This window comes from Ambystoma mexicanum, chromosome 7p (genome assembly GCF_040938575.1).
Source record: "Ambystoma mexicanum isolate Mex_15411 chromosome 7p, UKY_AmexF1_1, whole genome shotgun sequence".
NCBI lineage: Eukaryota > Metazoa > Chordata > Amphibia > Caudata > Ambystomatidae > Ambystoma > Ambystoma mexicanum.
The window spans coordinates 257,443,974-258,597,406 of record NC_090939.1 but is presented as its reverse complement, the minus strand read 5'-3'; the positions used below and the strand labels follow the sequence as shown (position 1 = coordinate 258,597,406).

General features: G+C 46.2%; 5 protein-coding genes across 6 annotated transcripts; 3 read left to right on the top strand and 2 right to left on the bottom strand.

The window, feature by feature from the left end:
- Positions 1-16,335: 16,335 nt before the first annotated feature.
- TMEM50B (transmembrane protein 50B) lies at positions 16,336-213,533 on the bottom strand. Its single transcript, XM_069636278.1, has 7 exons — positions 213,355-213,533; positions 180,799-180,957; positions 174,409-174,521; positions 152,491-152,558; positions 95,653-95,745; positions 24,735-24,792; positions 16,336-21,029 (listed from the first exon to the last, which is right to left on the bottom strand). Exons 2-7 carry the CDS (start codon positions 180,895-180,897, stop codon positions 20,984-20,986), a joined length of 477 nt encoding a protein of 158 aa, XP_069492379.1. The 5' UTR covers positions 180,898-180,957; positions 213,355-213,533; the 3' UTR covers positions 16,336-20,983.
- Positions 213,534-213,583: 50 nt separating this feature from the next.
- On the top strand, positions 213,584-392,552 carry DNAJC28 (DnaJ heat shock protein family (Hsp40) member C28). Its single transcript, XM_069636277.1, has 2 exons — positions 213,584-213,774; positions 391,305-392,552. The coding sequence occupies exon 2, from the start codon at positions 391,337-391,339 to the stop codon at positions 392,474-392,476; it is 1,140 nt and encodes a 379-aa protein (XP_069492378.1). The 5' UTR covers positions 213,584-213,774; positions 391,305-391,336; the 3' UTR covers positions 392,477-392,552.
- Positions 392,553-475,649: 83,097 nt separating this feature from the next.
- LOC138525980 (trifunctional purine biosynthetic protein adenosine-3-like) lies at positions 475,650-1,091,107 on the top strand. 2 transcript variants are annotated; one of them, XM_069636273.1, is made up of 25 exons: positions 475,650-475,794; positions 499,136-499,231; positions 534,373-534,547; positions 583,378-583,489; positions 592,895-592,963; positions 653,067-653,192; positions 693,258-693,345; positions 706,854-706,939; positions 735,338-735,506; positions 756,521-756,756; positions 805,115-805,164; positions 805,907-805,927; positions 808,365-808,375; positions 808,708-808,738; positions 814,711-814,798; positions 822,170-822,368; positions 851,652-851,903; positions 854,619-854,771; positions 877,533-877,720; positions 881,307-881,322; positions 925,779-925,919; positions 931,000-931,130; positions 978,401-978,542; positions 981,666-981,781; positions 1,090,714-1,091,107. In XM_069636273.1, exons 1-25 carry the CDS (start codon positions 475,650-475,652, stop codon positions 1,090,903-1,090,905), a joined length of 3,033 nt encoding a protein of 1,010 aa, XP_069492374.1. In that variant the 3' UTR covers positions 1,090,906-1,091,107. The 2 variants fall into 2 exon arrangements, with proteins under 2 accessions (XP_069492374.1, XP_069492373.1); XM_069636272.1 differs by lacking the exons at positions 805,115-805,164; positions 805,907-805,927; positions 808,365-808,375; positions 881,307-881,322 and adding an exon at positions 780,951-781,045 and having other exon boundaries at positions 756,521-756,752; positions 808,717-808,738; positions 877,533-877,736.
- On the bottom strand, positions 605,474-610,738 carry LOC138525967 (uncharacterized). The gene is made up of 3 exons (XM_069636269.1): positions 606,369-610,738; positions 606,165-606,275; positions 605,474-605,684 (listed from the first exon to the last, which is right to left on the bottom strand). The coding sequence occupies exon 1, from the start codon at positions 609,190-609,192 to the stop codon at positions 607,105-607,107; it is 2,088 nt and encodes a 695-aa protein (XP_069492370.1). The 5' UTR covers positions 609,193-610,738; the 3' UTR covers positions 605,474-605,684; positions 606,165-606,275; positions 606,369-607,104.
- Positions 613,204-619,902, top strand: LOC138525965 (uncharacterized). Its single transcript, XM_069636268.1, has 5 exons — positions 613,204-613,944; positions 614,038-614,148; positions 614,629-619,007; positions 619,101-619,211; positions 619,692-619,902. The coding sequence occupies exon 3, from the start codon at positions 616,184-616,186 to the stop codon at positions 618,269-618,271; it is 2,088 nt and encodes a 695-aa protein (XP_069492369.1). The 5' UTR covers positions 613,204-613,944; positions 614,038-614,148; positions 614,629-616,183; the 3' UTR covers positions 618,272-619,007; positions 619,101-619,211; positions 619,692-619,902.
- Positions 1,091,108-1,153,433: the final 62,326 nt, after the last annotated feature.

Below are 1,153,433 nucleotides of genomic sequence, written 5' to 3'. Positions count from 1 at the left end.
GATTTCCCCCGCCCATCAGATTGCCTTCCACGGCCCACCACAGAGGTCCTGGGCGACCGAGGGCGGCACCTAAACAGGGTCCGACATCCTGTCGGAGGACTGAGACCACTGGAGCTTGAGAGCCCACTGCAGAGATCTCATCCGCAACCTGGCCTCTGGCACCAGAAGAATGCAGGATGCCATGAGGCCGAGCAACCTCAATAACTCGAACGCTGGGAGACTCTGGGCATGTTGAAACTTGTGCACCATCTGCTGAATGTGGTGAGCCCTCACTTGGGGAGGAAAACACTGCCCAAGGGACGTGTCGAGCACTGCTCCGATGTACTGGAGCCGCTGAGTTGCTGTCAAGTGGGACTTCTTTAAGTTGAGGGAGAAGCCCAGCTTGTGAAAGGAGTGACAGGTGACGGACAGATGATCCAGGACTTGCTCGGGAGAGCGCGCTCTGATCAACGAATCGTCCAGGTAGGGGTAGACGTGAATCCCCCCTTTCCTGAGATACGCTGCCACCACCACCATGAGCTTGGTAAAGACCCTTGGGGCGGAGGTTAATCCGAACGGCAGGACCCGAAACTGAAAGTGTGAGTCGCCAACCGCAAACCTCAGGTAGTTCTTGTGCTTGGAATGGATTGGCACATGAAAATAAGCGTCCTTGAGGTTGAGAGACACCAACCAGTCCTGAAGTTGAAGGGCCTGGAGGATTTGAGAAAGAGTAACCATCTTGAACTTGTCCTTCCTGAGGAGCTTGTTCAAACTGTGCAAGTCCATGATGGGTCTCAATCCCCAGTCTTTCTTCGAAATCAAAAAATAAGGGGAATACCATCCCTTGTTCCTCTCTGCTACAGACACCAGTTCTATGGAGCCTTTCTCCAGCAGGGATTGAATTTCCTGCACAAGGAGCGGATCCAGACTCTTCAAAGAGAGATTCCCTGGTGGATTGTCGTGAGGCCTCTGCTGGAAAGGAAGACAGTAGCCGTGGGCTATGATCTCCAGAACCCACACATCTGAAGTAATGGCACGCCATTCTACAAGATGCTGCGCCAGCCTTCCCCCAACTGGAGAAGCATGGGCCTCATGACTGAGCTGAAGCGGCTGCAGCAGTGCCTGAGGGAAAAGAGGCAACTGCTCGAGCGGCCTTGGCACCTTGAGTACCTTGTTTTCCACCTCTGGCACTCCTACGGTTGCCCCTTTGACTTGCAGCTCCTCTCGATTTACTAAAGGACGAGTACTATCGAAAGGAACCTCCCCTCCATTGCTGTCCCCTAGGACGAAAAGGCAGAGGTTGGCGAACTGCAGCGCCCAACGACTTTGCTGCAGCTTTGGAGGTCTGCAACCTCTCAAGACTCTCGTCAGCCTTGCTGCCAAAAAGATGTTCACCATCAAATGGCATGTTGAGGAGCCGGGCTTGCACATCCGGAGCAAACCTCGACTTCCGCAACCACGCAAACCTGCGTATTACGGTGCTTGCCGCCATGGACCGGCTGATGCAATCAACCATGTCCAGACCCGACTGAACGGATTCACACATGGCATCCTTGCCATCCTGCACGATAGCAAGGAAACCAGCCCGTTCCTCCCCTTCGGGAATATGATCAGCCGCTAAGGCAATACAGTTCCACAGAGTGTGCGCGAAACGATACAAGGCACAAACGGAGTTGGCAGCCTGAAGCGCCATACCCCCAGAAGAAAACACCTTCTTCACCCAACCGTCAAAACGTTTGTTGTCTCTATCAGGAGGGATGGTAGAGTACGAGGCCTGCTTTGCGGGGGCCCTAGCCACCTGCACCACCAAACTTTCCGGAGTGGGGTGTGCAGTCAAGTAGCAGGGGTCGCCACTGGCTGGGTGATATTTCTTCGGCAAGGACTTGCTCACTGCCGGGAGACTCTGCGGAGAAGTCCAAGCCGTAGCCACCTTGTCTGCAAGTCCATATGGAATGGCAGCACCGGGTCAGTTTGTGGTCCATGGTCCAGGATATCAGTCAGGTCATCCAGCTGAAAATCCCCAGGAGGGGCAGACCACCCCAGATAATCTGTGACCCTCGACATGAGACGCCGGTATGAGGAGTCTGCATGTGTGCCAGGCTCTGGCCTACCAAACTCCACCTCCGGAGAGGTGTCTAGACCACTGGCGTCGTGCAGCGACTGACGCAGGTCCTCAAGTAGACTATGACCAGAAAGAATGTCATCTGGAACCTCTGCAGGAACCTCACCTTCCTCAGACCCCTCATCCACCTCAGAAATATAATCCAGAGGCTGGAAGGAGGGTACAGAAAAAGGAACAAAGACATGTTTAGCCTTGGCCAGAGCCTTTCTGGGGGGTTCCACCGTGCCACGGGGTACCCCCGACAACGCCACCTTGACAGCATCGACGGCTTCGACACAGGCCTCGAGGGCAGAGCTCCAAGGGTGTCTCTCAACAGCCGATGGCGTCGACTACTTCCTCGGAGGTGGAGCCTCGAGAGAGTCCATCGACGACCTCGGCGCCACAGGCGTCGATGTCTTCTTCGAAGACTTCACATGTTCTTGCGGTCTCGAGGGCGTCGAGGACCGGGACCTGGAACGGGCATGTCTAGAGCGACCATCCTTGTCTGACCGGGACCTCGAAGGCGCCCGGTGGTCGCGACGACCCCTCGAGCCCAAAGGCGTACGAGCAGCGTCTCTAGAAGGGTCATGGCCAGCGTCTTTCGACGGCATGGATGGACCAGAGCCCTGCGATTGGAAAATCGCCAACATCTCCTTTCGGAAGGAATCCCATTCCACAGGAGTGGAATGCTTGTTGGGACAAGCAACCCGCCGACGGACGGAGTCCTCGGATGAAGACGGGGAAGGCGACCTGTGACAGCGCTTCCTGGAGTGCCTCGAAAAGGCAGAAGAATGGCGGGACCGAGTCCCAGACCGAGAACCCCCGGACTCATGACGACAACGATGCGGAGAGTCGCCCCTTGAATCATCCGTCGAAAGACCAGTGGAACGCGACTTACGGGGCTTGGCCACCTTACCCACCGACAGCTTCTTCTTACGCTACCGCAAGGCCTTCGATGTGAGCGATTGGCAGTCGACACAGTCATCCGTATCGTGGTCCTCCCCGAGGCACCAGAGGCAAGCGTTGTGCGTGTCCGTCAGCGACATCTTGGAACCGCACACCCGACACTTCTTAAACCCGGACCGCGGGGTGGAAGAAGCCAAAGACATCATACAATTAGCAAGGAAGAAAACAGGTTCAAAGAACCGAAAGAACAGGATTCAGTAGAATCGAGGCACGCCGAGATCTCCGAAGCGAACCCGTTCGCAGAAAAAATGGAACTGAGGCTACGGGCGTCGTGCGTCCTACTTATAGCATCCGGTGACGTCGGTTCGACAGAGGCCCTCGAGGACAGCATATCTACGTCATCGACGCAGGAAGATTTTCCGAAGCAGCACAGCTGTGGTGATTACTGTCATAGATATGGACTACGTATGAGGACCCAATCCCCTCAAAATGTGCTGCTGTATCTAAGTAGTTGCAAAGAACTTTGTGATCCACTCGGTCGAATGCTGCAGATAGGTCTAATAGAAGGAGTAGTGCCGGTTTTCCAATGTCTCGTAGTTGATCTATTTGGGCTTTAAGATCAATAAGTGCGGTTTCGGTGCCATGTAAGGGACGGAAACCGGATTAACGAGAGCCTAGTAGCTGTTTCAGTTCTAGGAAGTTCTGGATTTGGATATATGCCACCTTATCCAAAATCTTCAGCTGGAACGGCACAGTTGTAATCGGTCTATAATTGGTAGGTATAGCCGGGTCTAAGGTTTGCTTTGTGAGGAGTGGGAGCACCCATGATTCCTTTAAGTTGCTAGGGAAAGTGCTGGTGGTAAAGGAGGCATTAATCAGCTTAGTGATAAATGGTGCTAGGTCTTGCGCAGCATCTTTGATCAATTGTGCTGGGTAAACATCTCCTTTGCAGTTAGAGGGTTTCAGTCCAAGTATTACTTTCTCCACCTCTATTATAGAGACTTTAGAGAAGTAGAATTGGGTGGAAGGTTTAGTTTTGGGAGGTGTTGTTGTATTGGGAACTGAGAGGTGACTAGTGACTCTTTAATTATATTTTCTTTTGGAGGTTGATGACTTTGTTGGATAATGCATGCTGGATTTCAGAGCACCATTTTTTTATCTTTAAGACAGTTGTCTTGAGGAGTTATGGGATTTGCCAGTTCTCCAAGTATAGAGAACAACTCTTTCATGCTTGAGTTTGCTTGTGTAATTCTGACATTGTAAGTCTCTTGCTTTGCTGAGAGGATCTCCTTCTTATACTGTGATGAAATGTTGATTAGTTTCAATTTATTTTCCGGAGTAGGGTGAAGTTTCCAAGTGTTTTCACATTTTCTTTTTTCTAGTCTAAGGTTTTTTAGGAGGGGGCAGGGGGTGAACCAATTGTACAGACGACTATGTGCTTTGCTGTTTCTGAGCTTTAAAAGGGCAATATTATCAAGGGATTTGTTCATGATTTTGTTGAATTCTTCCACTAGGAAGTTAGGATCCGAGTTGTCTAGTAGAGCATTTAGAGTAGGCAAGATACCAGGGAGTAATTTGTCTATCGTCATGTTTTTTTGTATTTCTGGTAAGTGCAGGTGGTGCACAGAGTTGTTGTAGTTTAGGAATTTTTGTATCTAATGTGAATGATATCAGGTGATGGTCTGTCCAGATTTGGGGTGCGATAGGGTAGAAATGTTGCAATTGTGGTCGGCAACCCAATCTAAGATTCTCCCTTTGATGTGAGTAGGCTCATTCACTCTTTGGGAAAAGCCCAGTTCTGTCAGAATGTTAGATGCTGCCATAGCTTGCGGATCATTGATGTCATTAAAGCCTATATTAAGGTCACCAAGTAGTAATGTTTGTGTAGTGTCTTTTAGGTTTTCTGAGAGAATAGTGGATAAGTCTTGTATGAAGGTCTTGATGGGACCAGGAGGTCTGTATATCAAGTGAATGTTCAGAGTTTGAGAATTGGCTATGGGCATTTTAGTAGACATTATTTTGCAGGATTCGATGACAGGTGAGGGAGAAAGTCTCATGCCAAGCTTATTTTTGGCAATGATGGCTAGTCCGCCGCCTCAAGCTTCACATGTATCCATTCTAAGGATAGTGTAGTTGTTTTGGAACGGTTAGGGACAGTAATGGGCATGATGCCTCATGGAGCCATGTTTCAGTAATGGCTAGGAAGTGGTAGTCTTCAGTGGAGATATCTTCAGATATTTCTATAGAGATCTGGCATTTATTAAGGCGCCTTTGAGTTTAGGTATAACTGTGCACTGCAGCCCCCCCCTCCCTCTTTATCCCTCTGCCTCTTGTTTCCTTCCTCTTGCTCTGAGATGGCACTCTCCAATCTACTCCAACTTCTACATCATCACCTATCCACCCTCTCACAAAATCTGGATGGAAAAGGCATTAAAAAGACATCCTTGCTGCAAACCCTGGCCTCCCAATTGCAGACACTTATGTCAGTGCATCCTCCAGAGAAATCTTCACTGACATCCTTTTCTCTGTCCCATCTCCAGACCTATGGACATCTCATTTCATCTCTACTCTACTCTCTCCCTTTACTCTTCCACTCCCAGTAAGGGTGGCACCAAGTGGGAAGTCCTCTTGGTGTGCTTCTTATCTCGCTGCTGCATTAATGTCTACTTCACGGGCACAATCCTAGTTGAAGGCCCTCAGGCCAACTTCCTTCTCTTTGACCAGATCCTCCCGTCTCTCAGCAACCTCCTTCCTTCTCCTGGCTATCCCTCTACTTCCCCACATGTTCCATCTCCTCCGACTGTAGTACCACACCCCTGTACTCCACCTAAGAAAACATTCAAAAACATCCATCATCTCCACCTGGCGACCCTCAACGCACACTCAGCCAACAAACACTCTGCTGACATCTGCCTTCTCCTTGAAGAGACAGACCTTGACATACTCACACTCACTGAGACTTGGTTCAATACCAGCTCAGTCACTTCCTTTGACTCACTCTTACCTGATGGCTTTAAGATCACCTCCAAGCCTCGACCTCACTGGGCTGGCAGTGGGGTGGCCTTAATCTTCCCTGAGTGGATTCCTTCTTCTATCCTACCCACTCCGCTCTATTCATGCTTTGATAGGCTAGTATGCAAACTGGTCATCTCTCCCTCCTCCACCCTGACCATTGCTACCATTTACCAGCCTCCAGATGCTTCCTCTCGGAGTGGCCACATTTCTGTACCTCCTCTCTATCACCTCCAACATGCTACTCCTGGGTGACTTCAACATCCATTTAGACTTTTGATGCACAGCATCCACCCTCTTCATTGACCCCTGCACCTCCCTATCCCTCTACATTCTTCAATCTGGTCTAACACACCCTGCAGGACGTCATCATCCATTCCGACCTTCCTCTCTCATCTCCTCTGGTCATCCCTCTCTCTTGGTCTGACCACTCTCTTCTCACATCGCACCTGGGTCCCTATGGCCCTGTGACAACTCCTCCAAATACTCTGCTAACCTCGTTCACGAACATCCGTCCAATGAAACAAGTGTTAGCTGCTGACTTCTCCTCCACCTTCATTCCCCTTGCCCACCCAACTCAAAATCTACCTCAGATTCCGCTCTCAGCAACCTCTATCTTTCCATTACCAACACCCCTGAAATCCTTTCCCCAGTCATGAGGATCTGAATGAAACCTGCCTCCAAGCAGAACACCTGGTACGACTCTGAACTTGCAGACTATAAACATAGGTGCGGGGCTGCAGAACAGACGTGGCAAACTTCAGGTTCACCCTCTGACAAACTGGTCTGCTGCCTGCTCCAAAGGCATTACCGACACTATCCGTGCAAAAAAAAAAAAAGGCCCACTTTCAGGCACCAGTATCTGGCGCACCCAACAACGCTGTTGAACGCTTCAAAATCTGCAGTGAACTTGCCAACCTGTCTGCCTCTACTCCTTCCCAGGCCCTTTGCAATGCACTCGCCACTCACTTAACATCCAAAACTCAGGACATACGTAACAGCCTTGTCACACACTTTTCCAACCCATCCCTCTGCCCCTTGCCTCCCCTAAGCACTCGTCCACCTCCTTCCTCCTTTGCTTCTATCTCTCCAGAAGTCGTCACCAGAGTTGTCAACACCATGAAGGTCTCTTCCAAACAGGTTGCTCCTTTCTCATCCAGAACCATTAAGGACAACATTTCCTCTTGCCACCTCTTTGTAACCACTTCTTTGTTGCTGGTTCTTTTCCATCCTCGCTCAGGCACTCCCTTGTGTGCCCCCTCCTTAAAAAACCATCAGCAGACCCTTCCTGCCCGGCCAACTATCGCCCCATCTCCATCACCCAGTTCCTGGGGAAACTGCATGAGAAGTTGGCCCTTCCCCAACTTAACTCCCACACTGAAATTGTTGGCTGTCTTCATGACCATCAGTCTAGATTCTGAGCAGCCAGAGGCACGGAAACTGCTCTTCTGAACACCTGTGAAGAACTGCTTGCATCCCTTGATTCTAACTCCCCTGCTCTCCTCATCCTTCTTGATCTCTCTTCTGCATTTGACACAGTTAATCACTCCATTCTCATAAAAAGGCTCCATGACACCCTTGGTATCGCAGAGCGTGCACTGGGCTGGCTTACCTCTTCCTCACTGACTGCTCTTCCAAAATCATACTGGGCATCATCTCCTCCAATACTTCCTCCTCCACCTGTGGCGCCCCCCAGGGATCCATTCTTTCGCATTGGCTCTTTAACATCTACCTTACTCTGCTGGCATGCCTCATTTCCTCCTTCTCCCCCAACCTCCAGTGCTATGCTGATGACACATAGCTCTTCTTCAAAATAACCACAGACGCCCTTGCACCCTCCCTCATCCCCGACTGCCTCTCAGCCACCCCCGCCTGGTGTACTTCTAATGATCTTTGCCTCAACACCAGCAAAACACAGATCCTCCCTATTGGGACCCCGACTCCTGACGTCTTCCCTTTACTCTGGCCTTCTTCCATGGTACCTACCCCTCCTCCATCCTCGGACGCCAGAAACCTCAGAGGCATCTTCGACTCCTCTCTCCTTCCTCCCTCATACTCAGGAGATTGCCAAGAAATTCCACTTTCAGCTTTTCCTTCTGAAAGGAATTCTACCTTTCCTCACCGTCCCCCAGAGACACAATGTTACCCAGTTCTCTCTAGGTTTGACTTTTGCAATAGCTGCCTCCTTAACCTACCTTCGTCCACTCTGCAAACCCTCCAGCTAATCCAGAATAGGGCAGCAAGACTTATTCTTGGCCTGAAGCCCAGGGACCGCATCTCTCCTGCCCTACAAAGTCTAAACTGGCTCCAAATCACAGCAAAAATTAAATTCAAATCCCTCTGCATCATCCACAAGGCTGTCGTGGGCCGGGGACCACAAGCTGCAACTCTTTCTGACCAAATACCCCCCTCTAGACACCTGCTTTCCTCTGGCACCAATTGCTTGTATGTGAAGCAGGTTGCTAAATAGAGAGCAGGTGGTCGATCATTTTCCTCAGTGGGTTTCCTTCTCTGGAACAGCCTCCCCCTTCCTCTTGAGCAGGACCTCCTTAAGCTCCGGAAAAGCCTCAAGACAGTCCTCTTTACCTCTTCCTTCCCTCCCCCGCTAATCACACAGTAGCTTGACTGGTGTACAGGGCCCTTATGCATCCCCGGGGGCCTTGACCCCTCATCTCATCATCCCAGCTGCTGTCTATCCTCTACACTTGCCTTGGCTCAACCTCTGGAGGTTGCACTTGCCTTTCTTCATAGCACCTCAACTGCTGCTCTCCAATTTTCAAGTCACAATATCATTCAGTGTTCGAAAAACAGCCATCCAGATTTATGAATGGAGATTGTTGTGTTCATAGCCGACACGTGTTTCGACCAAAGGATGAAACTTCTTGAATAATACCTATTAGGTATATTCAAGGTATTGATACCTCATATTGATCCACCTTCTGACTCATTTGATGGAATTCAATTAAGATATTGTTTCATCACCTCCAAGGGGCTTTCTTAGAATGCCTAATAGGTATTATTCAAGAAGTTTCACACTTGCATTGTTGCAAGTGTTCTAATTCATGCTGTTAAGGGATTTATCCCTATCATTTCTTGCCTTGAGGACAACCCTTTGGTTGAAACACGTGTCGGCTGTGAACACAATAAAAATCTCCATTCATAAATCTGGATTGCTGTTTTTCGAACACTGAATGATACTGTGACTTGAAAATTAGAACTTGTTGTTGTAATCACATTGTCTATCATCCCGTCCCCTCCCTGTTGCCTTGTGGGCACTTTGAAACAGTATTTGCTTCCTGTATAAGCGCCTAACAAGTGACCAATAAATAAATAAAACAAAAAAAGATTAGAGAATGCAAAAATGAGAGAGACTGGGGAAAAATGGAACATGCAACAGCTTATTTAAAAGGTTCATCAGTGACACTGCAAATCATACAAACCTTGTGAAAATAAATCACTACAGTCAGGTCCAATCTAAAACAAGCAATCTTGAATTAGCTCACAAAGAACAAAAATGGAAACCGAGCTGTGCTTATTTGGAACGAGCAGAATAAAGGATTTGCATTAGAAGTAGATCCTTCTGAAATTCCGAAAGAAGCTCAACCATGATATTTTTTGAAATGCATCCATTCTGTGATAAATTGTGAATCCTATGATTTAACGAAAAACCATTATGTCACACTAAAGAGGCAACCTCTAGTACAATCTAGTCAGAGGTGACCAATTATGGAAAGGTCAAATTCACACTCACTGCTACAGATACTTCTTGTCAAGTAAAAGTATTAAGAATTGATCTTGTGCTGTTTGTCAAAGTTCACAGATGCACTCGCCCTTTTTTATACTGCTCCCTTTATTAACATCAGTGTCTCCCACAGTTAGGAATCAAAGGGCACAAAGCAACAAAAGGTAAAAAAACATGTTTTGCTTAGATTAAATTCAAAGCACATTGCAGAGCAAGTACCCAAGTGTTGTTCTACTCTTGCCCTTGGGGGGGGGGACATGGTACAGCAGTGGCATGCCTCAGTTTAATTTTAAAATATTTATAAAACTTAAAAGTGAGAAGAGTAAATTAAGAACGCTAGAGATATCTTAGTCCTTTCCAGCTACATATATCAGATAGGGCTATTTGTTTTTCCTACTCCAATCCTAGAATTTGGTGAAAGTTTGGGAGCATTAAGGTAGGTTGCTATGAAGTCTCCTAAGGAAGCTTTTGAGAGAAGACTAAGGTACAGTGCACGTGGTATTCTTCCTCCATCTAAGAAGTTCCTTTGCTCCCAACCTTGCAAAATGAAATCCAATAGTCAGCAATTTAATTTGTTCATCTACAGTAGCTTACATTATAATAACACTCAACATTGGCCATCTGCTTCATTCTCGATTTGCTTTTGTTGCACGCAAGTCATGAAGACTGGGCATTACTACAAGTGTCTCAGTCAGTCTACTATTGTAAGTACAGAGTTTACTTGGACACAAAGTCCTGGCAACTTGGACTTTCGTGTAGTTTCGGGAGGATAGCTCAGGGGCAACATGTTCGCCTTGGAAGCAAAACCACATGGGGGTTCTGCCCCCTCGACCCTGCTAGCACATCTGAGCACAGCAGGTCGAATTTATGAAGCGCATGATTTGAATGGCACCGAAATTGCAGGAAAGCCCACTGGGGCTTCTATGGCGTTAATACTGCCACTTCTGCTACATGAAGAAGAAACGACCGCCAACCCAACTCTGCATGATTTTTTATTTGTAAGGCCTCCTAAGGGGCGTGAGAGCCTGCATACACATTCCTCTAGGAAAACGAGCTGCTGTATCCTGAAACGCTGATGGAAATCCACAGTTACCATTGCAGCACATTTGAAGCGGCTCATCCTGTAATGGCTGCCATGCCCTGCCGTCGTGGAAGCTATGCCTGTCTTCCTGTTTCTGCCGAGCAACACCCGTGATTGGAATTTCAAGGTTCAAAAGGAACCAATTGGAAGCCAGCAGGCGGATGCCGGCACCAACCCAAAGGCCGACACTCAAGGCCCTGTTTGCCTCTGTTCGCCAAGGTGAGCCGTGAGGCCTCTGGAAAACGCTACCCTGTCTGGCTGCATTAATATCGACACATGCAGTAAGGCAAGGATCACCAGTTGCTCTAAATCTACAGTCAGTAACCGGTATAACTCTATTAGTAGTATGCACACTCCGCACATTGTATCATGTCTCCTCATATGGCGCTGGCTGCTTGCATTATCATGCTCCTAGTGCCACACCTGCGTCTGAACTAATGTCACATCTGAGCAACCGCCACCGCTCTTTGGCGCAACACCATCTTTCCCCATTACATGTATTGAGAAACATTAACTGCCACAACGTACCATCACCACTGCAAAACTCGTTGTTGCTCCCACAATTTATAGCGACCTATTGTACTTTACGCTATACCTTGATTCTTTGTGACCTTTGAGCTACAGCTCACTGTGATGGCACGCCAGACTTTGCTCCGTTACTGCCTACTATACCGAATAAACTGACACTGCCGACTCGCCCACTTTGCCATAGTCCCATTTACTGGCATTTTATACCAGATCATAACGCTTCACCTATTGTTCTCGTAAGTAATATTGTACTTTCTGTGCTTGCTGTATGCTTCTCACGACTGAAATGCCCACCATTGCTTCATTACAGTCCGCTGTTCTGAACTGTTTGTTGAGTTTACTGCAGCTACTAGTGCTTAGATCCTTAATTTACTAGTGCCACACTACGCCTGATCACATTGTATTATTTGTATCCCTAACCCCTACTGTATTGTACCCCACTTTCTTTACGCACCGTGATGCCTGCACCCTATCCACGTCATTTCATTGTAATTAGGATTTGCCTCGGCCATTGATACAATTTGATCTTCGTAATTGCTCCGAGCAACCCACTTGCACTGTGCTACCTCTGCGTGGCTCCAGACTACTGACTACGAATAGCCAGCGCAGCCATAAAAGAACTTCTAATTAGCCTATTTAGCTCTCTGGCTTTCTGGATCCTACCATCTATAGCAATCATCCCAACCTGCCATCACACGAGACATGAATCTCTCTACTGACCACAGGACACCTACCGTTCGTCTGACATTGTCACCTAACCTACCACTATCAGCTTTGATACCACCATCTAGCTTTTTACCACCTTGTCGTGCCTTTGCAACTACTCGGCCCCAAAAGACAATTCCACCAGATTATGCCACTATACCCAAAGCACCACACCCACCTAAACCCCTTCCTCCTAATAAAATAACAACTCTTCACTCCATTACCCATCCTAAATCCATAAATGATACTCCACCCAATCAAGTGTATTAATTACTTCATCTACCCAGCCCTGCTCCACAACCCACAGAAATCATAGACTTAACTCTAGATTCACACGCCATCACCCTAGACTAAACGCACAAGATACTACCTTAGAATTCACTACAATCACTCCAGCTGCCTCACATTCCTTGGAAACCAGCCTAAAACCACCTAACGTTTTACACAACACCTTATCACCATTAAAATCTGCCCTCATAAATGTTAGATCTCTTCAAGCACATGCCCTAGATATCGCAGAGATCATAACCTCACACGACCTTGACTTCATTGCGATCACTGAGACATGGCTGCACACAGCCTCAGGCCCCGCACTTGCCCTTGCCATCCTAGATAATTACTCTATTATCCCTGAAGACAGAGATGCCAGCATCTCGAAAGGAGGTGGCATTGCATTCATACACAAGACTTCAGTAGGCTTAGGAACGATTACTAATCCTCCTGTGCCTTCAGCTGAACTCTTATCCGCCAAACTATCACCCACCTCTACCATTACTTTGCATCTCGTTATTATCATCCACCAGGTCCATCTACCATTTTTGAAAATGACATCTCAAACCTGCTTTCCGCCAATACCAAGAATAAGTCACAAATCATCATCCTTGGTGATCTCAACCTAGGTCTACATGCCTCAGTGACCAGAAAGCCCACACCCTGAAGGACACCCTGTCCGAATTAGGCTTCTCCCACCAGATTTTGACTCCTACCCACAGTTAAAGCAGAACCCTCGATTGGATAGCTGACCTTAATTGTAATATCGATACCCTCTCTAATACTCCCTGCGCCTGGACTGACCATTTTATCCGGTTTAGCATCAATGAAACGGACAGTCTACCTCACAAACTACTCATGTACCAGCCATGATGACTAGGAACAAACAAAATCTAACCCTTGATAAACTCATCCCACTTCTGAAGCCAATCACCAACCCCACCACGACCTCATCAGATCCCACAGTACTAGTCGACTTATACAATCACACCATTCTCAAAGCGATAATACACTAGCACCTATGAAACTACGCAAATCCAAACCTCGCACCCATCTCAATACCTGGTACACCCTCCACCTTAAGTCCCTTAGGAAAATCAAAAGAACGTCACTATGGAAAAACAATCCCACAGCTGCAAACAAAGCCAACTTTGCTGCAGCCTCATTCAACTATAAAATAGCTATAATTCAAGCCAAGAACCTTTTCATATCTTGAAGGAGCTAGAATCACCACCTTTACCTCCAGACACCTGCATTAAAGTCACCCAAAGGTGTACTAATATACAGAACGCCCTCCAAGACAAAATCACTATGTTCCAAAACAAAATAGTAAGAAGAAATCCCTCATTTCGAACAATGACCATATTTCGAACTCTCAATCTGCGACCAAGGGCTCACAACCCCAATTTAATTTCCCTCCACTTTCCATCAAAGAGGTCAAAACTATTATTCAGAAACTTAAACCCTCTGTCAAGGTTATGTTTGTCCTGCCCACCTCGTTAAGGAAGCTGCCAAGGAACTAGTCCCCTTTATTACATTTGTCATCAAGACCTCATGCAAATCCAGCTCAGTACCCAACAATCTGAAAGATGCATGGGTACTTCCGCTACTAAAAAAAAACATCTCTCGACCCAAACAACCCAGCTAATTACAGACCTATTACAACGGTACGATTTCTTCTAAAAATTCTTGACCGTGCTTCTTACCTGCAGATACAGCAATACCTTGAAAACAACAACCTTCTAGGTCTGAGGCAATCTGGATTCAGACCTAGACATGGAACTGAAACTGCCTTCATCGACCTTAAGATCCAAATCCAGACGCTGAAAGACAAAGGCAAACTAGCTCTGCTCCTCTTACTTGACCTATCAGCAGCTTTTGACGGAGTAGACCATAACCTGTCATCAGCTGCAAACTTCTCAGACCAAGCCAATGCTTGGATCAAGACGTTCCTGAACAACAGATAAATGAGGGTCTTTGCACCATCTGCTTCTGCCTCACCTACCCATCACTTGTGGGGTGCCCCAAGGCTCATGTGTGTCCCCCCTCTTTACAATGTTTTCACCGAGCCTCTTTTTGATGAGCTTGATTATCTGGGTGTCATCTACACTAATTACGCGGATGACACACAGATACTCATCCCCATTACTGGTGACTACACCGTGGACAGTGAGACTCAACAACATTTATACCACCTTTAAACCTGGATGGCAAAGCATGGACTCTGTCTCAATGACAAAACAGAGTTGCTCCTCCTCGGCTCGCCGACCAAACTGGGTGCATCATTCTCCTCCTATATTATAGATGGCAACTTGATAAACGTCGCTAAGGTGGTGAAAACACTAGGGATTTATATAGATTCTGCTTGAACATTAACCAGACAAACGAATGCTTTAGCTTCCTCATCCGCATACACTTGCAAGCTTATTACAGCCTGCCGACCGTACCTCTCTCCAGCCAATTGCATCACACTATCTAGAGCCCTAGTCCTTTCAAAGTTAGATTATTGCAATGCACTCTACCTCGGCACATCTCAACAAAACCTCAATAAAATGCAGGTACTGCAAAATAATGCCATTCGAGCAGCCTTACATATTGCAAAGACTCAACATATTTCTGAAGCTAGTCTTTCGCCAAAATGGCTCAACATCAACCAAATAATAGCTTACAAAACCTTGTCTCTCACTCATAAGTGCCTGTCTAACCAAGCACCCATTTATCTGTCCAATACTATTTCTCGACACACATCTTCATGACCTATTAGAGGCACTGTGTCAACATACCTCGATTCAGGCAACAACGTGTAGGCGGAGCTAGCTTCCCTGTCCTAGCGACCAGAAAACTGAATGACCTCCCCCAATCCATAAAGGAAGAACAGTTTTACCACGCATTTAGGAACAAGACCAAAGCTTGGCTCTATGAGCAGGATAGGAGACCAATTGCTTGAAATTATCTCCTACTATGCAATTCTGATGTATATACTTTAATGTGTTCCTTTCACTGACCGTACGCTGTTCATTGTACATTCCTGTATATTGTGTATCATTATAATTGTCTGTATTTTGCAACATGTAAGTTAAGCGCCCAGTTGCCTAAAGGCTCGGTACGCTCTATAAATAAACTAAACGGAGCACCACAGGTTCAATCCCTGGATCCACGCTTAGAAACCTCTGGGTATTAAGCGCGCTATAAATAACCCATCATATCATATATCATACACTGCCTCCACCTCACCTTAAATGCCTTCTGAAGTACTATACAAACCAGCCCTAAATAAAAGTTCAATCTCTTTTCAAAATGACAATGCCGTGGCCGTCTTAAAATTCTCTTCTTGGTTTTCAGGTATAGAGATGTATTGGCTCCTTCCTACTTGGCTGAGAAACAAACTGCATAAAGAGACGGGTCTTGCAGTCTCATACCTAAATCCATTATTAGTCCCTCAATCAAAATTCAAGATATGAGGTGCAGGCCTGACAAATCTTTCAAAATACTGCTAGACCTGCAGGTCGAATAAATTAGGTTACATACTCTACCCAAGAGAAATGCATTCAACCCATGGAGATGGTTGACATGTTTACCAGTGCTTTCAGTAAAATGGTGCATGTCACCATAAGCTCATTTCAGGTCTGGTGCAGAGCTGCCAGCCGGAGGCCAACCATGCACAGTGAAACATATTTGATATTTACTTTGTTTGCAGTTAATGTCAAATAAAGGTTTCAAACATCCCAGAATGTCATTGTATTCGCGAGCAATGTGATAGATTTGTTTGTATGCCTTTGGAATGATCCTCCTTGGGAAATGTGCAGCATATCCAATTTCCTATCATTCGTGAAAGCTGGCAAAACTATGCTTTTTTACTAATAAACCCTTTAAAAAATGTTTTTGTACATTTGTGCTAGTTTCTGTTGTCCTTCGACCACTGTGCCTCGTCCTCTGGCCAAGATCATATTTCATTTGTAGTGCTGCGTGTAATCAATAGAATTAGTCAAAGGACACTTTACAAATTCATAATTCATTTTTAAATATATATTTATAAAGTTCGTCCAAAAGCTGAGTCATTCCAATCAATACATTTTAAGGTCACAACCGGTAATCGTGTTTTTATTGCAGTTTCCACAAGTTAACAGTTCATCAGGCTGACAGTGGAATACAATATGCTGGTGAAACTACTCATGAATAGGGTAATACACCAGACAAATGGCTAGCATCTGATGCCTGCCTAATATCACAGGGTTCCGCGTAGGTCATCATCTTCTGTGAGCAGGATAGATTTTAACATCACCCACCTCTCTGTAAGAATGGATGGACTTCTTCTAAACCCATCCAGCAAACTGAAGTCACAATTCTCTGAGGATTCATTCATAAACAGTTACCAATACAGACTGTCTGAACAGACCAGGCAGTTTTAAATGTTAGTTTAGAGAGGTTTCTTAATAGGACATTACATTTCTAACTGTTCTTCTGTACATATTTCTATAAAAAACCGTGCACAACTATATAACGTGCATTTTCTTTTATAAACGGGCCCCACAAAACACTTCAGGTTTTCCAGCACTCAGCAAATGTTTTTTCCAAAACAATTACCCAAGGAGACCAATACAAGGAAGGGATTAGACAATTCGATGCAAGAACATATTGTCTATATGAATATCGCCATAACTTTAGAATTTAATGGTTGAGAAAAGCATAATACGTCTTATTTGATAGAATAGAAAAAATAAGTCTTTGACAGTCTTAATGCTCTTCATTTAGCTTCATTTGCTTAAAATGTATAACTGTACACAATAAAATAATGAGAGAACACATTTGAATAAGCTCCAAAGACAGTGACGTCCAGTTATTGACAGGTTTTCCCTGAGCTAGGTGGTTGTGGTTATATAGTAGTCAATTTAGGATATCATTCATAGCCAAGCAGAGCATACGGATTGTGTCCTCAACATGTCCACTTGAACATGCAGACTTCGAAGAAGCATTCCAAATGCAGACTCAATTCAAGACGAAAGTGAAATTAATGGGGCAGCGGAACGGGAGAGGTCTGTGGGACAAGAAAGACCACTCTTCAGAAAAAGGACAGAATGCAGGGAATTGCACAACTCTCTATGTAAACATCTAAAAGTAGGCAAAATGCTTTCTAATATATGTATAGGCCTACTTTTTAAAACTTTAAATCCTTTGGCTAGTTGATAAAACAGTGCATCTACCATCTTCATTCAGTTTCCAGTGTTTCATGCCAAGAGCACTTTAATGCATTCATTTTATGCCATGTACAAACATCTGATTTGTCATCACAATGTAATCAACAAGATCAAGATGCAAAACATGAAAATCAATCAACTGTAAGGAATATTACTTATAGAACACACAGCATCAAAAGATATTTTAAGGCCTACAAGTCACAGGACGCCACAGGATTATTTGATATGTTTAGCACAAAGACAAAGGTTTTATACCTTTCGTATTTGTCCCAAAACTAAACATTCTTCAAAATGCATTTGGCTTTCAATGCTTGTGATCTGTCCATCTCCCAAGGGCTAAAACAGGTACTCACTCAGCAGACAGTAGTAGGGATGACCCTTACTTACCCTTTCCCGTGGTGGAATATCCTTTCCAGTAATGTCAAGCTAGCACTGAGAAAGCCGTTATGTAACTGACCAATGAATAATTCGTACATGATCAAAAATAAGCATTTTCTAACCATTTTTTATGACAATCCAAATGATGATAAGATCAGTTTCAGTTCCATTTTTAGTTGCTCAAAACTTACTGAAAAAAAAAATGTTTGGGTTTGCGGTCTGAGATTTCCTTGATTAGATAAAGTTCCACCAAAACATTTTCATCGAAGAATATAATTGCAGTTGATGTCGAAGTGCTTTGCCAAAATCTGACACTGATTTAGCGATTAAACAATGGCCACTAAGTGAATAGCTTTAAGTAGGTACTAGAACAAAGTGAAAGTTGAACCAATAAAAACCTACAGACAATAGGTGTTTACTGACAGTCTGTTGAGCAAGATCAGGATAGCTTGTTAATTGTAAAAGCGAGATCTAGTTATCAACAGTTCAGTTTTCAGTTATTAAGCAGCAACCAGTTTAAACTAGTAATACTAGCAGCACTGACGTCTAGTGTCAGCTGGTGAAAATTACAATGTTCACAGAATGCTCAGACACCAATGGACTTTGGTAAGCAACTTCAAAATGGAGTAGATGTTCTCAAGAAAGAAGATGTAGCATTCACTTTCAGCCATGTGCACATGTGGAACTTCCACCAACATGTTACCTAAACATGTGACCCTTTGAATAAGTTAAACTTGAAATACATTGTTGACTCTTTATAATTATATCTCATTCTGAGCCATAAAACATCTGATTGATGTTTGATCACTAGAGCTCACTTTGATTGTCTTGGGTTGAGTGTCAGTACTGCCAAGTGGCACATCCCCTCAGGGAGCTTTTAGTTGCCCCCTGTGCAATGCAGATTTAGAAGAGCTTTTACATTTTACTATTCGCACACTAGGAAAAGGACCATTTTACCGATACTAAGACAAAACACCTTTGTGCAATGTCGCCCAGCTTTGTAGTATGTTCTGATGGCCGACTCTGGTTATGTTGCTTGAGCTCTATTGTTGTTTCTTAGGGGAGCGACTAGAGTGAGGACAATGTTTTTAAATAACTTGTAGTGATGCTTTTTTACTGGCGTTTACTGTTTCATTGCTGTGGTGGTGTTGTTCCTGTGCTGTATTTCTATTTATGAAATGTTCTTGTCTTTTTATTTTGTTATGTTTGTTAATGGATTTTATTATCTGAATAAACAATTTTTGATTGAAATACATTATCTGTAATTAATATATCAGGTACTACATTATGCTATCCGATAACAGTGTAGCACTCTACTGAGAGCAGACCAGGCACCCATCAGGATTTTGGATCAACATTTTAGGTTTGCACAGTTACTAATCATACAAGAAAACCTGCAGAACAGAGGGTTTAAAAAGGTGGAATCTACTGACTGCAAACACATAATTCTGGGTTCATATGTGGTTCCAACGTTCCTTTTCGCTGTAGAAGTGTGGTCCATATATCCAGGAATACAAATTGGATAAGCATCCGTCACATCATGGACCCTGGTCTCTGTAATGTAGGGCTTGGGCTCCATTACAAAATTACATTTTTAAAACCAATCAAATGTACCATTCAAGTTGTCCTATATAATTTAGAGAGACATACGTTTCAGACACCTGAGATCGATTTACAACGTACTTTCTCGCTGTATCTTCAACACAAGCATGCATGGGATTCATAGAGGTATAAAACGCGCCTTGAAACACTTGTGTATGGGCGCGTTATAAATGCATATCATATATCAATAAGGTCACGCAACCTAGGTAAACTGCTTAACCCAATCAAGACTTGTTTGGGTCATGAAAAACCTTAACAGTGCTTGAACAGTATATATACTTTCTTTTAGGAATCTGTTTCGGAAATATGACATCTGCTCATGAAGGTAAGATTCACGAAACGCTTATGTAAAATCAATTCTCGTAGACAATGCACAAGGCAACACAAGTAATATTAATATGCAACACAAAAAAACAAAATAGGTGGTGGCTGGAAGGTTTAGAATTCATCTTAACCTCTGACATTGGCATGGGCAACCTTCCACACCATCGTTCTTCGCCTGCCAAGCCAGAGGAAAGACCATATCAAATCAAGCCTAGAGACCCAAGCTACTCCTCACTGATGAGGCTCAACAAGGCTGAAACATGTCTGGGGATGCTTGTTGTCTGGTGCAGAAGGGATGTGACCAAGAAGTTTGGGCTTAACTGCCCCTTTGGGGTGGGACCGAGCCGATTTGCATTTGGTCTTTCCCCTTTTGGAATGGCTTGACAGACGAAGAATGATGTTCTAGAGGGTTGCCCAAAGCAATGGCAGATGTTAAGATTCATTCTAACCCTTCCAGGCATCACCTCTGGTGGTTTTCTATATTAATATGCAATGTTGTTTCACATTTTACAAGGAAATCAGGCTATTTGCACACGTTTTGTAGTTATGCAACCAATTTCTTATTTCATCAGCTAGTTCATATTAAGTCACGCACTGTTCAATGTCATGGATCATTTACAATAAATGACAAGTATATCGAACACTGTTCATAAATATCTGCTTTCAAAATACCTTTTGAGAAATATACATAGCAATACAAATGTACCAATCTACACTGTGTCCCTATTAATATAGCAGCAGTACTTCCTTACACTATTGTCTTGCTGAAACTTTAAGGCGAAATATGCATGGTGCTTGCGAATACAAATGCATACTAAGAAAGAACATTCAAACTGAAGACATTCCTGGAGCACTATTTATGGTACGTTCATATGCTCAGACATACAGTATCCACAGTTATATAGCAATTAAAAGGCATTATCGACTTAGTGAACTACGTGGTTATAAACTAAACCATTCCAATAAATATAGTTATCAGTGGAGCGTACTATACAGAATGCCAAAGTAAAATCCCCTGGAAAATGAGCACTGTTTCATGAGATCTTGATTGACCGGCCATAAAAATAATTTAAAAAAATAAAATCCAAATGCAAGAAAGAATTTGACTTCAGAAAACCAATGCACATTTTAGAGGAATAATCTTCTAGTCATTGTTCTTCTTAGCCCCATAACTCTTCTGTCCGTCCAAATTTGTAGATGAGTGTACTGTAAGAAATCAAACGGATATAAAATCAAGACAAACTTGTCAAGAGAAAGACAATATAACAGAAGATATGATGTGCAGCCAGTTTAAGTTAAATTCACTTTAGGTCAATATTGCCTTTCATCATTGTAACAAAATTACTGAAACATTACGCTTTTCAGTAATGGGCTCAAGTAAATTGGAAGTGACGGGTGCTTATCTACAAGGGTTCTCTTTCCACTGAGCCATCGAAGGAGAAATTGTTCACCGAGGTGGGCATGCTGGTTCTCAAATGTAGAAGTTGGAATGTTTTTGCTATCATCTATGATGTCAGAATATTAATATTGTATAAGTTACTCGCTGAAGATATTCTCTTACTTGTTATTGTGCTTCTCCATAGTAATGGGAGGCATTACCCAAACAGGAAGGCAACGGAGCACTTGCACAGAATTGGAAAAGTAAAGCTGGGGGGACATGGACAGCCATGCACATAGGCCCCACAGCTTCACCAATCTAGTCCATTTCATTTACAGCTAAGAGTGGAGGGTATTACTGAGGGTATGGGAAGGATGGCGGGCATAAGTAGAAAGGGGGGGATATAAACTAGGAGTACCAAAGTGCACTGTGGTGCATATAATTAAAATAAAAGAACTCCAGCATCAACATCTTTTACAGCAATGTGTGCTTTTCTTGAAATATTTCCTGATGCCAAGATCGTAAAATCATGTTACACTAGTATTACAAAAGGGATGGTTCCTAAGGGTGATCCTATTAGCTTTCTCCTTGTGACCTCCCCTGCTGATTTATAGTAAGTAGGTCCTCTAATGGCAATCCATTTGGGTCACATGTGATGATATAAAAGCCTACTTATTTCATTTTTGGCAATCGCTAGGCACTACTACCCGAGGGTTTCCAGTGCTTTGGGCCAGCGATAAAACATTCAACAAATGCTGTTCAAACAGAATGTCTTAACTATCTGAATTGCAGAAGATGAGGGATTTCCCTGATGCTCAGAGGAAGACTATTCCAAGGTTTTGACCTGAGGCCCGCACTTAACTTGCCAAAAGCATTATTATTTTAATCTTGAAACAAGAGCTTCCCACAATGATGATCTCAGAGTTCTGGCTGCGCTATGACAGACAAATCATTGTGTCAAGATAAAGAGGGGTGAGAGACTTATGCATTACTACCTGAAGTATACATTTAACTCTAGCAGAAATAGGTTATCCAGTGTACTCTACCAAGGCTAGGGTTGATATGATCCATCTAGCTTGCTTTGTAAATATTGCAAAAATCATCAGCCTGCATTGTTACAGATGATCATCTTGCTTTGTAGCACCTACATAGAGGCTATTACTATAATCAAGTTTAGAGCATATCACACAATATATAGACAGGGGGCACCAGTGAGATTCTGAGAGCTAAGGCCTTATTTGCCAGAAAACCGAGATGGTAATTTGTGGAACTTATGATGCTGCTGATTGGAGCGCCATGGAGGAATCCAAACACATGCCCAGTAACTGAACAGAGCAGTGGACAGTTAATTTCCTCTGGCGTGACGGCCAAAAGACTGAGTTGAAAAGACCTACCCAACCAAAAGTTCTAACAAAGGTACTACCAAATGTGCGACCTTCTAAAAGGTCGACACTTGGTTGGGTAGGTTTTTTCAATTTGGTCTAGGGCTGTGGTCTAATGGTGTTAGCTCGCTGTTGCCACCCATCTTTTTATCCATGGTGCAGCATAAGTTACTGACACAGTCTGAAGGAACCTGCTTATTGTCTTTAAAGGGCATTACATACATCCATCATATATTCGCCTCTACAAGGGTGCACGAAATTTGTATTTATTGTGTTTTATATAGCACCTTTGTCCAAAGCGCTTTTCATAGGACAGTCAACAATATAATGAATCAGAATGCAAATCAGCGTTCATAAACAGTAACGTTCAAACTGTGTTCATAAATAGTAACCATCAATTAGCATTCCTGGGAGTAATCAGTCAATCAGTGTTATTAAATAGTAACAATCAATTAGCGTTCATAAGAGTAAATGAATCGGTGTTCAAGGCAGAATAAATCAATTAAAAGACTGTAGCAGGTGGGGATTTAGAGAGTAACGGAACAGAGGATAGGAAGTAACGGAGCGAAGAGACAGGGGAAGCATGTTCCAGTGAAGAGGGGCTTGGAGCTGGAACGAGTGAAAACGGGATTGGGCATAAGGGGGACGTGGGACATAGAGTCTAAAAAGATTAGTAGAGCGGAGGGAGCAAGATGGAGAGTAAAGAGAAAGGAGAGATGCAAGCTAGTCAGGAGCAAGGCCATCGTGACATTTGAACACAAGACAGAGAAAGTTGTATTTAAGTTGAGAATAGAAGGGCAAACAGCCAAGAGACGCCAGCAAAGGAGAAATTGGGTCATGGTAGGGGAGAAGACAGAGTGAGCGAATTGAAGAATGATATATAGATTTAAGAGGAGCAAGGCGTGAGTGGGGAAGACCAAAGGACAGAACAGAACAATAGAATAGTCGGGAGAAGACTAGTGAGGAGAGGAGGAATTTTGTAGTGTGGAAAGTGAGAAAAGGGCAGGCTTTATGAATGTTGTAGAGATGAAATCGGCAGGTGCGGTATGTAAGGGAGATGTGGTAGTCAAAGGAGAGATTAGAGTCAAAGTAAATGCCAAGATTGCGGGAGGAGGGAGAGATTGAGAGACAGGACGGAGGAAAAGAGATGGAAGAGGGAGGAGATTGCGAGATGAGAGTGTTTTCAGGAAAGAATAGGACCTCAGTTATTTCCACATTGAGAGTGAGGAAGTGAGTGGCCATCCAGGACTTGATGGCGGAGAGGCAGGATGAGAGAGTCTGATGAATGTCTGAGGAGAAGGACGAGAAGGATAGAAAGAGCTGGGTGTCGTCAGTGTAGAAGTGGTGTGACACACCAAAGGATGAGATAATGGGGCAAGAAACGAAGTATGTAAGGAAAATAGAAAGGGTCCAAGGACTGAACCTTAAGGAAAGCCATGGACTAGAGGAACACGAGAAGTGTTGCCACCACAAGAGACAGCCAAGGTACGGTTGGATAGGTAGGATGAAAACCATGATAGAACAGATCTGCGCAGACCAAGGGAGAGTCCAGGAGCAAAGAATGATCCACAGTGTTAAAGGCAGCTGACAGATCAAGTAAAATAAGAATAGATGAGTGTTTGGAGTTGTGAGCAGTGAGAAGAGAATGGAGTACGTAGGTAAGGGCTATTTCAGTTGAATAGTGAGGGCAGAAACCAGACTGAGTCGGAGGAAGGAGAGATAGGCTAGACACGAATTATGAGATTCGTGAATAAACAAGGCGTTCAAGGAGTTTGTATAGAAAAGGTAAGAAATAGGATGAAAATTAGAAGCAAGAAAGGGGTTAGCTGTAGGTTTCTTTAGGATAGTTATGATAATGCATTGCTTTAATAAATCCATGATATTTAGTGAGTATAATAGCATATACACGTAACATAAGTATATTCGGGTCCAACGTTAAGGTTTTGAATTTTCAAAAAGAATATCCAAATGCATGCCTTTTTACTGAGTAAGAATAGCGCTCCACGTGCCTACATATTCAGTGTACATTTCCCTCTATGAAGTTTGGTTCTATAGCTTCAATATCAGACCACAGCAAATTTATTTGCCAAAATACATTATTTTGATCCACAAAAACACTTCCAGTAATAGATGAACTCAATTTCAACTTACCTAAAAAATATTAGTGCATTCTGAAAGAAGATTGCAAGTCCAGGGTAAACTGGGACACCTGAAACATAATAGAAGTGATTTATGAAATGCCCTTTCGCAATTTCACTGTAAAATATTATACTATGTTCAAGTTTTCCTGAGATAACCAAAAAGGATAAATACAAGAACGGCTTATTAACAAAACGAATCAGACTAGAAGTCACATTCCCCCTACTATAAACAATTGTAAAACTTAAACACACAAACAGCATCTGAGAAGACTAATTAAATAAATAACTTCACATGGTGAAGAGTGTTACATCATTAATGAAAAAAGTTAGGAGACTAAAGATAAAACATCTATCCATGTAAAAATAAAAACAGGAAATTCATGCACTGTAAGGACATGGCATAGGTGTATATAAATGCCCCAAAACCTCAATGCATGTTTTAACTAATGGTAACTTGCGCAAAAACACATTCGAATTTGTGAGAAGATAGGAAACTCCTAAAGTACTATTTTCAAAATCTAAATGTAAACCGCCATGTTTGATATATATGTTTTTAACTGAACATCAGGGGAAGATTTTCCAAACGTTTTTGGCACAAATGATGTGCTGAGCTAGCGCATTGCATTTGCATACAAAAACCCTGTGTCCTGCTCGAAAATCTGAGAGCCAGCAATACATCCCACACGAATCCATGAAAGGGCGCTGCTGTCCGGACCCAAGGAAGTGCAAAATCATCTTTCAGAATAAGGCGAGCTTTGTAATTCTAAAATGAGAGCAAATAAAAAAAAAAGCCCATCGTCCGCATTTCTTAAAGGTATGAGTATTTGCCTTTTATTCTCCTTAGTCTCGATACGAAGAGGCACAAACCAATCGAAAACAAAATCTTGTTCAGTAAGACAATGTAGTCCACCTTCTGAAATCCAAACCCGAGAAAAATTCCCAAACCAGAAATGTGGCCATTTTTCTTTTTTTTTTCTTATATCGTTATACAATAACCTTTTAACAAAAACAGGAAAAAGCAAAACAAATTTCTCTGAACAGTAAACAATCATAATTAATTCAAAAGTCATTTTTAAAATGGATCACATACATCAAGACTCAATATTTAAAATTCAACACCAATTACACTAAAATCGGATAAACAGTTGATCATTTCATATAAACATTTTAATAAAAAAATCGTTATGTTTAAAATATTACAATTTCTCATGAATTAATGCTGTAGTCCTCCCTGTTTCACTCCAATTCCAAGGAAATTAAAAAAAATACTGACTGCCAAAACAAGGGAGGTGTTCCGGCCTGCAAGATGAACATGCCACAAAGAATCACGTACGCCCAGTGCGGATAGATCTAAAAAGCGCCTATTATATAGTTCCAGTCTCCCTTGAAGGGAGAGACAGGAGACTACTAAATGCTCAAGGGTCTCAACCAGGTTCTCTTCTTACAAAAGCAGCAAATCGCAGAGGTATTGGGCACCTTGCCATATCGAACCAGCGCTTCCCTAGTTAAAACTAGATTCCACCTGAATCTTGCAAAGTTTCGACGGACAGTCCGGTCAGGATAAATCGAAAAATATGCAGCGAGTACACCAGCTGCTTTGAAATCAAATTTCGAGTGTTCAGGGACTTGTAGGAATGAAGTTGATCCTAGATGCCCTGTCGTGATCAAAAAGGGCCCGTTTAACAGTAACCAGTTTGATAAGCAAGTTATTAACTGACAACCGTATACCAGAGAAAAGCAGATTACAAAAATTGGAATATGCACATACAAACGTATGACCACTGCCCCTAAGTATTGTGTTTAAGTTAGCAAACAGGGAGGACTCAGTCGCTGGGCATATCATCATATCATCTTAAAATAAAAAGGTACACATTTCCAGTGGGCATGACATTTGAGCGAATATAAAACAAACTCGTACCTAACCGCTGCCAAAGGAGTACCATTAGGCACCCGCAAGATCTTTCTCCACATCATCTCCTCAATGGCAGTTAAAACACTCAAAGCCCAGGGTGGAAAAATCTCGAAGGCATACAAAGTTTTAGGCACAATCTTCCCTTCATAAAATCGCACACAAGGAAGAAGAGAAACTACTCGAATCAATTGGTTGCAAAGTGCCACTCCACGGGACATCACACATTTATGTAAAATGTACACTTTGTAGAAAAGATTGGAAAATACAAGTAGATAAAACTTTCGACCTTCTCAAGGGAATCAAGTCCGGCTCGCCAATTGAAGGTTGTTTGTTTCTTCTTGGCTGTGCAATGCACCATTTTAGTTTTTTTTTTCGAATTTCTATGCATTTACCTTGAGATTGTGTACCAAGGCAACGTTTAAGGAAGCATCAACAAGTCCTGCAGACTAATCGGAGTACAGTCAAAGATACATCAGCGTAGGCGATCCAGACAGGTTTCAAATTATGAATTTTGGAAGTGGCGAATGCTGCAGGGCTTAAATATTCTCCAATATCACCCATGTACAGATTAAACAGGCAGGGCGCGGTAACGCAACCCTGCCTCACTCCTCTGAAGGTCAAAATCTTGCAGAACGGAATACCTTGCTGATTAAGTAATAACTGTATGATCAAATTGGAATAAAGTCCAACAGTTGATCGTAATAAACCATGTGGGATTCCCCACCTCTGCAATTTTGTCCACAAAAGACCTTGGTTAATTGCATCAAAAGCAGCCAAGGTCGATTGTGGCCAGGTAAACAATCTTATTTCTTATGCCACACCCGACTTAAAATGGCTTTGAGTAAAAATCTATTCAGGGCAGTGCCAAGATGCTTGCAGAAGCCAGTGTACCATTTTGGAATCCTTCATGATTCTTTTTGCCAATTTTCCAGATGCTTCCCAGAATACCTTGCTTACAGCGTCGAGGAGCGCTACAGGGCAATCATTTGTCTGATCCTAACGAGAACCTTTTTTGTGTAGCGGGAGGATAGGAGCGGTCGAGCACGACTTTGGAAAAGTATATCTAGTCGCAACATTCTGAAATAATGTTGACAAAATGGATGCCCGAGCACTAGGCTCCCCCTTGAATAGTTGATTGACACGTTATTTTCAAGCAGATTTTCAATATTATTTCTTCTATTTGATCCTGATGAACCAACAATTTCTAGTTACTGGCCGGATAAGAGCTTAACAGAGCACGATTGTCAACCCAGCCGCAGGTTTAGCAAGTACAGTTTCATAAAGAAAGACCCACTGTTGCTCAGAAACTGATGGAATATGCTGTTCTGGCTGTCTAGGTTCCAGGTCGTTCATCAGGCTCCAAAAGAACCTTGTGCCTTTATTCTTCAATATACAAAGCGTGCACTCTCTGCGTCACGTTGATTTCTTAGAGCTCCTCAGCCACACAGACAGTTTTTATAGCCAGTTTTAGATTATTAATATACACTGGCAGAATGACGAGGGAAGTGTTCGCATTAGTTTGTAATGCTTTAATCTGTGCAGGCATAGGTTTTTTCCTGTTGGCTACCTTCGTATCAAAAGAATGCTTCTTAAACGGTTTTCTAATGCGAAATTGCGATGGCAAGCTATAAGCAACAAGGTCTTACAAAAATGTCTCATACTTCTCAACTCAAAACGTGTTATACTGCCAATCACTAGAGGTGAAAATTAGACAGTAATTTCAATGACCATCTGAACCAAGTCAGAATTCCAAGAGACTCGGTTTCTGGCAGGATTAACCCTTAGAACAGAAGTAACATGTTCAGGATCACCATAGTTGACAATTAGAAAACCATGCAAATAATGCTTACGGTGGAAATATTATTGAGTTGTTAACGAGTAGGCCATACACCAGCCGTAGTAAGCCCCCCCCCCTTTCCTGCCTCCCTCCCAAACCTCTCCCATTCTACCCTTCTACAAAATCAGGTTCAATAAATCCAGTTCACAATCATAATTGCACGTTCACGCTGTTTCCGACATCTCGGTGTGGCGGAGATTGCTGGTCCTGAGCCGGGGTCGAAGACTACGGATGTAATAGGTCAGTGGTGGATAACAAATACGCTATGTATGGGCCACAGATGTCTGGTGGGCGGCCATGCAGAGGTAGTGTCTTTATGAAGCTGGCTTCCACATCTTGGTAGTATGTGACGTCATTTAGCCAGCGTTGCAGACTTGGTGGGGGTCCTCGGCCCCAGTTGCATGCAACCCTTCTGCGTGCCAAGATGAGTAGTAGGTTTGTCAGTTTTCGAACTGTGTCTGGCAGGTGTTTGGTCAGGCCTAGCAGTGCTAATAAAGGATTGGGATCCAGTTGCGTTCCTATGATTGCTGAGATTTTCTCCAGTACAGAGTTCCAAAATGTCGCAACCTCGGGACATGACCATGCCAGGTGCATAAAGTCTGCTTCAGGGGATCCGCAGCGATTGCATGATGCAGATATTGTCGGTTGTTGAGCATGAAGTTTTGCTGGCGTATGATACACTTGGTGGAGGTAATTGAAGTGGATTTGTTTGCATCTAGTGTTGATTACTACCTTCTGAGTGAGTCGAAGTATATATTTCCTGTCTCCTCCTGCAATTGTGGTGTTGAGCGTTTTCTCCCAACTCCTTCTGGGGTTTGGTTGTGGAAGTGCCGTTTCGGTCAGGAGTGACTTATAAATGTTTGTTACCAGCCGACCCTCTCCTTGGGCTTGTATCACCCCATGAAGCAGTTGCCAGGTGGGTGGTTGTTGTGGGAAGGTAGGGACGTTGGCTTGAAGAGCTAGGCATAGTCTGAAATAGATAAATATATGTAAGGCATTGTTACAGCCCATGTCTCGAGCCTGTTACAGCAACAGGAATGTGCCCTCCAGGAAGAGATCGATCAAGGTTCTTATGTGTAGCTTATCAGTCCATTGATGGAAGATCCTTTCTGAGGTTATGGATATTCCCGGTATGCATCTTACTGGGATGAGAGGGGAGAATCTAACTTTGACATCATTCTTCAGAGTTATCTTTTTCCAGATTGTGTACGTGGTGAAAAAAATGTTCATCGGTGCACGAGGTGCCTGCAATCAGCCAAAAATGATGGCGCGTAGGAGGTAGGGGGATGCCACAGCTCTCTCAATTTGGACATGAGGTCTGATAAAGTGTAGGGTATACCAATGGCTAAGGAATTGAGCCTGAGCGGCCTAGTGATAGCGCTCTAGGTCTGGGAGAGCAAGTCCTCCTTGTGCCACTGGAAGAGTTAGTGTGGTATAGGCTACTCGTGCAACCTTGCCTGCCCATAGTAGGTCGAGGATCATGCTTTTGATGAGTTGGAGAAACTGCTGTGTCAATACCAGTGGGATGTTCGAGAATAGGTACAGCATTTTAGGTAGGATGACCGTCTTGACTAGGGAGACTCTTCCCCAGAGCGTGAGAAGTTTCCACTTGTTTATTTAAAAATTCTTTCTACTGCATTCTCGTAGTGGTCCTGCATGATGTTGCGGCTAGATCTGGACAGAAGAATGCCCAAATATCTAACTTTTGACTGTTGCCACAAAGCCAAAATCGACCAAGAATACTCGAGTAAAGGCAGTCAGGGGAAAGATTATAGATTTCAAGTTGTTGATCTTTAACCCTGAGAAGTTGCCAAATGTAATCACAGCGCGCATCACTGGGTTCCAAGTTTTCACTGGGATCATGGAGGAAGAGTGCAACGTCATCAGCATAAAGAGATATAATCAGCCTATGTGGCCCGAGGGAGAGGCCTCTGTTCAGATGGTGGAGTCGAAGGTCTGAAGCGAGGGGTCTGTGCATCTTCGTAGGTAGATGTCGGCTGAGCGTGTGTTGCCCAGTATGATGTTGGACGTTGGGTGTTCATACAGGAGGGCGACTAGTTGTATGAAGCATTTGCCAAGGCCCATGCGTTCTAGGACCGTGAAGAGGAAGGGCCATTCGACTGAGTCGAAGGCCTTTTCTGCCTCTAGTAGCACCATTCCAAACATTCTCCTTATGCCGAACAATTTGTTTCTGCCCGGGATGAAGCCTGCCTGATCAGCTAGCACCATGGCGGGCATCAGGGGGAGCAGCCTTTTTGTCAGGACCTTCGCCAATATTTTATTGTCCAGGTTTATTAGGGAGATGGGTCTATATGAGGCGCAGTCTTCTTTTGGTTTACCGGGCTTGTGGAGGAGAATAATGTTGGCCATATGGAGAGTTGGAGGTAAGTTTCCATTGTTCAAAGCTTCACCATAGACTTGTAACAGGAGCGGGACCAGGAGATCTGTGAAGGTTTTATAAAATTCGCCTATTAGGCCGTCTGGGCCAGGCGCCTTTGCACTCAGAAGCTCTTTGATTGCCTCGAGGATTTCGTCTGTCTTGATAGGTTTGTTGAGTGGTCCTCGAAGATCGGTGCTCCTCCAATGCAGCCCAATGTTGTTTAGGTATTGGGTTAGGTCCGTGGAGTCAGCGGTGTAGTGAGAGTTATACAGTTTTTGTTAGAACTTGCGGAAGGTTTCGACAATGTCCTCTTTGGAGTATATGAGCTTGCCTGTTTGGTCGAGGACCGTTTCTACCATCGTAGGTTTTCTTTCAGCTGCCACTAGTCTTACCAGTAGGGCTTCCGGTTTTTGCCCCTGTCCATAGTGACAAATTTTGTGGTTCCTAGTCAGGAATTTTATTTCTCTCTGCTGTGTTCCTAAAAGTTTCTAGTTCTGCTTTGAGTGCTGCCAGCGTCCGGGAGGCATTTGCTGACGATTGTGAACGTTCAAGCTCTTATCAACCTGAGGATCCCATTCTATTTCGCCAAGCAAATCCCTTGGACATAGCATTTTAGGGTTTCCCAGATTGTACCTGCTGATGTCACGGAGCCTTGGTTGACTTCAATGAAGGATGCTATTTCGGCTCTTGGTTCGTCTGCAAAGACTTGGTCTTGGAGGGCCCCATGTGTGAATCTCCACTGTGGTTTCATGTTGCTACTTCGTGATGTGATACATTCGAGGGTTACTGCTGAGTGGTCCGATAAGGATCACGCCAGTATTTGGCACTCCCCCCAGTGGAGACGACTGTGTGAGGACACAAGGCGGTAGTCTAGTCTTGAGTTAGTTTTGTGAACCCAAGAATACCAAGTATACTCACGGGTCTCCCAGTGTTTATGTCTCCAGGTATCGCTAAGGTTGTAGGCTTTACATATTTCTGTGATTTGCAGACTGGCCACTATGTTGTGAGATTTATCTTTGCTCGGAGCTAGTGGCGTGTTTAGATCGTCCCCCCCCCTAAATAATCGTGACTTTTCAGGCCGATTCAAGGTGCGTCATCACCCAATCGTAGTCGTTTGCTCCGTCCGTGTTCGGGCCGTAGGAGTTCACAAGGATGATTTCTTCTCAGTCTATAGTTCCTCGTACCAGTAGCAACCTGCCATCCGGATCTTTTCGGGTCTGTATTAGCTTAAATTTGGTTGTTTCGTTGATTAGAATGGCGACCCCCCCGGCATAGGCGGCAAAGTATCTGTGACACCCCCAGTCTTGGGCCCAGTTATTCTCAGAGGTAGATCGTAACTGTGTCTATTGGATCAGGGCTACGTCAATTTTGTGCCGGCGCAGATACAGAGTTATTTTTCTTGTTTTGGTCGGCTGGTTGCCTCCCCTAATATTCCATGTAGCTAAGTTGAATGCGCTGGTCCAACTCTATCTCTTTGACCGAGTGTCTGGAGTCTTCTGTGTTCTCGGATGTCGTAGAATAGTTCTTGAGTGATTGTCGGGAGGTGAATGGCTGTCGAGGTGGTCGGGCATAGTACAGAGAGTTCAAGTGTGGCTGGGTGCTGAGCGACCAGGCCATGATCTGTGCATGTTGAAAACGGTGAACCTCACTTAACTTGGCAACCCCCAACTTGCCTTTTGTCTCCCACCTTTTTTCACGGGCAACCCCCAACATGCCCGTCTTCTTAGCCTTCCCTGTAAACAACTAAGTGGAATGTGGCAACAGTGCTGTGCTAGGGGCGCTAGCGGCCTAGCAAGTTGTGGGGCTCTAACATTTTCAAGGTTACGTGCCTCCGGTGGTAGCGCGGCTTTAATTGTAGTCGGTCCCATCTTCTTATGCATGGTTACGGCGGATTTCTTTGCGCCCTGTCGCCTTGTGGCAGCCCTGGATTATTATTGAGGGGTCTGCAGCTGACCTAGTCAAGATATGTGCTGGCTTTTTTAGACGACTGGAAGAATTTGGTTTTCCAGTCATGTTGAACTCAAAGCCTGGCGGGAAAGAGCATCGAATAAAGTATCTGGTTGTCTCGTAGCCGATGTTTGATTCTTGTGAAGGATCTCCTCTGCGCTTGGATGGCCGGAGACAAGTCTGGGTAGAAGTGGATGGTATCGCCGTCGTATTGAAGCTCGCCTTTCTCTCTCGCGAGCCTTAGGATTGTGTCTCGGTCTTTGTAGTTAAGCAGTTTCTCGCGATAATTGGACGAGGAGGGGCACCCGGAATTAGTTTGGTTGTCGGAATTCTATGGGGTCTTTCTACGATGAATAGTTGCGATAGTGCTTCCGTTCCGAAAAGTTCTGTACATATCTTTTCAATATGTTCTTCCATTCTCAACTGTAGTTGTTGTTCCCTGACCCCGACTAGCCTCACGTTGTTACTTCGGGTGCATCCTTCTAGGTCTTCGTTCCTCCCATTTGCTGTTCTCATTTGAGCTTCCATGGTTGATACTCTGGCCGTCAATGCTGTCGTGCCATCATCCATGTTGGATACTCTCTGCTCCACTGTGTCTAGCCGTTCAGCATGTTTGTCTTTGGAAGAGAGACAGTCCATTTTGCTATCAAGGTTCCCATTCAGTTCCAGGAGGATTTCCCTGATGTCGAGGGATTGGGGGAGATCGTCTTCTTGGAGTGCGTAATGTGTGGGAGATTCAGGCCTGCTATTGGGTCGGGGCGTTCTGGTCGTCATTCCGGCTTCAAAGTTTAGCTTGTGTTGTGACTTGTCGGTTTTCCCCATGATGAATTTGGGCGGACAAGGAGCTGAGTTCTGGGTAGCCGCTGGGACGAGGTGGTGTTTAATGCCGCTTGAGCGGGTCGGGCGACGGGATGCCTCCTTAGATTGGTTTCTTTGGGTATAAAGGAGATGCTAGTTTGACGGAGTGGGCTTGTGCTGGAGTGCCCTGGGGGTAGTGACCCACTGGCTCTGCTAATAGGTTATGGTTGAGGACCGTTTGGATAAGCGGCTTCTCGGTAAGGAACTGGGATGTTATAACGCAAGGTGACCAATGCCTCTTTGGTTGTAAACTGGTATGACAGTCACTAACTTTCGTTCCTGCTTTTCGGTGACTGGGGTAGCGGCAGCCAGTTGGCGTTCTGCGAGATAGCGTAGTTATGGTCCCCTTTGGTTAATCACCTCTGTGTGCATGGTAGATGGGGCAGTGTGGTCTGCTGTTTTTCGATCCCTCAGTGTGTGTGATGCGCTTATGTGGGAGGAGGCAGGCGGCCTATGACTTGAAGGTTAACAAAGCGCACGTTTTGTTGGGCGCTGCCGTTTTATGCTTCTTATCAAGGTGAATGGTGCTGGGAGACGGAGATCTCGGTACCCAAATCCACGCTCAATTACAATGTTTAGGTTCGTATGGGGCACAGTACCTTTTATTCGGACAGCAGTCGCCTCGCCAGTAGCCGTGTGTCTCGTTGTCTGCTGCGAATTAATTGTGTGTGAATTTACTGCAGGATTACAGGCCGTTAGCGAGTGTTCCAGTCAGGTTTGGTGCCCCAAGGTCTCAGGGGCCGTGCTGCGCGGGGAGCTGTGGTATCTCCTTGCCTGTTTCGGAACTTGCTGGTATGGGGCGGTCTGCGCTGCTGGCGGACGCCGCCCGTGGCTTCCACTTGTCCCGTCCCCGTGGGTTGGGGGCACCGGGAAGGGGGACTCCCCTCCTTTTGAACAATGTGCACCGGTCGTTGACGCTGGGGCATCGGCGGTGTAACTCCGCTGTCTCCCTTTTTGACTGGGACTAGGTGCGAGATGCGGGGGAGGAGCAGGTCACGGCACCCCTGCTTGCGACTCCCGCCGGCCGGCTGACTCTCTGGCTTGGCGGTTGCCGATTCTCTTTGCGTGGTAGTAATGGTAGCGTCTGCACTGCAGGCCGACATGCGCAGGGGCCGCGACTCCGGGGCTGGGCTGATATTTTCTTTCATTTGTGCCGGATACCCTGCTTGGTCCTCTTGTTTCGTGCCTTCCAGGTGTCGCTGGGGCGGGCCTGCTTCCGCTGCACGCAGCCCCTGGCTGCCGGCCGGGGGAGCAGGCCAGAGCGCCCCGCCACAAGAGCACGGCTGGCGGGCCCCCCGGGGGAGCAGGTATGGTCTCCCTGCGGCCTCCCCCGAGCCGCACGCCAGCAGCACATTCAGCTCCCGCCTGGGGATCTGTTTGTCACTCAAGGGGGCCTCGCGGGTAGCAACGCTGTGGATGCGGCCCAGTAGCTTCTCTCCCGCACGGCTCCTCAGCGGGCTGGACTCCTGGGCACAGGTGGCACAGATCTATGCGATTTTGGTCACGTTGCATACGCCGGCTCTTGGTGATGCATATGAACGTTGGAGTGGGTTATTTTCCCACCGGAGAAGCTGCAATTGTTCAGGATTGATGTAGAGCCACACGGGAGCTCACAGAGGAGCTGCCATCTTGGTCGGCTCTCTAGCACCCTCTTGGATGACGAGAATAGAGAAACAAGATGGGGAATGTAGCGTACTTATACTGAGAACCACACAGCATGCCTTAATTCACCATTACTGGGGGCAAGCGAGTGAGAATATTTGGTTTATTTTGGTGGCGACGGTAGCGCAACCAAAGACTGCAGCCAAGGACATGTACCTTTCTGACTATCATTCACATACAAGCTTCTGTTGGTTGCCTGGTCTTGGAGCTGCTTAGTTTACATCATGCACCTCCACCCATTTAGGCAAACTCTTTCTGTTTCCTTCATGTCAAGTACACCACCTTATACAGACGTTTGGTGCACCTATGTAGCTGGGTAATTTACATCTACTGACTCCGAGCACTCCCAGATATGGAAATGTCTAATTTATTTATATATGTGCCCGATTCTTTGGAATCTTGGACCTGGAGGCAACAAGTCCAGGTACGAGTATGTATTACATCCGTCCTGATCAAAACAGTTGAGGGAACATGGAAATGTTACCTCTAGCTTCATCAGTGGAAACAATTGAAATTATCCAATATACCAATTAAAATTAAATGGTGGAATTTAACCAATGCACAATTAACTGAAATAATTGTAATAATTGAAATTAAGTGTTTTGTTTATGTCCTAGTTGATGAGAATCTGGCAATAATTACTTCTCTCTATGCCTTGTGAAAACTTTATTACGTTTCTGCTTTTTCTGAAATTGTAAAAAGAAAATTGATTTCAAACGAGAAGTGCATCATTATCAACATTTTTGTGTGATATAAATAAATAAACGAGATGCATTATTCATTTATAGATTTCAGCATTTCTTGGTATCAAGATTGATGGTTATTTTTTTTGTTTTTGTTTTTTTTTTTAAGCGCTCACACAGCCCGCGGGCATAGAGGCGCTGTTACAGGAATCGTTCTTCGTTTATTTAGTTGCGTAATAGATTTTTTAAAAATACCCAGAGGTTTCTAAGCGCGGACCCGGGTATCGAACCTGTGTTGCTTCGTGTCATCTTGCTTCCAAGGCGCGCACGTTGCCGCTGAGCTATCCTCCCGGGACTTGGAGTCCATGAAGAAAGATTTGGAGGTCAAAATCCCCAATGTTTTTGTTTTTAAAAAAAAGCTCACTCCAAATTTATAAGGAGGTATTTCTTCAACCTCTCAGGCTGGCCTTATAGTTGGTCACCATAATCCACAATCAGGGGTTAATGCACTGAAGTATATGATATACTGGCCTAGGGCAGTTTGTTTTCCAGTGTTTTACAGAAATAGGTCTTTCACTCACCTCTAACCGAGCCATTTCCAGCTAGGTTTAGAATCCTTCATGTGCACAGGCAAAAAAGAGACTGGTGAGGGATGGCCATTGTATTCAAAGAACATCTGCTAATGTCCTCTATGCCATCACCGAACCCTGCGATACCTGGGGCAAGAGGTTAGTCTCCCTTTCCCACCCCTCTTCCTTTAAACACCAGTTGGCACCTCTGCTATAAACCTCCCGGGCGGAACGTTACCGGCTTACAAACTTCATTAGACATTTTTGCTTCTTTGCTCCTTCAGTTCCCATCTTCAGAGACTTGAAACTTTGGGATGATTCTGCCTTAGACACTAGCTTTGGAATGCCATTGGTCTAGGTCTTCCTTTGGCCTTCCTCAGAAGGTCACCGGACCAACTCACTCCAAATGCCAGACATTAGATGAGATTTACTTCACTGATTCCAACTATGCCCCTTTGTACTGCTCGGACCATCTCATTCTACTTCCTATGCCTTTCCCAAGGAAATCCTTGGAAACAGGCATCACGTCTACAATAAACTGGTCAGTGCTGCGTTGCCCCTTGCACCAGCTCTAGTGGACGTGAAGGTGCCACCCAAACACCATCTCAAGTATTTCGAAGCAGGTCAGTGAACGTTAAAGATAGACACAAACAAGTTCCCAAAACTGTTAATAAAAAATGTATTTAGCACCAACACAAACAACTAAAACCACACACACATTAGGCATAAACCAGATCTAAAACAAATTAAATAAGCTAATAGGAGGGCAGAGACTATAAGCCTTAAACACAATTATACTGGAGACAAAGTAGTCAAGTCTGTCTTGGTACAATCAGATAAAAAAAAGTCATTTGAGAGACAAAAGAAATGTTTTTTTGGGTCGGTACAATTGATACTGCAGCCCCCTGCAGACCTGGTTCTTCCACGGCCAACCATAAATCCTATTTACCAGCGGCAACCCCTCTTGCTATCTGGTGTGACTAGCTCAACACTTTAATATCAAAACCTCTTGTAAGACTGGCTCTGGCAGTGACTAAAAAGCGCCCAGACTTGCACATGTTACCTATTAGACCCCGGCGCCACCCTTACCTCGATTCTCAGACTGAAACCCACTAACAACATACCCCACCCAACTTGATTCAAATCTCTTCTCCCCCACCCACTCACCCCAAGTAGTTGCTTCAAAACTGATAAATCTTTGTTTCTCGACTGGTCACTCCCTACCCCTTTCTTAAGGACAATGTTGCGCCCCCCCCAATACTTAAGCTGTCCTTGGACCCAGCTTTGCAATCCTAGTTCCGGCCTATCGCCAATCTCCATATCCTTTGCCAAATCATGGAAAATGGTTGGTTTATTAACTTTAGTCTTGTTTGAAACGGTGAAACACTGGTGGTTATCCAGTCATACTTTCGTCCTAGACATGGGACGGAGGCAGTGCAAATAGGTCCTTGACATGAAATTCTTTCAGGAGTGGTATAAGGGTGAGGGGAGATGTTCTTCATACTGTACCTGTCTGCAGTTTTTGAAAACGTGCTCTATAAACATCTTAGCCCATATTCTGCCATCGGCAGCAAAGAGGACAACCTCCAGTGGTTAAAATTCTTCCTAATGGGCCACATTTGGGCACATTTTCCTCCTCCACCACCACCACAACTTCAGTTCCTTGGTGGTCACAAGGATCCCCCAGTCTTCTCTGCTCTCTAATATACACCTGATCCCTTTTAACCTCCTAAAGACATTTCCTGTGGGCATTGAATCGCAAGCATGTGAAACCCAGGTATATCCAAGTCTCAGGGAAAAGCGGCAGGCTGTCCCCAATCTAAATTTGTCCAGGCACATTTCTGCCATAAATTAAGGGCAACAAACTTCAATTAAATGGAGCTAGTCATGTTTGGGCCAAAAGCCTAACAAATCAACTATTGCTAGGACAAAGCTTCATCCTCTCAAAGTTGAAAACATTGGATTTTTCTTTGATGCTGAAATGTCACCCTAGATAAAATTGTTGCTAGAGGTGATTTCTTTCATCTGAAAGGCCTATAAATAAAAAAACATTTCCCCAGTTTCCCATAGAGAGACCTCACAGAGCAGTTGTAAACTGGCCCATGTAAATAACATCCATGGCTTGTCTCCCTCTATCACTAAGGGAAACTTCAGAGGATCTAAAACGCATCAGTACACCTAATTTGTACCATGCAGAAGAGAAACCAGGTGTCAGTCCCCGGCGCTTGCTTCATTGGCTGTACATGACCCCACGTAAGGTACATGACTGCCCTTCATTGCGTTTAAATATTGTCATCATAAGGCCCCATAGTATATAGTTGCTAAGATTTCTAGATATTGTCCTTCTGTTGGCCCAGGACAAACTGAACAGTACGGGAAGTTGCATCTTTGCAGTTCAGGCTCCAATTATCTAAAATCATCTTCAAATATGCAACTCTTTTTCCATAGCTAGCTTCAGATTCAATATGAAGGGCTTGGCACAAGCATGCTATAAAAGGTGCAAACGGAGCAAAGTTGTTTTCCAAGCGTCTCCTTGTCGACCACGTATCAATGCCAATTGTGAGGAGTCAGGAATGAAACCCGGACACAGGTTAGACGCGGTTTTGGCTAAAGACTGTTATTGATAAATAATAGGGGGTTGGGAAAATGGCTCACTTTCCCTGCAATAGAGGTGCTTCCCTACCTGAACACAAAACTAAGGATGCGTCTGTGTCGAAAAGTCCAAAACAAAACCGTCCTGTGTTCAAAGTACTATTCTGAACCTCACAATCTAAGGAAAGTGAATTAGTTCCCAGCAAATTAGTGCCGGCTTGTAACAAGCAAGCTCATTGGCCCTCGCTGGGACGTTAACAGCCAGACAAAGCCTGTCAGAACGGTTAAGTCCTGGCTGCCATAGAAAGGGAAAAAGGGCTCTCCCTTGAAAGGTTAAAGGGACTATGTGTAGTCCTTGCTACCCCTTTCATGGCAAGCATCTTATTTGTTCATTCTATAATTCATTTTTAAATGGCCCCCATGGAAAGGGAGAAGGGACTACATGTAGTCCATTCTCCCCGATCCCTGGCGGACAATTTTTGTCTTTTTTCTTTTCTCTTGAGTTGAGAAACTGTTTCAACAGCATTTCTCAACTCGAGAAAAAATGCTATTTGTACCCCGGTACGACGTGCTGAGGTATGGGTTACTAATAGCAATAGAACTATAGGGTGCGTGGGGCATTACCAGTTGGGTAATGCCTTCTGCATTAAAGCCCTCGCTTTGCTCGGGCTTCTAACTATCGCCCAAGTGGTATTACCCTACTGGTAATGCGTCCCCTCCTCTGGTTCTTTTGCTCAATAGGATAATGTCTTTGGCCTGCAGTGTTATAGAAATGTTCAAATGGTCAAAGCAATAAGTAACTCCAACAAAACGTCTCTCAAGGATATTGCTCCTTACTCCAGAGGGTGTCTTCCGTCCCCTGGATCCTTCTTCACGTTTTCTTACAAACAGTTCTGGTCTTTTCTCTTGCTCAATACCAAAATCATGCCCAACTATCTTTGGCCTTTGTCAGGGTACCTGGGGTACTCTCCTGCCAGGGTTTCTCTGTTCTCCTGTTTACCACAGTCCTTTTTCCTAGTCCTGATATTTCTCCTCAGGCCACTTTATTCTTGGTCAACACTTCTAACCTTGGTATTTCCTTTGAGGGTTTCTTTAACATTTAATATATTTCTTGTGACTGCCTGGCATACTTTCCTGCCAGGGCTTTTCACTTGTTTGCCTTTGCCTGTACTTCCATTCTTGAAAATTCACCATATTAGCCCTTTTGGCTAATTAATTCGGTCCATGGCATATTTCCTAGTTACTGTTTTTCTCACACCTCCACTCTTGGTAATTCACCACCTTAGCCTCATTGGCTAGTTCACTTTGTCCGTTGTATACCGACTAGTTAATGTTTCTTAAATTTATATCTGGCACATATTGGCAAACTTCAAAGATTTCTTTCTTTAGCAGATATATTTTCACTTTCTTCCTTTTGGGTTTAATAAACGTTTCTCTGTTCTGTTTTTTTCAATTACCCACATGCGGCGTGCTCGTCAATATGTCCTTCTTGCAGTCTGCCGATGCCGATAACAGTCTTTGGGTGTTTTCTTCCTTGCGACCATTGGCTTTCCACGCCCCTGCTTCCCTCTGGTTCCAGCTGGGCTTCTAGGCTTTGCAAGGGTCTCTGGTAAGTATCTTGCTGCTTCCTTTCACCGGCGAACACCCAGGAGCCCTGTGCTGGCTTCTGGTGTTCCCGCCACGTGTAGTCTTTCTCGTGCAACTTCCTTCTTCTCAGCACCTGAGCCAGTTGGCTCCACCATCTGCCTTTCAGCCCGTCTATCGCACAGAAAGGAGCAGCCCTATCCCACCAGCAGTATACCATGGTTTCCGGCAGTGCTGTTTTAAATGTCCCGGACACAGGTGTGTGCTCCCATCAACTACAGCGCTGCCTGTGCTCTGGGCCTCTTTTACATTCCTCCACTCCTCTTCCTCATCGCAGTGTTAATGTGTTTCTGGGAACAGGAGTACATTTTGAATAACTTGCATGAAAACATTGGAGGAATGTTCTTAATAGGTTTTGATGGCACGTCAATGTTTGAGAGTTGGTTTGCAGATTGGAATGAGAGAGATTCAACACTCTCCATTAAGGGATCAGATGAAAAATCACCATCGGTCATTAAAGTGTTACAAATGGGAGGTTTGTCCTGCAAGGGGAAAGGGGGCTACCATGTCTCGCCCGATGCAGCCATTGTCTCCTCCCATGTGATCCTGCTTCATATAGTCACCCCCAGGGTCATGATCAGGTAGTGGCGGCTGTTCCCTAGCCACATGGGAGGAGATAACCCCTGGGAGAAGAGTGAGGACTCCACCGGATTCATCACACAATCCCGGATGAAACGGTCCAGGCCAAGTGGAACATAATACAACCAAATCCAATCAATCAGTCTATAATAAACACCTATAATGAACAACCACACCCACTTATCACCAATTCCAAACACAGATGAACTGTGACGAAAGGCCCAGTCACCTACATAGACCTGCTAATTCAAGTTAGAAGAGCAAACACTACAAAGAAAAGACTACTTTGGGCTATGTCCACTTTCTCCTTTGCCACTTTCAGTGCTAATCCTCTAAGACGGGACATCCATCCGCTGAAATCCATGAGTTTCAAGATCCTCTTAACTGCCAGAGGGAAAGGTAAGCCTCTGCCCTGGTTATGCCGAACCACCAACCATCAATACATGAGCCCCTTTCATGATTAACAACTGAATTGGCTCAAATTGCAAAGAATGGCCATGAAGTGCCAAACATGTGTCAACACAAAACATTTCCATCACACCCAATCAACACCCTTGAGGCCTTCTCTCATGAATTACCTATTAGGTGGCAGGCAAAAACCAGCACATGAAAAGCATTAAAGGATGATACAATATCATCCTCTTGTTCCCTCCTGTTAGAGTCCTGGTTGGTGGAGAGTAAACGTGCCGGAATCATTTTCATGAGTGGATCTTGAACTGGAGCAGTGCTTCTGGTGCTGTAATATCAGACCCTGTTCCAGATGCAGTAGTGACTGGACCCGGAGGGAGGATGTCCTTACTGAAATGCTTAAAATAAGACTTCATGGCAGAAGCCACAAGCCTCAGGAACACCGACAAAAGCAGTCCTTTATACTGTGCAGAGTGGGAGACATTTGAGAGAAGCTACAAACCACGGAGGAGAACCTGCATATGCCTGATGGCAGGATGGGGCATAGGAGCTCAGAAAGTAGTACTCCCATGGCTGAGTAGGTAGGGGGCAGGAACATTGAAGGATACGCAGACAAATCATTCAGTCTATTTAAGAGTGAAGAACAAGGTCTGAGATGGACTGCCTGCTAGAAATCAAAAACCCTGAGTTTGAACTGTAGAAGGTGAAACTTGCTGCCATGTTGCGTAGGCAAAACTTCCTATTAATTGTGACCTAAAACCAGATTCAACAACTCAGAGGAAGTCCATGTACTCTGGGCATGGAAGTAGCTCAACAACAAGGGATAGCACCAAGCAAAACATTCCACAACAAGCCACACTGTCCGAGGCACTAGCATGTAATGCTATTCTACAAACTATTTGGAATCTATGTTATCACTGCACCACGGAAAATGCCGCCTTTAAAATTGCTGACGACATTCACGGCGACAGTGATTTCGTAGGTGTTAGAGGCGGATATTAAAAAAAAAAAAAAACTCGATGTCAGTAGAAACATTAAATTGAAATGAAAACAATGTTATAACATTAAAGTCGAAATAAGTACGAAAGGTAGTCTGCAGCAGGACAGCAAATGCACATTTGGATTATGTGCGCACGCCGAAGACTGTGGAATTTGTAATCGAGTATCTGCGTAAAACGTGCGGAAGGGAAATACTTTAAATTTATGTTTGCCATTGCCCGACTGCATGGTACATAAAAATAACAGCTGTCTCACTGAATACTTTGTTATGACCGACTGCATTGTACCTAAAATCAACAAGAGATGTATTTTGCTCGACCGCATTATACATAAGCATGAAATCCAGAACACCGAAAACTTAACTGCCCGCATTGTACAAAAACATGACAGCCGGATGTCGAAGAAGACGCAGTAACATGTATTTATGTAGAAACCACGTAAGCCTTGATGTCTAGTCACTCAAGTTGGATTGCGGGTGGTGCTGATACGGAGCCATCAGCAGCGCAACGTATGGCAGGCAGGTGTTAGCAGTAAGTGCGAGCCACTTCAGGGGCAAGGAGTCTGTTCTGGGGGGGGGGGGAGGGGCGGGTATATGTTAATAAGTCGCTGTTGCGAGCAGTAAGTGGGAGCCTCCACGGGGGTAAGCAAGGGTCGTAGTTGCAAGAAGTCGGGATTTTGAAATGTCTCAACAGTGCAGTGAAGGTAATGTCGAGTTTGTGGGCGACATTTGGGTACATTTCCAACTATTTGCGCTTGCAGTAAGTAGTCCAACTGAGAAGTTCGGTTCGCCAAAGATCTGTAGGGATCTCAGGAGTATTGCTGTTCTCAATCAAGGGAATGTAAGGGTAAGCCCCAGTTTGAGGTTGAGGAAACACTGTTGGCTCATGAATGAGCCATGCAATGGCGCAACACTTCAGAGTGAGCACCAGTGAAAGATCTGCTAGGATCCTTCTGCTTGTGCTGTGCCAATTTTAGCCCCAGCGTGGGGCAATGCGCTGTTACCCCTGGTGGAATGCTGCCATGTCTTTTCCCCACAGCTTAGCCACTGTTCAGCATAAGCCTCTGCATTAAAGCATCTGTGCAAGGGCATTTTTATTTCAGGATATTACTGTTTATTACATATTCCTGGCTTAGTACCTTAACAAAAGTGTAAAACCGATGCAATTTCACTGATGCAAATGCATTGAAGGGAAGCAATTGTCCCTCCCAGAACTGGAGACACGTAGGAACATGTCCCGCCTACCCTCCCTTCGCCCAGTGGTGATGTAGAGCAGTGCTGTGCCTGTCCACGCCCTCTTTCGATCAATGGAACAAGGCCAGATGAGGCAGATTAAAGTGTTACGCCCAGCACTACAGCAGAGCAGTGAGACCAGAGGGGAAGGAGGGTCTCAAGAGTACATCTATCCCACAATGTTAGTTTTATGGTTGGTTTGACTTTATGTTACATTGAGTGTTCATGGTGATTTTCTTTTATGCAATGTTTAGTGTTTAATAATGGGATGTCACAGATAGCATAAGAACAACACCACACAGACAGTTAAGGTTTTTATTTTTAAATGGACCATATGGCTGCCCCTCCATGTATAGTCTAGTATTGCACCTCTTCCCTAACTCAAACATCCCTGACCCCAAGTTAGTAGATACAGATTGGTGTCTTGTAGTGTCTTCCTTCTCCCTTATACTGGATGCGAGGACCTAAAGGTAGGGTGTCTTTTCCATCTAACCTCCCTCAGGGACTTCCCAAGATTGTCCCTATCCAGTTGTTCGTATTATAAAAGGAGTCTGGGATTGTGCCTTACAGATACTCTACCCGACTGTCCCCTTTTTACTACACCCACACTTTCGCAATGTGTTCTCTCCACCTTCATCCTACTTCTTACTCCCCTGTCCCTTCAAGGTCTTTCACTCCTGCTAGGCTTCAGCTCAACCCTTCTCTGCTACTCCCTCCTGCACTCTACTACTCCCTATTCCAACTTCACCCCAACTCCTTCCACTCACATAAGCACTTTACATTCACTGCCTACCCTTCCTCTCCTTACCACATTCATTACTCTTCCATGCAGGCTCACAAAGCAGTACCACTTGCACTCACTAAACCAACCCTCATATAGTCCAGATTAAGCCTCCACAATCTGCTTCTCCTTCCTCCCTTCTGCTGGTCTCTTGATCCACCAACTCCTCCTCCACAGACCTCACCCTAACAACCCACACCCTCTTACTTGCTGTCTCTCCCTTTCCACTTGATTCCACTGGTCCACTCTCCCTAGCTAATCAAGGTTTGTCTTCACCTACCGGGAACTGTTAGACAGAAAAGTTGTTGAATGAAGGGCTAAGCCCTGCCCACCTTCTGCAATGCTGGCCTGTGGTTATAAAATTCCCAGTTTGTTTCAGGGGGCGTGTAGACTCAGTTGCCACATGATTTGTAGTTCTTTTCGGGGTTTGCATTCCCTTTCCAAGTCCCTGGTGGTCTAGGATTCTGTACATGTTGCCGGCTAAACATTTACCAGTGTTGTGAGGTGGACAGTAGTTTGCTATACAGTCACGAGAGTAATGCATATCAGGCATTGCTCACTCACTAGAGGATGCTCTTACAGGGTGGAAGTGGGTTGCGGTCATCTGTCTCATTCTTGCTGCAGTTATGGCCTCGCGCATTGTCTCTAGAATAAAGATAATAGACCCTGGGGAGGAATGCGCTTAGGAGGTATAGCGTGAGACAGGTTTGCGCTGCACAAAAACATACTGGCAAAAGGATGAGGGTGGGGGAACAGGAACTGGGAACCTCTAAACTGCCACCGTCCTCCTCAGGGAGAAGGGCTGGCTCTGGATTTCTCCCTGGCAGGCCTCCCATTGCTTCCCGACTAGGCCAGACTTCTTGCTTGGTCAAAAGGACTAAGTATGGCATTCCTGATGTTTATAGATTTAAATATTTTATGGACAGTACCCGTTTTTTTTTAATCCCCACTGATTAACTACTTTTTAAAGGAATATTGTATGAATTTTGTGAATAATGTTGACGGGTTAGCTTGGAGTCCGTAGGTTTTAACCACGTGCATATTTTTTGTAAAATGTTTACGTACTGTTTTGTTGGTGCATGCGCCTTATTTAGCAAATTATCCATGTGCCAGATTTCAGCATATTGTTTCATTGATTGTGTTATGATTTAAGTGTATATGCTTTATATAATTTATCTTGTAAGGGGGTGAACCTGTGATGTTTTAATGATATATTGATTTACCATTGTAACCAATGAAGATAGTGGAGCTTTCCTAATTTGATATTGTTGCATCTGTTAGTGGATGAGTGCATGGACTGTTCTAAGTATATGCAAGTGAATGTGAACGTAAGGAAATTAAATCTATTCAAGTTTATGTTGCCAAATTTCAGAGCAAATGGATATGTTACTTGTGTGTGTTTTGTGCACTTTGAAGAAATGTGTGCACCAGTTATGAGTTCTAAATAAATAGTGTTTTGTGTGTACAATCTTAATTCAGCTTGAGAGTTTTAAAGACGACTTGATTGAAAATGTAGAGAAACAAAATGTGGATGTACATGGTTATAATGGCATTTTTGGAGTGTTATATTTGTATAGCTACAGTTGTTTTGATTGCATGAATAATAGATAATTATATTTGGTTCTAGGCATGTTTGGTGAGTGTTAGTTTCGGAGACAAAGGTAAAAATGTATTTTATGTTGAATTAAAAATCCATAAAGCATCACACAGCAATCACATACATGCTAATCAAATATACAAAAGGATACAAAAAGGTATAAATAAATGATTGAACCGATAAGACACTGAGCCATGGCTGTGCAATGCAGCCACTTTTTACAATTCCTCCAGGTTATACAGGTTACTCTACCACCTGCAAATAACTACATTTTAAACTAAAAACACATAGAAAAATTGCACTTTCAAACCATTCCCAGGAAATTCACGGTTCACCTAGCCCAAACTGGTGTTACAGTAAACATCCCCACTAAACTCTGCATACCATGTATTAATGCTAGCTGTTTGCTTTACGGCTTACAGCTATGCTTGCATCTCAGTTTCCATGGGCAAAACAAATATTTGGGCATTCCACAAACACACACATTTTATACTTCTTGGTTTACATCAAACCAATAATTCAGCCATGAAATGCACCCCGTGCTTGCTTAACCCAGCCAAAAGGCCATTGGTTTTCAATAAAATGCGCAAAATGGGTTTATTTTCTTCCCTAAAAGGGAGTAGCATGAATATACCATCTAACAGTGAATTGTCCCAACTGCAGCATGCCACAGCACAAGTGTACATTAGAGCATCTTCAAATGGCGGATTGATTACATTTCAAGTATTGCTCACAGTGAGGTTGTTATCCAGTGACTAAACTGAGTGGTTACTCTTGATAATCGCATCCCTCAAGTACCATTCATCAAATGCACCTCTCAATTCACCCATGGTTGACTCCCCAATCAGTTCAGGATTATCTCACAGAATTAACAGACCCTCCTTCAAAACCAAGTTCTCATCCTCCTAAACCATGGGAGGGGTTAAGACCTGGGATCGTTAACATTGTAGCCATTGCCTTCCTGTAGTTAGCAAGCCATGGTGATCCCCACTGCTGCACCTAAAACATAAGTAATTTGGACTTCACAGTAGATGTCACAGCTTGAAATATCATTTCTAACAAAGTGTGTTGAAGTGCTAGCAGGTATACAGATTAGGCTCTTCAGACAGAAGCTGGGTGCAGTTGCTAGATTCCAGACGCCAGCACCATATCTTGCTGTTGTAGCAGCTTTGGATTCTAAAAGACAAATGGCTAATTTCCCAGATATTCTGCAACAATGTATTTTAAAGCACTTTACTGCAGCCTACTCCCTAGCAAGGATCAAAGCATTTATATGTGAGCCATTCAACTGGCCGTACTGCTAACCTGCACGCCCCAAATTCTACCTTCTTTCCTTCCCGAATTAAAATAAGTAACCTTGCACCTTATACGAGTGGCCGTACATTTTGTTTAGCTCGGATTGATGGCAAGGCCTTTGGTGTGGCAGACGTTATTGAAGCAATAGGGCTTTGCACTCCCATAGCTGTATTTGACATTAAAATCATATCATCTGGAAAACTAGAATACTCATTTTTAAATTTTCTAGGAGAGGCGCGTCAGCCTCAAAGCTGTGTGATGGACATTGCCACACTATTTAGATATAATGAAGAAAGGAGAGGGGCAAGGACGCATATGTGTCTGACACCACTGGAGATTGGAATATGACTAGTTCTTTCGCCCTCTAAGCCCCACCTTGGATCATGCCCAGTGTAAAGCTCCCAAATGGCACCCAACAAGAGCGTTGGCAACTTAAGTCCGGCAAATAGGCACAGAATGAATTTGTTGACATGCCATCAAAAGCGAATTTGAATGTTTAATGTGTGCTGCTTAAGATGACATTTTGGAAAAAGTAGGTTCAAACATGACTCCTGATCGATCTTTGAGGCATCCTTCTAAACCCACGTTTGTAGGTGGCATAGAATGTATTGCTCACTGCACCGCATTTCAAGATGGGTCGCAGATCGTACTTATTAATGTAATGGATTCCTTGGAAAGGGAATCCAGTAATGACATCAGTCTAGAATTACCTAGGTCACATCCATCACATTTCTTGTTTATGATTTCCGCCCCTTTCTAAGAATCAGGGAGCTGGAGATATGGGCATAATCAATTAGAAAGTTTACAAATAAAAAAGGTACCCAATTCCACCGGCTCATTTGAATAAACATATAGGAAGGTAATCCAATCCAGGAGCCTTGTTTCCCTTCTGCACCAGTAAAATCTAGCTTAGTAAATGCAATAACGCTACCCTCATGGATATTTCCAGAGTTAGTGGTTGCGGGGGTTGGCAGCCAAAGTTGTTGTTCTACAAATACACATTCTCAAAATGGTAACTTCTACCATGTCACTTCTACAAAATTAGCATGCCCGATTCAGAACGTTCGTCTCACTGAATAAAACACATGCATACACACAAACTTTACGCTGTTCTTTGATTTCCCAGGTGCACTGCATACCTTAGAAGTGAAATCGCATTATATTTTTTGTATTGAAAAAATTGGCAATGGTTTAAGAAACATTGTTAGCCATTTTAATGTGCCTTTTCATTTGTCACCTGCTCCTGGACAATTTGGAACGCAATTTTCGATAGACCGCAGCAAGTACAACATACACCACCTGTGAAGTACCATTAGGCGAGAGGCTGATATGAGGGTTAGAATACATTTAGTTTGCAGTAGTCTGCTGGCTCAAGCTTGGGTCAGGGTATGTCTACAAGTTAAAATTGTGTTCGGGCTAGGACAAATGATTCCATACACAATGGACCCTCAGCCGCGGCCCAGGGCAGGTTTAGAGGGTGACTTAGCAATTGTACTTATTAAACAAAAGACATTAAAAAGTGTTGTATATTGCCAGAAAGCATATGATTGGCTGCAGATGGATGCAGAATTATATTAATGAGTAACATTGCATGTGTTTATTTAAAGAGTCAACTGTGTGTACCCACAATGAAGCCACTCACTAATGAGCTGTGTCTCATTTCATAACAGCGGTGGCAGATGCATGTAGAAGAGGCTGCAGGCTGATGCCTACTGCCTATTGTTGGCTGACTATACAGGAGCTGCGACATTCATGAATGTAAATGAGCTGGGAATTGGCAGTTTCCAAGTTAAATATACCTGAATGCCAACAATGTACAGATCTATTTTGAGGCACAACACTGAGCATCTCATCCGCCCTCTTCCTACAGGAGGAGCAGATTGTGTTGTGGCTGCAACAGGTATTTGGCAAAAATGCATCCAGTCCTCCTCCAGAGCCACTTACGTCTGATCTATTCTGTCAGGAATGTACAAAAGAGCCCATATGTCCCAAGTCTGTCCAAGTTGCATTGTCCTTACCACTTCCTCAGATTTCCTATATTCTCTATGGTGCAGCTAGTCTCTGCTCTTGGCTCTCGCTCCCCATAATGAACCTGTAGCGTTCAGTGTCGAGTGGCCCCACAACTACACCGATACTAGAGGCCCTGAACACCCACAGAGACATAGCAGGAACGCAGTGAGGGAAGAGCAAAACCAAACAAGCGTTCACTGGGAACACCGAAGCCCGACAACCCAGGAAGAATCAGTGACGTGCTCCAATTAAAGTAAAGGTAACAGGAGCCAAGGGAGACCCGGTGGGGGTGGGAGCGTGTGCAGCAAGCCTTGGAAGTGATCTCCCTGGTCGCAGTAATTAAACTAAAGATCAGAACAGTTGGGGAGAACACCTGGGAAAGAATCTCCATCTCAATAACAGTTACAACAGTAACCAAAGTGAACAGAGCCTCAGGAGCAGTATCCCTCATCTCAATAAGTGGGACAAGATTGCAATATTGTTAGATAACAAGTGTGATAAATTCAAGAGAGCCCTCAGAGAAGCATGGACTAGAAAGGCTTATGGGAACGCTTGCGAAAGACAGCTAGAAGAGGACTTTAAGTCAAGGAACCAGGAGAACTGAGTTATTTCTCCTGGGTTGCAGTTGTTGAATCAGAAGCTAAAGCTAAAGGTCATAAAGGACTGTCAAGAAAGGTGGGACTTGTGGAGCAAGGAGAAGGGAATCCTTCTGTAACTGAAAGAAAGAATCTTGAACATTGCCCCTAGGGCTGATCCCTGCAGAACCAGGAGAATTAAGTCATTTGCCTGCTACTTTCTAGATATGTGTATGTTGTTTAGTGGTAGGGCTAGAGTAGAGGAGATTTTTGGCCAGAGCACAGATATTCTTTTGGACTTCGACCCTGACCACGAACACCCTAGTTATTCCTTGGTTAGGTAGGGACAACCCCTCTAGAACTAGGGAAATGTAGATGTTTTCTTCTTTCGTTGAATAAAAATCATATTGAAATTCCACCTCTGTCTCCAACACCACACGGATGGCAGCATCCGGGGGTTGGGTTAAAGGCCTCTGGGTGATGGGATTACACCTGCAAGGAGGCTCGTCATGGTCCACCTACAAGAATGCAGGCCCGTCTCCTCCCCTAGATGATGGCTCCTGCATTTTGTCCTTGCTCTTTGTAGATGGCTATGTCCTGTGCCTTCTCTCGACAAATATTTTTTAAAAGTAATACAAATAAACCAGGTAGAAATTTGCATCCACAAAAACAATCACAAAAAACTGACAAGACTAACAGCACACTAGAGCAAAGGAAACAAGTGAAAAGAAAACACAAAGTTAAATATGGAAGGAAAAGCGTGAAAAAAGTTATCAAACTGGATTAATCAGATACTTTGTCCCCTGTTTAGTGTCCATAATCAATGGTCTGTAACACTCGGAACACACCTTAACACCACAAAACGCTGCAATGTCTAAATGAAACCGAGTTGCCATTAAAAGTGCATTCGTTTTACAACGCTTCCGACATCACAATGTCAACACCGCTGTGTCCACTACGAAGAAATCAGAAATCAGCACTACGAATCAGCACGCCAAGAAAAACGTCCAGATGTTTTCTTAATTAGTACAGCATTATTAGCATGGAACACATATGTAAAGCTCAGTAAACAAGTTTATTTGATATCTCTTACATTACCCCTGGCCCCAAATAAGCTTCAAATGTATTCTTTATTAGTATTTTAATATACTTTGCTTGAATTTTAACAGTGAAACATGACACTGTTACTATGCAATCTTAGTTATGAAAGGAAACAAGGACACATTTCTGTGTAAGTCTCCATGCTGTGATTGACCAATGTTTTCTCAAATAGTGCAGAATTATACCCATGATATACATATATAAAATCTACAAAAAATGTTTACATTAATTATTAGATTTCTCCCTCATGTATAGTGGACTCCGTTAAATTTCAACCTTGTGCATTACACTTTTTTGTATACATTAGATATTTACTTGTAGGGAAAGCCTGAAGTGCCATGGCACAATGCTTAGTACGGAGGCAATGCAATCAGCCTAGTTCCCTTTATGCTTCCACACTGATTTTCATCAAGAAGTTTCCCCAAAAAGTATTAATTTTTCATAGCAACCACATTTTCTTTCTTGCGATCTCTGATCCCTTTGCACACCTACTCTGTCCCCCAATCAACTTGATACATGCCCTATATAAGTGAATTGTATTGTTTTTTTTATAATGCGCTTAATACCCGAGTTCGTAAGCATGGAATCAGGATTATAACCTATGTTGCTATGCGTGGTCTTGATTCCAAGACCAGTATGTTGCCCCTGTGCTATCCTCCGTTCACATTGTAGGTTATATGCCAATATTGCCATGCGACACCCCGACAAGAAATACTAGAAATGTTCTTTAAACATGACAAAACCATGCAGGACAACAAACAGAGAGAACTTGTCTCTCTATGGCACACTTCCCCTTAAAGTAAATATACCCCTTTTCTTCCCATATATAGGCCCAAAATGCCAATAATCCCCCTCATATTAAATACGTTATGTATATAAACTATACATTAGTCCAAAAGACCAATCTCACTTAACCTGTATGCTTAATATCCCATCAGAGTTAAATCTGTACTTTTGTCTTCTTGACTTTTCCCACTCTTCCACATTCCTGCTCTTCTTGACCCAGTTTCCTCTTCACCCCGCAGACCACTTTCTGGCTGCCACTCTAGGAGGGTTGGAGGGCACAATTTGCCTCTATACGGACAAGTCTCATCACTTTAAGACCACTAAAATGGTGATCTGCCTGGTATAAAAGACAAATGACAGAACAATGACAGATTTCCATTAGACCACAGATATGTATGCTTGTTATGTATGCTTGTTATGCAAAGGAAAGTAAAAGGTGGGGGAAAAAGTGTAAAATGAAGGGATAACGGGGTGGGGGGCAGTTGCAAAGGGGTTCATGGTGTTGGAAAACGTTCCATAATAGAAATGAAAAAGGTTGCGCATTTTTCAGGAGTTTCACAAAACCGACAGTTTGCTTTTCTGACATACAGCCAATCTTGCCCTCAGAGGTTTTCAAGGAACGGCAGACTGTTCAGTGCTGCACAAATAGCAGCTTGTCCAGTAAACTAAGCTGTTTTCCGGCACATTCTAGTGCCACCTGTTAACCTAACTAGGCACGGGAAGTGGTTGAAAAGGGTGTTGATTTTTAGCGGAGCCCACAAACGCCTAAGAACAGTCTCCACAAGACACCAGGAATCTTCAGAAGTTTTCTGGCAAGGCCCTATGACTGCTTGGGCAGCATCCACAAGGCTGCATCCTCCATGGGGAACCAACCTTCATACTGAAAGCTACCCAACCTGAAGTGTCATCAGAATCATTCACGCTCTAGTATAGAGATAGTCGTTAGTGGCTTTCTGGGGCTAAGGGTTCCTTCAGTTATGATATAGGATATATGATATTTCGTTCGATAGTTCTGTTCATTAGGGTCACAGGCGCTTACACTGTTGACTTGAATAGTCACTCCCTGCTCCTCAATGCTGCTGGTCTGCCATGCTTACATATCATATAGCCCTACGTGGTAGAGCCATGCAACACACTGGGCCCCTAGCACAGGAACCCTGAAATGCGCAGCGACGGCACACTCAATCTCTTATCAGAGAATCCCACTATTGTCCCATCTTTCTGAGAGCCAGGTTTGCAACATAACCTAGAATGCATCTACAGATTCATAACCGGCCACCCTACCCTTTTATCTAACTAAATTCACATTTCACACCTTGGTTCCAGAACGGACCACATCTGGCCTGCCGGCTTGGCTCCCCCGAATTACTATCCCGCCGTTTACCCAGTGGAAAAGTATAATAGGTTAGCCATGATCCAAGTAGGCAGCTGGAGCACGCCGTGAGCCCATCTTGCAATTGAACACAACGTGTTGACTACTTATTGCTCCTCTAAACTATTTCACAAAGAATATCCGTTTCATACCAAATCTGCTTAGAGTCAGGCCTAGAGACAAGGGGTGTATCAACCACTTTTACTTCCTAAAAATAGGCAAATACTCCCAATAAAAAATGGCAAATGAACTGCCAAAATCTGTGCTGATTTGCCAAATCTGTAAACTGATTCCAAATCTGGTACAGTTTCAAACTGTTCATGCCCAAAATGATGGCTAAATAAAATTTACATTTTGAATTCACTGTGCACCGAGACTGAAAAATACAATCATCTTTCCCAACTCCAGATTTTGAAATTGACTGCTTTGATACAACAGCCTTTATTCTGAAAGTGTGGCCATGGAAAATCAGAAAATCTGGTCGGCCAAATTCGAGATATTTATTGTTAAAGCAAAAACCTTTTTCATTTCTATACATGTATAGCAGGCATGCTGGCCAAAAATGTAAAAATATATAGCACACAAACAACCTGCACCATCGAGCAGACAACTATTCAGTCATGCACAGTAGTGTGATTAAGATGATCCACCCAACACCCAGAAGGGCCATGGTAAAACACACTCGCTTCAGAGCCAACATTAAATGAGAAACATCCCATAACATGAAAATTATTCCATTTAATTCCTCCTCATCCAACTTTCAGTAAGGCTGTCGTACATGTGCTGTAGGGTTGAAGGACAAGCAAAATGATAAATATACTGCAAAACAAAATGATCAGGAAACACATACAAGAGGATTTATCACACCCAACAAGTCTGTCCACTTAACCCGCATACAAATCAAACAAAACTCAGAGAAATAAAGAAATCAGTGGGGATGCGTTTTTTCTTAAAGAAAAGCTTACTACTGTCATAAATGTGACGTCTATAAATGCTGGGAATAACAATGTTAAGCTTTAATCTATTATTAAACCCTAAATCATAACAAAACCAACAGTGTTGGAACCTTACCTCACCATCACAAATAAGGCAAAAATGTCAACAGAACATATATACAGCATACACCAACATGTAACAAGAAATGTAGTAACCATTCATTGTGTTCTAAAAATACACCTTACAATAGTCCTTGTACACATAAAACATACATGAACACTTCCACAAAGAACTCAAACATGCATACTATATTTATACTACATTTCACGTTAAACAGCAAACAAGCACACATACTACTACAATATACAAACGCAATTCCGAGGATCTAATACCATACGTGAAAAATTGTATATAGAACGTTTTGGTCGATACGATTGAAAAGAAGTGCTGTGTGGTGTGATCTGAAATTAGTTTTGGCATGAATTTAGGAGGGTCTTTTAGCTACTTTTCTGATGAATTTAAAATGTATTTGTATGAAGGTATGAATTGAATTTAAGCTACCATAACTCGCGCCACCACAGTGCACTGCTAAGACTAACACCAGGACATCAAAGATGACATCACAAATGTCACTGATGACATCACATATATGGGCCACTTGTTTTTGTTCACCGACTTATCTAAGCCAGGCGGTTTTGTTCACTGACAGTCAGAATATGAAAATTGAAAAGGTGCTATATTTATATAGACGTTAACCTTCTTGTATGTTCTTAAATTATTTTCCTTAGGGTTTGGTCTCAGCTCATGTGCACATGTATGGGGTAATAAGCAGGCCTCAAACACACAATTCATTTGTATACATGATGATGAACTTTAACGTTGACATTTTCTAGTGATGTTTCTTTCTGCCTTACTTTAGTTTCCCTGTATGTGCCTCTGATTTGTATGCATTATGGTTCTTCATATGTATTGTTTGTACGAACACAAGTATGTAGTAATTCTTGAAATACTAGTTATTTATTCCATGTTTAACATTACTCAAAATTCCATTAAGGTAAGATTCATTATTTTACCATCTAAAATTACCTGATTAAACTTCTATGGTGCATGCTGCAGCCATTGCCTAGGTGTATGTATGGTTAGGTTCCTGTATTAACAGCAAAACTCCAACATAATGTTTTGTTTAGATGAGTACATTCTTTAAAAGACAAGTATGCTTGTCCTTTTTGCATAGACTTGCATAATAGCCTGACACTTAAGGGGTTAACAAAGTGTTTTCACTGAATTTCATAGCTTTTCATTAGTGCAACTTAAACATAAAGTCCCTTGAACAAAGTTTTTTCTGTGAATTTCATAGGTTTTTACAAGTGAAAATGTTTCATGATGTTACATCACTGTATATAAGTTATTAATAATTCCTCGTAACGTATATGATAGAACTGTAAATCTCCTTTAACAAATATATTTTTTGCAACGCATATTGATGTGTGTCGTTATCAGCAGTGCATGCTTGGGATGCAGGTCATGGTTGAATTGCCTAGGGCATGAAGCTCGACCATGACCCCAGCCCTACCAAACCACCCCCGTTATCCACTGCACCTACCCAAAACCCTAGTTCAGTGTCCACAATACCCTCATAATGTGACAAATGGCCAGTGCTCATGGCTTGCAGCCATGGCCACTTTTCACAATCCATGGGGCATGGGCTTCGGCCATGCCGTATTCCCGAATAGGCAAATCAGAATAGACATTTGCCCTTGCCGAGGCCCAGGCCCACTGCCCAGGCAGAAAAGTGACATAATTTTTTGTACTTTTTTTTTGACACTTTCAAAAAAGTAAAACACAAGGCAGATTTGCAAAAGCATGCTTTCAGGTCCTCACTGTTTCTCCTCGCACAGGTTTGTTGTAATCCATTGCAGCACTTCAGGCTGTAGCCGCAAGCAAAATATTTGTTCCCATTCAAACTTAGGGCTTCGGCCATGCCGCATGCCCCAAAAAGCAAGTACACATTTGTCCTTGCTCAGGGCCAGGCCCATTGCCCTGACACCAAAGTTATATCACAATTTGTTGTATGTACATTTTGACACTTTAGAAAAAAATAAAACAGGACAGATTTGCAAAACCATGCTTTGAGGTCCTTGCTGATGCTCCTTGCGAATGTTTGCTGCAATCCGGTCCCAGCACTTCAGGCTGTAGCCACAAGCAGAATTTTCTTTGCCATTCAAACATATCCCGATTTCAACAAACCTTATCACACATAGCCGGTCCCTAGTGGCCATGCCCACTTTAACCCCATTGCTGGTCCTCGTGGTCATGCCATGACCCAGACAATCTGCTCACTGCCCAAGGCCACAGGCTATACCTCAGTCACCAGAGGTATATCACTATTTTGTGTACCTACATTATAAAAAAATAAAACATGGACACATTTGCAAAAGCATGCTTTCAGGTCCTTGCCAATGCTCTTTGCACGGGTTCGCTGCAAATCAGTCCATGTTTTATTTTTTGAAAAGTGTCAAACTGTACGTACATAAGATAACCCCCACTTGACAAAATCCATTCAGACTTTGCACAAATATTCAAGGTTGGGGCTATAATCCTTCTGAAAGCTAGTATGCACATTCGTCAAACGGCAACACAGTTATAAGCCAACTAAAAGTGTCGAGAACCCCCCTCTAAGTTGTTTGCCCCTCTTGACAAAATCCCACCAAACTTTGCAAAAACATTCAGATTCGTCAAATGGTACCAAATGTCCAAGCCTTTCAAATATTTTGGGACCCCCCCTCTAATTTTGCTCCCTCTTGGCAAAATAGCACCACACTGCAGAACCTAATTCGGGGCCAGGTCTAGAATGTTTTCGCAGAATTTCATTGAGTGGCGCCAAAGTCATAAGCCATCCAGAAACTGCTTTTCACCAACCCTGCAATTCAGAAATCGGCATGGATGCCCCCCCCCCCGAACATCTCAGATGTCTGCGAACATCCAGACTGTTCACAGACTTCGGAGATGAAAAAACTCTAGTTTTTTGGCTTTTTAGGCCACATCCCACCCTCATTACCCCTCAACTCCCCAGAGATTGTTTCATTAATTTGACAAGTGCAATGTTGTGTTTTTATTAATATGTTTTTACTGCGATGTCCACGAATCCAACATGGCGACGGTTTTCACTGTCCAAGTAGCAGCTGCGTCTGATGTCCACAGACATCACGCTGGGCTCCGATTGGTCCAGAGGGGTGTCCGCAGACCGACTAGGGAAGTGAGTCCGTAGACGGGACCCAGATATCAAAAATTTTGTTTTACCTACTTTTTTGCTGTTTTTTAAAAAAACTACTGGACGAATTTGCACCATATTTACAAAAGGTACGCTTTCGGGAGCAAGGCGCCGCTGCTGGCGCAAATTTGGTGAAAATCCCTCCAGTGGTTTGGGCTGTAGGTGTGAGCAAATATTTTTTCTATTGAGTCTATGAGGAATTCCACACAATTAGGGACCCCCCCTACAACTTCATCCCTCCACCCCCCGGACGAAACCGCACCACAGGGTGCCATATACTTTTTTTGCAAGGTTTGGTGAGGATTTGTCCGGGGGGCTGAGGGGATTCGAAGTTATAAGCCATACTGGGAATGCCATAGATATTTTTCGTCATACTCCTCATACGCAAGAGGGGTGGGCCACCCTATACATAGCTTTGTTGGGTTTTCACAGACCAATGTTGTCAAGGATGGGGAAGGCAGGGCTCTAATGGTCCAGGGCACTATCCAGGGGAAATTGTACACACTAGTTAATTATTACGGTCCGAATCAGGACACGGTAGACACACTGGATTGGCAAGATCAGCAGTTAGGGGGTGGGGGTGTTGCCACTGGGGGTGATAATTTGGCCCGGCGACTTCAATGCAGACATGCATCCCGCATTGGACCGGACAGGGGATGGTCACGGGACATGGGGGGTGTCGGGGGACGAATAGGCTGCAGGGAATGTTTTTTACATGGGAGGTTGAAGACGTCTGGAGGGTGAGAAACCAGAATGGGCGGCAATACACATGCCACTCAGCGCCCCATAACTAAGCGTTGCGGCTGGACTTTTTTGGTGTCGCAGTCACTGCTGGAGCGGGTGAAGGATGTGGAGATCCTTGCCGGCACTCTGTCAGACCATGCCCCTCTATTGGTGGTTGAGGGACTGTCGGACCGGGTGAAGGGAAAACTCTCCTGGTGATTCAAAAGCGAAGGCCTCACAGACACAGTGTTCTGGGAAAGTTTAACAGCGGCCATAGATAACTTTTTTTTAAATTAATGTGGGATCTGTGAGATCTGCAGGGACATTGTGGGAAAGCTTCAAGTGTGTGATTAGAGGGGAAATGCATATCCAAGGAACTGGGGATACTTCCACAGATTAGTAGGGAATTGGCTGCTAAGGAGAGTAGTATACAAGCACTGTAAGTGGCTGCCCCCCACCCTGACAAACCAAGAACAAGCAAAGATTTTGCAACAACTACAGGAGTTCCAAGCGCTGGCACTCAGGGAGGTTAAATATATTGGGGGCCAGGTTGCAATACGCCAATATGGGCAGGGGTAAGCACTGGGACGAGCATTGGCAAGGGCAACTAAGATAGATAACCTTAGAGGTAGGATCCCGGCGATAGTGGACTAGCAAGGGACAGACCGGTTTGAGGACAAAGAGATTGTACGTCAATTCTTTAGGCTTTACAATCATTTATACTCTTCCTAAATCCGGGCCTCCCAGGCGGATATAGATGCATATCTGGACTAGGTCGCCCTAGATTGGTGCACAGATGATCAAAGGGAACAAGTAGGCCCCCCATTGTCAGAATTGTTGAATGCTATCAAATCTTTATCAAATGGGAAGTCACTGGGACTTGATGGGTTCACAGCAGAATTTTACAAGCATTACGTTGACAGACTAGCCCACCCCACCTGCTGGCAATGTTCCAACATAGCCTGGAGGAGGGACATCAGCCAGAATCACTGAGGTGGGCAATGGTGGTGTTGTAAAGCCGGAAAAGCCCTGCAATGAACGCTCCTCCTATCGCCCAATTTCGCTCATCAATATAGATAGTAAAATCTTAGCAAAAATCCTAACGTCCCGAGTACCGCCCATGATGTAAATGATGGTGAGGGTGGATCAGGCAGGCTTTATCCCCGGGAGCTCCACCTCATATGGTCTCAGGAGAATGTTTGGGCTGATCACAGCAGTGCAACAAGAGGATTCAATAATGGCAGCCTTACCAGATGCCACTAAAGCGTTTGATTCGGTTGAATGGCCGTTTCTGTTCTCTGTACTGCGACGCATGGGGATGGGAGAGCAGTTTATAGCCATGGTCTCCTTATTATACACACAACCGGCAGCCAGGGTGAGGGTGGAAGGTCAGCCGACGCTGACAATGGCACTGGAAAGGGGAACACGACAGGGCTGTCCCCTCTCGCCATAGAGCCACTGGCGGAAAGAATAAGGGCGCTACACTTACACAACAGGGTTCAGCTACACACCCACATTATTAGATGCAGATGATATGGTGCTGTTCATTAAGGACCCCATTGCTAACCTAGACCCAATTATGAGAGATGTGCAGCAATTTCGGGAACTCTCGGGGCTAAAGGTAAATGCTTCTAAATCAGTCCTCTTCCCACCAACATAACGATACCAAGACAGGTGGGGATTCAAATGGCACATGGTCCAAACCCTCTTTCTGGGGATCAGTATAGCCAGGGACAACAAAGTGGTATATAACAGCAATTACGTGAGAGTCCTAGAACAGGCATGGAGGCCATGTCTAGATGGAAGAATCTTACTCAATCTATATGGCCGGATATCTATCATTAAAATTATGTTGTTCCCCAGGTTCCTTTACGTCTTTTTGAATGCCCCAATAGTGGTACCAGGGGAATACTTCTGAAGCCTGAAACCGCTGATTTCACAGTTCATATGGGCCTGTGAACAAGCTAGGGTATCCTGGGATAAGCTAGTGGCGCCTATACAGGAGGGGGGCCTGGCATTACCCGCATTTGAGACCTACTATAATGTGGCACAGGCAGGATTTCTCTGGTATTGGTATGAAATGCAGGGGGACAGGAGGCACGTGGATGTGGAGAGGGCGATTGCGGTGCTGGCCCTGTTGAGATCAGTCATTCTTACAGTGCTGGGTAGAGTACAACAGGCACAAAACATGGTGGATGTAACCTGCAGAGTCTGGACTTGTATAGAGCACAAGGATCCGGAGACCCCCTCAGCCGCGAGGCTGGTAGCTGGACTAGCCTTGGTAAGTGTGCTGGTAGTAGAACCCAACAGGTTCCTCGCGTCGGACGCTTCCCTGAGAAGGAGTCGCCTTTACGGGGTGCGATGGTGAATAGAGGCCTTTCCTTCGGCCTCGAGCGATGTTTGATGAAGTCCTTTAGGTCCTCCAGAGGAGACTTCTGGAAGAGCTCCCTCCTCCTACCTAGCCTGTTCTTCAGTGCCTGTGGAGTCAATGCGATGCACGCGGAACAACCTTCCCAGCCGTGGTCGGGACCAAGGCAGCAGAGTCAAAGGGAATGGGGGTTGGTTGTAGGGAAGAACCCCTCACAGGCTGGACACCTGCTGAAGCCCGCTGAAGTCGACATTGGCCAGGGAGGAGCGTGGGGTCGGAGAACCAAGTCCCTATTGAAAAGAAAAAGACAAAGATAGAAGAATATCCGGGGAAGAGCGCGTGGTATTACATGGCCGAAGCCAAACCCAGGAGCGCTGGTGAAATTGGCCCGTTCCCGTCGACGCAAAAAAGGGGACTGAGGAGTGGTGCCAGTGGGTGGAGTCAGGCGAGCGCATTCTCCCAGGGCCGCACCCCCACGCGCCTCTAAGTTTAAAGGGGAAGAAGATTTTGTTCTGGTGAAAAAGTATGTAGGAAAGGAGACAGGACGTAAGAGTATCTACATGCATCACTGTATGATGTAAATGTGATCCAGGGCACAACAAACAAAATGTACTCTACGAAACATTGGGTTCTACCGGGGAGAGGGGAAGGTGGGACAGTGTGGTTGTTGGCACATGGTGCTGGTTGTATTCCAAATGCCAATAAAAGTTTAAAAAACAGAAGAAAAAAGGGTCAGCGTCCAGAAGAGGGGGACCCAGGGGTGAACCAATCACCCTAATCGAGAGCCATAGTGAACCTGGTGGAGGGATGCAGAGAATCAAGTAGGGTCAGCGTCCGGTAGAGTGGGACCATGGGGAGAGCTATCACCCCAAATACCATATAAAAGGAACTTTTTGGCTTGTTATTTTCTTACCCTCGAAGGCAAGAAACTTTTGAGTAAAAAGAGACTTGGCCACTAAGGTTCCTGATAAGCTAAGAACTGAACTGTTGTCTCGTGCTGGGAAAGCTCGAGAAGTGTACGGTGCTCAGAGGTTCCACCTATACCATGTTGAAAATGTGGGGAGCAGACGAGATACAGGGGGGTTGAGGGTGACATGGGCGAGAGACTGCAACAGCCAGGGCTACATTGCACAGCATGGATGACATAACCCCATATGTGCAGAGGCTTAGAGACCTTCCAGTACGATGGAGGGGAGAAATGGCAAGGGCATTCACATCCACCAAAGACATTGGGAGACTGGATGGGGGAGCAATGCTGTTACAGTTCCCCTTACTAGAAAAGGGAAGAGGGCGACCTCAATACATACCATGGACGCATACTGACTAGGAGAATTGAATTTGAGGTGTAGGTTAGCCTCGTTGACCGCAGGTGCGTGGAAATGGATATACGAAATGGAAGGGATGACAGCAGGACAAAAATGTATAGCAGTAGGTGACACAAAATGTTTACTAGTAGTGGTCCTCAAAGAGGCTGCCGATGATGTATGGAAAAGGGTGGGGTACCCAGGAGTAACAACCCAGAACACAGCGCACAATGGTTCACCGTTTGCTAACTGCCAAGCAGCCGTAAGGCAAGTTCTATGGGCGCAGTACCCAGACGCGTCAGATATCAGTGCAATCATGGCACGTAGGATCGGGGAAGACGAAGACCCCTACAATATGTTCAGGTGATTCAAGAGTTATGGCGCCTTGAAAAGCGAGAACCGTAGGACAAAACAGTGGCATTATTCTATCATATACTATGTCAAGGGTTACCAGAGCAGGTGCAAAGGCAAATAAAGAAGTTGATGGGGATGGAAGCAAAACCTTTGTCAGAAACACAACTTACAATAGTGCATTATTTCAGGTTAATACAAGAAAGCGCAAGGACAAAGCGTGAGGGAAGAAAGCAGGAGGAGGTGAAGAAACTCTCTAAAATACACCCTGGAAGGGCAGTGTTAACAAGCGTGGGAGCACAGAACGCACCACAGACAGTACGCACTGCCGCAGGCGGAACGAGAGTTCATGTGGCAGGGGATGCGTAGCATGGGTTTGGAACAAGAGGGTGGCCATCAAGGGGATGCGGTAATGAGCATCAAATGCAACAAGGCCAAGGGGAATTCTCAGGAGGGTATCGAGGAAATGGGCAACCAATGAAGCAGGGTCTAGAAGTGTTCTCTGGAAGGTATCGGAGGCAAATAAGAAAGCCACCCCAGTGCTGGGTGTGCAGACAGACAGGACATATCTCTAGGGTGTGTAGAAGCAGAGGGGGGATGCCACAGAATGGGGGGATGCAATACCAGCCAGCATATCCAGGGGAACAGAAAGAGTTCTATGCCCAGGACCAGACACAAGGACAGGCAACAAACGCATACCTGCAGACACCAGTCCATGTCACAGACACCACAAATGCAGGCGCGAGCACAACCATATTCACAGACACCACAGATGCAGTGTAATGCGCAGCTATCATACACGGCACAGCCAAACGACGAGACACCGGCAAGCACAGACTCCATGACAACAACCCCCATTAGGAAACTAGGGGGGTTACCGTAGTGGGGGCAACCCATTCTTCGGAAACAGAATGTCATTATACCCTCAATATGACAGACCACAGACTGACTTGATGTGTTCCATCCTATCGATTACACCCAACCCAGCGGAGGAACCATGCATAGGGGGGATGATGGGTGACAATACTTTCTCCTTTCTTGTAGACACAGGGTCGACTAGATCCTGCATATGGGAAGGGAAGTATAGAATGTCAGCCTATGCCATGATTGCTCAAGGATTCTCTGGGGCGACGGAATCGTTTCCATTTACAAACGATATTGCACTTTCTATAAGAGAGCACAACCTACCATCTACCCTTACTATATTCACAACAGACACCAGTAAACATAATGGGGAGAGACATTATGAGCAAACTTAACATGACCATCTTATTAAATGACAAGGGAATAGTGTGTTCCACAGCAGGGATACACTTCTAAACGCAAAGGAAATTATTCAAGCTTATTGTGGACGCAAGGTACAGAGGGGGATGACAGCAGACGAGGAGCTATTTCGATATGGGACTAAAATAATAGCATGGCTCCCAAGGATTCAGGGAAAAATGTGGCGCATCCCAAATGAGTACTTGTTCAGGCCAGAAATGCCATTAGACGAGAAGGAAGGGATAGTAGTGCCACTAGAATTAGAGGCAGTAATAGTGGGGGGCGACTGGATAGGAGTACATGGGACAGCTGACACTGGACAACCATGGCGATCAGTGATCACTCTGGCAGACGGGTACAGATGGACAACTCGTACAGATGAATAACTGTTCAAAGACAACCAATCAGATCACGATGTAGTGTTTGAAATTAGCATCACATACTGGGTGAAAATACATTACAAAGAGGTATCACAGAGAATGGCGATGATGCTAAAAGCACCGCCGGCATTTCGAGGAAGATTTGGCAAAGGTCCACAGCATCTTATGGCCCACAATGATATGGGGCTTCTGAAAGGGATAGGAGAAGAAAAAATAAAGCTGAAGTCAGGAGCCATTTTTCCAAGAGCTAGGCAATATCCCCTGTCGAGGGAGGCAGACAAGGGTATCTATGAGACAATTGCAGCACTAGTGAAGCAGGGCATCCTAGTACCATCAGAATCCCTGTGTAACACTGTGGTGGACCCTGTCAAAAAGGCGACTGGGGGGGGGGATCATTGCATTTTATACAGGACTTGCACCATCTGAACCATATTATAAAAGCAGAATTTCCTTTAGTTCCGAATCCAGAGACAATTTTGTGTAGCTTTCCCAAGGAAGCCACCTACTTCAGGGTTAATAGATTTGAAGAATGATTTATTCTCTATACCATTACACCCAGATTCACAGGACTTAACTTAGTTTCTATATAGAAATAAGAAGTGGCAACATACAATACTTTACTCAAGGGTATTGTGAATCACCTTCTATATTTATTTTTATTTATTTGCATTTTTAAAGCGCTCACACAGCCCGCGGGCATCGAGGCGCTGTTACAGAAATAGTTTTTTTTAGTTGCGCTATTGTTCTTTGTTTGTTGTTGTCTTAGTAGTGCATTTATAACGCGCTTAAATACCCAGAGATTTCTAAGCGCGAATCCGGGGATCGAACCTGTGTTGCTTTGTGTCGTCTTGCTTCCAAGGAGAACACGTTGCTGCTGAGCTATCCTCCGGGACTTAGGAAATGTAAAATTAGAGAGCATGTTTACACAGTATGTAGACGACATATTGATTTGCAGCAAGACAGACACAGTGTAGAGATGATTCAGTGCACATGTTGACAGTACTAGCAGACAAAGGGTACAAGGTAGACAAGGCAACACTACAATGTTGCCAGAAAAAGTGTTGTACATTGGACAACTGATATCCAAAAACGCCAGAAAAGGGACACCAGAAACAATACGCAAGACAGCCAAGCCCACAAGACAAATGCAGCAATTTCTAGGATTATGTAACTACTGCAGGGCATGGGTATTTGACAAAAGCACTTACACTAGGCCCTTATTGAGTGCACTGAAGGAGCACAAAGAGGGGATGGTGAATTACAATGGACTACAGATGACTGAGGCATTTGATGAGCTGAAAGAAGCAATATGCACAGCTCCAGTGTTAGGGATCCCAGACTAGCACAGTGAATTTTTCTTATTCTCGCACTCAAATAGAGTGGTTATGACTGAAGTACTGAGAAAAAGACAAGCATGGGGCACAAACCTTTAGCATATTACAGTGGAAAATTAGACCCAGTAATGAGAGGACATTATGCATGCGAACAGGCATTGGCTGTTGCCGCTTTCACAGTAGACAAATCAATGAGTATTACCATGGGATGCAGCACCACTCTATGTGGAGCATGCTCTCGTCGCAATACTAGAAAGACCCAAAAGTACATTGACAACGCAAAGAGCTTTAGGGTACGAGGTGTTACTGTCAAACCCAGCTCTCAAGATAGTGAGATGCAGACTTGTCAACCCGGCTACTTTCAGCGCCGAACCCGTAAAGGAGGGTGACTATGCGCACAACTGCACAGCCAACATAGGAGAATTCAGTGAAACTAGAAAAGTACAGGAGAACACACTTGAGGGGGGGACGTGCTTTATGTTGATGTGTAGTCATCAATTGACCAAACGACTGGTGAAAGACATACTAGGAGAGCAGTAGTGAGATTGAGAGAGGACGGGACAAGCGAGGTGGTGATAAGCGCACGTCTACCGTCACATTTATCAGCACAGGCAGCAGAATTAGTAGCCTTAATATCGGCATTGTAGAACAGCAAAGGAAGTGACAGTGTATTCAGATTCAGCCTACGTGAGAGCAACAGTGCATTCCGGGCTGTCACGTTGGCTGAGGAGGGGCTTCAGATGTGCTGATGGGTCAGCAGCGCAGCACGCACTACTATTCGGCAGACTGATAGAGGCACTGCAGTACCCACAGCACATAGCAGTGGAGAAGTGCTAAGCACACACAAAGGGGGTGGAGGACCACACCTCCAGGGGTAACGAGGCAGCAGACATGAAAGCAAAATGTGCTGCCTTTTTGGGGACATTTGAGAATTTGATGCTTTGTACCCAGCGCACAATTATGCACGAACAATGATACTAAAGGAAGGATATAACACATTACCAGTGACAGAGATTATGGAATTGCAGGGTGCTGCACCCCACAGTAGAAAAAGAGTTATGGATTAGAAGGGGATGTGCAGCTTCTCCGACAAACGTCTTATGGCGGAAAAATACCACAGGAAAAGTGCCAATGCCATTTTCATTATTGCACACTGCTCTGACACAATTACACCATCTTACCCATACAGGGAAGGAGGTGCTTGCTGTTCATATTGGAGTTGACTGGTTCTGTCCCAATTTGGGGGAACACATGGCCAAATTGATGACTAATTCTCTAGTGTGTAAAGATTTTACTACAGGTCATACATTCAGGGTAGTGAGTGGAGCCATACCTCGGCAAATGGGTCCATTCCAACACCAGCATGTCGAATATGTCAACATGATCCAAGTACGCCAGGCGTACCGCTACATGATCGTGGTTGTAATCCCATTTTCCTGATGAATCGAAGCCGGTCCTTAGAACGGCGAAATTCCTGGTGCGGGAAATATTCCCATGATGGGGAGTGTGCGAGGTCCTGTGGTCTAGCAATGGCCCTCACTTCGGCAATGAGATGTTCGAACACATCACAACCTTGCTAGGAATACAACACAAATTCTCTTGTGCCCATCAGCCGCAAGCAAACAGGGTGTGTGAGCGCCTCAATAGCCTGCTCAAAGAAGGCATCACCAAAATTAAAAAGACCTGCATTAAGAGTTGGCTTCACTGTCTTCCATTAGCATTGTTCGTGTTGTGCAGTAAACCAGGATTCAACCACCATTTAATCCCACATGAGGTGGTGGCAGGACGGCGCATGCAACTTCCCCAGGCTCCTCCCACTAGGGCACTGAAAGATGCAAAAAAGAATTTGGATGTATTGGGTCAGAAAAGGTACGAATACAGAGCTTCCTTAATGGCTAGTGCCTCTTATTTCTCATCAACTGCAGGGACAACAGGAGAGGCCTGAATCAAGAGAAGAGAACAACAACGCTGAAGCAAATGAGGATCTTTTAAAGCAGCCACCGTTGTATCCAGTTCTGCTAAGGAACTTGACTAGAAAGTGGGACAAGCCACATTTTAAGTGGACCTTACACTGTGGAGTTAGTGACTGAGCAAGCGGTACAGTTGGTAGGGAAGAATACCTGGAATCACCTGCGATACGTCAAGCACTAAAATCGGTGTCATCTCCTAGCACCAACAACGAAAGAGCCAACGATTCACAAATAGGAGGAAGAAAACAATTGCCTTGAAGCATCAGAACCCATCAGAGGACACCCTTTGATTACTCGTTCCAGAGAAAGAGATAGGGAAAGGACTTCCGACATATCCAGAGTGAGGGAACACCGTCTGTTAATAAAATGTCTTTTCGCACACTGACAGCATTCATCGTGAAAGTGCGACTGTTATTATTGCATTGTTAGTATTGCGTGGTTTCACGATTCCCCTTCCCCATCGTCGGGAAGCTTTTCAAGGCCAATTTCTCCAGAGATCAGACAGCGTAAGAAGGCGTAATCCTAAGGAACAAGTTACTTGCCTGTAACTGCTGTTCTCCAGCATGGGTCTGGCATGGATTCACATGCTCATGAATGTTCCCTGTCGTCAGGCTGGGAATCCTCGGTAAAGAAAAAAATCAGTTTCAGTTTAGTTTCTGAACTGCCTTTCTACTAATGACCGATCACTTGTCTCTGGGTCTTACTGCCCCCCGCCAATGACTGCCCTCTACTAAGCCCGTCCTCTGGCAGCCATCTTCAGATTTGGTAGCACGTAAAGTGGCAGTAGGACCAAGAGAAGAGCCGCAGAGGGGTTGGAGGGAGGGTTCGCATGTGAATCCATGCCAGACCCCTGCTGGAGAACAACAGTTACAGGTAAGTAACTTGTTCCTTCTCCAGCATGGAGTCTGGCATGGATTCGCATGCTCATGAATACAAGTATACATAGCAGTACACACATGCACAACCACGGAAGGTGGCAAGGCTCAACATTAAGCATTGCAACAACTCAACATTAAGCATCTCTTACCTCCTCACCAGGCTCACCTTCAAGCGAACAGGTTGCGCAGCACTGCCTGGCCGACTCCTCACTGGAATCCCGGTCGATGCAGTAGAATCTCGTGAAGGTGTGCGTCGACCTCCACGTAGCAGCCCTGCATATGTCCAGCAGGGGCGCCCCAGACATGAATGCCGTGGTAGCAGCGATCTTTTGGGCTCTAGGACGGACAGGCAACGGTCGGTTTGCCATCCGGTGACAGTGCATGATGCAGCCGGAGAGCCATCTGGAAATGGAAGCCTTCGAGCGGGACTTCCCCTGGTTCACAGGTCCAAAATTAACAAACAGCTGTGATGTCTTCCGAAAACTCTGTGCGGTCCACATAGAACTTCAGCGCTCTAGCCACATCCAGCGAGTGCAAAGTCCTCTCAGCCGGCGACGGGAAGAAAATAGGTAACACCAAGGGCTCGTTGAGATGGAAGTCCGACAGCACCTTGGGCATGAAGGAGGGGTGCGTCCTCAGCACTACCCTTGTCTCGTGGAATGTCAGGTATGGAGGTTTACAGGAGAGGGCCTGGATCTCTCCCACTCGTCGTGCAGAGTTGATGGCCACAAGAAACGCTGTTTTCCACGACAGGAATTTCAACGGTGCTGAATGCAGAGGCTTGAATGGAGGGCCCATGAGTCTGGTCAGCACCACGTTGAGCTCCCACGGCGGGGCTGGGGCCTTCACCGGCGGGTACGAGTGGAACAGTCCTTTCATGAACTCCTTCACTCCGGAGTTCTGGTGTAGCGGGAGATAGCCGCCAGATGGATCTTGATTGAGGCATGTGCCAGCCCCGCTTTGGCCAGCGATAGCAAGTACGGCAGCACTTGAGGGGCCGTAATCCGTAGAGGGTTGATCTTCTGTGCACGGCACCAGACAGAGAACCTCTTCCATTTATGCCCGTAGCACTTGAGAGTCGAGGATGCACTGGCCTTTGCAAGGACCTCCTTGCAGTCCGCCGGGATATCATAGCCCCCAAACTCTAGTGCTGCAGGAGCCAGGCCTGCAGTTCCAGCGATCCCGGTTCGTGATGTAGGGTGGCGCCTCCGTCCCTGGTGAGAAGATCTGCGTCCATCGGTAGTTTGACTGGGGAGGGACGCTGACTTTCGATGTCCTTTGAGTACGGGGATGGGGAAGTAGGCATCCTCCAAGTCCAGCGACAATAGGAAGTCACCCTCCTCCAGCTGTCCCAGCACGTGCTGAAGGGTGACCATCCGGAATTTCTAGGACTTGATGTACTTGTTTAGACGACGAAGGTCTAGGATGGATCGCCAACCGCCGGTCTTCTGCGGACAAGAAAGTACACTCCTGAGCCCCAGAGCCTCTTTGGGACGAGTTCTACCGCGCCCTTTTTCAGCATTGCTCGTACCTCCAGAAGTAGCTGTGGCACATGGTTTTCCTTCCTGGCCACAGGTGGTAGACGGGGACACTTTCTTTGGAATTCCAGAGTGTTCCCGTGGGCCAGCGCGTCCAGCACCCAAGGGTCGGTGGAGATGGACTCCGACACGCTGACGAATTTCGCCAGCCGGCCTCCCACCAGGGTGCTTGGGTTGGGGCCCGACGTCGCGGCCGGTTCAATCTTGCTTCGCCGAGGCCTTGGCGCCGACGACGTCCTCCGGCCTTGCTGCGGCCTCTGTAGGCCTCCTGCGACAAGGAATGGGCCGCTTGGCGGTACGGCGAGGAACCGCCACCAAATCCCTTGGAGGCACCTTGAGACTTGCCTCTTGAGGTCCGAAAGGGCGGCTGTCGTTGAGAGAACCCAAGGCCCAGGCCGTCTCGGTGTCCGCCTTGATGGCCTGCAGTGACGCGTCCACTGCCTTGCCGAACAGGTTGTTCCCGTCGAAGGGCATATCTAGTTCCCTGGTCTCAACGTCCTGACGGAAGTCGGTGGCCTTGAGCCAACCGCGTCAGCGAAGCCAAACGCCGTTGCCCATCTGTGGAAACCCAGTGTCGGTGATGTCCGTGGCCACCGTGATGGCGTGGTCCGACGCCACCTCGCCTTCCTTTAGGATTTCAAGGGCCTCCGCCCTCTTGTCTGGCAGGAAATCCAGGAGGGGAGCGATCTTGAACCACAGCTCTCTGTCGTAGCGCGCCACGATCGTGAGAGCGTTGGCCACTTTGATGGTCGTCGCCGCCGACGAGATGACGTCGTCCCATGGCATCCAGCTTCTTCCCCTTGCCGTCCGGTGGGGAAGTGGAAGTTGATCCCGTCGCCCCTGCCGATCTCCTCTTGGCCACTGTGGAGACTACCGAATCCGGGGACGGCTGAGCTCTAAGGCACATCGGGCGGAATCTGGGACCCGGTACTACTTCTCATAACGGTCTCCCTTTGCAGGAGCCGTGGACGGGTTCTTGAGCAGCAACAGTCCTTCGTCCCAGATTTCGTCCAGTAATGGTACTGAGAGGACGGTCTTCCTCTTGGCATCCCATCGTTGGTAGAGGAAACCCTCCTTCTGCTCTTGGCGACAAAGCTGGAAAAGCTCTGATGCCCTGGCGATCATGGCGTGAAAGGAGTCAATTTTTTATCGGGAGGGGAGGCCCGGGCATGGGTGATGGGAGATTGGTCCCGTCGTCATCCGTCCCCGTCGTCGCCGTCTCCGTTCCCGTCTTATCTCTTGGGGGTGAAGGCTGGAAAGGAGGGGGGAGGATGGATTCGCCTCCGCTTGTTCGTTGGTCTTCACGACGGTCCAGGCGCCGCTCGATCGTCCGCTGGGTGTAAGGGCAACCTTGTCCATCTCCGTACACAGGGTCTGGATAGCCATCAAGATTGCTCCCGGGTTGTCCTGTGGCATAGGCATTGGGTGCGACGGCTGGGGAGTGGGTTCCTCCATCTCCTCCACGGCTCCTCGTCGGCTCCACCGTTGCTTTCTACGTCCGCCTTTTTGGGATCCCTCCCGTAGGACCGGACTTCCTCAAACCTCTTGTCAAGGATCTTTGCAAAGCAGCCAGCTCATCTTCGGAGGTGGTATCTGTGTCCGTTATGGCTACCGTGCCCCCCCCCCTCTTTCTCCTCCCGGGGTTTCACGGGGGTTTTCGATAGGCTGAAAAGATGATTCCCTACGGGGTGGCAGGAAAACTCTAGGCCCGGCAGTTATCTCCACTGGGGTAGCCTCCACAGGCTTCACCAGGGCCGCCACGACTCCTTCGATCGAGGCCTTCACCGGGTGAATCAGGGCCTTCGTGACCTCGGGCGCGCCCGAGGCCTTCACCTTCTGGGGAGGGTCATTACCTCGCTCCCCTTCGACTGGGGCTTTTCCCAAAGCTTACCCGGGTTCTCCGACTTCCTCTTCACCGAGCCAGAGCGTTGGCTCGTGGATGATGGCGTTGGTGACATTGCGCCCTGCCTGGCAGCCAAGGAGCCCGAACCATTGGTGCTCCCGGTGCTTTGCCTTTTGTTGGGCCCCTGTCGCCGGAGCACCCTCAAAGGTCTTAGAAGACCGCTCGGAATTCCTCTTCTCCTCACCTGCTGCTGGGCTCTTCCCCTCCAGCCAGTTGGTGAGCGAACGCGACGATCCTTCATTGTCTGTTCGGACATGTTCTTACAAAAAGCAGTGTCCTTCTCCACGTGCGATTTGTCGTCGTGAAGGCAGTAGAGGCACCGAGAGTGCTCATCTTCCTTGAAGACATTCTGTAATCCGCATCCAGGGCAGCTCCTGAACAGCTCGGATCCAACAGGCGTCGCGTTTCCTTTGCCCTGGGCCATGTCCATATGGGGTAGGCCTCAAAGATCTTCCGGAATCCTCCAAAAAGTGAAAACGAAAATTCGCCCTTGAGGGACGTAGAAAATTCAGAAACGGGTCCCCGTTGATCGGAAGTAGAATTGGTGGAGCTTGAGGCTCGACTGACCAAACATATAAGAGTAAAACGCAAAAACGCAGTAAAAGTTCGAGAGCTATAGCACGAGGACTCCCAACACTTGAATGTGTGGTAAAAATCTGAAGATGGCTGCCAGAGGAGGGGCTTAGGTAGAGGGCAGTCATTGGCTAGGGGCAGTAAGACCCAGAGACCTTTGATTGGTTATTAGTAGAAAGACAGTTCAGAAATGAAACTGAAACTGATTTTTTCTTTACCGAGGATTCCCAGCCTGACGACAGGGAATATTCATGAGCATGTGAATACATGCCTGTGTTTTCATTGCTTATTTGGCCCGAGTAGATCCACACATAGAGATAGGAAACCCATCTGTACTTTCAGTACTACGTGACCCTAGAATAAGAGTTGTGTGGGAAACAAGTTTCCTTGCAATGACCCAGTTCGCGGTGCTTGAATTAATAAAATACTAACACAATAACGCTTGTTTTGCACATTGCAGTTGGGCAACTGAAATCTTCAAACTACACAAGGATCCAAGAGGTGTAAGTGATGGAGGGCATTATTAAAAGAATAATTGTGTTGTGTGTCTTCTCATGTAGTATGATCGCCCTCATCTTTTGGCAAGTGTCATATATCGCTAGTAATACTGCTGTATCATCTACTAACACAATCCCAACTCCAGCAGGTGGAACGACCATGTCAGTTGGACAGGTAAGCACTGTAAATACAATAAAGAAAGGTAGATGCAGTGCAGTTGAAGAAATGAGGGCGGGGGTGGATCTCTATCTCACCGAGACTGCTAGAGTATGTGGTACAATCACATGACTAAAGTAGGTAAACAAACCCCTGGGGAGAGCTCCTATATGTGCTCACTAATCCCCTATGCTATGTGTGCCCCAGAACGTTTGTAGCAACTGAAAAACCAGCAGCAAGAGCACAATGCCTTATGTACCTGTCCAGGTTTACAACTCAAAGAAGGATCCGAGGGCGAACAGCAATACTGAGACGGATGTCCACGGCAACATTCCGCTATGAAGATAGTAATATAAAGACACTTGACATAATGAACAGTTACTGGCAACTAGACCAGGCTATACAATACATAACTGATGCCCCACAGAAAGGGGAGACAAGAACAATAACACTAACACTAACACTAAACGAATTGCCATGTCCTAAGAAGGGACCCAAGGAAATAGGGGTACCAGGATGTCGGGAACGACCCCAGATACTTGTGTTTGGACAAGTGTACACAGCTGAAGGATGGAAGGAGGGAGGTAGGAGGCAGGATTAGGTTGCAAAGCATACAAGCTCTTACAATTTTCAGTAAACACAGTCAGACCCTCCAGTTTATAGCGATTTTGCGATCCTGCAAAATGCAGCGAAAACTGAAGTTTTTTTTTAAAGCGCAAAAACAGCAGTTTTTGAAAAAACGCCTGTGAAAAGGGCAGTCTTTGCCAAAACTACCATAAAAAAAAAGGCACGCGTGGCTAGATTCTCAAAACTTTTTTTGATGCAAGAAATGGAATGCGCAAGCACATCCCATCACTTGCGCAAAAAAAGACCAGCCCAATTCCACTATGGCTTCTGAATGGGCGCAGCCAATTCAGATAGCCTTTTTCACCCCTTTGTGCAAATCAGGGTCTGTATATGTACATTTAAAAGCGCATCCCAAATTTACAAACAAGATACGCTTTTAAAAGTGTAGAAATCTTAGGGAACCCTATGCGCCTGCTTCGAGTAGGCACACGGTGGGTGCCACTGCATGATAGGGTCTTCCTGACCCAGTCCTATTTTTTTTTGTGACATCAGAGTTATTACCCGCTGTTATCTCACTTGCATTCCTGTGCCTCGAAGGATAGAAATGCGTTTTTTGTGTCTTCTTTTACAGGGGCAAGTCTCTTAAAGGCCTGTCACAAAGAAAAATGCGCTGGGGGCCTGAAGGACGGTGTCGGGAGAGTGTTTGACAAACCTATTCAATGCGGCTGGCCAGTGTCCAACATATCATTTGTACCAAAGCTCACCTTTGAGAATAAGCTGACCTGCTCATTTCCAAAAAATGGGTTAGCTAAAAATAGCATATCCTCTGCTTGTTTTTTAGATGGCCCATTTTTTGAGGCTCTGGGCCTAAATCAATTTTTTAAAAATTTTTTTTAATGGTCACGATATGAGACGGACATGAGAGAGGGGTGGTGATGGGTGAGATGTGCAGTGGAAGGCAAAAAAGCAGAGGCAAAGCTGTGGGTCAGGGGGAAGCGGTGGGCAAGAGAGCAGAGAGGAAGCAATGGGCCGGTGGGCCAGAATCAGAGGGAGCAGCGGGTCAGAAATCAGAGAGGGAGCAGAGGTACAGAAACTAGAGGCGAGCGTGGGCTCAGGGGGAGCAGTGGGCCAAAAAGCAGAGAGGGAACGGTTGGCTGGAATGAGGCAGTGAGCTGCAGATTGGGAGAAAGGTTGAGGGAAGAGTGTGATAGAATTGGAGAAAGAATGCAAGATGCAGAAGTAGTATGAAAGAATGAAGCACTACATACTGCAGGAGGAATCGGTTAGCGTAAGGTGCGAGTTGGGAGTATGATTTGGAGTGTGGCAGGGTCTGGGGAATGCAAATCGTGACTTGGCAGTGTGACAGAGCACATGAGTATGTGTATGACAGCGTGAGAGGTTCAGGAATGCAATTGGTGATGGGGAATTGGTGAGACGTGTGAAGTGTGAGTTTGTGAGGAACGTGTGTGCGTAGTCGTGGGTTGGAGAACATAGAAAGGGAATATTTTCAGCATTACAACTGATAATGATCAATACTGTCAATAATATTAAATAGGCATGCACACTGTACCAACAACATAGCCAAAACAAACACTCTTCTGCCAAGTCAGAGATAGGTGGGACTCTTCCTCTTAAACTGATACAAAAGGTAAAAATAATGACACCCTGGCTCTCTTGTAGCCTTGAACACTGCCTCTTTCCTGCAGTGTGCCAATCTTATCCCCTCCACTCAATAAAAAATGTTTTGTAAAAATGCAGCAATAAAGGTTTTGTGCTGCAAAATTTGCCATTTCATGCCACAAAATTTGCTATTTCATGTCGCAATATCTTGGAGGGTCTGCACAGTACAAGGAGAAAATGATAATGCCTGAAAGAATGGGATGCAAGCACAAAGTTACTGACCTGGGTGGACAATGAAGCTGGAACTATGCCCATAATACCACTGAAGAAACCAGCATTGTGTTTCCAGCATGATTGTGCAGTAAAGGTTGGAGACAACAAAGAGTGCAAGTACACAGAAAAGCATCCAGCAATGAAGTTTGGGACGCAGTATTAATTGATCATTATTGGGCGTGCAGATCCCAAGGCATATGAGAAGCTGCCACCCACTGGGGAGGATTATGTGCATTGGTACACATCAAAACACCAGCGTAGAAGTACCACAGAAGGACATCAAAACAGGAGACTTCCCTAAAATGGACAATGCAAAAAGAAAGAAGAGATCAGTAGGAGTACAGTGAAAAGAGGAAACTACTTCTCATCACAAGCCTCACTTGCCAATGTACCACCTGAACGAAGATTGTTCAGTAGGACGGAGATGTTCTTTGCGTCAGTAGTTGCAGACATGCAAAAACACAAAATGGCTCCGGATTACGAGATAAGAACTAATGCAGACAAACTCTACTATAAATGGCTTCAATGCAATAAAAGAAGAGCTCTGAGCAGTAAGGTTGATGACTCTCCAGAATGTTCTAGACGGTCTCACAGCAATGGAAGGAGGTGTTTGCGCCAAGATCAGGAGTTCTTGCTGTACATTTGTGCCTGCAAACGATGAAGAAAATGGCACACTAAAGACAGCAGTGACAAGATTGTCGAAAGTGCACGCAAAGATGGAGGAGGAAGACAAAGGAACAGGAAAAGATCAAAGCTGGCTGTCGTATACATTCTCATGGATGGAAAAGGACTGAAAGTATTATTAGGAGCACTAATATTGGTACTAGTACGACTATGTGCGATAATGATCTGCATCATGCAATGCCGCAAGACGACTGAGAAAACAATAGGGATGAAAGTAATAGTAGATATAAATACAAATGGTGACGAAGATAAGATGGTAGAGGAAATAAATAAACTAAGGACACAGATAAAGGAGTGCCCATTGTTCCCAAACGAGATGGTAACATTCAGTAATCCTGTGGACAACAATAGGCACTGGTCGAAACGGGTACGGTGCAACCCAGAAGGAGATTGCATTTACACGACATGGAGTTTTGAGGACCATACTAATTACTATGGACATCTTGGAGGAATAACGAAGATATAGCTACCAAAGGCAAGGGTGAATAGGTTTGGTGGAATGGTCGACAAGTCGACCAGAGAGGAGACTGAAGAGAGGGTCCCTGGAATGTCACTCTTGACCCCCATAAGCATGACAGCCCAAGAGCCAGAAATGCAAGATGCCAGTCACTCTTTGGCCTTTGACATCCACATATGTGAAAAGATATTCTCTCAGACAACCATTCAAACCTTATCCAGCTGATGTCTTCCTGGATACAGGTGCCTCCTTGATCATGGATGGAGGTGCCTCACTGGACCTGATCGACTAATGACATATCTAGCTGTGCTAACGTCATTAGAGACCACGACATAGTAACGTTAGCCATGAAGCAAACTAGCATCCCTTCACAAAGTTACCTGGAGACATGTGCACACAAAGAACATGCATACACAGTTCTGTAGATAGAGGACAGATACATTATGATATGATAGGATATGATATGGCATTTGTAACGTGCCTATACACAAGTGTTTCAAGGCGCGACGAGGCAAGGGGGGGACAAGGGGACACGGACAACGATCCTACTAGGCCAGGTGTCATTCAGATTGCGCAAGTGCAAGGGTAGAGGGGAAAGGGAAAAGGGGAAGGGGAGAGGGGAAAGTGCAGTACATGGTTAGGAGAATACAAGATAAATAATAGGACCTGGTGGCAAGTGCAAGGTAAGTGCCGGGAGGAGGGGCTGTAGGATACAGAGACAGTCTCGTAGTGCAGGTAGGCAGTGCAGGGAAGAGTGGCTGGGCCAAGGACCGAGATCGGTGAGTGGCCCAGTTGCAGATTCAGTGCAGGTTCAGTGATTTTAGCAGGGGAGAGATGGAGAGAAAGCAGAGGCAAAGAGGTAGGTTTTGAGGTGCTTCCGGAACTGGAGATGGTACTCCTCAAGTTTCAGGGAGGCAGGAAGGCTGTTCCAGAGGGAGGCCCCTGCTGCGGAGAGAGATCTACCCCCAGCTCGTTGCTTGGAGAAGCGGCTGACCCTGAGGGAGTTGGAGGTGGATGAGCAAAGAGCTCGAGAAGGAAGATATTTAGGAAGAGAGAGTTGAAGGTTTTTTGGCCCAAGGCCCCCAGAAGGCCTTGTGGACAATGCAGAGGGTTTTGAACTTAATCCTCGCAGCCACTGGGAGCCAGTGTAGTGATTTCAGTCTTGGAGAGATACGGTCCCTGAGCTTGAGGCCAAGGACAAGTCTCTCAGTCCTGTTCTGGATGAGTTGCAAAGGGCGGAGAGTCGATGCAGGAAGATTTAGATAGAGGCTGTTACAGTAGTCCAGCTTCGAGAGAACCAGGGCTCTAGAGACAGTGAGCTTCTGGGGGAAGGAGAGGAAAGGAAGGATACCTCTGAGGAGGTGTAGCTGGTAGTGTGACTTCTTAGAGACGTCAGATATGTGAGGAGAGAAGGAGAGTGTGGAGTCGAAGATGACCCTGAGGTTTTTTGCCTTGCAGGTAGGAGCAGGGAGAGGGCCAAGGGAGGCCGGCCACAGAGCTGCAGGGAAGGAAGGAGTGGGTGTGCCGATGAGTAGAATCCCATTCTTACTGGCATTAAAGCAGAGGTTGTTGGTGGCACACCATTCATGGATAGCAGAAAGACAGTCAGAGATGAGGGAAGGGGAAGAGGAGGCCGAGGGTAGCCTGAAAATGAGCTGGGTATCCTCCGCGTAGCCCTAAAAGTTGGGACAGAGAGCGGCGATGCAGTGAGAAAGAAGTGCCAAATACTGGTTGAACAGCCAGGGGGAGAGGTTAGATCCCTGGAGGACACCACAGGTAGAGAAAAAGATGTCAGAGAGGAAGGACCCCAGTTGGGCCTGGGAGGGTCGATTGGAGAGGAAGGAGGTCAGCCACGCCAGAGCCTGACCAGTGATACCCAGGTTATCACGGAGACGGTTGAACAGGATGGTGTGGTTGACAGTGTCAAAGGCAGAAGAGAGATCAAGCAAAATGAGAACACAAGGGGTATTAGAGTAAGGTTTGAGAGCAGGTCGTCACGGATGTTCAGGAGAGCAGTTTCCGTGCTTCTGGCAGCTCTGAAGCCAGACTGATGGTCATGAAGACTACCAACAGATTCAGCATGGAGATCAAGCTGGGAGATGGCCAGTTTCTCCAGGAGCTTTCCTAGGAAGGGTGTGATAGAGATTGGGCGATAGTTAGCTGGGCAGGAGGGGTCGAAGAGGGTTTAAGAAGGGGGTGCACAAGAGAGTGCTTGAGGGGAGATGGGAAGACTCCAGAGGCGAAGGAGTGATTGCAGAAATCAGCAAGGGCAGGAGCCAAGGAGTCGATGTGGTCCTTGATAGTTTTGGAGGAACAGGGGTGGACCTGTTTTGAGGAGACTTTCATAGATCGGACTTGCTCGAAACCTCGTCAGCAGAAAAAAGGGGAAAGGCAGAGAAGGAGGGAGGAGGGGTGGCTGCAGAAGGGCCAGAGGAAGAGCAGGGAATAGAGGGGGGGAGGTTATAGGAGGATGTCCTGAGTTTTTGAAATGAAGTGAGAGGCCAGTGCCGTGCAGAGGGCCTGGGAGGGGACAGGAGAGGTAGAGACTGCAGCAGGGTTGGCCAGCTCCTTGCAGATTTTAAAGAGTTCGGCCGAATTGTTGGATGCCGCAGAGATGCGGGCTTGGATAAGGGCTCTCTTCTTTGTGAGAACGGAGAGCCGGTATTGCCTTTGGAGCAGGCGGCAGGCCAGTTTGTCAGAGGATGAACATGAAGCACGCCATTTCCTCTCTGCCACCCTGCACCCGAGTCATACCAGGAGTTACATTTGGCTTTGGGCTTCAGGCGGATTCTCATGACAGGGGCAAGGGTATCAGAGATAGCAGAGTGGAGAGGGCTGTGTCAGGGTGGGAGTCAGCCGAAGGAGGAGGGGGGCGAGAAGGTGGTAGCGAAAGCCTCAACTGACACGCACTTCATGGGTCGGATGACCGCGAAGGTGGGTGGCAGTGATGAGGGTGGCTTTGCCTGTGGGGTAGGGAAGGTGAGGTGGGAGGATAGGAGAAAGTGATCACTCCAGGAGAGAGGAGTGGAGAGAGGGACAGAGAGGGGAAGGTCAGAAGAGATCAGAGCATCAAGAGTGTGCCCTGCAGGATGGGTCGGCCCAGACGGGAGAATAGAGAGTGAGAGAGAGTCGCAGAGGTCGCGAAAGAGTCAAGAGGGAGGACAGGAGGCATCAAGGTGGATGTTGAAGTCTCCAAGAAAGAGGAGTTGAGTGGTTGAGGACAGGAGTGAGGAGGAGAGGTCAGCCCACTCAGAGAGGAAGGAGGAAATTTGACCAGGTGGCCGATAGATAGTAGCCACGGTAAGGGAATGGCTAGGGGAGAGAGAGAGAGAGAGTCGGCAGACAAGGCACTCAAAGGAGGAGTAGGTCTGCGTAGGAGTGACAGTGTCAGGAATCCACTCAGGGAAGATAAGGGCCACACCCCCCCACCCCAGCACGGTTGGGCCTGGGCAAGGAGAGGATCTTGTAACTGTCAGGTAGAAGTGTGTCAAAGCTGGTGACAGAGCTGGCCATGAACCATGTCTCAGTGAGACCGAGGATGTCAAGGTCCAGTTCCTCAAGAAGGCGACAGATATCCGAGGAATGTTTGACGGCAGAGCCAGAGTTGAGAGTGGCAATGTGGAGAGGGTTGCCATCCTTGAAGGACTTCCGGGGAGGGGTACAGATCAGAGGTAAGCCCTGTGGAGGTGAAGAAGGAGCCCGAGAGAGGGCAGGGTGAGAGGGTGGAGGCAAGGAAGCCGAGGACAGAGAAGAGGGGACAGCAGGAGAGGAAAGGAAGTTGATGATGCATGGGAAGCGTCTATCAAAGAGGTGGAGGTTGGCCTGAGGGCCTTGGACCAAGACGGTCCCATTAGCGTAGACATTAATGGTGGTCTTAGAGGAGCGGAAGAGGGCCAAGAGTACATCCCAATAGGTGCCACCATTAATGGGAGAAGAGGAGAAGGGAGAGGGCACAGATACCATATGAAGGGTCCATAGGTCAGGGGAAGGCACGAAAAAGAGGATGTCAGTGAGAGTTTCCTTGGAGGAGGCATTAGTGTAGGTGTCAGCGATAGGGAGGCCTGGGTTGGAGACCAGGATGTCCTTTTTAAACTTTTTCCTACCAGATTTAATGAGGAGAGCAGGATAGTCAATAGAGAAGCAGTTTGAGAAGATAGGCGAGATAGAGATCACCATGGAATAAGGAGGGAGTGGGGGGCGGGGGGACAGACGAAGCAAGCGGACAGGAGAGAGCGGCAAGTCCTAGTTTACAAGATTTCAGAGCAACATTGAAAGCCTTTATTAATTTTCTCTCATTAGCCAAATGCAGTAACGCAAGAAAAGCAAGAGATGTAGAGCAAGCTTGCAGATGCTTATTGCAACTAACCATATCGAACTGCGGGATTGTATAAGGAGCCTGGAAGAACCAAAGTGCTAAACGGAGTAAACAAATGGAAGAAGAACCTTTTTGAATACCGAAACAATCTAAAACAGGTTAATTCTTCTGTTGTGAGACAAGCCGATTCAAACGGGCGCACATGACAAAATAAGAACCTAATTACCATAACAGAAGAGTGTGATTGTTACATTGTGGGGCATAAGAGCCAACAACGAAAAGACCAAAACCTATACGAGAAAAGAGAAACCATAATTGCTAAAGCCAAAAGAGAAACACACCAAGGCAATTAAGAAAGAACCAGAATTGCCAAAGCCAAAAGAAGGCAGTTGGTGTTTCCAGTGTTAGTAAAAACTATTGCCCATATGAAAAGAAGGCCCTAAGAGAGAAGGGCTTGAATCCCCATTGCCAAAGCCAAAGAAATGTGAAATTGAAACAGACACCTTATCAGCAGTTGGTTAGTGGAAAAGGGAAGAAACAAGAGGGGCCGGAAGGCTGCCCTTCGGAAGGAAAACGTTCAAAGGGAGCGGAGCATAAGTTGCAGAGTGTGGGGCAATCACACAGGTGTAACAAACAGCGCCAGTGTGGTTCTCGTTTCCCTTAAAGCATTTCTTATATTTGATGTTGTGGAGATAAAGAAATTGCTAACCTGTTTGAGTTCAACCTTTACCACAGAAGTACCTGCAAGTAGTAGTTTACTCTGGCAGGAGAGTACACCAGAGCAGAGACATTTATCTTAATAAGCCTGGTAGGTGAGTGGACCCGGTAGAAGCCATTGAATTACTGTGGTATGGTTAAAAGTCTTGAATAAGAAGTTGAAGAACCACTAAAATGTTTGTTGTTGATTAATTAAGAAACATCCTGACGAATGAATAGCTTTGAAGCAGGTGTTTTGTGAACTGCTGCAGAAGTATTTCATATTGTCAAACAAGTGATTTTGTGAACTGTTGCTGAAATAAACAGATAAAAGGTTTGTTCAAACCAATGAATTAAGGAAAAATTCTGAGATCCGCAACAGAAGGCGTTTCAAGAACTTTATTGGAAGTAAAAAGAGGAACACTTTGTTGAGCACTTGTTGATTGTTGTTTGAAAGCAAGTTGGAACTTTGTATTATCAGAGTTGGAACCAAAATAGAACGAAGTGGTACTTTGTTACGCTACAGAATATCCTTGACCTTTTTGGAACTGTTGAACAAAATCCTGCTTGAATATGAGGAAGGGGAATTCACCCATATTAGAAGGAGAAACAGTTATGATGTGAATGTAACTGTTATATTTGTTTATTTATTTATTTTTGACATTTGTATAGCACACCTAGCCCCAAGGCTTCTAGGCGCTGGTTTTTGAGAGTACATCAAATAGTAAATACATACATGCATAATAAGGTGTAATTTAAGAGTTGAGTACAGAGTAATGCATACAGTTAAACGGTGCTAGGGAGAGTGGATATATAGGGCAGGGTTGTGAGAGAGAATTAATGTAGCCACTCTTGTGTGAAGAGCCAGGTTTCCAGGTTTCCAAAAGGAAGCTTCAGATCTTAATGAAGGTGGTAGAGCGTTCCAGTGTTTGGCAGCTACCAATGGGAAGCTGCTACCCCCTGCTTTCTGTAGTTTGTATCTGGTTATGGTGAGAAAATGCACATAGGCTTAGCGTGTAGGTCTATTGGATTGGTTTTTGGAGAATTTGTTGGATAAGTACTTAGGGGCCGAGTTAGAAAGGCATGTGTTTGTCAAGGAGAGGGTTTTGAATAAGAGTCGATCATGGACCGGCAGCCAGTGGGCATTCCGTCTCGCCATAGTAATGTGATAATCTTTTGGGATGCTAAGGGCTGCTCTTATAGCATTATTTTGAATCAACAGACTTTTTTTGTATTGCGGCCTTTTAGTACCTGTATAGAGGGAGTGGAAATAGTCTAATATGGATAAGATAAGAGCTCTAGGCAACGTGATACAGCGGACTGATGACAAGAAAGGTCTGCAGGCATTGATGAGCGTAGATGTGTAAGCTGACGCAGATGCTGTGGCGTTGACTTGTCTGGTTAAGGCGAGAACTGAATCAAGGTAAATGCCCAAGGTTTTTACTTCCTTGTAGATGGTAATATCATCAATAGCAAAGGATTTGAAGGAGTCGCTGAGTTTTGTTTAGGTGGTTTTGTGAGCCTATGAGGAGTAATTCTGTATTTTCATCGTTTAAACAGAGGCCATGTTGGGCCGTCCAAGCCTGGATGGTTTGGTAGATTTCATTCAGTGATTTTGAGTGTAGGTCTTATGTGATTGTGATTGGTAGGAGGATTTGGGTGTCGTCTGCATAGTTAGTGTGGTGACGCCCAAGTCATCAAGAAGGTTGAATAGTGGTTTGGTGAAAATATTGTAGAGTGTAGGGGAGACGCAGGATCCTTGAATAACTCTGCAGGAGACTGGGGCTGGTAATGCTGCTGCAGTAGGCGAGAAGACCCCCATAGTTCGGTTCGTTAAGAAGGACTGCATCCAATACATGGCTTTAGTTGAAGTGGGCTGCAGAAGCGAGGTGTTTGCAGAGTATATTGTGGTTGATTAAATCAAAGGCTGCCGAGAGGTCTAGCAAGAGTGCTAAATTGCCGTTATCTTTATATTTTTAGATCCAAGAGGGCTGATTCAGTACCATGCCCTGATTCTGTTGAAATATTGCCTTGTTAAGTTGTGTATGTTTAAGTGTGAGTTTCCTTTAATTTATTTTAGGTAGGGAAATCTTGTCAGGGTAGGGATAGTGAGGCGTTATACAACCGTTTGAGTTAATAAAATGGCATCTTTTGAAAAACCTTCACAAAGTTGATCACCTCAAATATCTGAACCCTCACAGTGGGTTTCTGGTTCAAATGTTATAGAAGTGCATCAAAGTGAAAATGGGATGTAGGGGAATGTCACGTGTGTGGTTTGCAGGTGTGCGATTGTTTGGTGCCATTTCAATGAATGGCTGGATTGCACTGAAGTATGTGAAAGCAAAACCAACTGTGCCGGCGCATTGATGTAGGCCATATATTTATGTGTGTGTTTTTGTTTGTTCAGGAAGAGGGTGTAAGTTCAATAAAAAGTGCGCCATGGTACAGTATCAAGTCTGGTGTGCGTACATGTGTGCCGCAGTGATAGGTTCTGTATATGAAATCCATGTCTATATATGTTTGATGTGGTTGTGCAGTTGTGTTCAGCTAGGCATGTATTGTTTGTTCCAAGCAAAAATGGTTGAATACTGTGATGGTGTGGTTTTATAAGTTGTACGTGTTCTAATGACGTAGGTTACTGGAATACGCCTCTGAATATGTATGTGTGGTGTTGTGGTGCAGTAGTGTGTTGGATGTGTGCTGTGTGTGTTCTGCATAGTGATGGATGCATATTGTGATGGTGTGCGAGCGCTATGCTTTTCGGGTGGTGCAATTCTTTACTTTCATGTTGCAGGTTTGAGCCAATAATGGAGCAAGGATCAATTGTGTGAATACGAGGGTCAAAAGCACGTTTTCTTCTAGCCTCTGTAAAAATTGCAATGCAAAATACTTTAAGCAATTATTTTGGTCGTCATGAAAATGTTGCCATTGATTGGGACAGGGCTGAAGGGCCTGAACGAGGATCCCCCAAATTTCCACACTACTCAACTGGGTATGGCAGGTCGATGCAGCCAAACAGATATTCCAATTATTGGGAGCATATTGTACCCATCTGTGGTCTGTCCTTACCCTTCCTACAGTTTAGAAACATCTAAAAGGGCAGCATTATGACTCTTCAAGAATGTTTGCAGAGCACGGTCCATCCCGACCCCACATGGCAGCCCTTGATTATTTTCTCCTGCCCACCAAGCGATTTTCTTTGTGAGCAAAACTGGTTTCTTTCTTGTGGAATTTATGGACCCAGGTTCTGAGTTGCACGGGAAAGGTCAGGTGAACTCAGACCCAACTAACTGATGAGGTGATCAAAAACTGCTATTTGGGTCCAAGGATTCTACCAAACCAACCCATTGTAACACTATTATTATTTTTAACATTATTAACATGGCATATTAACAAAAAGAAAAGAAAAAAAGGCATTGACAACTTCCTTTCCTCTCCTGCGGTATCAGAAGCCCATTCCCTTGAGGTAGTGGGCACTCAGCATCAGAAGCCCATTACCTGCAAAGGTTTGGGGAAAATCCAGCCAGAGGTTTGGGCCGTAGGTGAGTGCAAACTTTGGTCTATGGAGAATGAATGATAAAACCTGAGTTTTGAGACCGCCCCCTCATATTACTTTGCACCCTCGACAAAGGTGCACAACATTTTACAATAATTCAGAAGATTTGTCAAATGACGACAAAGCTATAAGCCATCCAAAAAGTGCACTTACAGAACTTCTAATGCCGACTTGTTCTTCAAATAAATCTGTATTCTACTCAGATTCATGGGTCTCCATTATAAATGGGTGTGCAGCCGTTTTTTTTAAAAAAAAGGTTACTGTATAGCCCTCCCCCATCCTCTGATGGGATGAAGAAATTGGGGGCGGGGGTTCAATAATAAGGCATACGATAGTCCTCAAGCTCAATACCCTGATCCTCTTCAAAAGGTGCCTCCCTTCCTCATCTGTGTAGTCCTCCAAATCAACGAGTTCCTCCTGTGCAGATATGTGGTGGGTCTTCGTTCTTTTGGGTGGGACACTATTTTGACTAACAATGTGTTTCCTTTTGATGGAATGTTATTCCAGAAACTCCATGCATGAGGACAAGTTATCCGGAGTCTTCTGGAACCTTTCCTTGGTACATACATTTGAGCAGGATTCAGTTGGAAAAATGATTTCCTCCTGTTCCGATTAGGAGTTGTTAGGGAGAATTCTCTTATAAGGCTAATTTTCCCAAACCTAGTGAGTCCCCCAGCAGCTTTGCTGGATTTTTGGGGTTTGTTTTTTTCTCCTGCTAAGAGTGAGACTCTTTTCCTCCCACTCTTAGGCATGATTTGAGTGTCTTTGACTCTTTGTGTGCTTATGGGCTATGGGGTTTTCTTTCTACTCCATAGGGTATCATCTATTTTTTTGTGTGCGTTACACAGCACCCACACAGCACCCTCAGTGCAGTAACACAGGTGTTTCATAGTGACCCCTAAACATAGACTCCATACCCTGGGACTGATTACTGTCTCCCAGGGCATGTAAAGTCACCATTAACTTTACTAGTTCTAAATTGTGAACAGAACCAGTATAAACCATCATATTGTGGAAGTACTGGAAGGAGTTAATTATATTGCCCCTGGGTCTGTTTTCAAGGGGGCACTGTCCAGCCCCCCCCCTTGTCGAGTTTGTGGCTGGTGGCAGTGATTACCACGCAAAATATTCCACCAGAATATTCTCTTTGGGATTTTCCCGTTGATTTTAAACGCACCACTTTTTGGTGCAATGCTAAAGATACTGCTGGTTTATTTATTTAATATTAAATTCACGGTTGGGTCTTTTTGCCAGAACTTTTCTAAAATGGCGTTCGTGTCCGTCTCTGTAACTCTGACCAAGGTCGAGCCCTTTGTTCCACTTTCTGGCGGGCTTCTCCACAGAAGCCCTCTAAATGGTGCCACTCTGTCTGGGTTCCACAGGCGGGGTTTAGGGGGGAATTGGCAACCTGGACTGCGTTGCCTTGGCAACTCAAGTCGCACTCTACTCTGATTGGCCCAGTGATGAGCTGCCCGGCTCATCACTTAGCATGTGTGATTGACAGCTAGGCTGATGAATGGAGTTCTTTCTCCATAAAAGCAGGGCCTTTGGGACTGGAACTTCAGAAGACGTCACAGGACCAAAGAATCCAAAGATGGAAGAAGCTAAGCCATCTGCAACGACGACACCACCGGTGGAGCCCTGCTGCAACAACCTCACCACTTTCCTGACAACAAGGGAAGATCTTCCTCTGAGCTGGTGGGACCAACCAGTTCGCCCTTTTCACCTTCCAAAGACGTCTCTTGGTCGAATCGCCAAGCACTCCGACGGCTGGATAGCCAAGCTTCACCACTTTGACCGCGAATAAAAGGAACGCCCCTTTTATTGACGAACTCCGCGGCTGGTTTCATCCCTGTGCAGTGCAACGACTCCACGTTTCCTCCTCGACGAGATCCTCTCTTCCCCTGGTCGAAACAACGAACTGCAACCACTGCCAGAACAACTGCCACCGCTGGAGCTTCCTCTCTGTTTAAGGTACTTTGTCCTGCCTGGCCTCCCTTTCTTCGGTTTGACCAAGGTGACCCTTATATCCTTGTCTTGCCAACTGGGTTGGCCCCAGACCTTCTAACTTTACCTTCTTGAATCACCCCAACCTCTTTTGAACATTCTGCAAAGACTTTTAGTGCATTTTAAAACATGTGATCCTGGGCACATTTCACTTTGCTTCCTTTAAAGTGGGCCTGGCCTATGAACTTTGGCTCTACAGTCAATACTGCCTTTTATTCCCTTGCTGAGAACTCCTAAAAGTGTGGGGACCTGTTTTATTTCTATGCTCTGTCTTTTTCTCTCCCTTTAACTGAACTATTGGAGTGCCATCAGGTTATGCGCTCACATCTGTTTAACAAATCGTGGTGTTTTAATTTTGACGTGTCTAATAGTTATTAAGGTGTGTATACTTTACCTGACTATTTTAACTTGCTTTTGATTTAGAGTGCTAGTATATTGCCTAAAGTGTGTTTTAAATAAATAATTATATAGTTTTTATACAAAGCTCTGGTCAGTGCTTGTATGCTCTACTGTGTTTTTAGCCCCATTGTGTATGCTCTATATACTGCCCTACTCTTCTTGAGAGAGGTCTGACTGCTCAGCCACAGCTACCAGGTAAATCTGGGTGGTGTAGACTGCTACCAAGTGGGTTTACTGCTTACTCCTGTGGTCTTAATCTTTTTGCAGTGTTCCCTAAGGGAACTGCACAGGATTCTGCCTAACAGGAGTATTTAGGCACACACTTTAAGATCATCTGAAATGGATTCCCCACTCTCAGTAAGCCCAGAGTCCATATCGTTATGTATTTTTTCTTATACACCATTAATCAGCGTCAAAGGTGTGTTTCGAGGCTGCGGATTGTTTCCGAACCTGTTCCAGTGGAAAACACTTGATGCTGAGTGCTTTTGTTTCGGTTTTGTGTTTCTGCCTTGATGCCTAAATGGATGTTGTGTTTTCCCTGGTGTTTTTATTTTCTCTGGGTCAAAGCCGTGACTGACTATTTTGTACGCCACTTGTGTGAGCGGTGTTCCTGCTTTATATAGGCAGCCTTTTTGTCGCCACGGTAACAGCTAGGCCCAACGCCTACCCTTCTGACCTGGGGACTGACTATGGGAACCTGAAGCTTTCCTACTGGTGGGCTACCCCGTTTTGCTTTTGAAACAGACACCGTCCTGGTCGGTCTTGAGATTTTCTGCTACAGCGGGAAAACTCGACGGTTGCCTCAGCCTGCATTATGTAGGCCGCCCAACATTTTGTGCAGCTATCTAAGTGTTTTCGCCTTTTTTTTTTTAAACTTTATTTTTTCTTGCACACAGGTAATATGGATACATACAGATATTACTTATTGCTGCATACATTATACATAATCAAGTGCCTTCTGAGTCTGATTGTTCGTGTACAGCCTTATCCAACAGGTATACTTTATACATTTCCCATATATTCTTTGGTCTGGATGATGGTAGCACAGAGTCTATATATAATTCTTCCATATCATTCGTCCATACCATGTCTTTATCCCAGTCAGCCTTAGATGGGGCTTTGTACTTTTCCATTTCATCAGAATCGCCCTTTTAGCTATGAGCAGACTCAGGTTAAAAGTTTACGCCATATCGGATTCAGTTTTTCGACCACACCCAGCAGGCATATCCGTGTGGTCCAATCCACTGGTTGGTCAGCCATCTCATCCAGGGCCTCGCATACCTCCTTCCAATAACCCCTTAGTTTAGCACACGCCCATAGCATATGGTATATGTTTGCATCTTCAGCATTGCATCTTGGGCAGTTACCTGACACAGCCGTGTATATACGTTTTAGCTTTACCGGGGTGTAATGTGCCCTTTCAACTATCTTGTACTGAATTAGTCTGTATCTGGAATTGCATGATATTTGTTTATTAAGTGCACAGATCCGAGACCATTCCTCATTCTCAATTTGTTGTCCCAGGTCTTGGTCCCACTTAGCCTTAGCCTTGCTATTCTCGGCCGGGCGTGTCTGAAGTATAATCTTATACAGTGCTGAGGCCGATACCTTTTGTGTTCCCCCTGTGAACATGTAACCTAGACCCATATTTAATACTGGTTTGTTAAGGAAGGTAGGGTACGTGGTTTGTACAAATGGCTGTATACGGATGTATTGTTGCCTATGTCTGCTTGTATTCCCCACTATATCCTTAACGTCCTCCCACTGAATGAAGCGTTTCCCAGGAAATAGCTGGCCCCATTAGGTTATGCCCCTGGATGTCCAGTGCTGCGCCACCTCCATCTATATTGAAGGGTGTTTGGGGGTCACCCCAGAGTGGCATACTCGGGTGATATAGCTTGTCTGTGGCGAATATATCAGTTATGGCCCATGCTGTAATTGCTAACTTCGTGGGGTCTAAGGTGTTGGGGGGCATCCAAGAGTAAGCTGGAAAATGCTAACCGATGCTTATGCAAGGGGCGGTCTGATGGCACCTGACCTCGAGTTATACTATTTGTCTGCGCAAGCACACTATGCAGCTCAGTGGGCCACACAATTTCTGAACCCCGTGAGCCCAATACCGGGACAAGCAGAACGGGACGCCATCGGGGCGCTCCACAAAATGATCAAACCAGCTCTCAAGCATTACAACACCTTAGACCTCAAGTGTTTTCGCCTTTAAGATCTTATGAGTGGACACTTTTCCTCCTGATAATCCCCTGGGAGACAATTGAACACAGGATGCGTGTCATTCCAGGGAAATTTTTTGGAGGGCAAAATTTAAAAGGCATATTCTCCATCGGCAACATTGGAGGACAGGGAGCTAAAAGTAAGTGAGAGGAATAAGGCATTCTGAAATGATGTCAATGTGGAATGTCTTCCCCACTTCTCCCTATTGTACACCTTTAGGCCTGGAAATGTCTACTGTCTATCCACCCAATTCAAAACGCATATCACCAAAGTTGTTCTGCCAGTCGTGAAGTCTTCCACGTTAAGAATCAATTGACTGTTAAATTTGATCGATAGCGAGCACATTTTTTTAAATCTATATCGAACGCTGCATATAGTGGTGATTGCGGAAAAAAAACTGAGGACTGTTAGGGAGAATTCTCTGTTTAGGCTGAATTTCCTAACCTAGTGAGTCCCCCAGCAGCTTTGCTGGATTTCTGGAGTTTGTTTTTTTCTCCTGCCAAGAGTGAGAGACTTTCTCCCACTCTTGGACATGATTTATGGTGTTCCTTTGACTGTTAATGTGTTTTATGGGCTATGGGGTCCTTTACTCCATAGGGTCTCATGTGTTTTTACTGTGTGTGTTACACAGCACCCTCCGTGCAGTGACACAGGGGTGTCATAGTGACACCCCACCATAGACTCCATTACCCTGGGACTGACTACTGTCTCCCAGGGCATGTAAAGTCACCATTGGCTTTACTAGTCCCAAATTATGAACAGAAACCAGTACAAACCATCATATTGTGGACGTACTGGTCGGGGCAATTCGATTGCCCCGGGGTCTGTTAGTCGAGTGGGCACGTCTTCGTCCCCCTGATCGAGTTTTGGCTGGTGGCAGTGGATACTACTTTTTATATTCGACCGCAAATATATCTCTATGGGATGTTCCCATTGTTCGAGGCTACCAACTTTAATTATTTAATTCTCATAGCCTCAAACATACCGCCGGTTTATTTATTTAATATTAATTCGCCGGTTGGTATTTTTTGCCAGGACTCGATTCTAAAATGGCGTTTGTGTTCTCTTTTGTGACTCCAACCCAAGTCGAGCCCTTTGCTCCACTTTTGGCGGGCTTCTCCACAGAAGCCTCCAAAAGTGGTGCCACTCTGTCTGGGTACCACAGGGGGTGTGGGAGGGGGTTTAGGCACCCTGGACTGAGTTACCTTGGTAACTCAAGTCGCACTCTTGTGTGATTGGCCCAAGTGGTGAGCCGGCCGGCTCACCACTTAGCATGTTTGATTGACAGCTAGGCTGAGTGAATGGGAGTGTGCTGCATAAAAGCAGGTCTTTGGGGACTGGAACTTCAGAAGTCGCCATAGGACCTGAGAATCCGACGAGGGAGAAGCTGAGCCGACCTGCTACGACGACAACACCGGTGGAGCCCTGCCGAACCGACTCACCACTTCCCGACGACAGAGAAGATCTCCCTGCTGGAGAGTCTTCTTCCCCTGACTGGTGGGCACCACCAGTTTACCTTCTTTTCCTCGCACCAAGGACGTATTGTGGTCAAATTGCCCGTGCCAAGCACCCTGGCAACCGGATAGCCACTTACCACTGGACCGCAAATAAAAGGACTGCTCCTTTTAACTGAGAACTCTGCGGCTGGTTTCTTCCCTGGCAGTGCAACAGACTCCTGTCTTCCTCCCCGACGAGATCCTCTCTTCCCCCGGACAAAGCACCGACTTGCATCCGCTGCCAGGAACAACTGCCCCCGCTGGAGTATTCTCACCACTTTAAGGTACCGTGTCCGCCAGGCCTCCCTTTCTAAAGATTGCTACAAGGTAATAATAATCCCTTAACCTTCTGGACGGACTGGGCTGGCCGCCTTGACCATCTAACTGGTCCCTTTTCTTTTGGTCCAACTCTTTCTGAACCTTCGAGACTTTTGTGCACTTTTCAACCGTGTGACCTTGGACACATTTCATTCTGATCCTCTTAAGGTGGATCCGGCTTTCTGAACTCTAACTTCACGGTTTGACTCTGCCTTCCTCTCTTGCTGTGTTCTTGTGAAAGTGTTGGGATCTGTTTCAATTTATACTCTGCCTTTCGCTCCCTTTGGAGTGCCATCTGCGTTAAGCGCTCACCGCTGTCTGAAAATAAGTGGGGCTTTACTTAAGACTTGTCTAAAATTCTTTTAAGGGAGTGTATATCTTTTAGTGACCGTGTTTTTGAACTGCTTAATATTAGTGCCTGTGTGTTTTATTAGATGTGGTTTTAAATAAATAATTCTCTCTCTTTTACACCAAGCTCTGGTCAGTGTTTGCTTGTTCTACTGTGTTCTTTTGACCTATTGTGAATATTCTGTATACAGCCTAACTCTTCTTGAGGGAAGTCTGACTGCTCAGCCACAGCTACCAAGTGAATCTGTGTGGTACAGACTGCTACCAAGTGGGTTTACTGCCAAACACCTGTAGTCTTAAATCTTTTGCAGTGGTCCCAGAGGGAATTGCAAAGGTTTCTGCCTAACAAGGACATTAACACATGACGGATCACGAGTACTGTACATGTAACAGTCGGGATAGTATTACAGGAACACTGTGTTGACACCCTTTTTTTCGACTTCGAAAACAAATAATGGAACCAACCACTAGATGCCGGTCTATGCAAAGCATGCGATTCTCAGCAGATTCACAGGCCTCAGAAATATATATATATATATATATATATATATATATATATATATATATATATATATATATATATATTTTAATACAGTTGGTGTGACCCCCACCACCACTGCAATTCATTGAAAATAGGAAAAAGATTACAGCAGAAAATATTGCACAACCTGTCTATTGCTGCCTTCTTCCATCACACTAACTGTACTAGTCTTTCGTTTCACTGTATGCATGATTCCAAAGAAAATAACAGTAGAACTACTAACGAAATCGATACAACTAACCTTCTCCACTTTGTTATATCTGCATTGGATTGTATTTATGTCTAGTGCATCTGCTTTAAGGTTGCAATTATTGTTTGAGGACCAGTCTATTGAACTGTCATGTTTAAGGCCATAGAATTCAACTTGCAATATGATTGTATGGGGAGTTTTCCTAAAGTCCTACTGGTACTAAGACTTTGGTAAGCTATCCCAGTGGTTTGTAGGACTCCAACTCTTAGCATCAGTCTGTACTAACTCAGGACCTTGGTAGAGTGGCAGAGCAGTCAAACTTATCTTAAAGGGAAGATGTGACTGTAGGTTAGTACACAGAACCTTAGACATGCACACCAAAGAAACTCTTACACTTATCATATATACACCAGAATCACTTTAAATACTTAAGGTTCTAGAGAGGGTATCTTCGCACAGCAAGTCTTATAAGTCAAAAAACTTAGCTAAAGGCAGCTCGGAGCGGTCTCAAAGTCTTGACAAGCAGCAGAATACGAAGAGTTCGAGAGGATTTCTTCCAGTTTCTAGTGTTATAGAAGCAGCAAGTTAACAACTAACAAAAGAGACCTGAATAAGGACTCTAAGGGGTACAAGCAGCAGCTTCAGTTGGAGGTAAGAGGGGGTGACCCTGGACTAGGTGCACTACAAAGCTCTGAAGCGACTTCTTGGAATCAGGTAAGCAATACGTTTTCCCCACATTACCTTAGGTTAGAAGAAAAGGTTTGCCCTGGATGCTCCGCAATGTTTCAACTCTGGACCCGACCTCCGGATTCCTTAGTCTGATGAATGAAGGCAGGACAATAGACGGGAGCTCTCAGCAGCAGGCTCGCGGGAGGACCTGTGGCACGACTTTCAGCAACTTCTTGGTTCCCTCTGCGGTTTTGGAGCCTTTTCTACAGCAACAACAAAGAACATGGATCATCTGGTCACTTTTCTTGGCTTTCTGCTGTCCCACAATCTGGTGAGGGGGTCTGGGCGAGTTGGAGCAGATCTCTGGAGTGCCCTTGCGGGTTCAGCAAAGATTTGGACGGATTCGGCCTTTCCACGATGATGCACTCTAAATGGGCAGCAGATCTCTGGGTATTGGGATTCTGCAGCTTTGGAAACTCTGAGGACCTCGGGAGATAGCTCAATTCAAAGTTCCTCTTGGGACTGGCTGTTCCCACCAGCCAAAGGGAAGGAGTTGTCCTCTTTGGAGCTCCTCTGTCGCATAGAAAATGGGGTCAGGACAGAAGTGGTTGCTTCACAGTATTGCAAAGGGTCTGCAGGCATCCCTGGTCATCATCTTCGGTTACTTCAGCTTCCAGTGGTCGACTTGCCATTCACTCCAGAAGTCTCACTTTTTATACAGTTCCAGCACACACTCCTCTGCAAACAAAGGGGCATTTGACTGTCCAATCACGACAGCCAGACCCCCTGTGGGAGCTAGTCCTATTCAGACACTCTGGTAGACAAAGGACAGGGGGGTGGAAGACTCCTCCCCCACTTCCTGCCTGCCTAGACACTCTGGAACGTAGGCAGGGATACCCAAGAGCTCCCGCCAAAGGCAGGCAGGCAGGGGCACACACACACACACACACACACACACACACACACACACACACACACACACACACACACACACACACACACACACACACACACACACACACACACACACACACACACACACACACACACACACACACACACACACACACACACACACACACACACACACACACACACACACACACACACACACACACACACACACACACACACACACACACACACACACACACACACACACACACACACCTGCCCCCCCCCCCCCCCCCCCCCTCCCAGAATGGTAGAAGAAGGGCTAACAAAGAACAACCATGCTAATAATGGGGGAAAAAGAAGGAAGGCCCCAAGTTGGTACTTGGGTGCCCCTATTGTGCACTACCGAGGCTATGGGCATAGCCTGTGGTATAAAAATTACAGAATAGTTGGTAGAACACGTCCACTGCCACAAGCCAAAACTAGGAGATTGGCTAGGTGTCTAGAAATTCACAGGAGTAGAGAGAAGGGGGATACTAGGTATCCCTTTGACACTGCACTGAAGGTCAATCTTTCAGACTATAGAGTTTTGGGAGCTACAAGCTTCTCTCTATCTTTAGGAACTGTAGTTACTCGAGGATATAGAAAAGGAATATTAAAGGGGGACCCTAAGGGTCCCCAGCAACACTGGCCATAAGGAACTCTGTGCTGCAGTAGTAAAAAACACATATGCCTTTAAGAGCTATGGAGCAGACACACTCCATAGTACAGGTGGAATACAAAGAATAGAGTTCCAAAGACAAGAGCCCACAAGAATGAACGAGTGGAAAAAGGCTCCACTCACTCAGGATTGATTGAAAAAGGTCCAGAAGTCCAGCAAAAAGTGCTGAGGGTCTCACTAGGAGAGGAGATGAAGCATAAAAAGGATACATCTCCCAACAATGATTTGCCTTTTTTCTGCATCATTAAATTACCCACTGTTTCAGGAATTATGTGGGAGTGGTGATAGATTTAATCTGGTTCATGAAAGGGTCATCAAAAGAAAGAATGATAAAAAAGACAATGGTTGACAGATAAACAATGCAGTAATTTTTAAAAAATGGTTTCTGAAAGAAGGCTCCATTTTAGATAGCAAACTATTCACTATGTTAATTTGTCACCATTTTTGCCATTAAGATACCTCCTTCTCAAAGTTTGCAACAGATTTATTCACACATTGTAACCAGAACTGTGGTTGTCTAATAGAGGTCACATCAACTACATCAGCCAACTTACATTTCAGCTATGTTTTGTAGACTTCTTCTGCCAGGACATGAAGGCATTTTTGCATTCCAAAACTCATACACCAAAACAGTTGAATAATGCTCTTGAAATGTTGTGAAGATATCTGTAATCCTTTCTTACCTTGCGTGACATAAGCTCCAAAAAGGATCCACATGGAAGCAATGAGTGAACCAAACATCATCATGAAGCCAAGAAAGAGCCAGATCCGTGCTCCTGGAGGATAACATCAAGGATTAGACTTTGGAAATGTCAGGGAGTCACAAAACAGGTGAAATATTAATTCTAGAGACAAATGTCTAAGCGTAGTAGCTCTGCATACTCGTGGAGAATGACCCCAAGCACCATTCAAACAACCTATGAACTAGAGAAAGTAAAATGTAATTTCTGACCCAACCTCACTCTTCACTGCTATGTATGCATATTTTCAGTGTCACGTGAAACAAATTCACAAAGTCAAAAGGCAAGCCCCCAAATTAAATTATCTAGTCATGGAAAAAGTATTTAAGAATGATTCGTTCCAGAGGAGGCTAGTTAAATTGTAGCTGCCTAGAAAAATGTGGTTCTGGTAAATTCCACTGGATGGTTATAATGTGGAATATAGGACATCCTCCATCAAGCCAGACGATTCAACATTGAGCAAATAAGTAGTGAAATCTAGGAGTTCGCACCACCAGGCCCCATCACTCACCAAATATTGTGGCAAGAAGTACTCTTTAAGGAAAGAATAATAGCATCATCACTGAAAGTATTGAATGCCATTTTGTTAGACGAGTCAGAACAAATGGTTACAATAGAAAGTTAATATGTGAAAATTAAAAATTTTCAATTACTTAGAAAGGGCAATAAAGAGGTTTAGCAGATAAATGGGAAAAATGTTAATATTTTGGGATCAAGTAAAGCAACATATTTCAGGGATAGTTCACTTTCCATTTTACTGGGGAAACTGGCAACTCACAATGCCAAGTGATTAGACATATTTGGGAAGCAAGTAACAAGAAAAGATTTGCACACTGGTTTCACCAAAAATGAATAGGTTACTCACTGTAATGACAACAGTACTCTTAGTCCAAAGTGCCCTTTCCTCGATACATTTTGGACACCCTGCAAAATGGGACAGGGCCATCAAATTTTGCCAAGCAGCAGATTAAAGAACAGTGCAGAACATCCATGGCACAAACATACATATGGCAACACCCTATGTGGCTCCGCCACTGAGTGCCCCCACACAACCGTCCATGCCTTTATTCAGTGGAACTGGGTATTTCAGCAGGGAAGGTGGGGGTGTATGAGGAAAGAGTACTATGGACTAGGAATTCCATTGTCACTATGGCGAGTAACCTTTTCATACGCTTTCCTCTAAACGTTTGGGAGATTCTTAGGACTCTCCAGAAGAGGGATGTTGGAAGTTTTTCATTTGCCACAGAGATTTTTAAAAACAGGATGTCCAAATGTGGCACTACTTCTGGAAGTAGAGTGATGGTCATAGTGCTTGTGGAAGGCATGGTGTGTGGCCCAGATGGTCGCCTTGCAGACCTCTTGCAAAGGGATAGAGTTCTGGTAGGCAACAAAGGTTGATTTTACCCTTCGGAAATCTGCATGAAGGCCCTGAGGAGGGATCTTGTTTCTCAACTCGTAGGCTTCCAGGATAGTGGTAACTAACTAGCTGCAGCTGCATTAGAGGCTGCCAAGTCCAGTGTTGATCCTGTTAAAGGTCACAAAAGGTTATGTGCTCTCTTACTCATTTGGCCATCAGATGTAGAATTTTAAAGCCATCTCTACGTCCTGGCAATGCAGAGTCCTTTTGTGTGCAATGAGATTTCATGATAGTGATGAAAACTCACCAGTTTTTAGGAGGACAGAAAGAAGAAAGTCCCGAGAACCACCTTTTCCCTGTGGAAGATTTAAAAAAAGGCTCCTTGTAGAAGAGGATCTTTAATTCACCAACTGAGGTAATGCCCACCAGAATAGCAGTTTTGAGAATGAACCACTGCAGGTGCGTAGAGGCCATTTGTTTAAAGTTTCACTTTAAAATTGAGAGAACAACGTTCCGATCTCCAGCAGCACAAAGCATCTTCAAGAGACCTTTGAAATTCCTATTTGCAATCGTATTTGCAAGAGTCAGTACGCAATCTCACATTCAAGTAGGCACTGATGGCTAGGAGCTAGGTTCTGCAGTGGACCAGAAAAACCAGATTCCGCTAAATGTGTTACAAGAGAGAAAGTTATTGCTACTCTAATACACATGATTAATAGCATTGCCAGAGCACTGTGACGAATCACAGGAATTCCTCTCTTCACCCCAAAGGCCCCCCGCCCTGTAAGGCTAGGGAGGCGACCAAGGAGCTAAGGAGAACTATTGAGGGGAAGAGTGAAGGATTCCCCCCAGCTCCCCAAACCCCTTTGTTGATGCAGAAGGTCTGGACCGTCCAGGAGAACCCAGAGCCGTCAGCATGTCATGTTCTAGATGTCAGATTTTCTTCATCCAGTTCGGTGCCATTAGAATGAGGTGACAGTCTAGCACCAGATTCAGCTTTTGCCAAACCTTGGCTAATAGAGATTGGGGCGGGAAAGCACACAGCGTTTAAACATCCCAAGGCAGCAGGGGGACAAGGATGGGAGACTGTTGGCCTGGATGACTTGGCAGGAGATGGAGGATAGATGGATCTGTCTGCGGGACGCAAAAGGAATCCTTAGGGTGGAGGACACAAATACTTGCGCAGAAGTATATGCAAAACTGTATGCCGCAGAGCAGCAAAGGGCGTGACTGAGGTGAGGGCGTATGTGGAAGCCATTCCCCTGAAGACGCTGTCGGAAGAGCAAAGGGAAGATTTGGAGGCAGACCTCAATTTATCAGAAATCGTTAGGAGTACACAACAACTGAAAACAGAGAAGATTCTGTGACCTAATGGTCTCCCTCCAGAACTCTGGAAACTTCTGGGGGGATAAATACACAGCCACATGCTGGATTTGATTCAGGCTAGCAAGGAGGAGGGTTGGCTACCCCTGAACCTACTGGAATCGGTAAATGTAGTAATTCTCAAGAAGGGGAAGTCTAAGGAGTCCTGTGAATCTGTACAGAGCCATCTGCCTTCTCAATGGGGAAGTCAAGATTTCGGCAAAGGCTCTAGCCAATAGGATGATCACGGTCCTGCCTCATCTGATCCACAGGGATCAGAAGGGTTTCATGCCAGGGATATCAACACGTCTCAACTCATGTCGGATGGTCGGGTTGAAGGTTACAGGGGATGAATAACACAATACTATTACTTGATTCTTAGAAAAACCTTGACTCTATTGAATGGACGTATCTGTCGGAGGTCTTGGCAAGGATGGGCTTCAGTCCGTAGTTTATTGGAAGGGTAAAGTTGCTTTACGAAGCCCCGGTTGCGAGAGTAAGGGTAAACGGTGTCTTTCTGGCCCGTTTCCTCTGCAACGGACAAGGCAAGGATGTCCGCTCTCCCTGCTTGTATGCACTCTCCTGACAGCCTTTGGCAGAGACAGTGAGGGGACAGGATGTTCAAAGGCTTAGAGTGGCCAGGGGGACACGTGGATAAGCTATCCCTATTTGCGGATGATATCCTGCTGTATGTCAGCAACCCTGGGACCTCCATACCCAGAGCACGGGAGTTGCTCCAGGAATTCGGCTGCTCTAGCGGCATGTGAGTGAGTTGGGAAAAGTCTGAATTATGTACTTTTGGGGGGTGTCCCTATCACTAAGCCATTTCCATTGCCTAAGAATCAAGATCACGGGAAACAGGAAAGGGTTTTTCAGGCTTAATTGGGATCTTGTGGTGTCTGGGTTTCTTCAGGATGCAGAGGCAGATTTCAGAGACCTTCGTGGGCAAGGTGGCTCTTTTCAAGAGAACAGCCTTTCTCAGGATCCTGTATATTATGCAAGTCAGGCTGTTTCAGATGCAAAGTATTTTTCAGCTACTCAGTTTGTAGCAGCTAATGATTGGTTTTCCCTGGGACGTGGGAGTGATCCTGCCACTAGCCTCGAGAAATCAGGAATGGGACAGCTCACACCGGAGCATGTCCTCTACGGAAGAAGATGCCCTAGGGAATTCCCTCAGACAGGGAAGCGGGCGGTGAAGGTCTGGTATATTCTCATGGGGAAAACCAGGGAGGGCAACAAGTTTGCACTCAACCAACCCTTACGGGGAAATAAGATACTTCCCAAGCTCAATGCAGTGGAGGGGCAACTGCGCTGGACTGACAAAGGGATACGAATGTTGGGGGAGGTGGTGGAGGCAGGAGTCAGAAGACAATTTCATGAATTGAGAGAGCTTCATGGGATACCTTCTACCATGCTATTCCAGTATATCCAAATGGGTCGTGCCATCAGCCCGTGATTTAGGGAATGGCCGGAGTACCTCCCCCAGGCACATACATCAGACTTGCCTCAAAATCTGGCTTGGCATGGAGATATGGGCTAGATGTTATGGTGGGAGTCGTCCACCCTGACTTCCGAGGGGATATTGAAGTTTGTTACATAACCATGGTAATAACCCATATAAAGTGAAGGAGAGAGAGAGAGAGAGAAGATCGCCCAAGGGGTCCTTGAGAAAACATTCCCGGTTCTCCAAGAGGTAGAGATGCAAAAGGAAACAGAGGAGCAAAAGGCTTTGAGGGCGCCGACCTACCCACAGCGAGAAGACCCTGAAGAGCTTGGCCCCTTACCCATGTTAGCTTTCACCCAGAGAAACGACCCAGTTCTAACAGAGGACTTCAGCCAGATTGTCTCTGAGGAAGTGGGGCTCAGTCAGGCAAACCGTCCCCTTTTTTTTTTTACAAAGGCTTTATTATATCGAGGGGATATAACCACTGAAGGGGTGTCACAAACTCAACTGGTGGTTCCCTGAAGCCATAGGCAAATTGATTTAGATTTAGCACAGTCCCATTTAACAGCTCATATCACGTGGTAGGGAAAAAACTAAATCAGATAACACCCAGATTTTATTGGCCGTGAGTTTTTGCTGACGTTAATAATTTTGTGCGGACTTGTGAGATCTGTCAGAAAACGGCTACTACTCCCGTTCCCATAGATCCATTACAACCACTACCCATTATTGAAATCCCATTTTCAAGAATAGCAATGGATATAGTGGGTCCCCTTCAAACCTGTAAACTGGGCATCGCTTTATCTTAGTGATTATGGAGTATGCCACCCAGAAGCATTTCCCCTGCATAACACCACCACACAGCAAATATTAAAGCACCTCCTACCCTTCTTATCAAGAGTAGGGTTTCCGAAAGAAATTCTCACAGACCAGGGCACCAACTTTATGTTTAAATTATTGCAAGAGGTTAAAGAGTTGCTTAATATTAAATAATTGAGAACATCAATCTACCATCCACAGACCCATCCTCTGGTCGAAGGTTTCACCCAAACCCTAAAGAAAATTCTACGTAAGCTAGTAGAAATTGATGGGAAAAATGTGGGATGTAATGATACCCTGGCCATTATTTGCTGTCCAGAAGACCCCCCCCCACCCTTGCAGAGACTTTGCTGGGATATTCACCTTTGAACTACTCTTTGAGAGGGAAGCCCGAGATGTCTTAGACATGCTCAAGGAGACTTGGGAAGAGAGAGAGGAGGCCATTCTACCCATTTCTCAAACCGCCTAAAAATTTAAAATCACACTGCAACCTGGCAAACCTGTGCACCCAACTCCTCACAGCAGCAAAGATCGCCATAGCCCGACTGTGGAAGCATCCAGAGGGCTGCGCAGTGAACCTGTGGTGGGCCAAATGCTGGGACATCGCAGTGGCGGAATAAATAACCGCCATCCGCCTGGGAAAGAGGAACAAGTTCTATGACACCTGGGCCCCCTTTTTGGACTACGCAGAGCAGTTCCCCCGGAATGGCAAGGAAACCTCTGTCCCTCTGCTGGCTGTCCAAATATGATTAGTGGAACCCGAACCCCAGCCAGAGGCCCTCACGGAACGCACCCCCCTGGGCTCTGGCAATGCGTAGCTGACGCACGACTCTCAGCAGGCACACCCCGAGGCACTCCTACTTCAGACGCTCACCAGCCAGGTCTCCCTGTGGAAAACAACAGTTATCCCGGTTACTTACAGCAACCATGCCCGATTTACCCCCCTCCTGCTCCCACTGTCCCCCCCTGTCCCCATTTGGTTATGTTCTTAATTTGTTGCGTTTCACCTCTGTACTCATTTCGCGATAACCAAACTTATGCTCATGAGATGCTTGTTTTAGTGTCAAAATCAAATAAAAAGATGTTGGAAAAAAAATATCACATTGCAGCGGTAAGAGAAATGGTAAAATAACATCTGGAGCAGGCTCAAGAACAATAAGCCACCTATATTAAAGCATGGAATTCCCTGCAATTTCTCAGTTGGACAATCAGTCTTGGTTCTCCTTCCCATGTCGGAAAAACAAGATGATTTCCAGATGGTAGAGCCCAAATGAAGTCCTAGAAAAGAAAGCCCCCCGAACACTGTCTTTCCATCCCAAAAGGCGACAGAAGTCTATCAAATTAATATGCTTAAGGAATGAAAAGTAGGCCATAGCGCAAGTTCCACCGTTGCCACGGCTGCTCTCCTAATTGACTGACACAGAAAAACACCTTAATTACCCCCAATCCGTCCCAGTTGCAAAAGAACAACATTAGTGACCTGATAAACCAAGTTATGAGGAATTTTCTGAACAACCCGACAGGGTCTCACACTTCTTCCATTATATTCGACCGCCGGGAGGGAAAACCATAAGGCCATATAGAATCCCCAAAGGCCGAAGAATCCCTGAAGCCCGAAGAGAAGTAATTGCAAAAGAAATTGAGGAAGTGCTTAAGGCGGATATTATTGAGCCCTCCGAGAGTCCCTGGTCCTCTGATTGTTTTAGTTGTGAAACCAGATCATTCCTGGCGTTTCTGCATAGAATTCAGAAAGTGAAACTATTTCGGTATTCAACAACTATCCAATGCCAAGAATTGATGGCTTGATCAAAAAGCTGTGCTTGGCCAAACATATAACTAACTTAGAACTGACAAAGGGTTATTGGCAGGTATCACTGAATTCAGCTGACTGGGAAAAGACATCCTTTCCAATGCCACAGGATCTCTTCCAGTTTAAAGTCCTAAATTCAGTCTATATGGGGCCGCGGCCACTTTTCAGCAATTAATGGATAGACTCTTCAAATCATACTTGGATTTTGCGGGGGCATATCTAGACGATATTGTCATACCCAGTGATAGCAGGCCAGAGAGTGCTCATCATTTTAATGAAGTCACCCTTGCACTAAGGAAAGCTGGGCTAAGAGCAAACGCAAGGAAGTGCCATTTGAGGCAATCTGCAGTAAAGTACCTCCGATTTTTCGTAGGAAATGGCTTGATACAACCACAAGCAGAAAAGGTGAAGGCAGTTCTAAAAACTTCCAAAAAACAAGAGACCTTCGTGCCTTCTTAGGGTTCACCGGCTTCTACACAAGGGTAATACTGAACTATTCCAGCATAGCCGCAGCCCTAACAGAAAATAAAGAATGCTCAGCCCCAGAAACTACTGTGGAGAACAGCAGATCAAGCCAGCTATGATGGACTGAAAGACGTACTATGCCACAAGCCTGTTCTAAAGATGCCAGACTGCACTAAGGAGTTATTGTTGCTAAAAAATGCCTCCAAGGTAGGGCCAGGGATGTTCCCCCATGAAGAGAGTTAACAGGGAGAACCGGGAAGCCAAGAGGGAAGAGTTATATGAGTGGAGAAACCTGTGCCAGTGAAATTGCTGAAACTCCCACTACAAAATTGATACATCTGAACTGTAACAAAATATGAGGGAACGTCATATGTAACCCTAAGAGAATATTAGTGAATAAGACCACCCTCAAACAGGGGAGAAGACCCCAAACCAAGGTCGTACACGGCAAAACAATGCGTTTATAATGATCAAACTTTACGAAGGAGCCCCAGGAAAATAATCCCACAAGATAAGGGAAGAGTCAAAGACAAGAACTGCAAGCCCTGGTGCAGAATGTGGCTAGACACCATTTGAAAATAAGATATTAACAGAACACTAAAGCCAAGCAGAACCCAGCTTCACCAGGAGAAGGGAGTCATTCTCCTGACCTTGATTGTTTTAAATAGTGGAAGGGTCAGATAGGGTTAGTTGTGGCAAGTGGACTTTCTTTTGATTTAGACATTTCCGGATGACTGACAAGCCCCTTAGTTAATTATATGGGTAGAGAACACCCCCCATAGTTAAAGGGAGAGATATGCCATCTTCATATTATTTAGTGCTGGAGTGCGTCTGTGCACTTCTTCTGACAGGCCACAGTCCCCATGCGGAAGAAACTGGTCCAGGGAGGTCTTTCTTATGCTAGTCAGCCATCTGTGAAACCCGCATATCTAAGCTCAGAAAAGCCATAAGATGTCAAGTGACACGGAACAGGGATGTTTTTCAGCTTTTGCCGTGTTTTTGAGCAGTAGACATGGCGAGACCAACACCAGACAGGAACGCTGTAGAAGCAGCCACAGCTCTGGTGGAATGGGCTCTCAGTCTCCCTGGTAACGGCTTGTTTGCAAGCCGGTGGCAATACGTGATCCAACCAGAGAGCCACCTGGAAATTGAAGCCTTTGAGAGGGCTTTCCTCCGACCCCCAGGCCCAAATGCCACAAACAATTGCGAAGTCGAGTTGAAAACTTTAGCGTGTACGATAGAACTTCAGAGCACGCGCCACGTCCAGCGAATGCAAAGGCTGCTCAGCAGGAGAGACAGGATTGGTTAAGAAGACGGGCAGAACTAAGAGGCTTGTTCAAATGAAAGTCAGAGGGAACCTTTGGCATGAAGGATGGATGAGTACGTAGCACCACCTTGGACTTCTGGAAGGACAAATAAGGTGGTATGCAAGAGAGAGCCTGCAACTCTCCAATACGCCGGGCCGGAGTGATAGCCACCAGAAAAGCAGTCTTCCAAGATAAAAGCTTGAAAGCACTGAAGAGGTTCAAAAGGAGGACTCAATCTTGACAGAACAACGTTTAGCACCCATGTTAGGGCTGGAGCCTTTACCGGAGGGAATGCTCTGAACAGACCTATTAGGAATTCTTTAACAAATCTGTGAGACCACAAGGAAGGCCTGCGGGGAGTGTATCGGGAGATAGCTGCCATGTGTACCCTGATGGAAGTGTGATCAAGACCTGCCTTTGCTAGGTAGAGTAGGCAAGGCAAGATGTGAGGAGCTGTTATGCGAAGATGAGAAAGCCCCTGCGAAGCAAACTACACAGAGAAGCGCTTCCATTTGTGCTTATAACTTATCAGGGTAGAAGGTGCCCTAGCTTTAGCCAGAATATTCTTCCATTCTGCGGGCAATGAGTAACAGCCAAACTCTAAGTTTGCAGGAGCCAAGCCACCAGTTTCAAGGATGCTGTGTCGCTGTGGAGAACCAACCCTCCCTCTCTGGAGAGCAGGCGTGGAAGAGGAGGCAGCTTCATGCAAGAAGCCACAGACCGGTGTAGAAAAGTCTGAGTATCATATTTGCCTGGGCCACGCTGGAGCAATGAGAATCTTGAACTGGGTCTGTTTGAATGCCCTTATCACTCGCAGGATCTGGGGAATTGGCGGGAACGCGTAGAGAAATCGGCCTACCCAGGGGAATGAGATGCGTCCCCTAGGATCCTTGGTTGCAGATACCGGCTGACAAACTTGGGGCACTTTGCATTGCTACCGTGGCGAATAGGTCGATTTGAGGGTGACCCCACCTGGAGAAGAGCCGGATGGCTTGGGCATGATAAAGCTCCTGTCATGATGCCTACCTCCACGGAGCCAGACGGGGCCCGGCACCCTCAGAGGCAGGCAACATGTATACTAGGGAAGTCCCAGCCACCCCAGATAGGGGCTCTTTGGACTCAGTCCTGGCACCGTTGGCGTCAGGCTCATAAGGGATAACAGTCCTGGCACCATCGGCGCCAGGCTCATACAAGATATGGAAGGAAATGTGTTTGGTGCAAACTTACCTGGCCGATCATGCTGCAATTTCCTTACCTGGCAGATCATTCTACAACCTCCAGATGAAAAAGGAACTATTTAACCACACGGGTGTGGCTGGTGGCAGGATACATACCTTCAGTGGAAGGATACATACCTGGGACTACTTGAAAGGCTATTTAAGCCACGCCCAGACAGCAAACCACGCTTCGCGTTGTTCTGCTCATAGCAGCTGGACGCTCACCGTGCCTGCTCCTGCTCCAGTCCTCGACCACGCCTGCCAGCATCCTGGAAACACCTAAGGATAGAAAAGGGAAGAAGAAACAGGTGAAAAAACAAACCTTACCTGTTAAAGCTGCATTCCGGATTCAGCGCGCCAACGTTCCTGCAAAAAGACATCATTTTAAATACTCACCGCGTCGCATACATCTCGGCGCACTTCTCTTACCTGCACGTGGCGCCTTCGGCTCTGCGACGCCCATCCGGATCTCCTGCAGCATTCCAGCACCTACGGGGAGACGAAGAGAAGAAAGCAAGGTGAGAAGGGGAAAATAACCAAGAAGCACTTACCCGCCAAGCTAATTCTTCTTACCTTCGGGTCGATGCCATTTCCTTGGGCATTTCAGCACCCCGGCCCCTATGGGGAAAAAGCAAACATCACATTAGTGAATGCAAGAACCGTAGCAAACTAACTATTTTAAACTTACCTGCTTACAGGTCGGACTCAGCTTCTGCTTCGTACCGGCTCCATTTCTTCGGCATTCTCGAACTCCGGCCCCTAAGGAAAAAGAGACAGGAAAAGACAGTAGTGGGCCTACACCAAAACTCACCTGAAAATCAGGTTTTCGGCAGAAACCGCCCTCAGCCCGGAGTCTTCCATTACCTGCAAAAGAGAAGAGGAACAGTTTAGACTCAAGCTTGCCATAAACATTTATGGTACTTACCGGAACAGACAAGCGAACTCGAACTTGCTATCCAGTGACGTAACTGGATCCCAACGTGCCCCTGCATCAGAAGCAGGATGGAGAGCTCACCTTTTCAATCCCTAAGGTGAGTCTCCATAGGGAATTACAGAAGGGTTGCAAGGAGGGTGAGAAGGGGAACGGGAGATCAACACAAAACCCGCAGAGTATTAACCCTTCCTTTTCGCTCACAGAAGGGTATTCATCCGAGCCAGACAAGCCGGATTTGGGAACCCAGCCCACTCCATCTTCAGGGTGCTGAACATCTCCTTCGAAGAGGCCACTGCCGTCCAGACCACGCCCGTGCCTCTGTGGGAACCAAGTGAGCGTTACAGAACGCAAAGCCTACCCACAATTACCCACCCAGGCGCCATGGAGACTTCCGAAACAGACCAACTGGCCCAACTATTGGGGGAATTACGGGCGGAAGTTCACGCCGCCCGCCAAGAAACCAACGTTCTTCGAAAAGAACTGATCTTGTCCAAAGAATGAACCGATGACCTGGCTAAACAGCTTTTGCAGAATCAGGCTGGACAAACGCCATTACCTGCTTCCGGGAGAGAGTCCACTCCTATGGCTTCCACTAACCCGGTGCAAATTAACCTGCCGGGAAACATGCCTTTGGCCCCACCTGATCGTTTTGCGGGGGACCACAAGAAATACGCTGTTTTCATGAACCAATGTCGTTTACACTTTTTATGTAGACCTGGGGCCTTCCCTAATGACCAAACTAGTGTGGCTTTTGTTTTATCGTATCGCAGCGGCTGTGCAGCCGATTGGTCTATTCCGTTGGTAAATCAAGACGATCCTATCCTTCGTGACTTTCTACGCTTCCAGGCTAGTATGGAGAGATTATTTGCCCGGCACACCCAGGGTGAGGCCTTGGATAACGAACTTCTGTCTTTGCGTCAAGGGAACCAAGACCTCCTATCTTATATCGCCACATTTAACAGACTGATCGTGGAAACTGGGTGGCCTGAGAATAAAAGAATCACCTTGTTTCATCGAGGACTTCGTGGAGAGCTAAAAGACGTTCTGGCTCAAATTGTGAATCCACCCCAACTCTGTGAGGAATACATTGATTTAGTGAACAAACTTGATCATAGACTCCAGAATAGAAAGACTGATCGGACTAGATTTGAAACTCGGGCTTTGGTAAAAACCCACGCAAACCCCAAGAGTACCGACACTTCGGAGCCAATGCAAATTGGGGGAGTAAAAGGACCCCTAACGCAGAAAGAACGAGAAAGAAGACGGCAAAACCAGTTATGTCTCTATTGCGGAGAGTCTGGACACTTTCTACGAAATTGCCCGGTAAAACCACCCAAGAAGGTGGTGGGAGCCACAGACCAAAACCTTCCAAAATCTGATTCGGGAAACGATCAAGCCCGACAAGCGTAGAGGTCCGCTTGCCGAGCGTGAAGACAAACTCTTTGACCTCGCATTTCATCATGCCAATGACCCTCGTGGATCCAAAGCAACCTCAACGATTACATGGCATAAAGGCCTATCTCGACAGTGGGGCTATTGGGAACTATGTTATCTTGAATTGGTGAATTGGCTTCCAGGATTGGTCTCTCTCTCCGACCAAAAATCACCAAAGATGTCATTACCACGGTTGATGGGACCGAAATTGCCTCTGGGCCGGTAACACATTCTACCACAGAAATGACACTGGTTGGCCAAGATGGTCATAGGGAAACCATAGTGTTCGACGTAATCAAGGCTCCACAATTTCAGGTAATCTTGGGGATAACTTGGTTAGAAGCACATAATCCTCAAATTGACTGGCGAGCAAAGAGTATCACCTTTCCTAACTGCAGACAAACTTGTTATTCCGGAAATCCACAAGTGGGTCTAGCCTCAGTAACCTCTGTGTCAGCACAACTACCACTTGAGTATCAGGACTTTCAGGACGTTTTTCAAAAAGAACAGGCCAACACCTTACCACCTCACCGGCCATACGATTGTCAAATTGATCTGGTACCCAATGCTCAACCGCCTTGTAGTAGGATTTATGCCCTTACCGAACCAGAGAATCTTCATTTACGCCAGTATTTGGATCAGTATCTTGCCAATGGGTTTATTCGCCCGTCAAAGTCACCAGCTTCTTCAGCTTTGTTCTTCGTGCCGAAAAAGGAAGGCGACCTTAGAACATGTATAGACTATCGCGCCTTAAATCAGATAACGGTTAAGAATCGTTACCCCCTGCCTCTGATCCCTGAACTCCTCGACCAGGTGAAAGATGCATGCATCTTTACCAAGCTGGATTTAAGAGGGGGCTTACCATCTGGTGCGCGTCAGAGAAGGCGATGAATGGAAAACGGCCTTCCGCACCAAATATGGACTCTTTGAATACCAAGTGATGCCCTTCGGGTTGTGCAACGCACCTGCTGCCTTCCAGTATTTTATGAATGACATCTTTCGAGAACTCATTGATGTTTGTGTCATCATATATATTGACGACATCCTAGTGTACTCTTCCTCGGAATCTGATCACCGAAAACATGTTAAGGCCGTCCTGGAGAAACTACGCCAGCACAAACTATTTGCAAAGCTCGAAAAGTGCATTTTTCACGTCACGGAGGTTGAGTTTCTTGGTTTCGTCCTAATGCCAAAGGGAGTGCGAATGGACTCACGGAAAGTGGACGTGATCCTCAAATGGCCATCCCCTAGTTCTGTGAAAGGGGTTCAGAGCATGCTTGGTTTTGCCAATTTCTATCGAAGGTTTATCCCGGAGTTTTCTCGAGTGGTTCAACCCATCACAGCCCTCTTACGGAAAAACAAACGCTTCGAATGGACTACGGAAGCAGAACAAGCATTTCAGGAACTAAAAACTAAATTCACCTCTGCATCTGTGTTAAAACATCCCCGTCCAGATCTCCCTTACGTTGTGGAAACTGACGCATCTAGTTTAGCCATGGGAGCGGTTCTATCACAGAGGGACCCAGTCTCGAACCAACTGCATCCTGTGGCCTTTTGGTCCAGAAAATTCTCAGCTCCAGAAGTTAACTACGCAATCACAGATAAAGAACTATTAGCTATCAAGTCAGCTTTCAAGGCTTGGCATCATTACCTTCTCGGCGCAAGGCATACTGTTACCGTAATTACAGACCACAGGAATTTGCAATACTTAAAAACGGCCAAAGCTCAATCCTCACGCCAACTCCGTTGGGCCCTGTTCTTTGCAGAATTTGACTTTGTGATCACCTATCGCCCCGGCTGCAAGAATGGCAAGGCGGACACACGATCTCGAATAGGAATGGGCGATTCTACCCCAACTCTAGATCCAGTTCCGATTATTCCCGAACAGAGAATTTTGGGGGGGGATCTCCTCACAAACTATAGAGGATATTCAAACTAGAGTTAAATTGCTTTTCGACGCTGCCGCCTTGCAAGAATGGAGCCTGAAAGATCCCAGATTTTCAATTAATAATGATTTTCCTTATTTCCAGGGGCGATTGTTCTTGCCTCAAAAGGATTTGCAAGATCTCGTTATTGCCCATCATCATGAGACACTAATGGAAGGATACCCGGGCATCGCTAAGACTGAAGAAAAAATTAAAAGGCATTTCTGGTGGCCCTCCTGGCGAAAGGATATAAAATCTTTAGTGATGACATGCGCAGTGTGCGCCCAAAATAAAAGTCAAAAGCAAAAACCAGCCGGTCCGTTACGACCTCTGGACATCCCACCGGCACCTTGGCACACTTTATCGCTGGATTTTATAACTGACCTACCTCCTTGTCAAGGATTTAATACTATACTGGTAATTGTAGACCTCTTCTCCAAGATGGCCCATTTTATTCCCTTGAAAGGGCTGCCTTCAGCCTCCACCCTAGCCAAGGAATTTCTTCAGAACGTCGTTCGTCTACATGGTTTTCAATCCATATTAATCTCCGATCGGGGAAGCCAGTTTATTTCTCGGTTCTGGAAGAGATGTTGCCAAATGGCACAAGTTGATGTGCGTTTATCTACCAGCCACCATCCTCCGACCGACGGCCAAACAGAGAGAACAAACCAGACATTGAAACAGTACTTACGGTGCATGTTGCATCAATCAGAATATAATTGGAAAGACATTTTATGGATTGCTGAATACGCGTACAACAATTCTGTGCATTCAGGAATTGGCCAGACTCCTTTTTATACCTTATTTGGCCACCATCCCAGAACTTCGGATCTTGAACCACCTCAAGGCCTTGAAATGCCCGCCGTGGATAACTTACATGCCACCATAACCCGAGCATTCAAAGAAGCCAAGACTCATTTGCAGCAGGCCAAGGACAAATATAAGGAAAATGCTGACTTACATCGGAGCGAAGTACCTCCTTACCAAGTTGGAGATCAAGTGTGGCTGGCGACTAGACATCTACCACTTAAAGGCCTGCAAACTTTTAACCCAAGATATATAGGGCCTTATCCAATCAAGGCTGTAATCAACCCGGTAGCCTTCAAACTCAATCTGCCCCCCAACATGCGAATATATCCGGTTTTCCACGTATCACTGTTGAAACCTGTACAACCCGGAACCAGGCTACTCAAGCCACCAGAACCAATCCCAGTAGATGGGGAACTGGAATTCGAAGTTAAAGACATATTAGATTCTAAGATGTCCAAGTCAAAGGTTTTTTACCTAAATGATTGGAAAGGATATGGACCTCAGGAGAGATCTTGGGAACCAAGCGATCATATACATGCACCTCGTCTAATACAAAAATTTCATCGTAAGTTTCCACACAAACCAAAGCCCCCGGACAGTACGTCCTTGGGAGGGGCCTTAGGGGGAGGTACTGTCATGATGCCTACCTCCAAGGAGCCAGACAGGGCCCGGCACCCTCAGAGGCAGGCAACATGTTTACTAGGGAAGTCCCAGCCACCCCAGATAGGGGCTCTTTGGACTCAGTCCTGGCGCCATTGGCGTCAGGCTCATAAGGGATAACAGTCCTGGCACCATCGGCGCCAGGCTCATACAAGATATGGAAGGAAATGTGTTTGGTGCAAACTTACCTGGCAGACCATGCTGCAATTTCCTTACCTGGCAGATCATTCTACAACCTCCAGATGAAAAAGGAACTACTTAACCACACGGGTGTGGCTGGTGGCAGGATACATACCTTCAGTGGAAGGATACATACCTGGGACTACTTGAAAGGCTATTTAAGCCACGCCCAGACAGCAAACCACGCTTCGCGTTGTTCTGCTCATAGCAGCTGGACGCTCACCGTGCCTGCTCCTGCTCCAGTCCTCGACCACGCCTGCCAGCATCCTGGAAACAACTAAGGATAGAAAAGGGAAGAAGAAACAGGTGAAAAGACAAACCTTACCTGTTAAAGCTGCATTCCGGATTCAGCGCGCCAACGTTCCTGCAAAAAGACATCATTTTAAATACTCACCGCGTCGCATACATCTCGGCGCACTTCTCTTACCTGCACGTGGCGCCTTCGGCTCTGCGACGCCCATCCGGATCTCCTGCAGCATTCCAGCACCTACGGGGAGACGAAGAGAAGAAAGCAAGGTGAGAAGGGGAAAATAACCAAGAAGCACTTACCCGCCAAGCTAATTCTTCTTACCTTCGGGTCGATGCCATTCCTTGGGCATTTCAGCACCCCGGCCCCTATGGGGAAAAAGCAAACATCACATTAGTGAATGCAACAACCATAGCAAACTAACTATTTTAAACTTACCTGCTTACAGGTCGGACTGAGCTTCTGCTTCGTACCAGCTCCATTTCTTCGGCATTCTCGAACTCCGGCCCCTAAGGAAAAAGAGACAGGAAAAGACAGTAGTGGGCCTACACCAAAACTCACCTGAAAATCAGGTTTTCGATGGAAACCGCCCTCAGCCCGGAGTCTTCCATTACCTGCAAAAGAGAAGAGGAACAGTTTAGACTCAAGCTTGCCATAAACATTTACGGTACTTACCGGAACAGACAAGCGAACTCGAACTTACTATCCAGTGACGTAACTGGATCCCAACGCGCCCCTGCATCAGAAGCAGGATGGAGAGCTTGCCTTTTCAATCCCTAAGGTGAGTCTCCATAGGGAATTACAGAAGGGTTGCAAGGAGGGTGAGAAGGGGAACGGGAGATCAACACAAAAGTAGTATTAACCCTTGCTTTTCGCTCACAGAAGGGTATTCATCTGAGCCAGACAAACCGGATTTGGGAACCCAGCCCACTCCATCTTCAGGGTGCTGAACATCTCCTTCGAAGAGGCCACTGCCTGCGCCTCCGTGGGAACCAGGTGAGCGTTACAGCTCCCACTCGCTAGGGGTGTCACAATATTGATTTTCTAACAGTATGATAACCTTCTTGCCAAATTAAGCTACACCATGGTTATCGCGGTATAGCATGCGCATTTAACTGTAATTCTAAATAATAAAATAGTGCTAATAAAGGCCACAAAGACTTGCGTCACAATCAAGACTGTGCAAAGATGTGCAAAGATGACCCTCATTGCGACCCTGCCAGTCCGGAAAGAACGGTGGCGGTAAAAACGCCACCACCGTTCTTACCAGACCAGCTGATTAAGAGTCCTGCAGGCAGGAGTTGTCACTGACCTGGCGGGATTTACACCACCCTCCTGCAGGCGGACATGGAAACACCGGCTCCGTCATAGACGGAACCAGTGTTTCCATTGTCCCCATCCCCATGGGGCTCCATGGGAATGGGGACTTGCACAATTCCGCCTCTGGAATTCCCAGGTCACTGGGGTCGTAATGCCCTGGTGATTCCGGGAATCACAGAGGCGAAATGGTAATACGGGTCCAGCGGTAACCTGCTGGTTTTTCCGGCTCGGTTACCGCCGGACTCGTAATGAGGGCCGTTGTCTTTTTATATCAATGTATTCTAGTTCAACAAAGCTGAGCCAAATCTGGACTGACTCTGGTGATCTAGTTTGACCTTAACATACAAAATGCAAACTGTGTAAAGCTTTTAGTAGCCCCTGCTGTGACACTGACAAGGAAAGCGCAATACATTTTCTTAAATAGTAGTTCAGGTTTTAGCTTCCTTGCTGGTGTTCAATTTATGTGGTGCAGCATAAGACAATAAACATACCGTCCCTTCGTATTTTCCACATCACAGAATCAAGGGGGTTGTTGGAAAATATGCACTGATTCCTTAAAGAAGCAACTGTATTCACAGAAGATAGACTTCTCCAAAGGGTGTTCAATAATAACAGACATTTTACACCCTTTATTGTGGGGAAGGTGAGCACCCATGGAGAGGAGTCAAGTACATTATATGGCTCATATTACACACATTCAATGATAAAGCAACAAAATCACACTTTGTAATACACAGTAGGAAGCATTCTCTATTATGATCTATGCGCCACATATCGGCTTCCCCGCAACGAAAGCCATTTAACTAGTGAATTCTTTCTTTGCATTCTTTCTAACATATTGATTATGTGAGGTAATCAGGTACGTGTGGATCGGGAATGGGGTTACAAACTGCTCCAACTGAAACTACTTGTACCACAAAAACATACATTATATTTTCCACATTTTAACACCTTAAACAACACCACCACATCCCAACATTTTTTTGTTACATATAATTATGTTGCCAGGTTTTTACAGCTGCTGGCCAAAGAGAATGAACATTCACACTCAGTCAGCGACCACATCTTTCACAACAAATCCAGGATGTAATTTGTTAGCTACAATGTTGTGGGGCAGCCCTTTTTCTGCGATCATTCAGAAAGGTTTTCGTTTCGGTAGTGCTGAATCAGATCGCATTTATGGAAGCAATTCTCTCAGGATGTCGCATTCCTAAACCTCTGGAGCTTTCCCTGCAAAATCAAGCTGGGTGACATGTGTTTATCAAGAGAAAGCTTCGATCCAAAATATCATGCTTGCCAATTCAATGGCCGAGTGTTATATACAAATAAAAATAGAATTTTCTTAAGTTAATAGCATATCAAAAATAAGTTAGGCAATATATGTGGAGGGGAGACAAAACCTTAAATACACGCTCTCAACCTTTTTAAAACCACGTGACCCCTTATTGTTATAGAAAAAACTATTCAAAGGCGTCAAAACCGTATTAAATGCTGTATACAGATTTTTATTGTCAAATTATATTGGGTGCTTGGCATAAAAGATTCAGAAATGGTGGCCATTTCAGCAGTGAGGCTCCTCGACCCACAGCAATAACGGATTAAAATATATCACGCTGGAAAAAGTACAGCCGCGTGTATCGGATGTTCTTGCACGAAACGGAAACCATGAAGTTAATGGATATTATTAAGTTCCGCACCGGATTTAAGCAGGTTTGAAAACCAGGAGATCAATGCCATATAGGCTTAGTACATTTGTGGCGTGGTTTTCTCAATAACAACAACCGACTCGCCACACCATGGAACCATTGCTTTTACACCACTACTAAAGAAGGACCTTAAACATATTAGTTCATTAAAGAAACGGTCTTCGAGGGTTTTAGGAAACTGCATACTTACTGTACACATTCTCATGTCATCAGTTCTGTGTTCATGACCATGTATGTGGTGTCAGTTGTGTGATTAGTCACAATACACTTTTAAGTTAAGGGTAAAAAGTGAAGCATAAGCAACCAAGATATCCCCATACAGGCAAGGACTTCCGTCTCTCAGTGGTATCTTGACTTGGTGCAGCTCACTTAATACAGGACACCGATGCCTGCTGAAATGCCTTGCACTCCTTTCACAAATATTCACTCCCCACCTCAACAAATGACACGGATCCAAGCCTCACCTCAGCAGTGTAATGCCAGATAAACCCTCATCTGACATGTCAAAGACAAGCACACTTCACCAATAACTGAAGCTGTGCACAAATCTCACAGATTAAAGAGGACATTATTTCGTCCATTGCATAAGCAATATCACAGTTATCCAACTGGAATTGCCCAACCCAAAAAAATATCCGGTTCTTTAGAGAATTAATGCTTTTAAAGGAGCCGAGATGGAGGGGTTTAAACAGAAGATATGCAACAGAAGATATGCAACTTGAATTCAGCCAACTTATAAGCAAATTATTCTTTGATAAAAAGTTTTCCAGAGAAAGGTGAGACTGAGGTCCTGATGTTCCTACCATAAAAATACCTTCACTGCAATTCCAGTGTCTGTCCTCCTGTCCACTTCACTCGATGCCAGTGCGGTTTCCCCAGATCCGGTGGAGGGAAGGATGAACTCCTTTTAGGTCTGCTGCAGACGCTAACACTCTTAACACTTCTCAGCCAATCTCTATGCAGTGCAAGCCAGGAAGCGCCTTACTTCGAGGTGCTTGCAGCCAGGCCGTTAGAGCCTAGTGTCTATGCTCTTAGATTGTTGGCAGATGATTGGAGACTAGACTGGAAATCTTTCCCAGATAGTGCAGCCAACCACAGCAGCCCAGATCCAGAGAGCTCTTCCAAATAAGGCAAATATATTCAGTACCTTAACTGATGTGCACTGATGGTACGTGATGCGGGGGGAGGCAAAGGTTAAGCATGCTGGCCCCTGGTGGCTCTCTCGCATGACATTTTGTTTTCCACTTGATGACTAAGTGAACAAGCGTAAAAAGAAAAAAATGCTCACTTTAACGCGGCCTACTCATAACAAATGTAAAGTCCTCTGCCCCACTCCTCGTGACATTCCTGGGATCTTGCAAAGTAGAATAGGAAAGGCCCGATAGGTGGCACTGCACAGCGATTGTGCTGAGCAAAGACGTTTATTAAACTGAGCGGGGAGTTTGTGAGAGTTAAATCAGCACCTATTCTTGCAAATAAAAGCAGCCCTGAAACAAAATGCTTTACTGCTAGATTTCCCATGCAATTCCAGGGGAGCTCTGGCTCTAAGGGGCCAGCGGCCAGGCCAGCTCTGAGAACAATTTGTGTAAAACAATAAAGTGGGCTGGGTTAACGGATTCGGAGCCCTGCCTGTGTGCCTGCCGAACAAGAAAGCCCAGGCAGATACCGTCTCTCCGGTTGCAAATGAAGCCACATTGCATGCACTGATGGCAGTCTCGGCAAAACAGATGGTACGTGATGCCTTTGAAAAGCACACTGGAAGTGGGTGCTGGCCCAGTACGGTAAATCAGTAGGAGGAAGATGACGGTTTTCGTGGTTAATTAAAGAAGTGCACAATGTGTACCGTTACACCCCTACTTGTGCCAGGATCAAAGCTCCCTGCTGAGTGAGTCTGCAATGGTATTGTGAATTCCTGCTAGGTGGAATGGAATGAGAAACATCTTCTGATCGCCCATTTCCACACCGCATGAGCTTCCTCAGACACAACGGGAGAACGGGTTACCCCGTTTCCTGATGTAGAACATGGCGGTTGTGTTGTCTGTTAAGATGTAGACCACCTTGCCTTGGAGTTTGGGTTTGAATGGAGAGCCCAAACACTGCTTGCAGCTTCAAGACGATGTGCAACTCCTCCTACTCTGGTTGCCATATGCCAATAAACCCGTGTGCGCTCCTAACTCTTCCAGAGAGGAGTCTGTGATCACTATGTACTGATGGGCTGGAAGGCGAAAAGGAGCACCTTGCGTAAGATGCTCACAAACGGAGCACCACTGCAAGATCTTTTCCTGAACACTGGAATGAGGGTGATCCTGTTGTTCCAGGAGCCTGATTTTTGTTGCCACCTGGCATCCAGGAACTGTTGTAGAGGTCTCATGTGCAGCCTGCAATAAGGGACTAGGGGAATGCATGAAGACATCATCCCTAACAGAGATTTGATGAACAGACGGTTGCCACTTGAAGAGTTGAGTGGAGGGTTGTTGCACCTTGCTCAGGATAGCATCAACCCTCTCCTCCGAGGGGTAAGCCAAACAGACCACTGTGTCGAGACGTGATCCTAGAAAGAGCATTCTGCGATGGCACCACGCATGATTTTGGAAAGTTTATCCTGTGGAAGTAAGGCACCTGATGGTCTCTTCGGTGTGCTGCAAGGCCAGCGGGCGAGAGAGGGCGTGGTCAGCCAGTCGTCTAGGTAGGGGTAGCTGTAGAACCCTGAATGCCATAGATGGGCTGCCACTGGAGTGAGACCCTCGGAGATGACTTGAGGCAGAAAGGGCAGATTCTTGAATTGGTAAAATCTGCCATTTACAACAAACCAGAGGAAGGATTGGTGCCTGCGATGAATGGGAATATGGAAGTAGGCATCCTCCAAGTCTAGGGAGGCCAGGACGTCTCTTTGCTCCAGACGTTCAAGTATGCTTTGCAACGTAACCATCCGGAACGTTTGGGATTTCAGAAATTTGTTAGGTTGTCTTCGGTCTAGGATGGGCTGCCAACCAAACCCCCCCCCCCGCTCCCACCCCAGAGCCCGAACCTCTGCAAGAGTAGAGGCAGGTGTTATTCTTTTTTCATGATGGGAGGAATGGAGGGGCACTTGTGCAGGAATTCGAGGGTGCGACCCTGCTGGACAATGCTGAGTACCCACTTGGTGGCGTTGTGCCACCCGTCGACAAACTGCGATAGACTGCCTCCCGCTGGAGTGCTGACGTGGGGAGCCGGTCCCTGGACCTGGGCAGGCCTGCTTGGTCATTCTTGTTCTGGAGGATGTAACACACCGATATGGAGTTCCCCCCTCTGTAGGATTGTGAACGTCTTCTGTATGCCTCTTGCGTGCTGGAGCGTGAAGCTTGGCGATATGCTGGCTTGTAGTCTTTGGCGGACCTGGAGAAACAGCCCTTGCATGAACAAAAGAACTGCCTCTGTTGCTGAAGAGCACCCAGCGAGCGCACTGTATCATTGTCTGCCTTTATGGACTGTAAGGTGTCAGGTTTCGAGGAAGACAGGGTTCAAGGTCTTGTGTGGGTGGGAGCTCGCATAGACTTAATTGTGTAGACACTTTTGCAGGGGGTTGGGAAGAAAAGAAAATACACACAACTTTTCTTAACCACCTTTTTCAGAGATCTGTAGCTGGCAGCTCACAAGATGAAGGATTGGGCTTTATCCCAGGGCAACATGGTGCTTTCTCTCAGTAACATTCTACTATGGAATGTTGAGGACAGGTTGGAAGTGAACACCTTTTCCCAACTGCCTTTCATCAGAGCTGTCCAGTGAGGAAGTCCGGTTGTGTTTAAGGTCTGTTGAGGCCTACAGCTGAAAAGAGTTTTGGATTGGAGTTATGAAGATTTTGGAACAGCAGTAACCATACTAATTACTGGGCGGAGCGCAGCGATTTGAGAGTTGTTCATTTGCTTCAGTATTTTATTATACATCAGAGGCAGCATTATACGCAGCCTGGACATTAACTCTGTAATACAGATCAACTGTGTTACAATATGTACCTTGGATGTTGTGGAAATAATAGATTTATGGAGCAAGACAATGGAAGTAATGTTTATTGGTCAAAGTAAACACAGAATTCCACTTCAGTGTCAGCACAGCGCTTTAGAAAGGAAGATAGGGCTTTGAAGTTTTCGGCTTCCTCATAAATGTCAAAGTCGGTGAACTTACCATTTCGCGCTGTAACTCTGAGTTTGTGAATAAAGCAACAGATGACTTTTGGAAGTAACGCTTTCCGCAATCAACTCCTGTGAAGGAAGCAATCTAAAATAGAATTTTCAAAAGCTGATCTGATCAAGGATGCTAGAGGTTATAACTCCACGTTTTTCTAGAGTTAAAGGGATGGTCTAGTAAAAATTTTTATTTAAAAAATAGATAGGCCACATAAAAAAAAAAATACTAGCATCCTCCGTTTTAAAACTTCCTATGTAAAATTTTGAGCTATTCAAGCTCAAAATTCGAAAAAGCAAGCACAGGGGCGCAGCCATTTTGTGAAATGGAGGCCCGCCTGTGCTGGCTTTTGCGGCACTAATGAAGGAAAAGCCAGCCAGCTGTAGTAAACAGTCTACCGCTGGGTGGCTTTCCCTTCATTAGTGCCGGGACTCGGAGGACGCGGACCGGAGACCAGAGCAGGAAAGCTGCAGCTGAATCTCGGTAAGTGCTATTTATTTATTTTTTTACAAAAAATAAGCACTAGCTGCGTTTTTTTTCTAAGTTTTACGGGCTGGAGGAGCCTGGAAAACTTAGAAATAAAACCACAGCTTTAAAAACGTATTTATGTTTGCGGTCGCTTTTGAAGCGACCGCAAACATAAATACAACGTTATTGTGTCGGAAAACGCTGCGTTTTTTCTTTCCAAGCCTGAGAAACTTGGAAAGAAAAACTGCAGCGTTTTCCAACACAACCGCGTGTGTTTCTGCCTGCTGTGGCTATCACTTTGGGTCTCCGGTGCTCCCACGGGAAACACACGCGGTTATGTTTACATGCCGCGTAGTGTTTCTACCTGCAGCTGATTTCCCATTTAGGGCTCTCGGGCTTCCCGTGGGGAGCCCGAGAGCCCCAAATGGTAAAGCAGATTCAGGCAGACACAACGCGGTTGTGTTGGAAAACGCTGCAGTTTTTCTTTCCAAGTTTCTCAGGCTCCTCCGAGCCGGAGGAGCCTGAGAAACTTGGAAAGAAAAACCGCAGCGTTTTCCAACACAATAACGTTGTATTTATGTTTGCGGTCGCTTCAAAAGCGACCGCAAACATAAATACGTTTTTAAAGCTGCGGTTTTATTTCTAAGTTTGCCGGGCTCCTCCAGCCCGGAAAACTTAGAAAAAAAAACGCAGCTAGTGCTTATTTTTTGTAAAAAAAATAAATAGCACTTACCGAGATTCAGCTGCAGCTTTCCTGCTCTGGTCTCCGGTCCGCGTCCTCCGAGTCCCGGCACTAATGAAGGGAAAGCCACCCAGCGGTAGACTTTGTTTACTACAGCTGGCTGGCTTTTCCTTCATTAGTGCCGTAAAAGCAAAAAGCCAGCACATGAGGGCCTCCATTTCACAAAATGGCTGCGCCCCTGTGCTTGCTTTTTCGAATTTTGAGCTTGAATAGCTCAAAATTTTACATAGGAAGTGTTAAAACGGAGGATGCTAGTATTTTTTTTTATGTGGCCTATCTATTTTTTAAATAAATTTTTTTACTAGACCATCCCTTTAAAATCATTTTTTTTTAGCACTTAGCATTTAGTTAGATTTCAGGGGCCATTTTATTTGGCATTAGGGTCATTGTAGTTTTGTTGCTTCTTACAGTAGTTCTTAAAATATATAAATGCATTAACAGAAAGAGTATACAATATGAAAAGAAGACAAAAAACATTGCAGAAAAGACTGAACATTCTTTGAATAAGAGATGAACAAATTGTTTCAAGGCAAAGTTTAGATTCGGAGGAAGGCAAGGTGCGAGAAGACTTCAGTAAGAACAAAAAGACTTGCTACAGAAATACTCAGTTAGGAACTGAAGAAAAGGAAGAAAAGGAATCAAAGCATTCTAAGCACACCTTGTATAATCACATGAATAAGATCCTCTAAGCCTTTTCAGAAGATTCACAGGTAATTGAGAAGGGAAGGAAGGGAGGTTAGGTGTTGAGAGTTGGTGTTTAGGTATGCAGTAACACTTTTTACTCGTTGTCCAGGGAGCCAGCAGTGAAGCAAGAACCGGGGCTGGGCCGTTGTTATTTTATCCATTCCCCTTTCCCCCCAGGCTGACCCGAGCCTTGCTGGAATTTATATCATCAGTAGGAGACAGCGCAGTCAGCGAGGGACTGTGGGGTTCAGCAACTTCCACGGAAGAACTCTATGAAGATACCGGATATAAGGTCTCATCTACAGCCTTGCCGAAAAGGACTACGCTCTCATAAGACATATCAATTGCGTTTGATTGGACCTCAGGGGGAAAGTTAGTGGCTTTCAACCAGCCTTGCAAGCTTAGAACTGCCCTGTTGCCCATTTTGTCAGAAACCTGAATCCGTAATGTCCAGAGCGACTGAAATCGTGTTTGCCAAGGCCACCTCACCTTCATGAAATAGAGCCAATGCTTTGTTCTTCTTGTCTTCGAGGAGGAAGTCGAAGACCGGTCCTAGCTTATACAAAAGCTCCCTATCCTATCCAGAGAGTACAGCTAAAGCGGGTATCCGGTCATATTTTAGAATACATCTTTTCGAAACACCATTATGTCGAAAACTTTTTGGCGAAAATGTTTATTTTTATTTTATATGTTTTTTTTTTGGTTTGGTAAGTAAAAAAAACATTTTTTTATTTTACAGTTGTTTTTTGTTTAGTTCGATCAACAAACTTTTACAACTTTTTTTAAAAGAAAGAAAAGTAATATTTACAGTAGAATGTTACATATGGTTAGTTAATGCTATTCTTACATTGTACAATTGATTGCTACGTATAATTTCTGTTTCACTCTGTAGTAACTTAAAAATATATAAAAAAGAACTTTTACTTAAAGTAATATAATACTATAGTTTCAATTTTGAAGGAAGATTCAATTTGGTGATGAAATCTCATGACAGCAATTCTTTTTGCTCGGACAGCAACTCAAAAAGGGCATATTTGACAGATTGCAGAGAATGCTTCACAACTAAAGACGTCTTTTTCAATTTTAAAGTGACAGTGGCAGAACAAAAGAGACAAACTCCTGATTTGTATTCAGTATTTGTATCAATAAGTACTTACAATTAACAATATAAGTAATTCACATTTAGCTCAGGTCAGAATTCACACTTTCCAACTTGTGATACATAGTCTCAAGTTGACAATTTAGAATTGCTAACAGTCTGCAAAGAGACAGGATTAGACTTGTTCTGGTTCCCCACATGAAAGCTATCCAAAGCCACTCTCTTTCAAGTGAATTTAAGCCTAGATCTCGGGGGTCGAAAATCAACAAGCGAATTGCCTCGAAGTGCGGGCAGTAGATTACTAGATGCTTTGTACATTCAGGTGTAATTGCATTATGACAGAATCTACAACCCAGTTCACTCATAGATTTCAGATGAGGATGCCAACAACTAATTCTTTTAAGAGTTAATAGTTGATTTAGTTTAAATCGAAGATAACTCTCTCTAGCCTTGTTGCATGGAAATGGGATTAGATAAGGTTTCAGGGGAAGTCTAGTGGTACTGAATTTGGCAGCTTCTTTATAAAGATTAGTTTCAGACATCCCAATTAAAGTTTTGCACCAGTCATGCTCGAAGGTGCGAAATTTAACATGTGTTTGTCGAAATTCCAAGTCTGAGGGTTTTAGTGCAATTTCATCTAGCAACAAAATCATACGTTCATAGTATCTTGTGATGGACGTGGGTGAGGTACTAGACAACAACTGTCCAAGATCCTCATATAGGCAGTTTGGTGGAGGATATAGCATCTTGGCTAAGTTCGCTAGTTGCCGCCAGTTGTATCGTGCTGATAGTGCAGTAAGTCCAAGTTCCTGTCGCAGTACATTATTAGGAATAGACATAGCCAAGCGCAAGGCCCCCTTCCACAACCGTCCTTCAAGCTGATCAAGAAAGTTGCCAATATTTGCTAGGCACATATCCAAAGCAAATAGTAGTATTGATTCAACTTTCAGGAGGTAGAATTGGATTAGTGGGAGTAGAGAGAATTTACAATACTTAATGTATACCATCCTCATTTGGGTCGCAAGAGGAGCTGCTTTCTTATTCAGTGCCTCTTTCCACATTGCCATAGAATTCAAATCGATTATTGTATAACCAAGATATCGAATCGAAGAGACTATGGAGATAGGAAAGTTCTCAATCGTCGATTTGTAAGAAGAAAATTTCCTCTTTAGATTTCTGAATACCACAAGGTGTGATTTTTCTACGTTGCAGTTTAAGTTGTGATTTTTGCAATAAGAAGCGAATAATGATAATTTTACTTGGAGGCCTTTGGGTGTACGATCAAAGATCACTATGTCGTCGGCGAAAGCTAGCCAATGGATTTTTAAGTCGTCAAGCCTCGCCGGGTAGGAGATGTGCTTACTCCATATGTCGGTTATGCCACAAAGGTATAAATTGAAGAGGGTGGCTGCTAGATTGGATCCCTGCTTCACGCCAGTGTCAATTGTAATCGCATTAGTAGTTGCCCCTGCAGCATTGACCCTTACCAGATACGTGGTGTTAGTATGGAGTTTTGCAATTAACTGTATAAGGTAGAGAGGTATATTCATAGAGGCCATTTTATCCCGTAATAAGGATCGTATTACGCAATCAAAGGCAGAAGATAAATCTATCGATGCCATGTACAAGGGACCAGAATTTGGTACTTTGGTTTTTTCTAGTAAATGGGTCATTATTGTTGCGTTAAGCGCAGTCCCCATCCTTGCCCGAAAACCAACTTGGTATCGAGACAGAATCCTAAGCCGTCCAATCACGGAGTGAAGCTCACTGAGTAGAAGGATGGCGAAGACTTTTGCAACACTATCAATTAGGGCAATGGGACGAAAGTTGGCTGGGTCAGTTCTTGAACCCTTTTTATAGATAGGTACAATGATGGAGGCTAACCAAGAAGCGGGAACGAATGGACTCGATAGAATACTGTCAAATAGGGTTTTAAGAAGTCGGGCCCACATTTCAGGGTTTCGTTTAAGAACACATGCCGGGATGCCATCAGGGCCAGCTGCTTTAGAATACTTGAGTGTGTGAATCGTATCTTCAATAAAATGTATAGGCCACAATGGAAATGAGGGAGATACCATTTCAACACTGATTAGGCCCTTTTTAGCAAAGCCAGAAGGAAGTGAAAATTTTGTTTAAAAAAATAACTTACAAGCCTCTGCAGAGATCATGGATACTTGATCGGTGGACAATACCTCTGAGCCCTTTCTGAGCATATCCCAAGTTGATCTTCGATCTCTGTGACAGAGTGTAGTAAACATTTTTTGGTTGTTCAAATTATGAATAAAATGTTTATGGTTTCTACATTTGTTGCGATATGCATTCAGAATAGTTTTTTTTTCCTTTAAGAAAGCCTGCCATGAAAGATTGGTTTTTCTAAGCTCATGAAGAGCCATGTTCCTAATTGATTTTGCCATTTGAATTGTATTGGAGTTGAGCTTGTTGGGAGCAGGAAGGGAGACATCCATGTTCCCTTTCAATGTGCTTGTTACAGTGGTTATAATTTTGGACAGGCAACAAAGTTCTAATTGTGGAGAGGACGGGAGATGGTGAGAACTGCAGTAAGTCGCAAGGCGTGCATCAACCATGTCGTTCACTCGGTCACAGAGTTTGTTAGACCATCGAATAGTCAGCCCGGGACGATCTCCTTCGAGAAAGCCCTGTTGATTGTCTTTAGCAAGCATAGTCAAAACCGTCTGCAATACAAATTGAATTATAAAGTGGTCGCTGGAACCCTGATCATGAATTGCAACTTTGCTGGATCTTGGCTGCAGATTTGCCGAGATAACAAAATAATCAATGCAAGTAGCGGCATCTCCTCTCCTCCATGTAATGCAGCCTTTATTTTCCTCAAAGGGAAGGAAGTCAAGTTCCCAAGGTGTTAAATAATCCTGCCATAACTGCCCTCTATGTGATGCTCGGTGATGGTGTTCCAAAGAGGTCACAGCTTACTGATGCAAGGCAATAAGCATTAAAGTTGCCTCCAAATACTATACCACAAGTAGGATAGGTTGATAGAACAACATCAAAAAGACTATCCAGCTCTAGGAAGACCATTTCTATTTTGAGTATTGCCGGGTTGTGGTATAGGCAAAAAATAAGCAGAGGATCAGGGTGTTTGTCACTAAGTCTAACCAGCAAAGCCAATGTTGCCAAGGATTTAAATTCATCTAATATAAGTATGTTCAAATTAGTGTTAAGGCAGATGGCTATACCACCAGAAGGTCTTCCCATTAAGCCCCGCTTTGTCTTAATTTGATGAACAGAGTATCCAGGCAACAGAAGTTCATGCTCGCACATCGTTTCCTGACATAACATGATGTCACATTCAATGCCCACATGCTCGTAATTGATCCATGCATACAAATTCCTAAAACCACACGAATTCCAGGATAAAATAGAAAGGGTGGGAGGGTGATTAGTGGGGGATGTTGTCCAACGCCGGGTTTACCATGTTAGATAGTGCTGATAACCAAGACCAGTCCTTACTGATGTTGGAGAGATCTGCGAGCTGGGCAATTACATCTGTGTTTATACCACCCTTTGCTTCGCCAGAGTTTAACTTTGGCGAGTTTGGCGGAATTGTCAGAATGGGCGTCTCATTGAAACAGATGGCATCGTCGATAGAGTCGAACAGATGCAACATCAGGCCAATGAAGCGCAGTTCTTCCATATATTGCATCAACAAATGGTAATGATGGCCGATTGTACCTTATACACCATTCGATGGTTCTGGATTGGGGCCAGGGTGATCCATTCTATGTCCGCCGTGTTCAATGTGCGGAGTGCGGGGATTCTGCTAAACGCTTGTAACAATGCAGAGCGATTTAAACGCTTTATGCCATTTTTGTCAGAAATGATTTCCCAAACTATGATGGTGGTGGAGTATTTACTTGTTTCACCCGTGGGTTCATCTACCCCCTTTGACTGACTCAGAGAATTCGAACGTTGTCATTACTTGAGATATCATCCTTAAGACCATGCAGTAAAGGAAAATTAGTACCGGTCTCCTGCCAGCTCTCAGAATTTTGTGTCTGGTAGGCCATGTCATTTGGTATACCACCCATAGCTGGGTGAATATTTTCAAAACCGATATTGCTGGTGGCAGGTGTTGAGACCACTGCCTTCCCAACATGAACAATTTTGTTTTCCAGAGGTTTGAAAAAGTTTAATAATTGGGTTTGAGAAGATGAGTACACTTTCTCTTCTGTGTTCGTAAACGTTTGAGGAGTTAGGTCATGGGCGTTTTCCGCCCATTTTTTTGACAGTTTTTGAAGTTATTTTTGGTTGGGCAGTGCAAGAAATGCAAGCACCTTTGAGAGCTGTCAATTCGTCCGAACTAAGATGTTGAAGTGCTTTTTTTGCTTTTAAAGACAGTTCCTCTATGTTGATAGGTGCTTGCTCCACGTTGTCAGAGTGTCTATGTCCTTGGTTGTTGTGCGATTTTTACCTTTTTCCGCTTTTTTTGGGGGGGTTTTCTTTTTGTTTAATTTGCTCAGCAGATGCTGCGCAGAGATTATGAACTGCGTTTTTTCTGTCGGCTTTTCGTTTCAAGGCTCGGAAGAAAAGTCTTTTTTCCTTCCTTGAAGTAAAAGTGCTCACTGGATCCGACGATGAAATTTCGGCAGCTACAGTACCAATCTCATTTATAGTGGAAACAGATGGATCTTTTGCATCCAATAGATTGGTTAAAGCAGAAGGACTATCAGAAAGGAATAAGGGACTATCTTCTGTGGTACCTGCAGGAGCTTCCTCCTTCTGCTCGTCAGGACCCGATTTTAAGAAGAATAGTACCTGTTCCAATTTCTCAGCATGTGAGGCAACTTCTTGACACAGTTGTGCATGCGTGAGAACGTGACAGAGTGTCAGATGGAGGAGCAATTACTGTGCTGGCAAAGGATTGAGGAAAAGAGTAGGTAACACATGGTGCATTCTGAATTGGTATGGCATTCACAGGGGCTGGATTGAGATCTGTTTGTGTGGTCACAGATGTAACACAGGGCATATGTACTTTCAGCGGGTGCTGAGCGCCTGGTTCCCGTCTGAGACTGTCAGCGAATATGAATCCTTCCAGTTTATTAATTTTTGTAAGAATTTCCAATAGTGTGGACTTGCAATCCCTTATCTCGTAATGGGTATATTAATGACCTCTATCTAACAAGTTAAGGATCCTTGTTAGTACCGGATACGATGCTTCCAGGGATTGCATGTCCTCAGCAGGCTGAAGTAGATCGATGCCCAAGGGATGCTTCAGCTGTTGTTTAGGAGGTGAAAACAGAGACCCCAAGGCAGGAGCTGGTGGAGCCACTGAATTTAATGAATTTAAGGTTGGGGAGGAGGGACAGGAACTGGACGAAGGAAGGTTACATAGATCAATTGTATGTGGTTGAGGGCGTAGAAGAGGATTAAAGTCTGTCACATTTCCTAGTTCCTTACAATGGATATGGACGTCGGCTCGCTTATTGCTTGGTAGGAAGACTGGAGTGGAGGGCACCACAGATAGCCACACCCGTTTTTCAAGTGCAGCAAGCACTACTGGTGCAAGAATAGAGTCATCAGATTAAAAAAACAGGGGTTTGGGGAGAACCCCCCCCCCATTTTAAACATAAAATTAAAAAATTCGAAAAATAAATTTTCGGCAAAATTGTGTCGACATAATGGCATTCGAAAATATGGCATTCGAAAATATCACTATAAACCGCTAAAGCGGTAGACAGGATGTCCAAGGGCAAGTCTGTAGGTGCTGTTTCTAGGGAACTGTGGGCAAATGATCAGTTGGAAGAGCTGGTTGAGGAGCTGTGAGCAAGGGGACAACTGGTAGGGTGGATGGTGACTGCGGACAAAATAGATTAGCATAGCACTCGTTTTGTTAAGATGGAAAGACTTGAAAACTTGGGCTGACCATTTTTTTTGGGTTGGTACGTAGCACCAATGTGTTCCTGTAAATTCTGATGAAAGGCCTGTGGACTGCAAGGGCTGGATCTTATTCTCCTTGCAGAAGTGATGCCTAAAGGGAAATACATTTTTCAGGCGACAAACCTGAGCCTAAGCACGAAAAAAGTGGCGATTAGCCATCACAGGATCATAATGAGCGTTCAAGCATGTGCAGTTTTCCTGATTGGAGGACATTCCCATAAAAGGCTTCCCATGGATTTTTTAAATTATCCTTTCAGAGTACCATTCATGGATGTAAAAAATATTGCACAATTGCTGCTTGAGGGAGAAAGATGCCAAAAATAATTTTACAAAGCCTAGCAAGAAGGGGAGGATCTGGTGGGGTAAGAGAGGTGAGGGGGAGACAGTCGAAAAAATTGAGACCTGGCTGGTGATCCAGCTTTCCATGTTTTGTTTGTGGTCAAAGCCTTTGCCGAAAATAGAATAACTCTGCATTCCTGTGATATCTCTAGCTGCCTGAACTCACGAGCCATGCTCAAAAGGTTGATGGAAGTTGGGTCGAGATGCAAAATGCGTCCCTACTTTATGGGCATGAGACTGATTGGGTGAAGAAGGATGAGTGAGCTCGACCAGGGATAGCAGGAGATCAGACATTCAGTACTGCCAGACCCAAGCTGCAGCCACTTCCATCACCCAGCACAGCTGCTTTTGCATCCTGTGTAAAACCCTTAGAATGCGTGGCAACAGGGCAAAGGCATTCCTTAGACATGGATGGTGACCATATTGACCAGACTCTCTGCATGAGTGAACCTTATGGCAAGCAGATCGCATTTTAAATTCCAGTGCGGCAGTCTATCTTGGATTGTCCCACCTGTTGAAGATGTGATCCAGTTGATCTTGTTTCAACTGATACATGATTGCGGCTTAGACCTCTGTTGAACATGTTTGCCACCTTATTTCAAGCCCTTGAAAGATGGAAAAGCTAAAAAGCAACATTTCCACAGTGTCTCGGGTTCTTCCAAAAAGGACTTTCCACCAGGTTTCCCCGATTTAAATCATTGGCGTTGTAAGTTCTAAATACCCGGATAGCCTGAACTAGCTCTGGCTGAAAGGACTCCAGGGCCCAGTGAACTGCCCTTTGTTCCAGGACGCTGCAGTGCATTCGCTTCTCTGGAGGCTCACAATGACTTTCACCTGCAAGTCCCAGAAATGGGCACCCCATTGCTACATGGAGGCATCTGTGATAACCGTTGTCATGAAAGCAGCTTCTTGAAACAGGGCTTTTGCAAGCAGATATTGTTTGGTCCACCACCACGAGTGAGGGCTTCTTGTAATTCTTTAGACAGATTTCATCATTCCAGGCAATAGAGAGTTGTTTCCATTGGGCATCAAGATAGCCCTGCAAAGCTTTCATAAGCAGCCTGATGGTCTGGATCGGAACAGGGTGACAACATGCCCAGATGTGTTTCGAGGTCCCAGACATTTTGCCTGCTCGACAGAGCCACAACCTTGGACACTACAGAGCAAACTTTGTTGAAAGGCATCTCTTTCACTGCTTTCTTTTATAAAATAGCCCCCCCTAGGAACACTTGGCCTTTAGAGGGCTGAAGAGAGGACAGACTTTGTGTTATTGATAGAGAACACCAACGAGTTCAGAGTGTTAATCGTCTCTGTACACAAAGGAGGACTTGGTGTTTGGATGAGGAATGCACTACCCAATCTCCCAAATGGATATACATGGTGGAACTTCATCCACAACTGGGCTGCCACCAGGGTGAAGTGCTCCATAAAGATAGAACTGCAAACTGATCCTGCTGGCCTTCAATGACAAAGCGATGATACTTCCTGTGCTTTCAGTGAATGGAAGTAGACTGTAGTCCCCTTTTTTGTGGCTCTTTTTTTGCAGAAGGGCATACATTTACTCTTGGAGGTCTGCATCTCCTGCCCGTGTACTGGAGGCATCTAAGGTTGCCTTCTTGCAAACTCAAAGAAATGTCTGTTTTCAGAGTGACTGCCTCTGCTAGTCTGATGGTATTTGCTCTCAATGATCTAGGTGTTGGGTCAAGGAGCCCAAGAAGCGAGCAGTCACACTGTCGGTCTTGATTGACTAAGTGGATGGCCTCTTCAATTTTCTTAACAAATACGTACCAACCACCAAATGTCATGGTCTAAAATTCTGGCTTTAACACAGACCTGAAGTTGGTGCATCTGAGCTAGCAGCCATTTGGCAGAAACTGGTTTGCGCTATGTCCACCGTACCTGAAATTACATGGTGTGCGGCCATCGTCTAGGTTCAGCCATAAGCCAGTTGAGGGACGTGTCAGTACGCTTATACTTTTCTTCCATACTCTCTTGATGAGGTAAGTGAAGCAATCTGTCATAGTGTGCAGGCTGTCCTCCCACATGGGGGACTGTTATCACTGTCTTGCAGAACTTCTACCAAGAAAATAATCTTTCTTCTCCTGTGAAGTGTTCAGGGAGAACACATTAACTGCCTGCACCATGGAATGCTTGTATCTCATCGGGGGCAGACTCCTCTGAGCGTGTGTTCTATTGGCATGTCATCAGCCACAATGCAGTCAATGTAGTCACCATACTCATCGGGCTGCAATCAATGAAGCCGCAGGGTCATCGTCCTTGACTTGTTTCACTACCTTGAATATGTGCGCTTCCCTTGCAAAGGTGAGATCCTGCTCAAACTCCCTAAATTTGCAACTTCCTCAGAATGCTCAACTTCCCCAGAACGCTCTGTCCTTATACTTCTCTTCAGAGGAACACTAGGGTGATTGCAGGTGGTCCATATAGTGCTTGCTCAGTTTCTGGGTATGAAGCTGGTAAAGGTCTCAGATATGCTGGGAACTGTAGGTCTCAGGGTAGTATCAAAGACTTGGAGGCATCCTGACATGTAGCTCTAACTAGAATTTTCAAAGTTAAAAGGAGATCCAAAGATGGATAATGAGTTTGTGGCTCTGGTGTAAGCAGAGGTGGTTGCCACTGAGAAACCAAGCCCAGCAGTTGGATATTGATTTTATCCTGAGAATCGTCTCTCTGGGACTTGCAGAGTCAATTTGGTGTCTCAGAACCTCCTCTCAAATTGCTTCTGGGTTCTCCGGAAGTGGGGAAGGTCCCTATGGGCCCAGAGACAGGACATCTTGTCTTGGGTGTCTTGAACATGGAAACTGGGGGCCACCTGGAGTCAATGGAGGATCCATCACCAAAGATTTAACAGATAAACCCAGCTGGACACTTTAGATGCCAACAAATTCAGTGGCAGGATTGCTGACAGGGTTTCTGTTGTATGCAGCTTTGTCACCAAAGCAGACAAGGTCTTTGTTGACGAGTGACCCACTGTCTGGGTGGATGAATAGGTCTACACCGTTGAGTGGCCTCATAGCTAAATATTAGGCACAATCTACTTCACTATTGGTGAGTTGTTAGTCGTTGAGTCTGTCTATTCTGGACAAAGACTTCAATTACAAGGTTTTGATTATCCCCGTTTGGAAACAGTATTTCGTAGACACAGTTTTTGTCATCTATGTAGGAACAAGGACACTGACAGAGCAGGCCGTCGTCTTGATCTACTGTTTCTCTTCACTGAAGTGCATTTCAGTTGTCTTGGATGCCCATTTCAGGTGTGTAACGGTCCGTTTCTCCATGCTCATTTCATGCTCCAGGTACCTGGATCTTTGTAGCTGGCCTTTTCACCAGAGATCTGCTTGCTTGGCAGAGAGTGACCTTTGAGTAGATGCACCTTCATCCACTAACCTTCTCCGTCTCTCTTGCATTTTAGCAAGAAATGTCTGGCAGACGTTACAATTGTCCATGGTGTGCTTAGGATACTGTCAATAAAGAAATGCATAATGCCTGTCCTCTGTGTAATGTGATGCTCTCCTGCCTGTGTCCAGAAGTCATGAACCTTTAGGTCACAATGAGTGCTGGTCATGGTCATGGGATGGCTAGAGACCATCAAGTGCCTTGTGATGCTGGGCCCAAAGGTGGCTCCCTCAATCAACCCTCATGCCCCAGGCTTAAGATAAAGGACTGCCACTGTAATAGTTCGCATTCCACTGCCCCCTTAAGATGTCCCCACAGTTAAGGATAAGTGGCTTCCCTGATGACGGAGTTGTGATTTCCCCTGCGTCGTTGTTAGGAAAGATTTTTCTTTTTACAACTTTCTCTCCATAGTTATTTATGGAATCCCAGATTGTTTTGCCCTGTTTTTATCATGTCCTGACCTTTTGAAGGGAAGAAAAGCCTTCCGCTTTACTTCACTTCTCTTCCCTTGCTTTTTGCTCATTTGCTATGCGGAAACTGATCAGTCCTTCAGACTATCAGTACTGAGAAACATGGTTTCCCCTTTGAATTCTTGTATTTTAACACTGCACACAGCACATTACAGTGCAGTGCAACGGGGATACGTTATCACTGTAGCTTTATACACATGGGATTTTTGGTGACTTTTATATGTGCTTAAGGACAAACTGGTGGCAGCAGTTACATTTTTACAGTTTTTTCATTACTTCTGGTGTGCGCATTCACTTAACGCATATGGCTACTAAGCGTGGCTATTGCCCTAAAATGGCTGTGCCACGTAATGTGCTTGCTTGCTTCTTTGGCCTACTTCCTGCCTTGCCGGGTCAGGAAATACTTTATAAGGTCATCAACTTGCCTGGAAATGCTGCTTTCGCAGGCTAGTGATGCCTTTGTGCGTGTGGCCCAGGAAGGGATTGGACGGTCTAGTCCCAGTCCAAATTCTTGGTGCCAGAAAGTTTAGGTGTTGGGCAAGTGTAAACCCATTAGTTGTCCCTGATTGGACAACTACTGGCTGTTGGAATGATGCAGAGCCTTACAATTGGTAGGTTGGACTAGCTTACAGCTCGGATTTTGGATAAGAAGAGGACTGCTGCAACAATTTCTTCAAATTATCTTTGGAGTCAAAAACGCTTAGCAGAAGAGTAGCCTGTGAACATCCGAAGACAACTGCTGAATTGGCCAATCATCCTTTCCAGTAGCCAAATCGGGGGAAGCCCTGCTCCTCTGCCTGATCTTTAAAGACCCTGAGCGGTGCTTCAGTACTTGGACTAGTGGGACCAACTAGTCTTGACATCTTCGAGGATCCTGCCCTTCTGAGCCTTCAGAAGTGTCCCTGGACTGCCCGGTGGACTGACCAGCTCTCTCATGGGCTACCTCGCTCGAAGAATCACTGTTCAGCATTCAAGTCTGGCACTTCGGTGGTCGCCAGCTTGTACCACCAGTAGCCTTCTTCCCGAATTTCAGCTTACCATCTTCACGGGAACCTGTCATGGAGCAGCTGCTGTGCCCGTGACTGGAATGCCCGTCGTTGCATGTGTGAAGAGACTGTTGATGAACTCTCCTTCCTCCAACATCTGAAGTGTCCTGAAGAGACCTGTATTTCAGAAGTTTTTAAGCATTTCTTAAAACAGAGGTTGCATCTTGCCTGTGATTGGGCAACTGCTGGCTGTTTGAATGGAGCAAAAACAAAGAGGTGATGGCTGGAAGGTTTAGAATGAATCTTAACCACTGGCATTGCTCTGGGCAACCCTCCAGACCACCGTTCTTCGCCTGCCAAGCCATTACAGAATGGGAAAGACCATATGCAAATCAGGCTTGGCCCCACCCCAAAAGGGGCAGTCCAGCCCGAACTGCTAGGTCACATCCCTTCTGCACGAGACCACAAGCATCCCCAAACATGTTTCACCCTTGTTGGGGTTCATCAGTGAGGAGTAGCTTGGATCTCTAGGCCCAGCAGGCACGGGACCCACGTCTGGGCATACCCGTCCCACTCCGGGTGGCAGTACCTGACTGATTTGCATATGGCTGGACCCCTTTTTCAATGGCGCAGACGGGCTAAAAAACGGTGGTGTGGAAGGTGGCCCAGAGAAATGCCAGTGGTTCAGATTCATTCAGAACCTTCCACCCATCACTTTTGTGCTTATTGTTTGTCTCACTATGTGAGAGAGGGTATACCCAGACGTGGGTCCCTTGCTCGCTGCGCCATAGGGAACCAAGCTGCACCTCACTGAGGAGGCCCAACAAGGCCGAAACATGTCTGGGGTTGCTTGTGTTTCCGTGCAGAGGGGACCTGGCCTTGCAGTTCGGGCTGGGCTGCTACCATTGGTGGCAGTACCTGACTGATTTGCATATGGCTGGACCCCTTTTGCAATGGTGCAGACGGGCTAAAAAACGGTGGTGTGGAAGGTGGCCCAGAGCAATGCCAGTGGTTCAGATTCATTCAGAACCTTCCAGCCATCACTTTGGTGCTTATTGGCTGTTTGAATGGTGCAGATCCTTACCATTGGCGGACTTTGTACTTGCTTCCAGTCTGGATTTTGGATAAGAAGAGACTTCCTGCAGCCATTTCTTTAGATCCGCATTGGACCCTGCCTACGCCTCTGTCCCCCACCCCTTTATAACACTAACTAGATAGAGTAAGCACAGTCTTAAAAGTCCCTGAGGGAGGTTAGTAGAAATGGTATAAAAGGTAGGACTTAGTAGGGGATATCTTTATCTACTAGCCTGCAGTCAGAGACGCCATTGGTTAGGTAGGAGGTGAGATACTACATGGGGAATGAAGGGATGGCCATAAAAACAATAAAACCGCTTGAACTGCATGTGAAGCATGGAGTATTTCTTGTACCATCTGTCACAACTGGTTGCAGTGGACCATGCGCTCCAAGTAGCCAGAGGCTTTCCCTATGAGCGTAATGTCCGCCAAACAGGTCTGCAATGTACTTATTCCCTTCTTTGCCCGGGTAGGAATACCAGAAGAAATCCTAAAAGGACCAGATTACTAACGTAATGTCCGCCATCATGAAACAAGTCTGTGAGCATCTACAAATACACAATGTCCGGATGTCGGTGTACTATCCTCAAACCGCCAATCTGGTAGAACGCTACAATCAGACAATAAAACAGATGATCCAGAAGGCAGTCGGACCACAAGGAAGGACTGGGTGCTGTGTTGCTTGTGATCCTTACGACACCCCACAGTCTACCATTATCTTACTGTTGATCAAGCAAATACTGTACAAGGTGCCATTCTCGCTGAAATTCCTCACAGAGAATGCAAACATTTGAGACATCGCCTCCAAAGTTCAGTCAGCGGCCTTGTCGGGTCAATGCATGAATCGTGAATTAACATGACCCGAGATCCATTGCAAAGCAGAACAGCTTTGTGTGAGAAACCTGAAGGGGTCTCACCCACTAGTCCCTGGGGATCCGTCATCCAGCTGGCCAGGACACGGCCATCACTTTTGGATCCAGTTCCTGGGGGTGGACCAGTGCGGGAGGATCACCTGGATGAGGGGTCTTCGGGGAGTTGAAGTGGGACACCGGAGGGCCAGACGCAGGATCCCCTTTCCTACAACACCTTTTCCCCATCCTACCATGTAAGATATCTATGAACTCAACCTCCCTCCCCCTTTCCCGACACAAATACTTTCCCACGGACACTTCACTGTCAAAGAAAACGGACTAGCACCCGAGCCATATACCTGACATGTCCCAACACAAGAGTCAGGCAATTACTATACATAACTTTCCATCACACTTCCCCACATTGATAAAAGGCGGAGAAGGAAAGCACACTCTGAGCATGGCAAAACACACGAGGAAGCCGCAGTTCTGAGATGGCAGTTTAATACAAGGTGAAAGACGGCAAGACCAGAAAGGGTTGCAGGGAGGGAATTGCCCTTGGCCTTTTCAGAGGAAGAAACCCACTACTTTCACAAGCCCTCGAGAATAAGAAACATAAGACCGGAATTAAAGCTGAAGAAAGGTGCATTGTGTGTCAAAGGTAGCCGGGCCTCTCCCGCATCGATAGCGGAGGTGGGGAGGAACGATTGCCGCCGTGGTAGTGGTACTGTCCTTTGCTCCTAAAACAAAACCGCTCAAATAAAGTCAGCACAGCCGATGAGTCTAGGAGACTGATAGCTGACCGGTCTGTATTAGAACCAAGGTTGTAAGCGGCAATATTGTATGAGGAAATCTGCAAGGAACAGAATGTAAGGCGCATGTGATGAAAGATGCGAATATAACTGGATAACCAAGGTAGATGCCATATACAGAATGGTCCAGCGCCACGTGGATGCTCGTTTGAAGGTCTCTGTTAGGTATCCAACTGAGTGTGTAAAATTGTGAACTGTGAAATCAAAGTGGTCCTGCAACGGGTTAAGCCAAACCCTGTGCACATTGGAAAGTCTTCCATAGCTAATACGAACTGTCATTGGACTGGGCCCGGCTCAGGGAGACTAATTGTGTAAAATGGATCTGAGCCCGACTGAGGGGTACCAGGGGTGAACCGAGAGTCACCCGAGAAAAGATTGTGGTAGAAAAAGTGGTCTGAGTGCTGCTGTGAGGGATCTAGGGTAAAGAGTGAATCGCCCTACTCGAATACTTGGAAAGGAACTTTTTTCCTTTGTTTGCTACATCAGGCCCTCTGGATCAAGAGACTTTTGATAATTTAAGAGACTAGGGCATAGAAGGCCCTGATGCTTGTGATCGAACTGTGTCCTCATGCCAAAGAAGCCCAAGAGTGTGCTATGCTCGAGTGAACATCCTTGTAACATGCTGAAAATGTGGGGAAGGGAGGCCAACGGCCTGAACATTGCAACTTATAATTTTGTGAACACTTTTCATTAACCTTTTCCCACACCATTTGTAAATTAGCGGCAAGAGTTGGCAATAGGTTTTTTAGTATAGGCCCTTTTATTTGGACGAGACGCCACTAGGACTGCATTATTATTATTGATGGTCGAAGCGTGCTCCCATCTCAGATTTAGGTTTAGATAGCCATTTATCACACCCTTGATAAAGTTCAATAAACACCCTTGAACCGTGGTCACTTGTGTCCGTCTTACTTTGATGCTATGCCTTCCTTATATTTGTGACATACAACACAGAAATGCAAAGATTTCTATCTATCCAGACTTCACCTTGACTGTTCAGGCAGCCCGATGCAATTTCACTTCGGTCAAGCAAAAACTCTGCGAGAGGGCACTGAAGCATTTGATGCTGTTCCCTGCATTATACACAATGAGAAGACCCACTTTTTCTGAACCCCTAAGGAGCCGCTGAGATTCTTGGAAAGACTACCGCCCAGACCTTGTAAAGAGGGGTACATGGGTGGTCCGCATTTTACCAGTAATGATAGACTTCAAATTGTGTTACTTTTCCACATTAGGGCTGTGGGCTAGAGATGTCTTTGTGCATTTGTTGCTTAATGCTCAATGATAGTTTGTTTCATGACCAATACTACTGGCCTGTTATGACAAGATGGTGAGTTGCTGTAATGGTTGCTTGAATACTACTGATGACCTCCTGTGGGATGTCAATTCAGGTCCCCACTGTGTCTTCCGAGAACGCTAGGGTGCTTCCAATATCAAGGACTACCAGGTCCATCCCACTACTAACGAGTTCACTGGATAGTGATATAGAAGATCTAGGGTTTGAATAAAAGAGAGAAGGAGGAAAGGCTGTTTAGACGAGAACAGGAACTTATTTTTTGATAGAAGTGACACTTGAGGGCTGAATGACTAGGTGGAGTGGCATAAAATAAAATAAGCACAGCAAGATAACTGGTCAAATTGCCTTTCTCCATCTGGACATCATAATAAGGAATAAATGGCATCATCTTTAACTGTCGGGTTTTTGAGGAGAGAGTTATATGATGGCTCATTTAATATGCAGGGTTATTATAGAAGATCAACATCTAGGCTCCATCTTAAGATGACCAGTTTTCCGAACAGACCCGGTCCCTTATTTGTATAAAGATCGGAGTCGAAATATGTGAAGGGCATGCATACCGCGACAAGTGAAGACATATTTGAAAGGTAATTCTGCCCACTATTACTAGCGTACTAAACCTTATTGGCCTAGACATTATGACTGTGTCTTCTTAATTTTTCAATTTATTTTCTAAGAAGATGATGTGTATGATCATTCTTGCACATTTGGCAAAAGAAAGGTGTACAAAAAAAGGCACGATAGTTCTCTTAAGAGTGCATGATATTTATAGATGAATAACAATAAGGTTCTGTTTTACGATGGCCGCCAGGCCTGACCGGGTCCGGTCCTCTGCTTCCATCAAGATTGGAGACTTATTACGTGACGATCATGTGTATCGCAGTGATTCAATACATATTTCACAGGGGATTTTATCTACGGCAACCAGGTACAACACGCTGTGCTTGTGGGTAAGCAGAAATCTGCGTTGGTGTAATTGAATGGCAAATAAGCTTGCGTTCATCTCAGCATTGCACTGATTTAGGTTGCCATTATTTGGAGAACGGATGCGAGAGCTAATAGTTTTCCCTATGTGATTTTTTAGGCAGTGAAAGCCTGGAATATGCTTAATGATACTTAGTGACCAAGACAGTCCACGGTCAAAAAGTCTGACTTGTGAAGTGAGAGCCATGCAGAGTAATTAAAACGAACCCTGTGGGCAAGTGTTTTTCTTAATGAATTGTGGTAGCCCTGGTGGGGCATGGAAAGTTGTGGATTAAGAGCGGTTATGGTTTTTGAATACACACATTGTGTATTTTCACAGATGGGGATTTGGACTACCAGACAGGCTGCAATGTAAATGCAGAGTCCAGGAGAACCTGACAAAATATCCCCAAGGGTAGTACTAACAGTCAAGAGGAAAATGGTTGGTTAAGGTTTCATCCATCCTATAAATTGACAGCACTAAAGGCTATTTGTATGTTGGTTTTTTTTGCAGCTGAGGATTGCACGCATCTTTCAAGAGGAAGGCTTGGTCAAAAATTAAATGTATTTGTTCACAAAAAAATGAATGCATTATACTGTGTTTTGCGGCTAGGAATATAGCTCCTGAGGAATGTCCAGCATTTAGTGGGTATATGAACAGAACCATGTCTATGTACCGAGTATCCAACACTGGTCATTTGATCTTTATATTGAAAAGACGTGTTACAAACTGGGATATTTTAGTCAGTCGCTGTTGCATGTTATAGATGAACAACTGGAGCATCTTGCACAGTAGATTTGTATCTCTAGAAAGGGTTTTTAACTTTGCGATTTATCATATCTGTAAATATTTGAGAATGAAATAAAACATTTTTTTGCATGTAGCTGCAATCGGTATATTAATTGTGTGTTCGTTTGAGGGACGTGTGACACTCTGTGACTGCAATCACCTAGACGTACGTGACCTGCACATTTTTGTGGATAAAGTTAGAGTCCGGCTAAGGGTCAGGTTTACACTTATATTTATACTGGTGTATCCCAGAGTGTCCTACTTTGTTTGCGCAATACTGCCTTGTGCCTACTCAGACCGTGCTCCCATTCGCTATAAAGTACTGCATGCCAGGTGTTGCTTGGCGGTTACACCATGGTACTTTAAGCCCTTTACCCTCATATGCAGCATTGGTCGCTGAGGCCAAATAGCAAATAAAGTCCTTTTTCAAGTATAATCTAGGTGCTGTTGCCGATGTTGCGGAAGGCCCATTTGGTTGTTTTGTGGGGTGCATGTATTGGGGCTGAGAATAAAGTTCTTAAATCCATCCACTGCAATCTCATGGAGATTGAAGGTGTACTGTGTTAGTTAGATCAAACCTGCACTAACTGAGGATGCATCTCTTTTGCACTCGATTCAAGTGAAGCTTTAAATATGACCAGCTACAGCACAAAATTCGAAATGTGTCCTGCGATAGCTACAAAGTATGGAGATGGGAACAGACGACTGGAGCTCAAAACAAAACTCTTGGGAGAAATGGACAGAAGTGGCTTGTCCCTAATTATTTCATTAGATCAATCAACAGCTTTTGATTTAATTGAACATTGCATCCTTATTCCTAGATTACAGGAGGTAGCTAACCTCTCTGATTCGGCAGCCCAGTGGGTTGCTCCATTCCTGGAGCACAGAAGCAGCAGAGTCTGCTCGGCATCTGCTGAAGCCGCTATCGGTGCTGTATGGGGTCCCTCAAGGGGCAAGTATGTTGCCCTGCCTCTATAATCTGTTTATGTCCCCCTTCTTCATGCTAGAGGAAGAGAGGGTCGTATTCTCATACTATGCAGATGACACCCAATGTGTCATCTCATTAACCGGACACCACGAGACAGATGAGTTGGAGGTAAATAGAATCTTTGCACTGATCGAAAGGTGGATGCTGGATAACTTCCTTGCCCTGAATCGTAGCAAGACAGAGTTATTGATTGTAGGTAGTTCCAAGGCACTTAATAATCTTAATCAAGCCTATAGCTCCTACAAACTGGGGTATGATTTCATCTCCCTCTACCTAAAACAAAATAAATTTAGGGTTAACTCTGGATCCGACTCCGAGTATGAAGGCTCATGTCTCTACTTTAGTGGCGGGGGTAGTATGCTATGTTAAACTACTGGCTCATTTAAGGCCCATGATTTCTCAAGAAAGTGACGAGGCAATTGCCAGGGCAATAATCAGAGCAAAGCTGGACTATTGCTGCAGTCTTCTGCTAGGCATTAATCAGCTAGAACTGCATAGGCTGCAGGTAGCTCAGAACTGAGCGGTCAGAGTAGTTCTCAGACTCCCTAGGCACAGCCACGTAACAGAGGCTAGGCGATCTCTTCACTGGCTTCCCATTGAATCCCGGATCTCTTTTAGAGTATTGGATATTACCTTTAAATGCAGGATACAAGTTATGCCCGTTTATCTACAAAACCATATAAAAGAAATGTAATCAACAAACTCTCAGATCAGGAAACCAAAATCTGATCTTTCAACCTAGATGCAAGACCGCAAAGGCTGACAATGGAGCGTTTAATGTTAAGGCGCCTTTCCTGTGGAATAAATTGCCAGCCACACTAAGGAGTCTTAATTCCCTCCAAGTCTTTAAGGAAGAACTGAACACCCTCCTTTTCTCCTGATACCGTGATAATTTGATTGCTAACTGGATTCAGGAATTACATCTCTCCGTTTCTTAGTTTACCAGTCCTGCTCTGGTATCTTGTGGGGACCCAGTTAAAATCCGTTGGGTCTCCTACTTTTTCGTGTACTTTCATGTGTCTTGTTGTTTGTTTACACTGTCTTGTCTCAGTCTGCGCCTTTATGCCTGAGGGCCAATAGTGTGCATAACAAATGTAAGGTAATGTAATGGGTAGAACTCTTGGAAAGCTACTTAGCAGCAAGCATGGCTCGATCTCAATTCTCTGCAATCAAGTTATTGATCCAGCCAAAATTAACTAATATTAATATTATATAATATTTATTTACACAGTATTAAACTACACTTTACTGGTCCAAAGAATGCCCAAGATTTATTTTCAACCAATTCTATTCAGCACTTGCCACCTGAAGCAGTAATTGCTCATCACTTGCCAAAAGATACTGCAATGAATTGCTCTTCCTTCTTCCAAAGTCCTCGGGACTGATGGTCTCATGCCCAAGTTCTGTATAGAATTCGGACCATTTCCAGCTCCTCATGTCTTAAATTTGGAAGGAGGCTAGAGAGGTATGCTCTCTTCCTGGCACAGTGTGTGGAGCCCACATTTCCTAATTACCAAAATCATTGACAGATCCACCACTTTGTTCATCGTACCGCTCCCTCTCAATAATAAATATCAATGGGGGGGGGGCGCTGTTGCGCTGAAGCAAGATGGCTGCCTGAGTGTGTAGCTCCGGACTACGAGGGCCCATTGTTAGGGAGAATTCTCTGTTCAGGCTGAATTTCCTAACCTAGCGAGTCCCCCCAGCAGCTTTGCTGGATTTTTGGGGTTTATTTTTTCTCCTGCCAGGAGTGAGACTCTTTTACCCTCACTCCTGGACATGATTTGAGAGTGTTTTCTGTGACTTGTTATGTGCTTATGGGCTAGGGGGTAATTTTCCCCATAGGCCATCATTGGTTTTTGGAATGTGTGTTACACAGCACCCTCAGTGCAGTAACACAGGGGTGTCATAGAGACCCCCAAACATAGGCTCCACACCCTGGGACTGACTACTGTCTCCCTGGGTCAGTAAAGTTACCATTAACTTTACTAGTCTAAACTTAGGAACTTAACCAGTACAAACCATCTTACTGTGGAAGTACTGGTAGGGGCAATTAGATTGCCCCTGGGTCTGTTGTCGAGGGGGTACTGTCCCGTCCCCCCTCGCCGAGTTCTGGCTGGTGGCAGTGGATACCACGGAAATATTCCACCGGAATATTTCCCAATGGGATTTCCCATTGTTTTTAATGCACCACTTTTTGGTGCAATGTTAAAGATACCGCCGGGTTATTTATTTAAAATAAATTCACCGGTTGGGATTTTTCGCCAGAACTCGCCACCAAAATGGCGTCTAGGTTCACTTCAGTAACCCTGAACCCGAGTCGAGCCTTTGTTCCACTTTTGGCGGGCTTCTGCACAGAAGCCCTCCAAAGTGGTGCCATTCTGTCTGGGTACCACAGGGGGTGTGGGAGGGGGTTTAGGCACCCTGGACTGAGTTGCCTTGCCAACTCATGTCGCACTCTAGTGTGATTGGCCCAAGTGGTGAGCCACCCCGCTCACCACTTAGCATGTTTGAGTGACAGCTAGGCTGCATGAATGGGGGTTTGCTGCATAAAAGCAGGGTTTTTGGGACTGGTTCTTTAGAAGTCGCCACAGGACCTAAGAAGCCGAAGAGGGAGAAGCTGAGCCGACCTGCCAAGACGACACCACCGGTGGAGCCCTGCGGAACCGTCTCACCACTTTTCCCGACGACAGAGGAGATCTCCCGCCGGAGAGTCTTCTTCCCTTAACTGGTGGGGACAACCAGTTGCTGCCTTCTTTTCGCCGTCCCGAAGCATCTCGTGGCCGCCTGGCCTGTGCCAAGCACTCCGGCAATCGGGATACCACTTTTTACCTCAACCGCGAAAGAGGGGTAAAATCCTTTGTGTGCGAAAACTCCACGGCTGGCCTCATCCCTGGTAGTGCATCGACCTTCAGCTTTCCTCCACGTCGAGATCACCTCTTCCTCTGGACGACGCCGCGACTTGCACCCACTACCAGGAACGACTACCACCGCTGGAGGATCCTTTCCACTTTTAAAGGTACTGTGTTCCGCCTGGCCTCCCTTGCCACCGATTGTACGGGGTAGATTTAGTCCTCGGCTCTCGACCCTGGGTAGGCCGGGGACACCCTAACTAAACTTTTCGGAAACGTAGTAAAACCTTTTCTACTCACCTGTAAAGACTTGAGACAGTGTGTGATCTTGGGCATATTTTCGCCTGGCTCCCTCTAAAGCGGCCCGAACTAAATTTCTTTGTTCCACCATTGTCTGCCTTTGCTAACCTTATGTGAAAAGTGTTTGATCTTACTGCTCTCTTTATTTCTGCCTTTTCCCTCCCTTCTTTAATAACTTGTTGGAGTACCATCTAACGTTAAGCGCTCACCTCTGGTTGGAAATAAGTGGTGTTAACTTAGAACTGTCCAACAAATGATTAGGGATGTACATATGAGTAATAGTAACTGTGTTTTGACCTTCTTACCTTTTCTCTGTGCTAGTGTAATTTATGAGTGTGTCTTTAATAAATAAGTTTATACTTTTACACCTAGCTCTGATCAGTGTTTGTTTGTACTACTGTGCCTCTGTACCTATTGCGTATCCTCTGTATACTGCCTAACTCTTCTTGAGGGAAGTCTGACTGCTCAGCCACAGCTACCACAGTGAATCTTTGTGGTGCAGACTGCTACCAAGTGGGTTTACTGCCAACACCTGTAGTCTTAAATCTTTTGCAGTGGTCCCAGAGGGAACTGCACAGGTTTCTGCCTAACACCCATATCCTTCGATTTAACCTCGTAAAATACATTTGGAACATCCATTGTTGCCGTGGCTGCGAGATTGAACTGTATTCCACACTCGAGCCAAATTTGGGATCTGGAGACCCCCTGTGAACCTCGCTATCACTGACTACGAGGCGCTGCTGACGGCTGTTTTCACCCGGGGACAGAGCTCCGTGGAGCTCGGACCAGTGAGGCCACCCGACCCCCCGGTGCAGGCGGACTGTGTGGGGGAGGGGCATCGGAGCGCGCGTCCCACGCTGAACAGCCGTGCAGCCCAACGAATCTCCTGGCGGACCTGCGGCTGAACTGTACCATCGCGGGCTGGTGCCCCGAAGCCTGAGACCTGTGCTCCCCCTCTCATTCGGAGCCGGAGCTGCGAACGGCCGGAGCCGCCGCGGCGGTCCCGCGCTACAGTGCGGCTCGTCTGCCCATCTCCCTCGCTCCCCCCTCCTGCGGCGCTCCGGCCACGGTCCGACATCAAGGTAAGGAGGGCGGGTAGCGGGCTCTTGAGCAGGGATCGTACTCCTGCGGCCGTGGACTGGCCTGGGGCCCTCTCCTCCCCCGACAGTGTGCGGATCTGCGGTGGCATTCAGTTCTCCCACCGCAGCTACTTAAGACACCCACAACTCGAGCGCCTCCGAGGGAGCGACTCGGGCCTGAAGCCCTAATCACCCCGGACACTGGGGGGGGGGTCTTCAGTCCCCCCCACCTCTTCATACCCAATATACTAATGTCCTACTGAAGGACCAACGGGGGAATCCCTGATAGTGCGCTCTCTACCCACTCTAATCTATGACCACTGTGCCGGCACCTTATGCTGGTGCACTCGGTCACTCACCACACTCCCCCTTGGGCTCCAGCGCCCAACTTACACTGAGCTGACCCGGCTATACTGGACCATCAGTGCCTTCATCCCCCATCGACTCTGCCTTAGGGGTCGCCCTCCCTGCACATTTGGGGACACATATTAGGCTTAACAGGAAAGCTTGAAGCGCACCTTGCTGCAAACTGGACACTGACCCTGACCCACAGGTGCGAAAAGCTACATTGACCCAGATAGTCCTACCATACGGTCGTTACCAGGGGAGCCACTCTTCCTCTCTGGGCCCACTCTTGTCTAGGTTCCCGGTTCCTGAACCCAAATTATTTGCCTAGCGTTTCCTACTCAACCAGAGGATCTGATATCATTGGAGACATCCGGATACTGGATCTGTTTTGGGGCTCCCCCCCCTAGTCTGTATACTCACCTGGCCAGCTAATCCAACCCAGTGAACCCTAAACAGCATTGATCTCGATGCCTGTCATACGCCCACTTGGTGTGAGGGGGCGCCGCCCTAGGCCCCGGCACCCGTCCCATACTAAACCGGTCCTGCTGTGTTGAACCCTGGTGCCTTCGCTGCCACAGACTCTATCCCGGGGGGGGCTCCACCGCTACCGCAACGAGGGTGGGCCCAGCCCATTAGGGCACGCTCAAATCTCTTGGAAAGAGGATTGGGTGCATAACCCTGCCATAAGTTGGACACTGACCCACAGGCTCGGAGAGCTACATAACTGTAGGCCCAAGTATCCCTAATCTGCAACTATTATTGTGGGATTCTCACTACCTCCGAGTGCCTACTTTCGTCCGGGATTCTGAACCCTGAACCCGATCCTCAACAAGACCAAGGGAGCTCGTGCTGGGAAAAAGCAAGGCTCATTAAACATGTTCACTAAAACGGCATCCAAGCCTGTCCCAGAGGACCCCAAGGGGCTACCTACTACCTCTGCCCCATCGGCTTCAGACGACTCGCAGAAGATGCTGGAATATATTCGGGATGGCTTCACTACACTCCATACAAAACTAGATGACATGAATGGGACCATCTCCTCCATTAAAGCCCATATCGAAAAAACGAATGGAAGAGTCGCTGAGGTCGAAACCAGATTGGGAGTTGCCGAAGACGACCTGGGCTCTCTACGCGCTGCAGTCTCCTTGCTCAACAACCGGATGACAGCGGTGGAGAAGAAAAATGCCGACCTCGAATCCCGCTCGAGACGGAACAATTTGCGCATTATTGGAATACCCGAGGACAATATCTCAAAGCCCATGGAGGACTATGTGGAACGCATCCTAATGACACTTCTTGCTGCCCCTAAACTCTCCTCGCAATTCGCCATTGAGAGAGCACACCGCTCCTTGGCCGCAAAACCCAGACCTGGCGCACCACCACGACCTATTATAGCCAGGATTCTAAATTTCCGGGACCGCGATGCCTTCCTACGAGCGGGCAGGATCAAGGGAGAACTTCTCCTTGGTGCAAATAGGATACCCCTCTACCCGGACTACTCAGTGGCGGTGCAACGGGAGCGCCAATCGTTTATAGCTGTAAAAAAGAGACTTTGAGACTTAGGAGTCAGGTATTCCATGCTGTTTCCCGCAAAATTACGCATTGAACACTCCAACAAAACTTTCTTTTTTACGATCCCGGAGAAGGCCTCTAGGTTCCTCGATGAGCACTTCCCTGGCTAATCCACTGCTGCCACAGGCCCAACCTGTTATGGTACCTATTTGTTGCGTTGGGGCAGTGATGGGCCGCATTTAAGCTCACTCATAGAGGTTCTAGACCAGGCATCCCTACTCTGAATGTACCTCTGATTATTCCTGTTGGGTTGAATCCCTAGGGGAAGAATCTCACTTTATTTGACTATTATTGATACCCTACGGTCACTCTAGGGCTTGTAGCGGGCCGGCCCCCATGCAGGGGAGCCGGGCTCAGCGAAATGCTCGCAAGCATGATGTGTCATGGCTGGAATCAATGGTAATGCATAAACATGTTGCGGGGACCCACCTGTCTTTACCATACATCCTCCACTCATGTAATCTAAGTTGAATGCACTTGTTACTCCTACTGTATTTTGTACTATCCTCACCCTCTTCCAGTCCGTCGTGCCACGGTTAGGACTGCTAACAGCCCCCCAGGCGCTGATGCCGAGTTGTTTGTTGATGATTTGTTGGGTATTGGGTTTCATTCCTCAAGTTGGGGGAGGGATGTGGGCAGGGGGTGGGGGGATTGGGAGTTATGTTGGAAAAATCTTGGCAACCACCAGAGAGGGCACACGTGGCATACTAATACTACACAGGACCCCAGATGGGGTAACGCATGGGCCTAAGCCGAGAAGGCGTGGACCAACACGAACCCACAGTACAAAATTCAGACCACCACTCCACGCAGATGGCGGATAACACCATAACCTTCATGAGCTGGAATGTTAGGGGTCTAGGCAACTACAGAAAGATGCGACAAATACAACTCTATGCTGAGCGTCATGGTATCCATGTCCTATGCTTGCAAGAAACCCACGCTCGCTCCGAACAATGCGAGAGATTCGCTAAACAATGGGGACCCCAGAAGTACTACACAAATTACTCTTCTCAAAGCAGAGGTACCCTCACCCTAATCCATAGGAACCTTAAATTCAGTTGCTCCCATTCGCATGTTGACCCCCTTGGGAGATATGTACTCATTGTTACAAAATCAAGAGGTAGCCATTTTGAATATATATGGTCCTAAAATAGACGACCCTGAATTTTACCTGCAACTGGCCTCGATTCTTGAAAGTTACCCCCAGACCCCGATCATATGGGGTGGAGACTTTGACACGATTTTAGATGTTACCCTAGATAGGTCGGGCCCCAGACCTCGCCAGCTTTCAAGGGCAGCCTACACGATATTCACAACTTTACCCCGACTGGCTATGGTTGGCGCTTGATGAACCCAAACTTCCGCACATACACCTATTACTCCTCAGTACATGATTCACATTCAAGAATAGATAGATGGCTAGTTTCCGACATACTAATAAGGTGCCTGTCCCACCTGGCAATCCTCCCCAGAACGCTGTCCAATCACTCTCCGGTTGTCGTCTGTCTAATTTGGGGACATGACTCTGAAAAAGCAAGACAATGGAAAATGAGGCCCTATGCCCTCCTGGACCATAACTCCGCTTCTGAACTCGAGTCCTCCATTGAGGAGTTTTTTGAGGTCAACACAGATTCAGTACCCTCACTAGCCACCCTTTGGGAGTCATTCAAAGCATACGTCAGGGGTATAGCCATATCTAAAGGCTGTGGCATTCTAAAACGTATTCGAGAGGATATCGCTGCCTGTGAATCGTCCCTGGCCGACCTGGAATCCCAATATTCTCCGAACCACTCTTCCACTGCGCTTGCAGCACTGGGTCAGGTGCTGGATAGGTTCCGCGGCCTTGCAGAGTGGGAAGTTAAGTTCCTTGACAATCCCTGGGCAGTTAGACGGTATGGGGAAGGCAAACAGCCGGGCCGAGTACTGGCCAGGCTAATTTGACACGAGTTTGGCGCTCCCAACATCCCGGCAATTGAAAGGGCCAATGGCACTCTCGCTACCTCATCTCAGGACATCAACACAGAGTTCCTCACATTTTACACATCTCTGTACTCTAAAGCGGATGAGCCTCATATCTCAGAAATCGACGCTTACCTAGAGGAACTACCTCTTACGGCCCTATCTTTTGACGCCTCTGCGCCCTAGATAGACCTTTCACCGTCAAAGAGCTGACCGAAGCTATCGATGCACTCGCTGCGGGCAAAGCCCCTGGTCCTGACGGTCTCCCTATGGACTTTTACAAATGTTATAAATCTATCCTGGCCCCACAATTACTAGCATTATGGGAAGAGGCCTGCGAAGTAGGCACACTTCCTCCTCTCTCCGTGAGGCCATGATAACAGTACTCCTCAAACCCGGCAAACCCCCCACCCAGTGTGGCTCATATCGACCCCTTTCGCTAATAAACTGTGATGTTAAAATATTTTCGAAGCTACTGGCTAACCGCCTAGCGCCACTTATGCCTCACATCATACATCCCGACCAGTCAGGTTTCGTCCCAGGTAGGTCCACATCCCTAAACCTTGGGCGGCTCTTCAATGTGATCAGTAGAATTAATCCAAACACACAGGCGGTAGCAGCCACACTGGACATGCCGAAAGCATTTGACTCAGTGTCTTGGGAGTACTTGTGGAAGGTCATGGCAAAATGTAGGTTTGGTTCCAACTTTCAATCCTGGGTCCGACTCCTTTACACCAACCCAGTCGCCAGGGTCCGCACCGAGGATAGATGTTCCACCCTGTTCCAAATAGCCAGGGGACGCGACAGGGATGTCCTTTTTCCCCATTAATTTTCGCCATAGCAATTGAACCCTTAACAGACATGATGCGCCAATCACATTCTCACAGGGGCTTACGCACAGCGGGGCAGGCTGATATCGTCTCCTTATACGCCGACAATGCTTTGCTCTACATCCGCTCCCCAGAAGCAAACCTAGCTCCAATCCTACATGACGTGACCCGATTCGGTCAGATATCCGGACTCAGAGTAAACTACTCTAAATCGACCTTGTTTCCACTCACGGACAACACACACCACCCACCCACCTTCAGGGGTTCACGTGGTCCCATTCCACCTTCACATATCTGGGAGTGGCGGTCTCCCGGCACGTCGAGAAGTTGCGCACCGACAATTACCAGAATTACTTTGCAAACCTAACGTCCAAAACTGCAAGTTGGACTAGACTCCCCATTTCCTTAGCTGGCAGAATCGGTATCCTTAAAATGGTTGTGCTGCCGCAACTCCTATACCGCTTTACAAACATTCCACTATGGCCGGGCGACAGCTTCTTCAAGAGGCTACGCAGCATTAATAATACCTTTCTATAGCACTCCGGTGCAGTCCGGCTCAAACTGACTACACTCACCACTCTCAAAGAATTGGGCGAGTCCGGCGCCCCCGACTTCCTCAGATACTGGGTAGTTGCTCAATCCCAATTCGGCTCCTACTGGTTCAGTACAGAGGTCCCCCCCCTCATGTCCGACTTGAAAAACTAAAGGTTAGCGAACGCACGATTGGTTCCCTAATTCTTAAGCCCGTTCCATCTGATCCCGACTCACCGGACCCGGTGGTTAGCACGTCACTCGCACTCACCAAAATATGAGTAATGGTTGCAACACCTAATCCGTTCCATGGTGACCTCCCGCTCTGGAATTTTTTTACTGATGTCCCATATATTCCTCAAACTATAGTGTCCCGCTGGTCGAAAGCTGGCTTCCTGACCCTGCGCGATGTATTTGAATGGGACAACTTCCTGGAGTGGTCGGACCTTCCTCCACCCCTTAGACGTAAGCCATCAGCATGGCTGCAATTGCTCCGGAGGGTTCTCAAAGCCAAATATCCCGAGTTTCCTGCAATCCCTCCTGATGACCCCATAATAACTGAACTGTGCTCTTCCGATGCCTTCAGAGGGAACGTTTCTAGACTTTATAACATGCTGCAGAATAGAGCCGCCCCCTCTATTGTCAAGCTGAAACTCAAATGGGAGGAAGACCTCGGGGTCGAGATCACTGATGAGCGCAGGGCCCGAATGTGTTCGCATACCCAGGAGGTGTCCTACAATTCCAGGTTTAAATTAGTACAGTTCAAGATACTGCACAGGTATCACCACACATCAGCTAGATTACACCGCATGTTCCAAGAGTATTCACCTCTCTGCCCCAGATGTGGAAGCGACCAAGCTACTTATCTTCATATGATCTGGCACTGCTCACACCTTACACAATACCGGCAGGGCATATGCTCTTCTATGTCAGACATACTAGACTGTTCCATAGATCCATCTCCCATGCGCTGCCTCTTTCACGAGCTACCCGGTCTGAAACGTGACGCCAGGAAATTGGCTGGACTCTGTATGTTGCTGGCAGTGCGCTGTATTTTGTTGCGCTGGCTTCGCCCCAACGCGCCCATGCACTCCCAATGGCTCCGGGCAGTCACCTGGGCGCACGACACGGAGGCGGCCTGGGGGGCTATGCAACACCCTCACTCCAGACCCAGGGATATTTGGCGACGATTTCACAAATACATGTCCGCTCTGTTCTCCAGCTCAGACTCAGGAACCCCCCCTCCTTCCCACTCTTCTCGGTAGCTCTTTGCGGGATTTACATCCCTCTCAAATCCTGGGCGTAAGCCTCCCTTCAGTATCCGCTCTAAAGGTTTCATGTAATAATGTTGCATTGTATTGTGGAATCTGCTTTGTATGAATTGCAGGCTGATGCCGTGATGTACCTTTTCTGATCAGTTCTGTGTCTTGCTTTTGTTTTTTCCTCAATGGGTTGTCAAGTTGAATAAATAAAGTTTTTTAAAAAAAAATATCACTGTCAGGATTTTCTCAAAGATCTTGGTGGATAAAGTACTTCAACTCATCCCATTAAGTACATCCAGAACAATCAGGATTTTTTCCAGGTAAGTCCACTGCACTTCTTTTACACCGTTTCTTCTGTGTCCTGGCCCAGTACAATTCCATACCAGAGCAGTGGTTGCCATTCTAGGTGCTTCCAATGTATTCATTTCATGGATTTACGGTTTTAATATTTTAAGAAAAATGGGGTTTCAGGGATTTTCTGTCTCTAGTACTGGTATGTCCTTGGTCCTGTAACTCCTTGCTCTGTACGGTCTGACATTTATATGTCCATTGTAATTTGTATTTTGTTCTTTCTCACAGTGAAATGTATTGATGTAAACAAGTGACACAGCTTTCGATTCCCAATGCATATCTACGGGGAAAACTTGCCTAGCAACAAGCTGGGCTATTATTTACACAAAAAAGGACTGCAAATTGTAGTTCCAAGGCAGACAACTGATCCAAGCATTAATGAAAACCTTTTTTCAATAAAGCCTGGTTCGGTCCCACCTTTTGCTGTATACAAAAGGATAAAATAATGTATGTGTTCATGAATTATGCATCTGAAGGATTTAATACTAGAATAAAATAAAGAGAAACTATTTCTAACAGATAGTTTTACAAAGGTAGCGGGCGCCCCTCTCTCGCAAGAACAGACATGATAACCTGTTCAGTGGTTATTAACCACTTGAGAGTTCGCAGCCACTGCTTTTACTCACTGTGCCTTTCACAGATGGGAAATATCCATTTGCATATCAGTCTTTGTCCTGCCCAGGGGCAGTCCAGCACCGAAATACAATGGCAATTCCAATCTGAACGAGAGTACCACCAGCAACCCCATACACGTGTTTCACCCTTGTTGGTATTTTTGAAAGGAACTTGGGGTTGGTCACCCTAGGTTACCTGGGGGCAACCAGACGTGGACTCCCTGCTCACTGTGCTTAGAGAGGCTCCGCTTCACCTCACTGATGATGCCCAACAAGGCTGAAACACGTGTTTGGGGTTGCTGATGGTACTCTTGTTCAGAGAGGAATTGCCATAGCATTTCGGTGCTGGACTGCCCTTGTGGGCGGGACAAAGACTGATATGCAAATGGATATTTCCCATCTGTGAAGGTACAGTGAGCAAAAAGCAATGGCTGCAAACTCCAAACTCTCAATGTGGTTAATAACCACTGAACAGGTTATCATGCCTTGTTCTTTCGGGAGAGGGGCGCCTGCTACCTTTTTTGTATTTCTAACAGATGTTCCTTTAACCTGCAAGCTACTTAAAAGCATCCAACATAGGAATGCCACACTTGGCATTGGGTGCCAGTACCTTTTCTATTCCTGTGCTATATTGGCGTCACAGCTGGAGCGCCAAAGGTAATTCTTGGTGGCAAAGAAAGGGTGCATAAATGAGGAGTCCTACGGTACACAACCCAAACAATGGTTTACTTAAGTCACACAGAACCATTCAATTGTGTTACTAGTTCTGTCTGGTGTTGAGCTCACGTATCTTTCCAAAGGAATCAACAGATTAAAAAACGGAATTTTCTAGAAAATAAAATAACGTAGGTCACCTGTGCTCATTACAAGACGATATCGCATACAACATCTTGTAGTATTGATAGGTAAACGGCTTCGTGAAAACTGGTATTTAAAACATCTACTACACAGAAAAAATAAACCGTTTTCACAGACATTGTTAGCAAACAATCATAGAAGCACTTTGTATTGCATTTCAAAGTAAAAACATACCAGTCCGTCCTAAACAACCATCACTGTAGCTGTCCCCTCTGACCTGTGCATTCGACACTGCGTTTATCCTATAAAGGAAGGTAAAAGACATGAAATGAGGTCTTTAGCAAAGGCAACGAAAATAAAAGAAATGTGTAGGGCCAACATGAACTGTTGCAATGTCGGTTTCATTCAAGAGTAATGTAATGAAGTGCCGGAGGCAGGCAATACATTTAAAGTAGTTTAATGAATACTAGCCCCCGGAGCGTACTCCCTCGACAAGCCTCGTCAATCAAACCATTGATTCCTATTACGTGTAGTGGTTCTATAGAAACCTTCTTCATAACAACTAAATGACTACATAACATCTCCCTCCCTAATATAGAAAAGAAAAAAAAAAGAAAAAAAAAGGGGTACATGGGCCAAGTAGAAGTAATCATTGTTAAAGTTTGAATACTTTTCCGGTTTCTCCTACCCTGTAAAGTTTCATTTCTGCCATCATAGTCACTGTTTACAGGTTCCTTCTTTATGCCATCAGACAATGCACAGTCGTTGTCCTTATTGGTGCCAGGTCTCATGGAAGTGTCCTTGTCCTTCTGGCTGGGTGCCCTTAGGCTAAAGTCCTTACTTGTACTTGGTCTATAGCAATCTTTTTCTATTGTTCTATAGCAACACTCTACATAACAACTAAATGACTACATAACAAGTAACTAGAAGCCTTGCCGAGTGATCTCAGACATCATAGTTTACTTTATCATTTTACTCTACAGAAAGATGGATCACGATCGAAAATGCCAGCAAAGATTGTTGTTGCTCTCAGGTTCGTGAAGGCACAGACAGACCCATTATTAGAGTCCGCTTTGATCTGTGGGCAGGATTCAAACTTTAATGTGACATTACCGCCCAGGGTTTGGAGGGGCGAGTGATCTATAACAGGTTCGAGCCAACACGAAACAGTTACAGGCCTTGAGCGAGGCACAGGGTGCATAAACAGGGTAACAAGCGATAGAAGCTGTTACAGCGCCCCTCAACCTGGGGCTGTAATACCATTATCAAAGTGCAAACATTCAGGTTGTAGGCTACTAGCCAGCCACCAAAAAGTCGCTCACCATGTAAATTCTGTGCATACACACAGCAGACCAGGCGAGTGGAAATGTTGCACCCTGATATAATATGACAAATATTAAGCATCAACAAGGTGGAATGTTGGCTAAGCATAGATGCAAAATGTTGGGGAATAAACAGAAGGCCCAGTAAGAGTGGTTAAGGACCTCTGCTGATCTACCTTTTACAATAGCCTGCCAACATTCCAATTTGTCAGTAAACACTTTAGAGGCCTATGTGAATTGAGGGGCATTAGGGTATTGCCATGAGTGGGGGAAAGGCAGAGAGCAGCAGGCGACAACAGAACATCAGGTTTCCCATGCACTTGCGGGATCTGAATGTCACCTGGCCTAGTAGGATCGTTGTCCGTCCTCCCTTTGTTCCCCCTCCCTTGCCTCATCACGCCTTGAAACACTTGTACATAGGCGCGTTAGAAATGCCATATCATAACGTGAGATATGAACCATGGGAATTCCTAGAGCTTGGATCACAAGTTCTAGCCGTCAATCCAAGATTTGCCACTTTTGGAGGCATGAGGGTGCTTATATGATATGATATTTTATTTATGGTTCTTGAAAGTATTACTTAGGATCAAACAACAAAAAGCAACTGTAAAATGTTTGGGAGTCAATTCAAGGTTTACCAGAATATCGTTAACTGCAACTCAAATACCACTTACTCAACGAAGAAGAAACAAAAGGATAAAGGGAAAAGAATCAACAATGAGATGGGTGAAAATCCAAGAGTAGATGCCATTTGGGGAGTTGCAAGCTGATGGAGGGGAAGGGTGTTCCTTAATCGTTAGTTTTCTGCTGTCAAGTGTCTTTGGGGAAACAGCAACAAACCACAGAAGAATAGTCATGTAAACATTGGGCAAAGCAAATTTCCTTCTAGAAATGCTTTAGAATCATAGAATTCCTCATTCTGCCATGCACTTTTCTATTCACCGCCCAAACCTACATAATGGAGCAGTACGTGGACAAGTGCCTTTGCTGTGAAGGATTTCCAGCTCCACTGCTCGTAATCTAGCATCTCCGACATGCACCAATGCCACACCTTGAGTTTCCAATGCTGTCCAGTCATTTGGTCGACAGACAAATGGTCGAATTCTTTTTTTTATTTATATATATATATTTCAGGTTTTTGTTTAGGAAAAAAAAGGGTTTTTTAGCAAAAAAAGGGGGACCCCCCTGCACCCCCCCCAAAAAAAGTGAAAATACAAAAAAATAAAAATTCGACCATTTGTCTTTCGACCAAACTGCGTCGACCATTTGTCCTGTCGACCATTTATTTTCGACCAAATGACCTGTAACCGTTTCCAATATGTCATGCAGGAGATTCAGTGCATGTGCAGCCTGCACAACAAAGTTCACTTCCTCACTCTCGGGCAGACTGTTCGAACTTAACCTTTTACTAACCAAAGTTTCTCTTTCCCCCGTTCTTATGTGTCCCAACAAGATCACCTATACAGAGGAAGTTTCCTCCGTATGCCCATGCACATTAAAAACCTACTAGGATCCCCTGTGGGCATAATTCCAGTAGAAGAGGCAGCCGAGAATGCAAGTGCAACAATGGGTGGGAGGGCTGTGACGACAATTCATAGAGAAGCCCAATTTCAATGCACGAGAAGCTCACCTTTCGTTGCCTGGCAGCAGGCACTCACGCAAGAATTCGCAGTGGCCTCTAGCCTAGCAAGCTATGGAGTGTACTTGATCCCACTGAGGCTAGGTAGAGAGTAGAAGAATCTCCACTTCTTATACCTGGGTGACCGAGAATGGAATAACTACCATACATGACAAGCAGTGTAACATTGCATTACCAGGTTGTCCCTCTTCCTCAAACCAGTCCTAAGAATGGAGAATGATCCGTACCCAGAGACAACCCCTCCCCACTACCATTAAAGAAAAGTGCGTTTGCACTCCTTACTCTTGGGGAGGGTACAAAAACAACAGTCATCCTCCTGAGTACTAGGGAGTTTAGCTTGGGACTGTGCTTCTATTCTAACATGTAGCTGCCTGCTATTATGGCCTTCAAAGAAACCCAGATGTTGGGCTTAGTGAAGGTGGGGAAGATGGCTTTGTGTCTCCTTGACAGTTTACAACTGTCTAGACCTTGCCTGTGGGAACCCTGTCCATCCTACGATAGAAACCTGGTGATGTAAGCTTGGGGAAAAATAGAATTCCTTTAGTCTCTTTCTGCACTTTCTTCCCAAGTGTCTAGTCCCTGCTGGCCTAAGGTGGGGTTTACATTCCACCTCCTCAATGACTTCCCCTCTTCTTACTGCAGAGGATATGGATGAAAAAAAGTTCATGTACAAAATCAACTTAATCACATGGCTAAGTTTCATACCACTTAGTTGTTAAGTCTCCTTTGATCTAGGACACGTGGTTAAAATCTCCTGTTCCTGTCCTGAATAGATGGTTTTGATCAGCTATCTCCCTGGCATGCAGACAGCACAAGTTCCTCCCATGCGGGATTCAGGGTAGGTCCACCAAGTGTAACAGCCGCTACCTACAGCAACCTTCTGTGGTGCTTCATTGCGCATATCTCCTGTGAGGCAAGGCGGGCATCCTCCAACACTTTCATTGCGCACTAGAAATTGGCCGATATGGGCTTGTCTGCCACCTTTGCATCAGTGGTTTTGGAATGTGTGAACCTCTATGTCAATTGAGCACAATTTCACTTGATGTTCTACTGGTTGAATATCCCTGGCGTCACACCTTATATCCTCAATTCTTCTCACTGGGATGCAGAACACAGGTGACTGGGCAATGCCCGGTTAATGCTCAAATCTCAGAGTCCTACTTTTCCTTGTCCCAGTCCAAGTAATTTATCCTCCGACCCAATGGAATGCGGATGGGCTTTGGATACTGTGGTGGTGTAAGAGTCAGGAGGTACTAAGAGTGTGGCAGCTCTAAGATCTAGGGAGGACAACAGGGCTTAGGCCACCTCAATTCTGAAGACTGGGATAAGGAAGAGAAGGGCTCAGAGTGCCCTACCCCATAACATGAATCCTAAGCAGGATGACTGCCAAGTACTACAGGCATTCACTGAAATGTTGAATTTCAGCCTCCAACAGCCACATTCCACCACGTTCAATGGTATAATGGGACAAGAGCCTGCATTCAATTTAGTAGGTGCGAGTTAAAAATTAAACTGTTATTTCTATTGCATTTGTATGCTGCCTACTTGGTCTTGTGGCATGGAGAAAAGAAAGAAGCAGGACATGCAGAGGTGGCTACCACAAACTTAACTCAGAACATCTGGGCATTCATTTTTGGAGGAAAGAAGTGCTGGTCAAGAAAACTCCAGATAGATTTCAAAATGATGTTCTATTATTTCACTGCTTGGAAAGCAAATATTGAGCCAACCACATGACTCGGGACTGATGGCACAATTAAAAGACACTTCTCAGCCGAGTGAAACGGGCAATACAACATAACAAAAGAGCTCTGCTGTGCATCATACATCGACATGAATTACCCAATTACTTACCAGTGATCTTCATTAGCTCTAGTTCCACTCTTCCTCATCACAGTACTAACTACATGAAGACTGCCTCAAAAACAAATAAGTAAATAAAAACGTTTTTTTCCAAAAACCATCTCTCTTCCTTGACTCTACTGCAAACATCCCACACCCCAATCCGGTGTAATAGGGAGTCCCAAACATTCACACACCCCGTACTATACCCAAGGAGTCGGAATGAGCTACCATTCGGGTGAGTGAGGTGGGTGCAAATACTCGGATGAAGGAGTAAAACTAGGCGTAATGAAGATTACTTGTAAGTAATCAGAACATTATCCGTGCATTCCTCTTCCTTATCCCAATACTCACTTCATGAAGTGAATCAAATACCAGATCGAACCAGCCGTACATTACCACAACAAGAAAGACATGTGTCACAGGAATGCTGCACACCTAGTAAGTGACCTTATAGTTTAGGCAGTGGGTGTGGGCAGCTTCGCGAAAAGCCCAGGCCTTGGGAATGCTTAAAACTCTTTCTAGACCAGCAGGGCAAGCATCTTAGTTTACATATTCTACCCAGGAGAAATACACTCATGGTGACAGGTGACAAATATTTACCAGTGCTTACTGCAAAATAGTGCAGGTCACCATAAGCACACTTCATATTTGGAGCAATACTGCCAAACAAAGGCCAGCCATCCACAGTGAAACCTATTTGCCATTCACTGAAAACAAAGATGTAAAATAAAGGGTTTCAAACATCCTCGTACTCGCAAGCAAGGTCAAGTGGGCTAGGGGATTTTGCAAGCCCTGCAGCCTTTGCAAAAGCCTCTTCCGTTTGCCCTGCAAGGTCAAGTCTGTAATGCACCATGAATGTGGAAGGACATGCCAAAGCTGCTGCACTAAACATTCCATGCATCGAGGCTTCCATAGCCTTGGCCCATGAGACGGCCATGTCTTTGGTGGCATGCCATTGAACACCTGTTGGGAATAGAACGGCAGAGAGGGACTAGGCTAGAGAAATTCCCTCTTTCAACCACATACTGAGAGAAAAGTTGGAAACCTTGAGCACTGTTTCAGCTGCCCCATGCGTAATGAACAGACTAAGGATTGTAAGGAAGTCGTCCTCATGACATAAATCAGAAGGACTGTGTGACATCACACCGCGCCACAGCATTCTCAGTGGAGATCTCCTAGGGGAACCCTGGGATCACTGGGTCCTAGGACAAGTAGAATGTGGAGGAGATTTAAGAGCAGAAGGTAGGATCGCACTGCAACACACAGAATGCAAGGTGTACCTAGAAATATGGATCATGACACAGTAGCGCCAGAGTTGCGCTAACCTTCTGGTAATAGTGACGCCCACCAAGAGCACTGCCTTAAAGGGACAGAAGGTGTACGTCTGCCATGGCCAGAAGACCATAGGGCGGACCAATGTAGAAACTCAATCTGACCACTAAAGGCTCATCTGGTCAGGACTCATGCAAGATTGATGGAAGGCCCTGATGGTGGCCCACTCCAGCCTGATGGAAGCAGTGGACCCAAGGGAAAGCCATGCTGACGAAAACCAAGCAATATGATGGGTGCCACACTGTACAGGGAGAACCCTCGCTTCTGGCAGCAGCAGGAAGTGAAGACTCAGCCTTCACGCTGCCCCCCTCACACCATGCTCGTCATAAGCTCTTCCGTTAGAAGGGGGCCAAGCCTCCTGAATGGAACAAGACACCTCACTTGGGAGACCTTGTTGCACAAGTCCCTCCCTTTCCAGGAACATGCAAATCAGACCAAACTGGGTGCAACTCCAACAAAGGAGGCACCCATGGAAGTAGAATAGATTAAACAACGTCCCTGTGGGCTGATGAGGAGTGGTCAATAGGACCCTGCAGGAGGAAACATTGATATTGCTCAGGACATGCTGGAGCAACAGAATGGTGAAGGGTGGGGGGGGGTAGTAGGGGTAAGAGGAAAGGCTTAGAGAAGCTCGTTAGGCCTTGGAGCGACTAGGGCATCTGTGACCCATGCCCACTTATCTGGAAACCTGGACACGAATCAAGGCAACTGGGTGTTGTCCAGAGAAGCAAAAAAAACAAAAAAAAAACAAGGTCAAAAGGGGTAGAATACGAGTGATCCATAAGAACATCTAGGGCATCAGGAGCGAACGTGACAAAGAGAAAACTGACTAAGGACGTCAGCAAGGGAATTTTCCAACCTCCCTAATATGAATAGAAATAAGGGATAATAGATTCTCCTTGGCCTACACCCCAGCTGGAAGGCTACTCCCTCTAAGGGGCCAACCTTGTCCCCTGTACCCAGGGGGCTGAATTAAGCCATTGTAGTGGTGCTGTCAGTCCTGATCAACACTAGATAGCCCCTACATAGGGACCAAAGAACCTCAACGACCTGGGAACGGTCTCGAATTCCTTCCAACTGGAGTTCATTGAGATCTTCAAGTGACTCCAGCAACCCTAAATAGATGCCTTTCACAGGAAAGGGAAAGACACCCCACAGCCAAAACCCTTGGGGCCAGAGGGCTCTACGGGAACCCCCTCAAGAGTTTGTGAAGATCCAATCACGACTGGAATGAATGAAGGTGTGCCAGTAGTGGCCAGGGCATCTAGTGGACCCACTGGGCCATAAAAAGATGTCAAGAATAGCTCTTGCACTCCAGACCGCAGGGTCTTCAAATCTTCCTAGTTAGGTACTGATACGAGTCATTGGTGAGGCACACCCTACCAAAATGGGTTAAGAAGAGTTGAATCAATGAGTTCCTGGGCTGGAAAGAAGGGGAATTTTTGTTCAGGAGAAAACGATGTACAGTAAAAACAATCTTGTGATCTTTGATATGCCAGACTCTAGGCTTCCATTCTTGGCCCTCTGAATAAGTCAGTAGTTCAAGTAAGGAAACAGAGGTCATGTCATTTTGCGAGAGACCCTCCAACGGAGCCAAGATCTTTCTGAATACTCTAGAGAGACTCACGAACCAAATCAAAGAGGAGCACAAAGGAAATGTTGGTCCCAAATGCCAAACCCACTGAACCTGTGAACTTCTTGAATGACAGTCACATGGAGATTAACATCTCTGAAATCCAGAGAAGCCAGCTATTTGCCCATGAAGAGAACAGGAATTATCTTCCGAAGTGTCTCATTGAGATATTCATGTACGGGCATGAAGCCATTGACTGCCTTTAGGTCGAGGATCATCCAAAGGTCTTAGGAGCAGAAAAGCAATTGAACTCTGTCCCCTTTTGAGGTGGAGGGACCCTGCTGATGGCACCATTTCCTAAGTTGCTCTTTAATTTCAAATAACACTCCTCTACGGGGGGCGCTGTTGCGCCGAAGTAAGATGGCCGCCTAACCGTATTGCTCCGGACTGGCAGAGCGACAGATCCTCCCGTTTTCCCCTTCTACGCTGCTTCCATCCTGCAGCGCTATTGGCGAGACTCTGAACACCCCCGCCGTCCCCCTGCGAAGTTCCGGCGCTGAACGCACCCTCGGAGGCCAACTACAACCCTTTTAGCGGCTGGCGGCTGCGGCTGCTAGCTCTCCCCGCCCCGCGACTCCTGAGACCACGGTCCGCTCTTCTACCTGTGAGCGCGGTGTTGTGGGCCGTGGTGGGGAAGGGGCGCCGAGCCCGCGAGGCACGCTGGGCCACTGTGGCTGGCGGGGTTTTTCCCCCATCGCATCTCATCATCCGGCGGAGGACTGCCTTTGATCGCCGACCCACCTGCTCCGCCCGCGGCTCCTTTCAGCGGCGGCGCCTGCAGCCTTGGATGCCCGGCTCTGGCGGTCCCTGTGGCCGCCCCATCCACCGCCCGCTGGCCTAGCGGAGCACCATCCTTTTCCCGGGGTTGCGGCGGCATCCCAGCTGATCCGCTGTGCGCAGGCCGACACGGCTGCAGGGCCTGGTACTGGGGCTGCTCCCCCGCCCTACTGTGCTGTGCCCATCCACGCGGCACCCTTTGTTCTCCCCCGCCCACCCCCTTGGATGCTGATTGAGTGCTCCCCAAAAAAACACTGTTTAACCGGATCCCTACCCTTTCTGAGCTACCTACAGGGAAATACCATGCTCCTAGACCACAGACAATTGGCCCCTCTCTCCTTGCAACCACGCTGATGCGCGCCTGAGCTGGTCTGGTGACCCTCGACGTCACTTGCTATCTACTACCATCTGGGTGAGCTCCCCGGTGCACCCGGGCCCTCACTGGCAGCCTACCGTTAACACCCTGCTGAACACCCCTTCCTCCTGCTTCAGGAACATTGCCTTTCCAATACCTAATTGGATCCTGATCCTTGCTGGGTGACCCACGGCGGAATACCCTGCTTCAGCTCCTCTCCTATACTACAGACAATTGACTCTTTTCCTCATAACTGCGCTGGGGCGCACCTGTGCTGATCTGGCGACTCTCGCCACCCACCTTGCCATCTACCATCGGGCGACCTTCCAGGAGCACTCTGGCCCACACGGGCAACCTACCAATAATATCCTGTTGAACACCTTAACCCCCGGCTTCAGGGACACAGCCTCCCCGCCTTCCTAATGTGATGCAAATACACTGAGCCACTAACCTGTGTCCCCTCACTGATTTTAAATACGGAACAGTGAAACTTGCAGTGCTACCTCCACGCAGTGCTATTTCCACCTACACTACAGCACTATTGCAAGGATCCGGTGCCATCGCCACATCTGGACCCCCTTTGACCCCGTGGATGTACTTTTGGCGCTGTGTGCCTGGGTGGAACCTCACTGGCGCCGCATTTTGCATCCCTACCTGCTGTCCTCGCCTCAAACCCCCCCTGGGGCGCCCGCTGAGTGGCGCTTGGAGGCCAGCCCACTGCATCCTAATAGAGCCCTGGGTGCCGAGGGCGACCTGACACCATGACTAAGGCAGCCGGGGCTGGCAAGAAGCAAAGCTCATTGAACATGTTTGCCAAGACGCCCTCCAAGCCACTGATCGACCCTCCGGAGGAGTCACCGACCGCCACAGCATCTTCAACCCCCGATGACTCGCAGAAAATGCTAGAGTACATGCGCGAGGGCTTCACTGCCCTACACACTAAATTAGACGACATGAATGGTACCATCTCATCCATAAAGGCCCATATCGAAAGAATCGACGGTAGAGTGGCCAAGGTCGAGACAAGGGTTGGCATCGTGGAGGACGACCTGGGTTCTTTACATGCCACAGTGACCAGTCTAACCAACCGGGTCTCGATGGTCGAAAAGATAAATGACGACCTCGAATCCCGTTCTAGGCATAATAACCTCCGCATTGTCGGCATACCAGAGGACAACATCAGAGAGCCCATGGAGGACTACGTGGAGCGCACCCTTCTAACACTCCTTGATAGTCCCAAGCTCTCAGCACAGTTCGCAGTGGAAAGAGCTCATCGCTCCCTAACCGCGAAGCCCAGGCCGGGTGCCCCACCCCGTCCCATCATAGCCAGAATCCTAAATTTCCGTGACAGTGATGCCTTGCTCTGTGCAGCCAGATCCAAGGGAGAGTTACATCTGGGGGCGGCGAGGATACACCTGTACCCGGATTACTCAGTAGCTGTGCACCAAGAACGTAAGACCTTCCTGGCGGTCAAAAGGAGAATTCGAGACTTAGGAGTCAAGTACTCCATGCTCTTCCCTGCTAAACTAAGGATTGAACACTCCAATCAGACATTCTTCTTCACCATCCCGGAAGAGGCCTCGAAATTTATTGATGAACATATTCCTCGCTGACCCAAGCATGGTTAACACAAATTTCATATGTCTCAATGATTGCTGCCATGCCTAAGCCACGCGGGGGACCGCCATGGCGCTTCCCCCTCCACGATGGCCACTTGTTTACTGAAGTTCATTTGTTTGGTTCCTAATGTTTGTTAACATAGCTTGGCTGTATGTTGGGACCGCCAGGGAGTGTCCTCCCCCGCGGTGGCCACTATATATCGGAATTTATTGTTGATCATTCCTCCAATGTCGCCCCATTATCTCTCTGTGTAGGTGATTCCTCGCCTCTTCTGTTGCACTGTGAACTGCAATATATCCTACTATGCAGCATGACTCTCCTTACGCTCTTCCCAGTCCGGCGTGCCATCGCCCGGCTGCCAACAGACCCCCAGGTGTTGATGCCAGAAAGTTCATTGTTGTTTTGGTTTTGTTTGGGTTTCGTCCCTCTGATTGGGGGAGGGATGTGGGTGGCGGGTGGGGAGGGAACAGTATGGTTTAAAAAAGTCTCGACAGCCTCCAGAGGCGCTGCAGGCATCACGCTTAACCAACTCATACATGCAGTGAGAGCCACATACACCTAGGGCACACGCCTTTCATCTAACTAGAATTCACTTTTACTTACTCCACCATCACCCCCTCAAATATGGCTGATACTACCCTGACCTTTATGAGCTGGAATGTCAGAGGTTTAGGCAACTATAAAAAGATGAGACAGATCCAGCTCCACGCCGAACGCCACGGAGTAAAGATCCTATGCTTACAGGAAACTCACGCTCGCTCGGAGCAATGTGAACGGTTTGCCAAGCAATGGGGCCCCCAGAGGTATTACACTAATTACTCCACTCAGAGCCGAGGCACCCTTACCCTAATACATAAAAGTCTGAAGTTCACATGTCAGCACTTCCACATAGATCCACTTGGACGGTTTGTGCTCATCACTGGTATATTACAGCAACAGGAGATAGCCATCCTCAACATATATGGTCCCAACGTCGACGATCCTGACTTCTACCTTCACCTGGCCACTCTACTTGAGAGCTACCCCCTGATTCCTATCCTATGGGGCGGGGACTTCAATACGATATTAGATGTCACCCAGGATAGGTCGGGTTCTCGACCTCTGCAACTGTCCAGGGCAGCATATTCTATCTTGACCTCGCTCCCCCACCTGGCACTGGTGGACGCTTGGCGTCTGGTGTATCCCAAGGACCGCACATACTCCTTTTACTCCTCAGTGCATGATTCCCATTCTGAAATTGATAGATGGCTTGTCACAGACATACTGATTAGATGCATAACTCACTTAGCCATTCTCCCTAGGACATTATCAGACCACTCACCTGTTCTTATATCCCTGAACTGGGGATTAGACGCCAACAAAACAAGACAGTGGAGGATGAGTCCTTATGCGCTCCTTGACCAGGTTTTTGCCTCTGAGCTTTAATCCTCCATTGAGGAATATTTTGAGATTAACACTAATTCTATCTCAACACAAGCAGTGCTCTGGGAAGCCTTCAGACCACACACTAGGGGGGTCGCCATCTCCAAGAGCAGTGGCATCCTGAAAGGCATCCGCGCCGACATCGCTACCAGCGAATCAGCCCCATCAGTCTATGAAGCCCAATACGCTGTGGATCACTCCCCTGCTACCCTAGCGATGCTGGGCTCTGAGCTGCACAAGTTCTGTGACCTTGCCAACCGTGAGGTGAGGTTCCTGGACTCCCCTCGGGCGGCAAGGAAATATGGCGAAGGTGAGCGGCCCGGCAGAATGTTAGCTAGACTGCTGCGCCGCGAATTCAGTGCCCCCAACATACCGGCCATTGCTAGACTGGATGGCACACTCGCCACCTCCCCCCAAGACATCAATTCGGAATTCCTCTCATTCTACACCACCCTGTACTTGGAGGCTGACAGCTCCCAGATCTCCGAAATTGATTCCTTTTTAGAGAACCTCCCTTTATCAGTCCTGTCAACCGACGCCAGCGCCTCCCTTGAGAGGCCCTTCAGCCTAGAAGAAATTGTGGAGGCCATCGAGTCCGGGAAGGCTCCCGGCCCAGATGGGCTACCAATGGACTTCTACAAACTATACAAGGCCCAACTAGCACCGTACCTACTGACCCTATGGGAGGAGTCGTGCAACAAGGGTATACTTCCGCCATCCCTCTGGGAGGCACTGATTACAGTGCTCCTTAAACCTGGTAAAACCCCTACGCAGTGCAGCTCATACCTACCCCTCTCACTGATTAATAGCGATATTAAAATATTCGCCAGACTACTTGCCAACCGCCTAGCCCCGTACATGTCCCACATTATTCACCCAGACCAGGCCGGATTTGTCCCCGGTAGGTCGACTTCCCTAAATTTAAGGAGGCTCTTCAATGTAGTCAACAGAATAGACCCGGCCACACAAGCAGTGGCAGCTACATTGGATATGCAGAAGGCATTCGACTCAGTCTCATGGAAATACCTGTGGTGTGTTCTTGAGAAATGCAAATTCGGCCCCAACTTCCGCACCTGGATAAAGCTTCTTTACACTGCCCCGTCAGCCAAGGTCCGCACGGAGGACAGAGGCTCTTCCCCCTTCCAGTTATCTAGAGGTACACGCCAAGGGTGCCCCTTTTCTCCACTCATCTTTTCTATAGCCATGGGGCCCTTCGCTGATATGATTCGGCAATCACACTCACACAGAGGGTTGCGCACATCTGGCCAGACCGACAGTCTCCCTCTACGCTGCCGATGCCCTGCTGTATGTTCGATCCCCTGAAATCAACCTCCTCCCTATACTGACAGATGTGGCTCGATTTGGGAACATATCTGGTTTGAAGGTTAACTGCTCCAAGTCTACATTATTTCCACTCACAGACTTGACACAACCCCCCCCCCGATCTACATGGGTTCAACTGGTCTCCTTCCAGCTTCATCTACCTTGGGGTGGTGGTCCCCTGGCACGCGTCACAACTGCGTAATGATAACTATCAGAATTACCTAATTAACCTCGAAGCTAAAACCTCCAGCTGGACTAAACTTCCCCTCTCTCTGGCAGGCAGAGTTGGAATACTCAAAATGTTTGTATTACCTCAATTACTGTACCGATTCACCAATCTGCCTCTGTGGCCCGGGGCTATTTTTTTTCCCAAACACTGCGCAGCATATGTAACACCTTCCTCTGGCACTCTGGGGCCGTCCGCCTCAAATTATCCACACTGACTGCCCCTAAGGCGTTGGGTGGATTCAGCGCACCAGACTTTGTTAGGTACTGGGTGGTAGCCCAATCACAGTTTGCTGCATACTGGTTCAATACCACTGACCCCCACCCCCCCCACATGTTCGCCTCGAGAAGCTATCTGTCTGTGACCGTGTGATCGGATCCCTGGTCCTCCAACCAATCCCTCCTGACGTAAACTCTGCGAATCCTGTAGCCAGCACATCCTTGGCTCTAACCAAACTCTGGTCCATGGTCCACGCACCTCACCCATTCCACAGTGATTTGCCACTGTGGAACTTCTTCCCCGATGTTCCACACATTCCACTTTCAGTGGTCACTCGCTGGGCCGATGCTGGCTTCCTGACGCTACGCGATGCCTTTGAACAGGGAAACTCTATTGAATGGTCTGACCTTCCTCCATCACTCAGGCGCCGACCCTCAGTGTGGTTGCAGTACTCTTCACTCCGCGAACATCTTAATACCAGGTATGCAGACTTCCCCGCCTTGCCCCCTGATGAACCTATAGTGGAGGAGCTCTGCTCCTATCTCTCCTTCAGAGGCAAGGTGTCGAGGCTCTACTCCTTATTCCAGACTAGAGCGGCCCCCCACTTCACCGAGCTGAGACGCAGATGGGAGGAGGACCTTGGCACTGAGATCAACAGTTCAAGATCCTACACAGGTATCATCATACACCTATGAGACTCCATCGCATGTTCAACGCCACCCCTCCCTCCTGTCCCAGGTGTGGTGCGGATCAAGCTTCCTATATACACATGTTGTGGCATTGTCCCCGGCTGACCCAATTTTGGCTAGACATCTGCTCTACGTTGTCTGACATCCTGGAGCACTCGATCACCCCCACCCCACTACACTGCTTGTTCCATGATCTCCCTCAGTTACCCCGTGATTCTAAGAAATTAGCGGGCCTCTGCATGCTTCTGGCAGTTCGCTGTATATTACTTTGTTGGCTCCGCCCTAGAGCCCCTACCTATACACAATGGCTCAGATCGGTCACATGGGTTCACGACACTGGGCAGTCCTGGAACGCGACGCAGCATCCACACTCTAGGCCGAGAGATGACTGGCCGAGATTTCGAGACTATATCGCTGCCATGGCCTCACCATCAACTTCCCCCTCTACTTCCCCAGGCGGCTCCCCCTAGATGGTGCCCCTTTTTTTGGTGTATGTATCAACATGTTGTATGCTCTGCATTAATTAATATGCTTCTTTCCACTCAATATGTACTGTTTATCATTTGCATGGATTGCTCTTAGTGCTGGTGCCATGTGGGTCCCACGGTTTCATTTGTTGTGCTGTCAAGTCAAATAAAAAGATTTTAAAATAGCACTCCTCTTCATGGGACTCCTTAGCCAAGGAGTTCCGATAGCCCCAGTGTGCGTAGGAGGAAATGCAAACTCCATTGCTTAGTCGTCCATTAATATCTTCAGGAACCAGGGAGTTCAGATCAAGGCCTCCCCATTGGTGACCTTCTACCCAGCTCTGTGGAAGCGGTGCCCAAAAAGCAAAATAGTGGAGGGGATCCATTGCCTCCATAAGTAGCAAAGTCTTCCTTCAACGCGGCCATCGGGAGAAGGAACAGTCCAGTTCAGACCCTGTTTATTAGATATTTTTGTGAGGCATGAGGAAAAGTCCCCATAAGTTGCCCTCTGAACCCTGATGTGACCCTTCTGTGTTTTAAAGTACTTTTGTTACTGGATAACTGGGATGTTCGGGATCTCGCAGGGTGGCAATCTGGAATTTTTTCACACTGCATCTGACTATTTGTCCTGCTTGTGGACTTTTATGAACCTTCTCCTTGAGCTATTCTCCAAACAGCCTGGTCCCCTTAAACGGAAGGTGTAGTGCCAGTGTCTTTGGGGAAGTGTCGGTAATTCAATCACAGATATGGAGATGATTCTTTGCCACAAAGGTTGTACCCATGGTGAGGGCAGCTGTTCGCACTGTATCTAAGGTCTGAAAGAAACTCCTGTTTGCTGGTACATCCTTTCCACCAGCTCCCTGCAGTACGCACCTTACTCCAAATTGATATGCACATCTTGAGTCATCCAAGAGAGCCCGAGTGGTGAAGCAGGCATATGTATAGTTTCCGATGGCCTGTTGAGCATGAGTGTAATTCTTTCTGACCGCATAGTCCTGCCTGGAACAGCAAACGTGGAGGGCTGTCCGCCAAAGCTGGACAGGAAGGCGTTTACCTCCAAGGTAATGGGAAGACTCGCATCCTCAGCAGACAGTGTGTATAACTTGAACCTGAAAAGTGGGACAGAAATGGGTTTTGGATCAAACTATTCTTTGAACAGCTTTTCCTTAATGCATGTAATCAAGGGGCAACCCGTGAGCAGAAACCCTGTTCTGCCTTACAGTGTGACTGGAAGATATACCCAGGTCATCCTTCTGAACTGCGTCCATTGCGAAACACGGATCAAACACCTCCATCGCCAATATGCACAGATTAATGCCTGTGGGTCTCTCTTCAAGCTGTCTGAGAAAGCCAACAATCATTATTCGAGTACGAGAAGAGGGAGACGCTGCATTTATGTATTTTTTATCTGAAGCCCTGAATTTAGCAGCAGCCTTCTTGCAGCACCTCAGATCAGTTTCTTTAGTCTATGATTCGTTTTAATGGGTGCATTTATCTCTGTAGGAGAGAAAGATGACTTAAGGGCTCACTCTGTCTTCTCCTGACAAGATCTTTCCCAATGATGCTCTGAGACAAAAAGGTGTCCCAAGCTGGCACAACAAATGTTGCCCTGGGCAAACCTGTCTAAATACACATTCCTGGGCGTGAGCATCACCCAAACATGCAGAGTAGGCCCAGAATGCCTGACTCCATCTAATCATGGAGGCAGCCGGTGCACCAGTAAAAACATATGTGAGGATCCAAGCCGTCACCCAGCTACCTACCTACGGAAGCCCTTACCTCACCAGGCACACACTCACCAGCGCAGCCCAGTTAGGCAGCCCTTGGATTGCTCTGTGGTCCCCGACCTACAGATCTGGCCCCATTTCAGGCGGCAGGGTGTGTGGAGGGCAAGGGCTGCCGGAAGTCAGTCATCAAGATAGAATTTAGAAGGAACAAGCGTGGCAGCTTCCATCCCAGGATATTGTTCGTATGGACAAAAAAAACAACAACAAAAATGGATGTGTGAAGGTACGTGACTCCCCATTTTATTCAGACGGAGAACGGGGCAAAGAAGCCAAGGAAGAAAAGGGTTTGTTTTAAAGGTACTGGCAGAAGACATGATCGTCTTCATGTAGTTGGTGTTGGGTCCAGAAAGAGGGATGCAAGCATAATACTGAATACACATGGCAAGAGTTATTGCAGTGATTTCAAGAGAAGCCATGGTTATAATTTGTACTGGTTTCTATACCATCTCATGCTGAGTAGCATCCATTTGATCATGGCATTCAGGCACGTCTTTCAGATACCAGCATGTTCTATATCAAGCAATCGGGCGATGACACTCTTGTTCCTTCCGTTGGGTATCTAATGTTCACCTTGAAAATGTAGCAACAGCACCTCATTCATTACTGTACAGAATCATCACTTGAAACAACTTCCCAAAGGTTCTATTAGCAGGGCACAAAATGTCTACTCGCAAATCTTTCCTGGGCTGTGTGAAGCATGCTTTCGAAGCCGTCATTGGAGGGGGGACTCCTCCCTGCCCTGCACGGAGCGCTGCTACTTTATTGGGATGACAGCACCCAAAACCATAGGCGCTGAGTACAGGGGGACTGTGGTGGAACTTGCCCCCATAACTGCTTGAACAGGGACAGGAGTGTCTTTTAGCCCCGTTGTCCATCAGATAGACTCCCCAATCAGCTGAAGAGCTGATGCGTGCATGCTAACACTTCACAGCAACCCTGCCACCCAGCCTTCCATCCAGATTGCTTTCATATTTAAAACTTGCAAATTGTGCCGTAATGTCACTGACATTATGTCATGACTTGCATAGGCTGTCCCCTGGATAAAGATGCAGGCGTCGGACCGGCCGCTAAAGATCCGAGTACCAGGCAGTGCTGGTCATTGGGCCGGCTCTCGGCGGATCTGAGATCTGGCACCAGATATTGAGCCGGATCTCAGGATCCGGCCAGAGTCAGCCACCCAATCCCATGAACCGTGCTGAAAAACTTTTAAACAATTTTTTATAAAAGAAGAAAAAAAACGCCCGAAACGGCTTCCTTTTACTGCGGCTTTGGCACTGGCGTGCAATGCAGAATGCTCACTACATGTACAACTGAAAGGGATCAGTTGCACATGTGGCAGCATTGTGCATTAGACACCAGTGTGAAAGCCTGCGGTAAAAGGCAATGCTGCCGTCGCGAGCTCTTTTTTTCCCTTTGTTTTTTAAAAAGGTATTCCAGCATTGCCCCGCCCCCTCCAGACCACGCCCCTCACCCCCTCCAAAATTGCCCCCCTCCCCACCCTGACCTTGTGTTGTGGGATTCCCCCACCACATTTTTCCCATTTTCACCACTGGTACCAGGCCAGCAGCAGCAGCGACAAACAATAGATGCATTTGATGTAACCTGAAGAGAGCACATTACACGCCCGCACTCTGGGATCTGCCCAGCTTGCTCCTAAGGGGCAGACTTCTCCTGAAGAGAGCACATTACACGCCTCGCACTCTGGGGTCAGCCCAGATACCAGATTCTAATTTCTGCCTCGCTCCTGCTCATAAGGGGCAGACTTCTCCTGAAGAGAGCGCATTACACGCCTCGCACTCTGGGGTCAGCCCAGATACCAGATTCTAATTTCTGCCTCGCTCCTGCTCATAAGGGGCAGACTTCTCCTGAAGAGAGCACATTACACGCCTCACACTCTGGGGTCAGCCCAGATACCAGATTCTAATTTCTGCCTCGCTCCTGCTCATAAGGGGGAGACTTCTCCTGAAGAGAGGACATTACACGCCTCGCACTCTGGGATCTGCCCAGCTCGCTCCTGCTCATAAGGGGCAGACTTCTCCTGAAGAGAGCACATTTCACGCCTCGCACTCTGGGGTCAGCCCAGCTCGCTCCTGCTCATAAGGGGCAGACTTCTCCCTGAAGAAAACACATTACACGCCTCGCACACTGAGGTCAGCCCAGATACCAGATTCTAATTTCTTCCTCGCACCTGCTCATAAGGGGCAGACTTCTCCTGAAGAGAGCACATTTCACGCCTCGCACTCTGGGGTCAGCCCAGCTCGCTCCTGCTCATAAGGGGCAGACTTCTCCCTGAAGAAAACACATTACACGCCTCGCACACTGAGGTCAGCCCAGATACCAGATTCTAATTTCTGCCTCGCACCTGCTCATAAGGGGCAGACTTCTCTGCGCTCCCAGGACAAAGGAATCTGCCTCCTCCTTTCAGAAGTCCGACTTCTGCAGGAAAGGGAGATATGCAGCCATCCTGCCGCTTTCATATTTAAAAACTTGCAAATCGTGTCATAATGTATTGACATTATGCAACCATTTGTAAGTTTTAAATATGAAATGAATCCGGACGGAAGGCTGGGCGGTATGGTTTCTGGCTCGTGGCTCCTCTCGTGCAGGCTTGCCTAAGTGTTAGCACGCATCTTGCAAAATAAGCAAGTGTTGCAGTGCTCACTTCAGGTAAGGCTGCGCCAGCGCCAAGTAGAGTCAGACGACCTCAAAGCTCTTGGCTGACTTGAGGAGGCTGGTCTGGGAGAATCATTGTATTTTTCAAACCTGCCTTATACCTAAATAGGCCGCCACGGTGCCATTTACCGGACAGTGGTGTCCAGTGCCCACTGCCAAACGAACGCTGCGATGAAAAGGCCTGGGCTGCTCCCTCTCCCTGGGCCTTTCTAATGAAAACAACACCATCACAAACACATCCGCGCGCTTGCATGCTGCAGCTCCCCGTGAACAGCAGGGTCTTCAGGCATTTCAAAAGCCTGTGCTGTCAGCCTCTTCAGGTATGTAATCTTCATGGCAAAATTGGGTTTGTTAAAAATAGAACCTGATGGATGTTAGGTTCTTTATTACTGCATTGAGTGAGTGCGTGTATCCTACCATCTTTCCTGTTTTTATTCGCAAGCCCTATTGAAGCATTGTAACGACTTCACAGACTCGAACCTCTCATTCTACCCACAACGCCAGATTTAACACTGGACTTTTTTTTTTTAATTTACATTTCCATGTGATACTTTTATGATGAATTGTGCGTTTTATTTCATAGTGTTTTCTTTAGTTTTTCTTTTCACTATTCCTTTCGTTTCTCTTTCATTTTTAGTTTGGGCTATTAGATGTCGCTTGCGGGGAGTTACTACTAATCAACCGCATGCACTCAGGTGCCACCACCACATGCAATCAGGGTGAGGGTAGCCTTCAGAAGTGGCTGCTGGCTGTGTTGCTTGCGGTGCGGCTTGACAGCTTGTTGTGTGGCCTGACGGCTCGCTACACTGATAGGTCCTTTTCTGTAGTCTGGGGGTTTCGGATATTGAGCGTGGAGCACTAGCGTGCTATGGTCTGGGCTTTGCTGCGGCCTGGGCAACTGCAACTAGCGGTAGCAGGCGGGGGGCTTAGCTGTTGACATGCCCCTACCAAGAAGTTATCGATCCGCCTGGCACTGCATTGAGATGCCCCATCACACGCAAGTGGTGCTGAGTTTGATATGGCTCTATGTGCCTGTTAAGGCATTTTCTTTTCTGCGTGTGTTACTACTGAACCGGTGCTTAGGTCTAGTGAAGGCTAATATTGCCAAACAATTTTGGCTGTGGATTGCATATTTTCTTAGAATGGGTTGTTATTCTGGTGTAATCCTTTTAAGGGTTTTAAATCTCAGAGTCCCTTGTAACCATTGATTGGGATAACAGTTTTAGGCATGGTCTAGTTTTATTGAGCTATCTATAATGCCTACTACCAGCGCTCATTCTCCCAATGTGATGGTTGGACGAGTAGTGGACTCTCCCCCAGCCTTTGGCTGTTGATTTTGGGGCAATAAAGGAATCTATTTAAATAAAGCCTAAATCTAGGTTATTGGAACATGTTGTGCCTCGAGAAGGCTGCACTCCCCCTATGCATATTACATCAAGTATTAGTTGTGTATCTGAAGTCATGAGAAGGAGCTCCTGTAGAAAACAGCACCTTCAAGGTGAAAGAATGGTCATGACAGAGGATGAAAATGGATCTATGTGCGAGGTTGCTACGACTAGCATGGAGTTTGTTAAGGAAGAGGCTGGTTACCAGAAGGACCTTGTGGGTTTGAGTAGTTACCTATTAGAGGTCAAACTGGAAATTGCGGATCGATTGTCCGTGGCATTAGATAGAGCACTGCAGTCCCCCTTGAAGAGTATGGAGAATGTGGTTTTGGAGACCCTTGTACAGTCCTATCTGGAAATCAAGTGATCCGAGGATGGCCAAGTTAGAAATTCAGTAAAGAAAATATACTTTTTTAGCTCATCCAGCGCAAGAGCAGTATGGATTTCTGCTTATGGGAGGAATATTTGATGATGATATATCTCAGTTATTACCAGATAGGGTTGATAGAGCATGTCAAACTGATCCGAACTTTGATATTGTGGATAAGTATGCGAAATGTATCCACACCATCACTCAGACACAAGCCAATATGCTGGATTCATTGTGTCAAACTGACCAGATTGAAATCAACAGGTTTGCTACCGTTGGCTATGAAAGTAGCAGACATCAACCAACGCTGATCTGTCCAGCCTCTACTGCCGTTTTATCCCTTATTACATCTAGAAATTTAAATTATACCACATACAGATCAGCTTACTTTCATTATGAAAGGGACATTCACATAAAAAAAAAAAGCCAGACATTTACGACGCCAACCAAAGAAAGCTTATTAGTGGCTGCAGAAACTTTATTACTAATGATCGACAGACTGGAGAGGTCCGAGACTAGAGAGGCACTCGGAGAAAAGGTTTCGTTTTGGTTGCAGAGAGTGGGCCCTGGCTATGTTAGAGTTCAAGATCTTAAACTCCTTCGGAGTGTTCAAGTTAAGGATTGGTGAACAAGGATTAATAAAGATTGTATCATAGCTGGAGATGGTCAAAATAATCTCCCTGGTTTCTTGAGGCAGTGTAAACACTAACTATATGTCATCTGATTCTAATTTGAAAATTGTTCTCGATTGATTGATGCTAGTTTTGTACTGTTGTGTTTCTGCAGGTCTGTATTTGATTAGGATTGGTTGATGGTTTGAGGGTATTCTCATCGGACTAGGGTTGCTTAATGTTTTATACACCTCTAAGTCATGCCCCCATCAAGCATGGGGGGGCAGTATAAAATATATTTCAAACTTTAAAACAACAATGTCATAGTGTCAATTACTGAGCTGTAATAGTCTTTTCAAAAAAATGCACAGAGTTATATTTCGCTCGCCGTTTTTGTGCCCAACGCCAACATTTCCAAATAAAATGATATATGAAAAAAACAAATGAATTGAATACTCACATAAAGAAAGCTACAGTGGAAAATACACCACACGTATGGAAGGCATGGTTCAGCTCCGTGGGCTCATAGTGGACGACAGCGGCATCGATCAGTATCCACCAACCTGAGAAAAACTACAAGAGGAGCCACCATTAGACTATTCAATGATCACAATGAAGAGGAGCACACCCTGAAGTAGCACAACATTCGTTGACGTGGCGAATGATAAAACTAAAATGCCAAAAACAGTCCCTGTATGATAGGAAGGTCTGCCGTCTTGGCTTGCAGTGCAGGCTTCATGTCCTTGTACACAATGTGCTTAAAATAAAATGACCCTTTAAAAAGAAAGTGTAAAAGTAGGCATTCCTGCAAATTGTATAGCTATCGAAATCTAAACCTAGGAACACAAATAGTACTAAACAGTGCTGGGAAGCTTATGGGTAGACGTGTGTGAATTCTTTAGAGGCGGTCCTCGACTGGTATGAGCAGGACAGGACATAGGTCAATGGAGAAAGGACAAAAGACTAAGATGGGCCTTCTCCCCGTACGTCTATGTTGTTCATGGTTGACGAGTTACAACTGCAAGTCAATCTTTGCAATAAAGTTAGAGCCAGCCGGCACATGATTTGGCTTCAAGCGAGAAAAGAATCAATAATGGCAGGGTATGGTGGACACGCTTCACTTGCCACTCGCACCTGGCAAGAAGGGGCTGAAGGTAGGGCAGTGCTAAACGCCACCTCACATGCATGGAGGGAATGGAACATGGATACCAATCTGTAGGGCAGTGCTCGGACCGCCCTCATAAGCAGACGTCCGTCTCTATGTAATGGTTTTCCCTGTACAGGTCAATTTCTAGCAGATTGGGAAGAGAAGACCTGCAGTTGATTGGAGGTCGATGGTGCCTGGCAAGAGAAGAGCCATCAAAGGATATGACTTATTGCTATATAGAATAACGGCAGTAGCATATGACAGACCCACAGAACATACATGCATTTTGGCAAGTGACCAACTTTTGCATTCCGAAAAAAACCTGTTCACGCACAACTGTTACAGTCAACTGCTGAGCTTTAATCGCGTCTATGCAAAAAGGATGAGCATACTCGTCCTTAGCCCACGAGGGGTTAATAGGAGCCTGAAGTTATGATCTCCGATTGCAAGTTCACACTAAAAAGCTGCAGCATCATACTACAATCTAGAAAGAAAGAGCAGACCAACATCAAGGAACTTGGCTGGTTTACGAGTTCAGGAGAAAGGAGAACGTGCACAGAGGATAGAGGAGAGTGCGGGAACGAATAGGCGCGCAGTGAGAACAAGGGTGGGCGGGCACGGGAGATAAATATACGGATAAGGGTATGGGTATGGTGCTGGCGGATTGAATTATAGATTCTGAAAATGCATTAATGAAAGAATGCGAAGGTGTATTGAGGGATGAATGCATGATATGGATGAATGGATTAATGAATAAGGATAGAAGAATAAACAAGCGACAGTGACTGGACAAGGAACAGGGTATGAGAAAAGACGAAAAGAGAAAACATGGGGACATGTGATTAATAAGCAGACAGAGGGAAATAACAGAACATAGACTTCACAGGTTGTTGGGTTCACAGGGAGAGTGAAAAAGAGTTCACAGGGCAGAGACCAAGCTAGAGCGCAAGCAAGCATAGTCAAGCCAAAACGAATAAGCAAAAGAGTCATTGCCGGGGCCTTCTATAGTGCTCAGCGTGCAGTGGGGTCACAGACTGTTCATTACCATCATCCTGCCCCTCTTCAACGATCTGGAGTCGAGTGAGGCCTGGGCCACCTGCCAAGAATTTGGGGGAGGTGATGAATGACAAAAGGTCGGAAATGGTGTTGCACACCTGGTATCTTTACTGAGATGACGATCCCACTTAAGTCAATGTTGTTTGAAGGTGAAAAGAGACAAGAGGGCTAGATGAGTCTAGATTAAGGGGTCTGCCTTTGACCCATTGCAAGCTGCATCTTTCTATGTCCCCTCAGGAAATCAACCATGGTGTGGAATGTGTTCCCAGTGCCGTTGTCCTCTGCCACACTGTCTCAAGTCCCCTCTTTAACCAAGCAGTCACTCAGATCTCCCCACAGCCCCAGCTGTACCTCCCACATAGAAGCACTTCGCTACTCCTCCATATCAAATGAGAAGCAACAGTGAATGTCAATGAAAGAACTACACGTCACAGACACGAAATGGGCAATATGGCGGCCATCTTACAGGAAACCGATTGGGTGTTGTGTTGTGGCAAGAATCAGTCAAGTGTGTGTGCAAAGTTAGCTAGTTACTTACCTGTAACTCCAGCTCTCCACCATAAATATCTTTCATGGATTCACATGCTCATGAATATTCCCGTCATCAGGCTGGGAATCCTCGCTAATATTAAAGCAGTTTAGCTTTAAAGCTTAAAACTGTTTGTTACTTTTGTAGTCTATCAGTGCCACTTTGGGTCATACTGCCCAAGCCAACAGCACAGGCCCACCTTTGCTCCACCCTTGGCAGCTTTGTTCCGAATTGGAAGTGCACATAATGTGGCAGCAGGAAACAAGAAGGAGGTTGTGAATCTATGAAAGATAGCAATGCTGGAGAACAGGAGTTACAGGTAACTAGTTCCTTCTCCAGCATTGGATCTTTCATGGATTCACATGCTCATTGAATATGATTATACAGCATTGCATATACACAGCCAAGGGGAGGTGATACAGCTCTACAGAAGCGACTGAACTCACCTCTGGAACACTCAACAACATGTAAACAGGTTGCAGAGCACTGCCTGGCCGACACATGACTCCTCCATGGAATGTCGATGCAGTAGAACCATGTGAAGGTATGGGCAGATCTCCACATGCTGCCTTGCAGATGTCGAGCAGAGGGACACCGGACAGGAAGGCCGTAGTAGAAGCCACGGCTCTGGTCGAGCGTGCTCTTGGTCTTCCTGGAAGGTGCCTGTTGGCAGGCTGATGGCAGTGCGAGATGCTTCCTGACAGCCATAAGGAAATGGAAGACTTTGCCAGGGCCTTGCCCTTGCCCACAGGTCAGTACGCCACAAAAAGCTGCGATGACTGGCGGATCTCCTTTGTGCCAGTCACATAGGAAATGAGGGCACATGCAACATCGAGAGAGTGCATGGCCTGTTCTGCTACAGTAGAGGGATAGCTAAAGAGCAGTGGCAGCAGCATCGGTTCATTTAGGTGAAAGGCTGAAGTGACCATGGCATGAACGAAGGGTTAGTTCAGAGGACAACCTTGGACTGGTGAAAGGTCAGGTATTGTGGCTTGCAGGATAATGCTTCGAATTCCCCTACTCACCTGGCTCAAGAGATTTTGATTAGAAATGCTGTCTTCCAGGAAAGAAATTTCAGCGGAGCAGGATCCAAAAGCTCAAATGGAGGGCCCATTAACTTGAAGAGGACCACATTTAGTTTCCCAGCTGGAGTGGGGGCTTGTACAGGGAGAAGGGGTGCTTGGAACAGTATTTTGAGGAACTCTTTGATGAGTCATCGTGACCGCAGAGAAGGTTGGTCTGCGTGCACGTGTAGCAGAAAATGGGTGCTAAATGCACTTTGAGGACGTGTGCGCAAGATTCACCATAGCAAAAGACTGGAGGTATGTCAAGATTTGAACAGCTCATATCTGGAGTGTGTTTAGTTGCTGGGATGCAAACCAAGTTGTAAAATATTTCCATTTGTGCTTATTACATGACAGCATAGAGGGTGCTCTAGCCCTGGAAAGTATTTGTATGCATTCTGGGTACAATGGTATATGCCTGAATTCTAGGGCTGCAGGAGCCAAGTCGTCAAGTTGAGGGACACTGGATCGCGGTGTAGCACTGACCTGCCGTTTCTGGAGAGCAGGTTGTGAAGAGGAGGCAGTTTGCCACTGGCCGGTGGAGCAGGTCGAAGTACCAAATTTGGCGTGGCCATGCCGGAGCCACCAGAATCATTTTCTGGAGGTGTGAGGGACTTCGAGCACCCCCTTTTTAGACGGGCCTGAACCTACTGCAGGAGGAAAGATGGATGTTCTTTTTCCATATGAGAGGAATAAAAATGCATTTTCCCCATGAATTACATGGTGTGCCCCTGACGAATGATGTTGTGCACCCATTTGTCGGTGATGTTTTCCCACTGTGTGACCAAGTTGGACCACAGACCCCATACCGGGGTGTGGGAGCAGGGGGGTATGGCACTGGCCATGTCTGTTTAGCAGATGGGGCCCTTGAAGAAACTCTGCAACGACGCAGGTTTTCCCATTTGCGCCTGAGACCTTCCTTTGTAACCCTCCTGGGAGCCCATGCAGGATGTTTGCGGGAGATAGGAGGACCTGTACTCCCTTGATGTCCTTGAGAATCTTGGCTTCCCAGATCGAAAAGACTGGTGGTGTTGTTGGAGGCTGCCTAGGGAATGGTCAGAGTCTGTCTGCTTTTATGGTTTGCAGGGTTCATCCACTCCCCACCCCCAAAAGGTCTATCACGTCAAAGAGCATATTGACCATCTATGTTTGGACTTCTGGACGGAAGTTGGTGACCTTCAGCCACAGAACAGCTTTGTTTCCCATCTGCCAAAACCCTGTATCGGCTATGCTAACGCCACAGTGATGGCATGGTCTGAAGCGGTCTCAACTTCATGTAATAGCACAAGAGCCTCGTCCAATTTATCATCTGGGAGAAATTCCAGGATGGGACCCATCTTGTAACAAAGATCGCAATCATACCTCAAAAGGATTGCTAATGAGTTAGCCGCCTTGATGGTAGTTGCGGTTGTGGCCATAAGCCTTTTCCCTAAAGGCGTCAGTGTTTTCCCCTCCTTGTCCGGGGGCAGCATGCAGGGGGGATGGGCGGAGTCAGAGGATTGGCGAACCGTTTCCGCGCTGCTGCCGAGACTACTAAGTCTGGACAGGGTTAAGTGCAAAAGTACTGGAGCTGAATCTGGTACATTGTACTTCTTCTCCAGGAGGTCTCTCTTAGGAGGTGCTAAAAAGGGGTTCTTCAGTACCAGGAGCCAATCCTCTCAGATATCTTCCAACATGGAAATGGACACTACAGAGTTTCTTGAGGCTTCCAGTCTTTAGAAAAGAAAACCTTCTTTTCCTTGTTCTTCCAGTAGAAGGTCGAACAGTATGGCTGCACGTTTCATGAGGGCATGAAACAAGCCAATTTCATCAGGAGGTAAATCTCTTGACGGCATAACTGCTGGATCACCATCGCCTGGGATAAGGTCATTAAACTCATCTGTGGTATGAGTGTCTGGAGAATTTCAGTGAGTTGTCAAGAGTTGCACAAAAGTCACCATCGACGATGACCTCGTAGATGACCCATAAGAATCCAAGACCGTCATAGTCGACGATACGCCCATCCCTTTTTCCAAATGCCTGGTTTACTCTCCTGCCAGGGCTTTTTCAGGCATTTCATTATTTGGCTGCAAATCCCAGATTTACACTTCTTATCATTAATCACTTTATCTTGCATCCAGTTAATTATAATTTAATGTTGCAGCTCCCTTGATGGGTTAACGGTACGCAACATCCGACCTGAAGCACCCCAGTGTCCCAATATCCTTCTCTGGGTTTACCTGTCTCTGTTGGTGGCTTCAGCATCCCTCGCTTGCTGGCTGGGAGCGTAGCTCCTCTGTTCCCGTCTGGTCTCCTTCCTTGCTCGTCAGCTCCTACAGCACCAGCGTGGTAAACCTTCCTCTGGACAACGCTCTTGACAGCTTCTCCGCTCTGCAGCTTGCTTTCCTCCAGTTTCCCAACCAGCGTCGGGAGAGGAGAGTCCCTTGCTCTGTTCAGGTGAGCTCTATCTGAATGTCTCGGCACCTAAACGCAGCGTTGGCGTCCCGCTTCTAGTGATCTTCATTAAACCAACCTTCTTCCTGGTCTCAATATTAAGTAGAAGGGGATGTAAGTAAGGTTGGTGATCAGTTTATAGTTGGAGACTCCACATTACAATATGCCATACAAGAATGGGGAAAAGGCAAGTGGGTGTTAACCATAAAAACAGGTACAGGTCTGCTTTGGTCCAGCAAATTCACCTCGCCTCCCTGAGGGTTGCCCTCCCTCATGTGGTCCTCCCACAGATAGCTACCCACACAAGGTCAGAGTCTGGTAGCTTCTGCCTTTCCCTGGCCACAAGAGTTTTCCTCCGGCGAGTTAATGACGTTTCGCTAGATTCGTCACAGATTGTGCTAGTAACTTGCTGAGACCTAGAGTGCCTGTAAACAGTTCTTTTTTCTTCTGATCTTAAAAGTGCATTCAATTAGGCACCAGCAACCATAACATATACAAGTCAGAAGAATTATTTGTACAACTGCTACCTTGAGATAGATCTTTTCTGATAGCACAGTGCAGCACCTCACAGCATAGTAGAAAACATTTACAAAACAAAGGAGAAATTGTTTGAACACTTACCAAAATACCTGCGATCACAGAAGCAATTGTATTTCTCTTCTCACCCCAGTCAATGCATTCACATTCTGGCCAACGGAAGTTGTCTAGGAATCCAGCCATTGCACTTGCAGCTTGAAGTTACCTTTATCTTTTCATGAAGTGTTCATCAATACAGAAAACCTAAGCAGAAAATCAAGGCCGGATAAAAACTTTAAATAAGCAGTTATGAAAAATATCTAAACATTGACCCTGGAAAATATATCCTGTACCAGTGGATTTGCTCTATTTCTCAGATCACTTTTGGTTTCTTGAGGGGTTGCTCAAATACAGATGGTGATAATATGTAGGTGATGCATCAAACCCAAGGGGAGTTTAATGTGTTCAAGAAACGGGAAACTTACAGAAAGGCAAAGAGGGAAAGGCATGGCATTCAACAACTACTCTGGTGGCATAATCCATGACGATGACACAGGTTGAGATTGTTCAAATTACCAGATTGTATGCACTGCAGTAGGAACTACAGATAATTCAACACATCCTGCAGGGTTGCTGCTATGTGGCTTTAAGCAATAGCAATCTATTGCAGTCAACTGGCTCTCAGTGCACGCCATGTTCCCATTGAAAATGCGCTGCATGATTGTCAATTGCACTGAAGATGCATACACAACAATAGTTCTCTACAAAAAGGTTTTTCGATCAGTTAAGAACAACCTGTTGTGGGTCCCAGTGACAAAATGATAAATCCAGCGGTGACCAGAAGCTATCCGACACTAACGCTTGAGTCTCCAAGGAGCCTCACACTTCACATTTGCAATTCTGACACCATTATACAATTCATAATCCAACTCCAAAAATCTAACATGTATTTGCATGGATCTGCATGTCTAGGCTCATTAGAGATTTGAAACAGTGCTGCTCCAATTCATCACTGTTACTGTAGAATCTTTTCATTATTTTATTTTTTTGTTTTATAAAATCTTTACAAAATGTATCTTTCACAATTTACAAACAAATTTCTTTTTACTTTCACAAATATAGGCATTTATACCATACGTTAAGTTTGACCGTAAACATGCAAATCCTAAAACTGTTTTCACTTTTGACATATAACACTAGTCATTTTGTAAAAAGCTAAGAGTTGCTTACTTCAAGGACACAGATTTACCATGCATAATATTTATCCACAACAAGTACAAAAAGACCTGTTCAGGGTCCGAGATATACCTGATAAAATATGTAATTCTTTGGGTCATTAAGGCAGGACAATTGAGCAATAAATATGGTAAAGTTTCTATTTCCGTCAGGTTCAAACAATGTCTGCATGAAACCTTTGCATTTCTCAGTTACTGTAGAATCCAGCTCTGTTCAGCTGAAGCTTATGTGGCATAAAGAAACGTCTGAGTTTGGCATGCTCAATATGAGGTTTTAAATCAACCTATTAAGGGACTGGTCCTTTGCGATTTTGTTGACGTCCCTGAAGTAATTGATACAACAAACAGCCCAGTTACAGGTAGCTTCTCCAGGGATTGAAAGTAGGATTCGCTGAGCAGGAGCAAAAACCCACTCTGGGTGTCGGGCACCACCCTGTCGGTAGGAGCTACCACAGGGGAAGCAGGAGATTCTGCTTTTTGCCCATTAGGTGTAAATGCTTAATAGGTATGTTCTTGTTAATATCGAAGCAGGAGTTAAATGGCTCCCAAATGCCAGCAATTTTGAACCCTGCTTATTTTACATATGAAAAGAAGTTCTGGGCTAGAGCCAGAAATGTTATTACCGGACAGACCAACATGGATGTAAACTCGATTGATGCCACAGTATGGGCATCGACAATTACGGGCTATTATTATGATCCAGCATGTTTGCCAAATGATGTAATATCTTATTGTGCGAGTGCAGATTACGTAGAGGGGTTTGGATGGGAGGATATTCTCACTACCATCAAATCCCTAAATAATTCACATGCCGCGGGCCCTGACTCGCTTGCTAAGGTTGTTTAGAAGGAAAACCCTGAATTCTAGCCAGCAATATTAGAGCAATTATTTTATAAAAATGTTAAGCTGTGGCAATATACCTTGTAGTTGGCGCAGAGCAATACCAATACCCGTTTAAAAAAAAAAGGAAAGCATACCAACGCCTCAGACTATCGCTTGCTAGCTTTGCTTAATACAAGTCAGAAAGAATTTGCCACACTATTGCTGAAAACATTTTATTATTGGATTAAGGGAAGGGGATTATTCTCGCCGGTCCAGACAGGTTTATGTAAATTGCATAGTACTAGTCACAATATATGTGCTGTCCAATTTCTTATCGAGGCGTGTAGGGCGAAAGAAAATGGCAAATTATCTCTTTTTTTATAGATTTTAGCTAAGCCTTTGATACCATTTTCCGTCCATTACTATGGTCGAAATGAAAAAACTGGGGGATTGATGCAACTCATTTTTAAAAATGTGTTTTTATTGGCATTGTGTGTATATAACAAGCAAACATTACCCTCCCTCCACCCCCCTCCCACCAATCCCCCCTCACTCTACCCTTTTTCTCTCCGCTGTGCATACATTAAACAAACTGTGGATCAGGCTGCCAAATAATTTAGAACAAGATTCACACACTCAGTCAAGAGATTCCCAATATACAAAGTTTTTGACGACATTACACTACATAATAATCATCATGCAGAAAATTCAGCATCAAGTTCCAGTCTTTTGTGAATATGGCTTGTTGCCCCTGGAATACGTAATCCATTCTAATGCCACAAAATTCAAAATCTTCGAAAACCATTAATTAATGTGAGGTGGTTCTTTTATTTTCCACCCCTAGGCAATCACCAGCAAGGCTGCCAGCTGCAGTATAACAAATGCCTTTGCCACTGGTTTGGAGCCTTGTCGAAAATGTTCTTCCAATATAACCAAAAGACAGGATTTCATGGATCTTGCAAAGTAAACATTTGTACCATAAATTTGTTAACCTCTTTCCAGTATTTCTCCAACCCTGGACAACTCCACCATACATGTTTCCAATCGCACACTCCTCCACACTCCCTCAACACTTATCTGAAGTGGAGAGTTTCATTCTCTTTGGGCAGGCCGGAGTATAATGCCATTGCACCATTAACTTAAAATTCCCTTATTTGGATTGACCTTGTAAGTCAATTCCATAGTGCTTCCCAATTGTCTTCCAGTACTTCCTCCACCATGTCAAATGCCAACGTGCTTTATAACTCAATGAGAGCCTCGGGGGTGGGGGGGTATCCACCAACAATTTTGGATGTTAGAGAGGAGGGCTTTATTCCTTGGCTTAGAAGACACATATTTCTAAAAGGGTGTAAGTTCTTTCACCGCCGCCTTGCGACCGGTGGGGCTAGGATCCAGCACCTGACTTGGAAATATTGAAATCTGCTAGTTTCTCGAACACCGAAATCCTGTTTACATTATAGAAAAGATTTAGGGTCGCTTCCGGAAACATATCTCTAAGGCTCTCACAACATGCAGGTTTCCATTCCGTGAATGCATGGGGTTCAAGTCTGAGGGTGAAATGAGGATTACAAAATATGGGGGTAAAGGAAACTTCGTCAGTTGGCACTTCTTAATTGCTGTATCCTCTACCAACCGCCTAATCATGCTTGCATGCATATTAGGGGGTCAGTCTTGTTTAGGCAACCACAATTTATCTCCTAGCCGCGCGCCCCCACCGCACTCTCCATCTGTACCCACCTTTTCCCCATGTCGCAAGCACACCAATCTTTGAGAACCCTGATTTGAGCAGCCTGGTAGTATTTTACAAAATTTGGAAGACCCAGCCCACCCTTCTCTGTAGGCGCCATTATCGCACTAAAAGCTACCCTTGAAATTGTTTTTGTTCCAGATAAATGCAGAGATTGCTCTGTGCAGCTTTTGGAAGAATGTTATGGGAACCCGGATAGGTAAAGCCTGGAAAATATATAACAGTTTGGGAAGTGTAACCATTTTTATCGTATTAATTCTTCCCAGCCACCAGATTGTAAGGGGGCCCCACCTTAATAATTGTGACTTAATTTCTTTCAACAAAGGGGGATAATTAGCTTCATATAAACCCTTGATTCGAGGAGTTGAGACCGCAGGTAATTTAATCCCAACCTGCGCCCACCCAAATTGTGTATACAACCTCAATTCCTGCACCTCATCAGAAGAGAGGGATAGATTCAAAAGCTTAGACTTAGTTTAATTTATATTCATGGCCGCGACCTTCCCGAAGTTGACGAATTATCATGTTGCTGCTTGCAATGTAGTTAGGGGATATGATATTTGGTGCCAATGCAGAATAAAACACAGTTTAGATCTTGTAATGAAGTGGGATGGTCCGACAGAGGCAGTGAATAAAAGGGGGAAGACTGGGGAATTGTCGAAAGAAATAATGGCTCTTCAAGCACTGCTAATAACATGGACCCAGCAAGTGGTTCCTCGCAAGCAAATGAATTGGGACAAATTAACTGCTTGTCAGACAGGAAGAAGGGGAGTTGGTTGAAAGAAACTTTGCATGAAAAGAAGAAGCATTTACCTCGTTTAGTGGAATGGACATGGCTATGCCGGAGGGACAGAATGCTTTTTGTTCACATTTTGTAGAGGGATTATTGCCTCACCTAAAGAATGATATACAAGCCTATGAGTCCACATGGCCAACTCAAACTGCTGCCCAGTTTCTGACTATGGCTAGATATTATTCTAATTACCATTGGAGACGAAAATGGAGGAATTAAAACCCAGAGCACTAATGCAACAGAATAAGAATGTTCACCCTTGGCAAGGGCAGCAATATTCAGCTAGAAATCATTATGAATATGAATCTGCTGTTAACCAACTACTGTACGAATTACCTAAACACCTGTTATTCTCTGCAAACAGGTTCAAAGATTTCATTGGAAGGAGACAGGACACAGCATCCCGGCTGGTGAATGGGTGTTTGTGAGCATCAGGACTGAAGCCCAGTTGAAAAAAAGGCATTGCAGGCACTGCTCACCTCTCAGATGGCAGCGAAAATATTGTGGCTTCTAGTTTTGGATCCACACTTCAATGCTTAAAACAAGCTTCATCCTTCTTCTACCCACACCATTGCCCGATCTGTCCGGTACTAAAAAGATACCCCTTCTGTTGAAACATTTGACGTTTGCATAATTGCTGTTCTTCAAGAGACAATTTTGGATCAACAGAGGAATCACAGTATCCAGGATGCTGGAAGCGGATCTGCAGATGGAGGAACAGAATTCCTTAACTATCGAATGGACAAGACCACCATTGAAGACGAGGGGTGAAAACAAATGCTCCAAGGAGCAATTTGGCTCCATAAGATCTGTCCTAATGGAATTTTACTTTGCTGTTGTACGTTGTTCCATAATAAGCTATGCCAGAACCACGTGTATGGCTATTTCACCCAGAGAGGATTTGTGCAAAGAAAGAAAAAAAAAAGGTGTGCCAAGGGATTGTGCCTGCAGTACTGATAAAATGTAATGTTTTTAGATTAGGTGAGTAGGTTATTACTGGAATGTTATGTAGCACTATCCTTGTTTAGTATAGTGCATGTCTCCAATGCCTTCCTATCACAGATCACAGGCAACTTTAGCATCCAATACAAATGTTTTATTGTGCAAGAAAAAGTGATTAGAGAAATATTAGTTATAGACAAGGCAGATTAAGTAGATGTTTAAGAGAACTATGTAAGAAAAGTGTTGATTGTGAGCTATGTATTAGATATTGTAGGCTCTGGAAGGTGTTTTTTGACATAGGTACTCTGAAAAAGGAAACTGCAAACATATCTTGCTTTAAACTCCTTAGCTTGTAATTTAAGTGAATGCCTATGGATGGATACAGCTGTTTGCTTGTGCTTACAGAGCTTTAGTATGTTGTATAGCCTAGGAACAGCTGCGAAAGAGTATGCCGACTGCCTGGCCAGAGTGCAAATTTAGCCAGGGTCAAAGACCTTTAGAAAGACTACACTGGCTGTAGTATGTATAAAGGCTCACCTTTGAATGGGGGAGAGCAGGCACAGATAGAGAGAGCAGGTGGTTCCTATGGCAAAATTGTACGACCATGCGAAAATAGCTGCAGCTATATTATAAAACCTGTGTCTCTGAGAATAAATTAATTATGTTGCAGTTGTTTCACTTTTGCCTTATTTTCGGAGAATAGGCGGGAATACAAATAAGTATTTGCCCTCAACACAATCTCTGCAGTCCCTATCAAATGTGTGGGATTTGGACAGCCATGTCTTCGTGCCACCCACTAATTATGCAGACCAGAAATGCAGCAAGAATTAAGCCTGTGTTCCATACCTTTTTATGCTAACCTTACCTTGAGTAAACTCGTTTTGGCAGGTCCTCACCAAATGCTAGAACTGCTTATATATGCTAACAAAACTTCACCATGCTTCCTTTGAAAATATGTATTTATTTTTAATTGCCCAGAGCTGGAGGTCACACAGTTTAAGGACCAGCAAATTAAACAGTTACACATTAAGTTATTAACTGCAAACTGTTTCTAAAATATTTGAATGGCGAACATTTGGAATGCCATTTACCCAATATATCCCTTTCCTAAATACTCAATCAAGCATTTTGTACATGCCTACGTTGAAGTTGTCTCAACTATTAGCCTGAAGGTTCCATTGTATCAACTCAGCTCTACTACTTCCCCATTACCATAAGGAATGATGGCACTGTTGCAAACCTACTGAACCCGCCACCCCCACAAACCACAGACTAAAGACATTTACCCATTTGGCATTCCAGCTGATGGCAGATTCAGTATTAAGTCCTCAGTGTATCGTTTTGTGGAACCCTGTAATCCAAGGGTTGACGAGCATCACATTTTTCTCCAAAATGGAGGAGTATATTATATCATGGCATAAGGGGATGTGCACTTCCGTCCCCTTTCCCATACCTCATCTTCCTCCCTTAATCCAAACTTACAGTAGCAAACATTTAAAAAAAAATACTTGAGTATTATTTCTGATGTTACCAAATGGACAAAACCTCAAGCTCCATCACCCGCCCCCCAATGGATCCATCATTGTGTTCCTTAGGAGGCTCTGCACTGTGGCCCAATGTTTGGTAGTTAATCTCAGTGTCAAATGAGCATTTGTTTAGCTAGGATGTTCTTCTCTTCGATGGCAAGACAGCTCCACTAGGACAAACACTCATATCCAACCTGCACACTGCCAGGGTTTTAAATGTCTGGGAGCCAGTTAGCTCTTGCTTCTAGCCCAGGAAAGCAGGGTTAGCTTGAAAGCAACAGCTACCAGAATCTACTTTTGGCTCCCCAGGCCATCAGGTGCCTTGGAAACCTGCATATGTGACATTAACTTATTGAGAATGGTGTTTGAGAATGTTAATAAAGAAGAATGAAACACATCTTTGACACATTTTAACATTATGGCTCATATATAATGGTCTAAAAGGTAAAGTGTGAATCTCAGGTGGAAGTTAGATTTACAATGTGCTGGGTACCAGCTCCTGGTTCCCCGGTGGTAGCTTCTGCCTACTGGGTGATGGCTGACACCCAGAAGCCTATTTTAGCTCCTGCTCAGCAAATCCTAATTTCGAACCCTGCACTGATGATCAGTCAGCAGAGCCATTCCACAATCCTCTGCATCCCTTTTCAACTTCTGTTACCGTGCTCCTGGAAGTTTGGTTATTTGTATTTACTTAGTATTTGTTTTGTCCATGATTGGTTAGTTTGAAGATTGTCTGAACCTTGTGTAGTATTGCGGTCTATAATGAAGTGCAAGTTGTCATATTAAATGTATAATGAATACAGATAGATCAATCAAGGTCTCACATATCTTTGATAGTCCCCCCTCCACCAATCATTGGCTTTAACATTTTTAACATCGTTCTTTGGGCAATAACACGATATACAGTAGTCATACGTCGGGTTCAGTCCTTGCTCTTTGGCCATCTTCTCCTTCCTTCCTAGAAATGCAAAGGTTCTTGCTCGAACTTCCATGTCTAAACCCCAACTTACAGACAAGAGGATCACCTAGTATCTGAGAAGGTGAATCAAATAGGTTGCTAAGGCTTGGCTTCAGTTCTTCACAGTGAACCCAACACAGTATCTCGGTCCAAAATAAATGGAACGTCCAATCAAGGTTCTATAAAAATATGAATACTTCAATAAAACACACCATCTGCAGGTAGATCAAAGGGATTTCTGTACAAAAAAACCCACTTTAGAAAAAAGATCTAGAAGATAAAACACTGGAGAAAGTAGCACTTTGCGCTTAGTTCCAGGGGTGGCTGGTAAGGAGGGGGTAGAGGGTAGAGGCAGTTCATTGTCTCAGTACCTGAATTTGGTTCTTGGTGGGGTAATGCATCGGACCCGGTTGCATGTTGATGTAAGCTGCTCTGCCTCAGTTGGGCAAGTAGGATTGTGGCGACCCTGGCAGCAAGTGGGCGTCGAGCATGGTTGAATGTCAGTGCTCAGTGTGGTCGAACAGTGGAAGTTCAAGTGCTGCAGGTCAGGAAGGTCCCGAGAATGCTCCGGCGTGTGCACTGCAGAGTCTGGTTTTAGCCGCTGGCAGGCGCACCAGTGGGCAGAGGCGTTGGTCGTGAGGTTGTAATCAACAGAGTGTCTAGGTGCAATCAATGAGGCGGTGGTACTCTGGCTAGCTGGAAAGAGCTCTGTGGCAACCTACCAACCATAGGTTGATCGGTGAATGACCACCTCGCCCCCAGAGATTCGGTTGGTTTCTGTTCAGCGGATGCTTCGGTCCTGGAAGTTGGCAGGCTCTGCTAGGACACAATTTTGTGTTGGGCTGATAGAGATGCAGTGCAATCGTTTGGTCGGTTGGTGGAATGCAGATACCAGCACCTTCCCTCTCGTTCAGGGGGCAGAGAACATTGAGTGACCGGTTTGTTGAGGGTGAACAGGGAGCTTTGGCCCACTAGGTTGCTGTGAAGCCTTCGCAAAGGGCTCAAGGACCAGATACTCTTACTTCAGGGTCTGCTCTTCTCGCACAGCAGATCCATGGTTGGCCCTGGTCCACAGCACTGGTTACGCCCGACAGTCCCGTACCTTCTATGGAAACGGAATCTTAAATTCCTGCAACTCAAGCAAGGAACTGAACAGAATCCTTTGAATTAAAGTCAGTGGATGCTCAACCCCTCCCCCACTTATCTGCCAAGCCCAATGCAATGCCTTGCTCAAACATTTTCATAACATCGCTAGTGATAAAACTAGTGCCATGCTCTCTAAAATAGCAATGATGCTCCGCCCTCCTCTCGTCCCTTGCCCCAACTCCCTCCTGATGCAAGTCTTTTCTCCCCAACTCGCACCAGAATTGCTGCAGGCTCCTAGCGTAAAACCACCCGTCAGGCTTGCCTTGAGACCCATGCCTGCCCACATTCCTCAAGATCATCCCAACATCAACCTGCGAAGGCTGCATTGCATGGTCAATCCTTCACCTCAGGATTCTTCCTGCAAGTCTTCAAAACCTCCTATATCAAACCTCTCCTCAAAAAACCCATGCTTGACCTACTCATTACCCAGAACTACCAGCCCATTTCCAACCCCCACTTCATGGACAGACTCACAGGGTGCACAGCATACAAGCAGCTCTGCCACTTCACAGGAGCCAACACCCTCTTAACCTAGTTCAATCGGGCTTCAGACCCCTCCGAGGATCTGAGTCCTCCCTGGTGCCTGTTTGGGATGACTTAAAAGAAAAGCGGACATGTAAGGATGTGCAGTGCTCATCCTTCTTCACCTCTCGGCCACCTTCAATGCCATTGACCACACCATACTACTAAAACTACACTCCTTAAAAACCAAGGATGCCGCTCTCACATGGATCTCTATCTCGAATCGTTCGCATATCATGCTCCTCCCCCTTTCACATCCACCTTTCATCCAGTGCCGAAAGTAGTTCCACTCGGGGCATCCCCATCTCCCCTCCTCTTGAATATCTAAGCCCACTCCCTGCACTCATTTGCTCCCACAACCACACCTGTTCAACTATGCAGATGACACTCAGATCATCCTCAAAATTGCCACCCAGATCTCTAATCATGTAACTCTGATATTGACCACTGGGTGACAACCAACCACCTCCTCCTCAACTCTGGAAAAACAGAAATCCTAGTATACAGTAAAACCGCTATCCTTCCCCAACCTATTACCTGGTCTCACTGTCTAGGACCCCCTCTCTCTGACAGCTTCCATTTTGGTGAAAAACCTCAGATGCACCGGAATCGATACTTCTCCCAATAGATCAACTCTGTATCCAGAACCTGCATCTTCTACGCATCCTCGGCCGAGTCTTCCCTTAGCATCACCTAACCAAACTGAATCTCTGCCGTTATCATCATCCTCTCCCACTTGGATTACACAAACTGCCTTTATCTCGGCACACTGGCTTTCCGACTTGAAACTCCACATAATCCAAAACTTTGTTGCCCCTCTCCTCATTGGCCTCCCACCTAAAGAACACAGTCTCGCACTAGAGTCCTACACTGGCTCCATAAATGGTTGGCGGATTACCTTTAAACCCATGTGAATTACTCACCATGCCATCCACAACACCTGTCCCGTATTCCTCCAGGATAAACTCATCAACTAGAGAGAATTGGGAATATTTGCTTGTGTCACAAGTGGACAGGACTGCGAGTATTAGCTGGCATCACAGCTAGACAGAATTGTGAATATTAGCTTGCATCAGATCCAGACAGAATTGTGAATATTTGTTTGCGTCACATCTAGACAGAATTGTGAATATCAGCATGCATCACATCTAGATGGATTTGTGGATATCAGGATGCGCCCCATCTAGATCACTACCAACCCTGCTAAAAAAAAGAAAACCTCACCCCTCTGCGTACACCTCTCAAACTCTAAACTAAACAGAACCATACCTCTAAAGCACAACAAACTGCACACACTTCACCACAATAACAAAACAAACTACACATAGCCTCGGATAACAGCACATGAAGGCTACCAACCGAAAACCACACCTAAGTTTGGCGAACGGTGTAAGCCAAACTGACGCTGCCAACAGCACATCACAGCTCTCTTGCTCTTTTCTCCGGCTCAGTCCTACTTACCATAGCCTCTTGCTTTTCAGATCCACCAGAGGACCACTCCGGTGGTGACAGTGCGTGGTATAAATATCCTTTAACATAACATAACATTTTAGACACAAGTGTCCTCTTGCCTCGACCAGTTTCCCACTCTATGGATGGTCTTACTTTTCCTTTCCATTTCTTCGATTTTTCTTGTGGTCATCATTCTTGGTAGCGTCTTGTATGGACTTGTCACCATCTGGACTACTAGCTAATTGATTGCAACAACAGAGACATTGCACAGTGGAGAACAAATCCAAATAACAATAGCTTGTGACAATGTAATCAAGGCAGGCACCAGCGAAGATCCACATCACAAAAATGAAGCGGATAGCCCAAATGACTGGTGTTGGCTGGCCGAAGCATTGACTAGAATGACTCAAAGTTAATACCAAGACGATAAACAGCTGCAGGTGCACAGGTTTGGGAGATGGAATACCAGAGAATTTTCACACTTGTTCCAGGAAGATTGGCTGGATGGGTTAGCCGTGGTTTGCCAGTAGGAAACGTGGCTAGATGTTTGCTACTTCATATTCCCCAGAAATGGGGCAATCAACCCAGCCATTAAAAGATCAAAGGGTAGGCCAATGGCTGGCCTTTTACCCCAGGTTAAAATAAGCTCAGGCTACCGAATCATTAAATCAATGAACATTTCAGCCTAAATACAGGTGACTACTATAAAAAAACAAACACGGATGATGGAACCATTCACATCATGAACCTTTACTGGAACCACAAAGCGGCAGGTACATCTACATTTATAGACCAAGTGACAGCACTAGTGGAAGAAATGCTGGGAGAGGATGACACTTCAGACATCATGCTATGTGGCGATTTAAACATAAACTGCACAAACATAAACCAAGGAAACGACAACTACGCCTTGGTACAATTAGCAAGAAGATGGTGTTTGGAGTTAAGAAACCTGGTCTTGTTAAATGGAAACACTTCTGGCGATATCCCAGCCAATCCGACATGGTCCAGACGCAAGCAGAAATCCATAATATACTATTTATTCGTGACTGAGATTATACATTGAAAAAACATTTATTTACAGGTGATCCCTATGATTCATAGTGATCACGAGCTCATGGTGCTGACCGTATAAACATCCGTTGAGGCTACCTGTACATCATGGAAATTCCCAGTCTTGGTAGAATCAAATAGAGTAAGGCTAAAGCTTCAGGAAACTGATGAAAGTCAAATCGCAAGAGCCTACATTTACGGAAAGGAAGAAATTGAATATAACCACTTATTAACTCATTACGTGGAAAAACAACATGGGCCAAGAAAAAGAGCATTTGTTGCGAAACATAAATTTGATCTTAATGTGTTGAGGAGGAAACGAGATATGCGAGCTCAAATCAGACAAACCTCAAAAAGGGACAGTAAACTTTACATAATTGCTAAACGAGCATGTAAACAAAAATATAAAAATTGCCCCAGATCGCACAAAGCATTCATGCTTCAAAAGGATTCTGAACTAATAATGGAAAAAATGCAAAACAAAAACTTGTCTGAATTTTGGAAAATTATTAACAACGAGGGAGACCCCAAATGGTACTGCTGTCAAACATGGTATCCAAATCAGCATGGATAAATCACTATTCTGAACTTTATACCAAAAAGGGAGAATGGAAGGAGCCGCCATACCAAAACTTGAGCGTTGGGATCTAAAGCTTGATAGGGACGACATCTTGAACATAATTAAAAAGGCTAGTACTTCACGGGCCCCAGGTCCAGACGGCCTAACCAACTACACCTTAAAGAAAAATCCAGAGAAATGGGCCGATTTATGTTTTCAGCTGTTTAGCAGAATACCTAAAAACGGCATAACCCTGAAGTTATGGAAAAGTGCTATTATCGTCCCCATATTTAAGAAAGGGAACCAAGCAAACCCAAAGGTCTATCGTCCAATAGCTCTTCTGGGCGTTCTGGGGAAGGCGTACGCAACTCTTTTGCAACAAAAACTTGTGAAATGGGCCGCAGAATCCAATCATACGTACCCGAGACAGGCTGGCTTTGTGAAGGGTGTTGGGTGTGGCTTGAATCTCCTTCTAATAAACCTTCTCAAAATGGAAGCAATAAGAACTGGAAACAAGGTGTACCTAGCGTTCATCGACTTTTCCCACGCCTTCGACAGCATAGACCGGGAACTACTGTGGGCAAAGTTGAAGATGTGGGACTGCCCCCCCCCCCCCCCCCAAGTCTGTTAGCAGCAATCAAACATCTGCACACCGCAACAAACATCAAGATTCGCTTAGAGCAGGCAGGCACCCTTACGGCGGCAATTAATACGTTTTGCAGTGTAAAACAAGGATGTCCTCTTGCTGCTATCATTTTCAACCTATTCTTATCAGACATTGGTAGAGCAATTGAAGGTGTCCGCTCAATCTCTCCAAAAATACATAGGTCCTTGATAAGCTGGTTGCTACATGCTGACGACCTGATCTTGTTGGATGCCACACCGATTGGACTACAGCGAAAAATTGAGGCAGTGGAAATTTACGTGAGAACGAATGGCCTACACAAACAAAAAGAAGAGCAAACCTAACACTGCAAAACCTAAAGGCTTCCAAAAACAAAAACTTTAAATGGCATCTGGGAAAGGAGACACTAAGCACCATAACGAACAAAACATACCTGGGCATGCAAATTAGTGCAAACCTAAACGACGGCCCTTGGGCAGAGATTGCCAAAATAAAATGTTGACAATTTGCTGCCAAGCAAGTATACTGAATAAAAAGTACGGGAAATTCTCCTTAAAACCGGTGAGAAACTTCTATTGCCAAAAAGTGGTGCCAGCTTTAATATTTGGAGCCGAAAACGCGTTTGGGAGATCAGATGAGATGTGGTCTACCCTTGAAAACATATTCTGGGTAAAAGTGCTACAATTACCAAAGAGAAACTCCACATTGTGCATCCGCTACGAGTTAAATCGAATTTCCATCAACGCTCGTATCAGCTGGAACATCTTAAGCCCGTTTCGGATAACAACTATGAAAGATGTGGTCCAACAGTTCGAAATTTTGCATAACCCTGGCACTTGCAACTCTGATTGCCTGTTGACTTTATGGAGCAATCGATGTGAGGACATCCTGGACTTCTATGAAATAGATCTAAAAACATTGCATGAGAACCCGAATCTAGCCAAACCGAAAGCGTGGAGACTGTACTGGATTCTAACTGGGAACAAAATAATGAATAGCAGACTTATGAAAGATGCTCCCAGTGAATCAGTGAATCAAGAAAATACAACACGCTACAAAGATACGTGGAGCTGTTTCCGGAAAACAACAGCAGAACCTTGTAAATGCGCTTTTGTTTAAACCAGGCTTGTCCAACCTTTTTGAATGTGGGGCCAAAGCATTAACTTATTGTCACTCGGTGGGCCGGCAAGCCAAAAGTGAACACCCTCACCCAAAGCAGTATATTCAAAAGTGATGGTGTGTGACCTTTGACACAATAGCATCACAGGCATAGCCGTGCAGTCCCAAAGATAGCTTTTTGTGTCGGGGGCAGTGATCAAAGGTTAGTTTCTTGTGATTTCTTCCAGTGTGTATGTGTTGATATTTCTCTGAAATAGTGGGGGCGACCGAGCGTAGCGAGGGAACTATAACGATCTAGGGAGGGTTTGGGGGGTCCCCCCCCCCCAATATGGGGTTGAAATTGTGCATTTTACAGCAGGAAAAGTGACCAAAAAGCCATAAGTTAACAATCAGTTCTAAAGGGGAACATGTACATTCCATGTCACCAACAGCAGACAAGAACATTGTAGAACACAACACATTTTAATGATCAATGTGTCCACAGTGTAAGACAGCACTGTCACTGATGTAACACATTGGACAAAATATGCCTCTGTAGCAACATGTCTATGCTGGCTGTTCCCAATTTAGGCCAGCATTGTCCTCTACAAAGCATGATTGATGCTGCCTGGGCATGTGCCCAGTACATATGCCAGCTTATCTCTGTAATACACATTCATTACTTCTGTGGTAATGAAAGCAGCATAATTCAATTCCAGGGGGCACCTGAGGCAGTAAATGTCCTCCGCCACGGCCCGGTTTATTGGTCGGACCCAACATTGCAGAAATAAATAAATTAATCGTGTCCACAGACCCGACAAACATTGAACAAATAAATAAACCGGGCTGGGGTGCTGACTTATGAATTTTCCGGGGTTGCCCAAATATAGGATGTGACATCACCAGCAGTTATATGACCGCATTTGCACGTAGTCACCAACTTGGTGCGAGGGGGGCGGGGGGTGCAGAACAGTGGAAACATTGGCTAGCATGTACTGCATATACTAAAGTCAATTAAGGAGGTTTAACCTTCCAGTTTCATTCCAGTAGGCCAATGATGCCCCTACTCCACCCCTCTATAATCATCCAGGTTGTAGTAGCCCTCAAAAGGCAGAGCAACACAACTAGGATGGGAAAACGAAATGCCATCCCACCCTGTGAGTGTGTCAAACCTCAGAGCAATGACTGTGCGTGTGCCTCCTACCTTGGAGCACAATCTCACTAATTTGGTGCAGATCTCGCAAGCGGGTGCATGGGAATCCCATGCGTTTGTGTGGGCTGCAGACCCCGGATCACTTGCTCACTTCTTCAGTGTGCAACTCTGGCGAAGGCAGTACTGTCCCAACTGTGAGAAGTGTCGTATTTTCACATTAACTAAGCTTAAGCACTTTGGGTTATTGAATAGTGCTGCTACATTCGGAGTAATTCCATCCCTTTAAATATACTAGCTCTTGTATAACCACAACAGTGTTGATTTATTCTGATGATGATGAAGATGATGTTAGACTTGCTCAGTAGTTCTGGTTCTGTATCATTAAATGTACTTCAGATCTTCAGAGTCTCGGGAGGATAGCTCAGGGGCAACATGCTCACCTTGGAAGCAAGACGACATGGAGCAACACAGGTTAGATCCCTCTGGATATACTATGCGCATTATAAATAACCAATAAAAAATAAATAAATCTGCTGAGAAGTGCTAGGGCCTTGTCAATAAGAGTGTAGCAGCTCAACTGAGAAGTGCTGATGTTGTCAAAAGTATAGCAGCCCCACTAAGATGAACTAGCATTGCCTCAACAAAAGCATAGTATTACAATTATAGAAGCCCTGTTTAGCAAGCTAACCGAGGAGAACCAGCATTGCCCCATTTCAAATATGGCAGCTCTAGTAGAAAATAGATTATGCAGCCCTGCTGAGAAGTGCTGTCACTGTCTCTTTAAAAATATAGAAGCCCATTAGCTCTGCACCATTAGGCCCTGCAAGTACTGTACCATTGAATGCCATTACACTGAACAAGGTCAACAGTATGGCAAGGTCCAGACTGGTTTCTATGTGATAATTTTGCATTTTGAAGAATACAAAAAAGGCCGATTTATTTCGCTGGATTTGTGTGGTCAAAAGGCCGAATTATCACATTCTACTGCCCACCCACCGGTATCCAGTCATAATTTCGAATACAATATATTCGAAAGTAAAAATGTCGAAAATATTTAGTCGAAAAACAAAAATGTCGAAAAACAAAAATGTCGACTTTTTTCGATTTTATGTGTTAATAATAAATATTTTATTAAACTTTTTTTTAAAAATAATTAAAGGTATTTCCATGGGGGGTGGGGGTGATGGGGAGGATGGGGGGGGGGGTTGGGGATAGGGGTTTGGGATGGTTTTTTAAATAATTAATTATTTAATATTATATTAAAGATTTTTTTAAAATAATTAAAGGTATATCTATGGGGGGTGGGGGGATGGGGAGGAGGGGGGGTTGGGGGGGACCCCCCCCCCATAATAAATGTTACTATCTGGGTAAAAAAAAAAAAGTGTTTTGGGTTTTCAATTTTTTTTTGACATTTTTTTTTCGAAATTATGACTTTTCCTATTATATGTATGTGTTTTCGACTTTTTTACATTCGACATTTTTTTTTCGACATTTTTGCTATTCGACATTATGTTTTCGACTTTTTGTCTATAAACACCCCGCTAAATCCCCCAAGAAGGTGATCCCACCTCACCCCACACCGTTACCTTCCTTAGAATTCGGGGGAGTTATCTCCCTCAACGCCTCTGTTCCCTGCCCATAGCATAGCATTCACCCTCACCAAGTTCACACTCAGAAACATGCAAACAGTCTCATTTGCCCTCTCCCTGCCACCTTAGAGGGGTGCACAGATGTACAAATACACCCAGCCCAAAACGATTTTTAGAAATTGGGGGACAGACTTGCTTTGCATCTGTGCCTCCATTTCTAAAAATCGTTTTGGGTTGGGTGTACCTCTACATCTGTGCACCCCTCTTGCTATGAGGGGTGCACAGATGTACAAATACACCCAACCCAAAAAGATTTTTAGAAATTGAGGGACAGACTTGCTTTGCATCTGTGCCTCCATTTCTAAAAATCGTTTTGGGTTGGGTGTACTTCTACAAACGTGCACACAGATGTAGAAGTATACCCAAACCAAAACGATTTTTACAAATTGAGGGACAGATGCAAAACAAGAGCATCTTGCTTTGCATCCGTCCCTCAATTTTTAAACAGGCCTTTTTCTAAATGGCCTTTTCCAGCTACGTATTCCTTTAACAATGTGCAAAATGTGCACTCGCCACTAGACATTGGCTAGTGAAATTGGACTCTTGGTGAATAGAAAATGGTGTGCTTTGTGTATGTAAAGAATTGAGGTATAGCATGACTTTTTAAATGGCTGGCTAGTAGCTTCCGTGGCTGTCAGGTGCTGCAGTTCCCCTTCGACCGCATATCCTGAAGGGTTTACACTGGGGGGCCTTTGCTGCACCAGGGGCTGCTGTGCCTCGAACCCTGAGGTGATCCCTTTCATGGTCGCCACTGGTGTGCCCTGGGGTCTACCGATTTCTTCTGGGTACCCGTGGAAAGGAACTGGTACTTACCATGGTTTTCATCATAACCACACCACATACAGACTTTGTGCTGTTTCCTATGGGGCATTTTCCTCAAGTACCGCATGTTAGGTAAGATTTTCAATTCCATGATAAATCTTCCTCACATGTGTCAACCCCAGAACTTTTTGCTGGACTTGATTATTTGTCCTTGTTCCTGGGCGAGTGGGAATCTTTTTCCCCCTCTAACACTGTGTTTTACTCTTTTTACAGGTGACCTTGCTATGGCTCTCCATAGTGTATGTTTGGATTTATAGTTCCATATAACTTCTGTGCTGAGTGCATTTTACTAGTGCAGCACAGAGCATCTTCTGTGCAGTGTTGCTGGGTTGCCTTTGGGCATCCCTTTTAAATTTCTCTTAATTTACCTTGGGTGAACAACTGTTCCCAAGGGTAATGTGGGATTCCAATCCCCTTTACATTTTATATGCAAGACCAGCACACCCCACCTTGAGTGCTGGGGAGATGCATGGTACCCCATTCTCACTGACCTAGTAACATTGTTGTTACTACAGCAAGCGGTTTATAGTGATATTTTCGAATGCCATAGTTTCGAATGGCAAAGTTTGAATTAAAATGCGTTGAAAAAATGCATTTTTTTTTTTAATGGGGGTGCCCCCCAACCCTTGTTTTTTACCCCTTAACATCCATTTTAGTTAAAAAAATGCATTTTTTCCATGCATTTATTTCGAAACTTTTGTCATTCGAAACTATGTTTTCGAAAAAATGACTGGATACCCGGCAAGAAATGGCGGTGAATCTACTTTAATGCCTTTCAGTCAATATTACTTGCAGGCGGTCAAATGAGCTGCGATAATGCACACCATTTTGCGTGTGCTTGTTGTTTCTTGGGTTTTCTTCTGCATTTCCCGCTGAGGCTCCACAGTGTCTCTGAAGGCAGGAATCGACGGAGGTGTTGGAAAATCTGCAACCCTTTGTCTTCCAGTCTGCCTGCTATAAGGAACCCGTTCCTACTGCAGAGCTGACTGTCCCGATTGGTAGCCAGTCGCCACTTTCTATAAACTGCAGAGAGAGTTTACAGAAGTTGTGCTTGTGTTCCTGGATAAAAGACCGATTGTGGAAGCTGATGACAATTCGAGCACTGGAACCAAATCCAAAGAGGAAGAAGACAGCTGTAGCCGATTCCACTGACCGGAGAGCCTGCTGTGTACCGTTGTCTGTTCTGACCCTTCCTTCCAAGCGACCAAGGGGTCCCAAAGACCAAAGACGACTAGCGAGACCCAGGGGCTAGCGAGACTCACTAGTCCTGAGAAGACCTGCATTTAGAGCCATCCCTCGATGTCTCGAGCCATCCTGTAAAAGGTGCCAAATCCACAGAGCAGCGAGAAGTCTTGAATAATCCTTTGTGGGGAGCCTTTTCTGTCGACTGCTGCTGCAAGTTCCCATCCAGTGTGTGTTTCTTTCATCGTCAGATCAAGAATCCATATATCGAGTCCTGTGCTGCTGCATCGTGAAGGCAACTGTACCAAAGCTACTCTTCTCTGCTGAGGAACTGTGTTGGCTTGGGACAAGAATAGCAGGTGTATTTTTAGGTTTGACTCACCTTGACTTGCTTGCTGCTCTTCTAAATAAGGTTATACTTTGGTGTGTATACCACAAGTATTGAGTTAATTTTATAATTGTGTTTATATGCTCTAATATAGTACTTACCTTTCCAAAGATTACATGTATATAAAATAAACCATTATTTGGACAATACGTAAGTGCAGGAGTGTTTCTTTGGACCATATATATGCTACAATTTCTTTGTAACGATCTACAGCCCTCTCTCCCTCCTAACATAATCCTGGCTGCCCAGTAAAAGTTACCATGATTTCAGGTGGTGCAGCCTTATACTAATAGTAGGAGATTCTATCTTGCCTCAGGTATAGTTTTATAAAGTCATTGGTAGGACAAACTGTACTAACACCACCACAAGGTAATTACCTCGACTGTGGCATGTTTCTATGGTCCCCGGAGTTGTCCATCACGCCTTGGAATTTTAGTGACTGCAGCTGATTTATTAGGGATTTTTAAATCTCTATTATACTCCTTTATTGTATCACGAGTGCTGCTACGGGTTTAGAGTATAGTATGGCTTTCTGGGCCTAGGTACTGTCTTACTAAAATATATGAAAGACTTGTAATCCTCCTGGCTTTATTGGACACTGCGTTCCCCTCTTTACTACTTTTACGTGCTATAACTGTATGGTGTGCATATGCATAATATATTCTGCTTTTATTTGAAGTACAAAAGGACAACTAAAACCAAGTTCTGTGTGGTACCATTGAAACCTGAAAAAGTTGGCAATTACCGTTTGTAATACTGTCTATGGGTCTACTCTTTTACTCACCTCAAAGTCTATATGTCTAGTGTCTGCCACCAGGTATGGAGCTTGCATTTTAGGGTAACGAGTGAGTAAGACTGGCTCTTTACTGTTTTAATATCTACACTATAATCTTTGTTGTGTTATGTTTCATCAGAGTACTAGGTTTTCCCAACTGATTCTTTCGTTACGACTACTGGGGAATAACTGTACCTCCCTTCCAGCCTTCATTCACCATGAGGTTAACCCCGGCTGCGCTTAGCATTGGAGAGTCACGGTTTTTCCATTAGGTTAGATGTTTGCACAGCCCTCAACAGCGGGTTGTGCAAAAGTCTCCCTAACACCAACCACAGACGAAGATGTCACACATGACCCAACTTGTCTAGACTTAGGGCTACAAGGTCCTCAGCTAGACACGCTGCACTTGTACTAATGAAAAGGGAAACGTGTCCCTGCATTCAAGGAACAATGCATCAATTGAGGAGCGCAATTATTGTTGATTAATTTGTGCAATGGCATCTGCCGTATCCTCAGCGTGTGCAGAGCGGATCCCAAAGTTCTTGTAAAGTCACCACATATTCAATAGTCTCAAGCTCAGTTCTGCATACTGTGACATCGGTTATTTAGAACGTCCTGAAGAAGGTGCCCACCCCAGGATGATTGTTGCCATCGTGTGGAAAACACTGGCTCTCCACTTCTTTTTTTGAGGAAGTGGACTGCTCTCAGACAAATCTCGTTCCCCTTGGGTTTATCTTTTTTGGCAGGGACACCAGGTACGAAGCCCTGCACCAAGACCTCCTCTCCTCATGCAGCACCCCTCCCACACAGAGCAGGAAGCTTAAACATTTTTTCCTTGTTGTACACGTTCCACCATCTTTGGTTCCATAGACTGAGGAATCCAGGCAAATATTTCTCTGCACACAAAATCGGTTGGTTATCTAGGTCCATAAAACAGGGCAGTGGGATATTAATTAGGCATTTTAGCGGCCTAAGTCAGTGACCCATGCAGAACTCCTTCATGCCTCGCCTGCTACCAGCGCCAGCTACACACACACACACAATGTGGGCCAAATCCATACCCGTCAACCTTTTGGAGCTTGCAATGCAAGTGAAAAAAAGAAGATGTTGTTCTTGCAGGTGGGAGCTACATTGACTTCTACAGACAAGCAAGGTGACTGGCAGATGAGTCAACTGACGTGTATGACCCGCCAAAAGCAGGTGAGTTGACAGGTATGCAAATCCCCAGGGACACTTGGCTACTGTGCTTCGAAATGAGACAAGGTGGCTACCGTACTACGGAATGAGGTAAGGTGGCCACAGGATCCCCAAAGAGGCACTCGCTTGTGGTGGCTCTACCACCATTTCCTCACTCACAGTAGACCATGCAGACCCTATGCCCACCAGTAATACTGCAACTGTGGTCTGCACCCAGGGCTGCTGCAAGGGTTTTTGTTGCCTTAGGCAAAAGATGGTTTTGCTGCCCTCTTCCCTGGCACACCCCAACACTGGCAAAATGTTACCAAATAAGTACTGCTTCTTCACATGCAAGACTGGCCCCTCGCATGCCATGTTAACGATCAAAACCTACCCCCGTTGTGCTTGATAGCGCTATAAAATGAAATCACTGTCTTGCATGCAATTTTTCTCACTCTCGGGTGAGATCCGTAAAAACCAGAATAGAGAAAAGGCAGCATTATAACTGACCATGTCAGTCACAATAGGAATCAATGAAAATCAGAGATTGGACATCTCAAACCCTCTCACCCCACCTTCCACTTAATAAGCAGATATTGATAAGAGAATTCCATCTTCAGAAGTATTTTAAAGTTCACTCGAATACAGTAAAGGTACTATGAAACAGTGTAAGCTTTCTTTATACACAGAACAGATACAGAAGATAATTGCATTGTAGTCTTCTTTAGCACACAGGACAGGTACAACCCAGCCAGCAGTACACGCTAAAGGTACAGCAGAGTAGACCTGCAGTGCACAACAATCGCACTGATACATTTAGCACAGGCAGCCTTCCCATATGCTATGCATAGAACAGTTGCACAACTAAGACGTATCCTCCAGCATAAAGGGAAAAGATCACGAATTGGGAGCAGGACCACAGGTTTCCTCCACACTACAACATACACAGCATGGGCATCAACACTGAAAGCTTCCCTAATACACACAGAACAGATATAGCATGGACAGAAGCAGTGCAAGCTTTCTTCACAGTGGACGGCATGGGCAGGATAAGTGCATGCATCCCTGCCTCCCCCCATTCCACCCACACGCACACTGAGCATGCTCACAATGGGCAGTGCACCTGCAGTGTAAACTTCCCCAGAACACAGAACACGTGCAGAATGCGCTGGTGCTGCAAGATTCTCTAATCGGGCACAACACAGGCCACATCGCTTTAAGGTTCCATAAAACAAGCACGAGCATAGTCCGAGCTACATCAGGGCAAGCTTTATTCAGACACAGATAAGACCTAGCACTGACACCAGCACCCCAAAGTTCCTAACAACCGATAGGGAAATCCCAGATTACAAGCTTTCTTCACAAATAGAGACGATTGTTAAGCAAACTACAAGCATCTCGCACTGTAACACGTATGCTGGACTGGCTGGCATTGGGTCCGTAAAGCAGGTTCCACATTTTCACTGACTGTTCAGCAAGTTGATTCATTAATTCACCTGCCACACCCTCCTCCCAGCGACTAAACACAATAATATGAGAAAACCCTCTTATGGGAATCTTTTATTTCACTTCAGTATGATCATTTTGAGGTAAACGCTCCTTTATCACCCAGAATCAGGGGTGGGGGATCAGCATTTAGAATATGTTTCAGGAAGGAGACAAACAAAAGCCGCCCCTTTCTTTTTTATATAGTCATCCTGGCAATCCCAGGGAAAGTATATAGCACAGAAAACATCAAATTTGTTGCCAGCTTCCACTGGCGTTTGGCTAGCACCCCGTGAACATAGCTACATCATGTACCAAAGAAAACACAGAAGTGCACGCAATAGTTGTCCCAATCGTGGTGTGCATATAGCCTTGCAACCTGTGAAATTGTAGTGGGAAGACTGATTCACAGAAGACGGTGCTAGTGGATAGCCCTTTTGCAGTACTTTTTCGGAACTGGTGAGCAGGATATTTCTCTTGAACCAGACAGCACTGCATATGTTGTTTCTAGACAATACAAGGTGCAGTATCTGTCGATGCAACGCGCCTTTCCTGCTGGGACTTGTAGTTTCACATTGAAAATATTAAATATATATGTGTAAAATACGCAAAATAGGGGCTGGCTGAAGACATTGCGTATGCCATGGGACTACTTGTCAGCTATGTTGTTGGGGTTGGCAGGCCTGGGAAATTAATAAGAAACAGACCTGCATTTTTAGTAGGGGCTTCCTCTCTTGATACACCCCTCTGCAACTGGTGGTGACTGTGGTGTAGTCCCCTTTAAGCAACCTGTGTGACGGTGGGTCGCTGAATGAATAAATGGGGCACCACGCCCCATGCAGAGAATTGCGCGTGCGGGGCCCGGAACGAGAAGCTTTGTCTCTGTCTCTCTCTGTCTCTCTCTGGGCGGCCCTGTAGCGCTGTAGCGCTGGGTATAGAGGCTTTCAGAGCCTCAAAACTGGCAACGAGGTGGCCGTTGACAGTTTCAAGTGGCTCTGAAAGCCTCTATACCACATACTAAACGCGGTGGGGGGGGCTTGCTTGGCCACACTGGGTGCAGAGTGCAATTAACATGCTCCCGATGGGTCTTTGAGTGCATCCACCCTGCTTGCGCACGAGTGGCAGCCCTGGGGTGAGAGGAGCTGAGCGGGCGTAGGTGGAAGTGCGTAGAGACTCTTCCAGAGGTTGCGGCTCTGCTTCTCTACCATACTTTGGACACTTGGAAAGACAGTTTTAGGTGTGCTCTGGTGGCATGCCTGCAGTCTGGGCCCACATTTTATAGCACCACGACGCTCTAGAGTGGATATTGGAAGCCACAGCATAACTGGGGAGGCAGCTGGTGACCCTGGGCGACGATTCCCATGGGGAATGCTCGTGCCACCACGTGCCACCACGTGAGTGGTGCCTCTAATTCAGTACTGGGTCTCCTGGGAGTGACTGCTGAGCTAAAGATCGTACAATGGCTGATGATGTGGGAGTGCCACCTACAGTTGTTCCAGCGTCCAGACAACAGGGATCGGTGGCACCCCTGGTCGAAATTGATGTTACTGGAGCACCATCCACTCTAGGCCCAAGAGGACTACTATGGTTGGAAAGACTTAAAATGTTGATAGGTTTGCTAATGATTTTGAGGGGGATCGGTAAGCTGAAGGGCAAACCAATTAGTATATATATAGAAGAATCTGTGCAGCCTATGCCCGTAAAGCATCAGAGGATTCCGTTCCATCTACGAGATCTGGTGAAGAAGGCAATATGGTTTGGTTGGACATAATAGAAGCAGTGGAGAGCCCCACCCGTGGGTTTTGCCCATTATGGTGGTTCGCAATCTGAATCAATAGGACTCGGTGCGTATTTATGTGGACATGCGCCTCCCCAACAAAGCCATGAAGCGGGAGAGGCCAATTACCCCTACCATCAATTACATTGTTGCATACCTTTAAGGGGCTTTGCTCTTTTTCAAAATAGACCTGAGCGCAGGGTACATCAGTTGGTCCTGCATCCTGATTGTAGGTATTTCATGACCTGTACTAAGCACCAAGGTCTCTACCGCTACAAGAGACTCAGTTTCAGGGTATCTTTAGTGGCTGAAGTCTTCCAAAATGCAGCACGAGGGGCACTGGCTGATATCCCTGGCACATTAAATATCAGCAATGATGTGCTTGTAATGCAAAGACAGAAAGGGAACACCTGGGAGGTACTGGAGAAACTGTTCCAACGAATAAGATCATTGGGGATGACTGCACAAAAAAAGTAATTTCTGAAAAGACACCTGGAATTTTAGGCTTTGTGTTGCAGCAAGGAGGGGTTTCAACTGACCCAGCCAAAGTGAGACACATTCAGGAAGCCAAGGCACCAGAGAATGTTTCGGAGGTCCGAAGCTTCTTTTTTTTTTTTAAATATGTTTATTGTTTTTTTCAAGTACAATACAACCAGCATCATCAACATAGTACTCAGTTATGTGTCAATAGTAACTCACCCCCTTCCCTCCCCCCCAATGCAAACCCAGACCGGGACATTGGGCTGTCTGCGCTAAGGTGAGCCTGGGCTGTCCAGGTCCTCGCCTGAGGAGCAGTCTTCGTTTGGGCAGAACAGAGATGCTGTGAGGGCTATCCATTGTAAAAGGTCCTCAGAGTCGCCAATTTTTTGTTGTCGGTGCGCCAGCTCCCAGGCCCCGGTTTCGGCCACAGTCCATCTACGGAGGTCTTCCCACCATGTTGTGAGGCTAGGGGCTCCGGGGCGCTTCCAGGCCATGGCGATACCTCTTTTTGCCAGGATGTACATTAAATCCTTGAGTCCGTTACGGGGCTTGTTCTTTTTGCCTCTCGGGTATGAGCCCAAAATGCAGGCCCTGGGGGACTGCACATCCAGTGTTATGTCCTCTTCTGCTACCCTAGCTTGAATCTGGGACCAGAAGGTCTGTATGGCCGGGCAGGCCCAGAACATGTGGGTCAGTGTGGCTGCAGGTTCTTGGCACTTTGGGCACGTCACCACACCGGTGCCGCTGAATCTTGAAATGACAGCTGGGGTAAGGTAGGCTCTGTGGATGATGTAGAACTGAATAAGCTGGAATCGGGCATTCCTGGAAACTCTTTTGTGGTAATGCGTTATGGTTTCCCATTCCGTGTCTCCAAACTGCGTGTTTAGTTCAGATTCCCATTTGCCTTTACATTTGAGTTCGTTATGTGTGGTGTTGTCAATTAGGATCTCATAGAGCCTCGAGGTTTCGTGCCCCCCTTCTGCAACGCTCAGCAAGTTTTCGATGACCTTGTGCCCGGCGCAGAGGGATTCTGCATCTGGCCATCGCTTCTTGAGCTTTTCCAACACCGCCCCGTGTAGAAGGAACTGACCCAGCGGGACCCCTGTCAACTCATGCAGCTCAGGGAATGTATGGATGCCCTGGTCATCCACCAGGTCACCCAGGGTGGCGATACCAGAGGGTTCCCATATGTTCCGGATCGCCTTTCGGTCCTCTGGTCTGGTGGATATGATAGCAGCTATTGGGATTTGTGGGGTGTAAGGGTCAGTCAACTTGACCGATTTGCAGGCCCGATTCCAGATCTGGGTGCCCAGGCGGATTAGGTGTGCATTATGCGTTTTTGGCGCTGGTTTAATCCAGAGAAGGTCCCTGAGCAACCAGGGTGCGTCTGGGGGCTGTAAGAGGCGTGTGTCCGTTGAGGCGTCATCAGCCATCCCGGTCCGAAGCTTCTTAGTTATGGGGACATACTGGATGCTTCATTAGAGACCTGCCCACCATTTCGGAGCCTCACGAAAAAGGACACGCCATGGAGATGGTCCCCACTAGAACCAGCATCTTTGGAAGGCATTAAGGCAGCCCTTACGGGGCAGTTTTTAACCCGGACAAGAGGCGGTCGCCGATGCAAGCCCATTTAGCCTGGGGCTGGTGCTCACTCAGTTGGACAAGAATGGCCACGTAAGACCGGTAGCGAGCAGAGCGTTAGCCGCAGTGGAACAGAGGTACTCCAAAATTGAGAGAGATGCCTTAACTTTGTTGTGAGGTTGCAGGTATTTTCATTTGTACATCTACGGGAGACTTGTAACCGCCATATCTGATCATAAGCCTTTGACCCCATCCTGGCGAGATCCTCCTCCAAACACCCTGCAAGAATCGAAAAATGACTGCTGTCACTGCTGGAGTATAATGTGAGTCTTGTGTACCACCCAGGCCGCAACAATGCAGCAGACTATTTGTCCATGCATTCCCCACAAAGTGAAACGTCGGTGTACTAGGAGGTAGAGGACACTGAAGACTTACTTCGGTTAGTAACAGAGGCAGCAATGTCGAACTCCATGTCGATAGATGAGCTGAAAGAAGGGTCGGAGAAGTATGACTGTTTTAGCCTCCTGAGAGATGCCATCAAGGATTGAGACTGGAGATGGGTATTGGGCAGCCCGGACAAGAGGAAAGAGACTGCCCAGTAAAACTTTGGAACAACTCTGGAAAGTCAGGAGTGAACTCACCTTCACAGGTGAGGGGCTGGTACTAAGAGGGTCCAAGATTGTGACTTAAGTCCATTTGATCCCCAGGGTGATTGAGCTGGCTCATCAAGGGGCACCAAGGATCTGCCAAAACCAAATCTCGGTTGTGGATGAAAGTGCGGTTGTCTGGACTAGAAGAAAGGGTGGACAATGTTGTGAAGGAGTGCCTGTGGTGTTCGGCGTTTGCTCCAGGGAACCAAGGATTGAATAAATGCTGCACAGCTCCAAGCCCTGGGAGATACATGTCGATTTTGGCCGAATAGGAAGAGACACTCAATTCTTAGTCCAGATCGATCAATGGTCTCGGTATCTCAAGGTCGGGTTTGTGCCCTCCAGAGCATCGTCGGATGTGCTACTGGCACTCGAGAAGATTTTTGCATCACATGGGCTGCCCGACTAGGTGCGCTCAGACAATGGACCACTGTTCCAGAGTGAGGAGTTTGCTGAATTCATGTAAAAGTGTGGATTTCACCATCGGAGAATAACACCTGTATGGCCAAGGGCCAACAGAGAAGTGGAGAGGTTCATAGAACAGTAAATAAGGTATTCTGAATTGCCCATGAACAAGCGGCCAGTCTCCAAAGAGAACTATACCAACTATGCCACCCTCCATTGCTCCACTGGAGTGCCCCGGGTGAGGCGTTGTTAAATTGGTGTCCCGGGGGCTAATACTGACACAGAACACTGGGTCCTGGGTGAGATTGATGATCAAACAGCAACGGATCGCAGAGCAAGTAACGAATATGAGACCGCCCGGGGGGGGGGCCTGAATGACTATGAATTAGCGTTAGGGGATACGGTTCTATTAAAAAACTGATACCCAGAAGGGAAGTTATCCCTGACTAATGAACCACGTCCATTGGAGATCGTGGATGCAAGGGGTCCATGATCACTGCTTCCAATGGGCATAGTACAGTGACCCGGAACTTGTTTTTCTTTAAGGAGTTTGATATGCGTCTGACGTCAGGCCGGTGAGTGACTAAATGGGGCGTCATTCCACGTGCAGAGCACAGAAAGAGAAGCTCTGTCTCTGTGTGTTTCAAGGCGTTGTATCCAATTCGTGTCTTAGCAGAAGCCTTCCTCTTAAGAATTGCTAAAGTGCTGCATTTCACATTAATCAAGACCCATGTGACTCCTACCAAAGAAACACGAGATCCAGGCCACACAGAGATCCAAGCACAGGACCATCTTGTGTCACAATTTCAGGTGTTGTCATTTAAACAACTAGGCTGCACTGGCAGATGCAGATAAAAAGGTATGTAGAGAGGGGGCTGTCACAGTCATCCGATAAAGTCAGAGGACAGAATGTGGTGTAATTGTCTGCCACTTATTCAAACAACCACACTGGGAAAATTCCAACCATGGTCTTTGTGTCGGTGGGGGCCCATACAACCCTTATACAGAGTAAAAGACACATTCACCTGCAAAGGGACCTTTTTCCCTGTGCGCCCTCCTTTGCCTTTTGGAATACGCTGCTCCCTGCAAGTGCCTAGATCGTCTAGTGCTTGCACCAGCCCTGCCTGCACCTTTAAACATGGGGTTGCGCTGGGGCAGTGCACACGTGCTCACCCGAGGCCCTGCCACTTCACAGTTCTTTCTGGCCCACAGCACTATGGTTTATCCAGGGACACTTAACTGCTAGGGCTTTCAGCACTGCTGCCCCCCCCCCCCCCGCTCCCTCATCTGGCTGCTTCAACATGCTCTGACTTTGTGAATACCCCATATATGATTAAAAAATTAAAAAGGTCTTCTTTAAGATGCTGGGCAGCAAGATCGGGGAGCTATTATGGGGAACAGTTTGGTGCAGGGTGGCTCTGGAAACACTTCCGTCGAGCAGGAGGATTATCCCTCCCCGATTTTTAAACATAATTCAGGGCTGTCTAACTGCAGGCGGAGGCTCACTGGGATGCTTCCCCAGCGGGAGATCAACAATGCCTGTTGAACACATTTCCCGAGACACAGGGAAGGGATTGTTCTGCTTTGGGACCCCAATGTGCAAAATTGGGATGGGAAATACACACAAAAATCCGAGAGAGAGATATGGGGCAGGCTGCAAGGGAAGTTTCACATGGTAGCAGTCCAGAACTTCTGATAAGACTTGAGGCCGATTTGTGGGCAGTGTAAGGATCTGGACCTCACCAACCTACGTAACAAAAGTTGCTCTAAGATAGGAGACTTTTTTGAGGGAGGGAAGTTACTGACTTTCGAGCATTGGAAGGAAACGTATGGCATGAATAAAGGTGTGTTCCTTGTATACGCAGAGATAGTGAAAAGATTAGCTGATTTATGGGAGGCAATACTGGAGGAGCCGGAAACTAACTATATTACAGTTGATGCGGAAACTTTAAGGGGAAAAGGGGACCATCTCAAGACTATCTACAGGTATCCAGGAACAGAAAAGGAGCTTAGATCTGGGGGTGCAAGCCAAATGGGAGAGAGATATAGGTCATGCAATCTCAGAGAAGCAATGGATATGTATGAGAGCAAGTTAAAAACACAAGGTTAAACCAAATTGAGTTTAATTATCTGTATAAGGTCTACATGACCCCGGCACGGTTAGTTGCACGCAGTGAACCCACAAATGTCACATTGCTGTCCGAGATGTGGTCAAGTAATGGCAGGATTTTGGCATATGTCATGGGAATGCCCGAAAATTATAGCATTTTGGGAGGAGATAATCAAAATATTCCATGGTCATATTCGTAAACGGGAGCTATGCCTATGGAGTTTGATACCGGAAAAGAAAACGTATAAGTTGAGGAAAAGAATGGTTAAATCCCTGCTAATTCTGACAATTAGAAGAACTGCAATATCTATCAAGGAAGCATATGGGCCCTCTTTACAAGCCTGGATTACAGATGAACAAGGGTGGGGTATGGCGGAAGCAGAGATATTACGGAAACAAAGGGAACCAGACGAGGAAAGGGCTGGTGGGCTGGATTGGGTGCAACTAACAAATTGATGGCCTCTCCAGACTGGCGGCCACCATGAAGTGGACCCATTGGTGCATATCACTATACTATAGGATGTATAAGCAAATCGGACGAATCAAAGAGAAGGGCTATCAAGTTCTGGCATTTTTTTGGAAAGCAGAGGGTTCAGTGAGTAGACATGTGCATGATTGTCACCATATAACTGACGCAATTTAGCAATGGCTAAAGTTTATGTTGTAACCTGTTATGTGTATGATGGAAATTAACAAAATTAAAATCAATGTTCTAAAAAAATTAAAAAACACATGCTCCTGGAATCGTTACCCAGGTCAGGCTGGGCAAATTCCCTATGCCCCTCCCGGCAAGAGAGGTCACTGGGGCACTTGAGCAGCACACCCATGTGATGGGATAATTATTGGGGGGGGAGGAAGGAATGCGTTTATCCATTAGATCATTGGGATACCCTCCCCACCAGAGTTCTCACAAAGGTTCTCTCTGTAGCTCGTCACCATTGTTGTAAATAAGGAAACCGAAAATTATAGTTAATACAGTGGCACTTCATGTAAGTTTATTACAAGAGCTTCTAAAATAAATGGAACATATAGTTACACTGGACCACTGGCAACCCCATCCAAGACATACTTGCCAACATTATGTGACCAAAAAGGTGTAGGATTTTTCAAGTTTCAAAAATAATACTTCGCATAACAATTACATCACAGGCAAATACAAAACATACATTGTAGCCACCACTGGAGCATTCTAAAATACACACCCCATCAAATAGCACAACCTGGAAAGATGTTCAAATGTTTAAAATGTATAATTCTGAACTGTAAATTAACATCAAATTCAAATAACCTAACTTCACAGAAGGTAATCACACAGAGCTGGTAGGCAACCTTTGCCACTGCAATATAGCAGCAACTGGGCAGTACATATTTATTCCTGCAGTGCAAGATAAATAACCAGACATGGAGATTGATACCTCCTCAGTTTGATATGCAGATGCTGATGCTACGCTCTTCCACTTGTTACTGGTGGTTCACCTAAGGCCTGTCCTGTCATGTAGCTTTGAGGTCAGTGGATTGGTCTGAGCCCATCACTCAAAGTAATCACGTTGCCGCCCACCGCACGGACAGACTAATGTGTTAAATGTTTTGTCCTGGGCCGGTCTCAAGCAGCCTGCCTGAGTCACACTAATTACCTGCTCCTGTAAGAAGCAGTAGAATCTGACACTCAAGTCTGTAGGTGGTAGGACTGCTTAAAAAGAAGTAACCTACTGCCTAAATCAGCAGGGTAGGTAAGTATGGGACTAACTGGCCGAGTAAGAACACGTATTCAGACATCCACACAAGGAACATTCCAACCATTGTCATCACACTCCTGCAAGATTCCGGTACTCTGAAGCATGTAGGAGAAACACACTACACTCAAGTAACACAAAAGTCGTAGACGGTGCGTCACCCACAAAGTACACGTTTTGTCTCGTCCCATGACATCACCCGAAGCAAGCGTTGCACCATAAAGCTCCCTCCCAAATCTCCCAAGTGAAATAAAAAGTTGGCAACTCTACTAACACCACCAAATGAGCACACCAGCATTTGTTTGTAGTGTGCGGAAGCTGTTCAGTTTTTTTTAGGCTAAACACTTTTTTCTGAGGATGAACGTAACAACAATTTGGATTTAAAGAGGTTGGGCTCTATATATTTGCTGGCCTGTGAGCGCGAGGCACAGCTTTAATTAGGAAGGTGTTTACCCGTTTGTAACAATAACCTCAACAGGGGGGGGGGGAGGGCGATACATTTAAACTACATAATCTCACATATATTTAAATTGCTTATTTTATTGAAACACTCATGTTTATACACATTATCGGCAGGTGACTTCTCAATAGGAAGCAGGCTTCTCCATTTCAAGCACTGTGTACAGTTGTTCATTTAAATGTTTCATTTTCATACATAAAGCGAGCACATGCAGAATTCAAAGCAACGCTCAGTTTCCCTTTGCCAAGGAGTAGCTGTCAGTTTCACGGTTGGACCCAGGTAGGTCCGTTCACCCACGGACCTGACAGCTACAGCAGGATAGCGGGGATGGGTGAACTCAGGAGGTGCAAGACGTACCGTGGCGCTCAATGGGACCAGCCGCTGTATACCAACGCTTCCTCCTGGAAGAATGTACGCTAGTTCCCATTACAGGAAGCAACCAGGCGACGCCTGCCTCTCGAGCAGTGACGCAAACATGCCGAAGTGGGCCACACATGCGCAATGACTCCACTCTAAGCCCGCCTCCTTCTGTGGCAGCTTTCCCCTGATTAGCCGTGGATTCTCGAGGGGAGGGGCAAGATGACTGGAAAAATGAGCCTATGAAGACCGCGCACGAGTCGCCCAAGTCTCCTGCCGAGCCTTTCTATTCCAGTCCTCCTTCTGTTTCTTCTGTTACTAGTCGAACTACATCTCCCATCGTCGTTGACCACAACCGACAACATATGCGACAAGGTCTCTGGAGCGCAAACTTTCCTTCAGGTTGAGGTACCTTGTAAGGTGTGTATTTGCAAAGAGCAGACGGCTCCGTTTTTACGGAACCCAGAAAAAGGTTTTACTCTGTTGCATAACTGATATACCCTCGCATGCATTTCCCAGTGTACCTTTTCCCGACAGGCTTGTGACGTCCTTAGGTTTATTTGCATGCATATGGACTTTTGGATGTGCCTCATTGAAACATGTCCAGGTGTCCGATTGGTTTATTTGAAATTCGTGTGCACAGGGATTCCTTACACGGGGAGGCTTCCGCCTCAAGAGACGGGAATCTCCAGTATTTTTTAACCAATAAGGTTCCCTGACTGGGGTTACCTGTTCCCTCCCAGAGGCAGGGATGGGATAAGGCCACCCCCACCAATCCCTGTACTGTTTTTATTACCTGTTTTTCTAGAGGAGGCAATGAGTAGATTTTCATTTTTTTGGTTCCCTTTCCCATAGTTCAACCTTTTGACTCCAAGGGATGGGCAAAAACACCGAATTTTCGTTTCAGGCAGGTGAGATTCCATTAAAAGTAATGGATAGATACGGACCTTGGTGGGTGAGTGCACACCTCTGGCGACACCTGTAAAAAGCGTGTGAGTTGAAAGGCATGCCTTTCCCACAGGTTCGGGAACTTAATGGCATGCTGTCGTAATGAGTTTCATGGCTCGTGGGCTAGAGGCATGGGCTCGTGATGGGTTCCTGATGTAGAACGCGCTGTGCGTGGTGGTGTGTGAAGATTCTACCTTTGGCAGTTGGGGATTACAGTTGCTGCCGGGTTGGGTGTTACCGGTGTCATTGATTACAATCTCTCCTAATGGGAGATGGCACTGTAACATGGAATAAAATGACCACCGTATTACTTACCTGCATGTACAGCATTTGTCGCGGCGAGGTTACTTCACATGCCTTCTTCTTCCACCCTATTATGAGGCTTCTCTGGCCCCCATACATGCGATGCAGGATCGCGCAAGGAGCACACAGGACACAAACTTAATGCTCAGGCTCCGCACGTGCAACTGCTGTGTCTGTGGCATGACGCCCCATTCATTCAACTTGTGGCCTGACATCACACTGCTCGGTCACTTAAAGGAACCTCACTACACTCCTCCTTTTACATATAATTGAAAAACATAAGACATTTGAACTTAACCAAACTTTGGTCACCTGTAGGAGACACATAAATATTACACCGACCATCACCATATGTTCCTTATATAGTCCTGCAACCATGCTGGTGGCCTCCTCTACTCTCTTTGCAGAATCCTCATTTCTTCTGACAGGTTGGGATCAGGGTCCACTACCACCTCTGGATATCTTGAGTTTTCAGGGTTGTCCATCCTCTTCACTCTGAAAAATCATTGGTCTTCTTCCATTCTCTCAGCCTCAGGTGGGTGTGGTGGATATTCCCCTTGTGTCTCATCTTCTGATCCTATTTTCTTAAAGAAAGACTAGTTTCTGGTCACAGTACTATGGCTGCTTGACGCAGTGATCATTGACCCTTTTGACATCTACAATCTCCAGTGGTCAAGACTCATAGGTTCGGGACAGTTTGTCTTCTGGGCATTAGCATTTCAGCAGGACCGAATCGCCCAATGCTAGGTCATATTACTTCAGGCCTCTCCGGTCATTCTCGTACACATTTTTTGCACTCCGATTCTCTGCTATTGCCTGATTGTCAATCTGTTCTGGCACCCAATGCTTCGTGTCAGGTATCGGCCCTCAATGGCATCTGTTGAACAACGCCTCTGACAGAGGCACTCCAGAAGAGCAATGTGGGGTGGTGCAGTACTCTCTCAGAAACTGGTACAGTGCTCTTTGGAGGCAGGATCCTTGGCCATGGGCAATTCTGAATACTTTGTTCACTGTCTTCCATGAACCTGTCTGCCTCTCCGTTCGTCCTTGCCCATACCGTTGTTATTTTGCAATGGCGAATTCTGCACTCCCCCCCCTGAATGCAGCAAAATCCCCACTCTGGAATGGAGGTCCATTATCAGAGCACACCTCCGGCAGCCCATATGACGCACAAATCCTATCCAATGCAGGTAGCACATCTCACAGCTGTAGAAGGCACAACCTCGACCTCGGGATACCGCAACCATTGATCAATTGCAACTAGGACGTGGGTGTCGCTTCCTATCGAACCAAAATCCACGTGCACCATTTCCCACGGTTTGGAACTCCGTGGCATGGATTCAATCCTTGGAGCCCTGTCTGCCTGGGCATAAGAGGCACTGTTTTACAAAGTCATCGACCCTCTCCCTCTCTTCTAGGCCTGGGAACCATACCTTCATGCGCAATTGAGATTTGGTCTTAGCTGACCCATAGTGAGCTAACTCAATCACTGGGGGGATCAACTGGGAGGGAATCATGATCATTGATCCTCTCAGTACCAGTCCATCATCCGTGAATGTAAGTTTGCTCTTAACCCGCCACAGCTGTTGCTGTATCTTACGGGCTGTCTCTGTCCTCTTGTCCAAGCTGGCCAACACCCATCTCCAGTCTTCGTTGGTGATGGCATTCCTCAGAATGCAGAAGCAGTCAACCTTTTCTGACCACTCTCTCAGCTCCTCTATCGACACTGAGTGGGGCATGGCCGCGTCAATTGAAGCAGAGTTAAAGAGTCCAGAAATGTGACAAGTTACTGCTTTTATTAATTCAAAAGCAGGGATAGGTACCCGATTTCTGCAGCGTCCAAATACACTCTCAGTTCATTACAGGCTGGTAGTGAGGTTGTGTTCCACCGTTACATCTCAATCAAAAAGTTACATTTCTGGACCTTGTGCGAGCTGGGATTGGGTGAACAGTATAGCAAGATTTAAATCCTATAGGGAATAGATGACCTGATTAGCCTGCCCATATCGGTTGGATCCGCCTGGCACAACCCACAGGAAGCCAGTGTGAGAATTCTCAACTTGGGAAATTTACCAGCATATGAGCACAATAATTGGTGGAAAGAATGGCTTCAGGGTCCCGCCTGTTAACCACCAATGTTACCAACTCTCTGACTCCTCTGGCCCTGAGCAAGGACATTCCAGCCTTCAGCGTCATGCTGTGTCATATTTTTGCATCTTCTGTCCTCAGTTTAATGGGAACAACAGTTTCTGCTTGCCTCAGATGAATGGGCATTGTTCCCCAGGTTCAGATCATGTGTCTAGGGACCGCCGAATTGAGCTATGCTTGCATTTATGAACAATTTCAGCTCCCAGCCCTTGCAGGTGTTCCATCTTTTCTGTTGATTCGAAACACTCTCTTCCAGCGTCCTTGACAAGGTTGGGCAAAGCAACTCCACTGCCAGCTCTGCTTCGCGTTTCTCAGGGAAATCAGTGTGTCGGGCCTATCCCTGTGTTTGGAGCCTTCCCAATGTCTTCTATTAATTACACTGGAGCTATTGCTTCCATCTTTATTTTCATAGCTGTTCATGTTAGTTTATTTTAGGTTTCTGCAAGCAGTCCATGTGTGTTCTGTAAGGAAATCGTGGTGGCAACAGTAAAGACAGACACAAGTGATCACAGTTCAAGGGTGTTTTATAAACTCTGTAGGTTGGAAAAACGCCTAATCTAAATCTAAAATGGGAGCAATCTACGACCATCAAATAATAATAAAACAGTTCTAGTGGCATCTTGTCAAATAAAAAGGGCCTATACTAAAAAAAACTATTGCCAACCCTTACAACTAAATACAACAAAGAGTGTGGGATAGGGTTCACAAGAAAGAAAAGTGTTATAGGACAGGATGTTATAGCCAGTTAAGTCTCTTTTCTACAAAGATGTCTCTTTCCTCAGACGACCTGATGCGTTCAAAATAACAAAACAAATGTTCCTCTTCTGTATGCACGTTGAGTGATGGCTTTCACCCCTGGGCCCCCCTCTCCTGGATTCAGACCCCTCTCAAATGGCAGACTCCCTCTATCGGGTTCACTACAGCTTTGATTCAAAAGATTTCCTCTATTTCATCACGGCGGGTGATGGCTTTCACCACTGCATCCCCCTATTCCGGGCTCAGACCCTTTCCGAATGTTAGCCTCACTCTGTCAGGTTCACTACAGCTTGTATTCAAAAGATTTCATCGGTTGCATTCACGAGTCGTTGGGTGATGGCTTTTCAGCCCTGGGTCCCCCTCTGCTTTCTCAGACCCTTCTCGAATGTTAGCTTCCTTCGTCGGGTTTACTACAGCTTTAATTCCAAAAGATTTCACCTGTGGCATTCACAAGTCTTAATGTCTTTTTAAACTATCTACTGTGGACATCCCTCCGTCGGGGTTCACTCTTGTCAACACAATGTTCATCGGGCATCATGCTTCGCCTGGTTCTGCAGGCATCCCTCAGCCGGGTTCATGTTTACCAGTCACACAGTTCTTTCTACTTTATCACGATACAGGATTTTTCCCTTAACTTGTCGTTTGTCAGTCAAAGACTTTCGACTGTACAGGGTGTTTTTCTCAACCCCTGAACGACCACTTTGACCTTTCCCTTGCTGCTTTCCTGTGGCCTTCTGGTATCAGTAGTTTCAACAATAAGGGGGATCAGCCAGAATCTTTTGAGTGAGCCCCCACGTGGCGCCAGACGCCTCTGCAGCTGGTTTTCCCATTCAATGTTAACGGTTCTTTGATTTTCCCTTAATCTGCCATTTGCAACTTTCACTCAATACAGTTTGGTTTCTTATCGGTTCTCCCTTCGATTCACCGACTGTGATGAACTGCTTGGCTTTTCTTGTCTCTGGATTCAAGGTACAGCCCTTAAACCCTTAAATGCTGAAGCAAGTACCACGGTAGCAAGCGTCTCTCCCTGCTTTGGTTATCAGCAGAGGAAGGCTGTGATCACCATTGACATCTGCTACAGCACACATCGGCTATTGTTCAGTCTTCTGCTTCCTTTTCCAGAGGCTTTGCATGTCTGGATCGAAATGGGCAAGGCCGCTTCTCTCCTTGTCGCTCCTTCAGTTCTCACCATATTTCTCCTCCTCTTGAACTGCCGTCTTGGAATAGCTCTGTAGAGGAGCAGCCAACTGCCTCTGCAGGAAGTCCCACCCCCCTACTGCTTGTGTGCTGAAAGCTTGAAATAGTGCCATATTTGACACCATCAGTTGTGACTATTCCGTGTCGTGTTTTCGAGAAAAGGTATCCACTAAGAAAACCCTATCACGTGTATTCCCGAAGTGATGACAATCTCTTGAAGGAGATCCCCGAAGGAATTTGAAAAACTGAGAAAGAAAAGTTGGTGACGTCACAAGAAACAAGCATGAGGCATTGAGAAGACTGACATAGAGAATGTATGGACCTTATAGAAACTGATGATGAAGTAAAGAATTGAGTAAACTTTCATGTGCAAAACGAAGATTGCACGTGTGAAAAGCATTGAAGAAAATGCACGCCGTTTAATAAATGTACAGATGCACCAACACAAGTAGACTAAGTGATTATAGAAGCTGGCTATACGTAGTGAATAGACTGCAGGCGAAGCCGCCATTATATAGAATCTGGGTATCGGTTTCACAATTTTAGTATGTTCAGACCATGAAGAGAAGGGCTGAAGACTGTGTCAGTGCCAAGAATTAGCTGGGAGCATGGAAGGAACGAGACAGGCTTTCTGGCCTGGTGTCAAGAATGAAGGCAGCCAAGAACTGGTTATCCTCAAAGAACAGTGAACGTGAGAAGCTGAATTATCCCTCGTTAAGGTGCAAAGAAAGAACATCATGAGGGCCAAGTTTATTAAATCAAGACAAATGCTGCAAAAGGAGCTGAATTGTGGTCTCCTGGCAGGTGAACCAAGGATGGGAATAGAGTGGGCACGCTTTCCAGAACTTTGATAAGCATGTGCCCGTACTCACTTATATTCCCAGAGACGAGAATACATTGCAAGGCCAAGTTCAAAGACAGTCTCCATGCCAGAAGGTATAGTTGATGAGATATGGTGAGGTGGTACAGTCAAGTCCACCTCCTGGCATCTGGGTCTGAGCTCACATACAGCTAAGTGAATCGAATGTTCCAGAAGGGCACGAGTGTGCCAACCGATTGCAGAAGGCCATATAACGAAGGGTCTTATAGTTTGAGAGCCAATAGAATACCGTGTTTCTAATAGCTGATGAAGTTGACTTGCACTAGGGGTGGGCATGAATGGTCCACCTGACTGTAGAGACCCAACCACAACCCGGCCCCTTATAGAAAGTATACTTGGATATTCCCCTTGAGCCAACCACAATCCCCCATAGATTTTTCTTATTTGCCACATAGTATGACATCACGTATGACAAATTTTTAGTATATAAATGTGTTTTTATGTGAAATGTATTGGGAGCTCCAGTGAACATCCGTTGTAACTCCCTGTTTTAGATAACTGATATTAAAACAATAAATAAACTTTGCGTCCTTCCTGAGATGGTTTCATTATTGGAGTACAGAGTTATTCTGTTTCCCATCCATCTGCTTGACACGCTACCTAAATTAAGGCCCATATGGTCAGGTGGTAGGGTAAGACCCATCGACCTGTTAGCTCTAGATTTTCAGACGTTCGACATCCTCCGCCATCTAGCCGGAAGATCGCTGGGTTTCCTGTGGAGAGCGGGCAAATAGAAAACTTGCAAGAAAGCCGAGATGGTGGGCAGTGTCCCTCTTTGACGAAATCCGTACCTGGTTTCCACAGGTGCTTTTCGGACAGAAGGCGAAAGTGGTCGGTTGGAGGAGGAGATGATACTGAGGGCCTTGAGTCAAATGACTGAATGGTGAGTAGACTGATGGGAATGGCGAATTAAAGGGACGGGATTGTGGTGATTTAAAAAGTAACAGGAGTAACAGGAAATGTGTGAAGATAGGAAGCGCCCAGAAGCCTGACCCAAGGGGGTCTAGAAGAGATCGTCTCACATTCCAGTCGGAGTCCCTAGGCTACATGCAAACAGGTTTACATAAGGAGACGATTTAAATTCTGTAACAGGATATTGATTAGGGGCGAGGAGAAAAAGATGATCACAGAGTATTTTTTAGTAACTGTGTAAAGTCGACTAGTCTGTCTGTATTTGTGTTGAGTTAAGGTGTTGAAAAGAGTTATATGTTGTAAAGGAATTGAAACAAAGTTTAAGGAGTTAAAGCGACTAGCTAGGGAAGTGGTTGGTACCAATACAGAGAAAGGCAGAAATAATTGAAGAAGGTAGAGGCTTGAGGGGAGATTGTTGGAGTGTGCTCATATTTGTTATTTTAAGAATATTGAAATTGGTAAAGGTACTTTATAAAACTTGGTAAGTATTGACGGTCAATTGAGACTCGTCAAAATGGGAGACACTCCTGTGATGCATTTATGTAAGACATTGCCAAAGCAAATGTCCAAGCTCAAACATTTTAGTGCGGAATGGGTGAAAGGTATGGCCGATAAGATGTTCATGCCGTGGCCACAAGGGGGATCATTGTCAAAAGCTGTATTGCAACACAATGACCACATACCTGCACACTGCATACAAGGGGAAAAATAGAGAAAAGGTTAGCTATTCTAGAGCTCTGGAAAAATTACCAGGAAGATCCACCTGAGGAGTGGATGCTTAATCAGTGTAAGGAGGAAGGTGTTGAGCCCTCAGCTCCCCTTGCCTCATCTAAATTAAAAGATGCTAGTGCGGAAGAAGTAGGGTGTATCGTTTAAAGGAACTGAAAGCAGCAACGGGGTATAGTAATCCGGTATACGAACCGCCAGCTTATAGCAGTGACGATAGTCCAGAGGAGAGTAAGAGATAATAAGAGATCTTTAAGAATATACAAAAAAGAGAAGAGTGAGCGGTCGAACATATCGACAGAAATAGATAGAGTGATTAAGAGATGGAAAGGGGAAAAGGACAAAGCTGACAAGGTAGCACTTGTGCAGAACGAATGGATGGGAGGACAAATATTGCTCAAGTTAGATGGGAAAAGCATCAAGGAAGTAAGGCAAAGGGAAGATAAGGTCAAACGAGATACAAAAAAAAGTGAATGAGAGCAAAGATTGAAAGAAGATGAGCACAAAAGAAAGCAAGGAACGACGAGTACAGATGTATCAGGAGCAAGAGAAAAAACAGGAGTGTGCAGAGACGCAAAGAAAGTATGACAAAAGGCAGAGAAGATAGGGATAGAAAAGAAAGGAAGAGAGGAGGAGGAAGCGCAGAAATTAAGGGACGAAAGAATACAGAGACAAAGAGAATAGGAGGAAAGGAGAACAGAAGTAAGGAGAGAAGACAAGAAGAGGAAGAAATTAGAAGGGAGAAGAGAATTAGATGAAGTCTTAGAACAAAGAAGGAGACAGCAGGACTTTATTAGCCTTGTTCATAAGGAACCAGTATAGCCAAGCCCAGCAATACGATGGGACAGAATAGAAGAGTTTCCTCCGTTAAAGGGAGCAACGTCAGGGGCATCTAGAGTAGCATTCGAAGAAGAGAATTCTGATATAGGAAGTATCGGAGACAGGATCGATAAGGCCGATCAGGAATTGAAGGAAGGTAGCAAATCTGGAACCCGAGGGAAGGGAGATCATCCCTAGTATTCCAATTACAAAACAAAGAAGAAAATCCTTTCAGCCTCAAGCACAGAGCCTTATCCTTAAGCATACCGGACTTGCATAAGGGTCAAGGGGATGAGAGTCACACTAATTGGGGATTAGACATGTCAGAGGAGGAAGAGAATCCTTCCTTGGGGAACAGGGAGGAAGCGTGTGCCCCTTCGGGAAGCCTGCAGACGGACAAGGAAGTAAGATAGTCCAATCTAGAGCAACCTAAGGATAGTACGCCAGATACTATAGCATATCCATAGCGTCCCAAAGGACGATATAATACTGAGAAGGGAGAATCACCGCCATATGTGAGTAGGTTGAGATCGCTACAAGTGAGGAGACGGACAGGGATGATTGTCCCTGCAATGACTAGGCAGACGATAGGAGCCGACTGCGGGTTAGGGTTTATGCTGTTTTCCCTTGTTAAGGGAGAACGAGGCCACAGTATATTCCATGGCCGCAGATGGATAAGGACAATTTAAGGTGCAAACTCCACAAGTTTGATGTCGGGTGCTGGGAAATCGATGTATGAGTTCGAAAAAATGACTGGAGGAAATATGCTGGCTATAGGGGACATTAAGGGTCTCTTGGCAGCTATTCTTGGGAAAAGAGCTGATGACGTATGGAGGAGAGCAGGCTATTCAAGTGTGACAGCACAAAACACAGAGCACGACGGAGCACCATTCAATAATTGTAGAGCAGATTTCTGGAGGGCTCTCAGGGTGCAGTATCCCAATGCATCAGATATGGGTGCAATTATGACATGTAAGATGAAGGAAGATGAAGACCCTCTTGCTTACATTTAGGATATTCAAGAGCGTTGGCAACTAACTTGAAACGCGGGAACCGTGGGGAAAAACGGTGGCAGTATTTTACCAGATTTTATGTCAGGGATTGCCAGAGCCAGTACAGAGGCTATTGAAGAAATAAGTGGGAAAGGAAGCAAAGCCATGGGATGAAATACAGTTGACGATAGTGCATCACTGTCGGCTGTTACAGGAGAAAAACAAGAAGAAAGATGAGGCTAGGAAAATAGAGGAAGCCAAATTAGTTCAAAAGAAGCTGTCGAAACTTGCCATGGCAGTGGCGGTATTGACCAACAGAGAAGAACTGGGAATGCAGCAAGCAGTGAGTGCATAACAGGTGAATAATCGGCGCCAGATGGCCAAGGAGGAAATGGGTTCATGCCACGAGGCAGAGTTATGGGATATAGAGGAAGGGGTGGATTCCAAAACCATGAAGGTGGGTTTCAAAATGCACAGAATGAGTATCAGAATACGCAAGGAGGATTCAACTAAGGAGGACTAGTCAGGTGACCTCCCCCTGTATGTTGGACAGGACACATTGCACGCACATATGGGAGCCAAGGGAACGTACAGAATGGCAAATTCTCAAGAGGGGGGACAGTTTATCCTCCACCATATAGCACACAAACTGCCCAAGATCAGACAATGTATTCGACATGAGCACGAATGCAACAGACACATCAACCAGAGCAAGTGCAAATAAATCCACGGCAATTGCAGTTGCAACACACTCCCATGCAGACATATCAGTATGCAAACACAGGATTTCTCCATCAATCTTTAACAGGATCTTCCAGATGGACATTTTAATTTGTAGCACTACAGAAGATGAGTGCAGACAAGACTCGATTCAGTTGATGACTATCTTAGCAGACAAAGGTTATAAGGTTGGGAAGCTACAATATTGTCAAGAAAAGGTGTTATACATAGGACAGTTGATTTTCACATGAGGGGGAAAAAAGGTGACACCTGAAAGAGCAGAGGCAATAATGAAAACTTCAAAACCGCATACAAAAAACAGATGCAACAATTTTTACGACTACGCAATTATGTTAGAGCTTGGGTATTTGACTACAGTTTGTACACAATACCCCTTTTGCAGGCTTTATAGAAAGCACAGGTGAATAAGGTTGAAATAGAATGGACTGAGGAGATGCAGGAAGGATTTGAGGAATTGAAGAAACCGATTTATACAGCCCCTGTTTTAGGAATCCCCAGTTATGCTGAGGAATTGTATTTATTTTCGCACACAAATGGGAGAGTCATGAAAGCAGTGCTTACACATAGGACTACATTAGGGTACAAGCCTTTAGCGTATTACAGTGGGATTTTAAACCCAGTTATGAAAGGACACTTTGCTTGCGAACAGAGAATTACTGAAATCTAGAATAGGAGGTGCCACTGTGGTAGAAGGGGAATCCTTTCACAGGTACGGGGGTATGCATGTACCCACAATAGGACAGCTCACAGGCGACTTGATGTGTTCCGTATTATCAGTGACACCTGACCCCCAAGAGTAACCAAGGGTTGATGTTACGCTAGCAGGCAAATCTTTTTCTTTTCTAGTAGACACTGGGGCTACTCGTTCAGTTATACGAGAGGGAAAATATCTAATGTCAGGAATTGCCATGAATGCTCAAGGGTTCTCTGGAGCAAAGAGTCGAGTTCCTTTTATTGACGAATTACCAGTCTCTATAGGAGAATGTGACCTGTCTGTTCCATTGTTGTATTCACGACAGACACCAGTTAAAACTTTGGGAAGAGATTTGATGAACATGACAATTTCATTCACTTATGAAGGAATAGTGTGTTCCACTCCTGGAAAACACTACTTAAATGTGGGCGAATTTAAACTGGGGTTCACCGGGAAAATGGCTCTGCGAGGCATTGCAGTAGAGCCAGAGGTTTTTCTTTATGGAGTAATAATTTTACTAACATGGCTAACTGGGTTAGTGGGGAAGACTGTCAGGATACCTGACACATTTCTGTTCAGCCCACAGATACCTATGGATGAAGAGGGTGGACAGACTATCCCTCTTTAGCTAGATTCAGCCATAGTACGAAGGGAAATGGTTATGCTTGAAGGAACGGATGATGAGGGTAGTCCATGGAGAACAGTAATAGCTGACGAAGAAGGGTACAGGTTGACTGACGTTATTGGTGATTATATGTTTCAAGAAGACCCAACAGACGATGAAGTAGTGTTCTTTATGAGCATTACGTACTGGATTCAAACAGAGAAAAGGGAAATCCCACCATGAATGGCAATAATGCGGCAGCATCCAGCATTTATTGAAGAGGACTCGGAGAAAGTGCCCAGCGTCCTATGGACTACAGGCCCTTATGATGTAGGATTGTTAAAGGGAATAGGGGAAGTTAAAAAGTTGAAGCCAGGAGCAATTTTACATCAAGCAAGACACTACCCATGTCTCGAGAGGCTGATGAGGACCATTTCAGCACTGATGAAACAAGGTATTCTGGTGCCATCAGAATCATCGTGCAATACCGCGGTGTATCCTATCAAGAAATCGAAGGGAGTGTCATGGAGATTCATACAAGACATGAGACTGATTAACTAGATTGTACATGCAGAATTTTTTCTAGTTCCCAACCCAGCGACGATACTATGCAGTATCCCGGTGGAAGCAGGATAGTTCACAGTGATCAATTTGAAACGTGTTTTTCTCAATCTCATTGCACAAGGACTCACAAAACGTGACCTCATTTATGTTCTGCCAAACTCATCTAAAACACACTTGTTTGCCCCAAGGGTACTTTGAGTCTCCATCAATCTTTAACAGGGTCTTCCAGATGGACCTAGGCAATGTTGATTTGAAAAGTGCAGTGATATAATACATAGATGACATTTTAATTTGTAGCGCTACAGAAGATGAGTGCAGACAAGACTCTATTATTCAGTTTATGACTATCTTAGCAGACAAAGGATATAAGGTTGAGAAGCTACAATATTGTCAAGAAAAGGTGTTATACATAGGAAAGTTAATTTCACATGAGGGGGGAAAAAAGGTGACACTTGAAAGACCTGAGGCAATTATGAAAACTATAAAACCGCATACAGTAAAACAGATGCAACCATTTTTGGGACTATGCAATTATGTTAGAGCCTGGGTATTTGACTGCAGTTCGTACACAGGACCCCTTTTGCAGGCTTTAAAGAAAGCACAGGTGAATAAGGTTGAAATAGAATGGACTGAGGAGATGGAGGAAGGATTTGAGGAATTGAAGAAGCCGATTTGTACAGCCCCTGTTTTAGGAGTCCCCAATTATGCTGAGGAATTCTATTTATTTTCGTACACAAATGGGAGTGTCATGAAAGCGGTGCTTACACAGATGACTACATTAGGGTACAAGCCTTTAGCGTATTACAGTGCGATTTTAGACCGAGTTATGAAAGGACACTTTCCTTGTGAACAGTCATTGGCAGCCGCCACGTTCGCAATTGAGAAATCTACACGTATTGTTATGGGTTGCTCTATGGCTCTCTTCCTGGAACATACTCTGTTTGCCATTTTAGAGAAACCCAAAAGTACATTGACATCTCAGAGAGCCTCAGCATATAAGGGAATGATTTCGAACACAACAACCAAAATTGTCATATGTAAAATAGTGAATCCTGATACATTTGGCTGAGGCAATAGTTGACTGCAAGCATGTGCATGACTGCAAATTATGGTGACTTTCATTATGATATACATTGTGTGAAAGAAAATGCTTTTCCAGGAGGAGAAATTCTCTTTATTGATGGCTCTTAGAAAATTGTTCAGACTAGTGGAGAAGGGCATTCTGGTGCAGCTGTAGTGAGGCATATAGAAAATGGCGAGATTGAAATTGTAGCAAGTGCTAGACTACCATCTCACTTTTCAACGCAAGCAACAGAATTGGTAGCGCTCATTGTCATGCTCGAGAAACACGAAGGGCAGGAAGTGACCGTGTACAGCGACTCCACCTATGTGACATCAACCGTACACGCAGGGTTAGCACGTTGGAAAACGAGGGGCAACCTCTAAGTGGACGGCACTACAGTGCAGCACACATCCTTACTGGACAGGCTTATTAAGGCAGTACAACTCCCAGTAGCCATAGTGGTCGTTTAATGCGCCGCTCACACTAAGAAAACAGATTTTATTTCTTGCGGGAACGAAGCTGCAGATGCAGAAGCCATAAGGGTTGCATATTCACCAGATATCTCAAATTTGGATGCTCCAAATGTCAAGGTGAAAGTAGTCACTATTATGGTAATACAAGAAGGGTTTAATCCTTTGCCGAAAACCAAATTAATGGAGATGCAAGGCAGTGCATCGCAGGATGAACAGGAGTTATGGAAATGAAGGGGGTGTTCTTTATCCCCCACAGAAGCATTATGGCAACAGGATAGCACTGGAAAGCCGGTGATACCAGTAGCATTGTTAAAGGTAGCGCTTGAACAACTGCACTACGCTGCACATGCAACTAGGGAAAGTCTTCCTTCAACGATTGCAGAGAACTGGTTTGTTCCAAATTTGTTAGAACATGTTGCATTCTTTGTAGTGAATTGCATCATGTGTGAAAAGTGTATTGCTGGGCATACACTGAGAACGATTAGAGGAGTAATGACTGGACCAAATGGTCCTTTTCAGCATTTGAATATTGATTATGTTGATATGCTGCAGGTGTGTAATGGGTAAAGGTATCTGATAGTGGTGGTGTGTCCCTTCTCTAGGTGGATCGAGGCAGGTCTGTGTACACACCCTGACGCCACTTGCGCAACAAAGTTTTTTTTGTGTGTGTGTGTGGTGCTGATATTCGATAATGGGCCACATTTTGTTAATCAAGTGTTCGAACAGATAGGACTATTACTGAGCATTAAGCATACGTTTTCTTCTGATTATCATCTGCAAGCAAACAGAGTATGTGGAAGACTCAACGGCTTCCTTACGGAAAGGATTGCCAAAATCAAGCTAACTTTGAGGAGGAAATGGCTATATTGCCTGCCCTTAGCTTTATATGCCCTAAGGAATCAGTCTGGTTTGGACCACCACCTCACCCCCCACGAACTAGAACGCCTCTTACACCTCCATCGAGGAATAGAAGTGATGCCCAGAGTACAGCGAAATTGTTAGGTGACGAGCTGCACCATTATTTGACATGTATGACCTCTAGTATCTCTCTCATTTCAGATCAACTTAAGTGCCAGAGAGGTTGGTCTCCGAACACAGATGAAAACCATTCAGCAACTGGATAAAATTAACTTTTATCGGCACCTAAATTATTTGTTGGTGGCATTGTTTTGATGAAAAATGTTACCCAAAAGTGGCACGAGCCTCGTTTTAATGGCCCCTTTATCGTTGAAAATATAACCACCTCAGCAGTAAAAGTCCAAGGCAGACGAGCATGGCTTCACTTGAACAATGTAAAATTGTGCACCAGCGAGACCGCCCCCCCAACTCCTGCTTCCCCTTCTACTGTTGGCGATCTAGAAGCAAGACAAGAAGAATTTCAGTGTGTTTCAAGACTTGATCGATGACGAAGAAGAAGGACGATAAATCAATGAGCTAAATAATGCTGATTGTGCATTTGGACTGTGACTAGATCGGACACTCCTTATAGATATTATAGCAGGAGTGCAAACCTTTGAGGAGAAGTCACAGGAATTTGAAAAAATAAACTTTAGAGATTTGTTGACGTGTCAAAGTTCTGCCAAACGACAGTTCCTTGTTAAAAACTGGAAAAGAGCACAGTATCCAGACTCATTTTTTGGTGCATATTTGTTCTAAGTAATGGAATTCCATGATGCTGATCGATGGGGATATACAAACACTTATACTTGCTGTTTTTGTGTTTATTCTTCAAGCTTATCCTGCTCTTGTCAGAAGAGACGTTGATGTTTGCACTTCTTTACAGTATCCTAAAAATGGCCCTGTGATTGTGGCTGTTAGTTGTAATCATTGAGCATATATTACAACACCAGGATACATTGCAATTGCAGGAGTAAATAGTGTTTCATTTTCCTTAAATGATCAGAGTAGAAATGAGGAATGTTGAAAGTAGTATGATTTTAAGGAATGAAGAAGGCCAACCAATTGCCGAATGCCACAAATGTCGGAGGTTAATATGTTGGTTTATGATATACGTATGTGCAACTATACTTTGTGTCTTTCTGTTTCTCCTGTTTAGAATTCCCTATTATATTGATGCTCCTGTTAAGATAGAGGCCACTATGGTTTCCCCTACTGCAGGAACTGCTTTTGATTTGCTTACTTCCACTAAAACAGGATCCTATGGTCCTCCTCAAAGAAAGGACTCTTTTTGATTGGCTTCATTATTATTTTGCAAGTACTGACCTTGTAGTAGTAAGACGCAAGAGAAATACAGAGGAAGTTGATGATGGGATGAATACATATCTGGCTAATGCAGCACACCCGGGTACATCTAAGGAGGGTTGCTACATGTGTTCCCTTACACCTTATGCTTTGGAAACCTCCAGAATATTCAGAGCCACAGAAGTATCAGTGAAAAAAAAGCCCATTGCCTGACGCATCTCGCACTTTGCCTGACAAGAGGACAGTTCCAAGGCATAACAGCATCCATAGTGTGGATGAATAAAGCGACATCTAAAAAAGAAGACAATTATGTGCAAGATTTAAAGATGAGAGAATCCAGAAACAAGGCATCAAATAATAAAATATGAACAGCCTGGAATAAATGGAGCAGGAATCAAGATCGAAGAAAATAAGATGCTTAATTGCCAAGGCAAGAATGAAGAAGAGATTCGGCTATGTTGGGAAAGAGGACAATTACAAAGTAAAGAAATAGTGCTTACTCACGAAGGATGGGTTGATGGACTGGTTGTGTAAAAAACAGCAGCAGCATTAACCAGACAGTGGGAAGCAGTTGTGGCAAATGCAGAAAAAGAATGCAAACATCAAAGGAGGACCATTACAAATACTACCCCTGAAGGATGTGTTCTTATGTTTCAGAAATAATGGTTCAAAGAAGGTTGCAGTGAATCGCCAGTGTGGCCAAATGTTTGATGTATGAAGGAAGGGAACTCATTCCTAATGGATCATTATTGGGCTTGTGAGTCCAGAACCTACATGAAACTGCCCAAGCACTGGGGAGGAATGTGTTCCTTGGTGCTCATCCATGTTCCAGCATTAGTGATTCCTCCGAGTGACCTGAACATTGGAGAATTTCCAAAAGTAGATGCTCATTTAAAAAGAAGATTGAGAAGCAATTGAACCAAGAGAGGGAATTACTTCACAGCAAAATCAATAGAAGCCTTTATGATATATTTTGTTTATATCCTGCTCATACACAGGTGTTTCAGAGTGCAACCAGGAAAAGGGATGGAAAGAGGGGAGAGAACAAAAACAACGATCTTACTAGGCCCAGTGACATTGAGAACGCGCAAGTGCATGGTGAAGGGGGAAAGTGCATGGGAGGGGGGAGAAATTGGAAAGTGCAGAGCATAAGAGAGTACAAGATAAATAAAAAATAAATACGGTGATCCAAAACAGTGGTAGTGCAGCCTATGAGGGCCAAGTGCAAGGTTAGTCAGATAGGGAGTATCTGATCAATGCAGACAAAGAGTGGGGGGCTGTATGGGTACAGATACAGGCCCCAGTGCAAAGGGTGGCCAGGGGGCAGTGCACAAGGGTGGCAAGGTGAGCAGGTACCTGGGTCCGAAGGCCAGAGAGTGGCCAGGTGCAGCATTGCTGAGTGAGAAAGCAGATCAGCAGGGGAGAAGAGGGGCAAAGGCAGAGGCGAAGAGGAAGGTCTTGAGCTTCCACAACCGTAGATGGTTCTCCTCAAGTTTCAAGGTGGCAGGTAGGCAGTTCCAGAGGAAGCCCCCCGCAGAAGACAAAGATCTACCACCAGCTTGTTTCTTTAAAAAAACAACTGACCCTGAGGGAGTTGGAGGTAGAGGAGCGAAGGGCTCTAGAGGGGAGGTATTTACGGAGGGATAGTTGAAGGTAATTTGGACCCAGGCCCCAGAAAGACTTGTGGACAGTGCAAAGGGATTTAAATGTAATCCTTGCAACCACAGGGAGCCACTGAAGGGATTTCAGAGCTGGAGAGATACGATCCCAAGCCTTGAGGCCAAGAACAAGTCTTGCACTACTGTTCTGGATTAGTTGTAAAGGGCTTAGAGTGGAGGCAGGTAGATTAAGAAAGAGGCTGCTGCAGTAGTCCATCCTAGAGAGAATCAGAGCTTGGGAGACAAGGAGCTTCTGAGGGAAGGAGAGGAAGGGAAGAGTGCTTTAAGAAGGTGCAGTAATAAATTTGACTTTTTGGAGACATCAGAGATGTGTGCGGAGAAGGAAAGTGTGGAGTCAAAGATGATCCGAAGGTTCTTAGCTTCGCTGCTAGGGGCAGGAGGAGGGCCAAGGGAGGCCGGCCAGAGAGTGAGGGGAAAGGATGGAGGGGTCTACCAATGAGGAGGATCTCAGTCTTGTTGCCGTTTAAACAAAGATCATTTACGGCACACCAATTTTGAATGGCGATTAGGCAGTCAGAAATGAGTGGAGAGGAGGTGGCCAAGGGAATCCTGAAAATGAGTTGTGTGTCGTCAGCATAGCACTGGAAATTGGCGAGAGTTGCCAGGTATTGATTGAAAAGCTAGGGTGAGAGTTTAGATCCCTGGGGAACACCGCAGGTAGAGGGAGATAGAGGATAGGAAGGACCCAAGTTGTACCTGGGAGGGTCGATCAGAGAGAAAAGAGGTCAGCCAGGCCAGAGCCTGATCAGTGATACCCAGGTTGTCACTGAGACGATCTAGCAGGGTGGTATGGTTGACAGTGCCAAAAGCAGAGGAGAGATCAAGTAGGATGAGGACAGGGGGAATGTTAGTGTCAAGGTTGGAGACCAGGTCTTCACGGATGTTCAGGAGAGCAATTTCCATACTTCTGGCAGCTCTGAAGCCACATTGGTGGTTAGGGAGAGAGCCAACTGAGTCAGAATGAAGGTTAAGCTGAGAGATGGCAAGCTTTTCCAGGAGGTTACCCAAAAAGGGAGTAATGATGCTATCCCATATGAGCACAGGTTGTTTAGCAAGACTTCTTCAGCATTCACGATTATCTTCATGCCTTGGATCCAGACGATGGCCAACGCCAAATGGTTGCAGATTACCAGATGGGAACTTCTGCAGACCATCAACATCACCATAAAGGGATTCAATGCTATCAGGGATGAGCTGAGAGCCATACGACTGATGACACTACAGAATAGATATGTCCTCGACATGATCACAGCGATGGAAGGAGGAGTTTGCGCCAACATCGAGACATCATGTTGCACGTTCATACCTTCTCACAATGATAATGGGAGCTTGCCAGAGGCCATAACGTTGCTGACAAATCTGCACAACAAGATGGAAGACGAGACAGAGGACATCATAGGTGATGGATGGTTTTGCGTTCATTTTCTCATGGGTCGCACAGTGAATGGCGAACATCTTTAAGTTTCTTGGAGTAATATTGTTGATGGTGATGTTTGGATTCTGTGTGATCCTGATAATAATTACACAGTGCAAAAAGACAACAAAGGCGGTAGAAATGAAGATCATGATCAATGTCGAATCAGGGTTTAGAGCCAAAGAGTTGACAGATGAAGATATTAGAAAATACATAGAGGCCAGCATCGTAGCACCTGAGGGAACAAAGTTCCTGTATCCGAAGAATCACAAGAAGTACGTGGGACAATGGATCTATTGTAATCCGAATGGACAGTGCAGTTATATAACCTGGAATGTTGATGAACTTTTAAAATCAGCAGGATCTCTGAAAGGAGTAATGAAGATTTGGACCCCAAAGACGCACTTCTTCAGGAGAAGAAATCATGTTGCAGAGATTAATGAAGATGAGGTTGATGTATCAACCAGAGGGGGAGTCTAGAGGAGCAGTCAACTGCCTCTGCAGGAAGTCCCACCCCCCTATTGCCTGTATGCTGGAAGCCTGAAATAGTGCCATGTTTGACACCAGCAGTTGTGACTATTCTGTGTCGAGGGTGGGAGAAAAGGTATCCACTAAGAAAACCCTATCCGATGTATTCCCGAAGAGATGACAATCTCTTGCAGAAGAACTACGAGGGAATATGAAAAAGAGAGAAAGACGTCACAAGAAACAAGCGTGATGGACTTAGAAGACTGGCTGACGTACAGAATGTATGGACCTTCTAGAAACCGATGATGAAGTAAAGAATCGAGTAAACTTTCATGTGCAAAATGAAGATTGCACGTGTGAAAAGCATTGAAGAAGATGCAAGCCGTTTAATAACTGTACAGATGCAGCAATGCAAGTAGACTAAGACTAAGTGATCATAGAAGCTGTCTATACGTATTGAATAGACTGCAGGCAAAGCCGCCATTATATAGAAGCTGGACATCAGTGTCACAATTATAGTAATTCTTACCATGAAGAGGAGGGATGAAGACTGTGTTGCAGCAAATAATTAGCTGGGTGAATGGAAAGAACGAGAAGGGCTGTCTGGCATGGTGTCAAGACTGAAGGCAGCCATGAAATGGTTATCTATCCTCAAAGAACAGTGAACGTGAGAAGCTGAATTATCCCTCATTAAGGTGCAAAGAAAGAACACCATGAGTGCCAATTTTATTAATTCAAGACAAATGCTGCAAAAGGAGCCGAATTGAGGTCTCCTGTCATGTGAACCAAGGATGGGAATAGAGTGGGCACACAGTCCAGCATTTTGATAAGTGTGTGCCCGTACTCCCTTCTTTTCCCAGAGACGAGAATACATTGCAAGCCCAAGTTCAAAGACAGTGTGCATGGTAGAAGGCATGGGTGATGAGAGAATGTGGGCTAATTGGGTGGGGAGGTACAGTCAAGTCTACCTCCTGGCACCTGGGTCTGAGCTCACATGCTGCTAAGTGAATCAAATGTTCTAGAAGGGCACATGCGTGCCACCAAATTGCGGAAGGGCATATAATGAAGGGCCTTAGAGTTTGAGAGCCAATAGAGTACCGTGTTTCTAATAGATGATGAAGTTGACTTGCTTTAGGGGTGGGTATGAATTGTCCACCTGACTGTAGAAACCCAACCACAACCTGACCCCTTATAGAAAGTATACTTAGACATTCCCCTTGAGCCAACCACAATCCCCCGTAGGTTTTTCTTATTTGCCACGTAGTATGACATCACAGATGATGAATGTTTAGTATATACATGTGTTTTCATGTGAAATATATTGAGAGCCAGAGTGAATGTCCGTTGATGTCCGTTGTAACTCCCTGTTTTAGATAATTGATATCAAAACAGTAAACGAACTTTGCCATCTTCCTGAGTTGGTCTGATTATTGGAGTACAGAGTTATTCTATTTCCCATCCACCTGCATGTCACGCTACCTAAATTAAGGCCCATATGGTCAGCTCACTCGTCGTTCTGTCTGCCTTGCTCATAGTGTGCTCTCGTTGTCCACTTTTCATCTCTGTGGGGAAGGGAAAGGGTTGTCAGGTGTGGGTGGTTATTGTTAATTGACTGACTCTGTCTGACCCTTGTGTTGGGACGTGTCAGGTAAACGGCTCTGGTGTTAGTCCATTCTCTTTCGTGGTGTAAGAAAGTGTTTGTGTCAGAATGTGGGTGGGGGTAGAGTTTCTGCGCATCCTATGTGGTGGGATGGGGAAAAGGTGTTATAAGAAAGGGGATACCGTGTCTCACCTGTCGGCGTCCCACTTCCACTACCTGAGGACCCCCCATCCAGGTGATCCTCCTGCACTGGTCCACCCCCAGAAACTGGATCCAATAGAGATCGACGTGTCCTGGCCACCTTGATGACGGATCCCTGGGGAATAAAAAGTGAGACACCTTCAGGTTTCTCAGTTCTTTTGCACCTAGCTAATTCCTCTACGTGTGTGTTCAGCAATTTCACCTCTTCATGATTACTTTGGTGATGTCATCCAGTTATAGTCTGTAGGGCTGCTTCAGTGGGTGGAATCTGTCTTCTTGGGGGTATGCTGAAGGGGTTTGAGGCCCCCTCAACAATCCCGCTTCTGGTCCAGACAGTCTGGACCACACATACTCAAAGCCCCTCCCACTGATGGGTGTCTTGTGGATCCACACATTTGCCACCCCCCTCAGGTTGCTTGAGCTCCTTCTGGGTTGGTTCATGTTCCGGGTCATCTCCTCCTCTTCTCCCTGCTCCACTTCTTTCTCCGATGTGCATCCAGTTTGGGGAATCCATCTACTTTGTGTCTTTCTGGGGCGCCATCAAGGCTGGTGTGCTCAATGGCACCAGGGTAAATTCTTCTCCATTTGTGTGGCCCCTGCATGTGATCTTCAGGCCCAATGTTGGTCTGCGAATATCGTTGCCTTCTCTCGTGCCAGGTACCCTTGAGATGTGTCTGCCGTATTCTCTCTCTCCAATCCTTACTGAACCTTCATCCTGGCAATGTAGTGGCATTGTTCTTTGAGGGCATTCTCGACAGAGGCCTGCCTTGTTTTCAGCCTGTGTCAGCAGCTTGAACTTCTTGCCACTTCTTGATGTATTCATCCTTCTCACTCTGCACCATCTCCACTGGAACTGCCAGTTCTTTCTTATCTTGCAAACTCCTGTCCATATACTGGTAGCTGGTGTTCGTGCAGCGTTCAGGCAGTCCTTCCACCTCTCTTCTAACGCTCTTGAGGCACTGCAATTCTCCTTGTGTTACAATTCCTTTGCCTGGGCCTTTCTGTATGTATTGTATCAGGTCATCTGCATTCAAGCAATCTTCTATCATTTTCCATGTTTCCATGTAACTGTCCTCATGTGGCAATATCATCTGTGTCATTAATCGTAGTGTATACAAAAATTGCAATTATCCATGGATAAGTGCACCCCCTCCATTCATTTATACAACCAGTCATGCGTAAAAACGCTGACAAACATCCCTTCCAATCGGAACGCCCTACTCAAAGGTCATATGTTATAGACAAATCACGATATGCATGCTTTATATTCATTTATTGCATTTATTACTCAAAATTCATTATAAAAATATCCATTTGTAGAAAGACCACACATAGCACCATATTCCATTTATTAAAAACCAATTTTAAAGACACACGTCACATCTAGAAAAAGCACCTATCATATCAAAAAACAGTGATCGCATTTCACCCATCCTTTGCTCACATCCACTTTCATCCACATTCATACCATCCACCATTCGTACTGTGCAAAAAGTCGCATTTCTAATCACTCTGTTCTAAAAGTAGAACACCCATCTATTGGGACTCAAATATTGTTATATAGTTACAAAAGCCTATTTGATACTAAATTTGTTTTCCTTTTCACATAGTTAAACTAAACAAATGTTCAAAAAGGCCTTACTCATGAACATGTTGTTAATTGTCTGTATATTTAGCAGAAACTCAAAGAGGCCCAACTTCACGAAGTGGGATCTATGGTGTTGTCTACTCAAGTTTCGGGCACCACAATAGACATATACTGTTTCTATCTGGTACACCTCATCAGGACATTTACGTTGTTAAATACCGAAAACCTCAATTCCTATCAACATAGTTAAATTCGATATGTAATGCGTGTTGTCTAGATATTTAAGATATCACTTCTTTCCATTTTCAAGCAAAGTTTCATATTTCTGTTGGTCCCACTGTGTTTCTGTGAGGGACTCCAAAAACGGAGATAGAGGGAGGAGAAGCTGGGATGAATCTGTGCACACTTCATTCCAAAGCATTTTTAATTAGATGTACATCCTGTACTTGATCTGTGCTAGCTGTCAATGCCTGCCAGAACTTCCCTCCTGGGAAGTTTGATTCCGTCTGTGGTTATAGCCTGCTCCTTTCAAATTGGTGCTGCCTTGTCCTACTCGTTCCTCTAGCACATAATCGTAGTGTAGCCTGCTTTCTCTGAAACCGCCACAGTGGTCTTGTAGTTGTTAATTGCCTGGGAAGTGGTAGAGTTCACGTGGCACCACTCCCCACACGGGTCACGTGCTGGTACTATGTATATTGTTAGTGGTGTGGGCCAAATTGGTCATACAAGCACTCATGTTCCTTTTAAATTAATAATGACGCTCTATTGAAGCTGCTTCATCTCTTGACAACACTAGTAATGGGGCAGATCATTGCTGCAAAAATGTAGGGGACATGTTCAGGTGCATAATGCAGGAAAACAGATTGTCCTTGTTTACACTCTTAGGAGGGGACAGAAGTAGAGGCAGCAGAGTACAAAATCATAACACAATGGGCCTCATTACGAGGTTGGAGGCAGCCATGGCGCTATGAGCGCCATGGCTGCCTCCAAAACCCTTCCGACTCCGCCCTGGTGAAGGCAGCAATTACCGGTCCATTCCAAGGTTGGCGGGACCGGTAATTCCCCATTCACCAGGGCCATTCCCCTTTCCCATTTGAGCTCCCATAGGGCTCAATGGGAATGGGGAAGGCGCTAATAACGCTACCGCAAATTGTGGTACCGTTATTAGCTCTAGAGTCCCTTTGCGGGTCCCGTCCTTAACGCCTGGAAAAACCAGGTGTTACGGAAGGACCCGCAAGGGAACTCGTAGTAGGGCGGTAAGGGATTACCGGTGCCAGTAATCCCTTACCGCCCACCTCGTAATGAGGCCCAATGTGTTCCAGTGGTGCAATCCCACAGGTTGCAAGTACGTGATTTCCTAGCTACCCATAATTGTATGTATGCAATGCACACTGGGTGACCCTTGCCACCACAAGCATTGGAGGCGACTTGAGTGACACCCCAGTACTTTAGCGGGGTAATTCATGGAATACATGTGTGCCGAAAAGGGGAGCGCAAGCGTGAAAATCGCAGCGCACGCGTGCCAAAGCCACGGACGCAACTGCTGATCGATTCATGAAATGCGCTGCGGTAGTAAAAGCCGGGATGTGCGCCAAGTCCGTGGGTGGCGCACGCGGGCACACACGTCACTAAACGGTGTGCGCTATGCGCACAGGGAAAGCGCACATAGCGTAGCACACACAAGAAAAGTGCGGAACACGGGGCGTAACAGGCGCAATGGGGAACAACGCATGAAAATGTGGGCGTTACGGGGGAAGTACAGGAGGTAAATGCTCGCAACGCCCACACGCGCGTTAACAACACGTATTAATGGAATCGAACAGGGGAAAGGCGTGCACCAAAAAAGACGTGATAATCCGGAAACACGTACACCAGCAGGAAGCAGGCATAAGCGGCCCCGCACAGCATAAAAGTGCGCGCAAACAACAAACCAGCTCAGACACTACGATGAATATACCGTTCCTCGCAGCAGTGGTCGTGGGACACCGCAGGAGGAGGAGGCTAGCCAGGCCCTGCATTTTTTTTTTACCCAGGTCCAGCCTTTTTGGGATGCCTGATGACCAGGTGTATGGGAGGTAAAGGTTTCCACCACACACAATCCTAGACCTGGTTTGGGAGTGGGAGGATGACCTCACATCACCCACCCTGTGCTCGCAAGCACTGAGCCCCTTGGACAAGGGGCTCAATGTACTGCACTTCTTGGCTACTGGTTCATTTCAGCGGACAAGTGCCATAGTGGGGGGTGTGTCGCAGGCCACGAAGTCACGTTGCCTACACCAGGTGTTGGCCATCATGACTGCACGCCCCTCAGTCCGCAGGCACATATACATGCCCAGAACACCTGCAGAAAGGCAGGCTGTTGTCCAGCAATTGTACAGGGTGGCACACTTCCCCAAAGTCCTAGGTGCCATTGATTGCACCCATGTGGCTCTACGTCCACCGAGGGCCATTGAGCATATCTATCGGAACTGCAAGCACTGGCATTCCATCAACATGCAGGTCGTATGTGATGCCAAGGGAATCATCACCTCAGTATATGCCAACTATCCAGGGTCCAGCCATGATAGTTTCGTATTCAGAATTTCACCCCTAAACCGGGACCTGGAAGCTGGCCGGCATGGCGACTCATGGCTAATTGGTGAGTATAAATGCCTCGGCACATGCATGCATGTGACAAACTGAGAAATGGGAAAACCCCACTAATGCAACCATTATCACCTCCCCAGGGGACAGTGCCTACCCTCTGAGCACCTACATGATGACGCCAATTCGGAACCCCACCACACCACACGAGGTAAGATACAATACAGCCCATATTGCAACCCGGGGCATAGTGGAGCACACATTCGGAGTGCTCAAGTCACGCTTTTGCTCCCTTGACCGTTCTGGTGGGCAGCTGTTATATGCGCCCCCAGTAGTGTGCAGGATCATAGTGGCAGCATGTGTCCTGCAAAACGTTGCAACCCGGCGGGGCGTGCCGGTGGACATGGTGGTACCCCCACATCCCAACCACATACACGGCCGCTGCGCATGGGAGGTGAAAGGGTACGTGATGAGGCAGCCCGGACCCAGCTTGTGGCAAATTACATCACCTAAAATACCACCCCTGCGGAGTGCACACAGGCCTGGCACATACCAGCTCGCAATCAATGATGATTACAAAAGGGACAGTCAACTGTCACAATCATACCAGCCTGAGATTGTTCACCTGGAAGTGCTACATTGTGTGCATCCCTAGCTACTCAAAGCCACCCAATGATGTGCCACAAAAAGGCACAAATTCATGCAGCATGAAGGACTACCCCCTTGCAAAATACCACATCAAAATAGTGCCATGTCACCCAATACCTCCCCAACACACCATGGCATGCAATGTGAAAGCAACCAAATAAATGCACAACACATGACACAAGTGTCACAAAGTGCACTGTCCTAAATGGAAACAGGCCACAGACAATTTGCTCTCAATAATGAATACAAAAACAACACACATGAACAAATACTTACCAACAAGAGAAAACATCAGTACATGGTCAAACAGTGGCAATATATTACAATAAAAAATAAAAGTAGTGCAAGTGTCACAACCTGACTAAGATAGCGCATCGACCCCTTCCAACTGCAGATTGTTGCTGGAAGGCAAATGTATCAGTGAACTGCATACAACATGAACTGCATCTGCAAAGTAGATGGCCTTGTTAAGACATGAAGAAGGTACATGTATATAAGGAAAAATTCAGGGATGTAGAACCATACATAAATCCACCATGCAGTGGAGATTTCCACAACAATACCCACTAGGGATGTATACACAGTTTTGACCACAGACTGTCCACACAACTTATGGGAGCCCAATGTCACTGTGTAAGTTACTGTCACTTGGTCACACCCTTTGCAAGCCCATGAAAAGGAGAAGCAGGAGGGGTGTGTGTGTCAGGAACCCAAGCACCTAACCCAAAGACAGGACAAGCCTGCAAATGCCCAGCTGGAATACACAGTGGATGCATACGGGAGCCACACAAAGCACCACACTGTTTAAAAAAACGAAAGAAAAAATGTCCATGTGTGGAACGGGGGGGGGGGGGCACCCAGGAGGGACGAGGTACAGGGTGCACCCCAACACCCACATGCTTTGATGTTGAGAAAAAACAAAAATACCTTCATGGGCTCATGGCCTGCACCGCTACGCTACAGTGGGAGAACTGCTGTTGCTGTCACCACCCTCTGGTGGTACAGCAAAGCCCTGGCATGCTCCTCCATGGCAGCAAGCATGCAGTGTGAAAGGTTTGGTTCTTCAGGATGATGGTACAGAGATCCCCATGGAGCACCTCACGGGTAGCACACATTTCTGCCTGCATGGCCTTGCGTGATGCCCGGATCTCCTGATGGGCTGCTTGGAGCTCAGCTGAGAGTGTGCGTGTCAGCTGCTCCAGCTGCTGTTCTGCCCTTGTACTCCGGGATACCTCAAGTTCACCCAGAGTATCTCTGAGGGACCTGTGTTCTAACCTGAGGGCTTCCCTGTGGGCCTGTGACTCTACAGATATGGCTGTGCGCAGAGTCTCCAGTCCAGCCTGTCGGTCCCTGTCGGACGCCAACATGTCCTCCCTGTGTGAGTGGCAAATGGAGTCTTTTGCCTGCTGCTGGAGCTCCATCTGCCTTTCAGGGGGGAGAATGGAAGTGGCCACTCTATCCATTGCCTGAGCCATCATTTCACACGATGCCCCCTGTTGTGCTGCTATACTGTACATGGAGTTCTCCCACACAGTATTGCCTGGTGGCGCACGGCCACCGTGTTGGCGGGCACCACACCTGTTTGGGGCAAGGCGATGTGCACCTTGCTGTGCTGGCACTGCCTGAGGCTGCAGGAATGCATTCCTCCTTTTATCTGCTGGCCCAGGAACAGAAGCAAATATTGTGGAGTGTGACCCTGCATCCGTAACCGCCACAGGTGGACTTTCCAACACTGAAATCCCCATAGAGGGGTCTACCCCCGGTGCAGGTGGGTTGGACAGAACAGCATCCCTGCCAGAAACACTCACCTGCGACGGCACATATGTCTCAATGTCAGATTCAGCACCTGATTCATAGAGGTCTCCGGAGGTGTAACCAGAGACACCCGTGGACAGCATGGTCTGTAGGAGAAATGGGTTTTCACCCACCAGCACCCCACTTCCTCCACTGGTGCCCGGTTGTGGCTGTGATTCCTCCTGGGTGTGCACCATCTCCTCCTCCTCACCAGCATCAAGTGCCTCATCTGCAAAAATATGAAAGATGACAAATGGAAACAGGCATGAGCACCATAGCACACACACATAGGCCTGACGAGGCAGAGATCCAGTACATAAATGACACAAGTCCCACATGACAATAACTCTGGCATGCATGCACTGTCAATGATTTGGAAGGGGAGGCAAAAAGCACACACTGATGACTGCAAGATGGAAAACCAACACATGTGCGCATGCTGGATTGCACTGGCATCAAACATTAGCCTGTAAGTGGTATGGACAATCCACATACATGACACATGCCAGCACACAGACGGCACGTACCATAGCCATGGCAGATTTGACAAGGACACCCAGATGGTAGCAAATCAGTACTGTCACCCATCCATGTGAGATGGACATCATGAAATAAAACATGTAAATAAGAGTGAGATAACATGCATGTGCCACACGCTGCAACAAAGCCAGTGTTCACTGATGCAGTCATGGCAGGCACATGGATACATCAATGGTTGGTCACTTTGACATGAGAGGATACAATTTTCATGTTGAACATTGAAACAAGGCCCCAAAATGATAGTGTGCAGGCCATGTGTAGGTGCACATTACTCAATCAGCCTGATAGTAGAAATGTTTCCCCTAATAAGTCAAGAAATGTGGGCCATTGTGTGGTGTAATCTATGACAGAAGTATGTCACATTTGGGACAGTAGGCCACAAAAATGTCTGGTAAATATGCTAATCATTTCATCAGTCAGGCTGAATGAAGAGGAAAAGAGTATGAACAATGATGTGGCAAGAGGACAGCTGAAGGCCAAGTGGATTAATCATGTGCAAAAAGTGAACTGTGGTGAGAAGGGATACTGTGAAAGGGAAACACAAGGCCGGGGACTGTTTTTGAGGGACCACATGGGTGACCCATAGCAGTCATGACTAGACAGCCTCACCTGGCACTCAATCAGAACACATCACCCAAGCAACAGACACATGGATTGCACATACATGCATGGTCACTCACCGGACATTGCTTCAAGATCTGGTAGGTCTCACACGCCTTGGATCTGATCCTCTGTGATGAAGCCTCCAGCGACAGACTCATGTTCAGTGAGTTGTTCCTCCTCTGGTGGAGACCCACCTCCAGTCACCAGAGTAGAGGCATGATTTGAAGCCAGCTTGTTCTTTGCTCTGCGTTTCAGGTCATTCCAGCGCTTAGAGCAATCATCAGCTGTGCGCTTCACGAATCCAAGGAAACTAATGCGGTCCGCGATGGTCTGCCAGTGGGCCCTACGTTGAGCAGTCGTAGTCTTGCACCCTGCAGTCACCACCATTTCGCGGCTATGGGCCGACACATAGCCCACAAGTGCATCTAGTTCGGCGTCATTGAAACTAGGTTTCCTTGATGTGCCGGAGTGTGTAGCCATGTCCGGGGTCCCAGTTTGTATTGCAAGATCACCCTTTTTCTTCTTGGAAGGTAGTGCGGACCCTGAGTGGTTTACGCCGCTCTGGTTTGTAGGGGCAGAAGCGCAGGTGGACTGGGCACTTGAAGTTTCCAAAGGCACAATGACCAAAGGTCTCACTGCAGGCATTGGCTGCAGGGTGATGTTGGCAGGACCAACCTCGGTGTGATGGACTTGGACCGACACTGTCCTGGCTGGGAGACTCGGAGCTGGCGTGAATTGAGCTGCAGCTGTCCCTGTAGCCTCCTCACCCTGGCTACTTGGGGCAGCAGATGACATTGCTGCCCCAGATCCATGTGGCCTGGAAACAGCAAATTTCACCGCCACACGTGGCTTAGACTTGGTGACACAGAAGTCAGCCTGGGAGTCATCCTGTGCCGGTTCTGTTGACAATATGGCCGGTTTAACGAGGGCTGAGCTGGGATGGTGTCAGCTACATTTCCCCCAACCATTGGGATCGGAGGCATAGGTGTCCCTGATTGGTCCTCCACACACTGGCCTCTTGGGCCACCCTGCACATCCTGGCCACGTCCCCTACCCTGCCCCCCTCTTTGAGCTCGGCCACCTTTGCCTCCCTTACTACTTGGTCGCCTCCCAACCATATCACTGATGTTGTTGTGCGTATGGGAGTTGCAGTAAACAATTGTCCTGGGTAATTGGGGTGAAAGGGGTAGGGTACTAGATGGAATTCGTACCCTAGTGCTCTAGCAAGGCTGTCTGTGACCCCTGGGGGAAGGTGACGGGTCAGGCAATGCCCAGGCACCCCGAAAACAATATTTAACATGCATGCAACCCCTGGTAGAGCACATGCATGGACAAATGAACCCGCACTACGCTGTGGCACCCAGAAACACAAAAATAAGCGTATGCATGGTACACGCAGCCTACAATGACCTCTGAACGGGTACGTGACACACGGGGACAACCACAGTTGGAAAATACGTGCCCGACTCACCGTCTGCCTGGAAAAAGAATGCGAAAAAGACGCGCGTTGGCAACACCCCTGCCAAAATAAGAATTGTACGCTGTCTGAGTAAACAGGGAGTACGTACTGGAACCGTTGTGAAGTTATCGCGTGTGAACTGACAAGAAGTACAAGAATCACCCGCTCGCGCTCCACAAAAAGCAAGTACAAGAAAATGGCGTCCTACGCGTACCTTTTAAGCCAGCCCACACGTGCAACATCACTTAAGCGCATACGCTCTAAGGCCCTTTCCTCCAATTACACGCAGCCGCACCCAGACGTGCAGTTTTTGCACGTGTACAATCAACATGCACCCGTGTTGAGGGAAGCGCCCTTGCGCGTCACGTCACAGACGCGCTTACGCGCTAAGGGCCTTTCCTCAAATTACAGACTGACGTGCAGTTTTTTCACGTGCCAAATCACTCCGTATCAAGCTGGCCACGCAACAACACACAGAAGACCACGCTCCTGCCCAGAAGGCCATTTTCCTGCCTCCCAGAGCCCCAAGCACGCTCCCACCTGCCATCTGCTGCTGCCTGCCTGCTGCCCGCATGCCCTGCTATTTGGTGCCTGCACGTCAGCTATCTGCAGGGGTGCAGTTGCTGTGACCACCCCTGCTGGAACTGAAGACTCCCAACTGGGATACCATTGCTCCACAGCCCAGCCCCAGGACCCAGTTGCCCACCCACACCTGCCTCTGGGGTTGCCATGTCGGACACAACACCATCTGGCACCACTGGCAACCCCCAGCCAGAGAGGCAGAGGGCTACCAGCTTCAGTGCCAGTGAAGTTGGAATCCTGGTGGAGCAAGTCCTGGGGCAGTATGATGCCCTCTTTGGAAGTTCCCGTGCCGACAATGAAGGACCGAAGAGGATCTGGATGGACATCGTAACTGCCATCAACGAGGAGGGGGTGGCAGTCCGTGACATTCAACACGTCCGGAAGCGCTGGGAGGACTTCAGGTCCAGGACCCTCAACAAGGCCGGCACCTCTTGAAGGCAGCGGATGCCAAGGGGTGCCGGATCCGCCTAACCAACAACCATATGAGGGTCCTGGAACGTACACGCCCAGCGCTCTACCTCCAGGTCCTTGAGAGGCAGACCCATCTGGAGTCGAGCGGTAAGTGTACATGTGTACTGATTGGATGCTGTGCATGTTGAGGTGTGGCAGGAGTGTGCAGGATGTACATGTCTGTGTAGGGCCATGTATGCATGTGTATGTACAGGGAAATGAGCCTGCTGCATGCGAGTCCTCTCATGTGTGAGACACATCTATTGTGTATGTCTTGGTAAGCATGCTTGGCAAATGCAGGTGTGGGTGCACACATTTTTTAAATCCTGTGTATGTACTGTGGCATGGTTGTAGTGTCACACATGGATGCTGGTTCCACCTGCATGTATCTGCACTATGGACATTTGCATATGTGTGTATTTGACAAGTGTGTAACTGTGATACACCATGGATGCATGTGACACTGACATGTAGGAGGCTGATTGCCAAATGTGACATGGATGGGGATGTTATCACAGCGACAGGTGGTGGAGATGTACAGAGGCATGTATGTCTGGTGGCGTGTGTGCATGTGTTCTGCACTCCCCGTGTTGCATGTGACGTCAGGCTCACCTTCGGCAGCTCATGCTGTTGTTTGTGTATGGATGGTGCTGCCTGGTGCAACATTCCTGTTGATGTGCTCATGTGTGTGAGTTGAAATGACATGTGTGTTGGGGAGTGTGATGCCATGTTTGAAGTTTGACACTGCCACTCATGTACAACTGTAATGTGTGTATCAGACCATTGTACAGTGCCCTGATGCCTGTGTTCTATCTCTCCGTGTCTGCAGCGTCAACTGATGAAGAGGGCAGAGAAGGTGCTGTGGAGCAAAGCGACAGGGATCCCACCGCCAGCCGGAGACGCAAGGCCCAGCTCCCCTCCCAGGTTGTCATCTCGTCGGGGAGTGAGGAGTCTGGTGCCGTGTCCGTGGCCACAGCTGCCGAGGGTAGGTCCAAGAGGCGGATGTTGGAGGTGGACTCCTTGGCAGCAGAAGGGGCAGCTGAGACCCCACAGGGTCCGATGGAGGAAGATGGCACGGAGTCATCCAGGTTGGTGGGAGTTTGGTTGAGGAGGAGGCTGTGGAAGGGACATACACAGGGTTTGGAGGGGGGGATTCCACTGGTGCTAGTGGTGCAGTCCAGGGGCAGGGACAGGAGGCAGCACAGGCCGCCGTGGAGGTGCCTGTGTGTAATCCTGTGCCCGATCCTGTGACTGCATCATCCCGCACCAGCAGGGATGCCTACGTCCAGACCCATTTTCAGGGAGGGGATGAGCGCACAACAACTGGCCTTCCTCTCCCTGCGGACGTGGTAATCCAGGACCGGGTTGAGCCTGTCCTGGCTGGGATGGCGTTGCGTCAACGGGGCATGCGAGGTGACCTGCAGTGTTTTAGTGAAGACACTGCACGTCATCTCGGATGCCTCTTTGACGGCGTTGACCTACTGGGACGAGTCACCAGGACTGGATTCCTCCATCTGCTGGACCTTCTTCCGACCCCCTCCTCACCTGAACCCCCTATGCGCCAGTCGTACTCTGCCATCTTCCGGCCCATCTATCACCTGGGTACCCTGTGGAGCTGCCTCTGACCCAGCGGCCAGGCTGGTGGAGGACACATCCCTGCCACAGTCTGGAGTCGGAGGTCCAGCAGGGGTGGCCACACCAACAACTGCACCCCAGCAGGAGGAGGACGTGCAGGCATCAAGTGCCAGGGCACATGCACAGCAGCAGCAGGCTCAAGGTGGGATCGATGATGGCTCAGGGCCATCAACATCAGAGGGGCAGGCATCGGCCGGAGGGCAGGAGGACCCTGGATTGGGAATGTCTTCTGCGTGGCAGCGGTTGGGCCAGCACATAGATGGGAAGCGGCGGCAGGCGGAAGAGGCACGGCTCACTATGGTCAAGGCGGAGAACTCCATGCGCAGGGCGCTGAGGCGGGCCGAGTTCCTCGATGCAATTCGCAGGGAGTTGGAGTTGGACATGGCGTCATCCCTGGGAAACCTCGGGGCCATGGAACAGGCCCGCCTCCAGGACATAGAACAGGAGTTCGATGATGCCCTGGCCCGGGAAATCGGCAAGTGAGTAGTAGGACTCGCCCGCCGCCATTGTATATAGTTAGTTAGTGTTAGGTTTCATTTATGTTTTTCTTTCATTTAGGGTGCTTGGACTATGCCCCACCTTTTTGTAGATAGTTCTTCATTAGGTAGTATTCTTTTGTAGGTTTCATTTCAATGGTTGGGCTCATGGAACCTGGATTTGTTATTTGTACATAGTTGAACAGTGGATTTATCGTCATTTTTATTTCACTTTTTCACCATGGAGCAATGGATTTTACTTATTTATTTCCCTTTCGATTTGCTTTGTTGGACGGTGACTTTGGACACATTTTCATTTGGATTTATTTGGATTCTGATTTCATATTTTTTTCATTTTGGAACATGCTGCATTTTATTTATTATTTCCATTATTGTGTGTTTTCATTTCATTCACTTCATTTTGTGTTGAATACATTTTTGTTTCATACTTCAATGTGTGGTATTCTCTCATTGGTTTCATGCATGTCACAATGTGGGTTTTCACATTCACTGGCACCCTTTGTGTGTGTGTGACGGACATGTGTTGATGTACATACATGCCATTTGGGTTGTTTCATGTAATGGGCATTTCAATGTGGGGTGGATGTAATGCTTGGTTGGTTCTTTGGGCAGGGGTGGCGTGTCTTGGGATTTTGGTGGCCATGAGGGCCATAATTGTGGATCATGATGACGTGTTGGGGGGGCATGAGTCGGGGCCTGCTGGCAGGTGCCTATCACTGCTGGGTGGTTGGGGGTGCAGGGGGACATGAGTCGGGGCCTGCTGGCAGGTGCCCCTCACTGCCAGGTGGGTGGGGGTGCAGGGGAACATGAGTCGGGGCCTGCTGGCAGGTGCCTGTCACTGCCGGGTGGGTGGGGTGCAGGGGTACGTGAGTCGGGGCCTGCGTGTGATACTTCCTGCGCACCTCCAAGATACACGTACTCGCTCACCCAAGGCCTATCGCGTGTGATTCTCTCAGTGCACTCCTCCAAATACACGTACACCACTCGCACAAGGCCTATCGCGTGTGAAACTGCCCGAGCACACCTCAGAATACACGTACCCCGCTCGCACAAGGCCTATCGCATGTGATACTCCCCGCGCACTCCCAAAATACACGTACCCCGCTCGCACAAGACCTATTGCGTGTGACACTCCCCGCGCACCCCCGAAATACACCTACCCCGCTCGCACAAGGCCTATCACGTGTGATACTCCCCGCGCACCCCTCAGAATACACATACCCCGCTCGCACAAGGCCTATCGCGTGTAATACTCCCCGCGCACCCCTCAGAATACATGTACCCCGCTCGCACAAGGCCTATCGCGTGTAGTACTCCCCGCGCACCCCCAAAATACACGTACCCCACTTGCACAAGGCCTATCACGTGTGATACTCTCCGCGCACCCCCAAAATACACGTACCCCGCTCGCACAAGACCTATTGCGTGTGACACTCCCCGCGCACCCCCGAAATACACGTACCCCACTCGCACAAGGCCTAACGCGTGTGAAACTTCCCACACACCCCCCAAATGCACTGTCCCGGCCCTGTGAACTGGTGCAGGGTTGGCGCGGCCCTTTGCGCTGCATTGGGGATTTCAAGGCCTTTTCCTTGCGCAAGGGGCGTTCTTGGGGGCGTAACTGGCGCTGCGGGATGTTCTCTTTCATAGCTGTTCATGTCAGTTGCTTTTAGTTTTCTACAAGCAGTTCATGTGTGTTCTTTTGCACCTGGCTAATGTCCCTACGTATTTGTTCAGCCATGTCGCCTCTTCATGATTACTTTGGGGATGTCATCCAGTTATGGACTGTGTGGCTGCTTTAGTGGATGGCATCTGTCATCTTGGGGGTATGATGAGAAGGGGTTTGAGGCCCCCTCAACACTGTGCCTAGACGTATTAGGTAATCTGTCTAAGCCTCATTTTGTTCTGAGGTTGACTCATCTTATGAGGGGTGTCTTGACAAGACGTCTGCTGCAATGTTGTTACCTGAGCGATATATAAGCCTTACATTGTATTCTAGCAGTAACAGCATCCATTTCTGAATCCTTGCTGGGGGTTTGGAAGAGGCTCCAGCCATGATCGGAATTAATGGTTTATGATCAGTAATAAATGTTACAGGCCTCCCGTAGATCAGCAAATCAAAGTGCCTGCAGCCCCACAGCACTGCTAACACCTATCTCTCAATTTGTGAATATCTCTGTTAAGCGGCAGATAATGCTCTGCTCACAAAAGCTACTGGCTTGAGTGACTGAGTGATCACCGCCCCAGGGCCAAACGGGTTCGCATCCACAACCACTTCCGACTCTTTAACCGGGTTTAAAAATGGCATCATGGTGTTTGCGCTAAGAGCCGATTTAATGCCCTTGAATGATGATTTTTCGAGTGGGGACCATCTCCATGGCGTGTCCTTTTTCGTTAAACTCCTCAATGGCTCAGATAGGGTGGCATGGTCTCAGATAAAGAGCCCATGGTATGTAACCATCTCTAAGAAGCTGCCGCTTGTGAGCCATTCTCCAGGGCCTTTGCTTCCCAAAATTCCCTCACCTTGTTTGAGTCGGCTGATATACCCCCTTGCTGGAATATAAATCCAAAAATCTCCAGGCGACTCCTCAGAAACTCACATTTGTCTTTGTGTCGTGTCGGTCCCAGGGATCTGACACATTCAAACAATTTCTCCAGTCTTTCCAGGTGTTCACTCTGTTTTTGCAAAAACAAGATCATCATCGCTGATGTTTAAGGTACCAGGGATATCGGGGAGTACTCCTCACACTGTGTTTTGGAAAACTTCAGCCACGAAAGAGACTCCAAAGCTAAGGCTCTTATAGCGGTAGAGGCCTTGGTGTGGTAAAAGTTGTAATATACCTACAATCCAAGTGTAGGACCAGCTGATGGTATCCTGCCCTCAAGACCAGTTTAGAAAAGAAAGCCTCCACTTGCAGATCTACAACGATGTCATTGATGGTAGGTGTGATATGTCTCTCCTGCTTGTTGGCCTTATTGTGGAGGCGCATGCCCCAGAAATGGCTGTCTCAGTTTGCGAGCCACCACAATGGGCGAGGCCCACAATGTGGGACACTCCACCGGTCCAATTATGTCTAACCAAACAAAGTTGTCCAGTTCTTTCTCTACCAGGCCCCTTAGGTGGAATGGGATTCTCCTGTGTTTTGAAGCAACGGGCTGCACTGATTCGTCGATATCTAACCGGATTGGCTTGCCTTTTTGCCTGCCTATCCCCTCAAATATGTCACCAAACCGCTCCACCAACATTTGGACATCTTCCTGTATATCTGTAAGGGGTCAGTAATGCGAGGCGGACCACTGCTTTATTTATTCTCAAGAATAGATATTTTATTAAGGAAAGAATTTGCAAATAAATCCTTGGTTGCCCTACTCTATCAGGATATTCCCTTTCTAGTCTAAAGACGAAGGGGATAACTCCTAACATAGGTAAAGGGGCCCTCTCACTAAACAACAAAACATTCAAAGCAAATAATAAACAACATGAAACAATAAACAAGAATTTGACAATTTCTGGATGACCTTCACCTGCCCTGGGAGAATCTCTTGCCCATGGGTTTCAAAGCCCACTTTTGAAATGTTCAAGAAAAGTAAGTCTTGAACCAGTTCTTGTAAATTCCAAATCAAAACAAATGTTCATCAAAGAAAAATCCACTGGTAACAATTCTCTGGTTTCGATTGAAAAGATCCCCTTCCAATTGCCTCAGTTCAAAGAATAAGTAAACAACTTCTGCTACAACTTCACAATTGGTTAGAACCTCTGCAGTGCATTCGGTATAATTGTCAGGATGCTTCTCTTTGTGTTGCTGCTTCCCTCTCAAAAGCCATCCTTCTACTGTTGTTACTATGTGAAGTCACCTTTGTCCCACAGTATACTACTACTCCAAACCACTTAATGTAACGTCCACTGACAGTTTTATACACCACCACAGTTCAGGCACTTTTGCATCAGTTTTATGTTCCAAAGTTAGTAGGTATATACAGACAAGACACTTCGACCTCTACAGATAGGCAAGGCAGACTTCTTTCCTATGCTCCAAGAAAATGGTAGCCTCTTTGCCTCTTCTGTCTGCCTTTCTGCCTCAAGGATAACCTGTCTCTACCTCAAGACTGACTTCTTCCCAGCTTCAGCAGTCTTGGGAGGATAGCTCAGGGGCAACGTGCACACCTTGGAAACAAGATGACACAGAGCACCACAGGTTCGATCCCCGGGTCCGCGCTTAGAAACCTTTGGGTGTTAAGCGCGTTATAAGTAACCTATCGTATCGTATCATATCATTTCATTTAGCATTAAAGGCTATTTTCTTTGTCTTCATTACAAGCATATAGCCCCCTTCCCCAGTTTTATTCACACCTTCTTGTTTCCAGTAATTACCCAGAAGCTGTATTGCCACTCTTCCAGCTTTAGGTAACAATGTCACACTTGTATTGGGACACTGGCTCTTTAACAACTTCATAGACCAGATGGATGGATCTGAATAGGACTTGTTTCACTATGGAAAGGGTTCACCTCTTGGCTTGCGTAAAGCTTGTTCTCCGCGCAAGTTTAACAACTTCTGGAATGTACGAATGATTGTTCAGAATACTACAAGGTTCAGTCTTCAAAGGCAAAACAGATTTAGGCACACACGGCCACTGTGTAAGATAGATTTGTGACCTTAAAAAGTTGCAATGGATTATATTCCTCTGTAATATCACAGAGATGATTTCAGACTCTTTCTCGGAAAACGCAGTTGGCCACACGTGACCTTCCTTTGATGCAGTATTCACTTGTAACTCTTGTGAAAGTCACCGTTAGTTTTTGGAATGGTTTTAACGAGCGTTCTTTCTTCAATTAAGGACACAAATTCACTCCGGCAACAGTACAGTAAGAATGTTCAACAATGGATATAATGTTCTTTTGCTTCCCACGCGAACACTACAGTTTTCAATATTATTGTACGTGCTATATTTCTATTGTTAGAAATATATTCAGAAACGACAAACAGTTTGTACTCACTTTTAAACATTCGCAAGTCACTTTAGAACTGGTTACAGTTACCGGCAAGACTTGCTGAGTGAACCTGAACGCTGAGCTTCTCTCACCGGTTCCAGGAGCACTGCGGTTGCCGGTTGCTTCGTACTCCTGACTTCTTCAACTTCTACTACTGCTTTGGGCACATTTGTGACACACACCCTTCTGCAGCATGGGTGTCTCCCACCCGGCCACCTCAATTGGGAGTCTCCTTCACTTCCCAGTACCTTGACTTGCCTTCTACTACGGGCCTCGGGCTTCAGCACAGTCACGGCTCTGCAATCAGAGCAACTCGGCACATATGGGGTATCTCCACTATCGGTTCATCTTTCTTGGTGCAGCCACGGCAGTGCATGTTTTGAGAACAGCGGAACCTCTCAGAACTTTCAGGTGAAATCTGCTGTCTCCACGTTCTTCCTGTTCGCACTTCCTTGTGAATTGCCAGCCTTGTGCTTTTCTACTACTACTACCAGAGCTCCAAATAGGATTTTGGAGAGAGAGTATTTTACTCACAATTTTTAGAATTGGGGAGTAAATCCAATTTCAAGAGAGTAAAAATGAGTTTCCTCCTTCACAAGAGAGTGAAAAGTGTCTGACAACTCCAATTTGTGCGTAAAATTTAAACTTTGTTCGGAAACATTAGTGACAAAACAGCTGTATTTCAAAGTGGTTCTAAATAATTCATTGCACCTGTGGAAAACATTTTCCCCACACAAGAACCTTGTAGATGCATAGTACCCAGCATCATCTTCATGATACTTGGGCACACACTCCTTTAAGAGCTACTACAGATGACAGCTAGTTACATTGGGTGATTCATAAATCAAGTCCCTCACTCTACCAGCATCACTTCTCGGCCTCTCTGACCTAATGTTGCTGCCTGGCACTACCTGCTTGACAGACACTCCATGTTTTTGCTCCATCTCTCCTTCCCTTTGCTACTCTGTTACCCCAGTCTCTCACTTTCTGACGCTCTGCCTCTCATCCTTAAGTTTTGCGATGCCACATTTGGTGGTCTGTTTCTCTGTCACTCTGCCTCTCCTATCTCTGCATTCTATTATTGCTGTTTCCGTCCTATATCTCGCTGCATCGGTTGATATAACTCCTCTTCCTCCCTCATGTCATTACTCTGGCTATATCTGTTTTTTCATTTACTCGGTTGTGGTTGCTACTCCTATTGATTATCATTCTTGCACTGTCTCTTATGTTATTGGCCTGCCCTTCTCTAGTCTTGCTTTTCTATTTCCAACGTTCCCCACCTGCTGTTGATCTATGTTTTATTGTACTGTCTCTAAATGTCTCTTTTGCTCTGCCTCTATGCTTTTATCACTCACTCCTATTGTGTTTTTGTCCTATAATTAACTCTGTTTCTCTTCTCACTTTCTTTGTTGCCCTATCATGTAGCTCATTGCTCTCTCTTCTTGTTGCTTGAATTCCTGTTTTGGATTGTCCAGTATGTTCTCTGTCCCTTCGCCCCAAACCTTTGTTCTCCTGTATTGCTTAGGTCCAGAGTTGCTCTTCGTCTCTTGTTTTTCTGTTTGGATATTTATTGGTGCTATGTTAAAAGAGAAAGAGCTGAAAATGCCTTTTCTATTTTAAAATCTAGTGCAGCTTTACCATTGTGTGCTCCTTTTTAGGTGTGTGCAAAACTTCTTTTGGTCATTCGGCTGGGGATTATAGAGTTAGAGGTGTGTCTGACCAGATGCAGCACTTGCTTGAATGCAGATGCTTTACCAACATGGATTAGGAGTATAAGAACCCATATGAGCTGTGTGTTCTGAGCCATTACAAGTATAGCAGCCCAGGTGAGATCTGTCTGTTCTGAGCCACTACACGTATAGCAGTCCTCATGGGATGTGCATGTTCTACCTATGAGCCATTACAGGTATAGCAGCCCCGATGAGGTGTGTATTCTGAGTCATAAGTATAGCAGCCCTGAGAAGTTGTGTGTTATGAGCCATCACAGATATAGCAGCCATGGTGAGGTGTGTGTTCTGAGCCATTACGAGAATAGCAGCCCGGATGAGATTTGTCTGTTCTGAGCCATTAAACGCATAGCAGTCCTTAAGGTATGGGCTTATTCTGAGCCATTACAAGTATAGCAGCCCAAATGAGATGTGTCTGTTCTGAGCCATTATAAGTATATTGGTCCTCATGGGATGTGTATGTTCTACTTCTGAGCCATTACAGGTATAGCACCACCGATGAGGTGTGTATTCTGAGCCATCACAGGTATAGCAGCCCTGATGGGGTGTGCGTTCTGAGCCTTTACACATATAGCAGTCCTCACGGGATGTGCTTCTTCTGAGCCATTACAGTTATAGCAGCCAAAATGAGATGTGTCTGTTCTGAGCCATCACAGGTATAGCAGCCCTGATGAGGTGTGTTTTCCGAGCCATTACAAGCATATCAGCCCTGAAGAGTTGTGTTCTGAGCAATCACAAGTATAGCAGACCTGATGAGTTGTGTGTTCTGAGCCATTACAAGTAGAGCATCCCGGATGAAATGCGTGTGTTCTGAATCACTGAACATTTAGTAGTCCTTTTGATAAGTCAAAGGTTTAGTCAACTCTGTTACAATCGAATGTTACCTGCATTTTAAATGCATATATCTGATGCAGACTCATTAACTTACCTATCAACAGGATTCGAGCTAACAGGTTACACAATAATCTCTGCAGCAGGATTATTGACCCACTGAACTGCCTTTCCCCAACAGGCTGTTGACACTGAAAGGCACATAGGGTTAGGGCACTGGCAGTTTCATGTGAGGCTTGCCTGACATAAATGGTTTGTCAAGCCTGTTTGGACTATCCTACATTAGTCAGGCGATTCATAATGAGGCTTTGAAATGTGCTAGATTTTTGGCAGTGGGACTCAGTAATCAGACATGGGAGAAGTAGAAGTGCGGAACACGGGGCGTAACAGGCGCAATGGGGAACAACGCATGAAAATGTGGGCGTTACGGGGGAAGTACAGGAGGTAAATGCTCGCAACGCCCACACGCGCGTTAACAACACGTATTAATGGAATCGAACAGGGGAAAGGCGTGCACCAAAAAAGACGTGATAATCCGGAAACACGTACACCAGCAGGAAGCAGGCATAAGCGGCCCCGCACAGCATAAAAGTGCGCGCAAACAACAAACCAGCTCAGACACTACGATGAATATACCGTTCCTCGCAGCAGTGGTCGTGGGACACCGCAGGAGGAGGAGGCTAGCCAGGCCCTGCATTTTTTTTACCCAGGTCCAGCCTTTTTGGGATGCCTGATGACCAGGTGTATGGGAGGTAAAGGTTTCCACCACACACAATCCTAGACCTGGTTTGGGAGTGGGAGGATGACCTCACATCACCCACCCTGTGCTCGCAAGCACTGAGCCCCTTGGACAAGGGGCTCAATGTACTGCACTTCTTGGCTACTGGTTCATTTCAGCGGACAAGTGCCATAGTGGGGGGTGTGTCGCAGGCCACGAAGTCACGTTGCCTACACCAGGTGTTGGCCATCATGACTGCACGCCCCTCAGTCCGCAGGCACATATACATGCCCAGAACACCTGCAGAAAGGCAGGCTGTTGTCCAGCAATTGTACAGGGTGGCACACTTCCCCAAAGTCCTAGGTGCCATTGATTGCACCCATGTGGCTCTACGTCCACCGAGGGCCATTGAGCATATCTATCGGAACTGCAAGCACTGGCATTCCATCAACATGCAGGTCGTATGTGATGCCAAGGGAATCATCACCTCAGTATATGCCAACTATCCAGGGTCCAGCCATGATAGTTTCGTATTCAGAATTTCACCCCTAAACCGGGACCTGGAAGCTGGCCGGCATGGCGACTCATGGCTAATTGGTGAGTATAAATGCCTCGGCACATGCATGCATGTGACAAACTGAGAAATGGGAAAACCCCACTAATGCAACCATTATCACCTCCCCAGGGGACAGTGCCTACCCTCTGAGCACCTACATGATGACGCCAATTCGGAACCCCACCACACCACACGAGGTAAGATACAATACAGCCCATATTGCAACCCGGGGCATAGTGGAGCACACATTCGGAGTGCTCAAGTCACGCTTTTGCTCCCTTGACCGTTCTGGTGGGCAGCTGTTATATGCGCCCCCAGTAGTGTGCAGGATCATAGTGGCAGCATGTGTCCTGCAAAACGTTGCAACCCGGCGGGGCGTGCCGGTGGACATGGTGCTACCCCCACATCCCAACCACATACACGGCCGCTGCGCATGGGAGGTGAAAGGGTACGTGATGAGGCAGCCCGGACCCAGCTTGTGGCAAATTACATCACCTAAAATACCACCCCTGCGGAGTGCACACAGGCCTGGCACATACCAGCTCGCAATCAATGATGATTACAAAAGGGACAGTCAACTGTCACAATCATACCAGCCTGAGATTGTTCACCTGGAAGTGCTACATTGTGTGCATCCCTAGCTACTCAAAGCCACCCAATGATGTGCCACAAAAAGGCACAAATTCATGCAGCATGAAGGACTACCCCCTTGCAAAATACCACATCAAAATAGTGCCATGTCACCCAATACCTCCCCAACACACCATGGCATGCAATGTGAAAGCAACCAAATAAATGCACAACACATGACACAAGTGTCACAAAGTGCACTGTCCTAAATGGAAACAGGCCACAGACAATTTGCTCTCAATAATGAATACAAAAACAACACACATGAACAAATACTTACCAACAAGAGAAAACATCAGTACATGGTCAAACAGTGGCAATATATTACAATAAAAAATAAAAGTAGTGCAAGTGTCACAACCTGACTAAGATAGCGCATCGACCCCTTCCAACTGCAGATTGTTGCTGGAAGGCAAATGTATCAGTGAACTGCATACAACATGAACTGCATCTGCAAAGTAGATGGCCTTGTTAAGACATGAAGAAGGTACATGTATATAAGGAAAAATTCAGGGATGTAGAACCATACATAAATCCACCATGCAGTGGAGATTTCCACAACAATACCCACTAGGGATGTATACACAGTTTTGACCACAGACTGTCCACACAACTTATGGGAGCCCAATGTCACTGTGTAAGTTACTGTCACTTGGTCACACCCTTTGCAAGCCCATGAAAAGGAGAAGCAGGAGGGGTGTGTGTGTCAGGAACCCAAGCACCTAACCCAAAGACAGGACAAGCCTGCAAATGCCCAGCTGGAATACACAGTGGATGCATACGGGAGCCACACAAAGCACCACACTGTTTAAAAAAACGAAAGAAAAAATGTCCATGTGTGGAACGGGGGGGGGGGGGGGGGGGGCACCCAGGAGGGACGAGGTACAGGGTGCACCCCAACACCCACATGCTTTGATGTTGAGAAAAAACAAAAATACCTTCATGGGCTCATGGCCTGCACCGCTACGCTACAGTGGGAGAACTGCTGTTGCTGTCACCACCCTCTGGTGGTACAGCAAAGCCCTGGCATGCTCCTCCATGGCAGCAAGCATGCAGTGTGAAAGGTTTGGTTCTTCAGGATGATGGTACAGAGATCCCCATGGAGCACCTCACGGGTAGCACACATTTCTGCCTGCATGGCCTTGCGTGATGCCCGGATCTCCTGATGGGCTGCTTGGAGCTCAGCTGAGAGTGTGCGTGTCAGCTGCTCCAGCTGCTGTTCTGCCCTTGTACTCCGGGATACCTCAAGTTCACCCAGAGTATCTCTGAGGGACCTGTGTTCTAACCTGAGGGCTTCCCTGTGGGCCTGTGACTCTACAGATATGGCTGTGCGCAGAGTCTCCAGTCCAGCCTGTCGGTCCCTGTCGGACGCCAACATGTCCTCCCTGTGTGAGTGGCAAATGGAGTCTTTTGCCTGCTGCTGGAGCTCCATCTGCCTTTCAGGGGGGAGAATGGAAGTGGCCACTCTATCCATTGCCTGAGCCATCATTTCACACGATGCCCCCTGTTGTGCTGCTATACTGTACATGGAGTTCTCCCACACAGTATTGCCTGGTGGCGCACGGCCACCGTGTTGGCGGGCACCACACCTGTTTGGGGCAAGGCGATGTGCACCTTGCTGTGCTGGCACTGCCTGAGGCTGCAGGAATGCATTCCTCCTTTTATCTGCTGGCCCAGGAACAGAAGCAAATATTGTGGAGTGTGACCCTGCATCCGTAACCGCCACAGGTGGACTTTCCAACACTGAAATCCCCATAGAGGGGTCTACCCCCGGTGCAGGTGGGTTGGACAGAACAGCATCCCTGCCAGAAACACTCACCTGCGACGGCACATATGTCTCAATGTCAGATTCAGCACCTGATTCATAGAGGTCTCCGGAGGTGTAACCAGAGACACCCGTGGACAGCATGGTCTGTAGGAGAAATGGGTTTTCACCCACCAGCACCCCACTTCCTCCACTGGTGCCCGGTTGTGGCTGTGATTCCTCCTGGGTGTGCACCATCTCCTCCTCCTCACCAGCATCAAGTGCCTCATCTGCAAAAATATGAAAGATGACAAATGGAAACAGGCATGAGCACCATAGCACACACACATAGGCCTGACGAGGCAGAGATCCAGTACATAAATGACACAAGTCCCACATGACAATAACTCTGGCATGCATGCACTGTCAATGATTTGGAAGGGGAGGCAAAAAGCACACACTGATGACTGCAAGATGGAAAACCAACACATGTGCGCATGCTGGATTGCACTGGCATCAAACATTAGCCTGTAAGTGGTATGGACAATCCACATACATGACACATGCCAGCACACAGACGGCACGTACCATAGCCATGGCAGATTTGACAAGGACACCCAGATGGTAGCAAATCAGTACTGTCACCCATCCATGTGAGATGGACATCATGAAATAAAACATGTAAATAAGAGTGAGATAACATGCATGTGCCACACGCTGCAACAAAGCCAGTGTTCACTGATGCAGTCATGGCAGGCACATGGATACATCAATGGTTGGTCACTTTGACATGAGAGGATACAATTTTCATGTTGAACATTGAAACAAGGCCCCAAAATGATAGTGTGCAGGCCATGTGTAGGTGCACATTACTCAATCAGCCTGATAGTAGAAATGTTTCCCCTAATAAGTCAAGAAATGTGGGCCATTGTGTGGTGTAATCTATGACAGAAGTATGTCACATTTGGGACAGTAGGCCACAAAAATGTCTGGTAAATATGCTAATCATTTCATCAGTCAGGCTGAATGAAGAGGAAAAGAGTATGAACAATGATGTGGCAAGAGGACAGCTGAAGGCCAAGTGGATTAATCATGTGCAAAAAGTGAACTGTGGTGAGAAGGGATACTGTGAAAGGGAAACACAAGGCCGGGGACTGTTTTTGAGGGACCACATGGGTGACCCATAGCAGTCATGACTAGACAGCCTCACCTGGCACTCAATCAGAACACATCACCCAAGCAACAGACACATGGATTGCACATACATGCATGGTCACTCACCGGACATTGCTTCAAGATCTGGTAGGTCTCACACGCCTTGGATCTGATCCTCTGTGATGAAGCCTCCAGCGACAGACTCATGTTCAGTGAGTTGTTCCTCCTCTGGTGGAGACCCACCTCCAGTCACCAGAGTAGAGGCATGATTTGAAGCCAGCTTGTTCTTTGCTCTGCGTTTCAGGTCATTCCAGCGCTTAGAGCAATCATCAGCTGTGCGCTTCACGAATCCAAGGAAACTAATGCGGTCCGCGATGGTCTGCCAGTGGGCCCTACGTTGAGCAGTCGTAGTCTTGCACCCTGCAGTCACCACCATTTCGCGGCTATGGGCCGACACATAGCCCACAAGTGCATCTAGTTCGGCGTCATTGAAACTAGGTTTCCTTGATGTGCCGGAGTGTGTAGCCATGTCCGGGGTCCCAGTTTGTATTGCAAGATCACCCTTTTTCTTCTTGGAAGGTAGTGCGGACCCTGAGTGGTTTACGCCGCTCTGGTTTGTAGGGGCAGAAGCGCAGGTGGACTGGGCACTTGAAGTTTCCAAAGGCACAATGACCAAAGGTCTCACTGCAGGCATTGGCTGCAGGGTGATGTTGGCAGGACCAACCTCGGTGTGATGGACTTGGACCGACACTGTCCTGGCTGGGAGACTCGGAGCTGGCGTGAATTGAGCTGCAGCTGTCCCTGTAGCCTCCTCACCCTGGCTACTTGGGGCAGCAGATGACATTGCTGCCCCAGATCCATGTGGCCTGGAAACAGCAAATTTCACCGCCACACGTGGCTTAGACTTGGTGACACAGAAGTCAGCCTGGGAGTCATCCTGTGCCGGTTCTGTTGACAATATGGCCGGTTTAACGAGGGCTGAGCTGGGATGGTGTCAGCTACATTTCCCCCAACCATTGGGATCGGAGGCATAGGTGTCCCTGATTGGTCCTCCACACACTGGCCTCTTGGGCCACCCTGCACATCCTGGCCACGTCCCCTACCCTGCCCCCCTCTTTGAGCTCGGCCACCTTTGCCTCCCTTACTACTTGGTCGCCTCCCAACCATATCACTGATGTTGTTGTGCGTATGGGAGTTGCAGTAAACAATTGTCCTGGGTAATTGGGGTGAAAGGGGTAGGGTACTAGATGGAATTCGTACCCTAGTGCTCTAGCAAGGCTGTCTGTGACCCCTGGGGGAAGGTGACGGGTCAGGCAATGCACAGGCACCCCGAAAACAATATTTAACATGCATGCAACCCCTGGTAGAGCACATGCATGGACAAATGAACCCGCACTACGCTGTGGCACCCAGAAACACAAAAATAAGCGTATGCATGGTACACGCAGCCTACAATGACCTCTGAACGGGTACGTGACACACGGGGACAACCACAGTTGGAAAATACGTGCCCGACTCACCGTCTGCCTGGAAAAAGAATGCGAAAAAGACGCGCGTTGGCAACACCCCTGCCAAAATAAGAATTGTACGCTGTCTGAGTAAACAGGGAGTACGTACTGGAACCGTTGTGAAGTTATCGCGTGTGAACTGACAAGAAGTACAAGAATCACCCGCTCGCGCTCCACAAAAAGCAAGTACAAGAAAATGGCGTCCTACGCGTACCTTTTAAGCCAGCCCACACGTGCAACATCACTTAAGCGCATACGCTCTAAGGCCCTTTCCTCCAATTACACGCAGCCGCACCCAGACGTGCAGTTTTTGCACGTGTACAATCAACATGCACCCGTGTTGAGGGAAGCGCCCTTGCGCGTCACGTCACAGACGCGCTTACGCGCTAAGGGCCTTTCCTCAAATTACAGACTGACGTGCAGTTTTTTCACGTGCCAAATCACTCCGTATCAAGCTGGCCACGCAACAACACACAGAAGACCACGCTCCTGCCCAGAAGGCCATTTTCCTGCCTCCCAGAGCCCCAAGCACGCTCCCACCTGCCATCTGCTGCTGCCTGCCTGCTGCCCGCATGCCCTGCTATTTGGTGCCTGCACGTCAGCTATCTGCAGGGGTGCAGTTGCTGTGACCACCCCTGCTGGAACTGAAGACTCCCAACTGGGATACCATTGCTCCACAGCCCAGCCCCAGGACCCAGTTGCCCACCCACACCTGCCTCTGGGGTTGCCATGTCGGACACAACACCATCTGGCACCACTGGCAACCCCCAGCCAGAGAGGCAGAGGGCTACCAGCTTCAGTGCCAGTGAAGTTGGAATCCTGGTGGAGCAAGTCCTGGGGCAGTATGATGCCCTCTTTGGAAGTTCCCGTGCCGACAATGAAGGACCGAAGAGGATCTGGATGGACATCGTAACTGCCATCAACGAGGAGGGGGTGGCAGTCCGTGACATTCAACACGTCCGGAAGCGCTGGGAGGACTTCAGGTCCAGGACCCTCAACAAGGCCCGGCACCTCTTGAAGGCAGCGGATGCCAAGGGGTGCCGGATCCGCCTAACCAACAACCATATGAGGGTCCTGGAACGTACACGCCCAGCGCTCTACCTCCAGGTCCTTGAGAGGCAGACCCATCTGGAGTCGAGCGGTAAGTGTACATGTGTACTGATTGGATGCTGTGCATGTTGAGGTGTGGCAGGAGTGTGCAGGATGTACATATGTCTGTGTAGGGCCATGTATGCATGTGTATGTACAGGGAAATGAGCCTGCTGCATGCGAGTCCTCTCATGTGTGAGACACATCTATTGTGTATGTCTTGGTAAGCATGCTTGGCAAATGCAGGTGTGGGTGCACACATTTTTTAAATCCTGTGTATGTACTGTGGCATGGTTGTAGTGTCACACATGGATGCTGGTTCCACCTGCATGTATCTGCACTATGGACATTTGCATATGTGTGTATTTGACAAGTGTGTAACTGTGATACACCATGGATGCATGTGACACTGACATGTAGGAGGCTGATTGCCAAATGTGACATGGATGGGGATGTTATCACAGCGACAGGTGGTGGAGATGTACAGAGGCATGTATGTCTGGTGGCGTGTGTGCATGTGTTCTGCACTCCCCGTGTTGCATGTGACGTCAGGCTCACCTTCGGCAGCTCATGCTGTTGTTTGTGTATGGATGGTGCTGCCTGGTGCAACATTCCTGTTGATGTGCTCATGTGTGTGAGTTGAAATGACATGTGTGTTGGGGAGTGTGATGCCATGTTTGAAGTTTGACACTGCCACTCATGTACAACTGTAATGTGTGTATCAGACCATTGTACAGTGCCCTGATGCCTGTGTTCTATCTCTCCGTGTCTGCAGCGTCAACTGATGAAGAGGGCAGAGAAGGTGCTGTGGAGCAAAGCGACAGGGATCCCACCGCCAGCCGGAGACGCAAGGCCCAGCTCCCCTCCCAGGTTGTCATCTCGTCGGGGAGTGAGGAGTCTGGTGCCGTGTCCGTGGCCACAGCTGCCGAGGGTAGGTCCAAGAGGCGGATGTTGGAGGTGGACTCCTTGGCAGCAGAAGGGGCAGCTGAGACCCCACAGGGTCCGATGGAGGAAGATGGCACGGAGTCATCCAGGTTGGTGGGAGTTTGGTTGAGGAGGAGGCTGTGGAAGGGACATACACAGGGTTTGGAGGGGGGGATTCCACTGGTGCTAGTGGTGCAGTCCAGGGGCAGGGACAGGAGGCAGCACAGGCCGCCGTGGAGGTGCCTGTGTGTAATCCTGTGCCCGATCCTGTGACTGCATCATCCCGCACCAGCAGGGATGCCTACGTCCAGACCCATTTTCAGGGAGGGGATGAGCGCACAACAACTGGCCTTCCTCTCCCTGCGGACGTGGTAATCCAGGACCGGGTTGAGCCTGTCCTGGCTGGGATGGCGTTGCGTCAACGGGGCATGCGAGGTGACCTGCAGTGTTTTAGTGAAGACACTGCACGTCATCTCGGATGCCTCTTTGACGGCGTTGACCTACTGGGACGAGTCACCAGGACTGGATTCCTCCATCTGCTGGACCTTCTTCCGACCCCCTCCTCACCTGAACCCCCTATGCGCCAGTCGTACTCTGCCATCTTCCGGCCCATCTATCACCTGGGTACCCTGTGGAGCTGCCTCTGACCCAGCGGCCAGGCTGGTGGAGGACACATCCCTGCCACAGTCTGGAGTCGGAGGTCCAGCAGGGGTGGCCACACCAACAACTGCACCCCAGCAGGAGGAGGACGTGCAGGCATCAAGTGCCAGGGCACATGCACAGCAGCAGCAGGCTCAAGGTGGGATCGATGATGGCTCAGGGCCATCAACATCAGAGGGGCAGGCATCGGCCGGAGGGCAGGAGGACCCTGGATTGGGAATGTCTTCTGCGTGGCAGCGGTTGGGCCAGCACATAGATGGGGAGCGGCGGCAGGCGGAAGAGGCACGGCTCACTATGGTCAAGGCGGAGAACTCCATGCGCAGGGCGCTGAGGCGGGCCGAGTTCCTCGATGCAATTCGCAGGGAGTTGGAGTTGGACATGGCGTCATCCCTGGGAAACCTCGGGGCCATGGAACAGGCCCGCCTCCAGGACATAGAACAGGAGTTCGATGATGCCCTGGCCCGGGAAATCGGCAAGTGAGTAGTAGGACTCGCCCGCCGCCATTGTATATAGTTAGTTAGTGTTAGGTTTCATTTATGTTTTTCTTTCATTTAGGGTGCTTGGACTATGCCCCACCTTTTTGTAGATAGTTCTTCATTAGGTAGTATTCTTTTGTAGGTTTCATTTCAATGGTTGGGCTCATGGAACCTGGATTTGTTATTTGTACATAGTTGAACAGTGGATTTATCGTCATTTTTATTTCACTTTTTCACCATGGAGCAATGGATTTTACTTATTTATTTCCCTTTCGATTTGCTTTGTTGGACGGTGACTTTGGACACATTTTCATTTGGATTTATTTGGATTCTGATTTCATATTTTTTTCATTTTGGAACATGCTGCATTTTATTTATTATTTCCATTATTGTGTGTTTTCATTTCATTCACTTCATTTTGTGTTGAATACATTTTTGTTTCATACTTCAATGTGTGGTATTCTCTCATTGGTTTCATGCATGTCACAATGTGGGTTTTCACATTCACTGGCACCCTTTGTGTGTGTGTGACGGACATGTGTTGATGTACATACATGCCATTTGGGTTGTTTCATGTAATGGGCATTTCAATGTGGGGTGGATGTAATGCTTGGTTGGTTCTTTGGGCAGGGGTGGCGTGTCTTGGGATTTTGGTGGCCATGAGGGCCATAATTGTGGATCATGATGACGTGTTGGGGGGGCATGAGTCGGGGCCTGCTGGCAGGTGCCTATCACTGCTGGGTGGTTGGGGGTGCAGGGGGACATGAGTCGGGGCCTGCTGGCAGGTGCCCCTCACTGCCAGGTGGGTGGGGGTGCAGGGGAACATGAGTCGGGGCCTGCTGGCAGGTGCCTGTCACTGCCGGGTGGGTGGGGTGCAGGGGTACGTGAGTCGGGGCCTGCGTGTGATACTTCCTGCGCACCTCCAAGATACACGTACTCGCTCACCCAAGGCCTATCGCGTGTGATTCTCTCAGTGCACTCCTCCAAATACACGTACACCACTCGCACAAGGCCTATCGCGTGTGAAACTGCCCGAGCACACCTCAGAATACACGTACCCCGCTCGCACAAGGCCTATCGCATGTGATACTCCCCGCGCACTCCCAAAATACACGTACCCCGCTCGCACAAGACCTATTGCGTGTGACACTCCCCGCGCACCCCCGAAATACACCTACCCCGCTCGCACAAGGCCTATCACGTGTGATACTCCCCGCGCACCCCTCAGAATACACATACCCCGCTCGCACAAGGCCTATCGCGTGTAATACTCCCCGCGCACCCCTCAGAATACATGTACCCCGCTCGCACAAGGCCTATCGCGTGTAGTACTCCCCGCGCACCCCCAAAATACACGTACCCCACTTGCACAAGGCCTATCACGTGTGATACTCTCCGCGCACCCCCAAAATACACGTACCCCGCTCGCACAAGACCTATTGCGTGTGACACTCCCCGCGCACCCCCGAAATACACGTACCCCACTCGCACAAGGCCTAACGCGTGTGAAACTTCCCACACACCCCCCAAATGCACTGTCCCGGCCCTGTGAACTGGTGCAGGGTTGGCGCGGCCCTTTGCGCTGCATTGGGGATTTCAAGGCCTTTTCCTTGCGCAAGGGGCGTTCTTGGGGGCGTAACTGGCGCTGCGGGATGTTCTCTTTCATAGCTGTTCATGTCAGTTGCTTTTAGTTTTCTACAAGCAGTTCATGTGTGTTCTTTTGCACCTGGCTAATGTCCCTACGTATTTGTTCAGCCATGTCGCCTCTTCATGATTACTTTGGGGATGTCATCCAGTTATGGACTGTGTGGCTGCTTTAGTGGATGGCATCTGTCATCTTGGGGGTATGATGAGAAGGGGTTTGAGGCCCCCTCAACACTGTGCCTAGACGTATTAGGTAATCTGTCTAAGCCTCATTTTGTTCTGAGGTTGACTCATCTTATGAGGGGTGTCTTGACAAGACGTCTGCTGCAATGTTGTTACCTGAGCGATATATAAGCCTTACATTGTATTCTAGCAGTAACAGCATCCATTTCTGAATCCTTGCTGGGGGTTTGGAAGAGGCTCCAGCCATGATCGGAATTAATGGTTTATGATCAGTAATAAATGTTACAGGCCTCCCGTAGATCAGCAAATCAAAGTGCCTGCAGCCCCACAGCACTGCTAACACCTATCTCTCAATTTGTGAATATCTCTGTTAAGCGGCAGATAATGCTCTGCTCACAAAAGCTACTGGCTTGAGTGACTGAGTGATCACCGCCCCAGGGCCAAACGGGTTCGCATCCACAACCACTTCCGACTCTTTAACCGGGTTTAAAAATGGCATCATGGTGTTTGCGCTAAGAGCCGATTTAATGCCCTTGAATGATGATTTTTCGAGTGGGGACCATCTCCATGGCGTGTCCTTTTTCGTTAAACTCCTCAATGGCTCAGATAGGGTGGCATGGTCTCAGATAAAGAGCCCATGGTATGTAACCATCTCTAAGAAGCTGCCGCTTGTGAGCCATTCTCCAGGGCCTTTGCTTCCCAAAATTCCCTCACCTTGTTTGAGTCGGCTGATATACCCCCTTGCTGGAATATAAATCCAAAAATCTCCAGGCGACTCCTCAGAAACTCACATTTGTCTTTGTGTCGTGTCGGTCCCAGGGATCTGACACATTCAAACAATTTCTCCAGTCTTTCCAGGTGTTCACTCTGTTTTTGCAAAAACAAGATCATCATCGCTGATGTTTAAGGTACCAGGGATATCGGGGAGTACTCCTCACACTGTGTTTTGGAAAACTTCAGCCACGAAAGAGACTCCAAAGCTAAGGCTCTTATAGCGGTAGAGGCCTTGGTGTGGTAAAAGTTGTAATATACCTACAATCCAAGTGTAGGACCAGCTGATGGTATCCTGCCCTCAAGACCAGTTTAGAAAAGAAAGCCTCCACTTGCAGATCTACAACGATGTCATTGATGGTAGGTGTGATATGTCTCTCCTGCTTGTTGGCCTTATTGTGGAGGCGCATGCCCCAGAAATGGCTGTCTCAGTTTGCGAGCCACCACAATGGGCGAGGCCCACAATGTGGGACACTCCACCGGTCCAATTATGTCTAACCAAACAAAGTTGTCCAGTTCTTTCTCTACCAGGCCCCTTAGGTGGAATGGGATTCTCCTGTGTTTTGAAGCAACGGGCTGCACTGATTCGTCGATATCTAACCGGATTGGCTTGCCTTTTTGCCTGCCTATCCCCTCAAATATGTCACCAAACCGCTCCACCAACATTTGGACATCTTCCTGTATATCTGTAAGGGGTCAGTAATGCGAGGCGGACCACTGCTTTATTTATTCTCAAGAATAGATATTTTATTAAGGAAAGAATTTGCAAATAAATCCTTGGTTGCCCTACTCTATCAGGATATTCCCTTTCTAGTCTAAAGACGAAGGGGATAACTCCTAACATAGGTAAAGGGGCCCTCTCACTAAACAACAAAACATTCAAAGCAAATAATAAACAACATGAAACAATAAACAAGAATTTGACAATTTCTGGATGACCTTCACCTGCCCTGGGAGAATCTCTTGCCCATGGGTTTCAAAGCCCACTTTTGAAATGTTCAAGAAAAGTAAGTCTTGAACCAGTTCTTGTAAATTCCAAATCAAAACAAATGTTCATCAAAGAAAAATCCACTGGTAACAATTCTCTGGTTTCGATTGAAAAGATCCCCTTCCAATTGCCTCAGTTCAAAGAATAAGTAAACAACTTCTGCTACAACTTCACAATTGGTTAGAACCTCTGCAGTGCATTCGGTATAATTGTCAGGATGCTTCTCTTTGTGTTGCTGCTTCCCTCTCAAAAGCCATCCTTCTACTGTTGTTACTATGTGAAGTCACCTTTGTCCCACAGTATACTACTACTCCAAACCACTTAATGTAACGTCCACTGACAGTTTTATACACCACCACAGTTCAGGCACTTTTGCATCAGTTTTATGTTCCAAAGTTAGTAGGTATATACAGACAAGACACTTCGACCTCTACAGATAGGCAAGGCAGACTTCTTTCCTATGCTCCAAGAAAATGGTAGCCTCTTTGCCTCTTCTGTCTGCCTTTCTGCCTCAAGGATAACCTGTCTCTACCTCAAGACTGACTTCTTCCCAGCTTCAGCAGTCTTGGGAGGATAGCTCAGGGGCAACGTGCACACCTTGGAAACAAGATGACACAGAGCACCACAGGTTCGATCCCCGGGTCCGCGCTTAGAAACCTTTGGGTGTTAAGCGCGTTATAAGTAACCTATCGTATCGTATCATATCATTTCATTTAGCATTAAAGGCTATTTTCTTTGTCTTCATTACAAGCATATAGCCCCCTTCCCCAGTTTTATTCACACCTTCTTGTTTCCAGTAATTACCCAGAAGCTGTATTGCCACTCTTCCAGCTTTAGGTAACAATGTCACACTTGTATTGGGACACTGGCTCTTTAACAACTTCATAGACCAGATGGATGGATCTGAATAGGACTTGTTTCACTATGGAAAGGGTTCACCTCTTGGCTTGCGTAAAGCTTGTTCTCCGCGCAAGTTTAACAACTTCTGGAATGTACGAATGATTGTTCAGAATACTACAAGGTTCAGTCTTCAAAGGCAAAACAGATTTAGGCACACACGGCCACTGTGTAAGATAGATTTGTGACCTTAAAAAGTTGCAATGGATTATATTCCTCTGTAATATCACAGAGATGATTTCAGACTCTTTCTCGGAAAGCGCAGTTGGCCACACGTGACCTTCCTTTGATGCAGTATTCACTTGTAACTCTTGTGAAAGTCACCGTTAGTTTTTGGAATGGTTTTAACGAGCGTTCTTTCTTCAATTAAGGACACAAATTCACTCCGGCAACAGTACAGTAAGAATGTTCAACAATGGATATAATGTTCTTTTGCTTCCCACGCGAACACTACAGTTTTCAATATTATTGTACGTGCTATATTTCTATTGTTAGAAATATATTCAGAAACGACAAACAGTTTGTACTCACTTTTAAACATTCGCAAGTCACTTTAGAACTGGTTACAGTTACCGGCAAGACTTGCTGAGTGAACCTGAACGCTGAGCTTCTCTCACCGGTTCCAGGAGCACTGCGGTTGCCGGTTGCTTCGTACTCCTGACTTCTTCAACTTCTACTACTGCTTTGGGCACATTTGTGACACACACCCTTCTGCAGCATGGGTGTCTCCCACCCGGCCACCTCAATTGGGAGTCTCCTTCACTTCCCAGTACCTTGACTTGCCTTCTACTACGGGCCTCGGGCTTCAGCACAGTCACGGCTCTGCAATCAGAGCAACTCGGCACATATGGGGTATCTCCACTATCGGTTCATCTTTCTTGGTGCAGCCACGGCAGTGCATGTTTTGAGAACAGCGGAACCTCTCAGAACTTTCAGGTGAAATCTGCTGTCTCCACGTTCTTCCTGTTCGCACTTCCTTGTGAATTGCCAGCCTTGTGCTTTTCTACTACTACTACCAGAGCTCCAAATAGGATTTTGGAGAGAGAGTATTTTACTCACAATTTTTAGAATTGGGGAGTAAATCCAATTTCAAGAGAGTAAAAATGAGTTTCCTCCTTCACAAGAGAGTGAAAAGTGTCTGACAACTCCAATTTGTGCGTAAAATTTAAACTTTGTTCGGAAACATTAGTGACAAAACAGCTGTATTTCAAAGTGGTTCTAAATAATTCATTGCACCTGTGGAAAACATTTTCCCCACACAAGAACCTTGTAGATGCATAGTACCCAGCATCATCTTCATGATACTTGGGCACACACTCCTTTAAGAGCTACTACAGATGACAGCTAGTTACATTGGGTGATTCATAAATCAAGTCCCTCACTCTACCAGCATCACTTCTCGGCCTCTCTGACCTAATGTTGCTGCCTGGCACTACCTGCTTGACAGACACTCCATGTTTTTGCTCCATCTCTCCTTCCCTTTGCTACTCTGTTACCCCAGTCTCTCACTTTCTGACGCTCTGCCTCTCATCCTTAAGTTTTGCGATGCCACATTTGGTGGTCTGTTTCTCTGTCACTCTGCCTCTCCTATCTCTGCATTCTATTATTGCTGTTTCCGTCCTATATCTCGCTGCATCGGTTGATATAACTCCTCTTCCTCCCTCATGTCATTACTCTGGCTATATCTGTTTTTTCATTTACTCGGTTGTGGTTGCTACTCCTATTGATTATCATTCTTGCACTGTCTCTTATGTTATTGGCCTGCCCTTCTCTAGTCTTGCTTTTCTATTTCCAACGTTCCCCACCTGCTGTTGATCTATGTTTTATTGTACTGTCTCTAAATGTCTCTTTTGCTCTGCCTCTATGCTTTTATCACTCACTCCTATTGTGTTTTTGTCCTATAATTAACTCTGTTTCTCTTCTCACTTTCTTTGTTGCCCTATCATGTAGCTCATTGCTCTCTCTTCTTGTTGCTTGAATTCCTGTTTTGGATTGTCCAGTATGTTCTCTGTCCCTTCGCCCCAAACCTTTGTTCTCCTGTATTGCTTAGGTCCAGAGTTGCTCTTCGTCTCTTGTTTTTCTGTTTGGATATTTATTGGTGCTATGTTAAAAGAGAAAGAGCTGAAAATGCCTTTTCTATTTTAAAATCTAGTGCAGCTTTACCATTGTGTGCTCCTTTTTAGGTGTGTGCAAAACTTCTTTTGGTCATTCGGCTGGGGATTATAGAGTTAGAGGTGTGTCTGACCAGATGCAGCACTTGCTTGAATGCAGATGCTTTACCAACATGGATTAGGAGTATAAGAACCCATATGAGCTGTGTGTTCTGAGCCATTACAAGTATAGCAGCCCAGGTGAGATCTGTCTGTTCTGAGCCACTACACGTATAGCAGTCCTCATGGGATGTGCATGTTCTACCTATGAGCCATTACAGGTATAGCAGCCCCGATGAGGTGTGTATTCTGAGTCATAAGTATAGCAGCCCTGAGAAGTTGTGTGTTATGAGCCATCACAGATATAGCAGCCATGGTGAGGTGTGTGTTCTGAGCCATTACGAGAATAGCAGCCCGGATGAGATTTGTCTGTTCTGAGCCATTAAACGCATAGCAGTCCTTAAGGTATGGGCTTATTCTGAGCCATTACAAGTATAGCAGCCCAAATGAGATGTGTCTGTTCTGAGCCATTATAAGTATATTGGTCCTCATGGGATGTGTATGTTCTACTTCTGAGCCATTACAGGTATAGCACCACCGATGAGGTGTGTATTCTGAGCCATCACAGGTATAGCAGCCCTGATGGGGTGTGCGTTCTGAGCCTTTACACATATAGCAGTCCTCACGGGATGTGCTTCTTCTGAGCCATTACAGTTATAGCAGCCAAAATGAGATGTGTCTGTTCTGAGCCATCACAGGTATAGCAGCCCTGATGAGGTGTGTTTTCCGAGCCATTACAAGCATATCAGCCCTGAAGAGTTGTGTTCTGAGCAATCACAAGTATAGCAGACCTGATGAGTTGTGTGTTCTGAGCCATTACAAGTAGAGCATCCCGGATGAAATGCGTGTGTTCTGAATCACTGAACATTTAGTAGTCCTTTTGATAAGTCAAAGGTTTAGTCAACTCTGTTACAATCGAATGTTACCTGCATTTTAAATGCATATATCTGATGCAGACTCATTAACTTACCTATCAACAGGATTCGAGCTAACAGGTTACACAATAATCTCTGCAGCAGGATTATTGACCCACTGAACTGCCTTTCCCCAACAGGCTGTTGACACTGAAAGGCACATAGGGTTAGGGCACTGGCAGTTTCATGTGAGGCTTGCCTGACATAAATGGTTTGTCAAGCCTGTTTGGACTATCCTACATTAGTCAGGCGATTCATAATGAGGCTTTGAAATGTGCTAGATTTTTGGCAGTGGGACTCAGTAATCAGACATGGGAGAAGTAGAAGTGCGGAACACGGGGCGTAACAGGCGCAATGGGGAACAACGCATGAAAATGTGGGCGTTACGGGGGAAGTACAGGAGGTAAATGCTCGCAACGCCCACACGCGCGTTAACAACACGTATTAATGGAATCGAACAGGGGAAAGGCGTGCACCAAAAAAGACGTGATAATCCGGAAACACGTACACCAGCAGGAAGCAGGCATAAGCGGCCCCGCACAGCATAAAAGTGCGCGCAAACAACAAACCAGCTCAGACACTACGATGAATATACCGTTCCTCGCAGCAGTGGTCGTGGGACACCGCAGGAGGAGGAGGCTAGCCAGGCCCTGCATTTTTTTTACCCAGGTCCAGCCTTTTTGGGATGCCTGATGACCAGGTGTATGGGAGGTAAAGGTTTCCACCACACACAATCCTAGACCTGGTTTGGGAGTGGGAGGATGACCTCACATCACCCACCCTGTGCTCGCAAGCACTGAGCCCCTTGGACAAGGGGCTCAATGTACTGCACTTCTTGGCTACTGGTTCATTTCAGCGGACAAGTGCCATAGTGGGGGGTGTGTCGCAGGCCACGAAGTCACGTTGCCTACACCAGGTGTTGGCCATCATGACTGCACGCCCCTCAGTCCGCAGGCACATATACATGCCCAGAACACCTGCAGAAAGGCAGGCTGTTGTCCAGCAATTGTACAGGGTGGCACACTTCCCCAAAGTCCTAGGTGCCATTGATTGCACCCATGTGGCTCTACGTCCACCGAGGGCCATTGAGCATATCTATCGGAACTGCAAGCACTGGCATTCCATCAACATGCAGGTCGTATGTGATGCCAAGGGAATCATCACCTCAGTATATGCCAACTATCCAGGGTCCAGCCATGATAGTTTCGTATTCAGAATTTCACCCCTAAACCGGGACCTGGAAGCTGGCCGGCATGGCGACTCATGGCTAATTGGTGAGTATAAATGCCTCGGCACATGCATGCATGTGACAAACTGAGAAATGGGAAAACCCCACTAATGCAACCATTATCACCTCCCCAGGGGACAGTGCCTACCCTCTGAGCACCTACATGATGACGCCAATTCGGAACCCCACCACACCACACGAGGTAAGATACAATACAGCCCATATTGCAACCCGGGGCATAGTGGAGCACACATTCGGAGTGCTCAAGTCACGCTTTTGCTCCCTTGACCGTTCTGGTGGGCAGCTGTTATATGCGCCCCCAGTAGTGTGCAGGATCATAGTGGCAGCATGTGTCCTGCAAAACGTTGCAACCCGGCGGGGCGTGCCGGTGGACATGGTGGTACCCCCACATCCCAACCACATACACGGCCGCTGCGCATGGGAGGTGAAAGGGTACGTGATGAGGCAGCCCGGACCCAGCTTGTGGCAAATTACATCACCTAAAATACCACCCCTGCGGAGTGCACACAGGCCTGGCACATACCAGCTCGCAATCAATGATGATTACAAAAGGGACAGTCAACTGTCACAATCATACCAGCCTGAGATTGTTCACCTGGAAGTGCTACATTGTGTGCATCCCTAGCTACTCAAAGCCACCCAATGATGTGCCACAAAAAGGCACAAATTCATGCAGCATGAAGGACTACCCCCTTGCAAAATACCACATCAAAATAGTGCCATGTCACCCAATACCTCCCCAACACACCATGGCATGCAATGTGAAAGCAACCAAATAAATGCACAACACATGACACAAGTGTCACAAAGTGCACTGTCCTAAATGGAAACAGGCCACAGACAATTTGCTCTCAATAATGAATACAAAAACAACACACATGAACAAATACTTACCAACAAGAGAAAACATCAGTACATGGTCAAACAGTGGCAATATATTACAATAAAAAATAAAAGTAGTGCAAGTGTCACAACCTGACTAAGATAGCGCATCGACCCCTTCCAACTGCAGATTGTTGCTGGAAGGCAAATGTATCAGTGAACTGCATACAACATGAACTGCATCTGCAAAGTAGATGGCCTTGTTAAGACATGAAGAAGGTACATGTATATAAGGAAAAATTCAGGGATGTAGAACCATACATAAATCCACCATGCAGTGGAGATTTCCACAACAATACCCACTAGGGATGTATACACAGTTTTGACCACAGACTGTCCACACAACTTATGGGAGCCCAATGTCACTGTGTAAGTTACTGTCACTTGGTCACACCCTTTGCAAGCCCATGAAAAGGAGAAGCAGGAGGGGTGTGTGTGTCAGGAACCCAAGCACCTAACCCAAAGACAGGACAAGCCTGCAAATGCCCAGCTGGAATACACAGTGGATGCATACGGGAGCCACACAAAGCACCACACTGTTTAAAAAAACGAAAGAAAAAATGTCCATGTGTGGAACGGGGGGGGGGGGGGGCACCCAGGAGGGACGAGGTACAGGGTGCACCCCAACACCCACATGCTTTGATGTTGAGAAAAAACAAAAATACCTTCATGGGCTCATGGCCTGCACCGCTACGCTACAGTGGGAGAACTGCTGTTGCTGTCACCACCCTCTGGTGGTACAGCAAAGCCCTGGCATGCTCCTCCATGGCAGCAAGCATGCAGTGTGAAAGGTTTGGTTCTTCAGGATGATGGTACAGAGATCCCCATGGAGCACCTCACGGGTAGCACACATTTCTGCCTGCATGGCCTTGCGTGATGCCCGGATCTCCTGATGGGCTGCTTGGAGCTCAGCTGAGAGTGTGCGTGTCAGCTGCTCCAGCTGCTGTTCTGCCCTTGTACTCCGGGATACCTCAAGTTCACCCAGAGTATCTCTGAGGGACCTGTGTTCTAACCTGAGGGCTTCCCTGTGGGCCTGTGACTCTACAGATATGGCTGTGCGCAGAGTCTCCAGTCCAGCCTGTCGGTCCCTGTCGGACGCCAACATGTCCTCCCTGTGTGAGTGGCAAATGGAGTCTTTTGCCTGCTGCTGGAGCTCCATCTGCCTTTCAGGGGGGAGAATGGAAGTGGCCACTCTATCCATTGCCTGAGCCATCATTTCACACGATGCCCCCTGTTGTGCTGCTATACTGTACATGGAGTTCTCCCACACAGTATTGCCTGGTGGCGCACGGCCACCGTGTTGGCGGGCACCACACCTGTTTGGGGCAAGGCGATGTGCACCTTGCTGTGCTGGCACTGCCTGAGGCTGCAGGAATGCATTCCTCCTTTTATCTGCTGGCCCAGGAACAGAAGCAAATATTGTGGAGTGTGACCCTGCATCCGTAACCGCCACAGGTGGACTTTCCAACACTGAAATCCCCATAGAGGGGTCTACCCCCGGTGCAGGTGGGTTGGACAGAACAGCATCCCTGCCAGAAACACTCACCTGCGACGGCACATATGTCTCAATGTCAGATTCAGCACCTGATTCATAGAGGTCTCCGGAGGTGTAACCAGAGACACCCGTGGACAGCATGGTCTGTAGGAGAAATGGGTTTTCACCCACCAGCACCCCACTTCCTCCACTGGTGCCCGGTTGTGGCTGTGATTCCTCCTGGGTGTGCACCATCTCCTCCTCCTCACCAGCATCAAGTGCCTCATCTGCAAAAATATGAAAGATGACAAATGGAAACAGGCATGAGCACCATAGCACACACACATAGGCCTGACGAGGCAGAGATCCAGTACATAAATGACACAAGTCCCACATGACAATAACTCTGGCATGCATGCACTGTCAATGATTTGGAAGGGGAGGCAAAAAGCACACACTGATGACTGCAAGATGGAAAACCAACACATGTGCGCATGCTGGATTGCACTGGCATCAAACATTAGCCTGTAAGTGGTATGGACAATCCACATACATGACACATGCCAGCACACAGACGGCACGTACCATAGCCATGGCAGATTTGACAAGGACACCCAGATGGTAGCAAATCAGTACTGTCACCCATCCATGTGAGATGGACATCATGAAATAAAACATGTAAATAAGAGTGAGATAACATGCATGTGCCACACGCTGCAACAAAGCCAGTGTTCACTGATGCAGTCATGGCAGGCACATGGATACATCAATGGTTGGTCACTTTGACATGAGAGGATACAATTTTCATGTTGAACATTGAAACAAGGCCCCAAAATGATAGTGTGCAGGCCATGTGTAGGTGCACATTACTCAATCAGCCTGATAGTAGAAATGTTTCCCCTAATAAGTCAAGAAATGTGGGCCATTGTGTGGTGTAATCTATGACAGAAGTATGTCACATTTGGGACAGTAGGCCACAAAAATGTCTGGTAAATATGCTAATCATTTCATCAGTCAGGCTGAATGAAGAGGAAAAGAGTATGAACAATGATGTGGCAAGAGGACAGCTGAAGGCCAAGTGGATTAATCATGTGCAAAAAGTGAACTGTGGTGAGAAGGGATACTGTGAAAGGGAAACACAAGGCCGGGGACTGTTTTTGAGGGACCACATGGGTGACCCATAGCAGTCATGACTAGACAGCCTCACCTGGCACTCAATCAGAACACATCACCCAAGCAACAGACACATGGATTGCACATACATGCATGGTCACTCACCGGACATTGCTTCAAGATCTGGTAGGTCTCACACGCCTTGGATCTGATCCTCTGTGATGAAGCCTCCAGCGACAGACTCATGTTCAGTGAGTTGTTCCTCCTCTGGTGGAGACCCACCTCCAGTCACCAGAGTAGAGGCATGATTTGAAGCCAGCTTGTTCTTTGCTCTGCGTTTCAGGTCATTCCAGCGCTTAGAGCAATCATCAGCTGTGCGCTTCACGAATCCAAGGAAACTAATGCGGTCCGCGATGGTCTGCCAGTGGGCCCTACGTTGAGCAGTCGTAGTCTTGCACCCTGCAGTCACCACCATTTCGCGGCTATGGGCCGACACATAGCCCACAAGTGCATCTAGTTCGGCGTCATTGAAACTAGGTTTCCTTGATGTGCCGGAGTGTGTAGCCATGTCCGGGGTCCCAGTTTGTATTGCAAGATCACCCTTTTTCTTCTTGGAAGGTAGTGCGGACCCTGAGTGGTTTACGCCGCTCTGGTTTGTAGGGGCAGAAGCGCAGGTGGACTGGGCACTTGAAGTTTCCAAAGGCACAATGACCAAAGGTCTCACTGCAGGCATTGGCTGCAGGGTGATGTTGGCAGGACCAACCTCGGTGTGATGGACTTGGACCGACACTGTCCTGGCTGGGAGACTCGGAGCTGGCGTGAATTGAGCTGCAGCTGTCCCTGTAGCCTCCTCACCCTGGCTACTTGGGGCAGCAGATGACATTGCTGCCCCAGATCCATGTGGCCTGGAAACAGCAAATTTCACCGCCACACGTGGCTTAGACTTGGTGACACAGAAGTCAGCCTGGGAGTCATCCTGTGCCGGTTCTGTTGACAATATGGCCGGTTTAACGAGGGCTGAGCTGGGATGGTGTCAGCTACATTTCCCCCAACCATTGGGATCGGAGGCATAGGTGTCCCTGATTGGTCCTCCACACACTGGCCTCTTGGGCCACCCTGCACATCCTGGCCACGTCCCCTACCCTGCCCCCCTCTTTGAGCTCGGCCACCTTTGCCTCCCTTAATACTTGGTCGCCTCCCAACCATATCACTGATGTTGTTGTGCGTATGGGAGTTGCAGTAAACAATTGTCCTGGGTAATTGGGGTGAAAGGGGTAGGGTACTAGATGGAATTCGTACCCTAGTGCTCTAGCAAGGCTGTCTGTGACCCCTGGGGGAAGGTGACGGGTCAGGCAATGCACAGGCACCCCGAAAACAATATTTAACATGCATGCAACCCCTGGTAGAGCACATGCATGGACAAATGAACCCGCACTACGCTGTGGCACCCAGAAACACAAAAATAAGCGTATGCATGGTACACGCAGCCTACAATGACCTCTGAACGGGTACGTGACACACGGGGACAACCACAGTTGGAAAATACGTGCCCGACTCACCGTCTGCCTGGAAAAAGAATGCGAAAAAGACGCGCGTTGGCAACACCCCTGCCAAAATAAGAATTGTACGCTGTCTGAGTAAACAGGGAGTACGTACTGGAACCGTTGTGAAGTTATCGCGTGTGAACTGACAAGAAGTACAAGAATCACCCGCTCGCGCTCCACAAAAAGCAAGTACAAGAAAATGGCGTCCTACGCGTACCTTTTAAGCCAGCCCACACGTGCAACATCACTTAAGCGCATACGCTCTAAGGCCCTTTCCTCCAATTACACGCAGCCGCACCCAGACGTGCAGTTTTTGCACGTGTACAATCAACATGCACCCGTGTTGAGGGAAGCGCCCTTGCGCGTCACGTCACAGACGCGCTTACGCGCTAAGGGCCTTTCCTCAAATTACAGACTGACGTGCAGTTTTTTCACGTGCCAAATCACTCCGTATCAAGCTGGCCACGCAACAACACACAGAAGACCACGCTCCTGCCCAGAAGGCCATTTTCCTGCCTCCCAGAGCCCCAAGCACGCTCCCACCTGCCATCTGCTGCTGCCTGCCTGCTGCCCGCATGCCCTGCTATTTGGTGCCTGCACGTCAGCTATCTGCAGGGGTGCAGTTGCTGTGACCACCCCTGCTGGAACTGAAGACTCCCAACTGGGATACCATTGCTCCACAGCCCAGCCCCAGGACCCAGTTGCCCACCCACACCTGCCTCTGGGGTTGCCATGTCGGACACAACACCATCTGGCACCACTGGCAACCCCCAGCCAGAGAGGCAGAGGGCTACCAGCTTCAGTGCCAGTGAAGTTGGAATCCTGGTGGAGCAAGTCCTGGGGCAGTATGATGCCCTCTTTGGAAGTTCCCGTGCCGACAATGAAGGACCGAAGAGGATCTGGATGGACATCGTAACTGCCATCAACGAGGAGGGGGTGGCAGTCCGTGACATTCAACACGTCCGGAAGCGCTGGGAGGACTTCAGGTCCAGGACCCTCAACAAGGCCCGGCACCTCTTGAAGGCAGCGGATGCCAAGGGGTGCCGGATCCGCCTAACCAACAACCATATGAGGGTCCTGGAACGTACACGCCCAGCGCTCTACCTCCAGGTCCTTGAGAGGCAGACCCATCTGGAGTCGAGCGGTAAGTGTACATGTGTACTGATTGGATGCTGTGCATGTTGAGGTGTGGCAGGAGTGTGCAGGATGTACATATGTCTGTGTAGGGCCATGTATGCATGTGTATGTACAGGGAAATGAGCCTGCTGCATGCGAGTCCTCTCATGTGTGAGACACATCTATTGTGTATGTCTTGGTAAGCATGCTTGGCAAATGCAGGTGTGGGTGCACACATTTTTTAAATCCTGTGTATGTACTGTGGCATGGTTGTAGTGTCACACATGGATGCTGGTTCCACCTGCATGTATCTGCACTATGGACATTTGCATATGTGTGTATTTGACAAGTGTGTAACTGTGATACACCATGGATGCATGTGACACTGACATGTAGGAGGCTGATTGCCAAATGTGACATGGATGGGGATGTTATCACAGCGACAGGTGGTGGAGATGTACAGAGGCATGTATGTCTGGTGGCGTGTGTGCATGTGTTCTGCACTCCCCGTGTTGCATGTGACGTCAGGCTCACCTTCGGCAGCTCATGCTGTTGTTTGTGTATGGATGGTGCTGCCTGGTGCAACATTCCTGTTGATGTGCTCATGTGTGTGAGTTGAAATGACATGTGTGTTGGGGAGTGTGATGCCATGTTTGAAGTTTGACACTGCCACTCATGTACAACTGTAATGTGTGTATCAGACCATTGTACAGTGCCCTGATGCCTGTGTTCTATCTCTCCGTGTCTGCAGCGTCAACTGATGAAGAGGGCAGAGAAGGTGCTGTGGAGCAAAGCGACAGGGATCCCACCGCCAGCCGGAGACGCAAGGCCCAGCTCCCCTCCCAGGTTGTCATCTCGTCGGGGAGTGAGGAGTCTGGTGCCGTGTCCGTGGCCACAGCTGCCGAGGGTAGGTCCAAGAGGCGGATGTTGGAGGTGGACTCCTTGGCAGCAGAAGGGGCAGCTGAGACCCCACAGGGTCCGATGGAGGAAGATGGCACGGAGTCATCCAGGTTGGTGGGAGTTTGGTTGAGGAGGAGGCTGTGGAAGGGACATACACAGGGTTTGGAGGGGGGGATTCCACTGGTGCTAGTGGTGCAGTCCAGGGGCAGGGACAGGAGGCAGCACAGGCCGCCGTGGAGGTGCCTGTGTGTAATCCTGTGCCCGATCCTGTGACTGCATCATCCCGCACCAGCAGGGATGCCTACGTCCAGACCCATTTTCAGGGAGGGGATGAGCGCACAACAACTGGCCTTCCTCTCCCTGCGGACGTGGTAATCCAGGACCGGGTTGAGCCTGTCCTGGCTGGGATGGCGTTGCGTCAACGGGGCATGCGAGGTGACCTGCAGTGTTTTAGTGAAGACACTGCACGTCATCTCGGATGCCTCTTTGACGGCGTTGACCTACTGGGACGAGTCACCAGGACTGGATTCCTCCATCTGCTGGACCTTCTTCCGACCCCCTCCTCACCTGAACCCCCTATGCGCCAGTCGTACTCTGCCATCTTCCGGCCCATCTATCACCTGGGTACCCTGTGGAGCTGCCTCTGACCCAGCGGCCAGGCTGGTGGAGGACACATCCCTGCCACAGTCTGGAGTCGGAGGTCCAGCAGGGGTGGCCACACCAACAACTGCACCCCAGCAGGAGGAGGACGTGCAGGCATCAAGTGCCAGGGCACATGCACAGCAGCAGCAGGCTCAAGGTGGGATCGATGATGGCTCAGGGCCATCAACATCAGAGGGGCAGGCATCGGCCGGAGGGCAGGAGGACCCTGGATTGGGAATGTCTTCTGCGTGGCAGCGGTTGGGCCAGCACATAGATGGGGAGCGGCGGCAGGCGGAAGAGGCACGGCTCACTATGGTCAAGGCGGAGAACTCCATGCGCAGGGCGCTGAGGCGGGCCGAGTTCCTCGATGCAATTCGCAGGGAGTTGGAGTTGGACATGGCGTCATCCCTGGGAAACCTCGGGGCCATGGAACAGGCCCGCCTCCAGGACATAGAACAGGAGTTCGATGATGCCCTGGCCCGGGAAATCGGCAAGTGAGTAGTAGGACTCGCCCGCCGCCATTGTATATAGTTAGTTAGTGTTAGGTTTCATTTATGTTTTTCTTTCATTTAGGGTGCTTGGACTATGCCCCACCTTTTTGTAGATAGTTCTTCATTAGGTAGTATTCTTTTGTAGGTTTCATTTCAATGGTTGGGCTCATGGAACCTGGATTTGTTATTTGTACATAGTTGAACAGTGGATTTATCGTCATTTTTATTTCACTTTTTCACCATGGAGCAATGGATTTTACTTATTTATTTCCCTTTCGATTTGCTTTGTTGGACGGTGACTTTGGACACATTTTCATTTGGATTTATTTGGATTCTGATTTCATATTTTTTTCATTTTGGAACATGCTGCATTTTATTTATTATTTCCATTATTGTGTGTTTTCATTTCATTCACTTCATTTTGTGTTGAATACATTTTTGTTTCATACTTCAATGTGTGGTATTCTCTCATTGGTTTCATGCATGTCACAATGTGGGTTTTCACATTCACTGGCACCCTTTGTGTGTGTGTGACGGACATGTGTTGATGTACATACATGCCATTTGGGTTGTTTCATGTAATGGGCATTTCAATGTGGGGTGGATGTAATGCTTGGTTGGTTCTTTGGGCAGGGGTGGCGTGTCTTGGGATTTTGGTGGCCATGAGGGCCATAATTGTGGATCATGATGACGTGTTGGGGGGGCATGAGTCGGGGCCTGCTGGCAGGTGCCTATCACTGCTGGGTGGTTGGGGGTGCAGGGGGACATGAGTCGGGGCCTGCTGGCAGGTGCCCCTCACTGCCAGGTGGGTGGGGGTGCAGGGGAACATGAGTCGGGGCCTGCTGGCAGGTGCCTGTCACTGCCGGGTGGGTGGGGTGCAGGGGTACGTGAGTCGGGGCCTGCGTGTGATACTTCCTGCGCACCTCCAAGATACACGTACTCGCTCACCCAAGGCCTATCGCGTGTGATTCTCTCAGTGCACTCCTCCAAATACACGTACACCACTCGCACAAGGCCTATCGCGTGTGAAACTGCCCGAGCACACCTCAGAATACACGTACCCCGCTCGCACAAGGCCTATCGCATGTGATACTCCCCGCGCACTCCCAAAATACACGTACCCCGCTCGCACAAGACCTATTGCGTGTGACACTCCCCGCGCACCCCCGAAATACACCTACCCCGCTCGCACAAGGCCTATCACGTGTGATACTCCCCGCGCACCCCTCAGAATACACATACCCCGCTCGCACAAGGCCTATCGCGTGTAATACTCCCCGCGCACCCCTCAGAATACATGTACCCCGCTCGCACAAGGCCTATCGCGTGTAGTACTCCCCGCGCACCCCCAAAATACACGTACCCCACTTGCACAAGGCCTATCACGTGTGATACTCTCCGCGCACCCCCAAAATACACGTACCCCGCTCGCACAAGACCTATTGCGTGTGACACTCCCCGCGCACCCCCGAAATACACGTACCCCACTCGCACAAGGCCTAACGCGTGTGAAACTTCCCACACACCCCCCAAATGCACTGTCCCGGCCCTGTGAACTGGTGCAGGGTTGGCGCGGCCCTTTGCGCTGCATTGGGGATTTCAAGGCCTTTTCCTTGCGCAAGGGGCGTTCTTGGGGGCGTAACTGGCGCTGCGGGATGTTCTCTTTCATAGCTGTTCATGTCAGTTGCTTTTAGTTTTCTACAAGCAGTTCATGTGTGTTCTTTTGCACCTGGCTAATGTCCCTACGTATTTGTTCAGCCATGTCGCCTCTTCATGATTACTTTGGGGATGTCATCCAGTTATGGACTGTGTGGCTGCTTTAGTGGATGGCATCTGTCATCTTGGGGGTATGATGAGAAGGGGTTTGAGGCCCCCTCAACACTGTGCCTAGACGTATTAGGTAATCTGTCTAAGCCTCATTTTGTTCTGAGGTTGACTCATCTTATGAGGGGTGTCTTGACAAGACGTCTGCTGCAATGTTGTTACCTGAGCGATATATAAGCCTTACATTGTATTCTAGCAGTAACAGCATCCATTTCTGAATCCTTGCTGGGGGTTTGGAAGAGGCTCCAGCCATGATCGGAATTAATGGTTTATGATCAGTAATAAATGTTACAGGCCTCCCGTAGATCAGCAAATCAAAGTGCCTGCAGCCCCACAGCACTGCTAACACCTATCTCTCAATTTGTGAATATCTCTGTTAAGCGGCAGATAATGCTCTGCTCACAAAAGCTACTGGCTTGAGTGACTGAGTGATCACCGCCCCAGGGCCAAACGGGTTCGCATCCACAACCACTTCCGACTCTTTAACCGGGTTTAAAAATGGCATCATGGTGTTTGCGCTAAGAGCCGATTTAATGCCCTTGAATGATGATTTTTCGAGTGGGGACCATCTCCATGGCGTGTCCTTTTTCGTTAAACTCCTCAATGGCTCAGATAGGGTGGCATGGTCTCAGATAAAGAGCCCATGGTATGTAACCATCTCTAAGAAGCTGCCGCTTGTGAGCCATTCTCCAGGGCCTTTGCTTCCCAAAATTCCCTCACCTTGTTTGAGTCGGCTGATATACCCCCTTGCTGGAATATAAATCCAAAAATCTCCAGGCGACTCCTCAGAAACTCACATTTGTCTTTGTGTCGTGTCGGTCCCAGGGATCTGACACATTCAAACAATTTCTCCAGTCTTTCCAGGTGTTCACTCTGTTTTTGCAAAAACAAGATCATCATCGCTGATGTTTAAGGTACCAGGGATATCGGGGAGTACTCCTCACACTGTGTTTTGGAAAACTTCAGCCACGAAAGAGACTCCAAAGCTAAGGCTCTTATAGCGGTAGAGGCCTTGGTGTGGTAAAAGTTGTAATATACCTACAATCCAAGTGTAGGACCAGCTGATGGTATCCTGCCCTCAAGACCAGTTTAGAAAAGAAAGCCTCCACTTGCAGATCTACAACGATGTCATTGATGGTAGGTGTGATATGTCTCTCCTGCTTGTTGGCCTTATTGTGGAGGCGCATGCCCCAGAAATGGCTGTCTCAGTTTGCGAGCCACCACAATGGGCGAGGCCCACAATGTGGGACACTCCACCGGTCCAATTATGTCTAACCAAACAAAGTTGTCCAGTTCTTTCTCTACCAGGCCCCTTAGGTGGAATGGGATTCTCCTGTGTTTTGAAGCAACGGGCTGCACTGATTCGTCGATATCTAACCGGATTGGCTTGCCTTTTTGCCTGCCTATCCCCTCAAATATGTCACCAAACCGCTCCACCAACATTTGGACATCTTCCTGTATATCTGTAAGGGGTCAGTAATGCGAGGCGGACCACTGCTTTATTTATTCTCAAGAATAGATATTTTATTAAGGAAAGAATTTGCAAATAAATCCTTGGTTGCCCTACTCTATCAGGATATTCCCTTTCTAGTCTAAAGACGAAGGGGATAACTCCTAACATAGGTAAAGGGGCCCTCTCACTAAACAACAAAACATTCAAAGCAAATAATAAACAACATGAAACAATAAACAAGAATTTGACAATTTCTGGATGACCTTCACCTGCCCTGGGAGAATCTCTTGCCCATGGGTTTCAAAGCCCACTTTTGAAATGTTCAAGAAAAGTAAGTCTTGAACCAGTTCTTGTAAATTCCAAATCAAAACAAATGTTCATCAAAGAAAAATCCACTGGTAACAATTCTCTGGTTTCGATTGAAAAGATCCCCTTCCAATTGCCTCAGTTCAAAGAATAAGTAAACAACTTCTGCTACAACTTCACAATTGGTTAGAACCTCTGCAGTGCATTCGGTATAATTGTCAGGATGCTTCTCTTTGTGTTGCTGCTTCCCTCTCAAAAGCCATCCTTCTACTGTTGTTACTATGTGAAGTCACCTTTGTCCCACAGTATACTACTACTCCAAACCACTTAATGTAACGTCCACTGACAGTTTTATACACCACCACAGTTCAGGCACTTTTGCATCAGTTTTATGTTCCAAAGTTAGTAGGTATATACAGACAAGACACTTCGACCTCTACAGATAGGCAAGGCAGACTTCTTTCCTATGCTCCAAGAAAATGGTAGCCTCTTTGCCTCTTCTGTCTGCCTTTCTGCCTCAAGGATAACCTGTCTCTACCTCAAGACTGACTTCTTCCCAGCTTCAGCAGTCTTGGGAGGATAGCTCAGGGGCAACGTGCACACCTTGGAAACAAGATGACACAGAGCACCACAGGTTCGATCCCCGGGTCCGCGCTTAGAAACCTTTGGGTGTTAAGCGCGTTATAAGTAACCTATCGTATCGTATCATATCATTTCATTTAGCATTAAAGGCTATTTTCTTTGTCTTCATTACAAGCATATAGCCCCCTTCCCCAGTTTTATTCACACCTTCTTGTTTCCAGTAATTACCCAGAAGCTGTATTGCCACTCTTCCAGCTTTAGGTAACAATGTCACACTTGTATTGGGACACTGGCTCTTTAACAACTTCATAGACCAGATGGATGGATCTGAATAGTACTTGTTTCACTATGGAAAGGGTTCACCTCTTGGCTTGCGTAAAGCTTGTTCTCCGCGCAAGTTTAACAACTTCTGGAATGTACGAATGATTGTTCAGAATACTACAAGGTTCAGTCTTCAAAGGCAAAACAGATTTAGGCACACACGGCCACTGTGTAAGATAGATTTGTGACCTTAAAAAGTTGCAATGGATTATATTCCTCTGTAATATCACAGAGATGATTTCAGACTCTTTCTCGGAAAGCGCAGTTGGCCACACGTGACCTTCCTTTGATGCAGTATTCACTTGTAACTCTTGTGAAAGTCACCGTTAGTTTTTGGAATGGTTTTAACGAGCGTTCTTTCTTCAATTAAGGATACAAATTCACTCCGGCAACAGTACAGTAAGAATGTTCAACAATGGATATAATGTTCTTTTGCTTCCCACGCGAACACTACAGTTTTCAATATTATTGTACGTGCTATATTTCTATTGTTAGAAATATATTCAGAAACGACAAACAGTTTGTACTCACTTTTAAACATTCGCAAGTCACTTTAGAACTGGTTACAGTTACCGGCAAGACTTGCTGAGTGAACCTGAACGCTGAGCTTCTCTCACCGGTTCCAGGAGCACTGCGGTTGCCGGTTGCTTCGTACTCCTGACTTCTTCAACTTCTACTACTGCTTTGGGCACATTTGTGACACACACCCTTCTGCAGCATGGGTGTCTCCCACCCGGCCACCTCAATTGGGAGTCTCCTTCACTTCCCAGTACCTTGACTTGCCTTCTACTACGGGCCTCGGGCTTCAGCACAGTCACGGCTCTGCAATCAGAGCAACTCGGCACATATGGGGTATCTCCACTATCGGTTCATCTTTCTTGGTGCAGCCACGGCAGTGCATGTTTTGAGAACAGCGGAACCTCTCAGAACTTTCAGGTGAAATCTGCTGTCTCCACGTTCTTCCTGTTCGCACTTCCTTGTGAATTGCCAGCCTTGTGCTTTTCTACTACTACTACCAGAGCTCCAAATAGGATTTTGGAGAGAGAGTATTTTACTCACAATTTTTAGAATTGGGGAGTAAATCCAATTTCAAGAGAGTAAAAATGAGTTTCCTCCTTCACAAGAGAGTGAAAAGTGTCTGACAACTCCAATTTGTGCGTAAAATTTAAACTTTGTTCGGAAACATTAGTGACAAAACAGCTGTATTTCAAAGTGGTTCTAAATAATTCATTGCACCTGTGGAAAACATTTTCCCCACACAAGAACCTTGTAGATGCATAGTACCCAGCATCATCTTCATGATACTTGGGCACACACTCCTTTAAGAGCTACTACAGATGACAGCTAGTTACATTGGGTGATTCATAAATCAAGTCCCTCACTCTACCAGCATCACTTCTCGGCCTCTCTGACCTAATGTTGCTGCCTGGCACTACCTGCTTGACAGACACTCCATGTTTTTGCTCCATCTCTCCTTCCCTTTGCTACTCTGTTACCCCAGTCTCTCACTTTCTGACGCTCTGCCTCTCATCCTTAAGTTTTGCGATGCCACATTTGGTGGTCTGTTTCTCTGTCACTCTGCCTCTCCTATCTCTGCATTCTATTATTGCTGTTTCCGTCCTATATCTCGCTGCATCGGTTGATATAACTCCTCTTCCTCCCTCATGTCATTACTCTGGCTATATCTGTTTTTTCATTTACTCGGTTGTGGTTGCTACTCCTATTGATTATCATTCTTGCACTGTCTCTTATGTTATTGGCCTGCCCTTCTCTAGTCTTGCTTTTCTATTTCCAACGTTCCCCACCTGCTGTTGATCTATGTTTTATTGTACTGTCTCTAAATGTCTCTTTTGCTCTGCCTCTATGCTTTTATCACTCACTCCTATTGTGTTTTTGTCCTATAATTAACTCTGTTTCTCTTCTCACTTTCTTTGTTGCCCTATCATGTAGCTCATTGCTCTCTCTTCTTGTTGCTTGAATTCCTGTTTTGGATTGTCCAGTATGTTCTCTGTCCCTTCGCCCCAAACCTTTGTTCTCCTGTATTGCTTAGGTCCAGAGTTGCTCTTCGTCTCTTGTTTTTCTGTTTGGATATTTATTGGTGCTATGTTAAAAGAGAAAGAGCTGAAAATGCCTTTTCTATTTTAAAATCTAGTGCAGCTTTACCATTGTGTGCTCCTTTTTAGGTGTGTGCAAAACTTCTTTTGGTCATTCGGCTGGGGATTATAGAGTTAGAGGTGTGTCTGACCAGATGCAGCACTTGCTTGAATGCAGATGCTTTACCAACATGGATTAGGAGTATAAGAACCCATATGAGCTGTGTGTTCTGAGCCATTACAAGTATAGCAGCCCAGGTGAGATCTGTCTGTTCTGAGCCACTACACGTATAGCAGTCCTCATGGGATGTGCATGTTCTACCTATGAGCCATTACAGGTATAGCAGCCCCGATGAGGTGTGTATTCTGAGTCATAAGTATAGCAGCCCTGAGAAGTTGTGTGTTATGAGCCATCACAGATATAGCAGCCATGGTGAGGTGTGTGTTCTGAGCCATTACGAGAATAGCAGCCCGGATGAGATTTGTCTGTTCTGAGCCATTAAACGCATAGCAGTCCTTAAGGTATGGGCTTATTCTGAGCCATTACAAGTATAGCAGCCCAAATGAGATGTGTCTGTTCTGAGCCATTATAAGTATATTGGTCCTCATGGGATGTGTATGTTCTACTTCTGAGCCATTACAGGTATAGCACCACCGATGAGGTGTGTATTCTGAGCCATCACAGGTATAGCAGCCCTGATGGGGTGTGCGTTCTGAGCCTTTACACATATAGCAGTCCTCACGGGATGTGCTTCTTCTGAGCCATTACAGTTATAGCAGCCAAAATGAGATGTGTCTGTTCTGAGCCATCACAGGTATAGCAGCCCTGATGAGGTGTGTTTTCCGAGCCATTACAAGCATATCAGCCCTGAAGAGTTGTGTTCTGAGCAATCACAAGTATAGCAGACCTGATGAGTTGTGTGTTCTGAGCCATTACAAGTAGAGCATCCCGGATGAAATGCGTGTGTTCTGAATCACTGAACATTTAGTAGTCCTTTTGATAAGTCAAAGGTTTAGTCAACTCTGTTACAATCGAATGTTACCTGCATTTTAAATGCATATATCTGATGCAGACTCATTAACTTACCTATCAACAGGATTCGAGCTAACAGGTTACACAATAATCTCTGCAGCAGGATTATTGACCCACTGAACTGCCTTTCCCCAACAGGCTGTTGACACTGAAAGGCACATAGGGTTAGGGCACTGGCAGTTTCATGTGAGGCTTGCCTGACATAAATGGTTTGTCAAGCCTGTTTGGACTATCCTACATTAGTCAGGCGATTCATAATGAGGCTTTGAAATGTGCTAGATTTTTGGCAGTGGGACTCAGTAATCAGACATGGGAGAAGTAGAAGTTTTGAAAAAAGCGCAAGACCGAGTAGAAGGGATTGAAGTATATGACAGCAATGCCATCTTCTCACACTGTCGGAGGTTGGTGGGAAGAGCTCAGATACTGTTCTTACTCAGTACTTTAGCTCACTGCAGAAAATGCCAACACATGTTCATGCTTTCAACAGCAGCTCTGTTAAGAAATTCAAGTACCGTCCCAAAACATAGTAGTCCTTCTTAGAAATGTGGGAATTATACAATCAGCTCTGCTGTGAATATTTGGCACTGCCATGACATGCTTAAAGCAGCTCCATTGATAAATTAGTTACTTTGCAAGAATATATAGCAGTCTGTCATAATGCACTCTGGAATGCCAGCTCGTGTATCTACACGCTCGTCATTCCAGGTGCTAGAAACGGTTGGAGAGCTGGGCTCAGTGGTGGGATCTGTCCCTGAAATAAAGGTTTTACTTACTGCATCCACTGCCTCCGGAGTCTCCTTACTGGTGACGAGGATTAGCGTTGGCAAGGGTCGGACCCTGCAGAACTTGCATGTGCAGGCATCAGCACAACTGCAAGTCGGCCGACCACGGCCTGATTCTGGCATCTCTCAGACCCATCACAGAGACGATAAGGGGAAAGGGAGAGGGCAAAGCGGCCCACAGATAGCCACAAGGCAGGAGGACCAGGCAAGAAGAGGAGAGTGGGCCACACCGAAGTTGCCCCAGTCACGGAGCATATTCCCTAGGGGAAAGGACCTAGCGACGTCAACGTTTCAGCTGCCATCTTTGGTTGTCAGGTAGCATTTTTGTTTAGATTTCAACGGCAATCACACAGAGGTGCAGGAGGAGGCAAAACAGGCTGTTTTGGATTTCGGAATTTGTCATATTCACTGGCAAAAACAGGTACTGAGGCAGAGAAGTATTTTCTTTGCAATTCAAAGCGGTTTGGAACCTGTAAGTGACTGACTCTGGAAGGCTGCCATATCCAGGGTAAGTGCATGAACTGTTATATGTGAAGCATTTCTTTTGAGCCATAGCTGTTTCACCAAGTGACAATGGAAGGCGAATATGTATTAAACCCATAATGACTTTTAGGATCTGTGAGTGGCCTGTCTTGAGGTGTGCCATATGGATGGCTAGTGAAGGTGCGTGACAATAGGAGCATAATACTTGGCTTGGCACACTAGTTTCATTTCAATCGGCAGTGAGCAGTGCTGACACACAAGGCACCTGAAGGCTTGAAGTGGGTGCAAAGGACTGGTGGGACCCTCAGCCATCATGCAACGCAGTAACGCCAGACCTCCTCCAGCATTCCTGATGTCACCAGGGGAACACCCAGTTTCGTGGTATTTATGGGTGGACACGTTTAAATATACATGAGAGCGGCTGGAGCAATGAGGTATAGCGATGATGAAAAGGAGGCAGCATTTTTAAATTGAATTGGGACCGAGGGACTCAGGATTTTCAGGCGGCGGAGAAGGGGAGAGAGTACTGAGCGCATACGAAACGGCTCTCAAAAAATAAGGACGATTTGGGAAGAGACCCAACGTGGTACTCAGGCGGTATCATTTCTTTTCTGGGGCACAAGGAGTGGGGGAAGGCATTGACGCATATGTCACAGCACTGCAGACTCTCATGGCTACATGCAAATTCACTGGTGTAGGAGGAGTACATCAGGGACCAGAACATGATGAAAAGCAGCTATTCCAAAGTCTGGGAAAGGCTATGGATAGAAAGAGACCCATCTTTGGACAAAGTGATTGAAATGGCCAGAGCCATAGAGGAATCGTGTGCCAGCGTTCAAGTTGTCACTGAAAAAATTGACAGGCATGGTCAAGAGGAGTCTGTCCAAGCGGTGTTGCCACCATTCAAGAAAGGGAGCAGGGATGTCGGAAAGAAGCCGGAGAAGTTTGAGCAGTAGTCCAACAGACTGAGTAGAGTGAAATATGGCGGTGGGGGAGGCATGTAAAAAGTGTGGTTGGTGAAGTCACCCCACTGGAGCTAAGGAGTCTCCTGCGTGGGCAGTAGAGTGCAGGCGGTGTAAAACAAAAGGACATTACGCCAGGATGTGCAGAATGAATGTGGAGGAGGCAATGTACAAGGAAAACAGAATGTCAGGATGATAGAAGCTGACTGTGTTCCGGGGAGCGCTGGAACGTTTGGCAGCAGTGTGATGAGGGAAGGGGTGATATTGCGTGTCGAAGGGGGGGCCAAAAATGGGCTGTGGGACATGGTGACGGTGAATGGTTTGTGTTTGGAAATGTTAGTAGACTCTGGTTCCCCGTATACAATTATCTCGCCAGAAGTGTACAAGGAGAATTTTGGGAAGGAGGTGTGGCTCTCAAACCTCCAGACAGTAATCCCAGTGCATATGGTCAAGCACCCATAAAGGTTTTGGGGTACGAATGGGTGCAAATTGAATTCAAAGGGCACAGCACGGAAGATAATTGTATGTGGCACATAAAGGTTCAACCGTTTTGGGGTGGGATGAGCAAGCGGCCCTTGATATTGAGATACGCCCCGGGAAGAGTGTGCCTGTGTTGAGTGTCGAGGAGGTGTCGGATGAGCTCATGTCGGCGCAATATTTGTGTAACTAGTATCCCACAGTATTTGCGGAGTGGCTGGGTGTGTTGCGTGGATTTTTCACATGCCAATCACCATTTGAACTCATGAGGGGTAGGAAGGCAGGGTCAAGGTTGAGGACGGCTGCCTTTGGTGGGGGTGTGATCACGGAGGTGAACATGTCAGAGGTGTTGCAAAGGGTGCGTGCACACCAGGATCGTGTGAGATTGCAGCAAAGTGGGAAAAGACCCATTAAGGTCTAGGTCGGTGATCGTGTTTGTGTGAAAAACCTGAGGTTTGTCCCGAAGGGGAAGAGTACGTTTATGTCCCTGCGTGTGGTGGTAAGAGTGGGGACAGGATATGTGCTTCTTGACGATGGGACAAGGCAGAGCAAGAGAAGGGTTGTGGTGTTCAGGGGTGTTGCTATGGCACCGTCTGTTCAGTGTGGTTCTGAGTTGGGGTCTCAGTTAAGTGATTTTTCTGGGGGACAGCTTGAGGGTGGGTCCACGGTGGATGTGGGAAACGAGTTAGCTGCTGGTGACAATGGCGAGGAGGAAGCCATTGTGGCGTCTGAGGTGGCATGTGTTCCTCAGGCATCGGCGGTGCAATAGGGGGCATCTGTTGAGGGTGCGTGTGCCTCCTGTCAGAATGAAAGATTATGTGTGGGAGGTTGGTAGTGAGTAAACCATGTGTGTATTTAGCGTGTGTGGCGTTAACGCTGCAATGTGCGTGTGGGCTTATCACGTGTGTTCTTGTTTTAATCTGTTAACCATTTTCGTTTTCCCCATCGTCACAATGTTGTGTTATTACAGTTTACTGATGCACATATATTTTCGGTTGTTACAAGTTGTTTTCCTGCTGTTTTGCTTAATGTGTATGTGCTAAGAGGGGGAGAAGTGTCATAGTCCACTCTGGAATGCCGGCACGTGTAGCTGCACGCTCGGCATTCCAGGTGCTAGAAACGGTTGGAGAGCGGGGCTCAGTGGAGGTGTGGCCACGGGGTCTGTCCTTGAAATAAAGGTTTTACTTACCGCATCCACCGCCTCCAGAGTCTCTTCACCGTCCTGTTGAGAGGTACCAGTACAATCTGTGCCACTGAAAATGTATACAGCACAGCTGCTACCTGTATCTATAATATCTGCTTGCGGTGGGTGGTCAGAAAAGTTCAGACCACATGCCTAGCTATTTGTTGCTCTGTAAGAAAACAAACTATGTATAGTGCCCTTTTTGTGCATGCAAACACATGCAAGCTTAAGACTATAAAAAAACACATCTTCATATAGAACACCAAAAATGTTTCCTTCTCACAAAAGCCAGACAACTGCTTGCTGGGTGGCTCTCCTAAAACGTCAAAAGATCAAGAACCCAAAGCCATTGAATGCAATTGATGTGCTTCTGTGATGAAACGAAAACAAAGTATGAAATGCCCATGCTGCTGCAACTGCGCTGCTTTTATTAAAGCGGATTAAGACAAAGGAAAATGAAGCAGAAATGCAGCCCTTGTTTAAGACCATTTTCATGTTGCACAATACTATCTGTGTCCTAAAGCAAAGGGAAAAGCATGTTCATGATTCCAGATGCTTTAATAACACTATAACCTACAAAACTAGGGCAGTTGAACAAAGTGCACAAAACACACATTCTCTTTTACATTACTCAGAAAGTATTATCTTGATAGAATCATTAACAGAGGAGAGTGTTAAAAAAAATGAAACAGAGCAGGACTCATCCCAGTTTCTTCTTTCAAGTAACTGTGTGGATTGCTTAAGTAAAGAGTGGATTTGCAAACTGCTGCTGGCCAGGCTGTCACCAGTGAGCCTCATGATTTATGGGGGTGCGGCCATAAATAGCCTGTGTAAGTGGTACGCAAGGAAGAATTAAAAGGGCCGTATTTAGTAGATTTCTGTGCGTAAAAAGGCCTGATGCACACCTTATCTGGAGGGATTACTACTACTGCCAGCCTTCCAACTCCTGTTGCAGTTCCTTCCTTTTTTCCTCTCCAGCTGCAGCCTTGTATGCCTCACATGTTTGGAAATTGGCTTCAGGTGTGAGCCTTTTGTTTCAATTGCCTGACTTGTGTAATGGCTGTTAGGCCTAATTGCCCGACTACTACATCTACATACCTCTTCAGCTCTCTTCCTCTTCCCAGTCCTTATAGGATTCTGACACATGTTGTTGGTTTCTTTAAAGTTAGGTTTTTTAACTACTTGATTAATTTTAAGGAAATATGTTAATTCCCTTAGTAATGTTAACAGAGGGATTGCAGGTTTTAACTTTTCTATAGGAAGATGGTTTAGAGAAGAAAACATTTCCTTAATCCTTTTTGGTGTACCCTTGGAAGTGAGGAAGGATTTTAATGTTGGATACCAAAAAGAGTCTTTCTTTCGGTACAGCACACGTTGTTTTTACAACTTTAGGGTTCACCGCATTAGGTTTAATAGGAGGTTAAGAGACATTGAAATGGCAATAACCCATCACCTCTTTTGGCACAGTGTTAAAAGTCTCCCTATCGGAGGATAAATACTGTTTCGCATCCCATGGAATCTCCTCCCTACCCTGGGCCCTGTCTCCACCCAGGTGATCCCCCCGCAGTACACCACCTCCAGGGTTATGATATGAGTCATTTAAAACGCGCCTATACAAAAGTGTCTCTAGGCGCGACAAGAAAAGGAAAGGAAGACAGAGGGAGGACAAGACAAATGATCTTACTAGGCCTTGTGTCTGTCATTCAGATCGTGCAAGTGCAAGGGAGAGGGGGGAGGGAGTGCCAGGAGAGGGAAAAGGGCAGGCACGGCAGCAATGCTCTGAGTAAGTGCAGCCATGGAAGCGCAGCACTGGGTATGTGCAACGAGGCAAGGGACTGTAGCGGTTACAGTTACAGCCCCTCAGTGTGTGGTAAACCCGCAGGCAGTGCAGGGGTGACTGATCATGAAGGAGCCTGGTACCCAGTGAGACTCAGAGGGTAGCCAAGAACCAGTCAGTGCAACAGAACAGGTAGGACAAGTAGGTTAGCAGGGGAGGGAGAGAAGGAAAGCAGAGAAGAGGAAAGTCTTGAGCTGCTTCCAGAACCCCATGTGGTCCAGCTCAAGGTTTAGGGAGGCCATTCCAAGGGAGGCACCTGCAGAGGCGAGAGATCTACCCCCACTCTCTGCCTGGAGAAGCGTCTGACCCTTAGAGAGTTGGAAGTAGCTGAATGAAGGGCTTGAGAAGGAAGGTATTTTGGAAGAGAGAGTTGGATATAGTGCGGGCTCCGGCTCCAGAAAGCCTCGTGGACAATGCAGAGGGTCTTGAACTTGATCCTTGCAGCCACCGGGAGCCAGTGGAGTGATTCCAAGGATCGGGAGATACGGTTCCTGGGCTTGAGGCCAAGGATAAGTGTTAGCTACAGAGGGTAGCGGAAGGCAGATTGAGAAAGAGGCTGTTGCAGTAGTCCAGCCTAGAGAGAACCAGGGCTCTGGAGACAGTGAGCTTCTGGGGGAAAGTGAGAAAGGGAAGAGTACCTTTGAGGAGGTGCAGCCGGTAGTGGGCCTTCTTGGCAAGGTCTGAGATGTGAGAAGAGAAGGAAGAAGAGAGTGGAGTCGAAGATGACACCAATGTTTTAAGCCTCACAAGAAGGTGAAAAGGAAGAGGGCCCAAGGAGGGTGGCCAGAGTTAGAGGGAAAGCGGGAGCAGGGGTCCCAATGAGGAGGATCTCCGTTTTACTGGCATTAAGGCAGACATCATTGGAGGCGCACCAGTCCCGAATCGCTGATAGACAGTCAGAAATTAGCGAGAGTGGCGAGGAGGCTGAGGGGATCCTGAAAGAGAGCTGTGTGTCATCTGCATAACACTGAAAGTTAGAAGAGAAGGTAGAGATCAGGTGGGCCAAAAGGGGCCAAATAGACATTAAAGATCCAGGGTGAGAGGATAGAGCCCTGGGGAATGCCATAATTGGAGAGAGAGATGGCGGAGAGAAATGCTCCAAGTTGGACCTGGGAGGGATGGTGCAGGAGGAAGGAGGTCAACCACTGCAGGGTCTGATCCGTGATGCCCAGGTTCTCACTGAGTTGATTGATCAGGCTGGCGTGATTGACTGTGTCTAAAGCAGAGGAAATGTCAAGGAGGATGAGGACAGGAGGAATGCTGGAATCAAGGTTAGAGAGCAGATCATCACGGGTGTTAAGGAGAGCAGTTTCTGGGCAGCTCTGAAGCCAGACTCATGGCCATGAAGACAACCAACAGATTCAGCGTGGAGAGTGAGTTGGGAGATGGACAGATTTTCCATGAGTTTGCCCAGGAAAGGGGTGATGGAGATCAGGCGATAGTTTGTCGGACAGGTAGGATCAGCAGACAGCTTTTTAAGGAGGGGGTGCACAAGGGAGTCCTTGAGGAGAGAGGGGAAAGTTCCAGTGGTGAAAGAGTGATTACAGAAATCAGCCAAGGCTGGAGCGAGGGTGTCAATATGGTCCTTGAGGGTTTTGGAGGAGTAGGGGAGCACCTGTTTGGACGACACTTTCATAGATCGTGCTTGTCTAGAAACCTCATCAGTTGTTGTTGGGGGGGAAAGAGGAGAAGGGAGGAGGAGAGGGACAGTCGGCCAGAGGGGGGCTGAGAGAGGAAGAGGAAGAGGTTATCTAGGACAGGATTTCCTGAGTTTTAGTGGTGAAGTGGGAGCCGTACAGAAGGTCTGGGAGGGAACAGGAGAGGTGGAGACTGCAGCAGGATTGGCCAGTTCCTTGCAGATTTGAAAGAGTTTGGCTGTGTTGTTAGAAGCCGCTGCGACGCAGGCTTGGATATGGGCTCTCTTCTTGGACAGGACAGAGAGTCTGTACTGCCTTTGGAACAGGTGGCAGGCCAGTTTGTCAGAGGATGCACCCAAAGCCCTCCACTTCCTCTCAGCCACCATGCACTTGCGTTTCAGGACGGCAAGGTCGGAGTCATACCAAGAGTTGCATTGGAAGTAGGCTTTAGCTGGATTCTCTTGACGGGGACAAGGATGTCTATAGTGTTGGAGATAGAGAGATGCAGATTAGAGAGGGATGTGGCAGAGTGTGAGTCAGCGCAGGAGTAGGAGGAGCAGATAAAGTAGAGGCAAGGGCATCCACTGAGACACGCTTCATAGGCTGAATGACCGCAAAGGTAGGAGGCAGTGCTGGGGTTGGCTTTGCCTGAGGGACAGAGTTTCAGGTGAGAAGAAAGTAGACCGTGGTCATTCCAAGAGAGAGGAGTGGTGGGAGTGTTAGAGAGGAGGATGTCTGAGGAGATGAGATGTTCCAGGGTATGTCCAGCTGAGTGTGTTGGACCAGAGGGTAGAATGGAGGAAGAGAGCATGTCACAGAGGTTGCGGAAAAGCCCAGAAGAGGGGTTAGAAGCATCCAGGTGGATGTTGAGGTCTCTCAGAAGGAAAGGTTGAGAGGTAGAGGCAAGGAGAGAAGTGGAGGGGTCGGCCCACTCAGAGAGAAAGAGGGCAACCTGGCCAGGTGGCCTGTAGATAGTGGCCACAGTTAGAGAGAGGCCAGGAGAGATAGAGAGCCTGCAGACCAGGCATTGCAAAGAGGAGTCAGCCTGCGTAGGAATGACAGAAGCAGGGAGCCATTCAGGAAATATCAGAGCTACTCCACCTCTGGGTCGGTTGGCTCTGGTCTCTGAGAGGATCTTGGAGCCGTCAGGGAGGAGAGTGTCAAAACTTGTGAAAGAGCTGTCCGTGAACCATGTCTCGGTGAGAGCAAGGACTTAAGATCAAGTTCTTAGAGGAGGTGACAGATGACAGAGGAGTGTTTGACAGCAGAGCAATAGTTGAGAGTAGAGACGTGGCGCAAGTTTGCCACATTTGAAAGACTTCCGGGGTGGGGTACAGGCTTGAGGCACACCATATGGAAGACGAGGAGGGGCCTGAGAGTGGGCCGAGGTGGAAGCAAGGGGTGGCAGAGGAGCCAGAGAGGTGCTAGTAGGAGTAGCAGGAGAAGGAAGGAAGTTGATAAGACGCAGGAGACGCTTATCAAACAGGATGAGATTGGGTGAGGGCTCTGGACCAAGACGGTCCCATTCAGATAGACATTGATGATGATCTTGGAGGAGTGGAAGGAGGCCAAGAGGGTCTCCCACCGAGTGCCACCATTAATGGGAGAGGAAGAGAGGGGAGAGAGGGCAGAGACCATATGAAGGGTCCATAGGTCAGGTGAGAGAGTGACAAAGTTGATGTTAGTGAGAGTCTGCCTGGAGGAAGCACTGATGTAGGTATCAGTAATAGGGAGGTCTGGGTTGGAGACCAAGATGTCCCTCTTGAACTTCTTCCTTCCAGACCTAGTGAGAGGTATAGGATAGGAGATAGAGCAGCAGTTAGAGTAGATGAAGATGGGAGAAACTGAAAGCACAATAGAGGGTGCGAGGAGGAAAGCAGGAGGAGGAGGGAGCAAAAAGCGAAGGAGACATGCACAGCCACGCACCACACATGCAGGATGCACAGAAAGGGGGCAGGCAGGGATCACACTAAGGATCACGCAGGAGTAGCAGACAGGTGGCATACAACAGTACAACAGTATCAACAGTTATAGCGACAGAGAAAGTGGGAGAGACCTAATGAGACACAGTTCAAGTACAAAAATAACCACAATGCAAAGAGCAAACAAAAACACCCATATTTGAATTTCCTAAAAGGAGGGAAAAAAAGGCCTAGTTATAACACAGCAACAATGCATAAAAAACCCTCCCAGATTTGAATTTCCTAAAAGAAGGGAAAAATGGCCTAGTTATAACAGCAATAATGCAAAAAACTACCCAGATTTGAATTTCCTAAATTTTCCCTCGTAACCGCTCCTGACTGGTTCGTAGTGACAGGTTGAAGGCTGCAGGCTCCATACTTCCCCAGCAGACATCATCTGGGGCTGTATCAGTGGACCTGTCCTTAGCCTCTGGGTCCTTCACGCTGGGCGCTGCAACGTGCAGAGGGCTGCCCTCAGATGCCAAATAATTGGAGCACCAGGCCCAATCTCACACAGGGGAGGGGTGGCGAGCGAGAGCAGGTAAAGGGAGTGATGGAAGGGAAACAAAGATGGAGGCCGCGGAACAGCAACAGAGAACTTTTAGAAAAATATTATTAAAATCAATTAAGTGAGCGAGGCTCACACAGCAGCAACACCTGCCAGCTCCTGCAAATACAGTACACGGGTCGCAGAGGTGTACTACACCTTCCTTCGATGCAGTTTCCCTGGGCACCATGCCCAATCACACACAGGAGAGGGGCGGGAGCGGCGAGGGGAACCTGGAAGAGGGAGCGAGGGAAGGGAAACAAAGATAGAGGCCGCGGAGCGGCAACAGACCACTTTTTCTGGGATCAGGAAGCGTTTGCCTTCCCCTAGCCACCTGGGCAGACACTTTAGGCAGGGTTTCATAGAAGGATCCGCAGGATTCTTCACATACCCTTCCCTAAAGACCTGACTTCCGGGTTCAAGTTATTTTTCCTCTCTGTAAGGAAGGCATGGTATTGAAGCAAGACGGACACACGTGACCACAGTTCAAGAGTGTTTATTAAGCTTTCACAAGGGGGTGAAAAAACGCCTATCTAAACCCAAATATACGCTACTACGACCATCAAAATAATAACAATGCAGTCCTGGCAGAGTCTTGTCAAAATAAAAGGGCCTATACTAAAAAACCTATTTTCAATCCTTACTGGTACTTTACAAATAGTGTGTGGGTATTGTTTATGAAAAAGAAAGAAGTGTTCACAAAATAATAAGTCAGGGTACTTGGGCCATTGGCCTCCCTTCCCCACATTTTCAGCACAGAGAAAGGCAGTTCACAGAAGCCAAAGCGCACACTCTGTCTTCCTTGACACAAGGATACAGTTCCAAGTTCAGCATCAGGGCCTTCTTTGCTCAAGTCTCTTTTCCATCAAAGTCTCTTGATTCGGAGGGCCTGATGTACAAAACAAAATAGAAAGTTATTTTCTTCTCACTTTATGATTTGGGTGTCTCTCCCTGGATCCCCCTCAGCCAGGCTCAGTTGCCCTTATTTTACGATTCCGGAAATTCCTTCTCCGGTGACTCACGGTTCACCCCGGATCCCCTCAGCCAGGCTCAGATCCTTTTTGCAAACAAAAAGTTCAACGTTGGCTCCTTCTCTTTTTGGTTCAGATCTGTATAACCAAAACCAGGTTCAATTAGTCTGCCTCAGCCGGGCTCAGACCAATTGGCTTTACTTTATAATGTTGAAGACGTTCGAATGTGTATGGGGTTTAGCAAGATCGGTTGCATGACCACTTCCATACACAGTTCTCTTCTCACAATGTGTTAGGGAGAATTCTCTGCTAAGGCTAATTTCCCAAACCTAGTGAGTCCCCCAGCAGCTTTTTGCTGGATTTTTTGGGGTTTGTTTTTTTCTCCTGCTAAGAGTGAGACTCTTTTTTTTCTCCCAATCTTAGACATTATTTGAGGTGTTCCTTTGACTTTGTATGTGTTTTATGGGCTATGGGGTCCTTTACCACATAGGGCTTCATGTGTTATTGGTATGTGGGTTACACAGCACCCTCTGTGCAGTAACCCAGGGGTGTCGTAGCAACCCCCAAACATAGACTCCATACCCTGGGACTGACTACTGTCTCCCAGGGCATGTAAAGTCACCATTGGCTTTACTAGTCTTAAATTGTGAACAGAACCAGTACAGACCATCATATTGTGGACATACTGGTCATGGCAATTCGATTGCCCCGGGGTCTGTTGTTCGAGGGGGCACTGTCCAGTCCCCCCGACCAAGTTTTGGCTGGTGGCAGTGGATACTACTTTTTATATTCGACCGCGAATATATTCCTATGGAATTTTCCAATTGTTCGAGGATACCACTTTTTAATATAGCCTCGAACATACCGCCGGTTTATTAAATTAATATAAATTCACCGGTTGGTATTTTTTGCCAAAACTCGGTTCCAAAATGGCGTTTATGTTCGCTTCTGTGACTCCAACCCAAGTCGAGCCCTTTGTTCCACTTTTTAGCCGGCTTCTCCACAGAAGCCTCCAAAAGTGGTGCCACTCTGTCTGGGTACCACAGGGGGTGTGGGAGGGGGTTTAGGCACCCTGGACTGAGTTGTCTTGGCAACTCAAGTCACACTCTGGTGTGATTGGCCCAGTGGTGAGCCGCCGGCTCACCACTTAGCATGTTTGAGTGACAGTTAGGACTGATGAATGGGGGTCTTCTGCATAAAAGCAGGGCTTTGGGGACTGGAACTTCAGAAGTCGCCACAGGACCTAAAGAATCCGAGGAGGGAGAAGCCGAGCCGACGTGCAACGACGACACCACCAGTGGAGCCCTGCTGAACCGTCTGACCACTTTTCCCGACGACAGAGGAGATCTCCAGTCTGGAGAGTCTTCTTCCTTTGACTGGTGGGGATAACCAGTTTGCCCGTCTTTTCGCCTTCCTGGATCATCTCGTGGCCGCCTTGCCTGTGCCAAGCACCCCGACAACCGGGATACCACGGTTTACCACTACCGCTAATAAAAGGGTAGTACCTTTTAACCGGAGAACTCCACGGCTGGTTTCTTCCCTGGCAGTGCAACAACCTTCATCTTTCTTCCTCTTCCTCTGGACGAAACACCGACTTGCACCCGCTGCCAGGAACAACTTCCCCCGTTGGAGCGCTCTTCCCATTTCAGGTACTGTGTCCCGCCTGGCTTCCCTTGCGACAGATCGTTCGGGGTGACAGTAAATCCTCGACTTTCTAACCTGGGTTAGCCTGGGGCCTGTTAACTAACTTTTCCTGACTTAATCTCATCTTTTTTTGAACTATCTACAAAGACTCTTTGGGCATAACCCCACTGTGTGATCCTGGACACATTTCTCTCGCTCTCTCTAAGAGTGGGCCTGGCATTTGAACTTCCTTGCTCTCCAGTAGACTTTGCCTAACCTTCCTCACTGTGGTTCTTTTAAAAGTATTGAAATTGTGTGCTTTCATAACTCTGCCTTTTCCCTCCCTTTTTTTATAACTTATTAGAGTGCCATCTTAGGTTAAGCGCTCACCTCTGTCTGAAAATAAGTGGTGTTTCTCACTAAGACTTGTCTAATAAGTAATCAGGGTTGTATATCTATAATAGTGACTGTGTGTTGAATTTACTTACCTCTGTTTGTGCTAGTGTAATTTACAAGTGTGTCTTTAAATAAATAATTATATACTTTTACACCAAAGCTCTGGTCAGTGTTTGCTTGTGCTACTGTATCTCTGTACCTATTGTGCATACTCTATATACTGTCTAACTCTTCTTGAGAGAAGTCTGGCTGCTCAGCCACAGCTACCAGGTAAATCTGGGTGGTACAGACTGCTACCAATTGGGTTTACTGCCAACACCTGTAGTCTTAAGCCTTTTTTAGTGGTCCCTAAGGGAACTGCACAGGTTTATGCCTAACACAATGCAGTTGTCATCCAGTTGGATACCTAACAGAGACCTTCCAATGAGCACCCACGTGGTGCCGGACCACTCTGTACACAGTATCTTTATTCAGCTTTTTCAAAGTACATTCACTCCTTTAGTTTCCACTTGATCACGCCTCTCATCACATGCGCTTCAAACACGTCCTTTATGGATTTCTTCATACAATGTTGCCGCTTGAAACCTGGGTTAAAACACGAGCTGATTTCGGATCGGTTTCTCCGACTCATCGGTTGTGCTGCTTTTACTGGTGCCGCTTTTTTGCAAGAGCCAAGGACAGTACCGGTCAAGTGGCACAGCGAGTAGAGCGCTCGCTTTGACATCCGTGCAGAGTTTGCTAACGCAGGTTCGAATCCCGGCAGGGCCAAACTCAGCCTTTCATCCTTCCGAGGTTGATAAATGAGCCCCACACACCGTGGGTAATAATAAGCAGGGCTCAGATATAAATGCGAAATTATTATTATTATTATTACCACAATGGCAATCACTCCTCCTGGCCTGTGTTATCAACACAGGAGCGCACCGGATACTTTTGATGCACAATGTAGGTTTGTTCAGTTTCAGTTCCCTGTCTTAGGCTTCTCACTTTCCAAGGCTCGTAAAAGTAGCGGTTTCTAGAGGTCAAGGGTACTTCCCTCCTTGCAAACCTCTCCGGTCTCACCGCCTTTCTCCTCGTGTTAAATCGCCACCTTGGAACTACTGCTTCCTCGTGTGCTTTTCCTCGATCAGTGTGCTTTCTTGCTCGGCCTTTTATCCGTGTTGGGAAGTGTGATGGGAGTCAGGTGTGTGTGAAATGATTAGTAATTGCTTAACCTTGCCTGACCAGAGTGTTGGGACATGTCAGGTATACATCTCTGGTGCTAGTTCGTTGTCGCTGTCTGTGAGAAGGTGTTTGTGTCAGAAAAGGGGCGAGGGTTGAGCTTCTAGGTATCCTACCTCGTAGGATGGGGAAAAGGTTTTTTACAGGAAAGGGGATACTGCGTCTCACCCTTTGGTGTCCCACTTCCGCTCCCCGAACACCCCTCAGCCAGGTGATCCTCCAGCACTGGTCCATCCCCACAAACTGGATCCAATAGCCATGGCCGTGTCCTGGCCACCTGGTTGACAGATCCCTGGGGACTAGCGGAGGAAACACCTTCAGGTTTCTCACATCTCCTACATCTGACTCCACTGCATTTTTTGTAGGTCTACTAGTTTCCCAGTCCCAGGCTGGATCATCTGGAAAGAACTCTTCATAGGGCCAAAAATAATGTGGACAATATGAACACAACTTACATTTTGATGTAGTTTTTCATAATTTGGGAAATCAGTACCAATAATTATTTCTTGTGGTAGCCCTGGAATGACTGCAACATTCATTCTGGTGACATTCCCTTGAATCCTAATGGTGACAGCGGTGCGATAATAAATGTCTTTATCTTCATGAACACAACCCTAATAGGTTGTTTTCTTTTAAGATTTTTAGATGATATTAGATTAGGTCTTATAGTTGTTTGTCGGATTACAGAACTGATTAGGGCTTGAACTGGAATACAATTCACCAAATGCTGTCATGGGTTTTGAATTTCTCACCTCCTAGGAATAAGATGTTTATAGTTTCTATGGAATTGTATTCTTCCAATTCCCCTTCTTCCTCATTTTCTACCATATACCCAATTTCCATAGGTTCTTCTTTTCTATTAGAAGGACAATGTTGTGCACAATGTCCGGCTTGGCCTCATGAAAAACATATGATTGAGGTTTTTGGGCTTCTATCTTCTTCTATACTGATGTTCTCTCTTCCTTTTACCCCAGTTATGGTTTCGGCAAATTCCCTTCAGGTTTATACTTCTCTATTCTATGAGAAGAAGGTGGTATCTTTTTAGATTCCTTTTTCACCTCATCACTTTTATGTAGGCTTCATACATGTTTGCTGGCTTCTAACAGGTTTTGGGCAGTTTCAACAACCAGAGAGAGATTAGGTTTGTTAATCTGTAGAATGGCTTTTTGTAAGAAGGGTGGAACAGAATTAATACATTGTTGTATAGTCAAAGTTTCTAATACCTCTGCTAACGTTTTCTTCCCCAATCACAAGAACAAAGTGTTTTGAATCCTAGCAGCTAATTCAATGGGAGTTTCATCAGGGTTTAATTTGATGTTACATTATTCTGTTTGTAAAACGTTTCCGTTTGACCCACTATCTTTAACGATGACTGTTTAATCTCTACAAAAGGGGTAGTACCTTCTGGATTGAGAAGGTGATAAAGAGTTTTGAATTTCACCTTTGAGAAGCGTAGACAATTAACAGGTCTTAAATTCCGGACCCCAATTTAACTGGTGGTCTAACCTTTCAAAGTTGAGAAAAATAATTTCCAGGTCTTCCGCTTCCTTATAGGTTTGCAATACACCCTGTGGAATCAAAGGTCTCTGAAGCGGCTATAATTCTCTCATATCCTTCCTGAAACCAATTTTCAGCCTGGATCTGATGTTTAGTGGGTTTCATCAGAAGATCATTTATTGTGGCCATGGTGATTGCTTCAAATAATAATTTCCTTACAGTGCATCCTTCAGGATCTTCAGAGTGGAGAATAAAATAGTCAATGGCCTCTGACACTGATATTCTGTCTACCTCAATAGGCTCTACAGACTCCACTTCTGCTGATAGTTCGGGATCCGTGCACTTGCTTTTAATAGTGTGCATATTAATTCCCTGTTGATCGTGTTTTAAACTAATACTGATTTAGTGTGTTTTCATGATTATGCAGTTTTTGGCTTAATTGTATTTTTAAACTGTAGTGCATTTACCTAGCTACTCCCTTTAACTTCTGAATTTTCCTGCGTTCTGTTTCACATTGCCCGCATTAGGTATTACAACTTCCAGCATTTCTGTAGTCTTAGTGATCATTTATTAAGTTCACAGGTGCCGGTATAAATGAGTGCAGCTGCTGTTGCTCCCTTCCTTTGTCATACTTGCACTTGCTTTTAATAGTGTACACATTCATTCTGCGTTGATTGTGTTTTAAAATAATACTGATTTAGCATGTTTTCCTGATTATGCAGTTTTTTGCTTAATTGTATTTTTAAAACGTAATGCATTTACCTAGCTACTCACTTTACCTTCAGAATTTCCCTGCGTTCTGTTTCCCATTGCCTGCATTAGGTACTACAACTTCCAGCATTTCTGTAGTCTCTGTGATTATTTATTTTGTAATTGTAATGGGTTATTTATAACATGCTTAATACCCAGAGGTTTCTAAGCGCGGACCCGAGGATCTAACCTGTGTTGCTCTGCCTCCTCTTGCTTTCAAGATGAGCACGTTGCCCCTGAGCTATCCTCCTGAGATATTTAGTTCACAGGCGCGTTACCGACTGGCGCGTTTGGTCTCGCCGGTCCGTGACGGACGTGGAGTTGATTGTGTGGTCTCTGGCCCGATTGGCGAATTCTGTGTTATCTGTTAATCTGGTAGAACGACACGTTTTTTATTTGATATTTGGTTTTTTATGCACGTTATAGATACATTTTCGTAGTTAGTTACTGGACATTTGTAAGTATGGGTACTTTGCCCTCTACTACTGTTACTTCAAACTTATATCCAATTTCTGACTGTAATATGCATTCCTCATACTTGAATAGGACATTATTGAATGCTCGTTCACTTGTGTTGCATGGGGTCGAGGTTGAGGACTTTTTGAATGAATCTAAACCTGATGTATTTTCTCTTACTGGGACCTGGTTGAATGATACTATTCCATCAACTGCTCTGCTTGCTTCTTTTGCCGGGTATCAGTTTTTGCATTCAGACTGTATGGGTTCTCAATGAGGTGGGGTTGCATTTTTGATGAAAGATTATCTAGACTGTCATGTCGCTAGCCACTCCTCTATAGAGGGCTGCAGCACTTTACTTTTGAAATTAAAAGTCAGAAATGTAGGCTAATTGTGTCGGAAGCAGCTGCTTGATTTTTGTTGCTCTCCTCCCGAAAGCACTGCAGTTGGACACATTCCATAACGCCTGTGGATCCTTTCCTCAAACTTTCCTCACATGCTTCTGCTGCCGCCTGTCTGCCTACGGTCCTTTGCGGTCTCCTTCTGCCCTCGGAACAAGCGCTCCGTGTTCCCTGCGCGTCGGGCTAGTGGGGGCAGTGGATCGAGTGAGCGTGAGGTTGCAGCTGCTGGCTGGTGGCCACGAATCTCCCTGGAACCTGGGAGTCCAGTAAACAAGGGCCAAAGCCATAGGGGGAGTGGTGCTGGAAGTTCTTGGGGCAAGCCGTGGTAATACGGCAGTAGCGAGGCGGTGTGTGCAGACCGCATCTGGCCCCTCTCCGGCGCAAGGTGGTTCTTCCCCCCAATCCTTTTTCAGTAGCCTGTTCCTCACCCAGTAGCCCTCCCTATGTTGCAACTTGCGCAGACCCTCTAGCCAAGAGAGCATCCTAGCATTCCCTCGGGTCTCTGTGGGAGTGGGGTCTCCCATCCATAGCCTGCAAAACACCCTGCGGATTACATTCTGGCCTGCGATCTGAACGCTCACGAAACACTGTCTGTAGGCAGTGCGTGTTAAGACATCATCTTAAAGAAATACAAAACACAAATTCAACTGGTTTTTAGTCCTACAGTAGTTATTACTTCTCTGGGAACATTGCAGATTATTGGAATTAGAGGATACAGTCCTTTATTGAGACCCCGTCAGTCCTCGAATTAATCACATGCTTAAAGCAAACCATTGCTGCACTGGTGGAGCCAAGTGGTCTTGGTCCTGTAGGCGAGTGCGGCGTGCGGTGCCTTCCATCTTCCGTCTACTGACACACTAAGCAGGACAAACTTTGTGTACGGCGTGTACTGTCTGTAAAGGCTAAAGCAGGCTGACCCCATGCCAGCCCCAAAGCTGAGGAGCGGGAGGCTCCTTATTATTGAGAAGGGTTTGGTGGCATTAAGGGAGAGAGAAGTGGGGGTGACCCAAAATGACAGAGGTTAGTCTTTTGGGCAGGGGCAGCATGTGCCATCTCAAACTATGTATAATGGTTCTTCTCCCCCATTATAGAGCTGGCTAGTTCAGCCCGACCAAGCAGTCCAATGGAGACGTCCGCTACCAATTCTTCACTGAACCCGTCAACCATTTCAACTAGTCACTCACCTGTCCAAGTGGGTCCTTTAGACCAAAATATTCCAACTGTTCTAGTACATTGTACTACTCTGGCGGTGGAACTCTACTCTCCAGCTTGTGCATTAAGGTCTAGCAGAGAGGTAGACGGGGAGGAGGTGGAGCCTATGCTGCAATCCGGCTCGCAGCTCCCCACTACATCAAATTTGAACCATCCTTGCCATTGGAGGATTCCTTTTGAAAAACGTTGCAAAAACATTGAGGGCATTAACAACAGAGCCTATAGGTCCCATTCTTTGGGCCCTAATACATCGGGGCAACAGAAGAAGTATATTCTAAGACAGCCCCCCATAAGCGCTTTCTTTTACGCCTTGAAACATCGGCATGAGCAGAGACTCTATGATACTGCCTCAGACGGGCACACTGGAGTCTGCATCGATTTCAGCACTTCATTTGGTGCTTGAATCCATGCTCAGATTATATAACAACATCAAAGACATTACACAAGTCAAGGAAGTTGGGCAACCTCAATCTTAAAATGTCCAGGCTACTGGAAGCCCAACCACCCTCAGAGTCTACTTCCAGTGTCCCCAATTGTGCCTGCAATGGATAGGATGTCTGGGAAGTTCCAGTAACACGGGCCTCTGAGCAACATAAACCTCCCAAAAGTGGTTCTAGCCTGATTCCGGATACTCCCACGGCGCTGGTGGACGTTCACCTACGTGAAGTGGCACTATCACATGCAGCTGATGACGAACAAGAGGTCCGCACTGAGAAGGAGCACCTGGATTCGATAGACTTGATCCCCTCCAATGCTTATGTGAGTCCACGACAACAACAGGCAAGGAAGCAGCGCACAAAAAAAAATCAAAAAGAAAAGGGAGCAGCAAAAAAAGCAAAGAAAAAATCTTCCGGCCACAAATCTGAATAAAAGGGAAAAAAAACTCCATGTTCCTGAGTCTGCTCTCGGGAGAGGACACCCTCAAGGATCTATCTACAGAAGCGCAATCACCTCTTCCGATCGCTCAAATCCAATTGGGGGGTGGGGGTGTGACCTGTCTAAATCGCAGAGCCCCAAGAGATCTAAAAAAATCAAGGAAAGTAAGATTACATCGTTTCCTGGTAACCCCATTCGACCCCAAGAACAGCCCAGTACTGGACTACCAGCGGTTCCAACAACGGTGGACATCCTACAAGAGGCCCCGGAAACTATTACACAATTTCCTCAGGTGGAGGATGCTGGTGTGTCTTCCACAGGGACATTCCTTCAGCTAACTCGACAGACCAGATCTGTAGAGGGCTGACCATTTTCAGGGGGTTGTCATGGGATGGGACTTTGCATCTCTTCCAAACGCCCACCAATCCATGAATCTTCTGCAAATGCTCAGAGGCTTCCATGAAATTCCATCCCTCCGTGCTTTGTGCTCTGACGACATTACAAGGGTGATCTTTCCAAAATCAGGCACAAATAGAGCTGTCTGCCATTTTAAGTCCAAACTGATCTCTCAGATCATATGGAGGGAATGTGCATCACTGACCGGACCATCCTGGCTGAATTTCTGACCCTGCTTGCCGTCTCGGATTTCAAAAATACGAACATGCTAACTACGTCAGAGACCGTGGCTTTGGAGGACTGGTCCTGGATGGAGGCCGCGGTACAGATGTTTTCTAAGATCAAGCAATCTAAAAACAAGCTCTAGGATGGGGAATGCAGATTCTCAACATGGAATTTATGCAGCTTCTCCATCCTATCTAAGGGGCCTCACGTGTGTATGGAGAGGACGAATGTTCTGTTCATGCAAGAAACCATGGCGATGACTTCTTTTAGTTTGCAGGGGTTTCACACTTACTGTAAGAATGCCACAAGGGGGCTTAGCGGATGCCCCTCTGGGGGCCTTGCCATTGCCGTTGAACTGGGGACTAAGGGTTCTCACTTTGAGTTTCCCACCACCGTGGAGGGCCTCCTCGCAGTTAACATTACCTTTGGGGACTGCCCAGAGGCGCTACTGCTGGTGAACATATAGTGGAATCCCGCCAAGTGTGCTTTCGGGTCTTTTTTGGAGGGTCTGGATGGGCTCCTTGAAGGGTGCCTGTCAACGGACAAAGGCACAGTGATAATCCTGGTTGGAGATTTTAGCGGTTGTTGTGGGTAGGAATACATCTTTCGAGATCAGGAAAGGGGATTCTTTAATCCCCCACCTGATCCCTCAGATCGTCCCTCGACCTGGCTAAATCATCTATATAATTGGGACACGGGCATCTGTTTGCCCACCACTGATCAAATAGACTTCTTTTTCACCTGGTTAAGGGGCACCAAAAAATCTTGCAACGATCATTTCTTTGTCTCTTCCGCCCTATTACCCTCCTGTAGTCCACTTACTGGGGGCCCAACACTGGGGAATGGTCACGTCCCCATTCTTTTGGATGTACATCTGGAATTGGAGTACTCCTCAATAGAGTTGGCCACTGCGTTTGTTTCTGCAGACAGAGGAGGTTGGTCAGTCAAGGGGAACGGTACAAATTGCAAGAGATTTGTTAACATCCATACCCAATTGCTAAATACTGAGGGTACCCTGAGTAACACAGACGTGGATTCTTTGGCACCACAATCCAACATTGTTTGGCTATCCTGGCAGCCAAGGGTAAACACAACCTTGGTAGGATGCAGCTCCATCATTATGATTACTCCTACGTCCCGTTCCCTTTCCTCCATACTTATGGGACATCTCTCCGTCCTGTGGAACGGGACCGGAGAACTTTGTAAAAAGCATCCAAACATTTTTTTTCAAAAATGTGTCCTTCCTCTCTTTCTTGCGCGGGGTCCGGCACACGGCCGTAACCCTGCCCACCTTGGCTCCGCCCCATGCATCACCCATCAGTCCTTTTCTCTGCTCGTTCGGGACTGGACACACTTGCATCCTCAGAAGATATCCTTCCCTTTTTTCCTCTCTGGCTCTCGCTAGCAATCATTTACTAGTCTGTCTATGTCGTTCAAACTAGACTTTCCAGATTGCTCTTCGTGTCATCGACCCTTCGCGAGGGCGGATCCCCATCCTCTTTGTCTAGAGTGTTTGGGTCCGGATCACAGTTGGGACGCCTGTTTTTACTGCAACTCCCTCTCGGTCCTAGCACTTCAACGTGGGTTGGAGCGGTGGGAGGAGGTGTTCCGGTGAACTCCTCCTTCGCATTTTCAGGCGTTCATCGACGAAAAGAAGAAACACCCGGTAAATTCTTTACTTTTCAGAGCACCCCAGCTGGAAGATACCTTTCTGGGTTCCTCCCGGACCGGGAGGGGCATTGATCGCTCTGTCACCGGGGATTGCCCTGAGGTGCCCGTTGGGCCCAATAATTGTACCAGAGTTTTCTCCGAGGGTCTCTGTAAGGGGCCTGTGGATACCGGAGCACGCTCTGAGGCCCCTCCTGTAGGGGCTGTTTGTGGACCCAGTTCTACTGAGTCGTGGGGTACCAGAGCTTGCTCTGAGGCCTCTCTGTCGGCTTCCCTCAAAAATAAGACCGGGGTGCGCCCCGAGGCCTTGGGTGGGCTTGCTGTCACCGAACGGATGTTCGTGGCCCGCGCAAATAAGGCTGTTACCGGACCCGAGTCCGAGGTCCCTCGTACAGAGCATAAAGCTACCAACAGTTCTGAGAGGCCTGGCAAGGCCTTGTCGATGAAAGCTGTTTCTCACCGTTCCCGCTCTTGCGGTGACACCAGACCTGTTGAGGGGGCAAAGAAGCAAAGTTATTCTTTAACCGGCAGTGCCGAGGTCCTTCATTCGAAGGCTAATTTGGCGGTTGGTATGTCACAAAAACATTCCAGGCCTCACAGTACCGGCTCTGCCGAGGTCCCTTATGTTAAGGCTAAAGTTAAGACCCCTGATCCATCGACGGGGATCCCTGCCTCACTTCCTCACGTGCCGCAGTTCCCCTGAGGTGATGACAAAATGGTGCCCGTTCCTGCCATGACCACAGTGGCCATTTTGGGTGCTGCCCCTACAACTACGCCATCGGCCTCAGGTGTAGGGCTTGGTTCCATGGGTGAACACAGAGTCCCTTGTGCGCATCCGTATCAGCCAGTTTATGATTGGAACGGCCGGATGCCCCTTCTGCACTCTGTTTCGTTACCTGTGGGGTCGGCACCATTGATTTATGTGGATATGTCGGTGGAGGGGCCGGTGTGGAACCCTTCCCCGTTACGTCCCTGGAATTATCCTCCTCATGAGAGTCCGCCTCAGGTTCCAAAGCAGTACCTGGAGGAAGCCTTTTTCGGTAAATTTCAGACGCTCATGCGTACCGACCCCATGAAGGAATATTTCAAAGGGCTTTTTAGGGAGATATGTCCACCCGTGCCTCCGGCTCCACCCGTTCCTCCGGTGGTTCCGCCGGCACCTCCTTTGCCCACGGTGCCTTCCCGACTCTTCCGCCTTTGCCACCATTGTCCCCCATGGACAAGGCAGCACCCGACGCGGTTCAGCAAGATCCTGACCTGTCAGATGACACGCAAGGCGATCAGGACAACAAGGACCTGCCCCGCTCTATTGGAGCTTTCCATGACCGGGTACTGGACATGATGGCTTTCTTGGATGTTTCGGTGCCCGAGGCACCCGCTCCGCAGCAGGGTGTGCTTTCTGGGGCGTTCACCCTGTCTCCCTTGGAGCGTACCGGCCTGTTCTTGCAGAAGGACATTCTGGCCGAGGTCCGTAGGGTCTGGGAGAAGCCACAATCCGGACTTTTCGTCAATAAGAAAATTGATGCACGATACAGGCTGCATTCTTCGGAAGAGCTGGCCTGCAGCATCCTCTTCCACGACGGCTACTCAGGTTCTGGGAAAGGAGGATAAGCTCCTTGACTCCCTTGGGAGGCAGATTGTCGCTAACTCGGCCTTGCAGCTCAGACAGGCCAATGCCGAACTGGTGTTAGCGGGGGCTAATATGCGGATGTGGAAAGGTCTGTCGGAGTTTGAGGAGTTCATCCCGGTCGAGAAGCTGGAAGATTTTCAGGGGGGATTGGCCGATGCCAGGGTCCTGGCCCAGGATCTCCTGGAGGCTGCGGCTCATCACGTGGACGCCTCGGCTCGGGGCCTTATGCTGGGGGTTGATACCTCATCGAAGGCATGGCTACATGCCACTAAATTCTCAAAAGAGGTACAGGACAAGGTGTTGGACCTTCCGTTCGATGGTAAGGAGCTCTTTCATTCCTCAACAGATGTAGAGCTCACCAAGACGAAGGATAGCACTCAAACGGCTAAGTCCTTGTCAGTACTTGTTAAGACCCCCTTCAAAACCCAGAGACCGCTGTCGCAAAGCCGACCCTCCTCTGGTTTTAGGGGCTTCCTTGACCAGAAATCTCGCAGAGTGGATACCCCCTCGGGGAATAACCACCGCAGGCAACAACTGACTCGGTTTTTGTCCCACTCCTCAGCCTCCTCTTCAGGTTCAGGTGGCAACACCACTGAAAAACCTGCAAAATTAGGGTTTTATGCGCTCACACGAGACCCCGGTGGGAGGCCGCATCGCGTCTCATTGGGAGGCGTGGCAGACCATCACCGAAGACAGATGGGTCTTGTCAGTCACTCGGGCGGGCTTCCGCTTACCCCTACCCCCTACCCCACCCTTCAACCCTCCCTTTCAGCTGTCGGGCTCGCCCTCCCTGAAAGCCAAGGTTCAGAAACTTCTGGACCTCAGAGCTGTGGAACCCGTTCCCCTCGGGGAACGAGGGGAGGGCTTCTACTCCCGGCTGTTTACGGTGCCCAAACCCAACCAGGCTGGCCTGCGCACCATCCTAGACCTTTCTCAGTTCAATCTTTCCCTACTCCAAGAGAAATTCAAGATGATCACGCCCGGCCAGATACGGTCCTCCTTGCAGATGGGCGATTGGCTCAGTGTGGTGGATCTTCATGATGCGTACATGCATATTCTGATTTGGAATCCACACAGGAGATATCTCTGTTTCTCTTTGGGAGAGGAGCACTTCCAGTTTCGAGTGCTTCCTTTTGGCCTCAGCTCGGCGCCGCGTGTCTTCACAAAGATGATGTCGGTGATTGTGGCCTATCTACGTCTGCAGGGTATCCATGTGTATCCGTATTTGGACGACTGGCTCTTACACAGCCCTTGTCCGTTGAAAGCAGCGGGCAAACTTCAGTCTCTCCTTCAGCTCCTGTTCCGTCTTGGGCTGTCGGTGAACTGGTGGAAATCTTTCATGACGGTCTCGCAGGACTTGATTTTCCTGGGTTTACGCTGGAACACGATCGACGGAAGAGTGTACCTGACCGGGGACAGGATAGCGGATCTGTTAGCCACGCAGTCGGAGAGCATGTCGCCATGGTGGTTCCAGAGGCTTCTGGGACTCATGGCCTCATGCGTGTTGGCTCTTCCTCTTGCTCGTCTCAAGATGAGGCAGACCCAGATGGCTCTTCGGAGTTCTTGGCGTCAGGCTGTGGACCCAGATTCAAAGCTGATAATGATTCCAGCTTCCATGAGAGTGGACCTGGAATGGTGGTCATCTCTCAGCAACCTGTCACTGGGTGTGGGGTTTCAGGACCCAGTCCCTACAATGACGATCACGACGGACTCCTCCCTCCTGGGGTGGGGTGCAAAGTTAGATCCTCTTCAGGTCTCGGATCTCTGGTCGCCTCAGGAAAAGCTCCTCCACATAAATCATTTAGAGCTTCTGGTGATCTTCCTAGCGCTCAGGGCGTTCAGACCGGTCATAGCCAACAAGGTGGTCCGCATACGCATGGACAATGTGGTGTCGATGTATTACATCAACAAGCAAGGGGGAACCAAGTCTCCTCCTCTCGTGGACCTGTCCATCCAGATTTGGGAGTGGGCTGTGCTTCATGGTGTTTGGCTGCTTGCAGTGCACATCCTGGGCCAGCTGAATGTCACAGCAGATGCCCTCAGCTGGCGGACAGTTGTCAGCTACGAGTGGGAGTTGAAGGCAGAGGTCCTCTCATGGATTTTCTTGCGTTGGGGCACACCGGAGGTGGACCTCTTTGCTACGGCGGTAAACAAGAAGCTTCCTCAGTATACCTCCAGAGGGGGTCTGGGAGCCTCCTCTCTGGGGGATGCACTCGAGATTCCATGGCACAACATGAGAGCTTACGCCTTCCCGTCTCTGCCTATAGTCCATCGAGCGATTTGGAAGTTGAAGAACTCGGTGAACTGTTCCCTTCTGCTCATAGCCCTGTGGTGGCTGGCCAGGTTTTGGTGTATCCGCCGATCAGATTACCAGTGAACCCCGATCTTCTTTATCAGGGGGAATAGCAGATGTGGCACCCCTCCCCACAATCGCTCAGCTTGGCGGCATGGTGTCTGAGTTCAAGTCTTTAGAACATCTTAACTTGTCTGCGGATAACCTGCTTATTATCCAGGCATCCAGGAAACCCTCAACTAGATCCCAATACAGAGGTAAATGGCTCAGGTTCTGTCATCAGTGTTTGGAAAAACAGTTGGACCCATGGGGGGCTACGATTGACACGGGGCTGTCCTTTGTATCCTTCCTTGCAGAGTCAAGTGTTCACGTTCTGTCATGCAGAACTTACCTTTCAGCGGTTTCCGCTTATCTTTCTACGGACCAATGTTCTTACTCTCTGGGTAATCCAGTGGTTAAGAGGCATTTTTCAGGCTTGACACGCCTCTACCCTCCAATTCGTAGTCCGCACCCGCTGTGGGATCTAAATGTAGTCCTGACGGCGTTGTGCCACAAGCCTTTTGAACAATTGGCCACAGTGGACCTCAAGTACCTATCCTGGAAAGTGTCCTTTTTGGTCGCCGTTTCGTCTGCGAGGCGGGTGAGTGAGCTCCAGGCCTTGTCGGTGGAGCATCCCTTTTTGGTCTTTCACAAGGATAAGGTAGTCCTACGCACAAATCCTGCTTTCCTGCGGAAGGTGGTAACTGAATTCCATCTGAATCAGTCAATCTCCCTGCCAGTCTTTTTTCCGAACCCTACCTCAGAGGCAGAAAGGGTTCTGCATTGTCTTGATGTCAGAAAGGCTCTTAAGTTCTATATGGACAGAACTTCCGAGCTTAGGAGTTCTTCTCAACTGTTTGTGACTTTTGGTAACCCTCCGGGTAAGCCGGCATCTAAGGCGACTATTTCTCGGTGGATCGTCGCCTGCATTACGGAGTCTTTCACCGTCCAAGGGCTGAAGCCTCCTAAGGGTATTCATGCACACCTGGTGCGGGGCAAGGCAACCGCGGTTGCTTTTCAGAAATATGTCCCCTGAGAGTCCATCGCTAGGGCAGCTACTTGGGCCTCCCCATCTGCTTTTTGTAAGCATTATTGTCTTGACATGAGCTCAAGAGCTGATGCTCAGTTTGGTCAGGCTGTGCTGAAGAACCTTTTTCAGTAAGGGGTATTTCCATCCACCCGTAGATCCTGTTAGGAGTGCTTGGGAATCTCCCACAAGTATGGAGGAAAGGGGACGGGACGTAGGAGTATTACCAGGTTACTCATCGTAGTGACCACCTTACTCCTAGTCCATAGTCCCCTTTCCTCCATAGGCCCACCCGCCGTCCCCTCTAATAAGGTTCCTCTGTTATTGCTAATAGGTCTCTGACCTGGCGATAGAAAAGGACTGATGGGCGATGTGTGGAGCCAAGGTGGGCGGGGTTACGGCCACGTGCCGGGCCCCGCGCAACAATGAGAGGAAGGACACATTTTTGAAAAAAAAAAATCGGATGCTTTTTACAAAGTGCTCCGGCCCCGTCCCACAGCGCGGAGAGATGTCCCATAAGTATGGAGGAAAGGGGACTATGGACTAGGAGTAAGGTGGTCACTACGTTGAGTAACCTGGTTAATCTCAATTGCCCGAGCTAAAAGCAAAAAGAGGAAATCTTTGCGCTCCCTGTGACTAACTCCCCTTTCGATGACGCAGTATATGGCAACAAAAATGAAAATCCAAGCCCACTATGGACTGGCTATTACTCACAGCAAAAGACAAGCGCATATATCAGCCAGCCACGCAATAATTAAATCCCTGGCAGGCCATAACTATTCTAACTTTTGTTCAATGGTCAGGCACTCTTCCAAAGCCCCAGTTATCGACAGGTGATGCGGGATAGCAGAGCTTGTTTGGATGGGCTACTTGCAGTATAAATATGCAAGACCAAGTACTCAACTTGATTGCCCATATCTAAATATGGGCAAGCAGGATTGGGGTGTTTGTCCCTAGGACGAGGGAGACGTTAGATGGGCCATTGGAAAAGCTAGGGCATCAGCAGCCCCGGGCCCGGATGGCATTCTGCCTTTGTTTTCAAGCAGGATCCGGAGCTGTGGGTGGGCCCCCTGCTGACTCTGTTTAAGAATCTTCTATAGGCTGGCCACAATTCCCACCACCTGGAAGCAGTCCATTATTATTCCCATCTCCAAGCAGAGCGATGCTTCCGATCCTAAGAACTATAGACTCATCGGCCTGCTTGACGCTTCTAGTAAAATATTTGCCTCACTTTTGCTGCAAGACATGTTCAGGTCTCTAAGTTTCAGGTGGGCTTCCTTTCGGGCATGGGGACTTCCCTAAATGGTACAATCATATAGCACCTCTCTGCGGCTGTAAAAATGGGTGCGGTGGGCACTCTCTAGATGGCATCCATTGACATGTCCAGCGCCTTCGATACGGTCAGCAGAGAGATGCTTTGGAGGAAGCTCATCGAGTGGAGGGTCCCCCTGAGAATTGTGCAGATCTTGGCAGCGCTACACAGAGAGTCATCGAGTGGAGGGTCCCCCTGAGCATTGTGCAGATCTTGGCAGCGCTACACAGAGAGTCATCACTGAGAGTCAGGTTGACGAGGGATGGGACAACTTCTGCCCCTGTCCTCACATTTGTGGGGTTGAGGCAGGGCTGTGTGTTTGCACCGACCCTCTTCAATCTGTATGTGTCCGACATTGCAGCTTTGTGGGAGGCGGGCACTACCAACTTGGTCAAGATGGGTAACTTGGTTCTAGACTGGCTCGTCTTTGCCGATGGAATTATTCTTTTCAGCAAAACACTGATTGGCCTTCACAGAAAACTGCAACTATGTTTTCACTATGCAGTAAAGAACAATCTCCAGGTTAATGGCCAGAAATCTAGGGTGGCCGTCTTCTCTTCTAGGAGAAATCCCAAGACTTACTGCTGGAGGGTGGGAAAGCAACCTATTCCAAGGGTTACAGCAATGAGGTACCTGGGTTTCAATCTCACCAACAATATTTCCAGTGGGATGTGAATTACCCTTTTTAAAGAGGGCTTCTCTACCCTACTGCCTAAGATGAAGCACGTCTATTCCCAACTGTGTCGCTTCTCCCTGGTAGCCTGATTAGGTTTTACCTACAAAATATCGAACCAGTAGTTCTATAGGGTTTGGGCATAGTCCCATTTGATGTGGGTGCCCAGATTAACATTATTCAGGGGCAACTATGGAAGAGAACCCTTAGCCTGGGCAACTCTGTGCCAAACATTGTCGATAACACGAGCTGGGCCTCACCTCCATAGCGGCGAGAGCCTTATGGAAGAAATTGGCTGAGTATGCAAAAATGCTGAATCCCCCGACCAATTCACTATATCAACCCTTGGGTGAATTGTCAACAATGCAATCAGCTACAACTTTGATAAAGTTTAAACCTACCATGTGTGGCATACTCGCTAGGAAGAGCTGAGGGATGTGCTGGGAGTAGTCAAGCGCAAACTATACACTGCTCATTGGGCTGAAAACGCTGTTTTACTAGGAAATGTAACATTATATAGAGAGTATTCAAGGTTTAGAAGAAAGCGGGGGGGGGGTCAACCTTATGTATATCTCTCTATTTCCTTGCTTAAAGATTCGGGGCACTTACATGGGATTTCGCCTTAACCAGTTTGCAACCCTGGAAAGGAGATCAAAGTGGGACGAATCAATTACAATCATTGTAGATTTTGCAAGTCTAACTCTGTTGAAACACTCAAACACATTAGGCCTCATCACGAGTTGGGCGGTTTTCCCGCAGGGATATCGTCCGCGCTAATAGCCCTACCGCCAACCGGTCTGGCGCTATTAGCGCCAGATCACGAGTTTGGCGGAACGGTAGTTCCCCATTCCCCATTGGGCCCATTCGGGAATTCCCCATTGGACCCAATGGGCAATTTTCAGCGCTATTACCGCCAGTGGTATTACCGTGCGTTAATAGCGCCGAAAATCAGCGAATTCCCATCAGATTTCCCACCAAGCTCAGAGTTGGGGGTAAATTCTGCCAAACCCGTGATTTGGCGGACACTTAAATGTGGTGATAATAGCGTTACTGCCACATTTAAAGGTTAGCACCAAACTCGTGATGAACCTGATTGTCTTGACTTGCACGGGCTTTGGGCAGCCAAGGCTGCGATATTTGGGCGAAGTGACTCTGACGGATATGTTTTGGCTTGGGCTCATGTGGGGCAACTCAGTCAAATTGATTTTGCGCTGTATGCATTTTTACCTGTTTTCTTGGGATTAATGGGATGATAGCCATTTGCTTTTCTTTTTCATTATTCTCATGACTATGTAATATTGAAGAAATTTAATGATTTCCTTTTTAATTATGATGAGATTGTATCTTTTTTCTTTCTTCTTTTATCTCGTTATTTTTCTTCTATGTATCTGCTTCTTATTTGTGAAAAGCCTACTTTTGTTGACGAAACACAATAAAAATAAATAATTTAAACTCAATCCCAATACTTCATGAACTCTTTTTTTTTTTTATGTAGACCACCAGATAATATGCCTAGGTCTGAGCAACGATTTTTGGACTTACTTAACAGTTTTATTAAGCCTAATTATCCAGTTGTTATACTGGGTGATTTTAATTTTTGGGATGATCATGCCATGATGCTATTAGTGGCCTTGAAGTCGGGAGGTGTTGATCAAGAAATTGGTGTATCCATGCATATAGTGAACTATCACTGTCCAATTGTCCCTGGTCTGATCACTCATTTGTTCTTGTTCATGTTTCTGCCCCACAGCCTAGAGCAAGACTTGATTCCTTACCTAGGCGCCCAGTTACCTCAGGGTTCGGGGCGCAGTATACATAAAGATACTAAACTAAGCTAAACTAGACCTTTTAAACAGTCGAGGAATTTTAAGGCTCTTATTCCAGAATATTGTTCTTCTCAGTTGGCTGCAATGTTAGCACCACCTACCTCCTATCTTACTGCTAGTGAGTTAGCTAGCCATTTTAACATGGCCATTAATTATGTTGTTAATTGTTTTGTGCCTGCTAAATTTAAGAGAATTAAGCCTGAGACTTTTCAACACTCATGGTTTATTGAAGAAATTATTCAGGCCAGATGGGCTAAAAGAGCGATGGAACGTAACCTTCATAGGAATCCGAATACTGTTACTCTAGGTCATTATAGAGACGCTGTAAAGGCTTTTAGATGTGCCATTATAGAGCCAAAAATTAGGAATTACAATGCTAGGATTTCTAATGCACGATTGAGTTCTGGTGAACTATTTAAGATTTTAAAAGAATTTGAAGGTAAACCTGTTCTTGCCTTTCCTGTTGTTAGAGACGCTAGGTGGTGCCAGAGTACCCAGGATGAATTCATGGCCAAAGCGGCCACTCATCAGTAGACTGTTCTGAGTCACCATCAGGGTCTCTCCTCCCATAGTCCCACGGGCATGATACATTCTGGATCCATTGGCTCTACCTCTCTGCCGATTGTTCCTACTTTTGAATTCCATTTGTGTACAGAAAAAAAACATTCTTGAAATTGTCAATAGTTGTCAAAACCTACCATCTGTTTGGGTGACTCCTGCCCAGCTATTATCTTTAAGGCTTCTCTTATTTTTCTAGTGCCTTGGATTACTAGATTGATTAATCTGTCTTTTAGTGAGGGTTTAGTTCCAACCGTCCTCAAAGTGGCTTGGGTTACCCCTCTCCTTAAAAAATGCACCTTGGATCACATTATTCCTAAGGACTATAGTCCCATTACCACTGCATCTTTTCTTTTGAAGATTCTTGACAGAGTGGCCTAGCTTCAATTCCAGGAGTTAATTTAAGGCAAAAATATACTTGGTCTGCGGCAGTCAGGTTTTAGATAATTCCTTGGGACTGAGACCGCTCTTCTCGATTTAAAATCCAGTTTGTCTGATATTGTTGAAGGTGCTCATCCTACACACCTGATTTTGCTAGACCTGTCTGCAGCCTTCGACTTGATCAATCATGGATTCCTGGTTGATAGGTTAAAATCGTTGGCCGGCTGTTCTGAACCTACAGCGCTTTGGTTCTCTTCTTTTTTGGGATCACGCTCATCTAGGGTAACAGTGGATGGGGCTGAGTCCATACTGATATCTATTGTGTGTGGAGTGCCGCAGGGCTCCTGTATTGCACCTGCCCTGTTTAATGTTTACATCAAATCTCTTGTGCGCCTTCTTGATCTCCTGGGTATCCACTATACCAACTACGGTGAAGTATGTCCTTGAACTATCAGGCAATCACACACTGGACTCTGAAAGCATGAATAAGGTCTACGGGGCTATCCAGGATTGGCTGGCACTGAATTACTTAGCATTAAATAAGGAGAAAACTGAACTTTTGATTGTGGCTTCTGGCCCTGGGTTGAAAAAACTGGGTACTTTGTACAAGAATTTCTTTGTTAATGGATGCATAATCAAGGTGGTTGATTCTGTTAAAACCCTGGGTGATCAGTCGGATTTTGATCCATTTGCACCCTTTTGGCCACAGCCTTGGTGAATCCGAGGCTGGATTATTGTAATAGTCTTTTGGTTTGAACATCTAAGGCCAATATTCTTCTCTTTTTTTTGCTATTTGTTTATTGGTTAAAACAAAATAAACCTTAACAAAACATTTAAGAAGGAACCAAGATATATAAAAGGTCAAGTACAGAATTAAAAAGCATAAATGCAATTCGACAAAAAGACATTTCATAATGTAGTTAATCCTCAATTGCTTGTGCCATAAGAAAACCAGTGTACTCAATCCATAAAACCACTTCATTTGTGAATAAAAATGCAATTCATAATACAATTCATATTGCGATGAAAATACCTAATTATGTATCCTCAAGAGGAAGGGGATTATGATGGCCTGTTTATGCTTGTCCAAATTAATTCAGATCTTTTAAATTCAGACTGTTAATAAAAGTAACTACTGAAACCACGATTGACACTTGCATACCCTCAATGCATTTTCCCCAAAAGGATTCCTGGTCCAAACAAACAACCGAGTCAAAATATTTTTGCAAACAACAGTACCTCCTGCTTCTCAATGTGAAGCATTCTGTGAGCAGGTGCTTCAGGGTTTCGATTTTACCTGCCTGTTTTCAAAATCTACATTCAGCTTCTATCACCAAAGCCCTTTCGCATCTAAGCAGAACCTCCTTATTTGGAAGAAGGTTCCAACGGCAGGTATGTGTCCCTGATCTTGGCGCTTGGAAATTTCACCAGGTAAACAACTGCAGTCCCTTTACTTCTATGTTCATATTGCAAGTGGGACAAACTGATGTATTCATGCATGCTTTTTGTGTTTGCACACCAGTCATGATATGATATGATAAGATAGGTTATTTATAACGCGCTTAATACTAAGAGGTTTCTAAGCGCGGACCCAACCTGTGTTGCTCCGTGTCGTCTTGCTTCCAAGGCGAGCACGTTGCCCCTGAGCTATCTGAGAAAAAAGCTTTTTATAACCCATTCTGGCTTGTTTGTTAAGTCGTCCTTTCATATTTTCAATCTGCACAGTATGATTTCACTGAGGTTAATGAGTATTGCCAGCGTGGTTACCTGGCCAGAATTCATGGCCTCAGCAATGGCCAGGTACAAGGTGTTTTCTCGAGGGTGCAAAAATGTAGCATATGATAACAAGAGACACCAATGACCTTTTGGCTTTCAGGGAAGTCAGCCCAAGTTCATGTCTAATTGAACTCACAGGTACTGAGTTTGAGACCCCTAAGACCTTGCGCCAGATCACACCCTCAACCCAGGTGAGAAAGTCCAGAGCCCAGTCTTCCAATAGCTCAAAGCCATATAATAGTTTTGGACTGATTTTACCCTAAAAAAATCTGATTATATGGACAAGAGAAAACTCGCTGTATTGAAACTTAATTCTTTCATTTGGGGGAATATAGGAATCTGCTTTCGCCCTCCGGTGATTCCTGAGGAGTCTGTTTGAAGAACTTATGATTGGATAGCCAAGGTAAATAGTTGTCTTAACCCTCTTTAGGGAAACCCCATTCACAGAGCTACTTAATTACCTGGTTTTTTTTTTAGTTTATTTTAAGATTGTTTTCCCTTGCAAAGCCTTCAAAGGCTGCCAAAAGGTGGCGTAGCCCCGTTTGGGTACAATCCAGTAGCACAAAACCGTCGGCATAGGCCATCCAACTTATTGCCCCTTTTCCAATTTTGGGAGGGGCAAGGGAGGCTGCCTCCAACGAGGAACCCACATTGCAACGTATAAGTTGAAAAGGCAGGAGGCAATAATGCACCCCTTGCCTAAGGCCGTCGCTTGTGGGTATCTTTTTGCATAGACTCCATGTTTAATCTAACTTGGACGTTGGTACCTTCATGTAGTTTAATAATTAATTTCAGCAGGGCCTCGGGGATGCCCCACTTAATTTTGCCCAAAGTCTAGGTCTAGAGACAGTGTCAAAGGCATTGAATAAGTCCAGGGTTACCAAATATATGACAGAGTGTTTACCTTGATTGACTAGGTCCTGAAGACAGCTCAATACGTATACATTCAAATTTGTGCCGTGATTTTTATCGAAGCCAGTCTGAAATGATAACAGATTTTTTACTTTGAGCCCACGTGTCCAGATGTTTCAGGATCAGACTTGGGAAAATGTTGATGTCCGCATCTAAAATGTAGATGGGTCGATAATATATAGCATCAGATCTACTACCCCTTTTATATATCGGGATGATATTGGCAGCTCTCCACTTTGGTGGATAAGTTGCTGTCCTCAGTATATCGCCAAAGAGGGACCTCAAAATCCCTGCCCACTCTGTCATGGCTCCCCTAAACAAACTATTTGATGTTTTGTTTGGGCCCGGAGCTCTGGAGTTGCTTGCTCTTTTGATGGCCTCCAACACGTCAGACATGCCAAAAGGAATACCTCCCACAAGCTCGTTGTCGGCAATATTACACCTTTCCTGATTGCATTTATCCATAGCTGAATCCACCACACTGCCATGCATAGCTCTAAAACGCCGAATCCAATCCCCTCCCGAGATGGCATTAACAGTGCTTTCTCCACTACTTTTGTTTTGGCTGTTCATTAGGGCCCAGAAAGAGCTTGAGTCTTTCCTCTGGAGATATCCCGGCATTTCCTCTGCTTCCGCCTCGACCATTATAGCACAATGGTTTTTTACCCAGTTCTTATATTTTAACCTGATTTTTCTAATTTGCACCAAGCTTTCGATGTGTATTCAACCTTATTATTTTCCCATTTACCACGTCTACTCTGTATTACATTGTGCAGCAAATCACCATAGATATCATGAGTGAACAGTCATAGTTGGTGCTTTTGACTACACCTTTGACTTCTTCATTCACCTCATCTGTCTTGCGTTGATTCCATTTTATCCTGTTGGAGGCAGGATTAAGCCCAATGTCCTCATCATACTTCTCTCGCCCTCTTCCAGTTGACCAATTAAATCAGCAGGTCAGTAATCTATGATCGCTCCAGTTGTTTTGAATAATCTCACAGTCTCTACATTTAGTCATCAGGAATTTGTCGAGGAAGATATCACCCAGGGCAGATCTCCTGTCACCACTGTGCCAAGACAGTTTTTCCAATTGTTACCATTCACAGCAAACAATTCAGGATAAGCAAGGTCATCACTGTCCCATATAGTTGCCAAAGATGATAAAGCTGCATCTAAATCTTCCTCATTTGAGTTGAGATCACCAAGAACAACAACATGTCCATCTTTGTGGGACCCCATCCAATCGCCAGAGAAGGTGGTCTGGGCTTCAAGAAAGGTATCCATCTGTTCTACACCCTCTTGCCAGTAAATATTACAAATTAGGAGTTGTAAATGCATCAGGTCAGTTGCATTTCCCACCAGTGGCCAGTAAACCTATTCAAACATCATATGTTTTTATGATCTTAAGACCACTATCAGATCTACACATGGTCGCAAGCCCCCCTTTTGGCCTCCCTCACACCCTTACTTGCCAATTGTGCTGTGACAGTAAAAATATCCATTGTGGGGTACTTCTATCAGCCAGGTCTCCTGGAGACAAATTAAGTCCAGTGTTTTCAACATAAGCTCCACAGATGGGTTGGTGAAGAGGTGCTTGTGGCCTCTCATATTCCAGGTGGCTGATTTAAAGGCTGAGGATGCTAGAGCCTACATGTGGGTTTTTGGGACCCACAAGTTGAGGGCCCCCGCCACCCAAGACCAGTCTAGCTGGTGCTCCCTCCCCTCACCTACCATTCTGTTAAAAGCCACCCTCCTTTCCTGTTTACCCGCATTCATTATACAGGTCATTAGTTGTGAATGAGTGATGTGTTGACATTGTTTGCCAATAGTGGTGGGAGCCCTCCCCTTCATGTGTGGTGCCCTGGACATATCCATGGTTTTATTTACAACCCCAAGTCGCCTCAGTCTCTCAGCTTCCTTAAATAATAATTCAAACACCACTCTGGATTCAAATCCAAGCAATACTCTGTCAGTGTGGCATTGATCTAAAAATTGCACACTCTCAATGTCTCTAGTATATAAAACGCCAAGGTTGACATTTTCAGAGAACAAAGTCAAGACTGCAGAACGATTCAAAACCAACCCCATGTCTTGTTACAGTTGACCCTCCAAAAGGGGTTGGTACGTGGCCTGTTGTTTTGCTGGATGTATTTTGGAGCTAATATCCCATTTAGAGGCAGTGAGTTTGTGGAGAGTATTGTGTGAGTCCCTGTTTCTCTGTTCAGAGGTTTTTTCATTTGTTTGCATAACTTTCTGTAAATATAATGTGCACCATTGATGTCCAAATCATTGCTATCAAGGCCTATTCTTCAGCTTGTAATGTCGGACCCTGTTTTGTGCCCCAATTCATTGCTGTCAGTTTGCAACCTCTGAATGTAATGTAATGAAGTCTGTGGGGCAAGTCCATGACACCCCTGAAAGTCTTGTCTTGGCACTATGTCCTCTTTGGTTCCGCAGAGACCAGAATAACAGGCTTGCGCCTTCCATTGTTCATCAGTGGTGTGAGACGGTAAGTGCGGTGTATTGATGTCTCTGTAGGTGGTTTGGTTGTTTGTTTCAGTTGCAACACCAACTCTCACTGCTGCATCCAGCAGCACCTTTGTAACAAACATCCGTTTTGTTGCGCTGGTGACACACACCAAAGGTTCCTGATGAACACCCTGCAGAGGAGTGTTTGCATTATTTGTCACTTCACCACACTGCGAGCCAGCCGATTTCATTATTGGAACAGTGGCCAGTGCAGGTTCACTGGCAGCTTAGTTGTTAAAGTTGCTGATTGGCATTGACCTGCATACCTTTCAGCGGTCTTTGTCCCCACCCTCTTTGTCTGAGGCATACATAATTACTGAGTCAGTTTCAGGCTCATTATCAGCTGTCTCCACAGAGTGAAAGATTGATTTACCGGCCAATGTTTCTGGTATAGTTAAGTTCCACGTGGGTTTGACCACAGACTGTGTGGTAGGGCTTTTTGCCCCTTTCCCTTTGTTTTTTTTCTTTGCCTGCTTGCCATTATTTCTAGGGCCATTTCTGATGACAATTTCACTGCTGGTTGTGTCTCAAAGAGATTTACCTAGTCCAACTATTCTTATTTTTTCCTTTGCCAAAGAAGAGACCGTTGAAGGGATCAAAGTGCCGCCAACAGGATAGACTGTGACAGCAGAGGGCTGTTTTTGTTGGATCGCGTTGTTGGCTGCTTCCAGCACTGTGTTATCAGAGATAAATAACACTTGTGAGACGTCCACTCCCCTAATGGAGAGTGTCTGCGACGTGAGGTCAAAGGAGGGAGGTCTGTTGTTTTCTGTTTCAATCAATGAAACAAGTTGAGTTAGTTTCGTTCTCTTTGTGGTGGGGTCCAGCGACTGTATTTCAGGACTTGTAGGTTGTTTATTTGTGCAATGTAATTTGCTTTGAATGTCCAACAGCAACATGGTGTGTTGCCGAACGTCCGTTTTTATGTCTTCGTACAGGCCCACTAGGGAAGTAATGACCTGGTTGATTGAGGGTAGTGCAGTCTGTGCATTTGTTGCCGATTGTCACATGACGGCACGGAATGAACTGCGTCTGGAGGGCAATTGAGGTGTGGAGGTGTTAGAGGTGCTTGTTTCAGCTGAGCTGTCATCCTCACCAGAGTCTGTATAAAATATCGGAGATGTGACCTCTGTTTGTCCATGCCCTTGTTCGGGCCCTTTTAATAACCACTTCCGTGCTCTCTTCTCTTTAGAAGACACATTCCCAGGCCCAGAAGAAGGCAGCCTCCATTGCCTGCCGAAACGTCTTTGGACCAAGAGCTAACTGCCCCTCAGAAGTCCATTTCATGCCAAAAGGGAATCTTTTTCTGACGTCGACCTTGGACTGGTCTTATCTCATCTTTTGACCATGGATTGGTCACAATTACACTTGTAGCATAACCATCGATTGGTCTACTACTAAAGAGTGGAAATAAATTACAGTTAGATGCACATGAACTTCTTTACAACTGTATTGACTTTATGCTACAAGAGTTGCTCACACTACTGTTTACTTTTATGTTTTGTTTAATTGCATTGAAGTGTCCAACTCACATCTGTTTGGAACAGGATTGTATATCTGTATCTTTTGTTTCACAGTGAATTCACTAATACATGTGCATGTGATTTTCTGTTTTTTCACTTGTAGAATGTATGTTTTGTAGCATGTAAGAAAGAATAACTCTCTAGAAAATGATTTGAAAACAAAAAAATAGCGGCTACAGATGAACCGCAAAAAAAGAAACGTGCGTATAACGTAGTATATGTGCGATTGAGGAGGGAACACCAAAATATATCTTGCGTTCCCCTTATGTTGACCTGGCCTTTCCAGGACCTACAAAGGGTTAATGTTTCAGGCTAATCCATTGTATCGGGAACTCCATACATACTAGACTAAGAGTATGTCGCAATTGGGATAGTGGTAAGACCACACCCTACCATTTTCTAACCTTACATTACCCGCTCTGGTCTTTCCACTTTAGTAGGCACCCCCTTGAGTTGTTTATCTTATGTAGGCTAAAGCATGGTGGGAAAAAGTCACACATGCAGGCTCGCCCTTACTTTGTGTCCCACGGTAAACCACTCTTACTCCACTGCCGTGCTGCGCTCTGCGAGTCTGAAGGTTTTTGAGGTGTGCTCCGCCTTCAGGCAGTATAGGAAAGGGAAAACAGACTGCTCAGCCAGACACCACGGTAAACCACTCTTACTCCACTGCCGTGCTGCGCTCTGCGAGTCTGAAGGTTTTTGAGGAGTGCTCTGCCTCCAGGCAGTAAAGGAAAGAGCAAACAGACTGCTCATCCAGACACCACAGTAAACACTCTTACTCCATTTCCGCCACTCCATTAAGCCCAATATTCATGCTCTGCAGGTTACCCAGAACGGCGCCATGCGTGCCGTTTTAGGCCTCGCCAGACATGAACATATCACATCAGCTAGATGTTCTCTGCACTGGCTCCCAGTGTGTCACAGGATTACCCATAAAATCCTAATGATGATTTATAAATGCTGCATGGCCACGGCTCCTCACTATCTTTCGGAGCGCCTTTCGTGGCACCAGCCCACTAGGACTCTGAATTCCAGTAATGCCTGTTCTTTTGTCCAGCCTCGTTTTAGGTTGATCAAATTTGGTGGCAGTAGCTTTGATGTCCTTGCCCCAAAGTCTTGGAATGCTCTGCCCCTCTCATTGAGTTTGTCTGGCTCCCTCCAGCTTTTTAAAAAGGCTGTTAAGACCCATTTGTTTAATCTGAATCCAGACTAAACTGTTGCTTGTCTCGGTCAGCTATTCCTTGATTAGGTATTTCCTTCTTTGTGTTGTATTTGTAGTGTTTATGTCCTTTTTGTGCATTCAGAGGACTACGGGCATGTGGTGCATTATAAGCAATAACATAAATAAATCCTCGTCCCCACTAATCTCAATATCAGGTGGAGTTGTTGAGAGGGAGGAAGAGGCTCAAGATTGAGGTACTACGATCAAGGTAGATTTGCTGTAAGATTTTAAATGATAATCTGATACTCCCTTATTATTGGACAGGGGTTTTGGGCGGAAACATTATTTTTGGTGGTCATGGGAAAAGGGTGTGTCATCTACTATTTGTTGTTTCAGTTGAAAAATGGTATCTCTAGATTTTACATGTACCACAAATTCCTCTCCCTCTGTAGTATGTATTATTATTTTCATGCAGGAATCTTATTCCCACACTATTAAGCGGGTCCCTAGTTGGTATCAAGCTAGTTTAATCCCACTCTAACACCATATGTGAGCGGTCAGTAATGCGAGGCGAACAGCTGCTTGTATTTTTCTCAAGAATAGATATTTCATTAAGGAAAAAGTTTGTAAATAAATCCTTGCTTGCCCTACTCTATAGGGATATTCCCTAGCTAGTCTAGAGACTAAGGGGATAAGTCCTAATATAGGTAAACTGGTCCACACACTTCCAAGTCCAGCCAAGAAAATAGTACAAATGTTAATCATGGATATCTTCTTTCCAAGATTATTTGACACAGTTCAAAGAATAAGTAAACAACTTCTACAACTTTACAATTGGTTATAACCTATGCAGTACATTCAGTGTAATTGTCAGGATGCTTCTCATTTCTCATTGTGGTGCTCCTTCCAGGGGTGGACTGGGAACTAAAAGAGGCCCTGGAAATAATTACTGAGGACCAAAAGAGGCCCTGGAAATAATGTTCAAAGTGGCCCCATATGACACATTTTCAGCAAATCCAATGCTTTTCCTATGAGAACATTTGGAAATGCCACACAAAAGAGGCCTGGGGGCAGAGGCCCACCGGGAAATCTCCAGAGTTCCCTATAGGCCAGTCCACCCTTGGCTGCTTCCCTCTCAACAGCCTTCCTTCTACTGTTGTTACTATGTGAACAATCACCTTTGTCCCACAGTATACTACTACTCCAAACCACTTCAATGTAACATCCACTACCATTTGTATACACCACCACAGTTCAGGAACTTCTGCTTCAGTTTTATTTTTGAAAGATATTAGGCATATAAAGACAAGACACTTCGGCCTCTACAGGTAGGCAAGATACTCTACCTTCCTATGCTCCAAGAAAAGTGTAGTCTCTGTGCCTCTTCTGTCTGCCTTACTGCTACAAGTATAGCCTGTCTCTGCCTCAAGATTGACTTCTTCACAGCTTCAGCAGTGTTTAGCATTAAAGGTTATGTTCTTTGTCTTCTTTACAAGCCCCCTTCCCCAGCTTTACTCACACCTTCTTGGGTCCAGTAATTACCCAGAAACTGTATTGCCACTCTTCCAGCTTCAGGTAACAATGTCACACTTGTATTGGGACAATGGCTCTTTAACAACCTCACAGACCAAGTGGACCTAAATAGGACTTGCTTCACTATGGAAAGGGTTCACCTCTTGGCCTGGGTAAAGCTTGTTTTCCTCATCGGTACAACAACGTGTGGAATTAAAGAATGATTGTTCAGAATACTTCAAGGTTCAGTCTTCAAAGGGAAACCGATTTAGGCACACATGACCACTCTAAGATAGATTTGTGACCTTCAAGGGTTGCAAAGGATTTTATTCCTGTGTGATATCATAGAGATGATTTCAGACTCCTTTCGGGAAACACAATTGGCCACGCGCGACCTTCCTTTGATCCTGTATTCACTAGTAACTCTTGTGGAAGTCAGCGTTAGTTATCGGAATGGTTTCAGCAAGCGTTCCTTCTTCAATTAAAGGCATGGTCTAGTAAAAATGTTTATTGTCCCTACGGGTCGGCCATGTTTTTTTAAGCCTAAGTGGCTCGATTTTAGAAAACTTTCCTATGGACCATACCCGAGTTCTCGTCCATTAAACGCACGCGAAAACAAGCACCAGGCAGCCGCCATTTTCTGATAATCCTATCTTTTCCCCGATCGCCCTGGCTGACCTGCTTTTGCGCACTAAATCAATTCCCCCGCCCCTGAACCTGACATTATCAAAACATTCATATTCCCCGCCTCTCTCCGTGATGGTACTGTGCTGCGTAGGCAAACGCGCCCAGTCGTCTTCTGTGCGACTCCACACAGAACCCGGAAACCAACACAGATCAACTCACAACACAGCGCGCCACAATTCGGAATATGAAACTGTACTTTAAAATGAAACAGCAACACGGTACATTTGGTAAAGTACATTTATTTGACATTAAATGTTTAGAGAATATTCAGCAATTGCCATATGAACTCCGAAAGCCATTTATTTTCTTTTATCTGTATCCGCAATAACTGTTCCGTTTCATCTTGAGTCACGCGCTGTTCCTTTATGGTACACAGGGTGTTCATTTTTGTAAAAAGAATCACTTTGGAAGCACGGTGAACCGCAAGGCTGTTCCATCAACTAGGCACTAGTCCAGCCTAAAGGTTGATATGTTGCTTCTAGCCACTAGTACAGCGTAAGGGCATGTGGGCCCTTGGCGATCGTTCCATAATATGGTGATCGTGCTCCAGTTGTTGACACGAAGCTGCAGGTGTCTGCTGAAGAATCCATCCGCCGGTGTCTCAAACAGATGGCAGTGGCAGAATGGGATCAAAAACCTGTTATGAAAACAAAAAAATTATAATTAGTCTCGCTAGCCGAACTTCATTAATATTACTCATTTTATTTATTACGGCCGATCAGAAACTATTTGCTTGCAAGGATAGTTCAATGGAGTATGTTCGTCTCTAAAATCAATGCGAAAAGTAACGAGATAAATCGAGGCCAACACACAGTGATAAACGACAGTCTACATGCGTGAGGAATGATATGATATATGATATGGCATTTGTAACGCGCCTATACTCAGGTGTTTCTAGGCGTGACGAGGCAGGTGGGGAACAAGGGCAGACAGACAACGATCCTACTAGGCCAGGTGTCTTTCTGATCGCGCATGGGGAAGGGCTGTACATGGTTAGTTGAATACAAATTAAATAATCGGGCCAGCTAGTGGCAAGTGCAAGGTAAATGCCGGGAGAAGGGGCTGAAGGATACAGAGACAGTCCCATAGTGCAGGTAGGCAGTGCTGGGAAAAGTGGCTGGGCCAAGGACCGAGATCGGTGAGACCAGTGGACCTGCATGCCCATGTGCCCACTACAAACATGTTTTACTTACTTTTCCTAGCTCTTCATTCATTCATTTATTCATGCATCCATTCATTAAATCTTCATTCTGGTATAAAAGCGTGTAAAGATTTACTTACATTACATTTGAAATTTCCATTGTGTCTCTTCGTAATGCAGTCTGTAAAACGGACCGTGCTCTTGACAACGATTTTTCGTATACTGAACTAAAATGAAACTCGGTCTAGTTTCTGAATTTTCTGCCTTATTGTCTCTTACGTTATTGCGCACTCCCTTCAAATGTAGTTCTTTCGGCATGGTCCCTGTCTCAAGGTCAAAAAACAATAGACCCTTATACTTCCAGTGCGACTTGTGGGCCTCATCTGGGCGCTGTCCTTCGCATTCTTTATTTGCAACATCACGTAGTATAGGCATCTGTGAGAACTTGAAGTTTAGAATCCGTCTATGTAGTGCGCCTCAATGTGCAAATGCGAACTGGCTTCTCTCCCAAATGCCACGGCCCGCTTGGCTGGCGCGTTCTAAGTGCCCCAATTTTGTCCCCGTTGTCTGCGAGCTTTGCAGCCCAAATTGAGACATTTAATTTTTTGCGGAAGGTCAGGGAAAGTATAAAGTACCACAGGAGTTGAGTTAAAAGTGAGATTTATTGTTTGTTTGTTTTATTATTTGCAATACGCAAGCCTCCCCTCCGTTAACAGTGCGCAGCATTTACATGAGATGAGACATGATAAAAATATATACATACACATATGTGAGGTAAATAGAGAGAATTCAAAGATGACACCCAGCTTGTTCGCCACCCATGATGGTGAAGGTAGGGGTTAGGTTTACAGGTACAATGTACAATAACATTTATTTACAAAAAGACAATCGTATTGCAATTATTTAAACCGGGATTTGTACTTCACATTCAGCTGTGCTTCGGGTGGGCATGGCACAGTCGCAATGCTCGGTGGCAATGGATCACTGCTCTGCACAGAAACGTCCAATATTCCATATCTGTGCTTCTCTAACACAGCAACAATAAGGCCTTTCACAAAGTCGAACTGCATTTCATCATAGACTGGTTTGATCACCCATTGCTTACTTCGTTTTGAAAACACCTTAGTGTAGCGAGGCATCCTTACTTTACCCCTAGTCCTAGATTGTTCACGTCCGACATTGCTGTTATGGGCCAAGACCGCTAGTAGAGTGCGATGTTTCATGCCCGAAAGCTAAAATGCAAGCGCTTTGGCCTGTACTTTAGGCACATATTGTGGAACACCTCCAAATCTCCTGTGTGACAGAATTCTGTCAGTCCTCTCAAATCTCTTGATAGAGTTTTGTCGAAAACAATCTTCTGAATGGCTTTGTGTGTCGGTGAAGATGGAATCAACCACTTCTTCTTCTGTGCCTCCTCTGGGGACAAAGGGCCATGTTCACATTGGTGGAAATGTTCATTTGCTGTCCAGCGGTGAACGTTGGTACAGTGGTGCATCAGTGACCGCCATTTTTCAAGTAGTATTTCCACTGACCCCTCACAAGTTTTTGAGCTTCACCAAAGATGGTTGGTGATAGAATGTGACCACTGCAAAATACTTTCAAAACCTTTTTTTTTCCCTGCAGCCGAGATTTTCTTATTGATTGATTTAGCAAGATGCCATACGTCAAATTGATGTTTAATATGTGGGAACTGCTCTCTCATTGTCTTGGCAATTGAAACATGTCTATCCGTGGCTATGAGGTCGATGTGCATTCCCCTTGATTGTAGATATTCCACTGATTTTATAAATCCTAGTTTCTCCATGGCCACTGAGGATGTACATTGTGTTACCTGCACGACCACCGAACTCACAATTTTCTTACTATCCATGTCCTGAAAGTGGTAGGTGCAGTACTTGGCAGAAAATCCAGGGCTGTCGCACTGTCCATCGCCGGCTAGCCTGAATTGTTTGCCTTCGAATGTACTTGCTAGAGACAATTGTTCAATTTTCCAAGCATCACTAATGGCCGGAAACAGAAAATCACGTTGGTATATGTAGTTCAGCGCTTTAGAAATGAAATGGAGTCCCACAAACTGAAAGAAAGTCTCTAACTTTCTAAAACTGGAGCCATTAAAAAGTGATGCAGCTGCACACAGTAGATTGCCTGCTGGCAGTTTCCCCAGCATCGGTTGTGCAGACCATGAGAACCTATGATTTAATCTACAGGCGGCATTTATTTTGACGTTACTGCCTTTTATTTGACGAGTCACATTAATCAATGGCTTCCCACATACTTTCCCTCTAATGGAATGCACACATTTCAGCATACTTATAATTTCCATCAAACAACTGTCGAATACAATGTATTTGCTCTCTTTCATTAGACTGTCATCCTGCGTCAACGTTGTTTCGGCCTGTGACGTTGTGCAGATTTCAACACATTGGAAAGTAATATCGCTGATATCAAGTTCTGATGCGTCTATGGATGCTGCGGCTGGTTCATTCTCTGTCATTTCGACATCTATTACTTCAACATTGATGGGAGAACACAACAATGTCGACAGGTTTTTTGGTGGCAAATTTTTGGCGGGTGTAGATTGTGTAAATTGATCTGCAACTACTTCAGAGCTATCTTCAATACATTCAATAACATCTTCTTGTGGTGGTGCGGTCGCACTGTAGCTATGGTCCAATGCAACTTTGCTGTAGTTGCCAAACACAGTTAATTCATGTTCTGGCCATTGGACATGAGCATCTCGAGCCTGAACACGCCTCGCCTCAATTAATAGTTCCTCCATAGTGTACACGGTCTGGCAAGCCACATCTCCCATTCGCTTCACTGTCTGTGCGTGTATAGTTCTGACACCCACGGGTAACTGGAGGAGAGATTGGAAAAGGGATGTTCAGTTTAAACACAAGATGGAGTGTAGTAGAATTGACTAGAAAAAAACATAAAATAGTCCCCAGCACAAACATTTTTTTAAAGTTATGAACTGTTTGTAACTAACCTTTTTTTGTTTTTTTTTCTTTGCAACTTTTTTGACTCGACCTTCAACATCTGCACGCTGTAGCTCCGATTCGTTTCCGCATGTCCTCCCTTCCTCTTGCGCTGCAAAGACTATATTTTCTGTATCCGCATAGACAGCACGGAATGAGGCTCCATCGTCTCCCTGAAACATAGTACTTTCATTACTATGCATCAAAATATTGTTAGCATAAAACACACGTGAGGACGAACACACAGGTACATCTCAATAGCCAAACACGATTTAAACATTGTGTGCAACAATCAAACGACAAGTATTCGACCAGTGATGATCTATTTCGATGGAACTGTCAGTATCCATACCTCTGGCTCTGCATGGACTGCCATGAATGGTTGTATTGGAGAGGAGGCATCCGCATGTCCCTGAAACACAGTACTTGCATTAGTATGCTTTTCAATATTGGAAACACAACACACACTTGGGGTCGACGGCACAGGTACATATAAAGAGATAACCACAAATGATGCATTGTCCAAAAGAATCAAGGAAAATCCAAATATGATCACATTTCATCGACTTATTTGAACGATTCCTTTACATCTGCATCATCTAAATGAGATGTTGTGATTGTGGTGGAAGCTCCGTCGTCTCCCTGAAACACAGCACTTGGATTAGTATGGTTTTCAATATTGGAAACATAACACACACTTGGGGTCGAACGCACAGGTACATATAAAGAGATAACCGCAAATGATGCTTTGTCCAAAAGAATCAAGGAAAATCTAAATATGATCACATTTCATCGACTTTTTTCTCCGATTTATTTACATCTGCATCATCTAAATTGGATGTTGTGATTGTAGTGGAAGCTTCGTCGTCTCCCTGAAACACAGCACTTGCGTTAATAGGGAAGAAAGTATAGCAAATGGAATCACGTTATATGATCACGCATGATGGAGCTGTCATTATCCATACCTCGTGCTGCTGAAGAATATCTATGGATGTTGCAAATGTATTGCGCACTTCCGAAAGCTGTTGCGCCGATTCGTATACGCATGTCCCGCTTCCACTTCCCCTGGAATTACTTGAATGTCAGGCACTGCATCACGTGCAGGGGTTGACGCTCCATCAACTGCCTGAAACATAGTACTTGCATTAGTGAGGATTACAATTGTGAAAACATAACACACACCTGGGGTCGACAGCACAGGTACATATCAACGGCTAACCATGAATGAAACATTGTGTAGAACAATCAAACAACAAGAATTCAAGCTCTGATGATGACGCTCGATGGAGCTGTCAGTATCCATACCTCCTGCTGTTGAAGAACATCTAGAAATGTTGTAGATGTGGCGGACGCTTCAGCATCACCCTGAAAGACAGTACTTGCATTAGTATGGATAACACTAATTATAACTGAAAACAAACACCAGTGGACGATAACTAAGGTGTATATCAATTGGAAAGCACTAACCAAACATTCGGTAAAATGATTACACGATAAAATAAAAATATTACTTGACATGCATAAAACAAGTCTGTAGCGGATTAGCCTAGTAAGATTACCTGATACGCGCTAGAAGTGGTTGATAACTGCGACCACGTCAAGGATGTAGAATGTTCTTGCTTCAGATTCAAGGGATAGTCAAGAAGTTGTAAAGGTAAATTAATGATTGATAATGAAATGCCAATATTAAAAATAGCCATGTAAGGCGACAGAATACTTGTAAAATGCTCAATACAGCACAGTTCCCTGTTCCCATATATATACATTGCGTTTGTGGGTTATGAAATCGAAAAAGAATATATTGGTAAATGTCATTATTCAAAAAACTATACACTCATATCAATATCGAAATTATTACAAGGGATAGAACACCTACAATATCAATTAATCAGATACCTACACACTAGCGCAAGGCCTAAAGCTAAATCCGGACACTTGACTCACCGGTGGCGGCATGTGGACGAATAGAGTGGGACTAGCGTTTTCGAGAAATTTCCGTGTCGTTCGCCGTTTATTCTTCTTTGTTACCCAAGATGTTGTGTACATGTCCAAGGAAAAGTGCCGGCTGCAGATGCGGTATCGGTCACCCCCCTTGTCCTGTAAGACTTGTTGGACTCTACTTTCCAGCTCATCCAGTGGATATCCGCAATGTCTGACCCATTCTCTTATTCGATCAACAGTTTTCGGGAATACATGCATTTTAGTGCCTTCAGATTTCGCATGGGTCTTCGAAGGGCAACCGCTAATTGAACAGGCAGGCATTGTTGATAAATCTGAAAAGTAAATATCGACATTATTATACAATCTTCAAGAAAAAAGATTTGATACAAAAGTAAATGAATCATACAATGATCAATGCAAGGTTTGTTTTGGTCGCAGGAACTATACCAGTTCATTATGTGCGGCTTAGTATTTGCATAAGTTGCAGAAATGTATAAATGATGTGACTAAAAACTGAACATGTGACTCATCCCTTGGATGTTCTGTATTGCACGAGAAGAAAACATGCTTACATTATAGACTGGACCCCCGAAGGGTGCAATTCGATGACAATAGACACAGATGAAAATAAATAGATCTATTGATAGCATAGCAATGGAAACTCAAGTCAATAGCAATGAGACCAATGAACCTAGCACTATTGTGTACTCAACTCGCAAATAGATAGAAATTTAAAAATCTGCGAAATATGACTAGGATACATGGCCTTACCTTGACCAACAAACAGTTGGATTCAGCAAGCAGAGCAGTATGTTGCAGGAGAATAGGTGGGTGGCCACAGGTAGCACACTGATGGGTTTGCTCTAAGCGGTCACAGAAGTTCACGGATAGCACAACGACGAGCAGATTAGCGTAGATCTCAGTGGTTGCCAGGTAACACGTTCAGGAGTTGACTTGCAAAGCACAAAGATGTTCTCATGAGACATATCAAGTGGTTTATAAAGTATTAGAAACAGGGGTGTGTTTGTGAATGAATGACGTATGTATGTCGTGGTCTTAGGGGGGCGGCCTGCTTCAAGGGGAGGCCTGGCTGGAGACACGGGGTCTGAGGAGGCCATGTGACCGATGGCCCCTTGGCGTGGGATACTTTTTGAAGTGTACATGTAGTTTGGCACCTTGGCCTTTCGCGCCCCTGACAGCCCCCCATGCCTGCGCGTATCCACTGGCACGAACCGCCTTTGATAGAGGGGGGTGGGATGGATGGGCCTGGGGCGTGCAGATAAGGCACAGGAAGACTGCTGAATGGAGACACACTTATGTGGATTGCAGGGGGGCAGCCTGCTTCAAAGGGAGGCCTGGCTGGAGACACGGGGTCTGAGGAGGCCATGTGACCGATGGCCCCTTGGCGTGGGATACCTTTTGAAGTGTACATGTAGTTTGGCACTTTGGCCTTTCGCGCCCCTGACAGCCCCCATGCCAGCGCGCATCCACTGGCGCGAACCGCCTTTATATCAGTATATCGTTGCTTATCAATAACAAATGCCACATACCAGAGATTCTTGTGAGCACAGACCCACACTTCAACCGGTGTATCGTAGTGGTCAAGACCCTAAGGCCTGTATAATCCAATGGTAATTGTTAGTATAGACATATGTGTGACTTTTATAGAGACATAACCCACTGAAAGACTTTGAACAAGTGTTATTTAGTACATGCATTATCGAGAATATGTTATGTTAGCTTAGATAGATAGTGACCAGCCTGCTTCACAGCGACCAGACCTTCACCCATTCGGAGCACAGATGTCTGATGTCCATCCTTGAATGGAGACACACTTGATTCATTTAAAAAATGGAAACAACCATTGTTAAAATATATGTGGTGTTTTATTTTGTATCTTATTTTCATGACACAAAAATACAAGACTTTAAAGATTATACAGGTCAGGTTGCAGCACAGCGAGAGAAAATCCCCTGTACTGACCGCTGTCACTCGGGAACGTTTCTCTAATGGCACGAACGGCACAGGCGGGTATCACTCTTCGAACGCGGTGTCCAAGCCTCCCGTGGAGCCACCATGTAAAGGAACGATAGGCCACCAGCCTGTACCACCTGTGAAAAGGAATGAAACAAACTGTTTTTAAATGACCAAGATAAGATTAATAAACGTTTGTTGTCAATGACAATTCTTGTAACTAATGGCATTCTGCACGGACAAATGCTATCTAGACAATGCACACTATTGAACGACTTACATGCGTTACAATGATATGTAGATGTAATTTTGGATATAGTAGAAGAACATGAAATAGGAGTGGCATGACAAGCAGAGTATACTTCCTCGTTACTCGGATTACGAGGACGAACAGTTGCGCGAAGTTCGTGCATAAGCACCATCATTATTCTCAACACGGCCCGTGTGAGGCAGGCTGCCCTGAAGTCTGGCAGCTCGGTGATGCATTGCGGTCGTGGCTCGCCTTCCGAAATGTAGGCCAGGCATCCCGAGTTTTCTCGGCAGCAGCAGTTCTCGTCCTCAGTTGGCATTAGCTCGCACCGATTGCATGTGCACCAGGTGGAGACGCCGTCCATTCGACTAGGCCCAGGCTCTTCATCTGTTGATTCGTCCTGCCAACTGCCGTCCGAGTCCCCATCGTTTTCGCGTGCTTCCCTTTCCAGTAGTTCCTCCTCGGTATACTCGGGCTCGTACATGTAGGGCATTATTGTAGCCATTGTGTGTTAAACAAACTAAAATAATTTATAGCAGTGGTACTGGTATCTGTTCACACGGGCTACAAGCGGCAAAGGTAGCTGACCACAGCACTGAAGCGAGTCACAGAATACTCAAAGTAACACAGAGAGAGGAATGGAATCGAAAATCTGCTGCTGTGTGTTGTGAAACGGTCTGTTTATACTTATTGAGGAAAGAGGCGTCCTGCCATTTCCATGGCGACACGTCATTAGCTGAAGCGCAGCGAATGTTGACACAAGATGTGCTTTGGTGTTGGGAAATGGGCGGTACGAGTCTGCTGATGACAGGCTCAGGGGCGGGGGAATTGATTTAGTGCCGCAAAAGCAGGTCAGCCAGGGCGATCGGGGAAAAGATAGGATTATCAGAAAATGGCAGCTCCCTGGTGCTTGTTTTCGCGTGCGTTTAATGGACGAAAACTCGGGTAAGGTCCATAGGAAAGTTTTCTAAAATCGAGCCACTTAGGCTTAAAAAAACATGGCCGACCCGTAGGGACAATAAATATTTTTACTAGACCATGCCTTTAAGTACACACAACCACTCTGGCAACATTAAGAATGTTCAACAATGGAGATTATGTTCTTTTGCTTCCTATGCGAACACTACAGCTTTCACTATTAGTGTGTGTGCTACATTTTCATTGTTAGAAATATATTCAGAAATGACTAACAGTTTATACTTGCTTTTAAGCATATGCATGTCACTATAGAGCTGTTTGGGGTTACCGGCAAAGCTTGCTGAGTGAACCTGAACGCAGAGCTTCACTCACCGGCTCCAGGAACACTGCAGTTGAGGTTGCTTTGTACTCCCAACTTCTTCAACTTCTACTACTGCTTTTGGCACACTTGGGACCCACACCCTTCTGCAGCACGAGGAGTGTCTCTGGTCCGGCCCCATAAATTGGGAGTCTCCTTCATTTCCCAGTCCCTCGGCTTGCCTTCTGCTATGGGCCTCGGGCTTCAGCCCAGTCACGGCTCTACAATCACAGCAACTCAGCACACATGGGGAAAACTCCACTCTCAGCACATCTTCCTCATTGCAGCCATGGCAATGCAGGTTTTGAGAGCAGGGCATCTGCTCAGAACTTGCAAGTAAAATCTGCTGTCTCCACGTTCTGGCGTCCCGTCCGTGTTCACACTTCCTCGTGAATTGTCAGCCTTGTGCTCTTCTTCTTCTTCTACTACTACTACTACTACTACTACTACTACTACTACTACTACTACTACTACTACTACTACTACTACTACTGCCAGCCTTTCAACTCCTGTTCCAGCTCCTTCCTTCTTTCTTTTCTTGCTGCATCCTTTTATGGCTCACAGGTTTGGCAATTAGCTTCAGGTGTGAGCCATTAGTTTCAACTGAAATGAGTCCTGCAATGGCTGTTACATACCTCTTCAGCCCTCTTCCTCGTCTCAGTCCCTATCGGATTCTGCGACATGTAGCTTGTTTCTTTAAAGTTAGGTTTTTCTATTACTTGATTAATTTTAAGGGTAGATTTAATTCCATTAGTAATGTCAACAGAGGGGCTGTAGGTTTTAACTTTTCTAGAGGAAGATGGTTTAGAGAAGACAAGATTTCCGCAATCCTTTTTGGTGTACCCTTGAAAGTGAGGAGGGATTTTAATGTAGATACCAAAAAGAGTCTTTCTTTTGGTACAGTACACTTTGTTGTTACAACTTTAAGGTTCACCACCATAGGTTTAACAGGCGGTTGAGAGACATTGAAATGGCAAAAAGTCATAATCTCTTTTGGCACAGTGTTAAGAGTCTCCCTATCAGAGGATGAATACTATGGGCCTCATTCTAACTATGCAGGTCTGGTAACAACGGTGCCAGTAAGCCTACCGGCACCATTGTTACCCGACTGGCACACTACGACTCTGCGGGCGGGTGCCGTCCTGCCTGCCAGGGTCAGACCTGGCGGATGGAACGGCATCCGCCCGCAGAGTTTCACGGAAGCACCAGCACTGTTATTAACGGTGCCAGTGCTTCCATTGTCCCCATTCCCATTCGAGTCCTATGGGAATGGGGATTTACAATTACCGGCGCCTGACTTCCCAGAATGCCGGGGTTGTAATACCCCGGTGTTTCCAGCAAGCCAGGCACAGGTAAAATTTGCAAGTCCGACGGCAACCTGCCGGTTTTACCGGTGATGAGGCCCTATGTCTCGTCCCATGGAATCTCCTCACTACCCTGGGCCCTGTCTCCACCCAGATGATCCTCCCACAGTACACCACCCCCATGGTTGGGATCAAGAAGCATCTGCCTTCCCCTGGCCACCTGGGTGGAGATTTTAGGCAGGGCTTCAGTGAGGGATCCACAGGATTATTCACATACCCCAAAAGCAAAGCTCACCCTCACCTATGCCAGTTCAGAAGACTGGCAAATCTCAAGAATCTGGGCTAATGTAATGCTAGGCTTCCTCAGTGTTTGTCGTCTCATCTTGCTAGACGAACAGCCCTGTATATAATTTGTACACTGCTGGCCCCGCCAGATATAGAAGCGTTGACCTCATGGCATGGTCATTTACTTCTCCCAGGGCATTGAAGTACATTTCAAGTCCTTACAGCCACAACGTCCATCGTGGGCCCAAACTGGACATCGAATTCTACCAGGGGTGCCAGAGATCCCTGTTGTCTCCAAGCAGGTGCTGCATCGTGGGTTACACCCGCATCATCAACCAGTGTGTGGCCCTTTCACACGCGTGTCACTTCAAAATGATCCAGTGCCAGGGTACAGTGCTCCCCTTGGTAATGGCACTCCCACTAAAGAACTGCTACAGAGAATTAAAGAGTATGCAAGCAGGCGTGCAGTGCCCCTTGACCCACAGAGTCCACTGTTACTGAGGACAAACGATCTCAGTTCCTGGGCCTGGTCAGCTGGCAACTCATAAGTATGGAGAAAATCAGTTTAGCAACCCGAGAATGGATGGGGGAACTTCCTGTGTGCCTGCTCCGCTCCAGAGTTAGTACAGCCCTTGCACTCACCGTGCACGAGTCGGGCAGAGCTTTCAGGCCACCCGCTGGATCACGTCAGGTCTGCACTGATCCCAGAGTGGCCTGGGGCCGTTGTCAGGTTCCACAGTGTGGGGGGGGCCCTCCACCCCCAAGCGACCACCACATTGCGAGTATAAGGAGGCTTCTCTAGCCTCAGACATGTGATACAGGAACACACAAGGAGCACACAGGACACCAACTTAATGCTTCAGATTTGCACGTGCAACTGCTGTGTCTGTGGCGTGACGCCCCATTTATTCAACTTGCAGTCTGATGTCACATGCATCAGGTCACTTAAAAGAAACTCACCACACAACCCGCTTTTTGTCTAGTCAGGGGGTGTGATGAACCGTGCAGTCCCAGTTAGACACACTGCTTGGCGGGATCCTTCGCTCTCTCCCTGTTCCGAGACCAGGAGCTTCTATACTTGTATAATCATCCTTGCAGTGTACTTTCTGCAATTGGCTCCACCCTTTTTGGACCCCGTACTACAGGGGCTCAGAACATGCTCCTGGTCCACAGCAGCTGGGATCACGCCTCTAGGACCCACTTGCACAGAAAAAGCCCCAGGAGGATACTTTTCATGTGGCTGTTCTTCACCCCCCACACTCACTGCAGATACTGCTTTAACAATTGATATTAATATATCGACAGCAGAGCTCAGCACCATGATTACAGAGCGTGTCAACACAGTCATTGACTGTGCTCAGACATTTCGTGGGACATCATGAGAGCGGTTTCCATGGGTGGTGTCTCCATTAATTCTTCTGGAACACAATACTAGCTCTGTCAATGGAATGGGGAAGCATCTCAGAAGGCCATCTTGACGTGTTTGCCCTTCCTGGATCCAAATATATTTGGCTCCTAGATTAATGAACTGTTCAAGCAAGCAAAGGAAGATCATGACTTGTCTGAGCCCAAGTCTAAACATGTTTGACCAAAAGCCCCTTATAGGCACCAATTCGGAGTTAACCTTCAAGCCCCAATAGGATCTATGCGTGACAGATTTTGTGAAAGGGGGGTTGAAGCCAAGATCACCCCGCACCCCCCTTAGCAACTCCCATAACTTCCTGACTCGGGGAGCTCGCAACTACACTCACCTTCTCCAGTAGGGGGCTGCTCTGTCTAGGAAAGAAACCATTGAGGCGCCTGGGTTCAGGACACTGTATACAGGTGTGATTTCCTCTCCACCAGATTCAGGGGTAATGGCAACTATGTGGCCCAGGGACCCTTTGAAGAAGTCTGCCCTTCAGGACGGTATTCAGCAGCTGTTGCAGAAGTGAGCTGTTCAGACACTGACCGATATGGAACAGGGACAAGAGGCCTATTTAATCCTGTTTCAAGTTATGGCGTCCTCGGGGCAATGGTGTCCAATCATAGACCTCAAGAGGGTGAATCGCTACATCAAAAATATCCCTTTCAAAATGGAGACTGTTCAGGGCAGCATTCTATTTGTAAAGGGAGACTTCTTCTTCTCTATCGATTTCAAGGATGCCTATTTGCACATCCCCATCCAGGAGAGTTGTAGGGTTTCTCAGTGGTGCAATGGGGAAGGGCCATTTTCAGTTCCTGGTGCTACCTTTCATCCTCCGATCAGCTCCCATGGTCTTAACAAAGTCCTTGCTAGTTCCTACTCAGGCAATGAAGTTTGTATAGGGTCTGTTCAGCACTCAGGAGGCAAGGATGTCCTTGCCTCCCCCACAGAGCAAAAAAGATTTATAGCAGACTTGGCATAGAGGAGGCTTCCAGCCCTTCAGTTGTTGGAGGTACATGGGGACTTGGTGTCAGCAGTTTCTTGTTCCGTGGCCAGGTTTCACATGAGACCATAGGTGCTATACTTCCTGACGCGCTGATTTACAACTTCATTGGACTATTTCAAACTGATCAGGGTGTCTTCGTATATCAGGAAGAAGTTGGCATGGAGGCTAGAGGGCCGCCTCCTTCAGGGCTTTCCAATGTATCTCACTCAACCCCTAATGCTCACAATAGATGCCAGTCAGAAGGGTTGGGGTGCACCACTGGGGTCCTTGTCTATTCAGTGGTAGTAGTCCAGCAGGGAGGGGGAAAGGTCCTCAAATTTGAGGGAACTGGTAGCCATCTGGAGATCCCTCTGTTCCATGGCCCGCCACCTCTGGTGGAATACTGTTCCGTCATAACAATCAGGTGGCCAAAGTGTCCACCAGGGCCCAATCTCCACAGCAGGTGACCATTGAAATTGTTGGCTGGGTGGAGGTCAGTCTTCTGTCTCTTCAAGCCTCTTATATCCCGGGGGTGGAAAATGTCAGGACAGATACTTTTAGCAGGGTGGAGTATTCCTTGAGGATCTCAGTCTTTAGGTCAATTTGCAACAGGTCCGGTGTCCCCGCTGTCGACTTGTTTGGATCCAGTCAGAATGCTTTACGTCAGAGTTACATGTCTAGGGCCTGGGATCCCTTTGCAGTGGGCATGGACGCTATTTCTTGCACTTGTCCTCCATCTCTGCTGTTTGCCCCCCTTTCCGCTCATTCAGGAGGTGCTGCTATAGGGCAGGAGGTGCTTCCTTTGGTTCTTCTAGATCCAGTCTGGCAAACAACGTTTTGGTTTCTCATCCTGCTGTGCCTCGTGAGGGGTGTCCGAATGCCCCCCTTTTTCTGAACCAGCCCCACCCCCCACCCTCGCAGGAGGCTCGCCCTTCCGGCCTGAGCCAGTTCCAGCTTCATTTGATGGCTTGGCTTCTGAATGGGCAGGCCTTGCAAGGATGGGGTCGTCACTGGCCCATTCCCTGACAGTACAGGGTTGCAGGCACCCCTCTATGCTACACACTGACATTCCTCTGTCTCTTGGTCGCTCAATACTAAGATTGAGCCCCTGTCCTTGGATTTCTTTTGAGGTTTCTGGTGTGGGCCATTCTACTCTTAGAGCTCAGCTGGCTGTGGTCAGGGCTTTTATGGCCACATGGGTTTCTATTGCCCCTATAGAGGACCTGGAGTCCTGATTCCTTGGAGGAGTGGACATTTCCCATCTAAGGATGTGTTCCCCTTTCCCAACCTGGGATCGTCCACTAGTGTTAATGGCCCTCTCTGTATCTTCCTTTTAACCTTTGGAGTACTTATCTATCAGTCTTCTATCTTACATGTACGTGTTCTTGGTGGCAATGGCATCCGACCACAGATTGGGATATTGGGGGATTTGGTATCTCCTGATCTGTATCTGAGATTTGTCCCAGAGGACTGGTTTTGGGCCCCCTCCCCTCTTTAGGCGCGGGGTCATCTCAGACTTTCATTGACATGAGTACCTTGTCCTCCCTACCCCTAATGAGTTCTTTTGAAGCCCTGATCCTGCTCAGCCCCACCATCTGGATATGGGCAGGGTGATGAGGATGTACTTGGCTAAGACTGCAAGATCCAGGCAATGTGAACAGTTATTTTTCGCTTTCTGTCTGCGGAGTGCTGGGCAACAACAGTCTACACCTACTTTGAGTAGGTGGGTGAGAAAGTTCATTAGGATGGCATGCCCCCTCTTGAGTCTGTGCAGGTTAGGTTCGCCTGTGCTATGTCAGCCTCCTAGGCTTCTTTGAAGGGTGTCCCAGTAGGAGATCTCTTTAGAACTATCACGTGGGCTTACCCTGAGACTTTCATCTGCCACTATAAATTATATGTTGGACTTCTGAGACAGTCTTTTGGTCGGCTTTTCTGTGTTGTGTCAATGACTGAAGATTGCTGTGATTACACTTTGATTTGTTACACTGCATTTGTGTAAGTACCTGTCTCTGGCACACAAACCCCCCTACCCTGGTCGTTATTGGGCATGTCCTCATCGTGTGAGAACTGGAACTAGAAGGAAATGTTCTGATTACTTGCCGGTATTCCGATTCCTGTCTTCTCAGTCCTGGAACAATCCCCCCCCGCCCTACGGTAATTAAGATATTACATTCTGCTGCTTGTGTATCAAGCAGAACAGCGGTTGGTGGGGGTGGCCTTCCCCATCTCAAGAAGGGGCCAGGGTCGCCGCATGAGGTAAACGTATTGGTTAAACAATACTGAAGATTCCTATCTATCAAAGTGTAAGGCTCATAGTAGCAGGACTGTTACGAGGAAGAGAAGTACTCGGAGTAATGGGTTGCAGGTAAGTAATCAGAACATGAAGAAACATTAAAGACGCTGCCATCTCCCACCATTATGAATTGTTACATTGTATTATAAGGAATATAATGGATTTCTGAACTCTGCTCTGGTGAACAGATGTTGAGTAGGCCATTCTTGTTACTGAAACTGGTATCACTTCTGTGAAGTTAGCCAGGACAATTCAAGGTAGCTAGAAGAGCACCCAGGGCTAAGTCTCAAGAGTAGTGGGGGTGATCTGAGTTCTTAGATGAGCACACACAGTAGGACGACAAGCATTACCCTTAGACCGAAGTATATAAAAAATACACAGTTTATTAGGCCCAGAACAAACAGAAGCGAATAATGAAGAACACAGTAATACTACTACTTAAACACACACTATGTAAAATATATTTACAGTCACTTTTCGGTCAATGCAGTAAAGTGCTGATTACCGCCAAAACCTGTGAGGAGGGAAAACAAACAAACTATCACAATTGACAACTCCAGAAATGGATATCCCTAACTTAAGAAGTCCAGCCCTACCAAGACTGGAGCCTTGTGCTCAATGTTATGCTTGTGTGTAAAAGCGATATAGAGGTTCTCAAAGGACACACTTCAATGGGAAGGAAAACTTAGACGAGGACACTGGAGCGTAAGGAATTCGGTTTCAAGTGTCAAAGGCGGGTCTGCTACGGAGAACAAAGCTGTGCCCAACTTTCGGACGAGTATAGGAAGCAAGAGCCACCCAAGCCAAGGCAAGGACAAGGGATCCTTTGTGCGTAAAAACAGTATGGATGAACGAGGGGCCACCGGTAAGTTGTATGATTACTCACCGCCCTTCGCTCACTCCGGGTCCAAACTTGGCAGGTTTAAAGAAAGTCACCTGGACTACAAAATCCCCTCCTTGGTTACACGTCAAAGTGCACAGGTGGTGTGGATACGGGTCCGGTTTACAACTGGAGCTGGATCGCTCATCACGAATGCAGGCGCACCCAAGTCTCGCGGACTGACGCCACGCTTCTCTCTTTCAGGCCAAAGCAGTAGGGACGATGTGATTTGGCAAGAAGATGCTCTGCAGTGCAAACTAAGGTTTCCCCAAAGCTTGAGCCGAAACCTGATGTAACAAAGCTCCAGCAATGGTGCTAAGGTACAAGCTGGTCAGTCCACTGGGCCCAGGGACACTTCTCAGAAGGCTTGTTTGCAGGGCACCAAGGAGGGGTTGAGAGTGATTGGTCCCACCACTCCAAGGGGTTGAAGCACCATTGCAGGTCTTCGGAAATCGAGAGCAAAGCAGGGCTCTACCGCAACAACAGCGGGCTCAGGGTGCCAAACCTTTCTGTGCAGTTCCGGCCAGTCCTTGGATCGGCTTCACTTCTCTGGATACTTGGCTCCGTGTATAGGTCGATTTGGACCTATGGGTGATCTGCGTGTCTGCACTCAGTCCCCATCCTTGGGTCCCCAAATCCAGTGAGTGCTCGCGCGCAGCAGGCCAGTGGGGAGCTCTACCCCACTCATGCACGCCGGCAATGGTCCAGTCAGGGACCACTGTGGCTCTTATGCTCTGGTGCACATCCGAAATCCTGGCACCAGTAGTGTGGATTGGGACCAGACAGTACCAGCCCAATTCCTGGGTATCCACACATGTGACGTGCACTAGCCTGCGAAAAGCGCTGGCTTTCGCTGATGAATGCATGCCCAAATAACGACTCCCCGGGTCACAAAAACCAGGAGGAAGGCCAACGGACAAAATGGCCAAGGGAGAAGACAAAAGAATGCTTGTGATGGTAATTTTTCTTCATGACTGTTTTTCTTTTCCTTATCTTGACTTGTATTTGACTGACGTATGCATTGCCATTTGGGAAGGTTGTTGGGGGCATCCACCGAGTGAACAATTTAGGCCTGCAATTTCGAACTCTGTTTAATTCAAAAAGGGTACTTTCATGACATTGGGAGTCATTAACGAGCTGCAACACCCTTCAATGCTGTGTTTTTGGCCTTTTAGTCCTGATGCAGACTTTCTTTAATAAAGCTATTGGAATACTCAGCCTGCCCATTGGCATGGGGTGATAAAGTACATTGCAGATATGTTTTGCTCCTCAGGCCCTGTGCGGTTAGTTGTGCCAATAGTGTCCGTCACCAGTTCTGCCGGATAGCCTTCTCTTAGAAAGATGGATTCTAATGTTTCTATTGGTATGGATGTGGTTGCTCACAAACTGTATCTCTGTCCATTATTACAATGTTATATTTGTCTTAATCTGACATTGTGTCTAAAGATCCATTTAAATCTAATCCAAGTTTCCTCCATACTTGGTCTGGTATTTCAATTTGATCCATGAGGGCTCCCCAGTGTGTAATCGTTTATCGCTTTCTAGGCAGGCCCTGCATTTGACAGCTACCACTTCATTATTTATGCATGGTCACCAGTAGATATAAGAGGCCCTACAGATAAGGGGTGTATTGGCCTCTTTGACTCCTAAACATAGGCAAATACTTGCAAAAACAAGTAAATATGGAGTAAAAATACCCCCGACAAAAATAGCAAGTAGGCACATATGAGCCTGTTCCCCTGCGTTCATCCACAGAGCTTCATTGATAGGTATGAATCAGTAGTACACTTAGGACCGCAGGAAGAAACACATTTGATTACTGTCTGATCTGTAGTACTTTGTTTACTATCTGATCAAGTAACAATTTACATTTTAATGTGCATGAATAACTTGGTGCAAAGAAATATTTGATACAACGTATTTCTGTTTAATCTACTACTTTCCTTCAAAATGAGATTTACTGTTTACGCCCATAAATATCATTGTAGTCCCAACTTTAAAAAATAGTGAGGAGATCGCTCAACTAGAGCTACCTATAAAGGTGTTTGAGGTTGTTACAGCCATTAAATCACTTACAAATAACACCCTGGGTTCCGAAGGGTTAACTTCTGAGTTTTACAAAACCTATTGCGGCATCCAGGCTCCCCATCTAGGCTTTTTAACACTTCCCAGATTTCTGGAACCTTCCGCCCTCTATCCTGAAAACCTCCACTATCCTATGATTGAAACCTAAAAAGGACCCTGAGGCCTTAGTCTCATATCGGCCCATTTCTCCCATCAACAACTATGTTAAAATGTACTCCAAAGTCCTGGTCACTCGACTTATGATGTTCCTTCCAAAGCTGGACCTCCCAGACCAGACTAGATTTATAGCCCGCCACTGTATCCACAGCAATATAAGAAAGACCCTTAATCGGGTTGAAATTGTGTATAGATTATCGCTTAAAGCTGGGATGATAGCCCTAGATTTCCACAAGGACCGCCTTGACTAGTCATACTTGACAGCTGTTCTCCTGTGTGGAGGCCCTATTTGCAAATGTGGAAGCTGACCTTAAGCACTGGGACACACGGGTGATCTTGTAGCTAGGATGGACCACAGCAATTAAAATGACCACCAATTCCGATGCGCTTAGATCATGTCTCAGCTCTCCCGACAAAGGTCCCTACGCACAGTCTTCACTCACTTCAAGGGAACATTTTGACATTCTTCTGGCAACAGCAAAAAGCTAGAATAGCTAAAAAGGTCTTGCTTCGGATGGAAAACCTGTGTGGTCCCAGATGTTTACCGCTATTACTTACCCTCCCAACTCTTACACATCTTCTCATGGGCACAGTCTGGAGGTTCTCCCATGTGGACACTAATAGAGCAATCGGCGTCCAGTGTCCCGTTGCAGCAACTGCTATTTTCTAAATCTACCCACGGCCTGATTGGGGAGTCGCCTCTATCACCAACACCAAGCACACTCCCATGTTGGAACACTGCAACCAAGAGGAGGGGCACGCGCCTAGGTCTGGGTCCCATTTCACCCATTGTTGGTAACCCCAAATTTTCCCCTGGAATGCAGAAATTAGCTTGTTCTTCCTGGGCTTGCGGTGGCCTTCGGGACCTGAGACAACCTTTTAAAGAGGGAACGCGACTCACCTTCGAAAGAATGCAAACTAACAAGTTCACTACAGGAAGGGGAAAGATTCAGATATGCTCAGCTGCGACACTGGTTGAGTCCTCCTATGAAAAAACAAAGGGGTACTAGACACCTAAACTCTCTGGAGCTCACATTTTTAGCTGGTCGTACAAGACGTAGGATTTTGGGGCTTCAAAATTTACTGGGTCAATATGACCCCTTGGAGCGCTTGGAGTCCAAATAGGAGAGGAGTCTTGGCATTGGATATGGGAACGTAGCCATAGGGTGGGTAGATGCACCACGGACAAGGAATGGCAACTTAAGTTATAGGTGGTACTTCTCCCCTGATAAGCTCCACCGATTCACGCCCACCTCTCCTGACAAGTGCTGGAGAGGGTGCCCAGAAAGGGGGACTTATTATTGCATGTTGTGGCTCTGCCCAAGGCTCGAGAGTTCTGGAAGGAAGTCCTTTCACATATTAAGTCTATGCTCCAGGTGACCCTACCCTTAGACCCACTGATCGTTCTACTTGGGGACAATGGTGAGGGTATATACCCTTTGACTGGCACACATCTAAACTAATCACCCGCCTCTTGCTCGCCGCCAAGATCTCCCTGGCTCTGAACTGGAAGTCTCCGGAGGGCCTGGTAAGAGCAATATGGTGGGGAAAACTCTGGGAAATCCTTGCATCAGAGAAATTTACTGCATTGGCAGAGGGGAAATAATGATATGTTGCAACCTGGCTTCCCTTCATCGAGCATGTACATGACTCTTACAATGGGGGTTACAGACCGAGGCAGTACAAACACCTGGCATTGTTGTGGGGAGTGGTCAGGGTTCCCGGGTCTTGATCGCGCTAAGTGTACATGCAATATGGTTAAATTGTGTTTATATTGCCTGAATATATCATGGTCTTTCAAGGTACAATGCTGTAACCTGGCCATTTTTACATTTTTGTTGTCTCCTATCCGTCTCTTAATAAAATAAAGATGTTTAAAAAAAGAAAAAATGAAATGGTGAGTAAAAAGTCTTCCACTTTAAAATCTTATTTAGAGCAGCACTGCTTATAAGATCATTTCTGAAGGTGATGGGTGGTATGAATAGTTTATTTCTCATTGCTAGCTTTCCTTCTACTGTCAACTCATCAGCCACTTTCCAATAAGGTTTCATGTGTGCTGGTAGATTCTTCTCTGACAGCCATGCTGTCATTATCAGAGTTTTTAGTGATTTTAGTGTTTAGTCTTCCTAAGTTTACCTCAGTCATTCCTTGTTACTTATAGCACCTTTTGGGGCCGATTCATGGAACAAATATGTGCCGAAAAATGAGGCGCAAGCTGGTGCAAGCTTGAAAAAGCTAGTTCACGCGCACACGTGTGATTCATGGAAGGCCCTGTGCGTGTTTTCCCCGGGATGTGCGGCAAATCCGCAGGTGGCGCACACGGGTGCACACGTCATTGCAACATCCAGAACGCCGTGCGCGACGCGCACAGCGAAAGTGCACAAAGTCAGCGCACACACCAAAAAGGGGGCGGAACACGGGGCAGAACACGCGGAATGGGGATCAATGTGTGAAAAAGAAGGCGTAACTGGGCAAGTACTGCAGGGAAATAAACGGAACGCCCACACGCATGCGAACTACACGTATTCATGGAATCGAATAGGGGAAACCCGTGCACGGCCAAAGGCACGCACAGGCCTAAACACGTCTGCCACACGAAGGCAGGCGGTAGCTTCCCTGCGCATTACAAAAGTGCACACAAACAACAAACAAGTATATACAGCTATGATGAATGTCCCATTCTGTGGCCCCCTAGGAGAAATGATGTGTCACGCAATGCTCAGGCATCCCAAAAAAGCAAGAAAAAGAGATATGCGACCCCTTTAGCCCACGTGCGTGTAAAAAAACACACGCAGTAAGCTGTGGCAGCCAGGAACACAAAAAATGCGTATGTGAACAACACGCAGGCTAGTATGGCCGAAAAAAAGGGGTACGCGACGAACAGGGACACCCGCAGTAGGAAAAATAGCATGTGCGACTCACCGTCTGCCTTGCGTGTAGAAGAAGAACGCGAAGCCAACACCCACGCCAAAAGAAGAAGTACGCACTGTAGCCGCTGTGAAGAAATCGCGTGTGAACCTCAACGTCTGGAAAACGCACGCACCGCTTTCCACGAACCGTGCCAGGGAAATGCCAGCGCGCACGTTACATCACCTATGCGCTTACGCGCCAAGGGCCTTTCCTCGAATTACACGCTGACGTGCTGTTTTTTCACATGCCAAATCACTCCGTATCAAGCTGGCCACACGACAAAACACGGAAGACCACGCACCTGCCCAGAAAGCCGAATTACTGCCCCCCAGAGCTCCGGGCAGCCTCCCACGAGCCATCTGCTGCTGCCTGCCTACTGCCACCGTGCCCTGCCATTTGGTGCCTGCACATCTGCCATCTGCAGGGGTCCAGTTGCTGTGACCACCCCTGCTGGAACAGAAAACTCCCGACTGGTGTTCCATCACTCCACAGCCCAGGACCCAGTTGCCCACCCACACCTGCCTCAGGGGTTGGTTGCCATGTCCGACACAACACCTTCCGGCACCAATGGCAACCCCCCCAACAGAGAGGCAGAGGGCTACCAGCTTCAGTGAAAAGGAAGTTGGTATCCTGGTGGAGCAAGTTCTGGGGCATTATGATGCCTTCTTCACACCATCGCGTGCCGACAAGGAAGGACGGAAGAGGATCTGAAAGGACATAGTGGGTGCCATCAACAAGGAGGGGATGGCACCCCGCGACATCAACACGTCCAGAAGCGCTGGGAGGACTACAAGTCCAGGACCCTCAAGAAGGCCCGGCGACTCTTGGAGGTAGCGGATGCAGTTGGGTGCTGGGCCCCGCTTACCACCTAGCAGATGAGGGTCCTGGAGCGCATTCGCCCAGTGCTTCACCACCAGATCCTCAGGATGCAAGCCCGTCTGGAGTCAAGCGGTAAGTGGCCATGTATTCACGTTTGAAACAGTGCATGTTGCAGTGTGCCGGTAGTTAGCTACTTGGCTGCATGTGTGACATGGGTCATGTTTGGATGTGTGTGTGCAGGGACATGATGGTGCTGCATGTGAGTCCAGTCAGGCATGACCCACATGGATGGTGTATGTGTTATAATGCATCATGCGGAGCAGCATGCGGAATGCACTCATGTATGCATGTCTGTGTCTGTACTTTGACATGTTTGGGGTGTGAGAGATGTGTGCTGCTGTCATGGACATGCATGATGTACATGTCCGTGTGTCTGAGTAGTGTGTGCGCCATGGATGCATGACACATGTCCGTGACGATGTGTTGATTCACTGATACAGCCTACTCATCCTTGTATCCACTGTGTCTGGGGGTATACAGGGCCAGATGCATGACCCTCCGGTGATGCGTGTGCATGTGATCAGCATGTTCCAAGATACATGTGAGTTTCAGCCCCCCATTGGATGTTTCTACGGTGCGGTGGACATGGATGCAAATGTTTGTTGCATGTGCCATGCCGGTTCCTGCATGTGTGTTGCCTGCACTGAACCATGTGTTGTGATGTTGGGACATGATGGAAGTGATTTTTCACAGTGCCACTCATGCGCTATCTTTCTGTCTAGGTGACTATTGTACAGTACCCTGATGCTTGTGTTCAATGTCTCCCTTTACACAGTGGCGAGTGAAGAAGAGGACGGAGACGGTGCTGTGGAGGAAAGCGGCAGGGATGCCTCCACCGGCCAGTGACGCAAGGCCCAGTCACGCTCCCAGGAAATTCCATCATCCGGGAGCGAGGGGACTGGTGCCGCATCTGCCATTACGGCTGCAGCGGAAGGGGCGGATGAGCCCCCACAGGGGCTTCCAACGGCGGAAGATGGTGCAGAGCCATCCAGGTCGGTGGTGTGTATAGAGGAGGAGGAGGCCGCTACAGAGCCGCACATGGGGCCTGGTGGGGGTGGTACCACTGGTGCAAGTGGTGCAGTCCAGGGGCAGGAGGCAGCACAGGTCGCTGCGGAGGTGCCTGTGCATGTCTCTGTCCCTGACACTGTTACTGCATCACCATGCACCAGCAGGGATGCCCAGTCCCAGGCCCCTCCGCAGGTAGGGGGGAGGTCCACGTCATCTGGCACTCCTCTACCTGCGGACGAGGGGACCCGTGACTGGAGGGAGTACGTCCTGATTGGTGTCACGTTGCGCACACGTGACATTCGTGATGACGTGCGTGCTTCCTGGGGGGACCACGCACGTCATCACAAAGAGCTGTGTGCCAACGTGGCCCAGTTGGGAGGGTCCATGGTCGGGGGTTTCTTCCATGTTTCAGCCAGTCTTGCAGCCCTCTCCTCCTCTGTGCACTCTATACACCAGACGTTCTCCGTGCCGTCTTCCGGCCCAGATGCCACCAGGGTCCCCTGTGGATCTGCCCCAACCAACACAGCCAGCCAGGTGGAGATCCCATCCCTGCCGCAGTCGGGAGTCGGAGGTCCAGCAGGGGTGGCCACCCCACCAACTGGACCCCAGCGGATGGAGGATGTGCCAGCATTATCGGACAGGGCACGTGCACGATGGCGCCGGGGGATTCCATCAGCCCGGATGCCGTCGTGGTGGCAGAGGCAGTTGCGTCGGAGGCAGCAGCAGGCTCAGCATGGGAGGCATCGTGGCTCAGGGCCATCAACACCCCGGGGGCAGGCATCGGCCGAGGGGCAGGTGGACCCCAGACTGGGAGTGTCTTCCGTGTGGCAGCGGTTAGGCCGGCAAATAGATGCAGAGAGGCCGTGGGCAGAGAGGGCACGGCTCAGTATGGTCAGGGTGGAGAATTCCATGCACCGGGCTTTGAGGCGGGCGGAGGGCCTCGAGGAAACTCGCAGGGATTTGAGGGATTCCATGGCTGCATCCCTGCGAGACCTCGAGGCCAGGGAACAGGCCCGCCTCCGGATCATCGACTTGGAGTTCGATGATGCCCTGGGCCGGAACATCACACAGTGAGACGTGGGACTAGCCCGGTGCCTTTGTAAATAGTTATGTAGTTGTAGGTTTCCTTTATTTATTATTTCCTTTGGGGCGCATGGACTATACCCCGCCTTTTTGTAAATAGTTATTTATTAGGTAGGTTTTTTCTTAGGTTTCCTTTGGATTGTTGGGCACATGGAGCCTTGATTTTTACATTGTATATAGTTATGGACCTGATTTTACATATTTATTTTTACCATGGAGGAATGGTTTTGTTTTTATTTTGACTTTGGATTTGGTGTTATGGACGGACACTTTGGAGGCATTTTTGTTTGCATTTATTGATTTCACCATTAATATTTTTTCCTTCATTACGGACATCCTTTTATTTATCATATTTTTATTGTGTAATTTCGTTTCATTCATTCATTTTTATATACATTTATTTTTTCTTCATTTATGTGGTCTTCTCACTGGTTTTGTGCATGTCACAATGTGGGTTTTCTCATTCATGTGTCGCCATTGTGTGGGTCTGACGGACTTGTACTCATGAGCATACTGGTTATTTGTGATCTGTCATGACATGGGGATTTCAATGTGGAGTGGATGGAATGCTTGGTTGGGTGTTTGGACTGGGGTGGCGTGTGGTGGGATTTGGGTGGCCATAAGGGCCCTGGATCTGGATTGTGTTTGGTGGGGGATATAAATTGGGGCCTGCTGGCAGGTGCCCGCCACTGGGGGGGGTGGGTGGGTGGGTTTTTTGCGTGGGGGACTTGAGTCGGGCCTGCTGGCAGTTGCCCGTCACTGGTGTTGGGTGGGTGGGGGACATGAGTCGGGGCCTGCTGGCAGGTGCCCGTCACTGGGGGTGGGTGTGTGTGGGACATGTCGGGGCTCCCAAGTGCATGGTGCCATGTGGCCTGCCCGTGGGGCATGCCCAGTGGTGATGGGCTGCCTGCGGGGCATGCCCAGGGGTGTGGGGTGGGCCCCTGTGGTGTTGACTGTCTGCAAGGCATGGGAAGGGGGGGCACACCCGGGAGGGCACACACTGCCAAATCGCATGTAAAACTTCATGCGCACCCCCGGAATACATGTTCCCTGCTTGCGCCAGGCCTATCACGTGTGAAACTCCACGTGCACCCCCGAATAGGCGCAGGCAGACCATCCACCCTCCCCATGCCCCGCAGGCAGCCCATCACCCCTGGGAATGCTCCGCAGGCAGCCCACTCCACAGGGGGAACATTTTTCACGTGTTTTTGCTGGCGCAAGCGGGGTATGTGTATTCCGGGGGGTGCGCGGGGAGTTTTACACGCGAACGGCCTGGTGCGAGCGGGGTATGTCTATTCCGGGGGTGCGCGGGGAGTTTTATAGCCGATATCGCTGGCATGAGCGGGGTACGTGTATTCCAAGGGGTGCGCGTGGAGTTTTACATGCGATAGGCCTGGCATGAGCGAGTTATGTGTATTCCGGGGGCTACGCGGGGAGTTTTACACACGATAGGCCTGGCCCGAGCGGGGTACATGTATTCCGGGGGTGCGCTGGGAGTTTTACACGCGATTTCGCTGGCGCAAGCAGGGTACGTGTATTCCGAGGGATGCACGGGGAGTGTTCCACGCGTTTTCGTGGTTGGGGTGCTGTATGCTGGTCCACTGGCCTTTGCGCCATGTACTGGATTTGTGCAATGTTTTTGGCGCAGAGGGCGGAGTTGGGGGCGTAACTGGCGCTGCTGCAGCGTCAATGCGCCACTTTTTGGGTTCACGTCCTTTTACATTTACTGTGTAAACTAATCTGCTTGATGTTGAAAAGATAAGCAATTTACTTTCTGAATGTTTAGGCCTGCAGTGACCATATGTTTCAACACCTCATGCAGTATTTGATCATGTTGTGCTGTTTCCTGCTGTATGTAGACGTCATTATGATAATATCACACTTTAGATTTTTTTCAGTAAGTGGTGCACCATGCTTTTGAAAATGAGCATTATGAACGTCATACGTGACTTTCATTGGTTTTCAGTCTGACTTGCTTGTATGCATTTTGCACATCCAATTTGGTAAAAGGGTTTACTTTGCCTAGTATCTGCACTAACTCTAACATTTTCTGTAACTGGTTGTCTGTGATTATCTCCTTGTTTTTTTCTTTTGTTTTTTTTATTTGTGTTTTTCCATCAAAAAGTACATTTACACAAGGTGAAACATCAAAAACAATATAAAAACAAACACAAATGTATATATCAAACATACAATTGCCATCAGACATCAAATAAAACCAAAGCTCTTACAGAGCAACAATAAAAGAGCACTATCATTACCCTTCAGCAAAATAAGTTTTCTTTCCAGGGCATTTAACTACCCCATTTAAACATCCTCTACAAAAGCCAGGTCTCTCATGCCTTGTTCTGATACCTTAGCCAATTCTGAAAAATATCCATTAGCATCCTGACTAAGGCAACAATGAGTGACATTTGGGGGTTGGTACATTAGAGAATTATTCCTATTCTAACTAATCTTTACTAATTGACAGTGTGGCAGCCACACTGCTAGGGAAACATCTCTGCTAGACAACCAACCCCTGGAATAAATTGAGGAGTCACCAAGCAATAGCCAAGTAATACATTTGTTTGGCTGCTATTTTGTTTAAAACGGACATTTGGGGGGTAGTCATAAGCCTGAACCATAAATCCTGAGTTAAGATCTGCGATATCGAATGCACAGATCTGACAAAACTTCTGCTTCTCAAATTCGGGAAAAAAAGACGGCTCATCACAAGGTGAAATACATTTTCTACTACCCCCATATCACACATTCTACAAGTCCTCAAACCCTTAGAAATACCAAGCATGGGGACAATATATTCCATCTTGGGAGTCACTAAACCTTAGATACCAGTGTCTAGGTTCAGTTATAGGTAGAAAAAGCACTCCTTTCCAGAGTAGAACTTCATTCTACCCAAGTCTTGTAGATCCATAATTCCGTCCCAGGTTTTGACCTTTTTCTTTAGTACTGTGTCAGGCTCTGTGCCATTCAACTCTACTTCTTCCCTTCATCCTATTACAACATCTTTTGTATTTCTTTAAATAGGGATTGGTATCCTTTGATAGTAGAGCCATGACATAGAGCCCAAGTGCAGATTCACCTGCATGCTCCAAGTTTTAAGGAGAGACTCCTCCTGGTATATTGCGACCACCAGGAGGTTAGGCCCAGTTCCAGTCTGATGACAATGACTGGTACTGAGACTGTAAGGCCCAGTGCTCGCTTCAATTTTGGCTTCTAGAACATCGATAAAATGTCCTATCCCTGATATTTAAGAGTTCACACCCATACAAAATGGTTAGTGTGACTTTAACTTTATAAAACTCAATGAATAGGATTAGGGAAAAGGCACAGTTTGCTGTTCATGGCCATCAGAAGTGAGGTGCATATACATACTTTCTCATCAAATTGTGCTCTCAGATGTTCACAGTGCTTTGTTACTGAAATTATAAATCCTAAGTAACAAATTGATTCAACTCTCCTAAAGTTGTTTAACTTCTTGCGAGTTGATTTACTCGAGTTTATCTGCGTATGCTATGCACCTCATTTTCAGACTGGGCACAAACCCTCCCTATTCTTTGCTTTTAGCCCACAAATCTGCTAAATACAGATTGTATAAGGTGGGGGCGAGCACGCACCCTTGGTGTTCCACTCTCTTCAGAGGGATCTTTCGAGATAATTCTCCCTGCATATTCAATCTCACTTGAGTTGAATTGTCGGAATACAAGAGTTGAATCAAGGATAGCAGGACCGGGACTTTCCCCCACCGGGCTAACTTAAACCAAAGCATAGAGATGTTGCTGTTATCAAAAGTCGCAGACAAGTTAATTGTGGCCACATAGAGCGATCGACCTGTAGAAGGACCGATGTCTGACAGACACACTGTCAGGGTGATCCCACTGACTACTGTTCCACTGCCTCTCCTAAAGCCCGTTTGTAGAGGGCTTAAAATGTTAGCCCCCTCAGCCCAGTGAGTTGGTTCACCAAGGAGAAGTGTTGCAATGATTTTTGATGTAGTGTCAATCAATGAAATAGGTGGATAGCATGCCAGGTTTTCTCTCTCCCCTCTTTTGAAAATCCACCCAGAAAGCTGGCTTACTTTTAATGATGCTATTTGTCACACCGTCTGACCAGAGGCTCGAGAGTTGTTTAGTTTGTAATTGTGAGCTATATGTGCATCAGATTGAAGACTCGCAGGGGCCGGAAGCCTTGCGAGGTATTCACTATATTCAGATTCTTCTCATCTTTATAGTTGGCCTCATATTTACCTGTGAAATAATCAACCCATGCCTCCTCCGAAACTCCAGAGGACTGGTAGTGGGACTGGTTATTACTTTTATTATTCAGGATCCACCAGATAGCATGAATAGCAGTAGATCCTGATTTGTTGCTATATATTTTAAACTATGATATACTCTACACACAGTTCTGAACTGTTGTTTCAGCTTTTTTTTCACCACATTCGTTGTCCTCCGAGGATTTTAATGGGCATTTCACGAATTGCCTCACGTCTTTCCTCATTTGACGTGTTCACTGTTGAATTTCTCTGTCAATTATATACTCTTTCCCTGAGACAGAGATCTAGGATTGCACCAGTGTGCTTTCCTTCCTCTGTTTTCTCAATCTTAACAATATTTCCTAGAATTTCTGTGGAACTGAGTGCAAGAGCTTATATGTGTAGACAAGTTGTTCCACCAATCAAAGAGGTCAGAATTTACTAGCTTTAAATTGGCACTATACTTTGCCAGCCTAGTGCCCTGTCCCAACACCACCAGAGACCTGCTTCTCAAAAACTCTGCTGGCTCCCGGGGGTGCATACGGCTGACAGCTAGTTGTAACATTGCATGATCACTCACTGTTGTCTTTAATATGTTAAATTCTACAACCTCTTCCACCTCAAAGTTCTTTAGAAAGATGTATTCAACAATGGAAGTAAAGCAGGCATTTGACCATGAAGGAACCTCAAAGATAGACCCTCAGAAAGTTGATTTGTCTGCATAAAATTCTACCTAGACAGACATTTGTACCATGTGTTACAACAATTAGCTTTCCTTGATAAGTGAGTGAACAGAGTGATGCCAGACATTTCGTCTCGGTCACCCCAACCACCCTCGCCTATCAAGCATTTACAGGTAAATCCCCGGCAAAGATTACAGAACCAGTCGGGTGATCAACAAGCCAAGCTATTAGAATGTGTTGGCATCCATACTTAAAGGGTTGAAGTAAACCTTGATCATCAACACCGCAGTTTGTTTGTGGACTTCGTTCATGTCACAAATCATTGTTGCTAAAAAGCCTCAGAGGTCGCAGACATTTTTTTAAGGTGGCAAAACCTTTTCATTTCCACTGCTGTTAGAACCCCCCCATGGGTCTCCCCCTTAAACCTTTCTTTGCCAGTGTCGAGTGGATTAAAAACCCATGCCAAGTAGGTTTGTTCCTGGGCCATGGCTCTTGGAGAAGTATAATTTCAAATGTATCTAGAAACTGCTTCTTGACGTTGCTCATAAACGAGTTGTGGCCATGTCAGTTCCAACTTACCAATTGACATATGTCCCTAGAAACCAGGTCGCCTACCAGCTGAGGTGGGTAAGGTTGCAGCAAGCCAGCCCCAACTCGGACTTCGGCCCTCATAGTGAGCATCATTCCTTTAATCTTGATCAAAGTAACATCTTACAGTGATGTTTAGGAAGACCCTCACCTCAAGATGCTTGACAGCACTCGAAACCATTCAGTAGAAATTCCTCTTGCTGTCTAAGCACTAAACTCTCAATCATTTTAGAGTGGAAGTGGACAGCACACGTATCTCTTTGTGGAGACCACATACGTCTTTGCAGAGTCCTATTTTACCAGTTTTTTTATTTAATAAGTACCACTCGGCTTAGCCATTCTGGTACTTATACAGGTTTGATTGTGCTATCTTTGAGTCAAGCAAAGCTTGCAATATATTTCTTGCATCTATGGGAACATGCCTCATTTTATATTTTAGAAAGGCATTTCTTTTTAAGTTTTGTTGAATGCGAGTATCCCTTGGCACAACCTTTTTTCTCCCTTGAATACTGTCTTGTCTTTTTTTATTTTTTTCTGTCCATCTTTTTCGGTGCAGTCTATAAACCTGCTCCTATCTACAATGGTCTAGTTTAATATTAAGCGCCTTTTGCTTGTCCCACGTAATATTGGAATGCCTACGTCAGTGGTGTATACTTTTCTTCGTGCTACATGATTTTGAAATGTGACATCCCCATCTCGCATCCCAGCACATTTATTTTCATCCTTCCATATATAGCAGGATACACATCGGATTTGTGTAGCATGAGTTTTTGTGTTTGAGCATTTGTGGTGGTAGAATTGTTAGAGCAAAGCCTAAAGCAGCAAGTAGTTTCACTTTCTGATTATTTACCCCGATTTCTCACTATTTCACTGAAGCACAAAAAATAATCCTTTTGGTAACCATGACATAAATAGCAGGGATGTCATTTCACCAAAATGCGAGGGGTTACGGAAGTGACATCACGGGACCCTTGGCCTATGATGGCATCACAAGAAGTGGTGTAATTTGACCCCACCCCCGAAGTGACATCACGGAACATGATGCAACACAACCTTTCATCCCTCGTCAAAACAGGAAGTGGCATCACATTGCATTGTTCCTAAGTACACTACGAAAAATATGGTTGCGATATCACTGTAATGTGATATACATTTCATACAAGAATGGATCACCATATGTATTGTTAATATCAGTGTGTATAGGCCCATATTACCAAATAACTGACTGCAAGCAGACATACAAGGCCAAATGATAATGATGTATGATTATATAGCACATGCACTTAAGCGCTTTATATAGAACAAATATACATACAATATCGCCCAACCTGTGTTGATACTCATTTGTCAACCTCAGGAGGATGAAAGGCTGAGTTGGCCTTGCCGGGATTCGAACCTTCAATCTGCAGATCACACACATCACAGCCGTGAGAGCTCACTCCACTGAGCTATTTTACCAGCTATAGCTATCTTGCTATAGTAAAATGAGCAATTATATGTCTGAATTATATGTCTGACAAAGTCAGAAAGCAAATTACACTCTGTAGTGGATACTATTAAACTGGTAACTTAGATTTAACAGTAGGCCAGTTTATCTGCAGGTCTGGTGCAAAGTTGGCCACATGTCAAGCCTGCATGGATCTGCTTTTTAGGCTGGCAAAATACATGCCATTGGGAGGGTTCATAGCTGTGTATTAGAGTAGTGCAGGGAAAGCAGCGCACTTACACAGCAAATGCCAGCCACTCCAGAATGAAAGACCCACATGGTGCTGGCCACAGCCCAGGAGCTTCCATTTTTTTTTTAATGTTGTTATAGTCAAAACATTAATTCCGACCTTTCAACATACAGTACAAACATAAAACATTTCCTTTGTCATCATGATGACAGCGTCCTTTTCCTTTTACAAACATTCAAACACATTATATTTACATTTAACCATTAATGAAAATAAAAAGTTTTTTTTTGCTTATACATATAAAGAGATATTATTCCATTTAATTAAACAAAAAAACTTTTTTTTTTCTTTTTTTGGGGTAGCAAGGGAGACCACAGGGGTAGCAAGGGAGACTTCAGGGGCCACAGGTGCGACCCTTGGTGACCATTAAATGACATCCCTGATAAATAGGTAACCACCCTCCTCCCCCAAAAAAACGATAAAGATTGTTTTGCTTGCTTTTCAGGGAGCTTTTTTGAAACTTGGCAAAATCGGATTCTGTCATGCAACTCCTTCCAAATGTTTTTGTGGGGGGCTTAGGGAAGGAACTAAGTAGAAGGGCTTTACTGTCTGTGTCTTCTTGGGTGTAGTATTTTTCCCTTTTGTGGCTAACTATGAGATGAGTAAGTTCCAGGCATATCCCTGGCACGGCAAACACCTTCCTCCAGCTGTCGCACCTTTCAGTGCCTCAGCCCATAGAATTCAATTAAGTAGAATGATGAATTCAATCCATTTGTACACAAGGCTTCTCGACCTTTCCTTCCAATGCTTTCCTGAGCATCTATCATCTTTTCTATCCGTCATCCCAACTATCTACCCGATATTGCACTTCGCTACCTCCACTGAATGTTCTATCATACTCCTACTTTGCCTCTCTGACAGGCAAAAACACTTCATCCAATATACAGTCTACAATCCCAAATGTCAGGGTTTGTCTCACGCACTCTAGGACAAGCTATCGGAGAGCTCTTTATGAGTTTATTCAATTGTGTATTAAATCATACATCCAATAACCATCATAATAAAAGATAAATTCAGTTTACTTATATTTGTAACTGTAGAAAACATGTATATACATATACACCATGTTTACAAAGTACATTATTTTTTAAGGACAGACTAATTCTTTCTTTGGTTTATATCAATTTTCCCCAAAAATTATAATATTGTGCAGTGAAATCAGTACATATAAATTTCCAACAAAGAATGATTTTTTTAACGAATCCTCACATATCCAAATGGTGTCTGTATTTGAGGTCCAATGCATTTCGAATAGTAGGCTATTCTTCTTCAGAGAGCTACTCATTACCCATCGGATTTTCTACAATTTAATTAAATCGATACATTTAATATATTTTCAATTAGGACAGTACTCTAGCTCAAACTACCTTTGCTATTACTAACCTCTTAGTTATTGTGAAAAATCACTCAATAATTTTCCAATGTGCCAACGATATTCTTAATTCCGAAAAGTCTCAAATCTGTAATAAAAGGAGTCATGGGCCTAATGTCAATATTCTCTACCAGTAATAGCATATTGAGTTTGCTGCTCTCAATTCGACCATCAAAACAAAAAGAAAGCTTACTGGTTTTATATAAACATCTGGAAAAGTTGTAGGCTGTGTTAAAATTGATTATCCTAATTGGGGATAAAAGGATCAGTCAGTTCTCTAGCACTATCTACTAATAATTATCCACTACTACCATTTCTTCTATGGCGAGTAGCATATTTTGTTTTACCTCATACGTACGTCATAGCCACTTCTAAATGGATTCAAGTGCCGTGCGCGGCAAAGCAACTTACCTTGCTGTAATTCTGCTATAAAAGCCTACTATCTCTATCCCAAAACTCCTGAGATGTAGCTGTGATGATGTCATCAGAGGCATGAGGGGGTGTCCAAGGTATTGGTATACAGATATCATTGTGGTCTAATGAGAGCGCCTATTTAATGTGTAGTGTAGAGATTCAACCGTTACTTATTTTGAGAAAAGTATACTTTGTTCATCTAATTGAATGCCTAAAGAGTTCCAAAGGGATCTCTGATCATACAGTTCACTCAATAATGCATAATTTTGATGTATAGTATAGATATTCAAGCGCTTCTTATTTTAAGGATATATTGGGGATTAGGGATTGTATATTGATTGTTAGATTATAGGGGAGGCTAGACCCTTAGATTCTCCCTGCACCATAAGTTTATCGGTGACATTATAAGAAATGTAATTAACACTAATATTAGTGAAATTTGAGTGCACCTAAATACATTGCTTAAAAAGTGCTTCAACTCAATAACCTATGGAAGTAGGCGCTATACAAATGCAAAGTAACATATGGTTTGGATTTCTTCAGATACCATAGTTGGTGAATTGTCAATACTATGGGCTTGCTATCTTGTTCTCAGCCTTCACTCTCTGTGCATGCTTCAACTGTCCCAATTATCTTGTGTTCTACATCATTTAGAGTACTGACCTTCCTTTTGCATCTAGAGCAAGTTTTCTTTCTAGCAGGCTCAACCGTTCGTTTGCCAGATGTGATGGATCTCCACACCTAAAGCATTTGTATTTGTCTTCACAGAATCTGCATTACCCCTGATCACACTTTATCATGCATCCATTCTCTGTTGCACATGGTCATGGCATGAATTCCAAAAGCCTGCAATTTTTTAAAAATAACTTACCACCTGACAGAAGCTTTTTCTGCTGTAATTACAATCATCAGCGCTAGCTCTAGCACTGGATTTTTTGCAGATCATATTTTCTCTTGTATCTTTACGTCCCTGCAGTGGTGATAAGCATGTTCCTTACCAACCTATCAGTGTTTGCGCCAAGACCACAGTTAACCAAAAGCTCTCTTAGGGTTGTCACAAATGTATTCGATGTTTCGAATGGATTGTGTCTTCCCACGTATTCCTCATCTTTGACACTTCTTGTCCAGCTTCAGCTGCTTCGGAAAACATTTTCCGCAGAGGGTGCTGTGCGTCGATGGGGTGGAGTCGATGTCCCTCGAGTGCCTCCATCGAGGGTGATGTCATCGAAGGGTATATATAGCACGTGCAGCACCCGTTGGCCTCATTTCTGTTTTTCCGCAAACAGTGTTTTCTTCGAGTGAAATTCGGCATGCCTCATCTAGTGACGTTACGTTACAAAAACCTTGATAATTATCTCTTCTTTTTTGACACCGTCGACGCTGAAGTTCGGTTTCAAGAAATGCTGCGACTGCCGGTCTAAAATGTCTTTCATTGACCCACATCGTATTTGCCTGTGGTGCCTCAGTGAGGGCCACGATACCTCCAATTGTTCCAAGTGCCAATCCATGACGGGAAAAGCCTTGAGGGAACGGAAGGGGAAACTTAAGGTAGGAAAAATCCACAAAAAATCTCCTACCCGACCTGCTAGGACTTCAACCAACGAGTCGAGAGAGAACTCTTCTTGGAGGAAGAAGGCCAAGCAATCTAGGTCCAAGAGTGGTGGCCACCACTCTTCTTCGTCTTCAAAGAAATCTAAGAGAAGGCACTGACGGTCGCCTTTGTCGACTTCTTCGTCTGACGCTTCCTCTGAGAGGGTTGCTTGCCCTATAAAAAGATCAACACTGGCTGAATGGGAAGCCTTCAGGGTGGAAATGTTAAAAAATATTTGAGAAACAAAGCCATGCTCCTACCGAGCCTTCAAAAGAAGCCAGACAGGAAAGGTCTCATCCAAAAACCTGCGTGCCCTCGACCCAGGGAAAAAGTGTGATCAGCATCGGGAGCCCTCGAGGCCACGATCCGAAAAATCTAAGGATCAAACGAGACATAGGGAGAAGTCGAGGTCATCGACACCATCAACACCTTAGATGCCAGTGGTGCCTGGGACGCCTGGCAGGTCCTTAACACCCATCAAGCCCTCGACATAGACGTTCACATCGTCGAAGACTTCGACACCAGCTGCACCACACTTGTCAGCTACATCGTCAGTGCCAGGCACCCCTCCAAAAACGGTACAGATAAAGAAAATATTGATGACTTTGACAGCGTCAAAGCCTACTGGCACAAAACCTGGCAAGATTTATGCTACACTTCTGAAGAAAGAGTTCTTTAAGTATCTTACTTCAATTTTCGAAGAGGAAGAGCATTCTGACAATGATGAAGCCCCATTTGGCTTGCAGTATGGTACACCCAATTTACCAGAGAGCTTTATTTCTGAGGAAAGTAGAATGCAAGACCTATATGAGAACTTGCAAACAGCAAGTGGGGATGATACCTCCCGAGAACTTGAATTCAGAAAGCCAGAAACAGGGGAACATGCAGACTCCTCTTATAGACGGCTCATGTCAAAAGTGATTGAATATTTGGGTTGGAGCAGACCCCCTTTGCCCTATGACCAAGATGATGTCACAGACATTCTGGACAAGGGTCCACAAACGGATCCCATTTTGCCTTTTCATGTGGCACTGCAAAAAGGGTGGCTAGGAATTGGGAGACTCCGGAATCTAACCCGGCAGTCAACAAGAACTTGACAAAAAAATACTGCCCCTCCAGTAGTGACCCCTACTATCTGGCAAGACACCCCATCTCACAGAGTCTGGTGGTGCAGGCCGCTATGGTTACTTCTAAACAGGCAGCATACCCCACCATCCCTCCTGATAGGGACGACAAGCGTGCAGCTGGGTGGGCGAGGAAGGTATTTTCTGCAGGGAGCATGGCACTAAAATCTGCCAACTCCACTTGTGCCCTCGCAAAGTTTTTGTATACTCTGTGGGACTGTATCTCCATGACTGCAAAGCACATTCGCAAAGGGGATGAAAGGGACGTCTTCTTAGCTATTGTTAAGGACAGCAAAGAAGCCATGTGTGAGTCCCTTCAATCAGAACTGGCTTCTGCCAATAGCATCAGCACATCCATGGTTACCAGCACCATTATGCACAGATTTGCGTGGTTGAGGAAGTCAGGTTTTGCAGCGGATGTGCAATCTAGAATTCTCAACATGCCCTTTGAAGGGTCTCCTCTTTTTGGCAACAAGGCTGACGAGAGCCTTGCGAAGTTGCAGACCTCAAAGGCGGCAGCCAAGTCTTTAAGTGCTGCTATCAGACAACCTCAGCCTTTTCGTCCTAGTTCACAACCTTGGAGGCGTAGATCTTTTCGCTACCAGTCCTCAGTTGGAAGGGCGAGAGGAATGACCAGTCAAAGAGGCCAGAGAAGATTTCCTTGTGGTGGACGAGGTAGAGGTGCAAAGCCAGCTCAAGCAGCACCCTCCTTGCCATTGGCTTCTGCAGCTGCCGCTACAAAACCATCTGAGGTCTTGAGTCAGAGTTCACCAGTGGGGGGCAGACTGTCTCAGTATCTGCAAGAATGGTGGCAAGATATTACTTTGGATGCTTGGGCTTTGGAAACCGTAGCCCATCTTTACTGCCTTCATTTTATAAGAAAATCGCAGAACAATCCACCAGGGAACCACTCTTTGAGCATTCCGGATCCGCTCCTTCTGCAGGAGATTTTAACCCTGCTAGAGAAAGGTGCTATAGAACCAGTGCCTGTAGCGGAGAGGAACAAGGTATGGTACTCCCCATATTTTTTGGTCCCCAAATAGGACAGAGGACTGAGACCCATCTTGGACTTGAGATACTTGAACAAGTTCCTCAGGAAGGACAAGTTGAAGATGGTCACACTTTCTCAGATCCTTCAGGCCCTCCAACTCCAGGATTGGTTGGTGTCATTGGACCTTCAGGATGCTTATTTTCATGTGCCAATCCATCACAAGCACAGAAAATACCTGAGGTTCGCAGTTGGCGATTCTCATTATCAATTTCGAGTACTGCCATTCGGGCTGACCTCCGCCCCAAGGTTTTCACCAAGCTGATGACGGTAGTGGCAGCGAAATTCAGGAGAGGGGGGATTCACGTCTACCCCTACCTGGACGATTGGCTGATCAGGGTGCATTCTCCTGAAAAAGCCCTCGATCATCTCAAAGTCACCTGCCACTCTCTCCACAGACTGGAAGTCCCATATGACACCTTCCCATACTTTGGAGCTGTGCTAAATACATTGGGAAAGAGCTCACCACCTGAGGTGAGGGCTCAAGACACTCTTCAGATGGTTACCAAATTTCAGAGTGCGCAGAATCCTCCGGCCTTCGATTTTTTTGAGGTTGCTTGGCCTCATGGCATCCTGCATTTTTCTGGTGCCAGAGGCCTGCCTGAGAATGAGATCCCTCCATTGGGCTCCAAGAACACAATGGTCCCAGTTCTCGGGAAAGATGTCGGACCGACTTCAGATTCCAACCAGAGTCTCACAGGATCTTATGTGGTTGGCTCGCGAGGAAAATATTCTGAAGGCAGAACCTTTTTGGCAACCAAGGCCGGTGATTACAGTAGTGACGGATGCCTCACTCACGGTGTGGGGAGCCCACACCAACGATCTGACAATCAGCGGACGTTGGTCTCCCTCGGAGTCCAAACTACACATCAATCTTTTGGAGCTGAGAGCAATCAGACTTGCGGGGAAAAAATGTCCTGATAATGACAGACAACACAGTGGCCATGCATTACCTCAACAAAGAGGAGGTGTAGGGTCACTACCACTGTGCAGAGAGGCAATACTGCTCTGGTACTGGGCAATTCAAGAAGGAATCTCCCTATTGGCGGTTCACCTGGCCGGAGAGGAGAACACGACGGTGGACGCTCTCAACAGGCAGAGCACAGTCTCCGACATGTGGGAACTAGCTCAGGAAGTCCTTCAAGAGATCGTCACACTTTGGGGAACCCCTCAGGTAGATCTGTTTGCAACTGGAGTCAACCGGAAGTGCAAAAGATATTGCTCCAGGGAATTTCCTCCGAGAGGAGCTCTAGGAGACACGTTCGTAGTGGACTGGGAGTTTCCATCCTGTATGCGTTTCCACCATTCCCCGTCATTCCTCATGTAATCAGGAGGTTGGGAAGGTTCGGGAAACACATGATCCTAATGGCTCCAAATTGGGCCAGGAAGATGTGGTACCCAGACTTTCTGGATATGTCCATCTGTCCTCCCATACGTTTTCCACAAAGAGAGGACATTCTCTCTTGAGAGGAGGGGCGGGTTCTCCTTCGAGAGGTCAAGACTCTCAACCTTCACGCTTGGTTTCTGAAAGGCTGAAATATAAGGGTTAGGACCTCCAGAAGACCAGCAACAAAGTCTTTGCACTGTTGCCGTTGGAATACGTTTCGCAACTGGTGCAGGGAAAAGAATGTTGATCCTTTTCTATGTAAGAGTCAGGATGTTTTTTCCTTTCTTCTATCCTTAGCTAATTTGGGCCTTCAGATCGGTACCGTTAAAGGCTACTTAGCAGCACTATCCATCTTTAAGCGCTCGTCAGAGGAATGCTCCTATTTCAGAATACCACTGGTGACTCAATTCCTAAAGGAGCTCACTAATGTGTTCCCTCCATCTCCTTTTCAAGTTCCGCTTTGGGACCTTAATCTGGTTTTTAAATTCCTCATGTGTGCTCCATTTGAACCTATGCACTCATGTCTGTTAAGCTTATTAACCTTAAACAATCCTATCCGTAGCTCTGACATCAGGCCGTAGAGTGAGCAAGTTGCAGGCACTTTCATCCAAGCCACCCCTTACCACCTTCTATACGGACAGGGCTGTTTTAGGGTCAACCCCTCCTTTTTTGCCCAAGATCATTTTGGACTTTCATTTAAATCAGAAAATAGTCCTTCCTTCCTTCTATACCCATCCTCATCCTAGTAAGGAAGAGGAAAGACTCCATAGGTTGGACCCTTGGAGAGCGTTAAGCTTTTACATCTCCAGAATTTCTAAGTTGAGACTTGATGACCAACTTTTTATCGGATATACAGGACATAAGCTAGGTCAGGCTGTTTCGAAACAGACTTGTCTAGGTGGATAATTCTCACTTTATCAGAATGTTACAGACTTGTAGGTAAAGACCCTCCTGAAGGTTTAAGAGCTCAATGCACCATGGGCATGGCTACATCTACGGCCCTTCAGAGGGGTGTACCTACAAAATCAATTTTGAAGCGTCAAAGTGGTCTTCCATACACCCGTTCGCTAAACATTATTCCCTGCATTACTCCCTTGGCCAGGATGGTTCTTTTGGCAAATCAGTCCTTCATTCTATTCATGAAAATCTATGAATTTCAATTCCACTCCCCCCAAGCTCCCCAAACATAATACTGCTTTGGGAGTCTGTCAAAGATGAGGAATGCGTGGGAGGACACAATCCATTTGAAGAACAAGTTACTTACCCCTGGTAATGTTCTTTCAACTGGATATTCCTCCTTCATCGCCCGCCCATACTACCCTGCAGTACATTTTCCTCTGTTATTACAGCTTCCGTTCCATCAAGACTGAGTACAGTCACTCCTGTTTTTTACGGATATCTCTGCTACAAGAGGAGGAAAGTACAGAACTGAGGCCAACAGGTGCTGCGTGTGCTATATATACCCTTCGATGACATCACCATCGACAGAGGCCCTCGAGGGACATCGACTGAATGCCATCCACACACAGCGAACTCTGCCAAAAAACATTCCGAAGCCGCTGAAGCTGGACAACAAGTGTCAAAGATGAGGAATACGTGGAGGAACATCCATTCGAAAGAACGTTACCAGGGTAAGTTGCTGGTTCTTCACTTGCAGTTTGCATACATCTGTAAAATTGCACACTGTAGATGATTGATTTTCGGTGGTACCAAAACATTTTACTAATCGTTTGATGGCTTCTGCTTGATAATCATACTCCTCTTCAGGAGCAGATTGGGTCTACTATCCGGTAGGCTTTTGAGTATCCGAGGCCTTCTACTCCACTGTTGTTGAGCACCATGGCTTTATTTATTTTTTCACTCCTAAAAGCTGAGTGTGAGTGTTAACAAATATGAGAACATCCCTGAAATATTAATAAACTAAAAAGTCCTCGTGTCTATGCCTCATATAATTATCCAACCGACGATGTAATAATCATGCACCTATGTTGCATATAAAATATTTCATGAATACATGTTAAACATGAATACAAAATCACAAACAATTCCTCAAAATAAATTTAGGGAGGAAAAAAGTATTCTTCATCAAACACATTGCCTATCCATATATAATACATGTGAATCTATTGGCACCCATTGTATTTGTACCTAAATGAAAGACACATGACTGAAGACCCACATCAAAAACGTAAATTATCCTCTGAAAATCATAGAATTGTAAGGTAAATTCTTAGAGAATCTTTGGTGGTAGTTTTCACGCCACAGTTATGAAAGATGCATAGCGCTACTTGTTTCAACACCCGTTGAGCGTGAAGGAACTCTAAGAGAGGTCCAAAAAATGACATGTTTATGGAAGACCAAATGAAACAAAAAAAACTATTAGGTGCAAGTCTAGAAATGTTTTTTTTATACAAGCCTCAACATAATGGGCCTCATTCCGAGATTGGACGTAGCCATGGCGCTATTTGTGCCATGGCTGCCTCCAATACCGGGTCCGGCACCGGTCTCGTTCAGTGGGGACTTACCGGTGTAGTCTGACCTTTGCGGGACCGGTAAGTCCCCATTGAAAAAGCCATTCCCATTTGAGCCCCCATAGGGCTCAATGGGAATGGGGAAGGAGCTAATAACGGTACCGCAAACTGCGGTACCGTTATTAGCTCTGAAGTCCCTTAACGGGTCCCGTCCATAACACCTGGTCAGACCAGGCGTTAAAGGAGGGACCCGCTAAGGGACCTCGTAGTAGGGCAGTAAGGGATTACCAGCACTGGTCTCCTTACCAGTGCCCGGTATCCCTTACCGCCCTACTCGGAATGAGGCCCATTGAGAGTGTAGGGTGGAGATCTGAATAAAGGTAAAGGCCTAATTCTAAATATATGACAATATCAAAAAATAATTGTGTGAAACTAATCTTATCAGGTCACACGTGTTGGAAGGCAGCTCTCTGGGAGAAGTGGGGCTCTGTAAGACAGGAGGCAAAGAGCAGCCTCAACAAGAAGGGAGGATAGAGGGGTCTGAGGGGCAAGGCCCTGAGGTAGGCTTGAAGCAGGGAATAAACTGCGGCTGGGGAAATATCACGCATACAAATCCCGTAAGAGCAGGGTGGACGGAAAGCTGAGGAGTGAGGAGGCAAAGGAGCCTGCCCCCCAGAATTAAAGAAGCACGGGGGAAAGTTGCATAACAGGTGCCCAAGAAAGGGGAAATACTGAGGCTAGTGATCCCTGACCCGCCCCAGGATCGCCTCGAGAAGTGGATGTGAGGAGGCTAAGGAGGTAGGTGGAGGCGGGACTGAAAAGGGGCGGATTTCTGGAATTTGATAGACAGCGTACAGAACCGGCACAACTGGCAAAGTACAACACAGAGAAAATTGAACACTGGACTTACTCTCTAAACGCATAGAAGGGTGCAGATTACGTGCGAGCTAACAAGATAGCCCCCAGATGCCAGGGGCCAAACCCAGGAGCACACCAGCAAGAGTGTAAGGGTCAACGAGATCACAAGGTGGGCAATTGGATCAGTGCTGTAGGCAGAAACATCAGGCAGATACACAAACAGCTGAACCAGCAAAAGAAACAGGGGGAGAGGATATCACAGCACTCAATATGGCACTAAATAAAGAGGGGCTGCAAGACTGTTTGAGAGGAATGGAAAACAGGATGATGGAGTCCTTCCAGGATCAATTTGGAAAAATGAAGGAGGAACTCAAGACATCGTTTCAGGCGGTCAGAAGAGAAATCAACAAGCTGGGAAATAGAGTGGATGTGGTTGAGGACAACCTATCCGAAATGGCAGAGGAAGTGAAACAAAATAATACTCTACTCAAACAGGTAGCCAGAGCAAGGCATAACCTGGAAATTTCAGGTGGAGGACCTTGAGAATAGGTCTCGCTGGTCTAATATGAGTCAAGGGAATGGTCGAGACTGTTATGGACAAAGGCCTAAAAGACGCTATGCAGCATTATTTTAGCAGCCTCCTGACCGGAATGCAACCTGAAGATGTTCTGATAAACAGGGTGCATAGAATAGGCCCTAAGAGAAGGGAACTAGGGGCAAGACCCCGGGACGTTTTAATAGCCTTCACCCCATACACCATGACGGAGGAAATACTTAAAGCGGCAAAAACGCAACAAGACTTGACAATCAATGGAGCCCAAATTCATCTGTACCAGGACCTGGCATTGTCAACATTACATGAAAGAAGACTGATGCAGCCTGTCACAAGGGCATTAATTGCAAAACACATTGCCTACAAATGGACATTCCCTTTTGGTCTGCTCTTTACATGGGAAGGCAAGCAGCAACGGATCACCATGTGTGAGGAAGGACTGTTACTTATGCAAATGGAAGGGGACGTGGACCAAGCGGAGCATGGACCAAAGCAAAACACTTCAAATGAGGCTGCCAGATCAGGGGAATGGTCGACGGAGAAGAGAATGAGGTGTGGAAGGGAAGTATAATTCTCAGGCCCCCATACGAAATGAAGGATGTGTGGGTAGTCTGTGTATGAGGTAAAGCCACAGGTTTAAGACAATATAATGAGGACGGGGGGGGCAGGAGGGAATAACAATGCAATTGTCTAGGGAAGAAATGAGCCTGGACAGAGAGGGGAAGGCGGGATACCTTGGAATCCAAATCAGGGTATGGAAATATCCTGGCAAAGGGAATTCCCAGGGTTATAGAAGGCTCAGCCCCCTGGGGGGACACCAGGGGAGGTTCGGGAGAATCCTGGCCACTTTGGGTAAAGGGAAAGGGGAGAGTTAGGGAGGGGGAGGGATGTGGGTGGGGAGGGTAAATTGGGATTCGGGTAGGGAGTTGGGAAGGGGCTTTTGTATGGTTTAGGGCTCCAATTGGGGCAAAAGGGGAAGGGGACAGAGGCTTTAAATCAAGGGTATACAGACCCAAAGACATAGCAGATGGCCGAGGCAACGATCATAACCTTGAATGTACAGGGCTTGAATTCACCAGCTAAACGCCTTTCGATAATAGGGAGACTTGTAGAACTTCAGGCATCAATGGTGTTTTTGCAGGAGACATATCTCCTTCCTAAAGATGAATGGAGGATGTCCCCAAGTAATATTATGCATCGAAATGACAAAGGGGATTGCAATCCTGCTCGGTAACAGTTTGGGGGTTTAAAAAACAATTTTAGATACCTGGTGCTCAAGGATACAATAAGGGACCAACTGTACACATTGGTTGCAATGTATGCTCCCAACGAGAAACAGGATCTTTATTTGAGGGAGATACTGCAGAAACTGGGAGGTTGGTGTGAAGGACAGGTGGTGATTGGAGGAGACTTCAACTGTGTGATGGATCCTGTGTGATGGATCCTACATTAGATAAAACTCTTCCGGCCTGCGCAGCAGATGGGAAAAATAGGCAGGCATTGTGGAAATTCTTTAGGGACCTAGGGGTAATTGAAGCATGGCAATTCTTTCTCGAGCCAGACAGGAAATATACACACTATTCGGCAGATCACAAAGGGTGCTCAAGGATTGCCATGGTCTTAGTCTCCGCAACACCGATCCCTCAAGTAATAAAAGTAGAAATAGGAGTTCAATGTTTTTCCGATCACACCCCGGTGATAATACAAATTGAAGTGACTAAAGATAAGGGGAAAACTCAGAAACACTGGAGACTGAAGAAGATGATATTGCGAGACGTACCACCTAGAGACAAAGATAATGGGGAAACAGACTGGAGGATAGTGTGGATGCAGGGAAAGCGGTGGTCCGGGGAGAATTTATATCGCAATCTGCAGCATATATCAGAAGGAAATGACTCATTACAAAGAAACTGGAGGGGGAGGTAAAGGAAGCGGAGACGCAGCACAAAACATGACAGACACAAATGTCGTTGAGAGCCCTACAGAAAGTTAGAGCCCAGTTGGAAGCACATGTTGCAGACCGCGTGGCACAGACACTATTAACACTAAACAAACATACTTCACACAGGGTGGGAAAGCTAACCGATTCTTGCCCGCCAAACTAAGGAAACAAAGATCCCATAATTATGTAGCTCAACTTAAAAATAAACAAGGGACACTATGGTCTGCGGAAGAGGGGAAAATGGAAATAATGGAAAAATGTCACAAAGGGCTGCTGAAACAAGAAGGCTTAAACCCGCCATTACAAACAATTTATATGTCAGCACTGCTCTTACCCCAAATATGCGAGGAAGGTAGGGACACACTGAAAGCCCCGATAACAGTACAAGAGGTCAGTGACGCAATAACGGCCTTGCCAACCAATAAAACTCCAGGCCCGGATGGGCTAGGAAATGGTTATTACAAAACCTTTAGGTCTCAGCTGCTGGCACCATTAACACGGCTCTTTAACTACATTAGGGAGAGTGGCAGGATTACTGACGACATGGGGAAATCAACTACAATACTAATACTCAAACCAGGAATGGACCCCACAGATTGTGCCAGCTATCGCCCCATTGTGCTGCTAAATAGTGATGCCAAGATTTACGCTAAGGTTTTAGCAGCGAGATTAATGAAGATTCAACCGGGGATCATACATGGGGACCAGGCGGGCTTTATAGCTGGGCGGCATACGCAGGTCAATATAAGACATGCCATAGATATAATAGATCTGGGACAAGAATGAATGGGACAGCGGTTCTCTGTAGCAGCGTTAGACGCACAGCAGGCTTTCGATAGCTTAAACTGGGGATACTTACGATTGGTCCTGGAAGCATTTAGATGTGGACCCGAATTTACTAGGATGGTCCTAGCGAACTTTCAAATACCTACACTGAATTTTTGGGTTAATGGGCAGATCTCAGCACAGATTAAAATACAAAGAGGCACACGTCAGGAATACCCCTATGTCCCCTAATATTTGCAATTGCTAAGGAGCCCTTTGCAGTGGCGGTCTGACAGGACCAGGACATTCTTGGGGCGACTTGTGGAGAGGAAACTTAATAAATTGTGCTGTATGCGGATGGTATATTATTATTTTTGAAAAATACAAGGGACACATTACCTAGAGTAATGGAGAGGCAACAAAAGTTAGGGATTCACCAAAAACTATACAAAATCTAATGCGCTAAATATAACTGAGGAGCGAGGTGAGATGACAAAACTGGGCAAGACGTATACCCTAATTTGGGAAGATGAGAGTATAGAATATTTGGGGATAACATTGACAAGGGAATACAGAGGGATGCATGGAGCAAATATAATACTGCTCTGGAAGCAATTACAGGACGATTTGCATAGATGGGATGCCCAGGAACTCTCTTGGTTCGCACGAATTGCAGCGGTCAAAATGACCCTGCTTCCACGATTGCTATATATTGTGAGCTCCCTTCCTGTAGACTTATCACCCCGAATTATTAAGGAACTACAGGCTGCAATAATTTCCTTTACAGAAAGAAACCAAGAATACAAAGGAAAATCCTGATGCGCCCAACACTTCTGGGTGGACTGGGGGTCCGAGACGTAGAGAGATATGTCTTAGCGGCGCATGTAGCATGATGCTGAAATGGGCAGGGCACGACAAATTAAAAGGTTGGTGTGGGATAGAACTGGTGGTTACATCCATTCCACTAAGGGCTCTACACGCTCTCAGTACGGGGACAGAGGGACAACTGCTAGAAGCTACCAAGGCGTCATTGCTGGGATGGGATCAAGCACTCCGAAGGAAGAAAATACAGCACAGATTTGGCCCATACACCCCGATGGCCCATAATGCAGATTTCACCCCAGGCCAACAAAGAACATTTTGGGATGCTTGGACAGGAACAGAATCCATCCACCTAAGTGAATTGTTTCAGGGTGGGTCCCCCCTCCTTTTTGAAGAATGTAAACAGAAATTTGGTGTAGTAGAGAAAGAAAGGTATAAATATATACAAATTAGGCATTGGATCTCCCAGAAGAAGGTTAGTTAGGCAGGCACAAGGGTTCGGTGGGGCTACAACTGACCATACAGGAAGGTTCGACGATTAGAGGGTTAGCAAGATTGTATAGGTTGTTGGATAGAGCGCAAATGGGAGACAAGCTCTCGTACAAGGATAGCTGGGAAAATGACTTGGGTGAGCCAATTACGAAAGAGGAGTGGGGCAGATTTGGATGAGGGTGCACAAAACATCTAAACGTATGGCTATCAAGGAGACAGCATATAAAATCTTTTATAGATGGTACCTGTCTGCCCATCGACTACACAGAATAAATGTGAATTATCCCCCCTTGTGCTGGAGACAATGTGGAGGGAAATGGGACCTGTACCACATCTGGTGGACATGACCTAAAGCTACAACATATTGGAAAGAGGTCCTTGGGCATATAAAGGAGATCACGAGGTGCAATTGCCAAACTCACCAAAGTTGGTATTGATGGGGGTGGAAGTGAAAGGGGTTTATGCGGCAACTAGGTACAACGCTTGCCTCATTATACACCTGTTGATGGCAGCATAAATGACCCTAGCGCAGGGGGTGGAAAACGGTGGCAGGCCCTATAATAGCCTGGTGGTGGGTTAAGATCTGGGGAGTGATGGCTATGGAGAAAGTATGCGCCTTGAAAGCGGGAACGTTTCAGAAGTTGTTGGCATTATGGACGCCCTTCCATGAATATGTAAAAGACAGGGAAAATCGCTTTCACAAACCTATGTTACTTAGGAATGTTCACGTGTATTGAGCAAAGGAAAAGGAAGGCAATGGACTGTCCCCCTGTGGGAAGGAATATGAGACTCTAAATCCGGAGAAAGAAAATTAAGCCATACAAGTTGGGGTTAGGGAGGGGATTGGAGAGGGGTATGGGGAAAGTTAATGTTGAAAGTTTTATCTTGTGATATAGAAAATCTCATGAGCACTATAGTTGCAGGATACGATACCAGATGTGTTCAAAGTATAATTTCATGAAGCAAGTTTACAAAACGATACTGCTGGTGATGTAACAGATTTGTGTTCATGACTGAATAAATAAAATGTAAAAAAAATGTAAATAATAATAGGTATTGAGCATGTATGACTAACCTCAAAAGTGAATGAAAATTAGTGAATGCTCTTTGCCTCAAAGGTGTGGCCAGCATGGTTATCGTCTTGAATGAGCAAAAAAAAGCTTGGTGAAAGTACATCTAGCACTCATTGCTACATACACAACAGATCAAATCGATATTCAAATCCGAGGATAACTTAGAGATTTCCAGTGGTAGTCATGGTAGAACAGCCCAGGCCTAACTCTCAGAAGGTGGAATGGGGTGATTAACATGTACAGTAAACACTTTTAATGTCCGCCTTTATAAATATATCTTCTATAGGAAAAGGCAAAGAAAATTCATTACACCTATAGGTATGTAAACTTTCTAAAACAAAGCTGCCACCCTGTATTGGGTGACTAAAATAGTTTCCAGAATTTGATAAAGAGGCTTTTACTAGAAGGGGCAATGCAGAAGCAGGTAAGCAAAACACATTTCCTGTCTATGCCAGAAAGTTTCAGGATACCAAGGTAGACCAATTGTTCAGATTTGGGGCAGTCTTTGGTGTGAAATGGTTACCATTCAAGTGTCCAGTGGAGCAAATTCCTAAGTTGTGGTAGAGTGAAGCCTACAGGAGGCAATTGGTGGTATAAAAAGGGTGCAGGGATGAAAACAATAAATACAAGTCTTGCCAACAACACCAAGAGTCAGCAGAGCAATAAACCGGGACCAAAAAAGCAGTTTCGCAGCAGCAGTTTGGCAGTTTCCAGAGGTGGTTGCTGAGCACATAGTCTGTTGACCACTCTAGGTTTCAGTTATAATACACTGGTGCAGGAGGAACCCACGCCCCTTAATTCAGTGATTCCCAGGTCACGGGTCCGAGCAAAGGAGCTTTAGCATACAAAGGCTGCAGTCAGCTGTAGTCATCAATGCTGAGTTCCCACAAGGTCCTTGGGCACAGAATTCACTTTGGAGGATGAAGTTGGATTGAGAGGACTGCAATAAAGAACAAATATTGAAGAAAGGCTTGCAAAGTCACCCCGAAGAGGAGTCAGAGACGGAAGACGGATCATGAGGCAAGTTTGGCGGTGTGGTTGCAGGATCTGAGGCAGCACAGGCTTCTGGAGGTTTGTTGGGGTATGTTACAATAGAATTCCAGTTTTGGGGGTTCTGCAATCTCTTTTTGTAGGACACCCCTGTTTTTCTCCCTCTTTATTTTTGGGGTTTCTAATTTATTTTGGTGGTCAGAGGGACTTCTACTGAAGTCCGCCTGTCACTACTTTCTGCAAACAAGGCAGACTATACTCTGTGGGGGGCGGGGGCCATGAGAGAAATCAAGCCCATATCAGCTCAGCCTGCCTAACAAGCAGAGCTGCAAGCAGGGCAGGCTGTTTCATGTTGGACACCTGTTACTATGGTTTGGTTTTAGGTGGTGTACCACTGGGAAATCACTCTCTATACCTGACGAGTGGCCTTAGCCTTTGGTGCTTGAGCACAATTAATTCTTGGCTTCCCCCTCTGCATCGTGACTGGATGCGCTTGGTTGATGACTCTAGGCTTTTCCTTTTAGCCACCCAGCTGAATTGGTGAGCCTAGTGACTCCTGTGTGAAAATGTTTCATTTATTGCAATTCACAACCTGCAGCTGCGGTTTGAGGTCTGGCTCCATCTGGCAACCGGTAACATTTTACTGGCAAGCTTCACATTCCGCTTTCACTCTTTATTGCTTATTAGCACATGGCTGCATTCAGTACATTCTGTCTTCGGAAGCAGACATGGAAACAACAGTGTAATTTCTAGGCACTATTTTGTTTCAATAAGATATTTCCTTTCTGGGAGCACCTTTTTTGCCGCAAAATGCTATTTAACACACAAAAGAGAACGCTAAAGCATGGCAACATACCTTCACTTTCTTATACAGAAACCATTTACTTTTACATGACACTTAATATATGGTCATGTTAAACCTGTTCCAGTTCAACCAAGTTGCAATTAAAATGCTTAACTTATGAAGACAACCAAGTTATTTAAATACTACAAAATAAAACCACATTTACAAAGTTTGTCTCTTTACTTTACCCTGACTTAAAGCACCATTTTTTCTTAATCATCAAAACTCCAAAACATGTATTGCTGCTACCACCATCTGCTAATAGCCTTATATATCTCGGGAGGGGTCATTATTGCTTGGGAACTCAATTTCTCCTTAGTTTCTTGCTCATTCTCCTTGCCGGTTCTCAGTTGGGCCCCCGATCGCATTAATTTTTTACCTGTCAGTCTGCCTTCTTCTGTTTTCAGCCATATGCAATTAAGAATGTTTGAAAATATGCAATCATGTTATGCCATACTCAAAATAAAGAGATAACTGCATATTTTGGGCCTACCTGCTCCTTTTAGAAGATGTGACCCGTCCGTCATTGAATTGGTCAGTGGTCTTTCGGCTATCCCTGCCATCTCTCGTCAGCGATTCTGTAGCCATTTCCACTCTAATTTCTTGGCTTGATCATCCTCATTTGCTTACCCCAATGGCAAGAAACAGCAGGGCTGAGACCTTGCACCCTCTAAACCAAACATGCCAGAACTCGAGAGGAGCAGAGCTGCCTGGGCTTTGGTGATTCGGAAGCCAAGCCGAGCAGCCTCACGATGCCAAGGCACCCATGCCAGCGTGACAGTTCAAGGCTCTCAAGCAGAGGGAGGGGTCTTCTAGAGATCACAAAGGGGAGAAATGTAACATTGGTTATGATGTAATGGGCTAACCTGAGACAGCAATGGGCAAAGACCTATGTGAAGAGTCACTCTAGGAAGCAGTAAAACCTTGATGCGTCAACTGTGAGGGGTCAGCAATGCAAGGTGGACAACTGTTTGATGATTATCATGTGCCAATTTATTTAAAAGAAATTAAAGAGAACTGCCTCATTGTCCGTACTCTGCTGAGGATTTCCCTGCCTAACCAACACTAAAGGGGAATACTCTTAACACAGGATGGCTGGCCCTCACACTAAACAACAAATACACAAAGAAAATATATGGCAATTCAAATAACATCAACACTATTCACAGTTTCTTGATAATCTTTCAAAAGTTTAGGTGAATTCCCTTCCCCGGGATTTAAAGTGAATTCTGTTCCGATGTACAAATAAGGAACTCCTTGTAGGATAAGTTTCAAATCAGACGATAAGGAACGCCTTGTACTTAAGCCTCAAATCAATGTAAAAATCAGGTTTTGTTAACCAAAGTCCCAACAATACCAAATCCTTTCTCCTTGATGCAATATGGACTTGCAACTTCCTCTGAACAGCACCAATGGTATTCTCAGCCGCGATGCGTTGCCTATGCTTCCAGCAATCGAAGAAGACTTGCCACAGTTCAAAAGAAATACAACTTCCACAACTATCAGTGAAACACAGTTCTTGCTTAGCAGTCAGAATGACATTTGTTGCAAGATTAGGATTCATTGTAGGTATATTTGTCAGGATGATTTCATAGTACTGCTGCTTCCACTTCAACAACTTCACTTCTGCTCAAGTTTACCATGAGAACAATCTCCTTTGCCTCATAGAACATCTTTGTTTAAGCCACTGGCTACTGCCACAGCTTTAGTACTTTGTATTTCAAGAAGGTTTGACAAGATTCTCTTTCAAGTACTTAAACAACTTCCAGCAGGCAAGGCACTCTTCCTCTGAATATCTCTCTTCAAAAGGGGCAGCTTATTTGCCTTTCTTGTTTGTCTGCCACAACAATAACTTCAAATTTTGATAATCTACAGCAAGTTTCCCTTCCACAACTTTGCCTTCACCTCTCTGCCAACCTTAGCCCAGTGATTAGCCAGAAGTCTTGGCGCCACTTGGCTTTAGGTAATGTCTGCACACTGGTATCTTATACAATGTCGAATTGTTATTGGGTTCACAGTAATAGATAGTTTGCTTTTTGCCTCCGGGAAAGGCTGCTTTCAATATTATGGGAGACTCTTGGCTTGAGCAATGCTTGCTCTTCTGTTCAACTGTGTATACAGCATTTAACTGCATACTTTCTTGTGTAGGGAGTTCAGTCTTCCTTTTGAAAACACAATTAAAAAGACGCAACCACTTCTTTAGGTAGTTTTCAAAGCTTAAAGGTTTGTTTAGAATATGTATGCCCATGTGAAAGTAAAGGATAGAGTTCAGTCTTCCTTCTGAAAACACAATTAGTCACATTCAAAGGTTAAAGATTTTAACAATAGTCTTGTCAGTGTTAGATATTCAGCAATGGCCTTCGAAATGTTTGCTCTCCTTAACCAGAGACACACGACCACTTCTTCATGAAGTTCACAGTCTTAAGGATTTAACAATGGTCCTTTGCAGCGTTTGCTCTTCACGTGAGTAAAAAGAATTACCCAATACACATGAGTGCTGCTTTTCCATTGTACCTTGATTAAAGCTTCAACAAACAACTTCAGCTTGTTTCTAATTGTACGCGAGTGAATAGGAAACTGGATACTGTTGTTGGCAGTGCTCGCGCAAGGAATCAGAATTCCAGGTTTCACTCACTGGCTTCTGTGAACCTTGTTATGTGAATTTTACTGCTTCCATGACTTCTGCCACAACTTCTACTTCTTCTGGCTTCACAGGGACCCACACCCTTCCTCGCTGAAAGTGTCTCCAGTACAGTCACTCGTTTAAGGAGCCCCTCTCGCTCCTGAGACCCACAGCGTGACAACAGCTTCTCGCCATGGTCTCCAACACGTTCTCTGCACGGCAATAAGGCTCACATGGGGATAGACAGCCTCTCTGCACGTCTTCCGCTGCACAGCCTTTGCTCTTCAGAGTTTGGGGGAACAGGACCCTCTCAGAACAAGCAGGAGAAATCTGCTGCATCCATGTTCCGGTGTCCCTTTAGTTCTCCCACTTCTGCTTGGGTTACCATCTTCGTGCCTTATACTTTCTGCTTTTAATGCTCCAACACACACTCCAGTCACAGGTCCAGCTCCTTCTGATTGCCTGCACCTGAGTGGGTCTTTTATGCCTCACAGGCTCCTTCAGGTGTGGGCTGATAGGCTTAATGCATGCCTCTTCAGCTCTCTTCCTCGTCCCAGTACTTTTAGGATTGTGGGACTTGTAGTCCCCAACAACAAAGTTAGTTAGTTATTTTAAATAACGTCTGCTAGTTAGGGGTAGATTTAATCCCCTTAAAGTTATTTAAAGAGAACTTTAGGAGTAAGAAGGGTGTTTATCTTGAAATACTTTATAGGGATTTTCTGTGGGTAAGGCTTGTTCAGGTTTTATATTGCTGGTGCCCAGAGCCACTGATCTTAAATATGATTCAGGGACATCATAATGACAATAAGCCATTACTTGTTTTGGTCATTTGGAAAAGATGTTCCCTTTCAAAGGACACATGCCGCGTCTCATCCCATGGAATCTCCTTACCACCCTGGGCCTTGATCCTCCCGCAGTACACCATCCCCAAGGTCGAGATCAGAAGCGCCTGCCTTCCCTGGCCTCTTGGGAGGAGACTTTAGGCAGGGCTTCAGTGAGGGATCCATAGGATTCTTCACACAACCTAGTGGCAAGATCACAGTGGGGCACAGCATGGAAGATGACAGTGGGGAAGAGAACTACAGTGCAGCACAATCTAGTGGCAAATCGAGTTTATGTGTAGCCCAGAGCTGAGGACATTGTGTACATACAGTGGGTGTTTTTGTGTGGTGTCCAGAGCAGAATATGCCCGTTTGTGCCCTATGCGTGAGCACGTGCAGTGCTAGGAATAAATAGTTCCCTCAACCTAGGTTTTCATTTTAAACATACCTATCACTTTAGCGCAAATCTTTAGGAGGTATTTTGCAGACACAGAGGTTATGCCATATGATTTGATTGTATGGGGATGATTTATTACAGGACCCAGAAGCCCTGTCGGGTAAAACGGGTAAGTATATGTGTTTGTGTATGTTGTGTGTTTTGGTTTGGGGGAAGTCTTGGGTGAGGAGGGAGGTGGCCGGGGCGAACCCCTCCACCCCCGAGTTCTGACAAATCCCACTAGAAGAGCCGGGATAGGGGCGAAGCAACGTCTTTTTCGCTTTTTTGTAGGCTGCCTAAAATCCCCCCAAAAATGTTTTTTTGTTAGGCGACCTATAAAAAGCAAAAATAAGATATATAACCAGATAAATGCAATAGCGTACTGGAAGAACCAGAGACAAATCCGGCATTACATATGATCTCTCTACTGGACAAGAAAAGCGATTAATCTCAACCCTATGTAAGGAATTTATAAATGGGGCCACAACCACAAACTAAAAGTGAGGGGAAAATGTGAAAATAACCTAGGAGCGCCATCTGAAGATCAGGAGTGAAGAGAAAGCCTCTAAAAATGCAAGATTAAAATTGGTTTAATTTAATATTCTACATCAGGTGTGCATAACACTGATGAAAATACATATGTTTAAATCCACTATAACACACACATGTCCCAGATGCCAACAAGGTTGGGCGGCATATTGGCATATGGGCAGTTAATGTCCATTGATCCCCGAATACTGGTGGTAAATTATGGACAAAACCAGTGCCCTAACACATGGAGCCTTTGAATGTAATCCATATACGTGCCTTTTTGGGATTTTCCAGACGGTAAGAATGAAAAGAAAAAAATGGATATGATTGGTTATTTATAACGGTATTGTACGAAATTACCGATTATAAAAGTCCCGACCCCACCAAAAGACCGAAAACAAACACCACGAAAAGTCGTAACTAGCAAAAGTTCAAACTTTTCATGGTATGTGTTTAGGTGTTTTTCGGTGGGGTCGGACTGGGGGATGGCGGGGGTGTCTGCCACAACATCCCACTCACTACAGTGAGCAGGGGTTGTGGAGGACACCCCTCCAGCCCCCCACCAAATGAAGAAAAAAAAAAACGCTGGGGGCTGCGGGGTGTCCCCTGCAATACCCCGCTCACTATGCTGTACAGTATAGTGAGCGGGGTTTTGGGGGAAACCCCTGCAGCTGCCCACAAAATAAGAAGAAAAAAGAAAAGGACCCTGCGGCACCGGTTCCTAATCACGGAAGTGAAAGGGAACTGGCGCTGCAGGGACTCAGCGCGTCTTCAAAGGTAAGTAGGGTGGGGGTATGTTGGGGGTGTAGGTGTGTTGTGGGTGTGGGGTGTGTTGTGGGTGTGCTGTGGGTGTGGGTGGGGGTGTGGGTTTGTGGGATCTGCATGAATGTATGTTCACATGGGAAATGTACGAACCTTTTGGGGTTTGTACATTTCTCGTGCAAACATTTCCATTGCTGACTTTTCCGTGACGGAAAATTCACGCAGATCCATTTATAACGCGCTTAATACACAGAGGTTTCTAAGCGCGGACACAGGGATCGAAACTGTGTTGCTCGCCTTGGAAGCAAGACGACACGAAGCAAGTTGCCGCTGAGCTATCCTCCCGAGACGAATGGTGCCGGCGATGGGTACTTTTCTGGCATTGGCGGCCAAAAGGAGAATCTCCATCTCATGAAAATGCACTCAAAGTGCTGAGCTTCTTCCAGCTCACAGCTTCCATTCAGCTCACCTTCCCCAAGCACAAGAAATTTCCATAAAAGAAAAGCTCCAAATCTACCTTTCTCCAGTTCACAGTTATATAGTTCAACACCAGTCCTTGGGATTCCCTTCCCCAAGTTTCAAGTAATGTTGTTTAAAAAACGGGGTCTTGAGATGCCAATCCCAAGAAATGTAGAAGTCTTACGTCAGCCTGACCCTCTATCTGGCTTGCTTCACCAGCTCTTCTGCAGTGGTTTTGTTTGGCTTGTTTCACGGTGTCTAGCTTTCACCATTCATGGTCCTCTGATCTAGGTACAGTTGTCAGACAACACGGTTCACCCAATACAGGTTGCGCAACCGGGACCCTGGGCTCCTCAACCTTCACACACAGGTTACTTGGTACTTGTTCCTGAGGACCAACTCACTGGCACTTGATCACCTGTATTGGGCTCACGGCTTTCAGTATGTTCTTGTAATCCTCTGGCTTCTCCTTGGTCACCTTGTGGCTCTGTCACCATGTATCACACATTCCTTGCCCAGTTGTAGCTTGTCACACTGCATTCATTTATTAAAGTTCACTGTTTGGCTTCCCATAGCCTTTAATATATCAGACTTCCAGATTTGAATTGATTCATTCTGCCACATATGTTTTTAAGTTCACTTTTCAGCTCAGTTCAATGTTCTCTTCCGTGGCTTAATTAAGTTTGGTATTCATTGCATAGTTGTGTGCTTTAAATGGTAAATTGTTATTTAATTCAACATTCAGCATTTGCTGGTTTTATTTCGATACTCAATTTCCATTTAGTTGGGTATTCAATATGCATTGGATTTTCAAATATCGAATTTCCATTTAGTTTGCTGTTCAATAGGCAGGTAATTATGTATTCTTTTGGACTGCGTTTGGTGCTGGATTGCTTCTCTGACACTCGCCTGTCTTCTCCACTCTCACCCAGTGGCTTCCTGCGACTTCCTTTCACCTCCTGAATTCGTAGGTCAGGAAAACCCTCAGTTGCGCACTCTGCTTGTTCGCCGTGTGCTCCCTGCTTCACACGGCACCTCTGATGCTGGTCTCTGGACACGGACAGTGTCCTCGGCATCCCAGGCACCTTCTCAGCCCCGGTTGCACACGCTTTGGTGTGGAGGCTCCCAGGCTTGTGGGGGATACAGAGCCCACTTACAATAAAGTCCCGGACATCTGCAGGTGTCCTGGTTCTTCCTCCTGGGCCACCACAGCGTTCTCCTTTTCGGGTCTCCTTCTGCTTCACCTGTCGCGCGCTGCCCTGCTGGGCTGGTCTCCCTTCATATACCTGCAGCCCTTTGGCAGGCTGCAGGTGTGGAACTCTGATTAGTCCTGCCTGACCACAATTCCAGGGACATGCCTGGCCCTCATGGTTCCTTACAGGCATCTTCTTTATCCCAGTACCAGAGTGGAGTAAAGGGGTAATCCCCATCATTCTTAGTTGCATCTTCTTCATCTCAGTGCTCTCAAATGTTATATGTGAGGATTTGAGGGGTGAGGGGAACTGGCTTATAATAGCCTACAAAGGTTGGGAAAGGGTTAGGGTGGTTGTCAGTAGGGAAAGGAGGATACTATGTCTCGCTCAAGCTACATTTAACCCTTTTCCCTCTTTCAGGTACGTTTGCCTCTCCTACCTTTTCTTTGTTCATTGGGACATGTATGGCAATACCCCAGTACTGCCCTTGGAATGGAGGGTTCTTCTTGGAAGGGACAGGGGAATACTGTGTCTCGCCTGAGTATATCTCACTCCCAATCCTCAAGTTCCCACCACCCAGGTGAGCCTCCCTTGCTTCTCCACCCCCAGTGTCAGGAGCCAAGAGCGATGGCCTTTCCCTGGCCACCTGCGCAGAGGATCCAAGGGGAGTAGGAGTGAGAATACCCTCAGGTTTCTCACACTTCCCAAGCACCAGAGCCCGATCGTCAGTATATGTAAACCCGGATACAAAATCTGTATTAGAGGTCTGGGATTTGATTGCCTTTCAGGGCAACCTCACAACATTCCCAACTCTTTTTTGTAAACCATTTTTAAAAACTTATTTTCCCCCCCATGCCACCTCCCCACCACCATGACTGCCAAGGAATAGTTTCTCCAATTGGAAAAAAGCGGATTGTATCGAGGTGTCTGATCTTTTTAAAGGTGAGAATGTGAGATCCTTAAATGACTATAAAACAGTATTTGGCATTCAAGAAGGAGATATTTTGGAAAATCTCTAACTTGGGTACTGCAAGCGGACTCAAGAACCCTTTCCCTTTTCTATCATCGATTGAAGGCCCTTTCTTGCATAAAGGGATTGATTTGGCGGCAATACAAAGCTGTGGGTGCATCTGGATCGTGTATCTGGTGCGATCGGAGGAAGACTTGGGGCATCGCATTTCGGAGGGGCTGTGGAAAGCAATGTGATCCAGGGCCAGGGGCTGTTCCAGGTATGTTCAACACAAAATGATTGCATACATGTTCGTCCCTGGCTAGTAAATAACCCCTTTCAGGCTGCACACGATGAATCCTGATATACGTGACTAGACACTTCCTGACAAACCACCACCTAGAATGGCCCTCAAGCGGTCCAAGAACATAAACGAATGGCTCACCCATACAAGGCTCCTGAAGAAAACCCTCAGAACAGGGCTGTGGAACCTAAGAGAGATCATGGGACACCATCCATGCGGTTCCTGCACAGTGTGTCGGTTTACCAACAAAATCAAAACCTTTCAAATTGAAGGCAAGGAATGGACTCTACGTCAATTCACCAACTACAAAATACCTAATGTTGTCTTTACAATAGAATGCCCTTGCGCTTGCGGTACGTAGGCCAAACCAGCAGACCAATATACAAATGTATTGTGGAACACCGCTCCAGAATCAGATGCCGGACAATAACAGCCCCATTAGTATCTAATTTCCTGGAACTGCAACATAACCAAGACCAACTTAAGTGGTGGGTCCTCGAGAAAATACAAAACACAGTGAATGTAAGAAGTGCTTTGAACTACAAAGAAGCGTGGTGGGTCTTTAAACTGTGGTCCATCGAAAAAGGTCTAAATGAAGCAATGCCCTTATATAATCATCACTACTAAGGGCTTTGTATTGACCCTGCTCGCCCTGCTTGCAGACCACTAGCTCTATTCCACCCCGCCAGCGTGTGCTCACTTCTCCCAGTCCAAGGGAGAAGCACCTGTCCACATTGCCCCCTCTCCCCGACAGGTCCACCACTTAGCCCATGCCCTGCCCAGATTCTACTCTATCTGCCTTGCCAATATTTCTGGCCCATCCTTGGCCCTCCATCAGGGTTCATTCACACAACTGAACCCCAGTGTATTCCTAGACTAGCGCCTCTATGGATGCACTGCAGCCTGCCAATATGATTTTCACCGACGCAGAGCTTACTTCGCTCAGATCTTGCCCTGGGGCAGGCCTTGCCCGTGGAGACAGCCCTTCAGTACGCCTCCACATAGACGGGGCTGCATGTTTGCCCATTACGTTGCCTTGGCGACACTCAGATGCTCCTCTTCCATTCAGCGCCAAGTCGCATGCTACTTTCTTCCACGCATGCGCTAGGAATTAGCGGACTACCAAATGAGCATGCACAGTAGCTATCCACTCGGCGCATACACAGCTCTTTGCCCAGTTACGAACTTGTCCACATCCACCCACCCGTGCATCGCTGCGGCTCCAGGTAAGCAGGAGGCTCACACTGGGTGTCAGGCACCCATCGCGGCCCAGGCATTTTGACCTTGATTCACACAGACTTCAACATGTACGCAACCTTCGTGGGTTTGGTTTGTGCATATTCTAAAACTCTGGCTTTTTCTATCTTGTCCACAGTACCCTGACTGGGAACACACGGCTAGGGCTTCACTCTGCAGCTGCTTCATAACTACTGGCAGCGTGGGAGCCCCCACATCCTACCCTCCACACCTCTGGAGTTTCCTAGCGCATACCACCTGGCCCCCGCACTAAGCAGCACTACTCCCTGAACCAACACAGGGGCTTTAGGTAAGCTACCCAGCCACCCTAATCCACTTTACTCTGCAGATTTTAGCGGAACATGCCACCCTCCCAGTACTAACATGGGGCTCTTTCCACTCTTTTGTTACCCTGCAGGTGGATCCTCTTGGATTCGTCTCTAGCCTGGCACTTTAGACCTGCGGGACATATTCGCTTCTGCTGCTTGAACATGGCTCCAGCAGCATAAACCATAATTGAATTCCTCTCCTACTCCCCCTGGACACAAGCTCAAGTTTGGCTTGCATTTGTTTTTAAATGAGAATGTTTACTCCTTATTTTAATCACACAGTTTTGTGCCCGTGCAGACATCACTGGCACAACCTGTGGTTTCATTTCACCCTGTGGTGAGTCTAATACTCCCCCATTTTGTGTTTACCACCCATAGGGAGACACAATCCTTTGGCCCGGAAGGAGGCACCAAATCCTGGAAGCCAAAACGTCCTAGGGTCCAGCCCCACTCCTGCTGGCACCATTTACACCTTTGGGAATCTTGTGTTCCCGACAAAGACCAAGGGTTGGTCACCTATAGTTAACAGACAAATGTTTAAATGTACAGGACTTGCCCCGACTTTGCGAGGACAAGCACTTTCTTCTCACATTTGTGTTTGCACTACTAATTAGTGTCCACTAGACTTGCTTACGTTCCATTGCAGTCTACTCTTTTATACTTCACTTTACCAAGCTGTTGTAAATGGATTTATCTCTATGTTGTTTTTTTCCTCTTTTTTGCCTTTTCCTCCTTCAGTCGACAACTATTGTGTTTGGTGAAGTTCGATTATATGTGAACAATTTATTCTTATGAGAATTCACTGTTGCAGAACACATTTAAGATACTTGACTCAAACGTTATCTGTTGGTTCAAGATGCCTTACCTTGATTGTTGTTGGCCCGATACCACAAGCTTTATGTAAGAAATGTACACTTGCACAATCCTTACACCATTTTGACAGGAGGTTTGGGGTTCTGTTAGTCAGATGTTGAAAAATGACCGTCCCTGGAATCCCAGGGTGGTTCTTTTAGAGTTGCCACTTGAGTGTTTTTATCCCCCATCCCATCTACTCCACCTATAAATATTACCTGTTGTAATTTTGTTCTCATACAACCTTGTGAAATTCAACTGTATGTTCAATAGGTGGTGCTTCCTTCTAGCCTCTTTAGGTTTTCAGATGCTTATTTAATTTGGAGGCAGGGAGGGGGTTTTCTTTTAAAGTGATGGAGATTTCTGTTACAGCCGAATTTGTAAGCTGTTCTATTTTGCACAAATATGCTGCTTGTTGCATAGTGAAACCTCAATAAAAACCTGTTTGATAAAAAATAGGATAGTGCTTTCCATCAAGTACAGTTTTTATGTGGTTCATTGATGCTGAACTCATGAGTTGCACACTTTAAACCTGGAATTCACACCTTAAGGTATAGCAGTGCAAATAGCACAATATAACATTTTCCAAGTGTTTTTACACCTCGCCCTTTGAAATATGTATATATGTTTTAAAGTGTGGTTCAAGGTTCTGTTGTTTTGGAGTGCTCGCTATGGCTAATTGGAGTTGTAGTCCAAAATTGGAGGGCCACAGATTGGGTATGCCTGCGCTATTGAGAACAATCAAGATGTGCAATACCTTTTAGTTGTCTGAAACATATTATTTATATATTTTTTTTATTTTATAGGCTGACACTTTCTGCGTTTCATCATTGTGATTATGAAGTGGCTTTGCATCAATCCAGCACTTAACTCTGGCTTGCCCTTAGTTGTAAATTCAGCTGCTATGCTACACAAAGTCTGCATACTTCCCGGCCAGTATATATCTGCTCAGAGAATGCTGTCGGGGTATGCATCCAAAAAGAGCATGAAAGATTATTACAGTCTTCTCGATGTTGAAGAAGGATGTTCTCTAGACGATGTGAGAAATTCATACTGTATACTTGCTAAAAAATATCATCCAGATAGTGGTTCCACAACAGCTGATGCTACCATGTTCATGCGTGTAGATGAAGCATATAGAGCTGTGCTCACTGAAATGGCTAAGGGCATGAAACCAGTTCTTGAGCCAGAGGAGGAGGAAGATGATAAATCAAAATACAAAGCTCTGCAGCACAGGCAGTTTTTAAGTTATGAAGGTGTTGGTTTTGGAACGCCAAGCCAACGGGAAAAGCAATACACACAGTTTCGGGTAGATCGAGCATCTGATCTTGTGATGGACTTTAAGAAACAGAAGCTTGAGAGCCAGTACTCTGAGAACACTATGATTGCCAAAGATATTAAAACAAGCAAAAAGGTTAAAATAACACAAGCCATTGAACGTTTGGTGGAAGATCTCATTCAGGAGTCAATGGCAAGAGGAGACTTTGATAACCTTAGCGGGAAAGGAAAGCCATTGGACAAGTTCTCCTACTGCCCTCATATTGATCCAATGACTCACAACCTGAATAGGATCCTAATGGACAATGGATACCAGCCAGAGTGGATCATGAAGCAGAAAGAAATACGAGAAACAATTGAGAAGCTAAGACATGAGATACTGTTGTCTAGGAAGAAGTGCAGTGATCTAAAGACATCGCATCAGCTCAAACTCTGGAACCAAAGCTGCAAAGAATTCAGTGAAGACATCAAGAATCTTAATAAACTGATTAATGATTTTAACCTAATTGTTCCCCTTCTAAATTGGCAAATGGTCCATTTTAATTCACACAAAGAAATTGCTAGAGCAGAGAGGGCTTATGAGACATTGTTGGAAGAAAAATTGAAAGAGGATGAAGCCCAAAACGAACATGAAGCGGAAACTCTTAAAGTCTCTTCCAGAGCCCCCTTTTTGGCATGGATCAATCTTCTGTTTAAATGATGCTACATTTAAAGATAAGCAACATTGAATACAGTTATATTTATTATATATTAAATGTCTTTTGGAATTCTGCAAATTTTATTTCTGAAATTAAACAATATGATTAAATATGTATTGATTTTCAGATGGCTGTAGCCATAATATGTGACGACAGTTCTGTTGAAGTACATGAGTCTGTGAAGAACTCTGAAGCACTCAGCCTTTTAAGCCATTCTAGGTGTGTTTGGCAAGGAAATCTCCACCACACATTTCTCCCTCATTCTATATGATTCTGATCCATCAATCCCCTAAGAAGAATTCAACAATAAAAAGAGTCAATTTTTATCTGTGCCAAAATTGGCCGTAGTATTTGCATAATTTCTTTTTTTCAACAAAATGGAGCAAAACCCCAAGAAGCTGTATTTTTGTTTTTCTATTCCCCTTTTTCCAATCTATCAATTTTTGTTATAAACAAAAAGAGATATTACCTTTGCATCAATTCTAAGACATGCAAGCAGGCTTGCACTGATGTAAAAAAAAACTCCATATTAACATGTATATGCAAAGTATGTGTGTGTTTTTTATTTTTATTAGGCGTTGGTCTATAATAAACCTCTCACATACAAAAAAGAGATAAATATAACAAATCATTACGCAATCATTAATTTGTCACTAGAAAATAAATATGAAACCAATCTAATAGCTCCCCCTTGACCCTCTGGCACTTCTCCTTTTCCCTCCCCCTCGCACTTGCACGATCTGAATGACACAAGGCCTTGGAAGATCGTCTGTTTTGTCCTCCCTTTGTCTTACCTTCCTTGTCTTGTTGCATTATAAATGGCTTTTCATATGATAATAAGGACACTTGTTTCCCAGTAAACAAATTTGACAAATTCTCTGCAGCATTAAACGCTAGAACCATATACAAAACTACTAACATTCTTTTCTCTTCTAGCCTGCAACATTGAACATTGAATAAATAAATGATCATATGATTTTACATTGTTACATAATCTACATCCTCTTTCCTCTCTCAGCAGTTTACATCTTGCTCCTAAAATTTCCTATGTAGAGAATAGGTTAACACGAATGCTCATTGAAAAAAGCTCCTGCGTTTCATATTTGGAAATGTACATAAACATATCGGGACAACTCCTAAACCTTTCACTTCTCTATTCAAATGATATTCACATAATGAATATTGAATAATTACATCTCTATCACACCAATCCCCCTTCAACAACTTCTGTTTTACCATTGAGGGGTTTGTTGTCAGTACACCCGGCAAACATTTAATTGAAGCATAATTTTCCTCCATCTAATCGCCCAATTAATATTTTCATTTGATATCTGAATTGATTTTCCATTGCATTCTTAATATCAATATACATTGATATTTTAGGAGAGTCTAAAATGTTCAAATATAATTATTACAATCTCCATTTAATTAAGGCTTGTAGTGACAACAACCGCAGCCGATATCTGACCAGTTATCGGCACACAAATAGGTAACAAAAGAACCAATTTCCATAAAGTGCTTCAAACTTATCCCTTATTAGTGGTTTTAAAAAAAATAAAAAGCACAGACCAGACTTAAATGGGTTTCGGAAGTCTGTGTTTGAAGGAACCAAAACAAATCGAGTTATGAATAGGAGCATTAAAGTACTAATGATATGTTGAGGATGGTAATAGGACAATGTCACCGTCATACATTCTTTTTTTAGTTCAAGAGAGCAAGTGCAAAACAATTCTATAAATGAGAGCGAATCCATAAAAGAGACACATGGTTCTATAGTAATCCAATGTGTCAAGAGGAAGGAGCCACTACAGGATAATGAAGCTATATTATAGTCTATAATCCCTCCAATTGGAGTGGAAAACAGTATATTGCCATATTGGAAGATGAAGGTAAAGCTGGGTCAAGTAGGTTAGAGATGGGAGAGGGGAAGAAGTGGGCTATAAGAAGTGGTAGATCCTGCCACTAATGGAGGGCAAAGCCCCATGTATTGTTCTATCTTACTCTGACATAGAGACTGTATGGAAATTGCATGGAGTTAAAGAAGAACAATACTGCTGTATTACAGCTGTGAATGTGGGAAACCTGGCCTTGTATGTTTGGGATACAATCCTAAAAGGATTTTCTGGTGAAGGGGAGGGGAAGATATGGTGGCCGTAGGAGGCCATAGCTGGGAACAACAACCGTAAAGTAAATGAAGATAATTCAGCTCAACATCATTTGTGCACTGAGTGAGGGAGGTCTGTAAGAAAGAGATAGAGCAAAAGGTATGACCAGAATGTGAATAGTAGTTAGGAGCACCGGGAATAGGGAGGGTAATAGTTTGTTTTCCCACCTACCACCTTGGCCTGGAGAGGCAGGGATGAAAATAAGGACTGAGGATTTACAAGTGAAATTAGCCTTTGGTCATGGGATGCTCCTTGAAGCAGATGAAAGAAGATTTCTGTAATTCTGGAGGAAGACCATTACAAAATCTCTGCATATTTAAGAAGAATGTGTGCTTATGTCTCTTGAACTTAGTGATTTTAGGGTACAGTTCTGTTTTGCTGCTTAAAGCAGCCCTATAACACCATCCATAAGTGCCATTTAATATTGTATTACTCTAGTAGGGTAATCACATGTTGTTCATTTCGATTTGACCTTGATTGGAATCTCATACCGGTCTTGTATAGTACAGTAGCAAATATAGGTAAAAGATGCGCCTTGGCAGTTTTAGTGAGGAATAGGCGGCACTGGTTTTGTCATTAGAAACAAGCTACAGATGAATAATGCCCATGATTTCACTCTATGGTGTATGGCACATTGTATTGATGACACCATCAAAATGGCCACCTACAAGGTACATAACATCTTCAATCTCTCCATAATTAATAGACTGTTGGATATTCATTTCTATGGCCTCATTTGAAAGGTATCTATTCAGGCAAAACACAGTGGTGCTAACAACATCTAATCTAAAGTCAGTGGTGGCTCCAAAGTATCCATATTTATAGTACAAATATGGAACTACATCATTATTATTATACGTTCAGTTATTTTATTTTGTTATCTAGTCATGTACAACTATCGGATTGATGTTCTGGAAGGAGTAATGCTGATAGATCAGCCAATCTCATCCAAACGCTCAAGTGGTGCAGACTTTCATTTGTGTTTTTTATTATGTCAATGCCAACAGAAATAGGCGTTAGTCTATGGGCATCATTACAAGTATGCCGGTCCGGAAATAGCTGTGCCGGTAGCACCGTACCAGCACCGTTTTCCGGACCGGCAGATTCAGAGGAACAAGTCCGGAAACACTGTCACAGCAAAGTTACACCCACGGTGCTACCGCATCCAGTAGCACCGTAACCGTAAACAGCGAAAGAGATGCTGGATTTCCCCAAATTACCGGCACATTTAGAGTTCCGCCTACACCGAAACACTGCCATAAAAACGGCAGTGGCACTGTGACCAACGCACCTGCAATACCGGCACCGCAGACCAGCCGTTACAATGCCAGGTGAGCAGTAACAGGCCCCAGGTGTACCAAACCAGCACAGCTGCACACCATTGACCACTGTGAATGCAGAAAAGGACCACACCTAACCCACCTCCCAACACAACGATGCTAGCAAACAGGCCACAGGTGGACAGAATTAGCCTAGTTGAACACCATTGACCACTGGGAATGTACAAAAGGAGCACACTCACACCCAACCCACCTCCCAACACAACCATGCTGGCAGTCGCTGTAGCAGCAATTGGGCTGGGGAACCTGCAAGGAGCTATTGAGGATAAAGCAGCTGAAAGGCAGAGGAGGTGGCGTAGGCGCAGGAGGCGAATGAGGAACCAATTGGCCATGCCAAACATCAATACCCAGCAGGTAGCACCCCACAGGCAGCCAACAGTACCCTGCATCCGAGCCGCGCCCCGGAACCTGACCCCAAGCCATGGTTTATGGTGGCGGCTGTGGGGTTTTTGTGATTTTAGGGGGCAATTTTGTTGAGTGCCTGTTTGATGATGGTGTAATTGTTGAGGAGAGTGGAGGGATGTGTGTGTGGGAGGAATGGGGGTTGTATGAGTTGAGCTAAGGCTGTGTCTGAATTGTGTTTGATTTATCTTGCTGGGGGGTGTGGGAGATGTGTGGCAGGTGGGGTGAACTTGTGTGGCAGAGCTAGTGTGAAGAGGATCGCAAAGTCGTTTGACCAGGACACCCAGATTAGATTTTCCACTGAGACATGATTTGTGCTGGAAATCAAAAGTATATGGTGCTGCCAGCTGTGCTTTGGGGGTAGGTGACAGGCTCGGCTCCAGGAATTTTTATCTGGGTGGCCCCGGGCTTTGATAAGGAGAGCCCACATTCCGTTGGGTGTGGGTCTAGTAGTACCCTCAACAAAGTGCTGGTTTTGATCCTGATTTTCAGATCCCTGATCCAGCAAGAAATGCCTTCCCAGATCTGCAAAAATACATTTGCATCCCTCTATAAAAAAAACTTTTCATTTCAAAAGCGAAGCAAGGAAAATTGTCTTGCAACATCAATCTACCTATCTTCCCTTCCCATCTGCTCTCCGCTTTCTGTTATATCTGATCCTCCTTCACTTTTCACCGTCCAGTCACCTTCCTTCAGCTGCCCTAACCACAGTTCCTATTTACCTGCCCTCCCACCTATTCACACCAGCACCCAGCATGTCTTTCCTGGACTGGCTTGGGAGAATTGAGGGTGATGCCTCCTCCTCCTCTGAGCGGGCAAAGCAGTGAGGCTCCCAGTCTTTGTACCGTCTCAGATGGTGTCCGCCCAACAATACCTTTCTGAGCACTGTGGCTACTCCCAGCAGGCTCCGGAGGAGATGCTTGTGGTCCCTCCAACTTGTTGTGAAATATAGACCCGCCCCACCCAGAATACTGAAGCAAGGACAAGGAAATTGTGTTTCCTACCAAATTAAAAATGTGTTCAAACTTCTTTAAATTTCAAGAACAGAATATACCATGTGATGTATCCTGCCTCCTGCAGGATTTACCCTGGGCCAGTAATAACAAGGAGCAGGAACCAGGCTGACCCAGGTATGTAGAAAGAGAAACACGCTTTATTCTCTTGGTTACAGGTTCAGTATGGAATATAGGAGAGAGAGATCATCAGTAGCTTCTTCCCTGGTTCCCTGCCCAGCTCCCAGTCCCTAACCGTCTCTCCTGGAATCCCCAGGTGCCCCAACACTCCAAGCTCCCCTAGCATTCCAACACAGCTCTTACACTGACTCAGACCTCATTCATACATATGCAGGATACAACACACCCCCCCCTTTACAATCAAAAGAAAACGCACAAAGTCACAACCATGCTAGGACTAACAACCACAACATTTCTACTACTCCTTCCACCCTGGCCTGCCACACCAGGGTCCCGGTGCGGCCACCACCAAGCACAACCTTGCTACAATGGACAAACAAAAACCAAAACTACAAACCAAAACCCACCTAAACTAAAACACCTTCCGCCAGGCCTGCCACTCCTGGCCTGAAGTCTGCCACACTTGAGCACAAACCCAACACCCCAGCAGAGGCTAACTCACATGCCAAAATAGTGTAGCCATGAATCTAGAAAACTTACACAATGGCCAAAACAGATAGTCCTAAACATGCCAACAATGATCCATGCACTCTAACAAATATCCCAACAACCATGCCTCATCCTCCTCCCCTAGAGAAAACATCAATAAGGAATGAAAGATCTAGAAAAGAGACATACGACACAAAGATCAAAAAAATACAAAACGCAACCACGATAGAAAGAGGCGTGGCGCAAAATATACATAGCAAAAAGGGCCATGTAAAACTGTAAAACAACAAACCACTACCAAGATGGAAAATGGTAGCGCTATGCAAACCTCAAAAATTTTGCACATCCAAAATCAGATACACCTCAAAGATGGAACACTAAATGGTGCGACCTGAAAACTCAGAAGTTAAGTTTTAACAAATATAACTGAACGTAAATCCAGTAACCCATGCCAGTGTATGAACCAAAACCTCACTACAAACAACCACTGGCTACAAACCTGTGTGCCCTCCACTACAAATTTAAAAAACGAAATTTTAACTGGTGTGCAAAAACAAACAAAAATCTCCTCCCGCATGCACCACCTGGCATCACAGAAAAACTTAGGAAAACAAACTAGTTCCTAAAAATCAACCCTAAACTCAACAAAAGGAAAATTGCCGTGCGGTTACCTTCAACGCAGACAATATTGTGTAGCCCCAATATAGTAAACATACACAACTTTGAGAAAAAAAAAATCTCTTTTCCCTCCCTTTTTCAAACGCACAACTGCGTTGAAAATCCACAACAACCTCGAAACGGGCTGCATGCCCTAAGGTCAACATCACTGGAACAGTCGACTGTGTCCAACCTCCTTAAAACAAAACTTGGGGTTCCTCCTGAAGGTTTTTATATTACTACCAATAAGGGTGCATAAGTCAAACCCCATTGCATATATGCAACTCCCAATAAAATACTCCAATATTTGCGCAAAATACTTCACTACAAACGTGTACACAACCACATGTCAGATGCACAACCGTGACACTCTCTGCACGCACACAATTACAAAACATAAGTGCTACCTCTCACATACATACTACAATTACCCAACTACTACATACTGTGTGCACACTTGCGTAAAATACTCATGGCTCCACTTGCACACACATACGCAAACTTCAACCCACCTTCCATGCTGCAACTACAAACCATGCAAAACACATACACAAAACCTGCATATCCCATAATATGCACTTCCCAAAATTTTCATTTCCAAAGTTTTGCATTTCCCAAATTGCACATCATATAAAGCAAAAATGATCAGTGATTCCCTAAGACAACATTATGTACGTTTCCACAAATAATTCCGACATTCATGCACTTTAACTTCAAAACTCTGTGCATCATTTCTCCTATTGTATCAGGATACTTCATTTGAAATTGTTTGAAATGGCTTCACTAGATAACTTCTTTATTCAAATATGCTTCACTGCTTTTTCAACGTCCTTTGCGGAATTATAAAAAAATGTTCATAAAACAAAATGTAAGTGCAGTCCGTATAGAGTTGCCCCTGTAACTAAATGCATTTCTATACATTAGTGCCTAGCAACCCATTTTGCATACATACAACTTCATGGCACATAGTTTGCATGTGAACCATCCATCATGCACTTCAACATGAAACCTGATGAACTTCTAAAAATATGCATGTATTACACTCGTTACAACATCAATACGCATTGTTATCTTTGCAGCATCAAAGTCACTTTTTCCCCGAAAGCTAAACGTGCCGGCAGCGTTTTAAAATAAATCTCAATCCACGTTGCTCCACATGTGAGTTACTGCCTCCCATAATGTTGCTGATCCCATCAATTGGACTGTAATTTTCAAATACACGATGAGCCGAACACATTGTTTGCAATAAGTGTCGCCAGAACAAAACTCAATTCCCTTATTTAACCGCCGGTACGAGTCCCAAATGCTCCATTGTCATGCTGCCAGACTAAACTGAAAGTACCTGAGTGCAGCCGCCGCTTACATATCTTCACAGCCACATCCCGAACGCTTTGCACCACTGAACTCGCTGCCTGCAGCAATGTTCATAACTCCATTGGAAGATTTTTCGTTCTTCTTTCCGTGCATCGCATGTAAAAAGCGTCCACATTCCTGTCAAGTCCCAAATACTACCGTATACGTCACCAGGCATGTACACGCTTACTGGGGCCTTACCTCTGATGCAGCCCTCCAGACTTGGATACGTAGCTCGGAGCATTACAACAATGGCGAAGGGGAAACTCCATGCGTTCCAGCTCAACGGCGGAGCTGGAACGCAGGGGTTCTACTGGGCGCGCGCCACCCAAGACCCCATAAGACCCTCCTGGACTGGCCTAATAAAGCAGCAACTCATTATTATTATTATTATTATTTTTTTGTTTTGTTCACCAGTACCTCCACACTCAATGCTCATCCATCAGACCGCAACTCCCATGAGCCACTTCTCTGCCGGAGCGCAACAGCGCTCGGCTGTTTTCGCACAGCATGCTAGGCTCCTCACATGGCAAACTTCTTCTCTTTGTGGCAACATCTCCTTATGTCACAGCAGTCTCTTTCCATATGTCAAAAGTAGGGCTCCTGCCTTTTGGATAGGTTTTGACTTCTGGCTTCTCCTAATGCCACAGCCATCTTCCTTAATGGCACAAACTTTGCGTCGCTTTGTACTTCTCCAGCTCACCAAACCAGCGTTTCTCCCAGCTGGTGTTGGCATCAGGGCTTCTTCTCTCCAGATCTCCAGTTCCATGTTACTTTTCTCTCCACCTTCCACTGGATTCTTTAGATCCTCGTCGCCAAATGATGTATCCTGCCTCCTGCAGGATCTACCCTGGGCCAGTAATAACAAGGAGCAGGAACCAGGCTGACCCAGGTATGTAGAAAGAGAAACATGCTTTAGTCTCTTGGTTACAGGTTCAGTATGGAATATAGGAGAGAGAGATCATCAGTAGCTTCTACCCTGGTTCCCTGCCCAGCTCCCAGTCCCTAACCGTCTCTCCTGGAATCCCCAGGTGCCCCAACACTCCAAGCTCCCCTAGCATTCCAACACAGCTCTTACACTCACTCAGACCTCATTCATACATATGCAGGATACAACACCATGTCCATTCAATACAGGTAGTCTTGTTGATCTTACAAATATTTAGAACACAATAACATATCCTCCAATAACATACACATGCATACAAACCTCCCTTCACCCACCCATTCCACAATGCCCTTCCCTCCTCCTTTCCAACTGAATCCCTACTGTAGTCCCATTCTGAATGTCTCCCATCAATGGTTCATGTCCAAAATTACATTTGAAACACAAAATGTTATTTTTGTTGCATTTGTGCAGCACATTTTAATTGAGTTGAGAGTGCAAGGGAGTGCTAGGGCTGTAAGGGCTGCATCAGGAGGCAGAGAGTGCTGGTCGAGGGGTTTGCTGCCTCCTGGTATTGCTCCTGGTGGGGCGTGCCCCTGTACATCATTGTCCGGTACATACTGTTTCCATACTGGTTATAATATGGAATTGTCCATGATGAGTCTTTGTTTGATATGTTTACTTTGATTTGCTATTGAAGGACACAATTGTGTTCAATAAATGTGGCCCAGATATTTTCAAAGTTAGATGTGTGTGTGTCCTAATCCCTGTGCTGCCCATCTATTAATCCATGAGTGAGGCTTTTTGGAATAGCTTATAATGCGAACTGAATCACTTCTAGGAGCACCTAATTTTAACAGGTAAGGCATAGTGAAATTAAAAAATATGCCCAGGATCACACACTTTAGTCAAGTGGCAAAGCCATAATTTGAGCCTAGCCTGAAATGTAGATACTTGACCACACATCTTCCAAGCTCAAGTTGGTACAAATATGTGTTGAGGTTTGGCTTTGAATAACTAAGATAATACTAAATTGTATACAGATTACTTTAAAAATGCAAAAGCCACATGATAAACCAACCTGACAATCTATTCATCATTGTAGAAACATGTTGATGAAAAGATTAAGGGGGGCCTTTTGTTTTGAATCCTAAATTGCACATATCAGAATTCTCCTGCTTTCACTTTTTTGCAAAAGGGGCCATTCATTAATTTTAATTGTTTCCACCAAGTACTGGAAAAGTAAAGAGTAAAACACAGGCGAAAATTGCCTTTGCTATTTACTTTACCACTACGTGTCTGGAAAAGTGTAAATCGCTTCCACAATTAACGATTGTGGGAGCCATCCAAAATGGATTGCTTTGGACTCTGCCCGCTTTTTCCAGGTGTAAAGGTCAGGCAGGTCCCATAGGAACCTATTGGTTTTCCGCCAACGTAAAAATACATCCTGGTGGAATACCAATTGGATTTGGCAGGGGGACTTTGTTAAATCCGATCTGTTCTCCAACCTCACCTGTCAAATCATAAAAAAATCCTGCAGCTCATAAAAAGTGGAGCTACATACGTTTAGCGCCACTTCTTCCACTCCACTTGACCTGGAACATGATCCTCTATGACTGTGGCTTTATTTTCCCCATCCTGAATGGAAGCCTACAAGCTCCATCCTAGCTGTTAATGAGAACTTACAAAAACTCTCACACAGACACAAAGCAAAATGAAATGCATGACAAGGTTATTGTTTCACACAGCTTGTTCTGTAACCCTTACTTACAAATTACCCAACAATCACACTTAAATAGCTTCTTAAAACCCTATATAATTCTTTTTTTAAAGTGAAACAGCAATGGTCACTGCCTTTTTATCTTTCTCATCTCTAATCACTTCCTGTTGTAAATAATCTGCCTCTGAGACATGTTAAAAAGATAAGATATCACTGGTAGGGCTTGTTCAGCCATGCTGTTTGTATTTGAGGGTGGAGAGTAGAGCAGGGGGGGGCATTGGCATTTGTCCCTTGTCCAAATGTTTCATCCACCTCTGATTGCACTCTTTATAAAATATTTAAATACTGCTTTTTAGTTGTAAAAGATGTACACATTTTATACTTTGACCGCAACATTATAGAAAACGCTCTTCTGTTTTGTTACATTTCCGGCACTGCCTAAACACCCAGCACCCAGGATTTACATCATACTTTCCAAACAAATCTCACAACACACATAATATATTCTGTTTGCATGCAAACTCTGAAAAGTTTATCAAACAGAATGTGGTTATCAAGTCATACTTTTTTTTTTTAATATATTTTATTAGTTTCATAACATAGGATAACAAAACTGGCATCAGTGGCGGTAGGTCAAGCATATCAAAAAAATAAAGACCCCAACTCCCCTCCATCCCTCCCCTCCCCTTCCAAGACCACGGTTAGTTCTTTGTTCATCAAGAGTCCATGCCCGGGCCTGGGTCGCCCTCCCCGATTGTCTCACCCTCCTATGACTCTGGATGGAGCAGGGGTACTGTTAAGGCCACCCAACGGTGTAGCTCCTCGCTAGAATCAAGTCTCTGCACTTGGATCGCTGTCTCCCATGCCGCGGTTTTGGCTGTGATCCACTTCGCAAGATCACCCCACCATAGGGGCATAAGCGGGCCTCTGGGGCTTTTCCACCCCATGGCTATACACCTTTTGGCCGTTATATATATAAGGTCTCTAAGCTTATTGATGGGTTTATTCTTCCTGCTGCGCCTAAACCCGCCCAGGATACATGCCGAGGGTTCGTCCACTTCAATGTCAATGTCTGCACCAGCCACTCTTTCCTTCACTTGTGTCCAGAACTCTCTAATCATTGGGCATCCCCAGAACATGTGAGTCATACCAACCTTGGGCTCACTGCATTTGGGACATGATTGGGTGCCTGCGCCGGTAAACCTTGATATAGCTTCCGGGGTGAGGCACGCTCTGTTCATAATATACAGTTGGATGAGCTGTAAGCGGGCGTTTCGGGAGATTTTTTTTGTGGTAGTGGGTTATATCACCCCAGGCTTTGTCTTCAAAAACAAGGTTTAATTCGGTCTCCCATTTGTCTCGGCATTTGAGATCATCTTTGGTGGAGCCCCATAGTAGGGCCTCGTAGATACGTGAGGTTTCGTGACCCCCCTCAGCAGCGTTCAGTATTGTTTCGATGCATTCGTTTTCATCAGTCTGGTCGATAGTGACAGGCCATCTGCCATTCAAAGCCTGTATGACCGCTCTGTGCAACAGAAATTGCCCAGCCGGGAGGCCCGTGGCATCGCAGAGATCCAGGAAGGCCAAAACCGCCTGTTCTTGGATCAGGTCCCCCAGTGTGGCCACCCGAAGGGCTCCCATTGTGTACGAGTCTCAAGTTGCCCCCAGGAATGATTGGGCATGAGTGCTGCAATGGGGATCTGAGGGGAGTACGGATCCTCGGACCCGACTAGCTTGCAGGCCCTTTTCCAGAGTCGGATCCCCAACTTAACGAGGTAAGGGCAATGTTCGAGGGCACTCTTTCTGGTCCACAGCAAATCCATAAGTAACAGCTGGGGGAGGGCCGGCTGGAGGAGGCGAGCGTCTGTTGTGCTTTCATCGGCCATCCACCGCACAATGTGTCGTACCTGGCTAGCAAGGAAGTAGAGTTCGAAATTGGGGATCTTCAGCCCACCCCTCTCGTATGGTCTCTGGAGAGTCTCCAATGCCACCCTGTGCCTGCCTCCCTGCCAGAGGAAGCCCCTACAGAGTTTGTTGAGGTCTTTAAAGAACGCGGGGGGATGTAGAAGCGAATGTTAGTGAAGTTATGTAATAGGCGGGGTAGGGCGACCATTTTAAGGAGGCCCGCCCTCCCGGCCACCGAAAGCGGGAGCCGCCCCCAAACCTCCATGGATTTTAAGAGAGAGTCTTTGGCCCTTACGGTGTTAAGAATATGTTCCGTGGCGGGGTTTCGATGTATAGTTATCCCCAAATATTTGAACGATGTCGCCTGCCATTCGAGGTCTAGGGGAGGGAGAGATCCATAATCTTCACTGTGTAGTGCAGCTAGGGGGAAGAGGCAAGATTTACTCTTATTAATCTGGATCCCGGTGTGCTTGTGAAAGCTGTCCAGGGTTTCAAGAATGTAGGGTAGGAGGTGTTCAGGGTAATGTAAGTACAAGAGGGTGTCATCGGCATACATAGAGACGAGGTGAGTTGTTCCATCTATTTTAATGCCCCCATCTCCATATTCCTGTCTCAGGTAGGCTGCTACAGGCTCAGCGGCAATGATGTACAACAAAAGGGACAGAGGGCAACCCTGATGAGTGCCTCTGTCTAGGGACCATTTCGCTGAAAAGGTTCTATTGGTTCGTACCCTTGCAGTGGGGTTGGCGTAAACCAGCCGAGTCCATTTCAGAAATACGGGGCCTATTCCCATCTTTGCCATGGTAGCATATAGCCATTCCCACCTCACGGAATCAAAAGCTTTGGTGGCGTCCAGTGACGCGACTGCAAGTTTCTGTGGTCTTCCCTCGGTACTATAAATGACGTGATGTAACCTACGCAGGTTCTCAGTGATGGATCGCCCGGGGACAGCCGGTTTGGTCTTGGTGAATCAACAGTGGGATCACTCTGCGTAGTCTGTTAGCGAGCAGTGCTGTGAGGATCCTGCAGTCTATATTTAGCATAGAGAGGGGCCTGCATGAGCCACAATCTGCCACGTCCTTCCCTGGTTTGAGTAGGGGTATTATCACGGCCTCGCTCAGGGAATCCGGGAGGGCGCCACGCTCGAAGGCCACATTATAGACCTGAGCTAATATAGGGGGGAGTGTTTCCTCATAGGTTTTATAGAACTCCCCGGGGAGGCCATCCGAGCCCGGGGTTTTCCCAGCTGGTAGCGATCTAATTACCACCTTGACCTCGTCGGGAGTGATGGGCTCGTCAAGGGTCTCAGCCATATGCGAGTCTAGTTTAGGCAAGTTGATGACGTCGAGGGTGTCTTCGATCCCTGTGCCAGAAGGGGGAGGGGGTCTCGGAGTACAAGTTGCGATAGTAGTTAGTGAAAACCGAATTAATTTCCTGTTGGGTATGCACGGCAGTGCCGTCTGGTGTGAGTATGTGGCAAATGGGTGGCCTGGGGGTTTCCTTTTAATAGAGCCAAGCTAAGAGTTTCCCGGGTTTGTCCCCCAGGGCATGGACTCTTTCTGTGTGTTTGGCGTAGCTTAGTTTACCTAGAGCTTCCCAATGCTTTAAGCAGGTTTGTCTAAGTTTGGTAACTTTAAGTAAATGATCAGGGGATGGGTCAGCCCTGCCCTCGGGGGCACACAGGTCTCCCTTGGCTCGTTCCAGCAGAGTTGTGATGGATCTCTGGGCACCCCCAACTGCTGCGATCATCTCACCCCTCATGACCACCTTATATGCCTCCCAGGCGGTGCTCATGTATTTAACGCTATGTAGGTTGTTCTGCCAATATTCTTCAGTACCGTCTCTTATGCGCTCTCTGAATAGCGCTGTGTCAAGTAGGGCTTCCGCTCTCAATCTCCAAGTGGGATTGGGGGGTCTAGGCGGGAACACCTCACAGGTGACCATCATGGGAGAGTGATCGGACAGTACCCTTGGCAAATAGTGCGCATCAACAAATGCAGAGTGTTGTATCTGGATGAGAAAAATATAATCTAGCCTGGTATGCACGGCATGTGGTGGGGAGTAGAAGGAGTACTCACGTTGCTCCAGGTGCTGGTCCCTCCAGATATCACTGAGTTGTAATTGTTGGACTAGTTTGGAGAGTATTTTGGCCGAGGGGGAGGGGCGATCGTGTTTATTGTCGGATCTATCCAGTAGAGGGTCAAGGGTGCAGTTATGGTCGCCTCCCCATATCATAATTCTGTCCATATATGGGGTGAGCCGTGTATAGAGCGAGTGGAAGAAGACAGTTGCGTCGTGGTTGGGTGCGTAAGTACTAACTAGGCATAGCTCTTTGCCCTCGATAGAGCCACAAACCACAACCATCCTCCCCTCGTTGTCCGATTTGGTACTAGTAAGCCTGAAGGGGACCGTGGGGGCAATCCAGATCAAGACCCCTTTGGCATAGGAGGAGTAAGCGGAACCCACTAGGGTGCCACGGCAGGTTTTGGTTAGGGCATCTAGCTTTTTGGCAGTTGGGTGAGTCTCTTGGAGCATGGCGATTCCGACCCTGCATCTCTTCAAGTAGGATTGGACGCGTCGTTGTTTGACGAAGCTGTTCAGGCCTCTGACGTTCCAAGTAACGATCTTTACTGTGTCAGCCATAGGTGTTACGTAGACAGACATGTGGGGCCAGCAGGACTCGGGATCTAGTTAGTGCAGCAGTGCATATCAAGGGCTTCCGTGGTCTCGGTAATTTCTGTTTGTAATTCCCAACTGTAATAATAACTCCCTGTTTCCCACCCCCCCCTTTAACTGTAAACAACCCAAACATAGAACTAGCCCAGCGAGGTCACCCTCGTTATGACAATCCCGTTTCTGCTCCGTAGGACCGTGCATAGGTCTCCAGGTGCCCTACGGGTGGGTATGTACACCCAAAAAAAGGGAAGAAATTTTCCAGGGGGTGGAGTGAACCTTGACTCCAGTGTTTCCATGTAAGGATCTGATCAGCTGTGTGGAAGCTCAATTCGCCCGCCGACGGTGGGTAGAGGCTGCATGATTCCTATCGAGACGGCGGGAGAAACGTTATCTCGGTTTCCGCTTTCTTTCATCGACATCAGGTATTTGCAGTCCGTCCATCCAGTCTCTGGCCTGTGCCGGAGTGTCGACCAGGTGTGCCCTATTGTAGTGCAGCACTTTGATTCTTGAAGGGTACAGGAGCATATAACGCAACCCAGCTGCCTTCAATCTGGCCTTCTTGTGTATAAACTGGGCTCTGTTCATTTGAACCTGGAAGGTATAATCAGGGTAGATAGCGATTGTGGCGGAGTCCCGTTTGATTTGGCCACCTGCTCGGGAAAAAGCCAGGATTACCTCTCGGTCCTTGTAGTTAAGAACTTTTGCTATCACCGGCCTGGGTGGGGCGCCCGGTGGAGGTTTCCTAGCGAGGGATCTGTGGGCCCTTTCAATGGTGAAGCCTTGGGAGAGTTTACCAGCTCCCACCTCCTGTAGCAGGAGGTTCTCTACATAGTTAGTGGGGTCGGAGCCCTCAGAACCCTCCGGCAGCCCGAGGAGATGAATATTATTACGACGGGCTCTTCCCTCCGCTTCCTCTGCCCGATCCTCCAAGTTCTTGACCCTTTGTTGGAGCTCGCCGACGTCTCGGAGGAGGTGCGTTTTGGATTCAGTGTTTTCTTTGACTTGTGTTTCGAGCACCTCAGTCCTGCCGGCTAAGGAGCGGACATCTTGGCGCAGGAGGCCCAGGTCTATGGCAACGGCATCGATTTTATGTTCCATTGTTGTTTGGAGTAGTCTGATGGCTTCGAGGAGCTGGGTGTTACTGGGTTCGGGTGTCGTCGTTGCCGTAGGGTCTGATTGGACGTCTGTGGTTACTCTATTTGAGCTCTCAAGGTTCGGAAATTCGCTGGCTGCGTAAGTGTCCATGGTTGTCTGTCGCTGCTTGAGCCTGCCGTTTTTACCAGCCATCTTGTGAGCACACATATTTCCCTCACGCCGAGCGAGGCGCAGGTGGTAGGCCGCTAGTCACAGTCACAGAGGGGTGCTTCTCACTGTTGCCGCAGGGCCCACAAGGCCGTACCGCTCGGGCCGAGGTGAAGGTGTGAGGCTGCTCGGGTGTCCCGGGGGACCCAGGGGTCACTGTAGAGGGGGGAGAAGCTTCGGCCCAGTAAGGTGGGAGACAGCACCCGTTTCAGATGTCAAGGAAGGGGTAATACGCAGGCTGCTCGAAGGTGGTTATGCTCCGATCCCTCGCCGTATTACAATTGTTTGGCACCCCCTTTTTGTGGTGAGCGAGCAGTGGGGCCTTTAGCTGTGATTTCTGGGTGCCAAGGTGGGGCTCCGTACATCCGAGGTGGCAGGTGGCGGGGTCAGGGAGTTGCGCTGTGCCCACGCCCCGTCCTGTGGGTGTAGTCAATGTTGGGCGGCGGGTCAGCTATGGCCGCCCGTGGGCTCACCAGTTCTTGTGGGTGCACAGTGCGCGGGGAATTGGCCGCCCTCGGTGTCGACTGCGGGGCGCAAGGCGGTTCCAGGCGACGGGGGACTACTGGGATCCACTCATGCGACTCTCCCTGATGTAGATTTGCGTTGGCAGGGGGAGGGGGCCGAGGTCCCAGCAACTCTGGGAGGCCAGCCCCGCAGCAGGGGGACGGAGCACTATGTGACCGCGGGTCCTCTATCGCTCCGCTCCTGAAGCACGAGTCAGGGCTGGTTACCCCCCACCCCGCTTACCTTCGCGGCACCGGCCGGCCACTGGTCTTGTCAGGACCCCGCTGGGCTTCGCGGGGCTCCGCCGCGTTCCACGGGCAGGACGCTGCTGGATGAAGGCCCAGGGGCCGGCCCACTCCGTCTGCGAGCACAGATGCTCTGCTCCTCTCTCTCGGCCCCGGCGCAGGCTGGCTGCTCCGGCTCCTCTATGCGCTCCGGTGGGCGACGTCTTCTGCGGAGCAGGGGTGCTCCGGTCCCTCGAGACTCAGGACGCGGGAGCCGCCATTTTCGTTCTCTGCTCCGGCACTGCTCACTCGGCGTATGGCGGCGTTAGTTGTCCCCAGCCGTCTGAGAGGCGGATCAAACGATTGCGGATGGGATCCGGCGGCGAATGGTGCAAGTTGCAACGTTTAAAAGTTAGCGAAATTACATGAAAACAGCTTATGATGGCACAACGGCGCGGAGCTCACAGGAGACACGTCCGCTCTACATGGCAGTTAGCCACGCCCCCCCTATCAAGTCAATACTTATCAGTTGGAATCATGAAACGTTCTGTCAGAGTAGACTAGGCTTCCAAACAAAGATACATTCTATTTAGGTCGGAGCCCCACTGGTAAGTATGCATGAGAACATCTGAAACTGGTCAATACTTGCTAAGCTAGCCTTATCATTTTCAGGTAGGGCCTTGTTGGACCAGCTCAGTGAGGTGCAACTTGATTCCCTAGTCGTAACAAGTAAAACACCCACATCTGGGCATATACACATTCACTTAGGGAGACAAACGGAAGCCAAAAAGCATTGGCAAAGCCAACGTCTTGGGCTTTTGATTAGGCATAGATAGGCATTTGCCAGGCACTGCCATAAGGGTACCACCTGGCCATAAAATGGGAACAGCTGGAAAATGGTGCCAGTAACTTGGCATATAGGATGGCATTGCCTGGCAAATGTCTGCTAATACCTATATGCAAGCCAAAACTGCTGGCTTTATGATTGCTTGTTTAAGACAGGACTTCAGTGCAAGTCACCGAGCCATTGACAAATATATTGCTTATAAAATCAACTGGCTGAAGACACACATTAAGAGAGTTGTACTACACCAGGAGCTCATTTACAGAGGCAATTAAGTAATTAAACACTCAAAAGAATGCTTAGATATAACACTGGTAGGCCCTATAAAGCAGCAAGACGTTTGGTGTTATTTTGTGATGGAGCTTGCTTAGAGTTCTAGAAAGGTTAGTTTTTGGTGGTGAAGCATTGACATAGCCACGGCTAGTCGTTAGGTGGGTAAATGACCAGACCAACCCATAGGATGTATGTTTCTCCTCACATTTTATTGCCATCCTATCTGTTACACAGCATGCGTTCTGGTTGTACCTAATAGGTAAAAAGTCTCTGAATCAATTACAACTACCGTCATTGCTCTGGCCAGCCTTCCATACCATTGTTTGCATATCAGCCATGGCTCTGTCAAATGTCAGAAGTCCTTCCCAAACTGCTAGACCACGGAGCCCAAACATTCATATGGTTGCTTGTGTTGCAGTGCAGATGGCACACGGCCTAGCAATTGGGATTGAACTGCACCTTTTGGTGGCAGCACCAAAAGTCATTTGCTAATGGCTTGTCCCCTTCTCTAATTGCACAGACATACAACAGAATTATGGCATGGAATGCCGCGCAGAGCAATGGTAGTGGTAATGTTTAATTCAAAGCCTTGCATTTATCACTTTTTGATTTTACTACACTCCCCCCTCCAGAATGACATGTTTGTTACTACCAACCTTATCTTTTCACTTATACTCAAGTAGTTAATGCAGTAGAATATTTGAGTGTCATTTGAAAGGGCCCCCAGTCAGTAGACACAGCTCCTGCAGAAATCGGTGTTCAAGCAACTTTACCTGTCATTTATTGTTTGATATAGTTAACCATTTAATTAAGCATGATGTGAAAAACAACTATATTACCACAAAAAATAAACATACTCGAAATTACAAAAAACAAAATTGTGATTTTAGGTTAGAGAAAATAGTTGTAGGCATCCTGCTTGAATAGGTGTTGTACCTCACTTAGAGGTATGAATGGTCCTCCATCTCCCTGGTCACTTGTACTTTTATGGTTGTGGGGCATACATCACTGTCTAGGGCAAGAAAACAAATGCTGGCCAGGCCTCTCAGAATGATATCTCTGAGGTTGCTGCTGAATGTTAAGAGTGACATCCACCCCCAATCCCTCGGTTACCAGTGGTGTATAACACCACAGACATGGCCTCCTTTCTAGGGGGGGAGGGGCAGAGGCTGGCTCTGGGGGGGCCTGGTCCCCTTAGCCCCCCTGCTGGAGCCGGGCCTGGTAGGTGATGAGTTGTGCAAGGTGGTCATAGGGGTAGACTGGAGTAAGGATACTCTTTAGTATGGGGTTGCTGTCTGGATGAGAAATACCAGGGTTGAAGTCGCCATGGTAGGTATTGATGCAGTAGAAGCTGTGGTTGTTAGTCGCGAAGTAAGTCCAGTTTGTGTGGAAGCTGGATTTGTGTGTTGGGGGGCAGTAAATGAGGTGGCGAAAGGTGTAATGTGGCTGTGGTGAAGGGGGCAAGTGAGAGAGAGTACTTCAAAGGATCCATTGGGGGGTTGCTAAGTGTGAGTGGTTCCTTATACATGGTAGCAATGCCACCACCTTGTTTGTATGGGTGGTCTCTGTGGTGAATGAGATAATGTAGGGGAAGCATGCCAGGAATAATAGGTGTGTGGTGGGGTTTGCGCCATATTTCTCTAAGGAAGAGTATGTCTGTGGAGTGTGTGCTAATGAGTTAATTGATTGCATATGTGTAAGCAGGTGCAGTTGGGTGCAATTACTTATTTTAGTGGAGTGCTATGGTGGAGTTGGATTTGAATGCTGGATGTGTGCTTTGTATTAAGCACGTTTTGTGGAAACCAGTGGCAAACATGGGCTAACAGAGCAAAGAGTTAAAAAGGGAAAAGATAATTGAAAGAACCCTTAGCTCTGGTAACCCTTTGTGTGAACGCCTTAAGGAAATCGCTTAAATTCCCAAACTAACCCAAAGTACTTCAGCAGGAAGGACATATAAACAGGAAAGAGGAAGCCAGTCCTCTTTTGACAGTGAAAGCAGCAGCTACAGGATGACAGGATTCTGGTATGAAGCTGGACGGAGGACTGCAAACGGAGCTTTATGCTTCAAAGTGGCGCCCTAAGGAGGAGAGGAAAATCTACCCTAACTTCTGCCCATTAACTGAGTTTCTCATTAAAGCTTGGCCAAGATCATGTGATCAACGCTGGTTGGTTCTAGTACGGCCCTGCCCTCTGCAGGCATCCTCAGGCAGCAGGAATTGTGCCTCTGGTGGTGGTATGCTGAGCTTGGTGTACCTCCCAGCCCAGATGAAGCCTCCTAGTACTCCACGGAATGAGTGTTTCCTCTTAAATATAGACACAACCCCCCACCTCTTGAAACATACCAGTAACTCAAGCCTCACAAGTTTTCACTATGCTGAAGATACTGAAATCATCGCAAACAACTGCACATCAAAAAATCGGGATCTTAGCACATGCTTTGTGCATGTCGACACATTGATGGCCACAAACAGATGGTATCCAGTGATTTTACTGAAAATGTTTTTCGATTGACTGTTTTATCGAAATAATCCATCGAATAAACTGAATAAACACTGAATTAAAAAATATATATGTATGGGGTAAGGGATTAAAACTGGTGGGGAGGGATCTGGGGAGGGGATAAAAACATAGGAAAGCGGGGGCGGGGGGTTTGTTGGCGGACCCCCCAAATAAAAAAAGAGGTGGTTTTTTGGATGGATTTTTTTCGGTATAAATTCTTGTGAACATTTTTTTTTCGGTAAAATCCCAGTGAACCCAGACAACTCAACCCAACCAAAACAGAACTGACGGGTTGAAGCGATTTTCTGATCAGTGGTACTTTCCTGCCAGGATTAATCTGTGAAGTAGTTGGTCCTGAATGTGTCTTTCTTCCTACAGAACATCCCATTTCAGCACAATGTTCTTGCAATCCTTCAGCAGCCAACAGGCAATTGCACTTGTACGTTTCTATAAATGTGGCTGTTAGGCCCGGACAGGGCCGACGAAATAAGGACAGACACGCCCTGGGATAGTGTACGTCTTACTTTATCGCATACACCAACGAAAGTGAAACTCTCCTCACTCCCTCCCACTTGCGTCAATGCGTTACGTGACTCCGCCCACGTGACACGGTCCTGGTCCCTTAAAGAGACATGGTGGGCGTAACATCACCCCCGGACAAATGTCCTTACAACACTCTCAACATTCTTCAACCAGCCGAGCTGGCTTCTTCACAACTCTTTGGGGCCGGGTGGTGGTGGCTTCTCCTGGATCTTCTTCTAGCCTTTCTGTCCTCTTTGTTCCTTATCGAGGCGAGAACCTTGGAGGCGTCCATAGTGTATCTCGTGGGTCCAGTATCATGGGCTCAGGATCTGGGGGTTCCAGTCTCTCATTTCCTTGAGTTGCCACACGTTTGAACTGGGAGCAGTTACGAGTTATCTCCCGTTCTTCATTTTCAGCCGTCACCATGGTTCCTTTGACTGCGGTGACTTGGAGTGGCTGTGGGGCGAACCTTGAGTCAGTCTTCTTGACCATAGCCTGTTGTACTAGTAATTCATCTCCCACTTGAATGTCTTTTGGGCGTGCTCCCCTCCTTTCGTCTGTCTGGATGCGGGTTCGCTCTTTCCAACTTGCGTCCCTCTCTAGGATTTCAGGATCTGTTTCTGGTTTGTTGGTGGGATGCCGTATGATGCATGTGTGAACTTGGTACTTTACCATTAGTTCGGCCGGGGTCCTGTTAGTGGCCTCATGGGGCGTGTTCTGGTAGTCTCGAAGCATCCTGCATAAGGCCTGGTGAGGGTCAATGTTTTCTAGTCTGGCTCTTTGCAATGTCTTTTTAATGGATGACATAAATCTCTCGGCCATCCCGTTGGCCTGTGGCCATCTGGGTGATATCTTCTGAAGTTTGAACCCAAGGTGTTTCGCAAAGGTTTCAAAGTCATGGCAGTAGAACGGCGGGACGTTGTCTGACTTAATGACGTCAGATATGCCCCATTCACTCACGACTTCATCAAAGACGGCTGCGGTTTGGGCAAAGGCTGTAGATGATGATTTCTTTACGATGGGGAATCGTGAGTGTTCATCAATGAAAAAGAGTAGGTATTCTCCTGATTCTAGGGGTCCATAAAAGTCTACTGCCACTCTTTCCCAAGGGTGTTCCGGTATCTGAGTTGGCTGAAGGGGTATCGGCGCCTCAACTCTGGCCGTACACTGGCATGCCATGCAATTTCTTACCCATCGGTCCACTAAGGCGTCGAGGAACGGGAACCACACGTGGCAGCAAAGTTGTCGTTTGGTGTTGTCCGCTCCTCGGTGCCCCTCATGAGCTGTCTTTATTATGTCCGACCACAGGGCCGCTGGGATTACTATCGTGCATCCTCTGAGAAGTATGGCTTTGGGCCTCATTACACGGAAGGCGGTAACCATGGCGCTATTAGCGCCATGGTTGCCGCCGGTATTTTACCGAGTCCGCCATGGTGAATGGCGGAATTACCGCCCCATTCCAAGGTGTGCGGGGGCGGTAATTCCCCATTCACCATGGCACTTCCCCATTCCCATTTTTGCCCCCATAGGGCTCAATGGAAATGGGGAAGGCGGTAATTACGGTACCGCAAATTGTGGTACCGTAATTACCTAGAGAGTCCCTTTGCGGGTCCCTACCTTAACGGCTGGTAAAACCAGCCGTTAAGGTAGGGACCCGCAAAGGGACCTGGTAGTAAGGCGGTAAGGGATTACCGGTACCCTTACCGGTACCGGTAATCCCTTAGTGCCATCCGTGTAATGAGGCCCTTTGTCTTTGACAGCGAGTTCCGTATGAACCTTTGCCAGTTTGTCTAGTTCATCTCGATTTGCATCTGGATGTGTTAGCAGTAACCTCTTGTAGTCCTTCCACTTGTGTTCTGTGAGGTCTATCGCTAGGGCCATGGATGGATCAGCTGCCGAGGCCAGTGCAACGGTTTCTAGTGAAATTGCTGGAGGCAGGGCATTCGTGGTGACATTGCTTATGTACTCTATGTCGTCTTGTCTTGGTGTAGGTCTTCCTGTTGGATGTCGAAACAGGTAGTCGGCTGGGTCATGATCACCCCCCGGACATTGTATGATCTGATAATCGTATTCTTGTAAGGGAATGCCCCATCGCTCGATTCTGGGGGGCATTTTGGTTCGCGGGTTCCCGAACAGTGAGAGTAGGGCTTGATGGTCCGTAATCAGCGTGAATTTCTTTCCTATTATGAAGTTATGAAAATGTTCACACACCCATACTGCTGCTAGGCTCTCCTTCTCTGCTTGAGAGTACGCTGACTCGGGGGGCGCCAAAGCCCTGTTGGCTTAAGCTACTACATGTCTCGGGTGAGTGTCAACACCGTTCGTCGGAGCAAGAATGGCACCCAGACCTACCGGGCTGGCGTCAACTATGATTTCGGTGTGCCAATCTGGGTCGAAATATGCTAGTTTCCTGGCTTCCGCTAAGGATTGCTTGATGGTGTCGAAAGCTTCTTGGCATTCTGCCGTCCATGCGAAGAGAATGTCTTTCTGGAGGAGCTTTCTGAGGGGTTTGGTGATCGTGGCGTAATGCGGTATATATCGTGCGCAATATCCTGCCATGCCAGGCTTTTCCCCACGCAGGGACCTGCCCTGCACTGTCCCAGAGATGTGGCAACTGTGGCAGAGAAGGACATTTTTAGTCGGTCTGTAGGGAAGGCAGACCATTTCCGACACAAAGACCACCCGTTGCCCCCCAGTTCAAAATTCCTATCAGAAGTCCGCAAGTACAAGCCTACCAACCAAGACCATATCAACAAAACCAGGAATGATCGTACGTCTGCTATTTGTCTTGGCTCCTGCAGGTGGAAGATTGTTGCAACCTTCTTAGGGTCTGGGGTCATTCCATCAGCCGAGAATATATGACCAAAGAATTTTAACTTGGTGATACGTCAGAATGGTTGAAGACGTCTACCCCCCAGAGGAAGCACAAGGAAGTGAAGGATATGAACAAGTATCTCACATAAGAGACGAGTACAACGGGTCCCCAGAGAACCTAACACACTACGAAGGGGGTCAGCAAGGTTTTGAATATGAAGCAGATCAATACGGCCACTATCCGCATGACGAATATGTCAACCTCATCATGGACGAAGGACAATCATGTGAGGCACCCAAGATACCAGTGGATATAGGAGGAAGACTATTCTGCTTCCTAGTTGACTCAGGAGCCACAGTTAACATTATGGGTGAGAAAGAGTTCCACCAGATCCCCACAAAACCGGCCCTGACACCATCCGACTCAAAGATATATCAATGGGGCGCTGCCACTCCCCTGCAAACAATTGGCTCATTTGGCCATCGCCTCTTCCACGGCGACCAGTCCACAACAACAAGCATCCATGTCGTTCACAGCCCGACCAAGGGAAGATGCCTCCTCAGTTACAGAACTGCCTCCAGTCTAGGACTCATAGACATACATGTACAAGAGGGCGACAAAATTCTCTCGACAGAACCAACACAAGAAGTGAGAGAACACGTATCCAACGTCTGGCCCCATGGATGCAGAGACGATGTCAAAGGACACCATCATGAAAGAATTCCCCCTCATCTGCAAAGGCCTAGGAAAATTAAAAGGACCCCCAGTGAAACTTCACATTGATCCCACGGTCCGACATGTCCCACAACATCCACGGAGGGTTGGTTTCCACCTTCAGGCTGCAGTGTCAGCCGAACTCAGTCAACTTCTGGAAGATGGAATAATCGAATATGCGACGGGCCCGACCCCGTGGGTCTCTCCTCTGGTAATCGTGCCGAAAGATGGAGGACGTCTCAGACTCTGCGTAGACATGCGAGTCGCCAACACCGCGATTCAGCCGGAGCGACACCCAGGGCCCAGAATCAAGGACATGATCGTCCAAATAAACAAGTCCATCCTCTTCTCAAAACTGGACCTGAATCAAGGGTATCACCAGATGGTGCTCCATCCAGACTCGAGAGGGATCACCACCTTCGCCACGCACGATGGATTATTTCGTTACAAGCGCCTTTATTTTGGCATTATCGTCAGCTGCAGAAATCTTCCACGAAGCCATCAGGCAGATCATTCGGCCAGTTCGAGGGGCCCTGAACTACAGCAACGACATCCTCGTATACGGAAAGTCAAAAGAAGAACATGATGTCGCCCTTCGGGCCACGTGCAAAGCCATCCAGGAAGCTGGCCTCACGCTGAACGTCGACAAATGTCGGTTCAGCAAAACCAAGTTAAAATTCTTTGGTCATATATTCTCGGCTGATGGAATGACCCCAGACCCTAAGAAGGTTGCAACAATCTTCCACCTGCAGGAGCCAAGACAAATAGCAGACGTACGATCATTCCTGGTTTTGTTGATATGGTCTTGGTTGGTAGGCTTGTACTTGCGGACTTCTGATAGGAATTTTGAACTGGGGGGCAACGGGTGGTCTTTGTGTCGGAAATGGTCTGCCTTCCCTACAGACCGACTAAAAATGTCCTTCTCTGCCACAGTTGCCACATCTCTGGGACAGTGCAGGGCAGGTCCCTGCGTGGGGAAAAGCCATTCCACAGCGGTAGCATTGACGTTGGGTTCTTAGTGTCATTGTGAAATTGGAATTGGGGCCTCTTTCTGTTGTTCTGGCAGTGTTGGACTGTATTGCCGCTATCGTTTCGTTCTTGTCCTGTTTGTTGGAGGTGATGGCAGTTATCTGTGTCACTTGTTTTTCAACCCTCTCTAGGGTTTGGGATACACAACCTTCGATCACTCTCAACCGTATGGCCTCATCCAGTGAAAAAGCCTCAAACTGGCAGTGTGCCCCTTTTATTCGTGGCGGGTGATGAACTCGTCCACAGTTTTTGTTGTGATGTTACTTGTTGAGGAAGCATGAGATGGCTTGGAACACTGTGAGTTCATGGAATGTTTGACTATGAGCTTCGCTCCAGAGTTCCAATGCGAGCAGTTGAGCCTGGGTGATGGGACCCGGTGGTCCTTCTCTTGTAACAGCTTAAGTAACTCATAATAAAGAACCCTCAAGTAACATTAAGAAGAGTATGAAGTTACTTCACAACAATGGCGACGAGGATTAACAAGAACAAAAGAGAGGAAGATAGCTGAGCTGTGGTGGGGGAGCAGCAGAAGAAGCAGAGAGACCACCGCCCCCCAGTCATCCAGAAGTAAGTCCCATCACCCAGGGGCCCTAGAGCGCAAGGGGTTAGAAGGCGGAGATAAAGTGGAACAAGTGAATTGAACTGAAGCCCCAAAAGACAACAATGATGCGCTGGCCTCACTAGGTTCATGCTTTATCTAATTGAGAATTTGCGCACTTGGCATTTGGAAGTAAACAAAACCCCAGCAGGGCCACAAGGGGAAGTCCAGCGCGGGGTCCCAGGGTGGGGCTGAAGCTGTCGAAGTAAGCCCCACACCCTAGGATGAGACAGCATCAGATGGGAAGAAGTGTGGTCCAAGAAAAAGGATAACGAAAGTGTGTGCCAGTGTGAGGCATAGAGTTGCTCAGCGCTTAACAAGTGATCAACATAGGCTGACTGTTTAGCTCAGTAAAGTTACCTGTAATACGTTGGCGACATAAGCTGGGAAGAGGCACTCTCAGGTATTTCTTGCCATTTGACGGTTGGCCTATAGAGCTCAGTATATCACCGTTTCTGTTGAGCATATGATGACGTCAGCAGAGAAACAGTGGGAGTTGGTGAAGCTGCGAAGTTCCACACGTCATAGTGGATGACCGTACGTAGGACAGCTAATACGGGAAACCCTAGGAAGAGAGAGGGGCTGGAGAGAGACGTCCAGCTAGAGCAAAGAACCCTTTAGCGTGCGAAAACAGACGTACGAACCCGGATGATGGTGTAGCACCCTACGCAGGGGCTGGAGAGAGACGTCCAGCTAGAGCAAAGAACCCTTTAGCGTGCGAAAACAGACGTACGAACCCGGAAGATGGTGTAGCACCCTACGCAGTTCGTACAGAAACAATGTAATGAACGGCAGATAATTCTCTGAACACCTCTGAACAGTTTTTTTTGTGTCGGAAGATTACAAAAATGCAAGGGTGCAGTAATCAACCAAGAAAGGTATGCCATCAATGTTAGTTTCCGTCACCTGAAGCCTGCGAGCGGTGAAACAAACGTGCCTATTACAGAGGAAGCAGAAGGACAGCATATGAAGTTAATGGTGGCGGTATCAGTTTATAGAGCTGGATCCTCATGTTAAGGAAGAATGCCGGAGCGCAAAGGGACCGTAAAGCTACTTTGGTTCGGATGGCAAGGAAAGTGAGGTACCGCTATTGATGAGAAGCGGCACAACCAGTAACCTTTTCTTGAAGTGAATTGTTATGCAAAACTTGCTTTGAATTTGCCTGTGAGATGTATGAATGTCAGGAAATGTGAGCTAGCTGAGTAGCTATACGTGGCTTGGTTTTCTATGTATTTAAGCATAACCGCTTGAGGAAGTAGAAAAGACTTTTATGGACATCTATCAGGCTCGTAGAAGTGGCACTGATGAACACAGTTTTTATATGGCAGATGCGTAAGAAGGTATTACATGATATGGGCATAAATGTGCTAGATGTAACACTTTGAGGAATTTCAGGGTACGTTGCAAATCGCAACATGGACTTTTAGTGACATAAACGCCATTGTTGAGTTTGCTATTTTAGTGCTGAATGTTTGAAGGTGATGTGTTCATAGTGTGAAGCACTTTTGGCCTGGGTGTTATGGAAGTAACAAGTTCGAGGAATTTCAGGGAAATGTATGGGTTTACATATTGGTGTGTTTTTGTAGGAAGGTTTATACGGTCGTCAAAAGGGACACTTACATGCGCGCAAGAATGGTATGTCAGTGTCTCCCGTCAGAAGTTTTGAAGTATTGAAGTTTGAAGTGATATTATCTCTCAAGGTGGTAATATCTGTAGTCTGAAGTGTAAGGTATTAAGTTCCCTACCAGTGTAGTTGGAGCCTGAAGCATATGTAGGGATAGCGTCCCACTGTGGTAGGGATAGCGTCTCATTATGAGTAGGGTGAAGGGATAGCGTCCCAGAGAGAAGGGATAGTTCCCTCTGTGAATAGGGATAGCGTCCCAAAGTGAAGGGATAGCGTCCCAAACGTGAAGGGATAGCGTCCCATAGAGAAGGGATAGCGTCCCTCTGCGGATAGGGATAGCGCCCCAAAGTGAAGGGATAGCGTCCCAAAGTGAAGGGACATCGTCCCTCTGCGAAAAGGGATAGCGTCCCACTGCGCATAGGGATAGCGTCCCATTGTGAAAGGATAGCGTCCCAGAGTGAAGGGATAGCGCGCATAGGGATAGCGTCCCATTTTGAGGGGATAGCGTCCCAAGGATGAGGGATAGCGTCCCACTTTTCAGGGGATCGGGTCTCATTTGTGAAGGGATAGCGTCCCACTGTGAAGAAGATCGTGTCCCATTGTGAAGGGATAGCGTCCCAGTGTCAATAGGGATAGCGTCCCACTGTGTGAGGAGTTAATGTTTTTGAGTAGGTCAAAGTGTAAGGAGGTGGTTACTCCCAGTATTTTGGTTAGTATCACGTTTGGTAGGGAGGATCCTTCCATATGTGCGTGGGTGACCGATACCATGGGGTCATTGGTGTCGCCCAGATGTTTTGAGTTGCATCATCTCTAAAAGAGGAAATTTCATCAGCATAGTTCTCCTTAGTGAAAGGTCCATTGAAGTTTACCTTGGGATGGGTCCTTTCTGGTTGTGTCATGTGAGGAGAGGTATGCATACAGTGAAATGTTTAGTTAGGTCCTCCAGCACAGCGTTTTTTTTTTTTTGGTTGTCTGTGTCTAGGAGGGGTGTGAACAAGTTAAGAATCTCTCTGACAGGTTGTCATCGAAAAGGGAAGAGATATGTTATGATATTGACTGCGTTGGACATCTTTTTGCATTGTCAATAGAAAGGGAGATGTGTTGTGATGTTACTTGTTGAGGGGACATCTTTTTGCATTGTCAATAGAAAGGGAGATGTGTTGTGATGTTACTTGTTGAGGAAGCATGAGATGGCTTGGAACACTGTGAGTTCATGGAATGTTTGACTATGAGCTTCGCTCCAGAGTTCCAATGCGAGCAGTTGAGCCTGGGTGATGGGACCCGGTGGTCCTTCTCTTGTAACAGCTTAAGTAACTCATAATAAAGAACCCTCAAGTAACATTAAGAAGAGTATGAAGTTACTTCACAACAATGGCGACGAGGATTAACAAGAACAAAAGAGAGGAAGATAGCTGAGCTGTGGTGGGGGAGCAGCAGAAGAAGCAGAGAGACCACCGCCCCCCAGTCATCCAGAAGTAAGTCCCATCACCCAGGGGCCCTAGAGCGCAAGGGGTTAGAAGGCGGAGATAAAGTGGAACAAGTGAATTGAACTGAAGCCCCAAAAGACAACAATGATGCGCTGGCCTCACTAGGTTCATGCTTTATCTAATTGAGAATTTGCGCACTTGGCATTTGGAAGTAAACAAAACCCCAGCAGGGCCACAAGGGGAAGTCCAGCGCGGGGTCCCAGGGTGGGGCTGAAGCTGTCGAAGTAAGCCCCACACCCTAGGATGAGACAGCATCAGATGGGAAGAAGTGTGGTCCAAGAAAAAGGATAACGAAAGTGTGTGCCAGTGTGAGGCATAGAGTTGCTCAGCGCTTAACAAGTGATCAACATAGGCTGACTGTTTAGCTCAGTAAAGTTACCTGTAATACGTTGGCGACATAAGCTGGGAAGAGGCACTCTCAGGTATTTCTTGCCATTTGACGGTTGGCCTATAGAGCTCAGTATATCACCGTTTCTGTTGAGCATATGATGACGTCAGCAGAGAAACAGTGGGAGTTGGTGAAGCTGCGAAGTTCCACACGTCATAGTGGATGACCGTACGTAGGACAGCTAATACGGGAAACCCTAGGAAGAGAGAGGGGCTGGAGAGAGACGTCCAGCTAGAGCAAAGAACCCTTTAGCGTGCGAAAACAGACGTACGAACCCGGATGATGGTGTAGCACCCTACGCAGGGGCTGGAGAGAGACGTCCAGCTAGAGCAAAGAACCCTTTAGCGTGCGAAAACAGACGTACGAACCCGGAAGATGGTGTAGCACCCTACGCAGTTCGTACAGAAACAATGTAATGAACGGCAGATAATTCTCTGAACACCTCTGAACAGTTTTTTTTGTGTCGGAAGATTACAAAAATGCAAGGGTGCAGTAATCAACCAAGAAAGGTATGCCATCGATGTTAGTTTCCGTCACCTGAAGCCTGCGAGCGGTGAAACAAACGTGCCTATTACAGAGGAAGCAGAAGGACAGCATATGAAGTTAATGGTGGCGGTATCAGTTTATAGAGCTGGATCCTCATGTTAAGGAAGAATGCCGGAGCGCAAAGGGACCGTAAAGCTACTTTGGTTCGGATGGCAAGGAAAGTGAGGTACCGCTATTGATGAGAAGCGGCACAACCAGTAACCTTTTCTTGAAGTGAATTGTTATGCAAAACTTGCTTTGAATTTGCCTGTGAGATGTATGAATGTCAGGAAATGTGAGCTAGCTGAGTAGCTATACGTGGCTTGGTTTTCTATGTATTTAAGCATAACCGCTTGAGGAAGTAGAAAAGACTTTTATGGACATCTATCAGGCTCGTAGAAGTGGCACTGATGAACACAGTTTTTATATGGCAGATGCGTAAGAAGGTATTACATGATATGGGCATAAATGTGCTAGATGTAACACTTTGAGGAATTTCAGGGTACGTTGCAAATCGCAACATGGACTTTTAGTGACATAAACGCCATTGTTGAGTTTGCTATTTTAGTGCTGAATGTTTGAAGGTGATGTGTTCATAGTGTGAAGCACTTTTGGCCTGGGTGTTATGGAAGTAACAAGTTCGAGGAATTTCAGGGAAATGTATGGGTTTACATATTGGTGTGTTTTTGTAGGAAGGTTTATACGGTCGTCAAAAGGGACACTTACATGCGCGCAAGAATGGTATGTCAGTGTCTCCCGTCAGAAGTTTTGAAGTATTGAAGTTTGAAGTGATATTATCTCTCAAGGTGGTAATATCTGTAGTCTGAAGTGTAAGGTATTAAGTTCCCTACCAGTGTAGTTGGAGCCTGAAGCATATGTAGGGATAGCGTCCCACTGTGGTAGGGATAGCGTCTCATTATGAGTAGGGTGAAGGGATAGCGTCCCAGAGAGAAGGGATAGTTCCCTCTGTGAATAGGGATAGCGTCCCAAAGTGAAGGGATAGCGTCCCAAACGTGAAGGGATAGCGTCCCATAGAGAAGGGATAGCGTCCCTCTGCGGATAGGGATAGCGCCCCAAAGTGAAGGGATAGCGTCCCAAAGTGAAGGGACATCGTCCCTCTGCGAAAAGGGATAGCGTCCCACTGCGCATAGGGATAGCGTCCCATTGTGAAAGGATAGCGTCCCAGAGTGAAGGGATAGCGCGCATAGGGATAGCGTCCCATTTTGAGGGGATAGCGTCCCAAGGATGAGGGATAGCGTCCCACTTTTCAGGGGATCGGGTCTCATTTGTGAAGGGATAGCGTCCCACTGTGAAGAAGATCGTGTCCCATTGTGAAGGGATAGCGTCCCAGTGTCAATAGGGATAGCGTCCCACTGTGTGAGGAGTTAATGTTTTTGAGTAGGTCAAAGTGTAAGGAGGTGGTTACTCCCAGTATTTTGGTTAGTATCACGTTTGGTAGGGAGGATCCTTCCATATGTGCGTGGGTGACCGATACCATGGGGTCATTGGTGTCGCCCAGATGTTTTGAGTTGCATCATCTCTAAAAGATGAAATTTCATCAGCATAGTTCTCCTTAGTGAAAGGTCCATTGAAGTTTACCTTGGGATGGGTCCTTTCTGGTTGTGTCATGTGAGGAGAGGTATGCATACAGTGAAATGTTTAGTTAGGTCCTCCAGCACAGCGTTTTTTTTTTTTTGGTTGTCTGTGTCTAGGAGGGGTGTGAACAAGTTAAGAATCTCTCTGACAGGTTGTCATCGAAAAGGGAAGAGATATGTTATGATATTGACTGCGTTGGACATCTTTTTGCATTGTCAATAGAAAGGGAGATGTGTTGTGATGTTACTTGTTGAGGGGACATCTTTTTGCATTGTCAATAGAAAGGGAGATGTGTTGTGATGTTACTTGTTGAGGAAGCATGAGATGGCTTGGAACACTGTGAGTTCATGGAATGTTTGACTATGAGCTTCGCTCCAGAGTTCCAATGCGAGCAGTTGAGCCTGGGTGATGGGACCCGGTGGTCCTTCTCTTGTAACAGCTTAAGTAACTCATAATAAAGAACCCTCAAGTAACATTAAGAAGAGTATGAAGTTACTTCACAACAGTTTTGTCTGCCCTTTGTGTACACAGGTTAGATATGTATCTTTCATAGTCTCTGTTGGGCTCAATTACTAGGCGTCTATTTAGTGCTGCGATCATTGCTGTGAAGTCAGCTTGTTCAACCACTGGGATGGTCTTCAGCAAGACTTTGATGTCATTTCCTGCTAGGTTCAAAAACATGCTGCATAGTCTTGGGGATTTTTCTTCTCCTGTGGCATCTATGAAGGTATTAAAGTCTTCCAGCCACTCAACCCTGCGGCATCATGGAGAAGGGGGGGGCATGCGCCATGCTTTGGTTGCAGTGCTTCCTGTGGGTTTTGGGGGAGCTGGCGCTTGCTGACCCTGAGGTGAGCTCCTGTTGTTGGTGATGGATGTGGCGGTGGGGGCCGTGGACCAAGCAGGGGCTGGCTGGCGGCGCGGGTAACTCCCACCTTAATGAAGAGCCTGTCGAGCGTCTGGTGTGACCGCTGGCGGGTTGCCTTGCAGTCGTTGCCTGGGGGCTCCTTCACGTGGGCCCTGGAGAGGTTGGCTTCACTGAAGTGGGTGGAATAGGCCTGGGGTCAGGCGTGCCAGTGCCTGCAGGGGTGCCTGGGGTCAGGTGTGCTGCTGCCGCTGGTGATGTGGATGGATGGGCCTGGGAGCAGGCGTGTTGGTGCTTGTGGAGGAGGCCTGGTTTCAGGCGTGCAACTGCAGCCGCGGATTCACACGTGGTGAGCTGTCGATGGCGCACGTGTTATCCTCCACGTGGCCGTGAGTTTCCTGAGGAGGAGAGTGAAGCTGGGATCAGGTTGCTGCGTAGAGGAGGAGGGCGGGTGTGGGATCACACAGGCTGGCGCTGATGCACGAACCGGGATCGGTTCGTTTGATGCAGGAGGAGGAGGCGCAAGCATCCACGGGCTGGAGGTGCTGGTGGTGCTCTTCCGCGTGGGATTGCCGCTGGAGGATAAAGGAGGAATAGGAGGAGGCGGCGGTCTGGGAGACACCTCGTCGCCAGTTGTTAGGCCCGGACAGGGCCTACAAAATAAGGACAGACACGCTGTGTACGTCTTACTTTATTGCATACACCAACGAAAGTGAAACTCTCCTCACTCCCTCCCACTTGCGTCACTGCGTCACGTGACTCTGCCCATGTGACACGGTCCTGGCCCCTTAAAGAGACATGGTGGGCGTAACAGTGGCTTCGCCCCGGACAGCTTTTGCGTTCAGCACTTCAGCAATATTTGGGTCTAAAAGTTGTGCTTACTTTCCTTCTTCTTGGGTCCGTTTTGGCATCTCTGGTGTCTCAAGAATGCTGAACTGACAGCACATGGATGGAACAATATTTGAGGTGACTCTTGGGCAGGCCACAGTTCTTACTTGATCCGTCGCCCTTTAAGCTGCAGATGTGCTGATGGCTGTTGTGGCCATACCGCGCACTTTCATCCAGCGCGTCCTGTTCTCAGCAACGGTGGTTTGTGTTTTTGGGACAGTGCATCTGCATCAGTCTTGATCTGCCTAGGTGAGACTGCATATGTAAATCGTCGATTGATAAGGCAGAAAGTCATCAGTCTCCTATTGCATCCATTTCGGCTGATTGAAGGACATAAATAAATGGTTTGTCTGTTCTGTCCATAGAACTCCCAAGTTGTATAGTGATAGTTTTTCTCAGATGCCGTCAGTTCTTTGCTGGCAAAGGGAACAGACCTTGCTTCACTGTTGCTTTCTTGGAAAAGCACAGCCCTTAAGCCTGCCAGGCTGCTATTTAGATGTAGGATGTATGGAAGGGGAGGGTCATGTGGGCAAGGGAGGTGTTACCGTGAGAGTTTGTATTTCTTTCTCAATAGCTATTTGGCAGGCTACAGTCAATTGTTCCCCAAAGGATTTTCAGATCTTGAAAACAGACTCTGAGTTTGTCAGGAAAGCTCTCAGCCCCTTCTTAATAGTTGACCAGCCTTTTGTAAAGTCAGTTAGAGGTCTGCTAAACTGCGCAAAGCAAGTAACAAATGTCCTGTAATATTTGCAAATAAATGTTTCCACTCTGTGGATCGGAGGTCTTGATCAACTGGGAGTGCTACATCTTTGGATGAATCCACTACAATTCAGTACTTTGCACTGCTCCTGCGGAAATTACATCCTTCTAGGAAGACTTTAAGTGCTTGTGCTTTCAGACCATCTAACACTTTTAAAATTCTGATACTGCTTTTTCAGAGTTTCTCCAAACATGATGTCATCCAGGTACATTAGACCTTACAAGAGGTTCATGTCCACAAAAGTTCTTTCCATTTAGTGCTGGAATGTGGCAAGTGTACCTGAGATTCCTTTAGACATGTGAGTGAACCAATAGGAGGACACATGGTCTTGCAGATTCATGGGGATCTGATAGTACCTAGTCCTCTGTTCCAGTTCAGCAAACCACTTGTTCTAGTGCTTCACCCGCTAGAGAGGTGGTGCAGCTTTTTACCTTACCGTAGTCATTACACAGAGAGAAGTCGGTCCATTTTTGGGGTGAAAATGATGGGTGATGCATAGAGACTTCTGGACGCTGGAATGATCTGTTCATAGAGAAGCTCATCCAAGGGACAGCATACATCTTTGGCGTCTATATGGGCTAAATGCAGGGCCACTAATAGAATGGGATATTGTCAGTTACTCAGATGGGTATGCAGTAATAAAATTGCAGCAAAAATTTCGCCTTTACAAAAAATCGAGGCAAAAATGCCATGGTTTGACCCGATAAAGGTGTACCCCATTATACCATTTAAGGGGAGCGGGAGTTGCGGGGGTGTCCCCCGCATCCTTTACATGGATTGCGGTGGCAAAACCACAGCCTTTTTGCCACAATTCTTTGTGTAAACGGCCATTTTTGCCGCCATTTTAACACATGGAATCCTCAGATGCTGTGTTCAACTCTATGGATGTTTCCTAGGTCTCACTCACAGCTGAGAACACATCAGGCTTCTTGGTGCTAGCTTGGTGTAATAATGTCTTATCCAGGTGTGCCTTCAGCCAGTTGATTTATAAGCACTATGTGTGCACTTCACTGGCGTTCTGTTAAAAGCAAGCATTGACATTTCCAACAGTTTCGGCTTGTATGTATTATGCAAGCTGCTGTCAAAGTCAGGAGACAATGATAGGAGTAAGTGTTGAATGGAAAAGAAAGGAAGAGGGAAGGGGCGCAGGACTGGGAATAGAGAAAAAGGGTTGGAAGAGGGGCACAGAGACTAGTCACAGAGGGATGTGGGGGAGGGAAGGGGTGAAGACAGGGGGTAGATAGCAATGAAGAGCAGGGCAGGACAGGGGGTGGCTGCAAGACAGGTGACTACAATTATTATACCTGACAGCAATTGGGGTAGTACCAGACTTTAGGGGCACACAGACAGACTCGGGGCAATGGGGAAGAGTGGGGGGCACACAGATGCACTAGGAAGGGGGGACAACACACTTGCAGGGGGCAGGGGGGACGCAAACACAGTAGTGGGGACAGGGGGGACTCAATCACAGTAGCAGGGGGGAGGGGGGACTCAATGACAGTAGCGGGGGGCAGGGGGATGCAAACACAGTAGCAGGGGGCATGGGGACTCAAACACAGGGGGGCACATAGATGCGCTAGGCAGGGGGGACTGAAACACAGGGGGGCACACAGATGCACTAGGCAGGGGGGACAACACACTTGTGCGGGGCAGGGGGACTCAAACACAGTAACGGGGCAAAGGGGGGACTCAATCACAGTAGCGGGGGCAGGGGGACGCAAACACAGTAGCAGGAGGAAGGGGGGAGTCAAACACAGTAGCGGGGGCGTACTGTGGTGGACAGGGGTAGACAGAGCCTTTGAAGTGGGCCTTCGATGGTGTGGCCAGCTCCCGCCTCCCAGTTGCAGCCATTGGCTATTAGGTGCCAAGGCAACCAATGGGAGGGGAGGCAGGGGCTGGCCCACACCAGGAACAAACAGTATGGCAAAAACAAAGAGGACCCGGCCATCTTGAAATGGCCTAACAATCATGGAGACACAGCAAAAATTCGAAATTAAGTTCATTTTGTCCAGGTGCGAGGTGATAATAACGCACCATGCTGGTCGCACCAGCCAAGGCAAGCGCTGTATTTTGTCCTCAAGTTGTTCTGTTCCTTACCCTCAGCAAATGCGCATCATGAAAGTGGTCCAGGTGCGATGGAGGGCCGAAGGGCAGAGGGAAGAAGGCTCAGTCAGGGTGAAGAGGCAGTGGGCCTTCAATGGTGTGGCCGGCTCCTGCCTCCCAGTTGCAGCCATTGGCTATTAGGGGCCAAGGCAACCAATGGGAGGGGAGGCAGGGGCTGGCACACACCAGGAACAAACAGTATGGCAAAAACAAAGAAGACACAGCATTTTGTCCAGGTGCAAGGGGATAATAACGCATCATGCTGGTCGCACCAGCCAAGGCAAGCGCTGCACAATTAGAGGTGCAAATTCTGAAAATAAACAGGGTCGCTCGCAAAGCCTGTACTTTGTCCTCAGATTGTTCCATCCCTTACCCCCAGGAAATGCACATCATGGTGGTGGTCCAGGCGTGATGGAGGGCCGGAGGGCAGAGGGAAGAAGCCTCTGTCAGGGTGAGGAGGCAGTGGCAAAAAGTGGTGTCACCCCTGAGCTTCTATCCGGGGCTACAACCAAAAGACCAGGGGATATAGCCCCCTCAGCCCCACCACTAGCAGCGCCTCTGCTGCTGTTCTTTCCTGACAGGATGTGCGAGAGAGATATGGGGACAGGAAATTATTCTTTCTCCGATATACCTGAACTCAGGGCATTCATCTCGTTCTGAGGCGGTGTCCAGCCGTAGCTCACTAATCTCCACTGGCAGCTCCACTACAGGGCAAGTCTTTTTTTCTAAAGCTCGAAGCTCTCGCTCATAATTGCGAGAGCTTCAGGCTTCAGAAAAAAATGCCTTTAATCCATAATGGGTGTGCCATACTTGCGAGGCATCCCTTCAAGCAAGAGATGTCCGTTGGCCGGCTCCACCATTATGGAAGCATAGGCCTTTTTTTTCTAAAGCTCACTGAATCAAGGGACTGCATTTTCCAAGGTGTTTAACTTCTTTTCAAGGTCAAATGAGGTGATAGGTCTATCGTAGGGACTGAGTGTACCAATGCAATTGGACATGGCACAATATTAATTGCTAACGTGCATTTCTTTCTTTCTTTCTTTCTTTCTTTCTTTCTTTCTTTCTTTCTTTCTTTCTTTCTTTCTTTCTTTCTTTCTTTCTTTCTTTCCTTCTTTCCTTCTTTCCTTCTTTCCTTCTTTCTTTCTTTCCTTCTTTCCTTCTTTCCTTCTTTCCTTCTTTCCTTCTTTCCTTCTTTCCTTCTTTCCTTCTTTCCTTTCTTTCCTTTCTTTCTTTCTTTCCTTTCTTTCTTTCTTTCTTTCTTTCTTTCTGCATTTGTTACAGCGCACAAAACCCTGGGGTATCTCGGCGCTAGTTTCATTGGGGTGCATTAGTTAGGTACATTAGTTACATTTGGTTGCAAGGTTACAAGTTACATTCCTTGAAAAGAGGTGTATGAAAAGTTACATGTTACAATAGAGAAGGAAGTTAAAAGAGGGGTGTGGGGAAAGGGGGTGGGGGATGCAATAGTCTTAGTGGGGGTATAGTCAGTTGAACAGCCACGTCTTCAGGTTTCTGCAGAAGGTCCAGTAGGACTGTCTTTTCTGAGAGTAAGTGGCAGATTGTTCTAAAGTTTGGCTGCCATGACCGGAAAGCTCTTCCCCTTGCTGAGAGGCGGTTGAACTTGGGGGTATTCAGGAGGTGATAGTTGGACGATCTCAGAGGGCGGGTAGGGGTGTATTTCTGTACAGACCGTGACAGATAGGTCGGGGCAGTGTTAGAGAGACAGCAGTGGATCAGGGATAATGTCTTGAATTTAATCTGTTCCCGGGTGGGCAGCCAGTGTGTAGCTCTCCTGGCTTCCGAGATATGGTCCGATTTGGAGAAGCCAATGGCCGCTCGGAGGGCATTATTCTGGATCGTCTGGAGTTTACTTAGGTTGCGTTCGGATGGGCCTTTGTTGAGGGTAGGAGGAGTTAAGGAGCAGTATTTCTTTTTGTTTAATATGGGTTATTTAGATACTTGCACAGTTAACATTATTTGTATATTTATTTACTGAAACCCTACTCCAATTCTTGTAACAGTGTAGATTACACAATCCTCTGTAACTCACAAGGGCACATATAAATAAGCAGGTTGATTATTTAGGGAGCTAATGAACACAGCAGGATTCCATACGGATAAGTACATAAACATTTCGAAACACCCCCTTCATGGCTCAATTATTAGGCCTGGCAAGAGAGCTTGCTCTCTGCCAGCATATGGCAGGTACACACTAAAATGGAGGCCAGCTGCTCATCAAGTACATTGTGCGCATCCTCCTGAAATCTCAGTTCCAACAGCAGCCATTTTCCCAGTAGAACTGTTAAAGCAAAGGAGAACTTTGAGGAAATACTTCTGTAACAGGATGTTTCGCTTCCCTGCTGCTTGGAAGGTTCATATTTGTGCCACTTTATTGTTGCCTCACATTGTGCTTTGTTACTGTTTCTTAGAACGCTGCTATTTATGTTCTCAAACTACATATGACTAAGTTGCCAATCAGTAATGGCATCATTGGCAGAGCAAATTCTGCCATCTTTTATTTTTCTACCAGAACCAGAAGGAGCAGCTGTGTTCTAAATACCTTGACTTCTAAGGGGCCGTTTAGAAATCATTGTAAACACTGGCGTAACAGGGGCCCCACAGCCTCCGCAGTGCAGGAGGCCCCGCTAGTATATGTCCTGGGAGAGGGCCCCACAAAAAAATGAAAACAAAATATTTTTTCAAAATATTTTTTTCCAAATGTTTCTTTTTTAATGCACTCTGGATTCATATAGAAATAATTTCTGTAACAGAAATAATTTCTTCATGAAGGCAGAGGGCCTCATTACACGGACTGCGGTAAGGGTTAACGGTCACCGTTAATGGTACCGGTGACCGTTAACCCTTACCGCCTTACTACGAGGTCCCTTTGCGGGTTGGAGACTTTAACGCCTGCTTTTTGCAGGCGTTAAAAACCAACCCGCAAAGGGACCAATGTGCTAATTACGGTACTGCAATTTGCGGCACCGTAATTAGCGCCTTCCCCATTCCCATAGAGCCCTATTGGGCAAAAATGGGAATGGGGAAGGGCAATGGGGGAAAGGGTAATTACCGCCCCGCCAACCTTGGAATAGGGCGGTAATTCCCCTTTCCACCAAGGCGGTGCCAGTATTTTACCTGCATGGACCAAGGTGCTAATAGCACCTTGGTCCTCCGCCTACCATGTATTGAGGCCCAGAGTGACTACAAAAAGAACATTTCTTTTTGAAGTCTGAGGGCTCCCCGCCCCATGACATGGAAGACCACAGGCTGGAGGCCTCCATGTCATGGGTTTGGGGGAGCCCTATGACTTCAAAAAGAAATCGTTTATTTTTGAAGTCACTCTGCCTTCATAAAGAAATTATTTCCATTATGGTTTGGTCCTTAACAGAAATAATTTCTTTACGAAGTCAGAGTGACTTCAAAAAGAAACTATTTCTTTTTTAAGTAATAGGGCTCCCCTCAACCCCATGACGTGTGTGTGTGAGTGTATGGTGAAAGGGTGCACACAAATGTATGGGTGGCTAGGTGTGTGTGTTTACATGTACGGTGAAACGGTGCACACTTAAATGTATGGGTGGTTGCCTGGGAGCGTCTGTATGGTGAAAGGGTGCACAATTAAATGTATGGATGGCTGCCTGGGTGTGTCTGTATGGTGAACGCGTGCACACTTAAATCTATGGATTGTTGGGTGTGCATGTGCGTGTATATGGTGAATGGTGCGTGCTTGTGTTCAGGGGCGCAAAAAAACCTACATTTTGGAGGGGAAATCCTTCAAATGTTGAGAGCCGCTAACTTCATGGAAGGTGGGGGAGTGGCAAACTTATTCGTGTGGGGGCATCTAATTTCTTTATGCATTTTAATGAGACTATTCTAGAGCAGCTTCCATGTTACTAGCAGTTAACTCTCTCCTTTAAGTCTGAAAGCACCCACTCATGGATTGCTGTGAGAATGAGCAGTATCCTGTTCCCTCTCTACCCTTCCAATAACTCCCCTGGCATGCAAGTACTAAACCCACATCACGATTTAAATTGCCTAAAAGATTTGGCATTTGAATGCAGGTACTAACAGTGAAATGCTTTACGTTAGTAATTGTTGGGCCTTTGTTAACAGCGAAACCAATGTGCCGTTTAACATCTGTGTCCTGTTCTGTCCGGCAACTGCTCTGAAGGTCAGCCAGGTTGAGTCAACATAGCCCAAAATTTCAGAGGGGGAGTGCTGAAGCCCAGTCAACTCAATGGTGTTACGCCACTACTTGTATGTAATGCCTTGAGTACTTATTGGTAATCATCTTTACTCCTAGCCCTATTCTTCCTCGTCCCTGTGCTTGTGTATGAGGCAGTACTTGTATATGAGGCACTCTGCCTCACACACAAGTACTGGGATGAGGTAGAGGTACATGTAGGTAATGCCTGACTTAGCTACCTGTACCATTCATTACTCCTAGTCCTACTCTTCCTCATCCCATTACTTACCTATGAGGCAAGGAGCCTCATACCTAAGTTCTGGGACAAGCAAGAGGGGTGTGAAGGTAATTCTGGGCCAAGGGGGTGATTTTGGAGTTTGGGGATGGGGTGTGGGAAGGAGAGGGGGTGGAATTGTGTGATAAATCATAATGGTTGTCCATGTCCAGGCTAAGCAGGCTTGATATGTGGTATTAGTGGCTAGAGAGGCATTTTGGTGCAGCCAGTCTAGTCATTCCTCAGTTTGGTATGACTTTTTTTAAACTGCACATTTCTGATAAAGCAGTCCTGCTAAGTGTAATTGCCGGGCTAGACTGGCATTTGGGTTCTGCCAGTCTAACCATTTCTTACTGCAGCATTGTATATTTCTTTGGGCATCTGTGATAAACTGATATGATATGATATGTCATTTATAACACACCTGTACACAAGTGTTTCTAGGCACGACAAGACAAGGGAGGGAAGATAGGGGGAGGACAAGACAAACAATCTTACTTGGACTTGTCATTCAGATCGTGCAAGTGCGAGAATGAGAAATGCAAGAGGAAAAAGAGGGGGAAGTGCAAGGAAGAGGGGAGGGGAAAAAAGAGTAATGCTCTGAGTAAGTGCAGCCAGAGTGGCCCAGCTCTGGGTAGTGCAAGGAGATCAAGGGACTGTAGGGTTACAGTTACATCCCCTAAGTGTGTGATAGGCCCGAGGGCAGTGCAAGGGTGACTGATCAAGAAAGAGCCTGGACTCAGTGAGACTCCGAGGGTAGCCAAGCAACCAGTCCGTACAGCAGACAGGTAGGTCAGGTAGGTCAACAGGGGAGGGAGAGAGAGAAATCAGAGGAGAAGAGGAAAGTTTGGAGCTGCTTCCGGAACTTCAGGTGGTCCACTCAAGTTTGAGAGGGGCAGGGAGTCCATTCCAGAGGGAGGCACCTGCAGAGGAGAGAGATCTGCCCCCACTCTCTGCCTGGAGAAGCATCTAACCCTTCGAGAGTTGGAGGTAGCTGGGGGAAGGGCTAGAGAAGGAAGGTATTTTGGAAGAGAGCGTTGGATGTAGTGTGGGCCCACACCCCAGAAAGCCTTGTGGACAATGCAAAGGGTCTTGAACTTGATCCTTGCAGCCATCAGGAGCCAGTGGAGAGATTTCAGGGCTGGAGAGATACGATCCCTGGGCCTGAGGCCAAGGATAAGTCTTGGAGTCCTGTTCTGGATTAGTTGCAGAGGGCGGAGAGTAGAGGAAAGCAGATTGAGTAAGAGGCTGTTGCAGTAGTTCAACCTAGAGAGAAACAGGGCTCTGGAGACAGTGAGCTTCTGGGAGAAAGGGAATAGTCCCTTTGAGGAGGAGCAGCTGGTAGTGGGACTTCTTGGCGACGTCCAAGATGTAAGGAGAGAAAGAGAGATTGAAGTTGAAGATGACACCAAAGTTTTTTGCCTTGCAGGAAGGCGAAGGAAGAGGGCCCACAGTGAGTGGCCAGAGTGAGAGAGGGAAAGGAGGGGGCAGGGGTCCAAATTAGAAGGATCTCCATCTTAATGGCATTAAGGTAGAGATCTTTGGAGGCGCACCAATCGCAGATAGACAGTCAGGAATGAGCGAGAAAGAGAGGAGTCTGAAGGAAAGCTGAGTGTCATCAGCATAACACAGAAAGTCAGAGGAGAAGGTAGAGATCTGGTGGGCCAAAGGGCCCAACTAGAGGTTCAAAAACCAGGGTGAGAGGATAGAGCCCTGGGGAACGCCACAGGTAGAGAGAGAGGTGGCAGAGAGAAAGGGACCAAGTTGGACCTGGGAGGGGAAGTCCAAGAGGAAGGAGGTCAGCCACTCCAGGGCCTGATCCGCGTTGCCCAGGTTTTCACTTAGTTGATTGATCAGGATGGCTGGTTGACTGTGTCAAAAGTAGGGGAAAGATCAAAGAGGATTAGGACAGAAGGAATTCTGGAATGAAGGTTAGAGAGCAGATCTTCACAGGTGTTCAGGAAAGCAGTTTCCGTGCCTCTGGCAGCTCTGAAGCCAGACTGATGGTCATGGACAACCAACAGATTCAGTGTGGAGTAAGCCACAAATCCTTCACCTATCCTCACACGATCTCTTTCTTAATTATTTACAGACCTCCTGGCCCCCTCTCTTCCTTCTATGAAGACCTTGACCTTGGCCATCTTCTCTCTCTCATCTCTCCTTCCCCATCTCCTCTCTCAGTCCTTGGCGACTTCAACCTCCCTCTCTCATCCACATCTCATTCTTCTCCTCTTCTTTCATTACTTGACTCCTACCTCCTCTCCCCTACCCACCCCCCTACCCACTCCTCTGGCTCCACACTCGATCTCATCTTTCTCTCTTACTCTTCCTCCCCTGTATCGTCTCTTCCAAACTATCTCTCCGATCATGCCTTGCTCTCCTTCTCCCTCACTCCTCCCCCCTTATCTTCCGCCACCTCTCCCTCCTCTCCCTCCTTCTCTCGTCGCGACCTCTGCAACTTTAACCCTACTCTCTTCCATGACTCATGTTCTTCCTCCCTTCCCCCTCTCTGATTTCGCTTCCCTCTCAGCAGATGACGTCCTCTCCTCACTGTCCTCCTCTATAACCTCCAGTCTTGACCAAATCTATCCTCTCACTCCCTTCTCCCCTTCTCACAAACCTTCCCAACCCTGGCTCTCTTCACACCTTCTGTCCATGCGCCGCCTCCTCCGACGCCTCGAACGACGCCGGATCAAATCCCCTTCTCTGACTAATCAATCCTCTTATTTCTCATATCACTCTCTCTACGACTCTTGCCTCTCATCTGCCAAACGCTCCTACTACTCTAGCCTCCTCCACTCACAAGCCTCTCATCCTCGCCGTATCTTCCAGTCCCTCTCTCGGCTTCTCTTCCCTCCCACTATTGACCCTTCCACAAACTCTCCCCTCTCTCCCTCTGACTTCGCCAACTTCTTCTCATCCAAAATCCTCTCTTCGCCAGAACATCCTCTCCTCTTCTTCATTCTCCACCCTTTCCCCCTCCCCCTCTTCCAGCTCTGTCAACTTGTCCACCTTTTCTCCTATCACCCCAGCTTGTGTCTCCCTTCTCCTGTGCAAAACTCACCCTACTGCTGCCCCCTCCGAACCCATCACCACCTCCCTCATCCCCAAAATGTACCCCCTCCTTATTCCCTACCTAACCACCTTCTTCAACATCTGTCTCTCCTCCACCACCTTTCCTTCAGCTTTCAAACATGCTACCATAATCCCTATCCTGAAGAAACCTTCTGCTAACCCTCTTCTTGCCTCCAACTTCCGGCCAATCTCCCTTCTCCCCTTTATTTCTAAGCTCCTCGAGCGCCTTGCCTACTCTCAACTTTCTGCTTTTGTCTCATCCCACTCCCTCCTCCCCACCTCTCAATCTGGTTTCCGCCATAAACACTCCACTGAGACTGCCCTCACCTATGTCCTCAACTCTCTCCTCACTGCTCGCTACGCTAAGCAATCTTCAATTCTCATCCTTCTTGATCTTTCTGCAGCTTTTGATACCGTAGATCACCCCTTACTTCTTAGCACTCTGTCCTCCTTTGGCTTCAAAGACTCTGTTCTCTCCTGGCTCACCTCTTACCTCTCCAATCGAACCTTCACTGTCTCCTGGGGCGACCGCACCTCCCCCTGAACTATGGCGTCCCTCAGGGTTCCGTGCTGGGGCCCTTTCTTTTCCCTCTCTATAGCTCCCTTCTCTCCCCAGTCATTTCTTCTTTTGGCATTTCACACCACTTCTACGCTGATGACACCCAACTCTTTCTTTCCTTCTCTTCCTTCACATCTGACCTCCAGCTCACTCTTTCTTCCGGTTACCAGTCATTTGGTGGAAAAAAAGGTCGACAGGACAAATGGTCGACACCATTTGGTCGAAAGACAAATGGTCGAATTTTTTTTTTTTTTTTGTATTTTCACTTATTTTTTTGGGGAGGTCCCCCCCAACCCCCTTTTTTTTCTAAAAAAACCCCTTTTTTTCCCTAAATGAAAACCTAAAATATATATATATAAATAATTTTAAAAAATTCAACCATTTGTCTTTCGACCAAATTCCATCGACCATTTGTCTTTCGACCAAATGTCTTTCGACCAAATGACTGGACAGCCTTTCTTCCTGCCTCACAGCCATAAAAAATTGGATGTCATACCACTTTCTTTCCCTCAATACTGACAAGACTGAGGTCCTCTTCTTCCCTCCTAACACTCTCTCCCCTTCTCCCCCTCCCTTCATCCACTTTCCACCTTCCAACCTCCCCATATCTTCCCATGCCCGCAATCTCGGCCTCCACCTCGACTCCTCTCTCTCCTTCTCCAACCACATCTCTCTAACCTCTCGAGCCTGTCGCCACCACCTCTATAACATCCGCAAGATCTGCTCCTTTCTCACATTCCATGCTTCCAAACTCCTAATCTCCTCCCTTATTTTCTCCTGCCTCTTCTACCGCTCCTCTCTCCTCTTTGGACTCTCTGTCTCTCACCTAACTCCCCTAAAATCCATCTACCACTCCTCTAGCCGTACTCTGTCTCCTCGGCCCTCAAGACTCTATTTCTTCCTCTCTCTCTCAACTTGACTGGCTTCCCTTCCTCTCAAAACTGAAATTTCAATTCCTCTGTCTTGTCTACAAATCTCTCCAAGACCTGGCGGCCCCCTTCCTTTCCCCCCTCCTCTCATTTTACTCCCCCTCCTGCTTTCTCCGCTCAGCAAACCTCTACCTCCTCACTGTACCCCCAACCCCATGTGCCTCCTCACGCTTCCGCTCCTTCCAACTCCCGCTCTCCATCCGCTCCACCCCCACCTACTCATCCTTCCGCCACTCCCTGAAAGCCCATCTTCTTCACTCCCCCCGACATCCCTTCCCTACCCCTCCCCTCCTACCCTTACCCCCCCTTGTTTCCCCCATCCTCTCTCCTTCCCCTCTGACCTTAAATTGGTAACAAATACTACTTAAGGGCAATGAGGACACCAGATCACTCCCCCTTCCCTTCCCCTCCCTCCCCCTCCCCCTACCTCAAATCCTACACCGTAACTCCTTCACCTACCCCCTCCTCTACCCTCCCCCACCTGTAAATATTTCTACTTATTGTTCTAATGACCTGTTCATGTTTGTAAATATGCTTCTCTCACTTTTGTACCTGTTGTTATATTGTAAAGCGCTATATAAATTCAATAAACATAAACATAAAACATAAGCTGGGCGATGGCCAGCTTTTCCAAGAGTTTGCCCAGGAAAGGGGTGATGGAGATTGGGTGATAGTTTGCCGGGCAGGTAGGATCGGCAGACGGCTTCTTGAGGAGTTGGTGCACAAGGGAGTGCTTAAGGGGAGAGGGGAACGTTCCAGTGACGAAAGAGTGATTACAGAAATCGGCCAAGGCTGGAGCAAGGGTGTCAATATGGTTCTTGATGGTTCTGGAGGAGCAGGGGAGAACCTGTTTGGAGGACACTTTCATAGATCGGAATTGTCTAGAAACCTCGTCAGGTGTTGTCAGAGAGAAAGAGGAGAAAGGAGGAGGAGAGGTAGAGATGGCCAAAGGGGGGGCCGAGAGAGGGAGAGGAAGAGGAGATAGAGGACAGGATTTACAGAGTTTTAGCAGAGAAGTGAAAGGCCAGAGCCATACAGAGGGCCTGGGAGGAAACAGGAGAGGTAGAGACCGCAGCAGGATTGACCAGTTCCTAGCAGATTTTAATGTGTTTGGCCATGTTGTTAGAGGCCGCAGAGTCCCGAGCTTGAATGTATGCTCTCTTCTTGATGAGTGTTAGTACTTCGACTGGCATTTTGGTGCAACCAGTCTAGGTATGTCTAAATGTGGCCTGGCATGCTTTACTGTAATGTTATTACGTGTCTACGCTGGTCTACATTGTGCAGCCAGTGGGACATGTTTTCAGTGTGGCATGGCATTTTTAATAGCAAAGCATTAATGTTCCTGTGCACTGTTGGTGACTTGCATGTATTGGATTGGTGTTACCCTACAAAGCAATTGCAAACACTGGCTTTTTAGCCAATTTTTCTCAGAAAGTGGGCTGTATATTGCATTAAAACATATTTGTATCTTTCTCCTAGTACAGTGTGCGGAATACTCCTTCGGCAGCACGTTTGTGCGTATTGTGCAAGCGTGATAATCTAGGCCGGCCCAGCGTGTGGCACGACCCGTTATTTGTCGCCAAGTTGGGGGAAGGGGCCCTCAGCATGGCTCGCAGGGCCACATTTTGTGTTACGCCACTGGTTGTAAAGCTGTGCACAGAATTACTGTAGATGCATACACAAACACAAGTAAGCATTGGCAATTCCAACAGTTTAGTCTTTTGTGTAGGCATGGGAAAGGCACTCGCCAGGCACTGCTGTAGTGGTATTAACTGCCCATTGATGGTAGCAGGTGCAAAATAGTGTGAGTACCTGGGCATCTAACAGCAGTGCCTGGCAAATGCCTAATACCTATGCACAAGCCAAAACTGTTGGATTTGCCAATGCTTGTTTTTAACAGGACTTCAGCGAAGGACGCGCATAGTGCTTATAAATCGAGTGGCTGAAGGCAGAGTCTTATTACACCAGTTGCTCGTTTACTGCTCCAATTAAGTCTTTAACTCTCAGAAGAATGCTTTGAAAATAACACTGTCAGGCACTTCCAGTGCAGAGTTTGATGGTAAAGCTTGCTTAAAGCGAGCTGAAAGAGTTCCAAAGAGGAGGTGTTTAGGGCGGCGAGGGGCAGGAACTGGATGGGAATGGCCATGGGGATTAGCAGAGCCATGGGCAGTTAATGGGTGGGGAAGTAACCAAACAACACCTGCCCGTCCTCATATGTCATTTCTCCCTGTCTGTATTCCAATGCAATAGTTTCGGCTAATAGGTGTCCCAGGCGGCACCTAATAGTCCAAACTAAAAAGAAAACTGCAGATGAGTATCTCGTAGCACCGCCTATTCCCCATTCTCTTCTATTTCCTTCCAAAGCCCATCACTGAGGAATGCACTCCATCTTTCCCCATCACATCCTTATGTTCCTGCATTTCTACTGTGTTCAGGAGAGTTAAACAGTTTGGATGGCAGTGCAGCTCTGGCCTCTTTACATTGTGAGGTGTCGGGTTGCATGTTCATATCACTGCCACTCCTAGACGATTTAGACTGCGAAAAATATACTGAAATGAGGGGAATGAGTAAAGGACGGTGTATGGGGTAAAGGGTGCTCCGTGGACGTGAATAATTGGTGGGAGTGGAAAATTACATAGGGGGGAACCAACTAGGTTTGCAATAGAAGTAGGTAGGATATATTACACATAACCGGCAACATGAAGTACTGCTGCGCCAAGTAAGCATGCACCAACATGTGTTACTCCCTCTGTCCCCATAGGCCAACCCCACCCCCTGTGGTTCCCCCCGTGATGTTCCCTTGTGCCACCCCATTCTCTCACACAGGTGTTGCCTGTTTTGCTTGATTCTTCTACCCCGCTCCCCCTAAACTCCCTCAAGCCTACTTCTGCAGGAGTCTGTCCTGATACATTCTGGTTTCACCATCACCGTCTTGTGGTCAATGCTGGATTTGACTTTTATGGACTTCATTCATTCACGGTACGTCAACCTTTCTCAACTCTCATGCTGAACTTCCTTTCCATCTTGTACTCACGGTGGCCCTGAACCATGCTGTTCCCATCTTCATCTTGTATCCTGGCTTGCAACATTATGTGTTACTACTGACTTCTGCAATTGTATTCGCTCTCCCCTCTTGCTTCTCCACTCTTTTTGACTGCTGACTCTCTATTCTCTCCTCCTTTCCCTTCTCCCGTTTCTATCTCCTCCCCTTACTTTCTTCTATGCACTTACTCTATCAGAATTCTCCCTGGACCTAGTAGGATAGCAACCTCGTCTGTCTGTTCTCCCCTCCCCTTACTGGTTTTTTCCTCCTCACCCCTCCGCCCCCAGCACTATCTGAAATGTCGTCAGGCATAGTATGATAGTTACTTGTTTTGTTCCTCCCCTACCTTTATGCACCCCTCTCCCTCACCTCTTGTTTTTCTACGGCTCTACCAGAAATTTTGTCAGGACTAGTACGGTAGTCGCCTGTCTGTTTCGATTTCCTTCCCGCCCCTCCACCCCCTTCCTTCCTGTCTTAGCTCTTGCACTATCTGAAATGTCGTCAGGCCGAGTACGATAGTAAATTTCACATCCTCACTGTTCATGGCCTGTAAGAATGTCATTGTATTTTCCCTTGTTCCCTCCCTTGCCTTGAAGTGCTTTGAAACACTTTGTGTATAGGAGCTATATAAATAAACTATCATATCATATCATATCATATTTAAGCAGTAGGCCTGAATTCTCGCAGGCCTTGTTTTGAAGACATAGAACAACAAGGCCTCGTCTCTTGCTTGACCATCACATTCCGATTCCCAGGCGCAGCAAGGAACAGGCACATACACCCATATCAGTTACGTCTTTTAGGCAGGAATGTGTGCAGGTGAATATGCAAAGGGCTGTGGCCCCGTACCAAGGTCGTATTCCTGGGAGCGAAGGCAGAGGTTTTGAGATGCCAAAACACCAACCAAGATTTAGGGCACTAGCACCCACCACAATGACGGTCATCCTATTTGAAGTACCAGATGTGCAGGGAAATAGGCCCTAAATCCTTAGCAAACTGGATTTATTAGTGGGACACTAGATGTACTTTTGGGGAGGGCAACTGATAAAGGGGAACACAGAGAACAACATGATCTATTATTTTTGACATGGAGAGCTAAGAATGATGCCCATACATTGGGGAGAGCATGAAGGGGGTGCTGATGTGTCTAGGATGAGAAAAGAGCTGCTTTGTTAGCAAGGACCAAGCAGACCTCGAAATTGTCTGCTGAGTTCATGTTGATAACCAGGTGCATGTTGCGTGGTTAGGATCGAAGGCAGGGTGGTGCCAGTTGAACTTAACCAATTACCTTGCAGCATCCAGACTGGACGACAATGTTACCCACATGTGGTGAAGATGGAAGCGAAGACAGCGGAACCAATTGGAGAATGAGCTATAAGTAACCATTAGCATGTATATAGGCGTTAGCCAATGAGGGTGGGGGATTAACACTGTATATCGAGTGCGTCATGAGTGACGATTTTTGTGTTTGTAACCTGAATCTTGTGCGAGGGATGGCAGAGACCTCTATGGCAGTGGATTCATAACACCCTGTCACCTTTTCCTTCTGTATACAAAATAAAAGTTCTTGTCTTTCTCGAAAAAGGGTGCACCTAGCCTTTTTCCCTACTTGGTTGTATTTTCTCAGTCTGATCGCTGGGGAGTTGCCCTACAGAGGTCTGTGCGGTAGAACTAACAGGTGAACTGCAGATTTTGTTGGGAAACCCTATGTGTGCCTGCCAGGGGTGTTGCTAGGTCTGGAAAAGATCAGGAGCTAAGCTTATGTCGATACTGGTGGGACTCAGGGCTAGCTAGCATTTTGGTTGTAGCACCTGAGCTTCTATCCGGGGCTACAACCAAAAGACCCGGGGCTATAGCCCACTAAGCCCCCCCCACCCCCCCCCCCCCAGCAACGCCTCTGGTGCCTGCTTTGCAAGGCAACGCTGGCATACAAAAAAGAAAACTGCAGAGGAGGCTGTTGTCTGCAGACTGCATAGTTAGTAACTCACTCTTATGTTCGTTCAAAGCCCATCATAGGCGTCCTAAGGTGGGTGCAGCAATTATTGCTGCTTTGCCCCCCGCCCCCAATTTGTGCTTTCCCTCAACCCCATGAAGGACACTTTTCTGCATTCTTTCAGGCACTCCTGTGACCAGCTGTTTTTACAGCTTAATCCTGCTAACCAATGGGAAACCTTTCCATCCACACTCAAACTCATCCATCCAACCTTTTATACTTCCATAAACACAAACTAACACCTCTGCAAAAGCCAGACCTATTGGCTCATACAATGCTTGTTTTAATGTGTTTTCAGTCTATTCAAAAACAGATGGTAGTGGGCATGCATTTTCTTTTGAAAGGTAGAGCAAGTGGGGGGGTAGGAATCCAAATTTCATTCGGGCCCCCACCCGTGGCAGTCAAAAACCTCAAAATACACTGGAGGGTAAAATGAGATCACAAACCTTGCATAAACATTTTGCATAAAGTTTGTACACTCAGTTTACCCCCTCTAAGAGTTTGGAAAATAATCGCCGAAATCTACTCGATTGTTAGGGAGGGTGTTATCTCCCATGTTTTGCAGATAAGGCACAGCAAGGTTACATTATTTGCCCAGAATCACACAATTTGGCGAAGCAGGAATTTAAACTCACTGTGCAATTTAGACCTTTGGCCGCATGCATTTCAAGCTTTAAAAAGGCACATATATTTAGGTTTTAGCTCTCAAGGACCACAACATTAAAGACCGGTAGTCAGTGCTAATAATGGGGAAAAAATAACACATTTTAAACGACACCTGAAAAACGACAAAAAGTCACATTTTTTTAGTATAAGTATATATGGGGGAATGGGGTAAGGGATTAAAAGGGGTGGAGATAGTTAGGGGAGGGTAAAAAGCCTGTAGAAATTGAGGGGGATGAAAGGAGGCTTGGGGGAGTGGAGTCCCCAAAAAAACGTTATTCAGGTGTTGTTTAAAGTGTATGTCGTTTTTTAGGGTGTCGTTATAAAGACATGGAACCTATAGACCTTACTTGCAAAATACACAAATCACACAGAAGAGAGATCTGCTATTATATAAATGCTACAGAAACTCGTTAAACCAAAATAATGTATTTGAAGCTTTACTTTCCATATCCTGAATGAAGACTACAAATCCCAGAATGCAAAGGAATGCAATCCTGAAAACCAGTTCTTCACCACTAAACATACAGCATTTAAAGACTCACAATAAAAGAAAGTGTGTGAAAAGTTCACTTTCCAGAAGTATTTGTTTAGCACACTTCAAATGCTGTTAAACATGTCAATAGAGACTTAAAAGCAGACTCTTTTTTGTTTTACCGTAAAGCTAATATGTATTATGGATATAAGATAAAGTTTAAAATAGTTTTATTTTGTGCTCACTTCAATGGTCTTGAAGGAAGCCACATTGTTGGGCAGTAACGGTGTGGGCTTTCGGTTCGAAATGACCCATCGAAGTTTCAATAAGCTAAACATTTAGACCTCAAAAAAGGTCCTGCATAGAACAAATGAAAGGCATAAAAAGTCACTGGACGGCCCTCACGATCACACATCCGTTTGTTCTTTAGGGTGGGGGCATGGGGGGCACATGATAAAGGGACACTGCACGTGGGGGAGACGTGAGGAGGGAACAGGCACAGCTTTCCCTGCAAAGGCGGTGGGGAAGTATTTAATTTCCTCCTAGCCTCGGGTGGCCAACTTTACACAAGGGCTTCACAGGATACACTTTAGACGCAGGGTGCATCACGAGCAGTGCGTGCGCTTGAGGTTCCCTGTGACGGCTTCACTCTTTCGCTGCCCCAGACTGTTATGGTAACATTACTGGCAAAAGCACTTTTAACACGTACACAGCCCAAAAAAATTACACTAGAGGACTGCTTTGCACACAGGGCACCGACTTTTTATTTTCCTCTGCAAAAGAATGCAGATCACTAATTAGCATATGGCCTTGGCATCACAGAAAGTAGCATTTCAAGGATTGCCATCAGTCATTGATACTCTAGGCCATAATTAAAAGTGACATTACAAGAGGTTTCCAGGTGTAAATCAAGCGATACACAAAGTTATGGGGTGCGGTACATGAATGGTCATTATTAAAACCGTCTAACAACCCTAGAATTTTAGGAAACCGTGAGAGAACATTATCAAGAGTAAAAGCTACAAAATGAATGACTTCTAGAGGCTCACAATGTTTGCAGAAAAAGCACAGTAAGTTCAAATAATTTCCCAGGATCACACACTGTGCTTTAATAGTGAAAACAGGATTTGGGCCCAATCTGCGATTTAAGAACTTGACCACATTTCTTCCCATCTATAGTTAATCTAAGTATTTGTTAATGTTTGGGTTTCAAGAGATTACATACTAGTTGCAAGCAATGCCTTGAAAAAGTACACACATCACCTAAGAAACTATTTTGACATTATATGAACTGTTTTAGAAACCTGCCAAGCAAAAAGGTGATCATAGCTTTGTTTTACCCATCCTGACTGTAAGACCATGTTACAAATCTGCTAAAGTGTGTGAGCTTCAACACATCTCATTTGGGTGTAATAACTGTTTTCGCCTTGAAGGGAAACGCTGTGCAATATTAGGACATTTGCCGGAGGCACTTATTTCAAAGCCTGCTGCCTTCTGCTTCCCTCTCGTGTATTACCACCCAGCATCCGGGCCGCATAATGGCTAATAGACCTTTACCCGGGAGCCCTGTCTCTCCGCCATTTAACTCCCGGTCCTCAATAATGGCGGAAATGAGAAGGGCCTGTTTGATTGAAAGCTCTGACCTCGTGCCTCTATTTGCAATATCCGTATAGCAGGGGGCGCTTCATGCCACACGTAACACGCTGTCACATGCGGAGGTCTGCAAAGCTGTGACATCTTCGGGAAGCGTGAGCCAATTAGCTCTGACCTTAGAAAATACCCAATTTAAATGCATTGGAGAATGATGTATCCCCGTCACACCCCCTTTGCTGGGGGGGGGGGGTGTAGAGTTTTCACCTTCTGCTTCGCGAGCTCTGCTGCATTTGTTCTTTGACTTTCCTCAGGGAACACACGTGAAGGCCGGGCGTCTAGAGGGAACACGGACGTGCACCCATTGGTGACTGGTTAGAAGGCAGCTTCCTCGCTTATTGCATTCGTTCGGGGGTCAGCACGGACACTGGGAACAGCATCTCTTTTGCCTCCTCACTGATGACAGGAATTCATAATTCAAGCGCCTAGAGGATGCTTTTCATAAGTACCACGTAAGAACCGTTTCAAGTGGGCCTCCATCCCTTATTCAACGTTTACACTAAAGCACATTCAGCTTATCGGTAAGTAGTGCTATGCTACTGCATGCTATGGAATGACTTATTAATGTTAACCTACATGAGGAGTAAACACACAACGTTAATGTTAATGTTAAAGGGTATTTATGCTCCGCACTATCCCCACCGTAGCAGTCCCCCGGCGCTCTGGCAGATCCGATGAGGAAAGAGGGTGGGACGTGTTAGTGAGGTTGAGCAGGAAAAGAGCACGAGAGCAGTGATGTGCTGTTGACAGCCTCCATTCGGTTAACGCTGTTCGCTGAGTTTAGGTGTGTTTTTTCGGTTGGTAGCCATCATGTGTTGTTGTGCAAGGCTATGTGTGTTATGTTTTGTTGTTGCAATCAGTGCTGGTCATTGGGCCGGCTCTCGGCAGATCCGAGATCCGGCACCAGATTTGGAGCCGGATCTCAGGATCCAGCCAGAGTCAGCCGCCCAAGCCCATGAACTGCGCAGGAATACTTAAAAAAAAAAAAAAACGCAGGTGACGGCAGCATTGCCTTTTACCGCCGGTGTTGGCACTGGTGTGTAATGCACAATGCTCGCTACATGTACATGCAGCCGTCGCCGGTGCTTTTTTCCTTTATTTTTTTGAAGTATTCATTTGATCAGAGGTCCACTGAAAGCCCCGCCCCCTCTAGACCATGCCCCCTGTGCCCCCCTCAAACTCTTCCCCCACCCTGTCACTTGTGGGATCACACACCGCATTTGTTCCATTTCCACCACTGGCTGCAAGGTAGTGAAGTGCGTATGGTAGTGCTTTGGAGGGTTCCATGTGTTAAAATCGCGGCAAAAATTGCTGTGGTTACAAAATATCGCGGAAAAAATGCTGTGGTTTTGCTGCTGCAATCCATGTAAAGGATGAGGGGGACAACCCCGCAACCCCTGGACCCATTATACCATTTAAAGGGAGCGTGGGACACCCCTGCAATCCCCGCTCCCCTTAAATAGTATAACAGGGTTCTCCTTTACCGGGTCAAACCGATTTTTTGTATGGGTGACATTTTTGCCACAATTTTATCACTGCATACCCTTTGGAGGTGTGGCAAGTCAGTATCTATGTGAGTTATGCTGTGTATTTGCATTTTTGTAAAACGCAAACCTGCCGCCATGGGTACGGCTAGGGCTGGTCTGAGGACATGGCCGCCTGGGCGACCACCCGGGGTGCCATTAGGCCCCCACCAGTTCAGGGGTGTTTTTCAAGGTCTCCCCCGAGCTGACGTGGTGGGAGAAGGTGGAGCAGGCATTTATTGAAATGAAATGCGTTTCGCATGGGGGTGGAGGAGGGTGCCATATTTTAGTTTTGCTGCGGGGGCGCTACGGCCTGGGTAGCAGTAACTGTGGTTCAGCAGAGCATTGCTGCACCTGTCTTCTCAGTGGGCCGCGATCTGGAACATGACATGCATAAGGACAGAGGCGGTCATGCTCCAGGTGAAACGGAGCGCAAAAATGGCGGTAAATGGAATCACCGCCATTCTTTCCGATCCGACTCATTTTGGAGCATGTGTATGGCAGGGTTCGGGGGCAGGGCGCCTCCATTTCCAGCTCCGCCACACAAATACAGGTGCAGTCATGTCAGCGTGGATTTTCATGCTGGCAATAGTACAATGGAAACTCTATGGAATCTGCCCGAAATCACCACCTGGTAAAAGCAAGCAGATCCAATTGGGATGCATTGCAAATGCCTCCTGCAACCGTTCATTGCTGGAGGCCTTTCCACTTTTTCACCATGTGGTGGAAAATTGAACGGTAAAGGTGGAAATCACCTTTTTCTTTCTCCTCACTTTTTCACTATATGGTGGAACGGAGGCAGGGGTGGGGGGGGGGGGACTTTAGCACACCAGTGCAAAGGGAGCTGGTTCACTCAGTGCAATTAACATTGGGGACAACGTGACCCCCGAAGCCAGTACAGCATTAGGCTTAACTGCTGGAGTGGGCGGAGTCTACAATGGTTCCTTATGGGACTTCAGGAAGAACATACAGACCCTTAGCCCTAAGGCCGTGGAATAGTTTTAGAGAGTGGCTGCGTGCGTGGGGGTGTGGTGTACTGTGTGAGGCTGCATCTGTGGCCAGTGTTGGAAGGCAGCGCAAGAGCAATGAATAGGTCGGTGGGTCGTGTGCTTGGAACCATGAACATTATTCACACATTGTTGGCCCCCAGGAACACTGAAAGGGCTACAGGTGGTAGTGAGGAAATAGTATAGGGCTTACCTCGGCCTGATCGGACCTGGAGGGTCCGAGCGAGGTGCACGTTGCGGGTGCAGCCTGTATCGTGGGCTATTTGGGAACATTGGGCCAGTGCAGGGGGGAAGGAAGCTGCAGTGGTTACTCTCTCTTTTCATTAAATACTACTGCTCCCCACTCCCCCATTATTATTAAGTGTGTTAGCATGTTTAGATTAAACATTTCACACATAAAATAAACATACTCATCATTTACAAGACTTAAATACGATCCTGTGCTAATCAAAGCAGGTCAATAACAGGAAACCGACCTGACAAGTGTGGGGAACGACCAGAACCAAGACTTAGGAACCCACAGGAGCAGAGTCACTCGCAGCCGCTTCACTGATTCCCCAGAACTTCACTGCAGCATTGACTGCCTCCTGGGCATCGAATCCCAAAACCCTGTGTATTATAGAAAGAGGGGCAGTACACACACACACTCTCTCTCTCTCGCTCTCTCTTTAAAAAAGTACAATATATGATGTCATGCCAAATGGTTGCCTGACTCTCCTGTTGCTCACACTTCCCACAGCCCCTCTAGTCTAAATGAAGACGGACTCTCTTGGCGTCCAATCTTAGGACACAGACATTTTAATGTATAAGGTTGGGGCGGAGCAGAACAGTGTGTCAGATTGACAGACTCCAGGGCCAGCCCCCCCCTTCCCTTACCATTAACGGCTCGAAGAAGCCCAATCAATGTGCCAACCAATAACGTCCGCACAGGACAGCACCCTTGTCATTTATTTGGTTAAGCCAGACATACTGCCCTCCCCCTAAGGCCGAGCCCAATGAAGCCCAGATGGTGTGATCTAGGGGTTTATGCATAGGAGCTTCTTTTATCATGGCCAACATGAAGAGGGAAGAGATGCCCCGCTCCAGCCTAATAACCGGGAGAGGGACACAATGAGAAACTCACAAGATCTTTCTCCAAATAATGCCCCCAGAGTGTCAAGCCTGGCCCTAACATGTTCCAAGCCCACATTCATACCATATAATACCGTGGGTACCGCGCTGGAGCAGTGCACTGGGATCGTTCCTTTCAGCTAATAACCACGGAAACGTCTGGTCAATTTCCTGAGTGCGCACAATTTGGTCAAAGCCTTCTAGTAATCTGCCCCTTATGCTTAAAATGAAAGAGTGTGCCAGGTAGATATAAGAGCTAACTCGTTCCAAATGTAAGCCCTTATAAGACCACCCAATGTCCACATATCTTTTCCTTCTTCCAAAAACCATTGTCCTTGTTTTGGTCAGGTTAATGGGCGAGTCATGTTGCTCGGAGAATAAAGTTAAGACCTCCAAAGATCTTTTTAACCCTATAGAGGTATGGTCTAGGTCAGAGAAGGATATTGTCTGCATAGCCAAGCCCGTTGATGTGTGTGTCCTATCTCTGGGGGCAAACTACAGGCATTACCAAAGTACTCGTGGAGAACGGCTATGTATAAATTAAACAGCGGCGCCAATAGGCAACCTGGTTTTAGGCCCCGATTAGTATCGATATTATTAGTGAAGACCAGCCTCATCCAACTTCACTGCTTCAGTAGCACCCGTGTGGGGCTGGATCACCATATTCAATAGGCCCTAGGGAATACCCCATCGAACCAACTTGGACCAAAGTAAGGGTGGTTTATTGAATCGAAGGCCGCTGATTAATCAAGAAAAGCAAGCTATACTGGTATGCTCCCGGCACTGGCCTGTCGGGTAAGCAGTCTAAGCATTAAGATATGTTAGGCTGTCCCATTCCCCTTCCTAAAACCCGCCTGAAAGGGACTTAGAAGCTGTTTCTGCTCAACCCAAATCTTTCCCAGAACGTCCAATAAAGCCAACAAGTGGGAATTGGCTGTGCTAGAGCGATCATTTTTCTTATTTACTTGAACTACAAATGATTCTTTCCGCGACATGGAGATACGATTATAGCAAACCATTTTTTAAAAATAACAAGCAAGAATTTTGGCCCATGTTTCAGCATTGTTCTTTAAGACTACATTGGCCAGACCATCCGGCCCCGTTGCCCTAGAACTCTTAGGCTTATGTATGCAACCAGCGATAACATCTGCCGTATACCAACTTAAATCAAACTGATAGCTGGTCTAACTAAAGACATCCAGCTCAATAGCACCCTCGTGTGCTGTAGCACCAATACATTTGCACCAAGAATCCGCATCCACAGCATTCGTCAAAGAACTGCCAGCAGGTTTACCCACCCGGTTAATCAAGTTCCAGAGACTCTTGCAATCTCTGCTAGCCATTGTACAAAGCATAACCCGCCACTGCGAGTAGGTCGCCAGATATCCAGGTGTGGAGCCAATTCTGGTAGCAATTCTTCCTAACCGTGATTTTGGCCAATTTGTCCTCTAATTACTGCTTCACCGTTGTTTTAATGCGTATAGACACACACTGCCATAGTACCTTGGGTAAAAGACTTATAGCGCTCTGCAACTGGCTTCATGTGACATTGTCTGAAAGAAGGAAAAGGCCACTCCGTTCAAGTTACCTCAGTATCAAAGTGAAAAAAGGAAGATACTTTGAGGTGTAAACAACAAGTAGTATCAGTATTCTAATCAATACATTACTGCCCATTGAGGTCAGCTTAATTTTCAATGTTATACAAAGAAACAGGATGTGCCCGAGCTTAAAAAAGGATATGGACATGGGAGCATCACAAGTTATGGAAATATCACCCATGTGACTGTTGTGTACCACCACCAAAACATAACAGAGACTTAAATAGTTACATGTAGGTACAAACAAACTGAAATCCTGTCCAATATACAAAACATTAAGTATAAGTTCGCATCAATGTGCAGGCTTTCTGGAACAAAAGCCCTCATACAAAACAAACACCAACTAGTTTCGGCGACACTTAAAGATGTGGTACGCCTTCCTCAGGGTGAACATTTCTAGGGTAACTAAGCAAAAGGAATGTGAAAAATGATCTGGTTATTAAACTAGAATACCTTAACCATGGCCAAACCGACACTTAAAACATTGTCAGCTCATTATATTGTGTGCAAACAACAGTCCTGCCAAGAACTGTAAGTACTCTCACTTCCAGCATGCACCTGATTGCTCATACTTTCGCTCTTGGAGCAAAGTAGACCCGGCCTGTTGGGCCAGATTGGTTAAGACCTTCTACTTGGCTGCAAACATCAAACTTGCTTTAAACCCATTATCAGCTTTTTACTCGGCTCTCAACCTAGCAGCCAATGATTTGGCCCCTATTCGGCAGCTGAAGAGGCATCAGAAGGCGTCATCCCCCTCATTGACTGAACACCTGCGCTCCCTGAAACCTTGGTATAAACATGCTGAGCGCAGTTGGCACCGTAGCGGAGCGGAATCGGATACATCTTTTTTGAAAGCACAGCATCTTGTGTATCATCAGGCTATTAAAGAAGCAAAAGTAATTTTTTTCTCTTTTCGTATTCGTGAAGCCCAATCCCATTCGAAATAACTGCCTGGGCCTACTGGGAGTAGTCCTAAGGTGCTGGGATCGCAGGCTCTTTGTGTCACCCTTTCTGACTTTTTTATTCAAAAGATTGTTAAGATTCACCAGGATATTCTAACCTTTAATGAGGCTTTGGCGCTCTCTCCTCCTCTACTGCCATCTCCTCTGTCTCCTACAGAGTCCTCTTTTGTTTATTTTCCACGGATTGAGGAAGCTCAAGTTCTCCAGGCTACCAGCTTTCTTAAATCAGCGTCCCCTCTTGACCCAGGTCCCCTGAGGGTCTTGAGGCCTATTAGTCGTGCATTTGCAGAATTGCTTACTGGTCTGGTTAACTACTAACTACAGATTGGCACCATTACAGGGTTTTTGAAGCATGCTATGGTTACCCCCTTGCTAAAAAAGCCTTCTTTAGACCCTATAGTCCCTGTCAGTTTTCGCCCTATTTCGTTACTGTGCTCCCTGATGAAGATTCTCAAGTCCATTGTGGTGCCTTAATTGAGGGACTACATGGAAGTTCATCCTGGATCCCTTTCAATCTGGATTTCATCCCCTTATGGGGAATGAAGCTGTGTTGGTGACTGTCATTGATGATCTTTCTTTGATCCTTGACCGGGGTGGAACCAGTGTTCTTATTCTACTCAATCTCTGTGTGGCATTTGACATCATCGATCATGCCATCCTTTGTCAGTGTCTCTGGGAGATCAGAGTTGGCGGCCTTCTCTTGGAGTGGTTTTGGTCTTTTCTTTCAGATAGCACTCAGTCTTTTTTTTCCTCGCCTCCTTTTTCTTCTGCCCCAGTTCCTCTCACCTGTGGCGTTCCTCAGGGCTCGGCTAGTTCCCTTCTTCTTTTTACCGTTTACATGCTCCAGCTGGTCAAACTTATTCATACTCATGGCTGTAGGTTCTTTGCCTACGCCCACGACACGCACATTATTTTGCGTGTTGATCACGATCAGATGGGTGCGACTGCCCGTTTAAAAAACTGCTTGTCTGATATTGGATTTTGAATGCGTACTAACTGGCTCAAGCTTAATTCAGACAAGACAGAAGTGATGGTACTGAAAGCCACTCCCTGTGAGGGCTCTGCCTGGTCCACCGCTTTTTGTCCATCTGCCTTGGGCCCACTTCCCAGCCCTGTGACCACAGTAAAGAACCTGGGCATCACCATTTCTACTTTCCTCTCTGCCGCTCCTCAGGTTAATGCAAGATGCAGTGCGGCCCATTTCAAGCTTAAACTTTTGAGGAAAGTCATCCTGTTTGTGCAGGAGAATCTCTGTGGTGGTTTCCACCTTCGACATGGGAAATTTAGATTATTGTAATGCAAATCCTTTCTCATAGCCTAAAACCCTTCTCCATCGCTTACAGGTTTTGCAGAATTCTGCTGCCCGTGTGGCGATGGGCTTGGCTAATTTGCCAGAACCTCTAAGGTGCTCCAGAAATTGCATTGGCTTCCGATTGTCAGAAGGATTAAGTTTGAAGTCCTTTGTTTTGTGCATCGGGCCACGCATGGCTGGGGACCGAATTTCCTCTGCCAGAAAATGGAGCCTTACTCCCCCTCTCAGAATCTTCGTTCTACTGCCCAAGCTCTTCTTCAGGTTTCACGTTTTCATAAATTTACAGTTGGGGGGGGGGGAGAGCCTTTCCAGTGGCGTCTCCCTTGATATGGAATTCTCTTCCTACGTTCGTAAGGAAGACTGAGGATCATCTTCACTTCCGCAAGATTTTAAAAACCTACCTGATCAACCTATAGTTGACAGGACACTTTTTCTACTTCTCTGCTGGTTGTCAGGCCCCTCCCCTTTTTCTATGGTAGAGCGGCCCTCAGTTTGTTAGTGCCAAGATGCCTTTGAGCCATGGTTGCGCTTTATAAAATGCTATAACATAACAACAACACTATTTGTTGATTCAGTGTCATATATATAGCAAACATAGATGACAATCAAAAGCAAGGAAAAAATAGCCAAAGTTATCAAACCCAACAATCCACATCAGAATAATGTTTTAGATAAATACCAAATATTAATGCAGAAACCCAAGAATTGTGCATACAAAACATACAGATGTCTACAACATGTAAACATTCAAATAGCCAAGAACAACAACAGTGCATGCTTCTACAGTGCTCATGTGGGCTGTACTCACATGAATGGCACAATGCGGATCCAACTTGTCAGAGGTAATAGTGTATCAGCTACACATGACAGCACTCTGGAGAGGAAAAGCAAAACAGGCACCAATGGGGCCATAATGTTCAAAATGGGCCTCCATTATGAGGCACAAAATCATGACCGTAGTGCTAAACTCATTTAGCGTTAGGCCCTTTGGGTATTTTGCACGCAATGGATGGGGATGCAGAATAACTCTGACACCAAATAATTGATCCAACTCAGGAAGATGGCAAAGGTGCTGTTTTATTAACAATTATCTAAAACAGGGAGTTACAACGGACATCAAAGGACGTTCGCTCGAGCTCTCAATGCATTTCTCATAAAAACATCCTTATATTCAGAAAATACGTCAGTCGTGACATCATACTACGTGGCAAATAAGAAAAACCTACGAGGGATTGTGGTACGTTCAAGGGGAACATCTAAGTATACTTTCTATAAGGGGCGGGATTGTAATTGGCTATCTATTGTCAGGTGGACAATTTATGCCTACACTATTAAGTACATGGTATAACATTGGCTCGAAAACTATAAGGCCCCTCATTATACGGCCCTCTATAATTGGTTGGCACACTGGTTCCATTTCTGGAACATTTGGTTCACTTAACAGCACGTAAGCTCAGACCCAGGTGCCAGGAGCTGGACTTGACTTTACCTCCCCACCCAATTAGCCCAACATCTCTCATCACCCATGCCTTCTGCCATGAAGATTATCTTTGAACTTGGCCTTTCAAAGTATCATTGCCTCTGGGAATATATGGGAGTGCAGGCTTTCACTAACTTTGTTCTAGAACTCCACGATCAACTCTATTTCCATCCTCAACTCACGTGACAGGAGACCAGGATTTGGTCCATTTTGCAGCATTTAAATATCTTAAATGAATAAAACCTGGCACGCTTGGTGTTGTTTCTTTGCACCTTAAAAAGGTATGATTCAGCTTCGCACGATCACCGCCTTCAGTAATAGATAACCGGCCTTGGCTGCTTCAGCATTGACACCAGGCCAGATAGCCTCGCCATTTGTTTCTACAATCTCAGCTCATTTGCGCTGCGACACATTTCTCTGCTTTTCCTCTTCATGCGTCCTAGTTTACTAAATTCATGACACTGATGTCCAGCTTCTATACAATGGCGGCTTTGCCTGCAGACTATTCACTATATATAGCCAGCTTCTAAGATTACTTAATCTACTTGCGTTACAGCATCTGTACAGTTATTGAACGGCTTGCATTTGCTGCAGTGCTTCGCGCACATGCAATCTTCTTTTCGCATATGAAAGTTTACTTAATTCTTAACTTCGTCATCAGTTTCTGTAAGGCCCATGCAATCTCTTCAGCTAGTATTCTCATGGTGCCACGCTCGTCTTTTGTGATGTCACAAGCTCCTCTTTTTGCTCCTTTTTCATATTCCTTTGGGGAGTTCCTCTCTCAGATTGTCATCTCTTCGGGGATACATTTGATAGCGTTTTCTCAGTGGGTACCATCTTTCGAAAATTCGCTGCGGAATTGGCACAACTGCTGGTGCTAAGCATGGCACGATCTCAGGCTTCCAACATATAGGAGGTAGGAGGGCGGGATTTCCTCCAGAGGCATGTAACTGCTCTTCTACATCATTACTTACTGAAGGGTTGCATTGTGGGTGGATAGGGCATAATGGTGAATGTGACCAGCTCTTAGTCCTCGGAATGTCCACGTCGCAAGTTAGAATAAACACGTGCAGCGCCAGGTCAAGCTGCAGGATGCAGATGAAATCAGGCGAGGAATTTGTTAAACTCCATAATTACAAGCAAGAGGAACTGGGCTGAGGAAATATCCCACTCCAAAAACAGAAGAGTCCATCAATGTGACAAAATTCTCTATTTGTACATGGATCAAGTTAATGGATAATAAGCAATTCTCCAATAATTTCCTATCGCTTCTAGGCTCGTCACAATCTTTTAAGGGTCTGTGATGCCAACAAATACAAGTTACATTGCAAATAACCCAAGGTAACACAGAATTGGTTAGTGAGGTAAACTACATATAAAGTACATAAGGGGTTGATATCCCTTTTGGGTAGGCAATATCTGGTGGCTCCTCCTGTGGTACCTACTAAATTTTGTAATATAAGGTATGTCAGGTTAATGCGCTGTGATTGGGCTCTGCAACAAAGTGTGAGCTAGCATGGAAAGTGGATAGGGATTAGTCAGCAGGGATCTTCACAGCCCTGGTGTTTTGGAGGGTTACCAACCCATGAGTAACTATTCAAGGTGGTGGGAACAGCCACAGAGGTGCTGCATGTACCTAACAAGTTACCATCTCAGATCCTCTAGGCCTTGAGACAGAACACTAAACTTTCATTCTTGTATTACTTTTGTATCATCCTGCCTTCGGTTGGATGGGAACGATGGTCTCCGTCTGGCTCAAATGAATAGGCTCTGTCTTGCATGTTTCAGATCACGTGTGTAGGGACCACAAACTTAATTTTCCTGCTTGCATTTATGAGGATTTTGGGATTTTATTGCTGGTGTCCTATCTCTTCCGTTAACTTGAAACTTTCCCTCTTTCTGTGTCCTTGGCAAGTCTGCACACAATAGCTGCACTGACAGCCTGGTCTGCGTGTCTCAGCAAAGTCAGCATGTCAGGTCTCCCTCTGTGTTCTCGATCCCTACCAGCGTCTTCCCATTCATTTCAATGAGGCTGTGGCTTCCATCTTTGTTTTCATAGCTGTTCATGTTAATTGCATTTAAGCAGTTCATATGTATTCTTGTGCAACTTGAGGTTACTGCCTAGCGAAGGTGTGTCCATCCTCTAGCTAACTGAGTCATAAGCATATTCTTTGTGTCTAAGAGTAATGTGGCCTAAGTGTTTGCGTAACTTTGTGCAGGAATGCGTATGTGCTTCATGTCTAACACATCTACGTCGTGGTGTTAGTCGTGACGTCATCAGCTTTCTTCGTGGTTACAGTCAGTCGACTTGCTTCATCGATTGCAGGAGTATCTCTTCAACAATATCATTAGGATAGGGTCTAAATTGCTGTCTGAGTGAATAACGTTTCTCACATCTGCGATACATCTATGAGGGGTCAAAGGGGGCCAGGAATGATGTACACCTCTCATTTCTGGGACATTGAGATGAGGGTTGGACCGGTGCAATGAGGGCCACATTTAGGTCTCCCTCTTCACAGATACTCCAAATCCCGTGGCTGTAAGTACAACGGGAACCCTGATCAGTATGTGCAGGACAGAAGAAACGAGTCAAAAATTGGCTTGAATAATGATTCAAGCATCAAATCCAAAGTTGAATTGTGCATAGTTATAAGTGCATATGTATTACTATCATACTACAGAAAAACCAACTAGACAACATAGACAACTGTGAGTGCAAAATAGCATTACATAGCATGGAACTAAGTTACATAACACAAAAAAGCAGCTTATAGCAGTGTCCACTGGATGTTCTCCTTCAGACCACACGCATGACTGAGTTCTCATGATCCATTGTTGTTCAAGTTTGATGATCCAGTATTTTGCCTGCCGGCATCTGTCATCCACAGTACATGTTTGCAGAATTACCCATATGTCTTGATCAGAATGACCAAGTTTCGAGAAATGAGAGACCACTGGTCCATTCAATTTTTTAGAACGAATTCTCGAGCGGTTTTCACCAATCCACGTTGTAATTTTGTGGCTGGCCATCCCAATGTAGTTCTTACAATGGGGCATTTAATCATGTATACACAATTTATAGTTTGGCAGTTAGTGAAGTTCTGGATCTGCCATGTAAAGTTGTCAAATTTCAGAACAGTGTATTTCTTAGTATATGCACACAAGGTAAATGTGCCACATGGATGATGTCCAATTATTGGGGACATACCCCATAATGCTGTGATGCTTGTGGGCATTCTCGGTTCAGTGCGAAGAGCATGGACTAAAGAGTCCTTACTATTTGAACCACGTTTGAAGGCATTCAAAGGTCTCTCCCATTCTGGGAACTTCGTTTGAACAATTTGCCAAAGTTTGTTTATAGTCGCTCCAATTTTATTACTAGGACAACTGAAAGTAGAAAAACACACAATCCATGAATTGGCTTCCTTCTTTTTATTGGAGGACTTCAATAGTGCTGGCCTATCATAATAACTCGCTCTCTTTCATGATCTCTTAATCAATTTAGATGGATATCCCTAGTCTTTGGGGTGTGTGGCTAGCACGAGTGCTGTCTGATCATAGTCACTAATGTTTGAGCAGTTTTTGAGGTGGTTTTGCAATACAAAGAGGTAATAAGTGTATCCACCTCATTTCTGATGTATCCATCCAGGAATGAAATCTTTCGAGAGTCATAAGATATTAAAAAAAAGCGATCAGTAATGCATCATGTGACTAATAACTCTAAATCAGGGCCAAATTCTATTCCTTCTACCATATTGATCATATCTCGAGGGTCTGCAATGTAAACTGAAATTTTCAGTGCGAGGAGGATTATCCGAATCTTTATGGATTTTAGGTGATGCATATATAGCAGATATTCTGGGGCAGCTAGGGTTAAGAAGTGTGTGTTCATTAGTGCTCAAAAAGCTCTGTTGCAGACCAATGTCTGTTAATGATGTAAGCATTTGTTGGATATTCTTAGTGGGATCATGGTCTAGCACTGTAAAATGTTTTACGTTAGATAGAAGTGAATTAACCATATGGTCATATCTCTCGGTGCCTATGACCACGATTCCACCTCCTTTGTCGGCTGGCTTAATTACAATGGAGGGGTCATTTTTAATTGAAAGTAAAACCTGCCTCTCTCCTTTTTTGAAGTTATTTGGGCAATAATTAGATGACAGGTAGATTTTGTTGACTTGCTTGAGTACAGCATTTTCAAAAGCCACAAGTTCAGGTGGAATATCCTTATCTGTATTATTAAATTATGAGGCTGGTCTCATTCCAGTGACGGACCGTTCCGCCTCAAAGCTCTGGTTGGCAAAATAGGCTCTGAGCTGCATTTTCCTAAAAAATGGTCAGGACAAAAATAATCCCGTAAATACCAATTCAAGGGTTTCTTTGTCCAGAATTATATTGGACACATTAAATACAGGTATGCTCATCTCCTCTATGCTCGCTGACGAGTGCCCAATAGATCTGGGGCCCCCTGGTTCGGGGATTGGCTGATCCTCTGTTCCTCTGCTGGCCACTCGACTGTCCCCTGCCTAAACTAACAGGTCTCTCCTCGCTCAGTCCTGGTTCGTTGTCAGAACTGGATAACAAAAAGCAGTCTTAGTGCTCACTCACAGGGCCCGGCTAAACATTTGTCAGGGCTTGTGGGGGCAATTTCAATATGTTTGGGCCCAACTTGACTACAGTTGGTAGGGGGGCACCCTTGGGTTGCATAAATAAGAATGGATACTGCTCTGTCAGCAAGGTGCTAATGCAGATGAAACCAGAGTAAAAGGCAAAGAGATGCTAACACTACTGGATGCTATGAAAGGCGGGCTGTAACCTGCTGCAAAGCACCCCACCCGCCGCCTAAGGCTCCTGAACACATACAGAGAACAACAGCATTACAACACTGTGGGACTGATAGACATACAAGGCACTGAAATGCTCTAATTTGTCTTCTGGACCTGTCCATCAAAAGATATGCAGAACCTTAATTTGCATGCTATGGATTGACATGATCATTAGCAACATCACAGTAAATAACATTACAGGCAGTGAAATCAGTCTTCAATACTCTAGGACACCATTGGTAAAGATATTAAAAGAAGTTTTCCCGTGTAAGCAAAGAGTAATGTGCTGTCCAATATATAAATATTCAGTATTATTAATAAGGCCTCTCACTTCATCTCTAAAACTCAGGACATCCTGTCCTCACTCTCCTCCTATCACCTCCCTCCCTCTCTTTCAGGCTCTTCCTCTGGCCCTTCTGCAGCCACCCCTCCTCCATCCTTCTCTGCCTTTCCCCTTTTTTCTGCTGACGAAGTTTCCAGACAAGTCCGATCTATGAAAGTCTCGTCTAAACAGGTTCACCCCTGTTCCTCCAAAACTATCAAGGACCACATCGACTCCCTGGCTCCTGCCCTGGCTGACTTTTGCAACCACTCCTTCGCCTCTGGAGTCTTCCCATCCCCCCTTAAGCACTCCCTTGTGCACCCTCTTCTTAAGAAACCCTCTGCTGACCCCTCCTGCCCGGCTAACTATCGCCCAATCTCCATCACTCCCTTCCTGGGCAAGCTCCTGGAGAAACTGGCCATCTCCCAGCTTAACCTACATGCTGAATCTGTTGGCAGTCTTCATGACCATCAATCTGGCTTCAGAGCTGCCAGAAGCACGGAAACTGCTCTCCTGAACATCCGTGAGGACCTGCTCTTGAACCTCGACTCCAACACTCCGTGTGTTCTCATTCTGCTCGATCTCTCTTCTGCCTTTGACACTGTCAACCATGCCATCCTGTTCAACTGTCTCCGTGATAACCTGGGTATCACTGGTCAGGCTCTGGCGTGGCTGACCTCTTTCCTCTCCAATCGACCCTCCCAGGTCCAACTGGGGTCCTTCCTCTCTGACATCTTTTTCTCCACCTGTGGTGTCCCCCAGGGATCAAATCTCTCCCCCTGGCTGTTCAACCAGTACCTGGCAATCCTTGCCCACCGCATCGCCGCTCTCTGCCCCAACTTTCAGTGCTATGCGGACGATACCCAGCTAATTTTCAGGCTACCCTCGGCCTCCTTCTCTCCTTCCCTCATCTCTGACTGTCTGTCTGCTATCCAGGAATGGTGTGCCTCCAATGACCTCTGCCTTAATGCCAGTAAGACTGAGATTCTACTCATTGGCACACCCACTCCCTCCTTCCCTGCAGCTCTCTGGCCGGCCTCTCTTGGTCCTCTTCCTGCTCCTCCCTGCAAGGCTAAAAACCTCGGGGTTATCTTCGACTCCACACTCTCCTTCTCTCCTCATATATCTGACCTCTCTAAGAAGTCACACTACCAGCTGCACCTCCTCAGAGGTATTCTTCCCTTCCTCTCCTTCCCCCAGAAGCTCACTGTCTCACGAGCCCTGGTTCTCTCAAAGCTGGACTACTGTAACAGCCTCTATCTTAATCTGCCTGCCTCCACTCTCCGTCCTCTGCAACTCATCCAGAACAGAACTGCGAGACTTGTCCTTGGCCTCAAGCCCAGGGACCGTATCTCTTCAGGACTGATATCTCTACACTGGCTCCCAGTGGCTGCGAAGATAAAGTTCAAAACCCTCTGCATTGTCCACAAGGCCTTCTGGGGCCCGGGGGCCTAAATACCTTCAACTCTCTCTTCCTAAATATCTTCCTTCCTGAGCCCTTCGCTCATCCGTCTCCAACTCCCTCAGGGTCAGCCGCTTCTCGAAGCAACGAGCTGGGGGTAGATCTCTCTCCACGGCCGGGGCCTCCCTCTGGAACAGCCTTCCTGCCTCCCTGAAACTTGAGGAGAACCATCTCCGGTTCCGGAAGCACCTCAAAACCTTCCTCTTTGCTTCTGCTTTCTCTCTCCCTCTCCCCTGCTAATTCTTCGCTGAAACTGCACCGAATCTGCAACTGGGCCACTCTCACCGACCTCGGTCCTGGGCCCAGCCACTCTCCACTTCCACTGCCTCCCTGGCAACCCCTGCACTGCGGGACTGTCTCTGTATCCCTACAGCCCCCCCTTCCCAGCACTTGTCTGCACTTACCTTGCACTTGCCACCAGCTGGCCCTTTATTTATTTTATTCTATTACCTTATACTGCACTTCCACCTCCCCTTCCCCATGCACTTTCTCCCTTCCCCCCACCCCTGCACTTGCGCGATCTGAATGACACCTGGCCTAGTAGGATCGTTACAAAAAGAAGTATCTATCAGAGCACACCTAATTACTCAAAAACTAAATAACTATTTAGAGAGATTTTATTACAATTCTGGGTGCTGGGGAGGAATACACGCCCTGACACTGGAGCATGTGTTAAACATAAAACAAAAAGTGTCTAAACTTAAAGACACTCCCGTTCCCTGCACACCTTACAAGCTGAAATAAATCAGTCAAATTTCATAACATTTGCACTTTTATATATAGAAAGAATTGTCAATTTAGAACATAGGTAACAAAATATCTTCATAAAGGTACAGAAAAAAGGTATCAACTGACGTCCAATATGGCCAGCATGAAAAACAAATCAAACCAGACAAAGAAATAAGCTCCCAATTTTGAACTGCAGCTTCAAGCTCTACGCGTTTCGGGGACTATCCCCTTCTTCAGGAGCAAAATTATCTGCAAGTATAGATATATATACACAATTAGAGGACATCTCACATATCATTAAAAGTTTGGACAAACTAAACACATTAAATAAAGAGAATACATTAAATAATTATGTACACATAAATCCAACCACAATTCTACATAACATACACAAGTGGTTGTATATTCACAGTGGTACAACTGGTATGGCTCCAAATGTAAATCTCAAAATGCATTAAAACCTAAAAAACGTATTCGTATGTACCTCACAGTGGGAATGTTGTCAAAGAAAATAGAGTCTCTGTTTGTGCATCTGTCTGTGCATGACGTACACAGAACCAGGATCCCTGCGAATACTCCTGCCGTCCTCAACAAGTGAAATGTGATTGCCGAACTCTGGAATACCAAAGCATATCTATCAGCTCCAATTACATGTAGTTAAATCACCAAACCTTAATGATTAAACAACTAGTTCAAAAAACACCTATTACTCATTGGCAACTAATCTGTGCAGCTCAACGATCACCAAAATCCACAACCTTGTGCCACCACCTCATCTTTGTGCCAACACATCAACTTAACACAGAAAGTTAAAAAGCCCAAATCCTCAAAGAAAACCCAAAATTTAAATTGTGCAACTCTTCCAACATATATTATTTACCTAAGGCAAATCAATAGCCAATCCAATCCAAATTCAGGACTTCCAGTACCCCCCCATCCAATGTAAAGCATCCTGCTGATTATAGAAATGTATAATGCAACTAAAAAACAAACACAAAATATACCATTTACAAACTAACACCACCTTTCCAATACAAACATAAATAAACCTAAACACATTCACACAGCTTAAACTTACTTCCAGAAGCGCACCTCTTCACCTCAGATTCAACGGCTCCTCTCCAATTCACACGTAACAGATCCCAACCCACAACACACTTCCTGGCTCATTTTATACTGTTTCCTGGTAGTCACATGATAAAGTCACGTGACCCGCCGGCACTGAATACTAAAAGAATGCACAAAGCTCCCTGCAACCTGCCAAATACACAGGTAATGCTAACTAAGCACACAGGTACTGAGTGAGTAAATCAAACAAAATAAAAAAGACACCAAAGATAAATGTGTGTGTATTTAAAAAGGACATAGAAGAAAAACTGCATTTTTGAAAAAATTAAAAAAATAATAAATAAGTGCCTTAAAACTATTGCTGTCCATCAACCATACTTAACTACGCGGCAAATTCAGAAATAACCAAGTAAACTAGTTATGTACTAAAGATAAATGTGTGTGTATTTAAAAAGAAGATAGACATAGAAGAAAGACTACATTTTTGAAAAAATTGAAAAAATAATGAATAAGTGCCTTAAAACAATTGCTGTCCATCAACCATACCTAACTACGCGGCAAATTCAGAAATAACCAAGTAAACTAGTTATGTACTAATTACCCAAACCCAATAACTACTATTCCATACACCTCTAAAGGAACAACCAGTATGTAACACCCGGAAAACACAAATCCCTCCATGTGACCTCAAACTCATATCAATTTATGCATTATGAACTACGCGGCAAATTCAGAAATAACCAAGTAAACTTTTTATGTACTAATTACCCAAACCCAATAACTACTCTTCCATACACCTCTAATGGAACAACCAGTATGTAACACCCGGAAAACACAAATCACTCCATGTGACCTCAAACACATATAAATGTATGCATTATGAACGACCTAAACCATTCACCAACCATACCTCAACACCTACACAAAACAATTCAAAGAGAACTCTTCATTGAGCCCTCTTGGAGATAAGGTCCCCAAGAGGTCAATCCAAAACATCTCTCTCTGAGCTAATATTCTCAAAAAGTCACCTCCTCTGGGTGGTTTATTCACCACTTCCAAAACATTAAACCTCAATTGTGCAATAGTATGTCTAGACATATTAAAATGCCTAGCAAATGAAGATTTCTCATTTTTACACCGTATTTGAGATTTATGTTCAGTCCATCTTTCACGTGCGGATCTGGCTGTCTGTCCAATATACATTAATCCACACGGGCACTTAATGCTGTAAATCACCCCTGTGGATCTGCATGTGGCAAAATCTCTAAGAGTGATTTTTTTGCCCGTCTGCGGGTGAAGAATGTATTCTCCTTTAGCCACATTGTTACAATGACTAGACGACAGACAAGGAAATGTTCCCTTTTTTTTAGTCACCAATGTCATCTGAATTTCCTTCGGGCCTCTTTCGGCTCTCACAACCCTATCTCTCAGGTTCCTACCTCTTCTACACACCATCATTGGTGGAGATGGAAACAATCCCAGAAGTGTAGGAATGATGGAGAATCGACCAGTGTTTATGTATGATTCTTTTAACATGCCAACTTTGTCGAGAGAATTTGGAAATATGCAAAATTGCATCAGACTCCTTCTTCACCTTACGTGTAAGCAATTGCTCCCTTGTAATCGGGAGCGCTCTGTTCTGGGCCTCATTCAAAAGTTGTACTGGATACCCTCTTTCAGAGAATTTTTTAGAGAGCGACTCACATTCAACTTTAAATTCATCAGTATCCATAACAATTTTCTTAATTCGCAATATCTGACTATATGGCAGACTAGCCATCATTGGCTTTGGATGAAAACTCGCAAAATGCAATAAATTATTAACATCAGTTGGTTTATGAAAGAGTGATGTTTTGACCTGATTATTAATAATTTCTAACTGAACGTCCAAAAAGTGTAACTTGGGGTCACCAATTTCCAAAGTAAATTTTATCCGTGAATGAACAGTATTTAAATACTCAAAAAACACTTCGAGTTCACCTTTGGAGCCACACCACACACCAAAAATGTCGTCGATGTACCTTTTCCAAACAATTATCTTACTGGACCATTCAACATTGTCCAGTATAAATTGTTTTTCAAACCAGTACATGTAGATATTAGCATATGCAGGGGCCATCGCTGACCCCATTGATGTTCCAGAAATTTGTGCAAAATATGAGTCTTGGTACCTAAAGTAACTGTTGTGTAAAATAATCGTAATAAACTCAATCACCAACTGTGGATCACATTCTACATTCACAAACTGTAATAGTAACCACTCTACTGCCTCAATTCCCTCCTGGTGGGGAATCGAGGTGTACAGGCTACATACATCCATAGAAAACAAAATACATTCTGAGGATAGACAAACAATTTCATTTATGTTCAATAAAAAATCAGTTGTATCCCTTAAGTAGGTAGGTATCAACTTCACCAAGGGTTGTAAGATCTTATCAACATATTTAGACAGTGGATCTAAAATACTGTCTGTTCCTGCTACTATGGGTCTCAAGGGAGGATGCGTTGTGTTTTTGTGTATCTTTGGAAGACCATATAGTACTGGTATGATTGGATGTTTATTGAGGAGAAAAGACCTTGTTTTAATCGAGATCCACTCATTATCCAAAGCTCTGTTCACACAGGCTTCAATCACTGATCTAATCTGTATAGTAGGATCACGATCCAATCGCAGATACGTGGAATTGTCATTAAGCATCATTCGACATTGGGTGTGATAGAAAGCAGAGTCCATGACTACTACTGCCCCACCCTTATCTGCTGGTTTTATCGTTAGATCTAAATCTTTAGCCAAGGATAGTAGGATCGTTGTCTGTCTTCCCCTTGTTTCCCCTCCCTACCTCGTCGCGCCTTGAAACACTTGTGTATAGGTGCGCTACAAATGCCATATAATATCATATCATATCATATATCAACTCAATAGTTTAGTAAGCCATGAGGGTTTTTCTTCATAGCAAAAATTGCAAACTAAATCAGTTCTAGCAAATCCCAATGTCAGCAGATCCGGCACAGTGAGATTAAAGGATTTGCTCAGGAACACACATTTCATTAAAGTGGTGAAATCAGTATTTGGACTCAAGCACTTGACTGCGTATCTTCCTTGTGATAGGTCACATCAATATTTTTCACGGTTTGGGTTTCCAAAAACGAAATAATAAATCTTTCTGTCAATGCCTTGAAAAGTGCACAAATCACACAAAAAACCAACCTGACATTATATACATTGTTATAGAAATAGATCAAGCAGAAAGATATGTATAGCTTTATTTTAACCATCCTGAATGCACGATTGTAGGAGCATTCTGCAAAGGAATGTTGACCTAAAAACAATATCATTTGGTTTTTTTTAAAAAAAAGGTATTCACAGTGAAAGAGAATTTAATATAAGGAAATATGCTTGAGCCTTTATTTTACACAGCATGCAGAGTTATACTCCTCTCCCATTTATTATCACCCACCAATCGCATCTTTTAAGGGATAACAGTCCATACCCAGGTGTTAGGGAATTTTACAAAAAAGTCCACCAATGGTAAGACTTTAGAAGACTCCAATTTGGGACATAGGGCTCCAACTCTTAGTATTGGCCTGAACCACACAAGTCTTGTTGGTAGCAATGGCTGGTAGCAATGGCTGAGCAGCCAGGTATACTTTAGGAGGGAGAAAGTGCTGTAGGTGATAAAAGGAATTTATGGTATATACATAGGCCACAGAACACTGACACACTAAAACGTGTATCTAAATAATGGTTTATTTTATATATACACTAAGGTAAAGTAATTCTCAAGAAAGGTAAGTACTATAACATACAATAAGTTACTTAGAATAACCAATTCAATATTCACATTAAGTAATTATGTTTGTAATACTTGTAGAACGGCAGTATGCAATTCAAAAGGAAAGTAACATACTTTTGTAATATCTGTTTCAGGTAGAAATGGATGAAACAAAACCAACATAAAGCAGGTAAATACTTGTTATAATTTCACAGAGGCCTAACACTTTAGAAGTCCATGCCTATCTAATTATGAGTGTCTGGATGGCAAAACACGTAAGGCACAAGCTGCAGAAAGTCAACAGTTCCAGAGGAAGTCTATAGTAGCAAGTAAGTAACACTCTTTGTTGGGAAAATAATCAGGGACTTTGCAGAAGGATCCCTGTATCCACACAGGAATTAGGCATGGGCGAACGTGTATGGGCAAACTCCCAAACACACAAATCAGCACTCCAGCAACACAGGAACAACAAAGCAACTCTAGGTAAGTCTTGCCAAGATTCTCACAGTACCTTAGGCATGAAGAAGAGGATGTAGCACAACGCCTCCAAGATGCAGCAACAGCAGACGCGGTCACCACATTCTTTATCAGGTATACAAAAGAAGGGACACTGGAATGGATCTCACAGTAGCAGTTGCGTGAAGAGGTGTTTAGCATAGGATTGCTCAGGGTTCTGTGATATTGGCGCCTTTTCCAAAGCACCAGTGAAGAATGCTTACAACCTGGTTGATTCATCTTGCTCATTCTGGTGGGGGGAATCCAAGGAGTGGAATCTTGCCTTTGGATGTCCAGAATGAGTGCACAAAAGTTTTGGGAGGATTCTATCTTCGGAAGATGATGCACTGCACAATGGCCACAGGTCCCAGGGCTTTGGCGGTCTGCCACCCGTGAAGGTTTCAGCTCGTCATGGGATGGCTCAAAATGCAGGTAGTCTCAAGACTGATTGGTCGCACTAGTCTAAAAGAGAGAGTCATCCTCTTCAGAGTTCTCCTGATGTTTGGAAGGATGGGCCACACACCAGCAGTTACACAGAAGGCTATCTCTGTTCATCTGGAAGGGGGTGAGGGTGTCTCTCCTCTTCTTCCTCATAGTTTCTTCAGTTCCAGTGGTCAGCTTATCCTCAGCCTCAGGATTCAATCATTTTATGCAGGAACCCAGCCAATCAGCACCCATGCACCATTGAAACTCGGGGTGATAGCTGTCCTTTAAGGACAGCCAGCCCCTGGGTGGAACTGGTTGAAGGCAGGAACAGCAGAAGACAGAGTCTTCCCCCATTTCCTGTCCTCACAGACACACTGGAGTATTGGCAGGATTCACAAAGGGATCCTGTCGAAGACAAAAGTCAAACCAGGACGCCCCCGCCCCCAACCCTGCATGCAGAAGAAGGGGCACGAAAGGACAATCCATCCTGAATTGGCGAAAAAAGAACACTGTCAACTGTTTGGGTCAATGGTGACCCTTCTATGCACTACCGTGGCTGTAAGTACAGCCTGGAAATAAAAACTGCACAAAAGTAGGTAGGATAAAACCAATGCCACCAGCCATTCCAATTACCTTGTCACTGTAACCAAAAAGCTAAAGGAGCAGTGAGAAAAGGGATATAGTGTAACCCCTCAGCACTCCACATAAGGTGGGGTATGCTGATCTCACAATAAAAATAGGAAGGATACTAAATATCCCCCTGCCCTTGGGAACATTAGGAAAATAACATCAAATAAAAGGGGACAATCAAGGGGCTCCCAGCACACTGGTAAAACCAGGCATTAAGGGAGGACCCGCAAAGGGACCTCGGAAAGGGTGGTAAGGGATTACCGGCACCGGTACCGGTAATCCCTTACTGGTAATCCCTTACCGCCTGGGTCGTAATGAGGCCCAAAGACAGATGGCACAAAACCTAGAGGAAAGCAAGAAAAAGGTAGAAAAAGAAATACGAAATTACCCAAAAGATAGGGTAAAAGAATGAGTGAGTGTGGAAATATTTTTCAACTGACTCAGGAGATCTGACAAATAATCCACAAGTCCAGCAAAAAGTGCTGGGTGACTCGCACGTGAAGAGGATTTCACATAAAAATGAAAATCTACCTAACATCAAGCGCCCCTGTTTCTCGGTCATCAACCTCTAATCGGTTTATTGAAATGAGGTTCACACAAAGCTGAACCTGGGGATGCTGGGAGAGCTGTGGGAATGGTCGATGTGGTTCGCTGCACTTTTAACTGTCACACGAGAAGTGTGAGCTGGGAAGACTTTGGACAGCTGATCTTGGTTTTAGAGGAGAAAAGTCAGGGCTTATTACTGACCCGAGCGGGCTGTGTGTGAGACATGGGACACAGTCCATGAAATTGGTACAGTCCTGCAAAATGCAGGATGGTTGGTTACCCTACAGACCCACCCAGCACTGTTCCCCGACCCTGGGTTTCATTTGAGCTTCTTTAGCTGCCAACTTGGTATAATGTAAACATGGAGAACCCGCACAAAGGGGATTTTCGTGAACCATGTGGATCTCTTTGGACCATTTTAATACAAACATTTCTAAGTGGTGTCAGGGCTGACCTTGGATCTCTGCACACTAAAATAGCCCACCTCTCAAGAAGTGAATGCACGTTGTCGTTAAAGCAAGTTTATTTTACACGGGCCTTTGGGGAGAGGCTAGACAACTCCTTGGAGATGGAACTAACCTGAGCCGCCCTGAACCACAGAACAGATACAGTATATATACATTTCCATAACAGTTACCACACTCCCACGTTTTCCCTTGAAAAGTATTAGCCCAAAATACAAATGATTTAGCCCTAAACAAAGAAATCTAGTCCCCACAATCTCATTGGCTGCCTTCACTGTAGCTCCACCCCCTCAGACATTCAATTTCATGATATTGCAAATACAAACCCAACCCTCTTCTTGGGTTCCTTCCTTCATGACACACAACCCTACCATGGGCATAGCGTTTGAAGGAGGAAGAGGTGACCCATAGTGTCCGAGGCAGCAGAAAGGTCTAGTATGAGTTTGGAGGAGAGGTCAGAGTGGCGAGCAGTGGTAAGAGAATTGGTGACATGGATGATCATAGTCTTGGTGCAGTTTTTGGGCCGGAATCCAGAATGGCTGACATCATGAAGTGAGTGCACCATGAGATACTTGACCATGTTGTTGAAGGCAAACATCTCAGGAACTTTGAGTGGTAGAAAATGAGAAATATAGCTCTGTAGAATGAGTGGTTGTTGGGATTATCATTTGCTTTCTTTAAGAGGGGTAAGTGTAATGGTGCAGAAGTAAGGCTCGGATACAACGGTTGCATGTTTCTGGGTATAAACCTTTATTAAATAAGAAAAGGTTGGAAAAATGCTTCTTTATCACTAAAGCTAAGAGGGGTTTCCCTGCCTCAAAGGAAACTACTGACATTGTAAGGAAGTCCGCAAATAAAGAGTCCATCACTGTCATGTCCCAAAACCAACCTCTGACCCTAACACTAATAATCTACAATAACTGTGCAAGAATAATCTCTTCTTAAAGTAACAAGTATTCTTTGTGGTTTCAATCAACAGAAAGGTTCCCAGTCTTTCTGGTAGTAAAAAGTGATGGAATAAACAAAAGTATAAGATTCCCAGGTTCGGGTTCTACTTCTTTCCCCTAGAGTTCTTCTCAGTTTCCCTCATTTAGGGCTCTGGAGCCTTTCTAGCATATAGGATTCCAGTGTCCCAACTCTGGGGTGCCCGAACCTTTTTTGCCTCTCACGTGGGTGAGATCGTTATGATATATGTTTGATTCACTCTCCTGCCAAACATAGGATTCCTCTGCTTAACTTGTTCTCATTGTATCATAGGTGTTTGGTTCACTCTCAAAATCATGGCCTGAAAGGTCAGAGATATTTTGCATGGGTGTAAGAGGAAAGGAGAATTAAGATTAGTGTAATAAGAGGATTTGTCTTGAGAGCTGGGGTCTGTTTTTTATGTATAAAATCACAGATAAATCAATGCATTTTTGGCACAAAAACACATACAGAATTTACCATTCATAACAGAGTTGAGGATATGGGCCCTTGATAATGGGGTGAGAGAATGTGAATTGAAGACCAGATGTTGCAGGTGAAGGTGGAAACATAAATCAGGGACAAAGAGAGGAGAGAATATCATAGGAACAGGATGGTGGAGAAAGTGCTAAATTAAGGATGGAGCGGTGACAGAATGGTAGGAAGAGAGGAAATCAGGGTGATGCAGTAGCGTAGAGTGCTAGGAAACAGGTCTGTTAGAAAGAAGAGCTTTGAGGTTGGATTTAAACAGTGGTAGAGTTGGAGTAGTCCAGAGAGGGAGAGGAAGAGCATTCCAGAGTAGAGGAGCGAGGAGAGAGAAAGAGAGCGTAAATGAGAGGGAGCACATGGTACTTGAGTGGTGGCAAGTAGGTCAGCTGCGCAGTGGAGTAACTTTGCTAAACCTATTGGTAGAGGGGACATGACATCTAAAGGAAAGGGCCCCCTGCCAATGAGAGGGACAAAATGGTGTGGCACAAAAGTTGAGGGGGGCAAACACCATTGTCCCCCTTTAAAAGTATGCCCATGGAGCTGAGGATGATCTTAACGAGGTAGGAGGAGTGTAGGGAGTGAGATAAACAGATAGGTATGGTAGGGCGAGTCCATAGATAGTTTTGAAGATGATGAGAAGATGTTTATTCGTAGCACTTTGTTTCATAGATAGCCAGCCAATGTGGCAATTGGCAGAGGACGTAGAGGTAAAGCCAGAAAGGTTGAAAAGTGTACAGACCGTGAAGTTGAGGACTTTGTCCAGAGGTGAAAAGGCATAGTTGTGAAGGCCATAGCTGAGACTGGCACCGCAGACAGATCTTTAATGCACTAAGGAGGAGATTAGCTCGTTGGCAGTATTGAAAGGAAGAAGATGACATATTTTTCTGATATTGAGGAGGTTGAGTATGGCTGCAGTGGCAGATTTGGGGATGAAAAGCGAGAAGTTGTGTGATGAATCGAAGATGACATCAAGGTTACGAGCAGAAGCAGAGTAAGGAAGGTAATCAGGAGAGAAGAGAAGAAGAGGAGGAGAGGAAAATATAGCCTGTTTGGCTGGGAAGTAGAGAACTTCAGTCTTAGTGGAGTTAAGTATGAGTGAGTGAGACGCCACCCAATATTTGATGGCGGAGAGACAAAATATTTTGACAGCAGCTCGTTGCATAAGGAGTTAAAGGAGAAGAAGATATGAGTGTTGTCAGCAAAGAGTTGATCAGAGAAGCCGTAAGAGGAGATCAGGGTGCCAAGAGCTGATGTATTGAGAGTGAGAGAAGTGAACCAAGGCCAAACCATAGGGGAACTCCAGCAGTAAGGTGGTGAGTGGGGTGGTAAGGCTCTTCCAGGAAACCTGAAACTGTCCTGGGGCAAGGTATGAAGCAAACCAAGCGAGGGCCTTATCTCTGATGTTAAGCAGAGCTAATATAGAGAGAAGAACAGAATGGTTGACAGTATCAAAGGCAGCAGAGAGGTCAAGAAGAATAAGAATAGATGAAAGGTTAGCAGGCCGAGTGGAAGAGATGAAGTTGCTGACATTGAGGAGAGCTGAGGTCGGAAGCCAGATTGAAGTAAGTCCTGGAAGTTGGGAGTATCAAGGAATTGAATGAGTTGATTGAATATTACTCAGTCTAGGACTTTGGACTAGTGTGGTAGAAAAGATACACAGCAAAAGTTGGTGGGACAGTTAGGATATAGACAAGGTTTCTTAAGGAGAGGGATGATAGTAGCTGTCTAATAGGATGAGGGAAAAGTGGCATTGTGAAGAGAGGAGTTGAAGAGGGAAGTAAGATGTGGAGGAACACGGGGAGCTTCGCAATGTGAAGGGACAGTGGGGGCACAGGAAGGATTAGCCTTGAACAGTAGGGCAATACTCTCATCAGGGTTATTGGGGATAAAGGAAGACAGGGTAGTGGGAGAGGAGGGTAGAAGTGGTGGAGAAAAGTGAGCAGGCGGAGGGGATAGAAGGTAGTTAATTAGTCTATTGTGAATGGTAGACATTTTAGACACAAAGTAGAGAGCAACATCATTTGCAGACAGTGTAGAGGAGATGGTGGGGGCTTTAGGCAGAAAGAGAATTGAGTTGAGAGTTGCTTGGAGGTACCTAAGGTGGGAGGATTGAGACAAAATGAGTGAGAGATAGAAGTCAAGAGTAGAGGAATATTTTCAAAGAGCAGTGAGATAGAGTTGGAGATCAGGGGAGTGTCTTGAGCTTTTCCAAGTGTAAAGCTTTTTACACATTGATGTTTTCAGGGTGCAGATGAGAGGTATAATCCAGGCAGTGGAAGGGAGGATTTAGGAGTGAGTGTAGTAAGAGGGTAGTGAGAGGAAAAGGGAGCCTATAGAGCAGTGTGAAAGTTAGTGAAGGCTTCTTCAGTGAATGCAAAGGTGAGTTCAGCATAGGCGGCGAGAGAGTGGTGTAGGTCAGAGAGGTATTTAGGGAATTTGGAGGAGGAAAACTTACGCTTAGAAATAGTTTTAGAAGATGGAGAGAGTGAGGAAGAAGCAGGAGTGGAAATTGAGGCAACGATGATAGAGTGATCGAAGGGAGATGGCGCGTTGGAGATATTAGAGGGGGGAGTTGAGACGAGATGAGAAGAAGGTCATGGGAGTTTCCATTTGAATGGATGGGCAGAGTGGACAGAAAAAAGTGAGTGGTTAAGTAGAAGAGAGTTAAAGTCAATGGATAGAGCAGCAGAGAGAGAGAGTGGACGTTGAAGTCACCAATGACAATGAGGTGGTGATCAGGAGGGAGAGAGTCGATTAGTTGGACGAGGTGGTCAAAGAATTGACCCACAGGACCAGGTGACCGGTACTGAGAGATAATATGTATGCCATAGGGGGAAGTGATTGTGGAGATAGTGTATTTGAATGAGCGGGAGTTAGCAGGATGTAGGGAAGTAGGAGAGATAGGAAGTTTGGAGGATGAAAACAGTCCTACATCACCACCCCTGCCAGTGGGGCGGGGAGAATGAGTGAAGATTTAGGCAGGGTCTTGAAGGCAGCAAGGGTTGCACAGTCAGAGGGAGGAATGCATGTTTTAGTGAGGGTAATGAGGTCAAAAAAAGGAGAATGAAAAATGAAGAAGTCAAAGGTAAAGGAGGTTTTATTGCAGACAGACTGTGCATTCCAAAGAGCAATAGAAAAAGAGTGAGCTGTAGACGCATAGCAACATCAAGTCTGAGAAATAGAGAGGCGCTGGGGTTTGATATGAGAAGAGGATGTGTAATGGAAGTTAGGGTTGGAATAGGTTTTGTGAATAGAAAGAGCAGTGGAATGAGAAGAGAGTTGGTGTTGAGGGGAAGAGCTGATATGCATGGGGAGAGAGTTGGATTGGTTCTGAGTGGAGGTGAGTGAAGAGAGAAGTAGAAGGGAAAGGAAGAGATAGCATGAGAAGTGCATGGCAGCTGAGAAGAAGCAATTAAGGTTGCTTACAGACAAGTTGTAGGACACAGCAAAGCAAAGCTCATAAGTAAAGAGGGAAAGAGGCAAGTCAATGGCTAGTCATTGCCCTTCACTGTTCCGCCCTTAATTGAGACAACCCTGGCTGGACAGCTCTACGGGTTGGTCCCTCTGATATTGTATGTGGTGTTATTAGGATGAGGCGATTCCTGCTGATTGGTGTTTGCAGAGGAGCCTCTTGTGGCCTTAAGCAGGCTATAGAGCTGATCCAAGATGGTAGAGTGTCCTTATATACATAGGGAAGAGTAGGGAATTGGTCTTTGTGCCAGTGGCATAAGATGCTGGTCACTGGGGAGGTCCATGGTTAAGGACGCTGGCCGGTGGGGAAAGAGAGGGCAAGGTATGATAGTTGTAGAGGGGAGGCAGGGCAGAGTTTCCTTTGTAACAGATGAGTTCAATAGAGAGAGGCGGTGGAATAGAGAGAGCTTGAGGTGAGATGTTGACTTGGTTGAGGTAGGAGACCATGGAGTCGCGCTCCAACTTACATTCAGTGATAAAAGAGGAATGGGGATTGGAGAGTGGTGGAGGGATATAAATGACAAAGTAAATGAGAGATTGGTAAGAGGGGCTGGGTCAATTGTGGGAGCAGAGGAGAGAAGGGTGGAAGATATGAATATGAGATTGGGGGTCCCTTGGAAAGTTATGTAGATAGACTAGTGAGTCTCCAGAGACAATTGAGTCAAGTTGTAATTCTCGTGCCTTTGCCTCATTGTAGAGGTTGAGGTCATCCATTATGACTGCAGTGACATTAGCTGGGAGCCTTTGGAGTAAGAGGTCAAGACCAGAGAAGAGATAGAGGGAGCCCGGCAGGCAGTAGATGAGGTGGATAGTAAGAGGGGTTGGAGTGAGGATTCAGACTGAGCTATGTGTAAAGGAGGAGGGAGTGAAATCAAAGAGGGGAAGGGGTGCCAAAGGTGTGTCCTTGCTGACCATGAGACCAGCTCTGCTGCCTTTATTGTGGAGACAAGGGGAGTGACAGATAGAGGCAAAGTCTTTGTGAAGGGAGGCAAGGGCAGCGGTGTCATGGGCAGGAATCCAGGTTTCGGTGCTAGACATGACCGCGAGTTTGGGGTGATGGGAATCTAAATGTTATTTCACTATGCCAAACGCAAACTAGTTAAACTTTGCCATTTTGAATGTGGACCAACCAGTCTCAGCAAGCAAAGCACTATTAACAAAATAACAATACTGACTGACGGTCATCCTGATGGCATGTGCCACCTGACAGCTATTCAGAAACTGGGGGCCAGTAGTAGGATATGTCATAGATTGAACATATTTTTATTTAGAAGAGTTTGAAGTATTGTCTTAAAGAGGCCAGGAGATGTTTACAAGTACAACATGCAAGAACTGCAGTAATTCTAACCTAATTGTATGTCATGCTTCTCCTGTTTCTGGTTCAACATAGTGATGGCAGACCGGGTGCTTGTGATAGGCAGCGGCGCTAGGGAACATGTTCTGGCCTGGAAACTAGCCAAGTCTCCACACGTCAAAAAGGTCTTTGTTGCTCCTGGAAATGCAGGCACTGCTAACAATGGAAAAATATCAAACTCAGGTTAGTAAACTAAAGAATAAAACCAAAATCTTCTTATGCAGATTTTATATAGAAGAACGAAACATTTTAATTTGTACAACAATTAACAGGGTACATCTGTGGCAGAGTATTATGATGCAAATATGAAACAACATTTCCAGTTCCTACTGAAGTTATGATGGAAAATTGTAATTCAATTAGTGATACAAAGGCGAGTATCATGCAGATGGCCTTTCTATTTATCATCACAGCAGCAAGAAACAAATTAGCATGAGCTACCACTCCCAGCATGACCCTAACCCTGTGATTTTAGTCTCACTATTATTGTCCTATTCCAAAAGTTTGTCTCCTCTTCTTGCAGCATCGTTTGGTGGTTCCTTTTCACTCTTTTCTGTGATCAGATCATTATCTGGTATCCATATGAATCTTGGGTAGAAAGAGCAGCAATGTGATCATGTCATACCGGCATTTACACATCTATGAAAATTCACCCAATCTGGTGAGGTCCATGGCCAGAAGACAACTTGCTTGTTGGGGTAAACAGATGCTACAGAAAAACAAAAAAATAAGCTTTGAAATTTGGGATGGATAATACTCCGTTCTGTCATAAATATACTCACGATTCTCTTGTACGAGAATGATCGAAATTATGTGGGAATGAAACAGAAGCTTCCCTTTCTGCATGTTTAAAGTCGCAAAACCTCTGCAGCATGCTTACAAATAAAAGGTATGAGAAACAGAAGCGTGTGACCAGTCAGCAGATTTGAGGATGTCCTCCAACTCTAGCTCCGGACCAAAAGATCTTGAATGCCATAACTTCTACAGGGAAGTGCACCCCACTTATGACAACATTTCCACCTACCTGAATCATAATCCATTTATCCCACCAGGCTACAACAGAAGTTAATGAACAGAGTTGTCTCTTAAAAGAAAGGAAAACATCATGTAGGGTCTACCATCAGTGTCATGTGACCTTTGTTTTGCAAAGAGGGCTGTGAGGATTTAACCTTCATGCATTGTCTAGGCACATGATTCAGTTCATACCAAAGTAATGTTGGCATACAATCCTCTACGTGTACAAGAGGAAAACGTGTTCTGATGACATGCAATACTTTTGATGGGTCAAACATAGCATTCATCATGTGATACGTTAAGACATAGAAGGACCAGGGGCATGCTGTTCCCGACAGGGGCCGAATACTAGTGGATTGTGCACGTCTAGTAATAGGATTTCTTCTGGGAATTAATACAATGTGGAAGTACTTGGCCAATCCTTTGCCAGCCAAGACATCAAGCCTCAGTTGTTTTATCTCTCCTAGCCAATTGACAATCCTCTTCTCAGTCTGAGGGTCAGAATGTTGTCATCCATTCACTTCTTATTGAAGTTCACTGGGGTCTGTGGCCAATAGCAGAAAATCATCACATTGTTAATTTGTTCTTTCAACCTGTTTCTGCTTTTTGGTGTTGGTTTAGTATAGATTTGTGAGCATGCCATGTGATCACCCTCTCTTCTTCTCAAAAGGTGGGAACGGCTCTACATGAGAGACTTCCCAAATTCTTTAAACAAAAATGTTGATGAGAAGATAGCTTTGTCAACTACTTGATTTACTCCAAGGGGCACCGAGCTGTCAGTTAAACAAGTGAAACTGACCTTCCATGAATCTTCCTCCTCAGACTCCCTGCCAGTTCCTGCTGATCTTTGCCTTCACTTCTCAAATCCACTAGGCTGGAATCGCATGCCAAATGCAAGGTTCTTTCCTCTAAAAGACCCACATGCTGACAATGCGCACTGACCTCAAGTAGAGGTTTAACACCACATGGTTCACTGCCCCCTTCACTACAGCAGATCTAATCATTGTACCAAAAGAGTTCTCCTCAGAGCGCAGCATGTCGCTCCACTGCACGCAGGAGCTGAGTTTCAATCGCAGGTCATCCATCTTTTTCTACTCATCATTGTTGCATATGAGCTGGGCCCATGCACACAATAAGACGCGGACTCTGGATCATGTCTTATCTCTTTAATCACTACACTCTTACTTCCTTGCTCCTCCTCTCCTCTCCCCTCCCCTTACCCTCCCCCCTTCTCACTCTACCTCAGTCTCTGGTTTGGTTTCACTTTCCCTTAAGGGAGCTGTGCACCATTAACCCACAGCACCCCCCCTTTACTTATCACGGGAGTCCGTGGCCTACATCTGTTCGATGAGGAGAGGGGATTTGCAGATGGTTCGCTCGGGGCAGCCGTGCGGGTCACCAGCGTCCTCGTCGGGCACTTTTGGTGGAGGATCCTCAGGTGGCTCTGTGTGAGGTTCCTCTTCCTCAGATTCCTCTTCCACCTCCAGCGTCTTGCCATCAGGGTCATCTTGGAACAGCTTGCGGAAGAACAATGTGTTTCTTGTTATCTCCCCATAGTCTCCTGAAGCCATGATCATGGGCCCTTTCACTTCAGTGACCATGAAGGGCTCAGGTCTGTATCTGGAGTCTGTTGTCCGTTGTTGCATTTGTCTGACCAGTACAATCTCGCCTACGTGGATGTGTGGGTCTTTGGCTTTTCGCTTCCGGTCGGTCCACTCTTTGGCCTTTCTCCTCTTCTCTGCCTCTCGTTCTCGGATCTCAGTGTCCTCTGCCGGGGTGTAGTCCTCCAGTTGTGGTAGCCTTGTTCGTTCGTTTGGCCAGTTATCTCATGAGGTGTATTTCGGTAACTCCTCAGCATCTGGGAGATGGCTTGGGGCATGTAGGCCTGGTCTGCGACAGCTTTCTGGTGTGTCCTCTTTATGGTTGCCATGAAGCATTCAGGTGGGTGTTCCTTTTAGGGTGGAATCCCAGGTGTGCTGCAAACCTTCTGAACTCTTGTCCCTGGAAGGGTGGACAGTTGTCCATCTATACGATGTTGGGGATTCCCCATTCACTGAAGAGTTCATCAGGGAGAACCGGGAATATTCATCAATCACCACCAGAAGGTGGCCTCCCTCTTCCAGTGGCCCATAGAAGTCCAATGCCACCCTTTGCCAGGGTCTCTCTGGTAGTGAAACTGTTTGGAGTGGGCATAGTGGTGTGCTCTTTGCTGTCACCTGACATGGTGAGCAATGCCTCAACGTGTCCTCCACTATGGTGTCCATGTACGGGAACCAGTCCTAGTTGCATAGAATTTTCTTCGTATTGGCAATGCCCCAGTGTCCTTTGTGCGCAATAATGACTAGTGCTTTCCTGAGACCTTTGGGGGCCACTATCTGGTTTCCTCTCAGGTGTGTCCCTTGCTGCGTTGTAGCCAGTTCACTCTGTGGGATACATTGACCCAGTCAGCAGAATCCTAATCCATAATTAAGCTGCACTTCAGCAGTTGACAGCAAAATGGCTGTGCTGGCTCCTTGGAGCACCATTGCCCTGCATCAAAACTGCATTTTTGCAGCTACAAAACTATGGCTGCACCATGTTGCCAAAACAACTATTGGGCAAGTTGGAACTGAAAGCACACAGGGAAAGGCCGCCAGTGTGTTTTCTTGTGTGCACTAAAGAAGCGAAGTGAAAAGCAGCGCTGCTCTGTTGCTTGCTAAAAAGTTCCCATTGAAAAGGGAATATTTTACTTTTAAAAGGATGCTGCCCTGACACTATTTTCATCTGTTCAACATCACATTGCTTTTATCAATGAGGTCCTGCCATGCTCATCCACATCCAGATTGTGCTCCAGCAGAAGAGAGCACTATCCCTGAATGACAGGCTGCATTAGGCCAGAACAGGGAATCAACAGAAGCTTTACTTTCAGCTGCACGGGAAAACACTTGGCTTTTGGGTTACAAAATGTCAAAAATCAATGCTTCAAATAACCCCTAACTCTATGGCCATATGTCAATTTCAGTGAACCTGTGTATTGAACAAATTGCTGTATAAAAGAAACTGACTAAGGCTGCAAAACAATATTGGGAAGTCAGATGGAAGAGAAAACCTTTTAAAAGAGACATCCCAGCAGACTTCACCATGTGTTAAATTGAGCTTTTGCAAATAAGAATAATGCCTGCTTTAAAAGTACAATGTTGAATAAAAACCTGCCCTTGCCTAGCAATGTAAAGGTTTTTTTTTGCTGGGAGACATATGGGATGTTTTATTTCAACAGGCTTACTTCTGATTCAGAACAAAATAAAATAAAATAAATAAATAAACACATTGGCTGCAGTCTGAAACTATCCAAACAGGTTTTCTGCTTGGGGGATTTCTAGCAACAGGAGTGGCCTTCCCCCCAGAAGGACTTACAATACATTCTGGGACACATGTGTGCTAATTGCTACCTTCGGAAATTTTGAATGGACCAAATGCACTAAACACCACATGCTCATCAGACATCTGTCTGGGCTTAGCCCTATTACAATAGAGATTAAGGATACATACCTGTGAAATAGGAAATCACACGTCCCTGCAACATCTACTTGGAGCTTCAAAGCCAACTCAAGAGCAGCCTTGGAAGTATGCCCTTATTTGGTGACAATGCTGGCCATTTGGCTTAAAAAGCTATTTCATTAATAAACTTCAAGACTTTTTATCTCCAAAATTGGACAATGCAGTAATGCGAAGTTTCACAATCTAGATGCAATTTTGGTGGCTTTAATTTAAGAGATTGTAGCCTTCACTGCCATATTGGGAACAGAAATGGCAGAAAATTGGATATTATGAGGAAAGTGAATATGATGCCGCTTTGAAATTCAATAATGACATGCCTTATGATAATCTATACACATGTATACATGTATAAAGTTATAGAATTTTAGCTCCATTATTTCTCACTGAAAATCACGAATAAATATTAGGTGGACTAAACAAAGTCTTACCAATTGGAGATTTGGACTGTGATGCTCTGCGTGAAATATGTAATCTGCCCATGTAATTGGTAAAAATGCCACAATTGTGTAAGTCTGTGATTTATGTTAAGATTGATTTTAGCGAAAGTAACTGTGGGATGACCCTATGCATTATAAAGCTACATCATAAAGCTGATGTCATGTCCCTAAAGATCCAACCAGCTGACAGCAAGGCGGTAACAATCACCCCTGACCAATCCAGTTGTTAGGGGCATGCCCAGACATTCATCTAGCCAGATTCCAGATTCCACTGCAAGGCCAAAGCATAGCTGACCCTGTCCCAGCAAGGGCTTGATCCAGAAATCCCAGTAAAAACCCCAATAACAAAGGGGAAAAGATGTGGCACCCTTTTGGGGAGCATCCTATGACCAGACTGGCTTTATGCCCACTAACTGCATGCCTGCTGCACCCCTGCCATCCAGCTGTACTTTCTATCCAGTGACCAGATAGGCCCAGCTGTTGTTCTGCTAGGAGAGTCCACCGCTACCTGGTGACCCGAGCCCTGGAGTCCAGAACCCGGTTGACTGTTCCTAATCCCAAATTCAAGAGCGGATTGTGAGTATTCCCCACCCCATAGCAACATAGTCTACTCCATCTTGACCCTTTGTCTTTGTTCCACTCTCTAAGTAATCCTATCCATACCCTGGTAACTTGTTTAAAACTGTTAGAATTCTCTGTGCATCCTGTACCTGATTTCCAAGCATTAGCACCATTTTTCTCTTAATTTCTGTCTTGCATAGATCATAAGTGCTTAGCAATATTTGTATTAAATAAATTAATTTTCCCTAAAGAAAAGAGATACACTGCGTGAAGGGTTACAAGTGCAGCGTAACTTTGATATTCACAGGTGGCGTTCCTCTTTTCTAGCCATTAAATCTAGTGTAAGTAAAATGTGTCTTTTTCTTTCCAAACCGATTTTCTCTTAACTCCTTTATTTTCCCCAAACTGAACCTCATTCCACCTTGAAAATCTCATCCAGTTATACAGCTAGAGTCACCCTTTCACTTCTATATTGTCCCTGTGATGTGTATCTATCCCCCAGGCCAGAAACCGCATTCCGGTTCTGTGTATTTCACCTGTTTTTCTTAAAAACCGTTTTTGACATTTTAAACTGCAAATGAGAAAAATGCAACTTTCCAACGTGTGATTTGGCTAAACCGTGTTCTTGCTTTCCACTTGCTTTGTGAACTGTATGCATTTTTGTGATACCTTACCTCATAGTTGCTAGTGATATAACATCCCTGATATTGTGATAAAACATATGTACATCATTATTTAACCACATATATAATTCATTATTTGTTAAAATCCAAGTGTCATTTTAGGCCATTGCAAACTTCTTTTGATTCTGTTTGCTGCCTCATATCCCTGACTACCTGCTGCATCTTTCTACCCACTCAGAATTCGATTAATTGTGGTTTGAGCGAACATTGCAGGGGGAACCTTAACTCGGGTGCTATCTATCCTAATTGAAAAAGTGCTCCTATTCAATTGTGCTTTGGATATGTTCTTGTACCCAAGTGTATTTCGGAGGTTTTCATTGTAATTATCACCCCATTGGTGATTGGTGCTCGATATAAAAATTGTGTGATTTTCTCTGAAATTAAGATAAATAAATATTGTGTTACCACCCACCGGCATGGTTCATGGTCCATTGTGACCCGGGGTATTTGTCAAAGGAGGTGTGGGATGGGTTGGGCATCGGCTCAATTCGAATTCGTAGAAAATAAAGAGAAAGTATTCTAACTGAGCGCTACATCGTAGGCTAAGGGCTAGAGTCCTGATCCAGTCTGTGACACCCAGTTAGAATCCTTCACAATTGGGGGCTCGTAGATGGGGATTGAGTTTGTGTTGCCACCCGTGGCAGTTTAACACAGCAGACTAACCTTCAAGGTAGTGATACTTTGTGTGGTTGGGACACTGGGTTACACTGTGGAAGCTCCTCTCAAAACAAATATACTAGGTACAAGGCTTGTGTATAAAATTAAAACTAAGTCAACCCCAAAATAGACAAAAAGCAACAGAATACAGGTTACTCTTACATGACTAAATTAATGAAGAAATAACACTTTCCAAAATGACCATAGTAGAGATAAATATGGCCAGGGAGCACATTCTGCACGGAATGGAAATGGGTACAGCAAGATAAAAAAGTCTGGCTAGAAGAAATGATGCAACAGGTCACCGCCATGGACATGGACACGTGGCAGTATGGTGGCCTATTACATCAAGCTTTGAGCGAGTTATACATGACTCCAAAAATTAAAGAGGAGCAGATCAAAATTGTCAGAATCACGGCCTACATGTATCTCTATATGGGAGTGATACGGGAAAATCATGAGGAAAATAGAACTTGTGCGCAAAATCAATCTCAACCTTTAGCTAAAATCCAAACTGAACTAAAATTAGCAGAACAAAAATTGCAAAAGAGTCAAGATTCTGAGGCAGAATCTGGAAATTACATAAAATAGCTAAAAGAGGACATGGCTCTCCTACAACAAAATAGTGTAGACCAGGGAGCCCAATTAAATGACTTAAGAATGGAGTGTCAAGAAAAGGTTGACTCTTTGGAAGAGGGTCAACTGAAATTAACACAACAAATAAAATATAACAGAGCCTGTTCAGAGCAAGTAATCGCTTTACAAAAACAGGTTGACAAATTGGAAGAGGTGAGTAAGGAATTAATAGAGAACTTCACCTCCATACAAACCTTGATCAATAACGCCAAAAACTAAATGCCATCAAGCAACAAAGGGATGACCTCGCTGAACAGAGTGGCAACTTAAATCAGGAGAAAGATGCCCTACGCCAGGAAGTAAGCAATTTTAAAACAGATTTACAGGAAAGTGAGTTGGGCCTCCAGAAACTAAATAAACTCAAGCCAGAATATGGAAAGTTATTGGAGCACACCTGATGGGTAGAAGGTGCTCTGGAAGAGAACACCCAAACTAACAATGCACAAACTCAGTAGGTGAATCTCCTGCTACAAAAAGTGTCTCAGTATTGCCAAACTATACAGGCAGCACAAAAAGATAATGAGGCCCTCTTTGAGGAAAATGCTGGGCTCCACCAGCAGGTGGCAGCTCAAGAGCGGGTCATAGAGGCCAGTAACGCCCTGATAGCTGAGTAAAAGGCTCAGATCTTTGCATATTATCAAGAGATAGGGGCTGAGAAGGAGAAGCTAGCGAGGTTAGAGAAAGAGTACACTAGAATCAACCCCATTTGGAGGGACCCCAAACAGTTAGAGAGGACAGGGCAACCCCTGATCATAGTATGATGACCTCTGTACTAAGGGACTCAAACCCATTTAATACTTTGTTCACTGCTGACTTCGTGGCTACCGGTTCACATGAGCCAGAAACCATGAGGCCATCAGAATTAAATAGGCCTAGCATGACGGAGCTGGCAGGTCAGCGCCCCCCAGAAATTGATAGAAGGGCATCCCTGTACAGATACAAAATATAATGGCTGATGTCTCTGACCAGGAAACCTCCTATGAGGTGAAAGTCAGGGAATTAGATCTACAGAATCACTACCTCCAAAGGGACCAGTTGGTTCGATTTGCACAAGAACAACAGGAAAAGAGGCACCAAAAGAACATCCTAAAGACTTCCATCCAATCAGGGCAGTGGGGGGGATACTCTCCCAACCCTGGAAGCAGGGAGGAGTCAGAAGACTACTCTCCTGTGTGCCACAGGGGAGAAGAAACTAGGCCCAACATTCTGCGAGCCCCCCTCAAGCTCACAGAATCAGGGAGCGCCTAGATGATCATGAGGGGACCTCAAACAGCAGCGCCTCTGTGTCTGAGGGCAAATGCACTCAGGTGACGCGGCGAAAGAAGGTAGATAAACCAAAAAGAGTTCTGGTGAAAGACCCCATTAGACGGATCAAGGTCATCAGGAATTTCATGACACTGTACAATAAAAATGCAAAATAATCTGTATGGGAGCATTTGGAACTCTATGAACAAATGATCGACACATTGCACATAAAAGATAGCCAGAACTGTGTAGCTTATGCCAAATGGACAACTCTCCAGAATACTCCAGCTTCTTTGCTGGACTGGAAGACCAAAAACATTCAAGATGGTCCACATACAAGGCGGCCATGTTGAGGCACTTTTTCCACCCGCTGAAACCCCCCAGAGGCTCGCAAAGCGACCTACAATCTATTATGTGGAGAAGATCAGGCCCCACAAGAGTTTGTGCAGGAATTAAAACGCGCCTTTGCCCAAACTACCAGGAGGGGGCGCACAGATAGCAGAGAGTTTATCACTACCTACTTTCATGCGCCCCCAAAATACATTATGACCCAGCTGGTGAGGGATTTCCATAATAAAAGATCTCTGGACTGGGTAATAGAGCAGGCTACCCGGATATATGAAGTCCAAAAACCTGCCGAAAATAAAAATCTGGTTAAAAACTCCAAGCCAACCAACACCGCTGCTGCTGCTAAGGTGGCGGAGGTGAAGCTTGCCCCCATTTTGGACCTAGAAATGGGGGAGCCTAAAAATGCACCAATCCCAAACCAGCAAAACCAGAGACCAAAAAGGCCTTCAGGCCAATCACAAACAGGTGGCGGTCAGGGAGGTAAACCCACCAATAGGACCCCTAACCCTTCTGATTATAAAAGTCCCAGATACAAGGCAACTGGCCTATCTGGGGGTACGTATTTACTCGCCCAGCCCAAGGGGGGGGGGGCAATCAGGTAAGTTCTGCCCCAGGAAACTGCCCTCCTAACTTCCCCAGGAGGGCAGTAATCCCCCAAATACTGGGTTAAGTTTCTTTCCCCGGTATCCACAAAACCCCAACCTGTAGGACAACCCTCTTTTCTTTCCCCGCTTTCAGGAGCCCAGACAACCCAATCCGGGAGAGGGGAGGCCAAGGGTTACCAAAATCCACAATTCCTAGGGTATTCCGGGAGAAGGGAGAATTACCCTTCCCGAGAACAACCGAGATATGAACAGAGACCCCTGTACCAGTTGGAACGGGTGTCCCAGCTGGAGCGCCAGGTCCAGAACCTCACACAGGATCTTGGACGCATGTTGAGGGCCCAACAGAACCCTCAGATGAACATGGTGGCTCAGAACCCCTCAAACCAAGGGCCTGGCACCCCAGAACAATGACAGGGAGAGAACCCCGATAATTCACTGGTTCCCGAGGAGGAGGCACAGGGGGAAGGGGGGTGTAAAGCCCTAGAGGAAGCTTCCTTCCTCACCTGTGAAAAGCCCCTGGACACCCCAGAACCGGAACTAAAATCTCCGGCCCCTGAAAATCTGCAACCCAGGAAACAGAGGGTGGGTAGGAGAAATAAAGATCTCAAAAAGGCCCATTTTGGGGAGGAAGTTGGTGTCCTCCAATTTGAAGGGGAAGAATCCTTAGAGGATTCTGGGAAAACAATCTTCTCCTTCAGGGATGGGGGAATTCCTCCCAAAGAAAAATGGGTCCCAAGAGATCCGAAAGAAGACTGGGTGGGTGTGGGGACTGATCAAGAGTCACCCATCCCTGAACCCCAGAAATTGTCATCCTGAGAACAAAATAGTAAAGGAGGGATCCTCCCCACAAACTGGTCCTAGTGACTGCCTCCAGGGACAAGGGGGCAGCCCTGATCTAGGGGAAACAGGGGATTCCAAAATCTACACTATTTCAGGATGCAAAATTCTTATTACAGATTTCCAGACTGTGACACAGAAAATAGTCCAAAATGCCACCACGTCAGAGTCCAAAGTAAAGAAATTGACCACCCAGCTTGCCCTAAATGCTCATTACCTTTGCCCACTTTTGGAGAGGAGGGGAGATTTTATGCCCCCATTCAAGTGCAAGGACAATGTGCAATTTCAGCACTGGTGGAAACTGGATCCCAAGCCACTTTTCAGTCAAAAAAGGCTTTTGATCAGATACATTCAGGAAGGGAGGAGAGACACCAGATCCCTCTCAACCCCCCTTCTGGACAACTCCAGAACTTCGACGGGAAGGAGATACCTGTTGAGGGGACTACGGATTTGGAAATAAAAATTGGGCGATACAAAGTGAAACACCCGGTCATAGTCATGACTCCAGAGGGAACACCCTGTCTACTAGGGAATGACATCCTGCGCAGGTTGTCCCCCCTAATAGACTGTGTGAACAAGGTCCTCTGGACTTAGACTAACCGGCCAATACAATTAAAACAGAGTGTCAACCATTTTAGTTTAAAGGGCACATCCCACATGGTTGAACAAAAATCTGATCATATTGAATTTCACTTCCAGAATAATCAAATACCTGACTTGACAGTAATTGCTGTAGGACAGCAAACTGCGACGGTAACTCCTCTCCATTCCTGAAAATCAACCTTCCTTCCAGTTTTAAGTGGCATTCCACACTAGAAGGAAATACTTTGAAGTTTTACACTGATTCACAATCTGAAAATCCCAATTCTATAGTCAAAAGTGATGAGAAACCAGCTCAAAGTTTAGCTGACATCCAGAAAATTAGAGAACAGTTGTTCATCCCTATTCAGTTAAATTAGGGGAAGGAGTCTGTTCCCACCCAAGTGTGCGTGAACAACGGAAAGAGCTTCATCAGCGAAGCCATGTTCAGAAATCTCCCAAAAGATCCAGCCATTCCCACATTTAAATTGATCAATAAGTGGGAAATGGGCCTGAAAACTCCCAATAACAAACATCTCCTGCCTAGCAGGTGTATGCTCAAAATTTCTATAGGTGACAAAGGCATAGAACATAATTGTTGGGTCATGCGAGATATCCCTGCTGCATTCTATTTAGGCATTGACATTCTCAATCGGTTTCCCGTTAATTTGGACCTGATAAATTACAAAGCCTGGTCCCGACTAGGGGGAAATCCCATAGACCTCAATGATTCAGAAAAAGCATTTTGGTCAGCCGAATTGCTGCCGTGTGCAGTTCAAATTGAAGAGAAAGTCATCATCCAGGACGGACGCGGCAATTCCCACTTGAATAAAAAATGAAAAGAGGACAGAAACTGCAAAATCCTGACGCATATGTACACCTCAATGCCCATCTCTAACAGCAGGGGTTGGGTTAAACTCAACACCATTAGTCAATGCAGAACACAACACCATTCCCATATTGATGGATAACAGCGACCCTAGGAGTATCACTCTGGGCGCAGGTACCATTATCGGAATGGCGGTTGATGACCAACATTTTTCCATGAATCTAGGAAACAAACTGATAGGACCAATCCCCAATGACTGCTTTGGCAATAACAGTGACAATGGCATACCACCAGACAGGTTCTTCACCCGGCAAGGGGGGAATTTCCTGGTGTACTCTTCCTGCCCTTACGGGGAGGAAGAGGTGAGTTGTGACATCAGGCAGGATGAGGTGATATTCCAGGTCCACAATGACTGCCTCTCCTACCTAGAACCTTCTGTCAAGGTCAATACTCTAACCAGAGACCTCTCCACCCAGCTGGAGGAAGCCGCTGAGATAGCAATACCCGAAGTCTTTCCAGGCTTCAGGCAAATGGTTGAAGAGCGAGTCAACCTAGCTGATGCCTGTGAGACTCTGTAGCAAAAGTTGAAACCGGTGTCCTTAGATTTTCAAGATCTCTTTGCTGTGGACTCGTATGACTGTGGTCGCACCAAATTCCATACAACGACAATTCCCACTGACCCAGGATGACTCCAGTATTTGTGAAGCAATATCACCTGCCTCTCACATCCATGGAGTCCCTGACAGAAATCATCAAAAACCTTGAGTCCCGTGGGATAATTCATCCAGTCCACAGCACCTTTATTAATCCAGTGCTGGGGATCTTAAAACCAAATGGACAATGAAGACTCTGCACAGACCTTAGGGAGCGAAATAAATGGGTCCACAGTTCCCGATGGCCCCTTCCATACATTGATCAAGGACTGGCCCAGATCCAGGGGTCAAAGTCATACACTGCCATTGACCTGACAAATGGGCACTGGGCCGTGCCCGTCAGTAGGGAGGACCAATACAAGCTGGCCTTTACCTTCGGGGGGCAGCAGTACACGTGGACCTGGACTCCCTTCGGATACATAAACTCCGGCAACAAATTCAACATCTTCCTATATAAGACCATACCTGACTTGAGTGAAAGGGGTAACCTGTCCTATGTGGATGATGTTCAGATAAAAAGCTCAACTGTGGAGGAACACATAGCAGAAATCTGTTATGTTCTGACCCAGTTGAGGGTTGCCGGAGCAAAACTGTCCTTCTAAAAGGCACAGAGGTGCAGGACCCATGTCAACTTCTTGGGGCATAAGATAACTCCTGGGGGTCTCTGTCCCCAGGAGAAGAAAGTGGAAGCACTCCTACAACTAAAAGACCCCACAACTCTACGTGAGCTAAGAAGCCTCCTTGGACTGACTAATTACAGTAGGAAGTTAATTGAGGATTACGCCAAGGTCACAAGACCCCTGATCCATCTGTTGAAGGGCGGGTCAAGTGGGAGTGGGGTCCAGAACAAGCCGAGGCAGTAAAGAAACTCAAAAGAAGCCTCTCACAAGCGCCTTGTCTAGCTTACCCTGTCAAAAATAAGGAGTTCTTCTTGGAGACTGAGTTCTCGAATAGATGCCTGATAGCAGTGTTATATCAAAAACATGATCAGGTCAATAAAGTCATCTCCTATGCAAGTAAGACTTTATCCTCTGTGGAGGAAATATTCAACGATTGTGAGAAGGCACTCCTGGCAACGGTGTGGGCATTGGAAAATTATTGCCCATTGATCCAGGGGCAACACATCATAGTGGAGACTCCACTCCCGCTTCTGCAATACCTCCAAAGTGACAGAATCCAGGCCGGAAATGGGAATAATTCCAGAATTACTTCCTGGATTCTGTCAATGCGAGGCTTTCCTGTAGAGGTCAGATATGGCCAAAACAAGAAGAGCTCCCTCGCGCAAGGTCTGGCTGACTTGCATGATTGTGCCAGAGTAAACTGTCTCGAGGACGAAAGTCTTAAAACCTAGGACAACATGGAGGCATACCTGAATTCCACGCACAAAGTTTATGAAGAAGACAAGTGCCAGGGGATGGCCACAGATTATGTGGATGGGTGCTCCTACCATATTGACAACAACAGGGAAAAGGAACTGGTGGCCCGCGTTGGGAATGCCTGGGTGAATGATGCCCCAGAACCCTATGCTGGGTACAAAATCGGTCCCCGTAGTAGTCAGGTGGCGGAGTTGATGGCAGTTCATCAGGCCATTCTCACTGCCGTACAACACCAACTCCACAAACTGGTCATAATCACTGATTCAGATTATGTCCGGAACGGGTTCGTGGAGCACCTGGATAATTGGAAAACCAGAGGCATGCTGTGTGCTAATAACAAACCACTCAAACATGGCAAGCTAATACAAAATATTGATTATCTGGTCACCTCTAATGGTATGACCATTTATTGAAAGAAGGTCAAGGGTCATTACCGAATAGAGGGGCCAGACAAAACTTGAAATTACATAGCTGTTCAGATGGCCAAAACCGGAGCCATCCAGGGGGATCTCCTCGATCGAGTCCATGTTGGGGAAAATCCAGGACATTGCTGTCACTAGGTCCCAGACAAAAAGCTCACAATGAACTCTCAACTGCCAGTGGAATAAAGAGACCCCAGATGCTGATTTAATCACGGCACAAAAAGGGGATCCGATTATTGGGAAATTTTAACAACACATTGAGGACCCTGAGAACTTTGCTCTGACAGACACCGATTACATTGGGAAAGAGGACCTCAGGGTATTGATGAAGTGTCCCAAAATGTGCCGAATCCAAGACGGTTTGTTGGTAACGAGATCCATATCTGGTTGTGACCAGTGAGTGGTCCCTACCTCATTCCGAAGCCTGATGCTAAGTCACGCCCATGACGCAGCCACAGCCGGTCATCGGGGGTTTCACATTATTCTAGAAATCTTGCGGGAGGTCGCATACTGGCCACAAACAGGGCAGGACCTCGACCAATACTTGAAGGGGTGTCTTGTGTGTGCACAATTTCAGCCAACTTCACTCACACACCGAGCTCCCCTCCAGAAGAGGGGAATGACACTGCCTTGATCAGATTACAAGTAGATTTAATCGGGCCTGTGATTCGCTCCTCTAGGGGGAACAAATACATGTTAACAGTAACATGCTTATTTACCAAATGGGTGGAATGTCTCCCGGCCCCAAACTGCAAGGCAGAAACAGCAGCTGCCCTGATGATCAACCACATCTTCTCGCGTTTTGGCCTACCCCAAAGGATTGAATCAGACAGAGGTAGTCACTTCACCAGCGAAGTGATGACAAGGATATGGGAGAAAATTGGGGTAAAAAGGAAACTTCACATTGCATACCGGAAGTCCTCTAGTGGGGGAGTTGAGAGGTACAACAAAACCATTGTGAGCATTCTAAAAAAGTTTGTGGCAGACTCTGGGCCAAGTTGGGACATCTGATTACAGTTTGTCCTGATGGCCATCAGATCTACACCTTCTTCTGCAACCAAGATGTCTCCATTTGAGCTAATGGCTGGGTGAAGGATGGTGCTACCTCGGCATCTGCTCTATAGAACACAAGAGCAGACCCTGATAAACGCCTCCACAACTCATGAGTATGTTGGGAATCTAAGAAAACACCTTCAACGTGCTTTTGCGTACGCTGAGCGGAATCTGGAAACATTTGCAGATTGGATGAAGACTCAATATGACTTAAAAACAACCGAAAAGGAATACCAAGTAGGAGACAGGTCTACTTGTACAATTTCCAAAGGAACCAGACCAAGGAGCAGACAGCTGGTGCGGTCCTTTTGAAATTGTAGATACAATTTCACCTGTCGCCTATAGAATCTGCATCCCCAAAGGAGAGTTGGCAGAAGAGAAATGGGTCCATATTAATCAGTTAAAAAGTTGTCACCCTAGGCACACTTTGCAGCTAATTGAAGAGTCCAGAGAAAATCAAATAGAGGAGACATCTGGAGAATAAGAACAAGAAAAAGAGGAACCAGAAAAGAACATGTAGGTTTATAGATATCATTAATTAACAGGGAATATTTTTCTTCATTGTCAATACGAAAGGGATCCACAAGAATTCTAGTAACACCATTAGTTATCTGTGTCTTGTGAGTGATTATTTGTCTTTATCGTCTAAAGTACTGTAACGTTTGCAATGTATGTGTGTCCCACTGCTGAAAACCATCCGGGAAGGCAGTCAGTGGGAAATTGTAGTAACCGGTTCTTATTTATTCAATAGATTCGTACTGGTTGCGCCCTTCATAGATGAAGGAGGACCTCCCTGGGGACCTGGAAAGGAAAGATTGAAGAAAAATCTGGGGGTGTCGCTCCACACCACAAAGAAAGATCTAAGGGAAAGCTGTGCGTATTGCTCCACACTCCAACAAGAGACAACAGGAGGATCGTGGCGCACCGCTCACTGATGGAAGAAGGACTCCACCTGATGAACCCCACTTTTCCCTACTCTCCCTCGACAAGAAGTTTCAGAGGAGTCAGGGGGGGATTTGTGGGATACATTGACCCACTCAGCAGAATCCCCATCCATGATCAAGCTGCACTTCAGCAGTTGACAGAACAATGGCTGTGCTGGCTCCTTGGAGCACCTTTCCCCTGCACCAAAACTGTGTTTTTGCAGCTACAAAATGATGGCTGCACCATCTTGCCAAAACAACTATTGGGCAAGTTGGAACTGAAAGCACACTGAGAAAGGCCGCCAGTGTGTTTTCTTGTGTGCCCTAAAGAAGCGAAGTGAAAAGTAGCACTGCAGCACTGCTCTGTTGCTTGCTGAAAAGTTCCCATTGAAAAGGGAATATTTTATTTTGAAAAGGATGCTGTCCTGACATTATTTTCATCTGTTCAACATCACATTGCTTTTATCAATGAGGCCCTGCCATGCTCATCCACATCCAGATTGTGCTCCAGCAGAGGAGAGCACTATCCCTGAATGACAGGCTGTATTAGGCCAGAACTGGGAATCAACAGAAGCTTTACTTTCAGCCGCACAGGAAACACTTGGCTTTTGGGTTACAAAATGTCAAAAATCAATGCTTCAAATAAACCCTAACTCTATGGCCATATGTCAATTTCAGTGAACCTGTGTATTGAACAAATTGCTGTATAAAAGAAACTGACTAAGGCTGCAAAACAATATTGGGAAGTCAGATGGAAGAGAAAACCTTTTAAAAGAGACATCCCTGCAGACTTCGCCATTTGTTAAAATGAGCTTTTTGCAAATAAGAAAAATGCCTGCTTTAAAAGTACAATGTTGAATAAAAACATGTCCTTGCCTAGCAATGTAAAGGGGGTTTTGATGGGAAACATATATGGGATGTTTTCTTTCAACAGGCTTGATTCTGATTCAGAACAAAATTAAATAAAATAAAGAAATAAACACATTGGCTGCAGTCTGAAACTATCCAAACAGGTTTTCTGCTTGGGGGATTCCTAGCAACAGGAGTGGCCTTCCCCCCAGAAGGAGTTACAATACAATCTGGGACACTTGTGTGCTAATTGCTACCTTCGGAAACTTTGAATGGACCAACAGCACTAAACACCACATGCTCATCAGACTTCTGTCTGGGCTTAGCCCTATTACAATAGAGATTCTGGGACACGTACGTGTGAAATAGGAAATCACATGTCCCTGCAACTTCTACTGGGAGCTTCAAAGCCAACTCAAGAGCAGCCTTGGAAGTATGCCCTTATTTGGTAGACAATTCTGGCCATTTGGCTTAAAAAGCTATTCTATTAATAAACATCAAGACTTTTTATCTCCGAAATTAGACAACGCAGTAATGCGAAAGTTTCACAATCTAGATGCAATTTTGGTAGCTTTAATGTAAGACGTTCTAGCCTTCACTGATATATTGGGAACAGAAATGGGAGAAAATTGGATATTCTGAGGAAAGTGTATATGATGCCGCTTTGAAATTCTATACTGACATGCCTTACGATAATCTATCAACATGTGTAAAGTTATAGAATTTTAGGTCAAATATTTCTCACTGAAAATAACGAAATGTTATTAGGTGGACAAAACAAAGTCTTACAAATTGGAGAGTTGGACTGTCATGCTCTGCGTGAAATATGTAATCTGCCTATGTAATTGGTAATAATGCCATAATTGTGTAAGTATGTGATTTATTTTAAGATTGATTTTTAGCAACAGTAACTGTGGGATGACCCTATGCATTGTAAAGCCACATCATAAAGCTGATGTCATGTCCCTAAAGATCCAACCAGCTGACAGCAAGGCAGTAACAATCACCCCTGACCAATCCAGTTGTTAGGTGCATGCCCAACCTAAGCCGGCCCCACTGTATAATCCTATGATGTCACCATGCCTTATAAATAAGGGAGGTTGACAGAACTCTATACACACTCTTTCCTGAATTTCCAGCCCCTGCGTATTCTGATAGTCTACACTCATCTTGCAAGATTCCAGATTCCACTGCAAGGCCAAAGCATAGCTGACCCTATCCCAGCAAGGCCTTGATTCGGAAATCCCACTAAAAAAAAACCCCAATAACAAACGGGAAAAGCTGTGGTACCCTTTCGGGGAGCATCCTGTGACCAGACCGGCTTTTTGCCCACTAACTGCATGCCTGCTGTACCCCTGCCATCCAGCTGTACTTGCTATCCAGTGACCAGACAGGCCCAGCTGTTCTGCTAGGAGAGTCCGCCGCTACCTGGTGACCCGAGCCCTGGAGTCCAGATCCCAGTTGACTGTTCCTAATCCCAAATTCAAGAGCGGATCCTGAGTATTCCCCACCCCATAGCAACATATTGTTCCACCCTCTAAGTAATCCTATCCATACCCTGGTAACTTGTTTAAAACTGTTAGAATTCTCTGTGCATCCTGCACTTGATTTCCATGCATTAGCAGCATTTTTCTCTTTATTTCTGTCTTGCATAGATAATAAGTCCTTAGAAATATTTTGATTAAATAAATTAATTTTCTCTAAAGAAAAGAGGTAGACTGCGTGAAGGGTTACAACTGCAGCGTAACTTTTATATTCACGGGTGGCGTTCCTTTTTTCTAGCCATTAAATCTAGTGTAAGTAAAATTTGTCTTTTTCTTTCCAAACTGATTTTCTCTTTTAACTGCTTTATTTTCCCAAAACTGAACCTCATTCCACCTTGAAAGTCTCATCCAGTTATTCAGCTAGAATCACCCTTTCACTTCTATATTTTCCCTGTGATTTGCATCTATCCCGCAGTCCAAAAACCGCATTCCGATTCCGTGTATTTCACCTGTTTTTCTTAAAAAACATTTTTGACATTTAAAACTGCAAATAAGAAAAATGCAACTTTACGTGTGATTCAGCTGCATCGTGTTCTTGCTTTCCACTTGCTTTTTTAACTGTATACCTTTTTGTGATACCTTACCTTATAGTTGCTAGTGATATAACATCCCTGATAATGTGATAAAACATATGTACATCATAATTTAACCACACATATAATTATTTGTTAAACTCCGAGTGTCATTTTAGGCCACTGTAAAGGGTTTAAAATCCGTTTTTGCCTCTTATTTTCTATCCAGTCAGAATTTGATTAATTGTTGTTTGAGGGAACATTGCAGGGTGCTATCTATCCTAATTGAAAAAGTGCTCTTATTCAATTGCGCTTTGGATATGTTCTTGTAGAAGGCTACCCAAGTGTATTTCGGGGCATTTCATTGTAATTATCACCCGATTGGTGATTGCTGCTCAATATAAAAATGGATTGATTTTCTTTGAAATTAAAATAAATAAATATTATGTTACCACCCACCGGCCTGGTTCATGGTCCATTGTGACCCGGGGTATTTTTCAAATGGGGTGTGAGACGGGTTGGGTATCGGCACAATTCGAATTTGTAGAAAATAAAGAGAACATATTCTAACTAAGCGCTACATCCTAGGCTAAGGGCAAGAGTCCTGATCCAGTGTCTGACACCCGGTTAGAATCCTTGACAACTCTGTATCCTTGCTATTCTCTGCAGGTCTCTCCTGTCCACCTCCCCCATGTCAAAGCGTTCCATGGTCACATGCCGCCACTTGTTGGTATTCGTGAGCTGGACGGCCGCTTGGATGGTGGGATCAGACTTGCCTTGTTCTGCGAACTGCTCCTTCGTGATGGCCGGGGAAAGGGCGTTCAAGGATAGGTATGCAATGTATAATTCCACCTCAAGCTGCATGTTGTTGTCAGGCGCACTGTCGGGTGCCTTGATAAATAGTCTGCAGGGTTGGCCTGCCCCTCAGACCTATGGTCGATGGTGTAGTCGTACTCCTGGAAGCAGATGCCCCAGCGCTGTATGTGTTGGGGCAATTTTATTTTGGGGTTCCCAAACAGGGACAGGTGAGCTTGGTGGTCTGTGATGAGTATGAAAGTTCTCCCAATGAGAAAGTGGTGAAACTTCTCGCAAGCCCAGACTGCAGTTAGATTCTCACGTTCTGCTTGGGAGGAGGCCTGCTCGATGAAGGTGAGCTACCTGCTGGCATACGCAACTATGCGTGTCTCAGTCTTTTGCTGTGAACAGGTCTGGACCAGGAGAGCACCCAGTCCAACGGGACTGGCATCAACCGCTAGATCGTGTCCCACTGCGGGTTAAAATACACTAGATGGCAGTTGTTCACCAGTTCTTTTTTGATCGTGGAGAATGCCTCCTGACATTGTTAGTCCCATACGAAGGGTAGGTCCTCCTTGAGAAGTTGTCTAAGCAGGCTGGTTAGCATTGCCTAATGGGGTAGATATTGGGCACTGTATCCCGCCATCCCAAGAAAGGATTGCAGCTCGGACACATCCTTTGGGGGCTCCAGGTTGACAATGGCACTGATTTTGTCAGTGTCTGCCTTGATACCCTGGTCGGAGAAGGTATGTCTGAAGAAGCACAGGCTATGTGTAGTGAGGATGCACTTCTGGCCATTAACGGTGAGGCCGGCCTCTTGGAGTATTTTGCACACCTGCCTCAATGCCTCATCGTGGTGGTCTTGGGTAACTCCGAACACCAATATATCATCACTGTAGTTGAAAGCATTGGTGACTGGCGCTATCAACCTGCGTATAGTCCACTGGAATAACTTGGCTGCTGAAGATATTCCAAAGTTCAGCCGTTTGTAATGGAACAGGCCTTCCGCAGTCCTGCTTCCGGTAGTGACATCCTTGCCTTTCCTTGCAGCGGGTGCAGGTGGCTGTGCCAGATGTATCAGTACGCCCCTTGGTTTGTCTTTGCAAGGCTTTGGTTTGTTCCTGTGCATGTGGAGGAATGGTGGGGCTGGGTTGGTGGCCCACATGTGCAATGGTGGGGCTGGATTGGTGACCCATGTGTGGCCTGTATGGTTTGTGCTCAGGCTGCTCAGTTCCTCGCTTTTAAGTGGCTTTATTCACATGTGGCGAGATACCTTTATTACCTTTAATGCTTAATCCTCACTTTCTAGTGGGTTTGTGTTGCTGTTCTGCACGGTTTGTGTCTAGTGGGTTTGTGTCGCTTCATGATGGTGCAGTCCTCGCTTTGTGCGCAGTTGCTGTTTCCAGTTATCGGTAGTCCTCACTTTCTAGTGGGTTTATAATGGTGTCTGCATATGTGGCATGTGCAGCGCCTCTATGGTGGTGTAATCCTTGTGTTCCAATGGACTTGTGCGCTGTACCTGGTCTGCGTGGTGTCCATATCTTTAAGCAGTGTACCTTCCTGCTCGTTTCTTCTGCTCCTCTTGTCCTGCAGCGTTGCTCCTCCAACGCGCGATGCTGCTTCACTCTGCAGGTTCGTTGCCGGCTTGCCTCTCTCAACACACAGCTCCTCCTCGCAGATGGTTCCTCCGCTGTCGGTCTTCTCCCAGCAGCCTCCTCCAGCAGGCGTCCTTACCGCTGTACCTCCGTCGGCGGCGGCTTTTGGGTCGTCTCCCTGTTGTAAAGCCTTATGCTAGACATTCAGGATGCATCACTGAAGTACAGACCAGCTGTAGTCTAGGTTTGGTTCCAGGTAGACTTTATTCACATATGTGCAATCTGTACAATACTCCAGTTACTCTTCATGTATTTACAGCACGCGCAGACATGGACAGGAACATAGGAAGGTATAAACATCACTAACAAAGGAGCTGACCCACTGGCCATCCATTCAACCCAGCTCAGGCCCCCAACTGACACTCACAGAACATTCACACACAGATCCACCCAACATCCCCCTGAGCTGCATTCATGCACCAACATTCTACAGCAAGTACCCAGGCCAGTGGCAAGACAAGACTACATTACAACACTCCCCCTCCACAACCGTCAGCTCCGACCACCTCCACAGGTCTGGTAGTTGTCTGCAGCCACCTCTGCAGGCCTCGCCTTCGCTCTTGCTGCTGGGCACTGTGCGCCAGGCAAGCCAGCGACACTCCACAGGCACGTGCCTTCCTCACTGGGACGGTGGCGTGGATCGAATGCTCGTCGCCAGTTGTTGCATACTAGCTGGGCCCATGCACACAACGCACTTGGTATCACGTCTTATCTCTTTAATCACTACACTCTTACTGCCTTCCTCCTCTTCTCCCTCCTCCCTCCTCCCTCCTCCCTCTCCTTCAGTCTCTGGTTTGGTTTTGCTTTCCCTTAAGGGGGCAGCTCACCATTAACCCACAACAATCATGCAGCCATAGGAATATCATTTGAACTGCATCAAATGTAAACAATTACCATTACTCCTACCACTCCCATAGACAAGACAGCATGAATGCTTAGCTGATGCCTCGGAGCAGCAAGGAAACGGGGTACAGAGGAGCCTCCAAAACTAGGCTATATGGCAAGGAGATACACCATTGGACGAGGGCATTAGGAGATAGAATAAGATTTCAGGGTGTGGGAATGCTGGGAGCCATAGGTCTGATATTTATTTCTTGCTGCTATTAGAATTCATAGAAAAGAAATCTGCACAACAGGAAACCTCTACGCCAAGCCATAGAATCTGGCCCACCACATGCTAACGGTGGTTAGTCTTCTCTTGAACCAGCTCGCAGACATGCTATTATAGCACTAGGCAGGTGTGCTCTAAGATTGCAACACCAGTGAACGGGATGCATGAGGGTGTTTAGTGTGTGTGTGTGTGAGAGAGAGAGAGAGACACACACACACACACAGACACTAGTGAGATAGCAATATGATGTCTGCATGGGTCTGGGACATTTAGCCGCAAGGGACAACTGACCGCATTTTACTGTAGCTTTTTGTATTGAGGCCAGCCTCACACAAAAAATCATATTAGTCATATCAATGTCGTTTACACTAACGTGTAAAGTATGCAAACTGTTTAGTATGTAGCACTATATAAAGGGAAACAAAGTAAATAATAAATAAAAAATGATGAAAAGAAACAATCTTACACAAAATACATTATGGAAAGTACAAGACATACAGGCACAGTCTGCATATAGGACGGGTGACACACCAAGTCATCCTGGTCCTTCGCGTGCTGGTGTATTTGGTGATGATTGGGTGGAGGTAGCTGATCAGTGACTATGGCTGAAGTGCATCTATTTAGCCTTTAACAGTGTTCCATCATCCCTTCTGCGTTGCTTAGCCGTATCCATCAGCAATCGAGGCATCCTCGCGCAGTTCTGCAAGGACCACAACATCGGGCTTGTAGTGGTTGGACCAGAGGAGTCTCTTGCCGCTGGTAAAGTCTGAACAGTTTCTTTTTTTTTTTACTGAAATCACTTGATTGATTTAAACATTGTGTGGATGATGTGAGAGCAGTGATTTTCATCTTGGCCAGCTAGATTGTGTAGACTATAAAAGGAAAGATGCATCCAAAAGGGCAGGTGGCAGATCTCAGGAGTTGATGTGATAATGGGGGCTCTGATTTTACAGTTGATGCAGCGTACAGACACCGAGGGCTCCTTGGCTGCCACTAATGGAGTCAATGCTACTGGGCACAGACACTGGTGCTCCAATACTACAGTTTACAGACACTGAGGGCTCCTTGGCTGCCACTAATGCCGGTGCTCCAATACTACAGCTTGAGGGCTCCTTGGCTGCCACTAATGGAGTCAATGCTACTGGGCACAGACACTGCTGCTCCAATACTACAGTTTACAGACACCGAGGGCTCCTTGGCTGCCACTAATGGAGTCAATGCTACTGGGCACAGACACTGGTGCTCCAATACTACAGCTTACAGACACTGATGGCTCCTTGGCTGCCACTAATGGAGTCAAGGCTACTGGGCACAGACACTGCTGCTCCAATCCTACATCTTACAGACACCGAGGGCTCCTTGGCTGCCACTAATGGATTCAATGCTACTGGGCACAGAGAATGGTGCTCCAATCCTACAGTTTACAGGCACTGAGGGCTCCATGTCTACAGATAATGGATACAATGCTCTGCACTGTTGTTTCCAAGATGCACTGTACAGACGATGGGGCTCCAGTGCAATTACAGAGGCTAATATTTCAGATGGTATAGACTGCAGGAACTGAGGACTCCTATGCTGCAGCTTACAGAGTGGAGGCATGTGTACTATAGCTTCATAGATGGAATGAGGGGTCGTTATCGCAGGATAATGACCCGCCATAGCTCAGAAAGGGCCATTAGCCCAAGCGATAATGCCCCCACCCGAGCTCTAGAAGCCTATTAGCACATAGTGGCAGTAGCAATACATGTTTTGGAGTGTTAGCGGTGAAGTGCAAATGTTTACTTTAATAGTGGGCGAATTACATAGACAAACTTAGCGAGTAAATTAAGTGTGGTTTTATTTTGTACTATTTAGATAATGTCCTCATAAGTTATTTAATGGCAAACTTGGTTGAAATGAAACAAGTTTAACATGAGCATGCATTAGGCAGCAGGTAAAAGTACACTTTTTCTCCATTGGAAAGTGAAAGCATTCCACATATTTTAGCTTTCTCTTTCGTGTTTTAAATATGACGTTGCAGCAAAGAAAAGGTCCTCCTAAAGAGTGTTTTGTTGAAAGAAATCATGTCTGGAAATTGTATTGTTGTTGCCCTATCTGCTTTTGAAAACAGAATGTCCATAATGCAGGCAGTGCCAGTACTTATTGGCTGCACTGTAAACATTCTTATTGGCTAAGGGGAGGCCAATAACGATCTCCATGTGCTAATACAGTTTACAGACATTTGTGGGTTGTTGATGTTACATCATACAATGCCGCTGGCCCAATGTCACAGGTCACTGGTAATGGGGACTTAGGTTCTGCTGCTCAAACGGTCCTAAGTGAAATTCTCGTTTTCAAAAGAACGAGATAAAAAAAACATCGATTTAGAAAAACCGGTCCGGGACCGCACAGAGCGGTCTTTCTAAATCGAATTGTCATGTCCCTGCCACACACGAGTGTGCACAGGTGCTGACAGGCTCGCCGAGGGTCCTAAGTGAAAGAACGAGATTTTAAAAAAAAAACGATTTAGAAAGACTGCTGCGTGTACGCACGGAGCGGCCTTTCTAAATCGAACTGGCGGGGAGGAGCAATGGTATGCTTACAGCGTGAAACCCCGCACCACCGAATATTAAAAATATTTTTTCTTTTAAAGCTCTCCAGAGAAAAATACCGTTGACAATGAATTACAACGCTGGTTTTGCAATCAGGAGAAAATCGGTAATTTTCTCTGGAGAGCTTTAACATGACGTCTTTTCACATTGAACTGCTTAAACACCTCGGCCTCTGATACTACAGATTACAGACATTGCTGCTTTAATGTTCCCATTTACAGAAATGCAAAAATGCAACTAACAGATACCATTGCCTCATGTGCTACAATCTGCAGGCATTCAGGGCCTCTGATTCTACAGTTTACAGACACTGAGGACTCCTATGCCATAGCCCAAAGACAGTGCTGAAAATACTACAGCTAACAGAAAGTAGGGTTCCAATGCCACATCTTACAGGCGCACAGGGCTCCAGTGCTGCAGCGCATAGATACTTTGGTTCCTATGCTACAGCTTACAGTCATCAAGGGCTCCACTGCTTCAGCTAACAGACAGTAGGGTTCCACTGCCACATCTTACAGGCGCACAGGGCTCCAGTGCTGCAGCTTATAGATACTTTGGTTCCTATGCTACAGCTTACAGTCATCAAGGGCTCCACTGCTTCAGCTAACAGACAGTAGGGTTCCACTGCCACATCTTACAGGCGCACAGGGCTCCAGTGCTGCAGCTTATAGATACTTTGGTTCCTATGCTACAGCTTACAGTCATCAAGGGCTCCACTGCTTCAGCTAACAGACAGTAGGGTTCCACTGCCACATCTTACAGGCGCACAGGGCTCCAGTGCTGCAGCTTATAGATACTTTGGTTCCTATGCTACAGCTTACAGTCATCGAGGGCTCCACTGCTACAGCTAACGGGTACCAATGCCACATTTTACAGGCGCAAAGGGCTCCAGTGCTGCAGCACATAGATACTTTGGTTACTATGCTACAGCTTACAGTCATCGAGGGCTCCACTGCTACAGCTAACAGACAGTAGAGTTCCAATGCCACATCTTACAGGCGCACAGGGCTCCAGTGCTGCAGTTTATAGATACTTTGGTTCCTATGCTACAGCTTACAGTCATCGAGGGCTCCACTGCTACAGCTAACAGAAAGTAGGGTTCCAATGCCACATCTTACAGGCGCACAGGGCTCCAGTGCTGCAGCGCATAGATACTTTGGTTCCTATGCTACAGCTTACAGTCATCAAGGGCTCCACTGCTAGAGCTAACAGACAGTAGGGTTCCACTGCCACATCTTACAGGCGCACAGGGCTCCAGTGCTGCAGCTTATAGATACTTTGGTTCCTATGGTACAGCTTACAGTCATCGAGGGCTCCACTGCTACAGCTAACAGACAGTAGGGTTCCAATGCCACATCTTACAGGCACACAGGGCTCCAGTGCTGCAGCACATAGATACTTTGGTTACTATGCTACAGCTTTCAGTCATCGAGGGCTCCACTTCTAGAGCTAACAGACAGTAGGGTTCCAATGCCACATCTTACAGGCGCACAGGGCTCCAGTGCTGTAGCTTATATATACTTTGGTTACTATGCTACAGCTTACAGGCGCAGATGGCTCTAATGCAAACACTTATGGATACTGCAGCCCCAATACCTCAGGTTGCAGAAATGTGAGTTGGGGTGGGATCCAATTTCATAGCTTACAAACACTGAGGCTCTTATACTAAACCTTACAGACACTGGAGCTCCAATACTGCAACTTGCATGCACTGAAGGATAGAATGTTAGAGCCTCCAGACACTGCGGACCTCAAGTGCTATAATTTATAGAGATTAGGGCAGTTCTATTAGGTCTGTACCATCAATCCGATAGGAATTATCAAAGGGCTTACATTTGCAAAGAGAAGAGAGGGACACAAGAGGGAGACATTTAAATATTTAAAAGATGTATTTATAAAGAGAAGACCATGTAATACAGAGCATGAAGTATTAGAACAAGAGGCCATGGAATAAGACTTGTGGTGGCGGATGCATGCATCTGCCATCCAAAAGAAGTAATGGTGGCAACAACAGTACATATTAAAAAGAAGATAATAGTGTGAATGAAAAAGCTGCATACTAATGAGGTTCTGCAGTGTGAGAGGAAGCAGAATGAAGGGCACGCCAGACAGGCCTGCCTTTTGTGATGAATCTGATGATGTCATCACTCCTTTGCCAGAGGAAGTCTCTCCTCCACTGGCCAGGGGACGGCAGCCATTACCTGATCCTGACCCTGGGGGTGGCTATGCGAGGGAGGATCACATTAGGGCAGGCAAACCTCGCGGGCAGTGAGACATTATCAGATGACACATGGTATCTCCCTTTCCCATTTAGGGATATTCCATCCATTCCTCATGCTTTGATGGCGTATTGTGATAATCCCCTTCAACAACCCACAAATCCTGCTGACAGTATCCTTCAATATATTCCATAGCCAACCTAATGACAAAAACTGGCACAAGGAAGATGGCAACCAGAATGAAGATTGTTCGCCTGAAGCGAAACGAGCAGTCTAGCAGTTTCCGAACAACTGTCTTCCTCGGTGCAGGAGTTCAGAGATGGAACAGCTGAGTAACGCAGAGGGATCCAACCGGCTAGCCAAGCTGTCAGGTGGACAGCCGACCATGGAGACATGAGAGAACCCCAGAGAAGCATTCCTAATGGTGGGAGAGTTGCCAAAGAGGGACGTGAGGCAAACAAGGATCATTGCACCGACAAGGGAAGCCAGACTGACATGCATACTGCCACGAGATGCATAGATGCACCCCCTCAAGTGGAGAGAGAACGGAAGCAGAGAAGGACCCAAGTGGGGCCAGAGAAGCAAAGGGAGCCTTCCTAAAACTGGTGTACCCACAGTGGAAGGGTGGGGACATGGCAGGGAGCTGAAGAAGGCATTCCCTAGCTAAAAGGTGAGGCCAATTCCCTACTGCTTACATCATGAACAGATTTACAAAACCCAAGCATTTGGGGAGATACAAATACACCAGTGATATAGAAGAACTTGGGGTAGATCCATAACCCCTTGTACTGAATGAGAGAGAATTGTAACGAAGTCCAGAGGAGAGTATACCAGGTGAAGAGCGGATCAGGGATCCACACCCATAAAGATTTGTGTTGTACAAAAGTCCTGGCAGGAGAGTATACCAGGCATTCGCAAATCTGGGATCTGCACCCGAATTGTGAAAAGGAATGGTACAAAGGATCCTGGCAGGGGAGTGTACAAGGTGTTGTTTGAGTCTGGGACCTGCACCCAAGTTGTAGTACATTGAAAAGAGAATCCCAAGGAAGATTCATGCCTTTAGGATTTTGAATTGCATTTGTGACATGTTGAAAAGAGAATCCCACGGAAGATTCATGCCTTAGGATTTTGAATTATATTGAATGTGGAAAAGACCTGGGGGGGGGGAGTAATTGTCCCTAGAGTGAACTGCAACACCAAGAGGAGGGGGTTATCCTCTCGGGCTACAAAGAACTTGGTTCTTCTTTTGAACTGTTTTGGTGAAGAGAAACATGGGAAAGGGAGCCATTCCCTGTATCCATTTGAAACTTCTGTTGGATGTATACCTTTTTGTTGAACTTGAACATTTAACACCATATATTTACTTTTAGACTGAGAGGGCTAGGATAGGCGTTTGGACACAGGACACTTTGCTTTGGACATCTTGATACAGGACAGACCCTTTGTTTTTGGGTGAGGTAGGGAAATAGCTCCTAGAGTAGGGACAGTAAGGCATTTCCCAAACCCCTTTATTATTTTAATAAATATTTTTACCAACAAACGTGAGTTCTCTGTGTCTGCATCTCATTCCTGGTTCCTCACACTGTCCTTATCAGTGATCAAGGACTTTGTGTTCCATTGATCTGATTTCACACCTTCCAGGCATGGAAACCGAATGCTGTCTCGACAGAATATTTCTTACTGCACTCTTGAGAATAATGTTTTTGAGAAAATGTTTTTCAATTTGGAGGTGCAATAATGTGAAGATTTTGGTTGTGAATAAGACCTGTATTGTTAGGACGTACCATTGTGACATGAAAACATAGTGAGAAAAGATAATCTTTTACATAGAATGCAAATGATATAAGTAAGATGCCTGTTGAAAGTCTATGCAATGTGAGCAGATTTGGACAGAAACATGCGCATGTCGGGTATTCAGAATAGGAATTAAACCTGTCTAGGTTTGGATTATTCAACAGGCATTCTGAAAAATATCTATCAATCCATCGTATATGAGACCTAGTCAACCAATTGAATAATCATGTGTATTCTTTTGAGATATGATGTAATGAGAAAATTAGAATAGTTTGTTCATTAAAGTATTTCTTTTTTCAAGATATGTCAGACGAAATGTGAGATTTCTTTATATTTCGTTTTTGTCTATGTATTATGTATTCGAGTTGGTCTGTTAGTATTGTCATGGATTGTTCTGTTTTTGTAGCACTTTAAGCACTAGCTTTTTAGATTTTGATGGAGGGTTTTTTGTATAGAATAGCATGTAGTTAATTCATAGGAGGTTCATTAAACTTATTAAATTCATTACAACAATAGATACATTTGGTAAAAGGTTTTCAGAGGGTACAGTAATATGAGGATTACGTACTGCGCCTATGGACACCACATCTAACAATATGTATGTTTTGATAATTTTATCGGTGTAGATGTGTTTGTAAGCTGGTAGCCCAACATAATATTCTATGACTTTGAAGTATCCAACCATTTCAGGACACATCATGGCTCCACAGTCTCTGAGTCGGAGCAGGTCCTGCTTATTCTAGGTAGTTTGCCCTGCCAAGTAAAGTGAAGAAAAACCTCCTGCAAATGGACTAGACCTTCCATGGGGACTATCGATTGAAGTGTTTGCAATACACGGAGCAACCAGGGAAGAAAATGTGTCTTAATAGTTGGTATTCTCCCCACTCATGTAATATACAGATCCTTCCATCTTTGCAAACCTTTTTGAATGGATTAAAAAGGCCAGGATAGTTGGCATGGTGAAGGATGGTGGATTTACTTGTCCGGCATACACCCAAATATTTAAAGAATCCGGCTGCCCACTGAAAAGAAATCATCTCCCCCAATCGGATTGTATCTTGCTGTGAGAGACTATGTACCTGTGATTTTATTGCATTCATTTTGTGACCTGAGGCCTCGGAAATGGCCTCAACTTTGCCAATGCTGGTACAGAAAGAGATTTCCAGTTCAGAGACTACCAATAAATCGTTATCTGCCAAGAGACATTCTTTGTTTTCCTATGCTCCCCATCGAACCTATAAATATTTTTCTATTCTTGGAAATATATCAGAAAGGGATCAACAAGAAGGACAAAAGGGAGGGGAGAAAGAGGGTACCCTTGTTTTGTACCCCTACATGAGTCAACTGGAGCTGAAACGGCTCAATTGACCCTGCCCCTGTCCGATTGATATTTTTTTCCAATCATCCTGATTTTTGCAGAAACCCCCAATCAACGTGGCCAGATGACTTTTTATCATCTAAAGTGTGGAGGACTGCTCATTGATTTAATTTGTGCACCATATCTATTATATAATGTATCCACATGGTATTGTATGCTGCCCTTTTGGTTGGGAATGAAGCCAGTTTAATCAAGATCTTTGAGAATTGAAAGGAGAGACTCAATCGGATTTGCTAATACTTCAGTGTAAATGTTCACGTCCTGAGTTGTTCAAGGCAAATTACCCATATGACGAAAAAAGCGCATTGGGCCTCTACACGGTTTTCGGAAAATAATGATTTTGGATTCTTGATTTATATGCAACTATGCAAGGTTATTCCTTTATGTCAAAACTATTTGAATAGGGCTGCCATGTTAAAGATACCAGTTTCTATGCTTTTGTTTAATTTAGAGGACTTAATCGCCTTCAGAACCTTTTCTGAAACAATGGGCGTTCCAGCTTCTCCATTTGATCAGATGAAATAGAGGGTACGTGAACCTCCCCAATATATTGCCCCTTTCTGACTACAGAGAATTCACCTGCAATGTGCAGTGTGACCTGTAGAATTTGTCAAATTCTGTTAATTTCTCTTTTTCGGAACCCACCTCCCTACCATCCCAATTTTTGATAGTGTAAAGAGATACTTTATTCCTCATTGTCTGAATGAAACTGGCCAGTATGGTGCCACATTTACAACCCTTTACAAAAAGCACTCTTTGTTCTTTAGTAACATACTTTTAACTGTATTCATTACAAGACTATTCAGTAAAGCCTTATTTACCATGAGAGTGCATTAACATATTTGCCTTTTGCTGTGCTTAAAGGTTGGATCGCTGTTTCCATGGTACTGCCCATTATCATCTAATATATGTTGCTGGTAGACCACCGTTCCTGAACATGGCCTGTTCGGATCAGCATTTGATGGAAGCGGCTGAAATGGGGATAGATCTCTGCGCAGCAGAGCTGCAATGGCCAGAGGAGCTAAGGAGTGGGCCGCAGCAGTGAGCGGGCATGGGGGCGGGGGTTCAGGGGTGTCCCCCATATTTGAGGAGTGACGTGGGAGGGGTAAGGAGGGCAGATACGCAAGGGGGCGTGTGTGGAAGTCCCCCACATGAGATATGGAGCAGACAGGGAGAGCTTACACATACATGTGTTTTTTCGGCAGCACTGAAGCCGAACCCGGCAAACAGGATTTTAGCAAAAGTTGCCTGTGGGGAAAACATATGGATCTGTTTCCAGAGGTCTACTCTTGTAGGCATTCTACCCCTCTCTGTATCATCTTATCCCTGGGGCTGGCCAACATAGCTCCCAGTAATTTGAAGGGAGGTCTCATATGAGTAACTGGTAAAAAGATACTTCTGATAGTCTCCGTTATAGTTTTGGCATAGATAAGAGCCCTACATAGTTAGTTTTCTAATCACTACACCTTACCGACCCACGACTAGTATGTTAGTGTTGTATTTTGTATTTATTGAACAGTAGGGTTGTCATTTTGTACAGAAATGACGCAGATAGGAAGCAATAAGGTTTGGCACAGGCAATCCCTGGGTTAGGTGCCTTTATAAGGGGAGAGCAAGTGGTGTCTGAACGAGACATTGACTGGGTGCAGGGACTAAAGGCAGACATAAGTAAGAGACAGAAAGGGCCTGGTACCATAACATGTGATTAATATACATATTTACATTGGGTCAATACATTTTCCTTACATAGGGACTATTAAGCCTGGCATCAGTGGCACAGGCCATGATGATTTGCTGGAGTTTTAGGCCACTGTGAAGAATCACCCAAGGTTGCAATTCTTGGGTAAAGGAGTTAGAAGGTTAGGGGGAAGGAGATGGGAGAGTTGGATAAGCATTGGAGCCAGGGAAAAAGGAGGAGTTTGGCTTCAGACAGCGTAAAGTCAACCAGTGTTGAGTCAGCTGGTGATGCATTCAGCAATAGCAGGAGCGTATGAGGGAATGTAAAATAAGATATGGGTGCCGTTGGTAAAGAGGTGAAAGGGAAATTCAAAATATGAAATGAATTTGCCTACAGAGAGGTGGAGAGGCATGTGCAAAGGACTGATCCTTGGGACTTTCCCCACAGAAATGGGTGCTGGAGACCATCCAATTGAGTGATGTGTCCTTAAGGAAAAGGAAGAAGAGGGTCTGAGGAAAGGCGGCATGGTCAACAGTGCCAACGGCTTCTGAGAGTTCAGAGGATGAGAATGGAGGAGATGCGAGAGTGGCGCACAGTGCTTAGAAAGTTCAAGGATCGTGTGAGAGTTGTTTCAGTGCAGTGTGTGCTCTGGAAACTTGATTGGAGGGGATCACAGAGATGGTGCTCCTTGAGATAGTGAACTGCGAGGGTAAAGATAGCTCTGGAGAATGTTTGAGTGGCAGTGAAGGAGAGAAGAGGGCATGTAGAAAGAGGGATGGTTAGGGTTGACGGTGGGATTCTTTATGGGGATAATAGGGAACATTTGCGGAGAGGCAGATACTTATTGTCTTTTTGGTAGGCTAAGCTTAGTCTGAAGGGTCAGAGAAAAGTTTCAAGGATATGAGCAGTGAGAGGATATAAGGTCTGCATAGTAGGATAATCTGACAGTCAAGTGCAAGAGCAAGGGCAAGGGAAGAATCTTTTGTATGCGGCGGGAAGAGTAAGGAAGCAACCCTTGTGCCAGCATTTCTGGCGGGGACGCATTGTATTTAGCTGAGAAATGGCGCATAGACATGAGGGTGTGCTTCAACCAGGTAATCGAGTCAATGGTAGTGTTTGATAATGTATTCACCAGTTTTTGTATGATAGAAAACATATAAATGCATGTGTATGTTCGGTGTACACTGGAGTGGAAAGAGTAATGTCTCCCATTGCATGAGAAATATGATACCCATGAACCTGTCCAACAGCATTAAATGTATCATAAGCATGGGGATGCTAGTGGTCTCGTGCAGAAGGGATGTGACCTAGCAGTTCGGGCTGGTCTACCCCTTTTGGGGTGGGACCGAGCCTGATTTGCATATGGTTTTTCCCTTTCTGTAATAGCTTGGTAGGTGAAGAGGAATGGCATGGAGGGTTGCCCAGAGCAATGCCAGAGGTTTATTCTAAACCTTCCAGCCATCACCTCCTGTGTTTTTCTATAGTCACCCCGAGTGGGACGAGTATGCCTCGACGTGGGTCCCGTGCCTGCTGGGCCTAGAGACCCAAGCTACTCGTCACTGAGGAGGCCCAATAAGGCTGTAACATGTCTGGGGATGCTAGTGGTCTCGTGCAGAAGGGATGTGGCCTAGCAGTTCGGGCTGGTCTACCCCTTTTGGGGTGGGACCGAGCCTGATTTTCATATGGTTTTTCCCTTTCTGTAATAGCTTGGTAGGTGAAGAGGAATGGCCTGGAGGGTTGCCCAGAGCAATGCCAGAGGTTTATTCTAAACCTTCCAGCCATCACCTCCTGTGTTTTGCTATAGTCACCCCGAGTGGGACGAGTATGCCTCGACGTGGGTCCCGTGCCTGCTGGGCCTAGAGACCCAAGCTACTCGTCACTGAGGAGGCCCAATAAGGCTGAAGCATGTCTGGGGATGCTTGTGGTCTCGTGCAGAAGGGATGTGACCTAGCAGTTTGGGCTGGACGGCTCCTTTTGGGGTGGGACCAAGCCTGATTTGCATATGGTCTCTCCCCTTCTATAAGTGCTTGGCAGGCGAGGAACAATGGTGTGGAGGGTGGCCCAGAGCAATGCCAGGGGTTAAGATTAATCCTAAACCTTCCATCCATCACCTCTTGTGTTTTGTCATAGGTCTGTCTGACATCATTCCAATTAGGGTCAATACCTCTGTAGCACAGTAATCCAGATTGATAATTGTGTTAAGAACCCCTGCAAAAATAGTTCCTCCAGTCCCATATTCTTCAAATACGTTTAGAGAAGCCCTTGTCAAATAATCTTGTCTATGATTTGGGATGTGTAATCGAAATTATTTAGAGAGCGTCATCTTCCACACTGCCTCTCGGAAAACATGCCTCTTCTCTGAATATTCAATTTCAGTTTCTAGTAGTTATCAAAGAGAGTCGAGATTAGGAACACAGAGGCAAGTATCGTGAACTCTCTTTTATTTATTTGATTCAGAGCAGTTAGAAACGGATAAAGAAAAAAGGCAACTGCATCTCCAGCAAACATTATCACCTTCTCTAACAACCAACCACCCCTCCTCAATCCTATAACATGACCCATCACACAGACTCTTTTCAAATGGGACCATTCCATCTAATGCAGCCAGTTTCAGGAAGAAAGATAGAAACGCCAGTAGGGACCCCAATCATCTCAGACCTCTGAACATCCATTGACCGGCCTCAACAGCAGCAAGACAACATAAGTAAGGAGGTAAGTATGGGAGGAACACTAGTTGCCTCCATGCCATTAATAAAATCTCGACTCTCTGTCATAACTACTATGAATAATCAAACATCTATGACAGGGCACAGAGGCTATTATGCATGTTCAAAGGCCTTCTAACACTGACCTTGAACAACAGATCTAGAAAAGAAGTAGCAACATGTTTGGTCATTAGAACAATCTGTTGCCCTGAGGATATCCTCTAAATATGCCCCTGGCTATAAAGCTTCAGATTCCACAGGCATTCTGGCTCAATGGGCCCCAAAGACAGAAGGATCTACGCCTGTCTGCGTCATAACCCACTTCACCCAATTTGCCAGTGCCACAGTAGGCAAAGAGACAGGCACACAAGATTTAGGGAAGGAAATAAATACCTGATCGGTGAAGCCCCTCAAAGGTCTAGTCCATCTCTCATACTTCCTAAGGCACCTGACTACACAACATGGGCAAATATTCAAGACTAAGGAAGGGAATGATTCTACACCCAGATTTGGTCCTATGGAAATCGTGAAGGAAACTGGTTCCGGAGAAAAGGATCTGCCGGACAATTGCAAAGCCTGCACAACTGCCACCTTCCCAAAGGAAACCACCAATTTAGCAAAAAGCTATAGCAAAGATAACTCTGGCTAGCCCCTACACTACAATTAACGGTTCGATGTGTTAATATCCCCACAAAAATATCGGCATACAAAAATATCACCATATTTTTGCGGAGATATTAAGGCATGGAACCTGCGAGGGACATTCCTGCAACCCCTGCATTATTTTTAAAGGAATGGGGGACACCCCCGCAACCCCTGCTCCCAGAAACCCCCAAAATTATCCCCCCAAGAAATATCACCTATGGCCGTTCCAGATGACCATATATACGGCGATATTTGTGGTGGGGATAATATGTAGTGATACCCAATGAACATCCAACTTACCAAAACATTTGGCTAACAATGGTTTGTTGAGTCTGATGCTCTTTACCAAATGGCAACCGAAAGGGTGCTCCCCCACTGGCAGGCCCTCCACAAGGACCTATCTGGAGGTAATTGCGGATCTTTGCATATTCATAGTATGGTAGGACAGAGAGGAAGCATTTTGGCCAAAATGTTTACCACCCAAGATAATACGGAGGAAAGACGATCAATATCCCATCAAAGTCACCAGCAAACCCAGTCGTACCAGGCATTGTTGTATGTCCTGATGGTGCTAGGTTCCAATGACTGTTCTATGAGACCTGGCACCTCCACCAAAAGGACCTCACATGCCCATCTACCCCTGACATTTTCCATTCTATCAGACAAAGAGAGCCCCACAAAAACACTTGATGAGGATGAAGGAATGGGTCTAGCCTTATGTCCTGGAACTGGTAACAGGATTGGAATGTTCATGGCCAACTGTAGAGCCAACGGGTACCATAGTTGAGCTGGCCAGAACAGCATACCAATGTTGCCACTGCAGCTGGGCATGTACTATCTGGGCAATCATGGAAAATGGAGTTAAGGTGTAATGGACCCCTGTAAGGGTGTCCCTAATAATGCACACACCAGAATCAACACACCCCGCTAGGGAAAAATAAGGCCAAAGGCGATCTTGTAAGGATAACAAGTTTAATCTTACAAATGAGGATGGTAGCAAAGGACTCTGCTGCCTGAACGTTCTTCTCCTGTCCCTTATCCCATTCATCCTGCCAAAGTGTTCTCAAGCAGGGGTTTTTATAGGTCCAGCTTGCCATGGTGATGTCACTGGAGCTGGATAATGGCTTCAGCCCAATCCATCCTTTTTCCATAATAGGGATGTTTCAAAGCCTTCTTTTTTCATTGCCAGCGGTTTTGTCAGGGCATGCTGTTCTACATTTTGCTAACTATGCGAAAACACACTGCAGCTCATGCTTTCTTCCATTTTGCTAGCTATGCAAAAACACACTGCAGCTCTGCAGACTTTTACAAACCTTGAGGCCTAGCCCAAGGAAAACTAAACATTGTTATCCAAGTACAAACATTTTTCATTCATTCTATCCATATTACACTCATCCTGCTCACGGGTTTATGGGTCCTGTAGTTTCCTCTACAATTTAGACTTATACTTTATCTCTAAGTGCACTTTGCTGCACAAACCTTGCGAGCCCTGTTTTTAACCCACATGGACCCTTGATGGACAGTGGACACCTGGTGAGTCGGTTCAAACTTGGGCCATAGTGAAGAACACTGCACACTTAAGCGTCTGTGGTCTATTTCGATCCCACAGGCCACATTCCTTCTGGGGTGGAGGGGGAGTTTGACTCCTCTACAGCACTAACTAAGCTTTTACATTGCCTAGGATCTGACATTACAAATCTATCCAGCTAATAGTTAATTGCGCCTATATTAGACAGTAAATACCTTCTTCGCTACTCGCCTATGTCTATGTGTAGTTGATTATGCTTGCATAAGAGAGCCTTCCCAGTGCCCCTCCTCCCCCCAGTCCATTATAGTGCCTTGAAGATGTCTTGCCTATCTCTAAAATGTTTGGGAGGACCCTGGTTCCTTCCCAACACCCCTGCCTGTAAAACCTGGAAGAAAGTTGCTCATGCAGAAGGATCTGGCTCGGAAGATGGCTTTTAAGACGGGAAGCAAACAAGTTCATCTGGAAGCAGCCCCAATGATGCTGGATGGACAAGAACAGGGTCCTATGTAACTTCCAAGTGGTGGTATCCCGCCAACAATGCACACCCAAAACTAGAATGTGAGGACGCCAGACCCGTTTTGGAAGGGAGAAAAACCTAATTTCTGTTACAGAGGGAAAACCCAGCAGCTCTGGTGTAAGTGACTTAGAACAGTGCTACCACTGTGCAATAAATAAGGCACCAAGAGACAAATAAACAACTATGCCGAAACAGGCTGTGTGGTAGTGATTGTCTCTGCATCACATCGCTGACACCTAAGAGGTGTCAATTGTGCCCTCAAAGCAAAAGCACGCGAGGAACAAACCCCGCTTTCCTGCACAGGCTATGCCTGAAAGCAAAGCAGGCAGTGTATGGGCGGACCAGTGGATAATTTAGTAATAAAAGCGTAGGCCTGCGTGGCCCTGCTCACCGGAGCACTGAGAAAAAGCAACCTTAATATACTGTACTACGCCGCTAGCCGAGCAGGCGTGGCGGGGTCCTTCACACGGGAGGGCATCCCGAACGGAGCAAATCACCTGGCTGGAGCAACCCAAATCGGGTTTGCACGTTGCCAGCGCCGACTTTACTCTAACTGAGGGAGGGATGGAACAAAACCTCCCCCGTGTCCGCAGAGCTGAAATAGCAGCTGCGAACACAGAGGGTGCGAAAAAAGCACCATCAACGCCGTTTAACGGACATCCTTGAAAGCTTATTAACAAAGCTACAGTAGAGGCTCCAGCTGGAAAAGAAACACAGTAACTGCGCAATAATAAAAGAGACAAGCAACAGAGTATCACAAATAATGAAGGAGTGACTTCATTTGTGCGTCAGCAGCAAAGAAAGAGGATGTCATCTTAGAGGAAAGGACTTATATTGGGGGGTCCTCGCCTACTGGGCGTTGACACGGCATGACCTACCCTCCATTTTGGTTTGGGGTGATCCCCTTAAGTTAAGTTATCAAACACAACTTTTTAATTTAAATCGAAACTTGTTTTATGTTAAAGTTTGTTTCTTGTTTCTTTGCTGCTGTGGTGTCAAGTAGTAAATATAGTTTGCATAATATGAAGCCTCCTTTCTTGAAATGGAATTTGAGTGTATAAATGTAACCAAAACTGGTCACAAACATAATTAGCCTACCTCTCCCACTCTCCCAACCCCGCCCACTCAGCCATCCCATCCATCACTCTCTCTACCCCCACCCACTCTACCCCACTCTCTTCACCATCACACTCACCCAAACCCACCCTGTCCCCACTTTCTCTTCCTTCACCCACCCACCCTAGTCCCATTCTATCAACCCCCACCCCTACCCACTCTACCACCACTCTCTCTACACTCACTCCCCACCCAACCTACCCACATGCTTTATACGCCATCCAACCTACCCTCACTCTACCCCACTCTCTCTCCATCCCAGTCTCACTCTCGCTACCCTACCCCCACCCTCTCTACCCCCACCCACCTTACCTCACTCACTCTACCCACCCACCCAAACCCCACTCTCTGTATGCCCACCCGCCCAACCAACCCCCACTCACCCAACCCCATTCTCTTTACACCCACCCAACCACATTCTTTCTACCACCACCCACCCACCCTACCGCCACTCTCAATACCCCCATTCATCCAACCCCCACACTCTCTAACCCCACCCGCCCTTGCCCACTCTCTCTACCCACACACCATACCCCCACTCTCTCTACCCTGACCCACCCATCCTAGCCCTACTCTCTCTACCCCACACACTCTACCCCTGCTGTATCAACCCATACCCACCTTACCCCCACTATCTCAACCCCACCCCTCACCCACCCTACCACCACTCTCTCTACATCCACCCACCATACCCACACTCTCTCTACCCCCACTAACCCTACCCCCACACTATACCCCCACATGCCCTACCCCTACCCATGCACCTTATCCCCAGCCACCCTACCCCACTTTCTCTACCCCTACCCATCCTATCCCCACTCACTTGGGACCATCTCACCCTACCCCCACTTTTGCTACCCCCATCAAACCAACCTATCCCCACTCACTGTACATGTGCCCACGCAACCCCACCCTACCATACCCCCTGAACCAACATACCCCCACTGTCTACCCCCACCCACCTCACCCCCACTCTCTCTACCCCACCCAACCAATCCCACTCTTTCTATCCCCACCTAACCTACCCCCACTCACCCAACCCCATTTTCTCTACACCCACCCAACCACATTCCTTCTACCACCACCCACCCTACCACCACTCTCACTACTCCCACCCATCCAACCCCCACACACTACCTCACCCACCTTCGCCCAATCTCTCTACACACACACCCTACCCCCACTCTCTCTATCCTGACCCACCCATCCTAGCCCCACCCACTCTAGCCCCACTCACTATAGCCCCACTGTATCAACCCCCACCCAACCTAACCGCACTATCTCAACCCCACTCCTTCACCCACCCTACCACCACACCACTCTCTCTACATCCACCTGCCCTGCCCACACTCTCTCTACCCCACTAACCCTACCCCCACACTCCCTACACCTACCCATGCACCTTATCCCCACCCACCCTACCCCACTTTCTCTACCCCCACCCATCCTACCCCCACTCTCTTGACACCATCTCACTCTACCCCCACTCTTGCTACCCCATCGACCAAACCTACCCCACTCACTCTACCTGCGCCAACGCTACCCCACCCTAGCATAACCCCCTGACCCAACATAACCTCACTGTCTACCCCATCCACCTTACCCCCACTCCCTCTACCCCAACCAATCCCACTCTTTCTATCCCCACCCACCTTACCACCACTCTCTTTATCCCACCCACTCATCCTACATCCACTCCCTCTACCCCCACCCACTCACCCCATCCCCACTCCCTCTACCCCCACCCATCCTACCCCCACTCTGTACTCCTCCCACCCACCCTTCCCCCACACTATCTACCTGCACCCACCCTACCCCCACTCTGTCTAGCCCCACCGACCCAACCCCTACTCTCTCTATCCCCATCCACCCAATCTACCCCTAATCTGTCTACCCTTACCCACCCTACTGCCACTCTCTCTACCCCCATTGACTCAACCCCTATGCTCTCTACCCTCAACCATCCAACCTCTGATCTCTCCACTCCATCCATCCTACCCCAACTCCCTCTACCCCTCCCAAATATATCCCACCCACCCTATCCTCACTGTTTCTACCTACCCTACCCCCACTCTCTCTGCCACCACCCTACACCCACTCTCTGTACCCTCTCCCATCTTACCCCCACTCTTTCTACCCGACCCAGCCACACTACCACTCTCTCTAACCCTGCACACCCCTCGACCCCACTAACTCTACCTACACCCCCACTCTACTCCACCCAACTCTGTCTAAAAACTCAACTCTCTATACCCCATACACCCACTGTATATCCAATTCTCTCTACCCCCACCCACTCACCCTGTCAACTCTCTCTATCCCCACCCACTCAGCCTACAAACTCTCTCTAGCCACACCCACCCTACCAACTCTATCTACCCCACCCACCCATACCCCCACCAATTCACACAAAGCCCTCTCTCTCTATGCCTACCCACTTTGCCCATCCCTCTACCCCATCCACCACCCTACCCCATCTCTATCGTGCTGCGGGGGGTGTTGCCCTTATCTTCCCTGAGTGGATTCCTGCCACTGTCACTCCTATGCAGACCTACTCCTCTTTTGAATGCCTTGTCTGCCGACTCTCTCCCTCTCCTAGCCATTCCCTTACTGTGGCTACTATCTATCGGCCACCCGGTCAAATTTCCTCCTTCCTCTCCGAGTGGGCGGATCTCTCCTCCTCACTCCTGTCCTCAACCACTCAACTCCTCTTTCTTGGAGACTTCAACATCCACCTGGATGCCTCCTGTCCCCCCTCTGGACACTTTCGCGACCTCTGAGATTTTCTCTCACTCTCTATTCTCCCGTCTGGGCCGACTCATTCTGCAGGGCACACTCTTGATGCTCTGATCTCTTCTGACCTTCCCCTCTCTGTCCCTCTCTCCACTCCTCTCTCCTGGAGTGATCACTTTCACCTATCCTCCCACCTCACCTTCCCTACCCCTCAGGCAAAGCCACCTTCATCACTGCCACCCTCCTTCTCGGTCATCCGACCCATGAAGCGCGTGTCAGTTGAGGCTTTCACCGCCACCTTCTCATCCGCCAATCCCCCTTCGTCTGACTCCCACCCTGACACAGCCCTCTCCACTGTCCACTCTGCTATATCTGATACTCTTGATATCCTTGCCCCTGTCATGAGAATACGCCTGAAGCCCAAAGCCAAATGTATCTCCTGGTATGACTCGGATTTCATCACCCTAAAACGCAAGTGCAGGGTGGCAGAGAGGAAATGGCGTGCTTCATGTTCATCCTCTGACAAACTGGCCTGCCGCCTGCTCCAAAGGCAATACCGGCTCTCCGTTCTGACCAAGAAGAGAGCCCTTATCCAAGCCCGCATCTCTGCAGCATCTAACAATTCGGCTGAACTCTTTAAAATCTGCAAGGAACTGGCCAACCCTGCTGCAGTCTCTACCTCTCCTGTCCCCTCCCAGGCCCTCTGCAGCAATGGCCTCTCACTTCATTTCAAAATCTCAGGATATCCTGTCCTCACTCTACTCCTATCACCTCCCTCCCTCTATTCCCTGCTCTTCCTCTGGCCCTTCTGCAGCCACCCCTCCTCCCTCCTTCTCTGCCTTTCCCCTTTTCCCTGCTGACGAGGTTTCCAGACAAGTCTGATCTATGAAAGTCTCGTCAAAACAGGTTCACCCCTGTTCCTCCAAAACTATCAAGGACCACATCAACTCCCTGGCTCCTGCCCTGGCTGACTTCTGTAATCACTCCTTCATCTCTGGAGTCTTCCCATCCCCCCTTAAGCACTCCCTTGTGCACCCTCTTCTTAAGAAACCCTCTTCCGACCCCTCCTGCCCAGCTAACTATCGCCCAATCTCCATCACTCCCTTCCTGGGCAAGCTCTTGGAGAAACTGGCCATCTCCCAGCTTAATCTCCATGCTGAATCTGTTGGTAGTCTTCATGACCATCAGTCTGGCTTCAGAGCTGCCAGAAGCACAGAAACTGCTCTCCTGAACATCTGTGAAGATCTGCTCTCCAACCTTGACTCTAACACTCTGTGTTCTCATTTTGCTCGATCTCTCTTCTGCCTTTGATACTGTCAACCATGCCATCCTGCTCAACCGTCTCTGTGATAACCTGGGTATCACTGGTCAGGCTCTGGCGTGGCTGACCTCTTTCCTCTCCAATCAAGCCCAGGGACCGTATCTCTCTAGGACTGAAATCTCTGCACTGGCTCCCAGTGGCTGCGTGAATTAAGTTCAAAACCCTCTGCATTGTCCACAAGACCTTCTGGGGCCTGGGGCCAAAATACCTTCAACTCTCTCTTTCTAAATATCTTCCTTCTCGAGCTCTTCCCTGATCCGCCTCCAACTCCCCCAGGGTCAGCCACTTCTCCAAGCAACGAGTTGGGGGTAGAGCTCTCTCCGCGGCAGGGGCCTCCATCTGGAACAGCCTTCCTGCCTCCCTGAAACTTGAGGAGAACCATCTCCGGTTCCGGAAGCACCTCAAAACCTTCCTCTTTGCTTCTGCTTTCTCTCCCCCTCTCGTCTGCTAAATTCCTAACTGAAACTGCACTGAATCTGCAACTGGGCCACTCTCACCGATCTCTGTCCTTAGCCCAGCCACTCTCCCCTTGCACTGCCTACCTGGCAACCCCTGCACTGCGGGACTGTCTCTGTATCCCTACAGCCCCCTTCCCAGCACTTGTCTGCACTTACCTTGCACTTGCCACCAGCTGGCCCTTATTATTTATCTTGTTATTCTACTACCCCTGTACTGCACTTTCCCCTCTCCCTTTCCCCTTGCACTTTCCCTTCCCCTCTACCCATGCACTTGCGCGATCTGAATGACACCTGGCCTAGTAGGATCGTTGTCTGTCTTCCCTTTGACCCCCTCCCTGCCTCGTCGCGCCTTGAAACACTTGTGTATAGGCGCGTTACAAATGCACCCACCTTACCCCCTCTCTCTACTGCCACCCATCCTAACCTCTCTTTCTCTACTCAACCCTACCTACATCTCTTTACCACATCACACACCCTACCTATCCCCTCTCATCCTTCCTCTCACACTCTCAATGACTTCCTCCCTAGCTCTATTCCCCTGCTCATTCTATTGCACTCCTGCTCCCCTTATAGCATCCTCCTTTGAAACGTTGCACTCTCCTCCTTGCACCCTGGGAGGTGAGGGTATGGTGGTAGAGAGAATTGTTAGGCTGGGTGGGTGGGGGTAGAGAGAGTTGGTAGGGTGAGTGGTTAGGGGTAGAGTGAGTTGGGTACAGTGGGTGGGGGTAGAGAGAGTTGGGTTTTTAAAGAGTTGGGTGGGTAGGGTAGGTGGATGGCAGCCAGCAGAGAGAGTGGGGGTATTTAGAGAGTGGGGTGGGTGAGAGTAGAGAGAGTGGGGGTAGAGAGAGGGGTGGTGGGATTGGTGAGGGGGTAGGGTGGGTGAGTCAGCATATGTTGGGTGGTTGTAGAGAGAATGAGGGTAGCGAGTTGGGGTGGGGTAGAGACTGTGGGTAGAGTGTGTGAGTGGGATTAGGCTGGATGAGTGGGGTTTGGGTTCGTCAGTGGGTGTAAGCTGGCTTGTGGATGAGGGAGTAGGGTGGATGGAACAGAACAAGAGGGGGGTTTGGGGGTAGAGAGAGTGGGGGTAGGGTAGGTGTGGGTTGGGTGGGGGTAGAGATAGTGGCGGTTGGGTGGGTGGAGGTACAGAGGGTGTGCTTAGGTTGGGTGCATGGGGTTGGAGAGAGAGTGTGGATAAACTGGGTTGGTGGGGCAGAGAGGGTGGGTGGGGGAAAGAGAGTCGGGGTAGGTTGGGTCGGAGGGGGCTAGAGAGAGTGGGGGTAGAGAGAGCGTTGCCATTTCCTTTCAGCGTTGCTGTGACCATTGCTGACACATTTTTGAAGCACATTTTGCCTTCTCAGGATTGGACCTGACCTTCCGGCTAACAACTGTTTATGTTTTTCAGAAAGTGCAGCACACGTCTCTAATTTCTGAAGCATCTGCACAAATCTGGCAGGCAGGGCACGTACGTGCCGCTGCAGCGAGGGCTGGACCTAAACAGCTAGTCAAAAGCGCGGAAGGCTAGGAATCCTAATGCATTTCGCATGTCCGTGTAGACTGTGAAAAAGGCCAAGCAGCCAGGTACTGTAAGCGCGGCCATCAACTCCACAGAGGGCACAGGCTGTAGCAGTCTATATGCACGCATGTGAGGCAGCAGACATTTTTTCTGGCTTCAATAAGACACATGGCAAGTCGTCCTCCAGTGTATGAGCAGTGGTGGCGCAGGAGCTACCAGCAGCGTTACCAGAGCTGCCAGCCGAATCTATCGTTGGAAGCTCGGCCGATTCGGTGAAACAAAATGGCTGGCGTGTGGCAAAAAACACAGACTCTCCAACCAATCACATCATAGTGACATCGCACTGCATATCCAATCAGGTACTGCTTCCTCAGAACACACTAGACACACACCCACAAATAAGTACATGGACATTTTTTAGAAAATGTAAGCCAAAAAACGTATTTATAACAGTAACTTGTTTATATTAAATACAAAATAGATTAATATATGTAACATAACTGAATATCTGCATTAAATATTTTTAAAGCATCAATCAAGACAAATAACTTTCTATTAACATTAACACATGGCGTCTACCATTTTGGAAGTAAAAATGGCTGGCAAATTCACCACACAATGCATTTGCAGTCAAAGCACGCAAAAAGGGGTGTGTTTGGAGGAAAGATGGGTTAGAAGGGGAGGAAAATCATACAGATTTCACTTACAGATGTCGTTAAATGGGTGGGACTCATAGCCAAACTACATATATACATCCTCATATATTTGTCCCAGGAGGATAGCTCAGCGGCAGCGTGCTCAACTTGGAAACAAGACGACACGGAGCAATTCAAGTTCGATTCCTGGGTCCGCGCTTAGAAACCTCTGGGTATTAAGCGCGTTATAAATAACCTATCATATCATATGTCATGTGCATTGAAAAGCATTAGAAACCTACATTCAAAGCCCCTATTTCAAGCTGTTATGTTAAAGCTCTTATTTTAATGACAATAGTTTCGGCTTTAAATTTAGTGCTTTCAGCACTACTTAATAGCCAAAACTAAAAAGGAGGGATATCCCCCAAATCAACAAACCCCAACAATGGAACTGTTCCTTAGTGAATGGGCCTGAGCCACTAGCCATTTAGCTTTCTTGGCCTGCTTCTGTCCCTCCTCGAGGCCTGATGGTCCGAAGAGTACCTGCTGCAACTCTGTCACAGATAGGCCGAGCCCAATCCTGCGCTGCCGTTACTGAGAAGTGCTCGAAGTGCAGTCTGCAATCGGCGACTGGCGACTGAAAGGCGTGCGCCTGCTAATTTACACTTGAGGGCTTTGTAGATAACATGCACACAAGGAAGGCATGTTACGATTCCCGGCTATGTTGCTTCTCTATGAAATGCTGTACAACCTTTGCAACATGCATAAGGCATCTCATTCTAAGGACACTGCAGCGGCTACTGGCACACTTATTGATGCTTTTAATTTGGACACAGTTGCCAGAAGCACTATTAGCAATGTTACTCGTAGGAAATTTCCAGCTTTTTTCCCCACAAAGCTCAGCTAATATCCTTCCAGCTTTGCCTTTTCGCATCAATTAGGGAGCTGCCGCCTCCTCAACCGGATTTCAACCACGATACTCCATTGATAATAACTCGTTACTCAAGCTTTGTTATAATTTACAACGGGAAAGAAACTGAGTTGAAACTTATATCGATCCATCTCAAGAAATCAACCATATAACTAATGATTTGAAAAACCAACCATCTATCCAGCACCCCTAATCTGGGGGCATTGGTTGCCAGTGAAAACTGCGAGCACTCTTCCTTTAGCTCCTCTAACATAGCCGCTATTTCCAACGACGCACAAATCTTAACACTGTTGAAATCACTTATTATTTCAAGTGCAGATTTGCAGAAGGAGACAAGTATGATATTCAGTCTTCTGCTTTACACACAGCTTGATTAACAATTCCCGAACTATACCTCCTTCAATAAGTGGTCGATGTGTACGAAAATAAGTAGTGGAAATATGTTCCCTACTGGCCTTCCCCCGCTCTCCACAAACCACGGACCAATCAGAACTAATTGCCAATTCATGGCTAGGCAAGGCTAGCAAGCCTCATACATTGGAGACGTTGTCTGTGTCACTTGGAGAGGCTTCAGCATTGGTGCTGTTACTTTACTTTACTTTATTAAACTTGTAATGCGCACACATAGACCGGTATCACTACATATTATCCCCACCAAAAACATCGTCGTCTGGAACGGCCATAGGCGATATTTTGTGGGGGGGATCATTTTGGTGGTTTTTGGGTGTCCCCCGCTCCTTTAAAAATAATGCAGGGTTGCAGGGGTGTCCCCCGCAGGTTCCATGCCTTAATATTGCTGCAGAAATATTGCGATATTTTTGTATGCCGATATTTTTGCAGGGATATTAACACATGGAACCCATAGACCTGTAGGCTTTATAGCGCAGACCGATTTATGGCAGAAAACAGAAAAGGGGTGATGACTCAGTCAGAAGTATAGAGGAAACCGGAACAATGATCAAAAACCAAGAGGAGATCTACCCAAACAGTAGGATGTTGGATGCTGCAGCGGTTTCATCTAAGCACAGCAAAACATCGCAGGGCAAAAAGAAACTCAAACAAAGAAGAAAAGCAAAAGAAATCTGACAGAGCCTGTATTATGGTAAAAAAAGGACCTCCAAATGGCTTGATGTCATCTGTGATCAATATACTCAGTGCTTAATTTGTGGGGGTGTTTGCCAGGCCTCAGCCCTGGCATTTACTTCTGAGACCCAGCACTTATTGCTTCAGACACAGTTTGATTATGATGTGTTGTTTTGGCAACTTTATTATTTTAACTGCCTGTCACATAATAAACACCTATAGAATCAGAGCAACATGTAAATGATGATGGTGTTTAAAGACACACTTAAACATCAGGACACGAGTATGCTATTTTGTGTGTATGTTGATTGCCATTGGTAAATCACACTTCTGCTGTAGTGAGCACGTCCGTCAACCACAATAAGCAGGTGTGAGTTGCAGCTTTAACCTCATATATGTTGACAGCATGGGGAGCAGCCGTGGGTGGTGGCAACAGTGTTCATGGAGCGGCGCATCCTGAAGTGTCATGGGTGTGTAAGAAAATATTCGGACCCTGGCACTTATTTATTTTACAAATTAGGCACTGAATATACCCTGCATGAAACCTCAAGTCACCAATTCGAGATACAGAAGAAAAAAACCGTAAAAAGAAGCAAGAAAAGAGACAACAATAACAGAGCCAGTGCTGCCACCCTTGTTGCCTGGGTAGTGAGATCACATGAAAACCCAGAGGCTGACAGTAGATCCCGGCACCTGACAGATAACACAGAAAACACAACCACTGATTTGCAAATCAATAGTCCCTTTAACATTGACATTTAGCCTTGTTTGTAACCAGTGAGAGCCCTCGACTAAATCACTAAATCACTCTTTTGTCCTTAATTCTTTTAGCACGATCCTGCATCTTCAGTGATTACAGCAAAGAATCGTGATTACGGGGAGTTGACTGATGGATGACTCGCAAGACGTTAGTGGGTCATTATGAATAACCTATCATATCATATCATAGCATACATTTACTTTAATAGTCAGCTCACAGCTGATTTTCATCATGTCTTTCGCATCACACTTCCTAAAAGTGGGTTATGCCCTTGGAAGGGGCATGGTGCTGAATGTGTCCTTTACATCTTCCGATCCTTGTACATCCTGGTGTGCAGTGATTAGGGGCACCTGGCACTAACCATCATCCGCAGGTTGATCACCAATCAATGCTTATATGGGCCTGGCTCCGCACTGCATTGTAGATAAGATCAATGCCTACTTGGCTTCCCACTGCATTGCAGCCATCTTCTAAGATGAGTTCCTTCTTTTTCCATATACAGGAACTCGTTTGATCTCCTGGAACTCTAGATGCCGCTCTTATTTTGTTTATTGCAAGGTGGGCCTTGACTTCTTATGCGATTATGATTTAATAGTGCTTCAGGAGACCTGGCCTATGAATCAGCTAGTCCTGGATGGGTACCATGTCATCTTTAGGTTCGGTTCTTAGCGCTATCGCGGAAGACCTAGAAGTGAATTGCTGATTGGGGATAAATCGTTTGAATTTAAAACAGCTGAGAGGAAGTGTTACATGTCATCTGGTGTAATAACTGCTGACATGAAGGATATCAATGGAGAATGTTTGATCATTGATATACGTGACCCAATTACACACATTCGTTGACGTCACACATATCTAATATCATATGTGAATGGTCTTGGAATAATGCCACCAATCATACCAATGTTATTGGTATGATTGGTTATTTATAACGCGCTTAATACCCAGAGGTTTCAAAGCGCGGACCGAGCGATCGAACCTGTGCTGCCTTGGAAGCAAGACGACACGGAGCAACACAGGTTCGATCCCCGGTCCGGGCTTAGAAACCTCTGGGTATTAAGCGCGTTATAACCAGTCATACCAATCTTGTCATAATGGTGACAGTGGGGCACTTATTTGTGATTATTTCAATGCATAATGTGAAATGGCTATTATGGAACACAAAGCTCAGGAAAGGTTTAATAATCCTAAAGCCACTAATATTAACTTGATGCAGCAAGCAGTGCAGGGGAAGAAAGGACAGTGCTTTATGTCTAACTTCGGCTTTTTTCATGATTAATGATATTTTTAAGGAATTTACTGCCGATAAATATAGTAATTTGGGAAACATGTTTGTGGGGGTATCAATAAAGGAGCGAGCAATCTCCTTTGACATCTCCCTTACATTTTTTAGTGATCAATCCTCCTTGGATCACAAACCACCTTCTACCTGGATTGTTTCAAATCAATAATCGGAAACATCTGATCATTTGGATAGTGGGCACCAGAAATAAGTGCAACAGCAATGCAATTAGCAGATTGCTTTCTATTTCACACCTTACTAATAAGAATAGTAATGAAATAATAGGCACTCTGTGGTGCATCGCTTATTCAACGGTCACATTGCCCATCACCTGGCTACATGCTAAAGGAAACGATTCTCTTAGGATTCATGACGGTAACATTGCTTTGCGGAAGAGACTTCTTAGACTTAACATTATGGTGGTTAGTAAAAATAGAGATCAGCACAGACGACAGCATGCCATTAAGCCATTAGAAAAGAAGATATAGAAATAGGGTGCATAATTATAATTCTGCATATGATAATAACTATATGGAGGAGGACATATACAACCTAACTATAGATCTTAGTCCTTCCAGAGCACCCCGGCTGGATGGCCTAGTTAACATTGTTATAAAAAATAACGATAGTCTGGTCTTCCCGCATACGCCCAATGTTCAAAAAGATCGCTACAGAGGGTATTTTCGCAGTATCCAGGAAAAGATCTCTAATAATCCCTATACATAAAAAAAGAGGTCCCAGGACTGATCAGGCTAATTATCGCCTTCTGGCCATGCTAGATGGGCCTAGTAAAATCTTTAGTACAATCTTGTTGCATGAGCTGAGATCTTGGGCTGAAAGCCACACATTTTTACATGCACAGCAAACTGGCTTCGGAGCCATCCATAACATCTGGACACTGCAGTACCTGATGAGGAGTACGTTGTGTAATTCATCCTCTACACTAAATGTGGATTCACTTTTTGGAGGAAATTACTCAACTAGGGCATGCCTATTCCCATCCTACACTTAATTGACCAACTTTACCACAATACATCGGAAAGGATCATACTCGATAATACGGCAAACTTTCCTCTCAAATCAATACAAACAATGGCTTGAGGCAGTGATGTATTTTGGTGCCTCTGCTTTTTAATTTATACATTTTCTCGACATGCACAAGGCTTTCAGATCAGTAAAGTTCTTTCCACCCAGAGTTGGCACAAACCAGATTTCCTGGTTAGGTTATGCCGATGACCTAGTTATACTGGGCAGGACTGCTATTGGATTGCAATGGTGCCATTGCTACATATTCCAAGGCTATTCACCTTAGAATACACTTTAACAAAACAAAGACATTGATTGACCTGTGGGAAGCACAACTCTAAGCGATCCTGTTATTGGGGAATTGATGGGATTGGTGCAGATCAGGTAAATCACTTCAGGTGATTGGCGTGAACCTCAGTAGTATGAACATTTGTTGTAATTTGAGGCCCTGTGTTTACAACTAAATCTATAAATACATTTCAATTTATAAAACGGTTTATAAACACATTCCCTGTTTTCTCTGTAGAGGGATTATTGAAAATATACAAGACCAGTATCATAGCAGGTATTCTACATGGGCTAGAATCCATTACTGAGAAGTGGTTAAGCATGGTGGACGGGAACATCTGGCGCTCTGCCTTGGGTCTCCCAAGGGGCGCTCCTATTGAGGGCACCAGATTGGAACTGGGACTGACATATTTAGGCACTTTACTAAAGATCATCAGGCGTAACCTGCTTCTGTGTAGAATGATCACCCGTAGTAGGGCTTCGCTTTTGGGTCACTTTGGCAGTTTAATGTCATTTGGAAAGAATGATAATAACGTGCTTGCTATGCTCATCACTTCATGCACCGCTTTCCATGAAGCCATTGGCTGTCCAATGAATACTTTCCTGGACTACTGCAGTTTAAAGAAATAACTGCCTATAAGGGCTGCTTATAGATGGGACTGGTGCATGCCGGGGACTATCTGGCCACAAACAAAGTTTACAAAACTCTTCGAAACACAGTTTCCAACTTTGTACCCCAATATTATCGGTAGTATCTGATACAGAGCCACCTACATTCAGCATGATGCTCCATTATAATCGTCTATCTTCACTCCTAGTTATTGGCCCTCGGAGTAAAATGTCATGACATGAATAACGGGAGGATAGAGCTCAGTGGCAGCGTGCTCGCCTTGGAAGCAGGACGACACAGCAGCAGCACAGGTTCGATCCCCGGGTCTGTACTTAGAAACCGCTGGGTATTAAGCGCGTTATAGCTAATCTCTCATATCATATATGCAGATTGTTCCATCGTGCCCTTCAGACTGCTTGTCATTTATTAACTCGGTGCTCAGAACTCAGTGAGAGATATGAAAAATATGTGCATGTAGACAGATCTGTCCTCACCAATGAGTTTTGAGGATATGTTGTATCGGGTAGATCAAAAGTCTCCTCAAGTGAGGTTTTTAAATGATCGAAGTATATAACTCCTAAATTCGAAACCACTTAAATGAATTGTGTTTTGTATGCGTGGAATATGTTTATGATGTAATGAGTTCAACCCGTATGTATGGTATGTAGAAACGAAATGTCGGTAATGACCTTATTTAGATTCAGTATGGGATGTCGTAAGGAATTGTTTCTTTTTTATTTATGTATTGTTTTACACATTTATAGCGCGCCTTAGGCACAGAGGCAAACGGGCGTAAATACGAGCCCGCAGTAAAACACATGAAACATAAAGTAAATGCATAAATCACCATAAAAACAAGAATACACAGTAAAATAATAAAAACACAGTAAAAACCTGACAAGGAATCAAGCAAGAATGCGACATAAGCAAGACTAAAAAAGCACAATTAAAACTGACAAAGGCGAGGTAAAAAATAATGTTTTCAATGCCTTCTTAAAATATGCAAGAGAGGTCTCCAACCACAAGTGGGAAGGCAAACTGTTCCATAGATCTGGTGCAAGAAAGTTAAAAGCACCTGCTCTCCTTGCTCTCTCCAGTTTAAAATGCGGCACAGAGAGCAGATTGCTATGGCTTGATCTTAAAACCCTAGCATGCTGTTTTACCCTCATTGGGCCTCATCACGTCTGTGGCGGTAAGGCAACAGTGGCGCCGGTAGTGCTACCGGTGCCGTTGTTACCATGCCGCCACATTACAATTTCTGCTCGCGGGTGCCGCTCTGCACGCCTGGTCACACCAGGCGTGCAGAGCGGCACCCGCAAGCAGAACAGGATGGTAGCAACAGTACCGTTATGAACGGTACCGCTGCTACTATCCTCCCCATTCCAATTGAGCACTATGGGGGCTCAAATGGGAATGGGGACATACCGGCTCCGGGTCCCGCGAAAGGGAAATTACTGGCCCCTCCAAGGTCGGAATGGCCCGGTAATTCCGCTTTCGCGGGATCCGGAGCCGGACCCGAGTTTGCGGGTAGCCATGCCCTTATTAAGGGCATGGCTACCTCCAACCTCGTAATGAAGCCCAGTGTCTGCTTAAGATAGACTGGATTCTTACCAAACAGGCATTTATGCGTCTTGTGAGGAGCCTAAGCTTTAGCCTCTACCTCACAGACAGCCAGTGCAAGGCCTTTCTGGCCATGGTAACGTGATTTCAGCACTTTAAGCAAGCCACTGTTCTCACTGCATTGCTCTGCAATGCTTCCAACTTTAGGAGATTCTTCTGGGTGGTCCCTACCAGCAGGCTACCACAATAATCCAAACTTCCTTCCACAATTGCACGAGCCAAGATGGCAGCGTTACTTTCTGACATGCACGGCCGAATCCGGCTCAACAACCTCGGTTAATATGTTGAGGAAGAAGTCACGAAATTCACTTGATCTTTCATGGACAATGTATACTCTATATAGATGCCCAAGGTTTTAACCTTTGGGAGCACCTCGACTGGAGAACCAGCTTTGGAAAATGTCTTATAAAATGTAGGGAGTTTGTCCATTCTTTGTCGTGTACCAACGAGAAGTAACTCAGACTTAGTCTCATTGCACGCCAGCCCATTGTGCACCATCCAACGCTGAATGAGCTCAAAGACAGTACTGATCAAAGCCACATCAGATATATAATCACCAGGCAATTTCAACAGTATCTATGTATCATCAGCGACATTTGTGCAAAGGACATCTTCCTCATTCAGCATCACAAACAGCGGTTTCATAAAAACATTAAAAAGTGTGGGAGAGAGGCACGATCCCTGTGGAACATGACACAGGACCTCAGCTGGACTCCCTGCCACTACACCATTAACAACTATTGCTGTTCTGTCTGATAAAAAAGATAGGATCCAATTGGCAGCAGATATTGATAAAAATGCCTCAGACTGTATTCTCTTGATTAAAATGTTAAAATCCACCAGATCTTGTAATAAAAGCATGGACACATGTCCCTGATCCATATTAAGGGATAGGCTGGATTTCAGATCCAAGAGGGCCTATTCTGTAGAGTGATAGGCTCGTAGGCCTGACTGCCTAGGGCCAAGAAGGTTATGCTCCTTCCAGTGAGCCTGGATTTGTAAATACGCCACTGACTAAAAATGTTAAAAGAAACGGCACATTTGTAATGTGTCTATAATTTATTGCCATATTTGGATCCAGGGAAGCTTTCTTTGTTAAAGGGGTGATCCAGGCTTGTTTAGTAGTGGCCGGGACATATGCAGCTTGAAAAGAAGCATTAATGAAGTCCGAAAGTGCCTGAGCAAGACTTATTGCACACATACATTTTTATAACCATCGATGGACAGGGATCACCTGGGCAACTAGTAGGTTTTAAATTCTGCAATACTTCCACCACGTCGGATTCCGGGATTTTCCTAAACTCACTCAGCAGTGTAGCAACCATTCTCACATGCCGGTGCACAAGACTTCTTTGCATCAATACCCATCTCTAGCATCGTGCTTTTGTCAAACCGAGCCTGTGGAATCCCGATACACCATATCTGTTCCTTAACCACCTGCTTCTCTGGTACAATACCTCGCCTTTTTCATTCTTTCAATATTTGAAGCAACTCTTTCGTATTAGAGCTAGCATTACAAATGCGTTCGCCAAAGTACTCCGCGTGAACAATAGCTTTTTTACACAGGGTAGCACAAGGTTATAAGTGTCTTTATCTGACGCAAGCAGTGACTTCTGCTGTAATCTATAGGCCTTGTTCTTTTTGGCCCTCAGGGTTCGTAAGTCATAGAATGCCAGTACTCTACTGTAGCTGTCCCAATAGTGGATTTGCACTTCCTTGCTAGGGCAATTCCATTCAGCTCAGATATTAAGCACTGAGAATAAGGTACAAAGTCATCTGGCGAGGAATCAGATGGTAAATTCTTCAAATGTTTCAGAAAAGGCACTATAGAAGAAGGTGTCATTTTATTTAGGCTACGATTAACCATCAAGGCTCTAGGATATGTGCGGGGTTGCAAATCAGGAGCAGTGAGTGCAAAATGTATAAATAAGTGATCAGACCAGAGACAATCTCTGATCTCAAGCTGTTCTACCAATAAACCTGTTCTGTATATCCAATCAAGTATGTGATCGCCCTTGTGTGTTGGATACTACAACAATTTGCTCGAACTCTAAGGGCCTCATTATGAGTGTGCCGGTCCGGTAACAACGGTGCCGGTAAGCATACCGGCACCGTTATTACCGGACCGGCACACTATGACTCTGCAGGCAGGTGCCATCCTGCCCACCGGGGTCTCAACCGCCCGCAGAGTTCCATGGAAGCACCGGCATCATTTCACGCGGTGCCGGTGCTTCCCTGGTCCCGACTCCATGGGAATGGGGACTTACAAAATTACTGGCGCCTGACATCCTGGCCACCGGGGTTGTAATACCCTGGTGTTACCAGGAAGTCAGGCGCTTGTAATTTTTTTGCGAGTCTGGCGGCAAGCCTTACCGCCAGACTCGAAATGAGGCCCACAGTCTTCAAGAGCCTGATTAACAGTTGAGACTAAATGGTCTTGCTAGTCATACAACCAAAGATTAAAATCCCCATCAATAATGCATTTGCAACATGTTTCAGCGAAGAGTGGAGTAAAGTCAGAAATTGTTCCACAAAACAAGGCATATTGTGGGGAGATATAAAAAGAAGACTACAATTATAAGAGGTACAGGAATTAATCAAAAATTAAATAAGCAGTTCAACCCCTTTAAGCGCAGACTGAAATATAATGGCCACTCCACTCCTATACTGCTGGTCTGGTTTTTGCAAATGATGTAGAAGATCTCTGGTACCGTCAATGATAGATCAGGACCTGACGCATCAGTAAGCCAAGTTTCTGATAGAAAAGCAATATCAATATATTCATCAATGATGTGGTCGGCCACCTCTACTGCATGTCTAGGCAGGGATATGTGCAAAAAAACTATGGATCGAGAGATATTCTGAGAGCACTCACTAATACTGCTCACAGTCAGATGTATCTGCTTGTTCAGTGTGGAAGGTTTATTGTTAACCAGATCACACTAATAAAAAAATAAAAAAAGAATCTACAGCTGCCCACACCCCAATCAAGGTGCGTCCGCTTAGAAAGGGCTTTCCCAGGGTGCTTGAAACCAACATCACTAAAAGAAGCCCCTGTTTGTAAACTATCCTCGGGAATGCAGGATTTAGCCTACGATGGGGCTAAGGAAAGGGTCCCGTTGAGGGCTTTAGAAGGATTGCCGATCCTTGCTTCCGAGGCTCTGCCCAGTGCCTGAGCTAAAGAGCAATCAATGAAAGAAGCAAATTCCCCCTTCCAAGCTTCCATGTGGCCCACCTTGCCACCCCGCCCACCTCCACCACATCCACTGAGCTTAGTGCCACCTTCTCTACCTCCAATTTTCATGGGAGATGTCGTTTCCTTTTTCCTTTATGTTTTTATTACTGCTGTGAATCAAATATGAAGTGCATAATGTGAAGCTTCCATGTCATACCATAAAATCACCTTTTCAAGCAAAAACGCACATTCCATGCACAGTAACACGATGTGACTGAACATGGACTATTTATCCAATGTAACTACTTGCCAAGCTATCAAACGTTATGTGAACATGGGTATGTAGAAAACTAGTAGGCCTTCCATGTGTGCTTCCCTATCATTATCAATGGACTCCAACGAAAAACCCCCAGAGTGGAATGTGATGCCCCCGCTGTGTTCCCACCCATCCACTTCTTTCCATAAACAGTCTCACTCCGGGCATCCGAATGTCAGCATTGCCTCTCCACCGGCTCTCTCCCACTCCATCCAGAGAAACCATGGCGGTAAAGCTGAACTACAAAGCGCCCTAACAGGCGAAGACCCTCACTGATCTACACTGGGAGGTACATCCCTCTTTGCGCCAATACAGGGCACAGTATTCATTCAATGGCATGGTAATGGCATGTTTCTGCCTACATGGGAACGGAAGGGTGGACCTCTACTTGCCACCCACCGACCATCACCTACATGCCTTTTGATTTCATTGCAAGTTTTTAAAATTCATATTGAGGCTGCTCAATTTCATTTAGTGTCTCTGGGGCTGAGTCCATACCTGCCTTGTCTCTGTTCCACATATGCAGGTCAGTGTTGCTTGGCATGTCCTCCATTGCTTTCCTGAAGCAATCTCTTGGCCGGCCTTGACCCCCAGCAGCACATGTTGACTGTTCTGGATTTAGGAGGCCCCGGTAGTCGCCCAGTCTGCTCCTTGGCACCTGTGGACACACACCATCCCCTGTCAGGGTCACCAGCACCTCCCGCTGCCATCCCAGGTGCTCTCAGGTTACTCCAGAGGCTTGCTCCTACAGCAGCATTAGACCACTCGGCTCTGCTGCTCAAGGATGTAAGGATTCTGCCATAAGGATCGCTGCCGAGTAGCTGTGCCCCACACCTGCTCGCATAAGAGCATTCATGATGGCTCTCAGTCTTCTCGGGGGTGGGGTGCCAACACTCCGCCAATTTGGTTCATGCTGAATGTCAAGGGTGGTAGGCCGGGGGATCAGTCACCCATAATCTGGGACAAGAACTCTGAGAGATTCTTTCTTGTCACACTGCCATCTTGGACACAACTCCATCGCCAACTTGCTCAGAGCTGATCTAAAATTGGTCTGATTTGCCACCTGGCAAGCAGTGCAGTGCTTGCCAGTTGGCAGAGCAGTGAGGGAAAGGGCTGCATATTTGCCCATGGCATTCCCCCATATTGATCCAACTCTGCCTGCAAACAATCAGCTGACAGTGTCACAGTCTGCCACTGGTGGGAATTTTCCCACCTTCGGGAATCTCTGTCTGCCACCTACGGGATTACTTATTCAGTGTTCCGAGACTGTACCGTAATTTTGCATGGTATGGACCATTGACTATTTAACTGAGCAAGTCCTTTCCCAAAAAGGGGAATTGTGAGAATTGTAGCTCCTCTTCAAACATGTTGCATGTGTCTGTTGGTGTGCATGTTTCATCGGCAGTCACCTTGTACAGAAGAGGGCGATTCCGATCTGTGAATTATATTAGAATGTGAAACTGTTGCTTTTGTGAAGTGAAGGAGCTGTTGAAATGTCAGCAACCGCTTACAACTATGACATCTGTGGAACTTCAGGAATTTGGTGAAATCTGCTGTGCTTCCCATGAGTTTATCTTTTTCCTTCGTGGCCAGGCATATCTGTGGACCTTCAGGAATTTGGTGAAATCTGCTGTGCTTCCCATGTGTTTATCTTTTTCCTTCGTGGCCAGGCATATCTGTGGACCTTCAGGAATTTGGTGAAATCTGCTGTGCTTCCCATGTGTTTATCTTTTTCCTTCGTGGCCAGGCATATCTGTGGACCTTCAGGAATTTGGTGAAATCTGCTGTGCTTCCCATGTGTTTATCTTTTTCCTTCGTGGCCAGGCATATCTGTGGAACTTCAGGAATTTGGTGAAATCTGCTGTGCTTCCCATGTGTTTATCTTTTTCCTTCGTGGCCAGGCATATCTGTGGAACTTCAGGAATTTGGTGAAATATGCTGTGCTTCCCATGTTTTTATCTTTTTCCTTCGTGGCCAGGCATAGTTGACTACTTGACCTTGGCTGGAGTACGATGCTTTGGTCCTACAGCAAAGGCAGCCCAGTTAGAAGCCAATAAAAGATTTTCCAAGGAATTCATGGACCGCCACGGGATTCCGACTGCTCGATGGAAAATGTTCACCAATCCCCATGAGGCGTGCAACTTTATTACATGGTAAGTTACTAACTTTAGCTGCGACATACGTCTTGGGATCAATACCTGGTGCTAGTCTGATGTGTCTGTCATCTGGCCCCTTCTGCTCTAAACCTTTTAACTGCAAGGCCCATAAGTCATATGAGTATTTCTCTCTGTCATGTAAGATGTCCTGCAAACAGGAGAATTGACCACAGTATTTGGTGAATACAAAGCTCCAGCCTATTTGTAGATGTGTGAGGGTAACCCTGCATTAAAGCACATACATCTCACGGCCCACATAGGAACACATGTTGACCCATAATGTTGGCCATAAACTGTTCAGCAATTCCAGCATTGAAGCACAGAAGTCACAACCCGCTGGAAGACCTTGCCTAACAATTGCCTAGTCCAGAAACGTGTCTTACTGTTCCCACAGAGCTCTGAGGGGGCATGTAGCACTTATCAAAAAATCAGTATAAATAAATAAATCTTTACTCACAGAGTTAATAGCAATCCCTTTGTTAGCCACAGTCAGTGTGTATGAGAAGATATATGTACAACAAACCAGTATAAAATTCCAGTATCCTTCCATTGTCCTCCTGCTAGATTCTGAGTGATCAGGAGTAGCAATGAACTAGCTTCTGGGTCAAATGTATATCATCATTGCAACTACTACTTTTTAGATCCATTGCTAGTCAGTCACATCTCTCTTTGTAGATTCTGACGCGTCACTCTCCAGCCACATTCTTCACTAAGGCCTTCACCCTCAAGGAAGAGATATTAGCCTGTTGAATGGCGTGTATCCAATTAAGCAATTACATCAGGGATCAGTGTGCAGCCAAAAGCCATAGTTTCAAATCTCCATAGGGTCCACACAGCTCTTCGTACTTCATATGTTAAGGAACTGAATAACATTAAATGGGAAAATAATAACACCTAATGTTACAGCGAAACAGAAGGTCAGAGTCAGAGAGCATTGCACATGAGTACAGAATGTTTGTATTTTGAAAATCCCAAAGATGGCACATTGCAGGTGGCATGCAGGGAACAGCTGTAGGAAGCAGCCTCAAGGAGACAACATCAGAAGCGGAGCTGGCCTCCAGAAACCCTGTCCTCCTATTGCAATATCCTGCCCACCCAAACATAAGTGTCTGCTGTAGCCATTCTAACTGATGATGCAAAGGCGCTGCTGACACAGCCCTGGGACTGTATGGTATCTGCTTTTCACAGTGGGCCAGAACATGGCACCACTCCAGTCCATCCCATAAAGAACAGAGTTACTCCCAGAAGGATTGTGGACACAAGGGGAAGACCAGGGCACACTGCACCTTTCCTCCTCTCCTCCTCCCATCAGACGTGCATGTTCAGAATCCACGGCTGGTCTCCTAGCCAAGTTTAGGCCTTAGAGACTGGGCAGAAGCAAGTATACAACATTATTTGGAAACTATCCATGACCTAGGTGATTTGAGCAGAGTCAACAAAGCCAGAAAACATTGAGTTCAGTGACCTGGGCTGTAATGGAGGACACATCTGTCAGCGCTTACCCTCTAGAACTTGTAAGACAAGATAGCTGCACCATGTGAGGACAGTGCCTCCTGGTGCAGGATTCATTTACTCCAACACGACTCAATAATGAGGACTCAGTAAGTTGGCAAAGGGAAGTCTGTTTAATGATAAGTACATCAAACAGAGAAACAAATGGAAATCAGCAGCATTGCGATCACCTGTCTCGCTCCGACATCCTCGAACTTCAGTTGAACAGCAATTCTTATAGGCAATATTCATCATCATTGACGTCTAACTCTACAAAAACTCGACATGCAATTTAAATGGTTAGGAAAGGTAACTTAAGTATAGGTGCTATATCTGTATATGATAATAGGGCATGCGGATTGGATAACTATCAGGTGGGCGTCTATGCCCATCCCACCACACCACACGTGATTGACGTCACTACAAGTACAACGTTTTATTGGTTCCACTATCTATAGGACTTCAGATGACTTGGTCCATTGTGATTGGGCAGGTTACATCCCTAAGCATAAATCTCCCCTTTAATCAACAGCATACAGAATGGACACCCAGGTGCCTAGTGCCCCAGGATTCACCCTGCCTCCTTTCCATCAATCACTGTTTTAGGGCGATGTGTCAATTAGTTGGCTAAGGATGGCCTCGAAATTGCAGTCTCTTATCGGGAAAAGTTATGGCATCCTCGGGTCCTGGATGACATCAGGCGGTGGTACTTCTTCGCGCCTGGCTGGTCACGTGTTAGTTCACCATGAATCTGCTTCAGTTTCCAGCTTTTAGTGCATTTAATTCTGTTTCAGCCTCGCCACCTGCATGGGCCCCCCTTATCTTGACCTTCATTAGGCAGGCTGGTATGCTCTGAAGTTTGAGTCTTGTTAGCTGACGCTCTCCTTCCTTTCTCTGGTTGACCTCGATTTCCTAGGCATGAGCTGCTCTTTGTTGAGTTTCAATTCCGCTCCTTCTCTTGCCTTTGGCTGGGTTACGAAACTTGGCCTGTCAGGCCTCTGGCAGCCTGGGTCCATTTCTGCTTTTACAAAATGGAGTTGCACTTGTATAATGTGCCTTATTGAGGTAGATATATGGTTGGCGATTGCCGCTCTAATCTTCTACTAAGCATTGCAAGCAGTATCGTTTCTTTTGCCTCTTGCGTTCTAAGCCTATTTACACACGTTTGACAGGTCGGTTGCTCCCATCTTGTCTCGTAGCAACGTTTCCTCACTTTTTAACATTGTCTCTTCTCTGTGTCCATTATATTTATTTTCGTAGTTACTCGCACTGGCGTGCTATCTTCGATAGCTGCTTTTGTTCATTCACGAGTCTGTTCAGGCCCTTGAATCATTTCCACTGGCCTTCCATTAGGGCTCTTTGGGTCACTTCATGGACCGTCTGTAGGTACTCTTCGTTTCGTATCAGAGGCTGGTACGGCTGTCTGATAGGGTACCGTGCTGCCCAGGGTTGTCTGGTTATGGGCGCTTCAACAGGTATGGATCTTCTGATGTATACTGGGCAAGGTCCCAGTGCAGATCTTTGTTGGTTAATTTTCTCCTCATACGTCACATACCTTGGCGAGTACGCTCCTGGTACCTTGAAATGAGGGGAAGGGGTGCAGGCCATGTCTGGGACCTCCTCTACACATCTAGGACATGCAATTAGCTGAGGTTCTGAAGAAAGAGACTCCCTTGAGTGGGAGCAGCACCAGATGATAGACATCTCAGAATAGTCTGCAGAAATGTCAAACATACTGCTACCTCCCACTGACCCTCCAACATCCAGGGAACACAGAAATCCAGAAAATGAAGGGTAGTGCAAGGCCACGTGCAGCCAAGTTGTCCCTGAAACTTGGACCACACCCCCAGCCCTGATGGCTGTAAACTGGATAGAGAACACCGCCAGGTTAACACTGACACCAATGGTTGCTGTGCAAAACATCTCCATGGACCACCTTTAAACCTCATCCATAGGGGACCTGACTAATCCCTAGCATCGCCCAAAACTACCTACTACTCTGATTACCTCCTACCAGCATCCATCCTCAAAGCACTTCATCATTTCCTGGTTATCGTCAATACATCCCTCACTCAAGGTACATTTCCTGTTTCCCTCAAAACTGGATAAGTATTTGTGCTCCAAAAAAAACAACACTGACCTACACAACTATAACCCCATTACCCACCTTCGTTCCCTAGGTAGGATATTGTCACCACTCAACTTCTAGCACACATTGGCACCGATATCCTCCTACATACCTACCAATTTAACTTCAGGCCTTTAGGGCCAGATGCAGCACAGAGACATCCACCATCCAAATGTTAGACAAGGTTATCTGTATCTTCGATGATGGATTCCTGTGCCTACTCGTGCTCATTGGTCTCTCATCAGCCTTTAAAACAGTGGCTCATCAAGCCCTCATTGACATACGCAAAACAAAAGAGGTGGTGGCTGGAAGGTTTAGAATAAATATTAACCTCTGGCATTGCTCTGGACAACCCTCCAGACCATCGTTCTTAGCCTGCCAAGTCATTACAAAAGGGAAAAGACCATATGCAAATCAGGCTTGGTCCCACCACCAGAGGGGTAGTCCAGCCCGAACTGCTAGGTCACATCCCTTCTGCACGAGACCACAAGCATCCCCAGACATGTTTCAGCCTTGTTGGGCATCATCAGTGAGGAGTAGCTTGGGTCTCTAGGCCCAGCAGGCACGGGACCCACGTCTGGACATACCCGTCCCACTCGGGGTGACAAAAGCCAAACAAAAGAGGTGATGGCTGGAAGGTTTAGAATAAATCTTAACCTCTGACATTGCTCTGGGCAACCCTCCAGACCATCGCTCTTCGCCTGCCAAGCCATTACCAAAGGGAAAAGACCATATGCAAATCAGGCTTGGTCCCACCCCCAGAGGGGTAGTCCAGCCCGAACTGCTAGTTCACATCCCTTCTGCATGAGACCGCAAGCATCCCAAGACATGTTTCAGCCTTGTTGGGCATCAACAGTGAGGAGTAGCTTGGGTCTCTAGGCCCAGCAGGCACGGGACCCACGTCTGGGCATACCCGTCCGACTCAGGGAGACAAAAGCAAAACAAAAGAGGTGATGGCTGGAACATTTTGGAATAAATCTTAACCTCTGGCATTGCTCTGGGCAACCCTCCAGACCATCGTTCTTCGCCTGCCAAGCTATTACAAAAGGGAAAAGACCATATGCAAATCAGGCTTGGTCCCACCCCCAGAGGGGTAGTCTAGCCCGAACTGCCAGGTCACATCCCTTCTGCACGAGACCACAAGCATCCCCAGACATGTTTCAGCCTTGTTGGGCATCATCAGTGAGGAGTATCTTGGGTCTCTAAGCCCAGCAGGCACGGGACCGACGTCTGGGCATACACGTCCCACTCGGGGTGACAAAAGCAAAATAAAAGAGGTGATGGGTGGAAGGTTTAGAATAAATCTTAACCTCTGGCATTGCTCTGGGCAACCCTCCCGACCATCGTTCTTTGCCTGCCAAGCCATTACAAAAGGGAAAAGACCATTTGCAAATCAGGCTTGGTCCCACCCCCAGGGGGGTAGTCCATCCCGAACTGCTAGGTCACATCCCTTCTGCACGAGACCACAAGCATCCCCAGACATGTTTCAGCCTTGTTGGGCATCATCAGTGAGGAGTAGCTTGGGTTTCTAGGCCCAGCAGGCACGGGACCCACGTCTGGGCATACCCGTCCCACTCGGGGTGACAAAAGCAAAACAAAAGAGGTAATGGCTGGAAGAGTTAGAATAAATCTTAACCTCTGGCATTGCTCTGGGCAACCCTCCAGACCATCGTTCTTCGTCTGCCAAGCCATTACAAAAGGGAAAAGACCATATGTAAATCAGGCTTGGTCCCACCCCCAGAGGGGTAGTCCAGCCCAAACTGCTAGGTCACATGCCTTCTGCACGAGACCACAAGCATCCCCAGACATGTTTCAGCCTTGTTGGTTATCATCAGTGAGGAGTAGCTTGGGTCTCTAGGCCCAGCAGGCACGGGACCCACGTCTGGGCATACCCATCCCACTCGGGGTGACAAAAGCAAAACAAAAGAGGGGATGGCTGGAAGGTTTAGAATAAAACTTAACCTCTGGCATTGCTCTGGGCAACCCTCCAGACCATTGTTTTTCGCCTGCCAAGCTGTTACAAAAGGGAAAAGACCATATGCAAATCAGGCTTGGTCCCACCCCCAAAGGGGTAGTCCAGCCCGAACTGCTAGGTCATATCCCTTCTGCACGAGACCACAAGCATCCCCAGACATGTTTCAGCCTTGTTGGGCATCATCAGTGAGGAGTAGCTTGGGTCTCTAGGCCCAGCAGGCACGGGACCCACGTCTGGGCATACCCATCCCACTCGGGGTGACAAAAGCAAAACAAAAGAGATGATGGCTGGGAGGTTTAGAATAAATCTTAACCTCTGGCATTGCTCTGGGCAACCCTCCAGACCATCGTTTTTCACCTGCTAAGCCATTACAAAAGGGAAAAGACCATATGCAAATCAGGCTTGGTCCCACCCCCTAGAGGGGTAGTCCAGCCCAAACTGCTAGGTCACATCCCTTCTGCACGAGACCACAAGCATCCCAGACATGTTTCAGCCTTGTTGGGCATCATCAGTGAGGAGCAGCTTGGGTCGCTAGGCCCAGCAGGCACGGGACCCACGTCTGGGCATACCCGTCCCACTCGGGGTGACAAAAGCAAAACAAAAGTGGTGATGGATGGAAGGTTGAGAATAAATCTTCACCTCTGGCATTGCTCTGGGCAACCCTCCCGACCATCGTTCTTTGCCTGCCAAGCCATTACAAAAGGGAAAAGACCATATGCAAATCAGGCTTGGTCCCACCCCCAGTGGGGTAGTCCAGCCCGAACTGCTAGGTCACATCCCTTCTGCACGAGACCACAAGCATCCCCAGACATGTTTCAGCCTTGTTGGGCATCATCAGTGAGGAGTAGCTTGGGTCTCTAAGCCCAGCAGGCACGGGACCCACGTCTAGGCATATACGTCCCACTCGGGGTGACAAAAGCAAAACAAAAGAGGTGATGGCTGGAAGGTTTAGAATAAATCTTAAGCTCTGGCATTGCTCTGGGCAACCCTCCAGACCATCGTTCTTCGCCTGCCAAGCCATTACAAAAGGGAAAAGACCATATGCAAATCAGGCTTGGTCCCACCCCCAGAGGGGTAGTCAAGTCTGAACTGCTAGGTCACATCCCTTCTGCACGAGTCCACAAGCATCCCCAGACATGTTTCAGCCTTGTTGGGCATCATCAGTGAGGAGTAGCTTGGGTTTCTAGGCCCAGCAGGCACGGGACCCACGTCTGGGCATACCCGTCCCACTCGGGGTGACAAAAGCAAAACAAAAGAGGGGATGGCTGGAAGGTTTAGAATAAATCTTAACCTCTGGCATTGCTCTGGGCAACCCTCCAGACCATCGTTTTTCGCCTGCCACGCCATTACAAAAGGGAAAAGACCATATGCAAATCAGGCTTGGTCCCAACCCCGAAGGGGTAGTCCAGCCCGAACTGCTAGGTCACATCCCTTCTGCACGAGACCACAAGCATCCCCAGACATGTTTCAGCCTTGTTGGGCATCATCAGTGAGGAGTAGCTTGGGTCTCTAGGCCCAGCAGGCACGGGACCCAGGTCTGGGCATACCCACCCCACTCGGGGTGACAAAAGCAAAACAAAAGAGATGATGGCTGGAAGGTTTAGAATAAATCTTAACCTCTGGCATTGCTCTGGGCAACCCTCCAGACCATCGTTTTTCACCTGCTGAGCCATTACAAAAGGGAAAAGACCATATGCAAATCAGGCTTGGACCCACCCCCTAGAGGGGTAGTCCAGCCCGAACTGCTAGGTCACATCCCTTCTGCACGAGACCACAAGCATCCCAGACATGTTTCAGCCTTGGGCATCATCAGTGAGTAGTAGCTTTGGTCCCTAGGCCCAGCAGGCATGGGCCCCCCGTCTGGGCATACCCGTCCCACTCGGGGTGACAAAAGCAAAACAAAACAGGTGATGGCTGGAAGGTTTAGAATAAATCTAAACCTGCTGGCATTGCTCTGGGCAACCCTCCAGACCATCGTTCTTTGCCTGCCAAGCCATTAGAAAAGGGAAAAGACCATATGCAAATCAGGCTTGGTCCCACCCCCAGAGGGGTAGTCCAGCCCGAACTGCTAGGTCACATCCCTTCTGCACGAGACCACAAATATTCCTAGACATGTTTCAGCCTTGTTGGGCATCATCAGTGAGGAGCAGCTTGGGTCGCTAGGCCCAGCAGGCACGGGACCCACGTCTGGGCATACCCGTCCCACTCGGGGTGACAAAAGCAAAACAAAAGAGGGGGTGGCTGGAAGGTTTAGAATAAATCTTAACCTCTGGCATTGCTCTGGGCAACCCTCCAGACCATCATTCTTCGCCTTCCAAGCCGTTACAAAAGGGAAAAGACCATATGCAAATCAGGCTTGGTCCCACCCCAAAGGGGGTAGTCCAGCCCGAACTGCTAGGTCACATCCCTTCTGCACGAGACCACAAGCATCCCCAGACATGTTTCAGCCTTGTTGGGCATCATCAGTGAGGAGTAGCTTGGGTCTCTAGGCCCAGCAGGCATGGGACCCACGTCTGGGCATACCCGTTACACTCAGGGTGACAAAAGCAAAATAAAAGAGGTGATGGCTGGAAGGTTTAGAATAAATCTTAACCTCTGGAATTGCTCTGGGCAACCCTCCAGACCATTGTTCTTCGCCTGCTAAGCCATTACAAAAGGGAAAAGACCATATGCAAATCAGGCTTGGTCCCACCCCCAGATGGGTAGTCCAGCCCGAACTGCTAGGTCACATCCCTTCTGCACGAGACCACAAGCATCCCCAGACATGTGTCAGCCTTGTTGGGCATCATCAGTGAGGAGTAGCTTGGGTCTCTAGGCCCAGCAGGCACGGGACCCATGTCTGGGCATACCTGTCCCACTCGGGGTGACAAAAGCAAAATAAAAGAGGTGATAGCTGGAAGGGTTAGAATAAATCTTAACCTCTGGCATTGCTCTTGGCAACCCTCCAGACCATCGTTCTTCTTCAGCCAAGCTATTACAAAAGGGAAAAGACCATATGCAAATCAGGCTTGGTCCCACCCCCAGACGGGTAGTCCAGCCCGAACTGCTAGGTCGCATCCCTTCTGCACGAGACCACAAGCATCCCCAGACATGTTGCAGCCTTGTTGGGCATCATCAATGAGGAGTAGCTTGGGTCTCTAGGTCCAGCAGGAACGGGACCCACGTCTGGGCATACCGTCCCACTCGGGGTGACAAAAGCAAAACAAAAGAGGTGAAGGCTGGAAGGTTTAGAATAAATCTTAACCTCTGGCATTGCTCTGGGCAACCCTCAGACCATTGTTCTTTGCCTGCCAAGCCGTTACAAAAGGGAAAAGACCATATGCAAATCAGGCTTGGTCCCACCCCCAGAGGGGTAGTCTAGCCCGAACTGCCAGGTCACATCCCTTCTGCACGAGACCACAAGCATCCCCAGACATGTTTCAGCCTTGTTGGGCATCATCAGTAAGGAGTAGCTTGGGTCTCTAAGCCCAGCAGGCACGGGACCCACGTCTGGGCATACCCGTCCCACTCGGGGTGACAAACGCAAAACAAAGAGGTGATGGCTGGAAGGTTGAGAATAAATTCTAGCCTCTGGCATTGCTCTGGGCAACCCTCCCGACCATTGTTCTTTGCCTGCCAAGCCATTACAAAAGGGAAAAGACCATATGCAAATCAGGCTTGGTCCCACCCCCAGGGGGTAGTCCAGCCCGAACTGCTAGGTCACATCCCTTCTGCACGAGACCGCAAGCATCCCCAGACATGTTTCAGCCTTGTTGGGCATCATCAGTGAGGAGTAGCTTGGGTTTCTAGGCCCAGCAGGCACGGGACCCACGTCTGGGCATCCCCGTCCAACTCGGGGTGACAAAAGCAAAACAAAAGAGGGGATGGCTGGAAGGTTTAGAATAAATCCTAACCTCTGGCATTGCTCTGGGCAACCCTCCAGACCATCATTCTTCACCTGCCAAGCCGTTACAAAAGGGAAAAGACCATATGCAAATCAGGCTTGGTCCCACCCCCAGAGGGGTAGTCCAGCCCGAACTGCTAGGTCACATCCCTTCTGCACGAGACCACAAGCATCCCCAGACATGTTTCAGCCTTGTTGGGCATCATCAGTGAGGAGTAGCTTGGGTCTTTAGGCCCAGCAGGACTGGGGCCCACGTCTGGGCATACCCGTCACACTCAGGGTGACAAAAGCAAAACAAAAGAGGTGATGGCTGGAAGGTTTAGAATAAATCTTAACCTCTGGAATTGCTCTGGGCAACCCTCCAGACCATCGTTCTTCGCCTGCTAAGCCATTACAAAAGGGAAAAGACCATATGCAAATCAGGCTTGTTCCCACCCCCAGAGGGGTAGTCCAGCCCGAACTGCTAGGTCACATCCCTTCTGCACGAGACCACAAGCATCCCCAGACATGTGTCAGCCTTGTTCGGCATCATCAGTGAGGAGTAGCTTGGGTCTCTAGGCCCAGCAGGCACGGGACCCACGTCTGGGCATACCCGTCCCACTCGGGGTGACAAAAGCAAAACAAAAATTAATCTTTTTCTTATTCACCACTCTGCAAAAACTCTAATTTCCAATCTTGAGCTCACCAAACAGCTCCTTTTAGGTTAATGTTACCTTTGTAAATCATTTGTTTTCTTAGATATAGATATATTTTGTTCCGTTTGGTTTGTTTTGTCCTGTATGTCTTAATTGTTTACACCCTCATAAACTGGCTCACTACTTGTTCTTATCTTTATGCTACTGTGGGAATGCTTCTGCCATCTGTTAATCAGTCGCGTAACACCAAATGTGGGGGCCCCGCTGCAAGCCATGCTGAGGGCCCACCCCAACTTGGCAACAATTCACAGGTCGTGCCACACTCTGGCCGGCCTAGATTACCACGCTTGTGCAATATGCACGAATTTGCTGCTGCAGGGGTACGCCGCACACTGCACTAGAAGAAAAATATAAATATGTGTTTTAATGCATTATACAGCACTCCTTCTGAGAAAAAGTGGCTAAAAGGCCAGAGCATTTGCAATTGTTTTGTAGGGTAACACCAATCCAAACATCCAATGCACGCAAGTCACCAACAGTGCACAGGAACATTAATGCTTTAAATGTTATTATGGTTTGCTATTAAAAATGCCATGCCACAATGAAAACATGTCCAACTGGCTGCACAATGTAGACCAGTCTAGACACGTAATAGCATATTACAGTTAAGCATGCCAGGCCACGTTTAAACATACCTAGAAAGGTTGCACCAAAATGCCAGTCGAAGCAATAGCACTTATCAGGGTTATTTTATCACAGCTGCCCAGAAAAATATACAATGCTGCAGTTAGAAACTGCTCCACTGGGAACACCCAAATGCCAGTCTAGCCAGGTAATGAAAAAGTCAAGCCAAACTAAGTAATGACTAGACTGGCTGAACCAAAATGCCTCTCTAGCCACTAATACCACATATCATGCCTGATTAGCATGTACATGGATGACCATTACGATTTTATCGCACAATCCCCGTTACCACACAACCCCCCACAGATCAGATCTCCCACCCACCGCCTGCCCCAACCCCCAAAATCAGTTTCTTTCCCCAGAATTACCTCCACATCCCTTTTCCTTGTCCCGTTGTTTACGTACAGAGGCGTTGCTGGACGGGGGGCTAAGGTGGCTATAGCCCCTGGTCTTTTGGTTGTAGCCCCAGATAGAATCTCAGGAGCTACAACCAAAAAGCTAGCTATCCCCCAGTTCCAACAGTTCAGACATTAGCATAGCCCCGGTTCTTTTCCAGACCTAGCAACACCCCTGTTTACATGTGAGGCTCCTTGCCTCATAGGTAAGTACTGGAATGAGGAAGAGTGGGACTAGGAATAATAAAATATTACAGGCAACTAAGCCAGGCATTACCTCCATGTCCCTCTACCTCATCCCAGTACTTGTGTATGAGTCAAAGTGCCTTATACACAAGTACTGGGACGAGGAAGAATAGGGCTATGAGGAATGAAGATTACCAATAAGTATCCAAGGGATTAAACACAAGTAGTGGTGCAACACCATTGAGTTCACTGGGCTCAGCCCTCCCCTTCCCCTTGAAATTTCGGGCTAGGTTGACCCGACCTGGCTCACCTACAGAGCCGTTGCTGGACAGAACTGGACACAGATGTTAAACGGCACCTGGGTTTCATTGTTAACAAAGGCCCAGCAATTACTAGCATAAAGCATTTCACTGTTAGTACATGCGTTTAAATGCATAATTCTTTAGGCAATTGAAATCTTGATGTGGGTTTAGTACTTGCATGCCAGGGAAGTGGTTGGAAGGGTAGAGACCACTTTTTCTGCTTTCAGTCTTAAAGGAGAGAGTTAACTGCTTGTAATATTGAAGCTGCACTAGAATAGTCTCATTAGAATGCATAAAGGAGTTAGATGCCCCACACAAATACGTTTTACCTTCACCCACTGCCCGTGAAGTTAGCACCCCTCCCAACATTTGAAGGGTTAGCACCCCCCCACCAAAATGTAGGTTTTGCTGTGCCCCTGAACACAAGCACACACACCATTCACCATACACACACATGCACACCCAGCCACCCATTCATTTAAGTGTGTATCCTTTTACCATACAGGTACACCCAGGCAGCCACCCATATATTTAAGTGTGCACCCTTTCACTATACCGGCACACGCACCCAGGCAGCCATCCATACATTTAAGTGTGCACCCTTTCCCTATACACTCACAAAGGCAGCCGCCTATACATTTAAGTGTGCCCCCTTTCACCATACTCTCACACAGGCAGTCACCTATACATTTAAGTGTGCAGCTTTTCACCATACAGTTGCACATGCAGTCACCTATATATTTAAGTGTGAACCCGTTCACGGTACAGGCACACCCAGGCAGCCACCCTTACATTTAAGTGTGCACCCTTTCACCATACACTCGACACGCACATACAGTCACCCATACATTTCATTGTGTACCCTTTCACCATACACTCACACAGGCAGCCACCTATAGAGTTAAGTGTGCACCCTTCACCTTACACTCACACACGAAAATGTCATGGGATTGAGGCGAGCCCCATTACTTAAAAAAGAAATTGTTTCTTTTTTAATTCACTCCGACTTCATAAAGAAATTATTTCCATTAAGGACTGAACCATAATGAAAATAATTTGTTTATGAAGGCAGAGGGACTTCAAAAAGAAATGAAAAAACCTTTGCAGCAAAAAGAAGTGTTCCCTGGGCGCTCGCTAATACGTGATATGAAGTGAAAATAAAAAGAGTTGCGTTAGGTTGTCAGCATGACTTTTTCTCCAAAACTGTGTAGCTGCTGCACAGATGCAATATATATAGAAAGAAATGTTGGAAAAGTTCATCAAATGCGCCAACCTTATCAAAAAAATTCACATACAAAGGTGAGTCTTTTTTTCAGTGTTAACCACTTCTTTTATTCTTCACAATAGTTTAGAGGATGTAAAAACAAATAATGTTGTTGTTGTGAGGTGTTTCAAGCACAAATCCTTAGTACAAAGTAATGTAAGGTGTTTGCTCCACGCCTTATATTTGAAACTCTATTAGGCACAAATGCTTGATTTTAGTGTCACTCTCAAATCCTTGATACAAATTTATATGAGATGTTCCAAGCACAAATCCTTAGTACAAAGTAATGTAAGGTGTTTACACCACACCTTATATTTGAAACTCTTTTAGGCACAAAATCCTTGATTTTAGTGTCACTCTCTGAAACTCTTTTAGGCACAAATCCTTGATTTTAGTGTCACTCTCAACACGTGTTTCCCTATTGATATTTAACAATGGTTCATCAGGAGAGGAAAATATGTCTAAAAGCAAAAATAAAACCATCATTATATTCATTGTTGAACTAATCCATGCCCCTTATGGGAAAATTTAAATAATTAATATTTCAGTAGACTCACCCTGGTTTAGGTAATTTCAAATGAATGGTCAGTTCACTATTTACTTTCTAAACGGTAAACATTTTAAAGATACCTTCTGTTCCAATATATGGGTTTTAAGTTGGTCCAATCAGGATAAAGAGAAGAGTGAAAAAAAGTAAACTTTTAACTTTGGTTTCTTGGAGAAAGAATCCAAATACAAATAATAACGGCAAGGTAACATCCCTTCTGCACGAGACCACAAGCATTCCTAGACATGTTTAAGCCTTGTTGGACATCATCAGTGAGGAGTAGCTTGGGTCTCTAGGCCCAGCAGGCACGGGACCCACGTCTGGGCATACCCATCCCACTCGGGGTGACAAAAGCAAAACAAAAGAGGGGATGGCTGGAAGGTTTAGAATAAATCTTAACCTCTGGCATTGCTCTGGGCAACCCTCCAGACCATCATCCTTCACCTGCCAAGCCATTACAAAAGGGAAAAGACTATATGCAAATCAGGCTTGGTCCCACCCCCAGAGGGATAGTCCAGTCCGAACTGCTAGGTCACATCCCTTCTGCACGAGACCAGAAGCATCCCCAGACATGTTTCAGCCTTGTTGGGCATCATCAGTAAGGAGTAGCTTGGGTCTCTAGGCCCAGCAGGCATGGGAACCACGTCTGGGCATACCTGTCACACTCAGGGTGACAAAAGCAAAACAAAAGAGGTGATGGCTGGAAGGTTTAGAATAAATCTTAACCTCTGGAATTGCTCTGGGCAACCCTCCAGACCATCGTTCTTCGCCTGCTAAGCCATTACAAAAGGGAAAAGACCATATGCAAATCAGGCTTGTTCCCACCCCCAGAGGGGTAGTCCAGCCTGAACTGCTAGGTCACATCCCTTCTGCACGAGACCACAAGCATCCCCAGACATGTGTCAGCCTTGTTGGGCATCATCAGTGAGGAGTAGCTTGGGTCTCTAGGCCCAGCAGGCACGGGACCCACGTCTGGGCATACCCGTCCCACTCGGGGTGACAAAAGCAAAACAAAAATTAATCTTTTTCTTATTCACCACTCTGCAAAAACTCTAATTTCCAATCTTGAGCTCACCAAACAGCTCCTTTTAGGTTAATGTTACCTTTGTAAATCATTTGTTTTCTTAGATATAGATATATTTTGTTTCCGTTTGGTTTGTTTTGTCCTGTATGTCTTAATTGTTTACACCCTCATAAACTGGCTCACTACTTGTTCTTATCTTTATGCTACTGTGGGAATGCTTCTGCCATCTGCTAATCAGTGGCGTAACACCAAATGTGGGGGCCCCGCTGCAAGCCATGCTGAGGGCCCACCCCAACTAGGCAACAATTCACAGGTCGTGCCACACTCTGGCCAGCCTAGATTACCACGCTTGTGCAATATGCACGAATTTGCTGCTGCAGGGGTACGCCGCACACTGCACTAAGAGAAAAATATAAATATGTGTTTTAATGCATTATACAGCACTCCTTCTGAGAAAAATTGGCTAAAAGGCCAGAGCATTTGCAATTGTTTTGTAGGGTAACACCAATCCAAACATCCAATGCACGCAAGTCACCAACAGTGCACAGGAACATTAATGCTTTAAATGTTATTATGGTTTGCTATTAAAAATGCCATGCCACAATGAAAACATGTCCAACTGGCTGCACAATGTAGACCAGTCTAGACACGTAATAGCATATTACAGTTAAGCATGCCAGGCCACATTTAAACATACCTAGAATGGTTACACCAGAATGCCAGTCGAAGCAATAGCACTTATCATGGTTATTTTATCACAGCTGCCCAGAAAAATATACAATGCTGCAATTAGAAACTGCTCCACTGGGAGCACCCAAATGCCAGTCTAGCCAGGTAATGAAAAAGTCAAGCCAAACTAAGTAATGACTAGACTGGCTGAACCAAAATGCCTCTCTAGCCACTAATACCACATATCATGCCTGATTAGCATGTACATGGATGACCATTACGATTTTATAGCACAATCCCCGTTACCACACAACCCCCCACAGATCAGATCTCCCACCCACCGCCTGCCCCAACCCCCAAAATCAGTTTCTTTCCCCAGAATTACCTCCACATCCCTTTTCCTTGTCCCGTTGTTTACGTACAGAGGCGTTGCTGGACGGGGGGCTAAGGGGGCTATAGCCCCTGGTCTTTTGGTTGTAGCCCCAGATAGAATCTCAGGAGCTACAACCAAAAAGATAGCTAGCCCCCAGTTCCAACAGTTCAGACATTAGCATAGCCCCGGTTCTTTTCCAGACCTAGCAACACCCCTGTTTACATGTGAGGCTCCTTGCCTCATAGGTAAGTACTGGAATGAGGAAGAGTGGGACTAGGAATAATAACATATTACAGGCAACTAAGCCAGGCATTACCTCCATGTCCCTCTACCTCATCCCAGTACTTGTGTATGAGTCAAAGTGCCTTATACACAAGTACTGGGACGAGGAAGAATAGGGCTATGAGTAATGAAGATTACCAACAAGTATCCAAGGGATTAAACACAAGTAGTGGTGCAACACCATTGAGTTCACTGGGCTCAGCCCTCCCCCTTCCCCTTGAAATTTCGGGCTAGGTTGACCCGACCTGGCTCACCTACAGAGCCGTTGCTGGACAGAACTGGACAGAGATGTTAAACGGCACCTGGGTTTCATTGTTAACAAAGGCCCAGCAATTACTAGCATAAAGCATTTCACTGTTAGTACATGCGTTTAAATGCATAATTCTTTAGGCAATTGAAATCTTGATGTGGGTTTAGTACTTGCATGCCAGGGAAGTGATTGGAAGGGTAGAGACCACTTTTTCTGCTTTCAGTCTTAAAGGAGAGAGTTAACTGCTTGTAATATTGAAGCTGCACTAGAATAGTCTCATTAGAATGCATAAAGGAGTTAGATGCCCCACACAAATACGTTTTACCTTCACCCACTGCCCGTGAAGTCAGCACCCCTCCCAACATTTGAAGGGTTAGCACCCCCCCACCAAAATGTAGGTTTTGCTGTGCCCCTGAACACAAGCACACACACCATTCACCATACACACACATGCACACCCAGCCACCCATTCATTTAAGTGTGTATCCTTTTACCATACAGGTACACCCAGGCAGCCACCCATATATTTAAGTGTGCACCCTTTCACTATACCGGCACACGCACCCAGGCAGCCATCCATACATTTAAGTGTGCACCCTTTCACTATACACTCACAAAGGCAGCCGCCTATACATTTAAGTGTGCCCCCTTTCACCATACTCTCACACAGGCAGTCACCTATACATTTAAGTGTGCAGCTTTTCACCATACAGTTGCACATGCAGTCACCTATATATTTAAGTGTGAACCCGTTCACGGTACAGGCACACCCAGGCAGCCACCCATACATTTCATTGTGTACCCTTTCACCATACACTCACACACGAAAATGTCATGGGATTGAGGCGAGCCCCATTATTTAAAAAAGAAATTGTTTCTTTTTTAATTCACTCCGACTTCATAAAGAAATTATTTCCATTAAGGACTGAACCATAATGAAAATAATTTGTTTATGAAGGCAGAGGGACTTCAAAAAGAAATGAAAAAACCTTTGCAGCAAAAAGAAGTGTTCCCTGGGCGCTCGCTAATACGTGATATGAAGTGAAAATAAAAAGAGTTGCGTTAGGTTGTCAGCATGACTTTTTCGCCAAAACTGTGTAGCTGCTGCACAGATGCAATATATATAGAAAGAAATGTTGGAAAAGTTCATCAAATGCGCCAACCTTATCAAAAAAATTCACATACAAAGGTGAGTCTTTTTTTCAGTGTTAACCACTTCTTTTATTCTTCACAATAGTTTAGAGGATGTAAAAACAAATAATGTTGTTGTTGTGAGGTGTTTCAAGCACAAATCCTTAGTACAAAGTAATGTAAGGTGTTTGCTCCACGCCTTATATTTGAAACTCTATTAGGCACAAATCCTTGATTTTAGTGTCAATCTCAAATCCTTGATACAAATTTCAAATCCTTGAACATTATATGAGATGTTCCAAGCACAAATCCTTAGTACAAAGTAATGTAAGGTGTTTACACCACACCTTATATTTTTAGTGTCACTCTCAAATCCTTGATACAAATTTCAAATCGATGAACATTATATGAGATGTTCCAAGCACAAATCCTTAGTACAAAGTAATGTAAGGTGTTTACACCACACCTTATATTTGAAACTCTTTTAGGCACAAATCCTTGATTTTAGTGTCACTCTCTGAAACACTTTTAGGCACAAATCCTTGATTTTAGTGTCACTCTCAACGCGTGTTTCCCTATTGATATTTAACAATGGTTCATCAGGAGAGGAAAATATTTCTAAAAGCAAAAATAAAACCATCATTATATTCATTGTTGAACTAATCCATGCCCCTTATGGGAAAATTTAAATAATTAATATTTCAGTAGACTCACCCTGGTTTAGGTAATTTCAAATGAATGGTCAGTTCACTATTTACTTTCTAAACGGTAAACATTTTAAAGATGCCTTCTGTTCCAATATATGGGTTTTAAGTTGGTCCAATCAGGATAAAGAGAAGAGTGAAAAAAAGTAAACTTTTAACTTTGGTTTCTTGGAGAAAGATCCAGAATCCAAATACAAATAATAGTTTTGCTGTCTGCATATGTCTCCTGTTTCTAAAAGGTTAAGTTTTCTTACCTGATTTCTTTAGATTCTAAAGTCCTCTGCTGCCATGATAAGCATCATCCCAGAAACGAGTGGAATGTCTTTCTGGGCTTTTGCGCGCTATTTGTATTGTAATCGTGCTGCGATGACATCATCGAGCTACGTGATTTAACGTGACGCGATGACGTCATCGCGCACGTTTTTACGTTCCGGCGGCCATTGTAGGTCGTGAAAATCGTCAATTTACACGGATCCTATTTTAGGATGCTCAATGCTTTTTTATTGGATTTTCTATTTCTTATATTAAAGAATGTCATTTATTTTAGAATTTATTTAGAAAAACATATTGAAATTTCGTTTAACCTACTTTTGTGTTTTGAGGACACATTTTTGGCTGTTGATCAAAAAACAAAATATATTTAGTATATTGACAGAATTAAGTGTAACCTTCATTTTTATATACTTGTCATGATGCCTACCTCCAAGGAGCCAGGTCCGACCCAGCAACCCCAGAGGCAGGCATCATTTCCCCCAGAGAAAAGACCATATGCAAATCAGGCTTGGTCCCACCCCCAGACGGGTAGTCCAGCCCGAACTGCTAGGTCGCATCCCATCTGCACGAGACCACAAGCATCCCCAGACATGTTTCAGCCTTGTTGGCATCATCAGTGAGGAGTAGCTTGGTTCCTAGGCCCAGCAGGAACGGGACCCACGTCTGGGCATAACCGTCCCACTCGTGGTGACAAAAGCAAAACAAAAGAGGTGATGGCTGGAAGGTTTAGAATAAATCTAAACCTGCTGGCATTGCTCTGGGCAACCCTCCAGACCATCGTTCTTCGTCTGCCAAGCAATTACAAAAGGGAAAAGACCATATGCAAATCAGGCTTGTTCCCACCCCCAGAGGGGTAGTCCAGCCCGAACTGCTAGGTAACATCCCTTCTGCAAAAGACCACACGCATTCCTAGACATGTTTAAGCCTTGTTGGGCATCATCAGTGAGGAGTAGCTTAGGTCTCTAGGCCCAGCAGGCACGGGACCCAGGTCTGGGCATACCCGTCCCACTCGGGGTGACAAAAGCAAAACAAAAGAGGTGATGGCTGGAAGGTTGAGAATAAATCTTAGCCTCTGGCATTGCTCTGGGCAACCCTCCCGACCATCGTTCTTTGCCTGCCAAGCCATTACAAAAGGGAAAAGACCATATGCAAATCAGGCTTGGTCCCACCCCCAGCGGGGTAGTCCAGCCCGAACTGCTAGGTCACATCCCTTCTGCACGAGACCACAAGCATCCCCAGACATGTTTCAGCCTTGTTGGGCATCATCAGTGAGGAGTAGCTTGGGTTTCTAGGCCCAGCAGGCACAGGACCCACGTCTGGGCATACCAGTCCCACTCGGGGTGACAAAAGCAAAACAAAAGAGGTGATGGCTGGAAGGGTTAGAATAAATCTTAACCTCTGGCATTGCTCTGGGCATCCCTCCAGACCATCGTTCTTCGCCTGCCAAGCCATTACAAAAGGGAAAAGACCATATGCAAATCAGGCTTGGCCCCACCCCCAGAGGGGTAGTCCAGCCCGAACTGCTAGGTCACATCCCTTCTGCACGAGACCACAAGCATCCCCAGACATGTTTCAGCCTTGTTGGGTATCATCAGTGAGGAGTAGCTTGGCTCTCTAGGCCCAGCAGGCACGGGACCCACGTCTGGGCATACCCATCCCACTTGGGGTGACAAAAGCAAAACAAAAGAGGGGATGGCTGGAAGGTTTAGAATAAATCTTGACCTCTGGCATTGCTCTGGGCAACCCTCCAGACCATCATTCTTCACCTGCCAAGCCGTTACAAAAGGGAAAAGACCATATGCAAATCAGGCTTGGTCCCACCCCCAGAGGGGTAGTCCAGCCCGAACTGCTAGGTCACATCCCTTCTGCACGAGACCACAAGCATCCCCAGACATGTTTCAGCCTTGTTGGGCATCATCAGTGAGGAGTAGCTTGGGTCTCTAGGCCCAGCAGGCATGGGACCCACGTCTGGGCATACCCGTCACACTCAGAGTGACAAAAGCAAAAGAAAAGAGGTGATGGCTGGAAGGTTTAGAATAAATCTTAACCTCTGGAATTGCTCTGGGCAACCCTCCAGACCATCGTTCTTCGCCTGCTAAGCCATTACAAAAGGGAAAAGACCATATGCAAATCAGGCTTGTTCCCACCCCCAGAGGGGTAGTCCAGCCCGAACTGCTAGGTCACATCCCTTCTGCACGAGACCACAAGCATCCCCAGACATGTGTCAGCCTTGTTGGGCATCATCAGTGAGGAGTAGCTTGGGTCTCTAGGCCCAGCAGGCATGGGACCCACGTCTGGGCATACCCGTCCCACTCGGGGTGACAAAAGCAAAACAAAAATTAATCTTTTTCTTATTCACCACTCTGCAAAAACTCTAATTTCCAATCTTGAGCTCACCAAACAGCTCCTTTTAGGTTAATGTTACCTTTGTAAATCATTTGTTTTCTTAGATATAGATATATTTTGTTTCCGTTTGGTTTGTTTTGTCCTGTATGTCTTAATTGTTTACACCCTCATAAACTGGCTCACTACTTGTTCTTACCTTTATGCTACTGTGGGAATGCTTCTGCCATCTGTTAATCAGTGGCGTAACACCAAATGTGGGGGCCCCGCTGCAAGCCATGCTGAGGGCCCACCCCAACTTGGCAACAATTCACAGGTCGTGCCACACTCTGGCCGGCCTAGATTACCACGCTTGTGCAATATGCACGAATTTGCTGCTGCAGGGGTACGCCGCACACTGCACTAGGAGAAAAAATATAAATATGTGTTTTAATGCATTATACAGCACTCCTTCTGAGGAAAATTGGCTAAAAGGCCAGAGCATTTGCAATTGTTTTGTACGGTAACACCAATCCAAACATCCAATGCACGCAAGTCACCAACAGTGCACAGGAACATTAATGCTTTAAATGTTATTATGGTTTGCTATTAAAAATGCCATGCCACAATGAAAACATGTCCAACTGGCTGCACAATGTAGACCAGTCTAGACACGTAATAGCATATTACAGTAAAGCATGCCAGGCCACATTTAAACATACCTAGAATGGTTGCACCAAAATGCCAGTCGAAGCAATAGCACTTATCATGGTTATTTTATCACAGCTGCCCAGAAAGATATACAATGCTGCAGTTAGAAACTGCTCCACTGGGAGCACCCAAATGCCAGTCTAGCCAGGTAATGAAAAAGTCAAGCCAAACTAAGTAATGACTAGACTGGCTGCACCAAAATGCCTCTCTAGCCACTAATACCACATATCATGCCTGATTAGCCTGTACATGGATGACCATTACGATTTTATCGCACAATCCCCATTACCACACAACCCCCCGCAGATCAGATCTCCCACCCACCGCCTGCCCCAACCCCCAAAATCAGTTTCTTTCCCCAGAATTACCTCCACATCCCTTTTCCTTGTCCCGTTGTTTACGTACAGAGGCGTTGCTGGACGGGGGGCTAAGGGGGCTATAGCCCCTGGTCTTTTGGTTGTAGCCCCAGATAGAATCTCAGGAGCTACAACCAAAAAGCTAGCTAGCCCCCAGTTCCAACAGTTCAGACATTAGCGTAGCCCCGGGTCTTTTCCAGACCTAGCAACACCCCTGTTTACATGTGAGGCTCCTTGCCTCATAGGTAAGTACTGGAATGAGGAAGAGTGGGACTAGGAATAATAAATATTACAGGCAACTAAGCCAGGCATTACCTCCATGTCCCTCTACCTCATCCCAGTACTTGTGTATGAGTCAAAGTGCCTTATACACAAGTACTGGGACGAGGAAGAATAGGGCTATGAGTAATGAAGATTACCAACAAGTATCCAAGGGATTAAACACAAGTAGTGGTGCAACACCATTGAGTTCACTGGGCTCAGCCCTCCCCCCTTCCCCTTGAAATTTCGGGCTAGGTTGACCCGACCTGGCTCACCTACAGAGCCGTTGCTGGACAGAACTGGACACAGATGTTAAACGGCACCTGGGTTTCATTGTTAACAAAGGCCCAGCAATTACTAGCGTAAAGCATTTCACTGTTAGTACATGCGTTTAAATGCATAATTCTTTAGGCAATTGAAATCTTGATGTGGGTTTAGTACTTGCATTCCAGGAAAGTGATTGGAAGGGTAGAGACCACTTTTTCTGCTTTCAGTCTTAAAGGAGAGAGTTAACTGCTTGTAATATTGAAGCTGCACTAGAATAGTCTCATTAGAATGCATAAAGGAGTTAGATGCCCCACACAAATACGTTTTACCTTCACCCACTGCCCGTGAAGTTAGCACCCCTCCCAACATTTGAAGGGTTAGCACCCCCCCACCAAAATGTAGGTTTTGCTGTGCCCCTGAACACAAGCACACACACCATTCACCATACACACACATGCACACCCAGCCACCCATTCATTTAAGTGTGTATCCTTTTACCATACAGGTACACCCAGGCAGCCACCCATATATTTAAGTGTGCACCCTTTCACTATACCGGCACACGCACCCAGGCAGCCATCCATACATTTAAGTGTGCACCCTTTCACTATACACTCACAAAGGCAGTCACCTATACATTTAAGTGTGCAGCTTTTCACCATACAGTTGCACATGCAGTCACCTATATATTTAAGTGTGAACCCGTTCACGGTACAGGCACACCCAGGCAGCCACCCATACATTTAAGTGTGCACCCTTTCACCATACACTCGACACGCACACACAGTCACCCATACATTTCATTGTGTACCCTTTCACCATACACTCACACAGGCAGCCACCTATAGAGTTAAGTGTGCACCCTTCACCATATACTCACACACGAAAATGTCATGGGATTGAGGCGAGCCCCATTACTTAAAAAATAAATTGTTTCTTTTTTAATTCACTCCGACATCATAAAGAAATGATTTCCATTAAGGACTGAACCATAATGAAAATCATTTGTTTATGAAGGCAGAGGGACTTCAAAAAGAAATGAAAAAACCTTTGCAGCAAAAAGAAGTGTTCCCTCGGTGCTCGCTAATACGTGATATGAAGTGAAAATAAAAAGAGTTGCGTTAGGTTGTCAGCATGACTTTTTCTCCAAAACTGTGTAGCTGCTGCACAGATGCAATATATATAGAAAGAAATTTTGGAAAAGTTCATCAAATGCGCCAACCTTATCAAAAAAATTCACATACAAAGGTGAGTCTTTTTTTCAGTGTTAACCACTTCTTTTATTCTTCACAATAGTTTAGCGGATGTAAAAACAAATAATGTTGTTGTTGTGAGGTGTTTCAAGCACAAATCCTTAGTACAAAGTAATGTAAGGTGTTTGCTCCACGCCTTATATTTGAAACTCTATTAGGCACAAATCCTTGATTTTAGTGTCACTCTCAAATCCTTGATACAAATTTATGAGATGTTCCAAGCACAAATCCTTAGTACAAAGTAATGTAAGGTGTTTACACCACACCTTATATTTGAAACTCTTTTAGGCACAAATCCTTGATTTTAGTGTCACTCTCAACGCGTGTTTCCCTATTGATATTTAACAATGGTTCATCAGGAGAGGAAAATATTTCTAAAAGCAAAAATAAAACCATCATTATATTCATTGTTGAACTAATCCATGCCCCTTATGGGAAAATTTAAATAATTAATATTTCAGTAGACTCACCCTGGTTTAGGTAATTTCAAATGAATGGTCAGTTCACTATTTACTTTCTAAACGGTAAACATTTTAAAGATGCCTTCTGTTCCAATATATGGGTTTTAAGTTGGTCCAATCAGGATAAAGAGAAGAGTGAAAAAAAGTAAACTTTTAACTTTGGTTTCTTGGAGAAAGAATCCAAATACAAATAATAGTTTTGCTGTCTGCATATTTCTCCTGTTTCTAAAAGGTTACGTTTCCTTACCTGATTTCTTTAGATTCTAAAGTCCTCTGCTGCCATGATAAGCATCATCCCAGAAACGAGTGGAATGTCTTTCTGGGCTTTCGCGCGCTATTTGTATTGTAATCGTGCTGCGATGACATCATCGAGCTACGTGATTTAACATGACGCGATGACGTCATCGCGCACGTTTTTACGTTCCGGCGGCCATTGTAGGTCGTGAAAATCGTCAATTTACACGGATCCTATTTTAGGATGCTCAATGCTTTTTTATTGGATTTTCTATTTCTTATATTAAAGAATGTCATTTATTTTAGAATTTATTTAGAAAAACATATTGAAATTTCGTTTAACCTATTTTTGTGTTTTGAGGACACATTTTTGGCTGTTGATCAAAAAACAAAATATATTTAATATATTGACAGAATTAAGTGTAACCTTCATTTTTATATACTTGTCATGATGCCTACCTCCAAGGAGCCAGGTCCGACCCAGCAACCCCAGAGGCAGGCATCATTTCGCCCAGAGAAAAGACCATATGCAAATCAGGCTTGGTCCCACCCCCAGACGGGTAGTCCAGCCCGAACTGCTAGGTCGCATCCCATCTGCACGAGACCACAAGCATCCCCAGACATGTTTCAGCCTTGTTGGGCATCATCAGTGAGGAGTAGCTTGGGTCCTAGGCCCAGCAGGCACGGGACCCACGTCTGGGCATACCCGTCCCACTCGGGGTGACAAAAGCAAAACAAAAGAGGTGATAGCTGGAAGGTTGAGAATAAATCTTAGCCTCTGGCATTGCTCTGGGCAACCCTCCCGACCATCGTTCTTTGCCTGCCAAGCCATTACAAAAGGGAAAAGACCATATGCAAATCAGGCTTGGTCCCACCCCCAGCGGGGTAGTCCAGCCCGAACTGCTAGGTCACATCCCTTCTGCACGAGACCACAAGCATCCCCAGACATGTTTCAGCCTTGTTGGGCATCATCAGTGAGGAGTAGCTTGGGTTTCTAGGCCCAGCAGGCACGGGACCCATGTCTGGGCATACCCGTCCCACTCGGGGTGACAAAAGCAAAACAAAAGAGGTGATGGCTGGAAGGGTTAGAATAATCCTTAACCTCTGGCATTGCTCTGGGCATCCCTCCAGACCATCGTTCTTCGCCTGCCAAGCCATTACAAAAGGAAAAGACCATATGTAAATCAGGCTCGGCCCCACCCCCAGAGGGGTAGTCCAGCCCGAACTGCTAGGTCACATCCCTTCTGCACGAGACCACAAGCATCCCCAGACATGTTTCAGCCTTGTTGGGTATCATCAGTGAGGAGTAGCATGGCTCTCTAGGCCCAGCAGGCATGGGACCCACGTCTGGGCATACCCATCCCACTCGGGGTGACAAAAACAAAACAAAAGAGGGGATGGCTGGAAGGTTTAGAATAAATCTTGAACTCTGGCATTGCTCTGGGCAACCCTCCAGACCATCATTCTTCACCTGCCAAGCCGTTACAAAAGGGAAAAGACCATATGCAAATCAGGCTTGGTCCCACCCCCAGAGGGGTAGTCCAGCCCGAACTGCTAGGTCACATCCCTTCTTCACAAGACCACAAGCATCCCCAGACATGTTTCAGCCTTGTTGGGCATCATCAGTGAGGAGTAGCTTGGGTCTCTAGGCCCAGCAGGCATGGGACCCACGTCTGGGCATACCCGTCCCACTCGGGGTGACAAAAGCAAAACAAAAATTAATCTTTTTCTTATTCACCACTCTGCAAAAACTCTAATTTCCAATCTTGAGCTCACCAAACAGCTCCTTTTAGGTTAATGTTACCTTTGTAAATCATTTGTTTTCTTAGATATAGATATATTTTGTTTCCGTTTGGTTTGTTTTGTCCTGTATGTCTTAATTGTTTACACCCTCATAAACTGGCTCACTACTTGTTCTTATCTTTATGCTACTGTGGGAATGCTTCTGCCATCTGTTAATCAGTGGCGTAACACCAAATGTGGGGGCCCCGCTGCAAGCCATGCTGAGGGCCCACCCCAACTTGGCAACAATTCACAGGTCGTGCCACACTCTGGCCGGCCTAGATTACCACGCTTGTGCAATATGCACGAATTTGCTGCTGCAGGGGTACGCCGCACACTGCACTAGGAGAAAAAATATAAATATGTGTTTTAATGCATTATACAGCACTCCTTCTGAGAAAAATTGGCTAAAAGGCCAGAGCATTTGCAATTGTTTTGTACGGTAACACCAATCCAAACATCCAATGCACGCAAGTCACCAACAGTGCACAGGAACATTAATGCTTTAAATGTTATTATGGTTTGCTATTAAAAATGCCATGCCACAATGAAAACATGTCCAACTGGCTGCACAATGTAGACCAGTCTAGACACGTAATAGCATATTACAGTAAAGCATGCCAGGCCACATTTAAACATACCTAGAATGGTTGCACCAAAATGCCAGTCGAAGCAATAGCACTTATCATGGTTATTTTATCACAGCTGCCCAGAAAAATATACAATGCTGCAGTTAGAAACTGCTCCACTGGGAGCACCCAAATGCCAGTCTAGCCAGGTAATGAAAAAGTCAAGCCAAACTAAGTAATGACTAGACTGGCTGCACCAAAATGCCTCTCTAGCCACTAATACCACATATCATGCCTGATTAGCCTGTACATGGATGACCATTACGATTTTATCGCACAATCCCCGTTACCACACAACCCCCCACAGATCAGATCTCCCACCCACCGCCTGCCCCAACCCCCAAAATCAGTTTCTTTCCCCAGAATTACCTCCACATCCCTTTTCCTTGTCCCGTTGTTTACGTACAGAGGCGTTGCTGGACGGGGGGCTAAGGGGGCTATAGCCCCTGGTCTTTTGGTTGTAGCCCCAGATAGAATCTCAGGAGCTACAACCAAAAAGATAGCTAGCCCCCAGTTCCAACAGTTCAGACATTAGCGTAGCCCCGGGTCTTTTCCAGACCTAGCAACACCCCTGTTTACATGTGAGGCTCCTTGCCTCATAGGTAAGTACTGGAATGAGGAAGAGTGGGACTAGGAATAATAAATATTACAGGCAACTAAGCCAGGCATTACCTCCATGTCCCTCTACCTCATCCCAGTACTTGTGTATGAGTCAAAGTGCCTTATACACAAGTACTGGGACGAGGAAGAATAGGGCTATGAGTAATGAAGATTACCAATAAGTATCCAAGGGATTAAACACAAGTAGTGGTGCAACACCATTGAGTTCACTGGGCTCAGCCCTCCCCCCTTCCCCTTGAAATTTCGGGCTAGGTTGACCCAACCTGGCTCACCTACAGAGCCGTTGCTGGACAGAACTGGACACAGATGTTAAACGGCACCTGGGTTTCATTGTTAACAAAGGCCCAGCAATTACTAGCGTAAAGCATTTCACTGTTAGTACATGCGTTTAAATGCATAATTCTTTAGGCAATTGAAATCTTGATGTGGGTTTAGTACTTGCATGCCAGGGAAGTGATTGGAAGGGTAGAGACCACTTTTTCTGCTTTCAGTCTTAAAGGAGAGAGTTAACTGCTTGTAATATTGAAGCTGCACTAGAATAGTCTCATTAGAATGCATAAAGGAGTTAGATGCCCCACACAAATACGTTTTACCTTCAGCCACTGCCCGTGAAGTTAGCACCCCTCCCAACATTTGAAGGGTTAGCACCCCCCCACCAAAATGTAGGTTTTGCTGTGCCCCTGAACACAAGCACACACACCATTCACCATAAACACACATGCACACCCAGCCACCCATTCATTTAAGTGTGTATCCTTTTACCATACAGGTACACCCAGGCAGCCACCCATATATTTAAGTGTGCACCCTTTCACTATACCGGCACACGCACCCAGGCAGCCATCCATACATTTAAGTGTACACCCTTTCACTATACACTCACAAAGGCAGCCGCCTATACATTTAAGTGTGCCCCCTTTCACCAGACTCTCACACAGGCAGTCACCTATACATTTAAGTGTGCAGCTTTTCACCATACAGTTGCACATGCAGTCACCTATATATTTAAGTGTGAACCCGTTCACGGTACAGGCACACCCAGGCAGCCACCCATACATTTAAGTGTGCACCCTTTCACCATACACTCGACACGCACACACAGTCACCCATACATTTCATTGTGTACCCTTTCACCATACACTCACACAAGCAGCCACCTATAGAGTTAAGTGTGCACCCTTCACCATACACTCACACACGAAAATGTCATGGGATTGAGGGGAGCCCCATTACTTAAAAAAGAAATTGTTTCTTTTTTAATTCACTCCGACTTCATAAAGAAATTATTTCCATTAAGGACTGAACCATAATGAAAATAATTTGTTTATGAAGGGAGAGGGACTTCAAAAAGAAATGAAAAAACCTTTGCAGCAAAAAGAAGTGTTCCCTGGGCGCTCGCTAATACGTGATATGAAGTGAAAATAAAAAGAGTTGTGTTAGGTTGTCAGCATGACTTTTTCTCCAAAACTGTGTAGTTGCTGCACAGATGCAATATATATAGAAAGAAATTTTGGAAAAGTTCATCAAATGCGCCAACCTTATCATTCACATACAAAGGTGAGTCTTTTTTTCAGTGTTAACCACTTCTTTTATTCTTCACAATAGTTTAGAGGATGTAAAAACAAATAATGTTGTTGTTGTGAGGTGTTTCAAGCACAAATCCTTAGTACAAAGTAATGTAAGGCGTTTGCTCCACGCCTTATATTTGAAACTCTATTAGGCACAAATCCTTGATTTTAGTGTCACTCTCAAATCCTTGATACAAATTTATATGAGATGTTCCAAGCACAAATCCTTAGTACAAAGTAATGTAAGGTGTTTACACCACACCTAATATTTGAAACTCTTTTAGGCACAAATCCTTGATTTTAGTGTCACTCTCTGAAACTCTTTTAGGCACAAATCCTTGATTTTAGTGTCACTCTCAACACGTGTTTCCCTATTGATATTTAACAATGGTTCATCAGGAGAGGAAAATATGTCTAAAAGCAAAAATAAAACCATCATTATATTCATTGTTGAACTAATCCATGCCCCTTATGGGAACATTTAAATAATTAATATTTCAGTAGACTCACCCTGGTTTAGGTAATTTCAAATGAATGGTCAGTTCACTATTTACTTTCTAAACGGTAAACATTTTAAAGATGCCTTCTGTTCCAATATATGGGTTTTAAGTTGGTCCAATCAGGATAAAGAGAAGAGTGAAAAAAAGTAAACTTTTAACTTTGGTTTCTTGGAGAAAGAATCCAAATACAAATAATAGTTTTGCTGTCTGCATATTTCTTCTGTTTCTAAAAGGTTAAGTTTTCTTACCTGATTTCTTTAGATTCTAAAGTCCTCTGCTGCCATGATAAGCGTCATCCCAGAAACGAGTGGAATGTCTTTCTGGGCTTTTGCGCGCTATTTGTATTGTAATTGTGCTGCGATGACATCATCGCGCACGTTTTTACGTTCCGGCGGCCATTGTAGGTCGTGAAAATCGTCAATTTACACGGATCCTATTTTAGGATGCTCAATGCTTTTTTATTGGATTTTCTATTTCTTATATTAAAGAATGTTATTTATTTTAGAATTTATTTAGAAAAACATATTGAAATTTCGTTTAACCTACTTTTGTGTTTTCAGGACACATTTTTGGCTGTTGATCAAAAAACAAAATATATTTAGTATATTGACAGAATTAAGTGTAACCTTCATTTTTATATACTTGTCATGATGCCTACCTCCAAGGAGCCAGGTCCGACCCAGCAACCCCAGAGGCAGGCATCATTTCCCCCAGGGAAGTGCCAGCGGGCCCAAGCTGGGGCCCTTTGGACACAGTCCTGGCGCCTTTGGCGCCAGGCTCATGTTGGACCCCTGTCCTGGCGCCTTAGGCGCCAGGCTCATAAAGCTTGACATGTGTTCAAGTGTTTTAATGTGCACTTACCTGATGCAGACCATGCTGCTACATCCAGGCCCTCTTGGGGCCTGAATGGAACTACTTTACCTGTGGGACTACTTTCCCTGGGTGTGGTCGGGGAAGGATACATACCTGATCGGTGGAAGGATACATACCTGGAACTTCTTCCAAAGCTATTTAAACCACACCCGATCAGCAACTCACGCTTCGCGTTGCTCTGCTCCTCGCAGCTGGACGCTCACCGTGTCAGCTCCTGCTTCTGGAGTTCAGCCACGCCTGTCAGCATCCTGGGTCACCTGCTAAGAGAGAATTGGAGAGAAAGAAGACCTTACCTGCTAAAGCAGCATCACAGAGACATCACACCGACAATCCTGAAAGGGAAGACATCATTTTAAAAGCATTTCGCTTCGATCGCAGCAGCGCTGCATTTCACTCAACTTTCCTGGGCACCTCCATCTTCAGCAGCGATCATCCAGATCCGCAGCCACTTCCCAGAGCCTAGAGAGAAAAATACAAGAACACAAGGTGAGAGAAGGAAGGGAATAGGAAAAGCTCAGTTTCCTTCTAAGACTTACCTGTTGGGTAATTCCCATTTCATTTCGGGTCCTGCCGCTTCCTGGCATTCCGAACCCCGGCCCCTATGGGGAAAAAAGACAAAGACATTGAATGAGCGAATGCAAAGACATTACCCGAACGCTCATCCAGAACTTACCTGTCATTTACTGGAACTGCACGTTTCACTTCGGGTCGGCGCCATATCTCCGGCATTCCGAACCGCGGCCCCTAAGGGGAAAAAGACATAAGCATTTGCGCTTGCTGCAATAAGACAATGAACATTATTATTAAGCTTGAACTTCTGAACCTGCTACAGAACTCGTACAGCGTTTTACCCGAATAGTCAAGCTTATTTGAACTCCCATCAAACCTCAATCCAGTGAAGTAACTGGGTTTCAACGCGCCCCTGCATCAGAAGCAGGATGGAGAGCTCATCCTTCCTGACCCTAAGGTGAGACTTCACGGGGAATCGAGGAAGGGTATCGTGGAGGGTTGGAAGGGAGTGGGAGGCTTGAGCATTATTCCGTCAGTAGGTAATACTCCCTTTTCACGCACAGGGGAATATTCCTGCGAGCCAGTGAGTCCATCTTCAGAGTCCTGCGCTTCACCATTGAAGAAGCATCAGCACTCGAAGCCAGACCTGCGCCTCCGTGGGAATCAGGTGAGCGTGACAGAACGCGAAGCCTACCCACAATTTCCCACCCGGGCGCTATGGAGACTTCCGAGACAGATCAGCTGGCCCAGCTTTTGGGGGAATTACGGGCAGAAGTGCACTCAGCCCGCCAGGAGACTAACGCTCTCAAAAGAGAACTGATCCTATCCAAGGAAAGAACAGATGACCTGGCCAAAAGGTTATTGCAGGCCCAGGCAGGGCACATTCCTTTACCTAATTCCGGAGGTACTTCCACATCAATGGGTTTGAATAACCCGGTACCAATCAATCTACCTGAACACATGCCTTTGGCCCCGCCAGAACGTTTTGCGGGGGATCCCAAGAAATATGCCGTCTTTATGAACCAATGTCGTTTATACTTTCTTTGCAGACCCGGGGCCTTCCCTAACGATCAGACCAAGGTAGCCTTTATACTATCTTACCTCAGTGGCAGTGCTGCCGATTGGTCTATTCCATTGGTAAATCAGGATGATCCCATTCTCCAGAACTTTCAGTGTTTCCAGGCCAGCATGGAAAGATTGTTTGCTCGACGCTCTCAAGGACAGGCCCTTGATAACGAACTGCTATCCTTACGACAAGGTAATCAGGATCTCCTGTCCTACGTTGCCACCTTTAATAGACTGGTTGTGGAAACTGGATGGCCAGAAAACAAAAGGATCACATTGTTTCATCAAGGCCTGCGCGGAGAGCTTAAGGATGTTCTAGCTCAGATAGTAGATCCACCCCAGGTCTGCGCAGACTACATAGACTTGGTGGTTCAACTTGATCACAGACTTCAAAACAGAAAAGCAGATCGGTTCAAGTACGAAACCCGAGTACCGATCAAAACCCACGCTAACTCCAAGAGTACCGACGTATCCGAACCTATGCAAATCGGCGGTGTTAAAGGACCATTAACGCAGAAGGAACGAGAGAGAAGGCGGCAAAAGCAAGTTTGCCTGTATTGCGGGACTTTCGGTCACTTCCTTCGAAATTGTCTGGTTAAACCACCTAAGAAGGTGGTTGGAGCCACTGATAACGATTTATTGACACCTGATTCGGGAAACGACCTAGCCCGACAAGCGTAGGAGTCCGCTTGCCGAGCTTGAAAACAAACTCTTTGACCTCGCATTTTGTCATGCCAATGGTGCTCGTGGACCCAAAACAGCCTCAGCTGTTGCATGCTATAAAAGTATACATCGACAGTAGAGCTATTGGAAATTACATAGACCGTGAATTGGCTTCCAGGATTAAGCTCCCTCTCCGCCTGAAAGTAACCCAAGATGTCATTACTACAGTAGATGGAACCGAAATAGCCTCAGGGCCTGTAACGCATTCCACTGTTCAAATGACACTGGTGGGTCAGGATGGACATCGGGAAGCAATTGTGTTTGATGTGATCAAGGCCCCACAATTTCAAGTAATTCTTGGAATTCCTTGGTTAGAAACACATAATCCCAGAAGTGACTGGCGAGCAAAGAAGATAAGATTTCCTGATTGTGAACCAACTTGTTACCCAAGAAATCCAGTTATGGGTCTAGCCTCAGCAACTTCCACCCCTGTACAGCTACCGTCAGAATACCAAGAATTCCAAGACGTTTTTCAGAAGGAACAGGCTAACACGTTACCTCCCCATCGGTCTTATGATTGCCAAATCGATCTGGTACCCAATGCTCAACTACCTTGTAGTAGGATTTATGCTCTTACGGAACCTGACAACCTACATTTGCGTCAGTATTTAGATCAGTACCTAGCCAATGGTTTTATTCGCCCGTCCAAGTCTCCTGTCTCCTCAGCTCTGTTCTTCGTGCCGAAAAAAGAGGGCGACCTTAGAACATGTATAGACTATCGCGCCCTAAATCAAATAACGATTAAGAATCGTTACCCTCTGCCCCTGATCCCTGAGCTTATCGACCAGGTGAAAGATGCTTGTGTGTACACCAAGTTAGATCTCCGAGGAGCTTATCACCTGGTGCGTATAAAAGAAGGCGACGAATGGAAGACTGCATTCCGCACCAAATTTAGGCTCTTCGAATATCAGGTGATGCCCTTCGGTTTGTGCAATGCACCTGCTGCCTTTCAGTACTTTATGAATGATGTTCTTCGGGAACTTATCGACGTCTGTGTTATTGTTTATATTGACGACATCCTGGTGTACTCTTCTTCAGAATCCGATCACAGAAAACATGTTAGGGCAGTTCTTGAGAAATTGCGCCAGCACAGACTATTTGCAAAGCTCGAAAAATGCGTTTTTCATACCACAGAAGTGGAGTTTCTCGGATTCATCCTGACACCTCAAGGAGTCCGAATGGACTCGCGAAAGGTGGACGCCATCCTCAAATGGCCATCTCCTAGCTCGGTGAAGGGAGTTCAGAGCATGCTCGGCTTCGCCAATTTCTATCGAAGATTCATCCCAGAATTTTCCCGAACAGTCCAACCCATCACAGCTCTCCTAAAGAAAAACAAACGCTTTGAATGGACTCTTGAGGCCAAACAAGCCTTTCAGAACCTGAAAACCAAATTCACCTCTGCACCTATATTGAAGCATCCGCACCCAGATCTCCCTTACATTGTGGAAACCGACGCATCCAGTTCGGCCATGGGAGCTGTCCTGTCGCAAAGAGACCCAGAAACTAACCAACTACACCCTGGGCCTTTTGGTCCAGGAAATTTTCTCCTCCTGAAATCAACTACGCAATTACCGACAAAGAGTTACTGGCTATTAAATCTGCTTTCAAGGCTTGGCGTCACTACCTTCTCGGGGCAAGACACACCATCACCGTAATTACGGACCACAGAAATTTACAGTATTGAAAGACGGCCAAAGCTCAATCTTCACGACAACTCCGATGGGCTCTATTCTTTGCGGAATTTGATTTTGTAATTACCTATCGCCACCCTGGCTGCAAGAATGGTAAAGCGGACGCCTTATCCCGGATTGGCATGGAAGAACCCAATTCGAGTTTAGAACCAGTGCCAATCATACCTGAACAAAGAATCTTAGGCCTAACTTCATTGCAAACTATTGAGGACATCCAAACACAAGTAAAACAACTTCTAGACTCTTCAGCCTTACTGGAATGGAGTCAAAAGGGTCCTCATTACACCGTTAAGGATGACTTACCCTACTTCCAGGAGCGGTTGTTTCTGCCTCGTAAAGAATTGCAAGAACCTGTTATTGCCCATCATCATGAATCATTAATGGAAGGACTCCCTGGTATCGCTAAAACGGAGGGAAAAATCAAACGCCACTTCTGGTGACCTTCTTGGAGAAAAGACAAAGTCTTTTGTATTGTCTTGAGGAATTTGCGCCCAAAACAAGGGTCAAAAGAAAAGGCCAGCCAGCCTACTTCAACCTTTGGACATTCCACCGGCACCATGGCACACCTTGTCAATGGACTTTATAACTGACATGCCTCCTTGTGCTGGTTACAACACTATCCTTGTAATTGTGGATCTATTCTCCAAAATGGCCCACTTTATCCCTTTAAAAGGTTTGCCTTCAGCTTCCACCTTGGCCAAGGAATTTCTGGAGAATATAGTTCGCATACATGGTTTCCCTTCCATATTAGTCTCGGATCGTGGAAGTCAATTTATCTCCCATTTTTGGAAGAAGTGTTGCCAACTAGCACAAATAGATGTGCGGCTATCCACCAGCCACCCCCCCAGACCGACGGACAAACCGAGAGAACCAATCAGACTCTCAAGCAATATCTTCGTTGCATGTTACACCAATCCGAGTTAAATTGGAAAGACATCCTTTGGATCGCAGAATATGCATACAACAATTCAGTGCATTCTGGAACCGGACAAACTCCTTTTTATACTTTGTATGGTCACCATCCTCGGACCTCTGATCTAGATCCACCTCTGACCCTGGAAATGCCCGCAGTAAATCATCTGCATTCCACAATAACCCGAGCCTTCAAAGAAGCTGCAATTCATTTACAGCAAGCCAAGAAAAAGTATAAAGAAAACGCTGATTTGCACCGAAGTAAAACTCCTCCTTACCAAGTAGGAGATCAGGTATGGCTAGCAACGAAATATTTACCCCTCAAGGGCCCGCGAACCTTCAATCCCAGATTCATAGGGCCTTATCCCATCAAGGCTATAATCAATCTGTGGCCTTTAAACTGGATTTACCGTCTAACATGCGTATTCATCCAGTTTTTCATGCATCACTTTTAAAGCCAGTACAACCAGGGACCCGACTGTCCAAGCCTCCAGACCCAGTTCAAATTGAAGGGGAATTAGAATTCGAAGTTAAAGACATTTTAGACTCCAAGGTGTTAAAGTCCAAACTCTTCTATCTTGTTGACTGGAGGGGATATGGACCTCAGGAGAGATCGTGGGAGCCTAGTAACCATGTTCACGCACCTCGATTAATACAAAGGTTCCACCGGAGATTTCCGAACAAGCCAAAACCCCCGGAGGGAACAACCTTGGGAGGGGCCTTGAGGGGGGGTACTGTCATGATGCCTACCTCCAAGGAGCCAGGTCCGACCCGGCAGGCATCATTTCCCCCAGGGAAGTGCCAGCGGGCCCAAGCTGGGGCCCTTTGGACACAGTCCTGGCGCCTTAGGCGCCAGGCTCATGTTGGACCCCTGTCCTGGCGCCTTAGGCGCCAGGCTCATAAAGCTTGACATGTGTTCAAGTGTTTTAATGTGCACTTACCTGATGCAGACCATGCTGCTACATCCAGGCCCTCTTGAGGCCTGAATGGAACTACTTTACCTGTGGGACTACTTTCCCTGGGTGTGGTCGGGGAAGGATACATACCTGATCGGTGGAAGGATACATACCTGGAACTTCTTCCAAAGCTATTTAAACCACACCCGATCAGCAACTCACGCTTCGCGTTGTTCTGCTCCTCGCAGCTGGACGCTCACCGTGTCAGCTCCTGCTTCTGGACTTCAGCCACGCCTGTCAGCATCCTGGGTCACCTGCTAAGAGAGAATTGGAGAGAAAGAAGACCTTACCTGCTAAAGCAGCATCACAGAGACATCACACCGACAATCCTGAAAGGGAAGACATCATTTTAAAAGCATTTCGCTTCGATCGCAGCAGCGCTGCATTTCACTCACCTTTCCTGGGCACCTCCATCTTCAGCAGCGATCATCCAGATCCGCAGCCACTTCCCAGAGCCTAGAGAGAAAAAGACAAGAACACAAGGTGAGAGAAGGAAGGGAATAGGAAAAGCTCAGTTTCCTTCTAAGACTTACCTGTTGGGTAATTCCCATTTCATTTCGGGTCCTGCCGCTTCCTGGCATTCCGGACCCCGGCCCCTGTGGGGAAAAAAGACAAAGACATTGAATGAGCGAATGCAAAGACATTACCCGAACGCTCATCCAGAACTTACCTGTCATTTACTGGAACTGCACGTTTCACTTCGGGTCGGCGCCATATCTCCGGCATTCCGAACCCCGGCCCCTAAGGGAAAAAAGACATAAGCGTTTGCGCTTGCTGCAATAAGACAATGAACATTATTATTAAGCTTGAACTTCTGAACTTGCTACAGAACTCTTACAGCGCCTTACCTGAATAGTCAAGCTTATTTGAACTCCCATCAAACCTCAATCCAGTGAAGTAACTGGGTATCAACGCGCCCCTGCATCAGAAGCAGGATGGAGAGCTCATCCTTCCTGACCCTAAGGTGAGACTTCACGGGGAATCGAGGAAGGGTATCGTGGAGGGTTGGAAGGGAGTGGGAGGCTTGAGCATTATTCCGTCAGTAGGTAATACTCCCTTTTCACGCACAGGGGAATATTCCTGCGAGCCAGTGAGTCCATCTTCAGAGTCCTGCGCTTCACCGTTGAAGAAGCATCAGCACTCGAAGCCAGACCTGCGCCTCCGTGGGAATCAGGTGAGCGTGACAATACTTTTGTGTTTTGAGGACACATTTTTGGCTGATGATCAAAAAAACAAAATATATTTAGTATATTGACAGGATTAAGTGTAACCTTCATTTTTATATATGAGCAGTAAGCAAGAAAATCATATATGCGGTATATTGACAGGATTAGGTATGACTTTCAAAGTAGTAAAGAGTTAGTTAAAGCCAATTCTACAATTCTGTGTCACAATTTAAACCTGTGACACAGGTGTCCATAATACAAATCCATTTTGATTCATTCTTGTGTAGCAATTCCTCTCGGTTTCCTCCTCGAGGTGGTAGAATCACTTTCACCAGACCAAACATTTTTAATTTAGAAATGTCAAGGTTTGGATGGTTGGTGATCATATGAAAAGAGATGGGGGATCTTAGGTCTTTGTTCCTTATTGCTCTTATGTGTTCAAAGATCCTCACCTTAAGTTTTCTTATGGTACTCCCAATATATAGCTTTCTGCATATACATTGAATCCCATAGATAACATAAGTTGAATTGCAATTGATCATCTGATTGATATATTTAGTTTTGCCATTCGGAAGAAGAATATCCTTTTTACCTTGTTGCATAAACGGAAAAAGTTTGCAGTGTCCACACTTGAAAGTACCTTTGTTAGCTGTTAGGAAGAAGGTTTTTCTTTCATTTGGAATTGGACTCAAGAAACTCAGACTTATCAAGTTCTTAATGGTTGGTGCTTTTCGAAAACAAATGTTTGGATAGCTGTCCAAATGTTTTTGTAAACTTGAGTCTGTGAGGAGAATGTTCCAATGGTTAGTTAATATTTGTTTTATTCTTTTGGCTTCCGTGCTGTATGTAGTAATGAAAGTAGTCTTAGGACTCATTTTTTCTGATTTCAGTTTGTCCTTAAGTAGAGAGTCCCTTGATACAGATTCAGCTTTGTTAATTGCATTTTGAATAATTTTTGATCCATAACCTCTCTGTTTGAATTTCTGATAAGTTTGTTGGAGATTGTCCTGAAGAGTGTGAGCGGTACAGCAGTTTCTTTTGACTCTGAGAATCTCCCCATATGGAATGCTGTGAATAGTATGCTTGGGATGATGAGATTTAGCATAAAGAAGACTGTTTCCAGCTGTGGGTTTTGTGAATATCTTGGTTTGAATTTGTGCATTTTCAACAAAAAGTTCTAAATCCAGGAATTCAATATTTGTGGCACTGGCTGTTTTGGTAAATGATAAATTAAAGAGATTATTGTTGAGAAAAGGTGACATAAATGTCCAGATCTTGAGTATTTCCTTCCCATATTATCAGTATGTCATCTATAAAACGACCCCAAAATGTGATTTTGTTGTGAAAAAAATAATGTTTCCAAGCATGCTGTAACTAAAACACAAACATAAATAAATTTGCATAAAATGGAGCAAATTTTGACCCCATGGCGGTGCCCTGCAATTGTTTGAAGATATTGTTGTCAAAAATAAAAATATTGTTGTGCAAACAGAAAAATAGCATGTCAATAATCATTTTGTTTTGCTCAAGAAATGAGTCTGATCTTGTTTTGAGAAAAAACTTTATGCTTTCCAGACCTTTATTGTGTTGAATGCTAGTATACAGTTGTACAACATCCAATGTGAGAAAACTATAGTTTTGTTCCGATGGAATAAGATCAAGTTGCTGAATGATGTGTTTTGAATCCTTGACGAATGAAGCTAGGTTCGCTGCTAAAGGTTGTACGTGCGAGTCAATATATTGTGATGTTTTCTCTGTTATGGAACCAATGCCATTTATTATGGGTCGAAGTTGTGGAAAATCTTTGTATGCTTTGTGTACCTTGGGCAGAAAATATATTGTTGCCATGATTTTTGCAGATCAAGCTTTGATATTCATTGTAATTTAAAAGATCTTGTTCATACCATGCTTTAATTTTTTCATTCCAAAGAATTTCCAAATATGGTATAGGATTATTTGTTAGTTTCTCATTACATTCTTTTATATTAAGTTGTTTGGATCCTTCTCTGATGTAATCAACTCTATTAAATAGAACAATCTTTCCTCCTTTGTCTGCTGCTTTTGTTATTATTGATTTGTCTTTAGACAATTTATTGATTGCCAATTTCTCTTCTTTTGTTAGATTGTATGTTGTCTTCATATGTTTATTGTGCAGATAATTCTTTCATATGCTATTGCTGACTGCTTTGTGAAATACATCTATCACATTTTCTGAAGATAAAGTAGGTATGAAAGTTGACTTTGGTTTAAGACTAGTTTCTTCCGGTAGGTACTTAGAGATGCCTTGTTTATCTAAGAAGGTCTCTTTAGTGTAAGATTGATCATCATCAATATTTAGTAGGTCCACAGTATCTTCGAAACACCTCACAACAACAAAATTATTTGTTTTTTCATCCTCTAAACTATTGTAAAGAATAAAAGAAGTGGTTAACACTGAAAAAAAAGACTCACCTTTGTATATGAATTTTTTTGATAAGGTTGGCGCATTTGATGAACTTTTCCAAAATGTCTTTCTATATGGACTTCAAATGGAAACTATTTCTTTTTGAAGTTATATAGCTCCCCCATCCCATGACACAGAGGCCTCCAGCCTAGAGGCTTCCATTTCATGGGGTCAGGGGAGCCCGTGGACTTCAAAAAGAAATACATTATTTTTGTAGTCACTCTGTAGTCACTCTGCTTCATAAAGAAATGATTTCTGTTACGCTGTAACAAATAATTTCTTTATGAAGGCAGAGTGACTAAAAAAACAAACATTTTATTTTGTTTTTTTTGTCCAAGGGGTCCCCCTCCCAAGACATGTGGTTTTGGGGGCCCCTGTACCGCTTGGGGGTGCGTTACACCAGTGCTGTTAATGTGTTATTGTAGTTATTTCTGATCAAAATTGACATCCCTGTTCTTCAAATAAATACAAGATAAATACAAAACAAATTGTACTCATTGACCACAGACACATAAATAAAATTTCTTTTCTCCAATTTACATGTATGTAAAATCTAAATTATAGAAGGTTGCATTAAGAGCCCATAGGCTTAGTAAAGCTGTGCTTTCCTCTTTAGAGCACGCAGGATCTTGGTTCTTTTACACCACAAAGGAACATAGAAGTGTGATTTTCTGGTAGAATAATAGCTATCCCCCAATTCTACTTCAAATCTAATACAGGATACTCTCCCTTCTGGTACAGAACATTGGAGATGTTTAAATAGTTTAAATGCATAATTTTCCATGGAATGGACATGGAGAAGATATTTCCGTCTCACCCCACTAGAATGGCATGGCTGTACTCGAAATCTCTCTTTTTAAAATGATGGCTTCCACATGTCATAAATGTAATAACTTGCTGTAAAATTATGAATCATTGTACACCAGTTCAGAATTCCAGTCTCACCATACACTTGTGACTGGGTTTTATTTATTTGGCCAATGTCAAAAGCAGAGCACATTTCACACAGAAAAAGTTATCCTTCTGGTTTAAATCAATTATCCATTTGCTGTGGCTATTATCAGAGGCATTTGGCGCTGACAAAGACGACAGAATTCTATTTTACATCAGTCCCCCGGTGACTTCCATGCTAGTACTATCCCCAACCTACTGATAAACGATCCTTGAGGACATATATTTAATTGTATTGTGACTTTATATACTCACTTCTGGGTTACAGTTATCATTGAAATTTTGTGAGAATGTCAAACAACCAATACCCCAAAAAAAAAAAAACTTCAGCATTCATCCCTATGTTCTCCCACACGAGGTGCATGGGCCCTCCGCTGTCTTCCAATGGCGTGCACGAGTGATCCGAGCGGCCATCAGCTGTTGAGATGTCAGATCTGCCTTAGGGCCCTTCATTGGAAACGTGCCATCTTCAGGGACATCCCCAAAAAGGAGGGTCAGCGGACACATAGGGAACAGGGTGCCCATGATCTCCTTAATTTTGGATCGAATCTCATCTCATGCCAATAGGTCTGTAGGGTTGGGCAGTGCCACCACATGTGGGCAAAGTTTCCCAGCTGTCTGCAGCCATGACAGCAGCGGTCAGGATAGTTAGGGTGAATTGCTGAGGGGACAGTACCAATGGAAACTCAGCTGGAGGGCTCCTTCTTTTATGAGTGTGTATTGAGAGCTCTTATGCGCCCGGGTCCATATTTTCAGCCACGACTCCAGAATTTCCAGGCCCAGTTCCCGGAGATGTGTTATCCAGTAGACGATAACTTGTTGCGACTCTCCTTGAGCTCTGTCCCTCAAGCATCTTATGTTCTATGCCCGTGGGAGTGCAACAGCCCGCTTGCTTGACATCATTGTTAGACACCCAGTGGTTTAACTGCCCATAACGAAAGCGCTCCACCTCCAAACCTCTGCTTGCATTCAATAAAGATGAGCTGAGCGTCATCTTTTTTGAGATCCCTTAGCTGTAAGCCCCAATGTTTGAACGCGTTTCTGTGCATGCCTGGTGAGAAAGCGGGTTCTGGAGGATCAGTGTGAGGGGGCCCAAACCCGATGTGAATCCCTGCTGCGTGCATGTCTTCTCCCAATTCTGCAGGATGGTGGGAGTGGTTACTAAAAGACTGCCCTGTGATTGTCTCACCTCTTTAGGAAGGAAGAGGAGGTGACCCATAGGGAAAGGGGAAGCGGCCTGTTCTATGTCCTTCCATTTGGATGAATTCTGCGCTAGGGCCAATCTAGCATTAGAGCAATTTCTGGATCGACTGGATCCATAGTCCACCCAGCCCCTTTGACCTAGTGAGGAGTTTGCGAGGGATTTGTGGCTGTCTGCTCTGCCAAATTAACTGACCTACTGCTTTTTGTATTTCTAGCAATTCCCGTTCTGGAATTAGGATTGGTAACGCCTGAAAGATAAACAGTAATTTTGGTAGGAGAGTCATTTTAACAGCACAGATATGGCCGAACCATGATATCTCCTGAGAATCCCACCGCTGCAGTAAGTCTTTGGGATTTTTCCATAACTGCGAGATGTTAGCCTTTGCTACGGTGGTATAGGATGAAGTAATATGCCCACCCAGGTAGGTGAATTCCTGTTCTGTCCAGCGAAAAGGGTATGTCTCTCTTAAGGTAGCCACAGCCTCTGGGGTTTCAGTGAGGCCACCGATTTCCCGTCATTAATACAGAACCCTGATACTTTGCAAACTGATTCAGGAGTTTCAACAGGACCGGCAAGGAAGATAATGGATTGCGTAGGAAGCACAATACGTCATCAGCATACAGCGCTACTTTATGTAGTTCTGAACTGATGGAAAGAAAGTTCCTCTTATCATGGGGAGTCAGAGCAAGGGATTTGTCAACCATAGGGTCGATTACACCGTTAAAATCTCCCACCACAATGATTTTCCCTTTGGCGAATTCGCCCAGGACCTTGTAGAGGGAGGCCAGAAATACACCTTGTTTATCATGTGGGCCGTAAATTTAAGCTAGTGTTACCTTGCAGCCATACAGACGTGCCATGAGTATTATATATCTCCCTTCCCCATCCCGCAATGTCTTAAGCACTTTCAGGGGCCTGCCCTTACGGACCATGATGGCAACTCTGCGTTTTTTAAACCCACTGGATGCAAAATAGGCAGTAGGGTATACGTTACTGTTAAGGCGCACTTCATCCACAGCTAATAAGTGAGTCTCCTGGAGAAATAAGAGGGTTGAGTCCAGAGTGGATAATCTATGAAGCAGCGCCTTGCATTTCAATGGGGCATTAAGACCCTGTACATTCAGGGTCACACAGGATACGTCAGGTACTGCTATCATGAGTCCCTTCAGGCGCGCTCATGGCACAGGGAAGACACATTATGCCCAATATAAGGGGTAGAGAGGGGCAGGATCCAGGAACAAAGAGAAGTCTAAGTCGCATGATAGAAATTAAGCAATAATACCCCAACCAACACAAAAATAAAACAAGAAAAAACAAGAACCATTCCACATTTCTTCATCAAAACCCATCCAACCAAATGTATCTGGCGCTACACGCTCAGGGAACTCGTTTTTGACAACACCCTAATAGAATTCAACAGCAGCCCAACGGGCGAAAAACAAGACCTGAATCATTGTCAGCTCATGACTTAGTTAGGACCAGAGGGCCCATAGAACATACGAAAAAGATTGCTTGTTTATCCGACAGTGCCTACTCGTCAGGTTGGAGCACTCGAGCATATCTCTATATCGGACTGCAACAATGTTGTCGCAGGATCACGCCTTCCCCTGGGTCTTCTCCTGCCATCTCGAAGGCTAGGATCTAAGCGGCACTTCTCATCGGCACCTTCTCCAGGTAGCTGGGGCGACGATGCCTCAACCATCAACTCTGACATTTCTTCCTCCGAGCCGATAACGTGGTGACGATTATGGTAGTCGAATATAAGCTTGCAGGGGAAACCCCAGCGATAACACATTTTCTTCGACTGCAGTCAAGTCGAGACCATCTGTAATTGTGACGGCTGGCCAATGTGTGCAGCGAGAGGTACTGGAATAAGATGACAGTGGTGCCTCGGAAATTCTAGTGGCTCTCTATTCCGAGCCGCTGCCATGATGGCCTCTTTTTGCCAGAAATAAATTCACCTGCGAAAGGACAGAAAGGCACCCGCTCGCAGACTTTGACCATATGAATGGTGCCGGTGCTACCGTCTTCCCCATTCCCATTCAGTCCTAATGGACTCAAATGGGAATGGGGAGTTACATTTCCCGGCGCCGGAAAAAGACCACAACTCCGGCAGCAGCCTGCCATTTTTACCGGCACGGCTACCGCCAGAGTTGTAATGACACCCAGTGAGTCCTGTCCAATATGATCTCTTCAGAGTCTGGGAGCTCAAGCAAGTCCCTGAACAAATTGTGGACATGGTCTGCCATCTCGTGGTCTTGGAAATGGCACGGAATCCCGCAGAGGCGGATATTATTTCTTTTCCATCTGTTTTCCAGATCCGCCTGCTTGGCCCAAATTACCTCGAGTTGTTCCTCGATGCCCACCACTCAGTTTGCTAGTTCTGCGTGATCATGTGCTTGTTCGCACACTGTATTTTCCAGGTCATTCACACGAGATTCTAGGCCCACGGGGTGGGAGTTCAGGTCCAAGATTGATTTAGCTAGGCTGTCTTCAGAGGATTTAATCTCCTGGGTGATCTCCTAGGTGATTTCATGTTTAAAGGCCTTCAGTATGCCCTGAAGTCCTCCTTTGAGAACGATGGCTCTGTGTGGGCAGGTGTGGACAGGGGTGAGTGGACCTCTGCTCGTATCGACTGCATTGGCTGGCCTCTTGCATCTTGCGAGGTCAACATTGATTTCATGTCCAATGTCCTCACTTTTCCTCCAGATTTGGGCATCGCAAAATGAAGTACGCTATATATATTCTTAATGCACCAATGTCACTCGTTGGCCCAGGCTTACAATATTGAAGGTGGCCTCTCTCTGTGCGAGCTACAACAAAGGCCTACGGAATGTGCCTCTGATCGCAGGGTCTTTCAGGGGCCAGGAAAACAGTCAACAATAAAAATAGGTCCCTTTCACCCGCCAGCCCAGGTTCCACATGGTGTAAGTTGCCTCCTTTGTCGGTAACTACAATATAGGCTCATAGATCTAAGCAGATGACTGTGTGCTATTTCAGGAAACTACAGAACTTCACTTGCACCAGGACTGTGTCAATACAGGCTACTCAAGGTGCCTGTATAACATTCAACTCATTCCAGACCGCAAGGGCTTCCACCGTCCATCAAACACAACCGCCGTTCCCATGAGCACAATCAGCTAACTTCATGAGGTCAGCACACGCATCAGGAATTCCATGCAGGTAGCCGGTGCCCCTGCTTCACATTGACCCGCGGGAGGCGCAAGATTGACCTGCCATTGCACTTGTCTTCCAGCAAGTTCCGGAGTGAAGGCTGGCATCCCTCTGGTCCCGGGCGTCTCGTTGGCTCGACCCGGCAGAGGCACCACTAGCTGAGCAGGAGAGCGTCTCCTGCCCCTCACTGGGGCCCTGCTTCTCAGCATGCCCCAAGCCACCAAAGACTCACAGGCTCAGGATGCCCCAGGGCACCACTCAGCAGCAGCCTCGCAGAACCCTGGCCCACCACCAGCACTCTCTCCTACCTTGCCGGAGCTTCCACCTGCCGGACCCGCTAATGTTCACCGGTGTTCCCGTGGTCCAGGATGGGTCGATGGGAGCACTGCTCACACCCACGTGGGATCTGCCATGTTTTCCCCAAGGCAGCAGTCAGCCCGGCACCTGTTCTCAATCCTCTGTCAGCAGATCATGATTCTTCACCAAAGTAAATCTGTAGCCACCAGGGAAGCTGCGCCACACAGTAAGGGGGTTTATTTCGTAGAAAAAAGCAGCATTAAAGGGGTTTTCCATGGCCCAGCAATAGAGCCAGCAGCAGGCACATCCCCATTGGATGCTGCCTGGCCACGCTGCTGGGTTTTTCTTTTAAGGCACAGGACTGTCATGGCCCATCACAGCTCCAAGCAGCATCCGCTCAGTCAGGTAGGCCCACCGGTCTCTGTTTAGGAATTCTTCTCAGGGAATCAGTTCTTATTTAGACTTCAGACTTTTTCTGGACAGGCCATATGGAGTTCTCCCATGTCAGCTCTCGTCCATTCAAGCAGAGTACCCCCGTCTACAGACTTTCCTGAATGCCCTAGCTCTCCCTACTTTCTGTGGGTGTGAATTTAGGGCATACATATTTCCACACCAGTCATTTGACATCATAATCTTTGATTGGTTGAGTCTTCCCACTGGTTCTCTTAAGACGTTGACACTGTTAGAGAACTTCCCACCTCCTAACTTGATAGGTTCATAGGTCCATCATATTTAGACATGTGATGAGGGATGGTTCTGAACAATTTTGGACTCAAATCCATATTTCTTTCATAACTCTTGATAGGAATGTTCCCAGTTATTAACAGATAGATTTTCAGAATCGCACAGTCATAATGAATTCAGGCAAACTCATCATGTACTTACGTGTGGCATCAATAATGTCAAAGTTATTCAAATGATGCAATTTTATTAGTAATTGATCAATATTAATATGGCATATTGTCAGGCTTTTCCTGCTGAATCTAGAACTGTCTTAGCTTCCGTCTTAGACCGAGTTGCCACAACGACATATGTAAAAAATGTATTTTGACATTATAGTGCAAATTTAAACTGACCGCAAATTCTGTTTCTGTCATTTTGCATGGAGGTTTCATTTCAGCTTAATTATTCACTTGAACAGCTGAATGGTCCCCTTGGAGTTGAATTCATCCATTATGACTGAACAGATATATGGCATAGCTTGAAGTCAAAGCTTGAAATTTAAGTGGAACCAAGTTCTTTGAAGCAGTTTCTAAAAACAGGCCTTCTCAACATGTGACCAGTCTCTAGCCATAAACTGCATAAGGCGACCACAAATTGAATTGTTTTGGAATATATAAAATGCCATTTTTTTGTATTTTCCATGAGATAATTACATGTTTGTGTGGGTGCAGCCCAGTTACCGTAGGTCCTGATCTGTCAGATGGCCGAATCATGACCTCCAAGGCCTCCCAAGTTTCATCAAAATGTATTCATAGAATAGATTCCATTCCTTTGCTTCTTAAAGGGACCATTATTTGAGATACAGTTGTAAATGATAACGGTTTTCTCCCACTACCAACTGTAAAGTAACACAACATGATTTACTGCACTCATAATACACTTTGGCTTCTGTGCGCTATTTCAAAAGCATGCACAGTTTAATTTTATCCTTATTTACTAACAAATTGTGAGGGCACATTCCGAATGAGATGCACATTGCAGAAGTGAAAACAATGTAAATACAAAGTTTATATAAACTTAATAAGAACAGGGCTAGAATTCTGATGGTATGGTATCCGATTTTCTTCATTGTGGTGCACATAGCTGTGCTTTTAAAAGACGTCTCCTTCTGTTTTCACAATAGAACGGTACAATCAAACACATCCTGTTGACTTTATTAAACCGATATTCCATCTTTATTAAATGTCCCTACACACCCTCATATAATTCAGAAAGGAGCTCAAGACCCTCGTCTTCAAGGAGCACCTTCTTTATCAACTGTAATACCCACAATTAAACCCCAGCCAAACCCACCTCACCCCTCATGTCTTCTCCTGTTGATTATCTTAATGTAAAACAGCCTTGTTGTAACTTTGCCCCCTAACATATACTCCTATTAACCTCTGAATGATAGCACACCAATGCTTCTCAAAGCTAGGTCTGCGATTAATAAATGCCCAAAATAGATGAAGAAATAAATACATGAAAAAAATAACATAATAAAGATCACAATAGATGACAAAAAAGAAGCGTCTATTCTGCTACTTTCTGTTGGTCGAGGTCTGTCTGATCTAGCTTGTTCTTATATTGTATTATCAACCCAAAATGTGTCTATCCTTATGTGTTATGGGACATTCCTCAAGAGAATGAATTGCTGGTAGTTTTAATTTGGTTGATGGGTTACCATGGGATAGCACGGCATAACCCACAGGGGGGTGCACATGATTTCCTCATTGTGTGGCAATTCAATGCTGAAGAATTGTTCTGATCTAGTAAAATGATTAAGTAAATGGAAAGATTGCATGTTGGTGTCTGGATGGGAAATTCACTGACTGGAACCTGATAGAATGTTGATTGTTTAGAAGAACCATGCATGCGTCTATGGTGGACCTAGGAAATTAACACCATATATGGGTTGATGGTCCTACATATCTACAGTTTCCTGCAAACTCTCTGTAACAGATTTTCGCACTAACAGAGCTCTCTTACACTGCATCTCTAGCTATCTGTGAATTTTGCATCTCAAATTACATATTTGTTTAGAGGCAGGACTTAATTTGAACTATGTCTGAATTTTACTTGAATGACTTGCCATTGTCGAATGCTTTGCTTTGATGCAGTGACGGTGTTGTACTTTCATGACTTATGGATTTCTTTTTGTGCAAAGAATTAATGTTTGTGTTTGTAGCTACATATCCATTTTGATATCACGAACGTCTTGTATCTTATGCTCTTTTTTTGCATCTCCTTCATGTGCTCTTCTTTTGCATCTCCTGATGATGTTAGCCACTCCTCCATGGTTACCCCCTTTCATGCCTGTGTCTGGGTGCCTAACTGCATCAGAATCTTTTTGTATGGAATAACTGCTTGCTAAAACAAAATAGCCTGTCTTTCAATTTTAAAGAGAACATGTCAGCACTTGCATGAGGTCTTTCTTTTATTATTTTTTGCTTACATCAAGACAGCAGGACATAGCCACAATGAAGTGCTAGATACAGTGAACACTTCAGTCTTCACCAACGATTGCCAACACAAAGGGCCTGCACCTGCCCCCAACTTTCACGCAACCTCATTGTTAACAACCACTCTTAATTCTGTATCCTACTAGCCCTTGTACAAAGCTCTGTTGATTCCTAGCTAGGTTTGTACTTAATAAATCCTCCCTCTAAAACACAATATAACATACAGGTTCCTGTCTTAGTAAGAGGTAAAGCCTGGCATTTGTACAAATGATTCTTTTTGTGAGTTAGACAGTTGTCATGTCTTTCCTGACCCTCTAACTAGATTAATATATTTATGCTACTATGATTTTGGCCTGCATGATCTGGACGCCTTTAGTTTCTGTTCCATCAAACTACATTATACTTTTCTCAAGACTGTTCAAGCACTAATGTTACAGTGAGGGTTTTGTAGTCGAAGCATGCTTTGGTGACGCGAAGTACAAAAGTCTGCTTTCTGTAATGCAATTGTCTCAATTAAGTGTTGTTTTCTCTTTAAAGTGCAGATGTTTCCTCAATGGTTGTAAAGGTGAATGGTCTGACCACTAGAACTAGCCATATATGTGCTGGTAGCAAGGATGAGGCCTGCAAAGCTGTGCAAGACCTGACACAGGTGAGTTTCGGCGTGCACGTACAGCAGTGACAAATTGTCAGAAATTAAGCTGCAAAGCTGATCAACAGAGTGAGGAAGTTGCGGGATATATGCTGACAGCTTCTCTGGTCACCTATGGAATAGCTCTTGATTTTCAAACATCAATACCTTAAATATTAGGACTCTCCACAATTCAGCTGTTGTACTTCACTGACAAGCCTGTGTGAGGAAAGCACACTTAAAATTAGCAGCCACCTTTCACACTCTTTCAGTTCCTCAATTCCTCACAACATACTCAGCGCACTGCCACCAGGTGGTGTCCCATGTGGGGGTCTCCCAAAGTTGGACGTCCCAGTAGCATAACACCCAATCTATATATAAAATGCTTAGGTATGTTTCTGTACCCAGCTGATGAAATGTATCTGTCTTAGGTTGCCCTTTGCTGTACAAATGGCAAAGTGAACCCACTTCAACAACAGCTATCATTTCAACAAACAGAATGAGCACAGTTCTTCGTGGTCACCTTCACCTTCCACTATCGCAAACATTCGGAATAATTTAAAGTTACTTCTTTCTACCCCCACTTCTCTTCACGCATGGCACAGCGGTTCCAGGGTCAATGGACAGTTAATTTCAAGCTCAATATTTCAATCTCTAGAGAGAAAAATGCTGTAGGACGAATCCCTCCTCATGAGCTAAAACTGAAAGTGGGTTCTGTAATTATGCTACTACGCAATGTGAGAAACCTGAAGGTGTCTCTCTGTCTAGTCCACGGGGATCTGTCATCCAGGTGGTCAGGACACGGCCATTGCTTTTGGATCCAGTTCCTGGGGGTGGACCAGTGCGGGAGGATCACCTGGATGAGGGGTAATTGAGGAGTGTTAGTGGGACAACGACGGGTGGGACGTGGTATCCCCCCTTTTAACACCTTTTCCCCATCCTAGTACGTAGGATATTCCAAAACACTGCCCCCCCTTCTGCATTGACACTTTCGCACAACACGAAAGACAACAGACTAACACCAGATTCATTTACCTGACATGTCCCAATACGAGGGTCAGGCAAAGTCAGGCAATTGATCAGAATCACACAAGCGTGAGGGCCCTTTCCCTTCCCCACAGGGTTAAAGGTGGAGCACAACAGCACAGTATGAGCAAGGCAGACCGCACGATGCATGGTCTAACTCATCACGGCACTTAAAGAAGAGGAGAAAGACAGCGTAGAGTGAGAGGGTGACAAGGAGAGAATCGACCTTGCCCTTTCCGACTAAGGCCCGTGGAACCTCTGACTAAAAGTAACTTAAGTCTGCGAACAATAGCCAGCGTGTATTGAAACAGATGTCAACGGTATGAGAGACCGTCTTCCGCTGATAACCAAGCCAGGGAAAGACACTGGTCTCCGTGCTACCGACCTTGACTCGAAGGATAAAGAAAGCAAAGCAGTTCACTACAGCTGGTGAGTCGAGAGGAGTATCGATAAAGAAAAGTAACTGTGTTGAACGAAGTGTAGCAAGTGGCTCTTTTGAATTTTGAACAAACAAAGAACTGTTGTTATTTAAAGGGGGGAAACCAGTCGCATAGGAGTTCGACACCACGTGGGTGTTAAGTTGAGAGACTCTGGGTGATTACCCAAGAGTAGAAAACTACAATAACTAGAAGGCCTTGGAAGAAGACAAAAGGAGGGTCAAAGTGGTCATACAGGAGTCCTGCAAAATCCTCTTTACTGTCGAAAGTCTTTGACCGCCAAATAATGGTGAAACGAAAAGACAGGCATCCCGCATCGTGAAATGAGTGCATGAACAGTGTATCAAAAGGATTAAGAAGGAAAACCCTGGAGATTGGTTTAAAAAGACATTAAGATTCACGAAGAAAGGAGTGGTGCGAGACAAAGAGAAGTGAGCTGTCCCGCTTGTCATTTGGGATCCGAGCCCAGCCGAGGTAGATCCAGGGGTGAACAGCAACCACCCATAGTTCATGGAGAAAGGAACTGTTGGAATAGTCGAGTAAGACTGTGAGGGATCTGCGCCCGGGTGAGGGGGACCCAAGGGTGAAGCCATCACCCAAAGCATTTGTAGAACAGACTTATGTGTTCATTTTGTTGAACTATCAGGCCCTGAAGGGCAAGAGACTTTCTATTGGAAAGAGACTGTAAGCCATCAGAGAACCTGATAGCTGGATCCAAACTGTTGGCTCGTGCTGGGGAAAGCTCGAGTGTGTGCTGTGCTCTGGAGACCCATCTTGTCTCATGCTGAAAACGTGGGGAAGGGAGACCCCGGGCAATCACATCCTGACCTATTAATTGAGAACACTTCTTTCTTTATTGAAATCCTATCCTACACTTCTTTTGTATTTAGCGTACTGATTGGCAATAGGTTTTTGTTAGTATAGGCTCTTTTTATTTTGACATGACGCCACTAGGGCTGCCTTATTTTCATGTGATGGTCGATGCTTGCTCCCATCTTAGATTTAGGTTTAGGTTAGGTGTTTTTCCACCCTGCATTCATTGTTCAATAAACACCCTTGAACTGTGATCACTTGTATCTATCTTTACTGTTGCCACCGTGAGTTCCTTACAGCAATCTTATGCCATCACGGGGACTGAGTAATGGACCAAGGTTGGCAATTACGTGTCTACAAAGTCACATCGTATAGGGCCGTGTGATTGATGAAACGTAGATACTGTTCTTATACCGCGCATAGCCTCTCATTCCATCTGATACATTTAGCTTTTTTAATGACCATTCCAATATTTAAGGAGATGGACATAAGTGACCCTATGAATTACTGACCAATGTTGACCTTTAGGATATGCTAGAATGGCGTATGTTGCGCCAGGAACAACTAGTGTAATATATTTCCTTGCACTGGTCATGGGTTCAGGCATATGGACTGCTGTGCCGGTGCACATCCAACTAATGAAAGGTCACCTTACCTCAATGAAACTGATTAAGACACTGATTAAAACTGGCTTGTTCGTAACCACCCTTCCACCACATTTCCCTTTTGGTATATCCCCCAAACTCTTGTTTGAAAATTATCAATGAATTCTGCTTTGAAGCTTTGAAGGATCAAGATCATTAGAGATGAGAGTTCAAACCAAGCCATTCTGCAGAATTATGAAGCATGTTGACACACATGCACTTATAAAAAATAAGTATATGTATTTATTTGTAAAATGTGTTCCGTTTGCATCATGTATTATTGAGGATAAACATCCCTCTCATGAACCTCTTCAGAGGAAGACCCAAAAATTAAACATAGTGACTCCTAATTCCTAATGTCAGGTTCCACTTTACATTTATTTGACCCCACGCAAACTTTACTCCTAAATGTCCCACTCAGCCCTTCAAACAGGAATTTAAGAAGATGGAAAGAGAGTCAAAACACAAAAGAACTCAATCAGCACCACTCACAAGGAACCCGACTCCTCCAATCATCTGCTTTCTCTTCAGCACGGACGATTCCTCCATGGTACTCAGAACCGGGCCCTCTCACCCCTGCTCCATCTTGCCAGACCATATTCCAATAAAATGCTCATACTGAACTTGGCAGCTCATCATATTTCTCAGTTCATCAATGAGTGATATAGCAGGCGCTTTTCAGGAAAATTAGAAACGTTTGCACCGACAGTCCACCTTAGAGTCACCTGCCCTGGCCCAATATCATTTTGTTGTTATTTCACAGCCAATGGAGCCTTCTTTCTCGCCAGTGCATGCTGGCTGCTATTAAGGAAGAGGAGAAGGCAGCCGTCTTCGTATCACACCCCTGTACATTCAATCGTTGCCTCCAGAAGCTATCTCTGATCTCTGCAGATATTCAGGACCACATCACTGCGGTAGCGTGCTTCTGGTTCGATCTTTATACTCTTGTCGGTATCATGTATGTGTATCGCACGAGGGGATGCCCTACCACCTCGCTTACCCCATAAAGATTTTCCAGCATAGTTGAGTCTCAGTTTGCAGTCCCTTTGCAGAACTGTGGGAAGACATGCTCATCGCTGGTAAATCGGTTACTCTTTCTAAATTACTTGTTTCTGCCAGGTCGACATTCATGTCTGTTTGCTTTTCCACTTTTCTTGAATGCGTTCTTCTTTTCCATCGTGGCTGCAGATGTTGTGTGGCAATCCAGTTTCTAAAGGCTGGCCTCTCCTTTGTCAAGAGGCTGCTCTATCCTATCACGGTCTAGTGACACCTCAAGCTTTACCTCGACTACATTTGCTGCTATTTCCCAGCCTTTGCTTGCTGGGTCCTCCAGCATGGAGGGCACTAGTGGTTTTCTGCTAAATTTCCTCTCCACTTGTAAGCTCCTCTACTCTCCAATGCAGCTGCTATATACCCTTATCAACCCCTGGGTCGAAGGGGTCCCCAATTGTTAAAGAATTAATTCCAGCCATTTTCCTGCTTTCACCTTGTTTTCCTTCCCTGCCTCAACACTGGTCCACAAAATCCTGCATCTGAAAAACACTTGACAAGGACAGCCTCATTTTCTTTATAATTAGTGCACCAGTGTAAGTCACGAGAGAAAGAGGAATCCCACCTCTTCATTAGGCAGACCACCTCCTAACGGACTTCCTGTAGAGTTACAGCGCAGCAACTCCGTAAGGGTCATCTAGATTGCTTGATAATCTCCTCTCCTTTCTTAATATTACCCAGACTCAGGAATCTGGATATTCTCCCCTCATCCCATGGAGATTATTTGACAAACACAGCCAAGCTGCTCTAGATGATGGCACAGAGAAAAGGGATCAATGTATCATCTAAATGTACTAAGCTTGCTTATTTCCTGCCAAAGGGTACGATGATTGTAACAGCATGGAAGTGGAGCTCTTTCTAAACGGGTTCTTTCTAGGCAGGTAGCCAGATGCCTTCAAAGAGCTTGGCAAAAGAACTCATGCCCCGCCAACAGAACCCCACTCAAACACTGCCACAACAAATACAAAACAGCTATCTACAATGCCAAAGCCACACATTACCTCCAAGAACTCCAATCCGCCACCAATCGAAATCAGAAACTATTCAACTTTGTCAAATCCCTCTCCAAACCACCATCCACACCATCCACACCCCCATCCACTGTAGCATCAAACTCCCTCATGGACTACTTCAACTTAAAATACACAGCATCAGGCAGACCCTCCCCTCTGCTCTCCTACCCCTGCTCCCAAACATTGCAACAAATGGGACACCTTCCACCCCATCGACACACACAGACTCCCTCTTCACCTTCACTGCCAAAACAATGCCTGCACACTTCCTAGATGATGCATGCTCACCTCATTCTGCATTCAATTGCATCACGACACTCGCTATACACTGGCTCAAAATAATCAATTGCTGTCTCTCACATGGCACTTTCCCCACTGCATTAAAAACTGTACAAATCTCACCCCTCCTCAGAAAACCAACCTTCGACACCCCACACTCACTGAAAATTACTGTCCCATCACTATCCCGTCGTATCTTTTCCGAATCATGGAACTCTTTGTCACTACCCAACTGCAACAACACATCACCACAAACAACCTTATCAGCCCCTTCCAATCTGGCTTTTAACCTGGACACAGTACTGAGACCACTGCACTTTGCATCCTTGATGACCTCCACAACATAACTGACAAAGGACACACAGGATTATTTGTACTCCTCAACCCAACCTCTCTACAGCCTTCAACGCCATCTACGCACCATTCTACTTGACATCCTACCCTCTCAGGCACCGTCCTCGACTAGTTCACCTTCTTCCTTACTGACAGGACACACGTTGTCTCCATCCCCCTTTTCGCTCTGACACCAACCTGGTCAAGTACACCATACTGCAAGGCTCCTCCCTATCTCCACTACTCTTCAATCTATATCCTGAATCCCTCGGACAGACCCCTAACAAACACATCTATTTCCACCAATATGCAGACGCCATGCAAATATACTTCAAAATCTCATCCCACTCATAACTCCACACCCTTAAAAGATGTCTCTTCACTATCACCACCTGGATGGTCACCCACTTTCTCAAGCTCAACCCATCCAAAACAGAATACCTCCTCATCTGCCCCCTACACACAAATCTGAAGTCACCCCATGGATCAAAGAACTTACCAGAGACAACCCACACATATCCCTCTCCACACCTATCAAATCCCTTGGCTACACCATTGACACCGACCTTTCCTTCACACACTACATAGCTGCTATCACCAAAACAGGCAACCTACAACTACACCTGCTATGAAAGATCAGATACAGTTTCCCTCCTGACGGCCTCCGCATTGCAGTCCAAGCACTGGTCCTCTCCTAGCTGGACTAAGGCAATGCTCTCCTCACTGTACTCCCCAAAAGCAGTCTTGCCCACTTACAAACCACACAAAATGCAGCGGCCAGACTCATCCTCCCTGGCTCCCTGTGCCCCAGAGCATTGCCTTCTAAGGAATCTGCATTGTTTTCAAAGCCATCCACCACAAAACTCCATCTTACCATAACGACAACTCAAACCTGTCACCCACACAAACATGAGACATGCAAGCCAGTATCTCCTACACATTCTACTCTGCAAACTAACATACACACAAAAACAAGCATTTGCCCAGAGGGCACACAGAATCGGGAACATCCTACCTCTTCAAATCTGTACTGCACCCTCCATCACTACTTTCAGAATGATCCCCAAAATATACATGTTTCCCCACACATAACCTTGCCCCTCCACCTTCCCAGCTACCACTTTTCTATCCTAATCTTCCTATCCTAAAATTATTTTGTAACTTCAGTTTCACTTCCCACCTTTTTAACCTGTGTAACCTTGTAAGGCATTGCAAGACTGTATAGGTAAGGCCAGTGCTGAAGAAAAAATTCCAATAAAACAAAATAATAATTAAGAGCAAAGCTTCCATAAACAAAGGCTGGAAAACAGTTTAATAGACACCTGTTTGACTGTTCGCTGTGTTGCTCACACCTTGTCCTGCCACCCCTTGGGTGTGAACAGGCCATGTACCAAGTAAAGGAACATCCCCCTCAAATTCCCTAACTTCTGATTACCTATGCCATGTGTATCCACAGTAGTTTACTCCTAGGTGTTGCCCAACTGCTATTTTGCATCTGTGTGTAACCCCCCCTGTGATTTTGATTCTGAGCATTTCCCCGCACTATGAGTTTGCGCTACGTGTTCCCGCACTGTTGATTTGCTCCTAGGTGTTCCCCCACTGTGATTTCTGACCTTAGAGGCCCCCCCAATGTGTGATTTAGGCCTGAGATGTACACCTATTGCAATTCTACTCCTGAATGTTACCCCCACAAGGATGTTGGCATGGTTACATTTGCTTTGATAATTTGAGGGCCTGTTGTTGGGGTCTCATAGCTCATACCCGTCACTGATCCTCTAAGATTACTACTTTCCACCAGATACTAAGCACATCGACTATGTGTGCCACTCAAACACATCAATTCAAACACCCCACTCCCAATTCATAGCACACCTCTACAACTCACGCACAGATGTGTATAATACAGTACCAGCTCACGTATCCACATACACTGGTCTCCCTTCTGCCATTTCGATAACTCAAATGCCCTCAACACAAATCCTCTAGACACATTCCAGCATGCAGAGGCTGGGTTCTTGTGATCTGCATGCATCAACTCAACAGCAAATCCAGCTTGCATTTCCCCTTGGCCTCTACTAACCAAACCCACCCCACTTTTCTTGCAAATATGGCACCCAAAGACCAGGCAAAATGGCAGTGGAGTGCAGTAGCAAGCCAAATAACATGACATAACCCTACTTAGCATGGACACATTGGGCCTCATTACAAGTTTGCCGGTACAGTAACAATGGTACCGGTAAGCTTGCTGGTACCGTTGTTACCGTACCGGCAAACTACGAGTTCTGCTTGCGGGTGCCTTTTCGCGCGCTAGGTCTGACCTGGCGGGCAGACCGGCACCCGCGAGCAGGGCATGTCGGATGCACCGGCAGCATTCCGGAATGGTGCCTGTGCATCCGGCCTCCCCATTCCCGTCTGAGCCCTACGGAGCTCAGACGGGAATGGGGAAGAATATTTTCTGGTGGCCGGAAATGGGCAATTACCGGGTCCGCCAGGGTTGTAATACCCCAGTAATTGCCCATTCCCGGGTGCCGGAAAAATTGGCAAGTTCGGCGGCAGCCTGCCAGTTTTACCGGCAAGGCTACCGTCGAACTTGTAATGTGGCCCATTGTTTGATAATATAATGAAATAGTGATACTCAGTTAATTTCTTAACTCAATGCCGTTTTGTTATTTTTTCTTTCCTCTATTTAAAACAAACATGTTTACTGTTATTAATACCGACCAAGGGATGTACTAAAATTAATTTATTGGCCATGATAATGATAATATCATCAATGAAGACAACTCAATACAAAAATATGAGTTGGACCAATGAATTCTTCCAGATACTGTGTTGGTTATATATTTTATTAAAAATAGGTTGTAAAGTCCATCTGGCTAATACAATATTCCAACCATTGTTTACAGCAAGCATACACATTATATACATTATACAAGTTTTCAGTATATGACACCATCATTTCAGCCTGTGATAGCAGCTTTTTATGATAGGATGTAGAGATTGAAGCCTATGACTTGCTTTTAGCGTATAAGATGTTGGTACTGTAACGATAAACGTGTTTTGGCAATGCCGAATTATGCCCCTAGCAGCACCTCATTCGCAAATAAACTGCAGATTACTTTTACTTTGCACCTTACCCCCATACTCTGATCCAAAAAGGGGCAATGAAAGGCAGGAGAAGAAAAATCTGAAATAAAGGTAATTCAAAGTACAAGAAATAATGCAAGTAACACATAATATAGCCTTGTGACCTGACAGAGTGGTCATTACCACAGGATAATGACCCACCACCAGGTTAGAGAAGGTCATTATCCCAAGTGATATTTTCTCCTCTTGAGGTCTTGAGCTATTAACATATAGTGATAGTAGCAACTTCTGATTTGGAATTTTGGAGGTGAAGTAAATACGTTAGGTTCTTAATGAGAAAGTAAATCGATAAACTTAATTTGTAAATGAAATTTGGTTTCATTTTGTAGTATCTAAATTAAAAGGTTATCTTTAAAGTTAAGCATTTCAATTGCAAACTTGATTAAACCGGAGAGGGTTTTACATGAGCATGAATTAGTGGTCGTGTAAAAGCAAATAGTTTCTCTGTAAGAAAGTGGAAGCATTGTTGTAGCTTTCTCTTTGGTGTGTTAAATAGGATGTCGCAGCGTAAAATCATTTCCTCCTAGACAGGAAGTGTCATGTTATCTTGCCTGGAAATTGCATTATTGTTTCACTGCCTGCTGAATGTCCAGAATTCGGTCGATACTGCATTCTGAAAGTTCTGATTGGCTGAGAGGAGGTCATTAATGATCCCCATGTGCTAATAGCCGTTATTATTTGCAGGACAAGACCCTTGGAGCAGCTGCAGAAACCATCATCATTGAAGAATGTCTTGAAGGCGAAGAGTTCTCTGTATGTATTCCCATGACTTTGCACGGTCTGTTTGAGTAACTTTGCAGATAATGATGTATGAATGTTATGTTATGTTATCCATTGTGTACCGAAGTACAGCGCAACTGACACCAAAAGGCAACCTGCTGCTAACAAGACTGAGAAGGCACCAAGGCCGAGCAGGAAAGTCAGAAAAGCAAAGTTTCTAAAGCATGTCTAAATTGCAGGTGGGCAACCGTAGAACGAAGTGCAATGGGCAATGCAACTTAGCAGCCCTCACAGAAAATGAGCAGCCGCCAATTCGGACAAGGTGAAATCTAGGCACAGAGATGAGAAATCGATCCCTTGAACACAGCAGTCGGTGATGTAGATACCACAATTACAGCATCTTAATTCTGGCTGCTTGAATGTCTTTGATTACTGTATGGCAATGTCATAATCATAGCTACATCAATTTTATTTATTTATTTTCGACTTTATAACAAACTACATGCCACAAGTGGACTCAGAGTGCCTGAGCAAGGTGGCAGACGTAGAGTAAGAAAATGTGCCAGAGAGGGTAGGTTACTTCCACAAAAGCCATATCTTAAGAGTCTTCCAGAATTTGAGGTGGTTACTTCCAAGATGCAGAACTTTGTGGCACAATCAGAGCAGATGTTGGTGAAGTGGATGTCAGGAGTACATATTGCATAGAGTAAACCAGGTGCATTGTCCTGTGTGACTTTGTGGACAGTGCATTCTGCCTGGAAATACATTACTTTTGTGCTTAGCAATGAATGATGGATGAGGCATGAGGTGACGGTGGGTTGAATTCGTTGAAAAGTGTTTTTTGTGACGTCATAGTATAATCAGAGCATCATCAATGTAAATGTAGTAGTTGAATCCGAAGAAGCAGATAATGGAAGCCAATCGTCAGAGGTAGAGGTTCCATTGAAGTGGTGTTAGACCTTTGCCTTGGGGGACCCCACATGAAATAGTGGATTAGGGAAGACCATAACAAACAGACTTGTAGGAAAGAGGGAAACTACTGTGGGATAGAGTCCTTGAGGCAAGCCTCATACTAGACCGATCGAGGTGAATCCACTGGTCAGCAAAGACAGCAGATTGGGAGGATTGCAGCGTTAACATAATCAATATTTTCTATCAAACGGCTGTTGGTTTATTGGGAGAAGAGGATTGAATTTGTGCCACTGCATGGTTGGAAGCCTAATTAGTGGGATGGAGGATTATGTTGCTCTGAATGTGGCTTTGAAGCTGATCACTGGCGGCCTGCTCTTAAGGTTTAGCAGGGAAGATTTGAGATGACTCTGTAATTGGTCAAATCTGAAGAATCTGGGCCTTGTTTCTTCAGAACGGTTAGGTGAATAATGCTGGAGGTCAGAGAGTGGTTAACAATGTCAGGAAGGTAGTGGGAGATTGCAGATTGGAGAGATTTGGACACTCTTGCAAAGAAGAAGATGAGATGTAAACCAGAATCTTTGTATTTGTATAATAAAGAGTTAAATTGATCAGTTGAGAAAGGGGAGACGTTTTGGGTGACGTTTTGGGTGCCTGTGGTGTGTTGGAGACTAGTAGATCTGTGTGTTTGAAGTGGGTCACTCCCAGTCTCAGAGGAGGCTCAAGGGTTGTTCTTCAAAGTTTTGTGGGGTCAATGGACTTTTCTCTTTCTGATGTCTAGTGTTGTTCGTCTACCCTAACCCAGGCATATCTGATTTCAGGTTGGTAGACACAGAAGATGGACCCCTACTGTCTAGTTCTATCTTTTGATCGTGGCAATGACTTAAAGGCTGAATGCCATTTGTCACTAGACTCCCTCAGGGTCTTCCTAACTCTCCCTAAACAATTCAGCTGTTAGTGTTCTGATGGGAATTGGGATGATGCCTTACAAATATGCGGTTTGATTCAGGCTCCTTGTCTACTATCCTCACTCTCACCTCTCCCTTCTTTCTTACTGTTATTGCTTCTCCACTGCAGCTCACTCCTCCAAACAATCTTCTGTCCCTTCAATGGTCTCACTCCTTCTAGGTCTTCCCTCCACCCTTTGATGTTACCTCCCCTTCCTCTATGCTACTACTCACTCCTCCACACTACTAATCCATCCTCCACACTAGTACCTCCTCGTCCACACTACTGCTGGTCCCACCACCAACCTATTCAAACACACTGGATTCAACCACTAAAATTAGCTTCACAGTCACACCTTACATTAACGTCTCTGTGCATGTGCCATACAAACACGCACACTCACACTCCACTACCACTTCCTCTATCTACCCAATATCCTGCCTGCTCTATACATTGCTTCCACAGTCTGCCGCTCCTTCTCCCTCCTGTTGGTCTCTTGGTTTCCTTCCACCTCCAGCTCCACCTCTGACCTTACCTAAATCAACCACATTTCTGGTTTGCTTTCCTGATATTTATACCCTTCCACTGTACAGGATTGAGTTCCTGTCCCTAACCAATATAATCCTGTCTTTTCCACCTGGGGCTAGTGTGCCAAGTGAAAAGTCATAAGTAGTTGGCTAAGCCCCAAACACTTTCTCCACACAGTCTCGGCACGTAATGGAGACGGCGCCCTAAGAGGAAAGTGTTCCTGTTTGTGTTCTAGGACTCAGCTTGGAGAAGGGTGGGTATGACTCCTCTTTAGGTGCCCGGTGATCTTGGGAGCTTCTGGTTTGTTCTTCCAGCTTGCCCGGGTTGCCCAGAAGCTCCCTGAGGTCCTTGGATCTGCTGCAAACACAGGCTGCTTCTTTGTATGGCTTTCTCATCCCTGCCGTGGGACATCATTGGTTTTGGTGGCGGCTTCGCCATGCGGCTCTCTACCCACCTTGGTCCACTGCAGTCTGCAGTGGCACTCTGGCTGTGCATCTCTCTCTCTTTTACTCTGAGTACCACAGTCACTAATGCGATTCCATTGTGTGTGTGTCTCTGTCTCTCTCTGTGGCCAATCTGTGCAGCAGTCTGAGAGTTTAGGCCTTTCCCCTGCTTTTGCATTGAGATCGGTTGCAGTTCTGAAATCAGCAGAAAGATACTGACAAGTATATGACATTGGGGATAAGGCAGGAAAAAACAGTGGTCTGCACACAAACCTAGTGGCACAAGGTGGGACCAGGAATTGGGGCCTTCTCGCCTGCCACGGTCGACTACAACGGTAGGAGTGGCTCTGCATTTCTTCCTGAGAGGCCTCCCACCCCCGGCTGTGAGGAGTTCCAATCCCCTCTTGACAAGGTCATGTTACTGGCCTTGTTACACACCTCCACCCTTTCTCCTAGTCCCACTTCTTCCACCTCTAGGTGTTCGCTAACTGAATGGGGATAGCGTGACAGGATATCTGCATTGGCTTGTACTGTTCCCACCCAGTGTTCTACTGTGAATGCAAAGGGCTGCAAGGCCAGGAACCACCTCAGGACACAGGGATTTTTCTCTTTATTCCTGGTCCTCAAAACTAACGGAGAAAGATAGTGAGTTACTATTGCAGGCTATAAACTGCCAGTTTGCTGGCAAGAGCTTCTAGTTCGATTAAAGGATAGCTCGTCTCTCTATGTTGGAGTTTCCGACTGATGTAAAGGTTAGGTTTCTCGTTTCCATTTTCAGCTTGAGATAATACTTCTTCCAGCCCCACAGTTAAGGCTTCCATTTGCAAAATAAATTCCTTAGAGAAGTTGGGTATTATTAGTATCAGGTTTTTGCATGAAGCCTGTTTGACCTGGATAAAGTACTTATGTGCTTTGCCTTCCCATTTGACGACGTTGAGGCGTTCCTTCTATAGTTGGTCAGTTTGGGGGCCTGCAGTTTCCGAGAATCTCAGTATCAAACTCTGATAATAGCCCAGGAATCCCAAGAAGGCCTGTATGTCCTTCTTCATGATAGGCCTCTTCACTTGCTGGACAGCATAGACCTTGGATCTTTGTAGTATTTCCTTGCCGTTCCTCACTTGGAAGCACAAATATTTAAAAAAGGACTGGGCTAGATGAGACTTAGCACAATTCGGCTTTATGTGTGCTTTCTACAGCTGGTTGCAGATGGCTGTGTGGTGTTGCAGATTTTCTTCCCAGCTGGAACTGGAGACTGCAATGTCATCCAAATATGCCCCGGCAAAGGTGCAGTATGGGGCTAGCATGAGGTCTACTTGCTGTTGGAATGTGGCGGCTGCCCCATGTAGTCTGAAGGGTAGTACAGTGAACTAGTACTGGCCCCCTGAGATTCAGAAGGCCCATGTTTTGAACTACAATCTGCCAAGAACTGGGCTGAATCCAGCCTCCTTGGTCTGTAGACAAAAAGGAAAACAAATCTTTCCTGGCTGGGAGAAGGGGGTCACTCAAAGGGATGGGTGATGGCACAAGGCCTTGCTCCTGGGGGTCTCCATAACACTTGCCACAGCCAGGGAATCTCATGTGGCGAATGCGGTATAAGCAGCTCCTTAAACTGGGCCTGGCACTAGGCCTCACAAATACGTTTTAATTCATCTCTTTCTTAGTACTGGTATATTTAAATGGGAACCTCTTTAGGTGGACAGCATCAGACAAAGTAGCGAGTGAGTAATAATTTGTTCTCTGTGGCAAGCCCTACAAAATAGTGTGGCTGATGGGTGATTAAAAACTGGATGAGTGCATTTGTAACTTAAAACCTCACCACATTTATGGTTAACTATCCAATCAGTGCCTTCTTCCAAGGTAATTAAACTGAGTCACAAATACATCCCCATTTAGACATTGAAGATTGTTTGACACTCACAAAAAATGCTTATTTGCTGAATTTCACAATACCTTCACACCACACATCACAAAAGCAGCATGTCTGTGCCAAACAATGACTGCAAGCAGATGACTATCACTCGTTTTGTTTTTGTTGTTGTGTGTCTTTAAGTCTTAAGAGTACATTTGCAAAATTCAGAGGAGACTTTTAAGCCAATATTACCTTGAATTCCGGTACTTATGGACTTCCATTCAGGATGTGTAAAACAAAGCTACAATAGTACTTTGTGATTCATATGTGTCTATAAGAAATAATATATGTCAAGTTTGTTTACAATGTGTAGGGAAGGCATGGTATCACAACTATTGACACAGGCACAATGAATACAATTTGCAAAACCTTTATTGAAAATGTTGGGGTTGGAGAAACTCCTATTTTTCCCTATAACTAAGATGGGAGTAGTCTCGACAATCAAACGAACGATAAACAAAACCGTCCTAGTGAATTCCATCAAATCAAAATGGCTTTTGCTAACAAAACCTAATGCCTATCTCTTGTACAAAAGTGTAAAAAGGAGAAATGTATGCAAAAGGAAAAATCAGTGTTCAAATGATAATGTGGCTAAACCAGCTCTTCTCCCCACATTAGGCCTCATGGAGTAAGGCATTCCTTGTAGGCAGGATGACACACTCTGGCTCGGTTTCCAACATAGTACACAGTTCAAAACCATGGATCGAGGCTCGTCTGGGTTTCCATGTTAATGTTTCTTTCTCTGACTTTGAAATTAAGGTTTCAACCAAAACATTCATAAAGGTCCCCCTCTGCCGGGCTCAGACCTTTCACCACACTGTTCTCATAGGCCCCCCTCTGCCGGGCTCAGACCTAAAACGCTCACAAAGGCCCCCCTCTGCTGGGCTCAGACCTTTCACGATAAAGTTCAACACAAAGTTGCAAGGTGCTCCTTCCTCAAGCTTAGTATACTTCGGGTCTCCCTCAATTGGGCTCGGACCCCTTTCAGATGTTGAAGTCTTTCGAATGTGCGTGGCTTTCTTACAGACCACGCCAGGACCACTTCGATACAGCGTTCACTATCTTACTTTCACTCTTGCTGTTTATTTACCTTTTATCTTCAAACAATATACCTTTCAGAGAGACTTTCGAATGAGCTACTTCCTTTCACCGGACCACTCCGTTACTTAGTATTGCTGATCTCGCAGCTGCATTTTACTTTAAAGTTCTTTCACGCGTCTGTCTTTCTTCACATCTCATCCACATACGTGCAGCCTTCACTTGTAATATGATGTTGCTACTTCATTCACTTTAACATACACCGGTCTCTCAGGTCGCTTGCCAACTCACCGGCTGTGAGCGCTTCTATCTTGTTTTGCGGTTGCCAATTTTGGAGTCAAGGTTAGTACCACAGGCTAGGCCTCGCCTCCCCAACTCTCCGTTCACCCAGGAGGGTCCTGGCTTCCTTGAAACATAATGCAATCTTCACTTATGGGACCTGGCCTTCTCCACGTGTCTTTTGCAGTCTGTTCGAGGCAACGACCTCCAGTAGGGAAGCCGTGGGACTTTCGCACCGCTGCTCTCGTCCATTGGTCCGTCGCTCTGCTCCAGTAGGTGTGCCTTCGTCCCAGAAGTTCTGCTCGTTCTCGTGTTCTGCCTTGCTCAGAGTGTTTGTTTTAGGTGTCGCCTTTTATTCATGTGAGGGGAGCTAACTGGAATCTGGCTTATGCACTTAGGGTAAAGTGCCTGACTTTGCCTAACCCGATTAACGGGACATGTCCAGTACGATGTGAGAGAGTTAGTCTGGTTACTCTCAGTCTCCCTCTTCCTCGGCCCAGTGTTTGTGTAAAAAGGAGAGGGGGAGTTGGGACTTAGGAAAATCATAAGAAATAGGATTGGGTGGAACAAAAGAAGGAGGAATACTGCAACTCACCATCCGCTATCTCATTCCCACTCCCCGAACACCCCTCACCCAGGTCATTCTCCCACACTGGTCCGCCCTAGGACCTGGATCCAAAAGCGATGGCCGTTTCCTGGCCTCCTCGATGACAAGTCCCTGAGGACTCGCGGATGAGACACCCTTTGGTTTCTCACAAATGTGATATTTGTACTTATGAAATCATCACTACAAAACAGATTATTAATTTAACACTTAAGGCCAAATATTAACACCTATTTGTCTCAACCAGAGCTGAGAAGCTATGTGGTAAAGAGTCTAAAGTGGAGACTAGGCTAAAATCCCAGCTTCACCTCTTAATGAAAGCTTGAGATCCTGGGCAAATCATTTTATCCTAGTTTGCCATATCTGCCAATAGAGGGTTGTGAGGTACAGGATTTGTGTTGTATGTGGCGGCAGCACAGGCGGAGCCAACTCAACATGTTCTGAGGACTGGATGGCAGTTTTGAAAGCGGGTAGTGAGTGGGGCTATTAACCTCATTGCACCTTTGACCCCCCTTCCAGAAGGCTGAATAGCTATTTAAGCTTCCTCTGTCCCAGTAGATGTATGTTTCACCCCACTTCAGAGGCTATTTAGTTTCACAAACCATTGGAGGCATACATGGCTCTACGAAGTGAGCAATTTTACAGGCTCTTGCCATCAGAGCCATGGGCTAGGCGTCACATCAGAGTGATGACTTCTGCCTCAAGATTTCAGGGCTGAAGCCCTCCCAAAAACATGGGTGGCAGGAAGTCAGGTATGGGTTGTTTGTTGAATTTCATTTGGGTTTTAGAACCAAGCCAGACCCACTGGCTTGGCTGTACCCATGAATTCTCTTGCTTCCCAACCTCTAGTCTTGTTATGCTACGAGTGAATGTGGTCTGTCTCCCAAACTCCTGTGTCAATTTGGGGGAAACAGGGCTATTCCAGTTTTTCCATTTCGTAGGGCTGCAAAGAACATGTGCTGCTGTTACCCATCATAATGGCAATACATGTATCAATCTCGAAAGCACTTAACTCATGAATCTCTGCCCTTCACAATATTTTGGGACTAAAGTGTACCCCACCAAACATGAACATGCAATACAGTACACAGCAAGTGTGTCTCTACTGAGATAAAAAGGTGGTGCAGACATCAACAAAATACTCCTGACACATAGTGGCCAAACAATCTAAACGAAACTAATGTATCCAGCTTGATTTTTTTTTTATTTTTTTTTAGCTCACAGGGGTTGGTGGCCAGTGCCATCAAAACGTAGTGCAGAAGACTCTGAATCCCACTGGTAGCACTGTATAGTTCTGTTCCATATTGGTAAAACTGCTGACAAAGTATGCTTTGAGTGTATTCAATTTTGAGACTGCCGTTTTAATACAATGCTTTCTATAAAAGCAACACACGTGATTTTTTTTTAAGTCATTAACATCCTTCTTTCAGACCGAAAGCACGCCTGTGGGTGGCATTATACATTAATTCTCATTTTCTCTGAATAATATTTGTTTCAACTCATTCCCTTCTTTCCAGTACATACAATGGCCCTCATTACGACCCTGGCGCAAAGCGAAAAACAATGGCGGTAAACGATTACCGCCATCGTCTTCCGCTAGGGCCAATTACGACCCGTGACCGTAAACTACGATGTCATTAGCGGCATCGTAGCTAACGCTGCCGCTGACTGCGCCAAGGGCGCGCGCACGCGAACATCCACACCGTACTTAGCACCATGGCGGAAAGGTACGCGAATGCCGACCCAAGCGGACATGCCCCTAACGCCATCACCCAGCCCGTTAAGTACCTTACCGCCTTGGTGCTAATTACGCCATCGCGAACCAACCGTAAAGGGCCATGTAAAGTGAATGCAGCTGCCACAGGTGCACAGAAACAGCACAGGTGAAGGCAATACAGACTCAGGAAGTACAAAAAGAGCACACCCCACCCCTTCCCACACCCAGTCACACTCCACAATGATACCAATACGACTAGCAATGTTGGGGCTGGAGGACCTGATAGCAATGCGAGTGCTACAACAGCAACAACAACAACAACAACAACAACAACAACAACAACAGGCTGCACAGAGGAGACGCAGGAGGAGAAGGAGGGCAAGGCAGGCCCAGCAAGCCCCACCAGCACAGCCAGTGCCACCACGCAGGCAGCCCCCAATCCCACGCATCAGAGCCAGCCCATTCAACCTCACCGCTGAGCAGATCCACACCCTGTACCGACTGGACCGGGACACCATCACCACCATTGTGGACATGATACACAACGACATCGTCAGCATGATTGAAACACCCACTGCCACCCCCCCCTACTGAAGGTAGTGACCGTGCTCCACTTCCTGGCCACAGGCAGCTACCAGCACACAGTGGGGCACTTGCATGGCATATCACAACCATTATTCTCGCGTACACTGATGCAAGTGCTCGATGCCCTCCTCAAGCACACAGATGACCATATCTCATTACCACGGTCTGCCCAGGAGATTGCCAACACCAAAGTGGGTTTCCATGCACTGGCCGGCATACCTGGTTGCATTGGTGCCATTGACTGCACCCATGTTGAATTGGTGGTCCCACATGCCATGGAGGTACCGTACCACAACCGTAAACATTTCCACTCAATCAACGTGCAAATGGTCTGTGACTCCAACAGGATCATCACACATTGTTCTGCCAGATTCCCCGGATCAACCCATGATTCAATGGTCCTTCGGAACTCCACAATACCACGCTACATGGAGCGACATGCAGGCCCAAGATCCTACCTACTCGGTGAGTCTAATGTCATGAGCATGGAAATGCAAAGTGGGTGTTGAATGACGTACCAATGCATATTTCATCTGGCAGGTACAGGGGGGTGATGCATACGTCACATGGGTGCAACTAGCAGTAGCCAGATCATTCCCTGTGGCAGCACTGACGTCAACAGAGTAGTGTACACATTATGCCTGACCTAATCATCCCAACATGTGAATGAAAGTGTATCCCAAAAACGACACAACCATCTGCAAGTGCATTGTGCAAATTGTGACCGCATTGACCCTAAAGAAAACCACCAACATGCACGTCACCATGCACCAACTACTGAAAGGCCTGTCCCCCACAACTGCGCACAAAGGAGGCACATGACAGACAGGAACATCAATGCACCACTACAAGACCCACAAACTGTCCCCATTGACACCAGTAATGCTCACTGGGGTCATAATGAGCCAGACATCAATGTTGCTATCATGTGAGCTTAAAGCTCACAGGACACGTGCAAGGTCACATGAATGACGGCCTGAACAGACACAGTGGATGGCCATTCACAAGGCAATCGTCCCCCCTGCATTGTGTTTTTGCATGCAAAACAGTACATGAGAGCCATGAACACATACTGGTTGCAGTGTAAATCCATTAGCACAACTCTAATTGGTGCACAGTAACAGTCGGAATCAAGGCATGGTTGTGCGTCATGTTCACAAATCAATCTCGTTCCTGACACATTAATTTCTCACATTTTACAGGTGATGCGGGCTATCCCCTGAAGAGGTGGCTCCTCACACCAGTGCGGAACCCATCGAACCAGCATGAGGAGGACTACAACCGTGCCCATGCACGTACCCGTGTGGTGATAGAGCAGGCTTTTGGCCTACTGAAGGCACATTTCCGCTGCCTCAGCAGGTCTGGCGGGGCACTCCTGTACCGCCATCAGAAGGTTGCAAAGATCGTCATGGCATGTGTCATGCTGCACAATATGTGCATCAGACGAAACGTGCCTCTGCCCCCTGACGCAGAACCACAACCACCTGATGATGTGGATGATGATGATGGGGATGGGGCAGCACCTCAGGGAGGCAGCGATGCACAGGAGGGGCATATAATGCGTCAGAATGTCATTGACCGATACTTCTAGCACACACAGCGTGTGTGTAACATATGGATGGCACTTGGGGCACTGTGTGTGTCTGGTATGTCAACACTGTGGACTGTAAAACAATAAAGCACACATACGCAATGAGCAATGTCCACACATTTCGTTTGTGAGAAATGAAAAAGTGTATTGTTCTTCTGAATAGGTATAACAGAACCCCTCCCCCTCCCCCCTGAACACTCCAACACACCCAATTCCCCCCTCCCCCTGAACACTCCAACACACCCAATTCCCCCGTCCCCCTCCCCCCTGAACACCCTGCAAACATGTGACAGTGCCCGTGGTGAAGTGTGTATAGTTTTGCACACTATTGACTGCCCCCTCTCCCGGAACCTGGGGCCCCCCTGCCTGTGCTCCTCAGGGTCCTGGATGACCTGCGGACGGGAGTGGCTTGTGCTGAACTTGCAGCTGAGGATGTACCGGGCTGCTCAGTACGGCATGTGTCCACAATTGTCTGGATGAGCTGGCTCATCATCTGCCGCACTGCAGCAAGTTCGGTGCATATGTCCCTGCTGGCAGTTTGGATGGCAGACCTGATGCCATCAGCACTCCTCTCCATGGCTGCACTGGCACTTCCACATTCTGCAACATGCTGCATGAGGAGTGTGCCCAGTACTTCCTGCCTGTTGGCAATCTGCTCCAGCGACAGCTGGAAATCTGGCCCAATGGAGGGTGCCAATGGGGGACCAATGGGACTACTCCCATCTTCCCCAACTCCCACTGGGCTTGGAGTTGCGGGCCATGAATTAGCAGGCGATTGGCCCTGGGTGTCATCTCCATGATGGCTGATTGGGGATAGGTGTGGTGAGTGAAGTTGCGTGTTGTGGTCAAGTCCAGTGTCATCCTCCACATCACTATCGGAGCAGGCAGCGATGGCTGCAGTCTCCCCAACAGTACTGCTCCCTGCTGACACATTGCCCTCAGTGGGCAACAGTGGGTGTTGTTGGGCTGCAGGCGCTGTCACGACCCCTTCCTCGGGGGACTTTGCTGCCCTGGCCTCTTCAGCCTGGCGTGGTTTCGGCCTGGGTCCAGCAGAGGTGGATGCATGGTTCCCTTCTCCCACTTTCCTGGCCTTCTTGGCTGGGGTGCTGGTGCTGTCGTCCCTGCCAGTGTCCGATTGCGAGCCTGTGGTGGAGCAGAGGAGGGTGACTGTTATTGATGGTTCAGCGGACATTGAGCAGGCATTGTGAAGAGTGTAATGGATAGATGGTGGAGTTAGTAGCCCGTGACATACAGGTTGCCTCCCTTTGGTTCGGTTTTGCATGCAGGTGTGTGTCTGCCTACTGTACAGTGTACATGCTGGATGTGCGCAGGGTGTGGCTCATCTGCTGATGTGTTGCGTCTGCCACATTGTGATTGTCACGTGCAAGTGTATCAGGGTGTCTTGCAAGGCTGGATATGAGGCACCTACCTGTGTCTCCAGATGTCGGTGCCCCTCTCTCCATCTCGCCGACAGCTTCGATGCACTCAATGCCAATCAGAGAGGCACATGTCTCCTCCCATGGCTGCATCTTCAGTGGGGAGTCTGCTCCCCCGCCAGTTCCCAGGGCCAGGTTACGGTTGGCAGACATAATGCCCCGGACCCTGATCCGCAGGTCGTCCCACCTCTTGCGGCACTGTTTGGAGGTGCGTGGGGTGGTTCCAACAGCACTGACACGTTGTGCCACAAGTTCGCACACCTCCTTTTTGCGGCCTATGGCTGACTGGGTCATCTCAGTGGAGAAGACAACATCGGCCTTCTCCTGGAGCGTGTCTGCAAGCATTTGCAGTTCCTCGCGACTGAAGCGCTCCTGCCGCTGCCTGTCACATGCCTTCTTCACAACTTTCGGCATGGTCGGGTGAGGAAATGGGTGGGTTATGGGAATAGAGAAAATAGAAGAGGACCCAAAAAGTGGGGCCCTCCCGTCCCCTGCACACTGTTTACTGATGCCACATAGGGCCTTCAAATATATGGATATAGATATATAACAGCAGTTTGTTAGTTGAGCATATAACAATTTATTTGGCAAAGAGGAAAACAAAATTTGCCAAAAGGCACATTCTGTTGTACAAAGTAATTCGTGACGTTTAACATATTAAAACAAATTGCGAAGAAGCAATAAATGATGGAGAGGTGATGCTGTCCAATTGTGGAGTGGCCGACGCGTTTCGAGGGTAACCTCTTCTTCATAAGGGCCCAATTGAACTGTTGACAACATTTCAAGGAGACAAAAAGTAAAATCTTTTATTTTATTTCCATAACAGTCAAGGACTGACTGACAAGCTGTACATAACTCGGGATGCTAGCGAGATGGTGAAGAGCAGAATACTGGAGATCTAGTATGGTGAAAAGAGTGAACTAACAGATCAAAGAGAAACACTCTATACTAATAGCTAAACACATAACAAAGGAGATGTATTGTGTGAGATCCACCTACATGGTGGGATCTAGAAAATGGCGTGATGAAGAGTCAGACAGATCGAGATAAGCCAAAAGCGGTAGTGGGTTCTAAATAGCAAGGACCACCCTTGAATAGTGAAAAAGCTGAGTCAATATGGGGAGCGTGTTTAAGAAAAAACCATACCCCTCCTGTGGACGGAGAAAGAATAACTCCAAAAGAGCGCTACTGAATAAAATAAATAATACTTAAAATAAACCGGAATTGGTTTTAAAGAATGCACTCACTCGAGTTGCGGGACGAGTAGCCAAGGCAACAGGGGCATCCGTGTGGTCAACAAGTATTCGAAACAATTATACGATGCAGGGCATCTGCAAAGAGACACGTACTGCTGGCACCTAAGTGGGGACATATACATTTCTGTTATACTGGAGAAAAATAAACCTGGGGTCTCCCAACCGGGCAAAGGGACCCAAGTAGCGGTAGCTTACCTGTACAGTGCGGGGAACACTGTTAGTGGAAACTGAAACCGGCAGGCAGTGGCTCCGCGCGGTCGTAACCTAGGGAACGAGCTGTGCTGGGGACACGCCGTCAGACGTAGAAAGGAAACTAAATAATAAACATAGAAAAGGGCATAGAAGCCGGTGAGTGAGGAATATGGAGGCCATCATGCAATGGCGCATAGTGCAAGCGTACTCATAGGGACTGACCAGAGATCAGGATAAATAAGAAAAGTAGAGTTAATATGTTCCATAATGAAACATAAGAATTCTGGTGTTCACCATCGCAACGCATTTTATAATTTTGGTTCTAATGGAACAGAAATTTGTGAATAGTACAATAATCGTTACAGTCATGATAGATAGCACAAATGGTACATGCAGTTTACTCTTAATAGTCCAAAACAAATCATGTAGAGTCATGAGGCTACTCATTATATAGTGAGACAAGTATAATTCAATGGCAAGGGGATAAAAGATTGCGATGTAGCCTATTACTCATACAAGGTTCGAACGAATGGAGAGATGGTTCAATTGGTCATTCGTGAACAGGTGCAAACATTTAAGTGAATATAGGCAAGTCAAACATAGGAAAATACAGTTCCCTTGAAGAAAACATCAAAGTCACAACACTTGTAATGACAAAGAAAAAAAATTTTTTTAAGGTCCGGGATACTGACACTTGTGTATAGTAGTTGGCGATGTAACATGTGAGTTTCACAATTCACTATAGAAAGCAACTCAAAGAGAATTCATCATTCAGACCCTTAGGTTGCAAAGTGTCAAGTGTGTGGATCCAGTACTTCTCTCGCTGTGACAACAAGGATTGGTAATTGCCACCTCTGTGTGGACGTTTGACAATTTCTATGACTTGAAATTTAATTTGTGCAATCGTATGTTGGAATTCGATGAAGTGCCTTGCCACTGGGGATCTGAGATTCTTACATCTGATGGTGGATTTGTGTTCTGACCATCTTTCTTTGACGGGTCTTGTGGTTTGTCCTATGTATAATTTACCACAGGGACATTTCAATGAGTAGATGACACCTGCGGAGAGGCAGGTGGAAAAGTCTCTGATTTTGAATTTCTTCCCAGTTTGTGGGTGAGATATCGTTTCACCTTTTATAACATTGTTACAGTTCGTACAGTTCAAGCAGGGAAAGGTACCCTTCTTTATGGTACTCAGTACAAGTTGTTTGTCTTTAGGAGGTCTTTCCGCTCTCACTAGTTTATCTTTGAGATTATGTCCACGTTTAAAGGCCATCATTGGTGCTTTGGGAAATAATTTCAGGAGAGAGGGATCATTGTGTAGTATGGTCCAATTTTTACGCAGAGTTTTGCTGATTTGGAAACTCTGTCGTGAGTACTTTGAAATGTAGAGTAGCGGTGTGGACTTATCCTTGACTTTAGGGATGCGTAGTTGTTCCTTCGTGAAGGTCTCTGATCTGTTGCGGGCTTCTCCTGTGATAGTATCTGGATACCCCCTAGATCCAAATCGTTCAACTAGAAATGAACATTCTGAGTCAAGGCCTGCTGGGTCTGAGATAATTCTCTTCAATCTTAACATTTGACTGAATGGTAGGCTTTTGAGCATGGGTTTAGGATGGAAACTGCTGAAATGTAAAAGATTATTCACGTCTGTTGGTTTATGGTACACCGTGGTGTCGATGTGACCCTCTTTGATCTGTAAGCTCACATCCAAAAAATGTAATGAAGGGTCCCCTACTTCCATTGTGAATTTGATTGTGTTGTTCACTGAATTCAGATGTTCCAAAAAAAGATCCAATTCATCTCGTGTACCACACCAGATACCGAAGATATCATCTATATAACGTTTCCAGGTCAAGATTTTAAATGACCAAAATGGGTGATCCAACACGTTTTCTTTTTCAAATTTATACATGTAGGTGTTAGCATAAACCGGAGCCATGGCCGACCCCATTGAAGTACCTGATGATTGTACATAGTATTGGCCCTGAAATCTAAAGTAACTGTTGTGAAGAATTATTTCCAGTAATTCCACAATAAATTCTTTGTTCCCTCTTATATGTTCATGATTCAACAGGAGCCAGAGTACAGCATCAACCCCTTCGATGTGGGGAATAGAGGTGTAAAGGCTGCATACATCCATACTAAAGAGAATGCAGCTAGTGTCCAGGGCTATGATTTCTTGTAGACAGTTGAGGAAGTCTGTAGTGTCCTTCAGGTAGGTTGGTATTTCCTGGATTAGAGGTTGAAGTAAACGATCCACATAGATGGCCAATGGGTCAAATATGCTATCAGTTCCCGCAACTATTGGTCTGAGTGGCGGATTAATGTTGTCTTTATGAACCTTTGGTAAGCCATAGAACACAGGCGTGATTGGATATTTGTTTATAAGGAACTGACTTGTTTTTGAATCAATCCAGTTGTTTTCCAAAGCATTGTCAATAGCTTTCTGGATGATGGCTTTGATTCTAAGTAGTGGATCATTATCAAGTTTTGTGTAAGTAACGGTGTCGTTAAGTAGTTCCAGACATCTCCGTGTGTAGTAGGATGAATCCATGATCACGATTGCCCCACCCTTATCCGCAGGTTTGATAGTTAAATCTTCATCTTTAGCCAGCTGTTCAACATGTTCAAGTTGGCTATTCTTAATATTAACTGGTTTAGTGCTATGGTAATTAATTCTTTTGAGGTCATTAATGACACTCTTCTCGAAGAGATCCAAGATCGAATTTTGAATCTGAGGGTCGAAAGTACTCTTGGGGCGCATCTGTAGGATGTCATCCTCTAGGGCCTGTGATTCTGTATCCAAATCGGATTCGAAAAACATCTTCAATCTTAATTTCCTCAACAATCTGTGAAGACAGATTTTTTCTTCAAATAGTGATGTGTTGCAAGTAGGAACAAAGGAAAGACCACGGTTTAAGATATCAAGTTGGCCACTCGTCAGGTTTTTGCTTGATAGGTTGATGACTAGATTTTCACTTATTTGTATCTTCCTTTTTGTGTTTTTCTTGCCTCGTCGTGTTTTTCTTTTTCTTTTTGTCTGTCTCTCAGGCCTAAAAAAACACCTGTGGTACTAGCAACTGTCCCAGATTGAGATGGTGTAAGGTGGGGAATTGTGGTCCCAGGTGTTGGTACTTGCTGTGGAATTTGTTCTTGTGACTGGTCTTTCGGTATTGGTTCTCCCACACTGCTACTACTACTATCACTCCCTGAGTTGGAGTTGTTAAGATTATTAGCTCGACTTCTGCTGGCGTTTCTGTGATGGTAAAACTCCTGCCAGGTATACACGATATCGTTCAAATAATCGAACGTATCGCGTTTAAACTTACGAAGTTTCCTTTGTTCTATGTCTGCTTTGTAATTGCTCAATTTGGAATTGATATCTTCCAAAAGTTGTGTCAGATCCTCTTTTGACTTGAATTCTGAAAGCTGTATTGTCAGTGCTTCTATGTCTTTGTCGATGGATGTCAATGACTTGGAAAGTTCCTCAATCGTAAGTAAGATCAAGTCAAGTGAACACTTGTTCAGAATTTGATCCCATTTAGCAACAAATGCTTTGCTCTCGCTGCAGAGTGTAGGTCTCAAATATACCCTCAATCCTCTAGGGATTCTCTGTGATTTGTAATATTCCACTAGGGTACTGGCATGTAATTTCTGCGATATCTCGCGTCTAATGAGTTTTTCTAATTGAAAGATTATTTTGTCTGGGCTGACTTTACTCTGTAAAGATTGGTCTGTATCCTTGATGAGAGCTAATATGCGTTTAGCTTCTTCCGCATCAAATGCAAGTGTAGTTGCGTGTTTATCTGTGATCTCGTTGATGCGAGAAAATGACATATTTATAATGAACAAGGTTTATATCAGGGTGCTACCCACTTGGTACGTGCCACACTGGAAGACCAGTACATATGGAGAAAACAAAAATGCTGACAGTGGTGCACACCTGGTAACAATTGATATAGAAATTCAAATCATCATTATATGTACAGAAGAGCTGGTTTAAGAATTTAAAGGTGCGGGGGAGGAAAAAAGGCCTTGGCACAAAGCCTAAATCAGAAAAGAGAAAATAGAAGAGGACCCAAAAAGTGGGGCCCTCCCGTCCCCTGCACACTGTTTACTGATGCCACATAGGGCCTTCAAATATATGGATATAGATATATAACAGCAGTTTGTTAGTTGAGCATATAACAATTTATTTGGCAAAGAGGAAAACAAAATTTGCCAAAAGGCACATTCTGTTGTACAAAGTAATTCGTGACGTTTAACATATTAAAACAAATTGCGAAGAAGCAATAAATGATGGAGAGGTGATGCTGTCCAATTGTGGAGTGGCCGACGCGTTTCGAGGGTAACCTCTTCTTCATAAGGGCCCAATTGAACTGTTGACAACATTTCAAGGAGACAAAAGAAAGACCAGTCACAAGAACAAATTCCACAGCAAGTACCAACACCTGGGACCACAATTCCCCACCTTACACCATCTCAATCTGGGACAGTTGCTAGTACCACAGGTGTTTTTTTAGGCCTGAGAGACAGACAAAAAGAAAAAGAAAAACACGACGAGGCAAGAAAAACACAAAAAGGAAGATACAAATAAGTGAAAATCTAGTCATCAACCTATCAAGCAAAAACCTGACGAGTGGCCAACTTGATATCTTAAACCGTGGTCTTTCCTTTGTTCCTACTTGCAACACATCACTATTTGAAGAAAAAATCTGTCTTCACAGATTGTTGAGGAAATTAAGATTGAAGATGTTTTTCGAATCCGATTTGGATACAGAATCACAGGCCCTAGAGGATGACATCCTACAGATGCGCCCCAAGAGTACTTTCGACCCTCAGATTCAAAATTCGATCTTGGATCTCTTCGAGAAGAGTGTCATTAATGACCTCAAAAGAATTAATTACCATAGCACTAAACCAGTTAATATTAAGAATAGCCAACTTGAACATGTTGAACAGCTGGCTAAAGATGAAGATTTAACTATCAAACCTGCGGATAAGGGTGGGGCAATCGTGATCATGGATTCATCCTACTACACACGGAGATGTCTGGAACTACTTAACGACACCGTTACTTACACAAAACTTGATAATGATCCACTACTTAGAATCAAAGCCATCATCCAGAAAGCTATTGACAATGCTTTGGAAAACAACTGGATTGATTCAAAAACAAGTCAGTTCCTTATAAACAAATATCCAATCACGCCTGTGTTCTATGGCTTACCAAAGGTTCATAAAGACAACATTAATCCGCCACTCAGACCAATAGTTGCGGGAACTGATAGCATATTTGACCCATTGGCCATCTATGTGGATCGTTTACTTCAACCTCTAATCCAGGAAATACCAACCTACCTGAAGGACACTACAGACTTCCTCAACTGTCTACAAGAAATCATAGCCCTGGACACTAGCTGCATTCTCTTTAGTATGGATGTATGCAGCCTTTACACCTCTATTCCCCACATCGAAGGGGTTGATGCTGTACTCTGGCTCCTGTTGAATCATGAACATATAAGAGGGAACAAAGAATTTATTGTGGAATTACTGGAAATAATTCTTCACAACAGTTACTTTAGATTTCAGGGCCAATACTATGTACAATCATCAGGTACTTCAATGGGGTCGGCCATGGCTCCGGTTTATGCTAACACCTACATGTATAAATTTGAAAAAGAAAACGTGTTGGATCACCCATTTTGGTCATTTAAAATCTTGACCTGGAAACGTTATATAGATGATATCTTCGGTATCTGGTGTGGTACACGAGATGAATTGGATCTTTTTTTGGAACATCTGAATTCAGTGAACAACACAATCAAATTCACAATGGAAGTAGGGGACCCTTCATTACATTTTTTGGATGTGAGCTTACAGATCAAAGAGGGTCACATCGACACCACGGTGTACCATAAACCAACAGACGTGAATAATCTTTTACATTTCAGCAGTTTCCATCCTAAACCCATGCTCAAAAGCCTACCATTCAGTCAAATGTTAAGATTGAAGAGAATTATCTCAGACCCAGCAGGCCTTGACTCAGAATGTTCATTTCTAGTTGAACGATTTGGATCTAGGGGGTATCCAGATACTATCACAGGAGAAGCCCGCAACAGATCAGAGACCTTCACGAAGGAACAACTACGCATCCCTAAAGTCAAGGATAAGTCCACACCGCTACTCTACATTTCAAAGTACTCACGACAGAGTTTCCAAATCAGCAAAACTCTGCGTAAAAATTGGACCATACTACACAATGATCCCTCTCTCCTGAAATTATTTCCCAAAGCACCAATGATGGCCTTTAAACGTGGACATAATCTCAAAGATAAACTAGTGAGAGCGGAAAGACCTCCTAAAGACAAACAACTTGTACTGAGTACCATAAAGAAGGGTACCTTTCCCTGCTTGAACTGTACGAACTGTAACAATGTTATAAAAGGTGAAACGATATCTCACCCACAAACTGGGAAGAAATTCAAAATCAGAGACTTTTCCACCTGCCTCTCCGCAGGTGTCATCTACTCATTGAAATGTCCCTGTGGTAAATTATACATAGGACAAACCACAAGACCCGTCAAAGAAAGATGGTCAGAACACAAATCCACCATCAGATGTAAGAATCTCAGATCCCCAGTGGCAAGGCACTTCATCGAATTCCAACATACGATTGCACAAATTAAATTTCAAGTCATAGAAATTGTCAAACGTCCACACAGAGGTGGCAATTACCAATCCTTGTTGTCACAGCGAGAGAAGTACTGGATCCACACACTTGACACTTTGCAACCTAAGGGTCTGAATGATGAATTCTCTTTGAGTTGCTTTCTATAGTGAATTGTGAAACTCACATGTTACATCGCCAACTACTATACACAAGTGTCAGTATCCCGGACCTTAAAAAAAATTTTTTTCTTTGTCATTACAAGTGTTGTGACTTTGATGTTTTCTTCAAGGGAACTGTATTTTCCTATGTTTGACTTGCCTATATTCACTTAAATGTTTGCACCTGTTCACGAATGACCAATTGAACCATCTCTCCATTCGTTCGAACCTTGTATGAGTAATAGGCTACATCGCAATCTTTTATCCCCTTGCCATTGAATTATACTTGTCTCACTATATAATGAGTAGCCTCATGACTCTACATGATTTGTTTTGGACTATTAAGAGTAAACTGCATGTACCATTTGTGCTATCTATCATGACTGTAACGATTATTGTACTATTCACAAATTTCTGTTCCATTAGAACCAAAATTATAAAATGCGTTGCGATGGTGAACACCAGAATTCTTATGTTTCATTATGGAACATATTAACTCTACTTTTCTTATTTATCCTGATCTCTGGTCAGTCCCTATGAGTACGCTTGCACTATGCGCCATTGCATGATGGCCTCCATATTCCTCACTCACCGGCTTCTATGCCCTTTTCTATGTTTATTATTTAGTTTCCTTTCTACGTCTGACGGCGTGTCCCCAGCACAGCTCGTTCCCTAGGTTACGACCGCGCGGAGCCACTGCCTGCCGGTTTCAGTTTCCACTAACAGTGTTCCCCGCACTGTACAGGTAAGCTACCGCTACTTGGGTCCCTTTGCCCGGTTGGGAGACCCCAGGTTTATTTTTCTCCAGTATAACAGAAATGTATATGTCCCCACTTAGGTGCCAGCAGTACGTGTCTCTTTGCAGATGCCCTGCATCGTATAATTGTTTCGAATACTTGTTGACCACACGGATGCCCCTGTTGCCTTGGCTACTCGTCCCGCAACTCGAGTGAGTGCATTCTTTAAAACCAATTCCGGTTTATTTTAAGTATTATTTATTTTATTCAGTAGCGCTCTTTTGGAGTTATTCTTTCTCCGTCCACAGGAGGGGTATGGTTTTTTCTTAAACACGCTCCCCATATTGACTCAGCTTTTTCACTATTCAAGGGTGGTCCTTGCTATTTAGAACCCACTACCGCTTTTGGCTTATCTCGATCTGTCTGACTCTTCATCACGCCATTTTCTAGATCCCACCATGTAGGTGGATCTCACACAATACATCTCCTTTGTTATGTGTTTAGCTATTAGTATAGAGTGTTTCTCTTTGATCTGTTAGTTCACTCTTTTCACCATACTAGATCTCCAGTATTCTGCTCTTCACCATCTCGCTAGCATCCCGAGTTATGTACAGCTTGTCAGTCAGTCCTTGACTGTTATGGAAATAAAATAAAAGATTTTACTTTTTGTCTCCTTGAAATGTTGTCAACAGTTCAATTGGGCCCTTATGAAGAAGAGGTTACCCTCGAAACGCGTCGGCCACTCCACAATTGGACAGCATCACCTCTCCATCATTTATTGCTTCTTCGCAATTTGTTTTAATATGTTAAACGTCACGAATTACTTTGTACAACAGAATGTGCCTTTTGGCAAATTTTGTTTTCCTCTTTGCCAAATAAATTGTTATATGCTCAACTAACAAACTGCTGTTATATATCTATATCCATATATTTGAAGGCCCTATGTGGCATCAGTAAACAGTGTGCAGGGGACGGGAGGGCCCCACTTTTTGGGTCCTCTTCTATTTTCTCTTTTCTGATTTAGGCTTTGTGCCAAGGCCTTTTTTCCTCCCCCGCACCTTTAAATTCTTAAACCAGCTCTTCTGTACATATAATGATGATTTGAATTTCTATATCAATTGTTACCAGGTGTGCACCACTGTCAGCATTTTTGTTTTCTCCATATGTACTGGTCTTCCAGTGTGGCACGTACCAAGTGGGTAGCACCCTGATATAAACCTTGTTCATTATAAATATGTCATTTTCTCGCATCAACGAGATCACAGATAAACACGCAACTACACTTGCATTTGATGCGGAAGAAGCTAAACGCATATTAGCTCTCATCAAGGATACAGACCAATCTTTACAGAGTAAAGTCAGCCCAGACAAAATAATCTTTCAATTAGAAAAACTCATTAGACGCGAGATATCGCAGAAATTACATGCCAGTACCCTAGTGGAATATTACAAATCACAGAGAATCCCTAGAGGATTGAGGGTATATTTGAGACCTACACTCTGCAGCGAGAGCAAAGCATTTGTTGCTAAATGGGATCAAATTCTGAACAAGTGTTCACTTGACTTGATCTTACTTACGATTGAGGAACTTTCCAAGTCATTGACATCCATCGACAAAGACATAGAAGCACTGACAATACAGCTTTCAGAATTCAAGTCAAAAGAGGATCTGACACAACTTTTGGAAGATATCAATTCCAAATTGAGCAATTACAAAGCAGACATAGAACAAAGGAAACTTCGTAAGTTTAAACGCGATACGTTCGATTATTTGAACGATATCGTGTATACCTGGCAGGAGTTTTACCATCACAGAAACGCCAGCAGAAGTCGAGCTAATAATCTTAACAACTCCAACTCAGGGAGTGATAGTAGTAGTAGCAGTGTGGGAGAACCAATACCGAAAGACCAGTCACAAGAACAAATTCCACAGCAAGTACCAACACCTGGGACCACAATTCCCCACCTTACACCATCTCAATCTGGGACAGTTGCTAGTACCACAGGTGTTTTTTTAGGCCTGAGAGACAGACAAAAAGAAAAAGAAAAACACGACGAGGCAAGAAAAACACAAAAAGGAAGATACAAATAAGTGAAAATCTAGTCATCAACCTATCAAGCAAAAACCTGACGAGTGGCCAACTTGATATCTTAAACCGTGGTCTTTCCTTTGTTCCTACTTGCAACACATCACTATTTGAAGAAAAAATCTGTCTTCACAGATTGTTGAGGAAATTAAGATTGAAGATGTTTTTCGAATCCGATTTGGATACAGAATCACAGGCCCTAGAGGATGACATCCTACAGATGCGCCCCAAGAGTACTTTCGACCCTCAGATTCAAAATTCGATCTTGGATCTCTTCGAGAAGAGTGTCATTAATGACCTCAAAAGAATTAATTACCATAGCACTAAACCAGTTAATATTAAGAATAGCCAACTTGAACATGTTGAACAGCTGGCTAAAGATGAAGATTTAACTATCAAACCTGCGGATAAGGGTGGGGCAATCGTGATCATGGATTCATCCTACTACACACGGAGATGTCTGGAACTACTTAACGACACCGTTACTTACACAAAACTTGATAATGATCCACTACTTAGAATCAAAGCCATCATCCAGAAAGCTATTGACAATGCTTTGGAAAACAACTGGATTGATTCAAAAACAAGTCAGTTCCTTATAAACAAATATCCAATCACGCCTGTGTTCTATGGCTTACCAAAGGTTCATAAAGACAACATTAATCCGCCACTCAGACCAATAGTTGCGGGAACTGATAGCATATTTGACCCATTGGCCATCTATGTGGATCGTTTACTTCAACCTCTAATCCAGGAAATACCAACCTACCTGAAGGACACTACAGACTTCCTCAACTGTCTACAAGAAATCATAGCCCTGGACACTAGCTGCATTCTCTTTAGTATGGATGTATGCAGCCTTTACACCTCTATTCCCCACATCGAAGGGGTTGATGCTGTACTCTGGCTCCTGTTGAATCATGAACATATAAGAGGGAACAAAGAATTTATTGTGGAATTACTGGAAATAATTCTTCACAACAGTTACTTTAGATTTCAGGGCCAATACTATGTACAATCATCAGGTACTTCAATGGGGTCGGCCATGGCTCCGGTTTATGCTAACACCTACATGTATAAATTTGAAAAAGAAAACGTGTTGGATCACCCATTTTGGTCATTTAAAATCTTGACCTGGAAACGTTATATAGATGATATCTTCGGTATCTGGTGTGGTACACGAGATGAATTGGATCTTTTTTTGGAACATCTGAATTCAGTGAACAACACAATCAAATTCACAATGGAAGTAGGGGACCCTTCATTACATTTTTTGGATGTGAGCTTACAGATCAAAGAGGGTCACATCGACACCACGGTGTACCATAAACCAACAGACGTGAATAATCTTTTACATTTCAGCAGTTTCCATCCTAAACCCATGCTCAAAAGCCTACCATTCAGTCAAATGTTAAGATTGAAGAGAATTATCTCAGACCCAGCAGGCCTTGACTCAGAATGTTCATTTCTAGTTGAACGATTTGGATCTAGGGGGTATCCAGATACTATCACAGGAGAAGCCCGCAACAGATCAGAGACCTTCACGAAGGAACAACTACGCATCCCTAAAGTCAAGGATAAGTCCACACCGCTACTCTACATTTCAAAGTACTCACGACAGAGTTTCCAAATCAGCAAAACTCTGCGTAAAAATTGGACCATACTACACAATGATCCCTCTCTCCTGAAATTATTTCCCAAAGCACCAATGATGGCCTTTAAACGTGGACATAATCTCAAAGATAAACTAGTGAGAGCGGAAAGACCTCCTAAAGACAAACAACTTGTACTGAGTACCATAAAGAAGGGTACCTTTCCCTGCTTGAACTGTACGAACTGTAACAATGTTATAAAAGGTGAAACGATATCTCACCCACAAACTGGGAAGAAATTCAAAATCAGAGACTTTTCCACCTGCCTCTCCGCAGGTGTCATCTACTCATTGAAATGTCCCTGTGGTAAATTATACATAGGACAAACCACAAGACCCGTCAAAGAAAGATGGTCAGAACACAAATCCACCATCAGATGTAAGAATCTCAGATCCCCAGTGGCAAGGCACTTCATCGAATTCCAACATACGATTGCACAAATTAAATTTCAAGTCATAGAAATTGTCAAACGTCCACACAGAGGTGGCAATTACCAATCCTTGTTGTCACAGCGAGAGAAGTACTGGATCCACACACTTGACACTTTGCAACCTAAGGGTCTGAATGATGAATTCTCTTTGAGTTGCTTTCTATAGTGAATTGTGAAACTCACATGTTACATCGCCAACTACTATACACAAGTGTCAGTATCCCGGACCTTAAAAAAAATTTTTTTCTTTGTCATTACAAGTGTTGTGACTTTGATGTTTTCTTCAAGGGAACTGTATTTTCCTATGTTTGACTTGCCTATATTCACTTAAATGTTTGCACCTGTTCACGAATGACCAATTGAACCATCTCTCCATTCGTTCGAACCTTGTATGAGTAATAGGCTACATCGCAATCTTTTATCCCCTTGCCATTGAATTATACTTGTCTCACTATATAATGAGTAGCCTCATGACTCTACATGATTTGTTTTGGACTATTAAGAGTAAACTGCATGTACCATTTGTGCTATCTATCATGACTGTAACGATTATTGTACTATTCACAAATTTCTGTTCCATTAGAACCAAAATTATAAAATGCGTTGCGATGGTGAACACCAGAATTCTTATGTTTCATTATGGAACATATTAACTCTACTTTTCTTATTTATCCTGATCTCTGGTCAGTCCCTATGAGTACGCTTGCACTATGCGCCATTGCATGATGGCCTCCATATTCCTCACTCACCGGCTTCTATGCCCTTTTCTATGTTTATTATTTAGTTTCCTTTCTACGTCTGACGGCGTGTCCCCAGCACAGCTCGTTCCCTAGGTTACGACCGCGCGGAGCCACTGCCTGCCGGTTTCAGTTTCCACTAACAGTGTTCCCCGCACTGTACAGGTAAGCTACCGCTACTTGGGTCCCTTTGCCCGGTTGGGAGACCCCAGGTTTATTTTTCTCCAGTATAACAGAAATGTATATGTCCCCACTTAGGTGCCAGCAGTACGTGTCTCTTTGCAGATGCCCTGCATCGTATAATTGTTTCGAATACTTGTTGACCACACGGATGCCCCTGTTGCCTTGGCTACTCGTCCCGCAACTCGAGTGAGTGCATTCTTTAAAACCAATTCCGGTTTATTTTAAGTATTATTTATTTTATTCAGTAGCGCTCTTTTGGAGTTATTCTTTCTCCGTCCACAGGAGGGGTATGGTTTTTTCTTAAACACGCTCCCCATATTGACTCAGCTTTTTCACTATTCAAGGGTGGTCCTTGCTATTTAGAACCCACTACCGCTTTTGGCTTATCTCGATCTGTCTGACTCTTCATCACGCCATTTTCTAGATCCCACCATGTAGGTGGATCTCACACAATACATCTCCTTTGTTATGTGTTTAGCTATTAGTATAGAGTGTTTCTCTTTGATCTGTTAGTTCACTCTTTTCACCATACTAGATCTCCAGTATTCTGCTCTTCACCATCTCGCTAGCATCCCGAGTTATGTACAGCTTGTCAGTCAGTCCTTGACTGTTATGGAAATAAAATAAAAGATTTTACTTTTTGTCTCCTTGAAATGTTGTCAACAGTTCAATTGGGCCCTTATGAAGAAGAGGTTACCCTCGAAACGCGTCGGCCACTCCACAATTGGACAGCATCACCTCTCCATCATTTATTGCTTCTTCGCAATTTGTTTTAATATGTTAAACGTCACGAATTACTTTGTACAACAGAATGTGCCTTTTGGCAAATTTTGTTTTCCTCTTTGCCAAATAAATTGTTATATGCTCAACTAACAAACTGCTGTTATATATCTATATCCATATATTTGAAGGCCCTATGTGGCATCAGTAAACAGTGTGCAGGGGACGGGAGGGCCCCACTTTTTGGGTCCTCTTCTATTTTCTCTTTTCTGATTTAGGCTTTGTGCCAAGGCCTTTTTTCCTCCCCCGCACCTTTAAATTCTTAAACCAGCTCTTCTGTACATATAATGATGATTTGAATTTCTATATCAATTGTTACCAGGTGTGCACCACTGTCAGCATTTTTGGGTTATGGGAATGACAGGGTTTGAGGGTTGGTTGTGGTGTGGTTGGGTAGGATGGCAATGGATTGTGTTTTTTAAGATGGCCGCTGTGCTGTTTCCCGTTCCGCCGCAATTACGCTATTTCCGGTTCCGCCTAATTGCGGTCACCGCTAATTTCGGTGACCGCTGACTACGGTCGGCGCAATGATGGGTGGCGGTAGGTCACCCTGCGCTGTTAACGAGGCCGGTAAGGGCTATTTACGGCATGGCGTAGTTTACGTTACCGCCATGGCGTAATGCTCGTGGGCGATGGGTCGTAATATGGCGCTCTTATCGCCATCGGACCATGGCGTTAACGCTCATTACGCCATGGCGGTAATTTCGATTACTTACCACCTGGGTCGTAATGAGGGCCAATATCCCTCCAGCATCAATGATTGCATCAACATCTCCCAAGTGTACCTGGCCCATAAAAATAATTCAGCCTTTGCCAAAGACCCGGCAGCCTTCAGCTCTCTACTTGCCCTTTTTTCATTCAACATGACTGTACAGTGGGACCAACCTCCCTCCCATCCACCTCTCATAGAACGTGTTGGCCTTTGTCAACTTGTAACTTCCACTTCCCAACGCCGGGGTCATACCTTTTGACCTAATATTCAAGTAAGATGGAAAGGTATATGTTTACAATACCATTCCTCATGTGTAGTCTCATTACCTGGAATTTATTAAACAATCTCTCCATAGCCTTAGTTAATACCTCCAACCCAACTCTCAACCACACATCTACTATGGTGCAAGCCCCTAATCACCCAAGCTCTGATGAACTTCCTCTTGGAATTAACTCCCATATCCAACAACTCCTTCCTTCAACCTGTGATTAAGTCCTTCTACTCATGTCTAACCTCTGCCCTTGATTACCTATTCTTTTTTTTAATTTTTTTAATTAATTGTATTTTAATCATTAAGATTTTTACAATCAGAAGAAGAAGCTTAATTCATAAGAAGAATAGAAGTTCAAAAAGGAAATGAAATTTGAACAGAGTACTATCAATCAACATGTCCTTAAAATCGAGTGCCCTGTTTCTCAGTCCGTTTGTACCGGGAAGGCTTTTGTGATGTCTCATAGGATGTTATAAGTTGCCAACGTCCAGGTGGTTTTTTCTCCCGTCATCAATCTTGACCAACAAAGATCTTCATCCTGCAGCACAAAGTCTGAAAATACGTGCTTCAGGTGGAGTGATCTGATTTTTGAGGTATCAGGGCAATACAGAAGTAGATGTCGAAGAGACTCAGCGACACCAATCGATCCACAAAATCTACAACCGTATGTTGTTGCGAGCCCTCGTATAAAGAGGATTTCATTAGTATGCAGAAGATTTAGTCTTGCTTTTAGAAACAGACTTCGTGCTTTTGTTGATGGGCATAGTCTGACAAATGGTTGAATCTCATTAAATTTTTTGGGATTCCAAGGTTGGGGAGACGTCAGTTTATTTGCCAGAGCTTTCTCCCCAGTCCTAATCCAGTCAAGCTCTTTGAACTTTTACAAGACCTTCGCTGGATTGTTCCTGAGGGGTTTCCTCGTTCAAGGCCTCCTCGTGGAGAATTTCTTGGTTTCTCTGAGCCCATCTAGTTAGCATCTTGCAGCCGCGATCTTTTATTTCGTGTGCAATCAAGTTGTAAACAGAGGGTTTATCCACAAGCAAACATTTACGATAGAGCATCAGAGAGTTACAGCTCACTGAAGCCGACAATGAGAGTAGGCTGAGTTCCTTTTTAATACAGGCCATCGAGACACATTTAGGTAGGCCCAAGATTTTTCTCCAGGAGCTTGCCTCCAAAACAAGCCAAAAAGCTGGTGGGATAATTGGCATCACCTCGGCTCCATAGATTAATGTAGGGACGACCTTCGGTTTGTAAAAATTAATCACAGGGATCAAGGAGAAGCGGCCAAATTTCTTATCTAATGCGTACCCTTGCGCCGTCAGTTTTCTTGTTTTGGCCTTCAAGTGGTTCTGCATTCCTGTCTCATTTTTGTATTGTCCAGGATCACCCCCAAGTATTTAAACTCAACCACTTTCTCGATCTTTTTCCCTTCCAGGACTAAGTTTACTGTTCCTTGGTTTTTCTACCTTTGAACACAATCATTAATTTGGTTTTGGCTTAGTTGATCTCTAGACTATTTCTTTTCATGTACGCTTGAAGATTGCTCAGTTGGCGTTGCAGCCCTATCGGCGTGTGGTCAAGAAGTGTCACGTCGTCTGCATACAGGAGTCTAGTTATTTGTATTTTGCCCATTTTAGGAGGGAAACTTCGAAAGACCGTTTCTGGATCTTTGATATCTCCCAGAAACACCAAGAACACCGCTGGTGCCAGCGGGCATCCCTGTTTCACCCCCCTTTCCGTCTGGATTTGTAAGAAAGGAGTCCCCATTGGTCGAGACGCACTCTCATATTGGTACCTGAATACAAGGCTTTGATTGGGTCTAGCAGGGAGGGTGGACATTACCAAGTTGATAGTTTACAACATAAGAGCAACCTGTCCACCCGATCAAATGCCTGGGTGAGGTCCACGAAGACAATAAGTATTCGAGGACCACCCTGTAGGACCTTGTGCTTCACGGAGTTCAATGCCAAAATGTTGGCTGAAGTACCACAGTTTTTTTTAAACCCTGTTTGTAAGAAGTCTTTGCATGGCCCTGTTTTTGCCCAAGCTTTAAATTTAGTTAGCAGAAGGGACCCATATACCTTTACAATACAATCCAATAGCGCTATTGCACGGTAGTATGCCGGATCCCTTTTGTTGCCTTTCTTGTATACAGGTACTACCGTAGCTGATTTCTATGATAGCGGGACGGATTTAAGTTCAGCACATCTTTGATATATTTTGCTTAGAAGCAACGCCCACTCTTCGGGGTAAGCCTCAAGGTCCAGATTTGTAATGCCGTCGGGACCAGGCGCGCGAGAATTCTTTAGGGTCTTGATTTGCCGGACTATGTCCTCACGGTCATCTAAAGGAACCCACTTCACTTGGGCAGTCATTCTTGTTTTCTAGTTAACAGACTGAGTTGTTGTTTGAGCGGAGAACAAGGTTATAAAGAAGTGCATCCATACTGTTTCACCTATGTTGTTCAAGATGGTAAGTTCTTCTTTCGGCCTGGTTGAGCTGATGAGCGACCAAAATTCACGACTCTTGTTGCCCTGGATCGCTCTTTGAATAGCCTCTGCGTCTTACTGGTATAATATCCACCGGTGGTGGTTCAGCCATGATTTGTAGTTTTGGGTGGCGTCCATTACTGATTGGTTTGCTTTTGTTGATCCAAGAAATTGGGCCTTTCTCCTCACTTTTCTTAGTTCTCTTCTCTTATCAACCAGAATTTTATCAAACACATGTTTCCTGCTCTCAATGACTTTCTTTGGGCCTTTTTTCTGTTTATAGATCTCAAGTAGAGGTAAATAGTTAATTTGGCTGTCGGTTGTAGGGTGGACTTGGGTCCGATATTTGACTTTTAAATCTTCTATTGCTGCTGCCGATATTTTTATCCTTGAACCTTGAGAGTTAACTTCAAAGTGGTTAATAGTTTTTGTTGTTGGGGTTTTGTTGAAGGGCCAAGTGACACATAACAAGTTGTGATCACTGGCCTTAGTTTGTTTCACTTCGAATGCTGTAATTAGTTGCGCTAGGTAATTTGAAGTGAAGATATAATCAATCATAGTTTGAAGTACCCCACGCTCCCATGTTGGCAGAAGATTTTTGCTGGGAAGCACCTCACTGATATTATGGAGCTCACGCAATGTCATTAATTTTAACCAGGCTTTTCCTCACCGGTCAGACTGCAAAGTGTTTCCAGCACGCTATGCAGGATTGTTCGTGGCGCATGAGCTGTTTAGATCACCACAAATCAGTAGGTGAGATGCTAAATGGACTGATGTTGCCTCGTCAATAGCTTGTTCGATAGCTGGAAGAAAAGTGTTGGAGTCCATAGAAGCAGGGTTCCAATAGACATTCATAATCACTATTGTTTTCTTACCCTCCCTCGTGTTCTTAACCTCTGGTTTTGGCAGCTCTGCTTTCATCATTAGCAGGAATTGGTTGCTTATCAGTACGTCTGATGCCACCATGCCACAACTATAACGTATGGCCGTCAGAATTCCTGAAGTAGGTCGACCGAACAGACCCTTTTTTGCCGGGGCAAGAAAAACTTTGTAGCCGTCGAGCGAGGGAAGGGCAGTCAACCAGGTCTCTTGCAGGCAGAGAATGTAGTATTCTGTTAGTTTTATGTCACGAGGTGCTGTCAGATGACCATGGACCCTAGTGTTCCAAGAGCATAGCTTTATTTCTTCTGTTGACTTCTGGTTGTGATTAGAGAAGTTGCCATGTTCTCTGATCGTGGGTTGCTATCTTTTGCGTTGTGTAGATAGTACATTTGGGAGCCATGCCCACAAGCTCTGTACTGGTGCTTGTTTAGTGAGGGACGTAGTAGTGCTTGTTGTTTCTGGTCTTGTCAGAGAGGTAAGGTTTGTGCATTCATGTTGGGCTAAAGATGATGTTTGCGCCTGAGTCTTACTGCTACAGGCCTTGTTTCTAGCTGCTGCCTGTTCCATCGTCGTGCTTTGTACTTTCCGTACGAACTTTGAGGCCTCAATTGCGTAATGGTCTCTGCTAGTGACTTGCGGGCTTCAGCCTTGAGAAGATCTGCAATATACCTCTTTTCTGCCCCACCGTCTTTCTTGCCTGTACTTGGAGTCATCTGGTCTTCGCCTTTGCCGTGAGAGTAGGTTGTCGATAGAGTATGTGATGATGTTCACCAAGGCGTCAGACGTTAAGAATTCCTCTGTTGTTCTCAGAGAATTTCTTGTCGTTGGGAGTGGGGCTGAGGCTACACTTTCAACTCGTGTCTCCAACTCCTTGTTGTTAGTCTTAGGTGCCACTCGTGGTCTCTCTTTGGGCAATACTTTTCCCGGCCTATTTAAAATAAACACTGGTTCTAAAGGTTTGTGGGTTTGAGCTCGATTCCTGTTCCGTTCTATCAACTTTTTTGGCATCTAGTGTACCAACTTTGACTCTGCAATTCTTAGTTAAGTCAATCGTGTTGTTTTTTTGTGGTTCTATGCCGTTGCTTCTTGTTGAATTAGCATGGTCTTCCTGGCAGCCACCAGAAGAACCCGAAGTCCCTTCTTGATGCGATCTGACTTCGTCCCTCTCCCGAGTCATTATGTAAGCTTCTAAAAATGTAATTTGGCCAACAGTGGAGCTTGTATGGATGTATGGTCTTTCAAGGTGTCACTGACCCCTTCGTATAGCTTCATGAAAGGTGCAAGAGCAATTGTCACTGTGGACATTATTGACAACATGTCACGTTTTTTGGGCATTGTAGATCCTCTATGCGATTCAACGTACGGAACAGTGCACCCTTTCTCTGGTGAGTTCGGCCAGTGGACGCCTGGCGTGGCTCGAGACAAGTGGTGTGGGACTTGAAGGTCCAAGGAATGTCTATGCCGTCCTCTCACATTTAGAGGGTCCCAAGGACCTTGGACCTTATTAGGTTTAGGCAGAAAGTGTTCCCCATTTGTGCGCAGTTCATTCCCATGGGGTTTAGCTGTTTTTGTCAAGTCGATAGAAGAAATTTCCAGCTGCCCCCGATGTTCATGTAGAGGTTGGTTTATGGTCCGGTCTTTCGCGCCCTGTACCAGTTCCTGAACCAGTTCCGAGGAGCTGTTCTTCTGCTTGTGTACAGAATCCGTTTGTATGGATCTGTCTTCTACAGTAGAAAGCGTTTGTAATTCCTTCAGCACCAAGTTTATACTGGAAGGCGATGATGTAAGAGCTACATTTGGTGGTAGGACAATGCTTGGTTCCTTGGGGTAGGTCGTCTGTTTGGGAATACTTGTCTGACTGGCGTTGAGTATTGGTGAAGGAGGGGTGCTCACAGTTAGATTTAAACTGGCTTCCGGAGGGGAAGCCCCGTTCGAAGTGAGATGCAGTTCAGTCCTTCTCAGTTTTGCTATTGGCGGACACTCGTCGAGTGCCTCGAGGATTTCCAGATCAGTGAGCTCGACTCTTCTTGCTGTTCTACCGAACATTCTGGGGTCAAAGTAATCTCTCAGGTTTGTGGTCTTCGCAGTTTTGGTTTTGGTGTTTTTCTGCGTCGACAGTTTGTCCTTTTGAATGAGTTGATTCGTTTTTTTTATGGTTTCATTCAGCTTTTTGCAAAGCTGGAGTTCGGGAACGCTTTTTGTTACTGAATGACACACTTCTATTTTCCACAGGGCTGTTCTCCAATAGGAGCAGTGTATTAGCCAGACTAGGTTCTGAGTGTACTAGAGCTTGAACACTCACAACATTTTCCAAGGGGAGCGCCAGGCCTTCTTCTGCCCGAGAAGAAGGTTCGTCGTCCGATTTTTCACTGTAGGGGCAACTACACTCATGCCTCCTTCAAGCAGGATATTAGAGGGATGGCTAGCAGACCGCACCCCACCCTGCACCACCTCTCCCGCCTCTTCCACTAATACTCTTTCTCCCGAGGATGGCGAGGGATGGAGGGGTGATGACAGGCTTGGGCCAGTGTCTATATTGCTCACTTGGGGTCCCAACTGCTGAGACACCTCGGCCATAGCCGGGGTATCTTTACCGGGGCAAACCACCCACTCCCCCTGCGCCAGCGCTGGGGCCATCGTGGCCGTGGTACTGGGATTGTTTGACAGCGAAAGACTAATGTCTGTTGGGGATGTTAAAGTCGTGTGCTTGGCTCTCCCACTTTCCTTTACTTTTTGTGGCAGGGCAGGGCCATTCATTTGGTGTATTGGGTTGTCTACCCCCTGTTTGCCCGTTAAAATACATGGTCAGGAACTCCGAAGACATCGTAAGTCGTCCTCATCGGGAAGCGAAAGGTGAAGAAAAAGAGGACATTTCGACTCTGATGGTCCGTCTTGTCTGGACTTATTTGCTGGTCTCTCTGGGTTTAGCTCCCAGAGTCACCTGACAAAGCAAAGTAATGTAGGAGGCTGGGAGTCGTAGCTCACTCACTCACTTGCCAGATTTCAGGTTAAAGACGGGCGAACTGCTAACTGGTTGGTCTCCCGGATCACTGTTAGAAAGCTTCCTCCCCTCGGGACTCCGATAGCACCCGTAAACACGGACGTACCTGTCCTGTTTTCCCAGGGTTTGCTGCTGGGTTCACTAAAGGGGTGTCATTCACCAACTGACCCCTCCCACAGCCCCACAGACCCCCACAGTCCCACGTTCAACTCACCCGTATCTCTACTAATGTCATTGTAGAGAGGTGAGTACGCTGTGTAGAGAGGTGAGTACGCTGTGGGCAAAGGTCTTGTGGTCTCATTTTAAAGCACTTCTATCTTTGTAGTGTTGCCATCTCTCGCCGAACACCAAACACTGGTGGCAACAAGGCATGGTGCACCTCGCACAACATCTACCAGTTAGCGTTTATGGCGACTGCGTTCAGGGGAAATCTACGATCTTCAATCTGTAGGTGGCAAACTGCGGGTCGTAGATCACGGATCGCTGTGTGGGTCGCGAGGGTCGCGGGGCACTGTGCACAGACTGTGTGCTGATAGTCAGGGACCCTACAGTCGCCGCACTCCACCCGCTGCACCGCTTCGCTCGGCTCGGCTCAGCTACTCGCTACTGCCAGAGATGTCAGCACGTCAACGCGTGTCAAGCCGCACCTCCACTCGCAATCGTCATGGGAAAAGAGCATGTTACTTTGACAGTATCTTTGAAGAGAAGAGCCCTCAAGCAGAACTCCTCAAGGTCCTGGCTGAATTCTCAAAGCCTCCTGCCTCTGATTCATCCTGCCTTCCCCCACCAAAACTCTGCAGTGACCTAGCCCTCTTTTCCCAAACTAAGACTTTGAAACTTCACTCAACATTTTAAGTAACCCAGCTTCCTTTGGTTCTTGTGACAAGGCCAGGAACCCAATGCTGTCAAGAGGGGATGGAACCCCTCTCAGCGTGGGGTTGGAGGCCTACAGGGAGAACTCCAGTGCCAGTCTTACCCCTGAGGTGTACAGTGGCAGTTAAGAGGGCTCCAATGCCTGCCCCCTGCCCCTGTATCAGCATGTTTATGTGCAGACAACTGTTATCTGCTGCTTTACTGCCAATGTCAGATACCTGCCAGTGTCTGTCTGTTGATTTCAGAACTGTAATATCGGATGCAGAAGACAAGAAAACCAATCTAAACTGAAAAGCAGAGGATAGACCTGAACTGTCAGACTGCTGCAGAGGTCGGCCACAGAGAGAAAGAGAGCCACACAAACTTCGATGCGGTCCCAGCAGTCCACTCCAGCCGGAATGCTAAGGATCCTTTAAGGGCTAACATGCTAACTTACTCTCCAGTGCTTGCCCTGAGGGTTCCCTGGCATCTAGACATCAGTATTTGTTGCTCTGCTCCGTTATATTTAAGGTGCCTCGGCCTATTACAGCAGTAGCATCACATAATAAACCCTGATGCATAGTGACACAATCCTTGGCGCATCCCATGCCATCCCAGATTCAAGCTAGTCCCATGCCATCCCAGGTTCAAGCTAGTCCCATGCCATCCCAGATTCAAGCTAGTCACATGCCATCCCAGGTTCAAGCAAGTCCCATGCCATCCCAGGTTCAAGCAAGTCCCATGCCATCCCAGATTCAAGCTAGTCCCATGCCATCCCAGGTTCAAGCTAGTCCCATGCCATCCCAGGTTCAAGCTAGTCCCGTGCCATCCCAGGTTCAAGTTTGTCCCGTGCCATCCCAGGTTCAAGCAAGTACCATGCCATCCCAGGTTCAAGCTAGTCCTGTGCCATCCCAGGTCAGGTTCAAGCTAGTCCGATGCCATCCCAGGTTCAAGCAAGTCCCATGCTATCCGAGGTTCAAGCAAGTCACATGCCATTCCAGGTTCAAGCTAGTCCCATGCCATCCCAGGTTCAAGCAAGTCCCATGCCATCCCAGGTTCAAGCAAGTCACATGCCATTCCAGGTTCAAGCTAGTCCCATGCCATCCCAGGTTCAAGCAAGTCCCATGCCATCCCAGGTTCAAGCAAGTCCCATGCCATATCAGGTTCAAGCAAGTCCCATGCCATCCCAGGTTCAAGCAAGTGTCATGCCATTCCAGGTTCAAGCAAGTCCATGCCTTCCCAGGTTCAAGCAAGTCCATGCCATTCCAGGTTCAAGCAAGTCCCATGCCAACCCAGATTCAAGCAAGTCCCATGCCATCCCAGGTTCAAGCTAGTCCCATGCCATCCCAGATTCAAACTAGTCCCATGCCATCCCAGGTTCAAGCTAGTCCCATGCCATCCCAGATTCAAGCTAGTCACATGCCATCCCAGGTTCAATGCCATCCCAGGTTCAAGCTAGACACATGCCATCCCAGGTTCAAGCAAGTCCCATGCCATCCCAGGTTCAAGCAAGTCCCATGCCATCGCAGATTCAAGCTAGTCCCATGCCATCCCAGGTTCAAGCTAGTCCCATGCCATCCCAGGTTCAAGCTAGTCCCGTGCCATCCCAGGTTCAAGCTAGTCCCGTGCCATCCCAGGTTCAAGCAAGTACCATGCCATCCCAGGTTCAAGCTAGTCCCGTGCCATCCAAGGTCAGGTTCAAGCTAGTCCCATGCCATCCCAGGTTCAAGCAAGTCCCATGCCATCCCAGGTTCAAGCAAGTCACATGCCATTCCAGGTTCAAGCTAGTCCCATGCCATCCCAAGTTCAAGCAAGTCCCATGCCATCCCAGGTTCCCCGTGGGGGGTGCTCCTCAAAGCCCCCAGCAACGTATTGCAGGGAGAATGGATGAATGAACAAAGACATCTGAACGTACCCCAGGCATCCTGCTTGATTTAGGGGGTGTTTAATTAATATGACTATAGAATGCTTCTATATCGATTCCTTAGACTTGTAAGTGCTGTCATAGTTGGTGCTGACATGACTGAATTAAAAACTAGTCTATTTGAGAATACCTTTATTTTCATTGCCCACTCTCCCACTGCGCCCTCTCCCCCATCATTTGTCACGCCATTGAAGGAAGGGTTCACAGATTCTAGTTATGCCGTTCTATACTGACTCGAATAGAAAGATGATCATTGGGACACATATGTAGACATGCCAAACCTCCCAAGTTAGGTGTGAGACTCCTGATGATTTTTTAAATAAAAGATGTTGCTGTTTTTTTACTTTCTCCCTCCTACAATAATCCACACCCAAATGCAATCCAATGGAAGCATTCAGTTCCTCCGCTTTCTGTAGCAGATTCCCCCCCCCCTCCTCTCCGGGTGCTGCAGGATTGTGTGTTTTAACTCCAATTGTGTACACGTCTAGTCCTCCTTGAGTTCTGCGATTTTCCTGCAGTAATCCCACGAGATTCCCACCGAAAGATGAACACCATCTAATTGAAAGAGGCTTCTCTAGCCATGTGGTTCTCTTTCACCTTTCCCACATCTTCCCTGATAGCAACCCTTCATTTCCCTCTGCTAATTTATTTTATGTTCTGTTCCCACGGGATTATCGTGGGAACAGCTCACTTCGAGCAAAAATAAAGGTCACTTTTTCCTTTCTGACAAGCCTCGATACTGCATTACTGCAAAACCCATACCCTACAGCATTTCAATAAAACACATTTCCTTCCAAATTCATTATATTGAAGAAATCAAATATAGATCATATAACATTCTTTTGAAATGGATCAATTCATAGTGCAAGATTAATTTCTCTGCAAAACCACATGAAAAACCTTTTGAAAGATAGAACACATCAAAAGTGCCAGTGCATAACCCTCAGATACTGCCACATACTCACATTCATAACAATCATGGCCAAATATTACTCATTCATATCTCCATACATTCATACTAAACTCCTAAAATGTAGTACAGTTCCCTAATTTTGGTCCTCACAAAGACCTGGTATGTCACTCTCCTTAGTTTGTGTCCACACCCACAACTCAAAAACAAGCCTGCGTGATACTTATTTTATGCAGTCAGGCTGTGTAACGTTGCAAACATTGAGTAACATTTCCTTTGCATGCATGCCATTGCGCGGCATTCTTAAATATGTCAACTTGAGTTAAGGGTATAGTGTTCCCCTTGCTTCTATTGGACCAGCCTCCTCAGGACAGGCAAAACTTTTTGATGACAGGGTAGCATCAACAATCTACAAAAAGAAATTACACAGCAGTGAATGTTGGCAATGTTGTGTGATAATATAACATCAAACAATATCACTTTTATTGCATGAATCCCTCTTTTCAATGATAATTTAAATAACTTGCTACGCCCAGAGGTCCTTTGCACAACTCCAGACAAGACCATGCAAGAATTAGAGCTCACCAACTCAACCAGAAATCATCCATTACATATATATTGTGCGTGCATGGAATCCCACAGCTGTGAAATTAAGCATATCCTTACCGAATATTCACTGGGTCATTCATAAAGTTCTCAATTCGGAGCTAGATCTTCCAAACACATTCATCGACTGTAAAACAGAGGGAACCTAAAATTATCCCTGCATTGCACCGCTATTCTGAACAACAGCTCCTAATCAATTCAAGTGCCAGAGTGTTCCGTACCTCCTCCAAGCTTCATTTTACAAAAAGTATCGAAGTCTCTGCAATCTTGAAAAACCACTTCTTATACCACGTAATGTTGAATCTGAAATGATATGGGAAAGAACGTGAACATTGAAAAAAATTACTGTTTAACGTGAACATTGAAAGAAATTACTGTTTCACCGTTCTAACCGTTTAGTATCACCAGGTGTGCGCATATCCATCTTCCTACAACATGGAACTCCCTTACCTTCATTGAACGGCAGTTGACTCTTTCATTATGCAGTCCAACTTGCTGCATGATATGCCATGGATCTACTGTCATGCTCTAAAATAAACAGAGAATAATGTCGGCCTGTAGTGTCTACTTGGTGAATTCTATTTTCAAAGCTTAATAACATGGCAAGTTTGAAAAGCTGCGAGTCAACTCAACTGGCTGACCAGTCCTTGTTATGATCCTCTGTCAACTGCGAGCAAACGTGATCCCTTTAAAAGGCACGATGAACTAGCGTGCTCTACAATGATATGACATATCGAGTCTGCCAGCGGCCATCTTGGAAGAGATACAAGTTTCTGTAAACTAAGCCTCAAAAGTATAAAGTATGCTGTGTGTGCACATTGGTTGCCATGCGTACACATAATGGTAATGTCCTTACCTAATTGAGAACCTTACCAATGGAATTTGACGATTTACTATGAGTACAGTACCATTATTCACAGCATGCAATAAATGTAAATATAACTGCACCAGGGGCTTGTCCCATACAATCCATTTCATATCATCTGCTATATGATGAGTTGAGCATAGCTCTCAACTCACACGCTTTTGGCGGGTGTCATCCGCCTTGTAAACAGCTGACTCTCCCGCCAAGCCTCCTGCACGCCCATTCATTTCAATGGGCCTCTCACCCGCCAAAAATAAAATTGGGTGTTTTCACCCGCCTTTGCGACACAAATGGTTGAGAGCTATGGTTGAGACTTACGGGGTAATTCATGGAATCATTGTGTGCCGAAATCTATAGCGCAAGCTTGAGAAACGCAGCGAGCGTGTGCGAAATGCACTTGTGCGCCCATTTACCGATTCATGGAAGGCACTGCGCATGGCTTACCTGGGACTTGCGCTGAATCCGCGCGTGGCGCCCACGTCACAGCAACATCCCGAAAGCTGTGCACGAGTCGCCCAGTGAAGGCGCACAACTTCCAGCGCACACACCTAAAAAGGGGGTGGAACATGCGGAATGGGGAACAACACGCGGAAATGTGGGCGTAACGGGGGAATTACATCACTGAAACCCTTGCAACGCCCACACGGGTGCTAACAACACATATTCATGGAATTCACCAGGGCAAATTCATGCACGCCAAAAGACGCGAAAAGCCAGAAACACGTCCGCCACACGAAAGCAGGTGGAAGCGGCCCAGCGCAGCATAAAAGCACGCACAAACAACAAACAAGCATATACAGTACGATGAATGTCCCATTTCTCGCAGCAGTGATAGTGGGACACCGCGGGAGGTGGAAGATAGCCAGGCCCCGCATTTTCTTACCCAGGACCAGCCTTTTGGGAAGCCTGATGACCAGGTCTATGGCAGGTATAGGTTTCCACCTCATATCATCCTAGACCTGGTCACTGAGTGGGAGGATGACCTCACATCACCCACCTTGTGCTCCCAAGCACTGAGCCCCTTGGAAAAGGTACTCAATGTCTTGCATTTTTTGGCCACTGGGTCATTTCAGCGGACAACTGCCATAGTTAGTGGCGTCTCACAGGCCACACAGTCACGCTGCCTACACCAGGTGTTGGCAATCATGACTACATGCCCCTCAGTCCGCAGGCACATATACATGCCCAGAACACCTGCAGAAAGGCAGGCCCTGGTCCAGGGCATTTATAGGGTGGCACACTTCCCCAGAGTGCTCAGTGCCATTGATTGTACCCACATGGCCCTATGTCCACCTACGGCCACTGAGCACATCTATCGCAACCGCAAGCACTAGCATTCCATCAACGTGCAGGTTGTATGCAATGCCAAGAGAATCATCACCTCTGTCTATGCAAACTATCCCGGGTCCATGCATGACAGTTTCATATATAGAATGTCAGAACTACACCGGGACCTGGAAGCTGGGAGGCATGGCAACACATGGCTCATTGGTGAGTACAAATGCCTGTGCATTTGCATGCATGTGACACACAGACAAATAATCAAACCCAACTAATGACAACCATTATCACCTCTCCAGATGACAGTGCCTAACCTCTGAGCACCTACATGATGACGCCAATACGGAACCCCACCACAACACCCCAGGTAAGGTACAACGCAGCCCATATTGCAACCTGGGGCATAGTGTAGGACACATTCGGAGTGCTGAAGTCACGTTTCCGCTCCCTTGACCGCTCTGGTGGGCAGCTACTATATGCACCCCCAGTAGTGTGCAGGATCATTGTGGCAGCATGTGTCCTGCACAACGTTGCAACCCGGCGGGGCGTACCGTTGGACATGGTGGTGACCCCACATCCCAACCACACGCATGGCCGCTGCGCATGGGAGGGGAAAGGGCACGTGGGGAGGCAGTCCGTACCCAGCTTGTGGCTACATTTTTCACCTAAACCCCCACCCCTGCGGAGTGCACACAGGCCTGGCACATTCCAGGTAACAATCAATGATAACGAAGGGACAGTCAACTGTCACAACCTTAACACCATGAGAATGTGACCTTGGAATTGCAGCATTGTGTGCATCCCTAGCCACTTAAACAAACACAATCCCGTGTGACCAAAAGGCACACATGCAAGCCACAGATTCCAAACCCCCCATGCAAAATAGCACATCCAAATGCTGGTATGTCACCTAAACCTCCCTCAACAACAGGTCACCTACCCCACACACCATGACATGGCATGCAATGTGAAAACCTCAATAAAAATATCAACACACATGACACACCTGTCACAAAGCGCACTGTTACAAATGGAAACAGGCCACAGACAATCCCCTCAGACACGCACTCTGCAGAAAAAAGTGAGCAACACCTATACTAAGAGTATGTACATGCATGCCACCAAAGGCCTGAACCCCAAAACCTAGAACCTTTGGTGGAATGCATTTTAGGGAATCCTAAAAAAGAAAAGAAACTTAGGGTGCTGCAGGGTTGTCCCCTGCAACACCCCGCTCACTACACCACACAGTACAGTGATTGGTGTCAGTGACCTGGAAACCCCTGCAGCTGCATGCAAAAAAGGAAAGAAATGAGCCTGCAGCGCCAGTTCACAATCACGAAAGTCAATGTGAACACGTGCAGCAGGGACACAGCTTGTCTCAGAAAGCTGGTTGTGTGTGGGTCGGTGGATGTTGGGGTGGAGGTGGGGTTGGGGGGTGTTGTGTGTGTTGTGGGGGGGTGTTTGCAGGGCGATTCAATGCATGTTAGCATGGGAAATGCATGAACACACAGTGTAGCATACATTTTCCATGTTAACCACTCTTTAGTGGACACATCTGCAATGGAAACATATTGCTGATCCTGTGACATATGATAAGCAAAGCCAACACAGGACTATGAATTTACCAGCATAACACATCATGAACACAGGACCCAACAGTGACAATGTCAGACAGTGAGTAAACACCATAGCACAAGTGCCTCTATGTGACATTGCCACCACACGTCCCCCTACTATCGTGAGAGTGGCCTCGACAGCTAAAGGGGGCATGGGACCGCATACAGCATGAAGTGCATCAACAAACTATACAGTCAAGGCAATACATGAATTAGCAGAATGAAATCCTGCATAGTCAACAATATACTCACCAAAATGCTGTCCAACCATGCACTGGAGAAACCATCATGAATCCCCACTATGGGTGTATACACAAGTTGGACTTCAGACTGGCCACCGATATGACAGAAGTCCAATGCCTCTGTGTAAGTTACTGTCACACAGTGCCATCCTTGCAAGCCTATGGAAAGGGGAAGCAGGAGTGGCATATGTGTCCGGATCCCAAGCCACAAACACAAACACAAGACAAGCCTGTATGGGCCCAGCCAGAACACGCAGAGGATGCCATTGGATGCCACATAGCACCACACTGCAACATAAACGCACAATAGACAAAAAATAAAAATGCCCATAGTGGACCGAGGGGGTGGCCACCCAGGAGGGGGGGATGCAGGGTACACCTCAACATTGAGTGAGAGATAGGTCGTCATCGTTGTCACGTTGTACATCAGGAGGTGCGCGTGACACCGGTGCCTGACCACGCTTAGCCCCAGAAAGTCCCTCCACGGCAGCAAGCATGCAGGCCTGGTGAGCCTGGTTCTGAATGAATATTACACAGAGGTCCCCATGCACCACCTCATGTATAACACAGAGTTCTGCCAGGGAGGCCTCACGTGCCAGACGGACCTCCTCCCAGCGTGCATGGAGTTCATTCCAGCTGCACCATCCTCTGCTCTGCCTGTGTATCCTGGGCCATGATGAGAGCACCCAGAGTACTTCTGAGGGAGGAGTAATCTTTCCTCAGGGTGTCCCTGTTGGCCTGTGCGTCAGCAGCAATAGCTGAGCACAGAGCCACCAATTCAGCCTGGTGGGCCCTGTTGGACGCCGCCATGCCCAGCCTGAGTGAGCGGCACGTGGACTGCGTTGCCTGTTGCTGGAGCTCCACCTGCCTATCAGGGGGGAGGATGGAATCAGCCACACGTTCCATGCCTTGAGCCAACATCTCAATCGCTCCCCCCTGTTGCTGTGCAATGGCATACATGGATTGCTCCCAGCCAGTGTTCCCCAGTGGCGCAAGGCTTACCGCGTTGCTGGGCACCACGCCTGCGGGGCCCAAGGAGACGTGGACCTTGCTGTGCCAGCAGAGCCTGCGGCTGCAGGACAGCATTCCTCCATCGATCTGCTGCCCCAGGAACAGGAGCAACTGGTGTGGAGCGTGACTCTGCACCCATAACCACCACAGGCCGACATACCAACACAGACTGGCCCCTTGAGGGGTCTACCCCCACTGCAAGTGTGGCGGACAGAACAGAATCCATAGCAGAATCACCCACCGTCGACGGCATGGATTCATGAGCATTCGATTCAACATCAGAGTCAGAGAGATCCCCAGAGCCGTACCGAGAGGCAGGCCTGGACAGGATGGCCTAGAGAACCAAGGGATGTTTGTGGCCTACCACCCCACGACCACCACTGGTGCTGGGTTGGTGACCCGAACCCTCCACCCTGCCTGCCTGCCATCTCCTCCTCCACTGCTTCTGGTGCATCATCACCAGTAAAAAAATGTAAATAAACATTAGTACACATGTCAGCAGCACATACCACACACATATACAACACTATATTGAGGGACAACACATGAGGCAACCATGTCACACACAACACAAATTCTGGCATGCATGCAGTGGCAATGAAATGGAAAAGGACCCTGAAAGCAGACATGGATGCGTGTTAAATGCCAAACCCACACATGTATTGCATGTTGCATATCAACTGCATCACACACAACCTTCTGGCAGGCATATATCATTGCCAAAATGTACAGATGTCAACTAAGAGACGGCAGGTAGAATAGCCATGGCACAATTTCTAAATAGCCACAGCAGTAATTAAATTGCGAAATTCTCTGTATTTTGCTTGTATACTGTTTCTTCTCTGTAACTTGCCAGCCCAGTGACCTCACCACTCCCTTTTGTCCCACAACTACCTGCCTTAGCCCCCCAGTATCTCCATCCTCTCCTCACTTACGCCCCAATGGCGCTTTCTGTTTCTCCTATCTTTTCCAACTGCTTCTCCATTGACTATCCTTCCCTTCTCACTAAGTCTGGTAGGAAGAAGTTGAAAAAGGATATCTTGGCCTCTAACCCTGGTCTTCGTATCTCTGACACCTACTCCAATGCTTCCGCCAAACAGACCCTCACTGACATCCTCTTTGTCGTTCCTTCGCCAGATCTATGGACTCCTCATATGGTCTCTGTGCTCTGCCCTATCTCTTCCTCTCCCATAAATGGTGGCACTCGCTGGGAAGCTCTCATGGCTTCCTTTGACTCCTCTAAAGTCATCATAATTGTCTACCTAAATGGCACTGTCATGGTCCAAGGCCCTCAGGCCAATCTCCTCCTCTTTGATAGGCGCTTCCCTCGCCTCATCAATTTCCTCTCATTTCCGGCTGTCCCCTCCTCTACCCCCTTGGCTACCTTGCCCTCTCTCTCCTCCTCCTCCTCTGCCCCTCCTAGGGCTCTTTCTCCTCCGCAGGGCGTACCTCTGATCTGTACCCCTCTCCGGAAGGTCTTTAAGGCTGGCAACCTTCTTCATATTGCCACTCTCAACTCTCGCTCTGCCGTCAAACACTCCTCTGACATCTGCTACCTCCTTGAAGAACTAGACCTTGATGTCCTTAGTCTAACTGAGACATGGTTCACGGCCAGCTCTGTCACAAGCTTTGACACTCTCCTTCCTGATGGCTACAAGATCCTCTCAGCACCCAGATCCTCCCGGTCCTGTGGGGGGGTTGCCCTGATCTTTCCTGAGTAGATTCTTGCCTCTATTATTCCCACTCAGTCCTACTCCTCTTTTGAATGCCTTGTCTGTAGGCTTTCTCTCTCACCTACCCATTCTCTTACTGTGGTTACCATCTACCAGCCTCCTGGTCAAATCACCTAATTTCTCTCTGAGTGGACAGACCTCTCCTCCTCCCTCCTGGCCTCTACCACTCAGCTCCTCCTCCTCGGTGACCTCAATATACATTTAGACTCTCCTTGCTCCTCCTCTGTACTCTTCTGTGACCTCTGCAACTCCCTCTTCCTGTCCATCCTCCCCTCTGGACCGACTCACTCTGCAGGGCATACACTTGATGTCTTGATCTCCTCTGACCTCCCCCTTTCCATCCCTCTGACCACTCCTCTCTCCTGGAGCGATCACTCCCTCCTCTCCTCTCATCTCTCCCTCTCTTCCCCCCAAGCAAAGCCTACCCCAACACTGCCACCTACCTTCTCGGACATCCAGCCCATGAAGCGTGTGTCAGTTGAGGCTTTTGCCGCCACTTTCTCTCCCCCGCCTCCACCTCTGGCTGTCTCACATCCTGACACAGCCCTGTCTCTGCTCTACTCTTCAATTTCTGATACGCTTGATGCTCTTGCCCCTGTCATGAGGATCAGTTTGAAGTCCAAAGCCAAGTGCAATTCCTGGTATGACTCTGACCTAGCTACACTTAAACGTAAGTGTAGGGTAGCTGAGAGGAAATGGAGGACTTCCTGTTCATCTTCTGACAAACTGGCCTGTCGCCTGCTACAAAGGCAATACCGACTCTCTGTCCTCACCAAGAAGAGAGTCCACATTCAAGCTTGTGTCTCTGCGGCATCCAACCACTCGGCCAAACTCTTTAAAATCTGCAAGGAGCTGGCCAACCCTGCTGCAGTCTCTACCCCTCCTGTTACCTCCCAGGCTCTTTGTAATGCCCTTGCCTCTCACTTCATCTAGCAAAACCCAGGACATCCTGTCCACCCTCTCCACCCACACCCCTCCTCTCCCCTCTCCATCTGTGCCTTCCGACCCTCCTTAAGCCACCCTCCCACCATCCTTCTCATCCTTTCCTCTTTTCTCCCCTGACGAGGTCGCTAAACAAGTCCGATCTATGAAAGCCTCACCAAAACAGGTTCATCCCTGTTCCTCCTAAACCATCAAGGACCACATTGACACCCTCGCTCCGGCCCTTGCTGATTTTTGCAACCACTCCTTTGCCTCGGCATCCTTCCCCTCCCCTCTGAAGCACTCCTTTGTGCATCCTCTTCTCAAGAAACCCACAGCTGATCCTTCTTGTCCAGCTAACTATCGCCCAATTTCCATTACTCCCTTTCCTCATCTCTTGGCCATCTCTCAGCTTAACCTTCATTCCAGTTCTTTTGGCTGTCTCCATGACCACCAGTCTGGCTTCAGAGCTACCAGAAGCACGGAAATTGCTCTCCAGAACATCCGTGAAGATCTGCTCTCCAACCTTGACTCTAACATTCCCTCTGTCCTCATCCTCCTCGATCTCTGTTCTGCCTTCGACACGGTCAACCATACCATCCTGCTCCACCGTCTCTGTGAAAACCTGGGTATCACTGATCAGGCTCTGGCCTGGCTGACCTTTTTCCTCTCTGATCCAGCCTCCCAGGTCCAACTTGGGTCCTTCCTTTCATCTATCTTCCTCTCTACCTGTGGTGTTCCCCAGGGGTCTAACCTCTCGCCCTGGCTTTTCAACCAATACCTGGCAACTCTCGCCCACTGCATTGCCACTTTCTGCTAAAATTTCCAGTGCTACGCTGATGACACTCAACTCATTTTCAGGCTGCCCTCTGCCACCTCCTCTCCCTCTCTCATCTCTGATTGCCTAACTGCCATTCAAGTTTGGTGTGCCGCCAATGATCTTTGTCTGAATGCCAGCAAGACAGAGATCCTCCTCATCGGCACACCTTCACTATCCTTTCCCCTCACTCTCTGGCCGGCCTCCTAGTGGCCCTCTTCCTACCCCCACCTGCGAGGCTAAGAACCTCGGGGTCATCTTTGACTCCACCCTTTCCTTCTCCGCCCACATCTCTGAGGTCTCTAAAAAGTCAAATTTCCGACTGCTCCTCCTCAGAGGTACTCTGCCTTTCCTCTCCTTCCCCCAGAAGCTCATGGTATCCCAAACTCTGGGTCTCTCTAGCTTGGACTATTGTAACAGCCTCTTTCTAAATCTACCTGCCTCTACTCTCTGCCCTCTGCAACTAATCCAGAACAGGACTGCAAGACTTGTCCTTGGCCTCAAGCCCTGGGATCGTAGCTCTCCAGCTCTGAAATCTCTCTATTGGCTCCCAGTGGATGCAAGGATTAAATTCAAAACCCTCTGCATTGTCCACAAGGCGTTCTGGGGCCTGGGTCCAAAATACCTTCAGCTATCCCTGCGCAAATACCTCCCCTCTCGATCTCTTCGCTCCTCTACCTCCAACTCCCTCGGTCAGTCGTTTTTCAAATAAACGAGCTGGGGGTAGATCTCTGTCTTCGGCTGGGGCCTCCCTCTGGAACTGCCTCCCTGCCACTCTAAAACTTGAGGAGAACCATCTCCGGTTCCGGAAGCACCTCAAGACCTTCCTCTTTTCTTCTGCCTTCGCTCCCCCTCTCCCCTGCTGATCTGTTCTCTCTTGGCATATTGCACCTGGCCACCCTCTGTCCTACAGGCCCAGGTACCTGCTCACCCTGCCACCCTCCCGCACTGCCTCCGGGCCACCCCCTGCACTGGGGTCTGTATCTGTGCCCATACAGCCCCCCCTTTTTCTTCCTGCACTTATCAGACCTACCCTGTCTGCTGCCTTAAACCTAGCACTTGCAAATTGCTGGCTGCACTAACATTGTTTGTTGCCTCTATTATTTATTTATTGTTTTTTATCTGTTTCTCCTCTGCTTCGCACTTTCCACTCCTCCCCCCTTCCATGCACTTTTCCCCTCCCCCTCTCCCATGCACTTGCGCGTTCTCAATGTCACTGGGCCTAGTAAGATCGCTGTTTTGTTCTCCCCTGTTCCCCTCCCTTGCTTTGTCACGCTCTGAAACACTTGTGTACGAGCGCGATAGAAATAAAATATCATATCATATCAGTAAGTCAAATAGAAGTGTCCATGACACATGCAAAACAAATGTCAACATGCACTACAAGAACATTAATATCAATACAAGCACACGTGTCACAGGATGCAACAACGCAAGTGCCTTAAAATACAGTGAAGGGAGGCAAATGGATACATACATGGCAGGCCACTTTGACAAAACACAAGTCAATAGGCATATTGAAGGGTGAAATATGGCTCAGAAGTGCGTAGGTGCAGTGCAGCACATGTGTGCGTCCCCCACTATCAACAGAACCAGAAATGTAGTGATGTCAATCTTGTGACATGACAGCACTGTAAGGGCAAGTGCAGTCATTGTGTGCAAAGTGTTGGCACTAGGTTGTAGGGATGCACTGCACCCCCCACACCCCCAGGGGAATGGTAGGGAGCCAGTGCATGGCTCTGAATGGCTGACCACAGTACTGTGAAGTTGCAGATAGTGTATGCAAGTGTCAATTGCATCATCTGAGACAACTGAGACTACAGCAGATGAGAGGGGGACAGAAAGCAGGACACATGAGGAACCATCACAAGTACATCTACGCAGGCAGCAGCCACAACACCAGTCGCCTGGAAGCAGGGTGGCTGTAACAGAGGGAGGCCTGTGCCCGACACAGACAAGGGCACCATAAGCATGTGCATGATGATGAAGTGACCCTGAGTGAGCATGACATGGATGAGCAAATACCATGAGACGGATAAAATACTGGAGATGTTTTACAATGAGTAGCCTGCCACAGACCCATTGGGGATTGCAGGGAATGCAATGGTCCAAGAATGATCACTCATGTGCACTCTGAGCCTGTGCCCTCTGCACGGTCCAAGTGAGACGCCCTGCATCAAGGACAACGGATGTACCCCACAGCAAAGATATGGCAGGGTTGCAGAGGGAAGTGTACTTGTACACAGGAAAGGGGAACAGGCCATAGCAGTAGTCCAACACGGAAACTGCCAGTACCATAGAGACAGTGAACTGTAGGGTGGTGGAGAGGTAAGGAAGCATGCCCTTGAGGAGTAGCAGCTTGCAGGGTGACCTCACATAGCCGTCAGTAATGTGACGACATAGGCTGAGTGTTGGGTGGAACTACTGCACAGGCTATATGAAAACATGTCAGTGAGCGTGAACATGGACAGGAGAAGCCGCCGGGTGACTTGCATGTAAGTAGGATGCATGTGTGGTGCAGACTGCATGATGACAATCACATATCAGCAAAGGATTGCATGTGTCACGCATGTCATTCATCGATACATAGCCTGAACTGGCAGTCAATCACAACACATCACACAAGCAAAACACACATGGGCTGGACAGACACGCATCAAGACTCACCGGACGTTGCGTCATAATCCTGCATCTCTCCCACTCTCTGGATGAACTCCGCAGCGATTCCCTCGTGCGGAGTGAGTTCATCCTCCTCTGGTGGTGGCCCACTGCCAGTCACCCGAGTCAGGGAGTAATTAAAGGCCCGATTTTGTTTTGCACAGCGTCGGAGGTCAGTCCAACGCTTGTGGCAATCCTGAGCTGTGCGCCTCTCATATCCCAATGCATTCACTCCATCCGCAATGAACTGCCAGTGGACCTGACTCTGGGCAGGCGTAGTATGGCACCCTGCGCCCACCAGCATATCACGGTCGTGTGCCGACACGTAGTCCACAAGGAACTTTGTTTGTTTGTTTTATTATTTGAAAGCGCACCAGACCCGAGGGTATTAGGGCGCATTACACAAGATCGCTCAAAGCGTCCCTGCGAGCCCTCGAGGACAGAGCCCAGTCCCGCCTCTGGGACATAGACTCAGAATTCGATGATGCCCTGGCCAAGACTCTTGGTAAGAACGGTGAGCCATAAGACTAGCCCACCGCCATTGTATATAGTTTATTAGGCTTAGGTTTCCTTTCATTTTATTTTTATTTTGGAGTCGATGGACATTGCTCCGCTTTTTGTACATAGTTGTATTTTGTAGGGTTTTTACTAGGTTTCATTTGGTTTTGGGATCATGGACCCTAAGAACTTTCCTTGTCAATAGTACTGGAACTGTGGATTTCTTTCTTTTACGTTTTTCACACCCATGATGGAATGTTTTTTTTTTATTTACCCTTTGGATTCAGATTTTTTGTTTCTGGACATGGATCACTTTGAGGATTTGCATTTTTTTGGGATCACACTTTTTATGGATTTTGCATTTCAGTTATGTTCACATTCATTTATTTTTCCTTGGCATGGTTACTTTTCGTTTGGTTGATTTCATGTTTTAATACATTTTCATCAGTTCTCATATTTGTCTGCTCTCATTAGTTTGGTTCATGTGTCAGTCGTCATTGCCTCAGTCATGTGTCGCTGCTGTGTGGTCATGTTGGGCATGTCTTTGGGTGCATGCATGTGTGCTTCTGTGAATGACATGCCATGGAGCCTGGACTGGGAAGTGGGGACAATGGATGGGTGTGGAGTTGCACTGTGGGGGGGGCAGCATGGGGTGGCATTTGGGTGGACATTTGCTACATGTATGTATGTTGTGACAATGTGTTGGTTGGGTGGACATGAGTCGGGGTCTGCTGGCAGGTGCCAGTCACTGGTCGGGACCTACTGACAGGTGCCCATCACCGGTGGGGGGACATGAGTCGGGGCCTGCTGGCAGGTGCCCGTCACGGGTCGGCGCCTACTGACAGGTGCCCATCACTGGTGGGGGGACATGAGTTGGGGCCTGCTGGCAGGTGCCCGTCATGGGTCGGGCCTGCTGACAGGTGTCCATCACTGGTGGGGGGACATGAGTCGGGGCCTGCTGGCAGGTGCCCATCACTGGTGGGGGGACATGAGTCAGGGCTTGCATGTGCATGGTGCCATTTGGGCTGCCTGAGGGTCAGGGCCAGGGGTGTCGGGCTGCCTGCGGGCATGGTCAGGGGGGATGGGCTGCCTGCGGGGCATGGTTAGGGGTATTGGGTGGTTCCCTGTGGTCTGGGCTGCCTGCGGGTCATGACCAAGGGTGATGGGTGGTCCCCTGTGGTGTGGGATGCCTGCGGGTCATGGTCAGGGGTGATGGGCTGCCTGCGGGGCTTGGTCAAGGGTGTTGGGTGGTCCCCGGTGGTGTGGGCTGCCTGCGGGTCATGGTCTCAATTATGATGTCAGCGATTAGATCACGGATGACATCACTAATCACATCATATATGACATCACTGATGACATCATCCATAACATCATGTATGACTTCATGGAGAAAAGCACTGATTACATTAATTACATTTTCAACTTGTATTTGTATTTTCTTTACATAAAATTTTGTGTCCTATTGTAATTTTTTTATATTTAGTGTATGCTCGACAATTTGAAGTACATACAAAAATGAGTTCAACAAAAAATAATATAGTATGTAAAGATTCATTTGTTCTGGCATGTCATCTGTTAGAGTAGAATAAAAGCCACAATTAATTTACAAAAGAAATAACTGAAAGTAATATAAATCCAATTACATATCTAAAAGTAAATCCTCCATTTCAAAGCTTCATTTATTTTGCATATATTATGTAGTATTAATAATTTGTTTAGAATACCTAAACTTAGAATCTTATAAAATATAACAATACGTACGTGCACGTACTTTGTTTTATATGTGTTTTTTAACACTACTTATTTAGAAAACAATATGTTATATATACTATTTTCATAACAAGCACGATAGGACATTTTAATCTTTACATTTAGCATTTTCCTAGCAATCAGGATTCAACATGTTTCTATTTCTATCTATTCCTATTATCATTGTTTACTTCTGTATAAACATATTATATTATCTTACAAATATCTAAAGTACATTTGCCACAATCAGGTACATTCTATGCAATGGACTACTTTAATTGCTTGCTATTGTACTAAATTAAAGGTATTTCTAAAATATTACATATTTATATTTTACATTTCATCCTTTAATAAATATTAAAAATGAGTGCTCTACCAGTCCTCATATCATACACATGTTCCCGTCTATTTTTCTGTGCCATGTTCTTATTGTTATTAAGTATACTAAAATAACAAAATAACAAATGTTCTAAGAGAGTTGGCCAAGCATATTTTAACATATGTAATTCAGGGCTCAAAATTAAGACTGGATAAGCAGTAGCTAAAAGCAGCTCCTAGGTATCCAGCATTAACTAATGACCAGGAGCTGGCACTGGTAAACAAGGAGCTAGTACATAGTGTTTCTCAAATCAAACTTCAATATAAGATGCAAACATATCATTTTGTCTATTATTTCAGACCTCTTGTGCTTTGAATGTTGTTTAGATGTGCTTACTTACAGATTGCTCAAACACAGAGTTGAATTCACATAGGTGTGTTTGTTCAGCATCAATTGGCCTGGGGAGCAAAAAGTAGCTCCTGGCAGTTGTTAGTGTCAAGCTAACTAGGCTTTTTAGGGAACATGCAGGAGCTAAATAGCTCCCAGCTCCCTTCAACTGCGGACCCTGTAATTAGGGATATCATGCCTAATGCCGTACAATAACATATTCCAACCCACCATCTTTTGATGCCTGCATGCATTTTTGCACAATACTAAACATTATGACCTTTTCTTCCTATCTTGAGATCTATCTTTTCATGTGCTTGCTTCTATAGTTGTTGGATTTCCAGCACAGCAAGCAGAAGTCTCGGCCCTGGCTCAGTCCAGAAGGCCATTTCACAAGCAGTATAAGAGTCCTGACACACCGGGATAGCAGCCCCGCGGCATTCCCCTGTCCTCCATACATTCATAGGGTGAGTGACCCGGGTCCGTTTGTCAACAGTATCACTAACCTCGACACTCCATTGAATTTTCCATATAGAGTACCAGTTGTACCAATCATGTTCTATTGTTTTTTGCCCCCTTTAGGGCTTAATCAATTTACCACATCAATTCTGCCCTGAGGAAGGCTCCGACTACAAAAGTCTGCATAGGCTCGCCGAAACGTGTTTTTCCTTGTGCTTTGTTCCCCTCCCTTCTGGAAGTACTTTGGGAACAATTCTTCGATATTTCATACACGTTGGCAGTTAATTATATGGCAAAACAACCATATGACCTAAGTTGATTGAATGATTTCACTCTGTCTAAACCAGGGCAATTTTTTACACACCCTGGTTATATTCAGCCTACAGGTACAATTGCTCTCCTGTTGAGCTCCCATTCTTTCATTAATTGGTTTTCTGCATAATATCCTATTTCATTTCTCCAATGAAATTACAATGTACACATGATGAATGTTATGCTTTATGTTTCTGTTTCATGTTTTGCTATGTCTTCTAAACCTGTGTAAAAAGCATTCTGAAATTCTTTAAAAAAATCTGTTTGTATAAATAAATTTATTTTCATGTACTCCTAGGATTTTTCTTTGGTTGTGTTGTTTCTGTGACTTTCCTCGAAAGCACACACCTTATAATAATATGGGGATTTAACCAAAATTATTGACAGAATTTTTAGGTTTCTTGTTTTGAATGCTTATACTGCCCCTGCCCATGCATGCACACTGGGGCACACCTATTGTTTGTATTTAATGCCATTAGTGCTTCCATCAGTGATGTCATATGTGATGTCATTAGTGACATCACGAGTGGTGTCATCAGTGATATAATCGCTGATGTCATCATTGTGGTCATACGCTGTGCAACAGAGGTTGGGTAGTTATCGTGTTTTTGCATGAATTGTCTGCCGAATTTCAACGGATTTGTTGCTATGTATTTTTCCCATGAAATCTGTTCACATTAACTCACTGCATTTGTTGCACCACTGCATATGTTTCACCCACTCCGAGCAAGGACTAAGTGGTGGCATGACCACAATGAAGCCATGGTGAACCTGTGGGTCCCTAAACAACTCCAATACCACTTCCATTAGGGAAGAGGCAAATGATTCAAAGGAAGGGAGAACGGCGAACCAATATGGAGGAACACAGAAAAGCCGAAGAGCCAACCTGACATGTAACAGAGAGGGTCCCAGCATGTTGTGCAGCCCGGTGATGTTATCCCTAACCAAATCAGGTAACGGGGAAAGCGGGAGACCAGTGAGGTGTACCGAAGATAATAACTGGAACGTTCATACTCATCCCAGTCAGGACGAAGCGCTAAGAATACTGAAGAGAGTGAGAATCATTACTGGAATGCTCATACTGGTCTTAGTCAAGATAGAGTATTAAGAAGACTTCAAGAGAATGAGACTCATTACTGGAACGCTCATACTCGTCCCAGTCAAGATAAAGTATTGAGAATAGCTGAAGAGAGTGAGAATCATTACTGGAATGCTCATACTTGTCTCAGTGAAGATAACGTATTGAGAATGCCTTATGAGAGTGAGAATCATTACTTGAATGCTCATACTCGTCTCAGTCGAGATAAAGGGTCGAGAATATCTGATGAGAGTGAGAATTGATACTGGAGCCCTCAAACTTAACTAAGTCGAGATAAAGAGTGGACATTAAATAAAAGGAAGATATTACGTTTAAATAAAGAGAAAGGAACAAACTTGCCTAATGAAAGAAGAGGGGCAAAATTGACTAGAACAGAAGAAGAGAGTAAGAAGGAAAGAAAGAATAATCAACTAAAAGATATAGTTGAACACTTGAAGAACCCAGTATCAGAACTGTATTATTTGATAAAAAATAGTTACTAAGAACTACCTACAGATACTTTATTGAACTGAACTTGGTGGAAAACCAGCTCCTGTACTTTTGTTGTTCAATTAGTGGTAGGGTCAGGATCGATTAGTTTGGACAGTGGACTGATCTTGATTTGGACTCTCACTGACGACTGACTTAGTTAGCTTTGTTAGGTAGGGAACACCCTTAGTGCATGCAAAGATAGGAGTTCTCAGCTTTCAGTTAATAACCTACAGCAATGAGATGAAAAGTCAGAGTCCATGTTCTTCTTCTGACTTGCCACACATGTCAAACTAATAATTTGTTACCAATGTGGCATGATGCAGGAAGGAGTCGCACAAAAGGGTGGCATGGTATGAACGCTTCTTTATTAAACAATAAGAAAAAAAGGCATATCTCTCCCTATTTTAAAGGGTATTCCCTACCTAACTAACGAAAACTCGGGTTCTCGTCGTCAAGGTGCTTATCCAAAAAAAAAAGTCCTGTCCCCTGTTCAAAACAACCTAACTCTAGCCCTACCCTTGTACACACAAAACAATATAAAGAATACCAGGTGAAGAACCCTCTTCTCCTGGTTAACTGATATCCATTTTAGAGGATGTGCTTTAAAAGTCTTAACTAAGATTTTGTGTTCCAAAAAGATGTAGAATACCAGGAGAATGAATCCCTTCTCCTGGTTCACTGGTTAGGCTTTTTGATGATATGTTTGGCAACTGTTGCCCTAGATTCTGAATCAACAAAGCTGTACTGGGAAACCAGTAGAATGACGCCCATCTTCTAGTACACTTAGCTTTTGGTGACAGTGTTCCTTAACAGTTCTTATTAAGCTTTGTGCTTCTCTCCAGGCTTCTTCCACTGTTAATTTAAATGTCCCCCAATGTTCTACTTTCTGTGGTTCAATCGCTTTTGGATCAATTTTGTGAGAATTTCTAAGATGAGGAAGATTTTTCAAGGCTTACTTCACTTTGCTTACTGTTACATTAAGTATTGTGATGAGGGAGATTACTCCTGAGTCTTTGGTTATCTTTGCCAGAATAACTTAGGTGGGGGAGATCACTCCCACGGATTTAGTAGGCTTTGCAATAATTAGTGAGGTGAGTGAGATCACTTCAGAGGCTTGTTCCACTTTGCTCCCTCTAAAAGTAAGTACTGCGATGTGGGAGATCACTCCCAAGTTTTAGTCCATCTTGGTTACTTTTAAAACCATTACTGAGATGAGGGAGATCCCTCCCAAAGATTTCTTCTCTTTGATTGGTCTTACCACAATTATTGAGATGAGGGAGATCACTCCCAATGTCTTGATTAGGTTTGCAGGAATTACTGAGAAGAGCGAGCTCCCTCCCGATGTTTTTATAAGGTTGGCAATAATTACTGAGATGAAGGAGATCACTCCCGATGCTTTGGTCAGCTTTACAATTACGAATCTAGGGAGATCACTCCCGATGCTTTGTTCAGCATTATCAACATTACTGAGATGAGGGAGATCACTACCAATGCTTTGATTAGCTTTGCAAGAATTACTAAGACGAGGGAGATGAATCCTGATGCTTTGATCAGTTTTATAATAATTATTGAGACAAGGGAGATCACACCCGATGCTCTGATCAGCTTTGCAACAATTACTGAGACCAGGGAGATCACTCCCAATGCTTTCATTAGCTTTACAAGAATTACTGAGACGAGGGAGATCACTCCAGATACATTCATTATTCTCCCACAAACCCCTACCGGGTCTACTGTGGTTCCAGACACCACATTACCGGTTCTTCCTGAGATGATGGGGACACTCTTCTGCTTTGGTCATTCGCCGCCACTCTTTCTTAGCTTCCTATTATCCCGCTTCGGTTCTGCAGGGACTCCGGTTCTTAAATATCAGTATTGTTAAGGGACCTTCTGGTCCCTTAACAATACCTCGCTGAGGTCACACTAACGTAAAATGGTCTGCGTTGGTCGGGCCTCCTGGATCTCGAGGCTTCCTCCAACCTTTCTGCAACGTCCTCTCAACCAAGGGCTTGATTCTCCATCCTGTGTCTTAGCTGCCGGGTTTAAAATTCCCAAGCAGGTGCATCTTCATGCTGGCTTTTCTCTGGTTTCCCTGATCTCTTTTCAGGCAGTCCTTAGTCAGTTTATATGCTTAGTAGCTCGGTCCTCCCCAGCGTAGTGAAATAGTCCCTTGTCTGTATCCATGATACAAGCTTCAGGCCTGCTCTGGGCCAACTCTCCCCAGTACCTTTGATATCACATGAAGGAGTAATTTGTATGACTCCTGTAATCTTCTTCTTCACAGTATTTTCATAAGACAATGGGCCTCGTTCTAAGTGTGCCGGTCCGGTAACAACCGTGCCGGTAAGCCCACTGGCATGGTTGTTACCAGCCCGGCACACTATGACTCTGCGGGCAGGAGCCATCCCACCCGCCTGGTCTGACCTGGCGGCCATAACGGCATCCGTCCGCAGAGTTTCACGGAAGCACCTGCACCGTCAATGACGGTGACGCAATTTCCGTGGTCCCCATTCCCATTGAGTCCTATGGGACTGAATGGGAATGGGGATTTACATTTACCGGCGCCTGACTTCTCGGAACACCAGGGTCATAATAGTTCGGTGTTACGGGGAAGTCAGGCGCTGGTAAATATTCCAAGTTCGGTGGCAACCTGCAGGTTTTACCGGCACGGTTACCGCCAGACTTGTAATGAGGCCCAATGAGTTAGGTCTTATAGGATGAAAAAGGAGGAGTGTCACAATAACATATGGTAGCACTGTCAGAGCTTTTTCCTACAGATTTTAGAGATTTTAGGGACTCAAAGGTAAGAGGGTTAGGGAGTCAGTTCTGCCCACCCCCATGAGGAGAGTCTCTCCCTGTGAGGTCCTCCTGCTTTTTAACACCCCTAGGGGGAATATCGGGTAGTGGCCTCACCCCCCTGGCCTCACAGAGAAGAGCTCCCGCATTGGGAGAAGTGACATGATCCCATGATTCGTCAAACCAAACACCCATTGCCCTTTGTCCAGTAGATGTAGGCACTGCGGATGTTTAACCTTTTTTTCCTAACTCCTTGTTCCTCGATAATTTTACAGTAATTGTATCCAATAACAGAAATTCATGCTGTAGAGTGGTGGTTTGCCGATTTCCACAACCTCACAGGCACTCAACATCTCTGCCTCTTCTTTTTTCCAGATTCCCTCACTCGACTCAATTGCTTTCCCCTCCTTAACCTTCTACCATTACCCCCTATCATTCCTTGCTTTGTGTAACTCAGATTTGTTTCTGAGTGGGTCTTTCAGCGCTGTTGCTCTAATCTTGTGCGATTATCATGGTCTTCCCCAGATAAACCGAAAATGTTCTACCTGTAACTGGCTCCCCAACCCACCCACCAAACCCAAAACCTCACATGGTGTCTTCTTTCCCACTCAAGACCTCTAACCTGATGTGATTGCTATCGCTATTGGTATTTATATAGCACCTATGACCAGGCCCTCTAACTGCTGTCATTCAAAACAATTAGTGTTCCACTACGAGTGACTACATAAACATAAGAGTTTTGAGTCTCTTTCTGAAGTTGAGAAGGTTATTAGATATTCTAAGGTCCTAGGGGAGTTTATTCCAAAGCTTGATGGTATCCTTTTTCCTTCTCCAAATAGTGTTTTGAGTTCTTTCATTTTTGCCTTCTGCAGGTATTATTGCAGGAATTGCTCGCATGGAGCAAAAGAAATTGTGTCTTCTCATTTCTGAAAAGTCTCTCTTCTGCAAAGCACCAAGCCCGATATACATGATGTTTTAAGGAGCGACTTTGTTGAATATTTCTAAAATTACCAGATGGATTTACCCCAAACCAGTCAAGGAAATTAAGTCAATGTCAATGCTTTGTGCCCAAATGGTTTCTTATTTGGTGCAAATGTGCCCAGCGGTTTTCGCGCAATTACTGTTCAAATACTGCACATTTGGGAAAGTGAATGTTTTCTTAATAACATTTTTTTAACAAATTGTTCACACAATTACCAGTTTGGGAGGGCCCTTGACAAACGTTTGGTTTCGAACATGTCATCCAAATCCATCCAGCAAGTTAAAGTTATTAGCCTCTCTCAGCCTCTCTGCTGAAAAGCACAGAGGCCAATATAAAGGTTTTAAGGAGCAGATGGCACCTCTTTCTCTGTTGAATATATTAAAAACTACTGGATCGATTGACCCCAAACTAGTCAAAGAAATTAAGTCAACGCCTTGTGCTCAAGTTGTTTCTTTTTGGTCCAAATTTGCCCAGCATTTTTCTCGCCACAGCTTTACAGAAAATCCACTTTTTCTCAATGGGAAAATGAATGGGAGCAGGCTGAAAACAAAATGAATGTTTTGTTTTCTTAATAGCTTTTTCATTTTTTAAAGTATTATTCCCATAATTTTGAGTTTGGGGAAGCGTGGGGCCTTAACAAATCTTTTTTTTTTTTGGACAATTTCCTCCAAGTCCACCCAGCAAGTCAAAGGTTATTAGCAATAGAATTTCTGGTACAAATGGTTGATTTTCATTCCTGAAAACCCTCTCCTCTGCAAAGCACCATGGAATATATAGCTATTATTTAAGGAGCAAGGGCACGCCTATCCCAATCAAATATTTAAAAAACTGCTGGGTAGGTTTACCCCAAACTTGTCCCAGTCAACGCTTCATGCCCAAATTATTTGTTATTTGGTCCAAACTCCATCCAGCAGTTTTGCGCTTCGGCTTTACCAAATTTGGACATTTTCCCTGCAGGAAAATCAATGGGAGTAGGCCAAAAACTGTGTTTTTTGCTCTCTTAATAACCATTTATTTTTTAACAAATCTTTTCTCAAAATTACCAGATGGGGGGGGGGCGTGACAAATGTTTTGTTAGGAAAATGTCATCCAAATCCATCATAAATCCGTGTAGCCTTCACTTGTATACCACCTGCTCTGCAATTTTGCTGAAAAACAAGTAACGCAATAAATGGGTTTTAGCAGCAGATTTTCTATTTGAATTTAGAAATCAATGTATCTATCGTCCAGGGTATGTCACACATGTTGCCTGTTATGTAATGTTGGATCTATGCAACAAATCCATTGATTGCGTTTATCTGCTCAGCCTAAATTAGGAATGATACAAGCTTCTGTTAAATCGGTAGTCTGTACGATTTGCTTTTGCCTGCAATAATGATCTGAATTTGCTCTCAGTGCTTGTGTTTCAGTGACGGTATCACGATATCCCCCATGCCGCCAGTGAAAGAGCATAAGCAATTGATGGAAGGAGACAAGGGCCCAAGCACAGAAGGAATGGGAGCATACTGCCCCGCCCCACAGGTAATGTAGAATGAGCCACCAATTTTGTTTCTCATGGTATCCATGTATTAATACGTTTTTTAAAACACATATGACAGATATGATCTTAATAGGAATTATATGAAAAAATACCAATGAATTTTGATGGTGTAAATAATGTCTTCAAAGACAGTTGCCTTCATTACAAGTTTGCCAGTGCAGGAAAAATGCTGGTAAAATTGCTGGTAATTCCGGCACCAGCACTTTTCCTGCACCAGTAAATTACATCTTTGCTGGTGGGGGTCACTGATTTACCTCCAGCCAAGAGCTAGAGGTAAATCAGCCACCCACCGGCAAATCAAGGCTGCAATTACCTTCATGGAGTCCTACGGGCATAGTTGGAATGGGGATTAACCACCCTTTTTGCCGCTTGTAATATCCCTGTAACACCGGTAATACTGGGATATCAGGCGGCAGAAATGGTAAGGCAGTTTCCTGGTATCCTAGCCTGTGTTTAGGAAATACCCGTTTGATTTAATTTATTAAAAATGATCCTGACCAGCACCATTTTCTTAATTTGCTTTACGATTGTGCTAGGTAATTCAAAAGTTATTTTTTTCAGTTGCAGAGGATGTGAAATGTGCTTTCCTAGATCTCTGCAAGATCTCTGATCTGGTTTTGTGGGCAGTTACTGACTTGAGAATGAGTTGGATTCTTCAGCATTTTCACATAGCCCTTCTGTTGTGCACATGGCCTGTGCTTGGCATATGCATAACTACATCTCCTCTTTGTGGCAATCACTCCAATGGTTATCTGCATGCTTGGCATTTAAATAAATGTCCACACCAAAAAGACCCCTGCTATTTCCAAGAGTAACTCAGCTATTAAGTCCTGGCAGACATTCGTTTCTTTCACTAATTCACACAAATGCATCAATGTTTCTTATATCAGAGACCTAGATCTCCACTACCCTTCTACTTCAAAGGTGGGGAATATTGTTATTTCCTTAGTCTGGGCAGCTGTTAAAAACAGACCTCCATCAATCTCTGGTAGTGCATTCCAAGATGGAGGATCAGTGTCTAGAAGCAGTTTAGTCTGCTTAGAGAGCTTTAGAAATGTTTCTACAGACTCACTTGCTCACGCATTCTCTTACACCGTCATCCATTAGTGCATAAGTACCTGCCACATGCATAGAGAAGAGCTTTCTCGCGAATTTTAGCAATGCCTCAATCCTTATTCTACATTAGATATATACAAAATATGTTCTATAGATGGTTTTATTAACTGCATCACACGTATTCTGACATCTAGAGTGGAATTCTTTCCAGACAAAACAAATTACCTTTTCAAAATGCTCACTGCCTGTTTTAGAATGGTGATTACTTGGCAACAATAATTGTGGTTTGCAACATTAGTTAGAAAGAAAGAGCCTGTCCGTAATTCGCCCCATGGGTGCAGAATTGGCTGCCATTGTTTTCCTTTCCTATACGTTGCCAGGGAAACACACACGTCGCACAAGGCATAAGGTGTGGATCCGCTATATCACCATTGCATGAGCCCACTGATTCATTAGCCATCATTCTTACTTCTGAAAATAGCTTCCAAGCACTGATTGGGGACAATCAGAGTCATGCAATTACAGTATTGTCCCTTCTTGTAATCAGGGGCAGATAATATTGGATTGTTATTTTAGGTAGGCTTTATAAGGACTGAGAATTAGATAAAGGAGTTGGATTATGAATTTGTTAATGTCAGTCATTGCTGGGAAGACGAGAACCAGCTATCTCAATCTAACGCTGATCAGAAAATGCACTTGTATTACATTGCCAAGGTATGTCTTTGGAAATCTACTACGGCAACACATCTTTCTTTGACTCCATTGACAACTGTAGTTGGAGTACCCCATTTAACAGAAGACCTCGGGAATTTAGGAATAATAGTTAGATCATATTTTGTATGTAAAGGATACCTTTTGTGCCTCTTCCTTTGAATGTGTGTCATATTCTTAGACAGCTGGGAGGAACTCGTTACATCAATTTCTTTCGTATGACCGCCTTAAAACACATAGGGCCTCATTATATGTTTGCCGGTCCGGAAACAAGGGTGCCAGTAAGCCCACCGGCACCCTTGTTTCCGGACCGGCAAACTACATGTCTGCCTGCCGTGGCCACTGTGCCCGACAGGCCTGAACCTGCTGGCGCAGCGGCCACGGTAGGCAGACGGGTCACGAAAGAACCAGCACAGTTAGCAACGGTGCCGGTGCTTCCGTTTCCCCACTCCCATTGAGTCCTACTGGTAATGGTAATGGCGACTTACATTTTACCGGCGCCTGAGTCTGGCGGCAACCCACTGGTAGCACCGGCAGGGTTACCGCCAGACTCGTAATGATGCCCATAGTCATGTTATCATGGTATTCCTACAATTGAGAAGCCCATAACTTGGGAAACCACATGGGCTGCTCACAAGATGAGAAAGATAATTATGTTGTCCAGTTCCGTAAGCTTATCTGGCATAAAAGCCACCAAAGCGCAGATAAAAAAACTGAAATATAAGATGTATTTATATATTAAATTATTAAAACAACAACAACATTCTTTGGACACCTTACGTCGAAGTCAACTTATATTCTATCCTAATAAGGGATCAGGAATTACTTGCAGGAGTAATGGTAAGAGTCGACCAAATTCTATGCAAATGTCAAGTAGAAATAACCATCATATATGCAGTGCATAGCACACAAAAAATGATGCTGTAACATTTACCATTGACGGCCTGGAGTGGCTGGAAGGAGGCACGTTTGTTTAGTGGCGTTTTTTAAGGGGTGGAGGATCCTTGGCTAGTACAAGACAAGAGTGGCCATTGCTTTCACTCTGCTAGAATTAAAGGGCATAGTCAATTTTATTTTTATTTTGCATTCATTTCAGAGCTCAAAACCCAGAGGCATCTAGGCGCTAGTTACAGAAAGTGCATAGTACATTAGAGAGGTGCAAGGTTACGCATATTAGTTGCAGGCAGAATAGGTGAGTGTATACAGGCTAGTGAAGCCTCCCCTCATGGTGCGGGGGGCTCGCTCAAGTGTACAGGTACAAATAGGTAAGATGCAACATAAAATGGATGCACAGATAGGGAAAGCCTCACCTCATGGTGCAGGGGGCTACATCAAATGTACAGGTACAACTAGGTAAGATGCGACAATAATATGGGCCTAGGTAAGTGAAGAGATGTCAAAATGAGGGATAATGTCAATGAGGATAATGAGCATATATGTAGCAGTAGAGCAGGGTAGTTGTGGCACTTTAGCAAAGTCAGAAGAGGGATACCTGAGTCCAAAGAGCAAACATAGCCAATGAGCGAGAGGGTAAGAGCTGGTGGTAAGGTTAAAGCTATCCTTAACTTGAAGGACTAAAGGAATATTAGAGAACAGCCTGCTAGCCGCCACAAAATGGGCATGGCGGCAATTGATTGGCACATCACAGTGGTGCAGAACAAGAACTGATTTTCATGCTCAAGTGAATGGAACAGCGACATGGAGAGGGGTCACCCTCCAGCACCGGACAGGTCCAGACAGGAGCCTTAATGTCGGCCTTGGTGCTGGGACTGGATCTCTCGCTGCTGGACAGTAAACTTGAGTCCACAGCCAATCCGGATCACTGCGAGAGGGGAGGCAGGGGAACACCTCAGCAAGGGAAGGCAGGAAAGAATGGCTGATACTGGACACAGGTCCTGTCTTTATATATTCTGAGCTTTTCTATGTTTGTGAATTGTGCCTCTAGCTCCATTGAGAAAATGGTATGGTTGCACACAATGCTGCTCTTTCAATGGATGCTACCTGAAATATTCCACACGTTGCTCATCTGACTGAAGAAAGCTGTTTGACTGCCACAATACACTTGATTCTATGGGGGGAGGGAGGGTGGGATGCAGTGGTAGAATGGGCTGGGATAATGAAGGCCTTCTCTGTGGTGACCCATAGGATGTGAAACTCATTGGTCCCCTTCCTGTCATACATCATGCCGAAAGAGTTAGAGGTCACATTAAACATGTCATTACTCATAAACATGTGATCTGGAAAGAAATAAAGATTTATAAACATGCATGGTGAAGAGTTCATACAGTGATTAAAATTGAGTGCTAGTGTTCCTGAGACACTTAATCGTGTGTGTGTGTCCTTTAAAATGGAGGAGGAGCTATGGCGGCTAACCCTGGAAAAGTTTCTGAATAAACAAATACATTGATCTCCATAATCATTTTCATAACTTCTTAAATGCATTTGTGGTACTTGACCTGTATCTAATTCAGAATTTGAAATGCTATTCTCCTAGTGTCACACCAAAGATATTATCAAGCTATCACACCTCCAATGTAGCTACAGTGGGGGTATGATTTCTTAATAATATCTTTGGTGTGACACTGGGAGAATAACAGTTCAAACTGTCCAAACCAAATTGTCCAACAGACAAGTTGTCCAAATCTTGTTCAGGTATGCACACAGCATCATTAATGATCTATTTCGCTTTGTCCCAATGCCTGGCTAAGTGAAACATGCAGCAATCTCACCACTATCTAAGAAGCAATCCTTTCATAGCAGCGACAGCAACCTCTCTGAGGTGCCGTTCCCCACGAACCCACCAGAGCATGCTACAGCTAAAATCATAGACCATAAGATATGAAAACCTTGACAACTACCAAGCCAGTTCTGATCTTCAAGGGATACAGAATTGGTACTCATTTAGATGGGCGAGGATCTTTGGATGTTATGGAGTCAGAGTTCTTGTCCTCCCTATCAGTAGCCTTCGACATGGTCATCCATGCAATCCTACTTGACAGCCTGTGCACAATTGGACCAAGAGGCCATTCTCTCTTATGAATTCATTCCCTTTTGCGAGGTAGACATCGTACAGATGCCAAACCCCTTTGCTATCCCCTGGAGCCCCATTACTTGCAGAGTATCAGTGATCCTCCTAATTCCTTACATTCTTTAAGTTTTTTTACAAGACTCCTTGCAAACTGGATATGGGACCAGGGGTATGAATTTTAGCATGCCTATCCCACCCAAGTCCTTGTCAATTTGGATTGTTGCCTGGGTGTCGTCACTTCTCTATTCAGGATATTGACAGATGGATGAGTGGAAACATATTGAAGCCAAATCCTAATAACCATTCTTGGAACTTCTGGTCAGAGCATAGTCTTCGTGTTATTCTGGACACCAACATCGATAGAACTCTGGAGATTAGCATGCATCACATCTAGATAGAACCACATCTAGATAGTACTGTGAAGATTACCATGAGTCACATCTAGATAGCGTTGTGGAGATTAGCATGCATCACTTCTGGATGTATAAATAGATATCATATCTAGCAATAATTGCCTATGAATCTAGGCCCTTAATTTATTCAGTGAGAGATGGTGTGACTTTCCTGTGATTATCCAATTTGTTGGTAGAAAAATGAGTCTGGAAATAAGAACATCTTAGGCCAAGTTAAACACTTTTAAAGAAAAGGCAACGTCATTTGTTGTTTAAAATTAATGGGGACAAATAACTAATAATTCAAACCCTTCCGGGCAGTAACAGTTTCATTTGCATTCCGCTGTTGCCATGAAATGATGGGACCCATTCTATGGCACAGCAATTCTACGCAGCTACCTAGGGCACCACATGCAAGGGGGCAAAAGTAGGAATCTCAGATTGGTTGATCTCCTTCCTCGCTGACCTCCCTTCCCAGGTGCTCCTGGGGTCTTTCTCCTCCTACACTATGCTATCTGTGTGTGATGTTCCCCAGGGCTCTATCCTCTGCCTTAGCTTTTCAACATCTACCTTGCATCTCTTGCTTACCTGATCTCTGCCTTCTGTCCTCGTTTCCAGTGTTACGCAGATGACACACAACTCTTCTTCAAGCTCCCCTCTTCCTCCTCTATCATCCCTGACTGCTTGTGTGCTATTCAGTCTTGGTGCACCTCGAATGATCTCTGTCTTTATGCCATTAAGACCAATATCCTTCCTATCAGTACACCTGCTGCCTGTTTCCCTCCTACACTCTGGACGTTCTCTATGAGCTCACCTCCCTCTCCTTCTACTGAGGCCAGAAGCCTTGGGGTCATCTTTGAATCCTCCCTCTCCTTTACTCCTCACATCTTAAACCTTGCCAAGAAGGCCCACGTTCAACTTCAACTCCTTAGGAGCATTCTCCCTTTTCCCCACCTTCCTCCAGAAGCTCAATGTCTCTAGGGCTCTGGACCTCTCCAGGCCAGACTCTCTTCTCCTCCTCCTTCTCTCTTCCCCTCCTGTGCTAAACATCCCCGCTGTCACTGATATTGGCCTGATCCCTCAAGAGTCCAATAGGGTCCTGGCCTTCTGCCCAATTGCCCCCAGCACCACCTCTGCTCTGCAATTACCTGTTGGGCGGTAGACCTCCCTCTTTGCCTGGGATGCCTCCACCCATGCACTTACCTGTTTGTCGTCCCCCAATGGGCACCTCTGGCACATCGGCCTATAGGGGACCCTAATAGCACTTACACCCAGTTTTCCTCTTTCTTCACTGCAAAGCCTGGTAGGGCTTGCAGGCCTGCTGTGGGGCCTGCCCGTGAACGCTATATGTCTGCCGACAGTGATGTGAAAAGAGGCATGTGGTGGGCCAAAAATCAAGATGGCATGCAGTCGAGAATTCACAAGTATATGGTGCACAGCTACCAGCCCTGACCGCCTTTCCTGAGCTAGGGGAACCACCTGCTTGTGCTGGAAAGAAGACCATGGCCTTCTGAGACCTGATCCTCAGAATCGGGTGTAGTGGCTCCTTTGGAGGCTCCAGAGACCCCCAAAGACGGGTCTATCAATAGAGGTGGCATCAGGAGGAGATATAGCTGGGGATGCCTCTGTGCCGCCTTGGCAGCTCTTTGCCTAGCATCTCTGAAACCCTCAGTTGGCCGGTACTGTCTCGATGTCCCATGAGGGGCTGAACGGAAGTGCTGTTGTAGGGATGGGGCTACTGAAGGGTGGACCAGAAGCAGTTGGAACTGAGCCTGAACCAAGGATCGGGGGTAATTAGCCACAAGGAGGCGGTGGAGTCGGGCCGCTCCAACTCGGTCCCCACGGCCATGGTGGGAGAACCGAGAGAACTCTGGTGTTGGCTGCATACTGGTAAGCCAACACAGATGGAGAAGAGAATGAGGATAATATGCTGCAGCATTTGAAGCTCTGAGTGTCCTAGAGATACCGAGAAGGTATGGAGAACGATTGTAGATGGGTGTGATGCAGTGGATGAACTGTAAGTGCAGTAAGGGAGACAGAAGATCCTTGTTGGGCAGCTGAGGTCACTCAACAGTAACCAGAGAAGAGCCCACATATTCAAGGGACACCTGCAGTACAGGCATAAGCATCTAACTTAAACACAGATTGGACATACACTCTCTAACTGGTGGGTCTCTGGTGGAGCTCCTACACAACCACAATTCTTCAAATGCCAAACGCACACCCAAGAGTAAAGCCTCAAAGGCAGGAGACATTGAATTGCTGATCAAGGCACAGCAGAAGCCAAATGAAAGGCCCTTCCAGGTACCGGTGCCGGTCCACATGCAGCCCCCTTAAGAGGAAATGCTGGATACTCCAGGAACAAATCAGGATTTGCTCTCCTTACTACCAGAGTTGAAGGCACACATAAAGCAGTACTGAGAAGCTTTCACACTCAATTTCCAAATTAAACCACCACATAGAAAACTTAGGCTAAATGGTCTTGATGATAGTGTGGGAACAAACATATGAGCGCACAATACTGGAAACACTTATAACTGAGCAGAAAAGAATAATGCAACAGATGCTACACAGATGGGAGGATGCTGATAATATGTTGTGCCGTAACAACAGTCACCTGAGAGGGATTCCTAAAACAATCTCAGATGAAGACCTGGAGGAATATGCACAAAATCGGATTTCTTTCACAATTCTGGGTGACACAAGTGATTTTGCCCCCCATCTCAACAGGACCCACAGCAGGTACAGCACAAATCAGCAACTTAAGAACCTACTCCCAGATGTTCTGACTCCGGTTAATTTCTTCCATACGAAAGAGACTGATGGCCATATCTCAGAGATCAGCCGACATCCAGTTCAGCGATTTCCAAATATTCCTGTTTCAGGACCTATTACCAAAGAATCTATGGAAAAGGAGTGGCCTTCATAAGGTGACAGAATGGCTCCAATGTAAGGGAATAAAGTATCGATGGGGCTTCTTATGCAAAGTCCTCTTTGACCTAGATGGAACCCTAAGATCGATTACAAAGCTGGAAGATGCTTGCAACCTCTGGGGAGAGTCCCACAAGGAAAATAGTGGGGGGACAGCCCATCCCCTTGGCTGCCTTGCTTGCACCAGGGAGCAAGAGAGAAATGCCAAACAAGGGGACCATGAGCCAAGATATCCAGGCTCCATGAGAATGATACCAGCTAAGTATCCAATCGGAACAGTATGACATGGGGGAGAAGGACGTTTGGGACAACCGACTAGAAAGGGGCAAACACTCAGACTCTTTTCTTCCTCTGATTCTGGTGTGCCTCTCCTTCCTCCTTCTATTTTTCCTTCCTTCTCTTGTGCTTCTCTCGCTCCCACTCCAGCTAATTTAAAAAACAAAGTCAGATGTTTCTGCAGTAAACTGAAAGAAATGTGTTGCTTGTTCGCTAAAGGATAGGAAAGTCTAGTACCCGTCTAGACAACAGCACCTTCTTTGTCTTTCTATGGTCAGCTGCTGAGGGCTTTTCAATATAACCATGTGTTCTGTGTATATCATCTCTAGCCTCCTCCTCCACCTATTTACCTGATAACAAAGAATTACTGAAGAAGGATCCATAGTTACTGAAGAAGGCACTCAAATGAATTGATACTACCAACTTAAAAGGCATATATATATATATATATATATATATATATATATATATATATATATATATATATATATATATATATTATATATATTCACTCTGTTAAGGGGACGTTATGGTTCACAGTAAAACCAAAAAACACTTGACATTAGCTAATTATGGTAAGCTAAGCAACCATAACTCGAGCCACCTATGTGCATTGCTAAGACTAACACCCAGGACATGAAAGATGACATCACACATGTCATTGATGACATCACTGATGACATCACATGTGTATTTATTTTTATGAAAACTCTGTAGAAGGGTTTCTTATTATAATGTTGACCAAAAAGTGTCAAGGGTAATTGGAATAAATGTAAGTGGTCAAACATGACATTTTTGTGAAATGTTACTATTGACCATGTGTAACTATAGTAACAGGCTGCAAACGCTGAGATTCTGCATGCGCCGTAAGATTAAAAAAAATGGCAACTACACACGAAGACGATAATTCAGTTATGAAGGCAAAATGAATGGACAATTAAAAAAAATGTACATCTCCTGATTTCAAACAAGAGCAAAAGAACATGCTAAGTGATACACAAAGCCATTTGGGCAAACATAACGTTTCAAACAAGAAATATTAACGCTAAAAAAGGATGAGTGTAGTCATACTCTACAAATGCGGAACCTATGCACTCTGCATTATTACAGGAAAAATATAACAGCGCAGAAAGATAATACTTCAGTTATATTGTCACAATTAGATTTTCGGTAATGTAAAATTAAAACGTGGTTCTCTGTAGAGTGGTCAAAAGTAAACTTACATAATATTTACTGCCTCCATTCTTTTTCTGCAAGTCAGACACCAATGTATTTGCACCGAAGATTCTTCGTGGACTGATAGTGCATGTGCCTTACAAACGTTTTAAAACATAACCTTATCAATTGCTATTTTTTTTTACCCTTTCATTCCTTGAATTTCTTCAAAGGTTTCCCTTTCGCTCAAGGTCAAAAAACAATTGCCCCTTATACATTGACTCGGATGTGTGGGCCTATTGAGTGTCCAACCAAAAAAGCAACTCATGTGACCTTCACTCAGAAGGCAAGTATATTCTTACTTTGCAACAACATATTGAAATCCAATTATGAGAACCGCTACTCCCATACACCTCCAGAATCGCTGTTTCCAGCTAACAGTGCAGATGGTGGCCTTATTTTTCAAACCTTAGGACGCCAGTCTGATGGCAATATTATTCCAAAAACATTTTAACCCACACGCACTAATTGGTAGTGGTACAGTGAACACGAACTTCCATTTAAACGTATGACTTTGGTGACAAGAAAACTCCACTTTTTCAGTTTTTGCTCCCACATCCCATCTCAGCCTCCTTAAACGTCACCTTCTGAAATAGTATTACATAAGGATGACAAGTGCAATGCTGTCTTGTTTTGTATGCGTTTCTGGCGATATCCGCGTACACCAAAACATGAATAAAAGATGGCGGGGGCACCGAAGAAAGCTGACGTACTTCACGCTGTTCCACAACCAATCAGGGAAAACCCCACATGTCCGCGCGCACCAACTTTTTCCCCCATTCAGTCTAAGGGGAAAAGAGACGTTTTGAGAACTCCCCCCTTATAACTTTTCCCCCCCTGGCCCAAACATCACCAAACTTTGCAAAGAAATTCAGAGTGTCCGATATACTTTTTTTTGCAAAGTTTGGTGAGGATTCGTATAAGGGGAGCACAGTTATAAGGCACCGAAAAAGTGCTCTTCCTATGGAAACAGCAACTTCACCATAACTACACAGCCACTAACGTGGCAGTCTAATATGCTGCATTGGTTGTGGGCAGGGCCTAGAGATTTGGATATATATCCATAGATATTTGAATGTATGGGTGTACATTGGCTTATAACTCCACTGCTTATAAGGTCATTCTTGGGTGCATGGCCTTTGGCCATGCACCCAATACTGTACACCCTCCCCAGAACCATCTGACTGCTAAGCAATGCTACGGGTGTATGCATTGCTGTAATATGATGTGGTGGTTCTGGCCAGGGCCTAGAGTTTTAGGAGTATGGCGTACAGTCTACGGCCTGCAGCCATGCACCCAAAACTGTACATCCTGCCCACAACCACTACACTATATAAAATCCATGTTGCCTTATAACTTTAGTGCTTATAACTTTGTTCTTGGGGGCATGGCCTTCGGCCATGCACCAAAAACTCTACGTCCAGGCCACAACCACCACAGCATATCGCACCCGTTGTGGCTTGTAACTTCAATGGCCTTCGTCCATGCAACCAAGAGTCTAAGTCCTGCCACAACCACCACAACATATCGCACCCATTCTCGCTTGTAACTTCACTACGTATAAATATGGTCTTGGGTGCATGGCCTGGCCTTTGGCCATGCACCCAAGACTCTGGGCCCTCCACACAACCACCTGATTGATGTTTAATAGTACGGGTGTATCTATAGCTGTGATATGCTGCAGTGGTTGTGGCCAGAGGCTAGGGTCTTGGGTGTAAGGGCATATATATGTGAATGCATGGGTGTCCAGTATATCAAACCCATAGTGGCTTATAACTGCAGTGCTTATAAATGTGCTTATAATGCCTATGGCCATGCACCCAAGACTCGGGGCCCTGGCCACAACCACCGCAGCATATCACACCCATGGGGGTGTATAAATTAGTAGCACACCCATACAAACAAAAATAGTAACTACAGCATGTACTCAATTGCAATGTTCGTTAACACCACGCGTGTCCTTAGAAAAGTTTGAAGTTGCCTGTGCACAGCACGGACTGAAGTACTATCCTTATTAAACCCCTCATTTTCAGTACTTACAAACAGTCTGGACAAGGCGGGCATGGCGAATACATCATTAACAGCTGCCGCCCGAACAAGTACAGTATTTCACTCATCTCTTACTCTCTGAATCTCCCCAAGCACTGTAGGAGACCAAACCAGTTTCCGAAACAGCATTTTGCATGGCGAATGCATCATTAACACCTGCCGCCCAAACAAATACAGTATTTCACCCATCTCTTACACTCTGAACCTCCCCAAGCACTGTAGGAGAGCAAAACAGTTTCCGAAACAGCATTTCGCCTCTGGCGACCGCGCTGTCGTCGGATCCAAGATGTCGGGCGCATCCACACATTCTGATGCACATCACGGCTCGCTGCAGCCAATCGGCGAAGACGTCGCGTGTCCGCGGTCGTAACGCCACCCCCTGGCCAGTCGGTATCTTGTCCGCAGAGCGAACAGGGAAGTGTGACCGTGGAGCAGACATAGATATCACTAATTTTTTGAGACATATTTTCGGGTAGTTTTAAAGAAAACTACTGGACAGATTGTCACCAGATTTACAAAAGCACGCTTTTGGGACCAAGTCCCTGCCCCTGTGCAAATTTGGTGAAAATCCGTCCAGAGGTTTGATCTGTAGGCGTGCGCAAAGTTTTTCCCCCATTCAGTCTATGGGAAAAAAAGATGTTTTTCGGGCCCCCCCATACCTTTTGCCCCCCTGCACCAAACATCACCAAACTTTGCAAAAAAAATTCAGAGTGAACCATATACTTTTTTTTGAAAAAGGTATGTTAGTCTTTGCATTTTATGAAAATTTACTACATTGCATAATAGACAGTTTACCTCTTTTTTTACCCTCATATTTAGTTTACAAACCAGGGTACTGTGTATTTTGCTCAGTTTCTGTGTTTGCTTTTCTAATCCTTGGGTCTGGGGAAAATAAATCCTTGTCGGATAAAAAAAAAACCCTTCATTTGCTATGGTACTAACTACTTCCTTGTTTCCTTTGAGTGTTTCCTTCATCTTTCTGATTAATGTTATGTTTGTTGCCTTCCTGATGATTTTTAACAACAGTTAGATACCTGTAGGCGTATTCTAACTGTGCATTTGTTCCTACAGATCTGTGATATTCATTTATTTGTGTCGTTGTTATATCCTGTTTCCTTCTTCTTTCTGATTAATGTTATGTTTGTTGCCTTTCTGCCAATTTTTAACAACAGTTAGATACCTGTAGGCGTATTCTAACTGTGCATTTGTTCCTACAAATCTGTGATATTCATTTATTTGTGTCGTTGTTATATCCTCTTGGGCAGTTAGATACCTGTTGGCGTATTCTAACTGTTTGTAGTCTTTTACATCATTTTTTGGCAATCTTGAAGTACACATTATTTATTAAATTTTGGCTTTAGGAAGATTAAATACGCATTTGTAAGATTAGCTGGCAATCTCTGCTTTAGAGTAATGGTGCTATCATTACATTCCACCCATCCACATTTCTTTTTAATGTATGCAGTGTAGTGACCTGCATTGGTTGTAGCTCCTGCATGGTAGATTATACCTATTGTTGTAAAGGTTTTCTTTCCAAGTGACACTTGACCGTGTGTGAATCCAGTCAGTTTGCAGTTGTTTTTGGCACCATATGCATTATAACATAGAAGCATAAGTATTATGTAGGCACTATGTGATTGTATCAGTAAGGTGGAGCGATTGTCTGAATTGCAAATAGTACATCATCTGCCATGCTTTACATTCTGTACAAGTTGCTGAAATGGAATGCTTTCACAATTTGTTATGGAAACATACACAAATCGCTCATTTGAGATTTCTTCCTGTATCACATTGCTACAGAGAGTGCATGTATGTTTCCCCATGTACGAAATCTGGAAGATTTCATTTACAGGTATGGTTTTGTTTTCCAATACTAATAGTAAGTACATTAGAAATTCTTGTGGATCTTCTTGTGAGTTCACAGTGAATCTCACAATTCCAGCACAGTCGTCCAATTTTTGCCGTATTCTATGAACACTGTATGTGTTGTCAGGATTGCTTGTTGCATTTCTATGAAGCACTAACATTTGCAAACACAATTGGTCTGTACTGTGCAAGTAAATATTGTAACAATTGGTGGCAATTGAAATAGAATATTCATTGCTACATTTGCATAGCAATTTACCCCACTTTCATTTGCAAATTTGAATGGACCAGATAGTTCTGTATCTGAGTGCATTTTTCGGAATTTCTGTTCCTTCTTTGACGACGTCCCTGGTTTACATTCCCTAAAAGGTTCTTCTTTGTTTGTGGTAATTGCTGAAACTTTAGCTTGTTTTCTTTTCTTTGAGGAATTTGCTGTTGGATTCTGTTGCATTTCTGTTTCATTTAGTTTTCTTTTACCACGTTTTAATTTATCTGTAACAGGATATTGTTTCAGAAGAGGGGTGTACAGTGAATGCAGTCTATTGTATTCTAGAATGCAAGGAATATCAGCTTTGACTTTACTTGCATCAAAGTTCATTAGCAATAGACCGTCAAGTGTACGTAAGCGTGATAATGCTACGTAGCACATGCCTTCCTTAAAGACTGTGTTTCCTATATCTATCAATGCTTTGTCTAAGGTAAGACCTTAGGATTTATGAATGGTAACTGCATATTCAAGAGTTATAGAAAATTGCTCTCTGCGTACATACATGTCTTTGAAGAGAAGGAATCGAGCAATTGAGCGCCCTATCCTTTTCACTTCTCAAACTTTATCAAAGCAAATATTGACAAACTGAATGTTGCAGTCACGTGGGTATGATTGAAAGCCAACAACTGTACCTAGTGCTCCATTAACTAGCCCTTGCTCGACGTCAAGGTTACGTTTAAGCATTACTCTACAATTTAAGGATAATTTTAATATTTTTTCCAACCCAGCTGTGTTGGAGATTGAATTTTTTAAACTATTTAGTCTTGTTGTGGCTAGCTCACACATGGGTACTTTCATACCATGTACGTCTAGTTTGTCTGTGGCGCTAATTTCCATTATTGGTTGCATTTCTTTATTTAACATTGTTTCATTGAATTTGAAACAGCTTGCAAGAGTTGGCATTAAGGCCATACAATCGACATTTTTGTGCGCTATGTGTTCCAATACATCAGTTGCACATGCATTATCACCATAAAGTGCATGAATGTGCCGGTTTTTCAATACAACTTGTGCTTCTGGTGATAGTACACCAACTCTAATACTTTTTAAGATGCTGGCATAAGTGAGATCTGCAGATTGCTGCATGTTCTCAGTTCATTCTCTGTATTGGAATAGTTGCCAAAGGTTGACATTACCTATGCTACCAACAGTTTTCTGGCAGAGTTAGTGGCCTAAGGTTTTAAAAATAGATTCACCTTTCACTTGTGTCAATTATAGAAGATCTCCGAAAACAATAATGTGTTTCCCTGCAAAGAGTTCTTCGTTGTTACGTTTAAGTACTTCTTGCAATCTGAGGTGAATCAAAGCCAACATTAGGTTGGAGACCATGCTCACTTCATCTATTAGTAGCATTTTCATTTGTTTTAATACTCTGCGTAATTCCATTGCAGCTTCTGCAGACAGTTTGTAATAGTCTAATTTATTTTGATGCTCTACTGGAAGCAGTAGTAATCGGTGTAAAGTGACATTGCCTATGTTGTAGGCAGCTAAACCTGTGGGGGCCATTAGAACAGCTGACAGTTTGTTGTTTGTCAATTGTTGAAGGAACTTGCTGATGATTTTGATTGAGAATGTTTTCCCTGATCCAGCTTCACCACTCACGTACAGCAGTATAGGTTTGTAATTTTGGCAGGTACATTCTTTATTTTTGTGTTGCACACCATGTAGAATTCGTTTTGTTACGTCTTCAAAAATGGTGCGCTGATCTTTGTTAAGTTTTGCTTGTTGTACATTTAAGTCTTCTGTATCTTCTTAATACTGATACATGGTGTTTTCTACTTCTGCCATAGCTACTTCAGCCTCATTTGCTATTAGTGGTTGTCCTAGTGGTTCTTGACTTCCTGTTACAGAAGGTTGACTACTGTCGGAAGAGTCCTTATCTAGTTGGGCCTGAAGTTCTTTTTCCTGTGCTGCTCATTGTGTAACATCGTTTTGTACTGCGTAAAGTTCACATCAGTGATAGCGCTTTCATTTGCTTTGAAAGCATCTTCATAGCAGTCATAGTTTTCTAGTATGTCTTCCTCTTTTCTCCATGGTTTGAAAAGTTGTAACAGAGACATGTAATATAGTTTTTTCTGTTGGGGAGTTTTTAATGACAATTTTACATGATTAATTAAGCTTTGTTTGGTAAGTTTCACTAAGCTCCCTTCACAATCGGTCACTCTATATCTACGTTTGCTTTCATCGGGTTTTACATTATTTTTGTATGCAAAGTTTTGAGCTATGTGGTATAGACACATGCTTTCCAAAGTGCTACTGCTGTTCGGATAGTATGTGTCCAGTAAATTGTTTTTTAGAATGTCTTGGCTGTTGGGATCATTTCTGGCAATTGTTTCTATGTCCTCATATGATTTCAGCACTCTTTTTCTAGATTTTGCAGGGCCAAGATTAGCCATACTATGTTGTCTGATTTTCCATACAAAGCAGTACCGGTAAAACGATCTGCTGCTTCATAGGCGCCACATTCTCTATGAGAGAGCATTTTTATGCCTAGGCTGTACAATTTCTGTGATAATGTTTTATCTGATGCTAGGTCATCCCAGAGGTCTTGAAGCTCTGTTTTTTCTGCTTTTGTTAAGTAGGCTGTAACATATCGTGCAACAGCAGTTGAATTATCTGCAATGTACTGCACATCTATGTTTGCATTCCATATGAGGGCAATGATTGCATTGTAATCATTGATATATTTTGATTCTTCCCTTCTTTTTATGTAATACATGTTCTTAGGTGATTTACCTTTAACACTATGTCGAACTGAAGACTTGAAGTTGTTTACTTCACCTGTTTCTGTAACTGGTCTAGGAAAGCCAAAGCGGCATTTGGTGTAGTATTTACCTTTGTTTTTGTATTTGCAGCGACAATATTTGCCACATTTGTGTCTTTGAAATTGTAAAATCTACCCATGCAGCTCACTATGTGTGTGTTGTGAAGGGATTTCACAAGTGACATATTTTTGGATAAACTGCAAAACAGTGCTATCACTCTCGTGACCAAATTTTGGTGCACCTTTGATCCATAACAGCATGTGAATATGTGGTGCTCCTCTCGCTTGATATTCTTTTCTCCAAAAGAAGTGTTGCACTTCTCCAAGGGGAGGAACAGTTTTATTGCAAATAAAGTGTAGCATGGCAATGAAACGATGATGGAAATATCTTGACACATTAACTGGATCTAGCGAGCAAAGAGCAAAATTCTCCAGACGTTAACATATCTATGTTGTTTTTGGTGCTGTTTGCTATGCGTAGGAACTCATGTAAATCTTCCCATGCATATTCTGCACAACTTAGCGTAACAAACCAAGCCGGTGGTCCAAGGTTTCTGATCATATAACACACGTCTCCGTGCCGTCGGAACCAGCATTCCTTTGTACCACGCATGTTTGCAAACAAATTTGTTATACTTGATTGTAAAACCTCATCTTTTTCCTGTACTTTTTGAATTAACTGCATAGCTGACATATTTTGAAAGTGGGTTCCAAATTTCAAAATGTGCGCAACTCCGTAATATAGTGTTGCTAATTCACTTTCATAGAGTAGGTGGAATATGTATTCCACATTTTGTCTAAATCTGGGATCTTGTGAATACATTCGTAATGAGCGGTATTCTGATGCCCCAATCTGAGTGGGTCTATCATTGTATCTTCCACCTCTGCCAGTAGGAAATAGCAGTGGAAAAGCATGTGCTTCTATACTTTTTTCCCATATACTCATTGGTGACCCTTTGGTTTGTCGCATTTGGTAAGTTTCTAGTGCATCATCTATGCTTTCATTGGAATGCAATGGACGAATTGTGTAATGGTCCAAACGAGTGAATACTGTAGCAGGATCCAGAAGTTCGAGATGTCCAGTTTCTGATGGCTATTGAATTATTTCAGTTGTTTCCCTTAAGCTTTCGTCAATATTTATTTCCTTGTAGTACTTGTTATTGTCTTTTAGATATTGCAATGCTTGTCTAACTTTATGTAAGTCCACCAGTTGTTGCCAAATTGTTTTGTCCTTTGCTGATACACCATTTACCAAGACTATTAAAGAATGCTCTATTGAACGTTGCACTCCTAGAGTGTGTACATTTTCCATTAGATCTAATGGCAAATAAACGACTTTGCCACAAATGCCTTTCACCAATTCAGAAGGTAATTTTGCTGATTTTGGGTGAAGGCGTATAATTGCTTGAAATGGGTGAACTGTTTGAATTATTATGCTCTCATACAAATTGAGTTGTTGCAGGATCTTTGGTAGTGGGAACAATTCCAAATTATTTGTAATAGCATGTGAAGGAGTGTGGTTGTTGTCTAATTTTGTAGTACAGTAACTGCAACATATTAGGCGTTCAGTTAGTTCATATTTGTTTTCTGCTAAAAGGTAGAGAGCTAATTCAAACCATTTAGAATCTTCATTGTCTTCTATTTTGTATGCTATGTCGACATTTTTTGGGTTCCTTTTGTAAAAAGTTCTGCGGCAACACACACACACACACACACACACATGGTTTGGTACTTCAGCCGATGACCTTTTAAATGTTACTATTTCTTTTCTGTATGTGTGTAATAGAGTTTTGCTATGTGCAGAATTGTTGCTACTATGTTCTAAAACTATTGCATTTTGTAAGTGGCTTTCACTTCCAAAATACTTTCTCTGAATACGGCCAATTTCTTCTTGTAAGTATTTGGGTGTACCATGCAGAAGAGTGTTATTTAAATTGCCTAATTCTGAAGCTGGGCTTTTTGCATAGTATACTTTATACAGTAGATTTCTTACATTTGAATGATGTATTGATATCTTTTTGATATCATGGAAGGTGCTTTTGCAAATAGGCCCAAAAATGCAGGCTAATGAATGTCCTTGTAGTCCTGTGTATTTGCGCACTGGACAAATATCCATATTTTGCAGCATTTTCATTTTACTTTTGTCTTTACCTTTTACATACTGATTGAGGAACTGACGTAAAGATTTGAAAGCTTTGTTTGGAATGGCACACATTGATGTGCACGGCCATTTGTATACTGGACGGTGTGGTTCTGCTGAATCGAGAGGTAATTCTGAGTTTTCAGAGGATACTTTTGTAAGCAGTGTTTCTTGTTCCATTATGGTAGTATTGATTTTCTCATACCCTCGTCCACTGCTATGGATGGCAATTATGTTTGTTTGATTTTGTTTGTATTCTTCTTCATTAAAATATGGTTCTGTGGTTGTTGTGTGACTCCATTCACCACCACAAACATTTAAGAAATTATTTTTGTTCACATTCTGTTTATTGCTGAGTTTCATTTGTAGTTTGGTACTTAGTTTTGTTAGTGGTTTCATCCCATTTAACACTAATATAAACAACTTCCTTTTGAGAAGGATTGCACTGTCCACGAGAGCTTGTAGGATTAACTTTCTACGGTAGGTTTTAAGGGGTGAGGATGATTTCAGTCCTCTTCTTAGTAGATTCTGAAGGACTCTGTGACGAAACATTTTTGATAAAATACTTTTTTTACTATGGGTTCTTGTTACACTATCAGGATTAGTAGGAGCATTGTTAGCTGTACTGGTAGCCGATTATTTTGCAACATTTTTGTGTTTTGTGACACATTTTGATGGAGGAGGTAAAGTTTCAGTAGTTGAAGCTTCCTTTGTTTTGCTAACCGACTGTATTAGCTGGTTTGTTCCAACATTCTCTACAAACTGTACAACAGATGGATGCTTAGATTCGGCACTTTTATTTTTATTTGCTCTACTTCTGCGTTCCTTTCTACGGAGTTGCTTTTTGGTAGGCATTCTTTGGTGTCTGTTGAAAAAAAGAAACCATACTTTGGTCTCTTGTACAATGTATGTGTGCTGTGTGCATGCGTGGATGAGTCTGATGGGGAAGTTCTTTGTCATGGTGTGTGAATGTACATTGGACTCTTGCAATGATTTGGTAAGGCTATTCTACTGTTTGTATACTACTACAATATGCTTCAGATGAGAGTACAAAGTGGGCTAGTGTTGACGAGAAGCATTATTAATAAACGAAATGCCATAAACTTGCAACAGCAACTTCTTTTCTAAATCTAATCTTCTAAGGATTACGTATGTTATTTGAGTTCCAAACACACAGGGATTTGTGAGCCATTCTGCCTGTTATTCTTTGTTCAATAAATGGATATTTGCAGGTAGAATGGTTTAGAAATCAATGTTTGCTTTGGTGCCCAAATTAAAGAAATAACCCACGCAGCCTCTTTGAGGAGTAGTTATAATATAGAGGTAGTACTGTACTTACTTTTTTTTGCAAAATTACCACGTTTCTTCGGATATGTCATCTGCAGTGTCGATGCTGTTGATTCTCAGGAAAGTAATCTTCACTGTGATTCAAAAAAACAAAATTAATTACTTTGTGTGTTTACAGCAGTGCTGATACTGCACACATTAATTGTGCATCTTTCCTCAGAGAATTCTCCTTTCATATTTCAACCCAGTGCATGTGTGCATTTCACTTCACTCTGTGCAGCCTTTGCATGGTATTTGCAATATGTTACTTGCAAGTCCTTCAAAATTGCTAACATTTTCAAGGTTATGAAAATGCCTTGTTTTTTACAAGGTGTGCTATCTATAGGAAAGAGGTTTGTAAGCGATAGGGCATAGTAGTAGATGGGAAAATATTTTCTACTTGCAATTTAAAAGCACAATGCCGAAAAATCGGGAGACCCTCAGAGGGAGATGTCACCACAGCAATCGGGAGTGCATACTTTTGTTATACGATTACCTTGCAAGTAGCATTACTGTAGGCCGTACACAGTACACAACTCCAACATTTTCTAATACAAAATCGAGTTTCGCACTAAATAGGCATGCTTGCAACGTATGCATAGGTTATGCGGAAGACAGTAAGAAGTTGTGCGGTTTGTCAATGATAAATCGGACATCTTGCACTTAAAAGGGGGAGCGTTGATATGTCACATCAATATGGGCAGCAGAATAAACTGAAACTTATGGAGGAGCACTATGCTGACATTTTTCAAAGTGTTCCTTGCGAATAGGACGTCCAAATGAGATACTTGGCCTTGCTCAAACTGCCCCAAATTACTGGACAGGAGAAATTGGAACTGGAAGCCCTGATAACAGAGGAGATGATTACTCAAAACCTTACCCCTGAACAAATCGCCAAGTCCTGATGGATTTACCAATACTTATTATAAAGTCTTTCAAACACATAATGAGCCTCATAACGAGGACAGCAGTAACCCGCCGGTACTACCGGTGGGTTGCCGCCATCCTCATAACACTGAATCCGCCACCTGATATCCCGGTGCCCCTGGGACATTACAAGTCTCGCCAGCCCCGGATATCAGGCAGCAGATTCGGAAAGTCCCCATTCCTGTGGAGTCCCATTGGACTCCACGGTAAGGGGTTCACGTAAGCACCAGCAGAGTTGTTAACAATGCCAGTGCTTCTGTGAAAACTCTGCCGCCCAGGCGTACGGGGCTCTGTCTGTAGAGTTGGAGTGTGGCGGTCTGGAAAGGGTGCCGTTACCTTGCTACCCGCACCCTTATTCCGGACCGCCACACTCATAATGAGGCCTATCCCTCCAGACCAAGCACTTTCATTCATTCCTGCCTCTGGGGAAATAACCAAATTGATGACCGAGTCGTTGACCCCACTAATAATGAAATCAAACAAAAATTCCAAAGATGGGGGGCTTATCACTGATTTCACTCATCATGAAGATGCCAAAATACATGCAAAAATCCTAGCATGCTGGTATACCAGATCTTACCAAGAATGATAAATCCATACCAAACAGGGTTTTTACTAAACTGGGGCACCCAAGATAACATATGAAAGCTGATAAACATATTTTACTGGGGCAAGAAAAAAGGCCAGAAGTTTGGCATTGTGGGTTTAGATGCGCATAAGCATTTGACATGATTGATTGGAATTTTCTAAGGCACATCCTAAAATCATTTGGGTTTGGTTCAAAATGTATTAACCTAAGCACCAGAATTACACTCAGTGGCAGACTGTCAGTCACTATCCCTATAAGAAGAGGTGTGAGACAAGGTTGTCTGTTGTCCCCGCTGATCTTTGTCTGCAGTGTGGAATCTCTTGTGGCAGCAATTAGGAGTAGTAATTTGATATCTGATACCCAACGCAAGTAAATAGCATTATACACTGATGATATATCATTGATTCTGAGTTCTGTTAAGTCATCTCTGCAGGCAGTGATGAATAATCTGCAGGTATTTCAACTAGCCTCCGGATTCACCATAAACAAAGACAAATTGGTGGGCTTGATGATCACACTGACTCCTGAGGAGCGAAGCACCATGAATAGAATATCTTCCATTAGATCGACTGAATAGGATAGAATATGGGAATTCGGCTCACACCATCATCAGACTCCCATACTTCTCAGGTTCCTGTATGTCTTTAGGGCTCTTCCCCATCAGGATCCCCACTCATATGTTTTGGGAACACTAGGGCAAATGCTTACGTTTATTTGGGGGGAGTAGCCATCAATTTAATGTTAAAGAGGCTCTAGCTTGGGGCTTTGTGGGTCGGAGACCTGAGGAAATGCTCCCTAGCAGCCCAGCTGGAGAACCTGTTTGACTGGGGTTTAGATAAAGGACCAAAACTCTGGCAGGATATGGAGCTGCTCACGACACCTCTACACCTTACCTCTCTTACGTTCCTTAGCAGGAAAGGCTGCCCCTTTTCATCAGGCCATTTAACAGCATCACAAATCACACAAAACCATTGGGACGCATGGTTGACAAACTTGGGGGTACCTTGTCTCCAGTCACACAAAAGCGTGACTTCTTGCAAGGAATGGTTAGGACATTCTTCACAATGTGGGAAAAGAAAGTCCTGCTTGTACTCAATCAATTATACATTGAGAATAAACCCAGTACATTTTAGGAATGTAAATAAATGTTTGGGGTACAAGAAACTGAGATCAAAATCTGTGAGGCCCTGGTATTATTGCAATCCACGCTCGGGGGGATTGCCCCAGGTGAGACGCGGTACTATACCGGAGAAAGGGACGAGGAAGATGAGGTGCCTGAGGCTTTAATGGGCTGTATCAACTCGACCTCCCTTCCATCCGATAAGCTTCTTTTTTTAAGAATCCGCAATGCACTCCTCTTCTGGTGAATCCATTACACACCACCCTGTTGCATTCAGAAAACATCTTTCTCACCTTGTTTTCCTGTTCACTATCCGAATACTCCCAATCATTCTTCTTCCCGTACCTCTGATTATTATTTCTCTCACTCTCAACCTGCTCAGGTAAAATAGTACAGTTCCCACAATCGCACTTGTTTATTTCACGATCCCAGCTTTTCCTGTTTGCCCTGCAAACCCTACCAATCCCATCCCTCCTATTGTCACTTACCCAGTCGAAAGTGACCAACAATTATAGTTGCCACAAACCCTCCAAAGCCCACCCTGCCGATGTTACCTACCCCCTAAAACAAAGACTATAATCCCTATAACCCCTCTTTCCCATCCCATCCCCTAGGATACTCTGACACTCAACCCCTCCCCTCTCCAACACAAACATTGTTCACCTAATGAAAGACAACAGACCTTTAATAAAACTCTTTTCCTGACATGTCCCAACACAAGGATCAGGCAAAATCAGGCAATTGACTTAAATCACATACACATGACTGCCCTTCTTTTTTCGCACCGGGATAAAAGGTGGAGCAAGAGAGCACAGGAAGAGCAAGGCAGACCGCACAACAAGACAGCTATCCAGACCCGGCAGTTAAAGAGGAGGATAAAGGCAGCAAATATCGAGAGGCTGACGAGGAAACACACGACCTTGCCTTTTTTGACAAAACCCTGTGAACCCTTCGCTGAAAGAATCTTAAGACCGAGGACAATAACCCAAGTATGCTGCAGCAGATGTCAACGGTACACGGAGCATATCGACGCTGATAAGTGGGAGCGAGGGACACTCATGCTTCTGTGGTACTGGCCTTGACTCCAGAGGAAAGCCAAGCAGTTCATCACAGCCGATGAGTCGAGGGGAGAGCCTATAAAATCCAGGCTGTGGTGAATGGAAGTCGCAAAGTGGCAAAGTGAGAGAAGTTTAAAGGACTATAATATTGTAAAGGGGAGACCAGCTGCAGAAGAGGTTTGGCACCACGTGGGTGCCGCTCCAAGAAAATCTGGTCGATCCCCATTTGAGTAAAACTACAGATACCAGGAGGCCCTAGGGGAACCGCCAAGATAGGCCAAAGTGGTCATACAGCAGTCAAGCAAAATCCCTGTACAGTTGAAAGCCGTTGACCTAAGAATTAAGAACTATAACAAAGTAAGGGAAGTAAATCGCGCCACATGAGAAAGCAAGGGAAGTAAATCCTGTGAACATTGAAGGTATATGTGAATGTGAAGTTGGCAAGAGTAAACCCGGAAAAGGGATGCTGATGAAAAGGGGGCAAAGTCTACAGTTACAAGAAACAGTGTATTGAAACGGGTGAACCCGGCTGAGGGATGTCCACTGGAACTGTTTAAAAAGACATTAAGATTCATGAATGAAAAAAAGCCATAGCGAACCTGGTGGAGGGCGGCTGAAAGCAAGAGGTGCCTGTGCCCGAAAGAGGGGGACTCAGGGGTGATTCCATCACCCAAGAAATATGCAGAACAGAACTTTATGTTTGTTTGTTGTTTTTTCCTGGTAAAGCCTATCAGGCCCTCAGGACCAGGAAACCACAATCACTGAAGGCCTTGATATCGATAGGAACTGTTTTAAGATCCAAGCCCGGAAGAGGGAGATCCAGGGATGAAAAGCTATCACCCAACACCACGAGGAACAAGGGTCAGCACCCGGAAGAGGGGGACTCAGGGGTGAAGAATCCTCATGCTAAGTAAAAGCAGGAAACAAACTTTCATTTTATTGAAGGAACTTTTGTTTTGTTATTTGAATACGTCAGACCCTCGAAGGCAAGATACTTTGAAAGTAAAAGAGACTTGGCCATCAAGACTCTGGATAAACTGGAACAGAACTGTTGACTTGTGCTGGGAAAGCTTGAGTGTGTGCTGTGCTCCAAGATCCCATCTTACATGGTGCTCAAAATGTGGGGAAGGGAGACACAAGCTACCGTATCATGACATATTATTTGTGAACACTTCTTTCTTTTCTTGAAAACTATCCCACGCAGTTCATCACAGCCGATGAGTCAAGGGGAGAGCCTATAAAATCCAGGCTGTGGTGAATGGAAGTGGCAAAGTGGCAAAGTGAGAGAAGTTTAAAGGACTATAATATTGTAAAGGGGAGACCAGCTGCAGAAGAGGTTCGGCACCACGTGGGTGCCGCTCCAAGAAAATCTGGTCGATCCCCATCTGAGTAAAACTACAGATACCAGGAGGCCCTAGGGGAACCGCCAAGATAGGCCAAAGTGGTCATACAGCAGTCAAGCAAAATCCCTGTACAGTTGAAAGCCGTTGACCTAAGAATTAAGAACTATAACGAAGTAAGGGAAGTGAATCGCGCCACATGAGAAAGCAAGGGAAGTAAATCCTGTGACCATTGAAGGTATATGTGAATGTGAAGTTGGCAAGAGTAAACCCGGAAAAGGGATGCTGATGAAAAGGGGGCAAAGTCTACAGTTACAAGAAACAGTGTATTGAAACGGGTGAACCCGTCTGAGGGATGTCCACTGGAACTGTTTAAAAAGACATTAAGATTCATGAATGAAAAAAAAGCCATAGTGAACCTGGTAGAGGGCGGCTGAAAGCAAGAGGTGCCTGTGTCCGGAAGAGGGGGACTCAGGGGTGATTCCATCACCCAAGAAATATGCAGAACAGAACTTTATGTTTGTTTGTTGTTTTTTTCTGGTAAAGCCTATCAGGCCCTCAGGACCAGGAAACCACAACCACTGACGGCCTTGATATCGATAGGAACTGTTTTAGGATCCAAGCCCAGAAGAGGGAGATCCAGGGATGAAAAGCTATCACCCAACACCACGAGGAACAAGGGTCAGCACCCAGAAGAGGGGGACTCAGGGGTGAAGAATCCTCATCCTAAGTAAAAGCAGGAAACAAACTTTCATTTTATTGAAGGAACTTTTGTTTTGTTATTTGAATACGTCAGACCCTCGAAGGCAAGATACTTTGAAAGTAAAAGAGACTTGGCCATTAAGACTCTGGATAAACAGGAACAGAACTGTTGACTTGTGCTGGGAAAGCTTGAGTGTGTGCTGTGCTCCAAGATCCCATTTTACATGGTTCTCAAAATGTGGGGAAGGGAGACACAAGCTACCGCATCCTGACATATTATTTGTGAACACTTCTTTCTTTTCTTGAAAACTATCCCACGCCTCTTTTCGTATTAGTTGTACGATTTGGCAATAGGTTTATTAGTATAGGCCGGTAGGCGGATACGCCGGCCTGCACGAAGGCCTACAAAGGCCCTGTTTGCGCCTGTTAGCGCAATGGTAGCGCACAGGCGCTGCACCTTTATACCTCTCCGGCTCCACTGAGACTCACACGGTAAGGCCCTAGGGGCATTTACTGCAGGACTCATATCACTATACTGTACCTGACCCGCAACTCTTGTAATATTGCATCTGCCATTCAAAGTCAGTTGCTGTTGGCGCTATGTCTAAAACCAGCTCTCATTGATAACCTGAAATGCTTGACCTACTGAATGCATTCCAGCCCCGCTAACTAACTACTGCTCTGCCCACTAAGAATTACCATGCAATGACACTTGAACTATGCCTGTATATGTTGCACTGTCCATTACCTATTAGGCCCACATCTGACGCTAACATTAGGATAATTGTATAGTCGAACTCTGTTGCGCCTCACAACTTGAACTTGAGTCTGATCGCCCCCAATTGCTACTAGCCTTAGCACATAGGTATTGCCTAATTTTGTTTCTGATGACCCTTCTGCCTATGCACCCTGCTAGTGATCTATGCTTTTGTGCCTTGATTGCTAAACTCGAATCTAGGTGACCCTTTTGCCTATGCACCCTGCTAGTGAACTATGCTTTTGTGCCTTGACTGCTAGTGACCTATGCTTTTGTGCCTTGATTGCTAAATTCGAATCTAGGTGACCCTTTTGCCTATACACCCTGCTAGTGAACTATGCTCTTGTGCCCTGACTGCTAGTGACCTATGCTTTTGTGCCTTGATTGCTAAAATCGAACCTAGGTGACCCTTTGCCTATGCACCCTGCTAGTGACCTATGCCTCGTTCGAAAAAATCGAATTTAAGTGACCCATTAGACTAGACCTTACACTACTGGATAACAACTACACTGTACTAGCCTTATCCTGCCCAATACCACAATGTATCTCCATGCGCTTTACACAGTGTTACTGAGATCAATACTGCACATCTTGAACAGCCAATACCTAACCATGCTACCCAATTTACTAGCACTTGAGCCTGCATATAACCCATACACATCAACTGAAATGACCTCCACACCTTGCCCTGTTCTCATGAGGAACTCTAGATTACGTGCCAGGCTCTCAAGACTCCATGACCCTCTATCTAAACTAGCCCATAATAAGATGACTAGGACTCCATCCCTACACCCTCTTCAACTGAACAGTAGACTCCACCGTGAGCCCATCCGTGACCAGAAAAGTATGCACGCGTCTGCGCCACCACCCCTATACCCAGTAAATCTCGGGACTAAGGGTGCACTAATAAATGCCCGCTCCATGGTAGCCCATGCTTCAGACATTGCCGACCTGCTACACAACGAAGACTTGGACTTCTTAGCAGTCACCGAATCTTGGCTCCACCCGACGCCAGGCCCTGCAATTATGCTAGCGGTACCAGACGACTACACGCTATTAAGATTTGATCGTACCACCTCCAGAGGCGGGGGTCTTGCCATCATAGCCAAAACTAAATTCCCTATTACAATTGAATCACCTACTAATGTTACTTCCTGTGAATCTCTAACCGCCAAGTTAACACTATCTAATACCCAATCCATCTCCATTCACCTTATCTACCGACCGCCGGGCCCCTTAGGGTCATTTGAAGAAGACCTCACAGACATCCTATCAAACAATCTTAAAAATTCCTCACAACGCATCTTACTAGGAGACTTTAACCTAGGATTTAGCGACCCTGCAGACGCCAATGCCAGTACAATCAATAACACCCTAGAGGAACTGGGCTTCACCCAGAAGATCACTGAGCCCACCCATATCAAAGGGAGAACTCTGGATTGGCTAGCTGTGCACAACTGCCCAGTCCTAGTCACTGCCATACTCCCGCAGCCTTGGACAGACCATTACTTGATCTCGTTCACCCTAGAGGCAACCCCAGCACAAGCTAACAGCATTGCCCCAGCCGTCCAATCCCGAAATAAAAAAAACATCACCCCCGAAAACCTGATCCCGCTAATCACACCAACCTTGAATGCCATCCCGGCTCATACAGATCCATTTACGATGGTGGACATCTATAATAAAATCATGCTCTCATCCCTTGATGCCATAGCGCCTTTAAAGCTAAAAAAAGAGCAAGCCCCGGAAACACATCAACTCCTGGTTCTCGCCTCATCTTAAAGCCCTCAGGCAGGAAAAGCGACGCTGTGAAAAAATCTGGCGAGCTTACCCCTCAGAAAATAATAAAAAAAACTTGAGCAGTCTAGCTTCTCAATATAAGAAAGAAATTATATTGGCCAAACAAACGTCTTATAGTACGCGAATCTCACAAGCTAAATCTAACACTAGAGAGCTTTTCACAATACTTAAAGAGGTTGAATCCCCGATCCAAGTGCCCGACTCATGTATCAAAGATAAAAACTGGTGCACTGGCATACAAAATGCCCTAGCGAACAAAATGTCCTCCCTTAAGACTAAAATAAGCATTAAAAAAGAAACTCTGCTCTCCTCTACTAAGCCGAGTACCGCCTCCCATAAAAAGGCTCACCCGACTCAATCATCCCCCTCAGTGCACAACCCCACCTTTAACTTCCATAAAGTATCCACCAAAGAGGTAGAAAATACTATTCTCACCCTCAAACCTTCAAATTGCCACGGAGACCTATGCCCCGCTCAACTGATTAAGTATGCAGCCCATGATCTCGCACCATTTATTACCAAACTAATAAATGCGTCTTTCACATCAGGCACCGTACCTAATAACTTAAAACAGTCCTGGGTCCTCCCTCTGCTTAAAAAAACAAACTTAGACCCTTCCACTCCAACTAACTACCGCCCCATCACCACAGTACCGTTCCTTCTTAAAATCATCGACAAATCAGCATACCACCAGATCCAACATTACCTTGAGCACTTCCATCTCCTAGGCGTCCGACAATCGGGTTTCAGGCCACAGCATGGAACCGAAACTGCACTTATAGATCTCAAGGCACAGATAGACGAGCTGAGAGACCAGGGCAAGACAGCACTATTGTTACTCCTCGATCTCTCTGCGGCCTTCGCGATCTGGTCGACCATGAGATCTTGTGCAACCACCTACAAAAAGCTGCCCACTTCTCTCAAGAAGCAACCAACTGGATCCAATCCTTCCTCAATAACCGCACGATGAGAGTCTTCTCACTGTCAGCAGCAGCCGACCCTACACCTATCACTTGCGGCGTGCCTCAAGGATCTTGCGTCTCCCCTACACTTTATAACATTTTCACGAAGCCCCTTTTCGATGATCTAGACGATCTGGGTATCACCTACACTAATTACGCCGATGATACCCAGATCCTCATCCCGTTGTCGGGGGATTATGACAAGGATTTGGCCTTCGTTAATAAAGTGTACCTCATCATCCAGGCATGGATGGCCTCACACGGTCTATGCCTGAATGATGACAAGACGGAACTCCTTATTCTAGGATCTACACACTACCTCAACAAACTGGGCCACAAATACTCATCGTTCATAATTGACGACAACAAGATCAAAGTAGCTAAGGAGGTTAAAACCCTCGGCTTTTATCTAGACTCCACCCTCACCTTCAACAAACAAGTGAATGCAATGGCCTCCGCCACCTCCTACACTTGCAAACTCATTAGGGCAGCCAAACCCTTTCTCTCCCCCACCAACTGTACCACCCTGGCCAGGGCGCTGATCCTGTCAAAGTTGGACTACTGTAACGCTCTATATGTAGGTTGTAACAAATATATCTCAAATAAAATCCAAATCCTCCAAAATAATGCCCTCAGAGCGGCCCTCAGTATCCCGAAGAATTTCTTTGCCATTTTTTTTTTTTTTTTTAAAGCGCTCACAAAGCCCGCAGGCATCGAGGCGCTGTTCCAGGAATAGTTTGTTTTTTAGGTGCGTAATTGTTTTTTTTTTCTTATCTTAGTTGCGTATTTATAACGCGCTTAAATACCCAGAGGTTTCTAAGCGCGGACCCAGGGATCGAACCTGTGTTGCTTTGTGTCGTCTTGCTTCCAAGGCGAACACGTTGCCAATAAGCTATCCTCCCGGGACAAGCCCATATCTCAGTTTCCAGAAGATCTGTCAACTGGCTATCCACCAAGGACAAGATATTCCTTAAATCGGTATCTCTGATTCATAAATGCCTCCACCAAGCAGCCCCTCGATACCTCATCGCCAGATTTACTAGACCCACCCTCTCTCGCCCCTCGAGAACGGCAAATTCTAACCTTCTTTTGGAGCCCAGGTTCAAACGTACAATGTCTGGAGGTAATAGCTTCCCAGTAAAAGCAGCGCAATTCTGGAACTCCCTTCCTCCCACCTGTAGGGAGGACCTACCCTACCACCAGTTCAGAGCCAGGACTGTCCACTGGCTCAAATCTCTCGACTCATAATGACTTCCGATGCCCAGATGCGCCACTACCATGTGGCTCCTTACCTCATTGAATGTAAATATGTATATAGTGCAGCCTACAATGTTTATGTCCTACCCTTCCTATTTGGTGTGATACGTCCGGCAATGTAACCGCAGCTGGACCTCACCCTACTGTATGTAACTAAGCTTTGCAACCCTCTTGCTGCCTTTGCGCCTGGCTACCCCTGGGTTTGGTGCGCATTATAAATAAATAAATAAAATAAATAAATAAAATTTAAGTAACATTGTTTACTGTTAAAAGTATTGGATGTAACAGTGCTTTATAGTCCATGGTGTACAAACAAACCTTTTCATTTTGGATATTTTACATTTATGTATGACTTATGTGAGAAAGCTATTGGTATTCTCCCATTAAGACCCTGAGAGCCCTCTATTCAGGAGGCCTGGGGAGGGCCATTGCTCTTGGATCCCAACCCTGGGGGTGGACGAGCGAGGGAGGATCCCCTTGGTAGGGGAATCTGGGGTTGTCTTTGTGGGAATACCCCAGGCGAGACGCAGTATTCAGACAGGGTGCTAGACGAGTAGAAGGAAGTCCCGGACGCCTTCATGGGATACATTAATTCCCAACACCCTAATCTAGGTTTAATTTTCCCTAATTCCATTCCTGTCATCCATGACTCAAGGTGGAGCAAGGAAAGAGTCAGTTGCCCATGGTGGGGAAGGAAGAAAAAACAACTGAAACAAAGGCAGAAGTTTGACATTAATATCCATTCATCTTCTACCCATTTATATCACAGGGAATGCCATCAAAACTCATGTTTGTATAATCAGCCACCAGGAATATGGAAGGGGGCAGTGATCCTCTTGGGGGAAAACCAGGCTAGAAGATTTCCCTATGTCCATTGTCGATCCCCTGATAGAGTACCAGGAAATAAATCTGTCCTTCAAAACCCTTCATCACCTCCTCCCCATTTTCAACCAATGCTGGGTGCAGGGTGAGAAAACTGGGAGCAGTAAAGATCCCCAATGGGGTAAGTAAGGGGAAACCTACTGTAGAAAGAACTTCAACTAATAGAATCAGACAGAGTCAGGCATTCAAAAATGATCATTCACACCTGACTCCACTTGACTATTTTTTCAACTATAAAAGTTGTGCTTTTTCACAAGGAAGAGAGCGAGCTGGGAATGCTATTTGGACCAGAGAAGTCCAGGAGCATAGAGAGAAGCAGGAGCCAAAGATTGGAGGATAACGGCTGGCCCAGTGTTCGGGAAGGTTGCAGCGTGGCTAGGGAGGCATGCCTCCAAGGAGCCAGAGAAAGACTGCCTGAATCTTATTGGCGGCATTCGGTGGAGTGCTTGTTCCCTTGGGACCTGTGCCGGTCGCAAGTGCCTGAGGGGCAGGTGGTGAGACCCTAACCTCAACCGAGTGTATCCAGAGAAGGGCTGCCTGTCAACGCGACACTGCCCGTTTAGTTTTGTGAAAGTAAGAGAGAAACTCGGAAGCATGCTTTTGACTGCAACAGAGGGGGAGAAAGGCACATATGAGAAAGCTGTAAGCATGTAAAGAGGGAGAAAGACAGAAAATACAGAAAAGGACAGAAAGTTTAAGAAGGAATGGAAATAAGAATAATAGAAAGAAGAGAAAGCATTGTAGGTGCGCTAGCGGCTTAGATCGAAAGACAGAGTGAAATAGAGGCACGAGAGGAAAAGGAATAGGTGCTAGTGTGCACGGCAAGGAAAGGAAAGCATGTAAGAGGCAAGAGACACAAGGGGAAGGAAAGAAACAAAAGGAAATTGCAAGTGTGCATACATAATAAAAGGGTGCAATCGTGCATGAAAGGAAAAGAGTGCAAGGTGCAAGTGAGCAGAGTGAAACAAAAGAAACAAGGGGAAGCCAGAAAAGGGTGCAGGAAGCACCCGAGGTGAAAGACTGAAAGAAAGGAGAAGGAGCAAGAAATAAAGAGAGGGGTTACAGATCAGAGTGGTCACGCCTAGGAGGAGTAAAGAACCAGGAGGTTTCGAAAGTCTCTAATTGTACCCCACAAGTGAAGTGTGTGTGAAAGAACTGTATCTGAAAGGAGAGGTACATCCTGACAATCTGAACTTGTGTTTTAGACAAAAAGGGGCCTGAGTTTGGGAAAGGGAACCCTGATAGGTCTAACAAAGTGGAACATCTATGATCTCATGATATTGAAGGAAAAGCAAGATGCATCCTGACAAAACTGAATTTTGTGTTGGAAACTGAAAGGTGTTTCATAAGGAACTGTGATATTTCTTTTATGGTGTTTGGAACTTGAACAAGTTGAAGCTTGGGGAAGGGAACCCCAAGGAACTAAAGATGCTGAATGTATTTGGGAATATTGCAATGGCTCTGTGGAGAAGGTTACGAACAGCCGATTTTAAATGAACTCATTTTTGTGACATTGCCTGAACTATACCTAGTGAGAAGACAACCTGAGACTAACCTTGGTTTCCTATTTTTTTGTTGAACCACTGTTCTCTTCCTTTTGAAAGACTACATATCACATTTTTGTACAGCATGAGGACAAGCATAGGTTTAGACACAGACTGACTTTTATTTTGTACTATCAGACGTCAACAGGCTTTAGGAACATCCGTTAAGCAAACCATCCCTTTAGATTTAGGGCCAGTTAGGCATTACACCAACCAGGAACCTTAGTAAATAAAGGTTTTGAAACAAACATCTTTGAATCTGTGTCTCTCTTGATACCATGCCTGTCTCACACTTATTTAAGTGGAGACTGAAATATTTTAATAGTAATTCCGCTTGTTTACATTTGTAAGCTTTCCATGTTCATGTTATGTGACCTTCTGGACATTAGCACACAGGTTAAACACTGTGCATTGGGTTTTTCTTTACTGCTCGCAATCTATATTGGAAAGTCTGCATTACATAACTTCTGCAGACAGGCTATCTCCTTATAAGGAAAAATGGGATGAAGTTTGTTTTCCGGTCTCACGTGGAGTGAGATGCAATCGCAGGTTGGAGTAAAGTTATGTAATAAAGAAAATATTTGTAGACTTTGACACTGTATTGATTGGGAAGCCAAGACAGTCCGAGGATTAGGACCAACTGGTCACTTTTATTATAGAATTTGAGTCTATTTAGTCAGCAAAAATCTGTACAGCTTCTACACACTGAGCTTGCTGAGAGTGAAGGCATTTTGGACATTGTTTATAGAACTTGACAATTAAGTTACTGAGATTGTTAATTGGTTTAAAGAGTTGGACCAATTGGTCCCTTGGTATAAGAATTTGGTTGTGTTTTTATTGTACAATGTGAGCCTAGTGGGACATAAAAAGCCATACAGCTGAAATAAACTGAGTTTAACGGTTGTGAATGATCTTTAAGAAGACTTTTCAACATGACAGTAATTATTTGTGGACAGTTTTCTTTCCATCTTTAAGAAATACCCCTTAGCAAATATGTTCTTTTTTGTTTCAGTATTTCCCGGTGGGGGGAAAACATGGATCAATGCTATACTGGAGTAGCTGAATATAGCAAAATATGCAGTTTTTACATTAAGATTGATTCATGCTGGATGTTTCATTTTACAACACATTAAATTATTGACATTGTATTGAGCATTCAAAACTCTTAAAAACACAATTATTTCATATTGTTCTAGTATGAATAAGTAGTGATGTATCTCTGCTGATGAAGGGTTGCTTATCATGAAACATGTAGAGTTTATTTGTGTCCAGCAACAGTCCAACTCTTGCAGAAAATGCATTTCTATGTGGAAGAAATCTGTGTTAACAATCATTAAATTGCAGAAATAGTTATGATGTTATTTACGGAAATATGCTATTGTTTGTGATACAGTTGATTTGAATATACTTTTGTACAAATATCATGCCTTTTTTTAAAATTATTATTTGTGATTACTTAGAGTCAAACAATAATGAATGTATGTATTAATCTATGTAAATTGTTAAAAATGTTCTGTTACTATTTTGCAAGAAATCATATTATAACTTTATACCTCTATAGTTTTGGGAACTTTTTTCTTTGTGTGCAACACGGTTCCTGCAGAGTTGTCTCCAGGACTATGATCATACCTGTGGTTTATTCGTGTAGGCTATGGCGAGCAGTAAGGCAGTGTTAAAGTGTGATAGTAGGAGTGGTTAAAAGGTGCTGGAGTTTAGAAGGGGAAAAGTCAGAGGAGGTACTGGTGAGATCCATGAAGGAGGTGGTAACATAGGAGGAGAGGGAAGTGGTAAATCATAAGCGGAGATGGTGAGATCAGAAGAGGGGTGGTCACATCAGAGGAGGAGGGAAAAGTGTGCCTATTTGAGGGACAAATGAGGGCAACCTGTACTTAATAAGGTACAAGGAAGCCCTGTTTGGCCGGGGCAGATTGAGCAGCGGGTGGGTGGAAAAAGATCCCAACAGGGCACACAGAGGGGGTTAGTCCAGGCAGTGTGGAGAAACCCCCATCACTTCAGGACAAGCAGAGCTGAGAGATTAAGGGGAATGATGAACTGGCGGTGGAAGATCACACCCCCTTCTCCGACAAAGATTCTCTAGCTGTACTAACAGCTGTCCCAGGAAACTGTGATACTAACCGATACTTATCACAAGTGAGGAACAAGGTGGGAAGAAATGATTTAGCAACCCCTGGAACAATTGCAATGCCAGTAGCGAATGTGAGCCAATATTACATCTCATGTCAGAGAATTGGTTCTTATTTATTTCATTCCATCTGAGAGACCTGTGTATAAACAAAGTGACTGTGAGTGTGCCCTCCTGTGTTCTTTGCATCCTACATTTGCTTCCTGACATGTGGTGTCAGCAGAAGTGGGATGTGTGAAGACTGTCATGGCAGTTAAATCTTTGCCTAGCTATACTGGTACGTACTATGGCCTTTGTTCAATTACCTACACAGGCCACACCAGATTCGGCTGTTGGAATTTGTTTATTATGATAATCTAGCCATAGCTCCAAGAGAATGTGCCTTTATCTCCACAAATTTTAAAATGTCGGTGTCAGAGGCAACTATGGATGGATGGTATCCGGTTCGAGACTGGCTAAAAAATATGGTATAGATGTGCATACTGGGATTATTGATACAGACCTTAGTGGTGGGAAGGACCTTCTTTTAAACCATGGACATAGCCAGGGTACAGGAAGGAGATGACATTACACAGCTAATATGTGACCATTACCTCTCCACCGACACAGTGGAAACCTCTTAATTGGATAGGATTCAGAGGGGCCCTTCAGGGCTTGGATCATCATATCTCCCAGAGGCTAAAACAGGAAAGCAGAGTGAGGACCAGGACACACAAGCTCTTCCCATCTAACATGATGAGTCCTCCGTCAGGGCCAGCTGCATCAAGGGAAGAGTTTGCTACTGCCCTACATAATGACTCTCCCCAAAGCTCTACCTTTGACACCCCCATTTCCGCAGTGGGGGTCCGAAGCATTGCGGCACTTTACGTTTTAGAAAAGAGCGGATTGGTTTTCCGGTCATAACAAATGTAAAAGGGGATGGTCAGATCCTGCATTAGTCCCTGCCCAATTTTGAAGTGCTATCCCCGACCTTGGCCATTCTCATCTCAGCAGGGCATCAAGGAGGTCAGCATCATGTACTAAGCTGATTTCTCCAACTAAGTCCATCAGCAAATTCAAAAATATTCTTTGGACTGTCCATTTGCCAGAAGACCTCCCGGAACATGTCGCGAGATACTTCCTCCAACCCTTGCCCATCATTGAAGAACATTTTTCCAGGATTGATTTGGATATCATGGGTCCCTCTAACGCATTCACCATATTGTGATTCTTATAGATTGTGCCACCTGACACCCAGTGGTGTTCCACCTTTAAGAGTAAAACCTCACATAATATGATTAAACGTCGGATACCACACTTCTCCCGGGTTGGGTTCCCAAAGGTGATGCATATTGATCAGGCAACCGCCTTCATGTCATGAGTGATGACAAAGCTAAAACAAGTGCCACAGATTGAGATCCTTTGCACCCCTATTTACCGTTCCCAGACTGATGGGCTAGTGAAGCAATTTAAGGAGGCCTTTTGAATCTTCTCTAGACATTTTTATAAGGAAATGCCAGAACCCGGGAAGAGTTCCTACCTTGGGCTCTGTTTACCACCAGAACCTCTTCAAATTATTTTCCTGTCCAATTGTTCTGTGGCCAGTAACCCTGTGGCGTCCTCTGTATTCGAATGAAGGACTGGGAATTAGACCAACGTATAGCGATGAGCTCAAGGGAGTTTGTCCAGGCTGCCCAGGACCACCTAAGGATTATTAGGCAACTGGCCCAACAACATTTGCAAGAAAGCCAATAAAAACAGAAAAGAAATAAATGGATGAACGGCCCAACCGAGAATGTTTATGGTACGCAACCAGGTCCTTGCATTGTAACCTACGTCAGACAGCAAGCTAGTTGCAAAATCACACAGGCCCTATTATGTCACGCAGGTTCACAGCGATCAGAACTATTAGGTTCAACAGTATGACCCAAAGGACCAATCAAGTCAGTGAAGTCTACCACATCAATTCACTGATGGGATGCCGACAACCCAAACAGGCCTACTTAATGGCACATGTGGTGACTCTGGTTGAGACACCGACCTTAAAAGAACAGACAATCCTCCAGCTGACCAATGACAAGACCTACAAGCCTACTTACAAAACTTCTTGATGTCTTCTGCAAATGACCTGGGGAAGTCGATTCACCTCCAGCCTTACCACTTCCCACAGATGTGCCATAAAACTGTGGAAAAAGAGGTTAATAAAATAGTGGATCTGGGAGTTATCTAGCCCCACACCCCAAAGTCATTGGTCATATACATTGACCCTGTATGCAATCCAGATGTCAGTTGGCAGTAAGGTGACCAAAATCTCAAAGTTCGACCCCTCCGTGATTACTTGAGTTGACTAAATGACCCAGCGAATTGGGCCTATAAAATATCTGTTTCATAAGGGATATTGGGATAGCCTGTTGTCCCCTGAAGACCAGAAAATATGGGTTTCTATACACGTATTGGATTATTCCAATTCACTGTCTTCCCCTTTGGTCTCATTGGAGCCCAGCTAAACTTCTAGAGAGTAATGTATGCAGTGTTCTAGCCCCACCAGGCATTTGCAGTGTCCTACATGGATTATGGTATCATCTTCACTTACAGCTGGATAGAGCACATAAAGTTCTTTATTTGGTGGCAAAAAGTCTTTGGAAAACTGGAGTCATTTTATGTTATGTTATGTTGATTAATACCGTGCACCGCAAGGCTAATCCCACATTGTTATCTAGCCCTGGCTTCAGTTAAACACCTGGCTTTTCAAGTTGGGAAAGGCATTGTCCAGCCCCAAGCAGGCAAGCTTATAAGCATTCACAATTGTTTTATGCCCAAGATCGTAGAATTTTCTGGTCCTGGTCGCCTACTATCGAAGGTTCATACCAAACCTTTCAATCCTCGTCGGGCCCACTAAGAGATCGGTTAACAGGGACTAAGTCCAAGAGGATTCCACGATCCGAGAGTGCAGAGAATGCCTTATATTAAAGTGCTCCCTGCATCACCCTCCACTCCTGATCATGCCACACTTGGAGAAATGGTTTATCATCCAAACGGATGCCTCTTGAGTCAGTCTGGGTGCAAATTTATCCCCAACCTGGAATAGGCTCAAGGAAACCATCCTGTTCATCATCTGAAACTCCTGCCCAGACAGAAATATTTACCTTCATTGAGATGGAGCAGCAGGCTAGCCGGTGGGCCATCGAGGAACTTCAGTACTACCACATTGGATGGCGTTTGACCCTAATTACTGATAATTCTCCTATAACATGGATATCTAGAGCTAATGAAGCCAACCAGAGGGTGATGTAATGGATTATCACCCTCCAACCATACACCTTTTTGTGGAATACCTTATAAGGTACCCGCTTGACGATCTGAGAGACCAGTCAGAGGAGGCAGAGATATGTGATGAAGTCCCCTGTCTGGCTGGTGGGTCCTCCAAGGTGGTCACTGAGAGCCTGCATCACGAGACAGTGCGTGTTGGGCATGAGGTGATGGGGGGGATCCCCTGGTTACGCTACCTTGGTCTGTGTCGCATGGCAGGGGAGAATCACACTGTCAGCCCTCAGTGCAGTTCTGTGAGATCAAACATGTTCCAACCCATGACCTGCAAGGGCATTTGGGCTGCTCTACTTAACATACTTTCAAAATGACCTCTGTGCACGCTTTTTTCAGTTGAAATGCTAACACAGTACAGAACACTTTCATGTTATAAAACATTCTTAAAACATGCGTCAAAAGTCTGTGGAACGATTTCACCACATAGTTACATTGCTTACTCTGACAACCACATTACCTTAATTTCAAACATCACTGAATAAGGAAATGGAAAGGCCACTCACTTGACATTATACAATACATCTTATTCTTGTATCATTCAAGATGTCAAAAGGAAAGTTATGTCCAGTTTATTAAATCCCTGTTGGAAAAGCTGATGGTCGTTTACAAAGTCCAGCTTTAATCCTGTCACTCCTCGCCTTTGGGAGAAGCACACTCCTTAGACGTCTCTTAAGGGTACTTTTGCTCCAATGCTGGTGCCTGGAAATCTGCCTATGGACTGATCAGCAACTCCTCTGAGTTAACCTAGCATTGCTGACCTTTAAAATTAATTAGTACCTGGCGCGATCAAAAAAAAAGAAAACCGCTTACCTCTGGATTTCGAGCCTTACCTGATGGTAATCCCAATCACACAACAGTGTGCAGCTCGGACTACGGTAATGCCCTCGGGCCTTCGTTAAGACCCTCACTACGCTCGAGCCTGTAACTGTGGGCCCCAGGGGCACTACCTTTAGGCAATAATGGCACGCTGTCTTAGGGCTTATTGCTACAGTATCCCTTTAAATTTGGTTTGTTCTTTGATGGGGGAGGAAGGATTGCTCATCGGCAACACGTTTGTCTTGGAAGCAAGACAACGCAGCGCAACGCATTATAAAAGAACAATTATAGTTGCGTTATAAAAGAACAATGCTGATCTAGTTGTTTGTTACTATTATGACTCTCGCTGGTATTAAGCGTGTTATAAAATAACAATCATGATTTAGTTGTTTGTTCATTTCATGACTCACTTTTAATAAAAAGGTTGCAGTCTAATGTTTTCAACTAAGATTTTTTAATAGAAGTGTATGTTGACCCATTCGCTGGTCAAAGGGTGGGTCATCTCACTTCCTACGATGTAATCTGGAGGGTAGACTGGAGGCAAATCCTGTCAAAGGTTGTGTGATGTCATTTCCGCTACCGTTATGATTTTGGTACAGATTAAGCTACTGGTCCCTGGCCAGATCAGCTTGGATAATTTTGCCACTACCAACAATAACATTACTTTTCAAAAAATATTTTTTGGTTTGATGTTGTGATTGCTTAATGGCATACTAACAGTACCAAGATGCTACCCTGCTTTATATATATATATATATATATAGTGTATATTTGCTATGCACCTCAAATTGTAGAGGATTTACTTTCATGCTATTGTTTTTCAGTGTTCCGTAAGCTTGTTAGGAACAATTCATGACACCATACTGCAAGAAACTGTTGATGGTCTCAGGGAGGAGGACACACCTTACACGGGTAGGTTGGCTTGAGCTGGGATCCGCTGCTCAATGAAATTATTGTTTTCAATGTTGCCCACCTTTCCAATGATGTGTCTGGCAATGCTCAGATCTACTGCATATTATGGCATCCCATCGGTCAACTTCTTTCTTAGTGCTCAGGCACCACTTTTGACTTCACCTTATCTCCTCGTTTACCCAGCATCTTGCTTTTAACCACAGTTACACTATAAGGATACATAGCTGGGATTTCCCGCCCCGTAGCTATATTCCATTCAAGGGAGACCACTGGAGAGAATCAGTGAAGTCTATTTTGTTTTCATAACCTACCCTGTGTCCAAGCCCATCATTTGTAATGGACCGACAGATTAGAATAGCTGTGGACAGCTTACACATGCCCATCTTGGCTGTAGACAGTTTGAGCTCTGCTTGCCAAAAGCCACCCACCACTTACATGTGCAACATCACAAGTGTGCAAATATAGCTTTCACTTTTTTTCAGAAGAATCTAGTCACCAAACTCACTAAAATGGTAATGATGAATTATCAATAGAGCCACTATGTTATTGAACTGCGTGTATTATGCATTTCTGTCTGCACCCATGTGTTGGGCACTAATTAATGTATCTGGCTTTTGATCAATGGTTTGAAAGTATGCATTCAGTGTATGTTGGCCGACTGTGCAGCCTGTGCAGATCCATAAAGGTGATGTCTGTTCTTTTCACAATGCACCAGGCCCTTTAATTAGCCTCCCTCGACAGTTAAAAGTGCAATGACACTGTGATTGTTTGGTGGTTTATGAGTACACTTTGCTTAGGAGTACTGGCTCCAGGTTCCCTGAGTCAACCCTAGTTGCCACTGGGCCCAGGAGATCCCCTAGGCCACCTCTGTTGCGTCCACATTGGAAAGGGCATAGCTAGTTTCAGCTATTGAGGCTGGCCCCTTGCAATTCAAGGTCACAAAATGGGCCCACTGGGTCTGCAGCCGTGCCCATTGACCAGTTTGCCACTTAGATTGGTGTCTGCAACATTTTCTTTCTACACTTAATTTGATATGAGTGTTTGGATGTGGCCAGATCAGTTGTTTGCCAAATGTAGGGAACTTTCAAGCAGGAGGGCAAACACTCCAGAGGAAAACCTTTCCTTGTTTTCCTATGCAAAGTTTCACTTTAAAGTGTAACTATAAAATACATGCATATGCTTAGTAAAAGCAAACTATGGTTAAAGGAATATTATAGATGCAGAAACAAACAAAAACCCCACCACCTCGCCATGTATGGTTCATACCACCACCATACACTGCTCATTTAAAATACACCACTGGACCGATTTTCGCCAAATCACAAGAGGACCGGGAGTTAGACCAGATGCGAAATCATCAAAGAGGTTTGCTTCTCATCCTTCCATTTGTGCAGACTGGTGGTTCGGCTTTGAAAAATTGCACGAGAAAAGCACGTTTTGGACCTCTCCCACCTTGGGATAACCCCCCCCCCCCCTGCAAAACTTTATCCTCAAATATTCAGAGACCAGTTTATATTTTGTGGGAAGGTTCTAACTTAGTTCTAGCCTCTAAAAAGTTCTCTCCAAATAAGGATTCCAACTGAAATATAACCACAGGTTCGCAATCTCAGCCCCTGTAGCATAAACAAAACCGTATATGTGCTTTTTAAAGCCTGAGTCTGAACGATGTGTACCCAGCTCCTGTCCTAGGGCAGTAAGCATGCCCCGCTCCCCGGGCATATTGAGCAGCTCTTGAAAATATGAGCAGCACCCCAGGAAATGCTTTAGGTGAATAAGGGGATCATGGCCATTCTGGCTGACCACACCGGCTGGTAATAGCCCACTGCCCTAGTTAGTGACCCGAGTGAAGCAAGGGCATTATCAAGGTTGCCGGGCCATTACCATGCTTTTAAAGCCGCCAAGGCAGCTGTTATCTCCACTTTCAGCAAAGGTTCTACGGCTCTTGGTAGAAAGCATAAAGATTGTCTCTTTACTGATCCCTGCTCCTCTAAGATGTTCAAACTGCTCAAACAGACTGTCATCCGGTCTGTAACTATATTTGTAAATATCTCTTTCCATCCAGGCTTTCTTCCCACATCTATGGAGCTAGTCAGGAGTAAAACCTCTTTCAAAATGCTGACACAGAATCCTTCTACTGTCTGCATCTAGTCGCTTTAGATTCAGCTTCAAACTCAAGATTCATACACTGAATCCTTGTGCTGTGTTTGCAGCCAGCTTCAGATCCATCTCCAGGTTTAAAATGGTGTAAGTATATCCTAACAACTGTAGTATCTAGTCCACTTCTGACCCATCTCCAAACTCAAAATGCTGACACTGGATCCTTCCACTGTCTGTAACTAGCTAGCTTCAGATCCACCCTCAAGCTTCCAGTCCAGTACTAACTAAACAGTTCTGAAATGCAGTCACCAGGGGGCTCAGGACCTTGTGCAGTTTTAGGCGGTCTAGTGTGGGTTCCAGCCTACTAAGGGAACTGAATCTGTACTCCTGCCGATACTCATTGACCTCTGTTAGGCTGTTAATGATGGTGGTGTCAACACCCTGATTTTTCTAGAACTGGCATCTCTGTTTGGGTACTTCAGTGATGCAACTTTGCCTGACAGTTTCAGGTGTGGTTATTTGAGGCATGTCATTGGCATCCCTTGGTAGCTTTCTTGGAGAACGTAGTGCATGTCATTGTTGTGACTAAAGCCCCTCCTGGGCTTGTGCAGAAGTCACGTGTTATGTTACACGTGGGAGATGTGTCATCAAATGAATAAAGGGCCAAGCGATTTCCCACTCTGCAGTCTTATGCCACCATGACTCTTGCCTGCTGTATGTTATTTAGCGGGCGCCAGTGCTGCGTACTAGGCAGTGGGCCTAACCATCATGGCCCTTCACCACCAGGGCACGGGATCACCGGACCCCTTAACATTGACAGCCAGTTCCTGTCACGCGACCAGCGTGGTAAAGCAGGCCAACAGCGTTAATGAAGCCCTGGCATGCAGGGCATTTTGGGCCAAGACAGTGGCCACAAGAAGGGACTGCGCTTCCCTGTCAAGATACATGGCAGAGGTCGCTCCCTGCTGGGGGAGTTCACGCACGGTCATAGGGGACAAAGCCTGGCACCTGCCATGCTGGTCTGCCTGTGCCTGGCGAAGTTCGCCCCTGGGCGGCAGAAAGGGGGGGGGGCGATGAGGGTATTGTGATGAGGGTATTGCGCCCTCCTGGGAGATGCCCGCCCCAGTGCCCACTGGATGCCCGACAAGGTGCCGCGGTGCCGTGAAGAACGGGCGCATGCTGGCGGAGTCCCCGGTGCGTGCACACACACACACAAAAAAGAAGAAATTAGGGCGGAATGAAGCTGCCTTCGTTGCGTAAGGCAATAGCATCTGCCTCCGGAGACGAAGGCCAAGGATACAGCGTATTACTCGGACTGCAGGCGTGTTGCAGCAGAAAAGGGAAATACCTGCCGCCACAGCAGCCTGGCAACCTTGCCCTGGCAGCGGCCCTCATTCCAAAGGGTGCCTGCGCGATCGGCAGCTACAGTGCAGCTCCACAGATGGGTTCCCCAACCCTTGCATGCCACTGAAAGTAAGCCCCCATCGGGAGGGCGAAGGGAAGAAGGGCGGCATCCACTGCATTGATTTGAATTTTGCCCACCTGGAGGAGCGAGAGACACTGTTATGTTCCGCCCTGTGTCGCGCTACGCGGTGACGCAGGGTGTGCTGAATAAAAGCCCCGCCCCCGCGCTCGGGAGGCAGTTCCGGGGCAGACCATCCACCCGTGTGTGCGTGTGAGTTATTGGAGCTCCCGCTGGCGCTGCGCCACAGGCCGTGCGCCCCAACCTACTCCTCCAGCCCTCGTGCGCGCACGCCGAGGGCTGGGACTTAACAATGGCGACGAGGTGAAACGAGGACAAACACGCGCTCGACGTTCACGGCACCTAGATGGCCTGCAGCCATCGCGGCCAAAGTTTTGGACACCCGGTGGGGGGGGGTCGCACACATGACCCACCCCACACAAAAAAAAAAACAATTTTTTTTTTGTTCTCTCGCTTTCAATCAATCTTCTCATCATCACTCGCCCTACAAGTGATACAAGTGATGACTGGGTGGTGTGGAGCCATCTCACATCTGGTATCGTTCACCAGGGGCCCCATCATGACGTGACATCGGAACCACATAGAAAAACCAGCACCCAAACTCTTCGATACAGCGTTTGGACACCAAGGCACCTCCAGGGAAGGCCCAACTTCAACGCGCTAGTGGTTGCCTGAAGAGATCACGACAGCACTGAACAGGTACATGTCGACATGGCGGCCGGCACGTCCACCGCTGGGCCCACCACGCCGTCCAGAATTGCGGCAAACCTATCGCTGACGTCCCCACAGCCTCACACACAAGGAGGCTCATCGACACTGGTCCAGCCATTTGACCCCTTTACCGACCCATCTTCGAGTGGACCCAGATGGCAGCTGTGGATCCAGAAATTCGAGATGGCGATGGAGTGCAAAGATGTGACGTCGGCCAGGAAAATGAAGGCGCACCTACTCCTCAGTGTGGGTGACGAGGTACTGCGCATTTTCAACTCCTTGGATGTGGCCGATGGCCAAGATGCGTACCAAAACGCAAAAGATGCCCTAACTGCTCATTTTCTCCCCCAACTGAACCCGGACCATGAGACATTCATCTTCTGCACCACCATACAGGCTGCAGAGGAGACCCTGGATGCCTACCACACTCGGTTAAGAAAATTGGCCATGTCCTGCGAGTTCACTAATGTTGAGAGGGAGATCAGGAGGCAAATCATTAACGGCGTACACTCAGAAAAACTAAGGCGCCTAATTCTCAGCGAGAGAGGCATCCCCCTGCAACGAATCCTTGAATTAGGACGACAAAGGGAACTAGCCCACACCAGAGCGGCCGACATGGAGGCCACTCTGCACAGACTGCAACCGGTCCTCAACACAGCCATGGTGGCCCAGATCACCAACAAACAATCCTCGAGGGATGAATACAGTGGGGGCTATGGCCAGAACAGGTGGCAACCGCGCATTCCTGTTCCCACAGAGTGTGGCTGGTGTGGTGGCCCACGACATGGCCGCCGCAACTGTCCTGCGCAAGGCACCACCTGCGGCGCTTTCGGCAGGAAGGATCATTATGCAAAGGTGTGCAGATCATCGGGCGCCTCCACGCAGCCCCCACAGAACACTTCTGACAAAAACGCGACCAAGAAAAAGAAGCAGGCCAGTGCAAGGAGGGTCGCAGTGGCCAACTGTTCCACGGAGGAAGAGGGGGATGACATCTCGACAGGGCAGCTAGATCCCGGCAAGGACAACGAGAAGAAAGGAAGAAAGATATACCTCGTGTCCGCATTAAGCCAAGGCTCAGAAACACAAAAGAAATCTGTCCGAAGGCGCAAGTGCATGGTCACTGTCCAAGACCAGCGCATTCTCATGACCATTGACACCGGCGCTTCGGTGAACGTGATGCCCACAAGCATATTTCAGACTCTGAAGCCTCAACCGGTCCTGAAAAGCACAGATACGCTGTTGTATGCCTACGGCAGCCAAAAGCCCTTACCAGTCATGGGCAGGTTCCGCACCACGCTGGAGCACGGCGAAAACAGACTGTGGTCGAAAGTATATGTCGTAAAGGCAGGAATCGAAAGCCTCCTGAGTGGAGACGCCGCAGAAGATCTGGGAGTGGTCAAATTCATCTGCCACATTGATGAGGCCGAAGAGGTGGAGAAAATGCTAAGTCAAAACCCCAAGCTGCAGGATGGAATAGGCTGTTTGAAGGGCAAAACCATCCGGCTGCACATCGACGAAACAGTACAGCCGAAGGCCGTACGACATCGGAGGACACCTTTCCACATGAGAGAACAAGTGGAGCAGGAGCTCAAGGCTCTGGTGGAAGCCGGCATCATAGAGGCGGTTACTGGGCCCACACCATGGGTCTCCCCGATGGTTGTCACACGAAAGCCTAAACAGCCTGGAAAGGTCCGGATTTGCATTGATATGCGTCTACCTAACACTGCCATCAAACGAGAACGCCACATCACCCCAACGATCGACGAAATCGTGGCGGACCTCACAGGGTCTTGTGTTTTCTCGAAAGTTGACTTGAAAGCGGGGTATCATCAACTCAAACTCCACAGAGACTCGCGCTACATTACAACATTCTCAACGCATCTGGGGCTAAGGAGATACAAACGCCTGAGCTTCGGAATCTCGTCTGCGGCTGAAGTGTTCCAGCAAACTATCCAGGAGGTCATCAGGGGCATCCCGGGGGTCCTCAACGTGAGCGACGACATTCTGATTCACGCCCCCGACAAGAAGGAGCACCTCAAGAGGCTTCATACCCTACTGGGCAGACTACAGAGGCTGGACTGACTACATTACAACATTCTCAACGCATCTGGGGCTAAGGAGATACAAACGCCTGAGCTTCGGAATCTCGTCTGCGGCTGAAGTGTTCCAGCAAACTATCCAGGGGGTCATCAGGGGCCTCCCGGGGGTCCTCAACGTGAGCGACGACATTCTGATTCACGCCCCCGACAAGAAGGAGCACCTCAAGAGGCTTCATACCCTACTGGGCAGACTACAAGAGGCTGGACTGACCATACACAGGGAGAAGTGCGAGTTCCTCAGATCGGAAATCACTTTCTTTGGTTACAAGTTTGGCAGCACGGGTATCTCCCCTGATCCCCAGAAGGTCGCAGACATCCAGGCGGCAAGCCCACCGATGACCCCTACAGAAGTACGCAGTTTCCTAGGGATGGCAACCTACTGTGGGAGGTTCATTCGAAAACTGGCCACCCTATCGTAGCCACTACGGGAGCTGACGAAAGCAAACACCAAGTGGGACTGGGGGCAGAAGTGCCAAGACTCGTTTGAAAGTATCAAAGAGTCCCTCTCCGTCGACACCAAGATGACGTATTACAACACCGAGCTGCCCACAGAACTATTCGTGGATGCAAGCCCCGTTGGGCTCGGTGCCATCCTGATGCAGGTGACGAGAGAAGGGGAGAAAAGACCGATAGCATACGCCTCGAGAGCCCTCACGGAAACCGAACAGAGGTACTCCCACATCGAGAAAGAGGCCATCGCAGTGCTGTGTGGTTGCAGGCACTTTCATCTGTACCTCTATGGGCGACGGTTCACAGCAGTCACCGACCACAAGCCCCTACTACCCATCTTCATGGGAATGTTGTCACACCCTCCGGCACGGATCACCAAATGGCATCTCCAGCAATACGACTTTGATCTCATCTACCAACCAGGCAGTGGAAACCCTGCAGATTTCCTTTCGAGGCACCCGCGAGCAGCAACCCAACACGAGATCCAAGTGGCCGAAGAGACAGAGGAACATATATGCCAAGTGGTTCGGGCAATGAGGCCAAAAGCGGTGAGCATCGAAGAGATCGAGGCAGAAACCAACAAGGATCCCTGCTGCAATCTAGTGAAAGATGCCATAATCTCAGGGGACTGGAAAAACTTCATGAGACACACACACAACAGAACAGCGGAAGCAAAAGGGTTTCTGTCCGGCATGTTCACCGTCCGGCAAGACTTGTCAATCACAGAAGGCGGAGTGATACTAAGAGGCCACCGCATAACGATCCCTCTCAGAATGCAAGGCAGGATAGTGGCCCTAGCGCACGAAGGACACCAAGGGCTGGCAAGGACGAAGGCCCGCATACGGCACAGGGTATGGTTTTCCCAGATCGAGGAAAGGGTCGAGACACTCATCAGCACGTGCCTACCATGTCAGATAACAGGAGCCCCGCCAGAACCAGAACCAATTCTATCGGCGGCACGCGGCCGCTCTCGGTGGGAGGCCATCAGCATTGACTTCTACAAGCTACGGGAAGGCCTCCACCTCTTGGTAGCTGTTGACGACCACTCCCGATATCCGGAGGTTGAAATAGTCGAATCCACAGCAGCGGAAGTGGTCATTCCAGCCATAGAAAAAATGTTCGCAACTCACGGACTACCAACCTCCATCAAAAGTGACAATGGGCCACCGTTTACCGGGGAGGAATTCAAGAACTATCTGCAGGACCTCAACATAAAGTATCACCACATCATGCCGAGGTGGCCCCAGGCCAACGGGGACGCCGAACGCTTCATGAGAACCATTAACAAGGTGCTACGGGTATCGAAGGCGAACGCCAGCCCATGGAAGATCGATCTCTACCAATTCCTCAGGAACTATCAGGTTATCCCCCACAGCACAACCGGCATACCGCCGGCGGATCTCATGTTCGGCACCGTCATCCGATCCTCGATTCCGCACCACCCAAGCAGGACCCCGGATGAGGTCAATGAAGAACGCACGGAAATGAGGAGAAGGAGTGCCAATGCCTACATGAGCGGCAAGAGAAGAGCGAGGCAGTCTGATCACCAAGTGGGGGACCAAGTCGTCATGCTACGAAACCCCACCAAATCGAAACTCGACACCAGATACGAGGAACTGCCATGGACCGTCAGCGATCGGCACGGAACCATGGTGACTGTGACCCGAGGACACCGTCGAGTGACGAGGAACTCTTCATGGTTCAAGGCGGTGCCTCGCAACCTGTGGACTGACAGTGAGTGCCAGCTGGAAGAGGAAGACTCTCAGCCCAGCGAAGACGAGCCTAGGTCCATCCCGGATGAAACCAGAGCGGCGGATGGAAACTGGGAGCCGCTGGAGGCCCACGGCCTCGAGGACATGACCAGTGAAAGTGAGCCAGATCAGGAGCCGGGGGGGTGCAGGCCCCGAGAAGGGCGGTACGGTCTGAGAGAGGCTACGAGACCGCCGGCCAAGCTAAATGACTATGTGTGGTAATGTGAGGTGCCTGGACCGTGGTCCCTAGGGCCGGACAATTATTGGTTAAGAGCGTGAGCAAACGTTTGCACTCACAGTTGATGCAAGTTAGTGTGTGAGCAAACGTTTGCACCCACAGTTGATGCAAGTTAGTGTTATGTGTGTTTGTTTTATAATAAAGGAGGAATGTTATGTTCCGCCCTGCGTCCCGCTACGCGGTGACGCAGGGTGTGCTGAATAAAAGCCCCGCCCCCGCGCTCAGGAGGCAGTTACGGGGCAGACCATCCACCCGTGTGTGCGTGTGAGTTATTGGAGCTCCCGCTGGCGCTGCGCCACAGGCCGTGCGGCCTAACCTACTCCTCCAGCCCTCGGGCGCGCACGCCGAGGGCTGGGACTTAACAGACACCATAACCGCCGCCATGACAGACAACGGCCATCCGTCCTCCCCCACCTGCCCCACTCCTGACTGAGGGAGCTGCGGCCCGCTACCTCGAAACACTCGTCCACCACCACAGGGGCTAGGGGTGTAACAAGACCCTCACCAAGGGGAGAAGAGAAGCGAACACCGTTGCAGCCCGATTGCTTCACCCTGGCTGCATTCCTTTTGTCTGGAAGGACCTGTGCGCCCAAACTGAACGACCTGGTGGCCGCCCTCAGAAAAGGGCTCCAGGCAAGGGGAAGGGAAGCGGCTTATGGCTGAAGTGAAACAAATCAGGCTCCCGACTGGTGGAGGTTAAAAGTGGAGCGACCCCAATGGTACTATGGCTGAGCACCTACAAGGTTGACTTCCCGCCTGCGCGAGTGTAGATGCAGCGCGGCACAGAGAGCTGCCACCAGGGTCTCACGCCCTCTCTTTCAGCGACCGATCACCAGCGCTCTGTGCTTCCAGGTGCTGTTTTGCCGGCGAAGGTCTGCGATCACTTGACACACCGGCCAACTAGTGTGTCACCCTTCGCTACGTGTTTTCCCCACTGCCCCAATGAACTGTGGCCCTGCCAATGCGCTAGGCTTACCGTGGGCTCAGCAAGCAAATGACGCGTGAAGCTGTGATCCTTGTGTGCCACGCTTAAAATGGATCCAGTAAACTGGCATGGCATTGTTTCACCAATTCCCCTGGACTAATAAAGGCACACCCCTTTCCTGTATATTAAGGTTTTCTCATGTGCCCCTCCCTTTGCTCAATTGCCAGACTTGAACGGGTACATAAGTGAATGGCAATCTCCATGTCACAATGTAATTGCTGCGTATGGCTCATGAGTTTGATGACCAATTAATGATTGGTATTGCAAATATGCGGTTCAATGCTTGGTCAAGGTTGCCATTTGTTTTGGGATTTATGTACCCCTTTTCTCTTGCCTAGGTGAGTATTTCAAAAGAGGAAAAAAGAGTGATGTGTTTCGCTATTTGAACGTTCACCCTTGGCATGGGATGTTAGACAAAAGCCCCTCCTGGGCTCCTGCAACAGTCTCGTGTTATGTGACACGAGGGAGACGTGTCATCAACTGAATAAAGGGCCGAGCAGTTTCTCGCTCGGCAGTCTTGTGCCACCATGACTCCTGCCTGATGCATGTTATTTAGCTCGGGGCCAGCTCTGTGCACTAGGCAGGGGGCCTGCCCATCATGGCCCTCCAAAACCAGGGCCGGGACCACGGGACCATTAACAGTCATCGACATCAGTAATCACAGCCGAGACATCATGTGCCTTTTGATGCATTACGATCAGCTGCGTATTGCTCAGAGTACAATTACTTTCTTTGTTGCCACCCCTGCAGCTCTGCTGACAAACGACAATAAAAGGACAAACAACTTCTGAACTGTGGTGGCCATCTTGGAATGATGGTTTCAGTCACTGTTTTGTACAGGGACGGGTATGCCAAAATATGTACTATAACCTTCATCAACTCCCTGACTCTATGTACTCTTTTATATTATGATTATTTGGTATTGGATATTTTTTGCTTAACAAAGCATCTCCCGATGTTTAAAGTATCTGCATTGTGGACAGTGCACTAAAGTAATACAGTACATTACGTATTCATTAAAACGCGACTGCTCTATGCTCGCAGTCACAAGATCTTTCTGTACAGATATGAATGAGCGCAGGAATACTACAGGATCGTCAGAAATGGAGGAGCGAGGGTTTTATTCTTCCTATAGCCCTGTGATCAGCATTTCGATAGCCGCCATATTAATGATTGGTATTGCAAATATGCGGTTCAATGCTTGGTCAAGGTTGCCATTTGTTTTGGGATTTATTTACCCCTTTTCTCTTGCCTAGGTGAGTATTTCAAAAGAGGAAAAAAGAGTGATATGTTCAAATGTGGCTCGCAGGCACAACAGGACATGCCTATATTTTTTGCATCGACTACAGTTGTTCTTTCATTCTGGTCCCCAACACGCTCTTGATAGTTAACACCCATTTAATTCTTATTTTAGACCTTTCGCACTGCTCAGCCAGTAAGTTGGTCAGCAGCTCTCCTCATAAGCAGATAATTCCCACATCCTGCTGTTGATGGGCCAAAATCATACAGCATTATTGTGTGGCATATGATGGCTGTGTAGGTGTGGATGGGCTGACGTTGCCTCAGGCTAAATATTGGCATGGTGGTTGGTGCCAGCAAACAGCTCTGTGACTCCTCCTACTGGCATAACGTCTTCAGCATATATCTGCCTTCCTCTGCTTTGAGAAGCACCCGCGTTTCACGCTGAATGGGGCTCTACTATGAAAACACGTGTGTATGAGCACGATACAAATAAAATATGAATATCAATATCAATACTATGCCTTCATCAGTCACGTGGCAGGGGCATGCATCTCGAGCTACTTGGCCATTCCTACCTGACCAAACAGATTAGAGTCGTCACTGGGATTAAGATAACATGATTGGGGGTCCTAGGTTGTTCCATCAAGAGGTAAAGATTGGTGAGAAAATCATCGCTCGGTACACAGAAACACAATCATACATATATTCCCCTACAAGCTTCACTGGCTGCCTGTGGAGCAATGGATACCATTTAAATCCCATGTTATGGTTCCTATGTTATGCTGCATATGTTCATTTATCACAGGCAGTTCCCTCTGCTCCAACCCCCTGAATCTTCTGTCAGCCCCATCTTTCAAGACAAAGATCCAATGGGCTGGAGTGGAATCCCATGGGCCAGTTGGCAAAGCATTGCCCCGCAAGAGAGGTCAATGGAGCGACCAGGACCCTGCGATCAGCTGCATACGAGGCACAGTTCTTTGAAAAATAGAGTCTTCCACTCCTTCTTGTTGTATACAAAAGGGGGCAGTTTGTTGACTGAGCCTCCCTTCTCTCCAAGCAGTAGTCGATTGGAACAGTTTGGCGCTGCTCAGAAAAATCAGTAGCAATTCTCCCAAAAATGTAAGACCTCATCAACAAGGAACTGTTGGACGGGGCCAGCAAATTGTTGAAGAACTGGTTGAGTAAAAACAGGTCTGAACTGGAAGAAATTGGTTGTACAGAAGTGGACTTAATGTCCAACCCCACAAGAGTAAAGAAGAAATTAGGTGAAAGCGATTGGATTCATACTCTCACTACCGCATCTACTTACAAACTAACGGCCAGTCTGCCAACGAACTGTAGAAAGTTTCCAAGTAGAGTGTATTGAGACAGTTTCCTGAGAGCACGGCTGAACCTTCTCCCCACCAACGAGATCATTGCAATCAGGGGAAAGTCTGACCAAAATAAATGTCACCACTGTAAAGTAATTGACCAGGACGAAACCCTAAAACGTGTATTGCTCCACTGCCCAGGCTTGATTAAGTAAAGGAAAAATTACTTGACCCACCACTTTTAAAAATTTCGAGTGTACGATGAAGAGGATTGATGGACGACACTGATGAGCGGCGACAAGACCTCATTTGTGATAGCTGTGGTCTCCTTTTTTTGTAAAACTCTCGCACCACAGGTAGATCAGTCCAACGAGGAACCAGGCAAATAAACAAGGAAGCAGAACATACGAGGAATTGCCTTCTTGGAAAAACATAGACCACGAACAAGGTCGACACAAAAGAAACTGTTAACATCGGAAGGAATAGAGAATATTAATCAAAAAAGGGGATCTTAAGGAATTGTTCTATTCTTCTTTTTGTAAAAAATTGTAAATCAAATTTTAAAAAAAAGGGGGGCAGTTTTTTGGTATCAGGTAATACAACCGTAGCAAAAATGTCGCCCGTAAAAAAAAAAATGCAGCAAAAATGCTGTGGTTTGACCCGGTAAAGGTATACCCCATTATACCATTTAAGGGGAGTGGAGGTTGCAGGGGTGTCCCCCGCTCCTCTTAAATGGTATAATGGGTCCAGGAGTTGTGAGGGTGTCCCCCCGCATCCTTCACATGATTGTGGCGCAAAACCACTGCATTTTTGCCGCAATATTTTGTATACACAGACATTTATACCGCGATTTTAAGACATGGAACCAGTTTTTTTACTTCTGCTTTTATTTTCTGACCCGCCCGCCCCATTTAAATACACAGTTAAGCACACCTTTTTCTTTTATCTCCTCATTTCTAGCACTTAACTGTATTTTATTGGATGCCGTGCAGAAAATTCATTCATTCGATTTTTGTTTGTTTAACTTTCTTTGCAGTTTTACATTGAAACTTTGATGTTGAGTGTTTTAAAAAAAAGTTGCACATCAGTTGCAAGATTTATGGATTGATGGTGGAAAGTGCTTCATGTTGTTTCCTCTGTAGGAGTTCTTCACGTCAAGATAATGCTGACCCAGGATGGCCCCAAGGTGCTGCAGTTCAAATGCTCGTTTGGAGAGACTGTATGCCAGGTCAGTGACAGACACTAAACTGCGCAGCACTGTGTGTGCGTTATATTAGTGAGGACCCCACCTTTCTAGGGTCTGTAGTACCTTTTTGGGGTGAATAGTCAATGGGTAAAATATTAGTAATTGCCTATTTAAAAACTAATCCCTTCGCGTTCTGTACAAGATGGTGGCTTGGGGATTGGGTAGGGGGGGGACAGATATTATTGCACACGCTATGATCCTGTGGAGAGGAGCCCAGATTTTGGGAAGAATTGGAGTGGGGGTGGTGATGAGAAGAGTTTTGGAGCGGTGGCTAGAAGGCAGCCTGAAACAAGCCTTGCTTGCAATCTCTGATGAGGCAGAGCTCAGCAGGCATTCTAAAACTCTTGCCTCGCGTTCCTGCCTGGTCTCTTAGGAGGGACATATTTCAGCATGTTATAAACTCAGTGCCTCAGTGGTGAACACATTGAGGGTAACCATGAATGAATGTGCAGTACATGCAAAGACAATTTATGAGCAACGTGGTATCAACTATGGGGATAGTGGGTGGAATGCAGAGAAAAGAATGGTGGTAGCTGATGAAAAGGAAACAATGGGCATCATTATAAGTGTGCCGGTATGCTTACCAGCACCATTGTTTCTGGACCGGCACACTACAGCTCTGCAGGGCGGGTGCCCTCCCGCCCGGCATGTAAGACCTGCTGGGTGGGAAGACACCCGCCAGCAGAGTTTTCACAGAAGCACCGGAACCATTAACAACAGTGTTGGTGCTTCTGTGGTCCCCATTCCCATAGAGTCTAAAAGGACTCTATGGGAATGGGGACTTACAATGTGCCCGCGCCTGACTTTTCAGTCCGCCGGGGGTTGAAATCCTCCGGTGTTACCCAGAAGTCAGGCGCCAGTAAATATTTACGGGTCCAGCGGCAAACCGCCGGTATCACAGGCACGGTTACCGCCAGCCCCATAATTAGGCCCAATGTGTTATATATGCTCTGATCATGTTGTACATTTCCAGAGAGGAGGCAAGAATTAATCAGAAGAACATTGGAATCTGTACTTTGGCACTGGATTGCCACATATCAATTAGGGGACAGGGACTGAAGAGTTGTTGGTGTTTGCGTTCATTCATGGAATGCTACTTGTAATACACTGCAGCTGTTGACTTTGAGACCTGTGGGCATGTGGTTGGGGCTTTTGCTGAGATGTCAGGGTTGGGTCCCTTTCTTGTCCCAGTGGGTATCCCCAACAGTGCCTCTGCAGTGCCACTGATAGCTTCCATTTAATGCTCCTTCCATTTCCCACAACTGAAATGGCCCTATTTATTGCACTTCTCTAGCTCTGTCATGCGACTATTTACCATTTTAGCATTATGCATGTATGAAGTGGCCTCCCCACAACCCTGCAATACAGTAAGCATAGCTTTCCAGTTGTCGGTGGCCATGCGTGAGAGGGCCATCCAGTCCTGTTTTTGCTTGAAATTCTGGGACTTGTAGTTATCCTAAATTTCAAATGAGAAAGAAAAATGTTACAAGCCCTAGAACCCAAGGGGAGAAACAGGCCTGGATGAGCTTCTCATGCATGTTCATGGGAAATTTGAGAGCTCTGAGTAAGGGTTTCTTTGATTGGTGGATATTTTCTTCTGATACTATGCAACAATAATGTATTGAATATCGAAGTAAGTGACAATAACCAGACACCTGGAGAGCAACACAGAAGGAAAGTGGGTAGCTAAGTTCTATGGAGAAGCAGAAACATTTAAATCAGATTTGTTTCCAAATATTGTAAATAGTGGCATAGAAAAAAGTGAAAATTGTAGTAGGAATTACTTAATGGCTTCCTGCATTTGGGGACTTCAGGTTGATGGAAAGGGAGCACACTTCCCACCCGTTCTCATAGCAGAAGAAGGCAAACGCGAGAGGGTCGCTGATGTGTACGTTCAGGGTTTTCAGCACTCAACCATCATACAATAGACAGAAGGACAGAAAGCTAAAGAGATTTATCAGAACAGAAAAGTTTTCACTTTTTTTCTTAGTTCATGTAAGGATGGTGTTTGTTTAATGTCCTGTGGGAGCCTGTCCACGGTTTGATACCAATATTGGTGCTTGAGTGTCCGTACGCCGTTGAGTTCTGAGATCTTGGAACTACCAAAGATCAGAGCATTTAAAATGTGAGTGGTTGAGTAGCAGGAACCAAGACAAATCTCTTATTCAAATGTTCTGGGGATTTAACATTAACGTTTTTATTGATTAGAGTCAGAGGTTTGAAGTTAGTTTGGACTGCAATGGGAAGCCAATGCAGCCTTCTTAGAACAGTGGACATATGTATTCAACTGTTGGAATTTGCAACAGCACGGGTAGAAGTATACAGTAATCCAGTTTTGCCTCTGTTATGGCACGTGCTGCAGTGGCACAATTATGTTCTGATATTAGGGGCCTGATCTGTCTCAGGATCATCAGATCATAATGTGCAGAGGTCAACAAATTGCTAAAATGGGCAGCAAATGACAAAGAGGAGTCAAAAATTATACTGAGAGAATTAGCTTGATCAAGGACTTACACTTTGCATCCGTTTTAACCAACGCAATGACAGGGAGGGATAAACAGGATTTCTATCTTGGATTGATTGAGGCCCAGCCAGTTTGCTGACATCCATCCTGCAATTTCCCGAAATGCTTCCTTAATAAATACCACATTGTCATCTTGTGAGCCAGATAACCAGAATACTATTTGGGTGTCATCTTCATAATCCTGGCTGGGAAATTACCCACCTTTCTATTAACAGATCATGTAAAGGTTTGCTATGCGTGTTAAAAAGCAAAGGTAGTTTTGGGTCTGAACAAAAATTGCCCAGTTTAACTCTAGATATTCTGTTTGAGAGAAACAAATTGAGCCAGCTCACTGCCTGCTCAGATAATGCAGTGACCGCCTCTAACACATTAAGCAGGATAGAATGGTCCAGTGTGTCAAATGCTGCCGATAGACCTAAGAGCATCAACAAGACCCTGTCACCTTCATCAGAAATTTGCATCAGATGGACTTTGACAATCATCGAGTAATACCACGTCTGTCCCCCGGTCAGGCATACATCTAGACTGCCTGTCTCCTAGTATTAAATTATTTTCCAGGTGATCTTGTGGTTGGATTTTGATGGCCTTATCCATCACTTTCAGGGGAAATGGCACTTTGGATTTTGTTCTATAGTTCTCTAAGTTATTTGCATCTAACCAAGGCTGTTTATGTAATGGTGTAATCCAGACCTGTTTTAAGGCATCCGGATACTGTAAGAGCGAAGAGTTGCTCCCAAGCTTAGTGCTCATAGGAGCCAAAAGATCAATACAGGACTCAATGTTCTTTGAGTGTCATGGACCTCCTGTACAGTTAATAGGATTCAAGTGCTACCATATAATGTTCGCCTCTCCTATGGAAATATCCATAAGGACCATATTCGTACTGCAATTCCTGCTCTCCTCCAGCCACCTCACAATTCCAACTTTTATCGTCAGATATAATATGAGGGTGGTCTTTGAGGGTACCCACATGGGATTCACTTTAAGTCTGAGGTGGACAAATACCATTCCTAATATCATTCCTTGCTTTACTGAAAGCCTGTTGCAGCTGATTGCACCAATTTTCCGGCTCCATCCACTTTTGTTTATCTGATGCGTTCTTCTGTTTCTGCAGAAATGTTAAGATGGACCTTGTAGAATTCGAGGCTCTTGATATCTGCTCTGAAAAAAACGTGGCTGCCGACCGAGGGATTCAACAGAGCAGTTAGGAAGGTCAGGTGATGTAAAACTCACAGGAATATACCTTCAACAGGAGTACAGATGAGATTCACTGACACCTTCGTAAAGATGAGTCTACCTTTCTGTGGCTAACCTGTAGAACATACCCCCCCACCACAAAACTTGTTCCACCCCTGCCCCCGGGGAACCCTTTGTATCTGTTCCTCCATGTTCAGACTTAATGTTCTATCCTTCAAATTGTATTATATTTCACTCTCTTTTTGTATCCCCTTCTTGTACAGTGCATTGTGGTAGCACAACTATGCGTGAACTATACAAAACCCAGCAGATACAAACCTGCTTCCATACTATGAGAAAATATTCCTAGATTCCAGGGAGGTTCGTTTTGTGTGTTGAGTGACCGGTTATGGTTAGTGAGAGTGTGAATCGGATATCCTGGTTTAAAATCCTGGGGCTAAAATCTGAGCGCAAGCATTTAGAACCAGTATTTCTGTTTCTGTAATGCGAAATGGAGCAACTAGATTTTTCCCCAATCTGTATTAGAGATTTTTACACTTGGGAAAACTTGAAGCAGTTTGATTTTCCTACCATGTTTGCTGTGCAACATAATAATAGATTTTGCCTCAAACAAAATCCAATCTTTCATATTAGAAAATTGCCTTGGCTCAAAACTACATTTGGAGCAAGACATATTCTGTTTCCTGTCATGGCAGAAATAATGGTCAGAACGATTTCATTCCATTACAGAAATCTTTTGATATTTGATTGGTGCAAATCCTGTTTTCTCCATTCCACATTACAACAGCAGCTAAACTGATGCTGAGTGCATTTTCCCAGTTTTTAATATCTGTTCAAAGAATCTGGCTCCTGGCGTTAATTTAGAGAAGTCTGTGCAGATCTGTTTTCAGATTTAAATAAGGAAATGTGGTGGGTGTAGAGCGCTGTTGTGCAACCTGTGGACCTGCATATGTTTTAGGCTACGGCTCCCATGATCCCTCACCATTGGCTGTACTAACTAGGTCTGATGCGAGTTGTAGGCCAAAACATGTGGAGGTCCGCAGGTTGTCCACAACTGAGGGCCATTTACCTAATGCAGAAGAAGGGCATATCATTGCCTTATGCATGTGGAAGCGGCCTCATTTGCTGTGTAGATCTGATAGAACATGCACACAATCCTGCGAAGGACAGCAGGTGACGTATGCCTTACTCGACGCGGAAAGGAAGCAATATGGAGCCTGAGCCTATACTTGACCACTCATCTGGCTAGCTTTCCCAACCAAATGAAATGGTCTTGTTACGAGTTGGGTGGTGTGCCGCCGGTAAATTTGTCAGAAAAACACTGAACGCAATTACGGTTACCGCCACTTGGTCACGTTGAATCACCGCCAGATTACAAGTGATGGTGGTGGTGTAAATCCCCATTTTTATTTTAGTCCATTAGAGTCAATGGGGCTTTTTTGGCGGAATAACAGCAGAGGAATTTCTGCTGCCGACTTCCGCAGTGGGTGGCAGGATTTACCAGAATTTAAATCCTCCACTCCAGGCCCACATTCATAATTTGTCATATTGGTAAAGTTGGCAGTAACATATTTACCAATTAACACCATTCCTTAATCTCTCATGATGGAGCTCTTAAAGGAATGGTTCAGTAAAAAATGTTTATTGCCCCTATGGGCCGGACATGTGTTTTTAAGCCTAAGTCGCTCGATTTTAGAAAAATTTCCTATGGACCTTACCCGAGTTTTCGTCCATTAAACGCATGCGAAAACAGGCTTCAGGGAGCTGCCATTTTGTGATAATCCTATCATTTCCCCCATCGCCCTGGCTGACCTGCTTTTGCGGCACTAAATCATATCCCCCGCCCCTGAGCCTGTCATCAGCAGATGCGTATCGCCCATTTCAGAACGCCAAAGCATGTCTCGTGTCAACATTTGCTGTGCTTCAGCTAATGACGTGTCGCCATGGCAATGGCAGGACGCATCTTTCCTCAATAAGTATAAACAGACCGTTTCACAACACACAGCAGCAGAATTTCGATTCCATTCCTCTCTCTGTGTTACTTTGAGTATTCTGTGACTCGTTTCTGTGCTCTGGTCAGCTACCTTCGTTGCTTGTAGCCCGTGTGAACAGATACCAGTACCACCGCTATAAATTATTTTAGTTTGTTTAACACACAATGGCTACAATAATGCCCTACATGTACGAGCCCGAGTATACCGAGGAGGAACTACTGGAAAGGGAAACACGCTAAAACGATGGGTCTTTGGACAGCAGTTGGGAGGACGATTCAACAGCTGAAGAGCCTGGACCTAGTTGCATGGACGATGTTTCCACCTGGTGCACATGCAATCGGTGCGAGCTAATGCCAACCGAGGACGAGAACTGTTACTGCTGTGAAAACTCGGGATGCATGGCCTACAGTTCGGAAGGTGAGCCACGACCGCAATGCATCACCGAGCTGCCAGACTTCAGGGCAGCCTGCCTCACACGGTCCGTGTTGAGGATAATGATGGTGCTTATGCACGAACTTCGTGCAACTGTTCGTCCTCGTAATCCGAGTAACGAGTAAGTATACTCTGCTTGTCATGCCACTCCTATTTCATGGTCTTCTACTATATCCAAAATTACATATATGTATCATTGTAACACATGAAAGTCGTTCAATAGTGTGCAGTGTCTAGATAGCATTTGTCCGAGCAGAATGCCATTAGTTACAAGAATTGTCATTGACAACAAACGTTTATTAAACTTATCTTGGTCATTTAAAAACAGTTTGTTTCATTCCTTTTCACAGGCGGTACAGGCTGGTGGCCTATCATTCCTTTACATGGTGGCTTCACTGGAGGCTTGGACAACGCGTTCGAAGAGTAATACCCGCCTGTGCCGTTCGTGCCATAAGAGAAATGTTCCCGAGTGACAGCGGTCAGTACAGGGGATTTTCTCTCACTGTGCTGCAACCTGACCTGTACAATGTGTAAAGTCTTGTATTTTTGTGTCATCAAAATAAGATACAAAATAAAACACCACATATATTTTAACAACGGTTGTTTCGATTTTTTAAATGAATCAAGTGTGTCTCCATTCAAGGATGGACGTCAGACATCTGTACTCCGAATGGGTGAAGGTCAGGTCGCTATGAAGCAGGGTGGTCACTATCTAAGCTAACATAATATATTCTCAATAATGCATGCAGGTATTGAGGACACGTTTGTGGAGATGAACGAGCTATGTGCTTAGTTCAGGCTGGTTCACATGCAGGACAGGGATCGAAGAGGAAGAGTGATGTGTTACATTTATTAGCTGTTGCAAATTCCTCTGGAGTTTTCCAGTCAGAGTGGGAACGAGAGTGGGGGTCATGTGCTGTGCGCAGTGAGGCCTGGTCACCAAGATGGATTGGAAAGGGGGTACACAAATGGATGCCCCGTGTCCTGCTCAGTGGTCCCATCTACGCGAATGTCAACCAAAGTTAACATCACATAAGGGCAAGGGGCGAACCCACTACTGGAGGCACTTGGTCCGAGTTTCTACTGAGAAGTAAAGGATGAGAGGGCCTGATGGCCCCTCGCTCCCACACACTTGCCTGCATGCCCACCGGCCAACCATCCCACCCTCTCTATCAAAGGCGGTTCGCACCAGGGGATGAGCGCTGGCATGGGGTGCTGTCACGGGCCAAGGTGCCAAACAGCATGTACACTTCAAAAGGTATCACACGCCCAGGGCCCATAACTCACATGGCCTCCTCAGACCCCGTGTCTCCAGGCAGGCCTCCCCTGAGGCAGGCCGCCCCCTGCAATCCACATAAGTGTGTCTCCATTCAGCAGTCTTCCTGTGCCTTATCTGCACGCCCACCGGCCCATCCATCCCACCCCCATCTATCAAAGGCGGTTCGCACCAGGGGATGAGGGCTGGCATGGAGGGCTGTCACAGGCGCAAACGGCCAAGGTGCCAAACAGCATGTACACTTCAAAAGGTATCCCACGCCCAGGGGCCATCGCTCACATGGCAGGCCGCCCCCCTGCAATCCACATAAGTGTGTCTCCATTCAGCAGTCTTCCTGTGCCTTATCTGCACGCCCACCGGCCCATCCATCCCACCCTCCTCTATCAAAGGCGGTTCGCACCCGGGGATGAGCGCTGGCATGGGGGGCTGTCACGGGCGCAAACGGCCAAGGTGCCAAACAGCATGTACACTTCAAAAGGTATCCCACGCCCAGGAGCCATTGCTCACATGGCCTCCTCAGACCCCGTGTCTCCAGGCAGGCCTCTCCTGAGGCAGGCCACCCCCCTGCAATCCACATAAGTGTGTCTCCATTCAGCAGTCTTCCTGTGCCTTATCTGCACGCCCACCGGCCCATCCATCCCACCCCCTCTATCAAAGGCGGTTCGCACCCGGGGATGAACGCTGGCATGGGGGGCTGTCACGGCGCAAAGGGCCAAGGTGACAAACAGCATTTACACTTCAAAAGGTATCCCACGCCCAGGGGCCATCGCTCACATGGCCTCTTCAGACCCCGTGTCTCCAGGCAGGCCTCCCCTGAGGCAGGCCGCCCCCTGCAAACCACATAATACCACGACATACACACGTCATTCATTCGCAAACACACCCCTGTTTCTAATACTTGATATGTCTCATGAGAACATCTTTGTGCTTTGCAAGTCAACTCCTGAACCTTCTACCTGAGAAGCACTGAGATCTAAGCTAATTTGCTCGTCGTCGTGCTATCTGTGACCGCTTCGAGCAAACTCTTCAGTGTGCTACCTGTGGCCATCTACCTGTTCTCCTGCAACATACTGCTCGGCCTGCTGAATCCAACTGTTTGTTGGTCAAGGTAAGGTCATGTATCCTAGTCATATTTCAGTCATTTTTACATTTCTATCTATTTGCGATTACAGTACCCAATTGAGCTATGGTCATTGGTCTCATTGCTATTGACTTGAGTTTCAATTGTCATGCTATCAATAGATCTATTTATTTTCATCTGTGTCAATTGTCATCGAATTGCATCCTTCGGTGGTCCAGTCTATAATGTAAGCATGTTTCCTTTTCGTGCAAGCCAGAACATCCAAGGGACGAGTCACATGTTCAGAGTTTAGTCACATAATTTAAAACATTTCTGTAACTTATGCAAATACTAAGCCAAACTTGATGAACTGGTATAGTTCCGGCAACCGAAACAAACCTTGCATTGAGCATGGTATGGTTCATTTACTTTTTATGACATTTTTATTCATCAAGGATTTATAATAATATTGATGTTTACTTTAGAGAATTTTCAGCAATGCCTGCCTGTTCGATTGGCGGTTGCCCTTCGAAGACCCATGCTAAATCTGAAGGCACTACAATGCATGTATTCCCGAAAACTGTTGATCGAATAAGAGAATGGGTCAGACATTGCGGATATCCACTGGATGAGCTGGAAAATAGAGTCCAACAAGTCTTAGAGGACATGAGGGGTGACGATACCGCATCTGCAGCCGGCACTTTTCCTCGAACATGTACGCCACATCTTGGGTAACAAAGAAGAATAAACGGCGAACGACACGAAAATTTCTCGCAAACGCTATTCCAACTCTATTCGTCCACATTCCGCCACTGGTGAGTCAAGTGTCCGGATTTAGCTTTAGGCCTTGCGGTAGTGTGTAGGTAGCTGAATGGATAATTTTTTTTTTTTTTTTACTTGAATTTTTAATTAAAAAGAAATGTTTAATTTTTACAAGGGTTTTCCCAACTTAGAGAATCCCGAAGCGAAAAACGAGTGCTTCTGAGTCCGGATTCCTTTCCTCACAGTCTCTTTTCTTGTTTGGTTTTTAAGCGATGCAGATGCCACCCTCTTTGCCTTTGAGCTTTAGTCTCCTGATTTCAGTGACTCTCTCGCTGAACCTAGCTGGGTTATCAATCTAAAGGCTGCTTCTATTAGTTTCACCAATCTCAAGGACCAACGTGTTGTCCCTCCTGAGATTAGCCTGTTCCACAAAACCTCTTCCTCTACTGTTGTTACCCCTTGGAGTCGAGGTTGAAGGTATGTGGCTCTGCTTTGTTTGGTCATCGGGCATTGGAGCGTCAGATGTTTCAAGGTTTCCACTTTGTCCATGTTCTTGCATAAGCGGCAGCTGTTGTCCATTGCCGGACTGCGGATGGCTAAGATTTCGTGCGTCATTAGTAGATTGAGTCTAGCCTTCAAGATCATACATCGCATGCCTTTGTTTGGGAATTTCAGGCAATAGTTTTGCGGTTTTTTGACTTTGTTAAATGTTGGCGGGAGGTGGGCCAGTAGTTTGTTAGTACTGGCTTTTTCAATTGTCGAAATCCAGTCCCTCCATTCCATTTTCCGTTTCACCCGGTCCGGATTGGATATCAGATCTTCTTCTGTACAGGCTATTTCTGTCAAGATGAGTTGGAGTCTTGTAGCCCACATCTTGAAAGCCTTCATGAGCCACTCTTTAGTTCTTCTGCGATAATGTTGTAAATTGGTAGGGTGTCCGACATCAAGATTTTCCTCCATAATCTCATTTTGCTTTGTTCTACCAGCGAGGCAAGCGAGACAAGGCCTAGTTCCCGCCTGATCGCGGGCATGGAAGTTGACTTCGGTAAACCCAAAACAGACTTCCAGACGTGGCCTTCCAGCTTCTGCCACACGCTTCTGGGGATGTTTAATGAAGCTTCCATGCCGTAAATGATCGATGGGACCACCTTCCCATTATAAAAGTTGATGGCCGGTAGCATAGAGAATTTTCCAAATTTTCTGTCCACCGCTCTCGTCTGTGCTGTTAACAATCTCACCTTGCTCCATAGGTGTTCTTGCATTGCTTTGTCTCTTGCTGAACCATCAATGATCACCCCCAAGTATTTAAACTCATTCACCACCTCAATTTTTGTTTTGTTCAGGTAGCATTTTGGTGGTCGCGCCGACTTTTTTGTTGATTTGTCGAAAACTAGCATGTTTGTTTTTGCTATATTGATTTCCAAATGGTTCGTTTCCATATATTTTCCCAAGTTTGTTAATTTGCGCTGGAGTCCAATTTGCGTTTGGTCGATGATGATGGCGTCATCTGCATAGAGTAGTCGTGATATTTGTGCTTTACCTATCCTGGGGGGGAAGGCTGTGATTTGTTCCTCCTCCGATTGATAGTCCCCCAAAAACGTGATAAACAAAGCCGGAGCTAAGGGGCAGCCTTGCTTAACGCCACGCTTCACCTGGATCTCCTTTGACAGGGCACCTTGTTTGTTCAGTTTCACCCTGATTTTCGTGTCGGCATGGAGTGCTTTGATCGGGTTCAAGATTGCCAGGGGGCAATTCAAATGATTTAACTTATCCCAGAGTTTTGCCCGATCTATTTTATCGAAGGCTTTCGACAGGTCTACAAATGTAAGATACACTTTTGGGGCGCCTTCTCTCACTTTGGCCTTTAGTATGTTGATCAATAGGATGTTTATAGAGGTGCTCCCATTTTTCTGAAACCCTGTTTGAAAGGCATCGTTGCATCGAGCCGTTTTGGCCCAGGTTCTAAAGTGGTTCAATAACTGTGATGCAAAAATCTTCTCCACGATATCTAGCAAGGCTATGGGTCTATAACTTTCTGGATTTTCTCTGCCATAATGGGGACATTTATAGCCTTCAGCCAGGTTTCAGGGATCATGTTAGTGTTCCTACAGTGGGAGAAGATTTTGCTGATCACGCTCGCCCATGCTTTTGGTGATTTTTTCAGATCTGCGTTGGTCAATCCATCCGGACCGGGAGCTCTTGAGGTTTTTAGTTTGAGGATGGCGTTTTCGATTTCCGCCACGTTCGACACGTTTACCCACTCTGCTGTGGCATCTTTGTCACTCTCCAGTGCTCTCTCTTGCGGTAGGTCGAATTGGGCCGTTAAATATGACACCCATTTCTCCTCTGACACTGAGTTTGCGATTTCTGTGGCCGTGTTTGAGTACGTAGTTTTAATTAGTGCCCAGAAGTTGCTTGACTTTTTTTGTGTTGAGGGCTCTCAACATTTTCTCGGCATCTTGTTGGTACAGTTGGAGTTTGTGATGTTTTAACCAATGTTTGTACTTTTTTGCTTCCTTTTGCCACTGCTCCCACGCTTCTTTGGTGTTTGTTTTCTTCGCAGTTCTCTTCGCTTTGCGAGCAATTTTCCTCTTTTCGACTACCAGTTTGTCATAGGTATGTTTAGAATGCGTCGCCTGTATTTGTTTACCAGCGACTACTCTTCTAAATGGAAGCAACATCGGTAGATAGTTTGGACGCTCTACGCCGCCATTAGTTGCGTCTACTTCAGTCGGCCATCCATAGTTTCTGGATATCTTTATATTATATATCTGTTTCCGTCAGGCGCAATCGGGTTTGCTGGATATTCACCTCCACTTGAAACTGATATGTTGGGTTGGCCGACTGCTTCCCATTCCATGCGCACATCACGAGGTTATGATCACTGTGGGTGGTTCTTTGTACTTTGAATTCCAGGATACTCGTCAGAAGACCCTGGGAGGCGTAGATGTAATCCAAAGTGGCTTTGGAGGACAGGTTTTCCCAGGTCGGGATGTTCACTTGGTTAGGGAATAGTGTTTCCATGTTATGTAAATTTCGCGATTTGGAGACCGCCCTCCAGGCCTTTCCACGTTTCACTGTGTTACCTTGTAGGGCCTTGTCTTTTGTGGTCCACTGTGGTTCTGCACAATCAGCGATCAAGTCGCCACACACGATAATCTCAATCTTTTCGAACTCTGCGTATATCCAGTCTATTGTCTCACCCATCTTTCTACAATATGCTTTTGTGTTTGTCCGTTGGGGGTTCCAATATGTATTTATTATTGCTAGGTGAATAGTGTCTTCCTGTTCCCTCTGTGTCATTTGTTTGCTCCACGTTGTGGTTATCACCAGCAACTCGTAAGATTCCATTATTTTCTTTGGCGAAGACAAACCGGAGCCCATTTTTATTGCGGTCAACAGGCTAGACGATGGACGACCCAACAAACATTTTATGGCCGGTGATATTTCCACTTCAAATCCATCTAGTTTCTCTAAAAGCCATGTCACTTGGAGACACACGATATCCATGCTGGTTAGGTCCACATCGCTCGCCACTGTCAGGTGAGCGTGACCTCGCGTGTTCCATGAACCTAGGGTTATTCTTTCGACGCTTGCCTCTCTCTGTGTGTTGACTGTTCCTGTCTGCGATTATGCCGTAGACAAATTTCGCTGCTATGGATTAATTGATATTTTAGGTGTTGTGTCCCTTGTAATACTTTCAATATTGATATGAGTGTATAGCTTTTTGAATAATGACATTTATCAATACATTATTTTTCGATTTTATAACCCCCAAAGGAAATCTATTTATGGGCACAGGGAACTGTACTATATTGCGCATTTTCAATAGCATTATTCTCAAGTATTCTGTCGGTTTACATGGCAATTTTTTAATATTTGCATTTCATCATCAAACAATAATTTACCTTTACAACTGCTTGACTATCCACTGAATCTGAAGCAAGAACATTCTACATCCGTGACATGCCCGCAGTTATCAACCACTTCTAGCGCGTATCAGGTAATCATGATGCTATTCCGCTACAGACTTGTTTTATGCATATCAAGTAATAGTTTTTATGTATCGTGTGATTATTTTACCAATTGTTTGGTTAGTGCTTTCCAATTGATATACACCTTAGTTGTCATCCCCTGGTGTTTGTTTTCAGTTATAATTAGTGTTATCCATACTAATGCAAGTACTGTCTTTCAGGGAGATGCTGAAGTGTCCACCACATTGACAACAGCCCTAGATGTTCTTCAGCAGCACGAGGTATGGATACTGACTGCTCCATCGACCGTGATCATCAGGACTGCAACACTTGTCGTTTGATTGTTCTACACCATGTTTCATTCGTCGTTAGCCATTGATATGTACCTGTGCGGTCGACCCCAAGTGTGTGTTGTGTTTTCAATATTGTAATCCTTACTAATGCAAATACTATGTTTCAGGCAGTTGTTGAAGCGTCAACCCACGCACTTGATGCAGAGCCTAACATTCAAGTAATTCCAGGGCAAGCGGGACCATGCGGATACGAATCGGCGCAACAGCTTTCAGAAGTGCGCACCACATTTACAACAGCCGTAGATATTCTTCAGCAGCACGAGGTATGGATACTGACAGCTCCATCGAGCGTGATCATATAACGTGATTCCGTTTGCTATACTTTCTTCCCTATTAACGCAAGTACTGTGTTTCAGGGAGACGATGGAGCTTCCACTACAATCACAAGATCCCATTTAGATGATGCAGGTGTAAAGAAATCGGAGAAATAAGTCGATTAAATCTGATCATATTTAAATATTCCTTGATTCTTTTAGACAATGCAACATTTGTGGTTATCTCTTTATATGTACCTGTGCCGTCAACCCCAAGTGTGTGTTATGTTAACAATATTGAAAACCATACTAACGCAAGTACTGTGTTTCAGGGAGTTGCTGATGCCTCCTCTTCGATACAATCATTCGTGGCAATCCATGCAGAGCCAAAGGTATGGATACTGACAGCTCCATCGAACTAGGTCATCAGAGCTCGAATACTTGTCGTTTGATTGTTCCACACAATGTTTAAATCGTGTTTGGCTATTGAAATGTACCTGTGTGTTCATCCTCACGTGTGTTTTATGCTAACAATATTTTGATACACAGTAATGAAAATACTATGTTTCAGGGAGTCGATGGAGCCTCATTCCGTGCTGTCTATGCGGATACAGAAAATATAGTTGTTGCAGCGCAAGAGGAAGGGGAGACATGTGGATACGAATCGGAGCAACAGCGTGCAGATGTTGAAGGTCGAGTCAAAAAAGTTGCAAAGAAAAGAAACAAAAATAAGGTTAGTTACAAACAGTTCATAACTTTAGAAATATTTTTGTGCTGGGGACTATTTTATGTTTTTTTCCAGTCAATTGTACTATACTTTATCTTGTGTTTAAACTGAACATCCCTTTTCCAATCTATCCTCTAGTTACCCGTGGGTGTCTGAACTATACATACACAGACAGTGAAGCGAATGAGAGATGTTGCTTGCCAGACCATTTACACTATGGAGGAACTATTAATTCAGACGCCGCGTGTTGAGACTCGAGATGCTCATGTCCAATGGCCAGAACATGAAATGAATGTGTCCGGAGAATCCAGAAAAGTTGTAAAGGACCATTGCTACAGTGTGACTGCACCACCACAAGAAGATGATACTGGATGTATTGAAGATAGCTTGGAAGTAGTCGCAGATCAATTCACACAATCTACACCCGCCAAAAAATTGCCACCAAAAAAGCTGTCGACGTTGTTGTGTTCTCCCATCAATGTTGAAGTAGCAGATGTTGAAATGACAGAGAATGAACCAGCAGCAGCATTCACCGATGGATCAGAACTTGATAGCAGCAATATTTCTTTCAAATGTGGTGATATGTCCTCAACGTCACAGGCCGAAACAACTTTGACGCCGGATGACAGTCTAATGAAAGAGGGCCAATACATAGGCCCTCATTACGACCCTGGCGGAATACGAAAAACGATGGCGGAAATGTAATACCGCCATCGAATACCGCCCGTTGCGATCATGACCCGTCACCGTAAAGTACGATGCGATTAGGGACACCGTAGTGAACGCCAACGCTAACTGCACCAAGTGCGCGCACGCGCGCCGTGCAAAACCGCAATATCCGCCATGGCGCAACGGTACGCGAATGCTGACCCCAGCGGACATTCACCTAACGCCATCAAGCATGGCGGAAAGTACCATTCCGCCATGGCGAGAACTACGGCATCGCGAACCAACCGTAATGGCCCTACTGAGTGCCTGTACTCCACTCCCTGGCCACATTGCACAACTCCTCGTAGGCGCAATGCAGTCACACCATGCAACCAGTGAAATATACAAGTCACCCATGCATGCCAACGAACAAATGCATGCAGGGGCCCCAAGTGCCCTGTGAGTGGCCATCCACAATTGGCAACACACCATTGCCGTACTGATGCAGCACAGGCATCTGAAGGTGCAAGTACACCAAAATGAACTGAAAATTCCATGACACAAAACAACAACAGTCCCCCATCGCTTGCCACCAGTGTAAATCAACATTCAAAGCAGTAACCTGAGGGAGACTGCACCAGCCCTGTACACATGCCAGTAGTCAAACCAACCATCAGCATAAGCACGTACCACACAACTGTACCCAGAAGCCGGAACCCAATGCAGAACACCTCACAATACATCGCGCCACAAATCGGAATATGCCACATTACTAGCAAAGAATAACGCTACACGGTTAATATCTGAATATAAATTTAATGCACATCAAAATCACCAAGCCCATACAGCCATTTGAACATAAACTCACAAATGATCAGCATTACTGTGGGCTGCATCCGCAATAAATGACCAGCTTCCCCATGTGTGACGCCCTGTACCTTCATGGCACACAGGGGCTACATCAACGTCCAAAAAGGCAACATGGAAGCGCCTAGGACCGCAGGGCCGTCCCATGAAGTAGGCACTAGTCCAGCTGGAAGCTAGGTATGCTGCACCTAGCCACTAGTACTGCGTAAGGGCATGTGGGCCATTGGCGATCGTCCCATAAGATCGTAATGGTGCTCTACTGATGAACTCGAAGCTGCAGGTGTCGACTGTAGAAGCCATCTGCAGGAGTGGCGTACAGATGGCAGCGGCAGAAGGGGAGGAGATACCTGTCACCCAAATGAAAAAAATGATAGTATGGGCATCCGAACTCCATATGCATTACTCACTTCATTCAACACAACAAACCTACAACCATATGCATGCTAGCCCACTCATAAGGATCAATTGCACCCAAAAATCACTTGCGAATCATTACGACACAAATCGAGGTGAATACACTATTTCAAACGAGTGTCTGTGTGCATGCGCCTGTCAGAACAGGATCCATCAGATGGGATCATCAACGTGCATAGACACAAGTGATTGAAGGCGCGTCGAGACAGGGAGGGTTCAACAAGGGCAGACAGACGATGGTCCCACTATGGCAGCCTTGCATCACATAGCGCAGGGGAAGGGGATAGATTCCAAATAGCCATGTACATGGCAGACTCCAAATTAAATCATCTTTCCATGCATCCATTCATCATTCCCTCATCCCGTTATGAAAACGCCTGAATATTCACTCACATAACATTCGAAATTTCCATTGAGTCTGTGCGTAATGCAGCCTTCAATATCCACTGTGCTCCTGCCCGGATTCCTTGTGTAGTGAAGTCACATGTATTTGGGAACGTCCTGCCTTATCGTCCACTACGCATCCCATTCAAATCATATCAATCATTGCATTCCCGTCATGGGCCCTGTCCCAAGGACATTCAACAATAGAATGTTACATTTCCAGTCAGACCTGTGGGCGTCTCCACGCCGCTAGTTGAAAACCGAAAGCGCTGTCCTTCGAATTCCTAATTTGCAACATCACGTTGAAAAGGCATCTGTGAACGCTTGTATTCACAAATACATCTATGCAGTGCGGCTGTGTGTGAAAATGGTAACTGGCCTCAATCACTGATGGGACTCCCCGCCGTCGGTGAACGTCGGTACAGTGCTGCATGAGGGTCCACCGTTGATCGAGCACTACATTCCACTGACCCTTCACAAGTCTGCTCGCGAATGCAAATATAGTATGTGCAACGATGGGACCATAGCAGAATTAACATATAAACCAATATTCCACAGCCATCGGGATTAAGAACATGATTGCAAATGCAAGATGCCATGCGTCGAATTGCAGCGTCGTGTGCGGGACGTGCTCGCACGAAAGGCATTGCAGCTGACACAGGTGGAATGAATCACCACAGGTGAAGGCTATACAGCCTGAAAACACATAAATTGCACACTCAACCCCCTCCCCCAACCACACCCACTCCAGAATGCTACCGGCAGGACTAGCGATGTTGGGCCTGGGGGACCTGATTGCACTGCAAGTACTCCAACTTCAAGAAGAAGACGAACGCCAACTACTACAACAACCGGCCGCACAGAGGAGACGCAGGAGGAGGAGGAGGAGGAGGAGGAGGACGGCAAGGCATGGCCAGCAAGCCCCACCAGCACAGCCACTACCACCACGCAGGCAGCCCGCAATCCCACGCCTCCGAGCTAATCCGTTCAACCTCACAGCTGAGCAGATCCACACCCTCTACCGTTTGGACCGGGACACCATAACCGCCATTGTCGACATGACACACGCTGACCTTGTCAGCATGATAGATAGCCCAACCGCCATCCCACCCCTACTGAAGGTGGTGTCTGTACTCCACTTCCTGGCCACAGGCACCTACCAGCACACAGTCGGACAGTTGCATGGCATTTCACAGCCACTATTCTCACGGACACTATTCCAAGTGCTTGATGCCCTCCTGAAGCACTCAGACGACTACATCACTTTACCACGCTCGGAGCAGGAGCTTACAAACACAAAAGTGGGATTCCATGCACTTGGCGGCATACCGGGTTGCATTGGTGCCATCGACTGCACCCATGTGGAATTGGTTGTCCCACATGCCATGGAGGCCCAGTACCGCAACCGGAAACAGTATCATTCTATCAATGTACAAATGGTGTGTGACTCCAACAGGATCTTTACACATTGTTCTGCCCGATTTCCAGGATCAACACATGATTCTATGGTCTTGTGGAACTCTAGAATACCACGCTACATGGAGCGACACGCAGGGCGCCGATCCTGGCTACTTGGTGAGTCTCATTTAATGCATGAGTATGTGGGGTAGGTGATGCGTGAATGACCTGGCAGGAAGGGGGGGGGGTGCGTACGTAGCAATGACATTCCACAAACATCCTTTCTTGTCCACATACAGGTGATTGCGGGTATCCACTGAAGAGATGGCTCCTTACACCAATCCGGAACCCACAAGACCAGCATGAGGAGGACTACAACCATGCCCACTCACGTACCCGTGTGGTCATAGAACAGGCATTCGGCCTACTGAAGGCTCGTTTCCGCTGCCTCAGCAGGTCTGGCGGGGCACTCCTGTACCGCCATGAGAAGGTGGCAAAGATGGTCATGGCATGTGTCATGCTACACAACATGTGCGTACGTAGGAATGTGGCCATGCCCCCCGACGCAGAACTGCTAGCACCTGAAGATGGTCATGATGAGGGTGGGGATGTGGCAGCACCTCAAGGGGTCCGCGAGGCACAGGAGGCCCGTGAATTACGTCAGAATCTCATAGATGCATGCTTCTAGCACTCACGCCTGGTGGCTGTTACATGGACACGGGACTTGTGGCACTGTGTGTGTCTGGAACATGCACAATGTGGACTGTACGCCAAGATAGGCCTCGTCCACACATCTCGTTGGATGAATATGAAGATTTGTATTGCAGATGTGAAATGACATTACACACCCAATCGACCCGCCACCCAAAGAAGCACAACACACCCCCTCCACCCTCCTACCCCCCCCCGAACACCAGTGTCCAATGACGCTCATTGTCAGTGGGCAGACGCTATTGCAAGCCCCCTCTCCGGGTATCAGGGGCACCCCTGCCTGTGGAGCGCCGGTTCCTCCCAGATCTACGTTGGGGGCTGCCCTGGACGGAACTTGCAACGGATGATGTCTCTGCCTGCTCACGTCCATGCATGTCCCTAAGGGTTTGTGAGAGCTCAGTGAGCACACGGCGCACAGCGGCAAGTTCACCACATACGTCTTTGGACGTCGCATGCAGTTCCCCCCTCAGGCTCTCGGTGCTTCTCTCCATTTGTCCCCTCAGGCTCTCGGTACTTCTCTCCATTTGTGCCCTTAGTGTCTCTGTACTTCGCTCCATTTCTGCCCTAAGTGTCTCAGTAGATGTTTCAATGGCTGCCTTAGAACCCCCACATTCACCAGCATGCTCCTTGAGGAGCGTGGCCATTTGCTGCTGTTGCACTATCATCTGCTCGAGGGACTGTTGCCTCTGCTGGGCCATGCCCATTTGCGGTGGTGTCACAGAGGGGCTGGATGCCTCATGTTGCCTTGCAACAGGCCTTGTGGGGGTTGGCCAGTCGTCGTCTTGTGGGTGCCCCTGCGTGGTTTCCTCATGGTGTACGGGATGATACAAACAGGGGGATTGAGACAGGTCATGGATGTGTCCTACTTCGGCAGCACCGTTTTCTGTGTCGGAGCATGCTGGCATGAATGCAGTGTCACCTAGGGTGCTGCTGCCACCAGAAGCAGTGCCTTCTGTGGCATCCATTGGGGGGACCTGTGGTGCTGCTGTTGTGGACATGCTGGCTGCTGGGGTGCCTGTTGATGTCCCCTCCAGTGTGCTGCCACTCGATTCGTGCTGCTGCCGTGCCTTGATCCGTGCAGCTGAGGTGGAGGGTCTTTGGCCGTTGGTCTTGGCCCTCTTTGCAGGTGTGCTGGTAGGGGTGTCCTGAAGCTCGTCGTTGGAATCGGACCCTGTGGTGGAGTAAAGGAGGGCGAGCGTTATTCATGGGTCTGTGGTAATTGTAATGGCAATTGTATCACATGCATTGGGGTGGTACCTGGGGGTGATTTGGGTCAGGGCCTTGGAGGTGGTCTCATTTTTGTGTGCATTGGGGATGCAGTTATTTTGCAGTCTGCAGTTAGGGTGTGCATGCTGCACATGTAGAGTGTGTTTTTGGGATTTTTAAATATTTATTTATTTAATCTGACTTTTAAGGGGCGCTGTCATGGCAATGTATGTGGTCGTTCTCCTGGACATGTGTTTCTATTGCACTATGGGGACACATGGTACTTCACATGGTTGGTAATTGTGGATTTGGCATAGTTTTATTTGGGCCACCTACCTGATTCTTCTGATGTCTGCACTCCTTTCTCCATCCCTCCGACTCCCTCTATGCTCTCCATTCCAATGGTGGAGGGACAGATTTCTTCCCAGGGGGTCAACTTGATGGGTGTTTCCGATCCTCCCCCGGTAGCTGTGGCAATGTTCCGGTTGGCAGAGAGTATGCTCCGGACGCGTATCCGTAGGTCGTCCCATCGCTTTCTGCATTGCTGTGGGTTGCGGGGTGCGGTCCCCACCGCACTTACCCGCTGTGCCACCAGCGCCCATATGGCCTTCTTGTTCGCAAGTGCCGTCCTGGTCATTTGCGTAGAGAAGACGACGGCAGCATTCTCCTGGAGGGTCTCTGTGAGCACAGTGAGTTCCTCGTGGGAGAAGTGGACCTGCCGCTTGCGGTCGCACGCTTTTTTAGCAACTTTTCCCATATTTATTTTTTTGACTGGGGTGGCTAACGGGTTGGGATGTGTCTCAGGGTCGGATTTTTAATGGTTGTGTTGGGATTCTGATTTTATAGGTGTACGGCGTGCTGTTTTCCGTTCCGGCCCCATGTTTTTACTTCCGTTTCCGTATATTTACGGTGACCGTATTTTGCGCTGACCGCTCATTACGGTGACCGCTAAGATGGGTGGCGGAATTGCACCTAGGGCGACGTACGACGGCGGTAAGGGGCGTTTTGGGGTCATTTCCGCCATTGCGGACTTTGCACTTCCGCCATGGCGTAATGCTCGTGCCCGATGGGTCAGAATTAGCCGCACTTTCCTCCATCGTGCAGTGGCGGAAACGCTATTTACGCTATGGCGGTCATGTCAGTTAATTTCCGCCAGGGTCGTAATGAGGGCCATAGTATTCGACAGTTGTTTCATGAATATTATAAGTATGCTGAAATGTGGGCATTCCGTTAGAGGGAAAGTATGTGGGAAGCCATTGATTCATGTCACTCGTCAAAAAAAAGGCAGTAACGTCAAAATGAATGCCGCCTGTAGATTAAATTATATGTTCTCATGGTCTGCACAACCGATGCTGGGGAAACTGCCAGCAGGCAATCTACTGTGTGCAGCTGCATCACTTTTTAGTGGGTCCAGTTTTAGAAAGGTAGAGTCTTTCTTTCAGTTTGTGGGACTCCATTTCATTTAAAAAACGCAGTACTACAAATACCAACATGATTATCTGTTTCCGGCCATTAGTGATGCTTGGAAAATTGAACAAGTGTCTCTAGCAAGTACATTCGAAGGCAAACGATTCAGGCTAGCCGGCGATGGACAGTGCAACAGCCCTGGATTTTCTGCCAAGTACTGCACCTACCACTTTCAGGACATGGATAGTAAGAAAACTGTGAGTTTGGTGGTCGTGCAGGTAACACAATGTACATCCTCAGTGGCGATGGAGAAACTAGGATTTATAAAATCAGTGGAATATCTACAATCGAGGGGAATGCACATCAAACTCATAGCCACGGACAGACACGTTTCAATTGCCAAGACAATGAGAGAGCAGTTCCCAGATATGAAACATCAATTTGACGTATGGCATCTTGCTAAATCAATCAATAAGAAAATCTCGGCTGCAGGGGAAAAAAAAGGTTTGGAAAGTATTTCAGAGTGGTCCCAGTCTATCAGCAACCATCTTTGGCGGAGCTCCAAAACTTGTGAAGGGTCAGTGGAAATACTACTTGAAAAATGGCGGTCACTGATGCACCGCTCTACCAACGTGCACCGCTGGTCAGAAAACCTACATTTCCACCAATGTGAACATGGCCCTTTGTCCACAGTGGAGGCACGGAAGAAGAAGTGGTTGATTCCATCTTCACCGACACACAAAGCCATTGAGTAGATTGTTTTCGATAAAACTCTATCAAGAGATTTGAGGGGACTGACAGAATTCCGTCACACAGGAGGTTTGGAGGTGTTCCACAATATGTGCCTAAAGTACAGGCCAAAGCGCTTGCATTTCAGCATACAGGACATGAGACATAGGACTCTACTTGCCGTCTTGGCCCATAACGAGAATCTCGGCCGTGAACAATCTAGGACTACGTGTAATGTAAGGATGCCTCGCTACACTAAGGCCTTTTCAAAAAGAAGTAAGCAATGGGTGATCAAACCAGTCTATGAGGAAATGGAGTTCGACTTTGTCAAAAGCCTTATTGTTGCTGTATTAGAGAAGCACAGATATGGAATTTTGAACGTTTCTGTGCAGAGCACTGATCCGTTGCCACCAAAAATAGCCACTGTGCCATGTCCACCCAAAGGAGAGCTGGTTGTGAAGTACAAATCCCGGTTTAAATAATTGTAATACGATTGTCTTTTTGTAAATAAATGTTATTGTACAGTGTACATACAAAGTATGCTAACCCTAACCCCTACCTTCACCATCCTGGGTGGCGAACAACCTGGGTGTCATCTTTGAATTCTCTCTCTATTCACCTCATATTGCTGACCTTGTCTATATGTGTATGTATATATTTTTGTTGATGTAACTAATTTTCGCAATCTCATGTAAATGCTGCGCACTGTTAACCGAGGGGAGGCTTGCGTATTGCAAATAATAAAACAAACAAACAATAAATCTCACTTTCAACTCAAGTCCTCGGCTACTTTATACTTTCCCTGACCTTCCCCAAAAAATTAAAAGTCTCAATAGTTATGGTTCTTTGGGGCTGCAAAGCTCGCAGACAACGAGGACAAAATTGGGGGCCTTAGAATGCGCCAAGCGAGCCGTTGCAGATGGGAGAGAAGCCAGTTCACATTTGCACATTGAGGCGCAGTACATAGATGGATTCGAAACTTCAAGTTCTCACAGATGGCTTTACCACGGGATGTTGCAAAGAAAGAATGTATGCTCATTTCTAGTGAAGGTCAGCGGCTTTGATTTTCAGCTCGCGGCCTGAAGAGGCCCACAACTCGCACTGGCAGTATAAGGTTCTTTAATTTTTGACCTTGAGAGACAGGGACCATGCCGAAAGAACTTCATTTGAAGGGGGAGGGTGCAATAATGTAAGACACGATAAGGCATACAATTCTGAAACTAGACCAAGTTTCATGTTAGTTCAGTATACGTAAAATCGTTGTCAAGAGCACAGTGGGATTTACGGACTGCATTACGCAGAGACACAATGGAAATTGCAAATATAATGTAAGTAACTCTTTAGACGCTTTTATACCGGAATGAAGAATTAATGAATGGATGCATGAATAAATGAATGAATGAAGAGCTTTGAAAACATTTGTGGGATTGTCCTTGTAGCGGGCACATGGGCATGCAGGTCCACATTCCACACGCTTGTAAACAAAGAGTCGTTTGTCATTGTGTGCTAACCTCAATTTATTTTGTTACTTTTCGCATTGATTTTAGAGCCGAACATACTCCATTGCACTATCCTTGAAAGCAAATAGTTTCAGCTCGGCCGTAATAAATAAAATGAATAATATTAATAAAGATCGGCTGGCGAGACTTATTATAATTTTTATGTTTTCAAAACAGGTATATCCTTCCCTACTGCGACTGCCACCAGTTTCAGACCCCGGCAGATGGCTTCTTCACCCACCAGCTGCAGCTTCTTGTCAACAACTGCACCACTTTGACAATCTTATGGGACGATCGCCAAGGGCCCATATGCCCTTACGCGGTACTAGCGGCTAGAAGCAACATATCAACCTTTACGCTGGCCTAGTGTCTACTTGATGGAACAGTCTTGCGGTTCACCATGCGACCAAAGTGCTTCTTTTAACGAAAAGCAACACCCTGTGTACCATAAAGGAACAGCGCGTGACTCACGATAAAACGGAACAGTTTTTACGGCTAGAGATAAAAGAAAATAAATGGCATTCCGAGTTAATATGGCAATTGCTGAATATTCTATAAACATTTAATGTCAAATAAATGTACTTTACAAAAATGTACCGTGTTGCTGTTTGATTTTAAAGTACAGTTTCATATTCCGAATTGTGGCGCGCTGTGTTGTGAGTTGATCTGTGTTGGTTTCCAGGTTCTGTGTGAAGTCGCTTAGAAAACAACTGGGCGCGTTTGCCTACGCAGCACAGAAACGTCACGGACAGAGGCGGATAATATGAATGTTTTGATAATGTCAGGCTCAGGGGCGGGGGATATGATTTAGTGCCGCAAAAGCAGGTCAGCCAGGGCGATGCGGCAAGTGATAGGATTATCACAAAATGGCAGCTCCCTGATGCCTGTTTTCGCGTGCGTTTAATGGACGAAAACTCGGGTAAGGTCCATAGGAAATTTTTCTAAAATCGAGCGACTTAGGCTTAAAAACACATGGCCGACCCGTAGGGGCAATAACATTTTTTTACCGAACCATTCCTTTAACTTGCTTGTCCTCCTCAGGCCAGCATAGCCATACTGCTAGACCACTGATTTCTTCAAGAGGTCTGAATAGCCCCATCCATGTGTGCTTTAAATGGACACCTACCATTGGTACACATTTATCAAATATGAACAACTGCGGATGCACAGAAATGTGCATCGCCAGTAAGTATCATTGTATGGTACCTTTTCTCTTCAGCCAGATCCAATCTGAAGATGGTGTGTAGACTGGTGCCAGTTGCTATCAGGTGTGCAATTTCCCCACTTTATAATTTTTATTTGCTCAAGAGCACCTGCGCACACACATACTTTAGAAATTACGGGCCTGATTAACGAAAGCGTTTTTCAATCGGAAAATCCCAGTGGAAAACGTTTTATAAATCAGGCAGTACATTTCTGAAACCATTGCACCATTAATCAATAGCACAATGTATCCTTTTAACAAAATTTCAAAATATATTTAAAGACTAAAGTGAATAAACGTGCACACAGTCACTAAGTGACCCATGGCCTGATTTACAAAGCGATTTCAAAGGGATTGCGCCATTTCAAAAGACTTTTCTAAATCAGGCACCTATTCTTTTAAACAACATTAATACCCGGCGACAGTCAATCAGAATGTAACACACATTCTGATTGGCTCTTGCCGGGTCGTTACCCGGCCGAGAATCCATCGATTCTCGGCCGGGATTCCAGTTGCTTTGTCCACGGTGGGGGGGCGTGGCAGCCCTTCAGCCAATGAGTAGTCTCGAAGCAGGGCCATCCCCGCTGCAATCCTCCACACGGCTGGAGGCTGCCATCGTCTCCCGCCGGGGATTCAGGTACGTTTCTTTTTCTAATTTCTTTTCCCTCCCTCCCTCCTGCCCCCAACCCCACTTACCTTATTTCCTGTCATCTTTTGGGAGCGAACGCGCTGGGAACACTTCTGTTCCAAGCGCGTCTGCTCCCGATGGCCGCCATGGAAAGGGAAAAGGGACTCCGTTTTACTTTCCAGCTCGTCATTTTCTGTGTAATTTTATTTTTTTTCTGTCTCGAAACGCTGCCGCATTTTGGGACAGAAAAAAAACTTTTCGTACCCCGGTCTTGGGCCGGGGTACTAATAGCAATATGACCCTCGCGGGGGGGGGGCTTCCCTCGGGCCTATAACTATGGGCGCCGGGGCATTACCTGACTCGGTAATGCCCCCGCCGCTCGGGGCATATTGCTTAATTAGCACATACTAAATATCCATTCTAAAGTTGTTAGCCAATCAGTTTCCTGGCACAGTAGTCAATAACGACCCCATATTTGACTTGATTTCATGAAGCTGCACAGAATAATACATGCTTCATCCATACAGTGGATCCAGTGAAAGGAATGTAAAACTTCCTTGCTTTAAGGACTCAACATGAAACCACACAGCCATGCGCTAAAGTGCATAAAGCAGGCAGCCCCCATGGGCTAGCAAGGAAATCCATGCCTGTGCAGATGCTGGAACATTCGAATGACGAGAGAAAGGAGGTGACGGAAACACAAGTTGTATCCGCCCCTCCTCTACGCCATGCAAATGCTTGATTGGAAGGCGTTAAAGACTAACCAAAGGTTTTATGCTTTTCAATCGTGTTAGGGCTCTGATGAACATGAGCCAGTGCGTTTCAGCTTTCCCGACGCGCAAACACCCCAAACGCCCACTCTCGCTGTTAGAGCGATCCCGGGTATGGGGAAAATAACATTGTTTGCCTATCAAGCCTAAAAAAGCAAAAAGCATACATTTTGCATTTATACCGGTATTGTCTGTGGCTGCAATCATTTACAACCTATTAATTGGCCTATGCCCTCTTAATTGCCATTGGCTCGGGACCGATAACTTTGAAACAAATGCAAAATTGTAGGATCTGTGAAAACTCAATGATGAACTCCCAAGAAGGCCGAAACATGTGTCTGGGGTCGCTCTCTCTACTCCTGTTTAGGAGACTGATGTGCAAGTGGGAAATTCTTATCTGGCATGGCACAGTGAGTGAAAACATGATTGTAAGCCGTTCCGAGTGGACAAGATCCCATAGAACATGCTATCTGGCACTTTTCATTCTCAATGGGAGGGGCTCTCACACTTTGGGTAAACTTGTGCTAATTATGGCTTCTGAAGTACTGAACACATGTGAATATGTAGGATTTAGCAGCCATCACATTACGGAAGTCCATGCATCATATGAGCATTTTATGGTAAGCAAAATTTGCATGTAAGGGACGAATCACCTGCACGTGCTGTTGGGTAGCCTGAATGCAATTTTACACATTCACAAGGGGGAAGGGAGAAGGAAAGGGTGAAAGCGAGGCAAACTCACTTTTACTTTTTCATATTCTTCTCCGGATTGTGGAAAAGTATACAGTGCCTGTAGATACGATTTGCAGTCAGTTTACTAATGGATTTCTGTGGAATCTGCCTGGTCTTGAGCAGTTGCAAAACCCAGGCGGATTCCATAGAAAACGTCATTACGAGTATAGCGCTTAGTGGTAAAATTGGCAGTAACTCTGTTACAGTGAATTTCACTACTACGCCAAATTATAACCAGGGCCTGGCGTGGAGGATTTACCTCCAGCAAAATCCTGGAGGTATATTCTGCCACTCACTGCTGAAAAATCGGCTGAATTTCCGCTGCTGTAATTCCGCCAATAAACCCCATTGAGTCCAATGGATTAAAAAAGAATGGGGAATTACACTGCCACCACCACTTGTAATGCAGCGGTAATTCCACCGGACAAAGTGGCGGTAACGTTAATTCAGTTGAGCGGTATTCTGGCAGATTTACCACAAGAATACCACCCAACTCGTAATGAGGCCCCATTCGTTGTACGCCTGAAATAAAATCTGATGCAAGCATTCAGTGCAGCACAGTGATGAGACGGAGCAGGAATGCACAGCGGAGATCTTATTGCCGCTCTGTGACTGTCAAATGGGCTGGTGCGTTAAATGGAAGCGTAAAATCAAAACGCCTTACTTTTATGTTTCGCTTTGATGCACCACCCATTTCAAAAAGGTGCATCTGTTCTCTCTAATACTCTTTCTACACTATGGGCCTCATTATGACCCTGGCGCGAATGGGTTAACGGCGCCGTAAAAGGCTGCAGCGTCGTTAACCCATTAGCGCCTGATTGATTACGAGGTCCCTTTGCGGGACCCGACCTTAACGACTGGTCTACACCAGCCGTTAAAGTAGGGACCCGCAAAGGGACCTTGGTGCTAAGTACGGTACCACAATTTGTGGTACCGTACTTAGCGCCTTCCCCATTCCCATTGAGCTCTATGGGGCACCAAATGGGAATGGGGAAGGGTCATGGAGGAAGGGGGAATTACCGCCCGCCAACCTTGTAATGGGGTGGTAATTCCCCCTTTCTCCATGGCGGAGTTGGTAAGTTACCAGCATGGACCATGGTGCTATTAGCACCATGGTTTTCCGCCTGGGTCGTAATGAGGCCCTATGATCTATTTACTACATGTTTCTCCACTGATAACGTAGAAATACCATTTGTTCAGTGTTTGCATATTCGGCCTATTTCTCTGCAGGCGCTTCTTCCATTACTGAAGAGCGATCTCTATGAAGTGATTCAGGCGACCATCGATGGACGACTGCACAGCTATACGCCGGCGTGGCTGGAAAAGAGAGTGTCTGTGGCCGCATTCATGGTCAGTCCGGGTTATCCGGACTGCCACTCCACGGGGAAGGAAATTACAGGTAAACGGTGCTCTTACAGAAACCCCAAGGTACTGTTTATTGCATTACGTCATATTCTATTTAATACTTACAAAATGCTTCCAACGTTTCATGAGGTTCCTCATTATCGAGAGGGAGCCCTTTCATCTGTTTGTGAACTTGCCCCTTACTTTACCAAATGTCTGTTGATCTGCGGAGAGATAATATATCTAAAAGAATAGCTGTACCTGCTGTATCAAATGACGATATGCCGCTACCTCCCCCCTTCTTAACATCAATCTCTCCTTTGGGGTCAAAGGCTACCTGGACCCATGCAGAATTTGATCTAGACCTCGGTGTAAAGATGGCCATGCACATGAAGAGTTCCTAAAGCACAGACTTTGTAAGAGAATTATATAGGTAGGGTTATTCTTTAGACTATTACTTTTTGTTGTTGATTAAATGCACCTAGAAATCTGAAGACGGCCTACACAACTCCGTCCCATTTTTCAAATTTCCTGATCTTATTGCCCGGGGTTGAAGAAGGGCAAAGCGTTCAGCCCTTCCAAATGGTGTGAAGAAGCAAGCAGTTTCAACGCAGACTTTGAATTGTTGATACTCGGGCCCGAGCACTAGAGCAACACATAGAAGATACATTGAACCAATGGACTGGCATACTGATGAAAGGTAAAAGTATTGGGTACTCAGCATTCCTTTTCATGCAGCAAAGTTATCCATCAATCACCGGAAGAACATGTTTCCCAAATCATCAAACGAAGGGACCATGCCTTCCATTTCTATACAAAGTAATGCTCTCTTCCTCCCCATCCAGAAGGTAGTCTTTCCATAATCTGTCATGCAAACGCTGGTCAGATAGTAGTCAAGTAGTCAGGCGAACACTGCTCAGATATCAGAAGATCATGTTTCCATCTGCCACAGCAAAAACATTAGCACTCTTGAATATGCAATAGTCAAAGATCTCCAGAAGGAGGATGTCTCTGATTCTTTATGGAGAACCAGCAAGAATTCAGCAGGGACCTTTGGATAGTGAAAACAATTTGCAGGAGAATTTGCAGAAGATACAATTTTCCTCTTTTTCTCTGCATTAAAGGAATCTTGGCAACATTCCCTGCCGAAGAGGAAAGTTCTCCCTGATGGTCCTAACAGCCTTATGTACAAGAAGGCCATAATTTCAGGCACTCCGAAAGACAGGATACATGGAAATTGGTTGTTCATTTTTCTGGTTTCAAAGTTAAAAGAAGAGATGTGTAGTGCGAGATTTAAAGTGGGCTGATCGTTTTCAGAACACATCGACTTCAAGGGGGAGTCCCAAAAGAAGGACTGAAAAAGAGAGAGAGAGCTGAAAGGTTGTTGCTTAGTCCTCCTTGTCAGGTAGAGGAGGAGCTAGAATGTGGGTTGTGGGGACACGGGGAACTGACGTCAAGCGGAAGGGGAGCACAGTACATGGGAAATGAGAGAGAATAAAGGTTTGTGGTTGGACAACATCCTCCAAAGTCCCTTTGTCCTTATTGTCAAGTTTGTGTAATTGCCTCCCCCTAAGTGCGTGACCTCCAACTTTACATTGGTGACAGGTATGGGATTTGCGACTCCAGGACTACGATTTCACAATCATACACGGGCCAGGGAAGGAAGAAAACCCAGCAGATTTTCTATCTCATCAACTGACAGGTTCGTCCAGAGTTGAACCATCCATAGCTGACACCTACATCAACTATGCCATTCACCAGGCGAAGCCATTCCCACTAGACTGGGCCATTCTACAGAGAAAGTCAGAAAGTCTTCAGGCGTTTACCATCATTAAACATTGCACCGCAGACAGAAGGATAAAACATGTGAAACAAATGGCATGACAGAAAGGGACCAAAATATAGGAGGAAGTGGCTACCCTATTACTAGTGCAGGATGAGCTGACCATCACAGAAGATCACATCATGCTAAAGGAATGCAAGATAGTAGTCCCACAGTCATCGAGACAACAAGCTGTTGATCTGGCTCATGAAGCTTACCGGGGAATAGTTTCTACCAAGATGATGTTGTGACAAAAGATCTGGTTTCCCAAGTTGGACACCAAGGTTGAGGACACTCTACGAAACTGTTCGACGTGTTGCGTAGTATCCCCATCAACTCCTCCTAGCCCACTACAGGTGTCAACATTGCCAGGCAATGTGTGGGAGGAGGTGGCGATAGACTTCTTCTGGCCTGCGAAAGATGAGACATGCATTCTAGTAGTAGTGGATGAATACCCAGATTCCCTAATGTGTACGTTGTGCCTTCAATGGCGGCAAAGAGTGTCACCCCTGCACTAGATGGAATATTCACTGCATGTGGGATTCCGTGTGTCGTCAAATCCGATAACAAAACCCATTCACAAGCCAGGACTTTGAAAACTTTGCTGCATAAATGGGTCTCAAACACAGGAATATCACCTAATTGTTACCTCAGGCATGGTCGAGAGATTTATGGCCAACATGAAGAAACCGTCCTCCAAAGCCTCTGTGTCTTTATTGTTCAAGTTTGTTTAATTCCCTCCTCCCAATTGCATGGTCACCAACTTTACAAGAACGAGAAAGAGAGAGAGTGAAGGAAAGAGAGCGAGAAAAAGAGAGAGAGAAAGAGATACAAAGAGAGAGACAGAGCGAGAGAGCACAATAGAGCTAGAAAGAGAGAGACATAGAGAAAGAGGAAGAAAGAGAGAGAGAGAAATTGCTATTTACCTGTACTTGAACTGGTGGCTCCTGCATGCTCCATATCTAGGTGGAGTGCACCAAGAGATAAGCACAAATATCCTTAATGGATTCTACATCATCTCAGGTCTCTGATTAATGGTGGGAAACCCTACCTGGTTTATTTGCAGAATCTGATCTCTGTCAGAGGGAGGTTCTATGCCTAAAATGGCCAAGGTTGGCGGGGCAGTAATTCCTCATGCCACCATGGCCCTTCCCCATTCCCATTTTTGCCCCATAGGGCATAATGGGAATAGGGAAGGCGGTAAGTACGGTATTGAAATTGCGGTACCGTACTTAACTCGAGAGTCCCTTTGCGGGCCCCTACTTTAACGGCTGGTCTAGACCAGCCGTTAAGGTCGGGTCCCGCAAAGGGACCTCGTAGTAAGGCGTTAAGGGGTTAACGGCACTGACACCTTTTACGGCGCCGTTAACCCCTTAATGCCAGGGTCCTAATGAGAGCCATGGTCCCACTCATGGTAACAGTGGGAGGCGCTTGGCAATGATGAGTATTTCCAGCTTATTCTGTGCTTCCAGCAATGTTCTGCCTCCAGCCTGAATGCATTTCTCCAGGATCTATGAACATCTCTGAGCTCCCTGTCCAAAAGCTGCCTTTTTATAGCTTCTAACTAATTTGTTTACCAGAATGCCAGTGAATATGGTAAAAAATGTGTTTTTCTATGTGCCCCAACGATATATGCCCTTGCATGTGCCAAAGGCACATTTATCTCCAGGTTCATCAGTCAACAATTTTCCTCGCATGCGGCCTAGCCCAGAAACTTCAGTCTTTCCTTGTTGTCCATTGTAGTCTTTTACTGTCTTAGTTATTGTTTACTAGAACATCAGTTATACTTTACATAAACAAAAAAGCCATTGAAATGCAGACCATTGGATTACAGTCCAGAAGCTATGCTACCAATAATGTCCTCTGTGTTCCAAAGCAACTGATCAGCTTGGCTCCAAACCCAGGCTTGCATAGTAGATGGTAAAAACGATTCATAATTGTTGACATGTGCCCAATGCATGAGTATATTTCAAATGCTGTTTACTAACATGCTGTTGTGCAAAATAACTACAAGGTTTGTGCTAATGCTCAATTGTCCTGGATGCATTACTCCCTGTTTGACTAGAATATACAACACCTTGTAAGGGCTGCAATGAGGAAGAGGGACCCCGACTAATGTTAAGATTGCTTACTAGTAATAAACATAACAAAGTAATAAAAGATTGATTACTGGTATATTATTTTACTATTTTACTACACATAGTCCTTTTATTGCTAATCACAGTCCTTGCCTTCAGCCCATTCAGCCTATCGAGAAGGTTGGTTTGGCCCAGTTGAAAGGTTGGACATTACCAGCAGTATCACCCGTTGTATGACACTATGGGCTGAGCAATGGTAAAACCCAAGATCAGGATGTTTTCCTGTTACAGATAGGACAAGCCTCACTCTATAAAGACTTTGGCATGCAAGATTTGGACTATCAGTAATGAATACCGCATCTAAGCATTATTCACAGACTAATCATTCGTAAATGAGGTGAATGTCTTGCATGGACATTGTTTACACTGTTCACTTTTTGTCTATTTGACCATACAAACAATGCCAGCTGGTGGAGCAAACAGTCTATGTCTTCAACTACCATGCATCTTTGGAAGACTGATTAGTCTTAGGGTCAAAGAGCAAACTTCAGAAACACAACACCTCACAGTTTAAGGTTTCCTTCTTTAGGCACACTCAGCTTTTACAGTGTCAATCATCCTAAAGAGGTACCTGGAGTCCTGATACATGGCTGGGAGTTTCTGTCCCTATTTCTATCAGCATAGGTGGGGGGAGGAAACCCCTTGCCTGACTCTAGGGGCTACCAGAAGGGTGACTCAGGGTGCTTGGCACTTTCCAAGCCAGACACTGATGGGCCCGGGAGCAGTATGGTGAGGATCCCATGGCTACCCTCCCCCTCGCCACCGTTGTGTGGCAGGAGACATTTACATGGGAGCCGCATCTCCTGAAACATTATTAGCAGTGCAACATAGGCTCTATTTGAGGGACTCAAGTAGCCACAGTGGCATAAACCAACATTTTGCATGATCTGCTGGGAGACACCAAGCATGCCATGCATGCACACACTTATTGCCCGCATTGCTTGTCCAAGGAAATTGAACCGCCCACGGAGGTAGACCCAAAGATTTTCCTGGACCACAGGTGAGACTCCAAGGTGCCCAAAGATTTCCAGTGAAGCCAACTCAGCAGACATAGCGGGCTTGCAAATTTTTCATTCAGTGTAGATAGATCCAATGATATAACAACAACCTTGCACATGCAATAGCCTGACTACTCTGGAACCAATTCCAAGATGATCCAGACTTGAAAGGCTTGGCACAGGTCGAGGTGTTCCTTTTCACCAATCACAGAGCCACAAGCCGCAGACCCTGAAAAGGCGATGAGCACATGGGGAGGGATCATATATAAGCCCCAGAACTCAGCTGGTATGGGAAATTGGAGAAGGATGTTGCGTTAGGCGGTTTCAGAGCGTTGGAGTGCATTACGCGTGCTGGTGTGGAGGAGTTGGAGTTCAGAAGGAGCAGGTTTGAAGAAGCAAGGAAGAGGAGGAAGATCATCAGGAGGTAGTGGAGGAATTGAAAAGGAGTTTGAAGAACATCAGGAAGAGGAGGGGAGCGAAGAGGAGGTTCGACAACTTAAAAGGGTGGTGGAAGAAATTAAGGAGGTGGTTTTAGAACAACAGAGGAGGACACGGGGAGTAAGGTGGGGGTTGAAGGATATCAAAACAGCAGATGATAGAGAAAGGTGGAAGGTTAGGAACACCCCTACAAAGGAGAGTTGAGAGATTGCTTAGTAAAAGAGAGAGAGAGAGAGAGAGAGAGAGAGAGAGAGAGAGAGAGAGAGAGAGAGAGAGAGAGAGAGAGAGAGAGAGAGGAACAAGGAGGCTGGGTTGGCCCAAGGCAGGTGGTAGAAGTGGGATAAGGAACACTTTTGAGACAGGAAGACCAGAGAAGGTGTAGACAGGTCGATGGAGGAAAGAAGCTTGGGCCACAGGCGAGGAAGGTGACCAGGCCATAAGCAGATATCTTTGCAAAAGGAGCTTGGGAGGTAGGTCCTGACTCCAACTAGACCCAGTGGAGAGATCTTGTTAAACTGGCAGGCGAACAAAATCACGGGTTGGGAGCCCCTTAACAGCCAGCAATGGACGGCTGGCTGGAGAAAGCTTCAAAGGCCACTTAAAACCTGCAACAGACAGCTGGAAGGAAAATGGGTTTGGAACCGCAGGTAAGCCCTCAACAACCTCTAAAAACTTTGGTGTAAGTTAATGTTGTGTTGCTGTATTCTCTGTAATGTAAAATAAACCCCTTTCAAACATATTTCCCAAAGCTAGTCATTTGTGCATTCGCCCCGGCTCTATGACAGTGGGTATACCACTGTATAACTCTGTAGGTGTGGTGTTAAGCTTCAGAAACCCCTTAAAACATGCAACAGAAAGCTGAGAGGAAAAGGTACGGTAACCCCTCAACTCCACTGGGAGGTGAGACGGCTTTCCACCCAACTTCTAAAGACTTTGTTTTAAGTTAATGTTGTGTTGCTCAGATCTTCACATACCAAAATGCTGACTTGTTTTTTTGTTACACCATCTCGCTGCATATGCAACCCCAACATACCTCCCACATTTATTGTTAACTTTACCCCTCTCCTATACCCCCACATACTTATGCGGCGAAATGGGGCTGTAGAAATATGTCATTTTGGTATGTACAGTAATGGGCTGATACCGTGTTGCTCTACTTTCTACAGTGTAAAATAAACCTTTTTTTAAACATAATTCCGAAAGCCAATCCTTTGCGCAATCATCCCAGCTCTATGACAGTGGGTATAACACTGCTTAACTCTGCAGGTGTGGTGTTAGGCAGCACTCCTACGTGCATAATCTCTGCTAATAACCTTTTTAGCGATAATGAATTCTTCCACTGAATGTATTCAACCTAGGAGTGCTTGGTTGGGGACATCTGTATGGGTTGCACTGAATTGAGGAATGAGGTAACACACTTCCTCAGAGTGTAAAGGGTCATGGGACTGGTCAAGGGTCTCTAAAGTTTACACTTTGCTGGCAGATTGGCTCACTGTCTCCTGGATCATGGTTAACCCAGACCACATGGAGCAGTCTTCTGGATACAGCCACACATGAATGGACACAGCAATGTATACGAAGCTGGTGCTAGCTGCACATGGCCTTGTTTTGGAAATAATCTTCTTGTGGTGGGTTGGGGTCTTGGTTGTGCTGCCTTGTTCTACATAAGTAGTCTTGTTATTGGATGTGTGAGAGCTCTCTGTCTCTCGAGTATACTGTCAAGTGTCCGCCAGCTGACTTGTCTCCCAAACCATAAGAGATTTTCATGCCTGCCATCCAATAATGCTTTCCCGCCATCACAATGAGGTGGCCGTAATGCCTGAACTGCCACTCGGAAGGAAGGGCGTAAACTAGCCAAGTGATGAGATCTGACAATGCACAAGCTGGGCTTTCCTGTCAACAAAGGCTTGCAAGGAAAGACGCCTGTTAGGGTTGGCAAAATGCCATAAATGGGCGAAGTCAAGATTCACGTCTGAACCGGGTCAGAAGGATTTTGGAGAGTAAAAAAAAGGAAACCGAGTTTTGGGAATGATTACATGTCAAGGAAACTGGGGCCATCCGCACCTCAGTCACACAAGGGGTGGACATTGCGTTCTTACACACCTGAAGATAGAGTTGCGTCCTGCCAAGAAACTGATGGATAGCGACACCCAAGCAGCCAATTGGACTCTTCAGCGGCTCGAAATATAGATTTCGTATTATGGGTGGCAGAATGATCCCTGGGGCGCCTCACCATTCACGGGCAGAGCGGGTGTCCTGGAAGTGTCCATCGGAACCAGTTGTGACCTGCCAGACAGAAAAGACTGAAATCAGTTCAGGACAACACTCTTGCATTTAGAAAGAATGGATAACAGCGACCCGCGATCCACAATATTGGATGCCGTAGAGACTACCAGCAATGACAGCAAACCGTGCCCCATTATCCATGATATGAAGGAGTCTTGGTACTATCCTTAGGCTTAACACGTAACTGGTAGGACCATCGAAGATCACAATGGCCAATATGGACCTGACATTACTGTAAAAATGCCTTCTCAATAATGTTTCGAATCAATGTAAGGCTGGCAGCACGGTGGATGTTGCTCAAGGAATCTGAACGCAGGCCAGCTTGTTTTTAACAATTGAGTCATAAGGAAATTTGCTTAAAATATTTAGGAAATACTCTCTGAATCGAAGCAGAGTGGCACGGTGAATGGCAAGTTCCTCACATTGTTGCAGGATTTTGCTGTCATAATGAGTCAGGAACCCAATCCATTTGACAGTTGCTGCCACATCAGATGGCCAGCTACACATAAAATGTCTTGGGTATTGAAATCATTTGACCACAAACTCATATCCTATGCCAGGCAGTTCCACCATCTGCTGCAAGCTGACATTATGTGCTCAGAAATACAAATCCTTTTCCACCTAATCCCCTAATGTGCCCAGGTGCGCCCTTCACCAGATCTTGTCCTCATATGCCTCGGAATCCCTCCTCTAAGTATTCTTGCTCTTTGCCAATTATTGCCATCTTGTCATGAAGTAAAGGCCTGGCAATCATGTGAGCAATTGCTTTCTCTATTTGCCAGGTTTTTACATCATATCCGCAGGCATTCAAAACATGTCTGTTTGTGCCATGATATGCCCAGCTAGTCAACCATCTTATTGTTATAATGTGTGAGATATTTGATAAATGACTCGGTACTCACTCTATTTGCCAAGTATTGCCATCCAGTACATCCGTTGTCTAGTTATGCCATCCAAGGCACACACACCATGTGCATGGTATTGCCTTCATTTGACCAGAAACTCATGGCATACTGCAGGTATGGGCAATGCTGCAGGGCATCCCAAAAGCGAGGCAGGGTAACTGCTGTTACCATCAGCAGCCTGGGAGAGGGGCAGCTGCAACCTTATCTCAGCCTGCTCCTCTCCTCCCCCCAGCTCCAGAGACACACAGTATCTGAAGCACAAAGCCAAGGAAGGGTGAGGTGTGAACAGTCACCTCACCCTTCCTCCAAACACCAAGGTGCTAAGCACCATAAGGAAACCAACAGTCAGGCAGGGCCCAGGTTCAAAGACCTGCCCCCATCAGGAGGCCAGACAGTCGGCTATCCGGCAGGGGGCTGTGACAACAGCAGCCCCCACTACCTGCATAACAAAGACCCAGGGCTTCCCTGGGTCTTATAAATAAGAGCAGCATGCTCTGAGTATACAAAATCTGTTTGTGGACCCTGAACGGGGACCCAAACAAACAGGAGGTTCACTGTTTACTCAGTGTCTTCCAACCTCTTTTGCTTCTTTAGAAAATCGAACAAAGTTCGCTGTACTGCGCAGCGTCTTTGTTTTCCTTTCTGAACATTGTCACTGTTCAAGAACTTTTCAGGACGGGCAGGCGAGCGGCGAGCGCTGGAGAAACATGAAGATAAACAATCAAGGACGTGTGCCTTGTGAAAACATTTCAACTCAGCCCGAATGAAGGAAGAAGAGGACATCTGATCAGCCCGGCGTGGACGGTGTCAGTTTCAACTAAAAGCTTTCAGGCCAAAGAGGATCATGGGGCCCAAACGGAAAATGCAGGCGCCCACAACACCGGCACAGAAGCCCAAATCACTGCAGCTGTTAGCAGCCATTGAAGCAGCAGAGCACTATGGATGGGCATGGGTTAGAGAAAACATGTACGGCCTACCCAAGGAAGAAATTGCCAGGCCACCCAGCCAAGAAGAGGGCCCAGCACCATCAAAAAAGAGAATACTATCAAGGCGCCAAAAAAGGTAACAAAAAATTGTCAAAACTATGCGAGAATATAGCTGAATTACAGCAATCAGTGCTAAAAATGAGGGGGAAACAAACATCGCCCGCAGGGGAACCTGGGGCTCCAAATACTACCACTGCACTAGAACCTGCAATAATGGTAGTCAACACCCCGGCAACGCCACCTCCAGCAACCCCACCTCAACAGGTGCAACAGGTGCCAGTAACACCCACAGCAACCACTGCAATAGCCCCAACAGCTTCAGCATCAGACCCAGCAGGTGCATTAAAAGCATGGGCAACCCCCATCGCAGACACCACGGGCCTGACAGGGACACCCGGCAACAGCACAACAGACATTGTAACGATCTGTAACGCACAGTTAGAGCTAAAAATGAAATCTTTTCAGACTGAAATATTAAATAGATACAAAAGATGCATGGCATGGAACATTGATACCACAATCAAAGATGCCATATGGGCCAAAGAGTTCATAGAAATCTTTTCACTAATAGAAGCCCAGCGCAATGGGAAAGATGCTTTCAGAGATCCCAAAAAGATAGAAGAAAAAGCTATTGTCAGAAATGCCCAGGTAGAACAAAACTGGGACAACTGGTTGCAAGCCTTTGCCATCCTAGCAACAATATACGAAGAAAAAATCCCCATGGATTGTAGGAAGCTCTGGGCATATATGGATAAAATAAGGGAAGTGAAAGTCACCCAGAGAGGGAAGACATGGCTAGCATATGATATTAGATTCAGGAGAAGCATGTCTGAGAGGCCAGCCATCGAGCGGGACGACGTTCAGAATGACCTGTACACCCTCAACGCTGAGCCTCCACTGGAGGAAGAGGCCCCCCATTCTTCCTCCAAAAATAACAAAAGTACACAATGTAACAGGCCCAATGATAACAATAAAACCAAGAAAGGGGAGCAGCCCTTTTGGAAAAATCAGCCATGACCGGCTAAAAATAATGCCCACAGACAGAACAAAAAACAATCTTCCAAATCCAACACCCCATGCAGAAATTTTGGGAGAAACCAGTGTACATGGGGCAAAGAATGCTGGTATAAACACACCTGCACAAACTGCAACGGTGACCATGCAGCAAGCAATTGCACCAGACTACCAGCTAAAAAAGAATGGCATCCCGATTTTAGAACCAGGAAGAACACCCATCAACCCGGGCAATTTAAGAGAAGCCCTCAATAACTACCCAGACAAAGAAACCAGCATGGCAATATGGCAGGGTTTCACCAACGGGTTACCATCCCATTTAGGGGCACAGGGTCAAAAACCGTCCCAATGAACCTGAAGTCAGCCAGGGACAACCCCCTGATGGTGGAAACCAAAATCAAGAAAGAACTGCAACTAGGCAGGATAGCCGGTCTCTGGGAACGCATGCCATTAAATAACTACTTAATATCCCCACTAGGTTTGGTCCCCAAAAAAGAACCTGGGAAAATGAGGCCAATCTTTAAATGACGACATCCCACACACGGAATCCGCCATATCTTACACACATTTCCAAGAGGCAGTAAGACTCATACAGGAATGTGGCAGGAACGCCCTGATGGCCAAACTGGACATCGAATCCGCTTTCAGACTCTTGCCAGTCCACCCAGATTCACAGCAGTGGCTAGGTTTCACTTTTAATAACAAATTCTATGTAGACAGATGCCTCCCCATGGGGTGTGTTAATTGACTTCAATTCAGTACTCCAACTAAGTCAGTGCCTAGTCTGGGAAAGCCCTTATTTATATATTTTTATGACTAGTTCATAAATCTGGATGATAAACCCTTGGATAACGCCCCTCTCTTTGAATACCCCTGACCTCACTGAGCCAAGAAGTAGGTTTGTTTTGCAAATTAAAAGATTTATTTTACAAATTAAACAATATATATATATATCACTTTTATAAATAAATTAATATTTGATAGCACACTTATGAATATGACAGTGATCAACAATGGATAGTATTACACTGGCACACCTTTTTTAATTTTACTTAGGAGTTGGTATGGAGAGGATAAAGTAGCTGAGAATGCTTTTATGGGTTCAAGGAAATGCAATGATAGAAAAGAATGCAGCACAGAAATAACTGAGATGGTTTCCACAAGAGATAATATGATCACTTTTTCTTTTGACAATTCACTCCTCCCCTATGCAATATAAGGAGATGGAAGGAGAACACACAATTTTCAGGAATACAATCAAATGCAATACCAATTCAGTTCCCCCCTAGCAAGCTTAGAGCACAGGGATGATTTTAAAATATAGGCAAAATACTTTAAATGTGACTTGCAAAGAAGTGAAAATATGCTAAAAATGATTTTAATTCCCTATAGGAGATTCAGGGTAGGTGATAGCTACTTAAGATTGCTTCAGGTCAACCCTATCAGTGATTCATGAGGAATTATCAGGTTGAAAACGGATTTCAGCAATGGAAGCAAAAGACAGCTATTTTTTTGACAGGTGAAGAAGTTTGAGCTAGTTTTCAATTCGCGGCACTTTTTCCGAGTGCGTCGAGCGCGATTACGGAAAAACTATAATGAGTAGAAAGTTTTGAGCCTGTTGGGAAGCTTACATTTTTAGCTTTAAAATTAAAGTTAAATCTCGTTCCTAGCACACGCGGTTCAAAAGATACGGACGATTTTGTGGTGGTAGATTTTCAGAAATTAAATAATGATTCAGAATGGCAAATTACACTTTCACAGGTTTGAAATCACAGAATGAACACACGATTTCTATGATGCAGTTCTAAATAGGTGGAAATGGTTTGAATTAGATTATTTTAGACTAAGAGATTGGTTTTGCACAGTTCTGGCTGAGTACTCACACTATAAATTTGAAATAGGCTGTCAAGGTCTGGTCAGGTTTGAGCTTCACTCGCCACGGACGGTCTCTAGTACTGGTTCTGCTCACAGCGATCTGGTCTGGGTCTGCTATCGGCACTGCACAGTCTGGTCTGGTCTGGTCTCTGGTTCTGGCAAAAGTCCTTGGCACTGCACGGCGGTCTGGATACAGCTCTGCTTTCTGGGTTTTTCTGGCACAGGGTTCTAGGCCAGAATCAAACAGCTTGCCCGGCTGTTGAATAGTTTGGTTAGGTTGCTGAATTCTGAGGCCTCTGAAGGATTCAGCTTGTGGACTAGGCCTCTCTGCTACAAGTTCTGAAGTCTGGATTCTAAGTTCTGGATATTTTCATCAAGAACACAACCTCTAAACCTTTCCAGAATTTGCACAAATGTGCGCACGGAATATGGGAATCAGATGATGAAGTGTCAGATTTTTAACATACAGACATTTGGAGTAATACCCTATTTTCCGCTACTACCCCCCAGAACATACCACAGAGTCCTAACACCTCTTAAAATGTGCACAGAAAAATCACAGGAATGATGATATTATTTATATAATTTTGACAGTTATGTACTATGAATTATCCATCTTTTTAAAATTATGCTCTGGCCCAGATGGGTGTGGTTTAGGTTCCAGAGCACATCGGGGAATTTCTGTCTGTCCCCGCCTTCAGCTCAGGTGGCTCCCAGAGGCAGCGCCCCTCCCATTTCCTTCCAAGAGGAAGCCATTTACGACACCTGATTTAGCATTTGCCTGAGCCAAGGAAAGTTCATTGTTCTGTTTTCCGGCAGTCCCCTCCCCTGATTCAATCAGAGAGGTGTGATCTCCTTTTGGTGGGGGCAGCAGAATGCAGCCAGGCCTGTGAACAGTAGGTGTTAAGAATTCTCATTAACCAGGAAGGCTTTGAAGTTTCCAGCTAACTCAGGTTCCTTGTCAGCTCCTGAAAGACAGGCCTCCTGTCAGAGTTTAGACCCCTAGCGCCGGTTAGTGTCGAGCGTTGGTACTGCACCCATTTTTGGGAGCTGTCTTGAATTAATACATTTAAAAAAAAGGGATTTTACTTGATAGCATTTACTAACAGTGTATTGCTATAGATTCTGCAGTAGAGTAATTTTGTGGCCATGATTTTAGCAATTTTTGACATCAATTAAAACAGATTTTTAACAGCACCATATTCCTTTGCACTGATTTCGCTCATGGCGCTTCTGGCCCATCACGCTCGCACTGGTGGGTGGCAGGTCAGGCGACCATTTTGGTGTGTGCAAAACTGCGCGGTTTTCCTGGATTCTGGCGCAAATGTGGGCTTTTCAGCCATCTTGGATTTTCTAAGCCCACAGCACCAAATGTTGTAGCATAATAGTTCAAACGTGGGTCAAGACACCTGACAAGTATCCTGCGCACTATTCGAGCAATTCAGCTCCTTTTTCCAATGGGCTTTCCAAAAACAGAGACCAGGGACAAAAATAGTACATTACCTCGACGATTTCATGGTAATGGGACCACTGAATTCTGGTGAATGCGGCATGTCCCTAGCAAAACTAGAACATATGGCCGTCCCAGTGGGGAATTCCCCTGGCTAGGGAGAAAACCACCAAACCAGACACCACCATCATTTTCCTGGGGATCGAAATAGACTCAGCAAAGGGTTTTTGCAGAATCCCCAAAACAAAAATAACAGAACTCTTGGAAAAAATACAAAGCCTGATAACTAAAGACAAGGGGAGAGTGAAAGAAATACAATCCCTAGCAGGTAGTCTCAATTTCGCATCCAGAATCATACCGCAAGGGAGGATATTTTCCAGAAGCCTAGAGTTAAAAATCAAAACATTCACCAAACCCCACTTACACATCCAGCTAGGCAAGGAGGTGAAACAGGACCTGGAAACATGGGCAAATTTCCTTAGAGATTTCAACGGGACCTCACTTTGGCGAACGCCTTTGAACACTTGGTGAAACAGGGTCCTATTCACCGATGCCGTCGGGAGCAAGGATTTTGGAGCCATACTAGACTCAGAATGGGTGGCAGGCCACTGGCCCAACTCATGGCAACTGGCAGGGTGGACAAAAACATCACCCTCCTGGAAATATTTCCCATCTGGCTAACATAACACATCTGGGGCAGGCAGCTAGCGAACACGGAACTTTTGGTCTGGTGCGATAACATGGCTGTAGTGGGCTCCATAAACAGAAGGTCTACCAAATGCCTTTTAGTACTGAAAGTCCTTCGAGCCATTACAGCAGTCACACTACAAGAAAACATTGTGGTCAAAGCGAAGCACAAGTTCGGGGGAGGATAATAACATTGCTGATGCTTTATCTCGCTTCCAGTGGATAAGATTCGAGAGCTAGCGCCACACACCCAAGAACAGATGACGCCAATACCAGCGGAATGCTGGGCAATCATGGGAAACCAAGAATAACGGCATCAACGCCAGCGCCAGAGAGCTGAGGCCGGGATGCCCAACAGAAACCAGGCACATCAAAAACGGGTGCCAACAACCTCTCAGGGTTCTTAACGGAAATGGCAGAGAGAGCAGTGGCAAGCACTACCACAGCACAGTACAGTAAGTGCTTATAAACAGTATTTAAAGCCACAGGTTTAAACCATATAGAGTTAATAACGATTAAAGACATAGAAGTATTTTTAAAATGGGCACGGGAACAAGGTTTCAAAAGAGATTGGGCAAAAAGACACCTGGTGGCAATCTCATACTTTACAAAAATACGGGGCGATTCAGACCCCACCCAGAACGCCCTTATCTCCTATGCAATGAAAGGATGGGGCAGAATAGAGGGTCCCCAAGTGGACACCCGCCGACCCCTTGACTTCAGCAAACTAATACAGATAGCAAACCAGCTGAAAGCCATATGCTGGCACACATACGAGATAAGTTTATTCAAAACAGCATTTTTTCTAGCCTACTTCGGGGCTTTCCAGGTAGGAGAACTCATTGCTTCCGGCACCAAGGCCACAAATGGTTTGGGTGTCATGGAGGTCAGGGTGAGACAAGAGAGCATTAGCATAGAAATGCAACAGTAAAAAAAGGGGGCCAAAAGAACCATTAACATTTGTTGCATTGATGAAGCAACAAACTGTCCGGTTTGTATCACTAATCTCTATTACTTACAAAGACCCAATGTGGGGGGGAAGGTTCCTAATCCACAAGGACTCATCGGCGCTAAGCCACTACCAAGTTAAAGGGGTGCTGATGAAAGCAATCAACAAAGCAGGTTGGGGCCCCAAGGGTTTCGGCACCCACTCCTTCAGGATAGGTGCCGCCACCGCAGCATGGCAGGGAGGCCTAGCACCCCAACAGCTAATAAACATTGGGGTATGGAAGTCAGATTGTTACAAAAGATATATCAGACCACAGCTGATATAGCCCTCCTCCCTCAATTTTTGTCTCCCTTTTTCCTCCCTTCCATGCAGAAACAACAGGCGAAGGGAGGACTACACTCCGATCAGCATGGATAGTCGGCCACTCATTCGTTTTCAGGACAGGCAGATGGGCAGAAGAGACCAAAGAATGGCCATCGTTCAGAAACACCGTTGCTTCATGGTGGGGATACAGAGGCCTACGGTAGGCCGACATCCACGAAACGCTAGCGGAGCTCGTGGCATACAGGGACCCTCCAGAATTCCTCATTATCCATCTAGGGGGCAACGACCTGGTCAACACTGGTAGAAGAATTCTATTTGAGGAAATCTGCTCCTCCCTTGTGGGCATTTCACACAATTGGAGGGGTACAGAAATATACTTCTCAGCCACCCTACCCAGAAAGAAATGGCTAAGGACCAACTGCTACAAATCTGTAGACATCTCTAGAAGAAAACTGAACAGGGGGCTAGAGAGATTCTGTACAACAAGAGGACTGGGCTTCATAAAGCACCCAGCCATTACACTAGGCAACCCGGACCTTTTTCTCCTGGACAGCACCCATTTATCTAATCAGGGAATGGAACATTTCTTTCGAGAAATCACTGCCACACTCGCCTCCAGGGGTTGTCTTTAGGGCATACTTCTGGGGGAACACGGGTAGCGGCTCAACCTGCCCGCGTGTGGCGGCACGGGCCAGAGGGGGTAACCTCAGGGCCAGGTGCCCAAAAGTATGATACTATTATGATATGTGATTATTGTTTATTGCCATAACCATATCTGTACAATAAAACCCTACAGCCTTTTATTGCCAACACTTGACACAAGTTGTGAGCCAATTACTATGGGTGAGGGTTTGGGGGTCGGCCAATACTAATGCATGTATACGGGTTCAGCTGTTATGGGCAATGCTGCAGGGCATCCCAAAAGCGAGGCAGGGTAACTGCTGTTACCATCAGCAGCCTGGGAGAGGGGGAGCCGCAACCTTATCTCAGCCTGCTCCTCTCCTCCCCCCAGCTCCAGAGACACGCAGTCTCGGCAGCACAAAGCCAAGGAAGGGTGAGGTCTGAACAGTCACCTCACTCTTCCTCCAAACACAAAGGTGCTCAGCACCATAAGGAAACCAACAGTCAGGCAGGGCCCAGGTTCAAAGACCTCCCCCCATCAGGGGGCCAGACAGTCGGCTATCCGGCCGGGGGCTGTGACAACAGCAGCCCCCACTACCTGCATAACAAAGACCCAGGGCCTCCCTGGGTCTTATAAATAAGAGCAGCATGCTCTGAGGAAACACAATCTGTTTGTGGACCCTGAACGGGGACCCAAGCAAACAGGAGGTTCACTGTTTACTCAGTGTCTTCCAACCTCTTTTGCTTCTTTACCACAGAACCCTCCCACCCTACAAAAGAAGGGAGAAGAACAAAAAGAAGTACAAGGCACTGTACGGTGCCCACAACAAGTCGTGGGACACAAGAAGGTGGGCATGGGCCAGAGGGGGTAACCTCAGGACCCGGTGCCCAAAAGTATGATACTATTATGATATGTGATTATTGTTTATTGCCATAACCATATCTGTACAATAAAACCCTACAGCCTTTTATTGCCAACACTTGACACAAGTTGTGAGCCAATTACTATGGGTGAGGGTTTGGGGGTCAGCCAATACTAATGCATGCATATGGGTTCACCACACATTCCTAGGTACTTGCAGCTTTGCAGGAGCTGTGTGGGGGCGGGTAAAGATGCTGTGATTATTTGCAGCTTCCTTTGGAATGCCCACCCCCAACGTGCCTGTGCGTCTGCACTGTTTTTAATTGAATTGCAGAACGGATCTTCCAAGATGACTGTGGCGAGTATCAGCTGTGTTGAGTGTTTCCTCACTTCCGTGTGGACTTTGCACCCGCTGAGACTGTTGAGTTGAAAGAGCAGGGGCAGCACTGAAATTACAGCATTTGCAGTACCAACCTGGGCTGCCACACAGGGCCTCCGTGGCGGCCCCAAATGTTTCTTCAAATGTTTTCACCTCAGGGACAACATCAGATGGTTCTGGAACTGCTGTAATGTGTGTGGCGCCCCTGCTCTCTCCCTCCAGATGGATCCCATGGACCGCTCTATGTCTGGTGCCCCCGTCATTGCTGTGCTGGCTCATTGTGCATGTGGGGTAGGACATTGGGATCCCATCATTATCACTATTTTATTTCTAACTTCCACCATGGTTTTTCACCCTGATATCAGATCTCGTTTGTTCTTCTTTTGACCATGCCTTCTTACTCATATTTCCTTTAATTGATGTATTTAAGAATTTTTCTATAGCGCAAACTTGCCCACAAGGCATCAGGGCACTATGCAGTAAAACATATATATAATCTTATTCATCACAATTTACAAACAATAAGCATACAACCATGACAAGCCTAAAAAACAATAGAAAACAACTTCCAATATAATTTAAAATCATATTACATCCTAAAGAAAAAATGTGTTCACTCTGGTACATCACTAAAATCTCGATTTCCTAAAACCTCCAAGTTCCTAAAAAGCCGTTTTCCTTAACAGGCCTTAACAAGTTTCTGAAATTATAAGAATTCTTCTTTCAGACTTAACTCTTTTGTCAGGGTATTCCATAATTTTACAGCGCACGCTGAAAATGACCCGTTCATTCAAAAGGAACGCTTAAAACTTGGTCCTGCAAGATATAGAGATTCTTGGCTGCATAGTCCTCCTGACTCTCCCGATATCCTCAATTTACTAGACACATATTCAGGACCCTGAAAGTAAAGGGATGTTCACACCACATATTATCTTGAACTTAATCCTCTGATCAGCGGGTAACCAATGTGAATCCGCTAGGATTGAAGAAAAATGGTCAAACTTTGTGGGGCAAGTGACGCATTCATGTAACAACATGAGAAGAGAATTTCCAAAATCTATTCGCGACGGGACCAGTGCTTGAATTGATGTACGAAAATGAGGCCTCATCGGATACATTTTTACGGCTCTCAATGACAATAGGTGAAAGTTTGCCGCTTTTACCTGGCAGTTTATCTGAGGAATCACAGAAAGTTGCGAGTGAATGTGCCTTTGGGTGAATCTGCGCTCTCTAGAGACACTGCCCATTCATACATTCTTCTGCGGCTTCTGTTTGGGGCCAGAGAGAGGAGCACCTCTGCTCTTCCACAGACGGATGTGCTTGGATCCTCTAAAAAGAGTGAACCAGACAGTGAGAAAGAGAGTTAGACAGAGAAACAGCATGGACGCTGCAGTCCTTCAGCTCTCCTTTCCCCTCCAGACGGACAAGCAAGAGGCTTGCTCTGCCCTTACCTAGCCTCACCATCCCTTTAAAGGTACCAGTGTGTTGGGGAATCTCTTGCTGTGCTTCCAGGAAGTCTTAGTTTGGGAAAACATGTGATCTACTGACCAAGTGTCTGTGGTGTCAGTGAGATTTGTTCCATTTCTGACACCCTACTTGGCCACATTATGCAGCCCTTGGCAAATATCTCCCTGTAACACGTGTATTATCTAATGAAATTGGGAACACTTACACAGTGGGACAAAGGCCATTTGTAGGTATTACACAAATATGAAATATAATTATTATCCCATGAGCTGCATCATGCCTGTACTAGGCCTCCTTTGTAGATATACTCGAGGAAAAAGATGTATGTTTTCAGATAGGCCATGCTTGGCATGTTTTATGCTCAGAACGGTATTAACTGGCTTTCACTGTTTGAAGTGTGGGCTGACAGGACCTTTTGAAACGCCAATAGAACTGGGGTATCTTCAGGCACATGTCAGAAAAACATGCGCGAAGAGCCAGCCCGCCCGGCACCTGCTGCTTGAAGGAGATGGGAATCTGTTCAGGAGCTGATGTCTTTAGGAGGCAGCAAGCCTCTACTTGTTAGTGATTGATATCCGCAGTGCCCCCTTGGCCGGAGAAACATTAAGTGACTTAGGTTTGTGGCTGCGGTCATAGATTTGAGGGCTAGCTTCCAAACCGGACCAGACTTCGTCATCCTGGTGAATCTCGCTAGTTTGCTGCTCCAGGATTTACTTATCGGCAGCCAATATTTAATTAGTACAGAATTGGCAAGGCAGAGAAACGGTCTAACTGTCAGACATGAGTATACGAATAGATAAACTACAATTATTAGAGCCATAAACGATTTGTGTTAGACAGCTTGGTACTTACATTTATCTCATGGCTTAGTGCGCCACGCACAGTTTGGCAGATAACAAGATATCTAGGGTAGGAATAGTAGGAAGAGATAATGCGATTTACCCAGGATCACACACATTGTGTTCAAGTGGGAAATCTAGAACTAGACTCTGACTCTGAACTATCACTGTCCTTGATCCCATTATTTAAGAGTAATGGACTTGCGACCGTGAATGTGGCAATTAATATATGTACAGTGACTTCAAAAGAGAACGTGATCTTGACTGTTGCCTCATAGATGCTTGGGCAAGGCCTGGCAAAGAGATCAAAATACCTCAGTTATTATTTTGTTGGTTGCATAAAAGAGAATTGTTTTTGGACTGCAGGAATCGAAGTGGATTGAGACTATGTTATTGATTTTGACTAACGCTAGTTAGACTTTGTATAGATTATCCTATTGTATATTAGCTAATAGCAAACCTGGATGAATTGATATGCTACATTATTTCATATTTTAAACTATGAAGATATTTGTTTTCAAATCTGTTTGCTTTGCTTAATGAATTGTGATATTTGTTTTTATTGCCTTTGATGGAAATTTATTCCGAAATAAAGCTTATGATGATGAGGATGAAAGACAAAACTAACAAGGGGCTCTTGGCGCATACCTGAAGGGCTGCTTTGAGGGGATGGTTTTATTCTGAGGACCACTAAAAGGCATTTTAATTTTACCTGCATTAATGTCTAATAAGATAAAGTAAAGAAAGAGATCCTTTAAAAAGTGTTTTGTCATCCAGCCTGGCAGCGGTGCCCTTACCCCAAGAGTCTGGGGAAGATTCCGTTGCTGGAGATCTAGCGTATCAGGTAAATTACTTTCATTTCTCACCAATGACCAGGACCACAGGAACACACATCATTCATCAGACGATGGCGAACATGTGAAAATAATTCATCTTGATGTTGATATTGAGACAGACCCGCTACAAGATGGAAGTCCATCATGGTAAACGTTGATGAAATCTTAAATGGCCCTTTTTCTGAATTTGCAGGCCTACCTCAAGCCGCAGAGCTGGGACTGGAGGTCTTCCATGCTGGGACCGCAATGAAGGATGACAAAGTGGTAACTAATGGTGGCAGGGTCCTTGTGGTGGCAGCTGTAAGGAGAGATCTGAAGTCGGCTTTGGAGGAAGTCATGAAAGGAGTGGCGACCATAAAGTTCCCAGGAGCGGTTTACAGAAAAGACATTGATTACCAGGCAATGGCATTACTTCATCAGTCCAGGTGTGTATTGGAAAGTAACATTGAAAACATTTTTTTTAACATTTGATTTCTATGTTGTGAAAACCTTAAGCTATTCAAAAACCAAATGAACTGGGGTCAAGCATAGCTATAACGTACACACTGCCCCTTAGACATTTTCCCAACCAGACTGATTTTCCCTTTATTATCCAGCAGAGAATATATGGAGAAATACAACATAACATCATTACTCTGTGGGCAGTACTACCTTTATGTGAGCGGTAAAACAAACAGAACAATGGTATACACTGTTTCATGTAGCCTATTGGCAATACATCTGACCTATGAAGGGTGTCTTTCTTTCCCTATCTTTCAGTGAATGCATGTGTTTTGCTGAAGTGCTTACCACACCTGCTATTGAGTGCCACAGCACAGTAGTACGGCCTATTGGATCTTAACCATTGCCTAATGGTACTATTGCTCACTTTAGAGAAAGTTTATAACAGGCCTTAGTTGTCATGTCTATATAGACATAATTGTAGATTTTGAGGGTTCCTCGTTTTAGGTTTGTTTTAACATTGTAAGCAGTTTCCGATACAGCATTGGTTTTTGTACTTATTCTGCTTTCAGTTTCTCAGCAGACCTGGTAAGGACACAATGTTGAATTTCCAACGCTATTCACCCTAAGCAGTTTTTGTCAGGAATTGATACAACAGATAATGAAAAATAGACATGGTAAAGACATGTATTTGTATTTGTATTTATTTATTTGTATTGCGCACCTTGCCCGGAGGCTTGCGGGCGCATGTTTAGTAGGCAGTTACAAGTTGCAGAGGAGAAGTTACAGGTTCCAGGAGAAGAGGTTAACAGTTACATAGGTAGTGATACAGTATAACATGAACGGTGAAAATGACAATGATACAGTATAACATAATGGGTGAAAATGACATAGATAATAGCAACAAAGTAGCAGTACCCAAGGTTACAGTAGAAGGGTACGCGCTGTGAGCAGTTACAAATTTACAGGATGTCTTGTTCCCGTAACCAAAGTTTAGCTTTGGTTTTGAATACGTGGCAAAGCGGAATGTTCCTTAGTGCATTGGGGAGTGAGTTCCAGAGCTTGACAGCAAGGACCGGAAAACTTGACCCTCCTGCCGAGCGTAATTTGAAGCTGGGGATGTCCAAAGTGTGCGCCTGGGCAGCTCTCAAGGGTCTGGTGGCTGTGTGATGCGAGAAACGTGATATTAAGTAGGCTGGAGCTGCATTGTTCTGTGCCTTGTGTGTGAGCACAAGTGATTTGAGTGATATGCGGTGCAAGATAGGTGACCACTGGATGTTGCGTCTGATAGTGGCTATATGATTCCGTCTAGGTATGTTGAATGCTGCCCTAATGGCGTTGTTTTGTGTGACCTGTAGTTTGTCCAGATTTCTTTGGCTCGTCCCAAGGTATAGGGCATTGCAATAGTCTATTTTGGATAAGATGAGGGTTCTCGCGAGGGTCAGACAATTGTCTGGAGTCAGGAATGGCCTGCAGGCTGTAATCAATTTGCAGGTGTAGGACGATGCAGAGACAACTGCATTGGTTTGTCGTGTGAGGGACAGGGTAGAATCAAGGTAGATTCCTAGAGTTTTGGTGACATTGGCCACTTTGATGTCAATCCCGTCAATAGTGAAGGAATTGTAGTTGGCGTCAAGTTTCGCGAGTTTAGTTTGGGAGCCCAGGATGATTAACTCTGTTTTTTCGTCGTTAAGGCAGAGCCCATGATTGGCCATCCAGGCCTGGATGACGGAGTAGACCGTATTAAGAGATTTTGAATCGGTTACAAAATCACCAGTGATAGGGATGAGTATCTGTTTTCATGATCATTGCATTAGTCATGGCATTGGCCTTCCACACCGCAAGAGTTGTTGCAGGTGAGTACAGTCCTTAATGTGTGTGGGGGTGGTGGGTGGCCTGCCAGGGCTCAGCCCCAGCACTTATTTCTAATCCTAGCTTGATTATGTTGGGATAGTTTGTCAACTTTATTATTTTAGCTGTCAGTCATAGTAAGATAAAAACAACAGCGTGCTCTTACCTGGGTTTCTTAATTCTGCGTTTGCTCATTGTTATTCACGAATTTGATAACCCAGGGCATGGTTATTTATCAATTTTCATGAATAACAGTGCGTTCGAAGGTGACAATGTTGAGCACAGGTGCTGTCCATGCCCGCACACTGCTCCAATCAAGCTGCTGGACATTGCTGCACATTCGCTACTGTAACAACTAGCAAAGTGGGTTGGCAACAACAGGACAGTCAACGGCCTCAACACAGGGGCAAGGTCAGTGAAAAGGCCACTATCAAAGAAGAGTTGCTAGCATGAGTGCCAAACCAAGGACGAGGCTCTTGCTGCAGTATTTGACAGCCACGTTCATCAGTTCAGTGATGATGTTCCCTGCATTTGTCCAATAATTTACCATAGAAGGAAAGCACGTTGGCTCTTATTTTGTATTGATGGATTGTTAAAATGTTCCACTTGCCACTGATAGGAGCAGAGCAAAATATTAACAATAATGTGTTTTAAAGAAACACTTAAATATTTATATAATGCAAACTCCCACTGGCACATTGGGGGTGATGGTGCCCTACCCATGGTAGATGTTTCATGTGCAATCAACCAGTCAATAGAACATACAAAAACATTGTAACTCACTGATTGCAAACTGTACTAAGTACTTTAGACATTCATTGCAGGGCATAATACAATTGACTGCAAACTATTCTGGGAATTGTGCCTCAGTAGCCGTTTTGTTCCATTGTGTTTGGCTGTTTTCGTTTTGTTTTTTTTTAAGTCTGAAGCTTACAAATTTGGCTGAAATGCAATGTTTGAATTTTGACAAAAATCTTTCAAAATGTTTTATGAAAATATTGTGTTTCACTATTATAAAGTATTATAAAGATGGTTCTAACCATATACAATACAGAAACAGAATATACTAACTCTGTACTTAAATGGGACACTACCTGAACACCTTATCCTCACATATATTTAGTCTAATTATATAGGTGGCAACTGGAAAATTGTAAGTATCTAGCCATATAAAAAGAGTGAAAGTACACTTTATTTCTAAAGTAAAGAGAAGAATAAATGCAGACAAAATCATTACTGAACGCATCTACTTTTCAATCAGATAATGTTCTCTAGGTCGCATTAAACACAGGTGTGCCTCCACGGCAGTGGCCTTCCCCTGGCCTTGCTCCACTGGCGGTGCTGTTGACAGGTGACTGTCCTGTTGTGGTCGTATGTCTAGTTGGTGCCTCTATGCCTGGCTAATGGCACTGGTGACTATGCAGTCAGGATCACAGCCACACGCCTATTTGTGTTTGAGGCTGCTTGACACCTAGAGAATCGGAGGACTGGAACATGCTTGAGATCGGGGCACCCCATGCCACCTACAGGCACCCGCAGACATTGCTGCCAACAGAAGTGCAGCAGTTCTGGAACTGTGCATGCCACATGCCAGACATACCTTTGGCACTGGCATGATACATTTGTATACCCACCGAACTAGTTAGCTGCCTCTGGTATTGCCCACACTACATGCCCAAACCACCCGCCTTGCTGTGACAATGCTACCAGTTATTAGAGTAGCCGCAATACGCAATTCATGCATGCTGAATGGAGTATTGTGCGGCATGGTCTACATGTGCACCCAGCGCTGTGGACCTATAGTTCACTAGCAGAAAAGTGCTCGTACTTTGCACCGGTTCTGTAGAAAGACATGATAACACTCTCATCAATTGTTGACAATCATGGAGCAGACGTGAAAGTGAGGGGAGAATTGGTGTCCTGCATTATAATGGATCCTTCAGTGCAGGGGAGTTGCTAGGGCTGGAAAAGACCCGGGGCTAAACTGATGTCGGAACTGTTGGGACTGGGGGCTAGCTTGTCTTTTGGCTGTAGCTCCTGAGATTCTATCCGGGGCTACAACCAAAAGATCAGGGGCTATAGCCCCCTTAGCCCCCCCCTAGCAATGCCCCTGCTTCAGTGCACTATCCCAACCTGTCGCCCCACCCTGGCGCAGTGCAGTGTGTTGCAGTGCAGTATGTTGCAGTGCATTGCTGTCCAAATATCTCTGAAAAAATGTGTTCTAGGTCCTTGAAACATGGTTTATGAGGTCTTCTAGGGACCAAGTTTGGTTCCAGGCATCGAGATGGTTAAAATGAGATTTGTCCAGTCCTTCTACAACCACATAGATGTTTTGCTGTTGCAGTGCATCCTAGGGTCTTGAAACGTGGTGTTCAAGGTCCTAGAGGGACCTTGAAGTTCTGTTCCTCGCGCCCAGACGCTTGAAAGGAGCGCTGACCGGTCCTTCTATGACCACCTTCATGTTGAGCAACTTCCAGGCAACCGTCTCATGTGTGATTTTGTATTGTTTTTTGGGATTTTTATTTTATTTATATCGCGCGCCTAGCCCTAGGGCATCTGGGCACATTTCCTAAGGTTATATATTTACAGAGTTATATATTCAGATTGTAAGAACATTTACATAATAGATGTTTACAGTTTCATAGGTGAATATTTCAATTCAAGAATTAAGACCTATCTATAACAACCAAAAAACAATGAAATAAAGACAGAAGAGATAACATTATGTTCCTGGAATACCAGAGGCTCAAACCATCCATTTAAAGAAGGATCCTTAAACCATAAAGATGTGGCAATAATTTGCCTTCAGGAAACTTGGCTGTCCGAAGAGGTAATTTGCGAAGGTTTTCCGACCTTCATGAACCCAGCGATGACCTCACACCAAGGTAGACCATCATCAGGGATGCTGATTATGACCAAAATAAATCCATCTTGGTCAATTGTAGCAAAGCAAAATCTACACCCCTGGGCGCAATACATTACCATCTGTATTCAAACCCCAAAAAAGGAATCCAGCTACTTAACTATTTTCAATATTTATTGGAACCGAACATCAATGAATGAAAACATATTTCTTGATTCAATTTTCGATGAATTCGATACAATTGCCAGACTACACAATTTGACAGATTTTATAATCGCTGGTGATTTGAATATTCATCTTTATAGGCCAGAAGGCATGAAACTAAATTTCTCCAACCTATCGTCAAGAGCAAAGAAATGGACCAAAGAAATGTTCATTAGAAACCCAACCTTGACTGAACAACCACGAAATGACCAAGATAAACCACCACCAACATGGACACGAGAACAATCCAACTCAATCATAGACTACATCTTCATCTCAGAAACAATATTAAAAAACCTAACTGCAACTGCAAATCAGCCACAAATAAATAGCGATCACCACCAAATTTTAATCACATGGACTACTGCTCAAACCCAAATCTCACGATTATACCTCCCAGAGTTGGAACTCAATAACGGGCTAAACAAGCTTCGAATAAACCAACACCAAATAGTTGACCTGCTGACAAACTTTGAGACTTCAAATCTACCAGACCATGCAAAGCTCAATTATGAGTGGATTCTACACAAATATCAGCAACCTAAAAAAATCTGTGCGATCCAGCAAATCAAACATAAACATCAGTTTAATCATGATATCAAGCTAATGAAAAAGAACTTACACAAAAAAATTCGACTACTTAAAAAACAGAATATAATAACCTCTGTGGTAGAAATAAAAAAAGAAAAACAGAAATATTCCAACTTCATAAAATCACATAAAGCAAATATGCGCCAAGCGGACGCAGAGGCGATACTAGCGGCCCTAGGACAGAAAAACAGCAGACAGTTGTGGTCGCTATTAAACAAAAAATCCAATGCATCAACCATGATACAAGAGGTAGAATCTGGAGAATGGTCTCTACATTTCAAAAACCTCTACAAAGAGAAAACAGGCATTTCACCAACAGGAAGCTCGAACAACCATCAGGCTTGGGACCTAACATGCGAAAAGGATGAGATCAAAAAAACCATTATGGCCCTGAATCCATCGCGAGCACCAGGCCCTGATGGGCTTTCAAATGCCGATCTAAAATGTGCCCCTGAGGAATGGGCTACCTTTTTCTCAAAACTGCTTAATCTAATAGAGAAAACCAAACAAATCCCATCCACCTGGAACCTAGCAATATTGATTCCGATTTACAAAGCTGGTGATAGGAAAATGCCAACAAACTATAGGCCCATAGCCCTTCTTGACCCATTGGGAAAGCTATTTGCGGGATTCCTGATGAAAAAACTCAATATTTGGGCAGAGGAAAACGGTTTCCAAGAGAAGAGACAGACTGGTTTCGCTAACAAAATCGGCACAAACGTGAATCTGCTACTATTAAGTATGATTAAGTACAAAGCAACAATAAAGAAACAACAAGTATACGCTGTCTTTATAGACCTAAAAACAGCATTTGACTCGGTGAATAGAGAAAAATTATGACTGAAGTTAACATCATAGGGATGCCCCTCCTCCATTCTCAACCCAATTAAACAGCTCTACTCAAATACATCGCTCAGAGTCAGATTAACAAAAGACGGTGCAGTAACAGACGAAATTATCACCTGGAACGGCCTCAAACAAGGATGTCCCCTGGCTGCTTGTCTTTACAATTTATATACATTTGGCTTTGTACAAGCGATTCACGATCCTCTCTCGAATCCGCCGAAGATTAATAACGAACCGTTAAAAACCTTAATGTATGTAGACGACATCATTGTCATGGACAAAACACAATCAGGTTTACAAAAAATGGTAAACAAGGTGGGCCTTTTTATGAAAGAGAACGACCTACAAATTAACATCCCGAAAACCAAGTTAATGAGACTAACATCTCTGCATAACATCAGGCGACAAAAGGTGAAACTAAAATTAAAAAATACAGAGATTGAAGAAATAAAAGTATTCAAATATCTTGGTGCCATGATAAATCCATCACCAGTTGAGCAGGAATGGAAAGACCATAGCGAGAGGAAAGCACGATCCTTAGCCCGTTTAGGTCGCTTTTGTCATTGTAAATTTGGAACCTTCACAATAAAATCGACAATCCTATTGTACAGACAAAAAGTGGTCCCCATCCTAACCTATGCAGGAGAAACAATGATCAATCAAGACACGATGAAATGGCAACAATACGAGGCCATATTTTGGAGAAAAACTCTTGCTTTACCTAACTCATTTCCAATGCCAAGAATTTGTTTTGAATTGGCACTACAATCGCTAGAATCTATTATTACTTGGAAAATAATGGATCTTCACAGAAAAATAATTTGCCAGGATAAAATTCCATCTCTAGAAATACTCAAGGAAAAAAAGACCCCTGTATGTGTAACAGCTCTTCAATACTGGACCAACGAGATAAAAAAGAAAATGAAGGCCGAAGACATCAGCGAAGACATGCTAATAAATAGACCACAACATGCCAAAAAAAAAGAGTTCAGCAAAATGATTGGATCAAAACAATAGAGGAACAATCAAAATACAAACAAGCATTAAATTGCTCAATAGAATCAAGAGCTCTCAACGAACTACCACCATATTTAGCATGCTTTCCAGAACGATCAATACGAGACCAATTCCTACGCTTTCGCCTAAACATATTGCCAACTCGCGATTACTTATCTAACATAAAATATCCAACCATAACGACTACAAACTGTCGATTTTGCAAGATTGACAACACCAAAGAGACTCTTTTTCATGTAATCATGATTTGCCAAGCTTTGACGGATGCAAGAAACTTGTTCAGGGATTTCTTTAAAATTTCCCAGAAACAGATGAATACACAGGAACGATGGGCCCATATCTTAAAAGGACATGACAAGAACCTGATCTTAACAGTAATGAAATTTTGGACTGCGATCCTGAGTACTAGCAATCACCAAGAATAAGAAACTTAAATTTCAACCCGTTCTCATTTTGTAAATGATATAAATGAAAAGCTTGTATTACCAAACAGAACATTTTAATTAGAAAAATAATAATAATAAATAAATAAAAAATAATTAAAACAAAAATAGGTGAATATTTACAGGATAAATAAATGATATACGAATATATACAAATGTAGCAAAAAACAGAGACAGTCAGGGACGTTAATCTTCATTCATGATGAGCCAGGTTTTAACAGACTTTGGGAATTTATGGTATGAAGGTTCCGATCTGATGCTAGACGGTAAGGTATTCCAGGTTTTGGTTGCTAGGACTGGGAAACATCTGCCGCCTGCTTTTTGGAGCTTAGTTTAGTTTAGTTTAGTTTAGTTTATTCATTTGTATTGCGCACCAGACCCGAGGGTATGAGGGCGCATGAGCAGCAAGGTGATTCAAAGCTTGGTTACAGGATGCTTATACTTTACATTACATAATTATACTTTACATTACATAGTTACAGTGTGACGATGAAGGAACATGTGTACAGTTTGGCAGGAGAGAATGCAGTAGATGTATTTAAAGAATTACAAATATATACAAGTTTAGTATTACAAATTTACAGATTCTCTTAAAGCATGCAACGCGGAGAGCAGCCGTGTGGTGTTAGAGGTGTTAGTGGTTCGTGTTCTTTAACCAATGGATGTAGTTGCGTCTAAAAAGTGAGTAAGGTTGGGGAGTTCTGATCGATGGTGGTAGGGAATTCCAGAGTTGAGGTGCTTTCACCTGGAAGCTGTTGCCACCCATTTTAGTGCGTTTAAACCTGGGGACGGTGAGCAGATTAGCATTGGAGGTTCTGGTGGGTCTGATGGGGCTGTGTTTGCATATTCTGTCTGCCAGATAGCGTGGGGCAGCATTATTCAGGCATTTGTGGGTGAGCGATGCTACTTTAAGCAGGATTTTGTCTGTTGTGCTGAGCCAGTTATGGGATTTCCTGATATTGGAAATGTGTTCCCTCCTGGGAATATTGAGTGCTGCCCTAAGGGCGTTGTTTTGTAGCGTCTGAATTTTGTTGGTGATTTGTTTGGTGGCTCCTATGTAGAGGGCGTTACAATAGTCCAGTTTGGATAATACCAATGCTCTGGCTAGTGTAGTGCAGCTGTGGGTGGAGAGGAAGGGTTTGGCTGCTCTTATGAGCTTACATGTGTAGGCCGTAGAGGATGCCATCGAGCTAACCTGTTTGTGGAAGGTTAGGGAGGAGTCGAGGTATATTCCTAGGGTTTTTACTTCTTTCGAAACCTTGATTAGGTTCCCATCTATGATGAAGTTGGCATAATTGTGGTCGAGTTTGGTTAGGTTGGACGTAGAACCAAGGATGATGAGTTCAGTTTTGTCATCATTCAGGCATAGACTGTGCGAAGCCATCCATGCCTGGATGATGAGATACACCCTGTTCACCAAGGCCAAATCCTGGTTGTAATCTCCCGTCAACGGGATGAGGATCTGTGTATCATCGGCGTAGTTAGTGTAGGTGATACCCAGGCCATCTAGATCATCAAACAGGGGCTTTGTGAACACGTTGTACAGAGTGGGGGAGATGCACGAGCCCTGTGGGACTCCACATGTAATGGGGATGGGTTCGGCGGCGGCAGAGGAGGAGAAGACTCGCATGGATCTGTTGTTGAGGAATGACTCAATCCAACTGATGGCTTCTTGTGAAAAGTGGGCAGCTGAGTCTAAATGATTACATAGGATTTTATGGTCAACTAGGTCAAACGCCGCAGAGAGGTCTAGCAGGAGTAGTAATGCAGTTTTCCCGTTATCTCTAAGGACGTCTATTTGGGCTTTCAGATCTATCAGGGCTGTTTCAGTTCCATGTTGGGGTCTGAAGCCGGATTGTCTTATTCCTAGAAGGTGGTTTGTTTCAAGATACTTTTGAATTTGTTGGTATGCTGTCTTGTCTAGTATCTTGAGCAGGAATGGGACGGTGGTAATCGGTCTGTAGTTGGTTGGGATGGACGGGTCAAGGGAGGGTTTTTTGAGGAGAGGGAGGACCCAGGACTCTTTAAGGTTACTGGGGACTGTTCCTGAGGAGAAAGAGGCATTGATGAGTCTTAAACCAGGGTATGAGGAGGCAGTTGAAACGTGATGATCTAGTCGGTCTATCTGTTGAGTAATGTTTCAATTTGTCACAAAGATACATTGGTGCTAGATTGTGGAGGCATTTATGGGTTAGTGAAAGGGTCTTGAGTTTGATCCTTTGGTTGATTGAGAGCCATTGAACATTGTGTCTCAGCTCGGAAATGTGAAGTTTTCTCTGGAAGTTGGTTGCAGCTCTAAGCGCATTATTTTGGTATATTTGAAGTTTTCTTAGATTCTGTTTGCTAGTTCCTAGGTATAAGGCATTACAGTAGTCGAGTTTCGTTAGTACAGGAGCCCTGGCTAAATTAATGCAGTTGTCTGAGGTCAGAAATGGTCGGCAGGCATTGATGAGCTTGCAGGTGTATGCGGAAGTCGACGCAGTAGCGTTAATTTGTCTGTCTAGCGAGAGGGTCGACTCAATGTACATACCTATGGTTTTGACATCCTTTGAGACTTTGATGTTCTTGCCATCAATGTTATAGGTCTTAAACTGATTGTCGAGTTTAAGTCTGGCTTGGGTTCCTACAAGAAGTAACTCGGTCTTGTCGTCGTTGAGGCAAAGTCTGTGTTGTGCCATCCAGGCTTGGATGACAAGGTAAATGTCATTCAGTCGTTTGGAATCAGTTATGTAGTTACCTGTAATGGGGATAAGAATGTGGGTGTTGTTGGCGTTGTACGTGTAAGAGATGCCCATGTGGTCTAGGTCGTCGAATAGGGGCTTTGTAAATATATTATAAAGCGTGGGGGAGACACAAGAACCTTGTGTGACCCCACAGGTGACATCAGCAGCTGAGGCCAATGCCGTCGGTGCAAATACTCTGGTGGTTCTGTTGTTGAGAAATGACTGGATCCAGGTAGTGGCGTCCTTAGAGAAGTGGGCTGCCGAGGAGAAATGGCTACAGAGAGTTTTGTGGTCCACAAGGTCGAAGGCAGTTGATAGAACTAGTAAAAGAAGCAGGGAAGGATTGCCGTAACCCTAGTAGGTGTTTACTTTCCAGGTGATGCTGGATCTGCAGGTAAGCTGCTCTGTCAATAATCTTAAGAAGGAAAGGCACTGTGGTTATCCGTCTGTAGTTGGTCGGGGTGTTAGGGTCAAGTGACGGTTTCTTGAGGAGGGGCAGGACCCATGCGTCCTTCAGGTTATTTGGTACAGTATAGGATAGCTCAGCGATAGCTCAGTGGTCGGGAGGATAACTAAGTGGCAACGTGTTCGCCTTGGAAGCAAGACGACACAGAGCAAAACAGGTTTGATCCCCGGGTACGCGCTTAGAAACCTTATCATTAGTTGTGAATGAGGCATTTATTAAGGTGGTAATAAAGGGTGCCAGCTCCTTCGCTGTTTCCTTTATGATTGATGCTGGGCAGATGTCTCCAAAGCATCTAGATGGTTTAAGGTTTAGGATCATTTTCTCAACTTCCTTAATGCTAAGGGGAGAGACTTTGAACAGGTTAATTTGATCTGGAAGTGGAGTTTGGGTTGTCAGTTGCGGAGTGATGTTGACTAGACACGTCTTTTTGGTCACCATTCTTTTTTTAAGGAGCTCAATCTTGCTTTTTGAATGTTGTGACACCAGGTGGTTTCCTTAGAACATGAGGTAGGAGGGGCCGTAGGTGATTCTAGCTCTTTAAGTATGTTAAACAATTATTTAGTGTTGGATTTGGCCTTTTGGATCCGGTCATTGTACAAGTCGCATTTTGCTAGGAAGATTGAAATCCAGGGAACGGGGTAGGGTGTCCACATTTAATGTAGCCACTGACATCCGGAGGATCCTGACAGATAATGGTGCAAACATTTTTACAGATTGGTAAAACGGTGGGGAATTGTATGAAGAACAAACAAACAAACTATAACAGATTTTCCCTTTTATATATAGAGATGGTATGCTATTCATGAAAATCAACAGCATTGCCAGCACAGCTCATTTGGTTCATGAGCAACATTGAACCAGCAGGGGATGCAGAGGCATGTTTATTGTGCACACATTTGCTTGTTGTGTGACTACGAGTGACTGGCAGTTACAATAAAGTCTCCAAAACACATCATAATCTAGAGTCCGAGTCAATAAGTGCCAGTTCTCCGGAATAAGTGCCAGGGCATATCCCTGGCAAACACCCCTACAAGGTAAGCACTGGGGCAGTGCAGTAACTTCATGAACAACACCTTGGCATCCTCAGCAAACCCCTGGCAGATGGAGCAGAACTCTGGTATACTGGGCAGCACATGGATGCTACATCGAGAAGTGCTCTTCTAGCACTGCCAACAACTTGCCATATTGAGCAGAGCTCTGATGTTATTGTCAACACCGTACATATTTGAGCAACACCCATATGCATAGTGTAGTAATTTGTAAGAAAATAAGTGCCAGAGCCCACATATCTTCTTGCATAGGGGGCGGGGCAGTTCCCAGTCTACTGTTGACACCACCCACTGTTGCTCCATACAGTGTCACATGACTGCTCCATACGGGGGTCAACATATTTTGGGTTAAAGCTCCAACTCGCACTGGTTCATTGAGGGTGAAATCAACATAACATATTAGTTGTGTCTTGAAATAAAATAAATGTTTGTGTTTCTCTAAAACTCTAAAAAATCATTGTTAACATATTGCTCTAATCCCATTGGTGTCAAGTAGAGCATGTTAACCATCTAACCACAGGAAAAAAGAGAAAAAATGCTTTCTTCATATGGTTACTTGATGGCCGAACATAGGCAAAATAATTACTGAACTGATGAGTTGCCCGTCAAACACTGCAGCAAAATAGTCTTGCATAGGTTGGCACTCGTGACTGGCTCTCCTGTTCGATATGGGTATTTTCACAGACTTTGCCCTTGTGTTGTGCCTGTTGGCTTGTGACTGTCCTGTTATGGCCAGCCTACCCTGCTGGTTATTACACTAGAGAAGGTGCAGCAATGTCATGCAGGCTGAGTGAGCAGTGTGTGGACATGGCCAGCATCAGTGCCCAGGATGGATTGTCACCTTGCATCTCATCATATATCATGAAAATTGATATATAGTCATGCCCTGCCAACCTGGGTCATCAGGTTTGTGAATAACAATTAGCGAGCCCAGGATGCAGAGAGCCTGGCTAGTGTGCATTGTTGTTGATTCTTGTGTTACTATTATTGACTGACATTTGAAATAATAAGGTTACCAAAACACCACAAGTCAAGCTGAGCTTAACAATAAGTGCTGGGGATCAGAAATAAGTCCCTGCGCTGATCCCTGGCAAGCCCCCACAAATTAAGCACTGGTAGTACCCATCAATACCATAGCAGGAGCCTCGTAAAGGAAAGGAGCAAGTCTGAAGGTACTTCATTTTCTTGCCAAGTCATTCTGCTGGGATTTTCACTGGCAAAGGAACTGTAGTTGGTAACAAATAAATTGGCACCGTATTTAAACTGGCGCTACTTTTCCTAGCATCGATATTATTATGGCCATGTGCCCTTATGGGGAAAAAGTATGTTTTGTCCTGCAATGCAAACCTTTGTTTTCTGTGCTTGCCATGTTTCTACTGAGTATGAGATTTTAGCAGAGACATACATAAGGTGTGTGTTGCTAGGAAGCATAATACTCCTGGGCACTGTGACAATCCGCAAAGTATTGCATAATTTCACAAGCTCACGTGTGTCTTTAAGACCTATGTTTTTTGTGAATATAGTTATAAACGTTATATGGGCAGAATTCGTACACAGTTAAAGAAAATTCAAATCCACTTGAAATGATTGACTAGATGCCCTAGTTAAGTTTGTAACTTCCACTAAAGATATATATTTTTTTAATTATATTTTTAATTTCTAAAAATGTACAATCAAATTTGCCCGATTCATGGAAAAGTGTGCATTTACCCCGCAATTGCCACGCGCAGAGAACGACACTATGCGAGCCGTCATACAGAAGAAAAATGCGTGCCTTACGTATTCACGGAATCTACTGTGCAAAGTAACCGTATTCACGAGTCATGCCCAGAACGCCCCCGACATGCCCCCACGCAAAGCATAAACAGCCAGAACAGCTTGATTTGTGTGCTCACCAGGGCACGATTACAGGCACCCTTCAAACAGTCCGTGCGGTCCCCCATGAGTAGGCCTGGTCCCGCGTAACTGATGCCAGCACCCCGACAACATGTTTCTCATGCTTCGTAGCTCGTGTAAAATTTTGAAAATCTCGGTGCAAACCCCTGTGAGCTGTTCTTGAAACCTACTATAATGCGTACGCGCACGCCTAAGTTAGATTGGAACCCCGTCTGCATGCAAACACCCCTAAATCCAACATGCAATTATACCTCTGCGCAATGATTCCTATGCACAAGTGTCTGTATACCTGCCTTCAGGTGGTGTAGAGATCAAAGGATTTGTGTGGCCATGTATCTGCCAAGAGGCTGTGCGGGTGGTTCCGTGAATATGTGTCATTTGGAACAATTGTGGGCATGCAATGGACTGCCTGCGGGCCGTCCCTCGTAATGCTAACTTTTTTCACAGGTTCTTTCCCATTTTCTGTGTTCCGCCACCTTCCCAGCCCTCTCCGCAAGCCATATAAACGCTCTGCGCGGTCTCTCGCGCAAGGTGCTCGACGGCTCTCCGAGACGTGCAGAGCCTGCACAAACTCCACGCAAGTCCTGGGAAAGTACCTCCCATTCCAATCCATGAATCGACGAACGGGATTAGCACGCAGTTTGGCGCACAAGTCCCCTGTAGATTTCAGTCTAAAATCTCTCTAATTGGCATCTTTTCACACATCCTGACTCCAGCAGATGCCTAACAGTTGACACTGCAAACATTATTTTATTATTGCTTTTTACCATAAGTAGCCTTATTTTTGTTTGGTATAATGCCCTGGCCCAACTTATTTCCCTCGGATTTAAGGGGCTTTAGGGATTTTAAGCAATAATAGCCTAGGCTGGGAACCTTGTATTAAAGGGATGAAAGTGGAACTGTGCACATTCGCTATTTACTTGTGAAATATTCCAATGCTTTCAGTCAAATGGAATAATGGTGTGGTCCCTGGGCAAAGAGAGGGGTGCAGAGAAACCAGTGTCAATAGACTGGTGAGACTGAGTTCTCAATTTCAGACCATTAATGACAAGGACCAGGTGTGTGCCTGTTAATGAATGCCCTACGTTACAGAAATATGGCGTTATGTACAGGAGGGTCCAAAATGGCAAACTTTGTGCTATGCAAGACAGCTCCATATTACATTACTTTACATAGGTCTTAAAAGTATTATTCATTATATGGTTTGCTTTATTTTTTTTAGCAGTAGAAAGGTTTATTTCGGGAATACAACACGTCCCCATAAAAACAACAACTATAGACAGTATAATTACAACCCCACACATATAAAAAAGATTCCAACAACATTAAAACCATAAAGCATTCTGGAAATACAAAAAAATCAATTTCAGTCAGATTTCAATAAAACAATTCGGAAAGATAATGCATTCTTTAAAAATGATGATAGAGCCCTTCCCAGACGTACTGAGTCTGCCCATAGCAGATAACACAGAGCGGGTACATACTGGAGGAATCCCTGAGTGGTTCAAGCCTGCGCTCTCTAATGGGCGAGAAAGCTGGGCAAGACAATAGAAAATGGCCCAGGTCTTCCTTAGGTGCATCACAAACAATACACAACTGATTCTCATTATCATTAGACCAGGACACCACCTCTGCTCTCAGATTAATAAACTTAAAAGGCGCCCTGGTAATAAGAATGCGCTGAGAAGGAGTCTGAGCCCATTGGAAAGATTTCTGCAGACCTGGGTCTGCAATGATCATATGCTTCCTATTATCAGGCCTCATGATCTCAGATGACTCCCTTTGATCCAGGATATACTGCAGTACCCTGACTTTGCTATTTGCTGAATCTGACAAATTTGAAATTAGTGGGGAGGGGGGGAGGGTTATATAGAAAATATAGGGACCAAATACATTACGTTTCATGTGATGATAGAGTTTAGATCATGATAGAATGCTCATTGCTATCATGAGCATCATAAACTTAATTTGGATGGATTAAAGTGCATATTATACATACAATAATATGTTAAATTATCAACCTTGAAACCCTAAAAGAATCATAGACTTTACATGTTATTTATGTTTATGGATTGGTAAAGCGAAACAGACGCAAGGTGGTCACATGCCGGAAGGCTAAGAAGGACTGGGTTAAAGAAGATTAGCAATCTAAGTAAATACAGACTAGGTGAACTTTCAGACACTTTAAAGTAAATTAAATTTGCCTCATTTCTAAGAGCTCAAGGCAGTTCATTCCACATTTAGGGCGGAAACATTTTTGCCGGAAGCAGAGGATTGTTTGAATCTTGGAGGAATCAATGACTGAGAATTTGAGGAGCCGAGATAGTGACTTTAAGTCTTCTAGCAAGATATTGAGGGGAATTTCCATAAGCGCATTTATGGGCCAAAGTGGCCACCATGAATATGATCCTCACGGCGACTGGAAAAGGCAGTGGAGGCCACTCAATAAAGGGAGAGTATTGGCTTGAAAATTAGAGTTATTGGCAATCCTAGCATTATTGTTTTGTAAAGCCTGACTCTTACGAATACGAGATCTAGAATGACCTGCATGTAGAGCGTTTCAGTAATCAAGCTTTGAGCTGATAAGGCTTGCACAGTAGTACGAAGATGAGCTTCTTCCAGATGCTGGCTAATCTGTTGGAAAAGTCAGAAGTAGTAGTATATGGAAGTGAACATTGAATTAACGGTTTCATGTAATAATGTCCCCTCAAAAATAACTCCATGGAAACAAATCGCTGAAAAATAGCTGTTTTTTTGCAGGGACATTATTAGATGGAACATGCAGGGGGGTTTCAAAGGGAGCAGGGGACAACCCCGCAACCCGCACTCCCCCTATCCCTATATATATGGTCACCTATATAATGTCACCACAACCTTTTCCCGGTGACATTATATACGGCAACCATATATATATATAAGGATATTATTACCTGATACCAAATTAACCTGAACTTTAAGGCCCCGATGCGAGTAAAAATAAAAAGCTAGAGTTTTTACAGTAGAGAAAATTGGAAGAGAAAACCTGTTCACTGAAAAAGAGGAAGGCAGTTCCAGAGAGGGCTTTTAAAATCATGTAAGGGACAGTTCTGCCTTGATATTGTTACGACTCAGCCAATTACTTTTGCCTCCAACGCTTAATATGTATAAAAGAGTAGCGTGGTGTCAAAAGAGGAGTGTCCAGATAATCTAAAAAATAGTTTGGTATAATCTGCATAGATGTGATAGCCAACATTCAGCTTAGAAAGCATATCATGAAATTATTAAGTGCATATGTTAAAAAGTAATGGAGGTATGGCAGAGCCCTGAGGAACACCAAACTGTGTGGGGTTAAAGTCTGTCTGAATAGAGTCCAACATAAAACAATGTAAAAGGTAATTCAGAAATGATCCAAACCACAACAGCAGATCCTGACAACTGTCCACAGACATCAAGTAGGATTTCATCGTCAAAGGTGCCAAAAGCAGTTTCGGACGAGACCCCACCAAAAGACCTAAAACACACACCACAAAATGTTCTAACTACCAAAAGTTTGAACTTTTCATGGTATGTGTTTAGGTGTTTCGGTAGAGTCGGTATGGGGCTGGGGGGTGTCCCCCGCAATACCCCACTCACTACAGTGAGCGGGTGTTGCAGGGGAAACCCCCCAGCCACCCGCCAAAAGAAAAAAGAAAAAAAAGCTGGGGGCTGCGCGGGTGTCTCCCTAAACACCCCGCTGCCTATACTTTACAGTATAGTGAGCAGGGGTTGCGGGGGACACCCCTGCAGCTACCCAAAAAAATAGAAAAAAGAAAAGGACCCTGCAGCACTGGTTCCCGATCATGGAAGTGAAAGGGAACCAGCGCTGCAGGGACACAGCGCGAATGAAGGAAAGCGCGTAGGGTGGTGGAGGTATGTTGGGGGTGTAGGTGGGGGTGTGTTGTGGGTGTGGGTGGGGGTGTATGTATGGATGGTTTTCTGTTGGATGTTCGCATGGGAAATGTATGAACATTTGTAGTGCGCACATTTCCCATTCGAACATTACCGTCGCTGACTTTTCCGTGACGTAAAAATCACGTAGATCCGCCAAAAGCCACATTCCAGAGTAGTTGATCCCTGACCGGCACTGATTGATATTCTACTAACGTTTTATTGGCTTCGGTATGAATTTGGATAGTGACTACATTTTCTAGTAACTATATTAAGAAAGGGATGTTGGCAATTGGTTGATAATTGCAAGGAAGGTCTGAGTCCAGGGTTGCCTTCTTTAGCAAATGTATAATCCATGAATATTTTAGGCAAGAAGGAATATGACCCTTGCTGAGTGAATTGCACAACAAATTTGATAAGAATGGAGGAAGAATATTCGGTCGCACCATAATGGTTTGAGTAGTACAAGAATTACCAGTGAATGTTTTGGATTTCATGTATAAAATAATGTATCGAATTTCAGATAAATCAACTTCACAAAAAGTAAACCAAATAAGGGAGTCAAGAGGGATGCGAAGGTCAGATGGCATGCTTCAAAATCTGGAGTTTTGGATCCATTATCAGATATTGAATCTTAGGTATTCTGGAGTTAAAATAAAAGTGAACTTCTTGTAGTCATGCAAATAGACAAGATTTAAATAGTTCAGGATGGAGTTTATACTGCAATATGCGCAGAGTGCTAAAAATGTGTTTGAGAAATTCTAGACTTATCAAATGTCATGCGAAAGTAACAATGTTTTAGCCATAAGGATCTCAGCTTTATAGTTGAGTTGAGGTTCCCTTAATGTGGACAAGTTTGCTGCAGAATTGGGATTTAACCATTTATTTTGTGCTTTAGATAGTTGTTCAAAGGGTGCAAAGTATTGCCAATTTCTGTCAGAAAGATTTCAATGGTAACTTAATGCTTTTAAAAGGCGCATCTTCATTCGAGATCTTAAGTTGAGTCTTATTATAAATGTTGACCTGGTCTTTAAGGTCAGAGGATGAACTCATAGACTGAAAGGCAGAAGCAATCAAATGCTGAAATGTTTCAGCATTTCAAGACAAGCAGGCCATAATTTCTTCACAAAATGGCTCTTCTTTAGCTTCTCAGCAACCAAAGAAGGGGTATTGAGGAATTCATTTCATAATGGTCAGACCAGTCTAGATCTATGATGGCCAAGACCCAGATAGGAAAAAAACAACATAATATCTAGCAGTATGGATAGGGCCAATGGGGAAATAGAAAAGACCATGGTTTCCCCAGAAATGTTTGGGCCCAGGGCATGTTAGTACATAGGTTATCGGCCCATAGATTAAATTCTCCTAAAACCAAGCATTTATTAGCTGAGATGACAGAAGATAGAAAAAAGTGCTTTAGTTGATTAATAAAATAAGTTTTACTTTGCTTTTGGAGGAAGTAAATCAAGGCAAATAGTGTTGTCTCCATTAATGAAGTTGAGAGTTTGCATTGGAAAATTTCACGTAAAGAGAGGGTGACAGAGTTAAAATATCAAAGATTCTGTTGATCTTTATAAATAACCGCCAGTCCCCATGCCCTTTTTTCCAAAACTGTCAAGGTGAATTACATGGAACAAAGACAGTGTTAATTTAAGCTTGACTTGGCCAAAACCATCATGTAACCAAGTCTCAGTAAGAAACAGAATGCCTAAGTCCATTTCAAGAAAAAATAATTATGAATGGAGTTTTCATGGGCAGCGGCTGAACATACATTTAATCAAGCACAAGGTAATAGGTGTTTAGAAGATTTGGGCTGGCTACTCAACATTGAGCACCTGTGAAGGGGATCTGATTTAACAATATCTTATTCATCATGATTCACAGCAGTAACCATCACAAGAAATATGTCTTAAATAACTACCCAGTAAACTAAAATTGAGTATCAATAATACTATTAACCAAAATTCCATATCATTGCAATAGATACCACTTAATAACTATCTAAATAGATTTGCCTCTGATAAAATGCGACACGCTAAAAGTTAATGAGTGCCCACATAGCAAGTAACAACAATGCAGATAACACAGATAGCAATAAAATCCTACACTGGATAAACTTGCATAGTTTCAAAATAGGAACAATTCTATGCCTTCCTATTGTCTTGTACAGCAGACAGAAGAACAGCAAATGCATGGTCCATTTCTGCAATATGGTAAGAATGGATTGATTGTTAGAGTGTATAACTAATTAGTTAATAGTTTTGCAAGATATTGTCAGAAAAGATGAGTCTCTAATTTTCATCAGAAGGCTAGGTAGTGTATCAAAGAAGGGGATTAACAAAGGACTCCAGACACAGGGATAGTATCTGAAACAAGGTTTATTGCACACAAACAACAACTGAAGAGGATCAAAAAGTGAGGACCAAAGATGGATGCATCTCTGTACAGATGCTGAGGGCAAAAGAAACAATTTGTGAAGTGACTATTACTAAGGCTCATAACAGATCTCTGAAAGATTCCTTCTCTGCAGGAAAAAGCTCAATCAGTGTCCATCAAAGTTCAGAAGGTGTTTGTCCCAATTTTCAAACAAGTGTTTGTAGCAAATGTCATAGCCCCAAAAGTAAAAAGTCATACACTCCATGGGTCAGTTCTCCTCCACTCGAGAACGCCTGTCTCTGAGGCCTGTCACAAATCATTGTCCAGTGACCCCAATTTCTTCCCCATATGTTGTGGATTGATTGTCAGGCGGTCATCACAATAGCCCCCCACAAAGGGCACGATTTTGCAGGACTTTGTTCTGCCAGTCCACACCAGGGCTGGACCTCTGGGAACAGACGCTAGTTCTGGACACCTTAGTGAGCCTCAGACCGATGGACAAGTTTGATTAGTGTGCTTGGTGGCCTTTTCACTCCTACAAGGTCAGGTGTTAATGCTACTTGCAATTTTTTCATTAATCAGTTTCACATTTTTTCCTCCTTGATATTGGTCGTATTGCTGTCTACACTAAAGGCGTTGTGTTGCTGGCTACCAACTAGCCTCATCCTGAGAGTGCTTCTCAACCCTATGTGTCTTGGAATCCCACACGTTCTCTGGCACAGGTGAAGCAGGCCTCCTACAGTCATGGATAGTCTTGGTCCTGTCGCCTTGGTATCTTCTTGGTCATGGGTCCCCCACTGATTACTATGACCTGCTGATACTTATATTATTCTCTGGCTTATGGGTCTGATCGCTTACGAGCTGATAATGCTCGCCTCTGGGCTTTCTGTGCCTCTTCATTCTTCTTCTAATCCTCTCGCATCTCTCCTCTGCTCTGATGTTTCTAGTTTCTCTGAACATGTCCTCCACTTTCTGATCCCTCCCCCCTCCTACCTACTTTTATTGGCTGTTTCTCTCATTGCTTTCCTCCCCCTTTACTCCCTCCTGATGTTCTTCTCTCCTTCTCTTCTTTCTGGTCTTTTCCTGAACCGCCTGCAACTTTGCTTTCTTCTTTTCTCTTTCCTCCTCTTTTCTGCCATCTTCCACCACATCTCCACCCCCTCCTTCATGTTTATTTTTCACGCTCTTGGCCTCTTTTCTCCTTCACTAAACTTTTCCCTTCTCTGCTGTATCCCATGAGTCGCAGGGTCCCTGAGACCGGTGCTCGCAATCCGTTCTAATCAAACAAGGCGCGTCTATCTCTTTTTAACTTTACTGTACTTACATAGGAAGAGAAAGTAAGTCCGGGGATCCTTGATATACCTCCTCAGGGCGAGGGGAGTAGACATTTGGTTTTCCCAGAGGGTGTGGGTGGGCACAATTTCAGGATGTCCCATTGTAAGTACAGGGACTTTGAATAGGTGGCCTTTCCAGGGAAAAGGGGGGGATGGGCCCCGGAGCACCCTCATACTTGGCAAACCAGCTCCGGCAGCCATTGTGGAGCAAGTGTTTGTCCTCGGCTCCTTGTGTCTCTTGAGCCTCTCTTCTGATATTAAGGTTCGTGACTCCATCACAGGAATCAATGTGATCCTGAATTTGATAGGTCAGGAGTTTGAGATGGGGGGCAGGAGGGGGTTCATTCTTAAAGAATGTGTACAGCAGTTTTGATCATATAGACGTGGGGCATCTCTAGATGGGCCAATCCCAATAAATCATTTTAAAAGTTTCTGGTGTTGTGTGCAGTCAGAAGAAATGTCAATCGAATTAGGGCTAATATTTTGTTGCATATCGGGATTTGTGCTGCCTCCTGTATATAGTGATTTTACTAACAGACTTATTTTTAAACCTACCAGATAATCTAGCAGAAACATCCGGAAAGCAATCTCTTCACGGTGCGGGCTCCATTTCGACCAATTCTAATGATCATATCCAGTGGATTTAGGCAAAGCAATCAGAGTGGAACCTGGGTTTCCCTTTCTACATCCTCTCCATGTGGATATTCCGACTTGGCCCCCGACGTGCGAGCATATTCGCATGGCAGTCATCAGTAATGGCAGCTGCAACGAAAAACCAGTTGGCCATAATTACAGCAGATTCCTACGACCTCCACCTGCTCTTTTGCAATGCAATAGAGGGATAACAGAATTATAAGGGATCCACGCTTCTCTGCTCATGACCAAACTGATGATGTTGGGTGGAGCCAGCATTCTTTCTGCCAGGGCAAAACCGAATTGTGTATTTGCACCAGTGCAGCAAGAAGTGCAGAGCAAGTTATTGCCGTCTTCTTTGCCCTTTTTTGATGCACATATTATATTTAGGTAATGTGGAGTAGGAAAACGTCTTGTGCAAGCATGGTGGACAATTATGCTGCCCGGCGCAGTTCTTAGTACTACCGTCCCCGAGTATCGGTCATAGCTGGTCCCATTACAAATCACTCATGTCTGAATTCAGATCCTTAGGCAGATGCAATTTGTGGCATGTTACTCCTTCAGGATCCATGTACACAGGTGGACTTCTTGAACACAACCATATCTGCAGGCTTCCTCTATTCAATAATTTAAAATGATGGAAAACTACCAACAAAGCAGTACTCGAAATAGAGGCTACATGAACCTGTAGCTGTCAGATATCTGAGCACTGCTCCCCACATAGGTTAACGCTTCATCTTCCAAAAAGCCGCTATCTGGAATTTCTGATCGACTTCTTCTTTTGGACTGGAGTCTGAAAAGAATTTCAGATGGCAACATATTGGGATGGTGCTGAGAAAGCAGTATGTTTTCGAAGTCCTTCAAAAATTATCCTGGTCCCACATGTCACATGAAAACTTTTCATGATTTATACCCTCTACAGAGAAGAATTGTTAAATGTCTTTACATCACTCCCAAAGCATTGGTGTAAAGGCATCAGTGCAGGAGTATTGTTATTTATCCAGGCAATACTAATCACAGTGTGGGATAAAAAAGGAAAACATGTAGTACGTACAGGGGTCGCCTCCAATTTTGAACCCGAAAAAATAGCTCTCCTCCTGATGCTTTAATAGCAACCAATGGTCGTACCGCTGATGTTTCCTCTCGGAACCAGAAGAGTACCCAAATATGTCATGCATGCTCCTGATAATTGTAACTCCTTTGTATTGGTGACCGACAGTCATCTTTACTCAAAATCATTGCCTCTGAATCAGAATGTACTATAGCAGAATCTGAGTAAGAGATAATCACAGTGATTGGATCCCTGCATCCTATTTTAGATCAAAAGTGAATACATTCAAATGTTTATTAAATACATCAAAAGTTATGGGCTGTACAGAAGTTGCAATAACCAGCATAATATTTTCTAGTATACGATTTGCGACTGTGTGATAATGTAGCGGTAATATAGCGTTAAGACCCGGGTCTTATCTGCCCGAGCGAAGTGAGGGATTTTAACAAGGGTCCCCGGGCCAATAAGACCCAATCCGCCCTGCCGGAGCGGGTCTTAAAGCTACTAGCTACTAGCACCCCGGTTTTCCATGGCGGAAACCCGGGGGGTTAAAACAAATAAAAGTATTTTCATTCATTGAACGGGACGCGTGCAGCGTCCCATTCAGTGAATGAAAATACTGTCTAAAGAAGGCCACCATGAATATGGAAGGTGGTGCTCCATATAGAGCCCTTCTTCCGTTTCCATGGCGGCCACGGAGTAACAGCAGAAGGCGTCTCCTCCGCCAATCAAAAGAGGTAAGTGAGGCAGATACGGGAGAGTGAGGGGAAGATGGCACTGCAGGGGGGGAAGCAGCCTCCACGTTCCATGGAACGTGAGCTGAGATTGGAGGTTTCAGCCTGCGATCCGCAGAACCTGATTGGCTGCACTCCCCCACCTTGGATGCTAATTATTGTTTCACAATATTGGCTAAAATCAATATTTTTCTTTCAGAGGCATGAAACGAAGTGACACCAGTGAAAACACGTGTGCCAATATTCCATTGATCTGTGCAGTGAAGCCGCTGGCAGCTGATCATTCCAAAACAGGTGAAAGTTGACTAGACCTAAAGACTGATTTGTGCGTTGTATAAAATGCTTATGCCATAGACATACTTTTATAGTGATGGGGTATTGCCCCTACTGTAATTGGAAGTTCTTGTTTATCCTTGTGTATACACATTTCTTTGTGTTTTGGGCGGATCACATTTCCTTTTTGTGGAGTTTCAAACATCTAATTCTGAATGTAGAATTTATTTGGCTGTAATTTAGAGCATATGGGAAACCTTTGTGTGTATCTAATGGCTTGACACCATCCCCTTTGCATGGCATTCCTTCCAAATTCTTTTTCCTGTTTCACAGTTTACATGCCCACCAACAACTGCGAGCCCGTAATGCCTTAATGCCTTAATGAGTAGCACTGGCAGATTGTGTTATAAAACACAAATCAATCAGTTTTTCTGTCTTAGTGCAAACATTTTCCCCTAAACATGCTCCATCCTGGAAATAAGATGTCCCTTCTCCCCAAGGCATGACACTCCATTTGGGACTAGAGAGGTGAGCCCAGTACGCAATACGCTCCCTAGGGGAAACAGCAAGCAGGATTCCACTGAGGGTCTCCCCTCTTTGGGGATCAAGGATGCTCGAGTAAGGATTACATCCCACCTCCCCTTACTTCTGAGTCTGACATGTTTGTTGGTTATATGGGCAATTATGTGCAGGGTCCCTTTAATGTGGAGAGCTTGTTTTCTAGCCTGTATTTGTTGTTACCCCTTAGTGGAAGCCAGCAGGACCAGCCAAATGTCTCCTTCCGTTCCAGGGAGGAACTTAAAGGATGCTGGACATCAGTTGAGAGGGATAGCATCCTTCATAGAACGATGAGTGCGGTGTAGTCGAGGTCTATGATAGACGCTGTGGAGGGTGTAGACTGGAGGCACTGCGGAGAACGCTGTAGGTTTGATGAAGGTGGAACCCCCAGCCAGCGAGGGGCAGTTTAGGTGCAGGAAGTGCCAGCAACACTGAGTCCGACAGGAACCAGCTTCCCGGAGGGCCGATGCTCTGAGCAGGAGAAAAGTACTCAGAGGCTCAGTCCGCGTCAACTTGGAGGAAGAAGAGTATGTGGAACCAACGGATCTAGGGAAGCGGACTACCTCAGGAAGGGTGAATGAAACTGAGCAACCAACAAAGCCAGAGAATCCCAAAGCCCCCGATTGGCTAACCGAAGGACTACCCAAAGAAGGGGTGAACGAAAATGAGCAACTGACAAGGCCAGAGAAGCCCAAAGCCTGTAAGAGACTAACCGAGGACTACCCAAGGTAAGGGTGAATGAAACCAAGCATCCGACTGAGCCTGAGAAGGCTATGACCCATGAGGTCAACAGAGGAACTACCCAACAAAGTGGTGAATGAAACACTGCAACTGAAAGGGCCAGAGAAGCCCATAGTCTGAGAGGGCCTAACTGAGGGAATACCCCAAACAGGGGCAAACCAAACCATGAATACAACAGGGCTAAAGACGCCTATGGCCCATCTGAGGACGAACGGGGGATCAACCCACAGAAAGCGAGAGAAAGATCACGCAGGCCGAAGATGCCTGGCACTTATCCAAGACCACCAGGAAAGCGAGGACAAGGGGGCTCAAGAATGGATATTCTTGGACTTGGAAGTTGCGACCTTCCCGGGTCAACTCTCCAAATCCCTGGAGAAGGAATAAATCCGAGTATCTGACCAGGAAACTTCTTTGACAAAAGAAGGAACTCTGAAAACAAAAATCTGTTTGAGAAACCATTTCTTTTCTTTTGAACTACAAGAAACTCTAGGAACTATTGGGTGGAGGTCAGAAAACAGCCAACACTTATTCCCGGGGTGAAGTAATAAGCCTAGGCTAAGCATTAGCTTATGATCCTTTTTTCAATCTTCTTTCTTTCAATAGCGCAGGATAGTGATAGGTTAACCTAGGTTGTGGGACAGAGGACAGGGATTATTTTGTGCGACACCCTGACGAGCAACCTCTTAACATTGTGCAGTGTATGAAACTATTCTCAGTGGAAGGGATTAGAGAAGTCTTTCTTTACTTTTATTAATAAAGCACGGTTCAACCATGCCTCTGTGTTCGTCTCTTGTCTCTGACCTACTACACCAGTCAAATCTTTCATTTTAGTCCTTACTTTCCCAAAGATGAGCTTTTTAATATTGTAAAAATTCATATTTACAAAACATCCTACTACCTTTCTAAATATCACCAGGGCAACTTTGATCTGAATTTTAAAAATAGTTTAGATTGCCTTGTTTGTACACATAAGACTGCCTCTCCTGATTTGTGACTTGAGCCATGATGGAATTCGATGGTTCTTTTCTTTTCATCAGAGGAGTTACTTTAGATAACATGACTGTTACACATAAAAGCGGAAATCAGGCAATTCCCATCCCCCTTCCTTTTTTCCTGGGTTAATTTCACCCGCGCCACCCATGGCCTCTTTACCTGTAAAAACCATTTTGTATTTAACTGTTGCAAGTGAGCTGATATTTAATGGGAGATACTGATCATCATGAAATGAAAAGTAACAAATATCTAGGGTCTGAGAGTCATTCTGGCAAAGCATGGGGTGTCCAGAGCTACAGTGACAGCATGGGGTGTCCACTGCTACAGTGAAAGCCTGGGGTGTCCAGAGCTACAGTGAAAGCACAGGGTGTCCAGTGCTACAGTGAAAGCATGGGGTGTCCAGAGCTACAGTGAAAGCATGGGGTGTCGAGAGCTACAGTGAAAGCCTGGGGTGTCCAGAGCTACAGTGAAAGCCTGGGGTGTCCAGTGCTACAGTGAAAGCCTGGGGTGTCCAGAGCTACAGTGAAAGCACGGGGTGTCCAGAGCTACAGTGAAAGCACAGGGTGTCCAGAGCTACAGTGAAAGCACAGGGTGTCCAGAGCTACAGTGAAAGCACGGGGTGTCCAGTGCTACAGTGAAAGCACAGGGTGTCCAGAGCTACAGTGAAAGCACGGGGTGTCGAGAGCTACAGTGAAAGCCTGGGGTGTCCAGAGCTACAGTGAAAGCACAGGGTGTCCAGAGCTACAGTGAAAGCACGGGGTGTCCAGTGCTACAGTGAAAGCACAGGGTGTCCAGAGCTACAGTGAAAGCATGGGGTGTCGAGAGCTACAGTGAAAGCATGGGGTGTCGAGAGCTACAGTGAAAGCCTGGGGTGTCGAGAGCTACAGTGAAAGCCTGGGGTGTCCAGTGCTACAGTGAAAGCCTGGGGTGTCCAGTGCTACAGTGAAAGCACAGGGTGTCCAGAGCTACAGTGAAAGCATGGGGTGTCCAGAGCTACAGTGAAAGCATGGGGTGTCCAGAGCTACGGTGAAAGCACGGGGTGTCCAGAGCTACAGTGAAAGCACCGGGTGTCCAGTGCTACAGTGAAAGCACCGGGTGTCCAGAGCTACAGTGAAAGCACCGGGTGTCCAGTGGTACAGTGAAAGCAGCGGATGTTCAGAGCTACAGTGAAAGCACGGGGTGTCCAGAGCTACAGTGAAAGCAGGGGGTGTCCAGAGCTACAGTGAAAGCACAGGGTATCCAGAGCTACAATGAAAGAATGGGGTGTCCAGTACTACAGTGAAAGCACGGGGTGTCCATAGCTACAGTGAAAGCATGGGGTGTCCAGTGCTACAGTGAAAGCATGGGGTGTCGAGAGCGACAGTGAAAGCATGGGGTGTCGAGAGCGACAGTGAAAGCATGGGGTGTCGAGAGCTACAGTGAAAGCCTGGGGAGTCCAGTGCTACAGTGAAAGCATGGGGTGTTGAGAGCTACAGTGAAAGCACGGGGTGTCCAGAGCTACCTACAGTGAAAGCACAGGGTGTCCAGTGCTACAGTGAAAGCACGGGGTGTTGAGAGCTACAGTGAAAGCATCGAGTGTCCAGAGCTACAGTGAAAGCATGGGGTGCCCAGAGCTACATTGAAAGCATGGGGTGTCCAGTGCTACAGTGAAAGCATGGGGTGTCCAGTGCTACAGTGAAAGCACAGGGTGTCCAGTGCTACAGTGAAAGCACGGGGTGTCCCGTGCTACAGTGAAAGCACGGGGTGTCGAGAGCTACATTGAAAGCATGGGGTGCCCAGAGCTACAGTGAAAGCATGGGGTGTCCAGTGCTGCAGTGAAAGTATGGGGTGTCCAGTGCTACAGTGAAAGCACAGGGTGTCCAGAGCTACCGTGAAAGCACGGGGTGTCCAGAGCTACAGTGAAAGCATGGGGTGTCCAGTGGTACAGTGAAAGCACGGGGTGTCCAGTGGTACAGTGAAAGCACGGGGTGTCCAGAGCTACAGTGAAAGCACGGGGTGTCCAGTGCTATATTGAAAGCATGGGGTGTCCAGAGCTACAGTGAAAGCACGGGGTGTCCAGAGCTGCAGTGAAAGCACGGGGTGTCCAGTGCTACAGTGAAAGCACAGGGTGTCCAGTGCTACAGTGAAAGCATGGGGTGTCCAGAGCTACAGTGAAAGCATGGGGTGTCCACTGCTACAGTGAAAGCCTGGGGTGTCCAGAGCTACAATGAAAGCACAGGGTGTCCACTGCTACAGTGAAAGCACGGGGTGTCCAGAGCTACAGTGAAAGCATGGGGTGTCCAGAGCTACATTGAAAGCATGGGGTGTCCAGTGCTACACTGAAAGCATAGGGTGTCCAGTGCTACAGTGAAAGCACGGGGTGTCGAGAGCTACATTGAAAGCATGGGGTGCCCAGAGCTACAGTGAAAGCATGGGGTGTCCAGTGCTGCAGTGAAAGTATGGGGTGTCCAGTGCTACAGTGAAAGCACGGGGTGTCCAGAGCTACCGTGAAAGCACGGGGTGTCCAGAGCTACAGTGAAAGCACGGGGTGTCCAGTGGTACAGTGAAAGCACGGGGTGTCCAGAGCTACAGTGAAAGCATGGGGTGTCCAGTGCTATATTGAAAGCATGGGATGTCCAGAGCTACAGTGAAAGCACGGGGTGTTCAGAGCTACAGTGAAAGCAAGGGGTGTCCAGTGCTACAGTGAAAGCACGGGGTGTCCAGAGCTACAGTGAAAGCACGGGGTGTCCAGAGCTACAGGGAAAGCACGGGGCGTCCAGAGCTACAGTGAAAGCACGGGGCGTCCAGTGCTACAGTGAAAGCATGGAGTGTCCAGAGCTACAGTGAAAGCACCGGGTGTCCAGTGCCACAGTGAAAGCACGGGGTGTCGAGAGCTACAGTGAAAGCACAGGGTGTCCAGTGCTACAGTGAAAGCACGGGGTGTCGAGAGCGACAGTGAAAGCATGGGGTGTCGAGAGCTACAGTGAAAGCCTGGGGAGTCCAGTGCTACAGTGAAAGCATGGGGTGTTGAGAGCTACAGTGAAAGCACGGGGTGTCCAGAGCTACCTACAGTGAAAGCACAGGGTGTCCAGTGCTACAGTGAAAGCACGGGGTGTTGAGAGCTACAGTGAAAGCATCGAGTGTCCAGAGCTACAGTGAAAGCATGGGGTGCCCAGAGCTACATTGAAAGCATGGGGTGTCCAGTGCTACAGTGAAAGCATGGGGTGTCCAGTGCTACAGTGAAAGCACAGGGTGTCCAGTGCTACAGTGAAAGCACGGGGTGTCCCGTGCTACAGTGAAAGCACGGGGTGTCGAGAGCTACATTGAAAGCATGGGGTGCCCAGAGCTACAGTGAAAGCATGGGGTGTCCAGTGCTGCAGTGAAAGTATGGGGTGTCCAGTGCTACAGTGAAAGCACAGGGTGTCCAGAGCTACCGTGAAAGCACGGGGTGTCCAGAGCTACAGTGAAAGCATGGGGTGTCCAGTGGTACAGTGAAAGCACGGGGTGTCCAGTGGTACAGTGAAAGCACGGGGTGTCCAGAGCTACAGTGAAAGCACGGGGTGTCCAGTGCTATATTGAAAGCATGGGGTGTCCAGAGCTACAGTGAAAGCACGGGGTGTCCAGAGCTGCAGTGAAAGCACGGGGTGTCCAGTGCTACAGTGAAAGCACAGGGTGTCCAGTGCTACAGTGAAAGCATGGGGTGTCCAGAGCTACAGTGAAAGCATGGGGTGTCCACTGCTACAGTGAAAGCCTGGGGTGTCCAGAGCTACAATGAAAGCACAGGGTGTCCAGTGCTACAGTGAAAGCACGGGGTGTCCAGAGCTACAGTGAAAGCATGGGGTGTCCAGAGCTACATTGAAAGCATGGGGTGTCCAGTGCTACACTGAAAGCATAGGGTGTCCAGTGCTACAGTGAAAGCACGGGGTGTCGAGAGCTACATTGAAAGCATGGGGTGCCCAGAGCTACAGTGAAAGCATGGGGTGTCCAGTGCTGCAGTGAAAGTATGGGGTGTCCAGTGCTACAGTGAAAGCACGGGGTGTCCAGAGCTACCGTGAAAGCACGGGGTGTCCAGAGCTACAGTGAAAGCACGGGGTGTCCAGTGGTACAGTGAAAGCACGGGGTGTCCAGAGCTACAGTGAAAGCATGGGGTGTCCAGTGCTATATTGAAAGCATGGGATGTCCAGAGCTACAGTGAAAGCACGGGGTGTTCAGAGCTACAGTGAAAGCAAGGGGTGTCCAGTGCTACAGTGAAAGCACGGGGTGTCCAGAGCTACAGTGAAAGCACGGGGTGTCCAGAGCTACAGGGAAAGCACGGGGCGTCCAGAGCTACAGTGAAAGCACGGGGCGTCCAGTGCTACAGTGAAAGCATGGAGTGTCCAGAGCTACAGTGAAAGCACCGGGTGTCCAGTGCCACAGTGAAAGCACGGGGTGTCGAGAGCTACAGTGAAAGCACAGGGTGTCCAGTGCTACAGTGAAAGCACGGGGTGTCCAGAGCTACAGTGAAAGCATGGGGTGTCCAGTGGTAAAGTGAAAGCACGGGGTGTCCAGAGCTACAGTGAAAGCACGGGGTGTCCAGAGCTACAGTGAAAGCATGGGGTGTCCAGTGCTACAGTGAAAGCACGGGGTGTCGAGAGCTACAGTGAAAGCATCCGGTGTCCAGAGCTACAGTGAAAGCATGGGGTGCCCAGAGCTACAGTGAAAGCACGGGGTGTCCAGTGCTACAGTGAAAGCACGGGGTGTCCAGTGCTACAGTGAAAGCACGGGGTGTCCAGAGTTACAGTGAAAGCACGGGGTGTCCAGAGCTACAGTGAAAGCACGGGGTGTCCAGAGCTACAGTGAAAGCACGGGGTGTCGAGAGCTGCAGTGAAAGCACAGGGTGTCCAGTGCTGCAGTGAAAGCACGGGGTGTCCAGTGCTACAGTAAAAGCACGGGGTGTCCAGTGCTACAGTGAAAGCACGGGGTGTCCAGAGCTACAGTGAAAGCATGGGGTGTCCAGTGGTAAAGTGAAAGCACGGGTGTCCAGAGCTACAGTGAAAGCACAGGGTGTCCAGAGCTACAGTGAAAGCATGGGGTGTCCAGTGCTACAGTGAAAGCACAGGGTGTCGAGAGCTACAGTGAAAGCATCCGGTGTCCAGAGCTACAGTGAAAGCATGGGGTGCCCAGAGCTACAGTGAAAGCACGGGGTGTCCAGTGCTACAGTGAAAGCACGGGGTGTCCAGTGCTACAGTGAAAGCATGGGGTGTCCAGAGCTACAGTGAAAGCACGGGGTGTCCAGAGCTACAGTGAAAGCACGGGGTGTCCAGAGCTACAGTGAAAGCACGGGGTGTCCAATGATACAGTGAAAGCACGGGGTGTCGAGAGCTGCAGTGAAAGCACAGGGTGTCCAGTGCTGCAGTGAAAGCACGGGGTGTCCAGTGCTACAGTGAAAGCACGGGGTGTCCAGAGCTACAGTGAAAGCACAGGTAGTCCAGTGCTACAGTGAAAGCACGGGGTGTCCAGAGCTACAGTGAAAGCACGGGGTGTCCAGTGCCACAGTGAAAGCATGTGGTGTCTAGAGCTACAGTGAAAGCACAGGGTGTCGAGAGCTACAGTGAAAGCATGGGGTGTCGAGAGCTGCAGTGAAAGCCTGGGGTGTCCAGTGCTACAGTGAAAGCATGGGGTGTCCAGAGCTACAGTGAAAGCACGGGGTGTCCAGAGCTACAGTGAAAGCATGGGGTGTCCAGTGGTACAGTGAAAGCATGGGGTGTCCAGTGGTACAGTGAAAGCATGGGGTGTCCAGAGCTACAGTGAAAGCACGGGGTGTCCAGTGCTACAGTGAAAGCATGGGGTGTCGAGAGCTACAGTGAAAGCATCGGGTGTCCAGTGCTACAGCGAAAGCATGGGGTGCCCAGAGCTACAGTGAAAGCATGGGGTGTCCAGAGCTACAGTGAAAGCATGGGGTGTCCAGTGGTACAGTGAAAGCACGGGGTGTCCAGAGCTACAGTGAAAGCACGGGGTGTCCAGAGCTACAGTGAAAGCACAGGGTGTCCAGTGCTAAATTGAAACCACGGGGTGTCCAGAGCTACAGTGAAAGCATGGGGTGTGCAGAGCTGCAGTGAAAGCACGGGGTGTCCAGTGCTATAGTGAAAACACGGGGTGTCCAGTGCCACAGTGAAAGTATGGGGTATCCACTGCTACAGTGAAAGCCTGGGGTGTTGAGAGCTACAGTGAACGCATCGAGTGTCCAGAGCTACAGTGAAAGCATGGGGTGCCCAGAGCTACATTAAAAGCATGGGGTGTCCAGTGCTACAGTGAAAGCACGGGGTGTCCCGTGCTACAGTGAAAGCACGGGGTGTCGAGAGCTACAGTGAAAGCATGGGGTGTCCAGTGCTGCAGTGAAAGTATGGGGTGTCCAGTGCTACAGTGAAAGCACGGGGTGTCCAGAGCTACCGTGAAAGCACGGGGTGTCCAGAGCTACAGTGAAAGCATGGGGTGTCCAGTGGTACAGTGAAAGCACGGGGTGTCCAGAGCTACAGTGAAAGCACGGGGTGTCCAGAGCTACAGTGAAAGCACGGGGTGTCCAGAGCTACAGTGAAAGCATGGGGTGTCCAGTGCTACAGTGAAAGCACGGGGTGTCGAGAGCTACAGTGAAAGCATTGGGTGTCCAGTGCTACAGCGAAAGCATGGGGTGCCCAGAGCTACAGTGAAAGCATGGGGTGTCCAGTGCTACAGTGAAAGCATGGGGTGTCCAGAGCTACAGTGAAAGCATGGGGTGTCCAGTGGTACAGTGAAAGCACGGGGTGTCCAGAGCTACAGTGAAAGCACGGGGTGTCCAGAGCTACAGTGAAAGCACAGGGTGTCCAGTGCTAAATTGAAACCACGGGGTGTCCAGAGCTACAGTGAAAGCATGGGGTGTCCAGAGCTGCAGTGAAAGCACGGGGTGTCCAGTGCTATAGTGAAAACACGGGGTGTCCAGTGCCACAGTGAAAGCATGGGGTGTCCAGTGCTACAGTGAAAGCACGGGCTGTCCAGTGGTACAGTGAAAGCAAGGGGTGTCCAGAGCTACAGTGAAAGCACCGGGTGTCCAGTGCTACAGTGAAAGCACGGGGTGTTCAGAGCTACAGTGAAAGCATGGGGTGTCCAGAGCTACAGTGAAAGCAAGGGGTGTCCAGTGCTACAGTGAAAGCACGGGGTGTCCAGAGCTACAGTGAAAGCACGGGGTGTCCAGAGCTAAAGGGAAAGCACAGGGCGTCCAAAGCTACAGTGAAAGCACGGGGCGTCCAGTGCTACAGTGAAAGCATGGAGTGTCCAGAGCTACAGTGAAAGCACAGGGTGTCCAGTGCTACAGTGAAAGCACAGGGTGTCCAGAGCTACAGTGAAAGCATGGGGTGTCCAGTGCTACAGTGAAAGCACGGGGTGTCCAGAGCTACAGTGAAAGCATGGGGTGTCCAGTGGTAAAGTGAAAGCACGGGGTGTCCAGAGCTACAGTGAAAGCACGGGGTGTCCAGTGCTACAGTGAAAGCACGGGGTGTCGAGAGCTACAGTGAAAGCCTCTGGTGTCCAGAGCTACAGTGAAAGCATGGGGTGCCCAGAGCTACAGTGAAAGCACGGGGTGTCCAGAGCTGCAGTGAAAGCACAGGGTATCCAGAGCTACAGTGAAATCACGGGGTGTCCAGTGCTACAGTGAAAGCACAGGGTGTCGAGAGCTACAGTGAAAGCATCGGGTGTCCAGTGCTACAGCGAAAGCACGGGGTGTCCAGTGCTACAGTGAAAGCACGGGGTGTCGAGAGCTACAGTGAAAGCATCCGGTGTCCAGAGCTACAGTGAAAGCATGCGGTGTCGAGAGCTACAGTGAAAGCCTGGTGTGTCCAGTGCTACAGTGAAAGCACAGGGTGTCCAGAGCTACAGTGAAATCACGGGGTGTCCAGTGCTACAGTGAAAGCACAGGGTGTCGAGAGCTACAGTGAAAGCATCGGGTGTCCAGTGCTACAGCGAAAGCATGGGGTGCCCAGAGCTACAGTAAAAGTACGGGATGTCCAGTGCTATATTGAAAGCATGGGGTGTCCAGAGCTACAGTGAAAGCATGGGGTGTCCAGTGGTACAGTGAAAGCACGGGGTGTCCAGAGCTACAGTGAAAGCACGGGGTGTCCAGAGCTACAGTGAAAGCACAGGGTGTCCAGTGCTAAATTGAAACCACGGGGTGTCCAGAGCTACAGTGAAAGCATGGGGTGTCCAGAGCTGCAGTGAAAGCACGGGGTGTCCAGTGCTATAGTGAAAACACGGGGTGTCCAGTGCCACAGTGAAAGCATGGGGTGTCCACTGCTACAGTGAAAGCCTGGGGTGTCCAGAGCTACAGTCAAAGTACGGGATGTCCAGTGCTACAGTGAAAGCACGGGGTGTCCAGAGCTACAGTGAAAGCATGGGGTGTCCAGAGCTACAGTGAAAGCATGGGGTGTCCAAAGAGCACGGGGTGTCCGGAGCTACAGTGAAAGCACGGGGTGTCCGGTGCTACAGTGAAAGCACAGGGTGTCCAGTGCTACAGTGAAAGCACCAGGTGTCCAGTGCTACAGTGAATGCACGGGTGTCCAGTGCTACAGTGAAAGCACAGGGTGTCCAGAGCTACAGTGAAAGCATGGGGTGTCCAGTGCTACAGTGAAAGCCTGGGGTGTCCAGAGCTACAGTGAAAGCATCAGGTTTCCAGAGCTACAGTGAAAGCATGGGGTGCCCAGAGCTACAGTGAAAGCATGGGTGTCCAGTGCTACAGTGAAAGAATGGGGTGCCCAGTGCTAAAGTGAAAGCATGGGGTGTTCAGTGCTACAGTGAACACTTACATTGGGTGCCTTAGGGCAGAAGGTGAGAGCAGGGAGGGGTGTAGGTTTGAAGGGAGCAGGAGAGGGGATGAAACACATCCAGTGGAGGGGGGCCCTGGATGAGAGAGCGATACAAGGAACGAGTTGGGAGCAGTCCGGGAGGGAACAATGAAAGGGGAATGTAGGCTGCTCTGGGTTGCCTCCAGATTACAGAAAAATGTGCAGAGAAGCAAAACAAGGAAGGAGGTGGCGGTAACAGTCCGGAAGAGTAACAAATGAAGATGGAGTCAGGGGATCTACGATGGGGACCACTGTATTAATAGAAAAATGCTAGAGGGCTTCAAGGGGCGTAAAGCAGGAAATCAGACCAAAGAAATGCAGTGCGAAGGTGTGGAGAAAATTAGAATGCGGAAACAGCACTTCGAAAGGGAGATTTTGCAATGGGTACCTTGCGTAATGTGTACATAGGAGCCACTTACTCATCCATTGTGCACATACCATCTGTGAAAGGTATTAGAACATGCATTTTATTTCATTGTTGTTTTACAATGCACCATATTAAAGCAGAGTTGTTTTAAAGTGACATGGGTGACAATTTTGTCACAAGTAACACTGACATGAACATGGAACACATATAATAAATGCTATGCTTGGTGCAAACAAACAGAGACATTGCTTGTACTATAAATCAACATGCAACCTATGTAATCATCCTGGTCATTTGGTCATTTGTGCATGAAAATAACTTATTTTTCCATTATGCACTTGTGGGCACCTTTGCACGGCCCCATTATCTTCTATTTATGAATATTTATAAAGTGTGAACTTTCACCTTGCCAGATATTGGAGCTTGTACATATTGAGTTCTTCTCATAAAGGCACTGAAACAAACCTTTTGTTTGTTGAGAATCATATTGTTTATATCAAGGTCTTCACCGGTTTACAGAATTTCACAGGTAAAATGTTGACCTCCTGCCTAAGTGCTACTGTAGTAGGGGGATACTATGGGGGCAGGGGGTGTAAATTGTTTTCAATGGTGGTTAGCATCTGCTGAAGTCAGATATGGCTAGTGGTCCAGCTCCTAGCATGCTACTGACCCAAGTTATACAAAGGTTGTAGACTGGGACTTTTCCAGCCAGTATCAGCCACAGATGTGTGGTTTCTACTGTTGATTACAGCAGCAGTAGTGTTGTCTTCACATGGCTCGCCAGGCCGGCCTAATCAGTAGCACCCACAGACAACTGTGACGAATCAATGGATGTTGTTCTTCACCCATAGGAGGGGACCCTTCGCATGGGGCTAGGGTGGTGCGGCCACCGTCCAAAAGTCCCCCTGGGGGTGGTACACCATGGGAGGATCACATGTGGAGGGAGACCCCTTTTGTGATGAGGGACAATATAGCAGGCAGAATCGGTATGCCCCTACCCCTTTCTAACCTCCCTAACCCTCTTACCCTGTGTAGGATGACTTAGTCCCACAGGCTCCAATCTATTTGTGCAAGATAGATTACTCTCCATCAATACCTTACACTGAGACAAGCAGGAGTAGGAACTAATAATGTGAATCCTATCTGACAACTGGGACGAGGAAGAACATTAGGAGCCCAGTGAATGATAACTGTGTTGGTACTGAGATGAAGAAGAGGCGCAGGGTGCTAAAAAGTACCCTGTGGAACCAACATGAACAGTCTAGTCAATGTGGACAATTTGTTAGTATGAATACTACAAAAAGGGAAGAAGGTCTCACTGCATTGACGAGCTCTCCCTGGAGGAACAATAAAGTGTAACAGTGCAGGTGGAGAGAGAAGTCGGACCAGGATGCTGCGAGAAGAGTAGCTCAACCCGGAAATCGTCAGGTGTTGAAGGACCGCTGGAGAGGGGAGGAAGAAGAAGCTCCTGGTGCTCTGGCAATGCAAGGAGCCCGGGAAACTGAACAGATGCTCTCCCTGTGGAGCCACCGGAGACCGAAGGGAAGCTTAGAACTGCGGTGAAACCAGTGTCCAGTGCTGCAGTGAAAGCATGGGGTGTCCAGTGGTACAGTGAAAGCACGGGGTGTCCAGAGCTACAGTGAAAGCACGGGGTGTCCAGAGCTACAGTGAAAGCACGGGGTGTCCAGAGCTACAGTGAAAGCACAGGGTGTCCAGAGCTACAGTGAAAGCACAGGGTGTCCAGTGCTAAATTGAAACCACGGGGTGTCCAGAGCTACAGTGAAAGCATGGGGTGTCCAGAGCTGCAGTGAAAGCACGGGGTGTCCAGTGCTATAGTGAAAACACGGGGTGTCCAGTGCCACAGTGAAAGCATGGGGTATCCACTGCTACAGTGAAAGCCTGGGGTGTTGAGAGCTACAGTGAAAGCATGGGGTGCCCAGAGCTACACTGAAAGCATGGGGTGTCCAGTGCTACAGTGAAAGCATAGGGTGTCCAGTGCTACAGTGAAAGCACGAGGTGTCCCGTGCTACAGTGAAAGTACGGGGTGTCGAGAGCTACATTGAAAGCATGGGATGCCCAGAGCTACAGTGAAAGCATGGGGTGTCCAGTGCTGCAGTGAAAGTATGGGGTGTCCAGTGCTACAGTGAAAGCACGGGGTGTCCAGAGCTACCGTGAAAGCACAGGGTGTCCAGAGCTACAGTGAAAGCATGGGGTGTCCAGTGGTACAGTGGAAGCATGGGGTGTCCAGAGCTACAGTGAAAGCACGGGGTGTCCAGTGCTATATTGAAAGCACGGGGTGTCCAGAGCTACAGTGAAAGCACGGGGTGTGGAGCTGCAGTGAAAGCACGGGGTGTCCAGTGCTACAGTGAAAGCACAGGGTGTCCAGTGCTACAGTGAAAGCATGGGGTGTCCAGAGCTACTGTGAAAGCATGGGGTGTCCAGAGCTACTGTGAAAGCATGGGGTGTCCACTGCTACAGTGAAAGCCTGGGGTGTCCAGAGCTACAGTGAAAGCACGGGGTGTCCAGTGCTACAGTGAAAGCACGGGGTGTCCAGAGCTACAGTGAAAGCATGGGGTGTCCAGAGCTACAGTGAAAGCACGGGGTGTCCCGTGCTACAGTAAAAGCACGGGGTGTCGAGAGCTACATTGAAAGCACAGGGTGCCCAGAGCTACAGTGAAAGCACAGGGTGTCCAGTGCTACAGTGAAAGCATGGGGTGTCCAGAGCTACTGTGAAAGCATGGGGTGTCCACTGCTACAGTGAAAGCACGGGGTGTCCAGAGCTACAGTGAAAGCACGGGGTGTCCAGTGCTACAGTGAAAGCACGGGGTGTCCAGAGCTACAGTGAAAGCATGGGGTGTCCAGAGCTACAGTGAAAGCCTGGCGTGTCCAGTGCTACAGTGAAAGCATGGGGTGTCGAGAGCTACAGTGAAAGCACGGGGTGTCCAGTGCCACAGTGAAAGCATGGGGTGTCCACTGCTACAGTGAAAGCCTGGCGTGTCCAGTGCTACAGTGAAAGCATGGGGTGTCCACTGCTACAGTGAAAACACGGGGTGTCCAGTGCCACAGTGAAAGCATGGGGTGTCCACTGCTACAGTGAAAGCCTGGGGTGTCCAGAGCTACAGTGAAAGTACGGGGTGTCCAGTGCTACAGTGAAAGCACGGGGTGTCCAGAGCTACAGTGAAAGCACGGGGTGTCCAGTGCTACAGTGAAAGCACAGGGTGTCCAGTGCTACAGTGAAAGCACCGGGTGTCCAGTGCTACAGTGAATGCACGGGTGTCCAGTGCTACAGTGAAAGCACGGGGTGTCCAGAGCTACAGTGAAAGCATGGGGTGTCCAGTGCTACAGTGAAAGCCTGGGGTGTCCAGAGCTACAGTAAAAGCATCAGGTTTCCAGAGCTACAGTGAAAGCATGGGGTGCCCAGAGCTACAGTGAAAGCATGGGTGCCCAGTGCTACAGTGAAAGAATGGGGTGCCTAGTGCTAAAGTGAAAGCATGGGGTGTTCAGTGCTACAGTGAACACTTACATTGGGTGCCTTAGGGCAGAAGGTGAGAGCAGGGAGGGGTGTAGGTTTGAAGGGAGCAGGAGAGGGGATGAAACACATCCAGTGGAGGGGGCCCTGGATGACAGAGCGATACAAGGAACGAGTTGGGAGCAGTCCGGGAGGGAACAATGAAAGGGGAATGTGGGCTGCTCCGGGTTGCCTCCAGATTACAGAAAAATGTGCAGAGAAGCAAAACAAGGAAGGAGGTGGCGGTAACAGTCCGGAAGAGTAACAAATGAAGATGGAGTCAGGGGATCTGCGATGGGGACCACTGTATTAATAGAAAAATGCTAGAGGGCTTCAAGGGGCGTAAAGCAGGAAATCAGACCAAAGAAATGCAGTTCGAAGGTGTGGAGAAAGTTAGAATGCGGAAACAGCACTTCGAAAGGGAGATTTTGCAATGGGTACCTTGCGTAATGTGTACATAGGAGCCACTTACTCATCCATTGTGCACATACCATCTGTGAAAGGTATTAGAACATGCATTTTATTTCATTGTTGTTTTACAATGCACCATATTAAAGCAGAGTTGTTTTAAAGTGACATGGGTGACAATTTTGTCACAAGTAACACTGACATGAATATGGAACACATATAATAAATGCTATGCTTGGTGCAAACAAACAGAGACATTGCTTGTACTATAAATCAACATGCAACCTATGTAATCATCCTGGTCATTTGGTCATTTGTGCATGAAAATAACTTCTTTTTCCATTATGCACTTGTGGGCACCTTTGCACGGCCCCATTATCTTCTATTTATGAATATTTATAAAGTGTGAACTTTCACCTTGCCAGATATTGGAGCTTGTACATATTGAGTTCTTCTCATAAAGGCACTGAAACAAACCTTTTGTTTGTTGAGAACCATATTGTTTATAACAAGGTCTTCACCGGTTTACAGAATTTCACAGGTAAAATGTTGACCTCCTGCCTAAGTGCTACTGTAGTAGGGGGATACTATGGGGGCAGGTGGTGTAAATTGTTTTCAATGGTGGTTAGCATCTGCTGAAGTCAGATATGGCTAGTGGTCCAGCTCCTAGCATGCTACTGACCCAAGTTATACAAAGGTTGTAGACTGGGACTTTTCCAGCCAGTATCAGCCACAGATGTGTGGTTTCTACTGTTGATTACAGCAGCAGTAGTGTTGTCTTCACATGGCTCGCCAGGCCGGCCTAATCAGTAGCACCCACAGACAACTGTGACGTATCAATGGATGTTGTTCTTCACCCATAGGAGGGGACCCTTCGCATGGGGCTAGGGTGGTGCGGCCACCGTCCAAAAGTCCCCCTGGGGGTGGTACACCATGGGAGGATCACATGTGGAGGGAGACCCCTTTTGTGATGAGGGACAATATAGCAGGCAGAATCGGTATGCCCCTACCCCTTTCTAACCTCCCTCACCCTCTTACCCTGTGTAGGATGACTTAGTCCCACAGGCTCCAATCTATTTGTGCAAGATAGATTACTCTCCATCAATACCTTACACTGAGACAAGCAGGAGTAGGAACTAACAATGTGAATCCTATCTGACAACTGGGACGAGGAAGAACATTAGGAGCCCAGTGAATGATAACTGTGTTGGTACTGAGATGAAGAAGAGGCGCAGGGTGCTAAAAAGAACCCTGTGGAACCAACATGAACAGTCTAGTCAATGTGGACAATTTGTTAGTATGAATACTACAAAAAGGGAAGAAGGTCTCACTGCATTGACGAGCTCTCTCTGGAGGAACAATAAAGTGTAACAGTGCAGGTGGAGAGAGAAGTCGGACCAGGATGCTGCGAGAAGAGTAGCTCAACACGGAAATCGTCAGGTGTTGAAGGACCGCTGGAGAGGGGAGGAAGAAGAAGCTCCTGGTGCTCTGGCAATGCAAGGAGCCCGGGAAACTGAACAGATGCTCTCCCTGTGGAGCCACCGGAGACCGAAGGGAAGCTTAGAACTGCGGTGAAACCACTTGGCTGAGCGCCAGCACCCCGAAAAAAACCCAGGACCACTGCAGACCAAAGAAAAAGGTGCACAGGTGGCAGGGGAGGTGCAGAGAGAACAAACCAGTGGGGTAGAAGTTGTCAGACACAAGAGAGCTCATAGCAGAACAATGTTTACAGATTGGGAGTGCTTCAGCAGTACTCCTCGTAGTCAAGGAACTTGGCAGGAGAGTATACCAGGTAGACTGTGAACCAAAGTAGAATATCCGAGTCTGGGACCCTCACCCATAAAGCCAATCAAAGGCATCAGCAGTACTCATCATAGTCCCAGTACCTGGCAGGAGAGTATACCAGGTAGACTGGGCAGAGAAGCAGAATATGCAAGTCTGCAACCTGCACCCATAAATCCAAGTCAAGGCCTCAGCAGTGCTCCTCATAGTCACATCACCTGGTAGGAAACAAGCCAGGGGAAAAATATAAATCCTAAGAAGTAAGAGAATCATCAGACCTCTTCTTCAACACAGCATCCAAAGAGGAAAGGAGCGAAACTTGTCGAGAGGGGTCGGAGAGCCTCACATCACGAAGTAGAGGAAACAGGGAAGTGACTCATCCCCTCTGGTATTGTTGTTCATAAAGAGGCAGAGGACCCAGAAGGAGGGAGTCATCCACTTTGGCATTTGTGGACACTGAGAAGAGTTCAGTGGAAGGGATTCAACCCATCTGGTATTGTTGTACATAAAGAGGGAAAGAAACCAGGGGAGGGAGTCATCCTATTTAGGATGTTTGGATACTGAGAAGAAACCCGGGGGGGCATCCCCTCTGGCATTTGTGGACACTGGAATAAAACCAGAGGAAGGGAAATACTCTCCCTGGTAAATTTGTGGAGCACTTTCAAAAACCTCTGTCCAGAAGGAGGGAGTCATCCTTCTGGGCCCGCAAGAGATATTATTCTTAGTTGTGATGAGTGTTAGGGCGAGACGTAAGGTTTGACACAACCGTGGACACTTATGATTTTGGACATTCTGACAGACTCCTTAGCTTATTGTTTCAGGTAGGGAAACCCCTCTTTAGGGAGAGATCATTTTCTTGCTGTTCCTTTTCATGAAAATAAAAGTGTATAGCAATCACTATGCCACCTTTGTGTCACTCTCATACCTCTACGCCCTTTCACACCCCAGATGGCAGTTTACTATTTCTATGGCAATTGTAGACCCACATGACACAGGTAGTGCGAGGGCCCCTGTGTTTGGTTCTCGCTACTGATTATAACAGCAGTAGCATGGTCTTTACAGCAGCTGTGTATTTACAGCCTTTAGTCGCACCTTAACCACCTTCTCCCATGATCATTACACAGGCCAAACTCATGCAGTCACCCATTGTCAGAGAGCATGTTCAGCAGGTTGATACTCTCTCAGTCTCTCCCAGCTCTCAGTCGCCTCCCCTTAGGCCTTCAGAACAAATACAATCTTGTGCCTGGCTGCCAGGGCAGGTTGATAGGCTACCTTTCAAGTGTTCCCTGGACACAGCCAGCTCTGCCATTGTCGCCTGATCCCTGTAGAACCTCCTCCTTCTTATCTTCAAACTATATGGCCTAGAGGAAGTAGCACTAGACTGCTATGAAACATTTTAGGGTGCATTGAGCTACATGTTGGCAACCAATGCCCACCCCATTATATCCCTCCTTAATCAATGCAGCCAGGGCATTAGATGGTTAATAGAAGCCAAGTTGTGGGCACCTTCTGGCCACAGCCCTGCATGCCCCCAGGGACTAGGACAATGCTACCTCTCCCTTGGTTAAACATGAAAAGTAAATGGTGAAACCATGTCTTTTGATTAGTGACACAGGCATAATCCTCTACAAGACTCAGGATATATTTTGGTGTGGCAAAGAGAGGTCGAGCTGTTTTGAGGATCCATTTCCTCTATACACGCTGCTTCTCAGTGGAGCGTATCAGGCTTTTAATTAGTTAATTTAATTATGGTTTGCTAATTGGTGGGATTGTATGTTGCATTATGTGTGCATCAATCAAAGACATTTGTGTTTTGTACGACAGATATGTTGGGGTCAGGCACCATGACTGGAGACCTAAACAGAGACTGATTGTTTACACCCTGGGGGGGGGGAGTCTGTGTGTGTGTGATAGAGATGGTTCTCAGATGGGCACTCACCCTCCATAATCACTAGCAACAGGGGGTAACGATGGCAGATGAAAACTGAGAGTGGTCACATTATATACACAATGGGCTCTCCCTGGCCCTTTCTCAGCCACATGTAGGTGTCAAAGGTGAACAGAGAGACAGGCAGGTGGCTCAATGTTGGACTTCCAGGGACCAGGGCACATCCTCCTCTGTATCACAAGGACTTGCAGAACATGTTTGACTACTATGGAGCCCATGACCCACACAAGGGGTATTGTCCTGTGAGAGCGATGGTATGCTCAAATTGTGGTAAGCCTAACCACTTAGCAAACGTTTGCCTGGCACCTACACATCAAAATCAAACATGGACTTTGGTACCCACCCTGATGGCATGCATTTCTGAGTACTGCTATGCATCTTTCCATATGCATTGAAAACTGGGCAGATCATCCCCATACTAAAGAAGGCCACACTGGAACTGGGCAACCTTGCAAACTACTGCACCATCAGCCATCTACCCATCATTGGCAAGATCATTGAGAAGACTGTCATGCTCCAACCACACCAACACGACCTACTTCAATAATATCAGTCCAGCTTCGGGCCAAGATGCAGCACTGAGACCTCCACCATCCAGGTAATTGAGACACTGTTCATCAGGGACAATGGCGACCCATTTTTTCCTGGTCCTGCTTAATTTCTGTGCTGCATATGACACAGGCAACTACAAAGTGCTATTCAACGCATTGTCTTCCCACATGGGATTTGATGCCACTGTCCTTTGATGATTTGTCTCCTACCTCACCAACAGATATCAGCTCATCCAGAGGGGCCTGTGCTGATCCCAACAACAGCTAATGACCAGTGCAGTTCCACAAGGCTCCAGTCTTTGCCCTTTCATTTTTTTACCTCTACATGGACCCACTTGGGGATCCCTTGGGCAAATTCAACAGCATAATTCACCAGTATGCTTATGAGAGAACTAAGGCTGACATTCTAATGCCTTGTTGACATTTACTAATTGAAACACTGCTTCTCCACCATTCAAGCCCAGATGTACCTGAAACTCCACCCTACCAAAACATGTGCCTCGGGCTTGCCACCAAATGTCCCCAAGTTCAAAACTGGCTCACACAGATGGATCTCAATTAATTCTTCCACAACCTACCCTTGTGAAAAGTCCCTCAGCCTCACCATCTATCACAAAATCTTGTTCAAAGCACACATCGCCAAGAAGACACAAACAGCATGGTACCAGTTCTCACTCCTGCGCCAAATCAAACCCTTCATTCCCGCCTCTGATTCCAGATCTGTCATCCAGGCACTGGTGCTCTTCTACCTGGATTGTGACCCCTCTACAAGCAGCCTAGTATGCCACAGTATGCCTCATCAAAGGACTGATGAAATGCAACCACATTTCCCCCACTCCCAAGGTACTACACTGGTTGCCCCTCCAAGCTTGCATCAACTTCAAGACAGCCGGCATCACGTGCAAAGCTTTAATTTCCAAGACGTCATCATATTTGGCTGAAAAGATCATATCAGGAGGTCAACGCAACACCAGGAGCCAAGATATCACCCGACTGAAATCCAAGAAGGAGAAGACCAGAAAACAACCATTCTCCTGCTATGCTCCCATGCTCTGGAGAAGCCTTTCTGCTAACATCAGAATGGCTCACTCCCTCCTATAATGCTTTAGACCCTGCCCTGCCCTTCAAGGTGCATGTCATCGACAAATAAGGACTAAGGACAAGGATTATAAACCGATAAGGTGATCCTTCTTGGCCCCGTATTCCACTCCCTTTATTCTACAGCACTCTGTTTCTTCACAGCTTGGTTTGTGCTTTATAAATCACCTATATTGTTAGGGAGAATTCTCATTTATGTGCTAATTCCCTTCAACCTTAGAGACCCCCAGCTTGTTTGCTGGACTTAAGGACTTTTTTAAGCCTGGAGTAAGTTGAGCCCTTTTTCTTACTCACTTATGTGTTTTGATCTGATTTGGATTTATAATTGCGTTCTTTTTGGAGTCTGACGAACTCCACAGGCATCTACTTTTTGTATGGTGACACACAGCACCTTTAATCCTTTAGATTTCTCTTAAGGTTTAAATACCTTTTCTTGGGTGAACTACAGTTCCCAAGAATAGTGAAGTGAAATTGACTTTACTTACCCTTTGCTCTTTGTAGGTCCAGCGCACCACACACCACATGGGGAGTGCTGGGGATTACTTAGTAGCCCCTTTTCCTACTTACTCATGTAACATTTTTATGTTACCCTCACAACTTTAAATGGTTAGTGGCAGTGGTTAAATGTTCCTACCATAGTGCTTTTCTACCGCAGGCTGAATCTTCAGCTGCAGTGTAGCACCCATGGGTGACCATTTTGTCAAAATGGCCCCAATCTTCTTTTTGAGGTCTTTCTTGGGTTTTACTCTGTGCGCCAAACCAGGTTTAAACCCTTTGTTTGTTTTGCCTTTGGCGGGCTTCATTGCTGAAACCCGTCTGTGTCTGGAAGGGCAGGAAGTCAGGGAGGTGCCAGAAATTCCCCTGTCCTTTATCTCTTTGGTTACCTGAATGCACCCAGTCCTGATGGGCGGGCTGGCTGTGCTTGCAGGACAACCACCCTGCTGTGTGAGTGACAGCTAGGCTGTGCATGAGTGGGAGAATCCTGCATAAAAGGCAAGGCTTCTTGGAATGAAGACAGAGTCCACCACTGGAAGAAACATCCGATGAAGGAATCATGAAGAGAAGCTTGCTGCATCCTCCTGGAACGTTGAACTGCCCGGTGAAGCCCTGCTGGCAAGCTATATAAATAAATAAAATACAAATACAAATGCTGCTGTGCTAAAACTCCTTTTCCTAATCGACAAGAGAAGCGCCCGAAGGGAGGACTTGGGTTAGTGGGACCAACTAACCCAGAGACGAACTTTGCTGGAAGACCTTCCCCAACTGGCTGTACTTCTTTGCTGTTGCTGGAACCGAGTGCCAGGGGCTGAGAAATCCATAGTCGAGTGCAACATCTGTAAGCCCATAAGCTCATAAGTCCATAAGCTCCAGGAGTCTCCTGAGACCCTCCCGAAGCAGGACAACCCAAGCACCAGTCACCTCACCAGAGTGCTGAACTCGAGGAGTGAAGGAAGCCCAACCGGTGTCCAGGAACCGCTGTGGTGCTATTGACTGAACGCTGAAATTCCGAAGTGCCACTGATCTGAAAAGAACCAGTAGCGGCCACAACCTCCAAACTGCTGTGCAGGAGTCCTCCAGACAGCCTCCCTTTAGTCCCCATGACTGAGGCCCAGTAACACAGAATCTGCAAGACTGCAACCAGAACAGAAGCCAGCTGGATCCTCTTCTTCTAACCTAGGGGTACTTGCCTCTTTGTCTGTAGCTTGCTTTTCTCAGTTGATACTTGCAGTAGCTGCTTTCTAGAGTTGGTGCTAACTCTAACTTTCACAAGTGTAACAGCTTGTGGCCCAACAGTGATTTTCTACAACAAACTCGCTAACTTTGTGCAAGACTTTTTTGCTATCTAAGAAGTGTCTCAGCTCCATAGACTTCGTTCCAAATTGACTTTGGCTGTCCTGGCTCCTTGCAGACTCCTCTAACTCATTGGATTTGATTCTTACTGTCCCTCATAGGTGATGAATTGCTTTTTAACGAATATTGCTGGGAAAGGTTTTTATCTAGACTTCATTGGGAGATTTAAAAGTGCTCACATGCACTGAGAACCTGTTAACCTTTTTCCTTGTATTAACCTTGTCTTTTTGCCAACCTCAGAATTTTACCAAGTCCAAAAGTGATATGTACATACCAATACTATCCTAGTTTGTGAAGTCACCTCAGGGTGTAAGAAGTGTGTATGAAGCATCGCTAAAGAGTATCTACTTGCTTTGACTTCATTCTGAGAATGTATTTTGAAGTGTATTTTTATTGTTGCACATTGCCCTTTTTAAAGAATGCTTATTTACAACTGACCGTTAAATAAATAATATTTAACTAGAAAACCTTGAATGTAAGTGTTATTTGAATACTTGTATTTGTGGATTTCGATGCTACAGCTCACATTTACCCCTCTTGAGATAAGTCTGGCTGCTCAGTCAAACTACCAACCGGTGTAGTACAGACCTATACCAATAGGTGGGTTACCTAATACCAAGAGCACAGGGCTGGTGTAGTCTCCCCCAGGGTTACTGCATCAATTCTTGCCTAACATATATACATCCATGCATAGGTCTTCCCAATATCAGGAAGTGGAATTTGTGACTTCATTGTCAGTGACTGCTGTCATTGCCCAGTTTCAAAAAAGTCTAGCCTCATGATTTACCAGACTCAAACAGGTCAGGCAATGGCCATCTCTTCCAAGGATGCAAGGTCCATGACTTGCCCGTTCAGCTAGGTAATCACATGCAAATACCCCTGCTGACCACAGGTGAATGGGGGCATGGAATGGTTCAGGTGAACCCTTAACAACAATAATGCCTGACATGTACCTTTTCCTACAGGAATACAGCACCTCACTGCAGTCATCTGTAGGTCTTCTGATGGGTTGTGTGCTGTGATTCAGAATACCAGCTCATCCCTCAAGATAGGCCCCATTCATCGCTGATAATGACACTCAGTTCAAAGAGAGGCTGTGAAACACGTGGAAAATTAGCGGCCCCATGCAATTGGACCAACAATTGCTCTAGGCAATTAAATTCTGGTATGTACGAGGAAGAGGAACAAGAAAATGCGTTTGCCATTTGAATCAAACCCCTCAACCATCATTGCTGTAAATGGAACGATGATCATGGCAAAACAGGGAAGAAATGGACAATATATGTTATGTTAGCTAACAAAGCTTATATACTGCACCAAATCACCACTATATTAGTCTTTGTACCCCTAGGTTTATTTAGAATTGATAGTATTTTGCTTCCACCCAGGGTGTCCGGATCTTAGCCCATGGGAGGAAGAAAAGAAATGGGAAAGATAAAATGGGAAAGAGGCGGTAGGTGCCACAGATAGAGAGAGGGGTGGATGTAGCAGCGGGGAAGTGTGTTGTGTGGTAGGTTGCGCGTGTGTAGGCCCTATTCAGTGGACCATTTGTTATATTAAATGTGCTTGTAATGAATTGCATTATATTTCTGAGACAGATTTGAAAAGCAAAAGGAAATGATTAAGCTATAATTGTTTGGCTGCATGGTGGCAGACACTTGAAGTATGGTGTCTTAATTTCCTGGGCTTACTTTTAGGTTTAACCCCAAGAAGAACCCTTAAATAGTAATTCTGCGACTGCTAAGCCAGGTGGCTAAGAGCGGCCAATCAAGAATGCACTGTGTGAAAAGGTGAATGCCTGTGGATAACAATAAGGGTAGGGGGCATAGCAGCATCTGATTGTCTAATACAATACATTGACAGCCTGGCACCCTTACAATGAAATGTTCTTATTGGTTCAGAGTTCATAGTCAGATAAAAATTCACTGCATTTCACAAGTGTGAGGCTAGGGAGGGGAGCCCGCTCAGCAAGATCTGCTCATCAAGAGGGGTATGGGCCAGTGGGGCCTCACTGGGCGTGACTCTCCTCAATGGGACAGGACTCCCATTCCCACAATGAACTTCCTCTGCAAGCAAAACTATCTGCATACATGGGAATACCTATAAACACCAATAACATGGTTTCCCTTCCATTGGCTTCAGGTAATGCTAGACAGAGTACAACACCTGAAGAGAAATGTAGCGTGGTTTGGAATGCTAACCAGCCTGTAAAAGGAACAAGCGAATCATGGAGGTGGAGAGAGGAGCAGACGCATGGTAAGACCTCTGACGTACACACGCATTGCAGAGGTGGAACAGGATTGAGTCACAGAGCCAGCTGTCATCTCAGAGAAGGAGAAAGCCGGAGCAGGAGTCCGGAGGCTCTCTGTAGCACACAGCGGAGCTACCGCTTTACAGACGGGGGTCCAAGAGAAAAGACCCGAGTGGTGGCGTGACCAAGAAAGCACTTTGGTAGGTCGGGGGCACGGCTAACTACACCGAGACCCATACAAGCTGGAGGAACAAATCCTCCCATCTGCAAAGTTGTGCCGACCACCTCGACTTAAAGGAATGAGCATGACGAGCCTGGGAGAGAAGCAAGAATCGGAGACGAAAAGCAGCCAAAGTGGATACGTCCCATCACAGAGCATGGTGAATCAACCCACGCTAACTGAAGGTACTCTTGTGATTCTAATAAGGGGGATGCCATGGGGACTGTATGACGTTTACCAAAGGAATATCAAGATTGAGACTGAAAGCCTAAGAGAACGGGAAGTCCTCTATTGCAAGACTCCAAGAGTGTCATACTCTGATTAAATACTTTGATAAAGATGTTGAGTTAAGCCTAAGCAGAAGTGATAAAACTCATAGACACTTGAAACAATAGCCAGAGGGGAGGCCCCAGTAGGTGGGTTATCAAACACAGGAAAACAGAGTAAGATACTCCAACAGAGAGGAAGAGAGAACCACAGAACTAAAAGGATTCAAGTTTCTAAGAAAGAAAGGAAAAGCTTACTGTCATAAGGAGTGCATGAGAGAGACTAGAGGGTCTCAAGAACTCCTGCAGACCAAAAGTTTAAACATATATCAAGAACTAAAACAACTCATCAGTGAGGGGTACTGCACCCAGATAAATAAGTAATGCAGACTTTATACTATTTTTGGGAACTGTTGTACCTTGGAAACCCTGAAACAAAGAGCCGGCTAAAGGGAAGCAACCTCATTTAGTTATTAGTTCTAAGTGATAGGGCCAGATAGGATTAGATTCATGGACGGAGGACGTTTGGTTTTTGGACTTCTGATGATTGACGAGCACGATTAGTTTGTTTGGTAAGGTAGGGAATAAACTCGCAGTCATAGGGAAAGATAGACATATTATTTTGGTCAAGTAAAGAATATGGAAATGTCCAACTCACGTCCGACTCCTTCTTCTGGTTCGCCACACAAGTTTACCTAAGATGCACAACTACAGATGGGGATACTGGACTGTGCAGAGAGAAGACAAAAAGAAAAATCAATTCAGGTAGCCAGGACAGACTGCTCTGCATAAGCCTTTAAGCTCAATAAATCCACTGCTACGCTAATAGCTGGCACAGAGTGTGTGGAGAAATGTAAGGAGATATTCATAGACATATCAACAAACACACTATTAAAAACAGCTGATCGCCCCATTTGTAAGAGTTAAGTGAATTGCAGGCTACTTTATGAAAATGATTTAACTGGGTACCTAAGTGTGCTTAATTCTCCCAAGTTCTGAAAACTAGAATCGCACCCTAGTAGAGCCAGCCTCCAGCTGTAGGCCAATTCCAAACTTCCTGCCCATGTTGCAGCCCTTATGGTAATTACCAAGCCAGATAATCATTAACGAGCCAGCGAATTTGTAACCCTTTGGAAAAGGCATTTATAATAAATCCTCCCAATCAACGAGCCCTTTCAAGCTGCTTGGCTGGGGATAGCTCAGGTGCAACGCATTTGTCTTGTAAACAAGATAAAGCAGAACACCACAGGTTCGAATCCCAGTCCGCGCTTAGATACTGTTCGCCAGTGTTAAGTGCATTATAAAGGATTATTAAATTAATCTTGCAAACTGCACAATGATATGTTCAGATAGGGAGACACTTGATTCTTACATTTCGGGGGGATACCTCGGGGGCAACGCGTTTGTGTTGAAAGCAAGACAACACATGTTTGAAACCTGGGCTCCACTTAGAAACTGGTCCCCGGTATTAAGCGCTTTATAAAAGAACAATGCAATAATTAATATAATTAATCTTGCATGCAAATAAATATGCTGTGCCAATGAATGAAATATGTGTCATATATAACATGTGTGTGTTAAAGGGCAGATTCTGATCAATTTCTTCTCCTCCTGTGAAAAAATATACATGCTAAATCCTTCGAGGGTGAAAGGGACATGCACCCCAGACTAAAGCACAGAGGTGGGAATGAGCTAGGACATGCTTTGGAAAAGGGCCATTAAGCAAGCATAATCTAGTTGGGAGGGGGGAGTATGAAAGGTGGCATTGAAAAAGGAGGAAGACCTGCTCCCCCGGCTAAGGCGCCAGAGTGGGGGGATTGAATCATCTCAGAAATAACCAGAATGGGAGCCTTCGAATTGTATGGTGAGAAAGTGCAGGATACCAAAGGAGTACAGAACGTAGCGGGTGCTAACAGCCACCCATAGTGTTCGCACTGCACACTATTACCTGCTAATTGAAAGAGAAACAGTGCAAGCACCAGTCCCCCAAATGGGCAGCCACAAAGCAGTAAAGCCACAGAAGAACAATGTTAACTGAGTCACAACAGAGTGAAATGCTTGGGGGGTGGAGGGGGCGAATTACGCATGTGCAACTACAAAATCAGGAAGTAGGCGAAGGCTCCCAGATGTATGAGCCCCAGTGTATGTGAGATTACAGAAGGTTCGTCTCTACCATGGGCATAATTATAGGGGGGCGGGACAGACGTTTTTGCCCCCCCCCCAACTTCTTTGGCATGCCTTTCTGTCCCCCCCATCTTTTGGAGGGAGGGAAGGGGGGCTGCAATCATCAATAATGTAATTGGACAGCGCAAGCCCGTCTAGGGTGCTCAGCAAGGCTTGCGCTGTCTCATTACATAATGCAAAGATGCCTGGCAGTCGCGCTGCAACACATTCAGGGCTGGGATGCCCTGCGTGGCTCAGTCCCTCACCCTGGCTGGCCTGACTCAATGTCAGCAGCCAGGGTGCTGAACTGGGTGTTGCAAGGCCTGGCGTCTGGGTTGTCACGCTAGCAGCAGCACTTCCGGGGGTCAGCGGCACAGAGCATTGCTTTCTGGCTTCGTGTTCGTGTGACACACAGACAGGAACTGGGACGCTCATTCAGCTTCCTGGTTTCTGTCTGGAGGCGCGTGAGTGCGAAGACGTTAGGTCGGTGTAACGTGAGACGTGGCCTGGGCGGCATTTGAAAGCAGAGCAGAGGTAGTTTAATTTTTTTTTTTATTGTGTCTATGTATGTTTGTTGGGGAGCTCTGTCCAAGCCCTCTGAGGCAAAATACATGCAAACTTCCTAATTAGCATATGGATTGCACCAACAGAAGTGACTTCACAGAAAAGGACATTGCCAGGCGCATCATCAGTCTTTGATACTTGGAGGAACCATGGAAGTGACTTTAGAATAAGTTGCCATAAATAAGCCAAGTGACAAATAACTTTGTGGTGCAAAATACCTAAATTGCACTATTGTTATATGTTGAGCAACTCTATAGTCATTAGGCGTTTCCATTATAATAGCATGTTACATTAACATAAGCTTTGAAGTGAATCAGAATCACTTAAAGACCTGCAGATAAGGCACAATGTGATTAAATAATTTGTTCAGGAGCACACACTTGGTTAAATGGTGAAACTGGGATGTGGACAGTTTAAGCGACCGTGCACATCTTTCCAGGCTTAGTTGATATGGACATTTATTAAGGTTTTGCTTTACATTTCATGTGCTTATTATTTATATAATACATATAACATAATTATTTATAGCAATGCATTGGAAGCAAACCACATTACATAATAAACTAGCCTTTCATAGTAAACTAACCATACACTATATACTTTGTCATAGAAATATGCTGAGCAATGGCAGTATGGCTTAAATCATAATAGCATAATGTAGATTAATGTGGGCCTAATAAATCCCCCTTGGGCTTGAAAGCCATAGTCATTATTTCATAGAGCATGCAACATTATGCACCCTTCTCACTTCTGAGCACTCCCTCCCATTCACATTTCTAAAGGGACAAAAGTCCCTGCTAATAGTACCCCCGTCCCTCCCATCAGTGCCTAATCGCTCCCATTGTAATTCTCTGTTGATACAGAGCAACGTGAGGACCCTCTGCTGCCCGGAGCTCCTTGGGACATTGTCTTGGCAGCGGGACACCTCTACCATTCGGAACGGGTAAGGTGTCCTGCTGCCAGGACAATGAGCGTGCTGAGCAGGAATTGCTTAGCACACATTGCAAAACGGGGCAGGGGGGTCTGGGAAACTCTCTACCAGCACAAACACAGCCCATTGACTTGTTCTTGGGTGGATGGCCCCTGGGAGAGTCTCAACCAAGTCTTTAGCTCACTGTTCTTTTCACAGAGAAGAAATTTCCCCACATATCAATCTTTGTCATGCCCAGGGGCAGTACACCACCGAAATACTAGGCAATACTCCTCTGAACATGAGTACCACAGCAACCCCAAACACGTGTTTCAACCTTGTTGGGCATCATCAGTGAGGTGAAGCTGTGTCTTTCTAAGGGCAGTGAGCAAGGGGTCCACGTCTGGAGTCCCCTGGTAATTTAGGGTGAGACCCAAAGTTACTTGGTATGCAAAACAGGGGGGGGGTCTGGGAAACTCTCTACCAGCACGAATACAGCCCATTGACTTGTTCTTGGGTGGATGGCCCCTGGGAGAGTCTCAACCAAGTCTTTGGCTCACTGTTCTCTTCACAAAGAAGAAATGTCCCCACATATCAGTCTTTGTCCTGCCCAGGGGCAGTCCAGCACCGAAATGCTAGGCAATTCTCCTCTGAACAAGAGTACCACAGCAGCCCCATACACGTGTTTCAACCTTGTTGGGCATCATCAGTGAGGTGAAGCTGTGTCTCTCTAAGAGCAGTGAGCAAGGGGTCTACGTTTGGAGTCCCCTGGTAACTTAGGGTGAGACCCAAAGTTACTTGGTATGCAAAACAGGGGGGGGGGTCTGGGAAACTCTCTACCAGCCCGAACACAGCCCATTGACTTGTTCTTGGGTGGATGGCCCCTGGGAGAGTATGAAACACTTTTGGGCACCCTCTTTGAGGTGCCGAATGGGAGAGGTGTCCCAATGAGAAATGTCCTGGTCTGGCTCTTAAAAGGGCTAGGGGGGGCGCAGCTTGACCACCCCCTTGTGACTCTCCCACTCGGCACTCCATTGCTTGGAGCCATTTGAACACAGGAAAACCTACCTTAATTCTAATCATCCAGAATATTCTAGAAGGCAATTCTATCAGCATGTAGACTTATAAGGTGCTGTACAGAACCCAATTTTGGAGATATAAGGCATTTAAAAATCTATACCAAGTATACTTGGTCATCCACTGCACTTCATTAACCAATGGTTTCTGCCTTTGAATGAAAGGAAAAATCAGGCAAATTGCAGGCATTCCAGTGAATCTGGTCCTTCCGGCCATGGCTTTATAGTTCAGCTAGGTCAAGTCAACATAGCCCAATATTTCAGGTATCACAGGGTGATAAAGTCTGGTGTGCTCAATTGACGTTGCGCCACTGTTTCCATGTGTTATTGTAAATGTACATATAAATGTTGTGTGCATACAGTGTATGTCAGTGGAGGTGCTGGGTGCATCTGTGTGTGAGTGAGAGTGTGTGCAAGCATGTGCGTTGACTTTTGTGTCTGAATGAATGATAAATAATGCATTGTTTGTATGTTCTTGTGGAATTAAGTTTGTGAATGTTATGTTGTGTCACTGGGTGCATGGCAGGCTGGCTTAAGATGTGTGGGGGCCCAATTGAATTTTAAAGATACTCCACCAGTCTTATGAAAGTTATAACAGAGCGTCAGCAATGGACTCTTAGGGTTTAGTAGGTTAGTATTGACCCTCAGGGATTTAGGTTATTTGACCGACGTACAAAATCACGGCGGAATTAACCGTGGTCATTTTCGCTGCAAATACATTTTTACTTCGGTCCAAAAAAACAAACCCATGTCCCCTCAAACCGCCAGTACACCCATAAACCCCCCCACTTACCTATTCTCCATCCGCTGCCTCTCCTGTAACCTGCAGCGTCAGATCCATCCCTTTAACGCAGGTCAGATGTGATGTTGCAGCGTCCATTTTCTTCTTTTTTTTGTTGGGTTCCCTGTCACCAATGCTGAGGAAGCGTGGGACACCCCCGCAACCGCTGAAGATAAAAATACCCAACATGTGCTGAGGGGGCCACCCCTGCAACAACTGCTCTTCATGTTCAGTATCTTTGGCTTCAAACTAATGGTGGTAACTCAATTCGGTCAAATCTACCATTCAACCAATTTCTTTTTAAAAATGTGGCCGAAATGATTCCTCAAAGACACCATCCGCCCTCCCTTCACCCCACCCCTTTCCTTCAGTTTTCATGTCCCCCCCAACATTTTCAGCAAAGTTACTCCACTGGTCTCCATAGTTTCTGCCCCAGAGTAGGTAGAGGATGTCAGGGAGCAGAGGGAGGTGAGAGGTGAGCAAGATAGGGTATGGCAAGCATGGAAATGGGGGAGGTATAGAGAAACATATATGAGAGGAAATACAAGGCAGTATAATTTAGTACAATACAGAAGGTATACTCTGAAAGATAAAGTACGGTAGTCTCCAGAAAGCAAAAGGGCCTGCATACGCATAGAAAGGCACATATAGAAGAAAATTGGATTCTGTTGTTTCCACAAAGTAAATTACTTCGTTATAATTTACTTTGTGAGAATTACTTCGAATTGTATATGTATTTGTGAGGTAAAGGGTACAAGGAGGGTGGCGAGGGGTTTGCGTGGTGGTGGTAGTGAAGGGGAAGGGTGCATGGGAGGGCCCAAAAAAAGAAAACAATCAAAGTATTTTTTCGAAGTACTTTCAACAAAGTAAATTACATTGAAGTAATTTGGTTTGTTGAAACAACATGGAACCGCAGAAAACACAAAGCAGTATACATAGAATGTAGTACAACATGCAACCCTGCTCACAAATGAAAATAAAATGTCGATTTACCTGTCCTCTACCTCCAGATGCTGCATTAATCAGATGATAGAGGGAAAAGATGGGCTGGGAATGGCTAGGCCACAACAAAGGAAGACACATACATTAGATTAAATTAATTTCTGAAACAAGATGATCATTCCAAGAAGGATAGTCTGGTGCCGTCCTATGGTACTCTTTCAAAATACCACTATGATAAATGGGAAGTAGACAAATAGTATTTGTAAGAGTTCGAACCTGCTTTGTTTAAATCAAAAAATAAATTCGGGAACATAAAAATGTTCACAGATCTCCATGTTTGACAAAAATGTCTGCGATAAAAGGGTTGTATGCTTGAAGATTTAGGTAAATAATGCACACTTGGCTTGCCGCTCACCTAACATTACATTGTTTGTAACACTGGAGCATGTATATTGATTCGGACAACCTCAGGATTTGGATGAGAGGATGAAATGCCTGTGCGATCATTCACTCCCTCAGCTGTCTGGAGATAATGTTTAATTTCCCCTCTCAGAATTGTTCCTGTACTCATGGTAAGGATGACAGTGCACATCCTCAGTTCCCAAAGCACAAACATCCTAAGATTATTGTATATGTATGCAGGCTATTCTTCCCTGACACATGTGCAGACGTTTCTTTCTTCACTGATACAGAATAATGCGGGATAGTTCTTCGTAGCACTTCAATGATGGCCAATTCCTTTATGCTATGGCAGTTTGATGGACATTGATCAACAGACAGTGATCTGATCTCCTTTTCCTTTTAGTGGATTCTGCAGGTCTTGGGTAATTCATAGTGGTAAATAATTGTGATAGACAGTTTCCTTATTGCAATTGTTATCACCCTTAAAATTATTGCTCATTAATAAGATCATTTATGCAGGCATGTTATTTAACTCATGATGTAATTCATGGCTATATCAGCATTAGGATCCGTCAGGGGTTATTTATGTTTATATCAATTATGATAGCATCAAGTAGTCAGACAAATATTTAATGGCCAATAAAGCCCCCATCTCTACATTCCCTGCCAATTATAAATAAGGGAGAGTGCCCTTGTTTTTTAGCATATCCCATCAACTCCTAAGTGAGTATATGCTGTTAACTACACATTCATCAGTAAGTACAATCGACTGACAGAAACACTACACAACAAGAGTGTGGTCAACTGTCTCTGCCAGCCATTCCACACAAAATAAGTCACATGCATAAAAAAGTGCAGTTCCTAGCAGTCTCTTCATCCGAAACTGGACTGGCTTTAAACAATGGGATGGAAGCTTTCCATTCATAGGAGGGTTTAGAGACGGACACTGATTCTGGAGAGCTGCAACAGATTTTTGAAAAGACTGAATATGCCACATCAGAATAGGACCAGCCCTACTAAACTTGACAAAGACTAATGTTTGACAAAACTCCCTTTCAGGTAAAAAGGAGACTTGCTCCCTAATGGAAATGATAGCATACCACTCAGTGATAGATAGAGCCAGAAGGATAGTTCAGGGGCAAGGCACTCACCTAGGGAACAATATGATGCTGGGCAACAAGGGTTGCCTCCCCAGTCCGATGCTTAGAAGCTGGAGAAACCGGGCATTAAGTGCAATATAAATGACCAATAATCACAATAATAAAGATGTGCTATGTTTGGAAAGCCCTGGAGGTTTGCAAATCCCTGGGACTGTGAATAGTGTTCAGGAAAAGAGACCCTTGTCATTATTGTATGCATGTGATCATATATGCACCTATTTATTTTACTTTATTCAGCAAAGTACCTCAAAATGTGTAATTAACATAACAATATATATTATTTTTGCTATTCGCAGGTAACACTGGGAGTAATAGAAGCATGGCCGAATTCTTTGACTTAAAAACAACTGCATACAGTGACCCAATATTGATATCCAAAGTGAACAGTGTTGGAATTAAATTAGAGGTAACGAAGGCTTTTTTTCACCATCAGATAGTTTATGCTGTGGAATATGTTTGGGAAGGTATGCATGGTCATTTAAATCTCTTGAGCCTTAACACTTCTCATCAGTGTTATAAGACCTCCAATCCTACATGCACTTGGATTACAACAGTCTAAGAACTATACAGTAACAAAATGCAAATACAAAATAACTCACTTAAAGAGAAAGATTTGCAAGGGAATTTTTGGAAGATATGTTTTGTTGCACATTTAACAGTTACCTTGTTATCTATTAGCACCCAAGGTGGAGCATCTGGCCAATCAGAAAAATACAGAATCTGCCTACCCACATTCTCGCAGCCACCTGTGCATCTTCCCCTGGTGTCCACCATTTCCTGTTCTTATTTGGAGCCCATCCATTCTGCCTCCACCACCAGCCCTCATCATTGCTGCCGCAGAAGTAGGAAGGGGCCTACTCACTTTGCTATTTTCCATGGAAGCAATTTGTGTTCATATTTTTTTTAAGGGAAATTGGGCACATGTGGAAGTTGGATATTATGCATACATCTGTGCTGAAAACTTTTTAAGGCCAAGGCAAACTTATTAAGCCTGAACCGATGTAATCTATTTACTATTGCATTAAACACTGTTGAAACATGTGAGTTGCAAAAACGCATATTCAGGTGGGTCTGTAAATTAGTGACTTCACTGTTTTCAACAATTCAGCTTGATGTGCCAGTAAATTAGTGACTTTACTGTTTAGACAATTCAGCTAAGTGTGCCAAATTGCACTGTATTATCTAAACGGTAAAGCCACAAATGTATTAACCCAACTGAAATATCCAAGTCACAAGAACACAGATGACTCAATGTTCCCATGAGAACACCTTGTAGAAAATACTTCTTTTGAATACAACTCATGTATTAAGCATCTATTCATTGTGTTTCATTGAGATCAGTGAGAAGCGCTTACAATGGGGATACCAGCTTCAAAACAAACCTGGGTCCTGGTTTTCACACACAAGACACAAGAAGGGGCCTCATTACGAGTTTGGATGTAGCCATGGTGCTATTTCATCCTCTCATCCAAATCCTGATGTTGTCCAAATCAATATACACGCTCCAGTGTTACAAACAATGTAATGTTAGGTGAGCGGCAAGCCAAGTGTGCATTATTTACCTAAAGCTTCAAGCATACAACCCTTTTATCATAGACATGTTTGTCAAACATGAAGATCTGTGAACATTATTATGTTCCCACATTTATTTTTTGATTTAACCAAAACAGGCTCGAACTCTTACAAATGCTATTTGTCTCCTTCCCATTTATCATAGTGGTATTTTGAAAGAGTACAATAGGACGGCACCAGACTATCCTTCTTGGAATGATCATCTTGTTTCAGAAATGAATTTAATCTAATGTAGGTTTCTTCCTTTGTTGTGGCTTAGCCATTCCCAGCCCATCTTGTCCCTCTACCATCTGATCAATGCAGCATCTGGAGGTAGAGGGCAGGTAAGTGGACACTTCGTTTTCATTTTTGAGCAGTGTTGCATATTGTACTGCATTCTATGTATACTGCTTTGTGTTTTCTGCGGGCGGTTCCATGTCACTTCAACAAACCAAATTACTTCGATGTAATTTACTTTGTTGAAAGTACTTCGAAAACATACTTAAAGTTTTGTCTTTTTTTTTGGGGCCCCCCATGCATCCTTCCCTTCACTACCACTGCCACCTCAAACCCCTTGCCACTCCCTTTTACCCTTTACCTCACAAATACATATACAATTCGAAGCATTTTCGAAGTAATTTCCACTGCCTCCAAACCGGGCTCCATTACCGTGTTCCTGCAATGAGGACTTTCATTCCGACATAGGAGGACCCGGTAATTCCTCCTTGCAGGAACAATTCCCCATTCCCATTTGAGCCCCCATAGCGCTCAATGGGAATGGGAAGGGAGGTAATAACGGGCACATTACGACTGGCCCGTTATTACCTCCCTCTTCCCCTCGCGCGACCCAGAAAATACGTCTGGTTTTACCAGACATCTGATCTGGGTCCCGCAAAGGGAAACTCGTAATCAGCGCTCCCGTAATGAAGGGGGCTGGTCCCGTACCGGCCCCCTTCATTACAGGAGCGCCAGGGTTATAATGAGGCCCTAGGTATTTTATAGATAGTGGTTGATTGTTTTAATTTATTTCAAAATGATACCAATTTTGTCAACAGTACATTAACCAATGAATTTGCCATACATAGACAGTCTATATGAAGTAATTGAAAATAGAAAAGAATTAACCACATACTGTGATGTCAGATTTAATACAATGCAAAATCATTGATTTTATCTCTCAGAATAAAATATCCTTGCATAATGAACAGAACACATTTAAAGTTAGTAGGCATTTCCCATTATACAGATACAAAAACATATTTCTGAATTGCAGCGATTTTGTAAATTTAACTGTATGTAGAAAAAATTAGCCTCATTCCCAAATGTTAATCGTATGATGCAGACAGCCAATTGGATATGATTTTGGTGGGATGATAATTTAGATTAGCCTCCAACATCATCATGACATTTGCACAGAGATTTTGTCAAATCAATGGAAAGTCTATGGGAGATGAAGCTCTTGGCAGGGTCAAAATAAAAACTAGAGATTAAGACACTGGGCCTCATTACGACCTTGGCGGAGGTCCATGGCGCTATTGGCACCATGGACCATGGCGCTAAGTTGCCAACTCCGCCATGGTGGTTGGCGGACTTACCGCCCCATTCCGACCTTGGCGGGGCGGTAAGTCCCCAATCCCCATTTACCCTTCCCCATTCCCATTTTTGCCCCATAGGGCATAATGGGAGTGGGGAAGGCGTTAATTACGCCACCGTAAATTACGGTGGCGTAATTAACATCAAGGTCCCTTAGCGCCATGGATTTTAACACCTGCTAAAAGCAGGTGTTAAATCCGCCATGGCGCTAAGGGATCTCGTACTCAGGCGGTAAGGGTCGGCGATGTTTACGCTGGCGTAAACCCCTTACCGCCTGGGTCGTAATGAGGCCCACTGACACCTATAAATCGGATTGGATGACAAGGAAATAGGTGGGGTTTAAATAAACTTGGCTTCAGACTATAAAGCAAGCTCCAGAACAGAGCTGGAATAAATACTTCAAGGGTTCCTGGTGAGCAGATGCCAGGCAGGGGAGGGATAGGAGGCAGAGCTATACCACATAGCTGGGAGCTGGCATGACTGCAAAGGCTTGGGAAAAGGACCTATCATCTAGATACCACACGCTGTTCCTCCAATTCCTAGCATTCTGATCATTTTCTAATTTCTTCAATTCAATTTTAATTATATTGCTTCTCTGATATTTTTAGGCAGCAAATGAAATAGGATTATTTAACCGATATAGTGCTTTTATTTTCAATGGGTACCCCATTAAGAGACGTTTATCTTTTTGTTAGGTAGCCTTGCATCTTTGCTTTGTGCTGGTAGAACACTGGGTTTTTAAGTTTGGGCATAGCACATTAAGACCTTTGCTATATTTATTCTGTATATTTAATCAATCGCTGTAGATTGCATTAAGGATATTGCCATTGGAAGCAATGGGCTTTTGATATAATATTTAGCCCTTTCCATTTAATGGATTTCCTGGGGTTGGTATAACCTCATCTGTGTACTGCCACTCCTAACAGCACTAATGTGAGAATCATTTTAAGTTTTACTCTGCCATATCTTAGATGGTGTTACACATTGTTTATTGGCTGTAGTCTGCTTTAGAATGCTAGGAATTAATAGGAGAAGAGGTGAAGGCTGGTATGCATGCAACTATATTATAAGTAATGTTCGAGACCTCATATTGTTTGACTATACTACTTGTAATGTGTATAACCTGTCTCTACAAGATGATAAATATACATAAATGCTAAGCAAAGTGAAGATATTTTATTTTTTATTTATTTATATAGAATTTATACACAGATGAAGTGCTTCAAAGCACCTCAAGGCGGGAAGGTAACAAGGGAATACAGTAATCATTCTTAGGCCTTGAAGATTCCGAATGATTTAAACAGAAAAACTAACATACTAGACCTGACAACATTTCTCCTAGTAATATTCATTGTGTGTTTCAATGCATGAGCATAAGAAGGCAATATATTGCAAGTGTAAATGCTTGTTAGTGATAAAACTATGTACGGTTTTATCATTAACAAGCATGTTTACAAACCTCTCTCCTCTCTGGTCCTATCTCACCTTCTTCCAATAGTCCCACTCTCATTCTGAACAGTAAATTCACTTTCACATACTCATCTTTCTCCTCTTCGCCTCATAGATATCTCTTCTTTATCCTAATCCTCCTCTTTCTCACATTCCTCCTTCGTACGCACATCCTTTGGACTCTTTTTCTTAGGCTAGATGTTCCTTAATTTCTCGTTTCCCTCCATCTCCCTAAATCTATCCCTCTTCTCCACTCCTCCTCCTTATAGCTGGCCCCTTATCTGACCTTTTCTCTCCATGCTTCTTCATCCTCTCCAGTTCCGCTTTCCCCTCTCTGGCCTCCTCTCTCTAGCCCCCATTTCTCCTCTTCGCCTCATAGATATCTCTTCTTTATCCTAATCCTCCTCTTTCTCACATTCCTCCTTCGTACGCACCTCCTTTGGACTCTTTTCCTTAGGCTGGATGTTACTTAATTTCTCGTTTCCCTCCATCTCCCTAAATCTATCCCTCTTCTCCACTCCTCCTCCTTATAGCTGGCCCCTTATCTGACCTTTTCTCTCCATGCTTCTTCATCCTCTCCAGTTCCGCTTTCCCCTCTCTGGCCTCCTCTCTCTAGCCTCCATTTCTCCTCTTCGCCTCATAGATATCTCTTCTTTATCCTAATCCTCCTCTTTCTCACATTCCTCCTTCGTACGCACCTCCTTTGGACTCTTTTCCTTAGGCTGGATGTTACTTAATTTCTCGTTTCCCTCCATCTCCCTAAATCTATCCCTCTTCTCCACTCCTCCTCCTTATAGCTGGCCCCTTATCTGACCTTTTCTCTCCATGCTTCTTCATCCTCTCCAGTTCCGCTTTCCCCTCTCTGGCCTCCTCTCTCTAGCCCCCATTTCTCCTCTTCCGCTCAGCCTTATCTTCCTTCTCCTACACTGCACATCCACTGCCTCTAAATATGCACTCTCTTGTGACAACACTCAGTCCATGACCCCGCCTCCAGGTGTTACTGTTGCCTGGAGTGGGGGAACATTATTGGGTTATCTCATTTTGACCACAGGTTCCACTCCCCTAACATGGCCCCACCTTTAAATCGTGCGGGACAAAATACTAAGCCTTTACATTGGCCAGGTGCCATCTTAGCTTCATAGTTCACGCAAGCGTAAAGGTAAATAGGGCCTGAAGAGCTCAGTAGGTTGTGCTTGCGCGTGAAAGAGACCTGGCGACTGGAAAGCTACGGACTATTTGGTTGCTCTTAGATATGTCCACATAGCCACAGCCCCTTAACGGGCCAGTGTCATGAGCGGGCTTCTTGTGAGAAGCCCCTGCCATGTTGCTGTTGCTGGGATGTAGTGGAGCAAACCAGGGAATCCACTCCCCTAACATGGCCCCACATTTAACTCTTGCGGGACAAAATACTAAGCCTTTACATTGGCCAGGTGCCATCTTAGCTTCATAGTTCACGCAAGCGTAAAGGTAAATAGGGCCTGAAGAGCTCAGTAGGTTGTGCTTGCGCGTGAAAGAGACCTGGAGACTGGAAAGCTACGGACTATTTGGTTGCTCTTAGATATGTCCACATAGCCACAGCCCCTTAACGGGCCAGTGTCATGAGCGGGCTTCTTGTGAGAAGCCCCTGCCATGTTGCTGGGATGTAGTGGAGCAAACCAGGGAATCCTGCACGCACTGACCCCGTACCCTGCATTGCTTAACTAGCACCCAGCCCCCATGGCTACCCCACCCTTACCCCCAAGTGTCAGGCAGGTACTTTGTTGCCCCACCTGGAGAACTGGATGGGAAAACACTGAAGACAATGGGAGAAATGAAGGAACACTGTAATGTAACTATAAAACCTACAGATGAGCAGCAGTGCATTCATGAACCAACAACACTCTAATTTGCACTGATATCCCAACAAAAAACATGTATTGTCTAACATTGTAATTCTACTTTCCTAATAACTGGTTGAAATAAAGGATTAATACAGGGCCTACATTTTCGCCCAAAATCCTACTCTAAATGCTGATGAATGATTTCATTATATTTTCATTGTTTTGAAAAAGGCACATGTTCAGCACAAAACCTCAACACAATATTTTGGGCGGGAGACATGCTTTTATTAAAAAGATGTATTTCCTAAGTGATTTATTTTGGTTTTCTGTGATTTGCTTATTCACATGCCACCAACAATGATTCCCATAATTATATCTAACCTCTTGTCCGACTCCTCTTTGCTCATAATGTCCCCTTTTATTGACCTCTCAATGTCACTTGTGTTTCTCAGTAAGCTATAAGCAATGTCTCACGCTGTTCAATTGCTTGTGTAGTGCTTGCTTCACCTGTTTCAAGGTATGGCCTATATAAGCCTGTCAAAGGTTGGAGGTATGGCCTATATAAACCTGTCAAAGGTTGGATGTATGGTCTATATAAGCCTGCCAAAGGTTCAAGGTATGGCCTATATAAGCCTCCCAAAGGTTGGAGGTATGGCCTATATAAGCCTGCCAAAGGTTCGAGGTATGGTCTATATAAGCCTGCCAAAGGTTCGAGGTATGGCCTATATAAGCCTGTCAAAGGTTCATGGTATGGCCTATATAAGCCTGCCAAAGGTTCAAGGTATGGCCTATATAAGCCTGCCAAAGGTTGGAGGTATGGCTTATATAAGCCTGCCAAAGGTTGGAGGTATGGCTTATATAAGCCTGCCAAAGGTACGAGGTATGGCCTATATAAACCTGCCAAAGGTTCGAGGTATGGCCTATATAAGCCTGCCAAAGGTTGGAGGTATGGCTTATATAAGCCTGCCAAAGGTTGGAGGTATGGCTTATATAAGCCTGCCAAAGGTACGAGGTATGGCCTATATAAACCTGCCAAAGGTTCGAGGTATGGCCTATATAAGCCTGCCAACGGTTGGCGGTATGGCCTATATAAGCCTGCCAAAGGTTCGAGGTATGGCCAATATAAACCGGCCAAAGGTTCGAGGTATGGCCTATGTAAGCCTGCCAAAGGTTCGAGGTATGGCCTATATAAGCCTGTCAAAGGTTGGAGGTATGACCTATATAAGCTTGTCAAAGGTTGGAGGTATGGCCTTTACCCTATGGCCTAAATAAGCCTGTCAAATGATCACATGGGTGTAAGTAAATAAATACATGCCTTAGTGTACTCCCTCACTAATTAACAGGTTGGTTTACCATCTCTGTAGGCGGCACAGGATTGTGATAAGTACGACACTATTGGCCTGGACCTGGTGGCAATGTGTGCCAATGACATTGTGGCCCAAGGCGCGGAGCCCCTATTCTTCATGGAACATTTAACCTGCGGAACCCTGAATGCTGGAGCAGCCAAAGCCCTCCTAGCCGGAATGATCCAGGCCTGCAAGACGTCACAGTGCGAGTACCTAGGTAAAAACCTTGCTCCGTAGAACTGCTCTGGGGTAGATGGATAGGCGAGTGTGCGTGAGGATGCGCAGATATTTATCTAGCGTTTCTGGACTGTGCTACCTACATCCCCTTTCTGCCGCTTCATTCTACATATCAGCCACTTGGGTCGTCCCGTTTTACATCATTTTCTAAGATTCAGTTATTGGAGTTGCTGTTCCTGGCATGCACCCTTTCCTCCTTTTGAGTGGAGGTTATTAGGTTGATGTAGGTTGCCAGACTTTCCTTTTCACCTCCTCCTTCCCCTCCTCCCTCCTCTGCTAAATCCCTCAGTTACTGAGATTGGCGACCACAACCCTTATGTGTCCTCCCGGGTCCTGGCCTCCCACACCCAATCGCCTACAGCCTCCACCCCTCCCAGCACTTGCCTTGGCACCCACTGGCCTATGTCACTACAGTCCAGCACTTATTTATTTGTGGCTGACCACTCCGCCTAGGCACATACAACTGCTCCCTCCCCAGCACTTGCCTCTTGATACACCTAGCACTTACTCATCCCTTCTCTCTCTGCACTTGCACGTTCTGAATGCTCACACGGCCTAGTAGGTCTGCCTCTAGCTTTCATTGTTATATTTGTTTTTCATTCCCATGCTCCCTCCCTGTTCCCCTGTGCGCGCTTTGAAACACAATTTACTTGATGTAAACAAATGCACAATAAATAAAGTGGGTAAGAAGCCTGGTGAATTGGATCGTTTGGAGAAGGTTGTTTATATGTATTTATTACAATTTTCGTTAGCACATACTCCACCCAATACTAGCTGGTAGATAGGTAGATAAAAATAACTTTTTTTTAATGAGTACCAAAAGAAATTGTATAAGAGTATGTAGCAGGAAAAGTATTACTCTGAACTGGCCATGAGTGGCTGGGGCACCGGCGCCACATTACACATTGAAAAATATGAATTTCTGAACACTCGCAAAAAAAACGAACCATTGAGCCAGGAGCCAAACTCACAAATATATTATTTCGCTTATGTTTTTTTTTTTTACGGCTCACATTTGACCGCATGCTAGAAAGTTACCCAACACCTAACTTCACTTCACTGCTCAAGCCAAGGTGGCCACCCAAAAATGAAGAGGACTCAATGGCCCTCATTACGGGTCGAGCTGAAACCGTGCCGGTAAAACCGTCAGGTAGCCGCCAGACCGTAATGATTTACCGCCGCCTGACTTACCAGTTCTGACACTGGCAGGCAGTATGGCACCCGCCCGCAGACTCGTAGTTTGCCAGTCCAGAAACAAAGGTGCTCGTAAGCTACCGGCACCGTTGTTCCCGGACCGGCAAACCTGTAATGAGGGCCAATAACTTTTACTGAAAGTAGCAAAGGTAAAATAATGAAAGCAGAAATATTCCAATTTTTATAATTAATAAGAACAATCGTAAAATAGAGGTTAAAAGGGACAAAAACACCTGGTTGGGATCAATATGGTATAGATCAGATAAGTAACTCGCAGGAGGGCTGGAATGGTGATTGGGGGTTGGGGTGTCTGCTCATTTTGAAACTATACATTCAAGAGTGGAAATAGCTGAGTGCAAATAATGGGTTGTGGGATTTCACTGATACTATAATAAATAAGAAATCAAAAACGCATTTTTAAAACAAACACATTTTCTTTTACAAAATGTGTTTTTTGATAAAGAAGTAAAATAACACATTTAGTTCTTTTTAATTAATTTATTTTAAATGTTTTCATTTTTACTGTGCACATTACTTTCAATGATGAATTACATTTTTTTACCACTTCATTCAGGATATTATAACATAGTTCCCTCACTCAGAGAGCCTGATAAATACAACAAACTTACAATGAGGCCCTCTACCTGGATCATATTAGTCATCAAAGTTCTCTTAGATTGGCATTTCACTCTTGTGGCCTTAACATTTTCTTGACGTTGCAAAACATCAGTTTTCAAGAAGGAGGCATATTCAAAAACTGCACTCCACTTCCTGATGTTTCTTTTTCCATTAGCACCAGAACCACCAATGAAAGCCTGTGTTCCATGCCACCTGACGGCCGGCTGCTCGGTCGCCATCTTCCGGCCACCCTCTGTTCCCGTTTTAGTTTTTTTTTTTGCCCTTTTCCTAACCCACTTACCTTTTTGTGCGGCTGCAGCTGCTTCCCTGCTTTTCCGGCTGCCATGGAAAGAAAAGAGGTGCTCCAAAGGGCCCTGCGGCCCCTTTCCATGGTGGTCATCTTGGAAAAGGATTTCATTCACTGAATGGGACGCCTCACGCATCCGGTTCAATTAATGAAATCCTTTCTTTTTTAGCACCCCGTGTAGTAACCCGGGGAGCTAATGGCATTAAGCACCCATTCCAGGGACTGGAATGAGTGTTAACGTCCCGGGTCCCTTTTAACTTAGGCCGCCGGGCCGTTGAGGCCACATTAATGTTCCAAGACAAATCATTTTCACCTAGGTTCCAACTAAGCCATGACTGTACTTGAGCGATGCCAGTTCAACTGGGTGTCTTCTTAAATATTGAAGCAACTTTATTTCTTTTTATTTCTTTTTCCTTTTTGTCCTCTCTTATGCCTGTGCCTACATCAAACTTTGTTGTTTTACATAAACATAATGCTATAACTCATGCACTTTGATATTGCATTGCAGTGGCCTATCACAATCATTCATGCCTTCCTCCCAGCCACCTCCTAACATGGGAAAGACTGCCCCTCCTTCTACAGGATTGTAATTGTAATTGTTTATTTATATAGGAGGAGTGCTTCAAAGCGCTTCAAGGCGGGAGGGGAACAAGGGAATACAGTAATCATTCTTAGGACTTGAAGTTTCCAAATGAGTATAAACAGAAAACTAGCATACTAGGCCTGATGGCATTTCTCCTAGTGGAAGTGCATGAAGTGTTGCAGCTGGGGGATGGGGGTGACAGGACAGACCACCATTACTAGTCCTAGTACATTTGCTGAAAGTGCAGAAATTCTGAAAATAGTGCAGTGGCCCAGAGTAAAGTGCAAAGACTGGTAGGGGGCCTAGGACCTGTAAGGCTCTGAGGTGAACCAGGCAACCAGTCAGCAAAACTGAACAGAGTTACGGAGCAGAAGAAGGAAGGAAGGTGGGGAGCAAAAAGAAACAGTGGTTAGCAGGGGAGAGGGAGAGAGAAGGAGGAAGAGAAGAGGACGGTTTTGAGGGGCTTCTGGAACTTAAGGTGCTCTGGCTCAAGATGGAGAGAGGTAGGGAGGCTGTTCCAGAGGGAGCCACCTGCGGAGGATAAATATCTACCCCAAATCTCTTTTTGTTGGAGGAGGACGAGCGGAGGAGAGTATTTAGGAAGAGAGAGTTGTAGATAGTGTGGGCCCCGGCCCCAGAAAGCCTTGTGGATTATGCAGAGGGTCTTGAATTTGATCCTTGCAGCCACGGGGAGCCAGTAGAGGGATTTCAGCGCCAGAGAGATGCAGTCCCTGGGCTAGTTCTTAAACTCCTGTGGTATCCGTTCGTTTTCTAGCCACGGGCACACCTGAATATTGTGAGCAACCGACAAATAATGGCTCTGAGTAACCCTCCAAGAAAGACAGTCTACATATTTCACTGTCTGTGTGACCCTGTGCGATGCGGCTTCTCAAGGGGAGCTCTTGGTAAGCAGGGCAGGATCGGACTGGCGTACAGGGCAATGCCTGAACCGAAAACACAAAATGCTAGTGTGTGCCAGTTGTTTTGGTCAAAGTGGGCCACTTTTTGGTCCAATGTGGGCCAGTTTGATGAGTTACTTCACTGTGAGGCTAGTAGTTTTGACCATTGTTGCTGAATAAACATTCTTTAAAATGCACAATGTGCATCACATTTTATCCAAACACTCCCCTTTGGGTACTACTCAAACAGTCTGTCACAAAAGGAATGGATTACAATTTGCAACTGTGGGCCACTTTTTCATTGGTGCCTGAGAGAAATGTAAGCCCAAATCCAACCCCCTGTAAGAGGATGGCATCTCAGTGGGTTGAGCAACCTGCTGCATATAAACATTTTCTAATGTTGGCAGGCGCGTGTACCCCAGTCTTTCCTTTGTTGGGGGAGGAAGGGTAGCTCAGGGGCATCTCGTTTGTCTTGGAAGCAAAGCAACGCAGCGCAACACAAGTTCGAATCGTATTAAACGTGTTATAAATGAACAATACAATAAATAACTAAAAGAGCTGAATAACATAGTGGCTGGTTGATAACAATAAAGGGGAACGTCAGTGTGTGGTGTGCACTATGTATATACGTTAGCAGGCTCCATTAAGTATGTGGGCAGAACGTAACCCACCCTTTGGTGGACAGGGCATTCTTAATGCGTTTGCAGTGTGTGTGTGTTTGTGTCTGCAGGGAGACTCTGTCCACTTAAGGCAGCAGCGAGGGAGAGGGCGGGGGGGGGTGTCAACTTGGGGAAAGTTTATTCAAACTTTATCTTTGCCTGGCATGAGCCACAAAGTCTTGTCCGGGTTGTGGGTCTTTAGGCCAGTCCCTGACCCTGAGCTCTGATAGTATTTACATGTTTGCGTAAATAACTAGTGAACACAGATGGGGCGACTGAAGAGGCAACAAATACAGGACACACTGAGAATCGCACTTTCAACTGCATGAACCGAGGCGCAGCACAAAAAAACGAAAAAAAGAAGTAAAGCAGGCAGTGCTTACCAGGGGCCGGATGTGTCTCTCCCTCTGGCTTCCTTAGTTACCCGAACCCTCCAGGCAGCCTGCGCCTTGCGTCAGCCTGCTACGCGTACAACATGGCGCAACCACAGGTGCTCAAAAAGTTCCAGCGATTAGCAGTTTTGGGTGGGGAAAGGAAGGAATTGGTGGGAGAAATTAGCCCTAGGGGTTAGGAATGCAATGGGCAAGGAATGGGTGGGCATATAGCCAAACAACAGTGTATCACTCCTCAAATGCCATTTTTGTGCGCCCCTCGCCAGAAGCCCTTCTCCCTATCTATACATGAATCAGTATTTGAATGCAATAGTTTGGGCTTTATATGTGTGGCAAGCTCAAACTAAAAAGGCAGCTAAAATCAACAGAGTTGCTATATTCAAAATGTAGATAAATTTAACACAGTGGCTTTACTAAAAATGCAGCTACATTTAACATGGTGGGTATAGTAAGCAATTCAGCTAAATTTAACATACTTGTTATACTCAAAAGGCTGTTGAATTTAACACTGTGGCAAAAATCAAAGTGAAGCTAAATTCAACATGGTGGCTATACTCCAAATGCATCCAAGTATAACACAGAGGCAATATGCAAAAAACAGCAAAATTCAGCACAGTGGCAAAATAAAGCACATCAAGAGTGAAAGCCGTGGTGAAACTATGGATCAGGTAAATGTAAGATGGTGGGCCTCATTCCGAGTGTGGCGGCGAGGAAACAAGTATGCCGGTAAGCTTACGGCACCCTTGTTTCCGGACCACCACACTACAAGTCTGTCTGCAGGGTCGTTACACCCGGCAGGGTCAGACCAGCCGGGTGCAATGGCCATTGCAGGTAGACTTTTCACGGAAGCACCAACAGCAACGGTGCTGGTGCTTCCGTCTGCCCACTCCCATGGAGTCGTATGGGACTCCACGAAAATAGGGAGTTCCCGAATCTGACTTCCTGCGCCGCTGGGACTTGTAATGTCCCGGCACCGGGATGTCAGGTGGTGGATTCGGTGTTTCCGGGTCGGCAGAAACCCCTGACCTTAGAATGAGGCCCAGTGTCATGAAATCACAAATACAGCACCAGCTCTGCAATCAAATAGTCGTATCTTAATTGTAAATTGCTGCAGGCAGCTTTGGAGGCCTGGCTGGGGTGCCCAGGGCAAACAGGCAAAGAGGTGATGGGGGCGCCCTAGGGAGGTGCCCTTTGCCTTGGCCCTTAGCCGGTTGCTGAGGCAAGGCTGCCCTGGGAGCTGTGCTTAAGAAATGAAGATGGGGGAGAGAGGAAAAGGACAGAAACAAACAGATGACTAAACTACAAAGGCAGTGCCCTCTAGAAACAATCCATTGTCTGTAATAATTTCTTCTGAGTCAGTGAACTCATCAGGGCCTTTCCTGACAACCCCAATATGGGCATACTTCTCTGCTGAAAAACCCCAACTCGTCCACCCACCTTTTCCTGGTGTAGACCCGCTATCCCCTTTATACCATGCACATTGGACTTCTCTGCCTCTCTTCTATTGTAGGATATGCTGAACTTGTTGCCAGAGAGATCTTTTGAACATCTCTGTCTCCATTTCCTTTGCTTGTTGTAACCCTTTCTTGCTCCTTCTCCTTGGGATTATAACTATATAGCCTCCTCGTTTTCCTCCCGAGATGCTCTACCATTTTGCTAAAAGTACCTCTTTTCACTGATCTGCATCTACATCAGAGGTTGGGGATATTTCATTATTATTTGTGGTCTGCTTGACCTCATGACATTCTGCCTTCTACCGCAAATGATCTACTGTTTCTGAATTATGCACCAGCTGATGGGCTCTAGGTGTACATTTTGCTGTGCTTCTTTACATTTTAACGTTATGCGTTTCCATTGTGAATCATTTCTGTAGGAATACATTTTCCACTGATGACACAAGCACCTCAACTATCTGTTGAAGGTACGTGATCTCCTCCTTCGTTGGGCTTTCTCTCTGTTGGATTTTATGTAAGGTGTCACTAGAAATCGGATCCCTCGTGTTTCTCTCTTCTCCTTTGCCAGCTCTGCTAAACTTACCCCTAGCTAGTGCTCTAACTCATGTTTTCCAATATATGTTCCTAATGCTTTTGGTGTGGCTTTACTTCTTGCCTTTGTTTGCCTCTCTGGGATTCTGATAACTGATACCTTCACCATGCGCCACATTCTCTGGCGCAATCAGGGTCGGAGTGATTTCTTTTTGCCCTCTGTCTTTAGTCTTTCCCTTTTGGCTATCTTTAACACTTCTTGAAGAAACACTAGAAATTATGAAGGCTGTTGGTGCTAAGTGGGCTTATTTATTTTCTGCAGTTGGTACACTCCTTTTAGAAGAATAAGAATTAAAAAAATATACAATTTCGATTCAAAACCATAAAAGTACATTTTAAATATATTGCAGTGCACATAACGTTGCCCATCAGCAAGCAATTAGACAACAGGGATAATAAAAGAAGGTTGCGCAAATCAGCAGATTGTTTTAAAATATTAAAATACATTATTATAAGCTTTGAGATTATGTACAAAATATTAAAGATTTACACAATCAACTATGCCAGAGGGATGGAGCCAAGAGCAGACAAGGGAAGATCAGGGCTGTTAAGCGCTGCAGGTGTGCTGTGTGAGCACACCCTCCTTCCTCCTCCCTACAGCGTATAAGGAGTGTCTATGGCCGAGACCGGCAAAGCCAAGAGCGGACAAGGGCAGAGTATCGCTGTTAGACCCTTCAGCTGTGCTGTGTGAGCGCACGCTCCTTCCTCCAGGGAAAAGGAGTGGCTGTGGCTGAGAGCGGCGAAGCCCAGAGCGGACAAGTGCAGAGCAGCGCCATTAAGCGCTGCATGTGTGCTGTGTGAACACACCCACCCTTCCTCCTCACTACAGCAGAAAAGGAATGTCTGTAGCCCAGAGCGGACAAGTGCAGAGCCGCGCCATTAAGCGCTGCAGGTGTGGCGTGTGAACACACCCACCCTTCCTCCTCACTACAGCAGAAAAGGAATGTCTGTAGCCCAGAGCGGACAAGTGCAGAGCAGCGCCATTAAGCGCTGCAGGTGTGGCGTGTGAACACACCCACCCTTCCTCCTCACTACAGCAGAAAAGGAATGTCTGTAGCCCAGAGCGGACAAGTGCAGAGCAGCGCCATTAAGCGCTGCAGGTGTGGCGTGTGAACACATCCACCCTTCCTCCTCACTACAGCAGAAAAGGAGTGTATGCAGCCCAGAGCGGACAAGTGCAGAGCAGCGCCATTAAGCGCTGCAGGTGTGGCGTGTGAACACACCCACCCTTCCTCCTCACTACAGCAGAAAAGGAATGTCTGTAGCCCAGAGCGGACAAGTGCAGAGCAGCGCCATTAAGCGCTGCAGGTGTGGCGTGTGAACACATCCACCCTTCCTCCTCACTACAGCAGAAAAGGAGTGTCTGTAGCCCAGAGCGGACAAGTGCAGAGCAGCGCCATTAAGCGCTGCAGGTGTGGCGTGTGAACACATCCACCCTTCCTCCTCACTACAGCAGAAAAGGAGTGTCTGTAGCCCAGAGCGGACAAGGGCAGAGCAGCGCCATTAAGCCCTGCAGGTGTGCTGTGTGAACACACCCACCCTTCCTCCTCACTACAGCAGAAAAGGAGTGTATGTAGCCCAGAGCGGACAAGTGCAGAGCAGCGCCATTAAGCGCTGCAGGTGTGGCGTGTGAACACACCCACCCTTCCTCCTCACTATAGCAGAAAAGGAGTGTATGTAGCCCAGACCGGCAAGGGCAGAGCAGCGCCATTAAGCGCTGCAGGTGTGCTGTGTGAACACATCCACCCTTCCTCCTCACTACAGCAGAAAAGGAGTGTCTGTAGCCCAGAGCGGACAAGGGCAGAGCAGCGCCATTAAGCGCTGCAGGTGTGCTGTGTGAACACACCCACCCTTCCTCCTCACTACAGCAGAAAAGGAGTGTATGTAGCCCAGAGCGGACAAGTGCAGAGCAGCGCCATTAAGCGCTGCAGGTGTGGCGTGTGAACACACCCACCCTTCCTCCTCACTATAGCAGAAAAGGAGTGTATGTAGCCCAGACCGGCAAGGGCAGAGCAGCGCCATTAAGCGCTGCAGGTGTGCTGTGTGAACACACCCACTCTCCCTCCTCACTATAGTAGAAAAGGAGTGTATGTAGCCCAGACCGGCAAGGGCAGAGCAGCGCCATTAAGCGCTGCAGGTGTGCTGTGTGAACACACCCACTCTCCCTCCTCACTATAGTAGAAAAGGAGTGTCTGCAGCCAAGAGCGGACAATGGCAGAGTAGCGCTGTTAGATCCTACAGGTGTGCTGTGTGAGCACACCCTCCTTCCTTCCGCGTAGAGGGAAAAAGGAGTGGCTGTAGCTGAGAACTGCGAAGCCCAGAGCGGACAAGTGCAGAGTAGCGCTGTTAGACTCTACAGGTGTGCTGTGTGAGCACACCCACCCTCTCTCCGCCCTACAGCAGAAAAGGAGTGTCAGTAACCCGAGTGGATAAAGGCCAGACATAGCAGTGCTGTTAGGTGCTGCAGGTGTGCTGTGTGAACACACCCTCCATCCCTTTTCCCTACAGCAGAAAAGGAGTGTCTGTAGCCCAGAGCGGCAAGGGCCGAGCCGCGCTCTTAGACACTGCAGGTGTTCGGACCTGTGAGGTGATTGGTGCTGAGCTAGTGTGGACTTCGTCTGGCATTTATTATTCTTTTTTCACCTCAGTTGCAGTTCTTTTAGAAACCAAGGAGTAAGAAACATGAATTCTATGACAAGACAGGAGGCTCATATTATGCATTACAATCTTTACTCTGAAACCACAGCAGCAAAGAAAAAAACTTTTACAAACAAAAAAAAAGTTGAAAAGAACAGAACTAAATAGAGTTCAGTGTCAATGTAAGGGGAGCTCCCCAATCCATCATGGCGGACAGGTCATGCCCTTCAGGGGACCAATGAGCGGGGACCCTTCCTTATATAAGTCCATTACTCAGATCCCAACCCCTCTTTCTTTGCTGCTGAAATCCACAGCTAAGTTACTCCTCCTAGTTCTTACCTTTGTGTGGAATTTATGGAGTTTAGAATGTTATTTTCTGTTGCTTTATGTATTGAATTTGATTTATAGCGCTGGTAATTACAGTCGCTTCGCCTGCTCATAAACCTCAGGCAGCGACATGTGGAATTTTTCCCCTCAGGGGAAGTTTGTTTATCTTGAGGCGGCTGCCTCCTGTCCCCGGAACCAGCGAGCATGGTCCACGTGTCCCTATAAAATGCTTAACATTCTTTCCCCTAAAGGAAAGTTTGTTTATTTTTGGTGCGGCCTGGAGCCGCCGTGCATTGCCCACGTGTTCTTTGACATTCTTCCCCTCTGGGGAAGGCTGGGTTTCCGTGTACGGCTGCCTCCAGTCCCCGGAGGCAGCGCATTGCACACGTGCTTGGTCACGTCACGTCCCTAATGTGGCTCCTAATACATTCATTTTCCCCTTCACAGGGATGGGAATGTGGCGCAGCGAGTAGAGCGCTCGCTTTGACTTGGGTGCAGTGCCTGCTGACGCAGGTTCAAATCCCGGCGGGGCCAAACTCAGCCTTTCCTCCTTCCAAGCTCGATAATTGAGCACGCACACCGTGGGTAATATTAAGCAGCGCTAATACCTGAGGGTTCGTAGCGCTATATATAAATGTTAATTTAAAACGCATCGCGTGTGTTTTCTTTAGATGCGGCTCGCGTTTGGATTGAGATGCATGCATGCTAGGACCCGGCTGGGAGGCAGTTCCCTAGGCCCTCATTTCGTTGGTGGAGCTCTTTCATGAGCATTTCCACTACGTGCTGCTGTTCCCTCTCTTGCATTGAAACGCCATGTTTCTTGGTCTTGAGCTATTATTCTTTAATATATTTATATATTAGGTGTTTATGGTTCAGAAAGGCTTCTGTTGCAGTGCACAGGCGTCATAGCTCAAAGGGAAGGTTAAAGGTTTTCCATGCAGAGGGACCTGGGTTCGCTGCCGCCATTGGCAGTGTACACATATGGATGTGCATTTATACCTTTATTTATCTGTATTGACATGTGTGTATTTATATATTTAAAAATAGTTATATTTAAAAATTGTTATTTTATGTGGTGTTTTAATTGATACTTTCAGCCTATATTTGCACCAGTTCGCCTCTTGAAGAACCTCATACGCTGCCATTCTGCTGCTTTTTATTTATTTATTTCAGTGCTACTCAGGGCTTGGGTGATTTGCCTTCACTGTAGGGGCAATACCTATTCCAGTTTCAGATTCTGCCTGAGTTCTATTGCGAGGTTAACCCTCGTCTAATGCTGGTTTTTCCACACCCTGCTGGGGTGAGCGGTTTCAGGTATATTGGCTCAGTGTATTCCTCCCTTAAACTTGGCAGTTTTTTCTTTACGTGCGGCTGGGGGCAGATGTCAATATTTTCCCTGGAGGGGTACCGTCACCTGCTCGGTGGCAGGTTTTACCTGTGTTTTTGCTGCGAGGTGGCCCCTCGTATACTGCTGGTTCCACACCCTGCTGTGGTGGTCAGTTCGAGGTACACGTGCTCAGTGTATTCCTCGCTCAAAGTAGGCACCTTTGTTGCGTGCTGCATATGGCTGTTGCTGTGCCATAACCGGCTCTGGTTCCGGTTCTGCCTGAGTGCTAATGCGAGGTTACCCCCTCGTGTACTGCTGGTTATCACGACCTGCTCGGGCGAGCAGTTGGAGGTGCACTTGCTCAGTATTTTCCTCCCTTAAGGTTGGCAACTTTGTTTAAGTGCTGCATATGGCAGAGGTCATTGTCTTTCTGTAAGCACGCCATAACCTGCTTGGTTTTCAGGCTTTGCCTGGTTTCTACTGCGAGGAACTCCCTCGTGTACTGCTGGTTGCCACACCCTGCTAGGGTGAGCAGTTGAGACGCACTTACTCAGTGTACTTTTGATAACCACTAGATTTAAGTGATGACTGGATCACATTTGCATTTTTTGAATGCTCAGTAGCCCGCATAGCTCGATAAGTATCAGCTTCTATACGGGCTGGGGGTCCAGACCCTGTGAGGGCGTTCCCCTCTTCTTGGACATGTTATATATTTATTTATATATTTATTTATGTATTAAGTCCTTTAAAGAAAAGAGTGTGTGGAGGTTGTTGTATACAGACCCATGTGGGAGGTTGTAACTTCCTCTCTAGCCGCTGGTGTTCACCTTCGCCTTTTTAGTTAAAATTCTGTTGCCCTTTCCTTGGTTAGTTTCAGGACAACTCAGTCCTTTCCTTAGGTTTGTTTTTCCCGATATCAATTGCTCCACCCTATACCTGTGCTTATTAAGCTGCAGTATTTTCTCCTAACATGAGGAAGAAAACAGGTTGCGTTATGCCTCTATTGAGGTCTGCAGGGCTTGAAGCTCTCTTTATGGGGATGTGTTTCCCTTAATATTGGTCCCTTTGGACATTCATTATTCTATTGGTACTATTGGTGGAGACAGGGTCAGCTCGAGAGGAACTGTTCCGTGGTGGGGCATGGCAGGTTCAGCAACCAGGTTCTACTTGGAGGAGGTGTTTGGAAACACTTGATGCTATCTAACAGACGAGTTGCCTAATAACGATTTTAGGGCGCCTGCCCAGGGATTCCTCCCAAGGCTTGGCCTGTGGTTCAGCTAACCGTCTAACGGGTGTTGCAATTTCTCCTCTGCTCGTGGAGTTCAAGCAGGCTTCGGTACCCTCTAGAGCGTTGATTAACCTCTTTCATTGGGTATATATATATTTATATATATATAGCCATATTTTATTTTTCTACAGTGCAGAGGATAGAATGGGTGTTTTCACATCCGTGCTGACCGTATGGATACAGGTCCCTAATTGGGAAGGGTCTAAATCAGTCTTTTATCCTGCTGAGATCGATAAGTGAACACCTCACACCACACTCTGTTCGTTGTAGTGCTTGATTTTCCTTCCCCTGATTCCCTTAGTGGCCAGTCAGCCTCTCACGGATTCAGAGACTCGGACCTCAGGGTTTGAGGGGTCTGTGGTCCCAGGTTTATTGCACAACCTGTCATTTACGGGGCATTGATAATTATCCCAGAGTTCTTTCCCCCCTCATTCCTTTTTTCGCCATCCCTGGGGGAGATTGCATCATGATACTCGCGCTGAGCTTTTCCCTCCTGTCAGTTACTTTCCTTTGCGCTAATTCCTGATATTTCAATAAACTAAGGGGGACCCGTCCACGGTCAAGGGTTGGTTAAAGTACAAGCGTGTATTTAGTTTTCTCTTAGCGGTGTACAGCAGAGCTTTAATATGGTCCTCAGGGTAGCCTTCTTCTGGGGTTGCAGGTTTTTTCCCTTGGATATGGAGGGAGGGTCCCCCTCCTTTGGGGAAAATCTCAATATCCCTCGGTGGGATAGTGGGGTCTGGGAGTGATACTAATCTCCCATCAGATTATTATGACCCTCTATCACGATGCGTTCCAGCGTCTCTACATTAACTATCAGAAGGTGTCTGTCAGTGCGATTCCCAGTGGGCTGGGATATATATTTAGTTAATGGCTTGTTTCTCCTGGTCACCTGCATGGCAGGTGGACCTTTGGGTTTTCACAAGAGTTTGTTTTGCAATGCGATGCCAGCTCAGGGTGCTGTGAGCTTCAGGGATCTTCAAATTGGATGAAATAGAGGTTAGACCTCTTCTGGTATGCAACTTCAGTTTAACTGCTTAGCGATCGGTTCTTTGCAGTTCAGTCTTGCTAAGACTTTGGAATTTAGGGGTTCTCCTTTGGTTAGTTTTTGATCCTCTAGGGTTTTATCACCCGGAGAGGAGAGAACAAGGTTCAAGCACCGGGCATATATATAAAGGAGTTTACATATCAATATAATGGGAACGATTGGTTGTAAAATACATTTTTCTCCTTGCAATGTTTGGCCTCTTAGGGGTCAGGTGGGTAAATATCTGCCTTTTGTCATGGTAGCAGTGTCCTTTTAAGCGAACGCGGGGGGTCTGTGGGTCTCCGTGTTGCCGGTTGACAGGTTCAGCTTCTCTGGTGTGGCCCCTCTCTCTTCAATTCTGCTTCTGTCTCCAGAAGTCATCCTTCCTTAGTATACACATATGTCTTAAGACATTGGGGGTTAGTATGTTGTTTTCTGCTCCGCTCAAGATGGGTCGTCCTCTTACAAATTGTTAAATTACCTTTTACTCCCACTTAGTTTTCCCAGTGTAGTTATGGGACATGCTCTGTTGCTACTACAATATCTTCCTTTAACGCATGGGAGGGAGCCCTACAAAACTTTCACCCCTATGGGGTACTTTCTTTATCTCCAGGAGAGCTGGTGCTTCTTTTCTTTGGTTTGCTATCCAGGTTCCCAAAGAGGGTGTGAGCTTGACTGTTTTAAGGTTTGATTGGACAACGGATGCGTCTTATTTCTTTTTAACCAGTTGGTTTGGTGGCTGGTAGGGTCGCTGGAATTAGCACATCTTCCTGTTTTTCTTACAGTGGATTTGGCTATGCCTTTTAAGTTGGTTATTGGGGCAGCCTAGTCTTGGACAATTCGCTTGCAGTCAGCTGATTGCTTTAATGAAAGCATTTAAAACATTTCTTTCCTATTATTTTATCACATTGTCTATTGTATTGATTATGTTGTGCTATTGGGATGCAAGGGCTTTGAACTTGCATAATATGAGCCTCCTGTCTTGTCATAGAATAACTAATCCCCCACACTAACGTGAGATGGGGGTTTAGATTCTATTAAAGACAAGGAGGCGATTATTATCCCACCCACCCACCCTGGATATAATATATGACAGTTTTGACACGTATGTGCACAGATGGTTCCAAGAGAGAACATTCTTTGGTTTGTTGTTTTTCCCATCCACCCACCCTTCTTGCTTGTTTTTTACAGCTACGGGTTGAGGTTCTGATCAGGATTGTGGCTCGCAGTTTCAAGTTATGGAGTGCGTAGTACGAGAGCTTCGCTGGATTTGCCTTCATCGTTTATCATCTGATCGGTGCAGTGGACGTCTGGTTCAAGTCAGCTACAGAAAGAGGGGTTGGGATCTGAGTAATGGACTTATATAAGGAAGGGTCCCCGCTCATTGGTCCCCTGAAGGGCATGACCTGTCCGCCATGATGGATTGGGGAGCTCCCCTTACATTGACACTGAACTCTATTTAGTTCTGTTCTTTTCAACTTTTTTTTTGTTTGTAAAAGTTTTTTTCTTTGCTGCTGTGGTTTCAGAGTAAAGATTGTAATGCATAATAATCGCCTCCTTGTCTTTAATAGAATCTAAACCCCCATCTCACGTTAGTGTGGGGGATTAGTTATTGTTTGCCATCCAATCTGCAACTTTATTTACCTCCTGTCACGCTTCGACTGAACTGTTTGATGGTTGGAAGAATGGGAGGGGAGCTGACACCCACTCCCCCCCTAACCACCCCCCACTCCACCCCCCCCCCCCGCAGCCCTTTAAAGCTAGCTGGGCGTGCCCTGTCTATCGATGTTTGCCTTCTGCAGCTTAAAAGACTGCTTTGCTGGCCAACCTTTATCCTAGGAGAGCTAAGGGATGGTTCCTATTTGTGCCTGATGTGTACTGCCTACTGCATTGCTATGTTATGTTATGTTATTTTGCATTTATATAGCGCCTTATATACCATTGGTATGGTCTGAAGGCGCTGGTAGGTTGAACGCCCTTGGGAACCGAAGTTCGGGTCAGTAGAGAGAGTAGCGAGAGTCAAAAAAGTGCGTGTGCGCACCAGGTATGTGTGCAGCTGGTGCGGAGTTCGAGTGGTAGCTGCTTCTTAGCGGTAGGTGTGGTGGTTGAGATATAAGGAGTATGTGTTCGCTCTGGCCGGCTTTATCCAGAACGAGTGTGGCTGCGTTAGGCCTGAGGAGAACGCCTGGCTGGGGATGTGAAACCAGCAATGTTTACTTAGAGTGATGTGGAGTGAGCGGGAGATGTAGATATGAGAACATTTATACCGAATGGTGTCATAGTATCTCTGTGCTCTAGTTGAGTGGTGGTGTAAGGGAGAGAGTAAGCGTGGGGTGTGGTATGATGTATGTTTTTCAAATGTTCCCTTCATTCCAAAGCATAATATCTATGTCACGCAGTTCCGTGCACATACATAATATGTCCGTCCGTTGCACATACTCATCCGTTGCACATATTCGTCCATTCCACACACTCGTCTGCTTCATATACACTTGTCCGCACCCTCGTCCAGTCGACACCCTCGTCCAGTCGACACTCGTCCAGTCGACACACTCCTCCAGTCAGCACACTCGTCCAGATTAGACACTCGTCCAGTACACAGCACTCATCCGGTCCACCCACTCATCGGCACAACATATTACTCGTTGGCTTGACTGTACTACTCGTCTGTTCTGCGTGTCGATCCATTCCACACACTCATCTGGTCTATGTATTTGTCTGCTCCATGCAGTCATCTGTTACGCACACTCATCCGCACCACACATTCAGCCGCTTGACACACTCATCCGCTCCACATACACTTCCGCTCCATACCCTCATCCACACTACACATTCATCCGCTTTCGACACTCGTCCGCTCTCCACACTCATCCGCTCTCCACACTCATCCGCTCTCCACACTCATCTGCTCTCCACACTCATCCGCTCTCCACAGTCGCTTTCCACATTCAGACGTTGTTCACTCTCAACTGCTCACCCGCTCTCCACACTCACCCGCTCTCTCCACACTCACCCGCTCTCCACACTCATCCCATCCCCTCTCCACACTCATCCGCTCTCCACTATCATCCGCTCTCCATGCTCATCGGATCTCAGTGCACATTCCATCTTTGCGCTTATCCGCACTCTACGCTCATCCGCTCTCAACATTCGTCCGTTCTTTACGCTCATCCGTTTTCCACGCTCATCCGCTCTTCATGCCTTCTTGCTCTTTCCAGCTGAGTTCTATGCGCTCTTGCGTTTTGTTCGCTTCTCTGTATTTGCGTGCTCGTTAATTCTACACATACTCATCGACTCAATACGCTCTACCGCTCTACGCACCCAACCATTCTTCCTACTCATTGGCATTATTATGTTCAGGTAATTCATCCGGTCACCATACTTATTTGATCTTTCTAGCCGTCTGTTCTTCCACTCATGCTCGCTTCCACTTAGTTTATTTGTTTGTTCTATACGCTTCATCTATTCTAACTATTTCGTTTATGTCATTCACTGTGTTCCTTCCTCATTCATTATGTCCCTTTCATCGGTTCAGATCTCCTAAGTTTCTCAATGATTTATTCCTATTATCCGTTTTACTGTTTTGATCTACTTTACTTGCTTAGGTATGTTTGTCTTTCTAGTATTTAGCTGTCATTTCTCGCTTCAGGTAGTTTGATGGATCGGTATTATTGTGATGATGCTGGTTTGGTTTTATGGGAAGAGCCAGGTTTTCAGTTGTTTGCGGAAGGACGTTAAGTCTTCAGTTAGGCGTATGTGGGGTGGGAGCGAGTTCCACAGGGTTGGAGCCAGAGCTGAGAATGATGATCCGCCTAGCCTGATCGAGTTTGTCTTGGGAATTACTAGGAGGCCAGCTGAGCTTGATCTTAGGGTGCGAGTGGGATGATAAGGTATTAGTTTGTCTTGAAGATATTGAGGTCCAGTTTTATGCAGTGCTCGATGGGAGAGGCATAAGGTTTTGAAAGCCACCCTACGGGCTATTGGGAGCTAGTGCAGTGTTTTAAGGGCTGGGGATATGTGGTCTCTTGGACCGAGCGCAAGTATCATTTTGGCCGCCGCGTTTTGTGCTCTTTGGAGTTTATTCAGTTGGTAGGCATGGATTCCGAGGTATAGGGGGTTTCCGTAGTCGAGTCTGGATATGACGATTGATTGGACAGCGGAGACTCTGTTGGGAAATGAGAGGTATGGAAAGATGCGTCTAAGAGTTTTAAGGTGGTAGTGGCAGGACTTTGAGACATTGTTGACTTGGCGCGAGAGGGTTAGGTCGGAGTCCAGGGTGCATCCAAGATTTTTCACTGTGTTAGAGGGTGTCGGTGAGTTGCCCATGGCGGGTGGCCAGGGTAGTGGGTGCGGAAGAAGATCGGGGTTGCCGCAAACCATGATTTCTGTTTTGGAGGGGTTTAACAAGAGGTGACTTTGGGTCATCCAGCGTTCTATGTTAAGGAGGCAGGATGCGAGGTCGGGAGTTGGGTTTTGAGTTCAGGAATTTTAGAATTAGTTGCGTGTCGTCGGCATAGTTGTAACATAGGATGTTGTGTGAACCAATTATTGGTGGGAGGGTGATCAGGTAGAGATTGAATAGGAGGGCGGATAGACATGCTCCTTGAGGGACTCCCGTGTCGACTGGTCGAGCTTGGGAGGTAAAGCTTGAGAGTGTCGTTATTTGGTGCCTGTCTTTGAGGAATGAAGCTATCCATTTAAGAGCGGTTCCACGAATTCCTAGGGAGTGGAGGTGGTCTAGGAGGATTGAGTGATTGATCGTGTCAAAGGCAGCGGATAGGTCGAGAAGGATTAGAGCGGCACATCCTGCGGAGTCTGCTGTCATTTTAAGGTCGTCCCAGATCGAGGTTAGGGTGGGTTCAGTTCCATGACGTGTTCTGAAGCCTGATTGGGCGGGGTCAAGGAGATTGTTGGCTTCGACAAAGGCATTTAGTTGAGAGTAGGCGGTTCGGTCAATGAGTTTGGCAAGGAATCTGGTGTTTGAGATTGGGCGGTAGTTATTGGGCTCGAGAGGGTCGAGTGAAGATTTTTTAATTAGTGGTTTGACATGTACCATTTTGAATGCTTCGGGAAAAATACCGGTGGACAGGGAGGCGTTTATGATAGATCTTGCGTGTTCTCCAGCGCAGGTGGAAGCAAACATTTCTTTAAGGGTTGTGGCTGGGCAGGGGTCCAGAGGGGATCCAGATGGTTTGCGGGCTGATAGAATTTTGAGAAATTGTTCTGGTGATATTGGACTAAAGGATTCGAACGTTGGTTGGGTAGAGGTTGTAGGTGACGGGCTGGCCGGTACGGGTGGAGGATTGTCAATTGGCTGTAAGAGAGCCAGTTTGGTGTTTAGAGTTTTTGTCCTTTCAATAGCTGTGGTGTAAAAGTGGAGGGAAAGTGAGTCACACAGTGATTGTGATAGGGTCGGGACGGTTGTATTACAAGCTGGATTGGTGAATTCGGAAATGATTTTGTGGAGTTCTTTGCTTGGGTTTTTGCAGTTTATGTCTAAAAGAAAGGCTGTTCGTTCTATTTCACCTTTAAAATAGGCAGATAAAACTATATAAAATGTTCCAGCCAAACAAGGAAGTGAATGTTTTAATCTCTGAGATAAAAAGCTACACAACACTGATTGCACTGAGGGAAATAGGGGGTCCAAGAGTGAGAAGGACGATACTGTTAAGAGCGCAGGGTCACATTGTGACAATGAGCTCATCCAGGCCTTCCAAGAACCTCCAGCCCATCACCCTAGACATAAGGCCAGGCAGCCTGCAAGCATAAGGCTAGGAAAGGATTACCTGTTGCGAGGCGATGCAGAGAACAAGAAGGGTCAAGATGGAGGTTGGAGGGGAGGGGGGATTTCAATTTGCCAGTCAATTTGCCAGTCAATGCTCTAGTAGAGGCAAATAATTCCGCTGTTCGTGATATCGTTGAATTATACCTCCACAACAGTGGGGCCTGTTTTTGCTGATCTCGTTGACCAGAAGGAGGTCACTAATTAAATCCAGAGCATCCTAGGGGATGATGAGATGGCAGAAGGTGGTGAAGTAGGGGCTGCCCCCAATGAGCTATTCATAGTCGACCCTTCTATTCCCTTGGCCAGTAGGTTTTCGTTGCTGGGGTATAACAGCAACATGGGCGGCATTTAGAACAAGAGGTCAGAGCTGCAATAAAAGAAGAGACCACTGATTAACCACCTCAGCAAGACTACTACATCTAAGTGTGTAAACAATAGCTGCAAGAATGTCACTAAAAGAACAGATGTGCCACCCATCAGTCAATCTGGATATTTAAGAGCTGTTACTTGAAGTACGAACTTTAAAAGAATGCGTGACTGGGGGTGTTTTCAGGCTGGGTACCCTCAGGACTGCCTCACTTACGAAACCCTGGGGAAATAACCGTTCTGTTGTTTGCCCATCGTGTGGAGTCGGTGAAGACACCACTTCCCACTGCATGTTTACATGTGCTGAGCTGGGAGTACTGAGGCGGTACTATTTGCGGCCTCTGGGCATCAAGAGTCCCTACCATTTCTATAAAGGGTGGGCCAATGTGTATAATGTACTGAATATAGCTTCGTATATTCACAGGCCCTGGCTTAGAAGGCCTACATTGTTGGGGATCAATGAATCTGGCCCAGTGAACATGGAAGACAGTCTATGATGCTAACCTATTAGTGGTTTTGGATTAGGTTAGCATGTTTATGGTATGCTTGATTTCTTTTTTTTTAGACCTCAGACTGAAACAACAGCGGTTACAAGCATGCTCTCACCGAATATTGGAATTATTGATTGAAAAAACATAGTATTGATTTTTCAGTTTTTAGGTAACTGTTTTAAAATGGTGTAATCGTTAATTTGATTTTATCTAGATTGAGATATATTTGTGTATCAGATGTCGATTTTAGAAGTGTTTTTGCTTGTGTAAGTTGTTTTGTGTAGTTTATGGTTTATTGCCAAATAAAGTCATTCAAATGTTAAAATGTTAAACAATCGACTAGGAATGGCTGACCACAAGTGGCAGTTAGCAGCCTCTAGCTATAATCCTGAGGGTGGTGCGCAAACACAGGGGGAGTGCCCATGCCACTCTGTAGTGATCAGGAAAGTGCTGTAAATGAAGAAGAGTAGGGCCATGTTGAATAAATCCTATTAATTTGATAATCAGAAGTCATAGTAGCAAAACCTTCAATATTGTCTTTCTTTGAAATTGACACAATTACAATATTTAATTGTTTTATCCAAATATCCAGAGTTTTTCCCACTGGGAGGAGATTAAAGTGAAATTGTGAAAGTCATTGTCTCAAAAGCAGGACAGTCAACAGATTAAATATTTTTCAATCACCGCAAAATTAGAGATGCTCAAAAGTGCTTCATTACTCTTCTTGACCAGTCCTAATTTCCACTGAGCTTCATGTTTAGGCAATAATACTTTCTTGTGCATGTAAATGTTTTTTGTTTGCATAAATTCAGGGGCGATGAATTAGTGACAACAGTTGATTTCTTTCAGCGCTGCCTTGATGTGATTGAGCCATTGGACCCGCTGCCTCCATCAATCATTCAAAATTGCATGTGGCAAAGTTTCAAATGCATTAGTCCTTAATTACATCCATATCACAAGTGGTCTTAATTTACAGTCGTCCATTTGGAAATCTTTGGTTACGTTCATTATGGACTGAATGGGGTAATGTTGGACCTCTCTTATTAAGAAAAATATGTTTTAGGAGGATTTTACAAAGTCATAACCTTGGGTAGGTCTTAGAAAAGCCAGTTAGCAAGGCTCTCTTAAGTAGCATAATCCAAGCTGCAAGGCTAAACTAAGGAGAAAGGGAGCGCTGTTGTGCAGTACAATTAACACTCAGCAGAAGTGATAAGGTAAAGATCCACGCAGGTGAGTTAAAAAAGAAGTCATTTATTACAATACTACACTATTGCACACTTTAAATATATGAAGGTAAGTGAAAATACTTTGGTACATATATACATCTCACAGTTGGGTAACCAACTATGGGTTACATACTATTTAGACTCACAAGCAGCTATCTAAACATTGAATGTATTCACCGAAGTAAGGAGAACACATGTTAAGCACATATCAATACATATGCTTTATAGTTATAAGGAAACCAACACTGTATACTCTCATACTTTAACCTTTAGAAGTCCAGCGCTAGGTTGTACCAGTCTTTGGTAGTCTTTTAAATATCCCAAAAGGTTCCTGAGGGGAAGAGGTGAGTAGTCCTAGAGTGCCAACTCAGCTAGTGCAGTACAAGTACTGAAGTTTAGTTAGTGTGAGGCAAATGCACCATGCAACATATGGACTTAAGTGTATCATGTCGAGTTCCAGTGAATGGAGAAGCAGCTACCAACCCTGCGGTTGGCTCGGGCTCCACTAGATGGCGCCAAGGAAAGCAGGGCTTTGTGCCCAATATAAACCCAATGGGGAGGGAGGCAGTTTAAGCGATATGAGGGTTTTGAGGCCCTCTACCCTCTAGATAGGTAGAAGCAGTCCCCGGTGACAGAAAACCGCTGGGGAAGACAAGCATCACTATAGGGGTTGCTGTGCATGGTTGTTTGTTTGTGGGTTTGGGGTGATAACTGCTGGTCGTCTTTAAGTACTCCTAGAGGACTCAGACTGTAGGTGGTACTCCCAGATTCGGTTCCCCGATCAAAGAGAGAGCCTCACGGACATCTTCATGGATGCACGTCTTCCACTGAAATCGGATAGAGTCAGGAGGCACTCTGCAACTCAGAGGTAGGACTTCAGGCTAGGGCAGCACAGTGGATTTCCAAAGTCCCAGGAGACCCTTGAAGACGCCCACAAAGCTCAGTTTGAAGAGGTAGTGCCAAGATGTACGCTCCGATGACTGAAAAGAGGGGATGTATCTCGAGAAGGACAGTTGACTGGTTGGTTCCATCAGCCTATTGGAAGAAGGCACCTTGCAAAGTTCTTCTCTGACAAGTAAAAGGGAAGACCTCTTGGTCGAGGTTCACGAGGCAGAGTTATAGGGTGATCCAATATTAGTTTCTGGAGCTCTCCCTCAGCATCATACGGTCGTCTTCTTCAGATCTTTTCATCTCCAGTGGCCGACTTGGTTCCTCTGTCTAACTCATCTCCCAGTATCCAGAAAAAGGGGCCAGGGCGAACCCACCCCTCTAATAAGGACACTTTGCAACATTCAAACTTGAAGGTGGATGTCCAGTAGGGGACAGTCAGGCTCCCAGAATATTCCCAGCTACCTCCAAGCCCCGAGAGGAATGTTGATTGGGGCAGACAACCCCCTACGCACTTCCTACCAGCACACACACTAAGGACATCCGTTGCCGGCTTCTTTCAAAAAAAGCCTGCCAAGTTGCATGAAGAAAGGTGGCACTCCCCACCACCTGGCAAGGTAGAAGTATAGCTACCGATGGACAGGCCATCTCGAACAGGATTTAAAACACATGGGGCCTCATTAAGAGGTAGGAGGTAGCCATGGTGCTGTTAGCACCATGGCTACCCCCTTACCGCATACCGGGTCCGGGTTCTCGGAATGGGTACTTACCGGGTCATTCCAACCTTGGAGGACCCGGTAAGTCCCCATTCTGAGAACCATTCCCCATTCCCATTCGAGCCCCCATAGGGCTCAATGGGAATCGGGAAGGAGCTAATAACGGGCCCGCTATTAGCTCCCTGGTCCCTTAGCGTGACCCGCTAAGGGACCGCGTAATGTGATGGTAAGGGGTTAAGGGCAACGACACCCTTACCGTTGCCATTAATCCCTCACCGCCGACCTCGTAATGAGGCCCATGGAGATGCCATTTTCAGTAAATGGTCCTCTTAAGTGCATTATTGCAGTGCATTATTGCAGCTGAAAGGCAGCCTGAAAGAGGGTTGAAAGTAACAACTGCCACCAGCCTGTTCGGAGGATGCCTGGAAAGCAACAAGGCTACTTGGAACAAAAGAAACAGGGGGGGGTCATTACGAGGTAGGCAGTAAGGGGTTAACAGCGCCGGTAAAGGTGCCAGAGCCATTAACCCCTTACCGCCCCATTACGAGTCTGCTTGCGGGACCTGCTAAGGACGCCTGATAAAACCCTATGGGGGCTCGAATGGGGATGGGTTCCTTGAATGAGGAATTACTGGGCCCTCCAAGGTCGGAATGGCCCGGTAATTCCTCATTCAAGGAACCCGGTACCTGGTAAGGGGGTAGCCATACCGCTAATAATGGCATGGTTACCTCCTACCTCGTAATGACCCCCAGGGACACAAAGCGCCCCTGCAGCAGCCTATGTAAGATGGCTTGTGCTGCAAACAGTAAAACACATAAGTCATAAAAGGGAGAGGAGCATCCTGTATTGGTAGGACAAGGGACTAACAAGTGAACCAATAAACGACATTGTAAAAGGGGTTACCTCCTGTTAGGAAAGATTTCATATGTGTATGTAATTTTCCCTCCATGTGTCAACCCCCAAACCTTTTGCTGCTGTTTAGACACCACTGACTGACTTTGCCTTTTATGGGGAAACTGACATGCCCTTAAGACAGTCAGTACTGGGAGACTTTGTTTCCCTTAGTCCTTTCTTCATGTTCCAACTTTTGTGCAACATGTAACAAGTGTGCAATGTATCTTACCATACAGCACTCTTGGGTCTATAGTCATATTTAAAGGCCCTAGATACTCTTGCTGGTCTTTTTATGAACTGTGCAGATGTGTCATGGACAAGACTGGTGGCAGCTATTGTTTCGCATTATTTTTAACCCTTTCCTGCCATGTTAACCGCGTTAAACCGCGTTTGGCACAAATAGGTGGCCTGGCTCCAAAATGGCCATGCCACGAGGTTCTTTGTCCTGTCCTTTGGCCATCTTGCCCCTTCACCTTCCCCAGGTCGAGTCGACCCGGGCCAGTCCTTATTTGGTCATGCATTTTCCCGCAAATCCCAATGCTTTTGCGTGCTTCTGCATACCTTTTGTGTGTGCAGGATGTGGGCTGGGATGTCTGGTCCCAATACACATCCTGGGTGCCAGAGAGTCTGGAGTGTCCTGAATGCCTGAGACCACCGTGGTCTATGATTGGTCCACGTATGGAGTGAGTGTTTCTGAGCAGATCTCCCATTGGGTCCTCTGTGTTGTGGCGCGAAGGCAACTTTGAATAAGAGGAGGCTGGAAACACCACTACCATGTCGATCTCCTGATTTCTCACTGAACAAGGGATAGGATCCAAGTATCCTGCAACTACAAAGCTGAGTCGAAGAACCGCTGGCGACCCGCTGGAAGGTTTAGCACCCTGAGCCCACTGTCATCCCGTGGGACTCCTCTGCATCTGGTCTTCCTAGAAGGTCTGCAAAGACACTTTGACCCATTGGAATAGTGGGACCAACTAATCTGGGCACCTTCACCAAAACCTGCAAGTAAGCTTTCTCGGAAGTGTCCGTGGGCCAACCAGTGGGCTGACCAGCTTACACAGGACCTTTGCTCTGTCTCTGCCATTGAAACTTGGTATACTGCTAGCTGTGTGTCCATGGCACCCTCACACCGAATTTCGTACACTTGGCATTCCCAGGTCTGAAGTGAGACGAGTGCGCCCAGACCGGAGTAAACACGGTTACTGTGTTGCCCTGCTGCGGCAACGTCCTTTGCAAGTCTGCTGCATCTGTGACCCTCTTGCCCCTGAAGCCTGCTGCAGTGAAATTGGTGCGATTCATCCCCCTAGAGCATAGGAATCACCACTGTCCTATTTGGGAATCCTCGCTGGATCTCAGGAACTAAAAGGTGCCTAGATGTCCTTTTTACAGCCGTCGAACCTGCAACCGAATTGGACTAACCTGCTGAAGTTTGGGTCTCCTTGCCTCAGGGATCGGTGAGTAATCATTACCCCAACCAGTGGCCTCTAGCGCCAGAGCCCAACTTTACATTTGTGATGTCATCTTTGATGTCCTGTGTGTTAGTCTTAGCAGTGCACTGTGGTGGCGTGAGTTATGGTTGCTTAGTTTACCATAACTGGCGAATTTCAGGGGTTTTTCGATTTTACTTGTAACCATAACGTTCCGTTAGCAAAGTTTTTTTTTTTAGTGAATCTCATTGGTTTTTAGCAGTGCAACTTAACCATAACGTCCCTTTTTTTTTTACTGAATTTCACAGGTTTTTAGTAGGGCAAGTTAACCATACCGTCCCTTTAACAAAGTTTTTTGCTAGGGATCATCGGTTTCTAGTAGTGGCACGTAACTATAATGTAAAGTAACTTCTGACTTATTTACACACCTTGCGGAGAATGCCACATGACAATATGCTGGCGTACAGCACAGTGACGTGTCCGAGAATCCGTACACACTTAATAGTAAGATGTATGCCTCGTGGACAGTGTGGAAATAGATTTTATATTGATGTAGGATCGTCCACCTTCAACATTTTCCTTGCACAGCGGCAACACGTATTGGTAGTCACCCATTAGCAATGTAGTACACATTACATACTTTTAGCAAAAGTTCGAGTTATTTAAAAATGACATCAGCTAAGGCCATCCCTCTTCCCCAAGAAACAGCATCACTGCTTTAATGAAGGAGCATGAGAAACACTCCCCCCTACCTTACAAATAACAAACGTGCAACATTTATCGCCGTCCACCTACCGCCCCACATTATTGTTTGGTGCCTCTTTCCTCATATCCGTTCGCAAATTGCCTTATTAGCTGTCCTACCAAAAAAGAAAGCCATCTGTAAACAAAGTAAATGTTCCATTAAGAACCACCTTTCACAGTGCAAATACATATTTTTAAAAAATCGCATACACTCCATGTACTTTTTATTCTCAGTAAAGGACATAGACGCAATAAGATTTGCCAGTAATAGTCTAGATTTGCAAAGCAGTAATGTGTGCTACTAAAAAATAGGATTTCTGGTTATAATCCGGTGGGCCGGTTACTAAAAACAAAATCCTTTTTCAAGCTGGCCACCATAGAAAGGGAAGGCGGTTGTTCCATACATGGCCCCTCTTCGCTTTCCATGGCAGCCTGCAAAAAGCAAAAGTACGTGCCGTGACGCAGAACCTGTAAATGAACATACAGCGTACAGCGTACAACGTAGTACCTTACATTTTGAAATGATGCACTGGATTTTAAGAGAAAACATTAGCATTTTAGAATTTGTAGGGTAGTTTTATTTAACAAGAAACTGTCACAGACCAGCGGACTAATCCCATTTTCAATTAAATTGTAACAATGGTTCTAAGGGCGTCATTGAAAATGTTAATGGTGAGGCACACGTTGTTCTTTTCCCATACACAAAGTCTGCGTTTTTGTTAAAGCACCCACTTTGTTTGCACAGTGAGTTCCAAGACGGCGCCATGACCTTTGGCCTACACCACCATAAATGATGTTATGTTACTCCTAATGGCCAGTTCAGCGTATGGACAAAGGGGGCCTGGGCGATCATCCCACAAAATTGTGATGGACAGGCAGCCGGTCACGAGCAGTTGCATCTGGCGTCCAAAGAAGCCGTCACTCGGCATCTGGAAACCATGGCACGCACAGTACGGCAAGATGTAGCTGGGATGTAGCTGGGCGGAAAACGTAAGAGAAAACACGTGTCAATACCCAACCTTTAGCAAAAAATTGAAAAAAAAGACACAAAGAATGTGGAAAGTAATACACAAATTGAAGTGGTCAAACATGACATTTTAAGAAAATATTAGCGTTGACCATGGGTAAATACAGTGACAGCCTACAAATGCCGAGAAACTGCACTCGCCGTAAGGTTTAAAAAAATGGCAACTACGCAGTAAGATGGTAATTCAGTTATGAAGCCAAAATGAATGGACAAGTAAGAAAAAATTATGTCTCATGATTTTAAACAAGACCAAAATAATGTGCAAAGTGATGCACAAAGCTATGTGGGCAAACATAACATTTCAAGGAACAAATATCAACGCTCAACAAGGGTGAGTTTAGTCATAGCCTGCAAACGTAGAGAATCTGCACTCTCTGTTATTGGAGGAAAATTACAACTGCGCAGAAAGATAATACTTCATTTATATTGTCACAATTAGTGTTTCGGTAATATAAAATTAAAACGCGGTTCGGTGTAGAGTCGTCAAAATTAAACTTACATGATGTTTACTGGCGCCATTGTTTTTGGCCAAGTCAGACAGCAATGTGTTCGCACCAAAGAATCTTCGTGAACTGATATTTCATGTGCCTTACAAACATTTTTAAAACATAACCTTATCAAATGATATTTTTTTCCAAGCTTTCATTTCTTGCATTGCTTCTGAAGTTTCCCTTTCGCTCAAAGACAAAAAACAATTGCCCCTTATGGATTCACTCAGATGCGTGGGCCTACTCAGCTCGCAACCACAAAAGCAAATCAAGTGACCTTCACTCAGAAGGCAAATACATTCTCACTTTGCAACAACATATGAGAATGCAATCATGAGAACCCCTACTCCCATACACCTCCTGAACCGCTGTTTCCATCAAACAGTGCAGGTGGCGTCCTCAGATTTCAAAACGTAGGACGCCAGTCTGACGGCAATATTATTCTAAATACATTGTAAACACAGACGCAGTAATTGGTCGCCGTACATTGAGCACCAACTTCGACTTTACCGTATGACTTTGGTGACAAGAAAACACCACTTTTTGAGTTTCTGCTGCCACATCCCATCCCAGCCTCATTAAAGCTCACCTTCGGAAACAGTATTTCATAAGTGTAACAAGTGCAATGGTGTCTTGTTTTGTACAAGTGCAATGGTGTCTTGTTTTGTATGTGTTAGCGGCGATGTCCGCGTACACCAAAACATGAACAAAAGATGGCGGGGGCCGCAAAGAAATCTGACGCACTTCACGCTGTTCCACAACCAATCAGTGAAAGCGCCACATGTCCGCAGACATGACGCTACGGATTAGCCAATCGATTTCTTGTCCTCGGAGCGAACAAGGAAGTGTGACCGCGGAGCAGACATAGATTTCACACATTTTTTAGGCATATTTTTTGGTCGTTTTAAAGGAAACTACTGGACAGATTGTCACCAAATTTACAAAAGCACGCTTTCGGGACCAAGCCCCTGACCCTGCCCCAAATTTGGTGAAAATCCGTCCGGCGGTTTGGCCTGTAGGCGTGCGCAAAATTTTTCCCCCATTTAGTCTATGGGAAAAAAGACATTTCCATATACTTTTTTTGCAAAGTCTGGTGAGGATTCGTCCAGGGGAAGCGCAGTTATAAGCCACCCAAAAAGTGCCCTTCTTATGGAAACAGCAACTTAACCATTACTACACAGCCACTAATGTGGCTGTGTAATACTTATTGTGGTATTATTTACATCATATCATATTTATTTTTGTTATCTAAGGGAGGTGTAGAGGACCAAAAAGTCTCTAGATATGGGCAAACAGAAGTACATCCAAAGTGCAGAGCAAAATCACTTGGGGCCTAAATACTAAAAAACAGGTGGATCCCATAGGAATCTATTGATTTCACACCAGCATGAAAATGGCATGCTCGCGTAAAGGCAAGTCGCTCTACCAGGCAGAGCATAGCCGACAGGTGGACACTGAAATCCTTTCCCGTGTCCTGGCTCCACCTGCAAACAAAAATACAAAAAGTGCGCATAGAGGTGCGACACCTGCTTTTAGCAGCAATTTTGGAAAGCCAGGGACTTGGGAACTAAGCCCCATGCTGTAAACTGCTCCAATGGAGATGTTTGTAAAACCTCTTACAGATATGTTCCCACTCTGCAACAACACCGCTCTGTGCAGAAAAATCATTTGCCACCCACTGGTGCAATACTCTGCACCGTGCAGTGAACACGTTCAGTCATCTCCCAAGACTCGACCACTGGTTATACAGAGAGAACGGTACTTGTGGTAGACATGTATGGCATGTGAAGCAGGTGCTTTCGGGTTTCTGTCTTGTTTTGTTCAACCCCAACAATGCATTTGTTTAATGATGATGGACAAAGGAAATATGTGTTCTACTATTGCTACAAACTGGTTTCTTCTTTGCAGGAACTGGCATTATTGGGTTGCCTGGCATGAATACTTTCCAAGAGTTCAGCCTTACTGGATTTATGGTTGGCGCAGTTGAAAGAGGTTGTGCTCTCCCTCAATTAGAAAGAATCGCTGAAGGAGACCTCATCATTGGAGTTGCATCTTCTGGGTTCTACAACAATGAGTTTTGCCTCTTCAGAAAGGTCTTAGAAAAACTGAGCCTTGAGTACTCCTCAGCAGCACCTCATCCCTATGGAGGCCAGACCTGGGGTACAGTGTTATCTTCCTTCTTCCTTCCAGCTGGCATATGAAATTAATTGCTTGCTTTCTGACAACTTTCAATAGGTAGTCTATCTTGAGTTAGAAGAGCACTTTTGGCTTCTCACTCAAACCACCACATTAGATATATATTAATACCATTCTCATCAATGCCAAAATTAGGAGCTACATGTTGGTGGCAGGCCAATAAAAAAACATGCACCCTCCCCCCCAAATTCCTTATTGGGCCATTCTCTCGGAAAAGCCAATTTCAATTGGAATGGTCACACTTTGCATTTCAAAGGCTGCAGGAGCCAATATTAACTTCAACTATTTACCTCCGACAGGGACGTGACTGCAACAAATGCCTGACCCCGGACCTCCCGTGTGTCACATGATCCGGGGTAAACCGAGGGCATCCAAAAGGATCTGTCTTGAGTCCCAGCCTTTTCAGCTCCTTTATCAAATGAAGTACATGGATGGCAGACACATATGAGCAGACCACGATTACCAGAGTAGTGTAGTTAAGGAACATGAAAGTGCCACCATGCTGTGCAGGCCCAGATTAGATGAAAGTCACTACTAAGAAACTTAACATAACACCTCTGTGTCCAGTAACCACAAACGCCTGCCCACTGGGACAGGCCCTCAAGAAAATCTAGAAAATAAATAGTCAAAAGTACAATTATCCCTAATTATTACTTAAATTATTACTTAAGTATCCAATTCTAAAATGGCCGCCACAGGTGGCCTCTGTCTTCTGGTACAAATAGGTCTGAAAAGACTTTAAGTCCTTGCATGTTTTCCCATTTGAGGCTTCCCTCTTCTCCCTTCCCCTCTCTCCATCACTATACTCTGCACAACTCAGTTGGTGATCTCTCCTTTGTTTCCAAGTGACAAAAACATGTTTCAAAAGCAACTGCAGAACTTTTTATCAAATGCCGCTGCTGGTTCAAGGTCCCCAACAGACCCCCATGTCTCCAAAACAACTACTTTGTGCCCATCCAAGCGCATGGCTGCAGTTTCAATATAGGAGGCCACCAAGAAGTGGGAATGTGAGGGTGGACTGGCCTGCAGGGAAGTCTGGAGATTTCCTGGTGGGCCTCTGCACCAGAGGTCTCTTTTGTGTTGCTCCTCTCAGCCTCTCTCTGTCACCTCACCCCCTTCCTTTCATTTCTCCTCCTCCCGCACATCCATTTAAAGTAAGTCATGTTTATAAAGCTTCCGATATGTTATTCCTCAATCTTAATACATTTTACTTTTTGTTAGGTTTAACTACTTTTTAACCTTTAGCTAGGGATAATTTTACTTTAATATTCAACAATTTGACTATTTCTTTTCTAGATTTTCTTGGCAAAGAACCCCTCTCTCTACCTCTATCTAGAGGGGTTTGCCTTGCTGGCTACATTCGCCCACACAATGTAATAAATACATTTGAAATACATTTCAGGGCCACCTTTGGTTCCCAGTCCACCCCTGGCGACATTAGTCAGTTCTGAAGGGTCAGGGCTTAGGGACCTGTTGTATATTAAGGAGGGGTCGTCTAGAGATGTGGGTGGAGTGTGGGTGGGGCTTAGAAACGTTTGGCCAGGAGTGGGTATAATGCAGAATCCGGTGAGTACTGGACACAACAGACACGAGTACAAACAAGTTTAGAATTGGACTATTACACGCCAGGACAGAGACACGAGTAAAAGCAAAATGGCCCAGAAGAGGGAAGACACCAATAGAATATGTAAAAACAATAAGGTTCACACAGGAAAGAAAGACTTTTATTGAATAACAGAAATGGAGCTTTCATGGAGTTTGAGATCTTGGGGAAAGCTTAGATGTCCTGTCCTCTGAGATACCAGTACAGTCCCTCAGGTGATTGGCATTGGCTGCAAGCCACACTTTGAGATATAATCGGAGGATATCTGCACATTACATGGTGGGGATGCCAGAGCGGTTAGCTGCTCCAATGATGTTTTGCTTCAATGTGTGTACTAGATCCACCCTGGATTGATAATGATGAGGCAAGTGATACACAGTAAAGTAGTGAAAATGTGTCTTTCCAAATACTTTTCAAGGTACTTGCCTGGAAAATATAGTTCAGGGACACGGATGACACTTGACCACCATTGAACATAGAAGGGAAATAAATACCACGAGGAAATTAAGGATTAAACATAAAAACCCATTAAGGCAAAATGGCAGAAGGAAGGTTTCTTAAAGTAAGACTGTTTCTTAAAGTGAGACAGCTTAAGGCTGTAGGCAGAGTAAAATATGTTTTTGCAAACCCATGCCACTAATGGAGACTCACTCCAGAAGCAAAATGTGGTGGCTGAGTGCTTGAGCCAAAACCTCTTAGTTACTAGGAATTCCTCTGGGTAGCAGTTCAGTCCATTTTCATTTTCGCTTATTTGTCAAATTCGAGGAGGTCTCCGATCCATATGAACATTTGGTTTAAGCCCTCCCTTCTAAGGTAGCAGTTCTGATTGAAATACTAAGCCCTACCCTCTCTTCCTTGGGCCACAATAAACCCCAGATTTCTTGGGCCTCATCGGTGCAGTGTGGATCTTACAGATGAGACTTAGGCAGACTTACAATGAAAAGCAAATAAGTGATACCTAGCCAATGCTTTATCCCCAACCGGGAATTTCTCTCTATAGCCTTTCTTATTGTTATTTGTAAGCTCATGCCATCTTGTTCACAATACCAATATATCTTTAATGAATGCTTTTACAGGAGAGTTATTGCTTAACCCTGCTAAGGTGTATAGTGCATCGCTGCTACCGGTCCTACGATCGGCAGGCGTGAAGGCATGTACCCATGTCACTGGAGGGGGCCTGCTTGAGAACATTTCCAGAGTCTTGCCCGAATCATTCGGAGTGGTGCTGGGTAAGTGGAAGTTCAACTCTTCCTTTGAATTGTTCCAATTATGCAGATGAGCAGGGACAATCTTAAAGGATTACTGGGGATGATGGAATGATAGCATCTTCACTTGCATTTCTATACGCAGGCAATCATCCCATTATCCCTAATAAACCTTTTACAAAGTCCTGAACAGTAGAATAGGCACTGGTATTATATTTGTATTCCTTTTCAAATGTGTATAAAGCAAAGCATATGTTTAATTGTGAGAGAGGGTGCATCCCTCTTTACATTGCTGGAACCCTCTTTACATTGCTGGAAAAATATAGTAACATCATATTTCTTTCTTACTTTTTCAGCTACCTAGATTATTATTCTTATTCTAATTCTATCTGCTGACTGCTGTTCCTACTTCCCTTTGGCCTTCCTGCTTATGCTTTCTCTCTGAATTGGATTTTCAATTCTACCATCGGCCTGTAATTTGAACTTCTGCACCATTCTCCTATTTCTAGCCTTCTTATGCTGGTTCTCCTTCTCTGCTCATCTCCAGTATAGTTTGCCTGTGTCTACATGGTTTGCTACCTTCTGATAATTTTTTTGCTTCGCTGTGTGTCTCGCCTTCTACGCTCAGCATCTATATTTTTACTACCTATTCCCCATCCACCAAATACCGGTCCGGCTTCTGCTCTTTTTCTCTTCTTGCTCGTAAACTTTGTACCAATCAGCATTCCTCCCTGAACTCACCCCCTTGCTCTTGCTTCCCTTGTCTCTTCTCTTAAAGTATATTTTCTGGCTTCCGTCTAATCGTAAACATTTTATACTTCATGTTGGTTACACTTTGTTTTATCCATGGTTTATTATGTCCCAATTTTGTTGAACTATGCACAGCTCTTAGGTGTAAGGGCTCTGTAACTTCATATGAATAAACATTACTCTGTATTTAAGCATAAGCAGGGACAGCTCGTGAAACACTATAACCTTACCACATATTGCAAGCAGAGGTTCCCAACATTGTTTTAAATTGCACAAGGAATCCCCCAGATTGACTTGTAGTAGCTGGACGGAGCCACTACTTGAATCCGGGCTCCAGGCAAGTCAGGAGGCACTGGAATTGATCTCTCATCCTGGTCCTCATGGATTTAGGAGAAAGGAAAGTCTAAGCCCCAATGTACAGCAGCTCATGTAGAACATCTAGGCAAGAAATGAAAGATTACTGGAGCATTCAAATGAAGTTGAGATTAGAAGAATCGCTTGTATCATCTGGCTACTTGTCAGTGCTATCTGACAAGTTGGCACAAAATTAGCCTCATAAGTATGCCCCATTGTATTCTTTCCTAACACCCACATGTCTGTGCCCAAAGAACATAAAAGGGGCGTCATTACAAGTTTGGTGGTAATTCCCAAGGAATTACTGCTAAACTCGATTGCCATTACCGCCACTCAGTCTGGCAGTAAATAGCACCATAGGACTCCAGGGTGATTCATGAGGAATTACTGTGGGTGGCAATTCTGCCCATGGTAAATCCTTCAATGGTGAACTGTCCGTTCGAAATCACAGGAGAGATTAGCAATGGCAGCGGCCATCGTTGTACTGGTGGCTGCTATTGCAACCACCCATTGATGGATTGCATCTTGTATTTGCAGATTCAGCAACATTGGGCATAACCCCTCACAATCATCTGTATCCATAAAACCATTTCCACACACGTGCAGGATTCCCATACCAGCGGGAAACAACTTTATACTGTGAGTCATGGAAAATGCAGGCACATGCATTTTCTGGGCAAGCTAATTTCACCTGGAAAATGTTCTTGTCTGCCAGCCTCACAATGAGACTGTGTCCAGTGCAGAATAGAAGTGTCCGCAGGGAGATCACACCAAAGAATGCTTGTATTTTTTGTTGAATGTATTTGTTTGTCTGGTTGGATGTTTCTACCAGAATTACAACACAGAGCAAAAAAGTACAAGTCGAGGAGGGACTCCCTATCTAGGGTGCCTACACATAGTTTCACTGTTCATGATAGAGCAGGTGAGACAGTTGATGTGTAGTTAGTGTGGAGGTAGTGTGCTGGTACACAAAAAGGGACATTTGGAGATATGAAGACCCAAATAAATATAGCATACATTTTGGCCATGGACCAATATTTATATGATTTATAATATACATACTAGCTGTTCCCAGCATAACATACGCCATTCTAGCATATCTTAAAGGTCAATAATATATGTCAGTAATTCATAAGGTCACTTCTGTCCCCCATCTTAAATATCATAATTACCACTGATCACTTCTAGGAAGGTGACATATGTCCCTGTGACTTATTAATGGTCATTGAAAAGGTTAAACATATAGTAAATTGTTTTCTTTTGAATTTGAAAGGCATATTTGTATCAGATGGAATAAGAGGTATGAACGGTATAAGAACAGTATCCAAGTTCCATTGATTGCACAGGCCTCTATGATGTGTCTTTGAAGACACGTGAATGAAACTTAAGTTAGCAACTCATGAAATAAAGGCAAAGTATAACATTTCACTGTTGAGGAAAAATTCACATGCATGTATGGCTTGATTTAACACCCAGAATGGTTATTTTTGTGTTTTAACTGTTTTGTAAAGATGGTACAAAACATCTCTTTCTTTTCTTGGGCACACAGACGTGCACTTTGCCATTTGGACAGCAGAGGGCAACCTAACACTAATAAATAGCATCAGCTGAGTACAAAAACATACCTAAGCATTTTACATATATAGATATTTAGTTGATGAGTGCCGGGTTAGGGCAAACATGATGATTGGAGAGGATGCTCCTTTGTGGGCTAGCATGTGGCGCTTGAGCCTGGTCTTAAATGGTTCCACTGATCTTGAAGAGGTTGCAGCCAACAAAGCACTCGTTGGCGACTGCTAATACTAGGTTGAAAGAGAACAGGTGTTGGGTATGCTAGAAAAATACACAATGGTTGTCAGCATGGGTACTTCCCAGGGACTGTGTGGCTGTTACACAGATAAACCATAAGTAAATAGAGGATTGGGAAAGAATTACTCAAATGCACCAACCTTATTCATGTAATGTGAAAGGTGAGTAATCCAATAGGGTCCAATTTATAATCAAGAAAGAACATTTTCCATTCCGCATACTAGTATTCTTGAAATCCTCTTTTATTCTTGTGATATGATCAAATAAAGAACAAACAGAAATAATTTCTTGCCCAGTGTTAACTTCACACATTGTAATTTTAAAAGTAAATTACGTACACAGATCCTTATGGTTTGTCAAGTTCTAAATCCTTAACTCTCGCTCGACACGTGTTTCCCCATTGAAACTATCAATGGTTCATCAGGAGAAAGGATAATATCCTGGTAATTAAAGAAAAAGAAATCAAACATTTGTTTATAATATCGAAAAAGAAAACTTTTACACAACAAAAATAATAGTAATAATAATAGTATCATTTGGTTTAATTTTGGTCTGTATCTGGCATTTGCTCTTTTTTGCTACATCTCATCATCCAAAACATACCATCCATAACATCCCATATGGGGAGATCCTTAGAATAAAAAGGAAGATAATCTGCAACAAATCTACAATGAAACAATCAAAATATGGTATGAACAAGACCTTCTTAGTGACAAGGAATATCAGAGCTTGATCTGCAAAAACTCCATTATGGCAACAATATATTTTTTACTAAAGGTTCATAAAACATTTCAAGACTTTCCACCAGTTCAACCGATAATAAGTGGCATTGGCTCCTTAACGGAGAAAACCTCTCAATACATTGATTCCCATCTGCAACCTTTGGCAGCAAGCCTAGCTTCATTTGTTAAGGACTCCAAACACATAATTCAACAGAATAACCTTATTCCAATACGAACAAAATGACCTGTTTGTAAACCTAGATGTTGTTCAACTGTATACCAGCATTCACCACAATCAAGGCTTGGAAAGTACAATGTTTTTTCTTAAAACAAGATCAGTTTCGTTCCTCGAGCAAAACAAAATCATCATTGAGATGATGCATTTCTGTCTCCATAATAAAATCGTTACATTTGACAATAACATCTTTAAACAGCTCCAAGGAACAGCCATGGGGTCAGAATTTGCACCAGCTTGTGGAAATGTATTTATGTTTTTTTTATTACAATATGCCTGGAAACATCCTCTTTTTCGCAGCAATATTAAATTCTGGGGTTGGTTCATAGACGACATCTTGATTATTTGGGAAGGTAATACTGAAGATCTTGATGTTTATGTTACCTATCTCAACAACAACCTTTACAACTCATCCTTCACAAAATCAGCCAGTGCAACAAATATAGAATTTCTGGACTTAGAACTCTTTGTGGAAAATGTGCAAATTCCGACCAAACTGTTCACGAAACCTTCGGCTGGCAATAGTCTCCTTTTTCCTACATATCATCCAAAACATACCATCCATAACATCCCATATGGGGAGATCCTTAGAATAAAAAGGAACTGTGGCACACCCCTCACCTTTCAAGATAATCTGCAACATAGTTACCAAAAATTCAAATAGAGAGGCTATGGATCTAGGACAATTAAAACTGCTATCAACAAAGCAGAGCAAGTCTCAAGAGACTCTCTACTAAGAGATAAACCAAAATCTGGAACAACAGACCTCAAAACTAAGTTCATAACCACATACAGTACGGAAGTTAAAAAAATCAAACAGATACTAACAGATCATTGGAATATACGTCTTACAGATTCAAGTTTACAAAAACATTTAGATAATCGGCCAAGTATCTGTTTCCAGAGGGCACCAACTATCAAGAATCTGATCAGCCCAAGTTTTCTCAGCCCAACAACAAATCAAAGAAAAATATTCTTCTAGACTACCATTAAAGATACTTTCAAATGTGGGCATTGCAAGTTATGCCCATTCTTGCAACAAGGAAAAAAGAATATTCTCCTCCCAAATGGAAAAATTAAATACATCAAACAGATGATCAACTGCAACTCTACCTATCTGGTATATGGAATCGAATGTATATGTGGAGAATTGTGCATTGGGATTACTATTAGGAAACTGAAGGTGAGAATATTTGAACATATACAAACTATTCGAAATAAAGATCTCAGATCCCCCATCTTGGTTCATATTATCACGAATCATCCAAGCTTTGGCATTGCCAATTTACAAATTTATGGCATGGAGAAAGTAAGTCTACCACCTTGAGGAGGTAACAAGGAGGAACTGTTATGCAATCAGGAATATAAATGGATTTGTATCATGGACACATGCGTAACAGGTCTGAACTGTGACACTGAGATGTATAACTGGTTATAGACATTTTTCTTATCTTGATTAACCGAATTTTTGTCTTTTTCCCGTTTCTTTTCATGAATATACCGTATGTAAGCAGGTTATTAATAATGTTCACTCATATTAATTTAGTGTATCCAATTAGTAACCCTAGAATATATATGGTGTCTAGATTTAATTTTCTAGTACAAACTTCATTTTGTCCATTCTAATTTTTTCAGATTATAAATATAGATATGTCAGCATAAATAAGGAAAAAAGGTAACTATTCATAGACTTTTGGATCAGACAAATCCGTAAATACCCATTAGAGTAGTTCACTATATTGTCATTGATCTCATATATATATATATATATATATATATATATATATATATATATATCTGTCCTCACTGATTATCTAGTATTGAGACAAAGGTAAACATTCTATAAGCATTAAGGTTTGCGGTTTTATTTCTATCATCACAAAACTTTCCTAATGTATCAGTAAAATCATTATTTAGTTTAGCGATTCACTTCTAATAATATAAAACTTCTGTACTTAAAACCTTTCTGACCACAGTATGCAATTTAAAATCAAGGTATCAGCAAAATTTCTTAAAGCCAGCGCTTATAGAAACCGTCTTATTCCCAATCTAAAATGGCAGAAAATGCGACATGCGTAAGGACGTCATCGCGTAGCGCTAAATCACGTGAGCGCAGTGTGATGACGTCATCGCGGCACACGATCAGTATAAATAGTGCGTACATATCAGCATGCACTATGCACGTGTCCAGGGAACCACTGGAACAGCTTATCACGGCTAGACAGGGACTGAAAATGGTAAGTTACTTAAGCTTTGAGTATTATGATGTTGTAAGAACTTTAAACTTCAATAACTTTATTTCTCCAAGCACCCCACTAAAAGATTACTGTTAAAACCTTTCTCTTACCTTTAGTTCTGCTGATTCATTGGACTTAAAAAATGATCAGGAGACAATCCTGTTAAGATTTGCTTAAGAATAATTGGACATAGCAGCTATCTACTACTTACTTGAAGCACTATTATCTATTTGGATGAAATCAAATATATGATTCAAACTGCATGTCCATTAGGGTGAGTCAAATACTATGAACTTAGATACAGACCTAAATGATACTATTATTTTTGTTGTGTATAAGTTATCTTTTTTGGTATTATAAACAAATGTTTGGTTTCCTTTTCTTTAATTACCAGGATATTATCCTTTCTCCAGATGAAACATTGATAGTTTCAATGGGGAAACACGTGTCGAGAGGGAGTTAAGGCTTTAGAACTTGAAAAACCATAAGGATCTGTGTACGCAATTTACTTTGAAAATTACAAAGTGTGAAGTTAACAATGGGCAAGAAATTATTTGTGTTTGTTCTTTATTTGATCATATCACGAGAATAAAAGAGGATTTCAAGAATACTAGTATACAGAATGGAAAATGTTCTTTCTTGATTATAAATTGGACCCTATTGGATGACTCACCTTTCACATTACATGAATAAGGTTGGCACATTTGAGTAATTATTTCCCAATCCTCTATTTACTTATGGTTCCACTGATCTAATTACTTCGATGAAAAGGCAGAGAATATTTCAAGGTACCCACTCAGCTCACCACAACCATTTCACTGCATTTGAAGGGACATTTAACTGCATTTTTAAGGATGGTGTAGGGCAAGGGGATGGGTTTAAGGGGATTTTAGGGTTGTGGTGTGGGTCGTATAAGGGATGTTTAAGATCCTCATCCCCCCATAGAAATGCTGCAAAAATTGTGGTATCATGGCCACTGTGGTGAGTTGTACCAGATCCACTTCAAAGGTAAGGGGCCAGTAGAGAGAAAAAGTGGAAGATGGCGCAATTTGTGCTGTTGACAAAGATGTGCTTAAAAGACGAGAAGCAAAGAGTCTGAGTGGTAGTACAGATAGATGCAATCAACTAGGTAGTGAGGAAAAGGCCATGCATAGATTTGAAGACAAGGAATAGCAACTTGAAAATAGAGCCATTTTTGTAGGGGCTAAAAGGTGCATGTCAAAAACTCAATACCTTGTTAAGGAGCGAGAAAGAGTAGAGGAGGTGGCCCAAGAGCAGGTTGGTCAAGTAGTCAAGTTTCCTAAGGACCAGTACAGAGATTAGAGTTTTGGTTTAGTCAAGGAGGATGTACGGGTGGATCTTCCTGACATTAACGAGTTTGATCCCGGATGCAGTGGCAGAAGTGATTTAATTTAAGTCCACTGTCAAAGAGGACCCCATGGTTGTGAGTTTTGGGTGACGGAGTGAGGACATCTGAAGGAATGAAGATAGGGGATGAGAGAGTCCAGATGGCATTGGAGGCAGGGGGACAAGGACTTCCCATCTTAAAGGAGCCTAACATCAGGATGCATTGTGCTCCCCCTGTGATGGATGGTGGAGGGGCATCTGGTGATACACTCCAAGATATCAGGTGATAAAATGGGAAACAGAAGATGTGGTTGCCATCCACAAAGAGGTGGAAAGAGAAGGCCAGAGAGCACATCCATGTTTGGCCAGAGAGGTGGTATATATGGTGAAGAGTAGAGAGCTCATGACTGATCCATGTGCAGGGGGAGGTTTTTAGAGTTCCAGCAGATGTAGCAACATTACCCAGAGTGATAAGAGGCCAACCATTTAAGTGAAGTGTCCTTGAAGGCTAGGGAGGAGAGAGTGTGAAGAAGGGAGGTATGATTCACAGAGTCAAAGGCAGCAGAGAGATCAAGGAGTTCTTTGGGGTGGCTGGCATTGGTAAGAAAAGCAGAGACATGAGTGAGCACTTTCTGTGGAATGCAATGTATGCTGCGAAAACCCAGATTGGAGCGGGCAACCTAGTGTGTTTGCCTCAAGGTAGTTGAAAATCTAGTTAAAGACAATTCTCTCACAGCTTTACTGAGTGTGGGGCAGAAGATGGGCATGTCTAGAGAAAAAGGGGTCATTATGGTTCAAAGTAGGTTTTTTTCAGGATTTGTAGGACCATAGGCACCTTGCAGCATGCTGGGAAGATGCTGGGAGCACAAGATGACTTTGCTGAGTGCTGGATGGGTGGAAGACCAGCCGGTAAAGTGGGAGAGAAGCAAGAGTGGGTATGAAAGGGAGGAGGAGAGAACAAGGAACTGATGGGTGGCTAAAGTTCCCCTATCTTGTGGAGAAGTACTGTAAGAGGAAACACTTAAATATTTGAACCAAGTAAAGATTATCAGAAACGGCCGTGAGTTTCAGTGAGTTCCAGTGAGTTTTGTCGGCGCAGTTTGATGATCAGGCCGATTGGTCCATTCCACTAACCTTCAGCGGAGTCGAGCAGAGCAGAGCGAGGAGAGAAGAGGTCAGGAGGCGGCTGCGCTTCTGAACCGGTGTACCGCTGTACTGCTGCCTCAAGAGTGCTCCCGCAAGAGCCTCAAGAGCACTGCCTCAAGAGGGGCTGCTCCATGGTTCTTTAAAACAGTGGAGGCCCAGTTAAACACAGCATGTGAAGCAGTGCTATTTGGCAATAAGAAAGGTAAGCGGGCTGGACAGAATTGCAATGTTTGGTCCTTATGCTCGGAGCCACTTGTTTTTAGTCTTAGTCGCATAGCTCTCATTTCCCACTCCTATTTCGCTGGTAGAGCACTCTATCCATTAATATTGTGCTACGAGTGTGGCAACAGTGGCGATACTACTCTGCTTTCTTGAACAGCGCAGACAGTTGCTCTACATCCCAGAGTGAGTGGCGTGCGAGTGGCAGTCAGGGCTTTCTGTCTACCACAGACTGCTTTGGTTGGACCATTGCTCCTGGGAATGTATGAACTCTGTAGGACAACATCAGTGACTTCCCTGCGAGATCTGATGACTGTGGGCTGTGAGCCTTTGAGTCTGATCTCAGAAGTCTTGGAGTCGGGAGAGCTACAACATAAACAGACAGTTCTTCTTTAGACTCTTCTCAGACTTGTTTTTCTGCAAAGCTTTATTTACTTTGGAAATTGTTCACTGCACCAGTGTTTTTGGCCGTGCGTAATTGCTTAGATCACACATAAGGGCCCTGCGGATTTACTGCATCTCTATTGTATTCACTGACATGATGTCTAAAAGGACTCTGATATCAGGAGCGGTACTACAGCTGGAGAAGGGGGGTGCACCATTGCCTCACACTACTCCTAATACAACAACTGACACGGCTAGTGTGAACCCAGAAGAGTCAGCTTTAATGAAGGATGGAGACACCCTACAAGGAGCGGATGAGTCTGGTGACTTTCAAGCAGTCAAATACCAATTTGAACGCGATTAGGCCTTCCACTATGACCTCACCGAATGGGGGTTTGTTAGCGGTTGAGGATATTTCCCATTGTATTCCCGATAAGGACACTACGTTAAGTGGTGCAAATGGGAGTGGGGAAAATTGTTTGAACTCAAGCTTGGGCAATTCTGGCTCCAACACAGCTCTACCGCAACCTGCGAGGCATATTCTCCCTGAAGCTTTACTCTCTATCGTGGCAGGGGTGGACTGGGAACCAAAAGAGGCCCTGGAAATAATGTTTAAAGTGGCCCCATATTACACATCTTGAGCAATCACAACCCTTTTCCTCTGAGGAAATGTGCAAATACCACACAAAGAGGCCCATGGTGCAGAAGCCTACTGGGAAATCTCCAGAGTTCCCTATAGACCAGTTCACCCCTGCATGTGATGAACCAACGTCCCCAAACCATTTGGTGACTACCGCTTGTGTTGGACGCATCAGCTATATGGCATAATCAAGTGGTGAAACCGTTTTTAAATCACATGGAGTGGACTGGGAACCAGGCCCTGGAAATCATTTTCAAAGTTTCAGCATACCCAACCCTTTTTCTATGAGAACACCGAAAATAAGATACCTTACCACACAAAATAAAATGTCTATTTTTTAGGTTATGAAAATCCCCTTTGTAGGACCAGTAACATGGCTCCATTTAGGCAATCATTTACTATATAATTATCAGAATATTAAAAATATTCCATTCATGAGCAGTTGGGGTGGTCTTAGAAATAGCGCAGTAGGAGCGGGTGAGCTCAGCGGAGGCTGGTGCGTCTCCAGTCACCCCCTTGTGCACTGCGTTGTGCTTATGCCTCTGAGAGCTCTTGTATCAGTAATGAAGATACTGGTCCTAATGTTGGCACTTTTGCACCAGGGCAGCATTCTCACTGCTTGAGGTCATTATGCATGGGCAATGCACAACAATGGTTTAAAATTGCAGTGCACCTGTGCAAAATCCAAAACGCAAATAGGTTGTCCAGGACAGGGCACGCCAGCGCATATTCATTTATGAAATTGCTCTGGTGCATATGTATCACCGGAGACAGAGAAGTGCTTTAGTTAACCAATCCCACACAGTTCAATAATAGTCCATTGTTTACCAATCAGGCTAATAAATCTTTATTTAACAAGTTTCGTATCACTGTGGACTCCAAAATCATTGTACAATTAGATTTGATAGTAAGTTTAGTTGTACCAGCACCTAGAAGCCTGAGGCGGGAGGGTACAGAATGTACTGCTACAAAAATGTGATGTCAAAAGTATTCTACCATTTTTCTATCTGCTCCCTGATTTAAAATTAACCCGTATTATCTGCAAAGTTACTACAGTGCGAAACAGTATGTAAAGTACAGCACAGGTTACAAACACTTTACACATGTTTAGTGGAAAATACAGGCATTCCAAAAACCAGCATGACTCTAGTGGTTACTCTTTTCGCATACTTGCAATGTTTATATAGCACGTGACATCCTACGGACAATAAGCAACTAAAAGCATTTAAATTGGGAATCCCGGCCTGCGCTAACGTTTTTTTTTTTTGGCTGCTGTCGGGTTCAATCTTTGCACATTGACACCCACTAGTGTTTAAGATTTTGTTAGGGGCTGCTGCAAACGGGGCTATGGGTTGGCACATCCCAACCTACGGTGCTATCAGTTATAAAGACTGTGGTAACGCTTGGACAAAGTTTACCTGTAGTCTTCCGTTCGTAAAGCCAGGCAGGCACCACTGTTCATGGTGACCTGCTGAGCAGGTAATGGCCGACTATCTGTGGGTGAGGGAGTCTTCTGCGCACAAGCTGTGCTGAGGAGGAGGGAGTGCACGCCGGCAGCCTTTGCTCATCAGAAGCCTTTCAGGGCCAGACTAAAGCACACAAAAATGCACAAGCAGCTTTGCAGGCATTCATCATGTGTCCTTCCCCCAAGAAAAGAGGCCCTATGTACCCGAGGCCTACCGGCGGAATTCCCAGTGTCCCGGTGGGTCAGTCCAGGCCTGTATCGTGGGCACTCACAATTCCTCTCTGTCAGCAAAGAAGGTTCGCTTTCATATTGCACATCCGGCCTCAACCGCAATTTCTACCGCCAGATTTGGGGATGGCACAGGGGCGGGCCCACAATCGGCCCCACCGTTTCTCTGCAGACACTCATCAGGTAATAACTCTTTCGTGTTTGGATTAAGCCAGACCTTTATGTTCAAGGAAGGGCCGACCAACAGTCAGGATTCGGAAAGGTGGCGTTGACAATGAGCCCGCACTGGAGGTCGGAGGACGTACATGGGGTGTGTCTTTATCCCAACTTAACAAAGACCCATCTGTGCTCGCTTCCACGGAAAGCAGAGCTTTATCGACTTAAATTATGGACTGGGAACTTATGTCTAGCTGTGACTTTTTAAATCACAGTCTGGCAGGTCTGTCTTTCAAAAAAACACTATGGGAAGTGATGGTCCAGGGCCAGAGGTGGAATTGGATAAACAATTGGGGCCGTTGCGCAACAGGGCTGATCCCCTCTTGAGATTGCGATGGATTCGTCCGGGGCTCCATGGATTGGCTGCAGAGAAGCAATGCCAGTTGAAATGTTTGGTTTGGGGCTCTCCACAAAGCATAAGAAGTATGTGTCGGCATACGGTGGAAGCGGAGATCGGGATCCAAGGCCTAATTAACTGAACGGCAATTAGGAATTATAACACAGCCTCACATTCCATGGACTGGCCTACAGAGAGTCAGTCAGCTAGGTGTGAAAGATCAAAGACTTAAATTTTAACATCTCCTACGGGGGGACTTTTGGAACAAATCCCTGCACGGTGCCAATCATTGTCCTATAAGAGGAAAGACCTGGTCCAATTTTCACCAAACATAAACAAAGAACTGACAGCGTTGTATGCGCAACAAGAACTGGTTTCTACTGCGATCTAATGCTGCTATTTTAAATGTCTTGAATGAAAAACGTTAATTTGTGGAGGGTTTTTGAGGGGTCTTGGACTAAGGGACTGGAACTCTAAGGACCCTCTTAGGGAGAATTTTCATTTCTGTGTCAATTTCCTTTAACCTTAGAGACCCCCAGCTCGTTTGCTGGACTCAGGGATTTTAAATGTTTACTCCTGAGGGAGTGGGGCCCCTTTCTCACTCACCCATGTGTTTCCCTATGATTTTCTATGTTGAGTACTGTTTTATGGAGTCTGGTAAACTCCATAGGCATCTGCTTTTGCATTGTGACACAGAGCACCTTTTGTGCAGTGCCACTGAGAAGTCCCTTGGAATTTTCTTTATGTTTAATTGCATTTTCTTGGGTGAACTACTGTTCCCAAGAATAGTAAGATGACCCCTGTCTTACGTACCTCTACTTTATGGGTCCAGCACACACCACCCTATGTGGAGTGCTGAGGGGTTACATAGTAATTCCTTTAAACCATTCCTCATGTAACAATTTGTTACACTAACTCACTTGAATGGCTGGTGACAGTGGTTTCTTTTTTTACTACCTAGTGACATGTATCTGCAGGCAGATACCTCGGCTGCAGTGCTGCATCCAAGGGTGACCATTTTCTCCAAATGGCCCTTGTCTTCTTTTTTCACCATTTCTTGTTAGTTAGTTTCTTCTGGGCTTTTACTCTGTTGTTTGCATTGGGTTTGAGTCCTTTGTGTGTTTTGCCTTTGGCGGGCTTCAGCCCTGAAGCCCGCCCAGGCTCCAGTGTGTCTGGAAATGCAGGAAGTGAGGGAGGGTCCCCACACTTCCTTGTCCTTTGTCTCTAGGTGTCCCTGAGTGGAACCAGTTCCAATTGGCTGGCTGTCCTGCAGGACAGCCACCCTGCTGTGTGATTGACAGCCTAGGGCTGTGAATGAATGGGAACTTGCATAAAAAGCAAGGTCTTTGGGACTAAGAGCAGAGTCGACCACTGGAGGATGACATCCGAAGCAGAAGACAAGAGAAGATGCCAGAAGCACCCTTCTGGGCCGTGAAGTGTCTGGCGAAGCCCTGCAGCTGTGCTGACCCTGTTTTAGAATCGACAGAGAAGACTAGAAAAGGATGACTTCCTCCCTTAGGCTGGTGGGGCTAACTAACCTTGAGACAAACTATATTTTGGCACAGCCCCCTACTTGTTACAACTTTCCAAGGTTGCAGAAGCCCAATACCTGGGGTACCTTGACCACTTATAAGTGCATTGTCTTCTGAAGTCCGAATCCACCCAGATCTTCTTGGGCATCCAGAGGACCCCACGGAAGCACAGAAGCAAGACATTTGCATCCATAGTCCCCTCACCAGAGTCCAGGACCGAGGGATCAAAGACATCCTAACTAGTGCTTTTCATTTTTGTTTGGCGCTGAGAAAAAGGCACCAAAACCACAAAGAGCCACTGAATCAATAGAAATCCATTGCTGCCGAGTCCCTCTCTCGAGTGCTGCTGCAGGAGCCCGCCAGATATCCTCCCTTTCATCACCACGACAAAGGACAAGGAACAAGGGTCTACTGCATTGCATCATGAAGGCAACCAGCTGGAACAACTTCTTCATTTCAAAGGTACTGTGGGGCTTGGGGTACTTTATCCTTTTGCCATTTGGGGTGCTTCCTATCTTTGTGAGTGCGGTTTAACCATACACTAAGTTGACCGCAACTTACCTGCATTAGCCTTAAAGCTTGTGCTTTCGAAAGGTGACTCCTCTTGAGTTGCTGTGATTTCTCTTTTGAACACTGACTATTTAAGAACATATTTCTAAGAAGAAGAATATCAGAACTTTGACTTTGTTAATTTGACTTTGGATGTCCTGGCTCCCTAAAGGCCTTCTTCTGAAACTATTGGCTTTGGCAGTTCGTGTTCCCTCACAAGTTTTAAATGTTGAACACTTTAATGCTGCCATAATAGACTGCCTGCATCCCTTTGGGAGAATCTAACTATTCTTGTAACCTATCAGTTTGTTCTGATATAACCCTAACCTTTCCTTCCTTGCAAAGGTGATACTATATAAATGCTATACTGACCTCAAATGTCGTCACCTCCGGGTGGTGGAACATGTGTAACATATTAATGAATTACTCAACTGCTTTATTGTTTGCTTGTTGAATTGAATCCTAACTTGGGATTAATGTTACAGCTAATTTCTGCCTTTTAAAGAATGCTTTAAATATATTTGTGTACAAATAAATACATGAATAATGTATTATATAACTTTAATATAACTTTAAGGGCTTGATTCACAGAAGTGTTTTATAATGGTGCAATCCCATAGGAAAATGTTCTATGAATCAGACCCTAAGTATTAAATTTGATACTTTGTGTTTACTGATTTCATTGTTCAGCTCTACAGCTCACATTACCCCTCTTAAAATAAGCCTGGCTGCTCACTCACACTACCAACTTGTATAGTACAGGCCTACATGGGTTACCTAATACGAAGAGATAAGTCTTGTGTGGTCCCACACCAGTTGCACTGCACTAATATTTTACCTAACAGACCCTCTCTTGCCTGCATCTAAATTCAGAGAGGGGTTGGGCCAGAGGGGTGTTGTGACATTAGCAAGTAATCTGAATCTGCCAGGGGAGGTAGATGATCACGATAGTCCATCTGTTGATGAGGCTTTGGACTCTCCATCTCCGCTGGTCGACTGCATGGTAACGTCATCTATGTTGTTAGCAAGAAGGGATCTTCTAGAAGACGTTATTGAGTGTGAACAGGAGGGAAGTGTAGTAGTGACTGTTGTTGGAGCATCGGTGATGATAGGTGGCTCACCCAACGAGGCACATTATATCAGCCAGAAGGCAACAACCGGCAAGAATTTCTCACCACGGCCTTTACAACAGAGGAGCAGAAAAAGAAAGAAGTGGATGGTTCAGGGTAAAAAAAAAACAAAAAACTGCCATTGCTGAGAACAAGATCTGCCAATAACTCAATAAAACATGTGTATCAACTGTCTGACTCAGATATCATTATCGATCTAAACAATCAGGTAGCTGTAATCCTAACTAATGGAGAGGTATCATCTGCTATAAGCAACTCACAGGTGGGAGGGGTGAAAAGACAAAACAAAAAGGGGACACAGGGTAAGGGCACCAGTGTCTCAACTGTGCAGGGCCCTCCGGTTATTCCTGAGAAGAGATCTAGAGAGATTGGAACGGATCCCGGTCCGATGGAGAATGGTCGGTCTGGGGGTCTTCCAGTGCCTGAGGTTGCATCACAGAAGGAGCTCAAATCCTTCTCAGCCTGGAGACTAACTGATGCTTTAGTTGAACGTCACCAATCCAATTTAACCACTCTTTGGGCCCCCAAGATGATTGAGGGGGGAACTGTTGACTCCCACTTAAGCATTGTGCCTTAGGAGACTTCGGTTACAGGGCAATTGGAGGGTGCTTCCGAAGGGATTGATCATGTCTCAAACCTATTAGGAGGAACCCAGGAGGTTCTTACCTCGGGTCTTTCATTGGGGAATTTTTCAAACATACCGGGGTGAGTCCAAGATGGACTTTTGGTACCATTAGAACAACTAGGGGTAACAAACTATCCGGACCAGGCAAGCACCATCTGCACATTTGTTAGAGACTCAATATTCCGGGGTATATCAAAGGGCTGCCAACTCTAGCATAAGATGTTCGACCAATGTTTTGGGATGGGTGGTGAATGAGCAAAAGCATGGCCGGGTATGGCTTAAAAGGACCACAGTTCTAGAGGTACTTGCCTTGATTCCTACCTTGTGTTCCTTGTACTCTGGGGATATTGAGTTCATTTCGCTCTCACAGGCTAGCAACAACCGTATGGTGTCATATTTCTACTCAGATATTGTGGCAAATTTAGTCTGGGGCAGAGGATGATTTCACAAACGTTGGGCTATGAACTAGTTCATCTCGAATCAGAACAGGCTAAGTTATTTCTGACCCCTCCAATCAAGTTACCTCTACCGCAGACCAGCCTGGAGGGAATTACCACGCGAGTTTTGGCCTCTTTACAATCTGAGCTACCATCTATTGCCTAAATATGTGCTGGTCAGGATTGGTCATGGGTGGGGTTGGCGCTAAAAGAATTTGCAGCATTATCAACGGGTGTGAATAAATTCTAGCACTTTTGCCTAGCATGTTTGTAGGAATGTAGCAGCGTTACATTAATACAATGCTATTTTGATTCAGGAAACTATGTCAGTGGGCAACTTTACTCTAGAAGGGTACTGTACTTTTTTCATACCTTCAGTTTTGGTGGTAAAGGGAAGACCCAGTGGAGGGATGGCCATCTCAATAGATAACTTAAATCTTACATCTTAATTGTGGTTGGCAGGTGATGACCTTATGGCAGTTCAGGTGGAGTTTCCAGACAAGGTGATGGAATCCTTGTTGGTGAACATATATTGGAACCCGGCTGTGATATCCTTGGAGGGATATCACACCCGCCTGACTGATTTATTTGCTTTTGGCTATCCGAGGGACATCAACATGTGATGATTATTGCTGGTGACTTCAATGCATATAGTGCTGAAGGTCAGGCTATACCACGTCTGCCATTCCAACTAACAGAAGTAGGGGAAGGGCGTGGGACACACTTATGTCAAATTGGGACATGCAACTTTTAGGTGTACATCAGATGACGGATCACATTTTTACTTGGCATAGAGGGGAACTGAATTCATTGATAGATTACTTTTATGTGTCTACAGCCATTGAACCTCACTGTAGTAACCTGGGCTTTAGGGATCTAGGCTCTAGTGATCACTTGGTAATACATTTCTCTTGGAAGACTTCTGTTTCAGTTCACAATTGTTCTCCTGTGTTGGTTCTAGTTATACCAGATAGGCATGGTTTAACCTGCTGTTGGGACAACAGGTTGTATGCCAAATTGAATAGGTTCCTGTTCCAGGGTGACACGGGCACACCACAGAGGGTTCTGATGGAGAACATCAACCGGCTCTGTTGTTTGCTAACTCGTTGGATCAGTGTATTATGGAGGGTATTCGGTCTGTCTGTGCGGGAATGTCAACCCGGGGAACACAGTATAACCCCATTTCTTTAACTCAAAAATAAAAGAAACCAAAACACTAAAGAATCGCGCTATTGAGTCACTGCTTAAAAGGGAGTTGCGAATTAGCCAGTACTACTCTCTTAAGAAAAGAGAATTTCAAAGGCATAGAAACTTGGTGAAATCTCTGAAAGTAGAATTTGTGTTAAGAGATAACCAAGCTATGCTACGTATCTGATTATCGCAGACTCCAGGGAATTTTGTACCTAAATTAACAAAGTAGCTGGGGCAGAGGTTCCGAACCTGGACAATCCCATTCAAGAACACACTTGGGTGTCCTTTTTTTCCAAGAAATGTAACATCTTAATGGAGCATCCCCAGCATGTGGAGCGATTAAATAGTTCAAGTGGGGGCGGTCTGTGGTCCTGGGGAACTGAGGACATTACATCGGCCATAAATCAATTGAAACCATCTAGGACTCTGGGACCTGATGGCCTTCCACCATTCTTACTGGAGAAAGATTTGATTGAATGTGCCCATTTCCTCAAACCACATTTTGATGTGAAATATTCATCACACATACTGCTCGCATCCTCGGCAGAGTCTATTATCATCGCTATATTCAAAAAGGGGATCCTATGGACCCAAGGAATTACAGACCTATTGCCTTAATCGATTCAACAAGCTAAGTATTCGCAATTCTGTTACTGAGAGATCTCAATGATTTTCTGACAGAAAACAACACTTTTTCCCGATTTCAGGTGGGATTCCCCAAATCAGTGGGTACTTCATTAAAGGCAACTATATTAAAACATCTAATGCTTAAGGTGAGGACATTCCAGGGGGTCACTATTCATATGGCCTCCCTGGACTTTTCTTCTGCATTTGATTGCTTGAATCGACAACGGCTGTGGAATAAACTACTCCTTTTGGGGCTACTGAGGGAACTGTTACAGCTAATTGCCCTATTTCACACACATTTGCAGTTGAGTGTTAGGTTGAGCAAGAAAGGGGCAGTATTTGGAGTGATTTTTACTAATGTGGGGCCCCCACTTAGTTTAACCTCTACCTAAGAGATATTGAAGATCTATGGTTGGCTGAGGATTTCATTCCAGTAAAACTGGGGCATATGAAACTACAATGGTTGGCCTTCACGGACGATATTATTATTTGTTACAGTAGTCTGTGGGGCCTCCAAAAGAAATTGGGAGCTTTATTTAGGAACACCATAAAGAATAGCCTAAAGGTGAACGGTTCGAAATCGAAGGTGGTGATCTTTACATCCAAAAGAAAGTCCAAAACCGTGTGGTGGTTTTTGGGCAATGAAAGAGTGGATCAAGTGTCTTTGCTACGCTACCTAGGCTATAACAACCAAAGTATGGTCTGTCCAGATGTGGTGCTCTATGTTGAAAACCAAGATGGCTCCCTTATTATCCCATATGAAGAGTATATTCAGTAAGCTATTTGATTTCTTGTGCCTCCCTGAGATTAAATACTAGTTAGGCAAGATTGAGCCTGTTATGCTATGCGATTTAGATAATGTATCAGCAAACCTTGATCCTTTCCTGGATTCCTTGTGTAATAGTTAGACGTGAACTGAATTTGATTTCTCACACTGCTCGTTTTCAGTGGAAGCAACTGGCGATTGTCCATCGAGCATCTGGAATCTTACTCATCAAACCAGTAATATTCAAGGTTTCTGCATAGGTTTGGTCACCTATCTGATTATCTGAAATGTTTTCCATGCTTGAAAGTCCGCAACATTTAAATGACATTCAGGCTCAACCAAATTAAGTCCAAACAACGGGCTCAATATTGGAACGAAGAGAACTTCTCTGCTTATTATCGCTTTTGCAGTTTGTCCAGTTGTTTGGAAATGACAAGACATTGGGTACTGGATTGCCCTTCCCTAACTTGTGTTTTGTAAAAGATGGGGTCTGTTTTTCCACAACTAGTTCTAAAGAGCTCTTGTGGGCGGGATTGATGTTGGGGGAAAATGTACCTCTTGTGTTGTCACTTGTTCGATTTTTAATACTTATTGAGTGTACCTAAATTGTGTGATGTTTATGAAATTGATTTGAAAAAGAGGATTTTAATTGTGTCAAGTTTAATGTTAACAAAGTCGCAATAAAAAAACATTACAAAACTGTAGGAGGCAAAGCCATTGCCAGAAAGGGAGGGGCTAAAGAGTGAAGTTTAGGGGAGGTAAGTGTGGCCTTAATGGTCATGGGCAGTTTGCAAGGGAGAGAGCAAAGAGGGAATATGAGATCAGTATAGTGGGATGATTTGGAAGACTCAAGGGTGGTAGTAAGTGCAAAGATTGAGTCCTTATGTGCAGTGAAGGAAGTAGAGCAAGATTCATGCCAGTGGCATAGGCGGACATATAAGGTAGTCCACAGTTGTTGGGTGGTTGGAGGGATCCATGATGGTGAGTCTTCATGAACATTAGACCAACACCTTTTTTTTTTGTTGGGGTGACTGGTAACAGGTCCCAAAATTGGTGTGAAAGGAAACCAGGGAGGAAGTGTCAAGAGGAAGAATTCACATTTCGTTGACAGCATTTGCATTTGCCTCAAATTTGGAGCAATGGTAGTCAAAATGGTCAGTGAGGAAGAATGCATTATTTTAGAGGTGATGGGGATTCCAGAGGCCCAGAGAGAGTTGGGGTGCTACTGCATACTGGGACCTTCTGTGCTCTCTCCCCACCTGTCGCATCACCCTGGCGTGGTGCATTGTGGAGCAAATATCTCGGCAACCATGCATCCTAGGGACCTGAAACGTGGTTTTCGACGTCCCCAGTCCTTCTACGACCACATTGATGTTTCACCGATTTCAGGCAACCGTCTCATGTGTGAAGGTGCCATTAGAACCTGTTTCACACACCCTTAATTCCTTTTTCAGCAACCAGCATAAGCACAAGAAGGTGCTGAAATCTGGGGAAGGGGGGGGAGGGGTGTGGGTGTCCAAATGTCAGTAATGACTGGAGGGTCCTAACAGGTAACTATGCAGCATTTGGTGCAGATTGGTGAAACAATGTGGAATTGTATAAGGAACAACGTTTCGCTAAGCCACAAATTCAGAGTAAAACAATGTGGAATTGTGCAAGGAACAACACTTTGCCAATCCACAAACCTACAAACAAATGTTGACTTTTGCTGGAATCTGGGGAAAGAGGTGGGGCGTCCAAATATCATGTAGCCAGTAATGCCGGGTCCTAACAGGTAACTATGCAACATTTGGTACAGATTGGTGAAACGGTCTGGAATTCTATAAGGAACAACGCTTCGTCAAGCCACAAACTCACACATTTTGACTTGTGCTGATTTCCGGGGGAAGGGCTGGGGTGTCCACATCTCTTGTAGCCAGTAATGTCTGGAGGGTCGTAACAGGTAACTATGTAACATTTGGTGCAGATTGGTGAAACAATGTGGAATTGTATAAGGAACAACGTTTCGCCAAGCCACAAACCCACAAACAAATTCAGAGTTTTGCTGAATCTGTGGAAAGAGGTGGGGTGTCCAAATGTCATGTTGCCAGTAATGTCAGGAGGGTCCGAACAGGTAACTATGCAAAATTTGGTGCAGAGCGCCACAAACGCCGCCACAAACCCACAAAAGATAGGCAGCAAGATAAGGCGCAAAATCATTCAGGACAGCTGGGGGGAGGGGCCAGCAACTAGAAAAGCTACAAAGTCTAGGTCTGATGTAACACACATGCTTGTCCTCATTCTTGGGTTGGCAAGTGCAGGTGAAAATACAGAAGAAGGGTTTCTGACTTTTTCACATGCATCTTTCAATTGTTTTGGTGGTGTAGAGGCTGCATGTGTTGTTCCTACTTTACAAGTCCATGTTGGAACCTTTCTTTTTTGCCTTGACAGTCGAGTCCCAAAGGCTAATGGCGGGCTTTCCAAAGGTTAAGGCTCACACATGGCCATTCTTGTGCATTGGGATGTGGTGGTATGTCACACACTGTACCTGGAGCAGGTTGAACAATGATCCTAGCCATTGTTTCTTCGCACAGTTGGATGGCTCTGGGTGTAGATCGTCTGGATGCTTGCAGTAACCCTTAGGAAGAGGCCCCTTAGTGAACGCCTTGCTGATGTTTAGCATGTGTGTGGACAACCCCCAATATGGATGTGTGGGGTCCGAAAGACAAGGAGAATCCCTGAGTGTACTCCAATACCCAGATGCGGAAGTAGCCAGCCTGTGTTCCGGGTCTTTCTATTTGGCAATACAATGCCAGCAGTAAAGATGCTAGCACCCCCATTGACATTTACCCCCTTACACAGGGATGTAACCAGAAGGAAAATAGATGGTGGGGGGAGATTGTGTAGTGAGCATGTAGGGGAGCTGTACACACAAGAACACGCATTGTCAAAGCCAACAGGTTTGGCATTTGTGGAGGCATGGTATAGGTATTTATCAGGCATTTGCATAATGATAATACCTGGCCATGAGATGGCAACAGCTGGAAATGATGTGCGTACCGGGCCATACATGACATTACATGATATGATGTTGCCTGGCAAATGTCCATTTAATACCTACACACAGGTCAAAACTGTTGGCATTGTAAATGTTTGTTTTTAAAAGGACGTATGTGCAAGGAACAGATATAGGGATACACCTATTGCTCGTAAATCAAGTGGTCGAAGGCACACTTGGTTGAGACATTTTTATTACAGCAGGAGCTCTTTTCCAGCTGCCATTTAAGCCATTAAGAAGACTGCTTTGAAACAACACTGGCATGCCCTTTGCAGCACAGGGTTTGAGTTTGCTGTGTGCGATAGAGCTTGCTCAAATAAATGCCAGGAGGATGTGGTTTGGGCAGGAAGTGCCGAAGAATTGCCATAGGGATTATCATGGCCATGGGCGGTAAGTTGGTGGGTAACAACCAAGCAGTGTGTCTCTCCTCACATTCAGTCCCCATTCTATCTGTACTCCAATGCAATAGTTTTGGCTTCACTAAAGTGCCACCTAATAGCCAAAACTAAATAGGAATGTCGGCGTATTTACCTCCAAGTCTAATGCCAACAGATTCACATAGATACATTTGACGGGGACGCCCCATGGTTAGCAGAATGAGGTTGTTTGTATAAGAATGAATGCTCTTCTTGCATGTCCTCTCTTTCCATACATGATATCCCTGCAGCATAGTGTCGCTGGAGGTCGCATGATTAAAGTTTGTTTTGTTCAAGAAAAATTGTAAATCATAGTAGAATGAAAAATCTCTCGAAAATGTTAATGTTGGGACTCGTGTTTTGTTGACAATAAATGTTTTCTTCAGATGCGCATTGCTGGAAGATTCCCGAAATTTTCTGTTGGATACAAAAGCATGGAGATTTCTCTGAGGAAGAAATGGCACAAAGCTTCAATTGTGGGATCGGTGCCATCATGATAATCCAGAAAGAGATGGCCGAGCAGGTCCTGAAGGATGTGCAGAAGCGGGAGGAAGCATGGCTGATAGGATCTGTGGTGGGCCGCCAGACAGGTCACTCTCCTTTCAATATTTATGTATTTATTTATTTGCATTTTTAAAGCGCTCACATAGCCCGTGGGCATCGAGGCGTTGTCTCTTAGGTACGTATTTATAACGCACCGGAAGTTTCTAAGCGCAGACCCGTTGCTTCGTGTTGTCTTGTTTCCAAGGCGAGCACGTTGCTGCGGAGCTATTCTCTCGGGAAAATATGAACTATTAGACCTCTAAGGGTAGAGGACAATAGTCTGCCAGTCCTCCCCTCTCTCACTTGACCTCTGCTAGCCATTGGTCAAACAAAGTCACTCACATTCATTGTGTTTTAAGGTTCCTGCCACTCCTTTCTTGACTCTGCTAGATGACAAATATGTGGTTCCATTTGTATGATTGTTAGGTGGTGGGAGTTTGCAAGGGTCTTGAGGAATCCTGTCACTATGTCTGATGGATTAGACTGACCCGGTAGATTTTTGGTCCATGCATGTGTGAAAGTTAATCTGTGGTAGAAGGGATGGCTTCCCTTCCTGTGTCTGATGCTAAGAGCATGTGGCAGAGGCAGAGCGAGTTACAGCAGTATTTGTGCTGCAGCCCTTCTGCTCCCGGCTTAATATTTGCCTAAGGGGATGTTGATGTCCATGTCTGTTATGAGGACAAGTTGCAGAGACTGGCCCAATTGAGTCTGGCCTTAAGAGTGTTCTTGGTTGTCAGAATGTGTTCGGATGGCTCTTGGACACATGCACTTCGTCTGTTGTGGTCGCACAAACAGCCAGCTCTTAATGATTTTCTGAACGCCAGGTAGGTAGTCTTCTATTATGTGGAGTCCCCCGTGATAGTGCTCCAGAGGTGTGTTACGAGCAAAGAGAAGAAGGATCCTCCTTTCCAATGGAAGTTTGGGACTCCTACAAGAGCTGTGCTGCTTGATCAAAACATTCTGCCGGGTGTGTTGTGGATGAATTTCTTCTTATTGTATTCTGGGGCCCCTGGAGAGTTCAGTGGGTGATACACAAGTTACATTGGATTCCCTCTTTGACAGGGAGGCAGGGAATGGTCCAAGGGCCAGAGTGATGCATCTTTACAGCCTGAGATAGAGTCTACCTACTCAATTTTGCATTCTTTGCACACAGATTAGACATATTTGCAAACTTTGTAGACAGATTTTCATCATTGCTCATTTATGGTGCGACCAGCATCTGACTCAGAAAGCTAATGTCTGGAGAGTGCAAGGATGACGGCTATCGTGGTTCTATTTGGGAACGTCAGGTATGGCATGCTGTGCCTTACAGAAGCTGTTTATCATCATGGATTTCATTTGCAGTTGGAGGGTGAGGACATTTCTTCTGGTCTCAAAATGTTCATGTGGTGGAGTGTCTTGTCATTGAAAATTATAGGTTCCATTTTAGTTGGTCTGAGTTTTAGTCAGTTTGTAGTCATTTCAAAACTTTATTTCTGTATGGCGGGCTTGACCATAAAAGTATGCATGACCCAGCAATATAAATAAATCAATTTCAATAAACATCACAAATAGTTAAAAACCCTAATCTCAATCTATACATATTTTCAAATGTCTTCAGAGATTAAATGTAGAATATAAAAATTGCAGAACAGCTCAGCCGAAACTCTGAGACATTAAAAATATGAATGCAGACAACATTGATTAAAATTAATTTCATACAAAATCGCGAATAAAAATGTCTTTCTTACGAAGAATGAATGAAGAAGTGTTTCAGTTATACAAAAAGGACAATGGCTCAACAAGAGTTTCCATACCATTTTGCACATGCTGTGTTCAGTGATTGTTAGGTAAGGTTGTGTGAAGTCCAACTGGTGTGGGACTTCACAAGATTTATCTGCTTGGCATTAGTGACCCACATTTTAACATAGACCTGTACTACACAAGTGGGTAGAGTGGCTGAGCAGCCAGGCTTATCTTGGAAGGGGTACTGTGAGCTGTAGAGCAGTACAATGAAATCAGTAAATACAAATATTTAGGTACACACACCCTTAAAAGTTGTATTAAATTATGTATGTATATATACAGAAAGCAAATGAATCACACTAATTATGCAGCAACTAATGTAGCATCAACTAGAATTTCAGACTCAAGTTATTCAAGCAGTAATAATGCAGGTGAGTACTTTCTTTATATCTCAATATTGAGTTTGGAGGGAAAATGTGTTAGAGTAGAATAGAACACTGTAGCACTGTGACAATAGTATTTTCTGCCAGAAGGATGTAGAAAGTCTTTTCACCAGCAATAAGAGTGTCAAACAATTAAAACCTTTACAGGAAACAAGCACTGTCAAAGCCAGTAGGGTTCAGAAGGGATGCCTTTAGGGGGCCAGGACAGCCAAAGTCAAAAGGACAGTTCTAGTTCTGATGCAATGCTCTTAGAAAAAATTAGTTGAACAGTCAAGAAAACCCCAGGAGCTCTAGAGAGCCTACCTGATGTGTGCAAGCTGTTAGGCCTGCACAAGTGAATTGAAGTAATTCAAAAGAATAGAAAGAAGCACTCCCCAAGCTAGGAAGCACTAGATTTGGCTAAAGGTGGTTAAACTGAAAGCCCCCACAGTACCTTAGGATTGAAGCATATGTTCCAACTGACTTCCTTCTTGATGCAGCAATGTAGACCCTTGTTCCTGGACCTTAGTCGTGGCGATGAAAGGGAGGATGTATGGCGGGCTTATGTGGTAGCACTCTTGAGAGGCGCTCTGCAGCAATAGATTCCACTAATTTAAGTGGCTCTTTGTGGTTTAGTGCCTTTTTCTCAGTGCCATAGAGGAACAAATATCCTTGTTTGGAATTTCCTTGGTCTCTCGGTCCTGAACTCTGGTGAGGGGACCATGGGCAAAGGTTTCTTGCTTCTGTAGACTCACACGGATGCCTGCAAAGTTTCAGCTGGATTCATCCTCTGGAAGATGTTACACTTGTCGATGGTCCAGGTACCCCAGGTATTGGGAAATTGCAGCTCAGGAAGGTCACAGTGACAGAGGGATTGGCCCAGAACAAAGCAGGTCTTGAGTCTAAGTGTTCTCACTAGCCTAACGGAGGAGGCCGTCCTTTGCAGAGATTCCATGTTGATGGGAAAATGAGGTCCGCAGAGCTGCAAGGCTTCACTGGTGCTTGTGCAGTCCTGGAAGGTGCTACTGGCTTCTTTATTTGTCTACTTCTTTCCATTCGATGTTCCAGTGGTCAACTCTCCCTCTGGTCCCAACACCCTCACCTTATATGCAAAATCACATTCATTCACAGCACTAAGCTGTCAATCACACAGGGGGTGCGCGTCCTCTAGGACTACCTCCCACCCATTTGGAACAGGTTTTGTTCAGGCATGCCTACTAACAAAGAACAGCAAAGTTTCGGCTCCTCCCTCACTTCCTGCCTTCCCAGACTCACTGGAGCCTGGGTGGGCTTCAGGGCTGAAGCCCGCCAAAGGCAAAACATACAATGGACTCAAACCTGATCTAAACAACAGAGTAAAAGCCCAGAAGGAACTAACAAACAAGACATGGCGAAAATAGAAGACAGGGGCCATTTTGGAAAAATGGTCACCCATGGGTCCTGCACTGCAGCTGAGATATCCGCCTGCAGATACATTGTACAAAAGGTAGTAAAAATAAACCACTGCCACCAGCCATTCAAAATAGTGCAGCAAGATTCCAAGATGGCCGCCGTGGAAAGGAGTCGCATGTGAGCTGCGCTCCGCCCGGGCCGCCACACAATTTAGCACAGATCTTGAAGCGAAAGTGGCCAGAACTGTCGTGAACACCCCTACAACAACGAAGACCCCCCTGGGCGGTTTCGGTGCCCAACCGAACGGTGATTTGCCGTCGTTCAACGGGAGCGGGGGAGACACTGTGTGCGTCCCCTCCCACACAGTGGAAGTCTGAGGCGGGCATCGGAGGAGTCGAGAGGCCAAAGATAACTCGGCCCAAAGGCGGGAGAAGAAGGAACCGGGCGCCCCCCCCCCCCGCCACGTAGAGCCGGGGTCCTCCGAATCCGGGGATGGTGAGGGGACTGGGAAAGGAATATGCTCCCGTCCACTCGTCTGCCGGGGACCGCCGGTGAACACCGCCGTCGGTCAAGGAGCACGGGCGGCAGGAGGAGGAGCTGCGGGCTGCGGAGAGAGACTCCAGTGTACATCGACACGCGGGGCGGACCGCTCAGATCCCTAGGTGGGGGCCGCCCGGCGACTTCCATTGCTCCGCAGCCCCCGCACGGAAGAGGTGAGTCCGCGCGAGTGGGACTCTGGTAGAAGGAGGAAGAAGGAGAACGGGAGGGGGTGAAGCGAACCTCCAGGCGAGACCCTGCGCACCCTAAAGCCGTGGGGACACCCGGGGGGAGGGGGGAGATCCCGATATGGATTGAAAAACTTAAAATAAATAAATAAATAAATACAGACATAGAAAGTTAAATAAGCAAGGGGTCTGAGCCCAAAGAATCACGGCAAAGCTCACCAAAACTGGCCAGACACCCACATAAAGCCTAAGGAGGGCAGATCCACCAGTGGGAGAGGAGTGGAACGGGACACTCAAGTGAAGGAGACAGAGAGGGGGCTTCCTTCCAACCCCCCCCCACGTCGCAATACATTGCAATATTGGCCAACCCACTACATTAACTCAACTAGTGGAGAAAGTCTCTAAAGCTGAGGGAATACCCCCCCCAACGCATGTGACAATAGCAATCACAGAGGACCCCGAACCAGGGACAAAAGTGAACAGAAAAGGAGACTGGGGGAGTACGACGCTGGTGGTTAAGCGAAGCATTCTACGGAAAGAAACGACCGGGAACACCCCAACTAAAGTTGCCACAAACCGCAAGGGGAGACAAGGTAACTCCCGAAAGGCGAGAAATTACCACCCCTGCTCCAATTGAGGATAGGAAGGAGAACGTAGCCCAGAAGGAGCAAATAAGCAGATTGTCAAATAGGTAATCCCAGGATAGTAGGGGGAGCCTAAAAATCCAGGAACGTCCCAGAAAGACATTATAATATGTCAAGAGCCAAGGGGAAAAACATTGCAATGCAAACGCCACAACCCTCTAAGCAAGAGGCAAATATCCTACAAATGTGGTCGACCGAAGGTACGACACAAAATAGAAATAAATCACACGAGGACTCCCAAAGGGAGGGTGATTCGCCCGCCCACCACCAACAGCCACCCACGAGAAAAGATATGCAGACATGGTTTCAGGATCTGCAAGAAAAATTCATGTCCACTGTGCAGGAACAATTCATCACGATGAAGAACGACATGAAGCAGGCGGTGCAGGACATGAAAACAGACATGGCCAAACTAGAGGAGAGAGCGGATATAATGGAGAGATCAATCCAACAGATCGAGGAAGATGCGCTACAGACCAGTGAAACTCAGGAACACCTAGTGAGACTCACCCACAACCTAGAAATCCAGCGCGAAGACCTAGAAAACCGATCTAGACGGTCCAACATACGAATCAAAAACATGGCGGAGACCGTCTTAGATAAAGACTTGAAGCTCGCAGTGAAGGAAGTCTTCAGAGATATACTGGGTGCTCAGGAGACAGAGGAAATTGGGATAGACAGAGTCCACAGGGTAGGGGCGAAAAGGTCAGGAGCACCGGGAGAAAGACCAAGGGATGTCCTGGCTGCTCTCTCGTCATACCCACAGAAAGAGCAAATTTTGAGGAGGGCAAGAGATAAGGAGCATATCAGAATGAATGGACAGGATATACAGCTCTATCAGGACCTAGCACTGGTGACACTACAGAAAAGGAGAGCTATGGCCCCTCTAGTCAAGGCGTTAGTAGCAAAACTAATCCGCTACAAATGGACCTTCCCCTTCGGGCTGATATTCACCTGGGAAGGGAAACAGAGAAGAGCTAGCACATGGGAAGAAGGCCTTAGCATGATGAGTCTACAGGAAGAGGAGCTAGACTTGGAGGAAGCCAAACTAAGGGGAGAGCAATCGAGAAAGCAGAGAGGCTGGGAAACGGTCAAACGGAGAAGAACAAAACCAGGAAGGGAGAAACGTAGGAAATAACAGACGGAAAGGGGATGAAAAGAACACAGATTGACAGAATTAAATGAAATACTAACTCTAGGCTCACTAAGGGGGCGAGCGGAGAAATAAGAGGGGCCACTTAATACTTAGAGATGGCGGTCCGGTTTGACCCACGGGCTTGGAATCGGGTAGGAGGATGGAAATGTGTGGTTTAGGATTCCCTACAAATTCGACCCCCGAGGGTAATATGGGCAGGGAGCGATGGGTGCAACACCCTAGCGGCATTAGGAACCCTCGCCCAACTCGGGGGCAAGTTGTTTGGTTTAATGTTTCTTGTTTGAGGGGACGGTTCATGGGGAGGCAAGGGAGGGAATCGGGCCGGAATAATCTATACTGGGCAAATACGGGGACCCGAAAAATGTGTATGAACACGTAGAAAATGGGGAAGATTCGTATACTAAGCTATAATATGAGGGGTATAAACCATCCAACGAAAAGGGTGAAGCTGGAGAGGCAACTTAAAAGGGAGAAGACAGATATTATATTGCTCCAGGAAACCCATATCAGGACGAGGGACAAGCAGAAAACTCATATTAGGGGGTATAAAATCTGGGCACATGCAACCACAACAGAGAAAAAAGTGGGGGTACTGATAGCGATAAGGGAAGGGTGTGAGGCTAACCTGGTAGATACTCTTGCGGATAATGAAGGGAGATATGCGCTAGCGATAGTGGACATAAGTGGATATCGCATTACCCTGGCATCGATTTATGCTCCAAACCAAGGGCAGGACTGCTTCCTTAGAGATGTACTGGGGAAAATAGAAGGCTTTGCGAAGGGGGAGGTAATCATGGGCGGTGACCTCAACATGGCATGGAATCCTGTATTAGACAGAAGCGCAGGCTACGCCCAGGGTCAGGGAGCACCATCAAAACGTCTCAAACAGCAGATGACCACATGGCCCTAAATGATGTATGGAGGGACTTGAAGGGGGAACGAAAGGGGTTTACAAACTTCTCGCATGTTCACAATTCTATGTCAAGGATTGACTACTTCTGGGCTTCGTTGGGTCTGTTGGGAAAGATACAAGGGATAGAACTGGGAGCGATAACACTCTCGACCATTCTCCGTTATGGCTGGACCTAAACCTACCGGGAAAAACAAATGGTCTGTGGAGGTGGAGATTACCCCTAGATGTAATCCAAGATCCGATAACAAGGGAAGCCATAAAAGAAATGATAGAAGAATATTTTGCACAAACTGACAACGGGGAGGTCCCCGTGGGCATAACCTGGGATGCGTTCAAAGCTGTCCTGAGAGGGAAGATCATAGCCCTGAAAATTATGAAGGAAAAACAAAGATATCAGTGGGAAAAGGAGCTGGAAAAGTCTATAGCAGAGCTGCACGAGAAAATCCTGACCCACCCACTAAGGCTAATAAGAAAGCACTGAAGCATACACAGGGCCAATTGGAGCAGCTGTGCTCAAAAGGAGCAGAAAAAAAAGAACTTACTGTACCTGAGAAAGAGATATTACATAAAAGCTAATAAAGCAGACAGACTCCTAGCGAGACAACTCCGCACAAAGCAGAAAGAAATAACGATTAAGGCCATAAGAAACTCCAAAGGGGAATTACAGACTCGAACGCAGGATATAGGAGAGGCATTTAGAGAATACTATCAAAAACTCTATTCCACAGATCTCCCAGATACAGAAGCACAAGACACATATCTGAAAACCCTCCCCATACCGCGACTCTCAGAGAGGATAGACAAGCCCTAGAGAATCCAATCATGGAAGAGGAAGTTAAAAAAGCGATAGCAGATCTCCCGGTAAACAAAGCACCTGGCCCAGATGGCTTTTCGGCCCCTTTCTATAAAAAATATGTAAACCAGATATCACCAACCCTCACTAGGCTCCTAAATTCATTTAAAGATACCGCAATGTGACTCCCACAATGAATGAGGCGAAGGTGCTAGTCTTTCATAAAGCTGGGAAAGATCCAACACTCCCCGAGGCATATAGGCCGATATCCCTGATCAATTTGGACGCAAAAATATATGCAAAGATTCTAGCAGCAAGACTATCCCCGCTTCTCCCAAAACTAATTAATTTAGATCAATCAGGCTTCATACCGGGAAGACAAACCCAGGATAATCTAAGGAGACTAATCCACTTAGTGGAAAAAATTGACATAACACACACCCAAGCGCTATTACTCTCAGTAGATGCCGAGAAGTCGTTTGACCGTGTAGAATGGTCAATGCTCTTTAGAGTTCTAACCTACATGGGATTTGGGGAACAGTATATAGCCAGGGTGAGGGCGAACTACAACTCCCCATCTAGCAGGGTGGCAGTCAACGGAGAGGTTACGGATAGGATACTAATATCTAGGGGTATGAAACAGGGCTGCCCGCTATCCCCACTTTTGTACGCTATATTTTTGGAACCTCTCTTAATAAAAATAAGGGAGTCTACTCATATTAAAGGGATTGAAATGGCAGGAACACAGCATAAAGTAATAGCATATGCAGACGACATGCTGATAGCCTTGGAAGATCCGGAGGCAACTCTACAGGCAGTGGTGAAGGAACTAGAAGAATTTGGCAACATATCAGGACTAAAAATTAATAGGAAAAAGTCAGAAATCCTGATCCTGGCGGGAGATACAGGGAAGATAGAAAGGGAAGCTAACCTACTAGTTCTAAAAATAAACGGGAAAGGCATTAAATACCTGGGAATTAGAATAACCCAAAAGATAGAGCACCTATATGGGGAAAATTATCCACAACTTCTAGCAGACGTACGTAGAGATCTTGAAAGATGGAACCCACTTTTAATCTCCTGGTGGGGCAGGATACAATCAGTCAAGATGACCATTCTCCCTAAGATACTATACTACTTTCAGGCTCTCCCGGTGGGTGTCCCCCGCACCTTTTTCAAAACACTATACAAGGCTATTGCCGCATTTATATGGAGAGGAAAGGCCCCGGCACTAGCTAGGACCACCCTCACAGCACCAATCAGGGAGGGGGGATGGCGCTCCCCCACTTTCAGAAGTATTACCAAGCTGCGCAACTAAAGGTCCTGAGGGAATGGATGGGGGAAGACCCTCAGCCGATATGGGCAAAACAAGACAGGGCGGTGGCAAGGTCACCTCTGGTGGAAGTACTATGGAAGCAGAAACAGCATAGACACACTAATCTAGGGATAAGTGAAATTCTGAAAACCACACTGATGGCATGGGACTCCCAAACACAGAAAGGCATATGTCCACGGCGCTAGGCCCCTTCACACCCATCTGTCGAAATCCCCAATTCCCACCAGGTATGGAACAAGGGGCATATGAAAAATGGGAAGAGGCGGGAATAACGAAAATTGGGGAAATGTTTATAGACAACGAAATCAGACCACTTGACTCATGCTTCTTAGCAGCACCATATTCCGGACAAGATAGATACAGATATGAACAACTTAAACACTGGCTGAAAACCCCGATCATTACAAAAGCGGCAACAAGAAGCCTTACTCCATTTGAAAGTTATGTCATCTCTAACTCGGGGGCGAAAAAATGGGTGTCGACGCTGTATTCATTCATAAACACACAAGACGAGGAAATCAAATGGTCCTACATGATTAGGTGGGGCAAAACATTGGGGGAAGAACCCACGAAAGCCCAATGGGAAGATCTATGGAAATTAATCCCCAAGATGACGCGCTCCGCACAGACCAGAGAAATGTGGATCAAAATAGCGAGTCAATGGCACTACACTCCAGAAAGATTACAAACCATGTTCCCCAAAACATCAAACAAATGTTGGAGAGGCTGTGATTAAGTGGGTACGTGGAGGCCTATATGGTGGGATTGTAAAGGGATAAAACCATTCTGGGAAGAATTAATGGGAGAAATGGGAAAGATATTTCCAGATGTGAGGATGCTGGGAGAAGGGGTTTGGATGTGTGGATTGAGAGACCAAACAAAAAAGTTTAAAAACTCTCAGTGGAGAGGCTTCATGGGGCTCCTCATAGCAGCGTGGGCAACCATCGACCAGAACTGGAAAAATAAAGACACCCCACTAACCTTCACATGGCTGCAAAGGGTGTGGGCCCAAATAACTATGGAAAAGGTCACCCACACACTTCAGAGCACAAGAGACAAGTTTGCTATGGAATGGGAAGGGATTTTGGAATACCTTCAGTCGGACTTTATGGAACAATGGTGCCCCCATAACATTAAGGTATCAGACATCTTCAACGCATGAATAAGTCCCCGAAACGCTGTACATAAGCGCCCCGGGGGTGGGGGGGGGACGGGATTTACTGGTTGTTTGTACAAGTTGATGTTAACTATGTAAAACCAATAAACACATGTTTAAAAAAAAAATAGTGTAGCAAAAAGTTACATGAGAAGTGGGATAAGAGTTACTATATAACCCCCAGCACTCCACATAAGGTGGTGTGTGCTGGACCCACACAGAAAAAAGGTAAGACAAAAGTTGTCCTAATATTCTTGGAAACTGTAGTTCACGCAAGAAAATGTATTTACAGATTTTGAGGAGTTCAAGGGACTCCTCTGTGGCACTGCACAAAGGGTGCTGTGTGTCACTATAAAAAGCTGATGCCTACGGAGTTTACTAGACTCCATTAAAACATAAGGAACACACAATCTTAGCCAGAGGGAAATGTATGAGTGGGTGGCAAATGGCCCACTCACTCCGGAGGTTAAAATCAAAAAGGTCCCAGATTCCAGCAGAGGGCTGGAGGTTGAAGGTTTAGACCCCTGTTATGTACACCCCAGAGTAAATAAAACCCGCTGGGGAATAAGGCCAAGAGATAGTTCTGCAAGGGCAACTAGGTTTAATAATACAAAGTACAAATAACAGCAAAGGACTCTGCTGCCTGAGAGCGCTCTGACCAGTTCACGTACAATCAATACTTTATAAAGGGCAACATCGTCACAGACATATACAACAACTGAGGGCCTCCAATTGGTGGGAACCCTATACAGGGCTGTGTTCCATAGGGGATACCGGGCTGTAATTGGCCGTTTCTTCTCCGTCGATCTTGAAGCACGTGGGTCAGCTGGGCTCATCCTCGCAGTGAAGTTCAGGTCGCAGTTGACAACAAAGTTATATGTCTAACTACATAACTAAACTAAACTGTTATTCATTGTGGCAAGTACTGAGGCAATTACAGAAAGATGAAGAGTAAAATACATTCAGGCTGACCCCGTCATTCTTAGTTTCATTGATACCGCAGTTCCCGCACCCTAGGCCTCCATCCCGGGGCTTGATCTTACATTACTCTCCCTGGTGCCTGATACTACAGGAGACGTGTATTGATACTGGAGAGATAAATTGTCGTGCAAGCTTTAGATCTATGGTGGGCACCTCCTCGAAGGGTTACCGTTTGGGGGTGAGATCGGTGGAGATCGGTGGAGGATGGCCAGCTCCGGCCTGGCTAGGTGGGGTCAGGAGTGCAGTTGGCAGCTTAGTGGAGATGGATGGTGCAGCGCTGGGGCCTGGTACTGTCTCACGGTCTTCGCAGGGCGCGTTTTTGAAATCGATACTAATACTTTGCAACACTAAAGGGACAGGAGGAGAATGGACTTTCTGTGGTAACAGGGTTAGCTCAGTGCAGGCCTTGGGAGCCATCGATGTGTGTGCTAGGAATGCGCACATTGCAGGCCATCGTTATGTCCGTTTCTTAGCTGAATACTAAATGGAGTTGCAGGGCAGGCGGATAACTGGCACTATTCACCTTCTTCTATGCACTATAGGGCTTTCATATGTGCCCTGGAGATGGGTGGAACTCCCCCCTTGTGGGTAATATTGCGTCATTCGGGGTTCGCCTAACTTGAAAGCGTCTAGGGGGGTGGGATAGGCACAGAAACTGAAAATTCTCCCTAACAGGGGTAAGCAGTTTAAATGAAGTCTGGTCATTGGCTTTCTGTGCGCAGCATGGGGAGACCAGTTTAGATATTCTTATGTCCCCTCAAATTAGTAATTGGTATGAGGCATCTGTTTGCCAATTTAGACAACTCGATTGCTTCACGAGACTTCACAAGTGGATTCTTAATTGCTGATTTTATTTTACGCACATTGGCCCTCATTACGAGTTCGGCTGGCTGCCGCCGAAATCGCGTCGGGGGTCTGGGTCCTCGGAATGAGGACTTACCGGGCCATTGCGAGTTCGGAAGGCCCGGTAATTCCTCCCTCCAAGGACCTGCACACGGTCCTTCCCCATTCCCATTTCAGCCCCCACAGGCTGAATGGGAATGGGAGAGGGAGCAAACAACGGGCCATTGCGAGATGGCCCGTTGTTTGCTCCCTCTTCCCCTCAAGGGACCCGGTAAGCACGCCTGGTTTTCCCAGGTGTGCTTACCGTGTCCCGCGAGGGGAACTCGTAATGCGGCGGTATGGAGTGAACGGCGCCGGGATCTTTTACGGCGCCATTCACTCCGTACCGCCAGGGTCGTAATGAGGCCCATTGGCTTTCCCCCCAAACACTTTGGTGATAATACATTATTTAGTGTACAGTTCACATCTGCCGATATCAGCACCTTGTGCACATATGCCAGCCATGGTATCATAAACACGCCATCTGCCACCCAAAGTGATATAATCAACAATTGGGATAGTCAAGCGTTATCTAAAACCTGGTTATTGGGTCAATACAAAGGCTGTCCTCTATATAATCAAGACCAAGTTTCAAAGTTTGTAGCCATCCGTGAGTCTATACATGAGAGATATTTGCCACTCTCTGGTTGGTTTAGGGTTGGGATTGATTGAGTTTGTAGATCATGTGCAAAGTTGTAGCAGGTGGGGCCCGCGTTGCTGATGATTTCCAGAGCGGGGGTTCATGTAAATATTATCAGTAGAGGTTAAATAACTGATGTTGTAGAAAGTGATGGAAAGGGTTCCTGTAGAAAAGGAAGGTTGTCATCCAGCGTAGTTGCTGTATGTGAGTCTTGTGTGTGCATGTGCTTTTTGGGTGTTTGTGTTTGGGAAAGAGAGGAGATGTGTTGTATGTGTGTTCTTATGTCTTGTCTGAATAAGACACAGTTTGGGAAAACGTATGATGTCAGACGTGCAATGGATGCATGGAGGAAAGATTTTCATGTTTGTGCTGACCCTGAGCTTCCACCCAGACCGTTTGAAAGAAGGTAGCCTGGGTGGTGGGCACCTGAGGGTACAGCTCCTGTTATTGGGACCTAATATGTAACTAAGCTAATACTTGAATAAAGCAACCTTTGAGGAACTTACCTTTGAACTGACGAGAGTTTGCCTCACTAAAGTAGTGAGTGAGGTTGACGCTAATCTAATGTCCACAAGTACTTTTAGAAAGGTTGTGTGGCTGCTGGTGTCCAATGCCCCCGAGAGTTTCAGAAGGATGAGCACACTTTGTGCATTTGCATCAGCATTATTTTGAATCCATCCCATATGGCTTAAATGTGCTGATTCTGTGCCCCTCATTGGTCTGAATCCATGCCATGAATCGCGTATGATGCTGGTGGTCTCCTTGTGCTTCTTGTTGGCAGGTAAACTTCTCTAAAATGTTTCCTTTTAAGGGTATTTACAGATGGGCGGGTAGCTTGCAAGGTTGCCAGAGGTTTCTTCAGTAGTGTCTCTCTGTGGCCCCTCCAGAACAAGGTGGTGTTTCTCTCCTTCAAGTTCGAATATAAGTGCAAAGGGATACCCCCAACTGTGTCGCACCCCTTTCTCCTGGAGCCACGTCGTAAGAGGGCCACACTTTTTAATTCCCGATAGGGTCTGTGCCGAGAGGTCTTGAAATATGTACCTTGGTATATAGAGAGATCCCAGGGCCCTTTCAATATGCAGCACACAGGTCACCCTGGTAATGTAACCTTCAACTAATCTCAAGAACCTGTGTGGATTGCTTTAGAGAAGTGAGGTAGTCATAATATCTAGTACATTCGTTTTTATTAGTACATCATTTTAAATTTCAATAAATCCATTAGTTCACATAAATTCATCTTTACCATATCAGTATGTACAGGTGTGACAAAACAACAAACGACCAAGTACCTGCTCATCCTGCCACCCTACTGCACTGTCTCCGGGCCAACCCTTGCCCTGGGGTCTGTATCTGTACCCATGCAATCCCCCCCTTTTTCTTCCTGCACTTATCAGACCTAACCTGTATGCTGCCTTAAGCCCAGCACTTGCCACTTGCTGGCTGCACTACCACTGTTTGTTGCCTTTATAATTTATGTATTTATGTATTATTTATCTGTTTCTCCTTGGCTCGGCACTTTCCAGTTCTCCCCCCTTCCATGCGCTTTTCCCCTCCCCCCTCTCCCATACACTTGCACGTTCTCAATGTCACTGGGCCTAGTAAGATCGTTGTTTTGTTCTCCCCTGTTCCCCTACCTTGTCTTATCGCGCTCTGAAACACTTGTGTAAGAGCGCGATAGAAATAAAATATCAATTCAATTCAATTCAATTAACATCACACAAAATTATAAAAACACAATGTGAATAGTATGGTGTCATATCAGTGCAATTTAAGATGACACTTAGAGTTGCATGTTTTTTGGAATATATGTAACTTTTTATAATGTTTTATGATGTTAATGGTCATTTGTTGTTTTGCCACACATGTACATACATATATGTTATGGATGAATGTATATGAACTAATGGATATATTGAAATTTAAAATTATGTACTAATAAAACGGATGTACTAGATGTTATGACTACCTCATTCCTCTAAAGCAATCCGCACAGGTTTCTGATATTGGTTTAAGCTTGAAATATGGACACCTTTGAGTCTTTGTAGTCAATGGCCTCCATTCGCCTTGCCTTCTCCAGGATGGCTGCCTTGTCGCAGTAATAGTGTAGCGTGGCCAGCACTGTCCAGGGCCCCTTGGTGCCAGCTCTCGCCTGGTGCACTAGAGCCAGGGTCACTCGTTCACCATTCCTATCATTTCCTGGATTTTCCTTTCGAGCCCAGCCATTGAATCTCTTTCCTTTTATTTCAGCCCAAAAAAAACTAAGGTTGTTGCATCTCTCTCTATTTTCGATATCGTCCACTTTGAGCCCTAATTCCACCTCTCCTCTCGATGTCCTAGGGACTGCCCTCGGTCTGTGATTCCAGCACCCCCGAGGAGGCTTGATTCAGCTCCACCCCGTCTAACCACACCTCCATTGTGACCATCTTTGCTGACAGGTCTGCCACTTTAGCTCCAATGTCTGTGCCAGCCCACGGATTTCCTGTAGGATCATCTGTATGTCGCTTTTGACGGTGCCAATCTCTCTGGAGCATGGGTGGGATCCACAAGCAGCCTGTGCCTTTTCCATGTCTCCTCCACCTTGGTATTGGAACTGTAAAAACTCTGTTTGGTGGTGTTCCCTTTTCCAGCACGATGCCATTGTAGGCCTCCTTCCTCTCTGTGCCTTCCTGTGGACTCCTTGGCCCCTTAACAGTCCCTTATAGCCTGTGATGGGCCCTTGTGGCTCCTCTCTGCTTTCCGTGCCACCTTTCTCTAGCGCATCACACCCAATCACTGCCCACACCTCAGGTCTCCTGGGTCCATTACCCTTGTTCAAAGCTCCCTTTGGGGCATCTAAGGAGGCAGGCTGCACCTCTCTGCTGGTCTCTCCTCTCGACCAGCGCACTCCCAATCTCGTGGGGTGCTGGTTGCCCTGCCCCCTGTTTTCCTCTCAGGATCCCTCCAGGTGTCCCTCTCCACATTGCACAGCTGCCATTACCAGTGCAGAAGCACCAGTCTTGCCTCCGCTGCTCTCACTGGCGAGATGCCTCTTACTCCTCAGGCCCCACCTACTGGCCTCCAGGGTGAGGGCTGTTCTTCGCCTGGAGCTTGGGGCTCTCTCACCATATGTTTGCATGTGTGGGAGGCCTACTCAGCTCCCACTCCTCCTCTCTGCTGCTCTCCCGCGTTGGGCTCCACCACCGCTTCTCCACTGCGCCACTGCTCCCTGGTCTTCCCGAGGGAGAGCCACCTTGGATATCGCTGCTTGCAGCACTCCGTACGGTGCTGTCTATCCCTGCCTTATCCGCCGGCTTCACTTTTGGCCTGGCATAGGCTGCAGCCGCCTCGGCATGCCCTCTGCAGCACGCTGTTCTCACGGCCCGTCTCACTGCTTATAGAGCGGGCCTTCCATTTTGGGGCTCTGTTCTACCTCACCACAGGCTATGGCCACTTTGTACTCGGCACAGCGGTGCTACTACAGCTTCAATGCCCGGGGACCCCATCAGTATGGGTCTCGGGCCATCAACTCTGCAATTACTCTGCTTTCATTCGGGACAGGAGCCGGAGCACTGAGATCAGACGTCCATCTTGCCTGCACCCTGTGGTGGCCTCATACTTGTCCCTTTTAAGTAGTATCCAATCCAGAAATCTGGGACAGTTACGTTCACCCCATAAAATCTTTAAAGACCCATTCTGTGATATTTTCATCCTTATCTGAAGGAGCAGCAACTAAGCTTGCATAACAAAGAATTCCCATATCGAAAAATCCAGTTCATTTATTCAAATATGGTGGCTTGGATAGCAGCTTTTTAGATAGTTTATTTCATGATCCACTTTAATACTTTAATCCCCAAGTAAGAGAGGTCCACCCCCAACCGTTTAAAGTCCTAATATTTGAGACTACCTTTATGACAATTCCTAGAGATTGGGAATGCTTTGGATTTCGCCCAATTAATTATGTAGCCTGAAAATGCTGAGTAGTTCTCAATTCAGGACATCAGTGAGTCCTTGGCACTTAGTGGAGACTCAACTAATATGATATTATCATCAACATAGAAGAGGACGGTAAAATGTCAAGAATTGTTTCTATCTCATTGTGGCAACCAAAGGTTCCACTGCCAGTTTTAATAGTAGGGGGTGACATGGGATATCCCTGTCCTGTTCCCTTCTCTAGATTAAAGCAATTACAAAGTAGGCTGTTGCTCAATATTCATTCCTTCACACCAGAGTATAGGGTCTTGTAAGTACTGAGAAACCAGTCCTCCCCCTTTCCCAGGCCATAATTCAAAAACCCTCTCCTGACCCCGCCTTGCCCACTAACTACCGCCCCATCAGCACAGTACTCTTTCTGCTCAGAATTCTCGACCATATCGCCTATTCCCAAGTCCAGCACTTCTCCCAAGATTATAGCTATATCTCCCGTGGTGATTTGCAGCAGTGAGGCTTTTTCAGAGGATAAAAAAGCCACCATTTCTTTTTTGGTTTGATGCGAGAGATAACTGGGTTTATTTCCAAAATAACCAGGGTTACCCAAAAGGGAAAAGTGGAGGAAAAAATGCCATTTGGAGGAGGAAAAAGGATGACATGCAGAGGCGTTGCTAGGGGGGGGGGTCTGAGAGGGCTATAGCCCTTGGTCTTTTGGTTGTAGCCCCGGTTTGAATCTCAGGGGCTACAACCAAAAGGCTATAGCTAGACCCGAGTCCCGCCAATCCCGACATTAGCTTAGCCCCTGATCTTTTCCAGACCTAGCAACACCCCTGATGACATGGCATCAGGCTAGAGGTGGGGAGAGGGAAAGCGGACACCATGTGAAATGTTGGGGTTCCGGAGGCAATGGGGACCAGCGTCAGAGGTTGAACAGGAGTATTCTCTGCCCTACCTTTAAGAAGGTTCATAAAACTATAGGGTGATTGCTTTGCTTGATGGTAAAGATACGTTCTTCACAAGGATCTTCCAGCGAAAACATACCTTGTGGGATGAAACGGTACAGATTTTTCCGTTTACTCGGACTGACTTGTGCACACGTCCAAAACAGGTCTCTGTTGTTTCTTTGAATTAGGTTACTTCTCATTTTTTTAACTTTTATATTTTGCACTATTTACTTAGATCTCCTCCTTTTGCATTAATGGGTGAGGTCTCCCCATGCCCCCTGCGCTCCTCCATTCTACCCTCCAACCAACCCAACTCCCTGATCCACATGTGTCTTTTTTTGACACTTTGCAATAGTTGAGGCATCTGTCGCCAAGAAGATGTTTAGAACAATCTGTCAGAAAGTTCAACAGAAAGCTTCCATTCATCACTAAAAAGCTATTTCTTCCACAATGCCTACTGAAGAGGCACATTAAATTCAGTCAATCTTGTCACTGAAACTACCAAAGTTGAATAATTTGTCATAAACTAGCTATAGCAGTTGGTAATGGGGTTTTGAAAGAGCTGAAGGAGAAGTAAGATTTCTTGCTGCCATGCTTACTCTTTGTCTACTGGGAGGTACCGCAAAAGAGAGTGGGCTTTCAAGGTCATTTTTAGCCAACAGGTAAGTGGCCATCATGATTTACTAAGGAAGGCGTGGGCATGAAACCGCAAAGCACAACCCATAATGTAGTGAATTGTATGATATGATATGATAAAGCATTTGTAACTCGCCTATACACAAGTGTTTCAAGGCGCGACGAGGTGGGGGGGAACAAGGGGAGACCGACAACGATCCTACTAGGCCAGGTGTTATTCAGATCGCGCAAGTGCAAGGGTAGAGGGGAAGGGAAAAGTGCATGGGGGGAAAGGGAGAGGGGAAAGTGCAGTACAGGGTTATTAGCATACAGCATACAGGATAAATAACAAGGGCCAGTTGGTGGCAAGTGCGAGGTAAGTGCACACAAATGCTGGGAAGGGGGGCTGTATGGATACAGACACAGTCCTGTAGTGCAGGGGTTGCCGTGGAGGCAGTGCAGGGGAGAGTGGCTGGGCCGAGAACAGTGACTGGCCCAGTTGCAGATTCAGTGCAGTTTCAGTAGTATTAGGAGGGGAGAGGGGGAGAGAAAGCGGAGGCAAAGAGGAAGGTTTTGAGGTGCTTCCGGAACCAGAGGTGGTTTTTCCTCAAGTTTCAGGGAGGTAGGAAGGCTGTTCCAGAGGGAGGCCCCTGCAGTGGAAAGAGATCTGCCCCCAACTCGTTGTTTGGAGAAGCGGCTGACCCTGAGGGAGTTGGAGGCGGATGAGCGAAGAGCTCGAGAAGGAAGATATTTAGGAAGAGAGAGTTGAAGGTATTTTGGCCCAAGGCCCCAGACGGCCTTGTGGACAATGCAGAGGGTTTTGAACTTGATCCTCACAGTCACTGGGAGCCATTGTAGTGATTTCAGTCCTGCAGAGATACGGTCCCTGGGCTTGAGGCCAAGGACAAGTCTTGCAGTCCTGTTCTGGATGAGTTGCAAAGGGCGGAGAGTAGAGGCGGGCAGATTAAGATAGAGGCTGTTACAGTAGTCCAGCTTAGAGAGAACCAGGGCTCTAGAGACAGTGAGCTTCTGGGGGAAGGAGAGGAAAGGAAGGATACCTCTGAGGAGGTGTAGCTGGTAGTGTGACTTCTTAGATACGTCGGATATGTGAGGAGAGAAGGAGAGTGTGGAGTCGAAGATGACCCCAAGGTTTTTTGCCTTGCAGTTAGGAGCAGGAAGAGGGCCCAGAGAGGCCGGCCAGAGAGCAGCAGGGAAGGAGGGAGTGGGAGTGCCGATGAGTAGAATCTCAGTCTTACTGGCATTAAGGCAGAGGTCGTTGGCGGCACACCATTCCTGGATAGCAGAAAGACAGTCAGAGATGAGAGAAGGAGAAGAGGAGGCCGAGGGTAGCCTGAAAATGAGTTGGGTATCATCCGCATAGCACGGAAAGTAGGGGCAGAGAGCGGCGATGTGGTGGGCGAGAAGTGCCAGATACTGGTTGAACAGCCAGGGAGAGAGGTTAGATCCCTGGGGGACACCACAGGTAGAGAAGAAGATGTCAGAAAGGAAAGACCCCAGTTGGACCTGGGAGGGTCGATTTGAGAGGAAAGAGGTCAGCACGTCAGAGCCTGACCAGTGATACAGAGGTTATCATGGAGACGGTTGAGCAGGATGGTATGGTTGACAGTATCAAAGGCAGAAGAAAGATCAAGCAAAATGAGAACACATGGAATGTTAGAGTCAAGGTTCGAGAGCAGGTCCTCACGGATGTTCAGGAGAGCAGTTTCCGTGCTTCTGGCAGCTCTGAAGCCAGACTGATGGTCATGAAGACTACCAACACATTCAGCATGGAGATTAAGCTGGGTGATGGCCAGTTTTTGTGTTGGATGGCCCAGCTCACAGCTAAGACAAAGAACAACCTGAAAGCCGGTCAGGTCCTACTGAAGGAATGGTATGAGCAAATGGCAGCTCAGGTAGTTTACCCAAAGGGTAAATAGCTTGTTGTGATGGGCCCACATAAGCCTGAACTAGGAAGACAAGTGGAATGGCCCCTATGCTGTCTTTACACAGACAGAAGAGGCCAGAGACTGATCTTGGAACTCGACTGGTTCCCAGTACAGTTTTCAAGGAAGACCCACTAAAGCCATATCTCAGGTCTGAGGATGTGGCTGCCCTGCTTCTGGTGTCAGAGAAGGATGATGCTGAAAGTGAGCCCCCCAAACACCCTTTAAAGCAGAAACATAGATAGCTTTGGGAAACAGTGCACCTGTCACCACATCTATTTGTTTATTTATTGAGCACACTGTAGCTTTGAGAAGTAGTGGAGTGCTGCACAAAGGTTTAAATGATTGCACATTAGAGTACAAAGTTACAGCAGAGCTGTGTTACATTACAGTTAAGCAACAGGAGCAATAAAAAAGGGTGAGGGTAAGTGGGCCGGGGGCGTTATGGTGTGTGAAGAAGGTGCTACTAGACGAGGAGGGTCTTTGAGTTCCTTCCTGGAATGCATGTAGGTGGCTGCAAGTCTAAGGTTGATGGGTGTGGGGGTTCCACAGCTTCTGAGCATAGAGTAAAACATGCCTGGTCCTGTTTTTTGCAGCTAATCTGACTAGGTCCTGGCTTAATGTGGACTGTAGGCCACCAGAGATGGTCACCTTGTCGGCCAGGTAGTAGGGAGCATGCAGAGTGAGAGCTTTGTCAGTAATTCGGCTGGTTATGAAGGTGATGCATGCTTGTAGGGACAATGTGAGACAGACACTATCAACAGTTAGACACAGACGCAATTGATCCAGTTGGAAAACCTTTATTTAAAACTTCAGGATGGGAGTAACGCCTACCTTGCCCTAGCTCTAACAGGGGAATTCCCACAAATGATGTATCTAAAGTCAGTCCAAAGTAAAAGGCTGTCTGTATCCCAGCCTATACTTGCCCTTACTTCCAATACTAACAATGTGCTCGAGGTATCCAGTGATTATACCTAAAACGTTTTCAGAGAAGTATTTTTTTAACAAAACAATTTTAAAGAGAAAATACTGATTGAAAAAATATATACATATATATATATATATATATATATATATATATACATATATATATATATATATATATATATATATATATATATGGGAGGATGTAATGGATTAAAACGGGTGGGGAGGGTGTTATCTGCATTATCTGGACTGTCTGCATTATCCGATTGTCTCTCAAAAAGTAAAATATCCACAGTAAAAATAAAAAAAAACTATAGACCAAAGCTCTGCAAATGTGAATTTGTATAACAAATTGATGTTTCTTGGTTTATCACTAACTTGTGCCAGGCTCGATAAGGTCCACTTACCGGGCAACACTTCTGCTTGTTATGAATTCAGATGTGTCCTTTAGGGTCTTCATGTCTTTCTCCCGGATTTCCAGGTTTTAATTGGTTATTTTTATTTGACCAGTAGCAGATTCATTTCCTCTAAGAAGAATGTCAGTGCAAAAATCAGCTTTTTATCTTCTCCTTCCAACATTTTCTTCCACCAGTCATCACCACTCATTGTTGGATAGGCTTCAATCTCTCTTCCCAAACACTTGGTTCTTAAATGTCTTAGTTTCGGGCATGGAATCGCCAAATGTTTTCGCTTCTCCTCGTCCCTTTTGCAAAATCGACAAGTTATTTCCTCTGGTTCTCCATTCTTTTTCCTCATGTTGTGTACTTCTTTCGTTACAAACAAGTTCAACCTGAATTTATGGAAAATGTTTCTTCTGGCTTTGCAGGGAAATATCAATCAGATACCTTGGGATCTTGTTTTGTGCTAGTCTCTACTGCATATGTCTGCATACATACTTGTTAGGCTCTTTGCTCGCATGTTTTGATCCAGTCGAGCTCCCAAAATGTTTTATTTACAGCTTCCGGATTTGTTATCAGCATGTTTTTATCAATAGAGAGTTGTACAAGGATCGATTTGCAACTATGCATCAATTTTTCAAGTACACCTTCTGGGTGCTTGGTGCCGGTCTATTTAGGATTTCAAACAGCTTCAAGTCAGCTTCAAGTCATCAACTCCAGTTACCTTTCTATCCAATGTTACAGTGTTCCAGATAACTCAAGCGTTGATTGACATCAAACCTATTTCATAACGTATGCAGGCTGTCGGAGTGCACTACCACTGTTTGTTGCCTTTATAATTTATGTATTTATGTATTATTTATCTGTTTCTCCTTGGCTCGGCACTTTCCAGTTCTCCCCCCTTCCATGCGCTTTTCCCCTCCCCCCTCTCCCATACACTTGCACGTTCTCAATGTCACTGGGCCTAGTAAGATCGTTGTTTTGTTCTCCCCTGTTCCCCTACCTTGTCTTATCGCGCTCTGAAACACTTGTGTAAGAGCGCGATAGAAATAAAATATCAATTCAATTCAATTCAATTAACATCACACAAAATTATAAAAACACAATGTGAATAGTATGGTGTCATATCAGTGCAATTTAAGATGACACTTAGAGTTGCATGTTTTTTGGAATATATGTAACTTTTTATAATGTTTTATGATGTTAATGGTCATTTGTTGTTTTGCCACACATGTACATACATATATGTTATGGATGAATGTATATGAACTAATGGATATATTGAAATTTAAAATTATGTACTAATAAAACGGATGTACTAGATGTTATGACTACCTCATTCCTCTAAAGCAATCCGCACAGGTTTCTGATATTGGTTTAAGCTTGAAATATGGACACCTTTGAGTCTTTGTAGTCAATGGCCTCCATTCGCCTTGCCTTCTCCAGGATGGCTGCCTTGTCGCAGTAATAGTGTAGCGTGGCCAGCACTGTCCAGGGCCCCTTGGTGCCAGCTCTCGCCTGGTGCACTAGAGCCAGGGTCACTCGTTCACCATTCCTATCATTTCCTGGATTTTCCTTTCGAGCCCAGCCATTGAATCTCTTTCCTTTTATTTCAGCCCAAAAAAAACTAAGGTTGTTGCATCTCTCTCTATTTTCGATATCGTCCACTTTGAGCCCTAATTCCACCTCTCCTCTCGATGTCCTAGGGACTGCCCTCGGTCTGTGATTCCAGCACCCCCGAGGAGGCTTGATTCAGCTCCACCCCGTCTAACCACACCTCCATTGTGACCATCTTTGCTGACAGGTCTGCCACTTTAGCTCCAATGTCTGTGCCAGCCCACGGATTTCCTGTAGGATCATCTGTATGTCGCTTTTGACGGTGCCAATCTCTCTGGAGCATGGGTGGGATCCACAAGCAGCCTGTGCCTTTTCCATGTCTCCTCCACCTTGGTATTGGAACTGTAAAAACTCTGTTTGGTGGTGTTCCCTTTTCCAGCACGATGCCATTGTAGGCCTCCTTCCTCTCTGTGCCTTCCTGTGGACTCCTTGGCCCCTTAACAGTCCCTTATAGCCTGTGATGGGCCCTTGTGGCTCCTCTCTGCTTTCCGTGCCACCTTTCTCTAGCGCATCACACCCAATCACTGCCCACACCTCAGGTCTCCTGGGTCCATTACCCTTGTTCAAAGCTCCCTTTGGGGCATCTAAGGAGGCAGGCTGCACCTCTCTGCTGGTCTCTCCTCTCGACCAGCGCACTCCCAATCTCGTGGGGTGCTGGTTGCCCTGCCCCCTGTTTTCCTCTCAGGATCCCTCCAGGTGTCCCTCTCCACATTGCACAGCTGCCATTACCAGTGCAGAAGCACCAGTCTTGCCTCCGCTGCTCTCACTGGCGAGATGCCTCTTACTCCTCAGGCCCCACCTACTGGCCTCCAGGGTGAGGGCTGTTCTTCGCCTGGAGCTTGGGGCTCTCTCACCATATGTTTGCATGTGTGGGAGGCCTACTCAGCTCCCACTCCTCCTCTCTGCTGCTCTCCCGCGTTGGGCTCCACCACCGCTTCTCCACTGCGCCACTGCTCCCTGGTCTTCCCGAGGGAGAGCCACCTTGGATATCGCTGCTTGCAGCACTCCGTACGGTGCTGTCTATCCCTGCCTTATCCGCCGGCTTCACTTTTGGCCTGGCATAGGCTGCAGCCGCCTCGGCATGCCCTCTGCAGCACGCTGTTCTCACGGCCCGTCTCACTGCTTATAGAGCGGGCCTTCCATTTTGGGGCTCTGTTCTACCTCACCACAGGCTATGGCCACTTTGTACTCGGCACAGCGGTGCTACTACAGCTTCAATGCCCGGGGACCCCATCAGTATGGGTCTCGGGCCATCAACTCTGCAATTACTCTGCTTTCATTCGGGACAGGAGCCGGAGCACTGAGATCAGACGTCCATCTTGCCTGCACCCTGTGGTGGCCTCATACTTGTCCCTTTTAAGTAGTATCCAATCCAGAAATCTGGGACAGTTACGTTCACCCCATAAAATCTTTAAAGACCCATTCTGTGATATTTTCATCCTTATCTGAAGGAGCAGCAACTAAGCTTGCATAACAAAGAATTCCCATATCGAAAAATCCAGTTCATTTATTCAAATATGGTGGCTTGGATAGCAGCTTTTTAGATAGTTTATTTCATGATCCACTTTAATACTTTAATCCCCAAGTAAGAGAGGTCCACCCCCAACCGTTTAAAGTCCTAATATTTGAGACTACCTTTATGACAATTCCTAGAGATTGGGAATGCTTTGGATTTCGCCCAATTAATTATGTAGCCTGAAAATGCTGAGTAGTTCTCAATTCAGGACATCAGTGAGTCCTTGGCACTTAGTGGAGACTCAACTAATATGATATTATCATCAACATAGAAGAGGACGGTAAAATGTCAAGAATTGTTTCTATCTCATTGTGGCAACCAAAGGTTCCACTGCCAGTTTTAATAGTAGGGGGTGACATGGGATATCCCTGTCCTGTTCCCTTCTCTAGATTAAAGCAATTACAAAGTAGGCTGTTGCTCAATATTCATTCCTTCACACCAGAGTATAGGGTCTTGTAAGTACTGAGAAACCAGTCCTCCCCCTTTCCCAGGCCATAATTCAAAAACCCTCTCCTGACCCCGCCTTGCCCACTAACTACCGCCCCATCAGCACAGTACTCTTTCTGCTCAGAATTCTCGACCATATCGCCTATTCCCAAGTCCAGCACTTCTCCCAAGATTATAGCTATATCTCCCGTGGTGATTTGCAGCAGTGAGGCTTTTTCAGAGGATAAAAAAGCCACCATTTCTTTTTTGGTTTGATGCGAGAGATAACTGGGTTTATTTCCAAAATAACCAGGGTTACCCAAAAGGGAAAAGTGGAGGAAAAAATGCCATTTGGAGGAGGAAAAAGGATGACATGCAGAGGCGTTGCTAGGGGGGGGGGTCTGAGAGGGCTATAGCCCTTGGTCTTTTGGTTGTAGCCCCGGTTTGAATCTCAGGGGCTACAACCAAAAGGCTATAGCTAGACCCGAGTCCCGCCAATCCCGACATTAGCTTAGCCCCTGATCTTTTCCAGACCTAGCAACACCCCTGATGACATGGCATCAGGCTAGAGGTGGGGAGAGGGAAAGCGGACACCATGTGAAATGTTGGGGTTCCGGAGGCAATGGGGACCAGCGTCAGAGGTTGAACAGGAGTATTCTCTGCCCTACCTTTAAGAAGGTTCATAAAACTATAGGGTGATTGCTTTGCTTGATGGTAAAGATACGTTCTTCACAAGGATCTTCCAGCGAAAACATACCTTGTGGGATGAAACGGTACAGATTTTTCCGTTTACTCGGACTGACTTGTGCACACGTCCAAAACAGGTCTCTGTTGTTTCTTTGAATTAGGTTACTTCTCATTTTTTTAACTTTTATATTTTGCACTATTTACTTAGATCTCCTCCTTTTGCATTAATGGGTGAGGTCTCCCCATGCCCCCTGCGCTCCTCCATTCTACCCTCCAACCAACCCAACTCCCTGATCCACATGTGTCTTTTTTTGACACTTTGCAATAGTTGAGGCATCTGTCGCCAAGAAGATGTTTAGAACAATCTGTCAGAAAGTTCAACAGAAAGCTTCCATTCATCACTAAAAAGCTATTTCTTCCACAATGCCTACTGAAGAGGCACATTAAATTCAGTCAATCTTGTCACTGAAACTACCAAAGTTGAATAATTTGTCATAAACTAGCTATAGCAGTTGGTAATGGGGTTTTGAAAGAGCTGAAGGAGAAGTAAGATTTCTTGCTGCCATGCTTACTCTTTGTCTACTGGGAGGTACCGCAAAAGAGAGTGGGCTTTCAAGGTCATTTTTAGCCAACAGGTAAGTGGCCATCATGATTTACTAAGGAAGGCGTGGGCATGAAACCGCAAAGCACAACCCATAATGTAGTGAATTGTATGATATGATATGATAAAGCATTTGTAACTCGCCTATACACAAGTGTTTCAAGGCGCGACGAGGTGGGGGGGAACAAGGGGAGACCGACAACGATCCTACTAGGCCAGGTGTTATTCAGATCGCGCAAGTGCAAGGGTAGAGGGGAAGGGAAAAGTGCATGGGGGGAAAGGGAGAGGGGAAAGTGCAGTACAGGGTTATTAGCATACAGCATACAGGATAAATAACAAGGGCCAGTTGGTGGCAAGTGCGAGGTAAGTGCACACAAATGCTGGGAAGGGGGGCTGTATGGATACAGACACAGTCCTGTAGTGCAGGGGTTGCCGTGGAGGCAGTGCAGGGGAGAGTGGCTGGGCCGAGAACAGTGACTGGCCCAGTTGCAGATTCAGTGCAGTTTCAGTAGTATTAGGAGGGGAGAGGGGGAGAGAAAGCGGAGGCAAAGAGGAAGGTTTTGAGGTGCTTCCGGAACCAGAGGTGGTTTTTCCTCAAGTTTCAGGGAGGTAGGAAGGCTGTTCCAGAGGGAGGCCCCTGCAGTGGAAAGAGATCTGCCCCCAACTCGTTGTTTGGAGAAGCGGCTGACCCTGAGGGAGTTGGAGGCGGATGAGCGAAGAGCTCGAGAAGGAAGATATTTAGGAAGAGAGAGTTGAAGGTATTTTGGCCCAAGGCCCCAGACGGCCTTGTGGACAATGCAGAGGGTTTTGAACTTGATCCTCACAGTCACTGGGAGCCATTGTAGTGATTTCAGTCCTGCAGAGATACGGTCCCTGGGCTTGAGGCCAAGGACAAGTCTTGCAGTCCTGTTCTGGATGAGTTGCAAAGGGCGGAGAGTAGAGGCGGGCAGATTAAGATAGAGGCTGTTACAGTAGTCCAGCTTAGAGAGAACCAGGGCTCTAGAGACAGTGAGCTTCTGGGGGAAGGAGAGGAAAGGAAGGATACCTCTGAGGAGGTGTAGCTGGTAGTGTGACTTCTTAGATACGTCGGATATGTGAGGAGAGAAGGAGAGTGTGGAGTCGAAGATGACCCCAAGGTTTTTTGCCTTGCAGTTAGGAGCAGGAAGAGGGCCCAGAGAGGCCGGCCAGAGAGCAGCAGGGAAGGAGGGAGTGGGAGTGCCGATGAGTAGAATCTCAGTCTTACTGGCATTAAGGCAGAGGTCGTTGGCGGCACACCATTCCTGGATAGCAGAAAGACAGTCAGAGATGAGAGAAGGAGAAGAGGAGGCCGAGGGTAGCCTGAAAATGAGTTGGGTATCATCCGCATAGCACGGAAAGTAGGGGCAGAGAGCGGCGATGTGGTGGGCGAGAAGTGCCAGATACTGGTTGAACAGCCAGGGAGAGAGGTTAGATCCCTGGGGGACACCACAGGTAGAGAAGAAGATGTCAGAAAGGAAAGACCCCAGTTGGACCTGGGAGGGTCGATTTGAGAGGAAAGAGGTCAGCACGTCAGAGCCTGACCAGTGATACAGAGGTTATCATGGAGACGGTTGAGCAGGATGGTATGGTTGACAGTATCAAAGGCAGAAGAAAGATCAAGCAAAATGAGAACACATGGAATGTTAGAGTCAAGGTTCGAGAGCAGGTCCTCACGGATGTTCAGGAGAGCAGTTTCCGTGCTTCTGGCAGCTCTGAAGCCAGACTGATGGTCATGAAGACTACCAACACATTCAGCATGGAGATTAAGCTGGGTGATGGCCAGTTTTTGTGTTGGATGGCCCAGCTCACAGCTAAGACAAAGAACAACCTGAAAGCCGGTCAGGTCCTACTGAAGGAATGGTATGAGCAAATGGCAGCTCAGGTAGTTTACCCAAAGGGTAAATAGCTTGTTGTGATGGGCCCACATAAGCCTGAACTAGGAAGACAAGTGGAATGGCCCCTATGCTGTCTTTACACAGACAGAAGAGGCCAGAGACTGATCTTGGAACTCGACTGGTTCCCAGTACAGTTTTCAAGGAAGACCCACTAAAGCCATATCTCAGGTCTGAGGATGTGGCTGCCCTGCTTCTGGTGTCAGAGAAGGATGATGCTGAAAGTGAGCCCCCCAAACACCCTTTAAAGCAGAAACATAGATAGCTTTGGGAAACAGTGCACCTGTCACCACATCTATTTGTTTATTTATTGAGCACACTGTAGCTTTGAGAAGTAGTGGAGTGCTGCACAAAGGTTTAAATGATTGCACATTAGAGTACAAAGTTACAGCAGAGCTGTGTTACATTACAGTTAAGCAACAGGAGCAATAAAAAAGGGTGAGGGTAAGTGGGCCGGGGGCGTTATGGTGTGTGAAGAAGGTGCTACTAGACGAGGAGGGTCTTTGAGTTCCTTCCTGGAATGCATGTAGGTGGCTGCAAGTCTAAGGTTGATGGGTGTGGGGGTTCCACAGCTTCTGAGCATAGAGTAAAACATGCCTGGTCCTGTTTTTTGCAGCTAATCTGACTAGGTCCTGGCTTAATGTGGACTGTAGGCCACCAGAGATGGTCACCTTGTCGGCCAGGTAGTAGGGAGCATGCAGAGTGAGAGCTTTGTCAGTAATTCGGCTGGTTATGAAGGTGATGCATGCTTGTAGGGACAATGTGAGACAGACACTATCAACAGTTAGACACAGACGCAATTGATCCAGTTGGAAAACCTTTATTTAAAACTTCAGGATGGGAGTAACGCCTACCTTGCCCTAGCTCTAACAGGGGAATTCCCACAAATGATGTATCTAAAGTCAGTCCAAAGTAAAAGGCTGTCTGTATCCCAGCCTATACTTGCCCTTACTTCCAATACTAACAATGTGCTCGAGGTATCCAGTGATTATACCTAAAACGTTTTCAGAGAAGTATTTTTTTAACAAAACAATTTTAAAGAGAAAATACTGATTGAAAAAATATATACATATATATATATATATATATATATATATATATATATATATATATATATATGGGAGGATGTAATGGATTAAAACGGGTGGGGAGGGTGTTATCTGCATTATCTGGACTGTCTGCATTATCCGATTGTCTCTCAAAAAGTAAAATATCCACAGTAAAAATAAAAAAAAACTATAGACCAAAGCTCTGCAAATGTGAATTTGTATAACAAATTGATGTTTCTTGGTTTATCACTAACTTGTGCCAGGCTCGATAAGGTCCACTTACCGGGCAACACTTCTGCTTGTTATGAATTCAGATGTGTCCTTTAGGGTCTTCATGTCTTTCTCCCGGATTTCCAGGTTTTAATTGGTTATTTTTATTTGACCAGTAGCAGATTCATTTCCTCTAAGAAGAATGTCAGTGCAAAAATCAGCTTTTTATCTTCTCCTTCCAACATTTTCTTCCACCAGTCATCACCACTCATTGTTGGATAGGCTTCAATCTCTCTTCCCAAACACTTGGTTCTTAAATGTCTTAGTTTCGGGCATGGAATCGCCAAATGTTTTCGCTTCTCCTCGTCCCTTTTGCAAAATCGACAAGTTATTTCCTCTGGTTCTCCATTCTTTTTCCTCATGTTGTGTACTTCTTTCGTTACAAACAAGTTCAACCTGAATTTATGGAAAATGTTTCTTCTGGCTTTGCAGGGAAATATCAATCAGATACCTTGGGATCTTGTTTTGTGCTAGTCTCTACTGCATATGTCTGCATACATACTTGTTAGGCTCTTTGCTCGCATGTTTTGATCCAGTCGAGCTCCCAAAATGTTTTATTTACAGCTTCCGGATTTGTTATCAGCATGTTTTTATCAATAGAGAGTTGTACAAGGATCGATTTGCAACTATGCATCAATTTTTCAAGTACACCTTCTGGGTGCTTGGTGCCGGTCTATTTAGGATTTCAAACAGCTTCAAGTCATCAACTCCAGTTACCTTTCTATCCAATGTTACAGTGTTCCAGATAACTCAAGCGTTGATTGACATCAAACCTATTTCATAACGTATGCAGGCTGTCGGAGTGCTTTGAGGGAGCTGTAACATACACTTCCAAAAGATGTTTTAACATTGTGGCCATAATAAATTCAAACACCCCAGCATAGCTTCCGCCCCACGAGTCAAGGCCCGGAATCACCTTTGTTCTGTAGGAATTCACTAATGGTTTTATTGAGAATTTCCCAACCCTTTTATGTAGCACTGCTCCTTGCCCGACCAATGCTTTACATTTCATTTTGAGCTTACCTCTCATTGGCTCATACGTAATGTTGGAATTTATAAGAGCACCTAGGTATGCAGCCTGCGTTACGGTGTTGAGTATTTCATTACCAAGCTTCCACTGGAACATTTTCTTGTGCTTTCCTTTAGATCCTTTTAGGTTTCTTAGATGTAGGATCTCTGGTTTTTTTATATTTATCTCCAGATCGTTTTTATCAATGTATGTTTTTGAAGCTGTCATTTTTCGCTGGAGACGTATCGAAGTCCAGTCCAAAAGGACGATGTCGTCGGCATATATCAACCAATTAACTTGATTTTCGTTAATTATTTTTGGCGGGAAAGATATGATTTCCTCTAGTGCACTTCCTACATCCGATATGAACATGTTGAAGAGCGTTCAGCCCAGCAGGCACCCTTGTTTTACACATCGGGATGTTTTTTTATCGGGCATGAGAGTGTGCCAGTTTTATCCAAGCGGATTTGGATCTATCTATTCATATGCAATTCCGTGATGGCCATTATCAAACTTGGAGGACAGCTCATAGCCATCATCTTGGTCCACATTCTTTCTCGATCCATGCCATCGAAAGTGTGTGTTAAATCGCCGAATGCTAGATAAATAGATGTTCCCTTTCTTATAACTTCCATCTTCATCAGGTTCAGTAGTAGCAGATTCAGCCCACAGCCCACTCCTCTTACAAAACCCGTCTGACGGGGATCAAATGAGCTCATTTTTTTTATCCATACTGTAAGGTGTTGAAGGATTTGCGTTGCAGAGATCTTTCCCACAACGTCAAGCAGTGCTATGGGCCTATAATTTTTGTGTTCGGATCTCTGCCCTTTTTTGAAGATAGGTACGATTATTGCTGTTCTCCACAATGACAGTATCCTTTTTACTTTTATTATTGTCTTGAAAAGAATTTCGCAGAACTCAGCCCATTCCTTTGGATGTTCCTTTAACATTTGGTTAGTTAGACCGTCCGGGCCTCGGTCCCGTGATGAGCTGATTCGCTTGATGTTCATTTCTATATCTTCTTTCAATATCTCGAGGTTCCAATTTTCCAAGTAGGGAGGGTTGGGTCAACACTTGTTCCTTGTTTTTTAAAGAGGTTTGCATAATGTTCAACCCATTGTACTTCGCTTACCATGTTATTTTGAATCGCACATTGTGATGTTTCAGTCTCATTGATGATGGACCAAAAGTTTCTAGTGTTTTTCTTCCATCATTCTTTCCGCATCTTGTTGTTCCATTATTTCTTTGTGCTACGTATCCAATTACTAGATTTAATTTTTAATCTGCTTTTTTCAATGCCCTTCCTTGTGTTATGATGTTTTCCCTAGGGCCCTTATTTCTTTACGTAATTCTCTCTTCTTCGCCACTATTTCCACATCGTATGTGTGTTTATTATGCATTGGTTTATCGACTTTCTTAGTTCTTTCCGTGTACTTTTGTAATAAGCAACTATACTCAAGAGTATCTTTGTTAATGCTCATTCCCATATTTTTGATATCTTTTGTCAAATTTGTAATTTTTTCACTGTTCATTCTTAAACTGTTTCTTCCAGGCTCCACAGACACAGTATGTTTCCAAGAGGTTGCCATAGTGGTCTTTTTCAGTTTTATGGTGATTTTCACCATGTTATGGTCACTTCCAGGTGTTTTAATCACCTCGAGGTTACTGATATTTTTCGCAACATTTTCAGAGGTGAAATAATAGTCCAAAATTGAGCTTTGGTCATCTCGTTCCCATGCAGCATTAGGTGGTACGTCGCCTTGTATGTTGCCGTTCAGGATATACATATTTCTAACCTCCATTTCTTCAAGCCAAATGTATTTTTTGTTAGATGTTTTTCTTTTGTTGTTTTTAGCACTACTTTTCGTTTCTATCATTATTATTTCTATATTCATATCTCCACATAGGATGATACTCGTTTGGAATTCTTTCAACATTATTTCTACCAATATTTCGCATATTCCATCAGCAAAGGCCAGTTCACCAACAGCCGGGTGTTGCCAGTATATATTTATGAAATATATTCCTGGATCCTCTTTTAGGCCCTGCCCCCTTGGTTTAATCTCTGTTATCTGTGTATACAGAGACGGATTAGGAGTATTTGTTATTCGAAAACCACTTGATCCCTTGATCAAGGTGATTAGACCTGCCATAGGGCGACCTTTTCGATTACTTATTGCAGGAGAAAAGGCCATTTTGTATCCTTCAGCACTAGGTGGCTTTAAAAGCCACGTCTCCTGTAAGCATACAAAGTCCAAAGTTTCAAGTAGTTCAAGGCCCTTATTGAACACGTGAGCATGTAACATCTGTATTTCAATGAGGCTAGAGTTTGAGCATTAGCTGGATGCCTGAGTCGTCAATGCTCCAGCTAACCAGCCCCATTTCTCCCCATTTCTCTTTTTGTCTATCACACTCTCTTGGGAATCCAGGACTTTTGTGTGTGGTGTGTCGCATCTGAGGGTTATTTTTATTATCTTTCGAGGGCTATGGACGTCCTCCGCTTGGCTTTTATTCGCCTCAGCTTGTACTTCATTTTCTTCTAGCCCCTTCCCTTTTTATTTACTCCTTCATTCTTGATGGTAAAGTTGGATTACTTTGCATTGGCCAGATTCGATTCCCATTTTTTCCCACTTGATTTTTTCTCTGGCCCCATGTTTTTGATTTCTCTCACAACAAATCCTAACTCATTCAGCTTGTTTGTACTTTGCAACAGGATTTTGCTGATTGTTTTTGAGTACATTTTCAGAAGAACTCGGTCCAGGAGATTCTCCTGTATAAATTCCACAGTTTCTATGTCGTTTGATGAGACTGATTTCAAATGTGGGATGTGGTGAAACAGTTGTAGAACATTATATCTACTTAGCATCAATCCATCGTCCCTAGGGACTCTTCTTTCTAATAGTAAGCCATATCCATTCCGTTGTATCTTTTCTACCTCTTGACTGTCCTTTCAGACCTTTAAGCACTTATCAACTCTCCAGTCACTTTCTGTTTCTTTCTGGCATTTCCCTTTATTATCACTATTTGGAAGCTTTTCCTCCATTGAATATTTTCCTTTACTTCCCTGTATCAGGTTCATTTTGCTTTTTAGTTACACTGTTTGAGTTCCTGGAAATGTATTCATTGTAGCTATAATATATTTTCTTTTGTCCTCAATTGTCATGAATTTTCCACTTTCTGATTTTTCACCTCCAGCCATATGATTTTCATTGAAGAGCTTCTTGGGAGTTGTTTCAATTATACATATGTACTTTCTAGCTAAAGTCTGCGGATCTTTTCCAACTTCTATCTTTGGCGACGATTCACTTTCTTTTCTGAGTCAGAGCACCAGACCCTTCGGTCTTCTACTAGAACAATGCTTTCTTGTAGCTACTCGTATTCCTCTTCATCATGTACTGAAAGGTTTAGGAGATCCCCTTCAGTGATCACAACTTCTTTCTCCCCTTCCTTTTGTTTGCTCTCTTCTCGGGTGCTTTTATTCGAGTCGCCCACATCCAAGTTTGATTGTGGTAGCGGTAATTGGCAAGATCTGGTGCTCTTATGATTTTCGGTTTGTATCATCACATTCAATGCCTTGATGTTTCTCATAAACTTACAAGAACTCTTATTATTAGAGTTTTCTCGCCGTGGCATGTTTTTCATCTTTTTTTTTTACACTTGCCTTGCTTTGCCAGGTGTCCATAACAGCCTTTTTGGATAATTCCTTCTTTGCTTTCTCAAAAATTTCAAAATTACCTGTCACCCCCTCTGTTAGTTATCAAATTGGGGTCAATACATGAGCCCTCTGCATTCGCGGAAGTTGAAGGTAGCGCTAGAGATCCGGCATCCTGGCCATTCTGGTTACTTGTCGTTTCTAGGACATTTGTTGGTTTATTAGTGTCACAAATCTTGTCCTGATCAGCCCCTCCATTTCTTGAGCCTGTTGCCTCCCTGTGGAGGCTGGTGCTCATGATGTCAGGGGCTTTTTGAGCACCAGCCGGGAGGGCCTGATTATCAGACTTGCTTAAATTCCTCAATTTAGCACTGTCATCACAGACCGCCTCTTGTTTCTCCTTCCACATTTTTTCCCGTTTCAAGATCGCTAATGCTTCTTTTGCGACCTCAGCCAAAAGTCTTTTGTCCTCTACTTTGTTTTTAAGGAGGTCTTTTAGCATTTTAAGGGAACTCTCATTTTTCTCAGTTTCATTTAGGGTTTCAATTTTCCTTTCTGCTATTTTCATTTCCATCTTTGTCATTTTGGCATTCATTAGTGCAATCAAGGTATTCTGGTCCCTGTAGCTTTCATTGAATTGTTCATATATCTTTGTCAATGGTGCAACTGCTATTGAAAATGCAGACATGATGGTAGGTCTTAATTCATTCAGCGCCTTCTCTATTATCTCATTAGGAGTCCAGTCTTCCCGAACTCCAGGCCGCTTTTCTTGTCTTTGCCCAGCCATCAGTCGTCTTATTTTTGGGAATTCCCTTTGAACAAAGGAAGAGTCCGAAGATGACTCATCTGAGGAAGGGCTTGGGTCCAGGATTTCCTTTTGGAGGATTTTTCCAAGATTTTTTGGCTTTCCTAGCCCTTCCCTTCTATCGGGAACCCCTGTTATTCTAGATCTTTTTTGTGAGCAATTCAATGAGTCCAAGGGGCTAATCTCCATCCTCCTTCGCTTTTGTAACTGTTTTTGCTCATTTGAACCCATTGATTCCACCAAGCTTTTGTTGTTGCTTGCTGTCACAACAGCATCTTGTCTGCTTTTTTTCACACATTGCCAATTTGCTTGTGACATTATGGCTCTCTCGTTTCACCCCTGCAACACTTCTGCTCACTTTTGCGGTCAGCAGTATCAAATCTTTGAGCAACTGATTAACGACCGCAATAGAGTCACAGCGGCCTTCATTCTCCAGGTTCAACTCTTGTGAGGGCTCATTCGCGGACATTTGGTTGTTGAAATTATCCATGATCTGTGGCTCTCGGGCGTTCTCATTATCAGGTGAGAAAACCTCCTCGTCCGCATCCGAGAGCCATTCTTCACACATGTTTATTTCAAGGGTGGCAGGGGTGGCAGATAAGCCTTTCCCACTGTTTTCTGGATTTGGCAAAAGTTGATCTACCATTTTCACTGTTATTTCATCTTGTACAATGTTAGTGTCCATTACTTTTGTTGCTTCCCTCCCTTCTCCATCCTCTTGACAGTCACAATGTTTTGCCACGGCGCTCCATGCCAGCTCTTTCAGCTGTGTCATTTCCCTTGTTACGTTCTTGCCATATTCGAATATATTCAAATTTGAATTTCCCACAAGAGTTGAGTAAACCGAAGACAGGAGGTCTCTGAGAGGGGGCAGTGGCTGAGTTGAGCAATCATCATTGTGACCAGTGTTTTGACTGGATTCAATATCATTATGATTATGTGCATGAGCCCCACACCCGTTCCCCCTTCATCCCTTGCTTATTAGGCTCTGATGTCAACACCAGTGCCTATGTTTGCAGTTTCAACGGGTGCTGGTTCTGAACTACAATGGGTATGAGACCCTCCTTCATTCGTGTTTTCAGACCACGCCCCGCCCCTCCACCCCTCTCCATGTTATCATCAGTTACGACTTCACTACAACAGTCAATTGGGTCTCTGGTTTTGCTTGTTGAAACATCCACACCTTTTTTCTCACTTACTTGGGTAAGGCACTTGTCTGCTCTTTGTGTTAGAAATGATGCATGTGCAGGGACGGAGTTGCATCTCTTGAGCTGAGAGCGTGTCACCGGCAAACTTACGATCACGGCTTTCTCAACACTATGACCTCCGTTCGCCTCCATTGGAGTCCGGAGCGCAAGGCGGCCCACCCTGCACACCAGGAACACCAAGAACACTCCCTCGTCACTCCGCATCGCTCCGTGTCTGACAGGGGTTCTTATGCTTATGCTCTGCCTCACAGTGTAGAAAGGAAGAAAACACTGGATTCAGTCCAAACAATGCCGATAGCCTCACACCAAGAACACTCCCTCGTCATTCTGCTACATAGTATTTAGCCACGCGTATCACTCTGAGAGTCTCCCTGTACATCAGACTCACTGGCAGTGATTTTGCTCGCTCTTTCAGGTTGCTTCACGAACACTGCAGCTGAGGTCAGGGTCTCACCACCTGCCCCTCAGACACTCCTGGCCACAACAGGGGAACAAGCATGCCTGGTTTACATAAGGCCTTCCCCTTCTAACCACAGTGGCACCCTGGAGACCCAGATCCCTCGCCTCTTCACCCCAGAGCCTCTGCTGTGCCAGAGGGTAGTGTTTTAGCTCATCGGTCTCCTCCAGCTGGTTTTCTTTCCGCCTCCTTGATGCTCGCCTCCAGAACGCCAGTTCCTTGCAAGTCATGGGTCCCCTGCTGGACTCAGCCATGCAGCCTTCCTGTTGCTGTGTCTCTGCCACTCCCTGCACTGCTGAATGCCCCACCTTTATACACCTGCAGCAAATTAACAGGCTGCAGGCGTGTGGTCAGTGTGACGCCTGCCTGACCTTCCATTACCCAATTATCTGGACATGCCTGTCCTTTAGCTCTGAGTGAGTTGGATCTTAAAGGGGCAGTGTGTCTTTTCTTATTCCTTTAAATAGCTTTCAGAGGAAGTGTCGGTGTTTGCATGGGGCTTGGGTCACAATAGCCCACAAATGCACAGGGAGTGTAAGGGATGTCAGTTTCAGGAAAAGGGGGATAAAACGGATTCCTGGGGAGTAGGAATGGGAGAACCGCCAGGTTTCTCATAACAGCTAATGTAGTTCAACAAGTGTGGGCCTCATGTGGTCAAATTTCCAGAGGCCTTTGATGAGACAGACTGTGGCATGGACGACTCTTCTCATTAGTGTCAGGGTGGAGGTGAGTAGGTCAGAGATCACAGCGTTTCCACCATATGGGTGAGAAAGGACGAGGGTCTGCAACGTGGATTGGAAGTTATTGTCTAGAACGAAGGTCTTGATTTTCCACAGGAGAGTGGGTGCCAGACTGTCTAGGTTTTCCTTGCTATGTGCATTTTGAAGGAGAGATGGCTGTCAATGTGAAATCCCTGGGACTTGGCACATAGTGTCAACTGTGGGATGAAACTATCTAGGTTCGTGGTGGACAACCAGGTCTGTGTGTGTGTTGGGTGTTATTGGAGAGGAGGAGGTGTTCTGTTTTGGTGGGGTTCACTTTGAGGTATGAACTGGACATCCAGGTTTGTACCAGAGTGAGGAAGAGCTTGAGGTGGTGACTGTCTTTAATGGAAGAAATGTTGAGGTAGAGTTGAGTATCATGTGAGTTTGGGTGGATGTCTATGTTTTGGCTGGCAGGGAATGATCCCAAGGGCAAGAGGATTGATTCTTGTGGGACTCCACAGGTGACAGGTAGTAGAGGTGACGAGGTGATCTGGAGCTATCCATCTGGACAAACTGGTGCTGATCTTCTAGATATGAGGTCAACTATTAGGGTAGGTCTCAACAATACCAATGCGGTTGTGTAGTATGTCAATGATGGTTTTAAGATTTGCTGTTTTGAAGCATTCGAAGAGATCAAGGAGTAGCATGTGGCAGGGCTGTCCATCATTGAGAATGTGGTGAGAATCGTCGACTGCTTGGATGGTGGCAGTCTGCATATTGCATCTGGGCCTGAAGTCAGATTGGTAGGTTTTTAGTAGGTTCTGTGTGTCGATGTGTGCTTGAAGGTGAGTGGCTACAGCTCTTTCGAGGATCTTGCCTAGGAAAAGATGGTGGTGATAACTGCTGAGGTCATCGGGGTCCAGTGTGTGTTTATTTTAGGGGTGGAGTATTTACTCCATTGTGAAATGTTCCATGAGTGAGTGATGCATGAACGATTGATGATAAATAAGAAACAATAGATGATAGGGACATCCAGGCAACAAGTACACTTTCAGGAATCCCAGCGTTAAATCATCCAGTGATGAGTCCTGCAACTTTCATTGTGTCCCGCAAGAGTGTATGTGACACTGATGTTGCCATATCCAATTGTGCCTCCTGCCAGCCTTGGAAAAGCGAGGTCTGCAGAACCAGGTCCATGTCAAGCAAGATACCTATATGGTGTCTGGATTCTTTATCAGATTTCACATTAGAGTGAAAGCAATGCGAGACGCCTGCAAACGTTTGAATGAGACAACTCCCAGTGATTGGGTAGCTGTGCTTGAATCAATCAAACTCTTTTGTTAGTCTTGGGAGTGGAGTTGAAACTCAGCTCCTGATATTTAGGGCCTCATTCCGAGGTTGGAGGTAGCCCCCTTTCCGTATACCGGGTCCGTATGTATGGGGACTTACCGGGTCATTCCAACCTTGGAGGACCCGGTATTTCCCCATTCAGGGAAGCCATCCCCATTCGAGCCCCCAAAGGGCTCAATGGGAATGGGGAGGGAGCTAATAACGGGCCCGTTATTAGCTTCCTGGTCCTTTAGCGGCTCCTTAGCGGGACCCGCTAAAGGACCTCGGAATGCGGCGGTAAGGGGTTAACGGCACCGGCATCCTTACCGGCGCCGTTAACCCCTTAACGCCGCACTCAGAATGAGGCCCTTAGTGTGAGGATCTAAAGACAATAGGCTATACTGTGCCTCTCAAGGTAAGTCGATTCTGGGACAAGCCCCACCGCAGGAAAGAAGAAGCTGTCCCAAGATGAATCTTGAAGAAGCACTCAATGGAACCCTTCCAAGACTTCCTTCTAAGGTAAAGGTTAGCCAGTATGTGCACACGCCAGCCTTCGATGAAATGAAAGATGCACGCCAACGAGCGTCCAGGTGTGACTGGGGAAATCAAGCTCTCCAGATGCTTTGCTCTCCAGATCCTTTGCCCTGAGGGACCTGGCTGTTATCCTGACACTAGAAGGCATATTTATCAGAACCCTCAGAGCAACAATAGCCATGTGGTTGTGATAAGCACCACGAAAGGGACTCCCAAGATGGTCTGTTCCCCCAAAGGCAGCAACTTCAAGGCTATGGGGCATCCCATAGTCCTCCACAGCATTGGAGAACAAACAGTGCAATTGGAGCACAGGCGGGAAGCCTCAGTGCCCTCCTCCTAATTATACCTTCCAAATGCATACAATTTCGCCAGCACCCAGGGTTGCATCATATCAACCCCATACAATTCCAGGACCACTTTACCCTCATACAACTTAACTATGGGAATCAGCGATAACCTATCATATTTATTACTTTTCTTCGTCATTTGGCCGGCCAATAAAGTCGTTTTGTTTACTAGAAAGTCCCATAGATTACGCTTTATTGGTTTACCTGATATCAGGAAAACCAAAAAAGTAAGATCTCCAAAATGGACAATCTTTCTTTGTTCACACGCCAAATAAAATTATTAGGTTTTTAACCCACAGTAAACTGTAGGGTTTTTGTTTCACCATCTTCATTTGTAAGCCATTATCTGAGGCATATGAGGCAAATGCATCTATAACTTGTTGGAGTACTATGCAGGTGCAATCAAAAAGCAGAAGGTCATCCACATAGGAGATGCAAATATTTCTAAACTCTGCCAATTTAGGGGAAACAAAAGATGCCTCCATCAACATCAGCCATAAAAGGATTAAAAAGGCAGGGTGCCAACACACACCCATGCCTTGGGCCGGCCTTTGTCTCAATTGTACGAGATAGTTGACCTTTCCTCTCTAATTGTATCTGTATGTTGGAGTTTGCATGCAATTTTATCAAAGTCCTCAAGATCCCATCAGGAATATCCTATCTGGCTAACTTCCTCCATAGCTGACTCCGATCCACCAGATCAAACGCTCACGTAAGATCTATTAACACTGTACTCAGACTCATACTTTTTAGCCCAGGCAAGCTCTTCTAGACAACGGACAAAAAAGCCCTTTAGGGAAGTTCCATGCATACGGCGAACCCCAGTTTATTATTTTTTTAATGATAGCTGTTTCCATGGCCCATGATTCTAGATGTTTTCATGAAAAGGATGCAAATATCTTACTGTCAGCGTCCATTAGCATTATGGGCCTATCATTCTTAGGCTCTGTGTAGGAACCTTTTTTGTGGATCGGAATTAATATGAAGTGCTCCAAGACTGTGGAAAGCAGGCAGTTGCAGGGATCTGTTTAAAGAATACATCCATCACCACAGCCCACACTTCCGGTGCCACTTTAAATAGCGAATTCGAGAGCATGTTCAGGCCCATAACTCTGGACGAGCTAGCCCTCAGTATTTTGTCCCTAACATCATCACTATCAAAATCCTTATAACATGTATCTGTCCTTCACTTAACTGATCAAGGACACTATTCCCCATCATCAGTGAGCCATATTTACCCTCACAATACTGAGCTCACTCAGACTCTGAAATCATACTCACATGGACAGAGGCTTGACTTGACCCTATATTATTAATGATTTGCCAGAAATTAATATCATCCTTCCTCTTCAATATATTCACCATGTATTCACTGTCATTTTGTATTAATTCCCACCTGCAATTGTTGACCCTGTTATGACAGGGTTCTTTGACTCTTCTTATAGCCTGATAATATTCTGATTCCCTCCCTGCCTCCGACAGAATTGGTCTGCCAGAGTTTCCTCAGTAAACCCATAGAAGAACTCCAGTGTGAACACACACTGTTTCCACTCATAATTGGCATGACATCATTTCTTGTAGTCTCAGACTAAAACCTAGCATGTTCTGCTCATTCAACCTAATCCTGTTCCTTGCAAATTTGGCCATGACTTCCCCTTCATACTAGATTGATAAGCAATAATTCTATTGTCAAAAGATCACGAACGCGCAGCACAGTTTCCTCCTCTCTAAAATGCCTACAATGCTGATATGGACCATGGTCTACATAAACATAATCAATTATAGAATCTAATGCATCATTAGGACATTTTGAATTGGCTGGTATATCACCATGTATAATCCCATTCAGCCATTTTAAGCCTAATAAACGACAAACTGGCCACCCGCATCCTACCATTCACCAATGTCTAAGTATTATTATTCATTAAACTCCAGGATCCTGAATCATCCTCTTGATTATCTGAGAACCTGCAAGTAGAGCTAAAGTCCCCCCAAAAGTGATATGACCCTTTGTGTGCTTTGCCGCCCATCCCTCAACAAAGATTTTGAGTCTCTCAAGGAATATTTGTAGGGTTGCTACAGTTTCATGTCAATAGATGTTAACAATCAATATAGTTGTAACAACCCGATCAGAACCTATTTCCAATTCTATATCCAATGCACCTTGCTGAATGTCATTCGACTCTTTCATACATCCCGCTGTTATCAGAACACGAGTGGCACCCTTTCCCTACTCGATCCCACTGTTTGAAATACCACAGATATGAACTGGGCTTGAAATCCTTAGTGGGGAGGGCAAACTGGAAGCTCCTTCTCTCTATGAAGATCTTGCAATCTTAATGAATTTAAATAGGGTGGAAACTGTGAAGCAGTTTGGGGCATATTGCATGGATCTCTTACAAGGGCTTGGTTTTATGAAGGACGGCTTAGTGTTAAGGCCAGCGGGTGTTACGTTGGCCTTATTTAGAGCAGATTGGTGTACCATGATTGATACAATGCATAGATATAGCTCAGTGATACATCTGAAGAATGAGCACAAAAACCTGGGTATGTTAACAACTTACTTACAATGTTTTCCTGATGACTACGCTTGTAACACTCTATTGAGGTTTCGCTTCAATTTGATACCAACACGAGAGATTCTAGTACGTAGGGGGTCAGATTCCTAAGGTATGAGCATATTGGTGCTTTAGTGATGATGTCAATAAAATGGAATCTTGGAATCATTTGATGTTGCACTTCATGTTGATGTTTACCTTTTTTAGATTATTGCAGTTTAGAAAATTGGTTTTTAATCTCATTTATATAGCTAATGAATGCCTGTGGCAGAAATTGCGACTTTGGAAGCTACATCTGTAGCAATTGCCCTATGGGGTTTTATTAATAATTGAAAACTCAATGATCTAGATAGAGTTTAGAACCTTGTATCGTATGTCTATATATTTTGGAAGTAAAATGGATTAACTATTACAAATGATCAGGGTTTTTTGGATGTATTTATGTGGATTTGATATTGAAATGTTGGCAATTAGTATTTATATATGTTTGCTTAATATTCTATGTTGCCCATTCTTGTATTTGATTGATAATGAGCATTTAATTATGCTTATTCATGCCTTTTTACTTTTGTATATTGTATATTACTATGTGTTGTACTTTTTTTTAATTGTAAAGGTTGAATTGTCTTTAAACCACATACAATAAAAAAAGAAACAACTGGAGAACACCTCACATGCATCACAAGGAAATGTTGCTACTGTGGTGACAAAAACCCTTTGAACACTTGAACCTGGCCTAGAAATCTGAGGACTATCTGACCGACCACAAGGTGTTGCAATGGAGCATCAGCCCACCTGCAGCAGGAGCATCGCAGAAGAACGGGCTCTTCTCCGGAATTGCAGCATATGCCTTTCATTGGAACATTGCACTTCTGCGCTGTCAGAGTTCACAGCGTATAAGAGCATGAACTAGAAACTCAACCAAGTAGCATTGCGCTGTCCGCTAAGTAGGCCCACCTCAAGAACTGTAGCACAGAAGAACTCTGAACAAATAACTGTTGTTTAATTAGTTTCCTTTGGTAAGGTGCGGGCTGCCCATACAGATATGCCACCAGCAGGGCTTCTCTTCAAAAAAATATTGTTACTTTTTGAACACTTAAAGAATACAGAGTCTGTTAAACAGCGGCAAGGCTAATGCCACTTTAACTTTGTGGTAAATTAGGCTTCTCCTTCTTTCTAGGAAAATTGAACTGTGTGTTCTTGCATTTGCTGCTGTGTTAAAAAATTGGGCTTTTCCTTCTTTCTAGGAAAGTTGGACCCGTGTATTCCTGTATTTACTGCTGAGTTTAAAATAATTTGGTTTTTCCCTCTTTTCTAGGAAAGTCGAACCTGTGTGTTCTTGCATTTGCTGGCGTGTAAAAAAATAGGGCTTTTCCCTCTTTCTTGTAAAGTTTAACCTGTGTGTGCCTGCATTTGCTGCTGTGTTTAAAATTAGGCTTTTCCCTTTTTTCTAGGAAAATCAAACCTGTGTGTTCTTGCATTTGCTGCTGTGTATAACAAATTAGGCTTTTCCCTCTCTTCTGCAAAAGTTGAACCTGTGTTCTTGCGTTTGCTGTTGAGTTTGACAATGTAGGTTTTTCCCTCTATCCCTTTATCTCTGCCATTCCCTCTGTCCTATTATCTCACTTCTAGGTGTCATGCTGTCTTCTATATGATGTAACCTAGGCCTTTTTCCCTTCTTGGACACTTGACTCTAGATTGTGTCATTGCTGTTGGTTGTAGTTGGTGTCGTTCTCTGCAGTTCCTCCCTCTCTCCCTCTGCCCCCCTTCCTTCTCTCCGCACTCTCCCTCAATGGTGCTCTCAATCTCTCCTTTCTTCTCTAATTGCTATTCTATCACCTATCCCTCTGACAAAGTCTGGAAGGAAAACATTCAAGAAAGATCTCCTGGTCTCCAATCCAGGCCTGCCAATCGCTGACACCTATCTCAATGCTTCTTCCAGGCAGACTTTCACTGACATCCTCTCTGTCGTCCCATCGCTGGACCTTTGGATTCCCCGTATGGTCTATCTGCTCTCCCCTTTCTCTTCCTCTCCCATTAATGGTGGCACGCGCTGGGAGGTACTCTTGGCATCCTTCCTGTCCTCTAGGGTCATCATTAATTTCTACCTTAATGGCACTGTCATGGTCCAGGGCTCTCAGCCCAACCATCCACTTCTTGATAGGTGTCTCTGTCTCTCATCAACTTCTTCCCCTCTCCTTTAACTCCTCCTTCTGCCACCTCTCTGGACCCTCTGCCACCTCCAACGTTTGTACCACACTCCTGTACCCCTCCTCTGAAGACCTGCTCCACTTAGCTACCCTCAAATCTCACTCTGCCATCAAACACTCATCTGACATCAGCCACCTTCTTGAAGACCTTGATCTAGACATCCTCGCTCTCCCCGAAATTAGTTTTGACACTCTCCTCTCTGAGGTGTACAAGATCCTCTCTAAGCCCAGGCCTAACCGGCCCGGTGGCGGACATTCCCTGATCTTGCCTGAGTGGGTCCCTGCTACCACCATACCCACTCAGACCTACTCCTCTTTCAAATGCTTTGTCTACAGGCTTGGTGACTCTCCTAGCCTCTGTCTGACTCTGGCCACCATCTACCGGCCCACTGGCCAGGTCTCCCACTTCCTCTCAGAATGAGCTGACCTCACCTCTTCTCCTGTTGCCTCCTCCAGGCTTCTACTCCTTTGAGACTTTAATATTCACATCAACTCCTCTGATGTGGTCTCTGGACTCTTCTGCAACCTCTGTGACTCTATCCCTATCCATTCTTCCTTCCGGTTCAATGCACTCAGACAGGCACACCTTGAACGCTCTCATCTCTTCAGACATCCCCATCTCCAACCCTCTCACTACTCCTCTCTCTTGGTCTGATCATGCTATCCTGTCCTCTCACCTGGACCTCCTGGGTCTGCAGACCTGGCTCTGGCTCTGGACTGGTTGACGTCCTTCCGCTCAGACCGACCTTCCCAGTGTCAACTGGCCCCTTTTCTCTTCACCATCTCACTCTCCACCTGCGTAGTCCTTCAGGCTCCATCCTCTCGCCTTGGCTTTTCAACATCTGCCTCGCCCCTCTAGCCCATTTGATCTCCACCTTCTCCTCTAACTTCCAGTGTTATGCAGATGACACTAAGCCCCCGCCCGTACTGCCAGCCCCCATCTCCGTCATTTGACCTATGAAGCGAGTGTCAGTTGCTGCTCTTGCCCCCACATTCATTCCCCCTCCTACTCCGGCCACCGACTCTCACTCTGACACAGCCCTTACTATCCTTCAACTCTCCATCTACAACACTCTGGACATGCTTCGCCCTGACATGAAGATCCACATGAAACCTGCCACCAAGTGCAATTCCTGGTATGACTCCGACCTGGCCGCTCTGAAACTCAAGTGCAGAGTGGCAAATCAGAAGTGGCAGGCTTCAAGCACATCCTCTGACAAACTGGCCTGCCTCCTGCTCCAAAGGCAATACGGGCTCTCCACCTGCTCAAAGAAGAGAGCCTATATCCAAGCCTGCATCTCTGCATCCACTAACAACATGGCTGAACTTTTCACAATCTGCAAGAAACTCAACAACCCTATTGCAGTCTCCACCTGTCCTCTGCTGTCCCTGGCACTATGCACTTCTCTCTGGCATCTCACTTCATTTCTAAAACTCAGGACATCTTTTCCACACTCTCCTCTACTCCTCACCCATCTCCCTCAATCGCCCTCAGGCCCCCCTTGGGTCCTCTCTCCCCTCCCCTCCTACTCTGCTCTTTTTCTCCCATAACACCTGATGAGGTTTCTAGACAAGTCTGCTCTATGAAAGTATTATCCAAACAGGTGCTCCCCTGCTCCTCCTGAACTATCAAGAACAACATTGTCTCCCTTGCTCAAGCCTTGGCTGACTTCTGCAATCACTCCTTTACCACTGGATCCTTCCCCTCACTTCTTAAGCACTCCCTTGTGCATCCTCTCCTCAAAAAGCCTTCTGCCGACCCTTCCTGTCTGGCAAACTACCGTCCTATCTCCATTGCCCCCTTCCTGGGCAACCTCTTGGAGAAGCTGGCCATCTGCCAGTTTATCCACCACACTGAATTGGTTGGTTGTCTCGATGACCACCAGTCCCGCTTCAGAGCTGCCAGAGGCACGGAAACTGCTCTTCTAACACCTGTGAAGATCTGCTCTCTAATCTCAATACCAGCTCTCCTTTGGTTCTCCTCCTTCTTGACCGTTCCTCTGCTTTTGATACAGTCAATCATGCTACCCTGATAAATCAGCTCTGTGATACCCTTGGCATCATGGACCTGGCTCAGAACTGGTTGACGACCTTCCTCTTGGACCGACCTTCCCAGGTTCAACTGTGCCCTTTTCTCTCCGCCATCTCATTCTCCACCTGCAGAGTCCCTCAGGGCTCCATCCTCTCGCCTTGGCTTTGTCAACATCTACCTGGCCCCTCTAGCCCATTTGATCTCCACCTTCTCTTCTAACTTCCAGTGTTATGCGGATGACACACAGCTCTCCTTCAAGCTTTCCTGCTCTGCCTCATCCTCTTCCTCTCTCATTCCTGACTGCCTGTCTTCTATTCAGGCATGGTGCACTGCTAACAGTCTCTGCCTTAATGCCAGTAAGACAGAGATCCTTCTCATTGGGACCCCTGCTCCCTCTTTCTCTCCCACACTCTGGCTGCCATCGATGGGCCCCCTCTCATCACCCTCCTGTGAGGCAAAGAATCTTGGTGTCATCTTTGACTACTCTTTCACCTTCTCTGCTCACATCACAAACCTTGCCAAGAAGGCCCACTTCCAGCTGCACCTCTTCAGAGGCATTCTCCCTTTGCTCACCTTCCCCCAGAACCGCAATGTCTCCAGAGATCTGGTCCACTCCAGGATGGACTACTGCAACAGCCTCTTCCTAATTCTGTCTAACTCCTCCCTTCGCCTACTTCAACTAATCCAGAATAGGACTGCAAGACTTATCCTTGGCCTTAAACCCAGGGACCGTATCGCTCCAGCCCTAAAATCTCTTTACTGGCTCCCAGTTGCCCTGAGGATCAGGTTCAAGACCCTCTGCATCACCCATAAGGCTTTCTGGTGCATGGGACCCCTCTACACCCAACACTCTCTCGCTAAATACCTTCCTGCAAAAGCCCATCGGCCGTCTAGCTCTAACTCTGCATATAAAATGCTTTTCCAAGCAGAGAGTGGGGGGAAGGTGTCTGTATCTCCGTCTGGAATGACCTCCCTGCCCCTCTCAGACTTGAGCCGGATCGCCTTCAGTTCCGAAAGCTTACTGAGACCTACCTTTTCGCTTCCTGCTTACCTCGCCCCCTCCATCTTGGCTCCCAACCCCCGCCCATATAAAATGGTTCGCTCGGCCCAATAATTTGGGCTGCCGAGCCGTTACTCCACCCTGCCCCCGTTCCAGCCCTTGGAACAGGGTATTAACGCCACATTATATTTATTACCTGATCAACAAATACCAACACCTTGGCATCAAAGAAAACATTGTTTGTTACTTATTAGTCATGAAATCCAAAAGAGGAAAGACACATAATCATAACAAAAGCTTTTTGATGGGGGTTATATTGCAAGATTTGTGTGCTTCATTGGTGGTGAAACACATAACAACTTGAGGTACTTCTACTGCCACATTTGAAATGTACTTTGTAGCTTGCATTACTGCACACTGCAATACTGCAATTAATTCTCCACCACTGTATAGTAATCACAAAGGTCTTCAACTTATGTCACAATCTATTTTTTGGAGCTGTTAAATGTCACCTTTACCTTTTTTGCAACCATTAGGGAGGCATTCAATCCCAAGAGTATATTGCAACACTGGATTGCAGAGTAAATATAGAAAACCTCAATCAGTTATCATGCCTTCAGGTGATTTATAAAAATAGATGCAACTGTCACCTTTTCTCGTTTTGTTGCAGATTCTCGACAAATAGAAGTCTATAATCTTCTGCGAGCAATGCAGGCGGGAAACCTGCACTCCCAGCTCATTGCAACAGATGCCGAAAAGACCCTCCTCGGGCAAAAGAAAGCAAAAGTGGCAGTTCTCATCTCTGGGACAGGTGGGATTTTAACTGCCCTATGATATTTTTGATTCTTTGTGAGTCTAGGGCATAATGTTTGTAAAGTGTGTGATAGGGTGACTGGGTGACGGTCACAAAGAGACTGACACAAAGGTATGTTTCAGCAAGAAAAGATGGTTTTATTTTGAGAACAATACCAAAGGTATCATAGAAAAGTGTTTCAGTGAAAGCCCCCCCAAAAAGTCTCTTAAAACAGTTCCATCCTACTCCTACTACACTGTCTAATCGATAGCCCTTGCTGGTTTGCATAGTTTCTAAACCTTTGTTGGTTCAGTACAGTGGTAGGCCTTCCGCTTACAGAATGCTCCGTGCACGAGTCTATAGGTCTCCCCCAGGATATCGAAGACTGGGTGAGTCTTCACAGTACTGACCCACTCTGCCAGGCCCTTGGAGTGAAAACTGGGGCGCCTTACATTGGGTGACAACCTTCCTGCTCTAGGGTCATGATCCCAGGACACTTCCTTGCTGACCATCTCTTAGTGTAAATTCCCTGACCCCACAGTGAGACTGCACTGTCTCGAACCTCCTCCTGCCTCTCCTAATTTCTGACCTTGACTGGCCTAGTTTTCTGGAATCTCCCTACTCTCACTGCCTAGAAGAAATATGTGTCCTCACCCCCCCTCCTCAGATATAATTTTGGTATCCCCCCTCAAGGTCTTCTCTCTCCACATCGATGTAAAGGGCTTCAACCTCCTTTGCCCTCCTGGTCTGTTGATCAGTAATGGCACTTCTGCACCGCCCCCACTCTCACTCTCTCTAGATGGTAATAGGTCTCCTCCAACCTCCTCACAGCTCTCCCTCTTTCTCTGATGGTCTGCCTCCTTCACTTCCACCAACTCTGCTCCTGATGACGGTACCTCTCTCTACCTCCCAACTCTCTTTCTCTGATGGTCCACTTCCTCCTCTCCCTAACAACCGTTGCCGATCTGATGTTTCTCTCTTTTTCCACCCTCATCCAAACTTTCCCTCTGACCTCCATCTCAGACCGCCTGCTCACTTCTCAGTACTCCTCTCGCCCCTCCCCTCCCCAAACGATTTCCTCCAGCTCCACGCTGAGAATTGAACTGGCTGCTTTCCATTGTAGCTATCCCCCTGTCTTTTAATTGTGTTTAAGGATATTGGGGAGACCTGTGTACTGGGGGTTGTGCTCTCTTGTGTTTGGACCATGCGTTGCTGAACACGTGTGTTTGAAGGGGGCTGGACTGAGATTACATAAGGCCATCCGTCATCTTGGATTTCCGTGAGGGCATGCACCTAAATGGGGTCTCCTGTCCTGTCCCTCGAATGCCTACTGTCCTTGAATGTGTCAATCTGGATCCCTCTGCGTACTCAGCCTGTGCGTTTGAAGTCAGGACATTCTGTGGTAAGTAGGTGAAGCTCCCTGTGCCTGTTACAGTACTTTAGTCGCTGGTGTGTTCACGGCAATGCTAGTAAAGCTGGGGAAATGGGTTTTGTTTACTTCCTCAACTGTGCAGTCCATGCAAATCACTTCTTCCTTCATTGGGTGAAACATTGACACTGAGGGACCACCCCACTGGGGGTTGCCAAGGTCAGGCAGGTGTCTTTGTCACAAATGTTACAAACAATCTTAATCTGGGAGAAAAGGAATGTATGGGAAGGGTGAGGGCGAAATTAAACTGTGTGTATGTGGTCGGGGTGGAGGAGCGGGGTAGTATGGAGGGACAGGCGTGAAAACACCTGAATGTAAAAAAAAAGTTATTTGCTTTTTGGGTGATTTAAGGGCCGCACAAAATCGACCGAAATAAATTAGCCTTTTATATGTGCGGCCTTCAAAAAGTGGAAAAAAGACATAGAACCTCCTTCCCCTCTCTTCTTTCTTTCTTTTCTCAATCTCCTCCCCACTTCCACCCTTGACACCTGTTTTCCATCTCAATTCCTTTCACCCAATATGCCTTCTTGCCTTCCTCTACTCCTCCCTTCTTTGCAGATGTGTAACCCTTGGCATAGCTCTTTGGTTCTATGTCTTTTTTTCTGCTTTTTGGAGGCCCCACATAAAAAGACCAAATGAACTAGTAGAGGAAGGATGAAAGAAGAGACAGGAAAGGAGTACAAAAGTGGGGATTTGGGGAAAGTGATGAGGACGCCCAGAAGGAGTTCTGAGAAGAAGAAAAGAAGTATCAAATAGGATTTAGGCAGAACTGAGGCAGGGAAGTAAGTGAAAGAAGTGAAGGGAATTAAAGAAAAAGAATGCAGGAGAGAATGCTGAAGAAAACCAGAAGGGAGTTGAGCAAAGAGAAAGACGGCCCAGTGGAGTAACTAATAGGGAGGGCAGGCGAGAAAGTGAAGGAGCGGTAGATGCAGACAGATTATACACAGCAGAGTCAAAAGGAGTGCCACACTAAAAATATCTCAGGGTCAAGAGGAGGGCAGAATCAGAGGAGAGAAGAGCGATCAGGTGACCGTGAAGACTGTGGAGAAAAGGAGGAATCGAAAGAGCGTGCAGTGGAGAGTGGAATGAGGAATGATAAGAGACAAGCAACTCTCTGATACACAATTCGAAAGTGGCTAAGAACACCTAGTTTTAAATCAAAATGTAGATAGTTCCAGTTTTCAGAGCTAGGAAATAGCTCATTAATAGTTTAGATCAGGTTGGGGGTGCAGAGCAGAAATAGCTGACTCTGGTATCAAAAGTCAGAAATATAGATAAGATAAAGACAACGTGTCTATATTTCCTGGGCACTCCCGTCCCCTGCACACCTCGATTTACTGAACATACATTTCAGTCAAAGTTTTTAGATCAATTTGTATACTGTTGTATATTAATATGCTGAACCATAAGTAGAGTGAACACTTGTTAGAATGTTTTTAATTAATCCAATCTGGTAGTTTATTCACAATGTCTAATATTTAGACATGTCTTTTTGTTAATCATGATATGTTATATCACACATTATAATCAACCGATCAGAGACATCATTTCTCACATCAATTTCAATTACATTGATTTCTTTGATACATCATTTCTTGTACAAATATTCAAAACAAACATAAGTGTTAAGGAAAGCGCGACACGTTTCAAGAGAAATCTCTCTTCCTCAGGAACAAACAATTATATTTCGTCTTCAATTTTCTCTTTTCTATAAAAAAAATTGCAAACAATCACGTGTTAGTTTGGGCTTTCAATGCTGAAAGATAGAGCAACTGTCCCCGAAGAGAATTAGTGGGTACTTCACCTTTGAACTTTGTGCTTTTAGAGATCACCGTCACAGTCACTTAGTCTTTGGGTAGACCTGTTGAATACATATTTATACTGTTTTACTATATGTTAGTGCTGCCAAATGAGTTTGAGTGGCTAAAAATATATAGGGAGAATCCTTTACCTTGTCAACATATTCCATCGTCGTTGGAGATTGTCTATTGAATGCGCTTCCTCTCAGTTGTGAAACCTCTTTCAATTTTAATGGCACTAGTAATAGCCTGAAAAATATATGGGTGTAATGTTCATGTGTTCATTTTATAACTACCTCCATAGCTTACGTCAGGGAGGCTCAGTCATGGCATCTCGATATAATACTCACCAACATGTACTGTGGTAATGCTGGTAGAGAACTACGTCCTCCACATGGACTTAAGTGTTGGTCTTAATGTCTCTTGTGCCGGTTCATTCAAACCTGTTTGTAGAATGCGAGCACGGTGAGTTCTGGAAACGTAGTGTTTTCTACATTGACCTTACTCGCAATTTATGTTGTATCTGTGACTATGTCCAGACATTCCAGATATTTTAAGAATACATACTCACCAAACAATGCTCTTGGTGTTATGTTGGTCTTCTGATACGGACTTGTATAGATGTTCACTATTTCTTGGTGCTGCGCTTGTCCCTAAGAGTAAGCGTTAGCGCGCTCGTTAATCAGGGCACCTGATCTAGCTACGAACAGAATTAACAATATGCAGAGACTCTCGAGTACGTTGTACTTCTCTTACTTTGTTTGTTACAAATAAATGCCTACAATCCATAATATGTTGGTGAGTATTATATGTAGATGCCATGACTGAGCCTCCCTGACGTAAGCTATGGAGGTAATTATAAAATGAACACATTAACATTACACCCATATATTTTTACGGCTATTACTAGTGCCATTAAAGTTGAAAATGTTTTCACAACTGAGAGGAAGCGCATTCAATAGACAATCTCCAAGGACAATGGAATATATTGACAAGGTAAACGATTCTCCCTATATATCATGGGTATTTAACTGTAAAGAGCCTGGAAGTATCTTGGCGGGAAGACGGGGTGGTCCTCCCAAACCACAGATTGCGGGGCTATTCTTGCTCACTACACTTGCTACGTCAGAGCAATATAGGACTGGAATTCCTAAAATGAAAGCCTGCAGTTGACCCTTACCTTGTCCCTGTTTGTAGTGTCACTGCAGGTGGAAGGTACCATTTATTTGTGGAAAGGATTAAGCATGTTAATTACAATTAAAGGCGGGCGGCACCAGATACGTTGGAAGTTTCAGTCCACTTCAGATTTTTCAATGCACAAATAATGTCTGAAATAGACCATAATCACAGTTGTAGAACTTCCTACACTCTACTCTCGAGATAACTTACTCTCGCGATAACTGCCAGCAATGGATGCCCACTGTGCTTTCTCCTTTTTATTCCAATCGTAAAATAAAGCAGGTCATTAAGTGAACTATAATTAAAAAATATTACAGCAACACTTTCCTGAAAGCATTTTGTGTACAAGGTTATGCAATGTTACATTTAGTGAAGGTTTCAAGCTTGTTTCCGGTGTTTAATATAGTGGGCATGTTATGTTTTTGTAAAGCTCGCACACTATGAAATGAATCTCTTTAAGCACTCAACTTTATTTGGCGGGGTTAGTAAAATGGGGCACAGGTAAGTAACGCAATTTCCCCATGATCACACACTTTGGAAAAGTGGGCACGCTAGGATTCCAGCGCACGTTTCATAGTTGCAAGCGTCTAGCGTAGCTGCGTGACCATTCCCCCTTGTGACAGGCGTGAATTGTGTGCATTGTGATGAATTGTGATGGAGCAATGTTTCTCTTATTTGCTGCTGTTTTGAGGTTCACATCTGGAAGCGGTAGTAGCCAGCTGCAAGGAGCCGGACAGCTACGCGCAGGTGTCCCTCGTCATCTCCAACAGGTTTGGCGTGGAGGAGCTCAAGAAAGCGGCGAGGTCGGCCATCGCCGCCCGGGTAAGGAGACACTGAACATCTTTCACAATTCGGTTCATCTGCGATTTCCCATGGGAATGATTGTATTATTTGGTCATTCCGCTCCTAGTGCTTCAGCTGTATAAACAACACTGTGCAATATGTATTGCTGTCAATTTCAAAACATGTTTGCTGCACTAAGCCAAACACTCTTTCAAACCGGACCAGAGAAATTGACAGCATAATAGGATACAATTGGATCAGCGCAACACCACCAAATTGAGTCGGCCTACGAGGACCCAGCAACATCCGAACCCACAGGTATACAAATCTAACGGAATCATAAGTACTGAACCAGGATACAGACCCCACTAACCCAACCCTCAATCTACTGCATACTTAAACCCACAAAAAACACAACCATCTCTCTCCCAGCAATCCGCACGCACTTTACCACACCGCATCAACAACACATAAACTTCACCCACAGCACTCGAGGCCTTCACCCGATCCGATACTAGCACCAAAGCCCAGCACTCGGTGTATACCGAGCTGAAGCTGCCAACAGCACACCACTTCTCCCACTCTCCTTCTCCCATCCTCCCGACTAACCCTACCCCACCCTTCCTGTTTACAGATCCGCCAGAGCGCCTGGGGACCAATTCCGTTGGTGACGGTGCGCTATACAAGTACCGCTAAAATAACATAACATAACATAATATGGCTGCTGAAGGCGGGGCCTGCCACTTACTGCTTGGTCAGAGGAAGAGCTAATTGGAAGCAAAATGTGTGGTTCAGCCTTCTCTCCAAAATATATCAACCCCTTTGGTGCCAAGGACGAGTATGCTCGTCCGTTTTTGCATAGACTTGCATAATAGCCTGGCAGTTAATTGCTGTTGAACAGGCGACAGAGAAACATTCATGGCGCCTGGAGGCCATCTGGTAAGATCACCCATCAGCCAGAACGCCCACCCAGAGAGCTGCGGGACAGACGTCCCTCTTCGCAAGGTAGTGCCATCGAGGTAGGGGATGATAACACTTCCAATTCAAGTGCCTAGAGGGAATTCAGTTTTGAGTGTGCCTGCTGCTCTCCCACCTAGATGGTGCCAACATCCTCCTTGCAGGTGTACCAGCTCCACCATTGGACTCCCAGAAAGCGTGCCGTGACACCTCTCATCACGGGACTACAGTAATCCAACCACATCATCCACATCCCCAAAGAACTTCTCCAAGTGCGCATCACCTTCACGATGCCCGGCGTTGCCTACAAAGCGCCAATCCCAAAGACACTGTCCTACCTCGAAGCGAAAAACACCATCCCCCAAGGACAGCAAGAGGTCTTCCCCGCTCCCACACTCTGGAACAACACCTAGTTATCAGCAGAGGCGTCACTAGGGGAGAGCCCCGGGTCTTTTAGTTGTAGCCCCAGAAAGAAGCTCATGGGGTAAGTCCCAACAGTCCTGAAAATAGCGTAGCCCTGTATCTTTTCCAGACCTACCAGCACCCCTGGCTATCAGCATCAGGTGAGCACCCCCTTTCCTGCACTTCAGCAATGAAATAAGTCCCCTGCTGTTCTGGCATCCTTACGGTGGCCGATGATGACTGGACTCACTAACCAACCCCACCCTTATCACCAGCAGTCCTCCATGCCCTCACCCGTGGAATTCGGTCCCCGCAGCAGGTTCGGGGCACCCCACCATCCTCCAGTCCCGCAAAACGCTAAAAGCCCAGCTCTTCCATCAGTAACTCCAGCACAAGTAAAGCTAGTACGTGTTTACTCCCTTCCGGCAACAGTACTGCGTCACTGTCCAAAACGCCATGCCCAACACTTACACACAGTGTAAAGTGCTCCACAGCTCTCGTGCTAGGTTTGCACTATAAATGACAACATAATGGAAAAGTGTACATCTACCCCTTCCTGTAGATCACGTGGCTGCTTTCTAGCCAGGTCATTGCAACATACATAGTAAGTTATTTCTTATTTTTCCTGTGATTTTCCAAACAAGTGTTTCGCTTTTAGTGGGTGGAAGGCACTTACGTGGGTTTCTTTGTATGCAGCAAATGAATGCAAACGAGTGGAATGCAGGTAGTTGTTGGCGACCCTGTTTTATTGAGACCAAAACACCTATGCAAGGTACACAGTATTTATTTTATTTATTGTATTGGCCATTTGTATAGCGCCGATACACAATGTTTCAAAGCGCTTCAAGGCAGAGGAGGGAACAAGGGGTAAACGCGGTAAAAACATTCTTACTGGTCCTTGAATCATTCAGAATGAGCAAGCGCTATAAGCGTTAAAATGGCGCAGACATAGAACAGCAAGAGACTGTTTTACAGGGAGACATAGAACAAAACTGTCGTACTAGGCCCGACAGCGTTTCAGAGAGTGCGAGTGCTCTGACACAAATGAGGCAGAAAGGGCAGGGGAAGAGGGGGAAGGGACAGGCGGACAGAGAAACTATCATACTAGGCCCGACAGCGTTTCAGAGAGTGCGAATGCTCTGACACAAATGAGGCAGAAAGGGCAGGGGAATAGGGGGAAGGGACAGGCGGACAGAGAAACAGAGAAACTATCATACTAGGCCCGACAGCGTTTCAGAGAGTGCGAGTGCTCTGACACAAATGAGGCAGAAAGGGCAGGGGAAGAGGGGGAAGGGACAGGCGGACAGAGAAACTATCATACTAGGCCCGACAGCGTTTCAGAGAGTGCGAGTGCTCTGACACAAATGAGGCAGAAAGGGCAGGGGAAGAGGGGGAAGGGACAGGCGGACAGAGAAACTATCATACTAGGCCCGACAGCGTTTCAGAGAGTGCGAGTGCTCTGACACAAATGAGGTAGAAAGGGCAGGGGAAGAGGGGGAAGGGACAGGCGGACAGAGAAACTATCATACTAGGCCCGACAGCGTTTCAGAGAGTGTGAATGCTCTGACACAAATGAGGCAGAAAGGGCAGGGGAAGAGGGGGAAGGGACAGGCGGACAGAGAAACAGAGAAACTATCATACTAGGCCCGGCAGCGTTTCAGAGAGTGAGTGCTCTTACATAAATGAGGCAGGAAGGGCAGGGGAAGAGGGGGAAGGGACAGGCGGACAGAGAAACAGAGAAACTATCATACTAGGCCTGACAGTGTTTCAGAGAGTGCGAGTGCTCTGACACAAATGAGGCAGAAAGGGCAGGGGACGAGGGGGAAGGGACAGGCGGACAGAGAAACAGAGAAACTATCATACTAGGCCTGACAGTGTTTCAGAGAGTGCCAGTGCTGTGACATAATGAGGAGAGAGGGGGTGGGGGAAGGAGAGGGGAAGGGACAGACAAGATGGCGAGAAGGAGAGGTTTAGATAGGCAAAGGTATGCTAGAGGGTACATGGATGTTCTTCCGCCTAAAAGTTCGAATTTCCCAGTAGGCACTAAAACAGTACAAATGCACAATGACTAATCCCCCACACTAACGTGAGATGGGGGTTTAGATTCTATTAAAGACAAGGAGGCGATTATTATGCATTACAATCTTTACTCTGAAACCACAGCAGCAAAGAAAAAACTTTTACAAACAAAAAAGTTTCAACAACAGAACTAGATAAAGTTCAATGTCAATGCATTACCAATGAACTCCCCAAACCATCATGGAGGATAGGTCATACCCTGCAGGGGACCAATGAGCAGGGACCCTCCTTTATATATGTCCATTACTCTAACGCCAACCCCTCTTTCTGCAGCTGACTTGCACCAGACGCCCAATGGAACGGTTGAACTGCGTAGCGCAGAGAAAAAGGATCCAGTGAAACCGGAGATCTCAACCTTTCCGCAGCCTGAAGCAATGAAGAAGTTCTTCTGGATAGGACTTCTCACCCGAAATCACGCACTCCAGAACTTGTAACTGCGATCCACACTCCTGAGCAGAACCTCAACTCGTACCTGTAAGAACAACAAGCAAGAAGGGTGGGTGGTTGGGAAGAACAACAAACCAAAGAATGTTCTCACTTGAACCACCTGTGTACATGCGTATCACAATTGTCATATCATATCATATCATATCCAGGGTGGGTGGGAGGGATAATAATCGCCTCCTTGTCTTTAATAGAATCTAAACCCCCATCTCACGTTAGTGTGGGGGATTAGTCATTCTATGACAAGACAGGAGGCTCATATTATGCAAGTTCAAAGCCCTTGCATCTCATTAGTAAGTACAAAATGATCCAATATAATAGATAATATAATAAAATTAAAGGAAAGGTAACATTTTTTAAATGCTTTCATTAAATCAATCTGTTGACCAATCAGAGAATTGCCCAAGACTAGGTTGCCCGAAAAGCTGTCTTATAAGGCAAAGTCAAATCCACTGCAAGAAAAACAGGAATGTGCCAAATCCAGCGTTCCTTACAGGCCACCAAAACCAACTGGTTAAAAGAGGGGAAAACATTGAACAAAGTTTTCCTATACTAATAGGTTAGGACAAAACCATCTGAAATAAACACCTATGTTGTTCAATCAAATATTCAAAACACTTAAATTCGTACCATTTTTGGGGACCTAGAAAGCAAACCAATGAAAACAAACACCTAGCTCTCCTGGAGATAAAGAAAAGTACCCCATAGGGGTGAAAGTCTTATAGGTTCCATCCCATGCATTAAAGGAAGATATCGCATTAGAAACAGGGCATGTCACAGAACTACACTGGGGAACCAAGAGGGAAAGACAAATCTTCAAAAGGGTAAAATGGGAGTAAAAAATCATTTTTATAAATTTTGTAATAGGACAATCCATCCTGAGCGGAGCTGAAAAGCAATAGAATTAATCTACAATTGTCTTCAGACATATGTGTATACTAAGGAGGGAAGTCTTCTGGAGGCAGAAGCAGAATGGAAGAGAGGGCCCCACCTGAGAAGCTAAACCCGTCAAACCGCCAACACGGAGACCCTCAGACCTCCCGAACTCTTGAAGAAGGACTCTGCTACCATGACAAAAGGCAGATATTATAAACCTGATCCTTAAGAGGCCAAACTTGGCAAGAAGAAAAAATGTATCCGACATCCAATCACTACCATTATAGTGATATCTAAACTCCTTTGTAGGTATGCCCGGTGCTTGAACCTTGATCCCTCCTCCCTGGTGATAAATCCCCTAGCGGATCAAAAGTAACCGAAGGAGGACACCAAATTTCCAAAATCTTAGCAAGACTCTAAACTGCAAAGAACTGATCACTAAATGGTTAAACTGAAGGTGTACACCAGAAGAGGTCCAACCTATATTTCAGCCAATTTGCAGATCTTTGAAGCTCACAGCACCCTGAGCTGGCACCTTACTGCAAACAAACTCTTGTGAAAACCCCAAAGGTCCACCTGCCATGCAGGTGACTATGATAATCAAGTCATCAACCAAATATATATCCCAGCACTCTGGTAATCGTAGCGGCAGACACCGTCTGAAAGTTAATGTATAGACTCTGGAACGCATCGTGATAGAGGGTCATAACGTGGATGGGGGATAGTATCACTCCCAGACCCCTCTATCCCACCAAGGGATATTGAGCCTTCCCAAAAGAGGAGAAACCTCCCCCACTTATCCAAAGGAAAAACCTTGCAATCCAGAAAGAAAACTACCCTGAGGACCACATTAAAGCCCCGCTTTACACCGTTAAGAGAAATAAATACCCACTAGCGCCTCTAACCAATCCCCTGACTGGACAGACTCCAGTTAACTTATTGAAATACCAGAGATTAGCACAAAGGAAAGTAACAGACGGGAGGGAAATGCTCAGTGCGAGTCTGCACTGGTCACCCGCCAGAACTCCTGTAAAAAGGAAAAAACTGAAACCATTGGATACTCCCAGAGGTGTAATATTATGATGCAATCTCCCCCAAGGATGGCAGGAAAACTGAAACCATTGGATACTCCCAGAGGCGTAATAATATGATGCAATCTCCCCCAAGGATGGCAGGAAGGGGAATGAGGGGGAAAGAACTCTGGATAATTATCAATGCCCTGTAAATGCAAGGTTGAGAAGAAATCTGGGACCACTGTCCCCTCAAACCCTGAGGTCTGAGTCACTGTATTCATGTGAGGCTGACTGGCCACTAAGGGAATCAGGGGAAGGAAAAACTAAGCACATTGTCCATAGCAAAACAGTACTTATACAGTACTACGAACCCTCAGGTATATGAGTGGTGCTTAACACTACTACGAGCGTTGTGTGGTGTGAGGTGTTCACTTATCGATCTCAGCTGGATAAAAGACTGATGTAGACCTTCCAAAATTAGGAACCTGTATCAGAACGGTCAGCACGGATATGAAAACAGCACTCTAAAGAGGTTAAGCAACGCTCATGAGGGTACAGAAGCCTGCGTGTACTCCTCGAGCAGAGGAGAAGTTGCAACACACTGTTAGACGGTTAGCTGAACCATAGGCCAAGCTTTGGGAGGAAAAACATGAGGCAGGCGCCAGCAAGTTATTATTTGGCAACTCGTCTAACTGATACCATCAAGTGTTTCCAAACACTCCATCCAAGTAAAACATGGTTGCTCAACTTGTCATGTAAAAAACTGAACGGTTACCCTCGAGCTGACCCTGTCTCCACCAGAAACCAAAAGAATAAGGAATGTCCAATGGGACAAAAGTAGGGGAGAACAAACGTCCCCACTAAAGAGAGCCTTAAGCCCTACAGACCTCAATAGAGGCATAACGCATCATCTTTATTCTTCCTCATGTTGAGAGAAAATACTGTAGCTTAATCAGCACTGGTATTGGGTGGAGCAATTGAGGTCGGGAATCAAAACCTAAGGAAAGGACTGAGTTGTCCTGAAACTAACTAAGGTAAAGGGTGACAGAATTTTTAACTAAAAGATGAATGATAACACCAGATAGATGGTTAGAGAGGAAGGTACAACCCCATATGGGTCTGTTTACAACCACTTCCACACTCTTTTCTTTAAAGCACTTAATAAATAAAGAATATATAATATATGAAATATATATAAAATATCCAAAGAAGAGGGGTTACGCCCTCACAGGGGACCGAATCCCCGGCCCTTATATAAGCTGATACTCACTGAGCTTTCTGGGCCACTGACAATTCTGAAAAAACGCAAATGTGTTCCAGTCAACACTTAAACATATTGTTTATCAAAGCGTACACTGAGCAAGTGCACCTCAACTGCTCACCCCAGCAGGGTGAGGCAACCAATAGTACACGAGGGAGCACCTCGCAGTAGGAACAAGGCGAAGCCTGAAACCGAGCAGGTTACTGCACGCCTACAAGACCAAACAATGGCGTCAGCCATATGCAGCACCTAAACAAAGCTGCCGACCTTAAGGAAGGAATACACTGAGCAAGTGCACCTCCAACTGCTCGCCCGAGCAGGGCGTGATAATCAGCAGTACACGAGGGGGTAACCTCGCATTAGAACTCAGGCAGAGCCTGAAACCGAGCAGGTTATGGTGCATGCCAGTTAAGGTAATTACCCAAGTTGCCCACTTTAAGGGAGGAAACACTGAGCAAGTGTACCTCAACTGCTCACCCTAGCAGGGTGTGGACACAGCCGTATACAAGGGGACCCCTCGCAGAAACCCCAGGCAACCTTGCCACCGAGCAGGTGACTGCACCTTTCCAGGGAAGATAACCCAAACAAAAGAAAACTGTCAAGTTGAAGGTAGGATACACTGAGCAAGTGCACCTCCAACTGCTCGCCCGAGCAGGGTGTGATAATCAGCAGTACACGAGGGGGTAACCTCGCAATAGAATCAGGCTGAACCTGAAACCGAATTTATGGCACCTACAGTGAAGGCAAAGCACATAACTTAAGAAATAAGTAAATGAATAAATAAACAAAGAAAATAAAATAAAACTGCAGACTGGCAGTGCATCGGGCTCTTGCGCTGGATGGTCAGACTTTGACCTAACAAACCCACAGTCTATCAGTAAACATTCTTTCTTTCCAGCACTAAAGGTAAGGAAATGTGTTGTGTCACCAGGGATACGAAATTACAAACATTTAACAAAACCACATTTTTACTATTAAATTGTTTGTGCTATAATCTTTCTGAAGAAGTCATGAACCAACCAAATGCCCATTAGGAAATCCCTGCTCAACTGAGCAAAAAAGGTGACAATCAAATACCTCCATTGTAAAATACAATTATTTAAAATATAACAATTAAAATATCTAATCTTAAAATATACAAATCTTCCTGCATGGGAGACCTGCAGCTCTATATTTGAGCTAACTTGGCTCAGTACTGAAACAGAGGCTTTTGTTACAAACATAAGCCACAGGGGCAGGCCGAACCCAAAGCCTGCAGCACCTGGAATCCCCAGGTGACCATAAATCTGTCAAGGGGCACGAATTCAAACAGGCGAAATGAAGAGGGAACAGTGTAAACAACACTGCTCTCGCGCACGCCGGGAGCGAGTTGATTAATGCACTAGAAACACCTGAGTTTACAAGCGCGAGAAATTTTTAAAGAAGAAATAAATTAGAGAGCTCCCTCGAACTCACAACCTCATGGACTGTAGTCCGAAATTCAACCATTGCACCACTGCTTCAGCTGAAACAGGAAGTATGAGCATAATACATATTTTCTTTTTGAAAGACACCAAAATGAAACCAACGGCCGCACGCGGCTATCCAGATACATTGTATCAAATACACAAATTCCTTTATAATAAAAGGTAATTAACACATATTTACCATATAAATAATATATGTCATATTCAAACTAATAAAGCCTACTACTGACAAACAATGTAAGACACAACTGAAAGGGGTGACTTAGCTCTGTGGTGTCAGCAGCAAAGAAAGAGGGGTTGGCGTTAGAGTAATGGACATATATAAAGGAGGGTCCCTGCTCATTGGTCCCCTGCAGGGTATGACCTATCCTCCATGATGGTTTGGGGAGTTCCCCATGCATTGACATTGAACTTTATCTAGTTCTGTTGTTGAAACTTTTTTGTTTGTAAAAGTTTTTTCTTTGCTGCTGTGGTTTCAGAGTAAAGATTGTAATGCATAATATGAGCCTCCTGTCTTGTCATAGAATTGGAAAAGTAGCGTGCTCTGACAGTCCCGAGAATCTCTGGGGGCTTCTGTTCAACTGCTAATGCCACAGCACCGATCTACGCAAGCGTGCAGTACTTTCCGAGTCTCCTGACCCCACCTGCTGACCCTATGGTCAAGCATCCAAGACGCAGCTCTCCAGGGGGACGTGGGGCAACACAAAGGCACTATATTAAGATATTGGTCGAAATAAAGGAATGTCTGTGCAAGCTTACAGTTCTTCATGTATTTCATCTCCAGTTTCGGGTAATGTAGCACTTTTACATGTGCAACATATATGTAGAACATTTAAAAGTCTGTGTTCAGGTGATAGAGCAGTGTCTAGTATACACTGGATGAGACTGTACAATTTTAGCCCAATTTAGCAAATTTAGTCCTGGGAAGATAGCTCAGGGGCAACGTGCTCGCATTGAAAGCAAGACGACACGTAGCAACACAGGTTCGATCCCCGGGTCCACGCTTAGAAACCTCTGGATATTAAGCGCGTTATAAATAACCAATCATATCATAACCAAGGCAGTTGGTCAGCTGGTGCAAGTGGATAAAGGTCATGTGAGCTAAGCCCCACCCACCTGTTAATCACTGCTAACCTATTGGTGCTTTCTAGTTTTGCCCTCTTTTTCAACCCACTTTAGCAGCCTTCCAGCCTCCTTTCTTTTGTAGTTGGTCAGATGGTGCAAGTAGATCCAGTTCACATGACCTAAGCCCCACCTCTTCCTTTCTTAGCTGTTAGATAGCCGGGCATCTCTTGCATAGGCGTCTGCAGTGAAGGACAGACAAAGAAAGGGGTATTTCCTGTTTGGTCCTGTTGCGGTCTGGTAGGGGCAAAGTGCCAGTTACTCTGCCTGTCGTACACCAGGTAGACATGACTATGCGTCTCCTGTCACCACAACCAATTGCCCTCCTCTCCAATGATCACACAGCCAAATGCCAAAAGCAGCCCTGACAGCCGCCTTCCCAACCCTCCTCAACTTCCCCTGCAAAGTGTGCCTAAAACTCGCATCCTCCCAGGTCCAGTTATGATGGTTAACACCTGCTCAGCGGTCGCCCACATTGCTGACCTCATAACCAACACCAACCATAACACCCTCTATATTACTGAAACATGGGTTACACACTCTTTCCATACACCTTCAGTGTCCTCCTACCCCATTGGCTACACTATCCACCGTATTGATCACACAGGCAAAACTGCAGGTCGAGTAGAAGTGATCCATAAGGACTGAGTGGCCATGCACAGTAATCCGGACGCCCGCAACAAGCTCCTTCGCACTAGTGTAGTAGGGGCCCCTGCAGTGTGGGGGCCCTCTTTCCCAATTTTCTTGGGCCCTCAGCACTCTGTTTGAAATAAATTATTTTGTTCTAAAATCTGAGGTAATTATTTTTGGTATTATTGTTTTATAGCCACAAAACGACTTTTCACATATACATGAAATGAACATGTACATAGACAGAATAATTGGACATTTGAGAAAAAAATAAAAACATCATCTATGCACTACAAAATATAAAACCAAGCTCCTTCAGAACTTTTAAAGCATAAATGATTAAACGAATTTCGTGGCCTGATACCATTCACTCCCATAAAGATTCGGTAGACCGCCACCCCTCATTTCCCACAAAAGCAGGCAATAGCGTTATCTCTCGAACCCCATGTACCGGTACACTCAATCAAAAGAATTTTCAAACTCTGAAGCACTCATTTCACACACAAGGGATCCACATAGACATGTTCTTACCTGACAGAATCTCTCTGATAGGCAGCAAATTGGGGCGAAGTCTTATGAACTCTGAGCGCCACCATGCATTAAGAAATCGCCTTAAATAGGTTGATAAATAGTCTCCAAGCCTGTCAAAGAGCGGCAACGAAGCAGCAGTGTGTGTACTGCGCATTTCGAGTATCGCTTGAATCCAGTCTTTTCACAGATTCTTTGCAGTTCGTGGGATTCACAACGAGATCATTTTCAGTCCGATCACACCAATGCAGGATCCTCAAAGCATCTTTCTTTAGTTTTACGAGAAACCAATTATTGGTCTTGTTCAAAAGTTCTCCTATATCTCCGCACAGCGAGTTCTCCTGCGGTAGCATAATCTGCCTATGCAGGCAAAGAGGCCTCCAGTCCAAGTGGACCTGCAGGGACTGCAAGCCCAACTCGGATCCTAAGCATGCCATTGGAAGACTTTGAGGTGTTCTAAGGTGGTCTGAGGTAATGAGCAGCAGTTGCAGCGCAGGATGGAGGCGCTATGGCTCCACCTCTCGTGTCCGGAACCAGGAAGCTCTCCCTGCTTAAGAATCCTGTCTCTGTCTGTGTGGTTTGCAGGAGCCGGAGGCCTGTAGAGGAGCATTGAGACCTCCATAGCTGATTGAAAAAAAGTTAAGAAAAGAAAAGGGTTTTTTAATGCACACGCCCGCGTGTGTGCGTGAGTGTGTGTGTGTGTGTTTGTAGGTAAGCATGTATGCATGCATGCAAGTGTGTGTCTGTGTAAGTATGCGTATGAGTGAGCGTTCGGTGTGAATGGTGTTCATGTGCTGTCCAGTCATTTGGTCGACGCAATTTGGTCGAAAGACAAATGGTCGATTTTTTTTTATTTTTATATATATTTTTCAGGTTTTCGTTTAGGAAAAAAAAGGGTTTTTTTGCAAAAAAAATGGGGTTGGGGGGACCCCCCCCAAAAAAAAAAGTGAAAATACAAAAAATTCGACCATTTGTCTTTCGACGAAATTGCGTCGACCATTTGTCCTGTCGACCTTTTTTTTCCGACCAAATGACCTGTAACCTGTTCATGTATGGGTGTGGGTGCATATGTGAATGAAAATGCAATGTGAATGTTCTGAGCGCCTGTGTTAATGATTGGGAGAGAAGCTTGTATGGGTGAGCGATTAGTGAGTGAATGGGTATAAAATGTGTGTGTTTGAGGCTGGGTCCTAGGCAGGGGGCATTAGAGCATGGACGTAGTCTTACAGTGACATGGCATGTTTTCCTGGCATGTTTGGGCAAACCCAACTTGATGTGTTAATACATGGAGGAGGTGTGAGGGGGGGTTATAGTACAGTGGGGCAGATAGTATGGACATGTTCGTTCTGTGCATGATTTACTTGCATTAAGGGAAAGGTCAATGTGATGCATGTTCTTACATGGGGGTTGGGTCATTTGTGCAGTCAGCAAGGAAATGTTTCCTTACCGTGGCTTTGAATTTTTCTACTGGCTTCAAGGACAAAATCAACATGAAGGGTGTTCTTCCATGGTGGCTCTGGGGGTGGGAGGGCATTAGTATTGCCTGCACTAGCAGGTTTCCTTCCTGTGAAATATTGCCTGGCATCAAGGGCAAAGCCAACAGGAGCATGTTCTTACGTGGGACTTATTGTCCAGCATGGCAATGTTTTTTTATATTATCATTACGATGCAATATGTAACTGGCCGCACACAGAGGTGTATTGTACATTTGGGTGCCAGGAGTCAGGCGCAGCACCCTGTCTCAATGCTAGGTGAAAGATTTCCCCTAGTGCAGTGCGCCTCTGCAGCAGCATGATCATCATGCGCATTGCACATGGGTGGTGGTTCAGGACGACTTGGAGTGTTGCACGCCCCGTGCTTTGTTGAGGGTCTTTGGGGGGCCCCTTAGCATGGCTCGCAGTTCCCCCACATTTTGTTACACCACGACTGCCCCCCAAAGGCCAGGCTAAATACCCTGTGATTGAGCACCACTCCTTTAGGAATTCCCAGCTAGATACACTAGCGACAGCTTTCAAAACATTCCCCACCACAGGGAATGCCTCAGCTCTTTTGGATACACTTAAACACTTCTCGAGAGAGCTAGTGGATGGCTATGCCCATAAAGTCTAGTTGCACCAAAGTCAAACCGTCCATACTCTTGTACACACCTGTGCTCACACCAACAAACACTTGATTACAACCTTTCAATCTCTGAGGCTAAGTCGGCTTACTACACTGTTATCATTGAGAAAGCCCCTTACAGGAAAAAGGCCTTATTCGAAGAAGTCAAGCTCTGCACCAAGCCCACGCCTGTCTCTGAGGTGCCGACTTCCCAAGAGAAATGCAACAGAATGAATACCTTCTTCATTAACAAAATTGATAACAGTGGTGGTCTCATAGATGCCTCAAAACCGACCAAGGCCTGCTATCCATCCCCCGGCACTGCCTTCCTGGACCGACTTCACCCTCCTCTCTCCTAAGGACCGCCGAGACACACTTGCTCCCTTAAATCTACCCCTTACACAAACAGCTGGCCTTCCTCATTAACTAGTTCACTGGCCCAGTGCTCAACACACTCCTCTGTATTATGAATGCTTCCCTCAGTGAAGGTGAATTCTCAGAAATGTCAGACAGGTCTCAAGTGACCCCTCATAGGACTCACATGGCCGAGCCAACTACAGACCCAGCATGAGCCCCCACAAAAGCCAGTCCACCTTCCACCCCAAATGCAGCACCGAGACTGCAACCATTGAGTGGCCGAAGATGCACTGCAAATCGGTAACACGATGAACTCATGGATCCAAGCCCTGTTAGATCTCTTGCCTGCCTTCAACACAGGGGGTCTCCTAACACTCCTCTCCCTCTCCTTTCCAACAGGACAGGCTTCTCCTGAACCATCCAAAATGGTTTGCATCCTACCTACACGGTAGACACCAGGCCGTACAGATGGGCTCATTCAGACCCAATTAACTCCCAGTCATATGTGAGGTCCTCTAAGGTTGCATCATCTCCTCAATCGTCTTCAGTCTATACATGCAACCCTTTGAAACTTTCCTAAATGACCCCATCATTACCACCCATCAATACAATGATGACACTCAGCTGTACCTTTAAGGTCAGTGGCTTCCAGGATATTGTTTGCCTCTGCGAATGCCTGGCCATCATCCACACATGGATGACAAACAACTACTGAATCCCACCAAGACCAAATTCTTTCTCATCAATCCCCCCACCAAACAACAACAGCTCAATGACATATGCCTTGAAGGATTCACCCCTTAGCTCTCAAATCCCTGGGCTTAAATGTTGAAAATAGCCGTTCTTTCCAAAAGCAAATAGCCAAGAATATGCAAACCATGTGGCTAGAGATCCCTGCACTCCACAAAATCAAACCCTTCACCACCCCCCACATAACTGCCACAGAGTGGTTGTACCTTCATGATCCCACACATCCACCATCAAGACAGCCCACCACAACGCTACCCGCCTGATTACAGCCGCATGCAATGACCGCATCTCTCCAGCACTGCATGATCTTAACTTGCTTCCCCACCAGGATCCCATACAAAACTGCATGCATCACCTACAAAGCAGTCTCGAATGGAACCACAATATAATTGGCAGCTAAACTCCACACCGCTGTATACTCTTGCAACCTCACGTAGCAAATCTATCAAAAGGTTGGAGTCTAATCTAGCCCATAATGAGAAGACTGGGAAGCAGTCCTTCCCCTACCAGGCTCCAACCATCTGGAAGTCAATCATGACAGAGGCACAAAACGCCCCATCGTCCTCCAGTTTCGCAAAACACTAAATACGTGGATCTTTCCACAATACTTGCCAAACGAATAAAACACCTTGCCTCCATCCACCAACACGACTGCGCTATGGTATAAAATGCCAAGCTCAATGCTGGCCCCTTCCTGTTGTAAGGCGTTCTGCTGCTCTCGAGCTAGGTTTACGCTAGTAGCAATACTATTAAAATAAATTAAGTGTCCAGCGTTCCAGCTTGTTGGCTCTAGGCAACCGTGAAATAAAGCTTGTAGCTGATAGGTTGTAGCCGATCTTCATGCTGTGGTTGTCCAAATGTTAAAAATAAGCCAATGTTAGCCTAAGTAAATCACACAATCAAAATGGCTGGTCTTTTTCTGGCCACTCAAGAAGTCTCCATCCTCGAAGGTACCTGTTTGGGGTTCTTGGATCCTGGTGGAGGCTCCAGCTAAGTGTATGGACCCCACATGTTTTAGAAACTTAGAAGGCCAATGAAGAAGGTTGAAGAACAGAGAAAGGGGTGCTGCTGCTGCTCCCGGGGAGCGTTGGGACCCATCCAGTCCAAGGGGAAAGTAGCTTCAGCAACGGGACGGTACAACAGAGTCCCAGTGGCAATGATAGGAAGGCAAAAGCACCTTCACAGGTATCAACAACTATAAACAAGATTGCTAACCAGCATCACACAACAGACTGGTTTATCTGTCCAGTTACCAGTGCTCTTGTGTCTCAATGTCCTCACCTTAGTATCTTGCTTCCTGCCTGGAGTTACACACTCCAGGTTCTCAGTGCAGGTGACTATGTTGTTCCCACCGAACCAAGGAAGCAAGGCACTGATGCAAGGTCCTTGTGTGGTCTAGAGGTTCTGGTATCCACAGACACCGGGAGAGCTCCACCGTCAGAGCTGGTTAAATTCTGGCAGAGCTTCCACACAAATCTATCTGTGTTGGAGTCCTCTTTGTGCTACACTGACTCTTTCCAGCAGTTAACAACCTTATGGTAAATAAAGTTATGGGAGATTTGGGGTTGTAGAGGAAGCCCAGTCTTCAATCCTAGAGATGCCCCTCATTCAAACATTGTGGCTGCTACTCAAACACCTGGGGGAGCCACATTCAAACTGCAATGGTGTGGTCACGGGGTCTGGGCTGGCCAGCCAAAAGACCTATCATTGTGAAATGTGTAAACAAATAAAAAAGCATTTCTATCTTTGTTTGAAGGATAGAAACTCAATTTTTAAAATAAATGTATTGCAGGGTGAATAATGACCCTGTCGTTCAATGTGCATCTCCCTGTACCTGCTGCAAGAAGGAGAATGTCTTTGGATTGCAGGCACATTAAGGTGCACCCAGTTTGTGAATACGGGCTGCGCTTTAAAATGTGTAGAAACGCCCCCCGATTTCTGAAAATGCAGAAACGCAGTGAATAAGCGCATTTGAATTTTCATATCTAATTGGTGCAGATTGAAATGCCCTCTGAAAATAGCGTGTCTTTTTTTATGCAAATCACGAGATGGTTACTTTTTTCACTTAATGTCCTCTCCTCCAAACATCCCTCCAAAACAGGCTGCTCAGCCCCATGAAGAGCAGTGGGCCTTAAGGGTCAAACTATCTTGCACGATGGAGTCATCAAGGAAGTTCCAAAACACAGAAGAGGCAATGGCCTTTACTCCTGATACTTCCTGGATTGATGGAACGTTCCGATTGATTGAGACCCATCTAATACCTAAAAACGGCAAATGGATTAGAAAAGAAAAGTTCCGGATGCTGTCCTTCCACTAAATCGGTCCAAGTCTAGGGGAAGAGACGGAATGTGCTTGATGGAGATGGAAGAAGAGTGTTTTCATGTGCTAGTAGCCAAGAAACACCGAGAATTCTTATGATGCCTGGACAACAAATCTCATTTTCAGTACAAGGTCCTGCCATTCGGGCTGATATTAGCAACATGAGTCTTTTCAAAATGCACCACAGCATGGCTGCTCTGCAGGCTGGGCAATCAGGTGAGCAGGGAGAAATCAAGTTCAATTGGATCCCAAAGGATGCCCCTCTCAGAGGTGTGATGAAGTCACTTGGACTAATGTAGTAGAGGTCCCAAATAAAGCCTGCACTCCAGTCGCCCATTTTGAAGTTCCAGGAACGTTCACACCAAAAAATGGGACGTATGATGAGCAAAAAAACCAGCAGAGAGCCGCAGTGGGGCTCTGCCCAGCGCCTATCAACGCCTATTGAAGTACCGATATCCAGAAAACCATGGACAGTAAAGTATCCATTAAGGAAACACTACCAGCAAATGAAACGAAATGGTGACGTCACGAGGACCCGGACAGACTCACAGATAGAAGAAATGATGACCCGAGAATGAAACAAAGAGACGAAACGCCATGAGTAAGGATATCGTGAAACTAAAAGAAAAGAATGATGTCCAAGGCCCTCATTACGACCCTGGCTGTAAGCGTAAAACGATGGCGGTAAATGATTACCGGCATCGTTTTCCCGCTAGGTCCGATCATGACCCGTGACCATTAACTACGATGCCATTAGCGGCCTCGTGGTTAACGCTGCCGCTAACTGCAACAAGGTCGCGCGCACGCGACCTGCCACGCTGTAAATACCGGCATGGCGCAAAGCTGCGCGGATCACGACCCAAGCGGACATGCACCTAACGCCATCACTAAGCCCGTTAAGTACCTTACCGCCATGTTGCTAATTACGCCATCGCGAACCAACCGTAAATGGCCATGTGCAGTGAATCCAGCTGCCACAGGTGCACAGAATCAGCACAGGTGGAGGCAATACAGACTCAGGAAGTACAAAAAGAACACACCCCACCCCTTCCCACACCCAGTCACACTCCACAATGATACCAATAGGACTAGCAACGATGGGGCTGGAGGACCTGATAGCAATGCAAGTGCTACAACAACAACAACAAAAACAACAGGCTGCACAGAGGAGACGCAGGAGGAGAAAGAGGGCAAGGCAGGGCCAGCAAGCCCCACCGGCACAGCCAGTGGCACCACACAGATAGCCCACAATCCCACGCATCAGAGCCAGTCCTTTCAACCTCACCGCTGAGCAGATCCACACCCTGTACCGTTTGGACCGGGACACCATCACCGCCATCGTAGACATGACACACAACGACATCGTCAGCATGATAGAAACACCAACCGCCATCCCACCCCTACTGAAGGTAGTGTCTGTACTCCACTTCCTGGCCACAGGCACCTACCAGCACACAGTGGGGCACTTGCATGGCATTTCACAACCATTATTCTCTCGTACACTGATCCAAGTGCTCAATGCCCTCCTTAAGCACACAGACGACCACATCTCATTACCACGGACTGCCCAGGAGATTGCAAACACCAAAGTGGGTTTCAATGCACTAGCCGGCATACCTGGTTGCATTGGTGCCATCGACTGCACCCATGTGGAATTGGTGGTCCCACATGCCATGGAGGCACCGTACCGCAACCGTAAACTATTTCACTCAATCAAGTGCAAATGGTCTGTGACTCCAACAGGATCTTCACACATTGTTGTACCCGATTCCCCGGAACAACCCATGATTCAAGGGTCCTGAGGAACTCCACAATAGCACGCCACATGGAGCGACATGCAGGCCCAAGATCCGGGCTACTCGGTGAGTTTAATGTCATGACCATGGAATTGCGAAGTGGGTAGGCGAACGACGTACCAATGCATACTCCACCTGGCTGTGAGTAGCAAAGACAACGGAGCCAGATCATACCCTTATGCATCACAAACCTCAGCTGACACCAGTAAACCTAAGGCCTGATGTATGCAGCCCTACCATGTGAATGAAGGTGTGTCCCAACCATAACACAATCATCTGCAAGTGCATTGAACCAATTCAGACCACAATGACTTCAACAAAATGCACCTACATGCACATCACCAAACACCATTAACTGAAAGGCCTGTCCCCCATAACTGCGCACGAAGGAGGCACATGACCCCCCTGCATACATTGGTTGATGGCATGCACAACAGTCCATAAGAGCCATGAGCATATTCCTGTCGCATAGTGTGAATCAATTAGTGCATTTCAAAGTGGTCCGAAGTAACAGTTGGATGCAAGCCATGGTGGCACGTCAAGTTTTGAGTTTGCCGTCATGACTGACACATACATTCTCGCCCACATACAGGTGATGCAGGCTATCCCCTGAAGAGGTGGCTACTTACACCAGTCCGGAACCCACAGAACCAGCACGAGGAGGACTTCAACCGTGCACATACACGTACCCGTGTGGTGATTGAGCAGGCATTTGGCCTATTGAAGGCACGGTTTCGCTGCCTCAGCAGGTCTGGTGGGGCACTCCTGTTCCGCCATGAGAAGGTGGCAAAGATCGTCATGGCATGTGTCATGCCACACAATAAGTGCGTCAGACGAAATGTGGCCCTGCCCCCTGACGCTGAACTGCAACCGCCTGACGATGAGGATGAGGAGGGTGTGGATGGGGCAGCACCTCATGGAGGCCGCGATGCACAGGAGGGGCGTGAAATGCGTCAAAATATAATTGAGCAATGCTTCTAGCACACACGGCTGGTGTGTGTAACATGGAGACGGCACTTGGGGCACTGTGTGTGTCTGGGACATGCACACTGTGGACTGTACACCAATAAAGCACACATACGAAATGAGCAATGTCCACACATTTGATTTGTGCAAAAGGAAAAAGTGTATTATGAATGTGAATAGGTTTGACACACCCAATCCCCCCTCCCCCCTCCTCCCTGAACTCCCCAACACACCCAATCCCCCCTCCCCCTGAACTCCCCAACACACCCAAACCCCCCTCCCCTCCCCCCTCCCCACATAACTCCCCAACACACCCAATCCCCCCTCCCCCCTCCCCCTTGAACTCCCCAACACACCCAATCCCCCCTCCCCCCTGAACTCCCTGCAAAGGTGTGACGGTGCCCGTGATGAAGTGGGTAATGTTCCATTCGTCCACTGGGCCTGTATTCCGCAGGTTCCTGGCTGACCTGCGGACGGGGCTGGTTGCGGCAGAACTGGCAGCGGAGGAGGTACTGGGCTGCTCGGTATGCCGCGTGTCCCTTATTGTCTGTACAAGCTCACCGAGCACATTCCGCACCGCGGCTAGTTCCGCAAATATGGCTTTTCTTGCAGATTGGATGGCTGCCTTGACAGTCTCAGCACATCTTTCCATGTGTGCACTGGCACCTCCACAATCAGCCACATGCTGCGTGAGTAGTGAGGACAGTTGTTGTTGCCTCGTCATTATTTGGTCCAGCGACTGTTGGAAATCTGGGGCATTGGATGTTGCAATTGCCGGGGTAATTGGGCTACTCCCCTCCTCCTCTCCTCCCACTGGGCTGGGAGTGGCTGGCCATGACTCTTCAGGGGATAGCCCCTGTGTGCCGTCTCCGTGCAGGCTACTTAGGGACAGGTGGGGGGAATGAAGGTGGGCAGTGGGGGGACCTTCTGTGTCATCCTCCTCATTCCCCACATCGCTGTCAGAGCAGGCTGCGATGGCAGCAGTCTCCCCAAGTGTACTGCTCCCCGCAGACACATTCCCCTCAGTGGGCAGCAGTTGTTGTGTGTCTCCTGTGGGTGGTGCCATGCTGCTTGCCTCGGTGATCATTGCTGCCCTGGGCTGTTTTGTGACAGGCAATTTTGGCTGCTGTGGTTGGTCTTTGGGTCCAGCAGAGGTGGAGGGTTGGTGGGCTCTTGCCTCTGGCCTGGCCTTCTTGGCAGGTGTGGTGCCACTCTCGTCCCTGCCGGTGTCCGATTGGGAGCCTGTGGTGGAGCAGAGGAGGGAAAGTGTTATTGATGGGTCAGCGGACATTGAACAGGCATTGTGATGACTGCCATGAATTTGATGGATAGATGGTGCACTTTGTAGGCTGTGACATACAGGTTGTCTCCCTTTTGGGTGGGTTGAACATGCAGGAATGTGGATGCCTGCTGTGGAGTGTGCATGCTGCATGTGTGCAGGGTGTAGGTCTTCTGCTGATGTGTTGCGTTAACCCATTAGGGCAACATTGTGATGCACATGTAAGTGGAATTCAGGGGGTTTCGCATGGCTAAATTAGAGGCACCTACCTGTGTCTCCTGATGTCGGGGCTCCTCTCTCCATTCCACCGACCCCCTCGATGCTCTCCATGCCGATCGTCAAGGCACATACCTCCTCCCATGGCTGCATCTTAATTGGGGAGTCTGCTCCTCCGCCAGTTGCCATGGCCATGTTGCGGTTGGCCAACAGTATGCTCCTTACTCGGAGCCGGAGGTCATCCCACCTTTTGCGGCACTGTTTTGAGGTGCGTGCGGTGGTTCCTACAGCGCTGACCCGTTGTGCTACGAGTTCCCATATGGCCTTTTTGCGGGCTATGGCTGGTCATGTCATTTCTGCGGAGAAGACTATGTCCGCCTTTTCCTGTAGCGTTTCAGCCAACATTGTTAGTTCCTCCCTGCTGAAGCGGTCCTGCCGCTGCCGATTGCAGGCTTTTTTAACAACTTTTGGCATTGTGGGGATGCGTGGATGTGGCTGTAGCTTTCTGCAAGGTCTCGGGGTCAGATGTGCAGTGGTAGTGGAGGATTACAATGGATTGTCTTTTTAAAGATGGCCACCGTGCTCTTTCCCGTTCCGCCACGATGACGCTACTTCTGGTTCCGCTTACTGGCGGTCACCGCTAATTACGGTGACCGCTAATTACGGTGACCGATAATTACGGTCAGTGCTAAGATCGGTGGCCGGGATGGCGGTAGTGCACCTTACGCAGCATGCGATGCCGGTAGGTGCCGTTTTGGGGGCATTTACGCCATGGTGCTGTTTACATTACCGCCATGGCGCAATGCTCGTGCCCGATGGGTCGTAATGTGTCGCTTTTTACGGCTTCGACCCAGCACGGAAACGTTAATTACGTCATGGCGGTAATGTACGTTACTTACCGCCAGGGTCGTAATGGGGGCCCAAATGTAAGAAAATTAAGCTGTAAGCAATACAAAGACAATCGACCAGTTTACAGCTGTAAATATGCTTGGAACCGCAAGAAAGCTAAGGAAACAGTGCGGCTTGATATGTTAAGTAGAAGAGTAGTGCAGCAAGCGCCATTATACATAAATCTACCTCAAATGAAGTACTTTATTATAAGTATATTTCCACTTTGCTAACAAAGCAGAATCAACCCAGGTTACTAAAGGCCAAATGAGCAGAGATTCATATTTAGCAAAACAAGAATAGACGGGCTGAATCGAAACTCGGCAGAAGCAACTCGTGCCAGGGAAGCCAAGGTCATACCAATAGATGAGGCCAACAGTAGCTACATTTATTTGAAACTAAGAACAGAATATGCTGCCTCTGAAAGGTCGAGATAAGAAGACGTAGGCAGGAGGCAGGTTAAATGAGAATCAAATACACAAATTGAGAGAAACGAGACTAATTCGCGGTGTGGGAAGCACGTGACCAGCCGAGCAAGAAGAAGCAAGGGTTCACACCTACGCTTGGAACCGGACCAAGCAGAGATAACAGAACTTTTCCAGACAGAAGATGCAGTTTCGAGGCCAACCACAGTGAACTAATTGACACATGGCTACTAAAGTGATGATTGATTGTAACCATAATCGGAGGAAGGCCGGGTACCTAAGGGGCACCCTGCACCTGGCTGACCATTCTGCGTGCTGCTAAGTGAAGTGGAAAAGTATATATATATGGGGTTGATGCCAACCCAATCACAATGGACCAAATAATCTAGGCTCCTATAGTTAGTAGAACCAATGAGACGTCGTACTTTTAGTGACGTCTACAGTAGTCATTTTTGAAGGAAGGGCTTAGGCACCTACCTGACAGTGTTTACCCAATCCCCTCACTCCGTTACCATATACAGATATAGTACCTATAGTAAAGTTACCTTTTACTAACCAATAGAATTGCATGTTAACTTTTTAGTGTTACACGTCAATTATGATGAGTTTTGAGTACAAATGTTACAACTTGTATGAAGTTCGTTGGAGTTGAAGTGAGAAGGACGATCAAATCACTGCTGATATTCATGGCTCCCCGTTTTTTGTACTTGTCATTAAACAAACTCCCTTTGCCAAACCATTGAGTTGTCCTTATTGATTGGTGTTGGAGTGATAAATCTGCACCCCCATCCATCTCAAGGGTGCAGCTATCTCGTCTTAAAGTACTTCTGAGCAAACCTCGGCTCTATGGTCCAGCCAGGGGTCTCGGAGTACACTTGGTAGCAGAGATTGATGGTTATCGATTATTGATTAGAATAAGGCACCCATTGACCGTCAACATAAAGTAACTCTAGGTCCTCAGCAATATAATGAGTCCTATGTCATTCGGCCGAGTAGACCGTGAAGCTCCCCGTAGACAGGGGTAGTGTAAGAGAATGAAACCTGCAGGTCAAGGTCTGAAGGAACCTGTGTTTCCCCATGCAACCCCTTCCCATTTCTACAGGCAGCTGAGCGGGAGAAAAGCCGAAGAAGGCAGTGACGAAGGCGGTAATCCCGAGGGTCCAGAGAGGAAACATGCGAATGGTGAGTGAAAAAGATTGAGTGTTTTGGCAAAAGAAGCCAAAGAAGAGAGAGGTTACCGGGGAGGACACCCGAGAAGTGAGAGGATTCACCTAATTCCTGCGCTGAGAAAGGGAACAGATTCAAACATGGAAGACAGAACTCCATTAACACACCTATGCAAACAGTTGCCGAAACATGCACCCAAACTGAAGAAATATGTACAGAGTAGGTTAAAGGAACCGCCCGCAAAGTGTTTGTTAGGCCACAGGGCGGGTCCTTATCTAAAGCTGTCTTGCAACACATGACGACATATTTGCACGCCACATACATGGGCAAAAAGTTAGACAAACGCCTAGCTATTTTAGAGCTTTGGAAAATGTATGAACAAGAAAAGGGAGAGGAGACGCCAATAGATTGGATACTTAATATATGCTCAGAGGGGGGTGAGATGCCTACTGCGCCACCCACCCCATCCGAAACGAAGGTTGAAGAAAGTAAAGACGAGGGACTGTACCCACTGAGAGAACTAAAGGCAGCCACAGGGTATAGCAACCCGGCATAAGAGTCACCTACGCAAAGTAGTGACGAAAATCAAGGGAAAGATAAGGATAAGGATATCACCTCCACGGTCCCAAGGGTCAAGGAGAGACGTGATGAAGAAAGAAGGGATCAGGCACAGACAAGTGCATCTCTCGACAAGGAGAGAGAAGGAAAAAGATGGAAGGGAAACAAAGATAGAACTGATGAGATAGCATTTGCAAAAACGAATGGATGGGAGGGCAAATTCTATTGAAACTCGATGGCAAAGGCATTGCTGATGAGAAACAAAAAGGTAGAGGTACAGAGAAAGGGGAAAAAGAAGGAATTGAGGGGCAAAAGAATAAGAAAGAAAGACAGACAAAGGTGAGAACAGCTATATCGCGAAGAGCAAGAAAGACAGCTCTATTGCAAACAGAGAGCAGCCAACGATCAAGACAGACAGAAGCAGCAGGTCAGATGAAGAGCAAAGAACACGGGAGAAGAGAATAAAGAGACAAAGGGATGAGGAAATCCAAAGGGCAGATGAACGTAGAAATTAAAAGAAAAAAGAAGAAGATAGGGTCAGAGAAGAGGCGAGGAAGTGCAAAGAATTTGATGATGATGTAGAACATAAGCGAAGACAGAGAGCACACGATCTTGAATATCTAGGGAGACAGGTTAAAAAACCTGCTGCAGTAGTAGATTAGGAAGACATCGAAGAATTCTTTCCTGCATACGATTTAGTACTAGGCATATCTAGGGCAAATATGGAAGATGACTTCGACACCAGAAGCATCAGAGAAACAATCGATAGAATATATGATTAAATGGGGCTAGAACAAACACCCCAAGGGGAGTGGGAAGACGAGCACCTGGAGAGCACTCAACTTTAAGACACTGAGGATGTTTCCTGAAGTAGTGAGAATAGGGAACTATCCCTGGACAGATTAGAAATAAGTGGGAACCAAGAGGACACAAGAAGTTGCACGAATTGGGGACAGACAATGTCCGACACAGAGAGGGAGGAACGCGAGGAAAATGAGGAGGAGAGACTGAGCAAAAGACGACTCCCAAGAGAGAAAGGAATAAGATGTTCAGACACTAGCAAATCTGCAACAAGAGCATCAGAACTAGCCACGCAGTCAGACGGACATGAAGAAGTATCTCACAGTCAGAGGGGGGTGTCGCCACCGCCCTATGTAGACAGACTTAGGTCTCTTCCGGGCAGGCGCCGATGTGGGAATATTACCCCTGCCATAGATAGAAGAACCATGAGGGAAGAGAGAGAGAGCTATACATCCCAATTTTCGTTACTTGAAAAAGGAGGAACAAGACCACAATATATTCCATGGCCACACATGGATCGAGAAAATTTGAAAAACAAGCTTCCAATGCTGACTTCAGGAGCCGGAAAGTGGATACACGAGTTAAGAAAAAATGACAGAAGGGAACACGTTAGCTATAGGGGATATCAAGGGTCTCCTAATCGCCATACTTGGTGAGAGAGTAGACAATGTGTGGACACAGGCAGGTTAACCGGGTGTGACCACAATCAACACTGCACACGAAAGAGCTCCATTTAACAACTGTAGAGCCACAGTATGGAAAGCACTACGAGTGCTTTACCCAGACACTTCCGATATGGGAGCTATAATGACAAGAGAAATGAAGGCGTCTGAGGATCCGTTGCTTTATATACAGAATTTCCAAGACGCTTGGGTAATCCAAACGCATGAATCTTTGGGCAAATCTATAACTGTATTCTACCATATATTGTGCCAAGGGTTGCCAGAACCGGTACAGAAATCGCTCAAGAAATTGGTAGGAATCGAAGCCAAACCTTGGTCAGAAATACAGTTGACCATCGCACACTATTGCAGATTGGTGCAAGAAAAGAACCGCAAAAAGGAAGCTGCACAAAAGGGTGAGGAAGCGAAATTGGTGCAGAAAAAATTGTCAAAATATGCTCTTGAGGGAGCGATAATAACTAGCACAGCTGAATCGAGCATGCAACAGGTGACTAATCCACAGCAGAATAATCAGAGCAATACTGGGTTTTACCCCAAGGCGAAGAGGATTTAGAGGAAGAGGATGGCAGAGCAATCATGGAGGTTTCCAAAATAATCAAGGAGGCTTTCAAAATATGCAACATGGTAATCAAGATATGTCAAATGGGCAAATGGTACGACCACCACCAGTATGTTGGTTATGTGGAATGACAGGGCATTTAGCGCGCACATGCAGAAACCAAGGCACGGTGCAGAATGGCCAAGGGACAGGAGCAGGTACGGTGAATCCACCTGCATTCATACAACAAGGTGTTGCACAGAATCACACGATGCAACAACAAGCGCCACGAGTGCAACAAGTCGGGCAACCTCAGAATACGGGGAGTTTTCCACAAGGACAATCCCAACATGCACAGAAGCAACTATCACAGTGAGCCCAGGACAGACCATGAACCCTGGAATGGGAAGTAACAATGGGAATGGGGGAAATCCACCAGCACACAGTGGGCCAATATTGTATATGGACTAGGACAGCTCACTGGGAACCCTGATCTGTTCTATCCTATCAGTGACACCAGACCCCACTGGGAACCTAGGGTGTATGTCGTTATAGAGGATAAAGAATATTCCTTCTTAGTTGACACTGGTGCAACACGCTCGTGCATACCCGTTTTCCTTGTCCGGCGAGGCCATAAATACTCAGCGTTTCACAGGAGCTACAAGTCGTGTTCCCTTCACAAATGCACTTCCAGTCTCTATAGGAGAATGTGAAATGAATGTGCCTTTATTATATTCACGTCAGACCCCAGTAAACATTTTGGGTCGAGATTTAATGACAAAGTTAAACATGACAATCTCAATCAAGGAGGAGGGCATAGTATGTTCAACTCCAGGAATGCACTATTCAAATGTATGCGAAATGATCAGAGCATACGCAGGACACACAGCTATGAGGGCTATATCATTAGAGCCAGAAATACTCAGCGTTTCACAGGAGCTACAAGTCGTGTTCCCTTCACAAATGCACTTCCAGTCTCTATAGGAGAATGTGAAATGAATGTGCGTTTATTATATTCACGTCAGACCCCAGTAAACATTTTGGGTCGAGATTTAATGACAAAGTTAAAAATGACAATCTCAATCAAGGAGGAGGGCATAGTATGTTCAACTCCAGGAATGCACTATTCAAATGTATGCGAAATGATCAGAGCATACGCAGGACACACAGCTATGAGGGCTATATCATTAGAGCCAGAAATATTCGCGTATGGTATGCGCATACTAATGGCAGGGCTGCCAGGCCTTTCAGACAGAATCATGAGAACCCCAGATGAGTTCCTGTTAAAACCAAGAATACCAATGCACGAGGAGAAGGGACAAGTATTTCTCTTGATGTTGCACACAGTTGCAGTACGAGGGAGAATGGCCTTGATTGACAGTTATGATGACGAAGACCGACAATGGTGCGCAGTAATCGTCATTGAAGAAGGATATTGATTGACTGACGTCACTGATGACGACCTGTTTGAAGAACAAGCAGATATGGGAGAGACAATGGTGGAAGTGGGTCTCACCTTTTGGGTGAAAATTGTCAAAAGAGAAGTGCCTCAAAGAATGATGTTGGCACGAAACAGTCCTGAATATTTTGATGACGACATGGCCCAGGTGCCTGTCTCAGTATGGACTACAGGACCCTATGACGTAGGCCTCTTGAAAGGGGTTGGAGAAGTGAAAATTAAACTGAAACCAGGAGCAATTCTACCAAAAGCCCAACAATATCCCATGTCCAGAGAGGCAGATGAGGGGATTTTTAAGACAATTTCGGCAATGATGGAACAGAGCATTTTAGTGATGTCAGAGTCGTCATGGAATACTGTGGTTTATCTGATCAATTCAAGATCTGAGGCCAATAAATTATATTGTTGAGGCCGAGTTCCCTTTAGTTCCTAACCCGGCTACAATCCTATGTAATATACCTTTTGAGGCAAAATATTTCACAGTAATTGACTTGAAAAATGCATTTTTCTCAATCCCGTTGCACCGTGACTCACAAGATCTGATGTTATTCACGTTCAGACAGATGCGTCTGAAAAGCACAAAGCTACCCCAGGGGTACTGTGAGTCTCCTTCTATTTTTAATGGATTCCTGCAGATAGACTTAAGCAATATTGCATTAAAAAGTGTTGTCCTGCAATATGTGGATGACATCTTAATTTGCAGCACAACAGAAGAGCAATGCAGGCACGATTCTGTTCAGCTATTGACTATACTGGCTGAGAAGGGATATAAGGTTGACAAGGAAAAGCTACAATATTGTCAACAAGAAGTGCTGTACATAGGCCAGCTGATCTCCCATGAGGGAAAGAGAGTGACCTCAGAAAGGGCTGAAGCCATACTGAACACGGCTAAGCCACACACGATAAAACAGATGCAGAGCTTTTTAGGCCTATGTAACTATGTCAGAGCATGGGTGTTCGACTATAGCTCTAAAACTAAGCCTTTACTTCAGGCCCTAAAGAAGGCCCAAGTGACGAAAGAAAAGATTGAATGGTCTGACACCATGGAGGAAGGATTTGCTGAACTCAAAAGAGCTATTTGCACAGCACCAGTTTTAGGGATTCCCAATTATGCAGAGTTTTACCTGTTTTCACATACAAATGGCAGCATTATGACGGCAGTACTCACACAGAGAACCGCATTGGGGTACAACCTCTAGCATACTATAGTGGAAATTTAGACCCAGTAATGAGAGGTCATTTCCCGTGCGAACAAAGTTTAGCTGCTGCGGCGTTCGCCATAGAGAATGCTACAACCATTGTAATGGGTTGCTCAATGATATTGTACGTCGAGCACTTGCATTTTGCAATTCTAGAGAAACCAAAGGGCACATTGACATCTCAGAGAGCTTATCCTTATGAAGTGATCATATCAAATCCATTAATTAAGGTAGTCTGATGTAAAATAGTGAACCCAGCTATGTTTATAGCAGAGCCAGTCACTGAAGGAGAGCCAATACATGACTGTGCAAACAATGAAGAATTCTATGATGAAATTCCCAGGGTGAAAGAAAATGCCTTGGCAGAAGGAGAAAGTGTCTTTATTGACGGTTCTTCGAGAATCGATCAAAATGATGGGCAAAGATATACAGGCGTTGCTGTGATGACGCACATAGCAAATGGAGAATTCTGAGTACTTATTAGTGCGCGAATACCATTGCCGTTGATACTCGCTATTGAGAACCGCCTATGTGACGTCGACAGTGCACGCAGGCTTAGTGTGCTCGAAAAGGAGGGGCTACCTCCGAGCAGACGGCACACCTGTGCAGCACACAGCCTTATTGGACAGGCTGATTAAGGCACTACAGCTCCCAGTAGGCATAGCGGTTGTGAAATGTGCCACCCACACGAGAGGGACAGATTTTATCTCACGCCGAAATCAAGCAGCAGACATGGAAGCCAAGCGTATGGCATCCAAAAGTGAGACGATCATGGAAGTGGAAGTCATCCATACCAATGAGAAAATGATGGTTGCACGAATGACACCTGAAGGCTATAACAATCTTGGGCAAACACAGTTGATGCAACTCCAAGGAAGAGAAGAATCTTTGGAAACGACAAGGGAGTTCCTTAAACCCCTCTGACAGCTTGTGGCGACAAGACAGCACTAGTAAACCAATGATGCCTGTAGCGCTATTAAAAATAGCACTGGAGCAGTTGCATTATCCGGCACATGTGACAAAAGAGAATTTAGCAGCAACACTCGCAGAAGACTGGTTCATACAGAATTTAAACAAGCACGTTGCATTTTTTTTTATAGTAAACTGCATAATCTGTCAACAAGTCACAGCTGGGCACACATTAAAAGTAATGAGAGGAGTCATCCCCAGGCCAAATGTGCCTTTTCAGCACTTGTATGTCGATTACGTCAGCATGATTCAAGTATGTAACGGGTACAGATACTTAATTGTTGTGGTGTGTCCATTCTCTAGATGGACTGAGGAAGGTCCCTGTACACACCCAGACTCTACCTGTGCGGCCACATTTTTAGTAAGAGAAGTGTTCCCCAGGTGGGGGGTATGCGAGGTCATGAGATCAGATAACGGAGCTCACTTTAGCAAAGGAACTGTATCTTGAGATAAGAGACAATTCACCGCCCGCAAGAGGGGGGATACTTGTGGGGCACCTGAACCCCAAACACAGAATCCGAAAGACAATATTGTTTAAAGAAGTATAGGAAAAAATAGACATTTGGCGAATGATCGAGATGGGGATCCAGAGTAGCACTCTTGTCCTCACGCAGGAGGAAAGAAGTCCATGTTTCTCTGGAAGTAAATGCTGCCGCCTGACCTACAGGGTCATAATGTATTTGTGTGTCATATTCATCATTGTTTTACTGTCATTAACGATCAGAACTACATTTTTTATTGGTGCACAAAGCGTTCCAATTCCAGTGCACCCACCTAATGATGCATGCATGAAACCCACAAAGGAACCCAGACCTTACATAGTCATTCCGGTCCCTAGAAGATCTGATGGTGGAATGAATGAGCTTGAAATGGATGTGATTAGCAATGACACACACTTGTGGTAAGGAACAAAAAGAAAGGCCGGAGACAGGGTCGGCAAGGAACGAATGATGAAAGGTTACTGACAACCACACGCATGCAAACCCTGAATGCACACGCAATAGGCATAGTGTCAATGACTGCAGAACCACAATCCAACGCATTAGAGAAGAAAAGACTGAATACTATAAGAAACTCCACAACAGACATTGTGGAAAGACAAGAGAAATTTGAGAAGAAACCAACAGAAATGATAATGATAAACACACCTGAGACAACACTGATGGAGACAAAGACAAACTCAAAGAAGATCTCACAAGCACAACTAATAGTAGACGCAGTATGGCCGTCATTAGCCAGAGATAGGAAAAGACTAGAGGAGCTGAAGAATAAACACCCAGAGACAGCAGTAACAAATATATTTTCCAACGAAAGGGACAAGTACAAGTTCCACAGTACGACCATACACCGGACCAATATCAGTATGGATACAAACATTCTTAGCCAGAAAGAAAGAGCTGTATGAGGACCAGGAAAGAACTGCCAGAATTTGGTCCACTCAAATGGCGCAGGTGAGGAAGCCTGCACCATGGACTGGGATACCCGAGAATCCTCCAGCAAGAAGGAGCCATACAGATGCATTCAGGGATGTAGTTATAGCCAATTACAGGAAAACACTAAGACTCAAGAGAAGCATGCATGGAGATGACAACGAACTAAACGACTATCTGGATAGCACAGCACATCTGGGAAACAACATTTGGCACCAGTAAATGAAAGAAGTTGGAAGATGAAGTTCAGAAGGGGAATGCTTTCTTTGTGCACTCCTACCATACAGCATGGGGAGGTCCAAGATCTTCGTAGCTGTAGAAATCGATGTCCAGACAGCACACTGTCTTTCACACGTAGCCATGTGCAAAATTAGAGGCAAGTTCATGGGAAGTAACGCTTCCCTAATATGGGCAACTGAAACAGCTTATCCCGACGAAGATGATTATCTTCAAGACATTAAGACAAGAAACAGAGCTCATACTAGAACCATATGATCCGGTACGAGAAGCCTGGAAAGTTAAGGGAGCAGAAATAAGATGGGAAGTGAACCCGAAAACTAAATGTCCAAGGTAAAACTCCAGAAGAGGCTCAAAGTTGGAAGAACAGAGGCCAAATGCAGATTTGGGGGAACAGTGCTTTCACCAGACGGATGGGAGAAAGGAGTAGTAATCTGTAGAGCCTGGATGGTCACTGGTCCTTACCAAGGTACCATCGACATCGTACAGAATGGATGCAAGCCATTATGGCCAAAGCTTGCAAAACTTTTGACATGGGTCGAAGACAGAGGAGGACCCTTGCAGATAGTGCCACTGGAAAGCCCAAAATTCTGGTTCAGGAATAATGGCACAAGAAAAATGGGAGAGAATCAGAACTGTGGACGAGTTTTTGACGCTCCAGGACTGCCATGGGACTGCTATAATGGATCATTATTGGGCATGTGGATCCAAAGCATACATCAGACTGCCAAGAGACTGGGGAGGTATATGCACAATAGTGAATGTCCATGTTCCAGCATTAGTGATCCCGAAAAGTGACCTCAATATTGACAGTTTCCCAAAAGCAGATGCTCACCTGAGGAAGAAGAGATCTGTGGAACTGATAACTCGAATGAAGAGAGAGAATTACTCCTCTGCTAAATCAGAAGAAGCCTTTCATGCAATCCCATAAGAACATAGGCTGTTTAGCCTCATCTCATCAGTGTTCACAACGATTTTCGTGCCGATAATCCAAGTTGGAGTAAATACTAAATGATTACAGATAACCAGATGGGAGTTACTGCAGACCATCAACATGACTGTCATGACCCTCGCCCAAAACCCCCTCTGGCAAACCCATTGGCCAGGTGGAGTCAGGACTCAGGCCTCTAGAGGCTGGCATCCTCTTCAAAAGTCCTCATGGGGCCAGTCCTGGCGCCTATGGTGGCAGGCTCATACACCATGAAAGACAATGTGCTTGGGAACTACTTTATTGTATTGTAAGCCAACATGGAGGCATCCACATAGCTTGGTTCCTAAGAACCAAGCTATGCGGTCTAGTGTTTTGGGTGTGGTAGCTTAGGGACTACTTTACCTGGACTATTTTGTTGGGCTATTTAAACCACACCCGAGCAAGACAACACGCTTCGCGTTACTTTGCAGCTTGCAACGTGACGCTCACCGTGTCCAGCTATTCCCTCGAACCTCGGAGAAGGAAAACCTGCAAGGAGACAAAAGGAACATCATTAGCAGCAGTATCTTACCTACAGTCTTCATCTTTAAACACTTGCAGCTACTGAGAACAGCTTCCTCGAATCTGCACGCCTCCCGGACAGAACGACCTGAAAGAGGAAGATAGAGGCAACATTAAAGAAAGCAGTAGAGACATTTACAAATTACGAACTGCTCAAAAGGCTTACCTGGCTGGTCGCCTCTCGGCTGGCACCACTCCGGACATTCCACTTGCGCTGAAGAACACCGCGACCTACAAGGACGGAAAACACAGGTTAGCAAAGGCAAGACTTTGCAGCGCTGCGCATAGTGCTTACTTACCGCATCATAGCTCTCTTAATGTGCCATCATTTACCAGCGGGGCTCAACCAAGCCAGTTCGCCGCGCTGAAGCTCTGCATACTTAAGGGAGAAAAAAAGAGACATTTTAAACAAAGAAAGGCATGCAGGATTGCAACAAAACTAAAGAAAAGCAATAAGACCTACCTGATCAATATCAAACGGGTCGGCGTCAGTGAAGTAACTGGACCGCACTCGCCCATGAAAGACAACGCGCCCCTGCAAAGAAGGCAGGACGGAGAGCACGCCTAATTCTACCACAAGGTGAGGAGAGGGCGCCAGAGGGGCTGAAATCATGCGGGGGTGGAGGGAGGATACTTACCCCAGTTGGTCAGTCTTGAACACAGTCCTCCTGTATTTTCAAGCAGACCCTTCCCCGCAGACCACATCAGGGCAAAGCTGAGAAGCATACCAGCGAGTAACCCGGCTGGGTGGCGTCCCTGTAGATACCAGGTGAGCGTAACAACGACCATAAAAGGATTCAATGCAATCAAGGAAGAGCTAAGAACCATCCGACTGATGACTCTCCAGAACAGATATGTCACTGACATGATCACAGCTATGGATGGAGGAGTTTGTGCAAAAATCGGAGAATTATTTTGCACATTCATACCTTCTCACGATGAGGAAAATAGAACTTTAACAGAAGCTATAAGTATGCTGACAAATCTGCAGAACCAGATGATCGATGAAGCTGACAAAGTTGATGATGACAACTAGTTTGGATCACTGTTTTCATGGGTCCCACAGTGGATGGCAGATGCATTCAAGTTCTTGGAAGCCCTACTAGTGATGATATTACTAGGATTTTGTGTTGTCAAGATAATAATCTCTCAGTTCTAGAAGACTGCAAAAAAAGTCATATTGATGAAGATCATGATTGATGTCAAGCCAGGATGGAAGCCCAAAGACTTCACTGATTAAGAAATAAGAGACTTTGTGAAGACCAGCATTCACGCACATGAAGGAATAAAGTTTCTCTATCCCAGGAAGCACAGAAATTATTTGGGAAGAAGGGTTTACTGCAGCCCATATGGACAATGTCAATTGATGACATGGAATAAAGACGAACATGTAAGGACAGCAGGAAGCCTGAAAGGAGTAGTAAAAATCTGGACTCCAAAGAGACACTTCTTCAAACCATCATGTATAGATTCAGAAAATGAAGAAGGAATGAACACGACGATGGAGTGAAGATGAATACAGAAGAACAAAGTAAAATAAATCCAAAGACAGAAGTGAAAGTGGTCGATGAATCGCCCAGAGGGGGGATGAATGTAGAGGAGGTCCCAAATAAAGCCTGCACTCCAGTCGCCCATTTTGAAGTTCCAGGAACGTTCACACCAAAATATGTGACATATGATGAGCAAATAAACCAGCAGAGAGCCGCAGTGGGGCTCTGCCCAGTGCCTATCAGAAGAGCAACGCCTATTGAAGTACTGATACCCAGAAAACCATGGACAGTAAGGTATCCATTAAGGAAATCCTACCAGCAAATGAAACGAAATGAAGATTGCCTAAGTACCGTCCCGGAAGAAACCAAAAAGGTCTTACTGGAAGATTAATTGTGATGTCACGAGGACCCGGACAGCAGGGGTGTTGCTAGGTCTGGAAAAGACCCGGGGCTACGCTAATGTCGGGACTGTCGGGACTGGGGGCTAGCTAGCCTTTTGGTTGTAGCTCCTGGGATTCTATCCGGGGCTACAACCAAAACATCAGGGGCTATATCCCCTTTAGCCCCCCCCTAGCAACATCTCTGCTGAACATACTCACAGATAGAAGAAATGATGACCTGAGAATGACACAAAGAGACAAAACGTCATAAGTAAGGATATTGTGAACCTAAAACAAAAGAATGATGTCCAAATGTAAGAAAATTAAGCTGTAAGAGATACGAAGACACTCAGCCAGTTTACACCTGTAAATCCTGTAAATATGCTTGGAACCGCAAGAAAGCTAAGGAAACAGTGCGGCTTGCTATGCTAAGTAGAAGAGTAGTGCGGCAAGCGCCATTATACATAAATCTACCTCAAACGAAGTACTTTATTATAAGTATATTTCCACTTTGCAAACAAAGCAGAATCAACCCAGGTTACTAAAGGCCAAATGAGCAGAGATTCATATTTAGCAAAATGAGAAAAGACAGGCTGAATCGAAACTCGGCAGAAGCAACTTGTGCCAGGGAAGCCAAGGTCATACCAATAGACGAGGCGAACAGTAGCTACATTTAATTGAAACTGAGAACAGAATATCCAGGTCGAGATAAGAAGACGTAGGCAGGTGGCGGGCTAAATAAGAATCAAATACACAAATTGAGAGAAACGAGACAAATTCACGGTGTGGGAAGCACATGAACAGCCGAGCAAGAAGAAGCAAGGGTTCACACCTACGCTTGGCACCGGACCAAGCAGAGATAACAGAACTTTTCCAGACAGAAGATGTAGTTTCGAGGCCAACCACAGTGAACTAATTGACACATGGCTACTAAAGTGATGATTGATTGTAACCATAATCGGAAGAAGGCCCGGTAACTTAGGGGCACCCTGCACCTGGCCTACCATTCTGCCTGCTGCTAAGCGAAGTGGAAAAGTATGCATGGGGTTGGTGCCAACCCAACCACAATGGACCAAATCTAGTAGTCATTTTTGAAGGAAGGGCTTAGACGCCTACCTGACAGTGTTCACCCAATCCCCTCACTCCGTTACTATATACAGATATAGTACCTCTAGTAAAGTTACCTTTTCCCAACCAATAGAATTGCATGTTAACTTTTGAGTGCTACACGTCAATTATGACGAGTTTTGAGTATAATTGTTACAACTTGTATGAAGTTTGCTGGAGTTGATGCGAGAAGGACGATCGCATCACTGCTGATATCCATGGCTCCCTGTTTTTTGTACTTGTCATTAAACGGACTCCCTTTGCCAAACCATTGAGTTGTCCTTATTGATTGGTGGTGGAGTAATAAATCTGCACCCCCATCCATCTCAAGGGTTCAGCTATCTCGTCTTAAAGTACTTCTGAGCAAACCTCGGCTCTATGGGCCGGCCGGGGGTCCCGGAGTACACTAAACCAGTCCAGAGAGACTGGGGTACTCTGGGGGCACCCACTCCATGATGTAAACCCTGGAGGTGATACATGTGTGATCTCCCCAGGACTCTGAATGGTTATCAGAGTGAGAGAGCAGGTGCACACAAGCCTCCTGCAGATGACTACTGCAGACCCCACAGCCAGCGTAGAAAGCTCACGTACATGAGCAGCTGATTAATGACGAGAACTCAAGACCCACCTCTTCAAGGAGTCGTTCCTATTCAACAGCTAAGCCATCACGTCACCCCTCACCTGGAGTTACGGGTAGAAGATAGGCACATAAAGCCCGGACCGATCAGGGCCATGGAAAGCCAGGAAGGAATGAGAGAGCCTATCACAATCCTTCATGTCACAGTCAGTTTACCTACACCATGGAAGGCAGCCAGCCTCCACTGGATGTGCGGGGCTGGGAACGGAGTACCTGAGCGCTGGTGTTAGAGAGAGAAAAGTTATTGAGATACTGGAGGGGGAGGAAGGAGAGAGGGAGGGAGGAGGAGGAAGAGAGGCAGGGAGAGAGAGAGATAGAGAGAGAGAGAGAGAGAGAGAGAGAGAGAGAGAGAGAGAGAGAGAGAGACAGCGAGAGACAGCAAGAAAGAGCAAGAGAGACAGAGAGAGAGCGACAGAGACAGAGAGAGAGAGAGAGCGAGAAAGAGCAAGAAAGACAGAGAGAGAGAGACAGACAGAGAGAGAGAGAGAGAGAGAGAGAGAGAGAGAGAGAGAGAGACACTCAGGAGCAACCAACAAGGGGATTCACACTGACCCGTTCTGCCCTAATATTTGGAAAGGTGCTCCCTTTCCTCCAAGCTTTGGCTCCCACCCTTATTTAAATGCTGCTAAACACAAACTGTTGGCACCAGTGGCCGGACATCGCACAGATGACCCAGTTACCACGTCTTTAGACCCCAGAGCAAGGCACTGCTAATCTGAAGTTCCCTGGCCTGTCCCTCAGTTTACCCTGGTTTTGGGTGTTGCTCTCTGGGCAGACTGTATTGGCTGGCGGCAATCATTGGCAAACAGGTCCTGTGGGCAAGAACATCTTCAGGGACATGTCTGTGTGAAAAGACCCACATCTTTAAGACGGATGGGCCACCTGCATTTTAAAGACAAATAATCGGCCCATCCCAGTGTTGGTTGATTGATTGATTTGTGAAAGAAATGATAAACTAAATCGTTTTACAAATGTACAAAACAGATTGTTTCACAAGCAAATAACATGTAGAGCGTGTGTATGCGCCGCGGCACAGTTTATCTGCATAACATACGTTGTGTAGCTGTTTGAAACAATGATGAGAGGTGGCTTTTCCTTAACACGATCCTGAGGAGTGGGCACATCTGGCCTTGCCTTCTTTCCTTGCATTCTCCCACTTACAGCTCACAATTATCATGGGAAAGGAAAACTACAAGTACCAGAATGCAAAGTTAGTACAGGATGCGCCACTTGCTCCTCACATGTGGCAGTGTTTAAATGTCAGGGCTATCAAACTGCTCCACACACCATTGTTTTAATTGTCCTCTCGCCTTGATCTGCAAATACTATAGATAGCTCAACTGCCTTATGTCCTTCAGAGTTCTGCATCTATACTGGAATAAGTATAAAGTGTGGGTACACTGATGCAAACAACAGGGGCCACCACCTCAACCCACCTGCGAAGGGTCTGAGGCCAATAAGCACCTAGAAGCATTCAGAAGGTGTCATGAAGCACTCTACGAAACATCCAATACAAAATGCACATAAAGCAACACTCAGTCCATCAAAAGGGCCTTCATTCCCAAAGGAGAGCTGCAAATGCCCACCACCACCCTGCTGTCTTCAGTTAACACCCATCCAGGTTAAGAAGGGGTGACAGGGCTCGATTATGACAATGTTCAGAAGAGCCCAATCTCAGCCCAAGAGGAACTGAGCCACCCACACCACTATCGCCATCTCCATGAAGCTCCTGGAAGACCGCAAGTCCTGGCTCACAGAGGAGCTACTGTTCAAAGCCTTCATCTCAGAGCTTTCTCGCCAAGAGTACCTGGCCGTGCCGGGCCCAAGTAGATCATCCTGCTCACAGCAAATCTGTGATTGCAACAAAAAATACAGACTTGGTCACTTTCCGATGTGCCACCACATTTTCAAAATGCCACTAAAATGGCGCAACATGTGGGAGTTTACACATCTACCACTCTGTTTCACTAATCTGAAGGTCAAATCAATTTCTAGCTCTGATATCTGGTGCCCACATCATTAGTGTTAGCAAGTTACAATCATCCTTTGCATGAAGTAGTCACGTCCTCTGTAAAGTCGAGCATTCAATTAGCAGAGCACACATGACCCCAGCTGTGGAATGCTGTAAGTTTAGCAGTTATATATTCCTACTTTAATTGACCATAAATAATTCCAAATGTGCAGATTTGTACCGCAATATTTGCTTTTTCTTGCAACAAAACTTTAAAATACATCTCACCAAATCTGGGTGGGTTGGTGAATCTGCCTAGGGAGTGAGTAGAAACAATTTACTATATTGTGCATTGCTCCAACAGACCACACCCAAGCTGGCGCCCAGTCTTTGTGAATGGCCTCAATCCCTGAACCAAATCTTCCTAAACACCTTCCTTCTAGAGCCCTTTGCTCAGCCACCTCCAACTCTCTGAGGGTCAGACGCTTCTCCAGGCAGAGAGTGGGGGCAGATCTCTCTCCTCTGCAGGTGTCTCCCTCTGGAATGGCCTCCCTGCCCCTCTCATACTTGAGCCGGACCACCTGAGGTTCCGGAAGCAGGTCAAGACCTTCCTCTTCTCTTCTCTTCTCTTCTGCTTTCTCTCTCTCCCCCCCTGCTGCACTGACTAGTTGCCTGCCTACCCTCAGAATCTGAAAGGCCACCAGGTTTGCCACGTCCAGGAGCCCCTGCACTGCACCAGGGCGTACTGCACACTTGGGGCTGTATCTGTAACCCTACAGGCCCCTGCCTCCTTGCACTTAAACCAGAGCCACGCTGCCCTGGCAGCACTTACAGAAATGCTTCCCCCTTCCCTGCCCCTGGCACTTCTCCTCTCACTTTCTCCCCTGCACTTGCACGATCTGAATGACACAAGGCCTAGAAAGATTGTTTGCTTTGTCTTCCCTTGGTCTTCCCTACCTTGGCTTGTCCTGACTAGAAATACTTGTGCACAGGCGTGTTATAAATGACGCATCATATCATATCAAAGACACGCTCACATCATACGCTAGGTAATCAGGGATCTTTGCTGAGAGCAACACACCTCTTGCGAAAAACAACCTTGCCTATGTGACAAGCATCAGTACCAAGAAGCTATGGAAATGGCGAACACTGTGCCTTACAAGCACTGCTTACCATATCAAATAGGAAATAAGCCAATAGAGCTGCAAACTTCCTGTATAGGCAACTGTCTAAAGGCTCAACCGACTGCACACACTAGACTCCTATAATCCTACACGATAGGCAGTGCCATTGCCATGGACCTTGGGGCAGTGTCAGGGCCTTTCAACTCTTTCGGTTGAAATGGGCCCGAGGTTCAGGGGGCCCCTGAGCAGCTGCTCCCAGTTGGCAGTTTTACTACATAGCAACATGTTACTTGTTTCAATTCATGACATTTAAGGTGCACGTGCACAGCAGCAGCTGTCTTTGCTGGCTGCGGTCACCTTGAGGCAAGACTTTAAATGTGCGCGTTCGAGAGCACGTGCTGCAGGCTGCCTTTGCTGACGCCCAGCATCCAGCAGCGATTGCATCTCCTCGCTGCCTTTTACTTTGTTTTATAACATTAGCACCATCCTGACAAAGAACAATCACTAGCTCTTCAGTAGAGAGTCAACGTTTCAGCTCCACTCTGGCTGCCTGCCCACTTAATTTCTTTGTATCCATGATTATTTAAGCACCCCATGGGTTCCTCAGAGCGTTTAGCAAGGGGGGCCCCCAAATATACTGAGATGAGCCCCCACAAATCTTCAGCCGGCCCTTAATAGAACATACAGCTTCCACAGCATCCCAATGACTCAGAAGAGGTGTGCAATTACACTCATACAACACATTTAGACCCTGTGTAGGGTGAACTCAAAACCACATATAGACATGTCCATGCAGCAGTTCTATAATAAACATTCACATGCGCAGTTATGCTAATTTAACACACACACACAGACCTGTGCAGTGACACTCATGTGCCACACCCAGGCCCCTGCACAATTACACCACTATGTCACATGCACCAATCTCAATTTCACTTCAGCAATCTCTTACAGCTGTCCTGTACGCAGGGGTGGGAGTGGAAAAAAGGAACTAGTGCTACTCTGGCTGCACCCAAAAAGTCAGAAGGATGGTCGGACAAATGGCCGGGAGGGCAGGGGGATGTCGAGTGGGGGGGAGGAGTCGCTCAAATAGTTGGATTTCAAGGTCTACAGTAATAATGTCGTATATAGTTTACTTACAAAAAAACACAAATTGCATAATAAAGCCAAATGACAGCATGTAAATCCTTTTAGCAACATGTTAAGCCAAACAAATATCATTGTGGCTTTAATTTTCACATCCTGAAAGGTAAACATAAGTCCCAGAATCAAAAAATAGTCCATAGGCGCCCCTCTGCAAGAACAAACACAGCTAAATGACCTGTTCTTTGGGAAGGTACCCACTTGAGAGTCCGCAGCCACACATTAGCTCACTGTACCTTTCACAGAAGGGACATATCCATTTCCATATCAGTCTTTGTCCCGCCCACATGGGCAGTCCAGCACCGAAATGCTATGGCAATTCCCTTCTGAACAAGAGTACCAACAGCAACCCCATACACGTGTTTCAGCCTTGTTGGGCCTCATCAGTGAGGTGCAGCTGTGCCTCTCCAAGCATTAATAATCCCGGGCACACCCGGCTGAAGCCTAGGAGTCTGAACGTACCCACCGCCTCCCTGTCAATTCTGTGCAGTGTGAGCTTCCGTCAGTGCTACACCAGCCCTGCAGTGTATGCAACGTGTAATAGAACTAACTTTGGCCAGTTTCAGAGCTTCCTCAAGCAGGTTGTGTGCCCAGACACTGCTCTTGCACATCAGTGTGAGCCTGCCCCGCAAGTGCAGTCAAGGCAATAGGATTTTAGTAGTACCATGCAGTTGCAATAGGACACTGCTGGGAGGATGTTCATGCTGAGGGGACCCTACATAGCCTACAGGGCACTAGTGGATGAAGCATCGGAGGAAAAGAAGCAAAATAGTGGTATGTTGGTTGAGGGAAGAGGAGTGGGAAGGTACCACTTCCAGTCGCTTTTTATTACTAAAGCGAGCAATGATGGCCCCAGTCACTCCAATGCAGTCATGAAAAGGAGGGGGTTTGACATGGCCAGGGGGGTGCATCTGGTGGAGAATAAGAGCAAGAAGAGGGCTGCATCCTCTGCTGGGCGCACAGCTGCTGAGGTCTGTCTTCATTGAAGAGCCACAGACATCTCTAGCTTGAACAGACATTCCTCCTGGGGCACCCAATGAATAACGAGCTGGTGCCAGTCAAATCAAGAAAGAAGTAGCTACGCTTCCTACAAGACCCCGGGTCCGAGTCTCAGGTGGGCCAAAGGGAATGTTCCCAGTCTCCAGATTGCCCAACCCTATGCTCTCCACCTCCTGTGATTCTAAAGAACAGCTGGGCAGTGGTGCATGCTGGAGGCTAGGGAACCACGTAGAAGACGGAATAGTCCTTATGGCCCTGGTCGTCCTGCAGACTAGACTCGTCCATTGACTCCACAAGGCCTGGCTGTCTCTTCTGCCACTCCAGTCATTGCAAGAAGCCTCAACTCCTCCTCGATCAGTGTCACACTCATGAAGAAACAGTGGGCATCTTAATCATTAAGTAGCACCATCTCTACTGAACTAGGATGCCGCCACACTCTCGGGGCTTCCATCAAAAGGCTAGCTAGCCCCGAGTCCCGACAGTCCCGACATTAGCGCAACCCCGCATCTTTTCCAGACTTAGCAACACCTCTGAAATGGTGCAAGTCTTTAACGCAAAGTGGTCATTGTGAAGCCTTAAACGGAAAGACAGGGAACTATTTTACAAAAGTTTGTTAAAGGCACACAGCTCCCAAACTCCCTGATTTTTTGGGATATGCAGAATACACGGGTGCCACGTGGCACTTATCTTGGTGCTGGCTGGCTAGTCAACGGAGATGTTAGGAAACTCATTTTATGGAAGTGAGCCTACACTCTTACTTTGTTATGTTACTTTATTTGTATAGCGCCAAAGCCCTACGGTGTCCAGGTGCTATACTTTCATATTGTTTATCTGACCAAGTCTATTGTCACAAACAAATGTAATTGAATGTATGTAAATCCAAGCACATTGTGCATTGTTCTTAAGGGCTGCACGTATTGTGGTCTGTTAACAATGGAAAGACTGGTATAAAGGCATGTATGTATTTGATAAGAAACACGAGAATAGTGGAGAAAACACCTTCTTATTTTGCAAACGCCCCCAATTTCCAATGGTCTTTCATGGCAATCCAAGCCCGACATTGCTTCGGGGGCCGTCAATGGGTTTGCCAAGTGCTGGGTGTACTTGCTCTTTTTTGACCCCTGTGGTACTATTCAAAGCAGTGCACTTCTGCTGCAAGCATCACGTCACAGCAGACACACTTTAGGGTGGTATACCTTCCTAATCCTGCACAATGGCTAAACATACCTCTCCCCCAAAGTCATTGAAACACTTAAGTAGATGTAGCCCCGTTTGGCCGCCACCCCAACATTTCAGCAGTGATGACTGGGGGCGAGGGCAAGTACATAAAGGATGTGTCATCTTCATAGCACCAGAGTCCAAAAGGCCAGGGGGATACTGCAGCCTGGCGCGGGGGTCTGCTGATAGTGGGGTGAGTCAGGGCGCTACATCTCTGAGATGTTGAAGCGAGTAAGGGGTGCTCTAGCGCCTTAAGGTGACAGAGTGAATCAAAGGCTCTAAGTCCTCTTAAGGTTGCTCAGGGAGCTGCGGTTGATATGTCTTCTAAAGTTGGCAGAGTGAGCAGGGAGGTTTACCCCCAGCAAGACCAGAAAGACAGAGTGGGGTTCAGAATAGGATAGGACGGAGCAGGCCGTCAGCACTACCCTAATAGCATAGAGTTACTAGCCAGTCAGATGGGGAGACACTACCTGGACCAGCCCAAGAATGGGGGGACATATCTACTCTACTTGTCCCAGGTGGGACAGCCAAGCCCAGGAGACCCACAAGGAACTATGCCCCTACCCACTGCAGACCTCTGAGGACATGAACGGTCCAATGACTTCTGCATGCCATCTCCCAGAAGGAAAAGCGACCCAGGCACAGCTGATGAGCGAAGTCGTGCATGCCAGAGGATCAAACGCCAAAGCAAATACCATAGTACACCAGGACACGAAATCCCAGAGAGACTGTGAAAGGCTTGGTGGGACACTATCATGAGGGGGAGCCACTCAGGGGCCTTGTTTTCTAGACCAGAGCCCATAGCTTTGGACTTGGGGCCATTAGTCCTTCTAGACAAGGAGATACCCTACATTGTTTGACCATCCTGACACTTCGTTTTGTTTACAGAAAAGCTCCTCCCTTTCCATTGTGTGAAAGAAGCCCCTGGGTCGCCTTGGAGTTCTCCCAACTAATCTTGGTGATCCAAAAAATCTGGGTATCAGGGTCTGTAGGTTGGTGACAGACATGACCCGGTTAGGGAGAATTTGGTGAATAGGGAGCCTTTTATTGTGTACATGTGTTCCCCTGGTGCCCAGAGCACTGTCTGTTTCAGAGGTCTGCAACCTGCAGCTCGCAGGATGGTTTGGACTGTAACTCCCATGATCCCTCACTGTTAGCTATGCTGGGGAGACCCGACGGGAGTTGTAGTCCTGGTCTATTTCATTGTCCCCTAAACAGTCAAAGAACTTTAAATCACAGTCCTTCAGTGGAGAGACAGTCTGAGCAAAGTGCCATCTAATGAAAAAGAATGCAAAGTGTTCAGCAAGGCAGATCTTCTCCTTCCTGGGCTCTATATCATCCTGCCTCTTCATAATTCCTCAGTCTAGACTACATATAGCATCCCTGATCTGCCACACTTTCCTGTAGGAGTCTCAATTTATAGGCTCATGGGAAGTCAAATCGGTTCTCTCCAAGAAAGTTCCTGAGACTCTGACATGGTGATGTAAAAACTGCAATCTTCTTAGAGTAGTTTCTTTTCAAAATATCAAACACTAGCCATGGAGGAATCAATGGAAGGTTTGGGAGATTACTTTGGCCATCTCACAGTGCAAGGGACATGCTCCAAGAAAAGTGGCCTGCCGCAGCAGGCTACAGCCGTGCACCTACTGCTAAAAGGCTTTCCTGCATGCACAATGACATCTCAAATACAGGTGTAGACAGACAACACTACCACCATGCACTATCTGAACAAACCGGCTCAGACCACTTCCAGGTACCTCTCGAGGGCGGATTAACAGATCTGGCATTGGCTCCTGGCAAGAAGCCTATCAGTGGCAGCTGAGAATCTGCCAGGGATACAGAAGGCCCAGGATACTTCCTGAGCGGATCCTTCCCAGAAGACCACCAATTGGTTCTGAATGATACAGAGCTGGCATACGTCTTTGATATGTATTATTGTAGGACCCATGGGCCTACTGAATAAATAATGTTATATTCAATTGTGTGCTATACAGTAGATTTATTCGATTCATATACAGTCTACTATAGCCACGCGCCCTAGCAGGAGTGTGGCCCCACAGAATTAATTCTGAAATGTGTTCATTGAGGGGACTTCCCTTTTGTGTTACAGTTGTATAACTCATTTGTCCCCTCTGTGCTCTTGCGTTTTTCCCTTTCGTTCAATAGACATACCAAAAATATACGTCAATCCAACAGCAGAGCAGGTCAAATGCCCAATCTTCGCATCCAGCTACTCAGAACAGAACTTGACGAGGGAATAACCTTTTGATTCACTGATCAGATGCAGTTCTCTACGTCTTTCATCTGAATTGCATTCTTTCCACAGGGATTCAGGGGTTAACGTGTTTGCTTGAACCTCAAACATTTGTAATTGTTTTACCACATTATTTTAATGACTTGTTTTACCACAGAGGGGCATATGGTCGGCTTGGGGTCAAGCAATGTAGGAAGACGAGGAGATAGTGGGGTGAATAAGGGTGCGTGACGTTTCCCCATCCATCTTGCGGTAAAAAAAATAGGTAAACAAATGCAGTAAAAAATTGATTCAAACTTTTTTAATTCAACCAAAACACAAAAATCCGGATACAGAAGTTTAAGGAGTCCAGGGCCACAATGATTATAGTTGGACCGTGTGACCTCGCCACTGCTGGCATTGCCCCTGTCCATAGACGGACATCGGAGATGGCCATGTAGGCCAGATCTCCTATCCTGGAGGGACCACCACCTGTTTCTCCACAACCTGCCATGACATGTCTCCTGAGGTCTTGCCTATCGCCAACCAAACCTACCTCCAGACTGCATGGCAGCCCTGAAGGAGGTGAGAAGACCTTCCACTCACACTTCCTCTGCTTCTAAGTGGAAGAGGGTCTTCTTAGGATGCCTGGACAGAGGCTAGGAACCAGCGTCATGGCAGGAAGGGATGGTATAGCCCAATCTACTTTATTTGGCCAAATCTGGCTTACAGTTTACCTCCAGAGAAGCAAAACCTGGCATGTATCGGAGCCTATAGAAAAAGTCCTTCTCAGGCATCATTTCCTACCAGTCTAGTGATGAAGGATTTGTTTTGGAAGGGCTGAAGAAGTTGTGTTCCCCAGTGGGACACTCACCTGCCCCATGGGAATGCAACACTGTATTGGCCACATTGCACCATCTCTGCTTTGGGGTTACTCACAAAGCCGATTTACAGCAGAATTCCTGAAAAGGGCCTTTCTGGGGATCACCCCATCTGCTATTATTGTCATATTTAAACATTTTTTAAAAATGTGTCAGGAGAGGCCATTAGCCCCGGTTACCATGCTCGCTATTGCCTCCCCTCCAATATTCCAATGCTCTCAACGTACTGATAGGCATATTGGATGGGATCACAGGGCGCTCTCACTATCACATATTAAGCTCAGGTGAAACACCCGCTCCTGCCTCCACTCTAACAATCCAGTGCGCTCCATCTTCTTTAGAACACTGTCAATTGCTGCCAATTGACCTTTTCCCTTGCCAATGCCTGTTGTTTCGCTCTGGTGTGTGAATTCATGCATTTGTCCTTATCGCAGTTATTGCCCACAAATGCAGGCAATAATGCCCATGTATCATATTGACATATTTGATGTGGGTGGTCCTACTGCAGAAAAAATTGATCAGTGAGGGCATTAAACCCTGTTACTACACCAGATCCTGCCCCCTCTCCAACACTGAAAGGGCTTCATTTCATGGTGGGCACTTAATAGAGTTGAACTCCAATGAGAAAGCCCATATCAGAGCTGTAAATGTACAGCAATAGACCGGTAGGAAAGGGTATATAAATATATTTGTTTTATTTATTTATTAGCGTTTGGTTTAAAATACAAACCTTTAGCATTTGCATGAACTAATAAAAAAACAGTAAAATAAATGTCCATCAGCTATAGAGCTTTCCTCATCACTTACAGCTTCTAAACAAGACCCTCCAAAACTATAAAAAGTGCTTTTAAAAAGGCTAAGAAAGGAAAAGGTATATTAATATGGTCCTGTGCAGTAGGGTGTCAGTGGTCCTGCATAAGGCACTGAACAAATGAGGCTACAGGAGCGGAGGCCCGTGGCTATAATGTGCTCTCAATGACTTTGGGTTTATGCAGCCTTTACAGGGAGTCACCTAGATCCCGGAGGAAAACGGTCTCTTGTTGCAAGCACTCTGCCATGTGATCTTTCTTGTTGCAAGCACTCAGCTATGTGATCTTTCTTGTTGCAAGCACTCAGCTGTGTGATCTTTCTTGTTGCAAGCACTCCGCTGCGATCTTTCTTGTTGCAAGCACTCAGCCATGTGATCTTTCTTGTTGCAAGCACTCAGCTATGGGATCTTTCTTGTTGCAAGCACTCAGCTATGTGATCTTTCTTGTTGCACGCACTCCACTGTGATCTTTCTTGTTGCACGCACTCAGCTATGTGATGTTTCTTGTTGCAAGCACTCAGCCATGTGATCTTTCTTGTTGCAAGCACTCAGCTATGGGATCTTTCTTGTTGCAAGCACTCAGCTATGGGATCTTTCTTGTTGCAAGCACTCAGCTATATAATCTTTCTTGTTGCATGCACTCAGCTATCTGATCTTTCTTGTTGCAAGCACTCTGCTTTGTGATCTTTCTTGTTGCAAGCACTCAGCTGCGTGATCTTTCTCTTTGATGTACTCCACTGCCATTACATATGTACTCAGTTGTCTTGCTGTGCTTGCACAGTCCTCTCGGCTTCTTGGACTTCCTTTCAGAGCTGGTAAATTAGATTTTCTGCACTCAATGATTTCCGCCCACCTACTATTGTGAAAGACCCTAAAGATTAAGTGATTGTCTGTTGCTTCGAAGGTAACTCGTATTTTCTCTTCTTCGAAGGTGATGGACCATAAGTTGTTCGGAAGTCGCGCCGAATACGACAGCACACTTAACAAAGTGCTGGAGGATTTCTCCATCGACCTGATCTGTCTTTCCGGATTCATGAGGACTTTGTCAAGCCCCTTTGTCAGAAAGTGGAAAGGTACGTTTCTACCGGCTAGCAAACTATCACAAAATTATCCATCAATACTGCAGACTATTTTCCGAGATCTGTCATCAATCTGTAACCTGACCTTTAAGATAACCTACTGGCATAGCCAACGGCCTTGTAATGACCCACCTAGTGGCCCCAACAATTCCTGTAGATAGTTAAATGTTAAAGGTATTTGTACCGCGCACCGCCACCAACGGAGTTGGTCCCCAGGTGCTCTGGCAGATCTGTAAACGAGAAGGTGGGATGGGTTAGTAAGGTGAAGAGGGTGTAGGATAGTGAGAGGAGTAGTATTCTGTTGGCAGCTTCAACTCGGTATACACCGGGTGCTGACCTTTGGTGCGAGTATCGGATCGATGTCAGTCCTCGTGTGCTGTTGGTGCGGCTTATGTGTTGTTGCGGTCAAAGTCAAAGTGATCAGTTCCATTTTGCTGAAATTAAGTGCGAAAATCATTTTTCCCCACAACTCTAATGGCAGAATTTGGTAATGTGTTCTAGGGAAGAATTAAGACATTATAATTGCTTTCAATATCAAAAATATCTAGAGTAATAATCTCGACATGCATTTCAGATCCACGTACCATTTAAACAGTTCTGCAAATCAAGTGCTTCCCTAGGAATGCTGTATTTGCAATCTTGAATCTTGTCTGGATTTACACAGCAGTCCATCCAAGGCCAACCACCCGGGCATCGTTAAGGTTAGTCATAGCAGCACCTACCATTACAGTGCCTGGTATCAGCACACCCTGGCATGAAGCACTGCATACAAACCTGGTACAATAGCAGCTCTTATCAGGCACGAATGGGGAGGCAATGGTGCCAGAGAACCAACTAAGCTAAATAACCAAATGTCTGTATTGTGGATGGCGGAGTCGGAAAACAGCAAACATGCCGGAACTTCCTGTCCTTCTGCTCAGTTTACGAGTTCCTTCCTAGTCTCTGATTCAGCCTCAAAACGTTATTATTTAGCATTTTATTAAACGAGACACTGCAATTTCTGGCAGAGACAGTTCCCAATGAACAGCTCAGACTAACTGCTCTAATGCCAGTCATAGCACATGTGCAGGGAAGCGCTTGATGGTGGGATGGACCTGCTCTTTGCATGTCCTTAATATGGAGCGTAGATACAAAGTCCATGAAAAGCTTATTGCTGGAGATATTAGGTGTGTGGCAACTGGCTGTCGGCTGGCAAACTTCAACCAAAGCCTCTGCTCGGACATGTTAGGTTAGTTCTCTTTCAAACCGCTGCACGGTAAGGCCCCACCTGATCCTGTTGCCGCGCGGTGTGTGTAGCATTCAACAGTTCTCAGCAGTTGGCTGAAACCAGTGGTATCACTTGAGTTTCAAGGAGTGCCCTAAGGCTGGGATTGCAGCTCCAGGCGTGTGTTGCCAAGAATGCTGTAGCACATCGAACGCCCAGCAGTGCTTCATTTGTGGAGGTGTTTGCCAGGGCTCTCGCTGGCACCTATTTCTGAGCCCAGTTTGATTAGGTTCTGGTATTTTAGTAACTTTATTATTTTAATTGTCAGTCAATCGTAGTAACCCAAGCGGCTACAGTGTGGGCTAGGTGGGCAGGTCATGGGTAATTAGCAAATTTCATGAATAACATTGAGCTGGAAGGCGGCAATGCGGGTCACTCATGCTAGCTATGCCTGCACATTGCTCCACTCAGCCTGCATGACATTGGTGCATATTCTCTACCTTAATAACCAGCGGCACTGCCTCAGCAGGGTGGGTTGGCAACAGGACAGTCACTAGTGAGCAGCCTCAACGCAGGGACAAAGTCGGTAAAAAGGCCAATGTCGAAGAGGAGTGCCTGTCACGAGCAACAAGCTATACAAGAAGACCTTACTGCAGTGTTCAACAGGACAGGTCATGAGTTCAGTCATGATTTTGCCTGTATTTGTCCATCAATTCCTCATAGGAGGAAAGCATGTTTGCTCTTTTGTCTGCGATAAGATGGTCGATATGTTCCACTTGCCACTGATAGAATTAGAGCAAAATGTTAACGATGATGTGTTTTAAAGAAACACGTAAACATTGAAGTTATTTCAAGCCACAAGTACTATGTTATGCCGATACCGCCAGAGTCCGATCACTCATCACCTTCAATTAACCGCGGGAAGTGCAGCTTTCACCCCAAATATGTTGACACTGTATGGAGCAGACGGGGGTGGTGTCCACCACGGTGTGTCCCAGGCATGCTTGAAAATATTTGGGCCTTGGCACTTACTTTAGTACAAATTAAGCACAGACGCCCAGAAACCAGAATCTTATAGGACCAGGCAGGTTGGCAAATGTAACCCTCTTAACGGTAAGAAATTGCTGGAGTCCATGGTATATGGTAGATGGGTAAGAGGATTGGAAATGCAAATAGGGCAATCACAAGCTGCACCGCATTTCCCTTTCCTCGCTTTTTGGGCCTAGAGGCAAGATATATTTTGATACAGATTCCAATGAAAGCAATGGGTCATGGATGGGGCAAGGAAATTAGTTTACATCTCAAACAGGCAATATTGGCAAGAAATGTACTTCTCATTCTGTGTATGTAGGGCTGCTCATGCAGGTGTGAAAAGGAAAACAAAATAAAAAAATCAGCGAACAGGGCTTCTCAGTCTATACCCGCCTGGTTATGGACCCTCCTACCAATCGGCACTAGGCTTTCCATCCTCAGACAATTCAGAAAGGAGCTGAAGAAACGAAAATAAACCCAATATGGCCGGCCAATCAATGCAGATGGTTTTATTGGAATTTTACAAATTATCCAGTTCTGTTATGCAGATTTAAGAAAATGATCTGATTTAAAAATCCTAGGTTATGTACACAATTACGGAGATAGTGAGTGACCTGCTGATATTCCATGGTCATGATTTTGCCTCATTTCTTCCTTGATACTTGTATGGTAAGTTTTACCTTTTTTTAATACAATTGTGGTAAATGTCTTCTTGATGGCCTTTTTATTTGATGGGATTAGCTGAATAAACATTGCATGATTGGGTGACTGGATGCTTGGAAATGCTACCACAGACTACGGGCCACCAAGCTGTAGCATTGGACAACCAGACTTCCTTTTCCAAGACCATCTCCCACATCTTAACATTTTGTTCATTCTAGGAAAAATACTGAATGTTCATCCTTCACTCTTGCCCTCCTTCAAGGGCATACATGCCCCCAAGCAGGCTCTGCAGGCTGGAGTGCGGGTCACTGGCTGCACTGTGCACTTCATACTCGTGAGTACCTTTTATTTATTTATTTATTTTGATTGAATATGTTATAGTTTTTTACAAGAAAAACTTTTCACATAATTAAATCCTATTACAAAACACAAAATTAATAAATTATACATAAAACATTAAGAGACTTTGAAAACAATAAAACAATGAAACAACAATAAAACCAGGATCCTACCTAACTCATACAATAAATCTCAGATACCTAAACATTCTGGATTGCCTAAACAGTATAAATATTCCATGCTCTCAGCTATAAATCACATTACCTTTCCATATTTAAATTTAAATTTCCAGATCCACATGTTTTAAATGTACAAACTCAAATTCAAATTCAAATTCAAAGCCCACAGGCCCTTCTAATCAGTGCGGTCACAGCGTTGCTTCCGCTACTAACCAGCCCCTATACCATGATAGATTTAATCTTGTACTCAATGTGTTTATACATAGGTGCCAAAAGGATAAATCCTTGACAGAGTACAGACGGTGAACAAATTTACCATAATATTTAATATAAACATCCGCCAATTTAGGGGATTCAGTGAGAATGTGTTTAGCTGTTTCATTGGACTTATTGTTCTTGCAGATTCTGCAGAAACACTCCACTTTAGGCATATGTTGTTCGGGGCCAATTGAAGCAAGTACCGGCAAATGGTCAATTCTTAATAAGAGTATAAACCTCCTAAGTTTAATAGAGGGGCACAAGTTCATATACCTCTGAAGTCTCTTAAAGTATTTAACATATAGTTGACAAAGTTATATTTTTTAAGTTTTCGAGATGTACATAGTTTTATAGAGTATTTGTAGCCCAACCGAGTCGATGTTTTCTGATATTCTCTACTAAACATCAAAGATAGTGATGCAGAACAATACCTGACTTTATGACCCCTTATATCAGTTTGCTACTATGGAATACTGCTCTTCATTGATAATTAAAAAAAATGGAAGCCCGACTTCTCGTACCAAGCCTTGATGCCGAAACATTTCAGGTTGGAAATGGGCAGAATTGGTTGGGGAATCACGTATACATTGCTACCAGCCATGCCAAGTGATTAGAGGGGGCGTGTGGCCCCTTTCTCTCACTCTAAAGCAACTTAAAAACAAGAGGCATGGCAAACTAACAGCCCCCCATGTCCCCTCCAACTCTACTCCCTCTTTCTTCCTTTCAATATCTGTCCAACTTCTTTTTGGCACCTTTAACTATCCTCCTCGTTTACCACCCAGAATGCAGACTTAATCTCTTCTTCTCTGAGCTCGACCTGCTGATACCACCAGCCTGCACCACACCCGGCTGATGCCCTTGCCCTCATAATAGGTGGCTTCACCCTCTGCGGTATGAATAAAGGCCATCGACCGCAGCTGGACTCCAAGCTAGCTCGCTCACCTCCCCCTGGCAAACCTACACGAACTCCGCCACACAGCGAAGGAACCCCGCCTCTGTAGTCCCACCTCACCTCTGCTAGGCCACCCACTCATCCACTTGGCTGTCTGCAACCCCTCGTGTGCGCTTTAGGGTACATGAACATTTAGCAGGTGAACAGTGGAAAGGATGCTCGCCTTGCAATACACATCGAAACCAGGGTTGTGAAGCTCACATGTGTACATCAATGCACTCGAGGAAGAGACGCCTCGTCTGCTGTTTAAGGCCGAGCGCAGTTTGAGTGCTGTAGATGATCTTCTTAGACACCTGTGCTTCTGTAATTGAAGGAAATGCACGCACTTAACTATGCTCATAGTATATTATGCTAATAATAATGAAACTAACATGAAACCTTAAGCCAAGATTGTATTCAAGTTAGGATAAGAATGAATTAATAATTGATGCCATTTCCAAATCCTCCCCACCCCCCATTCAAAGGCAGATATAGGGCCAGCACTGTCCTCCCGCCAAATGCTGGAGAGATGGCTGTTTGCCTCCTGGGGGAACCTAATAGCTATTTAGGGTTTTGTGCCTACTTCCTTTAAAAAATTATTTCCAATCAAAGATTGTGTTGATGGAAAATATTAAAAGGGACACTATTTCCATGTGCAGGTGAAACGGGCAGCCAGACCGGCAGAAGATAAGGCACAGGAAAGGGGGGATACAATGGGTGTGGTGGCGTTTGAGACAGCAACATGGGTAAGGGGAGTGGCTTTGGGACAGAGGCAAGCATCAAAAGCCTGGGGGAGAGGCATAGGTGGCAGGGAGAACATGGGTGGATACTATGAATTCGCACTCAGGCTCCCAGCCACCTGATTGGCCAGACGGTCTATGGGTGACCTTAAACCTGCGGGGATTGTTGATTGCCTTAACCATTAAGGGAAGGACCTGTTCACGATATGAATACAGGCTACTGACATTTTCATCTGTCGACCTGAGACGTACCAACATTAGAACAGCCTATTGGCATTTCATGAAAGCTGTTCAATGTTTGATGAAAACTAAGTTTGTGGGAAAATCAGGATCTATAAAACCAGCAAGGAAGCAGAGAGGGATCGGGGAGAACCCAGCCTAGAAAGAAGGTAGGGCCAGCCAGCCAGAGAACTTCTCTGCAGGAGCACACAGCCGAGACAAGCGCTGAGTAAGAATGCTCATCCAGACACCAGCTTCAGAAATCAGAGAAAAGGGTACGAATATCTGGCTAGCCGTGCCTGGCCGAATAACCGAGAAACATGAGAACTGTATATTCTGTTGTCTTCATCCTGATGAAAGGTTGTGCATTTTGTATTATTAGTGGCAGTGATCGGTGTACAAAGCTTCCATGAAATTACACCTTTTTATAAATGACTGCTTAAATGTTTGGAAAATGTCGGCTTTGAGAACTGTTAATAAACCTGTCGGAATTCAAGATAACGAAGCGTACCAAGACAATACAACAAACTCTTCAGCAGGGCCCAGCCCAGTCCCTAAAAACTAGGAACAGACATTCTTTGAGGGTGAATGTGGTTATGAGTGGCATTATCTATCGCTAAAAGGAAATTGAAACCCGACTCCATGTTCCCCTACCATCCAGCTCTCTCTCCTCCACTTGCCAGTGCTATCCAACTCCCCTTTGGCTCATTCATTGAGATGATGGGGTGCCCCTGCCCATCGAGAACATGAGCCTGCCACTATCTGTGAGGTAGCTTTATTGCCTATACAAAGGGTTTGTGTTTAGCTATTTGCTTAGAGAAATAAGAAAATTACCTCCACGTGCCTCTTCCTCGTTCCAGTACTTACCTCATGAGGCCCCGCCTCCGACACAGGACCTTCTTGTGTCTTTTCTGTGTAACTCCTCCCCTTTACCCACAACCCTCAGTTCAATTTTTCCTGACTCTGGCAGGGTCTTCTATTCCAGGTGCGGGGCACAGGGGAACACTGTGTACTGGCCCCCTGATGGAGCCGGGTGGTGGGGCATTGGTTTCCCTAAGGGGTGGCGTGCTCCCGGTTCCCCTACGGGGCTTCGGTACCGTTTGAGCTTGGGGGCTTTCTCCTGGGTTACATGCGGGGCATAGAGGCCTGGTGAGGGAGGATCACAGCCCCTTAGTCGAGCCCGGAGGTAAAGAGGGGGGGTCTGCTCCCTGCATAGTGAGGCATTGTTACACCCCGACCTTCGCCTCATCACACTCCCCGGTGTCTGTCCCGTGCCTCTTCAGTCTCCCGCGTTAACAAGGACAGTTGGGGAGCTCTATGTAAGGCCAGAAAGAGGGACAAGAAAGTGGTTGCTTTTCATAAGGGGCTACGGCGCCGTCATGCACCTTTTTTCTCACGGTGGCAGCTGCCATGGAGAATAGCTGCAACAAACTACATTTCCCAGAAAACCTGCCATGGGTTGTAGTTCCCGGCATTAATACGGGAGCCTCGTTTTCGATTATGTTCCGCCTCCTTGTTGTATTTAAACCACAGCGGTTTTCAGAACGCCGCTTCTGTTTATAGTTACAACCGGCATTTTCTGAAGTGCTACTTTCTGTACCTTAACTTCGGAAGTCTCCTGTTTTCTCTGTGTACTGACCTTACCTGCACACAGACTCCTACATCTTGATCCTGTCTTGGTTTTGTTTGCTGACCGTCCGTGTACCAGACCCCTTGCCTGCTCCTGGACTCCTGGATTGTGATTTTGTTGGGTTTGCTGACCGCCCGTCTACCAGACATTTTGCCTGCTCCTGGACCCCTGGTTTAAGACTTTGCTACTGCTACTTCCTGTATGAATACCATCTCTCACTTGGCCATGGACTCTTGAACCCATTCCTCACAGTGCTTGCGTTCTTCTGGGGAATAACACTGGTAAGAACAATTCTTCATTTTGGAATCCTGTCTTCATCGAACTGTTACCTTATCTTTGAATAACATTGCTTCATTTCTAAAGTGCATTTTGGAACGCTTTGCCATCCCGTAACCAGTGCGACCCTAGTTCCATCCGGGGATAACTACCCTACTAACCTTCCTTTTTTTTTGTTTTATGCTTTCGTTGTTGCCCAGGATTCTTTGCACTATTCTTACCTCCACCAGTGGTAAAGTATATTTCCTTGATTACCATCATTGGGCAGTTTTCACATTTAGCTAGTATCTAAAGTCTCTTCTGCTTTATAGGTTGCTCCAGGTCCTTTTTTGTGGCTTAAGGGGAACTCACTCAGGTACTCTATTAAGGGTAATAGTCTTGGGGAAAGCCAGGGTTGAATCCGATAGAATATTCATCTCTTGTCTTTTCTTTACAGCTGGGTCCGTGGCGGTGTGTTCTCCCCGGTCTTTTGATTGATCGGTCCCCTTGTCTGTATAGTTCAGCAGGTGGTCATATCAGTTTAGGAGAGACATAAGTCTTTAGGAGAGAGGTGGTCATATCAGTCACAGAGAGGAGGCTCGGGTGGAGGCTCCAACCGGAGCTCTTCAAGCAAATCCCCAGCACAAGAGGACCGGTCTGTTTTTTACGCACTCCCCATACCGGTGAGTAACAAAAACAGAAGCCGATGAAGTTGATCCTTTGGCCACCTTGGTTCGCTTGGTGTCCGAACTTCGGCCTGACATGACAGCTGCACATGATGCTATCCATCATAGGATCGACAGTTTACAGAGTTTTCCAACTCCCCAAACCCTGGGGGTGGATACTTCTGCTGCATCGGGTTCAAGTGTTCCTACGGCCTCTGCTTCTGGCTTTACGGCAAACCCGGTGCTTATGGCTACCCATTTCCCGCTGGCCCCCCCAGAACGTTTCTCTGGGGAACCCAAACAATACCGGACATTTATCAACCAGTGTAAATTACATTTTCTGTGTCGGCCCACTGCTTTTCCTAATTTCCCTACAAAAGCAGCCTTTTTCCTTTCCCATCTTGGGGGTACAGCAGCAGCTTGGGCTAATCCGTTACTTGAGTCCAATAGCTATGTCCTTTACGACTGTGATGTACTCATCACTGCCATGATGTCATGATCTCTGCTTCCAAAAGGTCAGGGTTTTCCCAACTCCCTTGGAAGCAGATCCATAACCCAGGTTCCGAGTGCCAACCAGTCCCAATTGGGACCTTTTGGACCCAGTCCTGGTGCCAGTGGCACCAGGCTCATAAATATGCCCAGTCCCAGCGCTGGAAGCGCCAGGCTCATAATGCTTGGGTGGACTTACCTGCAGCAGACCATGCTGCTTACTTGCCTGCCAGTTGAGCCTCTGATCCTCTTCTGTTTGGAACTACTTTTCCTGTTGGGTGGGGCAGGAGCCACTCCCTAGATTCAGAACACTGGAACTCTTCTGGAAAGCAGGAACTCTTTTCTTACCTAGGCGTGGCTGTGGAAGGAGACACCTAAGCACTACAGGAGGCTATTTAAACCACACCCGATGGATGAATCTTGCTTTGCGTTATTCTGCATCCTCTGCAGCAGAACGCTCATCGTGTCTTCTACATCTGATCCTGGGCCTAAGGAAAAAGGCTTACCATCCTGAATCCAGTCTTCAGCAACACCTATAAAGACAAGAAAGAGCAGGTTAGCATTACGGTCTTCAGTGACAGCTCTTCACTTACCTAATCCATCGGCTGTCACCAACGCCTCGCACTGCATTCCGGCATCTGAAAGACAAAGGCTTACCTACTCTTCGTGCGCTCCGGAGGTCTTCACACTGCATTCCGGCATCTGAAAGACAAAAGCTTACCAACTCTTCGCACGCTCCGGAGGCCTTCGGCGCTGCATCCCGCATCTGAAAGACAAAACAAGGTGCGCTTAAAGACATTGGGGAACTTTAATACTCACGTGCCATTACTCCTTTCCACATCTAACCCAGTGGGTATTCCGGCACCCTGCAGCCGCTCCGAACTTGTACCTGCAAAATAAAAAGACAGTTAGAGCGCATCGTGAAGCAGGCAACAAGCGCTTACTTACGTGCTTCCAGGCGCTTCTATTCATCACACGGGCTCCATCTTCAACTCACTTCAGCCCGTCATCCGCCATCGCCGGAACCCTGCAAAACAAGAAACATCATTACTAAAGACTTTAAAGACATTAGAATTACTCGAAACTTACCGTTCGTGCAGTAAACGACGGACAGCAGTCCTCTGAAGTCAAGAGGCCAGCTCCCCTTATCCAGTGAAGAAACTGGTTACAGCACCCTGCCCCGAGGCAGATGGAGAGCACGGCGTTCACTTACTTAAGGTGAGAGCGTTAACCTTTGGGGTTCTACAGGAGAAGAGAAAGGGAAGAAGAGAGAGACATTCTATAACCCAGTTCCTTAATCCCATTTTGTCTATCTGCAGACATCTTACCCTTCAAGTCAGACATACAGTGCACAGAGGTCCAGCCCAAAGAGCCAGCCGTGTGTTACACATCACCTTTGCAGATACGGTATATGCCCAGTCAAGACCGGCGCCTCTACGGGAATCAGGTGAGCGTTACAGAACGCAAAGCCTACCACAAAACTCCCGTCCAGGCGCTATGGAAACCTCGGATACCGACCAGCTAGCCCAGTTACTTGGGGAACTAAGGGCAGAAGTGCATGCAGCCCGTCAGGAAACGAACGCTCTAAGAAGGGAACTGATTATTTCCAAGGAGCGAACAGATGATCTCGCTAGACAATTGCTACAGTCACAAGCCGGACAGACCCCGTTACCCGCATCTGGGGGAAATCTTCCTTCTACATCCTCTATGAATCCAGTGCAGATCAACCTACCTGGGAATGTACCTCTGGCTCCGCCCGAACGATTTTCTGGTGACCCAAAGAGGTTTGCAGTATTTATCAATCAGTGCCGGTTGCATTTCTTATGCCGGCCAGCAGCCTTTCCAACTGATCAAGCTAAAGTAGCTTTCGTGCTTCCGTACCTTAGTGGCAATGCGGCAGACTGGTCGATCCCTCTAGTAAATCAAGATGATCCGGTCCTCCATGATTTTCAAGCTTTTCAGCTCAGTATGGAAAAACTGTTCGCAAGACATTCACAGGGGCAGGCCTTGGACAATGAGCTTCTTTCGTTGCGACAAGGTAATCAAGACCTTTTGGCTTATATTGCGTCTTTCAACAGACTGATAGTGGAAACTCAATGGCCTGAGGACAAAAGGATTACGCTGTTTTATAGAGGTCTACGTGGAGAGCTCAAAGATGTGTTAGCCCAATTAGTGAATCCCCCACAAGATTGTTCGGACTATATAGACTTAGTCGTTCAAATAGATCACAGACTGCAGAACAGGAAGGCCGATCGTTCCAAGTTTGATGCTCGAGTATTTTCCAAACCGCCAACTCCTTCCAAAGGAGTAGACCCCGGGGAACCCATGCAAATAGGGGGTCTGAAAGGTCCTCTAACACAAAAGGAGCGGGAAAGGAGAAAACAGTTGCAATTATGCCTCTATTGCGGAAACTCAGGGCACTTTCTTCGAGACTGTCCGGTGAAACCTGCCAAGAAGGCAGTAGGAGCTGCAGTTACCAAAGTTACAAACTCTGAGCAGGGAAACGACCTCGCCCGACAAGAATAGAGGTCCTCTTGCCGAGCGTGAAAACCAGTTCCGTGACCTCGCATTTTGTGATACCTATGGTCCTCATTAGCCCTGATAATCCGGATCGATTACATGCAATTGAAGCTTACGTCGACAGCGGTGCCATCGGCAATTATGTGGATCATGAAATGGTTTTGAGGATGAATCTAACTCTTTGTCCCAAGGCTGTAAAGGACGTCATTACTACGGTGGATGGTATGGAGATAGCCTCCGGGCCAGTAACGCATACCACTCAAGAGGTGACGCTAGTAAGTCAAGATGGACACCATGAGAAGATCGTGTTCGATGTGATCAAGGCCCCTCAGTTTCAGATTATTCTAGGAATACCTTGGTTAGAGAAACACAATCCTCTGATCGATTGGCGAGCAAGAACGGTCCAGTTTCCAGAATGTGTCTCTACTTGTCACCCTCCACCTGGTGTTGCACTGGCAGCAATTTCTTCAGAGACTCCCCAGTTACCTCCCGAATACCTAGAATACCAAGATGTTTTCCGGAAGGATCAGGCTAACTCTCTACCTCCTCATAGGTCTTATGACTGCCAGATAGACCTGATACCTGGATCTACTCCTCCTTGTAGTAGAATTTATGCCCTCACCGAGCCTGAGAACCTTCACCTTCGACAATACCTGGATCAATACCTGGCAAATGGGTTTATTCGTCCTTCCAAGTCCCCTGCTTCTTCAGCTTTGTTCTTTGTTCCAAAAAAGGAAGGAGACCTTAGAACTTGTATAGATTATCGCTCCCTGAACCAGATCACCGTTAAGAATAGATATCCGTTACCTTTGATCCCTGAACTCCTGGACCAAGTCAGAAAAGCATGCATATATACAAAGCTGGATCTTAGAGGAGCTTACCACTTGGTACGAGTAAAAGAGGGCGATGAATGGAAGACGGCCTTCCGCACCAAGTATGGACTATTTGAATATCAGGTCATGCCCTTCGGACTTTGCAATGCCCCGGCCGCCTTTCAATATTTTATGAACGATGTCCTCAGAGAGCTCATAGATGTGTGTGTTGTTGTTTACATTGACGACATCCTCGTTTATTCTTCATCGGAATCTGAACATCGGAAACACGTGAAAATGGTCCTCGAAAGATTGCGTCAACACAAACTTTTCGCTAAGTTGGAAAAATGTGTTTTCAACGTGACTGAAGTTGAATTCTTGGGATTCATATTATCACCTGGAGGAGTGCGTATGGATTCAAAGAAGGTCGATGCAGTTCTCAAATGGCCATCACCATCCTCCGTAAAAGGTGTGCAAAGCATGTTAGGCTTCGCTAACTTTTACCGCAGTTTTATCCCCGAATTCTCTCGAATAGTCCAGCCCATCACTGCCTTGTTAAAGAAAAACAAACGTTTTGAATGGTCTACCGAGGCGGAACAAGCTTTCCAGGATTTGAAGACTAAATTTATCTCTGCACCAATCTTAAAACACCCTCGCCCCGAACTCCCCTACATCCTGGAAACTGATGCTTCAAGCCTTGCCATGGGGGCAGTTCTATCACAAAAGGACCCGGTAACCAATCAGTTGCATCCCGTGGCATTTTGGTCCCGCAAATTCTCGCCTCCTGAAATCAATTACACGATTACTGACAAGGAACTTCTGGCTATCAAGTCTGCCTTTAAGGCTTGGCGGCATTATCTGCTGGGGGCCCGACACACCGTTACTGTGATTACGGATCACCGAAACCTGCAATATTTGAAAACCGCAAAAGCCCAATCCTCTAGACAACTCCGTTGGGCATTATTCTTTGCCGAGTTTGACTTCATAATTACCTATCGACCTGGTACAAAGAACGGTAAAGCTGATGCCCTTTCTCGGATGGGAGTGGAAGAACACTTGATCAACCCTAAACCTGTACCAATCATTCCCGAACAAAGACTTCTGGGTGTAATCGCCACAGAATCCATAGAGGAAGTTAAGGATAAGGCCAGGCAACTTGTAACTCCAGCAGACATACAGAATTGGCATCTGCAGGGAAAGGACTTTGCAGTAAAGGACAACTTATTGTATTTCCAAGAACGATTATACCTACCCAGCACAGATTTACAGAAAAAAGTAATCTCTTGTTATCACGATTCTTTAATGGAAGGACATCCCGGTATGGCCAAGACCTCAGAAAAGATCAAGCGCTACTTCTGGTGGCCGTCTTGGAAAAAAGATATCAGAGACTTTATAATGTCCTGTGGAGTATGCGCCCAAAACAAGAGTCAAAAGGAAAGACCAGCAGGCCTCTTACGCCCTATTGACATCCCACCTCGCCCTTGGCATACGCTTTCTATGGACTTCATCACCGATCTACCTCCATGATCCGGATACAATACGATTCTAGTAATCGTGGACTTATTCTCCAAGATGGCGCATTTCATTCCGCTCAAAGGCTTGCCAACAGCAGCAACTCTGGCCCGAGAATTTCTCGAAAACATCGTCCAACTGCACGGTTTTCCTTCGTTTCTAATTTCGGATCGAGGTAGTCAATTTATTTCTCATTTTTGGCGAAGTTGCTGTCGGTCGGCTCAAATTGATGTGAGACTATCGACCAGTCACCACCCTCAGACCGACGGACAAACCGAGAGGACCAATCAAACTCTGGAACAGTATTTACGCTGCATGCTGCAACAAACTGAAAAAACTTGGAAAGACATCCTTTGGATAGCCGAATATGCCTACAATAACTCTGTCCATTCGGGAACTGGGAAAACCCTGTTTTTTCTTTTGTACGGCAGTCACCCTCGAACCTCGGAGTTGGATCCCCTCCAAGATCTTGAAACACCAGCAGTAGACTACCTGCATTCTACAATCACCCAAGCCTTTAAGGAAGCTGTTCCTCACCCTCAAAGGGCTAAAGAACAATACAAGAAAGGAGCAGATCAACATCGGAAGGAAGCCCCTCAATATCAAGTAGGGGATCAAGTCTGGTTATCCACCAAATATCTACCTCTAAAAGGGCCACGCACATTCAACCCAAGATACCTTGGTCCCTATTCCATCACTACCATAGTAAACCCAGTAGCGGTCAAGTTGGACTTGCCCCCGCACATGAAGATACATCCGGTCTTCCACGTCTCTCTATTAAAACCCGTGCAACCTCAAACCCGACTAACTAAATCTCCAAAACCTATCCTAGTTGATGGAGAACTCGAGTTTGAAGTCAAAAGCATTCTGGACTCCAAGATCTCCAAATCTAAACTATTTTACCTAATTGACTGGAAAGGCTACGGCCCCCAAGAGAGATCCTGGGAACCTGCTGAATATGTCCACGCTCCTCACCTAATCAAAAGATTTCACCGAACATTTCCTGACAAGCCAAAACCCCCGGAGAAGCCCGGTTTGGGAGGGGCCTTGAGGGGGGGTACTGTCATGATCTCTGCTTCCAAAAGGTCAGGGTTTTCCCAACTCCCTTGGAAGCAGATCCATAACCCAGGTTCCGAGTGCCAACCAGTCCCAATTGGGACCTTTTGGACCCAGTCCTGGCGCCAGTGGCACCAGGCTCATAAATATGCCCAGTCCCAGCGCTGGAAGCGCCGGGCTCATAATGCTTGGGTGGACTTACCTGCAGCAGACCATGCTGCCTACTTGCCTGCCAGTTGAGCCTCTGATCCTCTTCTGTTTGGAACTACTTTTCCTGTTGGGTGGGGCAGGAGCCACTCCCTAGATTCAGAACACTGGAACTCTTCTGGAAAGCAGGAACTCTTTTCTTACCTAGGCGTGGCTGTGGAAGGAGACACCTAAGCACTACAGGAGGCTATTTAAACCACACCCGATGGATGAATCTTGCTTTGCGTTATTCTGCATCCTCTGCAGCAGAACGCTCATCGTGTCTTCTGCATCTGATCCTGGGCCTAAGGAAAAAGGCTTACCATCCTGAATCCAGTCTTCAGCAACACCTATAAAGACAAGAAAGAACAGGTTAGCATTACGGTCTTCAGTGACAGCTCTTCACTTACCTGGTCCATCGGCTGTCACCAACGCCTCGCGCTGCATTCCGGCATCTGAAAGACAAAGGCTTACCTACTCTTCGTGCGCTCCGGAGGTCTTCACACTGCATTCCGGCATCTGAAAGACAAAAGCTTACCAACTCTTTGCACGCTCCGGAGGCCTTTGGCGCTGCATCCCGCATCTGAAAGACAAAACAAGGTGCGTTTAAAGACATTGGGGAACTTTAATACTCACGTGCCTTTACTCCTTTCCACATCTAACCCAGTGGGTATTCCGGCACCCTGCAGCCGCTCCGAACTTGTACCTGCAAAATAAAAAGGCAGTTAGAGCGCATCGTGAAGCAGGCAACAAGCGCTTACTTACGTGCTTCCAGGCGCTTCTATTCATCACACAGGCTCCATCTTCAACTCACTTCAGCCCGTCATCCGCCATCGCCGGAACCCTGCAAAACAAGAAACATCATTACTAAAGACTTTAAAGACATTAGAATTACTCGAAACTTACCGTTCGTGCAGTAAACGACGGACAGCAGTCCTCTGAAGTCAAGAGGCCTGCTCCCCTTATCCAGTGAAGAAACTGGTTACAGCACCCTGCCCCGAGGCAGATGGAGAGCACGGCGTTCACTTACCTAAGGTGAGAGCGTTAACCTTTGGGGTTCTACAGGAGAAGAGAAAGGGAAGAAGAGAGTCATTCTATAACCCAGTTCCTTAATCCCATATTTTCTATCTGCAGACATCTTACCCTTCAAGTCAGACATACAGTGCACAGAGGTCCAGCCCAAAGAGCCAGCCTTGTGTTACACATCACCTTTGCAGATACGGTATACGCCCAGTCAAGACCGGCGCCTCTACGGGAATCAGGTGAGCGTTACACATGAACAGAGTTTTTGACACCCGCTATAAATCTCAGGCTACTGACCTGGATTTTCTCAATCTGCGTCAAGGCACGTCTTCTTTGTTTTCGTACCTTACCAGGTTCAACCAATTGGCAGCTGAGACAGATTGGCCTGAAGAGAAAAAATCAGCCGTTTTTTGTAAAGGGTTGTCGGAAGAATTAAAGGACATTTTGGCTACACTACCAGTGGTTCCTACCACTTTTGGTGAATTGCTAGATCTGGTTTTGCAAATAGATGCTAGAAGGTCCGAAAGAAAGGGGGAATGCAAGGCACCAGTCCCTGTTACTCCCCATGTGGACCAGTCTTCTCCTTCTACTTCTGTTCCAGAACCTATGCAAATCGGGGCAGAAAGAGGTCCTTTGACCCCTGCACAACGTGAATATTGCAGATCACATAATCTATGTATGTATTGCGGGTCTGCTGAACACCAACTGAAAGACTGCCCTAAGAAACCTGTCAAAAAGTCGGGAAACGCCAGAACCCGGCGATAGACAGAGTCCCTACGGAGGGGGTACTTTATTTGGACTCCCATTGTGCTGTTTCTGCTCCCGTTAGCCTTCCTGTGGTGTTTACCACTATTGAAGCTAATACCTTTCCTTCCTTGGTGATCACTGATTCTGGGGCCACCGGAAATTACATGGATTACGATCACGCCACACGTAATAATATTTCGATTTTGTCTAAAGCCCAACCCGAGGCTGTTCACGCTGTGGATGGCACATCTTTGATCTCTGGCCTGGTTACACAAAATACCTCCTTAGTTCGTATGCAAACAGAGGAAGGACATGCTGAGTCGATTTCCTTTGATCTAATTAAAGCCCCTCATTTCCAGGTCATTTTGGGCAACCCTTGGTTGCAACATCATAATCCAGCCATTGATTGGGCAAAGAAAACCGTTCAGTTTCCTTCGTCTGAGTGTAATGAGAAAAGCTTCTGAGACACTAGTGTGTCCCCTGAGTCTTCTTGTCAGGCTTTGGTGGTGTCCATGTCTGTAATTGGAGCCATCACTAAGTCTCGTGAACCTGAAATCCCTCCTGAATACAAGTCTTTTCGAGATGTGTTCGACAAAGGTGGGGCAGACCAGTTACCACCTCATAGGCCTTATGACTGCCCCATCGACCTATTGCCAGGGGCTAAGATTCCTGCTGGTAGGGTCTATTCTCTTACTGTACCAGAGGATAAGGTGTTGAAGGAATATATTGACAAGGCCTTGGCTATTGGCTTCATCAGACCTTCCAGGTCCCCTGCTGCCTCTCCTCTCTTTTTCGTCCCTAAGAAGGAGGGAGACCTCCGCCCTGTATTGATTATAAGGCATTAAACGCGGTGACAGTAAAAAACCAATACCCCCTCCCGCTCATTTCAGTACGTTTAGATCAACTTGGTTCCTCTGTAATCTTTACTAAGCTTGATCTTAGGGGTGCATATAACCTCGTTCGAATTAGAGAAGGGGACGAGTGGAAGACCGCCTTCAAAACACGTTATGGATTGTATGAATATCTGGTTATGCCGTTCGGTCTGTGCAACGCCCCGGCCACTTTCCAGGCGTTTATGAATGACATTTTCCATGACTGTTTGGATCAGTTTGTGGTGGTATATTTGGACGATATCCTCATATATTCGCCCTCCAAAGAGGAACACATGAAACACGTGCAAATTGTCCTGCAACGGTTGAGAGAAAACCACCTATTTGTCAAGGCTGAAAAGTGTGTTTTCAATTCCACTGAGGTGGAATTTCTTGGTTATGATCTGACCAGTCGGGGTATACGAATGAGTCGTTCCAAGGTTAAAGCTATTTTGGACTGGCCCATTCCTACATCGATTAAAGCCTTGCAATCATTTTTGGGGTTCTCGAACTTCTATAGGTGCTTCATCCGTTCCTTTTCCTCTATCTCTGCGCCTCTGACGGCATTGACCAGTTCTAAGAAATCCTATCAATGGAACCAGGAGGCACAGCAAGCTTTTGATGCCCTTAAGGCAGCATTCACTTCCGCTCCAGTATTAAAGCATCCTAATCCTTTAATCCCATTTTTGGTTGAGGCCGACGCTTCTGGGTCGGCTATCGGGGCAGTTCTCTCCCAGAAATGTCCAGATTCAGGAGAGGTTCATCCAGTCGCATTCTTTTCAAGGAAATTGACCCCTTATGAGCGCAACTATCCGATCACGGAACGGGAACTCCTAGCCATAAAAGATGCTTTTTCCGAATGGCGGCATCATCTTTTGGGGGCTTGTCATCAGGTCACGGTCTTTTCAGATCATCGGAGTCTTTTGGCATTTAAATCAATGAAATGCCTTACTGCCCGATAGGCTCGTTGGCATCTTTTTTTTTCTCCCAGTTTTATTTCACAATCACATATCGGCCGGCCCGATTGAATTCTTGCGCAGATGCTTTGTCACGCATTGCCCTTCATTCTGGCAGCGATGTCTCTGACAAACCTCTTTTGTTACCTTGTAATGTTGTCTGTGCCTGCACCCCTCAACCTACTCTGCGGACCTTGATTTCAGATTGGGTCTCCACACATAAAGAAGAATGTGACACTCTTAATCTTGATATGGTTCAAGGCCTGCCCTACATTCAGGGACGCTTGTTTGTGCCTCCAGGACAGGCACGCTTACGTGCCCTGGCTTGGTCACATGACTCTCTATTCGCGGCTCATCTGGGTCAACAGAAGACGCTGGAGGCCTTACGCCGATGGTCTTGGTGGCCCACTATGTCCAGGGATGTGATTGACTATTTGGCATCCTGTTCAGTATGTTCTCAATGCAAGGTCTATCGTTCTAAACCTGTGGGTCTGTTACGGCCTCTTCCTGTGCCCCACAAACCATGGTACATGGTTTCTATGGACTTTGTTGTGGACTTACCTCCTGTGAAAGGCTTTGATACCATATGGGTGGTCATTGACTACTTCACCAAAATGGCATTGTTCATTCCCTGTTCAGGTCTGCCCTCTGCTCCTGTCTTGGCTTCCCTTTTTCTTACGAACGTTTTCCGATTCTTTGGGCTGCCTGCTATCATGATTTCGGACCGTGGCTCTCAGTTTACATCACGTTTCTGGAGGGCCTTGACTGCTTCCTTGGGTATTGACGCCCGGTTCAGTTCTGCTTATCATCCTCAGACTGACGGACAAACTGAGAGGGTTAATGCCACCCTTGAGCAATTCTTTTGGTGCCTCTGCCTCCGCTTTCAAGCCTCATGGTCGACGATGCTTCCCTCTGCAGAATTCGCTTATAATAATTCTATGCATACCGCCTCAGGGGTCTCACCGTTTTTTGCTCTATATGGCTGTCATCCACGGTCATTGCCACTAGACCCGACTCTTCCCATCGACAACCCAGCGGCTCAGGACTGTGTGAGGGAATTGGTGACAATCCATAGAACGGTCCATTCACAGGGCTAAAAAGAATGCTGATCGTCACAGAAAACCGGCACCTGACTATAAAGTGGGCATGAAAGTTTGGTTGTCCACCCGCGATTTGCGAATGCCTTGCAAACGCTTGTTGCTGCCTAAATTCGTGGGTCCTTTTTCCATCACAGAGATTGTAAATCCGGTGGCTGTACACCTTTCCTTACCTACCTCTTGGAAACAGCATCCTGTGTTTCATGTCTGTCTTTTGAAACCTTGTTCGCCCTCTATTCGGCTGCCCGATCGCCCCCCTCCGATTCAGGTGGACGGGGGTGATGAGTATGAAGTGGCGGATATGCTGGACTTTCGTCTCCACGGGGGGCGCCCATTTTATCTGGTCGATTGGAAAGGGTACGGTACCGAAGACAGATCCTGGGAGCCATTTTGCAACATACATTCTCCAGCGCTCTTACGCCGCTTCCATGTTCGGAGGGGGTCTGCGCCGCCTTTGGGGGTGGATGCTGTTACACCCCGACCTTCGCCTCATCACACTCGCCGGTGTCTGCCCCGTGCCTCTTCAGTCTCCTGCGTTAACAAGGACAGTTGGGAGCTCTATGTAAGGCCAGAAATAGGGACAAGAAAGTGGTTGCTCTTCATAAGGGGCTACGGCGCCGTCATGCACCTTTTTTCTCACGGTGGCAGCTGCCATGGAGAATAGCTGCAACAAACTACATTTCCCAGAAAACCTGCCATGGGTTGTAGTTCCCGGCATTAATACGGGAGCCTCGTTTTCGATGATGTTCTGCCTCCTTGTTGTATTTAAGCCACAGCGGTTTTCAGAACGCCGTTCTGTTTATAGTTACAACCGGCATTTTCTGAGGTGCTACTTTCTGTACCTTAATTCCGGAAGTCTCCTGTTTTCTCCGTGTACCGACCTTGCCTGCACACGGACTCCTACATCTTGATTCTACCTTGGTATTGTTTGCTGTCCACCCGTGTACCGACCTTACCTGCACACGGACTTCTAATTCCTGATCCTGTCTTGGTTTTGTTTGCGGACTGTCCGTGTACGAGACCCCTTGCCTGCTCCTGGACTCCTGGAGATTGTGATTTTGTTATGTTTGCTGACCGTCCGTGTACCAGACCTTTTGCCTGCTCCCGGACCCCTGGTTTAAGACTTTGCTACTTCTACTTCCTGTATGAATACCATCTCTCACTTGGCCACGGACTCTTGAACCCATTCCTCACAGTGCTTGCGTTCTTCTGGGGAATAACACTGGTAAGAACAATTCTTCATTTTGGAATCCTGTCTTCATCGAACTGTTACCTTATCTTTGGATAACATTGCTTCATTTCTAAAGTGCATTTTGGAACGCTTTGCTGTGGTGCACCATCCCGAAACCAGTGCGACCCTCGTTCCGTCCGGGGATAGCTACCCTACTAACCTTCCTTTTTTTTGTTTTATACTTTCGTTGTTGCCCAGGATTCTTTGCACTATTCTTACCTCCAGCAGTGGTAAAGTATATTTCCTTGATTACCATCATTGGGCAGTTTTCACATTTAGCTAGTATCTAAAGTATCTTCTGCTTTATAGGTTGCTCCAGGTCCTTTTTTGTGGCTTAAGGGGAACTGACTCAGGTACTCTAATAAGGGTAATAGTCTTGGGGAAAGCCAGGGTTGAATCCGATAGAATATTCATCTCTTGTCTTTTCTTTACAGCTGGGTCCGTGGCTGTGTGTTCTCCCCGCTCTTTTGATTGATCGGTCCCCTTGTCTGTATAGTTCAGCAGGTGGTCATATCAGTTTAAAGAGTTCATTCCCTCACAGAGAGGAGGCTCGGGTGGAGGCTCCAACCCGAGCTCTTCAAGCAAATCCCCAGCACAAGAGGACCGGTCTGTTTTTTACGCACTCCCCATACAGGTGAGTAACAGGCATGGAAGGAGCCCCAATATCGCCCTGAGTTTGACACCAGCATGCTAAACCAGTTTTGGCATACGTCAGTGTTTTAGTGGGGTGCCTGAGGCTTTCTTTGGCTGCTTGGAAGGCTTCCAGATGCGGGTCAGGACTATCCCCGTTTACATCAGAATTGCAGACTTGGGCGCTGCTGTGGCTGCTGGTTACCGGGGGGATAGAGTGGTTTCTCCCCTATTGGTGGTGGTCTCTGCTGGGCTGGTTATGCAAGGTCTGGCTCACAGAGTGGTTACCGGTCCCCGGTCCTGTGTGGAGGAAGGAGTCAATGTGGTTTTCTTTGACAGGATGGACGTTCAAGGGTTGTTCCTTCAAGCTGGTCGGGGGCATGGGCACAAGCGCCAGCGTTTCTCGTCTTCGTCATCCTCCTCTCCAGGGGCAGTGGTCTCCACCACTGGTTCCCATTCCTTGAAGGCTGCAGCGGAGGGACCATTTCTGGACAGGGTATAGGTGGAGGGAGTGCTGACTAGAGTTTGGGACAGTACGGGATTTTCAGAGCCCTTGTTACAGGGGGATGGGGCCGACCCCACTATACACATACCCCTTGTATGGGGTTGCCCTTGGTCCCTGGCATCCGTATGGAGATCATTCGGTGTTAACGTGATCCCATATTACCATGCCTCGCTTTCTGGCTCAGCTCTACCCGTTGAAGGGTAGCGGTAGGTTTTGGACACTGTTGAGGTAGGCGATATCCTCGCTAGTCTAGTGGGTCACTACACAGTGTCAGCTTGGGTGGTGGCGGTCCGGGCCCCAGTGGACCATTAGGTGATGTCTAGCTTAGAGTTGGTTCATGGTGGGGCATATCTGGCCCTCAGGGTAACTGTCTTTAGCTCCTACACAGCAGGAGCCATGCTGGGTGGCTTTCAGAAGTTGTAGAGAGCCCTGGATATGGGGCAATGTCTGTGCTCTGCTCCATGCAGACGTGCAGTGGCAGATTCCTCCGTTATGGGCCCAGTAGTGCTCTGATTCTTGGGCTCTGGACGTTTTTCAAGTGGTGATCAAGAGAGTGTTAACAAGTGGATTTCCTCTCAACCCATGTCCCAGGATGCATGGGTTGTGCTGCTGTATCTGCCCGAGAATTTGGCAGTGCCAACGGCCCTGTCGGAATTGTTGTGGAAGGAGGCTGTTGTGACAGTTCCTCATCCCCAGTGAGGTCTGGGGGTTTGCTCGAAGATATTTTTTGGGGGAGTTTTGCCTCATCTTGGATCTCAAGGCCCTGCAATTTTTCGTCTGGTAGGAGCAGTTCAACATGGAGGCTTTGCAGTACGTTGTCCCTATGTTGCACTGGGACTGGTTGGCTTCCCTGGATCTCCAGGATGCCTATTGACACGTGTCTCTCCTTTCCTGCCTAATAAGTTTCTACAGGTTTGCTGTGGGGACTCAGCATTTCAATTCCAAATACTTCTGGGTTACGTCCGATCTCCAGGAGTTTTCACTGAACTGGTGGCACATTTCAGCCGGAGGTGCATTCAGATGTTTCCCTACCTAGATGACTGGTTGGTTAAGGCGGCTCACAGGCAGACAGTCCTGGTGCTTCTCTGGCTGTTTTGTCAGGCCTTACATGACTGGGGGTTTCTGGTGTACTGGCTGAAGTCTCTGCTGGCGCCCTCTCTGGATCTGGTGTTAAGCAGGGCTCGAATTTGCACCGAATTGGGGAGATTGTTTCTGTCTCCAGTGAGGGTCCAGCGGATGCAGTCCTTGGTGGGGTTCTCAAGAGGCAGAGTGTCCCGGCTCGTCACTTCGAGGTCACATGGCCTCTTGTGCATTTCTGGTCCCTTGGGCTCGCCTTTGTTTACATCGTCTAGTCTCTTGTCTGCTGGCCTACTGGATCCCGGCATCTCTGGTTTACGAGGCCCTGATCCCGGTGCTGCAGGCTCTGAAAGCCGGCTTGTAATTGTGGTTGGCAGTTCCGTATGTTCAGGCGGGGGTGGCTCTGGTCCAACCCATGAAGCCCATTCTTACTACAGATGGTGGTGGGCGGATGGGGGGTGCCCTGCTTGGTGTTCTCTCGGTTCTGGGGTTGTGGGCTCCAGTTTTGGCTCCTTTCTCATACAATTGGAAGGGATTATGTGCCATTATCTTGGCGTTGTTGTTCTTCAAGAAGTTCTTTGAAGGCCGGGCAGTGGTAGTCCAAATGGACGGTGCCACAGCTTGGGCCTATGTCAACCGCCAGGGAGGTCCAGCCACTCCTTAACTGCGATGGCTGCTTAGATTGGTTTTGTTGGTGGGGAACTGTTATTTTGTTGATTCTTCACTTTATATAATGATGAGGCACACCAGATCATGCGTCCTTACATATCTAGACTATCACTGTGCTAGTGTGTATAATAACAATTCATAACAACCCCCCCTTACTTATCATCTAAATGCTTATCAAACTGTCAACTATTACATTTGTTCAATCAGTCTCGCTGGCTTGTGAACTACCCTTTGATACCTGCTTCTCATGTTCAAGTTCCGGGGCTCCTCCTCACCAATGTTCATATTCCTAGGATCCGAACAAACGTCTGTACAAGAGTCTTTACTTTCAATGTCCACTTCACCCAAATTCACACCTCCACCATTACTTGCTCCCTCTTCACTTTTGGCATACCCCGCGCTACAATCCAACAACTCCCCTTCTTCCGGATATAACCATGCTAAACCCATATCCATGTCAGAGCTATTCAACTCATTCGCTCCACCCCGGCCAGTCCTCCTTTCACCCCCTTTCTCTTCACATCCTTCTTGTACGAATTTTTTGAAAAAGGAGACATTTCTAGTTATTTCACCATCACTACCAGCCGCCGTGACCATGGATGCATTTATGGTTTTGACCATCAACACCGTCGGCCTATACTTAGAGTCTGTCTTCTTTCACTGCTTCTGTTTGACTACCACCGCATCTCCTTCCTGTAGCTCTATCTCTGCAGCCTTCCTTTTACGATCCACCCACTCTTTGGTCTTCAACCATTTCATTTGATCTCTCTCTCTGATTTCATCATCCTCCTCAGCTGTATAGTCCTCCACTCTAGGAAGTCTGATTCGCGGCTTGTATCTGATCATCAATTCCGCTGGAGAGTGCCCGTCATCTCATGAGGGGTGTTTCTGTAATTCCTTAACATCTGTGAAACTGCTTGAGGAAACGGCATATTGTCCACAACAGCCTTTTGTCTGGTCCGTTTTAAGGTACTCATGAATCTTTCCGCCATCCCATTTGCCTGTGGCCAAAAAGGCGTTATCTTTTGATGTTTGAATCCCATGTGAGCTGCAAATTTACTAAAATGATGACCTTGGAAAGGTGTGCCATTGTCTGTTTGACTGTCTGTGGTATTCCCCACTCACTGAAGAGCTCATCTAGTACCACCACTACATGATGAAACGCCGTGGACTGGAATTGTTTTCCTAGCAGAAACCTTGAATACTCATCTATGGCCACTAGCAAATCCCCTCCTTCTTCCAGAGGTCCAAAGAAATCCAAAGCCACTCTGTTCCATGGCCCCTTAGGCAATGGTACAACTTTCAGAGGCGTTGCCTGAGTAATAGGGGATGTTATTTGATAGGCGAAACAATTCTGTAGGCTGTCCTCTACAATCAGATCCGTACATGGAAACCATACTTGATTTCTCAGAATTTTCTTTGTATTCACTACTCCCCTGTGCCCCTCATGAGCCAACATCACTAAGGTTTTCCTCAAACTCTTCGGCGCCACAAGTCTGCTCCCTCTTAGGAGTATTCCTTCTTTTGTTGCAGATAGTTCACTGCTCATTTTCGCTAACTTCTTCAGATCTTTCATATCTCCTTCTTCCAAACCCTTTTCCTTGTCAATGTACTGCCACTTCCCAGTCCATGCAAGTCTAACTGCTACTTTTATCATAGGATCAGTCTGGCTTTTGTCCTCAAATGTCTCTTTTGTTATTGCAACGGGCAATGCATTTAATGATATATACGATATATACTCTTCCACCTCCATCTGCATTTCCTGATCCACCATGTTCACCGGATGTTTTGATAAATAATCAGCTGGATTTGTATCTTTCCCTGGCCTGTGTACAATCTTGTAATCATATTCTTGCAATCGCATGCCCCAATGCTCAATCCTGGGAGGCATCTTGGCTCTTGGGTTCCCGAATAGTGAAATCAGAGCTTGATGATCTGTCACAAGTACAAAAGGCTTTCCAATTATAAAATGGTTGAATTATTCGCAGGCCCACACAGCGGCAAGACTCTCCCTCTCTGCCTGCGAGTAGGCCTGCTCGATGTCGCTCAGTGCTCGACTATCATAGGCAACAACCTTCTGTTTTTCTTCTGATGCTTCATTAGGATTTGTCTGTGCTAGAATTGCACCCAATCCCACTGGGCTAGCATCAGCAATTACTTCAGTGTCCCATTTTGGGTTAAAGTATGCTAGCTGTCTATCATTTGCCAGCTCACTCTTTATATTCTTGAAACTCTCTTCACACTCTTCACTCCATGTAAATGCTACACCTTTCTTCAGCAGATGTCTCAAAGGCTCAGTAATTGTAGCATATTCTGGTAGATATCTTGCACAATATCCTACCATTCCAAGGAAAGTTCTTAATTCTGCTACATCTCTTGGGGATTTCAAGTCCAATATCACTCCCACTTTCTCCGGATCCGTCTTCATGCCTTCCTCCGAGAATATATGCCCAAAAAAAGTTAGGCTTCCTTTATTTATTTCACATTTCTGAGCATTCACTGTTAACCCACTCTCCTGTAATAATCTGCACACTTGTCTCAAAGCATCATCGTGTTGAGCCTGGTGAGTCCCTTATACAAGAATATCATCACTGTAGTTGAACGCATTTTGTACTGGCGCCATCATTTTCCTAATGGCTTCCTGGGAAATCTCAGCAGCTGAAGAAATTCCAAAGCTAAGTCTCTTGTACCTAAATAAACCCTCATGAGTGCTAAAAGTGGTTATTGGCCGAGATTGATGGTAACCCTGCTTTAGATCTAATTTGCTGAATCTGTTGGCCTGATTCAAGTGAATGATCATGTCTTCTATATTTGGACCTGGATGTCTCTCCCTCAATATGGCTGTATTGGGTATCCTCATGTCCACACACAGTCGAAGCCGCCCATCAGCTTTGGGAACTACCACCAGTGGAGAGACCCATGGAGTTGGGCCGTTCTCAACCCTTTCGATGATGTCATTGTCCCTCAATTGTTTCAGTTCCTGTGACACTTTTTTGTAGATGAAAACCTATACGTCTTGGATGTTGTGGGACAGGTTGAATTGAACTATCAATTTGTAGATGTATATCGTTGGATTTCAATTTCCCAGTTCCTTGGAACAATTTCGGGAATTCCACCTTCAGCTTTTCTAGGTCCACCTTTTCTTTGATCACGAATCTTATGGTTTGGGACTCCGAAGGAACTCGTATCTTTTCAGATTGATTATATCGTATATCAATGAGTCCCAAATTAGTTGCCGTCTTGCAGCTGATGAGGCACCTGCCAACAACAGGGCTTTTAATGACATGCACTTTGGTTGGTATACATCTCTCCATGGGGATCAAATTGCATTGAAATAGCCCTTTGTTCAACAATGCCTGTTCTGCCCCCCACTGGAAAATTGCAGCTCTTGAGGCACTCAGGGGATATTGCCCAGCTATCTTCCTGTACATCTCCTCACTCATAACATTGACCGTAGCTCCAGTATCTACTTGGAAAGGTATATCTTCTCCATTCAGATTCACTACCACTCTTATTGCATTATTTCCGCTTTCTTTGTTGCCTATTAACCTCACATATTCTTTGCTGTATCTGTCATATTCGCATTTTTGCTGGTAGTCGATTGGCTCCAGCTCCGCCTCTTCATCATATGACACAGTTGATATCGGCAGATTTTCATATGGGTCTTCATATCTTACTCCTCCTTGAGCTTGGGACTCGTTACTGGTTATTGCCCTTTGTCTCAAGTCCTGTGTATTTTGATCAGTTGTCTCAATCTGTAACTCATCCATGGCTCTGACAAATCCTGGTTGAGACATTTGTGGATTCATCCTCGGTCCAGGATAAGGCTGCGTGTCTCTTTCCGCTGGGTTTCGTCCTCCTACACCTCTTTGGTTGTAACATCTTCTGTTTGGTATAACTGGTGAGTTGTAAATATTAGGCTTTGTGTTCATTCTTTCTCTGCACATTGTCTGGAAGTGGTTCTCCTGCCCACATCATAGGGGTAGTTGGCCCATTGCAGTGCATGCTGTAACGCTCACCTGATTCCCGTAGAGGCGCCGGTCTTGACTGGGCGTATACCGTATCTTCAAAGGTGATGTGTAACACACGGCTGGCTCTTTGGGCTGGACCTCTGTGCACTGTATGTCTGACTCGAAGGGTAAGATGTCTGCAGATAGAAAATATGGGATTAATGAACTGGGTTATTGAATGTCTCTCTCTTCTTCCCTTTTGCTTCTCCTGTAGAACCCCGAAGGTTAACGCTCTCACCTTAGGTAAGTGAACGCCGTGCTCTCCATCTGCCTCGGGGCAGGGTGCTGTAACCAGTTTCTTCACTGGATAAGGGGAGCAGGCCTCTTGACTTCAGAGGACTGCTGTCCATCGTTTACTGCACGAACGGTAAGTTTCGAGTAATTCTAATGTCTTTAAAGTCTTTAGTAATGATGTCTCTTGTTTTTGCAGGGTTCCGGTGATGGTGGATGACGGGCTGAAGTGAGTTGAAGATGGAGCCCGTGTGATGAATAGAAGCGCCTGGAAGCACGTAAGTAAGCGCTTGTTGCCTGCTTCACGATGCGCTCTAACTGTCTTTTTATTTTACAGGTACAAGTTCGGAGCGGCTGCAGGGTGCCGGAAAACCCACTGGGTTAGATGTGGAAAGGAGTAATGGCACGTGAGTATTAAAGTTCCCCAATGTCTTTAAACGCACCTTGTTTTGTCTTTCAGATGCGGGATGCAGCACCGAAGGCCTCCGGAGCGTGCGAAGGGTTGGTAAACTTTTGTCTTTCAGATGCCGGAATGCAGTGTGAAGACCTCCGGAGCGCACGAAGAGTAGGTAAGCCTTTGTCTTTCAGATGTCGGAATGCAGCGCGAGGCGTTGGTGACAGCCGATGGACCAGGTAAGTGAAGAGCTGTCACTGAAGACCGTAATGCTAACCTGTTCTTTCTTGTCTTTATAGGTGTTGCTGAAGACTGGATTCAGGATGGTAAGCCTTTTTCCTTAGGCCCAGGATCAGATGCAGAAGACACGATGAGCGTTCTGCTGCAGAGGATGCAGAATAACGCAAAGCAAGATTCATCCATCGGGTGTGGTTTAAATAGCCTCCTGTAGTGCTTAGGTGTCTCCTTCCACAGCCACGCCTAGGTAAGAAAAGAGTTCCTGCTTTCCAGACGAGTTCCAGTGTTCTGAACCTAGGGAGTGGCTCCTGCCCCACCCAACAGGAAAAGTAGTTCTAAACAGAAGAGGATCAGAGGCTCAACTGGCAGGCAAGTAAGCAGCATGGTCTGCTGCAGGTAAGTCCACCCAAGCATTATGAGCCCGGCGCTTCCAGCGCTGGGACTGGGCATATTTATGAGCCTGGTGCGACTGGCGCCAGGACTGGGTCCAAAAGGTCCCAATTGGGACTGGTTGGCACTCGGAACCTGGGTTATGGATCTGCTTCCAAGGGAGTTGGGAAAACCCTGACCTTTTGGAAGCAGAGATCATGACAGCACCCCCCCTCAAGGCCCCTCCCAAACCGGGCTTCTCCGGGGGTTTTGGCTTGTCAGGAAATGTTCGGTGAAATCTTTTGATTAGGCGAGGAGCGTGGACATATTCAGCAGGTTCCCAGGATCTCTCTTGGGGGCCGTAGCCTTTCCAGTCAATTAGGTAAAATAGTTTAGATTTGGAGATCTTGGAGTCCAGAATGCTTTTGACTTCAAACTCGAGTTCTCCATCAACTAGGATAGGTTTTGGAGATTTAGTTAGTCGGGTTTGAGGTTGCACGGGTTTTAATAGAGAGACGTGGAAGACCGGATGTATCTTCATGTGCGGGGGCAAGTCCAACTTGACCGCTACTGGGTTTACTATGGTAGTGATGGAATAGGGACCAAGGTATCTTAGGTTGAATGTGCGTGGCCCTTTTAGAGGTAGATATTTGGTGGATAACCAGACTTGATCCCCTACTTGATATTGAGGGGCTTCCTTCCGATGTTGATCTGCTCCTTTCTTGTATTGTTCTTTAGCCCTTTGAAGGTGAGAAACAGCTTCCTTAAAGGCTTGGGTGATTGTAGAATGCAGGTAGTCTACTGCTGGTGTTTCAAGATCTTGGAGGGGATCCAACTCCGAGGTTCGAGGGTGACTGCCGTACAAAAGAAAAAACGGGGTTTTCCCAGTTCCCGAATGGACAGAGTTATTGTAGGCATATTCGGCTATCCAAAGGATGTCTTTCCAAGTTTTTTCAGTTTGTTGCAGCATGCAGCGTAAATACTGTTTCAGAGTTTGATTGGTCCTCTCGGTTTGTCCGTCGGTCTGAGGGTGGTGACTGGTCGATAGTCTCACATCAATTTGAGCCGACCGACAGCAACTTCGCCAAAAATGAGAAATAAATTGACTACCTCGATCTGAAATTAGAACCGAAGGAAAACCGTGCAGTCGGACGATGTTTTCGAGAAATTCTCTGGCCAGAGTTGCTGCTGTTGGCAAGCCTTTCAGCAGAATGAAATGCGCCATCTTGGAGAATAAGTCCACGATTACTAGAATCGTATTGTATCCGGAGCATGGAGGTAGATCGGTGATGAAGTCCATAGAAAGCGTATGCCAAGGGCGAGGTGGGATGTCAATAGGGCGTAAGAGGCCTGCTGGTCTTTCCTTTTGACTCTTGTTTTGGGCGCATACTCCACAGGACATTATAAAGTCTCTGATATCTTTTTTCCAAGACGGCCACCAGAAGTAGCGCTTGATCTTTTCTGAGGTCTTGGCTATACCGGGATGTCCTTCCATTAAAGAATCGTGATAACAAGAGATTACTTTTTTCTGTAAATCTGTGCTGGGTAGGTATAATTGTTCTTGGAAATACAATAAATTGTCCTTTACTGCAAAGTCCTTTCCCTGCAGATGCCAATTCTGTATGTCTGCTGGAGTTACAAGTTGCCTGGTTTTATCCTTAACTTCCTCTATGGACTGTGTGGCGATTACACCCAGAATTCTTTGTTCGGGAATGATTGGTACAGGTTTAGGGTTGATCAAGTGTTCTTCCACTCCCATCCGAGAAAGGGCATCAGCTTTACCGTTTTTTGTACCAGGTCGATAGGTAATTATGAAGTCAAGTCAAACTCGGCAAAGAATAATTCCCAACGGAGTTGTCTAGAGGATTGGGCTTTTGCGGTTTTCAAATATTGCAGGTTTCGGTGATCCGTAATCACAGTAACGGTGTGTCGGGCCCCCAGCAGATAATGCCGCCAAGCCTTAAAGGCAGACTTGATAGCCAGAAGTTCCTTATCAGTAATCGTGTAATTGATTTCAGGAGGCGAGAATTTGCGGGACCAAAATGCCACGGGATGCAACTGATTGGTTATCGGGTCCTTTTGTGATAGAACTGCCCCCATGGCAAGGCTTGAAGCATCAGTTTCCACGATGTAGGGGAGTTCGGGGCGAGGGTGTTTTAAGATTGGTGCAGAGATAAATTTAGTCTTCAAATCCTGGAAAGCTTGTTCTGCCTCGGTAGACCATTCAAAACGTTTGTTTTTCTTTAACAAGGCAGTGATGGGCTGGACTATTCGAGAGAATTCGGGGATAAACCTGCCGTAAAAGTTAGCGAAGCCTAACATGCTTTGCACACCTTTTACGGAGGATGGTGATGGCCATTTGAGAACTGCATCGACCTTCTTTGAATCCATACGCACTCCGCCAGGTGATAATATGAATCCCAAGAATTCAACTTCAGTCACGTTGAAAACACATTTTTCCAACTTAGCGAAAAGTTTGTGTTGACGCAATCTTTCGAGGACCATTTTCACGTGTTTCCGATGTTCAGATTCCGATGAAGAATAAACGAGGATGTCGTCAATGTAAACAACAACACACACATCTATGAGCTCTCTGAGGACATCGTTCATAAAATATTGAAAGGCGGCCGGGGCATTGCAAAGTCCGAAGGGCATGACCTGATATTCAAATAGCCCATACTTGGTGCGGAAGGCCGTCTTCCATTCATCGCCCTCTTTTACTCGTACCAAGTGGTAAGCTCCTCTAAGATCCAGCTTTGTATATATGCATGCTTTTCTGACTTGGTCCAGGAGTTCAGGGATCAAAGGTAACGGATATCTATTCTTAACGGTGAGCTGGTTCAGGGAGCGATAATCTATACAAGTTCTAAGGTCTCCTTCCTTTTTTGGAACGAAGAACAAAGCTGAAGAAGCAGGGGACTTGGAAGGACGAATAAACCCATTTGCCAGGTATTGATCCAGGTATTGTTGAAGGTGAAGGTTCTCAGGCTCGGTGAGGGCATAAATTCTACTACAAGGAGGAGTAGATCCAGGTATCAGGTCTATCTGGCAGTCATAAGACCTATGAGGAGGTAGAGAGTTAGCCTGATCCTTCCGGAAAACATCTTGGTATTCTAGGTATTCGGGAGGTAACTGGGGAGTCTCTGAAGAAATTGCTGCCAGTGCAACACCAGGTGGAGGGTGACAAGTAGAGACACATTCTGGAAACTGGACCGTTCTTGCTCGCCAATCGATCAGAGGATTGTGTTTCTCTAACCAAGGTATTCCTAGAATAATCTGAAACTGAGGGGCCTTGATCACATCGAACACGATCTTCTCATGGTGTCCATCTTGACTTACTAGCGTCACTTCTTGAGTGGTATTCGTTACTGGCCCGGAGGCTATCTCCGTACCATCCACCGTAGTAATGACGTCTTTTACAGCCTTGGGACAAAGAGTTAGATTCATCCTCAAAACCATTTCATGATCCACATAATTGCCGATGGCACCGCTGTCGACGTAAGCTTCAATTGCTTGTAATCGATCCGGATTATCAGGGCTAATGAGGACCATAGGTATCACGAAATGCGAGGTCACGGAACTGGTTTTCAAGCTCGGCAAGAGGACCTCTATTCTTGTCGGGCGAGGTCGTTTCCCTGCTCAGAGTTTGTAACTTTGGTAACTGCAGCTCCTACTGCCTTCTTGGCAGGTTTCACCGGACAGTCTCGAAGAAAGTGCACTGGGTTTCCGCAATAGAGGCATAATTGCAACTGTTTTCTCCTTTCCCGCTCCTTTTGTGTTAGAGGACCTTTCAGACCCCCTATTTGCATGGGTTCCCCGGAGTCTACTCCTTTGGAAGGAGTTGGCGGTTTGGAAAATACTCGAGCATCAAACTTGGAACGATCGGCCTTCCTGTTCTGCAGTCTGTGATCTATTTGAACGACTAAGTCTATATAGTCCGAACAATCTTGTGGGGGATTCACTACTTGGGCTAACACATCTTTGAGCTCTCCACGTAGACCTCTATAAAACAGCGTAATCCTTTTGTCCTCAGGCCATTGAGTTTCCACTATCAGTCTGTTGAAAGACGCAATATAAGCCAAAAGGTCTTGATTACCTTGTCGCAACGAAAGAAGCTCATTGTCCAAGGCCTGCCCCTGTGAATGTCTTGCGAACAGTTTTTCCATACTGAGCTGAAAAGCTTGAAAATCATGGAGGACCGGATCATCTTGATTTACTAAAGGGATCGACCAGTCTGCCGCATTGCCACTAAGGTACGAAAGCACGAAAGCTACTTTAGCTTGATCAGTTGGAAAGGCTGCTGGCCGGCATAAGAAATGCAACCGGCACTGATTAATAAATACTGCAAACCTCTTTGGGTAACCAGAAAATCGTTTGGGCGGAGCCAGAGGTACATTCCCAGGTAGGTTGATCGGCACTGGATTCATAGAGGATGTAGAAGGAAGATTTCCCCCAGATGCGGGTAACGGGGTCTGTCCGGCTTGTGACTGTAGCAATTGTCTGGCGAGATCATCTGTTCGCTCCTTGGAAATAATCAGTTCCCTTCTTAGAGCGTTCGTTTCCTGACGGGCTGCATGCACTTCTGCCCTTAGTTCCCCAAGTAACTGGGCTAGTTGGTCGGTATCCGAGGTTTCTATAGCGCCTGGACGGGAGTTTTGTGGTAGGCTTTGCGTTCTGTAACGCTCACCTGATTCCCGTAGAGGCGCCGGTCTTGACTGGGCGTATACCGTATCTTCAAAGGTGATGTGTAACACACGGCTGGCTCTTTGGGCTGGACCTCTGTGCACTGTATGTCTGACTCGAAGGGTAAGATGTCTGCAGATAGAAAATATGGGATTAATGAACTGGGTTATTGAATGTCTCTCTCTTCTTCCCTTTCTCTTCTCCTGTAGAACCCCGAAGGTTAACGCTCTCACCTTAGGTAAGTGAACGCCGTGCTCTCCATCTGCCTCGGGGCAGGGTGCTGTAACCAGTTTCTTCACTGGATAAGGGGAGCAGGCCTCTTGACTTCAGAGGACTGCTGTCCGTCATTAACTGCACGAACGGTAAGTTTCGAGTAATTCTAATGTCTTTAAAGTCTTTAGTAATGATGTCTCTTGTTTTTGCAGGGTTCCGGTGATGGTGGATGACGGGCTGAAGTGAGTTGAAGATGGAGCCCGTGTGAGGAATAGAAGCGCCTGGAAGCACGTAAGCAAGCGCTTGTTGCCTGCTTCACGATGCGCTCTAACTGTCTTTTTATTTTACAGGTACAAGTTCGGAGCGGCTGCAGGGTGCCGGAAAACCCACTGGGTTAGATGTGGAAAGGATTAATGGCACGTGAGTATTAAAGTTCCCCAATGTCTTTAAACGCACCTTGTTTTGTCTTTCAGATGCGGGATGCAGCGCCGAAGGCCTCCGGAGCGTGCGAAGGGTTGGTAAACTTTTGTCTTTCAGATGCCGGAATGCAGTGTGAAGACCTCCGGAGCGCACGAAGAGTAGGTAAGCCTTTGTCTTTCAGATGTCGGAATGCAGTGCGATGCGTTGGTGACAGCCGATGGACCAGGTAAGTGAAGAGCTGTCACTGAAGACCGTAATGCTAACCTGTTCTTTCTTGTCTTTATAGGTGTTGCTGAAGACTGGATTCAGGATGGTAAGCCTTTTTCCTTAGGCCCAGGATCAGATGCAGAAGACACGATGAGCGTTCTGCTGCAGAGGATGCAGAATAACGCAAAGCAAGATTCATCCATCGGGTGTGGTTTAAATAGCCTCCTGTAGTGCTTAGGTGTCTCCTTCCACAGCCACGCCTAGGTAAGAAAAGAGTTCCTGCTTTCCAGAAGAGTTCCAGTGTTCTGAACCTAGGGAGTGGCTCCTGCCCCACCCAACAGGAAAAGTAGTTCTAAACAGAAGAGGATCAGAAGCTCAACTGGCAGGCAAGTAAGCAGCATGGTCTGCTGCAGGTAAGTCCACCCAAGCATTATGAGCCTGGCGCTTCCAGCGCTGGGACTGGGCATATTTATGAGCCTGGTGCCACTGGCGCCAGGACTGGGTCCAAAAGGTCCCAATTGGGACTGGTTGGCACTCGGAACCTGGGTTATGGATCTGCTTCCAAGGGAGTTGGGAAAACCCTGACCTTTTGGGTCAGAGATCATGACACATGCCCCTTTGTGGGGGAATTCAAAGCCACATCTGTAGCATTGCCTTTCTCCACTGCCCTTGGTGGTGATCCCACGCCAGGATATCTCCTTTGCCACTGGATATTCCTATTCATAACAGCAATAGTGTCCACCTTTTTCGGGTTTTCTATGTTGGCCTCTTGTGCGTGTACCCTCTCATATATTCTGGCAAGTTCCAACACTTCTTTCATCGGTAGGGGCTTCTTCAATAGGTGTTTTCTAAATTGTGATGATAAGCATCCTTCAATCACTCTCAGCCGTATTGCTTCATCATCATTGAAGTTGGTAAATTCACAAAATTTGGTTTTCTTTTGCAATCGCAGTACAAATTGAGCTATTGTTTCGTGAGGACTTTGTGTGCATTGGTTAAAGACATTTCTCTCGTAACCTCTATTGAGTGGGATTAATTTCTGTGTATTGATTGCAGCCACCAACAGTGGATACTTCATTCTCTCTTGGGGTGGAATTGTTTTTATAATGCTCTTTATTTCCTTCCCAACCAAGTTTGTGAAAATGTCCATTTTATTTGGTGCGTTTTGATCCCTTACAGCCCTCAGGAATTCCTCGAACTCTTCAATCCACGCTTGCCATCTTTGGCCCTGTGTCTCTTGCGGATCTAGAGAGAAAGGATTTGGCCTTCTTAGGTAATTTAGTGGATTTGTTGACATTAGCGTGCTTGCTGACATCTGGGGCATGCTTTGTTGTTCATTTGCATCCCCCGCTGAACGTGTGTCTTCCAGCGACATTCTCGTTTAATTTTCTTGGTTTGTTTGTCTTATAAGATTTTTATATATAAGTATTTTTTTCTTTCGAACTCCACTGTTGAGTCCACTTTGTTGCTCAAATGCGAGTGCGTGTTTTCACTCACTATATTTTTATTTCACCCTCAATTGATTGGCTTTTATCTGTATTACTGGGCTCTTCTGTATGGTATTTTCCTCTGTTACGCCTCAGTATATGTTGCTTTCACTTTTCACTATATATCATTTTGTTTGCACCTCATTCCGATTTGTAATTTTGTATCTCTTTAAAGTTTTTGTGTGGTTAAATGTCTGTTTTCTATCTAAATCATCTTACATCGGTTGTCATATTTAGTCAATTGCCAATCCTCCTACCTCAAGTTCAATTACTTTCGTAGGCCGTAGGTCGTTCGTGCTTTTCGTTGTGTTTTCTGTCTCTTTCTACCTCCCAACGTCTCCGTTTATCTTCGTCTCGGTCCTGCTCGCCTTCGGGATATCCTTTCATTTAAGTCCAGTTCATCCTCGTCGCCATTATTATGTTGTTGATTCTTCACTTTATATAATGAGGCACACCAGATCATGTTCCTTACATATCATGGTCCAACTGAACTTCCCCAGCCTCCCCATTCCAGAGCCCTTTCCTATCATTCTAATATTCTATGTTCTATTTAGACTATGCTAGTGTGTGTAATAACAATACATAACAGAAACCACTTGATATCTCTGATGGCCTCTCATGTCAGGGGAATGGACTATATTCGGTCGGATCAGCTCAGCCGCAAATATTCCTTCCTCCGTGGAACTGGTTTTGTTGGACAGGGTCTTTTCAGAGATCTGCAGCAGGTTTGTGTGCCTCGTTCTAGGTCTATTTGCTTCTCAAGCCTCTGCAAAGGTTTGTCTCTTCTGCTCCCTGTTTCTGACCACGGAGCCATGGCCTCAGGGTCTCCTTTGTTAATTTCCTCCTCTTTCCTGAGTGGTTAGTGCTTCAGGGAAAGCAGGACGACAGTTCTATTGGTGGCGCCCCAGCAGAGCTGGTTAGATGGTCTCGATTAGTTTCCCAGGGGTTTTTGGGTCCTGTGGTCGAGTCTATCCTTGGGGCTCCGAGGCCTTCTACTCTGAAGGCCTGTGACCGACGCTGGGCTACCTTTCGGGCTTGGTGTGGGTGGTCTGAGACCCCCCTCCTATGTGGTTTGCCTGCTGTTCTCTGGTTTTCTCCGGGTGGTTTATGACGAAGGCCTGGCAGTCTCAAGGGGGTGCTGCGCTTAGCTCCCTATGGGCCTCCATTAATATCCTCTTCAGGGATTCTGCTGCCCAGCTGGACGGGTGGGTTTTGTTGAGTTTCGTTGTGGTCTCTCTAGTCCCTGTCCCTGTACCTATTAGGGCCTACCCCTTGGGTTCTCCCTCTAGTCTTGAGGTTCCTTCAGGGGGCTCTATTGTGTGCCCCTGTCAGATATGGATATTTGGCAATTCAGTCTGCGAACTGCGTTCCTGCTTGCTATCACGTCTTCCCGTGGGCAGTCAGGGCTCTGTTATGTCGCCCCCATTTTGGGGGTGCTGCCGGATTCTGTCGTTTTACATCATGATCCTAAGTTTTGCCGACTGTTGTGTCTCAGTTTCACACGTCAATGTATCTGGTTCTCCCTGCGTTCTTTCAAAATCCGCAGACACTGAACGAGGTGGCTTGGCATGCCATTGCTGTGCGACGAGCAGTGGAATATCTGGCACGGACTGCCATGTTCCGGCAGTCTGATGGTCTTTTGGTTACATTTGGCCCTGCAAGTGCGGGGTGGCCTGTTTTGAATTAGCGGTTGAATCCGTCAAGTCATACCATGGTTTACGTGGCTTCTGGATTGCCGGTGCTTGGCTACGTTCGGCGTCGCGCTACCAGGGGTGTGGCTGTTTCCTTGGTGGATGCGCGAGGGATTTTCTCTACTGGAGGTTTGTAGGGTGATCACCTGGACTGTTCGGTGCACCCTTGTCAACCGCTGTTGGTTGGATGTCTCCCTCTCCGGGGTTGGTTCTTTTGAGGTTGTAGTTTTGTCTTTGGAATGTGCTTTTGGGGTCACTGGAGTTGTGCTTCGTTTTACTGCACTTCTGTCTCTGTGGCTCATTGGGATCTCTCCCCGTTGCTGTTTTGGTATACCTCATGAGGTAAGTACTGGAACGAGGAAGAGGGTCGTGGAGGTAATGCTCTGATTACTTACCAGTAATCTTCATTACTACTACTCTTCGTACTGGACGACTCTTCGTTCCCCTCCGGCTTGGTATGATGAACTGAGGGTTGTGGGCAAAGGGCAGGAGTTATACAGAAAAGAAGAAATGGAATAAGGTCCTGTGTCAGAGGCAGGGCCTCATGAGGTACGTTCTGTGACGAGGAAGAGTAGTGAACTGGGGATCTGCCCAGCCCTTTAAGACGAGGTAGCAATACCCTTGCGATGAAGGGGGATGCAGAAGTTACTCAAACATCAATAATCGGAACGACTAAGGTAGTTGGCAAAAAGGGTAACTGTTTAAATATCAATTATCTAAAACAGGGAGTACAACAGACATCAACGGACATCTCAGCGCATGGTTTCTCAATGCACCTTTAAAAAAAAGCTTTCTTTTATAACAAACCTTGTCATTGATGATGTCAACCTACGTATCTACTAACGTTATCCTATGTGGCAAACTACAAAAACCTAATGAAGAAAGTGATAGGACTGGAGGGAACATCTAAGTATATGTTCCATACTAGTCTAAGAGAGTAATAGGCTCCTTAACATCAGGTGGGACAACTAAGCCCTTCCCCAAAACATGTCACTATGCACGTCACTAAATAGACGACATCCATTGGTTACACAAACTGTAGGGCCCTTAATCACACGGCCCCCTACAATTGGTTGGCACTCTAACCTCCGTCAGTACTTTTCCACCTACGTTAGCAGCACGCAGGCTAGACTTCCAGGTGCTGAGGAGCTGGCCATAACCATAGCTTCCCACCAATTAGTATATCATCTATCATCACCTCAGTGGTCTGCTGTCAATTAAGGCTTTGAACTTGTCCTTGGGAGTGTTATTTACTCTGGAGAATTCATGGGAGTGAAGGCACGCTCTGCCTCCATGCGTAGGTGTGGTCGTCATGTTTGTCCAACTTCATCCTTCTACATGACTGAAGAGCACAAAATTGAGCTTCTTGTGCATTTAAAATACTATTTTCTAATAGACCTCTGACGCCATCCTTGTTTTTGTCCATGCCTTCTGAACAGGAGTTTCATTCTTTCACACGATTTGTATCCAATGCCTGCTCATCCCAGTCTGATATAACCTTGGCTTCTTGGGGCTCATCCAGGCTCGCCTTTCTGAATTTCCCTCCTGTTAATTCAATTTCTTTTATAACTGCGACACACTGGAAAGGCCTTCCTTTCTTGCCCAGCACTGCTATTATATGTAGTGGAAACATCCATTCTTTACTCATTCCTATATATGTATACATTAGCGCATGCTGCAATCTATTCACTCCTTAGCTAGCCTTACGAATGCTTCATCTGCTTGCGTTTCTTTGCATATGTACACGTATAAAATGACTTGATATCTTCATCGTTTCTGTAGCATAAGTTTCTTTATCTTGAGCCCAAGATGTCACTTATCTTTGAAACTTTCTTCATGCCATCTAGAATATCTGCATTCTCTTGTCTCTGCATCTCTTCTATGTACGTCAGTCTTGCTTCATGTGTGACGTCACCATTCTTCTCTTCCATTCATTGGTCCTACTTCTTCTGGAATTTCATTCAAATGGCCATCATGCTGTCATGTATGCAGGTATGGATTTCTCAATGGGAACCTTGCTTCCAGGATTCTTCTTGGTGTCTCACACTCTGGTTCCCAGCATATAGACAATATGGGCACGGTGGTTGAGGTGGGGGGTACTTGGCTCCTTCTCTACATGAGGACTAGGAGTAATGAAGATTACCGGTTAGTAATAGGAGCATGTCGGTTACTTATGGTTTCACAGAGCCCTCTGCGCATGTCTACCTTCTATGTGCTCCTGTAACACGTACACAGTACACTTTGCAGACTGGAAATGGGGTAGTAGCCTAGAATTGGCATAGTGCTAGGTGCACTGAAATCCCGGCGCGCACTGGTGTGGTGGGACTGCCCCTTTTATTTAAAACAATGTGCAATGGCAGAACGCTGCCGTCACGCCACGTGACTCCATCACATTCCTCCTTTTTTGCAACAATTGAAAAACACAATTTTTAATGATTTAGTCAGTGCAAACAGGCCAGACTTAAACATGGTTGCATAGCAAACTGGGTTGGGCCCAACGCCCTCCATGGCGTCTCCTTCTGCACATCCCAGTGTGAGCCCTGCATCTTCCTACTGTCTTCCGTGTTTGCTCCACAACTATGGTCCCTGTCAGAGGACATTCTTCCTCTCGTTCTCTCAGCCCCTCTTTTCCTCCCAGCTTTCAAAAGAAACTGGAATTACAAGTTACCTTCCCCCTTTGAACGGCGGGAGTCACCATCGAGCCTTTGACTTGGACTACCCCCATGGGGGAGGGCTCGTAGGTGAGGGACAACTTCCCTTCAGGGTGACTATTTCGCACCAGTAGAGTGTCATCCACTACTATGTCTGGTGGTTTGAGATGTCGTCGGAGGTTCTCCGTATCGTTATATATTCTTCGATCCTCAGACGTCCAGTCGTCATCGATGATCCCTGGAGACTGACCCTTCACCTCGGGGAGTTGTCCGCAGGGGCACCTCTGGAAGAGCGCCTCTGCAGGGGCCACACCCATTGATTGGTGAGGTGTTGCTCTGTATTCACTCAGGAATTGGTATAGAGTTCTCCTCAACTCATTTCCCTGGCCTTGGGCTTAGTGGAATACTTTATTCAATGTTCTCATAAAGCGTTCGGCCTCCCCATTGGCCCTGGCCATACTGGCGTGACTCTCTGCTGAGTTTATGGCAGACTGCGATCACACAACAAAGTTCTCCCCCTGAAATGGTGGTCCATTGCCCGAGCAGATGATCCTGGGGAAGCCATGTGCGGCGAACATTTTCTCCATGACTTGTACCACCTGGTCACATGAGGTGGAAACCACTAACTCGACCTATGGGTATCGAGACCACTGGTCTATTATCTCGAGGAAGTGTATCCCATTCCTGTGGACCAAAAGTCAGCGTGGACAATGTCCCACGGTTGGTCATTCCAGGGCATGGACTCTATCATCGGCTCTTTGTTAGGTGGGGCGGTCACTTGACACCAGATGCAGTTGGCCACACGTTCATCCACTTTCACTTCTAGGCCTGGAAACCAGACCTTTGGTCGTAGTCTCGCCTCTGTCTTCGCTGTTCCATGATGGCCACAGTGTGCCAGCTCCAACACCCTTCCCACCAGTGCTTGTTGGATCACTAGCTGGTGTCCTCTTAGCATTAATCCGTCATCCGTTGCCGACAGTTCATGCATGACCCGGCACAGCTGCTCTAGATCTTGCTGTGCGTCTCGGCTCCTGCGGTTGGGATTGGATAGGACGCTCTTCCATTTGCCACTGATCATGGCTGTCCGGATCACCTTAAAACATTTGTCCGCTTTTGAGGCGTCATCTACCTCCTGAACAGTGAGCGCTACCGGCTTGGCGGCTTCCACCGCCAGGCGAACATGCTCCTCGACCTCTACCGATGCTGTGTTCTCTCGTTCTCCTCCGCTTCTCGGTTGTCACGAGAGGTAGTCAGCTGGATTATGGGTTCTGGGTCTTTATATCAGCACCACCCCATATTCAAGGGCCAGCATCCATCGTTCGATCCTTGGGGGAAGCTTGGATGAGGATCCCGCCATGATGCAGAGTAGTGGTTTATGATCAGTCGCTACAGTGACTGGTTTGCTCAAAATGTAAATCCAAAAATGCTGGCATGCCCATAGGACCGCCAGGGCTTCTCTCTCGATCTGGGAGTAGAGTTGTTCTGTGCTGGTGAGCACCTTGCTGGCATACGCAATCGGCCTCATCTGTTCTTGCACATCCTGTTGCGACAGAACTGCTCCAAGCCCAACCGGGCTGGCGTTCACGATGATCTCAGACTGCCTCCTCGGGTCGAAAAAAGTCATAGATTCTTTCTCCATCAGTCCCTTTTTGATGGACTCAAAGGCATCCTGCTCTTTGGCGGACCATTCCCAAACTTTGTTATTCTCATCAGCTTCCTGAGGGGCTCGGAGAGGGTCGCCAGGTTTGGTATGAACCAACCACAATACATCACCATCCCCAGGAAGCTCCTCACTTCAGACACATTCCCTGGTGGTTTTGCCTCTTGAATGTCCTTGATTTTCTGCGGGTCTGGAGAGATTCCCTTCTCATGGAAAACTAATCCGAAGAATTCAATGCTATTCTTCAGGAACTCACACTTCTAGTGATGTAAACGTGAGTCCAAGGCTTTGGATTCTTTCCAGAGTTTTCTTGAGATGAGCCATGTGCTCAGCTTCCGACGTGGCATAGACCAGAATGTCGTCGCTGAGATTGATGACCCCTTCGAGACCTGCCAAGGCTCCCTGTATGACATTCTGAAATACTTCAGCTGCGGAGGAGACTCCAAAACGTAAGCGGTTGCATTGGTAAAGCCCTTGGTGGGTTGTGAAGGTGGTAATGTAATGCAAGTCTGGGTGAAGTTCCAGCTGATGGTACCCAGCCTGGAGATCTAGCTTTGAAAATACCCTCACCCCTTGCAGTTCTCCCACCACGTCGTCAAGAGTCGGTGTGATGTGTTGATGGCCAGGTTTGGAAGCCTCATGTTGACACATTTGTACTGATCCGGGTTGCTTCGGTTTGATTGCCACAACGATGGGGGACACCCATGGGGTGGGACCCTCCACCTTTTCTATGATGTTCAGGTCTACCAGGTTTTGTAATTCTCTTTCCACCTGTTGTCAGAGATGAAAGGGGATTCAATGATGTTTTAGTGCGGTTGGGTGTACTGTCTCGTCTTTGTGAAGCTTGACGGGCTCACCCTTTAGTTTACCAACGCCTTTAAATACTGCAGAGAATCTCTCGAGGACCTCATTTATGTCTTCAGCATAGACGTTGAGGACGAATTGTACAATTCCAAGGGCCTCTGCCGCTGCGCAGCTCAGTAGCGAGTGCGTGCTTATGTCTGTGATGAAGAACCTGCCTCGAATCTCCTTACCTTCATGGGACACCCTGGTCATGTCTCTGAGAGGTATCGGCTGAGTACCACCAAATGTGAATGTTTTTGCCTGGGCTTTCATGAGTGCTGAAGGCCCCGGCAGTGCTTCGTAGTGGTGGGTTGCCAACACGCACACCGATGCCCCGGTGTCCACAAGTATGGGTGTCATTGTTCCATCAAGGCTACTGTGCACATGGGCTGCCTCCTCTTCTTCTTTAAAGAGTCTATTCTTGAGATGAAAAATATCTCTTCTTCCTCCTCTTCCGCCAGATCCTGACTCAGTGTTCCTTGCTCGACAACCGCGTCCTGTCTCTGTCGCCATGCGATGTCACTTGGCATCCTGCTGGTTCCTCTGGGAATAGTTACTGGTGTGGGGGCTTTGCACATCTGTACAAAATGACCCGCTGCTCCACAGCGTTTGCACACTCTCCCTTTCGCCGGGCATTCCCCCGCATGTGGGAGATCATAGCCGCATTTGGGGCAAGGCAGCGTTGTCTCAAACCTCCTTGGGGCCATTTAGGCCTAGACGGACCAGCATTTTGTGGGCGCCCTATTGCGCATGCATCCTCCACTTTCAGCGAGCGAATCGCAGCATCCATTTTAGTTGTGCGGCTCTCCGCCAGCTCATATGGCCTTCCCATTCCTAAAATGTGGGCCAACAACAACCCAGGCTCACGCAGTACCTGTCGGGGAAGCTTCCCTGAAGCGCACCCTTGTATCATTTGGTTTCTCACTACACCGTCCTCATTCTCCCATGCGCATGTACTTGCCAGATGACGGAGCCTGCCATAAAATTGGTCCGGGGATTCCTCCTCCTTCTCGCTGTACATAACAAACCTTTCATAGTCTTGATTGGCTAGTGGCAGGAAATGTTCTTTGAGGCTGTCCTTGGCAGCTTGGTAGGAGTTGTCGATGGGAGTGAGGGACTTGAAGATCCTGTGAACCTCTGACCCAGCGGAGTATATGAGGTTTGCTATTTTGGCTTCATCATCCATTTTGCCTGTCTCCCTAAAATACATGTCCAACTTCTCTATCCAGAGCAGCCATTTTGGTCCCAGCTTCGAGAGACTGTCTGAAGTGTCGAATTCCGGCATCAGGGCAAGTGTCACTTGTTGGCGTGGTGTCCCTTTCTGCATCCTGACCGGCTGCCTGGGGGTCCTCTTTGTCACTCACCGTAGCATACTGCACAGGCATCCTCTTTGTGAAAGAAGGCCGCATTCTGCACCCACTTGCGCACTTTTACGGTTGCAAACTGCACAGGCACCCTCTTATTGGAAGAGGGTGCAATTTGCACCTGTTGGCGCACTTCTTGGACTCCCAGCGCTGTCGTGTTCACCTTCCGGCACATCAGCCCTACCAGTATGGCACTTTAGTATGGCTGAAAAATGTGCTGCTTGTAGGCACAATGCATTGTTCAGTGGAAAAGGAGAAGAGAGAAAAAGAAAAAAAACTCTCCCCCCCTTTTTTTTTTTTAAAGGGCCCTTGTGGCCCTGTTTCTGGTTAGTGGCCCGTGTAGGTTCCAAAAATGTTCCTCACGGCGCATGAGCACGCCACGTGTGGAGCCGGTGCCACTGGGACCTTAAATGGCGGTGATTACTTTACAGTGAGGGTTAACGCCTCTGGCAGGCGTCGGATCGGGCCACCGGAGCTATGACTAGCATCGGAGCACCTTCTTCCTGCCCAGCTGCATCCTCATTGTCAAAGTCACAATCAACATTGCCCCTGGACTCCCGTGTGAAGGTCTTGCCCCTGTACCTGAAATGAGCACACGGACACAGATCTTCACATCTCAGGCTCTCGGCACGCACTGGTGTGTCGGGGGACCGCCCCTTTTATTTATAACAACACACGATGGCAGAACGTTGGCGTCGCACCACATGACTCCTTTACACAGATGAAGACCCTGCCGTATTCTGGACTCCTGTGACCTTGCACAGCCAGATCCAAAGGACATTACAATGGACGTGTGCTTGATTTCAGGGAAAGGGGATGAGGGTGGCATGCAAAGTGTGCATGACTGTGATGCTATGTGTTTTTGTGAGACTGCCTAGAAAGTAGAGCCCCTTTGGAAAGACAGTGCCCCATCGTTAACAGCCCACTCACACACAGCTGAATCATGTGATGTGTGATTCCACGTCAAAAGCCAAACGACCCTGCTGCAGGAATGGTATGATTACCACAGAAGGAAACTTAAAAGCATTAGAACATTTGCTACAAGAAATGAATCACAACACTCAATTTATTTATCCTGGCTGAATTTGGAAATATGTATTTGTAAGGGTAAATGTTCAGTAAAGCTTTACTGACCAATCTGCCAGTTGCTGTCATGTCGAAATCTGGCTAAATCCGGGTTGGGGGGGAGTGGGTTTGCCTGGCCCCCCATCCTTCTCGCCCACATTATCTTGTCTGTCTTCACCTACTACTGACTTGCGTGGGGAGAGTGCACTGCATTTGTCAAAAATGTTCTTTAATGTCAGCTTTCGATTGAAGCTGCACGTAACCAGCGCTTCCCATGCCTGAATCAAACCTTCATTTGTCTGAGGTCAATACGCGTAGCACTAATGCCTTGGGCAATAACACTTCTTATTGTATAGCACGTGGATGTGGAACACAGCGGGCAGTAATCTTTACATGAAAACAGGATGGCATTACCATCATTGCCCAATGTGCAGGCGATTTCAGAGGGATAAGTGAAAAGGACCTGGACTATCTGACCTATTAGATGTAGTGAATGTCAGCGTTTTGTGTTGCCTCATTTGTAGCCACCAGTACCTCTATTTAATATTGGCAATACCTAATTTGGAAAAAACACATCTTTAATGTGCTTCTATTTTTAGTCACTCATAGCTTCATTGTTAGATTTGGGAGGAACCACAGGGTCACTCTCCTGCAGACCCGGTCGCTTAGCAGGGGCCAAGCGTGTTACTTCAACCCAGGTCAGTCCTGGGGGTCTAGGCACACCCCAAAACATCAATCCACTGAGGTAGCTTAATACTTAGTCCTGCCACTGCCCAAAAACCTGGCAAAAGCTGCAGGGGTAGCGGTGAAGCGCCCCAGCCCCAAATTCTAGAGAGCCTGCAGCCGATTCTAAGTGTAACTCCAGTTCCAGTGAAGGGATAAGTACCTGTCCCCTTAATATTTCCTTCAACCAGACATTGTAAGCGTATAGAGTGCCACTGTTAAAACTTCATCTGAAACATCAGGGAAGTAATTACACCATATACAAGTGACACACACAGATTGCGAATCCTGCTGGTACAATGCTGCAAGCCCACATCTTTCTGAACGTGCTCTGTGGCAAAGCAAAACAGAAGTTACAGAAGCGTTGCTTCTCAGCAGGGAACTTCTTTGCTGGAAATACAATGTATCCAGTTTCTCAAGCACACAGACTATTCAGAAGGTAAAAAGCGTGCCCAATGTTTTTAAATGCTGGGCAAACTGAATCTCTCAGCACAATGCAAGTGTGGGGGTAGGCAGGAAAGGTCCCCACAATCAAGAGGTTTAGGTTGCGTGCGCCATATTTGTGACTCCAGGTGCCCCGAACTGAGCGTGATGTTGCAATTTCATATGTATCCAGTGTAGTTCATTGTGAATGGAATATGATACATTAGTGTTACTTTTTGGTTAAAGTTGATACATATTCGGTTGCACATGCGTAGAAAGATAAAAGGCTGAAACCACCAAATTAAATATAAATACGATTCTGACATAATGTGCTATGGAGTGCCCAGAAGCAAGCAATGAGGAGTTTTCATAATGTGCATGCGAGAAAGGGGCCTGTCCTGACGAACCCACTGTAAAGGAAAGATAGTATTTGCATGAACACTGAGAAAATATATAAAGGGGATTTATGAATCTACATGCAGTGGGCTTTTTATAAGCAGATTAAAACACGGCAGTCAGAGTTTGACTTTGAGAAACTGGTTCTGCAGAGTTTCAGAGGTCAGAGGACGGGTAAATAAGTAACTACAACCTTAGTGATGGTCCGCTCAGCTAAAGGAACCGGCCATGGTTTTTATAGCCTGATAGTATCACAGAAAGCAGATGTAATCTCTTGAATGCATGGGAGCGTGACAGAGGGTTTTGGCTATTTGTTTTTGATCACCAATAAACGTGGGGTGAGTTAATGCTCAAGGCTAAAGTAAACAAAATCCAGGAGTTTCAATTATATTCTCAAGATGTGCCGTGTGTGATGAGATGACAGTTATTTAGTTTAGAATGTTCTGTGAGAAACCTGAAGGTGTCTCACCCACTAGTCCCCGGGATCTGTCATCCAGGTGGCCAGGAAAACCACCATTGCTTTTGGATCCAGTTCCTGGGGGTGGACCAGTGCGGTAGGATCATCTGGATGAGGGGCCCTCAGAGAGGTGAAGTGGGACACCGGAGGGTGAGAGGCGTTATCCCCTTTCCTATAACACCTTTTCCCCTTCATAGCAGGTAGGAACTCAACACCCCCCATTTCCAACATGAACACTTTCCCACAGACAGCTCACTGCGAAAGAAAACAGATGAAGAACCGAGTCGTATACCTGAACTGTCCCAACACAAGTGTCAGGCAGAGTCAGGCAATTACTGATAATTACACACACCTGACTTCCATTACACTTCCCCACACGGATGAAAGGCAGAGCATGAAAGCACACTCTGAGCAAGGCAAAGCACACGAGGAAGCAGCAGTTCTGAGATGGGAGTTTAAAACAAGGAGAAAGACGGCAAGACCAGAATGGGTTGCAAGAAGGTAATTTCCATTGGTCTTTTCAGAAGAAAGAAACTGCTACTTTCAGGAGCCCTCGAGAATAAGAAACGTAAGACCGTGAATTAAAGCTGGAGAAAGGTACATTGTGTGTGGAAAGTACCCGGGGCTCTCCTGCATCAATAGCCGAGACGGGGTGGAGCGATTGCCGTGGTGTAACTGGTCAAGCCAAACCCTATGCACATTCGAAAGTCTTTGAAAGATATACGAACTGTAATTGGTCTGAACCCAACTGAGGGAGACAAATTGTGAAAAGGGGATCTTAGCACGACTGAGGGGGATCTGGGGTGAACCGCGAGTCACCCAAGAGGAGATTATGGTGCAAAAGGCATCTGAGCCCGGCTGAGGGGGATCCAGGGTGAAGGGTGAATTGCCCTACTTGAATACTTGGAAAGGAACTTTTTCATTTCTTTGATACATTGGGCCCTCTGGATCAAGAGAGACTTTTTGATAATTTAAAGAGACTTGGACATAGAAGGCCCTGATGCTTCTCATAGAACTGTGTCCTTGTGCCGAAGAAAACCAAGAGTGTGCTATGCTCAAGTGAACCGCCTTGTCCTGTGCTGAAAATGTGGGGAAGGGAGGTCAACATCCTAAACATCCCGACTATCATTTTGTGGACACTTCTTTCTTTTTCATGAACATTTCCCCACACTATTTGTAATTTAGCGGTAAGGATTGGCAGTATTATTTTTTTTTTTAGTATATGCCCTTTCTGCATTCTTTATTATTTGATGGTTGTAGCTTGCTCCCATCTTAGATTTAGGTTTAGATTGGCATTTATCACACCTTTGATAAAGTTCAATAGACACTCTTGAACTGTGGTCACTTGTGTCTGTCTTACTGTGATACCATGCCTTCCTTACATATGGTGTTAGGAGTGGGAAGTGACTCAATTGAAACAAATTGGGGAACCCTAGAATTCCAGAAGCTTAGTCATAGAGCCTCTGACACCTCGGTTGCCACGAAAGAATCAATAGGCTTCGATATCTGTAGCAGTAGAGTGGCTACTATCCCTCCTGAGAAAAGAGGAATGATTCCCACAGACTTAGATTTGATACCCCCTCCTGGGTGTTATATAAGATTGGCCCCAAAATCTGGCCTGGAAGTTCGGTATAGACGTTCTAGCAGGCATCATCGATCCAGACTTTCGGGGAGACAAAGTTGCTCTTACAAACCCATGGCGAGATCCCATTTGAAGTACATGGTGGAGACAAAATTGCCCAAGGGATTCTTGAAAAAGCTTTATTTCTGCATTTTAGAGAAAGTGAACCAGAAGAAACAGAGAGAGGTACATTAGGCTTCGGGGAAGCTGCGGAACCATGGAAGAATGAAGGGAAAAAGGGGAGAAGAGCTTACCATCCATCCAGACCTAGCCTTCGCCCAGCAAAATGACTGATGCCTTTTTACAAGCAATTCCGGAAGGAGAGGATGTAGAGAAGGGAAGCCCTTTCTTCTTCTTAAAGCAAGGATTGATTTATATAAAAAAAACATCCACAGAAGCCTTGAGTAAAACCCAGTTGGTAATCCCAAAAACACACTGAAAGATCGTGCTTGAGACTGTGCATTCCCACCTGACCGGGGGACACTTGGGACCATCCAAAACCCAGGCACATATCAGCAGGAAGTTTTACTGGTCAGGTATCCATGCTCATATAAAAACCTTCATTCAGATGTGCGAAATATGTCAGAAGACCAGTACTCACATCCCATTGCCTGCCCCTTAGAATCGTTTGCCAATCATAGAAGTCCCTTTTTGAAGAATTGGGATGGTAATCATTGGACCTTTAGAAACATCTAGACTGGGCAAAAAATATGTCCTCATAATCGTCGACTACGCGAACAGATACCCCGAGGCATCCCCTATGCGAAACACCACCACTCAGCAAATTCTAAAGCACCTCCTACCATATTTTTCAAGGGTTGGGTTTCCTAAGGAAATCTTAATGGATCAAGGCTCAAATTTTATGAGCAAGCTCGTGGGGGAAGCCAAAGAACTACTCCATATCACCACCTTACAAACTTCAGTGTGCCATCCCAAAACAGATGGTTTGGTAAAGAGATTTAATAAAATGATTAAAATGATCCTAAGAAAGTTGGTAGATAAGGATGGGAAGGACATGGGCTGCATGATCCCCTGGGCACTGTTTGAGGTGAGAAAAAACCCTCAGGCATCGACTGGAGTCTCTCCTTTTGAGCTACTCTTTGGTAGACAACCTAGAGATGTCCTCGACATGCTCTGGGAAACCTGGGAAGAAGAAGAGGCACCCATTCCCCTTTTGCAGACGGCTACCAGACTGTGAGAACATATGAGACTTGCTCACAATATAGTTTATACTCATATGGTAAAAGGTCCAAATCCAGCAAAAATCTTCATATGACAAAAAGGTGAGCTTAAGATCATTTTCTGTAGGACAAAAGGTATTGGTCCTCTTGCCTACCTCGGAAAACAAGCTTGTCTCTAAGTGGCATGGGCCATATGAAATACTGAAACCAACAGGAACGTGTACCTATAAGGTAGCACAGTCTGACAGGAAACAGAATGTCCATCTATATCATGTAAATCTCTTAAAAGAGTGGAAGGAAAACTAGTCTGCCACCAATGCCATGATACTATCCTGTTTGGTGCCAGAAGAGGTAGACAACTTTGAATTAATTCCTCAAGAGGTATCTAGTCAACAACAAGAAGATTTAAAAGATGTAATTATCTCAGTCCCCTATGTATTCTCAGAGAAACCATGAACAGTGAAAGGCACTTATCACAACATTAGAACACCTAAAGGAAAAGTGGTTCATCTAAACAATATAGACTCCCGGAAGCCTGCAAGAAGATAGTGGTTGAGGAAGTGAATAAAATGTTAAGAGCAAACATTATCAAACCCTTTCAAGCCCATGGTCCACCCCGATCGTATTGGTCACCAAACCTGACCATTCCTGGAGGTTTCGCATAGATTTCCGCCATGTCATTTCCAACTTCGATGCTTATCCCAGGCCACGTATCGATGACCTAATTGATAAACTCGGAAACGCCACCTTTCTATCAACTCTAGACTTAACAAAAGGGTACTGGCGGATCCATGTTACATCTGTGGCTCATGTCCACCCTTCTGATTCTCATACTCACCCTCTACGGTCCTTTCATGCCAGTACGTGTTCTTTTCTGTCTAGGCGTCTGGCTTCTCCTTTCTTGCCACGCTGGAACTGGTTGTCTAGGAGATGTATGCTTTCTCCAGTACAGGAGCGTCAGGCACGCCACATGAGGACATGTCTGACTACGGTACGGAACCAGCTGACCACGGCAAGGCTGCCCAGACTCGGCCTATTGCCGTGTCCTTAAAGGTGCGCGGGTCCGGCATAACGCTGCTTCTAATTGTAGCGTTATGTTCATTCTGAATCCTAGTATCCTGTTTCCAAAGACCCGGACTCCATTCTGACTTGCCTCTGTCTTTCCCCTTGGTTTTGACGTTACCAAACATTAACAAACCGGAATAACCTACGGACTCCTTCTTCCTAACGTTTTGGCTTCGGCGCTCCGATTCAATCGGTTCCAGTAATTCAGCGGAACTGGTATGTTTCCTTCACACTTCTTTTTGCTCATCCGGAACCTGCCTACGAGCTAACATCTCAGAACTTCCACTACTCATTACGTTCTGGTTTTCTGATACCCATATTTTCCATTATATGCATGTCCTTTGTGTACTACTTGGAATCACTGTATTCAAATTGTTTTTAAGCAGAAGCTAGAAAGCTACCCATTTGCCACATTAGCCATACCAGCGCTTGCTGCCGGTTGTTGGGCTGACAAACTGACAGGGGCTTAAAAAGTGGTGGGACGAATGGCCACCAGGGGGCGCGTGGATGGAAGACGCTAGTTAAAGCTCCTCTGTGCTCTTGACCCCTAAATCCGCAAATGTGCCCCCATTTGCCCCAACCATAGCGATACTAAGACACCAGACGTGAAGGTCGACCAGCAGAGTACACAATAACCGAAAATCCGAACAAAATCGGAGCAGGGAATCCTAAGAAACGTCACTCTCTCCAATGGGCAGGCACCAGAAAGTGAAGTGGATCGTGGAACGTGATTCAAAAGCGCCAAGGAGAGATTGCAGCAGCAAGATACGGGTGAGGTCCCCCTCTGACCAGACTCTTAAGGGGCACGCTTCCCAAAAAGCACTGGAATACTAGCAACAACTCATCCCCTGCAGAGGTAACAAATGCTGCCCTGCACACCACAGCGTCCCGCCATGATGTAAACTCCTCTGTTACGCTCACCTGGACCCCACAGGGGTGTCGATCGGACCCGGACAGCTGCGGTCTCCGTCAACGTGATGCGTAGTGCAGAGATGACTGTCTGGACTGGCCCGCCTAGTCTTGTCTGCTGAACCCGAAGAAGTATTTTCCTGCAAGTGGAGACAGGGATTAGCCAACTGTGGGTTTTAGTGATGGCCTCCCAACTGTTCTCGCTCTCCCCCACTAATCACCTCCGATATCCCCTTAGTAACCTCACCTTATGTTTGTAAAAGATGAGCTCTCCATCCTGCGTGTCTTGCAGGGGCGCGTAGATACCAGTTACTTCACTGGTTTGAAGGCATTGGGGGAGTTCCGTTAAGTATTGACTCTGAAGTCCCAGGCGGGATTGGTAAGTATCAAGTTCAAAGAGTTCAATGTGCTCGATGTTCACTCTTGTCCCCTTCCTTCCTTCCTTAAGTTGCAACTGAGTTTGTGAGTAGAAGGTCTCGTAGCTGCTGCTGGCGTTCAGTTAAGAGTTTGTGTTACCCAACGCTGTCCGGTAACTATTGCATGCGTTAACGTGTTGTTTTTCTTCCTCTTTTCAGATGCGGCATATGAAGATATGGAGAATAATACCGCTGGTGGTAAATCAGGTAAGTCTATGGTGGTAAGAGGTATTTGTTGATTCACTTGGCTCACCTTGTTATTCTTGTGCCCCTAGGTGCCGGAGTACGGCGAAGAAATGATGGACAGTGCCGGATCGAAAGATGCTGTGAGAAATGGTGAGTATGGCGCCGTGCTGAAGCTGGCAAAGCGACGCGTGCAGGACTGATGTACTTTCCAGGTCGGGAGATCAAAAGGATCCGGAATCAGGTGAGGAATTTGAAATAAGTTTGTTTTCTAACCTTGTCCTTTTCTTCCTCTTTATTCTAGGAGCTCCGGATTCGAGGCGGGCGTGGCAGAAGACTGGATGCTGGCTGTGGGCACGCGGGCGTGGCAGAGGACTGGAGGCTGCTGCAGCCACGATGAGAGTCACGCTGCTGGATGCAGAATAACACGAAGCATGTGCTGCTGTTCGGGCGTGGTTTAAATAGCCTCCAAAGTAGTCCCAGGAAAGAAGTTCCCCAGGACCACACCCGAGTAAAAAATAGTCCCTGTAGTAAAATTGTCCCATCCAGGCCTCACGTTGGCTTGGATTTATTTGCAGCATGGTCTGCATGAGGTAAGTAATGTCCATGAGCCTGGCGCCTATGGCGCCAGGACTTATTTTTATTATGAGCCTGGTGCCTACGGTGCCAGGACCGAACCCAGACAGCCCCTAGCTGGGGCTGCTGTGGTTTTTGTAAATGTCTGGATGCCTGCTCCCGGAGCTGATGGGCTTGATCCGGATGCCCGGGGGTAGGCATCATGACATCCTCCCCTGCCATGTCGGCCTGACCATCAGGTGCAGAACCGTGGCACGGATTGAAAGTTTCCACAAACTCCCAGTATATGGTTCAACCGTGGAGAGATCCACAGAAACTGTAGCTGGGAGCAAGCACCAACCCATTAAACGGAGTGAAAAACCCAGGAAGCAGCCTACGCCTGGACAGTAACTAAGGGTACCGGACGTCTGTGGCTCCCGCATTACCCCACTGTCCTGTTGTGCTTCCTCGCCTCAACTACGCTGAAGTGCCCCACCGCACCGGGCTGGCGCGCATTGTCAGGATCACCCATAAGCAACAACCAGTGGTACTACCCTCGACATGGATGTTAGCAGACCACACATGCTCTGGACACTATGACCCCTCCGCATGCAACACATCGTGCTACCCTAGCGCATCGAACACTGCAGCGGCACCTCAGAGGAGAGAGGTTCAACATTCCACATACGAGGGCCTGCATCCAGGGCCAGAGGCAGCCTCCCAAGGCACAGCGGGGCTAGGCCTCATGTGAACCATCACAGCCTTACACATGCATAGCCCGAACACTTAAGCAAGGCCCATTGGGAACAGCCGACCGGCTGAGAGGCCTCCCCACACAGTGGAACGTCCTTGCTGACACGCAACAGCCACCTCCAACTATCAGGTTAGTCATCTTGCGGTCCACACAAATACTCTGTGCCCAGTGTACCAATCATCGACGCAGCACAGACGCTGGTACCTACCCCCCTACTAAACTATCTAACCAACAGCTGCACATAACACAAAATGGCAGTTGCTTAATATACAGATCCTACACAACCTGGAACATTATCAGTGTATTACCACTTCAGAACGCGGTGGACCAAGTAACATGTGAGACCTCTGAAGGATAATAGATCGGAACAGAAACATCTTGACACGAAACAGGAGGTGTGGTCCCCCTTTCCAAGAGGTGTGTGCCCGCCTTGCTGACCATGAAGACGTGCCACAGCATGAAGTACCGAAGAGGCCGGTCACCGGATAAGAGTCCTATCGTTTATTCCATTGGCACCAGAAACATACACAAAGATACAGGGCCCCGAGACCACGACAAACAACGCAGAGACACAGACCCAAGGACAACCCCCTGTGCCGTGACACACTGTGGCGCACCAATGCGTGGAGCATTGGGAGCCCCAGGCCTAGATCACCAGGTCTTTCAGTCAAACCTGTCCTGAAATTCACAACAAGAAGGCGACACCAGAGAAAGAGAGTGAGAGTCACCAGATCAGGTGAGGGTGCAGGGTGTCCTCCTAAAGTGCAAGAGGAGAGTGCCACAGGTGTGAGGCCTCCGATCTCGGGCGTGTGCCCGCCTGCCTCAAACATCCAATACCGAACACAGAAGCTCTAAGATAACCAACATTGCGACCCCTCAGTCAGGGATCACCCTCACAACCAAGAGTAGATCCCGGTCAACACCTGGAGACTTTACGTGCCCTGAAACCCACTTCGGGAGACCTCCTTTCGCTGTGACATCTGGACGCCCCAGGCAGCCTCTCAAACTGCACTCTCAAATGCAAAGGACAGAGAAAAACTCCTAGAGATTGAAACTCGGCAGAGTAGATGTAGGAGCAAGTATTTGTGTATGGAGCCCAGAAGCAGGCTAGCAGACTTTGCATACCCAGGCAGGAATGATAGTGGTGACCTCAACAAAGAGAAAGTAATTGCAACAGGAAGTCAAGACTCAATGGCTACTAAAGGAGATGTTGCATCGCTGCTTGAGGAAATAGGAGGTATGCAAGCTGACATTGGCAGCAAAGTGGACAAGATTAACGTCAGAATGGATCAAATGGAAGAGAGACTCCAGGAGGTAGAACACAACCAGTCCTCCCCTGGACACTACCAGGAGTCTGTCCTGATACATTCTGGTTTCACCATCAACGTCTTGTGGACAATGTTGGATTTGACTTTTATGGACTTCATTCATTCATGGTGCGTCACCCTTTCTCAACTCTCATGCTGCACTTCTTTTGCATCTTGCACTCATGGTGGCCCTGAATCATGCTGTTCCCATCTTCATCTTGTATCCTGGCTTGTAACATTATGTGTTACTACGGACTTCTGCAATTGTATTCACTCTCCCCTCTTGCTTCTCCACTCTTTTGACTGCTAACTCTCTGTTCTCTCCTCCTTTCCCTTCTCCCTTTTCCTATCTCCGCCCCTTACTTTCTTCTATGCACTTACTCTATCAGAATTGTCCCTGGACCTAGTATGATAGCAACCTCGCCTGTCTCCTCCTCCCTCCCCTTACAGTTTTTTTTCCTCCCCAACCCCCCTCCAGCACCATCTGAAATGTCGTCAGGCCTAATATGATAGTCGCTTGTTTTGTTCCTCCCCTACCTTTCTGCACCCCTCTCCCTCACCTCTTGTTTTTTTTCCGGCTCTACCAGAAATGTTGTCAGGCCTAGTACGGTAGTCGCCTGTCTGTTTCCATTTCCTTCCCACTCTCCCCCTGCCTTCCTTATCTATGTTTTACCTCTTGCACTATCTGAAATGTCGTCAGGCTGAGTACGATAGTTAATTTCACATCCTTACTGTTCATGGCCTGTAAGAATGTCATTGTTTTTTCCCTTGTTCCCTCCCTTGCCTTGAAGCACTTTGAAACACATTGTGTATAGGCGCTATATAAATAAACTATCATATCATATCATATATCAAACGATCATATCCCCTGATACCTTAGAAATGCAAATAGACATCCGGCTTCGTGAACTAGAACGACGGGAAGCAGATATGATCCATAAAATGGACGACTTTGAGAATCGAGAAAGGAGGAACAACTTCAGGTTTTTCGGTATCCCAGCGCAAAAGGGGGGGACAGAAGCAGACAGAAGGAGACCTCAAGACGGCGATTCATCAGATCGTAAAACACCTCTTCGACGATGATTTGATTGATGTTACAAGGATTGAAAGGCTCCACAGAGTCGGAGGACCGGCCGGAGGCCCAAGATCTGTCTTGGTGCACTTCCACAATTACCCGACAGGCTCAAGATCCTTGAAAAGGCCAAGGCGAAAGGATTGCCAATGATGGGCACGGCACGCATCTCCATATTCTAAGATTTGTCATCCCTCACCCTCTCTAAGAGACGACTGTGCTTACCCCTAACCAAATGGCTGACTGAAAAGGGAGTGTGCTACGGAGGGGGGGGTTCCCTTTTCAATCACATTCAAACTAGATGGGCAGAAGCACAAGCTCCTAACAGAATCTGAGATCAACATTACCATATGGGAACTACTTGGAGGAGAAGTACGTCCTCGAGAAAACCAGATGGACACCTGAAGAGAGACAGGGTGGCAGACAAAGGGACCAAAGAGGAGAAAGATACCTGGCTCGAAGAAATTAATTAAACTCAATGCATCCTTGCCCAAATTGACTTTGAGACGGTGCAGAAAGACACTCCCTAAGGTGAACTCACTAGGGAGTCATCGGTGGTGATTAAAGTACCAGCCTATGAGTCATAGATACATACACAGTGAAGTGACCCCCAAAGGGGCCAAGTGAGACTTAGTAAAGTTGTTAAAGTTTAAAAGTTTTATAATTGTTATAGTTGTGATGTGTATAGCGGAGAAGGGAAAACAGGGGGCACCCAACAATGAGGTGCAAAGAGCGGGGGTCAGGATTATGGACATCACTGGTGGCTCAGACTCGCCTAGTGATGATAACTAGGAGAGACTGGGTGCCCCCGAAGGAAGGGAAGTACGGGAGGGGGAGGAGGTGGCGGGTGAGTTCTAGGGAGGGAAGGAGGGAATTTAGGGAAAACTTTGCAAGCGAAAAGGCTCGAAAAATTACCACAACCACAGATAAACACATTGCAGTCAAGGGATCTGGCTGGCACAGGGGGGCAGGTGAGGATCATAAGCATTACATATGGTGGCGGTAATAGGGGCTCACAAAAGCGGCAAACTCTGAATATGCACATAAAATGGTAAGGGTCCAAACTCCCCGACAAAGAGATCCCTAGTCGCCATAGAGTTCAAAAGAGCAGGGATCGATGTCCTATTCTTACAAGAGAAAAGATACCAGAAGGGCGATGAGCATAGACTACCGAGTGGCCTTATAGGTAGTACATACTGGAGCTCAAGAAGGCGGGGGTTGGCATCTTGATACGGAAAGGCATACGCATGGAGGTCACAGAAACATGAGCAGACACTGAAGGGAGAGCGCAGCTGATATCAGCCAAATTCAAAACACAAAGATCACCTTTGCAACGATGTATGCTCCCAACCAAGGTCAGAGGAGATTCTTGCAAAGGACCATAGAGAAAATAATCATAGAGGTACAGGGACACCTTATTCTTGGGGGAGACTTCAATGTATGGATGGGCGTAGCCCTCGATAGACAAACTAGAGAAGAAGCAAAGAGCGAACCTTAGGGCCATGGGGAAGCAGAGCTCAACACGGCCATGGAGCTCTATGGTTTAAGGGACAGCTGGAGGTACCTACACCCACAGGATAGAGATTTCACCTTTTACCCTGCCCCACACAGCACCCTCACGAGAATCGACTAACCATATATCTCAAGAGAACTGCTGGAGGTACTAGGGGATTTGGAAATTCATCCAGTGTTGCGGTCAGACTATGACATAGTATCAGTAGATGTAAACTGGGACGGTCTATGCCCCCAAAATTCTAAATGGCGTTGTAATGACTCAATATGGAAAGACCCGATCTTCAAGGAGGAAATGGAAAATTAAATTAAACAATTCTTCATAACTAATGATTCGGGGGAGGTGAAGAAGGGACTGGTGTGGGATGCGGCAAAGGCCACCTGGAAGGGCATCCTAATCAGGGAGGAGGCCCGCAAAAACAGAGAGCAGACTCTCATAGAAAAGGGGCTAAGAGATCAAATAGAGGCAACGGAGAGGCTCACACAATCCTCCCCCAGAGATAGACAGAAATGTCTCACGGAGGCTAGAGGCTTAAGAGAAGAATTGAAATTATTAGAAGAGGGAAAGATAGTCCGGAACTTGCAGTTCCTAAAGCAAACATTTTCTGAGAAAGGGGACAAGGCGGATGCCCTCCTGGCGGCACAGCTACATAAACAAGCTGAAAGGTGGGACACTGAAATAAAGGGAGCAGGGGGCACTAACACGGACACATCAGAGGGAACTCAAGAGGTATTTGCCTCCTTTTATGAAACCCTATACAGCAGCGAAGGGCTAGCACCCGTGGGGGCCATTGACAAATACCTTGCAGAATCTCACCTTCCCTCCCAGTCATAAGCAGAGGCAGAGGTCCTCGGAGCTCCAATCCCAGGAGAGGAAATAAAAAATGCCATTGGGCGCCTCAAGATAGGGAAAGCATCTGGTGAGGATGGTTTCACCCCATGCTTCTTTAAAACTAAAACATTGTCAGCGATCTTGATCCCATCCTAACAGCACTCTTTAATGATATTATAGAGACGGGAAAGGCACCACACTCATTTGCCCAGGCCCTTCTCACAGTGATACCCAAAGAAGGCAGGGACCCCAGGTGTTGTGGCTCTTACCCACCAATATCACTCCTCAACATCGATGCAAAACTTTACGCCAGGATCATTGCAGCTAGACTGGAGGGTCACCTCCCGACCACCCCTCTCTCCATAGACGCGGAAAAGGCATTCGACAGGGTGGCACAGGACTTTCTAGATGGGGTCCTCTCCAAGATAGGGTTGGAACCAAGACTCCTCCGGGGCATTAAAGCGATTTACTCTTCTCCCAAGACATGTGTGGCAGTTAACGGGGGCTACTCTTGATGGTTCAACCTGGAGAGAGAGAGCAGGCAGGGTTGCCCGCTGTCATCACTACTCTTTGTTCTCTCATTGGAACCACTCGCCCAAAGACTTAGACAAGATCAGAGAGTGGAGGGAATCGCGGTGGGGGAAAGACATACAAACTGGGGCTCTATGCGGATGGCATGTTACTTCACGTGGTAAACCCACTAACATCAATTACACTAGCGATTGAGATAATTGAAACATATGGTCAGCTGGCAGGGCTTAAAATAAACACTGGAAAGTTGGTCCTCTTCCCAACTAGATAAAGGCAGAGACGAGGACGTGAGGCGGTTCACACCCTTGGCCATGAAGATTTGTCTGGGGACATTATGATACCTAAGCATTAACATCACCAGAGATCTCAGAGAGTTATATGAGGCAAATTTTTCCCTCCCTGATGAAGGTGATAGAAAAAGACCTCGAACGATGGAGCCGGCTCAACATCTCCTGGATGGGATGGCTTAACGCCATCAAAATGGTGGTTCTACCTAAAATCCAATACCTGTTTCAGATGCTACCCATACGGATACCAGATGACTATTTCAGAAAAACTAAGAGTTCCCTATCACGCTTCCTGTGGCAGGGCAAGAAACTAGAGTCTCCAATGTATTACTTCATCTTAACAAGGACAGTGGAGGGGTGGGACTCCCAGATATATGGTTGTACTACAAAGCCACCCAATTGAGAATCCTGATCCCACACCTTAGAAAAAGGGAAGATTTGCAATGGGTGAATCTTGACAACCACCATCTCCATGACAAACACCATCTCCGTCCAGCCAAGGTGGGCGAATGTTTATGGGTACCCAGGTCAAAGCTACTCAGGGGGTTACAGGAACACCCCATTCTGGGAACCCTGTGGATTATCTGGCGACAGGGAACGGGGTTGGAGGGTGTCACCGCATGGCCATCCCTGCTGGGACACCTATGGGTGCCAAGAATTCGAGACGCCATCCCAGACCCGGAGAGGTATCAGGCTTGGTATGAAGCCGGACTTGAGAGGGCAGGACAGCTATGTAAAGAGGGAACCTTCATTACGCTACAGGAGCTTGAAGAAGCACTGGGGCTGAGCCTACGTCCAGTTGTCCTATACTTACAGTTAAAAGCGGTCATGACCAGAGAAATCTGGAAAGACAAATTGCAAAGAGAGCTCACACCCTTTCAAAGGATTGTGGATACTGGTGCCGGCACCAGTGGGTTGATAGGTGCGCTATATAGAGCCTTAGTGGATACGAAGAAATTCCTGTCTAACAAGTTAAGGGAGAAATGGGAAGTCGATCTGAGGAGGGGGCTACCCCCGCACACATGGCTTCAGATATGCAGGAGATCCTCACAATCATCCATTGCTTGCCAATACAAACTTCATGGTATCAAACTTCTCTATAGATGGCAATATGAGCCGGTTAGACTCGCTAAAATGTATCAAGGAGTGAGCCCCCTTTGCTGGTATGAATGTGGGATAAAGGTTTATTTTTTGCACATGTGGTGGGGGTGCACGGCGGTTCAGTCATACTGGGATGAGGTCCTTAGCTGGATTAAAGGTCTAGACGGGGTCGCAAGGGAGAAAGTACCGATGTTAATACTGTTCGGCTTAGAGGAGCAAGATGACGAACTTACGAAATTACCCAAAATGGTTCATGTCCTACTCCTCGCTGCCAGAGCAGGTCTCGCAACGTTTTGGAAAAGTGAACTTCTCCTGAGAAAAACTGAATGGATCAACGTGGCCCGGAACATATATTGAATGGATCGTCTAACCGCAGCCTTCTACGGAGACCAGAGCTCCTTTGAAATAGCTTGGGCTGACTTCTGTGCAAAATACGACCACTGAGACAATGCTCCCAGATCCAGTCAAATGAACAAGGACTGTCCTCAGCCAGAAATATTCACCTGCAATGACTGATGGGTCGAATGAGACATAACTATATACTGTTAAAGCAGCAGTCCCTCAGATGCGGTCAAAAGCTGAAGTGGTAAACAACTAAGCCTGCAGCAAAATGAGGGACAATGGGGAGGGTAGAGGGAATATGAGAGATGCACTTGCAGTCTGTCTGTTTAATACAGTGATATGTTTTTGTTGATCCAAGTAATGGACCACGTATTGCTTGTGCACAATGTGATTTTCTAAACTCAAACACCAAATTTAAAAAAGTGGTGGGACATAATCAATGTAATGATACAATGTAATCAGCGAGCGTGCCTGAACTTGGCCAGGTGGGTATGGCGGGGTGCCCACCCCCATGAGAAAACTTTGAAACAGTTTTGCAGAAATATGTGTGATTTTGACATTTTTTTTTTCACAACTAACCAGAAAAGTACATGTTTCTTAGTGATCTAAAGTGCTACCGAATACTGTACGGCTAATAAGCTGTGGCCAGCGGCAAGCAGGAGGGATACAAATACCGAAATAACATAACATGACTAACAAATGAAAAGCACTGCGGAAGTGCCTGATGAAGTGTGTCTGTCTGCTAAGGAGGCTGCTGCTGCTACTACGAGAACTTGAGACTACAAACCTGTGGTACGCGCTATCAGCGCTCCTGTGGAATTTTAATGTACTATTGAGTTAATTAACTCTTCTAACTGCGATAGATCGCTTTTTTGGATATTTTATATAACACTTACCGTGTTAATTTTATCTTTTCATCTAGGCCTTGCCCATTTCACTTCATTTCCCATAAGAACAGGCGTGCGCGCGCACTGCAGAAGTGCCTGACGAAGTGTGTCTGTGTCCGTGCCCATGAGCCGTTAGCTGTGCTCTGCCACACACGGTCTCGATCAGGCATCAAACTCCGCTCTGGGTATTTCCTTCCTTATTTTTGTGCAGTAACTGTGTGACCATCTCCTGTTAATTGTCAACTCCAGTTCTGAAGCTTTATTGCAACGCACTGCCGGTTGGTTATTGGCTGTCCAAAACGCCGACCCAGAAGCAAGACGACACCACAGTAAGGTGTGTGAAATTCAAAAAATTACCTTAATCCTTTAATAGACTAACTGATACTGATAGCGAGCTGACAAACGTCGTGCCAGCTGTAGCTAGTTGCTGCCTGAGACAAGAGCCACTCGACCAGATTGTGTGTGTGTAGTTCTGTGCGTTGCATGCTCTACTATTCCTCACCATGAAGACTCTACTAAGGAGCTTGACCCGAATTGTAATAAGTATTAAGTACCAAGTACCATCTGGGCTACACTGTGTTATATTGCATCGGTTGTAATTTGAAGTGGCACAACCAGTTACAAATCTGTCCTAATTCAGATAGATATAATGGTTTAGTTGGTGTCATCAGAGTTTCCGAGTTTCCTGAACAGATACTGATCCAAATTGTATTGCACTGTATTCAGAGGGGTAGATGTACGTTGAGTGGTGGAGGTGCGCTAGAGGTGCATTTGAGGTGTGTGTGGGGGTGTGAGCTCACCTAAATAAAGTCCATGCCCTTGGACACCATAAACTACAAGTAACAAGTAATCCGTCATATTGCATCTAAAATTAAATGTAACTGACCAAAGGCAAGGAACTGAATATATCAAGGATGTTGGAGAATAACCAACGCAGTGAAACCTCTGAGGTTAATGTTAGTAAAGACCCCAAACCGACAACCAATTTAAAACAACATGGACGCCGTGGTACCGACAACCAATTTAAAACAACATGGACGCCGTGGTAGTCTGGCACAAATTATTTCAAATACGGAAAAACAGATGGTAACCTGTACAATGACGAGTTATTACTCTAAAGTCAGCCAAACAAGTTTGCCAACCTTAGTTGAAGCAGAACAAGCTGCGCTTGATGTGACAAGTGAACTTCAGCTGTCAATTGGCTGCATCGGGTCAAAATTAATAAATCATCTGATACTACCTGTGAATTTGAGTGAGAATGATGTGGTGTTTGAAAAACTGTTGAACTCTGGAACAAATATATCACCGGTGACGAATAATGTCCTTGTTAATGCTACTGTATTAAACACTGGTGAGAAAACCAGTGTACTGAAGAGTGTGCTGAGTAATAATGAAAAACTACATCCTTACGCAGTAACAGGGACCAAACCGGACTCGCACCCTAATTGAACTATGGCTGAAGGTGATGAGGCTAATGTGACAAAGGTGTGTGATCAGCAAATTATGGATACCCCAACTTTGACATCTAATGTTTCCATGGTAGCATTAATACATCTACCTTTAATGAATATCCCTGAATATGCGTTTGATGTGGATGACCAAATTGATCTAAATAGGAGTATGGACGAAATGGAATTGGAGTACATGGGTGCCCTTTTAGGGACTTTGTTCCAACATCCCGGAGCGCATGATAGTAAGGGCCTATACGGCCTGAAACAAGAACCCACTACTGATGTGGACAGTACATACCCGATACGCTCTTCAAGCATTGGAACCTCTGTGGCTCTATGCCCTATGGTGCCTGAGCAAATTGGGCTAATAGTTGAACTATCAGATCTTGAGACTAATGGTCCAATCAAGGATGGGCACCTAATGTGGTTAACAAGCCACAGGCTACTAAGACAGACAAGACCGATATAGAAGGTGATCTTGCATCAATATATGAGTAGACACAGACCAATAAGGTGAGATCAGCTAGCTCGGGAAGTACTAACAGCATGACCTCAGATGAAATGTTCAAAGCATTTGAGCGGCTACTAATTACTCTGATCGACAAATGTAGCAAATTAGAAATAAATATTGACCTTCAATCCCTACTGCTACATAAAAGTATGAACAGAGGTAGGAAAAATATGCTAGACAAATCCACTAACACTGAGGAACTGGATGTACTGAGCGCACACCTACCACACATTGTGTAGCAAGTCCCTCTTATTTTTACTGCAAAGGCAAATACGAAGAAGATTACTATCAAATATATTAGCAGTAAAAATGCAAATAAAAGAAAATTGAAACGGAAAAAAAAGGTGGTAATGTACGCCAAAAGACCACGCAATATGCAAGACATAACATTGCCACCTGTGCTGTCAAGCACATCTGCTACGGTAGTGCCATCAGCAAGTGACCAAGATAGATTGGAAAATAATGCATCCACTCATAGTCAGCGCAGCAAGACGATAGGGATCAATAACTGTGTGGCAAATGATGCGACTACAATGATAAGTGATTTAACAATGAGTGGGAACAACAAAACCTTGACCAATAATAAAGCCAGTCAAACCCATCAGACAAACATCCCAGAACTGTGGGCTACCACGAATATATCTTTGGCAGCGAATTTGGTAAAGCCCCCAAAAGATAACGCGTGGCTACAACCTGTCAAAACACTAAAAGTAGTGCAACTCAAAGCACTACCATCGAATGGACAAGCTCCACCCTCTTAATAGGTCCGACATATTATGTTTGTTTCATAATATTGTTCCGCTGCGTGTAATTGTGCCCGACATACAGCTTGTTGACCAGGTTGACCATAGCCATAAAAACATCACAAACGTGCACTTTAAATCGGCTGCCTTGTAGAAATATGTAATGACACCCCAAGATGCGTTATTTAAAATGGGATACATTAGCACAATCTCACAGATATCAGCAAGCAAAGCTGACCAACCTTGTAAACCAGCTCCACTTAAAATTGGTGTACCCCTGATAGAGGGACCTCTAAAGACTAACACATCTAGGAGTGTAATAAAGCATCCTATTATACCAAACACAAATAGCATACAGCAATGCAATTGCAAGAATAAATCTTAAGAGGTGGGTCGCCCGATAGATGATACTCCTAAATGTGACAGGCCACCCACTAACTTGCAGTGTAATAATGCCATGCCAATAATCAACACAGCACAGGTAAACAACAATGAGTCTGAGTGTGGATACTGGCAATGGCTTCCCACGGTCTTTAAAGCACACTTTGCGCAAATGTCTCGATGACATCGATATAATCATGTCCTGGAATACCAGAGGGTTTGCTCACATCTTTGGTGTTGACGGGTTAATTTCCTACTTAGACAATTATTCCTTGATTGCCTTACAAGAGACTTGGCTATGTGAACAGGTTGAGCTTAACGGTTGGGTAACTATTGCCAAGTTAGCTACAAAAGGGCCAAAAGGGAGACCTAAGGGTGGGCTGCTGATATCGGCAGCAGCCCCCTGGAAAATGGAAGAAATTAAATCCTCGGTGGAGGCAGTATTAGCAGGAAAACTGTCTCTTGGGGCCACTAGTCTGATACTTATAAATGTCTATGATCCGCCGAATAATGTTGCTGCAGCTGCAAATATCGGTTCAGTGAGAGAGATTCTTAGGAGATTGAATCGAGCTGCCCCGGTAATTGTAGTGGGGGATTTCAATGCCCTCATTGAATTAGAAACATTCAAATCAATGTGAGGTTAAACGATCTACCCCTATGATCACTCAAAGTAAACCAAAGAATAGAGGGAAAAATGGAAATCCCTAATGGAGAAATATACCATGATTAGATTGAATGGATACTGCCAGGTGACATCCCTACGACTTACACGCGAGTAAGTGGCAAATCAGAAACAATTTTAGATTATATATTTGTTAATAGATTGGGGTCACAGATAATTAGAGACATGACTGTAATACAACGCAGTGAAAGTGATCATCTGCCATTATGTGTTTTACTAACATTCCTAAAAAGAAGGGAAGTAGCATGCTCCAAGAGCTACAAATGGGGATATAGCACTTAACTGTCAGGGGAACAGAATAAGATGGAAGGACCAAAAAATTGACAAAGCATCCATCATATCAGAGTCATTACTAACCATATTCAATGCAAACTATAATGAAATAAATGGGGGAAATGATAGGGAAAATATAGTACAGGCCTTTACAAATAGGACTGCCACTATAAAGTAAGCCTCCATGGAGAAGTGTAATTACAAAAACCTTAATGAAAGAAGTAATAAGCCACAACGTAGACGGATAATTAACGACCCTGAAATCGCTGCTGCGAAGCGAAATCTTAGAAAGGCCATCAAAAAGTAGTATCTAGCCAGCAAAGTTGTAATCTAGCAAGTGAAATTATGTCTGGCGTTCGGGTGCTTAAAAATAAAACCATAACTGGCTGTCCCATCAAAACAAAACGGGAATGGGAATTTGTGGAAAGAAAACGCCCAATCTGCGCTAGGAAAAGACACAAACCGTTTTGGAAAATAACGCGAGGCACACAGCTATGTGCTTTACCTGTTTATTAGTGTCACTGAACCTGATTGGGAAACACATATATCCAACACTCTGGGGTCAGAGGTGAGTGAGATCGACACTAGCCCAATGTTAACTGACGTTTGGACATGCCAGTCGATACCATATGACATAGCGAACATTATCAGTCACCTAAATAAATCTAGAGCAGCAGGCCCAGACAGCATTTGCAATACTGTGATAAAAAGGAATCCAGTTGGATGGGCACCTGGGTTGTACCTATTATTCAATCACATTGGGACTTCCGGCACCATTCCAGCAACATGGCGTAAAAACCAAATCTTGCCAGTCCATAAAAAAGGGCTGATGAATCTTCCTGGATTGACAACTGGATTGACACAAATAAGACACAAATAAGATACCCCCCACAAACCAGATGGGGTTAAACACTCCAACACGGCATACAACTTACTAATACTAACAACTTCAATAGAATACACGTGGGAACAAAGGAAATCTCTGCAAGCTGCGTTTGACACTATATTAAGACGGCGGCTGTGGAAAAACTCAAAGACTGTAATATACCAAGTGGCCTATTGAAGATGCTAATATTGCTTTATACAGACACCTCAATTAGAATTAGGCTAGACGGGGAAGGAAGACTATCAGCACCATTCAAAACCAGACGGGGAGTAAAGCAAGGCTGTGTGGTAGCGGCTACACTTTTCTACCTCTACTTTTCTGACATGGGGTTGGAATTTATATCATCTGTGTTATGCCCTGTGAAAGTTGGCTGCAACTCGCTAAGTTGGTTGGCTTACGCCGATGATTTGGTCTTAATCGATCATGCCCCCCAAGGCCTTCAGAAACTGGTGGAACTTCTTGGAGTGCATGCTGGAAAGAATGGCTTAGTAATAAATGCAGTGAAAAGCTAGGCGATGTTATTCTCAAAAGGTCCAGATAGAGCCTGTACTTATCCATGTACCCTAAATGAGGAAACATTAGAAAATGTAGAGACCTATAAGTATTTAAGCCTCCATTTACAGAGTAATTTTAAATGGCACAAGCATAGGTCCGAGACAAAGACATTTTTTATCAAGTATTGAACACAATAATTCGGAATGTCATTCGAAACTGTTCTCTTACTTTACCTGTCTAAAGTGAAATCCATTTCATCTTACGGAGTTGAGATATGGAGTGGTAACTGGATAATTATTCTGTAGAGATATGAAGCAAAGGCACTGCATAAACTGTCTGCTCTTCCACCGACCTTACCAGTTGAGTTAATATATTTGGAGTTAGAAATGGTTGGTATAACATACGATGTAATCAAGAAAACTATGTGTTTGTGCGATAAAATGCTGAAAATTCAAAGCGATACCATGATTGGAGAATGTATAGATGATTTCTGCAGACTCGACAACCATTTAAAACTGGGCACCCTAGGGAAACGTCTGTGTACATGTATGAAATGGGAAGAAGGATGCTGTGGTTTGAGGCAAGATGGTGTAGTCTACATGATCAAAACCCGTATTAAGAAAAAGTTACTGCAGATTAGCAAAGACCAATATCTAACTAATTTATTTGTACTGAAAAATCATACTGTGTTTTGTGAATACATCATAAGCAAAGAAGTAAAGCCTCAATACCTAACAGCATATCCCAATAGCGCAATAGCGAGACAATACATCAGACTCAAATGTAATGTATCTATTGCCTTACAAACAATGGGTGCCTAGCTGGGGGTATCACGTGAAAAATGGTATTGCAGGCTACGTGGAATTGACCTACTTGAAACCATTGAACATCTGTTACTCGAATGTGAAAGTCTGGTTGACGTAAAAGAATATGATAACAAACTTAATATGGCCGACCTTCCCACCATATGGCCGACCTTGGATGTGATCTAAATCTGATCTTTTACTTGTAAAGTATTATTGGAAATGTAAGGAAATTAAGGAAACACTGACTTGAACTGTTTTTTACTACAGCTTTCTAATTGTGATCGTAAAGAAAGTTCTTAATAATGGTACATTTTGATATGATGTTCCATGTAGTATTTAATTGTATTTGTTTTTGTTTTGTTGTACAGACAGAGCTTGTTGCTAAATGTGTACATTGTAAATAAAGAAATAAATACTTATGGAGTTGTTGAAGTAAAAAAAAAAAAAAAAGCATTTCCAAATCAATTCCAACATAGCTTTTTAAACAATGAAATTTGTGGATTTATTCCATTACCATGCGAGTAGCATTTAGTGGAAGAACAAGTTACTTACCAACTGGTAACGTTCTTTTGACTGGATGTTCCTCCAACGTATTCCGCATCTTTGACATGTAATGTCCACAGCTGTGCTGCTTTGGAAATTATTTCGGCAGAGGGCGCACTGCGTCGATGGTGTCAGGTTGATGTCCCTCGAAGGCGACGTCAGATGTTAGAAGTAGGACGTACAACGCCTGTAGCCTCAGTTACGTTTTTTCCACAAACGTGTTTGCTTCTTTGAAGATCCGGTGCACCTCGTGCTCCTGTGAAGTTTCGATTATGTCTTCGTCTTCAACCCCGACAACCGCAAAGTCTGGATTTAAGAAGTGTCAGGATTGCTGATCCAAGATGTCGATCACGGATCTGCATCGGATTTGTCTGTGGTGTCTCGGCGAGTGCCACGATACGGACGACTGTTCGATGTGTCAGTCGTTCACTGCTAAGGCCTTGCAGGAACGAAAGGGCAAACTGAAGGTAGGCAAGGTGTCCAAGCACCGTAAATCACGGCATGTTTGACTTTCGACCGATGAGTCGAGGGGTGACTCTCCTCAAAGGAAGAAGTCCAAGCGGTCACACCACAATCCATTCAAAATGTAGTATGGATAGAACATACTGCAGTAAAAATGAAAGACGCATTTCCAATTCCAACATAGATTAGCCAATTGGTATTAATACATTTAAATTCAAAGATACTTAATACACAACACATATGATTCTTTGCAACAACTGAACTGTCTCAAATAACTTCATTTACCATTTTAACTAGTAAAAGTAAGTACTTCCCTTCATGCATGCATGACAGCAATGCAATCAACAATAGCATCATTAGAAACCGATTGAAAGTACAGCAAGGTCCTGTATTCTAGATTGCCCGATTGTACATATGAGCCAATTGTGAAGTCTCTGTAAAGTACTGCAAGATCACTCACAGCTACAACTGCTCACAGGCACAGATATACCAATTTGAATAATTTGGTTTACAGTTGACACAGAGGATCTAAAAGCTTACACACTTGATCCATTGACAGAGTTTGACCTTTCTGATTCTTTTGTAGCAAAATAGCAAATAATGTTTTGCTGCAAGTGCTTCCTCAGACTTAAATTCTATTTTGTAATGGTTTGCAGTATCCCTTTAATACTCAGGTAAGAAGTTTGGGAAAGTGGCCTCCACATATTTCAATACTTTGAAGCCCATCTTCCAAGCCTTGAGCCAAAATTACTGGAATTGTTCACAGATATGACAAGTAAGGGGCTACAAATATGACTGTCACGAAGGCAATGATTGTCATAACCCTTAGAAACATATGCAACTAATTAATTATGATTGCAAGTTGTTTGCCAAGCTTGTGGAAACTGGTCTTTAAATTATCATCTTGGATGTTGAGGGGTTGGGCTAACTAGTTTTGCCAAGTGGCTTGTAGACCAACAACAAAAAATACTTTTCAGCTGCTTTGTATGCTGAAAAAGCCTTTGATCGACTTGAATGCAGTTCAATCTTTGCAATGCCATGACCTCACTGAAGAATTGACATCGGTAACATTCTGTAACCATGCCTGACAGGGTATGTATATGTCAACAACATGGCTTCTCCATAATTTGAGATCCACAGATGCATGAAACAGAAATGTCCGCTTTCAATTTTACTGTTTAAACTGCATTCAAAGCTTTGAAACATAAGTGTACATTATACAAACATTTTACAGGGATTGACTGTGGGATGGTATGTATAAACGGCAGCCTATGCAAATGACATCTTGTGATTATTCTTTGACTGAAGGAGTGTTGCCTGCAGTTAGGTGAGCCATAGACGCCTATTTCTGGGTTTCTGGATATCAACACAATCCAGTGAGATGGAGGTTGTGCCCATTACGAAGGCTGAGTGTAGGACGGATGTAACACTGGGTTCCTCTGCTTCTTTGTCTGCTAGATAAAATATCTGTGTGTCTATTGCTCAGCCAGACCTTGTTGGAAGTAATACGAAATAATGTTGAGCACACAGAAGTAAATTAGGACTATGCCGTAGAAGTTGTCACTGCTAACACTTTCCTAGTTGGGCCATCTTTTGAACCTTCAAAATGATGCCAAGAGATGTATCCTCTGTTCATGTTGCAACTTCAGTTTCCCAAGCCATTCTCTTCAGAGAAATCTTTGGTACTGTAACAAAGCTCCTTGGTGGAGGAAAGGGAGCAAGCATACGTGTCAGTGTGCAATCTGCAGAATCAAAGGTGATGGTTGAAGTGGAGGTATGGTTATGAAATATCACAGGACACAAACAAACATTTAGGGCGACATAGGACACTGCTTGGGGAAGATATGACGGGGGTAGTCTGGCAGAACTAAGGGTTTAAAATTGGTTCTAGAATGATGTTATGTGGACCCCAATGAAAGGTTTGGGATTAACGATGGGGGAATCCCTGCGCTTTCATCGTTCCCTAGTGATTATGTCCATGGACAACCACGAAAGATTGAACAATTTAAGTGCCTTCTCAACTACCCCAGGAGGAATAAATATGCAATACATTGACAAACCTGAGATTTCAGCATCTGGAATATACAAACATTTTGACTGGAGATTTGGCGTATGACCCTGAAATGAAGTTGGCAGAGACGTGAGAGAAAGAAACAGGCACAGTAGTGAGGCGCTGTTGGACGCGGACGGTAATGGCTGCCTGATTGTGTAGCTGCACCGTAAAAAGCAAATCCGAACTAACATCCTGTGAATCCAGAGGGGAAGAGCACTTGCAAAACGGCGGATTGTGCAGCTGGACTCCTAGAGCATCTGCTGACATATTTGGGGCCATCTAACTCCAAATACCCGTGGTGAAATACATGCGGGTCCCCTGAGAGCGAGACGCAGCCTCGTTGCACTCCCCTCCCCCTCCGAGACCTTATGGTGGTGAGGCGGCGTGTGCCCAAACAGACGCCTGCTGGAGCACCAGAGGTGTCGCCGCGGGACCCCAGCAGTGAAGACTGGCAACAGTCACCAGGTGGGAAAAAAAACACATTGGGACGGCCAAAGCCTCCCGCGGAAGAAGAAGACCGCTGTCTTGCAGCAAGCGGCGTGCAGAGTGGGCTCCCCTCCCGGCGGCCGCGTGTGAGCTGGGCGAGCGGCGTGCCTGCAGGATTGAGGGGGGCCCTCTCCTCGTTACTATCCGCACTCCAGCTGTCAGCGGGGACCGGTATCCTGCGGCGATCGGCGGGTGGAGAGGGCTTCCCCCTCCCCGGCGGCTGCTGTGTACTTGCTGGTCGGGTGCGATGGCCTGCTGGAGCACTGGTGAGCCCCTCCCCCTCTACCATCATCCATACTCCAGCACAGCGGCGGGGACCACTACCCGGCAGCAGACAGTGGGTTGAGGGGGCTCCCCCACCCCGGCAGCCGCCGTGTATGCTGTGTGCGAGCGGCCCGGCCTGCTGGGTCAAGGGGGGGGCCCTTCCCCTTGTCATCCACCATATTTCAACACAACAGTGGCGACCACTGACTAACAGAAGACGGCGGGCTGAGTGGGCGTCCCCTCCCCGGCGGCCACCGTGTGTGCTGTGAGCGAGCGGCCGGCCTGCTTGGTTGAGGGTGAGCCCCTCCCCCCCATCAATATCCGCACTCAAGCCACGAGGTAGGTGGAACACTTCGGAGATAGAGGTGCTGCCCTCTACACCAAATACTTCTAACTGGGGCCACAACTTATGCCCAACTGCCATTGTACCTGACCATAATTGAGGGTAGCTGTAAGGCAGAGCTCACTTGCACATCCACGGGGTGCTGCATAGAACCGGTCTCAGTAGACAGTCAGGTTTTGTACCCGCTAGCTTGCACTCCTGGGGGGACGAGCACTGTGCAGTGTACACCTCACGGGACAGGGGGGCCAACCATCACGCCCCAAAACTAGTACCAGGCAGGACTGAAGTGCAGAACACTACCTGCGCCAGAATAGCCCGACAAGCCAGACGTCGAACTCCTGAGACTTTTCAACACTGTCCACCCTGAGCCCTGCAGCCCGGCCGAGGCATAACTACTGCATAAGATATGCCAAGAGACAGCAAAGCAAACAAAAAAGGCCCCATGGATGCATACACGAATACTGTTCTGGAGGGCAGGAGCGAGGTGATACCACAAGCCAGCCAATCAACACCTCAGCGCCCGACAGATGACCCAACAGACCCAAATATGACAGCCCTCCAAGCTGGCTTTGCGGCAGTAAATTCTAAACTGGACGATATGGGGACCACAATGGCATCTATTAAAGTGGACCTACACCAAGTGAACACGCGTGTGGCGGAGGCGGAGAGTTGCATTAGCACGGTAGAAGACGTTGTGGTGAACCATGGCAAGGACATTGAAACCATCAAAAATAACCTAGCCCAGGTACAAATGAAGTGCGACAACCTCGAATCGAGGTCTCGCCGCAACAACATAAGAGTGGTGCAGCTGACGGAAAAGCAACTCAATGTCACAATGGAGGTGTGCCTAGAGGAAGTGCTCCGCACCGTTTTTCCGGAGGCACAGTTTTCACAACAATTCTTAATCGAAAGAGCCCACAGAACCCTATTGGCCCCTCCTAAACCGGGGGCACCACCGCACACAGTCATCGCCGCCTTCTCAATTACCGGGACAGGGACATGATCCTCCGCCTCTCTAGGGAAAAGGGTACTCTACTAAATGACTAACAGGATACACATATACCCTGACTTTTCCAACGGAGTGCAGACCATACGCCGCACCTTCCACCAGGTCAAGAAAGCACTCAGGGCGCGATCCATCACATACGCAATGCTATTCCCCGCCAAGCTACGCCTTCAGCACGGTGGGAGGGCACAGTTCTTCGAATCCCCAGAAGAGGCCATGGGGTATATCGAACACAATATCCCACAATCACAGAAGGATAAGAACTCACAACCCGATTCGAACGCTTGAAGACAAACCATCTGGATTGATACAATAACGGTGCGGCGGCCATTGGACCAGTCTGGTCGGGAGAGGGAGAAGGTCAGACTACCTAAACAGATACGCCTGACTGTTTTCTCAAACATATAAGTTTAAAATGGGAATTACACTGTCCAGTTGGGGGGATAGTGAGGGAGGGGGTGAGTGGGTGTTACAGGGCCTGTTGCCCGCAAGTTGGAAGGGACAATCTGCTTCACAATTCAAGAAGCAAGATGGACTACACTGACATGGGAAACAAATTTCACCAAGGAAGGTATGAAAGCAACAAAAACACTGACGGGAGAAATACAAGGAACAAGACACCACAAGCAATAAAATGCAAGCTATGGCAAGCCTACGACACCGAATGCAATGTCATTAAAGGGACAAGGAGTTAAGTTAATCACTTGGAACATAAGGGGCCTGGCACACACAATAAAGGCAAGGATATTTATTAATGGCATATGCAAATCGACACAAGGTGGACATCCTCCTCCTGCAAGAAACGCACGCCACTAAAAATATCACGTACACATCTGGAAGAAACTGGGGACCCGTGAAAGTTGCCACAAGCCACTCCTCGATGGCAAGAGGAGTACTTATGTTGGTGCACAAACAGCTAATCTTCCAAATGCTCAAATCCATAGCACACGATGAGGGGCGGTATGCGATCATATGGGGGCAACTACATAACAAAGGCATTATCCTGGTAAATACATATGGCCCGAATCTGGACAGCCCAGGGTTCTTCCTGCGAATCATAGAACAGATGTCACCCGTGGGCACTGCATCAGTGATCTGAGGGGGAGACCTCAATTTGATACTGGACCTGGGCCGTTCAACAGGCAACTGCAGAAAACACACCAAAGCGGCGATGACATTGAGGCAAGCAATGACCACACTACCCCTGGTGGATACTTGCCATGAATTACATCCTCAACTAAGGGAATATACATTCTTCTCCGGGGCATATGGGTCCAGCTCAAGGATGGCTTACTGGCTATGCTCCCCTGAACTGATCGCTGAGGTGGAGCAGTGTGCTCTCCTCCCGCGTACACTGTCGGACCACTCCCCGGTCCTCCTGCACTGATGCTGAGGAGTATGACACACACGACCCAAAACTGGCACATGCCCCCAGACCTGCTGGAAGATGAATCAGTAACAGAACCCCTCTGAAATGAAGGATCAGTGCAGACCCTAAAGTCGGTATGGGAGTCGTTCAAAGTTTGGCTGAGAGGCCAACTGATGGGGACATCCTATGGCATACTAAGAGACATAAGGAAGGAACTTTCCCAGACCGAACAAGAACTACGAGACCTCGAGATCCAGCAACCCAATAATGAGGGGAGAGAACACCTGTTGAAAATACAGGCCCAAATGGACAAATTCAAATGCTTGGCCGATAGAGAATTGAATCACATAACATAATCTATACGGGCAAGGAGATACGGAGAGGGGAACAAGGCCAGAAAATCAATGGCAACCCTTATCAAAACTGAGCAGGGAGCGAGACAAATTACCAGCATCTGTGACTCCCCAGGGTCGGTACAGACGTCCCCAGAAGCAATTAATGAAGTATTTAAACAGTTCTATTCCACACTATACACAAATGCTGACAAGGTGGGCCTGGAGGAACTCAAAGAATACATAGACTCCATCCCGTTGCCCAGTTTGGGAGAAGAGGAGAGGGCACTGTTGGACCTCCCGCTGACGTCCGATGAAATCGAACAAGCCATAGCGGATCTACGGGCAGGCAAGGCACTGGGATCGGACGGTATCCCTGTCGATTTTTATAAAGTATTCAAGTCCGAGATGGCCCCTAAACTGCTGGAAGTATGGGAGGAGACGCTCGAGAGAGGAATATTGCCACACACCATGAGAGAGGCGGTAATAACTGTCCTGCTTAAACCACACAAGCCCCCCCACGACCCCTCATCCTATTGCCCCTATCTCTAATTAACATGGACACAAAAATATACCCCAAAGCGATAGTGAACCGCCTGTTCCCGTACATGAATAAACGAATCCACACGGACCAGTCGGGATTTATCCCAACTTGATCAACTGCACTGAATCTGCAGAGGTTTTTCGCCATTACATCGCAACTAGATCCCAATGCCAAAGCTGCTGCAGTCACTCTATACGCCGAAAAATGTGTTTGACTCTGTCTCATGGAACTATATGTTCTCGATCCTGCTCAAAATGGGGTTTGGGCCAACATTCATAGGGTACATCCGAGTGCTGTATAAGACACCAATTGCAGTGGTCAGGACAAACAACACTATATCATCCTCCTTCACATTAGGGAGAGGCATCCGACAAAGCTGGCCACTATCCCCTTTCATATTCACCCTTACGATAGAGATGATGGCGGCCAAGCTAAGACATGAACATACCTGGAGGGGTATCAGTATCAGGGGGTCCCCACAGCTCCTCTCGTTATACGCCGACGATCCGATGATATACGTCAGGCACCCTCAGACCCACCTTCCCCCGATCATGCAGGAAATATCCACGTTCTCAACCTACCCAGGCTACAAGATAAACCAGACCAAGACAGAGATCATTCCGCTGACGCCAACTACGACACAGTCACAGGCGACAGCGGATTTCAAGTGGGCCCACACCTCAGCACGCTACCTGGGTATACTAATGGCCACAGATAGACAGACCCTCTACACAAATAATCACGAGTCATACCTACATACTCTGGAACAAAAACTCAAAAGATGGGATGCACTGCCAATATCCCTATATGGACGGGTGGCCCTGCTCAAAATGGTCGTGGTCCCTAAACTGTTGTACTTGTTCTGTGGTATCCCCATATGGCCGGGCAGGGACTTCTTTCAAAAACTGCAACAACTGTCCACCGCCTTCGTGTGGGGAGGGAAATCAGTGAGACTTAACTGGCAAAAGATGTGCACAAGATTTGAAACCAGAGGGCTGGCGGCCCCTGACTATACATTATATTTTCATGCCGCACAGGCACACTTTGCTAGATACTGGGCAGATACAGTCGAACCACACGCTCATGTACGGGCCGAAAAGTTTGCAGCAGCCCCCTCCAACATACAGGCGATGCAGTTTGCAAAAATTAAAGGGAATATTAAGGAGACAGACCCGGTGGCCACAACGGTAAGAGCCTGGTCTACCCTGTTTTCAAGGGTGGTATGTGAGAACCCATATTGGCCGTATGTTTCCACATGGCACTACCCGGATCTAGAACCCACATTCGACACTGCATTGCAGAGGAAATGGGACCCCAATAAGGAAATGAGACTAGGGGAGTTATACCCGGAGGTCAAGTTCGCCACACTGAAGGTTGTCCAGGATAAAGTGGGCGCAGGGCTCATCACAACATTACAATACTACAGCTTGAAAGGGGCATGTAAAAGAAAATAGCCTACATTCCCCGACGCCCCCGAGCCCCACCAATTCATAATGGCAACTGCGTCACAAGATGGGTTTACAGGTACGATATCCAGTCTGTACAGAGCAGCCCAAGAACATACTGCATGAAACAAAAGTGGGAACGGGACCTCGGAATCACCATTGATGATACCAAATGGACCAAATATTGCCTAAATACCAAATCTATGTCACTGAACTCCAATTTTAGATTAATTCAATTTACTTACACATAACACCACGCAAGACAGCCACGTTCGACCCTACCCGGGACACAACCTGCCCTAAATGCAAATCCAGTACAGCTGACTCCATGCACATGTATTGGAACTGCCCCCCTGTTAAAGCCTTCTGGGAAGACGTGGCCAGAGCTGTAAGCGACGCCACTGGGATGAATATTCCGGCTACCCCTCTGAAGTACTTGTTGGGCGACATAGGCAAGGCATCCGTCAAGACCTGCCGCTTTGTAGCTATTGCAGGGGCAGTTGCCAAGAGGAACATATTACAGTCCTTAGAAGCTAAAACAGCCCCAAATCACAAGACGTGGCTACGCGATCTATTCTATATACAGGAGAGTGAGGAACAGTATGTGAGAAGCGTGACTGCAGTGTGTAGACCAAAGGACATATGGGCTCCATTGCAATCATACCTTAACTGCACCCTAGACAGTGATGGTGGGACAACAGAATTAAAACTACAATAGAGTGATGTACATTTTGAACTAAATATAAGAATGAACGTGTTATCCACTCCGGTGGTGTAATAATGTACCTATGTGAAGTACCTGTCACAATTAAAATAAAGGTTTTTTTTAAAAAAAAAAAGAAACAGGCACAGTAGTGTATAGAAAACTTGGGAGGAGAAAACAGGAAGATATCTAGCCATCTTTGGGGTGGCAAAGATGACACAAACAGTGCATTTCATGCATGACGTATCTGAACTCCACTTGGATGAAATAGCCGGGCTTCAGTATTCCAAGGGGCACATGAACGGTCCAAAACATGCTGGCGATTAAATCTATGACTGAGCTTCAGAGCCTTCATCTGTTTTGGTAGGACTTGGGAGATTTCATGACTTAATCGGTTCGCAAAATCAAAGTCCTGAACCCGTCATGAAGGCGTATCCCTTTGTTCTTCTTCTCCTGCATACCATATTAATTGAAGAGCTTATCTAATGTTCTACACATAGAATAGACAGGGATACATTCCCCTCTACCACTAGCCTATCGCAGCTCCTATTCTTGTTTTGAGAGAACTTTAGATATGTTCAATAGCTACTCTTAACGTGCTCTTTGGGTCTAATTATGCAAGGGCCATATGGATTGCTCTTAAGTCTATGTTTGTAGTTTTTATTATATTTGTATTCATTAGGTTTATATAGCGCTTTACGCCAAAGCGTATTTGACGTATTATCGTGACAGCCAAACTTCAACCCACCTTCTGCGTTAATGTTTGGATGTCTTGTTGTAGGACCGACTTTGCTCTCCATACTCTGTTTCTGTATACAAAACTTGCTGGATGAAAAATAAGATTGTTTCAACTAAAAGCAACATTGTGGGGGGGAGGAGCAAAGACGTCCCACTGAGCAACTGCATCCTCGGAGCTCAGTGGGAAAGCTACAACCCGCCATCCCACCAAATTAAACAGTGATGCGAGGGAATATCAGAGAACCCTGTGGGTAGAATCGATCTGAAGCGGCACACAGTGTTTTTTGGAGTCGTCGGTGTGGAGCAGCCTCTAAATGGACCTCCAAGTTCATGATAATGATATGTTATTTATATAGCGCTTTCACCAAATCGCTTTACATAGAACATATTTACATATAATACCACCCAACCGAAGTTGGTACTCATTTTCTGACCTCAGAAGGATGAAAGGCTGTGTTGGCCTTACGGGGATTTGAACCTGCGACCTGCAGATCATACACAGATCACACCAGCGAACACCTCAACCCACTGAGCTATTTTGCCGGCTGGTTGTCACTTCCATGCACTGGCAGGATCCCTGCCAGGGCCGAGTGTCATGATCACTGCTTCCAAGGAGCTAGGACCAGCCCAACGTCCTTGGAAGCAGGCCCCTAACCTTCATCCTAGGCACCAGCCGGTCCCCACTGGGACCTTTTGGACCTTGTCCTGGCGCCGGTGGCACCAGGCTCATCAAAGTCACTGGTCCCGGCACTGGAAGCGCCGGGCTCATAATTTGTATGAAGATGCTTGGGTGGACTTACCTGCAGCAGACCATGCTGCTTACTTACCATCCACATAGGAATCCTCTGTGAGCCGGGACTACTTTCTTACCTGGGTGGGGCAAGCTCCACTCCCTGGATACAACACTGGAACTCTTCTGGAACAGGAACTCTTTTCTTACCTAGGCGAGGCCGTGGAGGAAGACGCCTCATCACTCCAAGGCTATTTAAACCACACCCGATTGATGAAACATGCTTCGCGTTATTCTGCATCTGCAGCAGAACGCTCACCGTGTCTGTTCCAGTTTTCTTCTTTCCGATCCTGAACCTGCAAGAACAAACGCTTACCATTCCTGTATCCAGCCTTCAGTAGCACCTGCAAAGACAAGAAACAACAGGTTAACACGGCAACCTTCACGCTCAGCGCTTTCCTCACCTGATCCATCGGCAGCTACCATCTCTTCACGCCGCTCCTTCGCCTGTGAAGACAAAAGCATAGTTATTACTGTGTGGAATTACTTACTGGCACTCCACGAATTCCGATTTTCTTCAACGCTGCAATCCTGCACCTGAAAGACAAAAGAAGAGACATTAGACAGGTATTTTACTTACGCGCCATCGCGCCCGCCACAATAGGGCACCTGCAAATACTCCGGCGTTTCCAGCGTCTCTTCAACACCCGAACTCGCAACTGCAAGGGAAAAGAGACAGTTAGAGAGCTTTTGAAAAGCAGGCAACCGGCATTTACTTACGCATTTCCAAGCGCGTCATTCCAAGACTCTGGCTCGAACTTCGGCATTCTTCACACCATCTTCTACCTCAAGAGCCCTGCAAGACAAATAGAAAAAGCATTATACAGAGCCCTGTTCCACATTAACGTGCCCACGCACCTAAAGACTGTAAGGACTTAAAAGGTGTCCGGAAACTCACCGTTCGTGCAGTTAACAACGGTAGCAATCCTCTTATGTCAAGAGGCCTACGTTTCACCCAGTGAAGGAACTGGCAACGGCACCCTGCACCAGACGCAGATGGAGAGTCCAGCATTCACCTATCTAAGGTGAGCACGTTGACCTTGGGGCTCCACGGAAAAGAGAGGAAGGGAAAGGGAGAGAGATACCCGACAACCCCAGATCATTAACCCCATATTCTTTCACCTGCAGATATCTCACTCTTCGAGTTAGACACACAGTGCGAAGAGGCTCAGCCCCGGAAGCCAATCGAGTCCTGCACTTCACTTTTCGAGTCACAGACACCATCCTGCCAAGACCGGCGCCTCCGTGGGAAGCAGGTGAGCGTTACACCGAGAGAGTGAAGTAGGTGGCTGGAGGGGATAGACGGGGTCGCAGAGCACAAGAGAACAGAAGCTTGGGTCCCAGTAGTGAAGATGAATAACCAGAGATGCATTTTCCATGTATCTGCTATTCTGTACCCTCCCTGCTCCTGAGAAGGATAAAAGGTGCCAGGGTTGTGGTGGGCCATTCTATTGCATCTGCTCAAAAGCCCCAGTGCTGTGTAGCTCGAGTTATTCAAAGTTAGCGGGCTCGAATTTGAAAAATATAAAGCTTGTGCTAGAAGCTCAGTCATGGTTGCTGAGGGGACTTGGTGCATAGTGGCCCAGGAAAAAGGAGTGCAGACTCGAAGAGACAAAATGGGTGGCCTTCTCCCAACGTTTTGAAAAAGAACTGATAGAAAAAGGGTAAACCGAGGCAAAGAGAAGAGACAAAACAATGCTTAAAAACCCATGCACCGATATATGGCAGGTGATATTAGGGCTAGTGGGCAAAACATCTTCATGGTTATCCAGGGACTAAAGCAGTGATAGTGGGGGTAACATTCTCCCTGCAAGAGAGGTGTCACTGTTGCATCATGGCCCGGGACAGACATATCTACCTACTCACTATCTCACACACTTTTATCTATGCTTATCCATAGATCACTTGTAAGGAGGAGGGTAGCTCCTTTGAAGTGGCTTCTATAGCAACGATAAGTTTCTGCAGGGCCATCTTAAGCACTTTTGGGGCCCCGGGCATGGACATCTTTGGGGCCCCCATCCACCAAACCAGAATGATAAACAAGTAGCATTTGAAGGCCAAAATTAGCAGTCTACAAAGAGGTTACTTCTGTTCTAGTATAGATACAGGAGACGTTTTTATCAATAACATCCAGGAAGGTATGCAGCATGTAGTATTAATGCAGGGCCGTATGTAAAAAGTACATGTAACCAGAATAGAGAACTCGCAATATCTGCCATACAGAATACAAAAGTGCTCAAGCATTGATAGAGGAGACCAATTGAAGGGAAGGAGAAATATACACAAACCATAGCATGGATAGTGGATGCAGATTAGAAGCTACCAGGATTGCGTCTGTATCCAGACAGACTGAGATTAGAAGTGGGACATTGTTTTCAAATAGTGTTGTCATTAGAGATCAAAGGAACATGTGCCTGTAGTGTGCAATTTATCAGTGCTCACTATTATAGTGCAAGCAACACTGCAGCCAGTGAAACCATAAGTGCTGCTTTTTTGAAGATCATATCCTGAAAAGGAAGTCACTGTGCAGGGCTCACAACTTTGAAAGGTTTAGAGACTGGCAATTTTGAGAGGTTAGGCAATACAAGATTAAATAAGATGCCCAGGATCACACATTGGTTAAGGGGTGAAGCTGTGATGTGGGCCAACTCTGCAATTTCTGCATTTGAACACTTTATTTTAGTTCATAGTAAGAACCAGAAAAGAATCTAATTTTATAAAAATTACTTGGAAAGTACACAAATCAAATTACCAAACATTACAATTTTTTTAAACTAAATATTATAGAAGGGTGTTACGCAAAAGGGGAATGATTCTAGCTTCATTCTCTCCATCACCAAGGGAAGTTTATAAGTACCATCATTCCAATTGAAATGATTTAACAGATTTAATCTGGGGTTGTCTTTTGTATTTTAAAGCACTAAATACTTCCAAAATACTGATTTGTGAAATTGTAATTTATAATGTGCAAAAAAATCTTTGACTTTTACAAAAAAGCCAACCGTTTTTTTTGTCAAATGAGCAGACCTTAAAATATGCTTGCCCCAGGCCTGCACAATCTGGTCTGCTCTCTTCTGTCTACCAACCCTTCCAGTCAAATGGCCTACATAAGAAAAAAGATCAACTAATGGGCAGTGGTCGAAGTGAGGAGGAGCGGTTGGGGGTGCTGTTCCTCTACTTTTTTTCTTTTTTTTTTTTATTAAGATTTACTGTTCCTATACTTTTATTTTTAAAAGAAATCATTCCGGAATGGAAGTGTAGGAAGAAGTTGGAACTTGCACTGCAGTGCAGTAAACAGCAGGTGCATTTGTTTGGGGGGATTATACTGCGTGTTGGATGGAGCTTGGTGATGGGGTTTGTGCCATGTGGGGGCAGGTCAGCAGGGAACATAGTTACACTATTTCTTGTCATACACTCCGACCACTGTTAATGGGCTAAATGATGCCCCCAGCATGCGAGAACAAAAACATCACAGAAGACAGCACAGTAATGTAAGAGATATTACATAGTTTCACCAGGATCACTGTATTGTCTGCTGGCAAAGCCGGGATACAAGCAGGAACGCTTTGGTTCCACAGTCTTGAATTTGAATACTTATTCACCACTTGGTCTAAACGTTTATGCTCATCAATGGAGGCGATTGCCTAGGTTTTACAACACCCCATCTGAACAAACCAATTTCTAGACCTTCATCATACAGATGACCTGTTAATTTTCATAACAACTCCTATCTAGTGCAGGTAAATTGCTGATAATAGCACCTGTTGTGTTGCAAAACCAAGTACATATGCAGGCAGGTCTATAAACTTCAAACATAGGAAAGGCTCTGCCTGTCTTTATGGAATGTGCTATTCAAATCTTGGAATTGAACACATATCTCTGCAATGAGTGCTAAACACACTGAGCTAACATCTGAACGATTGCGGGACCTCAGTATATCAATATGCATTTCAACTTTGGCTATTGCACATGATCAGCATAATTCCCAGAGGAAGGAAAGAATGCTACAGGAGTTGTGCCATAAGGAACACACATACTATGTATACTACAGTGCACACAGAAAGCATTACATCATTCATTGATGAAGGCAGAATGCACTTGTCAAAACAGAAAGGCAATAGGTTTAGAGCCTCAGCAGCATGCCATAAAATATCCCGGCATGTGCCATTTAAGTCTGGTGAACGAGTAAATCTTATTATTTAGATCAGGCAGCCTTGTGCCCACCCCCCCCCCCCCCGCCAATGTGGGGGGCCTGGGCATGTGCCCCCTTTGCCCTCCCAGGAAAACGTTTCTGGTTCTGTTAATCATTATGTCCCTCCCTGAGATGCGTCTCGTAAAACCAGCACACCTCCTTTCCTTTTATTAACACCATTATCTTGTTCCTCTTGAAGGGGCCATTCTCTCCCTTGGCATTCAAGCATAAAACCTTTAAAAGCTTAGCCATTGCATACCTGGTTTGGGTTCCCACATTTCCTTTGCATTAGTTCTGCTGCAATTCATAAGTACGTCCCCATAACAGGCTGTCGTGTGGTTTTCAGAGAGTCCTTATCCCGAGCCCAATAGAGCAAACATAATATCCCTTCTCGTGGGAAAAACCTACCAAGAAGCAAGGGAAACTAGAACGGGTAAAGGAAAGGCATATATATTTTGATCTTCATGGTGAGACAAACCACGCCCGTCCTCGACATTCATACCCAGCAAACTCAATGTCATTAGCAATGTATGAGTTATACTTCAGTAACTCCATGCTACACTGTCTCTGGAACCAGTGGCGTGTCCGTCACCCGCCCCTGGTACAGGATGTCCAGAGTGACCAAGTATTGTGTGAGGCTTTACTCCGGCATGGAAAACACTAACTTGCTCCCGAATGTGCAGAGCCCAGGGAAGAGGGTGCACTGCAGAGGGGAGGTGACAAGGAAACTATCATTGCATGGCATCAAGGTGGAGGAGGACGACGAGCAGGAAAAAGGGAACTCGGGAGAAAGCAGGACAATTCGGGAGGGTGAGAGAGGTTACGGTTATTCTGGGGAAAAGGCTTCTGACCACGCACTACTGGCTACAATTGTGGCAGAATCAAATACAAGCTTCCTGGACCCATTGAGATCTGGCAAAGCCCGACTTGGGTGCGGCACCATCTAAAAAGAAACCCAAGCCCTTCATGCGTAGCAGGTGGAGGGGTCCACCTGAAGACCCCAGCATCCTGACCAAGGCATTAACATCGGAAGGCAGCGTCCAAACCAAGAAAGAAGTGCAGCCGATATTTGAAATCCCATTAAATGTGACTTCCCTTGTATTTGTATTTTTGTTTAATATTTATATCGCGAACCAAACCAGAAGATAGCTGGGCGCTTGAAAGATTGAGGTTACATACACACAATGCAAGCAGATACAAACAGGCATGAGGACACAAATAAATAAGATGGACCCTGGTTACATAAAGATCAGAGGAAACCGTGGCATACAGTGCATCAAAGAGTACAGTACAAGAAGTAACAATTAGTTATCAGTATCTTAGTGGTGAATGGATAGCCAGTTGTTTATGCTGGCTTTGAACGAGAGGAAGGATGGTTCTTGTTTAAGCACGATGGGGATGGAATTCCATTGTTTGGCAGCTTGGACCGGGAAGCTGGCTCCTCCAGCGGTTTTGAGATTGAATCTTGGTGTTACCAGATTATGGTAGAGAGCAGATCTGGTAGTGCGAGTAGGTTTGTGCAGGCAGATTTTGTCTGCCAGATATCTCGGGGCTGAATTCGTAAGGCATTTGAAACTGATGGCCAAGGTGCGTAGTGTGATTCTATCTCGGATGGGCAACCAGTTGGCATTCTTTCTATGGGTGGAAATGTGGCTGGATCTGGTTAGACTGAGTGCGGCTCTTAGTGAATTGTTTTGAAGTACCTGGAGTCTGTTTAGATTCTGTTCAGACGTACCAGGGAATAGTGTGTTACAGTAGTCCAATTTAGGTAGGGCGAGTGCTCTGGCTAGCGTTAGACAACTGCTTGTGGAAAGGAATGGCTTGCAACTGTAGATCAGTTTGTTAGTGTAGGCTGTGGAGGACACTACTGACCTGTCTTTTGAGAGAGAGTTGAGTCAAGATAGACCCCTAATGTTTTTATCTCTTTAGAGACGTTGATCATATTGCCATCAATGACGAAAGAGGAGTATCTGGTGTTCAGTTTGTTCAGGCGTGCCTGTGTACCAATGATCATTAGCTCGGTCTTGTCGTCGTTGAAGCAAAGACTGTTGGTAGCCATCCAAGCTTGGATTTCACTGTAAATGTTATTTAACAGTTTTGAATTGTGGTCATAACAGCCAGTGAGGGGGATGAGGACTTGGGTGTCGTCAGCATAGTTTGTATAGACGACACCCAACTTATTTTAGCGGTCGAAAAGTAGCTTAGTAAAAATATTGTATAATGTAGCCGACACACAGGATCCTTGAGGGACACCACACAGCATTGGAATTGGATCGGCAGAAGCAGAAGGGGAGAAGACTATTGTAGTCCATTTAGAGAGGAAGGATTTAATCCAGTTGGATGCATTAGTGGAGAATGCTGCCGCTGTTTTGAGGTGCTTAGTGAGAATTTGATGGTCGACAAGGTCGAAGGCAGCGGAAAGCTCTAATAGCAAGAGGACTGCTAGCTTGCCTTTATCCTTTGCCACGTCCTTTTGGATCTTTAGATCCAACAGTGCTGTCTCAGTTCCATGTCTAGGTCTGAAACCAGATTGTCTGAGTCCAAGGAGTTCATTGTCCTCTAGGTGCTTCTGGATTTGCAGGCAGGCCACCCGATCCAGGATTTTCAGTAAGAACGGGGCATTGGTGATGGACCTGTAATTGGTGGGGACATTGGGGTTGAGGGTTTTTTTTTTAGTAGTGGCATGACCCACGCTTCCTTGAGGTTGTTGGGTACCTGATTGGATGAGAATGAGGAGTTCTAGTGGCTCTGGCAAAAGCCTGCACGGAAAGAGACCAAGACTTTCAATAAGCTATGGCCGAATGTTAGCATTGCTATGTGGTCAGAGTTCCCAGAAAGAAAACAAAAGCTTCACTGAGCTATGGCCAAATGTTAGCCATCGATGGTTTCAATGCTGTGTGGTCAGGGTTCCCAATTGTAGTTTGAAAAATGCACGGTCACATGAAAACATTATTGTGCCGTTCTAGTGGCTCTAACAAAAGCCTGCACGGAAAGAAACCAAGCATTGCAATAAGCTACGGCCGAAAGTTGACAAGCGATCACGCCGTTGCCATGCTGCATATAGAACATAAGAAAATGCCAAGGGAAAGGTACAGAAAATCTGCCCACACGAAAATCAAAAACGTACCCTTTCGTAATGAATTGCGGTAAAAAGCCTTTTTCTCCTGTGTTTGCTGCCCTCACAGGGATTGGTTTCCCCTTCAATAAAATGCCCTGAGGAAGGCGTATTTTTGAAATTTTGACCCGACAGGTGGTCTCGCCAAAACTTAATTGAGGTCATCAGCCAAGAAAAACAATTTTGGATTCTTGATAAATTTCAATTATAGTAAAGAAAAGAAAATGCGAATCCAACTGGAAATTATGTCCAACCGAAGAGAATAAAGCTAACTTAACTAATATCTCTCGGCATTATAAAAATGAAATCTGTCCAGCGAAACGTAATTCCTACAATGTTCGCATTGCCAATGCCAACTCAAGTATGAAGGAACTCTTCTCCATCTTGAAAGAACTTGAGTCCCCCATTGCCACACCTGATACCTGCATCAAAGGCCAGACCTGGTGCACAGATATCCAAACAGCCCTAGCAAATAAAATCACCACACTGCAAAACAAAATCCAACTAAAAAAAGATTTCCTAAACCTCACAAACAAGCCGCCACTTAACAACACCATTAACGACCCAACCAACAAATTCTCCTTCACAAAAACTACCATCCTAGAGGTAGAGAAAATCATCCTTTCCCTCAAACCGTCGAACTGCAAAGGTGACATCTGCCCAGCACAACTAATAAAAGACACTGCCAGAGACCTTTCACCGTTCATTTCAAAATTGATCAACTCATCCTTCGCCACAGGTAATATCCCGGCGAACTTAAAACAATCATGGGTGCTCCCACTTCTCAAGAAGCAGACTCTTGACCCCCTCATCCCCACTAATTATCGGCCCATCACCACCGTACCTTTCCTATTGAAGATACTAGACAAGGTTGCCTATACACAAATTCAAACACACCTTGAATCAAACAATCTACTGGGAGCCAGACAATCTGGTTTCCGTCCACTCCACGTTACTGAAACTGCACTCATTGACCTAAAGACCCAAATAGACAAACTGAGAGATCAAGGTAAGACGGCACTCTTCCTCTTACTTGATCTCTCAGCTGCTTTCGATCTGGTGGATCACAGGGTCCTCTGCAAACACTTAGACACTGATGCACTCTTCTCCACGCATGCCACCAAATGGATTGAATCCTTTCTGAGTGAGAGAACAATGAAAGTATCTCCCCCTCGGCAGCAGCCGACCCTCTTCCAATCACGTGTGGCGTCCCTCAAGGCTCCTGTGTTTCACCAACCCTGTACAACATATTCACTAAACCCCTCTTCGATGATCTGGACCTTCTAGGTATCACCTACACTAACTATGCAGATGATACACAGATTCTCCTCCCGCTTTCTGGGGATCACAGCAAGGACAGGGAGTTGGTGAAGAGGTGTACCTCATTATTCAGGCATGGATGGCATCACATGGCCTCTGCCTGAATGATGATAAGACTGAGCTGATCATTCTGGGCACGCAGGCCAATATCAACAAACTAGGCAAGGACTATTCCACGTATAACATAGATGGCAATAGCATCAAGGTTTCGAGTTAAGTAAAAACACTAGGCTTCTATCTCGACTCCACCATGTCTTTTGCCAAACAAGTTAACTCCTTAGCTTCCACGACAGCCTATACCTGCAAATTAATAAGAGCAGGTAAACCTTTCTTATCTAACAACAGTTGCATGATCCTAGCGAGAGCCTTAATACTATCACGACTCGATTATTGCAATGCCCTTTACAGCGGCGCTAACAAAACTATTACCAAAAGGCTACAAATCCTACAAAACAATGCCCTTAGAGCCACCTTAGGCATAAACAAAAGGGAACATATCTCCTCCACTAGACAACAATACAAATGGCTCTCCACCGACAATAGAATTCACCTAAAAATGCTCTCCTTGACGCACAAAGCCCTCAACAACGCTGCCCCCATTTACCTGATGGACAAAATAAGAAGAAAAATCTCTAGCAGACCTACAAGAACTCCCAACTCCAACTGTCTGGAAATTCCAAGATTTAAACTTGCCAAAATTGGTGGCACAAGCTTCCCTGTGCTAGCCGCTAAATGGTGGAATGCCCTGCCACACAACCTTAGATCAGACCAACCTTTCCCTCACTTTAGAACGAATCTTATCAAACACCTCAATGACAACAACATGTAAGATTTGAAAGACTTTAATTTGTGTTATGTTACTTATCTGAATGTATATATGTACCATCAAAGACTTATCACTATTGTAAATTTTTAATTATGTAACATTGTAATTTGCTGTGACACTGTAATTTCTATGCAACATTGTAAGCTTTGTATATTCTATTCACTGCGCCCGGTTACCCTTGGGTCTGGCGCGCAATACAAATAAATAAACAAACAAACAGTATCACTGGACCTCATAGCCAACTAACATATACAGGCCGATTCATGGAATAATTAGCGCGGCGCAAGTGGGCAAAAACGTGCGAATCGCAGTGCAAGTGCAAAAATCGCACCAAAAGCAGCGCACATCGATTCATGGAAGGCCGTGCGCGAGAAAACCAGCGGATGTGCGATAAAAAAGTGCGCGGCGCACGTTGGCGCACAGGCCATCTAACAGCGTGCGCCAGGTCACAGCGAAAATCGCACAGGCCACAGCGAAATTCGCACGTAGCGCGGCGCACGCAACAAAAGTAGGCGGAACACGGGCGTAACACTCGGAATGGGGAACAACTTGCCAAAACGTGGGCGTCACGGGGGAAGTACAGGGCACAAGTGCGCGGAACGCCCACACGCTCGCCTACAACATGTATTCATGGAATAGAATAGGGCAAAAAAGCGCACGCTCAAACCAGCGCACAGGCACAAACACGACCGCCACAAGAAAGCAGGCGGTAGCGTCTCTGCGGCTGTAAGAAATGTGCGCCAACAAATAGCACCTATATACTGCCATGATGGATGTCCTATACTGTGGCCCTCCAGGACAAATGACGTGCAAAGGGGTACCCACAAACACGGACACCCGCTGACAAAAAATACGTGTGCGTGTATACCGGGGTGCGCGGGAAGTCTCACACGCGATTTGGCCGGGTACGTGGATTTCAGGGGTGCGCGGGAAGTTCCACACACGATTGGCCCAGTGCGAGCAGGGTACGTGTATTTCAGGGGTGCGCGGGAAGTCCCACACGCGATTTCAGCAAGGTATGTGTATTTCAGGGGTGCGCGGGAAGTTCCACACACGATTGGCCCAGTGCGAGCAGGGTACGTGTATTTCAGGGGTGCGCGGGAAGTTACACACGCGATTTCAGCAAGGTATGTGTATTTCAGGGGTGCGCGGGAAGTTCCACACGCGATTTCAGCAGGGTACGTGTATTTCAGGGGTGCGCGGGAAGTTCCACACACGATTGGCCCAGTGCGAGCAGGGTACGTGTATTTCAGGGGTGCGCGGGAAGTCCCACACGCGATTTCAGCAAGGTATGTGTATTTCAGGGGTGCGCGGGAAGTTCCACACACGATTGGCCCAGTGCGAGCAGGGTACGTGTATTTCAGGGGTGCGCGGGAAGTTACACACGCGATTTCAGCAAGGTATGTGTATTTCAGGGGTGCGCGGGAAGTTCCACACGCGATTTCAGCAGGGTACGTGTATTTCAGGGGTGCGCGGGAAGTTCCACACACGATTGGCCCAGTGCGAGCAGGGTACGTGTATTTCAGGGGTGCGCGGGAAGTCCCACATGCGATTTCAGCAAGGTATGTGTATTTCAGGGGTGCGCGGGAAGTTCCACACGCGATTACAGCAGGGTACATGTATTTCAGGGGTGCGCGGGAAGTTCCACACACGATTTCAGCAAGGTATGTGTATTTCAGGGGTGCGCGGGAAGTTCCACACGCGTTTTCAGCAAGGTATGTGTATTTCAGGGGTGCGCGGGAAGTTCCACACGCGTTTTCAGCAGTGTACGTGTATTTCAGGGGTGCGCGGGAAGTTCCACACACGATTGGCTCAGTGCGAGCAGGGTACGTGTATTTCAGGGGTGCGCGGGAAGTTCCACACACGATTGGCCCAGTGCGAGCAGGGTACGTGTATTTCAGGGGTGCGCGGGAAGTTACACACGCGATTTCAGCAAGGTATGTGTATTTCAGGGGTGCGCGGGAAGTTCCACACGCGATTACAGCAGGGTACATGTATTTCAGGGGTGCGCGGGAAGTTCCACACACGATTGGCCCAGTGCGAGCAGGGTACGTGTATTTCAGGGGTGCGCGGAAAGTTACACACGCGATTTCAGCAAGGTATGTGTATTTCAGGGGTGCACGGGAAGTTCCACACGCGATTTCAGCAGGGTACGTGTATTTCAGGGGTGCGCGGGAAGTTCCACACGCGATTTCAGCAGGGTATGTGTATTTCAGGGGTTCTGGGGAGTACCACACGTGAATTGGCCGTGTGGGCCCTCCCAGGTGTACGCTCCACAACCTCCACGGACCCTGCAGCCAGCCCACACCACGGGGGACTACCCTGCACCCCTGCCCATGTCCCACAGGCAGCCCATTCACCATGGGCATGCCCCCCAGCCAACCCACATGTCACCTTGCACTACTGATCAACAATGCATGTCTACCACCACCCCCACCCCCCAGCAGTGCAGGGCCAGCCTCCACCAGGCCCCCACACATGTCCCCCTGCACCCCCACCCCCCAGCATCCAGGGTCACCCTACACCAGGCCCCCACTCATGTCTCCCACCACCCTCACCCCCCTGCCACCATGGGCAGCCTCCACCAGGCCCCCACTCATGTCCCCCTGCACCCCCACCCCCCAGCAGTGCAGGGGCAGCCTCCACCAGGCCCCCACTCATGTCTCCCACCACCCCCACCCCCCTGCCACCATGGGCAGCCTCCACCAGGCCCCCACTCATGTCCCCCTGCACCCCCACCCCCCAGCAGTGCAGGGGCATCCTCCACCAGGCCCCCACTCATGTCTCCCACCACCCCCACCCCCCTGCCACCATGGGCATCCTCCACCAGGCCCCCACTCATGTCTCCCACCACCCCCACTCCCCAGCATCCATGGTCACCCTCCACCAGGACCCCACTCATGTCTCCCACCACCCCCACCCCCCTGCCACCATGGGCAGCCTCCACCAGGCCCCCCACTCATGTCCCCCTGCACCCCCACCCCCCAGCAGTGCAGGGGCATCCTCCACCAGGCCCCCACTCATGTCTCCCACCACCCTCACCCCCCTACCACCATGGGCATCCTCCACCAGGCCCCCACTCATGTCTCCCACCACCCCCACCCCCCTGCCACCATGGGCATCCTCCACCAGGCCCCCACTCATGTCTCCCACCACCCCCACCACCCCCACCCCCCAGCATCCAGGGTCACCCTCCACCAGGCCCCCACTCATGTCTCCGACCACCCCCACCCCCCTGCCACCATGGGCATCCTCCACCAGGCCCCCACTCATGTCTCCCACCACCCCCACCCCCTGCCACCATGGGCATCCTCCACCAGGCCCCCACTCATGTCTCCCACCACCACCACCCCCACCCCCCTGCCACCATGGGCATCCTCCACCAGGCCCCCACTCATGTCTCCCACCACCCCCACCCCCCAGCATCCAGGGTCACCCTCCACCAGGCCCCCACTCATGTCTCCCACCACCCCCACCCCCTGCCACCATGGGCATCCTCCACCAGGCCCCCACTCATGTCTCCCACCACCCCCACCCCCCTGCCACCATGGGCATCCTCCACCAGGCCCCCACTCATGTCTCCCACCACCCCCACCCCCCTGCCACCATGGGCATCCTCCACCAGGCCCCCACTCATGTCTCCCACCACCCCCACCCCCCAGCATCCAGGGTCACCCTCCACCAGGCCCCCACTCATGTCTCCCACCACCCCCACCCCCTGCCACCATGGGCATCCTCCACCAGGCCCCCAATCATGTCTCCCACCACCCCCACCCCCCAGCATCCAGGGTCGCCCTCCACCAGGCCCCCACTCATGTCTCCCACCACCCCCACCCCCCAGCATCCAGGGTCACCCTCCACCAGGCCCCCACTCATGTCTCCCACCACCCCCACCCCCCTGCCACCATGGGCATCCTCCACCAGGCCCCCACTCATGTCTCCCACCACCCCCACCCTCCACCAGGTGCTCACAATCCCCAATCATGTGCGTAATGGACAGCCTCCACAGCCAAAAAGCCCTACCAAGTAACCCATTCACCCACATGGAAATGGAAATCACATGTTACACCCCAATGTTCATGAAGCTAATGAACCCATGTCCGTCACACACAATGGTTGCAATTGAATGGGAAAACACACAACATGACATGAGATGATACCACACAGTGAAGTATGCAAACAAAATTGTATTGAAAAAAATAAAGAATGCTAAAGAAAGAAAACAAACTACAATGTGAATGAGAAAAAAAAAACACGCATGTCCGTATAAAAAACTACCAAGGGTCCATGAGCCCAACTGAACAAAGGAAACCTACTAAAAAACCTACCTAAAAATCAACTATATACAAAAAGTGGAGCAGTGTCCGTCGACTCCAAATCATAATAATAAAGAAAGGAAACCTAAAACTAAAGAACTATATACAAAGGCGGCGGGCTAGTCCAGCGGCTCACTCCGTGGTGTCCCGGGCCAGGGCATCATCGAACTCCTGTTCGATGTCCCGGAGGCGGTCCAGTTCCATGGCCCTGAGGGTCCGCAGGGACGACGCTGTGTCCTCCTCCAACCCCCTGCGGATTGCCTCGAGGCACTCGGCCCGCCTCAGGGCCCTCCGCATGGAGTTCTCCGCCCTGACCATTGTGAGCCGCGCCTCTTCCGCCCGCCGCCGCTCCGCACCTATGGCGTGGCCCAACCGCTGCCACACGGAAGACACTCTCTGTCCTGGGTCCCCCTGCCCTCCGGCCGATGCCTGCCCCTCCGATGTCGAAAGCCCCGAGCCTGCATGTCTCCCACCATGTTGCTGCTGCTGCTGCTCTGCCTCTGCCCGTGCACTGCCTCCTGCTGCCTGCACATCCTCCGCCGGCTGGGGTGCACTTGTTGATGTGGCTACCCCTGCTGGACCTCCGACTCCCGACTGTGGCAGGGATGCCTCCTCCACCAGCCTGGCCGCACCGTCAGAGGCAGCTCCACAGGGCACCCAGGTGACTGATGGGTGGGAAGATGGCACAGAGGACGACTGGCGCGTAGGGGGTCCAGTTGAGGAGGGGGTCGGAGCAAGCCCCATCAGACGGAGGAATCCGGCCTGGGTGACCTGTCCCAGCAGGCTGACGTGGTCAACGAGCCATTCGAGATGACGTGCAGTCTCTCCATGAAAAGACTGCAGGTCACCTCGCATGGCCCGTTGACGCAACGCCACACCAGCCAGGACAGGCTCAACCCGGACCTGGATGGCCACGTCGGCAGGCAGAGGAAGGCCAGTTGACGTCAGCTCATCCCCTGCCTGAAAACGGGTCTGGACGTAGGCATCCCTGCTGGTGCAAGATGATGCAGGGACAGGATTGCACACAGGCACCTCCGCGGCCGCCTGTGCTGCCTCCTGTCCCTGGTCCTGCACTGCACCACTAGCACCAGTGGGATCCCCACCTCCAGACCCCGTCTCTGGTGCTTGCGCGGCCCCCTCCTCCACCAAACCCCCCACCAACCTGGATGACTCCGTGCCATCTTCCCCCGTTGGGCCCTGTGGGGTCCCAGCTGCCCCTTCTGCTGCCGAGGAGTCCAACTGCAACCTCCGCCTCTTGGACCTCCCCCCAGCAGCTGCGGCCTGGGACGCGGCACCGGACTCCTCACTCCCCGACGAGATGACAACACGGAAGGGGAGCCGGGCCTTGCGTCTCCGGCTGGCGGTCGGATCCCCGCCGCTGTGCTCCACAGCACCTTCTCCGCCCTCTTCATCAGTTGACGCTGCAGACAGGGAGAAACAAAACACAGGCATCAGGGCACTGTACAATGGACACATACACGCATGACAGTTGCACATGAGTGGCATTGGCAAACCTCAGACATGTCATCACAATCCCCAACACACATGTCATTGCAACTGGCATACATGAGCCATACCACAGCCATATCGCAACTGCCACCACCATCCCTACACATACAACAGCATCAGCAGCCAAAGGGGAGCCAGACATCACATGCAACACAGGAAGTGCACCACACATGTACACACACCACCACACTTGCATGTATGTCTACACCTCTGCCAAGTGTCGCACTGTTCAGACGGGCATCCATGTCACATCTGCCAATCAGGCTTCCACATACCGCTGTCACATGCATCCATGTTGCATCACTGTTGCACCCTTGACAAATACACACACATGCACATGTACACAGTGCTCATACATGCAGCCGAAAACAACATACATGCCTGACATCACGGACATGTCTATTTACATACACATTCATCCAAACATGTGTGCACGCACAACTGCATTTGCCATGCAAGCCCACACACACAAGCACCATCCATGTCTCACACATTACAGCCCTCGCATGTGTCAGCCCCACGGCCCTGTACACCCCCACCCATACTCGACCCCATGCAAACAGATGTGCAACCGGCACAATGGCGAATGATTACCACACGCACTGCTCACAATCAGGATGCATGTACACTCACCGCTCGACTCCAGACGGGTCTGCTTCTCTAGGACCTGGACGTGGAGCGCTGGGGATATGCGTTCCAGGACCCCCATCTGTTCTTCCGACAAGTGGCCCCGGCGCCCCTTGGCATTCGCTGCCTTCAAGAGGCGCCGGCCCTTGTTCAGTGTCCTGGACCTGAAGTCCTCCCAGCGCTTCCTGACATGTTGTAAGTCCCGGACTGACACCCCCTCCGCGTTGATGGCAGTCACGATGTCAGTCCAGATCCGAGTCCGTCCTTCCTTGTCGGCGCGGGAACTTCCAAAGAGGGCATCATACTGCCCCTGGACTTGCTCCACCAGGACACCAACTTCGGTGGCACTGAAGCTGGTGCCCCTCTGCCTCTCTGGCCGGGGGTTGTCAGTGGTCACAGATGGTGTATGCCCCGACATGACAACCCCAGAGGCAGGAGTGGGTGGGCAACTGGGTCCTGGGGCTGGGCTGTGGAGCGATGGAATTCCAGTCGGGAGTCTTCGGTTCCAGCAGGGGTGGTCACAGCAACAGCACCCCTGGCTGATGTGCAGGCAGCAAATGGCAGTGCACGTGGGCAGCAGGCAGTCAGGCAGCAGCAGATGGCAGGTGGGAGCGTGCTCGGGGCTCTGGGGGCAGTAGTTCGGCCTTCTGGGCAGGAGCGTGGTCTTCCGTGTGCTTACGCGTGGCCAGCTTGGTACGGAGTGATTTGGCACGTGAAAATCCTGCACGTCAGCGTGAAAACCGAGGAAAGGCCCTTAGCGCGTAAGCGCGTCAGCACGCATACGCGAATCTATTGGACCAAAGGCCCTCAGCGCATAAGCGTGTCTGTGACGTGACCCGCACGTGTGTTTCCCACACAGCACATGATGACAGAGCACACGTGGAAAGACTGCACGTCAGAGTCTCATCGCGTGTAATTGGACAGCACGTCAGAGTCTCATCGCGTGTAATTGGACAAAAGTGCGCGTACACGCGATTGGCCTATGTACGTGTATATCAGGTGTGCGCGGACACTTACACACGCAAGTACGTCAGCGCACCTGTATCCCAGTGTGCGGACAATTTCCACACGCTATTGGACTGTGCACTGGATTTCAGGGGTGCGCGGGTCACACGCTCGCCTACAACACGCGCAACGCATTAATTTGCGCGCTAACAAAATAACTAGCTCAGACCCAGGATGAACATACCGTTCCTAGCAGCAGTGGCCGTGGCCTACCAAAGGAGGAGGAGGATAGTCAGGGCCAGAATATTCACACCCAGAACCAGCCTTTTCGGGATGCCTGATGACCAGGTGCATGGGAGGTACAGGTTTCCACCACACATCATACTGGACCTGGTGAGTGAGTGGGAGGACGACCTCACATCACCCACCCTGTGCTCCCAAGCACTCAGCCCCCTGGAGAAGGTCCTCAATGTACTGCACTTCTTAGCCACTGGATCATTTCAGCGGACAAGTGCCATTGTGGGTGGTGTATCACAGGCCACCCAGTCACGCTGCCTACACCAGGTCTTGAACATCATCACTGCACGCCCATCAGTCCGCAGGCACATATACCTGCCCAGAACCCCTGCGGAAAGGCATGCTGCCGCCCTAGATTTTTACGCTGTGGCACGATTCCCCAAAGTGCTAGGTGCCATCGACTGCACCCATGTGGCTCTACGTCCCCCCAGGGCATCTGAGCACATCTATAGGAACCGCAAGCACTGGCATTCCATCAACGTGCAGGTAGTATGTAATGCCAAGGGAATCATCACCTCAGTATATGCCAACTATCCTGGGTCAACCCACGACAGCTTCATTTACCGAATGTCCACCCTAAGCCGGGACCTAGAAGCTGGCCGGCATGGCGATACATGGCTGCTTGGTGAGTATGAATGCCACTGCACATGCATGCATGTCAGATACTGAGCAAGGCCACAACCCCACCAATGATACCAATCACCACCTCCACAGGGGACAGTGCCTACCCTCTCAGCCCCCACATGATGACGCCAATTCGGAACCCCACCATGCCATCCCAGGTAAGATATAACGCTACCCACATTACAACCCGGGGCATAGTGGAGCGCACATTCGGAGTGCTGAAGTCACGCTTTCGCTCCCTTGACCGTTCTGGCGGGCAGCTGTTGTACGCTCCCCCAGTAGTGTGCAGGATCATAGTGGCAGCATGTGTCCTGCACAACGTTGCAACACGCCGGGGCCTGGCCGTGGACATGGTGGTGCCCCCCATCCCCAACCACATGCACAGCCGCTGCGCATGGGAGGTGAAAGGGCACAGGGGGAGGCAGCCCGTACACAGCTAGTGGCTAATTACTTCACATAGAAATCACACCCCTGTGGAGTGCACACTGCCCTGGCACATTCCATCTGACAATCAATGATGACTCAACCTGACACTGATCCTGAATGTCTGGAGAAAGAACCGTGAAAACCATATCAGCCTGAGATTGTTCACCTGGAAGTGTCACAATGTGTGCATCCCTACCCACACTGACACCACCAATGCAGTTTTGTGAAGTTAAACATTCAAGCAGCTAAAATTAATACCCACTTGCAAAATGCAACAAGAGGACAGTGCCATGTCAGCCAACCCAACCCCAGCACCGCCACACGACACACCGTGCCATGTCATGCTATTTGCAGGTAAACAAAGTAATCCCCACAACATGACACTAGTGTCACAATGTACAGTGTCCCTATTAGAAACTTGCAACACTTGAAATGCTCACAGTAATGGCGGACCAACAGCAAACTTGCGCACGTACTACCATTAACTTGACATCACTAATGTTTAATATTAGTAGTCTCACCACCTGGAAATGCCTGCACTCCCACCACTACCAACTGTGCAGTGTTGGCGCCTGTAGGGTTGTAGGTGCACTGCTGCCAACATGGACCACATCTCCAGACTAGAGGTCCTTGTGTAGACATGAGGAAGGGACCTGCAAATTGGGAGGTAGACACAGAAGATGAGTTACACATCAATGCAACATGCAGTGTACAACACAACAGCAATATGCACTAGGAATGTATACACAGTATTGACTACAGACTGCCCACACAGCTCATGGGAGTCCAACGTCACTGTGTAATTCACTGTCACTTGGGCACACCCTTTGCAAGCCCATGGAAACGGGAAGCAGGAGGGGTGTGTGACTCAAACCCAAGCATCTGAACCAAATACATTACAAGCCTGCATGTGCCCAGCCACAATGCAGCGTATGCCCACAGGAACCACGGAAGCCAACAAATCGTCCCAAAAAAATTGGGAATAAAAGAAATAAAAATAAAAACAAAAATAAAAATAAAAAAAAAATAAAAATGGCCATTGAAGGGCCCGGGGGGTTGGGGAGGCCACCCAGGAGGTCCGAGGACAGGATGCACACCAGAACCCACCTGCGTGGATCCTGGGAAAAAAAAACACCTCCATGGGCTCATGGCCCACACGGCTACCCTATTGTGGGAGTATCACTGCTGTTGCTATTATCACCCTGTGCAGCTGCATCGGGAGGTGGTTGCACTATGGGAGGCAGCCCACGCAAGGCCCTAGTCTGCTCCTCCATGGCTGCAAGCATGCGGGTGTGGTAGGTCTGGTTCTGGAGGATGAGTGTGCAGAGGTCCCCATGCAACAACTCGCGGGATGCCCGGACCTCCGCCCTCGTTGCCTGCATCTCAGCTGAGAGCGTACGGGTGAGACGCTCCAGCTGCTGTTCTGTCCTTTGGTGTGTAGAAGCCTCAAGCTCAACAAGAGTCGTCCTGAAGTGAAGGAGCTCCTGCCTCAGGGCTTCCCTGTGGCCCTGGGACTCAATGGAGATGGCCTCCTGCAGAGTCGCCAGTGCCGCCCGCCTGTCCCTGTTGGACCCCAACATGTCCTCCCTGTGTGACTGGCAGATGGAGTCGGTTGCCTGCTCTAGTCGCTCCATCAGCCTTTCAGGGGGGACAATGGAAGTGGCCACCCTATCCATGGCCTGAGCCATCATCTCGGATGATGCTGCCTGTTGGGTTGCCATACCGTAAATGGATTGCTCCCATGCAGTATTGCCAGGTGGCGTACGGCCACCACGTCGGCGGGCACCACACCTGTCTGGGGCAAGGCGAACTGCGCCTTGCTGTGCCGGCACTGCCTGAGGCTGCAGGACTGCATTCCCCCTCTGATCTGCTGGCCCAGGAACAGGATCAGATGTCACGGAGTGTGACTCTGCATCCGTAACCACCAAAGGCGTAGCTGCCAACACTGACATCCCCATTGAGGGTTCTGACCCTGGTGCAGGTGGGTGAGACAGAACAGAATCCCTCCCTGGAACACTCACCTGCGACGGCACGTAGGTCTCATCCGAATCAACACCTGAGTACAGCTCGGGGGAGGTGCAGCCAGAGACACCCCTTGAGAGCACGACCTGCAGCACTTGTGGGTTCTCACCCACCACCACACCACGTCCCTCACTGGTGGTTGGTCGGCCCTCGGACCCCTCCTGGGTCTGCACCATCTCCACAACCCCAGCAGTATCAGGTGCGTCTTCCCCTGCAAAGACATAAAAACAAAGAAATGGAAACAGGCATTAGCACCATGGCACACAATGAGGGCTGAGAAGCAAGAGAACCAGTACTTGTTTGACACATGTCCCACATGACTAAAACCCTCCCATGCATGCACCCTCACTGCGTATGAAGGGCAGGCAAATGGCACACACTGATGACACCAAGATTGAAGATGAACACATTTTCTGCATGCTGCCTGGCAGTGGCATCACAGATTGGCCTGTGATTGGCAGGTGAAACACACATGCCATCACGCAGATGGCATGTACCATTGCTATTGAGTGACGATGGAGAGGAGGGCAGCACCTATTCATTCTGTCCAGTTCCCGCATGTAATAGCTTTTCTAATTCAAACAGGTCAGATTCTTCACCTGGAGCTGCCAGTCCGAAATGGTCAAATTGCACAGGGACATGTTTGAACAAATGATATCCAGGTAACAAAGTCACTCCACTTTACCATAGCCATGTCAGACATGTGACTAGAGGACTGCGACATGCCTAGTAAAAGTGGTGGAATGTAAAAAATCTGACTAAATGAACAGTGGAAAATTTTGCAACAATGTTGTGGCAAGGTGACACTTCAAGGGCAACTGGCGTGCAGTTGGGCTAGATGTCTACTGTTGGCAGAAGGGATACAGCTATGGCAAATGCAGCTGCGCAGGATGTATTACATGAAGCACATGGCTGACCCATACGACTCAGGCGCACACACTCTCACCTGGCACACAAACAGAAGCCCTCACACACACCATGCACATGGATGACACACACATGCATGTGCACTCACCGGACAATGCCTCGTAATCAGCCAAATCTCCCACGCCTTGGATCTGTTCCTCCGTGACGTAGGTCCCAGCGACTGACTCATGTGGAGTGAGTTCCATGTCTACTACTGGAGACCCACCTCCAGTCACTAGAGTTGCGGCATGACTTGAGGCCAGCTTACTCTTTGCCCTGCGCTTTAGGTCATTCCAGCGCTTATAGCAATCATTGGCTGTGCGCCTCACGATTCCAAGGGCACTTACGATGTCCGCAACGGTCTGCCAGTGTGCCTGGCGTTGTGCAGGTGTGGTCTTGGATCCTGCAACAATGACCATCTCGTTGTCATGTGCGGACACATACTCGAGAAGTGCATTCAGTTCGTCATCCGTGAAGCTGGGCTTCCTGGACGGGCCGGACTGTGTAGCCGTGTCTGGGGCATCAGCCTGTGCCGGACGAGCACTCTTCCTCTTCCGCTTGGAAGGTGGTGGTGATCCTGAGTGTCCTGCGCCGCTCTGGACACTAGGGGCAGGAGCCCTGGTGGACTCTGTATCAGGAGTGTGGGATTGCACACTCAGCATGGGAGTTGGTGCAGGTATTGGCTCTAGTGTGATTGTGTCAGTGGGTATATCAGCAGCATGGACTAGGACCGACACTGTTCGGGCTGGGTGTGTGAGGGCTGGGGTGGATGGAGCCGCAGCTGCCCCTGCAGCCTCTCCGCCCTGCCTACTTGGTGCAGCAGATGACCTTGCTGCCCCAGATGCACGTGGCATGGTGACATCAACGTGCACCAGCGCACGTGTCATAGGCCTGCTGACCTGGAAGTCAGCCATGGAGTCAGCCAGGTCTGGTGCCACAATGGGCTGGTCCAACAAGGGCTGAGCATGGATGGTGTCAGCCACATCAGCCTCAACGGGAGGGGGGGGGGATTATGGGTGCCCTTGACTGGTCCTCCACACATGGGGGGACAGGCTCACCCTGCAAGTAACGACCACGTCCCCTACCGGATCCACCACGGCCACCACTTGTGGCTCTTCCACCTTTGCCACCCTTACGGAATCCTCGCCTCCCAGCCATGGCACTGATGTTAATGTGCGTATGGGAGTGGCAGTAAAATATTGTCCTGGGCAATTGGGAGTCAAAGGGCTGGGTACCAGATGGTAATTGTACCCTAGTGCTCTTGCAAGGCTGATTGTAACCCCTGGGGAAAGATGACGGGTCACGCTACGCACAGGAGCCCCAAAAAAGGGAGATGACGTGCACGCAACCCCTCCTAGACCACGTGTGCAGAAAGAAAAACCTGCACTACGCTGTGGCACCCAGTAACACAAGAATGAACGTATGCGTGTCACACGCAGCCTAGAATGACCTCTGAAGGGGTAGGCTACACACGGGGCAAGCACAGATATTAGATACGTGCGTGACTCACCGTCTGCCAGGTAAAAGAGCGTGAAAAAGGAGCGCGTTTGGTTGGCAACACCCCCGCCAAAAGAAGATATGTACGCTGTCTGAGGAGACAGGACAACAGTAGAAGGGAACACTGTTTGAGGGAACAGGCCCAGGTAAACCAGTAAAAGAGAAAAAGGAGAAAAATCTGTCAGAGGTAACAGGGAATACGAACTTGAAACGCCGTGAAGTAAATCGCGTGTGAACCGACAAGAAGTACAGAATTCACCCACTCGCTCTCCACGAAAAGCACGTACAAGGAAATGGTGTTCTACGCGTACCTTTTATACAGGCCCACACGTCCAGCGTCACTTATGCGGCGTCTACGCGCTAGGGCCATTTCCACCAATTACACGCTTTGTGACTTATGTGTGTACGGCCATTTCCACCAATTACACGCTTTGTCACTTCTGCGTGTACGGCCATTTCCACCAATTACACGCTTTGTCACTTATGCGTGTACGGCCATTTCCACCAATTACACGCTTTGTCACTTCTGCGTGTACGGCCATTTACACCAATCACACGCGATGACACTCTGACGTGCAGTCTTTCCACGTGTGCTCTGTCATCACGTGCTGTGTGGGAAACACCCGTGCGGCTCACGTCACAGACGCGCTTACGCGCTGAGGGCCTTTGGTCCAATAGAATCGCGTATGCGTGCTGACGCGCTTACGCGCTAAGGGCCTTTCCTCGGTTTTCACGCTGACGTGCAGGATTTTCACGTGCCAAATCACTCCGTACCAAGCTGGCCACGCGTAAGCACACGGAAGACCACGCTCCTGCCCAGAAGGCCGAACTACTGCCCCCCAGAGCCCCGAGCACGCTCCCACCTGCTGCTGCCTGACTGCCTGCTGCCCACGTGCACTGCCATTTGCTGCCTGCACATCAGCCAGGGGTGCTGTTGCTGTGACCACCCCTGCTGGAACCGAAGACTCCCGACTGGAATTCCATCGCTCCACAGCCCAGCCCCAGGACCCAGTTGCCCACCCACTCCTGCCTCTGGGGTTGTCATGTCGGGGCAAACACCATCTGTGACCACTGACAACCCCCGGCCAGAGAGGCAGAGGGGCACCAGCTTCAGTGCCACCGAAGTTGGTGTCCTGGTGGAGCAAGTCCTGGGGCAGTATGATGCCCTCTTCGGAAGTTCCCGCGCCGACAAGGAAGGACGGACTCGGATCTGGACTGACATCATGACTGCCATCAACGCGGAGGGGGTGGCAGTCCGGGACTTACAACATGTCAGGAAGCACTGGGAGGACTTCAGGTCCAGGACCCTGAACAAGGCCCGGCGCCTCTTGAAGGCAGCGGATGCCAAGGGGCGCCGGGGCCACTTGTCGGAAGAACAGATGGGAGTCCTGGAACGCATATCCCCAGCGCTCCACGTCCAGGTCCTGGAGAAGCAGACCCGTCTGGAGTCGAGCGGTGAGTGTACATGCATCCTGATTGTGAGCAGTGCGTGTGGTGATCATTCGCCATTGTGCCGGTTGCACATCTGTTTGTATGGGGTCGAGTATGGGTGGGGGTGTACAGGGCCGTGGGGCTGACACATGCGAGGGCTGTAATGTGTGAGACATGGATGGTGCTTGTGTGTGTGGGCTTGCATGGCAAATGCAGTTGTGCGTGCACACATGTTTGGATGAATGTGTATGTAAGTAGACATGTCCGTGATGTCAGGCATGTATGTTGTTTTCGGCTGCATGTATGAGCACTGTGTACATGTGCATGTGTGTGTATTTGGCAAGGGTGCAACAGTGATGCAACATGGATGCATGTGACAGCGGTATGTGGAAGCCTGATTGGCAGATGTGACATGGATGCCCGTCTGAACAGTGCGACACTTGGCAGAGGTGTAGACATGCATGCAAGTGTGGTGGTGTGTGTACATGTGTGGTGCACTTCCTGTGTTGCATGTGATGTCTGGCTCCCCTTTGGCTGCTGATGCTGTTGTATGTGTAGGGATGGTGGTGGCAGTTGCGATATGGCTGTGGTATGGCTCATGTGTGCCAGTTGCAATGACATGTGTGTTGGGGATTGTGATGACATGTCTGAGGTTTGCCAATGCCACTCATGTGCAACTGTCATGCGTGTATGTGTCCATTGTACAGTGCCCTGATGCCTGTGTTTTGTTTCTCCCTGTCTGCAGCGTCAACTGATGAAGAGGGCGGAGAAGGTGCTGTGGAGCACAGCAGCGGGGATCCGACCGCCAGCCGGAGACGCAAGGCCCGGCTCCCCTCCCGTGTTGTCATCTCGTCGGGGAGTGAGGAGTCCAGTGCCGCGTCCCAGGCCGCAGCTGCCGGGGGGAGGTCCAAGAGGCGGAGGTTGCAGTTGGACTCCTCGGCAGCAGAAGGGGCAGCTGGGACCCCACAGGGCCCAACGGGGGAAGATGGCACGGAGTCATCCAGGTTGGTGGGGGGTTTGGTGGAGGAGGGGGCCGCGCAAGCACCAGAGATGGGGTCTGGAGGTGGGGATCCCACTGGTGCTAGTGGTGCAGTGCAGGACCAGGGACAGGAGGCAGCACAGGCGGCCGCGGAGGTGCCTGTGTGCAATCCTGTCCCCGATCCTGTCCCTGCATCATCTTGCACCAGCAAGGATGCCTACGTCCAGACCCGTTTTCAGGCAGGGGATGAGCTGACGTCAACTGGCCTTCCTCTGCCTGCGGACGTGGCCATCCAGGTCCGGGTTGAGCCTGTCCTGGCTGGTGTGGCGTTGCGTCAACGGGCCATGCGAGGTGACCTGCAGTCTTTTCATGGAGAGACTGCACGTCATCTCGAATGGCTCGTTGACCACGTCAGCCTGCTGGGACAGGTCACCCAGGCCGGATTCCGCTGTCTGATGGGGCTTGCTCCGACCCCCTCCTCAACTGGACCCCCTATGCGCCAGTCGTCCTCTGTGCCATCTTCCCACCCATCAGTCACCTGGGTGCCCTGTGGAGCTGCCTCTGACGGTGCGGCCAGGCTGGTGGAGGAGGCATCCCTGCCACAGTCGGGAGTCGGAGGTCCAGCAGGGGTGGCCACATCAACAAGTGCACCCCAGCCGGCGGAGGATGTGCAGGCAGCAGGAGGCAGTGCACGGGCAGAGGCAGAGCAGCAGCAGCAACATGGTGGGAGACATGAAGGCTCGGGGCTTTCGACATCGGAGGGGCAGGCATCGGCCGGAGGGCAGGGGGACCCAGGACAGAGAGTGTCTTCCGTGTGGCAGCGGTTGGGCCACGCCATAGGTGCGGAGCGGCGGCGGGCGGAAGAGGTGCGGCTCACAATGGTCAGGGTGGAGAACTCCATGCGGAGGGCCCTGAGGCGGGCCGAGTGCCTCGAGGCAATCCGCAGGGGGTTGGAGGAGGACACAGCGTCGTCCCTGCGGACCCTCAGGGCCATGGAACTGGACCGCCTCCGGGACATCGAACAGGAGTTCGATGATGCCCTGGCCCGGGACACCACGGAGTGAGCCGCTGGACTTGCCCGCCGCCTTTGTATATAGTTCTTTAGTTTTAGGTTTCCTTTCTTTCGTATTATGATTTGGAGTCGACGGACACTGCTCCACTTTTTGTATATAGTTGATTTTTAGGTAGGTTTTTTAGTAGGTTTCCTTTGTTCAGTTGGGCTCATGGACCCTTGTTATTTTTGTACATAGTTCTTTATTGCATGGAGATTTTTTTACATTTGACTTTGGACAAAAAAATTTTCAATTTGGATTTCCAGTTTTTTTTCTTTTTATACGGACATGCAGCTTATTTTTTCTCATTCACATTGTAGTTTGTTTTCTTTCTTTAGCATTCTTTATTTTTTTCAATACAATTTTGTTTGCATACTTCACTGTGTGGTATCATCTCATTGGTTTCATGCATGTTATGTTGTGTGTTTTCCCATTCAATTTCAACAATTGTGTGTGACGGACATGGGTTCATTAGCTTCATGAACATTGGGGTGTAACATGTGATTTCCATTTCCATGTGGGTGAATGGGTTACTTGGTAGGGCTTTTTGGCTGTGGAGGCTGACCATTACGCACATGATTGGGGATTGTGAGGACCTGGTGGGGGCTGCCCATGGTGGCAGGGGGGTGGGGGTGGTGGGAGACATGAGTGGGGGCCTGGTGGAGGATGCCCCTGCACTGCTGGGGGGGGTACAGGGGGACATGAGTGGGAGCCTGGTGGAGGCTGCCCATGGTGGCAGGGGGGTGGGGGTGGTGGGAGACATGAGTGGGGGCCTGGTGGAGGCTGCCCCTGCACTGCTGGGGGGTGGGGGTGGTGGGAGACATGAGTGGGGGCCTGGTGGAGGATGCCCCTGCACTGCTGGGGGGTGGGGGTGCAGGGGGACGTGAGTGGGGGCCTAGTGGAGGCTGCTCATGGTGGCAGGGGGGTGGGGGTGGTGGGAGACATGAGTGGGGGCCTGGTGGAGGCTGCCCCTGGCGGCTGGGGGGTGGGGGGAGACATGAGTGGGGGCCTGGTGGAGGATGCCCCTGCACTGCTGGGGGGTGGGGGTGCAGGGGGACATGAGTGGGGGCCTGGTGGAGGCTGCCCCTGCACTGCTGGGGGGTGGGGGTGCAGGGGGACATGAGTGGGGGCCTGGTGGAGGATGCCCATGGTGGCGTGGGGGTGGGGGTGGTGGGAGACATGAGTGGGGGCCTGGTGGAGGATGCCCATGGTGGCAGGGGGGTGGGGGTGGTGGGAGACATGAGTGGGGGCCTGGTGGAGGGTGACCCTGGATGCTGGGGGGTCGGGGTGCAGGGGGACATGAGTGGGGGCCTGGTGGAGGCTGCCCATGGTGGAAGGGGGGTGGGGGTGGTGGGAGACATGAGTGGGGGCCTGGTGGAGGCTGCCCCTGCACTGCTGGGGGGTGGGGGTGGTGGGAGACATGAGTGGGGGCCTGGTGGAGGGTGACCCTGGATGCTGGGGGGTGGGGGTGCAGGGGGACATGAGTGGGGGCCTGGTGGAGGCTGCCCATGGTGGCAGGGGGTGGGGGTGGTGGGAGACATGAGTGGGGGCCTGGTGGAGGCTGCCCCTGCACTGCTGGGGGGTGGGGGTGGTGGGAGACATGAATGGGGGCCTGGTGGAGGCTGCCCCTGGATGCTGGGGGGTGGGGGTGCAGGGGGACATGAGTGGGGGCCTGGTGGAGGCTACCCATGGTGGCAGGGGGGTGGGGGTGGTGGGAGACATGAGTGGGGGCCTGGTGGAGGCTGCCCCTGCACTGCTGGGGGGTGGGGGTGGTGGGAGACATGAGTGGGGGCCTGGTGGAGGATGCCCCTGCACTTCTAGGGGGTGGGGGTGCAGGGGGACATGAGTGGGGGCCTGCTGGAGGATGCCCATGGTGGCAGGGGGGTGGGGGTGGTGGGAGACATGAGTGGGGGCCTGGTGGAGGATGCCCATGGTGGCAGGGGGGTGGGGGTGGTGGGAGACATGAGTGGGGGCCTGGCGGAGGATGCCCATGGTGGCAGGGGGGTGGGGGTTGTGGGAGACATGAGTGGGGGCCTGGTGGAGGATGCCCCTGCACTGCTGGCGGGTGGGGGTGCAGGGGGACATGAGTGGGGGCCTGGTGGAGGCTGCCCCTGCACTGCTGGGGGGTGGGGGCGCAGGGGGACATGAGTGGGGGCCTGGTGGAGGCTGCCCCTGCACTGCCGGGGGGTGGGGGTGGTGGGAGACATGAGTGGGGGCCTGGTGTAGGGTGACCCTGGATGCTGGGGGGTGGGGGTGCAGGGGGACATGAGTGGGGGCCTGGTGGAGGGTGACCCTGGATGCTGGGGGGTGGGGGTGGTGGGAGACATGAGTTGGGGCCTGGTGGAGGGTGACCCTGGATGCTGGGGGGTGGGGGTGGTGGGAGACATGAGTGGGGGCCTGGCGGAGGATGCCCATGGTGGCAGGGGGGTGGGGGTGGTGGGAGACATGAGTGGGGGCCTGGTGGAGGATGCCCATGGTGGCAGGGGGGTGGGGGTGGTGGGAGACATGAGTGGGGGCCTGGTGGAGGGTGACCCTGGATGCTGGGGGGTGGGGTTGCAGGGGGACATGAGTGGGGGCCTGGTGGAGGCTGCCCATGCACTGCTGGGGGGTGGGGGTGCAGGGGGACATGAGTGGGGGCCTGGTGGAGGCTGCCCCTGCACTGCTGGGGGGTGGGGGTGGTGGGAGACATGCATTGTTGATCAGTAGTGCAAGGTGACATGTGGGTTGGCTGGGGGGCATGCCCATGGTGAATGGGCTGCCTGCGGGACATGGGCAGGGGTGCAGGGTAGTCCCCCGTGGTGTGGGCTGCCTGCAGGGGCCGTGGAGGTTGTGGAGCGTACACCTGAGAGGACCCACACGGCCAATTCACGTGTAGTACTCCCCAGAACCCCTGAAATACACATTCCCTGCTGGTATCGCGTGTGCAACTTCCCGCGCACCCCTGAAATACATGTACCCTGCTCGCACTGGCCCAATCGCGTGTGTAACTTCCCGCGCACCCCTGAAATACACGTACCCTGCTCGCACTGGGACAATCGCGTGTGCAACTTCCCGCGCACCCCTGAAATACACGTACCCTGCTCGCACTGGGCCAATCGCGTGTGGAACTTCCCGCGCACCCCTGAAATACACATACCCTGCTCGCACTGGGACTATCGCGTGTGGAACTTCCCGCGCACCCCTGAAATACACGTACCCTGCTCGCACTGGGACAATCGCGTGTGGAACTTCCCGCGCACCCCTGAAATACACATACCTTGCTGAAATCGCGTGTGGAACTTGCCGCGCACCCCTGAAATACACATACCTTGCTGAAATCGCGTGTGGAACTTGCCGCGCACCCCTGAAATACACGTACCCTGCTGCAATCGCGTATGCAACTTCCCGCGCACCCCTGAAATACACGTTCCCCGCTTGACGTTTGCTGTTTGGCAGCCCGGTGAACTGGTCCAGGGTTCGCGCAGCCCTTTGCGATGATTTAGCGATTTTGATGGCTTTTCCTTGCGCGAGGGCGTTCTTGGGGGCGTTACTGGCGCTGCTGTAGGGTCGCTTCGTTTCTCTGCGCCACGGCTGGTTTGGAAGCCTGAAATCCATGAATACGCTGTGCGCGGAAATCGGTTTTAGCGCACGTGCCTGGCGCAGTCAATCGCACGCGGACACTCTGCGCCAGCCGCTTGCGACACTTTTCTGCGAAATTCTATGAATTACCCTGATAGTTGTCTTTTACGTAGGCAAACCTGTTTTATTAATTGTTTGGACATTCAGGTAGACCCGAGTCAGCAGGCAGCCCTGTTGCAGTAATTGAGATTCTGAATATTCAACCTGCATTCAACAAGTTCACAAACTGTAAATTGTTTTTTTGTTCCATTGTTTTATGCCGTCTGAAAACTTAATGTCTTTTTGTTTAATAAAGAAAGTTTTTTAACTTCTGTTTATTTTCTCAGGAATTTATAGTCTCAAATTTTGATTTAGTTTCTGACTTTCACAAACAATCTGTTGCCTGTAAAGCATCTGCACTATATGCTTCAGAAAAAGTTCTTATTTTCTGTGTATTCCTTTAATTATTACACAATAAAGAAAGTCTAAATATTTTTTCTTCACTTCCCTCTTTTTCGGCTGACTGTTCATTTTAACTACAAAGGTATCAATAGATTAGAGATATCTAACGATACTCAATCCACAAATTAGATTGAATTTATTTCACAAATTGGGCAAAACTTATACTTTTGTCAGCAGCCTTTTGGAAATCTTACGTTTACATCTTGCATAGACCCCCACCGAAAGCTGCATCACCTGTGGTAAACCCCCTTTTGTTAATACAGCAACAATTTTAAGACAGGACAGAGGAGGGAGCTGTTGAAGGGTGTCAGCTCATGGAGGTACAAATAGGTTCACGGAAACAGAGGATGGGTTTGCAACCTGACTGCGGTGGTGGTACCAAAAGAAAAAGAAAAAAAAAAGAGACTGGGGACGGGGTGGACAGGACAGGTCAATGGAAGTGAAAACGCATCTTTTCTCTGAAATTCTAGAAAAGAAGATGGCAAAGTCCTTGACCGATGTTGTATTCCAGCCCGCGGTGGGCGCACGCGGGGGCTGGAGTGTCCGGGCTAGGCCGCACGGCCTGTGGCGCAGCGCCAGCGCGAGCTGCAGAGACAGACACCCACACGCGTTGCTGGTCTGCCCCGGAACTGCCTCCCAAACGCGGGGGCGGGGCTTTTATTAGAGACGCCCTGCGTCACCGCGTAGCGGGACGCAGGGCGGAACATAACAACCGAGAGGGAGAGGGCCAGCATGGCCTGCAGGGTAGACCAGCGCTAGCATGGATGGGAATGAAGACACACGATTCGAAGGAAGTTTTTCCTCCAGCCTTTGCTTTAACCTGAGTTCCTATCTCTGTACGTTCTTATTGTTTTGTTTTGTTCTTTGTGCGCTCTGAGGCGCGCAGGCAATTTGGCGCTATATAAAAATGTAAATCAAATCAGTATAACAGGTAGATTTGGCAGAGTCCAAGGAAGTGAGCAGCCAAGAAGATATTCCTGGTAGGTGGGGAAACAATATAAACTTCTAGACGTATGTTAGCAGTGTATATGCAGCCACGTGGCAGTCTTCGAATGTCCCATGCTGTGGCGGGGGGATTCATCATTGCAGTTTAAGGGGAGAGGGAGTAAATGAGATATTCTGAAACGGTGACCAGTGCAGAGTTAAAGTCAGAAAATGCCTGGACAATGGTCTTGGCATCAGGTGAAGTGCTTGTAAGGAAGGCCTAAAACTTATTTGCTAAGGAGTCAGGGAGTGTGTGGCTCAAATGTACGTTTAGTGATAGGGGAGAAAGTGAGGAAGGACATTAAGAAGGAGCGGTGGCAGGATTACAGTAAGAGTGGTCAGGTCAGGTGGAGTGGCCTTGATGAAGTGGTAAGAAAGAGTAGGCCGAGAGTTATATTAGGTGTGTGTTGGCTGATTGGGGATGGGGACTGCACCATGGTCAGAGAGGACAGGGTCCAGGTGTGTGCTGTGGGGGTTGGGCATTTTCAGGACGCGAGGCTTCAGCGAGTAGGATTTCAGGAGATCATCAAAATCAAGGTAAAGAGATTCAAGAATGGGAGGGAACTGAAAGTAATTGTTTTAAAGCACTAAAAGGTACAAATCGGGGGTGACTGTTGCAGCTTTTACAAAATATTTTAAGTTTGCTCCCCCACCTTTTCTAGATAGACAAGGGGCATGAAAGATGGTCCTTGTCGACGGCCGTCTTTGGGAGGAGCGAGATGAAGTGGCCAGCCAGGAAGGAGGTCTTATTGCATAGAGTGGGTATTCCAAAGGCCTTGTGGGAGTTTGATGGCAGAACGCAAAGTGGGTGGTGGTAACAGAGAAGCAGGAGCATTAGGGGATGTTGGAGAGGTTGTGCAGAAATCAGCTAGAGTGATCATATTTGTAGGGATCTCTGTGTCCTTTTAAGGAAGTCACAAGTATGAGGATAGAGTGGGAGTGGGGTGTTGGAGTGGGGAGCCACTCCAGTACCCAAATGCGGGAGAGGACAGTTATGAGGAGGGCAAGGATTTGTCGGTGCATGTTGGGACGAACTCAATACTAGGGATAGAGGCAAGACAATAAAGGCGAAGCCAGGTTAATAGTGCCTACTTGGGAAAACGATAGGCCAGTAGCCACCAAAGTATGCAGCTACACGGGTAGAAGCAACCAAAATATGGAAATAGTGTAAATTCATGCAGACCAACTCCCGGCACATAGGCACAGAAGCTGAATGGGCAGCTGCTTTGGCAAAGAACACCATGCACAACCCTCCATTCCTTCCTCACTCACTGGCGGTGCGAAAGCAGTGCAGTTTCCCTGCGCTGTCCTTGGCCCACCTACCTCTCTGGTCCACTGCCTGAACTGGGGTCATAACAGGAGCAGGGGGGGGGGGGGAGAGTAGAGCTAGCACATTCCTTACACTTACGGGAGAATAAGGTGCAGGGATCTCCAAACTGAATTATATTGTGTGCTTCTCAAAGGACTCAAAATCAAATTCTCATATTACCACTTTCTCTCCCGATTGATGAAAACAATGCACAGAAAGGTCATTTCTGATCCTTCTGTGCAATGTTCATAGTACAGCAGCAGTGTAAACTGCTGCTATCCCATATGTCGCAGTGATGAACATGCTTTCTTTAATAACTAGGACATATAAGTTATATGTGATTTTTATCTATGGACATTACAGAGTGCTACATTTCATCGCGACCAAAATACAGAAAAAAATGCATTTTTGTGGGATTCCCCCAAATTTCCTGATTTTCTACCCTTATAACGCCAACCCAACCCCATCATGACTAATTCTAACCCCTTACCCCTCTACCCTTCATATATTTGTTTCATGTTTTCTGTGGTTTTCAGTATTATGGTCTTCGGTGAAATGTACCACCCTGGAATGTGCTCGGTAAATTGGCTGGGTACCGGACATATAGTGTTTGAGAAAAACTGCATGCAGTATTTCTGAAATACTAGATGTCTACAAGTAGTGGTGATAAAGTTATGCCTGTGGTCCTCTCAGAATATCTTAGGGGCTCCTTCAGAATACCACAGGGGGTAAGCATAGATACTGCACGTTTTACTCCTACAGAGACTATCGCCAAACTGCTACTGGTCCCGATGTGGCTAAGTTGCTCATTGTTGAACTTTAACTGATGCTCAGAACTTTCTTCTTATAGGATGAAACCCATAACGACGCTATAATTCTTCAAGAAGTGGTCCCCGTGGAAGTGAACGACACAGAGGACACCTTATCGGAGCGAGTCAAAGCAGCTGAGCAGAGAGCTCTGCCTACGGCCCTGCAGCTGGTGGCCAGAGGGGCCGTGCGCCTTGGAGCTGATGGCAAGATTTCCTGGAAGAAAGAATACTGAAGACTGAAGCTAGAACCATTCTGAAAACATGAATTTAAGCTACCACTGGGTACTATTAAAAAACACAAGTATTGGGAGAGTTTTGAAGCACAGGGAATGTGCATTCAGTTTATTATGGGCTAATTGTATAATTTTATGTTAATCTTGGGGCTCTAGCTTCCTCTTTCATCGGAATCTTCTGGTATACAGCATGTTAAATAATAAATCAATTGCAATTTATTATTTCTTGGTCGTTTAAGGTCATACAATCGTGAGCTTGGTGAAACTCTTAAACACAGAAATATTTGTTGAACCTGTTTAAAACTGTGTAAAATATATCCTTCCAATGTTACACTGATTAATTATATTAATGAACACTGCAAAGAAACACGAAAACATCAAATTTGAGTTTGAAGCTACAAGGAAACTGAGTGATAAAGAGCAGTCATCTGTACCATCAACATGCAGCAAAGCTCACCTCAATGATTTGCCACTGGACTCGCCATCTCACCATTGACCAGACCCTATCGCCAGAGAAATCATTGTCTTCCTATGACCCACTTCCTGTGCAATTACATAGGATTACTCCAATAAGCAACACCTTACATCCAACATCAACAGCTCTCATCAGATCCCTATCTCGCCTTGCACACCAAACAAACTACTAGTACAACCATGCTACATTGACAGTGCTTTTTCCCATGTTTTAAAAAAAAAAATGTTTTTTATTTAAAATGCATATGGTTCATATCTTTAAACCTTACATATGCCTTAATCTCCATGCATAATTTCATAAAGTAACATTTTAAAATGTTTACATTAATTATCTATGGTAAAGGTAATTATGCGTGTCTAGATGTTGATTGTATCTGGATTGCTTGCCAGAAGCAGATAACCGCAATCGTCATTGAATTGTTGTTGCCAGACAGTATAAGTGCCCAGCGTTCCTCAGGATCCAAAGGTTTGTTTGATTTCATGTAGAGCCTGCCAACTGCAATACGTTCTTCCGCTAAGGCCGGACATTGCATTAGGACATGATGGCGACTTTCAATAGTATCTTCATGCCTACAGTGGCTGCATATCCGATTTCGTGGAGTTTTTTGGGCTCGTATCCCAAGAATTTGCTTTGTTGTAAGAACATTGAGTCGAAGCCGCATAAAGGTGTCCCGAATTAGTCGATCAGGAAACAGGTTGAGGTAATGGGGCATCACATTTAGGGCTCGGACTTCGCTGGTGCAGTTCAACGTGAGTTTGTAACTACCTTTTCTTTTATCGTTGATATCCAGTCGAATCTTGCAATTTGGATTTTCGCTCTTTGAGGTCTACAGAGTAGAGTTTCGATTGATATATCTTATCTGTTCGAGATTAAGGAATGCCTTCCATTTGTTCAATCCCATTACATTGATGTTTCCAGCAGTTGGACGGAGAATGTTCAGGGCTGGAATCTTCTCGTTGTTACTCAGTTTTCTGAGAAGGTCAAGTTGTTTCCAACGTATGATTGATAGCAGCGATTGCAGACCAAGTTTGAATCAAATTCGTGATGATGAAATGGATATTGGGAGGGCTAAGACCTTTGTCCAAAATTTTCGCTCAAGTTGGTCCCATATGGTTGCTTGTAGATTTATCATCGACTCTCCGCCATATGTCAGGATGGATGCGACTTTTTGTTTGTAAAAGGTTACGATTGGTTTCAAGGACAAGAACAAACTAATTGAAAAATATATGGGGGGTATTGAGAAAGGGTATATAAGGGGTGTGGGGTAGGGAATAATGTTAAATTAAGAGGGCAAGAGAAGCTTGGGTGAGGACCTACTGCCACCCAAATAAAAAGGTTTGATTTTTTTTTCTCGAAATAATGTTTCAGTAAAAATCCCATCGAACTAAAGAAGGTTGTTGTAATAACATATAACCCAAAATATCATCGCCAACCTTCTCAACAGCCTCTGAAAGTACTATTTTCCAGGTGGCTGAATTATGCATTTTGGTCCAAGCAAGCAAAAGCAGTGCCCAACAAACATTACTTAATGATTGGTTCATCTCCCCACCCTAAGGGGGAATTCCATAATTATGAAACAGCGAGGAACACATCCAGAGACACTAACTTCAAGGCCTTACCGAAAAGTTTTTTAAAAAAAGGCCTACCACAAAGTAATCTGTAGCAGAACCGCAGCCCTAGTTCATGAACATTGCAGGTCTATGCCCACTCTGAGGGCTATTGAGCTTAACACAATCTCATCACTTATAGCTCCAACTCCGAAACAAAAGAACTTCAAAAGCCGCTCGGCAAAAAGTGAAATGCTAGAGTGTCCTCGCTCCAGTTCTCCCACCCTGACTCTGCACCCATCCCCAGCCATGCAGTTACCTTTGACTTTACCCCCACGGACAATGACTTCACACTTTCTCCAATCAAACCGCTCAGGCAAGCGAGTGAATTAGGTAACCCATGCCCTGTTCTCATTGCAGCTTTGCTCACTTGGCTCAGTACCCAGAATCCTCAGACAGTGATCAGGCAGCTTCTTACAGATTAAATAAAAATTCTTGCTCTACCAGAACAAAATCACAAACACAAGATGAGTGGTGCTCATTGGAACAGCCTGCACCATATCCTTAATATTTTATAGTAACCTCTGTTGTTTGTGATCACACTGTTTTGTGATCGCAACAAACATGGCCATCCAATAGGGTGACCAGATGTCCCGGTTTTCCCAGGACAGTCCGGGGAAATCACCTTCCGTCCCGGGAGTTTTTTCATTTTATAAACCACGTCCGGGGTTTGCATGCTTAGGTGGCTACGGTAATTAAAATTGTAATTTCTTTCACAATGCGTACAGCATTTTGAAGTTGGAGGTTTGGCTCAAGCACCCATCCTTTCAAGTACAAGTTACAACACTTACTGACTGTGCCACAGAGACTTACTTGGAAATCATTGTACAGCAAGCCATGTAATATCAATTAGAGAAAACGCTTGTTTTGAATTAACATGCCAAGATTCACAGACAAAACTGCACAAATGAGATCAAATACAGGTTATAGAAAAGAGAAGTGCCGGAAATATGGTTGGGTGGTGGTTGTGGTGGCGTGTTGGGGGAGGGGCGGTAATGGGTGGGCTCTGATGGGGTAGTGCCTCTTTTATGTTGTTGGTCGTCCCTGTTTTTCGTTTTGGAAATCTGGTCACCCTACTGTCCAAGCTCCTACGACACTTAGGGTCTCGTTCTGAGTTTAGTGGTCAAGCCACCAATAGGCTTCCCACGGGTTTACGAGTGGAGGAAGGGCAGAGTAAACCCAATGTTTTGAGTTCATATGACTCTATGGGATTTTTGGCAGATTTACAACACAACTTAATTCCGTGTGGTAAATCCGCACATTTTGGCCTTAAAGTGGAGGATTTACATCCAGCATCATTCTAGAGGAAAATACTCCACTTCAAACTCTGAATTTGGGGTGCAGTAGAAGTGGCAGTAATTGCATAATTCCAAAAAGCAATGGCGGTGACGGAATTACGGCCACTTTTTTACTGCATCACAGAGGCATAAAGACTTTATTCTAATAGCAGAATCGCAGTAAATCTCTGGATGGAATAATTTGAGCTCACAAAGGATTCACACACTCAGCGCTTCTCAATATTTGATTGCAAATTCATTACTCAAATCACTGTATCAGTTCTGGGCAATTACAGAGGAGGTGCGCCTGCAGGTCCTGATTACAGAAGAGGTGCGCCTGCAGCTACTGATTACAGAGGAGGTGCGCCTGCAGGTCCCAATTACAGAGGAGGTCCGCCTACAGGTCTTAATTACAGAGGAGGTGCGCCTGCAGGTCCTGATTACAGAGGAGGTGCGCCTGCAGCTACTGATTACAGAGGAGGTGCGCCTGCAGTTACTGATTACAGAGGAGGTGCGCCTGCAGGTCTTGATTACAGAGGAGGTGCGCCTGCAGGTCCCAATTACAGAGGAGGTCCGCCTACAGGTCTTAATTACAGAGGAGGTGCGCTTGCAGGTTTTGATTACAGAGGAGGTGCGCCTGCAGGTTCCGATTACAGAGAAGTTGCACCTGCAGGTTCCGATTACAGAGGAGGTGCGCCTGCATGTCCTGCATAGATAAATAGATGCCAAAATCCCAGAAAAAGCTCCAAACCCATGTAGATTCCCATCCACTCCTTGTCACTTTCTATTTCCAACACTGTAATAGGTGGCGGGGTAACCAACACATCCAGTGCATCTCTGCTGTTCTCTTCATTATCTCGTTGAAGGCTCTAGTCTACACGATCTGTTGTGCAACCTGTGTGCCATTTCCAGAATTACATCGACAATATTCAATCTTTTTATTTTGTCTGAATGGTGACCTCGAAGCTAATATTGCGTACACTGTGTACATTTTTAGATGAAAGATTGCATGACACAGAACGGATTAGGGTTGAACCACGAAAAACCCCGAGGCCTTCATTGAGGCGTTGCTTCTAGGGCACAGAAAGCTGGCAGGCTATCAATTAAAAGTCAACCTCAAGTTAAAGCCTTGGAGATGATCTTTGATACCACCCTTTGCATGAATCAAGTGAAACAGGTACTTCAGTCTACCAGCTATCATCTTGGGATGCTCAGGCAAAACAGTCCCACACTCTGAGGCACATTGATCCACTATGGCGAGGGCTATCATTGAATACAAACTGGATTATTGTAATGCACGGTATGCAGAAGTATCTAAAACCCATCATCCATAAACATCAGGTGTTGCAAAACACTACTGCTCGAATCGTCACCAATACTCCGAGAAGAGGCCACATCACTCCTGTGCTGAGGCGATTGCTTAAGCTACCAGTGAAGGAACTGATCATTTAGTAGCCTGCAGCCCCTCCCTCTCCCAGCATGCGTCTTGAGCAGGATCTCCTCAAATTCCAGAAGCGCTGCAACTTTCCTCTTCACCTCCTCCTACCTCCTGAATCTAGGTCATTACTGCGACCTTGAAAATGCAGACTTTTTTTATTTTGACACCTTTTACACCAAATATTTATGCAGGGGGATACTCCCTGCAACCCTCTCTACTTGTATTGTATACCATACCCACCTCCCACATACATATGTGCTGTAAAAGGGAGTAAAAAAAAAAAAACTCTGAATCTTCGGCAGTCACAGTTCTGGGGGCGCAGTAATGGTATTATTCCCTTCCTCCTCCCACTCCTGTGCTAAACCCCTCAGTCACTGAGATTGGTGGCCTTGACCCTTATGTGTCCTCCTGGGTCATGGCCGTCCTCCCAATCGCCTGCAGCCCCTCCATCTCCCAGCAGTTGCCCTTGGGCACCCACTGGCCTGTGTTTCTTCACAGGAAAACGCTTTGTATTGGCAGATGAACATTGTTGCTATGTGACCTCTGCCTAGCACTTAACCGGCAACTTACTCCCTGGCACTTCAATGCACCAGGGAAACTCCTTAGCACTCACTCCCACCTCCCCTGACCTTCTTTGTCTCTGCACTTGCACGACCCAAATGCTCACAAGGCCAGTAGGACCACCTCTTTACTGTTCATTATTGTACTCTACTGCCGTCATCCCATGTTCCCTCCCATTGGCCTGTGGGCGCTTTGAAACACATTGGGCCTCATGACGATACTGTCGGTAGCCGTGCCGGTAAAACAGGAATGGCTGCCGCCGGTATAATATTTTTTACTGGCGCCCGGGAATGGGCAATTACCAGGTCATTATGGCCCTGCCGGACCCAGTATTTGCCCCATAGGGCTCAATGGGAATGGGGAGGCCGGATGCACCGGCACCATTCAGAATGGTGCCGGTGCATCTGGCATGGTCTGCTCGCGGTGCCAGTCTGCCCGGCAGGTTAGTCCTAGCGGGCGGGGAGGCACCCGCGAGCAGAACTCGTAGTTTGCCGGTTCGGTAACAACGGTACCAGCAAACTTGTAATGAGGCCCAGAGTCTTGATGTATAAGTGCCTTACAAATGCACAATAACACAGTTAGTCCTGGAAGATAAAGGACTTCATGGACGCCCGCCTTTTTATCTCAAGCTCCGTTTTAAAATATAGTTTTTATTAGCATTTTGTCATGTCATTTTAATCCGATGTCATTCACAGAAAAAAACGTTCAAACAATAACCCTTTCCCCCCCTCCCCCACCCACTCCTAGCCAGTGAACAGGTGCCGACTTCAAGCTCATCTTGCAAGGACGCGTTATGTATTTTTCGAGTTCGGACTGTCAAATAGATTAGTGCACACATAGTCTAGGTCTCAACCCAGCAGCACCCCACGGGGGGGGGGTGCGTGCCTTGTACAACGGATACCTAGTAGGTCCTCCATTTCCTCTGGACTCAAAACCCAAACAGGCCAACAGTTCATGGGCTCACCCCTCAGGTCGATCGCTCATACTTTTCAAAGAAGGGAAGCCAGAGTTCCTCAATGTTGGATCTGGATTCATCCAGGACGTGGGTTAAAAATTCTAAGTCATATATCGTCCGCACCTTCGTTACCCATTTCCTCTCATCGGGCATATGCGGATTCCTCCACTTGGGCAAAGCAGCACCTGGCCGCTAGGATTATGACCTGCAACATGTGGCCCTGGGTGTCCTCCTGGTCATCACTCACCTCAATACCGAATAGAAGCAACCAGGGACAGAGGGGCCTAGAGACACCATCCACCCCCCTAACCCAGGATAGGACCTCTCCCCAGCATGAATGCACCCTCGGACAGGACCACCACATGTGCATGTAGTCCCCTTTTTCTTTTTGCATTTCCAGCAGTGTGGGTCGTAGCCCGGACTCATTCTGGCTATCAGCTGTGGGGGGTAGTGCCATCTGTGTAAAACCTTGAGGGCTTGGTGTCTGTACTGGGGGGAGGTCGTTGAGCGATGGGCCCGGATGCACATCTTGGTCCACCTTTTATCGTCTATTGCCGTGCCCAAATCTTTTTCCCATTGTATCCGTGCTGGCGGTGGATCCCTGGGTATCGAAAGCAAGAGAAGTTTGTACAAACGAGATATGACCACCCCTGGAACCCTGTGTGGAGATGATCGTTTTCTCGAAGTCCGTGAGTTCCCTCCTGAGTGTGTCCACCCATGAGGGTTCGGATAGGACCCCCTTCAGTTCGAGGTAACGAAAAGGTGAAAGCTTGCCCAGCCCCAGGGCCTCCTCCAGGTCCAGAAGGGGCATGAAGGAGCCACCCACCCACAAGTGGCAATCCCCGACAAGGCCCGCCTCATACCACCTCTGATACGTGGCCGGCTCCACAACCTTAGTTATGAATGGTGGCGCCCAGATGCAACTTAGTGGGGAAGGCCAGGTTGTGAGCCATCTATAGTAACCCCCCTCCTTCTAGACAGACCACAGGACACCCAGTACCGGGTGGTCCAAAACACGCCTGGGGATGTGCGCTCTGGGGACCCACAACCACTCATCGAGCGTGACCGAGGCAAGTAACCTATTGTCCAGTGCTACCCACTGCTTTTCTGACCCAGGGTTGAAATGGTCGACCAAAATCCTCAGCTGGGAGGCCCTATAATATGTATCGAAGTGCGGGAATCCCACCCCACCGTCTTCCTTGGGTCTCGTTAGGACGTCGTAGGAGATCCTATGTTTTTCCACCACCCCCAGAGGAACCTGAGTAGGGTGCGTTTCATGGACTGTAGGAACGCGGCTGAGACCTGAGTGGGGAGCATCTGGAAGAGGAATAGGAATTTGGGAAGTACCACCATTTTGATCAGGTTGAGTCGTGCCATCCACGAGAACCCCGAGACTGCCCACCTCTCTACATCTCTTTTGACCTCAGTCCACAAAGGGGTGAAATTGCTCGGGAAGAGGTCCTTTGGGTCAGGTGTTATTTGGATTCCCAAGTGCCGGAAACCCTCTCTCTGCAATTGGAAGGGAAGGCCCGCCACATACTCCCTCTCGGTGTCCGGTAGTCGACCTCCCATAAAAGCCACAGATTTGCCAAGGTTGACCTTGTACCCCGAGAGACTCCCATAACGCTCCAGTGCCCGCAACACATGTGGGACCGTCAGTGTCGGCTTAGTAACATTGAGGAGAGCGTCATCGGCGAACAGGCTGATCTTACAATGGGAGCCGCCCATCTGTACTCCAGTGATGGCCTCATTGTTACGCACCGAGATCGCCCAGGGTTCCATGACAAGGGCGTATATCATGGGGGATAGTGGACACCCCTGTCTCGTTCCACGCTCTAGGGGAAAGGCTTCTGATTCCATCCCATTGGCGGCCACCCTGGCCGTGGGAGCAGAATTTAGTGCAGCCAACCATCTCTGGCCCATCCTTATTGCCGACAGGACCTCTCCCATGAAGGTCCAACTCACCCGGTCGAAGGCCTTTTCTGCATCTAGGGACAGCAGGAGGACCCCCTTGTTCCGGGTTTCCCTTGAGTGCAGCACATGGAGGGTTTTGCACATGTTGTCCGAGGCTTGTCTGTTTAATATGAAGCCCGACTGGTCCGGATGAACCAGGCGGGGCAGGCATTTCTCCAGGCGAGTGGCCAGGATCCGGGCAAATATTTTAGCATCCAGGTTTAAGAGGGAGATGGGTCTGTAGGAGCCACATTCTGTGGGGTCTTTTCCTGGCTTGGGGATTACCAAAATGAGGGCCTGTAGAAATGTGGGGGGGATCGTCTCTTTGTTGCGGATGTTGTTGAACAATTTGACTAAGGGTTCCGTCAGGGTGGGCTGGAATTGTTTATAGAAATCAGCCGTATATCCATCACCCCTGGGGGCCTTCCCTGCTTTAAGTCTCTTGATAGCTGCCTCCACCTCCTCCACCGTTCTGTCCCCCTCCAAGCCCTGCAGCTCAGCCTCCGTTAAGCGGGGTAGCCGGTGTTCTTCCAGATAAGCCTGTATCTCCTCCAGCGATTCCCCCTCCTGTTTTGTGTACAGGTCCCTATATAAGGTTGCAAAGGAGCCCACCATCTCTGCCTTTTTGTTGAGAGCCATACCCTCCCCATCTTTAATAGGTCCAACCCTCCTCTCCAGTCTACAACCCCTAGCTCTACGTGCCAGTAGGGTCCCCACCCTATCCCCCTTTTCGTAGTACCTTTGTCGTGTATATCTCAATTTCTTGACTACCTCCCCGATGAGGGCCGTGTGCAGAGCCTGGCGATTCTCGCGCATTTCCGACAGGAGGGACTCCTCGTCAACCCCCTCTTGGGTAAGCCTACCCCGCAGGCTCTGGAGTTCAGCCCGTATCTTGGCCTCAATGAGCCCTTTCTCCCGCTTGCGCCTAGAACCCTCGGCTATAAGACGACCACGGAAGGTGGCCTTTGCCGCCTCCCACACTGTCTCCATATCCGTCTCCCCATCGTCGTTTATCTCAAAATACGCCTCCATTTCGCCTCTCAGGAATTCCCTAAAGACTGAGTCCCTCAGGAGCGTATCATTACACCTCCACCAGGCCGACCTGGGGGACAGGGGGAGCTACCAGTCCGCCACAAGAAGCTTGTGGTCGGACCATGTTATTGCCTCGACCCTCTGAGCTGTAGCCATCCCACTCCCATCTTTAGAAGTCAAAAGGAAATCGATTCTGGTGTATGTGTGGTGTGGGGGGGAAAGAATGTGTATCCCCCGGGCTCCGGGTGTGTCGTTCGCCAGACTTCCTCCCAGTAGTGTTCCCTCAGCAGGGTCAGGAGCGTTAGATTGTCCTTGGTTATCCCTTTCGGTTCAGTCACCCGTGCCGTCCACCAGTCCAGCCCGGGGTCCAATATGAGATTGAAGTCAACCCCCAGTATCATGGCCCCCTCAACCCATTCATCCATTACCCCCAGAATCTGGGTTAGGAAACCTATCTGGCCTGAGTTGGGAGCATAGAGGGTGGCTAGGGTTATGCGTTCCCCTTCGTAAGTACCCTTGATCCCCAGGAACCTCCCCCCAAAGCCTCTCTTGGTTTCTGTGTTTGTAAGGTGGAGTGTCTTGCTCAAGAGAATCCCCACGCCTTCCTTCTTCGAGCTTCTGTGGGAGGCCCAGAGGTTGGCACCGATGTCCTTCCCCCTAATGGGTGATTCCTTCCCCTGTCTGTAATGGGTTTTCTGGAGGAACAGCACCATTAGCTGCTGTTTGCGGAACATGTTACTGGTCAGGGACCTCTTGTTTTGTGAATTGAGGCCCTTTACATTGAGTGTGCCTATCTTGCCTTCAACCATTGTCGTCTAGGTAGTCCATCTCTAACTTCACTGTAGTGTGATGCTTGCGTATGGCATGTTGAAAAATGGAGGATTCCTGTTCAGGCTGGCTAGCCCCACTACCCCCCCCCGTGGACTACTCTCAACGTCCCCATTTTGACCTTGATGATGGTCGTTCTCTCCCTCCCCTCCCCGTCTTGAGGCGTTTGTCCATGTCACCCGATCTTCTTCGGGGACGGTCAGCGAACCACCAAGGACTCTACCCCAGCCCCGGGTAGTGCAAACATGTAGATAACCCATTCTCTTTTAAATCAGAATGAACGCATGTGAACCTTTTAAACAAAACTTGTGAGACGTAACCCGGCTCCCGCAGTCCCCCGTGTCCCCAGGCACAAGCCCGACGCGGAGGTACATCGAACCAAACAACAAACATTATGAAAAGTTATAATCAATTCAGGTGATCCTGAGAGGCCGCTGATGGGTGCCCGGTTTTTTTAAACTTGCGTGCCCCCTTGACCTTGGTCTTGCCGTTGAGTTGTCCCAGTCTGTCGGGGCCCCGCGGTGGGTTCCTGGCCTCACCCCCCCGCTCCGCTGGACGGACCGGGACGATCTCCCACCAGGTCGCCAGTGGTACGCAAGATGTCCTCCTCCGTCACCAGGTGGTATCTTTCCCCCGACCACTCGAATTCCAGGTAGAAGGGGTGGCACCAGCGATATCTGACCCCCTTACCCTGTAACCATCTGGTAAGGGCCCCGCATTTCTTTCTCATTGCGAGGGTGAGGGCCGAGAGGTCCTGGTAGATTGCCACCTTAGAGTCTCCGTATTGGATATCACCAAAGTTCCTCGCCTTCTCCAGTATCCTGGCTTTCTCCCTATAGTAGTGCAGTCGAGCCAACACCGACCTCGGGCCTCTGCCACCTCTGCCGGCTCGATGCACCCTGTCAAATTTAATCTCGATGTCGGCCTCCTCCCCCATGACGATCCTTATGTTGTCGTGGACCTTGCCTTCCAGTGCCAGCGGGCTCTCCCCTTCTGACTCCACAAGGCCAAAAATGCGCAAGTTGTTCCTCCTTTCCCTGTTTTCCATGTCGTCCACCTTGAACCGTAATTCCTCCTCCCTTCAGTGTACCTCCTGGAATCTGGCCTCCATTTGCGTCTCCAAGATCGCCGTGGAGAGCTGGTTGTTCTCGACTCCCTCCACGCGATCCTCCAGTGTGGTGACCTTAGTGGTAAGGTCGGCCAATTTAGCACCCATGTCGGTTCGAATCCCACGTATCTCCTCTAAAATCATCTGGATGTTATTTTGGATGGCCCCCTCGGAGTGACTGTCTATGGTTGTGCCAGCCGAATAACTCAAGGGGTTCAACGCTGGTGGGAAAACGGCCTATTCATGAAGTCCTGGCCCGAGGGCCTCTCACCTGGTGTGTGCCTTCTCCAGTGCCCTCTCTAGCATCCCCAGCCGGATTTAGTGTGGGCGTGCTCCCGCAAAGGCCCAGACTGGGGAGTTCTGGCATGCCGTTAGGTGGGCCCGCTCAACACCGTGGATGGGTGGAGTGTCGGGGCGGCTCGGTGCACGTACAGCGCCTCCGATGTCTTTGTTCAATGTCGAGCGCGGCCTCGCGCCAGCTCCGCGTCGCCTCGGCCCATCCGGGGACAGAGCACCAGAGGCCCCTGGGTGCGGTGGAGCCTACGGGGTCACCCACCCCTAGCTTCTCCTCGCTCCAAGTGGGTACTCCCTCCGAAGGCTTCCCCGCTCCTGTGCTCTGCTGCGGCCTCTGCGGGCCTTGGCGCGTACCGCCTTCATGTTGTTCAGGACCGCGGGGGGAGGGGCCGCGGGGACCTCGGACGGTCGAACTCGGTCCGTGAGTGTCATAAAAGCTCCTGGTTTGGACCCCCTGGGTGGGCAGGGGTTCACACGGCCTTTCTTGAGATGCTTGCGAGAGATGGGCACCTTCTTCCTGCTAAACTCCGCAAAATTCCAGGGGCTGGGTGCGGAACTGTCGGCTCAGGCAGCCTTCTTGCCTGCGCTCACTGGTGGCCTCCGCAAGCGCCGTTTTAAATGCAATCTATCCTCTCGGCGCTGAAGATCTGCTGCCAGAAATACCATGCACATTTTTTGCTACAAATTGTCTAAAGCCTTTGGCAGGTCATGCTCAATGAGTGCAGCCAGGTTTTGAAATGCTCACCCGGAAGAGGTTCGTAATACTCCGTACCTCCCTTGCATCTATGAAAAAAAGTAAAGAAACTTGTTTTTATGATCGTTTGCCACCTTTTAGCCAATACAATGAGTTTGTTCCCCTTCTTCTGCTAGGCCGTATGGGACTAAGAACAAATCCTCCCCATTCCAAGAAATCCCCTGCGACATCCTCAAAGAGTATCCATGGTGACCATTTGTGTACTATTTATGTTAAATCCTTATGGGCCTGCTGAAAGACCACCAACTCAACATTCTTTGCTATACTCGCACAACAAAATATGCACACCCAGAAAAGATTATCAGTTTACAGACATTTCCAAAGGATTCAAAGCAATGTCTTGGATGAGCACCAAAAGTCTCAAATTCAATGGTTTCAGAATCCTGATCCCTTTCCAGGCTTCTCGGAATCGCGTAGCACCTGTTTTTTTAACTCTATTTTAAGGCAGTGCGTTTGTAACATTCCACTTCAATTTATCATTTCAAAGTTCCAACACACAATGATGTGAAATTCAGCAAACCCAGACGACAACTTTATTTCATGTCACACCTTTGCACATTGCGGACTGGATAGCCCCACTTAAAACAAGGTTATTTTGAACACCACCCACCGCAGCCTGGTTCTTCAGGAGGCTGGAGAAAACCAGCCATTAAAACGCTCTCAAGAATCCAGGTTTTCCTTGACTTCTGCTTCTTTCTGATTTAAAAGGCACATCCGAGAAACCCAATAAAGTTACTTTCAAATGCGGATATTTACTAAAGTCATTCCAATTAATTATTTCCCACAATAAAGCAATGAACTACACACCCCTATCCAAGCCATTTTTCTTTGACAAAAGTCCATTGAATTAATTCCTGGTCACTAAAATCTAGAGACAAAGTCCAATGTTTGTGTTGCCTAGCGCACACCTAATTTTAAGGATTTTTATAGAATTTATAGAAAATTAGCGGGGTGCCGGGGAGAATAACTACCTTGACACTGGGTTGTTTTAACATATGTAAAACCAACAGATTGTCCACAAACTTGTGGAACCCTCCCGTCTCCTGCACACCCTTGCAATTGTAAAGACAATCAAGAACTGTCACAATTTTTTGCACAATGATAACAGAATGCTTTGTTTAGAAAAAAAGGAAAGAAGTTTATGGAAGAAACCAATTTAGGACACTGTTGGTATAAAAATGATGGCAATCATCTATTTAATTTGGTTCTGAATCATCTGTTATGAGTATGTGTTCTCAATCTAGAGAACCTGTTAGGAAATCTCCTCATGATGATGCCCAATACCACTTCCCACATACTGACACTAGCCATACCCTTTCAGACTTACTTTTGTCTTCTAACCAAAAAGGACTATATTTTTTTAAAAAATTAATTAAATAATCAAACCAGAACATAATACATTAAATGGTCAATCAATAAATATTTTAAACAAAATACATAGTAAACAAAATAAAGAATCATCAAATAACATAAGACATTGTAAATACATAGAAATTAAAACCATAGCAAAAAATAATTTAGGCTCCAAAACGTTACACTAAGTATTGTAAAATGGCATAGTTGGTATTTGTGGGTGAAACAGTAAGATGAAATTTGGAATAATAGGATCAACGGCGAGATGAGCAGATCAATCAGAATTCTAAGCGGTACACACACACACCCACACACCATAACTATAAAAATTCATAAAACAGTGAGTATGCATCTATTAAATACTAGTACCCGGCCGTAGCATGGCCAATGAGGAGGCTCAGAGTGGGGGCTTTACCGGCACCTGCTCTGAGTCGCCTCAAAGCTGAAGGCCACCATCTTCCCCCCGCCGGATCACCGGTAAGTGCGCACTCACCCCGCATCACCTTCCCCCACCCCCAACCCACTTACCTGCGCGTCTGTCCTTTTCCTGCGCTGAGAACAATAGAGTCCCTGGTACATCACTGTCCCAGCAATGGCCACCATGGAGAGGGAGTAGGGACTGCATGTTGTCCCCTCTCCCTGTTTCATGGAGGCCATTTTGTTTATTTAATTTTGATCACTTTTGAATGGCCACCATGGAATGGGAGAAGGGACTACACTTCCAAGGCGGCCATGTTCTTTTTGTTTTGTCTTTTTTTCAGTTGAGGAATGACCGCATCCTTTCCCAACTTAATAAAAAAAATACTATTAGTATTCAGTACATCAGTAATGCCCCGGGCTAACGGTAAAGCCTTAATAAAGGTAAAGCCTGGGGCATTACCAGGCCCAGTAACCCCCCTTCCCGACTCGGGTAATATTGCTTAAGTGAAACATTATTCAGAAGATCCCAGTAAACTATTTAACATGTTTACATAACAGCATCACTGCTGCCATTCTAAAAGAAATACAGTCAGCCATCTCTCCCTTCTGTGGTGCTTTCTGGGGCTCCTAGAATGGGACCGCTTCTTCTTCCGCCGATGTCTTTCCTCATCTTTTTCGGGGGTAGGCCACTTGGTCTCAGAGGACCGGACGGTTGACCACGGCAGAGATTTTGAAGACAGTCGGCGTAATGTGAGTTTAGCCATCGGTTCACACACCGATTTCGGGTTCATTTTAGTGCACGAAACACACCCCTCCATGTCGTGACCCATGACGAGGCACCAGAGGCATATCTCATGCGGGTCGGTAACCAATATTTTGGAGTGGCAGTCGGAACACAGCTTGAAACACGAAACCCGGGCGGACATCTCGTGGTCAAGGAAAAAACAAATTCTGGCGAAAATATGTCAAGTAGAGTCGAAGACTCGATCACAGTGTTCCTAAAGCAGCGTGTCAGGCACATGGAAAAAAGGAAACGAGGTGTGGGACATAGTGCGTGGTATACATACAACACCTGATGTCACGTCCGGAGCTGACGATCGAGCATCAAGCAAGACGGATCGACGGCCGAGTTGCGGTCCACTACGCCCCCCTGACAAAGTGTTTCTGAAGCAGCAGGGCTGGATGAGGATATCCGATGAGGAATCTGCAGGAGAAAGGCAAACTATTGAAGCAGCACGTTGCAGACTGTAGTGATAAGGGTGGTACATGTACATCCGTATTTGTTTCTTTATGGGGTAATGGTTTTGTTGAGCTGGGCCCCGGGAATCAGCGATCAGACATGGCGGATACTGATTGATTTTTTGTTTTCGGCCTAATGTGTCGCTGGAGGTAACACCAGGCACCATTGTTACGGTTCTCCTAGAAGCCGAAGTTATGAAGAAAAACAGGGTGGTTCTCTCAGACACTGACAAAAAAGGTGGTGCACAGTACTGTGCATCGATTCGACATTATCGCAAAGGCATGTGTCCGATGAGCAATTGCTCAAAGACACAGGAGATATGGTTTTTGAGATTGGGGTGCTTTGCCAGATAGCGATAAAGCAAAAAATACCACAGACCATGCTCATTGTTAAAAATACATTGCCATATTGGAAAGAGGATTTGGTGAAAGTGCCAGACCATTTATGGACCAGCAATTCCCATGATGTGGGGCCGTTAACGAGTGTTGGAGCAGTGCAGATCAAATTGAAAACGGGTGCGATATTACCATTTGTTAAGGAGTACCCCATGTCTAGAGAGACAAAGGGATTTATGACACCATTATGGCGTTGTTGAAGCAAGGCATAATACAACCTGTGTCCCCATGTAACACGGCCATCTACCCTGTGAAGAAAGCAAAGGGGTCAAGTTGGAGGATGGTCCAGGATTTGCACCCTCTCAATAATATTATGAAGACCGAGATCCCGGTGATACCAAATCCTGCTATCATTCTCTTTAATATTCCTGCTGGGTCAACCCACTTCACAGTGATTGATTTGAAGAATGCATTTCTCTCGGTCCCCTTACACCCAGATTCTCAGTATCTCAGAGCGTTTACGTACCATGGTCAGAGATTCTAGAGGTTGCCCCAGGGGTACTGTGATTCTCAGAGTGTTTTTAACAGGGTGGTTCAAATGGATTAGGGGAATTTATATGTGTCCAGTACAGTCATTCAGTACATGGACGATTTACGAGTTTGTAGCACTCCAGAGGAGCAGTGTAGAGAAGATTCAATAACGCTCCCTGCTTGCGGAGAAGGGGTACACAGTGGGCAAGGAAAAATTGCAGTACTGCCAGACAGAGGTACTATATTTGGGGTAAGCAATATCACCAGTAGGAAGGAAGGTAATACCAGAGAGCCACCACAGTTCAGAATACGCCCCAGCCAGTCACAGTGAAACAAATGCAGCCGTTTCTGGGACTCTGTACTATTGTAGATCATGGATTTTTGACAACTCTAGTTACACAAGGCCCTTACTGCAGGGGATTATGGGAACGCAAAAGGCAAAGGATCTGACAGAATGATCTGAGAAGTTGGTGACTTGCTTTCAGGAACTCAAGGCTGCAATCGGCGACCCCGAAATACAAGAAACCATTTAATCTGTTTTCTCACTTAAACTGGCAAGTAATGACAGTGGTCCTGGCCCAGCAAACATTACTATTCCATAAACCTGTAGCAAACTATATCAGACTCTTACACCCAGTGATGCAGTGACAGTTCCGTTTAGTGGCAGCAGCTTTTGCAATTCCAAAGCCTTCAACCATTACCATGGGTTGCCTGGTGACATTGTACATGGAGCATGCAGTCTTTGCGATCTTGGAAAAACCCAAGTCGACTCTGGTGACCCAAAGAGTCTCGGGGTATGAGGTTATTCTATCAAATGCATCCATACATTCCGTACAGTAGCACGGTCAATCCTGCAACATTTGTATCCGAGCCAGTGAAACCCGATATTGTCCATGATTGTGCAACATATGAGGGAGAAGAGGAAGAGAAGATGAGTGTTAAGGAGCATGCCTTTGAAGGAGGTGAGGTACTTTTTTTTTTACAGGGCCTCAAAAATTAATCAGGACACTGGTGCGAGGCATACGGGTACAGCCGTTGTGGGCCTTTGGATGGGGACTACCAGGTCAGACTGAAGAAACGGTTGCCTTTCGCATTACTCCGCGCAAGTGGCAGACCTAGTGGCACATATAGGGGTGTTAGAAATTAGGACGGGGAAAGCAGTCACTATTCTGACTCTGCGTATGTAACCCCCACTGTGCATTCAGGCTTGTCAAGGTGGCAGAGAACTGGGTTTAGGAGATCTGATGGGACCCCTTGTCCAGCATGCAACTATCCAGATTAATCAAAGCGCTAACATTGGCCACAGAGGTAGGGTTTAAGTGCGCTCCGCATACTAATCATACTAACTCAATAGCACTTGGAAATGATGCTGCAGACAGGGCGGCAGAAGAGGCAGCATATTGCCAATACTCCGAAAATGGAAACCATGTCCCAGCAGGTATACTTTCCAGCTCCGTACACTGTAGTGCCTTTGCTTCAAATTATAGAAATGTAGGGCAGAGCACCCAAGGAGGAAGAGGAGCTTTGGGCAAAGAGGCTGTGCCCTCTCTGCAACGGTTTTGCTTTGGAGACAGGAGTTTATGGGTAATGCCTGTAGAAATCTCCTTGTGGCTCTAGAGCAACTACATTATCCTTCACACACTTCTCAGTGAAAATCGCAGCAGAACTCCAGGAGGAATGGTTCATGCCAAACCTCCAAGAACAGGCAAGTAGATTTGTAAGGAACTGTATAGTTTGCAGAGACTGTATACCTGGTAATACCATGAGGATGATAAGAGTTTTGCCCTGACCCTGACGGCCATTCCAAGAGCTCCACATAGATTTTGCGGACCTGATCAAGAAATGTAATCATTTTTGTTACCCAATTGTTGTAGTCTGCCCATTTTTCTGTTGGCTCAATGCTGGTCCCTGCGTAAACTTTGATGCCAAGTCTAGAGCAACATTTTTGGTGCGGGAGGTATTTCCACAGTGAGGCAATTTGTAAGGTCATGAAGTCTGACAACGGGAGCCATTTCTTTAATACCCTATTTGCAGAGATTACTTCACTCTTGGGAATTAGGCACATGTTGTGTTCGGTGTACAACCCTCAGGACAATGGATTAGTAGAAAGGCTAAATGGTGTTCTCAAGTCTCAATTATCAAAAATATGTAGTGATTTGCATACAAATTGACACAATTGCTTAACAATTGTTTTGTTTTATTTGCCCTCGTGGGATTGTGACAGGGCATAGGTTACACACACCGATCTCACCTGCACGCACAGCATCAGATGAACATAAATCAGCAGAGGCCCTGGGTGAGCAGTTTAGGGAATACCTTAGAACCTTTACCAAAAGTGTTAGAATTATATCTTCACACCGACAGTCTACAGGAGGAAGTGCCAAAAATAATCTGACAATCTGCACAAGTACCAACTGTTCCCCCCCGGGAACCTCATTTTCATCCGCTCCTTTGTGGGACGCTGGAATTAGCAGTGTTTCCATTGGCTGCACTGCATGATTTTTGCAACTCCAACTGCTATAAAGGTGGAGGGCAGCAAGAGCAAGGCCCACATCAGCAACGTACAAAGTGATACCGGTGCCACTCCACCGGCACAGGAGCAGGCTCAAAGCTAAGTATGCCCTATGCATTCACAGTTCATTCCAGTAGGTAGAAAAGGGAGGGAGCGGACAAAAAACAGTAATTGTTATTTTTCAAGAATAAGAAAACTTTGGATTTAAAAATGTATATTACAATGATTTTTTTATGTCTTTCTCGTTGCTCGTCTTCATGTTCAAAGATGGAAAACAGTATGGATGTGAATGGTTTAAATGTATCTAGTATTTTAGCATTTGATGACATACTATTGAAGCCACAATGGAATGTTGATGCCTATTTCCAGGGCGGTGAGGACAGTGTAAATATAGACCTGCTAATAGATGCACATGGTTTTGCAGCAGATAATGTATGGAATAGCCATTTGAGGAAAGTAGGGAGAGATCTGTAGGATTTTGCTATATCTGCTCTCTAACCCCCCCCCCCATGCTTTGGGTGTTTATTCCAGATTAAATAGAGTTAGCAGAGGCACTGTGTCTAGTGCACCTAGATTTGTGCCGGTCCGAGGGCTGTTTCAATGCCAATCCGTCAGAGCATCTATTTTACCTATTGATGAAGAATGTTCAGCTACAGATAATAAAGAGCAGAAGAATGTTGGTTGTACATGAGTACAGTTGAGTTTACATGGGCCAATATCATCATCAACCGATGGGAGTAAGAAGTGAAGAGTTGCATAGCTGGATGAACGAGGGGTTTTTCAGAAGAAAGGGTGGCACATGTAAACCAAGAATGTGGAAATGTGTTGCAGAAATATTGTAAGTATCTGACATGGCTCAAGGAGCCAGGAAAACCTGTTAAGACACTGACACCCATTTTTCTCTGTGTTTTAAGGCAAATGGCAGAGTGCCTATTGGCACAAATGGTAACCGCAGCTGCACACTTTGCATCAGTGATCTAGCTTAAGGTACAGCTGCGCTCCTTGATGTGTTTTGGACTTGTGAATAGTAAGCCAGTGGACAGTATGCCTACAGACAGTTGCTTCCTGCCTGGGGAGATGTGTGCAGTTTTGCCACATTACATGTGCCTGTCCTTGTTATTCCCATGGACCACTTGATTCTAGCCCGCCCGATGTTCACAGCAACATCTGTGCCCCCTTTGTGCCCTGTATTATCACACATGGACACCTCAATGACTTTGCCGGATTGTAGAAATCAGGGACTATTGCGACGGACCAAGGGGTCAAACTACCTCTCAGCGGCATCTTCAAAAGATCTGATGGCATTCCCAAACAATATCATTTATTCAGTTGAAGAGATACCTTTTTCTCTTCCCTCTTGGCATGTTACGCTCACCTGACTCCCACAGAGGCGCAGGTCTGGTTTGGAGTGTTGTTGCTTCTTCTATGGTGAAGCGCAGGACCCGGAAGATGGACTGGACCGGACCTTCGAATCTGGCTTGTCTGGCTTGCAGGAATATCTTTCTTAGGGTTTGAAAGGTTGAGCTCTCCATCCTGCTTCTCATGCAGGGGCGCGTTTTATCCAGTTACTTCACTGGGATTTTGATTGTAGAGGGTTCAAGTTTTGTTTTCCCGGTATAGTACCGTAAGGATTCTGTTAATGAGTATGATTCCGCAATAATAATTGTTCGTTGTCTCTTTTTCAGGTGCGGAAACTATTCCGAGAAGAGTTGTGGAACCGAAGAATGAGACTCTGGTGAGCTTGATGAGAGTTCTCTCAGTGCCCTTGTATCAATGCGCTCACTAACGCTGATGTCTTTTTTGCCCATAGGGGCCGGGGTCTGGAAATGCCTGGATGCGGCACCGACCCGAAACTAAGCTCAATCCAGAAGAAATCAGGTAAGTCTTTAATGGGCGTTTGGGTAATGTCTTTTCATGCGCTGATGTCTTTTTTCCCCATAGGGGCCGGGGTCCGGAAATGCCTGGATGCGGCACCGACCCGAAACAAAGATCAATCCAGAAGAAATTAGGTAAGTCTTTAATGGGCGTTGGGTAACGTCTTTTCATGCGCCCACTAATGCTGATGTCTCTTTTTCCCCTTAGGGGCCGGGGTCCGGAAATGCCAGGATGCGGCACGACCCGAAATGAAGTTGGAATAACCCAACAGGTAAGCTTTGTAATGGAAATTAAGGTTTCCTTGTTTTCTTTCCCCTCTCACCTTTATTCTTGTCTTTTTCTCCCTAGGCGCGGTGATGTGGCTGCGAGTTCAGATGTCGCCGTAGAACGTGGTGGTACCTTGTACAGGTGAGTGAGATGCGGCGCTGCAGCGATCGATGCGATGTGCTTTTAAATGGATGTCTTCCTTTTCAGGACCGTCGGCGAGATGTCTCTGGAATGCGGATTTAGCAGGTAAGGACTCTTCTTTACCCTTTTCTCTTCTCTTCTCTCTTTGCAGGTGTTCCAGGATGCTGGCAGGAGTGGCAGAAGACAGAATGCAGGAGCAAACACGGTGAGCGTCCAGCTGCTAGATGCAGAACAACGCGAAGCGTGAATTGCTGCTTGGGCGTGGCTTAAATAGCCTTCAAAGTAGTTCCAGGTATGTATCCTTCCTCTCAGGTATGTATTCCTCCCCTGACCACACCCGTGTGGTTAAGTAGTTCCAAAGATAAAGTAGTCCCATTCAGGCCTCAGAAGGCCTGGATGTTGCAGCATGGTCTGCATCAGGTAAGTTAACACTAAGCACCTTTAACACAAAGTCCCCTTTTATGAGCCTGGCGCCTATGGCGCCAGGACTGTGGCCCGATATGAGCCTGGCGCCAAAGGCGCCAGGACTGAGTCCAAAGAGCCCCTACTTGAGGCTGTTGTGACTTCCCTTGAAGACATGATGTCTGCCTCTGGGGTAGCTGGGTCTTGTCTGGCACCTTGGAGGTAGGCATCATGACATGGCACCAGGGGTCCAAGCTGTAGTGAAGGCAAAGTGGTGCCAGGTGACCCGGTACAAACTTTGTTATTCATGAATTCTTCTGAATCAGCTTTCAGTGCCATCAAGAACTACAGGCCCGAGACCCATTGCCTTGGAGAATAGGTATATCCTAAACCTCCTAACGGCTATGGAGGGAGCAGCAGTCAGTCAGAAGATGGGGAGTACCTGCTGTACATTTGTGCCTCCTAATGATTTGGAGAAATCGACTCTGACACAAACAATCGCCACCTTGGGGGTCGTGGGGAACGAGGCAGGAATCACAAATTACCCTTGTTTGGACTTTTCTTGGGTGCCGTCTTGGATGAGCTTAGCTGTCAAGACTTTAATGCCAATTTTTGTCTTTTTCATTGTTATCTTTTGCTCTTGCCAAATGCTCTTACAATGCTTTTCTGTCCAGGTATCGAAAGCAGCTGCCATGATCCACTGCACTGACCCTGTCCAAAGCTAGAACCACTACCATTTCATATCACATGGGCACTCCTACTGAAGCGGTCTTGTGTCCTCCATCAAGTTGGGATGATTGTGTGGAGCAGTGGGTAATTGCGGAAATGGTGGGGGGGACGAGTTTTTCTTTTTCAGCAGAGGTTTATGCCCATATTGGGACCAATGCGAGAGAAGATGGTTTCAAAGAAAAATAACTTGGTTTATTAGTTAAAGTATTAACTAAATGGGGCTGGGGGGAATGTTCGGGTGGTCACGAAAGGTCCCAATGAGAAAGAGGGTTTCACGTTGCGTGCAACATATTGGTGATTGAGGGAACAGCAAAGTTTGCGTGATGTGGCAATTTTACATGCATCTAGCGTAGTTAATGTGAATAAAATACATGTTACTTTTAGTGTCACTTTGTGCTTAAGTTGATACATTTAGATTTGCATCCATACAGCAAGATAAATGTCAAAATTGCTGAAATATAAATATAGTAAGGGTATGGTGTGCCACAAAGAGCTTAGAAGCTGGGCAACGAGGAGCATCATAATGCACATGCGGGAAAGGGGATTTGTCATGAAGAAACCACTGCGACAAGGACACAGTAGTTTTAAAACATGAAAGGGATTAGGGGGAGTTGAATTGTTTTGCATTTTCCTGTTGTAATATGTATAAAATTCAATTAAAAGATTTTTTTTTAAAAATACATGAATACACCGCCATACATACATGGGTCTCCAGGGACATATGTTTGGAGTACATGGGGGAATGTACAAACCTGTATGCTGGATGCTTTTTTTTATAGTTTGGCTAGACCCTTCAGCTAGGGTTTTGCAAGGTGAACTCTGTGTGACTGGGAAAACTTGTTTTAGTAGGGTTGGAGGCCGAGGGAAGGCAATGAGTAGCCGCGACACTGTCAGAGGGTCAATTACAGTCAGGCTGGGTTTTTTACGACCTGGCAGTAATGCGGAAAGTCGATGCAATCTTTTCAAGTGGATGAGAGCTCCTTATTTGTTGTTATGGGGAATCTAGCCACCTGTCCACCGCTGAGTAATAAACCTGAGGTGAAGAGACACCTAAGGGCAGTTGACCGATACTCTATAGGTTTTGATTATTTTCTCAGATTGTGTCCGGAAACCATGCATGTTGAATTAGTAGTCGTTTAGATTAAAGTGTTCCAAAGACACCAGCAAGTCAGGGTGGGTGAGATAGTTATCACCAGTTCAAAGGGAACCTGTTTATTCTTCCCATCCCCATGTTGTTTGAAGTGTCCTTGCAAACCATGTGCATTACGTCTGGGGTTAGAAGGTCCCTGGTCAGCAGGAACATGTAATGAATTATGTTTTTGTTTAAATTTATAACTATGTGATGACCTACCACGGACAAATTAGCTAAAAGGGGTGTGAAATCATATGAGCTGATGATGGTAGTTAGATAAATGTTACCAATGAGCATGTGGGAATTAGAAAAGTTTGGATTTCTTTAGTATAGGTCTGACCAATTGTGTGGGGGGATGACTTGTGATAAAATATGTGTGTGTTTCAACTGTTGCAAAATGTTTATAATGTGAAGTGTTTGTGTCGTTCAGGGAGATTCGGGTTAGTTTGACTCTACAGCGTCATCTCGCTCATCCCGGCTGATTGTACAATAAACTTGCTTTACGGGCAAATGTACACTTGGTTCTAAAGTGGTGGCCCTGCTTTGGGTTAAGGTGATTAGAGGCCCATCTGCACACATTAACTAGGCATGGCTTAAATTGAATGTGCCACCAGGCCAACAGATTACTATGTTTGGCATCAGATGTACAGATGATTAAAAAGCCACCTCTGCCTGTTTGGAGCTTTGTGTTTCAGCAGCTGACAGGAATGCACAAATTATCTTTGAACCTGCCCTGCTGCCACTGCAGGCCAGTTGGTGGAGATGGTCACAGCAGAAGCACATGTGGTACTATACTATGTTTTTGCAATAGAGCATTATGAAAGGGGGGCCTGATTAATAGACTCCTCTTTCAGAAACAAATTCCACCCAGAATTTCTTTTCTAAAAAACAAAAAAGCACAGGCTATCCCACACTCACCAGAATGTCCTGAACCTGGGCACACGCCGAGAGAATGCTGAGAGTATGTGCCACCATTTCCTCAAAACTGATTTATGGGGAATGGAACTTACTTCTACTCTACATAGCAGCCTAGCTCGAGTTCCTGAATAGATTATGTAAAACAATTACTTGAATTAAAAATCCATAAAAATATGTGAACAGGTCAGATGAAACATTTTTATAAAACAGAACATATCTTAATGGCAGTAAAATATACATGAATTTTTTGTATCTAGATTTAAACACAACCATGTGCCAATAAGCTATTTATAAAAAAAAAACTATCGAAAAATGCCCTACTGTCCCCTGTGGCAGAGATAAAGATAAATGTTATAAATACACACACTAACCTTATATCGGAGGCCACCATAAACAACAAAGCCACTTTACGTTGACATAAGCATATGGTAAGGAGCAAACATAATTAGAAGTAGCATAGCTCATTTCTTTAACCCTACTGATGTAGGTATCAAGTTAAAGAGTGTTTGCCTGGAACACTAAACTATTCACTGTAAAACTACAACTATCTCACATGGGTAAGTAGAGACAAAGCTGAACATGGTCTTCTGGAGATTTAAAAACGTTTATTTGCAAGAGGAAAGATCTACCCTTTGAAAAATACTGTTTTGTACCCAGGGTAACCATATCTTAGAAAACATTTAATAGAGGGTGCCTATCCGGACACGCAAATCCTCATACACGTTGCGGGGTAGTCAGCAAGTGTACTGTCTTGCACATGTTTCTTGGATCTCCATTCCTTATTCGATTGCACACCCACTACGGTTCTGCCGCACTGGTTCTACCCCTCTTACATCCGTCCCTCTGAGCTTCCTGTCTCTTCAATAGGGCTCCATCTGTATCATAGATCACACCTTTGATTCCTTTATCTAGACTATCTCAGTTTTCAGCTATTGTCCCCACTTCGACTCATTCACCTAAACCCTTGGCTTTTTCCCCATGTCCCCCTCCCTTTCCTGCTTCCTCAGGTACCCTGGCCATGACATTACAGAGCCGGAGGACAGCTAAATTACAGACATCGTTCATTCACTCAAGATCTCACCAACACCCATTTGCAGCAACGCCTCTCAGACCCAAAGCAATCTGTATGTTCCTTAAGATAAGGTTAAACAGAAGTAGTGTGCATCACAGGCTTACTGAAAGGAGGATTCATCTGGCATTGGATGTTGAAAATTACCTCAAGAATGTTCCCTCCAACACTCAGTCAGCACCAGACATGTTAAGTTCTGCTCAGCAGTTGCACATTGTTCCAAGAGGTTAAGCCCAATCGACAGGTCTTCAGATGGACCGTTATTACTGGTGACGGTTATTCCCATTTTGCTGTTTAATCAGACAATACTTGTTCACAATCTGTTATCCCTTATCTGCAGCAATATCTGGTTTCGTTTTACCAGACAATATTTGTTCACAATCTTGCATCCCTTTCAATCCCAGACAATGTTTTTCCTTGGAACACATTGTTGTAATTAAAGTAAGTTCATGGACTTCAGGTACCAGGGGGAGATAGACAATTATTGTGGTTACATCAGGGAGGTAAACACGAGCCACGGTTAAGTAGGTAAACAGGGGGGGAGGGTGCTGTTCAGCAGCTAAGCATAGATGGCAGAGCTCTCTTAAGTTCTGTGCAGGGTGGGTGCTTTTTCTACTTGCATACCGGTGGACACTGGTAATCAATCTATGGTGTAGTGGGATTGCGTATGAGCTAGCTGGGCTCATACTGGCTTATTAAGGGGAACCCTTGACAAGAGAATCCTGAAACGCCCACACAAACATCTGCGGCCTGATCCCAGAGTGGCCTGCGGTGCTGACCTGTGCGTCCGACCCTGTTACTGTGTTGCCCGGCCTGCCTAGTGTCAACATTGGCTCGGGAGGGGCTGAGACGGCTGCCAGGGGAATATTCTACCAGTTGACTAGCCCGTTCCAGAGAGGTTTATTGAGGGTTGCCACGACACCGGAAATAGAAAGGAGATGGATGATCCTGTGAGCGTACACAGATTCTGTGGCCCGGTGTGCGCACTGCACTGCTCAACTGCGGGAAGTAGCTGAAGCAACAAACGGGCCGTGTGGTGACCGGGACTGGTCTGCAACATTCCTGCTTCTGTGGTGTCACAATGGCAGGGGCTGGCGCATGGTGAGGCGACTGGGCACCAGTGATTTGATATGTCATTTATAATGCGCCTGTACACAAGTGCTGTGACTGGCCTGGAGGACTGCAGGGGCTGCCCTGGGACTGCACAGTCGTCAACATACATGGAGCCCGGGTATCCCGGTGATCTGTGAGAATTGAGGACACTTCCTGGCTGGGCAACCCTGGCGGCCGGTGTTGCTGATACTGCAGCGTTGGGACTGTGGGGTGTGGAAACCCGGAGGTGTCGGTGGCTTGGCCTGTGCGCCTGGACACCCAGCATCTGCTGCTTACAGTGGTGGGGTGAGGGTGGTGAAGATTGGAGCCCCACACTGTGGCAAACTAGTTAGACTGAGGAGTGACAGTGGAGGACCTGGAGGCACACGTGTGCGACCTATTGTAGCTATTGTTGACGGTCGACAGGGCTGCAGACCCACGCACCGGTATCTTGCTGCAGGGGACCCAGATGGGGCAGTGCATGTGTGGGCTGTGCCGCATACTTCGGCCCGTTCACATTACCCGCCCTGGTCAGAGGGGGTGACTCATAAAATGACGAAGGGTGCCAGGAAAGGGGGTGGAATGGACCGATTCACACAGCCAGTTGCGTGACTATCTGATGCCCCTGGGGATGCCACTTAGGCTGCGGGGCCCTCCACAAACCCATCCTCCAGGGTGCCATCCGATATGCAAAGCATGCTTGAAACAACTCAGCCAGGATTTGCGGCAGTGAATGTGAAACTGGATGGTAATGATGTTAATGTGCATCCATGCGAGCCCAACTGAACAAAGTGACGCTGCGCATTACAGAGGCTGATAGTCGAATAAACACTATGGGGGATATTGTTGCAGGCTTACAAACGGCAGTCTCTGCTTTGACAAGGGATATGAAGCAGATACAGTCCAGGTCCGGCGAAATAATGTTCATATTATTGGGGTCCGAGAGGATGCTATCTGCATACACATGGAGATGGCGGTTGAGGAACTATTGCATAATCTACTGGACAACCCTGGGTTAACGCCGCACTTCAGTTGAAAGGGCTCATAGGGCACTGGTGGCAAAACCCAAACCGGGTGACTACACCAGACCAATAATTGTACGCATCATGAACTACTGAAACAGGGATTTGATATTGCGAGTGGCCAGGGAGCAGTGTGAGCTCCGTCTGGACTCTTAACACTATTCATATATACCCAGACTTCACAGTTGTGGTGCAGGATGAGAAGCGTACTTTCATGGGCACAAATAGACTTATGAGAGAGGAATACCCCATACGCAATGTTTTTTCTGGCACAATGTAAGATCCAATACAACAACAGAGGATATTTCATCGCTGCCGTGGAGGAAACTATCGTTCATGGAGGCGCAGATCCCGCTGGCAGCTCCTGTGTCCAGAATCTCCTCCAATTGAAACAGAACGATACTGCATTGTTGTCAGAGTTAATGTTAAATAATGTCCGGCTTACGAGTGTAGATGCTAACATAGTTTGAAACGGGGCAGTGGCAAATATCTGTATCCTGATATCATTGAGATGTGTGACACTGTTTTGCTAGCGCACTCTGAACGGTTGCAGCTGTCCCTGTAGCGTGTGCAAATGGTTTGTTCCAGTTGGGGTTGCGGGTGGGTTCTACATGGTGTGAGAAACCTGAAGGTGTCTCACCCGCTAGTCCCTGGGGATTGGGTCATCCAGGTCGCCAGGACACGGCCATCACTTCTGGATCCTGTTCCTGAGGGTGGACCAGTTTGGGAGGCTCACCTGGATGGGGGGTCTTCAGGGAGTGGAAGCGAGACACGGTATCCCCTTCCCTATAACACCTTTACCCCATTCTACCAGGCTACTTAGAGATTCAAACCCCCACCAACCCCTTTTTCCAACACAAACACTTTTTCATGGACAACTCACTGTGAGGGGAAAATGGACTAACAACCAAGCCGTATACCGGACATGTCCCAACACGATGGTCAGGCAATTACTGATCATTACATACACCTGACTTCAACCACACCTCCCCACACGGATAAAAGGCGGAGCATGAGAGCACACTCTGAGCAAAGCACTCGAGGAAGCTGCAGTTCCAAGATGGTAGTTTAATACAAGGCAAAAGACAGCAAGACCGAAAAGGAATACGAAGGAAGAGCCCTTGACATTTTCCCTGGAAGACCTTAACTTATATGAGCCTTCGAGAATAGAAAACAAGACCTGGAATCAAAGCGGAAGACTCCTGCATTGTGTATCAGAGTTACCCAGGGCTCTCCCGCGTCGATAGTCAAGTCGGGGAGAAGCGGTTGCCGCCGTGGTACTGTCCTTGGCTCCTACAACAAAGAAAAGCCAGTGAAGGCAGTACAGCCGGTGAGGTGGGGAGCCAGATACCAACATGGCCTGTCTGGAACCCAAGGTTCCAAACGGCAACATTGTATGAAGGAATTTGAAGAGGCCAGCGCATGAAGAGTGTGTGGCAAGTGATACGAATATAATTACTGCACTAAATGAGTGAAAACTTTGAAGCAAAGATAGATACTGTAAACAGAGTGGTCGGGCACCACGTGCATGCTCATTCGAAAGTCTGTTAGGTATCCAAACCCAAAGGGGACAAATGTAGAGAGAAGGAATTGTAAAATTCGAAGTGGTCCTGCAACGGGTCAAGCTAAACCCTCTGGCTGAGGGAGACTAATTGTGTTTCAAAGGGGATCTGAGCCCGGCTGAGGGGGATCCGGGGTGAACCGTGAGTCATCCGAAAGAATATCCTGCACATATTGTACTAAATAGATCTGAGCCTGATTGAGGGGGATCCGGGTGAATAGTGAATCACCTAGTAAATACTTGTAGAAATCCAAAGAGGATAATAATTTATCATTTTTGTATGGTAACCTCCGGCCCTCTGAATGGAGACTTTGAGAAGCAAAGAGACTAGCATACAGAAGGTCCCGATGTTATGATTGAACTGAATACTCATGCTTTAGAAGCCAGAGACTTGTGTGAACTGCCTTGTCCAGTTCTAAAAACGCAGTGCAGGGAGGCCAATGGCTTGAACATCCCAACATATCATTTTGAACACTTGTTTCTTTTTGTAACATTATTCCCCACACTGTTTGTAGAGGTAAGGATTGGCAATAGGTTTTTTCGTATAGGCCCTTTTATTTTGACAAGACACCACTAGGACTGCGTTATATGATGGTCGTTTATCATACAGTTGTTGAAGTTCAAAAAACGCCCTTGAACTGTGGCCACTTGTGTCTGTGTTACTGTTGATACCATGCCTTCCTTACAACGGCCAAGGTTGGGGGGCTATGAGGGTGGGGGAGAAAGGGCGGTGGTTCAGGGAATGGGTTGTTGGAAAAGTGCACTCGGTGAGGATAAGTAGTGGATGATCTGTGGTAATGCATACGGTCGCTGCAGGTAGCGACGCATATGTATACTTATGGCACAGACTGGTGCGATTAAAGCATTTGTTTGCTTCCTCAGCTGGAATGTTTGGGGGCTAGGGAACCCAATTAAAGCTCTCAGGATAGTTACCTACGCTAATAGGAAAGGTGCCAAGATTCTGTTTCTACAAGAGACACATATTCGTGATAGGCAGGCAATGAGCTTTGCATAGAGATGGGGTACGCAGAGGTATTTCACGTCATATTCATCAAGAGCTAGGGGGCGCAGATCCTGATCCATCGCTCTATACACTTTGTACAATTAGATACTAGAACAGATGCGGGCGGGAGACGTGCTAGTGCATGGCATGTGTGGATGGGACGTCCAATTCGTGAACATATACAGACCCAATATAGACGACACAGACTTCTTTGATGAAATATTTGGTTACTGTTCTAGATACTCTCTGGCCTCGATAATTTGTGGTGGGTATTTGAATACGATATTATGCATGACCAATTTACTCATTCATCCAGGACCCTTATTAGGGCAGCACAGACGATCCTTTTGAATACGGCATCATTAGACTTGTTTGATGTGTGGCACTCACTGAACCCTGCGAAAAGGGAATATTCATTCTACTCGGCTGTACACAATGCACATTCCCGAATTGATACTTGGTTGGTGTTGAGAGCATTACTTTGTGGGGTGGAAAGTTGTCTAATATTCCTGAGAACCTTGTTGGATCACTCTCCTATCCTGCTGCCTATTCAGTTGTTTCCCAAGGGCGTGGCTTACACTCCATGGTGTTTCAAACCAGCGTCCCTGCGGGATCCAGTCTTTTCTTTGAATCTGTGTGAACATATATCCTCTTATTTCGATATCAATGTCGGATCGGTCGTCTCAGCGGCCTCACTTTGGCAGGCATTCAAGCCATATATGCGCGGGATAGCACGGTTTACTGAATTCAGTGTTTTGATGAGCATCAGGGGTGAGTTGGACAAACACGAATCCAAGCTTTCGATGCTGCAGCAGCAATATGGAACAAGTTACTTACCTGTAACTGGTGTTCTCCAGCATGGGTCTGGCATGGATTCATATGCTCATGAATATTCCCTTTCATCATATCCTCGGTATAGAAAAAAATCAGTATCAATTTCGTTTCTGATCTGTCTTTCTTAGTAGTAACCAATCACTGGTCTTTGGGTCATACTGCCCCCAGCCAATGACTGCCCTCTCCCTAAGCCCCGCCTCTGGCAGCCATCCTCAGATTTGGTAGCACGTAAAGTGGCAGTATGACCAAGTGAAGAGCCGCAGAGGGGTAGGCGGGAGGGTTCGCATGTGAATCCATGCCAGACCCATGCTGGAGAACAACAGTTACAGGTAAGTAACTTGTTCCTTCTCCAGCATGGGGTCTGGCATGGATTCACATGCTCATGAATAAGAATACATAGCAGTACACACATGCACAACCACGGGAGGTGGCAACAGGCTCAACATTAAGCAACTCTTACCTCCTCACCAGGCTCACCTTAAGCGAACAGGTTGCGCAGCACTACTTGGCCAACCCTGGACTCCTCCCTGGAGTCCCGATCGACGCAGTAGAATCTTGTGAAGGTGTGCGTCGACCTCCACGTCACAGCCCTGCAGATGTCCAGCAGGGGCACACCAGACAGGAACGCCGTGGTAGCAGCGATCGCTCTGGTCGAATGGGCTCTCGGACGGCCGGGCAGAGGTCGGTTTGCCAACCGGTGACAGTGCATAATGCAGCCGGAGAGCCATCTGGAAATGGAAGCCTTCGAGAGAGCCTTCCCTTGATTCACAGTCCCAAAGTTCACAAACAGCTGTGATGTCTTCCGAAAACTCTTTGTGCGGTCCACGTAGAACTTCAGCGCTCTAGCTACGTCCAGCGAGTGCAGAGTCCTCTCGGGAAGAAAACTGGCAACACCAAGGGCTTGTTGAGGTGGAAGTCCGACGGCACCTTGGGCATGAAGGAGGGGTGCGTCCTCAGCACCACCCTTGTGTCATGAAAAGTCAAGTATGGAGGCTTGCAAGATAGGGCCTGGATCTCTCCCACTCGTCGTGCGGAGGTGATGGCCAGGAGAAACGCTGTCTTCCACGACAGAAACTTCAACGGTGCCGAATGCATAGGCTCAAATGGGGGCCCCATGAGCCTGGTCAGCACCACGTTGAGCTCCCACGCCGGGGCAGGGGCCTTCACCGGCGGGAATGATCGGAACAATCCTTTCATAAATTCCTTCACCAGTCAATGAGACCACAAGGACGCCCGTCCCGTAGTTCTGGTGTATTGTGAGATGGCGGCCAGATGTATCTTGATGGAAGCGTGAGCTAGTCCAGCCTTGGCCAATGACAGTGGGTACGGCAATACTTGGGGGGCCGTAATCCGCAGAGGGTTAATCTTCTGTGCACGGCACCAGACAGAGAACCTCTTCCATTTATGTCCGTAGCACTTGAGAGTTGAGGACGCCCTGGCCTTTGCAAGAACCTCTCTGCAGTCGGCCGGGATGTCGTACTCTCCAAACTCTAGTGCTGCAGGAGCCAGGCCTGCAAGTTCAGCGACTCTGGGTTGTGGTGAAAAATGGCGCCTCCTTCTCTGGAGAGGTGGTCTGCGTCCGTCGGCAGCTTGACTGGTGTGGACGTCGACAAGTCCAGAAGGTCCGGGAACCAGATCTGTCTCGGCCACGCCGGTGCGACGAGGATCATCCTGCACCGGGACCTCTTGAGCTGGTTGATGAGCCGGAGCAGCAACAGCAGCAGAGGGAACGCATAAAGAAATAGGCCGTCCCAGGGGAACGAAAAAGCATCGCCCATGCTCCTCGGCTGGGGGAACCTGCTGGCGAACCTCCGGCACTTTGAATTCGTCGCCGTTGCGAAGAGATCGATTTGGGGTTCGCCCCATCGTCGGAAGAGTCGATCCACTTGATCCTGGCGTAGTTCCCACTCGTGGCACGAGCGCAGCTCTCTGCTGAGTGAGTCGGGGATCGTGTTTTTTATTCCTGCCAGATGAAGAGGCACCAGGAACATCCCTTTGGCGACGGCCCAATGCCACAGATCCTGGGCTTCCTTGGATAGGGCCGGGGATCTGGTTCCGCCCTGCTTCCGGATGTAGAACATCGTGGTGGTGTTGTCGGTGAAGATCCTCACCACCTTGCCCTTGAGGGACGGAAGAAAAGACCTGAGGGCCCAGAACACTGCGCGGAGCTCCAAGATGTTGATGTGGAGTGACTTCTCCTCCGGGAGCCAAAGGCCTCTTGCGTGAAGATCTCCGCAGTGCGCTCCCCAACCTTCCAGGGAGGCGTCAGTCATCACCGTCACCTGGTGAGCTGGGGTCTGAAAGTCCGTGCCTGCCGACAGATGAGAGCGGGTACCCCACCACCGGATCGCCTGATGGAACATCTCGTTGAGAGGGATCCTGTCCTCGAAGCTGCCCGTCGACTGGACCCAGCGGGCTTCGAGGAACTCTTGTAAGGGGCGCATCCGAAGCCTGCAAAGGTGCACCAGATAAATGCAGGAGGACATCATCCAGAGGAGGGACTTGATAGATCTTACCCTGGCCATGTCCATGGCCAGCAGACGCTGCACCTTGCCCAGAATGGTCCTGGTCCTTTCCTCCAACGGCGAGGCCAGCCGCGCCACTGTGTCGAGCTTGGCTCCCAGAAACAGGGTGACTTGCGACGGGACCAGGTGGGATTTTGGAAAGTTGATGGAGAATCCCAGGTCCGTGAGCAGCTGGACTGTCTTCACCTTGTCCTTGCCCGGATGAGCCAGTCGTCCAGGTAGGGGTAGACGTGCATCCCCTGTAGGCACAGCCACGCCGCCACGGTGCGAGGCACTTGGTGAACACCCTGGGTGCCGACTCCAATCCGAACGGAAGGGCCTTGAACTGGTAGTGCCGCCCTTGGACCACGAACCTGAGGAACTTTCGGTGTCTTTTTAGAATGGGGATGTGGAAGTACGCATCCTCCAAGTCCAACGACGACAGGAAATCGCCCTCCTCCAGCTGTCCCAGCACGTGCTGGAGGGTGACCATCCGGAACTTCTGTGCCTTGATGTACTTGTTCAGTCGTCGCAGATCCAGGATGGGGCGCCATCCTCCTGTCTTCTTTTTTACGAGGAAGTACCTTGAGTAAACTCTGGAGACCCGAAGCCTCTTTGGGACGAGCTCGATGGCACCCTTCTTAAGCATCGCCCTTACTTCCAACAGTAGTTGAGGGATGTGATTTTCCTTCCTGGCCACGGGTGGAACGCGAGGGCACTTCTTCTGAAACTCGATGGTGTGCCCTTGGGCCAGGGCGTCCAGCACCCAACGGTCGGTGGAGATGGACTCCCACATGCTGACTAACCTCACCAGCCGGCCTCCCACGGTCAGTTCAATCTTGTTTGGAGGCCGCCTTGCCTCCTTGACCTCCCTGTCGATGACAGGCACCACCTGACTTGCCGCGTCCCCTGTAGGCTTCCTGGGATGAAGATCTTGCCGCTTGGCGGTATGTGGAGTAGCCACTGCCGGATCCCTTGGAGGCACCTTGTCTGCCTCCGGAGCTCCGAAAGGACGGCCGTCGTCATTGGAGCACTCCCAGTGCCCGGGCAGTTTCTTTGTCTGTCTTGATGGCCTGAAGGGACTCATCAACCGCCTTCCCAAACAGGTTGTTCCCGTCGAAGGGCATGTCCAAAACCTTAGTTTGTACGTCCTGGCGGAAATTCGTCGCCTTGAGCCATCCTCGTCGTCTCAGGCAAACGCCGTTGCCCAACTGACGGAAACCGGTGTCGGCGATGTCCGTTGCCACCGTGATGGCGTGGTCCGAAGCAATCTCACCTTCCTGTAGGATTTCAAGGGTCTCAGCCCTTTTGGCGTCCGGAAGGAAGTCCAACAGAGGGGCGATTTTGAACCACAATTCCCTGTCGTAGCGGGCTACGATAGCCAGGGCGTTGGCCGCCTTGATAGTCGTTGCTGCGGATGAGATGACCCGTCGTCCCATCGTGTCCAACTTCCTGCCCTCGCCGTCTGGCGGGGAAGTTGATGTCGAGGCCAATGCCCCCCCCCCAGCTTTCTTCTTTGCTGCCGTAGAGACGCCCGAATCCAGGGTAGGTTGCGCCCGAAGGCACAAGGGGGCAGTGTCGGGGACCCAGTATTTCTTCTCGTACCGGTCCCTCTTTGCCGGCGCCGTGGCAGGGTTCTTGAGGAGGGTGAGCCCCTCATCCCAGATGTCATCAAGAAGTGGTACGGTGAGGACCGTCTTCCTTTTAGCCTTGCGCCGTTGGTAAAGGAACCTTTCCTTCTCTTCTGGGCAGAGCTGGAAGAGCTCGGATGACCTGGAGATCATGGCATGAAAGGATCCAATGTCGTCGGGCGGGGACGCCCGAGCAGGGGGCGACAGGGGACACGTCCCGTCGTCACCTCCGTCGTCATCTGTACCTGTCGTAGCCGTGTCCATGCCTGTATCATCCCTGTGGGTAGTAGACCGGGGGGAAGGCAGAGCAGGCCGCAGAGGTGGGAGAGGTGGCGTGGGATGCATCCTCCACGTCTTATGCGGTGGACTTTCCGATGGTCCTGGCTCCGGTTCCCCCGTCGGGTCTGGCTCAGGTACCTCCGTCGGGGGGAGGGGCAACCTTGTCCTTATCTCTGAGCATAAGGACTGAATCGCTGACAAAATGGCCGCCAAAGTGTCCTGCGGCGCCGGAAACGACGGGCGCAAGGTTTCTTGAGGAACCTCATCGGCGACGCCGTCGCTCTCGTCGTCGCCCTCGTCGGGATCCCTCCCGATGGGCTGGGCCTCTTCCACGACTTCGATGAGCTCTTCTTCAGAGGTCGTGTCCGTATCCACGATGGCCACCTGCCCCTCTCCCACCTTTTCCAACAAGGACTTTGTGGGCGTCTTCTCAATGGGCCTGAAAGACGACTCACTCCGCGGTGGCAGGGAGACTCTGGGTCCTGAGGTCGCCTCCACTGGCGTAGCCTCCACAGGCTGAGCCAGGGCCGCTGCGACATCCTCAATCGAGGTTTTAGCAGGGTGAATTAAGGCCATCGTCACTTTCTGTACGCCTGGGACCTTCACCTTGGGGGGAGGGTACGAGCCTCGCTCCCCCTCTGCCGGAATCTTCGAGATCGACCGGGGCCTCTCCAGAAGCTTCGCCGGGTTCTCGGACTTCCTCTTACCCGTGCCAGAGCGTTGGCTCGTGGTTGATGGCGCCGGGGAGGATACGCCCTGCCTGGCAGCCAAGGAGCCTGACCATTTGGCGCTCCCGGTGCCCGCGGACTTGCAGTGCTTGGCCTTTTGTTGGGCCCCCGTCGCCGGGGCGCCCTCACAGGACTTAGAAGACTGCTCGGACTTCTTTTTCTTCTTCTCGCATGACGGGCTGTTCCCTTCCAGCCAGTTGGCGAGACGGAGGTGGCGATCCTTCATGGTCCGCTCCGACATGTTTCCACAAAACGCACACTCCTTCTCCGTGTGCGTCTTGTCCTCATGGAGACAGTAGAAGCATAACGAATGCTCGTCTTCCTTGAAAACATTCTGAAGCTGGCATCCAGGGCAGGTCCTGAACAGCTTCCCGGGCGTTGAGCTTCCTTTCTCCTGGGCCATGTCCGGGGTAGGTCTCGGAACCTCTGGAATCCTCCAAAAGCCTAACTCGACGAAATCTTCACCCTTGAGGGGCGTAGAAAACTCTGAAATGGATCCCCGTAGATCGGATGTAGAAACGGTGGAGCTTGAGGCCCTATTTAACCGAAAAACGAGAAAAATCTCCTGAAAAAGCGCAAAAATGCAGCAAAAGCTCGAGAGCTACAGCACGAGGACTCCCAATACTTGAACGTGCGGTAAAAATCTGAGGATGGCTGCCAGAGGCGGGGCTTAGGGAGAGGGCAGACCTTGGCTGGGGGCAGTATGACCCAGAGACCAGTGATTGGTTACTACTAAGAAAGACAGATCAGAAACTGATACTGATTTTTTTCTATACCGAGGATTCCCGGCCTGACGACGGGGAATATTCATGATCATGTGAATCCATGCCAGACCCATGCTGGAGAAACGCAAAATCCCTCTGCAGTGTTGCGGCAGGAGATCAAGACCAAATTAGATAGGTTTAGAAAAGCAGCGGATAGGGAATTGGCATACCTGGACAGACCAGTGGCCGCAAGGAGATATGGAGAAGAAGATCGGCATGGGCGACTGCTGGCTCATACTATCAGGTCCGAAACAGGGAGCCCACACATCTCATGTCAGCAGACAAAATGGGTCTGTAGCCCACACTGATGAGGACATCAATTATGTGTTCTCCTAATTGTACTCAGCTCTGTATCACCAGAAGGGCACAGCCTCAGATGGCAAGATAGAGCAATACCTGGAAGGGATTCCAGCTACCAAACTGTCCAGAGACGCTAGCACAGTGCTGGAAGAACAGTTGACAGCAGAAGAGATTGTAGACGCTATTCTGGCCCTCCTCAATGGCAAGGGGCCAGGGTCTGATGGGTATCGTGCTAAATTCTGTGTTGGCCCAATACATGGTGCAAGTCTGGAAGGAGGCGCTCCTGAAAGGGTTGCTTCCCGAAACCATACTCAAAGCCATTATCATAATGTTACCCAGGCCCGGCTCCAGGAATGTTCATCTGGGTGGGCCAGGTTTGTGATTAGGGGGGCCCAATTTCTATTCTGTGTGGGCGTTTCAGTACTCTAAAGGAAGGGTTAGTATTAATCCAGATTTCCCAGATCCGTGAGCCAGAAGAAAATGTCTTCCCAGATCCGGACAAAAATAAATGTGCACCACTCTATAAAAACAGCACAGAGCAAAGGAGAAACTAGGAAAATAGTGTTGCAGCATAAATCTACCTAGCTTCACTTGTCATCTGCTCCTCCCGTTTCTATTATATCCACTTCTCCTTCACCTTGCACACCCAATCACCTTCCATCAGGTCAGGTCCCCCTGACCACCATTCCCATTTACATCCAATCCCACCTACCCCAAAAACCCACACCATGGTCACCATTACAAGTTTGCCGGTCCGGAAATAATGGTGCCGTTAAGCTTACCAGCACTGTTGTATCCGGACTGGCAAACTATGAGTCTGCCTGCCAGAGCCGCTGTGTCTGACAGGGCAGACCCTGCCGGACACATCGGCCATAGTAGGCAGACCGTCACGGAAGCACCAGCACTGTTAACAACGGCGCCTTACGGGACTCCATGGGAATGGGGACTTACAATTTACCAGCGCCTGACTTTCCGGAACGCCCGGGATGTAATACCCCAGTCTTTCCGGCAAGTCTGGCGCCGGTAAATCATTAAGGGTCTGGCGGCAACCTGCCGGTAGTACCAGCACGGTTATCGACAGACTCTTAATGAGCCCCCCATGTCTTTCTTGGCCTGGCTGTGGAGAATCAAGCATGATGCTGTCTCTTCCTCTGCAAGGACTGGGCAGCGAGGCCCCCAGTCTTTGTTCCATTTCAGTTGGTGCGTGCCCAACAATGCCATCCTAAACACTGTGGCTACTCCCAGTAGGCCCAGAAGGAGGTGCTTTTTGTCCCGCCATCTAGTTGTAAAAGACAGTCCCCCCTCTCCAGAATACTGAAGCAAGGAATAGGACATCTTGTTTCTTACAAAATGACATTTCGAAGAAAAACATTTTATTTTTTGTTACATTTTTGAAGAACACTTTAATTGAGTTGAGTGCACGAGGGAGTGGTAGCATGTAGGAGAGAGTGTTTAGGGTTGGGGGGAGTGGGATCAATAGGCAGACAGTGCAGGTTAAGGGTTTTCCAGCTGCCTGGTATCGCTCCCGGTTAGGCTTGGCAGGGAGGAGAGGTGCTTCCTCCCTGCCATCCCCCTGTACATCAATGTCTAGTACATACTGTTTACATGCTGGTTAGAAAATATGCAATTGTCCATGATGGCTTTTTGTTTGATGGGTTTACTTTGATTTGCTATTCAATTTCACAATTTTGTTCAATATATGTGCCCTGATATTTTCAAAGAATGGTGCGTGTGTGTTCTTGGCAGGTCGTCACACATGCGCTGCTAATCTATTAAACCGCAAGTGAGGCTTTTTTGAAATAGCTTATACTGTGAACTGAATGATTACATTATTGCCCAGGATCACACACTTTGGTTAAGTGGGAAAGTCAGAATTTGAAACTTGATTGAAATTTAGATAGTGTGGGATGTATTTACCCATGCATCCGGGCCCTACCTCAAAACTGTGCAGTACTGGCATTGAAAACATCATAATGGCCAGAGCTCCCCAGAAAATGCACAGGAAAATCCCATTTTGCCTATATTGTGAGTTCAGAGATGCAATGCTGATTGCCAAAAGCAAACCCATACTGTTGGGAATTCATTTTTCTTGAATGTCAAATATGGCAAAATCAGGGGCACAGAATTACTTTACTGCAGAAACACACCAATGCCATGTCCTGAACATGGACAATCTACTCCATATAATATCACTTGCTGAAAGGAATCAATCTAAAAAAAAAAATCCCAAGGATGGATGCAGTAACCACAAAATCCTGATGGTGGCGCTAGCGGTCTAAACTCTGACAGGAGAGCTGTCTTGCAAACTGCATGAGTGCAAAGAAAGGGGTCTTATTTCATCAAAGGTTCAAAGGGGTTGCCTGTCCTGAGAACTCTTGACACTTCAGAACTCAACACAAGAAGCCAGGAAATAACAGGGTTCTGTTAATTAAATGCAAAGTGGCCCTTGGCCTCCTGATGTGAGCTTGCCAGACACCACACAAAGGACCCTTTCCTCTGAAAGGAATATGTTAATTCTGGATGTTTGCTGTCAACAAAGATCTGCCAGCCAGCAGAGATCTGTGACTGACCCAGCCAAGTCTTGGAGGCGGACTTCAACACTCTGAGGACTGAATTGAAAGTAAAATATATATTTTACAAAAACACTGATAACTCTTTGTAATCAAATGACAGAAATGTATAACTTTGAGAGCTTTAATTTAAAAAATGTACCTTTAATTCAAGCCCAAACTCCAATTTGTGTGATGTTCTGGGGCAAAACCCCATTGTTTATTAATATTACAGACTCCCTGTTTCAGCTAGACAAACGAAAATGCATTGGTATGTGGGTAGATATGTGAGGAACAGTTGTATAAAATTTAATGAAGATCCAATGTTGTTCAGCACATGAAAAAGTGCTAGAAGTTGCCATTTTTGAATGTAAGCTCCTAGAAAGAGCAGATTTGGACAGAGACATGGCTAAATTCAGCCACACCATGTATGTGTAATTTCAAACAACTGTGTAACTGTGAAATATGGATTTTGATCATATATAGATTTGGGTGCACAGATGATAGGGGAGTTGTTTCAAGAGATCATAAATGGATGACATCACTCTAACTCACAGCTCCTTCGCCAATCAAATGAGAAATGGAAGTTTGACCAATTAGAAGCTGAGAGAGAGGTAAGGTCAGTGATGCTAGAACACACCCACATTCTAAACACATAAAAGCAGACAGACAGGACAGATAGGGACTTTCAAATCCATTTGCAGCTGGAAGCTCTGCCGGGAAAATCCATACTTTACCTCCATCAACCTTCAGAGAGCAGACATAGAGACTTCAATCTATCCAGAACCAGAAACCCAGACCAGACCAGCAGAGTAGAGCTGACCTGTTAGCAGAACCAGAGAGAGCTGACCCAGATCACTATGAAGTGCAGAGACCAGAGGCGAGTCTAAAACCCTGACCAGATCCGTGACGAGGCCCATTTAATTCAAGAATATAGTGCGAGTACCCAGCAGAACTGTGTAGAACCAATCTCTTAGTTTAAATTCATCTAATTCAATCTATTTAACCTAAGTAGAACTGCCTGATAGATCCAAATCTGTCACCTGTCATTCTAGCTGCAAAATGTGTCACTTGTCATTTTGAGCTTTTAAAATTTGCAAAACCAAAAACGACCTCTATTTAATCGGTCATAACTCTGTAACCGTTTTTTTATAGTTTTCCCGCAATCGCGGAACACGCATTCGCGAATGTTACCGCGATTTGCAAATTTCTTCACATGTAAAAACTGCTGCTGCTTGCCTTCCATTTGCCAGAAATTCGTTTAACCTGCTAACTATCCCTGCATCATTGCTAGTGTGAGCCTGGACTAATATTAACTAGATACCACTCACCCTGAACCTCTGAAAGGGAATTAAAAGCATTTCCAGCATATTTCTCATCCATTGCTAGCACATATCAAAGCATTTTGCCTGTGTTTTCAAAACTCCTATCTGTTTTCTGTAGTGTAAGCTTGCTGGGGTGAACTGATTTACATTGATTGCATTTCTGAGAACTGTGTGTTTTCCTTCCATTTCCTTGCCTTGCATCAAGGGGGGGAGGGGATTGCCAGAGAAAAGTGATTACATTGTTTGGTTGAAATCATATTGAGTATTTTCTGTACTGCATTCATTGAATATTGCATCCACCTGAGCTTACATAAAGCATCCTCTACCACATTATACTTTTGTTCCTATTTACCAGTGTGCTACCTTATCCATTTCATGTCAACTCATTAGTGATTATAAGAAGTGTGCTAGTGCCAGATTCTCCGTTGTTGATCTTTATCATATCAGATTAAGTGTGCTATTCAATTTTTAATTTATTATAAAGTGTGATATATATATATTTTAAATTATCAAATAAACCTTTTAACTTGCAAAACAGAACTACTTCTTGGCTCAGTGGGGTCAGGGGGATTCCAAGAGAGGGGTGTTATATAGGGGTAGTCATCCAGAACGCATGAACTGGACATAAAGATATATCAATAAGGGTTTTCATTCAGTATTATAGACTAGGCGTTGACTTCGCTGTAGTGTTGAATTGAATCCTCTTACAAATTGGGGGCTCGTCCGGGATGTTTGGGTTAGAATACCACTTGTGCAGCTTAATACAGTGTGCTAACTGACGGGATACATACATCCGGTCGGATCACCACGCTGCATTACGCTGTGAAGCATTCCTCAAAAGGGACACTCCAAGAAAAGTTCTGTTCTGCAAAAATAAAATACAAACTTCTGTAAGTCAGGACAGAGACCAATCTCTAGAATGACAACCTTGGTAGATATGAAAATAGCCAGAGAGCACCTCTTACATAAACTATTTGTGAGAGGTGAATGGACTGAACAGGGCCAGGATGCCTGGTTGCAGGCCATCACGCGACAGGTCACTGAAACAGGGTCAGACTTATGGAGAGATCAGGGTCCATTACATGTGGCCCTGAGTGAACTATATATGGCTCCTAAAGCCAAAGATGAACACAATAAGATTGCCAGGATAGCAGCATACCTGTACCTATACATGGGAGACATGCAGGATAGATGTGCCGAAAGCCAAAATCTGGCAAATAGGCAACAGATGGCATTAGAGAAGGCCCAATCTGACCTGGTCTCTTCTGAGCAGAGGCTGCAGAGGAGCCAGGAGTCAGAAGATGATAGTAGGCAGCACATCATTAAAATAAAGAAGGATATGGATGTGCTGCAACAGGAAAAGGTAGAACAGGATACTAGATTTCTGGCCCTGCAGACGGAGCACCAAGACAGTTTGGACTCCTTACTGCAGAGCCAGAAAAAGCTGGAGCAACAATTAGACTTTAACAGGGCATGCACGGAGCAGGTAGCCACCCTGCAAAGTCATCTAGATAGAGTGAAGGTAGAGAGCAACAAGCTGATCTTGAAAGACCTGGATACCCAGGCAGAGTTTGATGAAGAACGCCAGAAAGCTGGTGCCTTTCAAAGGCAGAGGGACGACCTGGCGGCACAAATGCAGGCTCTTAGTCAGGAAAGAGACGCCTTAGGCCAGGAAGTCTGCCATTTAAAAAGGAAAATGGAAGAAAATCACCTGGCCCACCAGGGACTGGGTGACCTCCAAAAAGAACACCAGAACTTGTTAGAGCACACCAGGAGGGTGGAGGATGCTCTAGCAAGAAAGGAGCAGGCCAATAGGGACACAGCTCAGGAGGTAACCCTCCTGCAGCAAAGACTGGCCCAGTTCTCCAGGACCAACCAGGAAGCACAGAGGGAAAATGAGGCTCTCTGCCAGCACAATGAGAGGCTCCAGCAACAGGTAGCGATGCAGGAGAAACTGATAGAGTCGAGTAAGGCCTTAACAGAGGAACTGAAAGCACAAATGCAGGCTCTTGCATTGCCACAGGGAGCAGGGGCGGATAGAGATGAGGTCCGCTGGGAAAGAGAGACTCCTGACCATAACCGCAGGAGCCCTAACACCAGGGGCCTTCATCTCCCCCAGTCCCTGGACTCTACCACCCCCATGTCCCCTGGCGCACATGAGCACAGGGCTGCAGGGATGGCAGATTACTATCCAGCTAAGAGTATGGGGCTCATAGGCCAGTACCACTCAGGAATGGAGGGGTGGGCATCCGGGTATGGGCACCCAAGTACAGTACAGTTCAATGGGGAACCCCAGGAGAGTAGGCCCATTAAGGGCATCCTGAAAACCTCTGCCCAGTTAGGTCAGTGAAGGGGGTACCCATCAAATCCTGGCAGCAAGGAGGAATCTGAAGACTCCTCTGAACTGCGCAGGACACAGGAGACCAGGTCCCCACATTCTGCCAGCCATTCCCAGGCTCGCAGAATCCGGGAAAACCTGGAAGAACAGACGGGAACCTCTGGGAGCAGTGCCTCTGAGTCCGAGGATGAATGGACAAGGGTTACCCGAACCAAAAAGGCCAATAAGGCAAAAAGGGCCTTGCTTAAGGACCCCTTAAAGCAGATTAAGGCGATCAGGAGCGTCATCACACCTTACCATAAGAACGCTAAGTATTCTGTTTGGGAGCACTTAGAGTTGTTTGAACAAATGATGGAGACTTTCCATTTGAAGGACAGCCAAAGCTGTATTCAATATGTAAAGTGGACCTTCTCCCCGGAATACTCCAGTTTCTTTGCGGGGCTGGAGGACCAAAATCATTTAAGATGGTCCACCTATAAGGCGGCCATCTTGAAACATTTTTCTGTTCACAGAAATCCTCAAGAGGCTCGCAAGGCAGCCTACAATTTGCAATGTGGGGAGGATCAGGCCCCACAAGAATTTGTGCAGGAGTTAAAGCGTGCTTGTGCACAGACCACAAGAAGGGTGCGCACGGATAGCAGGGAATTTATTAATACGTTTTTCCATGCCTTGCCCAAATATATCATGACCCAGCTCGTGAGGGATTTTCACGAGAAAAGATCTTTAGACTGGGTCATTGAACAGGCTACCCGGATCTATGAGGTGCAGAAACCGGTAGATAGCAAAAGTAATGCCCAGAAAAACCCCAAAGCCAACAGCACCCCTGCTGCTGCCAAGGTGGCAGAGGTAAAGGTCACCCCCGTTTTGGATTTGGAGATGGGGTGGCCTAAAAACCTACCTGCACCTAATAATGCTAGGCCCAGAAGGTCCTCGGGCCAGTCACAGACAGGGAGCCAGGGAGGCAGCCCCACAAATGGGGTCCCTCGCTCTCCTGATTATGTAAGTCCCCGTTACAAGGGAAATCGACCCATCCTGGGTTATGTGTGGACTCCTCCAGCCCAAGGGGGGGGATCCAGCCAAGCACCTAACCCAGGGAACTTCCCTCCAAACTTCCCACAGGAGGGCAGAAATTTACCAAACCCTGGGCAGAACTTTTTCCCCAGATATCCACCCGACTTTCAGCCCCAAAACCATCCATCCTTCTTTCCCCAATTCCCTGAGCCCAGACCACTGAATCCGGGAGAGGGGAGGCCAAGGGTGGAGGGGTACCCAAATCTTCCCAACCCGGGGTATTACCAGAGGAGGGGCAGCTACCCTTCCCGGGATCAGCCCAGGGGAGAAAACAGGGCCCCGTATCAGCCTGAGCGGGTTTCCCAGTTAGAGCGCCAGGTTCAAAACATGGCGCGGGATCTGGGTCACATACTGAGGGCTCAGCAGAACCCTCAGATGGGCGTGCCGGCGCAGAACGCACCCAACTCTGGACCTGGTGCTCCAGAACAATGACGGGGGCAGCACCCCGATAACTCACCGGTTCCCAGGGAGGAGGCACAAAGGGAAGGGGGGTGTAAAGCCTTGGAGGAAGCTTCCTTCCTCACTTGTGAACAGCCCCTGGAAACCCAGGAACCGGAAACGAAATCTCTTGCCCCTGAAAGTCTGCCTCCTAAGGAGCAGAGGGGGGTTAGGAGAAACAAAAGACCCAAACAGACTCAGTTTGAGGAGGAGGTACAGATCTTCCAATTTGAGGGAGAGGGATCCTCAGAGGATCCTGGGAAAAGGATCTTCTCCTTCAGAGAGGGGGGAACTCCTCCCAAAGAAAAATGGGTCCCTAGGGATGCAAATCCAGACTGGGGAGATGTGGAGACTGAGCTACCGCCGCCCACCATCTCATCCCAGAACCAACAGCAAGAAAATCCCCGGGTTCAAACCCATACTGGGGACTGCCTCCAAAAAGGGGGGGGCGGCCCAGAACTGGAACCAGGGGAACCCACAATGGCTCTGATCTCCAGTTGCCAAATTTTTCTTTCAGATTCCCAAGACTCTCCACAGAATTCTGCCCAAATCTCTTCGCTAGCAATGTCCAAAACCAGAAAGTTAGCCCACCAGTTGTCCAAAAATGTACATTACCTGTGCCCCCTTGAGGAGAAGGAGGGAAGATATTATGCCCCGGTACAAGTACAGGGGCAGGGTACAATCTCGGCACTGGTGGACACTGGATCTCAAGCTACCCTTCTGTCCAGAAGGGCCTTTGACGAACTGAATGCAGGAAGGGGAGAGAATTACCAAATTCCTCTCACCTCTCTTCCGGGACAACTACAGAACTTTGACGGGAAGGAAATTCCCGTTGAGGGGACTGCAGACTTGGACATTAAAATTGGGCGACATAAGTTGAAACACCCGGTCATAGTTGTGACCCCAGAGGGCACCCCTTGTTTACTAGGGAATGACCTCCTGAGAAGGTTGTCACCCCTAATAGATTGTGTAAACAAGGTCCTCTGGACCCAGACTAGCCGACCAATAAACTTAAAACAGAGTGTCAACCATGTTAGTTTAAACGGCACCTGCCACATGGTTGAACAAAAATCTGACCAAGTAGAATTTCACTTCCAGAATAGCCAAATTCCAGACGTGATAGTAATAGCAGTAGGACAACAGACTGGTGATGGAGGGTCCTCTCTATTTCTGAAAATCAACCTTCCTTCCAGTTTAAGGTGGTATTCCACACTGGAAGGAAACACCCTGAAATTCTTTACTAATCCACAATCAGAAACTCCCACTTCTATAGTCCAGAAAGATGTGAAATCAGCTCAGAGCCTGGCTGATATTCAGCAAATTGGAGAGCAGTTGTTCATCCCTGTCCAATTAAATGATGGGAAGGACTCTGTTCTCGCTCGAGTGTGTGTGAACAACGGTAAGAGCTTCATCAGCGAAGCCATGTTCCGTCAACTCCCAAAAGATCCAGCCATTCCCACATTCAAACTGATAGACAAATGGGAAATGGACCTGGAAGCACCTAATTCCAAACATCTCCTGCCAAGCAGGTGTATGCTCAAAATCTCCATTGGCAACAAGAGCATAGTCCACAATTGTTGGGTCGTGCGAGACGTCCCTGCCGCCTTTTACTTAGGCAGTGACATTCTCAATCGCTTTGCCATTAGTTTGGACCTAATAAACTTCAAAGCTTGGTCCCGATTAGCGGATAATCCCATGGGCTTTGATGATCCAGAAAAAGCATTTAGGTCAGCTCAATTGCTACCTTATGCAGTTGAAATTCAGGTTAAAGAGGAAGTCACCATCCCAGAAAGGACCCGACAATTCTCCCTGGAAGTGAAAGTTAAAAGGGGACAAGAGTTGAAAAACCCTGATGCTTACATACATCTAAATGCTTCTTTCCAACAGCAAGGGTTGGGGGTAAACCCAACTCCATTAGTCAACATAGAACATGACACCATTCTAATAGAGGTGGATAACAGCGACTTAAAGAGTATTACTCTAGCCGCAGGCACCATTATTGGAATGGCGGTTGATGACCGACATTTCTCCATTGATCTTGTAAATGAACTGTTAGGACCAATCCCCAAGGACTGTGTTGACAGTGACAGTGAGGACAATACAACACCAGACAGGATGTTCACCCGGCATGGGGGGAACTTCCTGGTGTACACTTCCTGCCCCTATGGTAAGGAAGATGTGACGTGTGACTTCAGGAGGGATGAGGTGATTTTCCAGGTACATGAGGGCTGCCTTTCCCACCTGAAGCCTCCGGTCCAAATCAGCACTCTGACCAGGGACTTCTCCACCCAGCTGGAGGAGGCCGCGGAAATAGCCAAACCAGAAGTCTTTCCAGGCTTCAGGCAGATGGTGGAAGAGAGAGTCAACCTAGCTGATGCCTGTGTGACTGAACAAAAGCAAAAGTTGAAACAAGTTTTCTTGGATTTCCAAGATCTCTTTGCGGTAGACTCATATGACTGTGGTCGCACTGACATCCACACAACAACAATCCCCACGGACCCTGGCATGACTCCTGTGTTTGTGAAGCAATATCGCTTGCCTCTCGCATCAATGGAGTCCCTTACTGAAATAATTAAGAACCTTGAGTCCCGGGGAATAATCCGTCCAGTCCACAGCACCTTCAATAATCCGGTGCTGGGAATATTGAAGCCAAACGGCCAGTGGAGACTCTGTGCCGACCTCAGGGAGCTCAACAAACGGGTCCATACTTCCCGATGGCCTCTGCCCTACATTGACCAAGGGCTGGCCCAGATCCAGGGGTCACAGGTATTCACTGCAATAGACCTGACCAATGGATACTGGACTGTGCCTGTCAGTAGGGAGGACCAATACAAGCTTGCTTTTACCTTTGGGGGCCAGCAGTACACCTGGACCCGGACTCCCTTCGGATACCTCAACTCCGGCAATGAATTCAACATTTTTCTACACAAGGCCATGCCTGACTTGGGTGCAAGGGGTAACCTGGCTTATGTAGATGATGTCCTCATCAAAAGTTCATCTGTGGAGGAACACATAGCGGAGATCCGTTATGTTCTGACACAGTTGAGGGCTGCCGGAGCAAAACTTTCCTTTCAGAAAGCACAGTGGTGTAGAACCCGTGTTAATTTCTTGGGGCATGAGATTACTCCTCAGGGTCTCTGTCCCCAGGAAAAGAAAGTGGAAGCACTTCAGAAACTGAAAGACCCCACAACTCTGCGGGAACTAAGGAGCCTCCTTGGACTGACTAATTACAGCAGAAAGTTCATTGAGGGCTACGCAGAGATCACCAGACCCCTGATTCATCTCCTGAAGGGGGGGGTCAAGTGGGAATGGGGTCCAGAACAAGCCGAGGCGGTAAAACAACTCAAAAGAAGCCTCTCACAAGCGCCTTGCCTAGCTTACCCTGTCAGAAACAAGGAGTTCTTCCTGGAGACGGGGTTCTCTGATACGTGCTTGACGGCAGTATTATACCAAAAGCATGACAAGGTCAATAAAGTAATCTCCTATGCGAGCAAAACTTTATCCTCTGTGGAGGAAAAATTCAACGATTGTGAGAAGGCACTCCTGGCAACGGTGTGGGCATTGAAGAATTACCGCCCGTTTATCCAGGGGGAACACATCATAGTGGAGACTCCACACCAGCCTCTGCAATATCTCCAAAGTGACAGAATCCGGGCCGGAAATGTGAGTAATTCCCGAATTACTTCCTGGATTCTGTCAATGCAAGGCTTTCCTGTGGAGGTCAGATATGACCAAAACAAGAAGAGTCCCCTCGCGCAAGGTCTGGCTGACTTGCATGATTGTGCCAGAGAAAACTGTCTCGAGGACGAAAGTCTGAAAATCAAGGACAACATGGAGGCATACCTTAATTCCCCACACAAAGTCTTTGAAGAAGACAAGTGTGAGGGAATGCCCACTGTGTATGTGGATGGATGCTCTTACCATGTTGACAACAACGGGGAGAAAGAACTGGTGGCCGGCGTAGGGAATGCATGGGTGAATGAGTCCCCAGAACCCTCCGCTGGATACAAAATTGGTCCCCGAAGTAGTCAGGTGGCAGAATTGATGGCTGTGCATCAGGCCATCCTCACTGCTGTCCAGCATCAACTCCACGAACTGGTCATAATCACAGATTCGGATTATGTACGGAACGGGTTCGTGGAGCACCTGGTTAATTGGAAAACCAGAGGCATGTTATGTGCTAACAACAAACCCTTGAAACATGGGAAGTTGATCCAAAACATTGATGATCTGGTCACATCGAATGGGATGACCATCTACTGGAAAAAGATCAAGGGTCATTCCAAAGTAGAGGGACCAGACAAAACTGGAAATGACTTAGCTGATCAGCTGGCCAAAACCGGGGCCATCCAAGGGGATCTAATTGAGATTGAGTCCCTGTTGGGGGAAATCCAGGTCACTGCTATCACTAGGTCCCAGACAAATGCTCACAACGACCTTTCAATTGCACAATGGAGTAAGGAGACCCCGGATGATGATTTGATTACTGCTCAGAAGGGGGATCCAATTATTGGTAAATTTTACCAGCACCTTGAGGACCCTGAGAACTTTCCCCTGACGGATACCGATTACATTGGGAAAGAGGACCTAAGAGTGTTGATGAAATGTCCAAAAATGTTCCGGATCCAAGACGGTTTGCTGGTAAGGAAATCCAAAGCTGGCCACGATCAGTGGGTGGTTCCTACCTCATTCCGAAGCCTGATGTTAAGTCACGCCCATGATGCGGCCACCGCCGGTCATAGGGGGTTTCACACAACATTGGAAATCTTAAGAGAGGTTGCATACTGGCCACACATGGGGCAGGACCTCGACCAATACTTGAAGGGGTGTCTTGTGTGTGCACAATTTCAGCCATCATCCCTCACGCACCGTGCGCCTCTCCAAAAGAGGTGGATGACACTGCCATGGGTCAGATTTACAAATCGACTTTGTAGGCCCTGTGATTCGCTCGGCTAGGGGGAATAAGTACATGTTGACTGTGACATGCTTGTTTACCAAGTGGGTGGAATGTCTCCCAGCCCCAAATTGCAAGGCAGAAACTGCAGCTGCCTTGATGATTAACCACATCTTTTCCCGTTTTGGTCTACCTCAAAGGATTGAGTCAGACAGAGGTAGCCACTTCACCAGTGAAGTAATGACAAAGATGTGGGAGATACTGGGGGTCAAAAGGAAGTTGCATATTGCTTATCGGCCAGCTTCTTCTGGGGCAGTAGAGAGATATAACCGGACAATTGTGAGCATATTAAAGAAGTTTGTGGCAGATTCTGGGCCAAGTTGGGATATCCGATTACCTCTGGTCCGAATGGCCATCAGATCTACCCCTTCATCTGCAACCAAAATGTCACCATTTGAGTTGATGACTGGGCGCAAGATGGTGCTTCCTCAGCATTTGCTCTACAGGACCCAAGAGCAGACACTGATAAATGCCTCCACTACTCATGAGTATGTAGAGAATTTAAGGAAACACCTCCAACATGCTTTTGCTTATGCTCAGCGGAATCTAGAAAGATCAGCTGATAGCATGAAGACCCATTATGACCTGAAAACTTCCAGGAAGGAATATCAGGTGGGAGACCGGGTCTATCTATACAACTTCCAAAGGAACCAGGCCAAGCAGCGCAAATTTTTGCCTACATGGAAGGGACCCTTTGAGATCGTCGATAAGATCTCCCCTGTGGCCTACAAGATCCGCATCCCCAAAGGCGGTTCGGCAGAGGGGGAAGACAAGTGGGTCCACATAAACCAGTTGAAATGTTGCCATCCCAGGCACACTCTGCAACAACTGGAGGAATCCTCTGGAATCCTAGCGGGTACTGTATCAGACTAATTCAGTTCCAATCATAAAACATACCACATCTAGTCTCTAACATACTGTGATTTGTATGAAACTGTCTCTTAGTCATACTGTTTTTATTAAAATAAGAATGTAATGTTTCGTTATGATAAAATGCATATGCTGCCCCACTATCTCAACAGTGGTGGAAAAAAAAAATCGTCTATGAGTAGATATTGCCGCTTTTGCTTTATCATCCTAGGAGAGATGAAACCATGAAGAATGACCAAGAAGGACGATCCGGAGACCGGGAACGAAGATCCAATGGGCCCAGTGGACCGCCCAATACTCCCATCGGGACCGGCGAGGAGAACCGATCGATCCGACCGGATGGAGGAAAAGATGCTGAACTGTGCCATTTATCGGAAGAAGAGGAGAACTACATCCCAGATCTTGCGGGTCCCATTAGTGAAGGATCAGATGGCCACCGCAAGAAGGGGGGCTTGTGGGATGTATTTACCCATGCATCCGGGCCCTACCTCAAAACTGTGCAGTACTGGCATTGAAAACATCATAATGGCCAGAGCTCCCCAGAAAATGCACAGGAAAATCCCATTTTGCCTATATTGTGAGTTCAGAGATGCAATGCTGATTGCCAAAAGCAAACCCATACTGTTGGGAATTCATTTTTCTTGAATGTCAAATATGGCAAAATCAGGGGCACAGAATTACTTTACTGCAGAAACACACCAATGCCATGTCCTGAACATGGACAATCTACTCCATATAATATCACTTGCTGAAAGGAATCAATCTAAAAAAAGAAATCCCAAGGATGGATGCAGTAACCACAAAATCCTGATGGTGGCGCTAGCGGTCTAAACTCTGACAGGAGAGCTGTCTTGCAAACTGCATGAGTGCAAAGAAAGGGGTCTTATTTCATCAAAGGTTCAAAGGGGTTGCCTGTCCTGAGAACTCTTGACACTTCAGAACTCAACACAAGAAGCCAGGAAATAACAGGGTTCTGTTAATTAAATGCAAAGTGGCCCCTGGCCTCCTGATGTGAGCTTGCCAGACACCACACAAAGGACCCTTTCCTCTGAAAGGAATATGTTAATTCTGGATGTTTGCTGTCAACAAAGATCTGCCAGCCAGCAGAGATCTGTGACTGACCCACCCAAGTCTTGGAGGCGGACTTCAACACTCTGAGGACTGAATTGAAAGTAAAATATATATTTTACAAAAACACTGATAACTCTTTGTAATCAAATGACAGAAATGTATAACTTTGAGAGCTTTAATTTAAAAAATGTACCTTTAATTCAAGCCCAAACTCCAATTTGTGTGATGTTCTGGGGCAAAACCCCATTGTTTATTAATATTACAGACTCCCTGTTTCAGCTAGACAAACGAAAATGCATTGGTATGTGGGTAGATATGTGAGGAACAGTTGTATAAAATTTAATGAAGATCCAATGTTGTTCAGCACATGAAAAAGTGCTAGAAGTTGCCATTTTTGAATGCAAGCTCCTAGAAAGAGCAGATTTGGACAGAGACATGGCTAAATTCAGCCACACCATGTATGTGTAATTTCAAACAACTGTGTAACTGTGAAATATGGATTTTGATCATATATAGATTTGGGTGCACGGATGATAGGGGAGTTGTTTCAAGAGATCATAAATGGATGACATCACTCTAACTCACAGCTCCTTCGCCAATCAAATGAGAAATGGAAGTTTGACCAATTAGAAGCTGAGAGAGAGGTAGGGTCAGTGATGCTAGAACACACCCACATTCTAAACACATAAAAGCAGACAGACAGGACAGATAGGGACTTTCAAATCCATTTGCAGCTGGAAGCTCTGCCGGGAAAATCCATACTTTACCTCCATCAACCTTCAGAGAGCAGACATAGAGAATTCAATCTATCCAGAACCAGAAACCCAGACCAGACCAGCAGAGTAGAGCTGACCTGTTAGCAGAACCAGAGAGAGCTGACCCAGATCACTGTGAAGTGCAGAGACCAGAGGCGAGTCTAAAACCCTGACCAGATCCGTGACGAGGCCCATTTAATTCAAGAATATAGTGTGAGTACCCAGCAGAACTGTGTAGAACCAATCTCTTAGTTTAAATTCATCTAATTCAATCTATTTAACCTAAGTAGAACTGCCTGATAGATCCAAATCTGTCACCTGTCATTCTAGCTGCAAAATTTGTCACTTGTCATTTTGAGCTTTTAAAATTTGCAAAACCAAAAACGACCTCTATTAAATCGGTCATAACTCTGTAACCGTTTGGGCTAGAGACTTGCAGTAACTTTTATCTGAAAGCTTAGAATCGTGGCTTTCCTATGAACCTAGAACCGCATTCCTACCCCTTATAGTTTTACCGCAATCGCGGGAAAACACGCATTCGCGAATTTTACCGCGATTTGCAAATTTCTTCACATGTAAAAACTGCTGCTGCTTGCCTTCCATTTGCCAGAAATTCGTTTAACCTGCTAACTATCCCTGCATCATTGCTAGTGTGAGCCTGGACTAATATTAACTAGATACCACTCACCCTGAACCTCTGAAAGGGAATTAAAAGCATTTCCAGCATATTTCTCATCCATTGCTAGCACATATCAAAGCATTTTGCCTGTGTTTTCAAAACTCCTATCTGTTTTCTGTAGTGTAAGCTTGCTGGGGTGAACTGATTTACATTGATTGCATTTCTGAGAACTGTGTGTTTTCCTTCCATTTCCTTGCCTTGCATCAAGGGGGGGAGGGGATTGCCAGAGAAAAGTGATTACATTGTTTGGTTGAAATCATATTGAGTATTTTCTGTACTGCATTCATTGAATATTGCATCCACCTGAGCTTACATAAAGCATCCTCTACCACATTATACTTTTGTTCCTATTTACCAGTGTGCTACCATATCCATTTCATGTCAACTCATTAGTGATTATAAGAAGTGTGCTAGTGCCAGATTCTCCGTTGTTGATCTTTATCATATCAGATTAAGTGTGCTATTCAATTATTAATTTATTATAAAGTGTGATATATATATATTTTAAATTATCAAATAAACCTTTTAACTTGCAAAACAGAACTACTTCTTGGCTCAGTGGGGTCAGGGGGATTCCAAGAGAGGGGTGTTATATAGGGGTAGTCATCCAGAACGCATGAACTGGACATAAAGATATATCAATAAGGGTTTTCATTCAGTATTATAGACTAGGCGTGGACTTCGCTGTAGTGTTGAATTGAATCCTCTTACAATAGTTGACTAGGCATCCTCCAAGCTCAAGTTGGTACAAATATGTGTTGAAATTTGGTTTTGAATATCTAAAATAATACTCAATTTTATACAATTGCTTTAAAAAGTCACATGATAAACCAACCTGACATGGTTCTCATTGTAGAAACGTGTTGATGAAAAAGAGTAAGGGAGTAATTTTGTTTGCAATCCTAAATTGCACCACTCCTGTTTTCAGTTTTTGGCAAAAGTACAGCTCCATGCAATTGTAATTGTTTCCACCAAGTACTGGTAAGGTAAAGCATAAAACACTGGTAAATATCGCCTTTGATCTTCCCTTTTCCTCTATGTGTCTGGAAAAGTGTAAATACCTCCCACAATTGTTAATTGTGGGAGCCATCCACAATGTTTTCTTTTGGAATATGCCTGCTTTTACCAGTGTAAAAATGTCAGGCGGATTCCATAGGAATCCATTGGTTTTGCAGCAACATAAAAATACATTCTGGTGGAAAACCAATCAGATTCGGCAAAGGGACCTTTAAGAGTAGGCAAACTTGTTAAATTCAATCTGCTCTCCAACTTCGCCTACCACACCATCCAAATTCCTGCAGTGAACAAAAAATTGTGATAAATGCTTTTAGCGCAACTTTTTCCACTTTGCTTGACTTGGAAAATGATCCACAATGATTGTAGCTTTATTTTCCCCATCCTGAATGATAGCCTACAAACTCCAGCATAAAAGTTAATTTGAATTTAAAAGAAATCTGATAAGAGTACCAACATCAACCCGAGACAAGTATTTCGGTCTGGTTGGACCTCACAAGTAGCTGTGCCTCTCTAAGAATAGTGAGAAAAGGGTCCACGTCTGGGGCTGCTGCTGGTACTCTTGTTCAGAGGAGAATTGCTTAGCATTTCGGTGCTGGACTGCCCAAGGGCAGGACAAAGACTGATATGTTTTAGATATGTCTCCTTTGTGAAAGATAGTGAGCTAAAGACTCTGGGTAAGTCTATCATAACCGGGACTAATGTCCGGCAAAGGTACTCCCAGGTCCCCCCTTGTTTTTTGCATATTAAGTAACTTTGGGTCTCACCCTAAGTTACTAGGGGAATCCAGACGTGGAACCCTTGCTCACTATTCTTAGAGACACAGCTCCACCCTACTGATGAGGTCCAACTAGACCAAAACACGTGTCTGGGGTTGCTGTTGGTACTCTTGTTCAAAGAAGAATTGCTTAGTATTTCAGTGCTGGACTGCCCTAGGGCAGGTCAAAGACTGATATGTTTGAGATATTTCTCATCTGTGAAAGATAGTGAGCTAAAGACTCCGGGTAAGTCTCTCGTAACTGTGACTAATGTCGGACAGAGGGACTCTCCAAGGGCCCCCATTGTTTTTTTCACTTTTTGATTTTACTCCTCTCCGCTCCAGAATTACATTTTTGTTACTACCAACCTTATTTTTTCACTTATACTTAAGTTGTTATTGCAGCAGAATATATATTTTCAATGTAATTTGTAAAGGACCCCAGTTGATTAATGCACCTTCTGTAGACATTGTCCAGTCCATTCCGCCCCGGAGGGACCGGTAAATCCCCATTGAACAAACCATTCCCCATTCCCATTTGAGCCCCCATAGGGCTCAATAGGAATGGTGAGGATGCTAATAACGGGCTCGAGACTAACAAGCCTGTTATTAGCGCCCTGGTCCCTTAGCAGGACCCATAAAGGACATGTATTCCGACCACACGTCCCTTACGGTTCCCGCTAAGGGACCTCGGAATTGGGCAGTAGGGGATTACCGAAACCGGTCTCCTTACTGGTGCCGGTAATCCCTTACCGCCCAACTCATAATGACCCACCATGTGTCATTTATTGTTTGATATAGTTAAACATTTAATAAAGCATGATGTGAAAAAATGCTATATTCCCACAACAAAATAGACATGCTTTAAATGACAGAAACCAACTTTGTGATTTTAGGTTTGAGAAAATAGTTGTAGGCCTGCTTAAGTAAGTGTGATTGAGTATGCTTGAGTAAGTGTGCTTCTTCAGTTAGTGGTGTTTAATGGCCCTTCATCTCCCTGGTTGTTTGTGCTTTCATGTCTGTGAGGCATAGATCATTGTCCAGGGCAAGCAAACAAATCCTGGCTGGGCCTCCTGCAGTGCAGCCTTTCAGAATGATAATCTCTCAGAGGTTCCTGCTGCACATTTAGGGCCTGATTCACAGAACGCTTTCCTATGGGATTGCACCATTTTAAAACACTTCTGTGAATCAGGCCCTTCGAGTGAAATGCTCAGTGCTGGCGATTGAGCCGGCTCTCGCCAGAACCGAGATCCGGCACCAGATGTGTAGCTGGATCTCGGGATCCTGCCAGAGCCAGCGCTGGGGGGAAAAAAAAAGGAAGCGCCTGTGAGCAAACTATAACTTCCTCTGGTGACCCTGTGCAAGGGGTCACAAGAGGGAGTTATAGTCCTCAGCCACAACCCGGTTCATTTATTTATTTATGGAATGTTTGTCGGATACATGGACCCAGATTTATTTATTTCTGTAATGTTTGTAAAATACCTGTATCCGACAAACATTGCATAAATAAATACATACCCCTATTAACATTGAAACTATCACACATGATGCAGCCACCCAACTGCTTTCAGTGGGGAGCTGCAGGAGCTGTGCCGGGTGTGGTTCAAGTAAAAGAAAACCTTGCTTATAGCAACAGAAATCACCCTGTTTGAATAGTACTGAAGGGGAAGTTTTAAAAAAGAATGGTGTGCAAACTGTGCATTTTAAAGAATATTTACCCGGCAACACTGGTCAAACTATTTTTCCGCATAGTGAAATAACTCATCACCAGTGCCATGGAAGTGGTTTAAAGTGGAATTGATATATAGTTTAGAAAAGAAGCAGCATGAAAGAAATAGCGCTGTTTAAAACTATTATTTTTTACATTTCCTTTGATCGGAGGTCAACTGCTAACTACGCTCCCCTAAACCCTGCCTCCTCGGGCACCGTCCCCCCAAACCACTGCCCCCACCCGGCCCTTGTGGGATCCTCCACCAATTTCTTTCCATTTCCACCACTCTAAATGTCCCCCCACACCCCAAATTCCACACTCCCTTGGGTCCCACAGTGAAGGCCTCCTTTCTAGGGGGGGGCCAGGAAGTGGCCTTGGGGGGGCCTGGCCCCCCTGCTGGAGCCGGGCCTGATGTTACCTAAGCCTGATAAGGCGACAGATGACTGCGGATCGTATAGACCATTGTCACTTATAAACAGAGATGCCAAAATATATGCTAAAGTCCTCGCAACCAGACTGTCTCCCCTTATGCCCCACACGGTGCACCCAGATCAATCCAGTTTTATACCAGGGTGCTCAACGGCAGATAATATAAGGAGATTCTACAATGTTTTGGCGAGTGTCTCGGCGGACCCGCAGGCAGTAGCTGTATCTCTTGTTAGGCAGAAAGCTTTTGACAATCTTGTGGCCATTCATGTTTCAAGTATTGACTAATTATGGTTTTGGGTCCCACTTTGTCGGGTGAGTTAAACTATTATACACGCAACCGACAGCCGGTGTGCGCGTAAATGGGAGACTGTCCCCGGTACTGCGGCTTGGGGGAGGAGCCATGCAAAGATGCCCGCTATCGCCCTTACCTTTCGCACTAATTATTGAGCTGTTAGCAGATCGAATTTGTGATAAACATAGGGGTGCAGGTATATGACTGGGTGGAAGACCCGAAATTATATCTCTGTACGCTGATGATATCCTTTTATATAAGAAATCCTGCGGTAGATCTGGAGGGGGTATTGGGAGTGGTCTTGGAATTAGGCAAATATTCTGGCCTCCATCTTCATACTAGCATGTCAGAGATATTTTCACTGACTGAAGCCACTCTTGACATCTACAAATACAGCGGTACTTAAATGGGCCAAACACAATTTTCGATATTTGGGGATCCGTGTTGCCAGGTAGGCCACACAGACATTTGAGTTGAATTATAGGTCCTACCTATCTGGGCTGAAAGTTAAGTTCCGGAAATGGGAAAAGCCCCTATGAGGTGGGGGGCTTGGCGGCTCTGGATTTCGAGCCATATTACCTGGCAGTACAGATGCAACGCTGTGAGTAGGTGAGCACACAAATGCGCCGCAAGTCAGGCTTCAGCAGTTGCAAGTAGGTCCCCTACCCTTGCCGCCGACATTGGTGGGTAATGCGCATCGCCCGTCACACCCGCTTGACCCGGTGGGGGCGACCTGGGAGGCATGGAGAAAGTTGAATGTACTACTAGATATAGCAGCTCCATATGACAAGTGACTCCCACTCTGGGGCATATCGGCATTGGCGGCCACCACTGCCAGGGCGGTGGAGCTGGTCTGGAGCAGAGCTAACATCACTACAATTGGGGACCTTTTTGTGGTTGGACAATTGTGATGTGGGAGGATATTAAGGAGCTTATTGGGGATACTCCACTACAACGTTTGAACTACTTTAGGTTGCGAGCAGCTATTTCAGCACGATGGCGGGTATACCCGGCAGAACCCACCTGCATGTATGTCTTGCATATTTTATGTTTACCACGGTATCCAGGAAGAGTATATCCATGCTTTACAAACTGACTCAAACAGTGGATACTAGGGCGGGTTCTAGTATTAGGGAGAGGTGGGGCAATGATCTGGGTACAGCCTTTACAGGCGTGCAATGGAAAAATGTTTATGTTGACAAAAAGGGTGTCCCTCAACTCAAAATATCGTCTAATACAATTCAAGGTTTTTCATAGACTGTACTTTACTCCGGCCAAGCTCAATAAGTTTCAGCCTGACCTGGCCAAGGAATGCCCCAGATGTCAGAACACACTGGCTACGTTAATAACCATGCTCTGGGGTTGCCCCAGGCTGAGAGGCTACTGGTCAGATATGCCAGGTGCTGCAAGAAATACTGGGCATACTGCAAGAAATACTGGGCAGACAACTGCATAGTTTGGCATGGGATTGCCTGTTGGGGTATACTGGGAAAACGATGACTGTACAACAGAGATTTCTTTATCTAGGCCCATTGTTGGCTAAAAGGGCCATTTTACTGAGGTGGACGTAGAAGGAGCTGCCACAACGGGTACATTGCCAGAATGATGTAATATGGGCCAACAACAATGAAGAGCTGTGTATATGTATGTAGTAGTTGCCGACCAAAGGCCATATGGCAAGACTTCCGTGCATACTTGGCAAAAGATGCAGCTCCCTGATCTTGGTACTGTAGCGTGCAATGGATAGGTTGTCGAACACCCAGATATGTGATCGATTAAGTGGATGTTACCACAAACTGTATTTACCCTGTAATTCTGATAAATGTACTGCTTGCTCAGCAGGTGTTTGTTAAATAAAATTAGGTAAACAGGACTGGACCCACCAGTGCATTCATCCACAAGCAGTACATATCTTAACTGCCACTCTCAGTACTCACTCCAGTATGCATGCATGCGTGCATGCATCATTCGTCCAACATTCCAGGAATGACATCAGGACCCAGTCACGCAAACGTTCAAGCCAGCTTTCCACACTTCTCCCCTGGATAGACCCACAAGACCTGGCATTACATATGCACAGCCTCACCACACCCACAACACATGACAACAGCCTGCCTGCTGCACTGACAACCGCACACAAATGCGGACAGGCACCCACATGTACATTCAGCATTCACACCCGTGCATACTCCACACTTTCACATGCCACATACGCATAACAGACCCATATCAAATAACTCCCACACTTCGTCCTCAAAAGGGGAGAGGAAGAACACCCCCACCCCAGAAAATAGTGGGCGCCAACACAAAGATGCCTGCAACCACCAAGGATGGGATGGCGTGCTTGCGGGGTCTAAAAGGCACAACAGCTAACAAATAGACATATGCAGCTATAAATGGCGACTGCAGCCACACCATAAGAGTGACACCTGCCAGCGCCCAGGATGAAGAGGCAATAAAACAGGGTCTAGAGCATGGATTAGACAAGGTGTGGGGACAGACACAGAAAGAAAGTGAAACAAGCTGTTGACTCAGACTTCGCTCCCTTCATCCTGCCATTGTTGGTAACAGCTGAGATCACTAACAACGGCAGGAGCAAGCTGAGTCAGAGTTGGAAAAGTTGCATGGGGCCTTGCTAAACAATAACAGCAACTAAAATAGTAGGCAAAAGTGGGAACCAGCAAACAGTCTCACACCATGCTTCTACATTGATCCCTCACGAGCCTGGCAAAGCCTAGTGAAGCCAGGTGGAAGAAAAACAAATGACGACTGACAAATGGAGAATAAAAAAGGGAGAAACACCTCTCTCCAAGGTCTCCCACCTCAGGGAATGGGAGCTGAACCTTGGGTTAGATTAACTACAAATACTACCGGATCAGGTGTATTCTCCAAGTAATTCAAAGAAAATTGCAATACAAAGTTATGGCAAACAGTCAATTAAGGGCTGGTATTCAACTACAGGTCAATCAACAATGGCCCCATATGGCTAGATTCAATACATTCTGTGTATGGTGCCACCGTCCCGGAGTGCATACATCGTCACTAGTACAGCAATGAGAAACAAACGTATGGCATTCAGAAGCCCTGATGCCAAAGGACTCCTTGGCACAAACCAACTCTGTAGACACATCAACAGAATTTACCAGGCCAGTATACACAAGCACACTTCCATATGCATACCGCAGGTCCTCTGTCTGGAGAAGGCAACAAATACTTGTAGAATATACAACAGCAGTTGTACACTCACCACTACAATTAGGCGCTGTCACCCGCAGACGTCACAATTTCAGGAACAGAGACAAAAGGCCAGTGTCAAACTCCAGGTTGGTGGATGTGAAAGTGGGCAGTTTCCTCGCAATGTTGCCCCCCAGATCAGGCACCTTGCCAGGACTGCCATCAGGTTACATTCAAGATGGGTGTAGTCCAAGTTTACATCACAGTCGATGGCCAGAGTGCTCTATTGGTTGGGCCCCAATCAGGCAGCTGCCCAAGCTGACACCCACTGGACTCCCTTCCTTAGGGCAGGCGGTGTCCGTCTGCCATCAAAGCAGAAAGTACTGGTGGGGGTGGATTCTTGACAGTGTAGGCTTCCGCCTCTTTGTGGAGCGGTGTCTCATTTTATGAGGGGGGATCGTGCCACTCGCCCCCAATGGGACTAGCATTGACACCTGTGTTCCAAAACACAGACACGCTGAAGTGAGGGCCAGCCCGTTCTACTGTGTTCCCCACAAAGCAAGTTGGCACGACCTAGTCAAAGACGCTTCCACTCGCTGGAACCTGCATCTTCTCCCCCTCACCAATGTGATTTGCCGGTCGGCGTGGGAAGGAAAGGAGCTCCAAGATGTCCAGGTGGCCTCCCTCTGCGAGTGGTCATGTGCCGGAACCGCACAGATTGCTCCACTGACTTCTTTGTTCGGGCACGCTCCACTTAAGCAGCTGCGCTTGGAGGTTTTGGAGGATTGCCAAAAAATGACAGACATCACCAACAGGCACAAAGTCAAGCCACTCATCCTTTCGACTGAGCCAAAGGAACTGTGCCTCACCATGGCATCGCGGCAGGTGCGCCGGCCAACACAAACCGTGCTATTTATGGGCCTCCCCCTTCAGAAGGGCCACACAGGCTGCTCTGGGGCAGTCACACCCTCTCAGAATGGAGTAACAGCTACCTGCCACACTTAAGGAAGCATTCTTCTGCAGGGGCCCATCCTTAAGATTGCAAACCTTGTCACCAGTTATGGTGCAATTAAAGGAAGTTCCCGAGTCCAGGTACCAGTGGCAGACGCCAGGTAAGTGGTAAACACTTATTTACTGCGGTTACAACTGACATGGAAGTAGGAGTTCACAGGTAAGTACGCACCCAGGTGAATACCCCACTGGTGCCTCCATCCACAGGCAGTACACATTTCTTAACTGCCACTCTTTGAACACTCAATCCAGCATGCATGCATTATTCATTCAACGTTCCACCAGTCATGGCATCAGCACAGACACATTCAGCAACCAGGTTCCCACAAGCATCTTAAAACTCATATCTCAATGGTTGTGTATCTCTTTGAACTGTATTCTGATTTCCTTTGAAAATCACTCATACACCCCCTCCCCCAAAGTGGCTTGATCCATGCTCTAGAAAAATCAAACATCAAAGTTAACAAAACAGGTGGAACCATCAACATCATTTGTCTAGAGCGCCTTATAAGCCGTCAGGATGGGCTGGAATCTCTTTACCAAAATATGAGGATCTACAGAGATGTCACCCAAAGAGATTATACCTAAAACAGGGTGCTTTTATCTGCGTCTTTGAAGATAGGAGCAATGGAGGGAACTGCAGAGGGGAAACAGGGTGCTAGCCACATCTTCCTCTTTGGCTCTTGGCCTAGAAGAAACATTGCTCACATTGTAGTACATATAAAAACTATAAAGTTACTGGTAAATAGGCAGTTTAAGTGTATGCAGCATGCAAACTCCAACAGTCGATTAAAGTGCAATAATCCAATTGAATAGCCATAATTAAACCCTCTACCCTCGCCAAGGCCGTCCAGAGGGCCAATAACTCTAAAGGCTTTCGTATGGCGCCCACCTTACTGGTTTAAGTGTTATGGCAGTCATTCATGGTTTGATGTAGTGAACGCTGTGGGATGCTAAGGAAGCAGTTCAGCAGTGCTGTCAACTCTAGATTTTGGGTGTCCCACTGGCACGGCTCATTCCTTTATTGTATTGAAAACATAGTAAACATGTGGACAATAGTTCTTTTTTTTAAATAAAAGCCACAAAGATTCTTTTGGTAGCAGAATTAATCACATTTTCTAGGCTATCCCTTTGGAGCGTGCATTGGGCTTCGAGCAGCAGAAATC

What these genes read in the sequence shown, in the direction of transcription:
- LOC138525967 (XM_069636269.1), bottom strand. Translation starts at nt 609,192, where the DNA reads ATGTTTTTCGAATCCGATTTGGATACAGAATCACAGGCCCTAGAGGAT.
- DNAJC28 (XM_069636277.1), top strand. Translation starts at nt 391,337, where the DNA reads ATGAAGTGGCTTTGCATCAATCCAGCACTTAACTCTGGCTTGCCCTTA.
- LOC138525980 (XM_069636272.1), top strand. Translation starts at nt 475,650, where the DNA reads ATGGCAGACCGGGTGCTTGTGATAGGCAGCGGCGCTAGGGAACATGTT. An exon ending in CTGTGCAAGACCTGACACAG is followed by an intron (nt 583,490 to 592,894) that starts GTGAGTTTCGGC and finishes TATTATTTGCAG; the next exon opens with GACAAGACCCTTGGAGCAGC. An exon ending in GTGTTGGAATTAAATTAGAG is followed by an intron (nt 814,799 to 822,169) that starts GTAACGAAGGCT and finishes CCATCTCTGTAG; the next exon opens with GCGGCACAGGATTGTGATAA.
- TMEM50B (XM_069636278.1), bottom strand. Translation starts at nt 180,897, where the DNA reads ATGGCTGGATTCCTAGACAACTTCCGTTGGCCAGAATGTGAATGCATT. An exon ending in TCCACTGTAGCTTTCTTTAT is followed by an intron (nt 152,559 to 174,408) that starts GTGAGTATTCAA and finishes CTTCCTTTATAG; the next exon opens with GATAAACGCAGTGTCGAATG. An exon ending in TGGAGCTTATGTCACGCAAG is followed by an intron (nt 24,793 to 95,652) that starts GTAAGAAAGGAT and finishes ATTATGTTTCAG; the next exon opens with GTGTCCCAGTTTACCCTGGA.
- LOC138525965 (XM_069636268.1), top strand. Translation starts at nt 616,184, where the DNA reads ATGTTTTTCGAATCCGATTTGGATACAGAATCACAGGCCCTAGAGGAT.